An 888,014-nucleotide genomic window follows, 5' to 3' on the forward strand; every position below is an offset into this window, starting at 1 on the left:
GCTATTCAATTAACCTATTATTTTCCATTTCAGCCTATGCTCCTAGGAACTCCCCTCAGAATACTTCGCTTACAAGCCTAGCAATTCCCTAATCGGGCTTTAAATTAATACTAGGGCAAAAGCGATTACATAGGTTTCCTTAAAGATCTAGAACCCTTCTCTATATTAGGGCAACTAAAAAAATTAGTATCAGCAGGTAATAATAATAAACCACTTCTCTCGCTAATAAGCGTATAGGCCAAAGGCTTTCCTAAGTATATAACGTTATATCTTTCATACTATTACTAAGTAATCTATAAGCCGATAACAAACAATTAATAGTAATACCCCAATAGTCTCCTAGGAGCCTGTGGGGCGTTCCTAGGAGCCTACTAAGCTATTCTAAGGGCCTATAGCTATTTATTCAAATCCTAGGAACTCTAAATATCGCTCTCCCCCTTAGCATATCTACCTAAAGTAATACCATTTCAAAGGGATATATATTTAGTTACTTACTCCAAAAAGAATAGTCTTTATTATTCCTCTACCTCTAAACTACTTTACTAAATAAAAAAACTACTTTTAAATATACTATAGTAAGTTCAGCCTTAATTCACTCGTTATACTATATTAACTAACTATACTCTAGATTAGTATCTCTTTCGCTTACAACTTTTAAACCAATTAATATTATTAGGCCCACTACCTAGACAAAAGCTCATAGCGGAGTATTTATACCCTTTAGAAAATATTAAAGCTACTAAAAGTATAACTAAGGCTTTAAAAATAGGACTATACTATCGATCTTCTTTTATTAACACTACTTTAGGAGACTGTTATTAGTATTATACTAATCAGAACCTAGTAAGCTTAGTTATAAAATCTAATATTATCTTTAATTATTAATCCAAGGTAACAGAGATATAGGTACTAGATTCTAGGATACCTAAGAAAATAGACTAAACGCTCGGCCAACAGTACTATATACAAACCAGAACTAAGATCGTTCTAATTCCTTTAGGGTTATAAAAGTACAACTCTTAATATAACAGTTGTATACGTTTGAAATTACTATATATACAACGATAGAACTCTCTATATCGTATATAAAGTTCAGAGCTCTCTATATTAAAACATTCAGCTAACTAATTTACTATACTAGGTATACTATTTATCTTACCTTAAAAAGTATCTCTAATAAGGAGAAAAGGGTAGTATTAGCTATAGAAAATAAGATACTATTAGTAGTTATTAAAATAAATAAGTAGCAATATATAATATAGAATAGGCGGCTAGCACTCTAGTGTATTACCTAAGAGGGAGCCGAAGGTTAGGCTATAGGAATATAACAATCTTAAGATATTTTAGAAGGACTTTTACCTAAGATCCATTAGCTATATAATAGATAAGAATCGAACGTAGCTAGTTACCTTAGACCTAAGCGGTCCTTAGGACTAATTTAGACTATTTATAGGTTACTAAACTGTTAGTATTCTAAGTTTATCCCTACCTAACTACTCCCTTCGAACAAATCCTAGTATAACATTATTATATAGATTTTATCGATATCGTAGAGGACAATAATAGCTTACTTATAACTAAAAGCCTAAATAAAAGATTTAAATAGGCTCCATTCTTATATAAGAGGTATATTTATCGAAAACCTACGTAGGGGTCCTATAGTTAACTGGATATAGTAATATAGACTTCCTTAGGATCTATTACCTCTAATCTATACTTAAATCCCTTAGTTTAGCTCTACCTACTAAAATCCACTTATACTTATATAAGCTCTATCTTTTCTTCTTCTTAGATATAGGGAGTATACTTCAATCGACTAAGATATACTAACAATAGCCCCTCTTATACTATTTTTTCACCTATAGGCCTTAATAGTATAGCCCTAGAGGATTATTAGCTTAGTCGATATTCTAATATATACTAGGTATACCAGGTTAGAATTAGTTAGAGTATATAATAGGCTTAGTAACAGATATTTCTGAACCAGCGGTTAATATATACTAACGTACCTTTAGTAATATTCATAATCGGAGACGATTCGAATACTTCTATTATAGTTAAATAGTACTATATCGGTAATTAGCTTAGCTATAGCTATTTTAGTTCCATATTAAATACGCAGACTTAATACTATTATCTATATAGTAATTACAGCTTCTCTAAATATACTATATAGCTACCATTTAAAGTAGATCAGCCATAGTACTTATAAGTATAGTAGCTTTTAAGATATAAAAGACAAATATAGGTCTGTAATATACACTATTATAAAGTTAGTACTCCTTACAGACCTTTAATCATATAATCTTATCGATAACTCTTTTCTTTAGTTTATTATTTACTAATTTTAAGTATCTTATTAGCTTAGTCTTCCTAGTATAACAAGGTAATTTTAGTTACTTTTTTAAGATTCACCTCTTATAGCTCTTTTTTAGTAACTAGATAGATATAAAATAAGCTTCCTTACTTAGAGGTAGGTATAATAACAATAATTAATCTATAGTATATAGTAATTATATAAATACTTTAGAAATATAAGTAAGCTATTCCTAGGAGCTTTAAGGTTTCCTAGCAGTCAATTACTTAAAGGGTAACAGTAATCTCTAAAAGGTTATTAATAAGGTAAGAAAAATAAGGGAGTAATAAGGAAGGTAGGTACCTCCTAGGAACCAGTTAGTAAATACAGTTAATAAATCTAATAGTAAGTTTATTTAGCTTAAGGACATTAAAGAATCTTAGTAAGGTTTATCTATACTACAAAGATAGCGTAATATAGTCTTATCAAGGCTATACTATTAGTAGTAAAACTAGGAACTATATAGTTACATATTTTAGGGCGCTCTATATCAGATTACCTAATATAATAGGAATACCTTCCGCAGTATAAGAGTTATATCCTCTCGCGAGGCTAATTTCATAGGTATAAAGGATACTAACTATTCTACCTAAATAGCACTTCAGTACTTTAAACCTATTCTAACTTCTCCGCTCCCCTTTCCCCCCGATTCCATATTAATTATAGCTCCATTCCCCCTTCTAGTATCCCTCTAACGAATTCATAATATCTCTATACCCTAACACCTTCTAAGTTACCCCTAGTATACAATATATTAAGCGCTAGTTATCACTTAGAATCTTTCCAGCCTTAGAACCTCCCCTAAGAGAAAGTACAACCTTTATAGGATCGCAATACTCAGTACCTAAACCCAGTCTCTATAACTGCGACGCCTTCCCCCTCTAATATTAGCAACCCTATTTTAAGGACTTAGGAGATATATACTTTAAGACTTAAGTAGTATCCCCTACCTATTCGCCTACTAACAGAGGTTTACTTTAATAGTAATCTACAACCAAATACTTAAATCACTTAATACGAGCTAGAGATATTAGAGCTAACATCTCCGACTTATCTAGCCCTAACACCTTCGATTTTAAAGATACCTTATACCTTAACAATCCTCTAAATATTAGAGATAGTATATAATAATAAGTAAATAGATCGTCCCAGATCTTAAGCACTAATCCCTCAGCTTCGACTTAAGTAGCTAGGAGCTCGCTTTCATTCCTAATTAGTACTCTTAATTTAAGGTTCTTAAAAGCCCTCTTAAAAGTTCTATACAGACCAAATAATTTACAGAAGATCTAACAATTAATCTAGCAATTCTAGACAATAATCGTTCCCGCGATATTAAGTAGGCTTAAATAATATTAACTACTACTATCGCCACAGCTATTCTACACAGACTTCTAGTTAAATATTCTCGCTCCCTAGTTCAAGACGCCTATTACTATAGTAGGTAATACAATCCTAAAAGGCTAGTAAAAGTCAGTCAGCTATTTACTAAAACTAGTAGAGTTTTAGTTATTATCGATAATCACCTAAAAAAAAGGGCTACCCAGTCTACTCTAGAACTCAGCCGTAAGAATATATCGCTTCCAACTTTTTATACTTAATTCTCCGCCCTTCTAATTAAGGAAAGATTATAGTTCTTATCCTAGCTATTCAAAGGTACCTTATCTTATTACCTCTATACGCCTCCGAGAAGGAATATAGTCCCAACGTCTATATCCTAATATATAAGTATAAATACTTAAGCAATTAATATAGGACTTACTCCTTTTTTAAGAAAAGGGCTACTATAGTACAAGGAAGAGGTTCGCTTACTTATAAAACTTAGAGAGGAAGAAAACCTTACGTGGTCGGAAGTAACTAAACGGTTTAGTCAGAAATTTATAGGAAGGAGTTAAGGCTCTATATAGGTATACTAGAGTACAAAGCTTAGGAAATAACAGCTAGCCATCCCTAGCGAAAAATATATAGAGGTAATAATATCGATTAATTTTATAATATAATATAGGGACCTATAAATTACTATATCCAGTTAGCTTTACCTCTTTAGGTTTAGCGCCCTAATACGCTATTACATAACCTCCCTTTAATACCCTCTAATATAAAAGACCTATCCTCGCTACTCCTCCTCCCTTTCTATTATTTTTTTATTCTTCTTACCTCTCTATCTTATACTTATCGCCACCCCCTTTCTTTTACTTTAACCCCTATTGACTACTATACTATATATTTACTTTTAGCCCAACATACTACCCCTTTCCCTTTAATTTTTACCAGAGATACCGCTTAATCTAATACCTAGCTTATAATACCTATTACCTAAAAGCATACTAGGATAATATAGCATCCTATTCTTTCGTATCAATAATCCTACTCCTTCCCTAGGGTAGTAACTAAGTACTATACTACAAAGATATCTAGGTCTCCCTCCGCTAGTACACCTTTTTATCTCTAATTCCGCGGGCCACCCCTTAAATCTATAAAGTACTAATATACCCTTGATACTACATATTCCCCCCCCCCCCCGCCCCGCCCCTCCCTGTTTTTATTTTGCTCTCTTACTTTTTATTACTTTTTGTTTGTTTTGTTTTTTAGCTTCTTGGTCCCCCCTAGGCGCCCTACCTAAGGTTATATTACACAGCCTTAGCTTTATAGAATAGTTCCTAGTTACCTAGCTAAATACCTAGTTTTCGTTATCATCAGTCTCTTCAGTCCCTATCCACCTAGTCTATAAAAACCCAAAATCACAGCTCAATTATATAGGCTAATAGTAAAAATACCATATATACCCTAGACCTTAGTCAATATTATATCTTATAGTCAATACAAGACTATAATTACAGGAATTTTCGATAGTAAACTATACCTTATTATAGACTATAAAACTAGTATAATCTAGCGTCCTCAACTATAATAGGTTAGATTACAGGATCTAGTTAAGATTATCAACTCTTAGTAGAAGCAGGATTCTATCTTCCAGGCCTCCATCATCGTCTATAAAAGAGACTACAATTCTACTAATATAGCAAAACTAGAATTTAAAACACCTTCAAATTCTCCTCTTTAGCTATTCCCTATTCTCTACTAGTTTCTTTATTTTATAAGTACCTATAGTTACTATATTCTAAAGTATCTTTAGCTGTTTTAGTATACTATCTTCGATACCATATACCCTATCTAAGGTCTAAGGTTACATTTATATAGCCCCTAATATCTCTATTACCTCGTCGCAAATCCTATAGCGTCTAGTTATTATTATTATTAGTCTCTCTATACCTAATTAGGTCGAGATCTTCTACACTAGGTAGAAGGCGGATTCTGCCTTATAGGCAACCGTTATTAATTATAACTACCTTAACCCTAAGTATATTTAAGTAATAGAGAATATTATTAATATTATAATATATCTAGACAAATATCTCTTAAATTACTTTCGCTTCCTAAATTAAGACCTATCTATCTAACACAGATAATAAAATATAAAGGAGATAATAGATTATAATCGCTAGTCCTCCGAAGTAAAGAAATATTTATATATAGGGAAGAGATATATAAATAATTATTCCTATCGGTCTACTAGAGGGCCTAGTCATAGAAAGAGCGTTTTATTTCCTACCGTTTATACCTAATTCTTAGCCCTTTTAATTAAAGACTAGCTATAGTTCCTTTTTTAGCTATATAAGGGTACTCTATTATACTACATTTCTACATATACTAATACAGATACCGCCTCTATATTAAGATCTATTCTAAGTTAAGACATAGATATCTCCTATAACTATCTAAGCTTAAATACTAAATTAGATAATATATAATCTACCCCTATAAGGTATAGCTTACTGTGGTCTACAGAAAAAAGTTATTTATAGGTAAAGCTTAGGGAAGAACAGAATCTTATATAGGTAACGAAACTTTTTATATAGAAATTCCCTAGAAGAAGTAAAGGATCTATATAGGTATACTAGAGTACGACGCTTAAGAAACAGTAGCGATCTTTAGTAGACGCTATATAGAAAATACCATCCTAATTAATATTTAGACTACCCCTTCGTTTTCTCTTATAACTAAAACCACAACATATATAAGCGGCGGACTTATAAATTATTAGGACTATCTAGCTGCTATATAGGTAGCGCCCTTAGGAGAATAGCTAGGCTCTAGATAGAGTCTTATAGACTATATCAGGTATAGCTAATCAATAGGTTAGTCTATATATATAGTAGATATAGTATAGTAGGTTATTATTAGTTAATAACTATACTTACGTTATTTAAGAAGTTTATAAAACGCTTTAACCTTAGCTTAAGAGACACTAACCTCCTTTATCTCTAGTTCCTTATCGCAAAACTCCCTTTAGGTATATCTCTAATATATTAACAAGTATTTAGAATCATGGTTTTACCTTTTTCTTTGTTCTACAATATTATCTATATTATCTCGTTCTCTTTAAAGTACCTTCACTCTTTAAACTTTGTCTCCTAAATCATAAGAAACCAGATAATATTAAGTACTATAGAAGCCCTATTAATAGAAAATAACCTCTAGATATAGCGGACGATATATATATAGTATTAGTCACAGAAGAACTAGATACTATAAATATTAAAAAAGATAACCTAGTCCTATACAAGCCTCTTATTAGCGAAATCTTAGGCAAAGGCTTAACTTCCTATATTATACACGTAGCGCTAAGTATTATTATTAAATATCTATGATTCTTTTAGTATAATTCTAAGATAGTAATAGATAAATAGTTCATTTAAGATATAAAGCGGAGTTTTAAGGTAGAAGAATAACTTCTATAAATCCTAGGACTATATCTAAGAATATTAGAGTCTATTAGTCCCTAACTTCTTATAGATAGTAATTAACTTCTTCCTAGGTTTAAAGGCGTCTTAGATAACCTATTTAGATTATTATTTATCGAAGTAAGCAATAGAAATCTATAGAACTATATTAACTAGTACTATACTAGTATCGATATATCTCTACAAATTAAATAGCGTATATAAGCCGCGGAGGCGATCTAATATATTTATCAAAAAGGTATAATTTACTCTAATCTTTAGCCTAAGAACTTTTTATTATATACTATCGCCGGAAACGAACTCAATCTTCTACTCTGTGACTTTAGGGGGTTAATAAATAGAGAAATAGATAGCTAGTATTTCCCTAATACCGGATTTTTTAATCCTTACTATCCGCTAGAATTAATAAAAAGTATAGATATTTTTAGTCTCAGGTCTATCTACTATATAATAATAACTAGCTATTAGCCCTATAGGTCCCTAGGCCTATTCAAGTCTTTAAAGGAGATAGAGAAATACTAAGAATTAGTTAATAATTTATTTACCTCTAAAAGGTACCCGTTAGTTAATAGACTAGTAGCTAGACCTATAATATAATAATACTAGATAGGAGAATACTGTTACGGAACTACCCGTCACCAATCGATGGTACCCCACCGGGTGCACAGATGGGCCACCGAGAGCCAACCAATCTATCTGTCAGCAGATCACGTGCAGTATCTAATACTCTGGTATCCCTAGGTATTCAGGAAAGAGAAAACCCATTCACGCTCAGTGAGCAAAAGCATGATCAAGCCTAATCAGACTCCCTGCTAGGAGGTTTCCGGTACGTATGTACTTTAGGGTATCGGATATTACCTACACTAGGAATCGCTACACACAGAACTAGGGACACGTGACCGTGACTCCTACGTCGACTTAGAGAAGTATACGTAAGAGTATACGGCGACTCTAGCGGTGACTCTAGGGAGTTATGCTAGGAGTAGGAATCGAAAGATATATAAGGACACTCATTCATATACTTAGTTCAGTTCTTCGTCTTTAATTATATATTATTACTTGTGTTTACCTTTTAGACTACTATGACTCTTTACTTGATTATAACTTGATAATACTTACGAGTAGACTAATACCCTAGTATAGATCTACTCAGCGCTCTCACTAGTATCATTCCTCGATCTCTTAATAGGACTTAGGCTATAGTAAGGCCTTGTAGGTAATAGCTTAGTTACGATAGATCGTTAACGTTGGATACACGAGGAGTATTAAGGTAAGTATACCCAGAACCTATCTAACCTAACTGTGACTAGTTAACAGTATATAATATATTGAAGACTGTCTCAAATCAAGTTTCGAGTCATAACTACCGACATGTCTTAACTTAGAAAGAAAGTCCTGACTAAGCTAGTCTAGGACGATAACCCTGATTCCGACGCTAAGAGAGATAATAGGATTAAGATACTAAAGGAGTAGGTAAAGACTTTGTTGAATAAACTTTAAGAGTAAGAAAAGTATAATGCCTAGGTTAAGGACTATCTAGCGTAAATGTATGCCTAAGTCACCGCTTTAGTATTAGCTAGTACTATCTAAGGGCTAGCGTTACCTAAGGCTGAATGTTTCGAAGGAAACTGAACTAAGCTTCGAGGATTCCTTACTTAGATGGATATGTACCTTAATATAAATAAAGCTAAGCTTCTGTCCGAAGCTAGTAGGGTGATTTTTATATTAACCTACCTGTGTGGATAAGTATAGAACTAGCTTAAACTATATATTCGAGATTATTACGAAAAGGTACTAGGAGATTAGTCCACAACTACTACGGATATCTTCGGTAACTATAATAACTTCCGTTAATATCTCGAGTGAACTTTCAGAGATATTAACGTAACTCGAATAGCTAAATGTAAGCTACAGAAAATCAGATAATAAACTAGCGCGTTAGTCTATACCTCCGAATTCTAGTAAATCATATCCTATCTAGATCTGCTTGACCGAGCGTATATTCTGTACTTCGAGGTAGGACTTAAACTAGATATTAAGGACGAATTAGCATAAATCGATAGGCCTAAAACCTTAGACCAACTTATCGCGATTGTAGTTAAGATCGATAATCGTATTAATAAGTAACGATATAAACGCTGAGAGATGGACTAGTAGAAAAAGGGTAAGAGTTATGGATTTAGCCGTTTTAATAATAGGCGCCGCGATAGAGTGCCTTGAGACCCTGATCTATATAGCCCAAAGCTAATAGAATTAGACGCTACTTAGGATAAGTAAAATAAGCGTTGATAGAAGAATCTCTGTTTTACGTGCGGGAAACTAGGATACTATACGAGAGAATGTAAGCAAAAGAAACTGTACGAGAAACGGTAATATATATAGGCGATATACAAAGAACTGCGTACGACCTAAGAAACCGAATAGGACTACCTAAAGACAGAATCTTTAGAAGATCTCTTGGTAAGATAGAGTAACCTAAGCCTAGAAGAGATATTAGCGGGTAACCTATATATTGAAGGGTTAGCTAACAAGCTGTATATCGATTACCTAGAAATCGACTAAGATACTGTGGAAAGCTAGGGATAGACTTAGTACGTCCCCTAGGAGCTAAACTACTCCTTGGGACAGTCTAGTAACTCCTAGGAACGAGAAGTAGGTCTCCCAGGAACGCTAGTCGCGACCCCCGGAATCACTAATGATCTAGGAATAACGAACGTATTCCTAGGAAGCGACCGAACACTCTTAGAAATACTACTAGATAGTCTTGAGAACTATTGAAATAATAAAGAGGCTGATAATAAGCCTATGGGATATCTCAAAGGAAAGATATGGCCTAGTAGACTAGACTAGTACCTTATTTATATAATTAAGGAAGGCGACGACCTAGTAGGATGCCTTTATGAAGATTCTACTTACATGTGTAAAGGATATATACGATACCTAGGATATAGCAGAATGGCTAGCGTTATATACTATAATAAGATATATACTACCTACGGGTCCGGTAAGTTAGATCTTGGTATCGAACCCTAGCCACTAAGGTGGATAAAGAAGCTATAATAGAACTAAGAGTACCAAGGGGTATGGTATAATGGCCAACAGATATACGACTACTAGGGCCGTCTAATGGTATAGCTAGTAGTAACTTTACCAGGAACACATATTAAACTATATATGATCCTACTAATAGGAAAGGCTTAGACTCTTATTAACTTGGGAGTAATAAATAATTTTATAAACCCTAGGTTCTAAGAAACCTAATAAGTCCTTACTAAACTATTATCGTATATTATTCCTATTGTAGGACTCGATAGAGAAGTCCTCTTTGGTGGAGTGAGTAAGGAAACTATTACGCTACTAATATCTGTCTACAGATACCTAGAAATAATTAAGTTTAATATTCTAGAAACAGGAGACTACGATATTGTTTTAGGAGTTCTATGGCTTAGAAAGCACAACCTGAGCATTGATTAGCAGTTAGGATAGATTACTTTCAATAGGTGCAAATATATAGAATAGTATGATGACTACGAAACGCGTTGGAAGAAGTCTAGCCAATAGGGTAAGAATAGACAGTTCTAAAAGAAGAGGACTAGGGTATTAGTCGTGGGCGTCGCCTTGGATACTATAGAATAATTACTCGGTATGTTTGACTAGGAACTGGTAGAATACGTGATTGTTAAAAATGAAAAGCTATATATAACTAGTGACAAACCTTGGATTCTAGACGAATACTAGGAGTTTATAGATGTTTTTATGGTACCTACCGACAGAGTGTTACCTAAATATGGGCCTTTTGACCATGAAATTAATATGATGGAGGGTACTGAACCTACTTTTAAACCTATCTATTAGTTGTTATAGAAAGAATCTTAAATACTTAAGGAATATATTGACGAGAACCTATAGAAAGGTTATATCTGAGCTTTGAAGTTATTGGCTGGATACCCAATCATTTTCGTACTAAAGAAAGATGGGAGCCTTTGACTCTACGTGGACTATCGATATCTAAATTCGATTACTATCAAGGATCAATACCTATTACCTTTGATCTACGAGATGTAAGACCGGATCGGAGGAGCGAAGTACTTCTCAAAATATAATATTACTAATACGTATTACCACATTAGGATTAAGCTAGGCTACGAATAGAAAATAGTATTTAGAACCAAGTTTGGATACTATAAATATAAGGTTATACCTTTTAGCCTTACCAACGCACCAGCCACATTCTAGCGCTTTATCTTTAAAGCGCTAGAGGAATATCTTAATATCTTCGTTATTGTGTACCTAGACAATATCTTGGTATTTTTGGTAACCTTTAAAGATTATATTAGATATAATAAACTAGTACTATAGAAGTTAAGAGAAGTAAAGGTCACCCTTAAACTTAAGAAATACAAATTCTATATCTAAGAAACGTTATTCTTAGGATATTATATTAGCCTAGATGGACTTAGGATGGAGGAAGATAAGGTTAAGAGCATCATAGAATGGCTAATACCTAAGACTATTAAGGAAGTATAGCAATTTCTTGGTCTCACTAACTACTACTGAAAAATTATCGATAGATATACTAGAGTGGCGTTAGGACTCTATCGACTTACCAAGAAAGACCAGAAATTTAAGTAAGATGAAGTAGTAGAAGAGTTATTCTAATAACTTAAATAACTCTTTAGCTAAAGGATAATTGTGGCTACGTTTAGCTACGATAAACTAATTATCATAGAAATAAACGTATTAGACTATGCCCTAGGAGCTAGACTGATATAGCTAGGACTAGATGGGAAATATCGACTAGTCGCATTTTAGTTAAGAAAGATGATACCTACAGAACTTAACTACAATATATATAATAAGGAACTATTAGCTATAGTGTTAGTATTCTAAGTCTAGAGAGTATATCTAGAAAGAGTAAAATATATAGTGATAGTTAAGTCTAATCACAAGAACCTTACCTTTTTTACTACTATAAAGGTTCTTATATAATGATAAGCGCGATAGGTAGAGACCCTTATATAATATAATTTTAGAATCGAATATTATAAAAGAATAGAAAATAGCTAAGCAGACGCGTTAAGTTAGTGACTAGACTACGAGTTAGGTACTAAAGCAGCGGAACCTACTATACTAAGATAAAACTTAGATAGTACTATCTTATATAATAAATAGTTACTAGCTACAATAGTAGAGGTCGAAGATAGTGACCTACTATAACGAATCAAGAAAGAACTAGAAATAGATACGATTAATCAACTCTTTAGAGAAAATGATAAACTTATTAAAGACAAAAGTAGTCTATTCTACCTATATAGATTAATCTATATCCTAGTTAAACTCTAAGAGGAAGTGATTAAGAAATATCATAACGACCTTACTCACAGATATATAAGAATAGAAAAGATAGTAGAATATATTTCGCGAAATTATTATTTTCTAAATATAAACTATAAGGTTAGATTCTATATCCAAGGCTGCGATATATACTAAAGGAATAAGCCTATATAATACGTACCCTACGGAGAATTATAGCTATCTAAGATACTAACTACCCTATAAGAATAGATTACTATAGACTTTATTATAAAGCTACTAGTCTCAGAAGGACATGACATAATCATGGTTATAGTCAATAGGCTTACCAAGTACACCTACATAATTCCGACTATAGAAACCATCAATATAGATTAAATAGCGAATATAGTCCTACAATATATAGTTGCAAACCACAGACTACCAACTAGGATCATATCAGATAGAGACAAGTTATTCACATTAAACATATAGCAATCCTTCGCAGATTAAATAGGTATTAAGCTTAGACTCTCTATAGTATACTACTTATAAACCAACAATTAAACCGAAAGAGTGAACTAGACCCTAAAGTAGTACCTACGATACTATATAAACTACCAGCAAGACGACTAAGCAGGACTACTACCAATAGTATAATTAGCGTATAATAATACTATTCACTTTATAACCTAAGAATCACTATTCTTTACTAATTATAGGTACAATCCTATGGTTTATAGACAACCAATCAGCAGAGCAGTTGTGGCAGAATTAGCGAGGCTAAAGGCTAGCAGGCTGAAACAGTTATATCTGCAACTATCTAAAAACATCGACTTCGTTAACCTACAGATAAAGAAGTATTACAACCAAAAACACAAGAAGGGACCTAACCTAAAAAAGGGAGAGAAGGTTTATCTTTTACGCTATAACATTAAAACTAAGCGACTTAGTAATAAATTAGACTACCTACAGTTAGGACCATTTAAAATTAAAGAAAAATTAAGATCAGTTAACTATCGCTTGAAGCTACCAGAAAGTATACAAAAACTCTATCCAATATTCCATATCTCGTTACTTAAACCTATACTAAATAATACTAAACTTACAACAAATATAGAAATCGAAGAAGAAACTAAAAACGAATATAAGGTCAAAGAAATCCTAGAAATAAAACAAATAAGCGGAAAACCTTACTATTTAGTAAGATAGAAGGGGTACAATACCTCTAAAAACACGTAGGAACCTATCAAGAACCTAAGGGACTACCCCTAGTTAGTTTAACAATTCTACTAACACCAGCAGCAGAAAAAGCCAGGCTATCCCAGAAAGACAACAGAAGATCGGCAATCTTAACCAACATCTAATCAAAGTTCGGATATTCAGTAGTAGCAGTAAGCTACTCGAGGTCCAAGGTAAAGGCATCGGCCTACCCAAAGGGGGAATTATACTTATTAAGAATTTTAAGTAATTTAGTATCATATTCTAACATTTTAAAACCCTTTTATTTCAAGAAAGTTATTTATTTTCGTAAACGATACTAGCGAGACATGGCTTCCTAATATTATTTTTATTTATTCAACACCTTTTAATACAACTCCGCGAGATAGGATTATAACACAGATAACTTAGGCTCTAACAGATCGAGTTTACTTTCATTCTTTTCGATATCAGAGGAAATCTTATCCTTAGCATTTTATAACAAGTCCCATTCCCAACTAGTGTAGAATTCACGCTTATACAAGCGGCCCGCTTAGGTACAGGACGCACATTTTAAATAATAACGAGAACGATTTATTATACAGTTAATACTAGCACTAAGACAATAGTCACAAGGGGTAGCAGTCACAAAACTATTAACCTCAATATAATCAGCCTAGGTATAATATACAATCGAAGAGTCACAGGGGAGTTTAGGAATACCTTTAAGGGAAGAGTTAGCCTTACATTTAGGCATAACAAAAACATATTATTTTAAGAAAAAGAAAAATCTATTACCTACTAGAGGGGGGACTGTAGATTTATAAGTCTCGGGGACAAAACTCCTAAAAAGAGGGGAGGTGATATTACGGACCTATCCGTCACCAGTCAGCGGTGACCCACTAGGCATACCAATAGGCCATCGAGAGCCAACCAGCAAATCTACTAAGCAGATTACGTACAACATCCTATACTTTAGCGTTCCCAAGTGTTTAAAACAAGAAAAGCTGCGGCTATAATCAGTAAGCATAGGGGTAATTACTCTAACTAAGGGCCCACTTTCAAGGACTAACTAATACGTATATACCTATACATACTAGTAACCCTCTACCACCACAGCTACCGCTTTAGGTCAAGATCACCATGTGATTATACAGGTAGTAGAATAGTAGACAGTCGAACAGTAGAATCTACCAAGAAGATTCTACCAAGCTACTATCTACTCATCTACATAGGAAGAACTCTAGGATATATAAGGACACTTATTCATATATCTAGTTTAGTTCTTTATCTTCAATCATACATTATTACTTATATTTACCTTTTAGACTACTATAACTCTTTACTTAATTATAACTTGATAACACTCACAAGCAGACCAATACCCCAGTATAGATCTACTCGGCGCTCTCACTAGCATCGTTCCTCAATCTCTCAATAGGACTTAGGCTACAGTAAGGCCTTGCAGGCAATAGCTCAGTTGCGATAGATTGTTGACGTTGGATACACGAGGAGTATTAAGGCAAGTATACCCGGAACCCATCTAACCTAACTGTGACCAGTTAGCAGTGCGTAACATCTAGCCGGCTTTAGCTAGTTAATAAAGGCGTCCGCTAGTAGAGTACCTATATAAGTATTAAAGTTATAGATACTATAGGGGTACGTATTAGTAATATCCCTCCGACTAATCCTATATAGAGAATTAACTATCTTTCCTTTATAGATAACCTTAAAGCTCTATCTACCTATACTTATTAATATAGAGTATAACTATATTCTAGCCTAGGTATTATAAGTCTCGGCCTTGTAGCTAGACTATATATATACGGTAGTAGGAGACTTTAGTATTATTATAATAAATACCTTATCGGTTATATTATCTACGCTATTAGGTTATCTATAAATAAAGTTACTACCCTAGCTATAGGAATACCTTTATATTATCGTATCGGTTATATTATAGTTTATATTTTTAGAGGTTGTTTAGTACTAGTAGACTAGCTTTTCTTTATTAAGGAAATAGATTAGTTATTTTAAGCTAGCTTTATAAGTAGCTATAAAAGGCTTAGCTATATCTAGCTAGCTATTATATAGCCTATTTATACGTTATTTACTATTACCCCTTTCGCTTCCTAGGGAGTTCTACTTATATATCTATAACCTATTTAGATACCCTATTATCTATATATAGCGACGATAACAGACTAATATAGTATAATTCGCTATAGTTATTCTAGGTAAGAAGCTCTATAAAGTAAGGGCTAGTAGCTAGAATTTCTCTCTATCGGTTATACTATAAAAGTCTAGAGGGAAATACCTAGTTTTTAGTATAAGAGACTTTACTACCGAAATATATCGAGAACTAAAGTAAGGCTGCTAACTTAGAATTAGTATAAGAAAGAAAACTTATTTAAGCTACTTATATACGATATATAGCTTCCTATTAAGAGCTGTCTTATAAGTATTATTACTATTAGCGATAATAAGCTACTTATTAGGAGTTAGAGACCTATTACTTTTATTATTTCCCTATATAATCTAGTTTAAAGCGGCCTAAAGATTACTAAAATCACCCTAACTAAGGTAAAAATTAGGTATAAAATATATATTACTATTAGTAGCTACTTTAATCGCTATAATATCGACCCTATTACTAACGAAAGAAGATATAAATACTTTCCTATTAACCTTAAGCTAGGTAGGAAGATAGGTATACTACACAATCTTTATACCTACTATATTACCCTAACTAGTCTACTACTAGTTAAAGTTAAAAGAGATAAATACTTTTATATTATTAATAGTAGTAGATTAATACGTAAATCCTAACTATATATTTATATAAGAATTAGTACTAATATTTAAAGCGAAAGCGTTAATACCTATATATTAGGCGCGCTTTATATTATTATTATAATCCCTAGTACTCTAGCGGTTACTAATAATACTAACCTAACGAGTGTTAGTACTAGATTAGGATCTAATAAGGGATATTAGAGTACTATACTATAAAGTAGTAGAAAAAATAAGCTTATTTCTATAATTATTATTAAAACTAGCTATAGTAGTATATTTAGTTAAAAGCGAGGAAGCTATAATAAAGGGAATATAGCTAAGTAGGGCTATAAGGGGTTTTAGTAATATAAAGTTAGGAATCGATATATAAGTTAGTATATAATTATAATAAAAGCTTGTAGTAAAAAGAATAAAGAAAAGTATAAGAAAGAGAGAATATACCATAAGATCGCGACCTTAATATATATATTTAATTAAAAAGTATATTACTTATATTCTCGCTAATTTCTTAGTTATATTTCTAGAAAATCGATAATAAACGTTCCTTATAACTATAATAAGGGATTTACTATAGAGGAGCCCCTTAGAAGTTAAATAGCCTATATAAACTAGGTTATTATAAAGGTAAGGTCCGAAACGGTATAGAGTATAACCAGATCCTTATTTACTTATAAACTAGATAGTATTACAGAAGTATTAAAATATATCTAAATAACTACTATACTAGTGGTTTAGTTACTTAAATATTTATAACTATTTTATAAAGATATAATAAACGCGTACCTAAGCTTATAGGATATAATTATCCTCTCTATATATCTAACTTAATAGTAGAAAAATAGTAGTAAAAAGAAAAAACCTATTTTACTTAATATTTCTATATTATATATATAAATAGTAGAATTCCTATCTCTATATAAACTCTACTTCTTTATTAACCCTACTATCTATAAATAAACTTATACCGATAATTATACTAGTTACTAATATAGTAGCGGTACTAAGGCTAGTTCCTAATACCTAATCTACTATAAGCGAAGCTGATTTAATAATAATCTCGAGTATTTTAGCTAGCGAGCTTTAGATATACTCTACTACGCTTTAACTTATCGCCTAGGGGAAGCCTAACTATACTAGAGATTTTAATACTATAATTAATTCTAGTATAGAATATCCCTAATACGCTAATTTACCGATTTCTGTTAGTCTCTAGTACTATATATTATAAATATAGGTTATAGGAAACCTAGGAATACCTATAGATAGATAAAATAACTATAAAGTTAGTAAATATTATTTAGTAAACGCGATACTTATCTATATTATATTTTATTAAGATTATTATCTAAAAAAGCTAGCTTAATATCGCCCCTCTATCTATAACTAAACTATAACTAAAAGGATAAAAACAGACCCTACTATAATAATAGCCTATCTAAGAACTAAGTACTTATATTCCCTAGCTTCCTATAATATTCTATATAAAGAATTATAAGTTAAATAATAGTATAGGTATAGAAGGGTAGATATAATATAGTAGTATCGCGCTCTATATACTAAGATCCGCTATATTTTCTATCTATAGTTATATAGATAATTAAAATCGAGTTTCTCTAGTACTTTCTATATAGCTACTCTATAAGATAATCTTATATATCTAACCGCGTGCTCTATATAGGTTCCCTAATATTAATTTAACCTATAGGAGAAAGAATAGATACTCTTCTATAACCTCTTCGTTTCCTATACTAAACTAGGTTAGCTAGATTTCTATCTAGTATACCTATTTAAAAAGAAAAAATACTAATATATAGAGGAAAATATTATTAGTATAGGTACTTAAGGATAATAGATCTAGCCCTATCTAGCTAAAGGCGCACTTACTATTATAGTTAAGATAGAATATATACTCGATAGTATAAAGCCTCTTAGCCCTATCTTTTATATATTATAATATACTAATTAGACTGCGACATCGCCCATGGACGGGCGGGTGGGCATAGCCCATGGGCCTTATGTAAGCTGTCCATGGGCCTATCCATAGGGCCCATGGACGGGCCCTACCCTTAGGGCCCATGGGCCGTGGGCGTCATGGGCGCCCATGGGCCTTTTTAGTAAGCAAAATTTCTTGACCTCGTGACTTGCATTATTTGTGCATTTTTTCTCTGTATTTTTAAGTAACTTAATTATATATACATTTTTTCTGACCTCGGTCAGAAAATTCGCTTTGGAAGCCTTTGTATAATGATTTAACACGACTGTTGGTTTTTTGACTGGGGTCAGAAAATTGGGCTTTAGAAGCCTTTGTAAAATAACCTCGGGACTTGTATTCATTATAGCCATATATTCATGCTAATATGATATAAATTGATTATTACTAGGCTTGCCACGCTTCCGTACTTCTCTTAAACTAGGGCGCCTTTAAGTGCTAACCTTATCTCTATAAAGAGGGAGATAAGGACTACTCTTATCTTCGCTATTGATAAGCTTACTTCTTTATCACTTCCGCGTACTTGGTATAATAGATAGATAAGGAAGCTAACTCTCTATTATAAACTTGTACTCGATTAGCCTGATAGGATTATTATCCTTAGAATCCTTACTATCGCTGATTGGTTTAGGTATATTAGTGGTAAGTTCGGCCTCTCTCTGCTTGTCTACTTCTTGTATAGAATCTAAGGACATATCCTTATTAGGTAGTTCTTTTATTTTAATGTTAAATTAGGTTTTACACTAGAATATTATGATATCTTAGATTATCTTTGCACTTAGCTACCTACATTAGTAGTGGTAGATATCCTATGCTGAATTGAACAGACGTTTAACTCTAGCGCCTGTTATAGGAATTAAGAGAATATCGCGAGTAATACTTAAAAGAATTGGGAATTTATCCTTATATTCCTTCTAGAATTCTAAAGGATCGACCTTTCTCTTTGCTATAATAGGTATAAGTATTCCCGCTTATAATAATAGTGAATGTAATGTACGCTTTTTAAGGTATCTAGCGAGTTCATACTCTAATATTGATGGATTAGAATGAATATAAGGCCGAATGTTAAGGAGAGTGTCTAGGTTACTTATATTGGCTAAGTGATACTTAGGTATTTGCTCTCCTTATAGGGGCTGTGCTTAGGTGTGTCTTTAGGTATAAGGAGCTATAAACTAGCGAAGCGTTTCCTTATACTGATTACTCTAGTTTGTGTTGTTCTCTGACGTACCCTATACTTTACTTAAGAAGAAGTAAAGCTTATACTAGGGTATAAGAATTGTTCTAATTACGTAGAGATTACTATAGATCTCTTTTGTCTTTGTATAGTAAGATATAAGCTTTGCTATCCTAGTATTAAGGGCTTGTAGTATCGCTTTCTTCTAAGGTATGGTTTTTGGGGTAAGTTGTGCGATAGAATCTTCGAAGTGATTGAAGAGGGTATTATAAATACTAAAAATATGATATACTGTTATCTCCTTGGTCTTTAAAAGTACTGTAGTAAAGTAGTAGAACAGCTCTGTGATATATAGAAGGTAGTTGACCTGCTACTATTCTGCTTTACTAAGTTTATATTTCTGAGTCCTAATATTATTATAGTATTTATTATATAGCTTATTAAGGCGTTTTATATAACAAAGTATTAAGAAGGTTGAATTCTAGTGTGTATAGATATCTTAGATAGGCGTAAGTTTTGCTCTATTAGTCTAGAGATGGAAGAAATTATTATAACGTTAGGGGCTTGTATTAATAAATATAGTAAGCCTATGAATCTATGTATTTATTAGGTATATTAAATAAGAAATAAAGTGATATACTTACCTTAATAAGGGTTTATATAATGACTTGTTTACTCTGGGACGTATAGAGTGATCGAGCTTGGGCTTAGGCTTAGATATTAGAAATATTCTAATCTGTGGTATTATTCTGAAGGTCGACCTTTACTAATCTAAGTAGCTTGCGAAAGCTTAGTTAGATAATATATATAAGATAAGGGATTTAAATAACCACTAGGTTATTTAGTAGTTTAAGGGAGTTAATAGAGTCTTAAACTACCTATACTAGAGTTGTGTTATTAGGTATGTTATCTGATATAATCGCTAATACGTGATTAGTAATATTAAACTTCCTAAAGATATCTATAAGTATTCTACTTAGATTTATACTAGAATATATCTTATTAAGTGGTTTAAATCTAAGTAGGATCTTATAGTAATTCTAGTCTTAGTCGATAAAGTACCCTGTGATCGCTATGAATGCTTACTAGAAAGGCGATATCTAGTAGTTAAGGGTGACTAAGAGCTTCGTATCTTATGGTAAGGTAGTGAGGATTGTATACTACTTATTTTTAACTAATTTCTTTAGCTAGCGTTGAGTAGTGCGAGGATGGAGTAGAGTAGGTTTAATTAGAGCCTTTTGCGCCATTTGAATTAAGGAAGTAAACTACTTCCTTTTAAGTACCTAGAAAGGTAGGTTTAGATTAGTAAGATATTTAATCTACTCTCTTTCCTATTTGTTATTTAAGAACCTTAAGATATGAGATGATGCTAGTGTCTAATATATAACTTATTAATTATTTTAAAGGGTATAATTATATAAGACTTACTAGTATATACTATATAGTCTCTATAATTGACTATTATATAGACTTACTTTTACTACCCTTTTAGTATTTGCCTGATACTATATACTGCTTTAGTATATTGGTACCGCTTTGCTTTATACTTAGATAAGGTAATGTGGCTCTATACGTCTGATATATAACTAAAGGTTCGCCTATAAAATGATATACTATCTAGTGGAAGTTCTCTTAGATATCTAATATATGTTTTATATCCTATTATAGCTGTTATGTCTTAGTACTGCTACTATATACTATTATACGCTACTATTTGATAAACTTTGCTTTAGAGGCGTTATTTATCGCGTTATAGAGGATAAACTACTTTCTCCGATCGGGGCTGATATGTTTAAGGGAGTAATTAAGAAGGGCTGGTTGAGTGAACTTAGACTCTATTAGTGATATAGAAGTCTATTAGTTGTTAAAGAGACTTAGATTAATATTTGGATTAAGGTTAGAATTAAATATATTGCTAACGTAGGAAAGGTCTAGTTAGGAGCTCGGAGGAAGTGAAGAAGGCCTTATGGTATAGGCACTAGGTTGAGATATGGTTAATATGATGTAAAGGATAGTATAATGACTAAGGGAGAGTGTATAGTCTTGACTTATAATAGGTAACTTGCGACTCTGTGAAATAGGGGTTACTAGTAAAAGGGGTACGTTATATAGATCTAATAGATTATAAATTAAGTATATACCTACTATCCTTTATAAGCTAATTAGCTATAAAGGTCTTTGTCTATAGATATGCCTATAGGTATACCTACGGGACTATACCTAAACGCCTATCTTAAGTTAGAATCGAAGGATTTAAAACTCTTAGAATAATAATACAAGCCTTTTAGTAATAGAATAGACAAAATTTAATGATATAAGCTTATAGAATAATAATTATACTAATACTCTTAGAAAGAATTATACTTAAATAAACGATAGAGTAGAAGACAGAAGTAGTATTTTACTTATAGAAAATGGTTAATATATACCACTGACTTAAATATATATCTTTAAACTATTATAGTGTAATTTAGTAAGTTAACAAAAATACTATTTAATATAGCGTATTTCTATAAAGAATATACTCTAAGTTATATTATATATATTATAGTTTTTTATTTACTTAGATATTTTAATAAAATTCATAAATATTATAGATTATATCTATAATATTATATAGAGTTAGTAAAATAGGTGTATATAACGGTTATTTATTATATATAGTTAGCGAGTTATATGTCTATTTTAGGTGACTTTATACAATGGTGGGTATCGTGGGCATACCTATGATAGGTATGCCTATAGGCTGTAGGCGTTATAGACGGGCACTCGAAAATCCAAATAGCCTACCGCCTACTGTGGACGGGCGATGGGCACCTCCTAGGTGTCTATGGATGGGCGATGTCGCAGTCTAGTAACGATCGATATTTTCGTCTAATTAACTTTTTAATAAAATCATCAGATCTCTAACTAAGATAGGATACTAGCTCAGACCGTTCTAACCCTTATAATATAGGTTCACGTTTAGACAGAGCTTGTCTAAGGGCTCCCTAGTCTATAGACTGAGTAAACATCGCTATATATAAAATTGTGTAACGTGGTGTTGAGAATAATCTTCTTATTTATACCTTAACTCCTATTATTAACCCGATTGCTATATAGATAGCGAAGGCGTGACTTAACTAATTCTCTACTTATAGCTAGTATTTTAATTTATATTAGAGCTGGATAAGTTAGGTAATAGTTAGCGTAGTCGGGTCTCTATTAGTATATAATTACTTTAAGATTGTATAGGCACTTGACGACTATCTAAGGGAGATGGTAGTGGGGATAATAAGGGTAGCTTATAGGATAACCTAGATTTAGGACTTAGAAAGTCGGGGTTTATACTATTGGAGTAGGGTATCTACTATAATTCTTTACTTAGAATCTAGGAATAGGTATATTTAAAGCTTATTTGCTATATATAAAGATTGGGGCGCTAGCGATTCCTTTACTCTTATCTATAGGTAGGTAATCGGAATACTATTAAATAGAAGTATAGTACTCTTGTAATAGAGGTCTTCGATAACTAGGAAGTTATATCACCTACTAGGTCTACTTTGCTATAGGGATTATAGAGAAAGTAATAGAGCGTAGTAGGTTTGTTGTATAGAATACGAAGTAGGATACAGACAAGTCTATTTATTATATAAGAATACTCGTATTCTTCTTTGAATATTGTATAGTATTCTTAGACTATAATAGAGTAGGCTAGCCGCTATACGTTATACCTTAATTTCGCTTCCTATTCTATAGGTATTTTATTTAATCTAACTATTGTCTTCTATAGATCTATTAGCCGTAGTCCTAGGCGAAGAGCTGTAATAGGTAGTTTATAAAGCGGCTTATACTCGACAGTCGTTAAGAGGGTATTTATATTACCGTCGACCTGATAGATATAAAATTAGTCTAGTCGTGGATGAGGTATGCTTAATAGCTGACTTTTATCTACTCTAATAGTCTCGTCCCTATTTAAAGAATAAGTATAATTACTAAACTAGATTCTATTACTGAGGCCGAATTTAGTACATACCGCTAGAAATTTGTATAGCTCGGCTATTATATCATATATATACTCTTCTACCCTAAACCGCTTATAGGCCTTGAGATCTTACTTACTACTAAGAGGCTTGTGGGTAAATCGGTGACCGAGTCCTTTTAGCTCCGGTAGAGACGAAAATAAGCGTTACGCTCGCTCTAGTTCAGGCTATAAATATTAGCAGATAGACTTGTAGATCCTTAGTATCTGCTCTAGACAATCGGCCTAATGTTCTAATTGTGTTAGACAATACTTCCCGGTCGGAGCGGGTATTTTACCAGTGGTTGAGCGAGATGGTATCTCGACTCTCAATTTACGGGAGAGAATATTATAACAGTGCCGTAAGAGCTCTGTGAAAGATGTCTGTTGGTTGCGTTCTTTCGTCTGCTTCTCACGATCTTCTGCCTGTCGTCTACCTTCCGCTTCCTGCTTCTCGCGTTCTTCTGCCTGCTTCCGTCTCTCCTCTTCTTGCTTCCGTCTCTCCTCTTCTTGCTTCCGTCTCTCCTCTTCTTGCTTCCGTCTCTCCTCTTCTTGCTTCCGTCTCTCCTCTTCTTGCTTCTGTCTCTCTTCCGCCTGCAGATAGAGAGATTTATAGTCCGGGGAGCTGTTATCAGCCATCAGCCTCTTGGAAAGGGTCGTCGCATTTGCCCTTGTGTAGTGGCCAGCAGACCAACAAGCGGAGAGTCAGTCGAGCCGGCTCCGGCAGAACGTTTTTCCAGCGATCAAACAATGGATATTCGGTATATGATTTCTCCGATCCTTGCTGCAGCTGGTATTCAGTCAATAATATCATGCAAAAACGCGTTAATAAAAGCTGGTTCTTGGGTAGATCATCTTAAATTTATGAGCACTTGGAAGTCCGATGATAGGATCCTTCTTTCGAGAGGGTCTGGCGTTTGGGGGAATCCTCTTGAGACGAAATTAGTCACAGAATGGCCTATTGAAGAGCACAGACGGCATAGAAGGCTATACGTCATATGAGCTGGCTCTTAGTTCTCCGTCTCTCCTAGTCCAAGCATTCTAGGCCTAAATTAGTCTAGAGACGGTCCCAAGGCTTAAAGGGTTCTTTGTCATTGGCTTAAGCCGTGCTGAGTTGAGTGGATTGCCGCAGTGGTCTCCGATAGAGTCTAACCCCGTGAAGCCTAACCAACCAGGCACCAAGATTGAGTTGATAAAAATTTTCGAGTGTCGATCTGGGGGCTCGCGAACTATTAGCAAATGCACGTGATCTGGAAGCTACGTTGATTGTTGTTATTTAATCGACGTTCAACACATAAGCATGAACGCGTTGAATTCGATTCATTGATTTGATTTAATCTGCTTTCATTTACCCCCCCCCACCTCCAACCACCTAAAACACTAACACACCCCGACCAAATAACAAACCAAACACCACACAAAACAACAACACAACTAGATCTTAACAACAGACAGAGAAAAGCAAGGACAAAAAGCAACAACACACAAGAAAATGAGAACTATGACCGCAAACAGAAATCAGAAAGTAACAAATTTAACGAAGGGAAGGAAATGAACACACTGCACTGTAGATTTATGACCGTAATCCCTCAACTGAGAGTCCTAAGAATAAAACAGTGGAAATGAATAAGCTAGACCTCGTACAGATGGGACACAATGTGGCTGGTCGAATGTTTAACAATATTTTTGAGTTTACTACTTTACTACATATGTATTGAGCAGGTAAGGTTTGGACAAACCCCGTTATCAATGAACGATCTAATCGCCAGAATACTAAAAGTCTAGCTCTTTCTCATGGAAAATATTTTAAGTACAAATGGAGGCTCAAACGGGCTCCATGAAAAAAGCAAAATCGTTCATGAATGTGTCGTCCGTGCCAAACTTAATCGAACCCAGTGCTGACATTCACTACGATGAGATGTTCGCTTCATAGTTGGGTGGCTATTGCTTTCAGGTGGAGCAAGACGTTGCAGCAGAGCCAATCACATGTACTACACTTTTTTACGAAGGATAATAGAACGTATTCTCCCGTCTACTCAGGAACCCGATTTCGGATGGCCTGAGCTTTATACCCCATTAGTGCTTAGCGCGTCTCTTGATTTCGGTCAAAGTAACGCTAACTCTAAATAGGAAGTATATGATTGTAGATTACAAAGCTCTCAATTCGATGTGCTATGTAACCTCGCTTTGCGCAAGCAGATGAATGGTGCAAGAGAAATTGTTCTTTCTGGGAAGTGACTCCGATGATCCCGTCGAAGCGTTTTATCGCCCGAAACCGACTTATATACGCTCCTATATTAGCCGGAGATAAGGGATTTGCGCAACTCAGACGATACCCTATTAATTCTGTCATAGTGTATTAAAATTGAAAAACTGGAGATCAGGTCGCTAGAGGAGTCTGAGTGGGACCGAAGTTGGTTTCTGAAGTAATTGCCCCCGGAACCATAATACTTAGTGAGGTAGTATCTGATCACAAATCTATATTAATTTAGCCATAGCTTTCCTCAATCTTGATTGGAGTCTCAACTCACGATCGGTCGCTTCCACCCCACGTTGAACGCGCAATTAAGTGTTTTGAAACTCTTTGATTGATGCATTGATGGGGGTGGGGATGAAATCGTCCTCGTTCTCACCGATTTTCAAAGAAGGGGCCCAAAGGAAAGCAGTGGAATTAAACCCTCACATAGCCATGACATTTGTTTCCCTGGCTCACATCTTGGCAACGGGAATTCCCAAGGCATCTGCGAGTGCCTCGAAATTCCCAGCAGAAACAAGCTGCGGTTTGCTGCAATAACGACCAGCATGATTCGTCCGCCATCACTAAAGTAAACACTGCACTATGAAGAGCATACAGCCAAGCCCAGCGATAGTGCAGTGGTTTAATACTCTATCGAACACAATATGGTCGCGAAGTGCGTTGAGCCCGCACACTCCTGCTTTCCCTTTCTTTCCATGTTGTTCTGGTAGGGTCTAGACTCCAGATTTCCCGTTTTGGGTTAGTCTCACCCGCGCAACCGAAATTGGTGCGGCAGCGCAGTATCTCCCCTTGACAACTTCTCTTGGAACTGACTTGCCCAGCACAATACAGTCATGGAAGAAGCTTTTCAGTCTTTGACGGCAGGAAAAGTTCAGGAGTTGCTTGTATTCTGCGGAATCGGTGATTGCAACTATGAGCCCATCAAACAACACACATCACGGGACTAGTAGTAGCGACTATGACAGCACGCCCGTCAGGAATGTGCTGCTTAATCAAGGCCCAGGCTCTCCCAACACAGTTAAGGCTCAAAATGCTGGACAGCAAACTTAGGCTATACTAAGATGATTTCCAGCCGGCACGCTTGTACACTTCAGTACTCTACAGTAAAGGTTTTTTTATATATATATTTAATATAAATTCATATAATATATTTATTACATAAATCTAAATGTAGCTCATCAGAATTTGAGCAACCTCATTAGGCTCCCTCATCGTTGTGAGGTCCAAATTATTTCACCTCTAACATTTTTGTTCTTCCAGTTTATTTTGGTTTTCATGCTCAACCCTGTTATAACTTCCAGATTCTCATTTATAAAATCCAATGACACTGAAGGTGTTTTCTGTGAGTACGCATGACATCGCATTTCATTCATCTACAAAGTTTCTTTATTGATTCAAGTCTCACCATGAAACCTGACCTTTAGAAGGAAATCCTACTCCCGATCCGGTACCGTAGTTTTCTAGAAAAGTAGTAGTGGCTCTTAATAGCATCTTCGATAGCGATTATATAGCTCTATCTCTTAGGATCTCCTAATCCCCTCCCGAAGGGTGGCCCTTTATATAGAAGAGTCCTATTGAGATCTCGCCTCGGTTTTGAATCTACTATCTTAGGGTCGCTATCTAGGCTAGCACAGAGGGGTTTTTTAATTGATTAGACGGCTCTCAACGACGTACCGCGGGCGGCGGGGGCATGTATAGGGGGCTAATCAGGGAATGGAGAAATTGAGTGTAGGGTTGAATGGATTTAACGATAGAAGAAATCAGATCTATTTAGCTGGATCACTTTTTGGCTGCTTCAGAGAGTGCACCTGCAAGCTGCCGAAGACCAACACTGACATCGTCGGGCTGAATGCAACACTCCAAGAGGGCTAGTTTCCATGGCTCACAATTGATCCGATCTAATGCTAATAGCAGATCGGCTTGTGTTTTGATCTGCATCGAGAAAAATGCCGGATTGAGACCCAGATCTTTGTCCATTTTAGATGCGAATGGGTTGTTACATGTTCTTGTATGCTTAGGTGCACACATGGCGGAAGCGAACTTGGCATAGTTCCAATTGGCGATGTAATTATAGGGCCCATCATGAATCGCAGACTAGAAGATAGCAAGAAGGATAGAAAATCATTAGTGAAAGATTCTCGTTCAATTCGAAGATGGAGTGGGAGACAGAGGGTTCTAGAAGCAGGATACGTAGCCTTGACATGAAATAGTAAAAACCTACCTCTATCTGATAACCCAGATTGTTGAAGATAAAGACTATCATGTTTGCTCTACTTCGTATGGCAGTACTTAGCTCTTGAGCGGTCATTTGAAAGGCGCCATCACCAATCATGAGAATTGTTCGCCCATCTGGGCAAGCTAGTTGGCAGCCAAGTGCAGCAGGTAGGCTCCATCCTAATGACGCATATAATAGCTGAATTTGAAAGTTCGCCCCCATTGGGAGCAAAATATTGGTGGCATTGAACCAAGCATCCCCAGCATCAGCTATTAAGGTATCGTTGCTTGTAATCAGCTGTTGGATAACATCCATGATCCCACGCACGGTGAGTGCTTCGCCAAGTACAGGACTGTTGACTCTAGTCTGTTGACGAGATTTCCAATCGAATGAAATGAGTGTTTCTCTTTTTGGAGGAATTGAGGAGCGCAGAAAAGCGTCAAGAACCTCAGCTAGGCATATTTCTTGAATCAATCGACCATTAGGCATTTGTATAGATGCTTCCTGGATATCAATCATGCGTCGGCGCTCATCTCGGATATCCAGTCCCCCAAGCGTGTGCATATCAGACCAACGCCCTCCAACTACCACCCAGAGGTCAGCGTCCATCACAATGTCTCTACATTCGGACCTGGAAGCAGTGGCCCAAAATGTGCCCACAAATTGAGGGTGTGACTCTGGTAGCGTTGATTTGGCATCTGGCTGGCAGAAAACGGCGCAACCCAGCTTATCAGCAAGTGCTATCAGAGCTTCAGTCGAGAGGAAGAAGCGTGCCAGAGCACCAATGATCAAGATCGGCCGGTGCGCTGCATTCCAGACGGTAATCAATGGGGATACAATTTCATCGATGGCCCCTGATTGAATTAATTTTAGAGGCCGTGAAATTTGTAAAGGAGTTGCTGCATTGCCCACAACTCCCACTAGATCCGTGGGAATCTCAATGTAGACTGGCAGTGATTTGTGAATGCACTGAGAAATAGCTTCATCTAGGCGGAGTGCGGCATGTTCACTGGAATCCAGACGGATTGAGGTAGCTGTGAACTCTTGGAATACACGCAGTGCTTGATCCCTGTTCACTCCACCTGTCGTATGGTGGAGGAGACTCTCCTCTGTCAGCAATTTTGAGCTTGGACAGCCTGAGATAATGATGATCCTAAGTCGCTCAGAATAGGCACCTGCAATTGCATTAAGCAGCGATAGACTCCCAACTGTAAAGGTGACTACTACAACTGCAACTTTGGTGGGGGAACTCCGCGCGTATCCATCTGCAGCGTAGCCAGCATTCAACTCATTGCAGCACCCAACCAAGTGTAGGCTTGGGTTCTTCAACATTTGATCAAGCAGGGTCAGATTTGAGTCGCCTTTGAATGATAGTAGTTTTAGTAAGCTTAAACATCGTAAAATCTATGGAATTTTCGCGCAAGTACCTGGGACGGCAAAGAAGTCCTTAACTCCCAGCTCTTCCATTCTATGGGCCAAGAGCGTGCCGATATTATGTTCTCTGGGTGAAAATCTCGGGGTGATCAATGCTGGCATCAAGCTCGGGCGGGCAAATAGCTCAGTCATACCTGCACCTTCAGGCATCTTCAAAATTACTCGACCTTTGATACTTCCTGAAAAGAATTTACCATTCCATGGTCAGCTTGGAGCGCGTAAAGAATTTAGTCGATTGAGAGTAAGGCCTCACTTACCTTTCTCCATCATGTCATAGACTTGGGGTAATTCTTCAAGTTCCATGATCTGGCATTGCATCGCGAGGTTTTTACGAAGGAAGAATCTCAGTGCTTCCTCGGTATCCTCTCTGGTGCCAACATAAGATCCTTTGATAGTGATCATGCGGAAAACGACCGAGAAGAGATCGGCTTTAATGACTGCCCCTGGCGGCAAACCAACTAACACAATTGTTCCCCGAGATCTGATGTACTGTAGAATTCATTTCAGCCAAGTCACTTTCCCGGGCGAATCATCAAGAAGAGGTGCTGGTAGGAAATAGAGATTGGGGGCGGCGATTGTATTATCTCACCTCAATAGCCTGTGAGATGGGACGATCATCTGATGATACAACTACCACAGCGTGAGGCCCTCCGTTGGTAAGCCTCTCAATGTCACGGGTGAGATCCTTGGAGCTTTTATAGTCCACAAAATAATCAACGCCCAATTTCTCACAATGCATTCTCTTCTCAGCTCCGCTTGATATTGCAAGTACTCGAAAACCCATCGCCTTCGCATATTGACAAGCCAGGGTCCCGAGCCCTCCACCCGCACCAGCAATGGCTAATATAACTTATCAGTAGTGACCGTGAATAGTTATGATGGAAAAAGTCAGGACGAAATGAACGAAATCGTACCAACAATATGACCCTGCTGGGCGCCGGTCTCTAGAAGAGCGCGATAGACAGTTACCCCCGCGCAAAGAATCTATATTCAGGCGATGAGAAACGTGCCATGTTTTTTTGAGCTGGACAGTTAAGCAAAAGACACTAGATCACTTACCGGAGCAATCTTGTCTAAAGGTGCTTCTGGAGGAATTCGAACGGCGCAGAATTCCTTACAGACGACGTACTGCTGAAAGGTCCCGTCTCTGGTGTAACCAGAAAACTGAGCACTTGCACACGACCTCTGGTCATCGGTCTCACAGGACACACAAGAACCACAGATACTGTTGATCCACTTTATGTCAAGCGGGCTCATTTAGTATACTTGAAAAACAGGAGAAATGAGTAACAGGGACAAGCATTCTCCTCTCACCTGTATTCCAACATGGTCACCCACAGCTAATTCTTTAACTCCCTCTCCTGTCTTGACAACAAATCCCACGCCCTCATGACCTCCTTTAGGATGTCAGCATGATCCTTTGACGCTTGGAAACTGAAGAACGCCGATGAAGGGCACTGAGAGATCAGGTCCTTACCTATAAGACATTTCTTGGGGTCAAGTGGCCAGCCCCCTTTCCACGCTTGCAAATCCGAGTGACACACTCCCGAATATTTGATATTTACTAGCACCTCGGTAGCGCCGGGCACGGGAACAGGAACTTGGGTAAATTGCAAAGCTATAGATATTAAAATACGAACCTAATTTGTAAGAAAGAATGGGGCTTTCAAAATGAGTAAGTTTATAATTACCTGAACCACTGCTCTCAAAGACCTGAGCCCATTGTTTCTTTGGAATTTCAGTCATTCTTCCTGCTTGCAACTCGAATTATACTGTTTCTGTCGAAAGGCTAGAGAAATAAATGTTGAGAATAGCTCCAATTTTTGAGTGGAACTGATGGTGGGATAAGAAAATGGAATGTTGTGATTAAAACCAACATTGGCTTGAGAAAACCCTTCTTATAAGTTGGGTAATAAGTATGACCATGAATCCTGGAATGCAAGCTCGTGCTACTACTATTGGATTGAATCGAATACTCAGGTCTTCCCACCCCTCATTCCTTAGGTTCTTCTGCATTAGATACCAAGGCTGGAAATGATTGTCTTGATCAACACCGTTTCAGTTCCTTTCTTTATGATACGCTTTACTTATCTGCGGTACTTATGATTCAACTGTACACATTTGCAAGAGAGAAGTCTTTAAAACAACTTATTGAATGATTTGTGATCATCAAGCTGGATGCTATTTCTGAGACCCCAAAGATGCACCTGGGCAACATGCAACAGAATTTTCGCAGTATCAAAGTCAAAAGTATTATACCCTACTTTTCATGGCCTTCTTGAAACCATTTGATGTTACAAAGTAATATATTAGTCGGTCGTTCCACCGCTATCTCTATGTCATTGCACATCCGACCTCGCCACCACACTCATGTGCGTGTCTACTTTTGGTACCACACCAATGTATGTGTCTAATTTCGAGTTTCTGGAGGTGGACCATCTCCTGCAACCGTCCAACAACAGCATAGATAAGAGAATCTCACCACATAATGATATAAGGTGGTGTATGGCTTTCGTCGCACAGATCATTCTCACGGCTTCATTTTTTGTCTGCCTATCAAATCAAAACGCAAGTAAATAATCAATCGTGAATAGCTATTCGATGAGTCGTGTGCATTGAAAGTAGCTCCATATTCACAAGCGTAACATGCATCATTGAGACCTGACCGTGCACCGTTACAAAATTAGCCTAGAATATTCCCTCATATGCTTTAAAAGGGAACTAAATCATCCCCTCCTCGCGGTATAGACTTCAGGTTTTGCATCCAGATTTGAAGATGGTATCAGCACTTTTGTCCAAAATGTTTCCTCAGTCACTCAAACTTCTACGTGGCGAGAGCTCCGTCAAGTACAAACACGTACACTGTACAATGATTGCGAAGAAGAAGAAATTCCAGGAATCACTCAAATCGCCAGTTCAATCCTCGGGGCTTCATACTGGGCTCTCAAAAACCGTCCAGATAGCCGACTTATCATCGAAACCGGCCAAGGTTTTTGAAATGAAACATCGAGTGGTTCCAGTTCCTCTTTTGGAGTCTTCTGTATCTACCAAGTCAGGTGGAAAATTGGAGTATGCTCTTGATCGATCTCTGATGGGTATGACTGGTGGTCAGATTTTATGTGAGATGCTTCGAAGACAAAAAGTGGATTCTATCTGTAAGTTGATTTTGAGCAAGGGAGAAGGAAATTTGGTTCTTATTATCTATGCACATGTCGATGATATGTGAGCTGACTATGTAAACAATGAGCAGTTGGATATCCCGGCGGGGCTATTCTGCCAGTCTTTGATGCTCTGCACAGCTGTTCTCATTTCCGATTTGTTCTTCCACGACATGAGCAAGGGGCAGGTCATATGGCGCAGGGATATGCCCGCACATCCAGGAAGCCAGGAGTTGTTCTGACCACTTCGGGGCCGGGTGCGACCAACCTTATCACGCCTTTACAAGACGCGCTAAAAGATGGCACTCCACTGGTCGTTCTCACCGGCGAAGTTCCAACCTATGCCATGGGCACGGATGCTTTTCAAGAAGCAGATGTGATTGGCATTACGGGCCCTTGCACGAAATGGAATACTGTGGTACGAGACATCCGAGATCTTGCCACTCAAATCAATGATGCTTTTCGAATTGCCATGAGTGGACGACCGGGCCCTGTTCTAGTGGCGCTACCCAAGGACGTGACCAGTGCAGTTCTTGAAGCTCCCGCTAGATTGGCTTCAACCCAATGCCTCCCCAAATTGGATAACCCCATTTTACGATCTGATGCCCTCAAAGCCAACCGATCAGCGAGCATCAAAAGATGCGCAGATCTTATCAACAAAGCTCAGAGACCTGTTATTTACGCAGGTAATGGAGTGCTTTCGTGTGCTGAGGGCCCGAAAGTATTGGCACAATTAGCCGAAACTGCCTGCATTCCAGTTGCCACTAGTCTTCTTGGCATTGGATGTTTTGATGAGCACGATCCCAAGTCACTTCAGATGCTAGGAATGCATGGTACTGCATATGCCAATAAGGCGATCCAAGCAGCTGATTTGGTGATCGCTTTGGGCGCACGCTTTGACGATCGTGCCATAGGCGATCCCGATCGTTTTGCTCCTGTTGCCAAAGCGGCTGGCAAAGACCAACGGGGCGGCATCATACACTTTGAAATCCACCCCCCTCACATCAATAAAGCCATTCAGTGCAACGAATTCGTCCGAGGAGATGTTACCGCCAGTCTCACTGAATTACTTCCTCATGTCCGTAAGGTGGAGAGCAGACCGCAGTGGATGGGCCAGATTTCTGAATGGAAGAAGACATTCCCGATCAAGCCGACTCCTCCGAAGCAAGTGACAAAAATATCTCCCGAGTGTGTTATTATGCTTCTAAGCGACCTTACTGAAAAACTAAGCAAGCGAACCATTATTACCACTGGTGTTGGGTCCCATCAGATGTGGGCGGCTCAGTTCTTCCAATGGAGCGTGAGTCGTTCGCTGATCACTTCTGGAGGACTAGGAACTATGGGTTTCGGGCTTCCTGCAGCAATTGGTGCCCAAGTCGCACGACCTGACGCAATGGTCATTGATATTGATGGGGATGCATCTCTGAGTATGTCGATACAGGAGATGGCTGTGGCTGCGGAGTTAGGGATTAACATCAAAATCTTGGTACTCAACAATAATGAGCAAGGTATGGTCACACAGTGGCAGGCTCTTGATTACGACAAGCGATACTCCCACACGCATCAACGAAATCCAGACTTTGTGAAGGTGGCTGATGGAATGGGCATCAAAGCTCAGCGATTGGATGCTGTATCTGATATCGCAAATAAACTAGAGTGGCTCATTCGCTCGGAGGGCCCAGCCTTGCTGGAGGTGAAGGTGGACGAAAAGGTTCCCGTGCTTCCATGGGTTACTCCCGGCAAGGCATTGGATGAGATGATCATCAATGCCAGCCAGATTGGCACTACTAGGAATTAGATGTGAAGATCATTTCGCGATAGTTCTCGCTATCCAAAGTGGTCTATTGACGGCAACCGTAAACCAGTGAGAAATGCAGGTTTATTCGGATCAGGATTAATGAGCTACGAGAGGGCAATATAAGGGTCGAATTTCTTATCTACTTCACCTTGGAAATTAGCCCGAAATCGAGACTTAGGGCCCTTCTAAGTCGTCGAATTTTCGGCTGATATCTCCTCTATAGTCTCTATGAAGAGCTCGCGAGTGAGAGGAGCTCGAACGCGCCAGCAGCGGGAGCCGTCAAGGAGACGAGGGACCGATGATGTAGATTTAAGCCAGAGATCTTGACTTTGATCTAACATGCGGTTCTAGTAAGAAAGGTGGCATTTGGAGAGGACACCAAATTCAGGGCCGAAGTTTGCTTAAATTTCACATAAGCGGAAATTCAAATCGTCCTCGGGTTCGGCATGAACGGAGTTTGTAGATAGAGCTGAGCTGTAGGACTTCATATTATTACCGATGCAAACCTGATTCTGAGACTTTCGGGCTCCTTGCTGATGGTGCATGGGAAAGTGCCCCACGCCGACAGCACCAGGACGCTCCGATGCGATGGAGATATTCCGATCGCGATATTTGCGCTGGCGCAGGTGCTTTCGGAGTCGGCTAGCGTTTGAATGCTTCTTCGCACAAAAAGGACATACCCGCATGCACGAAGCAATTCTTATCTCTGCATTTTCCCTAGGCCAATGCTGGTAGTTTGTCTGATGCTCAGCACAGTCGCATGCAGGGTGTATACTTGTTGTGTTGGCCATGTGGCTGTCACGGCCGGAAAGGACTGACGAGAACTGAGAATGGCCGAGGACGATTGGGGACGATTGGGGACGATTGGGGACGATTGAGGACGATTGAGGACGATTGGGGACGATTGGGGACGATGGCTCGGAAGAGCAATCCATGCAATAAATCTGAACCTAGAAGGTGTCAAATAGCAATGTCGATGAATAGGAGCTAATAAAAGCTCAGAAGAAAAAATCAGCTTCGTCTAACGAGGTAAATGCGCAGAGTGACTATCGCGTCTCCAAATGCCAAAATGTATGATATGACTTTGCCTTTGTTCCCCGGTTACGGCATACGAATGTGGCCATTTAGCTCAAGTGGGTAATTTACGTTTTAGTCCTGTTCGAATATGCCGGCAGAAAGCTTAGAATTCGAGTATTTCCAGTACAGCGAGAGAAATCAGTCAAAATCACCAAGTCCAGCGCTTATATAAGCAGAAAACCTCCATTTTGACTGCCATAGTAAAATTGCAGGTAAAGTTGACGGTTTCCAAGGCTCAAATCATGTAGTTTGACCCACAATTTAACACGCAGTTTGACCTACAATTTAACCTACAATTCTATGGCAACCTCTATATAGACTTATGTAATTCAAATTGCAAGAATGAAGCTATTCACAACCCTCAAAACGGCATATCCCAGTCACACCCGGCGGTGAACCTGTCTCCCACTGCGGCGAGGGGGGGCTGGTGAGGTATTACATGATCTCTTATAAGACCTCACTGTCGCTCCATGTCTTTGGTTCTTGCCCTTGCCTCGACCTCGACCTCGGCCCCTCGCTGTCGCTATCACTGTGGCACCGTGGGTGATTGTTAGACTGCGACATCGCCCGTCCATAGACACCTAGGAGGTGCCTATCGCCTGTCCACGGTGGGCGGTGGGCTATTTAGATTTTCGAGTGCCCGTCCATAACGCCCACGGCCTATAGGCATGCCCATCGTAGGCATGCCTACGATGCCCACTATTGTATAAAGTCACCTAAAATAGACGTATAACTCGCTAACTACGCATAATAAATAACCGTTATATATACCTATTTTGCCAACTCCATATAATATTGTAGATATAATCTATAACATTTATAAATTTTATTAAAATATCTAAGTAAATAAAAAACTATAATATATATAATACGACTTAGAGTATATTCTTTATAGAAATACGCTATATTAAATAGTATTTTTATTAACTTACTAAATTACGCTATAATAGTTTAAAGATATATATTTAAGTCAGTAGTATATATTAACTATTTTCTATAAGTAAAATACTACTTCTGTCTTCCGCTCTATTATTTATTTAGGTATAATTCTTTCTAAGAGTATTAGTATAATTATTATTCTATAAGCTTATATTATTAAATTTTATTTATTCTATTATTAAAAGGCTTATATTATTATTCTAAGAGTTTTAAATCCTTCGATTCTAACTTAAGATAGGCGTTTAGGTATAGTCCTGTAGGCGTACCTATAGACATGTCTATAGACAAAAACCCTTATAGCTAATTAGCTTATAAAGGATAGTAGGTATATACTTAATTTATAATCTATCAGATCTATATAACGTACCCCTTTTACTAGTAACCCCTATTTTATAGAGTTGTAAGTTACCTATTGTAAGTTAAGACTATATACTCTCCTTTAGTCGTTACACTATCCCTTATATTATATTAACTATATCTTAACCTAGTACCTATACCGTAGAGCCTTCTTTACTTCCTCTGAGCTCCTAACTAGACCTCTCCTATATTAGCGATATATTTAATTCTAACCTTAATCTAAATATTAATCTAAGTCTCTTTAATAGCTAATAGACTTCTATATTACTAATAGAGTCTAAGTTTACTTAACCAGCCCTTCTTAATTACTCCCTTAAACGCGTTAGCCCTAATTAAAGAAAGTAGTTTATCCTCTATAACGCGATAAACGACGCCTCTAAAGTAAAGTTTATCAAATAGTAGTGTATAATAGTATATAGTAGCGGTACTGAGATACAATAGCTATAATAGGATATAAAATATATATTAGATATTTAAGAGAACTTCTACTAGGTAGTATATTATTTTATAGGCGAACCTTTAGTTATATATCGGACGTATAGAGCTATATTACCTTATCTAAGTATAAAGTAAAGCGGTACTAATATACTAAAGCGGTATATAGCGTTAGGTAAATGCTAAAAGGGTGGTAAAAGTAAGTCTATATAACAGTTAATTATAGAGACTATATAGTATATACTAGTAAGTCTTATATAATTATACCCTTTAAGATAATTAATAAGTTATATATTAGGTACTAGTATTATTTTATATCTTAAGGTTCTCGAATAATGAATAGGAAAGAGAGTAGATTAAATGTCTTATTAGTCTAAACCTACCTTTCTGGGTACTTAAAAGGAAGTAGTTTGCTTCCTTAATTCGAATAGTGTAAAAGGCTCTAGTTAAACCTACTCTACTCTATCCTCGTACTACTTAATACTGGCTAAAGAAATTAGTTAAGGATAAGTAGTATATAATCCTCACTACCTTACTATAAGATACGAAGCTCTTAGTCGCCTTTGACTGCTAGATATCGCCTTTCTAGTAAGTATTTATGGCGATTATAGGGTACTTTATTAACTAAGACTAGAATTACTATAAGATCCTACTTAGATTTGAACCACTTAATAGGGTATATTCTAGTATAAATCTAAGTAGAATACTTATAGATATCTTTAGGAAGCTTGATATTATTAATTGTGTGTTAGCGATTATATTAGATAACGTACCTAATAATATAACTCTAGTATAGGTAGTTTAAGACTCTATTAACTCCTTTAAACTACTAAATAACCTAGTGGTTATTCGAATCCCTTATCTTATATATATTATTTAACTAAGCTTTCGCGAGCTACTTAGATTAGTAAAGGTCGACCCTTAGAACGATACTATAGATCGGAATATTTCTAATATCTAAGCCTAAGCCTAAGCTCGATTACTCTGTATATCCTAGAGTGAATAAGTTATTATATAAACCCTTATTAAGGTAAGTATATCGCTTTATTTCTTATTTAATATATTTAATAAATATATAGATTCGCAGGCTTGCTATATTTATTAATATAAGCCCCTAACGTTATGATGATTTCTTCCGTCTCTAGACTAATAGAGCAAAACTTGCGCCTATCTAAGATATCTGTATATACTAGAATTTAACCTTCTTGATGCTTTATTGTACGAAACGCCTTAGTAAGCTATATAATAAATACTATAATAATATTAGGACTTAGAAATATAAACTTAGTAAGGTAGAATGGTAGTAGGTCGACTACCTTCTATATATTATAGAGCTGTTCTACTGCTTTACTATAGTACTTTTAAAGACTAAGGAGATAATAGTATATTATGTTTTTAGTATTTATAATACTCTCTTCGATTACTTTGAGGATTCTATTATATAACTTACCCTGAAAACTATACCTTAGAAGAAAGCGATACTACAAGCCTTTAATACTAGGATGGTAAAGCTTATATCTTACTATACAAAGATAAAAGAGATCTATAGTAATCTCTATGTAATTAGAATAATTCTTATACCCTAGTATAAGCTTTACTTCTTCTTAAGTAAAGTATAGGGTATATCAGAGAACGATATAAACTAGAGTGATTAGTATAAGGAAACGCTTCGCTAGTTTATAGCTCCTTATGCCTAAAGATATACCTAGGTATAGCCCCTATAAGGAGAGTAAACGCCTAAGCGTTACTTAGCTAGTATAAGTGACCTAGACACTCTCCTTAATATTCGGCCTTATATTTATTCTAATCTGTTAATATTAGAGCACGAACTTACTAGATACCTTAAAAAGCGTATGTTATATTTACTATTATTATAAGCGGGAATACTTATACCTATTATAGTAAGGAAAAAGGTTAATCCTTTAGAATTCTAGAAGGAATATAAGGATAAATTCCTAATTCTTTTAAGTATTACTCGCGATATTCTTTTAATTCCTATAATAGGTGCTAGAGTTAAACGTCTGTTTAATTTAGTATAGGATATCTACTACTACTGACGTAGGCGGCTGAGTACGAAGATAATCTAGGATATTATGATATTCTAGTGTAAAACCTAATTTAATATTAAAATAGAAGAACTATTTAATAAAGATATATCCTTAGATTTTATATAAGAAGTAGACGAGTAGAGAGAGGCCGAACTTACTACTAATATGCTTGAACTAATTAGCGATAGTAAGGATTCCGAGGATAATAATCCTATTAGGCTAATCGAGTATAAGTTTATAATAGAGAGTTAGCTTCCTTATCTATCTATTGTGCTAAGTACACGGAAGTGACAGAGAAGTGAGCTTATTAATAGCGAAGATAAGAGTAGTCCTTATCTCCCTCTTTATAGAGATAAGGTTGGCACTTAAAGGCGCCTTGGTTTAAGAGAAGTAAGGAAGCGTGGTAAGCTTAGTAATAATTAATTTATATTGTATTAGTATAAATGTATAGCTATAATAAATATAAGTCCCGAGGTTATTTTATAAAGGCTTCTAAAGCCTAATTTTCTAACCCCGGTTAAAAAACCAATAGTTGTGTTAAATCATTATATAAAGGCTTCTAAAGCTAATTTCTGACCTTGGTTAGAAATTTGATAGTAGTATTAAATTATTGTATAAAGGCTTTTAAAGCGAATTTTCTAACCGAGGTTAGAAAAAATGTATATGTAATTAAGTTACTTAAAAATATAGAGAAAAAATGTATAAATAATGTAAGTCACGAGGTTAAGAAATTTTGCTTACTAAAAAGGCCTATGGGCGCCCATGACGCCTACGGCCCGTGGGCCCTAAGGGTAGGGCCCGTCTATGGGCCCTATGGATAGGCCCATGGACAGCTTACATAAGGCCCATGGGCTATGCCCACCTGCCTGTCCATGGGCGATGTCGTAGTCTAATAATAAGCCTAGATAGGGGAGGAGTTTATAGTATCATTCAGCTAGGGCTCCTACGAGTATTAGAAAGACGGCTTAGAGGTATATCGATAGGACAGTTATCTAACTTATATATCAGGACAAGTGTTAGTATATACTCGGTTATTACTAAAGAATATATTCCTTAGTTAAAGATACCTAACATTCGGAGCAGGGGCACTTTTAGCAATAGATATAATCCTTAACAAAGTATCCGTAGAGGAGAGTTGCGCTAAATTCCCCATTTTTGCTCGGATAGTTTTTAAACCATCTCCAGAATATATACCAAAATCCACAATACCTCGCTATATTATATAGATTAAATACCTAATAGGGGTTTTAGCCGACAGTCAATACAACTCAGCCAACCTAGAGCATATCTTCCAGAAAGTGGTCGGCCCCTAACGTCGAATATTCGATATTATAACAACTAGCTCTACCAGCTGTCAAGTAGCCATTATCACAAGCCGGACTTCTAATAGGAAAGCATACGTTTTAGCAAACTATCGTAGGAGAGGTCAGCGCAATATAAATACGGCATACCAATTCTTAACTCCTCAGACGAAGGATAAGAATCCCCTCTTACAGAATGTGTGAGTAGCTTTGAATTATCATCAGCCTACTATCTAAATTACTACCATTTGTATAAACACGTAACGAGACTCGCTAACGATTATTATTCATAGAGCTGAGTGTACCATCGCCGCTCCCTTATAAGTATCCTGGTAGCTTTTTTAAGATAACGAAGGCTAATATTAATTAGCTTCTTTTGCCCAAAATTTCTTCTAGGATTTAGATTCTTATAGGATAGCGGAGTTCGTGCCAATAACCCTTTAGCAATTGTAGTTAAAGAGCTAGCCGTTATCTAGCCATTAGCCAAAACGTATGATCTACTTTTATCAGTAGGAACAGGGATATCTTCCTCTATAACTCAGCCAGTTTATACTACCCAGAGTTTACTGCGAGATAGTACCATCCTTCGCATAATTCGAGCAACAATGTCTTCTCCATCTATAGATAGTAAACAAGGATACCGTAAAGCACTCAATTTTTTGCTAGATAACGTAAGATCAAATGTTTTTCGGCTTAATCACGAGCTACCTTAACCCCTTCCTTGGTTAGACAACGTAAGCAAACTAGCAGAGATATCTAAAATAAATTTCGCTATTCCAGATGAGCTAGTAAGAGCTATCCTAGCATCTGCCTTTTTCTTCTTTAAACTCGATAAGCTACTATTTAAAAGACAAGGGCAATACTTCTGTTAAGGGTCGATACTGTGTACCCAATTATATACTAGGGAGCTGGTGAAGTATGTTATAGTCAAGTTTCCGGGGGCAAGGTTCCAAACAGGCCGCAGCTATTATCTTAGAGATATCGGTGAAGATAACGGTTACTATATATATAGATACTACCGCAAGAAAATTAGATTATCCGTCAATAGTCTAGAAGATATCATATCAATTAGGATTGCTAGCTCTTCGTTCTTCCAAAGAATTGGCGGCTTCCCAAAATCGGTGTAGGAGCTCCTCGAAGACCAACAAGCAAATTCCCATTTTAGTCGTGCCGACCATTTGATTGCTACCTAGCCCCCGAAAAGGAATTGCTACTACCCCCCCCCAGGTCAAACGCCACGTTCAATTCATAGAACCTGCCTTAGAACATAAGAAGCGGCGGCTATAAATTTATATTCATTCTATCCCATCTTTATACACTGGCTGGTTCCAGATAGTCATACAATTAGACAATTCTAAGGCCATGTCAATAATAGTTATTGTTTTATACTAATAGTACAGTCCTTCTGACCTATCAATGAGTGCATTACTTCGTAGATCCAAGTTGGGGAGCAAGAAGCCATACATTAGGAAAATTCGATTCCTCACTATATCTCAAGAAAGAATTAATTAATTATCTGTCTTGATTTCGATAGTATTCAATAGTAACTGGACAGGGGTAGTAAGGCAGATAATATCGTCCCCGCCGATGCTTCATCAGGCGTATACACCAGTAAGAGCGGAATATAGACTAAAAAGACTAGAATCTAGGAGTTGGCCATCTAGATCTGATCACTGCCATGTCTAGGTAATCGCATCCCTTGTCGGCAAGAAAGGTCTAGAAATTTGCGGTTAATATATAGCTTCAAACACGAACTCAGTCGCTCTCCACCATTAGTTGGTAGAGTCTCCACAGCTGGTTCTGTTCTACAGCGACGATTATCTGTATAACCGCAACTTTCAGCGCCAACGGGGTTTGACACCCATAAACACTAACAGGCATACTCAGCTCGGTAGGTCAGAATCAAGCTAGTTCCGGAGCTTAGCAGCCATAGCCATACATTTCCAATTCGCTGCCGCTCGGGTACTACAATACGAAGGCTATTTCGCGCTCCTTGTAGGATAGATTCCATTCAGAGCCAGCCCTCACAATCTCTCAGCGTGTGGTATAGCGGTACACCTGTTTCAACTAGTTTTTAAAGGAGACCTTGTACTTTCTAGCCCGAATTAAGCAAATTATGCAGGGTAAGAATTTTGAGGGTCTCAACAATCGCCGCAAAAAGGAGAACGCACTCAGATTTGTGACTGTTCGCACGCTCTGATCAGACATATAAGGCTAACAGAGTTATAGGTAAAGGAGTACGGCCTGCTACTTCATCTAAAAATGTTCATAAAGGCTACTGAGCAGCACCTACCTGCGGATGATTCCTCAAACATCTACAGCCGCTCGACAGAATATCCAAAAAGCCTTTTGCCCTATAGCTCAATACCGACGATGCTTCCGATACATCACGATTTGCTAGAAATAAATTCTCTGGACCATCAGATTGCGTTAGCTAAAGGCTCTACCATAGCATTGGAGACTACTCGAACACGTCTAAAATACTCCAAGTTACCAAAAAGCGTGTCGCTTCAAAAGCTAAGGAACGAGCGAATTTGCCAACAGGACCTACAGGAGGATAAGAACGAGTTCTATCGCTCTTATTTCCAAAATTTGGTATTTTTGTCAATGGTTATGACTGAAGTTTCGCAAGATTTGACGTTGCAGTATCACTTCGAACCAGAGGCAAAACCTCTTGACAATAAACGGGTGCTTCAAGCTGTCAGCAAACTTCGTGTTGCCACAGAGTAATCTAGAATCCAAGAAGCCCAGGCTAAGCAGGTCTGGAAACGGCAGTTAAAAGTCCTACAATTCAATCCTACCATACACTGGATTTGATCCAGCGCAGTTGTAACTAGTCATCGAATGAGAGCTTTATTTATTTATTTTATTACAGTTTATTTTACCAGTCTAACGGCTATCAAGCTCAACTTTATGAATGAATGATTGACATAAGGATAGATGGCCGTTACCACCGACTTCAAACATGATTTACGTTGAATTTATAATATACACTATTGTTGAACACCTTGCAAGTGGGTTTATTGGAGCCTCGCTCGTGTATTCCGACCTCGCGGCACCTACGCTGTATTGTGTATTTCTCCCGCAAAACCTGAAGGTAGCTTTTTACCAAGCCCATCATATGGCATTAGTTTTCGTTTGCGATTTGGTGAAATCCCTAAGATGGGCCTCAAATCGATAATCTCAGCGTTTTCGAATCAAAAAAAAACCACATCTTTGCTTTCTAGATTATATAACCAACTCCGCAGGGCCAGATCCTTATGAAGAATATTCAGACAGTACATCTCTAAGAGCGACTCTTTCATCTTAGCAATTAAGCAATCCCAACTCATTTCCTTGAGTGCTAGATCAAAAGGCTGTCTACCCAGATCCAATAGTATCAATGTTCGAGATATGCGATACTGTCATAGCTGTACGGATAAGCCAAGTCGATACTTCTAAGATAGAAAGGGATGTATGTGCCTTGGATTGGACGTAGCTTATCATATACAGCAACTTTATGCCGAAGGTGTTCCGAAAACTCTGAAATAGTGTATTTTACAGGCACAGTATATCTGTGCGAGGATAACGCAACTTTTAAAAGAGTAACACGAGAACTGTGTATACCCAGTACTTCACAATCGAGATCGATAGTATCGCCAACTATCCTCTTATTCTTTCACAAAAGATTCCTAAGCTTTAAGTTCTGGGGCGAAGATTATTGGTCGCATTTACAGAATCTCTACGCGTAGACTGTGTCTTATCCTGCTAAACTCTAAGACTGAGGAAGAGGTGATTATAGAGACTATCGAGAAATGTAGGTAGGCTGGTTTTAGATGTCCTCTCCCTATCCTCTCTCTGAAGGAGTTGCTACTCTATAAGAAAGCGTCGCAGCTCGTCAATTTCTGTGGACATTCTAAATCCAAAGTGTGCGAATGGCATTTTCGAAGTTGCGAGAATCTTTGTTTACCTTTACGCACAGCTCACGTGCTATATTCACGTGACCTAATCTAGACCTTTTTCACAAGCTTTACAATTCGTCAGCCACGTATTTCAACACATAGAACGATTCCAGAGACGGCAAACTACTCGAAGCTCAAAACCGAAGCATGGCACAAAAACCCATATACACCTCCATATATAAATATATTTCTTCTTTATTTTGTATTCTTAGCGCCTCGCCCCTCTAAAATCGACTACTTTTGTCCAACAAGCTGTCTTATACTAATCGGCTATAGGACTTTATTATAGCTGCATATTATATGTACAAAACATAAACTTCATTCATCGGGGAGAAAAATCTTCCACTAGGCTGCGGCTAGCTCGAACAAAATTCCAATCAGGATAGCTTTTTCCTCACAAATTCTTGTACTTGCAAGTCAAACATCTGTTCGTTTTGTTCTATCATCCTTTTGACTGCCTCTGGAAGAAGAGCACGCCGTTGCGCCAGTTCTTATGGACGGGACTGACATAGGCGGATCTAAAATCTAATTCTCTCCTGAAGATGATGTGAGCGCTCATTCATCTTCGCCAGAAAAGTATTCAAAGAATTGCAGAGGCACCCAAGCTGCTGTGTACACTCATTATCGCCGATGCAGCGTGCGAAAGCAACAGCGGCCTGAAGCATTATAAGGAAGGATTCGCTATCATGAACAATTCTGTGAACTGCAGCATGGCGAATATTCGTCACTATGCGCCTCAGGTTGTAAAGCTTAGTCAACATCTGGTGGAACACCTTAGAACGAACGTTTTCTTTATGTTGATCCAGGAACGGGAAGAGATCGTGTAATTCCATTGCCTCTGCACAATCCCATGCGAAAGAATGACACTCATGGGGTAGCCAATGTTGGACAAAGCGGAATCCACTTTGCTCCAACTTTTTCTGCACTGCCTGTAAGACAAAGTGCTGTGCTCGAAAAGGTACCTTCATTAAAAGGCTCTCTTGTAAAGCATAAACACCGAGTGGGAACCCTTTAGATACTGTCAACATGCCTACTCTCGCGCCGTGACATGTTTCAGGGGCCTACCATGGTTCAGCCGTTCCTTTCTCACCCGTGCAACCGCTCGTCGGGGACGAGGCGTCATGTGATATGAACTTGGCAAGCTTGGGGTTGGAAACATGAGGAAATCTCGTAGAGTATTGGCGTGGTAATTGCAAGATAGGTGGGCTTGAACACGGAGTTAAATTCGAGCCTCATCTGAATGGAACTTGATTTATTTATGCTGCAAGCCATCCAAGGCACCTCATCTCCCCGAGTTGGCCCTGTACCACTCTTTGATTTCGCTGTTAAAATCAACGGGACTTGCGCTTTACAAACGTTAAACCTCACATGATTGATATAGGGCTCCACATTGGAAATGCTTTTGTTTTATATTTGTGGAGTTTATTGAGGTTTCTTGAACGGTCTCGACTGGCAGCCATCTTGCTGTTAAACCAGGGAATAAATTGAGCAGAAGAATGAGGAGTATTAAATTTGAGTCAATTGAAGTTCAAGGAATTCAGTTTAAATCTTAGTACTGCGCGTTGGAATTAAACGAACGCACTTGACCGATGCATAACCGAGCGGGACTTTTTCGGAGGGCTCTAAAAGCAACCTGCTATATGATATTTCCATTGTCCTAATTTCTTAAAAAGTACATCTCTATGGATCTAAATGAGAATAAATAAGGGAATTTGACGCCTTCCTTTCTCGCAAATCACCATCTCAATAATTATTTTCTATCTTCCTGCAGTTTGGTAATATCCTAAGACTAGATGGCGCAGACTGAGGGCCGCGTAAAGTAGGAGCAGTTGCGCAAGCGCCGAAACAACCTACTACGCCGCCACAATGATTTCTGGCGCTTGTATTCAATCAAAAGTTAGGTGGTTATAGAAATGCTGAATGGTCGACTCTATACCTACTATTCCCACCCCAATGTCCGGGTACTAACTAAACAGGAAATAGTAAGAGTAGGCCTATTTACCATATGATATATCTGAAAGCCTAACTTTTATAGGATCAACGCCCTCAGCCAGCAGTTCACAAGTCTCCGCCAGACTATGGCGCCAGTACCTCAGCGAGTGGAATCGTACCAAACCTGCCAGCAATCACTACTTTTGGGCGTTGCAGTGAGCTATAGGGTACTTTGTCGCATTACGTAACAAGACATTTAAAAACGACGTCCGGTAAGGAAGGTTAAGAGCTGGGTTACTAATCACTAAATATTTATACCAACATACTTGCAAGCCTCACAACTTAATTAGTACGTTATAATTCGAAAGACAAGTAGACAGTATTTAGTCTACTCCACAGCAAAGTCTGCTGTAACATTGCTTGTCCAACCATCAATGTGCTAGAAGGTACAGCACATTTTGAAAACGGCTGCCCCTTATTAGTAACGGCAAAACACTATAGACTGCTTCCTTTGTCGATAAAGACAGCGTATACCCCGGAAGCTAACCCTAGAGATACTCGCCAAAATTACTATCATAGCGGACTACTATAAGTTCAGGGAGGCTTTGTACTTTCTGAAGGAAAGGATATATAGATTAAGAATGTGGAGGAGAAGATTCTTACGCCGGTTTCTATCCCAGTTAGTAGCAAAAGCCTTCCCCCTCAACTTTATAATATCCAGCCATTTTAGTTATTACTCTGAATATTGCCACCAGCACCGCGAGAGAGCTTAGGTAGCGATAATAAATACCGCACTATATTCACCACAACTTTCGGAGTAACCTTTTCAAGAAATATTTCCTCTTCTCCCAGTCTCCGTAAGGCCAAGGGTTTAGATAGCGAGCGATACCGGTCGGTCTTCTACACACTAGGGCCCCAAGTCGTCAGGCTGGTATACGTCATAAGCTCGTTAAAATCAATAGTTGGGCCGCTTTGCGTAGGGAACATTGTAAGCTAAACAATCGTCCTAGCTACTCTATTTGGTTCTACACAACCAAATTTCTATAATTTTGAAGAGTGAAAGCATAAGGTACGATACATATAGTATTCTTTGCTACAAAAGAAAGAGTACATTGATTCGATTTGTAATCTTGGTACCATACGGTTCTAGAAACTAATGCGATTTGTGATACTATCGATGTAGAATATAGTACCGTTTAGATTACTGGGTAGCAAGGACTGACTACTTTAGTAAGACGATTCACTTAAGATCTTAATAAGACATACCATAGCTTACACCAGAGAGACCCTCTTTTTAGGGCAGACTTAATAAAGGTAACTTCAATCCTATTAGTTCCGATGCTAGAGATCTTCGGAATATACTCAGAGTAACTAACAATATTTTTATTCTCGGCAGGATGAATGGCAAGACCGACTGTCTAGAATAGATCAGTTATCGACTAGAACTAGCTAAATAAAAGCTACTAACCAAAGAGGAATTTAAGATTAGGGAAAACCAAATGACTACTATAGAAAGTATAGTAATATTTCTTTTCTTAAAAGGATAAACCATATTACTGTAAGAGGAAGGCATATATTAAATTATCATACCAACGAACGCCGTATTATATCTATAGCTGAGACGCCAAGGAAAGGGATAAATATCGGTTCTTTCTTGTGATACCCTTAGACCTCAGTATTTACCTAGATATATAACTGTGAATAAACCTCCTAGTGTGTTTAACTAGCATTTACTCAGTCAATATAACAACCAAACGCAAACTTAAAGCCTCAAAAATCGATACTATATCTAGCATCACTTCTTTTATTCAATTTTTAATAAGTCGATAACTAGATAACTATATAGCGTGGTATGCCTTAAGGACTTTAACAGTGACGAAGAAGGGTCGGCCAGAAATAAGGGCTTAAACAGACTTACTCGCCAAATCCCACATTAGAGCTTAAATGTGTATATTAGTGGATTAACTCGATTTACCATATAAGTATAGACAGTATGCGCTATGTTAAGAACCAAATTAACTTCGTTCGAATTTTCTAAAACGCGATAACAGATGATCAAGCGTCGGCGTCAGGATATGATACCTCATCTTTACTCTTCGGTACAAACTATAGCGATAGCCAAAGCAACACGTCTACTACAGCATCCAGAAAAACATCTAAGTATGAATTCTCAGAGACGAGCGAAGACAGAGACTTCATCGTAAATAACACAAAGTCTATTTTATCTGCCTCGGCGGATCCTAATATTAAGTCTTGCGATGGCGAAGCCGGCTATTTATCCAAGGAGGTAGATTCTCTGCGATCTAGATGTTAGTATTATAACTAATAAAGAGATTAGAGGGCAATAATACCAATCAAGCCCATCGGGCAAAGGTTCACAGACCAAAATGGCTAGCAAAATGTTTAGTACCTTATTCTATGGTACTCTTGGGAATCAGCAGACAGTGTACTAATTTTAATCTACAAGAAGGATCTGGAGCGGCTTTAAACTCTTAAATACCATCGTTTATACAAAATCATTACCTAGCTCCAAGTTATTCAAAGGTAGGCAATTAGAATAGACCGAAGGCGCCAAACGGTAAGCTAAGGTTCACGAGTAAAAGCAATCCGTCAAGAAAAAAGCCCTATGTAAGAGTGCAAGGCCCGGTAAAGCTTATATTCAATTTAAGCCAAATTAAGTAGATAGTACAAGGAGGATCGGAATCAGCTTTACCATTTTACACCTACAGACTCATTCCGGAACCCTAATTAAAAACACATTACTCCCTATTTGCTCTAGCATAATTAAAGATATCAAAATGTATAGTTAACTAGTGTCACGAAATTATATACTCTGTAAGTTCTATAAGTTGCTAATACATGTAACCCTAAGGCCTAAGCCTCATTACCTGCCCCCGATAGTAGTTTGTATCACTACCTCTTTAAGATTTCCACTAAAAAAATAATCCTTTATATACAACAGCATTAAAAGGTAGTATATTTTCTTCTTTAAATTCAATATTGCACTCTAAGGCCCTATAACTTGAGAAAATATATAGTGTCCGAACAGTGTTAGAATACATAGAACTTGTAACAGCGGTGTTTATAATCTTCAGCTTTTAAACAGGCCACTAAGCTTACGGGAATAAATCACTAATGTGACAAGTGTAGTAGAATACTACCTAAAATATGAGCCAGGAACAGAGTAACCGCAATAGGGATAGTGTATTTAAAAGAGGGTTCAAGAATAAATCTCTGTATTTACTATAAGCGGTGAAACTGATTTCGATCCACCCTTGCTCCATTACTCTCAGTGGGAACAAGAATGGAAATCATCCACCAAGGGTGGTCACTTACGAAAGATCAATAACACCCTACCAGCAAGCTACACTAGAAGACTATATGGGAACCTACTAAGAAACCGCGCGTACCTCTTGACGCAGCTACGCACAGGCCACAACTAGTTATCCAGCTACCGCATGAATGTTAGTTACAGTAACGACGACCAGTATGCATGTAGCGCACAAGAAACAGTCACCTATATGCTGGTAGATTGTCCGATCTTGAGGGAACCTCGGATGGAGCTAAGGAGAGAAGTTGGAGACGCGTTTAATAGCGTATCATGCCTGCTGGGAGGCTCAAAACAAGGTGAAAAAGGTAAACCAGACACAGTCTCGCGAGCCAGGACGGTTAACGCTGTGCTGGACTTCGCCGAGGCGTCACAACAGTTTCGGAGTCGCGCGCCACCGGGGCAGCCTAACAACGGGAGCGGCAATTCAGCCACGATAGGCCTTGACGAGGCTCTAAGTTCGTTTTCAGGAAGTGGAACACTCTACATATACGTACAAACAAACAAACAAACAATTCATTAACGCCCAGCGGCTGAGCCGAAAGGGCAACTATCACTGATCTACTGTATATGTCCATCTGTGTATACTATGTCTCCTGAAAGCCCATACATAAAACCTTATAATACATGACATTCCAGAAAGCAGTATCGCAGCGAGTTTCTCGTAGGTTAGTAAGTGGGTTAGTAGGCTGGCTTAAAGGCGTTTCTGCAAGTATTCAATATCCTATCTTCGGCAGTTAAAGCGCGTCTACCGTTTGTAACACAAGGTGGTAGGTGAGTAGGGTCGGAAGAAGGGGGTGGGGAGTTCTGTTCGTTAATATATTCAAGTGGCCTCGAGTCGGCCCGTCGCAATAGCGAAACGTATAGAGGCCCGTACTGCCTCTAGGTTTAGCGTCTACTTCTAATCATCAGAAGGCTGTTTTCCTCCTAGGAAGAAGGATATATTTCCTCGGTAAGTCTGGGTATATTGTAACATTTCCGTTCGGTGCGCTGTCTACTTCCGATATCAGAAGAGGAAGTGCTCCACAGTCTCTCTTATTTATCCGCAATCGCATTTATTAGTCTCTGCTATATTAATCTGATTAAGATATCTATTAAGTCTAGCTATACCAGTTCGGAGTTACACTAGTACAGTCGCTTCTTTCTACGTTAGGCGATTATATAACTACCGGGTATGTTTACCTAGTAGTGCGGTATCTACTCGTTTTACGTATCTTCCTACGTTCTCTCGCAGCTTATTACTAGGGACTGCTTAGGACCGTACAATATTTAATATTATCGACTTTATCCTCGGAACACGTTCTTATAGGAGAGTATCTTCTTATATTACAGTTCTAGCCTATTCTTTAGCTAGACCTAATAGCTTGTTATCTTTAGTAGTAGGGATTTAGTAGAATTTAATACTATTTCTATTCCTCTATATCTTACTTATTAGCTTATATATCTAGTAAACAAACTCCTAGCTAAACTATTATCGAGGGTTCCTTAGTATAAGCGCCGCCGCCTTGTTACTTATAAGTAACGTAATCTTATAGTCTTTAATTCCTACTACTATTTTTAACACATATACTATAGCTGCTAGCTCCGCAGAGAATAGGTTTTACTCTACTCGCGCGCCTAATATAATAGAAAAGGTTTTAAACTTTAATTTCTGATTTCGAGGAGGGTATTTCTTAATTACGACTCTAAATCCTACTAGCTTATTCTATACTAAGCTGCTAACTACGATCTATATTAGTCCGCCCGCTTTAGTCTATAGCTTATCTTATCTATTAATATTAATCTACACGCGTTTATCCTATAGAGCTAACGTAAATAGGTTGATTATTTCTAGTGTCTCTAGGTCGACGTACTTAAGCGCGTCCGCTATATGGTATAGTAGCGAGTAATGATATCGTCTAAACTTTCGGATCTAGTCTATACCCCTATAGAGAGGGTTAGTTTTAAGTAGTGTATATATATCTATCTACATTTTTATAGCCTATCTCTAGAATCGGTATTATATAGTAGTAATATAGGCCTCTGCCTCCGCTACGCTAGTTATGACTGTAAGGAACGTCCCTATAATAGCTTATACTCTAACTCTTTAGACTCGATTAATCAGCCCTATAGCCTTATCTTTATATATATATATCTAGATATTAGAGGCGTAGTCTATAACTAGCGCTACTATCGATATAAACAGCTGCTGCGCTATCGCTAGGGATAGACCTTGAAGTTAGTGTAGCTCTATCGCGGCCTCTAGGCCCTTAGATACTACCCTTGTGATATACTCCTTATACTTAAGTCTAGTGTCTATTAAGACGCCTAGGATCTTAATACAGTCTTTAGGTATAACTATCTATCCCTTAATAGTAAATGGCTTATAGTCCGATTTATATATCTTAGGGGTAAAGTGTATAATAGCTGTCTTTTTAGCTTTAAAAGTCGCTCCGCTTCTCCTTTCTTAGTTAAGCGCTTTATTAATAATTATATTAATTCCTCCTCTATTACTCTACGTAGTTAGCCCGGTTACCTATATAGTAAAATCATCTATAAAGGCAATTACTCCTCCCTAGTAGTTAATCTATCTTTATATAAGGTCGGTGTTAAAGAAGAGGAATAGAATTAGAGATAGGGGCGAGCCCTAAGGTAGTCTAGGCTATAGCAGATCCTAAACCTCTGATAGTTACCTATTAATCTAGATAGTCGCTATCCGTCTAGAGTAGAACGCCTTAACCTAGCAGAGAAGGCCCTCTAGTATACCTTATGCCTTTATTCTTTAAAGCAGTCGTTCTTTATAGACTTTATTATATACCCCTTTTATATTAAAGCTAATTAGGCTTAGTACCTATCGGCCGCGCCATACCACGTAGATTTACTCCTATAAAAGTAGGAGTGCCTGCTCCGCGGACCGCTACTTTTAGGCCCCGAAGTAACTAATTAAGAGTAGGCCGTAGGTCTCTACTATATACGAGATCCTTTCTGCTACTACTAACTCTAGGATCTTACCTAGTATTATAAGGAGTAAGATCGGTCTCTATACTTTAGTAATAGCGTAGTCTTCCTTATTCAGTTTTCTTAGCGGGATAATCTTTATATATCTCTACTATCTTAGCAGCGTGCCTTCTTCTAGTAACGCCTAGAAAAGATCAAGAACGCGATACTTAACCGTAGGCTAGGTCATTTTCTATACTATAGCTAGTAGGCTATCCTCGCCTAGTGCCTTCTAAGACTTTATTACAAGTAACTACCTCTCTACCTCTTCTATAGTAATAACTAACATCTCTACTAGCGCTCTTTATAGTCTTATTCCTTTATCTTAAATATTCTCTAGCAAGGGCAGGAAGAATTTAGTTAGAAGTTCTTTAGCTTATTCCTTATAGTTAGTAGTAACCGTTCTATCTACTCAGAGAAGCTATAGAACTTTACCGAAGGCTATATCTTCTCCTAACTTTAGGTATTTCGCGGCTTTCTAAATATTATCGTTATTAGCTAAAAACTCATTCTAGTACTTCTTCTTTTATTTCTAAATTACGTTATAGTATTACTTCACAGCGCTTATAGCTATATCCTCTAGCTATAGTACCTTTCGCCCTACCTATCTTTCCGAGTGGGTATGGTTTCTCTAATATATATATATCTAATAGAGTTACGTTAGGTCTACTGTCTACCATCGCTTTACATATAGTAACGGTTTAGCCCGCGGTATTAAAGCATATACTACTTCAGATACCATAGATATTAGCCGGTCAGTCTTTTACTATACTAAGCCTTCTACTAAAGTAGCAACTAGTATTCTTATAATTCTAGTATTAATCTCCTTCTACAGCGCATTCTTTAGTAGCAGTCGCTTTAGCTATTTTATAGTAGTCCACAAAGTATTAAAAACAGCTTTAATAGTATAGTAGTCTAAACTATACTCCGTTCTATAGACCATATATTTAATCATCGAGTCCGTTAAGTTTTCTAAGGCGAGAGCGAGGTCGATTATCAACTCGTAGTCCCCCGAATATCCTATACCATACTATATCTTAGTGCCCCGTTTAAGTAGGCTACTAAGTCCAAATTTATTTATAAAGTTAATAATTAGGTCTGCCTCGCCTTACCTAGTTAATAATATATCGTCTCCTCCCTATAGTTAATTATAGTAGTTAAAGTCTCCTATAATTATAATCTCTACTACTATCCCCAAATCTCGCTATACCTTTGCAATTACTTTCTAAAGGTAATCATATACGTCGTTTGATATAGAGGTATCCCCTCCCTCTATATAAACTAATATAATAAAAATCTATCGTTTAGGAAGCTAAATAACAGCCGCTATTAAGTCTAGCGACTCGATCTGTACTTACTCCACTTCTACTTCCTTATTAATCTAAAGTATACTTTAGATCGCCTATCTCCCTTCCCTCTATATAGAAGGAACTATCTTAGTCTATTTATAATACCCTATCGGGGTAGTTAAGAGCTAGCTTAAAATCATCCTCGCCTAGGGTTCTTAGATCGCTAGTATTATTATATTTTAAGTATCTTTATCGTTTATAAGACTTTCTTATACTACTCCCTATTTTCTTATATTTAGTTATATCACTCGGAGTATTCTACTTATTACATAATAGGTAGAGCTTCTAACAATTTCTACTAAACAATTTATAAGGACCCCTATATAGAATACACTTAGGAATGGCTTAGTTATAGTCACTATAGCGATACCCTTCTATAGCGTATTTTATATATCTCTATATATTCTTATACTAGAATACCTTATAGCTAATCTCTTAGCAGTTATAGTATTACGTTAGTTATAGTCAGTATTCGAAGACACTAGTTACCCTAGATTCTCCCCTAGTATAAAAGAACCCCTTAGCTAGGAGCCTTTAGGTATCACTACCTTTAGTAAGGTAGATGACCATTAACCTATAGGCCTTTATACTATCCTTTTTGCTAAGCTATATAATCTTAGTAATAGTAGCTTTATTTTCCTCGCTAACAGCTACTACTACTCTGGCTTAGAGTTTACCTTTCTTATCTAATATAACGGTTTTATTAACATTATCGACTTTAATTAAGTATAGCTTATCCTAAAGTACCTACGCTCCTACGCCGATCTTACCTTCCACTACTTTCTTAACTAGCTAGTGTTTAACTTCGTTATAGTATACTATTCTAATTCGGTTAGTGTTCTTCGGATCCACAGTAATAGCGCGATAGCGCTAGTACGTATAGCCTTCTATTGCTTAAATCTCTATCTTAACCGCCGCCTGAATTAGGCCTACGGATATCCTCTTATTTTTATTTACTACTATCTCTAAGGTATCGATTATATAGTATAATGTATCGGTAAATGTAGTTAGTGTTATATTCGATATCGAGAGACTCTGTATATTACTTAAGTAGCTAAGTGGGGATATATAGGCGATATCTGTATAGGACGGAGATCCTATAGGAGTAGGAACGCTAATCTCCTTGCGTAAGGATTGTATTTCGCGAAGAATCTTATTATAGTGGTTCGGAGAGTATACCTTAGGGTAGGATTGTAGTGTCGTAGGGCTATCTATTAGGGTCTGTAGCTCGTATTAAACTCCTATAAGGGTGACGCTAAATTCCTCCTTAGCTCTGAAACTCTTCTTAGACCTTCTAGAGTTCTTCTCTATATAGCTTATCTCGCTGTCGGATCTCTTCCCTAAGTTTAACCAGCTCCTTTACCAAATTGCTGATATCGAGGTCGTCGCTCTCGGTCGCGGAGTCGTCCGAAGTTGCCACGTCAGGCTGAGATTTGGGTTCAATTCTCTTCTTTTGCTAGGGTCGCGTCTTCCTCTGTTTATTGTCGATCTCTTGTTCTTAAGCGTAGTTTCTTAGTGGTCTAGTGGTGCGTTTCGGTCTCGATAGTCGCGGTGGTGAGTCTCTGCGTTTGTCTCGGTCGGGCGGTTCAGGGGTTCGCATCGCGGCCCGTCCCGCCATTACCCTCGCAGATATAATATTGCATTGGTATACTAAGATCTAGTCTGTTCCTTTAAGCCAATACAACGGAGAGATGGGCAAATTCCCCCCCATGCTTTCCCAGCTCCTTATCCAGCTCACTAGTACTCTCATTCCTAGATGTCCGCAGATCCTCTTGCCTTCAAGATCTTAGCCTTTGGGGTTCCAGCAGGACCGAAAACCTTCCCCCACACTCATATACCCGTTTGCTCCTTAAGCCCACCCTCCAGGCCAAGTTGCAGCTCTGCTAAGTCCCCTAAGGGTCACGGCATAACAACCTTCCTGCTTCTTGTGAACCGACATGCGCATCCGTCCTCTCGGGCTATACTAACAGTGTTGTAAGGATCTCTAGTCGGCAGCCGACAGCGACGCGCCAACCTTCTTCCTAGCCATCGTTACCATAGTATACCTCAGTCTATAAGTTGGCGTGATTTCTTGCTTCCTGATACCTAGTATCCTCTCGTTCTCTAGGCCGACCATATCTTGCAGATAGTCTCTTTATACACCCAGGCCTGCAGCGTATAATCTTTCCATCCACTAACCAGAGTATCCTCCGATTCGAGGTAAGGGAGCCAGCAGCCGATAGCGATACACCTTAGCCCTAATCCCACAAATCCAATTCTACCCCACAGGTATCCTACTCGACTTCGATCCGCGCCTCTGAGAGGCTCTGTGAACTCCCCTTAGGGTAACAGCATGAGAGGCTATAACCGTTATTGTCGGATGGTTTTTAAATCGTTCCTATATACCAAAGGGGCCTCGAGGTCGCTAGAATTGCGGTGGAGGTAGGCCGCAATATCGCGGACTCGTTTCCTCTGGTCATCATTGCGTCCCTCATTAGCTCTGGAGTAACAAAGACTCTAGGTTCGTAGCCCACGCCTCGTACAGGCTGAGAAATCCGACTTCGTGGGCCTATTAGATATACAGAGTGGATCGAAATCAGGTTCACCACTTTATTCACGCTGATCTTTCCCGAACCCTATCCTAAAACACGCTAGTCTATCTTTGATTTAGCTCCATTCAGAAATACGTAATATATTGTAACGTACAATCACATGATAGCGCATCCTCTAAGTTCCTTAAAATACTAATACAAGTCTCACTCAATTCTATTCTTATCATCGCCCATCTCAGCCCCGCTTTTGGTATCAAAGCAGCTGAGCCCCTACTCAATGAGGCTAAAGCTTCGCTCTAAGATAATAACTGTATTCCCCGTCTTAAGGACTATTATCAATCACAATAGCTGATCCGCTCGCTATCACATCAGGAATTGCCAGGCTGCTTTCCTTTAGTATTCAAGTTACCCAGTCTTTAGTCTCTTTTTACACTACATACAAGGACCAAGACACCAATCTAGCAAAGATTACGCAGAATCTCGACAATCTTCTAAGCATCTTTCGAGCCCTTAATATTACTATTAAAGAACGCCAGTCTCAGGCCGACACACAAGATCTACTCCGAGAAGTCGAGAAAGCAATACAGCAATGCGAGGAAATCATTACCGAGCTACAGAGCGAGTATAGAAAGTTCCACAAAGGGTCAGCTACCGGTTTAAAGGATCGCATTAAGACTACTAGGCATCGCGCGGCCTATCCATTTCAGAAAAGTACCCTATAGAAGCTCGAAGAAGATATTAACAACATACGTGAAAACCTATCATCCACACTCGACATCCTACAGCTCAAAAGCCAGAGTCAAATCTAATATATTATATCAGAAGTTAAATCGCTTATCGAACGAACAAATGCTAGTCAAGTCTCCCTTACGATTCGTAGCTAGCTTATAGCGCCGGATACATCTCTTAACCACAACACAACATATACAAAATGCTATCCTAGCACAAGCCTATAGTTCATCAACAGTTATCGATTTTAGACTTAGTTAGAGGAACGCAATTCCTTCCTATAGCTAAACAGTTTCGTAGGATATAGTAAGTCGGTCCTCTACTCAACCGCAATCTAACATACGTTTCGTAAGACGAGGTATAAGCATAGAGTCAGAATCGCATTTTTCTACTTCTCTTTTAACAACGAGGCAAAGTAAAACGATAACAGTATATTACGTACGTTACTTTTACAGCTATTAGTATAACTACAAGACAGTAAGAGGAATCTAGAATAGCTATATACATTATATAAATCTAGGTCTCCCCCAGTAGATATACTACTTGACTTACTACAATACTTCCTTAAACGGTTCCGTAATACCTATATCTTACTCAATACGCTAAACAAGAGCCCTTAAGATAGCAAAAGGGAAGGTATCTTAAGAGCGATCAAGGTACTACACAGTTAGTTAATACCTAGCGTCTATCTTCTAGTAACAAGTCATAACGTCCTAGATATCCGTAAATCATTAAATCCTACTTTTAGCTAAGATCTTTCGCTTAGGAATTCAGAAGTTAACAGAGATATAGCAAACTTTGTCTCTAATCAGCTTAAGAACAACAGGAAACTTTAGAAGTAGAAAGCGCGCCACATCGAGATCTAGGCGAAATTAACAATATATACACAAGGAGTGTAAGTATTAGATAACGAGAAACTAGTATCCACTATTTTAACCATAATATATAGGTTTAGATACATCGAATATCAGTTCAATACCCTTCGGCGGGCGAAAACCTAGAACTAGCTTAACAAATACCTACGCACGTTACCCTATAATCTAGATAAGTTATACAAGCGAATACTATACAGTATTATAGATAAATATATTAAGGACGTACAGCGAGTTTTAACTCTACTTTACTTCTCTATCCAACCACTTACAGTTAATAAGTTAATAGATACCCACACTATTAACCTTAATAAGCCGCCTTACCTTAATTAAGACAGCCGTTCATACAACTAAGATAATTTAGTCGACATTTACCTCAGTCTGATCGAAATTACAGCCATAGGAAATAACAATAGACAAACCTCTTTAACTATTCATATAGCCTATTTCTCAATTTAGGAGTATCTCTAATCAGATCGCATCTTACAACAGAGTTTAAGAATATTCGCCATACAAAGTGCGCCTACTAATACAGAAATAGCCTAGATATACCTAGTCTACCTCCTAAAGCTAACTCTCTCTAAGGGACTATTAGATAAGGTAAAGCTTAAAGAGTTCCCATTTACTTACTTCACAACTATACATTAGTTTTACCATTACACAAACTTAGGGAAAGGGCAGAGTACAATTAAATAACTAACGTCAAAGCTTTTCAAAGACAAGATAAAGGCTTTTGTAATATAGATACGGTTATATAACCTAGACTATCCATAGAATATAGATATAGGTTACAATCGTCCTCTTACTAATATAGCAACGCCTCTATATTACATAGCGTTATTAAGATTAGAATCCATCTTAAACAATATATTACTACTTAATATTAGGGATACAGATTCATCGGATATAGTAAATATTTAAGGTAGATTCTATAGAAATATACTCTAAGCTACCTTATACAGAGGCTACAAAAAGGTAGTACAAATACTACTAGATCAAGGTACCGATCTCGACATCTAAGGCGGATACTATAGCAATACACTCTAGGCCATAGTAGACAGAGGTTAAGAAAGGGTAGTACAGATACTACTAGATCGAGGCGCCAATATCAATATAGAGGGTAGGCCATTCGACAATACACTCTAGGCCGTATTATACAGAGGCCACAAAAAAGTAGTACAGGTTCTACTAGATCAAAGCGCTAACATCAATATAGAGGGTAGCCGGCTCGGTAATACACTCTAAGCCGCAGCAGACAGAGGTCATAAAAGACTAGTACAAATGCTACTAGATCAAGGCGCTAATATCAACACAGAGGGTAGCCGGCTCAGAAATACACCCTAAGCCGTATCATACAGAGGCCACGAAAAGGTAGTATAGATACTACTAGATTGAGGTACCAATCTCAACATCTAGGGTAGACTCTTTAGGAATACACTCCAGACCATATTATACAAAGGCTATAAAAAGCTAGTACAGATACTACTAGACCGAGGCGCCAACATCAGCGCCCACAGTAGACACTATAGCAATGCACTCCAGGCCGCATCATACAAAGGCCACAAAAAGGTAGTGCAGATACTACTAGATCGAGGTACCGATCTTAACATTCAGAGCGGAGAATATAGCAATACACTTCAGGCCGCATCATTCAAAGGGCATAAGGAGGTAGTACGGATACTATTAAATCAAGGCGCCAACATCAACGCCCAAGGTAGAAAATACAACAATACTATCCAAGCTACAACAGACAGAGGTCAATAAAAGGTGGTACAGCTATTCCTAGATCAAGAGGCCGACGTTCACACCGATCGTCAGCTATAATCAGTATTTAAAACCTCCCTAATAGCATACCTACTATTATTTTTAGAAGATCAGGACTTATCACATATTCCCTAAGAAATAGACTTCGAGGCTTATCTACAAGTACTCTTACTCGCGCTCTCAATCATCAATAGCGGTCACTCCCTGTGTAAGCTAAGAAGTTGAACAAAGGAGAGAATTATAAGATCTAGCCAAATAGCCTAAAGGCAAGCGCCCCTCTTATTTTACATATTTACAGATATTTATTCTAGACACGCGATAGACCATACAAGTCTAATACTATATCTATTTTTATATTATTATTTACAAATATACCTAGATACTGCCAAGAACAAGGGCCAAAAGCAGACTAACTATAATAGGCTTACTGTACTTTAAGAGAGGGATTAAGAAAGAATCTATAAGAGTAAAGCGGTAAAACTAATTTCGAGCGGCCCTATAACCCAGATTCTACCCCAATAAAAAGCACGCTTTAACATTATCACTCTAGAAGCCCATTAATACTAGCTATTTAAGAGGCGCGAATAAGCAATAAGGGGTCGCATTTTATTACTACTATAGCAAAACTAGCGTATACTACTAATCTAACAAGCATCTTTTTCTAAGGTCCGCAGATTTGAGATAGGCCACCAAGCTCCCAAGAACTGCGAGATCACTAAGTTACGTACATTTCCTATTACCCAGCATACCCCAGACCTTTCACCCAAAATATTTCACCTACTCACTAAGCAGAGGGGTAAGCAAATAGAGTCGCTTATCGTAACCCCTCAGCGGTCTCTCAGCGCTCCCTATCAAAACTCTCCTTCAACATCCAGATTTCTCTTTACATTATAGCACCAAGACTACCTCTCTCAAAGCTCAAAATAATTAAAACTATAATATTAAGCAAATCACTAACTACCTCACAAATAGCTAAAGCTACTAAATATAGTAAACGTTCAATCATCAACATTAGCAACAACCTTCGCCAATTCGGAAATATCAGAGCACCCCTAACTCGAGTAGGTCGACAACAGACCATAACGCCTCCGATAATAGAAGCACTATATAATCGCTTCCTCGAAAAGCCCAATTTATATATAGACAAGATAGCAATCTTTTTATAGGACAAGTTTTATATTTAGGTTACAAATTCAAACCTTAAACAGGCTCTTACTTTAGTAGGTTAGTTAAAGAAGGTAGCTTAACACAAAGCAAAGGAATAAAATACAGATCTACGAGATTTCTACATACACAACCTATCAGACTTTCAGTTATACTATTTAGTCTATATAGATAAGTCTAGGTATAATAAACGAATTAGGTTCTAAAGGACTAGCTAGTCTCCATTAGGTATAGCACTATTACAGATAGCCAACTTCTATCGTAACTAGCGGTACTAGATACTACCTATATATTACTAAGATAGAATTATAATCTCTCGTATATTCTAAGGCTCTACAGATACTATAGTTTTCAAAGACTTTATTAATTAGCTTCTTCAACATTATAGGAGATAGCCTAAACTAAAGTCCATTCTAGTTATAGATAATATATCCTTCCACTATTCTAATCGTATTAAGGAAATATATATCGAAGTAAGAGTAAAGCTTATATATCTACTACCTTACTCACCTAACTTAAATCCTATCAAGGAGTTTTTCTCTAAGTTAAAGGTATATATTAGACGGAACTTTATACAGTATAAAGAAGACCTAGAATAAGAGTTCTAAACTTTCCTAAAGCGGTGTATTAAGGTTATTAGATCTCGAAAATAGAGTACTTTAGGTCATTTCTAACATTCTAGAGTAATTATTAACACCTATAGCTAATTAGTAGCGTTAAAGGCGATCTAGCCTTAGGCCTTACAGTAACACTATATATATATATACTACCAAGGACAAAAGTTAACCAATTCTCTACCAGCTCTACTCTCATATATACAGTTATAGTTTAATCATTAATTTAAGGATTTACATAAAACAGAAATACTTTAAAAGCTAATCTAGTATATATACAAGCACCTTCTTATACCCTCATATAGATTCAAGCTACAGCCTACGTAGCTTAGTCATCTAGCATAACATTCCTTACACACTTAACCCATTAGCTAATATCTCTCATAAATTAGCGTATAATACCTACCACAATCCCTTTATCGATAAAGAATAAGGGATCTTAGTCCTTATAAATTAGTCTAAGATTAAGACTATTAGCTAACGCCACATTACATACTTACCAAAACTATACTTTTAGATTTTTATTACTAACATTCGATTTATACCATACACTATAATCTTTAATAGCTTCGTCTCTTAGCCTAGTAAGATTAAGATCTTCTATAACTTAGTTATTAGGTAGCAGAACTATTATTAAGGCTATAGTTAGGTTAGATATATCTTATTACAGGAAGGATTACATCCTATTAAAGTTAATATTAATAGGCTAATAGCTTCCAAAGGTATCTACTATCTTATTCTTCTAAGATTATTAACTCTCTAGCCTATACCACTCTTCTATATATAGTTCTTCACAGAAATTATCCAGAACGTCTTTATAAGACTATAAGGTACCACCTTTCTCAATAAAGGCGATCAAACGCTTTAGTTAATAGCTCTTTAATTTATAATACTTTTTCCCGTAAAGGTCTTACTAGTAATATAGGCCAAGCTAGTATAAAGAGGATAGGTACCATATTAGATTATATATACCTTACCATATCGATTCTTACCTAGACACATTTTCTTCAGCATCTAATTAAGCATCTCGCTCGTTAAGTATTCATTTAGTAACTAATAACCTTCCTCTTTTCTCGACCCTACCTAAGGTAATTTTATAGAGAGAGTTATCCTTAATATATTTAAAAGTAATACTTAGCCTCAGTTTCTTACCTCAACAGAATAGTTCGCCCTACTTCAGCAGCTGCCTTTTAACAGTAGTCTAATCAATATCGAAACGGTTAAACCGTTTCATTAGGTCGCATTAGGAGCGATCATTTACTAATATAGCAATCGAAGTATTATCAGACCTTACCCTTCTATTACAAGGGAACTTCCTTTTTAATAAGCTCTTAAGCTTACCCTTTAGGGTCTCAGACCAATAAGCGCTTAGAGTCAGGACTACATCCTCTTCCGTATCTCGCGAGAGCACTTTCTTATTCACAGTAACTTTCCATTCTATCGTATATTAAATACAGTTTACCAGAAATCCCTTACTTAGTATCCTATCCTACCACTCGGATAGCTAAAGCAGTCTAGGTCTTTCAGGCTTATACTAGCACAGGTCTTCTAGATCGTACTCAGAGTAATAGTCTAAGGAAGGGCTGAGCCTATAGCTTAACGCAAGCGTGCTACTATAGTATCCTAGAGTGGGAGCATATTGCGGATCTTAGTCTCTAGGTTTAAAGAAATGCGGTTAGAAATCACGTTTATTAGGATATAAATCAATAGTTATCGTCTTCGTCTAAATACTCCAAAGAATCCAACGTCAGCAGAATTATAACCAGTCTATCAAGCAAATGCTAGTCTTCCATAGTCAAGCTTGCTATATAAAGCAAATAAATATTACCTACTAGTACTATCTCTATATAACGCGCTCGGTATAGCGGTACGCGGTTAATAGGAGTGGTATTCGAATTCCTACCACATCTCTAAACAAGAAGAGCAGACAACCCCTATGTTTAGCCTATTTGCACAGTTAACGTTCTAGAAACCCTAAGAACTATACAGACCTAATATAGAAACTATTTATATACTATTATTTACACGTATATTGAATTACTACCAAGACTAAGGTTCAGGGGAAGAGTAACTATAATAGGTATAGCGTGTTTCAAAAGAGGGTTCGACATAGATTCTCCGTATGTAAGGTGGTGAAACTAATTTCGATCCATCCTGTACTAGTAACCCATAACCGTTGCCGCTGTGGCGAAAGGACACCTTCGCGGAGATTGAGCTGGAACCCGACCAGGAAAGAGTAAGAGACAGGGCAGAGTCTGCAAAGGACACATCAGACATTGTTGTCTACTCGGACGCCTCCGGCCGCGAGGGCTACCTAGGGGCTACTATTGTCGCACTCGACGACAATGATGAGGTGGTGGAATCTCAACAGATCTAGGTAGGGCCGATGGAACGTTAGTCGGTCCACGTAGCAGAGTTTATTAGTATCTTCTATACGGTTAATATAGTGTTTAAGCTAGCCTATTAACGTACTAACGTCGTAAATAGAGTATATATAACGGCAATAATCTTGTGTGATAGTAGATTAGCTTTACAAGTAATCCAGAACACGAGAAATAGATTAGGGCAACGAATTATCCATGCGATTCTCTAAATAGCCACTAAGATTCAAGTAAATAATATTACACTTCGCCTCTAGTAGATACCAGGGTATTGTGAAAACGTAGGGAACGACGCTATAGATCGTCGCGCGAAGGAAGCCGCGTAGCTAGGTAAAACTCACCCCTTCCGACCGCTTCTATCGAGGGAGAACGCCTTCGTCTATAGCAAAATTTCCGACTAATAGGGATAAGAGTAGAAGACAAGTACCGAAGGTACCTACCTACAGAAAATTAACAGCGATCTACTAGCGCGGTACACGAGAAAGCTATACAGGAATTTACCTAGGAACCGCGCGTATCTGCTAATATAGCTACGCACAGGCCACAACTAACTATCTATCTACCGGAAGAAGATCGGCTATAGCGATAATGATTGGTGCGAGTACAGCGCCTAAGAGACAGTCGCCTATATGTTAATAGACTGCCCGAAACTCTGGGAGCTGAGGGCGGAATTGAGAGGGAAGGTCAGAGACGCGCTAAATAGCGTGTCGAGCCTACTAGGAGGCTCTAACGAAGGTAAGAAAGGTAATCCAGACACCGTCTCGAGGGCGAAGACGGTCCAGGCTGTACTGGGCTTCGCCGAGGCGTCACAGAGGTTTCGCAGTCGTGCGCCATAAGGGCAGCCTAACAATAGGAGCGGCAATGGGCCACGATAGGCCGTGACGAGGCTCTAAGTTCCTGTCAGGAAGTGGATCATCCTAAATATACATACTCAGATATATAGTTGTCATATACTGCATATCGTTCGCGAGGGGACAGTGTAAATGAAACCTACTACTACTACTTCCTATACCAGTACAGGTCGCAAGTGTGACTTTAAAGACACACCACTCTCTTCCACAGTCTCGGTTATCGCCAACCCATTATCACTATCACCAAGCACCAATAAGGTATGGCGAGAGCGACGTACATTTGCTTACTATTTCGAATATACTGCCCCCTCCATCGGCGGGGGATTGGATGTTGATTTCTAGCGCACTGTCGTCCCACAGGTCTGCCGCTATAAACATACTATATGGGATACCATCATCACCATTAGTGCGCTATTTAAGTGCCCTAAAGCATGCCTAGATCCCACATCACAACGCCGTGGTAGTACTATCTATCTAACGCAGAATCATCAAGACGCCTTAGACTGGTACTCACGCTCGGTATCCGCTGTTCGTCAGCGTATTAAGCAGGGTAGCGTGGATGCCTTTGTTAGACTAATCAGTTATATCCTTTTCTTCCTGTAACCATATCAGGATTAGTCTGGGCCTAGAATGATTAGACTAGAAGAAAAGGAGCACGAAGAGCCAGTTTATATAACGTTTAGCCTTCTATATCGCCTGTGCTCTCCAGCAGGCCCTACTATAACTGATTCCCTCTCAAAAGGATTTTCCCATATACCGAACCCTCTCGAAAGAAGTCTCTTATTTTCTGCCTTCTAAGTGATCCTGATTCCTAAAATGAGCCAGCCAAAAATAATATGTTATTAACGTCCTTTTATATTATCATTTATAAGATACTCTATATAGCTCTATTATAGACACAAAAGCAGTCTCTTATCCTAGTACCACTCCTAGTAGATTTCTCTAGGAAAGCCATACATCTTATCTATGGTACATTCTTATTTTAAGCGATATAGGTCTATATATATCCTAAGAGGGGTATTTTATAAGTGCCTAGGGTCCCTTCCATCCTCTACCCAGTCTAAGACCCGAGATACTATCTATAGAAGGTTCTTCTCCTTTACAAGTCGACCTTCGGTCGCCGGCTCCTCTTCCTTATACTCGGATATAACAAATAAGCTGTTGCTACCATCAGCAGTCGCTACGCGGTAGTATTAGGCCGGCCTTAGGTTCTGTAAATTCTTATTGTATAGTGAATAATTTTTCTATAAATCCTTCTACGTCACTCGTTCTATTAACGATAGATCTAACGGATCTATACAGAGACAGTCAGACGCCGTCCAGTAAGGATTGCGTTCATTAGCTTATCATCTTACTATAGTAGCAGGTCTCTGCAGTAGCTTTTATTAGACAACAGTGTACGCTGCGGACGCTAGACCTGCGTTCTCGTTTTAGAGCCTCAGTAGGCGCGCGGATAAGTTATCTCCCCTTAATCCCAATCGTCCTTCAATCGTCCTTCAATCGTCCTTCAATCGTCCTTCAATCGTCCTTCAATCGTCCTTTAATTGTCCTCTAATTGTCCTTTAATCGTCCTTCAATCGTCCCCAATCATCTATGATAGGGGAGTCTTAGTTCTACCCCGGATAGATGTATCTCACATCAATCGATCTACTATTACTAGCCGAGAGAAAACGTCACAATACAAGTATTATCTTATATATATATTTACCTGTATTGTGGTTATATTTTCTCAAATACCAGTCGTCTGCGTAAATATCTTTAACAAAAAAAGTATCGCGAAAGAAATATTTTCGTTAAGCCTAAGCGTACTAGCGCAGTCGGTATTAAGTAAGACCTTCTTGTATTTTAGTACGCAAGTAGTCTTCTTACAAATAGCAGGTCGCTGTATTATCTTCCACATACCTTAGGTCTTCCTAGCGGGAATAATGCCCCTATTTCCCCGCTACCGGAGAGACAAAGAAATTTCTTATCGCAAATAATAGACTTATTCCCGTATAGAAGCTGCGAAGCTATATTAAAGGAAATTTCGGAACAAGTTAGTCTAAAATTTACAATTCGTTCGATATCAGACCTATTAACCTTAGATAGTATATCAGAGAAGACCCGATCGCTTTAGCTTTCTTTAACTTCTTCTATTCTACAATTACTTAACTCTTCCTAAAGCTAACAAGGCCGTGTACCTCTAGTCCGTAAGTAGTCACACGTACTTTACAAAAAATAAATACTAGGAATTATACTACTACTACTATTAGGTCCGAGTCCTACTTATATATCAATTATCAAGCCACGTTAAAGCGTTATATAAAATAGAGAGCTTAACAGGCGGAAAGGTATCCTAATATAAACTAGTACACTCCAAGTAGGGCCTTAGGAAATGCCTAGAGATAGTAAAGGCTCTATAAAACTATTCTAATAACCTAAGAGGATCGAAGCCCTAGTTTAGTATATATTTGTTATCAGAAGGCTACTACGGCTATTAGATTAGTAACTTAAATCTTAGGCGATTATAAGAAATATATATAAAGGCTAATAATATATAACCTAAAATTAAAGTCTACTTATATAGGACTATATACTAGGGCTTAGTAATACCGGCCCGAGGGCGGTAGACATAGATCTAGAGATATGGTAGATTCAGAGACCGCGGTCTTAAGACCTACTAGACCACTAGACTACCTACTAGTATCTCCTTCGACTTTATACCCTATACAGTTATAAGCCTTAGGTCTAAAGACAGCTAGTAACGTAAGACTTATAAGTTAGCTATAATATTCTATTATAACTATTAGTTAAGTCTATAGTTAAATATATATATTTCTAATATTATTTACGCACTTTTATAGCTAGTAAGGTATCCACTTCTATTAATAGCTAAAGGCTACTAGCTTTCTAGGAACGGCTCTGGGGAACTCGATTAGCGTTCCTAAGAGCCTATATCTTATTTAGGGTCTATAGGCCCGAGCTAAAGTCTACACTAGGTCGATAATTAGCTTCTAAGGAGATAACTAAACATACTATTCTCAATTATAACGACGAAATCAAAATAAATACTATATATATTAACAAGAGCTAGGAATAGTAAACCCTTAAGTAAATTTTAAATCATCTAGTATAGTAACCGGTCCTCTTCTTAGACATTTCTAGTAACTATGATAATCTTGTGGTTAGTCTAGGACTAATAGGGAAACGTAGTACTTCCTGAGATTTAAAACTTCTAGGCTATTACAATTGTATAGGAGGCTTAGGATTAGAGCCTATAGATTGTCTATGATCCTATAGGAGATAGTAAGTATAAATACACTAGATATTAGGGACACACTAGAGGGTAGGGATACACTAGAGTTATTTAGGTAGGGTAATCGAATATATGATTAGTTTCTAACTTCTCCTTACTCCGCTTTAAAGAAGCTCTAGACTACTAGGTACTATAACCTTACTAGCTGTCCCGCTAGTTTACAGCCCTATCGATAAAAGTAGCCGGATATAGTTAGCGTATCTCTTATTAGTTATCAAGATAGGTAGATAAAATCGAGGAGAAAATAATAAGACTTAAACTTTAAGAAGGTTAGATTTTAGATAAGCCTAAATAAAAGATCCCTTTAAAATTTTATAGTAGAATATTCGACCTCTAGGAAAATTATAGCACGCAAATTTTAAAAGGCTATATAATTTAAATAATAGTAAAATTTATAGCTCGAAATTTTAGGCCCCTAAGAATATTCTATTATTATAAAGATTATAAATCGATAATTTTTTACTCCGTCGGTATTAACTAGATATAGGGATTTAGCGTAATAGTTATAAGGTATAAAAGTATAATATAAATAAGATACGTAAGTATAAGTACCTATAAGATAAATATAATATATAGCTACTTCTATATTCTTTTATTCTCAGCCTTCTAAAGGAAACTTGCCCTTAAAATACAGTTACTTTCCTGTTACCGTACTTATTTAATAACTGTAAATAATACTAATAATTACCTTTCAAGTCTTATAGGGGCTACCTTTTTAAGTTTAATATATAAAGGACTAATTTATATATAATAATTTAAAGAATATTGTAGTCTTTAAATATTATAGTCTTTTCGCGTTCTATGATTAATAGCTCCCCTTTATATAATAATATTTATATTTATTAAGCCCTTTTTTATTAGTAGGCCTAAGTCTTATAAGAGTCCTTACTATTTATATTTTTCTATATAGGTCTCTTTATTCCCTAAAATACCCTTAGATATTAAGGTAACGTGCCTAATAGCTATTATTAAGGCTACTAAGTCTAAGGATACTACTTTAAAAAGAAAATCGATATAGTAAAAATAATACTACTGTAAGATAAGTCTAATAAAAAAGGTATACGAATATAGTAGGATATATAGCGCAGATATATATATAGGAATTCGTATCTAAGAGATAGGCTAGGTATATATTTTATTAGTGGATACTTTAGGATTTTAGGCTTTCCTTAGCTTATAATTAGTATATCTTAAACTATAGCTCTAATAAAAAGATAACTAACCTATTAAGAACTCCTACTATCTAGCCTTGATACTAGTAATAGACTAAGATCTATAGTATATTAGTAAAGATATACTATAATAACCTATATAAAGTTATAAGACCGAAGCGGAACTCTTACTAGAAAGAACCTTCTTATCCTCGGTTAGGGAATTTATGTAACTATTATCCTAATAGTTTAATTTACTTTATAAGAATATAGCTGTGTTTAGCGGTCTAATAATAAATTCTATATAAGGAAGAAGGCTCTATAAGGAAAAGATCTCTGTATAGAAGAGAACTATATATATAAGAGATCTCTATATAGAAGAAGGCTCTGTATAGAAGAGGACTATAATATAGAGGCTTACGGAGACCTAATTACTAACCTAAACAGGGCTAGCAAATATAGAATATTATTAGCTAGTTAGGTACTTAGTCTTCTACTCTAATATAGAGAAAGGAGTACTAGAGAATACTTCTTAAATCTTTAGCATGTCCTTATCTCTAGCTAATACTAAACAACTTATTACCTCTGTAATTTCTACCTAGGAACGCCACAGGTAATCCTAGGAGCCCTAGGCCCCTAGGAACTTAGGGATTAGAGGTGTTTCTAGGATCACTTAATCCGTGCCTACTATAGGAGCGCGTCTAGCGTTCCTAGGCTATAGTTAGCTCCGGAACTTAATTAGCGTTCTAAGAGCCCTATATCTTATTTAGGGTCTATAGGCCTAAGCTAGAGTCTATACCGAGTCGATAATTAGCTTCTAAGGAGATAACTAAATATACTATTCTCAATCGTAATAACGAAACTAAACTAAATACTATATATATTAGCGAGGGCTAGGAATAGTAAACCTTAAATTATCCGGCGTAGTAGACAGTCCTCTTTTTAGATATTTCTAGCGACTATAATAATCTTATAGTTAGTCTAGGACTAATAAAGAAACGTGGTACTTCCTAAGATTCAAAATTTCCTAGCTATCATAATTGTATAGAAGGCTTAAGAGTAGAACCTATAGATTATCTATGATCCTATAGGAGGTAGAGAGTAAGGACATACTAGATAGTAAGGACGCACTAGAGAGTAGGGATATACTAGAGAGTAGGGATATATTGGATAGTAGGGACGCACTAGAGAGTAGGGATACTAGAGCTATTTAGGTAGGGCAATAGGCGCGATATAAGTTTTAGTATCACGCTCCTTTAGATACAAGCCTTCTTAATCAATATTAATATCCGATCCCGTATCTTCTTTAGTGTAGTAATTCTATTTAATACTAAGGCGATAAACCTCTTCTGTATACCTACGAAGATAGATCTTATAAAGTAGCTCTTCTATATATATAATACCTTCTATCCTATTTAAAAGCAAATGTATATAATTAGAGCCTAGTACCATTATAAGGGACTAGAATAAAGAGCAGACGATAATTAATCTGTTCTTCGGTATACTAAAACTTATAGAGGGATTAGTAGTATACGAGCTAGCCTTAGACCATTATATAGATTCTAATCACCTACTAATCTGGGTGCTAGTTAATATAGATATACCTATAATACTAGCGGAGATATAGACAAAGACTTTAGAAGGCTATAAATACTGAGAAATTCGATATCTTTATAGCTAATAATCTCCTAACGCTACTACTGTATCTAACCACCCCCTAGAAAATCGATATTATAGTAAACCATCTGGTTATAACTATATAGCGGGGCGTATAAGATAACACTATAGGCCAAACTAAGCCTATAGGCAAATCTATTATAGACTAGGGAGTATAGGGCAGCTATTAAACACGTATGTCGTATATTCCGTTAGTACCTTATAATATATAGTAAAGGGGACTAAGAGATATATAAACTAGCTAAGAATTAAAAAAGTAGGACTATTAAAGCCGCTCTCCGCTATAGCTTCCGGAGCTTTATTAAAGAGGGAGCGGACTAAGGCCCCTAAGGGCTCTAGAAAGTAGCAAAATAGGCCAGAAACTGAGGCTAATAGCAGTAGGGGAGCGCGATACTAGCGTTAAAGATAGCTAGTAGTTAAGGAGGTTATAAAGGGCGATACAGAGAAAGTTAATTTACTTTGTAAAGTATTCTTCCCACAACCACCGGAAGCTAACCTCTCTAATATATATACTAGCTATTAAGAGCAGCTCTAGCTACTATTGGTTACCGATACCGAAGTAAGAGCTATAATTAAAAGAGTACTACTAAATAAAGTACTAAGATACGACGCACTACTAAACTAGATATAGCGGATACTAGCGGAGCTAGACTTATAATTAGGGACTAGATTTATTCTACTCCTTACTACTATCTTCGATATATATATTTAAATTAGATATAACCCTTAGCACTTCTAAACCTTTATCACAGTGATATTACGAAAGGCCGGCCTATAAGACTACTAAGTCCCCAAATCATATAGGCCGGTTATATTATTAAATATACTTAGTAAGGTCCTCGAGGCGGTAGTCGCGACACGAATTATATGGTATATAGAGGAATATAATTTACTCCTAAAGATATATCTTAGTAGGAGGAAAGGGGTATCCGTCGACCATATGATCTAATTGATCCTCAGGAGAGTATATTAGGCCTAGGGTAAAGGTAAGATTACAAGTATACTGCTTCTTGATATTACTGGTATATATAACATCGTCTTTTATAAGAGGCTACTATATAATATATAATAATAACCACATATAGACTATCCGGTCGTATAATTAAACCTAATACATTCTAACAAATACTACTATTAAGTAGATCCTTATATACGTTAGTATAGACGGTAATAAATAAAGAAGTAAAAGGTATAGCGCTTTTTAGTGTAGGGATAGGAGTTGCGACCGGGAGCGGAATAAGTAAACCGATAACCTACCTCGCCGTAGCTGCTAGGAGAGCAGTATACTAACGAATTAAAGAGCGATAGGAGAAGTAATAAGAGTGGGAAGCAACTTCTATACCTACTAAGCGCTTAGTATAGGCGCCGAATAAGAAGACACTCCGGCTATATAAAGGACTATCTAAACCACAATATACAATTTTAATTTAAATCGGACAATATAGATCGGCCTTCGATATTTCTTATTTAAGATTAAGGTAGTTGAGACTAACTAGTATAATTGTAACAAAGGCTTATAGATACCAAAACATATCCTAATATAGTGTCCGCAGTGTATTATACCGCGTATAAAATTGTAGGAGCAATTGTAGGGTATTAGGATTAATAAGATAGATTACGATAAGATTATATCGAACCTATAGGCTACCCACTACGTGGTCAATTTTATATACCGAACAGGTCTCCTTTAATAGTTTTAATATATTAGAATCGAGGAGGAGGATAACGATAACGAACTAACAGGCCTCGCGGTAATAGATCTAGGTATAGAAGACGATAGGTATTAGCTAATAACGATAGATAATACTATAAAACGAGAAAGTCAGCTAGAGTCGACTAATATACTAACCGACTAGCTAAGATAATGTCACCATCAATTAAAACCGAGATAGAGGGGTTTTATAGAGAGAGAAGTAAGAGAGAAATAGGAGAAGTAAGAGATAGGAGGTAGAGGGTACACTCTAATAATTATTATATAACAATTTCTTATATATAGGATAGATAGGTTTAGATTTATAGGATCTATAAGGTATAGGAATGGGCTAATTCCACTCTTTATAATTAGTATCTATCTATATACTCGGGGAGAGATCCCGCTTAATGTTTAGCTTCGAATTCTTACTTTAGTTAGATAAAGCGCCTACATAGTTATATGTAACTAGTTAGACTATAATAGGTTAATTAAATATAATTAATTAATTAATTAATTAAGACTATTCGCGTATTGCAAGTATTATACCATCCTTATCTAAGATATCGAAATCATCTCGCGTAGTTTTACCTCCCCTTCTCGTAATCACAGTTCTTAGGGGGGGGTAAAGGGGGGTAGGTCTAAGAAAGACTAGCCATTGTGCTTAGAGAACTAAAGGGAGAATAGAAATTAACTAGAGGTCGATAAGGGATAATATTCTTAAACACTTATTAGAGGCGACGAAAATATTTCTATTATTACTATTCTATCTTACTTACCCCTATAATAATATTATCGAAGTATATCTTTATATACCTCCCCTTACCTACTAATATTATTCTCCAATCAAACTAGTTCTTTCTATAATTAGGGCCCTTAAGTCTAAACTCTCTATATAAAAGGTAAGTATACGGAACTGTTAGTATATTATTAGCTTATAAATCGAATTAAGCTACTTTACCTCCCTTTAAAAGTAGATAATAGGGTACCACAAGGTACTACGATATGCCACAATATCGGACCGCCTTAATAGTATACTACTACTACGCTAAGACAGAAAAGAAAGTATTAGCGAATTAGTAATATATTAAACTAGTTTAAACTAAAGACGCCTACTCTCTTCGTAACCTTAATAATCATCTTTAAAATATCTATCTTATCCTCCGAAAACTTAGCTACCTTCTTCGAACTCAAGTAGTAAACATTATTCCTATATAATTTCTATACTTCTAGATCTTTCTTATCCTCTATCTACTTATATACGAAACTCTTAAACTTTCTAGGCTACTAACTCTTAGCGTCTACAAACTTATCCTATAAAAGCTAACTATTAAACTAAAGTAGGCACCTAGTAAGATCTAAGTAAAGTAGCTACAATATGTATATCGTATACTCCTAAGGCTATATCCTTAAAGCGGGCTAGATACGCGGGGCCTTTTTAATACTCTCGGAAGAGACTAAATAAATTAAATCTAAATCTACTTTATCAAAGCCTCGCCCGCGTACTAGTCTATTCACTTAAACAGTTCCTATAGTTCTAATATATCCCTTATAAAACGCGTATAATATAGACCTAACAAGCTCCTAGCTAAGCTAAAAGGTTTCCTTATCGCCTAGATATCGTTAGTTCTAATCTTTAATAAGGAAACAGAAGTTAATAAAAGGGCTTACTAAAAAGTATATTATAAACCCCTCTAAGACCTTTCTCTTTATTACCATCCCTATTAAGCCTATTTATCCTTATAACAAAAAGTAATAGCACAAAATATCTCTAAGAATTAATAACTACCACCCTAGACTCCTATATATACCTACTTATCCCTTTCCAAAACCTAGAGCCCCTCGCTATTTTAGAAATAGGAGTAGGCAAAACCTTCCTTATCTAGTCGCTCTTATCCTCTAGTATAATATAACGATCTTTAAAAAATAATATACCTATCTATTTATACTCCGGATCCTTAAATAAGATCTCCGGATTCTAGAAGAATAATGTATCCGCATTAATAAATATTACTTCCTAGAAACTAGAAAATAGGATTATAAATAGTTTCCCTACCTATCCACACAGCGTCTAGCTATTATCTAAGATTATAAGACTTAAGTCGCGCGTTAGCACGCCTAGTAGAGATTTGAGCTATTATCGCGCTTCGACACTTAAGTCTTCTAGGCCAAGGTATAAAACTTCGATCGGGAGGGTATAGCCTAGGTTCCTAAGGGTTAAGATTAAGGTAAGGAGGAATAGGAGTTAGTAGGTACCTACTATAAAGACAAAGCCTCAGCCGCCTTTCGAAAGGGTATTTTAGAGAGAGAGGTAGTCAGTATAGTAGGGTAATATCTAAGGGAAAAGAAAGGTTTAGAAACGTATAAGGATTAAGTAATATTACTTATAATAGTAGAGGAGATTAGAAGAGTTTATAGAAAGGGCGCTAGAGAGTCAAAGGTTAGTTCGTATTTAGTAAGGTATATCGTCTCAGATAGAGGTACCTATATTTAACTTTATAGTATATAGCTCTGTCTAAACTTTAAATAAGACTTTATATTATCTTATACAGAGGCCGAAGTTATATAGTCTAGCTTCGCTAGTTTTATCGATTAGGCTAAGGAGTTATTTTATTTCCGTATCGTTAGGTAGGAGGATAAGCATACGTGAAAGGCTTTCGGACAGTAGTATAGTCAATCTTTCCGCGTCTTCTATAAGGTTATTCTAGAATTAAGATACGTTTTAATTAGCTAGTATCCGTATTAACTTTCCAAATATATTAATCTATAGCTTAGCACTTACTATTCCCGGTTAGTATAATCTTATAGCCGAGCTAGATTAAGAAGATAACAAGGGCTATCTATATAGTAAGTGGTTTATTACAATATTTTAGCGGACATTTGTTCTCTTTAATCATAAAACTGCCCATTATTACAGGATTAACCTAACAAAGATAAAAGTTAAAGTATATACTCCATTACGGAGAATACTATATATTAGAGAATAATAACAATATCTATAATTTATTATAATATATTAATTACTAAAGTTAGGAAAAGCTTATAGTCTTAAAGATTACATCCGCAAAACTCCATATAGCTAACCCTTTAGGAGTAGTAATATCACTATAAAATTTACACAATCCTATTATTAAGTCAGGATAATAGTATATATCCTTAGACCCTCTAGGGCTAGTCTATAATTATACATACCTAATATAGTTGTGATATACATATATAAAAACTTAGAAGTTAGAAGCTTAGAAGTATCCTCGATTATATAAAAAAGATAAGAAATTTATATAATTTCCTGCAATTTTAGCTAAGAAAAACCGCTAAAGGGTTAAGGAAAACAATCAACATAAGAGTAGTACCCACAGCTATCACTACTCTGCTTTTGATCGGGCAATCTCTCTATCACCCACAGAGGATTAATCTAGAAGACTATGTGAAGGCAGCAACACCCTTCAAGCATATATTAAAGGATACTATAGCCCCATAGAACAAGGATTCCTTAGTTTCCAAGGAGGGTACTATCTTAATAGATCCATTCTAGGAGACCTACACATAGCACAAAGATAACAAGGGGAAGCTTTACGATAGGAACCATTAAGGAGGTAAGGTACCACCTAGCTAGACTACCTATCCCAAGCCTAGCACCTCTTATAAGATTTAGAGTCTAGAGCTAACTACGAGTATTTTGCTAACGACTAGTTCACTAATATCTACTACGAGTTATTTATTTATAACTACTTCACTAGAAACAACCACAAGTACTACCTCTTCAACCTCTCCGATAATAACGTCATCCACGTATTATTCATCTCCGACAACTATACCGGCAACAACTATAACAAGTACCACCTCGCTAGCCACGGCGACCACTTCTTCTACTTCACCTACGATAACCACTTCCTCACCGACCACTATACCAACCACTTCACCCACAACAACCACCACTACCACTACCACTTCCACTACTTCACCTACGACAACTAAAACAAGTACCACCTCGCCAACCACTACAACCACTACTTCTACCACTTCCACTAACACTACCACTTCCACTACTTCACCAATAACAACAACCACTACCGCTTCAACCACTACCTCTACCACTTCACCAACTTCAACTACCACCACCACTACCACCTCACCGACTACTACTACCACCTTACCGACCACTACTACCACCACTACCTCCACCACTTCACCAACTACAACTACCACCACCACCTCTACCACCTCACCAACCACCACCTCCACCACCACCTCACTAACTACTACTACTACCACCACCTCACCAACTACTACTACCACTACTACCTCCACCACCTTACCGACTACAACTACCACTACCACCACCACCTCACTAACCACTACTACCACCTTACCGACCACTACTACCACCACTACCTCTACCACCACCTTACCAACCACTACAACTACTACAACTACAACCACTTTACCAACTACTACTACTACTACCACCACCTCCACCACTTTACTAACTACAACTACCACTACCACCTCCACCACTTCACTAACTACTACTACCACCACTACCTCCACCACTTCACCAACTATAACTACCACCACCACTACCACCTTACCGACCTCTACTACCACCACCACCTTACTAACCACTACAACTACTACAACTACAACCACTACAACTACAACCACTACCACTACAACCACTACCACCACTTCACCTACTCCTACTCCAACAATAGATTATAGTACCTACTCAGACCCGACTATTAAGTATAAGTATAGTTTAGATAGTCGCACCAAATAAGCCTACACTACTAACAACCAGAAAGACTTCCCATTCAGATCTTTACCTAACATTACTACTCCGCAAGATCTCATTTACAACCGTCTTAAGAGCCCTTATAATACACTGTAGGCCACTATTAATCTATACTATACTACGAAGGAGGCGACTGCTAGTCTCACTAGCTAAGAAGCGGCTAACCTATAGAACTCACTAATAACTTAGGCTACTCTAGGTTTATATACTAGGTACTCGAACCCGATATAGGTTCGATATAGGGCAGCTAACCTAAAAGATCACACGACTATATAAAGTGATTTCTATATAAAAGTATATTTACAGTTAGTCGTTATATCCATATAGATTATCTAAATTACAGTTATATTATATTTCTTATAATTTAATAACTATTCGTAATAAATATCGGAAAATATATATCTTATACAACTAATTATTTACCTATACTACTAATAACGTTTTATAAAGGTATTAGACACTTCTAGAGCGATAGTAGAAGTTAGGTACGGAACTCTTACTAGAAAGAACCTTTATTTTTCCTATCCTTACTTAAGAATTTTATATAATCATTATCCCAATAGTTTAATCTACTTTATAAGAATATAGCTATAATTAGCGGTCTAATAATAAATTCTATATAAGGAAGAAGGCTCTATAAGAAAAAGATCTCTATATAGAAGAGAACTACGTATATAAGAGATCTCCATATAGAAGAAGGCTCTATATAGAAGAGGACTACAATATAGAGGCTCACAGAGACCTAATTACCAACCTAAACAGGGCTAGTAAATACAAGATATCATTAGCTAGCCTAGCTACTTAGTCTTCCTACTCTAAGGTAGAGAAAGGAGTCCTAGAGAACCCTTCTTAAATCTTTAGTATATCCTTACGCTTTTAACAAACTATAGATATAGGGTATATCTAACTAACTTAATAAGAGGAGTCATTAGAGAGTCCTAGTCGAAACTCAGCCATAGAGTATCATTAGAAGGTTCAAGATATATAAGCTAAATAATCTTTAAAGTCAAGTTGCGACCCTTAAGAGCAGCTAATAACAGCTAAATATAGTACTCGTTAGACCTTAGTTATATTATATCAAATATCTAGTAGTAATCCCTCTCCTAATCCTTGTGGCCCTTCATATCACGAAATACTAAAACTAATTCTTTCAAGCTAGAGAGAAGTTTAAAAGCAAATTTTATTAAAGTTAAATCTCTTCCTACTTCTATAATCTCTTATTACTCAGCACATATCTATTATATCCTTTTATAAACACGTATATATAAAGGGTAATTGCTTAAAAGATATTCTATTTCGTCTTAGTCCTCACAACCTTCCACATTATTATAGCCTTCGCATATATTAATATAATTGCTAGGAGTAAGAATTTCTGTTTTAAAAATATTATACTCTCATATTTCTAGCTAAACGTTAGTCTTTTCTATATATAATTAGCTTATAAATCCTTACTAAGATTAAGCAACTTTAGAGTAATATATTTAAAGAAAATAATATACTAACGCAAGCTTAATTTCAAAATACTTTCTAATAAGTCAAATCCATTATTCGAGAATTCGATACTAATTTTATAAAATAGAACAGGCAAGCAGACGCCTCTTATTCAGCTACTAACAAGTGAAAGCTGTTTGATTTATTAATTATCAAGATAATTAACAATACTAAAGAGGATTTCGGTAGGCAACAGCTCTATACTAATTAGTTAATAGGCTTAACGGTCCTAGAATCTCTTAAGAGGGTAATACTAGAGGATATAAAAGAGCCCAATTCTATGCCTTTATATAAGTAAGGCTAGAGTCTACATTAGGTTAATAATTAGCTTCTAAAGAGATAACTAAATATACTATTCTCAATCGTAACGAAACCAAAATAAATACTATCTATATTAACGAGGGCTAGGAATAGTAATATAATAAAATACCTACTTTTAACTAAATTTTAAATCCTCTAAGGTAGTAACCGGTCCTCTTTTTAGAAATCTCCGATATTATATACTTAGAGATCTATATTCTAGTAATATTACTATAGAGTAAAGAGAAACTAGAGAGTAGTCCTACTTCTAGAGGTAAGGCTAAAGAGTATAAAAAGGCAAGTAGAGGTCCTTCCCTTAATACATTCTTAGAAATCAAATAGTATTATAGCTACTACAGGGCTTATTTAGCAGAGGTTTAGGGCTTAACGTATAGGCGCTCCTTAATTTATATTAGATATATCTATTAGATATTACAAACTTCTTTAGTATACTCGTAATTAATTTAAGGTTATCGGAATTAGCTCTAGATTATATTTACTATAGTACCGATTTATAATCACATACTTTAATAGATAAGTCTTTAAGCCTTCTGTTTTAGATCGTTAATATTACTATACTAGATCTAATCGAAACTAGGCTTAACCTTTTAAAGTATTTACACTTCGTTTAACTATACTAACAATTTATTTATAGTATAGTATAGCGCTGGTATTATAGACGTTCGCTAGAGTATCTCGACTTATACTCTTAGCAAAGTCTGTACGTATATATAGTTCGCTTTTTTAGATATAAAGTGGCACGATTTAGCGGGGGAATTAGTATTTTAGGTCTTTTATTTAGAGAAATAGTCGGCTAACACAAATAAGTATACTTTGGTATACTAGTCTCTTTTAGACTAGATAATCCTAAAATAAAAAAATTGAGTGACTTTCTAGCGCTAAAAATAGATTAAAGAGGGCCGCTTCTACCTTAGTTAACGAGCTTAGATAGGTCTATATTTAATATTTATAAAAATACTACTTACCTTCACGTCTATTAGAAAAGAAGAAGGTAAATTTGATATATTAATATTATATAGATATAATAAATAAAAGTCCTTTTTAGGTACGCAATATTTACGTACTTTAGTAGGGCGAGGAAGTCTTATTAGCCGGATATCAAACCCGAGACTTACACAATTAAGTAATCCTAAGAGTTAAACGAAATCGGTTAGCTATCATAGGTCCCGTAAATCATCCGAGATAAGTTAGGTTTGAGAGCTAGCTAAAGATCACTTAATCCGTGCCTAGGAGCGCGTCTAGCGTTCTTAGCTATAGTTAGCTCTAGGGAACTCAATCGGCGTTCCTAGGAGCCCTATATCTTATTTAGAATCTATAGGCCCGAGCTAGAGTCTACATCAGGTCGATAATTAGCTTCTAAGGAGATAACTAAACATATTATTCTTAATCGCAATAACAAAACCAAAATATATACTATACGTATCAACAAGAGCTAGGAATTATAAACCCTTAAGTAGATTTCAAATTATCTAGCGTAGTAACCGGTCCTCTTCTTAGACATTTCTAGCGACTATAATAATCGTGCTATTAGTCTAAGACTAATAGGGAAACGTAGTACTTCCTAAGAGTTAAAACTTCTAGGCCATTATAATTATATAAAAGGCTTAGGAGTAGAGCCTATAGATTATATACGATCCTATAGAAAGTAGCGAGTAGGGATATACTAGAGAGTAGGGATATACTTAATAGTAGGGACACACTAGATAGTAAAGATACACTAGATAGTAGGGATACACTTAATAGTAGGGAGACACTAGATAGTAGAGACGCACTAGATAGTAAGGATACACTAGAGAGTAGGGACGTACTAGAGAGTAGGGATATACTAGATAGTAGGGACGCACTAGAGAGTAAGGACACACTAGATAGTAGGGCCTTAGAGCTATTTAGGTATAGCAATAAGCGCGACACAAGTTTTAGTATTGTACTCCTTTAGATATAAGCTACCTAATTAATCAGTATTAATCTCCGATCCTGTATCTTCTTTGGTATAGTATTTCCTTTCGGTACTGAGGCGATAAACCTCTTCTATATGCCTACGAAGATATATCTTATATAGCAGATCTTCTATATATATGACACCTTCTATCCTAACAATGGATTAGAGGGGCTAATATGTGATTAGTTCCTAACTTCTCTTAGCTCTACCTTAGAGAAACTCTAGACTACTTAGTAACCTTAGTGGCTATCCTACTGATTTATAGCCCTATCGGTGAAAGTAGCCGGATATAGTTAGTATATCTCTTACTTTTATTAAGAGTACTACTATACTAAAGTTAGTAACCTTACTCCGTTTATTTCGAGTACCTTTATCGCTTCTTAACCTAGATACTAGCGTTGATTTCCTCCTAGAATCAAGTTCTGTAAAGTAAATAAGGAACTACGTATATTATCCTTTAGTTAAATAGATAGCCTTACCTAATCTTCTCTTTAAGTATGGCCTATCCGATGCTTCGTATCCTATAATAGACTATAATTCCCTCTGATAAACTTATACCCCTTCTCTTAAAGGGTATAAATATTAATATTTAAAACCTGTGGTCTTTCTTATAATAGACGTAATCTAATGATTAATCTATTTGTAGGAATATCTAGGTATATTAAAACTGTGGTCTTTCCTATAATAGACGTAATCTAATAATTAATCTATTCGTAGGAATATCTAGGTGTACTAAAACTGTGGTCTTTCCTATAATAGATGTAATCTAACGATTAATCTATTTATGGGAATATCTAAGTGCGCTAAAACTGTGGTCTTTCCTATAATAGATATGATCCGACGATTAATCTATATATAGGGAAATTGATATACTTAAGAGAATTATACTATTTCTTACTAAGATATTCTATACTATTCCCTATTCTATCCTACTTCTAATATAATAACGTAACTAGTTATATACCCTACTTTATCTAAAAGTATAGACGTAATAGGCTAGTGCTACCTAATCCTAACTTTATAATATAGACTAAGAAAGCTGTATAATATAGTTACTATAACTAGTAATTCTATAGATAGTTATACTAAAGGAGTCTTATTTTAAGGAGCGATTGATAGGGAAGTTACACACTAAGTACTGCTTAAGTATAGAAATAGAGGAGTAATAATAGGTTAGAGGAGCTAATATATAATTAGTTACTAACTAGCGTCTGCCCTATAGGTTATTACAAGTGCTAAAAAGCTAAGGTATCTAGTGTTCTCTATTAGTCTTAGGGTATTATTCTAGGAGTAAGTATAGGAAGTCTAATATAATATGTAATTAATAGAAAGTTCTAGAAGCTGTCGCGAGCTATATAATAATCCTTATCGGTTTTGGTTAGAAATAAAGTAGATTATAAAAGAATATCCTAGGGAGTAGAAAGGTAAGAGGTTCTAGTTTAGCAGAAGGTACTTACTAAGTAATATTTAGCTGATCTGAAACTAAGTATTAGACTCTATACTTATAGTAGTTATACCTACAGACTTATAAGCTTAGTATAACTTCGCTTTAATACTATACTTTATTTGTGAGGGCTAAGGTAGTTAAGCGACTACTACTACAGCCTACTATTAATTCTTAATTAATTAATAATAGTCTCTTAATTAGATTAAATAAACTAGTCTATAAGATATAAAGGCCTGCCTAATTATAAGTTTAATAAATATTAGTAGAAAGATAGAGGTAGTGATACTATAGTAATTAAAATTTAAGTATATAAAATAAGGGCTGTCTGTTAAAAGTAGTGAGAAGGTTATTTAGATATTAACCCCTCTAAAAAGAAATTAAGTTAATTAAATAGGATTAGTTAAATAATATCACCCTCTCTACCTAGATATAAGGTCTGTACATTTTCCTAATACTCTTGTACCCTTAAGATCTCTAGCCTAAAAGTAGTTTAGCCTAATTATAAGGACTACCTCTGCTCTATTCTAAGCCCCTAGGCGAGACTAGAGAACTTAAACTTACTATCCTCGTTCTCTTATATAGTTTACTAGTAGATATAGGGGTATTAGATAATATATAGATATTAGAGTAAGTAGAGATAAATAAGTTAATAATATCTAATAAACACTATCCTTCCTTTTCTACTAAGTAGTGATTAATTTAATAAATAAATTAAATAATATAGTATGATTTCCTCGAATAAGTAAAACACTTACCTAGTACCTTCCTTTATGTTTAACATACGTATAAAGGGTAAGGACTGTAAGTACAAACACTGCTGTTAAGAACTGTTAACTTCCTATTTACTTAACGTTTATCGGGTTCGTCGTATACAATAGTTAACAAACGTCTAGGATTAACCAATCCACCCGATTTCTACAATAATATTTCTTGAAGGGCATCCGTTTCCTTACTCTACTATGACGAGAGCTCAAATACGCTGAATCGGCCCCTAACGCTATCGAAAATGAGCGGCTTCTCAATTCTTCAACGCCGCCGCACTTAAATGCGTTTGCCTGTCTTGTGCTGATCTAAACCCATCTAGCTGTTTTTTGATTAACCTACGACATGCTGCGTTAGGGAGCTATATTTAATCACCGCTCCTAGGGGCTGTTGGTTGGCTCTGGGGAACTCGATCGGCGTTCCCGGGAGCCCCACATATTTTTGGGGTCCATGGGCCCGAGCTAGAGTCTACACCAGGTCGATGATTGGCTTTTAAGGAGATGACTAAACATGCTGTTCTCAATCGCAACAACGAAACCAAAATGTATACTATGCGTATCAACAAGAGCTAGGAATTGTAAACCCTTGAGTAGATTTCAAATCATCTGGCGCAGCAACCGGTCCAGTATCCTAGTACGATATAAATAATGGCTCAAAAATAGCCATTCTATCATGGTTGTATGGGCTAAGGGTTGTTTGTAATCACTTGCAAATAAACCAAACAGACCGGCCGCGCATGGATATATCATTTTCTACCACTACAGGATTAATAGTTTCTAGACCTTAGTCCATTACATCATGTACCAAAAAGATGCGATCAGAATCCCAGCGCTTTCTCTGATCAAATTATCAAATGTACAACTATGAACTGACATTAAGCTGCCGCGGCGAGAGCCGCTTCCAGAACGTCGTATAGCCCATGTTCGTTATTTCTTTGCCCTAGCTCCTACATCGAAAACATAGGGGCTCACGCCTCTTTTATAAAGTAGAGCATTCGCCCCCGGTTGATCGGAATAGCGCTACAAGATCCTAGAGAAGCGTGGGGCGAAGAACATCCAACTCTCATTCAAGCGCGTAGCCGTGCCATAGAAGATGTGTTATAGAGGCCGCGTGATAGAAACCGTGCCATAGAGTAATTTTATATCTGTGTCGTAGGCCTCGGCATTCACTCGGGCGGCGTCAAGGCCATAAACAATAAGCGTATTACCGTTCTCCTGCCTAAACGGCCATTCTTCCACTTAGCCGACCACTTAGCATTTTTGGCGTTAAGGGCTGTTTAAACCTCATAGATTATCTTATTTCCCTATCTCTATATACATAACTTCCGTAGCATTTTCATATCAATATGAAGAGATTGTACCTCTATAATCTCGTCTACTTGGCAGTAGAATAAAATGTCATAAGCCCGGAGACTTATCATCCGATCTAACAATGGACTAACATCCTTGGTAATTTTCATATTCACAAGGGTCCTCTACTACGTGGTACGAGCTAGTAAAAGAGCCTATCGGGCGGTATAACAAATTGAGTATCAACACCTCCGCTAAGCCCAGAGGATTCCCTTTTTAGGATGTGTGAATAGCTTCAATTTCAGACTTGCAGCTTGTTGCTGTCGTCGAACCTGGATATTGCAAAGACTTTTTATAGAAAGAAAATCTTACCCTGATTTCTAATAAAACTTTTTTTGCCTCAGATCTATGTACCTTTCCTATATACGTCTTATATTAAATGACCCATACGCTTATATCTAGAACCATCTTGAATAAAAGGACGTGGTTAGGCTATAGAAATCCTAAATCGGGTTACCTACGTTCCGTAAACTGCTAGGGCAACCGATAATTAAATACGTAGGAGAGTTAGGCCGGCTTCGGAAAGATTAGAAACTTTTTGTTTAAGAATTGATTACTTGAACTTGATTAAGCACTCCACTTCCTCAGTTCGAGCCTCCTATTATTTACGTGGTAGTCGGCTCTAGCCTTTCCCTGCTAGGATGGGGGCATTTACCTAGATATCAATTTCACACCCATTAATTACTTATAGTCAGAACCAGTATATTGGACTGACTAAGTAGTGCGTTTATTCTTGTCTAAGCATTTGTTTAATCAGATAATATACGAAGCCTACTAAGACCGCTGCTTTAGCCACCCTTAATATCTAGGGCGCTGAGCTGAGCACCTAAACAAAATAGTAATAGAGAGTTTCCGCTGTAGCCCTAAACTTTAATCATACGAATGAACGCAGTCACTGGATGTCTCTAGCAACCCAGAATTTTTAACCAGCTCTAATAGGGCATTATTGGTATATATACCACTATTGAAGCAATATATCTGTATCTTTAGTCCTCCTAGGATCCGGTGCTGGATGGTAGCCCGCAAAATATTATCTGTGGTTATATCCTTATGGTGGACATAACCGCTTTAGCCTCAAAGAGTTTAAAAAGGTCCTGACTGTCCTTACGGTCGATGCTCTCGTTTTCTCTGATAACTTCCTAGTACAACACTACTACAAGCGAGGCTAAACAATTATAGAGCAGAAATTGTTACAATTACTAAAGAGATTTAATATTTTAGATACAGAAGGTTACACTAGATGTATATTGCAACCTGGTATCATCAACTTAATCCCCTTCCCTAGGACTCTACCGGCTAATAAATATATTAGAAAAAGGTAATAAATCAGCTAAAAACTTCTATCGGGTCGCTAGCCAATTCATCTATAGGGATCGCGGTTACACTAGCAAGGTTTTGCGGCCGTCTGTTGACTAGTCTACTGGGTCTGTAGCTATAAGGCCAGTTGTTACTTCTGTCGCTACCTCTCTTGCTAGCTTAGGGGTCTCTATGTTGCCCCTAAGTGGTATAGATGCTGAAAGCTAAGGCCTGCCCTCTCTAAACGCGAAAAAGAGAGCAGCTAAATCCTTAACTATCCTACAGAAGCGACGCTAATATTTATACTCCACCTCTTAATTACTAGGCCGCTTACAATTAGTGTATCTAAAGAGACCCCTAAGTAATATCAAAATTGATAGGAAAATGCTTAATGATATAATTTATTATCTATAAACGCTATCTGACCACATTTTGATCTCCGATACCATTTCCCCTAGGGAGTGGGCCACTATACATTTCGCTACCCAATTGCTACCCAGCGGGTACGAAGAGATTATCGTGAGGAAAAAGGTAGAAACAGACGCTGTATCCGATTTTAACTCCCTACTAATATAGCGAGAATAGAAGTGTCGAAAGTGTGCTGCTGCTGATGAGGAGCGACTGTATGACTGAGACGCTCCTTGTTCTTATTACCTCGTCAGCTATATTTCGATAGTATGGCTGGTTATTGAAATTTGAGGAGCAAATATAGTGCTACGTAACTAATAACCTATACTCGAGAACCTGTTAAGCTTTAAATTTATTAGTATATGACTATAGAACTATTAGATATAAAGGAGTTGAATAATTCTCTGTGTGACGTTACTATACCTAGTAAGCAGAAAGAAATATGCAAAACTAACTGCATATTGATTTCTAATGTAATAAAACCAAGGTAGCGTGTGCGAGATCAATTGGGGATAGTAATGAAAAAATAGCAATTTCGTAAGTCGATTTGTCTCGAATATTAAAACCAGCCACTCTTTATATTATTAGCCCGCTTTAGTCATAGGGTTGTAATGACTCTGTGTTCTATAAGGATTGAGATATATGTGCTATTTTATTAATCGGCTTATGGCTACTAGTCCTTATAACCGGTTTAGCAGTTATTTTAAGTCAGCATATTAATCTAAGTGACTTATTACGGCCTTATTTGTAGACTCTAATATTGGTAAAGTATAAAAGACTAGGGCGCTAAGACACGAATCATCTATGCTAGTATCTATCGGAGGAGCGTTTGAGGCCGACTCGCTGTGCTGAAACGCGAGTCTCTAAACCACAGGTATACCTGGCTATAACCTAGTCTACTAGATTCTCTCCCGTTATCTGGTAAGTATGATCGTTTTAGTGTTAACTAGTAGAATTCCTGATACTGACAGAGAGACTTAAAAGTTTATATAATAATCAGTTAGAAATAGAGAGCGCTAGAATATTTAATATATACTTTAGAGGCTTTACTTTCTTAGAAAGCGCTGTTGTTTGGAAGTCCTTTTCTGTTCCTTCGCACCATCCTGGATCTGCTGTAACCTATTAAATATAGTAGCAAAATATCTTAATCAACCTAGTTAAAAAGGCTACGAAGGAGAATACTACTGCGAGCCAGGTTACAGTAAACATATGTACCCTAAAATTAGTATTTGTCCCTAAAGCACCGGCCATCAACCCGTAGATTACCGTAACTCTAATGGATACGCCAGTAATGAATATAGTTACAAACTAAATAGTGGTCAGCCTACTCTACTTAGAAAATTATCTATTAAAGTATACTAAGGATAGAACAGTAAGTAATAACTTTCCCCACAGAATAATCATTATCGTGATGCTAATGACAACGGCCAAAAATGTCGCAACAGAGCCTAAGATGTAAGTTAGGATTGACCACCGAGAAACATAATGGTTTACAGCAAGAATTTTGGTAATCTTTTCTGGTAATATATCTTCGATAGCCATGGGCATTGAACCAAAAATATCAAATAGGTTAAAAGAGAATGAGGTACTTGGATGCGAGCAGTTGGTATAGGATGCTACATTCTTACGGCCTTGATAATACCCCCAAAGTCCTACAGTATAATAGCCTGGAAGATTAGACTTTATCTCGTCGGATAATGATAGGGCCTTATCGCTAACCTGGCTCACTGCAGTCTAGGCGACTGCTGTGGTATGATTTACAACAGTAGAACCGTCTTTTGCAACATTATTAGCCTCATTACTGGCTGTCTTTCCGATATCGGAGGCGTCTATGCTATTAATAATGAGGGAGCGACGTAGGTAAAAACTTCTAAGTTCCGGAAAGTTGGTCAAGTTCACCTATTATTTCGACTTAAGCTAATCAACTAAAATCATTGGATGTTATCTTACTTACCTTTAAGAAATATAATTCATTGGGAGAGGAGATCGATGTGCATCCTATAAAGACGATGGCCAGACATATCAATGCTGATAATGAACCTGCTAGGGGAAATAGCTTTCCTACGCGCTACATCATCTTATTTAGGCTAAGCAGGACATTCTATGGTAAATGCTTTCTTTATAGTTGACTGGCAAATACAGGGAGACGTTATGCTATTTATCAAATATAGATCCATCATCAGGCTTACAAGACAAGGTGGAATTGCCCCGGCCAATTTTGCGTGCTGTTGCAAAGGGGCTCTTTTAACAGTAGAGATATTTCCTTTTCGGTCAAGTTTTAGTAGATCTAATTAACCTAGCAAAGATATTGCCCTCCTCAATTATCACCCATCTCTAACATGATGGCAAGCTCTCCGTTAACACATTTGCTAAAAGTTGATCCTATCCTTATAGTTGCAATTATAATCCTAACTAAGGCGCCTGTTGACCTTAGAATAGTTAAGTACCCTATCCGCTCTGAGATAGTCTTAAGTAGACTTACTCACTTCGTCTCAAAATACCAGGATTAACTCAGCGCTAGGTCGAAGACGAGGAAGGTAAACTCTTTGCTTATTGTGAAAGACGTTTCGAGATGACCACACGTGTTAATATCTCTCGTATTAAATTCGATAAAATATTTAGACGGCAAATGGACGATCGCTAGAATATCCTTCGACTTGAACGAATCATGGATACCCAAGGGTGCAAGCGACTTATGAAGGAATGCTATGTACCAGTCCTGGTTCCAAGAATTAATTGGGAATATCGAGTTAGACTACGAATAATAGACGGACAGCTTCACCAGTTAGACGTTAATATCGACTATAGGCTCCGCGGATAGGACCACGAAAACTTGATTACTACAGCTCGGAATAAGCTCGGACCTGGCAATCAATAGTAGATAGTGGATGTCTATATAATAGACTAAACCTATACGTAAAGTAGCTAAACCCAGCTTTTCCCTAAGTTTCTTACCTTACTGTTTCAAAGCTAGTGAGGAGCTCTTACAGAAAGAGTTTATTCGCTCACTCCAGGAACGGTTCCTAAATGACCGTAGACCACCAAATAGGCTAATTTATCAACGAATTCGATATTATAAAGGATATCTCGATGGCCCTATAAATAGAACCGTAGCAAACTATTAGTAGGCAGCTCTAGAAAGTCATCCTAGAAGCAAAAAGGGCAAATATCTACAAGCTTTTCTTAAGCACCCAACCTTCCCCAAAGCCTTCGATAAACTACTTCCTATAGTAGGTATCTAGGAGGGTATACAGATCAGTTTACTCCACAAGCTAGTGGCAATACAATGCGATAAGGTAAGATACACTTACTTTAAGGCAGATCTCGGTGCTTTAAGATCCACGTTTTACTAACAAAAAAAAAAGCCTCTTCTGTACTATTTAAAGCATATAAAAAATACCTTCTTTAGTCTAATAAGAGACAGGGATGATCTTTTAGCTTAATTAGATAGAGTGACCGTTGAATTATTAAAGTCTCAGGTGCCTAAAGTCTCTATTCGGGACTTAAGATTTTTATAAGACCGAATGTTAAAGCAAGAGTTATTCCCTAATATTGAAGATCCTCGGGACCGTTTTAACATTTAGGAACGGTTACAAAATATTGAGTATCCTATACCAATATTAGAAACATTTTTCAAAGATAGGCTCAACCTTAAGATCGGCCGGAATATACTACAGCAGCTTTATATCCCCGATCCTTACCGAAAAGTAACAGTCGATATAGGACTCGGCGAACTATATAACATTAGTATCCCTCTCTTAACCTCAGATCGATAGAGTAGGATTCGGGGGGAAATTTATAAGTTCTAGCGTTTCAGTTTTCAGTATAGATTCGAGATGGTAGATCACAAGCGCCTTATATCGCGGATAAAAGCTAGGTCCCAACGCGCATCGAGACCCGGCTTATCTAATAGATCAGACACAGCGGAACGAGGGAACCTCTAGCAACATCTGTTTCAACTTACTAGAGATATAAACTTTAACATCCCTTTTGCGAATGAACTCCCTACTCAGCCAACAGAATTACCTCCTCTCACAGCATATGACTATCCTAAAAGTACTAAAGAAGATTTACCGGTAAACAGACGATACGGAAAGCCATATATAGACTCAGTAGAAGCGGATCAGTTTACACTTTTACAGGAGGCACTAGAACAACCTTAGAGCTCTCCTCAAGTCACTACAGCATTTATTCAGCGATTAGTATTTCTAGCTTTTTTCCGCTATCTCAAAGGGGCTCCTAATAGCCCATTCGTTACTAGCAATACCCCTAAAGCGAATAATATTTCTCTAACAGAATCGTCGACAAGCAGGAACACAAACTTAGACAATGCGATTCTGAGTTCGGTTATTACACCTCAGGAAAATATAGTGCCTTTGCTACCCGTACTTTCTACTCAATATTTTAATCCTACATTTGCCTCTCCGGTTGTAAATGTCTAGCAGCACTATTACTTCGAAATGAAATTCATCTTCCCCAGAGAGCCTGAAAAGCTCGTACAGCTACCAAATGACCAATTCGCTTTAAGTATATTTTTCGAGGGATTTACAAGACACCATTTCTATATATATTCTCCAGATAATCCAGCACGGGGAATCAATGAAAGAGAGTATTATTCACTTTACTTTAGGAACCCATTCATACGTTTGCATACCGAGTTCATCGGAGTGGAGTATTTTAAAGCACTGTTATACCCGTCGACGGAGCCAGAGGAAACAAGAAGACGCAAGAGGCGACGTACAGATGGCTTAAGTGAAACTATTGATGCCAAGATTTGGTTGAATCAGAGGCTTAGCGAGCTGGTCCCGGACAATGGTGCATATCAATTACAAATTCAGATCCCCGAGGATGAAGATTTAGAGGCTTGGTAGAGCTGTCGCATCTGTTCTGGGCGTAAATGCCGCAGCCCGCCTAAAGCAATACTGACCTTGATTGCTCGTTTGATCGCTTGTTGGACGTGTTCTTTCCAGCGAAGCTCCTGGTCGAAAATCACGCCCAGCAGCTTGGCCGTGGGCGACGCTTCAACTGTCTTCCCGTTAATAGCCACCTGTCCCTGGAGCTGTTCGCTTCGTTTCCTGGTGATATGAATGAGCTCGGTTTTCTCTGCTGCGAAGCAGGACCCGGTTCGACGGGCCCATGCTTCAATGCGGGGGATGTCTTCAGATTGGATCTTGGCTAGGTTGTCTTCAGCTGACCGACCTACTCGCCAGCGGAAGTAGTCGTCGATGAAGGCGGATGCGCCGCCGTGGAAGGTGACGGGTTGGTCGACCCAAAAGACATTAAGTAGCTTCGACAGGTCTACTTGCATAGACCACTACCCCAGTTTTTCACCCGATAAATCAGGCTTCTGGTCTTTTGAGGTTCACCACACCTCTCACCCTGGGTGTCTCTCAGTTTGCTCCTTAAGCATACATTACGGGCAAGCCAACTAGGACGACACCGCTTCAACCGACCAAGGTCGATCTCAGGCCCCCAGTGCGAGTGGGGTAGTTGGCTCCCGGCTTTTTGTACACCGACACGCGCATCCGTCCTCTCGGGCTATACAGACAGTCTCTTGACAGGCCCCGACCCTGCCGCAGTGGCTGCCATTGTACACCACGCCCCGCGAGAGCTTTCACTCTCGTTTCGCGTTACCTGAGGAGGTCTCCCTTCGCCAGGCCGACCGTGTCTTGCAGAAAGTCCTCCATACGCTCCATCCGGCAGTATATGTCGGTTGCTCTCCACTAACCAAGCTTGGTCCCCCGTGTCTGAACAGGATCGACGGGTTGCCCGTGGCAAAGCCTTAACGAGTCCCGCCGACTGCCACCAGTCAAATACCAATATTTTTCAGATTGCCCGTGTGTCTCCCAAGAGGATGCCCGTGTCTCGGCGGTGCCCGTGTCCCGAAGAGCAGTCGCCCTGAAGCTTGCCCGTGGCTGAGCCTTAACGAGGTCTCCAGCGAGCGATGTCTCCGAGCCTTAACGAGTTCAAGTCTTAACGAGGCCTCTGGGCCTTGAACGAGGTCTGTCCGATATCAGCTTGACTGCCTGTGTCACCGGTTCACTACCACCTCGCCGCATCTCGCACGATGCGATCCCAGACCGTATGCAAGCTCAGGGGTGTCCTGTCTTCTCCTTAGGCGACACCACTTCCACTGGTAATGCAAGACCAGTATCGGGCCCGAGTGCGAGTCGGGTAAGAAGAAGTCGGATGGTTTTCATATGCCGTTATCCCCTGATTTTGGTGTGGTTGTGCGGTCGCTTCCCGCACCGGGCCGGACCGCACAACCACGGCGGATTCAATTTGGTCTCCCCAACGGGGATTAACACCGGACACCACGAGAAGGTAAGAATCCATCGTCCCAGCAGCCTGGCAAGGACTGCTGCCCAGTGCGAGCTCACCGGGGGCTCCGTAATACAGTACATGGATATATATAGTTGTTGTAGCCCGCATATCGTCCCGAGGGGTCGGGGTAAATGAAATCATCATCATCATCATCCTTGCTCCAATAATTCGAGGTGTATTGTCTTATGCTGTGAGAAACAACACTCTATAAAGCTGGTTTTAGGTACGACTTTGGTGACCACCCGGCGCCTTTTTGAGGCATCAATAAATTTGATACAGTGGTTGAGCGACAGAAAGGGGTACAAGTCTTCTAATCCGAGTGAAAACTTGAACCCTCAAACTTCGACGGGGCCATTTGTCAAACTGATATTATTAGGGGAAAGCGGAAGCTATAATACCTTGTTTAATTTGCTTAAAACTTATTTTTTTAGCACTATTTAGAGACCCGTTTCTCGTGACTTAACAATTAATTAGCTTTAACAAGATTTTTTATAGAGTTCATACTTATTAGCATAACTCTACAGTCAAACAATACTAGGAGGCAATCTTGCATTCGGAGCATCAAGAAGTTATTCCAAAGGCATTAGCCTATTAAGGTCGGTTTGATATACATTGAAAGAGTGTAGGTTTGATTACTGAAATCGTTGTCTGTCATAGCCAACAACTGCGAACATTATCTGATCCAACCTCAACGTCAGAAACTCATACGTCGAAAAGTAGCCCGGAATACAGAGCAGAATAGTATTATCTAACTTCAAATATTTTACAATCGACTACCCTACATTCAAGCTCAACGGCTCAAAATCTCGACTAGGGCTCGCCACTTCAGCCGCCTCTCTCAGGGACAGCCACAAACACTCTCATCCTCGATTAGTCGGACACTAGCGGTACAGCCACACCTACACTAGGACATAGTAAGATCAACGATAGGGTAGATAACAACGAAATTATATTCCATAATTTACAGAATCCCCACGCCTCATTGTCCATCAACAGTCTGGTCAAACTCGATATCACCCATCCCGCAATCGGCGGTCAACCCATATTTCGCTCTACAGAACTCACGAGTGATTATAATCATAACTCCACAGGAAGCTCTGATTTTACCTTATACTTTCCCTCAGACCCAACCACGACATCTCTACCGCATCCGGCTACTTTGTTAGTCCCTTCACGTTCAAACTAGGTCTCCCCAAGCTCTCCTATCCAAATATCAGTGAAGTACAGTAAAGAGAATTCCCAGGAAATTCAAGATAAGGCTTCACAATCTGGACCAACAAATATTACTAGGACTCTGAGACTTCCATCAGACTCTACCAACAGAATTTTAAGTTTTCAATCAGGTCAGACCATAAAAGAAGGGGCTAAATCAAGCAATTTGAACTTTTTCAAGCACAACCTAACCACCATAAATCCACTCACGCTTACGGATTCAACCAACAAGGAGCCGACCATTATAACTGCCACAAAATCCACAACTAAAGAATTGACAATAGGCAAGACTGGAGCAACTCGGGCTCTCTCAAGTCATACCTTAGGCTTAATCCTTGGAACTATATCTAGTAGCAGCTTGCTCGTTATAGCAATTTTTTATTTATATCGGTTTTGCTTTAAGCGAGCTCATAAGTCTAGAAAGAGCACAGGCTTAGTTTCCCATCTAAAAGCGGACTATACTGCTACCAAAAACCCACATGTTTCTAAAAATATAGAAGTCTCGCGATTCTCAGCCTATTCATAAGGATTTTTTGGGATGGGGGCGAAATGCTGTATGAGCGAAATACGAGGGACTCTTAAATGACTTCGCCCCTAGTTTGTCGAAACTTAGCCTTCTAAAAAAGCAGGAGATAGGATACCAAAAATACCGAATATAAATAAATTAGGCGTAATCCGAATTTTTACAGTTAGCAGCCTAAAGGCTCTACAAATACCGCGTTCAAATGTAGTAAAATTTATGCTCAATGGGAACACCAAAGGTTCTCACCTACGAAAGATTGACAGCAAGCTACCAACGTCGTACACAAGAAAGTTTTATAAGAACGTACCCAGGAATCGCGCATACCTGCTAACGCAGCTATACCAAGGCCATAACTAACTATCCACCTATACAAAGAGGTTCGGCTTCCGCGAAGATGATTTATACGAGTACAGCGCGCAGGAGACAGTCAGCCACGTGTTGCTGCACTATCCAAACCTGCAAGGGCTACAGGGTGATTAAGGAGAAAAGCTGGGGACGCAACAGCATGTCGAGTCTACTGGGAGCTCAACCGAAGGCGAGAAAGGTAAACCAAACAACGTCTCAAGGGCGAAGATAATTTAGGCCATAATAGACTGCGCCGAGGCGTCACAGCAGTTCCGCAGTTATGCGAGGGCAGCCTAACAACAGAAGGGGATTAAAGGATTCCAGCATTTATAGGGCAGGTAGTGGTTGGTAAAAAATGTTCGTCCTACCAGTATATCTTCGCTCGTCCAGTGTATTTATAGAATAGTCGAGTGAACTTGGTTAGCAAAAGGGGGGGGGGGTGTTTGAGAGAGAAGTGGCCAGGCAACCGATCAAATCCCCTGTTAGCTCGGCTGTTTAGCTTATTTACAATTGAATGGCTCTAGACACATATAGTCCATACAACCATGGTACGATAGCTACTGTATATTTAATGCTATTATACAATGATCTACCCCGTTCGCAGCGGGTACATCCGTTTATAGGTACTATACCTGGTGAAAGACTTGGGGATTATCTATTGTATAACACGTTCAGCCTCCTTCGATAAAAAAAAGCACCCTCTGTTTCAAGATGACCGCAACATTATTCAAGAGTCTATACTCAGTCGGGACGTATTTATAAGGCTGCTTCGTCAACACGCCTCACCTCCTTATCACCAGGTATAAGCTTTTATCCAATATTTAATCCTTCCAAGAAAATATAAAGGTTAACGTCCGTCTTCGTTTCCCTATTCTCAAAATTAATCCGAAAAAAAGCATTACTATAAAAATTTATAGCAACACTTTGTGAAACCTTATATCAATCAAGCGTTAGCACAGTTTAGAATTTATAGGCATTTAATATCTAATTCAGCTCGCATTACCTAAGTACCAGCCCTAGTAAGACTCAGTTAGAGGTGAAACTTTTTACCTAGGTTATAGATATTGTTCCGTCAAAGCAAGACAGTGAACACCAAATAACTTCGGTTCTCTTACCTTCTATTGCGACAGCTGAGTCATCTCTAGTATTATACGGTTTACGTACTCCACTTTTACTACCTAAGCAGACGAAGAGTAACAACGACTTCTATACCACCTATAATCCCGCCAACTTATTAAAGCAAAAAACCCCAGAGATAACGTCTCCGGGCAGTCACAATAATATAAAAGCCACACCAACTAGATATAGCGACGGCAGCAAGCGGAATAGGGTACGGAAGCCCTTACTTGATAAATATCAATCCAAAGCCAGTCTCTCTGTTATACCAGCATCATTCAAACACAGGGCTATAGCCTATCATAAGGTGATAAAGCTAGCACCACGCACATATCGTAGCGCACGGAAAATAACCAAGAAGCTCTGCAAAGCACATCTGCAATTTATTAAGAACCACGTCAAAGAGCACAGTGATATACTCGGCGACGGAGAAACCTTCCTACACAAGATAGCGACTGCACACCCAAAATACAACCGGATGATTCGGGCCCTTCCCATATTAATAAATTTCGTTCCTGAGGAGCTTAAAGAAAAGCTATTAATCAAAGAAAACATAGAGTTGTTGAAAATAGGAGCTTTTTTGGTGAATAAATGGGTGTCAAGGTCGGCCGACGAGTAAAGGATCTGTGGAAACAAATCCCCTTGCCATCTCTATATGGTTTTCCCCTTAAAAATGATCAAGTCACAGGAATTCAAACAATGTCTTTGAAGGTACGGAAGCATGGACGTTGAACTTACAGTATTGTTTGGTGGTATATGGTCAGGTTGCCCCACATTATACGCCATGATATAGCACATATACTAGTTACGTGGTACAGTTAAAGGAGTGCTCGTGTATATTGTTACGTTACTTACCGCTCCGCACGAATTTTCGAACTGTTCGAAGTTCGCGAATTTCGGCGAATCGAATCGAATTCGAACCTTGGTTTCGGCGCTTCGAATCTATGGCCGATTCGATTCGTCAAAATTCGCGAATTTCGAACAGGTTCGCGAACTAATATCTAGCCTTTTTAGGAAAAAGGGTTTGTGGAACGAGTTTTCGAGATGCCTGGCCCCTACAAGAATACTTCTGCAAATAAGGTCTAGAATATCAAACACCTGTATGCCCAAAAAAGGTATTACTGTATAACTATGAAGACTTCCAACGCGCAGCATCTTTCAGCCTTAATAAGGTCCCAAGGGTCTTACCTTTCATGGAGAAACGTCGAATCCCCAGCACATCTCTCCCACCATTGAACAATCTCTCGATATCTACCTCTGCTGCTGGTATAGCAAGGTGATCTTGTGCTACCTTTGCCATACAACTATATTCAAGCATGTTGGCCTTCCACCAGTTTCGTATAAACTCGGACTGGCTCTGGCTTATATCGAAACCAGTGCTGATTGTCGGAGTATCGAAATACTTATCGATGTCAGACTCAGCGACATTATACTGTGTAGGCTGAAAGGCTTCCAGAAATCGATATTCGAAGCTCTTCCAATTGGTGCTTGGAGCGGTCGATACAGGCTGTTTTGTAGTAGAATATGCTTTCTTCAGAAACTCCCGGATTCGGTCAATAATCTTCTCTCCATCCGATAGCGTTTTTAGCCACTTGGTCTTAATTCGAGGGTCCAGGACGCTTGCGATATAGTATATGTCGTTGTCTTTGACGCAGTCGTGGTACTTCTCCAGGAGTGAGATTCCATCGGAAACAGGAACAGTTATTACTAGCGAAACCTTCTACCACTCGCCTCGTCGTTCCTTGATAGCGAGGAGTATAGAACGGAGCTCTCCAAACATACGCGCCGCCATATGAATTGAAGGGCTATCCCGAGAGACATACTCGGTATATTCATTAAAGGGAGCCAGGATCTTCTTGATATCCGAGAGCTGTCTCCAGTCGTTAGGTGTGAGACGTAAGGCTTCGATATCTGGATCATCGTTGACTGTATCTTCGAGCTGACGGCGACACTCTTCGGCTCTCACAATCATAACGAAGGTGGAGTTCCACCAAGTATCAACATCGTAGTTGATAGCTTTTGTACAGCCAGGTCGATTATCCCACTTCTGTATCCGCTGAGGAGATCGCGCAATCCAAAGTACAAGTAGTCGAAGCTTTGCAATAGGCGAAGTAGGAGCGTTGACCGTCTTCCAGCTCCTCTTAGCAACATCATCAAGAAGATCACAGGCTTCTTTATGCGAACTAGCGCGTAGAGACCTCAATATGGTTTTCATAACCAAGTTCAAGATGTGAGCAAAGCAGCGGATTTGGGAGTTATGGGTAAATTTCATCGTCCCTTCTCGGATGATAGTCTCGGACAGGTACCCATCGTACCGCTGAGACAGCTTTTGGTAGAGATATCGGTGTAGGGTATCGTTACAGTAGATTACGAAAACGGCTTCCCCTTAGAACACTCACGGCTTGTCTCTCGGCCCGTACCCGAAACCACACTAATCCGAATTTGGATTCGGTATTGACCATGCTTGGCTCACAATACATGTTAGATTACCACTAGTCCTAATTCGAGCTAGTGTAGTGTCGGGTACGGGCCGAGAGACAAGCCGTGAGTGTTCTAAGGGGAAGCCGTTTTCGAAATCTACTGTATTCGATACTTGTTGGGTGGACCAGGAGAAGAAGGAAGAGGTAAGATTGACAGTGCATCACGAACCAAGACAGTGGAGGCTGTCTTGGATTTTGCTGAAGCATCGCAACGGTTTCAAAGCCGCGCGCCATAAGGGCAGCATAAACACAACGACGGCATAGAGGCCACGGCAGGCCTCGGCGAGGCTCCAAGTTCGCTTAGGAAGTGGTACACGATACATGTACATAGGAAGATATATATAGTAGCGGTAGGCTGCATATCGTTTCGACGAGGGGTCAGCGTAAATGAATTACACACACACACACACACACATACTGTATTCGATAATTACACACACACACACACACATACTGTATTCGATAATTACACACACACACACACACATACTGTATTCGATGCGTTGTCAGCTGTAATCGTCATAACTTTATCAGATATATGAAACCTCTCGAGAACCGTGGCAACGATATTAGCAAGGTTCTCTCCAGAGTGGCTGCCTTCAATTTCAACGAACTCAATACAAGCGCGATATTGCTGGAAGGCAGAGGACATCCAGTGAGCATTAATGGCTAGCATTGGCAATGAATTCTGACTTGTCCAACCATCCAAAGATAGCGCAACTAAGGATGCTGAAGACATTAAGATTCGAAGCTCATTATCAAGAGCATCAAGCCGAAGACATAATCGACGCGACACAGTATCCGCACTTAGTACGGAGTCCTGAAATCCTGCAGACCTCAACATAGCCTTAAATGAAGGCTGTTCGACGCATATAAACGGTTGGCAGGTTGATACAATCCAATTCAAGGCAGCTTCTTCGAATAGGAGCTTCTTTTCCTTAGAAATCCATAAGCTTAACGGACCTTAGCACCCTGAATGGCCGTCCTGGAAGAGCTTGTGTGTTTGCTGTAGGTGCTGTTTTAACGCTGTGGTTGAAGATCGCAGTTTCGATGTAAATCGAAATAATCGGCAGGTGGATGGCGACACAATATATAGGTGTTTAAGCTCGGACCGCTCCTTATTTCCTAATCTCCAAGTACCAGATTCAGGTGTAGTAAGGTAGTGTTTCTAAACCCAGCTCCGCTCTTTCGACCTAGTCTCATCTTCCTACTTGATTTCAATCCTCTCTACCTCGCATTCGACCTAAGATATTGATTGCGAAGGACGTATATCCGTATCAAGATTCGATAAACTCATAGAGACATTGCTGGGAGCTGTAGGAGAGGTTGAAATCGGAGGAGTCGGCGACTTAACGGCGGACCGGACCGCCATCTTCTTTCGGGGAGGCGGAAGTGGTATATCCTCTGCAAGGAGGCCATATTTATTAAGCGCCGCATAATCGCGTTTATTCTTCCTAGTATTAGGACAGTCAAATGTTGTAGCAAGTGGAGAAGTCATCTGTAACGTTATATTAGTATGTTAAGCTTGTGTCTTGATCGATCGCTTACCCTCGGGCACCCTGAAGTGATGGCTTTTAGTAGCCTTCTGAACCCGATTTGGATGTTGTTCTTGGTAAAAGCACGTATGCGCGAAGACACGTTCTTGTGGAGTCTCCGCTAACCCGATTAGACTATCTATCTATTCTTCATTAAATGCAATGTGCAGCTATTCATATTATGAGTCGAATGATATATATTTGGATGAAGGTTTTGACCGAAATTTGCATCTATTGATAGTGCCCCACAGCTTCTTAATCTTAACCCCAGATTGTTCAATTTTGATATCAGACTGAATCTAGCCTACTTATCTCTGTATCCAACTATCAGTTAACCAATTATTAGACTACCTGTATGAGGTGTTAGTTGCTGGCTATCTTAACTGAACAACAGTGTGATTGACCGCCTTCCCAATGAAGCTTTAGAACAAAAAAGTTCGCGAACTTCGAATCGAATTCGAACCGGTCTTGAATTCGAATTCGTACGAATCGTTATTTTCAATATTAGTTCGAATCGAATCGAATCTGCCAAAAGTTCGATTCGATTCGATTCGTGCGGAGCGGTAACGTTACTTAGAAGGCAAAGGGCAAGTAAATCCAGATAAAAGCAACTGGGAGATATTGATGCGGGAAAAATGCAAATCAAGGACTGAACACATCGCTGCTTTTCCAAATCCGGGTGTACTGACCAATGAAACGATGGAAAAAAAATTCCCTGAATTGGAAGTACTTTAGAAATTGCCCTCTTTAAACTAAGGAAGTACAAATACAGCCTAGGTTACACAACTTCTAATCGTTGCTGGGCTATGTACTCTTATAATCCTCCGTCAAAATACCTGACATCCTAGGTGGTACTTCATTGCCTTCCCAATATCATAATTGTGGAGAAGCAGCTACGCCAAATCAACATCATACGGCAACTTTTTTTTTTACTGTGCTACTAGGAAATTGCAAAGTAGGTGCTGTGTATTACCCGCACTTACTCTTATGCGGGTAAAACTCACAACAGGGGCACTAGGTGACCTGAGATATGTAATAAAGCACTCTATTTATTGACATATTTCTTACCTCACAGGCGCCACTTCCATTGCAGATGACCGGCTGAAATTATCAATACCAGTATGCTTATTTGCAATTTGTTTACGATAATCTTTCCAAGAGACTCCCTAAGGTTCCATCTCAAAGCTTAACCTCACATGCAGCCGCAGAGTAGTCAATCGTCTTACCATTGAAGCACCTACATTAACCACTAGTGTAAAACTCCGATTCCCTAGCAAATTATCGTCAGTAGGAGGTACATTCGTCTTACTAACATAAGAACATAAGGAAGACTTACTTTATCAAGCAAAGTCGGGCTATCGGTAACTGTAAAGATTTTAGTAGGCCACTACCATAGCTATAACTCCCAGATGACTCTAGTTATACAGTCAAAGGCGTAACGGTTGCATCCAGCGTGTTCAACTTGCTATCTGTGTCCAATACCGTGCCGGAAATGGGAGTAGAAGTCATCGAACTGGCCAAGGTAGATATCCCGAATGCAGCGCTTGTACCGGTAGCAATGCCTGAAAATGTTACAATGTACGAGTCGAGTACACCGCATAGACAGCTCATAGAACAGGATTGGTCTGAATTCAATCTCTTCGATAAGATCCCTCCAAGGATGGCTTTGCCTTTAGACGGCCTTCCCACAATTAAGAGAAAGAGATCAGTACATTTAAGACCCGAACTATCCAAACCTAGGTAATTATTAGATATTCGGTTTCCGGTATACGTACGACAGATACTCACAATTTGTTAGAACTGATTCAAGACCGGCTTGGCAGTCATAAGACAGCAACAGTGTCTGCTCATTCTCGTAACGAATATATTAGACTAAGCTGCTGGTATTAGTAACCTGATTCCATATATCGAGCAGATTACAGGTATTTCCAGCAAACTGCTTGATTTGAAACGTTACACTCGTTATGGTAGCAAATGCCAAAACTAAAAGGCGACCAGACATATCCAAAGAGTTGAACTTAGTGACTAGTAGTGGGTTTAACCTTTCAGTTTCAATGTTTGTTCACTAACTAATACTAGAGGAATTCAGCCTTTTATAACTATTATAAGTAGGAGGGGCCTATTATAGAAGTGCAAAAATGGTTAAACGGTCCTAGGACGGAAACACATAAGAAAGTTGCGGAATTATAATAGCTTGCTTAACGCCCGAAAGGTGTTAGAACTTAGGAAAAAAGTAGGGGTAAGGCGTCATTCATTTTAAGCAGCCTTTTTATGATAACGACCATAGGCATACCTCCAACAGAGAGCCAAGAGCATCATTTTAACATGGTTAGTGTGTTCTATATTATATGCTACCAGGAACATACTATAGGGACGCAGGTTAACTAACCCTCAACCTTTTGCACCTCTACAATCCTGCGTCTATTTAGGATAATTTGTTTAAGGATTTTTATAGTAGCTTAGATATATTAGGGTATTATAAAGATATCCAGTGGTACTCCCGTAATTGTATCTGCAAGCTAATATCGTTTTAACATCATGGTCCGCGCACAAAGCTTTCTCATATTCTACGTCTTTATTCTGCAAGCTGTTAGTTCAGCGAAAGAAAGTATACACTTCATTTACTGATTTACTAGCTCAGTAGCGCAGTACTTAATTCGAATCGAATTCAAAATGACCTATTTGCAAGAGAGGTAATAAGAACAGACCCTTTAGCTATCTTAACGGTACTCAGAGGGAAAAACAGATTTTAGAGTCCCCAAATTTCCCCGCGCCAGCTCTTCTAAAAGGTGTTATTACACAAAGACGTAATGTAAGTTATTTAGCCCTTCGCTCTTTTGTACGATTTACTTACTTAACTAAGGCCCTTCTAGAATACAACTTCACAAATAGAATCGCGTATATAGTTCCTACTACCGAAAATATTAAGCACCTTCAGATCGAGCAGGAAAAAATGTATATTACAGAGCCAAACCACTGCGCTCGGGTATCTTACTTGAATTAATCAGGTCTTTTCTTTTGCAACTACGTATAACGAACTTTATTCTAATATGGCTAGATTGACTGGCTTACGATACTACTACAGAATACTGCCAGAATTGCTATTAAGTGTGGCGATCTTATTTCGCCCGCGCAAAATCTTTTCGATACCTGCCAAATTGCGAACTATTACACGTTTAGAATTGTGGATCATATAACATAAGACGCCAATTACTATATCAGAATTAGCGGGGCGAGGCTGTAGAATAGAGTCACGTGTTTATACGAGTTTATATAATCGCTATTACTAAACGGCGTCTTACTCTACATTCGCGTGCAAAATGCTTCCTACAGGTTCCCTTAAAGTAAAAAAAATCCTGAACTCAAGATAATTATAGCGCACACTCTAACCTTCGCTTTTCTTCACAGACCTCTTCCCCTTTATCTACTAAGTTAGTTCTACGAAGATCGATCTATTCTAGTTCAGAGGTATAATATATAATCGCTATCGAGGAGATACGTTAAACTATATATTCAGCACAGGCTTTAAGTTGATTTGCAATCAATTTGCTTCATCGTATGGTCCCCTTGGGAGTCAATTCTAATATTGCGGCTTTGTATCTACACTAACCTTATTACTACACGGCCTAAATATATTAGTGGACACTATACTATTCTTTTCCCAGATGGTCCATTTCTCAGTAGTCTAACTCAAATAATCTCAGAAGGCACGCAATGCTATATACTCGTTAGGAATATAGGATAGTGTAAAGAACGATATAAAGAAATTACAATGTTGGCTACACATAGTAAAGGTACTGAGTATAAGGCCTTACGTAAAATTTGCGGTATAAGTTCGGCTGAGTGCCAGCTCAGGTAAGTCATAGAGATATCGGCGTGGCTTCAAAAAACAGAAGCCGTTTTCGAAGCTATTTAGAAAGATGGTTCTAACGGGCTCATAATAGGCTGATCTCTTACAGAAATACCTACCATCCTCTTACTTGATATTCCGCTTTCACCCCTCCAGAAGCAGTAAAATTGCCGTATCTCAAGGAATGGCTTGTACAAACTTTCGTAATTAAGAACTCCTTGACCGGGCTCTTCATAGGCTAGACACACTCGCTCTTCAAGACACCCAATATATCGCTTAAATTACCAATACTGTCCTATTCAGATATAACTTCCCAATTCTGAGATCGTCGGTCTGACCCCGTTATTCGAGCTAGTGCCTATTTGCCTTTCTATAGCAATTTTAAGGGTCTCCAGCCATCCACTAAGTTGAATTGTATTTACATATCCGTCTTAGCGGGCCATTCTCTCTCTTAGGTTTATGGTCTCCGCCATAAAGCCAATTTTTGTCACCTTAGAAGCCAACAAGTTATTTACTTGCATCCTAACCATATCGCACCATAGAGGAGCAAATCTTCATGGTACTCTTTATTTGCTTGTAACTTCTTGGCAAATCTTTATCCTCCCCATTAGTTATCTTTCTCCAGTATCTGGCCTTCATTTCTGCTGTTTGATTCGTAGCACTTACCTCCGGGCCGACCCACCAGATATACAAGAACCTTGAACTATGATTACCGGAATAGATTGCTATAAACGCCAGGCTTAGGCGAACGTAATATTTGAATTCCCAAGCTAGTCTTATACTCTCAGAGTTGTGTCACGCCGGTCGTGGACTACGCGTCGACAGTCTGGTACGACCCTTTGCGAGACAAGACTCACTTGCGATACCTGAACACAGTCCAGAGGACCACGTTGATCCGCATCTTATCGGCTTTCAGGACGGTAGCTACTATAACCCTGGAAGTAGAAGCACACGTTCTGCCAACGCACCTACGCCTCCGCCACCGAGCGCAGAATACTATCGCAAGCCTCCACACTCTACCGCGAGATCACCCCATTTAGGACATACTACGGCAAGCTCAGAAACGTAGGGATAACATCGGGTCGTACGCTCGTTTTCCACTAGCGGAAGCCCTAAAGACTATAAACCCAGTGAGTCTAGATAAATTAGAGACGATTAACCCACGACCGCTACCACTATAGCGAACCGAATCCTTCACAGAGATTAAGATCGGGTCAGACCGAGAGACGGCAAGAGAACGGGCTAAGGCTGTTCGGTCCACACCTACCATCGTAATCTATTCTGATACTTCGGGACGTAAAGGCCACTTAGGCGCTACTATTATTACACTCGATAACAACCTAGAGGCTATCAAATCCTAGCAGATCTAGGTGGGACCAATAGACCGGTGGTCAGTTTACGTAGCAGAGCTAATAGGCATTTTCTACGCTATTAGTACAGTATTTAAGATCAGTTACCAACGGCCAAGAACAGAACATTATAGAACAATAATAGCGACGATCCTCTACAATAGCAGATTAGCCCTATAAGTAATCCAGAGCCTAGGTAACAAATCAGGATAACGTATCATCTACGCGATCCTCTAGGCGGCCACAGAGGTCTAAGGAAAGGGAATCGCACTTCATCTCTAATAGATACCTAGACACTACGATAATCTAGGAAACAACGTAGTAGATCAGCTAGCTAAGGATACAGCAAGCCCGGGTAAATTATATCCCTTCCGCCCTCTACTAATAAGGACAAAGGCGCTTATTCGCGATAACATCTATACTTAGTAGAGGCGGGAATAGTAATCATCTACTAAAGGCGGTTACCTACGGAAGATCGATAACACTCTGCTAGCGGCCTACACTAGGAAGCTTTATAGGAACCTACCTAGGGGCTGGGCGTACTTACTAACATAGCTACGCACAGGCTATAATTAGTTATCTACCTTTAGGAATGCTATTGGCTTCCGTAACGACGATCACTGCGCGTGCGGCGCGTAAGAAACAGTCACTCACGTCCTAGTAGACTGTCCAAAACTATAGGAGTTAAGAAGAGAATTAAGAATAAAGGTTAGGGACGCGTTTAGTAACGTATCGAGTCTACTAGGAGGCTCTAAAGAAGGTAAGAGAGGTAAACTAGATACCGTCTCGCGAGCTAAAACAGTAAACGCCGTGTTGGACTTCGCTGAGGCGTTATAGCGGTTTTAAAGTCGCGCGCCATAAGGGCAGCCTAACAACGTGAACAGCAACTAGGCCATGATAGGCTTTAACGAGGCTCCAAATTCGTTTTCAGGAAGTGGCACATCACACATATACATATATGGATATATATAGTTGCTGTAGCCTGCATATCGCTTTAGCGAGAGGTCAGGGTAAATGAAATCATCTATCCATCCATCCATCCTGTATTACAGAAGGAGTTTGAAATGCCATCGGAGCAGATCTTCTCATAGAGACGTTCTTTACTTGGCCCACCACCGATTCATTAGAAGACGAATAGACGCGGCGCAACAAAGCTGTTGCTGCTGGAATACAATACTGCGGCTTTCAGGAGGGTAGACCCCTTCGGGGACGACGGAAGCGCTCTACACCGTCCGACAATAACGATACAGTTCCCTCTCCACCAGCTCGAAAGATAAAACCTAATACGCCGCCGACTACATCATAGGAGAATAAACGTACCACTGGCCGGGAACATATCCCGAATGCAGAGCAAACATTCGCATACTTCCAATACCCTAAGACATACTCCGACTATAATAGAGTGAAAAGGCATTTCAGGACATCATATCTAACGGACCTAAAATGTAATTTTTGCGATTTATCCGTCCTACACGAGATACACTTGCGGCGGCATACTTCTGACGCTCATAGTCTTCGAACATGAGCGTTAGATTCTACTTTTTCCATCTTAGAGACCCCTGTGCCATTCCTTTGTTCTCTATCTAGCCACAATTAGCGCTGTAGTTGGGTTAGCGACTATTTCACTAAGGCGTACCAGATTTGTCACGATTATTTAGAGCTACCGGAACAGAATTTCATCGTAGTTATCTCAACCTTTTGATAGATAGGTTATAATCAATTCGACTACACTTTCTTTTACTCATCTCTGTATAATATACTTCCGGGAACGGTGTCACCGCCTACACTACAGTGTTTCTCAAAAATAGACCCTAAAGGAGTAATACCAGCTACCAAAATCTTTTAGGGGGGTTAAAAAGGATATAAACGAAGCGGGCTCTGCGGGCCTTAATAGGTAAGGCTCCACATCGGGTCGATGATTGGCTTCCAATAAGATAACTAAACATATTATTCTCAGCCGCAACACCACAAACCACATACAATAGACTTCTGTTCTGATTTAATTTTAGACATAAAGATAACGGGCCGAGGGGATAAGATTCAATCACAACGTAAAATTTCGAATCATCCGGCGCAGCAACTGGTCCTCTTCTTAGATTTCTCTGACACTATATTCTTAGATACCCTTATTTTAGTAACCCTACCTTAGGGTGCTTTAAGGCCCCTAAAGATCCAGAAACAGCGTCTCCTAGCCTGTATCGTCCAAACTAGACACATATCGAGCGATACAAAGCCAACTTTATAATAAATCTGTGGAATCATGTCTAAATAGGTCCTAGGCCTGGAGATGTGGGTCCATGGTTAAGGACAGTTGACTCCAGGCCAAGTACCGACGGCTATGGATGCAGACCCACATTAGATATACATCCACAGCTCCGAGTCTAGGTAGGCTTTCAAACTGTCAACTGGCGACCACCCTAGCTTAGTAACTGTAAGGGCCTTTAGTCTTTATCCTGCAAAAGGGTAGCATCTAATATATCCTGTGATTAGTGCCTAGCAGATAGGACACTTCTCTATTATTCCAAGACTTCCTACGCATGACCTGCACACCATATATCCACATAGAATGAGCACCTAGCGATCTGGCTGTATATAACAGATCTTGCACTCTAAGATATGCTTTTCTCTTTGCTAGGAAAGTTCCCTTTACGTCTTTTAGTACCTCTCCCTCTCCTAGCGAAGTTTATCTCGAAGGATACAATTTTTCTCTTATAGCTGTTATATTTTATAGCTAACCGCTCCCCAGAGCTCCTTAAAGGCGTTTTCCTAGGCTATTGTTAGTTAAGGACGAACAAGATCTTATAGGGAACTAGTACCAAAGTAGACAGTTCTTTCGTTTCGGTTATTTTGCGTTTGCGTAATAGTATTGTATCCGTCTTATTAGCGACTAATTCGACGATTATACTCTCAAAATCTCGATAACTATAATTACGGCGAGGGGCCCTCCGAGGTCGTAAGCTACCTAGCTCGAGGCTTAGCAATTCCTCGTTATCAGTAATAATAATCGTGTCGGAGGGGCTTGCTATCATAATCTTTATCGCCACTCTTAGTAGAGGAAAGTCGATACAAGCTTAGGAGGAAAAGAGAATATCAGAGCATAAAATCGGCTGGGGGAAGGAGGCCTTTATATACCTAAGATCTAACGGTAACGGACTCAGCCTCGGGAAATAATTAGACACTAGTACAATCGCAATCTTCTAAGCTATATTACACGATTAGGTATTAAGTCGTGATAGTAATACAACTAGGCGATAGCGTTATATATACTACCCCGGCGAGGATATACTGCCCCAGCGAGGCAGATAGTGTATACCTATATTTATCCGGTTCTTCCTACTTAACTGCGGCTTAGGAGATCATGGCCTACTTATTCTTATCTTTAAAGTTCCTACACTAAATTCGAGTAACACCAGCGACTGACTGCGTATATAATACATATAAATAGTATGGCGCCGGAACGCTATCTTATATAGCAAGGATACTTCTAGTTGCAGTTCAGGTGACTATTCTTTTAGATAAATAGCGCTAAAGTAGATCCGGCGTCGTAAAATATCTAAAAGCGAATACCGTCTAGAAGCTCCTTATTCGCAAAGCATTTCTAGAGTCTCAGACTTCTCAAGATATTCCTTAGTAGCACGCGATAGCTCGTGGGGTACAGAAATAGGTTACTAGGCTGAGTCGCTATCAATTTAAATTTCGCTTAGATCTAGCAGCTGGGCTATAATATAATCCAACGTAGCCGATTTAGAAGCCTTCCTCTTAGGCTAGCCCCTTAACAGACCTCCTTTAGGTACGTCATTATAAGAAGAACGATTATCCGTAAGAACGCGACTAGACTGCGACATCGCCCATGGACGGGCGGGTGGGCATAGCCCATAGGCCTTATGTAAGCTGTCTATGGGCCTATCCATAGGGCCCATGGACGGGCCCTACCCTTAGGGCCCACGGGCCGTAGGCGTTATAGGCGCCTATGGGCCTTTTTAGTAAGCAAAATTTCTTAACCTCGTGACTTATATTATTTATGCATTTTTTCTCTATATTTTTAAGTAACTTAATTATATATACATTTTTTCTGACCTTGGTTAGAAAATTCGCTTTAGAAGCCTTTATACAATGATTTGATACTACTATTAAATTTCTAACTGAGGTCAGAAATTAGCTTTAGAAGCCTTTATATAATGATTTAATATAACTGTTAGTTTTTTAACTAGGGTTAGAAAATTGGGCTTTAGAAGCCTTTGTAAAATAACCTTAGGACTTATATTTATTATAGCCATATATTTATACTAATATAACACAAATTGATTATTATTAGGCTTGCTACGCTTCCTTACTTCTTTTAAACTAAGGCGCCTTTAAGTGCTAACCTTATCTCTATAAAGAGGGAGATAAGGACTACTCTTATCTTCGCTATTGATAAGCTTACTTCTCTATCGCTTCCGCGTACTTAGTATAATAGATGGATAAGGAAGCTAACTCTCTATTATAAACTTGTACTTGATTAGCCTGATAGGATTATTATCCTCGGAATCCTTACTATCGCTAATTAGTTTAGGTATATTAGTGGTAAGTTTAGCCTCTCTCTACTCGTCTACTTCTTATATAGAATCTAAGGATATATCCTTATTAGGTAGTTCTTCTATTTTAATATTAAATTAGGTTTTATACTAGAATATTATAATATCCTAGATTGTCTTTGTACTCAGCTGCCTATGTTAGTAGTAGTAGATATCCTATGCTAAATTAAATAGATGTTTAACTCTAGCGCCTATTATAGGAATTAAGAGAATATCGCGAATAATACTTAAAAGAATTAGGAATTTATCCTTATATTCTTTCTAGAATTCTAAAGGATTGACCTTTCTCCTTACTATAATAGGTATAAGTATTCCCGCTTATAATAATAGTGAATGTAATATACGCTTTTTAAGGTATCTAGCGAGTTTATACTCTAATATTAACGGATTAGAATGAATGTAAGGCTGAATGTTAAGGAGAGTGTTTAGGTTACTTATACTGGCTAAGTAATACTTAGGCGTTTACTCTCCTTATAGAGGCTATACCTAGGTATATCTTTAGGCGTAAGGAGCTATAAACTAGCGAAGCGTTTCCTTATATTAATTACTCTAGTTTATATTGTTTTCTGACGTACCTTATACTTTACTTAAGAAGAAGTGAAGCTTATACTAGGGTATAAGAATTGTTCTAATTGTGTAGAGATTACTATGGATCTCTTTTGTCTTTATATAGTAAGATATAAGCTTTACTATTCTAGTATTAAGGGCTTATAGTATCGCTTTCTTCTAGGGTATAGTTTTCGGGGTAAGTTATATGATGGAATCCTTAAAGTAATCGAAGAGGGTATTATAAATACTAAAAATATGATATACTATTATCTCCTTAGTCTTTGAAAGTACTATAGTAAAGCGGTAGAATGGCTCTATGATATACAGAAGGTAGTCGACCTGCTGTTATTCTACCTTACTAAGTTTATATTTCTGAGTCCTAATATTATTATAGTATTTATTATATAGCTTACTAAGGCGTTTTGTACGATAAAGTATTAAGAAGGTTAAATTCTAGCGTATATAGATATTTTAGATAGGCGTAAGTTTTGCTCTATTAGTCTAGAGATAGAAGAAATTATTACAATGTTAGGGGCTTATATTAATAAATATAGTAAGCCTGCGAATCTATATATTTATTAGGTATATTAAATAAGAAATAAAGTAATATACTTACCTTAATAAGGGTTTATATAATGACTTATTTACTCTAGGACGTATAGAGTGATTAAGCTTAGGCTTAGGCTTAGATATTAGAAACATTCCGATCTATGGTATTATTCTAAAGGTCGACCTTTACTAATCTAAGTAGCTCGCGAAGGCTTAGTTAGATAATATATATAAGATAAGGGATTTAAACAACCACTAGGTTATTTAGTAGTTTAAAGGAGTTAATAGAGTCTTAAACTACCTATACTAAAGTTATATTATTAGGTACGTTATCTAATATAATCGCTAATACGCGATTAGTAATATTAAGCTTCCTAAAGATATCTATAAGTATTCTACTTAGATTTATACTAGAATACGCCCTATTAAGTGGTTTAAATCTAAGTAGGATCTTATAGTAATTCTAGTCTTAGTTAATAAAGTACCCTATGATCGCTATAAATACTTACTAGAAAGGCGATATCTAGTAGTTAAGGGTGACTAAGAGCTTCGTATCTTATAGTAAGGTAGTAAGGATTATATACTACTTATCCTTAACTAATTTCTTTAGCTAGCGTTAAGTAGTGTAAGGATAGAGTAGAGTAGGTTTAACTAGAGCCTTTTATACTATTTGAATTAAGGAAGTAAACTACTTCCTCTTAAGTACCTAGAAAGGTAGGTTTAGACTAATAAGATATTTAATCTACTCTCTTTCCTATTTATTATTCGAGAACCTTAAGATATAAGATAATACTAGTGCCTAATATATAACTTGTTAATTATCTTAAAGGGTATAATTATATAAGACTTACTAATATATACTATATAGTCTCTATAATCGACTATTATATAGACTTACTTTTACTACCCTTTTAGCATTTGCCTAATGCTATATACCGCTTTAGTATATTAGTACTACTTTACTTTATACTTAGATAAGGTAATATGGCTCTATACGTCCGATATATAACCAAAGGTTCGCTTATAAAATAATATACTACCTGGTAGAAGTTCTCCCAGATATCTAATATATATTTTGTATCCTATTGTAGCTGTTATATCTTAGTACCGCTGCTATATACTATTATACGCCACTATTCGATAAACTTTGCTTTAGAGGCGTCGTTTATTGTGTTATAAAGGATAAACTACTTTCTCTGATCGGGGTTGATATATTTAAGGGAGTAATCAAGAAGGGTTGGTTAAGTGAACTTAGACTCTATTAGTAATATAGAAGTCTATTAGTTATTAAAGAGATTTAGATTAATATTTAGATCAAGGTTAGAATTAAATATATTACTAACGTAGGAGAGGTCTAGTTAAGAGTTTGGAGGAAGTGAAGAAGGCCCTGTGGTATAGGCACTAGGTTAAGATATGGTTAATATAATATAAGGGATAGTATAATAACTAAGGGAGAGTGTATAGTCTTGACTTATAATAGGTAACTTGCGACTCTGTAAAATAGAGGTCACTAGTAAAAGGGGTACGTTATATAGATCTAATAGATTATAAATTAAGTATATACCTACTATCCTTTATAAGCTGATTGGCTATAAGGGTCTTTGTCTATAGATATATCTATAGGCACGCCTATAGGACTATACCTAAACGCCTATCTTAAGTTAGAATCGAAGGATTTAAAACTTTTAGAATAATAATATAAGCCTTTTAGTAATAGAATAGATAAAATTTAATAATATAAGCTTATAGAATAATAATTATACTAATACTCTTAGAAAGAATTATACTTAAATAAACGATAGAGCGGAAGACAGAAGTAGTATTTTACTTATAGAAAATAGTTAATATATACCACTGACTTAAATATATATCTTTAAACTATTATAGTATAATTTAGTAAGTTAACAAAAATACTATTTAATATAGCGTATTTCTATAAAGAATATACTCTAAGTTGTATTATATATATTATAGTTTTTTATTTACTTAGATATTTTAATAAAATTCATAAATATTGTAGATTATATCTGTAATATTATATAGAGTTGGCAAAATAGGTATATATAACGGTTATTTATTATATGTAGTTAGCGAGTTATACGTCTATTTTAGGTGACTTTATGTAATGGTAGGTATCGTAAGCATGCCTATGATAGGTATGCCTATAGGCCGTAGGCGTTATAGATGGGCACTCGAAAATCTAAATAGCCCACCGCCTACTGTGGACGGGCGATGGGCACCTCCTAGGTGTCTATGGACGGGCGATGTCGCAGTCTAAACGCGACTCACTATAGTCTATATCTCATTAGTCGATAATCCCGACCGCATAACATCGATAATGTGGTAGACAGCAGTATCATTAGAAGTCCGTATTGCGTTAAAAAACCTGTCTATAAATTATTGATAGTACTTAAGTTCTTCTTCCATCATACTTAAGTAGAGTTTGCGTCGTTTATCAGAGCTCTCATTGACATCACAGACACAGTCGCGTTTTCTGCATTCCAAGCACGGATTTCCACCACTGCACTATTTTAACAACATCGGCTTTTCTTTTCTTTACATTCGTTCCCAGGGGTAACAAGTCGGGTACCTGAAGGGCCTCACATTTGCTACCAAAAAGGCCCGGCGGTAACGAACCTGTCCTCTACAACATGGAGCGGAGACTGTATTGGTGGGTCTCAACAGCTCAAGTGACCGAGATAACGAGCCAAGTCAGACAGAGAGTGGGCCGAAAAAACACCCTTCGATACCGCCTTCTTTATCGTGGGACCGTTTCAGTGGCTGTATATAAGCGCCCACCGAGGCTCTGAAACGAGAACGTGGGTCTAGCGTCCGCAGCGTACACTGTCGTCCAATGAAAGCCACTGCAGAGACCCGCTCCTACAGCAAGATAATAAGCCAATGAACGCAATCCTCACTGAACGGCGTCTGGCTAAACCGCCATCCGCAATTCGTGGTCGCCCTAGACCATCTCAAAACCAGCCCAGGCCCAGAATGATTGGACTAGGAGAGAACTAGTATTCGTATTGGGCTCTTTTGTGCATTCTGCTGACCGCCTCTAGGAAGCCCCAGCGATTCGCTACGCTTCTAGAGTGCCATCAGTTTCAATATAGACTTGCCTACTATATAGCAGTTTCTTATTCTCTGAGAAAGTATCACATGGCTCTTTGATTGTTGATCCATGCCAGAAAAGATTCTAATGACTCTTCATCCGCATAATCCGTTGTAGGCCCAGCAAAAACAAGCCTTGCTTCCAGCCCAACTGCCCAAATATCACATAAATCGTTCACAATATTCAGCCGTACTTCATTTGGGGGTTTTAAAAAGTTCAATGGGCCGTTTAGGAAGGCCTCATTTCATCCCGGGCAGCCAGAGTCGCGTTGTGCGTTTGGATCTATCTATTCGTGAGTCGCGTAAACCCGCGGGTCCCCAAAATCCAACCCAACCCAAACCCGCGCGACTTAACGAGGACGCTGAAAAGATCACAAGGCGCTAGTTTAGTTCGTCAAGTTTGAAATTATTGTCTTGATATAGTGCGGTAAGCTTAGAATGCATTAAGTCCTCATAAGTTCTTCGATATAGCTATGTATCCCTTAGGATACAGAAAGAACGCAGCGAGAGAAATCGAGCTATGCAAATATATATATATATATATATATTTTGATAAAGAGCAGGCATTGATGGGCGACCCGCGGGAACCCACCAAGAACCCATGGGCGGGTTCATGCAGTCCAAAACCCGCGGTGGGTTGCCCGTGGGCGGGTAAAGAAGTTGAAAACCCAACCCAAACCCGCGCTTGGCGAGAGCTAGCCAGAGTATAGGATACTGCACGTGATCTGATGACAGATCTATCGGTTGGCTCTCGGTGGCCCATCTGTGTTCCTGGTGGGTCACCATCGATTGGTGACGGGTAGGTCCGTAACACCTAAGGCCTATATCCAAGTTATAGTCTCTAGTAACTATAGCTTTATTATCTCTATATCTATATCTCTTATAGTCTATATCTACTCCCTCCTCTTCCTTTTTCTCCATCCCTTTATTATTACTAATTAAATCTAGTTTAATATCCTTTAAATAATCGTTTTCTTTCTTTACTAACTCGATCTTAGCTAATATAAAGAACTACTAGAGCTATTTACTTTAGCTTCTTTAAGGTGTCTGGTTTACTTTCCTTACAATACCTTTAGTTGAGTCTCCTAGCAAACCCCATATGGAATTGCACGCGTGCCAAACTTCTCTTCGCCACAATCAAGTCTTATTTGAAGGTTATATATGCTTCACAGTAGCTCTTTCGATGCCTTATCATCTAGTAGAGAAGTTATTTTAAGTAGTGTCGACCACTTAACCTGCATTGTGCTTTTCTTAACATCGAGATATTTCACCGCAGCAAGTCTTTCTATGCTTGCCTACCAGACTCTTAGACCAAATTTCCTTTCGCTCAATCCATTCGTTCGAAACCAAATAGCCTGCCACACATATTAACGATGATCGTTAACTTGAAAATCAAACTAGGATCCCCACGTAAAAAGGGGCAGGGAGATGCAATATACGAAGGGCTTCAGAACCAAGTTTAACGTACATGTCATTGTCGAACAATCTGCCGGCTGTAAGTGGGGCAAAGGGACTCAACATAGTCGAGTAGAGACCAAATATCTCCACATTATCCTGGTGTGCATCATCTGCCGCGTCTGGAGTAGAATTGATCGTGAAATCACGTGAGTCGGGCGCATTCCCCCTGGGAGCTATGCTAGGAGCAAGCGCCTGATTGTAAATCCGGCTTTTTGCCTTGTTAAACATCCTTGATAGTATTTCAGCGCCGAAGTATACGCTTTTGAGCTCTTTAATAATCATTATACAAAATTCAAGATTGTGGCGGCCCATTCGTTATACTAGCTGTTTTTTAGAGGTGGTATCAAGGAGATGGGTTTGCAATGTAGGAACTAAGGCAATGTAGCTAGCGATATTTAGCATCCTTACTTGTGAATATCTTATTAGCCCCCTGGTGATATATATATACCATCGCTTGAATACTGCTGATCATATTAGCACCGATTATATTAGCCAAGATCTTGTTGGTGTTCATCGCTATGTCTTTAGTCCTCCGCACTATAGTGGATATCCATTCGTTAGTAGAGATATCACAAAAATTCGTTTCTGGCTTATTAAAAAGGAATGGCCTGTAGAGAATCAACGTAATGGACCTATAGCTATACCATTAGGCTGTTAGGAACTAAAGAAGACAGTTATAAACTTACTTACTCTAGATATAGCTCTAGATGGTAGACGTGTATGGAGATGGTATAACTGTGTTTGTGAGCTATAATATGGTCTTTGCGGAAATTATACTACCGAATCTTATTATCTATGTGCTGTATTTCACTCTTGCTGGGTCGCGTCCGCTCTGCTTGGTTTTGCTATAAGAGAATCTTCGCTAAAGAGATGGTAAGTGCTAATAGCTCTGTCTATAGTTTAGATAAGTCCCTAGTCCCTTTGGGAAGGTACTTTTCTTGAATACTCTCCGAAATCCCTACGAGTAAGTTACCTTTATTATTGGTATCTGGTATTAGGGTACTGTAGTCGGCTAGGTTGATTTGTATAGGCCTGCCTATGCTGGTAGAGAACCACGTTTCGCGATAAAAGCAGCTCTACCATATCTACCACTAGATTCTACTCTTGTTAATTGAAATAGCTTTATTATATTTTCGATTGCGGTCTAGCTACTAATACAGCCCTATCGACTGGTATAGACTGAGAGTAACGCCGTTCTAATACTAAGGTCTAGTCCTGTCTTTAATATCTGAATACTAAAAGCCCATCAGAAGTACTGCCTAGATTAGAGTAGTCTTTCTACTCTTATACTTAGCGTTATAAAGAGCCTATGTGATTTTAGTTAGCTAATACCCCTTCTCTAAAACTATCTTATTGAGCCATAACCTTAGCTTGGATATATATTGTACGCTTTATTTCTTTTCGAGATAAGAAGTTGGCTGTATTTAGTGTACTATTATCTATAAACTATATTACTTATGTTAGGATACTAACTAGGCGAGGGGGTATATGTGAGCTATACATTTGTAGTAGCTAGAAACATACTCTATAATAGATGTATACTTAGTTCGTTATGTACGTTTTTGAATATATCGAGGAATAAATAAGCATTAATAACTAGGAAAAAGGGATGTATATTGTGGAAATACGTCTGTATAATCATTTCGCAAATAGTAGGAGCGGGCTAGTTAAATACTCCCTTATATCTTAAGTATTCAATCGTCTCCTAGGCTATATAAGTTGGGGTAATTTGTGGGATAAGGAAGTGGCCGCTCTTGTTCCTTGGTTCCGGCTCGCAGATGTTTACTACTAAGCTAACGCCCTAAGGGTCGCCTAAGTAACTGAATTAGTATTGTAGTGGATTATCCTAAAGATTAGCTAAATATCTGATTCTAATGTTTGATTCTTACCATATAATAGGGAATAGTACTTATCTGCCATATCTCCGCCAGGTTGCGATATGCTGGCGTCAACTCCATTATAATGGCTGAAATGCTTGTTAAACGGACGATAAGGTGTTTCGGTTCCATCTCTACTCTTGTTAACTAACGGAGGGGTGGGGCTCTGCCCATTCCGCACAAATACATTCTCCGACATAACGTTGTGCTCTGGACCGAGTGAAAAGCTGCAACTCTCTACAGGAGTGCTCTGTACTGCGGGAGTGCTCTGTACCGCGGGAGTGCTCTGTACCGCGAAATTGCCATTCGACGGCGAAGAGACTGCACTGACGCGGTAAGACGAAGGTTGTAGTCCAGCTCTGCTGCCGGCTTGTCAGCGTGCTTGCCGAGGGATTCTTCGGTCTGAGGTTGCCTCGTCACTTACTTTGATCTTCTGCTCACCCGTGGCACACACGAAACAACGTCTAACGAGCAGTTGGCGCAAGGTTGGCCAGTCTGCGGGAGACTGCACCTTACTTTTCGGGCGTGGCATGACTGGCAAGCTACGGATGCTCGTTTTTTTGACCGTTGCGTTCTGCTAGTGTGCTTCGGACTCTCCCCTGAAGAAATTGGCATCACGAAAAAGAGCAATCTGGTCTTTGCGAATGAGGTCCAGACATTATGTTCAGCACCAATGTGGGAAGGTTGCCGCGGATAAGTACTTTGGAGTTCACATGTTGGACCTCGGCAACGTTTAGCCGACTAGTTGTTGGCGATTAGTCATACAAGCTCGAGTTAAGCCTCGGCTGCCCGTTCGAGCTGACTGTCTACCAATCCACCCTTGCTTGACACAGCCCATAGGCCCAAAACGGTTATAAACAGGTTACGTCACTTAACGTGTAAAAGATACCTGTATGACTATTTACTGGAGGATATTATAATATAAATACTTGTTATATTAGGTATTGACCACTATAGATATATGTAACTATAATCATTATTTAATATATTTTATTGTCCCTAGTATATAACAGTATATATACTCATATAACTATACAACACCGGAACGCAGGCTGTATGCCGCTGACTAAGTAACACTTCGCAGGTTTTGTAGTTACCTCTTCACTATGCAAGAAAAGCGGAAAAAGCTGCCCAAACAGCCCATAAACGGGCCATGGGCTGAGGTCTAATTCTCTGCTGAGACGGCTGCTTTCAACATCTTATTCATTTCAAGTCCTAAGGGTATCTTGTAGTAGCAACGTAACAGTACTTCTGCTTGAGTCAGCACTATGGCGGAGAGAACGCTATGGCGGAGAGAACGCTATGGCCCACGAGTGTGGCAACGTTCCAGGGTATTTTTGGGTTGTTTCCGGACCTTGTGAGTTTTTGATAAAGTTATTTCGGACGGGAATGGCGAAGGGAACGAATGTATTCCTAGGCAGCGTTCAAGTTGCATCTTACTACACATACCAAACTTCTCAACCCAAATATTCGAAGCTGTTTTGGCCTCTTACTTGGGACAAAGCGGCTGGACGTGGGCCCCTGGTGCACCGATGAGAGATATGCAAACATACTAAAGAAGAAATCATCATGTAGTTTCTGAATGTTCTCGCAATGCTTTTAGATGGCCGCTACCGAATCAGATACGGATGTCGAGGATGTTCAGATAGTGCAGTCTGTCTATTCGAGGTTCTAATAAATCATTTACCCGCTTAAATGTTCGACTTCTTCTTGCCAGTCACGTTGGAAATCTCTTTACCAGATAGCAGGCAGTCAGGGTATTGCAGGTTTCCGTTGGTCACAATGCCCCCCAACATCCGCCAGTTTGCACCGTCGACTATAAGCACGTTAAACCACAAACGGTTTTTTGGGATTACATTGCGAATGACATTAACTTACCAACGAGAGTCTGGCCGGTGACATAACTCCCGGCATCAGAGAAGAGATAGATTGTTGCATCGGCAATATCGCGAACGTGTCCGAAACGGCCCAAAGGCTGAGACTTGATATAAGCAGACTTGGCGTCGGATGGGAGTAGACGCTCCAAACCCTGGAAACAACGTTAGCGTACGCTTGGCAAATCAATGTTTGATTATCTGACCTCCGTCTGGGCAATGGGACCAGGGGCAATAATATTAGAGGTCAACCCCCGAGGGCCATACTCAATCGCAGTGGAGTTGGATAGGGAGTCAATGGCGGCCTTGGCAACGGAGACATGGGCCTGGAATGGTATGCCGCGATAGTGAAGAGTCGCGCTAACGAAAATTATTCTGCCCCCTGTTCTACTAGGGGCAGGCTGAACTGATCCTTAGGATTAGAAATTGCGGAGCGACGGGCAACCAGAGGGTGTAAACTTGCGGGTTTTTGAATCAATTTTGTGCTTACCGCCAGACACAACCAGGTAAGGCAAGGTGGCCTTGAGGGTATTGTAAGAGCCAAGCACATCGATGTCCATGACGGATTTGAAAGCATTGACTGAGAGTTGCTCAATAGAGGCAAGGAAGTTGCCTGCGGCCCCAGCACTGTTGACTGAATTAGTATGAAGCGATGAATAAGAGGAAAACGTGGGTTTAAATGCAGACATACATAACAAAGTCAATGCTACAAAGTTCCTCAACACAGCGCTCCACGGCATTTTTCAGATCCTCGAACTTTCTAACATCCACGGCGCCAATTCCAATGACCTTGGCTCCAGGGCGCACCGTGGCAATATCTCGCGCCACGCGCTCTGTCTTTTCTACATTGCGACCGATGATACATGCATTGGCTCCGAGATGGACTAGTGCACGGACTTGAGCACTGCAGATAGTGCCAGCACCACCTGTGCAGAAGACCACCTTATTTACTGGCAGAAAAAGATCAGTTATACCGAGCTCCAAACATAGCACAAGGGTGAGACCTGCCGAAGATGTCATCCTTCCAGATGTCGCTGATATACTCAGACTTGGATAAGGGCATGATGATGTGTGTGTTCAAGATTCACAAAACTGAATAGAGGTTCTTATATATATCACTGGTTGGGTGGAGTCGAGAAGTTATATATCTGAGCGGCGGCCAGCGTGCCTCCAATCTCCATTTTCCTCACATGCCGCAGGTTGTTCCTCGGCTCGGCCGGAAATAGTGCAGACGCTGTGCATCGACAAGAACCGTGGTAATGTACGCGCTTGACATGCTTGTGGTACCTTGGTGCCTCACCTTGCATTGTAAGGCACCGAGTCTACCTGCTGTGTAAATTACTGGGACCTGAATCAGTAGGGTGCAATCCAAGCAACATAGTCCACGCTGCGCTTTCTGATTCTGTCAATTATGACAGGGGCAGAGACCTGTTGAAATTGTATGGGCGATTCCTAATGTCCAGCCCCACGACCTGGATTTCTATCTACGGCTGGATCCTCATAGTCCAAGAATCCCGAGGTTCGGGACCAGCCAACTCTTTGCTGCTATCGCTCTATCATACTTGGGCTTCATTCCAACATGTTCTTGTTAAATGATAACAACAGCCAGCGAATCCAGCCTGAAGAAGTGTCGAATGCTGATAAGATGGCGCGTGCACGTCATCACCAGAGACTCGAGACTCCCAAGGTCCAAATTACATTCTTTTTTCTTATTCTAATTCTATTGAGTTACGGACTTATGATGCCCCAAAGCTAGCTGTACGGACATTCTGATTTAGTAAATCCCTAATCAGAAGTTCTTTTCCATGTCATCATGGCCTGCCCAATCACTATCCTCAAGACTATCGGCACGGTGTCACTGGGTATACTGTCGATAAGCCAGAAACTTTTAAACCATTCCCCAGCGATGTGAACATATGACTAATCTATAGCGATCAACAATATTCGGGGCTTCTATGTTTGTGTAAGGGCATCAACGGCTATATCAGTCTCGCAGAAGCGATAATATCACCCCTGAACTATTGCCTTGAGCGTTCGGACTCTTCATAATTCTAAATCACATCAGATCCAAGCGATGCAGATCTGCTGACATTTTTCTGCACCAAACGGAACAGACAGGGGGGAAGAAAATCGTATGGCTCACTGGTAGTTCGGATATGGCCGTAGAGGCAGGATTAACGTGCCGATTGGATGGATAATTGATATGAACAAGTGAAAGGTTTAGCTACATCGGCATCGGCCAACAACCTGCTCTGTGGCCTTCGAATCTATGATAGAGCTGCTGTATGACGCTCTCATTGGCCAAAACAAAGATAGTCTACATTGAAAAAGGAGGAGATGGAATCCGAATTCCCGTATGGAGATATGAAGAAGAAAAGACAGGAGCACAGCTTGAAGCTATATATCATACGAAGTGTAAATAGAGGTTTACAAACGAAGCGCCAATGCCTAGGGCCTAAGCAGGATGATACGCTAAGCACAATATTCAAAATATCAAATTCGAGATATCTTGCTCTTGGACAGAGCTTCTCCTATCTTAGCCTGTGGGATGCCCTGGCAGAAACGGTCGAGGCCACCGAACATTTCTAGCGGGGCTTGTTCGTCCTGCTCCCTAACTAAGCGGCGACGTATAAGCGCCTTTGTTCCTAGGAGACTTGACTTTACTAAATATTCGCCGAATATCTGCTATAGGTACTTTATCACCTGCCTACGGAAATTATCTTTGCTTTCGAAGACCTTATTTACGAAGCCGACCTGGACCAACTCGCTGATAGGGATCTTTTTGCTAAGAAGGAGTGCCTTGTTTGCTTTACCTTAACCTATCCGCTGCGCAAATGCGATACTAGAACCGCCTTTAGCGACGAGGCTAAGAGAGGTAAAAGGAGTTATCAGATAGGTATCGGATACTGCGTATATGAAGTCCGAGTGGGATATCAACGCTGTAGAAAGCCCTATAGTAGGTCCGTTTAGCGCCGTAACTAGAATCTTCGAATGGTTGTAGAACGCCCTCGCTATATCGATATTGTTATTTACTAACTTTAGAAGCTAGTAAGGGCGAGATAATAAATCCTCTATAGATAGTGGCTTCCCTTTTAGGTTAGCGCCTCTAAAGTTAGACTTAGCATTACTTTATAACTTCCGCTTTTTGCGCTAAGGTAAAGAGAACGTATGTAGAGAAGAAAGAACCTTCGCCGATTAAGACTGTGATATATACATCCGGATTTTCTTTAGCGTCTCGAAGTAAGCTTGCAAAGCGATAATATAAACTTTGCGTTAGGGTATTGAACTTTGTTGGATTATTTAGGGTGATGACGGCAAAGATGCTGTCAATATTGAGGCGAACAAGAGTTTCTTTAGCTATGTTTTAGTAGAGTCGATATGCCTGATGATCGATAACGAGAAAAGTTAAAAGATCCTGTTAAAATTGGATTTAAATAATTCAAATGGTTATTATTTAACCTTTTTAAGTCGTCCTTTCAACATATATTACCTCAGCTGGTGTTAGCCGCGGTAACTGAGTGAAGATGTTCAGTGCCGCGGAAACGCCACCCATCACTGTCTCAGCATAACAAGCCCGAGGTGAGCACCTGTCTACCACCTCGGGATGGAGTATATATCTGATAGACTTTATATATCTGTGGTTATAGCAGCCTGTATACTCTGGTTGCATATACATTAGTCACACTATCTATTTTCGACATGGATCTCTGGAAGTGGTGCCTCGGTTTGGTACTTGGTCTAAGTCTTAAGAACTTACCTTTTATGTGGCATGTGAGCTTTTAACTATATTTCTTTTCTCCTAAATCGATACTAACATTCTAGTATCGATTTTTCGGTACTATTGTAATAGGCTACCTTACCTACGGAAGGTTAAGCTATATACCTAAATAATATCATGTCTTTCTCCCAGCAGTCATCAAGTCACAATCCCCAGCAACTAAGTGTAACTTTAACGTTTATAAATCGAATTCGACCTACCTTACTGATCTCGATGTATCAAGAGCGTACCTTAGTAGGTTATTATTCGCCCCTATTCTGCTAAACTTTAAAAACTCGATGCGCTGCGACTTAATTATTAGCGCGATTGTATACACGTTTCACTGAGAAATCAAGCCATTTTAACTATATCGACTCTAGACTAGGGTTGCGAGCTAGGATGATAAATAGATTTATATGATTATATATTTCGTTAATAACGGCAAGGTTTGGCCCCGATGCTACGCTATATAGGCGGATACTTCGATTAATAGTAAGAAGATGAGAAATCTAGTACCTTATAAGGAAGACCGATATGAAAGAGTCTTTGCTTCTGCTATGACTCGGATGGTGTTTAAAAGAGGTCGCTTGACTATACCTCCTTAGCGTGCTTTAGAAATCTGCGGTATTCTATCGGCCGAACCCCCAGCTGCAGCATCCCGTTTAGACACCAGAGCTAGAGCAACAGAGTCAGATACTATTTGCCCTGAATGGACACTCGGAGAGATCGAATTATATAAAGATGCAAGTCTTCTAATCGTGAGGCTTGAAAAGGGCTGGGATGCTGTCTGTGCGCTATTCCGAGAAGAGCTGTTTGCGTTGGTAGAGTACAGTGATTTCATGTGGTGAAGGTCAGGGCTGAAAAATAGTAGGAATATAGAGTATATTTTGCGTCTTGATAAATAGAGACTGTTGGAAATCCTGACTATTTCGGAAGTTTTTTTATGACTCGTACCGAGCCCGGCCGAAAGACTCCGAGTCTCTGAATAGCACGGTAACATTGGAAATCATGGTCTCCACGAGCGCATCGATACTAGTATGGGGCTGATATATGACGAGGCCAGTCATCTTATGCACGTCGTGCGCGGCGTCGCTAGATCTAAAGTGGGGAAATTTGAATTTGGAATGGAGAGGGAGAGGGCTGTTTGTCCAGGATAAGATTTGCACTGAGTAAATCCCTCGCCCACATGGGCGTCACCGTTTAACGCTAATAATAAACAACGATGTCAACCCCCTGTAATCTCAAATCTAGCGGTATGTTGATCCATGCGCCCTACAACGGACCTTGCACAACGTGACCAGGGCGGCTGTGATAAGATCTACAACGTAAGAGAGATCGTGAAAAGGCTGTACTATGTGAATTGTAGAGTGATGAAGTATGTGTAACTATGAAGATGGAAAGGAAGGGTAGTACTAGACTACATACATGGAAAGAAACGTCATGTGACACTAGGGAGATTCAACAGGCTGTGAATGGGATGCGTCGTTTAGGGAGTAATCTGGATTCAGCAAACTTGATGGCGAAGGCTCCCACAGTAGTTGCGGCTCCATTGACCACGAGGGGCGTTGGGACAGTGGCTGGGTTCCATGGTAGCGGCAGCTGGAGTCTCCGATAGACGCCAAGTGTAGTGGTCATGCTAGCAAGCGGAATTGTGGCACCCTCTAGCTATCCGTAAGAAACAAGACGTATACTAAATACGTAAAGCAGGCACATACCTTCAAGGTCGTGGTAAGGGGGAGATGGAACGCTGCCTTGGCGGCCGCCACTGAGTACACTGCCTAGCTACCATGGGGAGTAAACATCTGATGGAAAGCAACAACACGGTCGCCGTGACGAAATCCCGTAACTCCTTCGCCGACTGCGTCAACATAGCCGACAATGTCGTCGCCATGGTTCGCTGCGTTCCCGCCAACTAGTTTAGGCATTTTCCAGTCCATGGGGTTTGTGCCTGACACAATGGCGCGGATAAGCAGCTCACCCGGCCCGACTGCAGGCATGGGAACGTCACGAATCTCGACGTTCAGGGCTTTGCCGATATATGCTTCTTTCATGATTGTTGATGAAGTGCGAGTTGTTGTCTAATATTCTGATCTTAAGGTTTCTGGTAATCAGGGGCCTTTTTGTCCAGGTTTTCTTCTTCGGGATGTTTATAGTTGTCGCCGGCCTCTTCTACCACAAGATGTTACGCGCGCCTACAGCTGCCAGCCACAAGCCTTCCATCCGATGGCAGAAATATCTTATCACGCTCTACGTCGTCAGCGTATTGATTTGGATTCGGAGTGCGTTCAGAGTCATCGAATATCTTGAAGGCAATGCTGGTTCTATCATGAGGCATGAGGCCTATATCTTCATCTTCGATGCCACACTGATGGTTCTTGTTATGGCCTGGATGAACTGGTTCCATCCCAGTGAGATTGGTCTTTTGCTGCGAAACGATATGGCCATCACCAACGGGTTTGAGCTCTTTGCCTTCACTAGTTCTTATCGGAGGGCGAAAAGACAGAACTCTGCTACTTAGAAGACAGCCAGTAACGGAGGAGCAATGACAACTACTAGGCGCTCTTTCACAACCTGACATAGACTCAAAAATTTTCTAATATCTGTCCGCTTTTCGAAGATCATTTGCCTACTATATTAAGCATCACGATTAGTAGGATACCTGTGCATTTCAGATATGTCCATAATGTCATGTCATCCCACGATTATCTGTTGCATTCGACGGTCCGATTCTGACCGCCGAGCTGATAAACCAGCGCGACAAATTGCGGAGACCTATTTAGTCAAGAGAAACGTATTTTAGCACATCAATTGTACATCAAACACCTTACCTCCGTCTCTGAATATGGTGAAATCGGCAACTTATGGCAAAGACGCCAAGATTCGAAGACAAAATACGACTAATCCAAAATGAAACATGTTTTTGGATTTGTAATTTCTTGGCCAAATGAGCTGTGGAAGGACAGTACTTAAAGAAGAGATTAGGGATCCGTGTAGTTCATTTCTTTTTTTTTCATCATCATCATCATCATTATCACACTTATCCCAATCATTTCAGTCGGCTCCAATTCTGCCTAACAATGACCGCTCCATCATTCAAAACGCTCGTCGCACTTGCGGGAGGAACGCACACTTGGGTGCCAACTCCTAAAAGCGAGGCAACGCAAGATGAGGTCGTAGCCATCATGCAGGAACATGGAATCACCAATCTTGACACTGCCAGATCTTACGTGCGTATACTAATTTGTCACAAAAGTCCTACATGGTTCTACCATAAATTCTTCAAAATTCCCGGCGGGTTGATTGGCTGATGTCAAGAATAGGGCATGGGAGCGTCTGAAGAAACAATTGGAAATAAAAATCTCGGAGCGGAATTCAGTGTTTGGACAAAAGCTCCCACAGGTTTGGGCGGCGGGGCCGGGAAAAGGGAGAACATCCTCGAGCAGGGACGGAAAAGCAACGTAGTCCTGAGACTTAGCAAGGTGAGCTTTACTGTGGCCTGCCCCGAAACAACACGTCCTGACCATTCTCCAGATTCCGGTGTACTTGCTCCACGCTCCGGACGAATCCGTCCCAGTGGCAGAGACCTTGGGCGCAATTCAAACGCTGTACGAAGAGGGCCGCTTTGAAAAGGTATCCGTCGCTCAACTCTCACGTCTCACCACCCAACATACAGCTTACTTTAAACTTATAGTTCGGCCTCTCCAATATGTCCCGCGACCAAGTCCTCGAGCATTACAACTATGCCAAGTCCCAGAATTTTATTCTACCAACAGTCTACCAAGCTTCCTACAGCATCGTCGTACGTGGCATTGAGACCAACCTTCTCTCCACGCTCCGAGAACTTGGCATCTCAATCCAAGCCTACTCTCCGCTTGCTGCTGGATTTCTCTCCAAAACGGTCGAGCAAATCGAAAACGGTAACGGAACCGAACGTTGGGATCCTAATTCGCCTTACGGGATGGTTAACAGACAATTGTATTTCAAGCCGAGTTACATGAAGATGTTAACGGAGTATGGGAAGTTGTCTGAGCAGAGTGGTGTCAGTAAAGTTGGATTGGCATACCGCTGGGTGAGGTACCATAGTGCTTTGAAAGGGGAGTTGGGGGATGCGATGATCATTGGTGCGAATTCCGCGACACAGTTTCGCGAGGCCGTGAAGGAGATTGAGAACGGGCCGCTAGAAGAGTGGATTGTAGAGAGAATTGATGAGCTGTGGGAGCTGGTGAAGGATGATGCACCAATTGATAATTTGCGGGCTATTAGGGATGTGATTGGTGGATTGAAAAAGTGACCATGAAAGGCTCCATGTTGCAGGCGCTCAATTGACTCGACTACGTTATGTTAGACTACAATACGACTGAATTCTTTTACTGGCCGACCACAAAAAAATCGTTTGCTAGATTAGCCAATGGAACGGAGTCCAGGTAGAGGTTTCCAGTATCCCGGGACAGCAGAGGTCTCCATCACCGTAAATCTTTGTCGGGGGTGTAGAGTTGGGCATTGCTCCTAATCAGACGAGGCACGGGACGAACGGTGAGATATTTTCATGCCAAGAACTTGAGATTGGTGCCGGTGAAGTGATCCGGGTTAGAATGGTTCAACCCAGATCATGGCAGGGTTAGGTTTTAGACCACGACCTTCGACCCAAGTTAAAATTTACTTTGATCCTTTCAAGTCCCGTGATCAGCCTGAGAGGCACGGGCCCACTGTAGACCCGCAATTTGTCTTGGTGCACTATAAGTCAATTAGTCATCAATCGGAATTGTAACTAGTTAACTAGTTGATCTGTTGGATCTTTAATCACCAAAAGCCCACAATTTGTCTACTGCGGCCCTGCAGCATTCACCACTATACCCCTGTTATTCAACTGCGCAACATCAAACCAACCACATTCCCCAATATCCCTCCTACGGTTTACAGAATTTGTTTAGAACAGTACACGTTGATTGATCAGCCGTCGAATACTTGGTTTCTCAATTCACATAGCTCGCTGGGCAGACGTACCGATAATGCCACCGAGGTCGACAACGGTGGAGCCGCAAGCGCCTCGCCGTGGCCGTCCTCCAATTGAAGCGGTGGATTACGATGCCAGCGATGAGGAGAACGTAGGTCAGGAAAATTTGCTTCGATTCTAATCAAGCTAAGGGTGTATAGAATAAGAAATTGCGTATGCGTCAAGCGCAAAGAACATATCGAGCTAGAAAGGAGAAGGCGCTAAGATCTGAGAGGGCCCGCGCTGAACGACTCAGCAGGGCCTTGGACGAGGCAATGGCAACCTTTACCAAGCTCCATCGGCGGGTTCTTCAATTCCAGAACATACAAAATTCACCCGAGCTCCTACTTTCCCTCAATGAAGCTGCCACGGAGATGACCACAATCGCCCATGAAGCGCACAAACTGGATCATTTTTCGAGTCTTTCGGATACTTCATCCCCAAGCACTCATCAGCAAAGCCGCCTAGGTGTATGCATGTCTTCGGATACAACGCCCAGGCGGGACGCGTTTAGCGAGGGCATTGGATCGACCAAGGACTCAATTTCCCACCAGCCATCCGTCCTAGCTTCTGAAGTCGTGGCACTTTCCCTCAGGATGGACCGGTCCGGCACAACAATATCAGAAAGGATGGTTCGAGCCTGCGTGGAGCGTGTTGTGTCCATTTTGGCTGGTGGCTCTTATGATAGAATATCGCCTCCAACTTTGAGCATTCCTCTCCAATTACTTGGAATGGAGGGGCTGAGGACTAACGCTCTTAGACTATCTCGCATTAATCTTGCGGTGGCTGATTTCCAGTATCCTCCGCACTCCATAGCGCGGCTCCCACAAATGTATCGTGTTGTTGAGGGTGAAAGCAACTTCGTTCCTCGGCTACCAGCACCATCGGTGCAGCAAATCATACGGGGAAAGACTAGGACGATATTGACGACAAATATCACTTCTCTACAGGGAGAGTGGCTTGAGGCTATGGACGTTGAGGAATACCTCGAAGAACGAGGGATCTATCTGCCAATTGTCAACCAAAACGGTACAATGTCCCAGAAAGAGAACAGACCTCGGTACTATGCCATTGCTCCGGAGCAGACCGATTCTCTACAGGGCAAGCAGATCTTCTCGATAAACACCTATTTAGATCCTGTGGCGCAAAGCCTAGTGGCAGGGCTTGACCAGGAAACGCAACAACCGCCGAACGAGAATGATCGTGATGTTTCTATGGCCTCATCAGTCTATTTGAACCGCCATGAGCCCGCAGACTATTCGATATTTGGAATTCCATTGTCCCAGCCTTTGCGAAATTCGGCCCTGTCCCGTATGACAAGTGTGAGAGGCCTTGTTCCTATCGATACATCAAATCTGGCGTGGCCGGACCCATCACTCTCGAGCTGTCAAGATTTGCAGGTTCCGGGTCCAACTTTACAGATCACTATCGATATTGATAAGCTTGTACAGCTGCTTGCAGCAAATGCCAGGTGCCTTGGCCCTATTCCTGGAATTCGGAAAGCTGCTGTGGACTATTCCATTCGGGAATCTGTCGTCAGGTTCTAAAGGACTGCAGATATCTCCCTTTTCTCGGATGTTACGGACATGCTAGTCACCGTGGGGACTTACCGATGGGTCACCGAGGGCCAACCGGCACCATAGGTTCTAATACCCTCAACAATAGGAAAAAAGAACCAAAGGTTTTGGAAGGCATGTTCATAATTGTTTGTTTTTGTTGACATACATGGGATGTCTTTGTCTCTTTGTTCAGACTGAGCCTTTGCTAGTTTGCCATTTCTTTGGTATTACAGGCTTCATATACAGCCTGCTTTCCAAAGATTCATTATCACCTCTCTTCTTCCCGATTTTCCCATGCTAGTATTCACTAGTAGTTCTCTAGTATCGTAGGCCTTAACAGGTTATAAGGGCCTCGTTTCTCCCCTTTGTTTTATTACGAGTGGGCAATTTAGCAGATAATATATTATAGTCTCGTATAGACTATAATGTCGGAAGTGGACGGCGCACCGAACGGAAATGTTACAATGCACCCAGACTTACCGAGGAAACATATCCTTCTTCCTGGGAGGAAAACAGCCTTCTGATGATCAGAAGTGGACGCCAAACCTAGAGGCAGTACGGGCCTCCATACGTTCCGCCATTGCGACGGGCCTCCATACGTTTCGCCATTGCGACGGGCCGACTCGAGGCCACTTGAACATATCAACGAACAGAACTCCCCACCCTATTCTTCCGACCCTACTCACCCACCACCTCGTGCTATAAACGGTAGACGCGCTTCAACTGCCGAAGATAGGATGTTGAACACTTGCAGAAACGCCTTCAAGCCAGCCTACTAACCCACTTACTAACCCACGAGAAACTCGCTGCGATACTGCTTTCTGGAAATGTCATGTGTTATAAGGTTTTATGTATGGGCTTTCAGGAGACACAGCATACACAGATGGACATGTACAGTAGATCAGTGATAGTTGCCCTTTCGGCTCAGCCGCCGGGCGTTAATGAATTGTTTGTTGTACCTGAAACATTAACGATGGATAAGATTAATCAACTCTTGACCAAGTGAAAGTTTCAGGAAATTGAAACTTGCCCAGCAATAGATGCGGCCCTAGCCCTTAGCGCATTTACTTTTTGACCTGCATCTTCATTAGTTTTTAGAACTTCATAAATCCTAGGAGCCAGTAATGATACACAAACACTGGTGACAAAAATAAAGGTATATGTTTCAACAGGCCTCAATTAGGTAAGACATCGGTCTCCTTCGTTTCTACTACTAATCAGACTCGCAAGTGACCGGAGAAGCCAGGATGACTATAAATACCTCGACCCTACGCCTCTGCTTTATATAATAGTTTTCTACCACTCAATAATCGAGCAGGCCTTGCGTTCTAGGCGACTTGATATCTTCTTCCTCGTGGTTAAAGTCCACTTTTCTCAACTTTTGCGAGCTTTCCATTAGTCCTTGACTAAGTCCGTGTATAGGGTCTCTTTTATATATTCTCGAGCTCTTTCCCTCTAAGCCCGATTACCTTAATAAGGATGAAACCCACCCCTAGCTATTCAGACACTGGCCCCGAGTTTAACCGTCTAAAAAACATTAAGGAGATTTCCCTCAGTGCTGAACTTATGGCCTTTGTCGATAAAGCTCATTTAGCGATTCAGTCGCGAGAATGCTTTAAGCAACGGGACTGCTACAAGAGAACTCTCCTTCATTACGCTGCTATGGGGAACTGTACAAACCTCCTTCAATATCTCCTAAAAAGTAAGCCAGATGTTAATTCTCGTGACTAGTGGGGGCGGACACCGCTTTCCTAGGCTGCTAAGTACGGCTCATTGGCTGTTACGAAAGCTCTACTGAAGCACGGAGCAAACGTCAATACATTAGATAATGAAGGCGCCTCGCCGTTGACATAGCTGAAAGACGCCGGCAACCCAGGAATAACAAGCCTAGCGGCTACTAAGGCTTACCTAAGAAAGAGCGCCTAGGGTTAAAGGAGTTTTTCTCGTTTACTCCGATACATTCGCCCAAGTTTTCAAGGCCCCCGATAACATAGAGAAAACTAATTCCATACTATAAAAATATGGATATTAGAAGAACATCATAACCGGGGAAGCTAGAAAGCACTACGACGAGAGGTTAATTTAGTTTTATCAAGGTAGAACTGAAGAGTAAATAGTTAATTAGAGCCGAATGAATATACGGACCAATTTTATTAGTCAAAACCCGAGTCTTACATGGCGATCCAAGACTGTAAGCTAGGGGGTATACGTACTCGTTTCCACATTAGCCTGTAAAGAGGCTGGTCCATTCGACCCCAAACTATTTACTAGAAGGCTTTAAGTTCATGATGCTTTGCACTGACCATATTCTTAAGCATATCATATAGCACTAGGTCTTCAAAACTTTAGTCAGTATAACAAAGGTACTAGACGATTCTTAGAAGCAGGACAAGACGACATATTGATTATCTATACTCTGAAACTGCAAACGGTAGACCCGTAAATTACTACATCCGGTTGGTTTTGCCTTGTTGGGTTTAGCGACCCAGTACGCCGTCACGTAACCTTCCGACATAAATGACCCGGTTTTAGAAGATAGTAAATACCCCCATCCTAGCGGGCAAACCTAAAGCCTACCACCTCATAAATAGTATCAGGCTCGGTCTGTGGAAGTGAAGTGCTTAACCAAGTTTAGGTAATCAATTATCAATTAAAAACATATAGAAATTAGCTAGGCATATATCTTTCCAAAGCCGGCTGACCTCCGAGGTATTGAGGAACAACCGCTCTAAATTTGTGGCAGAACTGTTTAACACGTGGATTTAACCACCCTTTCTAAATACCCTCTCTAAATACCCTCTCTAAATACCCTCTCTAAATACCTACTATGTTGGTTAGAATTAATAGAACTACCTACTCCTTAACTATCACAGTCGATAGTTATAGTTTAACAGAATTCGTGGATCGGATTCCGACGGTAGATATATACTTACGTGACTAGCCGCTTTACCTTCTCTATTCCTACTTCTTAATTAAATAGCCCGCTTATCCTATAGTAATATATATTTAGAATTAAGATAGTTTCCTTTTAGCGTTAGCTATCTTGACTTTCTACTATATAGTATAATAGAATACTTAATTAGACTACTTCTAAGAGATTAACCTATTTATCTATACTATCTTCTAGTTTATAGTCTGATCTAGCGGTAACCCCTTCTACCTAAGCGATTAACGACCTAAGTATAATAGTTAAAGCTAAAGCTTACCCCCTCCGCGACTATATAATCTTTATTATAATTAGTATTTTTAGACTTTCTTACTTTTTCCTCTTTATTATTTATTTCTTACTCTTCTATTTCCCCTTATCTTTAGGAGGGATCCTAGATTTAATATTAGTGCTTATCTACTATATAGGTATTATCCTCTAGTATTTAACTAGCCTAGTATACTATATCCTATATATATACTATAGTAGTAATATAGTTAAATAGTAAAAGCTAGAGTTTAGAGGTATCTTAGTCCTAATCTAGATAACTACTATTCCTTCTATAGTGTTACTATTCTATACCTAGCCTTCCCTCTAACTTAGATACCTAGCGGCCTTTACTATTATTACTATCGGGACTCTAGTAGATTTCTTAGTCTAGGATCCTAGTATCTATATAGCGAGGTACCGTTTCCTATATAGTTATATCTTATTAGGCTTACTTTCGCTAATATTAACTATTTATACTTTAACTAAGATATTCTAAAGCCCTCTACTATTAGCGGTATATTTTAGTTAAGTTACTATCTAAAATTCTCTTAGAGCTACCTTTTATCTACTTCGGCTGTTAGAGAGGATAGGTATAGTAAATAGTTAGTAGCCTAGTCTCTATATAATATACTTAGTCCTAGCCTATAGCGCTATTACTTATTCGAGGGTTATCCTATATATAGTAGTTAAGTATATAGTATAGACTTATTTATATCTAGAGAGATAGTATAGGCTTTAAAGTAAGATAATACCTATATACTTAGAGGCTGGGATTAACTACCTACTTGTAGATAAAAGGAGGATAGTTAGTATTTACTTCTTACTAGCCTAGTTAGTATATATAAATTTAATATAAGTATAGTATTAAATATAGAATATTTTAGGTCTATTAAGTTCTATAATATATAGGTTAATTAGTACTAGTAAGCGGGAGTATTATCGCTCGCTCTTATTTAGCGATAATAATCGTATAGGGACGTAAGCTATTTCTACTAGACTAACTATCTAAGATAGTCTACTACTAAGTCGAGTGCCTTAGCTACCTATTAAAATAGTAACCTTAGTATACCTTAAAGGTCTACCCTTTATTTTCTAAAAGTAAACGGCCCCTAATATCCGAAGATCTTCCTAAGGCTAAACGTCTTAGACCCTAAGTTTTATAGGACTATAATACTAATAATACTATAGCCTATTTTATAGAAATTTACTATTTAGTTAGCTTAAATTCTAATATTATCTTATATTTTATAGTCGAATAGCGCTTTTTATTAACTATAATTATTTTAACCGCGACCCTTATATACTTAATCTATTACCCTATATAAACTATATACCCTATTTATTTAGCCTATTAGGCTAAAGGTTACTTAGTTAAACGTTTTTATTATTTTTTGAATTTAATAAATAGTTATATATCTCTAAATTTATTAACTTATTTTATACTTATTAATAATATTAGTAAAGATACTATAGCTATATTATAGTTACTACGTCTTAATACCGCTTATACTAAATATCTTACTAAGCTAGGAACGAGATATATTATAGGATACGCTTTATAATAGTTTATACCTTATAGTTAAAAGCGGTTACTAAGTAAAGTAATAACCCTAGTTATTAGGGACTGGATAGGCTAGCTTATCTTCTAGCGTAATATATAATATATCTTCCGCGGATACTAACTAAATATATTTTCTTTATTTAAATATCTAGGGTAAACTTACTAGGCGCTCTAAGTTTTAGTAAAGCCCTACTTCTTAAGTTACTTATTATCCTAAATATATTAATATAGTAAATAGATATTACTTTCCTAGTATAATACTAAAGATATTACTATATAAGATTCTAATACTAATTATAGACTAGGTAAGTCCTAGTATATTTAGTATATTTAATTCGAGTCCTCTAACTGCTTACTAGCTCCTACCTACCTACTTACGCGCTCTTAGCTAAGTCTTGTTAATATTATATTTAGTTTTAGTTCCTTATATCTACTATACTATTACGTTCTACGTAGTAAGTAAGTAGGTACTAAACGTTCTAGATATTAACTCCTTCTTTCTCTACCTTAGGTAATTATAGTCTATAGACTATCTTTAGTATATAAGAAAGCTATAGATCTAAGTTCTATTTTATCTTATCTAGTTTAATCGATATATATATTATAATATCTTTCGCGCGGTAGGGTTACTAGAGTCTCCGACTATATTAGGAGCCTCGGACGAGGTAATAGTATATTAGTAATTTTTAGATAATATAAAGGATTAATTATAGTTAATATTTACTTACTTAAAGCTAAATAGCCTAAGTACTTTCGAGTCTATATATATTAGTGCTTATTCTCTAGATCTCTAACTAACTAATAATAGATAGCGGCTTAGGATATATATCCTAATAGGAGTTCTTAATTAGGGAGGCTATCTTAGCTAATACTAATAGTGTCTTACCTATCTCTTACTTATTACCGATAGTACCTATCCTTAGATATAGTATTATCTTAAAGGGTTATTTAGACTATCTAGTTTAATAGCCTTCGAGTAGGAAGGGATCTAGTATTAAACTAAGATTAATTTACTATAATAGTATATCTGTTATAATTAGAGCTACCTTAATTACCTATTTATTAGGTTTATTTATTCCGCTTCTAATTATACTCTATACTAGGAGTATCTTAGGCTATAAAGGCTAAAGCTTAAGGTTAGGGATATAGGAGTTAAGAAGCTAATAGCTATTCCGACCTTATCTTCCCTAGCGCTATTAAGGGTAACCCTTCCTATAAATCTCTTATTAGATAATAGTTCGATATTTTATTCCTTATAAGCGCTAACCCTTTAGGACTATCTAAATTAGCTATATCTTTTATAGTTACTATTGTAGTTATAAAAGCTACTATAACTATAGTATTTTAAAACTTCTTTAGATTTCCTACTATATAAACTAGACGAGGGGAGTAGCCTCTCTTCGGTTATATATTTCTTACGCTCGTTTTATAGGCTATAGTATCTATATCTAAGGTTATTTAATTTTCTAGTATCGAAGTCCTATATCTAGGATACTATAAAATACTATTAAACTATATTAAAAATACTTGTCTACTATAAGTATTAACTTACCTCTATTAGTAAAGATAGCTTATTTAAGGACGATCGGGATATATTACCTAGGTAGATTATAAATTTATTAACTATTATAGATATAGGCTAGGTAACTACTTTAGTAGTATATACTAGATTATCTACCGCTATAAGTCTTTATTAGCCTAGCGAATATATATATACTAATTAAAATAGTGGTAGTGCCTTCGACCTATAGTAAAGTATTCCTAGCTTCGGCTTTTATATTTGCGGTTTAGTAGTCCTAAGCGAATCTATTAAGATATCTAACGAGAGATTACTACTTTCCTCTATAAGATACGTAAACTATATTTATAGGACCTTCGTTTATATAGGGGTCCCTTAGATAAGGATATCTCTAGTAATAATAGTAACTATAATTGTATACTTAACGTATACTATAATAGGTCGCCCTTTAGGTATATAGATTTCTAGGAGGTAGTACTCGAGTTATCTATAGTAATAGTAGAGGCTAAGGAGTTTATATTATTTACTAAATAGGTATTTAGCCCTAGTAGACTACTAAGACTATAGGTTCTTACGTTTAGCGACTTTTCCTATAGTAATTAGTATAAAAAATAGTAGTTTTTAATATATTAAGCCTATCCTACTTAGGAAGGTAATAGTAAGGGACTCGCTAGCCTTATATACGACGATATGATATAGCTACCTTTCTATCTAGTAGATATAGCTAATCCTTTAATATAGGATAGTATTTTGGTAGACGGACCTTAGTTTCTATCTATATATCTAGGAGGTAGATTAATAGAGTTACTATATAAGCTATAGGCCTACTTATCTAGCCTTAGGTTTTCGCGCTATTCTTTATAGTAGACTAGCTCGCGATGTAAATATTATAAATACCTAAAGTAGGTATATAGCTTACCTAAATATTATTATTATCTCTTACTAGCTTTAATACCTTATCTTAAGGTTAGAGTATAATTATCTAGCCTCTTATAAGCGCTAAGCTAAGTATAAATATATTAGCAAATCTAATAGAGATAATTTTTAATTAGTAATTTTGTAGTTACTAGGTCGCCCTTTTTTCCTATTTACTTATATATTCTTTATAACTTTATCCCTAACTTATATAATTAAGCTAATTTAGCGAAATGTCTACTAGTACCTACGCGCGCCCGTAGTTTCTTACTAGCCCTTAGTTAGATAAGTATAACTAGGGGTAATTAGTAGTTTAAATAGCTTTACCCTTAATAATATATCCTTTACTTAAGTCTAGTATAAGATCGAAATAGTTTAATAAGGGTTTATTTATCTTAGTTCTTATTATATAGTTAAAAATAGCTTTTTCTATAGTTACTAATAGCTCTCTCTAAGAAAAACTACTTTAGTGTAATATAGAAGATTAGTATATAGTATATAAAAAAAACTATTTCTTTAACTAAGATTAACTATCTTAAACTCTCTATCCTCTTCTATCTAAATCTAGAGGAGCTTTAAATTACTCTAACCTAATAAATAGTCCTACTTCCTACTCTCCTATAGGATAGGCTAATAAAAGAAAATAAGAATTACTAGATTTATATAAGGAGCTAGTTAAAATACTAGGTAGTACTAAATAATTAATAAACTCTTTAAAATAAATACTACTAGGTAAGATAAAGGTTAGATTTCACTAAGTCTGTATTTAATCGGCTCTAACCTAAAAAAATAGATAACCTTAATAGGTACGGCCTATTCCCTAACTAGAGATTTAACTTAAATCCTATAAAAGAAACCTACTTTAGTATCCTCCGCTATTAACCTCCTAGACCTTTATTTATACCTATAGGAGTATTATATAATTAAGTCTACTAGTAAGATACGCTTAAAAGAGGAATGTCGGTTCCTATAAGGCTCTAATAAATAGCTAGTAGTAAAGAATAGAAAGCTTTAAAAATACTATAATAACTAAGAGCTACTACTATAGGATTGTTATTAGGCCTTTAACTCTATATATTAAGGTATTCTTAGAATATTATAGAATAGTAATAGACGCTATTATTATATAAATAAGTTATAGTAAGTTTTTACTTAGGTAAAATAAGATCGGTACTCTTAACTTAGATATAGCTAGTATTATACTAGTAGGTAATAGAGTAATAAATAAGTCTCCTATTCTTACGTTAAATAGAATTAGTAAATAATAAACGGGTTAGAAAGATACTTTAATAAAGTAAAATATAGGTAAGGCGTTCTTACTAATAAATATATTTTTAATATAAAAATATAAATTAATTACTATCTATATCTATATAAATTAAAAATAGCTAATCCTTTAAATATAAAGAGTTTATTAAATATAGCTAAATATCTAGTTTTTATTTATTTATTTTTTTTTTCCTATATTTATATACCTTATTAGTATTAAGCTCTATACTAAAGACTAGACTACTAGTTATTCTAGCTAATATATATAAATTCTAAATAAAACTATAGAGGTTTTCTTAATCCTTAAGCCTACCTTTTCTTAGTAAACCGCCCTTTATCTATAATCTCTTATACTACGTAAAAAGAATAGGGTAACTTAATTAACTTAGTTAGTTAGATTATCTTCGATAACTAATATTAGCGCTAATAAAACCCTTTAGATATTAATTTAGATTTAGACCTTAAGTTAATCTAGAGAGAATCACTTAATATACTAACCCTACTACCTTATCTTATAGCTAATTATAATACTCTTAGTTTAATCTAACCTATTAGTATATTATAATATATAAAAGATAGGGCCGAGAGGCCTTATACTATTAAGTATATATTCTACCTTAACTATAATAGCGAGTATACCTTTAGTTAGATAGGGCTAGATCTATTATCCCTAAGTACTTATACTAATAATATTTTCCTCTATATATTAGCATTTTTTCTTTTTAAATAGGTATACTAGATAGAAATCTAGCTAACCTAGCTTAGTATAGGAAATAAAGAGGTTATAGAAGAGTATCTATTCTTTCTCCTATAGGTTAAATTAATATTAGAGAACCTACGTAAAGCGCGCGGTTAAATACGTAAGATTATCTTATAGAGCGGCTATATAGAAAGTACTAGAGAAACTCGATTTTAATTATTTATATAGCTATAGATAGAAAATATAGTAGATCTTAGTATATAGAGCGCGATACTACTATATTATATCTACCCTTCTATACCTATATTATTATTTAACTTACAATTCTTTATATAGAATATTATAGGAAGCTACGGAATATAAGTGCTTAGTTCTTAGATAGGCTATTATTATAGTAGGGTCTATTTTTATCCTTTTAGTTATAGTTTAGTTATAGATAGAGGGGCGATATTAAGCTAGCTTTTTTAGATAATAATCTTAATAAAATATAATATAAATAAGTATCGCGTTTACTAAATAATATTTACTAACTTTATAGTTATTTTATCTATCTATAGATATTCCTAGGTTTCCTATAACCTATATTTATAATATATAGTATTAGAGACTAGCGGAAATCGGTAAATTAGCGCGTTAGGGATATTCTGTACTAGAATTAATTATAGTATTAAAATCTCTAGTATAGTTAGGCTTTCCCTAGGTAATAAGTTAAAGTATAGTAGAGCGTATTTAAAGCTTACTAGCTAAAATACTCGAGATTATTATTAAATCAGCTTCGCTTATAATAAATTAGGTATTAGGAACTAGCCTTAGTACCGCTACTATATTAGTAACTAGTGTAATTATTAGCGTAAGTCTATTTATAAATAGTAGGGTTAATAAAGAAGTAGAGTTTATATAGGGGTAGGAATTCTACTATTTATATATATAATATAGAAATATTAAGTAAAATAGGTTTTTTCTTTTTACTACTATTTTTCCGCTATTAAGTTAAATATATAGAGAGGATAATTATATTCTATAAGCCTAGGTACGTGTTTATTATATCTTTATAAAATAGTTATAGATATTTAAGTAACTAAACTACCGGTATAGCGGTTATTTAGATATATTTTAGTACTTCTATAATACTATCTAGTTTATAAGTAAATAAGGATCTAGTTATACTCTATACCGTTTTAGACCTTACCCTTATAATAACCTAGTTTATATAGGCTATTTAACTTCTAAGGGGCTCTTCTATAGTAAATCCCTTATTACAGTTATAAGGAACGTTTATTATCAATTTTCTAGAAATGTAACTAAGAGGTTAGTAAGAATATAAGTAATACGCTTTTTAATTAAATATATATATTAAGGTCGCGATCTTATAGTATATTCTCTCTTTCTTACACTTTTCTTTATTCTTTTTACTATAAGCTTTTATTATAATTATATACTAACTTATATATCGATTCTTAACTTTATATTACTAGGACCCCTTATAGCCTTACTTAGCTATATTCCCTTTATTATAGCTTCCTCGCTCCTAACTAAATATACTACTATAGCTAGTTCTAATAATAATTATAAAAATAAGCTTATTTTCTATTACTTTATAGTATAGTACTTTAGTATCCCCTATTAGATCCTAATCTAGTACTAATACTCGTTAGGTTAATATTATTAGTAACCGCTAGAGTACTAAAGATTATAATAACGATATAAAACGCGCCCGATATATAGGTATCGACGCTTTCGCTTTAAATATTAGTACTAATTCTTATATAGATATATAGCTAAGATTTACGTATTAATCTACTACTAATAATAATATAAAAGTATTTATCTCTTTTAACTTTAACTAGTAGTAGACTAGTTAGGGTAATATAGTAGGTATAAAGATCGTATAGTATACCTATCTTCCTACTTAGCTTAAAGTTAATAGGAAAGTATTTATATCTTCTTTCACTAGTAATAGAGTCGATATTATAGCGATTAGAGTAGCTACTAATAGTAATATATATTTTATACTTAATTTTTACTTTAGTTAGGGTGATTTCGGTAATCTTTAGGCCGCTTTAAACTAAATTACGTAAGGAAATAATAAAAGTAATAGGTCTCTAACTCCTAATAAGTAGCTTATTATCGCTAATAGTAATAATACTTATAAAACGGCTTTTAATAAGAAGCTATATATCGTATATAAATAGCTTAAATAAGTTTTCTTTCTTATACTAATTCTAAGTTAGTAGCCTTACTTTAGTTCTTAATATATTTTAGTAGCGAAGTCTCTTATACTAAAAACTAAGTATTTCTCTTTAGACTCCTATAGTATAATTAATAGAGAGAAATTCTAGCTACTAGCCTTTACTTTATAGAGCTTCTTACCTAGAATAACTATAGCGAATTGTACTATATTAGTCTATTATTATTACTATATATAGACGATAAGGTATTTAAATAGGTTATAGATATATAAGTAGAACTCCTTAGGAAGCGAAAGGGGTAATAGCGAATAATATATAAATAGGCTATATAATAGCTAGCTAGATATAGCTAAGCCTTTTATAGCTACCTATAAAGCTAGCTTAAAATAACTAATCTATTTCCTTAATAAAGAAAAGCTAGTCTACTAATACCGAATAACCTCTAAAAATATAAACTATAATATAACTAATACGATAATATAAAGATATTCCTATAGCTAGGGTAGTAACTTTGTCTATAGATAACCCGATAGCGTAGATAATATAACTAATAAGGTATTTATTATAATAATACTAAAGTCTCCTACTACTATATATATATAGTCTAGCTACGAGGCCGAGACTTATAATACCTAGGCTAGAATATAGTTATACTCTATACTAATAAGTATAGGTAAACAGAGCTTTAAGGTTATCTATAAAGGAAAGATAGTTAATTCTCTATATAAGATTAGTTAGAAGGATATTACTAATACGTACCCCTATAGTATCTATAACTTTAATACTTATATAGGTACTCTACTAGTAGATACCTCTATTAACTAGCTAAAGCCGGCTAGATTAGTACTATTATTATAGGGATTATAGATTATATATCTTACTAGTACACTAGGTACTAGATAAAAGAAGTAATTTAGTATAACTATACTCTTACTATTTTCTAAAGGATATTAATTACTTAAGTAGTTAGTTATAAGACTTCGTAGCTTAAATACTTAATAATCTACTCTATCTTTAATAATATAAAATACTATTTCCCTCTAATAACTACTTACCTATCTATTATATTACTATAGAATTACGGATCTTAATAGAAGGCGCTATCGAATCTAGAAATATAGCTTATAATTAAATTAGATTAATAATATTTCTATACTATATTATCTAGTTTCCCTTAGTATTAACTTTAAATAAAAATAGATATCGGACTAATTAAGCCCCTAACTATAACCGATTAGTAAGTATTATAGGTGATTCTATAAGTATTAATATAGTAAATATTATCTTAGAAGAAATATAAGATCTAGTACTATATATAGTATTCCCTAGTTTAGTATAGCCCGCTTAGTTATAAATAGCCGCTAGGCCTTAGGGATAGGACTAGAGAAGAGTTATTATAGTAAGACTAATTAAGAGAATATTTAACTAGGCTTTAATACCCTAAATGCGTTTATAATTAAATAATCGGTTGGTCTATATAAGGGTTATAAACTCCCTTAAAGATATATACTGTCTCCGCTTCTTTAGATATAAGAATTTAAAGATTAATAGTAAATAATTTTTATTAATACCTAGTCACGAAATCGCTTAGAGTTAGATTTTCTAAAGTTATAGTTTTATCCTAGTCTAAGCTTAAGACTATTAAATAACCTATAATAGAGAATAAAGGTAGTTTATATTTATTATAGTATTATAGACAAACGTTTAAGTTTATTTTTTAATTATATATATTCGGTACTATAAGGTTATTTTAGCGAGTAATATTCTCTAAACTTTATAGATATAGACTTGCTAAGGATTAGGTATTTAAATTAGAAATAGCTAAATCTAATTATCTTAATAGGATAATCTAACGTTATATATCTAAAGTCTCTATTATTTTTATAGTTTACTTAGCTATTTTAGAAAATATACGGATAGTTATAAGCTAGTTTCTTAGTACTAAGCTATAGGCTTATACTAAGTATATTAGATATTAATAATCTATATATATTTTTAGATAGAATACTAATTTATTAAGTAATAGGGCTAAAAGATCTTTTTGTCTATTAAAGTCGCCTATAAGTAAGGACCGTCTACTAACTTATATAATATATAATAGGCTAATAGGAAGAAATATAGATAATAATCTACTAGAGATTAGGCTATAAATTAGCTCCCTTCGCTACTAGCTTTACTATAGTCGCCGATTATTATTCTATTATAATAATAACTTAGAAGATCTAGAAGTATTCCTTTTAGAAAGGATCTACTTATAAAGATAAACTAAATATATAGTAATTAAGGCTAGGCTATAAGCTTCCTATAGGATACTCCCTATAGTATATAAACTACTAGCGGATAAGATAGGTAACTAGGTAGTAAGTTTACTAAAGAGCTTTATAGATTTAATTAGTTATCTAACTATTAAGTTAATACCGCGCTAGCTATTAGAGTACTCTAATTAAAGGTAGGTAGAGTAGTTTAGAATATTAATACGTATAAGCGAAGTGTACTAAAGGGTATTAAGATAAATTCTTATATATATTAAATAAAACTACTAGAGGTTAATTATTCGGTTACTATAATAGTAGTATTTCTGTACCTCTAGGCCCTAGGCTATTATATTTATAATCTACTTTGTGTAGTTATACTATTAAATACTTCTAGTTTATATATTTACTCTCTTAGAGAATAACGATTATAACTCCTTCTATTTGTATAAAACTGTTATACTTAGTTAATTTACTTATTACCTCTTATAACTATTAGTAATAGATCTTAGTGGCCCTTAATTATAGACTAGATATTATTAGGTAAATCTTTATCTTTACTTTATATATAAAATATATTAGGATCGAAAATTATTAGTCTTAGATTTCTTCCTATATAGGGTTAAATAGTCTTTATAATAGCCTTATATATCGACAGACTTGTATATACTATATAATAGCTTATTAGTACTATAATAGCTTTCTGCTTCTAACCTATAATAGGAATTAAGATTAGAATTAGTAATACTTACCTACTATAGCCACAGCTTTATATTAGTTATTAATAAGTTATATAATTTCCTCTTTAATATTAATTAAGCTATAAAAGTACTAGAGCCGCTTACCTTATTAGTAGGAAATATTTTCTTTAGGGCCTAATTAGGTACGTAAGTAATAGATACTAAATTATAAAATCTAGAGCTTAGTTAGATTATATTACCTAGGATAAGTTATATTTGTAGATAACTTATATAAAACCCTTTCCGATTAAAATAGAATAGCTGTTCTATCTATTTATTTACTTACTTTAGATACTATACGTATACTATATTAGTAAAGGTAATCCTTAAGCTCTGAACTAGGGGCTAAACGTAGGGATATACTATCTATACTAATTTAGCGTTTCTAGAGAACCTCTAGCTTCTATACTATTACTTCTTACTTATAATTAGCTTATACTAGTATCTTAATATATAATAGCGCTCGAAAAAAATCTAATATCCTCTACTATAAAGAGGATTATATTAAATTAATAGAAATTAAGAGAGTATCTATAAGGTCTAAGTATAATAACTAACTATCTACTTAGGAATTCTAATATATTATAGTATAGCTTTCGCGTAAGCCTAAGTTAAGGCTTAGCTACTATATAGACTATTTATTAAATCGGTCTGTCTTCCTAAAATATAATATAGAAAAGAGGATACTAAAAATAAGCGTAGAAGCTGGCCTATAGTATCTAAAGCTATATATACTATCTAGGGTAGATCAGTTAGTTAAGGGGTAGTGTAATATTAAGCTAGAGGAACTAGCTTACTAAGTTTATAGTTACCTTATTTTAAGAAGATTTCTAAGGCTTCTAGTTCTATACAGCTACTATATAGATAATAGCGCTAATAAATAACTATAAGTAAATAGCGCTTACTAAGTACTACTAATATAGTAACTGTCGCTCTATAAGGTAGTATATAAGCGCGTAGATTATAGTTACTATAAGAAGATAGTAGTATTTTATCGTAAACTATATATAACACTATTAGACCGCCGCGTAAGTTACTAGTATTATAAGAATAAGAGTAGATCCTACCTATATTAAGTTAGCTATAGCTACCTATATAACTTGTAAATATAGCTCTATAGATAGTAATACCTACCGCTATTAGAATAATATACTATAGATTTATAAAGGTCGTTATTCTAGCGATATTAATAAGTAGCGAATAGTATAATAGAGAATAGAGTATATATATATAACCTACCTAGCGATAGAACTATACGAATATATAATAGTCTATATATAGTAGATCTACTAGAAAACTAAAACTTATACCGGTATATAAGGGGATAAGGTTAATAACTACTAAAGAACTAGCTTTTTTCTATACTTCTCTCTAGGAATAGGTTCGTAACCGAAGGCTAATAATATTTACTATAAGTATAATAGCTAATACTAGTGCTTACTAGTACTAAGAGATATCTAGCTAGCTTATACCCTTTAGTAGGTAGATATAGGTAAGCTACCGCTAGGAGCTTAATTTTTTTAATTAGAAGGGGTAATAAAAGCCTATATAGCGTCTCCCCTATACCTAGCGCTATATACCTTATCTAAGCTAATAGATTAACTATATTAATAGGATAGCTGTAGCGCTAATAGTATATAAGTTAGGGAGAGAGGTACTAGTAAATTATTAATATAAGTCTAATCTAATCGGGGGTATTCTATTTAGCTATTAATATCTCAGAGGGATAGACTATTACCTATATAAAGGCGGCTAAGCCTTACTTTTTATATTATTAATTTTATAAGGGGAGAAAGAGCTTTCTCTTATAGATTTAGGTAATAAGTTCTATCCCTTTACAGTTTATTTATTATAGGCTTATTTAGAGTAATACTCTACCTATCTTTTATATAACCCTATATTAGAATAGTCGCTGTAATAAAATAATCGTCTATATATCCTAATATATATCGCTAGCCTATTTACCTAGTAAAATACTAGAATAATCTAGAGTAAATCTTAATTAACTTTTAAAGAATAAGATATAAATAATAGAGACTATTTTTATTTAATAAAAGTTATAAAGATAAAAGTTATTAGATATAGGTAAACTATATATATCTTATAAATAGTCGATCTTAGCTTAGATAATAGCTGTCTCGTCTTTTCCGCTCTATCTTATCTTTAATAAGCTTTTTTATAGTATAACTATTATAGGATCTAGTAACGAGAGCTAAAATTTTTAGGTTTAAAATATATTTCGAGTCTTAGAGTAGCCTTTTAACTATTTTTATATCTCCTCCTTTAACTACTAACTCTAGCGCGGCTTCGCCCTAACGATTACTTAAATTAAGGTTAATATTAGGATACTAAAGTAAGATATCTAGAATATTTAGGCTTTTATTATAGATAGCTATAAAAAGTACACTCTCTTTATTAATACTATTCAGCTAGTTAATCTTTAATCGACTACCTTATTCTACTAATAATTCTACTATATTAAGGTTACCTCTTTTAGTAGCTAAGTAGAGTAGGGGATCTTTATATATATATCGAGTATTAATTTTAACCTTGGTATAGGTAAGAAGTAATCTTATAACTATAATATTACCCTTTGTTATAGCTAAGTAGAGAGGTAATCGAAAGCTTGTACAAATATTTAGGTTAAGAGTTAGCCTTATAAAGAACTATTATAGAACAACTGTATCTATTCTTCTTACTAGATAGTATAGTAAAGTAGAAGGCTTACTATATCTCCCCCCTCCTCCGATTATATTAATATCTACGTTATTTTTAGCTAAAAGTCTCTCTATAATATTATTACGATAATTAGAAGTCGAATACTATAGTAGGGTATTTCTAGAATTATCCTTATAGTTTACAAGAGCGTTTTAATATAGTAATAGATCTACTACTATAAGATATCTACCTATTATAGCTATATAAAGCGGCGTACTATTTCTTTAATCTAGCGTAGCTAGATTAATATATCTTTAGTTAAGTAGTAGCTTAGTAGCCTCTTAGTACCTATTACTTACTATAAGATATAAGGCTATTTTTCTTTAGCCGTCTACTATATTAACGTCTCCTCCGTAGTAGAGTAGCTTTTATAATACGCTAGAGTCTCCTTTACTTATAGTACTATAAATCGTTTCTAGATTACTACTATAGATCTTACTCTCCGATTCTAGGTATAAAGTATTAAAATATTCTAGGAGTATATCTAATATAGGTACCTTACTAAAGGCTACTATCTATAGCGAAATACCGTCCTAATCTATTATATAGGGGTCGGCGCCTTTTAATAATAGCAAGTGTACTAATTTTTCGTTTTTATAAATAATAGCGAGGTAGAGTATAGTTTATCCCTTATAATCTAAAAGATCGATTTCGATATTAGGGTATTAGAGGAGCTTCTTAATAATAGAATATAACCCTTTTTCTATACTATACTATAAGGTACTTCTTCTAGCCGCATTTCTAAGGTTAATAATTATATTTAAATTTTTTAGAAAAAGTTTTACTATCGACTTAGACCTATAACGTACGGCTGTTATTAAAGGGGAACAATTATTAACTAATATATTAACATTAGCTTAGTAGGAGAGTAAAGTCTTTATAAAATTAGTACTATTAGATTTTGTAGCCTAATAAAGCGTAAAGCTATTCTAATATCTAATATTATATTTTATTAAGGCTAACTAGAGCTTAAGATAGAGTATTCGGCTAGTTTAAGTAAGAGCAGAAATTTCGTATCCCTATAGATTATTAGCTATTACCTAAAGAAGCTTAGTTAGTAAGTCTAGGATTTTAGTATATAACTTAATAAACTATATCTTATTATTAGTCTCCGTAAGCCTTAGTAAATAAGTATAGCTTCTTAGAAGTAACGACTAGTATACTATAATTATATTAGTAGTTAGTTCTATTTCGGAAAGGAATAAAGGTAGCCGCTAATTTAATAAGAGATATACTTTCTATAACTAGTTATAGTAGTGTAGAGTAATAATAGTTCTATAGATAGGGTATAGTTATAGCTTTATAGATTACCCTATTATAGATAGTTCGTTCCCGAACTCGAATATAGAACACTTTCTTATAGATTCTAAGTAGTTATTTACTAGCCCTTCGCTCCTAAGATATAGTTATAAGTTCCTAGGGGTTTAGGGGCTCCTAGGATTACCTATAGCGTTCCTAGGAATATTTATTCGGTTCCTAGGAGCTTATATTAGGCCTCCTAGGGACTTAGTAGTTTCTAGGAGAGATAATATTATCTAAGGATTCCTAGTAACGATATTAAACTTAAGCTATTCTCTTTAGGTAACCTAAGAAGTTAGCTCTATAACGTTAGAACCTATAGTATAGAGTAAATCTAGTAAGTACTATAGCTAGTAATCCGGGTATAAAGTTAGCTAAAGTCCCCTTTATTCTTATACCTTAACTATAAGATAGTTATACAGATTCTAACTATATTATATATACTATTAGCTACAGCGTTACTACTAGCTAGCTATATCCTTTTTATATAGTCTCGTCGAGTAGTTCAGAAAACCTTATTATACTAGAAACTCGACCTTACTATATTTATACTAAAGATTATTCTACTAGTAGTGTATATAGGACTAAGCTAGAGCAGAAAATATAAGATAGGGAGAGAAGTAATATTAGGGGTAGCTAGTTTATTTCTCTCTTTACTCGTAGTATATACTATTACCTTATTTCTTAGGTTTACGTTAACTACTAAATACTAGTATCTCTAAATAAGTATTTTCCTATAGAGCCTCCCTAATATACTATACTAGTTAATAATCTACTTTCCGCTATTTATACTTTTCTCGTACTTAAAAATTATAGCTATAGTAGTTAGTACGTACTTTAATCGCCTACTATAAGACGTTATACTTTTCCTTCTCTTTTTAGACTACCTAGGCTTAGGTTCTCTCTTATAGTAGTTAGATAGGTATATAATAACCTATACTAGGACTTAGGTATAAATTTATTATACTTTATATTATATAGTTAGGGTAGTAGCTATTCTTTTTCTAATTATAGTCTTAGGGGTTATTCTATCCTATTAGCTACTATCGCTAAAGGTAAATCCTTACCCTCTTAGTAGTAAATACTATTCTTTACTACCCTTTCTAACTTTTATAGCTCTAGCTACTTATCCTTATAGTCTATATAATTATATTATTTTATATAATATAAAGTACTAGAAGTCTAGTTAGCGAGTATTTAGTTTATTTAACGTATATAGTAGGTAACGAATTATAGGGATATAGGGTTAAGGGCTTTATAGATAGGCTATTATAGGCTTATTATTATTATATACTAAAATTGTAATAATATAGCGATATAGCTCCGAAACAGCTTTAATATATTTAAGTTTAATAGTAAAGACTAATATCTAGGAAACCTATCTCCTAGTAAAATAGCTAAGTTATTAGCTAATTAATTATTCTAAACTTTAAGTATATTAATAAGGTTTTCCCGAACTTCTTCTAATATATTTTTAATAGAATATAAGCGAGCTACCTGTTACAGAACTACCCGTTACCAATCGATAGTACCCTACCGGGTGTATAGATGGGCCACCGAGAGCTAACTAATCTATCTATCAGCAGATCACGTGTAGTATCTAATACTCTAGTATCCCTAGGTATTTAGGAAAGAGAAAACCCATTCACGCTTAGTAAGTAAAAGCATGATCAAGCCTAATCAGACTCCCTACTAGGAGGTTTCCGGTATATATATACTTTAGGGTATTGGATATTACCTATACTAGGAATCGCTATACACAGAACTAGGGATATGTGACTATAACTCCCGCGTTAACTTAGAGAAGTATACGTAGGAGTATATAGCGACTCTAGTAGTAACTCTAGGGAGTCACACTAGGAGTAGGAATCAAAGGATATATAAGGACACTTATTTATATACTTAGTTTAGTTCTTTATCTTTAATTATATATTATTACTTATATTTACCTTTTAGACTACTATAACTCTTTACTTAATTATAACTTAATAATACTTACGAGTAGACTAATACCTTAGTATAGATTTACTTAGCACTCTTACTAGTATCGTTCCTCGATCTTTTAATAGGACTTAGGCTATAGTAAGGCCTTGTAGGTAATAGCTTAGTTACAATAGATTATTAATAATTAGATATACGAGGAGTATTAAGGTAAGTATACCTAGAACCTATCTAACCTAACTGTAACTAGTTAGTAGTATATAATATATTAAAGATCGTTTCGAATTAAGTTTCGAGTTATAACCACTAATATATCTTAACTCGGAAAGAAAGTCCTAACTAAGCTAGACTAAGATAACAATCCCGATTCTAACGTTAAGAGAGACAATACTATCGCGGAATAGAAGAGAAAGATCGGCGAACTCAAGTATAACCTTAAGAAGGTTATAGATTAGCTTAGCAACTTAGGTAAGAAAAGTGGTACTAAGTTTAATAAGGTAGACGAATACCTCAAGTAGATTAAGGCTTAAGTTATCGCCTCCGTACCTATTAGTGCTATCTAGGCACTATAGCTATCTAAGGCCAAGTGCTTTAAAGGAAACTAAACTAAGCTTTAAGGATTCCTTACCTAGATAGATATATACTTTAATATAAATAGTACTAAGATACTAAACGAAGCTAGTAAGGTAATTTTTGTATTAACCTACTTATACAGATAAGTATAGAACTAGTTAGAGCTATATATTAGGGACTACTATAAGAAAGCCCCTAAAGACTAGTCTACAATAACTTTAGATATCTTTAGTAGTTACTATAGTTTCTAATAATATCTTAAATAAACTTTCGGAGATATTAATATAACCTAAATAGCTAAACGTAAGCTATAGAAAATTAGATAATAAACTAGCGCGTTAGTCTATACCTCCGAGTTCTAGTAAATTATATCCTATCTAGATCTACCTAACTAAGCGTATATCCTATACTTCGAGGTAGGACTTAAACTAAATATTAAGGACGAATTAGTACAAATCGATAGGCCTAAAACTTTAGACTAACTTATCGCGATTATAGTTAAGATTAATAATCGTATTAATAAGCGATAATACGAATATCGAGAAATAGACTAATAGAAAAAGGGCAAAAGTTATAGATTTAACTATTTTAATAATAGGCGCTATAATAGAGCGCCCTAAGACCTTAATCTATATAGCCCAAAGCTAATAGAATTAGACACTACTTAGGATAAGTAAAATAAGCGTTAATAGAAGAACCTCTGCTTTACGTACGGGAAACTAGGATACTATATAAGAGAATATAAGTAGAAGAAACTATATAAGAAATAGTAATATATATAGGCGATACGCGAAGAACTGTATATAACCTAAGAAACTAAATAAGACTACCTAAAGACAGAATCTTTAGAAGATCTCTTAGTAAGATAGAGTAACCTAAGCCTAGAAAGGATATTAGCGGGTAACCTATATATTAAAGGGTTAGCTAATAAGCTATATATTAATTACCTAGGAATCGACTAGGATACTATAGAAAGCTAGGGATAGACTTAGTACGTCCCCTAAGAGCTAGACTACTCCTTAGAACGGTTTAGTAACTCCTAGGAACGAGAAGTAAGTCTCTTAAGAACGCTAGTTGCGACCCTTAGAACCACTAATAGTCTAGAAACGATAAACATATTCCTAGGAAGTAACTAAATAACTTTAGAAATACTACTAGACAGTCCTAAGAACTATTAAAATAATAAAGAGGCTAATAATAAGCCTATAGGATATCTTAAAGGAAAGATATAGCCTAGTAGACTAGACTAGTACCTTATTAATGTAATTAAAGAAGGCGATAACCTAGTAGGATACTCTTATAAAGATTCTACTTACGTATATAAAGGATATATACGATACCTAAGATATAGTAGAATAGCTAGCGTTATATACTATAATAAGATATATACTACCTATAAGTCTGGTAAGTTAGATCTTAGTATTAAACTTTAGCTACTAAGGTAGATAAAGAAGCTATAATAGAACTAAGAGTACTAAGGGGTATAGTATAATAGCCGATAGATATATAACTACTAGGGCTATCTAATAATATAGCTAGTAGTAACTTTACTAAGAATATATATTAAACTATATATAATCTTACTAATAGGAAAGGCTTAAACTCTTATTAACTTAGGAGTAATAAACAATTTTATAAACCCTAGGTTCTAAGAAGCCTAATAAGTCCTTACTAAACTATTATTATATATTATCCCTATAGTAGGACTTAATAGAGAAGTCCTCTCTAGTAGAGTAAGTAAAGAAACTATTATACTACTAATGTCTGTCTATAGATACCTAAAACTAATTAAGTTTAATATTCTAGAAATAGGAGAGTATAATATTATTTTAGGAGTTCTATAGCTTAGGAAGTATAACCTAAGTATTAATTAGTAGTTAGGGCAGATTACCTTTAATAGGTATAAATATATAGAATAGTATAATAACTATAAGACGCGTCGGAAGAAGTCTAGCTAATAGGGTAAGAATAGACAGTCTTAGAAGAAAAGGACTAGGGTATTAGTCGCAGGCGTCGCCCTAGATACTATAGAATAGTTACCTGGTATATCTAACTAGGAATTAGTAGAATACGTGATTATTAAAAATGAAAAGCTATATATAACTAATAACGAACCTTAGATTCTAGACAAATACTAGGAGTTTACAGATATTTTTATAGTACCTACTAATAGAGTATTACCTAAATATAGGCCTTTCGACCACAAAATTAATATAATAGAGGGTACTAAACCTACTTTTAAACCTATCTATTAGTTATTATAGAAAGAATCCTAAATACTTAAGGAATATATTAATGAGAACCTATAGAAAGGTTATATCTAAGCCTTAAAGTTATTGGCTAGATACCCGATTATCTTTATACTAAAGAAAGATAGGAGCTTTTAACTCTATATAGACTATTGATATCTAAATTCGATTACTATTAAAGATTAATACCTATTACCTTTAATCTATAAGATATAAGACTAGATTAAAGGAGCGAAGTACTTCTTAAAATACGATATTACTAATACGTATTACTATATTAGAATTAAGCTAGGCTATAAATAGAAAATAGTATTTAGAACTAAGTTTAGACACTATAAATATAAGGTTATGCCCTTTAGCCTTACTAATATACTAGCTATATTCTAACGCTTTATTTTTAAAGCGCTAGAGGAATATCTTAATATCTTTATTATTATATATCTAAACGATATCTTAGTATTCTTAGTAACCTTTGAAGATTATATTAAATATAATAAGCTAGTACTATAGAAGTTAAGAGAAGTAAAGGTTACTCTTAAACTTAAAAAATACAAATTCTATATTTAAGAAACGTTATTCTTAGGATATTGTATTAGCCTAAATGGACTCGGGATAGAGGAAGATAAGGTTAAGAGTATTATAGAATAGCTAATACCTAAGACTATTAAAGAAGTATAGTAATTTCTTAGTCTTACTAACTACTACTAAAAAATCATTAATAGATACGCTAGAGTAGCGTTAGGACTCTATTAACTTACTAAGAAAGACTAGAAATTCGAGTAGAACGAAGTAGTAGAAGAGTTATTCTAATAACTTAAATAACTCTTTAGCTAAGGGACAATCGTGGCTATATTTAGCTACGATAAACTAATTATTATAGAAATAGATATATTAGACTACGCCCTAGTGTTATGGAGCTACCTGTCACCAATCGATGGTACCCCACTGGGTATACAGATGGGCTACCGAGAGCCAACTAATCTATCTATTAGTAGATTATGTATAGTATCTAATACTCTAGTATCCTTAGGTATTCAGGAAAGAGAAAACCTATTTACGCTTAGTAAGTAAAAGTATAATTAAGCCTAATTAGACTCCCTACTAGGAGGTTTCCGGTACGTATGTACTTTAGGGTATCGGATATTACCTATATTAGGAATCGCTATATATAGAACTAGGGATACGTGACCGTAACTCCTATGTTGACTTAGAGAAGTATATATAGGAGTATATAGCGACTCTAGTAGTGACTTTAAGGAGTTACGCTAGGAGTAGGAATCGAAAGATATATAAGGATACTTATTTATATACTTAGTTTAGTTCTTCGTCTTTAATTATATATTATTACTTATATTTACCTTTTAGACTACTATAACTCTTTACTTAATTATAACTTAATAATACTTATATGTAGACTAATACCTTGGTATAGATCTACTTAGCGCTCTTACTAGTATCGTTCCTCGATCTCTTAATAAGACTTAGGCTATAGTAAGGCCTTATAAGTAATAGCTTAGTTATAATAGATCGTTAACGTTAGATATATAAGGAGTATTAAGGTAAGTATACTTAGAACCTATCTAACCTAACTATAACTAGTTAGTAGTGCGTAATATATTAAAGACTGTCTCGAATTAAGTTTCGAGTTATAACTACTAATATGTCTTAACTCGGAAAGAAAGTCCTAACTAAGCTAGTCTAAGATAATAACCCCGATTCTAATACTAAGAGAGATAATAGGATTAAGATACTAAAGGAGTAAGTAAAGACTTTATTAAATAAACTTTAAGAGTAAGAAAAGTATAATACCTAGGTTAAGAACTATCTAGCGTAAATGTATACCTAAGTTACCGCTTTAGTACTAGTTAGTACTATCTAAGGGCTAGCGTTACTTAAGGCTAAGTATTTTAAAGGAAACTAAACTAAGCTTTAAGGATTCCTTACTTAGATAGATATATACCTTAATATAAATAAAGCTAAGCTTCTATCTGAAGCTAGTAGGGTGATTTTTATATTAACCTACCTATATAGATAAGTATAGAACTAGCTTAAACTATATATTTAAGATTATTATAAGAAGGTACTAGGAGATTAGTCTATAACTACTGCGGATATCTTCGGTAACTATAATAAGTTCTACTAATATCTTAAGCGAACCTTTAGAGATATCGATATAACCTAAATAGCTAAACGTAAGTTACAGAAAATTAGATAATAAACTAGTATATTAGTCTATACCTCTAAATTCTAGTAAATTATATCCTATCTAGATCTACCTAACCGAGTGTATATTCTATATTTCGAGGTAGGACTTAAACTAGATATTAAGGATAAATTAGTATAAATTAATAGACCTAAAACCTTAGACTAACTTATCGTAATTATAGTTAAGATCGATAATTGTATTAACAAGCGATAATATAAACGCTAAGAGATAGACTAGTAGAAAAAGGGTAAGAGTTATAGATTTAGCTATTTTAGTAATAGGCGCCGCGATAGAGCGCTCTAAGACCCTAATCTATATAGCCTAAAGCTAATAGAATTAAACGCTACTTAGGATAAGTAAAATAAGTATCGATAGAAGAATCTCTGTTTTATATATAGGAAACTAGGATATTATATAAAAGAATATAAGTAGAAGAAACTGTATAAGAAATGGTAATATTTTTAAGTAATACGCGAAGAACTACGTATAACCTAAGAAACTAAATAAGACTACCTAAAGATAGAATCTTTAGAAGATCTTTTAGTAAGATAGAGTAACCTAAGCCTAGAAGAGATATTAGTAGGTAACCTATACGTTAAAGGGTTAGCTAACGAGCTATATATCGATTACCTAGAAATTGACTAGGATACTATAGAAAGCTAAGGATAGACCTAGTATATCCCCTAGGAGCTAAACTACTCTTTAGAATAGTCTAGTAACTCCTAGGAATAAGAAGTAGGTCTCTTAAGAACGCTAGTCGCGACCCCTAGAACTACTAATAGTCTAGGAACGATAAACGCGTTCCTAGGAAGCGACTAAATAATCCTAGAAATACTACTAGATAGTCTTAAGAACTATTAAAATAATAAAGAGGCTAATAATAAGCCTATAGGATATCTTAAAGGAAAGATATAGCCTAGTAGACTAGACTAGTACTTTATTAATATAATTAAGGAAGGTAATAACCTAGTAGGATACTTTTATAAAGATTCTACTTACGTATATAAAGGATATATATAATACCTAAGATATAATAGAATAGCTAGTGTTATATATTATAACGAGATATATACTACCTATAGGACTAGTAAGTTAGATCTTAGTATTAAACTCTAGCTACTAAGGTAGATAAAGAAGCTATAATAGAACTAAGAGTACTAAGGGGTATAGTATAATAGCTAATAGATATATAACTACTAAGGCTGTCTAATAGTATAGCTAGTAGTAACTTCACTAGGAATATATATTAAACTATATATGATCTTACTAATAGGAAAGGCTTAAACTTTTATTAACTTAGGAGTAATAAATAGTTTTATAAACCCTAGGTTCTAAGAAACCTAATAAGTCCTTACTAAACTATTATCGTATATTATCCCTATTATAGGACTTAATAGAGAAGTCTTCTCTAGCGGAGTAAGTAAGGAAACTATTACGCTACTAATATCTATCTATAGATACCTAGAACTAATTAAGTTTAATATTCTAGAAACGGGAGACTATAATATTATTTTAGGAGTTCTATAGCTTAGAAAGTATAACCTAAGTATTAATTAGTAGTTAGGATAGATTACCTTCGATAGGTATAAATGTATAGAATAGTATAATAACTACGAAACGCGTTAGAAGAAGTCTAACTAATAGGGTAAGAATAGATAGTCTTAGAAGAAGAGGACTAGGGTATTAGTTATAGGTATCGCCTTAGATACTATAGAATAGTTACCTAGTATATCTAACTAGGAACTAGTAGAATATATAATTATTAAAAATAAAAAGCTATATATAACTAATAACGAATCTTAGATTCTAGACAAATACTAAGAGTTTATAGATATTTTTATAGTACCTACCGATAGAGTATTACCTAAATATAGGCCTTTTAACCATAAAATTAATATAATAGAGGGTACTAAACCTACTTTTAAACCTATTTATTAGTTATTATAGAAAGAATCCTAAATACTTAAGGAATATATTAATAAGAACCTACAGAAAGGTTATATCTAAGCCTCGAAGTTATTAGCTAGATACTTGATTATCTTTATATTAAAGAAAGATAGGAGCCTTTAACTCTATATAGACTATCGATATCTAAATTTAATTACTATTAAAGACCGATACCTATTATCTTTAATTTATAAGATATAAGACTAGATTAGAGGAGCGAAGTACTTCTTAAAATATAATATTACTAATATATATTATTGTATTAGAATTAAGCTAGGCTATAAATAGAAAATAGTATTTAGAACTAAGTTTAGATACTACGAATATAAGGTTATACCCTTTAGCTTTACTAATATACTAGCTATATTCTAACGCTTTATTTTTAAAGTGCTAGAAGAATATCTTAATATCTTCGTTATTATGTATCTAGATAATATCTTAGTATTCTTAGTAATCTTTAAAGATTATATTAAATATAATAAGCTAGTACTATAGAAGTTAAGAGAAGTAAAGGTTACTCTTAAACTTAAGAAATATAAATTCTATATCTAAAAAACGTTATTCTTAGGATATTATATTAGCCTAGACGGACTTAGGATAGAGGAAGATAAGGTTAAGAGTATTATAGAATAGCTAATACCTAAGATTGTTAAGGAAGTATAGTAATTTTTTAGTCTTACTAACTACTACCGAAAAATTATTAATAAATATACTAGAGTAGTATTAGGACTCTATTAACTTACTAAGAAAGACTAGAAATTTAAGTAGGATAAAGTAGTAGAAGAGTTATTCTAATAACTTAAATAACTCTTTAGCTAAAGGACGATTGTAGCTATATTTAGCTACGATAAACTAATTATTATAGAAATAGATGTATTAGACTACGCCCTAGGAGCTAGACTAATATAGCTAGGACTAGATAGGAAATATCGACTAGTTATATTCTAGTTAAGAAAGATAATACCTACGGAACTTAACTATAATATATATAATAAGGAACTACTAGCTATAGTATTAGTATTCTAAGTCTAGAGAGTATATCTAGAAGGAGCGAAATATATAGTAATAGTTAAATCTAATTATAAGAACCTTACCTTTTTTACTACTATAAAGCTTCTTATATAATAATAAGCGCGATAGGCGAAAACCCTTATATAATATAATTTCAGAATTGAATATTAAAAAGGAACGGAAAATAGCTAAGTAAATATATTAAGTTGGCGACTAGACTATAAGTTAAGTACTAAAGTAGTGGAACCTACTATACTAAGATAAAACTTAGATAGTACTATCTTATATAATAAATAGTTATTAGCTATAATAGTAGAGGTTGAAGATAGTAACCTACTATAATAAATTAGGAAAGAACTAGAAATAGATATAATTAATTAACTCTTTAGAGAAAATAATAAACTTATTAAAGATAAAAGTGGTCTATTCTACTTATATAGATTAATCTATATCCTAGTTAAACTCTAGGAGGAAGTGATTAAGAAATATTATAATAACCTTACTTATAGATATATAGGAATAGAAAAGATAGTAGAATATATTTCGCGAAATTATTATTTTTTAAATATAAACTGTAAGGTTAGATTCTATATCTAAGGCTGCGATATATGCTAAAGGAATAAGCCTATATAATATGTACCCTATAGAGAATTATAGCTATCTAAGATACTAACTAACCTATAGGAATAGATTACTATAGACTTCGTTATAAAGCTACTAGTCTTAGAAGGATATAATATAATTATAGTTATAGTTAATAGGTTTACTAAATATACTTATATAATTCTAACTATAGAAACTATTAATATAGATTAAATAGCGAATATAGTCCTATAATATATAGTTATAAACTATAGACTACTAGCTAAAATTATATTGGATAGAGACAAATTATTTATATTAAATATATAGTAATCCTTTGTAGATTAGATAGGTATTAAGCTTAGACTTTCTATAGTATACTACCTATAAACTAATAGTTAAACTAAAAGAGTAAACTAAACCTTAAAGTAGTACCTATAATACTATATAAACTACTAATAAGATAATTAGGTAGGACTACTACTAATAGTATAACTAATATATAATAATACTATTTACTCTATAACTTAAGAATCACTATTCTTTACTAATTATAGGTATAATCCTATGGTTTATAGATAACTAATTAGTAAGGTAGCTGTAGTAGAATTAGCGAGACTAAAGGCTAATAGGCTAAAATAGTTATACCTATAACTATCTAGAGATATCGACTTTATTAATCTATAGATAAAGAAGTATTATAACTAAAAATATAAAAAGGGACCTAACCTAAAGGGGGGAGAAAAGGTTTATCTTTTGTGCTATAATATTAAAACTAAGTAACCTAGTAATAAATTAGACTATCTATAGTTAGGACTATTCGAAATTAAAGAAAAACTAGGATTAGTTAACTATTACTTAAAGCTATTAGAAAGTATATAAAAACTCTATCTAGTATTTTATATCTTATTACTTAAACCTATACTAAATAACGCTAAACTTATAATAAATATAGAATTAGAGGAAGAAACCGAAAACGAATATAAGGTCGAAGAAATCCTAGAAATAAAGTAAATAAGCGGAAAGCCTTATTACTTAGTAAGATAGAAGGGGTATAATATCTCTAAAAACACTTAGGAACTTATTAAGAACCTAAGGGGCTGCCCCTAACTAGTTTAATAGTTCTACTAGAAGAATCGCTAACTAAGAAAGATAGGTCTATCCCCTCTAAGATAGAAGGGGATAGGGGATTAAATATCTAGATTAGAGTAGGATCCTCTAATATAGCGGTAAGGGCTTGAGTATTATACTTATCGGTAAGGCGATCTAGCTTAGTAAGATCCTTAGTAGACAGAGGATCCTTAGTATCTAATTACTCTATTAATACAGAATTGTGATCTAATATCTGATTATTCTAAAAATATAAGAATTAGTACTATTTATATAAATGTATTATTTTTATTATTATATCTATTTACTATTTTTTAGCCTAGGTAAGCTCTTTATTAATTTTCTGCTACTCGCGTAATACCTTTTGCTACTTAGTTTCGCTATAGAACCTTTTTATATATTTCTAACCCTAACGAGTATATTTAGTATAGTTATAGTACTTAGGATCCGCTATATAGGAGATACTATAGGAAAAGTAATATTTATAGGGGTATTTAGTAACTAAACCGTTTATTAAAATTAATCGATATTAAGTAAGCCTATTTTATTTATAAGTCGCGTTATTAACTAGTATAGTACAGAGGGTATATAACTAGAGAATAAGAAAAAAGGGAAAAAGAAAAATAATTAATATTACTTACTTAAGGGGTAGTTAATAGCTTTAAAGGGCTTTAAGGATAAAACCCTAGAGAAGGGGGAGATAATATTATAGAGCTACCTATTACTAATCGATAGTACCCTACTAGGTATATAGATAGGCTACTAAGAGCTAACTAATCTATCTATTAATAGATTATATATAGTATCTAATACTCTAGTGTCCCTAGGTATTTAAGAAAGAGAAAACTTATTTATACTTAGTAAGTAAAAGTATAATTAAGCCTAATTAGACTCTTTACTAAGAGATTTCTAATATATATATACTTTAAGGTATCGGATATTACCTATATTAGGAATCGCTATATACAGAACTAAGGATATGTAACTATAACTCCCGCGTTAACTTAGAGAAGTATATATAAGAGTATACAGCGACTCTAATAGTGACTCCAAGGAGTTATACTAAGAGTAGGAATTAAAAGATATATAAGGATACTTATTTATATACTTAGTTTAGTTCTTTGTCTTTAATCATATATTATTACTTATATTTACCTTTTAGACTACTATAACTCTTTACTTAATTATAACTTAATAACACTTATAAGCAGACTAATACCCTAATATAGATCTACTTAGCGCTCTTACTAGTATCGTTCCTCAATCTCTTAATAGGACTTAGGCTATAGTAAGGCCTTATAAGTAATAGCTTAGTTGCGACAGATTGTTAATATTAGATACATAAGGAGTATTAAGGCAAGTATACCTAGAACCCATCTAACCTAACTATGACCAGTTAGCAGTGCGTAATACCTAGGAGCTAGACTAATATAGCTAGGACTAGACAGGAAATATCAACCAGTTACATTCTAGTTAAGAAAGATAATACCTGCGGAACTTAACTATAATATATATAATAAGGAACTACTAGCTATAGTATTAATATTCTAAGTCTAGAGAGTATATCTAGAAGGAGCGAAATATATAGTAATAATTAAATCCGATTATAAAAACCTTACCTTTTTTACTATAACAAAGGTTCTTATATAATAATAAACACGATAGGCGGAAACCCTTATATAATACGATTTTAGAATCGAATATTATAAAGGAACAGAAAATAGCTAAGTAGATATATTAAATCAGCGACTAGACTACGAGTTAGGTACTAAAGTAGCGGAACCTACTATACTAAAACAAAACTTAGATAGTACTATCTTGTATAATAAATAGTTACTAGCCGCGATAGTAGAGGTCGAAGATAATAACCTACTATAATAAATTAAGAAAGAACTAAAAACAGATATAATTAATTAACTCCTTAGAGAAAACGATAAACTTATTAAGGACAAAAGTAGCCTATTCTACCTATATAGATTAATCTATATCCTAGTTAAACTCTAGGAGGAAGTAATTAAGAAATATTATAATAACCTTACTTATAGATATATAGGAATAGAAAAGATAGTAGAATATATTTCGTAAAATTATTATTTTCTAAATATAAACCATAAGGTCAGATTCTATATCTAAGGCTGCGACATATACTAAAGGAATAAGCCTATATAATATATACCCTATAGAGAATTATAGCTATTTAAGATACTAACTAACCTATAGGAATAGATTACTATAGACTTTATTACGAAGCTACTAGTCTTAAAAGGATATAATATAATTATAGTTATAGTTAATAGGCTTACTAAATACGCCTATATAATTCTAACTATAGAAACTATTAACGTAGATTAAATAGCGAATATAGTCCTATAATATATAGTTATAAACTATAGACTACTAGCTAGGATTATATTAGACAGAGATAAGTTATTTATATCGAATATATAATAATCTTTTGTAGATTAAATAGGTATTAAGCTTAGACTCTCTATAGTATACTACCTATAAACTAATAGTTAAACTAAAAGAGTAAACTAGGCCTTAAAGTAGTACCTATAATACTATATAAACTACTAGTAAGATAACTAGGTAAGACTGCTACTAATAGTATAACTAGCGTATAATAATACTATTTACTCTATAACCTAAGAATTACCGTTCTTTACTAATTATAAGTATAATCCTATAGTTTACAGATGACTAATTAATAAAGTAGCTATAGTAGAATTAGCGAGACTAAAGGCTAATAAGCTAAAACAGTTATATCTATAACTATCTAGAGATATCGACTTCGTTAATCTATAAATAAAGAAGTATTACGACTAAAAATACGAAAAGGGACCTAACCTAAAGAAAGGAGAGAAGGTTTATCTTTTATACTATAATATTAAAACTAAGCGACTTAGTAATAAATTAGACTACCTATAGTTAGGACTATTTAAGATTAAAGAAAAATTGGGATTAGTTAACTATCGCTTAAAGCTACTAAAAAGTATACAAAAACTCTACCTAGTATTTTATATCTTATTACTCGAACCTATACTAAATAACGCTAAACTCGCGATAAATATAGAACTAGAGGAAGAGACCGAAAACGAATATAAGGTTAAAGAAATCCTAGAAATAAAATAAATAAGCGGAAAGCCTTACTACTTAATAAGATAGAAGGGGTATAATACCTCTAAAAATATATAGGAACCTATCGAGAACCTAAGGGGCTGCCCCTAGCTAGTTTAATAGTATTACTAGAAAAATTGCTAACTAGGAAAGATAAATCTATCCCTTCTAAGATAGAAAAGGATAGGGGACTAAATATCTAGGTTAGAGTAAGATTCTCTAACGTAGTAGTAAGAATCTAAGTATTGTACTTATTAGCGAAATAATCTAGTTTAGCGAGGTCCTTAGTACTAGGAGGATTCTTAGTATCTAACTACTCTATTAGTGTAGAATTGTAATCTAATATCTAATTATTCTAGGAACGTAAGAATTAGCGCTATTTACACAAACGTATTATTTTTATTATTATATCTATTTACTGCCTTTTAACCTAGGTAAGCTCCTTATTAATTTTCTGCTACTTACGCAATACCTTTTACCACTTAGTTTCGCTATAGAACCTTTTAGTATATTTCTAACCCTAACGAGTGTATTTAGTATAGTTATAGTACTTAAGATCCGCTATATAGGAGATGCTATAGGAAAAGTAATATTTATAAAGGTATTTAGTAACTAAACCGTTTGTTAGAATTAATCGATATTAAGCAAGTCTATTTTATTTATAAGTCGCGTTATTAATTAGTATAGTATAAAGGGTATATAACTAGAGAACGAAAAAAAAGGGAAAAAGAAAAATAACTAATATCACTTACCTAAAGGGTAGTCGACAGCTTTAAAAGGCTTTAAGGACGAAACCCTAGGGGAGGGGGAGATAATATTACGGAACTACCTATTACTAATTAATAGTACCCTACCGGGTATATAGATAGGCTACTAAGAGCTAACTAATCTATCTATCAGCAGATCATATATAGTATCTAATACTCTAGTATCCCTAAGTATTTAGGAAAGAGAAAACCTATTTACGCTTAGTAAGTAAAAGTATAATTAAGCCTAATTAGACTCCCTACTAAGAGGTTTCCGGTACGTATGTACTTTAGGGTATCGGATATTACCTATACTAGGAATCGCTATATATAGAACTAGGGATATATAACTGTGACTCCTGTGTTGACTTAGAGAAGTATACGTAAGAGTATACAGCGACTCTAATAGTGACTCTAAGGAGTTACGCTAGGAGTAGGAATCGAAGGATATATAAGGACACTTATTTATATACTTAGTTTAGTTCTTTATCTTTAATTATACATTATTACTTGTGTTTACCTTTTAGACTACTATAACTCTTTACTTAATTATAACTTAATAACACTTACAAGTAGACCAATACCCCAGTATAGATCTACTTGGCGCTCTTACTAGCATCGTTCCTTAATCTCTTAACAGGACTTAGGCTATAGTAAGGCTTTATAGGCAATAGCTCAGTTACGATAGATTGTTAACAATTAGATATACGAGGAGTATTAAGGCAAGTATACCTGGAACCCATCTAACCTAACTGTGACCAGTTAGTAGTGCGTAACACTACCTACTTATCTTAGCGAAGCTTTAAGTAGCTTCCTTCGTTATATAGTTAAATATTACTAGCTTATAGCTTTTCGTTTACTTCTTTAAGCTATTTACTATCTATATATTTAGAAACGTAAGACTCTTATAAATACTGAAAGTACCCTACTAAGCGTATAGTATAAAATATAAGTTTAGTATCTTCTTCTTTAAGCTATTTTAATATCTTAAAGATAGGTTAGAAGGGCTCTATTACTAGATTATTTCTCTTAGTATTATAATTCTATATATAATTAGTTAGTAGGGTCCTTTATAGTTATATATCTATCTTACCGGCTACAAGACTTTATAGCTAGATACTAAGGTATTCTTAGCTAAACTTACTTATACGCTTAACAGTACCTCTCTATATCCGTCTACTATTTTAAGTAATTTACTAAGACTCTCTATTATTAGTTATATAAGTAAAGACGCTACTATCTAATTTAGAAATTAATATCTCTTTATAGCCTTACTTATCCCGCTACTAATAATAGAGTATAGCTAGAAAAGACTGATTAAGATAGAAATACTAGTAGTATAGAATTAGTAATCTTTTAACTATATATAGCTATACGTCTATTACTACTTAGTTTAGTCTTAAAAATACTATTCTAAGATAATATTATAGGCGGATTTTTTAAGGATATATTTATACTTTAAGAAAAAGGGTGTTTATATCTAATATGTACGTTTATATAACCTATATTAAATAGTTATATAGGCTATAAAACTTATTTAAGAATACCTATAGTACCTACCTATTAAAACTTAGGTAACGTTAAGAGTAAATAGTGTTTTTAAGCGTCCTTAAAAATGTAATCTCTTCCTTTAATATAGGAACTGCTTCTAACTACTAATATAATTTCGTATCCTCCTTAAGCTTTAAGTTTTAAACTACGTAAGGCTAGGTAAAGCCCTATTTGTACTACTATACTATATTATAGTATATATAGTAATAGCGATACTAAGAAGCCTAGGGGGAGCTAACTTATTACAGAGCCTAAGTAATAGCTGTAATTTCTATATAGAACCCTTATAATAGAGATTTTTTTTTTTTTTTTTAGCTTTCTAGTTAGTATAGTAGCAGATATATACTAGGGGCTTAAGAAGCCTTAGGTTTAACCTAATATTTCGTTTATAGGAATACGAAAGCTAGTTAGGTAAGGGCTGTTTATAGCTTAAGATAGTATATATAACGCGTTATTTCTACTATATTTAGATTAGACTAATAGTTATTAAAGAAAATATTATAATAACCTATTTATTTAAGTCACTAAATTAAAATTTAAATTTTACTAATTAAAGGCTCTACCTTTCGGGGTATTATTTCTCTCCGCTAGCCTCTTCTATATCCTTTCCCTTATTTTACCGGTAGGTATTATCGGTAAGGTCTAGGCTATAGATATTATATCTACTCCTATCGAACTTTTTCCTAGGTAATAGCTTTCTTATATTATAGCTTTTATTCTAATCTCTTATTAAGAGGACTAAATACTATAAGAGATTTCTACTACGTCTCTAGTCTTAGGTATCTTTACTAAAGCTGTAGTTAAAGTGTAGTTTATAATCGCTTTAAGGAAGGTTTAGACCTATTAGTAGCTTTAGTCTTAGGCAATAGTTATATATTAAAGCAATAGTTAAGTAAAGGTATAGTATCGGATATATTTTATAAGTAGCGCGTTAGCTAATAAGAGATATTACCTATTATCTAAGATAATATAAGAGGGGATATAATACTTTAACTAGGAGAATCAAGCTACTTATCGTCCCTTTTATTACTATAAAGTACTTAGTCTAGATAATAGGTCTCTCGTCCCTTATTTAGTAGATTTAGAGGGGATAGAATAAGAAATTAGTAGTTGATAGTAGGTCTATACTTAAGTAACTAGAAAGTTAATCCTACTACCTCTAGACTTAGCTTTTCCCTATACTTAATTACTTAAACTTAAGATTTTTAATATTCTTAGTCTTTAGTTACTAGCTAACCCTACTAGGATATTTATACTTAAACGATAATATAATTTCTATTAAATATCTAATCCTTAACGCCTTAAATAAGATATTTAACGTATAGGCTAAATATATATTAAGGGGTATACAGCCTTACTTAATATATTAAAAGTAATTATAGTCCTTAGTAGTAATAAGAAGCGTACGTTCTTTAGACAATAGTACTATAAGGTATTATTAGCCTATATACGTAGGTAATTATATTCCCTCTGTTTAATAAAACAAATTAACGCGCCTTAGTTAACTAACTTAACCTTATCGTCGCTCTTAGCTAAGTCTGTCTATAGCTATCAAGCGGGGATAGATATACTTAGTCGATAATAGAATCTAAAAAGGGCCTATTATAGTTAAACTTAGGTAGTAGAAGTATAGGCCTATACTAGTCTATTTACGAAGAAATAAGCTAGTTACTTAAGGCGGTTACTCCGCAGATACTATAAGCTACCTAATTAGAATAGGACTACCTACCTAGAGAAGAGGTAAGTATTCTAATATATTAAGCTGCCCTAAGGGTCTATATAGCGCTAAAAATAGATATAAGACGCGACCGGTATATAGCGAAAAGGAAAGCAGATTATTTATAGTAAAAATCTACGAATTAAAATATACTAACCACGATATAAGCGGCGAGCTTAATTATATACGTATCTATCTAGAGGAGTCCTTTAGCGAAAACTATATATTATAAGCTAAAGTCTATCGGCTTTAGGATAAGCTAGAGTATAATCTATCCTAAGTAAGTTATTTAGAAAATAAGCTAGTTTATATTATAAAAGGGATTACTAAAGCTATATAGGTATTATAGGTTTATTAGGCATAGGAGAAGAGTATATTAAATTCGTATAAAGATAGATAAGAAAAATCCAGTAGTAGTATAGATAGTATAGTGCTAGGAACACTAGCTCTAATACGCGATAGCTTATCTTAACCTCTTTTATATTACAGTTACTATATAGGCGGGTATTATATAGGTACGTATAATAGTAGTTTACTAGTATTATAGGCGAGCGATAGTATATATACTATTAAGGCCTTTTATATCTAGATTATTTAGTAGGACTTTCGATTATAGAAAAAAGTTGCGAAGAAAGTCGAAGCTTTAGCGTATTTTTATATTTCTGTATTATTATCTTATTATAAGCTAGAGCTCCGGCTAATAGGACTTTAGAGTAGGTCTAAAGTTAAACCCTTATAATAGGAACTATTATTTTACTTTAATAGTACCGCGTTTATAGTAATATAGATAACGCGTTTTTAGCTATAAAATTAGCGATATTTATTTCTAATAACTTTATAGGGAGATTATAGGCGTAAGAGGCTTATTTCTACTAAGGATAGACGTAATATAAGGTTTATAGGTAAAATATTTAAGCGTACTATATATATATCTACGTATATAATATATCCTTAGCTTTACGTATTACTAATTCCGTAGTATATATTATAGTACTAACCTAATTTATATATAGGATACTACTAGTATTTCTATCTAGCTACTACCTATACTAGCGCTAGAAATTAGCCTAAATAGTAAAGGCTTTTATTATATACTAGCGCTTAAAGGTCTAAGTAAGTAATATTAGTTAGTTTACCTAAGCTAATACCTAATTACCTTTCTTACCTACTAATATATTTAGGAAGCTAATACCTTACCTAATATAATACACTTATATACGCTTAAATAACTCGAGATTATAATAAGTAGTCTTATTAACCGCGTTTACTAATATCTTTAGTTCGCCCTTATCCCCTAATTACTTAAAGAGTTTACTCTAATTAGTTAGTATATAGTAGGGTTAGCTAAGCGGTTAGGACTTATATATAAAAGCTCCTCCGGTAAACTATAGCTTTTTAACTCCTTAGATAGACCTTTAACTTTAGTACTCTATAGGTAGTATAGAGGATTCTTTATAATTAGCCTTTTTATAACCTTAGCTATATCAATTTAGTAGCTATACTCTACTCCTACTATAATATAGACTACTATTAGTAAACTATACTTATATAGCCTAGCTACGCTTAGTTTCTTTACTTACTAATCCTAACCCTATTAGACTCTATAAGTAATATAGTATCGGTACTTAAGGTAGCGAAGGCTCTCTCGCGACTATATAAATATTAAATTCCTTCGAGAACCTATTAGGTATAAGTACTACTTTCTTATATCGGGCGCTAAGACTAGTACTTACTAGCCGAATAATTATAGTAACCTTATCCTTAGTAATAGTATACCTTAATATAAGGATCTAACTTATTAAGAGCTCTACTAACTCCTAGACTAAAAATACCTAATTCTCCTAATAGTAGTACCCTAGTAGACCTAGAAAGCTAGGATAAGAGAATTAACTCCTAGTTTCTAATAGTAGCTTAATAAACGAAAACTACTATTTTAAAAGATAGATATTAACTAAAGCTACTTTATTATTTCTATACTAGGCTAGGAAGATAGATTATCCTTAGGAAATCACTATAATCACTTTATATATTAGTTATAGGTTTTAGAAAACTAGCTAAATATTCTAAGTTTAATTTTAATCCTTTAGCTATACTAGTTTAAGATAAGCTAGAGTAGAAGTGGTTACTACTAGATTAGGCTAGGGCTTAGAAGATAGTACCGATAGATAGGTTAATCTTTTAAGAGTAGTCTAATTAAACGTTCTGTTATACTATATAGTAGAAGGTCGCGAAGGCTAACCTTAAATAGAATCTATCTTAGGTACGTATTAGGTATAAGGGGATTACTTTAATTTAGCGGTACTAGAAACCTTAAGTAGAGGGAAATATTATAGAGTGGTTAAAGTATCTACCTTATTTAATATTAATAGAGCTATAGAGATAACTACTACCTTATAGAACTAGATTAATACTAATATATTAAAGCCGAGTATAGGCTATTATATAGGTATCTAATAACGTTAGTAATTAAGCGTTAAAAGTTACTATTATATAAATAGTTATTATAGTAGAAACTAGCCCTACCTTACAAAAATATATAGGTTTAACGTTTATATATCCTAGAATTAGAATAGGTTAAGGTACTATTTATCTTTACTTAGAAACGATAGTATATATTACCCTAGGTAAATCCTATAATATTAAATAAAATAGTCTTATATATTTATTAACTACCTTTTGTTTATATATCTAAAATCTACTCCTATAGCTAGAAACGATTAGGAATCTATCTCTATCGAGTAGATTAATAAATAATAGATAAGCTTAAGGGGATAGAGACTAGGAAATAATCTAAACGCTAGGTAAGCTAAGGTAATTAAGGCTATAAGGGTACTATTAGAATACCTAACTCCCCTACTATATATATAACTTCGAGAGACGTTTCTATAATCGACTCGCTAGTAATATCTCTAGCTACTAAAGAGAAAAGGAGGGCGCTAAAAGACCTATAGTATTAATTGTATCCTTAGTTAGTAAATAGAGTATAGGAATAAAAGGTAATAAGTTATGTACTATATTAGGTAAGAGGTATTATTCTTAGGTAAACGATAGGTAAGCTAGCTGTCTATATACCTTAAATAAACTACCCCCTTATATATATTGTATTATAGTATAATAGGATTATCGCTATCTTCTTTAAAGTAGATTAGATATACCTTACTATCTAAATAGGACCTTTAGTTAAAGCTATAAATCTAGATATAATATAGTCTACTATACTTATTATTAATAGATAGGATAGCTAGATTATTTAGTAAAATATCCTAGGGTACCCGATCTATTATAAGTATATCTAACGTAACTTTATAACTAGGAGGCTAAGATATCTCTAACTATATAGGGGTAGGAAGTCCTAGGAAGGTAATCTTATTAATATCCTATATCGGAGGAGAGCGCGTACATAGCTTAAAGGAGATTTTAGCTAATTCCTTACCTATATTATTAATCTCTTTAGCTATAGATAGTAAGAAAAGATAATATAGAGATATTTACGTATAGACTTAGTTACATATAGTTACGTTAAACTACCGCTATTTAATATCGTTCTATTAACGCTTTTAATACTACCTCTTATAGAGGAAAAAGAAGATAATACTATCTAGCTAAGAGCTAAGTATAGATAGATTAAATAGGCTCTATATAAGGTTATTTAGCTTACGCCGACCTTCTTTTAGAGTCTCTTTCTTTACTATAAGTTTATAAGTATCTCCTTTCTAGGTAATACTATAGTAGGACTTATCCTCTCTAAGGTAACCTATCTAATAAATAGCTAAGGGGTCTTAAAGCTATTAAGAATCTAATATCTTAAGTAGAGAATATATATAGAGGAGGATTTAGGTAAATCTAATATATAATAGTTTTAGCGGTAGAAAGTTAGCCTACTATAAAGATCTAGTTAAGTATATATAGTAATTATACTCTCTTACTTATAAATATAATACGTAAGGCTATATTAGCTATATAGTATACGAGATAATTCCTAACTCCTAGGGTAGATAATTATACTCCTAGGAGTACTTAGGCTCCTAGGGGACTAGATAAGAATTCCTAGGAGTTATCTAGTATACTAGGAGCTGTTATACTATTATTATTTTACTAATAGTTGTAATAAATATACCTCTTTAGGAAGGTACTTATACTATCTAAACTAGTTATATAATAGGCTCTACTATATCTTTAAAGTACTTTATAATATAAACGCTTTATATATCTAAAGATAGATACCCTTTAGCTACTTACTCTACTTTAGAAATTTTACTTTAAATTATATTATAGTTATTATTATATCTATAGCGAATACTTTTGTTATCGCTACTACTATAGACTAGAGCTCTAGTTATATATAATTAATATTTAGTTAAATTATTAGCGATCCTATTTACTATTGAGAGTATATATAAGTTATAGGGAATAGTATTTATTACCGAAATACTGTATTAAAAGATTTAAGGAGAGATAGAGTAATATATCTTAAGATATTTTAAGACCTTCTTACTAGCTATTTACCTATATTAAGACTCTTAAAGGTAGTAAGCTACTTACTATATATAGAATATAGACCCTATTCCTCTAGGGCTAGGAAGTGTACCTAACGATAGATATAACTACTTTATACTTAAGCTAACTAATCTAAGAGAATATTACTACTTTAGTAATATAACTATAACTACGATCTATTAGTATATTATTAGCTAACTAGTATATCCTATAGTATTAGTAGAACTAAATACCTTCTATTAGCGGCTCTATCCTATTATATAACCTATAATAGGTTTTTATAGGTAGTAAAATAGAGGTAGAAATCTTTTAATAAAGGAATATACTTAATGTACTCTTTATATAGCTAGAAATACTAGAGATTATTATATTAAGGTCTTATTAATTATTCGTAAACAAAGAGGACTTATCTAAACCGTTTAATATAATAATAGCTATTACCGCTTAACTATAATCGAAATAATATCCTCTTCCTTACTACCTCCTATATTACCCTTTTAACTTAATTTCTCCCTATATAGTAATAACTAAACTTATTAGCTAGCCTATTAATAGCGCTAGCCCTACTACCTTCCTTAGGATAGTAATCGCCTATATCTATTTAGTATAAATATATAATAAATTTTGCTAGAGTATATACTAAACTCGGAGTTGCCTATATATATATATACTTCCTAAGATCTATTACTAGATAGCAACTTTAGTAATAGAGCTATAGACCGCCGAACGTAGTCCTATTTAAATATAGCCTTAAGAGTATTAGAAGCGGACTTAGCTTATAGACTAGTTTTAGTAGGCTTAGGAAGATCTTCCCTTAGAATAAGCTAAAGCTCTCGCGTTAGCTTCTAGGTAAGATAAAAATCTATATTATTTTAGATTAAAATAGCTCTATTACTTTTTTAAGAAAAGTACTATAAAATAAGTAAGTAATAGTATATATCTAGATAAGGATATATTTATATAGAAACAAACTTAATTAGAATACTACTAATACTATAAAAGTAAAAGTTGAAAGTAGGTTTCTAAAAGTATATATAACTATTAGTAATATAAGGCTTACTATTACAGCCTCTGTTAAGTAAGTAAATAGATATTAATATATATAAAATAGGAACTATATATATTTATACTATCGTTTAGTATTAACTTAGCTACTTTGTTCTGCGGCCTTTATACTATTAATTTTCGAGTTACTAATACTTCTACCGCTAGTAACTAACTCCTATATTTCTAACTACTTTAATAATATATTAAGAATTATATATGTTAACTCTAGCTTATAACTGTGTTCCTTAGTACCCCGCTCTTTTAAAAGATAATCTATTATACTTTCTATCTTCTAAGTAAGTTTATAGAAGATATCTACTAACCTAGATATATAGTCCCTATCCTTAATTATATATTTTAGGGTAGCTTATATATTACTTAGTACTTATTCGAGCTTAGTCTAGGCTTTTTCTATATAGATAGCCTAAGTATCTAACCTTATAAGGATACGAAGATACTCCTATTCTTAGGTTAGTTAGGCTTCTAAAAAATCCTATAAACCTACTAAGGAATCTATATTATAAAAATAATAAGGACTAAATTAATAATAATAGGTAGTTTAAACTAAGTAGTAGCTTAATAGTTCTATATAAGAAAAGGAAGTTTTACTAATATTAATAGCTTTATATTTATAGCTATCCTATAATACCTTAGACCCTAAATAGACTTCCTTTCTATAGGTTTTTAATAGGCTATATAGGCTTATTTCTAGTTATATGTGGTTATATAAGTATAGAAACTACCTTTAAGCCTAACTAATTATAATATAACTAGTCGAACTTTAGATTAAGAAAACCTACTAGGTCTATATATTAATAATAATAGCTATGTTAATTATATTAATACTTGTTAGTTCTTAAGGTGCCCTACCCTAGAATAGCCTCCTAAGGATATTTATAATAAATTAGAACTTAGCGCTGAATGTTATAAAGACGGACTCTCTGCTTAGAGGGTAAATAACGGCTATAATTCTAAGAAAAGCGCGAAGAGAGAAATAGAATAGGAAAGCGCTGCTTAGGAAAAGTTAACTAAGCTAGTATCGTATAGGATAGAATCCTAGGATACTAGTTAGTCTAGGCTAAAATATGTACCCTATACGCTTTCTAATTATAGATTAATAGAGATTATACCTTAAGATTGTTTTACCTATAGTCTATAATATACTCTTAATTTCTAGTTAAGTAGTAGTACTATTAAATTACGATCGACTCTAAAGGTAGGGTACCCTATAAGCCTCTATATATTAGAGGTAAAATTATTTAGCCTCCCTAATCGATCTCTAAAAAATAATTTTACGATTTGTATAGTCTATAGTTAGGAGTATAAGCTAGTATATAGTTACTATTTCTGCGCTAAATAAACTACAAGGTCGCGATTAATCCTATTAGGAAGATAAAATTACTACTATTCTTTTAGTTAATAGGACTCTATCCCTAGCGCTAACTAAATAGTCTATAAAACGCGAGATAGGTTAAGGTAAATAAAAGGATAGTAAGAGCTAGATATAGGGCGAAATTATATAGGCTAGGCAAAACTTAGTACTCTATCTTATATAGCGCTTAAGTCTAACTATAGGACTACTAGTGAGGGAATATTATAATTGTTAAGGAGCTAAACGGTTAATTAATAGTAAATAGAAAGTAGGGAGTAAAATTAGAGAAGAAAATAATTAATAGCTAGCTACCGGAATATAACTATATCTATAATACTATAGGGATAACTGTTTATTATAGGCCTATTATCTCTAGCTAGTAAATAGATTTTCTCCCTAATCTAGTAACCTTATAATATTACGGTCTATATAAATCGGTAGTAAATCTACCTATTTCGCTATAGTCTAGATCTAAGCTAGTACTACTAAGGACCTTTAAAAGCTCGCGTTACCTACCTAAACTAATAGGTCTAGAGTAAAAACCGGTTTCTTCCTATTAAAGCCTTTAATATCGTAACTACCTTTAGAGGCTTAACGTTCGATATACCTTCCTATAGATTAGTAGCCTAAGCCCCCGCTAAAGCTAGCTAGAGTATTCCTAAGTTAAATATTATCCTTAAACGCGCTTAGTGGACTACTATTACTAGACCTAATACTACCCCCCTATTAGGTACTTAAGGTATATACCTATAGCTACCGCTAGTATATCCTACTATTACCGCCCTATAAATATAAGGATACCTAGACCTAATATAGAATCTAGTCTCCCTCGCTAATAGCTAAGATCTAGAAACAAAAATATTAGAAGATTATTTATCGACTATACTTATAGGTTTTTAAAGACGCTAATAGAGAGTAGGATAAGTTAATTCTTTTTATTTAGCGACTAGAGGCCGATAACGCCTAAGCTATAGCGAAGATCTACTAGCTAGGTAACGAAAAAGATTAGGCTCTAATTAGGGTCTAAGTACTTAAGATATAAATATAGAATTTAAAGTAGTAACTTAAGACTACGTAGTTTAGTAGTATAGCGAGTAATAACTTATTACCTTAGCTAATATAGACGAGCGCCGATTTTATAATTATATAGACTAAACTTTCTAGTAGAGTAGAAGTAGAGAAAAATAAACGCCTAGCTACGACCTTACCTACTTCTAATATATTTTAAGGGAACTAGTAAGCCTAGAATAGCTACCTTAGAATACTTAATACTAACTCGCTTTTAGGTTATTTACTACCGAGTACCCTTCTATTAACTAATTAATAAACGCTAGCCTAAGCTAACTAATAAGCTAACTAACAGATATCGCTCTTCTAAGATAGGCGCGGTATAGGGAGGGAGATAGGCCGCTTTATAGAGAAAGCTATACTATTATAGTAATCTTACAGGCTTATTTATCTAACTAATATAAAATAGATATATATATAACTTTGTTACAATATATAATATAATTTATACGGCTTTATAGGAGTTTATCTTATAATAGAGGACTTAGGAATATTATAAATTTAGTTAAGATCTAAAGTTAGATAGATAATAAGAATTTGAGTAGCGTAAATAAACTATAGCTACCGGAAAAACCCTAATATTAGCGTAATACCCTTAGGGTAAAGGGGAAGTAATATAGGTATATATTCAGTTTCTATACTCTTATAGCTTTAACCCTTTTACACAGAGCTTAGTAATCACTTTAATTAGCCTTTTATAGATATCTTAGTATAGTCTTAGTATAACTAGGCCTAGTATTTTTAGGGGTAATTTCTAAAGAAGACTAGTGGTAATTTATAGATCCCGTTTATAGATATATTTTTATCTTATATCTACGGTTAGCAATACCTTAATTACCTTCTATACCCTTAGACCTATCCTTTCCTCTTATCCGTTTTTTCCCTAGCTATAATATAGAATAATACTAACAGCCCTATTATCTAGAGTATTCTATATAACCTACGTTTATTTCTTTAGATAATACTTATAATAACCTACTTATAGATATAAGGATATAATAGTACTAAGGGAACGAATAATATCTATAAGATTTAGTTAGATTAATATATAGTATATTATATATTCCGTAATATAGTAGCTAGTAATTTAAGCTAGATTTAGTCTAGTACTCGGCCGCGCGCTAATATATCTAATTAGAATCGGGCCGCGGCACAACTTATATTAGTATAGATTATAAGCTTTCTTTACTTATATAGTGTATATAACGCATAGTCTATAAGGTACGATCCCCTTAATCTACCGTAATCACATTAATATCGCGTATAGACTAGGAGTTATTATATTAGCTAATTACGCTAATTATCTTAATATCTAGTTCTACTACCTAGGTAAAGGCTAGTATAAAAATCTAGGCACAAGCTATATAGGAGATATTAATTATTACTATATTAACTAGTTCTTACAACTAGGAGTAGAGTAAACGTAGTTAGTAATATATTCTCTTTTAAAAAAATTCAATAGTAGTAAAATTAACTATAAATAGAGCTTATTCTACTAGTTAGAAGGAAGAATTTAGATATTATAACCTAAAACAGTTTAAGCTAAAGAGAAGATAGACCTTGCGCTATCTATAGCTTAACTTTATCCCTATCTAAGGTATATAAGCTAAAGTCCCTAAATTCGGGTAATATAGATCGGATAAGAGCAAGTATCTTCGGCTAGTCTAGTAAAAGTAGGTTAGGGTAATCTATAGCTAAGATATATTAGTTAAGAGTACTAACCTATAATTCGTTCTTAAGTAATAAACTAGATCCTATAATAAATAGTCTAAGCGAGGTAGACTTTATAGATCGTAAATCGATTTTATTAAGGCTATTAATAAATTAGCAGAGCGATATAGGATAAGTAGAATCGGTTTTCTCTAGTACGTGATTTAATAATAAACGCGAAAATATAGGGTCGATAATAAGATTATATAAGTTATATAGAAATTTTATTATTACTTACTATATATAGATTCGGATACTTATTAGGGATATAGGAAATAGTGGTTATAATCGAACCAGAAGCGACTAAGCTTCTCTAGACTAATCCTAAAGCTTTCCTACTATCTAGACCTATCTATAAAGGTTAAAAAAATAAAATAAAAAGCGTTATAGTAGATTCGAGATTAATAGTCCTCTATACTACAAAATTTATCGTCTCGATATAAATAACCTTAGCTCTTATAAGCCACGCGGTTTTAGCGTAGAACTTACCTAAAGGTAATATATAATCCTTGCGCGAATTGCCTTATACTATATCGTTAATAAATAAGACTAGATATAAATAATAGATAGATAACGGAAAATGGATTATTAGGTAAGTCTCTCTATTATAGTGATTTCTAATACTTTAAGTTACTTTATATATACTTACTAAATAATAGGGCCTACTACGTCCTTTCGATCCTCTACTATACTATTCCTACTATTATCCTTCTATAGTATCCTAACCTTTTCTTTTAAAGTAGCCTTCTTTCTTTACTATATTAATACTATCTATTATATATCCTATTTTTTACTATATTACTTTATTCTATAGGTCTAGGTTCTTAAATAAGTCTTTAATAAATCTAATATATATTAGTATAGGAATCCTAGGGTCTTCTTTAGGTATAAGTACTAACTATATTTAAGTATCTAACCTAAAAGAAAAGGTGTTAGTATATAGGACTATAAATAATTCTATAGAGTGGTTTAGGACACTTACTCTTTAATATAATCGAAAATCGTTAAGATCGAGCCTCTAAAGTATCTAGGGTTTAGAATCTCTACCTATCTATATCTATACTTAGCTATACTTTTATTTTTTATCGCCCGATTAGTATCTTCTTTATTACTATATTTATCTAAGGAAGTTTCTATACCTTTATTATTAGATTTAACGTTAGTCTATTAGTAATAATAATCCTCGCTAATAGAGCTAGTAACCGATCTAGATAGATCTAACTTAGTTAAACCTAATAAAAATAATTAAGTTATTCGATCTAAGTATCTTTACAAACTACTATTAGACAGAGGCGTTTAAATAACTATTATTAGGTTACTTAAAGTAGGTTAAGTAGAGGTTTAAGGAACGAGGGATAATAAGTTAGTCCTATAAATATAATTAAGGAATAGGCTCCTTTTAAAGGTTTAAATTAAAATAAGTACCTAAATGGTCTAGTAATAATTACTTAAGCTTAGTATCGCCTAGTACCCTTAGAGATATATAGTATAGGTAGATTTATTTACAGCTACTAATAGAGGTCTCTAAGCCTCTAAACGAACTTTAAGAGAGAGAGGTAAAAAGGAAAAAGAAAATAAAGATAGAAAGAAAATAGAAAGGGAATTATAGTAACCCTAGAAAGTCTATTAATTAAGTACGGCCTATACTTTCCTTAAGTATATTAGGCCCCCTTATCCTATTATTTTTATTTATTATTTTTTAATCTAGAACGACCTTAACTTTATATATAGGATAGGGGTAAAAGACTGTAGCCTAGCTAGAGCGTTAGAGATTAGAGAAGAGATTTGTAGCTATAACTAGACTATAACCGAATTTTTACTAGGTCTAACATTTAAAAATAGGGTAATAAATACCCCTTTAAAATCGACTGTTTTCTTAATAGGTAAATTATACTAATAGGCTAAGATACTAACCTTATAAAACCGCTAGTCTATTTACCTAATATAAATAGCCTATTTAACTGTATATATTCCTATTAGCTTAAATAGAAATTACTTTAGTTAACTAAATACTAATCTTTTTTACTTTTATACTAATTTTTATCCTTTAATATCTATACTAGAGTACTATAAACGGTTAAAAGAGAATATCTATAGTAGAGAACTATAGACTAGCGTTTTACTAGATAATATTAGGGTTACTATTATAATAGAAGACTATAATAAAAAAACGCTACTAGTGCTTTTTAATTATTAATAAACTATAGCCACCCTAGTCTTAATCAATTTCTTTAAGTATCTCCTATTATATAGTCTCTATATACCCCTACCTTCTACTACTGTTCTCTTTTAGAGGTTTTTGTCTTCGCTAAGATACCTAAAATTACCTAGTCTCTATTAGAAGAATAGAATCTTATACTATAGCTATAATAGCGTTAAAGGATATTATAGAAAGCGAAATCTAAGGTATACTTTAGATAGTTTAGATTTAAGCGAATAGGCGAGTTATTATAAGGTAAACAGAACTATCTAATATAAGAATACTACGCTATATATATGAAACTGTCTAAAGCCTCCTAGTTAGAGGGACGCTAGCTATAAGTCCGATATAAAGAAGCCCTAAGAATATTCTAGCGTCGCTTCCTATCTTTATACCTAGTATATCTAATATAAAGACCTACTATTTACTCTATACGATATAATAGTTAGAAGTTTTAGAATATCGCTCTATAATAGGAGCCCTAGAAAGTATAGACTAGAGTTTACTAAGTAAGTTAGAGAGGAAGCGCTAAGCGATAGCTAAGAGGGCTAATAATTCGATAGGTTATATAATACAAATACTATATATTTTAAAATCTAACCCCTCGCGCTATATCGCGTACCGCTAGGAATTTATATACTATATAGTAGCTACTTTAAGGGTATTATAAAAGGTTATGATTTAATAAGTGTTTATAGTATATCTAGATTATTATATACTAGGCCTATCGTAGTTTCGCTATCTCTATATATATATATTAGACTAATCTATAGCGCACTTTTATTAAAATTATATTATATAAAACCTTAGTAGTTACCCCCCTTTATAAACTATTAAGTCTAGTAGTAATCCCTTTTCTAGATTTAGCTTTAAGAAAAAAACGTATTAAGATCCTAGCGCTCTCTTAAGAACCCTAGCTAGCCTAGATATTTACTCTATTATATATAATTATAGTATAGCGCTAGGAGTAGATATAAGATAATAGGTTTAATCGTTAATACTACTTTCGCGAGTTAGGAGCTCCTCTGTATAGGGTACTAGTAATTCTATAGTTCGTATCGATAGGGCCCTACTATCTATATACCTCCTATCCTCCTAAATTAAATAATTGCTAAGAAGGGAAGATTAAATATAGTTAGGGTTAGTTTAATTATTTTAGTAAGTAATATAAATAATATATATTTACGTACTTTAAGTTATATATTTACTATAATAGTAGGAGTTTTTTTTATTTTAGCTAGTAAAAAGGTTACTTCTAGGCTTAGGAATATTTTTACTTATAATATTATATCTAAAGAGTATCACTTAAAGATAGAACTATATTACTTAGCTAAGTCTTACTATAGGGTACTATCTTTACTATTATTTTATTTCTCCAGCTTAGTTAAAAGGTAATAACTAATTACTAAGGTACTACCCGTTTCTTATAAGTAAGATTACTTTAAATAGTAGAAATACGCGTTTCCTTATATAACTTATCTAGACGATTTTTTATATTCTCTAGTATTCCTTCTAGTTCCTAGGTCCTACCTTTAAGTACTATTGTTTTGGTTAGTAATACCGCGTTTTTGGTTAATATATTAGTGAAGCCATCCTATATAATCTTTTTAATAAAATATTCGATCTTCCTATCTATTTTAATTAGTATTACCAGCCAGTTCTTTCAATAAAAAGAGTGCATTTCAACTAAAATACCAAGTATAGAGAAGGAAAGGAAAGAAAGAAGAAGGAATCAAGTCTCTGAAGCCTTTTATAGGCTCTAGCAAATAAGAATATAACAAACTATACAAACTTCCCACTTCTTCTATCCCAACCAAAGTCGGGACTTAGTAGCAGAATCCTTCTAACCGCAGTTAAAGATTCCCTTATAATCAGTTTAAAGTGTCTTAGATCGTGATATAACCCCCGCCTAAAACAGCATTCAATCCCTAAATACTAGCTTATTATTATTGATATAATCTTTAAGAATTCGGTCTTCTTCATTAGTATTTAGCTATTCCTAGAGACGTATAGGGGGTCCTAGCTTATCTAGGTATTATATATAGAACTCTTATATCTTTCTCAGTACATATTTTATATTACCTATAGGATACTATTATAGATTAAGGTTATATCCTAACTATTATACCCTATATTACAGCTTCCGGTAGTACGTCTTAGTATCTAAGATTTTCTCGACCTCCTATTTATCTGTCTCTCTAACCTATATTAGCGGAGGTAGGTCTATTTGTTAACCTTTTAGGGGTTCTGTTATTACTACTTTCTATAATTTACTTAAATAGAAAATAAGATATACCCGAATTACTTTAGGTAGTTCTAATTTATAGGAATTACCTACTTTCTTAATAATCCTATAGGGTTTACTAGCGAAGTAGGATAGCTTTCTACTTAGCTAATCTAGAAGCTAGTCTTTTATTATAATAAAAACTAAGTCTCCTACTCCGAAGTCTTCTTCCCTCTAATATTTATTTACTTATTAAATTTATAACTACTATAACTTTGTAATTTACTCTTTAGTTTATAACTAGATATCTTATAGCTAAGAAAGTATCTATACTACTTCCTCCTCGCTTAGTATAACTCCTCCTTAGTCCTTCTAGTCGAACGTTATTACTAGTTTATACCCTTATTCTATAAAGAAAGGTAATTTCTTTATCGTATCTTAAGATAGAATCGATACTATAAAATCAACTATTAAGAGTAACTTTAACTAGTTATCTTAGTTCTATTCTATATATAGATATAGTTATTAAACTATATACTAGTTAGCGATCTCGCTCTACCCGTTTATTTAGAGGTAGTATACTATCGATAATTTCCTTCTAATTCTAAAGATCCTATAGAATTTAGCCTAGAACTTTAATATAAACTATCTATCTTAGTCTAATATAATCGTCTCTAAAATCCCTAAAATGTAGATTATATAGTTAATAAATAAGTAGGCTATTTACTTAGCCTTTATTTCTTTCTTATAAGGGATTAATATTAGTCTCTTACTTAAATAGTCTATAATTATAAGTACCGCGTTATATCTATAATAATCCTTTAGGAAAGAACGGAAGTCTATTAATAGGTACTACTAGGGTCTCTTTAGAATTAGTAGCAGTCGTAATAATCTAGGTATACGGTCCCTCTAGGCCTTTATATACTTATAGACTAAGTAATTATTAACGTATCGCTTTATATTAGTTACCTATCTATATTAGTAATATCTTTCTATAACTAGCTTCTTTATCTTTTTAATCCTAAGGTAAGCTATTAAAGACTACCGGTATATTTTATTAAGTAGTTAGGCGCGGAGGTCCCCCTTATTAAGTACCTTAAGTTACTCTTTATAAAGTAGTAACCTATCCTATATTATCTACTTTAGGTTATCTTTTAATTAAGCTAACTAGCGAAGCTTATCTAGTTCTGAGTTTTAATAATTAGATATATAGACGCGTTTAATAATCTCTACCTTATTAGATTATATAAGGGCTAAATAAGCTAGTATTACCCCCTCTTCTAAGTATAATTTTAGTAGTATTATAAAGTTTCGGCTATTATCTATATAGGGGGTTTCCTTTCTTAATAGGGTATTAGTAATAGTGTTTTTCTTACCTAGTTAGTATTTACTTATAAAATAGAATCGTAATAGGAATTTACTCTACTGTACCTACTGTTAGTTTATTTATTAGGTTATTATAAAGTATTCTAAGGACTAGTAGTCTATAAGGATCTCGAATTGATCCTTTTAGGTTAATCCTTTAAGCTCTAGCCTCTACTCCTATAAGGCGCGAATAATAGCTAAAAGCTCTTTATCTTAGACCTTATAGTTAAGTTTAGATAGTTATATTATCTTTAAATAGAAAGCTACTAGGTACTAAAAATCGTCCTATTTATAGTACTAAGTAAGTACTACTCTAAAGATACTATCTAAAGCGTTAGTTTCTACCCTAGTTCGTTAGGTAAGGTTATAGTATTATAGAATTAGGGTATCTATTAGCTTCTTCTTTAGTTACTAGAAAGCCTCCTTATAGCCTATTAACTATTTAAAGGGAACGTCCTACCTTATTAAGCGATATAATAGCTTTAAGATTATACTATATCCCTAGATAAATTATTAGTAGAAATTACAGAATTTAAGGAACGACTATACTCCCTTTATTATAGAGGGGGTTCTTTATAAATTAATAACGCTAATCTTTTCTAAATCTACTATAATACCCTTAGTACTTATAATAAATCTAAGGAATTTAGTCTTTATAACCGTAAACTTGTACTTTGATAGAGCTACTTAGAGACCGGCCTTCTAAAGGTAGGAGAGTACCTCCTTTACCTACTATCTATACTCCTCTAAGGTCTTACTATAGATTAGGATATCGTCTATAAAGGCTATAGCGTAATTATCTATATATTCTTTTAAAATACTATTTATAAATCGCTAAAAAGTAGCGGGTCTATTTATAAGATTAAAAGGTATAACCTTATATTTAAAGGATCTATATCTTATATAGAAAGTAGTAAGATCCTTTACTCTAGGCGTTAGATAGATTTAGTAGAAACCTTACCGAATATCTAGTTTTATAAAGAATTTAGCCTTACTAGTGCGCTATAGGACCTTATTAATTAAAGGTAATAGGTAGTAGTCCTTTCTTATAATAGTGTTTAGTTTCCGAAAATTGATATAGAAGCGAAAACTACTATTAGGTTTCCTTACTATAAGAATCGGTAATATATAGGGTACTAAGCTTAGTATAATAAATCCCTTATTTAGGTTCTTAATAATATACTACTTCGCAGCCCTTAATTTATCTAAAGAGAGCTTATAGAGAAGGTTATACCTTAGTTAGGCTTCTACTTCTAGAATAATATTATAGTCGACCTTTAGTTAGTATAAGGGTAGCTTATCTAACTTCCTCTTTAAAAAGACCTTAGCTAGGTTATAGTATTTCTTTAGTAGTGTTTTCTTAATCTTATTAAACTCGAGGTCTTTTTCGAAAGATAATTTAATATTAATAATCTAGTTAATTTTATAGAGTAATATTACGAAAATCTCTATCCTATATTCCGGGTCCCTCTCTATCTTTATCTTTAATTTATTAAATCCGGCCCTACTAATAATACTAATATTAATTAGAAGGGGTAATAGACCGATATCCTTCTCTTTCCTATAGGAGACTAGAATATCTAGGATTTCTTCTTTTAGATTTTAGATTATTTCCCTTTACTCTTATACCTACTAGTATCTATATTAACGTTCCTACGTATACTTATAGTTAGCTACCCCTTTTAAGTCCTCTTCCTTAAGTAGGTAGTCTTAATAGTCTATATTAGCTTAATACTTAAGATTCGGCTTTAGTCTTTATAAGATAGTAGTTAGGATCGGTATAGTAATCTTACTAGATACCTTATTAAAGAGTGTCTTTTCCTCTAGCTAGATTATCTAACGTTAATAATAATCTAGTAGGATATCGTATTCTATAAACTATTTCCTCCTAATAATTATATTATAATCCCTAAGATCCGCGATTAGTATAGGGACTTACTACTATACTCGGCTATCTATATATATTATAAAGAAAGTGATATATATAATTAGCTTACTAAGTTTTCTATTAAATCCTTAGATAGGGTACTTATACCCTAACCTCTCTACCCTTAACCTTAGCTATCTTTTAAGGAGCGAGATCAATTTTTAATTTATAAATATATACCTGTCTGCTCTAATATTACCGAGTACTAAAATAGAGAAAGAATGTCTATTATATATTAGCTTAGTATTAAAAACTAAACTATCTTAGGGACCTCCTTTAATTAGCTTATATAAATCTAGTAGATATAGTAATACTTTCTGTCTACCTAGGTAGGAGACTTAGCCTAGGTATTAACTTTTCCCTAATCTTTATCTTCTTTATTATCGGGCCCTATAATATAGGGAGCGATCTAGGAAGTAGCTGCTGTAATAGTACTAACTAGCTTCTTCCTAAGATAATTACGCGTTATATATCCCTACTCCTTATAGTTAAAGTATCTTCCCTCCTTTATTAAGATATCTTATTTAGTACTTGAGAGCCTTCTAAGGTTAGTACTCTCTTCGCGTTTTATATAGGGATTATAGGTAGATCTTATAGTTACCCCTACGCTACTACCTAGGGTTATAGTAGATTGGATACAAGAGTTAGCCTTTACTTCCTACTAGAGGCTAATTTTATAGGATATACTCTAGTAGGTCTAAGAGAACTTCTTAAAATTTATAGTATCCTAATTTACTACCTATATTACTTAACTCTATAGTAGGTATAGTAGCTTCGAGTATAAATTATACTTCTAGTTCTCCTTAATTATAGCCGCTTTCTCTATAAGCTATATAAATTCTGCTAAGAAGTTAGTAAAGCTATCCTTTAGCTTTATTATTAGCCTATAGTAAGTAGTATAGGCCTTAGTATACTAGTTTAGGTTCGCGAAAATAGTCCTTAGGTAAGCGATTATATCCTTAGTGTCTATATAAGGGTTACTTAAATTAGAACTTATCTAGGGTATAATATATAACTAGGCTTTACCTTTATAACGACTCTATATATAGAGTTTATAGTAGACTAGTAGCGGGTAGTGATTAGTATTAGCTTCTAGTTTCTAGCGTATAATAGTTTCTTAGGTTTTAAATTAGACTTCTTTACTATTACTAAGTATCGGAGTATCTAGTATTTTTGTAGTCTTCTTACTTACTACTACCTCTACTAGAATTCTAGTATTATTATCCTAGCGTAGGAGCTAGAATATAAGATTACTATAGTCTTTAATTATAATATTATAGTAAGTAATCGCTTTATTACACTCGATCTAAAGGTTCTTAATTACTTTATTAGAATCGGCTTACTCTACTATAAGGACTATAACTTCGTTTTTAAGCTCTTAGTATTAATATTTTAATCGCTTATACTAGCGGATAAGCTCCTAAAATCTCTCTTAAGAAGGGGTCTTTATTAACTATTTATATAAGGAGGACAATTTCTCTCTAGCGTTATCCTTATTATTATTCTTATTAGTTTTTACTAATCTTATTAAGGTCTTTAGGTCCGGAGCCTAGGTTTTATAATCGGGAGCTTCTTTATTATTATCGGGCGTAGTAGCGACTAGTTACTTACTATAGTTTATTAGGTTCTATCGAGTCCTAACTATTTTAATTAGTTGAGCTAGATTCGGTTTAGTTTAGGTTGAGTCTTAGCTTATATAATACTAAAGAACGGGAAGTAGGGTAAAGTAGGGCTAGGACTAATTATAAAGATAGTCTATATAACCTTACTACTTATAGAGTTAAGAGTAGTACTTAGTATTATATTACTAGCTAGTTCTTTTAATAAAAAGAGTGTATTTTAACTAAAATACTAAGTATAGAGAAGGAAAGGAAAGAAAGAAGAAAGAATCGAGTCTCTAAAGCCTTTTGTAGGCTCTAGCAAATAAGAATATAACAAACTATACAAACTTCCTACTTCTTCTATCCTAACCAAAGTCGGGACTCAGTAGCAGAATCCTTCTAACTGTGGTCAAAGATTCCCTCATAATCAGTTTAAAGTGTCTTAGATTGTGACAATTAGTATCTTAGTTTATCTACTTATAAAGTAGGCCTAGAATCTAGTAATATACTAGAGAGGGAATCCACTAGATTAAGGAGAAGGCTATAATACTTACTTAACTCGCTTATAAAGGCTATAAACCTAAAAATCAATAAATAAAGATAATTATTAGTATAGTAGAAACTTATTCCGGGTCTTAGTAGGTTAAGTATAAATATTACTATACTATAAGGAACCTTTAAGTTAGCTACGATTTATTTTACCTATAGGCCTAGCCTATAGATAATAATACCTCTTTCCTTATTAGTATAGGGTATTAGATTAGGGGTTTCTTAGAGTAGGCACTACTCTTATATAAGGTAAGGTAAAGTTGCCTTTATTAGATTTTACTTTTCTATTAGATTTATTATACTAGAGAATTATATTTAATAGCTACCTAGTTAGCTTTTAGACCCTAGACGTTATATATACGCTATTAATAAGATATTAAATAATTAAGAGCGAAATTCTAGGATAGGGGGAGGATAGGGGGGAAAGGGTAAAAGGTAGGCGGAAATATAATTTATACTTACTATAGATTATATTATTATAGGTACTAAGTATAGATTAGTAAATACTATAATCTATAGTTTTTATATATTAAAAAAAGGATTTACTATACGTAAAAAGATAGTAAATGCCTAGAGATAGTGATTTTAACTATTCTAGGCTAGCTAGAGTAGAAGGGGATTTAAAACTTACGTAATGTAAGTACTATAAAGGAATTTAACAAACTTATTATAATAAGTTTAGCGAAAGAGGGCTATTTAGCTATTATATCTTAAATTCTTAAAGATATTAAGATATAAGGGTACTTTAAAGACCAGTTTTATAAACCTCGTTTAATTTATATACCCTAATTTTAATTAAATAGGTACTAGAGGGTTACTTAGGGTTTATTAGATATTCTATAGCCTAATATCTACCTATCAAAAAATAGGACCGATTACTAGGTAAGGCTAGGCTAGTATTATATCGCGTTAATAGTATATACCGGGTACTATAGTAGATTATATAAAAGAGCGATACGTACCTATTATTAGAGACTAGGAGTAGGCTTCCTACCCTCGTGCGCTTAGATAATTTATTTTATCTTAGCTCTCTATTTCTTATCTTTTAACTTAAAATTCTGCCGTAGTATTGCGGCCCTTACTGCCTTAAGCCTTGTAAGGTTATTTCTATACTCCCTTATTGCCTTGAGCCCTGTGAGGTTATTTCTATGCTCCTTTATTGCCTTAAGCCCTGTGAGGTTATCTCTGTACTCCCTCATTGCCTTAAGCCCTATGAGGTTATTTCTGTGCTCCCTTATTGCCTTGAGCCCTGTGAGGTTATTTCTGTGCTTCCCCTAGCGATATGTAGGCACCTCTTCGTAGTGCTAGGGATCAGTACTTAGTGGTCGTAAGTCGATCCTCGAGGAAGCTAAGATATGCACAATTTACTCCCTTGTTTCTCTTAATCCGCGCATAGCGATCGTATCTCGAGCTTTCCCGTAGTATGCACTTATAAGTCGAATGGGTGATATATACCTTGGAAGTAAATACCGAAATTAAACTCAAATTACTGTTCCTAACTTAACAGAATAATACGGACGCGCTCGAAATCAGTTTCACGTCTTTACTCTCTTTAATTCTTTCTCAAACTTTATTTTGCCTGACACCATACCCTTTATGGTTAGCTTACCCCTGACCCACACTCTTGGCAGTATCTTAATACAGTAATAAATAATGGCATAAAAATAGCTATCGTATCATGGTTGTATAGGTTAGGGCCTGTCTAGAACCATCCACTTGCAAACAAGCCAAACATACTGGCTGCCAGGAGATTTGGTCGGTTATCTGGTCACTACACCTCTCACCTACCTCCCCCCTTCAATTAACCCCGTTTACACTACTACTCTACTTATACTATAAACGAGCGAAGAGATACGTAGAAACAATACTAGTAGGATGAAATATTTCTTACAGACGCCTTATCCGCCCTATTAAATGCTGCATTCCTTTAGTCCCCCTCTGTTGAACCCTGGATGACCAAAATGTACTGAAGTTCGGTTTACTAGGAAATTGAGGACGATAATTAACCACTCCTTTTCTAATGGTGATGAATCCTAAGCCTAGGACCTTAATCCCTTAGACCAGGATTCGTAATACGCTCCAACTCCAAGATATTACGTACACACGCCACCCTTAGAATATAGATTCAGCCCTTTACCGAACCATAATAGTGCCGAGCCCTTACTCTCAACCCCAGCAGAAACCAGTAAGCTGCTTTAGCTCTCTGAGTGGGAAGCAAATAGGCCAGACGACGAGCTTCCCGCTAGCTTTATTCGGTATACTATTGAGTGGAAAGTCACAGTGAATAACCGGTCTATGTTAGAGGACACGGAGTAGGACGTAGCGCTAACTCTAAGTACTTACTGGCCCTTAGTCCTTAGGGACAAGCTGTATAAGGTAATCGAGGAGAAAGTTGCTTATAAACGAAGGGTCAGGTCGGACGACACATCTATTATTATCTCAATTAACGATCGTAAGTAACGGGACCTAAAAAAGCGGTTTAATAGCCTTAATATTAACTAGTCCGCTATAGAAAAACAAATACTTATTTAGGGGAAGTTTTATACTAGCGGTAAAGAGTTGCGGCTGAAGATTATCTTTAACTATATAGAGGACGATCACTCTCCTAGAAGCGCAATAGGTAGAAACGACAAAAGAGGAAAGTCATCTGTTACTAAAAGGATGCTTAATAAACGGGATAAACAACTGGACGCTAAATAGCATATAACTAGGGAACAGTCGATCTAGTAGGCAGTCTACACCTTAATACGCTGTCCTTTACTATTATATTATCTTAGTCCGCACTATTGGTAGGACCTATATAGGAAAAAACACTATTAGCTAAGGATATATTATTTAAAACGCTTGATCGCTTATATTGAAGGTGGTGGTATTCTGGAGTGTTAAGACGATATTCTTGACACTATTCGTGAAGAGCTCTTCTTAGAAGAGTAGTAGAAAGTAGAAAGTCTATAATCTAAAGGTAATAAAATGCTTGCTATAGGAAATTGTCTACCTATTAGTATTAACTTTATAGGAGGGCAGTATCACCTGTAATTACCGGCGACTAACTTAATTGTAACGTTGGCTACGTCTCTACCGCAATATAGATAAACAGCTGATCCGCTTATAATTAACGGGCCTTGAGATTTAACTGTGAGAGAATATAGCGTATGGTAAGAAACTAATGTTATCAACGACAATTTGAAGGCTCATTTTCGATACGCATGCGATATAATGCTGGCTAATAGTCTAGATCTTGAATAGATCTATGAGGACCATGATATAGGATTCTTTATTAAAAAAGGAGTTGCGGTAGGAATTGTATACCGCTTTATAAGTGATATTAGTAGATAGGTGAGGCACGTAAGAAACTAACTACGTAGGCTCGTAGTTAGTGGCTAGCAAGGTGTGATTAGACTTAGAATCGATTTTTTATTTACTTTTAATCTAATGCACTCCCTGTAATATAATAGTTAGTAGAATCAATGCGTATATAGGAATTATCTACTCAAATTCGACGCCACTGAAATGGTCTTGTATAGAACTAGATATTAATCTATCAACACCTAGCCTTAATAATAATCTTTAATAACAACGCTAGCGTGCCGGAAATGGCCCTTTACACTTTCTTCTCGAGATCCGATAGCCTCGATACACCACTTAAGGAAAGAAGCGAATCCTTAGTCCGGGCTTTGCTTATATCGCCGCTAATTCCGCTTAATAAACACCTTTAGCTTAGAGAAAAACTCCTCGATAGGATTTAAATCAGGTAAATAAGGTGGCAGGTAAACTAATTTTACTCCTATATTAGTATATAGTTCTTTAATTCGCTTAGAATAATGAAAAGATGCGTTATCTATAACTATAACGGACTTTAGTTTAGGCCACTTTCCGCAATAGTTAAGAAGTTGCTTAATAAAATCCTTAAATATAGCTGTATCAGTCGAGCCTTAGAATACTCGAGAAAAGACAATACTATCTTAGGCGTATATAGGAAGAATCTAATATCGTCAATCACGATAGAATCTAAAAACCTGTAAAGGTATCGCGCCGACCGGAGACTAGCTAGTCCGTCTAAAACTAATTCGTTTATTATATCCGGACTCGTCTATATAGACTAGGTGATAGGATCGGAAGTCTAATAGGTTATATAGGTAGAAGTCTCGCAAATTAGCGTTTTGTTCCTTTACTCTTTATCGAGCCACCTTTTTCGACTAGCCGATAGACGCAAGAGCCCGCTTAAGACTCGAATTCGTTACCTAAATATAGAATTCATCCTATAAAAAGAGCGCTATCTTATCTATATATAGCCTAGGTTTCTTAAGAAGATAATCACATATTGCCTCTAGTATTAGAGGGGTGATACTTCGTCGTCGTCTAACACGTGTAGGAGGCGCTCTGACATTCCTAAATTAGTGAAGGTTATTACAGAGGTTGATGATTGAACGCTTACTACATTCAGCCGCTTCGGCTATCTGTGATGTGTTTAGTGATTCGCTAAGTATCATATCACGGATCATCTCGAGCTTCGAAGGAGAGAGCCTCGGCGCCATTTTGCGTAATAATGTTGGAAGGTTCGGGGTCTCAGTGGTGGAAACCTCCTGATGTGGCATTGTTGGTCCAACACGGGACAATTCATTTCTCCATGCTCACCCCTGCTCACCCTCCTGCTCAGTGAGCGGACGAAATAGTTTTGACTGAAGGTCTAGGGACGCAGGAGTAATGGGAAATGCACGTGACCTAACGCTATCGTAGTTCTTGGCAACGTGGTTGTCATGGCGACAGATCTGAAAACTGCGGGCCTTCTTCAATGGTTGACCGATGGGCGTTACTGTTTCGGGGCACAAAGAGCAAATTCTTTCCTCCATGCTCACCCTGCTTACTCTTCTGCTCAGTGAGCGGATGAAATGATTTTTGACTGAAGTTCGGGGGAGTCCTGGGGTATTGGGAAACGCACGTGACCTCGCAGTCTCATAGCTCCTGCAGCTTGGGTGGGTATCTCTGGAAGATCCATCTGAAAAATGCGGACCCTCAGTTCTTGCCAGCTGAAGTAAACAGAAACAGTATCTATGGATTCGATCGTGCCCACTCTCTCCTAGGTGGTTGTGTACAGGCTGCCCTACGCGTATCAATATATTGATCTACGGCTTCAATACCAATACTCTCTGTTGCACTACTCAGGTAGTCCCGATTTGAGAGACCGGCTTTTAATTACTTCTGCCTGTTAAGGACGATTCTAGAAGGAACTTATGGGCAATTCATGCTGAAACTGGTATAGGAAGGTACAGGGATGCGAGGTAATATAAATACTGACTAAAGTCCAGAGAGAGGGTTGTGCTCTGTGAGCACGAGAAAATTGACGCGACCTGATGAACATCCGATGGCCAACTTGGTTGCGAATATAGCAAAAAGAGAGGAACTGACCGGTCGATACTCGGTAGGCAACCACAGGAGGTTGACTCCATTGAAAGTAATCCAGCAAGAGTCATCGCTTAAGCCATATCGATATCGCTCAGGCAATGAGATCCGGGTACGGGATTTAGGCATGGCAGTAGCAATTGAAGATATATCAAATGTACCAATACTCGTGTGCAGACGGTTCGAATTAAGTTCATCAAATTGAAGGAAGCCAGTGGAACTAGTTGGAATAGTTGACAAGCTCTGACAGGCGGTCGGATCCCAGATTTTGACTGTCTTATCATCGGACGCTGATGCGAGTTGGCTTCCATCTGGCGACCAGACAATTAAAATGACCGAACCACTGTGACCCTTAAGAGTCGACACTCTCTGACCGGTAGTCGGATCCTAAATCCTGATTGTCTTATCATCAGACGCTGATGCGACTCTACTTCCATCTGGCGACCAGGCAGTTGAGCAGACCGGACCACTATGTCCCTCGAGAGTGGATACGCTCTGGCCGGTGGTTGAATCCCAGATCGTAATTGTTTTACTACCGGATGCTAATACGAGTCGCTTCCTATCTTGCGACTAGGTAATTAAGGTGACCTAATCCCAGTACCCTCTGAGAGTTGACACACGCTTGCCGGTAGCTAGATGCTAGATTCTGACTGTCTTATCGAAAGACGCTAACGCTAGTCGGCTTCCATCGTGCGACTAGGCAATTAAGGTGACCTAATCCTAGTACCCTCTGAGAGTTGACACACGCTTGCTGGTAGCCAGATGCTAGATTCTGACTGTCTTATCGAAAGACGCTAACGCTAGTTGGCTTCTATCGTGCGACCAGGTAATCGAGAATACCGGACCACTATACCCTTCGAGGGTTAACACGCTCTGACTGGTAGTTAGATCCCATATCCTAACAGTTTTATTATAAGATGCCGATGCGAGCCGGCTTCCATCTGGTGACCAGTATATTGAGTTGATCGACTCGCCGTGCCCCTCAAAAGCTGACTCGCTCTGACCAGTGACTAGATACCAAACCCTAATTGTCTTATCATCAGATGCTGATGCGAGGCGGTCTCTATCTTGTGTCCAGGCGATTGAGTTGACCGAGCGACTATGCCCCTCGAAAGTTGACACGCTCTGGCCAGTGGTCGTATCCCAGATCCTAACTGTCTTATCGTTGGACGCTGATGCGAGCCGGCTTCCATCTTGCGACCAGGCAATCGAACAGATCCAATGGCTATGCCCCTCAAGGGTTGACATACATTGGCCGGTAGCCGGATCCCAGATCCTAACGGTCTTATCATCTGACGCTGATACGAGCCGGCTTCCGTCTTGCGACTAGGTAATTGATCTGACCCAACTATTATACCCCTCGAGAGTTAACATACTCTGACTGGTAGCTGGGTACTAGATTCTGATTGTATAATCATAAGAGGCCGACGCAAGTCGGCTCCCATCTAGTAACCAAGTAATCGAGCTAACCGAGCTACTATACCCTTTAAGACTTTTTACGTTCTGACTAGTAGTAGGATCCTAGATTCTAATTAGCTTATCATAGGACGCTAATGCGAGTCGGCTTCTATCTGGTGACTAGGAAATTGAGCTGACTGGCTCAGCATGCCTCTCTAGAGTTGACACGCTCTGACCGGAGGTCGGATCCCAGATCCTAATCGTCTTATCAATAGATGCTGATGCCAATCGGCTTCCATCTTGAGACCAGGCAATCGAAAAGACCGGACCTGTATGCCCCTCCAGAGTTTGGAGACACAGACCCCAACATTTCTCAACTACTGGATCATTCAAAACCCAGTCTGGTCTTTCCTTTTGATAACATGTTCTCGTGAAGCTTTCGGCTGGGCTGAAGATGAGAGGTGAACAGTAAACCTGTAGAGGGGTGCTTTCAATTGCTGTTCTGTGATATCGAATGAACCTGAGGGCGTCTTCAGCGCGACGAATTATTGTTTCTGAATCGTCCTTCTCCTATGATCGCAGTTTATTTGTCAGAAGAGAAGGCCACCTCAGGCATGTAAATAGCTACATACTTGGAGTACCATCTCAAGCTTTTTCATGCCTTGGATAGCATATGACACGCTTCCTAGAACGCTAAGAGCTTCAAGCCAGTGAAGGTACTTCTGCTGCAGAAATGCATCCACGCGAACCCTCTCATTAAGTATAAGACCATAACTTTCGTTGCGCGTGCCAGCTTCGAGGTGGTCTATCCAATAAATACACGCATATTTTGCGGCTGCTAATGGATTCGGACTGGGTGTTATGACTTTGTCTATCGGGAATCCAGGAAACTGTATTCGAAAGATGTCGCGTCGAAGTGTCTTGAACATGGCTTGTAGAGAACGAGAGAAAATTGAATGATGTTCGGCTTCTATACCTCTAGGGAAAATCACATTTTGCGTTCTTCTGAGTAGAAAATCCCTTGCAGACTGATGAACGAAATTGATAGTTTTTTCGCTCACAGTCAGAAACGAGCCACAAGTCGCGATAACCTCTGATAGGGTCTCAGAGTCATGAGAGAGATCGTCAGGTAGTTCAATAAGAGAGGCCAGTTCGTCGAATGCGACAGGCCGATATACTATGGACATGACAGCCAGTATTCGCTTGCAGGGCTCGGCATCTTCCGAGCTGCGAACCTGATCTATCATCCGGTCGTACAAGGCATCCAGTCCAGGAGGGAACGCCTCCAGCTTCTTAAGGGCGTGCCTCCGCGATGTTCTATCAAGTTCTTGACAGACTAAAGCGATCCAAAGGAAAGTGCCTTGCGAGTTTGATGACAAGTGACGGCAGATCGTATGGCGAGTATCATCGCTATATTTTTTAACTTTCGCCAAATGGTGAACCCTATGTTGAATGAATCTGCTCACTGATTCGGATACAGAAACTTCATTTAGCTCTAATGAGATCGGAGCAGTGTGGGTAGTGTCAAGACGCTCTTCGATATCAGGCCAGTTGCGGCTCGAGACAATCCACTTTACCTGTGGGTAAACAGACAATATGTGAGTAATCAAGTGGAAAAGGGAAGTCAGGCCTGTTGTGCATTCGTCCAGCGCGTTGATAATCAAATAGGTGCTCTGTAAGGTCGGGTCTTTCAGGATATCCGTGAAGATCCTCGAGAGAGCATCCCATGCGTTTATATCCTCGAACAATGCTTTTCCTGCGTGGTCATATTGACTCTTTACATGGGAGAGAAGGGATGGCTGCTTTTTAACAAGCGAATATATTAAGCCACGGAGAACAGCTGTGGCATTATTGATTCGCACGTCGGTTGCTTGGCAAAAGAAGAACGAAACATTCGCAGTGCCCCCAAACGACTGTGTTAGCTCCTCGATAACACCGCAGAGGAGCATTGTCTTGCCTTTGCCCGGATCGCCTCTGATCCAGAGGAGACAGTTGCTCTGATTGTCTTGCCATTGTTGAAACTCCTCGCTGTCGAAAATCCAGCAGTATGAGTCTTTGAGCAGCCCTCCGTTGGTGTTCTGGATACGATCTTTGTCATGGTGAGGATTGGTCGTTCGCAGATCCCGTAGGCACGCTTGATTCAATGAAGCTTCCGATTGTACTTGGGCAGTCACATCGATTAGTCATGTTCCTTTAGAGCCATGTACCCTACCCTACTTACGGAATTGAGTAGTAATATGACCAAGGTTCTGCCCAACTTGGAGCCCAGAGTTTGTCCCGTCATATGATGTCGTATATGCCATTATTGCATCTAGGTGATTCTCAGAAGGGGGTATACAGCTGAGTTGTCAAAGTGCCCCACTGTCAGGTGACACCCCGAGCGCCTAGGATGGGAAGCTCGTCGTTCTGGCTTCAGGCTCCTCATTCTATCAAAGACGCAATGTGTATACTTTTCTCTGTTGTGATATTTGCGAAAATTCAGCTACGATATATTTATCTTCTTCACACAAGAATGAATGTTGTCAATATTGGAGTAGTGACTCGTGAAGAGTATCGTGATGTAAGGTATCAATCGTATGATGGGTTCCAATAGATTACAGAATAACTCATCATGTGATTTTGAGTTACAATACGATTCGTGAGTTTGAAAGTGTCTAAACCGAACATAGACTAGCGTGTTTCAGATTTTAAGTTCAGAAACAGATTTTAAGTTCAGAAAAGAATCAAAGAGAGTAAAGTGGTGAAACTGATTTCGAGCGCGTCTGTAGTAAATCCAAACGGACGGCGCACCGGACGGAACTACTACAATGTACCAACACCCACCAAGGAAATATATCCTTCTTCCTAGGAGGAAAGTCGCCTTCCGATGATGAGAAGTGGACGCCGAACTTAGAGGCGGTACTGGCGTCAATACGATTCGCTATCGCCACGGGCCGACTCGAGGCCACCTAACCATGCCAATGAACATGAATCACCCCCTTTCGCCGACCTAACCTACCAACCACCTCGTGCTACAAACGGTAGACGCGCTTTAACTGCCGAAGATAGGATGTTGAACACTTGGAGAAACGCCTTCAAGCCAGCCTACTAACCCACTTACTAACCCACGAGAAACTCGCTGCGATACTGCTTTCTGGAAACGTCATGTGTTATAAGGTTTTATGTATGGGCTTTCAGGAGACATAGCATACACAGATGGACATGTACAGTAGATCAGTGATAGTTGCCCTTTCGGCTCAGCCGCTGGGCGTTAATGAATTGTTTGTTTGTTTGTTTGTTTGTAGTAAATCAAGATTCACGTTAGCCAGACCTGTCTACCAATGCCATTTGACTTTGTACACTTGGAAGTATCATGGTGCGCTAAATTAGTCCTGGTACTTATAGAGAAGAGAGCTCTCTATATGAGGTGTGATGTGATAAAGTCCAAACCATCTCCCAGCTAATAAACCTAAGGTGGGCGGATTGTTTTGAAGAGTGACTATAAAGAGTGGTTAAGAAGTAGTTAAGAAGTGGTTAAGACCTAGGCTTGTTAAAAGATTAATCAGGAATTATTAGAACGTTAGCCTCGGTTATCTCTAGTATTTATTTAACGTATCCAAGAGCACTCTTTTACTAAATAATTCCGCAAGTAACCACCGATTTAGGTCTATTTTGTACCCTAGACTACCTAATTCTAGCGAAGGGACAGAGACGAATTTACTAGGTAGGAATATTATTATTGTATAAACCTCTATATAAATATCTATAGCCGGTATACAAGAAACCTAGTAATCTTTCTTTATCCTTAAGGCTTCGTAATAAGAATATATAGAAATATGAAATAGTAATATACTCTCTCTCTTTCCTATCGATCTATTAGCTAATATCGATTATTAGCGGAACTATACCTAAGATCCTCTTTTAATAGATATAGTAAATTAGCTAAATATATATATATAAGTCTAAATAATACTAGTTTACCCTATATAGTACTAATATTTAAAGCTATCCTCTATATCTACCTTTTACAAGCCCCCGATTAAAATAATAAATTCTCTATTATAGGGCTATCGCCCTACTTTTAAGCCCTATCCTCTAGGGCAGGAGGCGGAGTCTCTTCTACTTTTAAGCCCTATATAACAGATATACTACTATAATAGGAAATTGTTTAGCGGATATATTACCCTATTAATAGACCGTATTATTACCGATTATTATAATCTAGCGGTAATAGCCTACTTAAATACGTCTTATCTCTAATTAGTTCTACTAACAGCTCCGATACTTCTTCATATATAGCCTAATAGGGTTAAAGGTCGCAAGATTTTCCTAAAAGGGTCCCTCCTAGACTACGACATCGCCCGTCCATAGATACCTAGGAGGTGCCTATCGCCCGTCCACAGTAGGCGGTGGGCTATTTGGATTTTCGAGTGCCCGTCTATGACGCCCACGGCCTATAGGTATGCCTATCGTAGGCATGCCTACGATACCTACTATTGTATAAAGTCACCTAAAATAGATGTATAACTCGCTAACTACGTATAATAAATAACCGTTATATATACCTATTTTGCTAACTCTATATAATATTACAGATATAATCTATAATATTTATGAATTTTATTAAAATATCTAAGTAAATGAAAAACTATAATATATATAATATGACTTAGAGTATATTCTTTATAGAAATACGCTATATTAAATAGTATTTTTATTAACTTACTAAATTACGCTATAATAGTTTAAAGATATATATTTAAGTTGGTAGTATATGTTAACTATTTTCTGTAAGTAAAATACTACTTCTATCTTCCGCTCTATTGTTTATTTAGATATAATTCTTTCTAAGAGTATTAGTATAATTATTATTCTATAAGCTTATATTATTAAATTTTGTCTATTCTATTACTAAAAGGCTTATATTATTATTCTGAGAGTTTTAAATCCTTCGATTCTAACTTAAGATAGGCGTTTGGGTATAGTCTTGTAAGCGTGCCTATAGGTATGTTTATAGATAAAGACTTTTATAGCTAATTAGCTTATAAAGGATAGTAGGTATATACTTAATTTATAATTTATTAGATCTATATAACGTACCCCTTTTACTAGTGACCCCTATTTTACAGAGTTGTAAGTTACCTATTATAAGTTAAGACTATATACTCTCCTTTAGTCGTTATACTATCCCTTACATTATATTAACTATATCTTAACCTAGTACCTATATTGTAGGGCCTTCTTTACTTTCTCTGAGCTCTTAACTAGACCTCTCCTACGTTGGCGATATATTTAATTCTAACCTTAATCTAAATATTAATCTAAGTCTCTTTAATAGCTAATAGACTTCTATATTACTAATAGAGTCTAAGTTTACTTAACTAGCCCTTCTTAATTACTCCTTTAAACGCGTTAGCCTTGATTGGAGAAAGTAGTTTATCCTCTATAATGCGATATATAACGCCTCTAAAGTAAAGTTTATCGAATAGTAGTGTATAATAGTATATAGTAGTGGTACTGAGATATAATAGCTACGATAGGATATAAAATATATATTAGATGTCTAGGAGAACTTCTACTAGGTAGTATATTATTTTACAAGCGAACCTTTGGTTATATATTAGACGTATAGAGCTATATTACCTTATCTAAGTATGAAGTAAAGCGGTACTAATATACTAAAGCGGTATATAGTGTTAGGTAAATGCTAAAAGGGTGGTAAAAGTAAGTCTATATAATAGTCGATTATAGAGACTATATAGTATATACTAGTAAGTCTTATATGATTATACCCTTTAAGATAATTAATAAGTTATATATTAGGTACTAGTATTATCTTATATCTTAAGGTTCTTGAATAACGAATAGGAAAAAGAGTAGATTAAATGTCTTACTAGTCTGAACCTACCTTTCTGGGTACTTAAGAGGAAGTAGTTTGCTTCCTTAATTTGAATAGTGTAAAAGGCTCTAGTTAAACCTACTCTACTCTATCCTTGTACTACTTAACGCTAGCTAAAGAAATTGGTCGAGGATAAGTAGTATATAATCCTTACTATCTTACTATAAGATATAAAGCTCTTAGTTGCCTTTAACTGCTAGATATCGCCTTTCTAGTAAGTATTTATAGCGATTATAGGGTACTTTATCGACTGAGACTGGAATTACTGTAAGATCCTACTTAGATTTGAACTACTTAATAGGGCGTATTCTGGTATAAATCTAAGTAGAATGCTTATAGATATCTTTAGGAAGCTTGATATTATTGATTATATATTAGCGATTATATTAGATAACGTACTTAATAATATAACTCTAGTATAGGTAGTTTAAGACTCTATTAACTCCTTTGAACTACTAAATAACCTAGTGGTTATTTAAATCCCTTATCTTATATATATTATCTAACTAAGCCTTCGCAAGCTACTTAGATTAGTAAAGGTCGACCTTTAGAACGATACTATAGATCGGAATATTTCTGATATCTAAGCCTAAGCCTAAGCTTAATTACTCTATACGTCCTAGAGTGAATAAGTTATTATATAAACCTTTGTTAAGGTAAGTATATTACTTTATTTCTTATTTAATATACCTAATAAATATATAGATTTGTAGGCTTACTATATTTATTAATATAAGCCCCTAACGTTATGATAATTTCTTCCGTCTCTAGACTAATAGAGTAAAACTTGTGCCTATCTAAGATATCCGTATATGTTAGAATTTAACCTTCTTGATACTTTGTCGTGCGAAACGCCTTAGTAAGCTATGTGATGAATACTATAATAATATTAGGACTTAGAAATATAAACTTAGTAAGGTAGAATAGTGGTAGATCGACTACCTTCTGTATATTACAGAGCTATTCTACTGCTTTACTATAGTACTTTTAAAGACTAAGGAGATAATAGTATATTATATTTTTAGTATTTATAATACCCTCTTTAATCATTTCGAGGATTCTATTGTATGACTTACCCTGAAAACCATACCTTAGAAGAAAGCGATACTATAAGCCCTTAATGTTAGGATAGTAAAGCTTATATCTTACTACGTAAAGATAAAAGAGATCTATAGTAATCTCTATATAATTAGAATGATTCTTATACCCTAGTATAAGCTTTACTTTTTCTTAAGTAAAGTATAGGGTATATCGGAGAATAATATAAACTAGAGTGATTAGTATAAGGAAACGCTTCGCTAGTTTATAGCTCTTTACGCCTAAAGATATACCTAGGTATAGCCTCTATAAAAAGAGTAAATACCTAAGCGTTACTTAGCTAGTATAAGTGACCTAGATACTCTCCTTGATATTCGGCCTTATATTTATTCTAATCTATTAATATTAGAGTATAAACTTACTAAATACCTTAAAAAGCGTACATTATATTTACTATTATTATAAGCGGGAATACTTATACTTATTATAGTAAGGAGAAAGGTCGATCCTTTAGAATTTTAGAAGGAATATAAGGATAAATTCCTAATTCTTTTAAGTATTACTCGCGATATTCTCTTAATTCTTATAATAGGCGTTAGAGTTAAACGTCTGTTTAATTTAGTATAGGATATCTGCTACTACTGATATAGGTGGCTAAGTACGAAGATAATCTAAGATATTATAATATTCTGGTGTAAAACCTAATTTGATATTAAAATAGAAGAACTACCTAATAAGGATATATCCTTAGATTCTATATAAGAAGTAGATAAGTAGAGAGAAGCTAAACTTACTACTAATATGCTTAAACTAATTAGCGATAGTAAGGATTCTAAGGATAATGATCCTATTAGGCTGATCGAGTATAAGTTTATAATAGAGAGTTAGCTTCCTTATCTATCTATTGTACTAAGTATGTGGAAGCGACAGAGAAGTGAGCTTATTAATAGTAAAGATAAGAGTAGTCCTTATCTCTTTCTTTATAGAGATAAGGTTAGTACTTAAAGGCGCCTTAGTTTAAGAGAAGTAAGGAAGCGTGGTAAGCCTAGTGATAATTAATTTATATTATATTAGTATAAATATATGGCTATAATGAATACAAGTCTTGAGGTTATTTTACAAAGGCTTCTAAAGCCCAATTTTCTGACCCCGGTTAAAAAACTAACAGTTGTGTTAAATTATTATATAAAGGCTTCTAAAGCTAATTTCTAACCTTAGTCAGAAATTTAATAGTAGTATTAAATCATTGTATAAAGGCTTCTAAAGCGAATTTTCTAACCGAGGTTAGAAAAAATGTATATGTAATTAAGTTACTTAAAAATACAGAGAAAAAATGCACAAATAATGTAAGTCACGAGGTTAAGAAATTTTGCTTACTAAAAAGGCCTATAGGCGCCTATAACGCCTACGGCCCGTGGGCCCTAAGGGTAGGGCCCGTCCATAGGCCCTATGGATAGGCCCATGGATAGCTTACATAAGGCCCATGGGCTATGCCCACCCGCCCGTCCATGGGCGATGTCGCAGTCTAGTCCCTCCGGATTCTAGGAAAGGCTTCTTAAGATTAGATTAAGGCTGTTAAAATGGAAGCTTTATTTATAGGGCCGAAAGATCTAAAATAAGGGCTATCGTTAAAGACGATAGGTTCCTAGGAGGGAGTGAATTTATTATCTTTAAGTGGGAACCAGCGTCTGCAACACCCAGGTGTCTGCATTTCGAGATTCTCGGGTTATTATCTATTTCTCTTTCTAGCTCGTCGTCTTTTCCAGTGGTTTGCAAAATTATATATTCGTCCTTGTGCCCCTCGCTTGCCCGGTCATACTACAAGGTAGTAGTAGTAGTAGTAGTAGTAGTAGTAGTAGTAGTAGTAGTAGATTTCATTTACCCTGTCCCCTCGCGAACGATATGCAGGATACGACAACTATATATCTTCAATTATGTATATACGTAGAGTGATCCACTTCCTGACACTAACTTAGAGCCTCGTCACGGCCTTTCGTGGCCCACTGCCGCTTCTATTGTTAGGCTGCCCTCATGGCGCACGACTACGAAACCGCTGTGACGCCTCGGCGAAGTCCAATACGGCCTGAACCGTCTTCGCCCTCGAGAGGGTGTCTGGTTCACCCTTCTCACCTTCCTTTGAGCCTCCCAGCAGGCTCAACACGCTGTTCATCGCGTCCCCGACTTTCCTTCTCAATTCCGTCTGCAGCATACGGAGCCTCGGGCATTCCGTTAGCACGTGCCTTTGGTGCTTTCCTTCCACTCCTAACTCCATTGGGCATAAATTTTACTACGGACGGATGCGTTCTCTCTCGATAGTAGCGGTCGGAAGGGATAGGTTTTACCCGGTTGCGCGGCTTCCTTAGCAAGTCGATCTGCTGCATCATTCCCAAAATTCCCACAATGTCCTGGCATCCACTGGAGGCGGAGTCTAATATTCTCTGCCTAAACCTCGGAAGCTGCCTGTATAATTGCAAGGCCGATCTGCTGTCACATAAGATTATTGCCGTTGACCGTACTCCATCTCCGGCATTTGTACGCCGGTAGGCTAGCTTAAACACCATATCGACCGCGTAGAAGATACCAATAAGCTCTGCTACGTGGACCGACCAGCGTTCCATCGGGCCCACCTGCACCTGTTAAGATTCCACCACCTCTTCCTGGTCGTTGAGTGCGACGATGGCAGTTCTAAGATAGTCTTCACGTCCGGAAGCGTCCGAGTAGACAACAATATCAGACATATTTCTCACTAAATCTGCCCTTCCTCTCGCTATTTCTCGATCGCTTCCAAGCTCAATTTCCGAGAATGCGTTTGCTCGCCACGGTGGTAATAGACTTGGGTCGATCGTTTCTAGCTCATCCAGCCTATCGACATCCATAGTCTTCAGCGCTTCTGCAAGAGGAAAGCGCGCGTACGATCCCAAATTGTTTCTACGATTCTGGGCGCGCGATAACGCGCTCCAAATGGGATAGGCACGAGGTGGAGTGTATAGTGTCGCTATAGTGCGTTGCGCTCGGTAGCGAAGACGGAGATACGTAGGGGGTAGGTAGGCTTCCACTTCAAGCGTTGTTGTCGCTACCGTTCGGAATGCCGATAGGATTCGAATCAACACGGTTCTCTGAACTATGTTCAAGTGTCGCAGGTGAGTCTTATCCCGGAGCGGGTCATGCCAGACCGTTGATGCATAGTCTATAATAGGCGTAACGCATTTACTCTTAGCGTAAGTGGCGTAGACCACTTAAAGCGACGGTCGTCTTAGTAGCACGTTTGATGGCCTGCTAAACGTGTTCCTTCCACCGAAGTTCCTAATCAAACACCACCCCCAGCAGTTTGACTAAAGGCGATGGTTTGACGTCGGCTCCATCGAAGGTGGTCCTCCCTTCTAAGTGTTCTCCCCTCTTTCTGGTAAGGTGGATGAGCTCGGTTTTCTCCACCGCAAGGCACGATCCTGTTCGTCGCGCCCATTCCTCTATACGAGGAACATCCTCGGACTGTATCTTAGCTAAGTTTTCCTCGGCCGAGCGACCCACTCGCTATCGGAAGTAGTCGTCAATGAATGCTAACGCGCCTCCGTAGGAGTCGACGGGCTAGACGACCAGATCGGCGTTAAAGAATGCAAACAAGATAGGGGAGAGTAGTGGTCCTTACGCTAGGCCTGCATTCACCAGCAGCTCGGTCTCGGTGCGGAAGTCGTCAAATCCAATATTAGCGTGTCGACCGCTCATAAAGCTCGCGATCCATTTCCTTGCTACCATTGGAATACCTCTCGTCTGTAACGAGGCATCCAGACTCACCCGGTTCACCCCATTGAAGGCGCCCTTGAGATCGAATGCGATTAACGTCACCACCTTGTGTTTGTACCAGGCTTTGTCAATCGCACTAGACCTCCTCCGAGCCAACCTTCAGGGCTAGGATACACCCCCATATTTCTCGAGGTTTCATATATGTGGCAGCTTTCCAGAGCTTTCCTTCGCCGGCCTCGTCTAGGAACTGTCTCCAATACGAAGCTTTGGCCTTCTCTATAGCCCACATCCACGCTCGGCGCTTTTGTTACTTAAGTTAAAAGGCTGTAATAGTGTTGACATGTTCTCGTCCAAGCTCCGCACAGCTTGCCTGCCATCTTCTACGCAGTTAATTCCCTTCGACTTGTTAGACCTTCAGGTCTGGTATAAACCACCGTTTAGAGTATAGTTTTAGGCGAGTGTCGGGCGTGAGCTGGTCCACAGCCTGGGCTGTAGCTGATATGAGTTTCTCCACAACTCGGTCGAGTCCTAGCCGGGTCTTAATGCCTTTCTAGGGGCCCGTCTGTCGGGCTACCTCCTCGCCGATTCTAGCCCAGTCCGCGCGATCATACACTTTTCTCGCTTTATTATTTGGCTTATTCTGAGGTTGAATATTCCATTCCGAATACGTCGCGCGGTGGTCTGACCCGTAGTTTTCATAGTACAGATGGCATTTAACAAGTAGTTCCGGGTTATTTGTACTATCTAATCGATAGTCGAGCTTTGTCCTAGATTATTCAAGGCCCAGTAAGTCGCTGTTCCTCGCGGGAGACAGCTGTGGAGGTTATAGGTTTAGAAAAGTCAATCAGGTCGCTAGCGTCTTCGATAAGTCTAGGTAGGGTATGGTTATTGCCCACATCGGATGATATCGGTTGAAATCACCAGAAACAATAATACTAGTCGCGCGTTACTCGTTTTGTGTAGCAGTTGTGATGGAGTTTTGTATCGCAGTAAGGGCTAGCAATGCTGACGCATCATCGCCCGTAAAAAGCGGTACTGGAGGTATATAGACAGAAAAGATAATGGTTTAAGAGTCGGCTGTCCAGATCTTGATAGCTGCAATATCCGGGGGGTCGCAAGGTATTTAACGGTGTGAGGAGGTAGAGATTCTTCTGTTAACGTAGATAAGGCTACGAAACCGAACGGCGTCGGTCTATATCGTACGCCGGTATAGTCGCCAGGCGCTGTGGTTAACATGCGTGCGATAGGTGGTAATAGATGGCTCCTGGATCAGCAGAATGTCCAGCTCTAAGCTATAGGGATCGTTGATCAGTGCTTCCATTCTCGGTCCGGATTTCATCATATTCAACTGTAGGATGTGGAGATTCTTCTCTAGCATCTGGTAGGGTTGAAGGTCGATAGTGTTGGACACTGTCGATCGCCCGTAGGGTATTCACCGCTACAATCAAGACACCGGGCTCTCACCCCTAGTGGACATCGCTCCCGTTAATGTTGGCCTGCGCAGTGACCGCACCGCGGCGTTTCCTTGTATAGCCATGCTAGATGGCCTAACCGTTAGCATCGGAAGCACCTCTTCTTCTTGATTTCGCGTCGTACAACCGTAGTGATGAGTTGCCCGTTAATAAGGAACCGCCTCCAAAGTATATGCTCCGCTCCCTCTGGCGAGTCGAACCATATTCCTAGTGAGGCGAATTTTCCTAACGGCTTGTCCTTCGCTTTCATCCAGGCCAGCTCGTCGATCTAGAAGCCGTGCTCCGCTAAGCCGTTGTCGTCGATGATTTCCTCTGCTGCCTAGATATGTCCCGTCACTAGATCGAATTCCTCTGTCGGAGCCCGGTGTACAACGACTCCAAATCGCGGTTTTACCAGCTTTGTGTTATTGCCCAACTTATGAAGCCACTCGGCGTTGTTACGGGCCAGCTGACTCCGTGTTTTTGAATCGAATGATGTAGCCGGTTTTAGTGGTACCGATGCCGGCCACTTGGGCGTCTTGCGTCATGGCATCGCTCTGCAATGCAGTGCGAATGTGGTTATTGGTCGCATCGATAGGGAGATATCGTCCGAAAGTATTTCCGTCATTGTTATTCTTGTCTCTTGGGTCGACAAAGGTCCTCTGGGTGCTGATTCGGACGCAATCCTAGTCTTTCTCGGTTCGTTAGGGTTAAGCGGGGAGGTGCCATTGCCGCCCTCAGCTGTGACGGTGGCCCAGGTCCTGTTCGCTGTCACCGGTGGAGTGGCCTCGGTTTATGCTCGCAGTGCTTTCACCTCATCGTGCGATTTCTCGTTCTGTTCCTAGAGGACATTCTGGTTGTGTTTGATCTCCTGGAGTTCATTTTGGGTGGTTGAGATGGTCGCTGTTTGGTGGCGGATGATGTCTTTCAGCGTGCTGATCAGTTTCCACACCTCTTTGGTGGTGATTCGACCGTTTGGATCCGACGGGGCGAAGGCATCTCCACTCCGGGTTCGCTTCCGGTTCGCGGTGGCGGTTCTGGCTATGGAATCTTCCTCGGTGAGGCTGGCGGTGGTTTCTTGGGTGTTTGTGGGAGGGGTCTCGGGCCCTCCCGCGGGTGGGTCCGCCATCGGTTAGGGGTAAGCTTCCGCTCGGTTCACAACACCACAAATTTATATCACAATAACCTTAATCACACCGTAGATTCCTCAACGGGATTCAGAAGCGTCCTCGTCCCAACTCCCAGGCTACAGGGGGTCGAGGAAGTCTATTGTTACAGGATCCTGAGGCATCTCATACTACAGGGCGGATCGAAATCAGTTTCACCATTTTCTCACTGAGATTATCTCTCAAACCCTCTGGTGAAACACGCTATACCTATTGCAGTTACTGTCCTTGAACCCCTTCCTTGGCGTTATTTCTGTACAGCTGTAAATAACAGCTTAAAATAGCTCTTGTATCAGAGCGTAAGGTCTTCAGGCGAGTCTAGAATGTTGAGTCAGCAATAAGTCTGCCTGGCTCCTCTTTTTTCCCCGGGCCTCCACCATTCTTACTGCTTGTGATATGCGCATGGCCACCTCTCTTACGCAGACCTCTAACCCCCGCCGCGTCTATACTAATACCAAGCACACGATACAGATGTCTACTTCACGATTCAAGCCTATCCAGCCTTATACGCCAGCTACCAAACCCTTAATATCTGATCAACGGGGGAAACCCCCGGTACGAGACCACCTAATGCGAAGACTCTCAGTAGCCTGCAAAGAATGTCAGCGCCGGCGGACCAAGGTAAAGGATCCTGGATTATATTATATACTTAGATGCTTACTTATTGGTTTTCAACGACAGTGCAGTTCTGAGAATCTATGCTTGGAATGCACGAAGCGTGGCTCTATTTGCGTGTTCGATATGAGCTCCGACAAGCGACGCAAGAGTCACGCAAGTAAAATAGAAGCAGAACTCCGTCACTACCAAAGGTTTTTAAACGACTTTTTAAGGGCAATCTAGGACTCTGGTGATGATGACGTCCGTAATATCATCAATACTGTGCGAGCGGGGTCATCAACAAGTGAAATTCAGTCTGAGGTGAACAGTGTCCTGATGAGGAATTATTGCTCTCGATCTGCACTTTGACTCATATAAAACGTTTTAGCAAAGCTCTCTATTATTTTGGGGGGTGGCAATTGTCCCGGCATGTTTTCTCAGCTCGGCTCCTTGCACCTCTGATACATTCAGTGTTACGTAGTACTTGCCGAAAACGCATGAATATGTTTTGGATACAATAAGCTATCATTCAATTGAGATGATTGGAAGTATTCTACTCGGGGCGCCATATCACGACTCGAGCCATCTTGCACTTATCCTGTACAGCTACTTGTCACTTGATTCCTTAACTACAATGACGTTCAATATCATAAAGTTTCGCCCCCCGCTGTATTATATCCAGCCACCGTTTATCACAAGGTTTCAGCAAGAATTCTAAAATCTACTGTTCTCGGCCCACATTGATGGATGAAGGAACCAGGTCCACTGTTCATTCTTTAGTCTCTATTACTTCATCGCTCGAATTCGTGGCCAACCAACATATAAGCAACTCAAGTCCGCACATATTGCCACCTGAGGTGCAATAGTTATTAGACGTTTGGCGTATCATCCACACTAAAAGATGGCTTTTAAATATAGATGGTAATTTGCTATAAAATGTTTTAGAATCTTGCCTGCTACGTAGTGGGAAGTTAGATATAAACTAACATTGGACAAACTTAATCGAGAACCGAAGAATTGTCGACAGGTGACACACGTGTTGTGCTCTCCTCTGCTGCGCTAGTTTTTGGGCTGTTTCAAATTGGATGTCGTAGGAGATACAGTAGTTGTGTTCAGTTCCGAGGTACTCATCAAGCTCAACCATCTCCGCGAAATCTTGTGGTAGGAAACAAATGTAGCAGATATGATGATATGGAGAGTCGTAGATATGTTGCAGCCTCGCGAAGAAAGTTTTAAAGCTGATTGCGCAGCGCGTACAATAAAATTGTTTCAGAAACATAATCCAGGATTGTTAGGATATTCCCCTTGAGCGTTAGGAGCAAGAAGAACAAGTGATTGTTTGTTTACTAGATAAAGTCTGTGCGGAGAAAGGTGGTGGGGCTTTTGACCGTGTTTGAGCTTTTGTGACTCGTAGGCCCACCCTTTATTCCAATCAAGCTACATATTTGGTAGATCCGGTCGACACAATATCAATACGAGATGCCTCTTTACGCCGAAGGAGTTCCGGACCAGATTCTGCATCTGGATATGGTCCGAAAAGAATGATCAGGAATCAGGAATCCTGGTCATTCTGATATTGCCTTCTGCCAGGCAAGGTGATACAAAAGAATACTGTCAATAGGGTTTGCAAGAACATTACAGGTAATTTATAGAGCCTCACATCACGTGAGAGCCAGTTTCAATACGATTCGGCATTTGAAAATAGGCTCAGCCTAAACTAGATTAGCGTGTTTCGGAATGGGGTACAAGAAAGATCTCACGAGAGTAAAGTGGTGAAACTGATTTCGATCCATACTGTACCTAGTAATGAAGAAACATTCTTCATTATTGCCGTTTTTCCAGAAGGAGTCCAGCCCTTTCCAAGGTATTGGCTGGAGCAGCTTATATCTTCAAAGAGGCACTGAATTATAGAGCAATTTGTTTGTCTCGAGCTAGGATCTGATTCCTCATACAGGCGGCAAAGTTACAGCAAAAATGTTAATTTATTGACTGACTCTTAGCTTCGAATAAGGTCGTTCATCCAGCGATCGATAGCATTCAAATCCCAATGGCCATTAGAGGATTTCAAATATGGGTGTTGTTTGGTTATAGAGATGATTTTACGTTCAATTTATATGACTACTCACGTGGTATATCGGGACAGCTTCTCGAGATGCTGTGCGATTGTGTGAAAGTTTTCGCGAGATTCTGAGAAAAATGGTAGGTCTAAAGCACAGGCCATATTGTTTCTGAGGGCAGGTCAAGACAATATCTCCACCAGCACATTATGTTTGTAGCAGCCTATGTTGCTCTGGCCGGGTGCTCTTGGTTTTCGGTAAAAGCCTCGGAGGGTCACCAGCCTCCTGCAGTTTGATGACCGTATTTAACGAACGGTCGTTAGTATGTCTAAAGGCTGGTCAAATTTAGCAATGTGTTCTGGAGTATTACTTAGTTACCGCTCGTCGAGGTTGATATTTTCTACTTGCTGTTAACCGTTGCTCCTGCGCAAACCGACCGGCTTATTGTTGAGCATTTTGTGAGATGTAACCGAAAGATTGTTTATTTGCCAAATTGTGAGCTCGTTTTTTACACATGTTGGGTCCTCATTTCATGGACTTTATAGTTGAGACACGATATGTTGAAGTATGCAAGTTTGCTATATTTTTTTTCTATCTAGTGTCTGAGATATTTGGGCATTGCAGCCTACTTTTCGTTATAGATATGCTAAAAGTACTATTTATGGGTCCTACCAGTGTTGGTTTGGTCAAATCCAGCAACTCTGCCATAGCCCTTAGGAAACTAGGACACAAAAAAATCGGGCCCGCAAATCGGTGGTTACGGTGACACAAGAAGGATCTTTGGATTAGCCAGGGAAAACTGTTCGACAAGCCTGCCTACAGAGTTCTTTTCTGGCTTTTCTACCAGTTTTATGCCATGGACGGCGCCGTCGCTCTGGGTAACCCGGGAGATATTCACTCCTAGAATAGCAAGGATACGCTTCTGGAAGAACTCTCCTACCAAAGACCTATGACTGAGAGGACGGCAGGTCCGTGAGAATGGGTTTTTTCATGGCTCTCCCTCCATTGACACTCTCATCGTATTTCTGCTGACAGTAGCGCCGAAGACTGAAGTTGTCTATGGACAGAGAGGAACCATTTAATAACAAGTTCTCTGGTCCATTCCATGTTTGAGCATCTGCAAATTCCATTGTCTTCAATATTCATGTCTGCTTTAACCTCTTTTCATGCCTCCACGATCCTCGAAACTTATGCTGTACGAATGCCTCCTCTGGAATTGATCCGTCATTCGTACTGTTGGAATGTGACTGGCCCATCCCAAACCCATCGATTGGCAGTATCAGGATATCCCCCACAAGCCTCGGTTCCGTCAATCCACTCAAGTCGCTTAACGACGTAAAATCTGGCTCATACTGCTGCAATTGTCGGAAGACGGCATCTGTCCAAGCAGATGGCCCAGTCAATTTCATGACTTCCGATGAACTGACATGGAGCTCCGAGAATGTTGTTTTTCTTGCGGTTGTGAGTTTTTCAGGGTGGTCATGGACGCAGAAGCAGCTAGCGGACTGTCGTACTTCGCTAACCCTGTGCGTCTGATATATACATTCAATCAGTTTGTTGTATACTTCCTGTTAACGTAAGCTGATAATCTAATATATGTCGTCAATTGTATATCAGTCCTTCCTTCTAGTTTAGGTAGGATTAGCACAAGCCGTCGCACTGCTAATATCCTGGACTAGAGATGGGCTCGTTAGCTCTGTCCTTGGTCGCTATCACTAGAGAATGATGAGTAGTAGACAATAGGCCGCGGTGACAAAGTCTGCCGTTATAGTACCGTATTGCACTTAGAGAACCCGATCGCTGTGAATATATTAATTAAAATCTCTTTCTATAAACTAGCTGAGCCTAAGAAGCTTCGCAAATAAACCTTGATATGCCTATGGTTGCGTTCCTTGGCGATAGTATACGCTGTCTAGCTATTTAAATCTTTTAGTCGTTTTTTCAGACCACGCTGATTAGCTAGCAACTGTACAACCTTATAATGCCCACTAGCCGTACCCTACTAGAATAATGTTCTCCCCTGCTTATCTACCGTATTTATATTTATATTAGGATACTCTAATAATATTTTAGCAATTTTAAATCTACCTTAAGCTAACGTAAATATAAGCGTAGTAAAGGAGTAAGGGCCTTAGTTATTAATTAATAAAGATTCCTCGTAGCTAAGAAGGAGAAGGATAATATCGATGTACTCTATAATTACAGCGACCTAAAGTAGCGACGTCCCTAATGGTCTTTTTTAGTTAATATCGGCTGAATTTTATAAGAGAAATTCTACTATTAAAAATTATCCTACGCGATATGCTAACTAGAGCGGCGGAAATGTATTAGTAGATTAAGGGTTTTTATAAAGCCGCGGCTATTAGAAGAGGACTTTAGCTAATTCTAAGGAGCTATTTATAGCAGCCATTACTAAAGGTATCTAGCCTAGCTTATTAGCGTAATTAAGGTCTAGGTTTGTTTACTATAAGAGGAGCTTAGCTAGTTTTATGTTAGAATTATTTACTATATACTAGATTGTAGTGCGGCTATTCTTATCTTGATAATTAAGGTTAATATATAGACTTGAAAGTAAGGCTTTAAGGATAAGTAGTCTTTTATTAATAGGGAGAAAACAACCGTGTCCTTTAATAGCTAGAAGTAACAGAGTTTCCTATTAGTAGTTGAGATAGTTAATATTAACTCGCGGATTTTATATAAGCATTTATATTACTCTATAGTCGCCTATTTCTGTTACTAGGTACAGTGGTGTTCGGCTATTATGGTCGCAGATGTTGATATTTATCCGCTTATTAGATAAGAAAAGTTGGAATATATAGGTTTGGCGATAGGTTAGCGTAATTAAAATGGGCGTGTCTCTGTCTAGGGATTAATTATTAAGATTAATATTCTATATATTAAGGAGTCGTTAGATAATGTTAACGCTTCTATATAGAATAGCGATCGAGAAGGTACTTTCTCCTAAGGTATTACACTGTATGACTTTTACTGAATGATAGCTTAAGAGCAAATTAATAGCGTCTGCGTACTACAGCTTTATAGCTAATATAAGAGGTGTAAGGCTAGAAAATGTTTGGTTGATATCTGCCTTTTCCTAACCTAGAAAGTGCTGGATGATGCCTAACTTTCTATATTTGATTGCTTAATAAAGTGGCGGGGTGTCTTAGAAGTCTATGTAATTAAAGAGGCTCTTTCTAAAGATAACGAGGGATCCTTGTGATATGAGACACAGACTTCGAATGTCCTTCACCTCTATAAATTTCCTAATCCACAAAAGTGATTCTAGTAGAAGTCCTAAAAGCAGTATCTTGGCGGATTTTGTGAACATATAGTTAACGAATACCTATAGAGATAATAATAAAAGGAGGGCTTAGAGTAATAATTCAGAGATAAGTTTATCACTGCCAACAGTTAGCTAAGGAGCTTAGGAGACGCATTCCTTTGAGGTAGTGGCTTCTTAAATATTTTTTAAGGGCGTATTATTTATACGGATTTATTCAAGTAGAGTCAAGTCACCGGCTTCTAGGATCGCGATACTTACTCCTAGGATCCTGTGACTAGTTTCCTAGGAGCCCTAACGATCCTAGGATATAATATAATACTCCTAGGAAGCACTTACCTATTCCTAGGAGTTACGTATCGTATAGGATATATATAAAGTATATAAGCTAAATTAAGATATAATCTGCGGGTCCTATATAGTATATATAGGATCCCCTCTAGCGAAAGCTTCTATGCGCTATATTATATATCTAGATCGACTATAAACTTTCTTAATATTAATTATTTATTCGGAAGACACTATCCTTAGAAATACCTAGAATATTATAGCTTAATATTAAAGTTAATAATCTTATACCAGTAAGGCTAACATTTACACCGCGGGAACGTTAGCAATATATAAGCCCTTAAAAAATATTTTAAATAGAGACTATTAGCCTTAAAAATTAGTATCTAATAATTATCTTATTTCTTCTATAAGTGATAAATTATCTAGAAAACCAAAACCGCTTATACCTCTATAGAGAAGACGTATAGTATTAGGCCGCCTAAACCTATACCCCTTACCAATCGTTTATTAAGGTCAGTCTAGGATTAAAGTACTATAATGGTTCCGAATTAACCTAACTCAAGCATATAATATATAAATCAAAGGCTTAAGGGAATCATTACAAGTATATACGCTAAAATATCAAAAATATAATAGAAACACTATAAGGTAACTATTATACTACAAAACTACAATAATATATTATAGGCCTATGTAATAGATAAGGCTAACTTAGAGAGGCAGAACTAGTATTTTATTAAATATATTAAGATAGCTTAATAAAAAGCTTATAACCTAGAGTTTAAGAATAAGGAACTCGAATACTAACTAGCAAAAGTAAGATAGTTATACCCGAATTAACTAGAAGGGAGGTAGAGTTAAAAATTTACTATTAAAGTTACAAACTTTGCCTAATTACTAATTAAATAACGCTATAATTAATAGCTAAATAAATAGGAGCTATAATACCTATTTCTATAGATTAGGATATATAAAGGATTATTTTGTTACAGTGACTGTTCTAAAATAAGATTATATAAAAGGTAGGTAGTACCTTACTTTACCTTAGCCTATACGAAATAGACTATAAATAGATACAGGTAATATATTACCTAAATCAAGGTCGTTTTAGAGTTTTATATTAATATAATATTACAATTTCGGTATATAATAATAAAAAGTATAAGATTGCCGACTAATAAATCCCTTTAACTCTATATCCCTAGAATTCGTGTAAGAATAAAGGGGAGTTTAACTAACCCTATATCTAGATTACTAGCTATAGTACTTACTAGATTAGTTCTATATTATAGGTTCTAACGCTATAATAAGAAAATAGTTTAAGAGTTTAATAAGTCTGTTTTATACTCTTTACTTATCGCTAGTTATTTTTAGACGATATTATCCCTCCTAGGAACCTCCGAGTCTCTTAAGAGCATGATATAAGCTCCTAGAAACCGAATAAATACTCCTAAGAATAGTATAGGTAGTCCTAGGAGTCCCTAAGCTCTTAGGAACTTAGAAAGAGGCTCCTAGGAGTCTTAGTGGTTCCTAGGAGCGTATATCGCTTACCTAGGAGTGTATAATACTATCCTAGGATAAGTAAGTTTCTATATACTTAGGTCGAACTCGTAGATCGCTCTTACCGCTTTTTTATTTTTATCTATAGGCTAACCATAGAAATTACAATCCTATTCTAGATATATAACCGAGGATATAGGTTAGTTTCGATAGTACTATAAGGTTCGATTTAGGTAGTATTTTCTTTAGAAGGCTATCTTATGCTAATATACCATCCTTAAGAAGTTAGGAGGAATTGTAGATTATGTGAGATAGCTAGAGATTAAATACTTAGCAGATCACTTAAGAGCTATAATATAATACAAAATAAAATATATATAGTACGTTATTGTTACGCACTGCTAACTGGTCACAGTTAGGTTAGATGGGTTCTGGGTAGACTGCGATATCGCCCATGGACGGGCGGGTGGGCATAGCCCATGGGCCTTATGTAAGCTGTCCATAGGCCTATCCATAGGGCCTATGGACGGGCCCTACCCTTAGGGCCTATGGGCCGTAGGCGTCATAGGCGCCCATAGGCCTTTTTAGTAAGTAAAATTTCTTGACCTCGTGACTTATATTATTTGTGCATTTTTTCTCTATATTTTTAAGTAACTTAATTATATATACATTTTTTCTAACCTTAGTTAGAAAATTCGCTTTAGAAGCCTTTATACAATGATTTGATACTACTATTAAATTTCTAACTAAGGTTAGAAATTAGCTTTAGAAGCCTTTATATAATGATTTAATATAACTGTTGGTTTTTTAATTAGGGTTAGAAAATTGGGCTTTAGAAGCCTTTATAAAATAACCTTAGGACTTATATTTATTATAGCTATATATTTATACTAATATAATATAAATTAATTATTACTAGGCTTACTATACTTCCTTACTTCTTTTAAATTAAGGCGCCTTTAAGTGCTAACCTTATCTCTATAAAGAGGGAGATAAAGACTACTCTTATCTTCGCTATTAATAAGCTTACTTCTCTATCGCTTCTGTATACTTAGTATAATAGATAGATAAGGAAGCTAACTCTCTATTATAAACTCGTACTCGATTAGCCTAATAGGATTATTATCCTCAGAATCTTTACTATTGTTGATTAGTTTAGGTATATTAGTAGTAAGTTCGGCCTCTCTTTACTCGTCTGCTTCTTATATAGAATCTAAGGATATATCTTTATTAGGTAGTTCTTCTATTTTAATATTAAATTAGGTTTTATACCAGAATATTATAATATCCTGGATTGTCTTCGTACTTAGCCGCCTACGTTAGTAGTAGTAGATATCCTATACTAAATTAAACAGATATTTAACTCTAGCGCCTATTATAGGAATTAAGAGAATATTATAAGTAATACTTAAAAGAATCGGGAATTTATCCTTATATTCCTTCTAGAATTCTAAAAGATTGACCTTTCTCCTTACTATAATAGGTATAAGTATTCCTACTTATAATAATAGTGAATATAATATACACTTTTTAAGGTATCTAGTAAGTTCGTGCTCTAATATTAATAGATTAGAATAAATATAAGGCCGAATATTAAGGAGAGCGTCTAGGTTACTTATACTAGCTAAGTAATACTTAGGCGTTTACTCTCCTTATAGGGGCTATGCCTAGGTATGTCTTTAAGCGTAAGGAGCTATAAACTAGCGAAGCGTTTCCTTATACTAATTACTCTAGTTTATATTATTCTCTAACGTACCCTATACTTTACTTAAGAAGAAGTAAAGCTTATACTAGGGTATAAGAATTATTCTAATTATATAGAGATTACTATAGATCTCTTTTATCTTCGCGTAGTAAGATATAAGCTTTACTATCCTAGTATTAAGGGCTTATAGTATCGCTTTCTTCTAGGGTATGGTTTTTAGGATAAGTTATATAATAGAATCCTTAAAGTGATTAAAGAGGGTATTATAAATACCAAAAACATAATATATTATTATCTCCTTAGTCTTTAAAAGTACTGTAGTAAAGTAGTAGAACAGCTCTATAATATATAAAAGGTAGTTGACCTACTACTATTCTACTTTACTAAGTTTGTATTTCTAAGTCCTAATATTATTATAGTATTCATTATATAGCTTACTAAGGCGTTTCGTATAACAAAGTATTAAGAAGGTTAAATTCTAGCGTATATAGATATCTTAGATAGGCGTAAGTTTTGCTCTATTAGTCTAGAGATAGAAGAAATCATTATAATATTAGGGGCTTATATTAATAAATATAGTAAGCCCGCGAATCTATATATTTATTAGGTATATTAAATAAGAAATAAAGCGATATACTTACCTTAATAAAGGTTTATATAATGACTTATTTACTCTAGGACGTATAGAGTGATTAAGCTTAGGCTTAGGCTTAGATATTAGAAATATTCTGATCTATGGTATCGTTCTAAGGGTCAACCTTTACTAATCTAAGTAGCTTACAAAGGCTTAGTTAGATAATATATATAAGACAAGGGATTCGAATAACTACTAGGTTATTTGGTAGTTTAAGGGAGTTAATAGAGTCTTAAACTACCTATACTAGAGTTATATTATTAGGTACGTTATTTAATATAATCGCTAATACGTAATTAGTAATATTAAGCTTCCTAAAGATATCTATAAGCATTCTACTTAGATTTATACTAGAATATACCTTATTAAGTGGTTTAAATCTAAGTAGGATCTTATAGTAATTCTAATCTTAGTCGATAAAATACCCTATAATCACTATAAATACTTACTAGAAAAGCGATATCTAGTAGTCAAGGGTAACTAAGAGCTTCATATCTTATAGTAAGGTAGTAAGGATTATATACTACTTATCCTTAACTAATTTCTTTAGCTAGCGTTAAGTAGTACAAGGATAGAGTAGAGTAGGTTTAACTAGAGCCTTTTACACTATTCGAATCAAGGAAGTAAACTACTTCCTCTTAAGTACCTAGAAAGGTAGGTTTAGACTAGTAAGATATTTAATCTACTCTCTTTCCTATTTATTATTCGAGAACCTTAAGATATAAGATAATACTAGTACCTAATATATAACTTATTAATTATCTTAAAGGGTATAATCATATAAGACTTACTAATATATACTATATAGTCTCTATAATTGACTATTATATAGACTTACTTTTACCACCCTTTTAGTATTTACCTAATACTATATACCGCTTTAGTATATTAGTACCGCTTTACTTTATACTTAGATAAGGTAATATAGCTTTACACGTCCGATATATAACTAAAGGTTCGCCTATAAAATAATATACTACCTAGTGGAAGTTCTCCCAGACATCTAATATATATTTTATATCCTATTGTAGCTATTATATCTTAGTACCGCTGCTATATACTATTATACGCTACTATTTAATAAACTTTGCTTTAGAGGCGTTATTTATTATATTGTAGAGGATAAACTACTTTCTCCGATTAAGGCTAACGCGTTTAAGGGAGTAATTAAAAAGGGCTAGTTAAGTAAACTTAGACTCTATTAGTAATATAGAAGTCTATTAGCTATTAAAGAGACTTAGATTAATATTTAGATTAAGGTTAGAATTAAATATATCGCTGATATAGGAGAGGTCTAGTTAGGAGCTCGGAGGAAGTAAAGAAGGCCCTATGGTATAGGTACTAGGTTAAGACATAGTTAATATAATATAAGGGATAGTATAATAACTAAGGGAGAGTATATAGTCTTAACTTATAATAGGTAACTTATAACTCTATAAAATAGGGGTTACTAGTAAAAGGGGTACGTTATATAGATCTAATAGATTATAAATTAAGTATATACCTACTATCCTTTATAAGCTAATTAGCTATAAGGGTCTTTATCTATAGATATATCTATAAGCACGCCTATAAGACTATATCTAAACGCCTATCTTAAGTTAGAATCGAAGGATTTAAAACTCTTAGAATAATAATATAAGCCTTTTAGTAATAGAATAGACAAAATTTAATAATATAAGCTTATAGAATAATAATTATACTAATACTCTTAGAAAGAATTATACTTAAATAAACGATAGAGCGGAAGATAGAAGTAGTATTTTACTTACAGAAAATAGTTAACATATACTACTAACTTAAATATATATCTTTAAACTATTATAGCGTAATTTAGTAAGTTAATAAAAATACTATTTAATATAGTGTATTTCTATAAAGAATATACTCTAAGTTGTATTATATATATTATAGTTTTTTATTTACTTAGATATTTTAATAAAATTTATAAATATTATAGATTATATCTACAATATTATATAGAGTTAGTAAAATAGGTATATATAATGGTTATTTATTATATATAGTTAGCAAGTTATATGTCTATTTTAGGTAACTTTATGTAATGGTAGGCATCGTAGGCATACCTATAATAGGCATGCCTATAGGCCATAGGCGTTATAGATAGGCACTCGAAAATCTAAATAGCCCACCGCCCACCGTAGATAGGCGATAGGCACCTCCTAGGTATCTATGGACGGGCGATATCGCAGTCTAGTTCTGGGTATACTTGCCTTAATACTCCTTGTGTATCTAACGTCAACGATCTGTCGCAACTAAGCTATTACCTACAAGGCCTTACTATAGCCTAGGTCCTATTAAAAGATTGAGGAACGATACTAGTAAAAGCGCTGAGTAGATCTATACCAGGGTATTAGTCTACTTGTGAGTGTTATTAAGTTATAATTAAGTAAAGAGTTATAGTAGTCTAAAAGGTAAATATAAGTAACAATATATGATTAAAGACGAAGAACTAAACTAGATATATAAATAAGTATCCTTATATATCCTAGAGTTCTTCTTATATAGATAAGTAGATAGTAGCTTAGTAGAATCTTCTTAATAGATTCTACTATTCGACTGTCTACCGTTCTACTACCTATATAATCACGTAGTGATCTTAACCTAAAGCAGTAGCTATAGTAGTAGAGGGTTACTAGTATATATAGGTACATACGTATCGGTTAGTCCCTAAAAGTAGGCCTTTAGTTAGAGTGATTACCCCCATACTCACTAATCATAGCCGCAGCTTTTCTTATTCTAAACACTTAGGAACGCTAAAGTATAGGATATTATACGTGATCTACTTAGTAGATTTGCTAGTTAGCTCTCGATAGCCTATTAGTATACCTAGTAGGTTACTACTAACTAGTAACGGATAGGTCTGTAATATTACCTCCCCTCTTCCTAGGAGTTTTGTCCCCGAGACTTATAAATCTGCGGTCCCCCCTCTAGTAGGTAATAGATTTTTCTTTTTCTTAAAATAATATATTTTCGTTATGCCTAAACGTAAGGTTAACTCTTCCCTTAAAGGTATTCCTAAACTCCCCTATGACTCTTCAATCGTATATTATACCTAGGCTGATTATATCGAGGTTAATAGTTTTGTGACTACTACCCCTTGTAACTATTGTCTTAGTACTAGTAGTAACTATATAATAGATTGTTCTCGTTATTATTTAAAATATATGTCCTATACCTAAGTAGGCCGCTTGTGTAAGCGTAAATTCTATACTAGTCGGGAATAGGACTTGTTACGAAATACTAAGGATAAGATTTCCTCTAATATCGAAAAGAATAAAAGTAAACTTAATCTATTAGAGCCCGAGTTATCCGCGTTACAATCCTATCTCGCGGAGTTGTATTAAAAGGTATTTAAATAGATAAAAATAATATTAGGAAGCTATATCTCGCTAACGTCGTTTACGAAAATAAATAACTTTCCTAAAACAAAAGGATTTTAAAATATTAGAATATAATGCCGAATTGCTTAAAATCCTTAATAAGCACAATTCTACCTTTAGGTAGGCCGATACCTCTACCCTAGACCTTAAGTAGCTTACTACTACTACTAAATATCTGAACTTTAATTAGATATTAGTTAAGATTACCAATCTTCTGTCGTCTTTCTAGGATAGCCTAGCTTTTTCCGCTACTAGTATTAGTAGAACTATTAAACTAACTAGGGGCAGCCCCTTAGGTTCTCGATAGGTTCCTATATATTTTTAGAGGTATTATACCCTTTCTATCTTACTAAATAGTAAGGTTTTCCGCTTATTCGTTTTATTTCTAGGATTTCCTTAACCTTATATTCGTTTTTAGTTTCTTCTTCAATTTCTATATTTATTATAAGTTTAGTGTTATTTAATACAAGTTCGAGTAACAAGATATAAAACACTAGATAGAGTTTTTGTATACTTTCTAGTAGCTTTAAGCAATAGTTAACTAATCCTAATTTTTCTTTAATTTCAAATAGTCCTAACTATAGGTAGTCTAATTTATTACTAAGTCGCTTAGTTTTAATATTATAGTATAAAAGATAAACCTTCTCTTCTTTCTTTAGATTAGGTCCCTTCTCGTATTTTTAGTTATAATACTTTTTTATCTGTAGGTTAACAAAGTCGATATCTTTAGATAGTTATAGATATAACTATTTTAGCCTGTTAGCCTTTAGCCTTACTAATTCTACCACAGCTACTTTACTAATTAGTTATCTATAAACTATAGGATTATATCTGTAATTAGTAAAGAATAGTGATTCTTAGGTTATAGAGTAAATAGTATTATTATACGCTAGTTATACTATTAGTAGTAGTCCTGCCTAGTTATCTTACTAGTAGTTTACGTAGTATCGTAAGTACTACTTTAGGGTCTAGTTTACTCTTTCAGTTTAACCGTTAGTTTACAGGTAGTATACTATAGAGAGTCTAAGCTTAATACCTATTTAATCTACGAAAGATTACTATATATTCGATATAAATAACTTATCTCTATCTAATATAATCCTAGCTAGTAGTCTATAATATATAACTATATATTATAGGACTATATTCGCTATTTAATCTATATTAATAGTTTCTGTAGTCGGAATTATATAAGTATACTTAGTAAGCCTATCGACTATAACTATAATTATATTATATCCTTCTAAGACTAGTAGCTTTATAATAAAGTCTATAGTAATTTACTCCTATAGGGTAGTTAATATCTTAGATAGCTATAATTCTCTATAGGGTACGTATTATATAGGCTTATTCTTTTAGTATGTATCGTAGCCTTAGATATAGAATCTAATCTTATGGTTTATATTTAGAAAATAATAATTTCGCGAAATATGTTCTACTATCTTTTCTATTCCTATATATTTGTAAGTAAGGTTATTATAATATTTTTTAATTACTTCCTTCTAGAGTTTAACTAAGATATAGATTAATCCGTATAGGTAGAATAGGCTACTTTTATCTTTAATAAGTTTATTATTTTCTCTAAGGAGTTAATTAATTGTATCTATTTCTAGTTCTTTCCTAATTTATTATAGTAGGTCGCTATCTTCGACCTCTACTATTACAGCTAGTAACTATTTATTATATAAGATAGTACTATCTGAGTTTTGTCTTAGTATAGTAGGTTCCGCTACTTTAGTACCTAACTTATAGTCTAGTCGCTAACTTAATATATCTACTTAGCTATTTTCTGTTCCTTTACAATGTTCGATTCTGAAATTGTATTATATAAGGGTCTCTACCTATCACGCTTGTTATTATATAAGAACCTTTATAGTAGTAAAAAAGGTAAGGTTTTTATAATCGGACTTAACTATTACTATATATTTTACTCCTTTTAAATATACTCTCTAGACTTAGAATACTAATACTATAGCTAATAGTTCCTTATCATATATATCGTAGTTAAGTTCCGTAGGTATTATTTTCCTTAACTAAAATACAACTAGTCGATATTTCCTATCTAGTCCTAGCTATATTAGTCTAGCTCCTAGGGTATAGTTTAATACGTCTGTTTCTATAATAATTAGTTTATCGTAGCTAAATATAGCTACGATTATTCTTTAGCTAAAGAGTTATTTAAGTTACTAGAACGATCCTTCTACTACTTTATCCTATTCAAACTTTTAGTCTTTCTTAGTAAGTTAATAGAGTCTTAACGCTACGCTAGCGTATCTATTAATAATCTTTCAATAGTAATTAGTAAGACTAAGAAATTACTATACTTCCTTAATAGTCTTAGGTATTAGCTATTCTATAATACTTTTAACCTTATCTTCTTCTATCCTAAGTCCATCTAGGCTAATATAATATCCTAAGAATAACGTTTCTTAGATATAAAATTTATATTTCTTAAGTTTAAGAGTAACCTTTACTTCTCTTAACTTCTATAGTACTAGTTTATTATATCTAATATAATCTTCGAAGGTTACTAAAAATACTAAGATATCGTCTAGGTATATAATAACAAAGATATTAAGATATTCCTTTAGCGCTTTAAAAATAAAGCGTTAGAATATAGCTAGTGCGTTAGTAAAGCCGAAAGGTATAACCTTATATTCGTAGTATCTAAACTTAGTTCTAAATACCGTTTTCTATTCGTGGCCTAGCTTAATCTTAATATAGTAATATATATTAGTAATATTATATTTTAAGAAGTACTTTACTCTTCCGATCCAATCCTATATCTTATAAATTAAAGGTAATAGGTATCGATCTTTAATAATAATCGAATTTAGATATCGATAGTCTATATAGAGTTAAAGGCTCCTATCTTTCTTTAGTATAAAGATAATCAGGTATCTAGTTAATAACTTCGAAGCTTAGATATAACCTTTCTATAGGTTCTTATTAATATATTCCTTAAGTATTTAGGATTCTTTCTATAATAACTAGTAGATAGGTTTAAAAGTAGGTTTAGTACCCTCTATTATATTAATTTTATGGTTAAAAGGCCTATATTTAGGTAATACTCTGTCGGTAGGTACTATAAAAATATCTATAAACTCCTAGTATTTATCTAGAATCTAAGGTTCGTCGTTAGTTATATATAGCTTTTCGTTTTTAATAATTATATATTCTACTAGTTCCTAGTTAGATATACCGGGTAACTATTCTATAGTATCTAGGATAACGCCTATAACTAATACCTTAGTCCTTTTCTTCTAAGACTATCTGTTCTTACCTTATTAGTTAGACTTCTTCCAATATATCTTATAGTTATCGTATTATTCTATACATTTATACCTATTAAAGGTAATCTGCCCTAACTACTAATTAATACTTAGGTTATACTTCCTAAGCTATAGTATTCTTAAAATAATATTATACTCTCCTATTTCTAGAATATTAAACTTAATTAATTCTAGGTATCCATAGACAGATATTAGTAGTATAATAGTTTCCTTACTTACTCCACTAGAAAGGACTTCTCTATCGAGTCCTATAATAGGGATAATATATAATAATAGTTTAGTAAAGACTTATTAAGCTTCTTAGAACCTAGGGTTTATAAAATTATTTATTACTTCTAAGTTAATAAAAGTCTAAGCCTTTCCTATTAGTAGGATTATATATAGTTTAATATATATTCCTAGTAAAGTTACTACTAGCTATACTATTAGATAACCCTAGTAGTTATATATCTATTAGCTATTATACTATACTCCTTAGTACTCTTAGTTCTATTATAGCTTCTTTATCTACTTTAGTAGCTAGGATTCGATACTAAGATCTAACTTACCAGACCTATAGGTAGTATATATCTCGTTATAGTATATAACACTAGCTATTCTACTATATCCTAAGTATTATATATATCCTTTATATATATAAGTAGAATCTTTATAAGGGTATCCTACTAGGTCGTTACCTTCTTTAATTATATTAATAAGGTACTAGTCTAGTCTACTAGGCTATATCTTTCCTTTAAAATATCCTATAGGCTTATTATTAGCCTCTTTATTATTTCAATAGTTCTTAGGACTATCTAGTAGTATTTCTAAGGTTATTTAGTTACTTCCTAGGAACGCGTTTATCGTTCCTAGACTATTAGTAGTTCCAAGGGTCGTGACTAGCGTTCCTAGAAGACCTACTTTTTATTCCTAGGAGTCACTAGACTGTCCTAAGGAGTAGTCTAGCTCCTAGGGGACGTACTAAGTCTATCCCTAGCTTTCTATAGTATCCTAATCAATTCCTAGGTAATTAATATATAGCTTATTAGCTAACCCTTTAATATATAGGTTACTTACTAATATCTCTTCTAAGCTTAGGTTACTCTATCTTACTAAGAGATCTTCTAAAGATTCTATCTTTAGGTAGTCCTATTCGGTTTCTTAGGTTATATATAGTTCTTCGCGTGTCGCTTATATATATTACCGTTTCTTATACAGTTTCTTCTGCTTATATTCTCTTATATAGTGTCCTAGTTTCCTATATATAAAGTAGAGATTCTTCTATTAATACTTATTTTACTTATCCTAAGTAGTGTCTAATTCTATTAGCTTTAGGCTATATAGATTAAAGTCTTAGGGTACTCTATCGTAGCGCCTATTACTAAAACGGTTAAATCTATAACTTTTACCCTTTTTCTATTAGTCTATTTCTTAGCGTTCGTATCGTCGCTTATTAATACGATTATCGATCTTAACTATAATCGCGATAAGTTAGTCTAAGGTTTTAGGCCTATCGATTTATACTAATTTATCCTTAATATCTAGTTTAAGTCCTACCTTAAAGTACAGAATATACGCTTAATTAGGTAGATCTAGATAGGATATAATTTACTAGAATTCGGAAGTATAGACTAACGCGCTAGTTTATTATCTAATTTTCTATAGCTTATATTTAGCTATTCGAGTTATATTAATATCTCTAAAAGTTCGCTTAAGATATTAATAGAAGTTATTATAGTTACTAAAGATATCTATAGTAGTTACAGACTAATCTCCTAGTACCTTTTCGTAATAATCTCGAATATATAGTTTAAGCTAGTTCTATACTTATCCGCGTAGGTAGGTTAATATAAAAATCACCCTACTAGCTTTAGATAGAAGCTTAGCTTTATTTATATTAAGATATATATCTATCTAAGTAAAGAATCCTTAAAACTTAGTTCGGTTTCCTTTAAAATACTTAGCCTTAGGTAGTATCGGTCTTTAGATAGTACTAGCTAGTACTAAAGCGGTAACTTAAGTATATATCTATACTAGATAGTCCTCGACCTAGGCGTTATACTTTTCTTACTCCTAAAGTTTGCTTAATAAAGTCTTTACTTACTCTTTTAGTATCTTAATCCTATTATCTCTCTTAGCGTTAGAATCGGGATTATTATCCTAGACTAGCTTAGTTAGGACTTTCTTTCTAAGTTAAGACATATTAGTGGTTATAACTCAAAACTTAATTCGAGACGGTCTTTAATATATTACGTACTACTAACTAGTTACAGTTAGGTTAGATAGGTTCTGGGTATACTTGCCTTAATACTCCTCATATATCTAATATTAACGATCTATCATAACTGAGCTATTGCCTATAAGGCCTTACTATAGCCTAGGTCTTATTAAGAGATTGAGGAATAATACTAGTAAGAGCGCTAAGTAGATCTATACTAGGGTATTAGTCTACTTATAAGTATTATTAAGTTATAATTAAGTAAAGAGTTATAGTAGTCTAAAAGGTAAACATAAGTAATAATATATGATTAAAGACGAAGAACTAAACTAGATATATAAATAAGTATCCTTATATATCCTAGAGTTCTTCTTGTGTAGATGAGTAGATAGTAGCTTAGTAGAATCTTCTTAGTAGATTCTACTATTTGACTGTCTACTATTCTACTACCTATATGATTATATAGTGATCTTAACTTAAAGCGGTAGCTGTGGTGGTAGAGGGTTACCGGTACGTATAGGTATATACATATCGGTTAGTCCCTAAAAGTGGGCCCTTAGTCAGAGTGATTACCCCCGTACTCACTGATTATGGCCGCAGCTTTTCTTATTCCAAACACTTAGGAACGCCAAAGTATAGGATATTACACGTGATCTGCTTGGCAGATTTGCTGGTTGGCTCTCGATGGCCCATTGGTATGCCTAGTAGGTCACCGCTGACTGGTGACGGATAGGTCCGTAACAGTTATATTATACTTAGTAATTACTTACTAATTTTTCTTATTGTATGTGGTAGTGTAGATTATATAACTATAATATAACTATCTATTTCTATATAATAAGCTAGCTATATTAGGTTTTTACTAGAATAGCTAATAAGTTACTTATATTACTAGTCTTTATAGTCTATATCCTATTACCTACTATAGTTATTTTCCGGATAAGTCTAATTAAATATAACTAGAAATAAGGACTTAGCTATTATTTAAAGGGTTATCCGCAAGCCTACCTAAAAAGTAAGCTTATCATACTTCAAACTTGTGCGCTAAAAGTGTAGGGTATTTACCCCTCGAGTTTAACATATATCGCGTTTACTCTTTAGAAAAAGTGTCTACTATTCTATAGAAATTTAAGCCATTTAATTTCTAACTAATCCCTTATTTTTATATAGATAGGAACTTTCTGATAGTATAATAAGGAGTCTAGTTAGGTTAGCGAGGGTTAGACTATATAGCTGAATAGCAAATTTTATATAGACTAATAATAACTAAGTACAAGTGAAATATTATTAATTAAAAAAATGACTTAATTACTCTTTTAATTAGCCTAAGATCTAGTATATCTCTAAAAAAGCTTTAATTCTATCTATACCTATTATAGTAACACTATATCAATATCCGCGAAATAAGGCCCAATCTATCTTAAGGTTAGATTCTATCTCTATAGGTCACGTAACTTTCGTTTATTCTTTATATTAAGCCTCTATTAAAGCTTGTAGCTGTTTAAACTATTTAAATAATACTAGGGCGACTGAGTTTATACCTTAGATCTAGTAAGGGTTCTGTAAGGGCCACTAGGAGGGGCTTAATTATTAATAAACGGGTTTCCCTTGCCGCCTCCTCCCTATATAAGTAGATAACTCTCCTACTTAAATTCTATAGTAATAGCTTAGTTATAAGTCGATAAAGAGGTAAGATATTACAGTTCTTTCCTCTTATTAGCTTTAATAATAGTATAGTATTCAAAAGGTTAACTAATAAAGCTTAGAGTAGGAGGTTACGGCTATTTTATACCACTAACGGATATTTTAGTGGCCTTATCTACTTTTAGTAGGAAAATAAGTAAATTTAGCTAGATAATAACTAGGTTATAAGATTAGTATATATTATCGCTATTAAATATAGGAGGTTTAAGACCTCGAGGATTAATAGCCTTAAGACCTAGAGTTATTAGCCCTAAGCTAGGTAGGGGACTTACCTCTAAGAAGTATAGTTCTACTAAGTCGCTTCTACTACTTATACTATATTTATTATATATACTCAGCCCTAAGTATTGTTCTAGATTCTCTTCGATAGACAGAAGTAAGGATAGGATAGGGATAAATACTTCTTTTAGTATATACTTACACTTATAGCACAGAGGTATATAATAATAAAATCTAATTTTCTCAGGATACTCTTCTCCTAGTTCTATTAAAGAGTATTATAATTCTACCTTATAAGTGCGCTTCCTTTTATTAGGTAGCTTTAGATCTTACTATATAGTTTTCTTTAGCCTATACATATTATATAGGTGATTTCGAAGGTTACACTTATTATTAAAGATTTAAGAGTATCTATATATTAGCTTTTTCTTAAAACACTAAATTTTAGCTATATACTACCCTTTAATATATTCCCTTAGGTTATCACTTTATAGCTAAGATTATAAATAGGTTTCTACAGAGAGATTTAGGTTCAGGTCCTATAAGCAAAAGGGGTAATAGCCTAGGTAAATAATAGTATAGCGATAGATAATTACTTTATAGTACTAGATTTACTATAACTAGAGATAGGTATTATAATACTTCCGCTATTAACTTAATAAAAACCATTCTATATATTTATAGCAAAACCATATCTCTAATTCTAATATTTAAAAGTTAGAAGCTTTCTTACACTAAATATATCTATAAATATAGGCACTTCTATCACACTTCCTTAAACTAGCAGAGTTAGTATTAGCTATATTATTATTTAGCTAAGGCACTTACCTTATAATACTAATATAGCACCCCTTTATAGGACAAAGCCTATAAACTAGACTTTAATTTAAGAGGTATACTATATCGAAATTATAGGTATACTACATCTATAGATCTTAGATAAGAAGAAGTTTTTTATTAAAGGAAAGCTCTTTAGTATAGGATATAGCTATTGCGATTCGCACAACCTTAGGTATAATTAATATTTAAGCGCGTATACGAATATTATTTCCTAAATAAGTCAGCTCTTCTTTTCCTTAATTAATAATTTTCCGGTCTCTTTTCTCTTATACCTACTAATATTAATATTACTTAAGTTCGAATAGGCGATACCGAACGAGCGCCTTCCTATATTCTAAATTTATATTTTTAAGGGAATCCTTATTATAGTTCTACGCGAATAATTTAATCTAGGCTCTTATTTCTACTATATTTAGTTTTTCTAAAATACTCCTTTTAATCTCTGCTAGTAACTCGCTTAGTAAGCTACGTTTATAATATTAAATATAACCTTAAAAGTACTCGATATAATTAGATTAGTCTTCCTTATCTAGAGTGGCTCCTATTATATCTATAGAGGAATAGTAGGCTTAATAATACTCCAGAAAGGTACCTAGGCCCTAATACCCTATAATTTAACTAATAGGTATAGAGCTATTTCTCTCTATAAAGAACTTAGTATAAAGATTTCTCTCGGGTATTTATTAATTTTGTTTTGTGGTATAAGGGGCTTACTTTTAATTTTTCCCCTAAGGCTTTGTTATATATAATAGATAGTCACTAATTTACTAAAGTACCCTACTATATTAAAAATCTGATATAGGTAAGAATAAAACTTTTATTTTATTAAAAGTGTCTCCTAAGGCCTATTAGCTATAGTATATCTAAGAACTAGTTTATCTAAGTACTCTTCTTTCTATTATAAATAAATCTCGCTATTTAAAAGATTAAACTATACTAGATTATCCATAGTATCTACCCTATAAATAGTACTATACGCTAATATAAGAGAGAAAAGAAGGTAGCCTAACACAAATTGCGGCCTATTACTATCTTAGATACTAATTCCGAATCTAGAGGCACTAGTTAATAAAGTCCCTATATATTTAATAAATATAATACTAGGTCCTTCTAACTTATACTATATATTTTTTATATTAACGATTTTTAAGCTATTTCTAATCTACCTTCTAACCTACCGTCTAATAAGCTATAGATAAAGGAAACAGAACTAGCTTAATATACTAGGATAGAGATTAATATTATATAATATTAGTAAAGTAAAGATACCTTACTTTATATTAAAGACCTCTTTTATATTTATCTTTACTAGAGGGTATAAAAGCTCTAACTCTTGCTCTAGTAAAGAGATATAGCTAGAGAGTAAATAAGATAATAATTTTAAGCAGTCCTAGAATAAACGTTTAGTAATCAGTCTACTATAAAAATAAGACTACTTTTAAAAAATCATACCTTATAAAGTTAAGTTTCTCTTTCTTTTAATCTATAATAATACTATCTGCTATTAAGGTTTTTTTAATCTACTATATTAATATTAGTTTATAATAGTCTTAGGGAGGAAGTTATAAATAAACTAACTATTTTTATTTCCTTTCGATCGTCTAAGATAATTTTAATTTTTATAAATTATTCGAATCTACTAAAGAACTATTTAGTATACGTACTTACAGTTCTTACTGTAAGTAGCCTATTATCGTTTAGTCGCCCTTAAGTAGAATTTACGTACTAACGAATGTACGCCTTAATTATCTTATAAGTTAGAGCCGGAGAACTAAGGGAGGTTTAGTAATATTTAAACCTATTCTCTAGGTCTGTAGTAAAACTAAAGGAAGGTTAGTAGAATTTATAATAGGAAAGGGATTACTACCTTAGATATAGCTTAACTTACTTAAGCTAGAGGTTTATAGTTTCTTAATGTAATTTGTTGGTCTTAGGGAGTCTTCTATCTTTCTCCCGAATTAAGTCCTCCTCTCTATAGGCCCTAGGGATATAACTATTCTTTTCTCGCTATAGATAGCGCCTCTCTATAGCGAATCTATCGCGCTTAGTAAAAAAGTCTTTTCTACCTATAATTAAGTGCGGTGTGACCTAGAGGTAGGGGATATATATAAAGTAAAAGAATGCGATATTAGATTAATATACTAAAGAAAAGGCGCTAGGTGTGTTAATTATTATATACTAATACTAGTATATGGTCTACCTTTATAATTAGGACTTTAAGCTTGAGCTGCTCTAAATTAGAAGATAAAAGGAAGATATTATAAAACGGATAGAGTTCTCCGCTCTTTCTTGCGCCCCTTCGTTATAATATATTTTCTTAATAAGGTACAGTGCTTCGGAAAATAAGGGTAGTAGCAATACTATTAACGAACTAACTATCATAGTATAAATGACCCTATAGGGGCTAATCTCTTCTGGGTATAGTCTAAGGTAGGCTGAGTACATTAGTGTTACTTACTGATTGGATACTAAGCATCACTAAGTAATCAGAGAGCATTTAATAAGCACTTACTAAGCACTCACTGAGCATCAGTTATCCTACACGTGACTGATATAAGCATGATCACTAATCTGAGCCCGTGCTAACATCTACTCAGTGAGCCTGAGCCTGAGCACCCTCATAAAAGCGGCGGCAGCTCAAATAGGAAAGCCCCACCCGCCAGGGAATATCCGGTACGTATAGTGACATATATATCGAGTTGAACCCCTTTAGTTTTTTTGTAATTATCCTCTGTTTAGCACCATTTCTTACTATTATACCCAAGGTTATATTTTATTGATTTAAATATTTTAAAATCAGTTACTGGTTATATTTCTATATCACTATTGTACCCCCCATCACACGCAGGTATTTCTCACAAGGTCGTCGGTATTGCCGAAGAGCGCGGTGCAGGCGAATAGATCTCATACCCGAGTATGATTGCATCATGTCCTTGATGTGCGATTGAAGGGGCATTGGTGGGTCAAAAAGGTATCCAGGGATTGCACTATGAACCCAGACTGGAGGGTCAAATGCAACTTCTTCATCCAGAGCGAGTGCCATATACTCAGGTTGATGGTTGTAGCCATTTAAATAGCAATTCCGATGATATCACTGTAGGAAAATAACTGCGTATGATGATGTCGGAATGGTTGGAAGCCATTTAAATGGGCATTCTGCCCTCATCACACGCGGATGTGTCCCTCAGGACGAAGAAACCGTCTCTCGGGCTAGGGCGAGGAATGGCCGAAGTTAGCGAAGTCGGAAGTACATATACCGCACATTAGCTAGGAGGCAGAGGCGGCGGATCATACCATCATTTTGGATGGTAAATTCGACATTGGCCCCTTTCCAGTCCAGCCATTCCGGAAGGCCATCCCTCCAGCTAGATAGGCTCGCATCTAGCTGGTAGTAAGTAACCTCGTAGGTCAATGGTCGGTAACCATTTGGAGGGACATGCGACCAGAGACACGCATTTCAGATTCGATGGTTACCAACTGATCGAGCTGGGCTAATAGCGTGATGGGGGAAATGAAATAGGCAGCTGAGGTGGCTGCCGTCTGCCGCGTATTAAGAGTAGAAAACCATTTGTGTAGGTAGTAGAGCCTGACCTCATCACACGCAGACCTGGCTCTCAAAGACGAGGAAACTGTCTCTTAGGCCACGGAGTCCATCTCCCAGACAGTGAGATGAGGATTTATCTCGCAGGCGCATGTGGGTCCTTTTGGAAGGTGAACTCAATTGCGGCTCCCTTCCATTGAAGGCATTGCGGCAAACCCTGCTTCCAGCAAATCAAATTTACTTGAAGCGTTTTAAAACGACTCATTTCTGCGGTCCCCAGCCATTTGTACGGGCAATTTGAGCGAATGGCACGTAGATCACTTTCGACCGTGATCAGGCCATTGGTGTGCTTATACAAAGCCGTACAAGCAAAAAAGAATGCAGATGCCAGGATTGTCTGTCTCTCGGGATATGATCCCATCACCTCCTGAATCAGCGAATCGGAGGGCCTGTCCGCCGACGTAGGACTCGTCCTCTCAGGTCTCAGGCATGTGAACTAAGGAGAGATCTATGTTGTGGAATCTATGAAGGGACGGGGTATTTATATCCCTGCAGAAACTAGCAAACCGATGGGCGAACATCTGAAATGCCCTTTATAAGGTCTTTCCAGTGGTCTTTCCAATGGTCTTTTGTAGTGAGGACTCTGAAGGTGGCTGTATATATATATTCTAGACTCTTTCTCTAACTTCAACTTTTCATATTTTTCCAAAAATCTGCTGTTAAAACACAAATAGTGTGTCTATTAAAGCAATCAGAAGACAATGTGCACACTATCACTACCTAAAACTAAAACCCATTTGAGTGAAGTTCACAGCATCCCCCGAAGAAATGGCTATGTATCCCAGACGCCATCAAAGATGAGATCTTCGCAATGGCACACGGAGAGGGGCACCTCGGCTTCCATCGTGCATGGCGGTAGATGCGAGGTTACGTTTTACACAAAGGGGCCAAGAAGCTGCGCGCGTACATCGATCAATGTGACGAGTGCAGGAAAAATGCGGTGCCTAGACACAAGCCCTATGGCTCGCTTCAGCCGATGCTAGCACCCCCAATCCCATTTTATACTCTATGCATTGATTTCGTTACAGGCTTACCCCGAACGAAGAAAGGACACCACGCAGTCGCGATCTACACCTGTAAATCGACAAAACGTCTTGGCTCTACACCAGGGAAGACCCGAAGACTACACGTTGGTATTTAGAAACAAGCGAACTGCCTTTTAAGATAGATGGATTCAATAAATAGAGAAGAAAATAGAAGAAAGAAAAACCATATTAACCTCAAAACACCCCAGCTATGACGTTGTTGAAAGACAACACACAAGAGCACGAGAAAAAAAAAGGCGATGCAAAGAGATAAACCACCATCTATGTCGACAGATACCTGAGACTTTTGCTGCAATCCTACACCGCAATTGGAGTAGGGTATTTTGCTTTTATATTTCTCTTTATTTTCTGGGTTGGACATATTGGGTCCAACCTCGTCCGTCTGTGGTCGTCCAAGACCACAACTTTTGATTTGTTTCATCGGTTATATTCGGTTTCGGAGTAGGCTGACTCCGAGGATATTGTTGAATTTCTGGAGTGCAATGTTGAGCGTTTCTTGCAATCGCAAGAATGAGATAAAGGTGTGGGTGAGGTTTTGTCAGGATCATAGGTAATTGATATCGCGTGTTCGGCAAAATGACATTGGGAAGCGCGGAGGGATTGATCGGCGTCATTTCATCATAGTGAGGGGATCGGAATCAAAATTGGACAAGTTGTAAATGGCTTTACGCCTCCGACGCCCAGCGGGACTCGCGCAGCGGCATCTCCTCGCCAGCTTGCTTGCGGCTTCCGTCTACCTCACGCTTCCATGCGTAGTACTCACCGAGACGGGTCTCAGCGTAGCTGGCGTAGTCGAAATCGATCTGGGAGATTTGTGCTTGGATGAGTGCCCAAACGCCCCTGAGAGATATTCTTAGCATGACATAGCCACGGAGATGATTTTCTAATTGGGTTTGATGAACTCACCAGTAGAGACCAGGAATGCCACGGAAGCGGTCGACATCCTCGTATAGGCGGTCAACAATCTCACCCTGGGACGACGCGTCGAGACCACGCTGTTCGCAGTAGCTCTTTGTGTATTCAGTAAGGAACTGACGACGCACAGACTTGGTCGGCATCATGTTGTAATCGCAATCGTAGCCACCCCATTCAGCAAGGTGGTTCGAGATGTCGAAGGCTGCGGGCGCAGGGACGGCATATTCATAATCAATGAAGTTGACAGGCGCAGTACCATCTTTTGGAATGGGTAGGCCGTCCTCGCTTGGAAGAACAATGACGTTTGCACAGAGCAGATCGCAGTGCGAGAAGACGAACTATAAATGTAGCGATTAGCCAGATAGTCAACGACGCAATCCACATGTCTAGCGGAGCGAGATATGGAGCCGCATACCCCGTCTTCACCAATTCCCTTCCCATCGTCCAGAATTGCTAGGACCCACTGCAGCTCTGTTTGCAGACTCAACCGCCGAGCACGCTGCTCGGGCGTTGTGACTGGCAAGGCTAGCACCCACTTTTGCAGCACAGCCCACATCGACGGGCCCGCACGCCGGGGCTTGATTACGGTAATCTCATCGTCCTGGGATCCCGCAATCTCGGCCACAGAGACATCCTTGGGCTCCGGTCCGCTACTAGGCAGGATAGCGTGCCACTGCGCCAGGCGGCGGGCGACGCCGCGCCATATGGGCGGGGAGACTAGATCCTGGTGCCCGCAGGGTCTGCCGCGGATGAAGCGGTAGAGTAGGCCGTTCTTGAATCGGGCGAGGAGGGGCGGGGCCAGACCGCGGCTGGCCAGAAGTGCGTGTGACTTGGTTTCTCCTAAGGATAATTGATCTACTTCAGCATATGTCGCAATGGGCAAGGGAGGCGCAGAGGGGCTTTGTATCTTGTTTGATACGTGGGGATTTTGAGGACGGTTGTCCGTCGGGGGATTTTGCTCGTACTTTCGCGGTCTATGAGGATCTCTGTGCCATTTCCGTACGCCCTCATAAGTACTGCCTCATTGTCTATTTGTTCCTCCGTAAGGCCGGGTTTCAGGTTGATAATTTTCAAGAGCTAGGGAACGGTTAGTCTCAGTTGAATTCTAACAACCTTATTGCTAGTCTTGTGGAATGCGAGATGCGACACTGGGAAAAAGAGAGACACACGGTGTTGGTGATGCCATCGGTGAATCGCACGAACTCAATCTTGTTGCCAGGACCCTCCCAGTCGGGGTTGAGGGTCAGGATTAGCCTGAGAGCAGATGCTTGGGAGTCCGCATGGTTGTATGATAGGGGAATGTATCGGAAATCTGGCGCTAGGGCCGTCTGAGTCTCTGTCGAGCCCATGTCGGAATCGAGCGCAGCGGAGGTCGAAAAGGGGTACGGGCGCAAGTTGGTTCGGTTGATTTGGTGCTATTTAATTAGTCCACAACTGACAGGCGACGCCTCTATATCAGCGACGAGGTCCTCGAATTCAAAATTTAGGCAATTGCACAAGACCAAGCTGCTAGTGCAACGTGCGAATGGAGATAAATTCTAGAAAGAAGGAAAGCACGACGTGGAAAGGCCGATGTATTATGGCGAAGGTAGAACTAAAATTCAGGGGAGAAATTGGCTATCGATGGCGGGGAGGTTAATGAGAGCGAGGGGAGGTCTCGTGCTCCCGACCCGTGATTGGAAGATAGGATTATCTGCTGGGTACTTAACCTTGTCCACCGCCACTACTTGAAGTACATGGATGTCTTAAGGGGGCTTTTTTTTGAGATATGACCACTATTAAAAGATTGAATACCTGTTGAATGATTTAGTAATGTCACATCCTTTTATTCCAATTATAATTTGGTGGCGTAGTACTTTACTATCTTCCCTGTATGATGTAGATTGCTTGTTGCTTGTTATTTGTTGCCAAGTACATTGAAGTCACGGGATAATCACATGAAAAAAGCCTTGAAAGTCAAAGATAATCTGGGGTCACATGAATTTAATAAACCCTGAGATTAGCCCTACTTACCCAATCTGACAATATCCCTCAACAAAAATCGAAATTAGTCATAAAATCCAATATTAGTCAACGAAATGGAAAAATATTTTCACCGAGACCCAATTAGCTCTAGCGTATATTGACTTCCAGCCGCATAAATAGGACCTCCTCGCCCGCGCCTTTACTCTTTTTTTCTTTTCTCTCCATCATCAGTAGAGGTTTACATAACTTAATGTAAATTTCAACGGGGCTCCACAAAGTGGCTTGCTGAGGGTTATCCATGGCTTCGGTCAACATGGGTTTTCTTCCGTTCCCGGCCCTGGAGAGTAAAGGCGTCTCTCTTTTTCCCAATCACTTTATGGCTATGCTAGGGTATCCTTCGGGAAGCCCCATGGGTGCTAGCTGTGGAGAGGGCGTCACATACCATTTTTCAGTCACTTTCATGTGATTTGAGTTAGTCTTATCATGCTTCTCTCTGGTCTTCACTCTAGATCAGGGATTGCAACGGTCTTGTCAATATCTCGCGGTTCTTATCTGGTAATTGGTCCACGTTGTAAACGTTGTACATTTTGTGCAATCCATAAGAGTCTCAGAAGCCTCAGTAGTTTTATGAACTCCAGTGATGCTTTATCCAGCCAAGCCAAATCCATAATGTTCGGATTTCGTTTACCGAGATATTAGTTGTCGGCATGCCGCACATGTTGCGTTATGTATAACGAGCGAACGTTGGCTACGTACCTACGTATACAGCGAAAGCCGAGATCTCATTTGTCATCACCGTCATAACTTTTGAAACTTTCTATCGTGTAGATTTTTACATGCCCTCCCTCTCAAATCATGCATGTCCAGCGTTGCCAATCTGGATGCGCTGTCCAGTCCACTTGTCATCACTGCGCAAGACTGGCCAGCTAGTACCATCGGCTTTGATCAGGCTCAGATCTAGCTTGGTGCCCAGCACGCGGAAAGTTGACTTCTCCGGGTCAATCGACGCAAAGAGAGTATATGTATCCTGGTAGCGCTTGTTGTCTGTGGTAGGAAGGTCGAAGGTAATGGAGTTGGCAGAAAACCCAACCTTGGCCCGTTGCTTGTCAATCTTCTTAAGGTAAAGCGAGACATTGACGGCCGTAGGAGTCTGGTAGAAATCGTTTCTTTAGAACGCGAAAGCCTGTCAGTTTGCTGCTATCAAAACAAAATAGAACTGGCCCGCCTGTCCGGTCGTATACGCACCTGACTGTGTCCACCTTCTCTTCACCTGGGGGCTTGGCCTTTCCAACAAACATGTGCTTTGTCTTCTCTGTGCAGCCGGGGATCTTTAAGAACTCATCGAACTCGAGCACCCGGCGTTTGCAGCAGGACCACCCCTTGCTGCCTTCGTGGAAGATTGGCTGGCCCGGGTGGTGTACACACTTTTCCTCATCGCGAGCAGTCGACCCGGTATAGAACGCACCGCAACCCCTCCGACGACATGTTGCGTTAGCCGGGATCTCCGCATCAGGATCATCGGATTCAGGCTCCTCCACGACTGGCTTTTCAGGCGGCGCCGCAGTTGCGATAGTGGGAGTAGTGGAGATGGGTGGCCGCTCAGACTTCTTCTGCTCGGCTGGTTGAGGAGCAATGACTTCCTCAGCCTTAGTAGGCTCCGGCTCGGGCGTGTCATCGACGGTAGAATGCTTGCCAGTCGTGCATGGCGGGATGCTGAGGAATTCCTCAAAGGTCAAAACGCGGGGCTTGCAACATTTCCAGCCTGAAAAGTTAGCGGTGTCGGGGGGTAGAACATAGCAAAAGTCAGAGGCAAGATCAGGTGTCACATTGTGCTCGGCGCAATGGCCCACTGGGAATACTTGGTGGATTCATGGGACACAGATCTAGCATAGTTTGAACACCAAGGTACTTACCTTTCTGCCCCTCGTGGAACACTGGGGGACCCGGATGATACACGCAGTCTTCTTCTGGGTCGGTGAAGGTTTTGCCACAAGCTTTGTGGACACATTTTCCTGCCATATTGTATAATAGAACAAATTATGAGGGAATTGACGGGACTGAGTCGAGGGAGAAGATTGTAATGTGTTCTGGAGAGAATGGCGCGGGTTGCCTAACAGGGTTTAGCGGGGAAGCTCGAATGTTCCATCGCGGAGAACTCTCTGACCGCATTCGCGTCACGGCACCGGCCATCTGGAAACTCCGTGGTTGAATTGTCTCCTTGCATAATTGAATTGTGTCCCTATGTTTCCTACACATGCCCTTCTCGGCCCAGCCCGCTTGACGCTATTTACACGTGCGGGTTGTGGCCTCTGCGATACCGCTAAAAACACTGTGCTTCAGCTGCAGAAACGGCGCTCGTTCGAATACATCGAAGCCGATATCATGGAACCTGGGAACAAATCTTGGAAGGACGTTTACGAATTTGATGTTCCAGTCCTCCACATTCAGTCAGTCCACAACGGGTTGCCCAAGGAGGCCAGTCTCTCCGATGCACGTAAATTGTTCCATCGATGGACAGAGCAAGAAGTCGAGCGGTCGGTAAATGAAGCGGAGAAGCTATAGTCCTGATAATTTTATTTTGGACGAGCATTATATGTCGCACTATAGCCATTGCCACGATCCACTGGAACTGCGCGCTGCATACCTGGGACCCTCATATGGAGAGAATGCACATGGCCCTTTTTGCATTAGCTCTACAAAGTTGCTTCGCCGGTCCTGCTAGCAGGATCTATCTGCCCCACACATCCCACATTAAGGAGTACACTTCTGTATGTGTTTGAAATACGTTTGTCCATCAGTGGATGATGGTAGATACACCCACAATGTACTCGCTGGTGCCCCCATCGTTGTATAACATTTGTCTTCCCTGTTTTCCTCGGGGTTCTTGATGCCTCAGTGATATACTTGATCTCTGGTTCCAATTTCCAATTAGTTTTCCTACCCAAATTCAATGTTGGCTTGTCCTTGCTAGTTATTTGGTACAAACGCCCTAGGACTTGTGGTATTCGCCTCCACTCATTATTTTCTCTTGATCTGCAACTAGATTCGACCGATGATTAGAAAATAGTATCCCATATGTACATGTTTCCAATTTTCTCATGTACCTGTAAAGGCTACTATTGAGGCGCCGTAAGTATAGTCGGGATGGCTAAGGCGGTAAGATAACAACTACTCCCCTGACTAATAAACCCCTACTAACTAACTACTCGTTGGTAGCCCTTTTCTGATATCATGTTCATTACGCAAGAAGATGCGGCGTATGATTCAAGGTGATTGATTCGATGAGGCTGGTCTTGATCTTAAACTCTTGTTTTACCTCGAAGTTCTCGTCATAATCTGAACTCTAGAACTAGAACCATCTGCCATGGTGGACCTTAGGCCTCTACCACGCGCCTGTGCGCGATTCCATCGATTCCTTCAAGATTAATTTTAGAAGAACATATGACTGAACTCAGTGAGAACTTGCAAATCCGATCGGTATTGCAGGTGTAACATCTTTCGGATTCCACACAACTGGTTGCTCTCACTTCGCTGCAAGCTGTATGTACTTCACGAACCATCCAACAACTAACATGCTCATCCTGTCAAGTTTCATTTGATTGTTTCAAGAAGTTGAGCATGATATTGGTGAGTGATTTCCGATGTTCTCTTTGTGCCTGGCTTTATGGGTGTGCTGTACGGTCTCTATAAAGCTATAGTCAAACCAGCCAGACTAACTCTATCATTCCAGACCTGAGCAACAAAGACTAATGCTGTTACATTAATAAATCTGATTCTTCACTTAATCTCTTCAGTGAACTGAACCTCACTATGGCTGATCAGACGGCAATGACGAATGGTGCTGACACATCGCGGCCACCATCAGCTCCATTGGCAACAACCTATTCAGCATCACCTCACCCCTTAGGGTTTGCTTGTTAGAAATGCAGGTCAAGGTACAACCGCTGTGACCGCACTAGACCAGGCAAGTACTGCATGATTTCAGAGGGCAACGGGGATGCAAGTAGATCGATGACTGACAATTTACATAGTCTGCCATAACTGCCAGAGCATGGGATTTGCAGCTGAATGCTCATACCCTTCTGTGGCCGTGCCAATGTATGGTTATCCGCGCTATCAGCTTGGCCGTGTCAAAATAGCTAATTTTGTATTATCTAGTACCGAGAACAAAAGTGTCGGGAACAGAACCACCCAGAAGACTAGTGCCCCATTCTCATGGCCAATGTTCAATAATGTATCCGCTTTACCCGCAACGGGTCGCAAAAGACCAAAAGTTGCAGACAGTTCTGAACAAATTGACCTTTTCAATGCTGTGGTTGGATTATCAATCCAGAATTAGTTGGGCCATGTCGAGTAGATGCAAACGCCCTAGTAACCTCCTTCAAAACGATAGAAGATATCCAAAATTGGTTCCGATAGTTCCGCTAGGCGATCTGAACCGGAACGAAGTCAAACTGCACCATTTGGCACCAGTATGCCCAGTGGAAGTAGACTCAATCCTCCACGGCGCATGCGCAGTATATCTCCTACCCTGCACGAAGACGAAATGGAGCTCCAGTGCAACTTGACCTCCGAAATCAACATCTAGAGGATGAAGCATCGCAATATCGCAGCAGCACCTCTGCGCAATATCATAAAGCTGCTAAATAATGCTAAGATTGAACCCCTAAGCACTGAAGCTGCGATTTCTCGACTGGAAGGCACTCAATCTAATGATGAGTGGCGCGAAGAAGATGATCTCGTGGAGATTGCATTAACCAAGCTGGAAAGGGGTGGCCGATGCTCTCACATTCTTCTCAGTCGGTTTGAGAGCTTCTTGTATGGGCCATTTATGAGCCCCGAAGAGAGGAGGACGCAAGAGCGTATCATATGCATTGAAGAATGTCTGTCAAGTGCATCGGCCGAACCGACACCCAACCATAACGATATATTCTTCCATCGCCTAAGAAAAGTCATATCCCATCTTGATACCTATAACTTAGACGAGAAAGACTCACGCATCGCGTTCCTCCGAACCGAGCTCCTGACAGCCATAGCAGCCAAATCCAAGCTAGGTCGTGCGAACTGTAAGGAATTTGCAGAGCTTTTAGACCCTAATGGCATAGTCATTTCCCACTTGAACAGTCCAGGTGCCAAAGCAGAGACTCCAACCTCAACAAGGAAGGTGCCACCCAAGCCCGCCTCTCCACGCGTGCCTTCCTCGCAGACGCCAGAACCACCCTCGCAACCAACTTGTAAACAAAATACTGCCATCTCTCTGTCTCCTTCACCAACCCATCCTCCTCCTTTCCCATCCCGTTCTTCATCTTTATCATCTTTACTCACACCATCTCTGAAAACCATTGATCTGACTGGTGACACCATGTTTCATGTACCTGGTGCAAAGCGCCAGATCCGTCGTGTTACTGCGAGTCGGTCTTCACAGTCCAACAACACCGCGACATCTCCTTCAATGTCATCTGTGTCTTCTGTCACGCCAACTGCGGCCACGAAACGTCCTGCTCCTGGCATCCAGCCTGACGAGATCAGCACCTTGCCTACGAAGCGTGCTACTTCTGACCGCCAGTTGTCTACCTCCGATGACATCATTGCCTCGGCTAGTGAGATTTCTTCTTCCGGCACACAGCTGTCGCCCTTTAACTATAATATCGCCTCCACCCCTGAGAATGCTGCTTCTGGAGCGCCGTCGCTGAGCTCGAACAATGCTCCCTCCCATACAGGTGGTGCTTCTTCGGGCAGCCAATCACTCACCTCCGATATCCCGAAGCAACTCTGGGGCATTTTCCTTGATAAGCATAGTCCTTTACTGCCTGCTCTTGATCTAGACCAACTGAAGGTCGCCTTCAACATGGCTGTAAGCCACGACCAGCTCGGGCCCAACGTTATTGATCCGACCCTCGGGTTTTGTCTTGCAGTCGCGTGTCACCTCACTGGCGCAAAGACGCTCTGGCAAGGCCACAAATGGTAAGATGCCGCTGTTTCGACACTGATGGGCGAAGTCAATACCCTGTCATTTGAACACTTCTACCGACTGATCATCCAAATCGAGTTTGTCCACATAATTGGGGATGTTGGAATGAGCTGGCAATTGGTATCTCGGGCTATCGCCGACGCGGATGTTCTTAAGATGCACACGAAGTCTGGAGGATATCTCGCCATAGATGAAAAGTCGCAGCAGCAGGTTCGGATGATATGGCACTCGCTCTGGGTCAAGAAGATGTATTTGACCCTCCAGTCTGGGTTTATGGCGCAATCACTGAGTACCTTCTACGACCCACCTATGCCCCTTGATTCGCACATAAACCACACAATGCAATCATACCCAGACACGAGGTCGAGTTCCCCATGCGCGTTCTTTTTCGCTTGCACGACCCTCTTCATCAATACCCATGATCTTGTAACTGCAGAGAAGCACCTGCATGTCATGGTAGTACAATGCCCTTTCAAGTGGCTCCCGACTGCCGACTTTACCTCCTTTCACAGACTGGATGCTAGTTTGTCGTGCTGGTTCGCTCGTTTGCCCAAACTCATGCAGTGGAGGGGGGCCACTGTTGAATTCGCAATGCAAAGGGATGATACAATCCGCCGCCTAGCCCTCCTGGTCAACATACGATACATGTACTTTAGACTCCGACAGTACCGACCGTTTTTGATTCTGGCCTGGCGATTTTCTCACCCATGCGCCTGTGAGATGAATCATCATCTGACTAGCAAGGATTTGGACTCAGTGCAGTCGTCTCCTTTTCTTCCCATGGTGTATTCTGGTGCTATCAGATGTGTCAACACCGCTCAGGACATTTTGAAAACTCTCTATGTTTCCTATGAAAAACAGAAGGATGACGATGCTAAGTGCGAGCAACTAGACTATCTCTATGCTGTTGGCCTTGTTTTGATTGCGGCGATGCGCATGCGCTGTCTCATGAGTGGAGCCCAGTTGGGTGCATGTCGCACAGCCGCAGTCGCTGAATCGATGGCTAAGATGGAGAATGATTTCCTGAAGATTGACACCTTACTGCGCTACTACCAAGAAAATTGTGATCAGGCACCTCAGCTGAAGCAGCGAATCCAGCACTGCCGTGATACCCTTGCTCTCATTCGGCTGCAGTCCGTGTCTTCAGACGGAATCATTTCGGATCAAGACATCACCTTCCCCTACAATGCCTGGTGCTGCATCTATGACCGTCTTGACATTGACGTTCCATGCGAAAGGTTCTCTCGTGGAAATCCCGCCAATGGTAAGGTTCATGGCCGCAGGATGACCTTTGGTTGGCTAGAGAGTTTGCCTTTTGACCTGGACGGTCAAGGCGAATAGATAGTGATCTCGTTGTGTCTCAAAATTCTGACAGCAATGTAAGATTTAAGGGAGCATTGAAAGCTTTGGCTATTGAAATGTGTATGTAGTTGTCACGAATGAAATCTCCTTTTTTTTTTTGATAGCTTCATCTATATTATATATCTATGCGTGCCCATGATCATGGAAGTGGTTTCATGATCATTAACACTTTGTGAACAGGGTGTACCGGGTGTCAGATACAATAATCAAGGCTTTGTAAATTTTGCAAAGCACACCTTTGAAAGGGAGAAGAAAATAAATCTCTAGCACAAGGTGAGTTAGTAGAGCCAGAGTCTTTGAAGGATGATTATGGATATTAGAGTTGTGGAGGCAAAATACCAAGAGGTAAGCGAATAATTAAATAGAAAAGTCATCTCGGGCAGGAATCGAACTTCGACCATGTAAAATAGCTAGATGTCCAAATTAGGAAGGAGGTCCAAGAAGGTTCCCTTATATACTAGTTAGAAAGCTTCGTACCTGCCAACCCACCCCAGTTAGCTTGGTAGATTGGGGCCACCATAATCCTACTCTACTGTGCTGGATGCTTCGTCCTTTGCTTCGGTTGTTCGTTGCACCCTTCATAGGCACAGTGAGGCTGGAGGAGGTATCCTCACACCGCCTGGCATTACGGCGTTAGGGTCTCTGTCCTGGAGGGGGTGGCGGTCCTAAAGGGACAGGGTTCGTGGGTTGGCACCTCTTTTTTTTCATACATGTGATATTTATCTTATATGGCTTTGACCTCGGGATCTGTCAAGACTTATGTAATATACTATCTTGCTGCCTTTCCTTTCCCTGCAAACAACCTTGAAATATTTGAACACATCGTTGTCATTACTGGAGTACCGTGTAGTGTGCTCACCCCCAGATCACTATTCTTTGGTTACTTTCATGTTCCTTACATGAGGATCCACGTACACAACTAACATTGAAGGATGACCCCGGGGACCTTCCAGATTTGTAATCTCAAGAATGTCATCTTCACACTAATTTGTAAATTAACCTGATCTCCATCTAGTCCTTCACCCTTGTCATTGTTAGCTACAACATTTCCATCCTCACCTAGCTTTGATTCTTCACCGTGTCAACCGCTCCGTTCCTCATACGGCACAACCATTCCACCGCCGAGTGTAAGGTACCGGTCACCATCTATTATGAATCCGCGTCTATCATGAACCCTTTGACTCACTGGCGTGTCCATATCTACACGGTCTCAACGTCTAAAGCCGGCATCGCCTATCGTCATCTTCAATGTCGCGGTGATACCCTCAACACATCCTACACATCATCATTTCAACACTCGCCAAGAGACTGTCGGCATACTGTTGTGAGCAGCAAGAATATTTCTACGCTGCTGTACTCATTTCGACCGCTAGCCGGATAGTTCCACTTGTCGTGAATGGTACTCCATGAGGTATAGCCGCCATTGCCACCACGGCGAATTCTGTCACATCAATGACCGAAGATCCCAAACAAAGTGACATCGTTTTATTCAAATCAAGAAAGTCGTGGACAAGCACCAGGAATCAAACGACGTTCCATTTGAGAGACCCCAGACGACCGTTGCCCCGCTTCTGGAATTGTGGGTCGCGGATGCACCCGCGACCCACTTGGTTTGGGCTCGAGTGATCGACTGTCTCATCTCGCTATTACTTCCAAGTATAAGTTATATGAGGCTATGCTTGATGCGTTCTTGTTCTCATTGTCTATGATATAGAGAGTGATGTGGCCGGGCACAGAACTCCGACCTGTTCTCGTTTTTTACGAAAGTTCCAAGAATATTGTGGCTGCGCGCCAAAGCTTAAACGCCACGGTTGATCTTCTCGCCATCTATGCCGGACAGCGCCAATCGTTCGTACGTTATTTTTGACAATGACATCCACCTGATTCCATTCTATGGCAGCAAATGTATGATTAACTTGGCTGGAATGGGTGCTTGATGAGTGCTCCCTGTTCTCATGTTCTACGAAACTCGCAAGGATGTTTCCAGTGCGCACCAAAACTGAAATTGCCAATCGCATATCCCCGCGCCATATTAGCTGACCTTGTGAAATCTCCATCGAAGGTAGGGTCATTACTACCGCCTCTATGATATCGGACAATGATATCCGCCTCCCTCTGGTTATTTGGCAACAGTTATACGATGAACTGGGACTGAACGATCCTTTTGGTGGCTTTCCAAGAATTGTCCCCAGACTATCGTATGTCGTCAACCGACTTTCGGTTGGTTAGAAAGTGTTCCCGTTGACTTGGACAGCCAGGAAAAGCAGGCATCTGAACTTTCCACAGTGCTAGCTTTTATTTATGAAAGCCTTTCTCTTTGCTTTTTTAATTGTCAGTGACCCGTTCAAAGGTCGCAAGTGGACATTAAAGATCATCTCATTCGATTGATTTCAATTGAATACTTTTACTTTGTCCAGACTGATGCATCATAACCATTCATCAACGAAGTATACTCGGGACCGGCCGCAACCCATCCTTTAATGCCCCCTGAAAGAACCAAGCTCTTGACCTCTGTATCTTGTTGATCTTCGAGATGGTCTAAGAACCAGCCTGCAGCACGAGTACCCCGACCTGCAGATGACCCTGAACGGAAATCAGTATTCGCGTCTGAGGAAGGTGTTATCATATCCACAAAGTAAAACTCACCACAATACCAAATCACATATTTCGCGGTGCTATTCGACACCAGAGAATACAATGTTGGGATCGTGGGGTATAGACTCTGAGCTGGCAAGTTCAATGACCCTTGGATCGTTCCTCCCTTTATGTCGTCAGCGTCTGAAGGCGTCGCCCTTTTTGAGCCACCCATACCTCATAGTCTGTACGACGCAAGTCAACAAGGACAAAGTCTTTGCCTGCTTGTTTACCCTCTCGGATCCACTGCAATAGCTCTTCTCGCGATATTGAGGGTGCTGTACCCCTTGGCGCGGGATATGCAGCGTGCCATGGTAGTTCGGCCGACATGTTCTATACGACTTCCGAATTGACTAATTTGAGAAATTGAGAGACTTGACCTCAGAGTGTTGTTTCTCAGAATACCCCCAATACCCCGCGTGTGAGGAATGTCACTCGCGGATTCTGATTGGCCGAAACTTTTTTTGAATAGTTTAATTCTTCGGCCAATCAACGTTCGCCAGTGACATATCATTTGCCATTTTCATGCAATAAACAAAAATGGGAATATAAAATATGAAATCTCATCTGTTCTCTCCAGTATAGCCAGATCAACCATTAATCGAACAATTTCGATTATTTACAATGGTCTCCATACGGCAACAATCATGTTTACATGGCTTTTCCAACGCCCAAACAAAACCATGCGACATTGAAAAGCAACATGAAACCTCTTCTCCAGATGAACCATTAGAGAAAAAGTCGATGTTCTCAAGTCTCGGTCTCCTTGACCGATTTTTAGCATTATGGATTTTTCTCGCTATGGCAATTGGAATTATACTGGGCAACTTTGTCCCAAGCACAGGACCTGCCCTGCAAAGGGGAAAATTCGTCGGCGTATCTGTTCCCATAGGTACGTCCAAGCAAGTCCAAACACTTTCGTGCTCTTTACTGAATTATCTTCAGCCGTGGGTCTTCTCGTCATGATGTACCCCATCTTGTGCAAGATTCGCTTCGAATCCCTGCATCATATTTTCCGAGAGAAAGGCATTTGGGTTCAGATGGCCTTCAGTATTGTTCTGAATTGGATTATTGCCCCCTTCCTTATGGTTAGTTATTCGAACTCTTCCGTCGCGGAGTTTCTTACTGACTTGGTTTCATTAGCTGGCCTTGGCGTGGGCATTTTTGCCCGATGAACCAGAATTGCGACAGGGACTTATCGTTGTCGGGTTGGCACGATGCATTGCTATGGTAAGCCTATATCACCGAGTAAACTGCTCTTGGAAACAAGGTCATTCTAACCGTAGCTTCTAGGTACTGGTTTGGACAGGACTAGCCGGAGGCGATAACGAATATTGTGCCATCCTTGTCGCTCTCAACTCAGTGCTGCAAATGGTTCTTTTCGCTCCAATGGGGGTGTTCTTCATCAGCGTCATTAGCGGCGATCCAGTTACATTTGAATATTCAACAGCCGCTCAAAGTGTCGCCGTATTTCTCGGAATACCACTCGGCGCCGCAATCGTCACGCGTTTTGTCGTCCGACGCATCTCTGCCAAATGGTACGATGAAACCTTCCTGAAATGGCTGAGCCCATGGTCCCTCATCGGCCTGCTATTTACAATCCTTGTGCTATTCGCCTCACAAGGCCGCCACGTGGTCCAGCAAATCGTCTCCGTGGTTCGAGTTGCGGCTCCACTCATCGTTTATTTCCTGATTATCTTCTTCGCAACCCTCCTTGTCACATACAAATTAGGATTTGGCTACAAATTGGCCAGTGTCCAAAGCTTTACTGCTGCTAGCAACAATTTTGAATTGGCAATCGCTGTTGCGGTGGCGATGTTTGGCGCAGATAGCAACCAGGCTCTTGCTGCAACTGTTGGCCCTCTTATAGAGGTTCCTGTGCTATTGGGTCTGGTATATGCTGTTAAATGGATAGCTAGACGAGTTGGTTGGGATGATTGAGACTAAAATGTATATTAGATTAATAATTAATAGAAAGACAGCTGTCAATATCAATTTCAAGTCCCGCGATGTGCGGGGGTGTTTATTCCCGAGGTTAGTAGTGACATGCCACTTTCATCTGATTGGCGAGGCTTGTCTTCTCCATTTATATTTTATTTGAACGTCACATCAAATCTGTGGATTTGTGTTTGAATATCTTCAACTTCCTCTCTCTCTACAGTTAGCCAAAACCATTTGCTACGAGAATTCTACTACTATGCCTCGCCCCAAAACCAAGACCAAGGTCAGTTAGCTAGAAATAATCCCAGTGTTTTACTTTCGTATCTCATTCAATTCATATTCTATTCATTTAGAGCGAAGACCTCGCCCGAATTCGCAATAATCAACGGCGATCAAGAGCGAAACGAGTAGAATATATTCGAGAATTAGAACAAAAGGCAAAAAAATACGACGAACTAATCGCATCGCCATCTACGGCACCGTTATCAGCATTTGATAAATTACAATCCGAAAATGCTTGGATGAGAGGGTTACTGGCAACCCTAGGCTTCAACTTCAACTCTTTGGTTGCACCTACCGGAAGCCTCCACGACAGCGAACCTAGTATGGTATCGGCAGTAGGATTACCAATCAAACAATCATAGGCTTAAGATTCTAACTATTCCCAGGTTACGGGCTCGTTTGCTCACAGCGTGGAGACTCAACAGTCTATGGTGAATGCAACACCATTATCGTTTTGGGAACAATGGAATTCGTCCAGTCTACCACCTGATATGGGGTTGGATTTCAATATCCCATTATTATCAAGCGAGGCCAATCTGACCACTTTGAATCCTCTATCGGTAGAAGTGGCAGAACTGGCAAACCCGAATCCCGAGACTAGCCAGTGTCAGAGAATCCAGGAAGACACAGAAACAAGTGTCCCGAGCGACCTGAATACTACTCTGTGCTCTTTGGCTTGTCAATGGGTGATACAATGCAATACCAAAGGCGTGGAATTGGATGTCTTGTACTTTCGGATGGAGCATGGTTTCAAGCAAGGGAACAGTCCGATGGAGGGCTGTAGGGTGGATAATCAAGTGCTGCTTAAAGTTTTGACAGAGATATCTTGAGGTATGACTGTTTGATTTCAGCTAATATGTGACATTTCTACTGCTTAACTGCATAAATTTGAAACGAGCCTACATGGAAACCAGTCAGTGTTGGTTCAGCGATTGAAATATTATGAAACTCACCAGCCCATTCATTAAAGTCACATTCTAGCAAATCTTTTCCGTTCGCGTTCTTTGCTTGTGTCCCCCCACAGCACGAAGAAGATTCCAACTGGTCGCTCGTCTCTCCGAGGTCCATTTGTTCTTGAACCAAACCTTTGTAAACGTTGATGTCACTGTGCGTATCGACGATCAGGACACCTAAGAAGAAAAGTATGGTTAGCGAAACGCGCAAAACAGAATCACACTTCGAAGGGGTACCTTTGAACCCCGCCTCAGAGAGATACTTCTCATATTCATGAACTCGACTGGCCCCAGAAATGCACCCAACGTAGAATGATAGACTGTTCACCACTTCCTGGGGGAGCTCCTTTCGAGTTAGAATATCACTGATAACAAGACGACCTCCGGGTCCCAGCAGGCGGAACATCTCGTTGAACACAAGATGCTTGTCAACTGTAGGAACGAGGTTGATCACACAGTTGCTGATGATGCAGTCGGCAATGGCGTCTGGCAGAGGGATAGACGTGATAGATGCCTCGATGAAGGACGCGTTGGAGACACCCGCTGTCTCCGCATTTTTGCGAGCGAGCTTAAGCATGTTCTATATTTTGAGTTAACTAGGATGTCGGAAGTGAATGAGAGTGAGAGGCTCACCTTGGTCATGTCCACACCAATGGCTTTCCCATTGGGTCCGACTTCCTTGGCTGCTAACAGAACGTCGATGCCACCACCACTACCCAGATCAATTACTGTTTCGCCCTAGAGCAAAATTAGGCAGTCGCATAACAGGATCTGTTAGAGGTAGCACCCACCTCGCGTAAGTTGGCAAGGGCCACAGGATTCCCGCAGCTTACTCCGAGGTTTGCAGCTTGGGGGATTGAGCTCAGCTCTACAGCATCGTAGCCGAATGCTTGGGCGATATCTTGCTCGGTTTTCTGCTTGCTAGTAGAAGATCGATCAGCCAATTCACCATAACGATCTTGGAGACTATTATAGATTAAGTCAGAACCCATATTGAAAGATATTGGGAAAAACTATTTATCTGCAGTGAAGAGGAGCATGATTTATGTTTAAGTATGTCGCACGATGAGCTTCCCCGCGCAGATGTATGTAGCATGTCACCAATTTGGATTCTCATTAAGCACTATGTTCAATAAACACGGATGTTAGCATATTTCATTGGCTCTAGTGTTTCTGGCATGTCACTGCCAAGATGTGTTTGTGGTTGGTCCCAAGATATCTATCAAAATGACCTGTCCAAGATGAACACACTCGGCCAATAACTATTTTGATCCTTGATTCTGTATTACATTTGTCGTTCCGTATACGCATTTCCTCTAAGATATAAAAAGCGCTAAGGGTGCGATTAAGCTCATAATTAGGCTAATAATCAACTAGCGGCAAAACCACGGCAACATATCTAAATACAGAGCCTCAACTCAATTTCCTCGGCGTCGAGATGGAAAGGGAAGCTATTCTCCTTTGCACACGTCGGTGAGACCAAAATTCCATCTTTGCATCTATAGCCTCCAAAATGTTACTATTTCCCAGGTCCCTGGGCACCTTGTAAAGTCGCTCTCCAGTAATTTAGTAACATTCTCACTGATATAAAACATACAAAGGGTATTCTAACCATATAACTTTGTTCAAATCATTCAATTATTGGAGAGATGAGGTTGCGAATGTGCCTCAGTGAGGTTGTTATCGAGCGATTCATGCTGTGCTTTTTCCTCTTCGGCTGTGCGCTCAACTGGAATTGGAGCAGCGACCTCGCTCAAACTACCATAAGGATCATTCTCTGTATTGTCACTCACGGTAGTCGTTTGTGGCTTGCTTTCCTTTTTGGTATCTGAGGTTTTCTTGCGGCCACAAGTGAGTATTCGCTTGAGATTGGACAGTTTCATATTCTACCCAATAAAGAGACGCCCGGATTTGTATGATAAGATGAATTTCTATAGTCATTGTCTCCAAGACATATATTATTGTGGGTGGCCACTATACTACGTCATGACTATGAAGGGGATAAACATATTATCGGAGGTATTTCCGAGTTGCCTATAGGGTTAGTAGTAAAATGGAAATAACCTCAAGTTCATTCGGTTCATCGAAATAAAAATATAAGTAACTTAGCTCTAAAATATTTGTATGTTTTCTCGTTAGCCTATCACGGACCTAACGCGGTCTTTGTTCCTAACTCCGAAACTCACACGTTAAGACTTTCTCCCATCTTACCACTTCGTTCCCTCAACTACAGTGCTTTTCAAGATGACTTTCCAACTTGATAAACCGGCTGGGCCCCAGCAAATAAATACAGATAATTCAACGGAGATGTTAGATCCCGCAGCCCGAAGACGACTCCAAAATCGCCTCAATCAACGTGCGAGCAGTACGTGGAACTCCTATTCGCCATGCCCGACTTAGGCCCCATATGTTTAGGCTAATATTTTATGAAGGAAAAAGAAAGGCTTTACAGAATAAAAACCAACACAAAACGCCCGACAAAAAATGGGTGATCTATATTGAGGATTCAAACCTCCCAAAAAGAAATGCATCAACAAAAGAAACGACAAGCCATCAAGTTGTTAAATCATCATCACCTCCCCACCAAAACGAAGAACATGTATATTACACGAACAATACCCAGCAAAATGAATTCTGGAACAATCTCTATCAAAAAGCTTTACATATGATTCAGCACCGAGCACTCTCACGCAATCCGACCTTCTACGCCGCCCAATGCAATATAATCGGCGCCATGCTAATCAACGCCAATCTAATGGGTCTTACAATCGACCTTCTCCACGAAGACCTTGCGTCACAATTCAATCTGGTCGGTCCATCAACGCTCCACCTCCCACCAAGCCTGCATCCATCCCAGAAGCAACGGAAAATCATCCACCACCCCTGGATCGATTTGATCCCAGTGTTATCCCTACGGGAAGCTATCCTGGCTAGGACAGACGAAATCGACGAAGATGAACTCTGCTGCGACTTTTACGAGAGTGAGTTGGAAGAGGTCGGGCTTCGCGTTTGGGGCGAATCTTGGGATCCAGCTGCATATGAGGTTTCGGAGACTTTGCTCAGGAAATGGAGTTGGATTGTACGGGATTGTCCGGAGATAATTGAGTCTTCTAATTACTGGAGGAAACGACGGGGGGAGGAGCCTATCGTGTTTACAAGAAGTGATATCTCAACCTCTGTATAATGATATCTATTGAGCATGTTATGTGAGAGACGGTGAAGGAGGAGAGTGGTGAATTGATTAATCTATGGAGAAACTGGGTATGAATACCCATGTAAACATCAAACTATGTAGCAAATATCAAAGAAATATCTCACTCTGAACTGACAAACAGCGCAGCAAACAGCAGGGATGATTTCCCAACTATATCAATGTGCTTTCAACCGTATTACAGCGAAAACTTCTCTTTGGTCAGATCCTCGCTCAGGTCCCAGAGTTTAGTCCAGTTTCCTTCGTCCTTGAGGTGGGTGTGCAGTTCGTGGTCGGAGACTGCATTCTTGTTGAGGAAGGAGCCATTGTACTCTGGATACAGAAGTGATTAGCGACAAACTAAAAACAGGTTGGCTGTGTCCTACTAACCAGAGATGGTAGGGTCAATCATTCCCGTGATGACAGTAGCAGCTCCCTCCGAGGTAGTGGTCCACGGAGGAATATCCATTTGATTCCCATCCAGGTCGAACAAACCTGAATTGACCAATTAGCGAAAACAAAGCATTACCAAGATAACTGCACATACCAGCCTTCGTCCATTCCTCGACCTGGTCAAGGAATCCCGGAGGACAGTGTCGTTGCAGACCGGTTTGAACCGCTTAATATCGGTCAGCTAAGTCCACTGAATAGTAAGGAAGACATACCGCCGGGATCAACACTGAAAACACGGATCTTCTCGCTCTCCAACTTCTCGCCCAGTTTCTTTGCAAACATGACTCTCGCAGCGTTCGACTGTCCATATGCAACCATCGGATCATAGGTTTGACCATCCTGAACGAAATAGTCAGTGCTGTTATCCACAATCTGTACACCAAACTCACGCTGAAATTGTAGTCGTCGAAATGTATCTTCCCCTGTCTGGCCATGGACGATGCCATGATAACAACAGATGAATTCGGTCCCGCGGCGCGGACCTTCGGTAAGAGCAACTTCACCAGCAAGAAGTTTGCTAGATAGTTGACTCCGAGTTGGCTTTCAAATCCATCTTTCGTCTTGCTGTAGGGTGGGAACATTACGCCGGCTACGGTGACGAGGTGGTCGATGTGAGACACGTCTGCCAGCTCTTCGATGGCAGTTCGAACGGCGTTCAGGTCACTCAAGTCCATGTTAAGAAAGCGGGTTTCCACATTTGGATTGGCTGACTTGATCTTTTCTTGGATTCCTTGGACCTTCGATGCTGCACGGGCAGTTAGGATGAGTAGCTTTGGATCAGCGGCGGAAAGCTGAAGTGCAAGTTCGCCTGCGATGGAGTCGTCGGAAACACCGGTGATGAGCACTTCACAGGGTGTTTAGTTGGTGCTCTCCCTTCGGTAGATTATGGGAAGAAGATTGCAATACCTGTTTTTCCAGCAAGGGCCTTGCCATACTTCTCCAGAACGACCTCGGAGCGGAGGATTTGTTGATTGTTGGACATTTTGGACAAAGATGTTTGGAGATAAAGAACTAACTCAATGCAGAAGACTGAAGTGTTGATTGATGTCTTCTTCATTTCAGCGAGACACATCGTTCCCCTTTATATCTTCTCTTCTCGGTGATAATGGCCTTAGTGTATGAAGTGCATTGTGTGTATAGTTCGAAACGACCAACCAACATCAAGGAAAGTCCCCACTTCGAGCCGTATCAGGTTAGCCTACCGTCATCAAGTATCCAGGTCATCATGCAGTTTCAGTCAGTTTTGATGACTGATGAGAAGGTTATGGAAGACACTATGGATGCAGTTTCTGAATAATATCGGGGGTTTAAGATAGAATATCCATTAACTCCGATAAAGTGTGACTTGTGCATATAGGACTATGTCCAATATCAAAACATGTTCAAGTAAGACAATATGACCCGAGGTCGGGACGGAGAAGCACTTAGTAATACAACATAGACCTCCCGAGGTCGGAATAATACATTCTATGTAGATATTGGGTTCCTAATGAAGATGATTGAATATATGAGAGAATAACGGGCCAAGACATATGCATAAATCCGTCTGGTTGCACATGTACCCTTCATTGTGCTACTGGCGAAGGTTTGCTCTTTTTGGATATGGTCTTGGTTGAGCTGGGAGCATCACCCCGTATCAAGCATTCCTCGGGGGAATCTACAGATTGGTTTCCTTGATTTAATATTAAAGACTTCCCATTTGAACACAACACCAGCGAGACGATGGGGAGAGCAAGGTGCATGAACAAGCCGGGATAGCTGAATACTTAGTGCGTGTGGTCCTGCGAGGTCCGAAGGGACGCTTGCTGATAACAACCAGTATGTAACTAGGTAGCATGAGATCTGCCCAAATATAAACAGATACACCACAACCATAGCGCTGCTTTGACAGGATTTCATAACTCGATGTAACGGATTGACGGATGAAGCCTAGAGAGATTACGTCAAAAGTAGTGGTAAATATGATTATTAGATTCCAAGAGGCTAAACCAGAGCCACCAGCCCTATTGTCTACACGTATCTACTACAATGCGCCAAAATAAAAACAAGAAAGGTCATCACACATATCAGCGGACATGGAAGAAGCAGTACCCAAATCAGCCTGCTCTAGAACCACATGATGCCCGCAACTAGACCGATCACAACTGCCATGCAGCTACCATGGAGCTCGCGCGAGTGCCGACCAGCGGCAGCATCGGTAGAATCCTCAGCGCCAACTTTTTGTTGGGGTGCTTGCTCAGACGGAGTGAATGGGTCTTGATCTGCGACCGTATTGGAAATTGTGGGGTGTGGTATTAATGGTGCGGCTGCGATCTGCTCCGGGAGGAAGATCGATTTCGCATAAGCTGCTCCGTGGAGTCCGACCCGTTTGCCCATATCAATAGCGACATGGTAGGCCTGCTGACACATATCGCGGAGGGAGGCAGGACAGGGCAGCAGTGGGGACTGGATGCTGTCGGAATGATTATATGACGGGATGCTGGGAGATTCGTTGTCGGTTGGGAGAGTATCGTTGATGGTCGTGGTAGGATATGGATGTGTCGAGGGTGCAAGGCTGCGGTTGGAGAATGAGGTGAGGAATGGGTAGTCATCTAATTGTTGGATGAAGTAGGTTCTGAATGCGCGGGCTCTGCGGCCGAATGAAAATGAGGATTCGCGAGTTAGGGATGAAAGTCGACTTTTAGTTGTGACTGTCGATTCGCTGGCTGGGACCCCGGCATTTCCAACGCGTGCGGTAAATGGTGGGCGATTGCCTCGCGATCGATGTGATGGTGCGAGAACCCATGATTTGCGAGGTTCGTTGAGAGGATGTGATTTCGGTGTTAATTCGGCGACACTATCTTGCAGGAGAGGGACCTCTGGGCAGTCGGCTTGGTTAGCTTGATTTGAATGAGCTTGAGCTTGAGCTTGAGCTTGAGCTTGGCAGAAAGGTGGACATACGGGGAGCTGCACCAGTGTAGAAGCTAAAGTCGGCAAACTTGGAGTGGTAGAGATTCGGGAGTGATGGCACCAATGTGAGCAGCGAGAACACAATCAGGATGAGGAGTGGGAGAGCGCCAGGTTTATCAAAGCCAGACCGCATCATCCCTACTCCCTGACTCGGTCCAGGAGCTTCGAAAGGGTTGAGGTTCACGGTTCACGATCGAGGAGGAGCAACAATTTGAAGGCCATGGAGGGGATTAACCGTTTTCGCGTTTGAATGCACCGTTCCGTAGGATGCAGCGTTTCTGCGGAGTAACGCGACAACGCGCAGGGGGCTGGGTTAGATGTATTGAAGTGATCGGGCAAATGTGTAGGAAAGAGAAGAGAGAAAACTAAGTGGATTCAAGTGGATTTCAGATTCAAATTAGAATGATAAGGAGGTCAATTGCCTCTTTTTTCTTTCTTCGCACAGAGTTCCGAGTATGACGTCGATTACTAGATTCCTATAAAATTCAACTTCAACTTGAATTTGAAATTGATCTGATCTATATGAATTATTTTTATGTGAAGAATGTTTCCCCTCCATTCTGACAGTTTTGAAGTTTTTTTTTTTCCATTTTCCTATTCCAAGAATTCTGGCCTAAGGCATTAAGATTTGCATGACGATCATTCCCAAATAGGAAAACAAGATTCTGCCCTGTTTATTCCCTTGTTTACTCTGCTTATTCTGATTCTCCATAAATTCTATGAGAGTCGCTCAAGGCAACGATTCAATATTGATCGACGTCCACGTGCAACGCCCTGTTGATTTAACTTGTTGACTATGGTCCTAGTATTTATGTTGTACTTCGCATCTTCCTTCCCCTATTTCTATTCCGCGCGATTCCTTAGGAACTCAGAGATTTTTTAGTTATTTAAATATTTTCTACCTCTCAATCACTATTACGATATATCAATAGAATATTGTGAATGAAAGGAATCCGAAGGCACATTACCGAAAGGGGTTGTGACGAGGATCTAAAGTCCGAGTGGGCGGCCGCAAATACACTCGTGCATTCAAGTACTTTCCCCTACGAAGGAAAAAAGGAGAAAGAAAAATCCCTGCGTATTATCGCCCGCAGAATACCACAATGATGTCCGTGACATGGCTCGCTTGCATGTAATTATTATCAAAAACTATCATCGAAGTTTGAGGAACTGAGCCGCAAATTTGAACAGGGAGTTTCGGCTTGGCAAGCTGGCGGCGCTCAGGGTCTTTCCCCTTCAGAAAATTCCCGCCCTGGTCTATCTTAGCTCCTGCCCTAGGTGGCGATGAAGCTCAGCCTGCTAGGGCCGGCCAATTTGCCATCCGGAGGCGCCAACATTATTTTTATTTTTTTAGACTCGAAATACTTCGAGTTCAGTTTACATTATATCGGGGTTGTCTCTGCTTGAGAAAACTTTACTGCATTATTTTGTGCTGCGCTCGAATAGCCGGGTGATGATGATTTTACTGTGGGTGGCACAGATGTTTAGTGGTCATAAAGTCCCAGCTGCAACCGAGTATTTAACTACGTTTCTCCCCCTAGGGAACTTGTGCCTGTTGTTCCACTATAGTGGGCTAAGTAGCGTAACCCTAGCGAAGTAGACTCTTCTACGCCGGTTGTGGACCATCCGACCTGGTTCGATAGACCAAGGAGTTCCACCCAACATCTAGTGACACCTCGTAGATAGGAATTCTGATGACTATCGATAGCTTTGATTACTGACAACCGGGTGTTGCATGAAGCTTTGACAAACTTAAACGCCATGAACAACCTTGGAATACGTTTCATCTCTGATTCCAGTGATTCTGCCCCGGTGACCCATGTCAATTGAAGTATAAAAGCAGACCATCTACTCATACCAATATAGGAAGCCTCGGCTACTGTTGCGAGCTAGATACTTCTATAGAAGCAGGGCAGCATCTACGTAGTTTTGTTGAGCTGCATGACCTGTGATCTGGGCTTCAATTTCAAGTAAATCCCAGCTGCGAAAAACTGGACTTAGTTGGCTATGAACCAGGGTGATAGTTTCAGGGTTATGGGCTGACATTAGTATATAAAACTCCATGTTATTAAGGCTTGATTTCAATCACATATCACTCTTCTCACCCAAGCATCCTGTGCAAACTTCATCCTATTTCCGCATGGTATGTCACTTTTTACAGATATACATCTACCCTTTCCGGCATTCGCCCCATCTTCATCTCGTATATCGAAATTCAAATCAACTGATAGGATCTCAGCCTCACACAGTATCAGGGGCTACCAGTAGCGGAAAGGTACTACAATCGTACTATTAAAAGCACTAGTTCAGCGACAGATACATGCATACTAGGGCAGCTGGGCATCATGAACAACTCAAGAATACACAATCCTGAGGTTATTCGCACTACCTGAATAGGAAAGTTCAGGGCTTCGCCGGAGATGAAGTTGTATAGTGGGTCTCGACTATTTTCTCGTGTGCTTCGCGTTAACGTTATGTGGTGTATAGATCCGACTTTCACAGCTATCTCGAGGCAAAGCTGATAAGAAAGTGTGGGGTAACTCTGGAACTCCCAGCCAATCTACTTTTATATAATTAAAGAGGTACAACACTGCATTAATGATCGATGTGTCTTATAGTTTGATAATAAGCGACTTCAATTTGGCGCTAGGAAGTAAAAAATACGAGTACAAACATGGATAGGGAAAAACAAGGGAAATCATTGAGAGTTTATGTCTTGTCTCGGGACCGATCTCTGAATGGAATGTTCTCTCGGCCAGCTGGGACCGAAACCTTGCGGAGCTCATTTGTGCGAATCAGTGATGGTCCGATGACAGGAAGGATTGCGTCTAGTTCTACGCTTGACGAGAACCGTGCATATGCCTCCCAAGACATACGCAGAAAGATTCCCACAGATGCATTGGCCTCATAGGCATCTGTGATTTTGACTTTGAACTTGGCCGGCAGATTTTCAACAACTTTCTCGAAGTCTTTGACAACCAGCTTCGGGTTTCCTTCAAGAACGAGTAGAATAAGGACGTGATTTTCGTGGTTGGAGGGAAGTTGTGACGGTGGGCGGGAATGTAAAGCATTGCCCAGGCTTGAACTTGACACACGACCAGATGACAAAATTCCTGATGAAGGAGGAGTTGAAGTAGACGTAACGTGGAATGGTAAGACAATAGGATTCTCCCCACTATGACTCCAAAATCCTGGCATGTAGCAGCCACGAGGAGTGTCATTCTGTACCGCATCGAAAATTTCATCTGTCGAGACAGATATCTTGCCAGAGTGAGAAAGCTTTCGCATAGCTTGCACAAGACGCTGCGTGAAGGATATTCCATTTACCCGGGATCTCGCAGACGCTGAAGAACTACAAGCCGCTAAGACATGCGTTGTCATCGGGTTATTCACGGTAGCAGTACCGGAGTAACAACAGTCTAGGATACACAAGGTATTCATAGTATAAGGGTGGTAAATCAGTTCACTTTCGATGCTGCGCCATGGAATAGATTTTTTCTTCTTGGTCGCGGTAAAAGAAAGTTGGTTGTTCTGATTGATCGTGCCGTGACCAGCGTAAAAAAAAATGAAGAGTGTTGGTCTGTGAATGCGGTGTTTGGATACAACTTCTTGGTGCAGGCGATCTCCCAAATCCCAGCCTGGGGTAGGGTTTTCGTGGTTCATGATATATGTTTGGGTGGCAACTCCGAAAATGTCGGCCATCATATGGGAAAAGGTTTCTCCATCTTCAGCAGCACGGGTGTTATCATCATCCCAATAACAAACGAAGGCTGTGATTTGGGAGTATGTATTGCCTCTCGCCTTAACCGCCCTTTCCAGGGCAGATTTTAGTTCAGGAAGAGGAATCCTTTTAGTGCTGATCCTTCTCGGAATTTTGGATGGAGATTTTGGGGGTACAGGTGAAGTTGCAGTGTTTGGTGAGGTAGGAGGTTTAGACTCTGAAGATTCCATAGTCGAATAGAACTTGAGGCAGAGATGTTTGCTGAAGTTCAAGGCAGAGATGTTTGTGAAAAGGAAAGAAAAGAAAGAAATTCAGACCTGGGAATTTATTATATAGAGGTAGGACAGGGTATGACGAACCATAGTAGAATCAAAACTACTATGCCTATTCTAGCAATCCTTATTGTGAGAACCATGGAACCTCATCCGATCCGGGGTCCAGTGTCGCGTACCTGTTGAACTCTCACGTGAAGGACAAGGGGTTCATCAGCTCATATTAAAACATTCACGCAACCTCATTAAATCATAATCATGCACATTTCTCTCCCTATTAAATGGGATTCATCATAGAAGCATCAGGAACAGCCGGACGGCTAACCCCAACCTGGGCCCCAGAAACCGGCGTAGATTTCGTGACCGGCACTGGCGACACGGTAGTAGGCACACTAGTGTCAAGATGACTAGGCGCGAGACTACTGCGACTGCGTGAGCGACCAGCGCGGGAGACACTGCTCCCGGTGCCGGTACTGGACCCAGCCTTCCCGCCACGTTTGACCATCTTCCCTAGCACACTGACGATCTCTGCGGCGTCTTCGAAGCTCTCGTCGTCCATGCCTTCTTGGGCATTGTAGACATCTGCGATGGCCTGTTTTGCAAGACGACGGCATGCAATAGGGTCTTGGAGGCAGTCGTATAGATACGCTGCGTATTCAAGCTTGACCGATAAACGGAGAGGATGTGAGCCTGGTAGGAGTTTGTCGGAGAGGGCTGCTGCGTGGTTGAAACAAGCTGTTGCTGTGGCCGTGTAGTCTAGCGGGGGGAGGAGGAATGTGGAGACTGGCTGGGGTGGCTGAACTGGTTGCATTACTGGTAGACCCGGGGGTCTGGATGTTGGTATTTCTGCGCTATCCACTTTGGACTTATAGTCTGAGCCGCCGAGGGTGGTTAGGGTGTCTGCGCCGTATATAGAGTCATGTTTGGAGCGGGTTGGCATGTCCGCGTCAGGGGTGAAAACGGGACGATTGTGGAATAGAACGAAAATATGGTAGAAGGAAGCGCGGAGCTTGTAGGAGAGCACTTTTAGCTCGACAGATCTGTCTACCATGGGAAGGACGTAACCCTCCAGTATTAGTAGGCCTTCGCGAGAGAGCCATATGATGTGATGGTACAGCTGGAGGGATCTTGTTTCACGTGTTGTGTCGAGGCGCCGTAGCTTGCGGGCTCTAAGAAGCTTTTTTGATAGCATGACGGAAACACCGAGGATTTTGTATAGCATTGCCGAGAGCAGGGGGTTTTCGAGGCCCATGACGGCCGCGAAGTTGCCCAGGGCCTTCTGGTCAACTTCGGAGGAGGCCATCCACAAAGCCCAGGACCCGGAAATTGGGGAGTCTGGGTTTATGGAATCAGCTATATTGGCCATTGGTCTCGAACAACAGGCGGGAGGGTGTTCGGAGAAGGCCAATTGACGGAAAGAAAACTCAATTGGGATGCCCAACAGGCAAGGGTATAGGCGAAGAGAGTTCGGACTCACCGAAAAGTGCGCAAACAGAATTTCACAAAACCAAACGCAGCGACTGAATCATGCTCCAACCAGGCGCGTATCCCCAGGCTGCGGACCAATTGACTCGCGAAATCAAGATCTTGGCGCACAAAAAGCTCAGACTGTTCCAGCGACGCGCCGAATCGAAAATAGAAAATGCACAGAATATCCGAAGCCAAGAATAGCAAGGTGCGCGCAAGCTGCAAGGTTCAGCGGAACCCGAGGGGGCGGCGATTGTTCAGGCCGCGGAGTATATCACAGCCAATAGCTTTCGTTCCTAGCGCGGGTATCAAATCCAATTAAGATAGAGTATATAACGTTCGAATTGTAATCACACGGAACAATGTTGTCCGTCAATTCAATATTGCCTGATTCGGTCTAGCGACGGCTGAGTTCCGAATGGTGTTCTCGTATCGCTGGAAATTCGGCTAACGCAAGGAGCAGACAAGGTAGCAGAGCACGCTGAATCGCAAGTAAACTGGACGCATCGTGTGGCCGGCAAAGTAGGGGATATAGTTGTGCGCAATGCGAATGTTTTTGCCAGCGAACACTGTGCGGGGAAGAAGTTGGGGGCTCTCGGGTATGAAGCTAGCTCGGGGGCTCGAGCTCGGGGTGTTTGAAATTGAAAGAGAGGTGTTGGGCCCGTAGGAAGGCAAAGCCCATGGATAAAAAGGAGAATAAGAAAAGAGATTTTCCTGCAAGGTCTGGGAGATTTGAGGTGATATGTGTACTGTATAGTAAGTTACTAGTCCGTCTTGGTCCCACAACAGATACGAAATAGATAGTCTAATATGAACTAATACAATTGAGATAGGAACTCAACTCACCTTAGGCTAATATATTGAATGGTGTGTGTACGATATTCCAGGTGTTCAACAAACTGTAATGACGGGATTTGCTACGTGGCGGCTCAAGGCGAGAAAGAAAGGCGTCACCAATTGGGAGATGATTTGATGCCTGTCGGATCATCCCCAACTAAATAGATGCCCAAGTCCCCGGGAGGGCACGGACTGCCACGCTGGCAGTGGCTGTGTATTGGTATGGAATTGTGTTCATTGCCATTGACGTATTGTGTGCTTCCTTCATCCAAGTTGTTACACCGCTACAATGATGCTACCAATTAGACAAGTCCATTGTATACATAATTCAATGTATAATATTCAGAAAAACTTGGTTTTTTGCTTTTTTTGTACGTTATGTCTTTTATTCCAATCTCATGTTCCCATAGTCTAGAATGAACATCTTGTGAATCCACAAGTCTCCACTGTATAAGCCTGAGATCCAAGCTACTATGTATCGTACATGCAAAAAGTATCTGCTATTAACCCTATTCATTCAGGTCAACTTCGAATCCAACAAACGCTCGCCTCAAGAAAGCCCGCCATACATCATTTGGCTTCTTTCTCTTTTTCTTGGACTCAGTCGCTGGGTTATTGACAATGTCCGTCTGTTTTTCTTCTCCATCTTGGGCAATTCTGGCCGCAAGTTGGAAGAAGCTGCGGACCGTCAGGTCTTTCATTCGATACACATCATCATTGGTGGTGTACTCGATCTCGTAGTGGACACGAGGATTCTTGCTTTCCTCGGCCGCGATCTGTTCGTGGATTTTTGTTAGGTTGGAGTAATATTGAGTGTAGCTAAGCAACGTGAACGCCTGGTTCGAGTATGCAGGGCCAGGAGGAGCGGTTGACGATGGAGGCTCGGGGACTTTGAACTTGGGTTTCTTTTTCTTGTCCTCTTTCTTCTGGATTTCGGGACTTATTAAAGAATCGTCCCTGAGTTCCGGCGTATCAATCGCATCGTGGTCGTGCCCGAATGTTGTATCGTCAACCTCACGGGGGGACAAATCCACCCCATGTGCAAAATCGTTCAGTCCCGTGATATTGTAGTCGACCACGCGCAGGCTGGGGAAGAAGTTCGGAACCAAGCTGGGAGCTACTAGTGATACACTGTATCGCTCTGCCCACGGCCCTCCAATCTTGTCCAAGAATTTTTGCTTCTTCTTATCCTTCTTTTTACCCCTCTTGTCTTTCGCCAATTTAATTTCGGAGAGATCTCCGAAATTCGACGCGGAGTCAAGCTCCTCGAAAGTGCCCGAGGGAGGAGATGGCAATGACGACCATTGGTTTCGGAGCGACTCGAGGTAGTCGGTTTTTGACCTGATTGAAACCTTCCCGTCGGCTTGCGAATCAATGTTGACCTTGTTGCTGTCCTGGAGCATGAAGTGGTCGATGTTCATATGGCCGTAGAAGCTACCGACAACAATGTCACGATACTGGTGCATCCAGAGTGTATATTTTTGCCAGCATGTCTCATCCCAGTTCTTTTTCTCGCTCGACCGGGCGGGGGGAACATGACCCATGAGGATGGCTTTCATGTTGCGACTGCGTAGGATTTTCAACTGCACTCGCAACCACTCCATGTGTTCATATCCTGGTTCCGACTTGGCGTTGCATCCATCCACCGCACTGTTGGAATCGAAGAAGTACATGGTGTTCAGGCTGATGACCGCTAGCCGACCGGGGACGACCTCCGTGGTGAACCAACCGCCCTCAACGAAGGTATGACGCTGATCTTCTGGAATAAAGTCGCCCCATATCTCCGCAAAGCGCTTTGTCCACTTGTTCGGGCCCTCGTTGAAGATGTTGTGGGGCATAATATCGTTGTTACCGAAAGTCGGGATCACAGGGATCGACATCCTGGGGACGGCATTCGAGGTTTGCAAAACTTCCTCCTCCCCGAAAATGCTAATCCATTTTTGTGACAGGAATGCATTCAAATCCATAATCTCGTCCGCTGTGCGAGGGAGCTTTTCGTCATTATCGTGTCGGGCAGAATCCCCGGTCCAAATCACAAAATCAATCTCATCTTTCAAGTTTTCTTCGATCCAGCGAAATGTTTCGTTCACGAGTGATAAGGGTGCATCGCAATCTGTGCCCTCAGCTCCAAAATACCCCGCGGGGCCGTTACCACGGTGGCACGAGCGATCGATCGAGGTTCCGGGGTTATAGAGACGGTCGGGATGGAAATCTGTTGGTCAGCATAGAGTTACACAACAGAGACTTGGACATAGAGAAATTCACCAGTTATGTGCAAGAATCGTCCGCGTACAGGTTTGCGCAAACCCTCCGCCAGACCCGTTGAGATATGGCCTAACGGCTGTTGCTCCAAGGGGCTGGCGGAGATTGCATCGGCAAAGAGGCCCAGCAGCAAGAAAATTGACTGCATGAGTCCTCTAAACCAAGTCCAAGAGAAGAAAGTGGAGGAGAATATTTTGGGCAAAGGGGGATCTTATCTGCACGGTCACGTCACTAGGCGGGTGCGGCAGCCGAACTCCAACTCCAAGACCAATCAGAGTCAAATTTGGAGATGAACAGTTTATGATCTGACCTGTAACTTATATAAATGATTGAAAGTCGGATATCGTGCTCACAAATGACTGAATCTACTGACCTTTGAGTACCTTGGAGGCTCATCTGATTTAAGCTACTTAACAATAGCGCTGAACCTTGCAACCCACTAGGTTCTCAATGGTGTAAGAACCAGCCTTGATGCTCGATCAATGAACATTCCTGTCCAAGGTCAGAAGATCCTTCAAATACCTTGGGCGGGATTTGAACGGCATGGTCGGCCATACGTAGCGGCATAGATGCCCAGCTGACCATTTCAGACAAACCCTGGTGCCTTAATGCCTGATTGTGGCCTTTCGGCCTGAATCAAAACCAGCACAAGAATTTAAAATATCCAAACAAGAGCCTCAACCTTGTAACTTCTGAACCTCAAGAAATAGAGATTCGGTATCTAGCGCCTGTGCCGCTATATATCCCGATATTATCATGGAGTGTAGTCAAACAGATGCCACATACAGACCGGCTACTCTTGGCTAGTTGTTAGCTAACTCCCTGTATCTTTGGCCGAAGCCTGAATATAATGTTCCTGGGAGTTATCCTTAGTGTGTGTGAGAGAGAGTAGCTACAGTGGAATGTAGATACTCTGGAAAAGATTTTTGGGACGCGTGAAGAAAGAAGAACCTTGGAAGCTGTCTACAGATGACTAGACTAGATGCTGTCCGCGAAGATAGGAGCAGGTCGTCATACTAATCCAAGGATATCCAGTTCAACAAGTGGGTGACTATAAACATGCAACGTTAATCGTAAGCCAGGTAAATTAGCGTGAGTGCGGCGAGAGTCTTATCCAGACCGCATGCATCAGCTAGGATATCGCTGTAGCTTCTAGATCATCTAGAGCTGAGCGATACTGTTCGCTAGTTTCCGAGTCTTTGTTAGTAACTCTTGGCTTAGATTTATAAGTCAGGGTAGTCTCGTACTCCTCAAGAAGCTCCTTATTGCGGGATCGCTTTCCCGATGACCGGGGAACTCTAGTACTTGTAAAGTCTAGAGGAAGCATCCCACAATTTACACATCAATTTCCTGTATCAGGATATGTTGATCTTGGCCACTGCATGGTCTCGTGTTCTAGATACAAAAGGTATTAGCAAAATCCCCGATTCCAGGCCCTGCCAAGCAATGGTTGATTTGACATACATCAGCGTGAAAGTGGCTTGAAAGCTGGTCTCCTCGCCCATAACAGCTTCGACATATGGGCTGTCGATATTCCTCTTCGAGTCTATAAAAATTCATCGAGTCAGTCATTATATCCAGCATGACCTCGAAACTTTACTTATAAAATCTTTCGACATACCTCAAAGCTAAATTTTGCCACTATAGAAAAAAAGGGTTAGTATTGTGAGCCCCAATATATGAGATGATATAAAATGAGGAGACATACCGCTGATCGTTGCTCTTCCGCCCTATAGGGCAGCGTGGACTGAATCCGTGGTTATCATAATATCGCCAATAATGTCAACGTCGATTGCTTGTATGTGTAAGTATGTTACTAGGTCTAAATTCGTGTTGTTATTATTATTGTTCTCGCTCACGGTATGGTCGGGATTTCTGGATATAACAAGGCATCAGCAAGCGTCCGTGTTCCAAGCACGCTCAGACAAGGTTTGCTTTAACTTACATAAACTCCAGACTTGCTTTGGAATGGACTGCCTTACCGAGGACAGCCCTCACATAGGGGCTGTCCACGAGAGTGGCAGTTGCAGCTACAACCGGATAAAATCCGGGAGCGCTTTGCATGTTGGCACGCGTGCCAGGCTGTTGCAGATAGGCACACTGTCAGAAGAATGAGGGTCACGCGGTCTGAGGGATACTTTGTGGCTTACTACGGCGATGAATCCTTCGAAATGCTCCGTTCCCGCTATAGAATGCCGGAATTGTCAGTAATCCAGTGGTATCTTTAAGCTAGGTTCTCCAAGGGGTAACATACCAGCCTCCAATAACCCACGGACATTTGCCTGTATATTATCACTGTCAGTGCCATTTTTGATTCAGATTCCCTTGATGTAAAACATGCACCCACAGGCAAAATGCTGGAGCGAGAAGCGTAGAAGACATGTTTAATGAGTATGGAAAATTGGAAAAGTCAAAAGATGGCTGAAATACAGAAAATGAAAAGGGAGTTATAGAAGGAAGAGAATCTGAAGAGGAAGGGAAGAGAAGAAAAAACAGAGGGAAGAAGGTAGAGAAGGTACGCATCACCAGCGCGCAATCAGGCGTCTATATACTCCTTCATCGAGATTTCTCTCACTTTTGTCATCGGTCTATAATGCCTAAGTGATCAGGTGGGCATATTCCTTACACAGACTTAGTTGGTAAATGTTTTTAGCATATCTGAATAAAAAGTGAACTGTTAGCATGAAAGACAGGTAGGGCTACTCACATCAACCATAATGCCCGTAACAGATCCTACCATATAGCCATGGGTATTATTGGAAACCATTTAAACCCATGGTTCGCCTGATTGAACAGGTACGTGAGGTATATATTAAAGAAAATTGAGAGATGGCTGACTTCAAACTAAGGGATAGTTGAGTGATTTTAAGCCTGGATAGGGTGAGTTTATAAGTCATTAGGATAGTGTAGTTGATACTGGACGTAGGTAGTATATGTATGCCAAAGTAAAAATGATCTAGGGGTGAACAAGATTTGCAAGATAGAGAGCACTCAGGCCATAATCACATACGTATACCATTATAAAGACTAAGCATAGGATAATCATTGGGCTATCAAAAATATATAAATAATGTGACTAGCGTGGTGGTCACTTGATGCTAGGGTTTCCTGGTCGGACCCGAAAAGCGCCTAGAGATGGATAATCTATATCCGATCTGTTAGTGACATTTATAATTCACATTCCCTTGATATGGAATACGCAACCACAGACAAAGTGCTAGTGTTGAGCGAGGCGGAGACAAGTTTAGTCAGTAGATACATGGGTACAAAGAAGAGTGAAACATAAGAGAGAAGAGAAGTAGAGAAAATGAAAGACGGTAATGAAAGAAAGCAAAAGAGAAGGTCCACATCCCCAACACGTAGAAGAGGAGGAGGGTTAGTGGGTAAATGCCTCCGTCGGTGTTTAAATCTATGGGCCCCTTGATGGGGTGCTAATAGCCGGGAGTGATATTGTGGCAGATGGTCAGGAAGATGAGAAGTGTAGGACAGAGGGCAATTGACGGGCGGCATGATGACATTGTCGTTGTCCTTGACTCCTTGTAGTAAAGCCTGTGGTAATACAGCAGATTGTCAATACGAGGGCTGTTCGCCAGTCTATTGTGCCACTCTGTTTAAGGTTGAGATGTCATAGGGACACTTGTTGCCGTCGTTGAAGTTGGACATGCGTTTGCGATCGGGGATTCCTGCGTCGTGGTGACATATAGTTTGTACGGAACCGTCAGTCCTTAGGAGACAGAATAGACTCTAGCGAAGGAACATGGTAGCATTGTCGAATGCGGCTCACGGTACACAGTGGAAGCAGGCCCGAAAGCAAAAGGGGGTGACCAGCAAACTCTCCAAGATAGAGAGTACTTGCAGCCATGAAGCCATCTATATAGCCAGGTTTATGCCACAAAGAGAGGGCTAGCAAATGGAAAGTCAACAAAGAACGCATAACCGGACAAAGGGATAGCAATCTGCATTAGCAAGCAGTGGTCATGGCACGTTCTAGCATTCTGATCAAGCGACAAACAATCAAGCATGTGGGACCATTGGTGTAGCAATAACCACCGTTGTAGCTTTAGTGGAGCGACAGACCCTGCGTGTACCACTCCTGCCCGACCCCAGAAGCCAGGAAATGGAGACTCACCAGGGAAAGGGGGAAATTCACGCTAATGGAGGTACATCAAGGGTAAATACTGCACAGATCCAGGGAATGACTGGCCTGGCTTTGTTATGGTATCCAATTGGTCATTTGGTGTGTTGGCAATATAGAAGCAAGCAAGGCGCAAGCAACTTGGCCTCTTATTGAAGGGGACGCTGTGATGGCCGATGAATCGCAACACATCCTCACGTAGCATACTGGGGCTATGCGAGTGCTGGTATTTCGCCGACCTATATCGTAGCGCAATCTCGATGGTTCCTTCTTTTCCTCCTAAATGGTCATTAGTTTGGTGGTATGCTCCGGAGAAAGCATTTGAATATTGAAAGCACTAGCTTCCAATTGCTGTCACCGATGTTCACTAGGGAGCTCCAAGATAATTAGCTATACACCAAAGCGGGAGCCTTGAATTTGTAAACTCTGTGCTATGCCATCTAGTCCTTTATCTGCCTTCTGTCCTGTTCTGAGTATGGAAGGGGAGGTTCAGCATCAAGTCGTAATGTACTTGCTTAGTTGTAATCGCACACGCTAATGCGGATGTCTCTTGGGAAAGGCTGCATTCACCCGTATCACTGAAGTCCCTGCCAGCTTGTCTAGCTACCGTAAGCTTTGGCCTGAATAGAGAATGGTGTTCGAACGTGGCAAAGTGGAGGGGAGGACGCATATGATTTGGTGGTCTGTTGAGGATGTTGCCGAGCGCTGCATGCGCATTTGCAAGCGGCAATTTTTGGTGTAGCCTTGTTTGGGGATCACTGTTGAAGCTCTGCATGGTTAGGATGGGAAGACAAAGTCAGTCCGGGGGAGGGAGATAGGGACAGAGAGAATCAGTGGAGAGTCGCAGAGAGAAAAGGGTCAGTGCGTATGGGGTTTGAACTGTGGAGGTGGAGCTTCGCTGATCCTGGGGAATCAGAGAGACATGGATTCTCTTCAATCAGGAGTATCTCTCACTGGACCGCTGACTCTACTGATATATGTAATGACCAAACGTTCCAAGAGGGATGCGGGGAAATAACGCCCAGACTTTACTGGGTCTATAAGAGAGTTGATAACAATCTGTGACCACAGCCGATTGGAGGGTTGGTTGTCAGTCATCCCTGGCAGATCCTTCTGATTATTGAAACCGGTTATAGATCGTACGGAGTAGAACACTAGTAGGTCCGTGTTGGTTTAGTGTTAAGCCCATCAGCCCATCCTTGTTCGATATAACAGAGTTAGTCTCAATTTAAGATAGCGAGAAAAGCGAACAACGTGGAGATTTGAGAGTTTGTGGTCGACCTGTAAGCCCTGTGTATATACGCCTCGCCCCATAACGCTATGGTAATGTCTAGCGAGGCTTGAGTTTATGGTTTACTCCGTACGGGGTACGGAGTATACGGCTAGATCAACCGGCTACGGAGTAGGACGACTTCTCCGGGATCTAATACGAGGTCGGTAGTCCGTACGGAGACGGCAGTATTAACGATTTCCAGATGATCTAAATGGGTTAAGTTCACACAGTAAAGACATGCCACATTGACCCTTGACTCATCCTCATCTGACATGAGGAGACCTATCGCCTAACCCAAATGTAATCAAGTATATTCATGATAAGCTACCAAAATAGAAAATACACATGTCCATTCTCACGGAAAATGTAAATTTATGCCAAGATCATAAAGTGATGGTCTCCGACAGTTCGAAAAAAAGGACCGAGGCCCGCTGTTTCCCGAGGACTGTCGGGCTCGTTAGCTTGTTTTCGTCCGAGTGGACCGACCCCAGGGACCCCAGGTTTACCCACCCGTGGGGTTTTCTTCTCTAGTCCGACGTCTTTCGATGTCCGCTTGAAGATTTTTGGTATTTTCTCCCGACAAATGGTTGGCAAATTGGTCGCCTACAAATTCCCCAGCCTCCGGGCACATACCCCCTTTTGACTATTACAGCCCAGCTGCCAAGACATCACGGGTGCCCCCGAGAAATTACTTGCTGGGGAGTTCTCCGTCCGGAGATGTGACTGGCTAGAATAACCCTAGACCCATATTGAGCATGTCTCACGACCCATCTCCGTGGCCATCTCCGTTTCGGAAGTGTCGCCTTCATTATTTTTTTAGTTCGGCCCGGACCTATGATATTTCTCATCTTCGGTCCAACCGCCGTTGGAATGACATCCTGTCAAGCGAGTTTAGATCCATCTGGTTTGAATTGATGTTCATGCAAACCTAACCCAACGCACGGTCTTGGATGCAGTGGAAATTCCGGGGAATCCATGGATGTTTCATGGGGGATTCGGGCCGAAGTTTAATGAAGCGTAATGGAAGGAATTGCACATTTCCACCTTAATCTAACTGGGCAAGCTAGAGCAGCAGCTAAAAAAAAAGTGGTCTTGTTGACCTTAAACAGCCTAGTGGATTGTGGGGGAAGGAGAATCCGTGAGGAATCCAACACGGAGAATCCTCCGTACTGACAATGGGCTCCGTGCAACGTTTACAGCTTGTTCTTCCTGTCAGACAGAGGAATTGAGTATGGAATTACTGAGAGCCTCATGCGAATGGTCATTCTAGGGATAAGCAACTTTAGATGGCAAAAACATGTCCTGTTTTCGAGAACAAAACCAAGTTCATGATAATAGGCGTGTCCGTGTCAAATACGGAGTATATTATACGGAGTGCATTAAACAGCCTTGTGATGCACATGTGAATATGTACCTAACATTAGTCTAATAGTTAGTTAGTTGATTAGCATTGCAGTGAGAATTGGCCTAGAATTCTAGGCTCTCGAGGCTCCTTCGCTCCTTATCCTTGCATTGAGACTAGCCAAATACATTCGAAAAGGGGCTATCTGGCCCCAACTGTTTTGACGTTTCGAACCAACTAGTTTAACGGGATACAGGGCCGGCTATCCAGGTATCAGACCCTAATTTCTTTCAATGCGTGAATCAAAATATGGCGATTTCGGTGGGGGGCAAAATGGTATGATTGGGGAATGTCCCGGTTCCAATAAGGACGCGGAGCTATTTGGAAAAGCCACCAACTAGAGGCGCCTATTACTGGCGAAAACAAGGGGTTCCGGGGTCACAAGGGAAAATGGAGTCTGGGGAACCGGAGAGTCGACTCATTTCCTAAAATGGATTATACTCTTTTTTCTTAATTGTTCGATCTGACATTCCAACATATAAAGAACCTCCTGCCCCGCTGTTCATGAATTTCACGATTCATCGCGCCAGTCCCGTTTATCACTCGGATCATTTACCGAGATCGTCGATTCCAATACTCGCGGGATCACATCATGTCGGACGATAAGAACGCCAAAGAGGAGGTCTACGGTATCTCCTCTGCCGTTGAAGATCGTTCCAATAGTGTTGGCGGTGCCAAGCAGCGTCACGGCACAAAGACCAAGGAGGTCCTTAATGTCAGTGACTTTCTTTCTGAATTGTTTACGGGCGGAATACTGATCTAGACCCGAATAATATAGGCCGATCTTTTCGCTGCCCTTGAGGAGACCAAGATCGAAAGATGGAGCAAGGAATCTATCCACTTGTACTGTTAGTTACCCTTTGAGTCATACAGGGAAGATTTCTCAGACACTAACATTGGATGCGACCATTACAGTCTGTATCTTTGTTGCATTCTGTTGTGCCTGTGCCAACGGTTATGATGGTGCGTATTTCATTAACCAAAAAGAAAACAGCATTGACTAACTCATCGCAGGATCTCTGATGGGATCCATCCTCGCCATGGACCATTACCAAGAAGTCTTCAAGACCGGAATGGATGGCCCCAAGGTCTCCCTTGTTATGTCACTCTACACAGTGTATGCCTTTTCCCCATCCTGCGCATTTTACAGCAACTGATAAGGATTCTTCCCAGTGGCTCCATTGTCTGTACTCCCGTCAGTGCTATCATTTCCGACAAGCTTGGTCGCCGCAAGTGCATGTTTATCGGTTCCTTGATTATTATTATTGGATCAGTTATTATCACCAGTGCTATGACCCTGCCGCAATTCGTTGTTGGTCGATTCGTCCTCGGTGTCGGCATTCAAGTCATGGTCGTCTCCGCCCCCGCTTACGCTGTCGAAATTGCTCCGCCTCACTGGCGTGGTCGTGCCGTCGGTGAGTATCTTCAACTCGTTGAAAAAACGTATTATGCATCATATCAGTTCTAACGCTTGAACAGGCTTCTACAACTGCGGTTGGTTCGGTGGCTCCATCCCTGCTGCTGCTCTCACCTACGGTACCGAAGCCATTAACAACCACTGGCAATGGCGCATTCCCTTTATCTGCCAGTGCTTCGCCTGTATCATCGTCCTTATCTCTGTTTGGTTCATCCCAGAGTCGCCTCGTTGGCTCATTGCCAACGGCCGCAACGAAGAGGCCGAGGCATTCCTGGTTAAGTACCACGGCAACGGTGACCCCAACGCTCGCTTGGTCCGTCTTGAGATTGAGGAGATGAGGGAAGGTATCCGAATTGACGGTATTGACAAGAGGTGGTGGGATTGTAAGTCTTGCAACTCCGATATATTCAGTACTATCTGGCGCAATAGCAACTAACCAAAGTTTCCCACTCCCTAGACCGCCCATTCCTCATGACAAAGAGTGGACGCTGGCGTTTCGCCCAGGTGATGATGATTTCCATCTTCGGACAGTGGTCTGGAAATGGTCTTGGTTACTTCAACGCCACCATCTTCAAGGTTATTGGATACGAGAAGAGCTCAACCCAGTTGTTGCTTAACCTCGTCAACTCTATTGTCTCAGCTGTGGGTGCTTTGACCGCCGTGTACTTCACCGATAGAATGCGTCGTCGCCCTGTTCTTATCTTCGGTACCTTTGGTGAGTCTCCTCTTTCCTCCTTAGGTATATCAAGACCAGTCCAACTAATCACCACGTAGCATGCGCTGTCATGCTTGGCATCAACGCCGGTCTCCTACAGGAAGTCGCCAACACTGGTTCTATCGGCAAGACCAAGGGCCAGGCTGCTCTTGCTTTCTACTACCTTTTCAACGTCATCTTCTCCTTCACCTACACTCCCCTCCAGGGTGTCATTCCCGCCGAGGCTCTGGAGACCACCACTCGCTCCAAGGGTCTTGCCCTGTCTGGCTTCATGGTCTCCGGTATCAGTTTCATCAGTCAATTTGCTACACCCATTGGTATTGCGAACGTCTCTACCAACTACTTCTGGATTTTCGTCGGCTGGGATGTTATCGAGTCCGTTTTCTGGTACTTCTTCTGGTATGTTTACTCCGATTCGGATTTCAGTCCCATCACATGTCATATCTCGTACTAACCCTTGATACCACAGTGTCGAATCCCACGGCCGTACTTTGGAACAGTTGGAGTGGGTTTACCAGCAGCCCAACCCCGTCAAGGCTTCCCTCAATGTGCACAAGGTTGTTCTTCAGGAGGATGGCACTGTTACCGAGAAGATTACCGACGATGCTTGAATAAAGCTTCGCTTTTTGGAGTCTATTGGCATGTGCCACCTGTCGGTCGTGCATGTTGCAGTGGAAAAGGGGGGGTTCTACGAGGTTGGGGCAGTTGTATAAATATCCACTTTCGGCCTTGTGCAGGAAGGGGGATTTGGAAATTTGTTTTTAATATAGGATGTTAATATGTTTCGAGCAATATAATCAGATACGAACGGAATATTTTTCCGCGTCAAACTTGTACTCATCAATCTAATGGAACGCCTAATTTAAGGCCCAGTGGAGACTAAACGGCCCGGCCCCATAAAAGAACAATAGCCCTACCCTGGGAACCCTGCAAACTTATCTAGAGTGATCGGCAAATATAAGAATTAAAATCTACCTAAGCATGCTTCAACACATCTATGCATTGAAAGAAAACGAAGTTTAATCCCATAGAACTTGTTTCATGCCGTTTTCTCGTGTTGAAAGTAAGACTTCTGTGCATTTTATCTCATCCCGACCTTTCAATTCGCAGCTTGCGTAGCATCAATACCGTCTTTCGTTACATTGGCCAGCCTACATAGTTTGTGTGATCATTAGGCACAAAACCCATGATGTGTCATCATATTGCAATGAGGCCCTTGGGATATTGTCGAGATAATCAAATACAGTCACCAAATTTGTGAATATTATTTGAATATATCAATTGGGAGACTTAAATTCCTTCAGCTTTAGCAATTAGACAAGACTGTGTTTTTCGTAAAAAGAGCAAGCGATAGAAATTTACTATATTCACAACTTTCAAAGTGACGAGGTTGGATATATATATCGACACTACTATGTACATTATCAACAAAACAATACACAATCACCAACATCAAATAATTATTACAAGGATGGAAAAGACCGAATAATATTCTGCACTGGAGGTACAAAGGAAAGAAATAAAAGGGTAAAGAGAGGCGGATTGCTAAAATAGGCAATTTCCGTCAAAATGCTGCCATTCCCATAAACAACGCACTGAACGCAAGATAACCCCCAGTATTAGAGAGAAGGGTTGTTGCACCATTAATTAGAGTGGATGACGGCAAAGATGTCGCATTGCTATTTCCATTACTAGTTGTCCCAGTGGCGGTAACGTTGCCTGCTGATAGCATCGCATTTACTTCGACTCACAAATCACATCCGGTGTAGTCAATGATACCAGCCACAGTCGAATTTCTGAAGATCAAGCTAGGAGTCGAATAATTCTTTCCTTGGGTCTGGAATCGCGGCCAATGGATCTCCGTCGTAGATGGCTTAGTATTTTTTGCCATTGCAGTCTATAACTCCATCATCTGGCCGCCGAGGTGCCATTTAGCCGAAGTAGAATTGCAAGTCCTATTAGGACGACATGAATTGTCCAAATTTCCGAAGACGAGGGGAATCTAAGATTCAGGGTCATTCATGATATATGAAATCTGGGAGTTCTGATCTGATTGGCCCCTCGTAACTGTGTCTATCTTGGGCATAGCTCACCTCGTCAGCTTTGAGATATTGTCTTGACAATTTTCATATGCGTACATATTATTTTCAGTGTTCGCACTGCCTACACGTTCTCCGATTATTATCCCCGGCACTAGGGAATGGCGGTGATGCCGGGGGTCACCAATCATGAAACTTTAAGCTTTGGCAGAACAGTCCAAGCTTTGTTGAAAATGGCTTAGTCGTCTGCTTATAGATGCTTACGTGAAGTCATGGATATCTGGCCAATATGGGTTGGAGCCCTGATCTCTTCTGCAGCTTCTACCAAACCCCGACCCAACTCGTTCTACTTTCCCAGAACAAATTTCTGCATCCTCTGTAACCACGAACACACCAGCGGGCGTGGAGGGGCCAGACATTGATTCCAGCTTCGATCCTGACTCTTGAGCACACATTTTGGATGCGCTAGCCGGCATATCAGACCGCCTTTGATCCCGCCTTTGTCACCGCTCCATCCAGTGTACACTTCGAACAATTTCTGCCAGTTGGGAATCAGGCATCCACAAGGCAATAATCAGGCATCAACCGTGAAAAATCAAGCTTTTGCCGCACTGGCCGCTATACACCTTCGCATGTGGGTTTATAGATGCAATTGGATAGCGTCGAAGTATTCATTTCCCGCCTTTTTTACCCTAAGCTCGGGGTCAGAAATTCTTTCCATACCCGGCAAATCTTCTGGAGTCACCTTTGCATGACAAAATCTTAACAGGCCGCTACGCCTTGCTTGCGAAGATGTCGGACGAGCGAGTAGAAGTTCGAGAAAAGCCTTCAAATGAACCTTCTGGCTTTCACTCAGATGCCGAGGAGGCGAACTCCCACCAGGGAGATCTTGCTCGGGCAGTCACCAACCAATCAGCAATGGAAGTTCCAAAGAGCTTGCTGCATGAGGTCATATTCATCGGTGTAGTTTGTGCGGCTCAATTCATGACACAGGCAGGCCTTGCCATTGCTATTGTCCCACTTCATATCATCGGTGACAGCTTCCACGTCACCAATCCCGGTCAATTAAGTTGGTACGCGGCCGCGTACAGCCTGACGGTTGGTACCTTCATTTTGGTTGCAGGGAGATTAGGCGACCTTTACGGGCACAAACTGATGTTTATCGGTGGCTTCGCTTGGTCCGGGTTATGGTCTATCCTTGGAGGGTTCTCTGTATGGTCGAACCAAATCTTTTTCGACATTTGCCGTGCATTCCAAGGAATTGGACCGGCCTTTTTGCTACCGAATGCCCTGGCAATTCTGGGACGCACATATGCCGCTGGTCCTCGGAAGGATATGGTGTTTAGTATCTTTGGTGCCACAGCACCAGGAGGGTTTGTTATTGGGGGTGCGTTCTCGGCTCTCCTAGCACAGCGCGCCTGGTGGCCATGGGGATATTGGATCATGGGAATCGTTTGCATAGCATTTTCACTCCTCGGATTTCTCGCTATTCCTCAGTCAGAACCCCCGAAAGTATCTGTTCATATGCCATGGTGGGTCAAATGTGATCTACTAGGGGGCTCACTCGGCGTCGCCGCCCTTATTCTGATCAATTTCGCTTGGAATCAAGGACCGATTGTCGGCTGGCCGACCGTCTATGTTTACGTTCTTTTGATCGTCGGTTTCCTATGTCTGGCTGTATTCCTGTGGATTGAGTTCCACGCAACATGCCCCTTACTCCCTCGGGAGATTTTCTCCGAGGAGGTTGCGTGGGTACTCGGTTGTATTGCTGCTGGTTGGTCCAGCTTTGGAGTTGTGATCTTTTATTTCTTCCAATTCATGGAAGTTATCAAGGGAAATACACCCCTTCTGGCGCTTGCGAAGTTAGCACCGGCGGCTGTGTCTGGTGCGATTGCTGCAGTCACAACTGGCTTTATTCTGGCTCGAGTGCGTCCGAGTGTGATTATGCTGATGGCTATGCTTGCATTTACAGGTGGTCAAATTCTCCTGGCCACACTGCCCGTTCATCAAACATACTGGGCCCAAGCATTTGTCATTTCTATTCTCACCCCATGGGGCATGTAAGTACATAGTTCAATACCCTGTGGAGATGTAACTTTGATGAACTAACACACTATCAGGGACATGTCATTTCCGTCTGGGACTGTAATCCTCAGCAACAGTATGCCACGGGAACATCAAGGACTTGCCGCCTCGCTTGTCAATACCATTGTGAACTATTCTATCTCGATCGGCCTTGGTCTTGCTGGAACCGTCGAAAGCCAAGTTAATCGCGGCGGCACAGATATATTCAGAGGTTATCGGGGTGCAAGCTACATGGGTATTGGTCTTGCTGGTCTTGGAGTTGGCGTTGCGACCATGTTCGTCATTCGAAGCCTAACTAAGCGCGACAAGAAGATTCCCTCGGAAACCACGGTGGAGAATTATAATGTGGAAGATGGTTCATAAGATGTCAATATAGAATTTGTATATCATTGCACATACCTTTAGATCAATTAATAGAGAGAAACAAAACGGCACTATGAACTCTTAGCCTCTTTATACCAGTTCGCTCTTCGTTTGTTTCCACAAGGTATGTATTTCTTCCATTAGCCCGAGGAGACGTATACTTTCAGCCCCATCTATAGCACATATTGCGCCCCAATACTAATTCCCAAGAAGGTTAGTTGTATCATACGGCGGTTGTATTGGCCCCCCGAAACCTTACAACGCCAAGCAACATAGTCTCAGCCTCCAAACCTCTTCTCCACTTTAGATAGGCGAGGCTTCACACAGCATTTCCGGTCAAGACGCGTATGTGTAGCTTAAAATGGAAATTCCAATCATAAATCATCGGTTTCTATAGCTCATGTTCCCACTTGTGGTCAATATATTTTGTTCGATATTGCCTATCAGAATATAGCTCAACTTTATCCTTTCATAGTTTGATTCCCAAGTGCTGAAATTGGCATCAAGGTTTCACCCGAGGACAAAGGTCCACACCATCCGTAATTATCGCAACGACACTGCTCATACACAGGGCAGCTAGAGACTTGTCAGTACACTGTTTTATCGGGTTCCAAAGCGCAACATACTGAACATCTTCCATGCTGAAAACCACATGCCACACTACCTCAAAGACCCACCCAACACCATAGTCATCCACGGTCTCTTTGCTTCCCTTATCCACCCAGTTCATCATCCGTATGTAATCGCTCTTTGGTCGTCGCCGTATTTGATCCCGGCTCACTGCGAATTGCGCGCAGCAGATGCCTCCAATAGCGTCCGGAACAGGTACATCCCCAAAGATCCCCTTATATATCTGTGCGAAATAAGCCCGCGTATCGTGATTTTTGATATCGAGTTCAGTAGGATTGTTGGGGTGAACGTGGGTCGGACATCCCGGCGAATGCTGGCATCGTAGATTAACATAGCCTTTCGCCTCCACGGCTTCAAGACGTAGGTTGTCTAGCACGGCCTTGGTTTTGAGTCCAAATAAATCGTTATGGCGCTGGCTTTCACCGGCGTGGAGGAAGATCGAAAACGGCGGTAGTTTATCGTAGTAGTCGATAATGTATGAAAGATAGGCGGAAACTTCGCGGCCACGAGTTGAATGGGGAATGAGTAAATCTGTCTCACGTCTGCTGCTCATCGAGTAAATAAAAGGTGTAGTATTGAGTCTGCGTCATGGAATAATGATGTTAGCGGCATAAAATATTGGTTCGGGATTGTTTGCATACTGGGTCTGTAGGTGTTTTTGAAGCCATCGCACATCGTCCGACCGCACCTTCGGTATTATTATAGCTACATTCGTCGAATCTGAGCTATAATTTCTCATCTTTCGAACGAGCTGCGCTTGTGCTTTATTCGTTTCAATCCGGTCACCTAATCAACCCATCAATATTAGCAGTGATCGCGGGCATATCAATTGCCGGCCTCTGAAGGCTCGAATCGTCAAGATCAACAAGTTGGAGAGACAGACTATTAAAGTGGTTACGGGCGCCTAACACCACGAGTAGTGCGCAAAATAAGAGTAGACATCCTGAAATGAATGCTCGCTGCCTAGTCCAGTTCATCAATCTTCGGAGTGGTCTGGGATGACCATAGCAGTTTGATCCATTTCGGTTATGGGAGATAAGTTGACCTTTCATTTTTGAAAAATGAATGTTATTATTAAAAGAACTGGGCGGATTTCTCTATGGAGTAGACGCACACTGGTCACATGTCTCACAATACAGTGGGATACCAACTAGCTCCATACATATTATATTAACTAGGGTCGGCCCCCGAAACTTTTTACGCCCAAAAAAGGTTAATTGTCTCATACGGCGGGCGTATTGGCCCCCAAAAAGCCCATGGTTCATAACTAGATTCAGCCTCATAACGTGACTTGTGAGGCTATTTTCCACTTTGTATCATAGGCTACCTATTTGTACGTAGTATCTAGTATTGAGGATATAAAGAATGCAATATTTTGAAATCAGGCCTACAGATATGTATAATATTCTGTAGCATATCTAAGAAGGAAAACCATCCTGCTTCATGATAAACTCAGCGCACCGCTCCCCAATCATATAAATGGACGCTGAGATCGAGGCACCTCCACACCGGGGAAGGACACTTGCATCTGCAATTCGCAAGTTGTGCACTCCGTACACTTTCAGGTTCTGATCTACGACGCCCTCCTCCTTTGTAAGGCTCATCCGACAGGTGCCAGCAGGATCATAGCTCCCTGTCACCAACCGCTTTATGTACTCATCAATCTCAGTATCAGTCACAGTCCTCCAAGCGTCCCTCTGTGGTGGAAACATCCTTGTAAGCTTTCTCTTGTCACTCTTGCTCTTGGTCTTATCCAGGAGACCATCTACATACTCCAACTCCATTCCAGGAGCCATCGTTAAACGTGCCGGGTGTGGATACCCAACGTCCGGTCCCGCAAACTCGTCTGCCAACCGCATGGCGAACCGCACTGCCTTACGCAGCCGCGCACTGTCGCGAGCGTCTATGAGCAATGGGAGGGTAATCTTTAGGGGCGCTTTCGTGTCAGAGCCAGACGAGAGCTCAACACTGCCTGTGGTGTACGGCTGTACAAGAGCCGCGTACCAAGTCATACAGGGCACTCCGGGAACGCCATGCTCGATAAGCGTGCTAATTGGGCAAATTAATATTTCAAGGTCAGTGACTTCCTTGTCGCTGGCTTCGGGAGGGACCACTGTCATTGTTGCCTCATTGAGCGTATCCGAGTGCAAAAACGCGGCGCCCCATTGACCGTTAGAGGAAAGCACCCCAGTGCCAGAGAAGAGCCACAGCAAAAAGTGCCATAATATAGCAACCGTCTGAACGATATGTAGTGTATGCTTGAGTGGGAGTTCGGTCATCACTGGTACAAGGATATGGGTAGTCAGATGTGCACCCACTGCAGGGAGATCATGTACCACTGGGATTTTGTGAGCGGACAGATGTTCCTTAGGGCCGATGCCACTACCCGTGGTTAGTATGACGAAGTAACGCTGTCCAAAAAGTGCAACCAACCTTTGCATTAGTAGCTGCGGCGTGCCGAAAACGCCGCTACAGAGAATCACCTCTTGCTTAGCCTTGACCAAAATGTCCGCACCCCTCCCAGGGTTAATCCAGACACCTGTCACCCTCGTTCCGTCATCCGAAAACTCAAGCTTTGTCGCTGACACGCCTGTACACACCGTCAGTCGCCCCTTCCTCTCGTTCACAACCGATTTATCCAGCCATGCAGTCAACGCAGAGACCCTGTTCCCATCCGCATCAACCGAGACCTCGCTGCGGTTATATCTTTGAGTGCCTCGCTTTCCCCCTCCATCACCTAGGCCTACTCTTTCCATCGCCGCATCTACATACGGCATGAGACCTAGATCGCCTGCCTGCTTGCGTGGGATTCCCTTCTCAACCCGTGCAAAAGCCGGCAATACCTTCTCCCAGCTCCATTCGTCCAACCCCAGCTCACGCGCCCAGCCGTCGAATTCAGGGCGCCCGCCGGGACTCCATGTCATGGAGTGAACGCGACTACTACCACCCAACATTTCGCCAGCGAGAAGTTGCACATGCCGCCCACGCAAATGCTCGTTGGGTTCAGCATGATAGCGGACGACCCCGCCCTGGAGGATGCCAAGGAGAGGAATCCGTGAGAGCAACCCGGCGTTGACGCGACCCTTATCTAAAACTAGAACTGAGACGTTTGGGGAGGCTGAAAGGCGGTGCGCAATTAGGCATCCAGCCGTACCGCCTAATGGCTTTGGGTTAGTTGGTTTGGTGGGTTTTGGTCAGGGGAAGTCAGACGGACCACCGACAATGATGTAGTCGAACGTCTTTCCGGCTACATCACCCGCTGTCTTTTCTGGATATGTTGGAAAGGGCCACATTATTCCTTGGATTTATCCCCCAAGGGAAACTTTGTGCTTTGTTTTGGCGATGAGTTGAGGTTCGCTTCAAGGCGGTGATGCCAATCCCGTCTCAGTGAGATTACTGCCCCTTCGTCCCTCCCCTATTGGTGCGATGAATCTCAACAAAAGGTGTGAGCATGAAAAATGCCCGTGGGAATTGCAGGCTGTCAATCGTATTAAAATCCTCGAAATTGCGGGACTAAGGGGGCCTAGCAATGGAACCAGCGCTTTCGGAAATGTCAAAACAAACAAGTTACCGGCTATCGCCTCGAACGGGCATTTTGTCCTTCAACTTAGCCCACAAATTGTCAATCTGAGGATAAGGATTTGCCTTTTTTTCCTGTCGACCTATACGGCAGAATGATATCTGAGAAGACCACTAAACATGCTACTAAACATACCACTGAAAAGACTACTGAAAAGACACCACAAGGCTGCTGATACGATCGACTATTCTTACGGTCATTATTCCAATTATTGAGGAGAAGGCCACCATAGCTCCAAAGAACCCTACACCCGAAGGTTCACGTTGGGAGTATGTCCTAACAGATATGAGCTTGAAAAAGCACAAAACCATAGCTTCCCCCACAAAAACATGGACATGGGATGTGAGTGATGCCTCGAACACATTCATCTATTAACAAGCTAATACTTCTATAGGTTTCTTATGGGCAGGCGCTGCAGTTCCAAAAGGCTCCCCGGCAAAACGGTGCCTTTACTTCAGATTTTCCATTACCTTATTTCCGGGCATCAGCTACTACCGAGATGATAAAACCTTTGATGATTCGCAGTACGTCCATGAAAACCATGGAGTTGAAGCAGGCATCGTAGCAGTACAGAACATTTACGGTGCCATAATCGCATCGGTTAAGAATTTGCCGCAGGATGGAAGCGACGATGATGCCGCAGATGAAATGGAGGATTTCACCACCCAATATCCAACAGATGAAGGTGACCACGAGACGAGTGACGATGGCGCCGTATGCGAAGACAACTTCCAGTATCTGCAATATATTGGCTGCTAGTTCCTAAACCACGACGATTAATCTTCTCCCATTGGCAGCCTATACTTGCTATAATGTTTCTGTTCCTTATTGCTGTCTGCCATACCGCAATAAGACCCCCACCACTACCCTGCCTACCTGCTATCCCCTCAACGGGTCATCATGAGAAGGACTTTGCGATCAATCGTGACGATACCCCAGAGGAAGGAAGCTCAAGTCGACCAAGTCGTATCGCACACGTCGCGCAAGCGCAAATGGGCTAGCCCTACAGGGAACATTGGGGAGGTTGTTCAATTCGACTAGGAATTTATGCGCGATTGTGATATCATTGATCAAACCCGCTGCCACTTAAGATGATCAACCGGCCCCCATTTAGTCTGTCCACAACCCAGTCTATGATCTTAAGCAGGAGACTACGCGATCTGAGACAGACGACGAGATGGATGTCGACTTCACGAAGGAAGAAGATAAACGCAGAAGGGGAAAATGATAATAACGATGACTAAAATTGAGCGTTTATCTATTCTTTTACGTCCCTTTCTTGCCAGTCACTGACCGCTATCTTTGTACGGCGACTCGGACGAATATGCTTCATACCCTTTCTATGATGGTTCTATCTTGCGGTGCTTATTTCTTATGTATTTAGCAACCTCCTTGTACCCCTTCAGCTGAAATCGGCCGACTCCTTAGGAAACGGCAGATGTCAGACTCAGGTGACTCGTCACTTCATCTGACGGCTCTTGCCTAGGGTCTACAGTAGGTGGACAATATAGCATCCTTATCTTCCAAAGAGCTTTTAGCGTAATAATTGGTAGCATGTCTTTTGACACGACGTGTGTTGCTATGGCATCCTGGCCTTCCAATGTTGCCAGTGAGTGTTACCGGTGACTACCTACGGTCAACCTACAGTCGATCTACAGTTAACCTACGGTCGACTGCAGGTCGACCTTGGGTACTCTGGAGGTACACTGCGGGTACACTGCGGGTACACTGACTATGTAGCTATGAGGATTGTCACCAAACAGAAAGCTTTCTGGCTGCTTATTAGCTAGCATAGTAGCTTTCATTGCCAGAAGCTACCTAATATGAAATCGACCGTCGGAGTAAAATTGTGGTCAAAGAGAAGGTGACGAAGGAACCAGAGGAGAATTGCCTGCAGTAACATACAGACAAATTTGTTGAACTCCATAGCTAGGACCATCTAGCCTCGAGAAAGCGGCAACTATATCCTTCCAAATACAATCTCGATACATTTCCCTGGTGCGTGCCATTGATTTTTATCAGAGTCACATATCCCGCTCGAAGCAGTATGTTGTCATGTATACCTCGATACCAGTTGATGGGGAGTTCCACGCAGACTGCCGGAACTTCTCCGTCAGCTTCCACCCAGGGGGCGGTGGGTTGCAGAATGTTTTCTCCATATCTTCTAGGTGATTATACCCGATCATATGACAATGAGGAGGTCCCATCTCCGTGAGCTTTGCGGTGTAACTCTCAGGAACTTCATCGATACTCACCACCAGAGACTTTCGCGCCAGTTGGAACGACCGTACCATTGCGAGCGAGAAATCCACAGGCGACAGGAAGTACAGGACCGAGATAGTGACAATGTGATCAAACGGTCCGATTGTCGGGAGGATGGCTTGAATGGAGCCGTGATGAACTTTCTCGTAAACACCTGTTTTCCGGCATTTTTCAGCCATTCCTTTGGACAGCTCGATTCCAGTGAGCGAATAGGCTTCGCTTGATTTTGTGTCGAGCGATGAGGAAGCCGATTTTCCATCATTGGATGAGGAGTCCGAATTTGAGTCCGTGATCGGGCTGCGATGCATCGACTGCTCCAAAGCACGACCAAACAGACCAGTTCCCGCGCCCAGCTCGAGGATCGTTCCCTGAGAAAGATCGACACGGGCCAAGACCCTGTGGTATATGGTGTCCAGGTGTGTCATGGTGGCAATATTCTCGTCGTATTTAATGCTCACATTGTCGTACACATCTGCTACCGGGTTTGGAACCCGCTCACGCGCGCGACGTTGTACCAGGTGGCTGGCAATGAGCGTGTTTGTGAGGGCACGATGGCCACCCGGGAAGCTTTCCCTTATGACAATGTCTTCCCACTGGTGGTCTGGGGGCATGAAAACCGCGGGCATCGGGTTGACTTCCATGACGACGGGCTCTCCGTGTCCAGGCCGTGGAACACGAATGTCGACGTTGCACCAGCTCTGGCCTGCCATATTATTGGCGTGGAATGCCTGCACTGCAATCTCCTGCAATTTGGTATAGAACGCGGGGTCATCCTTATATCGTAGTGGCTCGATGTGTGTCTCCGGATGAAACTTGGTGTCGAAGGTTAAAAAGTCGACGTAGGGGGTGAAGCCGGTTGGGTACATGTATCGCGCGGGTGCCAGGGGCACTGGACAGTCACCCACCTCGATGATAACCACCGAGTGGTCCCAGCCGGAAATGTATTCCTGGACCACCACATCTGCGGGGATCGTGATGCCATCGATTATAGCAGGAGGACGGACTACTGATTCGCTGTTTTGACCGGCCAGGGCTCGACCGGGAGCCAAAGCTTCTTCAATGCTGGCAAGGCTCTGAACAAGCTCATCGCGGTTGCGACACAAAGACTTGTTCGAAATGAACTGACTGGCGCAGCTGGACGCTGCCTTGACAAAGAGTGGATAATTGGAGGTACCAGGCACGCGAGGATAGCCCAGAGTACGTGCCTCCTTGTAGAATTCATTCTTTGATCTTTCAAGAACCTCACTGCGCTGGCCAATGGCGGGGAGGTTCAGACTCTCAAAGTACTTGCATGCTGCAATGCCCGCCACATCGTCTTCATGTTGACCCCACATAAAGTTGAAGTAAAAATCATACCCCTTCGAGACTGCATTGTCTATCTGCTCATTTGCGATGTCCTTTCGAATCCATACAAGGTCGAATGTATGTTGATCTGTGAAATTGCCTGGGTCATGGGCAGGACTATACTCCTCGGTTGGATGAGGGCTAGTGAAGGCGCTTAGCAGGATACAGATCCTCATAATGTGTAATCCTCAACTCAGTTGGATGTACAAACTTGAATGAATATAGGGTGGAATTGCAGTTGACACTTAGGCCTATTTATAATAACTGGCTGTACATTGTATGAAAAGCTGTGTGGAGTGTATCATACACCCGCTCCCGCTGAAACTAAAATCGTTAGCCGTAAAGTCAATGCACCTAAAATTATCTACTGCATGCAATTCAACGCGTTTTCCAGGCCGATTGCAAATTCGCCCATCTGATTATCGCGTTCAAAGGTCGCAGCAGCTTTGGGAAAATTAGATTTCTGATCCCTTGCAGTGATAGTACCAAAAATATACTTGAATACTATAATAAAGCAAGAAACTCCCTCTCACGTCTTGGGATTTATATCATAATGGAGATCCAAAATTTATAATTTTTCCTCTCATTTATCCCCCCCCCCCCACTGGACCAACCAATCAACATTAGATCTTAGTGTGATGTTAATACTAGTATGTGCAGCATTATCGTCTACGTGGATCGAATCGACAATGTGTCCCTGAGGATCTGGTAAATTACCACTAGTAGGCTCTACCGTCAGGGCCATATTGTATACAGTTTCACCCATGTCCACCGGTCTATATGCAATTTTTTTATGGCAATCCCGGAAATCTCGGAAGTGCACTTTCGTTGATGTAGATTCGTCTGACAAAACGCTCTTACCAGATCTCAAAATCAAAATTGCTATCATAAAACCCTGCGAGTAATATCGCTGTATTATGCACCATAGTGATACACATCAACAGTAATCTTGTCCTCGAAAACATTGCAGCTATTGCGGGTGGACCTTAAGAGACTAGAAATTTCAGGCAACTTGCACCTGCATATAGTGAGTAAACATATCCATAGCTCGAGCTCTATATATCGACAGTTACATTCCCGTTTACTTATGCGGGATATTGGTCTGATTGCGTAAATTACTATAAAATAAACTAGTCACGTTCGATCTCACGATCAGTATGGTCGGCCGGACCGTAATGCTCACGATATCTTATAATCCAAATAATAGCAGTTGCCGTCAAGTAAAATAATGCCATGGCCATGAAAAACAATCCCCGCCAATTCTCCCCAAGTCTTTGTCCAAGAGTGAAACTACCCGCCATCAGTGGTCCGGAAATTAGATCACCAGTTGTTTCAGCCACCGCCATTGCGTTGTAGATCATCACAAGGTGACGCCGGTCTACCGCGAATCCTGCGAGACTATGTACTAAAGCAGACAGACCATAGCCGTGAGCAAATATAGTAAGACCTAATATGATATCAGCGGGGTAAGCTATGCGGAATAAGCGAAGGGCAAGCCATTACCAATTAAAAAGAATATGATGTTAGGGGCCACTGCCATTAAAAGACTCCCAATGAACAGTACACTAGCGCTAAAGCGAGTGAGATAAATGTCTTTTTTTCCCGCAACCATGTTGAACTTGGTCAATGATACGTGGCTGGCAATTGGAAACAGCACAGTGAGTAATACAAGGTTTAGCACCGCTCGATAAGACATCAGCAAACTAGCCTGGTGGATAATTTGAATGAGTGAACCTTTTCTTTAATATATTCTGCTTGCCATAGTGAAAACTCACATGTGATATATCCCAGCGAAACTGCTTAGATACATACTGCAGGAAAAAGGGCTGCGATATTCGGTCCATATTTGTGATGGTAGATAACATAATCAAAGCGACTGCTTCCCTCGATATCCATGTCAGGTCAAGGGAATTTCCTAGGGAAAGGAGGATTGTTTTTACTCGGAAGTAAATGCTGGTTTCAGGATTGGTTGTCACGGCCTCTGGAGAATTATTGTTGCAGGTTTGTAACCCGCTTTCTTCTTGCAATTCGGACGTTTCCGGAAGCATGGTAAGTGTCACTAAGCTCCCTACCGCAAGGGTGATGATGCCGATATTCACAGGCAGCCAAGGATTCTTTTGCATAGCTGCAGATGCAAGTGGCATCATCAATACTTCAGATAGTAGCACTGCAGCATTCATAAACAGAAACACGGATGCCCTAGCACAGTTAGTATCAATTGAAGGAATTTAATAATATACAATACTCAGCCTGTAATCCAAACGCACCTTTGCTCTTGGGTGGTTAAATCGGTCATAATAGAATATATCAAAGAACCGGCCACTAGATTGCCGCCACCGATCAAAATGAAAAGAGAAGATAGCCAGGTCAGGCGAAGTGGAAAGGCATGTGTCCAGCCTATCAAATATTAGAGGGGCATTTGTCAGAGTTGGTTAACCTACAGACAGCTTGGATCCAAACTCGTGCGATAGTAAGGCCAAACATGGCCAATGAAAGTGCCAATTTTCTCCCGTACCTGGTTGCCAGGTAGCCAAAAGGAAGGGAAACAATGATACCTTTCATCTTCAGTTAGTTGACATGATCAGTAATGATCTGCAATGATACGTACTTGCTAGGCAGTCAAAGAGCTGTTGCCAACCCCTTATTTTGGCAAGCTCGCTTTGGATTGGCTCGATTTTGCAACGCGCATCAGATCCCTGCTGATAACTTCCGGACGTTGAATTTGCCTGCCGATGATAATTTTTGCAAATGATCGACTCCATAATGACTGTCATCGGTGCCAGTTGTAAAAAATTGCTACCCTCCGTTATAAGTACAAAGACGAAGAGAGTAAAAATATGCTTTTGATAGCGTTTGTTTCTGGGGTCGGCAAGTTCAGGATTCAGCAGAGCCGAATGCTCTGATGTAGGATTTTGCATTAAGGCAGCTACAATTAGGAAATTGCTTTTGTCATGAGAATGGGGTGTATCTAGGCATTTAAACATACGATATCGATATGTACTGACGGATGCGTCAGATAAATTACATCCAGGGCACATGTCACCTTGGAAGCATCGGGCTCCGTGCTCTTCCCGAGAATAGCGCGAGTACGTGTAGATCCCAATGTCACATATGTCTCTCTGAATATAATATGCAATTCAAAAACATACCCCACATACTAATAAAGTTACCGTCAAACATATACTTGAACCTCTTGTACAACGTTGTAAATTGAAAAAAGTGGAACATTAGTACCTGCATTGTAGGTATACGATGTAGACTTATGAATAAGGCCAGTCAATCTACATATGACCCCGTAGTCACTCAATTTGAATGATTAATATGATAGCGGGGGAATACGATGTACTATAGAGGGGGTTGCAGACAAATCCCTGCAATAACGCTAGGACCTTATTTCCAGCCAGCCACCATCAAACTTACGGTTTGTTTGCTGTCTCAGATACTTACGTAGTTTCACTAGGCACTTGTCAACTCAACTACATTAGATCAAAAACTCCGGGCTAAGCATTTTCGTTATCACGGTCCAACTTGAACATTATGAGGATCTGTTGTCTCCATTCTTCTGACGAGGGCATCGAGGCTGGCACCGAGGATCCTGAAGATGTCTGGCCCGATCCCGGTCTGTTTACCGACCAACACTCGTTTGAAAACAAATATCTCGTCAAGGCCACGGCAAAGACCCAGATTGACGAGCTGATTGCAGAAGGATACGACTTTTATCTAAATTTCCTCTGGGGTACCAATGATGATGCTATCGCCGGAGTTGAAGCGGTCAAATACTTTGAATCTTTTGGCCTTCCGTCGGCTGGTGTGCGGAGCGAGGAGCGACAACGCTCCAAGTTTGACTTCTTCGCTCAAGCTAAACGACTGGGCTCACTGCCTATTCCAGGGACTACCAAGTTCCCGTTATTTGTAAAACCGGCATTTGACTATGCGAGCAAGCTCATTGATGAGCATTCTCTTTGCCATAATGAAGCAGAACTAGACGCTACTCTCAACCGCTTGAATGAGAAGATGCGTGGTGTACGGCTTCATCGGGCACATGCTCTAAAAGAAGATCCGGAGCAATATGTCAATGCCTGCGAAGTGGCGGGGCGACATAGCACCGATCTTGTCATCCAGGAATTCATTGATGGGGAGGACTATTCGGTCGTTGTACTTGCTATGGGTCATGTCCCTGTTCCCCTCACTCCCTTGGTTGCCCAACACACGAAACAGCTTCCGGGAAAAGAACAGTATTTGACATACGATATCAAATACGACACAGGGTCGGGGTATGAACTGCTATTGGAAGAGCAAAATCCTGGATTATATCGCGAGCTTCAAAGAGTCGCCGTCGAAGCCTTCAAAGAGACCCAATCACATACAAGCAACATGGGGTGTGAGGTCGATTTTCGCGTAAGAGGTGACGACCAAAAACCATTCATCATCGAGGTGGATCCATTACCTATTTGGTCTTTCCCACCAGGGTCGAGATATGAGGATCTAGATGTTCAGTATGATTTTCCTGGTGGCCACAGGGCCGCGCTCAACATCTTCATCACTAACTACTTCCTGAAACATACCGGCAACCGTCTGAGTAGTTCGAGTCAATCGTTTGAGGATGATGATATCTCAAAATTGGAGAACTTTGATCATATTTTTCCACAAGTCTCCCATGGTGGCACGGTGCTAGATCTCGCATGTGGGAACGGTTCAATTGGCCGTGCCCTCGTATCCGCAGCGTCACGAGCATCATGGATTACGGGTGTGGGCAGCTCGGAGAAGGGATTGCAACTGTGCCGACAAGGTGGATGGTACAACGAACTTATTCTTGAAGGAATAGTGCAACTTCTCGCTCGCTACCATCAAAAAGTGGATCACATATTCTGCCTCTCTAGTATCGATATATTGTCTGTGGAAGAACTGGACTTTGTCCTCGCAAGATGTTTCCAGCTCGCGAATTGCTCGATCACGTTGAGAACTCGCCAGGTAGACAAGGCGGCCGGTATCAAGTCATTTAGGGAGCCACGCGGTTGGCATCTAACCTATAACCAGTCAACTACCACTGGGACCGAGATGGACTTGACGGCCTTCCGATTCGAACGACCATAGGTTGATAAAGTCTAGCGAATGTGAAGTGTCAATACATAGGCTTATGTGGCCGGCTATTCTTGTATGCTGTAGGTCACCGTTTTGAAAACATAACCCCGACCTAAAAAACCTAAAACTTGATATATATCAAACTAGGATGATCTAGGAAATAAATCTGGTGATCTAATCCTTAAAAGATGGGTGTGAAAGGGGCTCACTCTCTCTCCTTTCCCCAAGAATTCATCAATATTAGCTTTTTTTTATATCTCATCTCTTCTCTGAGCAAGCCCGCACTGACAATTTATGGTACCATTACCTTTTAATACCAATCACATTTACTTCTCATTGTTAGCTTTGTTGCTGTAGCAATTGTTTTATTCCCGAGAATGCAAATTTGTCTCTCATTCACTTATCCCGCTCGGCCTCTTGATCGGCCCTGGTCTCTGGTCCTCCCCGTCTCGGGTGATGCGCATTCATATCTTCGAGGATGATGTGTTCGCCATGAGGGCGATTGACGGCTAATTTCTCAGATGTTGCCGGAAGGCCTGCTTATGATCCGTCTGTTGTGACTTTAGCTGGCTACAACTATGGGACCGCGCATGATGACAAGAAACCAGTTTCTTTGTCCTGCGCCCATTGAAGCTTCCCCACCCCGACATAATGCTTGAAACCCGTGAGCGGTTTGCAAACCCTGCGAACTGCTCGGGACAACAATCTTTAGAAAAGAAGGTCAGGTGACAATCAACCCCGCGCAAGTAAACAACTCTGCATCCCACAGACATTATCAAGACACCTATGTGCTCAAATGATTATTGCCATGACGACGAAGAAATACACAGTAAGTCTCTTTTTTGATAACTGATGTGACACCTGTTAATCTTTACAGGACGCTATTGAGCTTCTCAATTCCAGACGTAGCAGTGCGCAGTCGAGTCTGAAGCAGATGAGGGGCTTAGATGATATGACAAAATGGTTAGAATTACTCGGTTATTCTGTATGCCAAGGCCAAATATATCAAGCAGTGCAGCTGCTAATATTACAGTAGCAAACCCAGCTGTGAACGTTAAACATCATACATATAGCCGGCACCGATGGGAAAGGAAGCACCTGCGCATATATCTCGTCCATACTCCAGAGCTCCGGGTCTAAGGTTGGACTCTACACTTCAACACATCTTCTAAGTATCCGTGAGAGGATTCGTATAAATGGCAAGCCGATAGAGGAAGACGCCTTTGCCAGTGCCTTTTTCGAAGTATGGGATAAACTGCCACGTGAAGCTAGTACCGACATGGACATCCCCCGATACCTCCAGCTCCTGACTTCTCTCTTTTCGTGTCTTTCTCAAGGAAAAGGTGGACGTTGCAGTATACGAGCCACACATGGGTGGCGAGTACGATGCGACGAACGTCATATCATCGCCTGTTGTGACAGCGATAACCCGAATATCAGAAGATCATGTCAAATACCTCGGACCTACTATCAGAGACATCGCTTGGCACAAGGCGGGGATTTTTAAGCCTCATTGTCCGGCCATCTCATCACCCCAAAATGAAGACGTTGCTACGGTGCTTAAGCAACGTGCAAAGGAGAAAGATTTGACGCTTTTTTTGTTGAGCCTGATGTATCACTACAGGTCACAGGATTTCAGAAGGAAAATTGCTCACTCGCACAAGCAGTGGCCCGAACATGATTATCACTCAAGAACCCGATGAATTGACCGACATAAGTATGTTTATCAGCCGTGGCATTGAAAGGTTTGACTGGCCTGGTCGTTATCAGCAGATAGATCACGGGAATCACAGGTGGTTTCTTGACGCTGCTCATAATAAATCAGCGCTACCAACTGCGATATCATGGTTTGCCGAGATGAGCAAATCACGAAGGTAGGAGTAATCACCTCCGTATCATACGCAGTGGCATAGTGCTTATTTTCATAGCTACACACAGTCCTTGCTAAGTGCCCGTGTGGCGCACAACACAAGGTATAGTTTAATCGTCTCATATAACATATATAATTATATCTTGTCAAGATGCAGACAGTCTTATCATAGTAGGCGATTCATATATTCCGTACTTTGCCTCAAGCTTAGTATTGAATATCTGTTGGTGACCGTAATCTTACTGCAACGTAATAATTGATTTTATTGAGTACCAAGGCCTGCGATGGGAAAGTCGGAGAGCGACGTACTTAGTCACTTGCACTCAAACCGGCCCTCTCCCTATCCCTGTCGTGACTTTTTCATTTTATATTCCCGGCATGATACGGTATACGAATTTAGATTAGTATCTTGCTAATGAGTCACACCGCTAATTCTCCCTGACCCTTTCGTACTTCTTCTAATCCCACCTACAAAAGTCTATAAAGAAACAATTCCATGCTCTTATTACCCCTATATCCTAGCAGGATTATCAGTTCTACTAGGTCAATTGTTTTCTATCTAGACGACTATGTCTATCGACTCAACTTCTTGGGCTACGGTTCAAGATTTCCTGCAAAAGAGTGACAGTCAAACTACCGACTGTTTCAATCGATCTCAATGGGACGAGCTCTGTCAGATTGCTTCGGGTCTTAATGGTCATTCGGAATGTATCGCTTTGGACCAGGTTGCTAGCGGGCTTAATAATATTGTTTGTCTACTGGAATTCTCTGATGGGACTCGTTGGGCGGCCCGCGTTCATATTCGAAGGAATACCTCTATCCCCATCAGCACTAAACTCGAAAATGAAGTTGCAACAATGCAATTCATTAAAGAGCATTCCAGCTTACCAGTGCCCCGAGTTTTTGCGTATGAGTTTGACGAGAAGAATTCGGTGGGCGCCGCTTTTATACTGATGGAGGTTCTCCCTGGTAGCGTCGCTATGGACGCCCTAGGCGGCTACGAAGCCCATCGTGGTGTGATACCTAATCAACACCGACAAGACTTTTACCGCTCCGTCGCAAAATGTCATGTTCGTCCCTTAAGCCCACTTAATAGGCCTACTTCTTACTTAGTCGCTTACTATACTATAAGTCCAGTTAACTTCCTTGAGACTCCCAAAAATTGGGGCGATTATCCGTACCCACGAGGGAAAATATGAGCTAGGTCCTTTACCAGGACTCGGTGGTCCATTTGACACAGCAACTGCATTTCTCGAGGCGTGGGCCGACAGCGTTAAGTTTAAGTGGGATAAAGAGACAATCACACACATGATGCAGAGAGGTCCAATCACAGCGGAACAAATGCTAGCGATTATCGAGAACTTCCCATCACAGATCAAATCGATAGCCAGCCAGCTATCCTTATGTGACGAAGGGCCTTTTCCTCTCGCCCATGATGACTTTCTTCATAGTAACATCATGGTGGACGACAAAAACTTCGATGTGACGGGAATCATTGATTGGGGAGGAGCTTGTACGGCGCCTATCGAGCTTCTTGCATTCCCGGAATTCCTTACGGCTATGCCCATCTCCTTCGATCTACCTCAAAAGTACGACCAGGATGGGCAGCCCTTCGATGAGGAACTACGAGAATTATGGCGTGAGCGAGGAGAGTATATCGAAATGGTAAAATCAGCCGAGCTCAGCGATAGCCTGCTCTCAAAGTGCCTCGGCAGTAAGAGGGCTCAGGCCATAGCTTATTCGTATGGTGCGTATACGTGTGTTGGAAAGCTAGGTTTCTATGATCGAGTCATGAGGTTTTTGAAGAGGGAGGAAGAGAGCTTAGATAATTGAGTCAACGCTTTGAAGCTTGACTGGATAGTATCTTTTAGTTATATAAATCTACTAACTCCGATCAATCTATCTCGATTTTGGGTCAGAAAATGGGATAATAAAGAGGTAATTTATGTGTTATATAGTCTTGTGATATTTTCAGTGGTCTTACATATCTTGTCAGTTTTATAGTCGATAATAGAAGAAAAAGGCGGAAAAGGGCTTCGAAGTATACATAACCTTTAAAAAGATAAACTGGCTTAACACTATCAGATTACTTTAGAGTATATAATTGTAAAACATGTATTCTATATAGAGTATATAAATCAACTAAATTATAGAGAATACGGTTGTAAATTATTAATTAAATGGTAAGCAAGTTAATACAACTCTGACTAGAAAGGTGGATAATGTTACGTGCCAATTCTTCGATGAAAGAGTGCAATTTAACGGAAATACTAAGTACGGAGAATAAAACAAAAAAAGAAGAAAGAAACGAATCCCCCGACGTCTTTGTGCGCTCGTATAGGTAGTAGCACTAAATATTGTAAATATCGTCTATGATTGCTCCTAATCTAGAACTCTAACCGAAGTCGGGACCTAGTGGTAGAATCCTGCCTGTAGTACTTAGATCGTGATATAACCCCCGCCTAAAACTGTATTTAGTCCCTGAATGCTAGTTTATTATTGTTAATATGATCTTTGAGAACTCGATCTTCTTTATTAGTATCTAGCTATTCTTAGAGACGTAGAGGGGGCCTTAGCTTACCTAGGTATTGTGTATAGAATTCCTATATCTTTTTTAGTATATGTTTTATATTACTTGTAGGATACTATTGTAGATTAAGGTCGTATCTTAACTATTATATCCTATATTACAGCTTCTGATAATATGTCTTCGTATCTAGGATTTTCTCGACCTTCTATTTATCTGTCTCCCTAACCTATATTAGCGGAGGTAGGTCTATCTGTTAACCTTCTAAGAGTTCTGTTATCGCTACCTTCCGTAACTTACTTAGATAGAAAATGGGGTATACTCGAATTACCTTAAGTAGCTTTAATTTATAGGAATTACCTACTTTCTTACTAATCCTATAGGGTCTATTCTACCAGGTCATCGAAATCCGGGCTGAAGCTGCCGCGATGGTAGGAGAAGCAATTCCGACTGAGGGATAGATAAGTGGCCGCCACGGAAGCTGTGGGCATGAAAAATTATTGTTTGCCTAAGATTGATTGATTGACCTAGTTAACTACAACATCGAATCATCTCTCCCCTCTTTTTAGTAAATAAACATATTTAATTACCAGCCCCAGCATTTTTACCTACAAATCTTACTTTCCTGCTTTCCAGCCATAATAGGATATTACTCTTAACCAGGATAGTGAAGTAAACAGTTGTTTATAGTTACTCGTTTTACACACCATCACAATCCTCTAAGATCTCAAAATAAACAAATAAACCAAATTGTAAGGCCAGACCGGTTAAATAACTGTGAAAAATAACTGTAATAGACCCCTCGAGAGAGAAATCTCATCAGATCCGGCCAAGTCTCCGAGCCAAATTAGGATATTATACTCATTATACAGACCAGCCACCCGAATTTTCCATCGAGAAATAGCCCGTGGATTAACTACACCCTCTATCCTACTCAACAGGGGCTAAAGCTTCATTAGAGGTAAGTCTATTATTCGCTCTTCCCGTTATCCTTACCCACTACAACTGATCGATAAGTATACTAACGTTATACACAATCTAGGAAACCAGGGAGCTTTAGTAGATCACCTCTGATACCTAATCATTCTCAAACCATATGATTAAAGCTATACAGCTTTTAATATATAGTACTAGGTAGGTCTTTAGGATACCCTTAAATCATACTATATAGTCGCCCAAAAGCGATTTATCGACAATATAAATATATAAGTAGCTAGTCGTTATCTAATCTACAGACCATATAGCCCAAGGGACTACTCTCACCGTTTTAGAACAGCAGCCTAAATAGGGAACAGCTTAATAAAATTATAAGCGAAGAAAAGACACTAAAAAGTAAATTAAAATAGTTTATTAAAGAAAGAGCTGATATCTCTATAGTAAGAAGGATTTTCCTATAAGCGTTAGTTTATCATATGTATCGATCTTCAGCTATATCTATATTTTCACTAGATATAACTATTATAGAAACTTTATACGTCTCTTCAATATTCCGTAGGACGCTTAAAGGGGGACTCGATAGGAGGTTGAATTTTAGGGGCAACCTTCCCTTTCTTCTTCTTCTTACCGCTCGTGGATAAAATAGTTTTAGCCAACTGCTCTAGCTCTGTAGTATACTACTTAATAGAGTTTTCGGGTTTAGCAATCTATTCTGGTAACGTAGGGCTATATAATCTAGGGTATTTGTTTTCCGATTTAGTATTACTAGCAACAACTTCCTTAGACAGTTCGATTAAGCTATAAGAGTTCTCGGATAATACTTCCTAACTTTATTATACCTTAGCTCCAACTATATCATTCGAATCTAATAGCCTAGTTAGTATATGTAACAGTCTAGTATAAGCTCTTTCCCCTTACCGAGCCCTCTGATCCTAACGAAGCGCTAACAAGTATTAGAACCCTTCGTAAGAATCCACAATTTTCTATTCAGTTATTCCCTAAGACTTTAGCTTTCCTCCGATTTACTAGTAATTTCAGTAACTAGGGTCCTAGGTATCTCGAACGCAGTTATAAGAGTAAAAAGTACCGGCAGAGCGCTTAGGAGCTTAACTTCGATCACTTCGGTAGTAATATCGTTAATAAAACGTTTTAATATAACCTATATTTAGTAGTACCTTAATTAATAGGATACTTAAAAAACTATAATACTCGTAGGACTTACTTTATAGTATATAAGTAAGTAGTCTAGTGCCTCTTCTAACGTAAAACGTATTATATCTAGTATAGTCTTCTAAAGAAGAGAGTTAGAAAGGCCTTAGAGATTAATAGTGTATCCTACAGGGTAGGTAGTTAAAAGTATATTAATACTAAAGTAAGATTAAAGAGCCTTATAAAAAGCCTCCTTTTAGTAATTAGCTCGAGTGTCTTAGAGTATTTTAGTAAAGTAGTGATTATAGGTAATAGGATAGCCTCGCTAATACGATATAAGGAATTCTTTACTTCCCCTTTTAAGTATATAATATAAATTTTCTAGAGCTAGTAAAATCACCTTATTAAAAATAGTTTTCGAAGTAGCCTTATCCGCTATATAATAGACTATATATTAAAGAAAATCTCTTACAGCCGCCTAAGCTATAGTAATATAGCTTTATATTATATCCTCCTAAGGGCTACACTATTCTTAAAATAAATCTTTTATAATTATAGGAATAAAGGTTCTAAGTAACTCTTAATCCCTTATCTTTTTAAGAAGCGTTTCTATATACTAAATATATTTATCTTATATAATACGTATCTAATATTTAGAGACCGATCTTTGATCTTCGATTTTAAGAATATAGCGTAAATAGGCCTTGACAAGTCACGCGGTACCAAGCCAATTTTGGTAACGTTGCTCGGTGTCGCGGGGTACCGCGTGACTTTATAGGTTTTGGTACCGTTACTCGGTCTCGGTACCGTATAGTGCTACGGTACTAACGGTAGTCTCTATATAGTACCGTTCCTATATAATTTACTAAGATACTACCTATTTAGGTTATATAAAATACTATATAAGTCGATAAAATACTATTCTTTACAAGTATATAAGCTATATCTAGATTCTAGACCTAGGTCTTTTATCTTTATAATTAGGATTTAGTGACTATTTACTAATATAAATATTTAAAACTACCTATTTTTACTTTAAAAAAGTACCTAGAGGTATAATTATTAATATATATTATTATTACTTTCTTTTTTATATCTATATTATTCTTTATATCTAATATTTAGGTATATAGATTATTCTTTAGACTAAGTTAAGTAATAATAATATATTAATATATATATCTAAAACGTTTCTAGGGTTTTATCCTTCTACTATATTTTATACTATATTAAGCTTCTATACTTTAGACTATATACTATATCTTAATTTATACTTATAATATAAAGTTATTTAATATTACTAGGTAAGTATAATTTCTAACTATAGTTAAAGACTAGGATAAATATAATTTCTAACTACGGTTAGAAATTAAGTCTCTAACTAAGGTTAAAAAGCTAGTCTTTAACTAAGGTTAGAATATAGAATTATTTAATAATAACTTAGCTAAAACCTTCTACCTCTAGACTAGGGGACTAGTATAGACCCTAAAAATTCCTATTCCTATAATACTAAAGAAGGTACTATATTACTCCTATATTACTCTTATAGTACTCCTATAGTACTTTAATAAGGTATATATAAGAATATAAAAGAACTACCTAATTAAAATATATTAATACTATATAGCTTAAGATCTATTATATTCCCTTTTATAAAGATAGATTTAATTATTACTAAATTCCTTTTAGGCTACTCCTCTTATTTTTATAGACTAGAGCTACTTAATTATATAAGTATATTTCTTTTATTACTCCTTTTATTCCCTAAGCTACTTATATACCTTTATTTCTATTACTTTAAGATATTAGATTTTTAGTTATTCTCTAAAGCTAGTCCCTTATCTTAAGTATTATTATCTTAAATTAAGTTTCCTTATTATTTAACTAATCTTAATCTTTTTTCCCTAAACCCCCTTATACTAAACTAATTAATTAACTAATAAATACTAAATATTATTAACTATCTTATACTTAGCCTTTTAGAGTATAATTCTTTAGTAACTACTACTCCTCTAATAACCTTTAAACGAATTAGTAGTAGTTATAATAAAGAGTAGGTTTAGTATATAAAAATAAATAAGATATAATTTATTAAATAGTAGCGATATACCTTTAGGGCTTAACTAGAGCCTCTATACTATAAAGTAAATTTCGAGACTAAATATAAATTATAATTATAGGAGTACTTTAATTAAATTATATACTACTAGAGTAGCTACTTAATAGTAATATATTATAGGTATAGAAAGACTATATCTTACCTATTAGTAATAAGAATATTGAGTTCGCTAAAGAAGTACTAGAAGAGTAAGTCCTATATTAGAGTAGAGATTAATATATTACTTTAATAAACTCTATATTAATCTCTATAATTTATAGTAAAGTATTTATTTTTAAATCTAATAATTACTATTCTAACTTCTTAGTTTAATTACTTAACCTCCTAGAAAACGGCCTTTAATACTAGTAATTAAGAGCGAATTTAGATTAATCTACTTAGAATATATTAACTTTCTTTCTAATTCCTTATATAACTAGAGCTTCTTAAATTTACCTATTTTACCTATTTATTAAAAAAGATACCTCTATTTCTTATACTAAAGACTATATAATATCGCCTTAAAGTAATTATCTAAATAGACTAATATAAGGTACTTTCCTATCTTTTAACTAGTATAAAGATCTTAATTACTCTTAACTATTAGATATCTTTATTTAAATAGGTATTTATTACTATTACTAGCTACTTCCTTAATACTAATTAGGATTATTATAAGATTCTCTTTAGATTTTAATTAGTATATAGTTAGTATACTAGTAATTATTTAAGTAATATCCTTTAAAAGGTACTTATTAAATATAATATTATTAATTAAGTACTTATAGTAACTACTAATAGTATATTAAATAATAAAATACTAGTAGAAAGTCTTTACTAGTTAATTAAAGTATTAAACCTCCTAAATTATATATATATTATATAGATCCTATATCTTATTTATATTATTTAGTTTAGCCTAAAAGACCTCCTTAGACTAATAAAAGTTAATCTAAAGAATAATATAGCCTATACTATATAGTTAAAGGAAGATTATAGTATTATACTATAATAAATAAAGTCTAAAGAAAGTGTTATCTATACCTTTATAAAGATAAGCTATATTTTATATTTCTTTTTTTATTATCCCTAACTAATACTATAGATTTATACTTTTATAGTCTTTATTAATATAAGCCCTTAGTAAAGAGAACTTTTCTTAAATCTTTAAGAGATTAAGCTAAAGCTTATACTAATATAGGATATTTAGACTTACTAGAACTCTATATATTTAATACTCTAATAGGTAAACTACCTTTCTTAAGTATTTAACTAATACTACTTAGTATATAACTAGCTTTAATTTTAACTTAGTCTATAAAAGTAGGGATAAGTTAATTACTTTCTTTATATTATAAAGCCTTCCTATATATAAACTATTAGACTCTTTAAGATTAAGGATATAACTATATCCTCTATCTTTAAAGTATATAATATACTATTCCGCTATTTTAAAGATACTTAGTATCTATTAGCTTAAAAGAGAGTCCTATAGAAATAGGCTATATTATAGGCTTTAAAAGCTAATAAATAGACTCTTAATCTACTACTATAATATTAAGGAAGCTTATAGATATCTTTATATAATAGGGACAATTCTTACCCTATTATATAAGTTAAACTACTTTAAAGGTAATAACTAGGTTAGTAATAACTAAGATTAGTATTATAAATATAAAAGCTCTTTATATTCCTACTTTAAAGAGTACTTTTAAGATTAGCTAAATATATAAGTAGCGGATAAAGGTAAAGTACTAACTAGTACTATAATATCTAGTCTATTAGCCTAAGTTTAGTTAAAAAATTAAACTCTAATACTAAGAAAGCTATATTAGTAAGAGGAACTTTAAGGATATCTTAATCTTTATATATATATTATCTACTAATCTTAAGTCTATAGCTAACTAATTATTTTAGGTACTAATAAAGATAATCTATATTAATTCTAGAGACTCTATAAAAAAGAGTTCCTAATACTTATAGCCCTTATATAAGATATTTTCTTAATTCTTACTACTAATATAAGTATAAAGCGCTTATTTAGCTCCGCTTATAATATCTATTACTACTAACGCGGGTCTCTTAATATAAGGACTATCTAGGATCTAATAATATTTCGTTATTTAACTAGATTTAATATAGAAAGTTCTAAACCTTAGCTTTCTATAAGAAGTAAAGATCTAACTAAATAGCTAAAGGCTAATATAAAGGAAAAAGAATAGCTCTTTAATTATAATATAGCTATAATTAGTAATAATAAAGAGGAAGGTAGTAAGGCTAATAGTAATAGTGAAAACGATAATACTAATAATATAGAGGATAACTTGACTAAACTCCCCTTACTAAGTATTTTAATTACTTAAAAATAGGTCTCTAAAAGCTAGCGTCCCTAGAGAGAGCGGAAGCGCTATAGAGATAAGGATAAATATATATATATATAAAGAAGCAGAGGTAGACTTTAGAATAAAGATTTTTAAGATTATTAAATTTTATATATTATAATTTATAACTATTAGGGATTTTAAAGCTATAAGCTAAATACCTTAAAATATATAGATTTTCTACATAACTTATATAAATCATAGGATCCTATAAATTTAGCTATATTTACACTATTTATAGTACCGCGGTACTACTGTTATAGTACTATAGTATAGGACCAGAGTATTAATACCGCTAAGCTTAGTACTATAGAGACTAGAGTAAACCCTTAGTCATAGTATATTACTAGTACTACGGTACTAGTACCATATGATTTATCAAGGCCTAGGCTTGTAGCAGAGTGCTAATATATACCTTAAGATAATATAATAAAGGCAATACTAGAATTAATCAAGAACCTAGTCGCTACTAAGCCTAACTAGGCTAGGATTCTATTTCTATCCGGTAAAAGTTCGTCTGCTATAGTAGCAGTTAGCGCAATATTTATATCCGATTCGGTTAACTCTGGATATGCGACTAGCTTCTAAATAAATTCTACAGCATCCTTACTTATATCGAATGTGCGAATAATAAGATAAGAAGAAGATAGTTATGGTAAGTAGTTAGATATGTTATAATCTGAGCTAGCTTCTACCTAGTAAGAGTTTCTGACCTTAGTTAAAACTGATTATGAAAGAATCTTTGACCGCGGTTAGAAGGATTCTACTACTAAATCCCGACTTTGGTTAGGATTCTAGATTAGGATAGAAGTAGTAGGAAGTTTATATGGTTTATTATTACTATTTACTAAGGTCCTATAAAAGGCTTTAGAGACTTAACCCTTTCTCCTTTCTTTCTTTTCTTCCCTATACTTAGTATTTTAGTTAAAATATACTCTTTTTATTAAAAGAACTAGCTAGTAATATAATACTAAGTACTACTCTTAACTCTATAAGTAGTAAGGTTATATAGACTATCTTTATAATTAATCTTAACCCTACTTTACCCTACTTCCCGTTCCTTAGTATTATATAAGCTAAGACTTAACCTAGACGAACTGAATCTAGCTTAACTAATTAGAATAGTTAGAACTTAATAGAACCTAATAAACTATAGTAGGTAACTAATTACTACTACACTTAATAATAATAAAGAAGCCCCTAATTATAAGACCTATACTTTAAACCTAGAGACCTTAATAAGATTAGTAGAAACTAATAAAAATAATAATAAAGATAATACTAGAGAGGAATTATCCTCTCTATATAAATAGTTAATAAAGACCCCTTCCTAGGAAAGATTCTAGGAACTTATCCGCTAGTATAAGCGATTAGAGTATTAATACTAGGAGCTTAAGGACGAAGTTATAGTCTTTATAGTAGAGTAGGCCGACTCTAATAAAGTAATTAAAAACCTTTAAATTAAGTATAATAAAGTAATCGCTTATTATAATATTATAATTAAAGACTATAGTAAACTTATATTCTAGCTCCTACGCTAGGATAATAATACTAGAATTCTAGTAGAGGTAGTAGTAAATAAGAAGACTATAAAAATACTAGATACTCTAATACTTAGTAATAATAAGGAAGTCTAGTTTAAAACCTAGGAAACTATTATATACTAGAAACTAGAGGCTAATACTAACTACTACCTATAACTAGTCTACTATAAACTCTATATTTAGAGTTATTATAAAAGTAAAGCCTAGTTATATATTATATCTTAGATAAGTTCTAATTTAAGTAACCCCTATATAAATACTAAGAATATAATTACTTACCTAAAGACTATTTTTATAAACCTAAACTAACGCGCTAAGACTTATACCGCTTACTATAAGCTAATAATAAAGCTAAAGGATAGCTTTACTAACTTCCTAGTAGAATTTATATAGCTTATAGAGGAAGCTACTATTATTAAGGAGAACTAGAAGTATAATTTATACTTAAAGCTACTATATCTACTATAAAGTTAAATAATATAAATAGTAAATTAAGATACTATAAACTTTAAAAAGTTCTCTTAAACCTACTAAAGTATATTATATAAAATTAGCCTCTAGTAGGAAGTAAAGGTTAACTTCTATACCTAACCTACTATAACCCTAGGTAGTAGTATAGGGGTAATTATAAGATCTACCTATAACCCCTATATATAATATAAAGAGAGTACTAATCTTAGAAGACTCTTAAGTACTAAATAAGATATCTTAATAAAGGAAGGAAGGTACTTTAACTATAAGGAGTAAGGATATATAATATATAATTATCTTAAGAAAAAGCTTATTAGTACTATTATAGTAGCTACTTCTTAAATCGCTCCCTATATTATAGAGCCTAATAATAAAGAAGATAAGGATTAGGGAAAAGTTAATACCTAAGCTAAGTCTCCTACCTAGGTAGATAAAAAGTATTACTATATCTACTAGATTTATATAAGTTAATTAGAGGAGGTCCTTAAGATAGTTTAGTCTTTAATACTAAGCTAATATATAATAGATATTCCTTTTCTATTTTAGTACTTAGTAATACTAGAGTAGATAGATATATATTTATAAATTAGAAATTAATCTCGCTCTTTAAAAGATAGCTAAGATTAAAGATAAAAGAGCTAAGGTATAAATACCCTATTTAAAGATTTAATAAAAGGCTTAGTAAGCTAATTATATATATTACTTTCCTTACTATATATATAGATAGCTAAGTATAATAGTAGATTCCTATATTAATTATAGATCTTAAGGATTATAATATAATTATTAATAGAAAGTAGTTCGTTAAGTATAATATCCTACTAGATTACTATTAGTATCGGATAATCTAACTAAAGGAAAAGACACTTTTAGATAAAGTATCTAGTAAGATTATAGTACTAACCCTAAGGGCTATCCTCTAGAGATTAAAGCTAAATCTAAAGTACTAAGCTAATATAGACTAGAGGGACCGCTTACTTAAGTAAGAAGACTTAAAGGAGAAGGCTAGCTATAAATATATATAGGAATACTAATATAGATACTAGTAGGTATAGGAGTAAAGAAAGATAATCTAAAACCTAAAAGAAGAAATACTAAACGTCCTAGTTTCTTATAAAAAAAGGAAGGATATAGGTTCGCTACCCCTTTTAATTAATATTAGTATTATTAGTAGGGCTAGATTTAATAAATTAAAGTTAAAGATAGAAAGGGACCTAGAATATAGAATAGAGATTTTCGTAATATTACTCTATAAGATCGACTAGGTTATTAATATTAAGTTATCTTTTAAGAAGGACCTTAAACTTAATAAGATTAAGAGAATACTACTAAAGGAATACTATAACCTAGCTAAGGTTTTTTTAAAAAGAAAGTTAGATAAACTACCTCTATACTAACCTAGGGTCGACTATAATATTATTCTTAAAGTAGAAGCTTAACTAAGGTATTACCCTCTCTATAAGCTCTCTTTAGATAAATTAAAGGTTACGAAGTAATATATTATTAAGAACTTAAATAAAGGATTTATTATACTAAACTTAGTACCCTATATATTACCGATTTTTATAGTAAGAAAGCCTAATAGTAGCTTCCGCTTTTATATTAACTTCTAGAAACTAAATACTATTATAAGAAAAGATTACTACCTATTACCCCTAATTAATAAGGTCCTATAGTATACTAGTAAAGCTAAGTTCTTTATAAAGCTAGATATCTAATAAGGTTTCTACTAGATTTATTTAATACCTAGGGCTAAGGACCTTACTACTTTCTATATAAGATATAGATCCTTTAAATATAAGGTTATACCTTTCGGCCTTATAAATAGACCTACTACCTTCTAGCGATTTATAAATAGTATTCTAAAAGAATATATAGATAATTATATAGTAGCTTTTATAAACGATATCTTAATCTATAGTAAGACTTTAGAAGAATATAGATAGTAAATAAGGGAGGTACTCTTTCGCCTCTAAAAGGCTAGTCTTTAAATAGCCCTATTAAAGTATAAGTTTATAGTTATAAAAACTAAGTTCCTTAGATTTATTATAAGTACTAAAGGTATTATAGTAGATCTAGAAAAGATTAATATTATTAATTTATAGAGAACCCCTTCGATAGTAAAAGGGGTATAGTTATTCTTTAGATTCTATAATTTCTACCGGCGATTTATTTAAAGATATAGTCTAATCTTAAAGCTATTATATTAGTTAATAAGGTAAGATATCCTATTTAAATAGTTAACTAATTATAAGAAAGTTTTCTAGTAACTAAAGAGGAAGCTAGTTAATACCCTAATTTTATACTACTATAACCTAGTATAGTAAACTAGAGTAGAAATAGATATATCGAATAGTATACTTAGAGCTATACTTACCTAGTACTATAAATAGTACAAATACCATATGTGCCGACGCGGCCGGATTCGGCCGCCCCCTCGATCGGGTTTGGCGTCCGCCCCGTTTGGGTTTGGTCCATCCTAAATCGGTTTAGCGTCTACGCTTTTCCTGAAATGGCAGAGGCCTCACCCGCTCCTATTCTGGTTTAGCGGACTCTAATCTAGTTTAGCGGTCCCCGAAATAGTTTAGCGCCTCCGGCTATCCTATAACGGGAATCTGCTATATCCGACTGCCTACCAGCCAGACCCTTAGACTATATAACTTCTAGTGCGTCGCTCTACTGTCCTCCCCTCTACCTAACTGCACTCTTCTCTCTCCTGTTATACTATTAGTAAAATGATACCGTAATTCCGGATCGCACGGTATCCTTCCCCCTACGCCTCCCTATTTTAGCTAAGTTCCTCGTTATCGCCTATACGCCTTTTCTCTACTCGACTCGCTATAGATAGATCTATCTATCAGCCTTGGTCGCTCTGATCCTTAAATTAGACCGCTGCGCTATAACCCTATAATCTGATTTAGGCGATAGCTTATATACCTACCCTTTAGTCCCTATTTCTTCAGTATATGCTTGTTTTGCCCGCTATAACAGCGTAGCCTTTTACAATCGGCCTAGGGAGAGAGCCTTAGCTTACGAGGAGATTCGATTTACAACCTAGTCAGTTGAGTACGATTATAACGCGGCGCTCTCTAAGCTAGTGCTAATTATAAGCTCTCGCTATACCTATATATCTATTAGTACTTGCTACTCTTACGCCCCACCTATAACGAAGAATATCTTATTCTTAGATTCTTTTTCTTAAGGGCTTCAACCTTTAGTGGCCCTAAATAAGCTAGCGTTACTTAACAGATGATAGGTAATTATTTTTCTAGATACTAGTGTCTATACTAAGTGATCTTCTGTAGACGATCTTACTATAATATTACTATTCTAGCGAGGCGTAGTAAAGAAGACTAAGGAATCTAGACTATTAGAGGTTCTTAGGAGGGTCGGCACCGCTGTGCGTATAATAATGTCTTACCCGACTAGACGCTAATACCTATGCTAAGCACCCTTTCGGAGATAATCCCTTTACTATAGTCCTCTTCTAGTAAGGCGTAGTAGGGTAGACTATAAACGTATCCGAATATAAAACGCTTTAATCTAATAGGAGAAATGCTATATATAGTATCGGCCTTACGCGTGACTCCTTTATAAATTCTGTTATAGATAGGTTAGTGGATCTTTATATTAGTAGGCTATACTTTATCTTATGACTCTTATCTATTTGACCTTCCTAAAGCGCTTAGAAGAGGTAGGGGAAGGTAGGTAGGTATAAAGGGTTTAGAAGTCCTTACTAGGACTAAGAAGGAGGTTAACTATCTATCTATAGTTCCTTCTCTTCTATCCTAATCTATTACGTCTGAATCTTTCTTGTAGTATAGTACCGATTAATCTAGATAACGTTATCTATTATTATCTGCCTGTAAAAAAACCATATTTTAAATCGTTTAGGTTACCTAGTTCCTATAATTGTATCTATTTATAGATATCTTTAGATAGACCTGTGCTAGCCTATCCGTTTCTATCTAGCTAGTACTAGCGTTCGAGTCTTCTATTATCGGGGTATATGCCGTACCTTTAAAGATATTTCTATATACCTAGTAAAGTCGAGACGTTATTAGCCCTTAACGAGCTTATAGAAGAAGCGACTATTAATAGCTTGAATAAGTTTAATATAGATTTCTTGAATATCTCTTCGGAAAGAGATACAAACGTTACTATATTAAATATATATATAGTGAGTCGAGAATTGCTGGATAATATTTCTAGTAGTGATTTAGGGTAAGGTTTCTCCGACTAGCGTTATGATAGTATGTAGTGGCTGTTATTTTGACTCCCTTTGATTTCTTTAATTTACTCTATTAAACTTATTATACCTTATCTATCTTTCCTTAACGATAATGTAGTCGATAATAGAGGGCTGACTTTGTGCTTTAAGACTAGACTTCTAAGGTAACGAGTATTATAAGAATAACGTAATATTTTCTTCTTAAGATATTATCTAAAGGGGAGGTCTTAAGAAATCTACTCCTTTATACTCTATATTGGTCTGTGATGGCCTCTATATCCTAGTAGCGGAGGAAGAAATTCTAAGCTAAATAGAAGTATATAAAAACGCAGGTTAGTGCTCTTTTAGTTAGCTAGGCTACCTAGTCCTCTAGCTTACGTAGTAGAATGTAGACGAAGCTACTAGACTTCGGCAGAACCCATTTTGGGTCGGAACCTCTGACCCAAAACCCAACCCATTGGGTTTTGGGTTCTGCCCTCTATAACCTAACCTAACCCAAAACCTAATGGGTTAAACCTAATAACCTAATAATAACCTATTTGAACCCATTTTTGTATAAAATATAGGTCTTAGCGTTTATAATAATACTAAGTTATTTAAATAAATTACTGTTTTTTATAACTGTTTTGGTTTATTTATCGAATATTGCTATATTATTATAATATTAAGTTATAAAATGTATATAATTACCCTAAGTTTGAAGCTAATAGACTTTATATTATACTTATTATTAATAAAAATTGATATTAATTATAGTATAGTGGTATTCTATTAATTTAAGCATTTGTTAACTGTAGACTATTAAAAATATATATTTATAATAGAGGGGAGTATATATATATTATAGGATAACTATAAATATAAGTAGAAATATCTTATTCTTATTTAATTTTATATATAATTAATATTATATTAAAGCTATATTTCTCTTCTTTTATATTTAACTTATTATATATACTATAAATTATACTTTCTAACTGTGGTTAGAAAATCACTTCTAGGAGGTAGGTATATATACTATTATTTTTGACCGCGGTCAGAAAAGCCCTTCTAAGGGGTTAGGTAGGTATATATATTATTATCTTTAACTATAGTTAGAAAAGCTCTTCTAGGAGGGTAAATAAAATATTTTTAAGGGATCTTTTAGGGGACTAGGTTATAAATAGGTCCTCTTAGGTTTTAATAAGTTATAAATAGGTTCTCTTAGGTTTCGATAGGTTATAAATAGGTTCTCTTAGGTTTCGATAGGTTATAAATAGGTTCTCTTAGGTTTCGATAGGTCCTATTAGGTCCTATTAGGTTCTCTTAGGTTAGACCTATTTAAATAGAGCTTATATAGTTAATTATATAATATTATAGCTTATACCTTTTAATCTATCTACTTTACTATAGGACTAAGGTGTTTCTTATTTATATACCCTTCTCTTATAAGTATATACTCTCTTTATCTCTCCCTTTTACCTCTATAGTATTCCCCTTTTCGGTCGCAATATCCTAAAGCTAGTATTCTGACTTTTTACCTACTCTTTACGATACGGATATAGATAACCTTAGCTATCTTTTACCTTTTTCTCGAGTTCTAACCCTATCTAGTAGCTAGCTTATAATTAAGCCTTTTAATACTATTAATACTAACTTCCTTTAGCCCTTTAACCTTTTACTAATTCTATACTCTTTTACTTATATTAGCCCCGATCGGAGAAAGGTATATATACTTTATAATAATATAGTATATAAAGAATGGGTTAAGTAGTGGCTATAAATTAACTATAGGTAGAAAAGTAAGATTTTCTAGGATTTAAATTATAATTTAAATATATAGAGTAACTTTAACTAAGTTACCTATATTAAAGATAGTGTACTAAAGGTAATGTATAAGCGCTACTTAAAGATCCTAGAGTATCCCTATTCTCTATTACCTAGTAGAAAGGGCTATTATAGTATATTAATAATATTAAAGTATTTAAAGATAGTAGGCTATCGCAAAGCCTAATAGGGAGGGAAAGGAGAAATTACCTAGTTCCTTTAAAAAGTAGTATCTCCTTACCTCTTTATTTAATTATCTGATTTCCCTAACACTCCTGGATATATAAGATTATAGCTTACTAGAGGCTCCTTTTTTATAATTAGTATAGGAAGAGTATCTTCTCTAATTTCTTACCTTTAATCAACTTCTATTCTACCTCATCGAACATCCAACATTTCATAAGCTATTCTGATTAGCCCGCTCTATACCATCTCTCCCTCCGATACCCTCTGCTACCACAATACGTCGCTGTTTATGTGATATTATTAGACTGCGGCATATCTGCTCTAATAGATATCAGATCGATCCTTATATCTGTAATTTACGGATATTGGATATAAGTTGATATCCACATCTATACTGCGGATATGAGTTCATATCCATATCTGTAATGCGGATATCTAAGGATATCTATATTAGTATAACTCTCGCTTACTTTCCCCTTTATAGCCTATTATATAATCTTAATATAGCTTACTAATATTTCCTTACTACTAAAATAAACGTATGTTTAGTCCTGATAGAACTAACCCCTTAAATTAACAGTCGGTACTTTAAAATTTTAGGAAATAGATATATATCAAAGGTCTCCTTATATAGTATTTGTAGGTGGTCTTATAGTTTTCTTAGTCTGATATTATATTGTAAAGATAGCTATAGATTGACGATTTTGTGGTAAGTTATATGTAGAAATATATATTTACTTATTATTAACTATAATAAACTTCGTAGGAAATAGAATATAGAAAATTAAAACTGTTATTATTAGATAAATTCTTTTAGTTTTAGGCTTAAATAAAAGCTAAAAGTCCTATCTATCTACTGATTATTTTTTTAATTTATTCCGACTACTAGAACTTGAGAAATCTGAGATAGAAGTTCTCGAAATATAGATTTAACGAGTTTCGAGGTCTTACAGATATCTTATAGATATCTATAAAATATCTATAATATATCTATAAAATATCTATAAAATATCTGTAATATCCTTAAGATATCCTTAAGATCTGTACTAATATATAATATAGTTAATTATCTAGGTAAACTATATTAAAAGTAAGTCTAAGTTAGAATATCCTAGTATATTTACTTTACCTTTGAAAACCTCTACTAGTTTAGATATAAGCCTCTCTATTCTTTTAAGTACCCTACTATATTATATATTATAATTGTTAACTTCTTAATATCTTAATCACAGTTCTTATTTACTAATTTAGATATAGATTTAGCTTTTGATCGGATTTATCTTAATAACTTCTCTGATTTTTTAGGTATCTAAATACTAGTCCTATCGATATCGCTAACTTGTTTAACTTATTTAACCTTTGTACCCTTATCCCTTACTCGCGTTAGACCTCCTTTTTAAAAGCACTGGGTTTTATATCTATTTGATTCTATATGTGATAATATAGAGGATTTATAGAATAAATTTGTTAGTTAGTAGCTTATAACTAAGTATAGATCTTAGTCTAATATAAAGAATATAATTTAATAGGAATTAAAAAGTAAATTAGATATCTAGGATAGCTTCTATTAGGTTATAAATAATAAAAATAGAAAGCTAAAGGTTATATATAAGGTATACCTCTATATAATTAGCTATCTACGATTCTAGTATATTAGTTCTTCGCCTATAATAGTGTACCTTAAAATTAGAGTATATTTAAAGAAAAGTGGTCTAAAAATTAACTAGCTTATTAAAAGAATAGTATATTAACTAGGTTACTTAACTAGCGTTACTATAATAAGTAAGTTCTTTATAATTTAGTAGCTAATATTAAGTACTATAATCTAGCTAGGTACTACTAGTATATTATTTACCTAAGACTATCTCTCCGATACTATTCTAAGATTTATTTTAACTATATATATACCCTTTTAAGTAATCGAATACCCCTAATTCTACTATATATTAGAGGTTACTTAGTAATTATCTACTAAACTTACGATTCTATTAGTATAAACCATTTAATATTATCTCGATATTATAGTCTAGAATAACTAGAAGGGGATTCTATAAAGACTTTTAGAAAGGTATTAGCTATTAATAGCCTTAGATTATTAGACTTCTCCTTTCTAGTAGGCTTTTATAGCTATTATTAGTTACTTTATCAATTATAACTAGGATTACTATAAGGTTTTTCTAGGCTTTAAGCCTCTCTATAGCTCCTATACTAGTAAAAATCTTAGTAAAACTGTGACCTAGATCTTAATAGAATATAGTATCTTAGATTATATCTTATTAGTAACTATAGATAACGTAACTAATAATAATACTTTAATATAGAGTATCTAGGAGAACCTTTAGTCTTAGTATTTATTAAATATCTTAATCTTCCGCGTCCTATATATCGCGTATATAATCTAACTAAGTCTTAATAAGCTTCTTAGGAAGCTTAAGGTAGTGCTAAGTAATAAGGAGATTAAGTTAGAGTAGTCTAACGAAAAAACCTACTCCTTTTAGAATAAGTATAATATCTTTAGCGGTATCTAGATTATAGATATATTAAAAAAGGTATATCTTCTACCTTTAGATCTTTATAATAGCTAGACTAATAAAAGTATAGAAGATTTAAGGACTAGCAGTCTTTATTAATATAAGCCTATAATATTAGGAGGTATTTATAGCCTTATAGCCAGAGCTTATATTAATTCTAATCTAAGATATTTAGATATAATAGAACTTAATATTTCTGATACTTAACTAGGCTAAGAAGCTCTAGCTATTCTATAATTAGTATTATACTAATTATTAATATCTTTATTTTAAGCTTAATTAAGAAGAGTAGTGTTAAGTCAAATATCTTCTTCTTTTAATAAAGCCTTTCTTTAATTTTATAATAATACTATTAAAGACTAAGGATATTACTATATATAATATCTATAGTATCTATAATAAGCTTTTCTTCTATCTTAATATAGCTAAGGCTACTAGATAGCTTCTAGTTAGTATAATAGGATAGTACTAGTATTAGAGCTTAAGCTTTACCTATATATACTACTAGTCTCCCCCTAGCCTAAGTTTCTAAATATAGTTATAAAAGAGGGAGAGACCCCTACTATAAGAGGATTTCTAACCAAGGTTAGAGAATAGGCGCTAGGGCCTAGGAACTACTAGCGCTTACTACCCTATAACTTTAAGAATATATAATACTATTATAGAGTTCCTATATAGTAAAACTCCTAAACTTTAGCTAAATAGTATATAGGTACTGTTTAATTAATTTAATTTAATTATAGCCCTTTATAGTTAGATCTATAAATAGTATATATAAATAAATAAGAAGATTTAAATTTATATAACCCCTAAAAGATCTAGATTTTAATTATTTAATATAATATACTATTATATGAAAAATATAAAAGAAAATATAAAATTAATATATACCCCTCGAGGTCACAAGTCTAGGCGTATTTACTCTATTTAATATCTATTGGATATCCGCAGATATCTAATAGATATAAGGTCTATATTTAAATCCGTAAGGCTATGGATCTTAGATATTAAAAAATATCCATATCTATAGTTTACGGATATGGATTGTGGATATCTGTAGATATTATGGATTGTGCTGTAGTCTAGATATTATCATAGAATGACAGAAATCTGTCCTCCAAACACTACCCGACGACGCAAAAATCTTAATTGTATTAGATTGCTAGACCTCTCTATATAACCAGGCATTTATGGCTATTACTAGCTATTTTGTTAACAGTAACTGGGTATACTAAGAGGTTCTACTTAGATTTAAACCACTTTATGGTTCCTATACTAGTTTAAATCTAAGTAGTATACTCCTTAAAACTCTAGTTAAGTATAAGATCTAGGATCAGGTATTTAGAGTTATAACTAATAATGTAACTAATAATAAGATAATAATTAAGGCTATTTAGTAGGCGCTCTCTAGCGATATAATAGTAATCTAAATACCCTATCTTACCTATATTATCTAGCTTTATTTAAACTAACTCCTTGATTGTTTAAAGGCTATCCCTCTAAATAAGAATACAGAAATAAAGTAGATTGACTAAAAGTTATTTATAGTAAAGGCAAATGCTTAGTACTAGATATAAAGGATCTCCTATACCTTAAATAAGGTCTGTTATCTTACTATATATATCTATATAAGTCTGTAACGCTAAGTAGCCTTTCTCCGACTTTAAGAAAAGGGATCTTAGCTTATTCTAATCTAGGATATAAGGACTTAGTAGAATTCTACCTTCTTAATACTTTGTTATATAAAGAGACTACGTAGTTTCTTCTAACCCTTCTATAAAGAGTATAATTGTAAGGAGATATTACTTAATAATTAAGAATAGTGTTAAATTAACTATCTTCTATAAATCACTTAGCTATTCTTTAACTATATAATAGAGCTCTTAAAGATAAAGGAGGTTACTATATATCTTATCTTTAAGATTTATAATACCCTCTTTAATTACTTTTTTAAAGTAGAGGCGCTACTTAAATATAAGTGTATTCTATAGAAATCAGATATACTTAAAGTACTTATAGCTAGTTACTTAAAACTTAATAAGTACTACTCTTAAACTAATAATCTTAAAGGATATATCTATATAGTTAGGATAATACTAGTACCTAATAGTAGATTTTAGTTCTTTTAATCTAATAATTAGGAGCTTTACTAGTGTAATACCTATTAGAAATTGTTCTAAGAATTATTAATTCTATATTAAAAGTGTCTTATAATAAATTAAGGATTAACTAATACTCTAATAATAGTATTATCTAGTTCTAGACTAAATAAGATACTAAAGAGTAATAAGATATTTATAAAGCTAGCTAGTAATAAGATAATTTAATATCTCGATAGTAGTATATTTATAATCTATTTCTTCCTTATATAGGATAATACTAATATATTTATACTACTAGATTTAATTAATATTAAACCTCTTTAATTCTAGCAGGAGAACTAATCTCGTTTCCCTATAATTATGTTACTTACTCGCGATATTCTCTCTATCCTAGTAACTAGTACTAGTATCGAACGGCTCTTTAATACTACTTAGGATATTTGTTACTACCGCTGTAGTCGTTTGAAGTCTAAAATAATCGAAGAGCTTATATTATTTCTATATATAATAAGATTTAATATTAAGGATACTAAGGTAAAGTAGCTAGAGCAGTTCTTTATACTAGCTAAGATTAAGTCGGCGAAAGAGTAGAATAATAAATATATAGAGGATACTAAGCTTAACTTGATTAGTAATAATAAAGAGGAAGAAGGGGTAGATAATAGACTATAAGAGACATCTCCTTATTTAATAGATATAGATATAGAGATGATAGAGCTAGAGTTACTAAAGACTATAACTTAGAGACAGGCCTTAAGAAGGAAGCGTAAAAGCAGGGTAGATAAGGATTTTAAGTAATATTAGAGAAATATATTCTAATTCAATTATTTAATTTATTCTTAATTTATTCTAGAAGAGCACTATAAGTAAAATACTCAATATTACAAGCAAAAAATACATTAATTATATAGTTACACGCTAGAAGTCTGTTTGTCTGGTTTACACTATATTAGGGCCCTAATGGGTTACCTAATAGGTTTTAGGTTATAGCTCATAACCCAAAACCTATCGTTAGGTCGAAGCAATGGACCTAAAACCCATTTTGGGTTAGGTTGGGTTGGGTTAGGTCCAGGTTAGAGTGGGTTGTGCCGAAGTCTAAATTAAATAGACGTTTAACTCTAGCGCTTATTATAAGAATAGAGAGAATATTATAAGTAATACTTAAAAGAATTAAGAATTTATTCTTATATTCCTTCTAGAATTCTAAAGGATTAACCTTTCTCCTTACTATAATAGGTATTAATATTCCTAGTTATAATAATAGTAAATATAATATACACTTTTTAAGATATCTAGTAAGTTCGTACTCTAATATTAATAAATTAAAATAAACGTAAGACTAAATATTAAAGAGAGTATCTAGGTTACTTATACTAGTTAAGTAATACTTTAGAGTTTACTCTCCTTATATAGATAGTACCTAAGTATATCTTTAGGTATAAGGAGCTATAAATTAGCGAAGCGTTTCCTTATACTAATTACTTTAGTTTATATTTTTCTCTAATATACCCTATGTTACCAGCTAGTTCTTTCAACGAAAAGAGTACATTTCAACTAAAATACTAAGTATAGGGAGGGAAAGGAAAGGAGGAAGAAAGAATCGAGTCTTTGAAGCCTTTTATAGGGCCTTAGCAAATAGTAATAACAAACCATATAAACTTCACACTACTTCTATCCTAATCTAGAATCCTAACCGAAGTCAGGATTTAGTAGCAGAATCCTTCTAACCGCGGTTAAAGATTCTTTTATAATCAGTTTTAACTAAGGTTAGAAACTCCTACTAGATAGAAGCTAGTTCGGCTCAGATCGTAATATAACCCCTACCTAAAACTATATTTAGTCCCTAAATACTAGCTTATCGTTATTAATATAATCTTCGAGAATTCGATCTTCTTTATTAGTATTTAGCTATTCCTAGAGGCGTATAGGGGGTCTAGGCTTATCTAAGTATTATATATAGAACTCCTATACCTTTCTTAGTATATACTTTATATTACCGGTAGGATACTATTATAAATCTAGGTTATATCCTAACTATTATACCTTATATTATAGCTTCTAGTAGTATATCCTAGTATTTAAGATTTTCTTAATCTCCTATTTATTTATCTCTCCTACCTATATTAGCGGAGGTAGATCTATATATTAACCTTCTAAGGGTTTAGTAGTTACTACTTTCTATAATTTACTTAGGTAGAAAATAGGGTATACTTAAATTACTTTAGGTAGCTTTAGTTTATAGGAATTACCTATTTTCTTAATAATTCTATAGGGTCCGCTAGTAAGGTAGGATAGCTTTCTACTTAGTTAATTTAGAAGCTAGTCTTTTATTATAATAAAAACTAAGTCTCTTATACTAAAGTCTTCTTCTCTCTAATATTTATTTACTTATTAAATTTATAACTACTACGACTTTATAATCTACTCCTTAGTTTATAACTAGATATCTTATAGCTAAGAGAGTATTTATATTACTTCCTCCTTACTTAATATAGCTCCCCCTTAGTCTTTTTAGTTAAATATTATTATTAGTTTATACCCCCGTTCTATAAAGAAGGGTAATTTCTTTATTATATCTTAAGGTAGAATTAATACTATAAAATTAATTATTAGAAGTAACTCTAACTAGTTATCTTAGTTCTACTTTATATATAGATATAGTCGTTAAGCTATATACTAGTTAGTAATCTCGCTCTACCTATTTATTTAAGGGTAGTATATTATTAATAATTTCTTTCTAATTCTAAGGATCTTATAGAATTTAGCCTAGAATTCTAATATAAATTATCTACCTTAGTCTAATATAATTATCTTTAGGATCCTTAAAATCTGAATTATATAATTAATAAATAAGTAGGCTATTTATTTAGCCTTTATTTCCTTCTAGTAGGGAATTAATATTAGTCTCTTACTTAAATAGTCTATAATTATAAGTACTACGTTATATCTATAATAATCCTTTAGGAAAGAATAGAAGTTTATTAAAAAGTACTACTAAGGTCTCTTTAGAATCGGTAGCGGTTATAGTAATCTAAGTATATAGTCCCTCTAGGCCTTTATATACTTATAGACTAAGTAATTATTAATATATTACCTTATATTAATTACCTACCTATATTAGTAATATCTTTCTACGACTAGCTTCTTTATCTTTTTAATCCTAGGATAAGCTATTAAGGGCTATTAGTATATTTTATTAAGTAGGCGGGTATAGAGGTCCCCTTTATTAGGTATCTTAAATCACTCTTTATAAAGTAGTAACCTATCCTATATTATCTACTTTAGATTACCTTTTAATTAGGCTAACTAATAAAGCTTATTTAGTTCTAAATTTTAATAATTAGATACGCGGACGCGTTTAATAATCTCTACTTTATTAGATTATATAGGGGCTAAATAGGCTAGTATTACCCCCTTTCTTAGGTATAATTTCAGTAATATTATAAAGCTTTAACTATTATTAATATAAGGGGTTTCCTTTTTTAATATAGTATTTTTCTTATAAGGTCGATACTTAATTATAAAGTAGAATTATAATAGGAATTTACTCTATTATATCTATTATTAGTTTATTTACTAGGTTATTATAAAGTATTCTAAGGACTAGTAGTCTATTAGGATTTTAAACTAATCTTTATAAGCTAATCCTTTAAGCTCTAGTCGCTATTCTTATAAAGCGCGAATAATAGTTAAGAGTTCTTTATCTTAGATCTTATAGTTAAGCTTAGATAGTTATATTATCTTTAAATAGAAGGCTATTAGATACTAAAAATTATCTTATTTATAGTACTAAGTAAGTATAGCTTTAAGTATACTATCTAATATATCTATTTTAACTTTAGTTTACTACGCTAGGTTATAATAGCGTAAAATTAGTATATTAATAAGCTTCCTCTTTAGTTATTAGAAAGCTTCTTTATAACTAGTTAACTATTTAAATAGAACGTCTTACTTTATTAACTAATATAATAGCTTTAAGATTAGACTATATCTTTAGATAAATTATTAGTAAAAATTATAAAATCTAAGGAATAACTATACCCCTTTTACTATTAAAGGGGTTCTCTATAAATTAATAATACTAATCTTTTCTAGATCTACTATAATACCTTTAGTACTTATAATAAATCTAAGGAACTTAGTTTTTATAACTATAAACTCGTACTTTAATAGAGCTACTTAGAGACTAGCCTTTAGAGGCGAGAGAGTACCTTCTTTACTTACTATCTATATTTTTCTAGGGTCTTACTATAGATTAAGATATCGTTTATAAAGGCTATTATATAATTATCTATATATTCTTTTAGAATATTATTTATAAATTATTAGAAGGTAGTAGGTCTATTTATAAGGCTAAAAGGTATAACCTTATATTTAAAGGATCTATACCTTATATAGAAAGTAGTAAGGTCCTCTACCTTAGGTATTAAATAGATTTAATAGAAACCTTATTAGATATCTAGCTTTATAAAGAACTTAGCTTACTAGTATACTATAGGACCTTATTAATTAGAGATAATAGGTAGTAATCCTTTCTTATAATAGCGTTTAGTTTCTAGAAGTTAATATAGAAGCGGAAGCTACTATTAGGCTTTTTTACTATAAGAATCGGTAATATATACGGTACTAAGCTTAGTATAATAAATCCCTTATTTAGGTTCTTAATAATATACTACTTTATAGCCTTTAATTCATCTAAAGAGAGCTTATAGAGAGGGTAATACCTTAGTTAAGCTTCTGCTTTAAGAATAATATTATAGTCGACCCTAGGTTAGTATAGGGGTAGTTTATCTAACTTTCTCTTTAAAAAAACCTTAGTTAAGTTATAGTATTCCTTTAGTAGTATTTTCTTAATCTTATTAAGTTTAAGGTCCTTCTTAAAAGATAACTTAATATTAATAACTTAGTTAATCTTATAGAGTAATATTACGAAAATCTCTATTCTATATTCTAGGTCCCTTTCTATCTTTAACTTTAATCTATTAAATCTAGCCCTACTAATAATATTAATATTAATTAAAAGGGGTAGTAAACCTATATCCTTCCTTTTCTTATAAGAAACTAGGATATTTAGTATTTCTTCTTTTAGGTTTTAGATTATCTTTCTTTACTCCTATACCTATTAGTATCTATATTAGCGTTCTTATACGTATTTATAGTTAGCCTTTTCTTTTAAGTCCTCTTACTTAAGTAGGTAGTCCCTCCGGTTTATATTAGCTTAATATTTAGGATTCGGCTTTAGTCTTTATAGGATAGTTATTAAGATTAGTACCGCGATCTTTTTAAAAAATAAGATTAATTTTTAATTTATAAATATATATCTATCTACTCTAGTATTACTAAGTACTAAAATAGAAAAGGAACGTTTATTATATATTAGCTTAATATTAAAGACTAAACTATCTTAAAGACCTCCTCTAATTAACTTATATAAATCTAGTAAATATAGTAATACTTTTTATCTACCTAGATAGGAAACTTAGCCTAGGTATTAACTTTTCCTTAATCCTTATCTTCCTTATTATTAGGCTCTATAATATAGGGAGCGATCTAAGAAGTAGCTATTATAATAGTACTAATAGACTTCTTCTTAAGATAATTACGCGTTATATACCTTTACTCTTTATAGTTAAAGTATCTTCTCTCCTTTATTAAGATATCTTATTTAGTACTTAAAAGTCTTCTAGGGTTAGTACTCTCTTCGTATTTTATATAGGGGTTATAGGTAGATCTTATAGTTACCTTTACACTATTACTTAGGGTTATAGTAGGTCGGATATAGGAGTTAGCCTTTACTTCCTATTAGAGGCTAATTTCGTAAGATATACTCTAGTAGATTTAGGAGAACTTTTTAAAGCTTATAGTATCTTAATTTACTACCTATATTACCTAACTCTATAGTAGGTATAGTAGCTTTAAGTATAAATTACACTTCCGGTTTTCCTCTATAATAGTAGCCTCTTTTATAAGCTATATAAATTCTACTAGGAAGTTAGTAAAGCTATCCTTTAGCTTTATTATTAGCTTATAGTAAGTAGTATAAGCCTTAGTGTACTAGTTTAAGTTTATAAAAATAGTCTTTAAGTAAGTAATTATATCCTTAGTATCTATATAGGGGTTACTTAAATTAGAACTTATCTAAGATATAATATATAACTAGGCTTTACCTTTATAATAACTCTATATATAGAGTTTATAGTAGACTAGTTATAGGTAGTAGTTAGTATTAGCCTCTAGTTTCTAGTATATAATAGTTTCTTAGGTTTTAAACCAGACTTCCTTACTATTATTAAGTATCGGAGTATTTAGTATTTTTATAGTCTTCTTACTAGCTACTACCTTTACTAGGATTCTAGTATTATTATCCTAGTATAGGAGCTAGAATATAAGCTCCCTATAGTCTTTAACTATAATATTATAGTAAGCGATCGCTTTATTATACTCGATCTAAAGGTTCTTAATTACTTTATTAAAGTTAGCCTACTCTATTATAAGGACTGTAACTTTATCCTTAAGCTCTTAATATTAATATTCTAACTACTTATACTAGCGGACTAGTTCTTAGAATCTCTCTTAGGAAGGGGTCTTTATTAATTATTTATATAAGGAGGACGATTCCTCTTTAGTATTATCTTTATTATTATTCTTATTAATTTCTACTAATCTTATTAGGGTCTTTAGGTCCGGAGCTTAGGTCTTATAATTAGGGGCCTCTTTATTATTATTAAGTATAGTAGCGATTAGCTATTTACTATAGTTTATTAAGTTCTGTTAAGTCTTAACTATTCTAATTAGTTAAGCTAGATTCGGTTTAGTTTAGGTTAAGTCTTAGCTTATATAATATTAAGGAATAGGAAGTAGGGTAAAGTAGGGCTAGGACTAATTATAAAGATAGTTTATATAACCTTACTACTTATAGAGTTAAGAGTGGTATTTAGTATTATATTACTAGCTAGTTCTTTTAACAAAAAGAGTGTATTTTAACTAAAATATTAAGTATAGGGAGGGAAAGGAAAGGAGGAAGAAAGAATCGAGTCTCTAAAGCCTTTTATAGGGCCTTAGTAAATAGTAATAATAAACTATATAAACTTTACACTGCTTCTATCCTAATCTAGAATCCTAACCGAAGTCGGGATTTAGTAGTAGAATCCTTCTAACCGTGGTTAAAGATTCTTTTGTAATCAGTTTTGACTAAGGTCAGAAACTCCTGCTAGGTAGAAGCTAGTTCGGCTCAGATTATAATACCCTATACCTTACTTAAGAAAAAATAAAGCTTATACTAAGGTATAAGAATTATTCTAATTATATAGAGACTACTTGTTACGCACTGCTAACTGGTCACAGTTAGGTTAGATGGGTTCTGGGTATACTTGCCTTAATACTCCTTGTGTATCTAATGTCAACGATCTGTCGCAACTGAGCTATTGCCTGTAAGGCCTTACTGTAGCCTAAGTCCTGTTGAGAGATCGAGGAACGATGCTAGTGAGAGTGCCGAGTAGATCTATACTAGGGTATTAGTTTGCTTGTGAGTGTTGTTAAGTTATAATTAAGTAAAGAGTTATAGTAGTCTAAAAGGTAAATATAAGTAATAATATATAATTGAAGATAAAGAACTAAACTAGGTATATAAATGAGTGTCCTTATATATCTTTTGATTCCTACTCCTGGTGTGACTCCCTAGAGTCACCGCTAGAGTCGCTGTATACTCCTATATATACTTCTCTAAGTTAACGCGGGAGTTATAGTTATATATCCCTAGTTCTGTATATAGCGATTCCTAGTATAGGTAATATCTGATACCCTAAAGTATATACGTACTAGAAACCTCTTAGTAGGGAGTCTAATTAGGCTTAATTATACTTTTACTTACTAAGCGTGAATAGGTTTTCTCTTTCCTAAATATCTAGGGATACTAGAGTATTAGATACTATATATAATCTACTAATAGATAGATTAGTTAGCTCTTAGTAGCCTATCTATATACCTAGTAGGATACTATTAATTAGTAATGGGTAGTTCTATAATATTATCTCCCCCTCCTTTAGGGTTTCGTCTTTAAAGCCCTTTAAAGCTATTAACTACCCCTTAGGTAAGTAATATTAGTTATTTTTCTTTTTCCCTTTTTTCTTGTTCTCTAGTTATATACCCTTTATACTATACTAGTTAATAACGCGATTTATAAATAAAATAGGCTTGCTTAATATCGATTAATTCTAATAAATAGTTTAGTTACTAAATACCCCTATAAATATTACTTTTCCTATAGTATCTCCTATATAGCGGATCTTAAGTACTGTAACTATACTAAATATACTCGTTAGGGTTAGAAATGTGTAAAAAGGTTCTATAGTAAAACTAAGTAGTAAAAGGTATTATATAAGTAGTAGAAAATTGATAAAGAGCTTATCTAGGCTAAAAAATAGTAAATAGATATAATAATAAAAATAATATATTTACGTAAATAGCGCTAATTCTTACGTTCTTAGAATAATCGGATATTAGATCACAATTCTACGTTAATAGAGTAGTTAGATGCTAAGGATCCTTTATCTACTAAGGATCTTACTAAGCTAGATCGCCTCGCTAATAAGCATAATACTTAAGCCCTTGCTACTATATTAGAGGATCCTACTCTAACCTAGATATTCGGTCCCCTATCCCTTTCTATCTTAGAGGGGATAGACTTATCTTTCCTAGTTAGCGATTCTTCTAGTAGAATTATTAAACTAGCTAGAGGTAGCCCCTTAGGTTCTTAATAGGTTCCTAAGTATTTTTAGAGGTATTATACCCCTTCTATCTTATTAAGTAGTGAGGCTTTCCGCTTATTTATTTTATTTCTAGGATTTCTTTGATCTTATATTTATTTTTAGTTTCCTCCTCTAATTCTATATTTGTTATAAGTTTAGCGTTATTTAGTATAGGTTTAAGTAATAAGATATAAAATATTAGATAGAGTTTTTATATACTTTCTAGTAGCTTTAAGCGATAGTTAACTAATCCTAGTTTTTCTTTAATTTTAAATAGTCCTAACTATAGGTAGTCTAATTTATTGCTAGGTCGCTTAGTTTTAATATTATAGTGTAAAAGATAAACCTTTTCTCCCCCTTTTAGATTAGGTCCCTTTTTATATTTTTAGTTATAATACTTCTTTATCTATAGATTAACGAAGTTAATATCTTTAGATAGTTATAGGTATAACTGTTTTAGCTTATTAGCCTTTAGTCTTACTAATTCTGCTATAGCTACCTTACTAATTAGTTATTTATAAACTATAGGATTATACCTATAATTAGTAAAGAATAGTAATTCTTAGGTTATAGAGTGAATAGTATTATTATATACTAGTTATATTATTAATAGTAGTCTTATCTAGTTATCTTATTAGTAGTTTATATAGTATTGTAAGTACTACTTTAGGGTTTAGTTTACTCTTTTAGTTTAACTATTAGTTTATAGGTAGTATACTATAGAGAGTCTAAGCTTAATACCTATCTAATCTATAAAGGATTACTATATATTTAATATAAATAATTTATCTCTATCTAATATAATTTTAGCTAGTAGTCTGTGGTTTATAACTATATATTATAGGACTATATTTGCTATTTAATCTATATTAATAGTTTCTATAGTTAGAATTATATAGGTATATTTAATAAGCCTATTAACTATAACTATAATTATATTATATCTTTTTAAGATTAATAGCTTTGTAATAAAGTCTATAGTGATCTATTCCTATAGGTTAGTTAGTATCTCTAATAGCTATAATTCTCTGTAGGGTATATATTATATAGGCTTGTTCCTTTAGTATATATTGTAGCCTTAGATATAGAATCTAATCTTATAGTTTATATTTAGAAAATAATAATTTTATAAAATATATTCTACTATCTTTTCTATTCCTATATATTTGTGAGTAAGGTTGTTATAATGTTTCTTAATTACTTCCTTTTAGAGTTTAACTAGGATATAGATTAATCTATATAGGTAGAATAGACTACTTTTATCTTTAATAAGTTTATTATTTTCTCTAAGAAATTGATTAATTATATCTGTTTCTAGTTCTTTCTTGATTTATTATAGTAGATTACTATCTTTAACCTCTACTATTATAGCTAGTAACTGTTTGTTATATAAGATAGTACTATCTAAGTTTTGTTTTAGTATAGTAGGTTCTACTACTTTAGTACTTAACTTGTAGTTTAGTTACTAACTTAATATATCTACTTAGTTGTTTTCTGTTCCTTTATAATATTTAATTCTGAAATTGTATTATATAAGGGTTTCCGCCTATTACACTTATTATTATATAAGAACTTTTGTAGTAGTAAAAAAGGTAAGGTTCTTATGATTAGATTTAACTATTACTATATATTTCGCTCCTTCTAGATATACTCTCTAGACTTAGAATACTAATACTATAGCTAGTAGTTCCTTATTATATATATTGTAGTTAAGTTCTACAGGTATTATCTTTTTTAACTAGAATATAACTAGTTAATATTTCCTATCTAGTCTTAGCTATATTAGTCTAGCTCTTAAGGTATAGTTTAATATATCTGTTTCTATAATAATTAGTTTATTATAGCTAAATATAGCTATAATTGTCCTTTAGCTAAAGAGTTATTTAAGTTATTAGAATAACTTTTTTATTACTTTATCCTACTTGAATTTCTAGTTTTTCTTAGTAAGTTAATAGAGTTCTAATACTACTTTAGTATATCTATTGATAATTTTTCAGTAGTAGTTAGTAAGACTAAGAAATTGCTATACTTCTTTAATAGTCTTAGGTATTAGCTATTCTATAATACTTTTAACCTTATCTTTCTCTATCCTAAGTCTATTTAGGCTGATATAATATCCTAAGAATAACGTTTCTTAGATATAGAATTTATATTTCTTAAGTTTAAGAGTAACTTTTACTTCTCTTAACTTCTATAGTACTAGCTTATTATATTTAATATAATCTTTAAGGATTGCTAAGAATACTAAGATATTATCTAGATATATAATAATAAAGATATTAAGATATTCCTCTAGCGCTTTAAAAATAAAGCGTTAGAATGTGGCTAGTGCGTTAGTAAGGCTAAAGGGTATAACCTTATATTTATAGTATCTGAACTTGGTTTTAAATACCGTTTTCTATTTATAGCTTAGCTTAATTCTAATATAGTGATATATATTAGTGATATTATATTTTAAGAAGTACTTCGCTCCTTTAATTTAGTCTTATATTTTATAGATTAAAGGTAATAGGTATTAATCTTTAATAGTAATCGAATTTAGATATTAATAGTCTATATAGAGTTAAAAGCTCTTATCTTTCTTTAGTATAAAGATAATCGGGTATCTAGTTAATGACTTTAAGGCTTAGATATAACCTTTCTATAGGTTTTTATTAATATATTCTTTAAGTATTTAGGATTCTTTTTATAATAACTAATAGATAGGTTTAAAAGTAGGTTTAGTACCCTCTATTATATTAATTTCGTGGTTAAAAGGCCTATATTTAGGTAATACTCTATTAGTAGGTACTGTGAAAATATTTATAAACTCTTAGTATTTATTTAGAATCTAGGGTTTATCGCTAGTTATATATAGCTTTTTATTTTTAATAATTATATATTCTGCTAGTTCTTAGTTAGATATATTAGGTAACTATTCTATAGTATCTAGGGTAATACCTACGATTAATACTCTAGTTCTCTTTTTCTAAGACTATCTATTCTTACTCTATTAGCTAGACTTTTTCTAATACGTTTTATAGTTATTATACTATTCTATATATTTATACCTATTAAAGGTAATCTATCTTAATTACTAATTAATACTTAGGTTATACTTTCTAAGCTATAGAACTCCTAAAATAATATTGTAGTCTCCTATTTCTAGAATATTAAACTTAATTAGTTCTAGGTATCTGTAGATAGATATTAGTAGCGTAATAGTTTCCTTACTTATTCTACTAGAGAGGACTTCTCTATCGAGTCCTATAATAGGGATAATATATAATAATAGTTTAGTAAGGACTTATTAGGTTTCTTAGAACCTAAGGTTTATAAAATTATTTATTACTCCTAAGTTAATAAGAGTCTAAGCCTTTCCTATTAGTAGGATTATATATAGTTTAATATATATTCCTAGTGAAGTTACTACTAGCTATACTATTAGATAGCCTTAGTGGTTGTATATCTGTTAGCTATTATACTATACCCCTTAGTACTCTTAGTTCTATTATAGCTTCTTTATCTACTTTAGTAGCTAGGGTTCGATACTAAGATCTAACTTACTAGTCCTATAGGTAGTATATATCTTATTATAGTATATAATACTAGCTATCCTACTATATCTTAGGTATCGTATATATCCTTTATACGCGTAAGTAGAATCTTTATAAGGGTATCTTACTAGATTATCGCCTTCCTTAATTATATTAATAAGGTACTAGTCTAGTCTACTAGGCTATATCTTTCCTCTAAGATATCCTATAGGCTTATTATCGGCCTCTTTATTATTTTAATGGTTCTTAGGACTATTTAGTAGTATTTCTAGGATTATTTAGTTACTTCTTAGGAATGCGTTTATTATTCTTAGACTATTAGTGGTTTTAAGGGTCGCGACTAGCGTTCTTAGGAGACCTACTTCTTGTTCCTAGGAGTTACTAGACTATTCTAAGGAGTAGTCTAGCTCCTAAAGGATATACTAGGTCTATCCTTAGCTTTCTATAGTATCCTAGTTAATTTCTAGGTAATTAATATATAGTTTATTAGCTAACCCTTTAATATATAGGTTACTTACTAATATCTCTTCTAGGCTTAGGTTACTCTATCTTACTAAGAGATTTTCTAAAGATTCTATTTTTAGGTAGTCCTATTTAGTTTCTTAGGTTATATACAGTTCTTCGCGTATCGCCTATATATATTACCGTTTCTTATATAGTTTCTTCTACTTACATTCTCTTATATAGTATCTTAGTTTCTTATATATAAAATAGAGATTCTTCTATTAACGCTTATTTTACTTATCCTAAGTAGTGTCTAATTCTATTAGCTTTAAGCTATATAAATTAGGGTTTTAGGGCGCTTTATTATAGCGCCTGTTACTAAAATAGCTAAATCTATAACTCTTACCCTTTTTCTATTAGTCTATCTCTTAGTATTTATATTATCGCTTATTAATATAATTATCGATCTTGACTGCGATTATAATAAGTTAGTCTAAGGTTTTAAGCCTATTAATTTATATTAATTTATCCTTAATATCTAGTTTAAGTCCTACCTCGAAGTATAGAATATATATTTAGTTAGGTAGATCTAGATAGGATATAATTTATTAGAATTTAGAGGTATAGACTAATACGCTGGTTTATTATCTAATTTTCTATAGCTTATATTTAGCTATTTAAGTTATATCGATATCTCTAAAGGTTCTCTTAAGATATTAGCGGAACTTATTATAGTTACTAAAGATATCTATAGTAGTTATAAACTAATCTCCTAGTACCTTCTTATAATAATCTCGAATGTATAGTTTAAGCTAGTTCTATATTTATCTATATAGGTAGGTTAATATAAAAATTACCCTACTAGCTTTAGATAGAAGCTTAGCTTTGTTTATATTAAGGTATATATCTATCTAAGTAAGGAATCCTCAAAGCTTAGTTTAGTTTCCTTTAAAATACTTAACCTTAGGTAACGCTAGCCCTTAGATAGTACTAGCTAGTACTAAAGTAGTAACTTAGGTATATATTTACGCTAGATAGTCCTTAACCTAGGTATTATACTTTTCTTACTCTTAAAGTTTATTTAATAAAGTCTTTACTTACTCCTTTAGTATCTTAATCTTATTATCTCTCTTAGTATTAGAATCGGGGTTATTATCCTAGACTAGCTTAGTTAGGACTTTCTTTCTAAGTTAAGATATATTAGTGGTTATAACTCAAAACTTAATTCGAGACGGTCTTTAATATATTACGTATTGCTAACTAGTTATAGTTAGGTTAGATAGGTTCTAGGTATACTTACCTTAATACTCCTTATATATCTAATATTAATAATCTATTATAACTAAGCTATTACCTATAAGGCCTTACTATAGCCTAAGTCTTATTAAGAGATTAAGGAACGATACTAGTAAGAGTGCCAAGTAGATCTATACTAGGGTATTAGTCTACTTGTGAGTATTATTAAGTTATAATTAAGTAAAGAGTTATAGTAGTCTAAAAGGTAAATATAAGTAATAATATATAATTAAAGACGAAGAACTAAACTAGGTATATAAATGAGTATCCTTATATATCTTTCGATTCCTACTCCTAGTATAACTCCCTAGAGTTACTACTAGAGTCGCTATATACTCCTATATATACTTCTCTAAGTCGACGTAGGAGTTATGGTTATATATCCTTAGTTCTGTGTATAGCGATTCCTAGTATAGGTGATATCCGATACCCTAAAGTATATACGTATTGGAAACCTCTTAGTAGGGAGTCTGATTAGGCTTGATTATACTTTTACTTACTAAGTGTGAATAGGTTTTCTCTTTCTTAAATACCTAGGGATACTAGAGTATTAGATACTACACGTGATCTGCTAATAGATAGATTAGTTGGCTCTCGGTGGCCTATCTGTGTACCCGGTGGGATACTATCGATTGGTGACAGGTAGTTCCGTAACACTACTATAGATCTCTTTTATCTTTATATAGTAAGATATAAGCTTTACTATCCTAATATTAAAGGCTTATAGTATTACTTTCTTTTAAAGTATAGTTTTTAGGGTAAGTTATATAATAGATTCTTTAAAGTACTCGAAGAGGGTATTATAAATACTAAAAATATAATATACTATTATCTCTTTAGTCTTTAAAAGTACTATAGTAAAATAGTAGAATAGCTCTATAATATATAGAAGGTAGTTAACCTACCGCTATTCTACCTTACTAAGTTTATATTTCTAAATCCTAATATTATTATAGTATTTATTATAAGCCTTACTAAGGTATTTTATATAATAAAGTATTAATAAGGTGAAATTCTAGTATATATAGATATCTTAGATTAGTATAAGTTTTACTCTATTAGACTAGAGATAGAAGAAATTATTATAATATTAGGGGCTTATATTAATAAATATAGTAAGCCCTTAAATCTATATATTTATTAAGTATATAATATAATAAATAAAGTAATATACTTACTTTAATAAAGGTTTATATAATAATTTATTTACTCTAGGAAGTATAAAGTAATTAAGCTTAGGTATAGGCTTAGATATTAGAAATATTCTAATCTATTATATTATTATAAAGGTCGGCTTTTACTAATCTTAGTAGCTTACGAAAGCTTAGTTAGATAATATATATAAGATAAGGGATTTAAATAACTACTAGGCTATTTAATAGTTTAAAGGAGTTAATAGAGTCTTAAATTACCTATATTAGAGTTATATTATTAAATATATTATCTAATATAATCGCTAATATATAATTAATAATATTAAGCTTCTTAAATATATCTATAAGTACTTTACTTAAATTTATACTATTCGAATTAAGGAAGTAAACTACTTCCTTTTAAGTATCTAGAAAGGTAGGTTTAGACTAGTAAGATATTCAATCTACTCTCTTTCTTATTTATTATTTAAGAATTTTAATATATAAGATAACGCTAGTACCTAATATATAACTTATTAATTATCTTAAAGGGTATAATTATATAAGACTTACTAGTATATACTATATAGTCTCTTTAATCGACTATTATATAGACTTACTTTTACTACCCTTTTAGTATTTACCTAAGGCTATATACTACTTTAGTATATTAGTACCGCTTTACTTTACTCTTAGATAAGGTAATATAGTCCTATATATCTAATATAATACTAAAGGTTCGCCTATAATATAATATACTACTTAGTTAAAGTTCTCTTAGATATCTAATATATATTTTATATCCTATTATAGCCTTTATATCTTAGTATTACTACCGCGTACTATTATATACTACTACTTAATAAACTTTACTTTAGATACGTTATTTATTATATTATAGAGGATAAACTACTTTCTCTAATTAGGGCTAATATATTTAAGTAAGTAATTAAGAAGGGCTAGTTAAGTAAACTTAGACTCTATTAATAATATAGAGGTCTATTAGCTATTAAAGAGACTAGGATTAATATTTAGATTAAAGGTAGAATTAAAGATATTAGCGATATAGGAGAGGTCTAGTTAGGAGCTTAGAGGAAGTAAAAAAGGCCCTATAATAAAAGTACTAGGTTAAGATATAGTTAATATAATATAAAGGATAGTATAAATAACTAAAGGAGAGTATATAGTCTTAACTTATAATAGGTAACTTACGACTATATAAAATAGGTATTACTAGTAAAAGGGGGGCTTTATATAGATCTAATATATTATAAATTAAGTATAGATCTACTATCCTTTATAAGCTAATTAGCTATAAGGGTCTTTATCTATAGGCGTACCTATAGGTATATCTATAGGATTATACCTAAACGCTTATCTTAAGTTAGAATCGAAGGATTTAAAACTCTTAGAATAATAATATAAGTCTTTTAGTACTAGAATAGATAGAATTTAGTAATATAAGCTTATAGAATAATAATTATACTAATACTCTTTCGATCTACTAGAAAGAATTAAACCTAGATAAGCGATAGAGTAGAAGATAGAAGTAGTATTTTACTTATAGAAAATAGTAGGTATATACTACTAACTTAAATATATATCTTTAAACTATTATAGTATAATTTAGTAAGTTAATAAAAATACTATATAATATAGTATATTTCGATAAGGAATATATTCTAAATTGTATTATATATATTATATATTAAAGCTACGATTTTATATAGAGTTAGTAAAATAGGTATAAATAATAGTTATTTATTATACGAAGTCAGCGAGTTATACGTCTATTTTAGGAGAATTTATACAATAGTAGGCGTAGTAGGTATACCCGCGATAGGTACGCCTATAGGCCGTAGGCGTTATAGACAGGCACTCGAAAATCTAAATAGCCCACTACCCACCGTAGACAGGCGATAGGCACCTCCTAGGTACCCATAGACAGGCGATATCGCAGTCTACGTTACTTCCTTATCCTCAGGTCCAGTATATTTAGTGGTTAGGGGGGAGGGCGAGGGGGGATCAGGAGACATACTGTCTAGTAAAATCTCTACTATTGCTTTTGTGAAGTAAAGGCATTCTATGCTAGACGTTCGGGCTACCGATCTTATTACTAATCATATTAAAATATTACCTTTTGTGGTAGTTTAGAGGAAGATTAATTGATTTTTCCCGGATAGAATAACCGAGGCTATATTTACAATAAGAATATCAAGTTAGGTTTTAATCAACTTAGTTCTTCGGTTAGACAATATAGGAATTAATTCCGCTAGGATAGATTAATTCCTTATCTGCACTAGCCTTAGACGTAAGTAATACCTTACGAAAACTCCTCTGTGCAGATATAAGGTAGCTCCATATATTAAAAACGCTTACGCTAGAGGTGATTTATAAAGTTTCAAAGGCCTTATAGGCGCTCCAACCCTTTTAGTAGATAAGCGTCTGGTTAGCAGCTAATAACCGAAGTGGATCCATGCTTAGCAAGGCCGTAGATCTACTCCTAATTATTAGATCCCCTATCCTAATAGTAATATACTGTCACCCTGATACGCATTACTCATACATTTGGGTTAGACCTATATTTATAATACTAGGTTATAACGCACAGAACTCTACAATAATAATATATAACCTATTTTACACATACGATAAGACTAAATAAATTAAAACAACTTGTTATTTATAATACCTAAAAAGGAAAGTATATATATATACTAGTATATTATTGCCCCTATAAAATATCTAAGTTCTATAATAAATAAAGAGAGGTTTTCCGCCAAAGTTCCCCTATACTAACCTAACATTATTCACAATTCTAATTCACCTACTAGCGACTTGTATACCATAAAAACTCCGGTTAAATAATAAAAGTATAGTATAGAATTATCGACTTGTGTAATACTATATAATTACTAGGTAGGACACTATCTGTATATTCTTTAGCTTTAGATTAATGCATTTGACATCCAATTCAAGATAAACTGCTATAGAAGAGGCCTATACCCTACACTGTTTTTCTGTAAATAGGCTTATTAATTTAGCGCTAATACTAAGTTTCGGAAAAAGGAAACGTATAAAGAGGAAGGCAAAAGATAGAAAATATAAAGTACTATTAAAATCGGAAGATATAATAAGTAACGGTAGCTAATATAAACACGCTATTAAGGAAATTAATTATCTCCTATATAAGTAGGACAAAAACTCTCCTTTGTTCATTATACTCGACTATATATATCCTAGTATGTAGCCGGTTATTATACGGCTCCCGACTTTCTATATACCGCGCATAGCCTTGTAAAGGTAGGAGGACTATATAACAATAGGGACTCCTAGAGATCTAAGTATATTAAATAGCTAGGGTAACTTACTTAGTTAGACGCTCCTAGACTTAGAGTCTGCGGGAGAATATCTTAGCTAAACCCGCTAGTTTAGGGAGACCGATAATGCGGCGGTCAGGGATATAACCGATATGTATCTGTCTTATATAATCAGAGTTAAGCTAGAGAACTAGGCGTAGAGATCTGTCCGTACATAACCAGTAAATGGAACTATGTAGTGTTCGTAGAGGGAGAAAATATCTATATCTTTCACAATAACTAGTTCGTTATTACCCTCATGGAAAACAGCCCCATTAACTAGGTTTAGAATATCTTCCTTGTAGCCTTTAGTGAAATAAAGCATAGTTCTGGTATATCGCTCTGGGTCTTTATTAACGTATCCGAGAATTATACGTATAGCTACCGCAAGTTTTTAAAGTCGTTCTATATTTTCTCCTATAGTCGGCTCTAACTACTATCTTATTCCACGGCCTAAGGTAATTTAGAGAAAAATGTGTATTTTAATGATCTAAGTAAGCGTTATTAACAAACTTACAAGGCCGGTAGAGGCCGTCAAGATAGATCGGTAGACTCGAGGTATTAGAAGTTATTACGGGGCCATTCACTATCGCTAGCGAGGTTATTAGACTTTTGTCCTACTAAGGATCGCGAGGTAATACGTCTAGATTATTTAGGCTACTAGTAATAAGTTGATAACCATATATAGCAGATAATACACTTTAGCAATATACCATCGGTTATTTAGGGTCTGAACAGCTCTTATCTCGTTAAATAGGATATTATCCGTGGTACCGGCCGTGGTAACGTAGTCACTCTGTATAATGACCAAACTACGCCTTAGGGCGATGTAAATAGAGTGACGACTAATAGAACAAATTTAGATGCCCCTCTGTATAAATTATAGTACGAGGTATTACAGCAGACCTTCTGCTTCTGGCTCTTTACAATGCTTTTCAACGTATTTTATTATATCTTCTTTCGTTTTTAAGTTTTAGCCCACTATTATTTTAGAGATCTGGCAGAGCCGGCTAACACGGCAAGTACGGCTTTTAATCTAACTAGATTATAAATAACGGTACGATAGAGTGATACGCGATTGCTAATCTATAGGATTTTAGAGAGTTTAAGAGTACTATTCTTATTTCGATACGTATAATTTCGCTAAACTCCAGGAATAGATAGTAGAAGAATTAAGGATAAACTCTGCGTTCATAGAAAAAGATTGCTTGGTATAGAACAGTTGTCCTATGAGAGAAAGATAATACTATTTTCAACTATACAAAGTCTGAACATCGCTAACTAAGGGAGTTTATTGCTCCCTCTGCGAAAGTATATAGTGCTCGAGTCACTCCAACAAACTCGTTCTAGCATGTATATGAAATAATTTTTAACACAGGTTACCTTCAAGCTTTCGGCATAGATCTATCGTAACTACCAACGGGACTTCGTGCCCCATTTTCCCTGGATCATTATGGCTTGTCAATATCTGCTAGGCTGATATCAAACTATATTTACAAACATGCCGGGAGAAGTTACGATACTTACTGAGTTTAAACCTCGATATCCACTCCGTGGTGCCTTATCTGGCTGCTAATATACATTACCACGTGGGTCCTTCTGAATGCACTGTCATTGTGTGACATGAAAAAGCCAAAAGGCAATAGCAATTGACTCTTATAATACACGATGACTTCTTGAGCAAATCGGAGTTGATAACGAGATTTAGGTTTGAGTTGGCGCTCGAATGTCTCTCTGCATCGCTTCCCTTTTTCTTGGTGTCTCTCCGCTTCATCCTGGCGTCCCTCCGATATCCCAGATCAACAAGATTCAAGCTGGGCAATAGAGACCCAATGACTGCCACCAGCACATCGATACCCCCCACTCTGTTTAATCCACCGGTAACCCGCAACACAGACGCCCAGACATTGCAACTTCCTTTGGTTGAGAGCTTCCTTTCGGCGCATTTCAGCTGAAGCCTCTCTCTTCGCCTGAATCTCAGCGAAAGCAGCTTCCTGTTTCCGGCGTTCAATTTCATGCTGCAATCGAGCTTGTTCGTATTGTCTCTGCAAATCATCGTCGGCCTTTTGGACGGCGATGTCAAGTTCCCTTGCCGCTATAGCCTCTTTCTCTCGTAGTTTCAAGATCTCCTGCTGCTTGCTCTCTTCCTCCTCTTTCAACCCCAGGAACTCCTTCTCGTGTGCCTCTGCAGAGGCGTTGTCTTTTTGAAGCTGATTCCATACATCGTCTGTGACACCTATATCGCGTCCGGCGGTGGGAGCAGGTTTGTTTGTGCGGTGAGCGGTAGTTGTCCCCAAATCTTCGCTACTTGCCATGTCCGCATGAGTTGAAATTTGGCAGTGCTTTGTGGTCACTGGTTTGTCTTGAAAATCCATGTGCAAAGGCAGCTGGAGCTCATCCTTGCCTAAATGTGACATCGAAGAGAGCTTGTCTGTAATCTTATCACGTTGAAATCGCTCAATAAGCATGTTATTGAGAGCCTGGAGCACCGCTGCTTTGCCTAGGACAAGCTTTCTGCCATTGTAAGCCCGAAAGACCTCTGCAAAGATCTCCTTTGCTAGTGTGCCAACATCGCGCGCGTTTGCCCAGCTTGCAGTTAGAGAGAGGGTGTGAAAGCGTTCGGATAAACTCTCCGTGAAATCAGGGCTGGGACTTTCCAAACAGGTAATGTCGAATTCAACCTGTGCCTCCAGAAGCTCTATTTTCTTTTTTGATAAAAGTCTAGTAAGCAAGTGAATACAGTCACTGGAAGGGAGGGGCTCGAATTGGATGTACTCCGGAAAGCGTGAGCTGAGACCCAGATTGATCGACATAAGGTGATTGATGTCTGCGTCATACCCAGCTAGGATGATGATCAACTTCTGAGCATATCTAGGCTTGGTGATACAGTCGACAAGCTCATCGACGGCCTCTCTAGAAAAAGGTCCTTCGCCAAGACGATACGCTTCATCGATGAAGAGAACCTTTCCAAGAGCCTGTTCCAGAACCTTCTGAGTCTTTGGGCCCGTTTGCCCGACGTATTGGCCGACCAAATCGGTTGCCGAGGCCTCGATTACATCATGTGTAGCCAACAGACCCATGTCATAATAAACCTGGCCCATTTTCCTAGCTGTACTTGTCTTTCCGGTGCCTGTGTAATACAAACCACACCCATCAGTATCTAACAAACAAGAACCAAAAAGCTGACAAACCTGGAGGACCTCGGAATATAAAATTGAATGGCAGCTGGGTGCGAACATCCATGTTCAGCTGCCTGAGATTCCTGGCCATCTGACAGTAACCCTCCAGTTTGGAAATGATGTCTTTGCAGCCCACTACCCCTTCAAACAGCTTTGCTAAACTTGCACCATTCTTTTCCATACGATTAAAATTCTCATCGAAGTCAGGGGCATCAAGATAAGCGTCTAATGATTGAACTGTCTGTCTGTTGGCGTTCAGTCGTTTCTGGTGGCACATTTTAGCAGAGTTAAGTAAGATATCGATTTCACCAGCATTCCCAAAATGTGGGCGATTTCGAGCTCGCTCAAGCATCTCGAGGGCCACTCGCCGGCCGCCGTTGGAGATTCCATAGCCTTGCTCTTTTAACTTCAAGTCTAAGATCCGATTCAGCTCCTCCGAGGTGAAGTCCTCAAAGACAAACGCTTGGTCCATAGGGAACCGTCGACTCAGACCAGGGTTGACGTTTTGGAACATCTGTTCCATTTGTTCTTTGTACCCAAGAAGCAGTACACACCTGTCTTCACCGGGCGTGCTTTGTACTTCAGCCACGATAGTATCCACGACGGCACTCCTGTAGGGGTCACTTTTCGCTCCCGTACCATCCGAGGTCCCACCGGCGAAAAGTCCATAAGCCTCGTCGATAACCAGGACTTTACCCAGAGTTGAAGCAAGTATGCCCTTGGTATTCTGCTCTGACTGGCCTATAGCGCTTCCCACGAAGTCGGATGGGTTCTTCACTACCACTGTCATGTTTTCAGCAGGGCCAATCGGAGAGGTTTCACCCTTACATACCTTCGCCATTAGACAGTAGACCAATGTCTACAAGTATCTGACCATAGAGCTTTGCAATCGATGTCTTGCCCGTCCCCGGATTTCCAAGGAAAACGCGATTCAAACTGTACTCGACGAGGGGTTTTTCGTCTAATTCCCGGGCATAATTGTAGCTCATCGTACCCATAAGGACATCAACTGTTTTCTTGACAGCAGCTAAGCCAATCATTTCTTGCAATCGGTGCCACGCAGCGGATGACTTCAGAGCTTGTGATGGGTCTGGGCCAATCATATCTTCCGCAGTAAAGAGAAAATCATCAACCCTTGTGGTTCCCCGTCGTTTTTCCTGTTGAAGTCGCTCGGATTGTCGCTCAGAAATCTTGGAAAGGGCGTTTTCAACGGATCTTGCATTTGCGAAGCCCTCACGGCCACGGCTTTTCCCGACTCGACGAGCAACAATACGACAGTATAGCCCCCCTAGACCGTTCTCGACTTGCATGCGCTTGTTGTACGTCTTCTCAATATTACTGATGAGAATTTGCATCAGCTCAGAGTCGTCAAAATCATTGAATTTCAGCTCGTTGGGGAATCGGCTTCGTAGCCCAAGGTCGTGAGCAAAAAAGTTCTCCATCGGTCGCTGATAGCCTGCGACAATGAAGACAGCCTTTCCTTTCAGGTTCTCAATCTCCGCCAAAAGAAAATCAATGACTTGAGCACCCCCAAAGCTGCTACTCTGCACGAGCTGATAGGCTTCATCGATGAAAATGGTACCACCACCGTCTTTCAGAAGCCCTTCGATCGTCTTCTGGCATCCTACCACACCTTCATTCGCCAGCCTGGACCCAGTCGTCTCAATGAATTTGTCCCCGGGAATGACACCCATAGACGCGAGGAACTTGCCGTAGAGGCGTGCAACGGTCGTTTTTCCAGTGCCAGGGTTCCCAAGCAGCACGGTTCCAAAGCGATCGGTGATGTCGACATTTTGTCTGATTGAAATATCGACCTTCCCCTTGATGGCCAAGAACTTTTCTTTCACCGATTCAATGCCAACCATTTCCATTAATTCGTCGACTTCAGGACTCTGGAAATTTTGGAATTTTTTGTCATGCAACCATTGGGTCTGGGCTATCGATGACTTCTTGTTCGGCATCTGGCTGAGAGAGTCGGGCTCATTGTGATGACCATTGCCGTGACCCTGAAAGCTCCCTTCATGAAGAGGCAATCTTCCAGTCTCCGTAATATCTGAGCTAGCCAAGTGCGGTGTATCATCCAATTCAGGCTCGATGCTTGTGGATGTCGTTTTCAAAGGGTTCTTCAGGTCCTCGATTACCTGATGGTACTGTTCAAGAACATTTGCTCGCTGAACCTCGTCAGACTCATCCTGTCGTAGCCTTCTTAAACGATCTGCTTCCTCTTGAGCTTCTGCAAGCTTGCTCGCATATTCGTTCTGTTTGAGCTGGCGTGTTTGCTCCAGCTCAAGCTCACGTTGGCGTCTGCGTTCTTTGGCAGCATCTTCTTTGACACAGAAACGGCAGACGCGCTTGACCTGAGAGCATGACAGGGACAGGCTGTGATTCCGCGTACATTTCCATTTCACAATCTTTGTGCAATTCATTTGCGAATGGTCCGAAAGTTGGTGGCATTTGGATGGACACTCATGTTTTCCGCAGCTCAACATCACTCCACTTTTGAAGGTCAGTGCGGTAACAGTATGTGTAAGGTTTTCCGGCTTACCAAGGCTCCGAGCATCCACCATCAGGGCATTCGGTGTTGAAATCTTCATTTGTTCGAAGAATGGCGGTGATTTGAGGGTGCTTCTGGCAGCGAACTGGTAATCCATCGTAAAGATGCCCATTGGACTTGAGTTGATCGATGAGCGGCTTCCAGGCTTTTCTTCCCTTCCGACTAGCAACAAACGTCTCTGAATTACCTACCAATATTAACACATTCCGCGCTCGAGAAAGCAGAACGTTGAGTCGTTCAGGGGCTGCCATGAATCCGACATCGCCATCCTTGTTGCTCCGAGTCAGTGATGCGATGACAATCTCGCTCTCTTCTCCTTGGTAGTTATCTATTACTTCGTGTCAGAATGTTGCATCAAGACTTTTTCTCATATACTCACCAACTGTAGAAAGCTTGAGCTGCCGCTTTGAGTGATTGGCGCTCGCCTGTGACAAGAGTCCTGCCTGTAGGAGATCGTAGGTGTCAAGGTCGTTGAGTACGGGATCATTCTGGCTTCTTAAAGTATCTCTCAGGAGGGAGAGTTGGCCCAAATACGGAGTGAGCACAACTATCTTGTCCGTCCCATAGCCTTGTTGTCCAAGATACTTCACAATCTTCAACACAATTTCAGCCTCGAAAACATTCTTCCTGCTCATCTTGGCACCCTCATCTCGTCGGTCAGCTATCTCTGCAAAGCCAGCCTCAAGGTGTTTATGATGGAAGAAGATAAGTCGATCGCGGAGTCCCCGTGGCTGAGGGCGATCTTTGGTGCTATCATCGTCTTCCAGTCCGGGGTACGTGAGGCTCCGTACGAGCCCTGAAATTTCAGGACACATTCGATGCTGCTTGAGCAGAGTGGTATGGGGGTAACCAGCATTGATGAGTCTTTCAAAAAGAGAAACATTCAAATCATACCCGTCCCCCTTTTCAGCGCTGAGGCTATAACTGTTGATCTTGGGTCGCAATTGCTTGTGGTCTCCTATCAAAACCAAATGCTTGGTCTCTGACCCCATCGCCGTGAGGACATGCGACTCCAAAACTTCACCGGCTTCTTCGAGGAGCATGATTCCTGGAGACACATGCCGGAGCTCGTCGGAATACATTGCAGCAGCCGTAGTGGTACATCCGATGATGCGCTTTGATTTGAGTATGACTCTCGTTTTCTCTCCCCAAAGAGCACTCAACCGCTTTTGGCATTTGTCAAGCAAATTCATACGGCTTGCCAGTGACGCAGCTTGCTCGGCCAGAAGGGCATTTCTCCATGACTGAAGCTTGTCATTCCGCGGCTCCTTCCCGAGCGCCCAGATATCTTGGCAGTTGGAGGGAATAAAAGAAGAATACACTCCAGGGTCTTTTCCTTCTATCCATCGGTTGAAAAGGTAGTCCCCCTTTGCTGCTTTCCCAGAACGTGTCACCATGGCCATGTCATCATCGTTCTCAGGAATGGCCAAAGCCTCGAAGTATTTTGGGTCTTCAAATTCCAAATAGTCCAGGATGGACAAAGCATCTGCCATCTGATTCTGGTACATTTTGATGTGGCTCTGTAGTTCCGAGGCTTGGTTCTGTGCATCTGACTCAAGTGAATTGATGGTATTCCATGAAATTTGTTTTCGTTTATAGGATGATTGTTGTCTGAACAGACTAAGTGGCTCTGTGCGTTGAGTCGACTTGGAACCCAGTCGTACGATGGAAGAGGCATCGATTCCAATGTCCAATAAATCTTCCAAAAACTGATCCAAAGCGTGATTGGTATAGCACATCACAAGGATTTTGTCTGTGGTGTGGTCATGTAGAGCCTTGGCGAGCAACGCACCTATGAAGGATTTTCCGGTACCTGGTGATTCTGTCAGCTTTATTCACTCTCCGGAGCATCGAACGATATCTCGTTGGTATCAACTGTTGACTGACCTGGGGGTCCCTGGATCAAGCTGACCCTCTGTGACAATCCAGCTACGAGAGAGTCGAGCTGTGAGTTCTCCAAGGTCACTGAGGATTTTGTTTGAAGTATTCCCTGAAGATCGCTCCCATATTTCAATTTCAGTCTCTCAACCACATTGAACGGCGTCAGACTTGATTGTCGCACAGGTTGACCGTGCTCATAGAGAAACAGTTCTTCCACCAGGGGCATTTCAATCCTGTCTTGCAAGCACTTTAGGATGGGCTCATAGGCAAAGATCGGCGTATCAACAACCAAAAAGTTCACATCATTATACAACTTGAGGTAAAGAAGACATTTTTTGAGGGCTTCCTCGCCAGAGATGCGCAACATGACAACCGGTCGATCAGCTTCAAGGCTATCAATATCTCTCTCAATTGTGGCGAATGCCACAATTTGCGAATTTCGAACCAAGCAACCAAATGCTTGATGTTTTACAAAGCTATGGTTATTCTTCAAAAAGCCTTTGCGCTCCGGCTTGGGAAGGAATTGGACCGGTTCAAGGCCGCGATGACAGAAAACGCCGACGGTGCATGGCTGAATACGCTGCTTGGTGCTCGAGGTACAAGATATAGTGGCGAGCGAAAGCCCCTCCAAGCGAAAAGCCTTTCGTCTGCCTTTTTTGATCCCTTGGGCAATTTGAAAGTCGTCTCGGAGTCCCGAAAGCATGTCCTCTCGTAAGAGCCGAAACTGATTGTCAAGGTGGGCCGCGATGCGCTGGTCACCGGAGAGCCGGGAAATCTCCTCGGCTTGTCGATAGAAAGGCGTTTCTGTACATCCCATTTCGTCCGCTGTGGGAAGAATAGCTGTTAACCGAAAATCAGAGAAATCGTTATCATGCCGGCCGCCTGCGCTGCTGTCCGACGTTGTGGCATTCATCGACGAGAGCCTCATTTCCAACAGATGTTTGATCTTGTGGCCCATGTTACGCAACTCAATGGAGAGCGATGAGGAAATATATCCATCTTCAACCATCTTTCGGGCATCATCGTTGATATTCACACCGGATGAGGTGGGCAAGACGAGAAGCTCCGACACCATCCAACAGAAAGCAAGGATGGAATCATGTTCCAATGTTCGGGTGTAGAATGCATCCAGAAAGGCATTCCAGAGGGTACGGGGCTCCACAATGAGGACGAGAAGTTGTTCGAGGAAAGCTCCATTGCAAAGAGCTTTCACATCACGATTGTTCAGAAACCGGATGAACTTTGCTGTATGCTGATTGAGGAATGCCGGGGTGAGGTTGAATCTCAATCCAGTCTGAAGAGCTTTCAAACCGCTTTGGCTTGACACCAGCTTCTCAACTAGAATACAGGGGTTGCTTTGATCCAGGATTGCTCCGATGAATTTTTTGAAGTCCTGAAGATTTTGGACTTCTTGTTTTCCATGGAGGATAGCCCCGAGATATTTAGCCAGTCTGTCTGACCCGATAATGGCAGACATGATGAGGTTGATAATAAGAGTATCTAACGATATTGCTTGAAGGTGAGCTACTTTTTGCTCCAAGAAGATTTAAAAGGTGGCGTTGGTCCAGAATTTCAGGAAGAAAGGGATGAGCGGCAAACACGGCGGTGAAGTTGATTGCCAACAGCAAAGCATCAAGTGACAGAAAAGTATTTATTTAGACGTCATCAACCACTGGCTGAGACACAAAGAGATGCAGGTTGCCTGTCTGCATAAGCAGCCCAGCCAAGGCAAAGATAAGGCCGCTCTCCTCTCGTCCAAGGCGCCGATGATACCTTCCCTTCTAGTTTTATCGTTGGGGTACAAATTCCGTCGAAAACATGTGCTTCTGGGTGGTGTTTGTGTCTTTGCCAGGCTTCAACAGTCATTTTACTTAGGGCAACCTCGCGGGAAAAGTATTGTATTAACGCACTGGGCACAAAAGATTGCCGTGCAAGCACCACCGAGATGCGGGGCTGTGACGTGGCGAGCGGCAGGCATAGACAGGGGTATATCTAAAATCAAACAGAAATTGGAACCCCCGCACAAGCTCACCAACAACGTACTATACGTGATGGTCTAATAAAATCCGGGACGATTCTCACCTGTTCCGACAGCCGCCCATCAGCATAGCAAGATCATCTACTGCCGAAAATAAGCTTAAAAATGCTATCCTTTAAATCTCGAGGAGGAAAATGGAGGGAAAGGAATACTGGAAGGAGAGGCATGTCTAGGACCGACACAGTTCCAACTCCAGCCCCACCACTGGGCGATATCCTCGCAGCTATTCAACATAATGACCTTGAAGAGGCAAAGGACGAAAAAGACAGTGCTGCTCAGATCACCGGCAGTCAGTATCTGACATCGTACAACTGGCTTGACAAGAGCAGTCATCAAATCATTGTTCCAGGTGAAGACTCCCGTTCAAATTATATGTATCGCCGTCATCAATAAACTAATGTATATCTTTAGGCGAGCCACCGGCCTGGACACCACTTTTACGCCCTACCAAGCTCCGAGAAGACTCAGGCCAGTACTATCGCGATCTAAATGCCGCACGATACCCGACGTATCCATTGGAACCAATGATCCGCGCAATTTTAACGGACAAGCCCGACTTTTCCTTGGCCAACTTGGATATCGTAGGTTGCGGGAGCACAATGGGTAACTTGCTGCGTTTTGCACGGGGTCAAAATCAGCCCTTCAGAATAATTGTCGAGCTGGTGGGCCAGACAGTTTTCCTGATCCGAAGGGAGAACTCGCCTACTGAGAGGATCCCCGATGTCCGGGGATACGGACATACATTCCCAGAGGCATACACCACGTGGAACGCTCGTGTCAAAGGGTCGGAATCCCATCAGCGGTTGATAAACTATGATTTTGCAGGCCTCAACTGCCTGGTTCGTTTCGAGGCTGATGGGTATTTGCCCCAGTTGGTTCCCGGCTTGAAGACAATGCAGAACCACGACCCCGAGACTGAAAAAGAACAAGAAGAGGGTCTTCTAGCGTCACTAGAGGGAACAGTGATCGTGAGTTGCCATCCCGTCGATGTAGCTGATATGTCGAATGAGCTGGAAATCACCAAGGGGGGTCAGCATATTCCACAGTCTGCTGTGTTTGACTTGAAGACTCGGTCTATTAAGAGAATGGATGTTGACACTTTGGGAGATGAGCTAGCACGGTTGTGGATTGGGCAGATACCTAACTTTGTTCTTGCGTATCACAAGTCTGGAACGTTTGAAGATATCCGTGTTCAGGATGTGCGAGAGAAGATCAAGCATTGGGAAAGCTCCCACCAAGTGGAGTTGGTCAAATTCGCCAATTTGCTTCATATGATTATTTCATTCGTTCGGAGCACGGAGAGTGGAAAAATTGAGATTGAGCACGAAGAGGGTGTTCAGACGTTGAATTTAAGGGCCCAGGGTGGCGGTGTCAACAACGTTTTGCCGGTGACAGTCAGAGACAAGTGGGATCACGAGTCTGATTTGGATGAAAGTCCCACTCCAGCGGCTGTTCTCTCTGACTCTTGCCTTTAAGTTTATAACTCTTGCATGGACCTAGGCAATTTCAAAGATGTGCTTTTTTTCCAAATCCCTTAAGATCCATGAATTGCGGTCGGGTGTTGAATGTGCCTAATAATAACACGACACCCAGTATATGATTGGAAACTGCACAAATTGCGTGGAAGGAGGTAGATCGCCTATATGAGATAAGTCTGGGAGAAGATACCATACCAAGCGAAAGCTACTATCGTTATACTAAGCATTGAACTTCGCGCTGTTTTACATATAGAGTGAGAGTTTACACAGGTTTCGACCTACGATGTAACAAAGGCAGTATAAAGGTAGGGGAAAAGGTTAGCAAGTACTTCTGCTGACCAACTGCAGTTATTGGCCAGCTATTGTGGAATCTGGTAATGTGCGCTGTTCCTTTTTCAATATTAGAAACATGATGGCGTTTTAATTCAATTAGGAATTAGATCTGCGGGTTGCCCCACTTCCCGCTTGCCGCGTCCCCGAAGCAACAATACGCATTTTATTGGGTATATTTGCCACTTTAAGAGGAACGTTGGCTATTGAAAGAGATTTCGGAGCTTCCGCGAGCATCTTGCATTCCCAGGTCTCCCGAGGTTTCATGTAAGTTGCGGCTTTCCAGAGCTTGCCTTCGCCCGCTTCATCGAGGAACTGTCTCCAATGGGATGCTTTCGCTTTCTCAATCCGAGTCCACGCCCGTCGTTTCCGTTGCATGTCCAGAAACGCGGCCATAGAGCTCGGGTGATGTCGTCCGAGCTCGGCCAATCTAAATACTCAAGCTCCCCCAGGCCCTAAGGTGTCAGTCTACCATGGTCGAGCCCTCGGGGAATTCAAGACCTACGCTAGGGTTCTAGAGCGTCATTTAAAAATATATCCAGAATGGTACAAACCCGACGAGCGCAAAATCAACTAGTCCCTGACACTGGGCCCTAACGCTTAACGCATGTTGCCTTTAATCTTAAGAATGAGTGGAATCGACAGATACGCGACATTTCCAGTGAGCAAATTACATTTGGTGGATTTTGCACATTTCTTATTCACCAGCTTCAGAATGGAGTCTATCCGGAGGTGGCCAAGGCGCGATACATGGAAAGTCACCAGCGCCCATCTCAGTCCGTGCCTGATTTCTCCAACTGGATACAGCAATGGGAGCCACATTTCTGTAATAATTTTTCGGACCGTGATCGCATGCGTCATCGCTTTGAGCACCTGACGAATACAATCCGCAACGAGGCTGACAAAACTCACCTGGACTTCACCCATTATAACTATTTCGTCGTCTACCTGCAAAGGGTCGAGGACTCTATTGATAAACGTGCCGGGCCACTAGGCAAGAAGCTTAACAATCCCAGGAAGCGACCTCTAACCCACATCTGAGCGAACCCCGTTGGTCCGGTGGAGATTCTGGCGGCTTCCATTGATATTTAATCTGCGCGTATGCAAATATCAGCGATCCCTGGCAGAATGTCATTTAGAACAAAGTCAACACGTGCACGTTGTCTGCAAAAACTTACATCTGCCAATACAACATGAATCTCATGGGAACTTTATCGCTTGCCATTTCCAAACTGGAGCAGAATGGCGGTCTCCACACCCGCCAGCAATGCCAACCGCGTTTGATGATCCCCCACTACCATCGCACCTTTCGAATTCAAGTATGTGTGTATTTCGTGCAGCTGCACACCCGCTTCGAGTGTTATATTTCTTCCGCGTAGCCGCCGTTCGAGTTCCAGTCACGTTGCTTGCAATGTCTCGATACACTGCAGCAACGATGCGGTAGAAATTGACGTGGATTCAATTCCAGACTTAGTTCTGCAGGGAGGCTTGGATCTGCTTACATGGTTACTGTATATGGAAGATCACGATTCTGATCTGAACGATGCTTGTTCTCTTTGCATTCAATCAGAGGGTCCGGTGCATGTTCAGGTCGGAGACTAGCGTAGACCTGAATTTATTGGTTTAACTCCGGCAGCCTGACTTTATATCTGGACCTTTCCCTACTATTCTGTCTTTATTTTGTTCTCGTCCCATCATCACCATAAAAGCATATTGTCCGGGCATGAAGCGGTAAACTACGCTAACTGCTGATTGGTCATACGGGATACAGTATGATCTGTGGTGTTTTGTTTCTCCCTTCATATCAATAGCTACATTATCTTAGTGAGAATTATTCCCTCCACAGGCCCGCAGTTATTATGATGGAATCAGATGAGCTTCTAGAGAAACGCTTCTGATCGAGATCGGGCAAAAGCATCTCTCCTCTATTGGCGTCTAGACTTCTCGTTGCAACATGGCGCCAATACTCCCTTTCTCAAAGTAACCGTTTCGTTCGTCTTGCCCACAGGTCAATATCCTGGACGCGAAGGTGATACAAGCTTACTACGAAGGCAAATTTTGGCTGTTATTTGCGACTGTACTGGAATACTGCCAAGAAAAGGACTCGGGGGCTGATGTAAACGTAGCGAGCTCTAGTTATATCTTAATGAAATCTGAAATAGTAAATCAATCATTTCCATTAAACATATATAGTGGCACCCCTCCCTTCTTTCCTGTGTACTTCTATCATATGTCCCTTCCAATCTCGAATCGTCTTCCGAAGTATCGACTGTCGCCTGTATCGCTCAACTTTACTGACCCATCAGCTAGCCATAGGATCTCGTCCCTCAAGTGGCGCATACGCTTTATAGTTTCATTGGGACCCCTTTCTGTGAATTGGATCCTCTCCACCTTTATATGTAACCCTAGCAGCGCCCGTGAGGTCCGTTCATCCAAATTGCCTTCAATTTTCAGATTAATGCGGAATATCCATGTGTTGTACCACACCTCGTTCAAAAGGTTGTTTCCCTTCTCCCCTACACATGTATAGACGAGTTCCCTTCGGAGCCAGGATAGGTAGAGTCGTATTCGATCCTAGTGATAGCAGATACTATAGTACTGAGCATTCTCCCCAAATTTGTTATTAATTGCCTGCTCTAGAAGTCGAATATTTCGGTATATAGTATCTGTAGTAATCCCATACTGTCTATTATAGACGTGGATATAGTGAACCATTCTTGTTTATTTTACTAGTAGATCCTGTGATCCTATGGAGTAGGCTGGATTTATATAGTTACATTATAGTATATATATGCGAATTAAATATAAAATTAATGTATTTCCATTTCTAGTACTAATATAGGTACTTCAATTTAACAAGAAATTATCCTATCTAGTTACACCGCTTGCAGAAGGGTAGAGTAATTTCTATTGTAGATGATATTAGAGCTCTTCCGATAATAGAAGTCATTTTTCTTCTATAGTAATTTGATCCTCGGTAATTAGAGGGTGCACACTTAGTCGATGGATAGATTATGTAAGGGTTATAGTAAATATGCCCTGAAGGGGAACTTCTTGGGCTATCTACGTACTCTACTTAGATGAAAAAATTTATTAAGGAACTTGTGCAACTCTTAGTTTGTTTCATTTGGTGAGGGCGGCTGCTAGGGGTTGCCTGTTAAATCTCAAAATTCTATTTTAACCCGAACGACAAATGTGTAGCTTAGTGCTAGGACTCTGTGTATTAGTATTGTGCTGTACGCAATTGTATAGTGTGGAAATGAATGTTTGCCTGGAAATTAATTGATTATATTGTCTATAACGTCGCATTTACCACACACTCCCCTATATAACTTGTTAATAAACTGTTTTAAGGGTTATTTAAACGATAAATATATAAATGAACTAGATATACCTGCTAGATTAGTTAAGGGAGTCTCTTTGAGTAGATAACCATAGTAATGTGACTAGATAAAACTTGTGTAAAAGCATAAAGGAAAAATGAGTTGACCAAGGGAAGGTAGTAAATTGAGGGAGAGTGGTGTATTGAGAAGTTTATATATATTGAAGAACTTGGCAGAAATCAGTTGTATGGCGAGCGTACTGGTAAATTCACGATGCTAAATTTCTCTAACTAAAAACAATAATGGTCCGTTATTTAATAATCTGGTCAGACACAATAGTAAGAAACCTGCATATAACAGTAGTTGTAGTAGTAGAATTCATTTACCGTGTCCCCTCGCGAACGATATGCAGGATACAATAACTACATACATAAACAAGGACTTGGTTGCGCTCTGTACGTTTTTGGACCTTGTCTTCATAATAATCTAGTGTGCACGGGCCATTCACTATCTTATTCCTCTCCGAGCCTAAGCTATTGGGGTTAATATAGTCTCTGGGGTGCTCCTCTATAGCAAATTTCTTAATAGTTACAAAAATTTTTATGGGCTATTTTCCTGATATGTTGGATTTGAGAAATGAACGAGAATATAAGATATGCGTATATATGAATATATGATCGTAGTCATATGTTGTATTTACATTTTCTTATCGTTTTACTTATTCTTTTTACTGTGGGGTTTCGTTGTGATAGTATGCTAACCCACGCATGTATTCTAGAGTTTATATTGTTGGGACCTATTGTGACCCTGGTTGGCCTTATACCCTTTATTGTAGCTACCTCGTTCCTATATGAATATACTGCTACTATGGCTAGTTCTGATGAGAATGATGGAAATAAATTGGTTTTCTGTTATTTTATGGTATGACCCTCCGACATCCCCTATTGGATTGTGGATCTAGTACTGACTTATGTTAGGTTGGAATCGTTAGTAACCGCTAGAGTGCTAGCGACTATGATGGCGATATGAAGCGCGCCCGATATGTAGGTATCGACGCTTTCGCTTTGAATATCGGCACTGATCTTTATATTAATACGTAGCTGGGCTTTGCGTATGAGTCTGCTGCTAATAATGTAAAAGGAAAAGCCTCTATTATAAAGAGAATGCTCAATAAGAGAGCTGCTTAGCTTAATACTAAGTAGGATACTTCTAGAGAAAGACCTGTCTAGCGTAGCGTCTATAATCTAATACAGTACGTATCCTCGACTTGCCTATTAGGCCTATATTATTAGGTAGATCCAATAGAAAAAAAGTATTACTAACTAAAGACTTATTATCTTAAGCAGCTCGTTACCTACGTCGAAAAAGGTAGGGTATTAGATAGGTATAAGGATATACTAGAAATAGTATACGAAGAATTATATATAGAAGAGTATCAAAGATAGGAAAAGAACAATCGCAAAGGAGGATATATAACTAGAAATGGAGCACTATATCCTACTATTAATATCAATATCCTACCCTCGCAGTCTTCCACCTCTGCGGCTGCACAGGTTTCTGCTAACTTCCAGTCCATACAATCTCTAGGCCCGCTTAAGATCCCTAGATCTAGGGATAAAGCAGTTAAGGAGTATAGTGAATAGCAAGTGTCAGATGTCACTAATAACACTCTTAAGGCTGTATTTCGAGAAATCTGTGACATAATAATCGACAATAGTCTTAATCTTAAGCAGGTCTATAAGGACCAAGACCCGGAATTCTTTATCGGAACGGGTATAAAGATAGGTATTGCTCGACGGTTCGTAGAAGACATTCGGTGTTAGGTCGAGAATATAAAGAAAGCAATCTCTATTTATAAGATATTTTAGCATCTACTCACTTTATTGTTAGCGTACATAGCGTTTAGGAGGTTTAATTTAACATAGTGCTGTTGACCGCAGGTGCAATTGACATATTATTTGTTTCACGAGTATTGATTTGTGTAGCTACAATTGTTGTTTTCAGGCTAATACTATAATTGAGGCCAGGAGAAAAAGTAGCTTAACTCGTTCAACATCATTTCCACAAACCATTACTACAGCGTTTATTAACGGACTCGGACCGGATCTCCGCCATAGGTGGGGCTTAGGCCTTGACAAGTCCCGTAGCACCGGTGCTGCAGCACTAGTGCTACCGTAGCACTAGGCCCTTGGTTCGGTACTGCTGCACTAAGGCTTAGCAGTACCAGACACTTGGTTCGGTACTACGGTACTACGGTAGGAGTACTGTAGCACTGTAAACTATACAAACACAGCTAGTCTCGTGATATATATAAGTTATATAGAAAAGCTAGTAATTTTAGGGTATTTTATTTACAGTTTTTCTAAAAATCTAGAAAGGGTTATAACTTAATATTAGATCTATTTAATAATTTACTCTTTATTTACTCCTCTTAGTATATATATATTTATTATTATCTCTCCGACGCTTCCGTTCCTTATATAGACACTAGCTATCGCTTTAAATAATTCTAACTACTAGATACTAGTAAGATAGAAGCTTAACCAAGTCTACCTCCTAATCTATAAGTAGGTTTTAATCCTAAATACTAGGTAAAGTATTATAAACTTACTTATCTATATTATTAGCTTTAGACTCTACCTCCTTATTATCGCTAATAGTAACTATATTATAATTAGATAGTTAGGCCTCTATCTCCTTATTAGCCTCTATCCTCTTACCTAGGTCTTAACTTTCTATAGATAGTTAGCCTTAAGTATAGTTAATATTAAACTATATTATATAGTAAAGTATTATTAAGTCCTAAATAGTTATTATATTTAGAGACCTATATTTATAATAGTAGATATCCTAGGCTAAGCTAAAATAGATATAGGTCTCTAAATATAATAACTATTTAGGACCTAATAATACTTCGCTATATAATATAGTTAGGTCGATCCTTTAGAATTCTAAAAGGAATATAAGAATAAATTCCTAATTCTTTTAAATATTACTTATAATATTCTCTCTATTCCTATAATAGGCGCTAGAGTTAAATATCTATTTAATTTAGTATAGGATATCTACTACTACTAACGTAGGCGGCTAAATATAAAGATAGTCTAGGATATTATAATATTCTGGTATAAAACCTAGTTCGATATTAAAGTAGAAGAACTACCTAATAAAAATATATCCTTAAATTCTATCTAAGAAGTAGATAAATAGAGAGAGGCTAAGCTTACTACTAATATATTTAAACTAATTAATAATAGTAAGGATTTTAAGAATAACGATCCTATTAGACTAATCAAGTATAAGTTTATAATAGAGAGTTAGGTTCTTTATTCTTCTATTATATTAAGTACGTAGAAGCGATAGAGAAGTAAGCTTATCGATAGTAAAGATAAGAGTAGTCCTTATCTCCCTCTTTATAAAGATAAGTGTGAGCATAATAGTATATAATAGCAGTATAAGTAAGATATATATATATTTATGGTGTGTGAGAAATGAGATATATATTACCGGTACTATCTAAGCAATCCTTAGATATATAATATACGGTAAACTATATTATGACTTACTTAATATCGCTATAAATAATGAAGTCATTTTATATTATTAATTATTATTAATGGCTTTCTATAACATTCTATACTGCTAGTATTTGCCTTCTAACTAGCTATATAAAGAATGATTATTTTTACTAGCTAGTATAAATAAAAAATAATAACAATAACAATATATTTACCCTCTATCTATCCTAAAATAGCTAAGTATAGTCCTTACTATATCTTATATAATTATATTATATAAGATATAAAGCTTATTTAATCTAACTTCCCTACTAAATATTATAACCTATCCTTAGGCTATAATATATTATCTGCTAAATTACTGATAGGTTATGAGCCCGGCTTAACACTTATTTCCTAAATAGGAAATACCGAAGTAACGCCGAGCTATCTCTACCTTATCTCCAAACAATTTCTGAATACTATATTTAGTATATTTATATACTATTTATAGTATTATATAATTTACTATATATAATATATACTACTATATATAGTCTACTATATATATATATATACTACTTATAAATAGTATTATATATATATATCTCTCTTTATATTTCTCCGATATATTTATATATCTTATTATAGCTTCTCTAGATAAGATATATCTCCCTAAACTTAAGGGTTCGGAGAACTATACTATATAGTCTATTAGGGTTAAAGCAGCCCTAATAAAAGATAACCTATATACGCCTATAGAGACTCCTGTTACGGAACTACCCGTCACCAGTCGATGGTACCCCACCGGGTGCACAGATGGGCCACCGAGAGCCAACCAATCTATCTGTCAGTAGATCACGTATAGTATCTAATACTCTGGTATCCCCAGGTATTCAGGAAAGAGAAAACCTATTCACGCTTAGTGAGTAAAAGTATGATCAAGCCTAATCAGACTCCCTACTAGGAGGTTTCTGGTACGTATATACTTTAGGGTATCAGATATCACCTATACTAGGAATTGTTATATACAGAACTAGGGATATGTGACTATAACTCCCGCGTCAACTTTGAGAAGTATACGTAGGAGTATATAGCGACTCTAGCGGTGACTCTAGGGAGTTATACTAGGAGTAGGAATCGAAGGATATATAAGGATACTTATTTATATACTTAGTTTAGTTTTTCGTCTTTAATTATATATTGTTACTTATATTTACCTTTTAGACTACTATAACTCTTTACTTGATTATAACTTAATAATACTTATAAGTAGACTAATACCTTAGTATAGATCTACTTGGCGCTCTTACTAGTATCGTTCTTCGATCTCTTAATAGGACTTAGGCTATAGTAAGGCCTTGTAGGTAATAGCTTAGTTACGATAGACTGTTAATATTAGATACGCGAGGAGTATTAAGGTAAGTATACCTAGAACCTATCTAACCTAACTGTGACTAGTTAGTAGTATGTAATATATTAAAGACTGTTTTAAATTAAGTTTCGAGTTATAACTACTAATATATCTTAACTCGGAAAGAAAGTCCTAACTAAGCTAGTCTAAGACGATAACCCCGATTCCGACGCTAAGAGAGATAATAGGATTAAGATACTAAAGGAGTAGGTAAAGACTTTATTAAATAAACTTTAAGAGTAAGAAAAGTATAATATCTAGATTAAGGACTATCTAGCGTAAATATATGCCTAAGTTACCACTTTAGTACTAGCTAGTACTATCTAAGGGCTAGCGTTACCTAAGGCTAAGTATTTTAAAGGAAACCGAACTAAGCTTTAAAGATTCTTTACTTAGATAGATATATACTTTAATATAAATAAAGCTAAGCTTCTATCTAAAGCTAGTAAAGTGATTTTTATATTAACCTACCTATATAGATAAGTATAGAACTAGCTTAAACTATATATTCGAGATTATTATAAGAAGGTACTAGGAGATTAGTCTATAACTACTACAGATATCTTTAGTAACTATAATAAGTTCTGCTAATATCTCGAGCGAACCTTTAGAGATATTAATATAACCTAAACAGCTGAATATAAGCTATAGAAAATTAGATAATAAACTAGCGCGTTAGTCTATACCTCCGAATTCTAGTAAATTATATCCTATTTAGATCTGCTTAACCGAGTATATATTCTGTACTTCGAGGTAGGACTTAAACTAGATATTAAGGACGAATTAGTATAAATTAATAGGCCTAAAACCTTAGACTAACTTATCGCGATTATAGTTAAGATTAATAATCGTATTAATAAGTAACGATACGAACGCTAAGAGATAGACTAATAGAAAAAGGGTAAGAGTTACAGATTTAGCTATTTTAGTAATAGGCGCTATAATAGAGCGCTTTAAGACCCTGATCTATATAGCCTAAAGCTAATAGAATTAGACGCTACTTAGGATAAGTAAAATAAGCGTCAATAGAAGAATCTCTATTTTATATATAGGAAACCAAGATACTATATAAGAGAATATAAGTAGAAGAAACTATATGAGAAACGGTAATATATATAGGCGATACGCGAAGAACTATATATAACCTAAGAAACTGAATAGGACTACCTAAAGATAGAATCTTTAGAAGATCTTTTAGTAAGATAGAGTAACCTAAGTCTAGAAGAGATATTAGTAGGTAACCTATATATTAAAGGGTTAGCTAATAAGCTATATATTAATTACCTAGAAATCGACTAGGATACTATAGAAAGCTAGGGATAGATTTAGTATGTCCCTTAAGAGCTAAACTACTCCTTAGAATGGTCTAGTAACTCTTAGGAATGAGAAGTAGGTCTCTTAGGAACGCTAGTCGCGATCTTTAGAACTACTAATAGTCTAGGAACGACGAATGTATTCCTAGGAAGCGACTAAGTAATCTTAGAAATACCACTAGATAGTCTTAAGAACTATCGAAATAATAAAGAGGCTGATAATAAGCCTATAGGATATCTTAAAGGAAAGATATAGCCTAGTAGATTAGACTAGTACCTTATTAATATAATTAAGGAAGGTAACGATTTAGTAGGATACCTTTATAAAGATTCTACTTATATATATAAAGGATATATATAATACCTAAGATATAGTAGAATAGCTAGCGTTATATACTATAACGAGATATATACTACCTATAGGTTTAGTAAGTTAGATCTTAGTATCGAACCTTAGCTACTAAGGTAGATAAAGAAGCTATAATAGAACTAAGAGTACTAAGGAGTATAGTATAATAGCTAATAGATATATAACTACTAGGGCTGTTTAATAGTATAGCTAGTAGTAACTTTACTAAGAATATATATTAAACTATATATAATCTTACTAATAGGAAAGGCTTAGACTCTTATTAACTTAGGAGTAATAAATAATTTTATAAACCCTAGGTTCTAAGAAGCCTAATAAGTCCTTACTAAACTATTATTATATATTATCCTTATAGTAGGACTTGATAGAGAAGTCTTCTCTAGTAGAGTAAGTAAGGAAACTATTATATTACTAATATCTATCTATAGATACTTAGAACTAATTAAGTTTAATATTCTAGAAACGGGAGACTATAATATTATTTTAGGAGTTCTATAGCTTAGAAAGTATAACCTAAGTATTAATTAGTAGTTAGGATAGATTACCTTCGATAGGTATAAATATATAGAATAGTATAACAACTATAAAACGTATTAGAAGAAGTCTAGCTAATAGGGTAAGAATAGATAGTCTTAGAAGAAGAAGACTAGAGTATTAGTCACAGGCGTTACCCTAGATACTATAGAATAGTTACCTAGTATATTTAACTAGGAACTAGTAGAATACGTAATTATTAAAAATAAAAAGCTATATATAACTAGTAATAAACCCTAGATTCTAGACGAATACTAGGAGTTTATAGATATTTTTATAGTACCTACTAATAGAGTATTACCTAAATATAGGCCTTTCGACTATAAAATTAATATAATAGAGGGTACTAAACCTACTTTTAAACCTATCTATTAGTTATTATAGAAAGAATCCTAAATACTTAAAGAATATATTAATAAGAACCTATAGAAAGGTTATATCCGAGCCTTAAAGTTATCGGCTAGATACCTGATTATCTTTATACTAAAGAAAGATAGGAGCCTTTAACTCTATATAGACTATTAATATCTAAATTTAATTACTATTAAGGACTAATACCTATTACCTTTAATCTACGAGATATAAGACTAGATCGGAGGAGCAAAGTATTTCTTAAAATATAATATTACTAATATATATCACTATATTAGAATTAAGCTAGGCTACGAATAGAAAACGGTATTTAGAACTAAGTTTAGATACTACAAATATAAGGTTATACCCTTTAGCCTTACTAATATACTAGCTATATTCTAATGCTTTATTTTTAAAGCGCTAGAGGAATATCTTAATATCTTCGTTATTACGTATCTAGACGATATCTTAGTATTTTTAGTAACCCTTAAAGATTATATTAACTATAATAAGCTAGTACTATAGAAGTTAAGAGAAGTAAAGGTTACTCTTAAACTTAAGAAATATAAATTCTATATCTAAGAAATATTATTCTTAGGATATTATATTAGCCCGGACGGACTTAGGATAGAGGAAGATAAGGTTAAGAGTATTATAGAATAGCTAATACCTAAGACTATTAAGGAAGTATAGTAATTTCTTAGTCTTATTAACTACTACTAAAAAATCATTAATAGATACGTTAGAGTAGTATTAAGACTCTATTAACTTACTAAGAAAGACTAGAAATTTAAGTAGGATAAAGTAGTAGAAGAGTCGTTCTAATAACTTAAATAACTCTTTAGCTAAAGGATAATTGTGGCTATATTTAGCTACGATAAACTAATTATTATAGAAATAGATATATTAGACTACGCCCTAGGAGCTAGACTAATATAGCTAAGACTAGATAGGAAATATCGACCAGTTATATTCTAGTTAAGAAAGATAATACCCGCAGAACTTAACTATAATATATATAATAAAGAACTACTAGCTATAGTATTAATATTCTAAGTCTAGAGAGTATATCTAGAAGGAGCGAAATATATAGTAATAGTTAAATCTAATTATAAGAACCTTACCTTTTTTACTACTATAAAAGTTCTTATATAATAACAAGCGCGATAGGTAGAAACCCTTATATAATACGATTTTAGAATCGAATATTATAAAGGAACAGAAAATAGCTAAGTAGATATATTAAGTTAGCGACTAGACTATAAGTTAAGTACTAAAGTAGCGGAACCTACTATACTAAGATAAAACTTAGATAGTACTATCTCGTATAATAAATAATTACTAGCTATAATAGTAGAGGTTAAAGATAGTGACCTACTATAACGAATTAGGAAAGAACTAGAAATAGATACGATTAATTAACTCCTTAGAGAAAATAATAAACTTATTAAAGATAAAAGTAGTCTATTCTACCTATATAGATTAATCTATATCCTAGTTAAACTCTAGGAAGAAGTGATTAAGAAATATTATAACAACCTTACTTATAGATATATAGGAATAGAAAAGATAGTAAAATATATTTCGCGAAATTATTATTTTCTAAATATAAACTGTAAAGTTAGATTCTATATCTAAGGCTATAATACGTACTAAAGAAATAAGCCTATATAATACGTACCTTACGGAGAATTATAGCTATTTAAGATACTAACTAACCTATAGGAATAGATTACTATAGACTTTATTATAAAGCTATTAGTCTTAGAAAAATATAATATAATTATAGTTATAGTCGATAGGCTTACTAAATATACCTATATAATTCCAACTATAGAAATTCTTAACGTAGATTAAATAGCGAATATAGTCCTATAATATATAGTTATAAACTACAGACTACTAACTAAAATCATATTAGATAGAGATAAATTATTTATATTAAATATATAGTAATCCTTTATAGATTAGATAGGTATTAAGCTTAGACTCTCTATAGTATACTACCTATAAACTAATAGTTAAATTAAAAGAGTAAACTAAACCCTAAAGTAGTACCTATAATACTACATAAACTACTAATAAGATAACTAGGTAGGACTACTACTAATAGTATAACTAGTATATAATAATACTATTTACTCTATAATTTGAGAATCACTATTCTTTACTAATTATAGGTATAACCCTATGGTTTATAGATAACTAATCGGTAAGGTAGCTATAGTAGAATCAGCGAGATTAAAGGCTAACAAGCTGAAATAGTTATACCTATAACTGTCTAGAGATATCGACTTCGTTAATCTATAGATAAAGAAGTATTATAACTAAAAATATAAAAAGGGACCTAACCTAAAGGGGGGAGAAAAGGTTTATCTTTTACGCTATAATATTAAAACTAAGTAATCTAATAATAAATTAGACTACCTATAGTTAAGACTATTCGAAATTAAAGAAAAACTAGGATTAGTTAACTATCGCTTAAAGCTACTAGAAAGTATATAAAAACTCTATCTAGTATTTTATATCTCGTTACTTAAACCTATACTAAATAATGCTAAACTTATAATAAATATAGAATTAGAGGAGGAAACTGAAAACGAATATAAGGTTAAAGAAATCCTAGAAATAAAGCGAATAAGTAGAAAGCCTTACTACTTAGTAAGATAGAAAGGGTATAATATCTCTAAAAATACTTAGGAACCTATTAAGAACCTAAGGGGCTGCCCCTAGTTAGTTTAATAGTTCTACTAGAAGAATCGTTAACTAGGAAAGATAGGTCTATCCCCTCTAAGATAAAAGGGGATAGGGGATTAAATATCTAGGTTAAAGTAGGATCCTCTAATATAGTAGTAAGGGCTTAAGTATTATATTTATTAGCGAGGCGATCTAGCTTAGTAAGATCCTTAGTAGATAGAGGATCCTTAGTATTTAACTACTCTATTAACGCAGAATTATAATCTAATATCCGATTATTCTAAGAACGTAAGAATTAGCGTTATTTACGTAAATATATTATTTTTATTATTATATCTATTTACTATTTTTTAGCCTAGGTAAGCTCTTTATTAATTTTCTACTACTTATATAATACCTTTTACTACTTAGTTTTACTATAGAACCTTTTTATATATTTCCGACCTTAACAAGTACATTCGGTATAGTTATAGTACTTAGGATCCGCTATATAGGAGATACTATAGGAAAAGCAATGTTTATAGGGGTATTTAGTAACTAAACCATTTATTAAAATTAATCGATATTAAGTAAGTCTATTTTATTTACGAGTCGCGTTATTAACTAGTATAGTATAAAGGGTATATAACTAGAGAATAAGAAAAAGAGAAAAAGAAAAATAACCGATATTACTTACCTAAGAGGTAGTCGATAGCTTTAAAGGGCTTTAAGAACGAAACCTTAAGGGAGGGGGAGATAATATTACAGAACTACCTATTACTAGTCGATAGTACCTTATTAGGTATATAGATAGGCTACCGAGAGCTAACTAATCTATCTATTAGTAGATTATATATAGTATCTAATACTTTAGTATCCCTAGGTATTTAGGAAAGAGAAAACCTATTTACGCTTAGTGAGTAAAAGTATAATTAAGCTTAATTAGACTCCCTGCTAGGAGGTTTCTGGTACGTATATACTTTAGGGTATCGGATATTACTTACACTAGGAATCGTTATACACAGAACTAGGGATACGTAACTATAACTCCTATATCGACTTTAAGAAGTATATATAGGAGTATATAGCGACTCTAGCGGTAACTCTAGGGAGTCATACTAGGAATAGGAATCGAAGGATATATAAGGACACTTATTTATATACTTAGTTCAGTTCTTCGTCTTTAATTATATATTGTTACTTATATTTACCTTTTAGACTACTATAACTCTTTACTTGATTATAACTTAATAATACTCACGAGTAGACTAATACCCTGGTATAGATCTACTCGGCGCTCTCACTAGCATCGTTCCTCGATCTCTCAACAGGACTTAGGCTACAGTAAGGCCTTGCAGGCAATAGCTCAGTTGCGATAGACCGTTGACGTTGGATACGCGAGGAGTATTAAGGCAAGTATACCCGGAACCCATCTAACCTAACTGTGACCAGTTAGCAGTGCGTAACAACTCCCTCTGTTAGTGTTAAAAATAATAAGGCTATATTAGTTTTAAAGCTTTATTATAATAATAGCCCCCTCCTATATCTAAAAGATATAGAGAGTGCTAATAAGGCCTAGCTTTATTTAGAAGCCCTATATAACCTTAAGGGTTTTACTATTAAATATTTAACCTTAAAAGATTTCTTTAATACTATATTAAGTAATTTTAATTTAATAGAAGAATATTTTAATAAGGTTAAAACCCTAGTTAATAACCTTAAGGGTAAAGGTATTAAACTACTTAATTAGGTAGTAATAACCTAGGTTCTTAATAGTCTAAATAATAACTATAAAGGGTTTATTTAAAATATAACCTAGTCTTTAAGAAATAACCCTAATTTATATATAGCTGAAACTCTATTTTTTAGCTTAATTAACGAAGCTAGAGGTAGAGAATCTTATATATATAAGGGTAGTTATTATACAAATATTATAATACTTAAATATAAGTATTATAAATTATATAAAAATAAGCCTTTTAAAGGAAAATACTACTAATATTATAAGCTTATTAGTTATAATACTAATAGCTACTAGCTACTACTTCCTAATCTAGCCCCTAAGGGCTAGATTCTAAAAGGTAAAAGGGCTAAAAAGACTATTAAATCCCTAATTCTTACTACTAAGGAATTATATAATAGAGCTAAAAACCTAAAACCTAGGTTTAGCCCTAAGATTCCTAAAGATTATAAATAATAAGATTAGATTATATCTAATATAGTAGATATACCTAAATCTACTAAAGATATAGATATGTTATCTAATCTATTTAATTTACCTAGTAAATTAGATAAAAAGTTATATACTAAGGTTAATAACTAGCCTAATAAATAGGCTAATAATTAACTACTAGGTATAGGCGATAACCTAGAAGAGGTATATCCTCTTTTAATATATAGTACTAAGATATTAGCTAAAAAACCACTAGATAGTATAGGGCTAAACCCTATACTAGAAAAAGTGGATTTTATACTTAATAGTGCTACTACTATTAGTACTATATATAAATTAAATTATCTTTCTTTTTATAAGCCTACTACTACTATAGTTAGGTAGGGTAAAGCTAATACTCTTAAAGTAACTTATAAAGGTAATATATATATTAAATCTACTACTAGTTATATATACTTACTAAGAAATGTATATTATATACCTAATTTAGGTATTAATCTTATTAGTATATACTAGTTAGATAATTTAATAGCTCTATTTATAAAAAATAAGGTATATTTATATATACCTCTAAAAAGAATAGTTACTATAGCTAATAAGAAAGATAATCTATATTATATAAGAGTTACTATATTATAAAAGGCTACTAATACTATATTAGCTACTAGGATTGATTACCCTAGTATACCTATTAATAGTACTAATAGCTATATCCCTAAAAGGACTATCGATAATAGTATAGTTGATACTATTAAAAAGTAGTATATAAGATTAGGGTATATAAATATTTAGCCCTTAAAAATTATTATATTAAAAGCCCTAGGGGTTAATATAACCCTAAAATATATTAAAGTATTCTTAGATAAAAAATGTAAGGTATGTCTATTATCTAAAGATAATAGATATATATATAGGAAGTTAAATAATCCTACTAAATATAATATTTTAGATAGGATTTATAGTGATTTAGGTAGACTATTACTACCTACCTATAATAAATATAGGTATTATATTACCTTCTTAGATAAAAAATCTAGATATCTATAGATTACCTTACTTTATTCTAAAGATAGTACTTATAAAGTATTTGAAAATTTTAAAGCCTTAATAGAAAACGCTATAAATAAAAAGATTAAGTAATTCTTTACTAATAAAGGTAGAGAATATATTAATAAACCCTTTTAATTAGCCCTAACTAAATATAGTATTAGTTATATAACTACCCCTAGTTATACTAAAGAACCTAATAGGTTAATTAAAAGAATAAATCTTACCTTATTTAATAAGGTAAGAGTAGTACTTATTTAATCTAAAAGCCCTAATTATCTATAGGGAGAAGTACTCTAAGCTATTACCTATATATATAATAGGACCCCTTATAGGGCTTTAGGATTTATAACCCTATATAAAGTATTAAATAGGGTAAGACCTAATATATCTAATATTAGGACTTAGGGCTCTCTAGCCTATTATTATATAAATATATATAAAATAAAGCTATCTCCTAGAAAGGAAGAAGCTATATTAATAAGTTATAGTAATTATAACTATTATAAATTATAGGACTATAAAAGACGAAAATACCTATAGTCTAAGGATATTACTATATATAAAAATACATTTAGTAATATAAATCCCGATAATATTAAGGCTATTATTAATAGCTCTAATAGTCCTAATAAGTAAAATCTAAGCTCCTTAAACCCTAGGGAAGCTAGTATAGATCCTATTAATCCTATTAAGGATAATAAAGATAGTAATAATAATAAAATAATAACTAGAGGAGAAACCTCTAGAATTACTACTAACCTTAATTATAGGGTAGAGGTGTAAATCCCTATATTATATACTATAAAGGATACTATACTAGCTAACTATATTAGCTCTATAGAGACTAATATAGATAGTAGGTTTATACTAACTACCTCGCTATTATCTAAACCTAATAGCTTTGATAAAGCTATTAATAGTCCTAAAAAGGATAAATAGTTTAGGGCTTGCCTAGTAAAGGTAAAAGAGTTAGAAAAGTAAGAAACCTATAAAATAGTTAATATACTACCTAATATAACCCCTATTAGGGATAGATAGGTTTTTAAGAAAAAACCTATTAATAGTCCTAATCTAGATAAGGACTATATAACTAATAGTAATAGGACTATTAGATATAAAGCTAGGTAGGTTATTTAAGGATTTTATTAAAAACTAGGTATTAACTTCCTAGAAACCTTTTCTACTACTTATAGAATTGAGTCTTAGTATCTAATATTAATAATAGTAGTTAATAAAGGCTAGTACGTACTATAATATAATATTAAAAATGCCTTTATATATACTAATATAGATACTAATATATATACTATCTTACCTATAGGAGTATATAATAACCTAAAAAAGTGCTACTATTTAAAGAAAGTACTATATAGTCTAAAACAAAGCCCTAGGCTTTAATATAACTATCTATCTAATATATTAGCTAAATTCGGATTTAGGGTTTTTATATACGATAAAGGTATATATATAAACCCTAAAGATAAATATATATTAATATATTACGTTAATAATATATTAGTAATATATAAGGATTTAAGCTATATATATAATATAGTAGCTAAAATTAGTAACTATATAAAGATAGAAGAAATTAGTATAGTATCTTTATTTTTAGGTAATAGTATAACTATTAACTATAAAGATAAGATACTATATATAGACTAAAAAGGGTATATAGAGAAGATATTAACTAAATTCTCTATATATAATAATCTTAGTTATAAGCCTATTAAAATACTAGGTAAACCGGGGCTAAAGCTTAGAAAAAGCACTACTATAGCAAGCCCTAATAATATTAAAGAATATTAGAAATAAATAGGGTCTTTACTCTATCTAGCCCTAAAGACTAGGCTAGATATAACCTTTGCTACTATATACTATACTAGATATATAAGTAATCCTAGTAAAGACTATTTTATAGCCCTTAATAGGATCTAGAAATATCTATTAGTATATCCTAATATAGGACTAGTATATAATTACTTAGGTAATAACCTTTATATTAAAGGTTATTCTAATACCGATTAGGGTAATAATTTAGATTAAAGAAGATCTATATTAGGCTATATATTTAGCCTAAGCCCTAATATAGGGCTAAATAACCCTATTAGTTAGAATTCTTAACTATAAAAATCAATAGTACTTAGTAGTTATAAAGCAGAGTATATAGCTCTAAAAGAGGTTACTAAAGAAGCTATATATCTAGCTAATATATTTAATTCTTTAAATATAGAGCTAGACCTAGGGTATATAAATACTATACCTACTATCTTAGTTAATAGTGAATTAGCTAAGAAGCTAGCTAAGAATCCTAAATTTTATAAGCGATTAAAGTATATTAAAATAATATATTATTTTATAAGGTAAGCTATATTAGAAGGTAAGGTAACTATTAATTAAATACCTTCTAAATATATACTAGTAGACTTTTTAATAAAGAATATTAATAATATCTTATATAAAGCCTTTATAGATCTAGCTAATCTAGATACTATATAAGGGCTTATATATATACTACTATTATACTATATACTTATAATCCTTATAGAGGTTATAAGGATTAAGGGGGGGTGTGAGTATAATAGTATATAATAGTAGTATAAGTAAGATATATATATATTTATAGTGTGTGAGAAATGAGATATATATTACCGGTACTATCTAAGCAATCCTTAGATATATAATATACGGTAAACTATATTATGAGTCACTTAATATCGCTATAAATAATAAAGTTATTTTATATTATTAATTATTATTAATGGCTTTCTATAACATTCTATACTGCTAGTATTTGCCTTCTAACTAGCTATATAAAGAATGATTATTTTTACTAGCTAGTATAAATAAAAAATAATAATAATAATAATATATTCACCCTCTATCTATCCTAAAATAGCTAAGTATAGTCCTCACTATATCTTATATAATTATATTATATAAGATATAAAGCTTATCTAATCCAACTTCCCTACTAAATATTATAACCTATCCTTAGGCTATAATATATTATCTGCTAAATTGCTGACAATAAGGTTAGTACTTAAAGGCGCTCTAATTTAAAAGAAGTAAGGAAGTATAGTAAGCCTAGTAATAATTAATTTATATTATATTAGTATAAATATATAATAACTATAAGTCCCGAGGTTAGTTTATAAAGGCTTCTAAAGCTTAATTTTCTAACCCTAGTTAAAAAACTAATAGTTATATTAAATTATTATATAAAGGCTTCTATTACTATTTTCTAACCCTAGTTAGAAAATTAACTATCGAGTTAAATTATTATATAGAGGCTTCTAAAGCTCAATTTTCTAACCGAGGTCAGAAAATTAATAGTAGTGCTAAATTATTATATTAAGGCTTCTAAACCTACTATATACTAATACTACTACTATATATATATAATTAAATTACTTAAAAATATAGAGAAAAAATGCACAAATAATGTAAGTCACGAGGTTAAGAAATTTTGCTTACTAAAAAGGCCCACGGGCGCCTATAACGCCCACAGCCTGTGGGCCCTAAGGGTAGGGCCCGTCCATGGGCCTATCCATAGGGCCCATTTCCCGCTTACATAAGGCCCATGGGCTATGCCCACCCGCCCGTCCATGGGCGATGTCGCAGTCTAGTTAGAATATCTAGTAAATGAGGGGCTATAAATTTTGTTATAGGTAGGTAGATAATCTAGTAGATATAACCGGTCTAGAATATTTTTGCGAATGTCTAGGTCGCTAGAGCTCCTTTGTTCCTAGGAGTAAGTGGTAGTAGTAAGAGCGATAGTCTGTTAGGAATTAAGTGAGAAAGAAAAATCAGAATAAAACACTAAATTGGATTTATAAACTATTTTAACTGGACTTTTCTGGAATATTCCTTAATATTGTAGAACTAAAAATAGAGGGTTGGATATTTCCTGTAACTATGTAGAGATAGTATTGTGAATGCGAGACTTGACGAGCTAAATAGTGGTATAGCTGTAGAATAGTAATGCTAATAAATATGGCCATACTGTGCATTTGCCTCCTAACTAGAGGCGAAATAACTAGGATCGACCGCCACATTGATAACGCCAGCCTTTCGTTGAGGGGACAACGGTCAAGAGTGCTGGGTGAACGACTGCATTGGGATGTGGCTAGCGTGGTGCATTTTATTGAGGTGAGCTGCTGACTTAGCTGCTCCAACTTTGCTCAGGTGACGCTCAGTGAGCAAGCCCTTGAGCTTATGTAATAATCAGGTCGTGCTTAGTGAGCAAGTCGGAGGACTCAGGTCACGCTCAGTGAGGGGGATCATCCGGCTTATGTAATGATCACCCGATGCTCAGTGAGCAAGTTTAATGATTATGTAATACTCAGGGGCGTGCTCAGTTTTACTCAGTGAGCAAAAAGCGGCTAGGAGTGAGCACTAAAGCGGAAAGGGAAAGCCATCTCGCTCGGCCTAAAATCCGGTGCATATGTGATCTTGAAAACACTGCCCCGATAAAGCACGTGGATAGGGCTAGGAGATGCGGGGATCCTGGTAGGCCCCCACCAAGCCGGGGAGTCTCCGCCGCAACGTATCGGGAGTGTTGGGATGTCAGAGGCTCGGGGCAATCGCGTTTAGAGGTCATAGTGAAACATGAGTTCGACGTAAAAAGTTCGAGATCGACTGCGGAGGTACTTATATGTAGTCGCCGCATGGTCTACTTCTGTTCGCTCATAGAGATTACAAGCATAGATTTCTTTTTTTAGTGACATTGTTACTTTTCCAAGTGTTCACTATGCCTGAGACATTCGATGTAGACCATGTTCTAGCAAACATCAGCGAGCAGGACAAAATTGCTATTTTATCCGGTAACGCAGACACGGTGATCTTTGAGGTCATCATCCGCTAACGAAAACAGGAATTGATTTCTGGCACACACATCCTATCCCCGAATTCAACGTTCCCTCAATTCGCGCAACCGACGGTCCCAATGGTATCCGGGGCACGAAATTCTTTGCCGGCATCCCCGCCGCATGTTTGCCCTGCGGTACAGCTCTCGGCGCCACCTGGGATCGAGATCTGATATACAAAGCGGGGGAGTTGTTGGGTGATGAGTGCATTACGAAAGGGGCGCATTGTTGGCTGGGTCCGACAATCAACATGCAGCGTGCACCCCTCGGTGGCCGCGGGTTCGAATCGTTTGCGGAAGATCCGCATCTCTCGGGCATTCTGGCTAAATCAATCATCCTCGGATGTGAAAGCAAAGGAGTCATTTCCACAGTAAAACATTTTGTGGGCAACGACCAGGAACATGAACGCCGGGCAGTGGATGTCCTCGTCACTCAGCGAGCCTTGCGCGAGATCTACCTACGACCCTTCCAGATTGCGGCGAGAGATGCGAACCCCGGCGCGATCATGACCTCGTATAACAAAATCAATGGGAAGCATGTGGTGGAAGATGCGCGCATGATCAATCTCATCCGTGAGGAATGGAAGTGGAATCCGCTAGTTATGAGCGACTGGTACGGGACCTACACAACCATCGACTCCATGAATGCGGGCCTCGACCTAGAAATGCCAGGTGTGTCCAGATATCGGGGAAAGTTTATCGAGTCCGCGGTGCAGGCTCGACTGATCAAGCAATCGACTATTGATGCACGAGCGCGAAAGGTTTTGGAATTCGTGAAGCAAGCGAGTCAGGTCCAAGTTTCAGAAGTGGAGCAAGGACGGAATTTCCCAGAGGATAGAGCTTTGAATCGCAAAGTCTGTGCGAACAGCATCGTCCTTCTCAAGAACGAAGGCATCTTGCCCCTCTCAAGGGAGCTCAAAAAGATCGCCTTAATTGGATCTCACATGAAGACACCCGCAATATCGGGTGGTGGCAGTGCGTCACTTGAGCCATATTACTCTGTCTCGTTATACGACGCCTGCAGGGAAGCACTTCCCAACGCGGAGATACTGTACGAAGCAGGTGCATACGCCCATAGAATGCTCCCTGTGATAGACCGTCTCCTAAGCAATGCTGTCATTTTTTTCTACAACGAGCCAATGGGCGAGGAACGACATTTACTCAGCACTGAGCCTGTATCGACGACAGCCTTCCAGTTCATGGACTACTATGCTCCCGGCCTCAACCGAGGACTTTTCTGGGCCACGCTGATTGGCGACTTCACACCTGACTCCTCTGGACTTTGGGATTTTGGCCTGAGTGTGTTCGGTACCGCAAATCTCTACATTAACGACGAGCTAGTGATCGATAACACCACGAGCCAGACACGCGGGACAGCATTCTTTGGCAAAGGCACCATCGAGGAGCTGGGATCAAAAGAACTAGTTGCTGGAACTACATACAAGATTCGGATTGAGTTCGGCTCTGCTAACACTAGCACAATGAAAAGCGTGGGAATGGTGAATTTCGGTGGCGGCGCCGCAAATCTTGGGGCTTGTCTACGGATGAACCAGGATGAAATGATTGAGAATGCCGTGAAAGCTGCCGTAGAGGCCGACTACACCATTCTTTGCACCGGGCTCAACAAAGACTGGGAATCTGAAGGGTTTGATCGCACACATATGGATCTGCCACCGGGAGTTGACCAGTTGATCTCGAAGGTGCTGAAGGCTGCCGGAGACAAGACTGTCATCGTCAATCAATCCGGCACACCAGTTACGATGCCGTGGGTCGACCAGGCCCCGTGCATTGTGCAGGCCTGGTATGGAGGTAACGAGACAGGTCATGGAATTGCCGATGTCCTCTTCGGAGAGGTCAACCCATGCGCAAAGCTGCCCTTGTCCTGGCCAGCGGATGTGAAACACAACCCGGCCTACCTGAACTATGCTAGTGTAGGTGGTCGAGTGCTGTACGGCGAGGACATCTATGCGGGTTATCGATTTTACGAGAAGACTGGACGAGAAGTCCTCTTTCCATTTGGGTAAGTTGGTTCCTCCGTCTCCTAGTCTCATCTAACCGTATTGTAGTCATGGCCTGTCATACACGACCTTCAAGGTTTCACCAAACGTTACCGTCACCCCTGAGATCTTCAACATGGACCATCCTACGGTCGCCACCGTGCAAATCAAAAACACGGGAAAATTGGCGGGCGCTCAGATTCTCCAACTATACATCTCCGCTCCGGAATCCCCAACCCCGCGCCCAAACAAGGAACTGCACGGTTTTGAAAAAGTATTCCTGCAGCCCGGGGAAGAAAAAACGGTTGACATTCAGGTGGACAGATATGCGACCAGCTTCTGGGACGAAATCGAGGACATGTGGAAGAGCGAACAGGGGACATATGAAGTGTTGATTGGAACATCCAGCCAGGAAGTGGTGGCCCGGGGTAAATTCCAAGTGGATCGCACCAAATATTGGCGGGGACTTTAGATATTCGTCCGGCTTTGTTTGGGTGATTTTCCCGGCTAAATGAGGCCGTCGTGGCTTGATTGGAGGAATTCAGCCATTCGCCTAGCCCATCACCAATCACTAACATCGTCGTTTTTCTCTTGGCCTTTTACATATCTTCTTCTAAGCCCATGTCTGACTGCAGGACGCCCCAGGAAGAATGGACCCTTCGACTGCGCGAGCTCGAAAGAATACTCGGGTACTCACCGCGTGCGATGCCTGTCGTCTCAGCAAGACCCGATGCGATTCGGCACGGCCAGTGTGTGCTAAATGTATCCAGCGGGGTGTAACTTGCGAGTATCCGGAGAAAGATGCCATTTCAGTGTCGGTTCCCATAGAGCCTTTTCCATTAGCCGAGGCATCTAATGACAACCAATTTTATTTTAAAGTCTAGATACATGGGGCGCAAAAATCCTAGACGCAGTAGAACGTCAAGAGCGTCTTCTATCAGAGAGCCTATCTTTGAATCGGTCGCCTCCTCTTTTTTCGCAACAGGCGTCGCCATCCCCAGTGGATGAAGTAGATTCCGAGTCAATCTCGCGCAATGATGCACCCAAAACGCCCATTACCGGCTCGGACATGATCCTTAGCTGGCCTATTTTCCCGAAAGAGAAGCCTGCGTCGACTTTTCCGATGGCAGCGTATTCTGAGAAGCCAGATCGCTTTCAAACGGGTATGGTCTTCTCGATGCATCATATCCCAGGATCATATACTAATAGGCAGTTACAGCTCTACCAAGCCTAGATCCCCAAAGGCTCCTCGAACTGCGCGAAATTTTTATGACCAAGATCTGGACCAAGAACCCGATCGTTGACCCGGAACAGCTTGACTTTCATATCGCTCGAGTGCTGGAAAATGGCATTGAATGGTCCGCCTCGTCCTGCTTGGTACTACTTATTTTTGCGCTTGCTGCCATCTGGGGGAATTATCCCGACGACGAAACCCGCGAAGTCTCATATAATGAACCATCATTTAGTCCACCAGTCACTTATGTGACTATGTCAGTTCCCGAACACCGAATGAAGGAGTCGTTGACCTTCCTCTCCATGGCACGTAAGCGCATCTCCACTGCGTATCTCGACGATACCTTACTGGGCGTGCAGTGTCTTTGTTTATTCGGGTGGGCTCCTTCCTCTCAACTACTTCGAGATACGAATGTCTAACTCCCGAGCAGAATTTGGTATCAGTATAATATGGAGCCGATTCCGGGCTGGAAAATGTTCCGGACAGCATCCATGCTATGGCAAACGTATCGTTTGAAGCACCGCGAGGGAAAGACGATTAGGAGTGCGCAGGAAGAGAGTGGGTGATCTAACCTTTCCGTTGTGGATATGCCTAACTCTCCCAGGTCTGGAGCAGCGCCTCTACTGGACATGCTTGAAGTCCGAATGGTATAACATCGATACACCACCGAGCTCAAATCCTCACACAATTGACTGACATACAATAGTGAGGTTCGATATGAACTAACGGATCTCCCGCCCTGTGACCTCAGTCTCTCCGACTTTCCTTATTCTCTCCCGGGCTTCCCCACAAGACAACCGTCTGACAGCCCTGGGTGGATGTTTTCTAGTCCCTCGTCCACAGACCTTGAAGCAGCATCGTCCTACTATTACCTGGCCGAGATCTTCTTGCGCAGGCTTCTAAATCGGGCTCGCAATGCGGTCCGCGTCCTCTCCCCGGATATCGATCTACCGACCATCAAGATTCTAGCAGAAACCCTGACCCAGCTTGAAGGGCAACTCCAGCAGTGGGTAAACTGTCTCCCACATACACTCCGGTTCAACATGCCTCTCGAATCCTCCCCCGGACCGAAGGAGGGCGAGCTCATGAAGCTAAGTCGTGAGCGATACGTCGAGGTGCGCGAACTTCTCTGCCGCGCGTATCTGTATCTGTGCATCCATGTACCACTCGATCCAGGAATGGCGGCGCTGTATGGGGTCAAAGCGAGCGAGGCGTTACTGCTGGCAGTTTATCGCATCAAGACCGAGGTGCCATTCTTCCGGCATCCGGGGTCATGGGGAGCATGTCGAGTGCGTTTTAACCATGCGCTTTGCCTGGTTGCGGGATTCCGCGCAAAGCTGACGCAACGCCCCTCGGCTGAATATGTGACCATTCCGCCTGATTGGGCAGATTGTGTGCGGGTGGTGATTGAGCGGTTGAAAATCTGGGGCGAGGAGGGCGGCGGGATCAAGGAGTTAAGTGTGCTGCTGGAATGGCTGATGCATGGCAATTTTGAAATGTAGAACAAAACATTATATGTGCTTCTTTTTGTAATGGATCGCAGGATGTCCGTATATGCTAGTACTGAGGGAACCAATTCAACGACTTTGAAGAACTAGACATCACTATTGAGAGCATCTCATAGCCTAAGATTAGCGTGTCACAGCTCGAATATACCGTTTGTGGAGTTCTGCAGGCGCCCGCTCCACCAGGGAGGGGCCCCTGTCCACCTGGACAGGGGTGGTCGCTGAATCAGCAATTTCTAAATCCACGTTGAAAGACATATCTCTCAGCTCGACAACCCAATTTGTGTCAGCCAAATTATTCCGTCTAGTAGAGCAGCTATAGCTCCGTTTCTCTTCGAGTGTCAATCTGCAACGCATCTCCCAAACTAGCCAAGCGGCGACCGTCGTCTTACTCTTGGCCCGAGGCTCTCGGGGAGACTCCGCGAAGTCCCTGCAGCTTTCTTTAGGCTAAGATGAAGTGCCAAGACTCTCGGGGAATTGGCGTCGCACGTCCATAGGCTTGCAAGCAAGAATCCCGGCCTTTTTTTCTCCCCACCGCCCCCACCTCCGGCTACCCCGTGGGGTGATGAAACTATAATCCGTCCAGCGGGGATCTTACCCGGTTTTTGTCTTGATGAATACGATAGAATGAACTCTCCAGCCCGTCCGTGCATCACCTGATGGGTCAGACGGATCATGGCTGTCTGGGACTGGGCCCATCTGCCGAGCCCCTTGCGCTGGATACAAAGCGTAGAACGGACAGGATATATAACCATTCAGAGGTCCCGACGAGTCTGCAGAGGTCCACAGATCAGCACTGTTGTGAGCATCCGAACATCAGTCTTTCAACATGGTCATAGTGGGTAAACAGCGCGAGGAGAATGTTGCCGAGCCTGTGCTTGGTAACCTGTTGATCGAGGACCGTACCCCTTGGTACAAGAAGCCGAATCTGAGACGACTCTATTTCATCTTGTTTCCGGCCTGTATGGGTATCGAGATCACGTCGGGATTCGATTCGCAGATTATCAACACGGTCCAGATTGTGTATACTTGGAACAAATGCATGTCTTCTCGATCTGCGGTGAGCTCTGCAGGAGACTAACAGCGTGATATAGATTTCGGTAAACCAACCGGAGATCTTGTGGATGGACTCCCCGAGTACACGATCGAAGCCAACCTCAAGGGCTTCCTGGGTGCCGCATACTCCCTCGGAGCTATTCTCTCCCTGCCCTTTGTCCCATACCTCAATCAGCGAGTCGGACGACGATGGACGATCATGTTCGGTTCATGCGTGAGCTTAATCGGAGCCATCATTCAAGGCTTGTCTAATGGAGGTATTCATTTCTTTCCTTATCCTTTTTGTGACATATCTGATAGTTCCTAGTGGCTATGTACATCGTCGCGCGCATGATTCTAGGATTCGGAATCCCGTTCTGCATCGTGGCCGGGTCATCTTTGCTAGGAGAGCTAGGTTACCCTAAGGAACGACCGATTCTCACTTCGCTGTTTAACTCCTCCTACTTCATTGGTCAGATTATCGCAGCAGCCGTGGGCCTAGGCACTGTGACCATTGCGTCCGACTGGGCATGGCGAATTCCATCTCTGCTTCAGATTGCACCTGCCACGATCCAGATCGCGACCGTTATGTAGGATGGCCCCGCTGGCTATCCAAATGCCCTCACTAACATATTTCCAGGTTCCTCCCCGAAAGTCCCCGATACCTGATCAGCAAAGACCGCTACGATGATGCCTTCGACATCCTCACCAAGTACCACGCGGAGGGCGACCGCAGCTCCGTCATTGTCAAGGCCGAACTGGCGCAGATCGAACGCACCATCAAGATAGAGCTGGAAGAATCAAAGCAATCCTGGTGGGACATGTTCCGCACGGCTGGTATGCGTCGTCGACTGTTCATCTCCGCGTTCCTCGGCCTGTTCACACAGTGGTCCGGCAACACACTCGTTTCGTAAGCATCCACCTGTGGCATCTGCCCTACATGCCTTTCGCCTTTGCTAATGGATGTAATAGGTACTATCTTAGCGACCTGCTGAACATGGTCGGAATCACCGACGGCGTGGTCAAGTCCAAGATCAACATCGGCATTGCCTGCTGGGGTCTCGTTTGTGGTACCGCGCTGGCGCTGACGGCCCCGCGCTTCAAACGTCGACCGGCGTACCTGACCTGCGCAAGTTGCCTGCTGTGTGTTTATGTTGGATGGACCATCTCCATGGAGCGCTTCATGACTACAGAGGCTAGACCTGCCGCCATTCTGACCATCTTCTTCATTTTCGCCTACTCGCCTGCCTATAACCTCGGTTATAACGCCCTAACTTACAGTGCGTATCCCTTCCGTTTCATGGCATGTGTATATACTGACATGAGCAAGCCTATCTGATTGAGATCTTCCCGTACGTGGGTCGCTCACGCGGTCTTGCCTGGTTCCAGTTCTATGGCCGCGGCGCAAGCTTCTTCGCCACCTACGTGAACCCTATTGGTCTTACGCGTATTGCCTGGAGGTGGCTCCTGGTATACTGCTGCTGGTTGGTATTCGAGCTGGTGTTTATCTTTTTCTTCTTCCCTGAAACTTCGGGCCGCACTCTTGAGGAGCTGTCATTCAGTAAGTGGCCTTCCTATTCTACAAGAGACTGAGCTAACGTAAGCAGTGTTCGAGGACAAAGAGAAGGCCAATCAGGTCGCTGCAGCCGTTCACAAACAGATCGATGAGGATGACAATAAAAATGTCACGGCGCATGTGGAGCTCCAAGAGACCAAGGCTGTTTGATAGTGTCCTAATCGCTCTTGTATCAGGATGGTAGGATGAGCGTGTGGAACAAAGTTATCCGCTAGGTAGTGTAGTCTATGTTAATTCTATGTCATTACAACAAGCTACTATACAGTTTGCGGTGACATGATAGTTAACCTTGGGTCAAGGCCACAACCTCATAGCTGGACTATATTGTGATATTTCTAGAAACGACTTACCTTCCTACACATCAGCTATCTAAATTTCAATCTTTAGAAAGAGTCTCATCAAACATAGTCAGAAATTTTGAATATCGCCTATAACCCTACAATCTATATATCTGGAGCATTGTCAAAAAGACGAAGGTCGGTGAATATTGGCTAGATACGAGTCTAGGATACTTAACAGCTCTCCTAGCTGCCTATCGTAATAATTCACATTCGCACAATCAAAAGAAGAACCCGGCAAGCGTAAAGGACTTGTGATTGGTCTTCCTGGTCATTAGCTAGAGGAATGGGCGGAGCTTAGATCCAGTCAGAACGTAGCAGTCTGCGAAGACGGGCAGAAAAGGTAGTCTATAGGCCTATAGAACGACTGGGCCTCCCATCGGCCAGCGATCCGGGTAAATGTCGCCGTCTGAATTAAAGTCGGCCGGCTATGGCCAGCACCTGAGCCTCCGTTGATCGCCCCATCAGATGGCCACGGTTTTGCAAAGCGATGGGTCCCAGATCTCACGTATCAACCTCTGAATAGGAATGTGAAGTCTGTCTTCCCGTGGACCACGCACGGGTGGCCCCGGGAGTGGCCCCGGGAGTCATTGGAAGGTTCCAAAGTATACTGTCAGCATCTCGGCTCTAAAATTATAAAGTATCTCCGAGGATTTCCTATTGTTCTACCTCATTTCTTTCTATCCTATGCTACCTTGATGCACTGTCCGAATACCCAATCTCTATTTATGATTTCTTCACCAGGACCGTTCACAGTGCGCTCGGCACTGGTCTCCGATGCCGCCCGAATTGCCGAACTGGGTGCCCATGTCTTCTCTGCCAGCTTTGCCCACTCAGTGGAACCCCACGAGCTGGCTGCATACTTAAAAGCATCATACTCAACAGCAGCAATTCAAAAAGATTTGACGGATGACTTGAAAAACGTCCTTGTTGCCACGGATGGTAATGATCAAATCGTGGGCTTCGGCTATCTGAATCGTGCAAGTGACGAGCCTTGCCTAGCCAATGTGGATCGCAAAGTTGAATTACAACGAATATACATCGATCCCGCAGCTCAGGGAAGAAGCGTCGGTGGCCTACTAGCAAAAAGACTCGAGGGCTTGGCAAGGGAGCGAGGTTTCCAAAACATGTGGCTTGGCGTTTGGGAGGAAAATAACAGAGCCCTCCAGGTATACGAACGGTGGGGGTATCGAGTTGTGGGTAATCACAGCTTTACGATTGGTTCGGTTGTTCAAATGGATCTTATTATGCTTAAAAGTCTTTCATGACAGGACAATGTTTGAAACCTAAGTGGAGATTAGCTAAATAGCCCAATTACACTTCAACCATACTGGCAGATCGAATTACGACTTCAACAAGTCCATCACCTCCGGGATTCACCGGTTCGTCAGTCTGTAGGAAGCTTATGTTGCAAGCTATCCACCGTATTATCTCGTCCATACGTTCCTCGATCTCGGTTTCATTCTCGCTGGCGAGATTTATTGTCTTTCCTAACTTTACAGTGAGTTCAGGCTCTCCCTGTTTCTCCCCTTTTGTATACTCTCTTTTGGAATAGAAGGCTTGTATCACGCGTACTTGACGAGCGCCAAAAATAGAGATCAACAAGACAGCGATGCTCGGAGTTCCCAAGAAGGTAGGCTGAGAGGACCGAATGCCAATCACTTGCACTAACGCGGAAAGCTCACTTGCGAGTAAGCTACTATCGTCAGGGCAGTCGAAGCTAAAAATAGCCATCTGTAAATGCGGATAGGGTGTTTCCTGGAACTCGCGATCTCGAACGCAGAATTCATCTAGACTCAGCGGGTGCCACCCCCAGGTAAATGGATAGCCAGGTGCACGAATATCATCAATTTCATAGAATTCATCATTCTCTCTAGATAGATAGATTGTTAGCGAAGGTATTTGAAACGTAAAAGGCGTCACCTACTCAATCTTTGACCAGGGCCTAATCATGCTCAACGATATTCCGGGATGTGTACGCGGAAGATTGGCAAAGTCCGCGTAGTTCTCAGTGCGGTCCTGAATAGCATACCATAGCTGATAGCAAACCTCGTAATGTTGACTTTGACGTGAGGGTACGTCAAGTCTTTGATCCGCCTCTAGATCAAGCGTTGGTAGCTTTTTGAGTGATTCAGGCTCCGTTAACGCGAGCTTATCAAGTCCATCCCAAGGCTCAAACCAGGAAGTACGACCTGCGTCCTTATCCTTAGTAGAGACTAGCTTGATATTGAGTGGAGACAAGTCCGAAGCAGTGTACTTCAGCTTCTTCGGGGTCTCGCGGTTGACCACGAGACGTTTCCACTGGTTCCATATGTTGTGAGATGGCATATTGGTAAGACGTTCCCAGGAAGTAATGAGACAGACACAGGAAAAGCGCTAAGTGCCAAGCTGATAAAGTAGAGGGGATTTGGGGAAACTGCATAAGAGTACCACAGAGTGGGTCAATTTGTGCGGCTGAGAGAATTTGCAGCGTTTGCTTAATATTGATGCCTGAGGCCACAGCGGCAAAGTGGGTCTGTGCGTTGAGCCGAGGACCACAAAACTCCGTCATTTCGGCCCCTAAAACTAGAAACCCGACTAGTTTCCTTGAATAACAACATTAATAAAATAGATACAAACATGTGAAGAAAGGTATTACAGTACTTCCGCGTTTAAATGATACGAAGCTCTCTATAGACTTCGCCATAAACCGCAATTGGGAGGTGTGGTTTCTGATAGGTTCCGTTAAAGCCCGAAAAAACTAGTTACAACATTTTTTATATAAAATCGAGGTCTTGGTATATATAATTCTACTTATTAATCACTATAGAGTACTATTTATTGACAAGCCTTGGTACTTCTTTCGCCAGTAGAAACGGGGTAAAAGTGGTCGCACATCGTCTTCTGCCAAACCTTCTTGTTGGCCTAACTCTGCCTGCTTCTCTGCGTCGACCAACTTCCCTTTCAACTCCCCAAGTAGAATGCTCCGCTGCTCTAGAAATTTCAGCGTGATTCGCACCAAATTAATGGACCCTTTCCTCGCTGCCTGTCCCAAAGGGATGGTGCCGAGCTTTGCACAAGTTCGGAGAGGTCGGCCCCTCGATCCAATAATAGCTAGGGTAGATTCGTCATTTTCCTATGAACAATGTCATGGGGATGGGTAGGACTCCCCTTCGATATCGATTCCATGAACGATAAGTGTGTCTAGAGTAGCAGCCAGAGCATCCCAGTCTGCGCCGCGCTTCGTGAAGTAATCGGAGTCTTTGTCCTCATCAACCTGGGCCGGACTTAACCACCGTCCAGGGCAACATCGCATACCTTTTGTGCCTCGAGTTTCAGTTCTTCATTATCTAAGTGGGACTGCGGTCAGGTACATTATCTCAAAGCAACGGCGAGAAGTCCTAAGATATGTAAGATATAGAGGACAGGGATATCGACAGGAGTAGCTGAGAGTGCGGTTGACTGAGCTGCCTATGGAGCTTGCACTGGAAGAATATCCGTGATAGCAATTGGAAAGCAGCTTGACTCGGCTATAGGACGATTATGGGGCCTCGGTTGATCAAGTCGTTGCCTCTCTGCTCTATATATTTGTTCGCAGATCATACTGTACCTAGGAGGCGATTTGATTATAACGAAGCCCAAATTTATGCTTACACTAAGACACTCATATCCCATTATCTGTCACTCAAGGCATTTGCGCTCTGGCCTGTCTATGTCACCCGTCCAAGGTTCCAAGTCCGTATCAGTGAATAAAAAATTTTGATATTCTAACCCAAAAGCTGGGAGCCAACGTGTTATCCACAAGGTTGAATGCCAAATTCAAAGATGTTAAAACCTCGATGAGAGAGCGAATGATATATATTCTGTCAGGTTCTCACGCTAACATTCTAGATCCCAGCCCCACTTAATGAGCGGGAGGCGGATCGAACCTTTTTGTACAGCCCACTTTTGCGCCTCCGCAACATTGATCAGACTCTCCTGCATACTCGTCCAATTTGTTGGGGTTTGGGTTATATATAGTTCTGCTAAGGGCAAGAAATATTTCACTATGGTAGAGCGCTAGCTATGGCACCTGGTCAGCGGCAACCACCGGAGTTCCTACGGCTAGCGCGTAATTTCACATGGAATTGGCAACCCAGTACATGCTTGTACGAGTGCGTTGATGCAATCAATACTCATCGTCGAGAAATGCGGATATCAATATCAAAATCTCGTTTGTAAATTCGATGTGTGCATGTTGAGGAAGGAGACAGCCACAGTGTAGTTGCCTACATAAGCTGTATGTTTACGGTTGGAGGGGTGTTTTGAAGGAAAGAACGACTGACAGGTCATATTTCTGTCAAGTCTTCCAGGCAGCAGTTGCTGTTCCTGGAAGAATAAAGCCGTGGCAATATGTGTCTATTTAGCTACACCACCAAAATACTGCATTTAAAGGTCAGACTGTGATTCTATATTGAGATGATGGTGATCATGGTGAAAACAAGGATAAGATGAATCAATGGATGGGGTAGATAAAAAATGTAGGATATGTAGAGACGAGTAAAGATGTTGAAGGATGCAAACTTATTTGTATATATTTTGAATTCAAGCTGCAATTTATTCATCTTTATGTATCATTTCGACTTTGAAAAGAGCCTATTGATGGCCCTTTCAGCCGCAACACGCCATCCCGTCTGTCTTGGCAGTTCCGACCTTGTATAACTTCCGGTGGGGGAGGGGCCGGTTATACGGGGAATCTGCCGACAATCTTGGAAGGAACACCTGGGCAGCTATCACCGATTGAATTAAAGTTATGAATAAGCGTTTGCGGGGACCTCGGGAGAGTGGAGTTGTGGATTCAACCATAGAATGAAATGAGCACGGTTCCATGGAATGAAGTATTGTAATTTCAGGTAGATAAACTTCTCTAAGCCCTAATTTATTGGCATCGAGATCGTGCCCAGCCTATCGGACTCCATGAGTGACACAGATTAGGTTAGAATTTACCTCGGAATAAATAGCCAAAAGGCAACTGACATGGTCTTACATTTACAATGAATGAGTAAGTATATATTTACATGGAATGCTCTACGCAAGGTTACAATTTATCGCACCACACCGGTAGAATGGAGTATAAAACAATTGTGAGTGTGCTTAGAGATTAATTGACAAGATTCTCACTGCCGAGGCACTACTAGAGACTTCCTGTAGTAGTCCAGTATACGTTATAGTTATATCCCTGGGCATCATAGAACGCACTCAGTGTAACGCTCTTCCCGTCAGCAGTGGAGGTAAAGTCAAGGCTAGAATCCCCAACGCGCTTGATCGAGTCAAGAGCGAGAGTAGGAGTACCACCCAGTTTTTGATCTCCGTAATTTCCGCACAAGACAGTTGGCCCGTATGCAATGGCGACCATCTTCGCATTGTCATTTGCAGCAATCGTACGCAGACTCATCGGGAAGCGGACCTCAACGACATCTCCCTTAGCCCATGTGCGCTTGATTTGAGCATAGGTCCCGGGCTTAGCTTCGACAGGTAAGGCTGCCCCATTAAGCTTCAGCTCTGCGCTTGTTGCCCATGTAGGGATGCGGATTTTCATAGTCCAGTCACCACTACCGGAGACTTCCAGCTTCGTTGTATCGCCAACTGGGTAATTCGTAGACTGTTTCAGGGTAACACCCTTCTCACGCCAATTCAGGACAGACGACATGAATAGGTTGATAAATAAGGTGGAGTCATTGTAGAAGTAGATCGAATCCATCAACTTTGTGTTTGTTTCGAGTGCTGTTCCTTGGCAGCACCAGAATGAGTCGTAGTCTGTACTCCAGGTACCACCGCCCCAGGCGGGACCAACACCGCGACGACCTCCAGCGTTGAGAGGGGTGAAGTACGTGATGTGTCCATTCTGGTTATGAGGGTCCTGTTGGCCCAGCAAGTGGTTGAGCAAGGCATTTTCGTAGAAATCAAAGTATTTCGAGTTCTCTGAATCAAGAAGCCACAGTTCGCGAGTCAACTTGAGCATGTTATAGGAATTGCATGCTTCACATGTGTCATTATCAAGATACTCGGCGATGGCGTTTGGAGCATGGAAGTGTTCGGCTTGACTGTTACCACCAATGGCGTATGTGTGTGCTTTAACATTGATCTCCCAGGCGTTGCGGGCAATATCAAGGTAGCGAGGGTTTCCGGTCGCTTTGTATTCTCGAGCAGCTCCGATCCACTTTGGAACTTGAGTGTTGGCATGCAGGCCGTTGAACTGATCTTTGTTGGCCGCAAGGGGGTCGAATATAACCGCGTGATCAAAGCGTTGGGCAACGGTAAGCCATCTCTTATCACCGGTTTGGTGGTAAAGATCAGCCAACACATCGTTCATACCGCCGAATTCCGTTTGCAACTGCTTTTGCATTGCGTCATAACTGAATGATGCAGTGCGTTTGTCGACCCACCCGGCCAAGGAAAGTAAGACGTCTCGAGATGTAGTGTCGTTCGTCATGCGCCAGACATCGAGAAGACCTGCAAGTGTCTTGTGCACTGCGTAATACGGGACATTTCCGTTCTTCAGTTCGCCCTTCTCGAGACTTGCGAAGTCCGATTCTGGAAAGCCAGATACATATCCGTCCGTGAAACCAACAGCCTTGTTGTTGGCCTGACATTTTGCTAGCTCGGCAGCAAAGTAGGTCGCTCGATCATAGCATGTTTGGTCGTGGAGGACAGCATAGCATTGAGCCCAGGCACTGAGGAAATGACCCTGGACATGCGAACGGAACGGGAAGTTGGGAGCATCCCAGCCACCATTAGGTGTCGCCTGTTGTGTAGATAATCCGTGAGTCGCCCGGAAGACATACAGTAATCTGTCGACGTCTATCTCTTTCAAATATTTCAAGGTACGACCCTGGTTTTCCAGGAAGCGGTCTTGAGCTAATTCGACCCCGCCAAGATCGAATGCAAACGCCTGGGCTTCGACATCCTTGATATTCAAATCGGATTTTCCATAAACGAAAGAGGAAAGAGAAAGGAAAAAGCAAATGAATATGGTGAGTGGGTTCCGCCAGTCCTTAGAGTATATCATTTTGAATGGCTCCGGAGGAGAGCGGATCAAAAATCTAGTGGAGAAGCTAATTGATTTGATAGGCCTAGGTATTCTGGAGGCGTTGCCCAGGACATGACTGCAGTGGTCAATGAGTCCCTTTTAACATTAACCTTTTCCGGTGGGATAAGATATATATGGAGTGTTCAGTGTACACATGGATAAAATTGCAAAGGCTTTCCACACAAGTTCTCCGTACAACATATACACCTACATTGTTTGCAGGCTAAACCCCAGAATGTATCATTAGCCGGATCGTTGCGGAGAAATTTCATATTCCAAGATGGGAAACATACCGGAGGATTTGCAGATCACTCCCCCGATGTCAGATTGCTCGGGCCCTGTTTGCCAACACATACAGAGTACTTTTCGAGAATTAAGCCCCATTTGTCATACGAAATAAATTGCACATTTCCTTAATATAACATAATTGAAGTTATATACCAGATCAAGTAAGCAGTAATTGAAAAAAGTTCTCGATATTTCCCCACTCCACAATATGTCGTACTTAGAAATATGTACAACATATAGCATACATGGGTATGCGGCCCACGCGTCCACTGTATGCAATAACGTAATATGTACGGAGGGTGTCCTCCGTACGGAGGAGACCGTTAAAGTTGCGGAGAAATGCCCTTTCTAGACTCTTTCTCCGAAATACGTACAATACGCTGTTTTTAATACCGTACTGCCGTGCCAAGATGCGGTATTGGCGCACTTGGCAATTACACGGAACGGGTAGATCTGTCCGGGAGAGGTCCGACCCAAGAAAATACTATGTGTCTTGTTTTGATATTACTTCTTGGCTATATGAAATTTGGTTATATTTATTCATACGGAGTAGAACTCTCTAAACACTAGTCTACATACTCTGTACTCTGTAGGAATTCATAAATCAGCTTCGGAACCTCGGCTAACTCATCCGGTCAAACTACTTTAGTTAGGACGCCCCATTTGAAGCTAACTCTGGTCTCGATCGCTAAAGATCTGTTTCAAGGATATAATGCCGAAATGTTTTGGGGCAAGCTTAGTGGATACCTCTAGGTAACTGAGACAAACAGCTTGGGACATCATGCCAGAAATTTTACCTTCGCCTAGTACTCCGTACGCTTCCTAGACTTCACAAAAAAGCCCGCTACGGCCTAGACTTCTTTTTTTTTTCTTCACCCCTAGAATGGAAATTTCTACAGCGTAGCTGAAGATTCCGAATATCCTGATAGCGCTCGCGAATTGATTGGCCACGCGGCGGCTAACCATTTTAGTCCAGTTTCGGCGAGATAGGGCATCCTCGGGGCCAAATTTATAGTAGATTTGGAGTCTATGTGGGTTGATAGCTCATACGATGCAATTTATGCGGGACATCAAATTGATGAAAAAATGACAATGGGGGGTATCGTGGATTATGGTATTCCTTTGAATGCAAATTGTACTCCGTATAAACATATTAAAATCCTTCACAGCGCCCTTCAGCACTTTCGCGATTGCCGAGCTCAATATTTTCCCCCCTAACACTGAAATGGACTGACGTGTAAATCTTCAACCCACTCTTCCCATCGGTGGGGTTGATAATGGGATCCTCCTCTCTTTCCCAGCCACGCAGAACACCCGAACCATCATTGTTTTCCTTGTGCGTAATTGTATTCCTCGAGTCCAACCGCCTTGATTTTGACTGCGATCCAGAAGTTCCATTTGTGTAGGAGATACCGTTTCCGTCTTCGTAGGCGGCGATGAAAGATTTGAAGAATGCGCTCACAACACATAATACGCTTATCGAAAGGTAGATCTCCGCTACTACGGTTGCAAAGGCGCCAACGAGGATTGGGTCATCTGAGGTGATTTGTAATTTTGTATAGTATAGGCGGAGACCGGCGAGGGGAATGAGACTGGTTGGAAGTCAGATGTTAGTTTATGTGAAATATCCTTGGGGCGGGGAAATTTGACTCACAGTATTCGGGTCTGGAGGGCTATGAATACCACTAGCTTTTTCCTTGTTGATATCTGGATTGTGTGCACTGCGACCGCAGTATACACAAAAAGGGATGCCTCGGTGGCGATGTCAATCGCTGTGATCGCTTGCCATCGGGGTAACTGTACCATATTCAGGTTCTGTCAGTTGCTCATATTCCCTTTTGTAGAATTTTCCTAGACTGTTATCTTACCAGACTACTACATTGAGCGGCGCTAATATCAGCCCATGGGTTATGGCTACAGCGGACTGCTAGTAGTACCACGGAAAGAATTGTCCAAGCAACCATTCCAACTAGATTGGCGCGGATAAACCACTTCTGTATCTGGGAAAAGAGGGTATCGTAGAATAGACATGTCGATATCTTGGAGCAGCCCAAAACAAATATCGAAAGAAGTTCCGCGGCGTATCCGGTCTTGAGCATTCGATCGCTTGTAACTTGGCCAGGTTCTGTCCGGATACCCCAACCCTCGTGAACCTGCGCTAGAACCACCGCTGCTTGGGTAGTTGCCACAACCTATTTTATTGTTAGTATGTGTAACAAAATCAGCTGTAAATCGGCGAATAAACCTACTATGAGCAAGCCAAACAAAAGGTTATTATGTTGCATAATACGCCTATGGAACGAAACGGAGATTCGCGTCGCGAGCGCAACAATAATCAAAAGCAGATATAATGAGGTGATCACTACGATCAATCCGCTATGATTATTGGGGTTATCTGTCGACAGAGGGGGGCTTACGCCTGGAGGTAATGGCGAAGGGACCGACATGATTGTCTAAGTCAGATTGAACATCGACAGAACATCGACAACAGAAATGGTATATATTTCAAAGCACGTGGCAAAACAAGGGGGCGATTCAATAATTTGGGGGCGGAGTTGTTTATGTTAATTTTCAATCAAAGATTTTGGGCAGCAAGGGTTATAAAATTGAAGGACAAGGGTATGTAAGCTCGAAGACTAGAAGAACAGGGTATAAAATGCCATCGATATGACTGTCGAAAGCATATAAAGTATTTAATTAAAATAATTAACCAATGGTATTGTGATGTTGAATATCATCCGGCATCGGGTGTGTAAATGTGGATAGATTCATATGGAAGGAATCCCCGAAAAGGAAAATAAAAGAAAAATACGAAAAATCAGTATTAGGAAAGGTGAATGTCGAATTTTTCCTTTTAGCGTGCATTGCCTCATTTCGCTTGAAAATACTCTGCGTTATAGTACTTTTGTTCTCCCCCGAAGGAACTAGGCCCATGCACCTGATGCTTTAGTCTGATGCTACCCTCGTGCTATTCATATACCTACATACTGGGCGTTTATTCATGCAATATATCCTTAGATCTTCTATTATTCTTCCATTGTTCTTTTCTTTTTCCTTTATTTTCTTTTTTTTTCCTCAAAAAATAAAGTTATCCTATATTAAAAAGAAACAATGACAATCTAACAATTTCATAACCAGAACAGGTTAGTTCAAGCCAAGCCAAAGACTGTATTGGCATACTCCACCTATAAAGTGCCATAAAGATCAAGACTTAGGTGGATCAAAAGTATTGTATCCCACCAATCTCCTTTGATCCAAAGGATCTTTAATACGATTTGCTATCGCCCCTTGATCTTGTTATATTCCCACCCCCCCTTACATTTACCCTTTCCCTCCCTCTTTCTATCCCCCCATTTCTCTTTCTCCCAAAACAGCTCTGTCGCTGCTAGATTACCGTCATGAGTTCCTCCAAACCAGCCGGTTCGGCAGTGCGTGATACGGAGCTACAATCTCTAGATCATGATGGTTCTTCGGAGCATGATCCGAAAACAGCAGTTGCAGATGACACTGACATGCAACGAATGGGAAAGGCCCAGGAACTGAAGGTACATTTTCTCTGTCAGCCCTACACTATTCTATATCTAATGTCAATCAGAGAAACCTAAGGCCTTTGGCTGCTTTAAGTTTTGCATCAGTCTTGCAAGCAACGTGGGAGTTCATTCTCATGTAGGTAGAACATTCCGCAAACCCCCACTTAACATATTTCTAATTCGTAAATTCTTTGCAGTTCCAACTATGAAGGTTTATACAATGGTGGCCTACCGGGTCTATTTTACTCTTATCTCTGGACCTTCATTGGGTTCGGGTTCATTATTGCCTCCATCTCCGAAATGGCATCGATGGCACCAACTTCTGGCGGACAATACCACTGGGTTTCTGAGTGGTCTTCACCTCGATACCAAAAGTTCCTCAGTTATGTTACCGGTATGCCTATCCTATGCCCTTGACGTTTTTTTTTTTTTTTTTTGACTCATCAATCTCTTTTCATAGGATGGATGTCAGTATTAGCATGGCAAGCTGGAGCAGCCTCTGGCTCATTCCTCACTGGAACAATTATTCAGGGATTAATCAGTGTTCGAAACCCTGATTATGACCCCCAGAGGTGGCAGGGCACTCTTCTCGTCTTTGCGATGGTTACGGTGATCTTTATCGTTAACGTCTTCGCATCCGACATAATGCCAATCCTAAACAACCTGTTGATGATTCTCCATGTTCTCTCCTGGGCAATCATTATCATTGTTCTGTGGGCTATGGCTCCTCACCAATCGGCCGAAGTTGTCTTCGTTACAGGCTGGAAAAATGGGGGAGGTTGGGCTACGATGGGATTAAGTGTGATGATCGGACAGCTCTCGGCTATCTATGGCTCCTTGAGTACGTATTAATCTGGCTTTAATATGTATAGAGGATACTAACAACTATATAGGCTCTGATGCAACTGCCCACATGTCCGAAGAGGTGAAAGATGCATCTCGCAACGTCCCTGTCGCTATTGCCTGGGGCTACTTCAGCAACGGTATCATGGCCGTAGTTCTGGTTATCACTTTGCTCTTTGCTATGCCATCATTGGACGCTGCCCTAGAGGACCCCACCGGCTTCCCATTCCTCTATGTCTTCCAACAGGCAACCTCGACAGCAGGAGTCAACGGACTTACAGCTATCATCCTTCTACCTGTTATCTTCAGTAATATCCTCTTCAATGCCTCCACCTCCCGGCAAACCTTTGCCTTCGCCCGTGACAATGGCCTCCCATTCTCCAAGTGGATCGGCAAAGTCGATGAACAGCGCAAGATCCCCACGAACGCTATCATTTTGTCCTGCCTCATCAGCTGCGCGCTATCCCTTATCAATATCGGATCTGAGACTGCGTTCAACGCCATTATCTCTCTGAACGTCGCGGCCTTGATGTACACATACATCATCTCCATTAGCTGCGTCATCTACCGCAAGATCTGGCACCCTGATACCCTCCCACCCCGTCGGTGGGATCTAGGCAAGTGGGGCCTGGGTATTAACATAGTTGGTTTGCTATATTGCTGTTTCGCGCTCTTCTGGGCGTTGTGGCCAGGTGATCTTGTTGTCACAGCGGAGGGCTTTAACTGGAGTGTGGTTCTCTTTGCAGGAGTCTTCATTATCAGTCTCGTGATGTACGTTGTTAAGGGCCGGAAGGATTATGTTGGACCATCAGTTATTGTCCAGCAAATTCGGGAGTAGTTGTATATTAACCCTATATGTTGAGCCTTTACGTCAGAAGGCTAGAGAGAGGGTACAGAGCTGTATTATCAAAAGGAGCTGAACTCCCAAAATTATTATTTTTCTTTTCATCCAAGGACCTCTTGTGTATTCGTTTCTTTTCCTCCAAGTAATACGCAACTAAGGTTGGCATTGCTTTCTATGGAAAGAACGGGGTCAGTGAAAACATCAGAAAACAAGGCATTCAGGCATCAAGGTCCCCAAAAAAGATATAACTAAAGCACGTGGCTTACAAATAGCCCAAGTGACTAGTTAAACGTCAAGATCGTATAAATAGAAATCGAGAGAAGGAGAAACGCTTAACCCTCTAGTCCACATCTATCACACGTACTCTATCAATCTCATTATCATTCCATTCCAAAATACCATCCGCGCTAGAATTATCAGATATATGGATCATCGGCTTTCCAGGTATTACTGCCAACCTCCGGGATTTAGACGTTGGCATGGAGTTTCCACCATATGGCGAGCTCAACTCGTATGTGCTCCGTCCAGTCCCAGCCGTCCGACCTCGAACGGATCGCAACAGGGCTCTGATACAAGGTATCGAGGCCGTTATAATGACCAGATAGGCTTCGATGTATAGCCAGCGATTGTAGTTGACGGTTGCGACAGTTGGATCATCGGCTGCGTGTGCGAGGACTTGAGTTTGCACTACTTTTATAACAGATGCTGCCATTGCACTGTATTTGAGATAACTCTGTTAGTTGTGCATGCCATTTTGAGATACAATCGAATAATCTACTCACAAAATGCCCAATCCGAGGAGTGCGACCAAGCCCAACTTGATCCTTAACTTCAAATTCAAATTCCAGAATATGTATGTTGAAAACACTGCCAGATAAAGATCTGTGGCCGAATTGAATGCTAGAGTCCACGATTAGTCTCAGCCATATGGAGATCGGAGCAATGAATAGAAGCTCGTACAGCCCTGATAGTACCCGTAGTATGCCTGGATACGGAAATCCCAGCATTTATGTTCCCCATTCTGCGTCCAGATAGCAGAAGCATGTCCTGGACATTGGATAAACAAAATGATGATCAATATCAAGTTAGTCAAGATTTGTACCGCTGCTATGATCCACAGTATCACTCTATGTGATTTTCTGGTCCCAAGTAGCCCAATGATGAATACAATGAAGGAAATGCGACCCAAGGTACCGCCCGCAATGCCGAATGTCTGTGTCAAATAATCGAACATAATCACTTTGGGAACAACGGTCTTTGTGTCAAGATCCCAGGCATGGCGACAGAACCCATGGCTGACGCCCACGGTTATCAGAGCTGAGCCGACTATAGTAAGACACTAAGTCCCGGGAAATAAGTTAGTCTTCAAGCTCAGACTATTATGGTCTTGAGACATTGCATGAGCAGGCTAACCAATGCTGATACCATGAGAATGTCATCCCAATCAATTTTCCGGATCCTTATTTTTGCAATCACCCTCAAGGCGACTATTAAAATCGCGATACCAGTGAGTGTCCAGATATCCCTCAAGAGACTTGGACCACAATTGTAGATCTCTGCTCGAGGTGAGAGATTCATATCAGTCCGTCGATGGCATGGAATTCGCCAGCACGAGGGACGGAAAGGATGTCAGAGACAGGCATATCCATATCATCAGGTTGACATTGGAGTTATATTCGGCCCACCATATTCGCCTGTTATCATATCTATACATTATCAATCACATCGGAGATCTCCACGGGGCTCCGTTGTACACTGTAGTTAGCTCGGCTATACAACATATGTTAACGTAGAAATTAACCTTGAAAAATCTAGGTCGGAGTTCTCCGCTCGACCGTCGGTACATAATAATGATAAGAAAATGGGCCTGACCTATCAAATATAGCCAGTCAAATACCCCAATGATTGAACCCTAGCCAGGGACAAGTGGATGGCGTTCGATAATAGGACGAGTATTGATTGGTCCCCGCGCGCGAGGGATCCGAGCGGCCTGATATCTTTGGCGGCTGAGGCGCTGTTGTACAGAAGGGATTTGATTGTATATATATTTGCTAGATGCCATTCTTGCCAATAGACAGCAATTTAGTTATCCGTGGCCAGACGTGGATTGTTTTGTGACGAGTCAACTGGCTTGGGTTTCGATAATATAGACTCCAAACAGCGGGCATATCGGTATGTAGTGTTAGGCTGGAAGTAATCATAGCATGGAACAATCAGGTGTTAATAGGATGAAGGTACAAGATGCCAAAGAGCAAATTTATTGAATCTGATCGTTTTATGCCTCAGGTGTCGATACTTCCCAATTAGGTAACTTAGCCTTCTCTTCCTATTAGCAGCGGTGACGTGAATTTAGAGTGAATGACCCCTTCTTTTCCACCCGTTTGACTTTACTTACGCACTCATTATTCAACATATAGCCCAAAGATGATCACAAAATTACCCCAACAGCCAATTTCCAAGTTGTGCTGGAACGGGGTATCATAGGCGCGGCTATGAGTCCCTAATTTGGACGCCGGGGCTGGATCATCCCGTAACATGATGCCCACGATGTCTCCCAGCGACTTTTCAAGAACTTTAACCAAAAGACATTGTTTGAATGGTAGATTCAATCTCCACTATAAGCCAAGTGGAGCTACAACATACAAGGTGAATGATATGCCCATGCAAAAATCCATTTAAATCACACATCCCCCAGAACATGTAAGAACGTAAACCACCATCACAATCAACTTGAAATCAACTTGGAATCAACTTGGAATCAACTCAATATGGTTCAGATCAAGATCTCAATGCTAGCCACAACTTTGGGCATCATGAGCGCCGGTCTCGGCTGCTCTGCGGCAACCATCACAAACAGCCTGCTCCTCGCTGAGGTTGCGCAGCAGCTCTCCCTTCCAGCATCTACATGGTCAGCCAGCGGCACACACACAGCGAAGGGATATACCAGCGAATCAGCAGAGATGGCGTCTTTGAAGGGCTTGAAGGAGGACTGCGACAATATCAACCTCAACAAGAAGTTGGCTGTTGACTTCCGCAGCGATGTCTTTGGTCCCGGCGTTACGGGTTTCTTCTACAAATGTGAGAAGGTTAACGACGATACCAACAACTACTGGTTCACTATCAGTGCTGGAGACAAGACTCAGATCGACAAGCTCTGTGATCCAGATACTACCTACCCCATTGTCTACGATAAGCAGCATGATACCTGGTTCATTGACGAACCTTTTGATTGCACCAAACGAACCAACCCGAGCGACTTCTTTTAGGCGCAAGAATGAAACACCATGGTAAGATATTCATGCAGACTAAGGGCAATTGCGACAATAAACTAATAAAGTTTCGTCAGAATGAACTGTATTCTCAGTTGAGTTGGGAGTCTTTTGGGGTCTGGAAAACGGGGCATGGATTGAGTGGGCATAATTATAACCTCTCGTTGGTTTTCTTCCTCATAATATTTGCGTCATGCATATCAACTGTACGAACCAGATTTGTCCCTCTCCAACTGGTGATATCTATCATAGGGTGTCTTCAATATCGAGCCTCTCACGCTGTTGTTTTCTGAATTCCATAAGCCATCGCCAAAGCCGTCCGTCAGTGAGGAATATTTGCTCTGTATCTCGGAGACCAGACATTTTTGATGGGTCATAGTTGAATCCCCAGTCCGAGATCATGGTCAAATGGCGAGCCAAAGACAGCTCAAAACTCAAGGGGTCGATGAAAAGATCATTTTCTGATGATTGAATCTGGGTTTCCGACAGGTCCTGGAGTCTGATTCTCTTGTGCAGGGCTCGATAGAATTTTAGACCCCTTTGTGAAAAGAGATATGACTCGAGCTTTGGGGCCGATGGGTAGATTGATTCCCACATGGTACGAAAAAGGGAAAGGTCGTCTGTGGAATCGAATGCTAAAAACCTCGTGAGACACCAAGCAAACTGGCTGTTTTCAACACACCAAAGAGCTTTAAGAACAGACAAGCCGATTGGTGGATTGACCGCATTGAGTATCGCAGCTTGGAAGCCATCTCTGAAACCAATGCAGAACCTGTCATCCAGCTTGTGTCGGGACTGAGGAAACCCTGGTGGTGACAAAAGCAAGGGAATGGGCACGGTTGTGGCAAAAGCCCAATCAATGATACACGTAATATTGTATTGATCGTCGACAAATATGTTGTTCGTAGTAAGATCTGGATGGCAGAGTGGAAAGCTGGGTGGAGATGTGATTTCGGACCAGTTTCTCGCGTATTCAGAGATCAGACGATTGAGCGCGTGAGCAGCAATAATATAGTCAACGCGATTCGTGGCACCGTCAACCTTTTGTCCAATAGTGAGAAATTCATTCCAACGATCGCGGGCACCATGCCACTGATCCTTGTCCGGGTAGTCGTTCCTAGAGGGTACCGGTGCAGCAAAACAGTGGTGCGTCAACGGCAACATGTTGGCATGCTTGATCAAGGTCGCCATGAGGCTGCGGTAGAACTCATTTTCACTCATAAAAGGTCCACGATGAATTCCTTTCAAGGAATGCCTCTTGTGTTGTATGTGACCTTTTGATAGGCATTCTCCTATAACAAAAAATCCATCTTTCAGAAATAGAGACCCAATTTGAGCAAACCGGACTTGAGCAAGTTTCCATGTAATGTGGCCCAGTTGAGACATCACTTTGTTTATTTCGAGTGAATCCAGACGATTATGAAGGTCACTTCCCCCCCACATTGTTTCCAATGTCCTGCCCTTCGCTTTGCTCATCAAAATGTATGGGATCCGGACCGGGTTGATTCGATGGGAACTTTCGAAGATCAGCTCCAGGTCCGGGATTTATCTTGCAGCAAACTTACCAATAGGAGTAAACTGCGGGAACAGGTATGTCCGTGTAAGTCTTCAGATACAAGATCGTAGCAGCTTCGCTTGCAATAAGTTTGAAAACGCTCTCGTCAGACAGGTCCGGGTGATTCTGGACTGGCGAGCGGAGAACCCATTGAAGGCCATCTTCAAATAGAATGAAAACGGCCCAGTTGAAGCCACCACGCTTTGGGCGCTGATTCAAGTCGCATGAGGCTGAGATTCCCCTTCGCATCTTGGTTGCAAGTTCACAGAGCGCGCGCACGTCGAACTCGCTGTACTTAAAGAGCGGGAAGTCTTCCTTCCTGATATTCGGATCCATGATGGGCTGCTCTGCTGGGCACAACTTGGTAACCCCATGAACAGTGACACATATGTCATAACACAAGGTTTAGAGAAGTCAAAACCTCAATGATGTGGTAGCAAAGAAAGAACTAACGGCGTCGTTGCCTAAGAAAGAACAGTAGTACTATACACGTGACTACCATTTTGGGCCTCAAGATATCCAAATCCAACTCTCCGCCATAATATGTGTTGTCTTGGGGCATGGAGAGTGGAAATTTAGAATTTAGGCTGGGGATCAAGAGCAGAGGTGCTGGACCCTACGTTTGTTATAGGAATAAAGGAAAACGGTACATGCTAACAATATCATTACTAGAGCTGTACAGTGTAAAGAAATCAAGCATCTTTAGAGAATAGAAAGTTTGGAATTCAATCTTTATGCCAACAAAATAAGATGAACAGAAAAATAAGGTTATAGAGTACAAGGCATTACAAATAGAACAAAAGATCAATACCTCGCCGGACATCATTCCTGGCCGGTTCGGCCTTCAGCCACATCGAGACCCCACTCAGCCTTGAGGTCTGGAATAAGTATAGCAGATTTCTTTAGAATGGTCTCAGCAAGAGCCGGGACAGATTCACTAGTCAAGATCTCCAAGATCTGCAAATTCGCTTCCAACTCGCGGGTAATCCAGTTTCTGATCTCAATCGCAACCAGCGAATCCAAACCATAAACGGAGATAGGCGCAGCAGGATCAAGGTCTTCCATCGGACGCATGAGAATGCTAGATATCTTGTTGAGCACAGCAGCTCCAACGATGATCTCAGCCCCTTCACGGGTCTTCGATTGCCGGATAGCAAGTGCCAGCGAGATTTCAGTACCATTCTGTGCAGACTCGGCCAACGCACCCGCGCCAGCGAGAGTGGAGAGGCGCAATAGGTGCGACAGTTTGGAATCGTTTACCCAGAAGGGCTGTTCACTAGCCGGTGTAGATTTGACGGCTTCAAACCCGACCACGCAGTGTCCCTCGCATGAAAGGTCGAACTCGTTGCGGATTGCTGCAGTCACAAGACCGCGGATGTCTGTTGAGTCAACGGACTCGGTGCCAAGTTGTTTGGAGATTGCCTCGCGCTTCTGGTCATCGGAGAGGTATCCGACTCCGCGCACAATGGGAAGATCAATTGTCGAGCATCGCATCTTGGCTGTCTCGGGGTAATGGGCGAGCGCTGCCATGAAGGTTCCACTGGCGGCATAGGGGGATTGACCCATATTACCAACGAAACTAGCGGCGGACGAAAGACTGATGAAGAAATCCACGCTAGCATTAGTAGATACTAATGATCGTTGAACGTTCCAGATTCCGTTGACTCTGGGCATCATCACGGTCTGGTAGTCGGCGAAACTAAGCTTTTCAAAGAGAGTATCCTAATATAGGGGTTAGCGGAGATGCGATTTGTTGTTTGGTGTTAATAAACCTACCCGGAGAACCATAGCGCCGTATACAACTCCACGAGCGGGAGGCATACGAGCGAGGAGTGGAACAAGATTTTGCTCAACGCTCTGCTTATCTGCTACATCGCAGCGACACACTTCAACATGGATACCCTGGCGAGAAAGATCCCGGATAGTTTGCTCTGCTTTTTCAGTCTTAATACCACCTCGAGAAACCAAGATGAGATTCTTGGCTCCCTTCTCTGGCAGCCAACTGGCGATGTCGAGACCAATGCCGCCAGTTCCACCAACGATAACATATGAAGCATCTGGCCGGAGGAGATTGTCATCCCTTCTAGCGGGATGTACCTGTATAGTGAGTTAGCGATCATCCGCTAAACACGCGACTGTCGTAGATTTGAGCAAACATACCTTGACCATCGAGTTATCCGTAACCTGTACAACCATTTTGCCAATCACTTGTCCACCCTGCAGGGCGCGGAATCCAATCTCAACGTCCGAGATCGGAAGAGTGGTAACAGACCACCTTGACTGGGCGTTGGTGTCGACGAACAGCTTGAACGCATCACGCAGCAACCGCCTGGTCAATTGCGGACGCTTCTCTCTGACCATCCCCAAGTCGACAGATGCGAAGGATATGTTCTTGTTGAAGTGAGCCATCTCCAATCGAGAATTTGTGGTAATATCTCGCTTGCCAAGTTCAATGAAGCGACCAAATGGCGCAACACATTCGAAGGTAGCTTGCAAAGCATCACCGCTAAGCGAGTTAAGAGCGACATCCACACCTTGGCCACCAGTGGCTTGTTGGATACCTTGTGCAAATGACATGTCACGACTGAAGAAGATATTTTCTTCCTTCAGCTTGTATGTGTCCATCAGGAAGTTTTTCTTTTCGATACTACCAACGGTCGCGAAAATATTAGCTCCAACGCTCTGAGCAATGATGATCGCCGCTTGACCAACACCTCCCGCAGCAGCATGGATCAAGACGCTCTCATCCCTAGACAATCGTCCCAGATCAATGAGAGAGTAGTATGCAGTACAGAACACAGCTGGAATCGAAGCTGCAATCTCAAATGGCATATTGTCAGGAATGATCCAGGACCCAGAGGCTGGGCAGCGAGTGAAAGTCGACAATGAACCTGGTGCCATTGCACAAACTCGATCTCCAATCTTGAAGTCAGACACCGCAGCTCCCACTTGAGTAACAACTCCACTACATTCCTGTCCGAGCCTGTCGCCTTGAAGCTGGCCCATGGCCATCAAGACATCTCTGAAGTTGAGACCTGTGCTGTGGACCTGAATCTCAATATGGTCTTCGGGCAGAGGTCCATTGCAGGAAACATCGTCTGTGAAGTATAGCTCATCGAGGCCCCTGCCCTGACCGACGGCAAGTCGCAAAGCCCGATCTTGTTTGAAAGGCTGCATCTGCGGAGGCGCATCTGGTGTCTCTTGCTGGACACTGAGGTTCAATGCGTTGTTATCAACCAGGCGAGGCACACAAACTTTGCCATTTCGGACAACAAACTCCCAGTCATTCTGGGCCAGCTGAGATTTCTGGCAGAAGACTCCGTTGAATACCTTGAGCATGTGTCTGACAGCCAGAGCATCGGACATGGTCTCCCGTTCTCCCAGGTCAAGCGTGGCGAATTGGAGGCCGGTCTCCGATCTCACGGTGCGAGCGAGTCCGATTGCCATGTTCGCGCCTAGGGATTCTAGGTCAGTTTTAGTGTGACGAACAACCCACAATAGGCCTCGAGCCCGGCTCAGAAGACGCTGCAGGGTCTGGAATTTTTGCTCAGTGAGGTGCGATAGGATCGAGCGATCCATTCCCCCTAGGAAAATGCACCATTTCCCGGTGACATCAACATCATCAGGGTCCGTAGCAGTGATGGGGTCAACTCCAGTCATCTTTCTGAGGCCGTATTCAAGGCCAAGGGACGATAATGTGCCGATTGAGTTGATGCCGAGAATCACAATATCGCCGGGGTTTGTAGGACCAGTTGGTGGGATGTTGGCGGTGGATGTCATGAGACAACCAGATTGGAAAGATGCTCCAGGGTACTCCTCGACACACAAATCAATTCCAGAGAAGTCATTCTCCTCCATGACCTTTCTCCATCCTTCGACAGTGAGGAGGGGCCCGTCCTTGCGGAATTTGTCATTTGCCAGCCACCATCCAGGGAGGAGCGCGAATGGGAAGTGACGTGCCTTGGGTACAGTTTCCTCAATGAGCAGGACCTTGCCACCAGGCTTCAAAAGGCCTCGGATGTTTGCCATTGTTTGGCTGATATCGGAAGTAGCATGCAGCACGTTGCAAGCAACAACAACGTCATATGTACCATTATGGAAGCCTTGCGCAGTGGGATCAGCCGACACATCTAGTGTCTGGTATGTCATGAGATGTCCCCAGTTCTCGAACTTTGTCTTGGCCTTTCCAAAGAAACCTGGAGATATGTCGGTATAGGTGTAGTGCCCAAACCGAGGGGTAGATCCTGCTTCGCCTCCGCCCAGACTCTGCAAAATAGGCAATGTGGCACCGCCTGTTCCCGCGCCGATTTCAATGATGTTGAGGGTAGGATTCTGATGTGCCATCTTGTCAATACAGACAGAGGCATTGGCATAAGCCTCACGAAGAGCGTCGAGGTCGCTGTAGTGTCTTCCGATTCCGTCATCCTCCAGAAGGACAGTCAGGGCGTCTACCTTGCCCCTAAGAATTTGCGGAAGTAACTCTCCTACTTTGTAGGTTAACTCACCTGCTCCGTTGACTGTTCTGTTCTGTTCGAGAACGTCAAGGGGCAAGGGAGGTTTCTTGCCCGCCTTTTGGCAAGTGTTCTGGGCCCAACGGTAGAACTGCTGATGATGGGGCTCGAAAGTCGACACCTCGTCTTCAGTCACAGATCTGATCATCTGTGCAAGGTAGTGCTCGGCCACAGATTCCAGTAGGTGCATTCTTTCAATTCCTTGGGCCACATCAGTCTCGGGACGAGGAAGCTGACGATAATCTTGGGCGGACAGGAAATCGAAACAGGGCTCATATTGCATCTTGTAGCAGATCTGATCAGGGGAAGTGTCTTTTGACCCTTTGATATCGTTGGATATTGGCACCAAATTGATACCACTGATTTCAATGAGCAGATTCGCTGGGTTGCTGGGAGCAGTGGCGAATATGTGGTTGGTCTCAGGATTGCTTACCGACTCACATCCTGATTTGTTGCCATAGAGCTGCAGTACAGTGCCGGCAGTAAGTTCTTGAGACAAGGAAACGGTCACTTGCTTGACATAGGACGGCACATGGGTTATGTGTGGGCCAGGCTCGCCGAAACCACCAAGGACCCACATGAGTTGACAGCATAGATCAAGTGTAACGGGGTGCACAATGCAGGATGTCTCATGCCCGTGGGGCATCGCTGCCTTCGTGTCTGGAATGCGGATGGTAGCCACTGCTTGACGATTCCTACTCACAGAGACGTCGGCGAGTCCTTGGAAGAGAGGACCGTAACTGATACCACCACTGGTGATATTCTCGTAGAGTTCGTTGCTGTCCACGAGCACATTGCATGAGTTGCGCATATTCAATGCTTGTTGGGTGAAACGTGCAGTGGACTGAAGCTGCTGCCGAGACCCGTCGACAGGATTAACATCCTTAGCTTCATGCACCATGATGAAACCATTGCAGTGTTGGTCCCATCCGCGACCCTCAGCCCATGAGAAAACCTTGAACTCGTGCCAGCCGAGGACTGATTTGCTAGGGGCTTCCGCTCGGGATGGCTTCAGGCTGAGCATTGTCTCCACGGTCGAGTTCTCCGGGATAGTGAGGATGCGGTTAATGAAGATATCGCGCAGATCGACCTTTCCGGGAGTAACATGGTGCATCTGTGCATGTTGCGAGATGGCCTCGATGGCCATGGTCAAGAATCCAGTCATTGGATAGACACTTCTGTCGTGTACCTTGTGCTCACGGATCCAAGGGTGGTCATCTGCACGAATAATGTTCCTCCATCGAGGCTCAAAGTCGACATTCTCTATGCACAATGAGCCAAGTATATCACTCCGAGGGAATTGACGATGGAAATGGTTGTCGCCTAGTCTTGAGCTGAACCAATATCTTTCTGAGTGGTTCCACGGGTATTTAGGTAGATTTGTCATTACGGCTGGCTTCCTTGTTGCTGTCTTCGAGTTCGGGAAGTTGATAGCCTGGAAGTCCAAATTCATGCCCTGCGTGAACAGCGAACCAGCGAGGTTTTGGACGGCTTCGATATCACCAACCTTGCGTTTCAAGGTGTGAAGGTATTGCACGTTGGAATTTGGGGCGTATTTCTGGGAAATGTCTTTGACGGGTGTTTGCAGGGCAGGGTGAGGGCCGATTTCAACCAATGTGTTAATTGGCGCACTTGCCTGCTCATCGGTCACAAGGCTCTTCAGGCCCTCGACAAACTCCACGCGGGAGACCAGATTATCGACCCAGTAGTTGCCATCTAAAGCGCTCCCTGGAACCAATTTTCCGTAAACGGTCGAGTAGAATGGAACCTCAGAGTCCCGAGGCGCAATCTTGCCGAGCAGGCATCGATATTCATGCGATACAGTCTTCATATGGTGAGAGTGGTAAGCGACTTCGACCTGCAGTCGTCGTGTGAAAATCCCTTCTTTGTCCAAGGCAGTTTGCAGATCGGCGATGACATCCGCATCTCCTGACAGAGTCACGCTTGTCTCGCTGTTCACACAGGCAATACCGGCCTTGTTCCCTCGCATGGCGTCCAAAATTTGCTGGATATCTGAGGCGCTAGCTCCGACCGCCAACATACCTCCGTTGATAGACTTGTCATTTGCAACCAGGTTTGCTGCAACACCACGAGAGTATGCCACACGGACACATTCCTCAAGGTTCAGAATTCCAGCCGCGTAGGCTGCTGCGATTTCTCCACTAGAGTGACCTACCACCGCCTTGGGGCGGATACCCCATGATGAGAGCAAATCAACCAACGCTAGCTGCACAGCGGTACAAGCAGGCTGGCTCATATATGCGGCAGAGATAGAGCTTGCGTTGGGGTCAGTCAGGAGCAATTCATCTTTGTGTGGGATGTTAGCGTCGGATGATATCGCTGTATGGAATTCACTGTAAACGTACCTATAATTGAGAACGTAGCGCCGAGGGATTTCAAGCAACTATCTACTTCTTCCATAGTCCGCTGGAAAACAGGATAGGTACTCAGCAGTTCCTTGCCCATACCGTGCCATTGCGCACCTTGTCCAGTAAACACAAAGCCGACAGTAGGCTCTTTGGAAGAACGAACAGGGACTGCGTCTATAGACAGCGATGCGGTAAGCTCCTGTCCAAGGGTTGCAGAGGCTGCCAGTCTCCATGGCAAAAATGTCCGTCGCTGTCCCAGTGTATAAGCCATGTTATCCAAAGTGCTGTCATTGAACACCACCGGGTAAAGGTCTAGGTACGCTGCAATTGATTTTCCAAGCTGGAGAGCAGCCTGTTTATCGTACGCAGAGATAACATACAACTTGCGCTTGAGGGGGTCGTTGTTTGCTGCAAGGTCGCCTCCGTGTCGGGGCCCGCGCTGCATAATAACATGGGCATTGGTCCCGCCAAAGCCGAAGTTGTTTACACTTGCGTATGGTTTTCCGCGAGGCCATGGGGTCAGCTTCTTCGGAACCTAGATAGGTGTTTAGCAAAGTTCGTTGGTACTTGAAATACCTGATCTCACCTTCATATTCCACTTCCCCATGGGTATCTCATCATTCGCCTTCTCAAAATTGCAGTTCGGGGGTACGAAGCCTCTTTCAAGTGCCAGTGCCGTTTTAATCACAGAAACAATACCACTCGTTCCTTCTGTATGACCAATGTTCGATTTGACGGACCCAACAAGCAACGGTTGACGCGGAGTCCGTCCTTTTCCAAAGACGGCATTCAACGCAGTGGCTTCGAGAGGATCACCAACTTTGGTCCCTGTGCCGTGAGCCTCGACAAATCCTGTCAATGACGGGTCGATCCGTGCCTCTTCATAAACTTGACGAATCAACGCTTCCTGTGCCTCGCCATTTGGCATTGCAATACCCCTGGTCCGACCGTCTTGGTTGAGGCCCGTGTTAATAATTACAGACCGGATGGCGTCCCCAGCAGCCTCAGCGTCCTCGAGTGATTTCAATATAATACATCCGGCGCCTTCACCTCGTCCAAAGCCGGTGCCGCGGTGATCAAATGCATATGAGCGACCAGTGTCGGCAAGTAGTCTTTTAGGGTCATTTAGTTAGCCTATGTGTGACAGGACTACCAAGTACACTTACCTAGAACGTGTCATCGAGATGAAAGCCTCGGGGGTTAAATTCAGGTGACATCCTCCCACAATGGCCATCGAACATTCGCCATTCCGAATACTCTGAGAAGCTAGATGGAGAGCAGACAGACTTGAAGAGCAAGCCGTGTCGACCGTAACACTAGGCCCGTTCAAGTCAAAATAATACGAAATCCGATTCGCCTGCAATGACATAGCCGTTCCAGTGGCAGCATACATTGGAATAGCTGAGATATCTCTGGTGTTGTTGATTTCATAGTCGGGATATGAGGCACCTGCAAACACTCCAACCTTTTGGCCGCTGATCTCATGCGTCGGGATTCCAGCGTTCTCGAGCGCTTCGTACACACATTCGAGGAAAATGCGCTGTTGCGGATCCATTGATCGTGCTTCTTGGAGTGTAATGTTGAAAAAGGGCGCATCGAATAGCCCAACATCTTCTTTTAGGAAGTGGGCTCCTACTGGGTTGAAGGACCCTGGTCGATCGGGATGAGGGTGATAGAAGGAATCAGCGTTGAACCGGCTCTTCGGAATCGGCGACCAGGCACTTCGGCCTCGTGAGCAGAGATCCCAGAAATCCTCGGCCGTGGAAACGTCTCCTGGAAGGCGGCAGGACATGCCGATGATGGCTGTTCGCTTGGGTACATCGCCGGTAGCATTATCGGTGATATCGTTAGGCTGTTCGTACAAAGAGGCATTTGCACTCTCGACAACTGGTGTTCCAGTCCCGGAGGGCGGTTGAAGACGCATCTTTGATAGATTCAGTGTTTGGTTTGAAAATGTCGAACTATGTACCTAGTAGTGTGATCACCACCAATGTCCAGCAATTGTCCAAAGAAACGAATATCGATTTGCAAGAAAAGAATGTATAGAACAGTACAATCACGGAGCGTTCGAAACGGGCAATCGGTTTATCCAAGTACTTCCTGAAAGGCAAAGCATAAACAAAAGGGCGTCAAGACGGTTGGCTCTAGAGTACAACGCCCTTGCATGACCATCCAAGCGTGCGCGTGCCGATCTCTGTCTAGTAGTTGTCCCAATCGAAACAGGGGATTCAACCTTGAATCGGGCAATGATAGGTCGGGAGAAGCCCCATGCCTCCAGAGCCGTGTTCCTTGATGGCGAATCCAGCAAATCGCAGGCATATCAATGGGATGCTCCATGCATGAAACGTCACCTCCACCCGTCTTTCATTGATGGTTTACATGATTGCAGATCAGGATCAATAGATCTGATCTTGTCCATGTCTCGATGGCTTGGACAGTGCTTGCCGGATGCCCTTGCTAAGGCGAGGGTGCGTATACCGTACATTCCACCACAGGGGGAAAACTCCGACCCTGGCAGATTCCTGATGGCATAATTTGGGGCCGCCTCCTCGCATCGAAAGTGCCTTTATAGAACACTCCGAGTGGTATTTTAGCATCTCGCTTTTCTCCGAAGATATTCCCAGATCATCACAATGAAGTTCCTATGTCTCCCAGGAGGCTATTGCAGTGCCACGGTATGTCAAGCAATCACGTGAAATGGAATCATTTAGTTGACTTCGATACAGGCTCTCAAAACCCAGCTAGGTAAGCAGTTGATGTGGTGAACGCTCGAAGAAGATATTAATCGGTCTAGGCCCGTTTTGTGATGCCCTCGCGTCCAATGGAAATGCCAGCTTTCTCTACACACAGGGAACCACCGAGGTGCATGTTCCCCCAGAATTTGCTGGTTTCTTCGGTCCACCACCCAACTATACCTTTATCAAGGTCGATGGACCAGCCCTGGGGCATACAAACATGAGTGACTTCCCGAAAAGAAACACACCAGAAGAGGCAATGAAAGCCGCCACACAAGCAGCCGGTGATCCCACATTCTCATGCATCACCGAGGTCATGGACCGTCTAGTTGGCATTCTTGACAGCGAAGGCGATATTGATGGTGTGATTGGCTTCTCTGAGGGCGCCCAAATTGCCGCATCGCTTATTCTTGAGGAGCAAAGAAGAGAAAGAGAACTTGGCCGGATACCTCGACTTAAATGCGCGATACTTTTCAGCGGATGGCCACCCGTGCACCCGGTGTCTGGCAAGGTTGTTACAGCTGACGACTATAATGAAGAACCCATTACTATTCCCACCTGCCATGTTGTCGGTGCATCGGATCCGTTCCTTGATGGGTCGATGGCATTATACAACATGTGCGATCCAGACACCGCTGATCTGTTCGATCATGGAGCGGGACATTTAATTCCAAGAAAGAAGCAAACTGCGGAGGAGATTGCTTTAGTTGTACGTGAGATGATCAACTGTACGGCTTGCTCTGTATAGCAATTTATATAGCAACACATGACGAGCTTGTATTTAGCATGAATCTCCACGACTTTGAATCCATTTCATGTTGAGCTTATAGACATAAATATAGCAATCATCACTTACCATCTCTACTGCAACAGCGGCCTTGTCTCCGCTTCTTCTCCGTCCTCGATCTCAGTCCGACTCTCTGTCCCCTTCCATTGAGGAAAGAACCTAAAAAAGGACACAGGCCCCGATCTCCAGCGCCACCTAGAAGACCACTCCCCTTCCTCGTCAGACTGCTCATACTCTGCCTCCTTCCAACGCCATCGGGTCCTGCGCACAAGCCACACCAATCCAACCCCTACCGCGCCCAACGCCACCGTCACAAGCGCAGTACCCATTACCGACAGAACAGTCAAGGTACTAGCATTGCATCCAAACGGCGTAGCTCTTAACTCCCACTTCTCCTTGGAGCCAAGGGGGCAGATATTTGCTGAGCCGAAAGGCGCAAATATTGGAACCCGCGATGTATTAGGAACACAGGTCGAAGACTAGAACATAAGAATCAATAGTCAGCTCCCTCCAGCACGGAGTAGAATATCATGCGTCATATCGTGTTGATCAAGTCAAAGCAAAAGCAATAATGGAGGCCCGTGGTAGGTGTCGCCTTGAAACCCCTCTCCCCATTCTAGGGATGCAAGGGAGGATGTGAAACGAATACGGTGGGTAGGAGTTGCGCATATAGAATGCAAATAAACAGGAAGAAGGGAGGAAATTGACTATAAAAAGAAAAGGACAAGACGATATGTATGACCTACTATAGCACACCAGCTGCAGGCAGCATCGCCATGCAGGCAACTTGAACATGACTGTCGACCCCAGCAAATACGGAAGAGCGGATCGCTGGGATTATTCAAGGGGAAGCTGGAGTTTTCTTCGGAGTTGTCCATATTCCTATAGAATGCCATGTAAGGTTCTTGTGATATGTCCTTTTTCCTCAATAGTCAGATTTCCTCCCCTTGCATTGGAACGGTAAACGTACTTTGCCTCTAAATTGGCGGGGTTAACCCGTCAAGGTAAAATAATCGTAAGAAATATACGGAGTAAAGAAATTCCTATTCGATTTGCAAGTGAAACATACGACATTATGAATTGGAATTCGTGTACTTCCTTTTGGGCACATATGTACTTTTGTCACTGCCTCCACTACGCAAGTATACAAGTCCCACAATGGCATGATGGTCTGGGGTCACTGTGTTACAGATTTATATTATATAGACTTGATGCATGACACCGTGGCATGTAAACGTGATGATTTTATAGTAAATCGCGCTCATAACGAACTGGCCCAGGAACACCAAGATCCACTGCCGCTCGTCGATACATAACAGGAGAAGGGACATGTTTTTGATCAAGGGAAGAGGGTAAATATGGAATTATGGCTCAGACCACCCGCTTGACCTGCATATTGATCATTAGTATCTTATCTCTATCTCCATCAAATCAACCCACGTACCTCGAAGAATCTCTTGAGCCACCACACCTGGAATACACCCTCGCCAATAACCACCATAAGCTGGAACATACTCCACCACTTCACGCGGCCGTTGGTGCTCTCTGCAGTATTGCGGTGTACTCGCTCACGCACAACAATGTACGACTGCTCATCCTTGACCTGCGACAAAGCCTCGCTAAGTTTGCGAACTAGATAGTGCCAGATGATCAGTCTCAAAATTATTCCGTGAGTTGTTCTTCTTCGCCGCGCTTACCTTCGACCTCGAGGGGATCCTGCGCCATCTCGCTTTCGGGCACATAGACAATTCCGTGGACGTTGAAGGAGACCTCCTTGGAGTTGGAGGTCCAGCCCTCGTTGCTGAAGCAGTAGTTGTATTTACCATCAGCCATTGCGGTGAAGGAGTAGTCGTCCGAAGAAACGGATTGCTTGAAGTACTGGCGGTTTCTCAGGGGATCCTCGACCTGCGGCGACCGAGTATTAGCATTTGCGTTCTCAATTTGAATCTTCCTCCATCCCGATGTATCAGCTGGGCTGGTCTCAAAAGATGTAGACTCTCGGTTTCTGAATCCGATACCCCATGCCAGCACCACCATCGGAGCAGACGGAGATTCCCGAGTGACAACTAAATCACCCAACACCAAGACCCGGACCGGGATATTTCATACCCAGAAATCAACCTCGAGGTTTCCGCTCCCTCCAAACTCCCGATCTCCAACCTGGAAAGTAACAGTCATGACATCGTCGCGGTGCAGTGTCTCGTGGAAGCATTCTCGTGAATGAGACTTGAGCTGGATGGTGTGTGCGGTCGCGGCGGTGATCCACCCTAGCGCGGTGACCAGAATAGTGCTTGTTGAGAATCGCATGGTGAAAGGTTTCGGCTGACTCTGGTGAGTCTGGGGGAATTGACGAGTGAGTGGGTGGTAACGACGGTGTTGCTTGTCAACGCGCAAGGTGTCAATTGGCGACGCTCGGACCACTTTCATAAACACCGCTCCGCCTTGAGATTCGGTCTTGGCTCGACGGAGTCCGCGTATACTCTTGAATGCATTTAGAATATAATTATGGATTAATCTTTCTATGTCTATTTGTTGGTATCATTGGAGTGTCCTGTGGGACTCATCTTCATCTGAATTTACAGATAGGCAACTTACTGCTACTCCAACATATATATCGTCCATGGGGTATACTGTGTGTGCATCAACTACAGACATATGACCATATCTATCATTCGAAAACCGCGTTGAAAAAGTTCTGGTTGACCAATGTGGATAACAGGGGGGGAGATATTTAATAGTTAACGATAAATCGAGCACTCAGGGAATAGGGAAGTGATTTGGGTATGGCCGAACTTGATGGTAGTAACAAGCCATCGATCTCGCTGGGAAACCGTCGACTCACAGCGGCTATAAGAGGTTGGCACTTCAACGAGCATAGTAACGCAATATGAATAGAATAAGGAGTCTGAATTTATTCGAAAATAATAAATACTTGGACAGTAATAAGCTACAGGAAACGCAACGGCGAAGCGTGACTATCAACACAGCTACATCCGACATCACAAAAAGGGGGTGCATGGATAATATAGAACAATCAGAAGTAAAGAATGATAAGGATTGACTATTAGTATGTGTAGAAGGGGTGTAAACGATAGGACATGAAAAAAAATGTAAGTAGGATATTCAATGTACAAGATCTTCGGGGGGAAAGGTAAAAAGCAAGCGAAATAACGGCGTGGTATCAAATCCGAAAACGCAAACGTTCATCGGCCAGGAAGCCGGAAGATAGGTATGTATGTCGAAAGGGGGAATATGGTAACGAGAGGAAAGAAATCTGAGAAATTGGCGCTGGCACCAAACGCAGGGGATGGCAGTAAACGATGAAAAGCAAAGAGATCACAGATCATCCGTTCTGTAGCCATTTTTCTGGCGAGAAAAGGGAAAAGAAAGACCAAAGAAGCACCGTGATGAGATGGAAGGTTCAAAACAATCTATGGGTGATGATCAATGGCGGGAGGATCACTCTTCCTCAGTGGAGGGTTCATCAGAAGAGGAGACGTCAGCGTCGGCTTGGAGATCACTTTCTTCGGCTTCAGCCTCGTCAATCTGAGGCCCAAATGGACCCTCATCGTCCCTCTCCTTCGGCGAAGCCGAAACCATCCCATCAACGGTACTCTCGTTCTCATCCGCGTAGCTCCCATCCTCATAGTTCGCCGGCTCAGCGTCATGGTCATAACTTGAGCGACGGAGAAGAGGCGGCGTTTGAGGCGGTTCCGTGATAGGTGCCTGGCTGCGAACCGAACCGCGTCTTGGGCCTCTCAACGGGCGAGTTTGCGCAAATCGCGCGGCAGCGCTAGTCTGCGGGCCAGTACCGTGCTCTCGGACGTGGGAGCTCGGGGGTGTTAGCAGGCCTGAGAGGAAGGTGCTCGCGTTGCTGGGCTTTGATGGGGTTTGTTCAGAGCTGTCGGCAGCGGATTCGCGACCTTTGCGCCAATTTCCCCAGGCGGCGGCTGCGGCTAGGGGAAGAGAGCGAGGCGAGGCGGCAAGATCGGCGAGGGAGGGGAGATGACCAGTTGCTAGGCGTTCCTTTTCTTGCTGCTGCATTTGGAGGTTGGCTTTAAGACGGATGGCTGCGTCGCGGACGGCTTGCTGATTGAAGGCGGGCTTGGACACAGTCTGAATGATGTCTTGCAGGTCGTCAATGCGGACGCCTAGGAGCTCACGCAGCCAGGTGATCTCGGTGTCCTTCTCCTTGATCTTATTTGGTGCATCTTTATCTATCGCGGAGACTTCTTGTTCGAGCTCCTCGATGCGTGTCTCGCGCTGCTGGAGTTGGTCCTGAAGGACGAAGATTGACTCGCGCAGGGCTTGAGGGGAGATTTTCTCGGGCTCTGCGGATCCCTTGTTGTATGACATGGATGGTGTCGCCCGCGAGTGCGAGGGTGCGGAAGCTGTGCTTGTCTTGGCGCTGTGAGCTGCCTCAGCAGCGGCACGGGCAGCAGCCTGGGCGATCTCAAGCTTCTCTTCAAGGAGGTTCACGCGCTCTTGCAGGTGGTTAGCCTTGTCCTCGGACAAAGCCATGCGCTCCATGTTATGAGATTCACCGCGAGCACGATCCTCTGAAGAGTTATGCAAAGCGCGAGCGTGACGTTCACGCAGGTCATTGATAACGCGCTCATGCGTCTTGCGGGTCTCATCGATGGCAAGGTCCTTAGCAGCTAGGGCAGCAGCCTTTGAGTCCCTGGCCTCCTCGAGAAGAAGCTCATAGCGCTCGCGAGTGGTATCGGCATCCATGCGGTTATTGTCAAGTTGAGTTTGCAGACAAATGATCTGGGCCTCTAGCTCGGCACGCACAATATTGACCTGGCTGTTAGAAGCTTCAAGATCTGCCTCCATCGAGGAGCGAGTGCGCTGTATCTCGACGCGGCTGCTCTCGCGGGCTTCGATGAACTCCCGCTCGAATCGAGCAGCCTGGATTTGCAGCTCATGATTCTCCGCCCGGAGACTGGTGATCAGTTCCTCCAATCTAGCATTCTCTCGCTGAGATTGCTCCTGGATGAACCTCAACTTCGTAGCCTCCCGCTCGTTCTTTTCGAATTCGCGAACATCCTCCTCGAGCTTCTCGCGCAACTGGAGCTCGCGCGAATGCGACGCGCGCAGCTCGTTGTACTTAGCAGAGTGTTCTTCCTCCTTTCTGCGCCAGGCAGCTTGATCGCGGGTAATTTCAGCAGTGACACTGAGCATGTCATCTTGCAGACGGTCGAACTTTTCGGTGAGGTTCTGGCGCGAGATCATGCTGTCTTCGATGCGAGTTCTCAGGTGATCGATAGTCTCATGAAGAGACTTATTCTCACTCTTGGTAGTCTCCAGTTGGCGGCGGAAGGTGTCGCTAGAAAGACGGTACTCGTCGAGGGTACCCTCAAGCGCGATGTTCTTCGTGGATAGCTCGGCAATAGTAACCTTGAGAGTCTCGCTCTCTTCAGAGAGAGACTCAGTGCGGAACTGCATCTTCTCGAAGTAGGGAATCTTCTCTTCCTTGAACTGGAGGAGACGAGACTCAGCATCCTCTGCAGCAGCACTGTGACGAGCAGCATCTTCCTCTGCGAACTTCAACAAACGCTGGAGCTCAGAAATAGCATCCTGTGCATCGCGGCGTTCCTTGTACTCCTGTTCGGCGCGCTCATCGGCGACTCGCAACATGCTCTTGAGGCCGTCAATTTGAAGCATAAGGCTGTCAGCACCAATCTCCTCGGCCTCTGATAGTCGGGGGCTCGGGGGTTTCTGCAACGCGACCTGCTGAGCCAATTGCTTGGCCATGGCTTCCTCGATAATCTCACGCATATCACCAACAGGGTCCTGAGCGAGCTTCTTAATCGTGAGAGCCTGCAGTTCAGCAATGCTTTCCTTGAGCTGCGAGATCTCGCTATGGCTAGAGTGCGGGGAAACACGTTGAGGGATGTCATGGGTAACTAAAGCTTCCATGACGACATTCTTGAGCATCTCCAACTTGCGCTCCCTCATGTTGTGGGGCGAGCGTTCGCGAACCAAAGCCTCCTCGCCATCATCGTCCTCATCATCGGCGTCACTGTCTTCCATCTCAGCTGATGTGCTGCGGAAGACCTTTCTACTTGCGGTGTCAGTGGCAATAGAAGCCACCGACTGCTGAATGACAGCCAAGGCTCGCTCCATAGGGCCTAAGCGTTCGTCGATAGCGGAGCCAACAAGATCATTGATGCGACGGTCGAAGAAGCGGTTGCGGTTCATGAACTTCTCATCTTCACCGGCGGAGATCATGTCATCCCAGTCACTGACATGGTCATTCTCAGTGATAAGGTGACGAACAGGGGACTGAAGACGGGAGATAAGGCTCTTCTGCGGAGAGAAGGTAGCATTGCTGTTGCCATCGATATCCGAGCCAAGTTTAGGAATGCTAAGCTTGTATGTCTTGGGGACTCCACCGGGGCTCGGGCTGGGGGCTTCGCTTCGGGCCTCCGCAGAACCAAACCGTTGTTCCTTTGTGGGACCACCCATCGACTCGGTGAGGTGGTCGTGTCGTGGTTGGAAGGGAGTAGCGTGGATCATGTGGTAAGGAGTCATTTGCCGCTCGATGCCGACATCTGCGTCGTCGTCGTTTAGCTGTTGCATAACCGCATTCAGCTCCTCATCGTTAGGTGAGTCAGACTCTGAGTCCCATGGGTCATCGTAATGTTTAGATTTGCGAGTGAGGAATCCTGTTTCCACGCGGCTTGGAGTATTGGCCTCAAGCTCAGCACGGTGATCTGGCGAGATTGTTGTCTTAGGTGGGCTTGCGGCAGCGAAGCGAGAAGCCATGAGCCCGGCTTTAATGGGTTTACTTCCAGCGGGACTCTTGACAGGCGTTCCGATGGGCTGCTTGTCGGTACCGTTTGCCTCAAGGGGCTTTGGCTCAGCAAAGCTAGATGGTTGAACAGTCGTGGGAACAAACTCAGTAACAGCAGGCTTGAACTCGAAAGGCTGGGCATTAGCCGAGAGCCTAGTACTCTTGATCGAGCTCTTGGATCCGTGAGGAGCATGTTCGACACTCTTCGATACAGTGACGGAGGTATTATCTCCCACAGCAGGTTCCCTTGGTTCACGTTCTTCGATAACAATGTCCTTAGAGGCCATGGCCCGAATCGGTGATCCAGCTTGAGAACCGTCCTCAGCTTCACGCTTCACATCGAACAAGGTCCAAGTGTCAGCTTCGCTAACAGGAGTACCCGTCCGCTCTGTTGGATTGTTCTCTTTAGGCATAGCATTCTCCTTGCCCTCGGCGACTGCATGGAGGGCACTAGAGGCTTGAGCGTTGCCGGCCTCGCCCAGAGGGTTGGTCGAGATACTATATCTAGCCTCGCCTTCAGCGTGGCCAACACCGCGACGCGCACGCTTGTGGCGGTCAGTAGGCACAGGTCGACCACTGGTGTCGTCTTCAACAGCTTGCTCTTTTTTGTTATTCTCCTCTTCGACCTCATCGGGCCGCACAATAGGAATAGCCTTAGACTTCTTGTCAGGGGTGGTGATCTCGCTGATGTCAATGTCGCCAAAGATCTTGGTGCGACTAGCGGGAGGCTGCTCGGAGGTAGGGTTTGAGCTGAGGTTGACAGAGGCGTTGGGGTTGAAAACAGGTGCATCGACATTAAACGATGCGGCAGAGAACTTGAATGCGCCACTGCCATTGGCATTGTGGTTCTGCTTGGGGCCCATTGGGCCGTTCATACTGCTACCAGGCGTGAACGCGGGGGGTGGGACAAACCCGAACCCTTGCTCGCCCAGGCCACCGAACTGGAATGGGTCATTCCCGAATGGCACAGGCTGGGAATTGAACGATGCGGTAGGGTCAAATTCCTTAGCTGCAACGTTGAGTGATGTAATCGAGAGCTGCTCCTGATGGCCTGGACGATAGGAGTGGCCGCTAGTCTGGGCCTCATGCCACGGACCTTGGCGAGTCTGCGGAGTACCCGCAACGCTGGGATTTGTGTCGAGATCAGACGCATCATTGCCATTGTGTTGTTGGTATTGGTCTCCGTAGAATTGGTGAGGTAGCTGGTGCTGGGCAAAGGAGTGAGGTGGGTGGTGTTCGTTCTCTGGCAATCCCCAGCGTGACTTCAGCATGCTGGCATTCAGACCTGTAGGATTGTTGCCATCCCGGTAATCGTCCTCCAATTGTCGGTCAATCGAGTCTTCCAGATGGTAGTCGGTATGTGTCATCTGGTCCAGTCCTCTCTGCAAAGTTTCGCTCAGATTATGACCGTGGCCTCGAGGTGTAGGCTGGGCAAGCTCGACGTTCGATGCGTGGAAATGATCTGGGTGTCCATTGACCGGGGTCTGGGGAGTCTGGTATGGTAGGCCCTCCTGGTGCATGCCATGGCCAAATTGAGCATCGAAAACACCCTTATCCTTGATTCCTGCGTGGAAGGACCCTTGGTCATGTAGCGGAGAGACTGGTGAGAGCATGGAGGAAAAGTTGCCCATTGCCCCTGGTCCCGAAGAAATTGCCTGGCGGGCATTCAAGAAGCCCTGAGGAGTCATAGATCCCTGAGCAGGAGGCGTGGGCTGGAATTGGTATGGGAATCCGCCCATCATATTTTGCTCGGCGCCCATGAATGGCGTTGGCATACCGAACTGTGAAGCAGGTGATGCCATTGATCCCATAGCACCAGGCGTAGGCATTGACGGTTGATTGAAGTGAGGTGAGAATGGGTGGATATGGCCAAGGGGGTTGCTTGCTGCAGACGTAGTAGGAATCGGTGGGGATGAGATGAGGCCTGGGAAAGGAGTGCCACTGAGATTGAGCGAGTAATCGGGTGAAATAGATTGTTCAGGCTCATCGTCGCCAAATGATACTCCAAGGGCGCGTAGCTTTTGCTCTTGGAGCTCGGTGATATAAGACTCCCACTTGGCCCTGTCTGGGAAGTTTACGACAAGTGGTTGGACCTTGGAAATTTCATGCAGCTCATATGGGTCAGGATATAGGGGTCGGCTGAGGCCTCCTAGAGTCGCCGTTGTGGAGGGGTCCTCGGAATCGCCAATAGTGAACCCACGAACATCGTACCCTTTGTTCTCCCATTCTTGCATCCGCTGTTGAACGTCTTCTGGTGTTAGCAGACGATACCCAGGTTGCGAACCCCTCTTGTCATCATGTGGTAGTTCAATTATGCAGGCTTTCCCACGCCAATTCAGCTTCTTTCTCCGCCGTACTGATTGCGTGGCTGATCTGATATCAGAGACCTGTGTTTTTGATGGAACTGGGTTGAACGGTTCTTCCAACTTTGCAGTTTCCTCCATCGCATTTGCGGGCGGAGGAGGCAACGGCTTCTCTACCGGCGAGTTTACCTCGACGGTCGGTGTGTTCAAGTCTGACATGTTGTTTTGTGGTGGATCTTTATCGTAAGCGAAACCCCAAAAGTCCTCCTGTCTCAGGGTATCAGCGCGTTTGTGCAAGGTTTTGTTGACTTTTGCACGCGCGGCGGCTTTCTTCCCAACAAAATCAGAGAGAGTTGGAGTTTTCAACAAATCGTCAGAACGAAAGTCGTCTTCCAGACCAAGCCAGTCGTCCGAAGCGTCGTCAGCAAAGTGATTCCTCGCAGTGATGAACGACGGTGCTTCACTTCCTGAGTCGTCGCTGAGCCAATTGCTGCGCTCCGTTCTAGGTTGACCCGTAAGATACTGGTTGATCCAATCCTGTGTAAATTCCCGTATCGATTTATCTCCGTTGTTTGGGACGATATCACGGTCCACGGGTTCGAGGGTGTTCTCGTCGGCAGCACTCAATCTTCGAAACTCGGTGCGGTTGGCTACTGACGAGACAGGAGAGGTGGGGGCAGATCCGTCGTCGATGCCAGTGAATTCGTGTTGGCTATTTGACACTGAGAGTCTCCGAGTGCTAGGTGCTGCATATGGGGATCCCCACGCGGTGGTGTAGTATATGCTACTTTCCGCCTTGCGATTGACTGGTGAGGAGGTCCGAGATTCTTCAGTTGTGCGATATGAGGATAAGAATGGAAGAGGCGGGGGTTCGAGGGTGATGCTCCGCGGAGAGGTTCGTTGACCGGGGGAACCAGCGGTCGATGGACTCGATGGCGGAGAGGACAAGAGTAGTGAGGGAGCCAGACGCGACTCACGGATGAGGCGCGTGTCCCGCGAGTGGAACTGTGGAGAAGGCGCCGAGATGGCGGAAGAGACGGATTGATCTAGATCTGTAGTCATCCAAGATGGTTAGAGTGGCATATTTGGAGGGGTCAAGAGCGATTGAATCAAGGGAGTTGAAGAATGAAGTGCAAGTCGCGTGGCAGCGCGGAGTAGGGAGCCCAATTCCGCAATTTCGGGAAGGGTTTCAAAGAGGGACAACATCAATGCATACACACACCTTCCGTGTCGACTCCTGCAGCAAGCACTTGCTTGCCGCTCCGCTTATCGTCCAGAATGTTGACGCATGGAAATAAAACTAGAATTGAAGACCACCGCTAGCAAGACAACCTGGGGCGAGATGCTTTACAGGTTATCTTTTTTTTATTATGTGAGATAGGCGCAACTTGCAAACAAAATAAAAAGAAAAGGGAGATCAAAAGCGCGCTCGAGTCAGAAGCATCAAAGACCAGGATGTGGAACTAAGGGGAAAAAAAGGTCGGACGTCACGGGTATTGGATCGTCGTACTGGGTACCTCCTAGACTGTGGGTAGTGCGAACTAATGCGGTGTACAGGGTACCATAGGCCCATCCAACGCCTATTATTTGTTTAGCGCAGCGGCCGTTGGCTTATCTTCTTGGCTTGGCTTTTTCTGACAATGTTCTACGAAGTACAGGGTACGCACGCATATGTACCCGACTTCAAACCCTTGCAGGTCAAAAAGTTTAAGGGTATACTGTGGTACTTAGTACTCATGTTCCCCTTACATAGTAAAAGTAAACAATGAAATTGGTGGAGATGGAGATTCAGGGGTAGAATCGAGAGCTTCCATGGATTCGACCGTACCACCCCCGGAGCCGTTCGCGGATATTCAATTATGACTAATGATTTCTGGCTGTATTGACCAATCAGAGCCTATGCCACAAAAAAGAGTCCCAGGGTTTCATATCTTCAGGCTAATTGGTGAGATTATCTACGGGCACCGGGTTATGCCTGTTACGCACCCCCTAAGCCCTTTCTGGTCCTTATTCTCTCCTTCAAGCGCTCTCTGCTACATTGGTACTCATTGTGAACTTCAAATGTCCAACTACATTTGAGGATCATCTGTTTAAGAATCCTAACTCTGTATCTTGATGGAATGACATCTTCCTATCCGCTATTTCGCTATGAGGGATCTCACTAGTTATATAATGCGAATCAACATACCCAGATTCAGATTTAATCAATTAATCTGAATCAAAACTTTAGCAAAGTGTTTCTTTTCCTTAAGGCGCCTGTATGCGCTCTTTGTCTCAGCCAGCTCAAATACCACATCATCGACCGCCGGCACAATTTTATGGTAATCAATGAACCGAACCAACTCCCGAAATTGGTTGCGACTGCTGGCCAGAATGCCACGAACAATGCACGTATGTAGCAGAGCAGCAAACATAGGAACAGCGTCGACAGTAGACTCCCCAACCTGGCCAATGACCAGAACAACCCCATCCACGCGCACCGCCGCCAGAGACCGAGGGAGTGTTTCATTGCCGCCGACATCGATAACGAAGTCCACGCCTCTCCCACTAGGAGTCAATCGTCGGGCATCCGCACCCCAGCTCATCGGATTAGCCTTGTAATTGATAACGTGCGCCGCACCCAGCGTCTTTAGACGAGCTGCCTTCTCCTCAGACGACGTAGTCGCAATCACAGTCGCACCAACTGCGACTGCGAGCTGTAGAGCAGCAATGCTAACCCCGCCGGTGCCTTGGATAAGTACCCACGATCCTGGGCCCGCTTCGCGGCCCTTCAAGCCAAATAGAGCGTTCCATGCGGTAGTCCAGGTGCAAGTCAAGGTAGCAGCAGGAAGCCAGTCGAGAGACTTCGGCGCGTGGACAAGACCTGCTTCGGAGAAAACACCATGGGACCGAAGCGTGCCATCAGTCCCTTGACCGAGGCAGGCGAGAGTATCGGCGACGCCCGCGAGTGCGTCATCTCCATGAGATTCAACAAGTTTAGGGGCGACGTGCGTGAGTACTCGATCGCCCAGATGGAAATCGCGGACAGAGGATCCCACGCCTTCTACTATGCCGGCACCATCACAGCCTGGAATAACAGGTGGCGTGATCGGTCCATTGATGCCCTTAACAAGGTTAGGATACAAAGATAGGGCGTTGTGGGATTCAAGCATACCATAGGACCTGCGATGACTAGTTCGCGATAGTTCAAACTCGCTGCATGCATGCGAACAAGAACCTCGTGGGGACCCAATTCACGAGTAGATGGTATTCTAACGTCCTGTTGGTACTCCAGGGAGGTCTCAAAGCCTTCTTGGCTCGTTAAAACCCATTGTCTGGCCATGTTTCAACTCGTCGTGGTGGTCGTACAGAAATTAAGGAACTTGTAGTGGTAATAGAAGATATTGATGTCTGAGGTGGTCGAGGACATTATTTAAGTATTTCTGGAATAATGAGAAGGCTTGTTTGATTTCAGATGGCTTCCAATTTGATATTCCTAATTAGGAAAATCAGATTGAGTGGCGTTTTAGTGTGGTATTCGGTCCCTTTGCCGACAACGCAGCATAAGCTCACAGGGACTAAGTCATCACGGCTGTTCAGAAATAAACGAGAAGACTCCTGATTGAGTTCAATAGCTCCACTCTTATTTTCCTAATTAGGAAAATCAGATTGAGTGGTGCTGTATACTTGGAGATCGATTATTCGTTCAATCCATGAGCTCATTAGCGGCGTCGTATAATTCATGCCAGAGAGCTTTGAATAGCCCCATAAGACTAGACTTGTTATTGTTACACTTATCTTGCAGGAGGCTGAGTGGTCTGTTCCAACCACGCAACTGCATCGCTCGCACTTCCCGGGCCAACCGGTCAACAAACCACGTCCTAGGGAGCGAGTCCTTGTCGGCAGCAATGGCCCCGATCATCAGCGGAAAGGAAGTTAAATTCATATAGGAGCACCCTTTGATCGGGAATCGACATATTGATTCTTTCAGTTCCCCCGCAAGAAGTGTCAAATAAGCACCCGACCGCGATGGCCAGAGGAGATAGAGTACCAGTTCGATCGTTCGCGCGGTGGCCTGGACATATACATTTCCAACAGCTCTGAGAGCACGTACTTCGTAATGCAGCTGGGACAGTGGCTCCTCGATCTCTCGCGCCACCGAAGTCTGATCGAATCGGTGCTGATGATAGGACTCGATCATTTTTTGTAGCTGGATCACACTATCACAGATTCTTTTTATTTTGAGGATACTCTGATCACCATAATCAATTAACGCTTCAAGAATGCGCTCATGATATATTCGTGGGAAATTGAAGATGGCGTTGACGGAATCCCTTCAGAAAATGATTAGCTGGGTTTATCTCAAGATCAAAGGTGCACCAACTGGACAATCAGATCTGTCATCCATGATGGCGGTGGGTTCATGGCGCGCGATTTTCTATCTTTGATCATATGCGCGAGGCCAATGATATGAATATTCCAGGCGACGTCATCCTGTTCCAAGGTGGCACCGAAGGCTAAGGTGGTAACTGCGCCGAGGACACCGTCCGTCCGAGTACCCGTCGACATGATTCGCTGCTTGATGAGGTTGACAGCTGTATATGAATGGCGATATGCTTTCAATTGCCATCCATCGTCGGGCGACCAGTGCCGTGTTGCCACCGCCAGTGTCGCCTCGGTCAACGCTGGGTCTGAGGCAACAAGACCAAACCATGCTGCTTCACTTGCGCTGCCGGGAGCATGTCTGCCCTCTAGAAAGACTAGTTCTTGGATCCTGTGGACTGATGGCCATGAGCCAATGTTCTATAGCTCTTGGTGATAGATACTTACAAAGTGTTATATCATGAGCTGCGTCGGGATCAGTGTGTATGAATGGCAATAATGTGATATTCTGGTTATTTTCGGGCTTTTCTCTCTCCCTCAGCGGCTGCCGGGGATTCTTTCTCTGTCCTCTTGGCTCTGCCCCGGTCGACAGAGCACGCTGACGCCGCTTGGCGAAGTTGGTTTTCGTGATATGTGCCCTCATTCGCTTCGCGGCCGGTGGAGAGATGCTGGACGCGCCTGTTGTATTTAGGAAGATAAAGGCCGGTTGCTCCATTTCTGATAGTAGTCGTTGATGAGTGTTGGGGTGGTGCGCGTCCGCTACCGGGGTACATGTTCGGTTCCTGACCATATACGGGCGGCTGACGGACTCAGTCAGCCCGGGCGAGGGAACTGCATAGGTAGGTACATTGTAGTCCCATTCAGGTTAGATCACATTGATACTCAAAAATCATGTGAACATCCAGGAGGAAAGGCGTTTCTGCCCTCAGAAGCCGTCATTTCGATCAATTTCACGGGTCCTCAAGATTCTACATGCAATTAAATTCAAACTCAGCACGATGCTGCATTGCTCATGCCCCGTTTACTTAAAACAATCACAGACAATTAAACCATATTTCCATTGAAGTAGGACATAATTTCCTCGGAATAAATCAATACAATCTGAAAAAGAAACCGCTAGTCGCGGGCAAGCTATCAAAGCAAAGACACTTCGATGAAGCGAACAAATAGTCACACAGTCTATTTAGGGCAGGTGGTATCGAACTTGATCTTGCGCTCGGCAGTGAACAGACCCCAGTGCTGCTCATCCTTCATCTCACCGTTGTCACCCTTGGTATCAGGCTTCCAGGACTCATCGAAGGCCTCGAAGTAGAACAGGTCAACACCCCAGTCGAGCATGCCACAGATACCAGTCTTCCAGAACTTCTCCGCATTCTTGGTACCCGCCTTGGCCTCCTCGTAGTCAGAGCCGCCATCGGTGGGCCAGCCGGTCTCACCGGTGACAATGTTGATATTCTTGGCGTTGTCACCGGCAACCTTCTGAATGTGCTCCATGGCGCCAGCCATATCGTCGAAGTAGGTCTGGTAAGCCTCATGGGCGGCAGCACCCTGCCAGTAAGCAAAGGCATTGGCCAAACTAAAGAGGGTCAGCATTGCGCAAAGCTCCTGTCTTCCTCATTTTCACTTACACATATTTCACGACGGGCTCCTTGGTGAACAGGGCGTCAGCAGTGCCATCAGCAAGCTTGTTCCAGCTCTCGGCGGTGCCGACAAGTACACCCTTGGGCACATTGTCCATAACATGGCTGATATAAGTGTGGAGCTGGGGTCCGGTCAAGTCACCACGGTAGAGAGTCTCGGAGCCGACGGTGATGGCGTGAATGACGTCTTCGTAGCCGGGGATAGCCTTCTGGATGGCGGCCCAATCTCCCTTGAAGGAAGGCTCCTCCAACAGATTCTTGGTATCAGTAGGCTTGCCAACCCTAAAGAAGAAAAACTTGGTTAAAAATAGTTCCCATTAGGGGGGAAACAACAAAGGACTTACCACATGCCGAGAACAACCTTGAAGCCCTTGTTTTTGGCAGCAGGCAGGATGTTTTGAGGAGTCTTGCACTCAGTGCCGGAGTAGGTACGGACGAGAGTAGACAGGCCCTTCAGGGCATCGAAGTCGGCCTCATAGTCGCTAGTGGACTTACAGGTACCGTCGGCGTTCTTGTTACCGAGCGAGAAACCAAGAGTACCCTTAGCAGAGACCAGGGCCGGGGCAGCGGCCAGAAGGAGGGAAATAAGAGCAGAGGCACGCATTATGAAAAGGTCGATGAAAAGAGAGAATTCGACCAGAGGACAAAAAAGGAAGTTTAAAAGGAATGTAAGAAAAGTAAGTACGTCAGGGACCAAGAAAGAAAGACCCAGTCGGAGATTCGGGGGGGAAATGAGGGTTTAGGCCCTGACAGTCAGGACTTTGTTAAGGCGGAGGAAAGTTCTCCACTTGGAGTTTATAAGGGGTAAAATGGACCAATTAGAGGTTATTATGCTATTATTGGATCCATGGATGAAACATCTCCCCTTTAAGGGTCTGGACTTGATCTTTTTACCTCTATATCCTATTTCGTACTCATAACAATTGATATTCTTGACTTACGCTGGATTGTAATTCCCTCATTCCAGAACGAGAATTGATATTCAAGATCCATCTCCATCTTTGATATCTTTAAGGCCAGTCATGATGTCACCTTGACAATTCTTAGATGTCCAGATCCAAACTGACCCTTGGATACATGCCATGTGGAGAGTATTGGGGGAATCGATCGGATGGCCACATTGTGTTTGGTCCACACCGCCCACAGTCTCGCCGATCCCAATCGCTTCGGAGAAGAGAACCACAGAGAGATGTCTTTGGAACTGAATCTCCTATGGTTCACTGGAGTCTGGCCGGTCTCTTTCTCGCAACTGCTTCGCCTCGTAGTGGCTCGTGCATCCTCAGTCTTGTCCCTTACAGCTAAATTGTGCTTGAGATACCTCATACCACTGCAGGTTTCACAATCCGCTAATCACCATGGTCAATGCAAATGCATGTTACATGGTGTATATCGAGATTGCGCGAGGATTGGTCAATTGCAGCCAATGGTGGCCCCATGTCACTGTTTGCCATCTTGAGCCACATCGAGCCACCACGACGTCACTAAGAAGCTGAAGACATGTTTCTTTCCATTCAACCGACACTTGACTCATTTGAGCTTCTATTGCTACATAGTACCTACTATTAATATATATGTAGCTTTGCAGTATAATAACCGAGGGAAGACACTCAGGACTACTCTTCTCATACAAAAATAGATATAAAATGCCATGTACAACATAGATATAACCTCACCTTTCCTCTTTACCACCGTTGATAACCATATGTTGAATGAATAGATGGGATTGAGGTGCTGAAACTAGGGCAGTATACTACTGAGCCACTAGGTATGTGGGGGCCTGTCAGAATGTCAGATCAATGGCAGTGCTCTGTGGCTTAGGATTTCCTGGGGTTGAGACCGCGTGGAATGCGAATGTAACCCAAGTTCTACTGTCGACGTATCCATGTGCGTTTCACAAGGCTAGCATTTTCTGTAAAAATCAGCTCTTGTTAACAAGCTCTATTATACACAATTTGTCTGACATTATTCGTAGAGGGTATGATGATAATTGGCGGTGATCGCCTGTCTAGAAAGAAAAAACGCCCGATGGTTCTATTCGCCCCAGCCATCATTTGTGAGGCTACCTATGTGATGCTAAGTCTCAAATCCATCCATCCTCCCCAAACGCCGGCCAGCCGAAATCACAACGCAAAGTTTTTCTCCTTCAGATAGAGCTCCCTGAGGGTGCTCAACTGAGTCACAGCCATGGTCTCCCGCTGGAGCTTGCGGGGAAGGTCGACAATGGCATAGTGCATCAAGGCCAGTCCATACTGGCCGAAGAATCCGATAACCCTCTCACCAGACGATCGGAGGAGGGCTGCCAGAAGAGCAATATGTGTCTCCTGTAGCTCCGAGGGCGGAATAGCTAAGATCTTGTGGATAGACGCCCAGAACATCGTATTAGGGAAGGGGTTTCGGCGCGGTGACTTGGCGAAATTTCGAAGGGTCATGGCAGCATAACCAGCACCCAGAGCGGTCATGCGATCCATATGAACTTCTTCGGTGACCCAAGAGCCAGTATCCGCAGAGCGCCACCAGCCTAGGGCACGGCGACCTCCTTCGGTCTTGTCATCTCCTGTAAATCCCCACAGAGCAGGGCATACAACACGGTACTTGGCCCACATGATATCGGACATGTGTAGTCCCTTGTAGGTAAAGATATCGAAGGAGAAGATCTGAGCGGCAACGATGCCGATCGGCTCAGCGTGGGATTGCTTAATAGACGCCTCAGCGAGGAGAGAGGATACCAAGCTCTTGGCGAAAATGTTGAGTCCGTAAATAAGCATTGCTGGTACCTTGTTCTCAGACTTTGCAATCTCCTCGGGTGGGAATGCGATAAAGTTCCGGATATCCACTGTCGGCTCGGAGTAGGCAAGGGCCTTTTCAAGTTCGGATTTGAGCTGAATAATCTGGATTTGATTCAGATAATCAGTGTCCAAACAAAGACATCCAATTAGGGGGGAGGGGGTTTCTACCTGTTGCTTATTGGCGCCGGTGCCAGATCGAAGCTGGCCAACAGATTTCTTGATAGAACGTCGTAGGTTGCCCATGGTCGCCTTGAGATCAGGTTGGGTTTGGCCAATATCCTTGAGCCACTTGCGCATCTCCTTGAGAGTCTTATGCAGCTTGACGTAACGTTGCTGCACTCGGATATCTTCAGCCGAAAGGTTTCCAGCACCGAGTTTCTGCTGCTGTTGGCTGAGGGCCTTTTGGTCGGCTTCATCTTGTACCTTCCGTGCCTCTTCGTCCTGCTTGCGTTTCTGGGCGTCGGCCTGTTCGCGTTCCTTGCGCAGTCTCTCTTCAACCTCAGCTTTGCGTGCGTTTTCAACGGCAGCGGCTTTCTTAGCCGCCTCCTCCTTGGCCTTCTTCTCGGCTTGCTCTTTGGCTTGACGTTCGGCCTCAACGCGCGCAGCTGCTTCTTGTTCGCGACGTAACTTTTCGGCCTTCTCGCGTTCAATCCGCTCCTGTTCCTTGCGGATAGCTTCTTCCTTCCGCAGACGCTCTTCCTCTTCGGCGCGGAGGTGATCCTTCAATGTTGTCTCCGCCTCCTCCCGAACGCTGTCATGGAAGGCGGCAGCCTCGTCGAGAGCGGCTGTATGAACTGCCTCACGCTCGCTATCAATTCGGTCCAGATTTTCGTAAAATAGTTTCCGTTCATATTGGTGGACCTTTTTCAGGTCGGCGTCAAAAAGTTTGACTTGCTCGAGATCGCGGACAAGATCGAGCATAAGCTGCTTGGACGGGCTGTCCAAGGGTGGGACATGGGTTCGGAAGCGCGCCATTGTGGCGGTCGACATTTGGGTAAATTATCGGTTTACTCCAAAGGTTTGTGGTGGGGAATGGTGGTCGTGGGTGTTTGGGGAAAGGTTGCGGAGAAGGTTCGGAGGACTAGTGAGGGGAAAGGACAGTCAAGTAAATATGGAGAACTCAAAGTGACTGAGATCATATCCGTATGTTGTAGTACGACTTACTCTGAGAAGTGCCTTGAGCAAAACGTGTTGGATCCCAAAGGAAAGTGAAGTTTGCGATTGACGCAGCAGGTGGTATCAATCTGAATTTGAAGGTAGGAGGGATAAGGTGGGATAAGGAGGAAAGGCACAGCTTGAGAGTGATTCCACCAAAGGTTCTGGGGTATGTAGAAAGCAAAGTGAATTGCGCATCCAGCGAATGATTCGACCTTGTCGCGTCAAACGTAGTTGAAGGGAGGCTCCATGGAGATTGAAGCTATGGGAAGGTTGGGATTAGCATGTAGCTTTCGAGGGGCACAAACAAAATCAAGCGTTTGGCTGCATTGCATAACCATCCGATAATAAGCGACACGAGGGCTTAACGTACATCGATGTACCTTTTGACCTTCAATATTTCCTCAAATGTTTCACTTACGCAGCCAAAAGAAAATAAATTACCTGTAAAGTTCAATATTCCCCCAAAGTTTCAACTATTTTCACCGCTTTCTCATCACCGCCTTTCTATATCACGAATATCCAGGCTATTAAACACGCTTGCCCTCACTACATAGTTGACTAGTAATTGGGAAGACTAAGATACATATAGAATATACAGAAAAGGTATCAAAAAAATATATCCTGCTAACTCATGTCAGCCAATTCCCTTTTCTAGTATATCTTACAGCCAAAAAGCCCTAGAGGGGCCCAAGACGGATGAGTAAGCCTTGAAAGACCCGCGAGCCGATTCGGTTCCCTGGCGCGCTCCCGCCTGGAAGCGTTGACGTTTACATCATTGTGAGCATCATCCATTTTGACCTATAATTGAGAGATAATTGAAAGCCCTGAAGACTTCGATGATACTGAAAGTTTCAAGGTTCCTACTAAACTTATCTGTTATGTTCAATTATTGTAATGTCTCAATATTTCGTACGGTTCTAGCTTTAAAAGACCCTAAGCTAAATGTAGCCCACTAGTTCTATATTTGAATTTATGTACGGAGTGGGGGAGCCTCCCACTTTCCGGGTATGCTAAACGCTCCCATTTACGTATAGACTCAAATGATCATACTAAATACTTTAAGTGGGGACTTAAAACAGTTCAACGGATGCATCAGGATGATGATGAAGTGGTAGGGCGATCATCCCATGGCTGATGGAACGGAGTACGGCGGATAACTGTCAGGGTATTTACATGATCCACTCAGGGATTATTGCCCTAAGAAGTGTAATAAATCGGTGTTTGGTCATTTCCGAACATACCTTTTTCTTTCCGTACCAATGGCCCTTCTCCCCACACCTCTTTGTATCTCCAGCATCACCTTTCTTCTTCTCCTTTCCCCCCTCCTCTGTTCTTATCCCATCCCTCTCTTCTTCCCCCCCATATCACTCCTTCGAGTCGAATTAGTCGATGGTTTCATCGTCTATTCTATCCTTCCCTCTAATTTCAGTATTTGCTGTCATTCTCTTCGGGGCTCAACTCTGAATCCCCGTCTTAGAACTTGGGAATCATCCTGAAGACAAGCTCGTTTCAACGGCTTTCTTTTGCTTAAAGTCTACCCCGATCCTCCGTCGAGGTACTTTTTGTCGTTTGCAGTCGTGCTTTCCAGTACAGCTCCATCCCCTCGGTCCTTCCAACTCCCGTTCAAAGCTTCGTCCCGTTGCTACGGTGTTGCTCGATCCAAGTTTACCTTGAACGTGCAATTGCCTCGACTTCTAGTTGCCATCATCTGATTGCTCCTCGTCGCCTTTTGGACTTGTAACACAAAAAAAACCGATCATCCACTTTCAACTCTGCAGACGTCATATTGGAATGCTAGGGTTTGGAGGTCGTCATTAGTTTCATCTTGCAGGTAAGAGGATCGTGATCTACTCCGCGCATTTGCTTTTGGAAGTTTCCCCCGGCTTTAATTGCCCTTGCCGCTTTTTGGTTATTTGTGAGGTCATAGTCAGATCTGCTTCTTTTTCGTACAACCACCCCCTTCATCCACCTCGACCTCCCAACACCCACTACCACCCCTCTGCCTCCTCCGATCGAAGCTTCCGTTGAGTCCGCCCTTACCTTGGGAATTGTACTTTTCATAATCGCTCTCGCATCGCCTTGATTCCTCTCTTCTCGTCTTCTCTTGTTTCTTCTGCTATCCTACACCCTTACTGATCCGCTCTTTATCACTCTTCTAGGATAATTCACGTATTGAAAACCACATTCCGCACATACAAACTGCTTTTGGTCGTCCTGTGATCCATCTCACTCGGCTCATTTGCCTTTGGCGCAGTACCAGTCTCTCCTGTCGCCGGATCCATTCCGCCCATCACACATACTACATTCTTCAGTAATTGCCAGCTCCTATCATCTGGGATCATGGATCAACAAAGTCAATCTGGGCCTCAAGGCCCGGGTGGCCGCAAGTTCCACATTGCTCATCGGAGAAGTCCATCTGAGCTCACCCCGTTGATGAGTATGTGGCCGCCCTCGTGACCGCCCAGTATAAAACCAAAGTCCCGTCATATCCGCTAACTTAAACTAATCAATAGTGGAACAACTGGCTATCCAACAACAGATCGAGTTGCTCCAGCAGCAACAGCAACAAATTGCTGCGACACACCAACAATACGTTAACATGGGGCTGTTGCAGCCCCAGCAACTGGGCCAGGTGCCCTCGTTTCAACCCGGTGCCTCCATGAGCGGTGTCTCCCCACAGCAAGTGAATGCATTCCAGTTCCCACAGGGCGGACAGCAGCAGCTTGGAGTACCGATGAACGGACCCAACCAGCACTCGCACCGTCGCAACCAGTCTGCTCTCCCTGGTCTTCCCATGGGCCCACCCCCTGCCCCGTCTTCGGGAGCATCGGGATACGATTATAACCAGCAGGGTCAAAACAACAATAACCACAAGAATGAGAACACCGGCCACGGCCGCGGTCGCGGAGGTCCTCCCGGCGGTGGTCACCAGCGCCGCCACTCGCTCGCTCTTCCTGAAGCCAAGAAAGCCGCCGAGCTGGCTCAGCAGAAGAGAACTGCTTCGGGATTCCAGTTCCCAGCTCCTGCTCCTGGTGCAAGTGGTTCCGATAACCCGTCTTCATCTGATGACAAGCCTGCACCCAGCGCTTCTCCGGCACCCCAGGCACCCCCGGGACCCGCCTTCCAGCGGGCCGGAAACATGCGAGCTGGTGGCCACGGCCGCAGCCAATCGATGGCCATCGGCGGTAACCGGGGCTCTATCTCCGGCCGGGGTGCTGGCGGCTTCCAATTCCCCCAAGCCAGTGAGCCCTCAACTAATCAATCTGATAATCAACGGCGAGCCAGCCAGGCTGGCCATGCTCGGTCTTCATCGCGAAACTTCGAGGGCAACTGGCGTCAGCCCAACAATCAAAGCCAGGGCCAGGATCAGCAGAGGCCCGTGGGTCAGCAGCAGGGTGGGTTCCAGCCTGGCCACCGATCCCGCGGCTCAATGAACCAGTCCATGGGCTCTATCGGTCAATTCCAGTATGGCGGCCAGCTCCAGCTTGGCCAGCTTCAGCTTGGCCAGCCCCAGCTTGTCCAACTCCCTCAGGGCCAAGTCATGATGGCGCCTCAAATGTTCGGTAGTCAGCAACTGAACCCCTCCCAGCTGGCTCAGCTCCAAGCGCTTCAACAGCAGAACACCCAAGGTATGGGTGGTCTGCAGGCCAGTCAGCATGCCCCGCCGCAAATGTCTGTTCAACAGCAGCAGCAACAGCGAAAGACCCTTTTCACTCCTTATCTTCCCCAGGCGAACCTGCCTGCACTCCTTAGCAATGGGCAGTTGGTAGCTGGTGTTTTGCGCGTCAACAAAAAGAATCGTTCCGATGCTTATGTCACCACCGACGATCTGGATGCTGACATCTTCATTTGCGGTAGCAAGGATCGGAACCGCGCCCTTGAGGGTGACTATGTCGCAATTGAACTTCTCGATGTTGACGAGGTGTGGGGTCAGAAGAAAGAAAAGGAGGAGAAGAAAAAGCGCAAGGATATCACTGATGCCCGCTCCAACAGCAATGCTGGAAATGACAAGCTTGGTCGCTCCGATTCCACTGGCGACAGACAGGAAGTTGGCCCGGATGGAAGCATCCGTCGCCGCGGTAGTCTTCGCCAGCGCCCTACCCAGAAGAAGAACGACGATGTCGAGGTCGAGGGCCAAAGCCTTCTTCTGTGTGAGGAGGATGAGATCAGCGACGAGCAGAAGCCGTTGTACGCCGGCCATGTCGTTGCAGTCATTGAGCGTGTTGCGGGTCAGATGTTCTCAGGAACCCTGGGTCTCTTGCGTCCCAGCAGCCAGGCTACAAAGGAGAAGCAAGAGGCGGAGCGGCAGGCCAGAGATGGCGCCCACGGCCGTTCACACAATGACCGCCATCAGGACAAGCCGAAGATTGTCTGGTTCAAGCCTACTGATAAGCGTGTTCCACTTATCGCCATCCCCACAGAGCAGGCACCTCGGGACTTCGTTGAGAAGCACCAGGACTACGCTAACCGAATCTTTGTTGCTTCTATCAAGAGGTGGCCTATTACCTCACTGCACCCCTTCGGCACTCTTGTTGAGCAGCTCGGAGAGATGGGTGACTTGCGGGTTGAGACAGATGCCCTGCTCCGCGACAACAACTTTGGCTCGGATGACTTCTCCGATGCCGTGCTGAAGAGCATTGGCTGGGAGGACTGGTCTGTCTCTGCTGAGGGTGATGCCCTGGCTTCGCGACGTGACTTCCGTGAAGAGACCATCTTTACGATTGACCCCGCCGACAGCAAGTCCCTCGAGGATGCGTTCCATGTGAAGAGCCTTGCCGATGGCAAGGTCGAGATCGGTATTCATGTAGCCGATATCGCTCATTTCGTTAAGGGTAACTCACTGGTGGATCGCGAGGCTAAGAAGCGTGGTACTGCAGTTTATTTGGTCGATCGAATCATGAACATGCTGCCTCCTCGTGTTTCCACTGAGCTTTGCTCCCTCGTCCCTGGCGAAGATCGCCTCACGGTCAGTGTGGTATTCAAGGCCAACCCCACCACTGGTGTTGTGGATGAGGATGTCTGGATCGGCAAAGGTGTCATCAAGAGCGCTGGCCGTCTTGACTACGAGCAGGTCAATGCACTTGTTCAGGGCAAGTCCGATGTCAACACGAGTGGCATCTCTGCCGATAGCATCCGCTTGTTACACGTAAGTTTCTTCTGATTCTACCATTCGTCTTGCATTTCCCCTCATGCTAACAAAAACACTCAGAACACTGTCGGCAAGTTCCGCGAAGCCCGCTTCGGTAACCGCGTGTCAGACGTTCCTGTGCAGCGTCTGCTGCAGCAGCTCGATGATGAGAATGTGCCAGTCGAATACAATATTTTCGAGTCAACCCCAGCACATGAACTCGTCGAGGAGCTGAGCCACCAGGCCAACTTCTTCGTTGCTCGTAAGCTTGCCGGCGCTATGCCGGAGAGAGCTTTCTTGCGCCGTCAGTTCTCGCCCAACTCTCGCCGCCTTACTTCATTTGTTGAGCGAATGAACCGCCTTGGCTTCGAAATGGACTCAAGCAGCAGTGGCAGCCTCCAAAGCTCTCTCTGCAAAGTGCAAGATGTGGATCTTCGCAAGGTAAGTGCATTTCCTGTTTTTCTCGCTGCTTTAAATACATGTATTAACGTATGATGTCTGCAGGGTATGGAGACACTCATTGCCAAGGCCATGCAGCGTGCCAAGTACTATGTCAGCAGTGGTACACCCGATGAAATGCGTCAACACTACATGCTTAATGTGCCCGTTTACACCCATTTCACCAACCCCTCCCGGCGCTACGCGGATATCATTGTGCACCGGCAACTCGAGGCTGTGCTCTCCGAGGGTACCGTGGAGTTCAATGACGATATCGAGTCACTGAACAAGACTGCCGATCTTTGCAACAACAAGAAGGATTCGGCTCTCAACGCCCAGGAGCAGAGTGTGCACATTGAGGCCTGCCGTAAGATGGACCGCAAAAGTCGTGAGATTGGCGGTGATCTCATCAGCGAGGGTATTGTACTATGTGTCTACGAGTCTGCCTTTGATGTCCTTATTCCGGAATACGGCTTTGAAAAGCGTGTGCACTGTGATCAGCTGCCGCTTAAGAAGGCTGAATACCGTAAGGATAGTCGTGTACTCGAGCTGTACTGGGAGAAGGGTGTTCCCTCGTCCGCATACATTCCCGAGGACGAGCGTCCCAAGCCCGGTAACTCCCGTGCTGCTCAAGCCGCAGCGGCTGCTCGCGAGGCCGAGGCCGCCAGAGAGCGGGCCAAGGAGCGTGATGAGGCCATGCGTAAGCAAACCGAGACTGGTACAATGTCTGCGGATGATGTCGATGCTCTCTTCGACGACGATGAAGATGTGGATGACGTCACTGAAATGGCAGCCGGTGTGTCACTCAACTCCACCGACCGTTCAACTCAGAGCATGCCCCCGTCCCCTACGCGCAACGGCCATCACCAGCAAGGACCTCACCGTACCCGCTCGGACCCCAAGATTGCCTCCGGCAGTGGTGATGCGCCCGAGAACAAATTGACCAACAAGGAGAAGTACTTGAATCTGTTCAAGCTGCGCGAAGTGGATGGAGAGTTCATCCAGGATGTCACAGAGATGACCCGTGTTCCCATCATCCTGAAGACCGACCTGAGCAAGAGTCCTCCGTATGTATTCCCATTCATTTCTTTTTTTATTTCTTTTTTTGCTTGCATGAGCGTTCCCAACTAATTGCGATTTCTATCTCAGATGCCTCACTGTTCGGTCTGTCAACCCCTACGCCCTGTAGAGGTCAGGTCTGAAGCGCGGCTCTGTTTTCTTCCATGGGATATATTTCTTGCATAACCACCCTGCAGATTCTTCGCTCAAGCGGAGTATGCTGTTGTCTCGTGCGCCTACGGACATAATCCAATCCCGATGCGGATCGAACATATCATTATCGGCATATCTATCCTTGGTTACGCTTTTTCTAGGTGGCTTCATCCAATTATCCCACGTTCTATCCATCATCTCCCCGACGTGTCCTGGGATTCTTATACTTATCCTGTTATATGTGCAAAGCGGTTGTTTGTCTTTTGTGAGCATTTTAGTTGAACCCTGGGCAAATCTCTTTAGTGCCAGAGCTTGTCCTGTTTTCTTTCTTCTCTCTGAGACGTTTGGGAACTTGGCGGGAAGGACATTGCAGCTCGATAGTCCAGAAAATCCTTCCATTAATCTATGGTATTACACACTTGTACCCTTCAAGGCTCTTTCTGCGTACAAATTAGTCTATCTTGTCATAAGGTCACCAACCTTGAAAGGCATAAGTCATTCCAAGGTTGATTTAGGGACAAGTTCAATTGCACCACATCGTCGCCTGCACTATGAACCAATCATTTTGGTGTAGCTCGGCTCTTACTACCTTGACAATTACAATAACTAATGGATTTCAAGAAATGTAGTATCATGTGGATTCAAAGAAACTCCTGGAAAGGAAATCAGACAAATGTTGCCAAAACCAATGCAAATTTTAACCCCAGCCTGGCCGTGTTGCCTATGCAATTGTAATAGAACCAGCTCCAGTCAGTTCTCCTCGCTCCTCGCTTCATGCAGTTTGTAAGTCCAGTTGAATTCGGACCATCAAGGGTATCAAGAAATGTTGCTAACGGGGGTAGTGAAATAGGTGTAGATAGAGGGAGAGTGATGCAAAAACGCAAGAACCAGCTCGAATCAAATCAAAAGTTGGTTTTCCCCAGCCACCGAAATGAATATGCGGTCTGAAAATGTAACGCAAGAAATCATCAATATTGTGTCAAGTTCCAGATTGATTGACGAATTTCTCAAAGCCGGCGAATTCCAATGCGCGGCTTTGCTCTGACGGCAAGACGTTTGTACAGGCCATTCGCCGCTTTCTTCTTAGGGATTCCAGCAGTGGAGGAACCTGAGAGAGATGACGATGAAAGTGATGGCGTGGGTAGTTGGGCATGTGCTGGAGAAGGGGGAGCAGAGCCATTGAGTGTCTTCATGGGGTGGTATTCGCGCTTCTCTTTCAACCCGCGCGCGGTGGCGGATCCACGGTTCTCTTTGCCATCCCCGCTCAGCCGGCGTAGGGGATCTTGCATGGGCAGCTGGGGCAAATCTTCGAATATTGGCATCTCATCGCGGAGACGGCCGGAGGCGTTGACTCCACCACAGAGTAGGGAGAGCTTGGGGGTTTTCCGTAGTGGTGATGAAGTACGGGAATGTGTGTTTGCGGTGATGTTTCGTTCGTTGGAGGTCATGGCGGGGGTATCGTTGTCATTGTCGGAGTCGATGAGCATCATGTCTACATCGGAATCTTCGGGGTATGCAATTGAGAGGACAGAGAGGGGACGTTTTCCCAAAGCTGTTTTACGGGGACTTGGGGGCGGGAAATAGACAGGAGAGGGGGAAAAAGTTGGGTTGTTTTCTTTGCTTGCGCTAGCGGGGTCGTCGTGGTCGCTGTCGCTCATGGCCTCGTCTGTCATGGGCGGGGTGGTTTGGGCGAAAGGATTTGAAGACGATTGTGAAGAATGTGAGGGCTGTGGCAGCTGTTCAAATGCACTGGTGTTGCGAGCAGTTTTCTTCATTGCGGAGGTGTGGGTGCGGGCTTGTTTCCGCGGACGTTTAATGGTTGGGTCTTCTTCTTTCTGCTCAAGTGTGGTCCCTACTTCCTCACCCCGGAGCTTGGCTTCAGTCACTGCGACTTTGAGGTTCGGCGGGATGGGGGCGTGGATTGAGGTCATAAGCTTGGCTTGGTGTGCGAAGGCGTCATAGTTTTCTTGCATGAGAGCGCCTGCAGAAGCATTGAGTGCAGAGTCAGGGTTGGGGTAGATAAGGAGACATGAGATTGTCTGAATAGAAACAAGCGATGTTGTTAGTTATCTGCGGAAACTCATTGCGCCGGTGCGTTCTACAACTCACCACCAACACATCGCGGAGGGTTAGATTGGGCTGCCAATCCCGCTTAAGTGTATCTACACAGACAGCTCCAGTGAGCTCCTCCATGTTCGGATGCCATATCTTTGTCTTAAATGTAGCCTTTGGGGGGCTCTTAGGATAGTCATCGGGCATCTTAAGATGGAGCTCCCATAATCCTTGTGAAAAAGGTGTGCCCGCCGGGCCCGTGAGGAGAATCGTCAGCTGTGACAGATCGTCACCATCCGATGGCTGCAAGTAGTACGGCGGAAGATCACGGTGTAAGGCAGCATGGTCGGCAGCTAGCCGGCGCAAATTGGACGGCTAGATATTCATCAGACCACGAACATATACTTGCTGGGGAACCAGTGTGAATGGGTTGAATAGGGACAACTTACCATGCTGGAGCTTTTGAATGGTAGGGTTATAAGATATCGGGCTACGAGAATGAAATTCAAAAAGTTATCCGGACCAGTGAGATCACAACAATCACAATCACAGTGATAAGCAGATGGTTACTTCGTCGACGGGTTTGTTTTGAGTGGAGGTCGCACTAACCTTTTTGGAAACGCGTCAGTCACGTGTCATTTGTCGCGTAATATGCGCGTAACTAATATTACCTCTTTAGGATTGCCCTATGTTTCACCACTTCCTTGCTGTAGTCCTTGCTATCCGAGACATCTATCGTAAAAAGCTAGGAATAAGGAAGATCGTTAATTGAGCGATATCATTCTTTTTGGACCGGCAACTATTAGCTGTATCCACACTATCCAACAGCAGCTTGGTGAATTTACTTCTTATATTGTCACATGTTATATAGAAAAGTCATATGCACAAAGCCTTTTTCCGCCTTTGTTTGCCATCAAGTATCTAAATAGAATGATATCTGAGGCCACTAGAGAGACCACTGGAAAGACTACTGAAAAGACCTCACGTGGCCGACTATATTTGTACCCCATAATTTGGCTACTTTATTCCTTAAGGCATCCGTCTACTAGAGTCAAATACAGCCAATCGCATCTAGTATAATTTACTGTAGACTACGAACGACAGAAAGGGCCAAGGGTTCTTAGACAAGACCCAATCGGATAGTTACATCAGGGGTGGTGTATTAGCAATATACACGAGGCCCAAGCGATGTACTTCGAGGCCCTTCTCCGGTGGCGCTGACGGCGAGTACTGAGCCACAGTCAGGCCAAGTTGGCAGATATTATATAGTTCATAGGTATTATATCTCATCCAACCGATTCAACAGGTCTGTTGCGATGGTTCTCTGCCAACATTGTCCGGGGAAGAAGATAATCTCAAGTACCCAAGTTATTAGCGCGAAGAGTAGTATAAAGATGCTGTCATGGTCTTACAGGGATCGTTGGGGCGGTGTGACAAAGAAACAAGCTTGATGGTATTCACTGAAGCTAGTTGTTTCCCCTCTCTTTCTCAATCTGCCGACGCTCCGAAACATGCCTCTTCTCTTGTGTCTAGAGAATCCTCTTCTTGGTAAGATGTTTTGAGAGTCACCCAATTGCAATACTGACTTACACTGTTTCTAGATGTCCAAGCCTTCGGGTATGGTGTTTGACAGCCTCAATGAATCTTCGCGGCTCATGGCTAACTTTTAAAGGACTGAGGCACTTCTCTCCAAATACGATCTGAAGGCCAACGACGCCATACTCGCAGAGGAGTCTCATAAGTCTATTTTTGATGACCTCATTAACAATCACTCGGCGGAGACAACCGCAGGTGGCGGCGCTCAGAATACCGCCAGAGGTGCCCAGGTACCATTGAAGTGCTGCCCCCTTCCGATGAAATAGCCAACATTTCTCTCAGTATCTCCTTCCACCAGATAGTGTTGTCTACATAGGCTGTGTGGGACGTGACAGCTATGCCGACACTCTACGGGCTTCATGTAAACAGGCAGGAGTTCGGGCGGAATACCTAGTGGACGAGACACATCCGACAGGCCGCTGTGGTGTTGTCATCACAGGTAAAAATAGGAGCTTATGCACAGACCTAGGCGCCGCAAACCACTACAAGCTGGAGCATTTGCAGCAGCCAGCTATATGGGAGATCGTGGAATCGGCCCAAATCTATTTTGTTGGGGGGTATCACCTAACCGTTTGCCCAGACGCAGCTCTAGCCCTGGCACAGGAGGCGGCATCTAAGAACAAGGTAAGCCTCTTATTCTCAGTTAGCAAGCTTGGAAACTAATTGAATGATCAGGTTTTTGCAATGTCGCTATCTGCTCCGTTCATTCCAATCGCATTCAAAGATGCTTTGGATCAGACTGAGCCATACTGGGACTACATTATCGGGAATGAAAGCGAAGCCCAATCTTGGGCACAGGCCCATAATCTCGAGGTAAATCTTCATTCTATAACTCATTCCATAAATCATTCATATACCACCAGCAAAGCTGACCTGAAACAAGACTGACGATATCCCTACCATCGCCGAGCACCTTGCAAACTTGCCCAAGGCCAACACCCAACGGCCACGCGTAGCCCTAATTACACAAGGTTCTTCCCCTACAATCTTCGCCATTTCCGGCATCCCTGGGTATAAACATATTCCTGTCCGTAGCATCTCAGGAACGGAGATCATCGACACTACCGGTGCTGGGTAAGTCGAAATAGCATTTATCTGCATCTTCGGCTTAAAAATTGGATATTGTGACTAACTGACTATCTCTGTGACAAGTGATGCATTTGCAGGAGCACTTCTCGCTGGAATTGCAAAGGAAGAACCATTGGAAACGGCTATTGACATGGGACATTGGCTTGCTTACTTGGGAATCCAGCAAATGGGACCAAAGTATGTCTTACCATTCCTCCGATTATATCGAGATTTGCTCACACGTTTTCAGTTATCCGCTCCCAAAACAATCTTACACCCCTGCCTGAGCGGCCAACTCGAGGGGCCATGATCTGACTATTAACTAATCATTTTCACAAGGCACACTTCGCTTAGCGGTACTTTGGGCTGAAACCGCCTTGCACGTTGGTTTTCAACAACCAGGATAGACTCTTACCACAATTTCTAGTGAAGAAGGTTTTGGTGCTCTTATACACGTTAGTCATCGATATTTCCATGAAACCAAACCATTTCCAGCCCGGACTTGGGATAAACGAGAAGCAAAAGATAAACTTGCGTCTACTTCATATTTTGTTTTCAAAGATCGACAATAACATGCCCAGGCCCGTAAACCTGGTAATTACATATGTAATCTAAGTCCGGATTATCACCTAGGCATCCTCCATTTGCTCGGATTATCCGATGTCAACTACTCCGCACTTTAGTCTCCTTTTCTAAGGCCTTACCCTGCAAACTGAATTAGAGCTTTCAACATCCATAAATCCAGGAATTCAGAACATGACTTGCTACCAACTTGAGACTGTTATGAAAAGACCAACTGTATATCGTACGACAACAATACCCACCTCATCCACGAGTTGAAAGAAGTTCTATGTTAACTAACAGTCCCCACATAAAAGGCAGCTTCAAGCGGAAGCTCCGAACCCGTATACTCCCTCTCTTCCGTTTTCGTTTTCGCCGAGCTCCCAAAACAACTTCACATCAGTGAAAATGCCCCAACCAAAGAGCAAAGTCATCTACACGCCCTCAGATGAAGCTCCCCGCGGCACAAAGTCCATCTTTCTTGCCGGCACCACGGAATAGGTATGAGATTGAGATGGTAGATAGTGTTAACTAGCTGAAAGAGGCAGTTGTGAAGAGGCTGTATTATTAGATCTTGGGATTCCGAGTCTGTGGGTTGATGCAGGAAGGGTGGATGGAACTATCTCTAGCTTGCCGCTATCGGTCGATTGTCTGATTTCTAAGAAATACAGGATTCCTTTTCATATCGAGTACTATGACAAGCACTAATTCTATCAAGATCCCATTGATAGAGCTTTTGGACTGGGTATATGAGTAATGTGGGTATAATATACAAAAGAAGGGTCTCATCAAGATCTTGTAGCAGGTATATCAAAAATCAGAACATGGTCACACAAGGAAGAACCCCAGCGCCACAAAGATAGCAAGCAAGCATGATATGCCAACCACAGCCAGTTGTTGCGCGGAATTCCGGACAATCGGATGGTGGATATAAGCCGTGACATAAACTGGCTAACAAAGAGGCCTCCAAGTGCCTCCATGCTTTCGACAGCGGTCTTGTCATTCTGGAACCGACAACTATCCGGCGTATAAGTCAGGGCAGAGTTCGCTACCATGGCGCATGTGTCATTGAGGCGGTCACCGGCAGGCCAATTCACACCCTAGGGGACCACTATTGTCGGACTTTAAAGGCCTCCTCGTCGCAACTCTGCCAGGTCAGGGTCCAGCTCATTTTATAGCGAGCCTCATTTTCTACAAGGTTGAAGTATTCATGTGCAAGGTAGGTGTCGTGGTCAGCCTAGTTGTTCCAGTATTTGGATGGTGGAAAGGCTTCAACACCTAGGATTGGACGAAGATGAGAATTTGTATGGTGGGAATAGCTTCATTACCAGGTTCCAAGGTTAAATATGGGTACCTCGCTTAGTAAATGAACTGTCATAGTTATTAATTCAAGTATTTAAATTTTTCTGTCTGAGTTCGGGCAGATGCAGGCAAATTGAGGCGCCAGCCTTACAAAATCAGGCTACGTCTCTCGCTTGCCACTATCCACATACGGATTTGAAAGAAATACAACTATTACTATGACAAGCACTGGTCATCATATCAAAGGATTGGCAGAACCTTTGTACTTGGTATGTGTGGTGTAATGCGTGCTCCTCGAGTACAACAGACAAAATTAGAATTCACCCACTCGTCAACGTGACTAGTATGTACCTACGGAATATGTACTCCGTACCTGTCGCATGATATGCATCACAGCCGGTGCTGCCCCTTGCAGTAGTTGAGTTTTGCTTTTTGCTGCAAATGTGAGCCATCGAGCTGTTAATATGAAGTATCATTGTGATTTAGATAGCCCGAAATTACTGTACGCTACAAAAACCAGTTATCTCTACAGTCAGGATACATATGCACAAAATAAGGCTCGTATTTACCCAGAGATGGATTAAGTTAATCACAAAGATAGAAGAAAAAAAAGTTGGGAAACAGGTACGCCGTGAATACACCTCTGGAAAGCAGTGAAAGACACGAGTCCTGCCCAAAGATAAAAAAGAATTACAAATTCCATAGAAAGCTTGGGGGCAAAACATCCCCAAAAAAAACCCGGTGCTCGCATTTTCATGTCCCTCATTCCCGTTAATCCAAATACTGGATTAACATAACCAACTGACCCAACTCTCGCCGTCTAATGAGACCGAAGTGGACATCACAGCACGATAGAAGACAAGAGCTTGGCATCAGCCAGTCATAGACTCCTGATTTGCTTACAGGAAAGCAGCGAGAGCAGCACCGGCAACCATGCCGAGACCGACGGGTCCAGCAGTGGCCATGGCAGCACCACCAGCGGAGGTAGAGCTGGAAGCACTGGCAGAGGCGCTGGCAGAGGCGCTGGAAGAGGACTCGGAGTCAGACGAGGTAGTGGTGGAGGAACCAGTGGGCTTAGTGCCTGAGGTCTTGGTGCCGGTGGTCTTGGTGCCGGTAGCAGAGCCGCTGGCAGAGCCACTGGCGGAAGTGGTCAAAGTGCTGGCGCCTGGGCCGGCGACAGGTGAGCTCAGACCGGCGGGGATAGAGGCGGCGGGCTGCTGCGAGGTCACGGCAGTGGGCTGAGAGGTGACAGGTACAGGTTGGCCAGTCACAACGCCGAGAGAGTTTGTCTGGGTCAGGTACTCAGTGGAGGGGTTCTCGACGGGCTGGAGTTGAATGTTAGCTTTTGTTGTGATATGGCATGATGTTTTTACTTACCAGGATGGACATAGTCTGGGCGCTGGCCAGGGCAGCAGCCGAGAGGGCAGTGAAGACAATGGAGAAACGCATTGTGATTAGAGATTATTGGTGAATTATGGTATGTAGATGTGTAGATGTGTAGATGTGATGATATGGAGAATGTGGAGAGATAAATTGAAAGAGAGAAAAAGGCTGGGGAGGAGGGGATTATAAGGCGTGGCGTTGTCCAGGGAAACAAAGTCTCATGTTGAAAGTTTAGAAATCGATACCTCCAGCCTTCCAGTCAGACAGTCAGACTCTCCAGCCCTGCTCTTAGCGTCGGGGATCTGCAAGGTCTCGTTGTTCTATTTTGGTCTATTTCTGGGGTCACACCAATTCGTAAGCTCTTTTTTTATTTAATATTATAAGAAATATTTGCCTCTTAAAATGCTACATATAACATAACAAATATATTCAACCAATACTCTAGAATATCTGACAGAAAAAAAAAGAAATCCTAAAGTTCTGGAATAGTTGGAATAGTTGGCACACGGGAGGGGGAGGCAATATGCGCCAAACACTAGCTAATTTAGCGTCTGAGCAACCTGGGCTGTACAGGGTACTTCGTGTGATGATCATAACAATATAGGGAATATATGGAATATAATAGAATATGGCTATGTGTCAATGCCGAGGTGTATGGAGGATTACCTGTAATAGAATGAGACATCTATATTCCAGTATATTCCATTATTCTATTATTCTATTCCAAGTATTTCAGAAGTCAGCCTAAAAGCTTACACTGGAACATACGCGTGGAGGCATACGAATCTATTTCGCCAAGTTCATTTCTGCAATATAAACATGTAATTAATTGGATATGAAATCCCGCGATTCTACGTGTCTGGTCGAACCAGCCTTCCGAGTGAGACATCACCTGCTGTCACCTATGCTGGTACTTTTTCTTCTCCGTACGGAATACTCGATGTTATTATTATTGTGTATATTACTCCGTATATTAATCAGAGTATTCAGCTTTAATATCTTCGACTCCATGTACTTTCTCACCTTGGGCCCTGACTCCTCAGATCATCAGTTTGATGTGGGTCCTTTTGAGACAAGTCAACGTCTTGCCTAAGACTTCTATATTTATATTTTAAATTCTGCCTTGGCGACAATAATATCCTATTTCTGGAATACAACATAGAATATCAGTGTCAACATATTATGTACCGCGCACATTGGGTCTAAGCTTGATCTCAGAGCACTGCAGTCTTTATTCTAACGAGGCCATGTAGTACTATTGACGTGCATATAGTGTAATTAGGTTGTACAGCTAACATATCAACATGTACTATGCAATATAGACTATATGGTCGAGTACTCAGGCATACCTGAAATTCACCTTGGTCTCGACTTCCCTACACATGATCAGATGCCAGATACGGAATTGCGACGATCACGCTGATCAAAGCATTCTCGGCTGACTCTAAAATAAGGCGTACCTTTTGTAACTAGAACCTCCTTGCCTATTACCGAGTCACAGAGACAAAATCATGCTTTCAACGGACGGCCTAGACTATGTATCGCCATCCGGCAGCGGTGTGGCGTAGAAATGCAAATCGGGTGCGCCAAAAGCGTCTATATCCGGCAGTGATCCCACTTACCCAGGTCACAAGCCAGGCCTACTAGTGGCGTGTCTGTGCAACCTCTTGGTCGCGCCTCCCGAATACATCGCAAGGTGAGAGTTTGCCACCCCTGCGTCACCGGCGCATGCCAGTTATTATCATCGAGACTCCCGAGGTCCATACAACAGATATACTAATCAGCAACAAACTGAGCATCTCAATTGAAAACTGAACTCCTCGCCGCAATGCATATTATACAGCTCCCCCCACTGCAGCACATAATCAAACTCAATATTCAATCACTCCTTGACCAACACATCCTGACCGCGAACCCAGTCTGCAAACTCCCTTCGCTTAGCCTATATTTCCAAATGTTAGCTTCAGAGATTCAGAGATTCCTGGCCCCAATAAATGCGCATCTTTAATAAATCCGAACACAGATGTAGTTCCGGCAAAGATACGCATCCAAGTAGATCCAAAACTCACCCGAATATCCCAGAATCCGTAACGCTCCTCCAAACTCAGGTACGGGTTTCGCGCTCCGCCATCGCGTTCGATCTCACCAGCCCATTCACGCCAGCTAATCGGCTTCAACTTCTGCGCGCTTAGGACCAGTCCGATTGAAACAATAAGTACGGAAACGAGGGTCTCGATGATAATGTCTTGTGGGAGGGCGGTGGATGTGTTGTTGCTGTAAAGGACAGTGTGTTCGTGGGCCGAGTAGCCTCTGCAGAAGGGGTTAGCTTTGCTCGAGAGGGAGTGTACTTATGGGATCATTGAAGAACGTACGCATGGGCTATCAGGACGAGGCCGAAGAAAGTGACCAGGCGGGAGAGGAAGCTCATGATGGGTGGTGAGGTTGGTTTTTGGTTGCGGGTTAAGGTTCGGTGGTTGGGCCTGGTCGCTGCGGATTTCTCGTGTCGGTGGATAATCCTAGATAATTTCCACTAGTTTATTAAGATGAGGCCTGAGGTCCCTGGCTGTGGACGGTGGTGTGGTGCCGTTTGATACGTTGGCGGGAGGTTCGTGGAGGCCCCGGCCTCATCCCGCGGTTTACCTAATCAGTTTTTGACTGGCTCAGATTTCATCACATTTGCATTTCTTTATGTGTTGAATGACTATTGGAAATGATTGACGATTCTCTCTCTGTGAGGCCTTATCTAATTAATAAGAGGGATATCTTACAAGGTTCTAGTCTACGTGTTCATGAACCTTGTCCCCATTCCTTGTGATGTCAACCCCGAACCTGGACCCCGATAGATTACCCCATAGTCAACGAACATGCTAGGGTAAATTGATGGATCAACCGGTATATTTGGCTGGCTATCAGTACAATCTCCCTATATACTTCTTTTCTGTGGATTCTACGGCGCCAATGGGCAACACACACTCTATCAGCTCCTAAGCGAAGGTTTCACTGTTTAACTCTGCTGTCCAACCCCGACCTTCTTCGCCAGCCTCTGTGATAGCCAAAAGGCTTTGATTTGTCTGCAAGCTACATCAGCTTCGGTGGATACGTAGATAGCTTAAAGTCTCACCACGCAGATAGAGAATATGGTTCAAGAAAGAGAGGGGAAAGAACGTTTGATAGCGCCTTGTAAGACTTGTCAGCCGGTCTAGAACTAAGTTAGAGTATCAAGATCGAGGCTCTCTTAATTACTCAGTTCATACTATATACAGTAAGTATACTTATACATGGCATGAGGGGGGAAGAAACATAAAGAGCATATTCCCTCGGACACTTCTGATAATTTCTTTCATAGAAACAATCAAATTCAGCTCTACTAGTTCTCCCATAATAATCATGTCCCTTTGGTCTCTTGATATGGCACAATCACAAAACGATATATATACGTCCTCTCCTCATTTTTTCGATGGTCAAGTTAGGCAAACCACAGAGCTTGCGCCTCGATATAAAGACCCTCCAAATACCCCGATCCCTCGACCTGTACAGTCAATCACGCCCGATGCTGATCAGCTAGAACAGCTGCTTGTTGGACTTATCGGCAAAGTACAGCCTTTCGGCCCATCTTCTTCTCTGCGATCAGCACCAAAAAACACAGCTGGTGAGTATTACTGTTGATGTTGTTATCAAAATACGATATATATGGCTAATATTAGTCAAATAGGGCAAAGGATCGAGGTTTAGGTCAAACTATAAGATTCTTTTCGGATTTCTTTGTTATTCTGTTCGAGTCGGCTATGTAGGTATTGCACAAGGCGCGGTGGATAGATATATCAAGGCCTCAGGGAAAAGAAATTGATTAACACCCATCAATTATTCTTACCAACAGTGTTTGTACAAATTGATATTCAATGGATTCTCAAGTTCGTCTTTGTCAATGAGAATATAGATATAGTCACACGTAGGTACCATACTATTCAGGTAGTTATCTGGAGTTGAAACCATTTTAATGAGGCATCCACAAAATAAGAATGACGAGACAGCGACGTCAATAGAAATGGCGCTATTGACTAGACTATGTACACGGATGTGTGATTTCATTCCTGAGAATATTGATTGGTTAGAAGCTAGAACTTGTGTTGATATACGAGACATCACATCGTCAAAGCCAACATCTGTCCGCTAAAAAAATCTGCTGAGCTATTACCCCTGGATTCGGTAGGTAGGCCAGAGAGGACATAGGGAATAAGGAGCTTAATTCGAATAATTTACTACGTATTCAAGGGCAAAATATGGTTGATATATAGTTGGGTCATGAATTTTTTGAATTTTTCATCAATGACCGGTCACTAGTGGACCAGCTTTCTAGTTGGACTAGGTTCGTAAAGGATTCCTTTGACATCACGCATTTCCATCACACAATTCCTGCTTCATAAATGGGCATCGCAAATTTACAGCTTCTGCATGGCAGCGATGTCAGTGGACTGGACGTGGTCCTCATCCTCCTCAATCGTCTGCTGGAGCTCATCAGTGGAGACCTTCTCGTCCTCAACAACAAGGTTGATCTGGAGCTTCTTGATACCGAAGCCGACGGGAACCCACTTGGAGGCACCCCAGACGAGGCCGTCCCACTGAATGGCGCGGACATTGGCCTCCATCTCCTCGAGAACGGTCTCATCATCTGGAAATGTCTGTTAGCAATTGAAATAAAGAAAGACCGGAAAATACATACCCCAAGGCTTGACCTCAAGGGTGACGAGGGACTTAGCGGCGGGCTTAGTCTTAAGGGCCTTCTTGGCCTTGTACTCCTCGAGACGCTTGTTGCGCTCAGCAACAACCTCGGGGTCCTCCTCCTCAGAGTCGGAACCGAAGAGGTCCTCATCCTCATCCTCCTCCTCGGGCTTATCCTTGGGGTTGGAGGGGAGGTCGCGGGTCTCGGGGCCGTAGGTAGTGAAAGCGGCAGAAGAGTCACCGGGGAGGGTGGGGAATTCGCTCTCGTAAGAGGCGATGTGCTTGTACCAGCGGGCAACGTGGGGGTACTTCTCAGCGTCAGGGGCGGCGCTGAAGGCCTTGAAGGTCACGACATCGGCCTGGCTGGGGGAGTTGCTGTTGAACGGAGTCAGCGTTGATGTTCACACCGAACGATAGTATTCAACAATGTAGCATAGTACAGCTAGATCAGAGGTGCGATTGCTCGCGATTGGGTGTAGTCATCCAGCGGGGTCTTAATCCGCCTCCTAAACACGGACCAATGTTTCTCATCATGAAAGCATAAGAGGGAAGGAAAAGGGGGAAAAATTCGGAAGGCAATTAAAGGGGGGATTCATACCCAACAACGTAGGACCGAGTGGACAGGAAGTGGTTGGCCACTGAGGGGCACAGTCAGTCACCAATTGATTCGAAATAACAAAATCTCAGGGGCGCCTACGAGTCAGGCCGGCATCAGAGACAAAGTCGGTGAAACCCATTGTGAAAGAAAGGTGTGGTGGTATCTGGAAAGAAAAGAAAGAAAAAGGAGAAGAAAGTAGATGAGGGAGGGGTTAAAAAGGGAGGATTTTTTTTTTATTACGGAAAATCTCTACGGAGTCACGGAAAAACGTGGAAGAGCGAAGATTAATCAGGTGACTTGGCAATGGAGCTTAAAACACTTGGTCATGTGATTAACTGGTGACATAGCCTAGACTAGTCATGTGATTGACTGGTGACGGAGCTTCAGCTCTCTCTGCCACTCAGCGTTCTTTATGTGGATCTTTCGAGAAGCCTCCCGAGGGATCTGGTTACTGGTATTTAAGCTATACTAGTGACCATCTCCGATCTTGAAGCACCCTACGGCTTTTTTCCTCCGAGGCCTGATTCAATTGTCTACATCATGGCAGCGAGACTGTCTCTCAATGCCCGCAGTCGGATTCTGCGTACACCTCACCTGTCCTCGACCCGTATTCTATCCCCGGTCCTGAGATCAAGCATACTGCCCCGGGGCTCTATCATTACACCAGCCATTAACTTTAACCCGGTATCTGTCCGCCAATATGCCAAGGGCCGTCCACACCCGCCAGGCGGCACCCACCGCATGGATATGAGCGGAGAGGAAGAGAAATCAGCACTTGAACAGTATGGTGTTGAGCTCACGGAAAAAGCTAAAGCTGGAAAGCTGGATCCAGTAATTGGACGAGATGCCGAGATTCATAGAACCATCCAAGTTTTGTCTCGGCGAACTAAGAATAACCCCGTGCTGATCGGTTCTGCTGGAACTGGTAAGACCGCCGTTCTCGAAGGGCTGGCTCAGCGCATCGTACAAGGAGATGTCCCAGAGAGCATCAAAAACAAAAGGGTCGTTTCATTGGATCTGGGATCATTAATTGCGGGAGCCAAGTTTCGGGGCGACTTTGAAGAACGTCTGAAAGCCGTTTTGAAGGAAGTGGAGGATGCGCAAGGTGGGGTGATCCTCTTCATTGATGAGCTTCACACCTTGCTGGGACTCGGCAAGGCTGAGGGCAGTATTGATGCTAGTAATCTACTCAAGCCTGCTCTCTCCCGAGGCGAGCTTCAATGCTGCGGTGCGACTACTCTCAACGAATATCGATTGATTGAGAAGGATGTGGCTCTTGCCCGACGGTTCCAGCCTATTTTGGTGGGTGAGCCATCGGTCGCCTCGACTATTTCTATTCTGCGCGGCATTAAGAACAAATACGAAGTGCACCACGGTGTACGAATTACAGACGGCGCTTTAGTGGCTGCAGCTACTTACAGTAATCGCTACATCACTGATCGATTCCTGCCTGACAAAGCAATTGATCTCGTCGACGAAGCTGCTTCGGCTCTCCGCTTGCAGCAGGAGTCGAAGCCCGACTCAATTCGGGAACTCGAACGTGACATCACTACCATCCAAATTGAGCTTGAGTCTCTTCGCAAGGAAACGGATGTTGCTAGCCGCGAACGGCGAGAGAAGCTTCAAGAAGACCTGAAAACTAAGCAAGCGGAGGCGGATAAATTAACCGAGGCCTGGGAAAAGGAGAAGGCTGAAATTGATACCATTAAACGCACCAAGGAAGAGTTGGAACGCGCTCGATTTGAACTGGAACAAGCTCAACGCGAAGGAAACTTTGCCAGGGCTGGAGAGTTGAGATACTCTACCATCCCGGAGCTTGAATCCAAGCTACCTAAAGAAGGTGCTGAACAGGATCCTCAAAATCAAACTTTAATCCACGACTCAGTTACTGCTGACGACATTGGAAACGTCGTCTCGCGGACCACAGGCATCCCCGTTAACAAGCTCATGGCTGGAGACGTGGAGAAGCTGATTCACATGGAGGACACTCTCCGAAAGTCAGTCCGTGGACAAGACGAAGCGCTTTCTGCTGTAGCAAACGCTGTGCGGATGCAGAGAGCTGGCCTTAGTGGAGAAAATCGCCCTATGGCTTCTTTCATGTTCCTTGGTCCCACCGGTGTTGGAAAGACTGAGCTCTGCAAGAAGATGGCCGAGTTCCTTTTCTCCACTGAAACTGCTGTTCTACGGTTTGATATGAGTGAGTTCCAGGAGAAGCACACAATCAGTCGTCTCATCGGTTCTCCTGCCGGGTATGTGGGATATGATGATGCTGGCCAGCTCACCGAGGCTGTCAGACGGAAGCCTTACGCTGTTCTGTTATTTGATGAGTTCGAAAAGGCGCATCGTGATATTTCAGCGCTACTGCTGCAGGTCCTCGATGAAGGCTTCCTAACAGACGCCCAAGGCCACAAGGTCGATTTCCGGAACACCCTGATTGTGTTGACCTCCAATCTTGGCGCTAGTATCCTGGTCGGAGCGGACCCTCTGTACCCAATTATCGACACCGATAATGCCGAGGTCCCAGAAAAGATCAAAACTGCCGTTATGGATGTGGTTCAGAGCGCATACCCACCTGAGTTCATGAACCGAATTGATGAATTTATCATCTTCAAGCGCCTGTCAAAGGATGCCCTACGGGACATTGTTGACATCAGACTACGAGAGCTTCAGGCCAGACTCGATGACCGTCGTATGACCCTGAAGATTGACGACGAGACCAAGAACTGGCTGTGCGAGAGAGGCTACGACCCGAGATTTGGTGCTCGGCCTTTGAACCGTCTCATTGCCAAGGAGATTGGAAACCGCTTGGCTGATAAGATCATCCGAGGTGAAGTTGTCTCTGGTCAGACTATCCAAGTTTCTCTTGATGAAGCTAAGTCTGGCCTAGTGGTCAACGGGCAAGAGTAAATGAAACATGAAATCTGGCGTTCTTATGTGGTGTATAAGGTGTTCTGCATTTGGAAATTTTTGGTTTGTATGTCGGATCTTCTGTACATCTTATGACTTTGTATACTAGCCCACTCATTTATTATACAATAATCCAGCTCTACTCATGATCGAATTGCTTCATTGTATTGTATAGGCATGAAGAATGATCCGTGGGCAGGTGACTAGGCCAAATAGGCCGACTGCCCATATAATGAGAACCCACTAATCTCATCCTATCCCATCATTTCTTTCCCCCTTTACATCTCTAGGTATCCAAATCCCATTGGCCTCGGTAACATGCCTTCTTTAAAAAGGAAAAGAACACCAGCTTCCCGCCCTCCAATCACACCTCGTACCTCTGGACGACGGCTGGGCCGTAAGGCGTCATCAAGTCAAGCCGGTAACATTTCAAGTGGTCCTCCCCAAACTCCCATGATTTCATCAGCAAACCAATTGCGCACTCCGTTTCCTACAGACACCAAGATCGAAACAGATCGCTCGGTGAGGGCTACTGATGATGACTTTGATGACCATGTCATTGCTGCTATCGACATGAAGGACTATGGAACTGTGGGGTGCTCATACTACTCAACCGAAGAAGAAAAGATGTATCTGCTCGGTGACAGTCGCTCGGGGGATATAGAGACAATCGACGCTCGTGGGTTCATTATTTGTACAGTTCTAGATTTGAAGTGCTAATCGAGCCATCACCAGTGCTTCTCCAAATCAAACCTACAGTGGTTTTGATACCTCCTCGTGTCGATCTTAGCTCGCGGAATCAAGATCAAAACCTCGCGCAAGCAGATGGTACAGTTACTTTGTCCTAGAACTCTTTGACCCTTTCCAGTCCAAGCAAATGCTGATACTTTCTGTGTAGTTTCTTCTGCGTATCTTCCTTACCAAATAGACGTTCGTCCAACGCCGGAGTTCAGCTACTCCAATGCAGAGAGCAAACTTCTTGCTTTAGATATTTCATCTACGCACGAACAGCGCATCCGGTTTTTCGTGCCTCAAAATGGCCTCGCCGGACCGGAAGAAGTGGACCCAGAAGAGATGGGCTTCACACTCCAAGAAGGAAGATTGTTGCACATCTCTAGCTCTGTCGATATGGAGAACCCAGTGACTATTGGATGCGCAGGAGCCGTACTCACTTATCTGCAGCGACGAAGAGCTGCGGCACCTAGCCCCCTCGAAGATGGAAATGAGTATCGGGTCCGATCACTGCAGATGTTCAATCTACGGGATACGATGTGGATCAACAGCAACACCTTCACATCTCTCCATATTATCCAGTCGGAGTCACACCCGAATATGTTTAATCAGGGCCCAGGGAAAAAGTCGGGTTCAGGCAAAGAGGGTCTTTCAGTCTATGGACTCTTCCAGCACTTTGCATACACCCCTCAGGGTAGGGCAAGACTCAAGCAGACCTTCTTTCGCCCAAGCGTGGATCTAGAAACGATCCGTGAACGGCATGATTTCATAGGAGTCTTTTCCCGCCCTGACAATCTTGCTGCATTGGAAAAGATGACCAAAGCATTGAAGCACATTAAGAACCTCAGGCCTGTCTTGGTCAATCTTCGCAAGGGAATTAGTACTGGTAGTGCTAAGATCACTGGATTCAAAACTACGGTTTGGGCCAGCCTTCTTGCTGTATGTTTGATTTGCTATCATCCGTCTATGTTTGAGTGACAATTCTGGTATTGCGATACTAATGACTGACCAGTTTGCGTTCTACTCTATCGACATCAATGATGCACTGCGAGAGGTCTCGGGCGCGCACATCCTGACCCTTCGAACCAAGGTCAATCCCCAATATGCATATCAACCCTTCATCTACTGACACATTGTAGGCTCTCAGAGTCTTTGAAGCAGCACAGCTGTACAGAGTTGGTCGTATGATTCAAGAAATTGTAAGTCAATTTTTTTTATATGAATTAATGTCACATCTGACTTTTTAGGTCGACATTGATAACTCTGAAGAGCAAGGAAGAACAGTGGTTAAGCAAGGAATTGATAGAGAACTTGACAGAATCAAAGACAGATACGATGGTCTTAACAGCCTTCTCAAGCACGTTGCCCTCGACATTGCCGGAACAATCCCGGCGACCCTCGACGTCGATGTCAATGTCATTTACTTCCCCCAGCTTGGGTTCAATATTGCCATTCCACTCAATGGCCATGGCGCCGCAGCATATACTGGTTCCGATGATGAATGGGAATTGATGTTCATCACGGAAAATCGAGCGTATTTCAAAGACTTTCACATGAGAGAGATGGACGAGAAGCTTGGGGATATATACGGGATTATCTGCGGTAAGCCTCTCCAATCAACGGGAAGCCATGGATATGGATAACTAAATTGTGTAAATTGGCAGAGAAAGAAATCGAGATTGTATACGACTTGGCACAGAGGGTTCTTCGATATGAGGATGTGCTCATCGATGCTTCTGATATTTGTGGAGATATTGATAGGTTAGTTCTTGCCGGGCGCGATGCGAGATTTATTGATACAAATTCCACAGCCTTCTTGCTCTCACACAGGCAGCCAGCTTTTATAAGCTGACCAGGCCACGAATGGTTGATCAAAATGTGATAAAAATCAAGGGTGGCCGGTAAGAGCTCGTTAATAACCATTCATCGATATTCCTGACAGATGCAGGCATATTCTTCAAGAATTGACTGTTTCGTCCTATGTCCCAAACGACACATTGCTTGTTGGCGGAAGAGACTCCGAGACCAATCATGCTGCTTCCTCCATGGATCGCAATCCCAGCATGTTGCTCTTAAGTGGTCCGAACTACTCAGGGAAAAGTGTCTACATGAAGCAGGTAAAGTTGAGGTTTGTCCTTGTGGGGCTTATTTTCTAAGCTAGAATTAGGTCGCTCTGATTGTCTATCTAGCACAGATTGGGAGGTATGTTTTCCCCATCAAGCTGATTATACACAGGCTAATTATCACAGCTTTGTTCCTGCAGACAGCGCGGAATTGGGAGTCACAGATAAAATCTTGACCAAAATCAATACGCAAGAGAGTGTCTCCAAGGTATCTCAAATTCTCTGTGTAAAACCTCGGATTTGGCAGCCTAAAACGTCTTTAGATCCAAAGCACATTCATGAACGATTTGCAGCAGATTTTCCTCTGTCTGAAACAAGTCACAAATCGGAGCTTGGTCATCATCGATGAGTTTGGGAAGGGGACCAACGAAAGTGGTATGTTCATATCTACCCATAGCTCTTGGTTCAGACGGAATTAACGCATTCAGATGGCATCGGGCTTGCCTGCGGAATACTCGATTATCTGCTGTGCCTTGAGCACCCTGCTAAAGTTGTTGCAGCAACTCATTTCCATGAGATTTTCGAGAACAACTTCCTCGCTTTGCGACCTCGACTTCATCTTTGTCATATGGAAGTTCAAGTCTGCCAAGAGACCCAGGAAGTTGAGGACCAGATCACGTATCTTTATAAGTATGTGCGCGTACGCTAACTACTGGGCTAATGGTATGCGAATGATGCTTACGGCTCGAACAGCCTTCGTCAGGGGCGAAGCAACAAGAGCTTCGGTACTATGTATGTTTGCATCTTATCATATCCATGTTCGAATTTGACTGATATGCATCATAGTTGTGCAGCAATCAACGGGATCAACCCAGCTATTGTATCTCGCGCAAACGAGATAGCGTCTCTTTCCGCACGAGGGGAGAACATTGTCGCGGCCTGTGCAGTTTTATCGCCAGGGGAGATGCAAGACCTAGAAGAAGCGGTACGAGCTTGTTCCCCTGAAAAGAATAATGTGGCTAACAGCCTTGTTCCAAGAACACCCTAGCGAGACGGTTTCTGGAGATTGATTTCTCACAAGGTGGCTCAGACCATGTCAAGGCAGTCTTCGAAGGCTTGTTCGAGTGACAGGATTTATTATTATGGAGCCAAGCGCATGGAAGCCAATGATATCCCTGATATCTTTACGAAGTACAACATACATTTACGCCCCCATGTCATCATTGATCGCCCGAGCCCGTGATGTCGATCTATCCCATTAGGAGAATGAAGTCCCTTGTCCACCTCCGCTGCATTCGTAGCAACGGGGGGCCAAAATAATAATGAATTCACCCCGAATTTTACCCTGGTCGTGTTACGTGTAGCGTTTTGACAGCATCAGCCTCCTAGCTTCTACGCTGTATTCATGAATCTTCAATGCGACCATACGCACCAGGACAAAGAGCTCATACATCGTTCGGTCTCGCTAGGTTGACACTATCCACGTTGTATTATAGGAAAGATCCACACTGCTATCAACCAAAATCCGGGGTTGTTCTGTGCCCCGCATGTCGCAAGTCTCCGATCTTGTCAGGGACTCGAAGCTCCCAACCAAACTTGATGCAGACCTTACAACACACACTTTTCTCGAATCAACGCTAGTCGCTGGTCGGCGCGGGAGACGCCGTGAGCGAGAGGAAGTATGGAAAAAAAAACGTGATCTCGGCATTGGCATCTTCGGTACTACGTGGTTGGAAGAATGTGTCAGTCAAGGCAAGCTCCGGGCTGTTAAGGAAGTGCGCAAGTTGGTACCGGGATCGAGGTCTATGGATTATAATCGAGAGCTAGAGGCCATTGCTCGTTTTTCACAGCAAAAGGTAGGTACATGATTGGTATTCATGCCCTGGATTCTCAGCATACTCCCACTAACCTATACTCATGGTTAGTATGACGGTTGCTTTGTGAAATCATCGGGCTGGTTTGAGAACACTGAATGTCTGTTTATCGCAATGGAGTATTTCCCTCTTGGGGATCTGCAGAAGTATATGACACAGCTATTTCGGGAAAGAGAAGCACAGCAGATTACCTTCCAGCTTCTCGAAGGTCTTGACTTCATGCATGCCAGCGGGTTCGCTCACGGTGACTTGAAGCCTCAGGTATGCTCCAGCTAGTGCTTTTGCTTCTATACTTACTAATCTTGAGCAGAATGTTTTTGTGTTGTCTACAGGTCCAGATTGGTGGGTAAAGATCGGTGACTTCGGGATCAGCAAGCGCGTGATGGAAGGATTTACCGGTATACAAACCTTCAATAGCATGCCGGCTTTTACCGCGCCAGAGGTGTATGAACAACTATGGGGTTCATCCCCAGAAAGCACAATGTCGGGATCAGACAGTTCCTCTGAAATTGATATATGGGGCCTGGGCGTGATCACTTACTACCTGCTCACTGGAAGGTTTCCTTTTTCTGGCAAAACTGATCTGCTCGAGTACTACAAGGGGAACTCGATATTACCTTTTGACTCATCTCATTCCCCAGTCAGCCCAGAAGCCACATCCTTTCTATCGAGCATGATGGCTCCAAACCCAGCAGATCGCCCTACTGCCAGAGATGCCTTGGACTATGCCTGGCTGATACCAATGCTGCAGGACGATCCGCAACCCCACAGCCCAGACCAACCTACTACAGCTACCCAGGATCCAGTTGAGGCTGCTTCTAAATCACAAACATCATCCGCTACCCAGGATGTTCTGCTCCCGGGCAAGATTGACTTGACGCCTGATGTCCCAAAGAAACATACCCTCAGAACAGAACTGGCACAGCAAATGCAAAACAGTCTGTGTATCGACGGCGATACATATAAGCAGATTGTAGATGCCGTGAATAATGCAAAACCGACTTCAACAAGGGCAACCATGACGAACTCCGTCCAAATCCATAACGGCCATCCACCGACAGACACTCATTCAATCGCCCTTTCCCAATCTAGCGACCTTCAATCTATTGAAGCCGCCCACCATACTACTCAGCCCCAAAATATCGCAGAGGAATTCCCTAATCTACCCTCATACAACCGTCGAAGATCCGACGCAGCTCCAATCCCAATCTCCGAGCTCTCATATGTAGCCCCTGCGCCAGGGAGTCCGACTTCGAGAAGCACAAGTACAAGTACCAGGAATGGCTCAGATCGGTTTTCAGAAAAGATCAGACGGGCATCTCGCAATATTATGCCGAAACCAAATCGATTTTCTCAAGATCATGGGCCGACTTCGCCCATTTCTCCCAATTCAAGGTACCTACACTTCACATTGTGCGCTTGGCCTCTACTAATTTACTATGTAGCTCGAGTACTAGAAGTCAGAAATCACAATCTATCGAAATTCCTCATCGTCCTCAATTTGCAGAGGGACTGCCCCTGTTTCCTATTCGAACTGACAAAAAGCTGAAGGGTATGTAGCGCAACATTGTTCTATCTCTTACCCAGGGCTGATCATTTGTACCTAGATCGGGGGCAAGAGTCTAAGTAGTGGTTATAGTAACTAGAACACCCGATGCATCAAGCGCATCGTATGTCTACTAGGAGAAGATAGATTGAGATGAATAAAACGGTTTTTGAAACTTGGGGTTAACCAAAAGATGAAAATCGGGGTTATATACACATCGAATGCCTGAAACTGCCCGCAGTGAACGCCATGAAAACATACACACAAGACCGTGAAGTTTATGATCAAGCACACATTCACAGTTTGACACTCTTGACCAGGTTCTTTTTGATACCCGTAAGTTCACCAGCGTATCCACCACGGGCCTCGCCGCCCTTGTACAGCTGCTTAGTACTGCCAAGCTTCTTCTTCTTCTCCTCGTACTTCTTTCTCTTCTTAACACGCGGGTTACGCGAGTCCTTGCTGCGCTTCGCGTGCAGACCCTTATTTTTCTGGATCTGGTACGTGATAGCACGCTTGCCATCCGGACCAACCTCCTCTTGCACATAGACTTTTCCACCAAGGCGCTCGGCCTCAGCGTGGGCATCTGCGCGAGCCTGCTTATCGTCCTTGCGTTGCTTGGAGCGGGATGCCACCATGTCGTAGTATTCGTCGTCATCGTCATCCTTGGCACCCTCGCCGCGGCGGAGCTCCTTGGCAACACGACGATCCTCGTCGTCACTGTCACCACCCAGCTGCTGGTCGGGAGCGAGTTCTTTGCGGCCGCGCTTCTCGGCCTCCGCGTTGAGACGGGCTTGGCGGTCACGCAGACGTTCGCGGTATGGGAGATCGGCGTCTCCGCCGGCATCACGGCCTGCTGCGTTGCGCTTGTTGGACTTCTGGGCCAGTTGCGAGGTGTAGAAACGGAGCGAGCGCTTCTGCTTGGCCTTCTCCTCTGCCTCATGGGCTGTGAGGGCATCCTCGTCACCGAAGTCAGAGTCATCATCCTTGAGAGGTGCCTTGATCTTTTGTGTTTTGCGCTTCTGGGCAGGCTTAGTAGCCAGGTTCTCGAGATCGGCGAGGCCGGCTTCTGTTTGGCGGAGACGCTCGTCGCGGAGAGCTTCGGCTTCTGCCTGTGCGATCTCGGCCTTGCTGAGCTTCTTCTGTTTCGGCTTCTTGGGCTCTTGAGTCTTTGGTTGTTTCTTGATTTCGGTCTTAGTCTCCTCAATGGGCTCCTCAGTGGGTTCCTCCATCTCCTCGAGATCCTTGACAGTGTTCCAAAGCTTCCTGAATTTGACAAGCGATCCCATGACAGGGTGTTGTCGGAGTTCGGCGGGGGTCATCGGAACATGTTCGCTAGTCGCATCGGGGGATGGGGAGGAGAGGAGCATGAAGTACATGCTGATCGTACCAAGGTATGCAGATAACGCACGGAATTTAATCACTGGCACTGGAGATGGCTGTGGCTCTTCTGAGTCGTCGTCTGTTGAGGAAACCTCCGAGGCTGCTTGTTGAAGAGCCTTAAAGGAGCTTTGCAGGTCGACGAAGTCCTTCGCCAACGGTTCAAACTCTGGGTATCTCGACTTCAAAATCTTCAGCTTCTCATCGGTATCCATATCTTCAGTGATCTCGAGTTGTGGAAGCACTTCAGTCACTACACCAGCATCGGCGCTGTCCTCGGTACCCTTGCCGGATTCCACCCATTCAGACTCATCGAAACCGAAATCGGCCTCATTCATAGCCTGCAACTGCTTCATCTGTAGTCGCTTGGCCTCCTGCTCTTCCTCCAATGCATCAACCTCGGTCTCGATCTGATCTGCGTTGTAAAGATCCTTCTTCGATGTACCCCAGGCGGCAATGCCTTCATCTTCTTCCTCTGATTCGGCACCGCCCTTCTTTGGCTCGCCCATATCATCATATTCCTCTTCTTCTTCTGATTCTTCGAGGTCATCATCCTCGTCTGCGGATTCATAGCCAAGAATTTCTTCGTCGGAGGGTTGGAGCAAGTCCTCTGTGGCAATCAGTAAGACACTGCTTACATTAGGTTAGGTATAATCAAAGGTACATACCTTCCTCGGCAACTCTCCGCCGTCTCTTTGCCTCTGGGCCTTCCTCAAGTAGAATCTGGTCACGGCCGGCTTGGAAGTCATCTTCAGAGTCGTCAAACCGTTCCTCGATGTCAAACTTAGAGGGCTCAGGGGCGTTTTTCGGTTGGGCCGGGCGACCGGCCTTTCTCTTTTTGCTGCCCATTGTTGCGTGTAGAAATCAATCGACAGTGAACCAAATCAGTCCAGTCAGTCCGGCCGATAAACTGTGATAAAATTATTTTTTGGTCTCTCACCGCCTTGATTGCGCTAACCTCAAGTGGGGGCTTTGCTCTGTTTGCACTTGTGGAAAGTCAAATACTGGTATTATTACAATACTGCACCTTGAAAGGTTAAATACAGGCCAACTTTCAGTATTTCAGTTTCACCGGCTTCCTGCCTCTTCAAGTCGTGCCTTCCATTTCGAGGACAATCAACAGACGCAGCTGCCATTCATCCACCATGGACCCTCGCCAGTTATTTTCTCGTTCCCCCCTCCCTCAACTTCTCTCTTCATTGCACTCCTCGTATATCAATACATCAACCCCGATATTGGGCGCTTCTGCACTCTTTTGCACAATTATTATTTACACTATCGCTAAAATGTTTCGCCGCGAAACTCCAAACGAGTTCAATGTGTGGGGGCAGGTATGTGCAAGACTCAGTGATCTATATGGCACGTCCTAACTGGATCTTCCAGACTGTGGTGATTACCGGTGGCTCCGATGGCATGGGCAAAGCTGTTGCACTCGAGCTATCTTCCAAAGGTGCACACGTTGTCGTGGTTGCACGCACTGTCTCCAAGCTTCAGACTACCGTTGATGAGATGAAGGTCAGACATCCCTCCATGGTCAGATGATCAATATTGCTCACCTATCATCTAGGCCAAGGCTGCGAATATCTATAAGCAGAGATTCCATTATATCAGCGCTGATCTCACTGATCCCGCTGAGTGCGAAAGAGTCATCGCAGAAACGACAACATGGAATTCTGGAGCAGCTCCCGATATTGTTTGGTGCTGTGCGGGCTTCTCCCGTCCAGGATATTTCATCGATGTGCCCATCCAAGATCACCGAGAGCAAATGGACACGATTTATTGGACTGCGGCCAACACAGCTCATGCCACCCTGCGCAACTGGCTGGAACCCGTTGCTCCCAAATCGCAGATGAAAACATCCCGGAGACATCTCATTTTCACCTGCTCTACCCTTGCATTCGTTCCCATCGCTGGCTATTCGCCATACTCGCCCGCCAAGGCAGCCATTCGTTCTTTATCAGATACTCTGAGCCAGGAAATCGAAATGTACAACGGAGCCTATACCCAACGGGGAAGCAGTGACGCACCGGCTGCAGATGTCAAGATCCACACCATTTTCCCCATGGGGATACTCTCACCCGGCTATGACAACGAGCAAAAGATGAAGCCTGAATTGACTAAGAAACTCGAAGAAGCCGACAAGCCCCAAACGCCAGCGGAGGTCGCCCAAATCTCTGTCCGTGCCCTAGAGCGTGGCGAGTACCTGGTCACTACCAATTTTATTGGTGCCATCATGAAAGGCACTGCTCTTGGGCCTAGCCCAAGGAATGGCGTTGTCGGTGACACTATGCTCAGTTGGCTCAGCAACCTCGTATTCCTAGGAGTCATTCCCGACCTTCGCGGCAAGACATTCGCTTGGGGAAAGAAGAATGGGATGCCGAAACCTGCGAAACCTGCCAGTGTCCCTGCTTCTTCATAACGATCGGTGTATTTGTATTTTCTTCATATGGCTTGTTGACTGCTTCATGTATGATGATACCCTGAGCGTCTGTACGGCACCTCCTGCAGTTGCCCCGCCCAACACCTATGCACTCTTCAATCCGTTTTAACCTTTGTTACATATTCTTATTGTACAGTAAAAATTAATGGCTTAATGGCATATTTGTTTTCGTATTTTTAGCTATTTGAACCTTTTCATTAATGCGGTTCCCCAATGTCCACGGGTACCCGTCCGGGGATGATGACGTACGATATCGATAACCAAGCTTATCTTTTATCCTGCCACCCCATTTTCGACCTCGAATTCTCTTTGTCTCCAATTGCTTTGCCCAGACCGAAGTTTCAAAGAGTCTTTGTCCCAAATATGAATGGCAACCGATTGCAGGTTACTATTCTCAGCACAAAGAGAAATTGCTAGAATCACACAAAACCGTCGCTCCCCCGACTCGATAGAGATTGCACATACAACCAAACTCACCCTCGAATCTTCCAACGTCATTAACATCAATCACTGCACAAACTGTCAATATGGAGGCTCTTTTATCTATACCGATGCTTTCCATCTTCCTAGTTCCGGTCTTGTCATCCTATAGCACCAGCCTGAACCTACTCTTCTTCTACATGACTTGGTCAACGCTGGTACTGTCGCATTCCCGACTCCGTGTGGAACTGTTTGGAACGATCGCAGTGCGCGTACTCTTCTTCGCGCTGCCATCCCTTATCTTCTTCCTCTTCGATATCCTAACCCCATCGGCTGCGATTCACATCAAGGCGTATGGCGCGACCGGCTTGCCAGGTGGAAAGAGGCGACGTCGGATACGCGCGAAGGAACTGAAGGTCGCCGCGTGGGCACTGTTCAATTTGTGCCTGGGTATCGCTATGCAAGGGCTACTTGAGACGTTACTTGTCCAGACGCTCGGTAAGCGCAGTGCGCTTAAGGTATCAATGAAGCTTCCTATGCCATTTGAGGTATGTAAAGATTTAACTCTAGCAATGCTAGGGCGAGAAGTAAGTTGATTGAAATCCCCTGACTATATTGCTGTGGTGTGCTTTGCTGACATTCTGTTTTTCCTTTTGGTAGTTCCTCACATATGTCCTTCACCGCTATGCTTTACACTCGAGATGGTCTCCTATGCTTGCCAGATGGCACCGAGCGTGGTTTCATTCGTTGCCTGCTCCATTTCCACTATCCGCACATTACGACCATCCGATCACCTACCTGATTACCAAGTTCGTCCCGACTTATGCGCCGGCCATCATCTTCCGCTTCCATATGCTTACATATCTTTTGTACCTACTGTTAATTTCTATCGAGGAGACCTTCGCATATTCTGGATATACTGTCATGCCGACAAACTTCTTTTTGGGTGGGATCGCCCGTCGCATGGATATGCATTCGTTGATGGGTGCAAGAGGGAATTTTGGCCCGTGGGGTATTATGGATTGGATTTTTGGTACTGCTATTAGAGACTCGAGTAGCGATGGGCCTTCGAGTGATGAGTCGGATGAACCACAGGATATGCGGAAAGCATATGAGGCCGCGAGGCGAAAGGCTGCGTCGTCTTCGTCGAAGGGCAGAGGGCCCGGGCGACGATGAGACGAAGATTGACGAATATATGAACCATTGGGGCTGCAGTTATGTAGATTTGTCTTGTTTTTACCGTTTTTGTTTGAGGTGGGAGTTAGGGTTGTTCAATATTAGCATTACAATATATATATTCGGCGAGATTGGACTTTGGGGCTTTATGACATTGGTATCACTATAAATGTCAACATTAGAAGGTTTCGTATAACCCTAATTATTGAATATTAGCAAATTCTATGCAATTAGTGGCTGTGAGGGTGTACATGGTTGGATATATATATCTTGAAGTGGTGGCCGCCATGGGACATTGGGTATAGAAAACTGATCGCACAATGCCAAAATTACATGAAAATGGCACGGCAGTATAATTAAGCAGCCATTTTAATATCCATTGAGCACCAAAGATGTGTCACGATATTCGTTTTACACTAAATATAAGGAGTACATCGTAGTTCAGCCTAGATCTCGAGATCTCGCCAGTTCCACACAAAATATCCACTACGTAGATTATAGACAAGGCCCAGCAACCTTATATTTTAGTGTCTTTACAGATATTAGATCGCGGGATGCGGGACGCATAGATGAATCGAAGGAATTGCCCAATTTTGGATTGCCGCCTGAACCTTGAAATGGGAGGTCATACTGAACATAAAAAGAGAATCCAGCCCGCCTGCTGGAACGAGGTGATTTTTAATCTTTTTTTTTTTGCTTGAAGTCTTTCTTCATAACGCAGCTTCATGCAAAATCAGCCACGCGCAAAAGGAACAGGTTTCTTGAAACATGTGTGAACGACATCCGGATGTCCGAATTAACCGCAAATCATAAGAAAAGTGAAAAGTGTTTTGACGGATCCCGTAGGAATTACATGACATGGTTCATGAAACCGGCCCCCCGAAAGTCGCGAAAGGATGCCGATCTGCAATCGAGCCGCCCCTCGTTGGAAAAATGGTCCTCCCCAACTATCTACCGAACCCGCGGCTACCGCACATTTACCACTTCATCTCGTGGGGCTTGTCGCCGTTTCGGAGGCTGAAGGTGGTAGCGAGGTAGCTGGCAAGGAAATCCTCCTTCTTGATGGAAGCAAGGATAGCCTGGTCGACGGCCTTCTGGTCGCTGGCGCGAGCGCTGGCAACAACCTTCTTCTGTAATCACAAGAGAAATTAGTATTTGATCTCAATAACATGATATCCTAGACAAGATGCGTACCTCGGCCTTCTCGCCCTGCTTGAAGAAAGCCTCCTCGGTCTTCTTCTCAGCCTTCTTGTCCTTGGTGAAGTATCCGGGAGCGGAGATCTTCTCAATAGACTTGGCGTCAACACCGGAGATATCGACACGCTTGGAGGTGGCGATAACGTAGCGGGCGTTCACGCGACGGAGAGGGACACCGTTGATCTTGAAAGGACCGGTGACAAGGAGGACACCCTGGTCGAGGGACTTGAGGAGGATGACACGCTTGCCACGGAAACGGCCAGCGAGGAGGATCAGGATGGTGCCGGGAACGAGGGTCTCGCGGACCTTGGCGGGACGCAGGGTCTTGCGAACCTGTAAACACACAAAGTAGTTAGTCTCTGATGTCAGACAAATTCCAGCGATTCCCATGAATCCCCAAGGATCTCCATTCGCCATAGCCTGATCTTCCCCGGATGATATGCGATTCGGAAAAAGATCACAAGATTTGATGAACTTTTGTGTCGTCGATTGACACCGGTGTCTGGTTGGATGTCACCCCGTAAATTCACAAAGGCTCTTCCTCAGAATACCGGTGCTATCGTCGCAATCATCGGGGCAGATCGTGTGCCAGTCGTATGTCCTCCTCTTATTTGTGCCGTCCCATTTTGATAGGGTGTACTGACTTTCTTGGGCTGCGACTGATCGTCCACGGGGTACCACTTCTGGGCCTTGTCGGCGGGCACGACCCTCTGGCTCTTCCCGAACTGCTTCGTCTGGCCGTCCGACATGATGGCTGCTGGCGAAGGATGAATGGTTGTCGGGGTGGTTGTTGGAGATTTGGGTGAGGACTTGGACTGCTAAGCGGAGTCGGCTCCAGTGCGGGAATTCGTCGAGGGTTGTGTGTACGAAGCCCTATCACGTGTTTAACCGACAGCCCTAGCCAATTTTGGAAAGCGGTAACTCAGTATGTTGATGCCAGATCCGTAAGGCCACAGTGTACGGGCGACTGTAAAACCACTTACGCAGAAGCACTCGAAACAAACAACTGACGTATACCGCTCGCAGCCTCTCTCTCCTTCTGTATAATCTATCTCTTACATCCTCCACAACACTTCTTTTTATCTACCTGGAGGGTGCCGATTCTGCCTATACAGTATCTTCTTGTCAGCTCTTTGTTCAGAATCAAATTCCCATCATGTCGATAGCTCCGATCATCACCTTCAAAGCAGGTATCTGCGACCTGGATGTACGTGAGCTTAGCTTTCCGGATCTGGCTGGGATAGTTGATCAATTCCATCCTTTGGATGTACTCATATCTACTTTGCAACTTGACTGACCTTTTCAATTCAGACATCTAGTACTCCTGCCGCCGTAAAGCCGAAGCCTACTCCGGGCTATGTCTACCTTTACTCCGAAGATGATCTTATCCACTTCTGCTGGCGCTCACGTAGCGCTTCACTAGATGAGCCTGAGCTTGACCTTATGATGATTCCTTCCGATGGCAGCTTTACTCCCTACAAGCCGTCCGGCAGGGACGCTACAAATGGCCGAATCTTTGTCCTGAAGTTCTCCTCTAGCTCTCAGCGATACCTGTTCTGGATGCAGTCCCGGTCCCAGCACGAGGACGGCGACCCAAGCTGGTTCAGCCCCCGTGACTTGAAGCTTGGAGAAATTGTTGATGTCTTGTTGCAGGGTGAAGAGGTTGATGTAGAGCATGAAATTGCCAATCTTCCCAGTCGGCCCTCGGGCGGTGATGATGATGAGACCATGGAGGACGTGGAAGGCACCGATCATGATCGCGGCCGATACCACAGCACAGGCAGCGGTGGTGCTGGCCCCGATGCGACCGGCGGCGACGTGCGTGAGGAAGGACAAGAGTCACGAGAGGGTGGTGCCGACGGTGGACGAGCGTAGGTACATATCTCTGGCAGCCTTGATTTAGACAGTCCACGCTAATTTGCCTTTTTTCCTTGCAGAGCAACTGCCGGGGAAGATCCAGCGTCGGTTGTCCAGGACTTTTTGAAGTCTCTGGGCGGCCGCCAGAGCCAGAACCAATCCCAAGATCCCGAACGACCATCTACGACACTCCAAGACCTTCTTCCACCTTCGACTACGCTGCAATTTATCGATTCTGCTGATACCAATACTGCTGATCATCTTTTGAGTTTCTTGCCACCCGCACTGCTTTTACTGGCCCAGGGCAATGCTGAAGAGGCTTCGGAAGCCGATACGGACCCGGAACTTGCCCAAGCTGCTCTTCTATCTCTCGACCTCTCCCAGAAAAAAGATATTCTCCGAAAAGTGCTTCGTTCTCCCCAATTCATGCAAAGTTTGGCTAGTCTTACTGTAGCCCTCCGTGATGGTGGGCTTCCAAGTATTAGTGAGGCTTTGCAGATCCCCGTCGCTAATGGAGGATTTATGCGGAGAGGTGGAGTACCCCTTGGTGGCGGCGATGCGGTTGATGCGTTCCTGGATGGCGTTCGACAACATGTTAAAGAAAAGGATTCTCAGATGGATACCGATTGAATAATAATACATTTATTTTCGAGATTTTGAGACCTGTTTAAGACATTTCAAGCCTTTTTTTTTTCAAGTTGAACTATTTTTGGAGGAAAGGGACATCTTGAACCCCACCAGGCAACACTGTTTAAGCAAGGCTTCGTCAGCGTCTTGAAAATAACGGTTTGTAATTTGTATTTCAATTGAAATAGTAATATAATTAAGGAATTGAAGCCATTAAATGTGTAATATGCGTATAATACACGTACAGCCCTGGATCGCCGAGGTATGTCACGACGTTGAAATGTATGGCGCATGCCGGGACTTGTCCTTTTTAGTGCAGTTGCGATCCAGCCCTTTGCCCAAATTTAGAGTCTTGTCTCTTATCTTTTGCGTTTTATGATCACACTCGTTTTTTTTTTCGCCTATAGACATATTTTCTTCCAATACACGTGTCACCACCGTCTCCAATAACCCCATTCGGCCTGCGATGTCTGCGATTCCATAATATCTTATCCTGCCCCGATGATGGCGCCAGATAGCCAGAACCTTGATAATGACGAAAACGCTCCGCCAAACCAAATCCCTCTCCAAGATCTATCGAAACAAGGAAATGCTGTTAATGAGCGCGGTAGAAGCCGCGCGGGCACCGGTCTCTTCTCGCGACAATCATTGATTGGGAGGGGGTCGCGGAGAAATTATGAGAGTGTTGCGAAAGAGTCTCCTATTGATGCGGCTGGACCGAGCAGGAGCCCATTCCAACCCTCACAAACGAGCTATGCAGAGGTTGCTTCGCCGGTTGATGACCTAGGTGGTTTCGCGCAAGCGATGTCATCGGTTGGTCTCAGTTTCAATGGGCCACAATCAAGGGAATCGTCCTCCGACCCATCAGCAAGCCGCGGTTTTGATGATGCATCTTCCGACCTTGACGTTGTACCTCTAGACCCTTACGATCCCCACGACCCGCACGGTTACAACGCACCAGGAGACGAAGATGATAGGGTACGGCTGACCGATCCTCGATATTTACAACCAATGAGCGGCGCTGCCAATGGGGAAGAGCGAAATAGCACTGACACTGGTGGTCACTCTGTGCATTTTGGTGGTTCAAGACTGGGCGATGACCTTCCTCACCTGGAGGATGGGATGGGAAGCCGCCGTGGCAGCGGTGTCCGGGATCGATCGCGCTCTTTGTCTCCCTCGGGGTCCAGCGGGGCTCTGCAGCGCGCCGGCTCAATGGTCAAATCCATGTCCCAACGAGTGGTCAACCTGAGTAACGAACCGGAAGTCGTACAGCAATCGATTGAGAGGGAGGAGCTCGATAAAAATGCACGAATGGACGGACCGCCGGTTTTGCCAGCGATGGTGGATTATGCATTTACTTCCAACCCAGAGGCCCAAACAGCTCGAGAGAAGCGTTCCTCCGGCAGATCATGGAGGGATCGGAACAATCCATTTAGAGGCAGGTCACTTGGCATCCTGGGACCTAATAACCCTCTTCGACTGTGGCTGTGTGACATTTTGGTGAATTCGTTCATGGAACCCTTTATCTTGATCGTCATTGTTATCCAGACCATTTTGTTGACCGTTGAAAATTCCCTCCCTAATTCTACCGACTCAGTGACATGGGGAAGCAGCAAGTTTGATTGGGTTTTCTTTGCTATTTTCATCATTTATACGCTTGAGATATGCTCTAAAATTTTGGTGTCTGGACTCATCCTTAACCCTGTCGAGTACAGCACACTTAATCGCAACCTCGGCATCAGAAAAGCAATCGCGGAAAAGGGCAGGAACCTGATCACACCGCATCGGCAGGGAACAACCAAGAAAACATCGATGCTTCAGGCTGAGCCTCAAACGTCAATCCTGCGAACCTTTACAGGGATGAACGGACTGGACCCCGAAGTCTACGATGATCCTCTACACAAACGTCGCATTAGACTTGCTCATCGCGCGTTCCTTCGACACTCTTTTAACCGGCTTGATTTTGTAGCCGTGATCGCCTTTTGGATATCCTTTTTCCTTTCAGTTTCGGGCGTTGAGCAAACACACCAACTGTATATCTTTCGCATGTTAAGCTGTCTCCGAATTTTACGTCTCCTTGCTATGACCAACGGAACTTCGGTAAGCGTTCTGTTGCCAGAATAAGATTTTTGGGATATTAACCAATTACCTCAAGGTAATTCTTAGAAGTCTCAAGCGAGCAGCCCCTCTGCTCGTCCATGTCGCATTCCTTATCAGTTTCTTTTGGCTTCTTTTCGCCATCATTGGCGTCCAGAGTTTCAAATCCAGTCTCAAGAGAACTTGTGTCTGGATGGATCCCGCAGGCAAAAGCAATTACACATTGAATGATGCATGGGGCAAATTGCAATTTTGTGGCGGGCACCTCGATAGACAGACGGGAAAACAAATGCCGTGGATTGGCTCCGATGGGGAGTCAGGGTTCAGCCCCAAAGGATATATTTGTCCTCAAGGCTCTGTATGCATGGAAGGTGTCAATCCTTATAACGGAACTATGAGCTTTGACAACATCGTGCATTCCCTGGAGTTGGTCTTCGTGATCATGAGCTCCAATACATTTTCCGACCTGCTCTACTACACCACCGACACAGACTACCTCCCAGCTGCTCTGTTCTTTGCCTGCGGGTTTGTCATCTTGAGCTTGTGGTTGGTGAACTTACTGGTCGCGGTTATCACACACTCATTCCAAGTGATTCGAGAAGAGAGCAAGCGCAGTGCTTTTGCCGTCCAAAAACTTGATGCTGTCGACGAAGATGAGACAATGTCTCGCAAAGTCAGTCCCCTCAAGCGTATATATGATCAAACTGAGTGGGTCTGGGTCTGCCTCATCATCTTTGACCTTATTGTGCAAGCGCTCAGAAGCTCGTCTATGTCTGACAGTCGAACACGGTTCATTGATACGACTGAGACTGTTGTCACTATCATTTTACTGGTCGAGATTATCTTGCGATTTGCCTCGGATTGGCGCATGTTTCATCGAAAGCGTCGTAATTTGACAGACCTTCTGCTTGTAGTCATCACCTGCATCATCCAGCTACCGCCTATCAGAAACTCAGGCCGTGCATACACAGTTCTCACCTTGTTCCAGATCCTTCGGGTCTATCGGGTGGTACTGGCTTTCTCTGTGACCAGAAAGCTGATTCTGATTGTATTCAGCAATATTGTCGGTCTGCTAAACTTGATATTTTTCCTATTCTTGATGACATTTTTGTCTGCCATTTTCGCAACACAGCTTTTTCGAAGCCAGATCCCCGAGAAAGATCCAAGTGGCGAGACTATCATGATAACGTTTTCGAACATCTACAACTCATTCTTGGGAATGTATCAAATCCTGTCGAGTGAGGATTGGACCACGATTCTCTACAATGCAACCGCATATACGAACAAGTTCAACACAGCCTGGATTTCGGCCTCATTCATCGTTCTTTGGTTTATTGTGTCCAACTTCATCATTCTAAACATGTTCATTGCTGTCATTCAGGAAAGCTTCGATGTTTCAGAAGACGAGAAGCGAATGCATCAGGTCAGGGCGTTTTTGGAACAGAAACAAGTCCATGGCGCACCCCAAGGAAACCTAGCATTCTCGAAAATCCTTCGTATGGGCCGAGATTCAGCTCGGTACAAAGATCCACTCGACCATGGTCCTGCAGCATTGGAAATGTTGCTCAAAGATGCTGTGGTACAAGAGTTCCTCGAAGAAGAGAACAAGCACCAAGAACGGGAGAGACCGAAGGACACACGAAGGGTGAGCACAATGCCAGAAGGCGCGACTCAAGAAACCATCCAGCCAGGCTGGATCTCACTTCTATGGACGAAAGCCAGCACGCTCGTTATGCGGAGGGAACCCAATCCTTTCTACTCGAAGCTGAAGTTTTCACGTGCCTACGAGGAGTTGGATCCGACAACCATGGCAAGAGAAGTTGTTACTGCGGCCGAGCAGAGAAAACGGGACCAGCGAGCCTACCTCGTGAAACACCCTAACTATAACAAATCATTGTTTATTTTCCCGCCAGATAGTTTCGTTCGGAAGCTTTGTCAACGAATTGTCGGCCCAGGGCGCGGTCATCAACGAGTTGAAGGCGTTGATCCATACAAGCCAGTGTGGTATGCGTTCTCTGCTTTCATTTATGCAGCAATTGTCGCTATGGTGCTTCTCGCCTGTATTACAACACCCTTATATCAGCGGCAATATCTCCGCAGTAACCGCAACTGGTTCGTTTATACTGACTTGGGCTTTGCCGTTGTGTTTACTATTGAAGCGACGATTAAAGTGATCGCCGATGGCTTCTTTTGGACGCCGAACGCCTTTTTCCGCAGCTCCTGGGGATTCATTGACGGACTCGTGTTGATCACGCTGTGGGTTAGTGTCGGCGGCTCGCTCAACCAGGACTGGAGTGTTTCCAGGGCCATTGGCGCCTTTAAAGCGCTGAGGGCGCTGCGTCTTTTGAACGTCAGCGACAGTGCCAAGAACACTTTCCACTCTGTCATCATTGTCGGGGGATGGAAGGTCATTGCTGCTGCTGCGGTTTCTATGAGTTTCCTCATACCATTTGCGATATATGGAGTCAATCTGTTCAACGGGCAGATGGCCAGCTGCAATGACGGTGATTTCTCTGGGAATCTGGTCAACTGCGTCAATGAATATTCCAGCTCGCCATACAAGTGGGACGTGCTTGCTCCACGAGTGGCTGGGAATTCTTTCTATGACTTTGATAACTTTGGTAATTCCCTCTTCATTCTGTTCCAAATTGTCTCCCAAGAAGGCTGGGTCGACGTACAAGAAAATGCAATGGGCATCACTGGAAAGATGATGCAACCAGAAGATTTAAAGACGCCAGAGAATGGGCTATTCTTCGTGGTCTTCAACTTACTTGGAGCCGTGTTTGTTCTGACGCTATTTGTGTCTGTTTTCATGCGCAATTACACAGAACAAACTGGTGTTGCCTTCTTGACAGCCGAGCAACGTTCCTGGTTGGAACTGCGGAAACTTCTCCGACAGATATCGCCCTCGAAACGATCCTTCGATGACCAGAACAAGAAATTGCGGTTGTGGTGTTATCGAATTTCAGTCAAGAAGCATGGACGGTGGGCTTGGTTCGTGACTTGCGTCTTGGTAGTTCACCTGCTATTACTTGTGGTGGAATACTATCCCGAGCCTGACTGGTGGGAGGTGCTTCGAGGTAAGTCTTTTACTCTTGATTCGAAATGTTGCGTGTTACTGATTGGTCAATTTAGCTATTATATTCTTGGCATTCATGTGTGTCTACGTTGCGAATGTCTTAATTCGACTGATTGGCCTTGGGTGGCATCGATTCAGCCGAAGTTCATGGGATCTGTTCTCTCTCATCGTCGTCCCCGGCGCTTTTGTCACCTCCGTCCTTGACCTTTCATACAAGAACAGCAGTCCTGCCGTGGTACAGCTCAACAAGCTTTTCCTCGTGTCTGTCTCCCTGATGCTTATTCCAAGGAACAACCAGCTTGATCAGCTCTTTAAGACTGCGGCAGCCAGTTTGTCCGTGATTGGCAATCTTTTAGCTACCTGGTTCGTTCTGTTCTTGGTGTTTGGCATTGCGATGAACCAGGCGTTTGGCCTTACGAAGTTCGGCGGGAACGAAGACCATAACCAGAATTTCCGTGACGTGCCCAGATCACTGATCCTGCTGTTCCGAGCAAGTTGCGGAGAAGGGTGGAATCAATTCATGGAGGACTTTGCTACTATGACCCACCCCTTCTGCACGCATAACTCCAACTTCCTTGACGACGACTGTGGAAGCGCGCCGTGGGCCCGAACTCTCTTCATTGCATGGAACCTGATCAGCATGTACATCTTCGTCTCACTGTTCGTTTCGTTGATTTTCGAAAGTTTCTCTTACGTCTACCAGCGGAGTAGCGGACTGTACGCGATCAGCCGCGAAGAGATTCGCCGGTTCAAGCAGGCGTGGGCCACGTATGATCCAGATGGGACGGGCTTTATATCCACGGAAAAGTTCCCTCGACTACTCGGTGAGCTCTCTGGCGTTTTTGCAATGCGAATCTATGAGGGGGAGTTCACGGTTGGAAGTATCCTGGAAAAATGCCGGATCGACCCTCAGAGGAACTCGATGGGTTCTTACGCCAGAAATTCGATGGTTTCGCTGACTGAGCCACGACACTCCATGCGACGAAACTCTCATGCCTCGTCTGGTGTGGATATCGACGAGCTCTCTCGGATCATATCGCGGATTCCAGTCCAAACCATTCGAGAGAGGCGAAGACGGTTAAATACCTTCTACGAAGAAATCCTTGTGTCAGCAGACCCCGATCGCGGTATTTCCTTCCACCAATGCTTGATGATCCTCGCACATCACAATGTGATTAGCGATAGCAAGAGTCTGCGTCTTGAAGAATTCCTACGTCGTCGAGCACGGCTGCAACGGGTGGATGAGGCTGTCCGTCGAAACACCGTCGTTGGTTTCTTTGATACCCTATACTGGTCACGCCAATTCCGCCGCCAGATTGACCGCAAGAAGAGCGGTCGGATGAGCGTAGTCCCGACCTTCACCGTGCCGGAGATCTTTGTCGACGATCCAGTCGATGACCCCGAAGAGCACGACGAGCCAGCTTCCGGCGCAATCACACCTCAAACACAACCAGACTTGGATGGAAACTTCCCCCCTATGCTCTCACCAGTCTCACACCACCGACGAGCCGAGTCCAGTCCAACTGCAAACCGAAATGCTCTTCCCCGCATCAACACCAATCTCAGCGGGTCAGTATCTGGCTCCAGCACACCTACGAGGGAGTGGTCGAGTATCAGTCCCTCAATCACCCCGCGTCACATGTATGGGGATCGCACTTCGTTCGATACTGGCGAAACACAAGAGGCGCCCCCAGTTACCAATACTTCGCGTCAGAATAGTATGAATGTTCAGGATGTCATGCATTCGCTAGACAACTCCGCCTGGGGTGAGAGTATTCGACGAAGTTTCACGCAACGACGATCGGGCGACCGCACTTCTGAATAAAATGCTGTGCATATGTGAATTTTGATGTTATCACGAAGTGGATTGTGTGGCGGTTTTGTTTTATCATTCTTTAGCATTTCCCATAGATTTGGGATTTTATTTCCATATTATTGTACATAGTCTCCGAGCATTTTGCATAGCAGGGAGCATGGGATTCTATTCCATAGAACATTATTGATTCTACTACTAGTACTACTCCGTACATTAAAATCGATGATCAGTTAAACTATAGAAGACTGCATGAAACAAGTGGGTCAAACTAGTTATTGAGACCGAAATAGGAAATCCAAGAAAAGACATGAATATGACAATAATAAGTATAACATATCTCTATAAAATGTATAGTAAAGAAATATAAAAGAAGTATACGTCGGCTTAAACTCCCCAAAGGCATTGTGCTTTCCGCTTGCAGGGACAATCACATTCATCCGCATGCGTCTCCCGCGTTCATGTCTTAACTCTCCCTGCAGTAGAGTCCTTGCAGTCAAAACCCGTTAGATTAATAAACCCAATCCCCAGGGAAACTATTCAAATCCTACAATTCTACAATACAAATAACTTCACTCATCTCTTCTACTATGACATAGTCTCTCTCAACGAAACCCTCACATTCCACCAAAGCAATAATGAACCATATCGCCTCACCATTTCTCTCTTTGAAAACATCATTTCGCTCTAGAAGCCAAAGTCCAAAATCAAGCGATTCAAACCCAAGCTCAACAACAACCTCACCACCATCCTCCCCAACCTCCACCCACTCATCCCATATCTCTCCACACCACCTCTTCAACCTATCCTTCCACCCCTCCAAAACCCACACATCTCGAGGGCAACCCGACAGTCTCCGGCGCACAACTAGCCCCGGAAACCCATCTCCCCGCCCGCGTCAAGTCTCCGACAATGCAAACAGCATCAGCGTGCCCCCCTGCGCTGTCCTACGTGGCCGTTCATCAAGAATCCTCCGCCAACGACCATCCAAGACTGACCTGGCACTAAGCGAGGAGCGCTTGCGATGTAACGAGGATTCCATTGAGAGACAGGGACTGGGGTTGATGGAGCCTCGACCGGTGGTATTAGGGATTGGCGAGGTGAAGCCGAATTTTGTGATGGGAGGGATCTTTGAGGTTATGGAGGGGCGGGATTAGCCTTCACCACAGGACAGCCCTGGAAACTCTTCCTATTTTTTCTTTTTCTTGTTTTTTTCTTCTTACCGGCCTACGCTGTGATACTCTATTTGTTTTAATTGCCTGCAGATGTGGAAGGATTTTTTTCTGCTTTCGGAAAAGAATGTGGGATTGTATACATGTGGCTGGATTTGGAAATATGTCAAGATTTGTATTTTTTTTTTTTTACATTTGAGAGTCCTTGCGGATATAGTTTCAATGTTTCAAGCTTGTTTTGTGCTTATTGTTTGATGGCGTTTATGTCTCAGGTTTGTCTGATGTATATTCCACTACGGAGTAGTGAGCTTAGTAGGGTGGGATTTGTAGGGCAATAAGTCCAGCTTTATTTCTACTCGAAAGCCCTAGGTATTTTATTTGCATTGGTCGCATCGTAGAATTGGTTGTTTGAGGGTTTGACAAGGTGAGCTTGACGAGGACTTGAGACATAACCCATTGACGGAAGTATAGCCCCGGTGAACCCTAACGAGCACGTTAGCTTGGCGAGGGATATGGGCTTGCCTCGGGGCTAGCACAAACGTACCAACTGAAATTTATAGCCTAAATTTTTAGTTACTTGTACGTTCCATATATGATATTGAACCCTAAGCGGCTTTTATATTATCAGTACTATGGGTGCCCAAGTAGTAAGATATTCCCGCTACAATATATATATTTCATCTTTAGCTATTTCTTTCAACATTAATACACTCTATATGTGCTAACTATTCTAGTCTCAACTATATCGCTTACACGACTGAATAAACCCCGTATGAATATATAGCCGTGGCATTAGAGGAACTATTCATGTATAGAAATTGCCTAGGTGATACGTGGTGATATTGGCCGTCATGATTGAATAATGACTATGGTTAGAGAATAACTAGATTAACACTAATGGGAATAGCTTCGAGGTTGTTTAGGATAGTTATTGCTAAACATCTTATAAGAAAGGTTGTGGCACGGACCATATATAACCTTGGAACAAGCCCTTGAATTCCAGGCCGGGTGCAAAGCTGACAAATTATGACTCTGTTCCAAGGTTCGATAATTATTAGCCTATATAAAACCTTATTAGAATCATTTTATATATAAAGCCAATTAGATGGTTATTTGCTTTGGTTTAGTTAGGAAATATGGGATACGATATGAGTTAGGATGGGAGTTAGTTAGGAGAAGGACTAGCTAGAGATTTTATATACTTTATATAGCAAGTTTTCTGCTACTTAACACAGAGTTAGAAACTAATAGTATAGTTACAGTCAGTATCACTCTATCAGTATATAGCTACCGTTTTATAGTCCTAATTTAGAGATCCTACTGTTAGAACTTGGCAACCGTGGCTTGGCAACTAGTACAAAACGATAGCACCAGGGCGAAGTCGAATAGGCTGAGAATAATTGAAACTAGGCTTTGTTAATCATACATAATCTTCATCAGGGTATCCTAACACATGGCGAAGGCAAACAAAGATAGCTGAGATGAAAGAAATCAGGACGCCGTTAAAAATGCCTGAAAGACGGGGTAATTGATGCTCGCTCCTATGCACTTGCGTTATGGTCATGATTGAGTTAAAAAAACCCCAAATCGCTAATCACACATGTTATGGGGATGAGAAATCGCAAAAAAACGAAAGGTATGAGGGTATTGACCAGCTGGCAAGGGCGGACCAAGGCGCGGTTAAATCAAAGAAAGTCTGTTAGGGCTTAGATTTGGCCCTTGCGCTTGTTGGGCCATAATTGGCCCCGGCACTTGGCTTCACCGCATAGGCACTGCACAGCTTCTGGGTCAATCTTCTGAGGAGTAGTGTTTTCCTCGCCCTGGTTATAGTCGAATGTCAACTCAGTGCCAGGGGAGATATCTTGGTTCGCAAAGAAAGCAAGGTTGTAGAGGTATTCATCTGCGTGATTGGTGGTGCAGACGGGAATGATTTTGCAGTTAGGGCTGCAGGAGTGGTTCATGAATCGAGTTGCCGAGCCGAACTTGCGGCCATCGATGACTTTCATGTTTTTTTCTTCGTCATCATCATCCTTCACATACCAATCTAAAGAGAAAAGGTAGGATTGTGTATGGGAACCATCGGTTAGGTTCTCGCGTTCATCGGCTTCAGCCTTGGTGATCACCTCACCGAGGTAAAGGTCGATAAATTGCCCACGGTGAATTAAGTCTGGGGACCGAAGGCCTTAATAAAGATCAGATTAGGTTAGTGAAAATAGGATAAGAGAAGATAAAGTGAGACAAACCAAAGCCTCGAGGGCCGGTGTCAAAGATCTCCAATCTGACAGTTCTTCCTTTCTGAACGACATGGTTCCAGCATTTTTGCCCACTGCAGCCGCAACGGGAATTGCATTCATAAATGATCGCCTTACGCTTGAGGAAACTCTTGGTTGCGACAATCAATTTACGGTTGCTTTCGCAGATCTCATAAGGGACGATACGATCTTCCGAGTCTTCTTCCTTACTCAGGCAATCGCATATAAAACGATCACAGCCAACATCCTCAGGGCATGCACATCCGATGTTGAAATCAGATTCATCGGGAATCCGTTCAACACCCTCACGGTACTGATAACTGTTGACAAACTCAAAGTTATCGGCTAGTTTAGCAAGTCGTGTCGGGGAATCAACAGTCGGAATGACCGTGGGCCCATTGATGCGCTTTAGCTTCTCGTCAAGAGTGCGACGGAGCTTTGAAAGGTATTTAGTTTCCTTAGATGATGCCAAGTTGGGAACCGAGCTTGTGGTGAATGACAATGGCACAGAACGACGGTCAACACGATCCTTAGTAGTAGGATATGCAGCTTTAGCGACTCTTTCCTCTTCGTCAGTTGTAGGAAATATGTCCGTGTCCATTCCATTCACATCAGGAGGACATTCTGCAATTGCAATTTCGCGCCTTTGCTTGGAGGTTGGGGATGGAATCACAACACTGATTTGAGACGGCTTTAGGCTTGGTGAGGGACTAGGCGTAGATGGATCAGGGTGGGCATGGGACAGGCGCGGACGCTGTGCATTGCGAACATCGGTTGAGATATTGGGAATATCACTTGACGAGGCATCAGAGACCCCCTCAGAGATATCCACGTTCTTTCTTTTCAGTGGCACCGTTGGTGACCGATAAGCCAAAGTCACAAATGGAAGCTTGCCCTGGGCCAATTTCTTTGGCTAAGCGTGAAATTTAGTAAAAATTAGACACGTAGTGGGTGGGATTGAATTTCCAAAATAAGTCAAGTGGACAGTTGACTAGGAGTGAAATCGAGACAAAGAAAAGGGCGCACGGGCCCAGAGGAAAGGCCTTAAGCCTTTGAAAGTAGTGAACGGGCACAAGAACGCACCATTTCAGAATCAGTTGGTTCAGGCTCATCAGTCAAGTCAATGAACACTTTATTCTGATTAGCCCCCGAGCCAAGGGGAACGCGTCCCGCCATCCTAAGCGCGTAGGTGTTAGAGTGTGACAGGCTTCAGAACGCGTGCAATAACACATCGAGTTTCGCGATTACATACCTTTTAGGATAGTTGATATGGAAGACGAGTAGATTAAGAAAGAAGAGGCTCTTTAGGTCCTCGAAATGATGACGAGTCGAGGATCTCAGCCTAAGAGGCGACGAGAAAGGGATAGGTGAAAATCAGCGCGTCGAGATGGGAAAAAAAGAAAAAGAAATCGTATCTCCAAGACGCGCCGGTAAAACTAAAAGATACTAGAAGAACATCCGACGTTCGTGGCGGATGGGAGACATGGTTAAAGATTGGGGTGGGAGGTTATAAAAGAGGCGAAATCGAGAAATCAAGCACGGGAAGATCGTGGCGGGGCCGGTGACAGGTGCTGACTCAGCACCTTATTAGCTCCTTCCCAAATAGGTAATTATCACCTAGCGTTAACCTTCATTATCACCTCAATTCAAAGAAAAATATGTCTATATCTATTATTTTTCTAATATTAACAATTTCGACTATCGAATGAATGAGTTTTAAGTTTCAAGTCCCAAGTTTGCTGTGTTCTGCGTTGATAGGGGCATTCGGGATGGTGACCGCTGGTTGGACAATTAAAAGTGGTTGTTGGGAAGTGCGGGAACATCGCCCAGGACAGTTATGGGTGTTAATCGGTTCCCAGCCATCCGATAGCTTACTGACACGAAAAGAGCTTAAAAACGTATAAAAATATATTCATATTATAGACCTCGACGCCCTCTATCGATTGGTATATTTATTAATCCAATCAGACGTGTGCTTCGATGTATAGAGGGCTTTGAAGATTTGGTCACAATCGCTGTTGTAAAGTCTTGGCATCAATGTCGGGCCATGCGGGCCGTGCCTCACTTCACCCAATCAACGTCCCATATATTTGATGACTTAGCATCGGAGTTCGCCTATTTTTTATAGCATTAATAGTACGATTATATATAATTCTATATTAATACCATGAATAAGTCGGATTGTATAGAAATTTGGCGGTGTCGCGTGTATTAGAAGAAAAAGCGAAGTATAACGCTCATTACGTGGTCCTCCGGGTTTCCTATCAATGCCTTAGTAGCCATACACCTACGCAGCCTTGGGAAGGTTTCCGGGGTATCCGGACAGCTTCTAGGGGCATTCGGCCCTAGGCCCTCCCCAACCAAAGCCGTTGTTTTGGTGATGATGGGGCCCGGGGCCCGGGGGGATACGGCTATCAGATGAAGGCCGGGCCACCCTAATACAAGCCTAATATAAAATTTAAATAGACTCTTTTTATCCTCCAAGACAATAATAGATGATTAGCTTATAGATAAGCATCCTTTATAGCTTTAAATTCCATTTATATATATGTAGCTATCGAGCACATACTGGGAGTTGGTGGATTTCGTTGCTGAGATCTTTCGGTGCTTCCGCCAACTGGCCAGTTCGATGCGGGAGCCGATATGCAGTCCTTTGGGCATGGCCTGCCAGGGTCCGGCATGGTCCGGCGGGGTTTCGGGCGGGGGTTACACAACAAAACAGCTGCCCTGGGCCCTGGGCCCTGGCCGCCATGCCACAACGTTTTGGGGCTTTGTGCTACGATCCTGCCGTTTAGCTTCACGGCTTCACGAGGATCGTCAACGAACCCCAAAATGGAAGTTAATGTATATAAGTACTCTATTTTTCTTTCTTTTTTAAAAAAGAAGAAGAATATCATGGACTTGTTGTCTACATAAATGCAGATAGGGGGTATTGATGCTTCCTAGAAACTGTAGACACTATGCCCACATTTGATTCTGAATAGCTTTGAATGTAAGGTGCTATGATCTATCTAACTATACCCAGGAATGGTCGTGGGGGGATTTCGAACGATATTTGGTGTTGCCCGCCGGTGTTTATTTGATTGAATCCCCAGAAGGGTACCCGAGTTGTCCAACAAAGGAATGGGCTAGCATTGAGTTACAACAAACTTGTAATGTGATTTGCACTTATCTGACCAGTAAACAGCAGTTAACGAAAAAGAAATTCCAAGATTGCCGTAACCATTTTGTATTTGTAGGCTGGACAACGTGAAGTTCATAACTGTCCAAAGAAATCTCCCTATGCCACAGCTGATAGATGACACAGGGGAAAACAAAAGCTAGAGCAAAAGCGCTAGCAACCAAAATTATCTGCACTCGATTTTAATATACACCATGAAGACCAAAAAGTAAGTCTAGCTAGGTCAATAGGTATTGAGATAGACGAGCAGCACTTAGGTTCGGGATGAAGAGCCAATAACGGGCTAATGAAGATAAATGACCCCTCTATGAAAGAAGGAAAGCAAAGATAGCAATGGAAATGCAATGATAACGGGGCGAAATTGATGAATGCTCATGCGGATGCGTCGTGAATGGATATAACTCAAAACAAATGGCCAACTGTGTACCATAAAGACAAAGGAAAAGGTCTTATCATGAAATGTGCTCTTTGGCCAGGAATTTTATTTCAAAAGGACAGGTCACAGTTTCAATGCATCGAGGATCTTCTTCGCCATCTCTCGATACTGCCACATTCCACCTGATACCTTCTTGAACTGAATACCGTGTAGAGAGAACAGAGGTACCTTTACGATCAGTATTTCGAACCGGAGGACAAGGTTCTCTCCGGTGTCGCTCTGTACACGTGTAGTAGTTTCGCCGACGACACGATCGCCAACCGGACCCTGTTCCCGTGCAACATATTCATCCGAGCCGTCCGAGTTAGTGGTAAAACTGCGATCCGGCGCAGCTTGAGCTCGACGAAGCTTGGAGGGGCCAGCGCGGCTGTCATCTCGGCTGTCATCGTGGTTAAGGAGGCCGCCAAAGCTGATACGGCGGCGGTGTCCTGACACTTGCCCCTGTCGTTCTGGACTGGGAGGGGCAACATCAATCACCTTGTCGAGGTCGATGCTGGGGGCGTGGCGGCAGCTAAACCCACCCTTGATCTCGACATATTCAACTGCGAGCTGCCTCAAGACCCGAATAATGTCAGCCCGAATAACGGGCAAAGGTTTGCTGCTGGTGGTGGAAACGCTGAAAAGACCCTTTAGGAACACTGGCTTAGACAGATCTTCTCCCTCGTTGGCACTCTCTAGTGCCGTCCCTGCACCAGAGATGTCTGCATCGGTCTCTTCGGGCACGTTGGCCTCTCGGGTAGCGTCTCGCCGGGCGCGGCGGGCCTGAATACTTTCTCGCCGGGCGTGTCCCAGTGACATGGTGCGTGCCGTATGTGTGCGTCCACCAGTCCTCACGCTGGTTGGATCTTTCTGACTCGGAGCAACCTGATCGGAGTCACTAGTAGAGGGTGGCTGACGGTCTGCAGGGACATCCAAGGTCTCGTCGTCACTTCTCCGTGTGGCTCTGCGAGTTCGGTAGTCTGCAGAATTGACACTGGCCGATCTCTCCAGGAATTTGTTGGACCGTGCACTGCGGTCCGCGGATGTCGGCGCAGCCAGAAGATCCTGCTGTGGCCGGCTGTCATTCGAAGAGGTCCCACCTGGCGATGGTTCCGCTCGACGAGTTCTCCTTACACTGAAGCCACGGTGCATCGGAGATGCTGAATCAGCAGGAGGTTGGACGTTGAGTGTGGGTGTGTTGGGGGTACTGATGTGATCACGATCCGCATCGCGGTGACGATCTTTGGTCCTGCGAGTGCTGAATCGTCTCAAGAGTCCAGCAGCAGTGCTTTCTTTCCGAGCAGGTGTGTCGGGCTGAGAGGTCGGGACTGCGTGTGAAGATGGCGAGGAAGAATGAAGTATCTTGATTCCTTCCGGAGCTTCGTCCTCCCCATGGGTACGGGCTCGTGGCCGAGATCGCCGTCCTGTATCCTTGTCTCCTGCCAACTGGTACTGATTGGTGTGCGCAGCTTCCGGGGCCCGCAGTTCAGGTACGTGGACTTCACTGGGGGTTTGACGAAGACCAACGGCACCAGGCCGTGCCTCGGACCGCTCTCGGTCAAGCTTTTCCTTGACTAGATGATATGTGGACACCAATGGACTGTAAGCATTTAAAGGGTCATTGCCTAGTTGCACCGCCTCAGCCGAAGGCGCGGAAAGGGTATCACGACTGGCCGCAGAGTTTCGTCTTTTGTAGAAATCAAACACTCCTCGTTTACGCTCTGGGTGGCTGGAAGCATGCTGTTGTTGTTCACGTAAGTTCAGCCGGATAGCATGTTGGTATTCCTCCGACTCCAATACTTTGGTCAACTGAGCTGTAATGTACTCCGGAGGCCCAAAGTCAAACCCGGTCATTTTTTCAACGACCTCTGGGTCTAGAGGTAGCTGCAAAGGCTCACGATGAGGAAGGTGATTCTCTGGAGGGGCACTGAATCCTTTATTCATCCAGGGATGGTTCATGATCTCGGCTAAGCTGGCACGCTGCTTGGGGTCGGTAACCAGCATGCGTGATATAATGTGCCGGCACTCTGCGAAGCCTAGTCAGCAATGGGTGTAGAGAAAGGGTTATTTCAAGGTCGATTTACCAGCAGTGAGACCTGGTGGGTACTCTACAACGCCTTTCTTGATTTTGGCATGCAGCTGGGGCATGCTCTGGTCATCGAAAGGTACCTTTCCACAAACCAAGACATAAAGGACAATGCCGAAGCTCCAAACATCAACTTCGGGTCCCGTATAGGGTCTGGCCTGAAGCAACTCCGGAGCAGCGAAATACAGACTGCCACAAAACGTCTTCAGAATGCCCCTTGGCGAGAACAAGTTGCTGAGACCAAAATCAATGATTTTGATATCACCCGTCTTGCTGATAAGGATGTTCTCAATCTTCAGGTCGCGATGGACAATGCTGTTGCGGTGACAGTAATCCAATGCACTGGCGATCTGTCGTGCGAACTTGCGCGCCTGCTTTTCCTTCAGTTTGCCGTGCGAGATGATATAATCCAGCATCTGGCCACCGTTGACATATTCAAACAGCATATACCAATGGTATGATGTTCGAACGACGTCCCGCATGCCGCAGATGTACGGATGGTTCACTAGGCTGACGATGGCAGCTTCTCGAGCTGTGCGAATCTCCTTTGAGCGATCGGCTCTCTCTGTCTCCCGACTAGTGCGATGTTCCTCGGTCGAGAGTCGTGGCACAATTTTAACGGCAACCTGCGACCGTAGTTAGTATTGTGATGATAATTTGAGTCAATCATAGTTGAATATCGTACCTGTTCTCCAGTCTCCGTATTTTTCGCTAGTTTTACTTTCCCCATACTTCCCGCACCTATTGTTTTGCCTAGAGCCCACTGACCCGTCGGAGTCGTGATCGTAGTCCGTCGCCGCGGCGCGGCTGCGGCTGCGGGGGCACTTGTTGCGGTCGCATGCTGTGGTGGCAGTTGTGGAGCAGAGCTTGGTGTCATATCAACACTGTCACGGTGTCGACTTTGCGTTGAGGGGTTTCTTTGGTGCCTTCGGGCAGTTTCGGTTCGAGCGGTCGAGGGGCGCTCTTGAGATCGATCGGATGACGCTTCCCGACGAGAAGGCATGCGCGCGACATTGGACGCCTCAAATTCGCGCCGGGCTGCACCCTCAAGTGCAGTATGATTTGAGGGAGGACGTCGGTCCTGGGAAGGAGTTTTCGAATGTGACAGGTTAGTTGGCGTAGGAGGCTGGGTCGTATTTGACGATCGAACCGCCACACTTCGTGTCCGATGAGGCAGATCCGATGGTGCTCGAGAGGGACGAGTCGAAGTTGACTGGCTGCGCACCACAGTTGGTGTATTAGTTGTTGGTACTGACATCGTCGATGGTTCCCCTTTGAGGGATTTCGAGTCAAAGGAAGCGGGGAGGGAAGCCGCAGCCAGGGCTCGAGCCCAAGCACAGTTGATGCGGTGCGAGGACTGTCTCACGGGATGAAACAAATCCCGTGGAAATGGAAGAGGATACTGAAAGAAGATGGAGGGGGGGTAAGAGTAAGAAGGAGGTTGGGATGCGGAGATCGTCTAGGGGCGGGCTACTAAGGAAAGCTTTCGAGTTGATACCCAAATTCTGTTTGAGGCTGGGTTTCACCCCGACGGCCCCTTTTCTTTCAGAAAATTCTTTAAAATCTTGTTTTTTTTCTCTACATAGCTTATTGTACTCCATATGTTTTTTCAGGGACTACATGCATATATGTGACCACGTCACCACCTGTGCTACATACTGGGGAAATGCTAACTGATCACGTGTGCCGAGGATCTATAAATATCCCGAGGGGATAGGTACATGTAGTCAAGTATTCAACTTCATAAAATAAAATAATCAGCATTCATATATAATTCCAAAGCATATTTAATGCGACAGTATCACCACTTCTCAGGTCCAAAAGTCTCTCCATCTGCGACAGTCTTTCGAACTGCAGTATAAAGAGAGTCCTATATTCTTCGTTAGGACCCACTCAAATAAACGACGGGATATAGCTATTTACCGTGGTTTCAAAGGGAGCTGTATTTCCCCACCATTGGGGTATCGAGACATTCGGAAGAATAATCGCGAAGAATATAATAATGGTGGATAGAATGAGGCCTGAGTCAAGTCCTGCAGCGGTGATATAGTTGTAAGTATGCCACCAACCGCCCCACCGACGTCGAATCCAGTGGTTGAAGATGAGGCCAAAGGTAACCCATGCAAAGAAACTCAATGGAGTGGCTCTGTAAAACGATCAGTATCAGGTAGCCGTGAGTAACAGAGTGAAGGTTGTACTTACGGAGGCAACCAGGCCATAGCACCCAGCATTCTGTTGACACAATTAGCATATTCCATCAGATGTGATCTTCCGTGACTTACACAGGTGCATTAAGGAACCTGAGCTTAGTTCGAGGGAACAATCTGATCAAGACATAGAATAACACTGGAAGAAGTGCGCCAAGAAGCCAGAACCATTGTATTTGCACATACAAGCCGCCGGGTCCAAACATGCGTTGTGGGCCAATGACACCTAAATAGATAGTTAGTGATATGTTGATATATACTTGAGAGAAAGTAAACTGACCCCACACAATGCTGGATGAAAAGAATGATCTTCCGTTCGGGCATGTAAAATGTGCTGACTGAGTACTATTCATAGCTGGTTAATGCGTGTTCTCTTTCCAAAGATGTGAATGACATACGGGGTGCAAACTTCATCAATATTTCCCAAAGTCCAATTCATGACTGAAATCTGAACAATACTCGCCCATAGTGTGGCAACAACTTGACACATGAAGGTGACGCGGGGTGGCACTTTCATATAATGAGCGAGCTGTTGTTCAAGAACAGTCAATAATCTGTCCAACTGATATGGGTAGGAAGTCCCTTACTTTGAGATCCGCACAGTATACTTGACTATTGATAAGGTTAGCTTCATTCTAGAAAGAGAGGATTGAACCTTACGCTTGTCCCAAGGTGATGGTGCTAAAGACTTTGAATACCATGACCCCAATTGGCTTTCCTGGAATCATGAAACCCGCCAAAAATGGCGACAAAACATTGAGCGCTGTACAGGTTAGCCTTGCACGCACGCAAAAGGAGCGAGACCGTACGCACAGAGCATGATATTAGTAACACCAAGAATCAGACAAGTTGGAATCTGTTGTTTGAAGTCAGGAATAGCCTCACAATGGACATGACACAACATACTATAAAGACCACGGCAAGGATGATCGAGACAAAAAAGCCCCACCCTATGTATTTGATCAGATTTGGTCACCACATCCAGATGAGCACCACATACAGGGAAGCTGCGAATCATATGCCAGAATGCCTGCAAGCCCCGTCGCGATGGAGAATAGGAATAGCGCTGCATACCACCAGTCGGGTGCTTCTTTGTACTTCTTCATCATGATAAGATGGATATCAGGTTCTTGGTCTCGAGCAGCCTTGAATTGATGCCATATCTCCTTTCGATGGAAGAGGATAACATGTACGATAGCCGCCGTAAGGGCCGCGAATGACAGTCCGTAGTTCAAGGCAAAAGTTGGAGCCAGGAACATCGGCGAGTACGCTTTGTACTTTGCGTCATCAAAAGAGAAACCAGCACCTAGGATTCTTGTTACGTTATATGGATTCTGCGTGTTGTCATAGGTGCTAGCTGTGTTAATAGGGAGATAGTCGGAGTATCTAGGACTCTGTCAGTCTTGAAATGAATCTGGTGAGATATTGCAGCATACAAAGCCCCAGAGTAAGATATCCCGATTGTGGTGATGATTACAAAAACCACGAGCCCGATGAGTGTGTTGACAAGAGCATGGACGGGTGCCAACAGTGGATCCCCGAGATATGCAGAAACGTAGCTGGCTATAATTAGCTTTATATCCCTTCGGCCGTTCTGCGATGGGGACTATAAATCTTACGTCCAATCAAAGGTGATAGGAATGAGGGAGAGTCCAGTAAAACCTCCAAACAGCTGGTTCAAAACCACATTGTTGGGTCGGATCCCTACAGACAAAGGAGTCAGCACAGCCAGAAATGAAACGAGCAACGGGACCTTACAGGTGACAAAAGCAAAAACAGATAGTCCTTGCCATAGGACCCCCGGTACCCTGCATTTCAAACAAATTAGCATATGTAGTACAGATGGGAACAGGGCAGCCTCACCAATACCAGACAAAAGCCCCGATTGTTACATATAGGAAATATCGGTAGCGTGAGATGCTCCATCCATGGGTCTCTGATTCATCCGAGGGGCTCCAATCGTGAAGAGCATAAAACAAGGAAGTATTCGCAAATTGACCAGGCCACATCATAGCCGCGGGCCTTGGTATCGTGAGTATACAGCAGTCTTGGCAGAGAAAGTCCCAACTTACCAAACGAGGAAACGGCGGAAAATGCCTGCCAGTGACATTCCAATCACCTGACTGCTCAAAGCGAATAAGAGTTGGAATCCCCATCCAAGTTCCATATTATAGAGCGCTGAGAGGGTATGTTAGGCATATATTGATTCAAAGCAAGAGATATTGCTTACGCTTTGCTTTCAATGCCAAGAGGGCATCTGTACAATAAGCATAGCCGATCGACACACTATATATTGCTTAGCACTGCATGTCAAAGTTTATCATCGAGATCCACTGACTTCGCCATGATCTAAAGAATACAAGGTCAGTTTTCGTTATTCTCATAAACATGCAAGCACTTACTGTGATAACTGCATGCTCTTTGATAGTGAAAGGGCCAGGGTTAAACGTCCATTCTGCCCCGAATGTATTGAACTTCCGAGTTGGCATTGTCTTGGCCCACAAACAACCCAAGGGATAGACCAGTAACTGCACGACAATAGCAGGGAACGAGATGGCGGGACTCCTGATCCAAGATGAGTGAATCATTCCCTACTTAAATGCTGCATTGGAACCAAAGCTCACCTCATGCTCAGAAACATATTGAGTCCACTTCCAAGAGTAGTGAAAAACATGCCCAGCACCCAGGCACGCACGGTGTTTGCAACTTCTCCGCCATCTGTGTTACGCACAGCGGCACGAACCAAGTCATACTGGGAATCCTGAGCGAGAGTCTTTTCTATCTCAGCAGCCTTTTCATGGTCACCTGTCTTGACTGCTTCGTTAATAGCATCGATCTTCTCCTGCGGCAAATTCGGATCCCACTGGTGAGATAGTTGGACTTTCCGTAACTCGTGGATTCCTGTGTTGGGCGTTGACTTGTCATTATCGGTTGGGTCAAGGCCCTCCGTGACAGGCAGATGCGAACCCATCCTGCGATAATACGGTAAAAAGTAACCCGGTTAGAATCCGGTTGATCAATTGACTTAGTGTTAAAAGGCTTCTAAATATGAACAGCGGGAGAGAGCCCGGCAATCTAGACTTATATAGCGAGTACGACCTCGGAAAGAAATTCAAAAGAGAGATTAGAGACATAGAAAAAGGCCTGTACTCCGTGCACAATTCAAAGTTCACCTTATCTAGCTTGACAATGGCTATACACAAGTTCAGCCCTTGATTTCCCCGCATTCCAACCCATCAGCTATCATCTCTTTAACCTTCGGAGATAAATAGGAATCCCATTTTGATAACAACGTACCTCCTTTAGGTATAAAAGCGGAGAAACCACGCGGGTTTATAAACTAAGTTAGTTGCTGCGATATGAACAGAAACCCACCATTCGGATCGACCAGCGACAGGGGGTATAACATCGGATGCACCACCCGATGTAGTAGCTTGTGGTAGGACCTACCTATTTCAATCAAATGTATCACAAGGGTCGAAATTCTGCTTTAGATGTAAGCCTATCTTTTTCTTTTTCTCCAGGGTTAGTCCAGTCCTAAGAAAGAGCTTCTCCGCTACACGTCTCTGCTGATACTCCCCCTGAAGCTCACTTTCGAAAAAGAAAACATTTTTTAAAAAAAGCAAACAAAAGCCCATCCGTTTTCGAACAAAATAGGACAATAACCGGATCCTGCCTGTCATGGTATCTGTCACGTCACCCAGGGGCATCGCCATCCGGCGTGCACAAGCCGATGGAATGCGCGAGAGAATTGAGCGCATCACTGAGGATCTCAAAGATATCAAGAATTTTTACCCCATCAAGATATCTCCGAGAAGAACACAGAAATTACGCGACTTCCTCACATCCGAGCTCGAGTCACTCCGCAGCCAGCCCTTTGATCTTTATGATCAACAAGGGAAGGTAGATTATCTTCTCATGAGAAACTACCTAGAAAGGCAGCTCCGCGAGTTGGACCTCGACTGTAAACAGGATGAAAAGACCGCACTGCTTCTACCATTTTCGGACAACCTGTTGGAGCTGTGCGAGGCTCGTGCTATGGTGGTGTCGATGAATTCAAAAGATGCTGCCCAGAAGCTTGTTGAATCCCAGTCTCAAATCACAGCCGTGATAGAAATGATCGAGAACGACTCGACCAAGATCCGGATGGAGAAAACAATTGCGTTTAGAGCCGCGAGAAATATAGACTCATTGCACACCAACCTGAAAGAATGGTTCGAATTCTACAAAGGGTACGATCCATCGTTCAACTGGTGGGTATCGCATCCGTATGGGATTGTGGAAAAGGGTTTGAGAGATGTTTCAGCAAGTATCCGAGAGCACTTGGCTGGAATTCGCCCAGGCAATGACGATGCCATAGTGGGTGATCCCATCGGTCGAGAGGGTTTACTTAGCGAGCTCTTAGGTGAAATGATTGCCTACACTCCGGAAGAACTAATCTCAATCGGAGAGAAGGAGTTCAAATGGTGTGTGAGTGAATTGAAAAAGGCATCACGCAGCATGGGGTACCAGGACAACTGGAAGCAGGCCCTGGAAGAAGTCAAGAATGATTTTGTCGAGCCTGGAAAACAAACTGAATTAGTCCGGGATCTCACGATGGAAGCAATATCCTTTGTTGAAGATCACCAACTCGTCACCGTTCCACCGGTTGCTAAGGAGAACTGGCAGATGTTTATGATGTCTCCCGAGCGCCAGAAAGTAAACCCGTTCTTCCTTGGTGGCGAGTGTATCATTGTCTCATATCCAACCGACCAGATGGACCATGAAGCCAAGTTGATGAGCATGCGTGGGAACAACATCCATTTCTCCCGTGCTACGGTCTTCCATGAGATGATACCCGGGCACCATTTGCAAATGCACATGATTGCGAGATACAGACCCTACCGCCAACTATTTGACACTCCGTTTTGGATTGAAGGGTGGGCGCTGTACTGGGAGTTCCTCCTGTGGAATGACGAACGGTTCCAAAAGACCCCACAGAACCGGATTGGGATGTTGTTTTGGCGACTTCATCGATGCGCCCGGATTATATTCTCCATCAAGTTTCATCTTGGCCAGATGGCTCCTCAAGAGTGTATCGATCTACTTGTCGATCAAGTCGGACACGAACGCGCCACTGCGGAAGGAGAAGTGAGGCGATCATTGAATGGCGATTATTCGCCGTTATATCAGGCCGGGTATATGCTAGGTGCGTTACAAATATATGCATTGCGGAAGGAGACTGTCGAGACGGGGCACCTTGGTGAGAAGGAGTTTCATGATCGGTTTTTGAAGGAGAATTGTATGCCAATAGAGTTGGCGCGAGCCTTGATGCAAGATCAACCACTATCGCGTGAACACAAGCCGTCTTGGAAGTTTTATTCCTTAGAAACCCATGAGTAGGGTTAGGAGAAACAAATGAAAATGTTGCCTATCTGCACGAATATACACACATTTTTTTATCTATGTAAATGACTTATGTTATGTTGCACTTCTCTACCAAGACCATAATAATCGAACCCTTAAAGTCCAGAATTGGAAACACGGATAAATATTATGATCTAGTGGCGACTAGATCAGATGACTGAAGCGTTTAGGCTAATAATGTGATATCCTAGTCCTAGTACTAAGGGATGAAGATATTACCTAGGTTCATTTTTCATTCGTGGATTCAGATACCGGTGATCTATGGTGTCCACAACATAAGGTAGTGTATACGAGGTGCATATCAGTCGGATGAACTACGTCATAGGCCCAACAAGCTCGGGGCTAATGTATGACATCGGACAGGTCCATTTCAGGGTTGTGGCTGGACAATGCATTCCAACGTGCCAAATTAGATCCATGTGGCTTTATGATCTATATGGCTTTATGCTTGCTTGGTGGGATCTTTCTACAACAATTTATGGTCTTTGAGAAGGCTGAACACCTTTCTTGTACCATTAAAATAATAACAAAATGGGTCTTGAAATTGTCTACAATACTATATTGCTTCAATTTAGCCAAGTTGATCTATTCGAAGGTCTAAACCTATTCCATGGAAGCTATTTTGTAGCAGGCCAAATGCAAATGCCGTGTGTATTGGGGTAAAGGTAAACTACGTCATGGCTTAGTGGGTCCGTGAACAGTCTGGGGGTCTTGTAGCTTAGGAATTTGAATATCATAGTTGGATATGGATGTCTATGGAATGTCTCTCAAGTTTGAAGGGGCATAGTATGGAAGAATATGGAACGTGCGAGCTAGCGTCTATCAGAGCCGCAAATCATACGCGTGTAGTACAATAGATCTAAGCCTATCTTCTCTTATACCCCGTAGTGATGTCAGGAATTCCAAAAGGTTAGAAACGGTAAAGTGTAAACTGTGGATTTAGAGCTGGGGTTACAGCCTTGGAAACTTCCCAGATTTTTCATTTGTCCAAACTTGCAAGTTGGAAACTCTTGGAAACTCCCATGACGTCATGACATCATTGCCCCTGGGAAGAACTACATAAATATCCTTCAATTCCCCCAGACAATTCATTCTTCATCACAGCTCATCTTCCACTATTCAAACAATCTTCAAACACTCTTCAACCTTTTCAAACAAAACCAACTCTCAATTTCACAATGGAGACCGCCAAGGTTCGTGATCAACCTAACTCTCTTGATATTTGATCATTGACTAACAAATTCCATAGCAAGCCGTTAACTACGTCGCTGAGACCATCCAGGGAACTGGTGCTGAGGCTTCCAAGGAGGCCAACAAGAACGTCGCCAAGAGCAGCGATGCCAACGTCTCTACCCGTGCCAGCGCTGCCAAGGACGCTCTTGTCGACAAGAAGGACGAGGTTTCCCACAACACCAAGGCTGATGTCCACAAGGGTAAGCTTGAATCCCATTGAACACAACTTAATAAAGCAGGGTCCTAACAATATTACAGAGGCTGCCAAGAACTAAGTCAACCAAACTTTACGAGACAAATGTTTTGTATACCATCTAGGCGGGAATCTGTCTTTTCTTTATGATTTGACGATGTAAATAGCGAACAATACCATATACGATTCATATAACATTCACAGCCAGACTTGAAATTTGTAAAAAGATAATGCACGTTTTAGATATACACTGTTCAGACCTTGGTCTTGAAGGCATGCATTCAATGGGGTTCCATCCTTATTTAAGCTAAATTGGTGAATTCAATCTGCTTTCGAAAAGATAGTCTTATTATACTTACTACATCCAAACTGGACCCTAAATGCCGTGGGAAAAAAGACAAAAAAAAAAAAAAAAGAAAAAGAAAAGGATCTTTCTCAACGCGTACCTAACGTACGTGTCTATACCCTCGGCCCAAAATCCGCCAAGCACCGGGTATAGGCGAGGTCGACCCTTATTGCGCCCAAGCTCTTACCCACTCCTGTTTGTGCCAACGAACTCTTATCTATTATTGGGTAGTGCGCCCAGACTCATTATTAGGGCGAAATGCATAAATCAAAATCGGGACTCCTAGCTTCTTACTAGTCTTGCGCGAAGAGGCTTTCATCTATGCAGGTAGCCTTAAGCATGCGCCGTAAGAAGTTGGTTTGTGATATCTCTTCTGCAAGTTTTTACCCACCCCGCTCAGCTGTGCCATCGGGAGTGAAGGAAACAACTTGGCTTGGAGTATGACCGCCTGCCAAGGCGAGGAGGTCCTCTATCCGCAGCCCTATGGTATTCCAAACCGTCATATGACTAAATATATAAACAGCAAGAAAATCACTCTTTTCTCAATCCAATTTAAACCTACCAACAAGAAATCTATTTAGGCTCAGAGTATGTTTACCAGTTCCTTAACTACACTATCTTAACTAAATACTTTAATATATAGCTATAAACTCTACCTCCAACACGATGTGTTATAACATGATAACATATACCTGTGGTCACACCCTCAAGTCACAGTCGACCACCTGCCCATGCGATCATAAGGGCTCGGATATGACCTCAAGCTTCAAGTGCAAAACATCATGTAAGGGGGCTTGAAAATGGTCATTACCCTTGGGGGTGCGGGAGCCTCGCGCCCCGCCACAGTACCCTAAGGCATTCGAGAGTCGAAGAATGGGGTTTTATTCGAAGGTTAGGGTCTTTAGGTTTCATATCTTACCAAGTATTTTACCGGGAATATTATCTCTTGCTGGCGGTGTGGCCCTAACGTCTTCATTCGGTGTTTAATAGCCCTGTAGGGAGGATTCGAGTAGTAAATCACAGCTTACATTGACTTTGAGAGGGTTATCATATTCGCATATTGTACGATTAAATTACCCCGGCCATTTCTATATTTAACCTGGCACTAGGAGAACCCCGAGCTTTACGGAGTAGGCGGTCACTTGCGCTATCGAAGGGCCCCTGCTGTAGCCCTGGGAATTTTTATCTCCGGAGTAACTCCGATATTTTTATTGTTACTGTGAAGGGTAAAACGGCATTCACAGGGTCTCTAAAGGAGAAGAATTTCTTGAAGCCAGATCAAATATCAAAGGAGATAATTATCCATAAGTTAATATGAAGTAGTTAGGTATCGAAAGATGAATATGGATGTATTTGAGAAACAAGGCATCTATTGTGGCCTTAGGCAAGACTTAAGGCAACAGACTGTAACTCCTCAAACACGCCCTGAAAAGAACAGAAACGGTACCTACATGGCATCCATGTCTTGTGTCAGTGCTACCTTGGACCTGACAATTGCAATGTTCCAGACTATTTCCACTTGGGGAAACTGATTGGTGTACCACTTGAAACAGGATGGTGGACTACCAATGATGCGACAATAGATGGGTCAAAGAAGGAACGAAACGTGTCAAGCGCCACAGGGCACGTCAGTTTGTGTTGACACGACGAAATCTGATCTCCAGAGCCGTGGGAACTACATTGACTATACTCCGTATGAGAACTTCAACTGTAGAAAAGTGGCTCGCTGTGGGCTTACTTTTCCTAACGCTTGTGATCAGCGACGCTAAATTCCACTAGAGACCAATAACCCCGATGATGAAATTCTAATAATAAACTAGGCCAGACCAGAGTCCACCTTTTTTTTCTTTCATTATCTTTATGTCTCACCTCTTGCTCGGTTCCCATCTCTTTTTTTTTTTTTAATTCCCCATCTTAAACTTCCCCTCGTTTTAATCTATTCACTCATCCCACATTCATGCTAGGCTCTTGATTTCCTCCGGCCCCTCGTTCATGCCGGATCGCCACTTGTTTTCGCTTTGACGTAATGGATATACATCACTTGAGCTTACATGCCCGCACGAATGGGGCGGATACTTTCCTTGAGCTTATTGCGAATCCATTTCGTTCTGCAGTAAGTTTGTTTTTGGCTCAAAAGAGAAAACATCACGCTGACAAGCTACAGTTTACAGTTACTGCTATTTGGGCCTCGCTAGGCACCTCGATCGGTGTCACTATCCTCCTCGCACTCGTCTTTTCCCTTGTTCGACCCCGTCACTCGCTTGTCTATGCGCCCAAAGTCAAGCATGCAGACCTCAAACACACTCCGCCCCCGGTGGGCAAAGGCATCTTCGCCTGGGTCAAACCAGTCATCAATACACGGGAACCACAGCTGATCGAGACAGTCGGCCTGGATGCCGCACTCTTCCTTCGCTTTACAAAAATGTGCCGCAATATCTTCATCTGTCTTAGCATAATCGGTTGTCTCGTCATGATACCGGTCAATATCACACAGAGCAGGAGTACTACCGACCACTCAGCGTCTTCCGCTTTCAACATGATGACGCCGCTTAATATCGACAATCCAACGGCTATCTGGAGTCAAGTCGTATGCGCCTGGGCTTTTGATCTCATCGTTGTTTACTTTTTATGGAGGAACTATCGCGTTGTACGCAAGCTGCGGAGGCAATATTTCCAAAGCTCCGAATATCAGCGCAGTCTGCATGCTCGGACCCTGATGATCACCGATATCCCTCCCAATAGCCGTGCCGACGAAGGTATCTTGCGGCTGACCGACCAGGTCAATCCCACCGCGGCCCTCCCGCGAGCTGCTATTGGACGTAACGTCAGGGATTTGCCCCGGATCATCAAAGAACATGAAGAGGCTGTCCGACAACTCGAGTCTGTTTTGGCCAAGTACCTCAAGAATCCGGACCGATTGCCTGCGAAACGACCTACTCTACGCCCCCCTCGCAAACAGCGCAATCAACTTGGCAGCGGCAAAGTGGACGCGATCGATTATCTAACCGTCCGAATCCGCGTTTTGGAAGAGGAGATCAAGCACGGACGGGCGTCAATTGACCGCCGAAATGCGATGCCCTACGGTTTTGCCAGCTGGGACAATATCGAGCACGCTCATGCTGTAGCGTGGAACGCTCGCCGCAAGCACCCTGAGGGTATTACTGTTGATCTTGCGCCGCGGCCTAGCGATATCATCTGGGAAAATCTACCACTTTCAAAATCGGCACGCAAGTGGAAGCGACTGGTCAATTTTATCTGGGTGACATGCTTGACACTTGTGTGGATTGTTCCTAACGGCTTGATTGCTATTTTCTTGTCCAACTTGTCAAATCTGGGCTTGGTATGGCCGGCGTTCCAGACCTCGCTGTCAGGGAATCCACACGTTTGGGCTGCTGTTCAGGGTATTGCGTCGCCTGCACTGACTTCACTTGTGTATCTGGCGCTTCCGATCATCTTCCGTCGGCTTTCTATTCAAGGTGGCAGTAAGACTAAAACATCTCGAGAGCGCCATGTGCTGGGACATCTGTATGCGTTCTTCGTTTTCAACAACCTGATCGTCTTTTCGCTCTTCTCGGCTGCTTGGTATTTCGTGTCGTTCGTGATTGACAAAACCAACAACCACGAAGACGCTTGGCAAGCCATCTTGGAAAGCCGGATGTATGCCAAGCTGGTTAGTGCTTTATGCACGGTCTCACCGTTTTGGGTGACGTATCTTCTGCAGCGCAATCTTGGCGCTGCTATCGATCTCGTGCAGCTCGTTACTATGATTTGGGTCTGGTTTGCCAAGACGTTCCTTTCGCCGACACCACGACAGGCAATTGAGTGGACCGCACCACCACCATTCGACTACGCCAGTTACTACAATTACTTCCTCTTCTATGCTACGGTGGCTTTCTGTTTCGCTACCTTGCAGCCAATCGTACTGCCGGTGACGGCTTTGTACTTTGGCGTGGATGCCTTGTTGAAGAAGTATCTATTGATGTACGTGTTTATAACCAAGAATGAGTCTGGTGGTGCGTTTTGGCGAGTTCTATTCAATCGCCTGATCTTCGCTACTATTCTTGCCAATGTGATCATCGCTCTCGTTGCCAAGTCGAGCGGCACATGGACGATGGTGTTCTGCGTGGTCCCACTGCCTTTCCTGATGCTTGGGTTCAAGTTCTATTGCATGAAGACGTTTGACTCGGATTGCGAATACTACAATCGCGCAAACCTAAGTGATGCCGAGGCCCTAGGCGTGAGCAAATCTGACAAGAAGGCCTCAGACCGTCTGAACTCCAAGTTCGGACACCCCGCCCTGTACAAACCGCTTTTGACACCTATGGTGCATGCCAAGGCAGCCGCAGCACTGAAGGATATCTATCAGGGTCGTATGGACCAGGGAGATACCAGCGAGTACTCAGACATCGCAATGAACCCGATGCTTGCATCCCAACCTGGCAAATCTGCCGAACCTTCACCATTCGAGGTCGTCCCAGAGAACCATCTCGACTTCTCGTATTACAAGGATCGAGCCGACTTCCGCGACGAGTTCGGAGGCGGCATCTACGGCCGGCCAGAGGACCTGATGACAGAGCGATCGCACACACCCCGCAGTACCCTGAGAGGCGAATGGTCTCCCGGTTCATCTCGTGCTTCATCACCTGCACCCTCCCTGCCATCAATGCCACCGCTAAGCATGCACAACGGTTACGAACCCCCCGACCCGACTGGATTGGTTCACCCGGCATTCCGTGTGCCGCTATCACGCGGCGACAGTGGCTACCCAATTGACGAGGCTGAATCCAGACTCCTCACCCACGCACAGACGCCCGGCCAGGCGGATATCGCGAATCCACTCGATCGCTGGCGCACCCGTGGTTATGGGCCTGTCGGCCAGGACGACGAGCCCGCATACACATCTTACGACGCTTACCGCCCACCTCGGTGAGCTTTGATTTGTCCATATCAGGCCTGGGCCGATCATTTGCATTTGTATATCTTTTTGTAATCTAACTTGGCGAGCAACATATCTTGGGGGACTCAGCATCATTTCTAAACACGAAGGTCACGATTTAAAACTTTTTGTCTGCTCAAGGGCATATTTTGGAATTTTACCATACAAATGATGTGGACAATTTACATGTCATAATATCAATCCAGCATCTCTAAGAACCCACGCAGCTAGTGCTGTTCAATATCCAGTGGATCTCGTAGACCCTTCTATCAACTCTATGGACTCAATTTAATCATGATGTCTTCCGTTCTCAGCCTATGCTAGATTTAATGAAAAGCGCACCTGCTGCGAGTTCCCTCTTTCCACTTGGCACCACATGTCCACCCGAATGCCAAATAACCCGACTCTTCCCATCCTGACAACTATCTACCAACCTCATCGACGCACTCTCATCAACAACAGTATCCATACTCCCCAAAAAATGCATCACTGGCGTCCGAATAACAGGATCATAGAAGGCACGATAAGCCAGATCCGGAGCCCCATACCCCGAAATGCTAACCACAAACTTAAGCGGCGGGTGTTCAAGTGTATCAAAGCAAGCAGGATACGGGATCCCACCTTCCGCCTCTAACCGGGTAAATGCATCTTTCCGATCTCCTTCCAGAAGCGAGGCGACCATAGCGCCCGCAGCAGCCCCCTGACTAAACCCGACGATCCCATCGAACGGCCCGGAATCTCTAAGAATAGACCCAATACACTCCAAGCCGCGTTCTAGGCCGGGATAAACACCGTCGATGGATTCGGATTCGAACCAGTTCCATGCGCCGTGCCGATTGCGTAGGTCGGATGTGCTACCATTGGAGGGCTCGGGCTCTAGTTGGAAGGGTGCTGTTGGGTATACGAGTTCAACTTCGTGGACAGGGAGGGTTCGGCGGATTAGTTTTTCTAAGGCTTGCAGTTTTGCGCGGAAGAGTTCGCCCGATTGGCGGGATCCTGGAGTGGTTAGATTTTATGTTGTAACTGTGGTATTTTGGTGTCGATTACCGTGGATCATTAGGATTCTCATTGTTGGATTGGATATTCAAAATGGTGAAATAATTTTACTTCGTGCGTTTTGGTAATGTCAAGCACTGCCTACTTACTATATCCCACTAACAATAATAGTCTAAAAGGCTAGTATGCTTTGGTGTTAACTGGTTCATTAGATCCCGCGATTTCCCATAGTGCGGCTTATTTTCCTCTTTCAGAACAGTTCCCCATTGGGTAATGAGCAAGGCTAAGGGCTTGTACTCGTAACATGCCAATGTTAGCCCCTAAGCCCTCAGCTACGACACTTCGGAGGTCCCGTAAAGCTTAACCCCGGGGCCGCCCCCGGGGCCGGGCGAAAACTGCGGCTTAACTAAGTTCCCGACAACGGTAGATCTGTCAACCTTCAAGAGAGAATACGTGAGAATAAACATCATGCTAACTGGCCTTTTACTCAAGCATGTATTCCACGGACAAGCCTTTGCCCTGCTCTTGGTGCAAGGCTCGCTTCACAAGGAAGAAACACAAGTCAAGACATGAGCAATCACGTCAGTTGGATACAATGAGTGTCTGCCATAGTCACCAGCTTACAGGAATCAGATGCCCCATCGAACTGGCCGCTCAGTGGTATATTCGAGCACTTTTCGGTTCCTTTCAGAGACATATACCACTGCTCCATTTCCCAACTTACCTTACGCATCAGCGCTCGGAGCCGCTGCAGTTTGCAATATATGCGGTCGGTGCCTTTTATGTGTATAACGGGACCGAAGGCAATCGATTATACCGTGCTGGACACGAAGCTTTCGTGGCCCAAAAGTCAATGATAGTACCTGTCGAACGACTACAGACGTTACTTAGATTATAGGAGAATACTAACTCGAAGAATGGAACAGCGCATACTACTCTCGATACACGCAATTACTAGTCTAATCCGAATAAAAATGGACTACCCAGCCTACATCGCGTCATACAGCATCGCGCACAACGAGCGACAAACGGCTCTTCGTTTCTTCACTGATGACGTTCTTCTCGAAGACGGTACAAACAAGGTACAGGGACACGAACAGGTCATCAAATGTTAGAACAGGCCCACAATGGAAACAACGAGGAGTTGCAAATCCGTTCCTGGGCACATATTGGGGAAACTGTGCTGGCCGAGCTTGACGGCGTATTTGTCAGTGATGAGGATGTGCCACTACACTTTTTCTACCCTTTCAGGAAGGGCGAGAAGGCGCGGTACCGCTTTTTGGCCGCGAATACGGCGGTTGGGGAGAAGATTTCCCATATTCGGATCACTTACTGGGAATCTTCGCTCTGAATATGGTGACACATGAACCCGGCTTGCAAGTGTTTAGCTGGGGTGTATTGCCTTGATACACGGGTGGTTATCTTGAATGGGCTGGCCATGTATATATTCACTGAGTGGAAACGTTGGTCAATCTAAGAACCTTACAGATCTTACAATAAATTAGACTTAATAGTGATCAGTGATATGAAAGCTATAGAGTGGAGGATACTAAGTACAAACATCATGAATCCTTTGCCCTGAACATAGAGAGCTGATCACCAAGAGCTATATCCTAATGCAAAGGAAGTGAAGAACTGAGTGGGCGTTGAGGTGTCTACGGGTTGATGTACTCTGCTTTTGATGGTTATTGAAATTGAATGTTAATCCTACGTATACTTACGTGGATTTGATTCCACATGGGCTACATGGCCTTGAAGGTGTACAGTTTTAGCACACATTCTTAGGTATGAATGCAATGAAACAATGGTCAAAGAATTATATCTGGCAGGCAGAAGTGTCCATTGAGGAGGCCTAAGGCAGCTATGCAAACGGTCCGAATACAAATCAAATTGCCAGTTCTCGTGCGAGTCATGATAAGTTGGTGACTGAACTCCAAGAGTTCAATAGTCACTGACAGATCCCACGGAATACATGGGGGGTTTTCACTATTGTGATTTCTCTTATCCTCTTCACTCAGATGTATGTAGCCATCCATGAATGTACTTAGTTACCCAAATACATTCTCTTAAACTCTTGTCTCATCATTATACTCTAAGCACAACTCGTTGTTTTCCTAATCTGTGAATAAGAAGGTTGCAACTCCCCTCTTATGCTTTCCTCCCCTTCAGAGATTCCACAGATCCAGCTCAATCCACTTCGTCCCTTTCCTATTCCTCTTCTTCATATGTGCCATCTCGCCATGAGAAAAGACTAAGACCTCACCGTCGGAGGGCCGCATATTCAAGCAGCGAAAGGGTATTGACTCTTGTCAGATCAATCTCTTGATTGTCGTATTTCGCGACTTTGATGGTACGCAAGGGGTCGGTTTCGGTAATCTCAGCCATTTGAGCTGCCGATTCTGCGACTGCAATGCATACTCCACCTGTGAGCGGGATTTTGCGGGCAAACATGAGATAGACCTTGCACTCATATTGCTCCTCTAACCAGGCTACGTGAGCTGGCAACTGCTTCTCTTCCCGCCGGCCAAATCCCCTCTAGATCATTCACAGCTCATCCGAAAGTCGACCTTAAGAGCAAAGAGCTTGTATGCTGGGGCACGCAGACCAAGGGACCTGGCACAAAGGATTGCTGTCACTTTGCCCTTGACTCAGACGGCAAGAAGACTGAGGAGTGCTGGTTCAAGAATCCCTTCTGCGGTTTTCTGCACGACGCCGGAGTGTCCGAAGACTACGTCGCTTTGATGCTCGTCCCGATGCCTGTCGACATCGAGGAAATGAAAAAAGATGGGTCGCACTATACCTACGACCATGATCTGGATCTTCACTGGGGTCTAGTACCTCGACGGGGCTCCGATGCCTCGAAAGGTCAGATGGTTTACTTGGAAAAACAGTTTCCCAGCGCATACGGCGAACGCCTACCAGGAAGTTGGGCCGGATGGAGAGGTGGAAAAGGTCTTCGTCGAGACTGTACTTGCATATGGGAACGTGTTGCCTTTCTTCCCTGAGGAAAATCGGAAGGACAGTTCTCCAGCAATCAATGACATCAAGATTCAGCTGGTGCGGTTTGCTTGACCTGAAAGCTGAAGCGCCTACGGATGGAATGTCGTACCAGCGACTGTCTGATCGCGAAGTGCTCATGGACCTCCCTTACGAGTTCCCACGCATAGATGATCGATCTACGAGTCAAAAACAAAAGTTCATCTTCTGTGCTACTCAAGTAAGTGAGCTGAACCTAAAGAACTTGCTGGGTGCTGCGAGCTTGAATGCTTATACGAGGGTGTATCTATCCCTCGGAAGAGTAGAGCACTGTTTCTTTGGAGCAAATCCTTTAGTTCAAGAACCCTGCTTTGCTCCAAGATCAGCAGATGCGCCGGAAGGATATGGCTTCTTGGTTGGCCTAGTGAATCGTCTGGACATCATGTTGACGGAGCTGGTGGTAATTGACACAAAAGGTTTTTCCAAGCCGGTAGCAGCTGTGGTAAAAATTGGGCTTCGATTGAAGCAAGGTTTGCACAGCAACTGGGTTGATGCATCCGAGATGGAGTAGAGGGAACTGCTGGGACAGAGCATCTGCCCCGATACCGTGTCAGTTAGGCTTCCTATCTATTCAACTTATATTTTCATTTAGAGAGTCAATCCAACTTGTGTTGACATATTCTCCGAAAAGAAGAGTGCAAGACGTCCAGAATTGAACTTGACGATGTGGATAGACACCTTATATGTCGGGCCACAAGCCTCACGTGAGTGTCCGAGGTCCAGCCAATCAGATAGAAGTACCTTAATCGAGGAACTCAAGTAGAGCCAGTACAATTCGATTCTCTATATTTCATTCGCTAACCGAGGATCTATAAAATGCTCAACTGACGCCGAAAAATGAAGCAACCGTGAAAAGGGAGCTGTCAGCAGTGGTGGACCTAGTCGCAGCGCGCCAAAGCACTGACACAGCTCCAACCCACCAGCAGCCGTAACCTCCCGAGGCACACGAGCACTCCAAATCCACACCAAAATGGCGTGGTACTCTATCCTTCCATCAGAGCTCACTCACCTTGAGAGCTGGGTAGCTCGTATCTTCGTGTGTTTCCCTCTTTCTCTCCGAACTGAGCCCCGAGCCCCTGTGCTATGACGCAGTCGCTAATCTACCCCGGATTCCGCAGTTCTTCCTCGGTCTCATCACAATTGGTCCCTGGGCTTTCCTCGTACTTCTCGACGCAACCATCTATGTATACCGACTGATCCTCTGGGAGGTCCCTTATATAGGTGGAAGAGCACGTGGTCGACAGCGCCCTCGCGCGCCGAGCTTGAATGAACGTCCGGGCGGGCGACGGAGGGCCTTTGGACTGCGCGGCGTGGAGACAGATACCGGCGATAGCGAGGGGCAAGATCGCGACGACTCCACGGGGTCGGAAAGGGAGACTCGTAAGGAGTACGTGAGCCCTGTTGTCCAAGCATTGAATCCACATTTGAGTGGAGATGGCCTGAAACAAAGGAGCTTGGGGCAGATATGATGATCGGATCCCCTTTCTCGTGGGAAGTGATGATGTTTATGATCTTGTTTTATTGTTTTTATCTTCCAGTGGTTTCTGTCATTTTGACTATATGAGCAAGCATGCATTTCTTTTCCGAGGTCATTGCCCTCGATACTCGGCGTTGTGCAACACTGTGAGTCTTGCATGTGAGCAGATTTAAGTACATCATGTACAAGACTTATACTACGAAGGTTGTACGATATTTGCAGGTTATAATCTATTATACGAAGTCGATCCTACGTGAATATCCAATCTAATACCCCAACTGTCTTATCTTGAACCCCGCAAGTCATCTCGGCCTGGTGAGTCAATCAGAAAACATGAACGGGCACTTCCGCCAGTCAAATTGGAGAGAGATAAGCTCCAAGACAAGTCTCCACGATCGATTCGCTTTCTAGTGAGGAGTTCATGCGGAGTAACTAGTCGTTTAGAACATAAAACTCCCCGCCGAGCAAGGATTATACGAACTATAACTACTCAGATCTCTAAAGTCATGACCATGGAAGAAGCTCTATACAAACTAGAGATCGGTGCACCATGGCCCATATTTTCCAGACATCTACTCTGTGTTATTTTTGTGGGATTGTTTGGTGTCATGTGGAAGATTCGACAATTTCACAAGGCTACTGCATACGAGAGGTATAAGACAACTTGCTTGGACAATAAGGGATTATCTATCACACCTTTAGAGAAATTCAACTGGGAAGAGACTGAGCCGTTACAACTCCGGCCTTTTCAAGGAAAAGACAAATATAACCTGACTATGGGTGAGTTACTCGCCCAGTCTTAAACGAATATGTTATATTACAACACTTGATACTTCCAAACTAACGCGTCTTAGCACTTGAGAACCTCGATCCATCAGAGCTCATCCCGATGGACAAAACATACAAAAGCCGACTCGCTCAACGCAAGTCCGTACTCGACCAGCACCACGACATCGTGGTGGCAATCAATAATGATCAAACCCCAAAGGAGGACCCTCGCATCCGCCCCGCCATTAGCGAACTATATAATTTTGTGCTGGAAACATACTTACCAACCCGATATCCGAGCATGTTCCGTCTAAGCGCTGAGAGCTCGCTCTTCCAAAATCTGGTAACAGGCGCAACCTGGCCAACAAGACTGTCTCCAACAACGCCAACTACCAAAGCCCTGGAAATCCTAGCCCAGACAGTAGACGAGGATTTCCTGATCCTGCTACCTGATCTCTCACCCGATACCGAGGAACAACCGAGATATGTACTGCAGGCATATGCGACCTGTTTCCCGGCTGGCTTTAACACGCGCGAGAAACTGGGGTTGCGTTTGGCGGACATTCATGGCCCCGTCCCGCGGTATCAGGAGAGAATTGGGCGCAGCATGGATAAGTTCTTTGCACGTATCGAGGTTGGGAAGTTTGTGAAACGGTTCAACTGGAGTATTACTATTGATACAGGCCTGTTTGCTGCTTTTGGTGGAACACATGCTGTGTCGGGAGTAAAGGAGGATGCTATTGAAGTTGGGAAATTGAATATTGATCAGGTATGTTGGCTGCTAGGAAGCTTAGTTGACGGATTATCGCTGATACAGCTAAGACGGTTCTGCGATGTGAGCGTCAGACACTGCATCGGCTGCCGGTGTCTAAGGCTCTTGTCTTTTTCGTCCACACTTATGTTTATCCAGTTAGGCAGATTAAGGATGAGGGTTCGGGTGAGGACCTTGCGAATGCGATTGATGGCTTGAAGAGAGGGAATGTGCCAGAAATTCATACTTATAAGAAGGGAGATGTGTGGGGAGAAGCATTGAAGGACTTCCTAAGGGCCTAGGCTTCTTTATATGCTGGGGTTCTGTGTAAGACCCATGAATTATATAGATATGACACACAGCTTGGATCTAAGGGAGGGTGTTGCTTTATATGCATTTCAAATTTTGGGTTCTATATTTTTATTCCTCCAAGGATTAGCAAGTTAGCGCAGGCGCTCGACAACCTTGATAAGATCGGCCGAAACACCCATGGCGGTAACATCACCACCGGCGCCGGCACCCTGGACAATCAAGGGGTTGGCACCGTAGCGCTTGGTGTAGAAGCTGATGATGTTGTCACTGCCCTTCAGACCAGCGATAGCGCTGTCCTTATCGAAGTACTGCAGGCCAACCTTGACAGCCTTGGCAGCAACATCAATACTACCAACGTAGCGCACAACCTTGCCCTGCTTCTCAGCAGTTTCCTTGATGTTGGCCATCTGGGCATCGAACTCAGGGAGACGGGTCATGAACTGAGTAATACCCTCCGCGGATGAAGGCAGAGACTCAAGCTCAGCGGGGATCAGTGACTCGATAGGGAAAGAGTCGGGGCGGGAAACCTCCAGACCAGCAATACGGGCCAGGATGGTCAGCTTGCGGGCGACATCCATGCCGTTCAGGTCATCACGAGGATCCGGCTCGGTGTAGCCCAGCTCCTTAGCCTGGGCGACGACGGCGCTCCACTGAGCATCGGAAGCGCCTGATGCGGGGGCGAAGGTGTTGAAGAGGAAGGAAAGAGTGCCAGAGAACACACCCTCAATGCGAGTGACCTCGTCACCGGTAGCCACAAGGTCCTTCAAGGTCGACAACACGGGCAGACCAGCGCCAACGGTACTCTCGTGATACACGAGGGCCTTGCCCTCAGCTGCAGAGGCAAAGATATCCTTCCACAGGGACAGGTCATCGGAGAATCCCTTCTTGTTGGGTGTCACCACTGAGATACCCTTCTTGAGGAATGTGGGGTATTGCCGGGCGAGGCTAATGTCAGAAGTGTTATCGACCAAAATGGCCCGTCCAGGGGCTGCGGCAAGATATGTCGCAATTTCTTCGGCTTGCAGGGCACCGGTCTTCTTCAGAGATGGTGCAGCAGAAGCTGTGGCCCAGTCAGCGGCGGGGATAGCTGGCGAATAGGCGGGAGTCGGAGCAAGGAGGGTCTGGGAGGAACGGGCAAGGACGACAAGCTGGGGCGCATTGGGGAGACGGGCGAGCTGCTGGAGGAAGGCAGTACCAACGCCTCCGACGCCTAGTTCGTCAAATCATTAGTACTCAATTGATTCGGACTTTTAAAGCTCACTAGTGAGGAACACTTACCAATGACACCGAGGTAGATAGGGCTAGCCGACATGATGCAGGTCTGATGATTTTTCTTGATTATTTCAATTAAATTTGCGTTCTGATTCTCAACAAAGAGTTCAATATCAGATCAAAACTAAAAGAACAGTCAATTGAGTCACGGCGCGATCGATTCACCTGAGTAGTGGGGGCGCGGGGCTGCCCCGAACATCGGCCTTAGTCATCCAGAATCGGCAAAAAAAGACCTCCAAAAGTTTGGCAGTTTGGCGGTGTAAATTGGCCATCGGGCTTATCGATAAGCCAGTGGCATTGTAGAACGTAGAACTTCCGTGAAACCTGCATCTTCCTTTTTGACATTACACTATACATACTCTTCACGGCATAATGCCTGCTGACCAGGACTCCCTCTATGGACAGCCCCGTTTGAAAAAGAACAAAACTGAACAAACCACCTCAAGCCTCGCCTTCACCTCTCAGCTCTCTTCACTCATCGCCCAAGATGCAACCTCCGGCTCGTCGCGTGGACGCCACCGTCCCTCCAAGAATCCGAAGTCGGATATCTTCTCAAAGCAGAACAAAGGCACCAAGAAACGCGCAGCTGCCGATCTTGCAGATGACAACAGGGCCGTCAAGCAGGTCCACAGAAGCACCCAGGACATTGGCTCTATAGATGCCAACACGCTAAGCCGGTCTCGACGCCGCATGCAGGAAAAAGCGCGCCTTTACGATGATATGAAGAAGGGATTGCATCTTGCCGGTGATAGTGATGATGATGACATGCCAATTGATCCATCTGACCCGAACGCCTATCTGGCCCGACTACGACGCAAGGAGAAAGATGTACTAGTTGATTTCGATCTCAAGCACGCAAACGAGGAAACGTTCAAACAAGATGAGTCTGATGATGACAATGCATCTATTGTTTCCTACGAAGACGAATTTGGCCGTTCTCGCCGTGGCACTCGCGCCGAAGCTGCCGAAGCTGCTCGCGCCAAGGAAGAAGAAGCAGGTGGCAAAGCTGCCCAGGAACGCTGGCGCCCTGCTCGTCCTGATAATTTGATATACGGAGAGACCGTTCAGACTGAAGCTTTCAATCCCGATGCCAACATTGCGTCGCACATGTCCCATCTCGCTGCTCGTCGTGACCGCTCGCCTACACCACCAGAGAGTAAGCATTACGATGCAGAAGCAGAAGTTCGCAACCGTGGGACTGGATTCTATCACTTTTCCACCGATGAGGAGGAGCGCAAGAAGCAAATGGAAGATCTCCGAATTTTGCGAGAAGAGACTTTATTCAAGCGGAAATCGGACGAAGAACGGATGGCTGAGCGCAACGCTCATTTAGAATGGCGGCGCAAAGAAATCGAGAGACTCCGTAAGGAGAAGCTAGAGAAATGGCGCCTAGAGGACCTCGAAGCCGAACGCAACCCACCTAAGCCAGAAACCGCGCCTCCGCCTAAACCACCACAAATACAGTTGTTTGATTCAGACGAGACACCGTTTGATTCAACATGCCCGCTATGGCGACGGTACATGGTCATGGTATATCCCGAACCAGACGATATCCCTGACTCTGAAAAGGATAAGGAAAAGGACACTTCCTAGGTTTCATCCATGATGTTTCGTGGGGCGAAGCAATACCGCGTCATCTTTTGATCTCATTTTCCCGCGCTTTGGTTGACAATGTGCTTTCTGCTTTCTGCATTTTTCTCTTTTGTTTTTGTGTGTGTGATACCCCTTCTTAGTTGGCTTGCCTTTTCATTTCCAAAAAATATATTTAATTGGACCTACTCTATGTTGGTCTATTTCAACGGTTTTGAGGACCTCAGAAGGGTAGGGTGCTTTAGCTTGACATGTCACGCTCATTGTAGAGCATATGTAGCCAGTGGTAGGGTTGCTTTGATAACAAAGAACTTAAAAGCCTGCCGTACCTGAAACCGGGTGATTCTCTAGTAATTGAATTGTTTGATGATGCATGAAGAAATCCGCGGGCCGTTTAGTGGGAGTCAGGCCTCGAAAGTGCTAGCACGACGGCGAGGACAATGGGACTAAAGAGGGCCTCAACTAACATTCAGAACTACTAGCAAGGATTCCTCGACTTTTGAAATCTTGAATCATCGCAGTCATATCAACATAACTCATAAATCATCATGTTAGAACCGAGATTCCAATTATAAACTCGCAAGTCCAACCACAGTCCCCACCACAGCTCAATCGCCCAGTTCATCCATGATATCCAGGAACGAACTGGCATCTACATCAAGTCCAGTCAGTGAACGATACTCAAGTATGGGCTCCTTCACATCCAACTTACCAGAAGAGCTTGTGAACTCTAGGACATGATGTCCCTGTGGTGTCTGCGGGGGTGTATAATCATCCATAGACATAAATATCACGGGTTTGATATCACGCACAATCACAGTCCTGGAATCATATGACTTAAGCCAACTGCGTTTCCCGAGGTTGTGGGTGACGAAAGCAGTCCAGACGGGAGTGCTGTTTTTGCATTAGCATTGAATAGTTCAAATTGTACAATCGAGGTTGACATACTGGTTCATCTCGCCTAGGTAGACTGACGCCTGGAGTCTTACACCTCCAGTCTCAGAGTCTCTGTATACGCGCAGCGCGTGGATGTACTCATCATCGTGGATTGTACTAGAATATATCAGCCTCTCTGCACTTGATTCCCTTCAGTAAAAATTACTCACCCCCCAAAGACTTCCTCTTCGTGTTCCAGCTCGTGGTCTAAAATCTCTCCAATGGGGGTGCCTGCATCCTGGGAGCGCAAGGCAAGGAATGTGTTATGGAATAGCACCAGATCTGTGAGATAGCTGTAAGCATTGTGATTTCAATAGCAAGGGCGAACGCGGGAATTGCTGACCTTCCAATGTGGTGAACTTCAATTGCGTCCATAAAATAAGCTCTGTACCACGCTTCCGTCGCCTGCACAGTCGGAGGCAAGACCCATCTCGCAAAACCTCGAGTAGATTAAGCGGCAAGCAGTAATAGTCACTAGGCCTCGTCCGGTGTGGCTCCCTGCAAAGGATGCGCACTCGGTGGTCTCTTCTCCTTAGGTAGAAGGATACGCGCATATCAGACTCATCATTCAGAGATCTATACTGTGTCAGAAATATGCACAAAGGAGTCAGTATCCTCGACTTACAATTGAAGGAGCTCCTCGAAGCCCTCCTCTTTAATCCATTGTTTAACGCCGGCCTGAGGGTCTGCGCAGCAGCATGACCTATTGCCGAATATGTTAACAAAAGCCGGAAAGCAAGCCAAGACGTCTATATCTCACTTTTCTCTCACAGATGGTAGAGGAGTGCTGGTGCCAGTAGACCCGAATGTTTCCTTCACCCAATGTTCTTTGATAACGTCAGGGGCAGTCGAGCGGCTAGTAGTAGAAGTATGCGGCGATGTAGGAACATCCGGTACAGACGGGGGAAAATCCGAAGAAGTGCCGGAAGAAGGTGACATCGGTGGAGACAGATGCGGTGGTCGAGTGCGCTCGTATGATCTCCGCCGCCGTGCATTCCGGTCAGCCGCCGGGTTGTTCCTTACCGGGCGGTCTCTCAACGGGTGGTCTCTAACTGGATAATCTCTCACCGGATGGTCCCTTGCTGGATGGTCTCTGGCTGGATGGTCCCTCACCGGGTTGGCTCTCGCTGGATAGTCCCTCGCTGGGCGTTCTCTTACGGGATGATCCCTCACCGGGGTAGGAGCACGTGGAGGGGGACGGGGAGTCACGCGGTTATCGATAGGTGAATCATTTGGGCGGAGTGTCATGCCTTCAAAGCGAGCAGCAAACCGGCTATCCTGTGCTGTGAGCAGGGTCTTGAAACCATTGACGAGGCCCGCAAGGAACGGGGAAGTGTATTGGCCACTAATAAAGACCACAGATAAGTACACACACATGCGCTTTTTCTACTCGGCTTTTTTGCGGAATACCTACTCTTTTACCAAGTCGTTGAACTCTTTAAAGACCATCTTATACTTGGATATGCGGGTTGCCAGGGTATATCTCGACTGATCCCAAAAGAACCGGCCCATTCGTAGCCATGTGCGCTTGTATGTCGCTGGACTAGCATCTGGGCCATCGAGATCTCTGAAAATATCGCCGATGTCCTCGATTGTATAGGTGTAACTGGCTAACACCGCATGCAAATCGGGCTTGATCATATTGAAACAACGGCGATGCCGGGGATCATCAGCTACACGTTCCAAGCTAGACAACAATGCGCTGATTGCGTATAACTCGGACATGAGCGATGTGATCTCGCCTACGTCCTCTGGAAGAGGAGTGCGGAATGCATAAAAGCCAGCCGCTACATCGTCAGCGCTCTCACGAGATGCGCGCAGAGCCTGTGATGACATCTTATAGTCCACAGAGTTAGGCCATAAGGGGGGAGTTTTTCTTTGCGAGGGGGAAGTTATGGTGGGGAGGGGCAAGGAATAATCAGGAAGTAAGAAGCCAATAGGCTTTCACATGCAGAGAATTAAGATTAACAAATATAAAGAGAGAGAAAAAAAAGGAAGAAAAAAAGAAGAAAAAAGAAAGAAAAAGAGAGAAAAAATAACCCCCCATGAGGCTCTTGACAGGGTTCTCCCTTGCGTCCAAGACCTGACGTGTCCACGCGCAAATGGCGGGGCATGGTGGAGTCTCCCGGCATGTCCGTTCTGCTTCTTAAATAATAGACCTGAGGATATATGTTGTAGAGAATAAAGTAAATAATCTTAGATCTTATAAGGTTATATAAGATTGACTCAGATTCCATGGTTCACAAGGTATTTCCCAGCCCTAATTGTGGGGATCTCATCAGTCTCATAGCCCCCCTCACTCAGACCAATCATAGGGAACATCAAGGGTGAGGGGATACACGAGATGTTACCTACAGACGGTGTACAGGATAAACTCTTGGTTCCTGGATTCAGTCGATTCCATGACAGTAAGAACTATATATATTACATGACATTCGGGAGAAACCCCATCTAGAGGGAGGGACACGTTACATACTAATTTTATATAGTCGAGTATCCACGAGTACTGAAAAGCAAATACTACGCTGATTGGTTTGCCTTGACTTCGTAGCGTCTGACTAAATCGGCTCCTTTTCGGTCCTTCTATACCCCACAACATGAAGTCTAGTGTCGCTGAACAGATACACGGTCATATTAGTGTACACTAGGATATGATGGCCTGTCTCACGATCAGTTCTCTATTATTGAGTTCTACCTAAAGAAATTAGGAATCCGATCGAGTCAGCTGCGGACCACGAGATATACGACCAAATCTCGTCTACCCGGGTTGCATTGCATTCGTGTAACGTATTATATATCTCAAGCATAGAACAACGCGAAAAAATCAGTGGCTATGTATGCAAAGCTTGACTTTAGAAGGGGCTAGAACATCAGTCTTAACATGACTCGCGCAAATGAGCTAATTGGCGCCATTGGGGCCATTCGGGGCCGAGACTGTCACTATGGAAACCACGCTATGCAACGAAGTCGGGTCCTAAAAAAGATCCGCACAGGCTGTAGAACTATAGAATATTGAATGAAGTTCATGAGTAGTGGCATACAATCTACACCGGCCTGCGAATATTGTATTTTTCTAATTGCGCCGGGCTCATCGGCACTATTTGATAGAGTTAATTGGTATATAATTTCCTCGCTGTAATGAGGAAATCACTGTAACTGCAAGACTCACACAATTGTGCCGGACGGTGTATCATAGTCGCACAAGACACCCTAACATAACAAGGCCTTGATAGCCAAAAAGTTGGGACTGCTCGCGCATATATGTAGCGGCTGTACTGAGTCAAACATCGAGGTATCGGATTTGATGCATCATGATTATGTAGTCACTCGGCTTGTATAAAGGGATTGCTGAAACCCTGAATTTGCCGGTGTGTGATTTCAAGATCCCCATGTGCCGATTCACCCCCATAAGCTCGGTGCTGCGGTGAACCCGTATCGTATTGTCGCACTGCTGTTTTCCCGTCTCATCGTAAGTCCCAATTGCAACACCTAGTATTTGAATCATCACTCTGCGTATTATAGTGTCTGTAACGTATCGTCACATAGCGGCGTATCATCGCACCGTGTCATGTCGCATATCGCATCATCATACCCCCACCCATATTGCATAAGCGTGACCCGCGCATTTTCACCCGCGCTAGCCCTAATTCCAGCCACCAAAAGAAGCTGACCAGCGTCCAAACCTTTGCACCTCTACAGCGAGGGCTATGGGATTTAGCGTCGGTGGTTTCAAGAAACTTGAGCTCCAGATAGCTGTAGGATCATTCGTCGTAGTCTGCGATAATACCCTGTGATCGACCACAGTGACTTTTTCTGATGTTTGTTTGACTTTCGCCTTGATATGGATTTGGAACTTCCGATGCGAAGTGCAGAGAGGGGATGAGTTGTAGTGAAGCAATATTCTCACAAACTCAAGGTTAAGCTTCGACCCCGGATTATTGGGCGGTGAATGACGCAGGCGGTGAGCCCCGCTCGATTTTGCGGGGCAAAAAAGCTCAGAAGCTCCTGGGAGCTCCGAAGCTTCCCCGATGCTTGGCATCCCAAAACTCAGAGCTTAAGTGAGGCAAATCTGAAGAATACAGATGATTCCTCACACAACAGACTTAATCTTGCCTTAAATCATCCTATAAATACCCTTGTCAACACTATTACATTTAAACTTAGAATTGGTTAAAATGTTGAGATTTCCCATTGATAACTTAATACCTTGAGAGCAAAGAGGAACAGTTCAGAAGCAAGTAAACCCCACCCGTCCTCCAAACCCAGAAACCGTGCATGAAACCGTCCGAAAAAAAAGCAGGAGAAACCATTAGAGAAACACAAACGCCCAGAGGCAAAAGACGAAGTGAAGCTAGAGGGCAATTTAAGAGGATTCATCCTCTTCCTCCTCCTCAGCCTTGGCGAGGTAGGCGGCCTTCTCCTCTTCGTAGCGCTTCTTGTCAGCGGCAGCCTTCTCATCATAGGGCTTGCGGTCGGTCTCGCTCAGAGCCTTCCACTTGTCACCGAGCTGCTTGCCAACCTGACCTGTGGGATTGTTAGATCATGTACAACGAAGCTTGGAAATCAATTGACTGACCGAAGCTGATGCCGGGGTTCTCCTCGCGAACCTTGTCGCGGTTGTCATTGGCGAAGAACATGTAAGCGGACAGACCACGCTTGGGAGCGTTGGGGTCTAATATGTAAATTAGTATAAACTGGTAACAAGGATTTGGCTGTCGACTTACCCTTCTTGCGGCGCTGAACGCGCTTCTCGGGGGCCTTGCGGGTAGACTTGGTGGTGGATTCAACTTTAGGCATGATGACTGATGAAATGTTAGAAGTGATTTCTGGGGATTTTTGCCACAACACATGTAATATGGGAGAAACGAGATATGCAATGGGGTTAAGTCAAGGTTTGCACGTGCAATTGATATAGAATTACAAAGAAATCGGGGTGCAGATGAGAGGTGAGAAGGGAAAAGGGTGGACGCGAGTGTTTGCTGGACGCGTTGCGCGCAACCAACCACTTCCGACCGAGGGAAAACAGAGCTTGAGATGATAGGGATAGGATCAACTTACATGAATTCGAGGATCGCGAATTAGATTATGTGGAAAAAAATAAACTGTAGAGTATTCAAGTTAGTTAAGTGGACGAAAAAACATAGATAGAGATGCGCGCGATCGCAAGGTCGGCGCAAATGGGAAAAAAAAAGACAAGGAATGAGATGAAAAGAAAGGATTCTGAGGACTAAAAGAACTGAAAAAAAAAGGGGAAAATGTGGTGGTGGTTGAAATGGGGTTCAGAAGTGTTGATTTATAGAGCTCGGAGTTGATATGCAGTACCTTTTTTTGTATGGGAGCAAGTTTGTATGGGGGAGATGGTAGTGTAGGAAGATAGTAAGAGAAGAGAAGAGTAGAGGGGGGAGGGCCGTAGTAGTAGCAAAGAGAGGGGGGAGCAAGGGAATGGCAACGGTACGAATTGTATATTACTTGTAATTTACATTGTCCACCATACTATTAATGACCAATTCCTTGAAACTTACGTCTTATTTCCTCAAATTTTCAAAAATTCTATTTCGTCCATTCTTATTGATAGATAAATGTATATTCGTGCTTTTTTCAAAGCAAAATATTTACAATTGTAGTTAAGAGAATTTAATACGTCTTGAAATGAGACCATCATTCCGGCATCTGGGAGACTCTTTGTGGATTGCGCTCCGTCATATTATTAAACCGCGCAAACGTACAGGTACACAGTACGCGGTAACCCCATAGTAAAAGTATCTGCTCGGCAAGTACCTCGTACCTCCAATTACCATGGTGTTTGCCATCGAATTTGATATGGTCTGTATCCGTACTATGTAAATATCGGCGATATTTCACTGTTGAATAATGTGGCAGGCAACGATACTGTTTTAGTCCACGGTTGTAGCAAGTAGGCTACGATGTATTGTCGTAAAATTCCGAACAAAACACACCTCTAAGAGACATGCGGAAGGAGGTAGAAATAATAAAGCATTTCATAACGTATTCAATTTTGGATCAGGATTCTTTGTACACACAGCAATAATTATTAGGGACTTGCTTCTAAATGGCATAGCGTCTAATGGCTTTGGTCGCGAGCAGCAAGGTCATGCGTAGGTACATATTAAACTTGTACGGGGTGTACCTTTTGAAGAAAACATTGAAACAGGTCCCAATTCACTATCATTGGTAGCATTATTCCCTCTAGAAAATAGGAAATCAGAAAACAAGGTCTACTTAAGCTCTCGGGGTCAAAACTGTTGACATTATCATTTGGTCGAGAATTCTGTGTAATAATGCAAACCCTAATTCGGCCGTGACTACAGGTGTATATAACAGTGTTAGTATTGAACTATCATCTTTAGGCAAGGGCGGATGGTTGCTCAATCATAAGCGTGGCGTACCCTTTTAGCGTAACCCCAATTGGAAACAGGGCTGGGCAGGTACCTAGGAACATACATGTAGAGAAGTATTGACATTGGTTGATAGAGATCATTTAGAGTGAGAAGCATGAACAATTATGGCATAGATATTACTGTTTTCTTGGCCCTACTATATATTCACGCCCAAACCGTATGGGGATTGGAATAGCTTTGAATAGATGATCTTAGACACCTTCCTTACAGAGCTGGATCACACCATCATCACAAGCTAAATCCAGAATAGATATCATCTCTAATAATACGAATAGACCGTAGCAGGCATATTCTATCTAATGTACTCCTACCGTCTGAAGTTGTTCAAATTGCTTATTTATCTTGCAAATATGTATGGAGTTAGGCACATACCAAGAGTTTACAGATCAAGAGCAAAAATCCTTACATCGTAGAGATTCGAAGTTATCAAATCCAATCCATAAAAAACGCATAGACCACGTTCCGGTGTTCCCTCAAGTCTCTTTTTTTTATTTTACAGACACCATTGATACAACAATACTGCAGTACTGCAGTGTGGCAGTGTATAATCCACCTGTAAATTAGGGCACTCCATACAGTTCCACGCCTTCCGACAGGAAAACATAGAGTTCGCCTCTGTGTGATAATTTCGATTTCTAATCTCAAATCAGAACTTATGCATTTATCCGAGTATACCTAGAGCCCTTACTTCTACGGAGTACTGCGTACGGGTTACTATATTGTACGGGCTACACCGCTGTGTATAGCCGTCATTATTGCAGTACTTGTCCCCAGTGTAAGGAGTAATACATAATTCTTATTCAGTCCACATTATTCGGTTTAAAATTACCATCCTCTTTTTTTTCCCTGAGGAATAAAAATCGAATATACCGAAGACCTGGGTATCATTGTACAGCGCCTGTGCTCCTAAGAGAACTGGTAAAAAAAACGGGACGCGTCCACAAAACAAAAACATCAGTCATCACTTTCATCCAGCACCAACGCGCGCAACATGTCGTCATCGGCCCAATTTAGTCCACTACCGACAACCACGGCACTTGCGATGGACTTCATAGTCTCCCACTGAGCTTTACGTGCCTTTAAATCCGTTTCAAAACTGTCCAGTTGTGATAACAGCTCGGGGTCTTCAAGTTTCTCTCGCCATGACGAATCTTCTTTTGTGAGCTCCAGTAGCTGGCGCACCAGCTCCTGGTTTTCGCGATTGATCTGAAGATTCTGTATCTCCAGGTTTGAGAGCTGCCTCATCACCAGGTCGTGTGCTGACGCAAGATTCTCATGAACAAGTGCAAGCACATCGCGACGATTCACTAAAGAAAGAAGAGCTCTGTATATGTTTCTGTCAGCCTCGGGTCTAGCTAAAGGGTTTCTCGTGAGTACGTACCTCTCAGCAGGGGTGGCAGCCTTCAGGTGAACGGCTTTGAGAATAGGCTCAGTCATGAGGATGGTGCGAATGGCTTTCCTCCTGACTGTGTAAGTAGACCTTGCCTCGAGGAGCTCACGTTCCGCGATTGCGAGCTGTTCTTCAGGATCTGCGCCCGAACATGATTCCAGTTCTAATAAGATGAAAGCGATTAGAACACAAATTAAAAAAAAGCAAATGTTAAAGAAAAAGTACAGCAAAGTTTCTATCAAACATACTTTGCTCGAGAAATGCCTTTTCTAGCTGTTGTTCCTGGACCTGGTTGTAGAGCTGTAGCACCAACGCCTCTTTATCTGACAAAGTCACGACATCGCGAGAGTCATCTGCAGAGTAATCGAGTAGTGTCACCTCACCAGTTTGCAGGTGAGGCAATGACAGGTCATTTTTTGCAGCCATGGCCGTAGATCTCGTGAATGCGGGCGCATCTGGTGATATGAAGATAAGACCGGAGGCGGTGGGCGAGCTTCCCCGGCCACACGAGGTTGCGGAGCAACCTTCAACGTCCTGACCAGCCTGACTGAGGGCCTTGGGACTCTCGTTATTTTCTCTTTTTTCTTACATGTATCTTCTTCTTTGGGAAAAATTCCTCACTTTTCTCTCTTACTGAGCATCTAAGCTCATCTGGTGTGGAGGGGGTATGTCGTTGCACATCTACATTGCTCACACGGGGGAGCATTTCCTGGCCGATCCAGTGGCATTCGCCTCGTATGTCTCCATATCTCTATTTGATGATACATATTATCTTTTTATCTATGCTTGAATAGACCTATCCAAACTTCAGCTGACACCGGTCCATTGTCTCTAGTCCCGATGCCTTGAAGTCATGGATCGTCCGCAATACATCCATTCCACCTCCACGGCAAATATTGATGACCGCCCGGGGAAAGAATGTCAAGATTCAAACGCTCGCCACCGAGGTGCAATATGATCGATATCAATCATGACGTGGAAATATGCTAACTCTTAGGCAACCATCGCAGAACGAGATCTTTGTATATGACCGACAATACGTCAGTGAACCAGGCGATGTCGAATTTCCGGAAATACATCCTCCTGAACCATTCCAACCCGGTAGCCCCCCAGCTACCCTCAAAGACCAGAACGACCTTCAGGCATGGCGGAACCTCTACATGGCACGGCGCAACTGGGCACTGGACTTGTCCAGTCGCTGTGAGTCGATTGATAAGAACGTCCGAGAACATCACGAGCGAATCGACGTTATAAACCGCGCGGTGGGCGTGGCTCTAGAAAACCTCAAGTCTCATGTGGGTAACCTCGAGCATCGGTTCCAAGAGGCACAGACGTGGGCGAATAGCATTCTAGAAGAGCAGCGGGCCGCTTTAGATGGCTGGCAACGAGCTCTTTCCACACTGGACAACATCCCAGCACGTAAAGATTTCCCTCTTCTTGGACGCCCGTCTACGCCGAAAATGGACAAGGATCGACCGACCGGAACGCTGCGAGACTTTGTCGATGTAGGGGAGGTTCAATGGGCTGGATCTGAGGCCACGACTGTATCGCAAGCCTTTGCTAGTAACGTCCATGACATTGAGAAGACAGTTGGCGACATTGCCTCGGATACTCAACAACTGGTGGACGAGGCCCTTGCCTCAAGCTTCGATGGGGTGGATGGGTTACTGGAAGAAGTGGAAACTATTGCGAAGAAGATCGGTTCCGATTATGAGCATGTTCTCGGTCTGCCAAACAACCAAAAAACCTTGGCCAATATATCAAGACTTGCATTCAGCCATACCCAGGACCTCCTTCCATCGCTGGCGGAAACTAGCATCGAGCTGCAAGCTGCGCTGGAGCAATCCGTCCAGCGCCGGATGGTTGTAGAGAAAAAGTCCATTGAACATATGCGCACGATATCTTCCCTTGAGTCTAGACTTGCCGACGCACATGCACATATTGTCAATCTAGACGTGGGGAGTAATGCTTTTGAGGTCATCTACTCTGTCTTCCAAATGCCAATGGTGTATGGGTCGATTCTTATCGAATCCGTGCGGCGGCGAGAATGGAGTGATAAGATCAAGACCGACTCTTTGACGCTGGCTGAGGAGATGGCAGTTTTGAGAGATGAGGAGCAACGCCGCAGGAAAAAATGGCTGAAGAATATGGGAGACTTTATGACAGTGACTGATTCCACCCCACCAGGCATTGAAGTTAACCTTCAAGGTCAGGATGATGAATGGCCTGAAGTAGCTCGGAAAGAAATCGAGTATTACATCGACGATTTGAAGACCACACATTCCTTGACCAATTTAGCAGAAGAGCTCACCCAGCAACTCAAGGAGCTGGATGCACCCACTCGGCAGCAAAGACGACGGGCCAAAGCGTTCAAACAAGGCAGCGTATTTGACTTGAGCCGGAGCTCTATATTACGCGCCGATGACTCCGTCCGTAGCTTACAAGAAGAAAAGACAAAATTAGAAGAAAAGCTCAAGGGATCTGACAGCCGCGTCCGGAAATTGGAAGATCTTTTGCATCGTCAGAGTCACCTCAGCCGGCCAGCGAGCGGCAATTTTGGTCCAGACTTCCCTGGTTCACCTTCATCTCCGCACCCTGATGCACTCTCTAGACGGTCGTCCGTCTCTTCGAGGCGAGTCTCGGCAACTCAGTCCGCCGAAGATAAAGCACTCATCCAGCGTATTGTTACGCTTGAAGCAGAGCTGGCGGCTGAGAAAGATGTGGTCCAGCGACTCCATAAGGAAGCCCATGCCGAGCGGCAAACGCACTCCGACAAGTTCCAGGAAGCCCAATCCACAAAGAAGGACCTCATAGGCAATCTCGAAGCCCGCCAACGCGAATTCGAAGATGAGCGCCGATATCTCGACTCGGAGCTAAAGAGATTTAGACTCCGCACCGAGGAGTTGGAAGAAGAGCTTGACCGAATTCTGGATGGCAGGGAAAGACAAGATCTTGACGATCGCATGCACCAGCTCGAAGCCGACCTTGAAAATGCTCACGCTAATTCCGCCGAGGATGCACAGAAAATCAATGATCTCAATACACAGATTCAGACTCGACAGGAGCGGGAAGAAAGCCTCCAGGCTAAGATTGATGATCTGGAACAGCGACAAGCGGAGTTTGAGCAAAAGCACCAGGAGAGTTACCAAGATCTCCAAGCTATCTTCTTGAACCTCTCTCCTGGGGGCATTGTGCCTGTCGAACTCCCTGGCATAATCAAAGCCATTGAGGTTCTTTCCGAGGGTCTGTCGATCCACGCCAAGAGCGCGGAATCGAATGCTTCTCAAGCAATAGCGGAGAAAAAGGCCCTGGAAGAACAAATTGTGAAATTGGAGGCCGAGGCAGAAGAGCGGACAAAGAAATTCGACGAATGCGAAGCCCAGTTGTCGCAATTAACTGGAGAACTCTCACACGAGCGATCGAAGTCCGAGGGCTTGACCGGTGAACTGGGCAAAGAGCGATCAAAGTCGGATGACTTGACCGGTGAACTAGACAGAGAGCGATCAAAGCTAGAGGGCTTGACCGGTGAACTGGGCAAAGAGCGATCAAAGTCGGATGACTTGACCGGTGAACTAGACAGAGAGCGATCAAAGTCGGAGGACTTGACCGGTGAACTGGACAAAGAGCGATCCAAGTTCAATTCATTGCACTCTCAGATGACTGCCGGAGAGAGTGGCTCCGACGCGCTTCGTGAACAGATCGCCGAAGAGGAACGGAAACAGGCAGAGCTGTCTCGGCAACTGGCTGAAGCGGAGAGCCAAGCTCAAAATTTCAAAGACCAGGCCGCGGAATGGGAGAGAAAGGCAGGGGCCACTTCGAAGACCGAGGAGCAGGCTGTGGCGCGGTTCGAAGCTCGAGGTGCCAAGTCCCTCGAGCTTTCAAATCAGCTGATCGCACAGGTTGAAAAGCTGGGTCGGATGCTTGAGCAATTGGGTTTCACCATCATCCAGCAAGACGGCCAGCTTCTTGTCCAGCGGGCTTCGAAGCTCAGTGCATCATTGGGCCTAGGCGAAAGCCTCGCCCAGTCAGGTATTGTATCCCTGAAGCCGGATACGGTGCTTCTGGACTGGGTGAACGCCGAAAGCTTGGAAGATGAGGAGACCAAATTCTCAGCTTTCATGGAAAGCCTAGCTCAGTTTGACGTGTCCGTATTTGGTGATGTTGTTGTCAAACGCGTCAAGGACATCGAACTCCTAGCCCGCAAATGGCAAAAGGAAGCTCGAGGCTATCGTGAAAAGTACCACCGAGTTCAGAGCGAAGCTCACGACAAGATTGCCTACAGATCCTTCAAAGAAGGCGACCTTGCTCTCTTCCTTCCCACACGGAACCAGGCCATTCGCTCCTGGGCCGCCTTCAACGTGGGTGCGCCGCACTATTTCCTCCGCGAGCAGGATTCGCACAAACTACAAGCTCGAGACTGGCTTCTCGCCCGCATCACCAAGATCGAGGAACGGGTTGTAGATCTGTCCAAGTCAATGAATGGCGTTGCACTAGACCGTCGCTCCCTCGGAGAAGTCAGCGACGGCGCCTCTCTAGAGGACGAGAATCCATTCGAGCTTTCAGATGGCCTCCGTTGGTATCTCGTTGAGGCGGTAGAAGAGAAGCCTGGTGCGCCTGCCACGCCAGGCATAGCAAAGAGTACAGTTGCATCGGCACACGTCGATGCCAAGGGTAGCATCCGCCTCAAACGTGGTACAGACGAGGGCGCCATTGCCAAAACCTTATCCAGGAGTCTCGATAGCCGCCGTGAGAGCGCAAATTCCAAGCGGGGCACTCCCACGCCGTCGCAACACGCTGTCGAATCCACTACTGATCTTGTACGCCTAGCCGAAGCTGATGCTGGCTCGCAGCCTCGAGAGACTGCTCCCATCTTCGACGAGGTTCGCCGTGACCTGCTCTCCGGCCCGTGAAAAGTAGGGATTGACTTATTTATCTTCCATCTTTTCCGGGTCTGTTTTATGTGATCTGATATCAGTTGCTAATGTTTTCTTCAACTTAGGATCCTATCTCTGCATCGGCTCAACCAAACATAAGTAGCACCGCTTCTTCTCCCCCTCTGTCGACATCCGATCGCCGACACAATCCTCGATCTCGTCCGTGGGAGAAACTATGGTCTCTTGACTATCGGCTCGAGGGTGGCGCACCATAGACTGTTTCTATCCCCACAAACTCTGGCGTACTATGTCATTGCGTTGTTCTTTTCGTTATCTTTTTTGGTTTATCCCCTCAGTGTTTGCAGCGCGGATTATGCACCATTCGGGGATCGATACATGTCTCATTTGCTTTTGAATTGATTTAGTCCAGATACCCAACAATGCAATCTACAGCTGAATATATCATTTTACTTGAAGTGATGTAGGGCATGAGGTTCCTGTCGAGCTTTATAACACGTCAAAACATAATCAGGCACGCACAGGGAGCCCTAGAGGAATTTATATGTCGAGTAAGCCGAGGTTGAGTGAAATGTAAGCATGATCATAAAACAATAAATAACTAGTCTAATCCTTCCCCTTCCATGCCGCCCATGTCGTCCCAGAATTGACTGAAATCCACGTTCTCGTCTTCAAACATTTGCTTCGCTTGTAGCATTGCAGACCGTTGCCGTTCCGCAGTGAAGCCACCAGGCTGCGAGCTCTCCCATTGAATTAGCTCAACCCAACGGAGGAAGAGATCCTCCTTGCCCATCTCGGCCAACTTCTCCTTGAAGGCAAGAATTTGGTCGCGCTGAACGGATTGCTTTTCACCAGCGGGAGTGTTGTCATCCCCGACACGCCAGATCAGCCAACCGTCAGCATCGGTGTTAACCAGCACGGCAGTGCGGAATTCATCCAACTGTACACCATCGCCCCTGCGAGTGCGATCAACAAGGGCATGAGCGCGGACCATAGCCGCATAGTCTAGATTCCAATCCTCGTCCACGAGCAAGTAACCAGTCTTGCCGATTCGCTCGGGGGTCACAGCCGCGACGATCTTATCGCGACGCGCATCGTCATCGCGGATCCATTTGTTGCGCTTGAGATCCTTGCTCCATGTACGGTTACTACGGCGGACGATGATCTCTCGCTCGCGGAAACCGACGGCGCGACGCCAGCGCACGGGCCCTCTGATAAAATTAACAGGCCATGACCAGAGCAGGGTCACGAGGAAGTAGTCGATGCAAATAGTTCCAGTCCGGCGCAGGATGATTCCTACCGCGTCTGTCCAGGGGGTGGTTGCGTTGTCCACAGCCATAGAACTTTGGAGCCCGATCAGCGTTGCCAAAAGCGCTGGGTAGGTACTGATGCCCATGTACACCCGCAAGCCAATCACAGCAGCTACTACCAGGTTGACTATGAGGGGTACGGTGAACGTCTGCCGCTTCAGTTCCTCTGCGGTTGTGTCGATGTGGACTAGGTATACTTCATCGGGGGAGAGTGGTTCGACGAACGCTTGCAAGGCTTGCGGGACTTTGGTGAATGGTGGGATGGGACCTGAGGATGCGGAGCTTGGTGTTGAGGCCCCGGATGAGGATGGCGTCTTGCCGCGACCTGAGCGCCGTGATGATTTTGCCATTACTGTCGCGGTTGATAGATATATATTTCGCTAAGGTGCTGGATATGATTTGAGCTGGAGTTTTAAGTATGCGAATCTTGTTGCTTTTATTGAAGCTTTCGAGGACAAGGCGAGTGAAGGTATAGGTGTCACATGTCAAAATGATGTGAGAATCATTTGAGCATCACGAGGTTGTAGATGCTCTCCTGATATATCCGAAGGGCAAATACGAGTAGTAAAAGACAAGTCAAGAAGATAAATTGTTGGAGTCGACGTAATGCGGAAGGAATTCAGCCGGCCTAACCACATTGGGGAATGAGTATTTACCTCCGTCATTTCTTCACGGCGCAGGAGAACCGCGTCTTTCCCCTTTCTTCACTCCATATTCTACATGTGAACCCTTTATTTCAAGGGGTATTTCGGTCATGCCATTCGACAATAACAGTCGAGTCTCACGAGACAGACAACCGTCACCTTTCCGACGCGCCTCGAAATTCGACCATTACGATATACCCGCGAAGCTCCCATCACCCCCTCAAGAAGATGGTCCGCATCCACGACATGCGATTCGGCCGAGATCTCTAGCTGATGCATACCGGGACGCATCAAAACACGCAATGTCCACTACATACGACGAAGAATCCCACTATGTGACATCACCAAGCCCGCGATCGAAGCGGCAGCCGATCAACGCGTTCTCGCCAATATCCCAGACTTCTCCTCCCCCCAAAGAACTCGAAGACGCATATAGGCGAATTCACGAAGATGACGCTCTAGCTGATCTTGTGCGCGACTACGACTGGGAGCCACAAGCCACCGCACGCTCCGGAAGCCGAAGTCGCCCCCCGTCCTCCCGAGCAAAGGATGTAAACAATGGCAGAGGCTCTGCCATTGGACGACCTTTTTCCGACGTTGGCTTTGGCGATGAACTTAGCGACCATCGAGTTCGCAAGAGCAGGGACTACACTAAGGATGAAGAGCGCCTAAAGCGTGTCACGGGCCAACGCTCCCCGGTCTTTAGTAGGGCTCAGGTCGGACGGGATGCATTGACAGCGGATAATTTGAGAAGGCGAATGGAAGACAAGGCCGAGGCGGATCAACATGCGCTAGAGTTCGACAGGAACGGTGTTCCGTCGCCAAATATACCCACTGGTTGGGGTCATCGGGCAGGTCACCGGCAAGAATGGGAGAGAAAGCCAAGCCAACGTAGTTTCTCTGAAGGGGAAGAGGAGGAAAAGGCGCGTCGACGCTGGTCGCCAGCTATCAGGGAAGAAACCAATGGACCTACGCGGACCTCTCCTCTTTCTCCGGCGCGGAGCACACTTTCTGCTAGAAGCGCTCTTGAAGAACGCACCGCCAATCCGCATATGCAGACAACGCAGGAAGACTTTGGCGAAACGCAGTCTGGCCCAAAGCTGATCTCACCCACTAGTGGTGGCGAACCAATCCCCAATTCTCCCATCACTGTGTTCAAAAACTCATCGTTCGCGAGGCCCAGCCCCAGCAAGCGCGACTCCAGGGATCTACTACGCAAACTTTCCAGGACTGAAAGTCCCAAAATTGATCAGGTTCAAACTCCTGAGCCAATCAAACTCTTTGAAAACAAAATCTACGACAAGACCCCTCGGGTAACTGGGGCGTGGATTGATACTCCTATGACCCAGCGGGTGGCTGACAAGGTTGAGCTTCCCGAAGATCTGACAAAGGAACTCATTGCTCCACGTGTAACGAATGAGTCCAAGGGTATTGCACCCCCTACGAAACCAATAGATGTCAAATTGAAAGCCGAGGAGTCGAAGCCCGCGCAGAATACCGAAAAACAGCCCCCTCCCGAACCACTTTCTGGAAAGCAGTCGAGGCCCCCATTACAGCGACCTCATCTACCTAAAAGTGCCTTAGAGACGGTCATTGAGGATGCCAGTTCTGGCAAAGACGTCGAGTTCGGAGATGATACCATCGAGTCTCTTCAAGCATTTATGGACGCGCCAGGTGGACCAAAAGTCGAGGAAGATGACGAAGCTTACGAAAAGGCCGTTCTTGCCCAGCTCCAAAATGCCAGCTCAACAGGGAATGATGCGGTCAACTTGGATTCATTGAATGTCAAGCTCAACTCTCTAATGAAACATATTGATGAAGTCAAGAAAGGGCTTGATGGGCTAGAAGGGCATGTTACACGAGACGCCGAAATTGTATTGCAGGCAACCTCGTCAAACAAAAAGAGCCCGCAGTCATCACACTTGCACACGAGCGAGTCCTGCAAAGGCTGTGACACGCACTCTGATGGACGAGTTTACGCCGCGATACCTCTTCCTCGGCTGTGGCAGCGGAGCCTGCGATCTCAGCGCCTCCGGCCCACTAAGCTGGGCTGGTTCATCATCATTTCACTCTCGTGGTATATCATCGAATGTCTGATGTGGGACCAGTATAGTCATCCCGAGATATCCGAAAGCTGCGAAGGCTACTGCCTGCAACCCGATGCGCCTTTATACCCCTGGGTAACTGTCACCATGTTGTGGCGCTGGTCACATCTATCGACTATTTTCACGCCTATTTTCGCCATCTGTGTTGCTTTCTCTCGGCTCGTGGCGCAGTTGATTGGCCTTTCGGATGGCTACGTGGATGATGCGCCGGAGCTTGGAAACATCATTGGCGAAATCCGCATCAATGGAACACCTGTTGCGTTCCCTTGGCTGTCAGCGCCCACACCTGAAAACAATGTACCTCAACAACAGCAGGTTCACTATACGCAGCAGCCTGTGGAAACAGTGCAGCCTGTCTGGTCAGCCCGGAACCCGCCCCCGCAGCAGTGGGACAATATCCAGGTGTCGGGGGAGGATGCAATGGACAATGATGAATATCTTTAGTTCCTAGAAAAGTTCTTCAAATCATCATGAGGTTTGCTTTCTTTCCTTCAAGCTACTATTCAATGCAATCCTAGCTATAGAGACTGTTTCTCCAAGAAAGTAATCAAGCATTTGAAGTGATCTATGTACATGACCATATAACCGCTCAATGAGTATAAGGTATGGCTTGATGATGAAGTAGGTATAGACAACAAATTAGTAGTATAATAGTAATTAAAGCGTAATTGGCAGAAGCAGCAGTCGTGATAGAGACAAGGGATAGGGCGGATAAAGCCCAGGTTATGACCTAGGAGGCCCCTTATATGCCAGGCAAAATGCTTCCTACCTAGGTACCTGCCAATCGCCCTGGTTAGCTGAGCGGATGGGTCATCTGAAGTAGGGGTCCTCGAAGCTGGATACGTCAGTTAGCCTAGTGCCGCTGCCGTACCCGTTAGGCAGAACGACTTACCTATGGAAGTATACCCACACCACGCACGGTATTTAGGACCAGATCCCTATCCTAAAGAGGGTGGCGGTACCAACAGGATGGGGATTAATGGGTTGGCACCTCCTCTTTTTTTACTTTGTTTATATATACACATGAATGTGCCCTATCGGTCTACTCATCACGTACACCATTCGCCATGAAAATCATTAAAAATATAAACAGGGTATTATGCGAAATGAGGACAAAAAAGCATGTATAAAACAACTCACAACCGTGCTGTCGCACGCCATTGCTTCTGCAATTCGATCTCTCCCTCGCGCTTCCAAGCACACATTCTCTGCATGAGGGCCTCAACCTCCTCATCACTGGTTTCACAAGCCTTTTCGATCGGGATCTCCTTTGTCAACTGCAGCTTGAAGCCCAACCAAGTGAGGTTCCCCGTCGACACCACCCGGCCGACAACAGCATCACGACAAAACCCAGCAAAGCTCTCGAAGAAACGATGACTAGCCGGCCTGTCCATCATAAGTATACCGTGGCAATGCGGCATGCCCTCGAACATCTCCGCAACGAGGGGTACACCAGCTTGGTGGACGCGGCGCGCCAGAATGAGTCCCTCGTCTGTGAGGCCTTCCTCGCCAGTCGAGACGCATATAGGCGGTGCGTTCTTCCAGAGACTAACGGGAGCAGCAAGCGGAGACACCAATGGGTGGTTCAGCATGCTAGCGTTGCAGTAGACGTCTGCGCGAGGCGGGGAAGTCGGCCAGATATCGTCTGGTGTGAAAGGGAGCGGGGTGAACGGAGTCTTGACAGATGGGTCGTCTGAGGGCGCAGCTGGTGCCTCGAGGTAATCGAGATGTGCATTTCCGCTGGTAGACGGCATAGAGCGTGTCACGTCGCACCATGGGGAGATGGTTGCGACACCTGCGGGCAGTTCGATGGGCACATCTTTGCCGTGGAAGCGGATTGTGTGGGATGCGCGGTCGAGGGTCAGTAGTGTTTGAAGGAGGACTAGACAGAGGTTCCCGCCAGCTGAGTCGCCTGCGAATACGATCTTGTGGGCTGGTATGGGTTTGTGGAGTGAGCCTGGGGGCGGGTGGAGGAGCGAGAGGTATGCTGTTAATGCGTCGACGAGTGCAGCAGGGAATGGGTTTTGAGGAGCCAGGCGATATCGGACGGAGAAGACCGGCGCGCCGGTTAGGTGAGACAAGTGTGCGACGGGGACGCGGTGACTGCAGGGATCTAGAAGGCTAATTTTGGTTGGAATGCGTCAGACAGGTGCACGGTTTGCTAAGGGATCGAACGATACTTACAAATAGGCACCTCCGTGGAAATACAAGATTGTCATATCAGACGGCGATTCAGCGCGCAACTTGTGGTATTTGTCCTCTTCTGAGAGATCGGGCTCTGGTGTTTTCTTTCCAACTCCGGCGCGGTAGCCAGTCCATTCGGCTTCGACGGCGGTGGTCGCTGGGATATCGTATGTCTCATCGCCAGTCTTAAGATCTTCGATTGCGCGTATTACTGCGTCGCGCACGTCGACCTCGGGCTGTGGGAGGGTCACCTTGGACACCCACATAGGACCCTTCACCCCGGGGTCGCGTAGGCCTTGTTTCTGGGTTTTTCCGAGTGGTGCTTTTGTTGCCATGAATGAGCGGATAATGGCGACGGTTAATTCAGTGCGCATATCCTGTTTCCCCTTGACGGGGGACATTTGAATGCCATGCAGGAGGATGGTCTTGAGGATCAGCGGGACCCTGGCCAACAGCGCCTTTAGGAGCCCGAGGGGTTCCTTGAGGGAGCTCATGATGCCACTTTGCTAGAAAATAACGAAAATGGAGGTGAGAAGAAGAGGATCCAAGGAGGTCTTCAAGACCTTTTATAGATGCTAAACCGGTTTTAGTACCTGAATGCCGTGAGTGCCGAGGTCCCGACGTGGAGCATCCCCACAAGAGCCGACTTTAATCTATACATATATGACATATTCTTAGTTCTCCGATCTGATATCAGATATCATGGTTATTAGGGCTTTGTGAAGTTATAGTTGTTGACATGGTGAAAATCGTCAAGGACTTGATATGGATCAAGACAAAATTAGGTAAACTTTTATATATTTGATGGCTTGTGATACTAGGGGCTAAAATAGCATCTACGGGCCGCTCCTGGGATTCTATTTTAAGTTGACCTGCATATATCAAAAATCAAATAGACCATAGCTTCTCAATGATGTCAGATGAATAACAGTTATATTCCTCAAACCCCTCATTCTAAACATTGCCATAAAGGGAAAATATCAATCAGATGCCCTAATCCGGTCAGCTGACTAAGTTATAGGCCTTAGGCATCCAGATTTCTTACGATCTTCAATTCTAGAGCTGAGCTGGTTTGTTTCAAGTCTTTTGTTTTTGATTTTTACACGCCTAAAGGCGACACTACCGTAACGGTTCACTGTACATTTTACTGAGAATAATCTATCTCGTAGATGCTACCTGCATCTTTTATGCCCCTCCTATCATCCTATCCTCATCCCCCCGCTGAATTCGATCCATCGCCCTGGGACATGCCCATGGTAGTAAATCGGGCAGAGACGACTCAATAACTTGAGAGATGGAGGAGAGTACTCTTTTCGGTGAAGACCTGCCACTTCCGCCGGCCCGACTTTTCGAACGATTAGGCCAGTTACCTGGCTATACCTGGGATCAGGCGATCGAACCCTTTCACTCGACATACAATCACTGGCATATCGCAGGGTATCGTCACGCTTTAGAGCCAGATGTTTTAACTCCTCTCGCAAATTCCTCCAATCCCGCCTCCTCCGGACCGTCGAGCCTCACACGCTTTTCTCCGCGCACAGAAGCCCGGCCGTCCGCCCGTGCCTTGCGCAGATTGAGCGCCAGCGAAACCAGTAGTGACATTTCATTTTCCAACCAGCATAGCCTGGAGACAGAACAAACATGGATTCCGGTCATCGCGCGAATTTCCACCAACATTATCCGGCTCGAACGAGAGTTTCACATGCTCAGGTCAATTGTACAGTCGTCAGATCCAGATTGTAATCATACAATACGACCAGTCGACTTGATCAGATTGCAGCCGGACAATGGGCACTCAAAGACGTTGCTGGTTGCGATCTTTGAGTCTCCAGGTCACGACAGGTTGCGAGATCTGGTCACCTTCGGCCCCGCCTCATTTGTGGCAGGGTCCAGAGGTGAAGACAACAATGCCACCCCCAGCGAGCAGGTCTCCTTACAAGCATTCTTCGATTTTGCAATCGGGGCATGCGATTGCCTGGAGATCCTACACTATGGGTTGAAGACAGTGCACGGCGAAATCAGAGGTGATGCATTCCATTTCTCTGCGGAGACTGGTGCAGTTAAGCTTGCGAACACCGGCAACGGTGCTAGGTCTTTTGATAACGTTCTTAGCGAGGGCTGGTCCTCCGTTTCACGTGAACTAGGAGCCAAGTACAAGCTGCAATTTATTGCCCCAGAGCAGACTGGAAGGATGCCCACAGAGCCAGATAGTCGCACTGACATTTATGCGCTAGGCCTCTTTTTCTGGTCCATGCTGGTAGGAAAGCTACCATTTGAAGGAACCGACCCCGTCGAAGTCGTACAAAATGTGCTAGGCAAGAGATTAGTGCCAGTATCGGGGAAACGAATGGATGTTCCCGATGCCCTCTCAGCTGTGATCCAAAAAATGACACAAAAGGTGGTTCATGATCGCTATCACACAATCTCATCTGTGAAGAGAGACTTGACACATATTGCGAAATTGCTTGGTGATGGTGACAGTGAAGCATTGAGCAACTTTCAAGTCGCGCAAGGAGATGTGTCTTCCTTTTTCACTCTCCCAACACAGATGTTCGGGCGGCAACAAGAATATGACAAGATCATGAGTATCATTCAAAAGGTCAATAGGCGCCAGGCGGCTGCCTTGGCCAAAGCCGGAACCCAAAGTCCCGGTACAACGCACGCTCTTACATCGGCTTCGTCCATCTCCGAAAGCCGCATCGAAAGCCTCGAGTTTGCTTCTGTATCTAGCGATTCTGGCTCCTTCATTTTGCCTCCTCGATCGTCCTCTAACGTCACCAGTCACAGTCTTGCACAAGTAAACACCAATGAATCTGCGCCGGGTAGTGATACGTCGTTTGCTACTCCGAATCATACAATTGTCCCCGATGCTTATAGCCAAAGCCCAAGACCAGGTTCCGGCAGGGTCAAGAGCCCATCGCATTCTCGGTCTTCCCATAATACAGACCGAGAGAGTCACCCCTCCATCGGTCCTCACAGCCAGCCATCAACAAATCACACTGTTAGTCAGTCAGGCTCACTTCATTCTTTGCATAAACACAGAAATGGTGGGAAGTCTCGCCGCAGCGAGCGCTGTGAAGTGATCACAATTAGTGGTCCCGCTGGGATTGGAAAAACAGACCTCTTGAACCGAATCCAGCCAACGGTTCGCAAGCTCGGATGCATAGCAATTACTCGTCTGGACCGAGCCAAACGTGTCCCATTTGAGCCCTTTGCCAAACTACTGGCCAGTCTTTTGCGCCAAATATTCTCCGAGCGTGATGTCACCACCGATTACCACAACAGTGTTAGAATCGCCCTGCGACCGATGTGGCCTACTCTTCATAGAGTTTTGGATCTCCCAGAGCAGCTGATGTCCCCTGGCGCGAAGTACAGGCCGACTGACCCAAAGGCCAACCTTTTCGTGCCAGATAAGGGCGAGCCATCCAAGCATGTCAACATCCCCGGGCTGGACCATGGGCAGACTTCCCAGGATTTCTTTTTGGCAAATGCCGCCTCGAAGAACATGCGCCTCATGGAGACATTTCTTGAGATCCTACGGACGCTATGTCAATTCAAGCTGATCACAGTATGTCTCGATGATCTGGAACATGCAGACGATGAAACTTTGGACTTGGTATTGAAAATTATCAAAGCCAAGCTCCCATGTGTGCTCATACTGTCAAGCCGCAAGGACGAGATTGCGTCTGACCAGGTGAGGTCTCTATTTGTGGAAGATGTACCAACGGTCACACGAATCGCTCTTGAGCCCCTCGGGGAGCAGCATGTCATGGAGATTGTAGCAGTGACAATGCACCAGAAACCTGACCAAACATTGACACCACTCTGTGCGGTCATTCAGGAGAAGAGCCGAGGAAATCCCTTCTACGTTCGGGTAATGCTTGAGACTTGTTACAGAACAAACTGTATTTGGTATTCATGGAAGGACTCAAAGTGGCTATTCGATCTTGATCGGATATTTACGGAGTTTGTGGCTCCTGTCTACGGCGAAGAGCTTGGACTTGGATTTCTTACCAAGCGTCTTCAGGACATCCCCCAAGCCGCTAGATCAATCATGATCTGGGGAGCTGTTCTGGGGAGCCCGTTCTCCTTTTCTCTTGTGCAAAAGCTTTTGACGAGTGAATTTCTTTATTCGAGCAATGAAGATGAGGATGTTGATCTCACATCACCCCAAAATGTCACACTTATCCGACAATCAGAAGGTGATATAGTTGTTGGATTGCAGTTTTTGGTTCAAGCAAACCTCTTGAACACGGGGAAGACCGACGATGAGTTTAGGTGAGCTATCTACTGTTGGTTACTCCTATAGCCAAAACTCTTACTAATGTTTCTAGGTTCGGCAATGAACGACTTGCACAGGCTGCTCTTTCCTTGAGTGAGGGCCGAAATGTCGAGAAGATGCATTTCATTGTGTCACAAGCGCTGATGAAATATTACCACGACCATCGCAGTCGCTATTCGATGGCACATCATGTGGCACTTGCGTCACAGACTATCAAGTCTCGCGTCAGCAGACGCCTCGAATATCGACGGATCTTATGGGATGCCGGACAAACTGCTTTCCAGTCGGGCGCGCGTCCCTCCGCACTTTGGTACTTCCGTCACGCCCTCGATTTACTTCAGGAGGATATGTGGAATGACCTCAAACCCGACGTTTACTACGAAGAGACTATGAGGCTATTTATCACGACCTCTGAAATGTCATGGGCTCAGGGCCACAATGACGAAGCCCTCAAGTTGATCAACGAGGTGTTCATCCACGGCAAGGACGCGGTAAGCAAGGCGAAAGCCTGGATCATTCAAGCCAAAATATACGCTCAGATAGGCGATCATCACCGCTCGATGGAATCACTTCTCACCTGCCTTGATGAATTGGGTGTGCATCTTCGGAAGCCTACGACTTATGAGGAGTGCGATGCTGGCTATCTTCGCCTCAAATCCTACTTTGACACTGTTGACCTCGGGATTATTGCCCAAAAGCCAGTCTCCAAAGACCCCGCTGTAGTGACCATCGGCGTAGTCATGGCGGAGGCGATGACAGTCACGTACTGGGACGATGCATTGACCTTTTATCGGATGACACTCGAGAAAATGAACATTCATATCTTTAGGGGTGGATTCACGCAGATCGCAATAGGTTGTGCCCATCTTGCCATGATCGCCTTCAGTCGCTTCAAAGATATCGAGTTTGGCACAAAACTTAGCGAACTTTCGTTAGAGCTGCTCGAGCGCTGCTCTGAACTGTCAACTCAAAGCAGAGGCTCGATCGTTCATAATCTCTACGTCAGCCATTTACGTGTTTCTATGGCATCAACCCTACCGGCCTTGGAAGCTTCCCTCGAGACTTCTTTCTCAATGGGTGACCCATATCTTACTCTGATCAGCATATCATCAATGGCAATCAGTCGATTGTATCTTGGACAAGACATGGCGCAGCTAGAGGCTTTCTGTGTGGATACCCCCGAAGAAATTCCCAAGTGGCAACAAGATACCCGCGGAGGTGCTACTCTTATTGTAGTCCAGCAAGTTGCACGCGCTCTACAAGGCAAGACCGACTTCCGATCCCCTGACGGCATCATGTCAGATGCAAATCACAACACATCCGAGTATATGACGCACTTGGATGTTAACTCCAGCAACCCTGACAGACCCCGTGACATCTACTGGGGTTTTGCTATGATCCCGCTGTTCTTGTTCGGTCACCACACCAGAGCAATCCAAGTGGGTACTCAACTCTTGTTCACCACGCAAAGACTTTGGTCTGCCCGTGTGACCTACGTGATTTATTTCTATTTGGCAGCCTCACTCCTCACGCTTCATAATGACAATCCCTCCCAAGGGTATCTCGACGGCAAGATGGACACACTCTTAGAATACAAGGCGGAGGTAGATTATGCTCGAGAGGCATGCGAGTCAAACTACGGCATGTGGTCTTTGATCTTAGAAGCCTTGATCGCCGAGGTTCGTAACGATCATAGCGGTGCCATCCAGGGCTACGAGTCTGCGATTGACCATTGCCAAATCCATGGTTGGCCACTTGAAGAAGCCTTGGCCCTCGAGCTACAGGGCGAGTTTTTGGTTAGACGCGGAGCAAAAAGGGCGGCTCGTGCTGTGATCCAAGAGGCTATCGCTTCATGGAGCTCCATTGGCGCCGGTGGCAAATCATCACAACTTGCCGAAAAACACGAATGGTTGCTCAAAACAGCCACATCGGCAAGAACCGTCGATGTTGGTTGTCAGACTATTGATTCACTTCTTGAGATCAGCCGTGATGTTGTGCAAGAAGAGGTTCTGATCCCCCAGAAGATGGAAGAGGATGAGAGAAGACAACAGTGGATTGAGCAAAATGGGGTTGCTTCAGGGGAACGGTCTCTAGACATATCAAGTGTCGGGCTAGACATCATTGATTTGTCCAGCATTCTTGAGTCCAGCCAGGTCATGTCGTCTGAGCTCCAAATTGACAAGCTTTTCACGAAAATGCTTGAGATCATCTTGGAGTCTTGCAACGGTTCCGATTTCGCCATCATTGCTACCGACTTCGATGAAAACGGTTTTGCAATTGCCGCAGCGGGTGATTCTGAGAAAGGCCAGAAATCATTCCCAGAAGGTCTCCCTTTCTCGGAAATGGAGGACCGAATGGCCTTACATATTTCGGACTATGTCATGCGTACAAAGGAGGAAGTACTTGTTCACAACGTTCTCGAAGACGAACGGTTCTCAAACGTGAGCGAGAACTACCTGGCAAATTTCCCCGCAGGTCGGTCTGTTATCGCATTGCCAGTTGTGCAAGGAGATCGTCTCCTCGGTGTTATTCATCTGGAAGGAAAACCAAATTGGTTCACACAGCGCAATGTTGTGGTCCTGCATTTGCTTTGCAACCAGATCGGTATTTCACTGTCCAACGCATTGCTCTTCCGTGAGATTCGCAAGGTCAGCGCCAAGAATGCTTCAATGATTGAGTCCCAAAAGCGTGCGTTGGCATTGGCACGTGAGGCCGAACAGAAGGCAAAGAATGCGGAGGCCGAAGCCAAGCACAACGTGAAGCTAAAGGAAGATGCAGCAAGGGCTAAATCAATTTTCCTTGCCAACATTTCGCATGACCTGCGTACTCCGATGAACGGTGTGATTGGTCTATCAGAACTCCTGAAGGGCACTTACCTTGACAAAGAGCAAGATGAATACGTCGAATCAATTCGTGTGTGTGCCGATACTTTGCTCACCCTCATCAACGACATTCTCGATTTCTCGAAGCTCGAGGCCGGAAAAATGAAGATCTCCACCGTCCCGCTCAATCTAAAACAAACCATATCGGAGGTCATCCGTGCTTTGCGATACACGCATCGGGACAGAGGGTTGGAAACCATCGAGAACCTTGATAAGGTGCCACCAGAGCTTGTTGTTCTTGGTGACCCTGTTCGTCTCCATCAGATTTTCATGAATCTTCTCAGCAATAGTTACAAATTCACTCCTGCTGGATCGGTTACGGTCAAAGCGAGGGTTGCACGTGAGGGCAAAGGTCGGGTTCGCCTTGAATGCTCCGTCACCGACACCGGCATCGGTATTCCGGATGAACAAAAGGCGCGCCTCTTCCGGCCATTCTCACAAGCTGATGCATCTACGGAAAGATCGTATGGTGGTAGTGGTCTTGGCCTGTCAATCTGTAAAGCTATCATTGAAGATGTTCTCGGTGGAGCTATCTGGTTAGAATCGACCTCTGGCGTGGGAACGACTGTGACATTCCACTTGGTCTTCAACAAAGCACCCAAGAAGACGGCTGTGAAGACTGCATGGTCACAAGATCTCAGCAATGCAGAAAAGGAAGCCCGTCGGGCCTCAGCTCGCGACCTGACTCAGATCCCTCGTGATCAGATCCGAGTGTGCATTGCCGAAGACAACCCAATCAACCAAAAGATCGCCGTCAAATTCGTCACTGGGCTTGGCCTCCAGTGCGAAGCATACAGCGACGGCAAACAAGCCGTCGATGCTCTGCGTGCAGCCTCCCAAGAAGGCAATCCATTCCATGTGGTCCTCATGGACGTGATGATGCCAACTCTTGACGGGTACAACGCGACCCGTGAGCTGCGCCGGGATCCCGACCCAAATGTCAACGAAGTGCTAGTCATCGCCATGACCGCAAGTGCCATTGAAGGCGATCGCGAGAAATGTCTGGAGGCTGGCATGAACAATTATCTCCCGAAACCGGTTCGCTCGCCCATTCTCAGCGAACTATTGGACAGATATCTCGCCCCTATGCCGCCATCCTACCCAAAGTCACGTCTTGCTATCCGAGAAAAACGTTCGAAGGCAAGTATTGATGCTGGGGCTGGTACACCTACCAGTTACTCCTCTTCGGCTTCGGATGAACCGAAGCCCTTGTCACTGGAAAAGAAATGAGTTCATGCATTGTTATTTTATACCCGAGTGTGCACAGATAGAAGCTAGGCGTCATTTTGGTTGATTATTTTATCTCTCTTTGAGTTTTGTTTCTTTTCTCGTCCCGTCATGACTTGCATACGTAGTTCTTCATGTAGTGTTTTTGTTCTTGGACTTGATTCTACGAGAATCATGCATCTAGGTCTTCCCCCCACGATGATGTTTTCAGCTCATAATCATGATCAATGGCATACTTCTTCTTTGGAATGATCGAATAGATGTTCTGAACTGGACATTTGAACATAATGCATTATTTGCATGTAGGATATCAGCTTCATACATAATTCTCATGGCATCAGATAAAGGTCTAAGCGCGGTGACAAAGATGCGGAATCGCTTGACACAACCAGGGAAAAGAGTCAACTTGACGTGGCTGAACACCCAGGTATCCTCACCACCAGTGAGATCATCAGGCTCAGACGCACACTCGGTGTCTGCCTGGCAGCACTTATCACCAGAGATCAGAGTCACAGACTCCGCAGAAAGCAGAAGAATCTAAACGGTTCAATTTGGGCCTACTGCGCCTCCTGTGGCAGTGATATATTTCCTGCACAACCTGTACAGAGAGCCCGGAGTTCGTCGGAATTCAATAATTCGATCAATATGACTTGTATTTGGTTATACTGCACTCTCCATACAGTAATGCAACAGATACAAGTGACAATAGCCACCCTGCTAGCCTTATTTCCTATTACATGGCACATATGTCATTCATACAATCCGGTATACTAATTTACCACAAAAGGTGAGGCAGATGAATGGGAATCCAGTCGAGCATGGTATCTACTGTTGTTCATAGCCCGTACACAGGGTTATACAATGACGCAGTCATTCGTGAACTCATTGATTCCCATATATCCCGAACATCCTTCACCAAATGGGACACCCGAGTCCGTTGCATGAGTACACAAACGGTGATACTTCCGTTATGTTGCAATGTTGACCAACCTGCCTGTGTGACACTAAACGGATTCTCTCTCGAGCCAGAGATTCGGGATTGGGACCAGGCACTCAATTTTATTGCCCTCCCACATAGCCTAGAAGGAGGAGAGGGGGGTCAATCGCCATGAAAGATGCAGTATTGTAACTGAAGACTCGCAGGATCCACCATATGCTATGAGGATAAATATCAGATTGAAAAATTGTTATAGTATTTCAACATGAGCACATCAAACTAAGCTGTGAAGCTTCTAAGCCAACGCCAGCAATGCCTTCGTATCATTCAGTATGGCGCAAACAGGAATGTAAAAACAAAAGAAAGGAAAGAAGAGAAAAGCACTTTTGTCGCTATCCCTTCCCAGTGGTGTTCATTGCAGCATTCTCTAGGGCCGTATATCTCCATTCATACTGTGCCATCGCTCTCTTATCGCTTGCGGAGCGACCATCGTTCTTGCCAGACAAATCCTTCGTGCCTTGCATCTGTATCTCCCATCCCTTGAGGATTCGAGCCTGGGCTTCTGCAATCGAAGTGAGGTTCGAGTTCTGTGAGGCCATTCGTTCGTCAATCGTGGCATGGTATGATAATTTGGCGCGGAAAAGGGCCATCTCGCATTCGTCGTACTTGATTCCTTTTGCCTCGGGCACCATGTTGTCTTGTGTACTCTTCTGGGGCATTTCGGATTGGAATACGAGAAAGAAGGAGGATAATTTTGTGACGAAGCAGACAATAAACCAAATTTATAGTCGTGTTTTGGCAATGGAGTGTGTGGAGTTGGAAGAACTGGAAGACAGTATGCACGGTAATATGTTCAAAACGAAGTATGTATATTCCAAAGATGAAGCAAATGATTCATGAGCGATTTCACAGCCTGGAGTATACCTGAAACAAACATAGAAAATATAGTGGCGAAAGGAAAGGACAATTTCCAAATTAAGGACCGACAAAATAGCTCGGGAAAAATGCAAGAGAATTCTCGATTCAATTATATCATGACAAGATCATGTTCACCGTCATTATCGCCCCTCCAATACCCGACATGACGGATGTATCACACCTAATTCCCCCTCAACGCTGCGCAGAAAAGGGGGCAGCATGGCCACAGCCAAACCATCCCGGAAAGAGAAAGAGATCAAAAGACACATGTACATACACATACAAAGGGGAATTTCAGAAAACCCAACAACCTCTTCACAAATCGTATTTGTGTCCTCTGAAAACGGTACTCGAGACATAGCTCTGCACATCCCGTGTTGAGCGGCGATGACCCATTTGCTTTTTGGCGACATTGCCATCTGTCTCGTGATGAGAAGCCGAGCCAATCTGAGTTGCCGCCTTGCCTGACACTCTTAGTGGTAAAAGCCATGGTAACACCGTGTTTGAATCGCCAGACCGCGCAACCGGACGTGCATGACTCTAGGAGTTTTGCTGGAAGGCGTGAGCAACAATCGGGAGATGCAGTCCTGTCTCGGTCCGTAAGACCGTGCGCAAATCTCTGTGTATCAGGGTCTATAGATTAGCAGACGTGTATATGTTGTGTTTTACATTTACTATGTACATATCCTTTTTATATCTTGACGGTTAATAGGACAGATGACTGTTTGCACCAAACGATTTGACCCGGATGTCTTCAGCTAAGAGACACTCAATCGAAGAAAAGTTTAACACTTCTATACGGTTGCCACGAGGGTCAATTAGCCATAGGCAAGCAACCGGATTACACGAAAATAGAGTTGATGTAGCCTGCCCGTCATTTCCACCCTACCCGCCCTCTCTCTCCCCTCGTATGATTTTTGTGAAGATCTCAATATGGACCATTGTCCATTTTGAGAACCTTCGAAATCTGCAGAGAAGATAAGCAGAAATCTCCTCCATGACGCTCGTATCAATGCGGTGTCTGGCCCAGACTATAAGTAATTATTCTAAGTAATTGACAATTGTCACCATTGGCTTCTCTCTTCTACAACTAGATACATACACACGTCTTCAGTACATAGAATAAAAAGCAAAGAAACCAGCTGAACTATATATACTTCAGCCACATAGTCTCTTTTTGTCTCTTTTTAGCTTGCGTCACCATCCTACTTTTCCAAGGATAACCATATCAGGGCTGCAGAGCACCACACTAGATCATCTGTGACACAGACTGCAGCAAGCCCGTTGACCGTTTTATTTTTCTTGATAAAGCACATGATACTGAAGGCTCAAACCATGATAATAGCCTCTTAGAAAGATGGACCTAAAAAAGCGATCGGAGTGCCAAAGGTCCTAACTCGGTACCTGATTTGTTTGTGCAACGCTGCAGGCCGAAATGTAGGGGACCTATGGGCCATAATTGCGTTCTGGACTGGTGGCGTTGAGTCTCGGAGAAAATAAGTAGAAGAATTCCGTGGAGTATCCCAGCAAGAAATGGGCGGATTAAGGAAGGTCTGGGCAATTTAGGGCTCGTGAGATCATCTGACGTCAAACAATTTGTAGGTCCGACCTTGAAGGTGAAGCCAACCTATCATTTTAGGATGTTGGTAGGGATAAAAGCCGTTTTAAATGTCGTGTTTATGGTGTCTCATATACGTTTGAGAAGACAGACGGAAATTGTGTGACAGAACAAGCGGCCCTCCGACGGGTAGGCGCAGGGTTATATCGGGTCCGACGCGTTTCAACTGTTCCACTTGTGCTTTTGACTTGTCAAATCTATGTCTAATGTTAAAAGTTTTGAAGCTTGGCTACATTTATCAATCATTGATTTTGAGAGGACCGGCTCGAAAGTTTCGCTCTAAAGTCTCAAGTCAAATACCAAGATCAGAGCGCCGAGCTGAGACGAACACGGGAAATATACATGAAATCATAATATCCTCCCTTTCACAAAATAACTTATCCGATGCTGGATGTTCATCGATTAATACTACCCTCCTCGTCCCGGGCCGCTGCTCTAGCTTTCTTGGCCTTCTGAATATCCAACGACATCTTCACCGGGTGGACTCCCGGGGTCTCGAACACAGTATTGATCTCCTCCAGAGACAGAGAGCTAGTCTCCGGGAAGAATAAATATGACAAGACGAGCTGGATCGAGTTGTATACAATGTACACGACCCAGATCTTATACCCGACCTTCTGGATACCAACGCCAATCCCGTAAGTCTGCGCGGCTCCGGCACCACCTTGGATAAGACTGTAAACGCCCATTCCCTTGGCACGAAGCGGTAGAGAGAGAATTTCAATTGGATACAAGTTGTGCATGGTTGCAACAAATGTCGCTGAGAAGGTCTGGTAAAGGAAGATCCAGAGGATGGTACACGCCGCCGCCGCAACAGTGGGATACACAGCGTACCGCCACGATGTGATCGTCGTAGCCGTTTGGAAAATAATCATGCTGATGAGACCCACAAAGATCATGGTTCGTCTGCGGAACTTGTCGACTATAAGCGCGCCGACGGCCGTAAAGACGAAATAGACTGCGGTGGTGCCAATTTGGAAACCGAGAAGGCTCTTCTCGTTGTGGAAGCCAAGTTGCTGTAAAGAAGGAGTCATCTAGAAAGAAATTAGCAACTAGACAAGTCATCCTCTCGGTATAACTACTCACATAGTACGTGATGATGCCACCTCCGTTCCATTGCTGGAAGAGCGAGTACAAAATCAACACAAGCAGTCGGTAACGGGCCGTTCTTGTGAAGAAGACCCGATAGTCCCAGTACGCTCTGTATCCTGTCGTGTCGGCCTCGAGAGATTCCTCAATCTGTTTCACAACAATTTCGACAAGGGGCTCATTGATGTCGGCGCTAGTGGTGTGATATTTGGCGACAATTTCCTTGGCTTTTTGGCGGTTGCCCTTCAACACATAATAACGGGGTGACTCCGGAGTCAAAAAGTAGATCCCCAAACAGACAATGGCAGGGAATAAACACTCAAGAATGAGGGGAACACGCCAGGAGTTATTGCCAGGCAACTCGGTGAGTCCAATCATGGCACCAAGCATAGCAAGACTACCAACTTGGAAACATGCGCCGAAAAAGCCGACCATAACACCACGCAAGTGGATCGGCGAGATTTCGCCAATATACTGAGAGCTTGACATGAGCGCACTGCCAAAGCCCAGGAAGAAGCGCCCAGCCATGAACATCGGCAGGTTCACGGCAAGGCCTTGCATGAGTGCCCCGAATATGACAAAGGCGTTGCCGCCGAAATTGATTGCACGACGACCAAACACGTCGGCCAAACCCATGAAAGGAGCTCCGCAGACGGTACCGATTTGCATCAGAGCATTTACCAATCCGTATGTACCACCACTGCTCCCGAAACCGAAGTAGTCGTGCCACTTTTGCATAGCATTGATACCGCCGATGACACCCCAGTCGATTCCAAAGCCAGCTTGATTACAACCATGAATAAACATGATGAGAAACAGACGGAAGCCGGTCATCGACTTTAGAGACAGAGAATCCTTCGACATCTTCCACAGGTCCTCCTCTGTCACTCGTGCCAGGGCAACCTCCTCAATATATTCCAGATCCCCGTTCTTGCCCATGTCGGCCTCCACGTAGGCAGTATCCGAATTGGCCATCGTTGGCGAACTCGAATCGACTTAGGTATAGAGTAAAGATATGACAGTCCCAAAAGTATGGGATTGAGAACCCTTGATCTGTAGTCAAATTTAAGCCAAGAGCGGGATATGCCGGGTTATTTCTGCTTCCCTGAATCGGACGCCAGGAAGCTAGGGGGCGACAGAACTGGCGGTCGGCATCGAGACGAGACCTATTCTGTCACGGAGCAGACATGAGAGCTTTGGAGAAAGATTAACTTGTGGTATGATATAATTGCAAAGATGATCAGTGATTGGTGAATGATTGAGGTCACGTTGTAAATTTTGCATGCCAATTCCTGAATTATCTCTCCTCCCCATCTGCCATAGGGATTTCCCACCACTGAGATGCGAGCACGAAGAAAATTAGCTTTTAACTAGAGGTTCTCGCTCTAGCTTTCCCTAACGCTAGTCGTGGCATGGCTGCACTAACCCCAGCTCATAAGGCGAATGATAATCTGGGGAGGAGACATTTGATCAAGAATCTGGGGAACAGCCGGGGAAAGAGTTAGACCAGGCGCTTGTTAACAAGATTATCCGGAATCCTTCGCAATTGGCAAATCGGATGGAGTTTTCCATCGTCCCTTTTCATCCTAGCTCGTATGACCTATCTGATTCAAAGTCTTTCAGCCTATTCTGTTCAAAATCGGCGGCTACCGGGCCGAACTACCGCCTTGTTCTACATCAAGCCCAACGCAGACCAGCGGACCAGGCTGATTGACGACTATTGAACATGTCGGAGTTATGGTACCAGCAGCCTGCGGAGCACTGGAATTCAGCCTTACCGGTTGGGAATGGGCGCTTAGGTGCCATGGTGTATGGACGCACTGATACCGAAATGTTACAACTCAATGAGGATTCAGTGTGGTATGGGGGACCACAAGATCGCAATCCAAAAGACGCACTCGAGTATCTACCGCGCCTGAGAGAGGCTATCCGCGCGGAAAATCATTCCGAGGCTGAAAAGATCGCCAAGCTGGCGTTTTTCGCCAACCCGATCAGCCAGCGGAACTATGAGCCGCTCGGAAACCTATTCTTGGACTTAGGACACGAGCACAGTCAAATTACAAGCTATCGTCGCTCGCTGGATATTGCGACTGCTACTGCACATGTCAGCTATGAGTACCAGGGTATCCGCTTCGAACGTGAAGTCTTGGCCAGTTACCCGGATGATGTGCTTGCCATCAGATTGCGTTCCTCGAGCAAGGCTGAGTTCGTCATTCGCCTGACCCGCATGAGTGACTTGGAGTTTGAAACAAATGAATGGCTTGACGATCTCAGTACTAACAGCAACTCAATTATTATGCATGTCACGCCTGGGGGCAAGAATAGTAATCGAGCATGCTGCAGCGTGTCAGTTCGTTGCGACAGTGCTGATAGTACAATTACCAAGATTGGAAATAATCTGGTGGTAAACTCTAGTGATACACTGTTGATTATCGCGGCGCAAACTACATTCCGACACGAAGACATTGATCAGCGAACTAAGCAAGATGCAGATAATGCCTTGAACCTCTCTCTAAATGATATCCGCACCCGTCATGTCACAGACTACAAGTCTCTGTACGACCGAATGGAATTGCAACTCGGGCCAGACTCTCCTGAAATCCCGACCGATCAACGTCTAAAGTCTTCTCGAGATCCGGGACTCATTGCACTCTACCACAACTACAGTCGTTATCTCCTGATATCGTGTAGTCGAAATGGACACAAATCGCTTCCTGCAAACCTCCAGGGTATCTGGAACCCATCCTTCCACCCGGCATGGGGCTGTAGGTTCACCACCAATGTCAATGTTCAAATGAACTACTGGTCTGCAAATGTGTGTAACTTGTCAGAATGTGAACTTCCTCTGTTTGATCTACTGGAGCGCATGGTTGAACCAGGCAAAGCCACAGCTCGGATCATATACGGATGTCGGGGATGGACAGCCCATTCGAACACTGATATCTGGGCCGATACAGCCCCAGTTGATCGATGGATGCCGGCTAGTATCTGGCCACTGGGTGGTGCATGGCTCTGCTACCACATTTGGGATCATTTCCAATATACGTGCGATGAAGTGTTCCTTCGTCGGATGTTTCCCACCCTGCGCGGGTGCGTGGAGTTCCTCCTCGACTTCCTGATCGAAGATGCGAATGGTGAATATCTTGTCACCAGCCCGTCTGTTTCTCCGGAAAATTCGTTCTACGATAAAAAGGGACAAAAGGGCGTATTATGTGAAGGGTCAACGATCGATATCCAAATCATCGATGCTATTCTAGACGCCTTCCAATCCTGTGCAGCCAGACTCGGTCTCCAGGATTCTCTCCTTCCAGCAGTCCAAGCTACGAAGTCCCGCCTCCCACCAATGAAGATCTCCCCCGCTGGGTATCTACAGGAATGGGCCACTGACTACGCCGAAGTGGAACCGGGACACCGTCACACATCCCATCTGTGGGCCCTACACCCCGGAAACGCAATCACGCCAGCACAGACCCCCCAGCTGGCAGAGGCGTGTGGGGTAGTTCTACGTCGACGCGCGGAACACGGTGGTGGCCATACTGGCTGGAGTCGTGCGTGGCTGCTCAACCTTCACGCACGATTACTCGAAGCCGAGGAATGTAGCCAGCACATAGACTTGCTTTTGTCCCGGTCTACTCTGTCCAATCTACTGGACAGCCACCCTCCATTTCAAATCGATGGCAACTTTGGTGGTGGGGCAGGTATTATCGAAATGCTGGTCCAATCCCACGAGCCCGGGGTCATTCGGATTCTTCCAGCATGTCCGAAGGTCTGGAATGGATCCATCCGGGGAGCGCGGGCACGTGGAGGATTTGAGTTGCAATTTAATTTCGAAGATGGACGTGTTGTAGGTGGAGTGACAATATTGTCGGAGCGTGGAGAGACGGTGGTTGTTCACTTCAACGAGTCACAAGTAGAGATTACCGGTGATGGTAAACATAAGATCGACTAGAATATATCCCAATTCTCAGTTTCCTCAATTATAAAACGATGCTTATTCTTTTAGTTAATATCGTAAGGTACTTTTGCACTACGCGCTGGCATCTTCCCCACCCCGTATGGCCCCAGCACTTCCTAACCAACACGGAGCAAACCCCGTATATCCCCCAGTCTCCGGGTAAATTCCAGCGATGGCTTTATCCGGATATACTTTGCGGGGTATACTCTATGATAGCTCCAAGCTCAAGGAAATAAATTGTCAATCCCTTGTCACAACTCCGCCAGTCCCAGCACAGCGGCAATAAAGCAAATATGGATCTGAACTCAGTGCAAGATCTCAAGGGCGTACTCCGACCTGATTTCTTCCATGGCTACGCCACAGCAGCAGCACAAATAGAAGGCGCCTGGAACAAGGACGGTAAGGGCGTCTCAATCTGGGACACATTCGGCCACACACCGGGCAAAATCGCCGATGGAAGCACAGCCGACGACGCCGTCCGAGCGTACGACTTCTACCGCGAAGATGTGGCGCTCATGAAATCCTATGGTGTAAACGCCTACCGCTTCTCCCTCTCCTGGTCCCGTATCATCCCCCTCGGCGGCGCCCACGACCCCGTCAACGAGCAAGGCATCAAATACTACTCCGATCTCATCGACGAACTTCTCCGCAATGGAATCACCCCCTTCATTACCCTCTTTCACTGGGACATTCCCCAAGCCCTGGAAGACCGGTACGGGGGCATGCTGAACCAGGACGCTTACACGCCGGACTTTGTGCGCTACGCCCGCGTCTGCTTCGAGCGCTTCGGCGATCGCGTCAAGCACTGGATTACTTACAACGAGCCAGGCGTCTACACTCTCGCCGGGTATGCAGCCGGTGTGCATGCGCCAGGGAGATCGTCTTTCCGCGAGCGAAATGCCGAGGGCGATTCGTCCACTGAGCCGTTCACTGTTGCGCACACTGAGCTAGTCTCGCACGCTCACGCTGTGCGCTTGTATCGTGAGGAGTTCCAGCCCCAGCAGAAAGGAACTATTGGTATCACACTGCACGGTAACTGGTCTGAGGCGTGGGATGAGGAGGACCCGCGTGACCAGGAGGCTGCGGAGCGTGCGCGCGAGTTTGAGATTGCGTGGTTTGCGGATCCGTTGTATAAGACGGGCGATTACCCTGCGTCCATGCGGGCGCAGCTCGGTGACCGATTGCCGAGGTTCACGGAGGAGGAATCGAAGCTTGTGCTTGGGAGCTCGGATTTCTATGGTATGAATAGCTACACGACTTTCTTTGTGAAGCATAGGACAGCGGAGCCTGATATCAATGACCACAAGGGTAATGTGGAGGTATTTGACGAGAATAAGCAAGGTGTGTCTCGTGGGGAGGAAAGTGATACCAAATGGCTCCGGGCTGCGCCTGGGGGATTTAGGAAGTTGTTGAACTGGATCTATAAACGATACCAGATGCCGATTTACATCACGGAGAATGGGACCACTGCCAAGGGTGAAACGGCTCCCACGCCTGAGGTTCTTAATGATGAATTCCGCATCAATTTCTTTGAGGGCTATGTTGGCAATGCGTTGGCGCGGGCTGTGAAGGAAGACGGAGTTGATATCCGATCTTACTTTGCTTGGACGTTTACTGATAACTGGGGTAAGTGGTAATTCTTATGAGTAATTGAACAATAACTAACAATTCCTAGAATGGGCAGCTGGATATGCGGATCGTTTCGGTTGCACATTTATCGACTTCGACTCCGAAGAAAAGACTCGCTATCCCAAGCAGTCTGCCTATTACCTTGACAAGTTGTTCAAGCATTTGATTAAAGATGAATAGATGATTTATATTGATAAATAGTGAACATGATTGAAATTCCTGCTATATGTATTGTTCTGCTGATCAACTAATTAATACAGCGGTAGTAGATGTTATAGACAAACTGTCTTGCACTAGAGACTACTGTGTCACTACTATCCTATATAACACCATATCACACCACATAAACCCCCAATTTAATATAATATCTAGAAATAGCCAGTTAGGGTAGGTCATTGCGATCCTTATCGTCTCGACCCCGAATGACTCCAACTGAGGGGAGCCGAGGATCGGCTCGGCTGATATTCGCTCAATTAAATAGCTGGAGCCTTCATCTTTTTTGATCTGTATAGTATTGTACTGTACAAATTCAACATGTCGTCTGAAAATGACCCAATAAAGCTGAAACTCCAGGGCACACCCCGAGAGGTACAATCCCTAATACCAACCTGCATAAGGACTCCAACTAACTATGAAATAATAATTAGATTGGATTACAACATGGTCGCGCATTGCGTGAACAGATTCACAGCCAGATATCTATCTACGACACCATGTTCCAACACACCTCAAATTTAGCCTGGGCAGATGTTCGCGAAGTCGCAACTGAATTCCAGCCCACGCTCCAGAGCCTAACGCCTCATTTGTTGACAGAGATGGAGGGTATTGCAGAGGGTGCCGGGCTAGATATTCTGGATATAATCGCTCTCAACTGCCGAAGCGAGATAGCGCTAGGACGATTTTCCGATGGCTGCACGTCACTATGCTGGAAGAAAAGCGAGACGACACGAGTGCTCTCGCAAAACTGGGACTGGACGGCGACTGTTAAGAAGAACCTAGCAATGGTGTCTATTGAGCAAGTTGGAAAACCGACTATCTATATGGTTACCGAGGTCAGTACTAGTACTCTTGTGTGCGGTCTATATTCTGACATATAACTAACTATCCCCAGGCAGGGATCGTCGGCAAGATTGGATTCAATACCAATGGCGTCGGAACTTGTCTTAATGCAATTCGCGCCAAACCGATGACTAGTAGCAAGGTTCCAATCCATGTTGCGCTTCGGTTGTGTTTGGAGAGTACTTCTGTCGAGAACGCCGTGAAGACGCTTGAATCTCTCGGTGGTGTCGCTTCTGCCCAGCATATCCTTTGCGCGGACAGTACCAAAGCCCTGGGGCTTGAGCTATCGCCGGTGGGTGACAAGCATATCTCCGAGGATGCATCGGGGATTATCGGCCATACCAATCACTTCATTGAGAATCGATATGTGAATGAGCCGCCGTGGCTGTCCGGATCACCTATCCGGCTTAAGCGGCTAGGGGAACTAACACAGGAGTTGATTCAGGGCGGTGTTCAGGGCGATGCTATTACCCCTACTTTACTGCGGGAACGTGTCTTCTCTGATACGTATAATCAGCCGCAGTCAATATGTTGCCAGGAGGATCCGTCGCGCCATATCTCGAATAGAAGTAGTACTTTGTTCAACATTGTTATGAACTTGGACCCGAAGAACCTGGGGGCGGAGGTGGTCTTTGGCCGGGTTGGGTCTGGAGAGGAAGGGTCTGTCTTGACAATGCCTTGGTGAATATCATGAAAGAGGGCTGTATATAGACTGGGTCCGTCTTAAACCACAAAGAAGGTGATATGTCTTTGTGCTAGCATTGATTTATTGAATGTCAATCTTGCACCTCAAATAATGAAATGCTGCTATATTGGGATATAAAGAAGCCGATAATGAGCATTGTTGCTTCATTTCTTTTGACCAAGCACTCTCGCATAGACATAAAAGGCACCGGATGCACCCACCAGCTTAGCTACTCACTCTTCAATCAATCCCAAAGCCACTACATCAGACAACCACAAAGGACCCGGGTAAGCCTCACAATCCACTCTTCTAAATACCATTTAGTATCGACACCATGTCTAAGTGCATTTCCCACGGTACGTACGCAGAGGAGCGTCAATTCCTCATGACCACGCTGTATACTCATATTCCCATGCTGAGGGATGCCGCCGATGGGGGTGTGACGATGGTCATTAATTCTCTGAAATATCTCGTTTCACGAATTGCTGGCCTGCGACTGGCCGGACAGGCTTGTTTTAAGGGCGATCGCTCTCGCTGGACAGCCAAGTGTGAAAAGCTCACTGGGCAGTTGACATGTTTTATAGATACTCTCGAGGAGGACCACAGCAACGCCCCCAGAGTCGCCAACGATATTGAAAATATGATGCTCTTTTTGGTATTTTGTTTTCCTAAGGATCCTGAGGGCAAAGCTCGAAGAGAACGAAGTGCTGCCCCGTCGCCTGAACCTAGGGGTTGATTGATTTGGATATTTAGATCAATGAAGTTATTTGGAATCTGAAATTTGTTCCTAATTGTATGGTAAGATCAACATAGTAATGTAGTATGGCGAACTGATGTCAATATTTAAGTAACATATTCCGAATTCAGATATTTTCTTTGTTCAAAGTTTTCTGTAAAAATCCTGGTATTTCAGCTCCGGGAATATGCGGATGGTGGAAGATGCTATATCCAATCGTCATTGAGAATCACATCAAAAAAATGCGAATCGAAGCAGAGTAATGCGTGCTTGCAGAACTGCAAGGATTATTAGCCACCGCCCTTCAATTATTTTCTTTGTCTCATTTCTCTTCTTCTTTGCATCACCCAAATTTCCCCATAATGGCTTCTGCAACGGGAATTCCTCAAGATCACCCAGATACAATACCGCAAGATGATGAGCCTCTATTGGGCCGTCCAGGCGATGTCACACAAAGATCCGATGAGAATATTTATCGGAATCTCTTCACAGGTAAGCATGAAAAGCCTCTGCCTAAAACCCACAACTGACTCCAAACTCAGGGACAGCAAGTGTTGCGCAAGCAGGAATTTGGATTGTAAGGACATTAACAAACTAATAAGATCGTCAAACTAATGAACAACACAGCTAGCCGCGTTGGTCTGGCAAGGAATCTTATCCCTACCCCTCTCATTTTTCACCCCGCATCCAGTAAGAACATCAGAATTAGAAATACATCAAAAAGACACTAACTGAAGATCCTCAGCTACTTGGCATCTCTGCCCTGCTTCTTCAAGTCCAAGCCGCACTCATCTTACAACCAACCGCCACCCCGCAACAGAAACGTACCGGTACTCGCATCCACTACTCCTTGCAACTGCTCAGCGTAGTGGCTTTTGTATCTGCCTTTGTTATTATCGAGATTAACAAAGGCTCTCATCCACATTTCGTCTCTCCTCACGGCATTTTAGGTTTGGTTACTTACATCACTATCGTGCTGCAAGCCGTTGTCGGGGTTATCCAGTACTTCTTGCCGGTCACCATCCTTGGTAGTGTCGACGCTGGGAAGCGCATTTACAAGTATCATCGTTGGAGTGGCTATGTTTTGCTACTGCTGGAGATTGCGACTGTCGTGGCGGCGACGCAGACCGACTACAACTTGAAGGCCATTCATATTCCTCTATGGGGTGTACTTGTTTCTGTCGTTTTGATTCTTGCTGGGGTGGGTGCGAGGGTTAAGAAGCATAAATTGGGACTGTGAGATGGAGAGATATCAATTTGAACATTGAAGAGTAAAGACCATTTACCGTGAAATTTCCAATGGAATTTGATACTTCAAAGCAGGAGCATGTGACTCTGAAAAATAAAAATGGCAAGAGGAAAGGACCCATCCATTTTAGGAAGGTACGTGAGACTATCAAAGGATTCCTCCCACCTTTCTTCCTCTGCTCTTCTTCCTCTCCCCAATCCTCCTGTCTCACCGTAGCCCACCGAGCCAGCGCAGAGGGTGGTCCGCGAAAGACATCAACACCAAGTTGTTGAGGCCTTCGATGGTCCGAATACAAATCAAACCCCCAGTTCTCGTGCGAGTCCTGATAAGTTGGTGACTGAACTCTTGGAGTTCAAGAGTCACTGACAGATCCCACGGAATACATGGATAGGAGGGGTTTTTAACCCCGCCCTCTCTCATTGTAGTTGTCTACTTGTAGGTAGTTTCCTGAATATATCCTTTCACCTTCCGTAGTTCTAGGTCCAGTTCAATATAAATTCTTAATTGAAAGCTTTGATCATAATATCATATGTGAAACGAACCTGCAAAGTACTGTGTCGGGTTGGGTTTGCCTTGTTATTTTTAGCGCTCCAATACGCTGTCACGTAACCTCCCTTCAAGCAGAACAGGGGTGGTCAAAGGCTACATAGCCATGGCGACGAGTAGGGCCAAGTTTCAAAAAGAAAATTCCTCTCACCGTTTCTTTGCACAATATAGCGGGGATCAATGAAAGACCAACCATACGCACAAACTGATCCAGCAGTCCACTTCGCCGTGCACAGCTCGTCTTAACTCAATGGCTCCACCAGAGAAAGCATCAAACTATAGAAAATTGTACAAATTCATCAATAGATGAGTCCATCATCATCCTCATCGCGATGCTCTAGCTATCTTAAAACAAGCAAAAGCGGCAACAGCCAGTAACACCGCACTCAGTAACACATCTGCGCCAGTCCCGATACGACTCGAGAGTAAGCCATCGTTTGCCGTATCGCGCGGTATTAGATCAAACGTTGTCGCAATTGCCGACCATCCTGCAATCGCCGGAGCAACCAATGTATCAGCCATTCCAAAGAAATACTCGAAAGGAAGTTTTGAAGTCGACGACAAGGCAAACGTCAAAGCAAGAGAGTACAACTCTAGAAGGCGATACCGACGTCCAGACCCAAAGCACGGCAATGTCAAGAGAACGAATCGATAGCATGCGTGCGCAAATATCCACGATTTGCTGACGGCAGTGAAGACGAACAAGTTATCGTGAACTCTGACGGTCTTCCATCCAACGCGGCGTCCTTGTTGGAGGATCCAAACGAAGAGTGCAACGCAAGTAATTTTGCTGCATATTCCCCGAAGGGTGCCGCCGGTGGGAGTCCCGATCATCATGCCAATGTTTGCGTACACCGCAAAATTAACATAGGTCGTGAAGGCGGGCAGAAATCTCGTCTGCAAAGACCGATCCGCGGAGAGGAACGTTAGGACAGAGCCGAGGCCAAAGGGAAGTAAACACATAATTTTGGTCATTTCGCCGAGAGTAGCCGTTGTGTTAAATATGAAGATAGTCGCGCTGACCCCAAGGACGACGAGCAAAAGCAGGCCTGGGCTTCGAAGAGCACACCCATAGGTGAGGATGAGAATGATGGTAAGCCATACGTTAAATGGGATATCAATGTATGGTTCAAGCGCCATAAGTAGTGAGAAAGCCATGACATGAACCGCGTAGTTCTATCCGGAGCTTTCACTTGAGCTTCCCCTGTCGTGCGGTCGACGCCTAATTGTGCTCTCGGTAGCCAGTTGGATTTTCCAAAACGGGACAATTTAACCCAAGAGTTTACTGAGATGCTAGGAAACCCAGAAATTGGCGTCCGAAGGAGAGATGGAAAAGACGAAAGCCTAGCATACCCGAATATATCGGCCCACCTTATATCGGAAATATTCTTAGAATCCGATCGGTCAAGATCATCGACTTCGGAGAATCGTTTTTACGCACTACACTTCCCCAAAACTTTACACATGCCACTACCTGTTCGGTGGCCGAGTCGTATTCCAAGATTATCGTGCTGCCTTGCGGAGCATGGTTTGTATGGTAGGCGGATTTCCGAAAGCCCACAAATGGGCCCAAAGCCCAACCAGCTGTGGGCTGTGGGCCCAGCTTTGAGGACCAACCCAAGTCCATTAATGGGTTCACTAGGTTGTTGGCTCGGCGGAGGTCTACCCTTTCTTTGTTCGGAGGCTCCAGTTCTTCCCTTTATTTAACATGTTGTCGTGTAATTTGTATCATCTGCTTTGTTTAATGTTCTCCAAAAAATCTCAGATATATATATCAACCAAATGCCCATCACCAATCTTCTTTTCCTTTCCCCAGCTCCTCCTGAATCTCCCAACTATACCGAGCAAATTTGCTTGCCCGACGAATCCGCTCTCCATAACAGATAAACACAGGCGGCACTATACAAAACGCAGTTGCCACAGCAGCAAGCACCGACATAGCATTATTATTTCCCAACCGCTCAAACATCTGCCTCGTAAACAGCGGAAAGACGCCAGACAGCAACGCTCTCACAAATGCAACAGCAGCAGTAGCACTAGCAGAGTAACTCAAATAAGAATCGGAGATATACCCGTACAACACAGTATCCATTTCCGTCAGCGCATAACCCACCAGAACGAGGGAAATCGTGGGCACGATCCACGCAGTGTGGGTCTCAGGTGGAATAGTCCAGGCAAACCACCATAGACCAATTGCCAGAAATGGACCACCAAGACCTAGCCCGATGAGCTTGTATTCCGGCTTAATAGGACGTCCCTGTCTGCGGAAATAGTTGAGAATGTAGCCGTCTAGCACGCGGGTCAATGTGCTAAGACAGGTCCCCAGGCCTATAGCGATGAACATCAGTGAAGCGTCGGTCTTTGCAAATCCCATTGATTCGTAGATGGGTTGGAGGGCTTCTGTGAAGATGTAGATGAGGGACATGGCGATGGAGATCATTACTGCGATGACGAAGATGATGGGTTCCTGGAAGAAGAGCTGGGCTGGGCGAAAGAGGGCTTCTTTCACGAACATGTTGAGATCGGGGATATGGTCGTGGTTGAGTGGCGGTGGAATCAATTGCATGGTAGTATCGGTGACCCGTTTGACCTCGTAGGCTAGCAACAAGGAAGGTCGGGATTCTCGAATGAAGAAGAGACCACCTGTGATTGCAGCAATAATGATGGAGAAGATATAAAAGTTCCATCTCCTGGGTAGTTGTGAGAAATCATACAGATCATATTTAAGGGTTACGTACCAATCAAGACCTGCAACAATATAACTGCTCATGATGGGTCCAAGAACGAGGCCAATGTTTGAAGCAACTGTCCAGTAATACATAGCCCATATTCGAGCATGCGAGTTGAACATATCCTCGATGCTGCCGCCGATGATGGTATAAGGGATCGCGGAAAGAAGCCCGGCGATGATGCGCATGATGATAATGACTGGCATTACACGCACCAGACCGATAACCATACAGCAAAGGGCGCTGAGACCACTGCTCACAATGTACATGTTCCTGCGCCCAAATGTCTCCGACCACGGGGGAAATAAGATGGTGCCTGCCACTTGGCCGAGAAGGAATCTGTTCATTGTCAGATGTGCAAAGTAGACCAAAACTAGCTAGACTCACATTGTGACAAATATAAAAATAGAAAGTGTCTCGCTAATATTGTATTCATGTTTGGCCTGTGCAGCAGCTGCCGACTAGAAAAGACTAGAGTGTTAGCTCGGCAATCTTATAGGCTATTCATGATAGCTGTATACACTCACACCTGCGGTGCTGGATGCTGTTCTGTTATTACTGTTAGCTTGTTGATAAACTAAAGTTGGGATGTAGTTGAGTCACACATAAAAAGGTCCAAAAGACAGATAAGGACAATATCGTAAGTCTTTCGTAGGCCAGACCAATTTCGAGGATGCCTTGGGTGATCTCGCAACCATCGCACATATTTTCCATCCGGGGTAAGCTCAAGAAAATGGTCACGCAGGAGCTCGATGGCTGAGGCTTTGGGGTCGTCTGTTGGTAAGGTCGATTCTGAGGAGATAGACTGCATATTGGGCAACCATGGAGCAAATCATATAGAAATGATTATAAAGAATGGCCGACTGAGTCACCGCACACAATACGTCAGTCCTGAATAAAGCTTCTGGAGTGGGATTCGAGCTTTTATCATCCTCGCACATGTCCCTGCTCGGACATTTTTAATGCAAACCTTGCCCCGAGGAATGGAGCCCCTTGCGATCTGCGCACTGGGGTTTTGGAGCTCAGTTGGCAATACATATAACGCGTTGGCCACTTAAATTCCCCCAGGAATTTTGCTATCGCCGAATCCCTAGCTGCCAATTGGTGGATTACGAGCACGATAGGTAAGTCAAGCTTCATGTTTCAAAATCAGGTTTATACCTTTGCCAGCACTACTATTTATCTAATTGGTCGTTTATATAGCTCTGAGAATGATGAAATTTCTAGCCACGAGACATAACCTAGTGGCTTGGTTTCTAGGGATAACTATTCTCAGCATTCTTCGTGGTGATTTCTCCGCGCGCCTCGAACAGTGCAACTTAGAACAATCAGAGAGCAATGACGATAAATATTATTGCTTATAATTTCAAGCTATGTAGAGATTGCCTATAGTATAGTTATATCGAAAGAGCTATAAATTTAGGGTTTCTATGTCGTTGTCTGAATCTAAGCTAAGAAATAAGTCTAACCCTACAAGCAAGTTGAAGCTAACTATATAGCGCTAGAAACAGACAGAACTTGCTTATCATTAGCTATACATGCTTGCCCTGATAAAACGGTTCTACACTAAAACATATGTATTGTAACCCTTATACCTCCATACCAAGCAAGCCAACAGTACTTTTCTTACTGGAACATAGCTTCATTCAGCACATTATCAACTTGGAAGATGCTAACAAGCCTTTCGGATGAATTACAATATATAACCGGGTCCATCTATGAAGTGCTTAGAAGGAAGTAGATAAATCCTACTCTTGCTCCTGCTCTACACTAGTCAATTCAATCTGATATTGCAATTGCCCACCCTCTTTGCTGTGTAACACATGTTCTCTCACAAGACCTGTCCACGGGTATACCCAAATAAATCTGTTTGTTATAACCAATGTTGTTCTCGGGCATTTGGATAGATAACCATAGAATTAAACCAGAATACTTGATTTAAGCCTATTTCCAGCTAAAATATGATGTATGAACTCAACTATCCAAATATCGATGTTTATACTTGCAAGGCGGAAAGCCAGTGGATCTGCGCCAAGACGATCTCCGACAGGCCACCTCTCCGCACTCTTTAGCTCTATCAAAACACAACCCAGCCAAGTTAGCTGAACACAGTGGTAATGTCTTTATCCACAGAAGCAGAAGAAGAAAGAAAATTTCTCGGTATCTCTAACCAAGAATAGTCACTATTAGAGCGACCTATCCCAACCCTCCCGCCCATCTGTTGATTGCGAACCGCCCACCATGCTATCCTCCCTCTCCTCGACCATTACAAATGCTCGACAATCAATCGCGCAAGTGCTGAACTTTGCGCTGGTGCTTTCCACAGCTTTTATGATGTGGAAAGGCCTCTCGGTCGTGTCTGCATCTAGCTCTCCAATAGTTGTGGTTTTATCCGGTAAATAACCCTATTTCACGACCGTCGGAACACAACTCACATTCCATCTCCACAGGATCAATGGAGCCCGCATTTCAACGTGGTGACCTGCTTTTCCTCTGGAATCGAAACACGAGGGCGGAGATTGGAGAAGTTCTCGTTTATAATGTTCGAGGAAAGGACATCCCGATTGTCCACAGAGTTGTTCGCACTTTCCCTCAGGTCGAAGGACGTGCGAACGCAAAGAAGGTGAAGGAAGTTACAGTGTATGTGGTCGCCCATTACCCGGTATTTTTTATTGTGGGTGCTCTTGCTAATGGGGTTCTAGGGACACAACACCTACTTCGCATATGCTCCTCACCAAGGTAAGTCACCGAACAATTTGACTGGCTTGGGAAAGTTCTAATATGTGACTAGGGTGACAACAATTTGGCAGATGATACCGAGTTGTACTCAGAAGGTAAGCGATACACAGCTTGGGAGACTTTCGAAGGTTACTGACAAGGTTAGGCCAGGATTATCTCGACCGGAAGGAGGATATTGTTGGCAGTGTTCGTGGCTATATACCTATGGTTGGATACGTTACTATTATGCTCAGTGAGCACCCTTGGCTCAAGACAGTGATGCTGGGACTCATGGGACTAATGGTCATGATCCAGAGGGAATAATGGACAAAGATACATATCGGCAATGGAAATGGTAGAAATAGAACCAAATTGCATTAAATTTTAGGGCGTATCAGATATTCTGAGTGTTAATAGTGTTAATCTGTGCACTGGTATGTTCGTAAATACAATGGCAATCGGCGAAGATATCAAACTTCTCCACTGACGTCTTTTGCCGCGCACCCCACTCGGAGCTTCTAGCTTCGACCTAAAAAGCCCCCTTCTTCTAGCATCTCTCACACATAGGCCCCTTTTCATATGAAATAAATTCCTATTCATCCATCACCCCAACATCTCCAAGCGCGTCCTACCCCAACGCGTTCATCTGCATTCTTCCTCGACCTCCCCGCTCTTATCACCCCACCAAATCCACCACCACCACCACAATGGGCAGCATCAAGCGCATATCAAAGGTAAATGCCTATATTTTCACATGACATCATCAACTATGTGTTAACCATCTATTCCAATTATAGGAGCTGACCGAGCTCACCGAATGCCCTCCCGAAGGAATCAAGGTTGAGCTAGCCGATGAGTCGAACGTGTATGAGTGGAGGATCACAATGGATGGACCCGAAGGATCACCATTTCACGTACGCAAAATACATCCGCCATATCCTCACAATATCCAGCTCTCCACAAGAGTTCCCTGAACTCGAACCTCACTCAAATCCAACGCCTTTCTGACCCTTTGGCAAACAGAATGGCAAGTTCCTAGTCAAGCTCTCCCTACCAACGGAATACCCGTTCAAGCCACCGACAGTCTCCTTCGCAACGAAAATCTACCATCCAAACATAACAAACGACGACAAAGGAAGCATGTGTCTTGGCATGCTCCGCGCCGACGAATGGAAACCCAGCTCCAAGATAGCTGCAGTCCTGCAATTCGCCAGACAGCTATTATCCGAGCCGATGCCTGATGATGCCGTCGAGGGACGGATTGCAGAGCAGTACAAGAATGACCGGGGGCGCTATGAGGAGGTTGCGCGGGAGTGGACTCGCAAGTATGCTTGTTGATAGCATTGCTGTGCTCTGATTTGAGGATTGGCTACTATGGAAATGATCTATGTTGTGTTCTATCCTAGAACTAGATCTGCTTGTTTGCATGCAGTCCGCTTCATAGATTTACTTATCTGAGAGTCACCCCGCTTACGACTGAAACGCTGTCATGTTATTCTTGTAAATTCCTCAATGCGAGATCTAAATTCAATGCGAGATCACGGTTTGGTTTATATTTGGAATCTACGTGGTGGCATGAAGTGTTACCCATATCTCTTTACAATTATACTCCTTTGGAGGACATTCCTATAGGTATTAGTCGTACTGAATATCTTATCGGTCCAGCCAGGTTACTTGCGCACAAGACATCAACATGTCGATGAAATCCTAACCCGAGAATCAAATTGGTATTGTCATCCTAACGCCACGCCTTCCAGTCCAAGCATTCGAATATCTCAACAAGAGTCAGAGATATGAACAACCACCCATCTCAGAAACAGAAACAAGTTGAACCAGAACTCCCGATATCTATCACAAGTAGTCAGCAACAATCCACAAAACCAAACAATCCAAATCAACATACCAATATCCCAATTCCCATTCAAAGCAAAATAACAACCCCCCGACTACCAGGCCGCGTAATCTCCAAATCATCCGCCGAAGGCCGAAACCCATGCTCATCCAGACTCGCCCGATTAGCCCTAACAAAAGATCGTTTCATATGCCGCGGCAGGCGATTGAAATCTGCCACGATGCTCCGATGCAACGATGCCACTTTCGACTTGGCCTGCAGCCAGGATCCGTGGTGGAGATTGAGTTGTGCGGGTGTTGTTGGCGTGTTGAGGATTGACAACATGGTTCGGTCGTAGATTGCAATTGCGGCTTTAATGTATACTAGTTCTTCTAGTTCGCCGCCGAGATCGACGACCTGGGATGGGGATTAGTGTGGAGGGGTAGACTTGGATGGAGTTGTACGTACCGCTTGGGGGAGTTGCACGATACGGGGTGGCATCGTTTGGTAGGGTGTTGGGGTTTCTGTTTCATAGAGGTTAATGTGAGATAGAAGTAGAGGGTGGGAGGAGTTGGGTACATACTGATGGTTGGTAGAGGTTGAGGAAGAATGGGGAATGGGAAGAGGTAGTGTGTAGGTCAATCACAGGAGCTGTTGGAATAATAAGGGAGGACTGAGAAGAGATGAGAGGAATGAAGCCCCATGGCTTGCCTATCGGGTGGAGGTTGTATAGAAGATGGGATTTGGGGTTTACTTACAACTAGAGGTAGGAGACAACGAAACATCGAGGAGTACATATAGTCTAGCAGATGGATGGACATAGATAATTTGAAGGTCGAGTTAACGGTAGATATATCGAAGTGTAGGTACAAAAATCTTAGGACATCTTGGTAAGGGAATACTAATGGTCTGGCCAGGAACTACGTTGGAAATCGGTGGAAAACAATTATCAAACAGAACGTTACAGTTCATATTCCAAAGGAGCGGTCATAAGGACCGTATATGGACATTCATTACAGCGTGTCAGAATACAACGCTACATACAACCCGAACGGCCACATCCCCGGGCACGTCCAACGCTTTTTCGGCCGCATGAAGAGAGGATATGAGGGTACTCAAAAGGGTAAAGAAAAGGGAATCAAAGATGCGACATCAAAAGACGTCAACATTTACAGCTGGCCAGCAGTGTTGAAGTCCTCGAGGGCCTCAGTAACACGCTTGCTCATGGTCTTCTCACCCTCGCGAACCCAGACGCGGGGATCGAAGAACTTCTTGTTGGGCTTATCAGCACCGTCGGGGTTACCGACCTGGGACATGAGGTAGTCCTTCTTGTTGAGGACGAAGTCACGGACACCGGTCAGGTAGGCGTACTGCATATCAGTGTCGACGTTGACCTTGACGACACCGTAGCTAATAGCCTCCTTGAACTCCTCCTTGGAGGAGCCGGAACCACCGTGGAAGACGAAGAAGACGGGCTTGTCGGAGGCAGAGCCGGTCTGCTCCTTGACGTACTTCTGGTGCTTGGAGAGAAGCTCGGGGTGGAGCTTGACGTTACCAGGCTTGTAGACACCGTGGCAGTTACCGAAGCCGGCGGCAATGGAGAAGTAAGGGCTGATGGGGGCGAGGGCGTTGCGGATGGCAAGGATGTCCTCGGGCTGAGTGTAGAGGGAGTTGTTGTCCACAGACTCGTTGTTGACACCGTCCTCCTCACCACCGGTGATACCGATCTCCTATAGAAGTTGTTAGCACCGCAATATTAATAATTTGCTCTTTAGGATAACGTACCATCTCGAGCCACTGCTTCATGGGGGCAGCGCGCTTAAGGTAGGCGGCGGTGGTGTTGATGTTGTAGTCGACGGGCTCCTCAGACAGATCAATCATGTGGGAGGAGAAGAGGGGCTCGTTGTGAAGCTTGAAGTAAGCCTCATCGGCCTCGAGCATACCATCCAACCAAGGGAGGAGCTTCTTGGCGCAGTGATCGGTGTGAAGGATGACGGGGATGTTGTAGGCGGGGGCCACGCTACGGATGTAGTGGGCAGCGGCAATGGAACCAGCAATGGAGGCCTTCTGGCCATCGTTGCTCACACCCTTACCGGCGAAGAAAGCAGCACCACCCTGGGAGACCTGCAGGATAACGGGGCAGTTCTGATCACGAGCAGCCTCGAGGGAAGCAACAACAGTGGAAGAGGAGGTGACGTTCTAAGGTAGAGTTAGTACAAGATCCCAATATTTCAGAGAATTAGTTTGAACTCACAATGGCGGGGATAGCGAATCCCTTCTCCTTAGCGTACTCAAAGAGACGGAGAACATCGTCGCCGACAATGACGCCGGACTTGCGAGTAAGTTGCTCAAGAACACCCATTATGAAGTTTGTACAAATATTTTGGTTTTGTAGAAATCTAAAAGGGAGAAAGAAAAAGAGAGAGGTTAGAAGGTGTATAAAAGGGTAGGCTTTTACCGGGAGCTGAAAGCGGGCAGAGTTAAATAAGGAAGAGGGGCAAATGGTTGGAGGGGCAAGCGTCATCGGTGAAGGGAGAGAGACAAGGTTGGACTCACCGGTGGTGGAGATGTGTGGGAACTTGTGAGGTCAGTGTGATTTCAAGAAAAAGAAGAAGAAGAACATTGAAGATGATATAACACTCTCTTTATGTATCGTTAGTTCCCGATCTTCCCCGTGATGGCCCGATGTTACCGTTGAAGCCGGAGCTGTTTATAATGGGGGTATAACATTGGAAGACATTCTATAGGGAAATTATGAGGGGTTTTTACACCTATATCATAAGTTTTGTACTTTTGTAGTAACTTAATTAGCATTGTTATAAACATCTACAGCTATATCTAACAATATCTTCATAATATCTATAGAGTCAAAGTACTCATAATCGATGAATCCGTATTTTGTTCGTGGCGGGGATGCCGAGGAGTTCGAGGCCATTCGCCGCAATTCCATTTTCTCTTATGAAACAGATTATATAACTTTATCATATGAAGATATAATATTCAATTTCATTGTTTCGTCCTCACCGTATTAAAAGCTATCAAATATTGTATAGAGATGCAGAGATGTAGACATGTACAGCTACAGAGCTACAGAGCTTGCAGAAAGTCAAGTGACATCATCTTCGCCGTTTATCGGAAGTTACCTTTTCCCTCTCCCGGAATTGGTATTCTCTTCTGTTGGGCTAATTTAATATATTTCTAACCCTTTTTTTTTAATTCTAAATCCCATCCTGTACAGTATGGGGATATATGTATTTACTGGAATCTAAATAATAAAGAAAACGGCCTATCAACGTCCCTCAGGGTTCGTCTCAGGCTTCTCCAACTCGTAGAACAAGAGGTAGACCTCCCTCTGCATGCCCAGCACGTCCGAGGTCTTACATTCCTTGATCTTCTCATCGGAGATACGCCACCAGCGATCGTTCGGTTTGCGACGGCGCCGAAGCCGCGAACTGACCCCCGCGGGGGTATCCTGGGAAGGGCCGGGTACGCTGCGGGAAGGCCGCGGGGAAGGACTCCAGCGACCCTGGTCCGTCGTCGGGCTATTGCTATCCGAGGTAGGAGACAATGTCTGTTTAGAGGAACGAGAGGTGGTGCTCTGGAAAGAATGACGTGAGCCAGAGGTTGTAGGCCGCGGTTGAGGAGGGGTAAGTTGGGTCGCTGAAGCGGGGGTCGAGATTCCAGATAGCGAGGTCGACGATCCCGCTCTCGAAATGCTTCCTTCGCCGTCGATATCAGGACTGCTGCGTGGTACAATCCGAGGACTGGGCGCCGCGGACGCGTTCTGACTAGCAGTGCGACTCTGCGCATAGGAGCTGAAGACCTCGGGTGTCGAGAATGGTGGGTAGATATGATTCCGTCGGAAGGATTCGTAGTGTCCGCTATGGTGGCTACCCTTGTGGCAGACAATCGCAAGCAACTTGTACCACTTCTGGCTCAAAATGCTACCCAAGGGGAGCCGCTCTGGGAAGGAGACCTTGGCCGCGTTTTTGCTCGAGCTGCTCTGATCAAAGATCGATCGCGACAAGTGGATGGCAATGACCTTCGGGAACGCGGTGATGCGCATGTGCCGTGCGATCCTGCGCTTGGGGACGGTCTCTGACGGAGGGAATACGATACCCTCCAGCTCGGCCTCGGGGTCCGTCTCCAGAGCCTCGCGGATGCGGGTGATTTCCTGATCCAGCCGATCTCGATCATCTTGTGTTCGAGCACGGGCTAACTCTTTGGTCTTGGCATCCACAGCATGCTGCAGGCGACATCGGTCGCAGCGGAAATCCTCGATATATTCAGTCTTGAGGAGGCCATCGAAGCAGGAGTTGAGCGTAGTTGAGCTCTTCTGTGGCACCTGTAGTGTCAAGTTGACGAAAGCCGTCTGATTTGGCTTGTATTGATAATGACAGAACTGGCACTCGATCTGCGACTCCATTTTGCCTTCGAACGGGAACCCAGACTCCTGGTCAATTTGCTTGAGTTTCGTGTCGATGATGGCAGGCAGTCCATTGGCTGATCCGTCATCGATGCGCACTTCCACCTCGGACGAGCTTTCTTGTGTGCTACCCTCTTCGCCTCCCGTGGTAGAAGCAACTGCATCAATAGCATCCAGTGCTCGTTGACGTGCGCGCGCACCAGCATGGTACTCATCGCAGAGTCGCTCAAGAACAATCTGCAAGAATTCCTGCGCGTCCTGCTGATTCCGGCTGATGCGCGTGCGGAACGCGTACTCCAAAGCCTGGATGAAGTCGCGGGCCGAGATCGTTTTCTTATAAATTGGCCGCTCGTTCAGTCGGTCCAGCATCTCCTTCAATGCCCGTGTGATTATCCCCTGTTGCAACTCCCGTAACTTATCCGACCGCGCCGGCGTAAGTTCATCATCGGGCAGTGTATGGTATATTTCCGGTCCGTCCAGCTGGCGCCGGTGCAGCTCATGGATCAGGTAAACCCGCAGATCCCCCAGGCCAGCTAAAGCCTGCAGCACCGAATTGATAAAGCAGTCATTGGCCATGTTGGACAAGCCAACGATGCTCTTCTTGCGATTGCTGTCATTTGACTCATCTCCGTCGATTGTGTAGTTCGGCCCGAAGACGTAGAACAGAGCAACGGCAGCGAGCGAGGCCCCGGCCGCATAGGCGGCGACCGTTGTCGGCTTTTCTTGCATCAAGCAATGTGGTATATGGGAAGGGAGGTTCGGAGGTTCGGCGGTCCGTTGGGTCGAAGCAGGCAGACTTATATCTCATTGCCCCATCCTCGGATTGGCCCGGATAGTAGCTAGGGGCGTTGTATGTCCTTAGAGAAAATCACAAGAGATGTCAATGTGGGGGGTCTAAAGGGTGAGAACAAATTTGCAGAAATAAGTTCGGGGAAGACGGGAGAAAGGGCGAGAGCGGAGCGAGATTCATGCGGAGAAGAAACGAGCATTTTCGTCCATAAAAATCAGGTTACAGTCAAATGGGGCAAACTCCACTCAAAGATGAAGGGCAATACATTCCTTTTCGCCTGACTCTTCATTCAATAGAAATCCCCTTGGCCTACAAAATAGGCACCGTTGTTAGCAGGTTAGACCCCACGGACGGATTCTCCCCGGGGCCGAATATCCGTCTTACACCATCCCCGCATATTTGCAAAGTTGCATGCGGTTACATGTAGTCCGGGGTAAAGCCCCCTGAATATCAAACACAAGTTTTTGAGTCAAGAATTTGTGAAAGGTCTCATCGAAAATATGGGCTCGTCTCAAAAGCAATATAAATCTTCAGAGTTTCCAGCAACGTACTTAACATAAAGAGACCGTAGACTTCTCCAGCCACTCTAGAAGGACACAAGGAAATCCATAATATCTTCGGCATCTGTCATATGTCCAAAGTTATAACTTTTGTAGCATTCCTTATTTGGAACTATTTGTATCAAAATCTAATCATGTAAATTCCTCCCCCACATAGACACCTACCAGCGCAACAGGCTTATGCCTGAAGCGACTCAGGCAGGGTAGCAACCTTATCATTAAAGAGCTGCTCAGCCTGCTTCCAGACCCGAGAGTTGGCCCGGTCGTTAAGAGTGAGAAGGCTAGGCAGGAGAGCCTCGCTGAACATCTCAGAGCTCTCACGGGGAAGGAGAGATGGGAGGTGATCAATGCTGATCACGCTGAGAGGCAAGCCTCCAGCCTCCAGCCCGGAGACGGGAACTGTTGGCTTATCGAAAGTGGTCGTAATGTCGTACAAAGGAATGGGGTTCAGGGGGTTGGAGCTGGTGAGAATTAGCTGTGCGCTCGCTGGCATAGTTCATATCTGATAACTCACGTGTCGGCGCTGACGTCGCAGATAACGGATAGGGTTCGGTTGGGGGCAGACAAAGACTCCAAGTTCACGAAGGCTAATGCAAAAAAAGGGTATTAGCCAGGAGAGTCGAGAGGAGAGGATGTATGTATAAAATTACCTGGAATCTTGGCCGAAAGGTAAATGCAGTTCACGAAGATATCCGCTTCATGTGAGATTTCCTTGAAGGGACCGCCTGCAGAAGTTAGTTTATGAGTTTATATCAAATTGAAGAAGAGGTCGGAGATAAATAGTCGACTCACCTCGCGCAGTCTCTGCCATATCCCACTGAATAATGTTGGACTCGGGGATACCGACATCCTTGGCCAGCTGCACGGCACCGCTGCCACAGCGTCCGAGCTATAACATTGTTAATATGCATATCGTTTTCTATGGGTCTGCGCAAGACTCACAGCTCCAATAACAAGGATCTTGGGTGCCTTGCCGGCAATCTTCATGCCAGCCTCGAGTGACTCCTTAACAGACTCGACCAGACGGTCTTGGTTGGCGTAGGGAACCTCACCAGGCAAGGTCTCGTTGGGGTGTGTCAATTGCCAAGCCCAGTTCTTCACAGCCAAAGCGGATCCTGTTCCATGTCTTAGTATTGGTTCTGTCACAGAAGCTTCATATATATATATACCTGCGTAACCGGCGGACCATCCGAAGGCTAATAAAGGAGCGGAGTTAGCCAATTGCGTTGAAACAGGAACACTTCAGGACAAGAGTCTTACCAGCAACTCGGCGTCCAGAATCATCAGTCAAGAATTCAAGATCGAGCAGTGTGCCCTTGCCGCGAGGCCAGCGGCTGAGAACCTTCTCCCAACCACCCTGTTGCTTGAAGCAGTGTGCAAAAGTGACGTGGACGTGCTCCAGAGGGAAGTCATCCTCCGGCAGCTCCTTGAGACCCAGGATGACGGCATCCTTAGGGGCATCCTTGACCCAGGATCCCTCATCGACCAAAGGCGCACCGATCTATAGTAATTGATGATATTTAGTGCGAATTCGAGCTATAGTACTTGTGAGTCATACCTTAGAGAATTCCTCATCTATAAAGCACAATCAGTTATTGAATCAGAGAGCAACGGTCGGAGAGTACGGGGTGTAGACTTACCTTCAAAGATGCGCTGGGTAGACCGCTCGACAGTCACGTCATAACCAGCATCAATCAATGCCTTGCAGGTAGTTGGGGTCACTAGATGGTGTATTAGCCAATTGCTTCCCCGCCATTGTAGGGGCTGAAGCTACTCACAGGCAGACCGCGCCTCAGCGGGCTTGGTCTCAGCGCGCAGCCAAATCTTTTGTCCAGCCATTGTGAAAGGAGGTAATAAGAATATTATGAAGAGCAAAAAAGAAACCAAATAGTTACTGCTCTATCACCAATAATGACACAGACTTTCCCCTCCAGTAATAAGCGGGGATGGAAGGGTTATTCCGCTCCGAGAAATGACTCAGTCCCGATTATCGGCCATTGGACCCATCCGAAAAGAGTGGGTTTATGGATTGGGATTTTATTTAGGAAATTATCTAAAGATTGATGTTCTTAAAGAATTTGACATAGGGATATAGGGTTCTCTCAATCAGAATTTATCGCAGCGCATATGTCTACATAGTATGTACTCATGCAGTGCACAAGCATTTCCTTTATTTAAAAGGTCATACGATATCAGAAATATATTGCGTGGAACTTCTGTTGCTTTTGAATTTGATATCTTTCCCAGCCTGTAATTTGGTCGGGGAAAAGATATTATTCCTACAGCAGCGTGTGTACAGCCACAACGATGAGAAGTCTTGGACATGAATAGACAAACATGATAAAATCGAAGCAACACGGCAAGCCTGCAAATAGAGTGATCTTAGTCTATTCAAGCACCCTTAGTCCGGCTGCGGGTCCGGCTACCAATGCCATCTCCTGGGATAACCTTGTTCACGACATCCTTAATCTTCTCCTTCTTAGACCGACCAGCCTTCTTCTGTCCTGCATTTTCTGTGCTAGAGGGGGCAACAGCGGCGCCATTGGTCTCTGTAGCAGGCTTTTCGTCGGTCTTCAGCTTCTTGGTATCAGGCTCATCCGACAGTTCAGGCTTTAATTGTTCCTTGTCCGCAGCCGAGACCGGAGTGGGCGTCACAGTTGAATCAATACCACGCTTCTCACCCGCCACTGTTTCATTCATAGGTCCTACTGAAACCTGAGATTCACGAGCAACAGGAATGTTGCCAGTAGTAGACTCTGCGGGCTCTGTCACAGTCGGCTTGGTGTCTGGAGTCGGCTCGGTATCCTTGGGCTCCTCAAGCCCTGACTCCACATTTAGCTGCTCATTGCTTATATCGGGCTTGTCCGTTTCCGCAATAGCTGGGCTATCCGTCTGAGTTGTGTTTAATCTGTTCTGGAATGCATGCGAGTGTTCTTTGACCATCTGAGCAGTGTCCTGTTCTGTTATATTCCTTAGTCAGCATCTGGAGTGCATTTTCCAAGTTTACAAGCACTGTCCTGCAACCATACGTTGGGAAAATAATTGGGTCACAGATACCAAATGCTCCTCGGATTCTATGGGAGTACGTGGGCAGATAAAGCACGTACCTGAAGCTGTCTTGGTGTGCGCGGGGATTCCTTCAGTAGCCATTGTGGATCGATAATGTCAGATGCCGGGCCAACGTGTTGTAGATTGGTAAGGATTGAGTGGGGAGTTATCTCAAAAGCAATGCGACTGCAATTCTCGCTTAGGTGAATTTGTACGAGGAAAAAAGAAGCAAAGAGGAGTCGGTTAATTTGGGGGGGAGGATGAGGTGAGGTCGCGCGGTGACGTACTTGAGAGCACTGAAAACGCTACCCCCGGCTGATTCGCCGCTCCAGCCTTTTTGACTCTCAACGACATTCTGTCGCACAGCCTCACCAGCCCCAGAATTACAATTGCCACGCAATGTTCTCCACAAGAGATAGCTGCGAGCACCGTATGTTTCCAAAGTTGTTGAAGATTGTTGGTTATTGATCACAGAGTATGTAGAGCTTATCCTTAGGAGATCGTGTGTAGACAGTAATGTTATGCTCTTCATTGAGCCCAAAGGGCTTGTCTAGGAAACTGGCCTAGCCACTATTGACAGTATAGGTTATATAAATATATATCAACAAGGGGCGCTTTCGTATATTGCTGCAACGAAAAGGCAAGTTTGAGGATAATTGGTAGTATTCAATATCACACACCTCCAATGCTGTTTTAGCCATGTGTGGTTGATACCTTGAGTTCCTCATACAATTCGGAAAATGTATGTAAGAGCGTCAAGAAGATGACGCTCTAACCAAGTGGAGTAGCGGCAGTGGCTTTTGCTTGGTGATTCGGAAAATGAAGACTTGTCGAACAACCGGGCTGAAGTGATTTGATTGTGCAATTGTGCACAAATGAATGCCAATGAGGATTGTATCCTAGCAGCGTGCCAGCATAACTGCAGGTATCCTGCCTAAGACCGCCTCTGAAGGTAGACAATAGAGAAATGTGTGTGTGTGTGTGTGTGTGCCTCTGGAGTGTGGGTGTTGGTTTGAATGGTCTTCAAACTCCTGGCCATGTGCGAGGGTAGAGTGTTTGTTCGATAATTTTCAAACTAGAGGATCACGTAAAGCCCCAGTTCAAACGACCGAGATGTTCCTCTCCAGACGATGTATGCGACTTCTCAGTGGCCGGAGCTGCTGGCTGTTCCGGTAGAAGTTCTGAAATATGTTGCTCCAGCCGAGAGATATCACGGAACCTCTTCTGCTCAACGAGGACGCGAAGAGCTTCGGAACCAATCTCGAAGAAAGCATCACGTCGAGTTTCATTCCAAGCCTGGAATTTGCTTGGTGAGAGGTTTGCCACGAATTGGAGGAATGGGCGTGGATCGGGATCTGTTGGGTGACAGACAGCCACGGATGCTAGCAGTAAGGACCGAGGAGACAACACAGAAACTGTATCCCTGAACTGATCATACACTAATGTTGACACCTGCTCACCCGACGGCTTGTACTCCATGGCCATACGGCTCAAGTGAGCGCCTGCAGCCAGCAGCATTGGTTTCCTTGACTTGTGAGAAGATGGACCTAGGAAATGCATCTGGCACACACTCAGATACTGTTCCATCGCCGAGCCGAAGCCATTTCCAAAGCAGGCTTCTGCATCTATAAAATCAACAAGGAGATGATTGAAGGTCTGCCGTGCGAGCCCTTCAGTCATCCGGCCATTTTGACTACCTAGGTCGTTGCTCATGAGCATTTGCAACCATTGCATGACAGTGCTGTGTAATCCCTCTGCGACCATGAACTTGGTCAACGACGTAGTCGCTGACCGCAAACGCAGAAGGGATTGCCTCGATGTGCCATCTGATGCCCAATACCAATTCACGATCCTCGATGCCACCCGAGATGTTTTCATATCGACTGGGGACCTGGAAAGGAGAAGTTGAGACTTTAAACAATCATTGATTGTGAGCGCGGTGACTGAGCCAGCTGCAGCCATCTGATCAAATACTGCCATGGGTTCTTCGGCTAGTCGTCGCTGGCCCTCGACGCTTTGCAATGTGGCAGGTGCTTGTGGGATGGGCCTGGTCGGTACAATACGGAAAAGAGGGTTATCGAGGATGCTTTGCAAATGCTGATCGGTTGCATGTGCTGATGATTCAGGGTTCAAGAGGGGTCGGCCATGGTTGTTGCCTGATGCGGGATAAGCCCCATCAAGTTGACGACGGAAGGAAGATGTGAGGGCATTTAACAGTTGTTGAGACTCTCTTGGAGTACGAGGTAAGGGTTGATGAATTTTGGGCCAAGACTTGAACTGGAAGATAGATGTACCCTTCATGATGAAAAGTGTTAAGGTTATCAATGGTATGTTTCAAGATTGAATGATGCATGAAGGTAAAGAGGGAGGATCTACGAGGGCGGTGAACCCCTTCTCCTCCCTTCAAAGGGCGAAAAAAAGGTGAATGACGAGTAGAAAAGAAACAGTACAATTTATAGAAAATTTGTATTGACAATAGAATATACTTAGAATATTTATATCTACTATAATTTGTTAAAAACAATTATACCTATACTATAACATATTTAAAAAAAAAACATTGTTAAAAAAGTAAAGATCTCCCTTTGTTGTAAATCCCCCCAGCATCCAATAAGCGCCACTCGCTAAAAGCCAGGCAACGCCAAGACTTGAAGGGAAGCAACTCAGATCCCGTTAGCTTTTGATCCTTTCTTCAATCTTGTCATCTCCTAACGCATTCTTCTTCTCCCCCAATTAATCTTTTTGATTTTACCTCTTCTTTTCGTCTCTTCTGGCCCCCGTGCCTGTGGTTCTGGTGCTGTTCCTCTTTTGCGAGGGTGCTCCATTTCAATAGCCTTTCCCTGCGAATCGTGACCTCCTTCCTCAATACTTCTCCATCTCACACATCTTCATCAATCAACATGTCCGATATTCAGAACCGGTCCTCCGCCTCGCGGGGTAGAGTATCCGCCCGTGGTGGCCGTGGCGGTTTCAGCTCCAGAGGTGGTCGTGGTGGAAATAGATCTGCAAACGATAACTCAGACATCTCATCCTTTGAAGAGGGTGAAATTGGACAGATGAAGAAGAAGTACTCCGACACTCTGCCAACTCTTAAGGAAATGTTCCCAGACTGGAAGGACGAAGATCTGGTGTTCGCACTGGAAGACTCGAACGGCGAGCTCTTGGAGGCAATTGAGCGCATTAGTGAAGGTCGAGTTCCCGTCAACCTAATATTCCCGACTCGAAATCAATCGAGGCTTCTAGTTCTAGGGCCGTGGCTGACTGGCTTTACAGGTAATGTCTCCCAGTGGGGTGAGGTCAAGAAGAAGACCACAGACCGGACTCGCCCTAAGCCCAAAGAGGCGCAGAGTGCTTCGACCGAAACTCCTCCAGCTTCCGCCCGTGGAACCCGTGGTCGTGGTGGAATAGAGGGACGTGGACGTGTTCGCGCAGACCGGGGCCGTGGCGGTCGCGGAGGTCGTGCAGGAGCGGCTACAAATGGAACTCGCGTAGTCTCCACTACCGGAGAGACTCCTGCGCCTACTGCTGTTCCTGCTGCTACATCAGAGTGGGCTGCGCCCAAGGCAGAGGAGACTGTTGCAGAGCCTTCAGGTGAAGGCGAGTGGGAATCAACTGAGCCTAAGAGCAGTGTGATTCCTGAGGGCACAAAGAAGGGGTGGGCGAGTCTTTTCGCCAAACCACCCGCTCCTCCTGTACAGAAGAAGCCCCAAGCCCCTCCTCCTGTTCCCGCCGCCGAAAAGCCCGCCGAAAAGCCCACCGAGCCTGTCGCCGAGCCATCTCCCCCCGCTCCTGCTCCTGCACCTGTGACTGCGCCCGCTGCCTCCCAGAAGACACCCGTTGCCAAGCCCACCCATCCCGTAATCCCTGCTATTCCGACCACCGCCGTTAACCCTCCTAAGGGCGATTTGACCGAGACGAACCTCGAACAGATTCCCGATGTCTCCGCTCCCGCTCCTACCGCCACCGCCGCAAGCACCGTTGGTAGTGGTATCGACCCCGCGGTGGCCGCCGCTGCTACTCCCACCCGATTCCCCTCGTCTGCCTACCCACCCAGCGCTACCAAGCAGGGCCGTACCCCAGGTCTTCAACGCCGTGTGATGGAGCAGCAGCAGGCTGTGGTTATGCCCGGCAACCACGCTGTGGACCGCGCTGCGGTTCAATTTGGCAGCATGGGACTGAACGGTGACGCTATTGATATTGATGAGAACCGCGAGGAGGCCGAGACTCGCGCCCAGCCCCCGCAGCACTCTCCCGTTGCTCCCCGTGCCTCTCTCCCCCCCGCGACCCAGGCACCACACTCGATGGAGACTGGTGCCGCTGGGCGTCCTGCTCCTGGCTTGCCCCCGGTCCCCCAGGGCGCTTCCGCCGACTCTTTCACCGACTTCGCTCGTTACTCTGAGCCCCAGCAGAAGCCATTCGATCCCTTCACCCAGCAGGTGAGCCAGCCGCAGCCGCAGATCCCCGAGCCATTTGCCAACCAGGCCCCCGCTCAGCCCGCTGCCACCACCGGCAGCGAGTACTCTCCTTTCTACGCCGCCGAGCAGCAGCGTTTCCCTTACTACGCCTCGTATGGTTCTTACGGCCAGTCCCAGGATGCCCCCACCGGTCCCCGCGCCGGAGCTGGATTTGGTGTCTCTGGTGCCGAGGCCCAGGCTCAGGTTCCCACCACCCAGCCTCCCAACCGCTACGGACCTATTGATGCCACTAACAGCGGACACAACACCCCCAACCCCACCGTCCCTGGCGCCACTCAGCAGACCCCCGCTGCTCAGCACATGCCCGGCCAAAGTGCCCAGCACGCCTACGGCTACCAATACCCTAACTACTACAACAACCCCCACTACGCTTCGTACATGAACCAGATGGGTCAACAACAGCAGCAGCAACAGCAGCAGTATGGTGGCGGTAACCGCCCGCGGTACGATGATGCCCGCCGGTATGAGGATCACTACATGCAGCAGCAACAGCAGCAGCACAACCAGCAATACGGCTACGGTAGCCAGTATGGCCCCTACGCGGGCAAGGGCGGCATGTACGGCCAGCCCCACGGTGCTTTCTCTTATGATCAGCAATCGTCTTCCCCCGCAAACACTGGCAGCTTCAGCCAGGCCATGCCCACTCGTGACTCAGTCTACGGCCGCAGTGGCTCAGCCCAGCAGTCTGACAACCAGTCTGCTACCGGCGCTAATGCGTTTGGCACTGGTATGTCGGATGTCTTCAGCCGCTCCCAGGGCAGCTTTGGCCAAAATCCTCCCATCGCCGGGCAGCCCCCCGTTGCCGCCGACGAAACCAAGGGCTTTGAAGCCCCCAAGGCCGGCGGTCCCAGCCCCTCCCTCGCCCAGAACCGTCCGGGATCAGCTACCAACAGCGTCCCCGGTCAGCCCCAGGCACAGACTGGTCTCCCCCCGCTTCAGGGTCAGCAGGGCCAGCAGTCCTTCGGCAGCTACCCTCAGCTAAACCCCCAGTACGGTGGAGTCGGTGGACTCGGTGGACTCGGTCACCAGGGTGCGGCCACCCAGACTCACCAGGCCTCTGGCTATGGTAACAACTACGGTGGAGGGTTCGGTAACTACTATGGAAACTCTGGTCGTGGCGGCTGGGGTGGCAACTACGGTCACTAAAAAGACAAAAAGAAACGAAGGGGAGACATAATGACCCACCAAACACATATGGCGTTGCATTTGCGGATGATTTGAAAAAGGGGTTGGTTTTTTTTGTCCTTACGGGGAAAAAAAGTTGTCTTGTCAAAAAGGACAGACAGACCCCAGATGATTTCTCTTCATCTTTTTCTCCTCAACATCTGTGTAATCTCTTACTTCTCTTATTTTGGGGAGCTTGGCTGGTTTTCTTTACTTTGGGGGATTGTCTTCTTGATGTTTTTTGTTTTCTCGTTTCCTCTTCCTCTCAGCCGTCTTGCTCTTCTTTGCTACCACTGCTCCCATCTGATGCGGTCTCTGTATTAAATTCACCAATTCCTCTCTAGGTTTCTCTGTTTTTGTTTTTGTTTTCTCGCTATAACCTAGTCGGTGTCTATTCGGGTCCGGTGTGTCACTTGTTTCCGCGGACGGTTTTCCAGTTTTTTTTTTTTTTTTTTACCTACTTCTCCCTTCTGTTGTTCTGTCTTTGTGTTTCCTCACCTTGTGCAATATCGGTCGATGATTATGATGTATGGCTGAATGGGTCTGGTAGAGGTAGATCCAATGCTCAGTTGCGTTCTGGGCCAAAAGTGTCATGAATTATGTATGTCCTGTACGATCCAGTATGGCACCTATATATGACTGCTCTAGTAGACATTGTAACCTCGTAGTCACAAGTCATGAATATTCGTCTATCACATAGCATTCAGCCCCTACATATATTTCAGTTATGTTAAAATAGATCAATATAATTGAAGATACCATATCATTAGATGGAAAGGTTGAGCCACCAAGTCCGAGCATATAAGCAAGTGCGCGGCTTTAGCTTCAACCCCGACCGAGAACTATATACAATCGAAATGCAACATGACACGGTACAGAATAGGAATCCAAGAAGTCAAATCTATGTGGTGCAACCAAGGCACCAAGACAATTTCAAAAAAAAAAAGAAAAGCATCCAAGTCTAGTGCTCATTTACTGAGTGAGACCGAGACCTTCGCCGCCAACCTTGTGGTAAGGTGGCTGAGCGCCAAGAGCCTTCTGAGCATCGAAGCGCCAGATACCGCCAGTCTTATCAGTCTCGAAAGCGAGATCGGCCACTTTAGCGAGACGCTGGATCTGGGGGTCGTCGGCACCCTCATCGATACGGTTGAAGAAACGGCGCACCCACTCGCGGCCCTCCTCCTTCTCAATGCGGCGCTGTTCGCGCTGAGCAGTCTCAATGCGCGACTTGTAACCAGACACGGCATCCATGTCTCCCTTCTGGATGTTGGCGGCCACGTCGCTCCAGGCACGTCGGCTCTCGTACAGATCCTGCTGCTCGAGGGGAGCCAGGGCCAGCGGGGTGACGGGGTTCTCCTTGGAGTTCCAGGTGTCGATCACGTCCTTGGTGCGGGCATCCTTGATAGAGAACTTGCCCGACCATTGGCCATCTACCGTGTAAAGGGGGTTCTTCTCGCCCTCACTCTCCTTGAACAGACTCGCGCTGAAGGTGTTCTTCTTGCCGCTCAGCCAGCCTTTGCCGGAATAATCGATCTTGGCGACATAGCCGGTGCTGCTGACAATCTTGGTTGACTTCTCCAGTTCGACGAAGGGTGAGCCGTAGATCAACGATTCGATGTGCAGGCTGGGTAGCGTGATCAGGTATTGCTCCTTCTCGTTGGATCCGGTTGGGGTGAGTGTGTATAGCGCATGGCCGATCTGCTTTACAAGGATGGTGCTAGAGAAAGAGGCCTTCTGCGCGTTATATCCTTGCAGCTGTGGTTGTATTGTCAGTTATTGGCATCTCCCAAGTACTTGATATAATTTTGGTTTACTTACCTCAACTCCGTTCTGTTCATTTCGGATCGCATAGGCTGTGGCAGGAGGGTGGTGGCTGTGGTTTAATCAGTGGGTTGTAGTTCTACACAGAAACAGCCTCACATACCTGACTTGTTCACTGACCAAGACAGTCTCCCCTACTTCCGCATCACCAGCCCATTTACCAATGAACAGCTCTCCCAAAAAAGGATTCAAAGGCTTCTTCTCACTGCCGAGCTTCTCACTGCGGCTGCAGTATTGCTGGTGCAATGTGCTGAGGAACCACTTGAGAACCAGGAGAGCACGCTTCGCGGGATCGGCCTCCTTAGCCGGTGCCACGAATAAGGCAGGGTGTTCGGCCCAGTAGGCGGAGTACTCGGTGAGGGATGTAGTAGAGAGGATGAAAGGTGGAGCAGTCAACGAGGATAGATCACCGTTAAAGGAGGCGATGGACTAGAAATTTGTTAGCCTAGTATACTCAAGCAGATAAGGTTGCCTGCCTTTAGGAAACTTGTCCATGAGCCCTTGCTATTAGGAGGGACCTGGCTCTGAGGGGACATATTTAATAAGAATGAAATAGTCAAATTGGACTCGAAATCTCCAAGATAAACGCACGAGATGTGGGGGAGGTGGAGGGACGAAGTTGGTCGTTGGCGGTCAGAGGATAACGTCATGGGCGGGAAAGCAGATGAACAGCCACCGGACAATCAGATTGGGTAGTTTTCTTTCTCCTTTCCCCTTTAGAAAGCCATTGATGATCAGATGCACATACTGACCTTTGTTCAACCCAGATTTTTTCCAACATACTTTTTATTGGAAGATCCAACATCTCTCAAGGCCAGTGCTAGGCCATAAGATGGGAGATTGGACCTGAAAACAGCCAAGTTTCATCCAGGGCATATAATTTTTTCTTTCTAATTTAACAGTTTCAGTCAGGTACGTTATGATTCATTTTCCATACGAACCAACCATACTAGAAATCTCCCCCAGACTATGTACCCTCGGTCCTAAATAAGTAGAACCGGATTCTTTTCCGCCCCTCTGCCCTACTCGGCAGACCCTTCCGGTCTTCTCCCCGAATCACATTGGCTCTTCGCCTCTAGGTTAGGCAGGATGGACCCCAAAAAGACCGATAGCAAGCCCTCTGCTCCGGGCTGACCTCTAAAACGCTACGTCGGAGACAATCCGCCGATCCTCCCCAAGATGATAGGGAAAAAATAGCATTCAGATTTCTCTCTGTGACTCACGTTTCCATTCTGGGATGTACTTTATTGTTCTTGACTTGCTTAAGCTCAATCCATTTACTTCTATATCTTCACTTTCAGCTGCAATCGCAATTGAGGACATTCTCGTGCATCTCATATACCCGATGAGCATGACCTCGGAAAGAAGCCGAATTTGAAAAACAATTGCGGAGATTTTCTTTTATCTTGCATTTGCACCACGAGAGACAGGCACTTGAGTTATCTCGAGCTAGCAGGCACTAGCTTTTGCGAAAATATTCCCGCCATGTCTCCAACTACCTCAAAAGCGTCTAGCGAGGAGAGACGGTCTCAGTCATGGGCGAATGAAACCGAAATCCAGAGATCTCAATCCCGGCGTTCCCAACGAGACGGAGTCAATAGTCTTGATCACGTCCGGAGCCACGTTTCACACCATGACATGCCTGTCAATGATGACTTCCAGGAGGTTGATGCGGAGCAATATCTACGCTTTTCACCAGCCCGCAAAGTCATCATCGTTGGTGTGCTGTCATTTTGCTCTTTCCTGGCACCTATCTCCTCCACATCTATATTAGCCGCTATACCTGAAGTGGCAAAAACCTATAACACTACGGGAAGTGTGATAAACGCGAGCAATGCGCTATATATGGCATTCATGGGTATTGCGGCTCCCTTCTGGGGGCCTTTTAGTCAGGTCTGGGGACGCCGTCCGGTGGGTAACGAGAAGAAGTTCATACTGAAGTAACAAGCTGATTGGTGGTAGGTCTTTCTCGTGAGCGCATTTTTATTCTTTGCGTTTAGCATCGGCACGGCTCTAGCACCCAACCTTCCAGCATATTATATTTTCCGTGTCTTGACCGCATTTCAAGGAACATCTTTCTTGGTTGTTGGTAGCTCGGCCTTGGGTGATGTATACGAGCCCCGAGCACGGGCAACAGCATTGGGGTGGTTTTTGTCAGGAACCCTAATTGGGCCAGCCTTTGGTCCATTCATTGGCGTATGTGTATTACAACTGCTCTATAAATCTTACGACGAGACAATTAGCTGACCTACAAGTACAGGGCGTGATCGTCACCTTCCGGTCATGGAGAGTGATTTTCTGGCTCCAGGCTGCTCTTGGGGGCAGCAGTACCCTTCTTGTCTTCTTCTTCTTCCCCGAGACCTACCCGCATCTGACCAAGGGAGACATGGCCGACAAGACGATATGGCAAAATTCCAAATATCTTTGGCACCGGATCTCTCCTCTCCAAGTTGCTACTATGCTGTTTAAGTATCCCAATCTTTTCTGCACGGGTCTCGCTGCCGGCGCTCTCGTCTGGAACCAGTACTCCCTCTTGACTCCAATTCGATACGTACTCAACCCACGCTTCCACCTCACCAGCCCTATCCAGACGGGTCTGTTCTACATCGCGCCAGGCTGTGGGTATCTTATTGGCACATTCATGGGTGGAAGGTGGGCGGACCATACAGTGAAGAAATGGATCCGTAAGCGGGGTGGGGTCCGAGTTCCCGAAGACAGACTGAAGTCTTGTCTGATATTTTTGGGTGTTGTTATCCCCGGTTGTATCTTGGTCTACGGCTGGACGGTCGACAAGGCTGTTGGTGGAATTCCGGTGCCCGTTCTTGCGATGTTCTTCCAGGGAGTGGCGCAGTTGTTCTGCTTCCCTAGTCTCAACACCTACAGCCTGGATGTCATGCAGTCTAGTGGTCGGAGTGCCGAAGTCGTTGCTGGTAGCTATCTGTCACGGTACGTGTTCGGTGCTCTGGGGTCTGGACTTGTTCTTCCAGCGGTAGAGGCTATGGGGGTAGGGTGGTTTAGTACCATCAGCGCCCTATTTTTGGTTGTCTCTGGGGGTTGCGTATGGCTCACGACCATTTTTGGCGATCAATGGCGGGATAAGGTCGAGAAGAAGAACCATCGTAAGGCTGAAAAGAGGACCGAACAGATACAGCAGGAAACCGCGAAGGTTGAGACTTGAACTTTCATTGCTTAGGATATCCATGCAAGACTTAATGATAGAATGTGTTGTGATCAAAACAGAGACCAGACAATAACAACTTAAGCGTTCCCAAGATACAAACGCTTACTCCCTCAGCAAAGTGCTGATATTCTCGTTTTCCACCTCGGGAAAATCTTTGATACGAACAGGTTGCTTCCCATGTGCGATATCATCTGGATCTAGACCACTCTCTGCCACGACACGGTCCATCTTGCGTTGCTCCGTGAATTTCCGACAGTCCTCACGGCCCTTTTTGATGTCTACAAAGCAGATGGTGATCATGGCCGCGGCGCAGATGGCAAACAAGAATGGGAAACCCATCCAGCTGTTGTGAGTATTGTTTATGATGGCTTGAATAACATTAGGACCGATGATTGAAGACTATTGAGGTTAGTGAAATCAACAAAATGCAGCACCAAACATAGCCGACTTACGGCACGATTAGTTATCCCAAAAAGCGCGAAGAACATGTTATCATAGCCGCGTGGCATCAACTCGCTGATCATCGTTTGGGCGTACTGTCATAATGTTAGAAATAATATGGGCAGGAATCATGCTAGAGAGCATTCAAGGTTCTACCTACCGCATAGTACGGAGCCTGGAAAAGTCCGAAAACGACATTGTAGAAGTAAAACTCCCACTACCTACCTGTTAGCTTTAAACTCTTAGTTAGGGCTTGCTACATACCCTATTGTGATACCCGATGCGGTGGGTCCATAGTCCTAGCATGCCCCAAAACGGGATGAGGACGGTGAAGAAATTAGTGAACAAAAACATGGTCTTCGTCTTAAACTTGAAATACCGCTGTATATACCAAAAGCCGAATGTTGAGGTGATTGAGCAGGCAGCTTGAGTAATGCCGAGATATGTGATCTGCAAGAATGAAAATGAAACAGAGTCGTTTTGGATGATGCTGACAAGTGTACCTATTGATGTTAGTGGGTTCTCTTGTCTACATCTATGGACATTTCGAGTCTGATTTGCAGCAAGAAAAAGGGAAAGCACCCACCAGTAGTGTTCAGGCCATCGGCAAGAAGGAAATAGGCGAAAAAGTACAGAAATGTCTGTGGAAGCGACCTGATTTCTCGAATGGCTAGCCAGATCTGCTTGAACCCAATGGTGGAGTAGCTTGACCCTTTTGGTATCTTCGGGCCTGGCCTTTTCTGCTGGAAAATAAACCACCAGATGCCAAGAATAACCCAATCTGGAGAAGGTCAGATAGTACGACTATTAGGTGGATTGCCCACCTACATGAATTAGTAAGGCAGAGTGCCAAATTATTCGAGAAACTGTTGTTTTGAAGTGGAAGTAGGACGCTCAGATTAAGTACGAGCGTGAGTAGGTATCCAATGTTGCTGTGTGCAGTTGAAATGTTGCTGTTATTGTCAGCGGCATATTAAATAAAAAGTAGAAATGACCGCACTCACCTGATATGATTTCTTTCCAGCGATTCTATAGCATCGTATTCCTCCTGGTCAATTTTACCTTCTCTGAGATCCTCTTCTCTGGCTTTCCGCACATGCGGGGTATACCGTGCAAGACGGGGGAACACAGCAGCATAGAATACCAGAGTTGCGCCGTAGGCAATGTATGCCACAACATACAATCCCATTGCGGTTGGCCATTGGCTTGGATTTCGTATGGACATCATACCATACTGCAGTGCCCAACAAACCACCGTCAATGCTAGAAGAAGCCATCGGCCGAATGTTCCATAGTCCGCAGCACTTCCTAGCCAGACGAATATCACCGTCATGAAAGTAAAGCAAAGGCCATTGGCAATAAGGACCACTGAAGATACTGATCTCGTACCCCCTGCCCATGGAACTACACATGCTGATGAATCGGTACAGGCTTTGGGCGGATTCGAGCCAGGTTGATGTCCGGCGCCATTCAAGGCCCACTGGAAGCTTCATGGGAATTAGTCGGGAAATTCCAGTGTTTTATTGTACTTACAGGGCTTGACTGTACGATCCCGGACCAACACCGTTATCGCCATTGTAATAGAGGTAATATGACCAAAGCTCTTTCCTAGTGGTGGTTGGCTGCTCATATGAATCCTCATCAACGCCGAAGAGCCGTTCATATTCCTCCAAGGTGGGATGTGGCTGTGAGGTCAAGTTCACATCAACTGTCGCACCATCTTTCGCAATATCTTCGTGGATTTCAACCATGTTGGTATAAGTTGGGCGAGATATATATATTCACAACATACATTGTCCCTTGCGAGTGGGGCTATCTTGAACCTCCGCTTTAGGAAGTGGGGCCTCAGTAGATGTCAGCACGGGCATAGTTAATTATGTAATGCTCAGTTACCAAAAAGCGGCAGGAGCTGAGCACTAAAATGGAAGGGGGGTCGATTGTCAGACGGCAATTGTATTGATGTTCCGGTCACATTTCTTAAGATTACTTGCTCACTAGATCCTAAGAGGTGAAGCTGACATGTTCAGATCCATTAAGTGGACCCGGGCAGATCAACTCCGATCCCCTTTCAACGTCACCCCGTTCTGAACCATTGACTTGCAATCCATGAACTATTTCTAGAAGCCAATAAAAGTCAAAGTCATGGCTTCCTCCGACCTTCAAAAGCAGGTTGGCCAGGTACATGAGCCATGAAATCCCTCTTTTTGTGCTCCGCTGACGATCGCAGCTCTTCGCGGTGGGGTTCTATGGCTGCACCCCAAGTCCCGAAATCAAGACTTTGATCCATGACTACCACGTTGGAGGCATCGTTCTATTCTCGCGTAATTTTGAGAATGCAGAGCAGCTTCAGGTTCGATATCCGAGACTATTTTGTATTTGATTGACTTGACTAATGTTCTGTAGGCCTTGACACTGGCTTTGCAGAATGAGGCTAAATTGGCTGGACACAAGCGACCGCTGTTGATCGGAATTGATCAAGAAAATGGACTGGTTACTCGCATTTCTCCTCCGATCGCTGCTCAGGTCCCAGGGCCTATGGCACTGGGCGCTACACATGATCCGGAGTGTGCATACAGTGCGGGGAAAGCCACCGGGGAAACTCTCAAATTCTTCGGAATTAACATGAACTATGCACCGGTCTGTGATATTAATTCGGAGCCTTTGAACCCTGTTATAGGTGTACGCAGCCCTGGCGATGATCCTGAATTTGTGGGCCGGTTTGCGAGTGCGACTGCCCGGGGTTTGCGGGAACAGAATATTGTTCCCAGCGTAAAGCATTTTCCAGGTCATGGAGACACAGCTGTTGACTCGCATTTTGGACTACCAGTCATTCCTAAAACAAGGGATCAGCTAGAGCGTTGCGAGTTGATTCCCTTTAGGCGGGCTGTGGCCGAAGGAATCGAGACCGTCATGACTGCTCATATCTCGCTACCCTGTATCGATCTCACACGGCCTGCGACACTTTCCCCGGATGTTATGGGAATTTTGCGCAATGACATGGCCTACGATGGTATGATAATCACCGACTGCCTGGAGATGAATGGAATCCGCTCCACATACGGTACAGAGGAAGGTTCGGTGCTAGCGTTGCGCGCTGGTAGCGATAGCATCATGATCTGTCACACCTTTGATGTGCAAGTTGCTTCGATCAAGAGAGTTTGTGAAGCAATAAATTCTGGCACAATCGACCAATCACGGCTAGCGGACGCTTGTCGCCATGTTGCTACGGTGAAGGACAAGTTTTTGGACTGGGACGCCGCACTTCGGCAATCCAGTCTCGCAGACCTGAGCTCACTCAACAATAGAATTGCCGAGACAACTATGGATATATATTCTCGGTCAACCACACTCGTGCGTGACAAAAATGGTGTTCTTCCCCTGTCAAAGAATTCAATCATCATGTTCCTCTTCCCCGGAGACAAGACCCCGGTCGGTGGTGCTGTTGACGGCGAAGGAACCCAGACGCCAGGGGTCTACCCGTCCAACAGATATCTTGATATCCTGCGGCAGCACAACAATTCCATTGCTGAGATCAGATACGGATCGACCAATCTGACTTTTGAGCAATGGCAGGCCCTTGAAGTCGCCGATGCGGTAATCTTCACCTCACTCAATGCAAAAGAGTCGCCATACCAGGAGTCACTAGGTCTGGAACTTGCTAAGCGTATTAAGTCATTGGTGCATATTGCTGCCTGTAACCCCTATGACTTCCTTGATGTTCCCAGTGTCAAGACTTATATTACCACATACGAGCCGACTATCGAGGCATTTTCTGTGGCTGCTGATATCATATTTGGAGGACTGGTTCCGACAGGCGCTCTTCCCGTGGGACCGAATGCCGTGACCAAGACATCGGCGGTAGTATCACCATTTGATGCACAAAGAGATCTGGATGAGGTGATCGAAGTCTGGGCCGCTGCTCTCCCGACCTACCTCGTTCCAGCTGAAAGCTTGCGGGCTCTAATAGTGGGCCCGAATGGCCACCATTTCATCGCGCGCATTGGATCGCAGCTAGTAGGCTTCTGTCTTGCTTACATAAATGCCCACGGTGCACCGGAAACCGTGCATATCGCAGTTCTTGCCGTGTCACCAAAGTACCAACACCAAGGCGTTGGAACTACTCTGTTAGGAGAAACAAGAGCGTACTTCCGGGCAACATTTGGCCTCAACAATGTGAAGCTGGGAAGCTCGTTCCCCCGCTTCTGGCCCGGAATTCCCCAGGACCTGCCAGAAACAGTGCAACATTTTTTCACCCACCGTGGTTTCCGACTCAGCCCTCCCAGTGCCCGGTCGGTTGACTTGTACCAAGATATTCGGAACTTCCAGTCGCCAGAAAAGTATATCACCCGTGCCCGGGAACGAGGCTTCCGATTCGCGCCATTAAAACCCGAAGATTACGAGGCCTGTCTAGTTGGCCAGAGAAAGAACTTCTCTCATAACAGGGTAAGACCCCCGTACTGTCATGCTTATACTTTTCTAAAATCTGGACTAATGTGTTATAAAGAGCTGGGTGGAGGCGTACGTCGCATTACATCCCGACAAGTATCCTGACAGTGTGATGACAGCGTTTGATTCCCAAGGCCAGCAGGTCGGCTGGACGTTAATGCTCGGTCCATCGGATGCTCTGGATAAGTCTTGGGCATTCCCCCAAACCTGTGGGCCGAAAACAGGGTTGATCGGTGCGGTGGGAATTGATGAGTCCCACCGCAAGTATGGGATTGGGTTGGCTTTGATCTGCCACGCTATTGAAAACATGAAACAACGAGGCCTGGAAGGTGTCTTTGTAGACTGGGTTGCACTCGATGGGTGGTATGAGCAGGTTGGTTTCAAGACCTGGCGAAGCTACAGGCCGGGAGAGCTTTGAGGATTTCATTGGTATTACATCCTTGTTTATTCTTAACAGTCTGGCTCCGATTATTATAGGTGCTGATTTAAATAATCCGGACCTTTAGAATAGTATCAATTTACTTAGATGAAAGACCAAATGAACCTTATGATATTGCTGCCGAGAGGTTGCCCTGTTACCCTGGCGATGTATTTTTGTCCTGTCACTAGAAACCCACAATAAGAATTATACTTGAGAAGACCACTGAAAAGTCTTCACAAGGCCTGTATATACATACCTAAGCTAGTACCATATACAATCTCACCATCCGGTCACTGCTATTGGGTATCCACGGGCATGTACGTAGGGATTGCTAAGACTAGCACGACAGAAACGAACCAGATCGACGGGGAGCAGTTTCCGCTTTGGTCAACGGCAATGCAGCATCAGGTCCGGGGAAGTGGATTTGAGGCTATCTACCTACATATGCCGGTGTACGTACTATGTATGCGTGGGATTCAAACGCTATATCTACATGATCCAATATAAGTTCATCAACATGATTGGGCATTAAAGTTTTCCAAGGCTTTAAGCTTGTTTGGCATTTGCCTGTTTTGTTTAGTCTCATTGATAGCAAAACTGCTGGTTTACCACTTACCATTTCGGGTAGTTCTAGTTCTGACTGCCTTGAGGCATCAATATCAAGATCAAATTCGTATATCAAGGACACTCTTAGCATGCAAATTTAACTGTTTATTATCCATCTCTTCTATTTCATGAACACTCGTCCATCTGTTTGATTCATTTTGATCTTCAAGATGCGGGATCACAATACCATCCTGGAGGGCTCCGGCAATGAGTCCCTTGGCGTCCGAGATCCTGGATTCTTCAATTTTCCGGTGTGCGGGTCTGCTCAAGACATATTTGACTCTATGGCATTTTTTGAAGACTACCCCTGGCGCAACGGCTTCCCATACCATGTCGGGTAAATTCTTTAGTAAGTTGCATCATTGTCTTTCATCAGGGAGTAGCTAGGTTAACAGTTCTAGACGTTCCGGATGAGGGGAATCCCGAAAACACCGCTACCATATATGCTAGGTTCGACCAAAACAATAACCTTTCTGAAAATGTGATCCCTGCTTGCAAGATCACAGCAACATGGCCTTGCAGCTGACCTAATCTCATATTCGAGGATAGCTGTCTCAGGGAGACTCGTCCCCAGAACGAAGAACAAATGTTCAAGGTGTGCTGCTCGGATGAAATCAATACAGATTCTGTCACCAATCCATATTATGGTGTATTCAATTGATCAAGGAGGCCACTTGGCTCACCGCCACGTTTGGTAAAGAGCCAGGGATGTAAGCTCTAGATCTTCGAAGGATGGCCGCACAGCCTTAGTGACATCTCCCCCGGGAAACTAGTTAGTCAAGCAATCAAGTCAATTCATTGGGGTCCCTAGAAGCGTGCTATTACATGCATATCTCTATTTTACCTTATAAACTACCTAATATTACTCCTATTTTATAATAGGTTCTAATCCCAACTATAAGCTCGTTCCTCAACGTATGTAGCATGATAATCAACCACCGTCCTAGAACATTGCATTTTGACTCTCTTTGATTAAGCTTTTACGCCCTGTACAAGGATATAGGAACTATCGATTCCTACGGGCTGAAAGTGCTACTGTTACTTCGCTTTGTTTTGTCCAAAGCAACACTAGCATCAAGAAAAAGCAATTCGCCTAGTTTATCCTGATCCGATGTTTGCTTCCAAAGACTGGAAAATTATATCTTTACCTCCATTCTGGTTTATGCTTTGCCCCTTACAGGGGACATAGGCCTTTCCCGGATGCATTGACCACGTGAATCCTGCGGCGGTTTAAGAGTACGTGGTAGAGAGGTGTCCAGGCACCCGCAAGGGCCCTTTCTGAAACACGCTGCAACCACTGGGGGACGTTGGCTCGGCTGGATTTCATGATTCACCGCTTGGGTCTTTTTCGAAGTAATGCCTGCGCAACTGAGCTTGACATATAGTCACAGAGATTCATAGAAAGGCAGAATCGTCGCGTATATGGCCAATTTCCTGCCAACAAAAGCTCACAGGATCAATGTTCTCAGCCTAGCGCAGGATCTGGAATGAGGCATAGTACGAGGACTGGACGCTTGGTCCCCAATACTACCATGCTATCCTCGCCAAGAGCTAGTTCATGACTTGTCTCATTGACAAGGGGCACTCTGCGCCTGACATACCAACTAATTTTGAATAGGCAGGGCAAGCCGAAAGCGGAGAAACAGTAATCAAAAGGATGTGATTTCAGGATCTGGCAAATTGTTAGTGTCATGACTTGCATGGGGCGTTGAGAAGTTACAAAAGCATCTCTAAATATTTCCCTCAAGGGATAAACGAATCGGGACAGAAAGCTGTCGATCCCCACATGGCCCACGAGATTTGCGTAACACCCCAGACACGGGCCGCTCGAGCCTCTGAAAGCCACATGTCGCCGGAGACGGTCACAATTCCGGTCCACGTTCCTATGATAAGTGATGATGCGATCATCTTTCAATATCCCGATTTGGTTGGATCAGCATTTGGCCAAGGCACGTTCTAGGGATGATGATTCTCGTAGTTTAACTTGGCAAGATCATCATTTGGAATCGTCGGGTCTTGGGTTACATGGTCTAGGGCCTCTAACGCTCATTGCGTTCTTAAGATAAAGGTAACTCGCGTGGGCTTCGGGACCGGAAGACAAGCAAAAACCGGGATCGAGTAGAGGAAAGTGATATCCGATATTCCCCCCGGATTTTTATGCCGGTCTCCGAGGGCAATTCGTCCCCGAAGACCTAAAGGTTGTATTTAGCTGTTCCCGAGTGTGCACTGGCGCTAGCTAAGCAAATAGGGCCCCGCAATTTGGCCCTAGTTCGAGTTCTTATTTCTCTTACTAAATTCGGGAAAGGGTTTAGTTTTAGATGTCAATTACTATCTTTTCTACAATCAAGAGAATATAAGTCTCAATGCGGTTTCCAAAGGATAAATGATATCTTGGCCACGTGAAGCTCTGTGCATTCGCCGGAAACAGGCATGAACGGCAAGGATGACCGCGACTTAAGCCTAGCTTGGCGCCAGTGAACTGGCACTGAGCCATATGGAATTATTTTCGTCATTCTAGCCCCTAGCCACGATTACCATAGCGCAGTTTGTTGAATGTGGCGCTAGCCAGATATCAGTATCGCGATCCTGATATTTTGTGATTATAACTTTCCATATGTAAATCGCAACGGAATCGCGGTAAGATTTTATTACAGATGGAAACAAAGACCGGCATGATTGATAAATCTGGGGTTTAAAGAAAGGGTTCCAGATCGAACCTGGGATCTACCGGGATCCCGGTGAAACATCCTTGTCCAGATGCAGCTGTGCTTAGGCCGAGTCTTGGCCTACAGCCAAGAGTGTTATACTTGTTTCTAGTGGGAATGTAGTAGATCTCTGTAGCATTTCCAAGTCCAAGTCTTATTGTAAGAGTGGAGCAGAATTTCCCCACGGGCAATTCAACGCGGGATCCCCGGATTAGATCCGTTTTGGGAAGTAGATCAGAGGGAACCCTAGAAGTCATGGCAATAACGTGGCTTTTTGCATTTAGTGAGACTTTAACATTTATTTTAGCCAATGAAATGTGCATTTCTTGTCAAACGTAACGACTTGGGAAAAAGAAGAACATAAAAGGGTGCTCACGCCCCCGATGTTAGATAGTTACCATTCACCAACTCTGTTTGTCTCCGCAGTCTCATACTCAAACGAGCGCACTGTGGTGACCAACACTGTCAGCTGGTTCTCCAACTTTTTCTCTTCATCAACCTTTGTCTATTCATTCCCACCATAGGAGTCAGCTACACCCACAACTCTGCTTTTCTTCCTTGGTCTCTCATTAACAGCTTGACCAGGCACTCTTCAAAATGGATAAGGAGGACATCACTCAGATGGACCCTGGCCAACGGTAAGCCTTTTATCCTTCTGGTCAGCTTCATCATGCTCATCTCGATTTCATATAGTTCCAGCGACGATCAAAACAGCGCTGAGAAGGGATACTTTGAGCAAGTTAACCTGAACAACAATTTGTCTGCCAAGTAAGCTTCACTTAGGAAATTTATTTCTCAGGTCATATATCTCCATTTCCTTTCAAGGGACTGACACAGACCAGGATCAAGAATCCTTTGGCCGACTTGACCAAGAACCAGGTGCTCCGCAACGTGGAAGAGTTTGCCGAGGAATACAACGTGGCAGACATCCTACCCCAGTTGAAGAAAGGAGCACTTGTTGCGCGTAACCCTACCGAGTTTGAAACAGTGCCAGACTTGACCGAGCCGGAGCTCACTGCCCTGCGTAACGAGACGCTTCACAAGTGGCGCCAGCCTAAGGCACTTTATTTCACCATCATCCTATGCTCTATTGGTGCAGCCGTGCAGTATGCCATACCCCCACAACGCCTTGGGAACACTCCTAACATCAATACAGAGGATGGGATCAGACTGGATCCAATGGCGCTAACCTGTCGTTCCCTGATGCTTTTGGTATTTCCGATGATCCCAAGAAGAGCCCTCACGCTGATCGAAACCTGTGGCTCGTTGGAATCGTCAATGCTGCTCCCTACATTGCCAGTGCATGCCTTGGATGTTGGCTCTCCGATCCATGCAACCGGATTCTTGGCCGGCGCGGAACAATTTTTATCTCATCTATCTTCTGTGTCCTTACTCCCATTGGTTCCGCAGTGGCCCAGAACTGGGAACAGTTGTTTGTGGTCCGTCTTCTCCTGGGAATTGGAATGGGTCTCAAGGCGTCGACAATTCCAATCTTTTGTGCTGAGAATACTCCTGCTGTTATCCGTGGTGGTCTGGTCATGTCCTGGCAGCTCTGGACCGCTTTTGGTATTTTCCTTGGATTTAGTGCCAACCTTGCTGTCAAAGATACTGGTAAACTATCCTGGCGTCTACAGCTGGGATCCGCCTTTATCCCGGCTATTCCTCTTCTATTCGGCGTTTACTTCTGCCCAGAGTCACCTCGCTGGTACATTCGACGAGGTGAGATGGGCAAGGCATATCGGTCTCTGTGCCGTCTCCGGAACACCCCTTTGCAGGCTGCTCGCGATCTTTACTATATCCATGCTCAGATCAAGATTGAGATGGACCTAATCGGCAAGAGTAACTATGTCACCCGGTTCATTGAGCTCTTCACTATCCCTCGAGTCCGCCGTGCGACTCTTGCCTCATTCGTTGTCATGATTGCCCAGCAGATGTGCGGTATCAACATCGTTGCCTTTTACTCGTCAACTGTCTTCAAGAACGCCGGCGCAAACGATACACAGGCTTTGTTCGCTTCTTGGGGCTTTGGCTTGGTTAACTTCGTGTTCGCCTTCCCTGCTATCTGGACCATCGATACATATGGTCGTCGCACTCTATTGTTGTTCACCTTCCCGCAGATGGCATGGACTTTGCTTGGAGCTGCTTTCTGCTTCTGGACCCCCGAGGGTACAGGTCACCTTGCTTCGATCGCTTTCTTCGTCTTCCTATTCGCTGCATTTTACTCGCCTGGTGAAGGACCCGTACCATTCACATATTCGGCTGAGGTATTCCCTCTTTCTCACCGAGGTATGATTTCACTTTCAGTTTCTCTTTTATGCTTGACAAGGTTTCTAGGGCTAACATTGATATCAGAGGTTGGCATGTCCTGGGCTGTAGCAACCTGCCTCGGATGGGCTGCTGTGCTTTCAATCACGTTCCCCAAGATGCTGAGTGCCATGACCGCCACAGGAGCATTTGGCTTTTACGCGTAAGTATTTCGTCCAACATTTCAAGTTTCTCATCGAAATCTCTAACAAAGGAATATAGTGGCCTCAATGTGACTGCAATGGTCATGATCTTCCTTTGGGTCCCCGAAACCAAGCAGCGCACCCTTGAAGAGCTGGATTATATCTTCGCAGTTCCTACCCGGGTCCACATGAAGTATCAAGTCACCAAAGCACTGCCATATTGGTTCAAGCGGTACATTTTCCGCCAGAAGGTTGAGCTGGAACCTCTCTACCATTTTGACCATATTGCAAATGGTAACGAGGTTGTCACCGTGTCGCAGAAACAAAGTGCCGATGATGTGAAGTTGTAGGTGCCAACTGGTTCCTGGATCCAAGTGCGGTTTTTCTTGCCGTTTTAAAGCTTTTTGAATTTTCTCATAAGTAACACCTATTGAATCAAATGAAGTTTCTCCCCACAAAAATTTCCTTTTTAGGTGTTAGAAGGAAAATTTATTATGTAGAGTCATACTCATCACTATAGAACATCTGAGGGCTCCACAAGGGATAGAATCCATGGTTGGATGATCAGCTGATGTGGGGATAAGTTCGATGGGATTGGCATTTTTCATTAAACAAATGATATTGTCATGGGGGTAAATCACGACTATGAATGACTATAAAGTAGGCATGATGTCCTTAGTTAGGCCATAGGGATTGAAAAAGTGTATCACGTGGGAGTTCGGGGGGGAGGGCAACCCTTATGTTTTGGTCCACTCCCGCCCCTCACCTTTTCCTTTGAGAGCTCAGGTCTACTTCTCTTACTTCACTTCACTTCGAATTTTGAGGTTTTTTGTGCCTTTGAGCCCGGGAACCTCATTGTTGTCTGTTTCGGCCCAATCCCACGGAAATCTATGAACCCCCCTCCGTCATCGTGACCCTTCTTTTTGAACCCCAGAAACAAACACACCAGCAGCTGCAGTGGAGCTCAAGGAACTGCTGTGGGCTGCTGGGTGAATCGAAACCCACTACCTTGACCGCCTCCCACCTGTAGCTTATTCTCTCAACACCCAGGCAGGGGGAAAAAAATAAGAAAGAAGTTCGCCTATCCTCAATTTGCTGTCACTTTTCTTGTGTTTTTGACCGAAGTATTTCTTAGTTGCGGGGCAGATCTGACCCTGCGCCTTCGTTGGACTCTTTCTCCCCACAGTGCAACCTCCATATCCCACCTAACCCTTTCCCACCATGCCCTGCTTCAAAGGGCTTGCCGTGAGCATCCACACGCCCGATGGTCCGATCCCCGAATATTCCATTCAACGCCATTCACGAGCCTCGCGCATAGGTTGCTTTATTCCTGTCCCGCCCCCCAAAATCCCCGAATCTGGGACCGGTAAAGCAGAACAATCAACCTTTGCGATTTCCGTCACTCTCCTGAACCCCGAGCAAGATGTTCCGTACTCGACCCCAAAGCCGACACCGGAATGTCCCTCGCCGAAACCAAAAGTGGTGGGCAAATTGTCCGGTGAGCCAGGTCAAATCCCCGGGGCGGTCGCACCATACCAGGGCTTGACAAACTCGGCAAACGAGACCGTGGCCGCATACATCTACTTTGACGGAAGACAGAAGGAGGAGGTGGCTACATTATTGCGACGAGGAGAAGAGACCTGGGTGAACTCCCGCTGGGTCAGCGTTCCGGATAGCGAAGGCGGGGGAATCGCCGAACGTGAATTTTTGTTCCGCGAGGTCGGCTTGGAGCGCTGGCTCAACGGATTGGACCTGGAAGGCAAGGATGCGGCGGCTAAAATTGAACGCAGACGGCAGAAGTTAGAGAAGCGACGTGCAAAGCGCGCCGCCGAGGAGGATCCGACCGCCATGGAAATGGAGGACAGTCATCCTGCTAGGTCCAAGACTATTATGCGATACGGAAATGATGAGAAGTCCCCTCTCGAGGATGTTTCAGACGACGATCTCTCTTCCGACTCTGACGACGATGATCCAATTCCCGAGACAGCGGGCCAAATTAAGGTTGCTTTGTTCCGAGTTTTGGCATCGGGAGAAATCAAACGGGGAGAGTACTCCCCGCAATTTGATGCTCACGACGATGAAGAGGGTGGTCAGGATAATAGCGGTGGAGGAGACGCCGATGTTGACCATACCACAAGTTTCGCAAAGCCCAAGTCACTCGACCCGAAGACTATCAGTACGCAGACTGTTACTGGTATTGACCCGAGTGATAAACCATACGCTGTCTTCACTTTTATGTACCGTGGTGAACGTTAGTATTTGTCTTTGGATCCCGCTTGATGAGAATGGTTTCTAATTCTAAACGAATACAGGCCAATTGCAGAAGATGGGTATTTTGAAAGATCCCAAAGTGCAAGAGACGCCTGCTGCTACCAAGCGCAAGTCCTTACAAGCCGATTTCGCAAACCTCGGCCCTATCAAACCCGGGGGCTCTGTTGGATTCCTTAATTTCCGGGACACTGAAGCCAAACCGCGAAAGGGCAAGAAGAGCGTTGATGACATGGACAGTGATGACGACGACACCGATAACCCCATACTTGGCAAGGCAGACGACGAAGAAGCCAAAGACGACGATCGGTTCTTGTCTCCAGATGACATTCAACGCCAAGGAGAGCTAGCGGAGAGCCTGCGGAAGATTCGAGTACATACACTTTCAACGTTCTATCAATTCTTTGCTAACAAATTTGCAGCTCAAGCGTCAACACTCCGCGGAACCACCTGGAGGCAGTGTCGGTGACTCTGCCGATACCCCTGCTTCTGGATCTGGATCCACGCCTCCTGCAAACGAGCGCTCAATAACCCCGCCAAAGGCTACTGTACCTGGATCTGCAGGTGGGCTCTCCGAGCCGTCTCAGCCAGCTGCCGAACCAGAAGATGGCCTTTTCGGTAGCCCACTGAAGAAACAGCGGGCGAGTGTCTCGGCTGCAGACGAGAATGCCCTTAGACGCCGGATCGCGGAGTCCGGTAGGATCACTGAAGTTCTGGGCTCTTCCGTTCCAGCGGAATCTACATTCACAAGCCCAAAGTCCTTCGGAGATGGATTCAGTCTTACACCTGACCTTTCTGCTGGACCACCAGCCACCGATGAGGAGTTGTAAGCCTGTCGTGGTTGAAATGAGTTGCTTCTGGGTGGTCCGATCTCAATATCTCATTTGAGCTATTGGGCCTGGTCGGCCACTACCCTTCGCTTCGGAAAGCATGAGTCATTTTTGCTGTGATCCTATGTATGAGGATCTTGCGAGTTGGCAGGATCCTCTTTGTCATTTTCCGGGTCATCTGCATGGCCATATTGCTTTCCTACAATTACGCCGTTATGTCCACTACCAACAATACAAAGAACATGTTGAAGGAGAAATACATTTTCTGTACCCACTAGGGCAGCCTGATAATAAATTTACATTCAGGCATTGTAGATGGAATGAGAGTGAAGACATCGTAGACTATACATTCCAAAGGTTCCGTCTGGCTGCGTTTGTCAAGCATTGGCCCAAGCGGCTTAAAATTCGATAAGCTTCTAAGCCTCTAAAAATCTCCCTAGATATAGGCTAAAAAATATACACATCTCTATTTGAAACTCATCAACTACAAATCCATGCTGAGAAGTATTTTTCCTGCATTACGCAGTGTTTTGACCCAGCCCGGCTTTCTCCACCAAGTGAGATTCTGCCAGACCCCAATTGATCCTCTTAAAATCATTAACAGCTTCAACAGCCCAGAATAGGCCCCATCCGTCACAAATCCACGATGCCCCTCGAACGCTCAACAGACCCTTTGGTCTGGATCGACTGCGAGGTGTGTCCCCCATCTCCAATTCTAGGTCCTCGCGTTTCGCAATCCAACCACTAACCTCATTCATAAGATGACAGGCCTGAACCCGGAAACCGACAAAATCATCCAGATCTGCTGTTTCATCACAGACGCCCAATTAAACCTACTCGAACCGACCGGTTTTGAAACCGTCATCAACGTCCCAGACTCCACCCTTGACGCGATGTCGCAGTGGTGCATCGACACACACGGACGCACGGGCCTCACCGCCGCCGTACGCGCCTCGACCACCTCCCCCTCCACCGCCGCAGACTCTCTTCTCGCCTACATCCGCCAGCACGTCCCGACCCCGCGCACTGCGCTGCTCGCGGGAAATAGTGTCCACGCAGATAAGGCTTTCCTGGCTTGTGCGCCGTACTCGAAGGTGCTAGATCATCTGCATTATCGCATTCTAGATGTTAGTTCCTTGAAGGAGGCGACGCGGAGGTGGGGTAGTGATAAGATGCTTGAACAGGTCCCGGCTAAACGGGAGGTTCATCTTGCTAGGGATGATATTCTTGAAAGTATTGAAGAAATCCGGTTTTATAAGGAGAAGCTGTTTGGGTGATGTGGCTGATATGGTGGCTTGCTTGTCTCTGGTACTCTGAGACATGGGTCTGTGAGGTACTATTTAAAACTCTGCTTGTTGAAATTGGTATATTTTCCCCAAGAAGTTATCATTCAATGTGCTCCATACACTCTGTACATGTACAGTATACGGAAGAATGTTGTACTAATTGTAGTATTTTGATTCAACTGGAATGATCTGCGCGGGGCAAATTGGAAAGAGTTGGCAGGTAACTTGTAGATTGGACTAGAACAAATCATAGAGCCTTTTAGCTGTATGGAGTACAGAGTACAGAGATATTTAAATATAGTATAGTGGCAAATAGTCCAGTACTAGTGGGATGATAAACACATGACGCCAAATATTGGCCCCTCCCCGTGGAGCTCAACAAGTCGGTGAACTTCTTTCCCCCCTCCCCCTTCCTCTTCTTCTCTACTCTTTACTATACCCTCTTTTCCTCTAATTTTATTGCATCATGTCCGTCCAGACGGTCTCCATTAAGCCCTTCACTGACCAGAAGCCTGGAACGTACGTTGCTCGTTGCCCCGCAATTGAACTGCTAGCTAACTTGCTCCCAGCTCCGGCCTCCGCAAGAAGGTCAAGGTCTTCCAGCAGGACAACTACTCCGAATCCTTTATTACCAGCATCCTTCTGTCAATCCCCGAAGGTGTTGAGGGCTCCTTCCTCGTCATTGGTGGCGATGGCCGTTACTACAACCCTGAGGTTATCTCCAAGATCGCAAAGATCAGTGCCGCTTATGGCGTGAAGAAGCTCTTGGTTGGACAGCATGGCATTATGAGTACCCCTGCTGCTAGCAACCTCATTCGCGTGAGGAAGGCAACTGGTGGTATCCTCTTGACTGCCAGTCACAACCCCGGTGGTAAGTGATGATCGGCGGTATAACAATATCTGTTGGAGACTGACCAAATGCCCACAGGCCCCGAGAATGACTTTGGTATCAAGTACAACTTGGCCAACGGTGCCCCCGCCCCCGAGGGTGTTACGAACAAGATCTTCGAGACCGCAAAGACCCTCACCTCCTACAAATACCTCGATGTGCCCGATGTCGATACCTCCACCATTGGCACCAAGAACTACGGCCCCCTCGAGGTTGAGATCGTTCACTCTACTGCCGACTACGTGACCATGATGAAGGAGATCTTCGATTTCAACTTGATCAAGGAGTTCCTTAGCTCCCACAAGGACTTCAAGGTTCTGTTCGACGGTATGCACGGTGTGACTGGACCCTACGGTGTGGATATCTTCGTCAAGGAGCTCGGTCTGCCCGCCAGCAGCACAATGAACTGCCAGCCCAAGCCGGACTTTGGCGGCGGTCACCCCGACCCCAACCTCGTGTACGCCCACGAGCTCGTCGAGGCTGTTGACGCCAACGGCGTGCACTTCGGTGCCGCCAGTGATGGTGACGGTGACCGTAACATGATCTACGGTGCCAACAGCTTCGTCTCCCCCGGTGACAGCTTGGCCATTATTGCCCACCACGCCAAGCTCATCCCCTACTTCCAGAAGCAGGGTGTGTACGGCCTGGCCCGCTCAATGCCCACCTCCGGAGCCGTCGACCGCGTGGCTAAAGCCCAAGGTCTGCAGAGCTACGAGGTGCCCACCGGCTGGAAGTTCTTCTGCAACCTCTTCGATGAGAAGAAGATGTCTATCTGTGGTGAGGAGAGCTTCGGCACCGGCAGCAACCACATCCGTGAGAAGGACGGCCTGTGGGCCGTCGTTGCCTGGTTGAACATCATTGCTGGTGTCGCCAAGCAAAAGCCCAACGAGACCCCCAGCATCGGCTCCATCCAGAATGAGTTCTGGCAGACCTACGGTCGCACCTTCTTCACTCGCTACGACTTCGAGAACGTCGACAGCGAGGGCGCAAACAAGGTCGTTGCCACTCTGTCCGACCTGGTCGCCAACCGCGACACCTTCGTTGGCTCCGAAATCGCCGGCCGCAAGGTCCTTGACGCTGGTAACTTCTCCTACACCGACCTCGACGGCAGCGTCTCCAAGAACCAGGGCCTGTACGCCAAGTTCGATGACGGTAGCCGCATTGTCGTTCGTCTGTCCGGTACCGGCAGCAGCGGTGCTACTATCCGTCTGTACGTTGAGCGCTACGAGGCTGACAAGTCTAAGTTCGGTCTCACTGCTCAGGAGTACTTGGCTGATAACATCTCGCTGGCCCTTAATCTACTCAAGTTCAAGGAGTATGTTGGCCGCGAGGAGCCTGATGTTAAGACCTAAATTTGGTTAGGTTGTTAGGGTTAATGTGGAACCTGCTGGATGGGGATCACCTTTTAATTGTCTTGCAGTTATATCTGAACGCGAGAAGAACGATGATCGAAAAGCAGGATCAATATCAAAAGATTATACGTTGGCATGAGATAGAAACTGCGTCTTTAGCATAATCCAAGCCTGTCTTGTCTTAAATTCATATCTCCAGATCTGTGAAGATGATATGCAATTATTGTGCCTTGTGCCAAGTCTCAAACTGCGGGCTATTAAACATGAAATATTATAGAATCATAGCATCATAGAATTCGTAAATCATCAACCCCTTCCATCTAATTATGCCTTCCACGCAGCAGCAGAAACCCTCAACTTCTCCCCCCACCAACTCTCCCACTTAACAACCTTCTCCTCCCTCCTCGCCTCCTCCGCCGCAAAAACAACAGCATGACTCCGTACCGCCTCCTCAAGCGAACACCCAACAAACCTCGATTGCGCCGTCTCAACATCCAATCCCCCCTCAACAGCCTCAACAGCACTAACAAACTGCTTCGCAAGTCCAAAATCCCCACCGCCATGCGACTCATTCTGCCCCGGCGGCGGCTTCGGTACATTAAAAACAGTAGTCTTCGCCGTAGCAAAATCATAAACTGAAATCGTGCTACTATCATACGAAACCTCACCAGTAGTACCATACACCCGGCCCCGACGCTCACATTGTTTCTCTGTAGGCGCAATCATGTGGAAACTCGCCGTTTTAGCAAGTCGATGCGGCGCCCTCTCCTCATCATCCCAAACAACCGTCACAGTCTGATCGTCACAGACATCATTGTCGGCTTCGTAGACGCACCGTCCGTACCAAGGTCGCGCGGCGATATCCGAGTCTGACATCGTATTCCGGTCATAGTCCTCGGCAAGACGGGAGAGGAGCAATGACTCGGCTGCCTTGTCGCCTTGGGCACGGAATACATCTTCGATATCCGGGCAGACGATGTCAACTGGCCAAGCTGTGTGACCTGTCGCGAGGTGGCGGTTGTTGTAGATCTTAACGGCGCTATAATTACAGTCTCGTTCAGCTGGACAAGAGAGACAGTTTGTAGCATTTCCTGCGGAGACGGGCTTGCGCTTTTGGCGGAACTGTGTCATCATTCCGGCGGAGGAGATCGAGCGCGGGAAGTGCGGCTTATGGGCTTGGTTGGGGGCTGTTTCGGGAGAGGGTGGGGAGCAGAGGAGCCAGAGGATGAAGTCGATGTCATGGCATGATTTTGTGAGGAGGGAGCCGTCGCCTGCTGGTGTTGCGCGTCGCCAGTTGCCTCGGACATAGCTGTGCGAGAAATGCCACCAGCCTACCGGCTCGCAGTGTTCTAGGGAGACTATATCGCCAATCACGCGGTCTGTGAGGAGGAGTTTGCGGAGGAGGATATTATGCGGGCTATAGCGGAGGACGTGGCCGATTGAGAATATATTCTTCGGGGCTTGGGGGGTGTTATTTGGGCCTTCTGGTGGTTGGAGAGCTCGGTATACTGTTAGACAGTCGTCTAGTGAGAGGGCTAATGGCTTCTCGCAGAGGATGTGTAGCTGGAGTGGGGCGAGGGCTTGTAGGATCTCGACGTGTGTTTCGTCTAGTGTGCAGATGAAGACTCCGTCTACGCCCACGGGTGTTGGGGTTGTGTCTGCTGCGTTATCGTTGTTTTGAGTCGCCTGCTTCCGCCGTTCGAGTTCCCATTGTACCCATTCGCGCCAATCAGTGAACTCCTGGCCTTCTTGGGGAGAATCGTGTATGCCCCATATATATTTTCGACCGAACTCGCGACGTTTGAAGGCGTGGGGTTCGGCGATTGCGTGGATTACACCCGGTGTTACGGTTGTGACGGCGCAAGCGTAGGCGTTTCCGCGAGAGCCGCCACCGATGACGAAGAAACGTAGTTGCTTCGATGGGGACAATGGGCTGGGAGGAAGATTCGGAGGTGGAATTGGTTCTTTCATGTTTTGAAATATGGGGATGCGGGGGATAAGTGGAGTTTTGTCGCGTTGAATCTAGTAATACTAAATAATTGCTGGTCTTGGTTGACTCTGACAATGCTAATGATCTCAGAATCCAAGAAAGAACAGCGATATATATAGTCAAGAGAAGATACGAGAGGTTGCAACGTTTGAAGTTGCAACGCGTTGTAACTGCGGGGGAACGCAACATCAGCAAGATCAGCACTGCTCTGATTGGCCAATATGGCAAGTATATTCGATTCAATTTTAATTCATCTTGTCTCTTTCTTCTTTTGACTGTCATTATCCGACTTTTCCTTGTCGAAAATCATAGCAACTTCTTCCAAAGACCGCCCCTTCGTCTCTGGGAAGAGGAAGTATATAAGAACCAAGAACATTACCAGACACCCAAGAAAGACACAGTAATACTTCCATGCAATCGCTGTGAACGCCACTGGGTTGACATATTGGTTGAAAAAACACGCCACAGCGTCCGCCGAAAGGGTGACAGCAATGCCCTTGGCACGCAGCTGGAAGGGTAGGATCTCAGCTGGATACGACATGAACAAAGGCGCATAACCGATGTCATATGCACCAAAAAAGAGAAATAGAAGTGGAACCACAGCTAGCGCAGCAGCAGAAAGATGTCTCTCAGCAAAAAGACCAGCGGCCAGCGTGGACATGGACAGGAAGACGATCATGGCCACTGTGGAAATAAGCCACAGAATGCGGCGGCCGTATCGCTCCGACGCAAGGGCACCAGCCCCCGTAAGAAGGAAATTCCAGGCATTGAGGCTGATATTCACGGCTGCTTGATCAGATGCCTTGGTGATGCCCACTGATCTGAGAATCGGCGCAAGGTAGTAGGAGAGGAGCCCTATGATGCTGTTAGTGACAGTGTTTTCTTTAAGGGGGTGAGAAGAGTTTACCATTTCCAGCCCATTCTTGCATGAACCCAACTAATACACAGATGGTCAATCGGTGCATATCGCCTCTAGATGAGAAGAAGGAGCTCCAGTTCCTTGTGTCGGTAATCTCGGCTGTGATCGTGCTGCATATCAAATGGTACTCATACTGGACCAGCTCGTCCTCTGTATCTCCATTTGCGTGGTACTTCCCTAGCATAGCCAAGGCTTCATCTTTCCTTCCTTGGGATACAAGCCATCTGGGGCTTTCGGGCACAAACATGACCAGCCCCAGGATCTGGAGCAACGGATATGATATCTGTAGCAGACAAGGAAGTTTCCACGACCAAGTGTTGGCTATGCCTATAGTTGCATACGTAACCGCTGCCGAGCCAATAGCGCCCAGACTCCAACACCCATTATAGAGGGCCGTGGCCGTCTGTCGCTGTCGAGGGTGTGCGATCTCAGTTGCCAGGAGAGGAGCTGCAGTCTGGGTCATTCCCATCCCTATACCCGACAAGACTCTCGTGCCAAAAAAGGCCCAGTGGCTTTTTATTAAGGTTGAGATAATCGCCCCCACGATGACAATGCTGGAGCCAATGCAAACACATGTCTTGCGTCCGAACTTATCGGCGATATAAGAGGCTGGCGCGAAGGATACCAACGCTCCCACTGAAGTGGCAGCAATTATCACACCAACTATATTGGGATTCAGCCCGCCAATTATTTCACCAACTATATCATGATTAGTATGCATAAATATCACGATATCAAGATGGAGACATTACACGCAGGCAGCACAAGCAAGCTATTCACAAGATTTCCAATATACCCGGCCGAAGAAGAAGTGGAGAACATGAACATAATAGCCAGATTCAATTTACGGAGTCCCCTGTCTTTGATCCAATTTGAATTCGTGTTGTTCTGTAGGAGCTTGAATGCCTCCATCGGGGGCTCCTTCACCATTGCATCGGTCTTCGTCGCCATATTGTGCACTCTCTCAAATCTGGGCTTGGTGGAAAAAGTGATTGTATAGAGTCAAGTATTCAACCTCGTCATGCTACACCAGCTGCTTATATCGCAAAATTATACAGAACAAGGGATCATCCACATTCTTCCGACCCAACAAACCTACAGCCTTCCCCGGATGATCCTCGGATAGTTCTAGGATAATCCTGGTGACTACGTGCAAGGAATGAAGGGAGGAATGCAAGATCTAACTACCCAAATAGGCAATGCTCCCAACACAAGAAGTTCCACGTTCTCCGATCACCTCATTACAGCGCCCAAAATCATGATCAACGGTCCAAAAGAACAGTTTGTATTATGTGTTATGATACCATCCACGGCCACGATGTAAGACAAATTTTCATTCATCGTGCTCCCCAAGCAGCGAAGCATACCGATTCCCATGCCCACAGAACCCCTCACACTGTCCACCAACATCCCTGCCTTTATGCAGCACGTCCTCCATGGCCCATGCAACACGTTCCGCTCCCACCCTCGCGCCTTCGAGGTTCGGCGCCCCAGGCCCAAGTCGAAGAGACGCCATACGGCCTGTCATAAATAATGGCACGTCATCCCGCCATGACAGATCATTCGTTAGACAAGGGAAACCTGACTTGACCTCGATCGGATATTGATCGTTCATTGCGCGGAGCAGCGGCATCTCGCGCACGTCCGCCCGCGCTCCGGTTGCGAAGTAGATGTAGTCAATTGCGGGGAGCTCGGGGATTGGTGGGTCGGTTGTTAGGGTCCAGGTCTTGGTGGCTAGATTATAATCGTGGGTTTTGATTTCTGTGTATGGGTGGATGGAGACACGATGTTGTGCTACGTGTTGCTTTATGATCTTTGCATAACGAGGTGTAATGCTACCACCATTTCTGGCTGTTTGGAGCATTTCAAGGCGCTCTGGAAGATGTTAGTATGAGTCTCTCCCTGGGATTGAGGGCTTCTTCTATATACCTTCGTCGGTGTCGGCAGACCAGAAAGCTGCTTTCTCCCAGTTCTTGTACTTTCCCATCCAGGGCAGACTGATATCGAAGTGTTTGACTGTTGTTTGAATGAGACATTAAAACACTGTTTGCCGGGGAAGTACATGTGGTATATACGTACCTTTCAGACCAGATCTCATCAGCCACCACACTTTAGTAACGCCATTGCGCACCGCCAAATCGACGACTTGTGCAGATGATAGCCCGCCTCCCACTATGACCACATTGGTCTCCTGCCGCCGCTGAATCTTGTTCCGTACATTGGGACTAGGAAATGTCTTGATCTCCGTACTGTGGCAACATGCTGCAGCACCCTCTTCTTCCGTTGATGGTTTCCAAGGATAAATCTTCGATACATCTGCTCCGCCAGGACCGATGGCCAGAACAACAGCTCGACTATAAAACTTCTCTCCTGTGGATGTGGTGACAGTAAACACCTTGGAATCTGAACTATCAGAAAGATAATCATATGATAGATCTGTAGCTTCGCGCTGCAAGATCTGACCGGGCTCATCCAGGCCATACCGCTGGATAATCGATGAACAATAATCCGAAAAGAGGTCTGTGGAAGGCGAGAAGTAATCTTTCCGATCTCGCTCGTCAATCTCGGCCCCGATCGTTCTATTTATAAGGTGATTAGAGATATGTTCCAACTTCGCAAAGACACAACTTACTGAGTCTTCCCACCCTGCCTCCTCTTCTTCTTCTTATGCTTGCTCATCTCCTTCCCGACACACCCAGAAATCTCCCATAAATCCGCTTCTCTCCCACTCTCCTGCGTATAAGCCAGCATACCATCCCGATCACCGGGATCAACATGGAAGAACATCGGGCTGCGAAGCTGTTTAATCTCCAACATGCGGAATGCATTCTTCCATCGCTGCATCCATTTATCCCCAGACCCATCAAGCACTAGAGTTGAAATAGATGATATTGACGATGTTGATGATGCGGACGATAGCGACGGCACGGAAGATGCAGAGTCGGTCGAGGTGCGCCGTTGTCGGTCTTCTTGACAAGGACATCCACGTTCACTGTCCCATTTTGTGGCTCGCACTCCGTTGATCTTGCTGTGACGCGCTTGTACCAAAGCCATCCGGCCGCTGTGCTTCTTGATCCAGTGGTAGCGTTGGTGCTCTTCGTCTGTGAAGACGGCTGATGGCGTTTCTTCGCTAAGGCGGGCGGCGACGGCGAGGCCGCATGGTCCTGCACCGATGATTATTACGTCGCGGATTTCATGATCTTCTGGTAATTGGGATGACATTTTAGAAGGGTAAGGTTGGGTTGGAGTAATAGTGGTTGGTAGAAACGTAGTACTTCGGGGCTGGATTGAATAGTAAATTTGCAAGAATGTACGGTGATAGGACCAATATATTTCTTTTGTAGTCTACTAGTATAGCTGCATTCCCCAATGTTCTCACAAATTGACTACCGAGGTACTCGTCCCCAAGGTCCTTGCATGACACCATATTGGGACAGCTTCATGGTCCACAACATGACGGATTCGATTATTGAAGACGATCTCTGAGGACCTTAGGGGATCATTTTTTATTTCATATTTGAACATTCCGTTAGTTACAACTTTGCTATGATTTACGTTATACTGTTGATGATGTTTTAATTATATCTTTGATTTCTGAGATATATATCTTGGTTACATGGTTTCAACTCAGTATAACACAACTATACATTACAGAAAAAACTAATAAGATATCGACATTTAGACAGATGATCGCATGAATAAAAACCAAATTGAACTATTTTAAACCTCTAGTCTCCTATATACACGTTAGAAGAAGTTTCCCCTCCTGTTTGAATCGTGCGCGATGAGTATGTGTGACTACTAGAAAGCCAAGTAGTTCTTTTAACCTCTCCAATGGGTTCTTGAATTTCATCTGTGAGACCTAACCGAACGAGAGAAAAGGTTCGAATCAGATCCGACACACGTCCTTAATGTTGCCGATTTTGCTCAGCCTGTCGTTCACTCCATCGCCCAGTTTGGATACATCGTCGGCAGACATGGAACGACGAGCACTGGCAGCTCGGCCGATGGCCACTGCATCCGTTAGAGCCAATGGAGAAAGAATAAGTCCAAACATAGCCAGTGGTGCGTTATCAGGGTCGTCAACGATCGTGTAAATGTCCAGAGCGACATTACCGACTTCACCCAACAGCGCGACAATTCGGCCAATAGCTGCCATGGAACTGACAGCACCAGCAACTTCACCAACGACTGGAATGAAGAAGAAGATGGCAGTCAGGAAAGCCATTAGAATCGCCTCCCGCTTGGCCTCCTCGATTTTCTCTCCAATTTCCTTGACCTTCTCCATGCTATCAACGGCATCCGCAATCATAGAGATTGGAAGCGAGAGTGCGTCTACCAAATCATCAGCATCGAGCGAGAAAGAACCCTCGCTCATAGAATCCAGGGCCCTAGTCATCTCAGAGCTAAGAATTGTGACATTCTTGTGAGCGTCTGACACAACATCTTTCGGGTTGAGAACGTCATCCTTGTCGTACCCGTCCGGCACAGGGAAGTTATAATCCCAGTCGTTGTTTTTGTTGCACTCTTTGTCGCTAGGCGGACACATGGTAGGATGATGGACATTCTCCCATTTGATATTCTCCTGATCGATGCCTTTCGTGGAGTATAGGTCTGCCCAGAATTGCTTAGCCTTGGAGGCAACCAGATGCCAGTACACCGACTGCCCCCAGCGCGAATCTTGTGGAGGCATCTGCGCGCGCAGTGAGTAGTCGGGCGGACATGGCTCCGTGACGTTCTTGTACCTAGTCTCTACACCATCACAGTTGACCTCGGGCTGGTCACAAATTGGGTCCCAGCCATTGTCGTAATCCTCGCAGTAACGACAGTAGACGTCACTGTCTTTTCCCCACTGACCTTCGCAAAAGCCACAGTCGGGAACCTCCTCGGTGACAATGCAGGTGAAGTAGTTCGATCCATTCTGGTACATGAAGCTTTCGACCTGCTCCCGTCCACTGTCGACCACGGCTTGGGCGTAGTAGTCGAAGTCTTTGTCATAGTCGTCTGCTATCATGCTGTCGTAACGTTTCAAGGCGTCGTCAAGAGTGCCTTTCAAGACCTTCAGGATGTATTGGGATGCACAGTCTCTGGGTATTTTTCCAATGTCTTTTTGAATGTCATCCAGAGTAGCGTATGACCCTTTGCATTCAGGTAAGTCTGGCATTGGGAAGCCATCGTCCATGTCACCGCCATCGGGCCCTGCCAAGTCATCGTCTGTGTATTCTTGCAGATCGACTGCCCAGTCAATGGTACCAGCGAAGTTCATGCCTTTCCAGTAAGAACGACGGCTGCCTTTGGTGGCTGGGGACATGTATGCAACCCATTCAAGGTCTAATCCGATCAGTAAGGGCCAAAAGATTATGGAAAAAAAAACGTACCATCGTACACCATCATGTCACTGTTGGAGTCCCCATCATGCCAGGTTTTCACGTTGGGGTTCAAGCTTTTGATCCGGCCAAGCTCAGCATTGGATATATAACCAGCAGTATCTGTACAGACACCTTTCTTTGCTTTGGAATCGTATCGTGTGCCCTCGAAGTTGCAGTCAGGCCCTGTGCAGCCCTTCTTTGACATCTTGAATGAACGGCCGTAGCTTGACTCGCCGACAAAGATTTTGTTTGTCGTGACACCCGCCTTCGTGACTATTTAATGGTTAGATTGGGAAGAATTGGTATTTACTATGGGATTTAACTTACTCATAGAAAGTGCGTATTCAGTCTCGGTGAGATTCACTGTAGAGTAAGGTCAGAAATTTGTAGGGTCAATTTGTCATGATTTATCGAAAGCATACCATGACTGCGAAGGCAGTTTCCCTCAGGACAACCCTCCGTGGCCCACTGGTTACCCGCATCCCATTGCCCTACATAGGTTAGCTCTGTTCCACGACTGAAGAAAGAATCCGACATACCGTGCAAGTCGTACGTCATGTAAACAATGTAGTCAAGCTGCTTGGCCATGTTCTTGATAGGGAATGCTTTGAGATACCAGTAGGATGCCGGAGCGGCAATAGACAAGCTACTTCCTGTCCCTAATTTGGACCGCATGGTGGTCAAAAATTTGAGATAATTGGGACCATCTGTTGCGAAGCCTGGAGGAGTGCCATCGATATCTGTGGCCTGTCAAACAAATTAGTTGCCTTCAACGTGAATAGTTGTGGAGGAGATATATGCATACCCCTGGGTATTCCCAGTCGAAGTCCACACCATCGAGGCCCTCATCCTTCACGAATTTGGCAACATTAGTTGCGAAAGCATTACGGCTCTCGGGGGTCGCCATTGCCTCTCGCAAAATGTTATATGTCTCAGGCTCTGTTGAGTATCCCCAGCCACCGAACGAGATAATGCGTTTGAGATCAAGATCCTTGAAGTCATCCCATTGACCATACGAGTCATTGATCTTGACTGTCCAGTCGTTCTTATTGATTCCAGCAAACGCCCAGTGCATGTGGGTGTAGCTACCATCGGTATTGGCATTTTTTGCACGGAGATTGAGACACTCTCGATCAAAGTTCCAAGTTTCATAATAGCCAACTCGGCCATACTGTCCTGGAGCAGTGTCTTTGTTCGTAATTTTTGTTCCACAGGAGGACACACAACCGTTCTGGTGAATTGAAGTTCCTGGATTCTTGGAAGGACCAAGCTCTTTAAGACAGAACTCTTGATTAATACCACACTGGCCCCAGATGTTACAGCAAACATTCAGCGGGCATGGGTTCAAATCTGCAAGGTCTGTATCATCGGTAGGCGCCTTGGAACCGGGTTTGGTCGGCCCGCACAGAGCGTTGGAGATTGGAGCCGGCATGGGGGGCTTTCCTTTACTGAGGCAAATGTTGATGTGAGCATCGAGATCACCACATCCGTTCCAGCCCCATGTGGTGCCGTTGTTAAACTCCTCAATTTTCTTTTTGGTCAACCCATATGTTGCAGCGAGTTTCGAACAGTCATCGCCAGGTTTCACAGTGTAAGTGTTGCAAGTGCCGTCTGGCTCAGGCTTTGGGGTGATGTCAGGTAATGTGCCAGACGTACAGCAAACAGGCTGGCCTTCCGCGAGATGATTGCAAAAGGTTTCACCCGGGTTATACTTTTGGAAGTCGGCTAAACTAATCCCACATCGTGTAGCCAGGGCAGGGCATAGTTCTTTTGCTCCCACACGGATTGTCGTACATTCTGCTCGTGCTTCGAGATCACGTTCAGTTACTTGCTTGGTTGGCTGCAAATCTTCGGTAGATTCCCATATATGAACGTCTTCCCAGACAGAAGTTGAGTCCAGTCCGCTGACACATTCTGCCTTGGACCATGAGCGAATGGCGCTCTGCACTGAGGCGACGTTTCCCGTTGTATCCACAGCAAGACCCATAACATGACGGGAATTACGTTTATCATTGCACAATTGAACAGTCATGGAGCCTGCTGACTTGAACGTCTTGATGTGGTCAACGAGCTGGGAGACCAAGGGCTTGACAGAGCGTTTGTCAAATGAGGAGCCGATGTAGATGCCAGCTGTTGTGCCATTGGAGTATGAGAACAACATGGAGGAGTCGCAGTTTGAGTCATCTTCAAAATAATCCTGCAGACTCTCCAAGGCTACCACGGCATCATCACCAGGAGCATCGCTCGTGCCTTGCTGCCCATATGAGAGGGCAATCTTGGTAGCAGCAGTAGCAGCTACGCACTCTGGATTTGCGCGTTTGGTCAAGTTTTTGGCTTCACTGGAAGCTTCAAAGAGTGCATTCACAGTGGTGTTAGCATCGCGGCTGTCACCAACTGTGCATGCATGCAATCTGATGCCAGTTCCTTTGTCAAGAGGCTTGTGAACTCCCATCTCAAACAGAATAGGCTGATTACAGACATTCAGGCGATCAACTGAAGAGTACACAGTCCAGTTATTGGGCTTGTTATCCAGGCAGGCTGTTGGACAGGGATGGAGTTGGGAGTAGTAGCTGCCTGGAGTATCAACTGGGACGATATCTCCAAGCTTGAGAACAGCCATTCCATTAACATCTTGAGCGGCATGAGTAAAGATCAAAAGGTTGATCCACACTGCTAAAGCCAACACTAGGTGTCGGAGCAATGGGGGTCTCATGATGAGAAGAAACGAAAAGTAAGAAGTGAATGAGATTATCAGAAAGGAAAGGAGATTAAATGAAAGACTGGGTAGATATATAGAACCATAAAAGAAAACAAAAGAAGGAAAAGAGTGAGAAAGGCGATTTCCGCGTAACGAATGTGAACGGACTGTCTGGCGTAATCATATGATAGTGGCTGAGGAAGACCTTTATGGCTCATTGAGTCGGCATGACTAGGAAGCGACGAGACGCTTTGTCCTTCTGCATCTTTGATAGTCCCTTCGGATAATCGGACGCCTGAGTATCTTCATTCTAGTATCAAGGTTACATCGTCTTTTCTTGGACAAAACTACATCCAAGCGAAGTGCTATTAGGGTTAGCTTGGGGGCGGGACGGCTGAGAGTAAGACAGGCCGAACAAAGCCTAAATTAACCCGAGATCATGTGGATATATGTAATACAGAAGATAAAATTACGGAGTACTCAGGGTAGTATTGTGGCTTCAGGGGCAAGGACCTCATATCCGACAAGCTTGGCAATTGATAGTGGCTGGCATGAGTGAGGTCTATATGGCCGTCATTTCCAACTCCGATTGGCATTCGTTTTCAATCTGCCTTTCTGGAAGACCTCCTTGAGTACCTCTGGAAATCATGAAACTGTCTCATATTGTGACTGTGTCTGCCCTGATTGCAGGAGCCTCTGCAAGAGGTATTAGAGGTGCTTCAGAACGGTGAGTTAAACCCACAGAAATGGTTTATGTAGTTACTAATATATGTTTACAGTGCTTTTTACTTTTCGACTTATGTGTCAGAGGAAATCTTTACGGATGAAAACAGGCGCACTGTCGCCACAGGCTGCCAGGGGTCCCGGAAGGGGCTACGTGATCAGCCGGACCGCTGTACTTTCATGGAATTCTGTGATTATCTTTGGCACGAAACTGAAATCAACCCGACAACTCATGAAATGGACAAGAGACCCGATATTACAAAGACGTACATGGGAACGGCTATCGACAAGAATGCGAAAACCCTCATCAACTACGACGCAGTAAAAATGCGTGACGGCATCATGAACCTGCGAATGAATCTTCCCGATGGCACAACCACAAATGTCCCAAAATGGGGATACTCCGGAGATCTACACATTGCGAATCTAGTTGAGGGGGGTACAGCAGCAAATTATTTCGACAAAGTGGGCCAGGAGTTCGGCGAGCGCTTCTGGAAGGCCAAGCTAGAGTTTGACGAAGTTTCTAAGAAAACGGGTGCCGATAAGCTGGATGATGATCTAAAGGAGTTGTTCCAGACCTGGAACGATCATGCGGTGGAATCGTCCAAGATGTCCTACGCATATCGGGAAAAAGAACTTCGAATGCAAGAGCCAGGAGCCATAAAATCAGCTCTCAAAAAGAAATATACCGACCCGGATACAAAAAAGCTGATCAAAGTTGAAACCAGGATGCTTGACAAAAGCGAGGTGGTGTGGGGAGAGCCTTACAAGGTGTATGACAAGGATCGTACGGCTACCACATTGGCAGGCATCCCACAGTTGGGGTTGACCAAGGAGCAGGCTCTCACGCTACTCACGGAGGTTTACGATGCACTTCAAGGTACGCCTTTAGTTGAGGAGCATCAAAGGGCCTTGGCGGGGGCCAAAAAGGCAATGAATGTGGCGAGTAGCGGATGTGTTATCTAGACTGAAACCAATTTTTTTGGTAATAAGTTATCAAAATGATTAGTCTGAGTTTTATCTTTTATTGAAAAAGAACGGAGTGCATTCCGAGGTTGTAGAAGTTAGTCCGATGTGGTTAGGGCTCCGACCATTTTACCACATGATCAAGCGACTTACTATCTAGCCACTTTCTATTTACCCATTCATTTTCTATTAATCATTCAAAACATCATGGATACACTAGCACGGCTAGACAAACTTCCTGCTGAGATCCTGGATGCGATTATATCGCACTTGGGAGATCATGATTTGGCATCTCTATTAGCGACAAACAGACAGCTATACCAACAGCTTGATCCAATCTTCTACGGCAGAGAACATATCATGGATTTAGCAATGGGCTGGGCGTGCTCGCATGGAAATTCCCAAGCCATTAGTCGCCTAATTTCCTTAGGTGCATCCCCTAGTGTGATTTACGTGAGCACTAGTTCGGGGTGTTACATCAAAACATCCACGTTACATTTGGCAGCCACTAAAAAACAAGTTGAGGCTTTCCGGTACCTGCTTGATGTTGGCGCACGGCTCGATCATCCTAATGTGGACAAAGGTGCCACCCGTCATTTCGTCAGCCACATTTGCAGCCCCGCACATGATTGGGCTCTGCTGAAACTTTACCTGAATGCCGGCCTTGACCATCAGCTTCGTGTGGGGCATCGACACTATCCCCCTTCCACCATACCTCTGCTAGGGGTAATTTCCCAGTCGGAATCGGCCGCTCCGCTAGATCCTGTGCGCCTTTTACTGGACCGAGGTGGCAACCCTAATGAGATATTCTGCTTCTATGGAAACCGACTAGTGACTCCCCTGACTGTGGCAATTCAGAAGGCCCACACTGAAGTCCTCGACCTCCTGATCGAGAAAGGAGGAATTATTCATGGACCCCATGTTACTCGTCCGCTCCGTCAGCCTTGGCATATTCCCATCATGGCAGCTGCGGCATGCATGTCAAGCCAGGGGACAGCCATGATCGAGCGATGCTTACACCATGGCGCAGACATCAACCACTCAACACCGAAGATGGCTGAAGAAGACTACGAAGGATGCAGACACTACCAATACATGAGTCCTGCGCTTGTCTATGTTGATTCCATTCACAACTGGGACGAACCGACGCATGTCTTGCACCCAGCGGATGGACTCGCATTTCTGGCTAGCCGAGGGGCATTCCTTCAACAGCCCATTCCCATTCCAGATCGTGGAGACCTCGAGCGAATACACCGTGCGCCTTGGGTGCGGTGCCAGTGGAGCCCTTCCCAAATGTGCCTGGGCTTTATCCTCGAGAAGTGGGGACTAATCAAATTGGCCACCAGTCCAGGTCTTCTCCTGGCTGTGCAATATCTGCTCCGGCACGCGGTCAGTGTTGGCACACTCGCTGAGTCCTTCGCCTCCTACGACTTTGAAAAATCGGGTCACATAGACCTACCAGTTCAAGTTTCAGCGGCATGGCAAGGTCTTTTGACCTATGTCCTGGAGGATTTAAAGGTGGACCCTACCATACTATTGAACCAGTACATCTTACAAAAGGGCTTATGCATATGGGATAAGCCCCTACATAAAATTGGCCGCGCCACAATTGAGAGGCTCTTGGCGTCGGGGGCCAACATCAATTCCCGCATGGGGGCCGAGGATGGACCAACGTCTTTTCATGCGGTGTGCGAAGCATTCAACAAAGAGGTCCTGACTTTGGAAGGAAGATTTCACTCTTATCATTGGAGGCAGAAGATCGAGATACAGGTCACGTATCTTGAGTACTTGCGAAGTCGAGGAGCCGATTCTTCCATTCGCATTGGTGGTCAAACAGCCAGTGAGGCTCTCCTAGTGAATCAAGCGGATATGCCATTGGCGGTTCGGCAAAAGATGCTGTCAATATCCGAAATTATGCAGGACAATGTAATTTAAAACAAAAGTTAAATGATCGGCACTTTTTCCACTTTTGTAACATCCGGAACGGGCCGAACAATGTCTTAGAAGAAATTTTAGAGGGTCACAGCGCAAGGATGTTCCGAGGTCCCGTCAATTGAGGCTTAAGCACATTGCCGTGGGGGCTAAGCGTCCGCCAAGATATCCAATGGATCTTTTCGGCATTCGTGGGACTTGGCATGGGCTATTCTTTTTCTTGTTATATTCTCTCGGCTCTTCTAACCTCCGTATTCTTCTTGGCTTGAAAAAATCAATTTCTCGGTGGTTACATCGTCCCTATTAGCGGCTTATTAGGTCTTACTCTTCTTATCTCCATTCTTTACTCCGTACACAAGAGCCATCTAGCTCTGTAATTGACAGTACTAACCTCATTGAACGATAATTAATCGATAGTTCAGCCATGTCTGATTCAGTGGAGAAGACTTGGACAACGGCGATGACCAAAAGCGTTGTCCATAAGCGTTGCCACAAGTGTATAAAACACAGCAGATGACCATGAAGAATTTACAAGATAATCACTCAGAGCATCAACCATTATGCTTTCGTCTAACCTATATCTTCTGGCCACGGGCTTGACTCTGTCAACAGCCTTTGCCAGGCCAAATCTCGTCCGCCGTGATGAGACTCCCCAACTGCCCCATGATCCAAACACTACTCCATATTGCACATGGTGGGCAGACGATGATGGTTCAATTGATTGCGCTGGTATCCCTGGCTATTGGGGTATATCCATGGATGACTTTGTCCGATGGGTAAGTTGCTTCCCCGAAGTATCTTTTCCTAATCACTAATCTCTTCAGAACCCATCCGTTGGCAACGACTGCGCAGGATTTGTTTCTGGCAACTCTTACTGTGTCGAAGCATATGGAGAACCAGCTCCTGGTACAGGCACAACTACTACTAAAATCACAACCACTTCAAGTGCCTCCACTTCAAGCACCAGCACTTCAACCACTACCTCAACCACCACTACAACTGGTGGTGCCCCGGGACCTACCCAGCCCGGACAAGTGACCAACTGTAACAAATGGGATCTCGTTCAAACTGGAGACACATGCAGCGTCTACCTGGCCAAGTATCCCGGCCTGACCTTGGCCAAACTCGTTGAATGGAACCCTGCCATCGGGTCCCAGTGCGAGTCTCTTTGGACAGAAACCTACGTAAGATTCGCAAACTCAATTTGCACGGAGTAATATTAATCATTCGAACAGATCTGCACTGGTGTCATCGGTTGGACGCCTAGCCCAACCACCAGCAAGGCCACCACAACCTCTACAACTCCAACCAATGGCGTCACCACCCCACAGCCCATCCAGCCTGGCATGATCACCGACTGCAACAAATTCCACATGGTAGCTGAGGGCGACGGCTGTGACTCAATTGCCAAAGCAAATGGCCTCACCCCCGCCCAATTCTACGCCCTTAATCCCGGAGTAGGAAACACCTGCTCGACCTTGTGGCTTGGCTACTATGTCTGTGTATCACGCATCGGCACCTCACCCACCACAACAAAGCCCACCACCACAAAGCCAGGAAACGGCATTACCACCCCAACCCCCATCCAGGATGGTATGGTGGGCAACTGCGACAAGTTCCACCTGGTTGGTGATAACGACCAGTGCGTCACAATTGCACGCAGCAACGGAATAAGCCTCTCGCAATTCTACTCCTGGAACCCCTCCGTAGGCAAGGGTTGCGAGACTCTTTGGAATGGATACTACGTGTGTGTGAAGATCGTTGGTGTTAAGCCCATTACTACCACTACCACGAAGGCAACCACCACCACGAAGGGTAATGGAATCGCTACGCCCACCCCGATCCAGCCGGGCATGATAACCTCGTGTAAGAAGTTCCACAAGGTGGTTGAGGGCGATCAGTGTGGGACTATTGCGGCTGCAGCTGGTATCACGCAGAGTCAGTTCAATTCGTGGAATCCGAATGTTGGGGCCGATTGCAAGTCATTGTGGCTGGGATACTGGGTGTGTATTGGAAAATAAGGAGGGGATGAATATGTTAGTCAAAATTTGTGATTAACTAAGATGTAATCATGTTGAGAAAAAGAAATTGAGTACATGGAAGAGATTGAATTAAAGACCTATAACTTCGACTATTGTGATAAGGACAAGAATACTGGGCCGGATAGGTAGCCCTGTGATGTCTTTTTAGTAGTCTTTTCAGTAGTCTTTTCAGTAGTCTTTTCAGTAGTCTTCTCAGTAGTCTTCTCAGTAGTCTTTTCCGTAGTTTTCTCAGATATCATTCCGTGTAGATGTCTTGCTAAGCTTATAAGTCGACAGCAAAACTATCTACACTGGACTAAATGTTAGGAAAAATAGGGCTTCGCGAACGCCGACCCTCGCACTGAGGATGACACCCCTCCTGTCAACTGGCTCACCATCGTTGAGCGTCTAGTCGAACGTGGGGTTAGGTCCTTACTCCTTGCAGTCGTCCTCGCCTTCTTTGAGTCTGACGGCTGTCGCATGGCCAGATTGATCTCTGGCTGTATCGCCAAGAGCGGTACTACTATATATATAATACAATTTATACAATAAGGCGTTACAAAGCCTCATGTGCTGCCCCATGCTTGTCCATGTGGGTTACAGTATATGCTGACTCACACTATTTCGCCGTCGATGCTGAGGCTGAGTCAAGTCTCCTCCAGTCAATAATCACCGGAACCGTCTGTCAGAAAGCTGGCAACCGGGATTTGGTAACGATCGCGAAATGGTGCGAAAGGTAACAGCGGCATTCAAGGCAGAAGTTGACACTGCAGCGGCACAGCAGCGTGAAGCAGCTGAGCGAGCGGCCCAGGAGATAGATGCTCTGAAGGCCGATCTCGCACCCAAGGAAACGTAGATGGGCAAGCTACGGCAAGACAATGCCGAGATTGCTGGTGACGTTGGACCGGACTGAGGCTGGCAGACCTTTGGCCAACTTTGTGTGTAACATGATTGACCCAAACAGAAGGCCTAGACACACGGGGTGGGCAAGACTTCGGGAAACCTTAGAAGCAGCCGAGATCCACCTGGGCACCTGGGCAGTGTTGGGTGATTAGTCACCTCCCGTCAGTTAAGCCCCGTCGTTAGCTAGCATTGAATATCATACTTATTCCCATCTCCCATGACATCCAGGCTTTGTTGAGGTACGGGCCCCAAGGTTCGAAGTATGTTTTCGAAAGTTTTCCGAACCGAAGGGTATCTCCGAACCCAGTTTCATCAAGATAGCTTCATCCCGGGATTGAGCTTTAGGATGCCGAGCCTGCTCGCCCTGCTGGTGCCCATGGCCGTCCCCTTGGCCGACGCCCTCTTGGCAGCCCCTCTGGGGTTTCTGGCCCAGCTAGCAATACCCGGGCCAGGGCCAGGCCTTTAGCAATGTTGATAGTACCGCCTTCAAAGAAATTACTGGCAGACATTAAACCGTTTTTATAAGAGTGGCTGATTGGATTCCAAATTGGAAAGTCTTGGCTCTCCATACAACTCATGGAGTCTCTTATTTGTAAACACAGAAATGAAGAAAAAAGAAATTATATTATATGAAAGAAAGAAAAATATTTGCAAGGGGAATAATAACAAATCACCAAAAGCCTCCGAAAAGAAAAAAAGAAAAACAAGAACATAAAACTAAATATACTCCAAACCCAGAATCAAAACCTCCAAACCCACGCCATAAAAAACACTTATTTATGCCATTTCTTCGTCTTCGTCCCAGGCTTCGCCCTAGACGCACCCCCCTCCCTCCGATGCCAAGGATCCAAAGGCCAAACCCACCCCCTAACCCTCTTAGCATCCCTCTTCTCCCCAATCTGCGGCTCAGGAATCCACTTATCCTTCCCCTCCAGAATCCTCTGCCGAGTCATCGCACCAGGTCCGCCAACGTTGAGGTGAGCAGAAGGCTGATGCGGAAGCGGCACCGACTTCGAAAGCATCAATAAGAAATACAACCCAAGTCCGGCCGTCATAGCCGGCAACGCATCCTCAACCGGCTCCGGCTCCGACGAGTCCTGCTGCGAGCCGAATGACGAACTGCTCGACGACGAGAAAGAGCGTTCGCTGACGGGCGTTGCGAGTGCGTCGCGCGCTTGTGCATGCGCGCTTTTTCCAGCAGCACCTGCTGTTTTGAGTGGGATTGATGCCGCGATCTCCAAGTACCCGAAGTAGGGGACGTCGTCGCCGGTGTCGCAGCCTGCTCGCACGCAGACGAGCTCGATCTCGGTGATTATAAAGCCGTAGCGGCAGGAGTGCTCGCGCATGCAGCGTTGGAGGTGGGCGAGGCCGTTGAGGTATTCGACCCGTCTGTGTGGGGCTTCGTTGCGCATGCCGGTGTTCCAGCGGTCGAAGCTTTTTACGATGCCGACTAGGCGGCCGCGTGGGAGGCCGGCGCTTGTTTGCTCTGTGTCGGAGAGGTAGTTTGCTAGGAAGTGCGGGTGGCCGTGGTTTTTGTGGCCTGTGTTGCGGACGTCTGGGGCGGCGTAGAGTTGGAGGTGGTCTTTGCCTTGGGAGACGGCGAGGGCGGCGTTGATGCATGGTGCGTAGAGGTCGCGGATTAGGCTCACTAGGTCGTGCTCAGATTCTGGGGCTAGGTTTGCTGGTGGGACAGCCACGTGTGGAGTGAGCTCTGCTGGAATTTCGGTCTTCAGGAGCTGGATTAGTCGGCTGTCCAGGGAGTCGAAGGTCGCTAGTGAGAAGGAGCTCCAGCTGCGTAGGTTGCGGATGTCCCACCAGAAGTAATCGTGTAGGCCGCGAGTTGGAATTACGCTCACGTTGCGGACTAGATTGATTGGTTGGATTGGTAGGGTCAGGTATGACAGAAGAGTTGTAGACCGTGGGGGCATGTCTTCCTTGGGACTGAGTAAGGCTGGTGAACGCTGGGCAGGTGATGCCTGGTGGAAGTTGTATCGAGGTGTTGGGACTGTCAACGGAGTGTGAGTACCTGCAGGACCATGCTGGGCCCCCATTCTTTGGGAGTATGATGCGTAGGGCATGATGTTTGGGGTGACCGGGGTGACCGGGGTGGTTGGGGTAGTCTGAGCATGCATTTGAGGAACATATTTTGGCAGTTCCCGGTACGCGGGATACCCAAGTCGACCCAAGCTAGCGACATCAATAACAGATGCTGAGACCGAGCGTGAATGGGCCCCGCCTGCCTTGCGCTTATACGAAGGGATAATTGTTACTGGTGACGACAACGCAGAGAGGCTGCCCTGTGTACTAATTGGCACCGGCGAGATAGGAGAGGCCAATGTCAAGCGGTCCGCGAGATCGCGGGTGCGACGACTGGCAGATGGCGGTGCCGGTGTGTAAGGGACAAATCCAGGTGGGTTCCGTGTATTGGACAAAACCCGAGGGTGACGAATAGGCCCGCCAGCAGACACTGGCTCGATCACAATATCTTGAGGTCTGATCTTAGGCAATAACTTTGGACCATGGTGATGTCTAGTTGGTGATGTAGTGGGACTGGTATTTCCAGTCACAGTGGACCAGGGAGATGACTCGCTTGAATAGACAGAAGAGTTGGAGGCATGACGACTATGTCCAGCGTCGATGTATTCCTCAAGAGTAAGACGCGGTGGCGTGGTTGGCCGAAAGCGAGAGGAGTCGACAGTAGACATGATAGGTAGAAGTTGTTGAATAGGTGTATCACCAATAACAATCTATCATAAGAGTAACCAACGAATGAACTGATGTCTTGACCAAGTCGTTTAGAAAAGCATCCAGAAGGAGGATGTTTGGATATTAAATGAACATCGACAAGAGTCTCAAACAGCCAAGCCTGATGTATATAAAAAGATTGAGTGACGAACCCTAGTCGATCTAGAAAAGATGAAACATGGAGAAGAGCCCCATTGTAACGCCTACGGAGCTAGAGAATCTTTTTTTGGGATCCTAGTCTCCGATCAGAGGCACGTCCACTCGATGAAACGCGAAACTGCCGACATTGTGCCTGAAAGACAGGCATGTTGAACAACAAGGCCCTTGAAACTACCCCTCCGAGGGGGCCCAGGCCGGCATAGTGCGGTTTCATCGGACTGTCGCGCGTCAAGATGTTACTATATTTTGCATCTTCTTCAATATCATTCTTCATATTACCTAAATTGGTTAGCCTGCTGCAAGTCTGGCAAAGTGTTCTAAAAAAGGCAACAATTAAGTCACATTTCTAGGTAATTAGCGGACTTGTTGGTGATTGTCCCTGCTTAAACTCGCGGGGTCAGCGGTTAAGGGTTCCAAGAAAGCAAATGGATAAAAATAGCAATGAGTGATGGAAAGTGTAATTCCAGGGTATTCCAGGGTCTAAACAGGGTAAAAAGACCCTTTCGAAGGGAGGGTACCTGCTCTAGATGCAAGAGTGGCCAAATGTGATAACGAGGTCGGCGGCTACATGTATGGGATGAGTTTGAAGTACGCGCCGAGCACGGGCGTCATATTCAATGATTGGACGATCTGATCTTGAAACTGAGAAATTTCCCATAATTAGCAACAATTAATGCAGAGGGGGAAGTTCATGCAAGAGACATCTAGAAAAAGATGGAGGTCAGAGGTTGATCATCACAGAACCGCGCATTGACCCCTGTGGGTTTCACTATGTTAAAATGTAGATGCGGAGTATACAATTTAGGACTTATTTAGGAGGAATTTGGAGGAATTTGGATTAAAAAATCTCATATTAATTTGTTTAATTATTTCATGACATTCATTTCATGTGGGTCGAAATAACACCCGAAAAGAGTAATAAAAAAAAGAAGAAAAAGGTCAAACCTCGGGTGGTCTATGTACCTTGACAAAAACACTCAAAACGCTCGGGGGAATCTCTTTGAACCGTCTAAACAACACATCGAACGGTAAAGGCAATCGCAGAACTTTCAAATTTTTAAGCCTTGATCTCGTACTTGCGGCGGAACATGTCATCCACCTCAGTCAAGTAGTAGACACCGGATTTAATAGTCTCGATGCTACCAGTAGGCTGGAAGTTCTTCTTCAGGTGGGCGTGCTCACGGAGCTTGCACATGCCATCGTAGGCACTAGGCTCGAGAATAGTGCGAGCATTAAGACGGTTCTGGAGATCAAGCTTCTCAACCATGCCGGAGACATCGCCGACAATCTTGGCGCTGAACATGGAACTGGCAAGACCGGAACCGTAGCTGAACAGACCGATGCGCTTGGTCTCCTTAGGGTCGAAAACGACATTGCTGAGCAGACTGGCCAAACCGCCGTAAACAGTGGCAGTGTACATGTTACCACACTGGGTAGCGACCTGGAGACCAGGGTTGACACGCTCGGCGAAACGCTTCTTGGTCAGGCCCATGAAGGTCTTCTCAACAACCTTGTCGGTAAGAGAAGTCTCGTAGTCGAGGTCACGGAGCTCGGGGGCAACCTCGGCGAAAGCGGGGTGGGAGGGGTTGGCCAGGTAGTCGTTGTAGAGCATACGAGCGTAGGACTTCTGGACCAGCTTGCAGGTAGGGGCATGGAACAGAATGTAGTCGAAGCGGTCCAGAGGGGTCTGGGACTCGTCGGCAACACCATTGGTACCGTTGACACCGTTGGCCTGAGCCTTCAGGGTCTTCTCACGGGCATCGTAGGCCTTGTAGCAGGCATCGACAGCCTCGGTGTAGCAGCGAAGGGAGTAGTGACCGTCGACAACGGGGTACTCGCTAGTGAGATCGGGCTTGTAGAAATCGTAGGCGTGAGTGAGGTAGGAGGCACGAAGACCGGCCTCGAAGACGATAGGGGCGTCGGGGCCAATGACCATGGCAACGCAGCCAGCACCACCAGTGGGGCGGGCAGCACCAGCGGCGTACAGAGCGATATCACCGCAAACCACAACGGCATCACGGCCGTCCCAGGCAGAGGACTCGAGCCAGTTGATGCTGTTGAAGACGGCGTTGGTACCACCGTAGCAAGCGTTGACGTTGTCGACGCCCTCAATGTTGGTGTTTCCGTGGGGGGCGAAAAGCTGCATGAGAACGGACTTCACGGACTTAGACTTGTCCAAAAGGGTCTCAGTGCCAACCTCGAGTCTTCCAACGGAGTTGGGGTCAATGTTGTATTTCTTCATGAGGGAGGAGAGGACGGTGAGGGTCATGGAGTAGATGTCTAGCGATAACGATTAGCTGATTTGACCTTGAACTTTGTAAAAATCGGTATACATACCCTCACGGTCATCACAGAAGCTCATCTTGGTCTGGCCGAGACCAATGGTGTATTTTCCGGCAGAGACGCCATCGTACTTCTCCAGCTCAACCTGGTCAACACACTGCAATTGAGGTTAGTATTTATCGTGTGATAAGATACGGGAACACTAACCTGAGTAGGGAAGTAGACCTCAATGGCCTTGATGCCAATGTTCTGGGGACGAGCAGCCATGGTGGGGGTATAGAGGGGTATAGAAGAAGAAGAAGAATGAGGATGAGAATGAGAATGTTTTGAAAAGAAGAAGCCTGAGAAGGCAATTGATATAAGAATGAAAAGGAGTTGTGTACTCGGTTCTACCGTGTACGATCTGTCACCACTTATTTTTTTTTTTTTCTTTTTTTCTTCCCAAGTGGGGAGATCTGCCCTTTTTTACTTAAATGACTTTTGTTATGTTCCTTTGGGCCGGATAATTGCCTAGGAGATATTTCATTGGTATTGTTGGATATAGCTTTGGAGGGGTTGAGGCTATATTTGTGCGTACATAGCTAGCTCCAGGGCTAAGTATGTACTCCGCGGAACATCACATTTGAACAATAACATGATAGTAAATATACCATACATAGTAAAAAAGAATGTAGTAAATAGTAAATAGTTACACATGTACTCCATATCCATTTGTCCGTATTCCTACGTGGCTTTTAATAAAAAAAAACCCTCTATAATCATTGAAATCTACGGTGTAGAACTGAGTCTGCCATCTTATCGATCTGTCTCCACTCAAATTTTCCCTTTGACACGTTTTTTCTTCCAGTTGAAGTTCAGTTACTTAGTGGATCAATTTCGAAAAGAGACTGTATTCCGTATGGTCTGATGTTTGATCTTGTTATTCTAGACTCTTATGGATGTTCTCTTCCCTGCACTCCGTACTCCATACTATCTTTATTTTTGACGCAGCTCAAGAACATCTGCATGACAGTGCATTTTCCGATATATTTTATATATAAAAAAAAGAAATATCCTCCATATTAAAATTGATCTAATACAATGTTATATACTAATATACTAATATACTAATGTTGAATGTTAATGTTCCTGATGTCGCCATGTGTGTACTCCGGATAGTTGCCAAGCGTGGGTCACTCTCCGGGGGCGTCTGCCTATCTCCTGTCTCTCTCCTATACAACTCTCAACGGACATACACTTATCGGCATATGATGTCGGACGTCGCTCATTTCCTTTTCTGCAGATCATGATCCTCCGGATCTCCATACCCGCTCTACACTCTTCTTATAGCTCTCCGGAGCCCCGTATCTCCCACAATGGGCGACGAGAAGTTTGACTATCAGGCCGTCCCCATCCCTTCTTACGCTGAAGCCACCGGTCAACCCTCCTCCTCTCGATCCGATCTTGGTGATGGAACAGATGTTGAACGACAGGGGTTACTCGGTCGCGATCATGCTTCCACCCGCGGCTACCACCCACCAACCGTGGAATCGGCGCGCTCCAGTCTCGATGGTCTGGAATCATTGACATCACGCTCAGATCGAGAATCGGTGGAGGAACTACGACGGGAATTAGATCAAATGGAGGTGGATGATTCGGCATCGGCCTCCTTGACCGGCACACGCCCCCCTCTACGCCATCGTTTTTCCAAGCAGCTATCGAGTCTGAGTCGTACGCTGTCCGCTATCCAACGACCCTTCCAACGATATATGCCCCGTTTCCGCTTCACAATAAACCTCAGTGACACGAGGGCACGCTTAAAAGATCAGGGATGCATCATGCTTCTCCGAATGTTCGCTCTTTTACTAGTGGTCACCCTAGTGTATGTGTTCTTCATCGCAGATGTCTTCAATATCAACAGTCGCATGGCCATGGGTCAGTCCTATAGCGCCGCCTCCGTCGAGAACTTCATCCAAGGTCACATAAACGAGACCAAGATCGCTGAAAACTTGCGACGAGTCACCAATTACACCCACGTAGCTGGCACGGAAGGCAGCTTTGCGCTATCACAATTGATTGAACAAGAGTTCCAGAAGGCAGGGTTCGATGAAGTGTTGCGAGAGGAATTTCAGGTCTACCTCAACTATCCACGCAAGGATGGGAGGAGAGTTGCAATTATCGACCCACCCAGTCTAGCGTGGGAGGCGAAACTCGAAGAAGACAACGCCAAGGACCTGATCTTTCATGGACATTCAAAATCTGGCAATGTTACTGGCCATCTGGTGTATGCTAACTTCGGTTCACGGGAAGATTTCAAACTTCTCGCAGACAAAGGAATTTCACTCGATGGCTCGATTGCCTTGGTTCGTTACTACGGCACCGAATCCGATCGTGCATTAAAAATCAAAGCCGCTGAATTGGCCGGGGCTGTCGGCTGTATAATCTACTCCGATCCCTCCCAAGACGGATTTGTCAAAGGTCCGGCCTTTCCCAAAGGGCGGTACATGCCAAGCGATGGCGTACAAAGAGGCGGTGTGAGTATGATGTCGCAGGTAGTTGGCGATGTCCTCACCCCGGGATGGGCATCCATTCCAGGAGAAAAGCATCGTTTATCTCCCGAGGAGAGCCACGCTCTACCCAAAATTCCCAGTCTTCCGCTCGCTTGGCGCGATGCACAGAAACTTTTGCAGGGCCTCAAAGGCCATGGCTCCAAAGTACCAAAGGAATGGGTGGGTGGTGTTCCTGATGTGCCAGAGTGGTGGACTGGTGACCAGCACTCCCCGGTCGTTCATTTGATGAACCTACAAGACGAAGTAGAGCGGCAACCTATCTACAACATCCACGGCAGGATCGTCGGAATGGATGAGCGTGACAAGAAAATCATTGTTGGCAACCACCGAGATTCGTGGTGCATGGGAAGTGTTGACCCTGGAAGTGGCACCGCTACCTTCCTAGAGGTTGTGCGAGCCTTTGGGGAGTTGCTTACCTATGGATGGCGCCCGCTTCGCACCATTGAATTTGTCAGTTGGGACGGCGAGGAGTACAATTTGATCGGCTCAACAGAACATGTTGAAAAAGAAATAGATGATCTCCGTGCAAATGCGTTTGCCTACCTGAACGTCGACGTTGGTGTTTCTGGGCCCGATTTCCATGTGTCTGCGTCGCCTGTTTTTGAGCGCACCGTGCTGCAGGTTCTGGGTCGTATCTCAGACCCCTATGCGAACGCCACACTGAAAGACCTTTGGGATCAAAAGGGCTCGAAGATCACCCCACTTGGCGCTGGAAGTGATTATGTCGCGTTCCAGGATATCGCTGGTACTTCGAGCATTGACTTTGGATTTACGGGCGAGCCCTATCCATACCACAGCTGCTATGAAACCTATGACTGGATGGTTGACTTTGCCGACCCCGATTTCCAATACCACAAAATCCTGGCTCAATTCTGGGGACTCCTCCTTCTTGACCTTTCGGAGAACCCCATGCTACCATTTGACCTAGAAGCCTACGGCGACTCCATTGGCGGATGGGTCAAAGACTTGGACAAATTTGCTAAATCAAAGAAGGCTGATGTGGACATGCAACCTATGTTCAAAGCTGCGACCGAGATGAAAGCCAAGGCTGTTACATTCGAGTCCTGGAACAAGATCTGGCACGATACTGTGTGGGGTATGGGAGGGTATGAAAGCAATGTTATGGCAGTCCAACGGGTGAACCATAATGCTCGAATGGCTGCCTTTGATACCAATCTACTTGACTTGGAAGAAGGCGGAGGTGTAAGTTGACGTTCTGTTTGATCTATCCCTCAATCCTAGCTAACGACTTGTACAGATCCCCAACCGCACACAATTCCGACACGTCGTCTTTGGTCCAGAATTGTGGTCCGGCTACGACGCCTCGATCTTCCCTGCTATCCGCGACAGCATCAACACAGGGAATTGGACATTGACCCAATATTGGATCAACCGGGTGGCCAACACTATCCACCACGCCAGCGATAAGCTCCTCCACTAATGTATTCTACCTCTCAGTCCTTTTCCTACTTGTCGTTCTTCTCAGCCTTCATCCACGCCTATCGGATTGATTCTTTTGTCACGTTCTAAACGAACACTGTACAGCCCGACACTGCCATGTTGTCGGGATACCTCTATACCAGAATTTTGGTAACCTCTTTCATACCTATATATACCATGCATGTCTGGAGCTTTTCCGGGACTTAGCAGATTGTTCTGTCAGTTCTATTGGGCCCTTCATCCCCGTTTTTCTTGAATGTATCTAGCTTCTCATCCTTGTCCCGAGGGACCGGCGTTTATATGGGGATATATCACATTTCGTATCTAGCTATTAAGAGGGTTCCAAACCTGCCAGTCCACATGGTTTACTTGTTTGCTCACTCCGAGTGCTCAACCTTTAGTATAGTATAGTACTAGCTCTTTTAGAAGGACATATTTTCGTCTATAAAAGTCAGTGTTGTATGTAGTCTTCTTTGGGATATTAAACCCTTCAATTCTCCGCACGTAAAACGAGCCTTGCCCTTGTCATATTGTGCGTTGTCTAGCCATTCTATCCCTGTTCTGAATATATCGGCCAAGCATAAAAGTTGTCAACGAACTGGATTTTAATTTCGACCTTGACACAAACCATTATCCGCTAGGTAATCTCAGGTCTCTCCAGCAAGTTTTTGACGCTGTGCAATACCACCACCATTTGGAACGGGAGGAGAATTTTTCGCGTACAACTCGTGTGGAATGTCTCAAAGTTGATTCGCAGGGAGGAGGTAGGTTCCTAGATCATAAAGTTTCTATTTTGGGGGCTAATATGATATATCTAGAATGGCGAACACTTGACGAGGCCAGCATGGACCAACTCTTACAGGTGAGTTTTATACAGCTTCAGCTTGGAACCTGAATGGCTAAACATATAAAAGTCATATGCTGTGAACCCGTCCCCAGCTGCTAAACCATTCTCCGGACGTCATATGCTTGTTTTGTGAGTGCTTCCCCCGTTCCCCCGTTCTGAACCTCATACTAACTTGTAAAGCTTTGCACCCTTGGTGCCTACCGAGGGTACTTCATATGGCTCACGCATTCTAATGACACAAAGAAATGCCAACCAGCTCCTTGAAAGACTACAAGTCAATCCTTTGTTTGCATTAAACATGATCGGTCGGCCAGATTACTGGGCACCTCAAACCCATTGGGAAGCAGATGATAAAGGGAGCTTGCAAGCTTGCGGTAAGAGCAGAAGTATCCGACATCAATACAAATGCTAAGATCACAACAGATCTCTTTTGCCAACATCCTCGCTGGAACCTCCAAGCCCAGGGAGCTCCAGTGTCTGTTTACGTACGCCATGACATTACTCGGGACTTGACAACATACATCATCTCGCATAAAGAGTTCGACACCTCCATCGCCACGCTCAAATCTATACTGAAAATTGCACTCAAAGTCACATCCCCAGTTAACAAACCAGCCGTCTTTATGGATGGTCCATTTGACATCCACACCATCCTCTCGACACTTTCCTTCCAAGCTTCTAAATTCCACGTCAAGTGTTTCCAGCGGTTTATGTGGAAACACATAAACAAAGTCGAAGACCACCTCGCAGGCCTGGAAACTAGCGACCGCACTAAACTCGGAGACTTAACAAAGCAGCTCCAAATCATATCCTCAAATGCAGATTCACATATCGCCAATGCCGATGTAGCAATCATCACGGCTCAAGCTATTCGAAATGCCCATTTGCGTCTCACCTCGTCACTCCCTCAATCCAGCCCATTTATAAGCCAACGAGCTGATGATTCGATATCCTATATTATCTCCTCCGTGGAGAAACAGAAAATCTGGTTCCTAAACTACAAACAGCGCAAAGACAGCACCATGTCCCTGGTTTACAATCTCGTAACCCAGCAAGACGCTAGCAACAATATGCAGATCGCTCATAGCATGAAGCAAGACTCTACATCTATGAATGCAATCGCTGCCCTGACAATGGTCTTCCTGCCTGGCACCTTTGCAGGCACGGTGGTTGGTGCAGGAGTTTTCGGCGGTGCTATTAAAGACACGGTATGGCTAATTTGGTTCGCAATTACACTACCGCTTACAATAGGGGTCATGATTGGTTGGTGGTGGTATAAGAAATCAAAGCGTCCACCGGTCAAGGGCAGCATGACGGAGAAAGACAAAGCTGATCTCACGGAACCGATGACAGGTCCAAATAGGAGGAGGTCCAGTGTTTTTTCCAGTGGCTTTTCATTTCGGAGATTCAAGACAGGTATAGGTGAAGACATCTAGTCCATTCCGAATTATTGTTTTGATCCCAAATTGTACGGGTATATGACATCAATGAACAGCCTGCTTCAATATGGTACTCACGCATGGGAATCATAAACCATCATAATTTCAACTAAACAGGAGGCAAAGAAGGCTCAATGGCTAACAAAGACGGGTGATCCGCCAAACTCTGCCAAAATCCGGCCTCAAAATCCCACAGATCCTGACTCAACAGCGCCGCCCACTCATCATTCCCCTCAACCCCAGCCATTTCAGGCAAATGCTGCGCCGGGTCCGAATGAGTCGAGTCCAGGAAACGCTGTATAGTCCGCGTAGCCTTGGAAAGCAATGCGAAATTAGGATCGCCGGCTTTAACAATCGTCCCGATCTGCACCTCCGCTACAAACACACTGAGATCTTGTAACGTCCGTGTCCGGTGCGCTCGCGGCATGTGCTGCTTCAGCATTGCTAGAAGCATTATCCCCGCAGCTGGGAGACCGTAGTATGCGACCTAGTCAGTATTTATATTAGTGAACTGCTTGAAGTTTGGGTTTTACATAGTATGCTATGTGAACAAGTCAATTTCATGCATACCTTCCAAATAAGACCCGTTCCGGAATTAGTGAGCTGATCCCGTAGTAGGATAATCTCAACCACGAGCGTGAGCATCTGACCCGCTGTCTCGATGATCGGTAGATCGGGCTCAGTCGGTGATTTAAGAAGTAGAAGACGGAGCAAGAACAGTACATGTAGGTGGTGCAGCCGTACACCGGCGACGAAGTCTCGTTCGAATGGTCCTTGTGTACAATTCTTCAGACTGCTCTCGAGTCGGAAGTGGGCTGGCAGGTTTTGCCACTGTGTCTCTGCTTGGCATTGTATTATGCTGTATCATTTTTTAGTTAGTTATGGCTCCTCTGGGATAATTGATAGGGGTGTTGCCGTGCATACCTTGCTCGTTGCGCACATGACGGGTCATGCTTGTCCTGAAGAAGCTCCCAGATCTCTTCCTTCAGCGATGCGCACAGCGCAGACCACCGCGTATCAGCCCTGTACCCGGGCTCTGAGTCTGGGGTCCAGTCTGCTGAGCCTTCTTCTGCGTTCGGGCAGGATGGGATCTGGAAGTGGCAGAAGCGTTTGTTCATCCGTGGCGGGCGGCCGAGGAAGATTGCTATGTTCTTGTCTGCTGAGTATATGCGCGCGAACGCTGTTTTTCGCAGTTCTTTGAGGAACGGCGGAAGTCCTGGTTTTATGTCGATGTTCTCGTGATAGCCTAGGGCAAATGTGGATGATATTGCGTCGCCTAGTTTGCGCCAGGAATGGTAGCCTTCGAGAGTTAATATATGACTCAAGCAAGTAGTAACTGCGGATAAATGACTAGAAACTCACTCTGATCTCCATCCACGTAGGAATGGACGATAAAGTTCTCGTATTGCATGATCAGTTGCAGATCATTCAGACAATCTAGAGAGAGAGATATCTCTAATGCGAAGTCACAAAGTTTAGTACATAGTCTTCGGAGTGTGTACTGCTCTTGCGCGGTGGTATATAGATCGGGGAAGAACGCAATATCAATTGTTGCTCGACTGACAGCAGCAAAAAATATCCCTAACGTTTCCCAACGAGAATTGTGATCTAGAAATTGAGCCGAGAAACCAGCCAGGTCAGAGGTAACATTGAAGTTCAGCGGCTGGGCCGAGTTCTGCAAAAGTCGTCTTGCATAGACTAAATGCCAGTTTTCGTCGTGATATGTGAACAATTGGCTCACACTCTGGGCACATTGGTTAACGAAGGGCTCTGCCAGGGCCAGGTTTGCTCCTTTAGCTAGCCAGAACATGATGAGGTCTTTCATGGCAGACAACTTGTAGGTTGTCAGGAGATGCTTGAGGATATCTGCACCTTGTAGGACAAGATGGTTGTCACCAAACAAGTCGGAATGCAGATCCTCTGGTACTGCTTGATGGCTACCGTGGCCATGGTCTCCGTCCGGAGTGATGTGTTTGAATATAGCAGCATGGCTAGACGATCCTAAATACCCAGGGTTTGGGTATGGATTACGTCTTGGATTAAATGACGGCGACTCATCTGGTGAACCAAGGCTACAAATCTATAAGTATCCAGCTCAAATATAGTTGAGGCAAGTATGAAACTGACCTTTGCTTTTCAACTCTTTTCCGCTTAAATGGTGTAGTCCTGTAGATGCAAATGCCCTTGCTAGCACTACAACGCGTACAAACGGGTAGTTGATGGTCGCATGCCAGTTTAGCCTTTCTACAGGCTTCACAGGCAGCCAAACGCGACATGGCTGATCTGGCGGAGTTTCGCCCGCCAGTGGAGATCAAATAAATGAGTGAAGTCGGTTAACCGCGGCGAGATCGGAGAGTCGGCGTGTCGGCGTATCGGCGATAAGATGCGGGGAGCCATCTATAAATACTTGTATTCCTTCTTCTCCAACTCAAACATCACATTCAAAATGACTGATATTAAGCTCGCAGACTACCTATTCACTCGGTTGCGCCAGCTGGGCGTCGATTCCATGTTCGGCGTCCCTGGGGACTACAACCTGCGCCTATTGGACTTCGTTACTCCCGCCGGCCTCCACTGGGTGGGCAACTGCAATGAACTCAATGCCGCCTATGCGGCAGATGGATACGGTCGCATTAAAGGCTTATCTGCATTGATCACTACCTATGGCGTTGGCGAGCTGTCTGCTATCAACGGTATTGCAGGCGCCTATGCCGAGAACACCCCCGTGCTACACATCGTCGGGACCCCACCACGCCCGCTCCAGGCCGCACGCACATTCATGCACCATACTTTCTCAGATGGCGACTACCGTCGCTTTGCAAACATGTCAAAGCATGTTACTGCAGCCCAGGTTAGGCTTGAAGATGCTGCCACAGCACCAGAAAGAATCGACTATGTCCTGCGCCAGGCGTTGGTCCACAGCCGTCCAGTCTACCTCGAGTTCCCCGATGATATGCCCGACGTGCTGGTGTCAGCTGCAAACCTGGAAACAAAGATCTTCATCCCCAAACCACCAACCTCTGCCCAAGAGCCGCAGGTGCTGGCCCGCATCTTGGAGAGAGTGTACAGCGCCAAGCGTCCATTCATCTTCGTGGACGGAGAAAGCACAGGTCTCGGTATCGTCGATCAACTCGATGCTCTAATCAAAGCAACCAACTGGCCTACATGGACAACCGTGTACGGCAAGGGCCTAGTCAACGAGCAGCTGCCCAACGTGTACGGATTGTACGCGGCAGCGTTTGGCGACAAGCCAGCACAGGAGTACTTCCAAGAAGCAGACCTGGTCCTGACATTCGGGCCACACAACAGCGATACCAACACCTATTTCTACACCACAATCCCCAAGCCCGCAGTGGCAATCACATTCTCCGGCACCACCGTTCAAATCGAGAATGATACTTACCGTGACCAATCCGCCCACAACATCCTATCAAACCTACTCCAGAACCTCGACTCCACACGTCTAGTCAAAGCTACCGGACCCCCAAAACAAGAGATAACCCTGGCCGGCATCCAGGACACAGACCCACTTGCACAAAACAACTTCTACCGTCTAGTAAACCCGCTCTTCCGCGAGGGCGACATAATCCTCACCGAGACCGGAACCGCCGCACACGGTGGCCGGAACTTCAAACTGCCTGCGAAATCCCGTATCTTCGGCGCGGTGACCTGGCTCTCGATTGGATTTATGCTGCCGGCAACACTAGGCACAGCGCTAGCACAGCGCGAATGCAACAAAGACACAGAAAGCAAGAGTCAAACGGTGTTGTTCATCGGCGACGGGAGTCTGCAGATGACGGCGCAGGAGATCAGCGTCATGATCCGCGAGAAGCTAAATATTGTCATTTTCATCATCAATAATGACGGGTATACCATTGAGCGGGTGATCCACGGACGCAAGCAGGTATACAACGATGTGCCTTTCTGGAGACATGCGCAGGCGCTGAACTATTTCGGGGCTGATGAAGAACATGCGGCGAAGAATACTTTTACAGCAAGGACTTGTGGCGAGTTGAAGGATGTGTTGGCCAATGAGCGGATTCAGAATGGGACTGGGGTGAGGCTTGTTGAGGTGTTTATGGGCAGGGAGGATGTACAGGGGGCGTTGCTGTATTTGCTAAACAAGCAGCTTGACGAGGAGAAGCAGGCAGAGCAGCAGAAGCAGATCTAAAATGAGAGATATAGATCCCTCGTTACATAGAGAAAGTTATTTGTATATATGTTTCGACTACGATTCCCTAGCAGTTTTGGTCAAATAGAAGGATGTCTTACTATGATTATTGCTTGTCTCGTTCCTAGTACACGAAATGAGATATCCTTGGAAGAACAAAATCAGGCTAAGTGAACGCCGATTCCCTATGCTCCAGATCCGCCATGCACACAGAAAGTAAAAAAGGAAAAAGAAAAAAAGGGTCACCCGAAACATTTCTAAACAGACATCTGTTTCGGCATGTTACGAGGAGTCTATTATTGATCTGTGTTGCTGAGAGAGGTTGCTCTCATGCGGTGTTTATTTGCGGAAGCTTTCAACCCCTAGGGTTGGGGTTTCCACCATACGATCGGTGGGGACTCCCTCGTCACGACGACGGGCGAAAAAGCTATCGCATTCCGAGACAATGTGCGCCCACTCCGCGAGGGCCCGCCCTGCATATTTGCTAGGCACAAGATGGTCGTAGGAAGGCCGGGCAGGGAGTTCGGGCAAGGGGGAGTTCTTGGTTGTAGGTGTTCGCGGCCAAGTATCTGAGGTAGGTTGTGTGGGGGTATCTTGGTTGGTGAGGTTTTCCGGTTCTTCTTCGTTCTCCAAGTCGGAATGGCCCGGATTCTCTGACGCTGTATCATAATCCGACTTGTCGGGTGAACGCCTATGCTCGACGTGCAATTGGGATGCGACAGGGAGACAAGGCGTAAAAAGACGTTTGTTTTTGGTGGGCCATTGCGGGCGATCCATCCATTCTAAGGAGAATTTGAAAAAGAATGGCTGGTGTGGAGCTTGAGCTTTGGGGCGTGTAATATCGGACATACTGGTGGCCGGAGGTTGCTCGTGCTCATCTAAACATTTGCTATCACCAGTCACTGTTGGATCCGATACGCCATTCTCGGAGTCATCAGAACTGCTACTGCTGACGCCGTCGCCAGAGCGTGTGTTGGACGAGCTGCCAAACATAGCCTTAAGTAATCCCCATCGTCTTTTAGATGGTTGACCATCTGAGCCATTGGAGTCGGAAGATCCGGTTCGACGGTGTGGCATGAGTTGGTCCGAAGGAACCGGTGGAACGACTCGGTCGAAGCTGACGAAAAGATTGACAGGAGATAGTTGGTTTTCGCATCGGATAATGATGATCCTTCGTCCTGGAGCCGGCGTACAAGGAGCAGAAGACAAAGGAGCTGTCATATTCTCCTCGGCCTTAGATTGGAACCCGATGTAATATTCCCAGACTCGTAGGAGTCGATCGGAAAGAATTTCATAGACGTTGGAGTCAAGTGATGAGGGTTCAGTATTGAACCGCCCGACCCTCCAACACAACAAACGATGGTAATATGCTCGGACCATTGGACTCCAGTGGTTGAAGTAGTGGTAGAATACCGGCTCATGCAACAAGAAATCCAAACATATAGATGCTTTTCTTTCTTCCGTAGCAGTCCAGGTACCCCAGATGCAGAAGAGAAAGGAAAACACACGCACTTCAGTGAGTGAATTATGGCTCTGCATCATCTGGCGACAAACGTCGAGCCAAAAGCCCCAATCAAACAATTCTGTTTCGATCGACTGGGCGTAGCGTGTGATAATCGGAATGACCTCTTCGAGGAAGTCGCACAACAGAAAGCATGCGTTGTGATCAAAGAGAGACGTTTTCTGCGCCGCAGCTTTGATTATCCCACAAAATGATTCGGCAAACAGTAATCGAGCACGATTGGGTTCTGCGGACGATTCAGACAGGAGGTCTCGGAGAAGAATGATCAAGCGATTCTCTGCCATTGACCGATGAGTGTTGCTGCCACTTCGGAGAGCAGAGGCAGAAGCATCCGGTGACTCGATGAAATCATCGAAGGTGATTGCAGCAGCTGTATGAGGATTGTCGGACCCCTGTTGTGACGATTGCTTGTAAATCGTGTCCTCCAGAACTAGCAGGAGTTGCGCATGAACCATCAACAACCCAGGTGCCAATATCCGTTTCGCCTTTTCAGTCTCTGGAGGCAAATACTCGGCATACAGAATGTGAATGTATTTGACGAAAACAAAGAAAAGATCCGTGTCACGTCCAGCCCATCGTGCGATCCACGGTCGATTCCAATTAATAGGAGTGGTGTTCAATGGTAGCTCAGGTTTCTGGCGTAGATACCGCAAGAGATTTGCTTGTGAGTGGAACGCTAGGGGACGAAGAGCTGGTGGAAAGCACAGAGCAAGTTCTTGCGTGTATGCACGCATGTTCCTAATGCGTGACCCGGCCGATTCTGACAAGATGCGTCGGAACATATTGGGAGGCGTGGACCACAGGCGAACCAGGATCTCAGGCACTCCGGGACAGAAGAAAAAGGCATACGCGCAAACCTTGCCGCAAAAGGCGACCAGGCTGGCTGGTGCATGCCTCATAGACATTCGTTCGACCACAAATGTCATTTGAGAGAGCAGGTTTTGGATAAAGATGTTTCGAATGTTGTGATGAATCGATTCAACCAGGAAATCCGAACCAGAAGAGCCTGACCCATCCGATGTTTCCGACACCGAAGTTGACGCGTACTTCAACGAATCCGCAGGGCCACTGCCATTCTGAGCCATAGGAAAAGGGATGCGCCATTCCGGGCGAGCCATTATTCCCACGATAGCTTCCAGAAACACTGGTCTATCAGTTCCCGAGATCGACTGGTTATGCTTGCCATTGAGCATTTCCAACATTCCAATCCACCATTTATTGAGAATATTGACTCTGCGATCTAGGTCTTCTGGTCTGAGGTTCTTGCACGATGCGTGGAGGTGATGACGACTGAGAAAGGGGAGGAGCGAGGTACGGATGACGTTGGCTTTCAATGAGCTGGATTTAGCTTGAAACCTGTTCCCTGGTCAACAATGGTAATGTGAATGGCTAAAGTGATCGCACGTACTTTTGGAAATCCGCCTCTAGGCCGCGAAAGATACCCCAAAGCTCATCCTTTTTGCGTGCATGATCAACACCGGAATTTGCATATGCCGCAGCAGTTTCTGCGGCTCCCTTTGGCATGGGTGGTAAGACCGGGGTCGTAACGGAGAGTGACGCTGTGAACTTTTCGAATGAAGGCCGGTGGCGTAGCGAATTGCCAGATGGACTGCTTGGAGAGCTTGGGCTGTCTTCGGGGCCCTTGGCCACAACTGCCAGCATTGGCCGGCGCGGGCGTTTGTAGAGAATGGTTCGCCTGCGGGATGGTTGAGTCTGATCTTCTTCTGTTTTTCGACTGAATCGAGTTGGGGATTCAGAATCTCGCTGCTTAGATCTCTTCGCGGATGGGGACGGAGATCGGGAGGAAGAGCCCCATGGTTTCCTCGCCAGGCTAACTATTCTTCCAGACATTGATCGGGTCTTGGACGGCCTTGCGGCGGGCTCCGGTGCCCGGGTTTGGGGCACATTTGAATCTGTATCCTTCAAATCCTCTGATGACGATAGTGTGAAACGTGAAACGGAGGCTTGCTTTGGCTTATCCTTGGAGCGAAGTGAGGTTCGGCGGAGAATGTCCTTCCCAGCATCCACGGTTTCCTTTGTTGGTGATTCTGCCAAGGTCGGAACAGCGTAATCCGAAAATGTACGTCTTAAGCTTGGTTCTGTGGTGGTTTGACTGGGAAGATCGGTGTAGCTGGCGGCACGGGAGAGCTCGGGGTCATCGTTATAGCTCTCACGGGAGGGCGAAGACATTGTCTAGAAAATTAAAGAGCAAATTGGATATCAAGGGGAGTTATCGGTTCATTTCCCCTTGAATTAGATTCTGAGCGTAGAAGAGACCAGCTCCTCTGTGCACCAGGAGGTTCCGGATGTAATCAGGCACGCTGCATCTGGGGAAGAGCAAACGAGGTTGGAAATTCTGAGAGAAGCAGGAAAATAATGTAATAATGGAGGTTATGCAGCTTGGAAAGTCTGATTCAGCAAGTGATCGACGGGGGGAATCTCCCCCAAAGGCCTTCAAGAAAAGGGTGGGGAAGGTAATATCAAGAGAAGTGAGGGAGAAGGAAAAAAAAAAAAGAAATTGAAGTTTCCAAGGGGGATGAATTTCCTAGAAGTTATACATTGTACATCTCTATTTTTATTTTATTTTAATTAACTCGAGACATTTCAGCCTATTATCTTATAATCATCTTAATTCTCATCTATTTTGACCCTATTTCATTCTATTATCATTCTATTATCATTCTATTATCACCCTATTATCACCCTATTCCATCTCTATTATACGAGCAATATATATGCTCATTTTATATTAAAAACCACACGTTTCTAGCTGAGACATCCTAAGACTACGGAGTACCTATTTCCTTTTTTTACTCCACTTCTACCTAAGTATCTCTCTCTTGGCTGTAGTCATCATCCTCGCGTAATACTCAGCTCGAGTCCTGGGGCCTCTCTGCATGCACTGCCAGCAAGTCTGATTCGTAAACGACATTGGGCTCTTCAGTCCCAATTGCAAGGTCTTTCCATGACCAATCGCATCCTCTCCGGAACATAAAAAAAAGGGCAGAATTCACCGAGTGGGCTATGACAGCAGTACGGAGTACGGAGTACTTGGTACGATCTCGTATCTCATTCTTGGCTACGGAATGCTAGAATGTCGGTGATGGTTATTTTTCTTATGAAACTTCGCATTCCTTAATTGTTTTCTCCATTTATGCGGACTATAAGAAACAAGATTGCCTTCCATGACCAGTCAAATCAGTTTACAAATGGATTTTCCACTATCTGTGATAGGATAGGCCCGGGGCGCTTAAGCCGCCTTACCGATATAGCCTCATATATATGGCGTTATATGTACAGGGGATTCCCAGGTACCATACTTTAGGGGGTTTTTTTCCCCTCTGGACGTATCAAAGACTTCCCACTGCCCTATTGACACACCATCACATTGCACAAGCCCTTGGCGATCAATGTTTTCATTGCGCCCCCCCTGCTGCGAATGCAAAGTTGACTTGGGAGTATGCAAAGGTCAAATGGTCTGATTCGACTGGATTTTATTTTATTAAACTTTACCTTTAGCTTTGCCGGGTTAATCCAGGGATATGTTGATATCAAATTCTTTACAAACCCATTGCATCTGACAGTTCAATTCAGAGATATATGATACATCACAATCAATTGCAATACTTTCATGAACTTCTGGTCTGTCCGTTACATGTTGATCTAATTCCAGTGGATCCCAATAATTCGTACTAATAATTCCCGGATATGGACATGCGTATATACGAGGTCTGGCCAGGTACGGAGTACTCCTTACCGGGTGACTTATCGCATAAGCATAACAATAAGCCTACTTGAGCCCCAAGGCCATGCGGAGCACATTTTGCCAACAGATCTCGTGTTCCAAGTTATCTTTGGTTCATCTTGCCGATGCACAAGCAATTCTCTACAATTATTAACAGGTAATGCCGTGGCCTCAACGTGGCATTGATTACGCACAGCTCTTGCCATGTTGACCTCGAAAACACTACAATTTCCTGTGCTGCCTGTGCTGTATAATCCATCACGTGGTCAAATTATGCAGGTCAACCATCTACATAATAATATTCTATCTTGTATACAATTTATTCTGGAAATCTTTACATTTGAGTACAACTCCCGCTCTTTACGTTCAACTGAAAAGCTGAATACATCACAAATGGCCCTAGTATGGAGTGCGTTTGTTGCACTCACCAAAGGTAGTCTTTGGTATCAGCCACATCACGTAGCCCTACCCGGCTAAACCCTTTACTCATGAGTCCTGCCCTGGGCAAACACAGAAAAGGTGAGAACCATGGAAAAAAGATGTCTCAGCGTTCGAAAATGTGGTCTAATTTACAAGCTTCAGGACCTCGAGAGGCGGCCACATTAGTTGCATGACAGGCATTTAAAGCCTTCCCCCCATATCTCCCCAGACCTTGCTAAATGAAAAAGAAAGGTGAATTTAGTGGGCAGCGGGAGCCTCTTCCTCCTCCTCGAACCAGCTCTCCTCGACGGGGGCGGCCTCGCCAGCGGCGGCCTGGCCCTCGACCTCAACCTCCTGGCTCTCGTAGGCTGACAATTCGCTGGCAAGGTTGGCCTCCTCGGGAGACTGGGGGGGCTTGGGGGCAGTGAACTTCTGGACGTGCTCTTCGGCATCACCGGCCTTGAGGGGGGTGGGCTTGTAGGCCTTGAGCTCGCGGAGGTACAGGTCCTGGACGGGGTCGGCTGCGGCGGGTTGCAAGTTAGCGGTGATGCGACCGACGAATATAGCGGGGACATCTGTGTCATATGAACGATAGCCCCCGGGTAAAATACGTACCCTGGCGGACGGCGGAGGTCAGGAAAGTGCGGCGAGCGACCGAGACCTGTGCCCGAGAGGCACGGGAGAAGAGGGTGCGCTGCTTTCGCGTTAGCTGAGGGTTAAAATAGACAGCTGTAAATCAACCAATACTCACCGAGGCCCGGAGAGACTGAGACATCATCTTGATTGAGGTTGTAGATGAGGAATGAGGGGTGGTTCTCAACAGAATAGATCTGATCCGTCTTTCCGTGAAGTTGGAGGTTCAAACGACTTCTGTTCGGAAAGGTTTCTTGGCGGATGACTCAGCCGGACCATGTTGTTCCCGGATCTTTCCAGGGCTTCAACACCACCTACATTTTAGTATAGAAACAACATGATAGAGGATGGTTCAATTTATTGATCAGAAGGGATTGTGGATTAAGTTATGTTCAGATATGGCTAATGTGTTCCCAACGAGTGTAGAGGAAACAAATCTCTGAATCAACTATCTACACAACTTCCCGAGACGCTCCGTGGGTGAATATCTGAATCAATGAACTTTATTATTGTTTTCTTATCTGCGAAAGTCGAATGTATATCTTTGTTGCCCTCTCTTGTTTTGATCTAAATGCAGGTAAATGAGAACAAAGACTCTTTGTTTGTGATAAAATCTCGAAAAGCTTCCTATACTTCCTCGACCAATCAAAAAGCAGATTCATCACGTGACATTGTTACTAAGCCTAATCTGGACTGCGCCTTTCTCGGCCACCCATTATTGAAGCCTCACCTCATCCCATCCTTCACTCTCCCCCGGTCCTTGGCTTCTTCGTTCTCTCCTCCTCAGCCTGTCCCCATTTTTCGTGAGAGACTTCTTGCGGAGACCTTGACTGGTTCAACACGGCTGGACAAGCTGAGGCGAGCTCTCTGTTCTACTTTCGATCCAAGAAAGCGCAGACTGGTGAAGGGTTTTCTACGACTGGGGGTGACTCCTTTGAATCCCGAGGGCTCTAGCCTGTGAAAGGTAATGAGCGCTTCTTTGTTCGACATTTTAGCATCGCATTGTTGGATGTCAACAAATAGATAATGTTGCTATACGGGAGACAATGAATTTGCCTTGGGCTGAGCTAACCTGACTTGCGCACAACAGTGGCCTTTGAGCGACTTGATTTTTAATTTTCGACCATTTTCCCTTGCTGAGGGATTCTCCGCAAGTGGCCCGCTTTCGTTTTCCTCGCTACAGCCGCCAAGCTGTATTCACCACTTTTCCTTCGCTATTATAATCAGAAATACCATCTACCCCGCATAGCACCAAAAGTCCTCGCAAGACGTTGCCACGCTCGATCCGCAAGTTTCTTGAAAACTCGAAATATGGCCACTTCTACTCTTGCGAAACCCGAGGTTGCGGCTCCTTGGAAGAAAAACCTGTCCGCTCATCTTGTTTGCCCCGAATGTAAGGAGGATCCTCCGAACCTGGAATTCCCCGACTCCCACGAGACCGTGTGCGGTTCCTGTGGCCTTGTACTCGCAGATCGTGAGATCGATTTGCACTCTGAATGGCGTACCTTCTCCAACGATGATCAAAATAATGATGACCCCTCCCGTGTCGGAGACGCCTCGAACCCCTTGCTCAACGGCGCTCAGCTGGAGACTTCCATCGCAAGTGGAGGCTCTGGTCGTGCCCGCGACCTGTATCGTGCGCAAAACAAGCAGTCGGGCGAAAAAGCAAACAAGGCGCTGCTAGCAGCTTACAAAGAAATCGGTGCTTTGTGCGACGGTTTCAACATCCAGAAGACTGTCGCTGATACTGCCAAGTATCTGTTTAAGATGGTCGACGACGCCAAAGCCTTCAAGGGCAAGTCGCAGGAGGTCATTATTGCTGGGTGCATCTTCATCGCATGCCGTCAGTGCAAGGTTCCTCGTACCTTCACTGAGATCTTCGCTGTAACCAAGGTCACGCGAAAGGAAATCGGTCGCATCTACAAAGCTCTTGAGAAATTCTTCACCACCCAAAACGTCGAGCGTCACAACGCTGCTTTGGAAAATGGCGAAACTCACGACTCTACCGGCGATTACAACGCGACTACTTCGACCAAGCCAAGCGATCTTTGCAATCGTTTCTGCAACCTTCTCGACCTTCCTTACCAGGTCACCAGTGTTTCTGTCTCCCTTTCAGACCGCGTTACCGCCATGGGCGACTTGGCCGGACGTTCTCCCTTGTCTATCGTCGCAGCTTGCATCTATATGGCGTCCTTCCTTATGGGTCATGGCAAGTCTGCGAAGGAGATTTCCCAGGTTGCCCACGTCAGTGATGGAACCATTCGTGGTGCTTATAAGCAATTGTACGCCGAGCGCGAGCGCCTGGTTGACCCTGAATGGATCAAGGGTGGCAAAGGTGATATGGGCAAGTTGCCTGTGAGCTGAACAGTACATTGAAACAGGACATTTCTTTTCGGACACATTGATGTTCACGAAAGCGGGACATTGCCAAAGCTGTCTGTCTATTGAGAAAATCTATCAAAAAAGAAAAAAACATCGACATTGACATCTGTTGTCTCAAGAGACACGATTGTCTTTCAAGCGTTATCATATTACCTCTCTGCAATGTGCTTAGGATTTCATCTTTGCTGGATATTGACTTCGGGACAAGCTTAAGGGCTCTTTTGATTTGTACATCATCATGGATAGCTAGTGGATTGAGCAAAAATCAATCAATGCTACAATATCGATTCACGTAAATGTAGCGATGTATATGTAGAATGATAAGAAGCCAAGCGGATGTAATATACAAATCCCATATAAATCATCAAATGGGTGCACAGAAAAACAACACAGCGCCTGAACCCAGAAGTCCAAAAGAAAAATGATGATCCAGCATCATCTCACCTAGCAAATCATAGCAGACATCTCACCAGCACAGCAGGATAAGACATCTTCCTAGTTCTTAAAAGCAGCTCCAACCGTGCCATCATCCTTGGCATGATTGAAAGGCTTATCATACCGCTCCTCCATCTCTGCATTGTGTTTCTTCACATCTTCCGGAAGATCCTTTTTCCGATTTCCCTCTTGGTCTATAACAGATGACTGCTCTGCCTCGTGGAGGGTGGGCTTTGCTTTATTAGATGGGATTGGGCGGTTAGGCGAGTCTGGTTGGTCTGTTGTGGTTTGCTCAGGATCATTTGAGGATTTGGTTGCGTAGCTTCTGTATAGGGAGGTGCGAGGTGTTTGAGTGCGTACTGCAGCGAGAGCTGGAATTGGGGATCGGGCCTGGATTGAGGTCTTCAGACGCATAAAGGTTGTCATTTTGGTTGTTGGGATTTTGGAATTGGGGTTTTAGGTGTATTGAAGGAGGTTTAATATGGATTGTTACAAGTGGAATTGAGTTCCTATATATACTTGTTCCTTATGAAATCCGGTTTCTTGGGATTGGCGGTATCATTTAGCGATGACGTACTTCGATGTCATAGCCCTAGACTGAAAAACGCCAAGAGTTTTTGACAACTTTATATCTATTTTTATTTTAAGAAAAGATCTGATATAGGAGATTCTAGTACATGTTGGACTTTACTTGATTCAAGATGTTTTTACTTACAGTCTCCTACTAGGGCGAATGTATATGAGATGCCCCGAAAGGATTACAGAAGCCCAAATAGGGTAGAGGCTCTACGTGCCATCATCACTTATTATATATCATTCCATTCTACTCTACATTGTTGAAAGTGGTAAAAATTCAATTTCAGTCCATTGAAGTGACATAACAATAATCGCAACAGCTGACAGTGAGTCCTTATGCAGAATTCGGCAGTCAGCAACAACAAAAGAGAGTAACCGACGTAGACCGACCAATTCAGTACCAACGTAACAATAAAAATATTTGGTCTCCTGGTATTCGAAGAAAGTCCATTGAGGTGAGGCTAGAGCAAGCAACCAGCTCGGACACCACCTTCAGCACTCATGATCACTTATTTTCCCAATGGGGCCAATTCCACCGCATGCACACGTAAAGAGCTTGAAAAGCAGACCAACGCTCAATTCCCAAAAGAATAGTCGAAGAGACAAAAGAAGACAAAGAAGAGAAAATCGAACGGCAGAGTGGGCAGCATCACTCCAACTCAACGTCTGCAACCGTATCTTGCAAGGGATTTGATGCATCGACAGCATCGGATGGGGACAAGATGATTGTTCCTAAGGCTTTTCAGATGCGGTTGATTGGATTTCCTGCTCCGGTAGCTGCTCGGAAGAATCACCCTCGCAAGTACGGGATTCGTTGGAGCTGGACAAATCACGCTGTTGCCGCTTGTGATCAAGCTGTGATTTATCAAGTGGGTTCTTTTGACCGGAGACTGTCTCATTTCGACGACATTGAGGTGGAGGGGCTTTCTTGTGCGACCTCGGGTTCTTTCGCTTTGGGCTAGCAGTGTTCGTTTGCTCCTGGTGAAGATGAGATGTGGCACTCGAGATACTGGCGGGGCTGCCCGCCACTTGTAGTTGCTGTTGGGGTTGTGATCGGAATTTCCGCTGCCCCGATTCCTGCGATGGCTTGGGGGGCACTCCCTGCGATCCAGCGTCCGTATCGGGAGAATCAGCAAGAGACCTCGGGGGCAAGTCCTGGATCATAGCTCTGGTAACAGGAAAGGTGTGCTCGAATGCTGTATCCAACAACTCCTTATCGGCGAATTGTATGTTCTGGGATTTCAGCTTGCGCCTTAACTGCTCTCGCTCAGAACTTATCATTCGCTCCCGATGTTGGTTGGCAATGGCTTCCGACCACCGAGACTGACGCGTTTCTGATAGTTCTGTGGCCGCCTGTGATGACCGACTAGCTTTTTCATGAGGACGCTTAGGACTCTGCTGAGATGGTTGGGGTGCAGTAGGGAGTCCTGTAGGCGGCGCAGAGCACTGATTATCTTGCTGTTGGGGCACCGTGGGTGGTGTAGCAGATCTGGAAGCCGGTGTAGAGTACTGCGTGTTGGTGGTATAGATACCGTTGAAGATCAGTGGGACTAGGTTCGGTGGGACACGAGCGCGGAGAGCATCTGACAGCATTGACTGCTCGATGCGCCGCTGTTCCAGTACCACGTTAGCCTGCTGTGTCTTTTCTTCTTGCTGCTTGCGCCGGTCTTCTTCAATTTTGGCCAGCAACCACACTTTCATGTCTTCTGTGCCTTCCCATCCAGCAGGTAGTGGGGGCAGGGGAGTTGACACAGTCGGTGGAATCCGTGAGCGATTGGGCCCGGATGATGGGACCAGATCATTGGATGAGGTCATCATGGGATTGGCCGTAGTTGGGGATTCCTCTATGGAGGGTCGAGGCAGTAGTTGTGGGAGAGACTTTGGTTTGGCAGAGTCATGGATGTCCTTATTCCCGTTTGTGTGCTTAAAGGGCTTCGGGTTGTACTTCATGTTGACAGGCAATGTTTTGAATTGTGTAAACACAGGGGACAGGAAGTTGCAGATAGATTTCAAGGCTAAAGACCAGGAGAGAGGGGGGGAAAGAGGAAGAGAGGGAAAGGAAGAGAAGCCCAAATAGGAAACTACAGGTAGTTCCTTCCTTTCGTATCCCTGTTTCATTCGTTCTTTCCTTCTATCTTCTATATAAACATAACCAAATGAGGTAATTGAAACATTTGGAAGGACGTCCCCAGGGAGTATATCCCTCAAATTCATGTACTATTTATGGTCATGTAGGAAGTCACCACCCTTAAGGCGTTGAGGTTGGAATCAAAGTCTCCTGTTATAAATACAAGAATAGTCGGCCGGATAAGCAGCTATTCTATATGTAATATTTGATATAGGAGCTACAGAAAGTAGAGTACAAGAACCACGTACAGGGTTTCTAGCTGAGGTGCTGTACAATAAGCCCGTACAGACTGAGACTGAGAAGATACTCAGCCCACACCCTTGCTCAACGTGACCAAGGCAGCTATTACCATGTAGTCAAGCCGAGAGAAATTCCGACTATCAATAGAGTCTACAGTGACTGCACACAATGCTATCTATGAATGGAAGGGATTCATTTAGAATATATACTGGGCGCATCGGCAGATGCCTACATGGAAGGCATATCTAGCATATTCCCCTAAGCAGAAAAAGAAAAATGTGCAACGGGTATCGCTTTATTTGTCATCTTTTATCTCGCCCCCAGAGCCCGCACTTGTGGGCACCAGAGTAGCGATATCCCAGAGAAGGTGACCATCAAGAGTCCAAGCTGGAGGAAATGTGAAGAAAAAGCAGTCATCATGCCTGTTTTGTTTTATACGTCGCCACGGTCGAATCGACTCAGGACCTCGGGTGGGACTGTGGGAATGTACTTGCGGGCTCGCTCGCGGTTCGTGCCACCAAAGCCAGCGCCGTAGCTGACCAGCATGTCTGTACTGGTTGGAAGGGAGAAGGGAAGGAAGAGTGTAGGGTCGAGGAAGACACTATTGCCGCCACCGGGGCGCTCGTCGTTCTTGGCAACCATACTTGTAGGTCGGGATGATACAGCAGCGGAGCCTGGGGACAGCCCAGTATCAGGAGATGTGGGTGCTGCGGAGGGCTGTTCCTTCGGTGGTGTCTTTGGACGGGTATCTGCTGCTGCTTGAGGTCCTGGTCCAGCTTCTGCCTTGGCCTTCTCTTCTTGAATTTTCAGCTGCTCGCGGTATAGAAGTTCGGGGTCATTTTGCATGCCGAGAAGGAACTTCATTGCTTGCTTGGTCAGTCCTTTCTCGCCTACTTCTGGGCGGTATGACTTTACTGCATGAAGGAGCTGGGCGGGGGTGAGTTGTTGGAGTTGGAGCAGGGTCGTTACGAGAGATTCGTGGTCCTCACCCAGTGATGAGAAGCATTGCAGCCATTGGAGAAGTTGAATGACCGCGGCTAAATGTCGACGAGCGGCGTCAACTGTAGTCTCTCCGGTGCTAGTTGTAGATCCGTTTTCGTAATGTTCTGGCACACGGTTGTTCGTTCGCGCCCAGTCCTCTAATGATGAAACGTTCATGCGTATCTGCATCGCCTTCGTGCGCGCCAAGTACCGTTTCGTGCTCATGATTCGGTTAAAGATCTCGGCACTGAGCCAGTAGAGAAGTTGAGAGAGGATCTGGGTCGTTATAACCGAGTGAACATCGTAGAGATCGAGTACAAAGAGGGTCGAGGATAGTAAAGAGGTGATGTTCCGAGGCGAGATTTGTGCTCGTCGCCGCGGTGATGGAGGCCGGAATCGCTTTTCGTCAGGCTCGGGGTTTTTGCTCTTATTTTTGCGGAACAGATTCCATTCGTTTTGGAAGGCAACATCTTCCAGTCCAGGGATGGTCTCATGGTCCAGCATTGCCGCATCCAGAACTTTGTTCATCCGACGCTCGGCGTCACGAATAATGAGAACGAATATCTCGTTGATCAGCTCCGCCAGATGGAGCTGGAACTCGACGGTAGATTCCACTAAGCCACCATCCTTCTTCAGGTAATGGAGTAGAAGCGTGGCATTTGACAGCCAAAAGGCTTGCATTGTCATATCCCATTGGTAACGTTCTACAACATCATTAATCTTCTCCATCGCAGATGATAGCAGAGTTGTGAGTAGCTCGGGGCTGGCATGGTAGTGCGCATAGCGGGCGCTGAGGAAGAGAAGGTTTGCAGGTACTGGCTTTTGGGAAGGAGAACGCTGGGGGGTCATGTTGGTGATGATAATGTCTAAAATGCGCTCTAGCTCATGATCCTGAAAGACAAACATTTGATCATTCAGACACTTGTCCCAGACAAATTCCTGCTGATCTTCCTCAAGCTCATCGTCATCGGACGGCTGTAAAATAAAAGAACTCAAATTAGCAAAGGTCGACCTCTTATTATTTTCACATAAACTGACCTCGAATTTCTCGTCAAGCCCTAGACTGGACAAATCAACCTCCAGGTTGATTGCGCTCTCTTCCATCATCATTCGTCGCTTCATCTCGCTCTCTGCTAACTCTTCTTCGAAACGGCCATGTGCCAATCCAGCATCATAGAAGTCATCATCGATATTGCCAGAGCCAAAGCTGTAACCATTTTCATGCAAATATTCGGAAATCTCACTTCCGGGTTGGGCAAAATCAAAGGCCCGGCCCCCGGATGAAGACTTGATATCCGGTGATGCCCCATTATCAAGAAGAATTTTCGCTATTGTCTTGTGTCTGTTGGTCATGGCCCACATCAAAGCACTCCACTGGTTACGATCCTGTCTATCGACGAAGGCACCGGCTTCAATGAGCGCAGCAACAACTTCTTGGTGGCCCTGTTATAACACGTCAGCATCGCATCAATTTTGTGCATATAAGAGCAACTCACAAAACAACTAGCATAGATTAGCGGCACGGTCCCCTCCTCGTCGGGCTTGTTGACATCAACATAAGTCCTCGCCTGGCCTTGCACAAGTTTCCTCACGCGCTCCACGTCGCCATTACTGGCCGCCATGTTCAAGCTCTTCTGGAGTATATCGCGTTTCTCGTCATCGGTCAATTTCTCGTCGGCGGCAATTGTCTCTTCGTCTGCGGTAAGCGAATCCACCTCGCGATGGGCAGCTTGCGCAGCAAGCATCTCCATCAGTCGGGTATCACTATCTTCAATATCGCGCCCATAGTGAGCCCGCAATTCGTGCTCATTGTCGTGGGAGTGATCGTCGAGCGCTAAGCTGAAGGATAAGGGTTTTGCAGCGACAGGCGCGGTCAGGTATTGTGATTGACCTGTGATAGATCCAACGGTTAGACCTTAATGCTTGACCATAACCAGGTAACTATTCCAACATATAACTGTTGAACGGAATGTAGTTTTATCTCCCGCATCGGGGAAACGGGGAAATAGTTCCGCGGATGCAAGAGCACTCACCTTGCCAAGCATCGTACATCTCAGTCTCCGGCTGGAAGACTGGGACAGAGCGACGATCGTCCAGTGACTTGGGTAAATCATCTGGGAGTTCCTGTTTAGCTTCATGGAAGGACCCGGGGCTGTGTTCTCTGTAGTCGTTGGAGTCGATGGAGTCCTCTGAAGCCCCGCGCCGCGGTTCGGTCATGTCCATCGTGGCGGGCTCGCAATAGAGTTGTGACGGGACATCAAAGAGTTCGGATTTCGGAGGAGATCAAAGAACCCTCTTTGGGGATATGTTCAGTAAGAAGCGCACCCTCTATGCGTGGAAATTGGTTGTTGGAGGGAGATGGTGATGTGGTGGATTTGATGTTCCGTTCCTGGACCAGCTCCCGCGATGCGACCCCGAAGACTATGACGCAGCTTTGTAATTCACTCGGAATGGGCTGATATTAGGGTATAAGGGGGAAGGCAGATAATTTAGTTGTTTATTGTTTATTATTATCATTTTTATTTCTTCTACTCTTTGGAAAGTAGATTATACCTAAGATCTGCTAACAAGCCCCTATTCACCTAGAAAATTATTCCTATTGGAGTTCTATTTCCTCTCTACACAGCATTACTATAATAGTAGAGTCTGCAATGCTATATATTATAGCTCCAGCTAAGGCGAAGGGCCTGATAATATATAGCGCAAGAATATCGGGGATCAAGATGGTAGGAGGAATAAGTACACGTAGACAATGCAAGTTTGATAGTGCGAAAAGAAAGCACAGCTCGAATGGCCGATAAGAATGTAGAAGACGATATTCATCTGCAGAAAAGCCCAAAATATATTGCTTTCCATAAAGGAGGTATAGATATCTCAAACAAACCCATTCTTTGATGCAAAAAGGAATGCCTAAGTCCCACGAGGTATAGCTGCGATCTTGAAGAACTAAAAAGCAGCAAAATACATAATGACAAAGAACGCCACGAACCGAATAAGCGAATCTGATGAATTCGGAATAGCAGGGAGACCTGGCCCATGAATTCACCACCTGCTATTCCGAGATGAACGCTGACAAGGCGAGATACTCTGGCCAGGAAAACCGAGGGATATCCGAGTACTGCCAATGAGCTAGCAGATATAAAAGGAACTCCAACAGCTGAGAATAAATAGTGAGCTGCACACGTTAACTCTGACATATTGGGAATTGCAACGGCTTCCCCCGAGGCCCCCACCCACGAAGTTACGGCTGCCATCCCAGCATGTATGGGCGTCGACGAGGTGAGATACCAGGAGCGCTGTCAAGGAGCTGGCAGATAAAAAAAAGAACTCCCACAACAGAGAACGAACAGCGAACTGCACACGTTAACTCTGACAGATTGGGAATTCCAGCAGCTTCCTCCAAGGCCCTCAACCCATGGAGTTACCGCTGCCATTCCCGGGATATATGGACATCGACAAGATGAAATACCATGAGTGCTGCCAATGAGCTAACAGATATAGAACAGGGCCAGAGTAGGAGAGAACGAACGGCAAGCTGCACAAGTGACACTGGTAATGGCAACAGCTCCCCACCCAGGAGATTATCACTGCCATTCCCAGGATTTAGAGGCCGACAAAGTGAAATAGTTCGGCCAGGCAGAGATATGCATGCATGAGAGGGCTAGCCCTGGACTAGCAGATGTTAAAAAGAGTCAATGGTAAGGTTAGACAGGGAACCGTGAATGATATTAGAGATTCTGGCAGATGGAGAATGATCAAAACGTTTATGATAATTGCTGTCATTATGAGCCGGTGGGCAGATATATATTAGATAATAAAAAATGGCGACGATAGGTAACTAGAGAGCGAACCGTGAACCGAGTAAGCGACTGTAACAGATTGGGAATGGCAGAAATGCCCGGAAATTCGCGAAAAGCTTGAACGCCGACATGGTGCAATGTGAGGATGGCTGGGATGACCAAGGTATGTACAAGGATTGCCATCGTTATGGAGTGCAGATGCAATCCATGCAAAGACAAACGTGCCCATTCATAGGGACAGCCTGGTTCAGCATCAACAAGACAAAAATGGAAGTTCAAAACGAAAGGTGTTAACCAGATGCAAGTATTGGTACAGAATGGCAGAGGGATAAAGCAGCCTCTGGAAATGGGGTATAAACTATCCAATCATGGATGTCAAGGTTGTAGTACAAAGAGGGATATAGAGATGTAACGAAAGGGGGAGAAAATAAACGAAAACAGGTGAAACGAGAGATTATTCAAGTGCTCTGCTGCGGGATTGGATTTCATCTTCGGGAAGACAAGCAATCCACAAGCACCGTTCAATGATGCCCTGCACAGGCTCGAACTTATATTTCGTACTGGCGTCGATGAGACGGAGGAGGCTCTTAACGATTCGTGCTGCGGTGCGATAGCGCTCGAAGTTGACAAGTAGACCGCCGTTAGTGCTGTTGACTTGCGCCGGTTTCTGTGCATTATAAGTGAGATCATGGACGTATAGGCCTGGAAACAAAGAAAGTCAGCAAACATGGTCTCGCGTGGTATATTTGAAGCAACCAATTTATGAACTAACCGATAAAGGGAATACATCCTTCCTGCAAGCTGGCCGTTTCCATCTCGACACGCAAATCGTGGAAATTGCGCACCGGCTGGATGAGGCACTCCATATCCTTGAACAACCGCTTATCCTCAATCGAAATCAACTGCCACGTACTCTGCAGCCGGGAACAATCAGACGATGACAGAGCAATGGCGATCTGGAGCATTGTGGCGTAATTGCAGATGCGGCGTGCATGCGCAGCTGTGTGGATGTACTTGATAATTGTGCGGGCCCGCTCGTTGATATCGCGGGTCAAGACAATCTCTGACAGTATCCATTTGACCATAAGGTTGAAACGGCCAACGACCAAGTCGATACCCTTCCGTTCCTCGTGTGTCAGGAACTGGACCCAGTTTGTGACTAATGGGCAGGCGCTACTCCATTTCATCTCGACTAGGTCTCGCCAGTCAACCTCACTCAGGGCGGCCATTTCGATTAATGTCAGTTGGTGTGCGAGGACCTGGGATTCACATGCTAGGATAAATGGAACATGGTCGGGTAAGAGGTTGATAATGGGTTTCTGGTAGGGATGATTGTTTTCTGAATTGAACAACACGTCGCTCGAAACCTGCTGTATGTTTAGAGGACGGGAAGCAGAGATGCCCACTTCTTTGTGTCGTGGAGATGTGTCGGGCGTAAGGGGCTGTGCCTGGAACAAAACTGTATTTAACGGCGAAGGATAGGAGGTGAAAGATCCCGGATGTTGGATAGTCATCGGCGGGGAGGGGGGCTGCGCTAGAGGATGAGGCGCGATCTCAACAGTTGATGAATTGAGGCTGCGCGCGTCAGTCGAAATCCGCGCATCCATAGCTTCATGCCGATCAATCAGGTCGAGCGACATCTCAGAAGACAAAGCTGAGAAGCGCTTCGGAGTGACTTGACCAGCGATATGAGTAGTCGTGGTCGGGATAGTGGCGCCACGAGGAATGCGACGCATGCTGTCAGTTTTGTGCACAATTTGAATTGAGGGGTGTGATGAGGCAAGCTCTGAAGTTTCATGGCTTGATACGACGGTGAGCGGAGTACCGTGCGAGTCATATTGGAGTGGCTGGCTTGTAGTTGTAGGGTGCCATTTCATGGACTCGTCGGCCAATCCTCTTTCAAGAAGCGGAATAGAGTTATAAGAATCTTCGGATTCGGTAACAGAATCAGAATAAGGCCTAGGTGGCGCCAATCGACCCCCAACAGTGGAGTACGAGGACTTATCCGTCTGCCGCCTGCGAGAGAGAACATCCCACCCAGGCCTAGCCGTTTCAAGACCATGAGGAACCAAAGACAGCTCTCGGTGAGACTGAGACCCCTCTGCTTGTGCAGACGAAGAGTCGCGGTCGGCGCTGGACGGTCCATCCCACTTTCCCTCCAGCTTCAGCAGCGTTGACTCAATACCACCGTCGTCATCATCAGGAATCTGTGCAAACTTCGCAATGACCGACTCAAAGGAACGCCTAATCTGCCGGGAGGTTCGCGGCTGGATAAGCGAGTACCTGGGATTTGGAGGGATCAATGTTGAAGGAGGTCTTGAGGCGCCGCCTTCAGAAGGGACAGTTTCGTCCACAACTGATTCATCCCAAGATGCAAACGAGTTACGGCAGGAAGGAGGTTCGGTCTCACCCCCACTCTGCATTTCACGCAGGTTTCCACCTCGGCGCCTGCGAAGAACCGGCGGTGACTGTTTGTTGTTCTGATCTTGCACCATATTAGGGTCAACAGTGGATTGAGCTGTCTCGCTGCTCATCGAAAATCGCTGCCTCGAGATCCCGCTTTGGAAGGACGCGTACTTTCTGAGTCGGAGAGACAGCGAATTCTTCTTCTTGTTTACAGGCGTCGACCCACGTTCGACCAATGACGATCTCTGCGGCGTGAGAGGGCGAAGGGGGTAGAATACGTTTGACTGAGCAGCTGATTCTGATTCATCGGCGTTGTAACAGACTGGCCGAAGATATTCTCCTTCCACGGGTATCGATTGCGTTGAGGCGTCATCGGGCACCTCGAGTTCCGGCATTTCATGAGTATAATCATCAGCAATCGGCGTTGGTTTCTGTGTCGCCCCTGACATGGAAGGCATTTCGAAACCGGTGTCATCGACAATTATAATCGATTCGCTGCCCATAGTGATACCGCTTCTGAGTTTGGGGTCGGAACTGGTAGTGTGCGTCGGTAGGAGATTAAAAGTGTTTGATGCAGGCTCCTGCGGCGTGGCTTGATGACAGTCAGACGCAACTGGTGGCTGAGTTTGGTCCTTCATTCCTCCCCTGCTCATAGCCAAGCGGTATTGTTTGAGGACCTCATCACACAGTACATCAATCCGGCCTGGATGTTTGGGAATAGCAGCCAACTTCCTCTCCCGGTAGAACTCAGACCCGAAAGCCAGTCCAGTTGGCATTGCGGATGTCTTCCCGCGGGAAGGCAGTGGAATGGCCTCGTGGGCATTCGCAATGCGAGCAGAGACGCTTTGTCCACCATTCCTTGTGTGCAATGCTCGTTTGATCGAACCAATGATTGTTCTCATACCCGAGTTAGGTGACGGCTTGGGCACATCGGGTGTACTCCGACGATCCGGATTTGGGTTCTTCGACGGCGGAGGAAGGGGTGGTGATTCCGGCGCCATCATCGTCATATAAGACTCTGCAGGTGGGTACAACTCTCCACGTATTAAACTGACCGGATCAAGTATCTCCTGCGGCGCGGGTCCTGTTTCGGGCTCCATCGTAAACATCGGCAGCCGATCATCTCGCACCGAGTCCGAGAAGCTCCCGCTTCTTTTATGGCTATGGCCGTTGTATGGGTACCGCGAGACCTTGGGAGATACAGGCGAGCTAGGTGGCTCACGGGCCCTGGACGGAGACTTGGATTTTGTGGGGCCCAATACCACAGGGCGCGGGCCCTTGTTTTTCGAGGCACACAGGGATAGACGCTTGGGTGATTTAGGCGGTAATGAACACGAAAGTGCCATCAAGCTTTGTTCGCTTTTGGCAGAGAATGGAATGCTCTGTGCAGTTGCTGCGGAATCATTTCGATCATGTTGTATGGGGAAAGGAAGACTCTCACGAAAGGTGGTATCTGCACGGGGTGTCATGCCATGAACAGGCACGTTTCGCTGGAGTTCCTCGGCTTTAGGCAACTCAATCTGAACATCTCCAGGTATAATTGGAATTTCCGGGTCGTTATAGGCGCGAGACAATTCGGGGGAAGACCAATAAAGCGAACACTTGCCATTCCAGCAACGCTTCAAGTCAATGAGAATCTTTCGATCACTCGTGCCACCATTTTGTCGAGATTTGACCTCTAAATATAGCTTGTTTATAGTCTCGCAGAAATTGGTCCGAAGGTCGTAATTCGTAAGAAAGTCATCGACGAAGTAATTGAGAATCCAATGTCGCAAAGCCGCGAATGTACGGATCCTGATAATGCGTCCGTCATCTTGTAACCGATTGATTGCCCACTTTAAGCGCGCAAGAAGAAGAGCCAAAAGATGTGTTGTGGATAGGTATGAACGGAAGGTAAGGAAGAAGTCCGATACTAGCTCATAGTCCATAAATGACTCGGAAGAGATTTGCGCAACGATTCGGGCAGGCGTGGCAGCGCTGATATCCTTTGTCCCAGTAATGTATCGGACAACAGATCCATCATCCATATCATACACCAACGTTTCATAGATGGATGGCTCAACCGGCTCCTTCAATTCATAGACCATGGAATTCCTTGCAGCGGAAGCTCGGTTCATATCCATAGCAGCCGCGGTGCCCGAGAACATCGAAATCGCAAAAGATGGCCGATGCCGTGAGAAAGAGTCTCGGGGATATGGACTATGGAGTCCCGGCCCCGGCAGAGCGTCTGCCATGCCCCCAAGCAGTGTTGAATTCCGAAAGTTGTCGGACATCGATGTTCGCGTGTATACAGAGCTCTGCATCATTAAACTACCTTCGGCATTGAATCGCGGCGTCCCGAGCTGATACCGCGGAGCAGGAACCTCCAAGGCTGGTGTCGAATTCTCGTGTGCAGACTTGGGCCGGTCTTCAGATCTGTCAATCACGATCCGCAGCTCCCCACGCTTCCCAGCACCGGCTATCGATTGCTGTTCAGATATTGTCGAAAATGAGATCGGTCTCGTGCGATGCTGGCTGGAGAGTTCGGGGGGAGGAGACGTGGAGAGGACGGACTCGGGAACTTCGGGCTGTTCGCGTGGACGTAACTCAGAGAGCTGCGAGCTCGACCACCTGGATGGATCTGCATTCCCGCGGGCATGCGCATTAGTCTGCGGCTGAAGAAGACTGGGTTTCGCAGTATCGACTGGAGAGAAGGATGCAGGATGTGGGCTTTTCTGGGACAGATTGGCAATCGGCCTAAGTTATTGAAATAGTTCTACTATTAGCAGGCTGCACAGTATGTGACACAGCAAGAATTATGGATCGATTGGTGTACCTGAGAAATATTTTGCCATTCTGGCCGACACTTCTTACGGTGAAATGACCGGCCTTCCTCCCGGGTGATCGCGCCTCTAGCGGGCCACGATGTGTTTGGGACCGCTGTAAGTTGTTCTGTCGTAGGAGCTCATGGCTATCCTTGGCGTTTATTCCAGTTCTCTCATGCGCTGCCTTCAATTCTAGGTTCCGCTTGACATTGCCAACTTGGGCTACGGTATTGGCACGGCGAAGATTCGAGATTGAAGGCCCACCACTCCGGTTTGGTAGTTCATTAATTTGGACTTGCGGGCCCAGAAAGGCCTTGAACTCTGACGGATCAGGTGGAAAGGGCTCCATGGCTATAAAAACCTCCCGTCAGGGCCCTAAAAGAAGTTCACAATATCATAAGGTAAAAAAGAAAAGACAGCTGTTGTGGAGATGACCCGACGCGGCGGGAACGGAAGAACAGGAACTGGGAACGCTGGGTCCAAAAGGAAAAGCCCCCTTTTACCGCTTTTTTTTTGGTTTAATCTACTTATCTATTTTATTACATGTTTTCTACCCATCCCTTTAACATTCTAAATATGTAAGGTGATAGGTCGGAAGTTGAGACATTGAAAAATTGAAAAGAATTGACAAAAGTACGTACATAAAGTACCATTCCTGGCTTGGGAATTGGAGAGACACATCTATCAACTTACCTTTTACTTATTACTCCTCCGTATTCCGTATAATGTTTTGACTCCAAAAAAAAACTATCTCAAAAGATATTTATTAGTGTGACACCTCTCTTTAGAACTAACCAGCCCCTAATTTAGATTGCCCTACTTTATGCCTTCTATACTAGCGCCAGATTCTCACACCCGGTCACGTCGGCTGGTGATCTGGGAAATTTTTAAGTGGTCACCCCGGCTTGTAAATGAGCGAACTATTCCGTTTGGGATATTAAATGTCTTTCCAAGTATTTCCGTAATAGAACAAGAACATTGAATTCACTTCAATTACTCCGTACTCAACTTACCATTTGCCGTCAGACGAGATATCACATGTCAGATGTCGATCAGCTGACATAAGAGTTGACATGTCAACGTAAGAAACACCACCTTAACTCTAAAGAGGAGGCAAGGATCTAGATAACTAGACTCTATACCTCAGCCTTTTCTATAGTTTTGCGGTCTGGCTGATACCGATTTTCTTCCTCCCGCTCCTTGTTTTGGGCAGCGATTGCTGTGGAGATCAATAGCTGTACGGAGTAGGGTTTCGGCATCTTGGCCGAGCGATATACATATCCTCCACATATGTAGGATGTATCAGACATCATACCAGCCGATCTCTTTCTCAAATGTTATGCTTAGAAAAGTTCATTGCACAACTTAAGCCTTTTCCCGCCTTTTTTGCGACCTATGAAGCTGAGAAGACATCTAACTAGAATGATATCTAAAAAGACCATTCAAAAGACAACTGAAAAGATACCACAGGGCCGCTTAAGCAGCCCTGTATTCCTGTAGATTCAAACGAAAACGTTATGGAGAGGTGTTGAAACATCTCTATTCTTTAGGTAACTTGCTAAATTTTTGGGTTATAACACTCTTATCCCAACAGCAGGGTTTGAGAACTCACGCAAAACCCTATTTGCTAAGGGAAATCACATTCACGATGGGCTACAATGCATGTGATCATGTAAATTCTTAAGAGAACGATGATGGGTCAAAATACTCTGATTACTCAAAACTCATGAAACCAGATGCCATTGGCAGTAAACTATTCAAAACTACCAGAGCTTGCAAACCGGCTTCCTATCCGGGCAACTAAAGGCATTCTTGAACTCCCTAGAATTGGCCATAGTTTCCTGTGCCAGCGGTCAGTAATAGTACGAGTAAAGAAATGCATTAATGGAACTCACGATAATTCGCGCTGATTTAGGCGCATGGGGATCGTTATAGATCGCCTGCTCAGCCGCCTCCTTGGTAGTCTTTCCACACCACCAATTAGCATAAGATATAAAGAACAGCTGCTCTTTGCTAAATGCATCCAATCCCGGGAGGTGGGGGTCAGGCTTTGCCTCATCGTGCTTCTTCCATGCGTGGTATGATGCTGTCAACCCTCCAGCGTCGGCGATGTTCTCGCCCAATGTCAGTCGTCCATTCACGTGGAGGATCTTGCCATCGGGACCAGTGACGGTAAAGTTGGAATACTGGTCGACAAAGCATTGGGCACGCTCTTCGAATGCTTCAACGGTCTTATCGTCCCACCAGTTAGTGTAGTTTCCACTCTCGTCGTAGTGTCGACCGGTAGAATCGAAAGCTATGTCACATTGTTAGAAAATGGCAACATCTTTACAGAGAACTGAACATACCATGTGAAAGTTCGTGGCCACTAACGGCACCAAATGCACCATATGCCAGATACAATGGAGCGGAAGGTCCATAGAACGCTGGCGGCTGCATAATGCCCGCAGGGAAGACGATCTCATTGCCTGGCGGGTTGTAATAAGCATTGACAGTTGGTGCACTCATGTCCCATTCATCACGGTTGGTGGGCTTGCCGAGCTTAGACCATTCGTTGCGAAGTTGGAACCTGGCCACGGCCACCTCATTCTCAAAGAAAGTATCCTTAGACAATTCCAGATTCTGATAGAATTTCTTCACATCTACCGGGTCCAAAACATTGGGACTCTTCGTGGGAAATCCGATCTTCTGGATAATGTTTCCCACCTTCTCAATGCCCAATTTTCGCACATCCGGAGACATCCAGCTAGTTTGATCCAGGGTGAAAATAAATCGTTCCTTGATATCGGAAACGATCTGATCGCCAAGTTTCTTTGAGTCTTCAGAGAACGCTTCAAGCACATAGAAACGGCTGAGACTCCATTCAAGCCCTTCATCCAGACGTCCGAGGCATTTGCGCCATCTCTCCTCTTTAGCCTGGGGTTCTTTGCCAGCGAGTACGTTCTTGAATCGCCGAAGGGGTTCAATGGAGGCATCCTCAATAACATCCGCGAACGCTTGGATGACCTTCCACTGCAAGAAGAGCAAAATAGTCTCTCTAGGTGTATCTTTCAAGAGAACAGACAATGCCTTCATATAGGAAGGCGACCCAACAATTAGACGATCACTTTTGTAGTCGTAGGGCGCCAAAGATGAGATAATATTGGCAAAAGAGATCTCTGGTACAAGTGCCTCCGTTTCCTTGATGCTAAGGGGGTTATAGTATTTGGTGACATCTTCCTGGGTTTGGGTGTCCGGAGTCACATCCGCAAGCTTCTTTTCAAAACCTACAACATCCTCGGCAACTTTGTCGAATCCGTCTCCAGCAAGTCCCCGAACAACTTGCTTCAAAACGGACGTATAGTCAGCCACGGTCTTTGTGTTGTTATAGTACTCTCTCGCGGGAAGTCCGATTTCCCGAGGCGGCGAGATCATGATAACAACATTATCAGGGTCTCGATCATCAGGCTGGGAGTCATGATTAGCGCCCATCCCTAGGTAAAGTATAGGTCGCATAGACTTACAGTGACACCGGAAGAAGCCAAAGCCTCGACACCAGCGTTCGCCAGATACAACAGAGCACTAGTGAGTTGATCTTGCGATCCTTTCACAAGACCTGCCTTTGCGGGGTAGATGGTCTTCAGTTCATCCAGAATATTAGTCAATGGCTCGCTGCCTCGTTTGTTGACCGTAGCCTCGTCCAAGCAAGCATCGTACGCAGCTTTGAGTTTCTTGAAATTATCAGCATCGGATGGCTGTGTTGGCTCTGTGCGCTCCAAGATATGACGGAGTTTAGTCTGGGCATTCTCTTCCATTATTGTCCCGGCAAATATGGATCCCTGATCGGGCCGCATATCATGGCGCTCCCTCCATCCACCGCAGACATATTGGTCAAAATCAGTGCAAGGATCTATTTCCTCATATTTGGGATCCAGATTATAGAGGATTTCGGATGCAGCATGAATGCATTCTTGTGACTGGCAGAGCGGAGGGGCCTCGGGTTGCGGGAATGGGTTCTTCTCAGTAAACGGGGAACCTAATCGCAGGAGCGGCCATGTTAACGACGAATTTAACAGGGAGGGGACTCATACCATGCGATAAACCTAAACAGCGGGTAACAAGCCCGGCAATAACAAAGACGCCGATCCCTTTCATCAAGGCTCCCGCCCAGCAAGGACGAGTTCTTTGTCCTTTATTGTGACGGGTGTGACTGGAAACAAAGTCGTTGTCCTCAGAATCGTAGACTTCCTTTTCATCCAGAAGCGGACCCTTCTCGGACTGCATACTGCGGAGTAGTTGTTTGCTATGCTCTGGGGAGCTATTAGCTCCTCATAGCTGCCGAACACGGTGCGCTGATAAGACATACCTAAATGTTGGAACCGTTGAAAATATTACAATGTTTCAATGTGATAATGCGAGAATCCTAAAAGTCTCGGTTCATATTACTTTGGCGAGGAGAAGCTGGCAGTTGCGTCACACACGGGGCCGTAACCTTGGAACTCTTGGCGGCTCCAGCCGTGGAGCTATCCAGGGCGGGACGTACAGTGGGACCTCCATAATATTGGGCCAAGCCAAAGTAGTACCTAGAGATACCGCCCTGTATACTGCCTTCTATATTCCGCTTCTTTTCGCCGTCGACCTATCTAAACAGATGATATCTGAGAAAACTACAGAGTGCTAAGCATACCACTGGAAAGACCACTGAAAAGACATCACTTGGCCGCTTATGCGGCCCTGTATTCTTGTGGCAGAATAACTAAAAGGCGGTATAAGGGGTGGGATGTCTGGGTAGTACTTTGGTTTGGCCCAATATTTCGGAGGTCCCACTGTACTCCGTACCTTGTACCTGATCGATCAGCTGACATAAGAATTGCCATCTCCCGAAGTCAACATAACCTCCAGGACTCCTCCAGGTCTTAGAAGAAGCACCTTAAAACTAAAGAGGTAAGGATCTACCTCGATAAGAGAAGGACAGGTACTACCTAGGTAACACTCTCTTATCGCCCATTCTCTCACCCAAATAGCTAGAAAAATCGGAGTTAGTCGATTTGTACGAATTAGACCTTGACATTTAGAAATAGAGATTTTATATCCCCGAAAACAGCATTTTTAGTACTCCATACTCTGTATTAATTATGCTGACGAGCTGGTTGACTACTACGGCCAGTGGGAAACATCCCCGAAATAGTTTAACGGGGGGAGAGTTACTACTAAAAGCGTGTTAATAGTTCTTCTCAAGCAATAATACAATATGTTGAGGGCTTAAAAGGTAAGCACTCGGGGAGAGTCAAGAAGAGAAACCTATTACTGTAAGTCACTCAAGAGAAGGCAATTTATAGAAGGCCTGAGCTAGCAAACAAGCAAGTAGACATGAAATCAGACAGCCTCAGAGTCTGCCTGTCACCAAGACATCTCATCTGTAGAGAATAGGACGATCCAACACAATCTTCATCCAATCACTGGGTCACTTAAGCCAATTCGACACTCTTCTCCACTGCCATGAACCACCTTTCTTCCAATATCATGCGATAGCTCTGACAAAGGAGATCACTCCCGGCATACAGAAGTGGCTCTCAGCCAGTGATAACAAATATGAGGGATTTTCGTTACTAATCATACAGTGTAACGTTTCCCGAAGGTCGTCCTTCTCTTCTTCGGTTCTCTCAAACCCACGAGAAACTTCACAGCACCAACAGTCCATTGTACAATGTCCAATCCCTCTTCCGTTTCTCCTATTTTGGGATCGATAACGATGTTCGCAGCATCCGCAGTTCCTACCGCAACATCCACCCCTCCGTATACAATCATTAATCAGGCTATATTGATTAGAATCAGCTGCTTGGATTGATCCGCCATACAAATATCTGCGACTCTTAAGGGAATATTATTTAGCTCCTCATAGCTGCCGGAGACGGTGCGCTGATAAGACATACCTAAATTTTGGAGCTGTTGGAAATCTTACAATGTTTCAGGGTGATGGTCCAGTGAAAGACTTTGGCAGGGAGAAGCTCACAGTTGCGTCACACATGGGGCAGCCCTGGAGGTGAGGCCTGATGCGTCAGCGGGTTGCGGATCCACTTGCCCGGGCAGCTTCCAAGGTTCTCTCCGTCGAGACATCACCCCAGAATAAGATACTACGTTCTGCTAGAGACTAATGTGTTCTTACTCTTTCCAGGCTGAGGCAAAATAGTCTCGAGATCTGACGAGATCCTTCTGCTAACGACTCGAGAAGTAACTACTGCGGACAGGCATTAACCAATAACTATCACAGTCTAGCCAAAGGCCCATATGCATTTGCAATGGCTAGGCTTGCCGAGCTGATTTCAGAGATGGATCTACAACCTGTGAGCTGCATACATCGCTTGAAGTCGTCAAACAAGATCTTGAGCATCAACTCAACCCCCTGTTGACCGTCATACTACGAACGGAGTTAGTATACCCGCATCAGTAGTCTCAAAATAACCAGCAACACTCACCGCGAGTCCCCAAAGTGCAGGACGTCCAACCCAGCAGCATTCAGCACCGAGAGCTAGGGCTTTAAAAATGTCCACCCCAGATCGAATTCCACCATCAATATGAATCTTGATCCTCCCCCGCGCAGCCTTAGCACAGGCAGGAAGTGCATCAATTGTGGCTGGCGTCTCATCCAGCTGCCGACCACCATGATTGCTGATAATAATACCGTCGCAGCCATATTCAATAGCAGTCTCGACATCTTCTGGGGTGAGAACGCCTTTAATCCAAATCTCCATATTTGTGACACTGCGTAGCCACGGTATCTCGGTAGCCCAGGAATGGGAATCCGAGTTTGCCGAGCTAAACCCATCATCGTGAGATTGTTGCTGAATCTCGGCAGATGTTTTCTCATACATCGGAAGCCCCAAGCCCACTGGAGTCTTGAATCCATTCCGCCATTCATTCCAGCGCACCCCAAGTACAGGACTATCCGCAGTCAAAAATATAGCCTTGCAGCCCGCATCCTCCGCCCGACGGACGATTCGTTCTTGCTTAGCCTTGTCCTTCATTGAGTAGAGCTGCATCACATGATGAATTGGTCCCACTTCTTTTCCAGCAACGGTGATCTCTTCAACCGAGTGATTAGCATAGGAAGAGACACCCATGTTAACGCCCATTTTGGCACAGGCCCTACTTGTGGCCAATTCGCCTTCTGGGTGAGCCATAGCCTGCATTCCAGCAGGTGAGACACAGAGCGGAAAGGTGATATCTCGGTCGAAAAGGGAAATTTCAGTGTTCACATGTGAGACATCTCTCAGAACCCTTGGTAGGAGACGGTACTTTCTATACGCAGCATAATTGTCGTGAAGTGTAACTTGGTTCGTTGCGCCGGAGTTAAAGAATTCTTCCTCGTGTTAAAGATGAACATTTCGACAACATGAGGGGGAGTCAATATGTATACCTCTCGCGGTCACAGAGAGAGAGTTTGAAGCCACCTCCTCAAGGTCAGCTATGGATAATACTTTATTTGCCATTGCAAATAAAATAAAGCAAGGGATATCGAGAGATATGTTTTGAAGGACACATCATCTTGATAGTGTAGTCGACGTGAGGGGTAAATGTGGGGGATAATTCTCCATTTGTCCCGGTGTACGTTTACCGCTTGGTGCACCCTCTAGGAATGGGCAGCTCATAATTTAACATAGATTCTATTGTTCTAAGAAACATTTCAAAGTATGTATCGAGAGCATATTGGCATAGGAAAGTGTACATTGTACCTACCTAGAACATGCTTATCCGGCTGTATGAAGTGTGCTACGCCATGACAGATGTGTTTGACGTAAATCCCTGAGACTTCATTGGACTAATATTGAGTATATGTAGAATATTAAAATGGCCTTGCTTTGTAGTATGTCGTCAAACCTCCAGAAATTGAAACACTTACTGAAATATTGCTTTCTTCGGGAATAAATCGAGACATTGTGACTTGAGCACGGCTGTTATATAAACCATATAGCCGAACATTATATGCAGCCTTTCGCGCCACTGCGTTTCCTTCTTGGAGCTGAGGCATATAAATCCAACATACTACACTCGTATCACACCGACAGAAAGTGTTTGCTAAAAGGGAATCCAAAGATAACAACAACAGATATATAACATGTCGAGGAGGACTGATTTGAGAGCACCCAGAAGCCTTGGGCTCCATATTCTTTCATGAGACTACTAGGATCGTCCAGTAAATAGTTTGTCCCTCTTTCTGTACTATGTTCACTATAGATTATCAACAGTTGACAACCTTGATATCTCCGTTACACTTGTGACTTATCCAAGTACAGGAACGGCTCAATTAGTAGTTTCAGTGCTATTTGCTGCATATTTAGGAGATTACGACCAAATTCATTACTGCCACTTGAGCTAGCCTCCTCTTTGGTGAGCTAAGTTCAAGATAAAGGCTACTTGCTCACCACAGCCTCTTTAGATCTGGGCACTGTGCGGGGTTTTTATAGTACATTTATCCACATCGCCTTTTCGAATCAGATATCTGTGAGATTTCAGTATATAATAGGCTATCCCTGCTCAATTCCAAGCTAAACCAAGACTTCCCCGGCTTTTCATAGCCTCCTCTACTTGGCATCAAGCGCGAAGTTGAGGGGTAATCTTGGTATATCCCCAGATTCTTCAATTGCCCACCTTGTTCCGAGGCTCTTGTTGTTATGTTGGATAAAGCTCGGTTAATATCCTTTTAGAAGGTCCTCTTAAAGTAACTCCTGTATATTCATCTCCAATTCACTTCTTCGCATTTTTATTTTCTCGCTTTGTTGCAATACTGACAGACCCATCTATACGCAACAATGGCATCGATTTCGGCTAGCCCCCTAGAAGATGACTCTATGAAGAAAGAGGACGTTGAATTTATCCATCTTGAGGAACAAGACTTGGCACATCCAAATTCCGGCAATGAATCCCCTGTGTATGGTATTGACGAGGCCCATCAGAAAAGGGTTATGTATGTTGTCTCTTTATTCCAACATGGTCAATAAGTCAACTCTAACGTCTGGACTAGTCGACGCGTTGATCTTCGTCTCCTCCCAATCCTTGGACTCATGTATTCCATATCACTTATTGATAGGACAAACCTTGGTCTTGCATTTGTAGCAGGGATGGAGGAGGATCTTGGACTTGACATCGGCAACAGGTATACGATCGTTGTTATGGTATTTTTCGTGGCATATATGTAAGCTCGATGATATCACCTGAAATTGTTTTGGATGCAATAGCTTTCTGACCTTGTATCTCACTTAGTATATTCGAGATACCTAGTGTATATCTACACTCCACCGCTAGGAATTATTCGTGATGGATGAAACTAACCTCTACAGAATCTCATCCTTCCTCGAGCCGGTGCAGCAAACTGGCTAGCTTTTCTTGGATTTAGCTTTGGAGTAATCTTGATCGGCATGGGTTTCACTAAAAGTTGGACTACAATGGTAGCTTGCCGAGTTCTATTAGGTAAAGAAGAGTCCTCCTTTTCCATTCTCCCTTACTGACCAGGTATTCCTTTTCAGGTGTAATGGAAGCGGGATTTCTTCCAGGTATATATGAATGGACTGTCTCTCCAAGCTAAGCATTACTAACTATACAGGCTGCACCTATCTAATTACATGTTGGTACACGCGATTTGAGGTTGGAAAGAGACTGGCCACTTTCTGGCTTGTTTCTGTTATACTGAACGCCTTTGCTGCAATTTTTGCTTATGCCTTGACCCTGTTAGATGGGAGCTATGGTCTGAACGGATGGCGCTGTAGGTTATTCACCTCCGTGCCATAAAAATAGTAACAGCTGACCGTGATTGTCTAGGGATTTTCATCGTCGAGGGTGCCATTACCAGTGGTATCTGTTTGATTGGCTGGTTCATCATCATCGATTTTCCAACTCAAGCAGATACGTTTCTTGAGCCGGAGGAAAAGGAATTCATCGTCGCCCGCATCAACAACGACAGCGGAGACGCAGAAGAGGATCCAATTACCATGGAAAGGGTTCTTCATCATCTTAAAGACTGGAAGCTATATGTCTGGGCATTCAATCTCATGGCATCCACCCTTCCCGGATATGCGTATAGCTACTTCAAGACAGTCATCCTCATGGGCATGGGCTTCAGCAACACCCAGAGTCAACTTCTCAGTGCCCCACCTTACATTATGGCCGCATTATTTACGTATTTAGGTGGCTGGTTCACTGATAAATATCAAATTCGCGGGCCGGTGATTGCTATTCATCAACTTCTGACAGCGGTGGGGATGTTGATCACAGCTTATGGCGGTGCAAGTGGGGCAAGATACTTTGGGATATTCATGGGTGAGCTCTCAATCATCTCACACTAGAAGTTTATATATATCTAACATTATAATCTAGGTGTGGGATTTCTACAGTTTTGTATCCCCGGTGTGCTTGCATTCCAAGCAAACAACATTACTTCCCACTCGAAGCGAGGTGTTGCATCAGCAACTTGTCTTATTGGCGGAGGCCTTGGTGGTATCATTGCGAGCATCGCGTTCAAGTTTGATGAAAGTCCGCATTATACCACGGGTATTTGGGTGACATTTGGTATTACAATGGTTAGCATATGCTTAACCCTCATGATGGACTTTCACTTTTGGAAAACAAACAAAAAGGCCCGGGAAACAAATGGTCAGATCGAGGATATGACTGGATGGTACTATACTCTTTGAGTATGACATATCCATATTGGAGAAATCGTGGAATCAATAGGAATGTTCGTGGTATTTTGTGTTAGACAGCCAAATGACTTGCCCAGCGAAGCTTTAACTCTATGCGGTGGTTTATATTCCAATTTTCTTGAAAGTAACATATTGCGGTACTCCACATCCATTGCATGACCAGAATATAAACAGCGCATGAGAAAACCAGTCCTTCATAGATTAACCTAATCCCATGGCTTCCCTTGTACCACTATGTCCACACCTATATTTCCTTCAAACTATGCCCAATGAGCTCGCCAACCTCAACTGCAATTGACCGACTCGAACTAATACTAACAAAATGCAATGCGGCATCGATGCCATTGATCATACCGCCCGTCGTGATTACTCTAACCCCGAACTGGTTCCGGCCAGCATCTAGATAGGAAACCAAATCCGAGGGATCTTCTGGGATGACTTGAGTCCCTTTTGCATCCGGAGTTTTATCCACATAGCGTTTGACTGCATCTCGTAGCCCAGGTAGAGCAAGACGGTGTGTGGTTGCAGTGAGGCCATCAAGTACACCTCCAAAAGCTAAGAAGTAGGCTCCAATGCAGACGGCCAAGATGGTGCGTTGCCGCACGTTTTCTTGATTAATGTCTGATGCAAAACAGGTGATAAATTCGACAAGTTCTGATAGCTGCCCCTGCCCGGATTCCACATGTGGTAGGATATTGGTTGGTCGTGATCCAGGGACGATCAATATTTCATAATCGGACAGTCGAAGTTTGGCTTCATCAAGGGATATATCTCTCTTCACTGTCGTGTTCTCTTGAGATGTTGTGAGCTCATCCTTGGCGGCATAACTCACGGAAAAGTGCGAGTTGTAGAGTACTGAAACCGGACCGCTCACATCGAGGATGTTGAATCCGGGGAAGATGACCACTAGCGCCCTTTTCTGTGTATGACCCATTGTAAAATTTGGAGATCAAGAGAATATAAGACTTCGTTCTACAAGATGCAGTCCATCTTTCTAGAATTTTTTGGTGACGTCACCAACACTTGGTCTCCGGAATGAGAGGCATCACATCTAAATTTATCTCCAAATAACCCAAACACCTAGCAATTCATAGTATATGTGGACTTATTTAGTCCCATAATATGTTCAGGTACTGCAAAAAGATATCTTGAAGGATCGGTAATCGAAAATATATAGCTTGATGTCCAACTCTAATATCTTTTGTCATAGGTCACGTACCTAGACGGCGAACCACCGAGTGGAGGTCATGTCGAATGCCCTAGGGCGTCTTTAGCTCCCTAGCCAGCTTGATTGCCATACTTCTTTCCAAGCCCTGTGCAGGTATATGCGGCATGGGGCTAGTAATAAAAAAAGCCAGGATACATACTCCGTATCTTCCCAAGAAATCCTCTTTGGGGGTGTATATTCAGGTCCTCCCTCTTCTGCAGGACCCTGATCTAAAGATAGACCCATCAAAACGGCCACTAAAAACTGTCATCATTCTCCATATCTCATTTGTGATTTGCTCCTTCTACACTCGAAAAATACCCGAACTACTCCGTAGTCAAGCACTATGCTGGACTAGGTTTTGCAGCTCCGGAGCTATCCCCGAACAACTTACGCTCGGGCATTGGAACCGGAGACTCGACCTGCTGTCAGATGTTGATCGACAACGTTTAAATTGGGCGAGTCCCACACTCAACGCCCCTGAGTAGTTTGGCCGTTGGCCGTTGGCGGGTTTACCGCCAATTTCCGCACCGGCTACGGAGTACTTATGTTGTACTTATGTAGATAGGTATACTCCGTATGGGCTAATGAAAAGCTAATATTAGATGGTCTTTCGGAGTCTGTCTACTTTGGACTTTGGATTTATTATGTGTGGCTTTTTGCTTTGGCGAACCTAAACCATAGTATTTCCTTGTATTGTACGGAGTACTCCGTACTTTGTTGGGAATTATATTGCAAGGTTTTGAGATAAAGTGATCTATAACATGCATACGGAGTATGAAACATAATATAGCATCTGGAGATTGTAGGCTGTCCATTTGACTTACCATGCTAAAAGCGTAGGGGTTCGGTACAGAGGTTTGCCAGAGCTTTATGATCTACTCCATAGTGGAGCACCCATTATGCATAGATAGAAAGGATATGGGTATGGTCATACTCCATACGGAGTATGCATTATGGAAATCAATACTTCGGGTAGGCCTTCCGAGCACAGAAAATGACCACACGTGGGTGATTCCTCGGAAGTTGCATGTGGAGGCAGAAAACCCCATCTCAGGGGTTGATGAGACTCCTCTTTTGCAGTAAGCAATTGGTAAGCAAGCTATGGTAGACCCACACCATTGAGGACAGCTTCGATCGTACCTCTTCTTTACCATATCGGGTCACGGAGAATTCTCGTTCTAAGATCGGTGCAAACTAATATCTAGATTCAAAACACGTTGTGTCAGTTATACGGGGGTCCTTCCAAGGTTATATTCTCAGGGTCAAATGTGATATGACTCTTGGGATCTCCACAGGTGCATTCGACTAGTCCCGAAATGATCAACCCCTGCCTTAGTAGCACGACGGCGTGGTGAGATTGCCCGCAATTAATGTAAATCATATCTTGAAACTGGGGACGAACTATCGGTAAAATGGGGAAAGTGGTCTTTGTTTCAGGACCCTTTGATGGTGTTAGTGTTGCTGGGTTGTATACAAAGTTGCAAACCTGGAGTTGAGGATATTTTCCAAGGTTGTCTCGCAATCTCTTCATTAGTAATATCCAACGTATGACTACGGAACATCACCGGCGGCTCAAACACGGCAGAAACTTGCGTGTTGTGGGGGCGAAGGGAAATGACAGACACGGTCCACCGAACATCTGTTTCTCTTGGAGTCAGGAATTTTTCCCGATAGTGTGAAAGTAAGCGAATGTTGGATTTGAGCTCTCTCATTGGCTTATGCGGAACTCCTAAGCGCTGTAATCCGGTGTTAGTCTTAGGTCCGTCTAAACCTCGGCAGAACTATTGTGGATATACCACGATTCTGTTGAGGAACCTGAATCTCAGGGGACTTCCAGTGGACAGAACACTGAAGCACGGAGTACAACATAGAGAAGAGCAAGATGCCCATGGTGATCCAAGCAGAACCTTAGTGCTAAACCGGGATAGGAATCCGCCAACGTTTCAGAATGGCCCTTGCATTGGCCACTGGCACGTCCATGTAGGTTTCAGCACCTTCGTGTCGATCACTGTAGTTCTGCATTCCGCATTGCCTTGGCAAAAGCACCGTTTCGTAAGTACGGACTACATTACAGTGTCCTTTTGTATCGTGTATACATGTCGGATGCTGCACTCCATATTCCGTAGATGCCTGCCATTTTCTTCTTTTGAAAATAATTTTTTAAGAAAAAAAACACCCAACAATTCGATTGTTTCTGAAATCACGCTGATTGGGTTAACGCGTGGGTGTACCCGAAGCACGTTCAATAGTGCCATTTCGATGGATCTAAGGGGTTTCCTCTCTCTCTCTCTTTGACTCCTGTCAGACTGCAAGTAAAAGATATAATATCAGTACGGAGTAAAAAAAAGTAAATAGAACCATAGGACAAGAGACGAAGTACCTGCAGAATCTGTCAGTGTCGATAGGTTCCAACTTGTACAAAGTGCAGACAGGGGTCAAACGCCCCATGGTGGATCAGCCTAGTGGCCCCCTAGAAATAAAAATATTGTACGAGTACGTAGTAAAGCCTTTGTATTTTAATACAAAGAGTGAGATCGTCAGAATAAAATGAGATGAAGAGAAGTAATACGGAGGGAAATGATACAGGAGAAAGAAACAGTGATATATGTATTATATTCTAGAAGAGAATACCTGAAGATACTCAAGATACCGAATGATGACGAGTACTAAAGTCAAAGATACCGAAATCTGTATACCCAATACCAGTCTGACAATTGATGGCATTCCTTCCATTCTCCATTCTCTCCCCGCTTGTGGACTCGCTCGTGGGACGGGAGATATGTACTACCGGCCTTGAATGCGCCATTCCATTTCTTCCATTTCTCGCCCCCTCTCTCTCCCCTCCGGAGTACTCGGCTCACAAGTTCCGAAACGTCCTTTTGTCCTCAGTTCTCGGGAAATGCCCATATTTTGAACTTTGGAACGCGATCTCGGCTTCTCCCGTCACCGCCAACGTCTTTTCCCCCTCAAGCTTCCTATTTGGCCTTCGGCAGGCTGATGCTGTGTCGCTCACACGGATTCGGCGCCTGTCTCGGAGGATAACCTAGTCCAATTGGAAATACAACCGCCCAATTCACAACGGAACGTGGTCGATAGGTGTGGGGAATAACGGAAGCACCGAACCTTTCAAGCTTTTGCCTATCACGTTGCACACCAGTATTCGACGTTAGGTTGGACTTTGGCAGTAATATAGAGGAGGATTTTTGTTCTTGAAGGTAGGCACATCTACCACCTTGCGCGGAGAGTGTAGTTTCCTGTCGAATATGGTGGAGTCTAGTCGAGTCTTTTGTCTCTGAGCTTCGACTGGACTCCTGTGTGGCGCAATCCAATCGCATCCCTGATTCAGATCGAACACGCATCGCCGATGCGTCGAGTCTCTTGTTGAACCAGTTCAGCTTGCAATGGACCATTGCTAACCACCATCGCGCTAGGTAGTTTGTCGTTACCGCACGTGAACCATGGGTTGCTTAGTTTCGAAGCCCGAAGAGGCCGATAAGGAGGCTTTCCAGCGCAATGCACGAATTGAGAGGAGTATCAAAATTGACAAGAAGGCACTGGACCGGACCATCAAGATTCTGCTATTAGGTGGGTAGTTCTCGATCGCTGACTGCCGGCTTCCTTAAGCGTCGTGTTGCTAACTGAATGCTCAGGAGCGGGAGAGTCCGGCAAGTCTACCATTATCAAACAGATGCGAATCATTCACAGCCGAGGCTTCCCTGAGGAAGAGCGTCACCAAACCCGTGCCATAATCTACTCGAACATAGTCATTGCATTCAAGGTCTTGTTGGATATTATGAATGCCGAGGATATCGATTTCGAGAACGAGGAAAAGACCAAGGTACTGCTCACCTTCTCCTCGAGAAACCAACGTTAGCTAACGAGGATTGAAAGCCATTTGCGGACCTACTAGACAATACGGAACCCGATGTAGGGTCGGATGAAGCCTTCTCCGATCTCGAGGTTCGCGATGCCATGAGGGCCATGTGGAAGGATCAAGGCGTGCAGAAGGCCGTTGCACGGGGGCATGAATTCGCTCTCCATGACAACTTGCACTAGTAAGTAGAATTTGCGGTGCGTTACACGAACCTAAGCTAACGAAACTCAGTTTCTATGAATCTCTCGATCGCATATTCACACCGGGCTGGCTTCCTGATAACCAGGACATGTTGCAGGCTCGACTTCGCACAACTGGTATCACGGAAACTCTGTTTGAGCTCGGACAGATGAACTTCCGCATGATGGATGTCGGAGGACAGCGGTCAGAGCGGAAGAAATGGATCCATTGTTTTGAGGGTGTTCAGTGTCTGTTGTTCATGGTTGCCTTATCTGGATACGACCAATGTCTTGTCGAAGACCAGAATGCTGTAAGCACGATTTTCCCAATGCCCTCGCTCGCATCACTAATCATGTTTCACAGAATCAAATGCACGAGGCCATGATGTTATTCGAGTCACTAGTCAATGGTGAATGGTTCAAGCGCAAACCAATCATTCTATTCCTCAACAAGATTGATCTGTTCAAAGGAAAACTCGCCATCTCCTCTATCTCGAAACACTTCCCAGATTATACCGGCTCTGACACCGACTATGATTCCTCGGCACAGTACTTTGCGGACCGATTCCGTGGCATCAACCGCATCCCAGACCGTGAAATCTATATCCATTACACTAACGCGACTGATACAACACTACTCAAGGCAACTATGGATTCAGTACAGGACATGATCATTCAGAAGAATCTGCATACCTTAATACTATAAGGTAGAGGCCCTCAAATTCCCGAGGCATTCCCCATGACCGTCTGTCTATGACGATGATTTTCTTTTTTTTTTCTCTTCATTTTCTATTTCTCAAGCTCTTCAGCCTACCAGTTATTTTCCGGTTGCATACTAGGGCGGCTACTCTCCGTTCACTCCTTCGTGATCATTGCCATATGTCATTTTCTTTTCTTTCTTTTTAACGAGGCGTCTTGATTGAGAGGTTGTTGTCTGCTCTCTGCTCACATCATCGGGTCTGTCACGTTGCATCCAAAAGCCTATCCGATTTCGCCAACTAATGCCCATGCTTCGGTTTAACGACTGTGTCGTTGCCATTTCCATTTTTGTTCAATTTTTTTGGTTTAATGCAGAGTGATACCATTTGTTTGTCTTTGCAGCTGTGTTTACTAACGACTGCTCTGTATTATCACAATCATTCTGTGTCTTTATTTACTATATCTCATCTCTGAATGAACTCGATATCCTGCTCTTTTACGGGCAATCTTTTTCACTCTCCAAACTCCAGTCTCAATATGGTTCATTAAAAAGTAGGTCTAGGTATCAAGTCCATACCAGGCCGCTTACTATCGGACTCCTTGCTGTAGATCACACAAGATGATCCAGTTCTCCACCTGGCGCTACACTGGGCAGAACCCTAAAAATCCAAAAATCAACCAGATGACTCGATAAAAAACCACGGCCAATACTACAGAAAACGGGATTTCCTCACTAAGTTCAATCACGAATCACACGACTTCAAGATTTTCGAAAAAGTTCAATTATATGCCTCAGGCATAAATATTACATAATATCCGCATGATCAGTGACCCCGAGTTCCGGGCCGACTGATTTCGCCTCCAATTCAGACTCATCCACTTTCCCAGTGACTGGGTTATTTACCAAATCATGTTGTCAACATCGTTACGCCGGGCAGCATGGGCTCCCATGCCCCTTCCCGGGATAACTCGCTCGGGTCAAAACCTTACCAGCAGCTTGCTCGGCGCAACCCGACCTCTGCACCAACTCCGGTATTCCTCCTCATCCTCCAAACCGCCCGTCCCGCCCAGCGATGGCTCCCGACGAATGGACACCTCTGCCCCGGCAAAGGGGGTCAACTCAACTAGCGAGAAGAGCAAGGCTAACCGCCGACGGGGGAAGGACAGCTCTACCCGAAACGGATCTTCAAAGTCTAGCCAGCATACAGCATTTTCCAACCTTCCAAGTGTTCCCTCAACACAGCACCGACAGCCACATGGTTAGTTCTGAGACCCCAGCCAGCTCTAAATATTAGTTTGTCTGCGCAAAGAAGGACCTGAAACTGACTTTTCCTTTTCTTTACTCGCTTTAGATGTCCATGTAGCATCGTTCTTCTCCATCCACCGGCCAATCTCAGTGACGACCACTGTGCCTCCGACCTCTACTACCGATGCCTTCGAAGCGATCTTCTCGTCAAAGCGGCCGCTGAAGAACGAGCCGGAGGACGTCATCTTCACTCTTTCTTCGGCCGTGCAGTCGATGGAAACTGGCTCTCAGGGCATGTCAGAGTCCGAAGAGCAGTTCCGAACCTTCAGCGAACAGGACGGCGAACTCCGCATGTTGGATGGCCCCGATGCAAAGATGTCTGTGGAGGAATTCACCCGTCGTCTTCGCCCATTCCAGCCCCCTCCCCCGCCCGTCCCGATGGACACATCCGCTGCCGAGTCCACCGACGCTCAGATCGACAACGAGTACCAGACCTACTCGACCGTCCTGACTATCCGCGAGGCTCGCCACGCCGATGGCCGCAAGACCTACGAGGCGCACACGGGACCATTTGTTCGCAGTGGAGAGATGGAGGACCCATCTGATATGCGCGACGAGATCTCCATCGAGGCGCCCTCCACCCCGGGTATGACATACATGGAGCGTCTGCGCAACAACCACACCATGCATGCCATCAGCACCATGAGACGACGCAAGGCCAAGATGAAGAAGCACAAGTTCAAGAAGTTGATGAAGAGAACGCGTACCCTGAGACGGAAACTCGACAAGTAGACTCGTGCTTAGGGCTTCCTGGTTTAGTTTTGTTCTTTTTTCCGTCAGTTGCATCCTGCCTGCGCCTATGCATTTTGGGTCGAGGCTAGTCTTGTGAGAGTTCAGGGCATATATCCTTGGTTTCATACATTTTTTTTTATTAGTCTCGTTCTCCCCTACCTATTCTCTCTCGCCTATACTCGATCAAATATCCATACATACCTCTTCTCTTCTCCCTAGGTCCTTTTGGTGCAAATTGCTGTACTAGGAGTGCACTCTTCTTCTAAGGTTTGGCTTCCGCGTTACATGGGCATTAATTCTTCCTACCTATGCATTTCGGATAAGTCAATTACTCGTCTGAGTGTCGGTTTCTGTTATGACCCCTGCCAGATTGCTGATATCTTGGTCTGAGTGTCTGAGTGTCTGTTTTGTCTCGGTAACTATGACTATATATGTAGAGGTGGTAATAAAATAGGGAACATATCTTGTCAAGTTGCCCACAATTACACCTGGGAAAATATGTATCCTACATAGGTAGCCATCCATGTAGCCATTCAAGGAACAATTGAACTACGAGTAACAAACACCATGATACACAAACAAGGATCTACTCTACAGACCGAATTCTAGGTGACAAAAGCACCCTGATCAAAAAAATTAAGCAAACCCGAAATAGAAGAAATGGACGTCCAAAAGACAAAGGACGAGAAATAAAGAAACAAGAAACTCCTTACAGTAGATCCTGTCTAACCACCATGATGGAAGCGAAGACGGAGACTCAAGTCCCGGATCAGCGAATTTCACATAAAGTACAGATTCCAGCGCGGTGTCATGCAATGTAAAGCCAAAAAATCCAATATCTACCTACCCACGCCACCGAGTCCAGGACGAATGCTTGAACAGTTCCCCAATTCTACATCCACTCTGTCATCGAATCTTCACTCTCAAATAGGCTGAAATCGATTTATCATTTTCCGATATCATCCAATCCTGCATCCGCACCAACTTTATCATGTCAGCTTTCCCGGCCGAGTAGGGACACAGGTGTGCGTCGGGGGAATGTTGAGAATGCACATCCGGGAATAAACTAAGAATCGCGCGGTTGCAGTACATGAGGCGATTCCAAGTTCGATCCACGAAATGCAGCGAGAGGGCTTTCGTTTAGCAGACTCCCTTCGCGCGGGAGTTCATGAGAAGAGCAACAATCAACCCATACAGACCTGCGAGACGTGGCGATTGGTTAGATGAGATTATACAGATTGGTATGGAGAACCACGACTTACCCAAGACTTCAGCGAAAATGAGAATCAGAATCATTCCGACATACAGTCTAGGCTGTTGAGCCGTTCCTCGAACACCTGCGTCACCAACAATACCAATAGCGAAACTGCAATCCGAGTTAACAACAAAGCTCTAGAACAATGGAAAACACGCTGTGTCGCAAACATACCCCGCAGCCAAACCAGCCAGACCGACGGACAGACCGGCACCGAGCTGGATGAAACCAGTGTAGAGAGGAAGCTTCTGGGTCAAGTCGTTGGCGACCAGGACCGACACGACAAGACCGTAGATACCAATGATACCCGCCATGACAATGGGGACAATGTCTATAGACCGGGTCAGTAAATTATTCTCCTTGTACGACAAGGCTAAGAATATCTCATCGCCAGATCGGCAGAGCTCTTGTTGAGATCGACGTACTCTTAACGATCAGGTCAGGGCGGAGGACGGCCATGGAGCAGACTCCGACACCGGCCTTAGCAGTTCCATATGCGGCACCGAAGCAGGTGAAAACGATAGCGGAGGTGCAGCCCAGCGCACCAAAGAAGGGCTAAAGGAAGAAAGATTAGTTATCATTCCGATGCATTGTGAGTAGGTGGATGACGCGGAGGGGCCGAGACACGCGATTGGCTCGAGTGGTGCTCGATTGTTGGGATCTAGCATATAGCAAGACTCACCGCATAGACGGGGCTGTCAAGATACAAATGTTAACAAGGCTGATCCATAAATTCGGAAGAATGACGGGCTCGATAGCAAGGTGTCGATCGGAAGCTGTCAAGTAACCAGGGGCTGGAGGTCAGGCTGACGACTTACCAAAGTTCAGTGGCCATTTTGATGAAAGAGGACCAGACGAGGTTCTCGTGATCTAGTTTGAGCTTTGGAAATAAATAAAAACACCCGAGGTTGGCAAGCTCAGTTGGATGCGGTCGGGGATGATGGAGAGTCCAGAGGCTTGGAGGTCGACGGCAAACATGCTGGCCTCTCTGGGTCACGTGTTGTGTCTTGGCATATCCACCGGGACAGGTAATGACTACACCGTATGTGATATGTAGAGATTTGGTTGTGATAGAGTTATATTGCATTATATTGTACATGTAACATTTTATTTATACAGTTTCGAATATAACTCGAGATCCTGGAATGTTCAGCTTCGTGCAGGACTCTGACACCGTTTCTCCCTTAATGGGCTGCGAGTAGGCAATCGCCTTCTCGGACAATGCTCCAAAGGTACGAGGCAGAGAAATGATGACATTGCTGTCCTCAGCTGTTTCATGCGTCTCAAATTCCATGGAGTCAGCTACCATTCCAAAGTGATAACTGGCAGGCTCTTCCTGCGAGTCGTGATTGCTCGAAACTTTTCCCTGTGCCCCAGTTGGTTTCACTGACACAAAGAACTGGATATAATCACCTGCCGTAGCAACCTGTGAAAGAAGAGATAGATCATCTACAGTAATTCCCTTATCAATAGAAGGGAGCGTGTCCAACTGTGTAGTATCAGGATTGAAAACCTGACTCAACGCGACAAGATCTTCTTGAGTGGCAGTCCCCGAGAAGCAGACTTCAGGATCCAGCGAAAGAAGGCCTTGCTTCTTTCCCCATCCACCTCCGCCACTCATGACACGGTGCAGTTTCCCACCTTGGCGCAGAGAGTGGATCAAGCGCTCATGGGTAGATGAACCCGAATTAGCCACCTCCAAGTCAGGTTTCTCGACAAGCGCCCACACGGATACACGCTGGTCAATGATATTATGTGCTGCGATATAACGCGGAAGTTCCTTCTCGAGCTCTGCCGAAGCAGGTATAGTGTCCATCGACGTCGCATCCGTCGATTTTGCTAGTTGTCGTAAAATGTTTCCCATGCTAGTCATAACTCGTCGTCGTTCAGTCACTGGGTGCAATGGCAACTCCAATGCGGTATCTACAGCCTGGGAAGTTGCCGTAATCATGCAGCTTGTGAGATTGATCGAATTGTCCAAAGCATATACGTTTGAGGCTTTATCCCAAACCCAGCGTGTACCAAAGATTGTTGTTTCTCTCCCATTGACAAAGATAGTGTTCGCTAGGCGCAACCCAATCTCGTGCGCAGGCTGCTTGCTGGTTTGGCCAATCACTTCGGTTTGGAATGAAAACAAGAGATTGGTTTCCTCACTGGCAGAGCTTCTAATGAGACGGGGTGGTGCAGCCTTTACCTGGACACCTGATTGCTCTACTGCCAGAAGCGACAGCCCTTCAGACTCACTTGAATTTGTGTTTTCGGCTGTAGTATTTGGGAGTGTATCAACCACGGCTGCAACGGCATAGAGAGTATCGCTCCCCGGTGAGTTTCCGTAAAGGCGACTGAGGAATTGCGAGAAGAAAGGGCTAGAAGAATCAAGCCAGTGGGCGAAGCTTGGGGTAACGAGAAGGAGAGGGACAGAAGCGGCTGCAGCTGGGCCCAAAGGCGCTGGAGGAAGCCTGGACAAAATATCATCTGGTGTCTTGTATCATTTAGCTTAAATATTGAGAGTTCAGACAGATTGATCTTGCTCACTGTCTCTTCTGCTGTCTTTGTGAGCCATGTGTATGCAAAAGGCCGCCCACCCTTGGCCAGGTTCTGTGTCGCGTACCATCTAGCACGGCTGAGGCTTCCAGGGGTTCTGCAAGAGCTCAGAAGCTGCTGGCGTCCGGAATTGAGGGCCACCCTCATCTGTTTGAGGCTCACTGACATTGAGATGTCAATGTTAAAGCTGGTCCAATTAGGAAAACGCGGAAGTCATTGCGGAGGATAGTGGGTCGCGGAGCGGAACATCTGTTTTCACCGCCGTATAGAGATCACTGTCAATATAGTGCTGTAATGCGACATACTTGACATGAGCTTCAAATTGATTTGTTCGAGGTTGAATTACATTTGTTATTGATAAAGACCGAGGAAGTGTAGAAAAGTGCAATTCGGCAAAATAGCAGGCTAACCCTCCGCGGAAGACCTGTGTACCATCCCTGGTCGTCTGTACGGTATTGGAGCCCTAGCGATAGATGTTCCATTCAACCACGATGATTCCGACGCTCGAAAGGGCAAGGTGTTTGCCGCTTACAAGACGCTAGAGAAGCCAAAAATGGGGGAATTTGGATGACTGGTCTAGGGGTTTAGAAGAACATGTAGACATTGCTATCGACAATACAAAAGCAGCCGTACACTAAGTCTACAGGGCGTATGCCTTGCAGAAACTAGGGAACCGTTCATACTCCATATGGAGTACCGACTCAGGGAAGGCTGAATACAGAGCACATCAACTAGTGGATCCAACGAGCCGTCAATAGCCAATGAGGTTGGTATTTGAACAATGATATTGGGGAGCCTAGCAACAAATTTAGTTTGCGTTGTTGCTAAATCTAGACGTCCCGCAGTGGAACTTCCTTACACGATCTCAATTTCGGCTGGAAAATGATGTGTAAACCCGACTTTCAGTCTGTTGGCTACAATATATGTCGCAAATTTCCTCCAAATTTGGTATAAAATTCACCTGTAGTCTCCCAGTTGCCTCGATGCTTATCTCTTTGATCATTAATGGTCCCCAGCCATCCATGTACCTTTCTATTCCAGTGAAGTCACAAAGATCAACCACATGCTGATACCAGGCGCCTTGGCGGGTGGGGGCAAGGGCCATAGGGCTGGCGCTGTCTTTTTAGCGCCACCGTACAATAAGTGGCAGACTTAACCAGTAAAGATCCCCGTCAAAGTTAAGATGTGACGGTATTTGTAGAGATCGTCACCGTCATGAGACTTAGGCTGCAGTATGGGCGCATAAATATGTACTATGTACATGTAATAAATACTGTACAGCATACTCAGTACATTAAATATAGAAAACAGAAGGAAAAAAAAAAAAATCAAAAATGCAGGCTAATTCCCAGCGCCAAGCTCCAGGCAGCAAGCAAAAGAATGAACAGGATAGGTGAGAGAACCTTAAGAAGTCGCAATACAGAATATCACTATCTCGACAACCTTAGACAAGTCTGCAATTGGACAAATGAAGTAGTTGATTACCAGGTTAAAATTAAAATAGCATTGTAAAGAAAAATAAAAAACTAAATCTAAGCCACATTTGTGCCTTGATTTGTTAAAATTGGGGAGGTTTTTTTTTTCTTAGCCACAGGCGGCAGCCTATGATGTAATGACCGAAAGCTCACGGCAGGTCCCCTTTTAAGACTTCGCTCTTTCCACTCTCCCATCTTCCATCGTTCACATTTTCTAACAATCAAATCTGCCCACAATGCCTTTCACCGCTTCGTAAGTATTCCGCTCTGTCTATTAACCCTGTCACCGATCACTTCATTATCTGCTCCCCGTTACCCGTCACTCTTACCCTCACCCTCAACCCTGTCGCCGAGTCGCCAGGTCGCCAGGTCGACCGCCTACCAGACTATGTTCAGTATGCTAACATTGTCAACAGTGACATCTGCAAGATCATCTTTGCCATCATCCTGCCTCCTCTGGGTGTTTTCCTGGAGCGCGGATGTGGTGCTGATTTCCTGATCAACATCTTATTGACCATTCTGGGATGGATTCCAGGTGTCATCCACGCCATGTATGTGTTTACTTGACAATTCTCCTTTTTTTGCGACAGCTACTGACCATATCACAGCTACATTATCTTCAAATACTAGAGATACCCACCTCCACCCCCCTCGCAACCACCGGTTTCCAAGACTAACATCCCTTGGAAAGTGACGCACTGCGACCATGTTCACATCAGTCCTTACTCTTGTCTTACGTTTCGAGTAAGGGTCGGTGCGATTCGATATCCTCAACGTTAGTGCCAGCGTGATTCCGTGGAGGTCCGGTTGAGACTAGCCTAATGCAGCCACCACCACTTGGCATCGGGTCCAACATGAGTTCGACACGATGTCCATAATTCCCTAATCTTTTGTGTGGTCGCGCGGTTGTGTTTTATTTTGCTTTTCCTTTGTCTTGCTCCATTCTGCGGGTTTTTTGCTTTTTCGTTTATGAATGATACCAGCTCATACGGTCTGACTCTGGGGCTTTGTTGTTTTCCAATGCTCGCCGTTGGCTAGTCTTCTATGATTCATGGAAATGGGATTTTACTCTAAGCCACCGCGTTCCTTGTAGGGAAATATAGATCTCCGTAGGTTGGTTCCTGGGTACGGAGTCCTCCATATAGGTAGATTAGCCGACGAAAGAGGAAATCAAACAACCTTGGAAGGCTTTTGATAAAATAATGAGGCCAGTGTACCTCAGCCACGTCTACAATTAAATAATTCAAGTGATTGGTGCACAGCGTTGCATGAGGCGGGTGCAACTACCTCGTCGACTGCCTAGGTGTCGTACAACAATGACAGTGTTCCAAGGACATACCAGGCCCATCAGCAACTCCCGAAAACAAATGAAACAGATAATATGCAAGGAAGAATGTAACTTTGAACACTTGGATCCTCGAACTTCCCAATCTCTGAGCGAGTTGAAGTATTCCAGCAACTTGAACTCTCAGCTAAATCATCATCAGACAGGTAACCCGCAACTACAGCGAAACCAATCACAATACAGAGTTAAATATTTCGAAACAAGCCACAGTCACTCATCCACTAAGTTCGTGAGATCTGAAACTTAGCTCGGCGCTATCTCCAACTTGTTATGCAGCCTAAGCGCTTTCGATGGCTCGGCGCGTATCGGGGCCGCTTACTAGAACCCTTCCTAACAGGGCGCTTTACCACTGCAGTGATTCGTCTCTGGTGAGTGGACCTTGCTATTTTAAATATCATGCAGTTTCACTCTAGCGCTTATACATACATAGCCTCGAGCAACACGTTTCAGAATGATGTCGAAATGCATATTCTTGGCACCAACAGTCGATGCGTGTCATGGTCACTTTTGGCTCGCGCCTTGAATAGCGTCGCGCCCAGGCTTCGTGTTTAACTAGGCTGGAGCCCATCTTTTGGTAGTTTGTTTGGCATTTACTTCTTCCTTCCGGCGTTGTATCCTTGTTTTTTGATACTTTCGCACCATTTTCTGTTCATTCCGCAGACCCTTATACCAACTATGGTAATCATATGTACAAGCTTTCGCGGGTAATCACTCCCATGCAAGAATATACAAGGTCAGTCGATGGGAGAAGCGTATACGGCAGGTCTTCGCTTATAGTGAACGTTTATAGGGCTACCGCAGCATGGTCCTCCTTCCTATCCACAGGATACTCAGCGCGATCCTCCTCTTACTCGCACTCTGCTCTGCCGCCGAAGATACCTCCGATGATACCTCGAACGCAGCTCTGTATGACATGGTCCCAGACTGTGCTAAGGACTGCGTTGATAGCTTCATCAAGTCCGAATACACACCTATGGAATGCAAGTCACCATCCAATATCAAATGTCTTTGCCGCACCCAGACAGCTAGTGGCTTGACATTGGGAGAAAGGGCTTTGAGCTGTGTTCTGTCTTTATGCTCACAGACGGTCTCCGCAAAGTCAAAGGCCTATCACCTATGCGACTCGGTATCTGAGGCGCTTCCGAAAACACACCAGACTATTACCGCAACGATATTTTCTGATACGAGCACAACGAAAACGAGTGATGAAAAGACAACTACAAAAGAAATACCAACTAGCTCTACTTTAGCAACTGAACACACTTCGGAGGCCTCCATGACAACATCTACAGCAACATCAGCATTGGCGCCGACGACAACTACTTCCAGTAAAACATCAGAGATCACATTCTATGATGGTTCTTCATCTTCAGAGTCTCCAGTGGAATCAGCATCTCCTACTGGAGAAATGTCTACTGGAGAAACTCCCAGTGGCTCCTCTGAAGGTACGAATAAGAAAGATGATCATACTATCACTCCAGCGGCGGTCATTGGAATATCAGTAGCGTCGGGGGTGGCAGGATCTTTCATCATCGGCGTTGCTGTGTTCTTCTGCTGCAAGAGATGGCGACGAAAGCACCGGGAACAGGAACCTCCACACAATTTCGAGATCGGAGGTGCCATGTCTGAGCCTTCTGACTTTTCAAAGCCGATGCCACCACTCCCAACAGATGGTTTAGGTATAGGGTCTTCATATATCCCAACGGACCGCCAGGCAATGTTACAGCGGCCAGGTGCTCTCCATTCAATAGCCACCATTCAACCACCATCATTACACACGCCTCAATCCGCTACGGTATATTATTCGGGTCAGAGCAAAGACCGAAGAGTCCAAGAACGAATAGGGTTTGCCATTAGCTCCGACTCGGACTGGGAAACTTCGCCTCGGACACAATCTTCACAGCACAGTGTAGCACGTCTACTACCAGATCCTGCAGCTGGATTATATCCAAAGCCACTGAAGTGGAGTCACCGCCCACCTAGTGGAGAGACTCTCTTCGAAGAAGACGAAAGTCAACAAGCAGCGGCGGCGGCCGCGGCGGCAGGAATGATACAAAACAACTCTCCAAGACTGGGAGCCAAACCAAAACTTGCAGGACTGCCATCCAATCCACGTGCGTTCAAGGAGGGATTCCGAGCAGGCAAATTCAAACGAAGATCTGGAGTCCCAAGTACCTTAGCACCGCCATTCAATCCCAACCCAGCCTTCAGAACCTCCTCATCAAACAGCAGCGCTACACCTAACGAATTATTTGAAACCTCACAAACTGCCCACTCCTCCTCTTCCTCTTCGAACCCGAACACCTTGCTCGCTGCCCCTGTCAACACCACCCAGACTCAGCCCCATAACCGCAGCCTGTCTCCAGGACGACAGGCAGCTCAACCTTGCGCTCTATCAACAACAGCCCTACCCTCAGGCTCTGAGATAGTATCCAGGCCGCGAATTGTCCGGGGGAATGACATCAAGCGTGTCCAGATCCGCAACAGTCCACGGCCGCCCAGCGAAGTCATCGCGCCATACTGTCCAGATGACTTATGGCTGGAGCGTGGACGCGCCATAGTGCCACCGAAGTCCCGAGAACCGTCAGGGGAATTACCATATCCTTCAGATATGTATCCCGGTGATGTGCATTATCCTGATAGTCCGAAGAAGAAGGTTGTGTTGAATCGGGTTTCGCCAACTAGTCGGAACTTGACGCCATCCAGGAGGGGCGACGATCTGATCCTTCGTGTTGATTAATAGACTTATTTTCTTTGGTGGGTTTGTACTGGGATTTTTTGTCATGGGAATTTGCTTTTGTATAAATATTATGTTCTTTGATATGGGTGGAGAGCTTGAATTTTGTATTGAGAACATCTGTATATAACCTGCATTTGGAAGATCGGCTTGGTTTCCTCATATTGCATATGCAATAACTTCCTTAGATTCCATCAATTCTGATGTATCTCTTTAGATCTCAAAAAGCAGTTCGAAAAAAAAAAAGAAAAAGAAAAAGTAGGAAGCGCGAAAACGCGTCAAATGTAGCCCACGTGGACGTGTCTACTATTGGTGGGGCTGAGATAAGAACCTGGGGTCACCCTAGTGGGCATCTTTTTACATTCCAATCTTCCAAGTGTTCGGACTTCATTGCTATTATGGCTCCAAATACGTTTGCCGAGAGATCCACAATACTGCCGGTATTTCCTTTAGAGCTGTGGGATATCATCATTGAATACCTACGCGATGAAGAATCTGCCCAACATCTGAGTCGACTTGCTCAATCATGTGTCACGCTTTATGAAAGAATTAACCCTCAACTCTACACCTCTGTCCGCCTGTCCAATCCAGAAAGCGGTGCTCGTCTTGCTCTCACGATAGAGCAGCGCCCAGATCTAGCACCGCTCATCCGTGAGATTCGACACAAGCAGGATGCTGGGCAAGAATTCTGGTCCCATCGTCATTTCCAATTCTACAAAACGGCTGTACTTTTACCGAATTTGGAGAAGCTGAGTTTGAGAAAAAATCCCAGACCCTTTGATTCTACTAGGTGGCGCAGTAAAGTTGCTAGGGATGAGGCTATGTTGCAATGGCTGGGAAAGATTGCCACTGGATCAGCCACCGTTAAAGAGTACCGAGAGTTGGGATTTGGGCCTTTAGGAGAATCATCGTTTAGTCCTCCGGATGACGAGCTAGCTCACTTACGAGGCCGCGTGGTTGGAACCTTGTTCTTGCACGCCTCCCTTGCAAACCCGCCGGGTCTGCCCGCTCTCCGTGTTTGTGAGTCTTATAACTGGCTCTGTCTCCTGAATCGAAAGTTTAATGTTATCAGGTCATATCGGAAGCGACTATAATCATGACGAGAACAATGCCAAGATGGACGGCACATGTCTGCCCCTTTTCAATGAGACGCTATTCCGTCATCCAGGTTTACGAAAACTCTGTATTACTGGTGCTACTTTCCAGTTTACCAAGCCTGACATTCCACCAAAAACCACATCGTCACCTCTGGAGGAACTTACCCTTTTGAACTGCATCATAAACCCAGGGGATCTCGAAACAGTACTCGATTATCCAGAAGCCTTGAAGCGGTTTACCTTCAGAGGCCCTAGGTCGCATTTGGTAGACCTCGGGGAAGAACCCTTATGTTATGTTCACTCCACGCTCGCACACGAAGATACCCTGGAATACATGGATTACGATCTTTACTGGGGCGGTGATGAGGAGGCAGATTTCGGTGAACTAGTTTCCCTCAAGCATCTCACAACAACTCTCGCCACACTTACAGGGAGGGAATGCATGGAACTGGATCCCCTTGATGATACTTTGCCGCCAAATCTCGAGAGTCTCACGATACGATACGATGAAGTGAAGGCATGGCTTCCCTCGGCTATCTATGAGATGGTGAAAGATAAAAAACTCGCAAAGCTGCGTCGCTTTACCTGCGAGGTACCGGAAAATATGGAACAGCTTCCATCAATCAATAAAGACAAGGTCAACCCCTCCGCCACCGAGATATGTCAGGAGGGTAACACCTGGAAAAGCAAGTTCGCAGAGCTGAATGTGGAGATGTCCATGATCTCCGTTCCTTACCCGCCTGAACTGCCCAGATACAACGTGTGTGCTTGCGAATGCCTGCCCTTTTACCACCGGATGTCCTACCACCCGAAAAAACCACTGCTAACTCCTTGGGAGGAAAACGAGGGGGAGGAGGACGTGTTCTTTGATGACTGGGCCGATGTTGATGATGAATTTGACCTTGATATGCTTATGGATGATCTTGCGGAGGAGCCTGGATCTGACGCCTCGGCTTGAGGGGTTTATTTAATAGGACTACCAGGTTCGATGCATCACTTGTTATTTTATTGTGATATGTCTTTTTCAAATATTCATATCAAATTCCAGCATATTCCATGTATAGGTTTCTGTCTCAGGCCCACGCTAAAACTTAATAATTTAGCTTCATTTTCCATACAAGGAACCTGCTGCAAGATTCAGCACACGGGGCTTTCACGGACAGCCGCGTGTAACGCCAGGCCTAGAATCTACCCTGACTGACTTCCATCCCTTGATAAAGGGCTGAATCCATCGCTTAGAGAGACTCACAATCTTGCAGTCCTCAGGATATTGTAATCTGGTGAAGTCTTTAGCGGGGCTCACCATATGCATGCAAAGTGATGCTCTGACCAAGCCTGGCAGGTATTCCGCATATTAGGAGTTCCCGAGTTTAGGACATAAAAATGACCATCGAGTATCCAAAATAGACTAGGGCTTCTGCGTCTATATTGTACTTCTATATTTTTAAAGACAATGGCTTTATTCAAACTAGGGCATTTGTTTATGGCTTGCCCAAATGCTGCATGGTGGCTCGAGATTATATAGCATCGCCAGTCTATGCTCTGTTCTTCTTCCTAAATATCATTCAGAATTTAAAATATATTTTACTATCTTACTTTATAGAATATAGGGCATCTGAATTTTTGATTTTTGTTCCTGAGAATAAGATCTATGGTTATGACGTCACTGGTTTTCCGATAGTCTTCGATACCTCCGACTTCTTCGTATATGTTGTACAACACAGATATTCAAAGGAAAAAGAAAGCCGTTCCAATGTCAAATTTTGTCAAATCCTGTGTTTTCGAACTCTGAAATCCTCTAATACAGCATACACTACCCCCCAAAACTTCTAAATTTACCTGGGCAAACTTCGTTTCTTATCAAAACGTCATCGTCCCCATGCGCCGGTTTATATGCGCCAAGGATGTGCCGCTGTGGATGATCCCCTGCGATTCCAGTCATTTTAACCCGGGGCTGGCATGACGAGGTCTGAGCCTGAAGGTGTGGAACCCCATTATTGGGGTTAAAGAGGGTCGATGATGCAAAACCCACTTTGGGCCAGATATATTAATGGCCCTTGGTTTCCAAGTTTCCCCATTCCGATTCCTTTTTCCGCGACTGTTATCTAGTTTGACCCGCACTTCAAGCGCCTGCACATAGCAATCAAAAGCGCTTCTCGGTTTATGAGTGGTTGATAAAGAAGTAATTATACGCCTCAAGGCAGCGATCACCGTCATTGTACCCGCACGCCCCACACCCTTCATGGCAAATAGATTCGGACTTCAAAGTGTCCGACTCGACATGGACACCGCTCGGGCCGATATTTATGGCCCCAATCTCATTGTCCCTAAGGATTTCGTGCCTTCAACTTCTGACCATATATTTGAATCCGATATGGCCAAGCACGAAGTCTCATCAACAGATACCTCACCAATTAATACACCTATGCCAAATCCTCCTACGGTCACTAGTGATGATTTTGCACTAGCCTTTGATATTGATGGCGTTCTCATTAAGGGCGGCGAGCCCATTCCTGCGGCCATTGATGCCATGAAGTATATCAACGGTGAAAATCCCTACGGAGTCAAAGTGTAAGTTTTTACCTATGTTATTCTACTTTCATAACTCCATAGTACCCCTCACACCAGGTTGAGGGGTAAAAATTGTCAAAATAAAGGAAGAATTTGAATCTAACTGCAATATCCTAGTCCTTATATCTTCTTGACCAACGGCGGGGGGAAGACAGAGAAAGAGCGATGCCTCGATCTCAGCAGACAACTCGACCTAGAAGTTGACCCTGGCCAGTTCATCTGTGGTCACACACCCATGCGCGATATGGCAGAGCGATACCACACCGTCTTGGTGGTTGGTGGCGAGGGTGAGAAATGCCGCGTTGTGGCTGAGGGATACGGATTCAAGGATGTTATCACACCCGGAGATATCATCAAGACGAGACACGATACTACTCCGTTCCGAACGTTGACAGATGAGGAACATGATAATTCCCGACTGCTCGACCTAGATAAGGTCCGCATCGAAGCGATTTTCGTCTTCGCAGATAGTCGCGACTGGGCCGGTGATCAGCAAATCATTCTAGACTGCCTCATGACCAAAGACGGCTGGTTAAATACACGGTCGGAGACCTTTACCGAAGGCCCACCGGTTTTCTTCTCGCACACTGATGTGGTTTGGTCAACATCGCATGAACACTCACGTCTTGGAATGGGAGCGCTGCGTGCTTCCCTTGAGGCCGTATACACGGCTATCACAGGCAAAGACCTGAACACCGTCGCTTTCGGTAAACCGCAAATCGGAACATATGCATTTGCCACCCGGCTTTTGCAGGAGTGGCGAAAGGACTCGTGTGGCATTGACAAACCTCCGTCTACGGTGTACTTCATTGGTGATACTCCCGAGTCTGACATCCGCGGTACAAATGAATTCAACAACACCACGAAAAATGATTGGTTCTCGATTCTGGTTAAGACTGGAGTCTACCAGGATGGTGATGTCCCGCGGTACCCACCTAGGAAGATATGCGACAATGTTTTTGACGCTGTCAAATTTGCCATTGAGCGCGAGCACCGAAAGACTTCCAAGGGCACAACTGTTTCCGAGCTCGACTTTGACTCCCAGGAAGTTTCCAAATGAGCTGGTTTTTGTGTGATCTTTCGCTCATGGCTTCGTTTCCTCAACCGATCTCACGTCCAATCTAGTCCATTACTACGTTTTCCTCACGACCTGTTTGATATGATTCCCAGTTCTCTTGAACTTCTGCCATTTGTCCCGTTTCATAGCACAGGTGTTTTTACACATACAGTTCCATATAGGTTAGATATATTCCAGCACCACCGGCGCCTTTGAATGAATTACACAATGATCAATGATAAACATTCGAAATTAAAAATGACTATAATATTCGGCTACTTGTAGCGTAGAATGCATTATTAAAATGCAGTTTCGTCATTTTCTCAACTGGTACATTTCATCGTTCGACATCGTGCCTCTCTGTTCAAACAGTGTCTGCATATTCTTGCCCGCTCTTATTACCCGGGTTCTCAAATTTGTCCTAACATTGATCATACCTACTCTAGACCCCACTTATTATGTCCCTAGTGAGACTCACACTCCTAGGATCATATCCGGCCCTGGTCCATTTTGCATATGAGAAAAGGCCTAGATAGATATACCTCAATAAGAACGGCGTTGCTAAGAAAATACAGCCAGAACAGCGAGTAATGGTAATCTCTATATACTGAGAGCTGTTCGGTAAAGATACTAGAATGTATGCCCTGTCCTAGGCTGCGGCTGTTCCCCCAGTAAACTTGGTAATCCGCACTTCTTCCTGGATATCGGTCCGAGAATAACTCCACCTCTTCCGAAGACCACAAGCAGTGCGAACATAGCAACGGAAATAGGAATCCACGTCGACGATCGATCAAAATCCCCAGCTCGTATAAGCAGATCAAACTAGTAGCCCTAAAATGCGATTTGTCGAGCGTACATTATTGAATACCTTACCTTGGCCTCTGAAAGCTGATCTACTACTAGATTATAATTTCTGCTATGTCATTTCATGCATATGGAAAAGTACTTCGTCCAGCATGAACATTCGCTGGGCTTGTCACGCAACAGCACTTCCAAGGTTGTCAATACGATAGATTACCTAGTATAACTCAAAATCTAGGCTAGTTCTAACTGCTTTTGCAGCCTTATGTGTTTTTCGAGTGTTTTTAATGATTCCTTTTTATTAATGACTAGCTAGTTAGTTATTAGTTAACTGATTAGTTTACTAGGCTTCACAAAGGCATTAGAAGCCTGAATATTGAGGCTCCCCGCCCTGTGGTTGACATGACCCACCATACGGGAAAGTTCTCTCATACAATAATCTCTCACTGAGCAGTATATCCAGGAAATCCCATAGTGAGAAAGCACCGCCAGGTAACAATAATGGTACGAACTCTCAGTAATTAACCCCATATACCATCACTCATGCGCCAACTAGGTCCCCAGAACAGAGGCAGTGTACCTCAATGATGCCACACTACGGACATTGACCACGGAGGTTCTATCCTCCCAGCCAATACCATCACTCTCTGAAGAAGAAAAGAGCTTGGCCAAAAGCGTACCGGCAGAATATAATGCAATCACCATGCACCGGACTATCTTCTACGCACAAGGAGGCGGACAGCCCAGCGACACCGGCGCGATTGGACCAGTAGACCAAGATCCCACGTTTGAAGTCTCACTGGTACGCAAGACGCCCGATGGACGGTTCCTGCATTTTGGAAAATTCCTACACGCCGCCTCTTCCTTCGTTGCGGGCCAGCCTGTCGTGCAGAAGGTCGATGACTCAAAACGCAACTATCATTCCCGGCTTCATACAGCTGGTCACATCGTTGGGCTGGCCATGCAGCTTCTGATGCCGGATAAGAAAAAGGTCAAGGCGAATCATTTCCCCAGGGAGGCTTCTATGGAGTATGAGGGGTTGCTCTATAATGAGCACAAGCCGATTATCCAGGAGAAGGTCGATGAGCTTGTACGGTTAGATCTGCCGATTCTCATTTCTTGGCTTCAGGGTGCTACACAGGTTGGGGATGGGGAGGGTGCTGAAGAGGGTCGTTCTCATGATGGTCGTACCCGGATTGCGAGCATAGGTGGGCTCGATCACAATCCCTGTGGTGGTACTCATGTTGCGAAGACGAGTTTGGTTGGGTCGATCATTATCCGCAAGATCAGTCGTCAGAAGGGAATTAGTCGGGTGGCTTATGATGTTTCCCCGGGAATTGAGGCATAGGTAGCTTTGAATTTGCTTGCCATTATGGCTCATATGAAATAATTTTCGGAAATTAGTTGGGGAGATGTTGAAATTATAAATACATGCTCTAACGCTGGAGAAAGGTTCTATGTTTAATCACAAAATCATAATGTGAACTCATTGTCCAGCCAATGCTTCATCACGATCTTGCCCTCTCGGAACCCATCTTTCTCGGCCCGGACGATGATAGCTGCGTGGCTATGGAGGTGCTTCTGTATGTGGACAGGATATTTCCGAATTCCCACAGCGTTGAGGGAATCGATTATGCCAAATTGTTCATCACTCAATGCAAGCTTAGGAGAATGTGTCGAAACCTCCGTCGTTGATGAAAATCTAGCCGATGCATGCATCGATTCAGCATCCGTCCCATTTTGCGCAGACTTCTCATGCGCCGCGTCGGACACGTCGGTATCGCTGTTGGACAAATAGGCTGGTTCTTGTATAGCGCTGACGTTCTCAAACGCCTGCTCCATGGCATGCTGAGCCTCTTGGATCAAAACTGGTACTCTGTATCTTCCGAAACGCTCGCCATTTTCCCCAACTTCATGCATACGAATGCGCCTTGAGCTGCGACATGTTTGGATCCCGGCGTTTATCAAGAAGAGTGTAGAAGCCAGAGGCACGAGAACAACGAGCAGGACCGACAGAGGTATCCAAATGGTCACTGATTTCAATTTCTTCCAGAATCGCGCTGCTGTAGACTCAGATTTTCTTTCCACCGGAGGAAGCACATGAAGGTCGGGATCGATAATGACGTCTTCATAACCCTTGACATAGTTGATATTCACGGCTTCCAGATCCCGGAATGGGTCCACTTTAGAGAGACCGGATGTATAGTAGAGAACTGAGCGGTCATTGACGATATTCGCATAAACACTCCGCCGCCGGAACTTCTTCAGACCCGTTATGAAAATACTCCCTGGATCAGCCATAACACCGAGCAGTGGCCGCCCAGTATCTCGGAAGGAATCGACCAACCACATTTGGCGGCCAGATGCCGAAATTGTCTTCGGCCCTAGAACATTGAAAACCTGATCCTTGTACCCTTTCAGCGGGGCTCTCACTCCAACATGTGGCGTGGCAAAGGTCGTGAAGTTCATGGGTTCTAGCTTATCCAGCCAGCCACGCGCATTGAGCAAGCCGATCGCGTAGCGCGCGAGCAGACCACCAAGCGAGTATCCAATCACACTGATCTTTTTGATCTTTTGTCCCTTCTCGGCTAGAGATTCAAGCGTCTCCTCTACCTCGTGCACTAATCGTTCTCCGCCCAACTCGATTCCATCATAGGTATAGTTGCCGCTGTTTGCTTTCGGACAGAAAATGTAGACGTTGCTACCATATCTATCTCTCAGTGCGGATGCGATATAATCGAGGTGTGAAGGATTTCCCCAAAGTCTATTGAGAATATTCGTCGCATTAGCGGGCTTATCAATACGTCATTTGCAAGGGGAAAGCGGCATACCCGTGAACCAAAACACAGAGGTGGTCGGCTTTAGAGGTATCTAGTGTTGTTTCGCTTGTTGATTCCATCCTTGAGAATTAAACTGATTTCAGGAGAAAATAAGAAAAGGATCTACCTAAGTAATATTTTAACCTGCGGATGTCTGTTCATCCGAAGGCCGCCCATCTGCGTCAGCCTGGAGCTATCGGCGATAAGGCGATCTCCGTGCCAGGCGAATTCCCGGACAACGTAGATGTGTATGTGTACATTGTTGTAGGAGATTGTGGAGTATAAAATCACAGTGAAAAGCAAGATATGCTCTTTAACATCAGACGCACAAATTGGTAGAAAATAACATCAGATGAACAGTTCATCACAGATTGGATTTCTGCCTATAATATTAGGCATGTGTTTGTCTTCTTTGCATCCTTGACTTATCAATTCGCTGAACAGCTTCCAATGTTGTCCTCCAGTGATATCAATCTGATCTCTTTATCCCTTCAAATCTGCTTTTTACCTTAGGCGCCAGTTAACTTGTTTGGGTTAGCGCAGTTTGGCTCGTTTTTAATGGTGTTCGCTATAAGCAAGCGCTTATTGATGCGATAGCGTTACTTGCAATATTCCTTTCGACCTATTCAGTGCACAAAAAAAACACTTGAGACCTAGATATTTGCATCTTAACCTGTCTTCTCATCCGGTCATTCATCATGTTCACATCGCTCGGCCGTTTCGGGGCAATTCCATGCCCGCAAGGCCAGGATTGCACTCTTTTGAGATGCATATTCTCTCATGATAATGAGCCGGCACCAGCTAAGGCCCAGCCTTTGAAGATTCCTGTGTCAGGTGACGATGGCCCTCCTGCTAAACGGGCCAAAGTGGAAAGCACACAGGTGCCGGGGCCTTCCATTCCATCTTGCAACTTAAAAGAATCACCCGTTGAAATGGGGCGGCGACCATCGAAATCGGTTGCTTCCAAGAAAAATCAAAATACACAAGACACTCCAAAAGCTCAAGAATCCGCCCAACCCACCTCAGCCCATGGCCAACCAAACCCTTCGGGGACCGAGCCTGCAAAGCGCACTAATACCACATCCGCTGGATCTTCATCGCAACTCCCTCCTCGCAAGGCTCCAAAAGAAACTTTGAATCCTCGCATGCTTGCCCATGCACCGGCAACTCATGGCAGTCGGACTGCCATTCTCCAAAAGCTGCACTCCGCCATGACTGCCCTGAATGAAAAGCTACGAAAGGACAAGAATAGCTCGAATAGATGTTTCATCCTAACTCCCGATGAACTCATCACAATGGCTCTGGACGAGGAAGAAAAGTTCGCGAGAGACAGTCCAAGCGTTTACGGCAATGTTATCAAACTTCGAATCGTGAGAGTTACGAAAATGGGCATCGACGAGTGGGTCAAGGAGGTGATGTCCCATCTGAATGCGCGATATTATAAGATAAACCCCGTCCAGAAGCCTCGGGCAATTCCCATAACTAGCAACACAGGCCTCACTCCCGCAGAAGAAATCGCAGTTGTATCTCAGCTAGTCACACCCCTCACTGGCCTTGAAGAACATGGGTATATCACAAAACAACCCACGAACGCAGATATTGAATACGCCAAAAGAGGTGTTGGTGGGTCCAAGGGCTGGGAGAAGTGTGACAGATGCGGTCAACGATTCCAGGTGTTCCCAGGGCGTCGCGAAGATGGTGCCCTGGCCAGCGGTGGCCACTGTAACTATCATCCAGGACGGCCCGTTTACCCTCAACGCAAGAAAACAGACCATGTCACCGGTCCCTCCCAGCCCTACTTTCCCTGCTGCGGCGAAGCATTGGGAACGTCTACCGGCTGCACCAGAGCCGAGACACATGTCTTCAAGGTCTCGGAGGCCAAACGACTTGCATCCATCCTTCAATTCCAGACAACTCCATCTCAGCCAGGAAAAGGACCACTAGAACCGGTCTCTATCGATTGCGAAATGGGATACACGACATTGGGTCTCGAACTGATTCGTCTCACTGCGGTGAGCTGGCCTGAAGGCCGTGATCTCCTTGATGTGCTTGTCCGGCCTATGGGCGAGGTGTTAGATCTCAACACACGCTTCTCCGGTGTCACGCCACAACACTATGCTTCCGCAAAGCCATATGGCACTCCAATTCCCAGCATATCTTCACCGTCAGCAGACGGGGAAAAAAAAACCAACCCACCCTTGCAACTTGTTCAGTCACCCGCGGAGGCGCGCGAGCTCCTCCTAAAGCTCCTCCAGCCTGAGACACCTCTCATCGGCCATGCAATCGACAATGACCTTAACGCTTGCCGTATCATCCACCCTACCGTCATTGACACCGTCCTCCTTTATCCCCACCCTAAGGGTCTCCCAATTCGTTTGAGTCTCAAAATCCTTGCTCAAAGGCACCTTAGCCGTGACATCCAGGTCGGGGACAATGGGCACGACTCAAAGGAGGATTCAATTGCTACAGGTGATCTTGTGAGAGTGAAAGTGGGCTACAAATGGAAAGAGTTGAAGAAGGACGGACATAAAATCGAGGGGGGCAAGTTGATCCATCCAGAGGGCCGAGTGTCAACAATCACCTCTTCATGGACCGTTGTCCAGAAGAGAAAGTCCAGCAGATAATCCTGGACATGTATCCCTAACCTCTATCTAGCGTATTTTGTTTTTGACTTTTTGTATACGATACCCATGCCTGTGTGGACTGACGACAATCTACAATATGTTCTACATTATTATTACTCAGTAAGAAGATGAGGGTATAAACTTTTTTAGTTTTATTCGTGGCCTCATAGACCAATCTTATCCCCCCATGGCTCTCGCTCTCAATCCAAACAGACGTTCCAAGCGCGACACACACAGACTAGACCCGATCGATCAACGGGACGAAGAAACAAGACATGTCAGGAGCGACACGCTTATTCCTCATCCTCCTCAGCCTCGTCGTTGACGACGTTGTAGAAGCGGAGCTCGTAGACACCCTTGGAGGTGGAGACGACGCGGAGCCAGTCACGGAGCTGCTGCTTCTTGAGGTACTTCTTGGTGCTAAATGACAGAAAAGGCAATGGTCAACAAGACTGTACTCCAATATATCGGGAATAATCCCGGGGAATAGACAAACTCACAGGTACTTCAGGTAGCGGCCGGAGAAGGGGATGTGAGCAACAACCTCGATCTTGCCATCGCCGGACTGGGAGATGACGACCTTCTCGCCGAGGTTACCGACACGGCCCTCGACCTTGATGCGGTCGTGGAGGAACTTCTCGAAGGCAGAGACATCGAAGATCTTGTCGCTAGCGGGCTGGGAAGCGTTGATAACGAACTTCTGGGTGACCTTCTGGGCCTTGCGGCCGTGAGCCTATACCACATAGAATCGAATTAGCCTACTGCTCCATAATGTCGAGCCCCAGTGGTAGTCTCGCGGGTCCGTCTTCGACGACATTGAGACTCGATAGATTTTTCAATATCGAGTTTCATTGTCTGATCGAAGACGAGCCCGCAGAGACTCCGGTGGGGGGAACAGCAAAGCGATTTGGACTTCAACGTACAGCAGCGGGAGCCATTGTTAATGGATTGGGGGAGGATGGATTTTTGGGGATTGGGGAAAGGTCGCAAAGAGGTGAATATCCTGCGCCGGCGAGAGAGTGGTCAAGACAACTTCCTAAATTTCACGGTGGAGCCAATTTGGTTATCAAAAATTCACGGCCAGAGGTGTGTTACACTAGACTTAATTGGGACATAGGTTAGGGCAAACTACTGTTAGTCAGCTTAGTGAGTCAGCACATCGCTTAACCCGCTAGGCAACCATCGGGGTTAAACCTTAACGCCGATTGGCTCGGTTAATTTCGCTAATAGCCGAGGATCCACACTCTCGGGGTATAAAGCGCTCCCCGGGGCCTCAGAACTTCCTCTTCTTTTCTTTCTTCTTCAGCTCTCTTTGCCTATTGGCTTAGATCAAGTGTAGTATCTGTTCTTTTCAGTTTAATCTCTGAAAGTTTCCGTCCAGGAAACACTTTGATTATTCCTATTTTTGGACCTCGTGACTTGGCCTCTGTGCTTGCGCATGCCTCGTCGCACAGTGTCATTGGGCTCACACTACCCCCGATCGACGCGAACCCCATTTTCATCACTTGTTCGGCATGTCCGGGCACTTGGAGAAGATGTCTTCAGTCAGTAGTATAGTATCCTATAGAGTTGATAGTTCCAGTCGTCCCTTGGTCATGTTATGATGCCATCAACTATTGTTCCATCCTACAATGTAATCCCTTGGTCGAACAGAAGCTAGGCCATCCACAACTCCATGAACACATTCAAACACTGGGAAATGAATCAAGCAGTTTCGACAGAGCGTTACCATTACAGATCCCCTAGCTGTCAGCTATGTCGTAGACTGTAGATCACGTCCTACGATGTACTTCTTAATTAGATATATTGAGTGATACACTGAGTCGTTAGACCAAGCAGTTCACACAACGCGTGGCCGCTAGTCTCACTATGCCTAGGTGTTGTACACAACAATGTAGATCAGTCACATGACGCGATAGCTTCAATCGCGGGGGCAATCGATAAGCCTTCCATTTTTTTCTCACTCAGCATACTCCAATCCGTCGATACAAAATCTGCCATCGCAATGGGTTCTATCGTCCTCCCTCACTTGCAAACAGCCTGGCATGTGGACCAGGCTATCCTATCTGAAGAAGAACGTCTGGTGGTGATCCGATTCGGGCGGGACCATGACCCCGACTGTGAGAGCCACCCGCATTCATTGCCAGGGTCTCAGACTAACCCACTCTCTCAGGTATTCGTCAAGATGAACTCCTCTACAAGATCGCCGAACGTGTAAAGAGTGAGACACCAAGATATCCTGAAAGGCAACCAAACAGCTGCTAACGGTCCTACCCCAAGACTTCGCCGTCATCTATCTATGCGACCTCGACCAGGTTCCAGACTTCAACCAGATGTATGAGCTGTATGATCCTATGACGATCATGTTCTTCTACCGCAACAAACATATGATGTGCGATTTTGGCACGGGAAACAACAATAAGTTGAACTGGGTGCTGGAGGACAAGCAGGAGTTGATTGACATCATTGAGACGATATACAAGGGCGCCAAGAAGGGCCGTGGTCTGGTGGTCAGCCCCAAAGGTACTTTTCACTTCAATTCCTATGAGCGCCATTCGCTAACAGCTGGCTTTTACAGATTACTCGACCAGATACCGATACTAAGCAGTGTCCCCCTCGCCGCATGATCACCCTGGCACTGGCCAGTGTGTGTATTGCTTTCTTACGATATTCACGACGATCACTAGACTTGCTCTGGCAACAATAAAACCTGCAAATATGGTCATGGTTCTGGAGTTCTTTTTGTTTCCGGGGGGAGTCGTTTTTGCAGTCGTTTTGATTGGGGATGAACACAAGTTACTACACAAGCTTCATTTCTTGAGATCAAAATCACTTAATTAGCAACTGAGAATACTCAACAGCTCTATCAATCGTTTCTTGAGTAGTAGCTGTAGGTTGGTATCATAAATCATCGTAAAGTGGCCCCATACGACCTTCATTTGGAGGAAATTTCATCTTCAAAAAGTGAAATAGATTTCAAGAAGCGACATCACAGCTTTTCATATAACTCTTAATTCAAACAAAGACTTGTGGCGTGCTGCGTGAGCTATCCTATTTTTTCAACCTGGATTTTGACGTAACACACTTCTAAACACCACACCTCACAGTTCTGCCTTCATTTCTCTCAAATACCTGTCTGCAACCACAATCAAGCAACAAAATGATTGACCAACGCATTTTTGAGAATCTCCAGACGAAGATCGACGAGGAGGGTACCGTCCGGGATGTAAGTTATATCGACGCGTTCTGAGCTTGGTGAATTCTTCACGCGCCAAGCCTACACCGAAACAAGACCCTTGAGCCAGGAATATCGACGAACAGCTAACAATTTTGGATAGGAGATACATGAGATTGTCCACACACTCGCTAGAAGAGGTATGCTCGGCAATTCGTGACCTCGACCGTGACTTCCAGGGTGTTTGCCCTGTCGGGGGCGGCACTCCCGGACTGAAGTCACAGGTTGAATATGAGGACTGATGTTGACTGATACAGGACGTTCCACACAGGCGATCCTGTCTCGGGCTCATTCCACGCCCGCCGATCAACGTAAGTTTCTACTATTAATTGCATGTAGTCTGATGAGAGGTTTGGGTTATAATTCCATTCGCTCTTTGGACCTCACTGCCTGATCACTCCTCTTTTCTCTCTTTTCTTCGCCATATAAGCTTTGAATCCCTACAATTTTCCCCGCAGCATTCCACACTATTTCCTCTACCTCTACTGGATCATCTTGCTGACTCCTACAATAGTGAAGCCTGTGCTTGACGATGTCACTAAGGAAATCCTTGCCCAGAAGGAAGAGGTTGCTCGCCTGAAGGCCGTGGCAGACCAACATCCCTTCTACAAGTACAACGGGCTATGGACCCGTGAGCTGCAAAATCTGGTTTGTTTTCTGAAATTCGATGTCCGAAGATTTCTGCTGATCCAATCTATCAGGTCGCCTCTATTGAGCTCTGCGCATGGCTAGGAGGACTTCAAGAGCACAAGGGACCCAGCTCAACATCTTTCATGACAATCGAAGATGTGGGCAAGTTCCTGGACAGTAAGTTTTGCTATCCCTATAAACACCGTATCCCTGTATTAATTTACAATACTTACTGTCATTCTTCTATTAGTTCCTGTCAACCTAAAGGAGCAGGATGCCTTCCACCTTACGATTGAGGAGTACCTACTGGCACTGATTGCCATGGTTGAAGAACTGGTTCGTTTCCGGAAATCTCAGATCTTTTCTGTTCAGCCACATCTAATTTGTTCCCAGGCTCGCTTGGCTGTCAACTCAGTCACCCTGGGTGACTACACCCGTCCCATGCAGATTGGCAACTTTGTCAAGGAATTGTTCGCTGGATTCCAGCTCTTGAACTTGAAGAACGATATCTTGCGTAAGCGCAGCGACGGTATCAAGTACAGCGTATGTTGAAATCATTGCAACGTCTATTTCATGGTTTTAAATTTCTAATTTGTGTGGCACTACAGGTCAAGAAGATCGAGGATGTGGTCTATGACCTGTCGCTACGGAATCTGGTTCCCAAGGGTGGTCCCTCTGCTTGAAGTATGGCATCAAGGACTCTCCTTCATACCGAGTCGGGCCTCATATTAGGCCGAAATTGGTATAGATCCAAGGAACTGATCTAGCGCCTTTTACAAAATCGGTATTAATGAGCTTTAATACTAAAATATGAACTAGTTACTACTGCCACTCGGTATTGTTCCCATCGTAGACCAAAATCATAAACTGAAAAGAACGAGTACATATGTCACAAGCCGAAGCACAGGGTTATAGATACAATAAAACAGATGTAGGTATCACCACAATCATTCAGAAAAGAACGCCTCAAACATAGCCTTACGACAACTTGGCCTGCTCAGCACCAGCCTCACTCTTCTTCAGCGAAGCAAGAGTACCCTCCTTCTTCGCCTTCTCAATCTCCTTAACAATGGTATCCTGGAGTCCCTCGGGCTTGGTAAGGGAAGCCCAGCGGCCAACAACCTTGCCATCGGCAGAGACAAGGAACTTCTCAAAGTTCCACTTAACGCGCTTCATGCCCAGGATTCCAGGCTGCTGCTCCTTCAAGAAATTCCACACCGGTGCAGCGTTAGCGCCATTCACATCCAATTTTCCGAGCACGGGGAATGTAACGCCATAGTTGAGCTGGCAGAAAGACTGGATATCATCATCCGAGCCGGGGTCTTGGTTGCCAAACTGGTTGCATGGGAATCCAATGACGGTGAAGTCTTCGGGGTACTGGGCCTTCAAGTTCTGGTAAAGCTTCTCCAGACCTTCAAACTGGGGAGTGAAGCCACATTTCGAGGCTGTGTTCACGACTAGCACGACCTTGCCGTTCAGCGAGGAGAGGGGGAAGGGTTCGCCCCTTTCTGTTCACATGCGGAGTTTGGTTAGCGGGTTAAGTTCTTCGGCGCATAAGGTGAGGGGAGAGGATAGGCAGGGTAGCGCGGGGTAGAGCGCGGGGCTTATACGTACTGTCGACAGGCTCAAAGTCAAAGAAAGATGTAGCAGACGACATGGTTGTTATTTGACGTGGATATGCGAGAAGAGGTGTTCGCGGGCGTAGATAGAATGACGTCGTTAAGAGGGTTGATCGGAGAGACTTGGCAGAATGGAGATTTTGCAAACACGAGACCATGACTCTCTTCTTGTATTCTGATAATTTCTAGATGGACCGAGGTCGAGTTACTTTATTACCAATTGGCCATGGGCTGGCCACGGGGTATCCAGACGGAATTGGAAGTCCTCCGAACCGATAATGACTGGGCTTTTGATCTGGCTGTCTTTTTATTGGTCAACTGGAATGTGCATAATATTATTCCAGTTATTCCAAACCATTGCTGACTGTAAATGAAATCTAGATCCAGGGCTTTGGATTAGGTCCCATGGTCATAAGCAGATTTTGTCAGCTTAGAATTTCAATACATATCAAATATATATATTGTAGGACTAAATATTACCTGCGTGATTATATATCATCAAGGTTATCGTGATAGTAATGCTGGTTTATATATAGAAGACCCAAAGCGATTAGAAATATATATACATGTTAAGCTATTTCAAATAATCTCAAAACAAAAAATAATTAAGATCCCCAAATAGGAAACACGTACATATGTATCCCTGAGGTCATGCCACATAGTTAGCCTAGCAAATCAAGACTACATACCCTGTTGTTTTCCGGAGAAGACGTTTAAAAGGCTCCAATCAAGCAACAATACGCACCATGTGGAGACCAAAGCTGGAGTGTCACTAGAGCAAAGTGTAAAGGATTTTCTAGAACTAGAACACTAGGGTGGCAAAGGAAAAATATGAATCTGTAGGAAGGCTGTTCCTCTGAAGCTGATTTCCTGGAAGTTACATAGAGGTTTTCAACACACTTATTATTGTACATGAAAAGCGAATCAATCATAAAAGACACCAAAAAAAGACACCAAAAAAGACCATATGTGGGAAGAAATGAAGAGCATGAAGTATATCGTAATGACTAATCATGACCAACAGCGTTCTGTGCGGTACTAGAGGCGCCAGAAACAAGACTTTCGCCGGCACCAACGGCATTGCCAGCGATGGCAAGTCCACTATTGGCAAGGTTGGGAATGGTTTCGATGGTCTCCCCAAGCGCGGCAGTTCCATCGCGCTTGAGGACACCGGCCAGGCCTCCAGGCTTGCCTCCTTGGATAATGGCGGGAATGGCGGGAATGGCGGGAATGGCGCCTCCAAGAGTGCTACCAACAAGGTCGTCGAGCTGACGCTTCGCAGCTGGATTGACACCGTCAATGACGTGCTCAGCAGTACCAACGGCACCAGTCAGGTCGGCAGCTTTGGCTTCGTGGATAATGGAAGGAACGGCGCCTCCGAAAGGAATACCAACAAGGTCATTGAGTTGACGTTTGTGGGAGGGCCTGGCGTCAGCGATGGCATTTTCGGCAGTGCCAGCGGCATCAGAGACAATGCTTTCACCCGTACCAACAGTAGTACCAGCAAGGGTAACAGCGCTGTTAGCAAGGCGTGGGATGGTGTTGACTGTCTCGCCAAGAGCAGCAGTACCGTCACGCTTGAGGGCGCCAGTGAGGCCACCAGTGAGGCCGCTAGTGGTGGAGGTGACAGGCGCAACAAACTTAGCAGCGACGCCTGTGACACCACCAACAGCACCCTCAATACCAGATACAGTGCCTCCCACATTTCCAAGGCTGGGAAGAGCGGCAGAGTAGCCCAAGGCAGCGAGTGCGAGTGAAATGGTCAACCCAGTGAACTTCATTGTTGCGATGATTGTGAAGATTCGAAGGGTTAAAAAGAGAGAGTGATTTGGTGAAGAAGAGGTGTATGGGTGGAAAAGGAGTGACTGAAAGTGAATGAATGATTTGAGTATAGAAAAGAACGCAAAGCTGCTGGATCTAGAGGCCGTTATATACACTTTTTGGGGGTTGTTTTGGCGATATGCTCCGCACGGTCATCGGAAGCTCTATCGTCTGGGATCATCAAGGGCGATATTGTTAGAACGACTATTATTATCATAACTGGTGGTAACTGGCGCCAATCCATGAAGCCGCACAGGTAGTTTCATTTTAGCGGAGATTGCGCGAAAGAAGGGATTGCCCACATTGTCTCAAGCAAGAATGAGTGGCATGTTTCAAGCGATATGGTTGGAGCGAATCGTTAGCAAGGTTGACCCTGATAAACGAGCTAGTAAATTATGGAAGCTTGTTCTGCTTTGCGGGATAGTTGGGGTTACCTCAAATAGGTTGATACATATGGAGAAGTTTGCGACGTGGGAAATTTAGCATGGCTTCTTCGAACTTGTGTTACCAAGTCAAATATTTCTCCGCCAGAAGAAGATTAACACCAGCCAACCATCAGGGTAACCTCGAAAACCAAGTGAAGGATGTATATCACCGCATTGACCGTAGGCCTAGGCAAGGGTCATTATATCCGGGGCTCACTTTGTGTTGATCGCCGGCTTTCCCAGGGGGAACATTTGAACTTGAAAATCAACCCAATTTCCTTCGGAGGTCCTTGCGTCGACTCTGCATAAAATCTAGCATCTACCGAGATTGTAGCTGCCGCCCTGCCTATAGTGTTTACTGGCGTATGAAGGAGGCGCACTCTATTTGGAAGTGGAACCCAAAGACGGTCTATTCTGCTGTTCGTTAAGAAGGATGAGCCAAGGAAAATGGTTCGATCAAGGTATTCATGGATGCATCATCAGGGAAGACTGTGACCACATGATCATTTGCCCAAATGAACCACCAGGAATGATCAGCTGAATGTTGACTCGCCACAAAATTATTGAGCGTGATAGACTAAATCAAGAAAGCCAACATGTAGCAAATCACTAACAAGCTGTCGTACGGAGCGAACTGTTTTCAACTACATACTCCGTCGTGCTAGATAGGTCACTCATATCAGGTACTGTAGAGCGCAGAGGCCTGGATATAATCTCCAATTTGGATGACGATGGCACTCGATAATACAGACAGTTAGATACTGTAGCACGACCATGATCTAATAGTGACCTGCCAGCCCTATTGCATAAGAGGAAGTAGAAGGGGGCATAAGTGTGTTATTGTTGTGCTCATTCATTGACATGGATTGAAGCAGGCAATATCTGCCAGAGACATGCTCTCTTCCTATGTGAAATCAGGAGATAGGGTTTAAAGCTGAAGACTGGTGTTAAATCCGGGTGGAGGTTTCGAAATGCCGCTCTGGAGAGTTGATGTTCTATTAGTGTAAGGTTTGTGCAGTTTGCCTTATTTGTGTTGTTTGTCTCTTATTGGTGGTGTTGATGTTTTGGAATGTGGCAGGCAACGGTTGATGCCTGAGGCCACAGGCGTTGTCACGTCAACAGCCACCACTAGTCCCAAATAGGTAAGGCACAACATAACAGTGGCATGGCAGCTGCCCCAAACATCATGAACTCGAACTTTGTATTCTCCTTTTCTTCTATTACACCTGTACAGGTCTTTGGCATCCCTCTCATTTTCTCTCTATTCTTAACCTATACTCATAGATCTATCTCTCTCAGTTTGATCATGAGTGTTTAGGTCTTACTTTTACCGCGACTATTTTCTTACCATTGGCTTTGCTATCCTCCGAGTCACACCAGAACAACAGGACCTGTAACGGTACCATATTGATCTATCTTCGCTGTTTATCAGCGTTACACAATCACTCCAGGTCTAGGCGGCTGTCAACAAACAACCACCAATATGACTACCGACTTCAACCACGGCGGCCAGATGATCGAGTACATCCAAGGTTGGTACAATGTTTTTCGACAACTTGAATGTCTTCCACCCAGCGTCCAGAGCTAAGAAAAATCATTATCTAGACCGTCTCTACCTCGCATCTTATGATTCTGCTCCCAGCTCCAGAACCCCGTTTCCCTTCCATCTGGACGCACCCAAATCCCCAAGCAAGCGCGCACGTGCCCAGCCCGCCACTCCGAGCAAGCGACGCTCCCCGGTGTATTTCACCGTCGATGATACTCTTCTTTACAATGCCTTCCACGCTGATTTCGGCCCACTCCACATTGGTCACCTCTACCGGTTTGCTGTGCTTTTCCATGAGATCCTTGGCGATCCAGCCAACAGCGACCGCCCAGTGGTCTTCTACAGCAAGACTGATGCCCGGAGTCGCGCCAATGCGGCATGCCTGGTTGCATGCTATATGGTCATGATTCAATCCTGGCCACCTCATTTGGCTCTGGCACCCATCGCACAGGCAGACCCTCCTTACATGCCTTTCCGCGATGCTGGATACAGCCAGGCAGATTTCATTTTGAACATTCAAGATGTCGTTTATGGAGTGTGGAAGGCAAAGGAGCAGTCTCTTTGCGGACTTCGCGACTTCAATCTTGAGGAGTAAGTCGCACTGTATACAACAACCGAATACTTAAAGCTGACTTGATTCAATAGATACGAGAAATTTGAGCGAGTCGATATGGGTGACTTTAACTGGGTGACACCAGACTTCCTTGCCTTTGCATCTCCTCAGCAGCAGCCGGTGGCACCCATCCCTGTAAACACGGCTGAATACAACGCCTTGCCCACAACACTCTCGGAAATCTCTTCCTCAAAACTCCCTACGCCATTCAAGAATGTTCTCGCCCATTTCCACCAGCGCAACATTGGTCTCGTTGTACGACTCAACTCAGAGCTGTACTGCCCATCTTACTTCACTGCAATGGGAATCTCGCATATTGATATGATCTTCGAGGATGGCACATGTCCTCCTCTACAACTAGTCAGACGATTTATCAAAATGGCACACGAGATGATCACCATCAAGAAGAAGGGTATTGCAGTTCACTGCAAAGCAGGCCTGGGTCGTACGGGCTGCTTGATTGGTGCTTACCTGATCTACAAATATGGATTCACCGCAAATGAAGTAATTGCCTTCATGAGATTTATGCGACCCGGTATGGTCGTTGGACCTCAGCAGCACTGGCTCCACCTTAACCAGGGTGCTTTCCGTGAATGGTGGTTTGAGGATAGCATGCGGGAGAAGCTAGCACAATCCACACCTGTCACTCCGCGAGTGTCAACCAAGAAGCGCACTAGCAACGGAGTGGTCTCGACCCCACCAAACAATAGCCACACCAAACGCGCAGCCCTCGGAGAGATTGATCACAATGAAGCTGCAGCTTACCCAGACCAAGACCTTCCTGCGCCAACCCCTGGCCAGCCTCGCAAGTCCCACCGGAAGGACTCACGCCACCACCCTTATTCCAGAACTGCCTCCGGATCCCTCGCTGTTGAAAACGAGCAGCGCAGCCAACGCAGCCACAGGAAGAGTAACGAGAGCAGTGAGAGCGAAGAAGAGATTCAGCTTCGCCGGTTAGCGCAACGGTCATCCAGATCTCCTGTTGCCTCGCCCACATCACGGTCTATCAGTTACTCTGCCACTGTCACAGCCAGCTACACCTTGACAGAAGACAACCACAAGGATCAGGAGAACTGGGTTGATCACTCAGCCCCTAAGACTCCTGTGACCCGCAAGAGTGGCGCTGCCCCTATTTCGGTCAGCAAAGTTCGCTCCAGCCCTCGTCGGGCAACGGAAAATACCCGCAGCGAGTCTCGCGGTGTTCGCAAGCCTAGTGGTCGTATTGGTAGCAATACCATCAGCCCTGCACGGGCAATCAAGACCATCCACTAAACGTTCTGTTCTCTTCCTTCGTCCCTAGGAACTCTGCATGTTTCCTCGGGGCGCTTCTTCTTCCATTCTTCTCGTCCCACGGGGACAATACTTCTGCATACCCCTTTTCCGTGATGCATCTGGATGCTTTTTAATGTTTGAGTTTGCAAATCTCGGTCTGTTGTTTACTGGAGCGAATACTGGTTATTGGGCATGTTGTGCACGGCGTTTGGTTTTGTTGTTGATTGACGAACCCTCAGCTGCCTTGCAACTGGGTACCGATTCACCTCGTGCCACATGTTGTTTTGTCTGTAGGTTTCACTCCTGGATGTGTCAATTCTATGTCGATATGACAATGCTGTTCATGAATTCCCTCTACATTTCCATTTCTAAATCTTCTAAATTTCGTATTCCTTGGTCTAAATGGTCGGTTGTAGAGCTCAATCATCTGTAGAGCTCAATCATCTGAGGTAGACTATCCACGGGTAGGTGCTTGACTTCGTTCCTCGGCCATGCCTTCAATGGTGTTCCATATAGCATCACTTGCATATAGGCTCTACAAGGGGTGCCGTTTGCGCAGAAAAAAGCGTGAATATTCCATATTTCTCGTATGCTCACTATTTCATGTCCCAAAAGCGAGACCATAATCGTCGCCACTCAATTTCTCAGTTGGCAGCCAAAAACTGTATGCAGCGTTAGCGCTCGTTCCATTCCATACGAAACAACGAAACCTCACCTCTTGAGCTTCTTCCTCTTCAACAGTAGAGCTATCCACCTCGCTCTTCCCAATAAGCCCAAGCTTCCCCTTCCTCACGAACCACCACAGCTCCCTCCGATCCCCACCTAGCTCCTCCCGCAGCATTTTACCCTTCAACTGGCGCATAAAGTCATTATACACACCCGGTTCCTCATAATCCACTAGCTCTTCGCGCATAGTCCCGAGGCCCTCGATAACGCGGTCGTAATTCGAGTGACCGAGACTGTGTGTAACCTGGTTCTCAATGATCTTAGCCATTTGCTGCACAGCGTCGTGGATTGCGTCGATGTTTTCCGCGCGGGAGAGTGTTTGCTTGAATTCCGGAATTGCGTTCTTTGTTGAAATTTTCGTTCGCTTTGGTTCGAGGCTGAGGAGGGCATCGACATCCAGACCGGACAGGGGTTTTTCTGTTTCGCGTTGACGTTTACGCCCTTTTGTCTTTGGTGGAACTGTATAAAACGGAATGTAATGATGAGTAGGGCTTCTTCTAAATGTAGTTTGAGAATTGGTTTTACCTTTCTTGACATCTGCCGTGGACATCAATTTCTCAAGATGGGACTTGGCGTTCTTGACCATCTCTTCTGGTGGGTGTGCGAATTCGGTGAGCCGCTCTGAGGGGTCGAGGACAGGGTCGTTGGGATGCACAGCACGGTATCGAACGGCTGATTCGATGCGGTGTAGTAATGGTGAGAAAGACTCGTCAATTGGGAGATCGTTAGTGGGTTCCCTGAGTCTTTTGGTTAGCTGGCTGGCTGGATAACCAAGTAAATTCCACCTACCCTTCATCATTCGTGGTGACGAATTCCATGCTGTCCACGTAATTACTCATCGCATCTTTCAAAGCGGCGCTTGGAAGGTTGCGGTGTTCAGTTACCACCTTGCCGGAGACAGTGATGATTTTATCCAAAGGTGGGAACCGATATGACCGTACGTCTTCTGCAAATGGAAGCTGTACTTCGATTAAGCACTCATAGTCTGCCTCGATAGACGGAGCTAGCAACACGAGCATCGGTGGTTTGGATTCTTTGGTCACTAATCGGGCAACCGCATAGGCATCTGTTTCGTAGAGTGCATGAATGAGCGAAGACAACGCAAGAGACGCATTGTCATTTGCACGCTGAGGAATGATGATATTCGTGTTGGACATGTGCAAGTATCGGTCATACTAAGTCACAGAATTAGCTGTTATAACGCTTGAGATTGGCATGGAGACACACCTGTTCCTTCAGAACGAAGCCGATCAGCCCCATACCAGCAAAGGTTTGTAGATTTGCAATATTCTCATCAGTTTGCTCAATAGCAACTGCTGTACGTCCATACTCGTACCCCTTGGCGAGGTCGTCGCGTTCAACGTCAACCTTACCACCCGGTGCGGACTCGTCTGTGATCTGATATGTCCGTGATGTTCGCACTGGGGCAAGAGCGTCCCCTTCAATATTGCCTTTACCCGGTGCTTGGCTTCCGGGTTCGGTACCAGAACGTGGCACGAACGAGCTCGCTGAGATCGGCTTGGCGACGTATGTCCGGAAATATCGCTCCACGGGTATGGTGATTGCTGTGTCATACTCTTCGGGATTGCCGAGCATGAGATTTCCTTTGAAAGATGGCATGCTTTTGGTTACTTTGATGCGGGGAATATCTAATTCCGAAACAGCTTGCTCCAGCGTTCCATAAACACCATCGCAATCCTCAGTTAGGCGTCGGAGAAGGGACTCGTTTTCAGCCTGCAAAGAACTTGATTAACGTCATACTATAACGCATTGAAGACGACTTGGTACCTTTTGGCTATCTTTATCTTCTTCCTTTACGCCATACTCCGCGTCGTCAAAATCGGCACCACTAGATAATGTTAGCATGAACGTGAAGTCTCATCAGTAAGAAACATACATGACCACCAACTCAATGTTGACTTCTTTCATCTTTTCAATAATGCCTTCAATACTGTCATCGCTCATCACACCGGTGCCATTGGTCACCAGAATGATCTTGCGCTTGTATTTGTTTTTCTTGGTGTACTCAAGGATCATCTGTATGGCGATGACAATAGAAGAGATAGCTTGTATAAAGTCAGAACTAGTAGTTTGACGAGTATCTAGCTGTCACATACCATCGCCTTGGTTCGTTCTGCTGGGTTTGATTATCTCTCGCAGTTTCCGAATATCAGGCATAAGGACCCTGAAAGACAATTTAGTCAAGTGATTCGACGGGAGATAGTAAAACTATCACGCCACACGTACTGTCCAAGACCAAAAAGGACGGAGATATTAGAGAAGTTCTCTTTTTCCAGGTCGTTGATAGTTTCTGTTCTAAGCATGAGACAGGGCTCCCAATACGTGCTGACTGGTAGGCTACTCACCATCTGTCCTGAGACCAACTACGCCAACCGTAGCAGTCTTGCGACCGGTAGCCACCTGGAATTGTCAGTTCTCTGGCGTTGAATAAAGCTAATTCACATACCGTGGCGGTGATCCTATCCCAGACATACTGCATGGCCCATTCGAGATCTGTCATAGGACGGCCATGGTGGCACTCGCCCATAGACCGTCCCATGTCTACAATGTAAACTGTAGCCTCTTTTTCCGCCATGATGATGATGATGATGTTGTGGAAATTGCAAGTCAAAATTGCTTGAGGCTCAAGACAACAGGCAGACGCGTGATATTTCCACTTGCGGTTTAGACCGAAACGCGAAGGCACATGACATCACACAACGTATTTGTTGGTGCTTGGTGGTCTGTGCGTCGCTATGAGACAGCGCGACCTATTTGGCAGTGGCAATAAAGTTTTTACTAAGAGCTAGGTCGTGTCGATAACTGCCACTTCCCCTCCCTGCAACCTCAAATCGACTTTATCACCAACTCAACTCTCCCGAGGTCATAACATATCCGAAATCATGGATCCTCGCCCCTATCATATTCTGAGGTTTGTTTATTGGCGAAAATTAGGCTCATACATACACTAATATGAGGTAGCTACGGCACCCTTCTAGGGACACAGTTCTACCAGGTGAGATCGATATCTGAACCAGGCGCATATCAAATTGTCCCCTCCAAAAGTATTGTCTGACATATGTGAAGTCCTTTGTCGGAGGCTTCGTTGCCTTCCGCGCTCTTCCGCGGCCCCAGTTCGCTAGCCTGCAGAGCGCCATCTTCCCCGTCTACTTCTCATTGCAGACTGCGCTACCTGTAGTGGTTGCCTTGACTGCTTCTCGCGGCGGACAGGTATTGGGTCTGTCTGGTCTAGCTGCACCTGAGAATCGCCTTGACACTCTTCTGCCTCTGGCAACTGTGGCAGCCACCGGGTTGGTGAACATGTTTGTGTTGCGTCCCCTCACAACTAGTGTGATGCGCGAGCGCAAGCATCAAGGTACGCTAGCTGCTGTCACTATGTTTAGTTAATTGAATATTCTAACCTTCACAGAAACCCGTGATGGAAAGAGGAGCTATGACCCGGCGCCTCACTCCAAGGAGATGCTGGCCCTGAACAAGAAGTTTGGCCGTTTGCATGGTATCTCAAGCTTGGTCAATTTGGCCAGCCTGATTGCTACAGTCTGGTACGGTGTCGTTCTGAGCAAGAGACTTGAGTAATTTGACAACAGCAATCAATAACAATGCTGAACGGATGGCCCAATGCACATAGCCCTTGTACGCATTTCTGTCATTTTCTCCCTCTGTCTACTGTATCCCTTGGTTATCCATATGAACTACTCTGTATAAATGAAAATACATAATTTGTTTCGCCCTTTAATGGTCACGGTGATCTATCCCATGATGTAGATATTGTACAAAAGGATGTCGCTGCCTCAAGAGCTAGCAATTACTTTGCCTGGCATCATTCATATGTATCATCTCCACAAAGCTAGAGCTCAGTAATATGCCAAGCATACCCCGTCCACGCCCTATATCCGACTAAAATCGGACCAGTTCATTCGGGAATAGCTGCTACTGCGCACGAATAACAAACCAACACCATCTCTTACTAGGTCTGCAGCATCTGGTCTTTATGCCCCCTGTCTCCCTTATTTCCTTCCTTGGATGTAATATCACCCACTTCTGCAAGACGCTCGGCACCTTGATAGAATTCTGGCAGAGGCTCCAGTTTCTGACGAAGGATCCAGACACGGAAGTGCCACAAAGCATTCTTGATCTGGAACGAAGCATGCTTGCGCGTCGAGACAGAGAATACTTGATCCAGTTCCTCGAGAGTAAGAGCTAAAGACAAAATATTAGCGCAGTTAATCTCAGGTAGGGTCAGAACACTTACACTTTGTTTCAGGCACAAACAACAGGACCAAAAACCAGCCTATTACACACCAAGCAGCATACCAACCGAAGGCACCCTGGGGTTTGAAAGAATCAACCAGATGCGGCCAAGTGAAGGATAAAATGAAATTGAAGCACCAGGTAGTCGCTGTCGCCCATGACATACCAACGTCGCGGACTTGCAGCGGGAAGCATTCGGCGGCATATGCGAATGGGACGGGCCCTTCTCCAGGAGAGTAGAAGATTTCAAACAGGTACATGCCCGTCGTGACCATTGCAACCCTCTTTTTGCTCGTTTCATTCCCCTCTTCGATCCAGAAGGAAAAGCCAGTCCACAGGAGAGTGATAGCGAGGAAGGGAAAAGTGAACAGTAGCAAGTTCCGGCGACCCCAGGTATCAATAGTGAAGAAGGCTGGTAGGGCAAAGACCCAGTTGAGAATGCCGGTTCCCATGGATGCGAGTAGCGCACTAGTCAGGCTGTAACTTGCTTCAGTGAAGACAGAGGTAGAGTAGTAGGCGATGACGTTGACTCCACAGAATTGCTGCATGAACATCACGATCCAGCTAGCGAGCGTGGCACGGCGGTTTCGGGGAATAGTAAAGAGCTCAATGAACATCGTGAAGAAGTTCTTGCCCTTGTTGATCTTTCGTTCAATTTCAACGCCCACGTGTGCATAATACAAATCTCTTGCGGCCTGAATGTCTGTTGGTCGGAGGACACGGAAATTGGCGTAAGCGTTTTGAATTTTGCCTTGCTGGATCAGCCATCTTGGAGACTCAGGGCAGAAGTAGACTTGAGCACAGACAATAAGTGGCAGTACAACAGTGGATCCTAGCATGAGACGCCAACTGATGTCTCGGTCTAGACTCATGAAAGCAACACCCATTATGTTACCCAGCATGATACCGAAGGCCGTCCACATTTGCCACATCATAACGAGAGCACCTCGGATTGGAGCAGGGGAGCATTCTATTGAATAATCAGAAAAAGGTCAAAGAAAGTCATGCGACGACACTTACCCGCGGCATATACAGGCACTGTACTCGATTTCGACCCGATTCCCAGACCGAGGACAAAACGGGCAATGAAAAGATTGACCCAGGTATTTGCAACACCTTCCCATACTGAGGCAACAGCTGCAATCACGCATGAGATGAAAATTGTACCACGTCGGGCAAATAATCGATTTAGGGGCTCAGTAAGCCAGCAACCGACAATCGCGCAAGCTAAGTATGGGGCACCAACAACAAGGCCTTGGATGTTTTTGGAAGTGATGTTAAGTTGCTATGACAAAAGGTTAGCTTATGCTAGCAAATCAATGATGAAACACGTACATCTTCAGCAAAGTAGATAGCCTGGGCACCATTATTGACGGTCTCATCCATGCCTTGAACAGCCGCGGCCAAAGAACACATTGCTAGAGGAAAAGAAAGTTAGCCTAGGCGAGTGGATCGCTTGATTCCCAAACGTACATGCTAAAAAGTATAACTGCCACGGCTGTGACCACTTGTGAGTATGTTCACGTACAAGGGCCTCCCTCTCTTCCTCTGATAACTCAGGAAGACTGGTTGCCGATGCAGGATCTTGCGAAATGAGAGCACCCTTCTTGAAAGTCTCGACATGATCCATCAAATCGTACTTAGTACAAAATTCGACAACATCTTTAAAGAGCTGTTCGCGGGGAATTCCGGCAAGAGGGTTTTCGAAGACGGCATTAAGATTACCAAGAGAGCGGCTCTCGAGGTCTATCTTCTCTTCCTTGTGAGCGTATGTAGGATCTGGGCTCCCCTCTACATGCTCTATCTTCTCCGCAGTGGAGTCGGTCATTTCATTTTCCTTCATACTGGATAAGTATAGAGTGTCAAACGACGATCCGATATGCCATGAAACAGTAGCAATGTACTATTATCTATCTTCTGGATGTAACCAAGTTAGCTGAAAAATATTCTCATATTAAGGATCAGAAGTAGAGTATAGTTACCTGATCAAATTTGTGGTTTATTACAGCCTATCCAGGCAGAGCTAGAGCAATAGCGAAAACAGCCTTAAGCTTCAAGTTTCAAGAGTGAGGGGACTGGAGGAGATTTGATTGCTTTATAGAACAAGCATCCCACCGCCCCCAATTTTTAGATACACTAAAGCGTCAAGCTCGCATTCAATTCCGGTTGTCTTCCAGGCGGCATTAGCCGCTAGCATATAGTGCCATTCATGTAACATGATTTAGATAGGTAGCCCGATCGGTAAAGGTGGCGGGATGTCTATCGAATCATTGGGCACTGGCCCCTTGATCCTGGGCTGGAGGATCGCCGAACAAACCGCAAAGCAGGGCAGAGCTTGGGCACGGAACAAAGAGACATCCATGTCATTGGACATTTTACAAGCGCCCGAGGTACTGAGTAAACTGGTGGATCATCAATTATTGGGCCACCACTCCGTATATGGACACTGACATCGAAGTCGCGATCTAGAGAATAAGACATTTCCGTCTTTGGGACAAGCAAAAGCCACAGCACAGGGCTGTCCTTGGAAGAAAAGTATCAGCGTGAAACTGACCAATCAGATGGGCTAATTTATAGATAATGACATCATTGTATACAACTTCTAACGGCCTCGGGAACCGGCTTGTATTTTTACGGAAGGATTATAAGCCAGAAGGATGTTAATTGGGTAGATATATAGCGTAGTGGATATTGAGGGGAAGTTATTGGCTGATGTTATAGTCAACCCACGAAGCGAAGGGCTATGCGGGGAAGAAAACAAGGACCATTCAAACAATACCACCTAGTTAAGTAATCTACGTGGGACACTAAATACAATATAAATAAATGATTCTGGTGCCCTATTTAATACTAGCCAAAATATATACGAGAAAGTGCTCCGGTCTAGCCCATAGCTCTTTGGAAATGCCGAGGCTATTAGAAATTACGGGGGTACCTACGTAGATAAATTGGTAACTTCCATGGAAGTTGGTCGGACCTGACAGCTGATTAGTACTTATCTGTCAAAGTAAAGATCCATGTATATACCAAACGACTTGCGAATGGCTGACAGACAGGTTACCATTATATAGGGACCCCCACTCTACAGATACTACGTAGATTAACCCTACCATAAAGGGTTCTAGCCTTGGAACAACCGGCTCGATACTACATTCTATCTCTCGCATGCTGGCGCGACAAATCTATTTCCATCTTTCTTAATACGTGGTTCAGGTTCTATTTTTAGGGTTTATTCTTGTGACCTAACGAGATACTTAAATAGGTCTCCAAGTAACGGAGACCATAATGATTTCAATCTAAAACTTCAGGGCTAGGTTTAAGGCTTTATAATATGAACAGTAGATAGCGTGGGGGTAGAATGGTATTATAGGGCTCGAGGCGTATGTGCCACGATGTTAGCGCTCGCACCAATCAGCGCTCGCTATCTCTAACATTATATAGAGGGAAACCATCTCCTACGTTAAGTCTTGTTATAAGATATCCTTGGCTATAGAGTAGAGGATCATAGTAAATGGACCACATGATAGCCGCACATAAATTTATGATTTCAAGATAGCAGTGTAGAGCGATTAAAAAGGCTTCACAATCTCGTCGCACTATAGCAGTCCAACTAACATCTAACTACGTAGGTCAATACCCACACATCTTCTTAACCTCTCTATCAATAGCCTTCCGCTTCGTCTTTTTTTTCGTCCTCTCCCTTCAACGTTCCTCCGGAGTAGAAGTTATGATACCTTCTGAACTGTAAGCGGGGGAATGGCCCATATACTTCTTACGTCGTCTGTGACTAGGTAGGGCGCTCCCATGTTCAAATTATCGTTGGGTCAGCGGAACAATGCACATTCTTGTATGTAGTGTTAAGGTATGAAGGTGGGTTCGGGTACGAGCCGAGCAATAAAATAACCTCGAGTCCCACTTGATTAGCAATCCACGTCAAAACGTGAGGAAGGTCCAACCTTCGAAATTCGAGTTTTATATGCAATTTCCTGTATACCTAGACAAATATCTTCCATTCCAGAAATGATTGCTAATCCGGGGAGTTTCTTTTCTTTTGACGTCAACTGCGGGTGAATTAATAATCGACGTGCTCATCCAAGGGATGGAACATGCAGAACAATTATAAGTAGCATCGAATGCCCAATTATGACCTATTGACCATCCTTCATACATTCAAACACATTCGAGAAAATAATCAAAATGGCCAATAAGACCCAAGTTCTTATTCTAGGTGCAACCGGATACATGTACGTGAAGTCTCTTTCTGTTTCAGACCAAGAAGTTCGTCGCAATGAGCTAACAAACATTTTACCAGCGGTGGCTCGATTCTTGCTGAGATACTACGATCTCCGGAGGCTTCCAAATTGAGCATATCCGCACTGATCCGTCGTTCAGACCAGGCGGCCAAGCTCGACTCTCTGGGTGTAAAGCCAATCCTGTTTGGTGGCCTGGACGACCTGGAAGCTTGCAGAAATGCTGCTTCTCAAAGTGATCGTAATGATACCATCTGTGTTCTAAAATTGATGCCCGACCCACTGACAATTCCCCAGTTGTGATCAACGCGGCATCTGCATCCCATGACAGTTCTGCTAAAGCACTGGTCGAAGGTTTAGCTCTTAGACAGAAGGCCACGGGCAAGGAAGCCTATCTTATTCATGTGAGGATGTCTTGCGATATTTCGGTATGGGCAACAAAAGCTAATGGAAGGTTTAGACTTCGGGTACCTCAATTCTGGGCGATCATCCCTACACTGGGACGCCACAGGACCAGAAAATCTGGTCTGATGAAAAGGATAACATATTTGAGATGGAGAAGAATCACCCTGAGCGCTACGGACAACGCGTGACCGATGTTACGGTTGTTGAGACCGGGTTAAGCCTTGGTGTCAAAACGTACATTGTCGTCCCTCCCACCATCTGTACGTGGAACCAATGCTACTAAAAGTGATTTCATATGCTAACACCTCGCAGACGGAAAAGGCGACGGTCCATTCGCGACTCTGAGCCAACAGGTGCCCAACCTTGCACGTTTGGCCAAAAAGCGCGGATTTGCCAGTGTAATTGAGAGTGGCAAGGGCGTACGTATGATATCTATGTCTGTTGTCCATAATTACTGACAGTGCAAAACTCTTAGATTTGGAATCATGTTCACATTGCCGATCTTTCTGCTTTCTACGGGCTTCTCTTCCGTGCTGTTATTGAGCAAAACACATGGCTTCCTTCCGGCCCAGATGCGGTATTCTTTGTTGAAAGCGGTGAACATACATGGCTACAGGTTAGCCAGGGTATTGCCGATGCCATGTGCAAGAGCGGTCTCCTGGCGACGAATGAAGTCAAGTCAATCAGCCTGAAGGATGCAGCTGCGGAAATTACTGGGGGTAACGAGAGTCTTGCAGAGATCTCCCTTGCATCAAAGTAAGTGAGTCCCTTTTTTAATGGAATAATAAATTAATATCTTGTGTAGTTCGAGAGCTCGGGCTGATTTTGCCCGGAATCGACTTGGTTGGAATACGCCTCGGGGATTAGAAGACTTCTTGAACCACTTCGATGCCGAAGTAGCAGCTATGCTTGGAGAGCTGAGAGGTTAGGCGTGAAGTGTTTCGATGCCTACTTTTTGTCCGGTATAGGCTTGGCTCACTGTCGGAAGGGAAATACTTCCCGAGGCCCGCCCGGGGTATTGGTCCACCTCTTGCTTGGCGTATATGCCAATTAATAGCCTGAGGCACCAAATAGTATGCAAACTTTACAAACGAAAACTTGGGAGCACAAAGGTCCGAAAAGGTCTTAACACGCGATTTCCTAAATTCAAACATTGAAGTTCTAGAATCCTGCATGTGTCCATAAACCAAAAAAATAACTTACCAGCTTGCATAAAATACGTTACGGATTACAATATCAAAAATTCCCAGTATGTATTATTGAGACTTGGGCCGACTATCATTACGGAGTACGGTGAGTGGAATGAAGTTCACTTTCTTCCGAGTGGCGACCAAACTACCGGGATGTCAGTGCGAGTTGAACAATTTTCAGATACGAGTAACAAAAGTACAAACTTCAAAAGTTACACTTGTTCCGCCCCGCTAGAGTCAATGCATGGGCATATTAGCAGTTTGGTTTTTGGCCACAATAGAAGGTATCAATCTGACATTATTTGCGGAGTCCACATATAAACGTCAAATTCTAATTTAAAGTACTCAACAGAAGTACCTACAACATACACAATATTCCCAAAATCGATGAACATAAATTACATCCGTGGACCTCGACCCGCTAGACTGCACATCTTATTGGCTAATAAAAGCCTCTTTTGTGTTCTGCGGATCATCACCCAATAATGAGCTAATCAGCTTAGAGCGATCAATACGCTAGCTGTTGTCGAACCACTTAGGTTTTCCAACTGACTCCCATTGAAGACTGTTGTCCGGGAGAGGGATGGGGTACTCCAAAAATGAAGTAAAAGGTTCATGCAGGCTTCTGTACGGACGCAAAGGAGTACTTATCCGGCTGACGGTACAAATGATATTCCTGAATACCTTGATACATACGTATTTTGTGTGTTGTAATAGCGCTCGACCCGACAGTCTGGGACGCTAACAATTGCCTGAAGACAGAGGGGTCATAAGACTGCGGTGTGCTTGCAGTTTTCACTTTCCACTTTTTTTTTCCTCTGATCCCTTCCACCTATTTACAACGCGCTTTCGCTGAGTTGCTGTGAATCGGAAAGATGGCTGAAGATAATCAAGATACCCGAGATCCTCAGGATACTCAAGATACTCAAGATACCCAAGCTCCGCACCGCGCATCGACCCCGGTCGAGCCTGATGTTAGTATTTACTGCCCGTTTCTGCACATTTCTGCTTATTTAACTAACTTTATATTAGTCTGACATTGATGGGGGCTCATTATACTCTGAATCGTAAGACCAGTCACTTTTGATGATGTGTATATCCTATTGACCATCATAGACTTGACAATGCCAGTTACACCACAAGTGTGACATCAAGTGTGTTGGACTATCAGTATGTTAATGGCTATAAAAAAATGTGTTCAATGGTTGCTAACAATCGCAGATATGAAGTGTGTTTCATCACCATTGATCACGACCTCGGCTAATAAGATGCAGAACGGTCGCAGATATCATTCATACCATGAAGGAGAATACTTGCTGGTACGCCCTATCAGCGTATAGTCTCTGTCTCAGACTAATGTTCAAACAGCCAAATGATGAACGGGAACAAGATCGCCTTGATCTGGTTAGTTTTTTCATCTTTATTCCGACACAAAATGCTAATGAGTAACAGAGCCACCACGTTTACCTAATGATTCTCAAAGGAGAATTGTGCCAAGCTCCAGTCAAAGACCCAAAGCGAGTACTGGATCTCGGGACAGGAACAGGATTATGGGCCATCGAATATGCAGAGTAAGTTCTCTGCCCATATATGTCTATCAAATATACCCCTAACAAGCAATATAGTACGAACCCAAATGCACAGGTGATTGGTATGGGCAATATCTACAGCCACGATCAAAGCGTTGGCTAACTGAAACAGGAATTGATCTAAGCGCTATTCAACCATCATGGTACGTGTTACTGCCATATTGGCTTCTTTATAATATTAATATATGTCCAGGGTGCCCCCAAACTGCCGCTTCGAGATCGACGACTTCGAACAACCATGGTCATACAGCAAGCCATTTGACTATATCCATGGGCGCGAATTAGAAGGTTCCATCCGTGACCATGATATCCTCTTCAAACAGGCATACGACAACCTGAATCCCAATGGATGGTTCGAAATGGCGAGCTTCGACGTCAACACTTATTCGGACGACGGAACTCACCTCGGCGCAACGAACTTTCTCTTATCCATCAAGCACATTCACGAATCATCCCGTATGTTTGGTAAGGACATGACATCGTCCCCATCCTGGAAATCTCGGATGGAGAAGGCCGGGTTCGTGAATGTCAAAGAAGATGTTTACAAGGTATGTTCCGCTATGTCTTGATGGAAATAAACCCCATGCTTATTGGTAAATAGTTGCCCCAAAGCCCATGGCCCAAAGACCCCAAGCTCAAGGAGCTTGGCCGGTACCATCAAGTCAACATGCTTGAAGCCATGCCTATTTACACATACGCGTTGTTTTCAAGAGTACTTGGGTGGACACGCGCCGAGATTGAGGGGTTGTTGGCGGGAATTCGAATGGAGCTGCGGGATACCTCGCATCACCTGTACACTAAATTGCGAGTAGTTTACGGTCAGAGACCTTGAGGACCTGTGACTGCCTAACCGATAGGAACAGAAATCTTTTGTCCCAAGTCATATTCCACGGATGCTTCTAAGTTTAAATTTAAACATGCGTTACGGGACTCGGGAGTCCCCACAGTTAGTCTCTCCACTGTTAGTGCCTCAATTGTTCTCTTCTGTCTGTTATTTACTGTTTTCTTACTGCCTCTTCGAGATCGAAATACAGATATAATCAGCAGAGAGATGCAATTAATATGTATTAAGATATTATGGATTATGAGTTATCGAGAGAGAGAAGATAGAAGAGGCTATCTGTATATCTTGGAAGCAGCCAACCCCTCAACATCCCAGGAAGGCCCCCAGCAAGATACGACCCTCGAAAAAAGGGTAACGCCGTCTTGCAAAATAGTCCCTGTCTAGGTTCCGCAAAGCAAACGCCATTATTTTGAAAGTGTTCATCGGTATCGTGAAAAAATAAGATGCTTCGGAAAGCAGTCGGGGGCCAGGTTGATAGTAGGAAGATCGCATATCTTGCATGTCCACTCTCGTTGAAGGAATGGCGTTCTCAATGTAGAAAAAATCCACTCTTCTGATGTCTTGACCAAAAGAATGCCGAGTCCTATCTTCAAAGCAATATTAGATGACAAGTTCGATCATGATGCAGCAGGCTACAAATCACTCACCATTGTCAAGCTATCTTTGCCCAGAATAACGACCCGGTGGGAAAGTGTACTCGTCATCAATGTCCTCTTTAGCTGCCATGAGAGGTCCCCATTCCTTTTTTATCTCTTTCCATTGTTTCTTCAAGCGCTGGAGAGGTGAAGGATGTGACTTTTCCTGGGTGGCGTTGAGGTCCTCAACGGAGGAAGATTGTGATATGCTCGTTTTAGGGGTAGATTCCTGAGAATCTATATGTTCAGGCATGATTGATAATTTTTAAAATTATATTAATTTCTTCTTCAATGTGTGTTTGCACGGCGATTTCACAGACTTTATATCTATATTTCTAGGGACAAGGATGACATGGCTACAGGGGTTGTTTGAAAACTGTGAACCGAGTCTCGCCCGACTACCGAGATATCACCGCCGAGGTATCTCCGCGTCCCTGGGCTTTAGAGTTTTTCTATTGAGCTGTGATACTTCAAGTTCTCAATTTGTTTCGAGAATTGTCGTACTGATTTGAGATGGTGGCTAGCATTGGCTATTAGCGAGTTCTTATGGTAGAGCCAAATGACCGTCTCATTTTTATTAGCGCATATTAAACTCTGCATGTCATGCATGTCATGCTGTGCTGCTGGAAATGACCAGTAAGCACTAAGCGCATGCGCAACTAGAGAAAGCATATATATAGAGAGGAGGAAGGAGATCATAGGAGAGAGATGAAGATGAATTTAGAAGGGAAGAGCCGTCAGATATGAATCTAGCCAAGTACGGCGGGTCCTCTCGCCGATGAGTGTGGGGACTAAATAGTACTATTTATATAACACATAGCCTAGATCGCTTGATGCATTCCAATGACATTTACTATAAAATACCATGTTGATAAAGCTTCGGAACGGTAGTCGTATACCCCAAGCGACCATATTTTTAGAAAAATATGGTTTTATCACAAACGATAGAAGTTTACAGTAGTCCTTAGAAGGTGTCTCATCTATAAGTAGTTCTTTAATATATATCCTAGAGAGCGCATTGAGGGGATAGAACAGAAAGTTGCCAAAGAGGCTCTTCAATGTCAGAGTAATCTTGTCCAATAAAAAGCGATACCGTTTATCCCCGCCTATCCCCACTGGCCATGCCGCCAATCGGAGTCCTCGATTAGCCCGCGGGGGATGGCCCGCGGACTTTGCCGCGGTTCTAGTCACCATCAGACCATATAATCTATAGAAGCTGCCCTTGATTGTAAAGTATTTAAAGCTCCAAGCAGTAGCATGAAAGGAGAAAATAAGGAAGTTGAATTTACTCAGGATCGACTAAAGTCACTCGAAAATATGAAAAGCGAATCTATAGTCATCATCGGGTAAGTGGGAACCAGAACAATTACTCTTTCGGCCTCCAGGAGTCTTGGTACTAAACTTTATAAGGGCCGGGGTGATCGGGCTGAATGTAGCTCTCGTTCTCGCTGAAAAGGGCCATGGCAAAAACACAACCATCATTGCAGAGCATCTTCCAGGAGACACTTCGATAAATTACACTTCACCATGGTTCGTTAGAATTCCTATCCCTAGTTCAAATTCACATAATATTAACTGGACTTCAGGGCTGGGGCCAATTTCTCAGCTATTTCTGCAAGTGACCCAAACGCATTGCGATGGGACAAGCTTGGATACACATATCTTCTCGATCTCGCAGCCAAGGATGGCAAGAATGCCTTTGTGAAGGAAACACCTTCAGTGGAGTACTGGGATGAACTACCGTCCCGTGAGAAGATTGACTCAATGGCCTCGTATCTCAAAGATGTGAGTTATGGATGACTCCCTTGCTTGTCCCAGATATGCTTATCGATATCTTCATTGGACAGTTCAAGGAGATTGCCTCACAAGACCTGCCAGCGGGTGTTTCATTTGGCATAGAGTTCACGACAATAACACTCAATGCACCAATGCACCTTCGCTTTTTGTTCCAGAAGGTCACACAAGAATATGGAGTGCGAGTCATTCGCAAAAAGTTGCCTCAAGTCTCGTCCGGCTATCTCAGCAAAGATACCAAGGTGGTATTCAACTGCACTGGAAACGCAGCAAAAGAGTTACCAGGAGTCCAAGACTCAAAGTGCTTTCCTACTAGAGGTCAGATTCTCCTTGCAAGAGCATCTCATGTTCAACAAAATATCATGAGACATGGTAAGGACTATGAAACCTATGTGATTCCTCGACCATACTCGAATGGGAACGTGATCCTGGGTGGATTCATGCAAAAGAATGTTGGGTAAGTAGGGTCCTTTCTCCCCTTGTCATAACAACATTAGCCCATTGTTGTTTTCTCTTTGGCGTTTCACATAACAGTAACTGAACTATATTGATAGTACGCCAGATACCTTTGGAGAAGAGACAGAATCAATTCTGTCTCGAACGACGGCTTTGCTTCCTGCTCTAAGTTCGAGCGAGACTGAGATTCTTGGTGCATTTGCTGGGCTACGTCCATCTCGCGAGGGAGGTGCTCGTGTTGCCAGGGAAAATGTGCAAATTGACGGTGCAGGACGCCAGGGAGTTGTTGTTCATAACTATGGAGCTGGTGGAACTGGCTACCAGGCGGGATACGGAATGGCGGTTGAGGCAGTTAACACTGTGACCGAGGAGATCAACACACTTGGTATTCAGTCCCGTCTTTAGATCAGTGTCTACTTCGGGTGTATTTTTGTGATGTTATTTATTTAATATTTCATTGACCAGGCAGAAGGAATGGCTCGACACAAGCCAAGACATTTGCAAATTGGGAATTTGATTAGCATATAGAAAGAAGATTTTGATTCATTATCCATGAAGTATCGTTAATCATAAGTTATATAACAACTGTATCGCTCCTTATCCAAATCTCGGGGTTGATGTAGTGATATGATCAATGTGCCTCTGATGTGCTATGTATCCCACTTGCTTCATAACTTGGGGGAGGACTTTCACCGATATGGGGATATATGGGGACGTTATTTTGTCGAACATTTTTGTCTTGATCACTATCGTGTTGTGTCACGACAATTTTCGGTACAGGTTGCTCAGCTTTCACAGGGGATAAAGCAGGAAGCTCAAGGACAGATATAAAACTCGTCTCAGATGGGAGTTGTGAGATCGCAGGAGTGACCGCCGAAACATCAGACGGAGAGAAAAATGCTTCGTTCTTACTCAAAGCAGTTGGTAATGAGCCAAGGTGGGCAAGAACCGCCTCGAGTTTGCCATGAGAAAGAAGCATGCGGGATCTCTTTTCCAGAGCAAGTTCATAGTCACGACACTTCCAGCTGCTGCAGTCTTGGGGGCTGATTTGTTTAAACTGTTTCACAAACACAGCTAAATCATTGGCGGCATTTTCGGTATCGGTGATGGTCGAGTTGATCCACTCAAGCTCGATCTCGCCCAGGGTTGTCTTTTTGTCGTCCCGCAAGTGTCTTGTCTGCTCTGCCGTGGAGTTGACAAGTACAATTGTTTTGTGAATGCCTCCGATCTGCTCCTCCCGGGATAGTGAATGTCCATTGATAGAGACAGGTATGGTCGATTTAACTTTTGTGGATGGTGACGTGGTATTGGGGGTTGAAGATGGGTTTGTTGGTTGCGAGTTGAGTGCTCGTGAGTAAAATCGTGAGTGCGAGAACGTTTGCTGGGCTTTCCCATCGGATGTTGTAGCATTCTGTTTCGTATCTTCAATACGAAGGACTCGGGATAACTGTTCTGTTGATTGATTCCATTTTGAGACTGATCGATATAACGTCGATTTGCCTGACCGTTGACACCGATCCCTCGTATCTGCTGATTTGTGCCGTATTTCCATTGTCGATTGATGGTAACGGTATTTTGAATCATCCCATATGGCCCTTGTCGATCGCTGCAATTTCCCTATCAACTTGCTCTTCGGCCTATGTGTGAGGTCGAATGGTGCCATTTTTAGACAAATGCACTTCGATAGAAAATGATAGTTATTTTATTTTGTTTTCGGCTGTTTCAGAAAAATGTGAAACCTGGAAGGCAGTTGATCTAGATGGAAAACGTGGAAGAAATCTAAGTATATAAGTTTCTAATATCAACTCAGCCTTACTGTGTAGGCTGCTCGGATCCTCGGAAATTAATGGCTTTCTCCAATCAATCATATTCAAACTTGTTGGTTGCCAGCAGATCATGGCGATGCTAGAAGGCTGTGTGCCGGTAGTTAGGCACCGTATTTAACATGTGTAGATCCACGTTCATTATTGGTCAACTCGTTAGGCGTCGCTAAATTTGGCTGTGGCTGGTGGGGGCCAAACTGCCTGGGGGCCTGTGCTGCCCAATTAGCGGGGACTTTAAAAAGTCCGAACTTTGAAGTTCATTGTGATTAATACGAGGTGACCTTTACACCATGGGAGCCCCTCGGAATTTATGCTTGGGGCTCAGATTGATTATGGAGTAACAACAGTCCTTAAGGGAAAGATCATCCCCTCTTGAATTATTCCACACGTGGTATCACGTGATGTCTTGGCAATGACAAAGTTAAATATTCCAAGATTCCAAACTCCCCCGGATTATCTATCATGCCCGTAATTGATGGAAATTCTTCATTTGGAAGACCCTCAAATTTGTCCAGAATAAGGTCAATCCCGGCGGGATATCCCCCGGAGCATTATATACTTTTAGGAATCAAATCTAATTTTTGACGCCATTGAGGTATAAAAGCAGCATAATGTTGCCAATCAAGATAGCATACAAGTTAGCTCCCAAACATGAGAATTCCACAGGTCTTTGCTTTTGCTGCTGCTGTAGCTGCAGTGACAATTCCTCGCTCCAAGCACTCTTCTCCCAACCCACTCACAAATGTGACCATCTTCTCACCACCTTCCAACTACAACATCCCACGGACGCTTTACCCGCGTAACGAGCAGCTTCCCAACGGCGACCTTCTTGCAACATGGGAAAACTATTCCCCAGAGCCACCCGCTGTCTACTTCCCCATTTACCGCTCTAAGGATCACGGAAAGACCTGGAAGGAGATCTCCAAGGTCCATGACACTGCCAACGGATATGGCCTGCGCTACCAGCCGTTCCTCTACTCTCTACCCGAGCGTGTCGGTTCATTTAAAAAAGGCACTCTGCTTTTAGCCGGTAGTAGTATTCCGACTGACCTATCGTCCACGCACATCGATCTTTACGCATCGCAGAACGACGGCGTAACTTGGAAGTTTGTTAGCCATATTGCTGCCGGAGGAGAGGCGCTGCCGAACAATGGACTGACTCCTGTATGGGAGCCATTCCTACTTGCCCAGTATGTTTTTCAATTATGCCTTGAAAATAGCTCGCTAACTCGTTTCACAGCAAGGGCAAGCTGATCTGTTATTACTCTGATCAGCGGGACAATGCAACCTACGGACAGACAATGGTTCACCAGGTCTCCACCGATCTGAAGAACTGGGGGGCTGTTGTAGAGGATGTTACCTATCCTACATATACTGACCGGCCCGGCATGCCAGTTGTGGCCAAGGTAAGCTAAACTAAAAGACACCGATCAAATTGCGATTGGTTTACGCCAGGAGAATGCTAACGTTTCTAGCTTCCGAACGGTCAATACTTCTACGTCTATGAATATGGCTCTTTCTTCGGTACCTCAAGCTACTCCTTCCCTCTTTACTACCGTGTGTCATCCGACCCTGAAAATATCGCCTCTGCTCCAGGCAAGCGTCTGGTTGTCTCGAGTGGTACTAAGCCGACATCCTCGCCGTACGTTGTATGGACACCATACGGTGGTAAAAACGGCACCATCATTGTCAGCTCTGGAACACAGGGTACTTTGTTCATTAACAAAGAGCTGGGCGAAGGGGAGTGGACAGAGATTGCTTCGCCCCAAGAACACGGATACACACGGTCTCTGCGGGTGATGTCGGAGGATGGAGGTCGTTACCTGATTGTGCATTCTGCAGGAGTGCTAAATGGCGCAAACAATCGGGTCTCTCTAAGTGTGATGGATTTGAAAGAGGTGTTGTAAACCAAAAGACAATTTGTGGTGGCGGCGTACAATTCATACTAGATGCTGTTCAAGTTCGGTTTAGTCGTTGTGACTGATGTGGCCCATTGTTGGATATGTGTATATAGTTGATATTTGATAAAGAAGAAATCGAAATCTACATTTTGAGGTAAAGACTTGAGACGTTATAGATACGATCTAGCTGCCAAGGAGAACCCCGAGCTAAAGATCGAGATCAAACAAAGTTTACGCAGTACTATGTATTAACCTTGAAATTGTACGGTAATAGTATGCTAAGCATGAATACTATCTAGCCCGGAGTTCGATGTATTCACTATAGATGGAATGGTGAGTCGATCTTCTATACTGTCTCACATTAAGACAACAGCATTGGCCCGAGACTATGTAATGTTCTATTGTTATAATGTTCTATTGTGAATGGCACGGGTCTCATAAAATAGTAATGTTCATTGTCAGACCTAGCTGCATTGCTCAAAACGGGGGATCACATGCTAACCACCTACCGCTGCGTGTATACACATAGGGTCTCTGTGGCCAGGGCCATCTGTATGACGCATTCTAGTCCTCATATCACACTAATATGTGTAGAGGGATTACTGACATCATTGCTTTGGCTTCTTGATAGCCTGCTCTGCAACAAAGCTGCTTACCCCCTTTTGTGGCCGGTCAGAGGATCGAATCCGGCAGCATGGGCGAAAATTATGACCAGCATCGAGACAATATCCTGGGCACTGTCCACCCAGCTGTAAGTCTTTTCAATCCACTAAGAGAATCATTAGTGATCATAAAGAAACTTGCACAGATATTCCTCACCTCTCCATTTGGGCGAATCCGGATAAACACCCACTGGTAACTGTCCGTCGCGATTCCGTACACAGACTTGTCTCGGATATGGGACTGCTTTCTCGTTTCATGGATCATCGCTATTCATGTTAACAGTAATCCACGTACAATTTAAATCAAAGAGCACGTACCCATATGGCCAAGACAATGCAACATACCGCTTTTAAGCAAGTGCGGTCTTTTCGATTCAACCATGACCACATTGGTTGCATGTTTATTAGGCATACCATACGAAATCGAGTAGTCAACGATGCCGGAAAGTCTCACTAGTCGATTATCGCTTTTCCAATCGAATTTTATCTTGCGTTTGAATTTCACGTGGATGGACTTGAGTGGTATAGAAGAGGCGGAGGGACGAGGCTTCGCAGTGAACTCGCGCTTCATTTTGGCCAAAATCGTTAGAATAATCACATTAACGCGAGATTTTATCAGCTTTTCGCTTTTAGGTGAGCCACTGGTTGCCATGTCATAGTCCGCGAGGATAGAATCTATACGAGTTAGTGTCAACCGATATTCATACCAATCATCCAACTTACCCAAGTGAGGAGGAAGCGAAGCCTTTTCTGTCTCTTTGGGAGAAAGTTCGAACTCAGTAGGTTGACAGTGAGTGAGGCTAAAGTGATGCGGAATTTCGATCGGGTCAAGATCGGTAATGGCGATTATAGGCATCTTTTCTAATTTGCGCTTGGCTTGGTTTTTGAGAGCTTTGTTTCTCTTTATAGACTCTGTAAATTTCTCCATGGCTAGAAAATAAAAGGGTTCAATAGTTGAAAGATGGAAAAGCTGAGGAAAGAAAAAGAAGGAAGATTAACTCAGTCAATACTCTACCTATGTACCTATGTACCTTCCGTTACTCTGAAAGGCTTAGTACATCAGTGGTATCCATGGATCTATAATGTACATATGTATATACTACTCCCTACATACATCATATGTAGCTTTATATCTATGGATAATATTGAATATTATGAATAGAAGAATAAAAAAAAGCAATAGAAAGAGGAGATCACAGTTGTTAATAAATCCTATACTAAGATTATCAATTCCACTTCTCACCCTAAAATAGTGCTCACAAAGTTCAGAAACACTGTAATTCCACATCTCAAGTCCCATTCAGAGCATAACTCTGGTTCTCAAAGATGAAGTTTGCCCTAAACATGGTACTGTGTATCCATTTGATCAGTACCTATACCTATGCAGGTTTAAATGTATTCAAGTTCAAGCATGTTTGTGGTTATTTCTAGAATTGAGATCGAATAGCAAATGAAGTATAAGTGAGGAAGAAGTGAGAAATTAGAACACAAACAGATACCCCCTTCATTTAGGTAGGTCCAGGTAGTGTGAGGTGCTCTTGCCCATTTTTACTCCTTCCCTCGGGGTCCTTTCCCCCTCCCTCCTCCATCCTCCGTCCTCCCTCCTCCCTCCTCCATCATCCATCATCCATCATCATCCCTCCTCCCTCCTCCCTTCTCTTTCCCTTTCTTCTATTCTTCTTCATCTTCTCTCAGTGGACAGCAAAAATGGCATATAAGAAGAAAAGTCCCGTAAGTTTTATCTTTGTTGATTGCCATGCCCAGGTCACCACTCCAAGATGTGAATATGTACTGACAAGCGTGCCAGCACATTACTAAGTCCCTTATTGCCCCCACCACTGTGAGTGCTCAATCGTTTAGGTGGACTAAAGATTGGGAGATACATTGATTGTACAGTTCAACAAAGTGAGAAAAAATCGAGGCAAAAAGGTGAAAGGTAAGTCTCACAATCAATATTGAGATCTCCAATTTGATATTGGAGGCCACTCGCGTTGTGAAGGAAGCTAACAAGGCCCGTGAAGTTATCACAAACTTCCCTGAGCTCAAAGCCTATATCAGGCAAGTTAGACAACCCGACAAAGGTGTCAACCACCGGGACATGGGCGCCTTTCTCCTTGTGAGAGACTCTCAGGAAAGGATTCCGTTGAAGCCCTCTGAAGGGCAATAATGGCTCGAATCCGATTCTACTCACATGGAACCATCGCTCTCCAAAACACGTAAAAAGCGCAAAATCTCCCAGCCCGACATTTTGGGTATGGCCTCAGAACCCGACCCCGAAATGTCTGATACTTGTTTGTCAAGTGCCCCAACAGTCAGCGAAGTGCCACACAAAGGCAAGCATAGTTGCTCGAGAAAGGGGTAAGAGCCCTGTCTACTAAGGCCCGTATCACAAGAGCTAGATAGATATGTCTTATGCTCCATGCAAGCTGAGAGAAAGAAATGCAAGTACTAACACTGCATCTAGTGTCTAAAGAGCTTCGGGAAACTTCCATTGCTGCGGCTGCTAGTTCTAGTGTCGGTACTAGTTAGTATCCCATGATATGTCACGATCTAAGAGTATCGCAGGGAGGATTCTACTGTTGGATCCCGACTTCGGTTGGGATTCCGGATTCGGATGGAAGGAGTTGGAGGTTTGCATGATTTGTTGTTGTTGTTTGCTTAAGCCCCACAAAGGCTTCGCAAACTCGATTCTTTCTTTCTTCTTTCTTTCCTTCCTTCTCTGTACTTAGTATTTTCGTTTAAATGTACTCTTTGCTCTGAAGAACCGGCTGGTAACATGATATATTTTTGTTGTCTACCCTAGTCTCCTAGGAGCGAGACTAATATATTCCGAGTAGAATCCTCCGCGTCCGCTACCTCGCAGCCCTATGCCTTCTCTTCATCGACCTACTATGAGGCGGTTGCCCTCGTTAAGAGTCTACTTAATACCCTTAACGACTTTACAGATAGGAAGAGGATTACCTCTAATATAAAGGATCTTGGTCTTGGTAACTGTTAATAGATTCTTTTTAAGATATATATTTCAAGTACCTCTAGATATACTTCTAAATTCTATACTATAGTACTTCATTATATATAGAAGCCAAGGTCGCAAGAAGAAGAAGAGGAAGAGGAAGAAGAAGAAGACTACCTTTCTATCAAATACATGTCCTCCTCTCCGACTTCCGAAGTTTATAAAGGTTCGAGTATACTGCGCAAGATTGTTGGGCTGGTGACTTGGTATTATTGTTGGGATATCATCCCTGCTGCATGCTGTTTGCTGCGCTGTTTGTCAGATCAGACTTAGATTTTTGCTTGCTATCTGCCGGCTTGGCTGATGCTTATACGGGTATAAATACCCAGTTTCTCCATATATTATCAACACAGCATCTTCTTCCTTCTCCATCTCTCTCACCATAGCACGCTCAACAAATCTCCGATACTGACCCCGGGCCGTGCATGTAGTAGGTCACGTGGCTTTGTTAGGCGCGATTTGTCCACGGGTAACCTTGGAATCATCCATGGATGAGATCCTTCACAATGATACCTAGGTACTTTGTATGTACCATTTATTTTTTGAACACTACTGCCTTCTCTTGGTCCATAATGCAGAGATATGCAATCCCTTTATCGAAAGCTCGCATGGCTTAGTGGTAAAGCGCATCACTAGTAATGATGAGATCCTCGGTTCGACTCCGAGTGTGAGCATTTCTTTTTGCATTTCTTTTTGCATTTGCTTATTCCGGAACGCAGTCTTAAGGGACGAGGGAGGCTGATTGATCTACGGAGTAGAGATCGACGAGTTCGCTGTATAAATGGTGATATCCGCCCGAGACCTCGGAATGGCCATTCGATTTGCGTGCGCTCCTATAGATAAATAGACCGCATGGATATATCGTTGTACTTAAATATAAATATCTAAACGGTGGAGGTTTTGTTACAGGCGGTCTAGAGATATATAATGACTCCTGTCGCACCCTTGCGGTATAAATTTCTTTATCGATTTTCAAAAGTTGAGTTCTCCTTGGCCATAAGATAAGCTTCACGCGTTTCTCCAAGAACCTTGGAGGATCCTGCGCACACTCAAACAAAACTCGCCTCGTTGTCTCCGATTCAAATAGACTATGCAGTCCGTCATCCACTCTCCAAGCCAGAGTTCCAGCCAGCGCTGCAGGGCTATAAGAGCAATAACTCCTATATAGCAACCTGAACGAATCAATCACCCATAGGGGTGGTACACCCGTAAGATAAAAATAGAAGTGCGTCTACAATAGCTGCTTGACCCTCTCTCTACTAACCCTGTCCCCTAGACCGGGAACTATAGATACTCTATGGTCTAGTTGTAGCTAATCCTATATGATGCTTACTTCTTGTTATGATGGTAGGGATGATGGTAGGGAAATGATTCCATCATCCCCGTATATGCTTTTTATACCGCGAGAATCTTTGTTTGTTGCACTCTATGGTCTTGGCAATCGCTGCCATGACAAGTTATCCGTGGATATCATTTCGTCGAAGATGACTAAGGAGCTGGGAGGTCCCGACCTCTAGAACCGTGAATTTACCAGGAAATGCTGCATATTACAAGACAGATCTCGCAGCTATGAAGCACGTGACAGAACACCTAGCCCATTCCTGTGCCAAATGACTGGGGAAGACGAGAGTTCGTATCGTGTATATCACTACTCATATCATTATATGTTGCTATGGTTGACTAACTACCCCTTAGTGGTTCTTTCCACGAAACGACTATTGCAGAGCAACCTATGAGCAGACGACAGACTAGTGCCATTACACAGTATCCATGAGCCCAGGCAAGTCCAACGCCCACATATATGTCGACCTTACACCGGGGATACCAATCGAGAAGATGAAGGTTTTGGGGGAAAGTGTGGTCATAGGGCAGACTGAGGCTCTAACCCGTGATCTGTCAACCGGGTTATACGGGCTTTGACGACCATAGCGGCGCAAATCCACAGCCCTGAATATCTTTTTCTTCGAACTACTTTTGGACAATTTCGGGAAGGTCGATACAATTTCTAAATCTCTGCCAAGGTTACTGCATAGATACATCTATCTATTAAATTAGGATAGAGTGGTTAGGTTATATTATAGGAAAGAAGCACATATCCTCTTTGTACATTGTGAGTATATGATTATAGGACCCTATACGGCGACTTTTCATCATCACAGCAGTGGTGGCACAGTGGTAGCGCGTGAGATTGCAAATCTCAAGGTCCCGCGTTCGAATCGCGGTCATTGCTTACTTTTTTGTACTTTTTTGTTATTTTTTTAATGAGGGAGTTTATACAATTCAATGGTTACATCAATGTCGCATTAATTCGTATATAAGTTGTATAACTTTGGTCTAGTTCTCGATAATCGAGGTCTTAGTGCTTGAATTCTAAGACCCGAATTATCGATGCCTGAATTTACTATGTTGTACTTGAATTTTTGATATTTATATTTGCTATAGTTTGACCTTTTATTTTATTTATACAACAAACTATCCATTTAAGTCTTGTTTATTAAGAAATAGAACAATTACAATACATAGTAAAATTAGCGATGTATTTCAATGTTAAGAGCTAATTCAAAGGTTTTATACGGGGTACGGAGAAAGTAATAGCGGATAAAGATAGTGGTGAGCGGTTTACTTTAGGCAAAATCTCTATCGCTATAAATTCCTATACGGGATGACATCATCCAATCAAATTGCAGTGGTGGCACAGTGGTAGCGCGTGAGATTGCAAATCTCAAGGTCCCGCGTTCGAATCGCGGTCATTGCTTTCTTTTTTTATTGCTTTTTTAATATACGCGAGTTATTTGTGAAGCTGACAGTATGTACTCTGGTTACGGCCCAATCCCCCCTAGGTGAGTTGGTTTGTATGGCTAACACAGCTGTTCAACTTTCTTGACACACATAATAATGAATCTTAGCTTGCTCCTGAGAATCGGTTTCTGAGTGGCCTTTTTTAGGAATTTGATCCTAAGAGGGGTTGGGGGGTGGGACTGAAAGTTCCTAGGGATAAGTGCGAACTTTTGAAGACTGTACGATCAAATTGATGAGATAGACTCATCAAAGCCGCTTTCCTTCAGCCCTTAGGGCAAGTGATGGAAAGATATAGACCCAGAGCAATCGTCGGCCGTATACGTCTGTGGTGGTATACATCCAAATACCAGGTCAATAAAAGCTTTTGAAATCCTCACTGGGCCAACGAAGTCATCTGGTGTAAGGTTGTCTAATGACATATCCTTCCCCTGGAGGCTGGCAATTGCTGTCTTGAACCAAGATCCTAGGTCCTCGAGGTCTTCTTCCACTCCTAAGACCCCCCCAGGGTATCTGGTCCAGAAGAGCTTGAACCAGATCCAAAGCAGAATGCTTCAACATCGCTTCCAGGAGGAGGTTGTAGTAGTCCCTTCCTGTGAAAAGGGGTCTTCTCGATGGAGACCATGTTGACTGATCTTTAGAATTCGCCTTTAATACAATGCCCATCTACAGACGTCAGCGTCCGGCGAAGTATCCCATTTTTGACACATGATACGACGGGTCTTTGTCGCTAGGCGCTTGCCTGGTATAAATGGAATACCACATTTAGATCACCTTCTAGGCAAGATCTCAAGAGCCCCTCTAGGGTTGACGGTGGAAGAGAATGAAAAACCCGACACATCACTCCCTTCACCAAATTATCAACATTTGGGGGAAAGGGGATTGCCCATACCCGAAGAAAATTCGCTTGTCTCTGTTTCCCTTTGGTAATAATCCAGTAGTGTAGGGGATTCTGGTCATCCCGAAAATGTGCAATGACTAAATGTAGAAGCATAGTGTATCACTTCCAATCATATCAAAGGTGACTCCTATTCAGTTCGGTAAACCTTCGAGATGCCTGGATATAGAGACTACAAGGATGAGAAAGCGATGGAGAGAGTAGGTCTCCGTAATCTTTGAATGGAAAGGCTCCAACTTCATCGGATTACGCAGGTGGTCGGGAGGAGTCAGGGAAGTTTTGGCACGCTCATTTATATTAAAAGTTCTTTGTGACGCTTTCATTAATACCATACACCTTTAGTCTTTTTTTTTTACATACTTTTATGAGCCTATTGAAATGAAATAACTCCCCCATAAAAAGGAAAAAAAGAAGAAAAAAAGGAAAGCAATGACCGCGATTCGAACGCGGGACCTTGAGATTTGCAATCTCACGCGCTACCACTGTGCCACCACTGCAATGGGATTGGATGAAATCATCCTTTTTAGAAATATATACCAAAAAAGGGGTTGCACTATATGAGGTACAACATACACATCTTTACCTTGGAATCCTCGCAAGCTGACCCAAGGCTCATGTACACCTGATTTTTACTAGCCGTATGCAATTCTGCAGGTGCCGGAATTAACCTTATAAATCATGGTGAAGGGGTGTCATCCTCTTTTCCATAGATAAACATACATCCATAGCCACACAGAGATATGGAGTCTGCACACAATGTACGGAAACAGTCCGATTGTCAACCTTGGAAATGTTCCAGCGTTCCGATCTAGAAAAGGAAAAGTAAGCTACTGTCATGTGAGCGTTTACTCTAGGCCTTTCTCCCCCAGTTCCATGATCTCTTCAATTACTCAACTTTATTCACCTTTGCTTTCTTCAAAGACTTCAGCTGAAAACACCTGTTTAAGATGACCGAAAATGACTATGAAGTAATCAAGACGACTGAGGAATACCAGCTTATAATAAACTCCTTTGATCTCTCGCCTACTAGGTGGTGGAATAAGAGGCAGCTCACCGCAAAAAATACCTGGAACATCCCAGATCATCTCTGTGAGTTTTAGCTAATCATCCACCTGTTTACAAGATTGATATATTGTATGCTAACAACTAATCAGCGTGCCTGTGGGACGATCTTGAGCTGGTCATCGCTCGGGATGGTGGTACGCATCCGCTGTTCCCCATGAGAATAGAATCACTTCTCCTCGCACTGCTCGCAGATAAGATCAAGAATGAGTCACTTCATACTGGCGGGTCCCTGAATTTGCCCCACTGGAGCTTTCGGAAGCGGATACTCACGCGAGAAATGGAAGACGACCAAATTCTAGCTCCGATGAATATCATCGATTATGTTTTGTGGTATGGCCACTGCTGGGAGCTCGAGACAAATATGATCGTTATGAAAACTAAGCTTCCGGTGTCTCGGAGCTGGGCTCTGCTACAAAATATGGCGAGGATTCATCATGCTCGCAAGCTTGCAGGAAGAGATACAGTTATCTACGGTATTATGACTGATGGAATTAAATGGGTATTCATACATCTGACTCATAAACGTCGGGTAAGCACTCGAGGAAAGCCCGGGGGATTTACTTACTGACACCTTCTTTAGTATACAATCAAGGTATTCTCTTGGGACAATGAGCGAGACCGGATTGTTGCCCAGGCCCAGGATATAATCGACCAGGCAGTTGCTCTTCACAGAAAGATAATATCCCGCTCATCTCTGCCTACACCTACTGTTCATGAATCTAGGCGCTGTCAAATTAAAGAGATGCCTACTCCATGCAAGGACTCTGGTGATGGGAATGGTCGTGTAATTGAGGAGAATACCTATGAGATGGGACCCTTGGTCTGGTAAATTGCTAGAAATTCAAGTTTTATACGTCCGGTTACATTGGAAATGGAAGTGTTTGAGCTCTTTCATAGTCCCATCATCTCTATACTCTTACACGAAACCGCCTTCACCGATACATACTCTTTTTTGGCCCCACTGCTAAGGCCTTAGCGCAGATTACCCGGCCATTAAATTGGGGGCGCAATTACAAAATGGCTTAGTATCTAACGGAGCTCCACTTTTCCCTTACGCTGCTTGGAGATTGGATTATCAGAATGCAACGGAAAGGCGGGTGATTTGGATCCGTACGGCTCGACGGCCCCCGAGTCGGAAGTTCCAACGTCAGATATCCGAGGGGTCACATATAAAGAGAAGCCAAGCCTCGGAAGTTAATGAAAAAGACCTGCAATATAATTTTTTCTCCATGTCTCGACCAAACACTATATTCGGCTGTGGCTCATTAGGGAGTCCATTGATAGGACAGAACTTCCGTACTTCTGCGCAAGTTCAGGGGCTCCTTGATCAACTGAAAGCCCTCGGGATCGACCGACTAGATACTGCAGCCCGCTATTCTCCAGGGAATCCGGGAGGCTCCGAGAAACTTATTGGTGAAGTTCAGGCAGCCTCGCAGGGCTTTACTATTGACACCAAAATTAACATACCGGACGCGGCCATTGCTGATGGAGCTGGATCCTTGACTGCCGCTGCTATCGCAAACTCAATTGACACAAGCTTCGATCGTTTGAAGGTCGACAAAGTCCACATACTTCACTTTCATCGATCCGATCCCGTAACGCCTGTCGCGGAGCAGGCGGCGGAGATTCAAAAACAGTATTTGGCTGGTCGCTTTGAGAAGGTCTGTCCTCTTATTATATTCAGACATTATAGATCCATATTCTGACAATTTCTCAGTTCGGTGTCTCTAATTTCTCGACTGAGGAGGTCGCTGAGCTTATCGCGGTGTGCGAAGAAAACGGCTACATCAAACCGAGTGTTTTTCAAGGCCGCTACAACCTGATAGATCGTCAGATGGAAGAATCGCTCTTTCCCTTACTCCGGAAACATAATATTGTTTTCAATGCATACAGGTATGCCTCGATATCATGGTTTATGCCAATGCACCCAAGTTTCCAGTCACTAATTAAGCATCGCATCCTCCAAAGTCCACTGGCCAGTGGTTTCCTGACAGGCCGCGCAACCCGAGGTGACGTTGAAGGCACTCGGTTTTCACCCAACAATCAAATTTCCTCCGCATTGAATAGCATGTATGACAAACCCCATATACATACAGCTATGACAGGCCTACTAGATACTCTCGAACCACTCCAAATCAGCGGCTCTGAGGCTTGTCTCAGGTGGATTTACCATCACTCAGTCCTAAAGGAGGGCGATGGTGTGATCTTGGGTGCTAGCAAGCTTCCGCAGATTGTGCAGAATGTCGATGATATAGCCAAGGGCCCTCTACCGGCCGAAGTGGTCAGAAGTATTGACTTACTTTGGGAAGAGCTTCAGAAATAACGGATTTCTATCAAAATGTGAATCAAGTGCTTTTTGCTTTAGGTGGCTATTTTTAGTCATATTGGGCTACCACAGAGACATGATCGTCCGTATTGGCCTTGGGGGCCAAAGGGTAATAGTATTGGTATTAGTTCACATCACGCTGGGTAAAGAAAATGATATGGGCTTTAAAGGGAAAGATGCACGGCCTATGTAGCCAATAAACTATACTAGCGAATTTCAAGGTATGTACTTCCCTTCTTCACGGTTTCAGGCTTTCTGATACAATAGTCTATGACAATTAATGACAGTGACAGCAAAATACAAGCCGCCCTAGGCTATAAACAGGAACCTTTGGTTTTTGTTATGGTCTAGTGGTAAAATACTTGCGTATTGCTTTGACAGACAGTTTATGCCTGAGGCATTGGGGTGCAAAATGAATTGCTGTCCAATCACATGATGACTACACCGACAGGCTGCCAGGGCTAGGTCAATAGTGTCAATTCTGCCATCCTCGCCTAACATAGAAAACTCGTCTAGATGTCTGTCTCAGCACTTCCTACGGAGATTTTGTGTGATATTTGCCGCTATCTGGAGCTACGTGACTGGATTGCGTTTCGAACCACATGCGTTACGGTATACACAAGGTCGCTGGATGCTTTTGCGAACCGATATTGCAAGAGTATCGGCTTGATTCTCACCAGTCACAGTCTCCATCGATTGGAACAGCTCGCTGCAAACGATAGCCTCAGAGCACGAGTTCAAGAGCTATGGGTTGTACCATCCTTGTTTGGGGGCTTTTATGAGATGGATGTTGATTGCTTCAAGTCCTGCGTCACTTCACATAGAGACAGGCCGCCTAAGACTGTTGCCCAGATCAATACTCGACATGCTGCATATCAGGCTTCAGTGGCAGATCATCTAAGCATCCTCGAATCCGGTACTCTTAACAACGTCCTCAAAGAATGTATGGCACGTTTTGAGAGCCTCACTGCCATTAGAATGCAACATAACGACTCCGACTACTTCTGGAATTCAAATTCAAAAGATGAGTTCCGCTGCCTCGGTTTGCGTGGGGTAAAACGCCAGCTTGGATTCAACCCTCTCGGGTTGAACCTCAGAAAACCCATACACAACCTCTGGAAAAGTAGAGCGAAGGACCACGCTATGGCCTTTTCAGCTCTGCTAGAGGCAGCAGTTGCATCGAAGAGGAAACTCAAGAAGTTAGACATATGCAACGATGAACATTGTGCTCTGCCCCCTTCGGATATTACACTCCAACTCACACACGAATCCCTGCTTTTCTCCCTGGAAGGCTTAGAACACTTGCACCTCTGTATCTGCGTCTGGGAAAGACAGTCTGATGATACTTCACTCAGATATCTCATCGAGATTCCTATAATAGTTGCATCAAGTCTCAAGGTCTTAACATTCTCACTGTGGGACCGGAATGGTGTAATAAGCCCTCACTATTTTATCGACCTCTCCCAGCGTATCAACTTCACCCAGCTAGTGGAACTTGATCTTTATTGGATTGAAGTCACCTATGATACCCTGAAAGCATTTTTGCGCACCGCAATACCGACTCTGAGAACCCTTGCCCTAGAGTCCTTGAATTTGAGGGGTGCAGCCCCGAAGGACACCGACAGTGGTCATAATCTATCAAAATGGGACTCTCCAGAGATGATCGAAGAAAGCAGTGCTGCTTGGCGACAGGTTTGGAATTTCCTCGGAGATGAGTCCTCGCTACGGTTTCTTTCCTTGCAAGAGCTCGGTTATCGAGGCCATCGTCTGCACTTGCGCGATAATTTGAGTAATCAAAGTGGATCTTCTGAACCGAATGGCCCGGTAATTGCTATCTTCAACGCTGAGCGAGCTGGTGTTTCCTTCAAGGAATGGGTCACTCAGCTACAGACAGGGCCACCCCGGGGACCACGAATGCGTTATGATAGCATGCCAGGGAAGGATTATACCGCACAGATAGATTGATCTCATGGAATCCTGGGAATCGCTACTATACTCATAGTCCCGGAGACTGGAGACTGAGCGAATCTAAGTAAGCATAACTTTCCCTCGACCCTCAACCCAGCATAATCACAAGCCCATAATCCTCACACGGTCAATCCCAGCAAGCGCAAAATCTTCCCCGCAACAACACATTAACCCCATCCCTCCACACACGCCTCGCATACTCGACAAAATCAAATCTCATCGGATCACCCTCAACCACTTCTCCACAAACCACACATCACCTCGCGAGCCAACTCCCGCCAAAGAAATAACAAACCAACTCCTCACTACCGTTCACCCCAAACCTCCTCAGCTTCTGACCAAAGACGCCCAATTCCTCCGACCCCAACAAGCCACATGAATCCAGACACACGCAAGGAAATCCCAAATCCCACCCTCGCCGCCAACAAGCACACGCTGACCCAACTGGTAAGCCTACTGATAATCTTTATCCTGATGGCACTGTGGCTCCGACTACGCACACCCGCCCAGAAACGGAAGCGGAAGATCCGCCTACACAAAAAGCGCCTCATACGTCGTCTGCGCGCTAAGCAGTAATACGATGTCTCTTTCCAGCGGAGACCCGCTCTATGCGTGACTGCGTCTGTTGAGCGTTTCGAGTCTCATGAAGGTGCGGTCTGTGGATGTCTTGCCGATGACTTGAGAGGGTTGTTCAATATTCGGGTATGGGTGTTACTGTGTTTGCGAGGCGTGACTTCGGATTGTGTAGGGCTGGTAGTATGGCGCAGACTATGTGAGCGTGTGACGGGTTATGGTTGTCGCTTCCATGTGGGCTGGGAATTTGCTTGGGGCTGTGGGGGTTAGGAAATAGGATGCTGCGGAGTACGGTGCTGGATGAACTCGGATGATATCTTTAGGTTTTGTCGGAGTTGGGGTGTGGATTTATGCGATAGGTTTGAGATGCGGATTGAATTGATGTCTAGCTTCGCTTTCCGGGTCGAAGTATAGTTCGAATAAGCTATTGTCTGTCTGGTACATCCGACAGAGCGCGACATCAGGAATACAATTTTACGCTTCTATGAATAGGTTGAATAAGAAATACCAAGGGTGTTTATTAATTATCGATGTAGTCACAGGAGGCATGCCTTGAGAAAAGAAAAGATATGTGCAAAACGCAATGCTGGCTGTACAACCTCAGAAATGATTCATGTGGACATGCGTATCCTCCTGGTTCCATTCCAGAAAAGAACGAGAACATTTACTAAACCGAGGGCAAGTCGGCCGAGAGAGGCAACTTGCGGGATGAATTGCCGACATACACCTTCTTCTGGGCGTTAGTGATCACCCAGTTTTGTGAGGTGGCGTCCCAGTTGGAGACGTCACGGCGGGTCAGAATGGTGGTCCACTTGAGGGACTGGCCAGGGGCAATAGTGACTCGGTCAAACTGGCGCAGGACCTTTGAGGGCTCACCATCGCCACCGAGGGAGACGTACAACTGGGGAACCTCATCACCAGTCACAGAGCCAGTGTTGGTGATAGTAGCGGTCACCTGGTAGAGATCTTTAAATAGACCATGGTTGCCACCGGAGCTGCCGCTAGAGGGGAGAAGGTCCTGGGGAGAACCATCGGTAGCACCCTCGGGGATGTAATCCTTCGAGTCCATGCCATAGTCAGGATCACCGGACGAAGCACGCAGGTCAGTGGAGTTCAACCACGGGTAAAGGTACTGTCGGACACGTCTAATTCCCTCGGGGAACAGGTTGTCCGAGGCTTTGCTAGGCTTGCCGAGAACGGGGGCTTTTTGCGTCTTTCCAGTCGTCGCTTTGTATTCGTTGTATTCAGTTGAGGGAAGTGGAGTGACCTTTAGGTCGGAGAAGGCAAAGTTTGTGTAGCTCAGACCGTAACCAAACTCGTAAATGGGCTCCGTTTTGTCCTTGTCAAAGCGACGATAGTCAATGAAGACGCCATCCTCGAAGTTGTCCTGAGGGGCATCGGCACCGTTGTTGGGCACGGTGACCAAAGCAGGGCCATAGTCCTCGCGAGTCTTACCCCAGGTGAATGGAGTCTTACCACCCGGATTGACGCGACCATATAGTACATCCACCAGACTGTGACCGCTCTCCTGGCCCGGCAAACCGGCCCAGACAATGGCAGTAATGTTGTCATTGTCATACCAGTCGCTAATCAGAACAGCGCCGGTGCTATGGATCACGACGATAGTGTTGTTGCAGTTCTGACTAGCAGTCTTGATAACCTCTTCACCATTTTTCCAGAGCGTCAGGTTCTTGCGGTCACCCTCGTTGCCGTCAACGTTGATGAATCCCTCACCCGAATCGGCGTTCACGAAAACCAAGGCAACATCAGCCTGAGATGCCAAGGCGGCCATCTCTTTGAGTGCCCAATTATCAGTCACAGCGAAAACGTTAGTCTGCCCGTTGCTGTATTCCAGGACTTCATTTTGGATGGCTTGCTCGGGTGTAATCAGGTAAGGGAAGTTCGCAGTTCCACTGCCCCAGCCCATGGCCAAAGTTCCGTTGTCACAACCACGGTCGGCGCAGCCATTGGCACCATAAGAATTAGAGCCTGCGTCCTCTCCAAAAATGCCAATGAATCTCTCATTGTGAGTAAGAGGCAGTGCATGACCCTTGTTCTTGAGCAGGACAGTGCTGTCCGAGCCAATCTTGCGAATGATCTGCGCGTGGTCACGCTGAACGTTTACGCGCTCGTTGACCTTGGCCCAGCCATCGCTGACCATGAAGTGCTGGAAGTTGAACTCATCGCGGGTCCAGGAGCTGAAGTTGGGAGGAGTGCGGAAGCGGTCACGTCCAACCTTATAGTAAGCAGCCATGATTCGGACAGCCATGTCGTCAACACGCCATTCTGGAACGGTGCCGTTCAGAACAGAGATGGTCAGGTTGGTAGCCCAGAAGGAGTAAGGGCTACCAAGGGAGACGTCACCGGCCATAGACATGTCCAGACCAGCCAGGGCTGACCCAACACCACTGTGGTGCGCACCCCAATCGCTCATAACAAAGCCCTGGAAGCCCAGCTCGCCCTTGAGAAGCTTGTTGAGGGTGTAGCTGTTCCCACAACCGTAGCTGTTGTTGATCTGATTGTAGGAACACATGACAGAGCCAACACCCGCACGGATAGAGTCCACGAAAGGCCAGAGGTACAACTCGTGCATAGTCTTGTCATCAATGTTTGAGCTCAGACTCTCAGAGATGTTGAACCCGTATCCCTGAGCCTCGCCAGCTTGGCGGAAGTGCTCCTGCTCATTTCCAATGTAATGCTTAGCACAAGCAATGACACCAGCATCCTGCATACCCTTGATGGTTTCGGCCATCATCACACCAGTCAAAACCGGGTCAGGCGAGAACCCTTCCCAGTTACGACCGCCCTCTGGGTACTTGCCCAGAGGGCCAGCAACGGGACCCAACTGCACATCCACGCCCTTGTCGCGATGTTCCTCGGCCATTGCCGTACCACGCTGATAGGCAAGTCGCTTATCCCATGTCGCGGCTACATTGACACCAGCAGGGAAAGCAGAGTTGTAATCACCTTTTCGAGTTTCATTAGTTAACTGCACCCACCAAGCTTATTTGGGATGGACAATCTTACTAAATCGTATGCCCAATGGCGCGTCTTGCATACACATCCCCCACATGCCAAGTCGGGGAACCCCACCGGTCTCACCAACACATCGTTCTTGCTCCCAGCCAGTACCAGTTGTCAAGTTGACTTTCTCGGCCAGTGTCAAGTTAGAGACGAACGCGACGGCGCGTGTGTAAGCGTCAGACCACTCGCCCGCACCACTCATCCATGGGGAGGGATAGTATGGAGGTGAATGAGCTAGAGGCTGTTTTGACGCGACTTGATTAGCAGTGATATTATTAAAGGAGTTGGATTGAACTCACATTCGCGTTGACCACTGAGGCCGTTAGGCCGACCACTTCTAGCCACCCGAACTTCATTGCTGTTCAAGTGATGATTTTCACACAGCAAAAAGCAAGAGAAGAAGTGAGGAAGGAACGAGAGATTATGGGAATACATGCATCTTAAATGTAAGTTTCCTACAGGGGGGGTAATAGTCTAACGTATAATATTTAAGGAGTATTTCAATAAAATGAAAATCGAAAAAAAGGGATCGACAAATATGCAACTATCCTCATATTACATCATGTCCTATGATTGGTTATAACTGATCATCATTGGAGTCCACTGTAAATGTTCTTCTGTTGTAGAGACACTTTCACCTTGGAAGGGGATACAATAGTGGCTGGGAGATTCCCAAGGAGAGACAACCCCCTTTCCCTAGAATCATACCTGTACAGCATTACCCAGCCACTCTTACACAACATATGCACTATTGAATCCCCTTGAATCTATCTTAGCTCAATTCTATATATGAGAACTGTGGAGTATACATCGGCATCTCACTGCCATAATACTACCTTGCCGCGCTCATACCTCTTCCCCGCTAATTCTAATCCTCATATAACAGAAGGACCTTTCGGAGGTCAAAATTGTTACTCCGCCTGTTGTGGGAATATGCACTCGCAGATACCTCACCTGATCACCCACATCGAATGAAATCCACAAGGTAACTTCCAAGATTCTAATCCGAACTAGTCACTGCCAGATCATCACTTGTCTTGCCGAATGGGGAAACCTTTCTCATTACATCAGAGTGTGGGGAAAGCAGACCTGGATTATCTTCCGTCTGTCCCTAGAATACTCCGTACAAAGTGTTTATATATTTACGCCTTGAACAAAAATATGTCTGTTGCTCTCTGGCAGTTATTATAATCTATACAAATCTCCACGGACTACGCCATCCGCAGCTAAGCGTTTTCGTGGAGATCGGAAGTGCGGGGAGCCGACTCTCCAGTTTTCGGCTTATGCGATTATTACTTAACCTCATTCTCAATATATCCTTTTCCGAGACATACTTCTTGACTTCAATATCGGTACTCTAATGTGTTTCATACAAAGTACCCCAGGGCTCCCTTCACCGATAATGTTCCACATTCCCGGCATCAAACGAAATCCCTATATCCCGGACCTCTCGGGCCAACTATCGAAGGCCCACTTTCCCGTCTTTCGGCCATTTTCGCTTGCCAGGCCCGAATTCCGACGGCTAAATTCCATTATAGCCACCGGCCTAAAAGAAAGTCAATTCCAGAACTCTACTGTAATATGGAAAGGTTTATATGGAGAGCACGCTGATCTCGGACAGAATGCACCGCCAGGCAGCCATCTTTTCCATTTTTGCGGCTAATTATCGGCTTTACGACTTACTGTTGCATTTCAAGGTCCCCACTAGTTAGAGATTCCGAAATCAAAAGGGTTGTGTAGGTACCATTTAGTATGCGGAATTGGTATTTCTCATTGTGTAGTTATTTGTACCCTGAGATGCTAAATAAAACATGGGACACATTGACGTCATTAGCATAGCTAATTCCATTCTCATGGGTTATGCCCAGATGCTCCTCGTAAAATGTCGGCCGAGGTCTCTGCCTCGCATGCAGGCTTATAGTCGGGGTAATGTTGCCATTTCACCGTCGGAGCGTGGGGTCTATCGGAGAAATGTCTTGCACAGGTTTGTTGGTGTATAGAGTTGACCCCCACATCTTGGGTGGGATTTACAGGCATCAAAGTCTCATTGGAGGTCTGAGCCCGAGTCATGCTGCGGGATAAAGCAGGTGTTCTCGTAGACTTGGCGGGGTTTAAATCGAACTTGTACCCATTGCTCACTTCGGTCACCGGTGCAGATGACAAGATAACAGTACTGAAAGCGATTCTTGGTAATTACTGTTCTCTCCATCCATATCCCCTTGTTCAATTCAAACAGCAGCCAGAACTAGCAGTTTCAATCAAATATATCCCAGCTAGTGTGAATGTCAAACTAATGCCAATGTCAAACATCACTGCTGATATCGTCTAGCACTTGAAACAGAATATGATTTTGTACTCTGCAGCCTGCGCCATTTGCACCTCCTCGGAACCCAGACCAAATTCTTCGTCGAATCTCATCAACATCGATTCCTTTGGTGTTATATTGATTGATCATTTCTTCTGCAATAGCACACAGTGTCGAATTGAGCACATCTTCATCAGACGCTGGTTCCGGAATCTGTCCTTCGGACCGACATCCACATAAAGCCGGATTTTCTTCTTTCTGAGTTTTCTTTGGTGGCTGATCTGTTGATTGAACCACAGTCGGGGCACATGTGCTATTGACCGCTGCTGGCAATTCAGCTGCCGCTGGTTCCTCTTTGTAAACGCGAGGTACTGCCATTGATAAATTCGATCTGCGAGTATCCCGACGTGGCGGAGACAGAGGAGTCTCTCCCTCTACACGCCGAATAGCAGGGATGGCAACCTTCCGGTTGGTGTTTGCTCCTGTATCCGCTTGCTGCAGATACTGCTGGAGAGAAGCACTGGACACTCCCAGTGATCCCAGAAGAGCTTTCAAGTGCTGATTCTCGGCCTCGACTTTTTGCATTGCCAGTCGGTGCTCGATGTCTTTTTGTTGAGCATGTTCTTTATACACTGCTAGACGCTGCTCTAACTCATTCACATACTCCTGCTTCCGGGCTCGACTCTTGCGCTGGTTCTCGCGCACCCGTGCGAGTCGCTCCACATTCTTCTATATCAGTTAGATCTTATATGTTGCGATTTCTTAAGCTGATGTGGCTGACCTTCTGGTCTTTCGTTGAATCCATCTGTTGCTAACCCGGTGTGGAGCATGACCAGATTCCTTATCAGTAGGACTTGTCATATAAAGCACTCATTGGAATGATTTGGAGTATGACAAGTGTGGTGGCAGACAGTTTGACATTGCCTTCGAATTTAAGTTCGGAGAAATGATGCTTCGTTGCCTGGGTTTTATGGCTGCTATTATGGTCACGTGGACTTCGCTTTATAACAATTGTGTAGCATTATTTGGTTCATACTCAATCCAACTTCTTTATTGGGGATGAAACCTCTAAGTGGTACCAATGCCATGGCTGGAACATTGCAGGGGACAGACCCTATTATTTTAAGATAACGCTAGAGATTTGGGGGTCCAGCAAAGGGTAGAAAGGTAATTGTCATAATTAGCGGATTCGTTTACTAGATTGCTCGTTTTGCTCACTTTCCAAATTGGCTGCCATGGATTGATATAATAGCTGCAACTTGAACTGTTCTTCAGCCTATAAGCACTTACAAGCCTCAATATGTCAGCTGTTTTCATTAATGGTCTACCTAGGAAAGATACTCAATGGAGATATAGCAGTAGATCTTAGGGATCGGACTGCAGCGGACCTCAGCGAGCGACTATTCAAGATGTCTGAAGAATTCTTGTGCATGATATAAGTCAATTCAGCAAGTCTATGGATATTAACCTCTGTCACTTACCTTTGCCGCCAGAAAGTCAGAAGTCTTTACTATTCAGTAGGAAACAAGATCTCTTAGATTCAGTTTCACATCGGAAATTAAGGAGTAAACTTCCTACCCATAGCTTCCCATCTCATCCTATAATTCATTTTAACAATGCATTTTGAAATCTCTATTATATGAGGGTTCCTTCGAGACTCACTAACTTAACGAAATGTTCTAAATAAACAACAGGCATTTTTCCGGGACTCAACAGATAAATGATAAAAGTTAACTATTTCATATTCACAAGTTCTAGGTAGTTGTTTAATTAAATATTACACTGTCTTCTGACTAGCAGGCAAAAATTCTAGAGACCACTCATTAGTGTGAGACGGGAGTCAGTTTTCCAACGAGAGCGAGAACGAGAGGCAAATCCGCAAACGATCGCCCTTAACGTCATTGGCCGTCAGTCGCGTAGCTGTACTCTTTCTCTCGTATTTCCTACGTACTTTTTTCCCTCTTACAGTAAATATCATAATTGCATTTGACTCTCCCCATTATCATATCGGAAACCCTTCCATCATGGTCTCCACGCGACACCATCCCCGCGAATTCCCCTCACCTGAGGCCGTTAAAGCGCTGTCCAAGTCACCTCCAGCTACCACCAGCGCCAGTTCGCGCAAATGGACTCATACACCCGCCGCTGCGCTAACAATCTGGCTGGTCGCTTCAGTTCCCTTGGTCATATGGGACACAGGCTATGTCTTGCTACGGCCACATAGCATGCCCGGCGGAAGTCTACACTCTCCAATCTGGACACCTTATGCGCTGTACGGAAAGGTCGACTATATCTACGGCTGGCCCGCTTTCAATGCGCACAACGGCTTCACGGCTGCACAGACTATTATGAATATTTTTGAGACTATCGGTTACATCTACTACCTCTGGATTGTCTACCACTATGGATCGACGGTTCGAAAGGGTGGATCGCAGAAAATCTCCAAGGGATTCACCTGGTTGCTGAAGGGAGACAAGGTAGTCGCTGGGCGCATTGGTGCGATTGCACTTCTAGTCGCCTATACCGCTTCTGTCATGACCCTAAGCAAGACTCTACTTTACTGTAAACTGCATTCATTCCCCGGGCTCTGTGTATTGGATTTTGATGAGAAATAGGGCTCAACGAGGTCTTCTCCGGCTTCGAGAACATCGGTCACAACGAACCGCATACTCTCTTCTTCTATTGGATCCTCCCTAAGTAAGTTCTAGTGCATGTGTACTTGAAACATACTAATTTTATTTAGCGGTCTGTGGCTCGTGTTCCCCAGTTACAATATCTACATTCTCGGGGGCGAGATTCTCAACTCGCTTGAGCTCGCAACACCGCGCCAGAAGGTCGGACGTCCGAAATCCACCTAGTATCAGTCGCGCAAACTAGGTAATGGCCAGAAATTTGACACGTGCAATGATGATAGAGTGCTTGAGAAAAGATCTGATCACTTCGACCTATCTAACGGTAGGTGAGATTTAAAAGATGGCTAGTATAAGAAAAACAAGGGTTTGCTTCCGTAATGCACAAGAGATCAACGAATATCTCCTTATGGCCACCCAGTAAGGATTCCCCTGACATGTAGCTACATGTTAGCCCTAGTCGGCCAAGCGATGTGCCATCCCAGGCGCCTGTTCGGCTGTCCTACGGGTTCAGGTCTATTCTGAGAGAGTCTAGCATACTATAAGTATATCAAGATATTGTTAGTTATATTTAAGCCAGTGGGGTGAGGATGCAAGTATATCCCTCCTAGAACCAGCACCCCTTTTACGGGAATAGTATAGGAGCTCTAGGGAGGATACAGGTGAATCGTAGACATATTACTCAAACTTCGTACTTTTTTTCTGTAATAGTTTTCTCTAGCAGACTTCCAATATAAATTGTGGCCAGGTCTCCATAATATCAGCGCCAGATGGCCGAAATAATTGCCAAGCCGCCATTCGCCGCCGAACCTTTCCCCATATTCGGGGGTGGTCTTCACTTTAATTTCTCCTCAATCTAAACTTGTCCTCTCGCTCTCTTTAAATACCACTTCAAATCTACCTTCCCATAATCGCCCTCCATCTCGGAAGCGCCTTCTTTTGTTCCCGACCGTGCCGAAGGATGCTTCGGGTCTGGGTCCTGGGGTATCCGCACCCGTCATGATCCCACGCGATTCCGACAAATCGCCAACGAAAACCCCTGGTGTCAGCTTCGGTCTAGGCCAGGAGGAGGCAGCTTTGGACGATTTCGATACACAAAGCCATGCAAGCTCCCGCGATCCCGGTAACACACAAACGGCCGACCCCGCGCTAGGCGCGGACAACGGCACATTAGACCAACGAGATGATCGCAACGGCCCGTCTAATTCTGAACCTCTAAACGACGAAGACAAACCGGCTTGGAGCGAGATGAAGACCAAGGCTGGGAAGGAGCGAAAGCGCCTGCCGCTGGCATGCATCGCGTGCCGTCGCAAGAAAATCCGCTGCTCGGGCGAGAAACCTGCCTGCAAGCACTGCACGCGCTCCAGGATTCCCTGTGTATATAAAGTTACTACACGGAAGGCAGCGCCGCGCACGGATTACATGGCCATGCTGGACAAGCGACTGAAGAGGATGGAAGATCGCGTAATCAAGACAATACCCAAGGAGGAGACGAGGGATATGGTCTCTATTGGAAGATCAGTTGTCAAGCCTTCTGCCTCAGCTCAGCCATTAAAAGCACAGAAGAAAAGAAGTGCGGAGGAGGCATTTGCGGCAGAGATGGAGGAATGGACTCGTGAGGATGGCGGCCCACCACACGAGACGTTCCCGCTGAATCGTGAGATCAAACCCACCGATGGGACTGGTCTTCTGACCGAGGGAGCCGAATTTTTGCCATCATTGGAGATTCAAGAGCATCTCGCGGAGGTGTTTTTTGATTGTGTCTACGGGCAATCATACCTGTTATTACACAAACCCAGCTTTATGCGACGGCTTAAAGCAGGCACAATTCCCCCTGTCCTGATTCTTGCTGTCTGTGCCGTGTCTGCGCGGTTCTCCACACACCCTCAACTCAACTCGGATCCGCCATTCTTACGTGGAGAAAACTGGGCTAATCCCGCTGCGGCCATTGCTCTGAGCCGGCATGACGAGCCAAATATTACCATTCTCACGGTTTTCTTACTTCTTGGTCTCCATGAGTTTGGAACCTGCCACGGTGGACGAAGTTGGTCTTTTGGAGGTCAGGCATTACGGATGGCATACGCGTTGCAGCTCCATCAGGAGCTTGATCATGATCCATTACTCAGTCAAAAGAATGGCAACGGCTCACAGTTGAGCTTTACTGATCAAGAAATTCGACGCCGCACTATGTGGGCATGTTTCTTGATGGATCGGTATAACTCTTCCGGAAGTCAACGGCCACCTATTGGAAATGAAAAATTCCTACAAATACAGCTTCCTATCAAGGAAGCTCACTTCCAGATGGAGATACCCGGCCCAACGGAAGATCTTGACGGCGATGTCCTTAATCCTGTACCTGAAGATGCAGGCCAATTATCTAATGCTAAAGAAAACATGGGTGTTTCAGCGTACATTATCCGCGCCATCACCATGTGGGGGCGCATTGTTGACTACCTAAATTTAGGTGGAAAAAGAAAGGACTCACATCCGCTTTGGCATCCAGAGTCAGGGTATATGCAGCTTAAGCGGCAAATTGAGGAATTCTCTGCGTCTCTTCCACTGCCTATGACCTTCACCTATGAAAATCTTCAAATCCATGCAGCGGAGAAGATTGCAAATCAGTTCCTCTTCCTCCACATCATCATACATCAAAACATGCTGTTTCTCAACCAGTTCGCCATTCCCTTGTCCCCGGGGGGCCGTCCACCAAGAGATATGCCTAAGTCCTTCCTCAGCAATGCAGGTCGAGCCGCGGTGGAAGCAGCGCATCACATTTCAGTGCTCTTTGATCGCGCTTCGGCCTATCCTCTTACTGTTCCTTTTGCTGGGTACTGCGCTTACTCGGCAAGTACAGTCCACATCTGGGGGATCTTCTCGAAGAACGTCCAGCTAGAGGCGCGCTCAAAAGAGAACCTCCGGCATACCTACCGCTACCTCAATAAAATGAAAAAGTACTGGGGCATGTTCCACTATATGGTTGAGAGTGCCAAGGATCGGTATCGGCTATTCGCCGATGCAGCTATCAAGGGCTCTGTGGCAACTAATGGCGCATCGCTGGCACCGATGTTCCAATATGGTGACTGGTTTGACAAGTATCCCCATGGAGTGTCAAGGGTGCATTGGGAAGGCCCCGATACTCGGCACAAAGAAACGGGCGAAGACGCAGTCATGGGCCAGAAACCCGACCTCCAGAGCGTGGAAGATTTCTTTGCCGGCCTTTCTCCTCCTTCGCAGCCAGGTCAACCCCGCAAATCCCGATCTCGCAAGAACAGCAAACTCTCAAATAATACACCAGGCATGGACCAGACTTCACCGCAATCAATGATGGAAGTAACCATGGGAAATACCCCAGGTGTTCCAGGCAGTGCATTCCCACAGCCATCCATATACCAACAATCCCGACCAATGTCATTTGGCGAACCACCATTCGACTTTAGTATCCCACCGGACCAATTACCGCAACTAGACCGGCAATTTGTCTACGGTTCATTTGCTGACTTCGACCCCAACTCGTTCGTTCCAAACAATCCTCCTATCCCACCGCTCGGCGTTGAAGCTCAAACTCCAGACCAAACATTGTTCACCGGCCATATGGACCCTAGTGCCCCCGCTGGGATGGGCGAGTTCTACCAGCCCAGCGCATGGTTCCTTCCCTTCAACCTTGACCCTGTTAACGGTGGAAACCAACCATCACATGCTCCGCCCCCGGCTCCCATACCTGGGGGAGGCAGTGGTGACGGCACGCCATCCGGTATCCCTCCTGTAGGCATGTCTGACTTTGGAGGTACGGGTATGCCTTTAAGCGCATATGATCTTGGTTTAACTTCGAACTTGAAACCTTCACGGCCGTGATCAGATCAGGTATTGTTCATCGGCTAGTGTTTTCTCAATGATTGCTACATGGTGTTTGAGTTTTCGCGATGATAAAGGTTAGGGTCGGACTTTGGGGTGTCTGTTACTTTTCGCGCTGTTCATATTATTAGCCCGGTGTAAATAATTGTCTCGTCTCTGACATGTATATCCCTTTCTGTTTTGAGTACATAATTGATTCGATTTACACACAACCTTGTAGATATTCCGATATAGAGGTAAAAATCAATTGACTAAAATAATTTGGCAAATGAAAGAAAAAAAAAGAAATTCTTGTGCATCATCCGTGAATCGAACACGGGCCTCGTCGATGGCAACGACGAATTCTACCACTAGACCAATGATGCTAGTTGTATGGTTAGCTTTGCGCTGTGGAGACTATGTTCGCTTAACGTATAGTGGGCTATGAGATCAGCATTGAACAGAAAGTGATCGAATATCTATGTAATTGAAGTTGGTAGATGTAATGTGGGTTGGCTTATAGATTAGTGCTGATCCTTTCCACATTAGAACTCTCTATATGCTAATGTGAGTGAATCGAGATGGTATGTGGCCGGATATATATCCAGTCGAGGTATGTAGGTAACTACAAAACATGTTCGTGGATAAAATGGGAATATTTGCATTACAGATGACCAGACAAGAAAGACTACTGAATTTATTGTTTGAACAATCCAACGAACAAAAGTGGCCATAGTTGCCACTGGACGCAAAGGAATGTAGAAGAAAGGGTATGGGATGTATGGGAAACACAAGTCGCTATAAGACAAGGGAAACCAGAGAAAAAAAAAAAAACCATCCCCTAATCATCCCACTCTTCATCCAGCTGATCTATCAGTCTGTTCTCGGCATCCACATCACGGCCCTGACCACGTCCCCGTCCTCCCCGTCCTCCAATGGCACCGATGAAACCGCCGTGGCCACTCGAGTCCGCACGCACGTAGCCATTACCTGCGGGAGATCCCTTGCAACGGAGGAGGTTTCCTAGCGAGGAAATGATAATCACGAACATGTCCTGTTGGCGCAGAAAGAAAGGAGTGGTCAGCTCATATTCCAAACAACGAGGTTCGTAACCTCAATCGATATCGATCATCTAAGTACATGCAGTAGAACATGTGGCCCATCTAATGAAACAAGAGAAACTGTGACTCTGCAGGAACCGTCTCCAACCCAGGGACCAGATGAAATAGCAGGTCCATTGACAAGGATCCAAGGGACAGCCCGTTGCATGAATCAAGACATCTTGTCAAACATATGAAAATGTACACGCCGTGATTAACACAGGCGCTCGAAGACTCAAAGAATAGAATTCAAAGGAACATGCAGAAAAGAGTGATCTATGGCAAGAAACAAGGAAATAAATGGAACAGGCTAACTGCAACCATCTCCCCCGAGGAGATTGATCTCTAGACCAGCCAGAGCGAGTTCAATCTATTCTTGAAACAGGTAGTCCTGCCCCATTTGAATCCCGGAACTTATGTGATACGAACTTGCCATATCTGAATCTGCGACGAGGCCAACACGGGATCAATGCTAGGATACTTACTTTGACAAAGTCGAAAACGCCAGCCCACAGGCTGAAGTTTGGACACTGGCGCCAGCCACGTTGATGCATAACAGTTCGCTGGTAGGCACAGCCACCAATCAGATAGACGGCAATAGCGATTAGCATACTAGAAGGGTCAGCATGGACTATACTGGGTATTTCCCCAATAGGTAGTAAGATGTACTTACATCACACCAAATACGCCACCGGGTCCCAAACCGCCAGCGTTGGGATCCGCGGCGATTCCACCACATGCCGCTGAGCTGCGGACTTCAAAGAAGTACGCGCATTCATCCAAAGAGCCGACAAAGGAAGCTGTGGCGACGTTCGGCGCAGCGTCACGGTCACAAAGGAAAGACATGATAGTCGATTTAGTGCGTGTAGAAGTATTGGAACTGCCCATGTTATCGCCCGGACAAGGTGAGCCGTTGGTATAATTGAGGACGAGTTTGCGGCCGCGGAAGAGTGGTTCAGATGCTTGTTGTCTGTGTATGACGGAGAACCGTTAGCATGATAATCCGCGAATAGTGCGACCAGTTGGGATGGAGATCTGCCATACCCTATGGAATATACTTTATCATCCCGCTCGTAATATGCACTGACGTTCTTCCACCGCGATGACTCTATCCCGACCACGTTCGTTACGTTCTCAATGACCGGTGCGCAGATGTTGAGTGTGAAATTAGCTGGGTAGTCGTGACCCCTGGCAAACCAGCTGTCCTCCCGCGCATCTTTCAAGACTTTCTTGCCGTCCTTCATTTCGGGCGGGGATAATGAGATCGCATTGAGATCAAAATATAACCCGGTGGTTGGGGAGCGGGCAACACATGGAGCATCATCTTTCAAATGAGTAGAGTATGATGCGCTAGATAGTCCGAGGATCGAGGATAGAAGGAAAATGGAGTAATGAGCGGAGCTGGTAAGCTTCATGGTGGGCTATGTGTTAAGCCAATGTAGAAAAAGAAATAGGATAGGGAACGTGTAGAGAGATGAAAAGATATCAAAATGAAATGACCTTTATGAAGGGAGGTGTATAGGTGTAGTTACCCCGGAGCCAGGTACAGGTTACTGATAGAGGCTTACGTAGCATCACGGCGGCTGTGATTGGCGATGCGGAGCAAATCTGCGGACATTCACTATCCGACGTCGTACGCGCCTTAGGACTTAAGGCTACAGGGTTCTCCAGGGCTATTTAAGAACCCATATTCCCCAGATTCTGGATTATCTCTCCATTACTTCATTATGTCTACCAAAAAGGACTCCAAAAAAATCCCCGTGCAGCCAGTGCCGGAGAAACGTGGTTATGAATTTGGTGGGCCGTAAGTTTTTCCCCCTTCAATCAAGCTCAGCCGAGCTGACATCTGCAATAGACTAGGTGCTTTCGGTATCATCTTTGGATTGCCAGTCCTGATCTATCTCTTTACCTTTGTCTGCAACGATATCTCTGGTTGTCCCGCGCCGTCGCTGCTGAACCCCTCGACTTTGTCGCTCGAGAAACTGAAGCATGAAGTGGGATGGCCAGAGGAGGGAATTACGGCGCTTTATGATACTAATGTTACACTGTGGACACTGAGCTACTATGCCTTCAGCCTGTTCTTGCAGGTCTTCCTTCCTGGTCAGGAGGAAGAGGGTGGTGTGTTGGCCTGCGGAGGGCGGCTGAAGTACAAATTCAATGGTATGGCAATGGCAGTCCTTCCTCGATCACATTCAAACAAGGGTACCTTTTTCTGACTCGGTTCATTTTATAGCATTCTCCTCTGCCGTTATTATCCTCTTGGGCCTCGCCGGAGGCACTTATCTCTATGGCGCCAACTTTGTGGTGTGGACATTCCTGTGGGACAACTACGTTCAGGTCATTACAGCCAACTTGTTGATCTCTTCTTTTGCTGCACTGTTCGTCTACATGAGGAGCTTCGCAGTCCCAGCCCCAGGGCAGGCAAACCCAGACCTACGAGAGCTGGCACCCGGTGGCCATACGGGCAACGTGCTCTACGACTTCTTTATCGGCCGTGAACTCAACCCTCGTGTTCGCCTGCCCATTCCATTTGTCAGCGAGGCATCGCGCACCCTTGATATCAAGGTGTTTATGGAAATGAGACCGGGCTTGCTTGGATGGACAATTCTGAACTTGTCCAATGTGGCCCACCAGTACCGAACATATGGCTATATCACTGACTCGATTGTGCTGGTCACTGTCTTCCAGGCATTTTATATCCTGGATGCGCTATATATGGAGCCAGCAATCATGACCACTATGGATGTAATCATGGACGGATTCGGATTCATGTTGTCTTTCGGCGACGTGGTTTGGGTACCTCATCTATACAGCATCCAGACCCGTTATCTCTCTGTTTTCCCCTACGAGCTTGGATTGACTGGCATGGCCGTCGTTCTGGGTGTCACAGCCGTCGGTTATTCGATCTTCCGCGGCGCCAACAACCAAAAGAACCGTTTCCGCACGAACCCCAATGACCCTCGCGTGAAGGATATCAAGTATATCGAAACTGCTGCTGGATCTAAATTGATGATCTCCGGCTGGTGGGGTCTGGCACGTCACATCAACTACCTTGGTGACTGGACTATGTCGTGGGCCTACTGTCTGCCGACTGGTGTTGCGGGATATGTTCTCATCGAGAGCATCAACCCAGCCAGCGGCGCTGTCCAGAAGCAAGCGGTGCAGACCCCAGAAATCCGTGGCTGGGGTATGATCTTTACATACTTCTACATGCTCTACTTTGGTGTCTTGTTGATCCACCGTGAGATGCGTGATGAGGAGAAGTGCGAGAAGAAGTATGGCGCTGACTGGAAGCGTTATACCTCCATCGTCCGCAGTCGCATCATCCCCGGGATCTACTGAGATATCACAAAAAGTTATTTGATAGGCTGGGTGTTGTCTTTTGTACATTAATTATCTTTAATACCTGGGCGAAGACTGTATGGTAGCCTTGCACTCTTTGGATTATGATCTTCCAAAGTTCACTCTCTCTACCTTTGTTGCAGCAGAGTTTGACCAAACAATATAAATAAATATCTGACCAAGAGACACTTTTTACATATAATTTCCTACGCCGAACCAGTATATCTTGCTCATGCCATTGTGTCGCTTCGTAAAAACCAAGAGCTTTGAATTAGGGCAATTTCAAGTTATTTCTTGTTAATTCCATAGTAGGCGAGCAGCTTGGGGGCAATAATTTACAGTTGATGTCAAGACTGAACCACAGTCAATACAACTGAATAAGTACACCCAGCTATGAACCTCTCCGTTTGTGCTCAATCATCTGAAGAATCTTCAAGATCGTTGCCCGCTTTCCTCATAGAACCAACCATGTGAGTTTCGAGCTCATTGAGGAAGCGAGCAGCCTTTCTCCGGAAGTCGATGCTAGGATCCACAAGGAAGTCGTCACGCAAACTTATATAAACATAGACGGGTCAGTCGCTCCGATTCGATTTGCGGAGGGAGGCGTGTATGGTGCGTCGCCGATAATGAGGGGATGAGCCGATTTGGCAATAAGTCAAGCATAACCTGCCGTTATGCTTTTTGTCTGGTTGAAGACATGAGGAGTTGACGAGTAGGCCAAGTTCATTGTCTCCCATGAGTCGTAAACTCGAGGTCCATTCAATATCCGGGCTTCGGTGTCAAGAAAGTACTTGACGAAAAGGAGAAGCACTTTTCGGAATGTATATTGACAGCCGGTGGTATCGATGATTTATGTTTCGTTGCGCTTGAGTAGTTTTATCTTCAACACCGTGTGTGGGCCTCCGTGCAAGTCAGGGCCAGGAATAAGTCGAGTTGAAAACCGTGGCTTTCCGATACCGAGGACGATAGTCTCAATTTTCAAGGGAAGGTCTGCTTTGTTAGCAATCTTCAGTAAGTGAAGGTTAGCACATGACTGCTGTGGATTGGCTGTTAACGAGACCTGCTTGCTTGTGCTCGACGTCGTCGGTCATGTGGTTTGGGAAGGGAGCCCGTTTGGATTGGGACTAAACTTATCTTTGATTTTGATGGAGATAGAGGACGCCATCTTGATACTCGATCTTAGCTAGATTGATATCTGAGATGGTCGTAGATCAATGAGACTGGGGAGCTGAGAGTAGGGGAGAGGAATAATTGTTGAGAACGGTGTATGCCTTTAATGCCTTCGCATAGATCTAAAAAGACGTTTCAAAAAGAGTATCTGAAAAACTACTGGAATACTAACCAAGAAGATATCACAAGGCCTCATAAGCCGCCAGCTATTCTTGTTATGGGTATCATGAAAACAGGACACGATGGGGTTACAATACATGGCCCATATGTATTAATCTTTATTAATCTTTCATGCTTTGGACACAATCAACGCTTTCGCTTTTTGGGGTCAACCAAAACATCCAAGCCCCAAGATTCATCTCCTGAATTAGGCATCCATCCCTTGAGAACCAGTCTCGCATCCCCGATGGCCTGCCTACGGATTTCCAACGGGTCTTTCAAGCTGCTAGGGTTTTTGAAATCCTGGTAGGTGGTAATATCTGGCATGCGGGGCTGAACTGTATTGGCGTGCGGATCTTCAGCTTCCGAAGCATCCACCAGCGATTCGGCTTGGGAGACATCGGTCTGATAGGAACGTGGAACCGAGGGCGCAATTTCGCGAAAAAGAGCCCAAAGCTTAGCTCGAGATAAAGACGAGGCCCCACGGGCAGCAGGTGAGGATGCCCGGTTTCCTTGTTTCACTCCATTGATGATAGTCTCATACAAACCGGTTTTGGAACGGCAAAGAGTCGGCACTGACTTGGCGCCGGTATCCATGGTCATTGCTGATGGGCAGTGATACGAGGGAGCCAATATCCAAACCGCGCTCACATTCCCTGGCCTGGACTTTTTAGATTTTGCTCCAGACGTCGAAGGGTCCCCTTCCTGCTCCAAAGAAGCAGTACAAGGCACAGATTTCGGCTTCGCAAAAGGCCAAAGTGTTGCCACCTCTTCACTCAGTACCGAAAGAATTTGGAATGGCCGGAATCGATACCCTGGTGTGCTTTCTTTGAAATTCATCTCCTTGGGCCAAGATTGCCCACCCAAAGCCTGCATCCGGCCGTTCTCGCCAAATGAGCGGTCACAGCCAACTTGGCTGATTTCTTCCTCGGGAAGAATTAAACCTGCTAGATAGGCATTCTCGGTGGGAGCAATGAGGCGACTGGTCTCACAGGATAGCAAGGAGGAGACTTGCCGTAGTGCAAGCTTGTCTGAGCAGGACTTGCTGCGCGTAGACTCGGCGTCCATGCGAGCTGGCTTTCGACGCACGACTCCGAGAAGGGAGAAGTGGGCCCGGCCATCTAGAAGGGTCTCTGTACCTGGGACCTCTGTGTTGGTTTTTGGCAAAGAATCTTCATGTAAGACTTCCCACGGTGTCGCATCTTCTTGGGCTGCCATGCATAGCTCCATGCTTGCGTCGCCGCAAGGAGCACATGTGCAATACATGTAAATCTTAATATCAGGCCGAAGCTTGAAAGGTGGCCATTCTGTGGATGTGCAAATGCCACCTTCATCCTCTTCAATATTTCTCCGTTGTATGAATGGAGAATCTGAGATCTTTTCATTATCTGTGGAAGTATCGCCATTCGTTAATTGCTTTTCCCGGGACAGGACACTGTTACATTCCGTTAAAAGCCAATAATTAAATGCTCGGATGGCCAAGATCTCGGCGTGACAGTCATGTAGTACAAGACCCCTGCAGCGTGGGATATGAGATGCTGACAAGCATTTTGCGCCAGTCCTACATGAATATCAGCTTGCTTGTCACTTGCATATGATATGGTTACAGTTCAGACTTACGTGACAGATATGCAGGTCAGAGTTTCTGAAGGTGTGTTTTCTCCTATAGGTGCCAAAAATGTTACTATTAGAATCAAAAGAAAGATATGGCGAAGTAAAGATCAAAGAACACATTCCCTTCACCATATATAGATCAGGGATGATAACCCGTTTATGAACTGAGTAAATTACCTTTGACAGCCACAATACCAGTCATTGGAATCCATTCCCTCGATCCATCTGGAAATATGGTTGGTTTACTGCGCGTTGGCAGAGCATCGAAATGTGCATGAACCACCGATGCTATCCGGGACGGTAATGAGAAACCAGATATATCAGCAGACATTGGATATTGTCATACTTTGAGCACCAATTTTGTAAACAACCAAATGCTTTATTAAAGGTAAGAGAAATAGAATTGAAGAATCTCAAGATGCCCATACGGTCACGTGAACCCATATAATTCTGCCTGAGGCGCCGATGGTTCCTTGACTTCTTCAAGCCTCCGGACATCCTTCTCAATCCAACGTCAACGTCTTTACTATCCACCATGGCTGACAAGCTCCGCACCATCCAGAACCTTGAGGCTCTCCAGGCCCGTTACATCGGTACCGGACATGCCGATACCACCAAGTACGAATGGACGTCCAACATCCTCCGTGACAGCTACTCCTCCTACGTCGGTCACCCTCCTCTGCTGTCCTACATGGCCGTTGGTATGGGCGAGCCGAAAGAGAAGGTGCGCGCAATGATGCTGGAGAAAATGGTCAGAGGCGCTGGTAATCCGCCAGAGGTATGTGGTGTCTTGCAGAGTTGCTCAACATTTACAAAGATGGGTTAGCTAACAGTGCTCTTCAATGATTTAGACTCAAGAGTAAAACCGCTGAGTGTGGCATATTCTTGTTTTCCTTGATACCCCTTGTTGCGTCCTTGGATTTCCATACATGAAGGCAAATCCTCAATTCTCCGACCAACCCCAGTCCAGCTCAGCAACCTCGCCGACATGAGATAATCCCCTCTTGTGTACCGGTTTCGAAACTGCCAAAGATCCAGACGATCTAATCCATAACATCTGAATTCATGGAAGACATGCCTGTCGAGCGTCATTGCTGCCCTCAAGCACGGCTTGTGTGCTGGGTACTCGCCAGTTCGCTGGGCGGTTGGTACAAAAATACTTTTTGTCTCCCGGCCTTTTTGTGTATAGAAGCTGCTCTAGAGCCGAACCTCGCTTGATTGATCGTGGTCTGCAATATTACAATTCAAATCAGAGTGCTTGAAACATGAATATATCCAAGAAATTCTATTTCCATGCAGACGGATGTAGTAATTGGCCCAAGACAAAGTAATCGTAAAATCACACATATCGAACCGTGATCAAGGCTAAAATAAACAAACAGAAGAGGCTAGGAAACAAGCCATGTAGTATTTACAAGCCATATATTACAGTCTAGCCGATCAAGCAGTCTCCAACTTCGCCGCCAACTTCGTATTCTCCGCTTGCAACGAAGCAACAAGATCGATCCATTTCTGGCGCTCAGAGCGAAGCTGCTTGAGCTCTTTCTTGAGATCATGTACCTCGTGCTTCAAGTTATCAACCTCAGACTTGTTCTTGGACTTCTCCGAGCGCTCCGCATCCTTTCGCTGCTTCGATTGAATCTTCGACGCAACTTTCAATTGGCTAGCCTCGATCTTGCGCAGTTGCTTAAGCAGCTTAGATTCCCCATTAAGAAAGTGAGAGGCTGCTTTGGAGTGATGTGCTGGCGGGTCGGGGGTTGCCGTCTGCGCAGAAGATGACTTTTCTTCATTGCTGTTCTCGCCCTGCGGTTGACTTTGGCTCTGCTGTGTCCGAGTGCTGGGAGGTTTGGAAGACATATTCGTCGCTGCGCGCTTACGCATCTCGCTAGTGTCACTGTCTACCTCGCTAACTCCTTTCCGTGGGGTCCCTGAGACACTAGGCGGTTGTGAGATCTGAAGCTTGTCGAGTTCGGCGCGGACTTCTTCTAGCTTGGCTTCAATTTCGCGTTTACGTATGGCTAGTTTGGCGAGCTCTTTCTCGTGCGAAGAGAGGTTGCCATTCTTTGTCATTTTGATCAGTTCCTCCGGGGACATGTTGTTGTGTGCTACATCGATGGCAGTTGCTGCTTGTTCGGAATTGGTTGATGACAATGAAGCACCATCGCGCTCGCGGGACGTTGAATATCCGGCGTCCAGCGTCGGTTTATCTTCTTGAACGCTTTTTGGGCTTAGGTGTGCCATGCCATCTGCATCGGTATGGGAAACCTCCGCAGGTGGGGGATCACCCGATACATCATCATGGGACCCGTATCCCAGAACATGTGGTGCAAACCGTTCCAGTCCGGTATTGAGCAAGCCAGTGACACTGGCAATCAGACCATGGTGCGAATGCTCGCCGTCGCTGTCGAGTGATTCGTACTCCGAATCCGAGTCGTCTGCCTGGTCGGAATCATACCCATTCGCAGACCGCTCAGATTTAGCGTTGGCGCCTGTTGAACCATCCGCAGCTTCCGTGTCTATGGGTTCTTCTTGCTTGGGGGTTTCGTCATCTTGGACAGCCCAATTGATGAATTTAGCGGCGTCCGCTCCCACGCTTCGTGGTGTTCCCTTGTCCACCATCCACCGTGGGATGTTGCCGCCCGGGTCACTCCTGGTGACCATGATCCATTCAACAGGATTCATTTCTTCGTCTTCATCATCCCCAGCTCCATTCTGCTCAGGTAACCCCTCAGGGCGTTGCAGATTGGAGGATGAAGAACCTCCATTCTTATTACTTCCTTGACTAGGAGAGCTGTTCCCACTGCCGTTCTTTTTAGGAATCTCCCGAATGAGTTCAACAGACTCATACTCCCCACGAGTATATCCTGGCTTATTCCGGATATCGGGGTGGTCACATGGCTTAGAGATCATGATCCAACTGCGACCAGGATGCTTACATCCGCCAGCTTGCAATCCAAAATCGGAATTGATGATCAACTCCACAAAATCGCGCGGAGCAGTAGGCTTAGGAAATTGCGCCGAAACGTGGTAAACAATCAAATCGCCCAAGATCGAACCATCGTGGTCCTTGACCTCCATAGTCTCGATCTTTTCCTCGGCACCGATCCCGCGGATACTCTTATCGGGCGTCTCTCCCTTCTCAATCTTCTTGCGGTTTTCTTTCAGCGTTTCATCGTACTCGGTTGAGAGCTTCTTCCGCCACCGCGAGAATGGGATGCCTTCATGCACACTCCGTCGCCCGAACCATGAGCCTCCACCGTCATTTGCGGAAAGTTTCCATACAGTCACGTCTAATGGATTGTCCTTTGGTCCGCCCATCTTCAGCGGTTTCCCCCATTCCTTTTGCAGGTCTGCAATATCTGGATCGGTTTCTCCCATTCGTACGGATGATGGGACAATTCGTCGGGCGGAGGAATCTGTCGTGGCTTCTAACCCGGGGTAGTCATCGTTATCGGTGATTGGGGGGTCTGGAAGTGACTCTGCTACCAGGCGGCCTTTTTTGAAGATATCGCGCACGTAGTCACGGAGCTCGTCGGGATCCTGGGGGACTGCGTCCCATGATGTTGGCTTGAGGCATTGAAGGGCCTCGTGTAGGGTAGCCATAGGTGCTGTAGGAAGATCCAATTCTCTCGAAGTCTCAATCTTCTGCGATGTAAAGTCTAACAGATTGTATGTAGTGATGCTGTTTGGTAGTCGGGTCAGCTCGTGGCTATGCCGCAATCAGGTCACGGAGGTGGAATTGTAGTGGACACTAAGTTCTCCAGAACATTAAGACTGAAATGCCTAACAATGCTCAAGTAGCTTGCCTAGGCGGAACTGCGACGACCTGCAATAGAACTCCAATAGAACTGCAACTGCTTTGTAGAAATGCTGTTATAAATGAAGCACGAGCTGATGGATTTCAGATAAGAGATAAACGCAACAAATTTACAATGCAAAGGGATAGCACATGAAATTCAAGATCTGGAGGTGTCAAGGTGAGCTTCAAGTTATGATGTAGCCTGGACTCTTGGCGGTCGACGTCATCCAATATACAACCCGTCGAATTACCTTGTTAGGTTTAGCGCTCTACGTTTCTATATAAAGTGGGCTTTGTGAACTGGACTAAGTATATTTGACAAATTGAGGGAAGAAGTTGTGTACGCACTTTTTATAACTAAGCTAAAGAGATACATACAATATTTGGACAGAGCTGCTGATAGATCAACAAAAAGCCGGAGAAAAGAAGCAGCCAGCGCAAGGGACCAGCCCCTCGATCAGACAGATAGTAAACGAGGGTATCTATCAGATCAAGCATCCGGTTCTCGTCGTCGGGACAAAGAATGAAGGGCTCTTCCATCCAGTAAAAGAGCCCACCCGACAGACCAAGCTTGCCCAGGAATTTCTAAAAATCCAGCCTGGACGATAGGAGATGAATCTATCATTGCCAACTGTGGTCATTAGAGGTGAGTTCGTAACGCAGAAGATGGAGATGACTGCCACTCAGACCACTCGTCGCTTGGGGCGGGATGTGAAAATCCCCAGGTCACAGACCGAAGGAGGGAATCCAGTGCATCGCCCTTCGCGCTCGATATCTGCCACAGGCGGATCTGATCGAGTCTGACGAGGGTTTAGGGCAATATCTTCTCTCGTGTCGTTAATCTTCACCTCGAACCAAAGATGACTAAAAAGCGTACCCCAACCAAGTATCACAGATGCAAGGAAGGCGACGCAGTCGCATAAACCTATCCTCCAATTCTTCAAGAGAACTAGCCAGTCCAGTACCCAGTACCGGAAGGACAGACCCGGAAAGAAAGACAAGAAAACAAAAGCACACGCTGAACCCAGTTCAGTCGAGTAACCCAAACTTGCTTCCTTCCCTTTCCATCGAGCGACAGAATCGAAAACGTAAGGACATTCCACGTCCAAATTCATATCCTCCACATGCCGTGAGGCAGACCAGTCTTCATGACATATATGCGGGAATGACAAAAGAAATGAAACATAACAGAGAGCCGACCCGCCGCTTCTTGATGCAAAGAAAAACAAAGAAAAAAAAGCATCGCTGACGCTGGAATCGAACATGGAAATTATCAAAAGCACAGAAAAAGGGAATTCAGGTTATGCAAAAGGCAGGAGGGAGTATCACAGATGCACAGAGTCGAATAGAACGCCATCAAGAATGCGAATTGTCGTTTGAATCGGGTTCCCGGAAGATAGACGAGAGAGGAGAGGGAATAGTTGAGTCGTGAAGAAACCGAAAAATTGCGCGCGCATCTAGTTAAGAAACGATCCACGTTTCTCAACCCCACATTGCACGAACTGGGGGAGCCTGGACTTGGGAATGGTCGACATCACCGAGTCTAGTCAGGGCAGAGCTAAGCGATCGTGCCATATGGCATCGGAGCAAAGTCGCCCCAACCAAAGCCCCCCATACCCATGTTGACAGCCGTGCTGCAGGGTTGTACAAGCATGCTCGGGAACACGCTTGGGAACATGCTCGGCAGCGGGAGTGGACTGAGAGCGGCTGATGTGGTCGGCATGCAGGTGGTCGGCAGGCAGTCGTAGGTCTGGAACGGCGAAGGGGTGTAAGGTTGACTGTAAGACGGGGTCGGGGAGGCAAGTTGGGCGTCACTGAAACTGAGACTAGCCCAAAGATTCGGATTAGAATCACCCGTGGTGGCCGGGTTGGGGCTGGGCGACAGTACTTTCCACGACTCGAGTGGCGGCTGGGGCACCTGGTTCTGCCACCAGTTTTCCGGACCTGTCGAACTGGGAAGGAGAGGCATTGGGCGCATGACATCTGGCATTGGCGGCGAAGGGGCAACCAGTGGGACAAAGAGCTTGCCGATGGCTGCCTTTGCTTCTTCGCTGCGACCGTTCAGTAGTTCCCCAGCGCCGTCTTCCTCCAGTCCTTCAAGTGCCTGGGCGTTGGCTCGGTAAACGAACTTGTTGGCGGCTTGGACAAACTCTTCCTGTAACCTCTTCAGCTCACCATGCTTTCCTGACCAGTTGTATGTATTGGCGGCAGCATCCACTGAGTAGACCTCTTTGTGGAAATCAACTAGGGATTCGATCGTCTCCGGGGTCAACTTGAAGGCCACCTCGTTACGGGAGACCATGTCGACGTGTACAACATAGGCCTCCATGTGGATCATTTGGTGGTTGTGTATGGATTCCCAGAGCATGTTCTCGTTCTTCTCTAACTCGGTCTGAGGGGCTTTGGTGAACACCATGGAACACAAGGTCCAGATGGCATTTTTCGATGAGAGTGTTTCTGTCAGGCACCGTGTGTGTTGGGTGACATTATTCAAAGGACGCTTGACCCGGTTAACTCGCTTTAGGGTGGCCGTCAACCAAGGCTCAACCTTGCTATTTAACACGACATTCGGGGATGATCGCGGCGCAAACGCAGCGGCGGAAGATGGGAGTAAGACTGTTGGCATTATGACACTGTGAGGTGATACGTCCGGCGTTAAAATAAAAAGAATGTAAATAGAATGTAAATCATAAAGGCGACATTCGCCCACACCAAATGTTTTTTTTGGATTTGAAAATGGTTAACAAAAGTCGTATAATCCAGTATTAGAGTGTGGACGAATGCGCAAGAACAGAAATTATAGTATAAAAGAAAGATGACATGAAAGTAGAAGAAAAAAAAGAGTAAGAGATAATATAAGAGGGGCAAGTGGAGAATTTTCTTTTGATATTAAGAACACATTTTTAGTATGCAAGTAAATGGAGTCAACCCATCTCGGACTCCCCGATCCACAGTGGACTATTTAGTGGCGATACATTGAAACGGTTAGAAAGCGCGAGAGTGTTTCATCAAATTTGACAGGTTCTACAGTTCCAATCTCTTGTTGCACGTCCATTTGGCCCAGAACGGCTGCATGATGCCCTAAACTGCAGTCTAAGCCCCCCCCCCCACCCCCCCCCCCCCCCCCCCCATAGACAAACCTCCGATAATTTTCTAGTATTCTCAGCTAGGCGATGTGCATATATTTCGCTAAGATCTACACATTATGGATCTCTTGGGGTGAAGATTCTATTTAAATTTTGCAGCCTGCAAGCCAAGATTTAGTTTCGATCTCTTTCTATTTCAATAGTACTCAGTATTCATACTTGGAGAATTATATTCCAAGCTTAAGTATGGAGTACGTTGATAATATTACACAAAACACATTAGCATCAATTACAACAATAACAACAATGAGATCAAGGGGGATTTTTGATTTTTTTTGGACCTATCGAGTGCCGCTCAGACAATACAAAGTTGTAAACCTCAGCTGATGGAGGGTCGACCAAGCGTGGGGCAAAGCCCGTCTTGAGTCACTTCAGAGCTGGGATTCGCTGAGACCAACCGAGTCCGGCCGATGCACAGAAAGCTGAGATCCCTGTTATGATCCGCCATTGGGCTGAGCCTCCAATACTAGACTTTGGGGCGCCATTAGCCTTTGTGTACTGAAATACCGTTTCTTATTCTTTTATTGTCCACATGATTCATGTATTCGATGATCTCATCTTACTCTCTCTCTGTACTCCACAGGCGCCTCTACCTCTGCCTCTTCCCTAAAATGGAATCCCTGCTGCATATGAGTTCGGTCACATGGTCTGGTGTGGGTGGTTCGCTTTGAGTCGGATGTTTTGTTGATATTTTGCTATAGAACCTATACACATACGGGAGTACACATAACGACGGATGGAAAAATATGCGACCGAGTTTGGTTGCTGTTTCCTAAAATAGATATGAGGCGGTGCATACTACTCGCCACGTGTGGCGGATATCTCCGGCCCCACATGCTATGCAAAGCCCTATTCACTCCAGCGTAGTTTCTTGCTTCACTTTCACTTTGCATGATTTTACCGAAAACCGGCTGGAGAGACTGTATGAGTTGGCAAGAGTTAGGAGCTGGAATCTCAGGCAGATCTTAACCACATCTACAGCCGGGCGGCTGCTGAAACTCAGCTCTGTCGGGTCAGTATCAAGCCTGGTTTCATGATTGTCAGGATGTCATCAAGTTAGAATAGTGACATCACAGCACTATGAATACAGCAGTATACTGAAATTTAACATATTTTGAAGACTGCATTGGTTATGACTCATAGACGTGCCGATGTGCGATTACAAACGAAGCCAGACCATGCCCTAATATTGCACGATATACCGTTTGTTGGACAACCTCCTAGATGCACCCAGAATAAATCAGTGCTTTAGGTACGTTAAATGGATGCATCGTGAATTATGTTTAGAACGTATCAAGGGGCTCATTCACGAATGAGTGGTACAGCGCACTCTGGGGCTTGGGTAGACATATATTAGACCACTTGACCTTGGAATCGTGACTCACAGATAATTGCTCAGTTTGCGAAAAGTCCCGACAGGCTTTACCTTGTTTTTCCTAGGCATCCAGATTATTCAATTGTACCCCAACCTCCGAGCAAGGAGTTTGGTCGTGTTGGAAAGCCCCGAACACTTTTTATGCTGTCTAGTACGGAGTAGCATTCGAAATAATGCGCCCTACAAATGAATCGAGCCGGAAAGTAATCGAGAATAGTATTGAGATAGTTACTAGGGGGAAACCATAAAATACATATCTTTTAGTAGTATTACCATGTTATTCTTTGCTTCATGAAGATATTAAACTCTCTACATCGAACGTTGTATATAGTAAAGTCCATTTCACAAACTAGGCCCCTTTTTTTGCCGTGGAAATACAAAACTGGCAGACATCTAGACAGAATGATATCTGAGAGCGCTACTAGAGAGCACACTGAAAAGACCACAGAAAATATATCATACGGCCGATTATTCTTGCGTTGCATTTCATTTTGTTAACCAAATCTGACTAAAGCTGTCAATTAAAAGTATGCATAATGTACTATGGCTATAGTTTTATAGCTTTCCCCAATCATTGCTATCGTCATTATTCCATTCACACTTCTGAAAAAATGATAGATATAACCATACGTTGGCTTTCCAAGAATAAATTTTATCTACTTCTTTGGGAGCTGAATTCGATGGAATTGCCTAGTACATGGAGGTTTCTAGGGGCCATCGCATAACGCAGTTTGTTGCTCAGCAGATTACTATGTAAGGAGTCTTCTTCCTAAAATTCATCTTGGTACAAAGTGCGAAGGATCTGTAGTCCGATGTTCGGACCTTCTTCAATTGAGAGGCATGCTAGAGGTATATCGCCTTCGAACCATGCAATATATATATATATATATATCTAAAATAAAGAATTGGAGAAGATATAGATATGTATATTGATATTTTCATTTATAAAAAGGCTTGGTACAATTGTCTAAGCAAATGACTCCACGTAGGATTGAATCATCATTCACTACAAGCTTCGTATAAGGTCAGAGATACTTCGAGCACACTGAGATCTAGAAGGTTGGGGCAGTAGAATCAGAGGTTGGCCCGAACTGATTTTACCGAGCAAAAGAAATTGATAGCTACGCATTTGCATGAAGGGTTAAGTATATACATGCCAAGCAAAAACCGGACAGAATGACATAGTCCAGAATCGCTATGTACCTCCCACCCCGTCTATTCCAGTCCGGAGTACGGAGTAGGCAAGTTATTTTCTCACGAGAACGAATAGGCTATGTAGCAATACTCCGCACACTAATGCAGGAACGGCGCATCCCGCCTTGAATGACTGTTCGGGGGCTTTCTTTTCTAGGCCGGGGAATGGCGCATCATACGAAGAAGTCCTTTTTTAAAAAAAACAAGGAAAAGCATAACGAGTGAGGAAATGATCGTCCGATAAGCAATACGAAGAGAATCGCCACACAATGGGGTTACTCTGGGGTATATGTTGTATAAGTTACCTAAAAAGGGTAGGAACTGCATGCGGGACAATAGTACTCCGTAAGACCCGTTTCCCCAGAGAATGCCTATATCTCGTCCAATCAGTTCGTCCCAACAATTCCCGGTATGAGGATCGACCAGGAACAAAATACGGCCCCCCGGGGACCCCTGTAGGTGTGAAAGGTACTTTGTGGGGAACTTGTCTTATGGCAGCTGGGTAGTGAGAGATAGGGTTATGCAAGTTTATGCAAGACTGCCGAATAGCCTCACTACTCTATATTGATTGCACGATAATTTGAAACTCTACAATATAAACCAGGGCGAGCAGTCGCCAGGAACATGAATTTTCCCATTGCCCCTGGCCAAGGACCTGCCGTGCCGATCTGCACGCTAGCGCCTTTTAACGGGTAACGGGAGCCTAACAGTTCACATGCTTCTTCCTCAATGCATGGCGTGAAGGATCAAGCCACCGAGCATGGATCTCTGGTTTATGGCGTAACTAAGCTATATGTTCGTTTCAGGGTCCAGTCCAAAATTGATTATGGTGTAATTAAAGAAAGAAGCCCAATTCTTTTAGAATAGAAATACGCTGTACATGTTCTCCCCACAGTTTTATCCCGAGGTCAAAGCCTACTAAAAAAAGGTGGGAATTGAACTCCATAGACCGGATGTTCTTGCCAAAGTTGGACAAGAGAATATAGTTGTGATAGTGGAGAACACCTCTAAGCGAAGGGTGTGACTCGACATTTGCCCATTGAGATGCGTTTAGCGTAGGGACCAACGCTCTCCTTTCTGGCTTGATCCAATGAGAATCATGTCATTGACCCAGATCAGCGGTCACTTGGGGTCTCTGATCGGCAGACACCTCAAGTCAAGCGAGGTGACTGCTTTCGAATCATCATTTGGGTTAAAAAAAAACTACCCCATGCCGATCACCAAGCAGGAAAGCGACCGTAGTGCCCAAGGCCCAAACAAAGCGAGATGCTAATCCCGCAGGTCGTAATTTCCAGCATCGCTATTCGCCGCCCCCGCAAGTCTAAGCTACTAGTTTCGGACGGACGACGGATCCGTTGACGACATATGGACCCCAAGTCATAGACAGCCCGCTCCAAACTATGAACACGGAGCGAAAAAGGGTAGTCCCCCGCCGAGATCGGGTCAAATCGTAGTCAGAAAAGACCACACAGCTTCACATGTGGGTTGGCTGCCCTCGGCTTGCTCCATCCAAGGATCTGCAGTGGAGGATTCCCAAGGACATAAAGGAGACGCGAGATCTCCCCACAAGATGAGTTCTGGGCTCAGACGTCAACCGCCGGAAATCCCCTTTGTCAAGTTACCTCTGTATAGAGCAACGGCCTAAGATGCGTTTCTCCGCCGCCTTTATTTCGACCCTGGTGCTCTCTAGTACCGCACTGGCCGGTCCTGCCGCTCAGGTATCCTCAGCCGTGGGAGCTGGCGCGACCACAGAGGCAGAGGCCAACAAAAAGGACGTTGCGCAACCACATGCAAACAGTGAGAGTGCATCGGAGGCTACTCCTTTTGTGCAAGCAGCAGAGAACATTGTCAACACTGCTGCGCAGCAAAATACCCAGACTGCAACTCACGCTGCAGCGGCAGTATCTACTGCTGAACCGAGCAAGAACGACAAGGAAAACAAGGAGAACAAGGAGAACGCTGCTGCAGACATAGACAACGCAGTGCAGAAGGACAACCAGAGTGCTACGACTTCTACCAGCGCTGAGACTTCGGCCAAGTCGGACACCCCGGGCCTGAACAACATCCTGCCAACAGAGAAATCTGCCTCAGAGACTGCTACATCTCAGGCCTCTCAAATCACTAAAACAGGCTCTAGTGCTCAAGACACAGCTTCCACGACCCATTCCACAAAGTCTCCAGAAGAGACACCACAGAACTCCTTCACAGGCGGCGGTAGGGAAGACAAGTACGGCAACGATTTTGGGAGATTCCTGGATGGAATCGGGGGCCTGTTCTCCCCTACTCTACTGGCGGATATCGAGTCCTTCTTCCACCATGTCGGCTATCTCCTCGATGACGAGACCACACAGAATACCAAGGACCTGATTAATACTGCTTCCGGTCTGCTCACCAAGAGCCTGATCACAAAGGTCACCGGACTGCTTGACAACGCCAGCGACCTTTTGACTGCCGAATTCGTCAAGGAGACCAAGAGTTTGATCAATGCTGTTGGTCCCGTGATCACCCCTGAACTGTTCAAGGAGATCAATAGCCTTCTTGGCAACGCAAATCATCTCCTGACTGCCGAATTCGTGAAGGAAATCAAGGACCTCATCAACGCCGTGTCCCCTGTCCTGACGCCCGAACTGTTTAAGGAGATCAGTAGCCTCCTGGGTAACGCCAACAGCCTTCTGACTCCTGCGTCTGTGAAGGGAATCAACAACCTGCTCACTAACGCCGGTGGCCTGTTGACTCCCGACTTTGTCAAAGAGGCCAAGAGCCTTATCAGCGCTGTTGGTCCTAATATCACACCTGAGCTGTTCAAGGAGATCAATAGCGTTCTTGGCAACGCTAACAAGCTCCTTACCCCCTCAACTACTAAGGAGATTAGCGGCTTGTTGGTCAATGCCAACGCTCTCCTGACGCCTGAAACAACCAAGGAAATCGGCGGCCTTCTCAACAACGCCAACAGCCTTCTGACCGCCGACTCCGTCAAAGATATCGGTGGCCTCCTCAGTAGCGCCAGCAGCCTGTTGACGCCCAGCTTCGTGAACCAGACCCAGGGCTTGATTGGCGGCGTAACGAAGTACCTGACCCCAGAAATTCTCGCATCTCTCGGCCCCCTGCTCTCCAACGCCAACGACCTCTTGACGGAAGATGGCGTCAAGGAGATCAATGGCCTACTCGGCAACGCCAACGATCTCCTCACCGCAGATTCAGTCAAGGAGATCGGTGGCCTGCTGTCCAGCGCCAGCGAGCTGCTCACGCCCAAGTTCGTCCACGAGACCCAGGGCCTGATCGATCTGGTCGCACCGGCTATCACGTCTAAGCTCCTTACCAACGTCTCCTACTTGCTTGGAAACGCCACTGGCTTGCTGAGCCCATCATTCATCAACGACACCCGCACTCTCATCACTGATGTCTCGCCTGTCATCACTCCCGACCTCCTCGCTGAGGTGGGTGGTCTTCTCGGAAATGCCGGCGATCTCCTCACACCCAAGTTCGTGAACGAGACCCAGACTCTGATCGAGGATGCCGCAGATGTATGTTCCCATTTTCCCCTTCTAATCTGTTGAATTTGTTGCTGACTCTGATTTAGATCCTTCCGCTTGTCATGAAGCTGCTCGGGTCGTTGTAAGATGTCCATGATGTTCATGATATTTTCTTTCCCCTAATTCCTTTCGCAACGAAGCATTCATGGTGACTCATGATGATTAATGTTATATATGAGTTCTTTAGTACGATATAATTGAATAACAAGACATGTTGATGTTGATCCATAATATTTGAATTTTCTGAGGTTTTAATCCGGATATGTTGCTTTGTAGATATGAGGATTATTTGACATGTGGTAATAACTTGGCGATTTTGACGAGTTTTGGTGTTATTCGTGCGAGCTATTGTCATTGTTGATGTAGCCATGGAGTTCACAAAAGAGGCAAGTGATGTTCGCTCCAAGGCGACGCAGTTGGATTAGAGAGCCCATTGGTATAGTGTGGGTCAAGCGAATTGTCGCATGGGTAGACAGAGGCGCAAAGGATCTTTAGCGCACGTGTCTGTCTCCACACATTTGCAACCCAAAGGCATGTTCGTTCTCGGAAACATATTGGCAAAGATGTAATCCATGGCGAGGGACGGGGAGGTTGCCTTCACTTGAATCATAGATGAAGAGTTCTCTCGAGCGCCGCTGGGAATGAATGGAGTCTCTTCTCTGAAGAATAGTCTGTTCACCAGGAGAGGTTTTAAGACCATGAAGAAAAAAAAAGAAAAAACAAACATTGGTTTTCTTTTCGTGGCCTGAATGGTTTGGAAAAATGTTGCCCTGACCTTCAAGATGGAATGTCCGATGCCTTCGTCTCTTGAAACTTGGATACAACCTTCATCTCAGTGTCGCGTTCCTTGACCTTCTTGTCCATGGATTTTTGAACCTCATCGCGTTTCTTTTTAGCAGTCTCAATCTTCTCCTTCACTTCTTTGGCAATTTGTTCTTGCGCACGGAGCGCAGCCTCGCGTGATTTGTATTGTTCTTCCAGTTGCCTAAGCTCAGTTTGGTAATCTCGAGGTTCCATTGGTTGGCATGTTACTGGGTGATAGCGGTATGACGGTAGTGGCCCATCTGGAACTTTTATTTCGGCGAGATCAGGGTGGATTGGGATGATGCGGGTTGGTGAATCCAAAGGAACGGCCGCGTCTGAGGCCGGGAGAGATGAAGCAGGAGGGGTAGGCTCGGGTTTCACCATGTTTGGGGAGCGCGGGCAAGGTTGGTAATCGTGGTATTTCACGAGCAACAAGTATTGATAGCCACCTGAGATTTTCGAAGAGGATGCGAGGTGTATTGTTGTAGAAGTTACCTCGAGAGTCTAGCTGCCAGTTGTTGATTCTGCCATATCATCCCTTCACCGCCCGTGATGTCGGCGCATGCGGGGAGGACTTTTAGCCAAATTGATAACTCGATCACTGCTTGGCAATTTATTTTCATGCTAGTTGAGTTTATCCTCGGCCCTAGATTGAGATATTTCCTCGAGGCCGGTCCTGAGTGGACCAGTTGGTGTGCTGTGACATCTGAGTTCCCACAAGCTTGAGCCGGTGACGTGACCGTCAACATGCAGGCATTTGGTATGTTCCTCTATATTTGTTAATTGTTGTAAGCTAACACACTCGCGGTAGTCCCCAAGAATAGACGAGTAAGTTATCCAATAAGGCCAAGTGAAGTACATATGTAACTGACATCTGCCACAGCCCAGGTTCGAGCTCGTTCTAAGGGTATGCATTTTAAGCAGACTATGGAAATGCTGTCACAATTTCTGACCTTACAAAGATCATCGATATCAATAATGTCCCCTTGGGCAACAGCGTCGCTTTTGTGCGATGGCGATTGCCATCGTCAAGCTCCGCTGAACACCAAGGCCACACAGAAAAAGCAAGACTATCAGATCACCGCGCTTACTGGGGTTATGAGAAAACCCTTCAAGTGAGACTTACAATTGATAGAACATCAATGCTTCAGGAGTGTGAACTCAATTTTGAGGTCTTACAAGAGTACACCTCGTCACCCATATCCGAAAAGTGCGTGCTGGGCAAAATCAAACTAAATCTCGCCGAATACGTGGACAAAACCGACGAAGACGAAGGGATAATTCGGCGGTACCTAATGCATGAAAGCAAAGTGAACAGTACTGTCAAGATTGGGATCGCGATGCGCCAGCTAGAAGGAGACCGCAACTTCACGACGTAAGCAGATCCCCGAGCTGATTTCGACTCACAATTTCAATGCTGATTATAAAAGACCACAATTGAAATCTGCTACCGTCTTCGGAGGAATTGCAGGAGTTGTTCAATCTAGCGAACAGCCCGTCAATGCCGATGAATTTGGCCACCTTCCATCTATTGACACCAAGAGCCGTGAGATTGCAGATATGCAAGACATGTATCGGCGCACTTTAGCAGCGTCGTGGTCTTCTAGAGCCTGCGATTTGCCTGCTGATAAGTTGATTGAAGAGTTGTTTGCTGGAAGCGCTTGCTGGAACAACGATGAACACAATGCCAATGCTGGCATCTCAGCGGGCGATCACCGAGATTCCCTATTGGGCCAAGAGACAGTCCAACGACAAAGCCGTTCCGGGAAAAAGCTGTCACCCAGTTTCGAACGGCGCCGCAAGAGTTCTTCCAGCAATCGCTCGCACAGTAGCAGTAAGGCCCCGGACTCCCTTGCTGGACTGGGACATCAGAAGAAGAGTGGAAGTATCCAGCAACAGTTGTATGAAGGGGTCAAGGATCGGGCATGGAAGGTGCCAGATACGAATAATGAACTTTCCGAGTTCGATGTAAGAGAGGACTTGCGTAGCTGGGAAGTTGCACCAAAAGAATGAATTTAATACACCTTTCTGCGCTTTAAATTACATAGTATATTGCTTGAATTTCCCTGCTTGAATATGTTCATATAAAATTGAGTGAGATATTCTCGGGAGAGCCTTGTTTTATATAGTGAAGATTGAGGCTGTAGAATCGATGCCTGAGGCAAAACTTAATTTCTTATCGTAGCCTAGCGCCGCGATTATCGCCGGAGAAAAGCGATCGCAAGATAATTTGCCTTCTCCACGTTTGCAATAGACCTGCTTTTCTGTCATGCTTCGACGCCCCGCGGGGAACAAGCTGGGGCTTCTGAGCTTCCAGTCGCTTTTATACCGGAGACCAATATTGTCATACCCACACAACGTGCTTCCCCGATACCAGAGTAACTGGAGCCGCGATCATGAACGGGAAGCTTTCGATGGACCCAATTCCGAACGAAACCGCGAACTGAAGGATAACGGAAAACGTGAAGCAGGCAAAATCACATTGGATGTAGACACGCTTGGAAAGCCTGGACAAATCGTTGTTGTACCTTCACGTCGCCGCCGAACGTTAAATCGCAATCGCAACAGAACCCCCGAAAATAAATCTGGTGGCACAATCAGCTCGATATTGGATGAACTTGATGAGGAGAGCTCAGCCCCTAGCGATAAGTCGGTCCAGCAAAGAATTGATGAGGTCCGTGGATCATATCAACTGGGACAGACCTTGCCTGCTACCGATCTGAAAGCGCTGTGGTCAAAACTGGCTTCCTCTTTCACATATAAGCAATTGTCGGAGTACATTTTGGAGTACAGCCGCAATTCTGTGGTAGAAGACAAAGGTTGGACGTGGGGGTCAAACAACTCCAAATCGCAGGACAAATCATTGGGAAAGACCAAGGGCTTCAGGGGAAAATCCCGGGCTGCAGAGACGATCGTTCGGGATTGTTGGCAACTAGTAGCTGAAGGCGAGCATGGACAGTTGGAATTCCGCATTCCTGCTCAGTCCATATCCTTGCTTCTCCATGCCGAGCATTTCTCTTTCCACGAGCTAGCTAGCCTCCATAGCTGCGGTATCGATGTCACGCAATCTGCGGGTCTAGTATCACTTACTGGCAAGCGAAATGATTGTGAGTCTGTTCATGAGATTATCATTGATGCCACTGGCAGAATCCGCGAGGATGATGTTGGAATCAACCCGTATATCCACGGAGATGGAACCAGTCAGGTTTTTAGCCCAGACTTTTTGGAATGGGTCAGCAACACACATGGGGTATTTGTGGAACACAAAGCACACAGACCACCACAAAAGATTCTCTATCTTGCTGAGAATAAGTTGGGTGCTGATAATGCGCGGAGGACCTTGAACTTGGCCTTATCCAACACCACCTCTCCATCAACTCCATTTTCAACCTATTTACCAGCTTCAGAACTCGCCAGTGCTTACAGTTACAAACCAGAAGCTCATGCTTCGTGGTTTGAGAAGCAAAAGTCATGGTTCCGGTGGGCTATGTCTTCCAGTCAAAATGCGGAGGCAGAAAATCTTGAAACTCCTTTCTTCGATAAGCATCAAACACGACTCTCAGATGAATTATTGAAGCTTCTGCGAGCTACCACTCCGAAAATCGGTCCAGTCACTGGTCTGCATGAATCTGTGACAGCCGTGGCTGGGAAATGTCTTTTTATGCAAAAGCCTTCTCTTGATGATACAGCTATCAGTCCGGCACAGTTGGGGAGAATGTCTCTTCCACGGGCTTTCACAAAAGACATACCTCGGGTGTCGCGCTTCATCAACTCACTTATGCCTATCCGCCCAGAGAACGAGGCACCACTATATCGGCTTCGGTTGTCTCCAACCTCCAATGCAGGATCCCCGCCGGAACTCGAAGTTGAGGTAGCTATGAACTCAAACTTGGATGGTGTGGACATCCATAGTGTAAAGGCTATACTCGCTACAAATAGCGTCGACTACCTACTTCCGGAAAATGGTCTGGACCTACGTTTCACACGAACTGTTTCCCAAGACCTCTTGTATAAGCCATCTCCCCACTCAGAACTCCCGCAAACCTCCTTTGAAGACTTTTTGCCCGAAACTTCTTCCTCGCCACAGATTCAAGCAATGTTGGAAAGCCTCAAAACCTCCCTCGAGGGCTCAATAGTCAGCAGTGGAGCCTCGCAAGGCCCTGTTCCACTTCCTATATTTTGCAACATCGCCCTTCCCTGTGATTTGGTTCAGCAGTCGACCTCACAAAAATCCAAAACATTGGATGAACCAACGGCAGAGAACAGCGTCTCTGTCGAATACATGTTCCCTCCACTCACCGACATTCGAGGTGCTGTTGTCCAAAAGTTCGACTTTGATGGGCGGCCACTTGACTACCGGTATTATGAGAGTGGCTCTCTCCTTGCTACTCGGACAAATGAGGTCTCTCTGGGTATGGAGATTCCTCAAATTAATTCGGCTGCAGAAGATGACCAATCGGAACAGCTTGACCATGAGTTCCATTCGTTCTACAACGCGGCGTGTGACATGGCATTCAAAATCCACGGCAATAGATATGTGGATTAACAGCATGGGTCACTTTTTGTTTGAATTTGTACAGCGTGCATCAACGGCCATCATCATATGGGATGGCGGCGTCTTGGGCTGTATTTACTGTACATTATATGTAAAATATTTACCTGTTTAGACACTTATGTTTTCAGTTTTAATCTAGGTAGTCGAAAACCTTTCCAAATAGACAGAATTACTAGAAATCATGATTTACAGGTCCTATAGATTAAGCAGGCCAACACTTTGAGCGTTCAGAGTCGAGCCCTGTGCGTCTTTGCATTCTACCTCAAATTTGAAGTCACAGACCGCGATGATTTTTGAATTATATCTATTCACACGGATAAAAATATGTATACAATTATTGTATACCTACATTGTTGGAGGCGTGACCTTGGGCCCCACACAGCCGATCAAGGCCCGTGACGTGCAACACCTCTCATCCCAACTCTACGCGCAATACTTTCAAGTGTGTTTAAGACTGATCGCTGCCTTGATTGATTACCGACAATAAAATATATATACCTATTTCGATTCATTTCACTCTGTTGTTCCCTCCGATCCTACTGTTCCCACTCCCTCTCACCCAACATATTCAGCATGAAGACCACGCGCCAGTGATTTGCACGGCATGGAGAAAACACGGATTGCTAAGGTTCGAACATTTATTGCCACAAACATCTCACTCACTAACCATGTTGCTTCAGGTGGACAATGTGACCTTGGCTCGCCGCGGAGAGCAGGTCGATGGCACTCTCCATCTAACCCCTCACCACCTCATATTTTCGCACACCCCACCAATCTCCCCAGAAGATCAGATAAAGGGTGTGATAACAAGGCCCAGAGAGCTGTGGATCACATACCCCATCATCGCTTTCTGCACCCTGCGGCCAGCTCCCGCCGCCTCCCGCCAGCTCTCTTCCATCCGCCTCCGATGTCGAGACTTCACATTCGTCTGTTTCTACTTTGCAAATGAGCACAAAGCACGAGAGGTGTTTGAAAGTATTAAACAGTGGACGTGCAAGTCCAGTCGTATCGATAGGCTCTACGCCTTCAGCTATCAACCTCCCCCGCCGGAGAAGGAGTTTAATGGGTGGGAGCTGTATGACCCACGCAAGGAATGGAGACGCCAGGGCTGTTTGGACGAAGGAAAATCATGGCGTCTCTCGGAGATCAACGTGAACTACGAGGTATACTCGTATCAACTAGTCAAAATGTGCTCTACCTAACCCATCTTAGTTCTCTCCTACCTATCCCGCCCTCATCCCCGTACCTTGTTCCATCTCCGACAATACACTTAATTACGCAGGGCGTTATCGATCTCGAGCAAGGATCCCTGCTCTTACATACTTTCATCCTGTCAATAATTGCACCATCAGCAGAAGCTCACAGCCGCTGGTCGGTGTCCGCCAGAACCGAAGCATCCAAGATGAGAAGCTTCTGTCAGCTATCTTCTTAACTTCTCGCTCTGAGCGGCCGTTAGCGGGTTACGCGGCGACAGAGAAAGAGACAGATTCCAGCACCCCAGAGACGAGCCAGGTGATAGTCCCGGAATTGAACGCCGAGGAACTCGAGGACGAATTACTAGCCGCTGCAAGTGGCGATCCTGAAGATCATCTCTCGGTATATGGTGCCCAGCAGTCGAATCTTATCGTGGACGCACGCCCTACTGTGAATGCATTTGCTATGCAGGCTGTTGGACTTGGATCAGAGAATATGGACAACTACAAATTCGCTACCAAAGCATATCTTGGCATTGACAACATCCACGTCATGCGAGACTCCCTGAACAAGGTGATCGATGCTTTGAAAGAGTCAGATGTCACTCCATTGGGGCCAAATCGTGATCAACTGGCTCGCAGCGGGTGGTTGAAGCACATAGGCGGGATCTTGGATGGAGCCCGACTGATCACTCGTCAAGTTGGTCTTACTCATTCTCATGTTTTGATTCACTGCTCTGATGGCTGGGACCGCACGAGTCAGCTTAGTGCATTGAGTCAGATTTGTTTGGATCCCTACTTTCGGACGCTGGAGGGCTTCATGGTACTAGTAGAGAAAGACTGGCTTTCATTTGGACACATGTTCCGACACAGGTCTGGTCATCTGAACAGCGAGAAATGGTTCCAGATCGAAAATGAGCGCATTGGCGGAGATCCCAACCGTGCCTTTGGTGACGGTGGCGGTGCAGGCAAGGCTATTGAAAATGCATTCCTTAGTGCCAAAGGATTCTTTGGTCGGGACAACACTAGCCGTGACTCTTTGCCGGACTCAGAGGGAGAGCTTCAAAACTATGACTCTGACACTCTCAAAAAGCCTACTGCACCACGCTCGGGGGTGTCCGAGAAGGAGATAACCAAACCAAAAGAGACCAGCCCTGTGTTCCATCAATTCTTGGACGCAACATACCAGCTGCTTCATCAATATCCGACACGATTTGAGTTTAATGAGCGTTTCCTGCGACGACTTCTCTATCATCTGTACTCCTGCCAATTTGGCACATTCTTGTTCAACAACGAGAAAGAGCGTGTGGACTGGAAGGCCAGTGAACGAACCCGTAGCGTTTGGGATTACTTCCTTGCCCGCCGGGAACAATTCACGAATCCTAAGTATGACCCTGTCATTGATGACCACCAGCGTGGCAAGGAACGACTTATCTTCCCCCGGGTCAATGAAACACGGTGGTGGAATGAAGTATTCGGTCGAACAGATGCGGAAATGAACGGCCCCCGTTCGTCAGCAGCCCCTAGTGACATGCCGGAAAGCACGGTTTTGACTGGTATTGAGACCGCAAGGGACAGTGCTGGTAAAACGACTGATGTATCGGGGATGGCAGCTGCTGTGACATCGGGCGTATCTAAGCTTGCATTCCCAGCGGAACGCACTGACAAACCGAACGAGTTAGAAGTAGAGATGCAATGAATCCAGGTGATCAAAGGGATCATCTATGATTTTCAAGCATTTACAACTTTTATGTTATGCAGCGTTCAGACCACTAATAAAGTGATTCGTCCAATGATGTTGGAGTAGTTTGATAGATGTAGTCTTGGCATATTGCTGCCTTAGTGCCTTATTAATGCCTAACGGATAAGGTGGCAGCACTAGGACCAAAAGTGGAAAGGCGCCGGCAAGCGAGGGTTGAGCCCTGTCCCAAACGGGCAAGCAGCCCTAGTCCCGAAAAATCCCCACTAAATAATGCACTCTCAGAATTGAAGTCTCTCGACCACGATCCCCTCCGTCGACAACCCCCGATTCCACCACACAAAATGGCCGCTGTTCAGGGTGCTATCTCCAAGCGCAGAAAGTTCGTCGCCGACGGTGTCTTCTATGCCGAGCTGAACGAGTTCTTCCAGCGCGAGCTGGCCGAGGAGGGCTACTCCGGTGTGGAAGTCCGTGTGACTCCCACTGTCACCGACATCAGTACGTCAAACCCGAAAACCAATCTCTCCTGCGTGATCGATTGAAAATTGCCGGTGAAATTGCTGGAAAAAAGAGGAGGAAGAGCAACGATTTACGATCGCGATTTGGGAATTTGCGGGAAATTCGAGGGATTTGATGCTAACGGGCTTTCCAGTTGTCCGTGCCACCCACACCCAGGAGGTTCTCGGTGAGCAGGGTCGCCGCATCCGCGAGCTCACCTCCCTCATCCAGAAGCGCTTCAAGTTCCCCGAGAACTCCGTCTCCCTCTACGCCGCCAAGGTCCAGAACCGTGGTCTCTCCGCTGTCGCTCAGTGCGAGTCCCTCCGCTACAAGCTCCTGAACGGTCTTGCCGTTCGTCGTGCCTGCTACGGTGTCCTCCGTTTCATTATGGAGTCCGGTGCCAAGGGTTGCGAGGTTGTCGTGTCCGGAAAGCTCCGTGCCGCCCGTGCCAAGTCCATGAAGTTCACTGTACGTCTATACCAGCGAAATCAACGAATCGATCGCAAACCACTTTTCGAGAAAGAATACGGCTAACGCAAGTAACAGGACGGTTTCATGATCCACTCCGGTCAGCCCGCCAAGGAGTTCATCGACTCCGCCACTCGTCACGTTCTCCTCCGCCAGGGTGTCCTCGGTATCAAGGTTAAGATCATGCGCGGTTCCGACCCCGAGGGCAAGGCCGGCCCCCAGAAGACTCTCCCCGACTCTGTCACCATCATTGAGCCCAAGGAGGAGCAGCCCGTTCTCCAGCCCATGAGCCAGGATTACGGTGCCAAGGCTATTGCCGCTCAGCAGGCTGCTGAGCAGCAGCGTCTTGCCGAGCAGCAGGCCGCTGAGGCTGAGGGTGGTGCGGAGACTTTCGCCCAGGAGTAAATGTTTTTACCTACATTAGGCCCGGCTCTTCCTTTTTCTTCCATCTGTCCTAACCTAACCTGATACTCTACCTCACGCAATCAAAATTACATGACCTTCAAAGCCTTTTATTCGCTATTCTATAATGTATTGGCCAATACCCTGGAGGTCAGTTGGAAGGTGTTCGAGGTCTGGTACATATTGGCAAGAAAAGGCCTTTCTTGCCATTGACTATCAGATATCATATGCTAGAATCAAACCCTCGATATCTGTTCTCTGTTCCCGTGCGCCCTCGATTACCAAGTGCCTGTATCTACTTTGTGTAGTATCAGGACATCAATCTCTTGTCCGCGCTCAGGTCTTTGACGTTATGACGTTGTTTGGTTCAAATATGACTGGGGAATTTCGATACATGTCAAGCCATGGACAAGCTATAGTAGAACTAGCCAATTTAAAGCTCTGAGACTGCGTACCTTCTAAGTGATGGCAGTTCAGCAATATCTTTTGCCTTTCATCAACGTCGTAGAAGCGTGAGGATTGTAACTCCTATAGATACCGGTACATATTACTACATACATATATGTAGCCCTACGAGAGAATTGTACATCCCCGGGGTCATGGAGATGCCTTGAACTAGAAGAGTAGGAAGAGTTCGGCGCTCCGTTGTCACTATTATCATTCCATAACAAAATATCACCCAATAAATGTCCAGTACATATGCATATGCACATGCAAAACAACCAAATAAGATGAAGTACATGTCCTAATCGGGCTCAATTATAAAACAAATCGAATCAGATTATCCAAAATTCAGAAAAAGTAAAGAAAAGGAATGAGTACTGTCAACGCTCACTATATGAGGCGGCGGCAAGCCGACTAAACAGCAGCTCGGGATGCTCCAAGACCTCCGAGTGCCGACGATGCAGCTCCTCGAGCTGAGCCAGGGGATTCTGTAAACCGCCACAATAAGTATGTTGCGCTGAGGAGAGAAGAGAACACATCAACCGTGACACCCACCCATTCCTCCTGGCTAGGCACGCCCTCGGCAACAGGGAGGGCGGCCGTACCGGAGGCCTCATCCCCGTAGCTAACACGGTGGACCGGAGCCGGCGTTACAGGCAGACTGGGGCGCTCGACTTCTGTTGGGAAGTCGGTAATCTTGATGCTGGGGCGGGAGCCTGGGGCAGGGGGTGATTTATAGGGACTGTCGGAGTTGGCTCCCGGACTGGTTACTTGTGATTTTGTGCGCCGTGCTTGGATTGTCTCAATGTAGCGCTGGATATCGGGATCCTCATCCCAGGCGTTGGAACGAGTGTATGTTTGCCATGAGTCGGCACTGGGTTCGAACGGTACCCGAGTGTAGGAAGGTGAGGGTTCGGGAGGGGCTGGCTCGCTTGGGATTGGATGTTGCTCTGGTTCCTCGGGTATAAAGGGAGTTTCCACTTGTTCCAACGGTGGCTCTTTGGGGAAGACGCGGGTGGGTTTCGGAGCATGACTCTCCCAGGGGAAGACTGTGGTTTGCTTGGGCTCCGGTTTGGCTGGAAGCTCATACCACATGTTTTTTGGTGCCTCCGGATAGGATGATGGGGGTTGGAATAGATGCGTGTCTTCGGACATATCGTAGGTTTTCTGCTGTAAACTGAAACCTTCGGGTTTCGTGTTGACTGGTGGCGGCTCACTATTGGATATTAGTACTGTAGACACTATTGAGGGATATGCTCTTACCGCGAGGGATCCCACTCGGACCTTGGCGCTTCAAAGGTTGCAACATCTGGGACCGGAGATGGGGGCGATTGGTACTCAATAATCGGAGGAATCGGCGCCAGCGGTTGTGGCTGGTGAATATGGCCATCGGGATAGTGTACCTGTGGCTGTTTTTGTGTCGGCAACTGTGTCTGCGTCTGTATCTGCATCTGTGTATGTGCCTGCGTTTGTATATGTGTTTCAGGTGGTTCATGGTTCGCTTGAGGCGCAAAAGTGATTGGCGCGGAAGGCAACGACGGGATAAAGGTTGAGACATGTTCCTCTCCGCGAACATACTGTGGTACCATGCTCAATACAGGCACGGCAGCATGGGGTACATTAGCGGGAGCAGAGTGTTCGTGGTGCGGTTCTGAATGGCCGTGCTCGACTGGCGGTGCTTGGTGTGATTCCTTGTGGAAGCTCGCAGGTTCTTCAACATGGTAGGGCTGCCGTTCGGATGTAGGCTGTGTTTCATAATGAGGAGTGCTGTCATAGTGAGGAGTGCTATCGCAATGAGTGCTCTCATTACGAGGAGTGTTCTCATAAGGAGGGGTGCTGTCATGGCGAGGAGTGCTCTCATAACGAGGAGTTGTGTTATAACTAGGGACATGGGCCTGTTCGCCTTGATTCAACACCGTTTTTTCAATCTCAACTAGCGCGCTCGGAACCTAGAAAAGTCAGTCCACGTCTTTAGAATTTTGCATATCACTTACCAATAGCGGGCGATAATGTCTGTCATAGACAGCCCACCACCGGCCTAGAAGCTGATTGTACGGGGAATCCAGCGGGAGAATCTGCCGCGGCATATTCCATGGCTTCTGAGCACCAATGAAATGAATAAGACTGATGGTACTCTGGAAGTGCTTGTAGGCAGGAATGTACTGGTAATTGGCACTTGGCGTGCAATTATACGTGAAGCTTAGCCTATGCCAGTCCCTGAAATGCATGTTCAGCAGACCCTGGTCGGCACCATCGAAGCTGATACCTCGCTGGGCGAGTGCCTTTAGCGCATAATAGTCCTGTAGATTAGGTCGGAGAACCATCATTCCACTATTAAAGCAATCCGGCCAACCAACATCTGGCGCGGCAGCAAAGTCCGCTTCCAGTGATAACAGCTCGTCGGGTGCTCGGAGAGCTACGACATCACAATCAATGTATACGACCCGCTGGTATTGCGTCAGGCGCCAGAGCTCAATTTTGGTGAATGTGGCAATTAGGTCTGGGCGGTCCATGAGCCAGAGGTTCGCTGGTGTGTCGTTTACCATTGAGCTCACTGGGATCAGTTCGTCGTAGACAGTCTAATTTGTAAGCCAAAAGTATAGTTTGGGGACTGCTGCACGTACCCTTAGCTCGTCGATGGTGCTCGATTGTAGTCTATCTGGCGTAAATAACGCCACCAACCTCACTTTTGTGCCATTATCGCGTAGTGAATGGGCAAGAACCATAGCACCTATAGAACTTTAGAATAATTTCACGTTCCACGTGAATAAGTACTTACCAGGAAGATAATTGTCACTCAACAGAAGCTGCCTCATCGTCAGTTCGCGCCATAAGCATTGAAAAGGGGCAAAATACCGTGCAGTAGACTGCTCCATTGGGATCCATCACAGCAAAAATAATGAGGATAAATTGAGAGAAGAAAAGGGCTCAAAAGAAGACAAGGGCTATATTTAACCTGTCAATTGGCAACCGTTCGGACCGCGACCTGTGATACCTAGAGATGCAGATTTTAGGGGGGACGAAAACAGGAGCAAAAACTTTTCTTCATAACATGTTGTGTAAGGAAGAGAGTGGTAAGTTGTAAGATTAAAAGAAGTCGAAAGCAAAGAGATGCAAGTAGGCAAATTAAGGTCAAAGCTCCCGAGGGGAAAGTGGAGTGGGCGGGTCGGTGTCTTCTTCCAGTCTTCTTCTCTTGGCTATCTCTACCTTGAATATACATTGAATCTAAGGGAATCAATCACTTTCCATACGCTTTCTCCTATTTAGATCGAGCTCAATTCGAAAAAAAAAAAACATTGAATATTGTCTATGTTTATCGTGAAACAGTGACCTGGACACCAGGGTAGGATTCGACAATGACCGTCTCAATATCCTCCTTTTCGCCCCGAGCAGACCAGTCAATAGTCTTGACCAAAGCTGCACCACTCTCACGTTCGAGGGGAGTCCAATGTCCAGTACGGGGAAGTAGCACAATCTGGGACCCCTGCGCCAAGTAGTCACCCATCCCATCAATGCAGATCCTCGGATCGAGAGCAATATCATCCTTGCCCCACAAAATGGTCGTGCTAGCTTTAAGAGCGCCCGGGGGACCTTCATCAAACAGCCCAGCTCCAGATCCACTGCTCGCCATACGTTTCTCGGATGCAATGTCATGCAAGCTAGCAACAGTTTCAATGGACTTGACCCAGCGTGCCGTCGCCGCCCGATCACGGTAGTAACCTGCCATATGCAAAACATGTGCAAGGGCGCGCTCATTGAGGCTGGCGGGATAGGCATTACCGCTAGGAGTTTTAGTATCAGACTCTGCGGCGGACGGACCCATGGTGCTAGCCATGCTTTCGGCTATGTCAAGGTTGGTATGCTCATCCTTGTTGTACGAGGTGAGGTGACAACTTTTCAACAGCGCCCAGTTGCCTCCGGTCAGGAGGTAGTAGACCATTGGCGAGGGTAGCTGCATACCAAAGATGTAGCCGGAAAGAAAAAGCTGGCGGGCGAGAGGGGCGATGGTTCTGAGTGCTTTCAGCAGCGGGACGCGGGCATGCAGTGGTGAACGCCAGGCGTTACCGAGCATCTTATTTGCCGAAAAGAGCAGACGGCGGATATTGGATTCAACCAATTTCATCTGAATCGTTAGTTGAGCTAGGGGATTGGCCGGTGTTCTGACATACTGATGGTCCGTTAGACAGGATGAACCGGTGGGCCAGGGATGGAGCTTCAGCAGCGAGGCGCATGGACAAGACACAGCCCCAGTCATGGGCGACGATTATGGTTTTCTTCTTGTTGCATTTATTGCCTGAGTCCACGCCATACTGGATCCGCAGGGTGACAATCAGTTCTGTCAATTTTTCCAAGACATTTGTTGCATTATATTCTTCCAGGCTATCCGTTCCTCCATACCCGGGAAGGTCAATCGCAACGAGTGAAACAGTCTTTTGCAGACCAGGGTTTGTGATAATGCGTCGCCAGATCGCCCAGCTATCTGGGAATCCGTGGATGAAAATGACCAATGGTTTACCAGAATTGATGGTTTCCGGAGTATTCGGGATATCGTTACTGACAAAGTGGAACTTGAATCCACTCTGCAGTGTTATAATGTTGTGAGACAGACCATCAAAGACTTTAGATAAATTCCATAGGCGATCACGAGCTAGAGAGTCAGCAAAGGACTTTCATTATACAAGTAAATAACTCACCAAGCTGTAAATCCAGTTTCTGCTTTTCAGTAGGGCGTTTGAAGTATGTGCCTTTCGCGATGGCAATGAGGCCGTAAAGAATAAGTGTAAAGAAGCCGTACGCAAATACGATCGTGCCGATCAAGACACGGGTTAAGGATTTGCCCATATTGGAATCATGTGTTGAAAAAGAGAGAAACCCAGAGTCAAGCTACAAATCTAAGACAAACGGAGCTTCACCGGGGGCCGTCATACCTGAGTCAGCGATATAAAAAACCCACCTAGGCATGAACCTCGGCATCCGACGGGTACCTTACATACCTACATGTAGGTACTACATTTAGATCAGGTAAAATTCAGGAATGCAATCATATTATGCTGTAAATTGTAGGCAATTTACAGCTTTTCTCAATCTATTGCATACCAAACGCCGCCTCCACATGCACAAATATTATTGGTAGGAAACAGTCCAAGGGAAAGGGGGTATTAACAGAGTTCCAAAAACAAAAAAGCCATCATCTCGTCGAGGGAATATATACAGATCAAAGAACGAATCCTAGTTGTTCACGGTTGTCGTCTACCAAGCGGCCATACCTAAAAAGCGAGAAGTTAGCAGGATTCTATTATAGAATGACGAGGGACTTACTCTAGGAGTAACCGGAAGAACCAAACCTCCAGATCATCATTTCGTAGGGTCTGCTGTGCCCAGCGCTGGCCCTGGTTGGCGATTTGAAGAGCGGCCTTTTTGCCCTCTTCTTCTGAGGTGAAGTATCGCATGCTCTCAACGTACTCGTTGCCTTTCAAGCTGAGAGGGACGTAATGTACCCAAGGCTTCAGCCACTCGTCGTGCCATTCGCGGAAAATAGCGATCTTGTAGACAAAGCTGTTGCTATGCAAGAAAGCGTGGAATCGCCCGCTAAAAGCGTTGCCGTCGATGTCGACCAAGAACTTATGCGCCCACGCATCTTGTTGCCCAGTCTGCTTGAATACTCCAAAGTATTCAGTCTGCGCATTGCAGTCATCCGGGTCGCACTGGCCGATAAGTGTGAACTTGACATCGAAGGAATCACGATAGACGTCGCGATTAGTTTCCTGTGAAACCCAGCCATCCCCCTGGCGAGCGAGAACTTTAGTGGTACCTAAGGCGTTGACATTGTCGACAAATTGCTGCCGATGTTGTCGGCGCCAGCCACCTGCGCGCGAAAACCCACCAGTTGTGGATCCGCGCCAGTACATTCGATCGGTCTTGGCCTCCCAAGCATAGTCTTTTTTAGGATCGTAGGGGACCTTGTCGGCCCAGTACCAGGGGCTCGGGTAAATAATATCCTGGAAGCTGGAGATTTTGCTTTGCGAGAAGACGGGGAACAGGTCGTGGACGACATCAAAGGCGTTGGGTCGGTCAAAGAATCCATATGTATAGCGGAGAGAGGGAGTGTTGCAGATGTCAGAGGCTGCGGTGGTATTGTAGATGAAGCCGAGTTCGCCATACGCATAAGGATCAACGTTGTCGGGGGTATCTTCGTCGAGTGCGCGCGCTGGGCTATCAGCCGGACAAGAGACTCGGGAGTTTGTCCAAGTCGGCTGGTGTGCGAAACGGTTGAAACGAGTGGTGCGAACCTCGTCGATGCGATCGCCTTTGTTTAGGTCTGAAGCACGTGGGGACCACGCATTGGTCGGGGTTTTCTTGAACGCTGCTGGGATAATGGAGTCCTTGGCTGTATGCACCAATCGTTGGAGGTCTTCGCTAGGGATGATCACGCGCGGCTCATCGTGAGTGTTGAACACCAGGTCCATGTCGGGCAGGTATTTCACAAAAGATTCCATCATGCCCGCTGTGGCGTCTCGCTGCCACTTGCGGTCGTCACCCCCTCCATCCGTTAAGGACACCTTGCCGTCGCGGATCAGAACACCCAGAACCGCATTGTCAAATCCAAGTGTCTCGCGCGCCCGTTCGCGAATCGTCTTAGGTTTCACACCCCAGAAGGGGAGGAGGGAGTGATAGATGGAGTCGAAATCATCAATGAGCTGTACCTTTCTTGACTGGGCAAACTCAAACCATTTATCGAAATGTGGCGGTGGGTGCATATTATAACGGCGCTGGTATTCCTTCACGGCCTCGGCCAGGGTCTTTGATTGCCGCGAGTGCGCATGATTGAAATCCTGTTGAGCATTTCCAATCAGACGTGTGATCGGGTGTTCTTTCTCGGGGAGATATGTGTTCTGCCCCGCATGGAGCTGGGGGTGTTGTATCGGTTCGGGAGGAGGCAATTCTATGGGCTGTTGCTCTGGCTGCGATGACCGTAGTAGTAGGATAGAAAGGCACGCAATAACACCAATCGCAAGTAATACGATCAACCGTTGAATGCGCATGCTGCCATTGGGGAGAGGCATGAAGAAGAAGGAGCGTGAGTATTAATGAAAGTTCTCCATAAGTCCACGAAGTAGAGTTTCAAGGGTTCCAAGACCTCGGGCTATTTGCCAGGGCTTAACCGCCAAGCCTTTCTAACGTAATCCTCTAGGGCTCCACCCAATGCTTCGTACTTCTTACAAGGTACTCCATACTCATATGTACATATAATACTTTTGTACTGTTAAGTATAAAGGACAAAAGACAAACGCTATGTCAATATTACAATATGGTCTGTTTATTTGTGTGGCCCCCAATCATTCTTGACGGGGCCAATGCACTATGTGGCGTCGCCTACTCCGTAGTCTAGACCCTATAATCTATTCAATACGTGTCACCAAAAGTGCTTTGACTACTCCGTACATCGTACAGAACATCAAGAATTTTGTTCAAATATTGGTTAATAAAAGGATATTTAAACATTCGAAGTAGTAACATATCTGATCACCCGAGAATATTTATAAAAATAGAACACAATTCATGTAAACTATACAATTAGTCCGTACCCCTTGATCTTCAATATTATATCACCAAAGGGGTGAAGAAAAGGGGTACATTGTACGGAGTACTCCGTATGTAGATCGGTGTCCTCTCTAAAAACAGTACCCAATCAAGTACAAAATAAAATATATTATAAATTACTGTTTGATCGAACCTTGCAAGGAAGTAAGGCATTGAAATATGCTATTTCCTTTCCTATATATCAATGAATGAGGTCCATGCTACTCTATACATAGATTTATATATGATCCCTACCCTTAATAACAATATCGAAATGTTGCTAAAGGGAGTAAAAATCCGAAAGGACTATCGAACATGGTTGTATATTTATATTTTCCCAGCGTACACTAACATAGCAACCGGGAGCATACCCAATTAAGCACAGAAGCTGCTAAAGTCTGAAGTATGTACTTCTGTGCCTGCTTAACATGATAGTAAGCCGCAACACACAATAACACCACCAAAGACACATGGCCAAAGTAAAACATCTTTCTGCGTTCTTGAATGGTGCCCTGCACAAGCCAAGTCAAGAGCCCCTTCTGGGAAGCAGGCCGCACGAAGAGAACAATCAGCACAGCCGAGAATATCGCAACCAGGCCACATTGAACATCCAGATCTTGCACTCGCTTGAAGAGCAATATACCAAATTCAGGATGGCTGGATTGCACGAAGAACAGCGTATACAGCGCGGCATGAGCCAGCAGGACAGAGACAACCACCCGACCAAAGAGACGGTGGTACGGTGTCAATGCTCGCTGGGGGATACCAGTCAAAGCAGACAGTACAGATGAGGCTGCCGGCTGAGATATGTTTGCCGGAGACATCAGAACCTGCAGTGGTAGTTGGGACAGGCCAACATGGCCCAATGCTTTGGTCAGATGGAGATAGTCTGATATGTTAGCTCGTTCCTAAAAGCTAGCGGAAGATGAAGACATACCATCACCACTCTTCCATATCGAAAGAGCTAAAAGCCATGATAGCCACAGCCCGCAGACAATATATTGTCGGGTCTTTCCAGGAACCGGGGCATCCCGCTTAGTGGTTGATCTCGTAGCAAAGCGAAAGACCCGAACGGCAACGATGACGACAAGAATTGACCACTGCGCGCAATTCCCTCGAAGATCAAGCAGCTCCCTGCGATGCAGCTTGTCGCTTTCGGAGAGTGAAACGAAATGGTACGGCCACGACATGACGACTGATGAATATTATGAATGAGGGTTTCTGTCGAATAAGAATCCAATTGACAAGTGGCTAGATGCAGCGTTCAAAAAAACATGTTTAGAATGATTATATTGGTATCACGAAGAGTTTTGATATACTCTATACTGCAAGTGAAAATAAGCCAACCATGGATGCCCCCAAAGGCCTCGTGGCTTTTTGCTGACAAATGAATCGCGGGTGCCCAGGTGCCCAGACGGGTACGTACTCCTCAGGCTACGCTCTAGCTCTCCAGTGTTGGCCTGAAGCCTTCTGTTTACTGCCTACATAGTATGCAGGTACTGCTATATAGTAGGATTAGGTGGGTTTACATGCAATGTCTTCAGTTGCGCATTTGCTTTTGACTGCCTACCGTGGCTAAACGTCATGTAAAACCTCTACATTAAGAACGCCTGGAATAAAAGGACGCTTGGCTATTCTCTAACCTGACAAATTGTCTTGTTGGGTATTAACCGGACAAGTACATAATTCAAGGAGAGGTCTGCATCTCATCCTGGTTGCCACCAGCAGTCGTAGCAAAGTATCGGACATCCACATCGTCATCCTCCTGCAACTTCTCTAGGCTAGGCACAACCCTTGACTGAATCAACTCCAGGCTCTTGGGTGATGGCGTGATGGGCTCTTCAGACTTCTCCACCTCAACCAAGGTCTTATCGGCCGGCAGGCGACGCAGTGTGGCAATGAGAACGGCGTAGGACTTGGCGACGTTGAAACGAATGTTGGGAATTTCATCCGTCACCAGGCGTTCCAGGATAGGGAGGAGAGAGTTCTCAATAATTTCAAGGTTGACAACGGGAGTGAGAGTCTGATAATTAGCATTAATCGATGTAGCAAGAGGGAAAACTCACAGAAACGGCAAAGCAGGTCGTCATGCGGTAAAGATAGTTAGGGTGTTGACCCATGGCCATCACCTTGGGAATGATAGAGGCTTTTGACCACTCCACACCGAATACTTCTGTCAGTTTCTTCAAGTTCTCGGTGGCAGCCTCTCGGATAGAGAAGACAGTGTCTCCGAGCCAGCCCATGCAAAGATCGCTCAGCTGCTCGTCAAAGAACTCGACTCCAAGTTGGCTGGCCAGGAGTGGAATGTATTCAATGATAGCAAGGCGAACGCGCCATTGCTTATCTTCAGCCAGTTGAACAATGGCGGGGAGAAGAGACTGAGAAAGAAGCTGGATACCAATGACTATGAAAGGTTAGGAGAGTTACATTAATATGAATCAACGAGCCCTTACCTTTGTTGACTTGCTCGAGCTTCGAAATGATGTGCAATCGGACGTCGGGGAATTCATCCTTAAGCATCTGGAGGAACATGGGAAGCAGGTGGGCGATAGTCCTGGACGGTCAGTATAGGTTGTTGCTAGCAAATACACAGGATACTTACTCTTCCTTGCCTAGGATAGGCGCTAGGCCGCTGATCTGAGTACCGAGGGAAGCCCGGACGTGCTGAGAGGGATCAGAGACAAGGTCCTCAACGCTGGTCATGATCTCATTGAGGAGAGTGTCGCGATCAATCAAATGGCAGAAGCCTGAATGTGTCAGTCAAGTACCAACCATGCACCATTAGGGTACCATACCAGGGATTTGGCCAGCAATCGCAGTGCGAACCTCGGCCTCTGTATCCTTGAGGAGCTTGACAAAGGCAGGCACCATGTCGCGGGTGACAACCTCTTCGTGGACGGCTTTGGCGATCTGCATACATCAGTATCGGCCAATAGTTTTGAATTCAACAGGAAATGTACCTTTTCATATCGATCGGCGACCATGTATCGGACCCTCCAGCTTTTATCCTCAAACAGATTCCGCAACGATGTCAACAAGACGCCGTGGCTGGGTTGCTGTTCTTTGGGAATTTCCTCCGCAATCGCAATAAGAATGTCAACCGTAAGAAGACGGACGCTGTCCTGATCATCGCTCGCCAAGTATTGGAAGAGGGGAATTATTTCATCGATGACGACCTGACTTTGCATTTCCTTGACAAACTTGGCCAGGTTATTGGCCGCCTGTCGCCGCACCATCGGGGTTTCATCGTGTACCAAAGCTCCAAAATGCTGTCGGAGACTTTGTTGCAATGCCAGAGTGGCCTTCTTGTATGGTGAGGAGTAAAGACCAGTCGCAGAGACCTTCGAGGTGAACCAGTCTGCCTTTGACAAGCGGAGGACTAGCGGGACGAAATGCTCTTCGACTTGGCTTTCAGAGAGCTGCTCGCATACCTTGTTGAGAGATTCAACGGCCTGAAACGTTAGCATGCACCTCACAAACTTCCAGCTGATGTGGTACCTTCTCCCGCACCAACGGCTCCTCGATAGCCGCCAAATTCTCCAGCGGGGAGAGCAACACGTGCGCGTGTTCCGGACCCCCAACATATTCTGTAAAATTGCCCAGCTCTTCGCTCAGCGCAGTCAAAACTTCGTCCTCGTCCTCGACGGAATCTATCGCTGTTAGATGGGGCCGGTGAGCGATTGAAGGCTAGACATGCACCAACCATCAAGAAATGGGATGAGCTCATCCCGGGTTCGGTCGGGCCCAAGTGCAAGCGCGATCGTGGATAGACGGTGAATGGCATTGAGTCTGAGAAGGACATCGTCGTGCTAAAGAAATGTGAGCTCAATATTGTCTACACGACCGGAGGGAGATTTACCTTCAACTCGTCAATGAGCACGGCGATTGGGTAGAGCTCATCGTTCTCGTTCTGGCCCTCCATTGTGGATGTGGATATGTATTAAGGGAATGCGACGAGTCCCGGTCCTGAAAGGGAAGAGGGTGGTGTTGGACCTGACAGCGATTCGGCAGAGGAGGTGTAGGAGTCAATAAGATGGCTGATAAGGATTAGTCCGACTTCGCGAGATGGCAAGGGGATGGATGGTGGTAGAGTAAGGGTGGGGGTTTTGGGCCGCATGAACACCTTTAGTAGGACCATACCTCGATAATTGAAAAGTACCTTGATCAACAGCAAATTAATAGATTTGATTCAATTCGTAAAGAGAAAAGAAAAATGCCCCCTTCGATGATGCACTGGAGCAGGGCAGCCGAGCTTTGAGTGTTTAGAAGTGTAAATTACATACTGGCGGTGTGCACATAAAATGTTAAATATGGAGGGGAGTTACCATACCAATACCATTGTCACGAAAGAGGGGGGATCTGTGGCGGTGGTGGCTTGCGGGCAGAATTTCCACCAGCACAAGAGTCATCCAAGAGTTTGTGCACCGATCACTACTTTCTGAATTTCTGTACGGGCTTTCCCTATATTCTATTGGAGTCGCCTAGTTTGGTTTCGCTCTGGTTTGCCGGCCATTTTGCTGATTGACACCAGGATTCGCAACCCCCACCATGCCTACTATCTCGGTCGACAAGGCCGCTCTTTTCAAAGAGTTGGGCCGAGAGTACGTCTTTGCATTCTGTCATTGAACTATACTGATCTCCTTGTAGGTATACCACGGAAGAATTCGATGAGCTGTGTTTCGAATTTGGTGAGTTTGCTAGGCAATCTTTGCGGGGGACATAACTGACTCTGAATAGGAATTGAGCTTGACGAAGATGTACTTCCTCCGAAACCCGTCTATAAACAACCAATGCTGATATTTTCAGACTACAAACTCAGAGCGCCCTATCGTCGATGGAAAGCAAGAACCTCCGCAACTCAAGATCGAGATCCCCGCCAACCGGTACGCGTGATATCTGAAGAGAATCAATTGAAGAACTCAGACTAAGAAGAGATTAGATATGACTTGCTGTGCTTCGAGGGCATTGCGCTCATGTTGAACATCTTCCTGGGCCGGAATCCCCTGCCCGAGTACAAGTTGACTCAGCCGGCACAGATGGAGCAGATTATCGTCAAGGAAGATGTTAGTATTTCAATACTTGCTCTTGCTCGGTTGGACTCCGCTGACCAAAATAGACCACAAAAATCAGACCCTACGTAGCTGGTGCAATTCTACGGAATGTCAAGTTTGATCAGGCTCGTTATGCGTCCTTCATTGCCCTCCAAGACAAGCTCCACCAGAACTTGGCCCGTCAACGAACTCTGGTATCAATCGGTACCCACGATTTGGACACCGTGAAGGGTCCCTTCACTTATGAGGCTCTCCCTCCCAAGGACATCAAGTTCACCCCGTTGAACCAGACTCAGGAGATGGATGGCGAGGAATTGATGAACTTCTACGAGAAGCACCAACAGCTGGGCAAGTACCTGCACATCATTCGTGACTCTCCAGTTTATCCCGTCATCTATGATTCCAACCGGACTGTTTGCTCTCTGCCACCCATTATCAACGGTGACCACTCGAAGATCAGCCTGGACACCACCAATGTTTTGATTGAGATCACAGCGCTCGATAAGACAAAACTGGACATTGTGAACAAGATGATGGTCACCATGTTCTCCCAATATACCTTGGAGCCGTTCACCATCGAGCCTGTCCAGATCGTGTCTGAGCACAACAAGGAGACCCGCATCACCCCCGACCTCGCTCCCCGCACTGCTCAGGCCGAAGTCTCGTACATCAACCAGTGCTGTGGTTTGAACCTTAGCCCCGCTGAGATCTGTACTCTTCTCACAAAGATGGCATTCCGCGCGAAGCCTTCGACCACTTCCCCAGACATCATCAACGTGGAAATTCCCCCCACTCGTGCCGATGTTCTCCACCAGTGTGATATCATGGAGGATGTGGCCATTGCCTACGGCTTCAACTCGCTTCCCCGTGCGTTCCCTGACATGTCCGGAACAGTTGCCCAGCCTCTCCCCATCAACAAGCTTTCCGACATCGTTCGTGTGGAGACTGCCATGGCCGGTTGGTCAGAGGTGTTGCCGTTGATTCTGTGCTCTCATGATGAGAACTTCGGTTGGTTGAACCGCAAGGATGACGGAAACACTGCTGTCAAGCTGGCCAACCCGAAGACCCTTGAGTTCCAGGTCGTCCGCACTAGCTTGCTCCCAGGTCTGCTCAAGACCATCCGCGAGAACAAGCACCACTCTGTTCCCATGAAGATCTTCGAGGTCAGCGATGTTGCATTCAAGGACCTGTCTCTGGAGCGCAAGAGCCGCAACGAGAGACATTATGCTGCTGCCTTCTACGGTAAGACTAGTGGATTCGAGATTGTCCACGGTCTTCTTGACCGTATCATGGCCATGCTTAAGACCAACTTCCTCGCCGAGGGCGAGACCCCCAAGGGCGACTCCCAGTACTATATCAAGGAACTAGACGGTACGTACCCCCTCGAACCCGACTAAAAGATTTACTGACAGTATAGATCCCACCTACTTCCCCGGCCACGCTGCTTCCATCCACCTCCGTATTGGTGGCCAGGACAAGGTCATTGGTTCTTTCGGTATCCTGCACCCTACTGTGCTGGAGAAGTACGAGTTGAAGTACCCAGTCAGTACCCTGGAGCTGAATGTTGAGGCTTTCATGTAGAGTGAGCAGGTTTACAGATGAGCGGCTGTCCTTCTGATTAGAGTTATGACCAAAAGCAAAAAAAGTGCATAAATCCAAGAAGATTCCAGTAAATGATATGTCAGAAAGGGGCTTGGCTTGTTAATTCCGCGCCGAGCGTCTTTCAGCGTGGAGTATGTACAAGTCGACCGAAAAGAATATGTAATTGAAGATAAAAGTACAAAAGGGGTATCCGATAGGAACACTCTGAGCTACCAAGAGAGTTTTCAAACCCTATGGTGGTAGCTCTGGCAGAGGTCGATAACATCCAAGGTGAACACCGCCACGATGTAAGGCTAATGATAAAGGGTATTGACAATACTACTACTGTCCATCATCGAGCCGCTGACCGCGGAACGAGTAATAGTTGGTCTGCTTAATGTGCCTGGCCTTACCAGTTCGTTCATCATAAATGCCAAATCCGTGGGTTGCGGCATTGGGTGGTGTGTAAACTGCTCAATTAGCCTTGGATCCATTCATTATCACAATAGATAACATACGATGGAGTGAAATGGCAAAGTTGTCCTGGTCTGGATTGGATATCCGATGCAGACCAAGCTTGTCAGACATGTAGGTGACCTGGTTTTCGCAGTAGATTGTCTGCTTGGTGAGCTGTGGTGGTGAAATTTGGCCATTCTCGATCTGCTCTTGATCGGGCCATGAGTACAGATCTTCTTGCAGTTTTCCTTTCAGGACCTATTTCAGATTAGTTCCCATCTACCCATCAGATCAAAGAGCGGATACCTTCATCACGCAGTGTGCGTTGGCATGGTCATGAATTGTACTTCCTTTCCCAGGGCTCCATACAAGAATAAGCTGAACGAGTCAGCCAAGCACTCGCCCACGGGTTGGGGGTGTGACAATTTCCATACCAAATTACTCTTGCCGTTCCCCTCATCAATGAGATTCCTCGTGTATGTCCTGCTAGCATCACCCAGCGCATATGAAGCCCATTCATCCGAATTCGAGATGTAATTCTCCATCAATAGTTGTATCTCCATGGGATCGACATCGTTAGAATCGAGACCCGAGCTTGGACCCAATGCAGAGCTAAGGTCCTCCACGAGCTTCTCGAAGTCAGGCTTCTTGGTGGTTGATTCGGACCCATTGAGAAATGGCATAGTGAATGAGCGTTGTACTGACGTTTGGATAGATGGAGTCTATGTATGTAACGGGGATGAAGAGGTATCGGAAGTTGGCCGAATGGCGAGATCGAGAGTGTATCCACCACAACAAAAATGCAAATTAGGATAGGAGATTGCGCAATGTGTGTATTTCCATTATGAACATCGACACCAAGTATTCAATGTTCACATGTATGTAGTTGCCCCCGTTGCCCAGGTGCAATTTGGCTATGATAGCGATAAGAAATTATGCCTCAGGCTGCAAATGACATAATTGCCCTCGTCGCCTTAGGCGCACACCCCGCCCTGACTAAAAACTGCGGTGCCACAATTCAAAGATTGTCGCCGCAAGTGCATTTCTCCTTCAAAAGTTGTCGCTCAACTCGCTGATTTTAAGCGAGGGACATATACGAAGTCCCCTAATACCAGTGGTTATCAATCGCTTCTTCTATTGATTTTTCGATTGCTGGGTCAAATCGCCAAAATGTCGACCACTATTGAAAAGGTGAGTGCGGTCAAGATTTTTGAGCACCAAACAAATTACTAACAATGCTTCTGTATAGATCAAGGAGGTCGAGTCAGAGATGGCTCGGACTCAAAAAAACAAGAACACCTCCTATCACTTGGGTATGCGCACACCTACGACTTTTCAACGATGACGTCTTCTGACAATATACAGGACAACTGAAGGCGAAGCTTGCTAAGCTCAAGCGTGAACTTTTGACCCCGACTGGAGGCGGCGGTGGTGGTGGAAGTGAGTACCTCATACCCGAACATTCTGCTAGGTACTAACTTAGGGCTAGCTGGTTTCGATGTTGCGCGTACTGGTGTGGCCAGTGTGTAAGTTGCCCGAGAAGCTCTGGAGATTGCGATCGCATATGCTTACAAGTACAGTGGTTTCATTGGTTTCCCGTCCGTCGGCAAGAGTACACTGATGAATAAATTGACTGGTCAACATTCAGAAGGTTAGTTATGGCCATCCTCCTTCGACGAACGATTTTTCTAAAACCCTCTAGCCGCGGCCTACGAGTTCACAACCCTCACGACTGTCCCCGGTCAAGTGATGTACAACGGTGCCAAAATTCAGATTCTCGATCTTCCGGGTATTATCGAAGGTGCCAAAGACGGCAAGGGTCGTGGTCGACAGGTTATTGCGGTGGCCAAGACCTGCAATCTCATTTTCATCGTCCTTGACGTGAACAAGCCGTTGGTTGACAAGCGAGTCATCGAGAACGAGTTGGAGGGCTTTGGCATTCGCATCAATAAGAAGCCCCCCAACATTGTATTCAAGAAGAAGGACAAGGGTGGTATCGCCATTACGAGCACTCAGCCATTGACTCATATTGACAACGACGTAAGATCGACTGCTCGCATAGTATTTGACAAGTACTAACAGATCCCAGGAAATCAAAGCTGTAATGAGCGAGTATAAGATTTCGTCCGCTGATATCTCCATCCGATGTGATGCCACCATTGACGACCTGATCGATGTTCTGGAAGCCAGGAGCCGCAGCTACATTCCCGTCATTTATGCGCTGAACAAGATTGATGCTATTTCGATCCAAGAGTTGGATTTGCTTTACCGGATTCCAGACGCCTGCCCAATTAGCTCCGAGCACGGATGGAACGTCGACGAGTTGATGGAGATGATGTGGGCGAAGCTCAAGCTGCGCAGAATCTACACAAAGCCTAAGGGCAGAGCGCCCGACTATTCGGCACCTGTCGTGTTGCGTTCCTACGCATGCACAGTCGAGAATTTCGTAAGCATTGCGCTCATCTTTCTAAGAATTATACTAACGATATAGTGTGACGCTATTCACCGCACAATCAAGGACGATTTCAAGCACGCCATTGTGTATGGTCGCTCAGTAAAGCACCAGCCGCAGCGAGTCGGTCTCTCGCACGAGCTTGCTGATGAAGATATCGGTAATTCTACCCAAAAACGAATGAGTTTCAAAGCTGACCAGCTATAGTGTCGATCATCAAGCGGTAAAGGAATTATGCCAGCTCCTTGACCCTCATAGCCCAAAGCGGCGAGATGATCCAAGCGCTGGGGTGGTCTGTGCCAGCCTGTCTTTGCGCCTCCGCGATCTGACAGCTTCTGGCACATCCGTAAGACGCCACCGGATCCGAGCGTTGGATAGACTCTCGTTCACGGCAACATAATTAAAGGGGGAAGTTTTTGAGTCTACCATTTGACATTAAAATCAGCATGCATATCACTGCCGATCTTTGGTCTCAAGGTATAGCTTTTAATTCGATGAACTCGAGTTAGGCTTCAAGGGTTATACAAGTCCAGGGGTACGCACGAGGCGAAAAGCCATGAGTCTGATATTCTTGGCACCTTTGTTTGTGACCCTTGAACCAGTCCATATTGTTATGATTACCCTTTTTTGATGAAATTATTTGTCCATCAGCGTCCGCAAAAGTTCAGATCTCTGGCATTCTCGTATTGTCTCAAAAATCAAAGCCATCATAAACGGTCTACTGGTTCTTCCCTGTGGCTCAAATCTGAAAAAGGCAAGTGGCTTTTTTTTCCATATAATGAAAGATATATCATGTCAGACCAATCAGCCCCTTTGGTTGATTCGTATTACAGTAAAAATTAATGCATCATGCGACTCCTTATCGCCCTGTACATATTAGAGACCCCATGTACAGATCGGAGGACGCCTGCATAGATAATTTATTTTGATGACATTCCGATTGGCATTTTCCCCTTGCCCATTACCTCCCGTCCTGCACAGCATCCTTGCCAGTCATTCTAATGTTTATAAGATTTTCACCGGTGGCTTGATTTCTTTGCTCTTTCTTTTTTTTTCTTCCCCCATTTTTACTTTGAGGCTGACGAGTCAGACCACAAAAGGTCTAGGCCTCTGAACGCCGATCATAGCACTCCCTAACTGTCAGCTCGAAAGCTCCGGAATAAAGAAAAACGGACTCGATAGCTTCGACGGAAGAGCCGGAAAGGTAATTATGGTGTGCATACTTACTCCATACTCTGGTGCAGAGAAGGGCCGCGACTCAAAGCATTGACCTTCTAATAGCTTAACGGTGATCATGACGGGGTCGCGTATATTTGGAAAAGCCACAGCATCGGGTAACAATTACATGTTTATTAAAACCCGGCATTACCAGTCTAGCTTCCGATAGGTCCAAGGGCGTATTATTTAGATATTGAATGATAGAAGATCAAAATGGATCTGTCAACTGACTAGCACGTTTTCCCTTAGCTTCTTAATCTCTTGGCTTCTGGCCTGCAACTACTTACCGAAATTTGATGGGAGAAAAAAAAAAGTACAGATCTGCGTAAGATTGACATGCAAACCAAAATATTTCAACCAACCAGAAAAAAGCAAAAAGTGAGGCAAGGTACTGGAAGAGATTTTTAAGACAAGCGGTGAAAAAAAAAGATCAATTCATGTACGGAGTACGGAGTATGTTATCTGATTCTCCACGGAGACCTCGATGATAGCCTTTTACCAGAGCACATTATCCACCCAATAGGAATCTCTTATGTCCAATGAATCTCATGAACCTTTGCGGAGACAAAATAGTTCTTGGTGGAGAATCTCCCGCAAATCGCCGATTTAGTTGAAAATTGAGAAAGGGGGCTGTTCACGATCTGGTCCGTTCTCAGATGCAAGATCGGCGTACAGTGTATATTAATTTCTGTCTTGATCAGGTGACTATGATGGCACCGATCGCCCGCATACCTTTAACGTACGTTGTACATTATTACTCTCGTGGAGGATCCATCGGTCATCCCCGTCGCATTGCATTGCATGAGCCATGCTCTTCCCCGGAGTAAGCATACTGGTTTTTTCCTTGGCCTTCTAGGGATGGTGGGAGCACTCTATAGTGCGAAATAGCCCTAACTAGTGGTTTACTAACAATCTCAAGTGTCATTTATTCATGCTATACCCATCTATTTCTATTAACAATCCAATTCTATTAATTCTGCACCATTTGACTTCCCGGAGATTCTTCGGGTGGAATTAAAATTGCAGGTTAACACGGTACCTGACTCGAGTGACACCCCAGACAGTTGTGTACCCTAGGAAATTCTTGAAAACAGCCAAGAACGGCCCAAATTGAAAGAAGCAAATATATGAATTGGTCCGAGAATTTTGATCCTGACCGGTCTAGACTTATTCCTGCTCCTTCTCCGAGTGAAAGGCATGCCCTAATAAGAGATAGCAATCCGAATGGCGTCAGTACGGGATCTACCCCGATTTTTACCCCTAAACACACATTATTAGCGAACGATTTAATTTAAACTGTGCTAAAATTAAAATCTTTTAAATTTCGTCACACACTTCTTTTTGATTTAACTGGCGCCAAGTAAAAAAATCATAACGGCAGCAAGCATAATGATTGGTACTGCGACTAAATCATCATACGAATCATACGCATTCTGCAGTGTTGGATTGATTTGTCAGACCTCTCTAATATCGTTATTATTTGCTTTTTCTTTGATTCTTTGTCTGTCCTTTCGAGAATGAATCCTTCTAATAAAGCAGTCGGGTTTTACACTCGAGTTTTCCTCGTGGTTTTGAGTCGAACAAGCGGGGTGTTGGATATTTGGGTAGTATCCAACTACACCGCGTCCAAAAGAGGCCTCTTATAAGCATATTATATGTCGGAGATACGTCCGGTTTTCGGCCCCTTCCCATTACTCTTTGTTCTCCTTCGTATAGCCTACCTACATACATACTCTGTTCTCTCTTAACCTTCCAATTGGACTTCAAAAATGCAAGCAAAGAATTTGAATGTTGAAGGTTCCCGGGCCGGAGGGGACCGTAGTGGGTCGTTGTGGAGAAAGACGAGGGCTGAACTTCCTTTAGCGTCAAAAACAATCCTTCCCCTCTTTCAAAGATGTCCTTTTACGCTTTGTGATAGGACAACTCTTCAACAGACTGTTCGGCCCTTGTATCGGACATGCTCGTATATTTGTATCCAAAGATCGTCCTTGCTGCTCCTTATTTGCTGATTTCTAGCCGTCTCATCTCTCATGGATGTTTGATGCGGTACTTCCTCAAAGTTATGATCCCACATCTTACCCCAATCTGGTAATAGTTCCATTCGATGGACTTTGCTCCAATCTATTTATTCCCTAGGGATTTGCTTTCCTTCTCTCTCTCTCTCTCTCGGTCCCCTCTACTCATTATGATTTGTGTTCCCTTGAGGTCAAACCCCTTCAGACCCGGTTTCTTCACCTCCACAATGTGAACCGTGCCCCTAAAACACATCCTATGGGGTAAGGAAGTTGGAAGTTGAATGTTTGATTCAACAGTTTGCTTTTTGATTGCAAATGAAGATATCTCCAATGAAGGTTCTTTCCGCATCGATAAGTCTCTCTGCCGCTATCCTCTTCCCGGCCCAGCCTGATCGCCGTCTTTGCCTGCGATGTGCATGGGTGTTATGCGGGCTTTAAGTTCAGCGGTTTATCGATCCGCTACCCGGCTCTAAGCAAACTAAGAGCTGGGCTGGGAACGAACTTGTTTTTCCCAAGGATCAAGTCTAATTATTGAGTTAGATTTTCTAGAAATCGTCGTTAAAAGCGAGGTGATCGAAGAATGTATAACTTCTCAAACAAGTCCAAGGTTTAACACTGAACGGTCCCGCCCGATTTTCCAACAACCTAGGTGACTTCACATTGGACGAGATGTTGGATCTATATTGACCAGTATATTGCCAGTATACAACATACTCGTACCCATTGAGTCTACCATCCTGGAAGGTCATACGGGAAGAAAAGAAGAAAAAAAAAGACAAAAATCCTAAAAAAATCCTTTAAAAAAAAACAAGAATAAACCCGCGTTAGCCCTGAGAACGAAGATTTCCATACTCTTACGGTGTAATACGCAAAACGAATTGGGCCTGACGAGATGCAACCCCTGGCGCAATATATCACTCAGCCAACCAACCAAATATCATTTCCCCCTCTATTACAGGGATCATTTTGAAATTTTATAAAAAATTAAAATGATATTGATATTTTCTTTTTATTTTTCTTTTATTTTCTGTTTTTTTTTTTACTTCGGATGGAATTTTTCATATTAACCAATCAACAATCAGTTCGGCTGGATAACTCTCGGGGGGCAGAGAGTTATCATAGATTTCTCCGTCGTCTTTCTCGTGCCAGTTGCAATCGAGATTCATAGTCGTTCTGTCAAATCCACGCGATACGGATCGTCCTACTGATTTTCCTTTTAACCCCCATTGCCTTACCCGCATGTCCTTTCTTACCTTCTTGCATATACACTTTATACTTCCTCTTTTCCGGTAGTTTATAGAGCTACCATCTCGGGACATTACCACTCTCTGGATAATTTTATACAGGTCTACAGCAGTGGAACATGCAGTTTTTATTGTCTTACCCTTAGAGAGATTGTTTCATTGTTCCTTTTTGTCTCTCTTTCTTTGATTTCCTCTCGAACCTATCACGATCCTCCCCCCAAAGCCCTATTGTTCTTGAGATCCATTGTCTATGGAGGAACCCACCATGGAAACGGAGGCTCATCACCCACCAGAGGGTGAATTCCCACCACATTCACCATGGGGGGAAATGGGCCAATTTACTACTCCTCAGCATTCGCCTGCCATGCCAGAGTATAGTGGGTTTGACTACAGTCAATCGCAGCTCATGGCTGTGGACTCGTATGGCATGCCAATACCCCCACCTTACGCCTCTATGCCACTACCCATGCCTTCGCATTCCTGGCCCAGCATGCTCACACCACAATCTCCGTTTGCTGCGTCTGGGCTACCTGCTTCTACCCCGACATCGGTATCTCCTTCGGTTCTCATGCCTCCAGTGCGGAAGACCTCAACTGGAGGTACTACACCGCGCAGGACACTTACCGATGATGACCGCCGGCAAATGTGTATATATCATGAGGAAAACAAGACTGCTAAGCAGACTGACATTGGAGGTATGTAATATCTCTTTATCCGAGTTGAAGGGACTAGGCTGATCCCTTATACAGCATTGTTCGGAGTCGAAAGAAGGTATCATTGAAACCTCAATTTATTCTATCCAATCTAACATGCAATAGCACTGTTTCCAAAGTCCTTCGCCAGAAGGAGAAGTACCTAAACCCCGAAGACGGGAGTCGATCTCCCATCAAACGGGCCAAGGGAAGAGTCCCTGATATTGAAAAAGCCCTAGCCAACTGGGCCAAAAACTACCAGCGCCAAGGATATCCCCTGAACGATGATATGATCAAAGAGAAAGCACTCTTCTTCGCTAGCACCTGCGGCTGCCCCGAAGGCAAGGACAAGGTCTGCACCACAGCCTGGCTAGACAAATTCAAGCAGAAGAACAATCTCCTCGGTGCAAAGGTGCGCAGAGGATCTACAGAAATTCGCAGCGGATCAAACAGCCCAACCCAGCTCAATACAGACTTTGGATCTGCTCTCCAAAGCCCCAGCGGTCCCTCGCCCACCTCTCCAGTCGAAGGCTTCGGATCCCCATTATCTCCAACAAGCCAAGAAGGATTCAAACGGGATATGGCCGAAGTACCCGACCTGACAGGGGGTTACCAACACGGCTATTCCAAGAGTACAACCTCGATCGACACCTCGGCGGGTATGGTCAGCCCAACATCCACTCTGGTCTCTGAAAGCCCTTTCACACCGACAAGTCAATCCCGTCTCCCAACTGGCCCCAGCAGCGCCAACACCAACAGACCACGCAGCCAGACCTTCCCACTGGTCCCCATCGATCCAACACTCCTATCCGCCGACGAAACCACGGACCCTCAGCGCCAAAAGCGCGAACTCCAGCAATCACTCTCGGTCTCCACCTTGCAGTCCCCAGTGGAAATGGACGACTCAAAGCCCGCATGCCCGGTCCACCAGACAAACGTCATCAAGCGCAATCGCAGCAACCCAGAAATCAAGACAAATTCCATGCCGCCGCCATCAAAGTCTACCACCATCTCGCCAATCAGCTCCCCCGGATCCCCAACACAGGACGAGGCCCGTCGCGCCCTAGAACTAGTCATCAACTACTTCGACCACCAACCGGCCGGACTCGCCGCACAGGAGTACATGACCATCGGAAAGCTAATGGAGAGACTCGAGCTCGCCAAGAGCCAGGCCGGGTTTCTGTTGGGTGGCTTACCGCGCATTGACGAACATGAGGATATCCCCATCCCGCGTGTGACGAAGAAGAGGAGCATCCACAATTTGGGATGAGACCTGATTTGCATTTGCATGTCTTCCGTTTCTTTTTTTTCTTTGCATTCCCCGTTTAATCTTTTTGCATTCCCCCGAACCCTTCCCCCCCCTTCCCCAACATTCTCTGCTTTACTGTGATTCGTGATTCGTGATTCCCCCCTTTCTCTTCTTCCTTTCCTTCATTCGGTGGTTTATTTGATATTTGGTAACTGTACGAATCTTTCTTTTATATCCATTTTTCCTATCTCTCAGGAGATATAAAACCTGGGCAACCAAACAAAAAACATACACATATCCAGAGGGCGACCTCTACTTTCTTTGGAACTGTTTTTGGCGGATTTGGGAATAGGCGCGCATGCCCTGGGATTCCCGGTCTGGACGAGTTGGATGCATATGGAATATTGGGCACATGGTCATAATGTGATGGTATATGGAATTGGGATCATCGACCTTGGACTTGGGAGTTTTTGCCGCTTGCTTTCTTCTTCGGGTTTTTTGCTTTTTTTTTTTTGCTTTTCATTTTTTAAGCTGTTGGTTTGCTATATCCCTCAACCCCCCTTGTACTGCATCTCTTTCTTACACTCTTTTTCATATTAATTTTTCCCTTTAAACACGCGGAAAGATAATTTTCATTGGGTTCTATGAACCATGGCATATTAGGTCTATTATTATACCCCCGGTATCTTTTTTACAATCACATTATTTTAACTTTGGAACTTATGCTAGTCATAGGCATATCTCATTAATTAAGTCTGATATTAAAAGCCGGAACATGTCTATACAAATGCTGGCGGTACTGGCGCCACCCCACGATCCTCCAGTAAATCTTCAACACTGTGCTCAGTCATTTCGGGGAGTAGCTTGGATACCACTGTCTCGATAATACTCCAGACTAGATGTTTATTGCAGTACTCATCTGCAAAAAGGTCTAGAAAATCATGTTCGATTATCTCTAGGAGATGCAGTTCCTCGCAGTCCATCCCCGCAGATGAATCGTCTGTGCGCAGCCGCTCAGCGGCAAGGTGACCACACGCAACTAGGCAGGGGTCTGAAGGCAAAGGGGAATGTGATGGCGCCAGGTTTGCCTTCCCCTCCTGGAAAGATCCATGGTGCGCGCCGGGGGAAGACGGTGGGGATGTGACGAGAGAGGGCGAACTGTTGGAGCTGCAGGTACCATCACGATTGTAGGGCGGAGGCGCCGACGGGGGAACACCGAGAAAAGTTCGTGTGACGGAGCGCGGGATTAGGGCCAGGAGACTAGCTGCACATCGTCGCTTGATAGCGGCGATCTCCGTCCTAGAGGGGGTATTCCGTTTTACCGGTTCGGCCGGCTGATTTAACTCTGGTGTTGGGAGGTCGGCTGCAATGGTAGAAAGTGATGGGCCTGAGGTAACCGTTGAGGTCTTGCCGCCGTTGCTGTTCCCCGGATTATTGGCTTTAATGATATCAGTCGTATCAGTGGCCCTGGCTCCTTCCGTAATAGGTGTAGGTGATGCCGTGGGCGCGAGTGCTTTTTGACTGGGCGTCGGGGTTTGCACTGACTGCAGAGCCGACGCCGGAGCTTCAATATGACCGGCCGCTATTTGAGATATTGGACGGGTATTGGACGGGAACAAGGCGGTCCTTGTCGCAAGAAGAAGGTTGGGCAACAAAGTGGGGGTCAGCACGTACTCCTCAATGGTCTCCCGGAGGAATCTGTGGGAGTTAGCAAAAGGTCTCAAATGACGTCGGAGCAATGTAAAAAAAAATAATAATAAAAAATAATAAAAGAGTGAAGCGATAATCTCGACTGTGGAGCTCGGGACGTTGTGCCTTTTTTTTTCCCGCATTAATTAAAAGAAAAAGTCCATAAGAGCCGTATAAAGTGAGGCGGAGCAAGATCGACTGAAGGAGCTTGGGCCATTAAAACATTCAGGTAACATCCCGTACCTGATGCACGAACCTCGGTCAGATTACAAATTTCACTTTCCGATAGGAATTTCGCTCATTGGACCGAATTTGGTAATTCATCCTTGGCTGATTTCCTTTTTATCTTTTTTCAGCCAAAAGAGGTATGGCCGGCGATGGGGGTGATCGGCAGTTTCTTTTTTTTTCTTTTCTTTCGTGCTTTAGCACCCTTTTTGCCAAGGAGAGTTCAATCGCTTAGATGTTCTCATTCCTTGTTTTTTCGGGTTTCCAAATCAAGAAAGTTGGCATATGAATCTTCAGATTCACAGAACAAAAAGTGGACGAGCGGCACGGAAAGGGCCGGGCCCCGGCGCTATCACACCTGAAAGAAAGAGACGGGGCATCCGCGGGCAGACACATCCCTGCTTGAAAAAAAAAAATGGTCGGACCAATTTGAGGGCAACCAATCTGATGCCAGAACTGCCCAGTAGGTCTGACGGTAATGACCATACATTAAGGTGACCTCGTAAGATGGTAAGATGACGGTAATCATCCCAACGGGTATTGTGGCCTTCCAAGAGGTTACAGCCAGGTCAAGTGACCGACGCGGCATGCGAGCAAGACGCTTCATGTCCCACTCTAACTCGCACAAGTGACACTTGGACCGTAGATTGTGTGTCGGAGATCGTACCATTGCTCCACAGTCGTTGATTTCCTCAAGGCCTGAGCCCTCAAAAGAGGGTTGGAGCGTTGAGGGGTTGCATGGAAGGAGACGGGAAAAAAATAGAACAAAACTCACCTATCAAAGATTCCATCCGTGGCACCGACCCTGCCTGGGCCTGCCAAAATAAGGTGCTGGAATAGAGCGAGCAACCCACTCAGCCATGGCATTCTCCATGGGATTCCTAGTACCTGCGAAACCATGGAATACATCCGGTAGTCGAGTACCGGACGTTTACTTGTGCCATCCGACTCCATCCCATCTCTTTTCTGGTTGATGGGTAAGGCAAGTGGAACACCGGCACTGTGCGAAGAGGAGCCTGGACTCGATGCGACACGAAATAAACCTATTGCAATGAAACGCAAGACGACGTAACCAAGATAAATCTTCTGCAGTAGGTTCCATATCCAGGTGGCTAAGAATGACGCCGATGGACCAGGGAGCTCATTCTCGGTTGAAAGCAAGCCGAATTTTTCTAATCGGTTGATTTGAGAGTCCGGGTTGGATTTTGTGTCATCTTGGGTTTGACGGCGTCCCACTTGAGCGGCGAGTTTGCCTAGAGTTTCCCAAATGAACCATCCTTCGCATGCCCTGCCACTGACCTGGTTTCCCAGGATCAGATCTGCTATAATATCAACTACCAGCGCCCGAAGGCTGCTATTTTCGAGGTCTTCTGTTGGCAGAAGAACTGCTAGGATACCGTTGGCGAGTAGTCGTCGATAGACTGCTTCGTTCTCGCTCTGCTCGGCGATGGTATCTGGATCCCCTGGATCAGGTATTGGAGAAAGGCCGGGGTGTGGATTTAGCTCATGATAGAGAGCACGGTACGACGTCGGTAGGCCAGAAAGGTGTGACTGTTGCCTGGCTTGTCTGTACGCTGGAAGATCATATAGTCAGCAATGTTTCCCCTCTCCGCGGAACCACCGTGGATTCCGGCAAGAAGAACTTTAGAATGAATGAGTCTCACAGAGTACATGTGATTCCACCAGGGCAGGGATCTCATCCAGGGCTAGTTGTGCAACGTCGATTTGGCGCAGCCTCTGCTCGAGTGCACGGGTGCAATGCGCGATTACTTGTAAAACTTCATTCACAAGAGCCTGATCGGGTGTGATTTTCGAGTACCACGAGTAAACAAATTCCTTTATTATGATCGCGAGAAGGGCGTAGAGTTGACGATCAACGTCATTGGAGCTCGTGAGGGGAGGTAACAGCTCTTCCGGAGGCTGTGGGGAAGATGCCCCATGGTTGCTTGTCTGGGGGCATAGGACGCGTCGGATCAGAGCAGTGGTGGCCTTGTCGCTAATAGAGTCCGGGTCATCCTTTCCAGTATCTCTTTGTGTACGGAGTCGAGAGGAAGGACGCGAAGGCGGCTGAAGTGTCGTCGCGGAAGGCAGCGCGGTGGATCTGGAGCTGGAGGTTGTCGGTCCAGCCTTGAGGTGAGATATCGGCTGAAGACCGGGGCGGAACGGATCATTCATTTCATTCCATAGAGCTTTAAAGTTGGATCAATAGCTATCAACGAAGTGCTCTCTGTTAACAGGACAAATCAACCTGAGAAGCGTTGATGGTTTGTACCTGGCCCAATTTGGATTATAGGGCTTAGGGCTAGAAGATAGGCCTTATCGCATTCCATTGATGCGGGGGATCCCGATGTTAGATGGCCAAATGTACTTAAAAGTGCCCAAGTGGCCTCTTGACTCTCAATTGTATGATTTGTTTTCTTTGAATATACACCATGTTAGACCAAGTTGAAGATAGACCTATTCCCTTGTGGTTGGATTGTGATCCTGGTTAGTCCATCATGATCCTCTTGCGTTCGTATTACTGACTGCTTTTAGGCCATGATGTGAGCCTCTAAAGATACATATGTATACTAGAAAGACATTTATTAATATGATATAGGATGCCTTTGCAATTCTGATCGCCGCTCATCATCCATCTTTGGAGCTGCTTGGAATCAGTACTATCCATGGAAATGCATCGTTAGAGAAGACAACCGCCAATGCCGGCAGCATTCTGGAGGCGATCGGCAAGCCCGACATCCCTGTCTATCCTGGTAGCAATAAGCCGTTTTCGCGACCTGCTCTTCATGCGCCCGATATTCACGGTACGGGGTCCTTTCAATGCGCGCGAAATGTTTTAATAACACTTTCTAGGCGAATCTGGTCTTGATGGGACCGACCTCCTCCCCAAGGCCACTAGACCACCTGTCACCGATAAGAACGCCATTTTGGCCATGAGAGATGCTCTGCTTGCACAGCCCAAAGGTACTCCCTGGGTAGTTGCAACGGGTACTTTGACTAACGTCGCATTGTTATTCGCAACGTTCCCGGAGGTGGCTGAACACATCCAGGGCCTGAACATTATGGGTGGTGCCATCGGTGGGGGATTTACCGATGCTCCAATGAGCAGACTCCAAGGTGAGAAGTCTAGGATTGGAAATGTGACCCCGTGGGCTGAATTCAATATCTATGTATGTTTTCTAATCTTCCATCCCTCTCTGGCTCATCTAACCCACGATGGTATAGTGTGACCCGGAGTCTGCCGAGTCAATCTTTAGCAACCCGGTTCTTGCATCTAAGACAACTATGATCGGCTTGGATCTCACACATCAGGTTTTGGCCTCACAAGCCGTTCAAATGCGCATCTTGCATGGCTCGATCCACTCGACTGAGGAACCCACTGTCCTTCGGCAGATATTGCATGCACTACTCACTTTCTTCGCTGCCACATACGAAAAAGCTTTCGGGTTGACCACTGGACCTCCATTGCATGATCCCATTGCCGTGGCCGTTATCTTGTCGACGCTAAATCCAACCTTCGCCAAGAAGCACCCTAATCAAGCTCTTACTTTTGATGACAAAGGCGGCGAGCGTTTTGCTCTGAGTATTGTCACAGATGGGCAACATGGGGAAGATGTATCCATAACAGGTCAACTGGGCCGCTCGATCGCTACTCCTGTTAATGGTCCGGGAGTTGCTGTTCCCAGGGGCGTCGATTTAGATGCTTTCTGGAACATTATTCTACAATGTGTCCAGCTAGCCGATGATTGCAATGCTGCACCCAAGCCCTGATTTATGATATCGGACGATCTTTGAGCCTTTTAGACTGTGACCTAGATCTTTAACATACAACTACATTAGAAGGATATCTTGGAGGTCAGATATAGGTCATAGAACAGAATTTGCGGCATGTCCAAACAGTCGCAAGTTATAAATTTATTCATCTTTGTCAAAGTTATTCATAATCTGCATAAATTAAGCCTTTTCCGCCTTTTTTTCCCCGTCGGCCTATCTAAACAGAATGATATCTAGGAAGACTACTAAACATACCACTAGAAAGAAGGTTATTGAAAAGATTACTGAAAAGACATCACCACAAGGCCGCTTATGCGACCAACTATTCTTATACCAACTAAATTTGACCAAAAGGTGCCCTCGTCGGCCTAGTGTTTGAGAGTAATGGGAAACCCCTCCCGAGGTCCCGAGGTCACTATATGAGAAGGGCTCCCATTCACAAGAGGAAAGGGAATTCCCCGCTTCAATGAAGAAGGATTGACACGGAGATTTGGGTTCTTCTGGCTTGAAATATGTTAAGATTGATAGAAGCTTCCAAGTTGTGCTTCATATGGCTTTTTATTCATGGCTTTTATACTCCGCATCTCCGTAGATCACTTTTTAGATGCATGTCAGATGTTTTGCAGGACAGGGGGTTCCACGTTACTGGGTTTCAGGAATGTATAGAACAATTAAAGAAATATAAAATGTTGAAATGGTGAACTGAAGTTGAAGCCCGGCTGAAAGGAAGAACGTCATAAGTTGCGGGCCTCTCCACATCTTTTACAACTTCAACTATTCCCCAGACTTGTCTTTTGTTTACTACACATATTTTTTATTTCTTGGCCTTGCATGGCCTATGTCGATCAATATCCCTTGACGGTACATTCCGATTAGAATGCCAGTATGTTTCATTTTAATCTTGATAATTATGTGAGTTAATATCTTTTTAGCACACGCCACTCTCTCCGGCACCTGACCCTCCGCGCCGATCGACTGCCCCTGTGGAGACCGATAACGCCCACGATGACAACGTGAACTTTCTACGATCGCGACCAGCTCTCTTCAATCCGCTATTACCCTCCTTAAGCCGACAACGTCGCCGTCGTTATCCGACTAATCCGCAAAACGAGGATCGTATGGAGGTGGATGATTCCACCAACCCGCGCACGTCCGTTGAACTCAACCGTCGCATCCCGATTGTCCGCCGCCAGGAGAGATCAACCGATATGCCAAATTATGAAGGACGAATGACAAACTCTCGATCGTTGTATGGGTGGGCACCTGGATCTGATGATGAGGATGGTGCGCGCGAAGAGTCAGATGATGATCAGATGCAGCCCTTCCTCCATGCAATCTCAAGTCGTGACACACCCCCTGCGCGACCTCCTCGAAATGAGGTCCCGGGCCCCGCGCAATTGATACCCCATGAGTATGAGACATTACCAGGCAGCAACCGGCCTCGGCCATCAGTCTCCGCAGTGGCGGCGTTGATACAATCCGCAAGACGTCAGCCCCGGCTTTCTCGAAGTCGCACACTGGAGAACTACATGATCGATCGCTCTACTGCAGAGGAGGCCGAAAATGCTCTAGCGGCCGCGTCCCGGGGATACCGTTATCGCCCTTCGTCGCGCGGGGACTCACATCATATCAACCTCACCCACAATGATCTGCGCGCTCGTGCCACCGCTCATCGCCAACTACACTCCGACACCTATCTGGGCAACGTGCTAGGGGAAACCATACACTATCTCGAGCGCATTCGGTATTCAAACTCCCTCGAAGAGAGTATGCTTGCCGTGGCGGACAGTCGGTTACCCATCTCGATGGATAACAAGGCCTGGAGAGATACAGACTTCATTCTATACACCCCCAACATTGAACCTCCTGCAGCGTGCTCATGGCTTCGATCTGGAATGGCCTTTTCTGGTTGTCAACGAGCTGCAAGCGCCGGATGTTCAGTATTGTCGCAACGCATTAACAGTCCGCGTGCCCCCAGCGAGCCTGTCATTGTAAACGGAAGTGACACCACCCGAGTCAGCGTTTCTACCACAAGTGGCCGCCGATACTTGGCCAATAACCGCGATGAAAATTGGCCCGTCAAAGTCACGATACACCAGATCAACCACGACGACATGACTTTATCTGGCACCATGGAGGCCTACAACATCCCCGATAAGACCTCGCCTACTCACGATGCACACATTGTGACTTTCTTGGAGGGTGAGATCATCGATTTCAACAATCACACACTTGAAACAAAGAACTTCAAAGCAGATGCAGACATCGATAGCACGTACTGGCGTGAGCTCCAACCGTTCAAGGATCTGACAGATGCTGAGATGGCCCGGAACATTGTGAGTCGGAAGTGGATTACCGAGGAATTATCCAAGGGATGGATCTTGATGAGATGGAAGGGTAAGTAGTGCAAGATCATGCATCTTTCCACCATATATTTCTTTTTGACTAACATACTCTAGAACGATGCTTCATCACCCCAACTGATGCTCGTCAGGGTCTTACAATCTCCGGATTCTATTACATCTCTCTTCGCCGCGAGGACGGGCACATCGAAGGTTTGTACTATGACCCAGGAAGTTCGCCTTACCAGCAACTCTCCCTGAATCCTGAAGTATCGAAAATGGTCCGCCCTTCTTATGCTTTCCGCTGAAAGGAACCCTTATGTTCATATCCTTTTCTTGTTTAGCTTTGCTTTGGTCCAGAATAATCTTCTGGTCCCCTCTATCTGAACCTTCGGTGTCTCCGATATGGCGTTCTGGAAAACGTCGATGGCATCTGACACGACCCTTTGCATAGCTCGGTGGTGTTTTTATTGCTGGTTTATTCTGCTTTACTTTGCATTTCATTTCTCGCGGGATAGACCTGTGGCGACTAAACTGCTGCAGTCGTTCTGCCTTTTTTCCCCTGAGATCATGACTATGTCACATTTTACCTTTTGGTCTCTTATGTTTTGTATGTATGGACAAAAATGTTTTCTTTTTTTTTGGCCGTCATGGATCCCCAGCAATGATTATCTCAACGGCCCCAAAATGTTCCCACTTTATTTTATGTATTAGTATCTTGATGTAACAGATCGAAACTAACCTCCGATCTCATTGAGACGGCAATCGAGGTATCCCAGGAGCTCGGAAGCGTTTGGCCATCATCTCTCAATGAATCTGCTGAAAAAGCAAATTGACACCGTGAGAAATTGATAAAGGGTTTCCTATTTAGCTCATGCCTTGACAAATTATTCTGTATGAAATACGAGTAAATCGCTTGACCCCACGGGGTTAACTTGTAGATCACCAGCGCCTAATACATGGATATAGGTTTATTGATACTAATATGGCTACCTGAGTGTTCCAATTTCGAAAGCCAAGCTTGCAAACTGCTGCAATAGTACTCCATTATTGGATGAAATTCTCTCTTCCACTGCATACAATTACATAGGATGGAGTCCAATTGAAAAGCCGATGTGATAAAAAGCAGTCTTCCAAGGTTGGTAAAACTCACGACTCAGTAATATGCAAATGATATGCATGTCGGCCTGGAGTGACGAGTCATATAGGCTACAACATGCATAATAATTCTGAACTCTCGTCAACACAGTGACAATTTTAATGCAAGGGCTCAGCTCAGCCGCATTGTGGTAGATACGCATAATACGATATCATGCGAACTCCCTTTCTTGCAGGAACCGGAGCGGGCCTATTTAATTAATTTGTAGCTCCGTAATACGTCGAGGACTGTGCACGCTAGAACTACTGCTTACCTGCCCAACAACTCTATTTAGTTTTCAAAGGTGAGAACTAGGCGGACTTTGGAAGGTTTACCCTTTGCCTACTTCAGATCGCTTCGCAGTTACCTACCCAAAACAATACTATGACTGCGGAGCTAATAAACTAATTAGATTTAGTCTGTCTGCGCACGAATTTAGCGCATCCGACGATATTTGATTCTGAGCACATTAGAAGGGTTACGGATACCCTAGACGTTTTGTATAGATTAATCCCACAATATTCCGGTTTAAACAGTATATCTGATATATCTTAGAATTCCAAACGTAATAGGAATGAGATTAGAAGGGAGAATTGAATGCCCGCATATAAGTAAAGTGATTTAGATTGTATGCTTCACTTAGCTCCGCATGTACTTACCCGATTGCGGAAGGACTGGCGAGTCGGGGAGTTTCTGGATTACACCGTTACATGTAGATCTTCTTTTGTCTTATCTGTATGCAGTGTCGTTTGATTATTTATTGTACTCGATTCCCTCCAGGGCTTTCAATCTCCAGGGATTCACTATGCAGTTGTACCTTACACTTTTGGCGATAGCAGGTGCTATCCAGCCCGTTATTGGTGCGCCTCACCCTCGAACTGAGGGAACATGCAAGAAGACTAAAGTTGCAATCTTGTAAGTACTGGACTTCTCATTAATTGATTTCAAAACTCACAAAGTATAGGGGAGGTGGCGTGGCTGGTATTACTGCTGCTGTGAGTTCAATGTTGCTTCCTTCGTTGACCTGAAGGTCATTAACAATTTATAGCAAGCCCTAACAAATGCTTCCGTTCACGATTTTGTCATTCTTGAGTACCGCGATACTCTCGGCGGTCGGGCTTGGCATAAGCCGTTTGGAAAAAATAAAGATGGGAAGCCCTATAATATTGAAATGGGTGCCAACTGGGTATGCATGTCTCAGTTGTAAGAAAGGATTGGGCTGACCGGTGAACAGGTGCAAGGTATTGGAAGTGAAGGAGGCCCGCAGAACCCCATCTGGCTCTTGGCTCAAAAATATGGACTAAACACCGAATTCTCAAATTACGAGAATATATCTACCTACAATAAGGATGGCTATTCCGACTACAGCCATCTGATCAGCGCATATGACGAGGCCTATGATATTGCCAACCAGAGGGCAGGTGAGATTCTTACCCAGAATCTCCAGGATCAAAATGCCAAGTCAGGCCTCGCCATAGCTGGTTGGAAGCCTAAACCACTTGACATGGAAGCACAGGCTGTTGACTGGTGGTCGTGGGGTAAGTTATCTTGTAAATTGTACATAACCCAATCAACTAACATATGGATTAGACTTCGAAGCTGCTTATTCCCCAATAGAGAGCTCATTTGTCTTTGGCTGTGCGGGTGACAATTTGACCTTCAATTATTTCAGCGACCACGATAACTTGGTTATTGACCAGCGTGGATTCAACTTTATATTCAAAAAACTGGCATCAACTTTCCTCAGTGACAATGACCCCCGCCTTCACCTGAACACCGAGGTCACGAACATCACATATTCAGACCATGGTGTCACGGTTTACAACAAAGATGGCAGCTGCGTAGAAGCAGATTATGCTATTACCACATTCTCATTAGGAGTTCTGCAAAATGGCGCTATCAACTTCTCCCCAGAACTCCCAGACTGGAAGCAGGAAGCTATTGAGAAGTTCACTATGGGAACATACACCAAGATCTTCTTCCAATTTAACGAGACCTTCTGGCCCTCAGAAACACAATATCATCTCTACGCCGATCCCGTAACCCGTGGCTGGTACCCAGTCTGGCAGTCACTATCAACTCCCGGATTCTACCCCGAATCCAACATCATTTTCGCCACCGTGACAAACGAGCAAGCATATCGAGTTGAGCGCCAAACAGACGAGCAAACCAAGAAAGAAGGATTGGAAGTCTTGCGTAAGATGTTCCCGGATAAGGATATCCCCGAGCCAACTGCATTCACGTACCCACGCTGGACCTCAGAGCCCTGGTCCTACGGCAGCTACTCCAACTGGCCTCCCTCCACATCTCTGGAGATGCATCAGAACCTCCGCGCCAATACTGGCCGACTCTGGTTCGCCGGTGAGGCTACTAGCCCGACCTTCTTTGGCTTCCTTCACGGTGCATACTATGAAGGACTGGACGCGGGCCGCCAAATTGCGGCTATCATGCAGCACCGGTGTGTCCACCCAGAGTCTGTCAAGTTGAGAGAGTGTGGGCCCCGAAAGCACTATGAGACCCTGCATGGCACCTCGCCGTATTCCGATTACACTATGCTCAATGGGTGGGCTGTGGACAGTTCCATTGATAATAATCCCCCCGAAGAGTGAAGATAGAGCGGGATTCTATGTACAGGCTTGCAACTCTTGAAGTCAAGTGATTTAGTTTATTTTATTCAGTATCGTTATAGTCTATATTCCCCTTGGGCAAGCAGCAGCTGTGGCTCGTTCTTTAACATGGACAAAGTCCCACTCAATCCATTAAATGGCATTATGTGAATACCTTGCTTTTCCCTCGTAGCAAAGGCCCATAAGCTCTGAATATAATCGGGATAGGGATCATTATTGCGGCTAAACAGCCAAGCAACGTGCCAGCCCATTGGATTCCCATATTTTGAAACATTTGCCTTGAGAATAATGGAAAGCCCGAAGCTACTGCTGATCGAAGGATGACATTAGCAGCAACAGCGGAAGCGGCACTAAGATCCAGGTACGTCAGTAGGGGCTTCGAGTATCGATTTCTCCAAGTAGATAGACCGAGGACTCACATTGGCAAGTATGCATCGACTATATAGTTGAAGCACGGAAGGAAGATGCATAACACTCCAAAACCAATGAATATCCCAGCTGCGGCAGGTACAGCCCAATGAATTTGAGACGTGAACCCAGTCCAGCCAAACCTGATGAAATGTCGGTTAGCAAGTGTCATGCATCATTCCGATCCCAAATCATTGTACCCACCAAAAGAGACCTATCGTAAAAACAGGCGCTCCTAGTAATGTTGGAGCGAGGCGCCACTCAGGCACTGTGACACCCTTATTCTCTGCCAGTTTCCTTGCATAGTCCAATTGCCCGAAAAGAATAAAAGCACACGCAAGCACCACGCCGACAATGAGACCAATGAACATTAACCCAGCAATAGCAGGAGTCATCCCATACACATGTTCAAAGACGAAAGGATATGCCTCAAGAAGCGCATAAACAAGGCCATAAATGAAAGACATGTAAACCGAGACCACGAGGATAATAGGTTCCGTAAAGAGCAACTTCAACGGACGTGTGAAGTATTTCTCCACAAGACCTGAAATGCTAACCTCGATCTCCTCGTGTCTGGCAAGAATATTCTTTTGAGACTCCTTGCGGATAGCAACAGCCTTTGCCACGAGAATACAAGGCGGATACGTCTCATCCAAGAAAAGAACACTCACTAACCCATTCCCCAGACTAAAAATCGCCGGGATGTAAAGAGTCCACCGCCAGCCAAGATAACTCGATGCAATGAAGCCACCCACAAAAGGAGCCATAAACGGGCCCACGAAGACAGTCAGTGCATATAGTGAAATTGCAGCGCCGCGGGTGGTATTATTGTATAGATCAGCCAGTACACCGGGGACGACGGTTAGTTGGCTTGCGCCAAACATGCCAGCGAAGAAACGGCATATGATCAAAGTCTGGATATTTTTGGACACTGCGCATGCAATTGTGAAGATTCCTCCGCCTAACATTCCGACTGTCAATGGCCATTTTCTGCCCCGTAGCTCGGATGAAGGGGCCCAGATCAGAGGTCCTGATGCGAAGCCGAGGACGTAGAGGGTTGTTCCAAGTGTTCCGACTTCTGTTCCAACTCCGAAGGCTTTGCTTACTTTGTCGATTCCTGGTGCGAAGATGGCGCTTGTTAAAGAGACGATGAAGGTTCCTGAGCAAACTAGGATAGAGTTGAAAAGTCTGTGTTAAATGTATAATTAGTTCGGATTCAGCATATGCAGATCCTTGGCTGTTTTAGGCTTTTGGCTTACTTCTTAGACAGTTTCCAACTCTGAGGATGTGAGGGGTCATCGGTTCCTTCGAAATCAACGTAGCTTGGTGATTTAGAAGGGGAAGTCGGAAGTGCCTTGTTCGCTCCAATCGATAGCTTCTCGTGCATTTTGAACTTGACGGAAACGACGCGCAAACACGTTTTGTCAATGAGGGTTAAGGTTTGATATCCAGGTGCGCTGGACTTAGGCTGAGTCGACCTAGTTAGTACAAGATTGCAATGTGTCGGTGTGCATTTCCTTTTTCAATACAGTTTTGCGGAACTAGTGTGAACTTCCGATCTATGGAAGCGGGTATTGCGGAACGGAGGATTTTACCAGGCACCGCACGGCACCCGCTATTCCCAAAAGGCTTGTGACATCGTACTCGTTTTCGGAGTTGAAATTTAAAAAAAAAAAGGTAATTCGCAAAATTAAACAAATATGGATATCTCAAAAACATAGGCGCCTCATCCGGATCCACCCAAGAAACTTGTACTATCAATCATATCCGAATTCAGAAATTGATCAAGGTCATCCCTTTGCAAACTAGGTAGATCAGCGACTAAAGCACCTAGCCATGAATACTCTTCGGCGCTTGGAAATTCTTGCAAGGGTGGTCCAGCTGGATTTTCCTGCTCCTCCATATTCATGACGTGATTGAAGATTGCAATGTCATCTTTCCTCCGCTGTTGATGCAGCATGACTAGCAAGAGAGCCGCGCTCCAAGCTTCTCTCATGGTATTTGTATCGTAAGTGGATGTAACGAGCTTCAATGTATGCATTGCTTCGGGGAGCATCGCTAGTGAATGCCGTGTGTCCATCACGAGCAAGACACATATGATGTGGAAAGGTACATTTGCCATATGTTGCCAGGGACTGCAGTCACTTACCATAGTGCGTGAGCAAGTAAGTCCCTTCTTCAGTAACGACAAGGCTTTCTCTGCGAGACGAGGAGATATTTCAAGATTCTGTGTATGGATTCTGCGCAGAATGCAAAGCACAAGATTGCATTGCGCCATGGTTGAGGGAGGCTCTTTATGAACTCTTTCTAGGATCTGAGAAAGCGTGTCTTCAAGCTTCATCTCATCTTCTTTCGGCTTTCCTGGGTCTAGGCTCGCCGATAATGGAAGAAGTCCCAGCACCTCATGCGTGTAATCGCCCTCAATGGTCGATGGAAGCAATGGCAAATCATTCTTTTGAAAGGTCACTCTTGATAAACCGAGATCATAGGATGTCCACAAATTAAGATGTAGTGCCACGCCGAAGAGTCGTCTTTGGATGTTTCGATCAAACCCCGCGTCAATACTGCGCGGAAAGACCGAATCAGTGGACTCTAAATGGAATCCCGCAGCTTCCACCAGATGCATCAACCTCGAACTCGCCATCCATGTTGAGTGGGGTAGATCTGTCATTCGCATGTAGATGACTCGCAACGTCCATCCAAGAAGCAGGTCGACGGGAGGAGTACCAGTCAAAACGTGCGTGTCGAGAATAGAAAGTGCCGATCCGACAAGATGTAATTCAGTGATAGTCATGTTTCGCTGGGAAAACAAACAACCTAGTGCAGCGACACCACCGAGAACACTGTCATATAGATCACTCCCTGTAGGAGACTGCCATCTAGCATCCAGCCGCTCATAAAATCGAAATGAATCAATAAACCCATAGCATGGACCGATCTTGGCAAAGTAGACCTGAGCAAGGGTCCTCATGTGTTGCAAGGATGTGATATCTGTAATTGACAGCACGGGGTGGACGACCTGAGATTCAGATGATAGTTGTCGCTTTCCAATATTCCAACCAAAGAGGCTTAGTTTTGGTGCTTTCGCAGGATCAATATTTAGGCCCATTCTCCGAACAAATGCTGCACCGGAGTTTGCCCACAATCGACGATCCAGCCCGTGCGTATCCACTGACTCAATCTGCTGTGGGGGCCTTAGCGTTGGCGAGTCTTCACTCGGAGGCTGTTGGTGAGCATGGCGCTTCTGTGGTGTTTGACGTTTGTAGTGACAATCGTAGCCCCATTGACGGCAAGTAGTGCAAGGCTCGGCGCCGTCGCATTTTCTTTTGCGCTCCCGGCATGGTTCACATGCGACTCGGGCGCGCTTTCGCTTAAGGTCGGATTCCGGCATAGCAATAAGTCAGTGATCCCGCAATTTCCGTGTAGAATGAAGGATGAAGGATAGGTCGGGTATTGTGGAGAAGTTGGGGCCGGAAGTGGGTATTGCGGATGCATCTGATGCCTGAGGCCTGCAAGCATTCCAACATTTCAGAGATATTATTTTATCTACTTCTCTCGTTTCTCTTGGGTATTCGGTATTCTTTTTCTTTTCATTTGAACTTGAGGCAGAGACTTGTAAATGTCAAAATTTGGGCTTATAGATAAAGCAGTTGACCACCCACTGTGAGCAGTGTCACGATCGCCGGTCCGCATACATATGAGATGAGCACAATGAATTTACTAGAAAACCTGCAATCTAGCCTTTGAAAAACCTAATGGCAGACACAAAAGACAGAATGACTATATAGAAGGGTAAAAACCTGGTCTAAAAATCTTACTTATTATTTGCACATGTATGGGGTACTATAGTAGCAGACAATGCGGATATTGCGGAAGTGCGGATTGTGACGTCGATGCCTCGGCAACTCTAAGCATTCAAAAACAAACTTATTACAACTAACTTATTGTGACATTTTACAAATACTTGCCATCTACAACACCAAACTCATGGCAGTAAGCTTGCTATCTCGATACCCATGGGTATCTAGTCCATTTGTGGTCAGCGCCCCCATGAAAGTAATGTCCGGCCCAGCCCTGGCAGTAGCCGTCTCCCGCGCCGGCGGACTGGGGTTTATTGGCCCCGGTGCCAAAACACAGGACACATATGATGATCTCGAGAAAGCATCATCGCTCATACGCCAAGAGGCCGGCACACTACCTGTCGGCATAGGATATCAGCTCTGGGCTGATGACATCAATGTTGCCGTCGCTGCTATCAAGAAACATAAACCATGTGCAGCCTGGCTATACGCCCCAAGACAGGGACCCAAGGAATACGACGACTGGTCAAGCAAGATCCGCCAAGCATCTCCCAACACCCAAATCTGGATCCAAATTGGAACTGTGAAGGAGGCAAAGGAGCTTCTTCAGAACCTTGAGCGACCAGATGTTGTTGTTGTGCAAGGAGCTGAATCTGGTGGCCACGGTCGGGCCAAAGATGGAATGGGGCTTATGGCGCTGTTTCCAGAAGTAGCAGATGCCATGGCAGGCAGCCAGATTCCTTTGTTTGCAGCTGGTGGGATTGCGGATGCGCGTGGTGTTGCAGCGGCGATGTGTCTTGGAGCTTCGGGCGTCGCGATGGGGACTCGATTCCTGGCTGCTAGTGAAGCACGCATAAGTCGGGGTTACCAAGACGAGGTTGTACGTGCGGCGGATGGTGCAGTCTCGACCACGCGTACGCTACTGTATAATCACCTCAGAGGCACTTTTGGGTGGCCGGAGGAATATTGTCCCCGGACTATTGTGAACAAATCATTTGTTGAGCAGCAGGAAGGAAAGTCATTTGAAGAACTAAAGAAACTTCATGATGAAGCTGCTAAGACGGGCGATAAAGGATGGGGACCTGAGGGAAGACTCGCGACATATGCAGGGGCCTCTGTTGGACTGATACATGATGTGAAAGATGCACAAGATATTGTCCTTGGGGTTAAAGCGGATGCATTCGAGATAATTCAGCGGCTGTCTCCCTAAAAGGACTACGAAGCAATTCCAAAAGAGTTTATTGCACAAAGCTAAGCTGAGATTTGATACAATATTTACGCTGTATATCTGATAAGTTAGATAAGTTTGTGTCTCTATAAACTTGAACTGTATAGTAATGTCTTCCAACGTATGTAGATAAAAGTTTTTTAAAGAGGTCCAACTTCAGAGCACAGAAACATTCCTATTACCATTAAATTCGATTATCCTCAGCTAATACGCGTAATAACAGCCATAATGCAGATCCTCCAGGGCTATCTCAATTTAGATACCATTTCCTCCAAGCTCGATATCCCCAAAGACTATCACTGGCATACATTGGCCTTGCAAACTCCGGAGCAACACTGACTACCCGACAAACATCTCATATTATTCAGTGCACAAGTACCGTTCCACTCGCAATATGCCTTAGTCTCATGTTGAAGACTGCACGACATATGCTCTGGGCATGGCTTCTCAGAAGAACACTGTGTGCCGCGAACATCCTCATTTTTCATGCAGATCATCTCAACACCGGAAGTTCCAACTGAATTGAGAACACGGGTAGGACGACAATGCAGGCCAGAGGGACATTCAGAACCCGGCGCACAGCGCAGGTTCTCCGCGGCAGCCATGCACATTCCACTCTGGCAATGACTGTTGACACACTGGGCATCTTCCTTGCAAAGGGCGCCAACTACTGAAGTTCTCTGGCAGGTCTTCGAACTCGAAGAGCAGTACATGCCATAATCCGGGTGGGTTGATTGACAGCTCTGCTCACTGGAACAGCTGTCATTGGGGCAGTTGCTTGGACTCTTGGTAGACGCATGATCGCTTGAGAAGACATGGCCCTGTCTGTCGGCGGGAGAATTGACCGTCACGCATCTCATGCTTCTGACATGTCTGCCAACACCATCGCCAACGGCTCGTCTGAGCAAATTCGCATGGGGTCGGGTAAATGTGAACAGCTCATTGTTGCAAGAGTTATCGCTGATGATTTAGTACTAAGCGTTTGTAGTTAGAGGCTATGTACTTACGAGTAAATCGAGCACATCATGTCCTGCTTGACCTCGGACGGGCATGGGACATAGATTGACCCAACATTGGTGCGGCTGGTACTTTGGTCAACGAAACTTCGTACGCGAAGAATATTCAACTTACTACTCGGGCATGTTGTCGAAGTTCATGCAATTTCCATCAGATGCAAGAAGAATTCCCTTTCGGCCGGCATTCATTGCGAAGTCGTTTTCTTTAAAAACCATGACCTATAGATAAGGAGTAAACAGATTGCTCGGCTGTAAACACGCGTGATAGCCGTACCTGATTAGGGACCATCATGGTCGGGGTGGCAGCCAGTGCCAAAGGCACAAGTGCAAGAATATAGACAAAGCTAGACATTATTTGCTGATTGTGGTGATTGGGAATAGTCACTGGTGAGTAGTAGATTAACTGCTGGATGAGAAGCAACCTTTATACTCGAACTTGCTATCCGAGCGTACTACTTTGTCTTTTAAGTTGTACCTTATTCCTGTGCGTTATTTTTGTTTTTGAATTGCAATACATGAAATAGGCCCTTGTCAAGTCTGCATGTCGTCTGATCTAGATATTTCGATTCGCTACAGAGCCGGCATCACCGGGAAAGATTGATAAACCCAACGGTCAACTCACATAAACTCCACGCTGTGTATTTTCAGACCTGGGGTTTGTAGTCTAGATCGTCCAAAAAGATCAGATCCGAGTCTTGTCTTCAAATGTGCAACCATGGCCTACGCCCGGATGTCTCAACCTAAGTTCCGCAATTCCAACCGTTAATTGATGTCTCAGTTCTAGAGTTGTACACATATGCGTATAATAAGGAGTAGTAGTTGTAAGATAAACTTAGGCATTTATGTACAAAAAGGTTCTCAGCAAGATATACCTTCTCAAATCATGACAAGTGTGCTCAAATGACTGTTCCAGTCAACGATCCAAAGTATTCATAGAAACCACACATACATACAAAACGTTGTTCATCGGCAGATAGTGGAATGATAGTCAATTTTCCTCGCGTCACGAATGTGGCGAGCGATTCCATGTATGTACCTTGTATAGCAATCCACAGGTCTTCGGTTGCACCGAACGAAACGCAAAAAATGGCTAATCTTGCAACACTTTCAATGTTGTGCTAGCGACAAGTTTACCATCAATGGCTTGCGTTCCCAAATATTGAAGGATTTCTGGATATTCCAACCAGCTGAGCTCTCATCCATAGTCATGTCAAAGCTCCAGAAGAGCTTGGCTACAATTAGACGCATTTCTGCATAAGCAAGGCTGTGGATGAATACAATTAGCCTGATTCCTGAGGATATCGAAGATCAAAACTCACTTTCTTCCAATACAATTACGGGGCCCAAGTGAAAATGGTTGAAATGCTGCCCGATTGTCCGACTTAAAGCATTTGTCTCTGCTCTCCAGCCACCTCTCAGGGATAAAAGAGTCCGCTTTAGCAAAATGAGACTCAGGATGGTAGGTAGAATAGTGGGCCCCAGACACAGAAACCTTTTTAAGTCAATATACATCGAGATCATACTTGAAAGTAGGGACATACGTTCTCTGGAATGAATTGCCCATCGATCAATGCACCCTCCTTAGGTACAACCCGCGGGATAACAGCCGGGACGGGTGGATAGACCCGTAGACTTTCCTCGAGTGCTGCATTCAAGTAAGTCAGATGACCAACTCTTTGGAAATCAATATCTTCGTAAGATTTGAACGAAGTTCGGATTTCATCCATGAGTTTCCGATAGGCCGGGGGGTTTGCCATGATATAATAGGTGAATCCGGAGAGTAGACTAGCGGTCGTCTCACTCCCAGCGAGGATCAACAAAGCCGCATTTGCTTCCATTTCCCGTATAGTCATGGATCTGTCATCATTATATCGCAAGATGTAACTCATGAAATCCGGCCGTTCAACCTTGGCCTCCAATCGGCGATGGACTTTGTTTGATGCCAAAGCAAAGGAGTCTTCGCGCATCTTCGTGAGTCTTTTCGGGAGAAGCATCCTGACAATCGGTGCCAAAAAAGGATAGACCAATAGTGGTCGCGATAATGCTAGCACTTTCATGCTCACAAAGACCACTTTAACCCATGGGTGGTACTGGCTTTCCCGTAGGCAGTCAAAGGGCTCGCCAAAGGCCAGGTCTCCGATGATGTCAAATGTGGTGAAGTTGTACCACTGAGACATGTCGACTGTCTCCTGTGATGAAATCGTCCCCTTCAGTCGCTCCACCAACATGTCAACATATGACTGAACTAGGCTTTCTTGCTCGCGCAGTGCCTTTTCAGAGAAGGCATGTGAGAGCAGTCTTCTTCCTCTTGAATGGACTTCGTCGTTGGCATTTATAAGGTTTGGCCCTCTTGGTCCCTGCAGGTAGAATTTGGGATCTTTCAGGAACGACCCAGCTCCAGATTTGCGGTGGCCGTAGATATCTTTCCACGCCTGTGAGCTGCGATAGACAAGAGAGTTGGGCGCTGTCCGAACTACATCTCCGTACTTATCATGGAGCTTCTTGAGTTTGTAGTGATACTGCCCTGTTGATGTCCAGTATAGATTTTGGAGATTGGTGCATGCGGCAAGTTTCGGTCCTGGAAATTTCGCCAGTGGGCTAAAGTAAAGGTTGTGAACCACGATCCACAAAAGATACCCTAATGGCTAGAAGATTCTCAGTGCTGCCATCCAGACAATAAATTGAAACACGTACAGTGAGGGCCACCAGATAGATTATGGGTATCATTTCAAAGGCCCCTAGAATTCCCAAATACTATCAATGAGAATAGGCAGTCTTTGGGCAAAAGAATGGAGATCTCAGGTGCTTAACAACCAAGCCGTTATGGTTTGAAGGATAGGCCAAGTGGCATGTAGTCAAAAATCACATGGGATGCCAACGTCTTAGTGCTTCGTTAGCGTGCATTTGGACGTGCGAACTCCGCATGTTGAATTTATGCTGGACTCTGCAGATCACAGTGATTGTGAGTGAATATAAAATATTTCTGTCCTTCTCTTCGTATCCTAAGAGCTTGCAGCTATATAGACCATATATTGGAGATATATGGAAGGGATGCACGAGGCGCCCGCCACAACAGTATACTATGATATATGATATTATGTGTAAATATATTAAACATTAAACCGACTCTCACTTTCTTTCTAACCAGAGTTTCAAGCATCGCAGACCATTCATAACGAACCAAGGAATTCCATCATCCAGGACTCATCAATCCCACCAAAAGGCATAATATCAGGGAGTATGGCATCAGACTGGACCATGCCACTATCAATCCCATTATTCGCGGGTATACCCCACATTTCTGTCAATTTCGGCTCCCAGTTCATTCGCATGCCTTGAATTATTCCCAGTCCCTTTTCGAGGAGATTCATTTCCTTGCTTTCGTCGAAAGTGATATAATCCGGGCACTTCCTGATGACAGCTTCATTCCTGTTCAAGTATTCGAGGATATTCGCGGTATCTCTGACCATAGTCTTGGACCATACCGGGTCGTCCAAAACGGTGAGCTTGTACAAGGTGACAATAGCTCGAGTGAATTGGAAAAAGATGACACATGAGAGCTGTAGATACTCCTCTCCTTCAAGCTCCAGCCATACATCTAACCAGCCTTTTGATGCTTGGAGAGAGGTGTAGAGGCTATCAAGGCGATGGAAATCGGGCAAATTTGCAATGGCGGGGGCCCCCATTGATATTTCGTTGATTATGATTTCGGCATTATAGAGACACATAAGTATGACTCCTTTAGTCTTGTTAGTCCTGGCTGTGGAGATTTGAGGGGTTAGAACCTACTGTGTTGTTGGAGATGAGGCGGAACTTGGCTCTTCACTGTGTCTAATTGTTTTCTGAAGGCATCCAGATAGAAGGCTAGGGAAATAGATGCTTCGCCATCCCGCTGGAGTTGATAGACCTTATCTAAGACCAAATGAATCTTGACTTGTACAATCAGGAGCTCGTCTTGGGGGCAGTCTTTCGCCTCGGCGAGTATTGAAAGACTTTCTTCCATGTGCGGTGTCCATCGCATAGGGTCAATCCTGGACATTGCCAATGCAGCGCTGATAGTATAGCTGTTAATTATTATTTAGAGAGTTTCTTTGGATATTTACTATTTACCTTGATGAAATCAAAAAACATCCCAGCACAGCCCTCCTCTCTTCCAGTGTTCTAGCTGTGGGAGGGGTTTGCTTCATTCCAATAGCGACTTTAAAAGATTTCATGGCTGAATTTGCATCTGGTTCACTTTTATTAATCCCAAGATCGGCAACAACAGCCATTAGCACGTGTGCGTAGACATTGAGAAATGGCCTTTTAGTGTATGTAACCCTGCAAAGAGAATTGTAATGAGGAAAGTGATTTTCATAAGGGTAATTCTTTTCTGCTCACCATGATACAAAAGTCATAATACCAAGGAGAAGATCCATGCTCGGCACAATGTCGAGCATAACTCTCTGATGAATATAGTTCGTAATTCTCCTGAAAGAATCACCTTTTTCTGGATTTTTATACGTAGTCACTTCCATAATACATACCCAAAGAAATGGATATGTCTGTCGCAATTTGTCAGAGGTCATGTCGGGTGGAATATGAACAAAGGGGAGATATTGCAAGTTCCGAGTGCAGAACTGGTCGAGACACTTCTGAGCCATGCCTGGCGGGATTTGGATCAGGGACAAGATCTCCCTATCATACGAGGGTGTACAAAGTACAGGGTTTCGTCCTTCCTCGACAGTTGAAAGAGAAGAAATACTAGTTGGGGTTTGAATGGTTGGTGTAGATTGGGTTTGGTCATCTCGTCGAGTTTGTCCTGGGTTTAGAGGGTCCAAATCTGGACGAAGACCGGGATTGACACCACCCTTCTCAAATGCAGAAATAACCCAATCAAGTTTGGCCTCTAGATTGGCAGTCCTAGACCCCGAGAGTGGCTTCTTGCGCTTGCGAACTGTCGGCGCAGGCCGACATTCCTTACTCAGACGCTGGCATCTGCTGGCGATTAGTCCGGGCTATTTCTACACTCACTAGCGGCGCCACTTACCTTTCGCAGCCACTACCAGTTGCAGAAAGAACGCATTTGCACTTGGCGCGGGAACAATTCATACATGCGCAGCCATATGGCGCCGGGGCCCCACTTAGAATTGGAGCGGATTCCATGGGGATTCGGAGTTGGGAAATTAGAAGAATAGGACATTGGAGGGTATTAGGTATGAACCATGACGCAACAAATAATGTCCATATGTACCTCTCATCAGGTTGTAATCTTTGAAAAGGAATGATTTTCCTCCAAGAGCGTCCGTTCAAACAGAGTCGGGATTAGGAATTGGGAAGTTGCGAAACCCGTGCTGACTCAGAAGATCCACTCTCCAGCCCTACGTGAAGTATACTGGACATGGTAAGTGCTAGAGGTGATCACATTGGAGCTGTTTCTGACAAGGAACTACCCGTGTTAAGTGCTTACGCTCAGAGGGTGGACTATTTATGTCTTCCATGTTGTATATGACTACACTGTACAGCACCTGGGGTGTGTAGTTTTATTCGCGTGAGATGAGATGATAAGACCTCTACAAACATACGATCAGGCATTTTATAAGGTGCACATAGTTTATCTTTTGTCAAAGTATGTAGACAAGATGTCCAGTTGCCATTGGCGCCGCGAACCCGAGTAAACGGGGCACGGCTGTAGACTAGGTGATTTGAAATAATAGGTTCAAAAGACCAAATAGAGATATCACAAAGCTTCACCAACCAAGATACCAAACCCAGAGAATACACTCCGAGCCCAGCCGGTGATTTCGACAATTGATCTATCCCTGATATATTCCACCTTTTGATCCCCACCACAAAAACCCCCAGTCAACCCCGACGCCTGAGACGAGACCTGCTACTCACAGCCGCTCAGTAGAAATAATCTATTGCTCGGTCTGGAAGTAGTTGAGGAGAACGGAGCGCTCCTGGGACTCCTCACCCCAATCCTTGACAACGACGCAAGAGCAGTTGACAACCTTGCGAGCGTTACCCTCACGGTCGAGAGTGCCTGAAAGAAAAAAAACGTTAGCAAATATACCCCCGAAATAGATATCCCGTATCAATAGATGGTGAAAACTTACAGAGACCGACCCACTCGCCGAGCATCTTTCCATCGGGAACCTTGATGAGGGGGATCTTGTGCTCAGAGCAGAGAGCGACAACGAGCTTCTTGTAAGCCTCCTCCTCGCAGCCCTCGTTCAGGACACACATGTGGGCCTCGCGGCGGTCGAGAGCCTTGGCGGCCTCACGGAGACCACGGGCAAGACCGTCGTGGATGAGGGAGACGCGCAGAACACCCTTGAGGGCGTCCAAGACGGACATCTGGCCGCTGCCGGCATCGGCAGAAACCTCGACCTCCTCGGCGGGGGCGATAGGGGATGTGGGCTCTTCTCCGTCCGACTTTAGGATTCTTGTTAATATAATGTCCTTCAAGGGTTCCCGTTACTTGGTTCACTGTCGTGACTCTTGAGACTTGGAATTGGACTGGACCGGTACAGAGCATGGATAAGAGCGCCGACGAGGGGTAGCTTATACTGCGGCGCCGCAATCTTCTCGCCGGTCATATCCATTCCAGTATCTCAATTGTCATGACGGGATCCGAGGCGGGTGCCAGTATGGTGTGGAAGGAATGCGCAGATATGGAACATACCATTTTGATGCTTGTTATGCTTGAAATCGGATGATCCTCGAAGAGTAGAGTTGTTGGAGAAAGAAATTAAGAGGTGGTGCGGGCGGGCTTGAAATTTCCCGCTATTTCGACTTTTTCGGCTGTGTGTGCCCTATTATGTCATCCGGTCCCCGCAAACAGTCTCACGTGACATGTATATGCATTTATACAATGAACGGTGTAAATGTGATAAGTCCAGTTTGATGGCGCTTTGAAACTAATCTTTAGATCTTTCAGATTTGCTAACTTGCTACAAATGTCTATATATTTACGAGAAAATAAGTTAAGTTTGAACTTGTTGTTATTTGACACGAGTATGCATGATTACATTCAAGGCCCGTGACTACAAAAAAAGACCACAGTAAAAACTACCTAAGAATAGTAGATCATCACTGAACACAAGAGGTATCATAATCGTACAATCAGAATCCGCCCTGTACATCACTTCGCGGGATTGCTGCCATCGCGCCGGGTCCCTAGCCAAAAGACGCTGAAAACAAAACTAGACATATGTACTAGACCGAGAAGGGCCATATCCATTGAGGGGCGCAGTCCCGTTGGTTTCGACTGAGGCTCCCGGGCCGTGGCCGTTGAGTTGAGGAGTGCTAAAACCCGCGCTAGCCATGGGCGGCTCCGGATCGACGTGCATGTTCAAGAACTGCAGTTCTAGGCCGTGCAGGTGAGGGACGTGTGGGACGAGGTCTGTGAAATCAGAAAGCTAAGATATTTGTTAGTTGTGGAACATCGGTTGGGGAGCTCAAAAAAACTTACTCGGATCCAGAAGACATGTTCCATCTCGAAATACTTGGGGCGCGTGTCACAATCCTTCTGCATGATCTGTCCGATGCTCGAACTTTGGAATCCAAGATCGTCTGTATGGGTCAACATGCGACGGGTGACTCGCCACAGATTCACACGTTGAGTCGGTGTCGCCTTTCGCTTCTCCCAGCTGGCGTATTGCGAAAGTTGAAGATCATTGGTAGCCAGAAGAGGCGCAACCAAGTAATTTGGGATCCACTTCTCGTCTGCGACATCCACACCACAGCTAGGATCGAGTTGACGGGTGAGAGCGGTAACAAGAGGCATGAAAGACTTGAGCCAGTCATGGCTTTTCGCCCGGGGATTGTTGGAACCCACGAGGTTTGCTGCAACACGAAGGCGACTGGGAAGAGCCTCACGGCGTCGGTGCTCTGCGGCCTCCCGGTCACGGCGCATTTTGGCAGCTCGAGCACGTTCTTGCTCCAACCGCTTCAAACGGTCATCTTCGACTTGTTTGACGCGTCGTTGCTCAGCCTCTTTGCGTTTGCGATCTTCCTCCTCGGCTTTATCGTGAGCGACCTGAGCCGCCACCCGTTCGGCTTCTTCTTTGGCAAGTCGATCGCGTTCAGCTTCGTCTGCGATGCGCTTTTCGTTCGCGGCACGCTCCTCTTGCGCCTTCTTGGCCTGGGCTCGTCGACGCTCATGTGATTCAGCCTCGATACGTTTCGTAACGGCCAGTTTGTCTTCCGTGATGTCAGTTCTTGGATCGTTCGATTCCTTCTTCATATCGCCATTCTTTTTAACGGGATCACGATGGGGCGAGGTTGGGCGGGTTGGGGGTTTCTTGGAAGCGTCGGTGGATTTGTGTGGTTGAGGTTCGGCAGGTCGGGTAGACTCCTCGTAGGGTCGGCGAGGAGGGGGTTTGCTAGCATCATCAGGTTGTCTTGGTGCACCATGTGCGGCACTGGAAGGCTTGTCTTCGGACGCAACGCGTCTCTTCTTTTTACGCGACTCGGGAGATAAGCGATCACCATCCGTGCCACGTGAACGAGATCGTTCTGGGGATCCATCAGCGCGAATACGCTTCAAAGACAATGTGTTGTCGGTGGCTGTATCAACACGGGGTTTCGGGACCTCTTCACGTCCAGAGAGCGAATCAGACGAAAAAATACTTGGCCTACGCTCCTGGGGGCGACGTCCAGCAATGAGTCGTCTTTTTCGGATGTCTTCGTTGGGTGTCATTCCACTAGACTCGCTGTCTCGTCTGGCGGATAACGAAGGTTTGGGCTTAGAGGAATCTGGTGCTCGTGATGAATCGTGCTCTTTTTGACGACGTTGTTCTTTGATTGAGTCCATGTCTTTCAAAGAATCGCGATGTCTGCTGGAATTAGGACTGGTGTTGATTTTTTTGCGCGCGACTGGGGAGGAAGACCCTCTGCGTGGCGCGCGTTTATCCTCCTTCTCTTTTCGAGCACGGCGGGGGGAGTCGTCTTTGCGACCCTTGTCTGAACCTGCAAACCTTTCATACGCTTCCTTCAGAATCTGATACTCGTCCTCCCAGTTCTCACCCTGTCGGCCCCGAGACAGTTCGAAATATGTTCTGTCTTCAAACAATCGTCGCGTGGGATTGAAGCCGGGTTGGTTTAGGATGAGTTGGATAACAGCGCTATTGCCTCGACCAATCGCAGCAAGCATGGGTGTGTTATATCCAGGTTTTTGACCGCGTAGAGGGTTTGGATCCGCATCTGCATTGCCCATCGCGTACAAAAGAGAGAGGACATCATGATGTCCACCCTTTGCTGCGGCAATTAAAGAAGCATTGTCGGCTTTCTGCAGAATGTTCAAAATGCTGACCACCCCAGCCTCATCGCCTTTGGCAGCAAACTCTCTAAGGTTCTCGAATGTGGGTTTCGTCCACAGGAGATCATTCCGCGTGGCTTCGCTTCGCCCACCCTTTCGTCGATTTGACGCGCCCACCGGAGGGGGGCTGCGCATCGGAGGTGAATCTCGGGGGCTAGCTGCGGATCCTCTGGCTGCTGACGCCCGTCGTGAAGAAGGTTCCTTACTCTCTGGTCTCGTATGTTCCTCTGAGCGTCGACCAGGGCGCAAATTAGCCTTAGCGTCAGCAAGCGCTTTCCTCATCTCTTCATACTCGTCATCATCTACAAAGGACGGAACCAGCTCGAAGGGCTCATCGCCTTCGGCGTTCACAGTTCGTGGGTTTGCACCTGCATCAAGCAGAAGTTTAACCACCTCCACATTCCCGTTCTCCACAGCATCAATCAATGGGGTGTCTTTGTCAATGTTTTTCGTGTTAATCTCGCAGCCTGCCTCTAGCAGGAACTTGACGATTTCGGCTTCTCCAGCAAGCGATGCAATCTGCAAGGGGGTATTGCCTGCATTATCGGGAATATTAATGTCTTCTGGTCGTTCGGCATGGCGCATCATCACTTGATCATGTTTCCGGTCCGCGCACGCCCGTGCAAGAGGAGTCCGGCCACTCTTGTCGCGCAACTTCTTCGGTCCCATTTGCTTAGCAGGCGACGCGGACGCACCGACTCCAGAGCCAAGCTTCCGCAGATGCGCTCCCGGCAATGGAGAACCGCTCTGCGAGGAGGACGTCGATTGTCTATCTTCCGAGCTATGTCTCCCAGATCCTGTGAGCAGAGGGGTTGGCGCCTTTTTCTTTGTCGGTAATTGAGATCCTGAAGCAGATCGTTGGTGAGATGGTCGACTGGGTGATAGCGATCGCGAGTCGGATGGTGGCCTGGATAGGCGCGTATTATTGGTATGTTTAAGTTCCCGCACAGGATGGGATGCTGCGTGGGAGTGTGCGCGACGACGATCTCGTTGTTCCTCGGCACTGTCGCTTGAGCTTCGCTTACGGAAGGCACGAGGTCTCTCTGACGCACGGGCGATTCCATTGGCAACGCTTTCCGTTTCTGACATCTGAGAGTCATCGACCTTTTCGATCTTGACCACCGACGGCGAAATTGCTCGGTGCCTTGGAGAAGGAGGGCTTCGTTCCTGCTCCCGTTCGCGTTCTCGGGTGTCGCCGAACACACGTGGTTTCTTTCGCTGGTGTCCATCGATTCCGTTAGGTTCATGACGGCTCGGATCGTGCTTTATATGCTTTCTTTTCTTCTCCGGTGACAAGGATTCTCGACCTGATTGAATTATTGTCTCTGCCTCTGAATCCGCCCTAGGACTAGGAGGCCCATCCTCCTCTCCTTCTGAAAATACACGCGTCGATCCATCTCTGTCTACCCGTGAATGGGAATCTGCACGAGCTTTGGTCGGTGATGAAGGACCAGCAGGGTCTGGCTTTACCGTAGCAAGCCTATTCTGACCGACGTCCAGGGCAGCTGGTAAAGAGACTGCCTCGACATCACTCATAGCGATAGCACTCGAAGACTTGAAATGCCGCTCGTCATTTTGGGGGGGAAAACGCGACCGACAAAACGACCGTGGTCGACAACGCCAGCAGTTGTGCGCGGACGCCGATTCTCGAGCGCGGGTTTCACCCGCAAAAAGAGTCTTGAAACGTGGGCAATACCGCTCCGGAGTAGAGCGATACGATATGGTCGAGGAAGTTCGGATATTGGATTTACTGATATAGGGTATATAGGGCGAAAGTGAAATCGAAGTATGTTTTTTTTCACTTGGGAGTTGAATGGGGGAAGAAAGAGAAGGGAAGAGGAAAAGCGGGAAGGGCAAGGAATGGGACTGGATTGGGCGTAGGGCTCCTCACTGGGTCAACTTTGGCCACGGTGAATCATAGCTGCAGGTTGGATTTTGACTACTGGAAACTTGCTTGTATTTAAGAGGGGTTGAGGTTAGAACTGATCTCGATTTTTTTTTCCTTTTTTTTTTTCTCATTTTCATCCTTGAAATGCCATCCCTGAAAGTGAATATACTCCATACAGGGGAGACAATACGACCGATACCGTTAGATACCCGTTGATACCGTGATACCGAGACCAAAGGGGGCACAGATCTCTATTCCCACTAACCCTAATTCGGAGATGCAAACATGACAAACAGTTTAATTAAGCTAGTCCTAATATGGTTAAGTGGACTTTTGCCTCCAAAAATCCTGAAAGTTGCCACTTTGACCATATCTCGGGCCTATCTAGATTGTTAACCTACCCTAATATGCCGATCTTTAATAATCTTCTAATAGAAACAAATTACACTCAAATCATACTCCGTTTATTGTATTTGAAACATTGAAAATTCTTATCTGTAATCGGCTCCAATTGCCCCAATACCCATGTTAATCCCGACGCCGAAATAACTCCAAACGCCCCCGTTTGGCGAGAGCTGAAGGATCGGCGGGGGGGGCTGGCTTTCTCCACAGTAAACACCTCCCTAAAACATTTCACTGATATCATCGCAATGACACTAAGTTGAAAAATACAAAACCGAAAGGGAAAAAGAAAAAGAAGGAGATAAAAAAAAGGCTCCAAGAGCCATGTCTCTAATCTCACAATGGGTCGATAACACCCTGGAAGCCACCGGCATGGATGCTGTGGATGCTCTACGCGCGTTCTTCCTGCTGGCCGCCGCCACGGTACGATACGCCCTGTGATAGTGGTGATAGTGAACACTTCGTGCAGATGAACCCAGCTAACGCCGACCCCTCGTATGCAGACCATCTCGATCAGCATCCCAACACCATTGCGGTCCCGCTTCCTCACCTATGGCCCACGCGCAACCTCGGCCTCGACCTCCACTAGCTCTGCACCACCTAACGCCCAAAACCCCTCCGACGAGAGCAAGGGCTTCCTTGATTATCTCGCGACTTGGCAGGTGCCACATAGCTATTTCACACATTTCTATGTTGCATCCGTCCTATCATCGGTCTTCTGGGTTGTGCAATTACTATCGCGGGGTGTGATGTTCCAGGCCATCACATCCCGCGTTAGCGAGGAACACCAACGGCGCTCCATGTCCCTGACTCAGTTGGTGATATGTTGTGCATTATTGGCTATACAGGGATCCCGGCGCCTATGGGAGTCTTTTATATTTTCAAAGCCTTCGTCGTCACAAATGTGGTTTATGCACTGGTTGCTGGGCTTGGGATTCTATCTAGCGGCAGGTGTCGCAATTTGGATCGAGGGTTCGGGCGCTCTGTTGACCAACAAACTGAATATTGCTCATTTGCAGATGACCAATGCCCCAAGTTTGCGGACTTTCGTCCTCATCCCACTTTTCCTAGTGGCGTCTGGTCTGCAGCACGATTCCCATCACTACCTGTTCTCGTTGAAAAAATACACCCTCCCGGAGCATCCTATGTTCCGTGGGGTTGTCTGTCCCCACTACGGCGCAGAGTGCATTGTGTATCTCTCGTTGGCGCTGTTGGCTGCCCCGCAAGGTGAATTGGTCAACAAAACTATGTTGTCTTGTCTGGCTTTCGTCGCAGTCAACCTGGGTCTCACGGCTCGAAATACCAAACAGTGGTATGCGCAAAAGTTTGGCAAAGACTCGGTGCAGGACTGGTGGCTTATGATTCCTTATGTGTACTAATGTAGAGCTAAAAAACAAATATGAAAGCACTAGAGTTCGGAAATGAGGTACTCGTTACATCCCACCCAAAAACTTCAAGGCATTCCCCATCTTCACAACATGAAGCACGTCCCTGTACGTGAGGCTAGTCCTCGTCTTCCGCTCATACCACCCACCCTGGTACGGCTCCTTCTCTCGCAAGAGCTCCCAGTTGCAGATAGAGTGAGGGCCCAGATCCTCATCTCTCGTCGTTTCCTCGATGCCATGCAGAAGATCAGTGTACATCTTGCCCCTCATAATTAACAGACTCCGTCTCTCCTGCAAGACCCTATATTGAGGTCTTCGGTTTGTGCTGGGTGTCTCACCTTGGGGGTGTTTGTGATACATATCGAGCACAATTGGTGCCCCCAGGCTCACCGTCGCAACGAGGGGATAGTAGGCCGCTCCATCTTCGTGTGGCATGATCCCCTGTCCAGGCTGGTACTCGTTTACTAGGACATGGTTTGGGGCCTGGTGTGGCGCATCGTTGAAGATACCCAGTGCCTCAAACCGTGGGTCAACGATCGGTGACATAAGCCAAGCTGGTAAGGGCGATGCGAGAAGAGAATTACTCTTAGTCAGGGCTGATGGCCATGTTTGAAGTCTGCGGTGCGAGAGCTGGGTCCAGCGTGGCAGCGGCGCTGATTTGACCTGTAGATTGTTGTAGTGAGTGAGATATGAACATGCAGGAATCGGTGCATGCAGCATCTATCAATTATTGAAGGGAAATGACATGATAAAACGCGCATATATTCGTGTAGTATGTAACATCAATGGTACTAAGACATATTCACAAGAAAATCATTTCCGCTTACCTTCTGAAGTAACCAATTCTCCTCGTCCTCTGTAATGAAGTCCGGTATATAGAATGCATCCTCAGGCAATGCGGTGATGCGTGCAGCTTCAAGATCGAATGCCATTTGGTTACCGAGTTAGGACTGGTACTGGATAGATAGGTCTTAGTCCAACTCAATGTGGGCTGACTTCGGTGTTTGGTCTCATCAATGGTTTAAGTATCATCGAGGACAAGTTGACAGTTTGGGCGAACAAAGAAAATCAGGGTCTTTCATTTAAACTGGAATTTATTCCATATGCATAGCTCAAAGAGAGTCTACATACACCTCCACGTCACACAAAGACCCTTTCTGCCTTACAGCCTCAGGCCAAATATCCCACCCCACATCAGCTCAATCTGAACAACCAACGGCCGAGACAGCGATAACAACATATTAGTGAACCATATCATCCACAATGGCCCCCAAGAATAATGCCAAAGCTGCCAAGGGCAAGGGGAAAGATGCCTCCGCCGATGCCGCTAAAGGCAAAGGTGGAAAGGGAGGAGCTGTGAAAGGCGCACAGTCGATCAACGTCCGACACATCCTTGTATGTTTTTTTTTTTTTTTCGTTGTTCCCTTTCAAGTCTCGGATCCTCTGGCTATGGTGTTAGGGGCTGGCGAATATACAGCCAGTTTCAATGGACAGGGTCAAGGGTCGTTATATCATTCTAATCATATCTAGTGCGAGAAACATGCCAAGAAAGAAGAAGCCCTAGAGAAGCTTCGTAACGGCACCAAATTTGATGAGGTTGCTCGTGAATTCTCGGAGGATAAGGCTAGACAGGGTAAGTAGATATATGCCGGACTAAATGAGCAGAGCTGATCTCTTCTTTGTAGGAGGGTCGCTTGGATGGAAGACAAAGGGCGATCTGGACCCTGCTTTTGAGGCCATTGCTTTTGAGCTTGAAACTAGCACGACGGGAAATCCCAAGTATGCTGAGGTCAAGACTGGGTTTGGATATCATATCATGATGGTTGAGGGGCGGAAGTGAGCTTCTTCCCATTACCTACACCATATGAAAGACAGACAACCACCTCAAAACTATACCAACGAAATTCCCGAGAGAAAATATAAAAGAAAAAGCCACCCATGGGCTGTAACTTGTGCTTTATATATTTTCGCTAAATGCTCTTCAGATGAAAGCTTATCTACAAAGCCTAACATAATAGCTCACAATTCCTTCTTAGCAGCTGCAATCTTCAACCGCTCTTTCGCCTTCTTCTCCGATCTCTGGACCACGGCTTCGGCGCCAATGCCTCCGAAAACCAAACTGATTCCCAGCCACTGGCCACTAGACAGAGAATGTCCGAACCAGAAAACGCTCAGGAGCATAGTCAACATCTTGCGGGTAACGGTGACGGTGACAAGCAGCAGTGAAGAGAAGCGAGACAGGGTGTGGAAAATGAAAAGCTGGCCGATAGCGCCGCATGCCGCGAATCCAAGGACATGTTTCAGCGCCTCTGGGTGGCGGGAGAGGAAAGAGATGGCCCCATACAGCTCAGTCTCATTGGACGGGGGAATTGGGAAGGGCAGGAGGTTATGCAAAATCCCGCTCTGTGAGAGATGCGGCATGATTAGGAGGTATGCAGAAGTCAGAGCGGTCGAGAGAATATTCTGAGCGACCATCATCTGGGGCCCAGTAAAGCGGGTGTACAGCTTAGGCGAGGAGAAGACGTGGTCTTGGGTGGTGTTGGTCAGGCCATCCAACAAGAGGTTGATGGACAACAAGAAGATACCCCAGCCGGAGGATCCAGCCTGATCCTTGGCAGCGACTTTCTTACTAGTTCCTGGGTGGTGCAGACTGAAAGTTGCAACGCCGAGGGTGACCATCAAGACAACACCGTACTTGTACAGTGGGTATCGCTTGCGGAAGATCGTCAGGTGCAGGACCATGACCGGGAGGAGCTTGCATGATTTGGCAAGGATGAAGGTCAGGTAGTCGATGTGTTGGAGACTAGCGTAGCCGAATGGTGAGGCAAGTGACGAGGATATAGCGACTAGAAGCAGGGGGAAGAGGATCCGGCGTGTGGGGAAAATAGATGGGATATTCTTGCCGCTCGGAGTTGAGAACAGAAGGTATGTAAAGCCGGTAATGGCCGCAAAGGAGGACTGGACCGTGTTAAGCACCAGCGAGTAGGTGAATCGCTCTGTTGGAGGATTTGGCTCCGCGGTGGTTGCAGGACGAATGGGATAGGTGGTTGTCGTGATTGCCTCCTGTAATACACCCCATGAAAGGCTTTGGGTCATTAGTTTCTTGTTGACACATCTCAGAAATCAGGCGAAACGTGGTCGAGGCACTTACAATGCTGCATATATACCGAGGACGCAAATCACAAGTTGGGACAGCCCAGGGCTGTCGGCGACTGTTTCCAGGGCCGGTGGTGCTTTTCCGGACACGCTTCCATTGGTAGATGGTGTGTCTTTATTGCCACTTCTATAATTTTGTGGCACATCGGACTCTTCTGAGAGATTCATCAATTGAGAAGAGGGGGCTCTCTGGAGCGGCGCTGCTTGCTTTTGTCGTCCCATTGCGACAAATTGTGGAAGAATCCAATTGTAAATGTGAGTAACTCGAGCAAGAGGCAATATATGCGAAATTGGGAAATAACACTGTGTCGAGTATAGAAGTTGTCACAAAGTCCTTGGAGGTGAACCTGAAACCAAAATAATAACAAGATGCCATGTGTTCTTACTTCACCTTGTCTATGATCGTCCACCCCCACGTAACTTTCTATTAATTTATTTTTCTATTTTTTTTATTTTTTTCACTTGAACTCGATAAAGGAAAAGCATCAACTCGACTCAAATTATTCAATTGAAATCTTTTAAACTAGGAACTTCCGAGCTTCTTATCTCAACTATACAATCCAATTAAGGAAAGCGGTGTATTAATACATCAGATCTATAGAGGCGGTGAAGCTCCAAAAATCCCGAGATTTGCGCCAGAGCTGCCTCAGTGTGAGTCCTACAAGATAAAAAGCTCCAAAATATACAAGATGGCTGGCACGCAGGAAGCCACCAGTCGGCCCAATGCATCGGCGATCACCGAGCATATCACCGAAGAAGGCTATGAGGCCCCCCATCTCGCAACATCCGCGCAGGTCCAACACAACCTCGAGCACCAACACCTCTGGACCTCTATAATTGGATACACCATTCCTGGACAAGCAGGCGACTCAAACACATTAAACAAAGACCCCAGCCAACCACCAAAAGAACCAATCCCTCTGCTCTCCGGCTACCCCCCACACCGCGTGTACACACATCCAGACGAGCAGCTATACATGCTTGAAAACGGGATCCGCGAAGACGACCTTGAGCCGGAGCGCATGTTTGTGGTGCCAACTACACAGGGCCAGCCGTGGAGCTTGCGCCATATGGCTACTGTATTTGACCGGCTGTCTGAGTTCAAGCAAAAAGCTGAAGAGCATGATCGATCTGTCGACCCTACAAGCATGCAGCCCGAGGCGGAGGGTTTGGACTCTGAGAAGGCAGAAAAGCTGGCGCGGTACTATGATAAGAAGGAGGAGGCTCGTTTGACCAAAGAATGGGGCTCGCAAAGGGTGTTGCTTGCTATGGTGGATAAGGGGATGGGTGGAGACGGGACAATTGCATATTATGTTGTGCATGAAGGCGAGGTGAAGCCGAGGCAGAACTGAGTGTGCGGAGCAGGGTGGTTCTCGTATGTACACAATAATACCTATTTGCATTCTTACCCCTTATGGGTAGCGACATGATGTGACGAATACTCATTCAAAAGAGCAATTAAATAACATTATCCATTTGATATCCAGAGTATATTCAAAGTAATAAACGACTTGCATGATTAGCCGAAATTATACGCAATGAATTTTTTGACACATGATCAGCTTGCTACAGGGTATAGTGATAAGCAAGAAGCAAGAAAGCTAAATGACTGTACAGAAGGCTTAACGATATGTTCAAATAGACAGCTAGAAACTGCCGCAGGAAGCAAATCAAGGAATTAGGTCACCATGGTCATTGAATATGACCAGTTCTTGCTCCTTTCGACAACTCGAGCAGTACTCCTCATACCACTGCTTGACGTTGTCCGCATGCTCGGCGAAGATACGCTCAGCTTTGGCGTCATCGCCCTGAGCGGCCCCTCCGTGAAGAAGAACCTCGACTTGGCGACAGCGCCGGGTCTCCTCGCGGAGCCAACGCTCCCATTCCGTCTGAATGACCTCTTTCTCGATACTATTCACGATACGCAATGCGACGAGAAGGTTATGTCGATACATGCCAAGACGCTCACGGGTTTGCTGGAAGCGTCTGATGGCGCTCTTGGTCAATGCATCCCGGGGACTCGATGTACTAAGCGACAAAGGCATATCGGAATAGCGCATAGTCTGCTCGTGGAAGGTGGCAAAGCAATCGCTGGCGTTTCCAGTACCAGCCCAGATTGTGGAGTTTGCAACTGCGTCTTCAATATCCCGCATGTAGATGGCTTTGCTCATAACAAGGTTAGGTTGTACGCCTAGCCGTGCCATGAATTTTCCTGCATGTCTCTCGTGCCACCAGTCCCAACTATCCCGCGAGGAATAGTACCCGTTCAGAATTCCACTTATGGCCAGCATGACCAAGATGATCTTGTGTGCACTCACAGTCTTCCAAGACCAGCGGACTATGTCGAAGGCCCACATCATTAGGAAGGAAACACTAGTTTCAAGGAATGACAAAAAGGTCTCGAGAAGAAGCTCGTGCATAGTACGCTGTTTTCGGGGCTTGCGGGAATCGAGCTTCAGGTTGGAACCAGCGCCATTAAATTGGGAGACTTGGCTTTGGCGTCCAACGTGGCCGAAGATCGTGATAGCCTTCTTAGTGCGACTGTGTGCACCCAAACGTCGTACTTGGTCACTGACTAGGTCGACAAGATCTAAAGAGTCTTGTTCTAGATCATCACTTGCTTTTTTGTCGATAATATCTGGGTATGTCAGATTATTGTACTCTATTCAAACGGGATGGGAGTAATGACTCACTTTTGAGGCCGTAGGGAGACCACAGCCACTCCACTTTCGTGTAAACAGCAAGCTTGCTCTTTGATTTGGCCTGGAATGTAATGACAACCTTGCTAACCAACCGGAACGAACGTCGGAAGGGGAGATGCCATGGAGTTTTCTTGTCTGTGATCACGTAGCACAGATGGTCGTTGAGAACATCGATGATCTGATAATCTGAGATCGCATTTTCGTGAGTATTACCTATACAAAATCAGTCATTGCTCAACCTCAAAATTATCGATAATCAAGCCTACCAAGGATATCTGTCATGCCGATCTTGTAGTGGAAATCACGCCTTAGATGCCGCGATTCTGTACTGGCCCATGGGCCTTGTTTGATTTCTTTGCAATGTCAGCCATGTATAAGTGATTGGGGAACTAGAATTGACGGACCTCGAGCTTGCCTCTCATGCAAAAGAAGCTGCCACACGGCGCTTTTGTCGCCAAATAATATATGGAACAAAGCTTTAGAGCTTATGTCGAGAATCTTTTCGGTCGCTAAAACAAGATCGCCTTGTGGAACATACTCCACGGGTTGAGTTGGGAGTCTGAATTTAGCAGCATCCCGGCCACGGCCAGTCCTGCCTCCATCCAGTTCGAGATCTTTGTCAACGTAGATAGGGAGTCGGATGTCCTTTGCAAGACCCAGGTCTGTACCCCTGCCCCCATCTTGTTTGATGTCTGCAAGTCCGGATGAGAGATCTTCCCAGCTATCTGCACTGGAATTTCGGGCTGGAGATCCAGTGTCCATCTTGATCAGTGCCTTGATCAGAGACTCCAAAGACAATTGCTCGACGGCAATGGAGCCTTGGATCAAGAAGTTGAGTCGTTTTTGAAGAAGTCGGAGAGGTTCAAGGAAAGTCTTAATCGTAACCCGGCCAGGAGTATCACTGCCGAGGGGTGGGATAGTATGAAGGAAAAGGAAGTCACAGTCTCGCCCAGGAGCTGCAGTTACCTCCTTGATGCTCTCCAAGGAGACGCCGGTAGTCAACACCAGTCCAAAGTGATGACTGTAAAAGTAGATGTTCCTTGCTGTGACATAAGCTCGTCCGGGGAACTCTTGCTGGTCATTAGGGCTCCAGGTAGCTCTGAACACCAAAAGCAATGCTTCCGATCTCTTGACGTCTGGGAAAAGCAATCTAAATTGAGCATCTTGAATCCTCAATTGTTGAGGATAGTAGCTGGGATATTCATGCCCAATACCCAGCGCAACTTGCGTAAGCTTAACATCATCCCCGTCAAGGCTTACTGTCTGTCTGTGGCGTGGACCTGACTGCTGTCGGGGTGCTTCCAAAGCACCTGCTGCATCGGGCTGTGCGGCAATTGTGTGTGTTGAGGTATCGCTCAAGGTGGAAGACGACCGGCCTCCTGAGGTCTCATCAGACGCACCATCAATCTGGTGTTGTTCCCGTTGAAGCTTGTTCATGAAGCCCCAGTTGGAGCTACCCCACAGGTTCGCCATCATACCACTGGGCATGCCACCTGTGCTATCAGAGACACCTAATCCAATACCTCTTTCATTGCTGACAACCACTGCCGCCTTGCTCATGCTTGTTGGTGCTGGGGGATTGGCGAGCGTGCCAGGTGCAAGACTTGAACCAGGCTCATCCACGTTGCTTAAACAGCGACCTCGTTTACCGTTCTCATCATTCGCGTTTAGTGAAGCGGTGGCGCTATATGGGAGAATATTATGGCTGGCAGAGATGAGGCTGGCTATTCCACCTGCAGGGCCAGGGATGGATGGAGACAATGGAGCCGCATTGTTCGATTTGCGGTGAAGATCCAACTTTTGGATGAGTCTAGAGGTATGCTCTCTTGCATGCTCTCTTGCAGAGCCCTCACCATCTAAGCCAGTGGGTCTTCTGCCGCTTCCAATGTCGGTGCTATTTCTCATGGTAGTTCCATCACGGTCCGGGACAGGAAGTGTCATACTGCGATCTCCACCTCCGGGCTCATCGTGCGTATTGGGGGTAAGAGAATCTGCAGGGTCTGCAGCGAACTCGGCAGCCGGAGGTTGGGAAATTGAAAATGCAGGGTCTTGAACTGTGACTTTTCCAGAAACGGAAAGATCAGTGCTTGCGGGGTTTTCCAATGCTTTCTGTTTGGCGGCCTCAAAGGCACCAATCCATTCCATCAACTCCTTTTGGTTATCTGCCTGCAGCAGGATAGTGTTGTTCTTAGTCTTCACTTGGAAGCAGAACCGGCGTTCCTCCTGAAATGCAGGACGAACACTGCAAAGCAGTACACCAATTCGTTCACTCTCTTCAACGCCGCCAGTACGAGAGCCTTGTACAAGACACCCGAATATCCCGTTCTTGAGAAAAGCCCACCGCTTAACCCAAACAGTGCGAGTGGGCTTTCCTGACAATGTTCGCAAATACAGCCACCCCTGCTTCTCTGGTCGCATTTCTTTACACACATTAAGTGTCGAAATAGGGCGAGAGCCAAGGTACGGAACGGTTGAGATATTATAGTCCTCCAGTTCACGAGACGGTCGAGCCGCGATCTCTGCGGCTTCCTCAATGTGCTTCCGAGTGGAGAGCAACTCCCGTTTGGATGATTTCTCACTCCCTTCCATCTCATGAAGCCAACCCTTGATACGATCCATCTCATGGGACCATTTCATGTAGCTCCCGCTGTTGTAGTTGTGGAATTCCCGGAATTCCCGCCATTGGTCGCAGGAGACCTTGACCAGGAGTCGGTCAAGAGCATTTCGTACCTGCGGACCTTGCACCGAATAATCCATTGCGGCTTTCAGGTAGGCCTTGTGTGCTTCATGCAGCTGGAACGCTTCTTCTCTCAGGGCTGAGGCCTCCTTGGACTTCGACTGAGAGGCATATCGAGCTTGGAGGTAATCGTACGACTTCTGGGAATTCTCGAGGTTGCGACGGATTTCCTATAGCCGTGTCAGATAATCCTACACAAGAACAACTTGGTTAAGTGGGTTCTCGGTACCTTAAAATGCCGCAGATCCTCGTTAATGAAATCTCGAATGGGTTCGGAAATCAATGACTCCATCTTTCTAGTTATTTTGACGAGTCCACCCCAAAGATCTTTAGATCCCTCACCACACCTCCTCATAGCCAAAAGTGTATAATCATGGTCAACAACCGCTTCTGAGACAACGAGGGGATGTGTCGAATAGGAAAGAAAGTTGTTGACTACACTCTCCATAGTGGCCAGCTCACAGGAGAGCTTTGTTGCAGCTTTGGCATATCCGTCGAGCCATTTCTCTATAAAATCGATCTGATCGGAGAAATGGAGGGTGGTGGCACGAAAGGTGGGCGAGTCGAGAGCAGCTTCTTTGAGACCGACCGGGCTGGAAATGGACGTAGACATTAATATACAGAAAATAGTATCAAGCAGCAGACATATCAAATACTCACACAACGCTCACCAGCTTCCCAACTTGGGGTAACGGGGTTTGTGTTTGAGTCGACATCTAGTGTATGTCTCCAGCCATACACTTGGCGTGAGCAAAGAGCTAGACACGAAAGGTGTAAATGAGCCTTTTCTCGTTCATACCACTCAATTGTCAATTTAATTCAAGGCCTGGAGAGATCCCATGTGTATGATTTTTCAGCTTGTAGCGGTCTCGACTGAGACCTCCTCAGCCCTGAATGAACTCTGGGGACAAGATGATCCTCATTGGCTACGTCAGTTAATGCCTTGGTGCCATAATCTCCAGGCACCAAGAGCGGGCGGTTTTGGGAGGGCGGTGTGAGATTTTTTTCTTTCTGCCAATTGGGGATTTCACGAGGCGGCCTTCAATCACATATCTGATCACACAAAATGGAGCCTCCTTCTAAGAAAATGCGAAAGCTCTTGGACCAGGATAGTGACAGCGACTCTGGGGACGATGCTGGTGGAGTCCTCCTCGGCAAGCAGTCGCCTGATGCCGGATTCAAGATCAATGAAGACTACGCTCGTCGATTTGAACACAACAAAAAGAGAGAGGAAGTTGCGAGACGTATGTTCTTACACTTGGCATGCTTTGAGCTTTAGTCGCATATGCTAACGTTGGCTTAATTAACAGTGGAAGCAAAGTATGGCAAGTCCTCCAGTCTTGGAAACCGTCCAGGCGAAGATTCTGAGGATTCCGACTCCGAAGAAGAGGATGACGATGCCGAGCTCGCTACGGAAGCTCTTGATGCTGAAATTTCGGCGACATTGAACGCCATTCGTTCCAAAGATCCTCGCGTTTACGACAAAGATGCTAGCTTTTACTCCGAGTTCGACCCAGAGCAAATTAATGCCGGAAAGGGCCCCAAGGAAAAGTCCATGACGCTGCGACAGTACCATACCGAAAACCTTCTGAGTGGTGTCAACCCAGCCGAAGAGGAAAGTACCCCAAAGACGTACGCCCAAGAGCAAGCCGACTTGAAGAATGCTATTGTCAAGGAGATGCACGGAGCGGCAGACAAGTCCGATGAAGAGATGGAAGATGCCGACGATTTCATGGTCCGCAAGCCCGGTCAGGACATTTCAATGCCAAAGCCTGAAATCAAACTCGACATTGAGAATGCGGACAAAGACCCCGAGACTTTCCTGTCCAACTTCTTGTCAGCACGAGCCTGGATCCCCGCAGACAAGCCAGAGCTGCATCCCTTTGATTCGGATGATGATGACGATATCGAGCGCGCGGAGGCTATGGAAGAAGCATACAATTTCCGCTTCGAAGACCCCAACAAGCTGAATGAGGTGATTGTCACCCACTCTCGTGATCTCACCAACCAGCAATCCGTCCGTCGCGAAGAGAAGAGCTCCCGTAAGAAGATTCGCGACGCCGAGCGCGCACTCAAGGAGGAGGAGAAGAAGCAGCGCGAAACTGAGAAGAATCGTCTTCGCAAGTTGAAGACCGAGGAACTCCAGAAAAAGGTGGAGCAGATCAAGGAGGTTGCGGGCCTTCGTGCCTCACACTTCACGGACGACGACTGGTCTCGCTTCCTGGATGCTTCCTGGGATGACTCAAACTGGGAAGCCGAGATGCAAAAACGGTTTGGCGAGGACTATTACGCCGCGGAGGAGGGTGAGGGCATTGAAAACGAGGGAGGCAAAAAGAAGAAGAAGCCTAAGAAGCCTACATGGGATGATGATATTGATATCAAAGACCTGGTCCCAGACTACGAGGAGGAGGAAGCACCGCCCACACTCGAGCTATCAGAAGCCGAAGCCGAAAATGACGACGAAGCTTCCGGATCTAAGAAGAAGAGCAAGGCTGAAGAGAAGCGTATCCAGAAACGTGAGGCCCGCAAAGACCGTCTTCGCATTCAGGATGCGGTTGAGCGGAACCTGGATCTCGACATCACCTTGCTTCCCGGAGCTACAAAGAAAAACGCCACAAAGTTCCGCTACCGCGAAACCTCACCAGAGAGCTTTGGCTTGACAGCACGAGATATCCTCATGGCAGACGACACACAACTCAACAAGTTTGCTGGTCTGAAAAAGCTGGCCTCATTCCGTGAAGAAGAGCAGAAGCGTCGTGATCAGAAGAGGCTTGGCAAGAAGGCCCGCCTTCGCGAGTGGCGCAAGGACACTTTCGGTGATGAGAATGGGCCGGAGTTCAAGTTCGGCGGCGATTTCCAACCCAGTCAACCCGAGGAGGCAGCTGGTGAGGATAAGGTCGATATCAGAGAAGGAGATGGCACACGTAAGAAGAGAAAGAGGTCGAAGAAGCATTAAACGTGTTGCATCTGTCTATTTGCGATTGTTCATAGCTTTCTTCAAATTAATTTATGAGACGAACCAAACTCGTTTCCTATTAAGTCGAGAGGTCAACTTGGACACGAAAGAATAGTTCTATATCTCAAGTTTAAATCATCATGTCAGATGTTGCATCACGTGCACCCTTGCCCTAATCACCGCCATAAAAAAGATTAGCGTGGAGGTAACCTATCATGAAGGGCTAGCTCCAGCTTTAAAATCATGTTTAGACACAGTGGAAGCACTAACGTTAGAGTATAGTAAAATGATTAATCGAGGCATACTTCCTTTACTAGGAATAACAATGTTCACAATATGAGGCATATAGAGAGAAAGCTCAGGACGATGTAGAGCGAGACAATAACACGTGCACGTAGGTTTATAATGTATTGTGAAATTATATTACCTATGGATATTATATTTTTATTGGATGATAAAACTAGATAATCCGGAAAAGGTACAAATGAAATGCAGCTGCATGATGTACGGAGTACTCCGCACAGCTGCACTTTATAAATATCTAATTATCTGGGAGTCAACCGCCATCCTATCCAAGGTCTATCTTTAAATATAGATGGCTCTTAACAAACATTTATGTACAACATAGAGTATACATGTTACATACACATAAAGGAATTTCAAGGATATATTCGCTCGCGATACGTTCACTTTCATTTTGATTTCTAACCGTGCACTTCGTATTATAATGGTCCTTATAGCGCCTGATTCCACTTTAGTACTGTTTGTGTTTATAATTCCTAATAATTTGAATGAGATTGTTGTAATTGGAAGTAGTGAGGCTAATACATTGCGAAAATATGTAGGGAGTAGTATTCTATCATGATAACATAGCATTTTTCCCTGCGTAGTCCAATGCTTCGCGAAATTACGTATTCACATATGCCAGTACTGCACCAAGTGCTAAGTTACCGTTCAGTGCAGCTGCACCTTTTTTTCAAGACTTACAAGGGGTGCGATGGATAAAGGCCTTTACAACTTGGAGGCTGCCATCGGCTGACAGCATATCCACATTGGCATGTTGATTTCCGTATAGTACAGGATCCCTCTGGCTCAATTCTAATTCTAGCAAGAATCAGGTAGTCAAGTAGTAGTCCTGGCAGTTAGAGATCATACATTGTATCTTACCCAGTTAACGGGTCATACACCTGAAATCATATTTCTCTAGAAGATGGTACACTTTGAGGAAGTTAAGTATACTGGTATAATGGAAATACACAGATGATGGAGATCAATGGCTGATTTTTGACGAGTGGATCCCTTACAGGGTGACAATTTCCAAGAAACATACGAAGGGGTTGTGAAGCTACTTCACGAGAAGAGCACATATGCTCTCATCACAGTTTGACTAGAAGAGTGAGAGAGCATGGGTGTTGAGGAAAGCAAAGCAAAGTGAGGGACAATTTTAGAATAACTGATGAGGTTCAGTAGATCTTGGTCTTTGCCGGCCTCACAGGCTTAAGAGTCAAAGGCCCACTTAGAGACCCGCATCCATGCCTCACCAAGAGGGCCACAGGAAGGGCAAACCTCGAAACTGTAGCATTTGGGCTGCACGACGGCGATACAGCGAGTCCCATCGAAGGTGGTGTCAGGAGAACAGCCAGAAGTATCAGGTGAGATGAACTTAGTTCCATCAAACGTGGTACTGGGAGGGCAACTCGGATAACTTTCGTGAAGACAGGTCTTGCCATTGAAACCCAACTCAGGAGGGCAAATGGAAATATTGGGGGGACAACCAGGCCGTTGGCGAGAGGCACATTTTGTGCTTGAAGGAGTAAGAATAGCGAATGACATGGTCACAGGGTAAAGCTGGCAGGTTAAATGGTTACTCTTTATAAATGTATCTCAATTTAATTATTGTGTCAAAATAAGTAAAGTGTAATTTAAAAAAAAAAAAAGAAGCAATGGATATTTTTATAGAGTGCTGAATGGTGGTCCTAAAGAGATATATATATTTGCAATTTCCTAGAAAGCTAAAAACACAATTTGCAGCTCGAGTTGCGCACAAGCTAAAGATAATATCGTGACAGATGTTGAAAACAATAGGAATTCCGCGCAATTCTTTTATTTTTACGCCCGTATGCTACTATGTTGTACACTACGTGCCTATAGGTATGTTGTAGGACTTGATAGTTCCTAAAGCGGAAAGCTCCCATGCGATGCGGATCCACTTAGCCGCTAGCGGTTACTGGGGTGAAGATGTTTTTATTCTAACATATGCAGCTATAGGAAGCTCCTAATACTGCTATGAGCTAGGGCAACTAATTGACTTGGAAGTACTCCGTACGGAGTACATAATACTCAGACAGTGTACAGACAAATCTCGAGGTGGAGCTAATGGTGTACTATTATTATTGGGTACCTGACATTTTTTTTTTTCGCATGTGAAGTACCTAGGTACTTCGTCCATGCGGCGATCTATCACGTTAAAGTTTGTACCTGCGACATAAAGATAGCAAAAAAAAATGTCTCATATCAACATTGAAGTCCAAGTATCACATATTCTAGAGAACTGGCAGCGATTGCAGTTGCAGAATGGAGCTGTTTATGCTACTCCGTACAATGCGATATATCAACTTAATAAAAAAATCAAAATAAAGAATATGGGCGCCGAGGAGACCTCGGGAGAATCCACTCGCCCGAGACGAACAAAGGCAACATACTCCGTACACAAACTAGTAACATTGTGTTCTTTGAGTTCAAATTCTAGTAACTAATCAAGAGAGGCACATTATTCCAGATACACAGGGCCAGAAGAGAATAGCCACATCGGTGGCAAGACCGAGATATAATTTTTATGCCCCGTTTGCCATCGGATACCCGGCCAGAGAAAAGGAGGTTGCCCCGGGGAGTGGAGGTCCGGCATTGGACAGGGAAATATACACCGTACCCCTACGGTACTATGCACCGGCGCTTGGGCCGTTGCTCGGGACTACAGGAAGTCGATGATCATAGTAAAAAGATGAGATCCTGATGGATTCCCAAAGCAAAAAAGCGAATTGATGGGTTGTTATGTTATAGATAGAGACCGAGTGATCCATTTAACAAACCAAAAAGACCCCCATACGCCCATAGCACCGTCCAGACCCAATATCAAGACCAGCTGGCCAGATTGCAGAATTTTCAGTGGATCGGGAGATATCGGCAAGAGGCAAACTAATACAGTATAATAACCGTAATATACTGTAATTTAACCCGCTGGGCTTCCTGATTGGGTTTTAGCGCCCGGCGGTCGAGTATTTTTTTTTCTGGCCCCCCTTCCCGCCTTCTCTCTCCCTTTTTCTTCCTCATTATCCCTGGTGTCTCTTTCTTCTTGACACTCTTTCCATCTCCTCTCTTTTTTTTGCATCCCGTTTCTTTTGCACTATCTTCAAAATGGGTTCCGGTGACGTTAACCAGGCCGAGAAGTCGGTCCTCGGCATGCCCGTAAGTGTTTTCCTAGCTTGCGAGCTGGCCTCGATGTCGCGTAAAGATTTCGATCGATGAGATGTCCATCAACTTATCGTCGAATTTGATTCAATGCGCGATTTCAAGGATCGCTGATGGCTATTTCAATGTAAATTGAACCGAGCAAGAAGGCTAACAAAGTTTTTCACAGGGCTTCGTTGTCGACTTCCTGAGTACGTGTCACGCTTGAGGAGTTCAATTATTAGCAATTGCTAGTTTGAATGTCTTTGATATCCATACTAACTGTGTATTAGTGGGTGGTGTCTCCGCCGCTGTCTCCAAGACCGCTGCTGCCCCCATTGAGCGTGTCAAGCTCCTGATCCAGAACCAGGTTGGTTATCACCTTCCAAGCACCAATTGGAGTGGGCCAGAGGCAGAATATCAGGCTTGATCGCGATTACAACTCAGTCTGAGGTTCAATGTTGGACCTGGGCTGTGTTTTTACGTCCATCACAGCCTGTGAAAAATTTTCTCCCTTGGCCCGTGACAGTCGGCAACTCAAAAATTTGGATCAATTCAGCATCTAACCAGACTCGATAAATAGGATGAGATGCTCAAGCAGGGTCGTCTCGACCGCAAGTACAACGGTATCACCGACTGCTTCAAGCGTACCGCCGCCGCTGAGGGTGTTATGTCCTTGTGGCGTGGAAACACCGCCAACGTCATCCGTTACTTCCCCACCCAGGCCCTGAACTTCGCTTTCCGCGACACCTACAAGTCCATGTTCGCCTACAAGAAGGACCGTGATGGATACTTCAAGTGGATGATGGGTAACCTTGCCTCCGGTGGTGTATGTATCCCTGAAATTACTCTCACACTTGGATCACGGCTAACAAAATCCATAGGCTGCCGGTGCCACTTCCCTTCTGTTCGTCTACTCCCTGGACTACGCCCGTACCCGTCTGGCCAACGATGCCAAGTCCTCCAAGGGCTCCGGTGAGCGCCAGTTCAACGGTCTCGTTGATGTCTACCGCAAGACCCTCGCCTCCGACGGTATTGCCGGTCTCTACCGTGGTTTCGGTCCCTCCGTTCTCGGAATTGTCGTCTACCGTGGTCTCTACTTCGGAATGTACGATTCCATCAAGCCCGTTCTCCTCGTCGGTCCTCTTGAGGGCTCCTTCATCGCCTCCTTCCTGCTCGGCTGGACCGTCACCACCGGTGCCGGTGTTGCCTCTTACCCTCTTGACACCGTTCGCCGTCGCATGATGATGACCTCTGGTGAGGCCGTCAAGTACAAGAGCTCCATGGATGCTGCCCGCCAGATCGTCGCCAAGGAGGGTGTCAAGTCTCTCTTCAAGGGTGCTGGTGCTAACATCCTCCGTGGTGTTGCCGGTGCTGGTGTCCTGTCCATCTACGATAAGGCCCAGCTCCTCCTCCTCGGCAAGAAGTTCTAAGCGATTCACAGAAATGTGAGTCTCTTGCCACTGTAGTTATACTGAATAGGGGATGCACACCTCCCCCAGTGTAACCACTGGGCGTGGAATTCGAGGATGTGGATGGTCAAAAGATAGATGCGTCAAGAAATGGGTCTGGAGGATCTTGAAGCATAGAATGGTCTGATTCTTCCTTTTCGTACCCAAATGTACTTTACTGCCTGCAAACTCTTTCGTTTTTTCAACTTCGTCCTTTGTAAACCTTGTAACAGTCCACGGGTAATAGTAAAAATTTTCATAAGACTGTTCCATCAGTTCTGTGATCGTTGTCTCCAAATTTTTTAAGGCATGTTTCTTTCTGCTATGCTGATATCACAATCTATGACTATGACTGAAAGCTCTAATCCACTTCAACATGTTGATAATTCAAAATTGACAGGCAACAGCCAAAAACAACAAAAGGGTCCCAAAGCGGCAAGGCTCCACTGCGGCAATAGCAATGACGTCTAAGCTCCTTGAAGCTACAAAGCCCCTTCACTCCCTTGACACTCACCCCAATATCTCTCTATCATCCAAGATGTCTTCTCCAACAGGTATCAAAACTTACACCTCAGCACCCGTGAACCCCAACATACAGGAAGAAGGCACACACACAACAACCTCACAGCCCGAACCCGCCACCGCAGAGTCCGCAACAGCACCGTCTCAACCTCAACCAGCACCCGCAACAACAACAGCAGCAGCAGCAGCAGCAGCAGCTCCCGCAAACCCTCCAATCAACCCAACCGCTGATCCAACCCCAGCACCACCCCAACCAGGTGCCACAGCAGCACAACCAACCCCAACAGCAACAACATCCACCGACAAACCACCACCAACAAGCTCCTTCCCAGAGCCAGCAACATCTACAACCAAAACCCCACCCGCACCTCAGCCAGGCGCCCAGCCAACACCAGAAACTGGCGCAGAGCCAACGTCATCCACAACTACAACCCCTTCCGCACCTCAACCAGGCGCCCATCCCTCCCCAGCACCAGCACCAGCAACAGCGACAACAACCCAGTCTCCATACCCCCAACCCCCGAAAGCAGGTGAAATCCACCCATCGCCAGCAGCCCAACCCCAAAGCTACGCGCAGTCATACTCGTACGCGCCAACTCTAGGTCCGCAGACTGCAATGCCTAACTCGACATCCTCGCCTTATTCATCTGTGTACCAGGCGAACGCGGGCTCGCACGCTCGTCCGCAGACTTTGCCGTTGCATTACGATCCCGGTGCTGGGGCTGGGTCTGGTGGTGGAGCGAGTAGTATCTTCCCTGCCGAGGAGGAGGAAGGGTTTCTTGGTGCGGCGAAGGGGTGGATGAGGTGGTCTGGGAATAAATTGGCTGAGGTTGAGAAGGGGGTTTGGAAGAAGATTAATGATGTTCATGATTAGGGTTAGGTATGGGCTTATTGGGGATTGGCTTTTTGTCTTATGTTCTGTTATGGGTTTGCTAGTTGAGGATTTGTATGCGGTGGTTAGGGTTTTGGGTAGGTTATTTGGGATTAGGATGGGGTATCAAATTGAGTTATGGACTTGGAGTTTGTACTTAGGAGTTTGGTTTAAATGATATTTTTAATACAAATGTTTTGGTTAGACTTGCAGTTTCATAATGAGTGGGTGTTATGGACAATAAAGTAGTTTAGACTATGTCAAGCTTGGACAGTTACGTTTACGAACGAGAAGAACAAGATAGCAACTGAACCGTGCAGAATTTGCAACGGGTTAAGTTTCTAAGTTAAGTGACTGCATATGTACCTCCATCCCATCCGCAGCTGAAGCGTTAAGTATCCAGCCTCGAAGCCGAAGCCCAACCCTCCAAGGTAATGCAAGGGCGATGGACCTGCAATGTACAACAGACTATGCGTAGGGCACATAAAGAGAAACACAGACGAGTGAAGAGGGGGGGGCAATAGAGAAAGGAAAAAGACAACATCTCAGTTGAATCAGTGAAGATGACTGAGATTCCATACAAGGAAGGGCCAGTGCAATCAATAAAGACGACCGGATCTCCTTCCAGATGGCTGAAATCTTTCAATGATGATTGGGGAGCAGAATCAAAGCCCATAAAGAAAAAGAGACAAAGTAGAGTATTAGAAAAGTCTGAAGTGTGAAAAAAGAAACACAAGAAGTCGTAGCTGACTTGACTAATGCAAAGATAAACGCCGGAATGAGTAAGTGACAGACGATACTGAGCCATCCCATGTGAAAAATAGAAAAAAAAAGAGAAGAGAAGAGAAGGGGTATTTGGAGTTGTCATAGTGGTAGCAGTGACGGGACTGCTACCCTGAATCGTCATGACAAGTTGTTTCGTATCAGGCATAAGAGAAAATTGAACACTTGAACGCCATCTTGGAAACCCAATACCACAGATATCCAACCCAACGCCCGTGAATCAAGGTAGTTGCACTGCAAACTAGCCAGATTTCCCTGGCTTTGGATTTTTTTTCTGGATGAATTGCCGGAAAGCCACGGCCGAAAGCGGTCCAGACCAGCTTCGACGGCCGTGAATATGAAAAAAGAAAAAAAAGTGTATCCCGTAAAGAGTTCAAAGAAAATAAACGCCGATCATGATGAAGGTGGGGCTTTACATGGAGCCTAGGCAGAGAAGCGCCTCCACAGCGGCGCGTTCCTGGATGTCGAAGGTGCGGGGTGGCAATTTAGCCACAGATGGACAAGTAGCGGGGAAAATCCCAGAGGGCTGAGGCTTTGCGCGCGCCGCAACGTGGCTGTTGATGAAACTGCCATTATTGTTCATCGAACGGGCGCGCAAAGCGTCAGCACCAATTTGTGCCCAGTCCTCCTCATCGGTGTCATCGCCTTCAACCCACTCGTTTTCTTGCATTTCATCGGGAGCCTCGGAGGAAGAGCAGTACTCGCCGTCGTCACCATCGAGCGACATTTTGTCTGCCTCGTGCTCGAGCATGTCAAGGTCCCCTTGCATGCCGTAATCGTCGGTGTACGAGAATGCCGTGGATTCGGCAAAGCTCATGCGGTACGGATGGCGGTTACCACCCTGCCAGCCCGACTGACCCTGAATCTGTAGGCCACGCTGCTGGAACGAGCCTGCAACACTCGAGGGAGGCGACGACGAAGTGTTCAAGTCACGATCGTGGGCAGGTTCACCACGGCGTCGCGCGTCCCAGCGGCCCCAACCAATCTTCTCGAACACCACGTCGCCTTGGACGCCACCTGTCGCTGCTCCGTTTCCTCGACCTTCCAACGCGGCAACAACCAGTCTGCGCGCCTTGGCTGGGGGGATGTGAGAAAAGCCAGGGACAGAAGTTGTCAGATGACCCATAACGTGACGGATAGCCAGAGGTCCCTGCTGGAGTAAGATCTCAGGAAGATGATACTTGGAGAGCATGGCAGGGGTGATCGCGCCGGTACTGTCGAGGTCATCGATAGGCTGGGGGTTATGACCGTTGGCTTGTTCCGCATCCTCGAGATCGATATCGGAGTCCAACTGGGGCACAGTCGATAGCGGCGATCCTGGCGACAGTTTCGCTCGGTGCTTGAAGGTCTGAGGAGGGAGGGTCGGGGAAATGGAATTAGGTGGCGTGGGCAACATCGCAGGCATGCCGGGTCGCGTAGACACATGGGCGCCACTCAGGCCAGAGCGGCGCTGAGGGATATCAACAGAAGCAGTCTTGCCAGCAAGAGCCATCGCAATGCTGGAGTTTGGTTGAAAAGCCATGATGAATAGAATATGGATTTGTGAAAGGAGAAGAACCTAAAGCGCGCAACCCGGGGTATATGAGTCAGAAGACGGTCTAAAACGCGACAAAGAAGGTACCACGGAAACGATGGGGGGTGGCAACAGAAATAGTTTCAGAGTGAAAGGGTCCAAGGCAAATTAACTAACCTTTCACAGACAGTGACAAAGAGACACTGTAGCCGGTATAGCAAAGTTGGGGAAAGTTGAGGCCAACTTGTTTAGGGCTTTCCAGGGGATGCGACGCGGCAAGGGGCGATAGTCGCGATAAGAGGAGATTCCAGGAGTCCGATCGTCAGAAAGACGAGTATCAAGTGAGAAGGTGAAGAAGTGAAGATAAGTTTTGGAGGGGTACAAAGGGCCTCTGGAAGTGACTTACACCTTTGTACTTAGGCAAGGCCCAAGGGTGTTCCGTTTAGGAAAGCGCGTGGGTGGATTGATTGGCGCCTCGTCACCGGGTGCTTCCGGCTCTATAGTTATACCTATACGACATTATTACTATTGTTATATTCTTCTACTCTGTATTATCTTTTCTATTGTAAACATAACAACTATACATTCTAATTATATTTTATATCTATATATTCTATACTCTGTATACCATCTTCTTTCATCTCCTTCCATCTAATACTAATATCCCTGAGTCGATCAAAGAGTAATCAAGATATCTGAGTAATAAAAAATAAAAAACCCCTCATGCCAAGTTGTTATCGTCCAGTCATGGCCATTGTAAGTGCTCGTGCGCCTTTTAATGAACGCTTGCAGCGCTCCAGGGCGTAACCCTATTTTCTCCTATCGGCTGATAACCATCGTTCAGGGCACGTGGACCATTTGTAGCACTCCAGTCTATGGATATACTGGAACATATAAGATGTCATTCTTATACGTTTCTGGAATTACCTTGTCTATCATTTTGAATTGTCTGAATTGTCTGAATCATCTGAATCATTTGAATTTTTCTCAATTTTCTGAATTGTGTCACTTCCTTGGAAGTACTCCGAACATAGAGTGCTCGGGTATGTACTAGGTACATCCACTTCCCACGGGTCCCACTATAATCTGGGCTCAGGCCCTTGACGTCACTTGTACCCGTGACAACTCTTGGCTATTCTTTTATTCCTCTTTGTGCATGTCCACGGGGATACATAAACCCTAACTAATAACAACATGAACAACATTGGTTGGACTCGTAACCCTTCCATATGTTGTATTCGCATAACCTTTCCATATTCGCCTCATCTTGGAATTTTACATAGTTGACTGCCTTGGAAGTCCAAGCCCCCGTTGCCCCGAAGAATGTGTCTAGCGCGAGGTCCATGTACGACATACAAGCCAGTTGTACACTTGTTGAGTGGGTTTATTATTGGAGTCTAGAAATTGTGGGCTTTCTCAATTCGGCCATTCCCTCCCCCATCATGCGGGAAGTAGATGCGGGTGACGAGTTAGCCCTGCATGTCACCTTCGATACCATTCTACAATTCCATACAATTAAACCCCTCAATGATGCTATAACTAGCCGACAATTTTACTTATCTCTGGGTCTCCGAGTTATCTATGCAATTGATCGATATGGTCCCACTTACCCTGCTTTACCCCTCCAAGGCTGCGTGGGGTGCATTTTGCTGCTCTTCTTAAAACTGTTCCTTATAGACACATGCAGTCAGAAAAATATTTCCAAAGTCAGCCAATCTGACTAAGAAGAAATGATAAGCGACTCTGCGCTGTACATTCTATGTTGTATAGTTTCCCGTCTCGGATTCCGAAGTCCGAGCCCCACGTCTCAATTTCTTGCCCTTCTCTCCGACCAAAGCTTTAAATCAAAAGACCCCTCACTTAGATCGCGCATATTGCCCACGAAGAGGAACACGTACCCCTCTGTCTGTATTGGGGATTCGCCATCCGTATACCGAATTGAGCACCCAACAGTTGTATAGCTAGGCCCCTCATAAGCCGCTAGTTTTTCCGCGTCCTCAGCTGTATGTACCTCGTACACAGCCCCGGTGACAGTGTCTCCGGGATCTCCTAGGAGTAAGGCTGGGTAGTGTCCCCAAAGCTTACACTTGTACCCCTTGATGTATGCGGGGCGCAGGTGGGAGGCGTGTTTTACGCCCAACAGATCTACTAGTAGATTTTGGTCTTGGAGTGAGCCATAGAAGAAGTATAGACCTGTTGGAGCAGGGGTTTGTTTTTGAGGTTGGGAGTGGGATTGAAAGAAGTGGCTGGGAGATGTGGTTCGTATCTTTAGGACTGTGGGTGATATTTTTGATCGAGGGTCCTCTGGGGGAGGTGGAGGTGGAGGTGGTAGACTATGTCCTGGTTGCTTTGAGTTCTCCATGGGTATGCTGGTCTATAAAATTGAAAATGTTGAGTGCTGTATGAGATCTTGTGATGTTCATGTTTCGCAAAGGGGAAAATCCTTGCTGGTGCGGGGGAATAGATACTTTCTTTTATGTACACACACACCGTGCTATTCCAGACAAGAATATTCATATACAGCTTGGTGATATTAATCCTTTTAGTAGATATTTAGATATTTATTCTGACTCTTTTTACATATCCCCTTATAATAATTAGAGGTGGACGGTTGTACAAGGGAAAGTGAAACCATACTTTTCTACGTACAACATTTGATACTATGTATAACTAGGGATAAAACAAGCTTTATGTATTAAACCGAGATGTTGAAGAAGATGAGGTTAAACTATGGATAAATGGCCATCTTCTACCTATTTTATCAAGGCTATTTTCCCGACGCGGGGTTTCAAATGCCTAAATAATTGGCCAATTCGACAATTAGCCAAAAAGAAAAATCGATAAATAGGAGTTTGGGGATAGTTTAAATGTAGTTTATAGGGGGAATTTTCTGAAGCACGTTTTGATGATGGTCTACTATGGGTTTGTATTTCTCTGTTGGGCAATCATCGCAAATGCAGCAGTGAGCCCCAAGTCATTGAACTCTGATATTTCCATTCTCATTCATAATGACCTGCTAGGTATTCATATTCTCTGAAATCAGGATCTAGAATCAAAGACTGACTGTTGAACAGAAGCTGAAAGTCCTTTATCAAGTTCAGGAATTGTCGTGCTCGGTGCGAGACCATGGCAAGAAGCGACTGAAAGCTGTCGAAAGATTGGAGAAACTCTCTGGGGGACTGATTCCAGTTACAAAAGCATCAAAAGCGGCTTGGACTACCTCGTATTCCAAGGCAAATACACTCGCAGCCAACGTTTTTGGACTGCCTCAGACCGCAAACCGTCGACCATCGACACAAATGGTCGGATCAATAAAGACTCTGCAAACAAAAAACTACCCGTTCTTTGTACACAAAGTGCTCCCTTCTCCAACAGCTCATTCCAGGATACAAGTTCCCAATGGCAGGTGACTATCCACTCCAACGATGAATATATCACTGGGTAGGAACTAGTTTTCCAGAACCTCGCAATACATCCTAACAAAATATAGATTCCGGGATCGATTCAGTTTCCGCTTTCTGGGGATTCGCTATGCTAAGCAGCCACGACGATGGGACTATTCCCAAGTATATAAAGGGACTGGTAAAAAGGCTTCTGCTCTCAACTATGGCTCTGACTGTACGCAAGGTACAACTGGTTCAGAAGACTGCCTGTTTCTCAATGTTTGGACTCCATACCTTCCCAAAAGCAACAAAGTCCGAAAAAGCCACCTCAAACCAGTGATGCTTTGGATCCACGGCGGAGCTTTCACTGGCGGAACTGGCAGCGACCCGACATTCGACGGTAGCAATTTAGCCTCAAGAGGTGATGTTGTGGTCGTCACAATAAACTACCGCCTGGGAACATTGGGATTCCTTGCACTGGATGATGGCAACACCAACGGGAACTACGGATTAGCAGACCAGACCACGGCGCTGGAGTGGGTTCGTCGGAACATCCAAGACTTCGGCGGCGATCCAGACAGAATAACCATCTTCGGCCAATCGGCTGGTGCAGGCTCAGTACGGGCACTACTTGCTTCTCCTGCAGCGCGAGGCAAATTTGCTGGTGCAATTATGCAAAGCAATCTTGGTGGCTTGGCTTATGGCACAACTTACTCGAAGTACTATACCATTGCGGAGGAGATGGACGTTGTAGGGAATGCTCTTCTTAACGAGACAAACTGCACAAATGCTGCTTCACCGGTCGAGTGTTTGAGACAACTCCCCGCGACAACAATTGCAAATCTAGCTGACTCGGCGCGGTATCTGGTTGTTGATGGCGTCTACCTCCGAAGCTCGGAGCTGGATTTGATAAACCCAGCATCAACTGCCAATGTGCCTTTGATGATCGGTACGATGAGAGACGATGGCGCTGCCATGATTGGTTATCCTGCAGTGGGACAAACTCTGAAGTCCTTCCTCAATGAATCTGGCCTGCCTGACTCAGTTGCACCAAGTCAACTCTTCCCCGTGCCATCAACCGCTAATGCTACGCTTGATATCTTCAATACCTCCTCCCGCATAGCCACAGATGGAATGTTCCGCTGTATTGATCAAGCAACTGCATATGCAGCCTCGAGAACCCATGTCTTCCCCGATATCTTCTACTACGAGTTCAGCCGTTCATACCAAATGCCCGGCTGGTCCCCCAATGCCCCGGTGTGCAATGCTCCCACCACGGATGAGTTCCCGAATGGTGACCCGAGCCAGGAGTACTTTAAATGCCATTCTGGTGAGCTGTTCTACGTGTTTGGCAGTTTCCGTCGTCAGGGTTTACCGTTTCGGGATGAGTTCGATCTGCCATTTGCGCAGTATGTGCTAGATTCTTGGGCAAGTTTTGCAAGGGTGGCTAGGCCTACCCCTGACTTGGCATTTTTGAAGGCAAGAGGATATAGTAATACAATTCGAGAGATTGAGGCAAGCGAGCCGTGGGAGCCGTTTGGTAAAGAAAGTCAGCTTCGGCTGCTTCAGTGGCCATCTGGGATGAGGGATTTGAATGAGTTGGAACAATGCCGTGCTTTAGAATTGTCTTTGGATTACTTCGGCTCTTAGGATTAGATAAAATGCATCAGTCAAAGGTTATACATAGAAAAGTCGTCTACACAAAGCGTCAATCCCGGGGGACGTAAGATCATCGACATCGAAACCTAAGAGAGCAGCGGAAATGGTGAGGCCAGTGGAAACAATTTCACCCGCAAAAGCCATGGGGTCACTGTGGAACAAGAGACCAACATTTCCGCTGCATCAGATCAAAATACAGAATCTGGAAATGAAGAAGAGGAGTGGTATTACTTATGTGATGAGAGATTTCTCTGTGTTCGCAAGCAGTTCCTTTACGAATCAGAGATTTGAGCATATGAGACGATGAAAGATCTGCAAGGCATTCACGTCCCCCGAATTTTTGCACATACCAAAATTCTAGGGCCGAAGTACACTCACTCAAGATCAGCCTCTCGGACGGTATTTCGAACACCCTGGGGTTCTTATGGAATATATCAAAGGAATACCTCTGCACGAAATCGGCGAAAATGCCCCAAGGAAAGCATGGGAGCCCATCGTTGACAATGCTATCGAGATTGTCAACGATATCATGCGCCATGGGGTTCTCAATGAGGATACGAATGTAAGATGCTTTATCGTGCAACCTGATCCGGCCAACCAGATTCGAATACAAATACAAATTAGCTATGATCGACTTTGGTCATACTAGCGTTCGTGCACAATACTCGCCTAGAGAGGATTGGTGATGGTCGCAAGCGCATGATGATGCAGAAGGAGCTATCGGGCAAATCATGCAACAGACATTGGAGAGGGATCATGGGGGAGGTCATGTCTATACAATGAGCCCTTATGTTCAGGCGCTTGCAAAGGACTACATGAACAAGCATGACTGCACACACCCCCACGAGAGACCGATGCTACGCGATGAGTGTTCTGCTAAGGGAACCTTGGAAAGAGTTTGTTTGCATTTGTCAGGGGAAACAACCGCCCTGTTGAGGTGATCTGTATGCTTCCTTTCTCTTTCCCCCTCTATTTAGCTAGGAACAATTAGTGACTGTCTTCCGATATTCATATATAAAGCAAAGCTCTGGTGTAATATTATCTACGAAGAAACGCCCCGTCCTAGGAGAATTATAAGCCAGGTAACCTAAGGAATTTATCAAATTTATATGTGTGATAAGTAACCTTGAAGCTAACCGATATAGTTAAATATATCCATATATCTCAATGGATGAATCTGTGTGGATATGTCCACTTCCGATGTCACAGCTTCCGAAGTACAATTCGAGTACCATGTAGGCTATCTACATGTACCTTTTCGGATATAGCGAGTCCTCACATGTATCAGTATCTCTTGGTATAATTCTAATATCATTCCAATTGGTCCATACAAAAAAATAAAAAGAAGAACCTCGATCTATATAAATCCTCGATAAGATCGGATGCGTCCCTTCCGACATTTTCCCCTCATGAAATAAACAAGAACTCACCATCCTCCCATTATTTTCCAACTTCCAAATATTTCTACTTAACAAACCCAAAATGTCCTACCAAATCACCTACGACACTACCCGCGCACCACCCGGCGCCGCCGCACTCGTCGCATTCATGGAAGACTTCTACCGCACCAGCGACACAGAGTCCCTGCACGAGAAATACGTCCAGAGCTTCACTGAAGATGGGACACTTATCATGGGACCGAAGGAGGCTAAGGGCGCAAGTGGTATGGCTATATCATATTCCCGTTAACATTGGTGACGCTATACAGCCGAGCCCGGTTCCGATCCCGATTTCTATCTCGATGCAAAATATACATCCGCATCAGCTTATACTTTGTACTCGAGCTAACAAAATGAAACACGTATAGCAATTCTCGCCCTCCGTCATGGTCTGTGGGCACATGTTACTTCACGTCGACACACGCCTATGCAGATCTACTTCGGCGGCGACGATGAGATCATGTTGTATGGTGGCGTGAACTATAGACTCAAGGCTAACCCCGATGAGGATGTTTATGTGCCTTGGGCCGGACGGGTTGTGTTTGCACCCCAGAAGGGGGATGAGGATATCAAGATGCAGTTTTATCAGGTTTATCTGGTGAGTATATCGTGCTGCTATAAGGCGGCTGTGGTGCTAATTGATCTCTAGGATACTGCGGCTCAATCGGGAAAGAAATGAAGTGGATTTTGAGCGAGCATTAGCCTTATGAGAGTTGCATAAATTCGATAGCAAGATTGAAAGATTGTATATGAATTGGCTTTTTATTGATCTATATCAGGCTGATAATTCGCTGGTAAACACCAGACGCCTACATCTACATCTACAACAGAGAGAGAGAGACGGAACAGTTTTGAAGTGTTTAGACATGCTCTTTATTTCCAGGAGACCACGAGAGAAAAAAGGGACAAAGACGCCGTAGGGTTGATCGGGGTCAAAGAGGTGAGGGAGATCATAAAAACATGTCAAAGGGAAAAAAGATCCCCTCCCCTCGACAAGAGAGAGAGGGGAAGGATTGTGTAGACCGTCTCGTCCGCTCTCTTCTCTCGTTCAAGTCTCCGGATAATGATGCCTCATCCTCATGCACTCTGCACCGCCCATATCTCTCTCCGCTAGTAGCCCCGTCTGGTCGTCAGATAAAAAAAATATGGAGTTGGAACAAGAAAAAAAGAAACAAACGTAAAGTCGCGCACGGGACCGCAAGCTCCGAATTTTTATTTTTGTGCCGTCATTTCCAATATCTTGCCGCCGTAGCGAAGACAAAACCACAAAAACAAACGACTTATCCCCGAACTATTAAAAGCCCATTGTTGCGATACGTTTATTCCTCATCAGACTCCTCCTCATCGACGGTGGTCTTGGCGATACGGTCCAAATCACGCTGACCGCTCTGGGTGATGCGACGGCCACCCTTCTCCTCATCGATCTCGAGGACACCGATCTTCTCAAGAGCCTGGAGGGCCTTGCGGTCGACGGAGCCGGAGGCATCAACGTGGTGGGCGGGGCGGGAGCCACGGTTCTTGGTGGAGCCGTGGACCTTGCGAAGACGGCCGACACCGACGGTCTTGCGCATGTAGATGTGACGGGCACAGGCGGCGGCGCGGACGTAGAACCTTTAGAGCAAAAATGTCAATTGTTTGTTCGAATTTTGGTGTTATTTGATGCGGTCGTACCAGTCAGCATCCTGGGGAGGAAGCTCGTTGGAGGCAGAGGTCTTGACAGTATCAACCCATCCGGGGATGGGGAGCTTGCCCTGACGCTTCAGGAAAGCAGAGTAGGCAGAGATGAACTTCTGCGCCTGCATGTGGGAGAAAATTGATAAGTTAGTTGTGGCTCATCAGCATATACGTGAATCGGTCAAAGTTTGTGGATTTGCAGATGTGTCGGATTCGTTTCTGGAAGCAGTTCATCATTCGTCGTGTGGAGTTTTCGCTAGGATGCAGTCGTTGTGTCGGGTATTCAGGGAGAATACCGACAGATAGATGGGATATATCAAAAATTGGCCGTTCAAAAACATGCATGCACATCCTTCGATATTCGACATATTCCCCATTAGGCAATGAAACCATTCGCCTATTGCGTGCGTAATCCGTGCAAAGCATTTCCATATTGGCGATATCCGACCGATGTCGTGGTATCCTTGCATCCAGAAACGAACCGTCCACATCATGCAAACCAGAGCTGGTGACCGATCACCTAAAAATCGAGCAGGACACTTACGTCCACATCGCGAACGGTAACACCACCCATTTTGGCGACTTGTCGAGGGGTCGAAGGGTAGGGATTAGAGAGAGAGAGGCGTTGGGCGTCGAGGTGGGCAGGGTCGAAGTCGAAGAGTCGCTCAAAATTTCAAGACACACACAACTCTGGGCGGGTTGGGTCTGTGTGCCGTTCGCTTGTCCATTTTGGGTTAGCCGTACCCTAAGCCAGATCATGTGATGTGATCCAATTTGTGCCTGATGGATCAGGCTCCACACCACTCCCCTTGATGCCTGATGTTTCTGGCGTGAATTATTTGATTTACAATTTCGTTATCCATGAAAGATTATTTTGAAGAGCTCATTTTCTCATGTCCTATTTATACACTAATTAACATCTATTTCATGGCTGTGTTCATTATTCGTAACTTTGAAACAATTATCAGATGTACCCATTCCCTAATCCATAGCCTTTGCCCCAGTTTCAACGCCCAAATCATTCCCAATTACAGCGTTGGCGCTCTCTTCAATCCAACGCAATACCTCACAAATAGAGTATCAATAAAGTGACCATGTCGAATACCAGGAGGTCGGCACCGATTGAACTCGTCAATGGCATCTTGTACAGCAAAACCAAGATGCTCGATCAAATAGCAACAGATCAAAAACCCGGTACGGTTGTACCCATAGTGGCAGTGAACTCCGACCACAGGACGTGGCAGAGACTTCTCTTCATCCGTGCGCTTCTCCATCTTCTCATCAATATCCTTTTGTATTCTATTGACGAGAGCAATGAAGTCGCGCGCCTCGTCTGGAGTCGGAGGAATCTTGGATATAGTCGGGTGCTTGTAGTAGTGGATTCCACCCTTCTCCATTTCGGCCGGGTTATAGACCGGACTTTCATGGCTGATGTCTATGACAGCATGGATGCGGCCACGGTACTTTGCCGAGAAAGTTGCAGGGTTGTGTTCCTCGTCAACCTCGCGCAACATCTTGAGCGCGACAAATGTGTTGGCAATTCGTTCCGAGACTGGGGCGACCTTTTTCCATTTGGCGAGATTCTTGACATCCCACTTTCCAGATGTGTTCATGTGCTGCAATTGCCAGCCCAGACCGAGACGCTTGTCGATATTTGACGAAAGGAAGTCCTGGATAATCCCTGCAAGTGTGCGATAGGTCGCCCGGTCGTAGAGGAGTGCATGAGATGCGGGCGCCGGCAAAATTGCCGATTTGACCACTCGCTTCCGCTGGCCAGATTCCAAATGCTTCTCGGAGATCTGCACACCAAGCACCCTCTCGTTTGCGAGATCGTCGGCTGCGGGTGACATCTGGTCATGGACTCGCGAAGCATCTGGAATGATGCTGCTATCGCTGGTGTCGATCGTGGTATGGGATGAAGCATCACCAAAAAATTTCAAAATCTTCTGTACCTCCACTGGTTTGGTCACAGCATCCGTCTCTCCTGCGACCAACAGAACTGGCATGCGAATTCCCGCCCAGATCTCTTGACCAGGGAGTCCACCAATCGGGTGGTCGCTATTATCGTAGGTGGGAAGTGTGCCCCACGCCATGCGTCGCCAAACAGGCGTCCGACTTTGCTTGTTGAAGCGCACCTGGAGGTTTCGTGTCTCCGCATCGGCAGCAGAGCCGACCATCCGCATAACACTGGCACTTTGTTCGCCTCCACGTCTGTCCCAGCGACGCCAAAGATCAAAAAGTACACTGGGGACATAGAGCGCTCGGCGAAACTTGGTAGTATCTTCGGCAGATGGAGGTGAGGCTCGAGGGCACACAGCAACAAGGCCGATTATGTGCTCTTTCACCTTTGCACCAACGGGGGATGCCGATGAAGCCAAGAGGGCGGACAGGGAACATCCGAGACTGTGTCCCACTAGAATAATTTCTTGGCCAGCCTCCCGGTCCCGGTGCTGATCAATGGCTTCGGCCAATAATTCAGATAGAGCCTCCACGGTGTATGCATTCCAATCCGTAGGCGCAAACTTGGACAGGCCGCAACCGGGCAGATCAATGCCAAAGCACGAACTGACATTAGATAGACTGGTTAGGAGGTGGTGGAATTGTGCCAGTGACCCGCCTAGCCCATGAACAACCACGATCAGTGGGATAGGAGTCGGTTTGGTCGGGAGTCGAGCTAGGTGTGGATGTGGGCTGTAGAAGGTGCGAATGGCGGGATAGGTAGCTACCGAAGTAGTGTAGGAGTTGTATGTGGTGAATTTCCTGAGAATGCCTGGGTCCGTTTCATATGCTGCGCGAGTGTTAATCAATGCCCGAAGTGAAAGATGAGCTATTCACCTACCACCGGAACTTTGTTGCTGAGATTCCGACGGCCAATCTTTCTTCTTGTAGTTGGGATTGGTTCCATGTCGCAACGATGCGTTGCTATCATAGTCTTCATCTTCGTAATCTTCCTCTTCCGAGGAGCTTAGAATCTTCGAAGACTTGGTCGAGCTCTTGCGGGCGGCAGAGCGCTGCGCACGAGTGGCTTTTGGCTCTGACCGCTTGCGCCTCACCAGCGACGACAGCAACCCACATCCAGTCATGGCGATCACACAGGTAGTTAAGAACACAACCTGACCCCAATTCACATTGTCATTGCGATAGAGGCCTCGCAAAGAGTTGGCGATGGAGGAGAAAGAAGCGTTTTCCGCAGCCGCGCGCACTGAGTAAAAGAATCGAAGGATAGCCGCGACACTTGGGGGCTTGGATTGGGACGTCAATGAGTCGTAGAGGGCGGAGATAGCGTCGGACCCCATGATTAAGTACCGGAGGGGCGTTCTGGGCTATTTCAGAGCCCCCCGACAGGGATATCGCCAAGAACCACGCGACGGCGCGCCCGATGCTCTTTGGATACAGAGCAAATAGGCCGGAGACCAATAAGGAAAGCTAGATCGACAACGTTGAAACCTTTGAGTGGCAAGGATAAGAAAAAGTAAAGAAGTCAGCTTCGGCCACTCACAGCCTCGGGAGGAGCGGCGTGGGGGTGAGTCATCCATTGTGCCCCACCTTGGCGGTTCTTGCAGCCACAAAATTGGGAAGGAACTTACTTGATTATGGCATTTACTATGGGAAGAGATGTACTTCTTGAATATACACTATTAGGCTTATGGATCTTCCATGGTTGAGATGCTCAGGTGGTCTAGACATCCCTTACTCTATTATTGTCTACGATATCCACGATTCCCAAGATGTCCATATTGGACTCCCTTTTAGAGTACCCCCGGGGCCAGCATGCGTGACTTCTTACCTCCTAGTGGCCAATTTCAAGCGGAGCCACAGGGATCATATCAATATGGAATATTTATCCCTTTTCTAGAATATAGTTGAATATGTAGATCATAACATCATTTTAACTACCCCGAAATATGCTATATATATTTACACTCAGGCGACATATCGTTATGATTCATTAAAACAGGTCTGTCATGGCTCCCTGTGATGCATCACTGACCAATCGTGCGTATTTGGCCAACACACCGCGAGTGATTTGCGGTGAAGGGGGGGTCCACTGACGCCGTCTCTCCTGAAGCTCCTCATCCGAGACATCCATTGAAAGTGAGTTGGTCTCAGCGTCGATGGTGACGACGTCCCCATCACGGACCAGCGCAATTGGGCCACCCACAGCAGCTTCGGGCACAATGTGGCCGACAATAAAACCGTGGCTGGCACCCGAGTACCGTCCGTCAGTAATAAGCGCCACGTTGGTCAATTTGGCTCCCATCAGCGCGGCACTGGCCTTCAACTGTTCCGGCATTCCCGGTCCTCCCTTGGGGCCCTCGTAACGCACAATGATTACGAGGTTCTCGCCGCGTGGGATACGGCCTTCGTTCAGGGCGTCGTTGAGTTCGTGTTCCTTATTAAAGACACGGGCCTTGCCAACGAACCGAAGCCCTTCCTTGCCGGTAATCTTGGCGACAGCACCGCCTGGCGCAAGGTTACCACGCAGGATCTGCAGGTGGCCGCTGGCCTTGATTGGGTTATCCAATGGACGAATCAGATCCTGGCCCTCGGTAAGGGACGGGAATGAGGCAACGTTCTCGGCCAGTGTCTTGCCTGTCACTGTGGGGATATCTCCATCGAGCAGACCGGCTGCGATCAGCAGTTTCTGGACAGATGGGACACCTCCGATCTCATACAGATCGGCCATATAGTACTTGCCACTGGGTGAGAGATTCGCAATGAAGGGAATCTTGTTGCTGACCCTCTGGATATCATCCAGCGTCAGGTCAACACCAGCCGTCCGAGCCATGGCCAGGAAGTGGAGAACGCCGTTAGTGCTACCGCCTAGCGCCATAGTCATGACGAGAGCATTTTCAAAGGACCGCTTGGTCAATAGGTCCCGTGGACAAATGTTTTTCTCTAAGCAAACCTTGATAGCATCCGCAGCACGCACACACTCGCGCATCTTGGATGGCGATTCAGCAGGCGTGGACGATGAGCCGGGTAGTGACAGGCCCATTGACTCAATAGCAGTGGCCATGGTGTTCGCCGTGAACATACCACCACAGGCACCGGCGCCAGGGCAAGCATGCTTTTCCAAGTCATCCATGATCTCATCCTGGGTCTTGGTTTGATCACCACCATCGTCGGGCTGGCGCAGGGTACCGTAGGCGTAGGCACCCGCAGCCTCAAAGCATGTTGAGACATTGATGGGTTTCCGCAAATGCTCGGAGTAGCCAATCCCAATAGTTCCACCGTAGATCATAATTGAAGGGCGATTATGACGAGCCATGCCCATTACGACACCGGGCATGTTCTTATCGCAGCCCGGAATAGCAATACAGGCATCATGGTATTGGGCACAGGTTACGGTCTCGACACTATCAGCAATGACTTCTCGAGTTTGAAGAGAGAATCTCATTCCTGTAGAGGTTAGCTATCTCGACCATAGCTATCTCGATCATTAGCGGGAGATTTGACGGTCAAACTAACCTTCACTGCCCATGGTGATTGCATCCGAAACGCCAATCGTGTTGTACTGCCACCCAAGCATCCCTTGTTCCACGACCGACTTCTTGACAGTCTTGGCTAAGTCCATCAAGTGCATGTTGCACGGGTTTCCTTCCCACCATACTGAGGCGATACCGACATGCGGGCTCTTGGCCATCGCTTCCTTATCTGGGACGCCGGCGGCGTAGAGCATAGCCTACAGCAGTCAGTAATATACCTCACGGTGTTCTCATTGTAAACATACCCGTGCGCCAGGGAAATCATGGCCTTTAGTGATAGTGTGGGAGTGACGGTTGAGTGCGGGGGAGCCATCCGGATGCTTCGCATCTGCGGGCAAAGAAGGGAAGTTGATATATTTAGCCTCACTGAGAGTGCTAGACTCCATTTGCTTGGTGGGATCCATGCTGATGAGGTGGAATGAAGACAAACCAAAAAAAGAGGTTGCAGAGGCAATTGACTAGAATTATAGCCCACACAACCTCGGGAGCTTCGCACCGATGTCCGATCCCCAGAACCCCACGTTCAGGATTGTCCAGTTAGATGCCGCCGATTTATGAGCAGATCGGAGTTAGGCCCATTCTCCGGATCGATGAGTTTGTATAGCATCATGATTTTGCATATAATTATAAAGTTACTATAATTAGTTAAGTATCATATTTACAAAGTGACCGCAACAAGGGGATTCCGCAAAACCCGCAAAATTCGGCATCATATGGTACCGACGTCATACATTTCGTATTTTTATAAAAGCAACATTCAGAACCTTTTATCTTTATTTCATTGAAAACCATTCTAAATACCAGATTAGACCTATGATGGCTACAGATCTGAGAATTGCCCAGGCAATAGGGACGATTGGCTGTGCACTGGCAGCAGGTAAGTAGCGCCGCGCAACATATGACCAGACACTCACAGTCTACAAGGCGGCATTGCCACATTGTCAATACTGAGCATTCCAAATCTCATCATTCCAGAACGTCGTCCAGCCAGCGCGACACTCCCATTCAATGATACTCCAGGAGCCTCGACCACGCACTTGACACATCAATGGCTTGATCTGTATGAGCGTGGCAGCAAGATTTTCCCCGGTATATCCGCAGTTTCTTCACTCGCAAACATTTATGCGCTCTGTGCATTGAAGAACTCTCCTACCCCTGCACCGGGTATTTTTGGGTCTAGCTGGTCTACATGCTATCTGCTTGCTGTCGGGTTTACGATGAGCATTGGACCTTTTACGTTTACGGCTATGAGGAAAACGAATGCCAAACTGAAGGCTTATGCAAAGCGAGACGATGCGGCCGGCGCTGAGGGTACTAAGGGCATGGTCGTGAGTGAGCAGGAGAAAGCGAAGCGGGCTAGAGATGATAGCGAGGTACCGGAACTTTTGCAGCATTGGGGGAAGTTGAATTTGATCAGGGCTGTGTTCCCACTTGTTGGGGCTGGTATTGGGTTTTATGCTGCTGTCTCCAGCTGGGCGATTCCTTAAATGGAATGCTAAAAGTTGTGGCGGGTTGGACGACTCCGCTAATTGTTAGGTTAATCGTGTGTATGATTATGTGAAAGGGTATTTCAGTTCAAGAATGGGTATCGTCAAATTTCTATCGGGGTTGCAAGTTGTATGTACTGCGGGTACCCAGGTAATTGTATAGTTATAAACAAGTCGGAGAAGAGAAGGCCAGCAGACCCGGAAGAGCATGGAGGTGAGATGTGTGCCTTAGGGTTACTGTCATGTTGAAGCAGGCTTTTGATCCTCATCCTCGTCCGTATCTCTTGCGTCATCGTCTTCCGTAGACTCTTCCTCAATGGTGGACCATTGCTCTGAATGTTGCAGGGCTTCATCGGCGCTGATCTCCTGTAACGGGCTGGATTTGTCCGATGAGGTCCCATGGTGAGTATCTTGCCCGCGGGTCTCGCTATCATTTTCCCCATCAATGGCGAAGCCAACAATCTTCCCAGTGCCAGGCTGCGACCGTGCCTCTTCCAGCACATCGCCGTTCCAAGGCTGACATTTCTTAACAAGTTCACCACACCGGAGGCAAGACCATCCTTGGCCTTCTTCTCCTTCAACTTTCTGCACAATACAGACGAAGCAATAGATGCAACCGCAAGGGACCGTCTCGTATGGATTCGTGATATCGGTTTGCGCCGATCCCACAATACCCCCTGACGCAGATGCCGCCATGGCATCGGCTTCTGACGTTGTGGTCGGGTTCTGAGCGCGGTAGCAGATAGCACAGGTTCGCTCTGGAAGGAAGGCCAGCTCTCCTTGCTTTTCCGAAACCTCATCATCATCCTCGCTTGATCGAATAGAATTGACCATTTTATGCCAGGCACGGGTGATCCATCGCCGCCAGCGACCAATTCCAACAAGAGGAAGGAGGAAAAGAAGGAATTCGGTAAACGCGTGCCAAACTAGTTGACGGTTTAGATATTCAAAGGATACTTCCCGGCTAGCTTGTGCAGACGGCGGAGTAAGGCGGATTCGAAGGATGCGATCAACCAAGGTACGGTATCGTCCATTCACTAGGAACACTAGAAAAGAAACGAAGGCGGCAATCGAGTGCGACGTCGAGATTATGTCCGTTAGTCGCGATAGCATTCGGATGTCCTGTGATGGCTTTACAGTATCCGTCAGTAACAATTGTCAAACAAAAAGTAATATGTCAATACTAACCTCGTCATAGCCACCTTCTTGTCCAACCAACCAGCTCTCCCATTTGTTCCAAGCATATCGCCCTCCAACTGTCAATATGCCATACATACCCTTCTGCCATTTCGTCGGAGAAGAGTAAACAGGTCCTTTGCTTCGACTGTCGGTGTATTTGAGGCCTTGTAGCGCCGCACCATACGATGCATTGTGATCCCATATCGATAGCTTAAAGAGAATAGCCCGTAACGCGAACAGGATCTCGTTTGACCAATCTTCGCGCATTTGAGGCTATTGTCATTGTCAGCCACCCCTCAATAAGAACACTTTAGAGAATCATTTGCCAAGCATTCAAACATACCCCGAAGTATTTGAGGGCGTCCCCGACCTGACCCTTCATCAAACCAAGCAGTTCCTCGTCCAACAATTCAGCATCCACCTGGCCCACTCGAAATGCGGGGCGCGTGCCATCCCGCCCCTTGATGGAATTCCATATACGCCACCCTGAGCTGGGCAATCGATTCAACGGATATGGAAGACGCTGGACGGCGGCCGGGCTGATTGGAGAGGCCCGCTGCTGTGCTGCATGGCGGGCCCGTGCTTCGGCTTCACGCTGGCGACGACGTTCAAGAACACGCTCTTGTGCAGCGGCGAAGTTTGTCGAACTCATCGCGAAATCATGACTTTGTGGAGGATAGGAGGGAGCGGTTTGGGAATTCATGAGAACACGGGGAAATGGGTCCCGGAGTTCATCTCGGTTCCCCAGACGGAAGAGCCGAGGTATCTCACGTGACTGTCATTTCCAATGTTTGGAAAATGTGAGTGTAGAAGGATATAAATTCTTAGTTGACTACATATGTAAGTACATATTAGGACTTTGATGTGTACCTGCCTAGGTATAACGTCGTATTGGAAAGTGTTGTCGTCGGCCCTCGGAGATGCCCTTGACAAGAAGCCCTAAAGTACTATGCGACTTTTCTCATGCACATTAGTCCCAATCACTGAATTTTATCAAGACATCCATGACCAAAGCGTATCATTCAGTTGAATGGCCCGCGAGCTGCTCACCCTAGAACCCCGCACAGATGTCTGGGCATCCAACATAAGCCATTTTGATTGATCCATGCGAGTTAGCTTGGTACCTGATTCGGTACAATCTCAACCACATCGCCAAATCAAATGATAGCTGATGTCGGACTTGTTGGCTTTGGGACTAAGGAGTAATGATTGGTTTTGAAATGCTAGCCCAAACCGAAATGTTTTGCTGGCATGTTTTATAAATTAAACCATTATCCGCTGAATTGGCCTCTTGGTCAAACCTGTGATTTTGCTTGGGTTGCTATCAAATTTGTTAAATATGGCGTCTATTATGAATGAATCTATCGAGACTCGGCTGTTCATTAACGGCGAGGTATGTACCAACTACGTTTATTGCCCTAAGACTGCTATTATACCATGCATCTTAATAGTGACTTTCCTAGTTCCGGGAATCTTCTAGTAGTAAAACGTTCGAGGTGGTATATCCATACACCAAAGAGGTCATTGCGCAAGGTGTGTCCCATTCCCCGCAAAAACCAACTTACTGCTAATACCTACTCTGTTACCAGTCCAAGAAGCCGACATACAAGATGTAGAGCATGCCGTTACTGCTGCTAAAGCAGCATTCCCCGCTTGGAGAGATCTGGGCACGGAAAAGCGCGGCACATACTTGAGCAAACTATCCCAGCTCATATTGGAATCAAACAACGAGCTGGCAAAGCTCGATACTCTCTCCACCGGCCGACCGATCTCGCAATTCTTCGACGCTAGTTTTGCAGCCAGGTTCTTCGGGTACTTTGCTGGTGGCGGTTGGACCGCGCAGGGGACGGCCAGCCTCAACACACCGGGCCACCTAAATATGACAGTCAAACAGCCGTATGGTGTAGTTGCGCTTATCATCCCGTGGAACTTTCCGCTTGTCATGTTTGCCGCGAAGATGGCGCCGGCGCTGGCGGCAGGCAATACAGTTGTACTGAAGAGTAGTGAGAAAGCGCCGTTGACGGTTTGTGCAATATCCTTTGCATATAACTTGGCCATGCAAACTGACACTCCGCATAGTCTCTCTATGTAGCCAAGCTGGTTGAGAAAGCGGGCTTCCCACCCGGAGTTGTTAATATCATCTCTGGGTTCGGCAACCCTACTGGCGCGGCACTAGCATCGCATATGGCCATTCGCTGTATCAGCTTCACCGGCTCCACTGCAACGGGCCAGAAGATCCAGGCAGCAGCCGCAAATTCAAACATGAAGCAAGTGCACATGGAACTGGGCGGGAAATCACCGGCAATTATCTTCGAAGACGCAGATCTGGAGGCAGCCGTTGCGCAGACACAGTTTAGCATTCAGTTTGCTAGTGGACAAGTGTGCTCGGCGAACTCACGGATCTATGTGCACGAGTCTGTCGCTAAACAGTTTACTGAGCTATTCCGTGAGAAATTTGCTGCTGTCCGGATGGGTGATCCGCTCGATCCTGATACCTCGCATGGTCCACAGATTGATCAGCTGCAGTATAACCGGGTCAAGGAGTACCTTGAAATCGGGGAGAAGGATGGTACACTCAGTCAGGGCGGTGATGCAAAGGACGGGTTCTTTGTGCGGCCGACCATCTTCGAGGACGTCTCTGAAGACTCGCGACTGATGCGAGAGGAGGTCTTTGGTCCGGTTGTTGCCATCAGCACCTTTTCGACGGAGACCGAAGCGATTGAAAAGGCGAATAATTCGGAGTTCGGTCTGTACGCCGCTGTCTTTACCAAAAATATTGATCGCGCTGTTCGTTTGGCTACGGCTCTGGATGCGGGCACTGTTGGGGTGAACTGCACTAGCCCAACGAGTGCTATGGATACTGCGTTTGGTGGGCTCAAGATGAGTGGGAATGGTCGAGAGGGGCTTCTGCATAGTCTTGATAGCTTCCTTGAGACCAAGAGTATCTTGATCAAGACAGCACCTCTATGAGAGATACCTGGTTTGACCAAAGGCATAGTTGACAATGGATGTGTGATTTCAGGGCTACAGAAAATTGAGTACCATAAAATCATACCGAAGTATATGGCTCTACCGAACACCAAACAAGATCTAGTATTTAGCAGCACCAGCAACACTGGATTCATCCTACCTATCAATGTGCTTGATTTTGACAATAAAGTAATCTGGTGTAGGGATATTGGCTATACCCTCATACTAACGTTCATGGAAGGGGCTTACCCCGGGTCATCACCTCCCTCTCCATAAGACAATGATCGGATAGCTTTGGCTTGATAAATTGTTTGAGACAGCCCTGGAGCTCTGAGACAACCCTGATCATTTGATACAATGCCTTCTTTGTCAGGCTTCAGCTAGCTATTTAACTAGCTTCTTTTTGTTTGCAAAGCATCAATCCTTCTTCTTTCCTTTTTGCTCGGCTATCAATATTTCAATATGCCCAACCCAGCAGACTTGCCTCTTGAGCTCTTTCTTGAGGTCCTACATTTTGCTCTACCCAAATACTACACAGATCCCCAGCGCCTCTGCAGCCTCGCCCTCCTTGGCCGCAAATGGCATGCAGCATTGCTTGGTCGCATCTACAACGAATGGACCTACAATGGTGCAAGACAGTCATTCATGACACTCTGGAAATTCGTGCGGACATTACGCAACAATACCTCCATTGCGGCCATTGTGACGACTTTGAATATCGGAAATTATGGCTTCTATCCTCGCGCAGTTGCTGGTGGGCCAAAGGTTCAGCTGCCGGCGAACGAGAGATGGATCCACAGTGCCATCCATGATGCAGGACTGGGCAATCTTGAAGACACCGTTCTCCAAAGTCTCTCCAGACGAGATCGTCGGCCTTTGATGGTAATTCTCTTGACATCAGTTCCGAACCTTTCGGCTCTCTACGGACATGTGCCTCAATATGATCCTCTTATGGCGACTTTTGTGAAAAGCACACTTGACTCTGAGGCCACTGGGAACTCAGTTCGCCCCCTTGGCAAGGTCAAGGAGCTGGTTTTATTCTTTGAAATTCCCGTGGTTGTTAATAAAAATGACGACGCGGATAATGAAGTGCATGAAGAATCCTCGGATGAAGACTACAGAAACATCACATCAGATCCCAAAATTGACTATGTATGGCCGGTCTTTTATTTGCCCTGTCTGCGAACCTTGTCGTTATTTGATATCGACCCCACAGATGCAGAGATGTTCCTAGGTCAGCATGATGCTATTTCTCATGTGGAGACACTTGTGATTGGGTGTTTCCATACGGTGTTTACAGTTCAAGATATTCAAGCTTTCTTAACTCGCATTGAAAGATTGAAAAGTATCTCACTTAATCTCCACACGGATTGCTTCGAATCTGAGATTTCGAACCCCGAGCTCTGGGACTGTCTGCAAAAGCACAAAGACAGTCTTGAAGTCATCGATATCTTTCGGAATGGCGATACGTTCGGCCATAAAGGCGGTTGGTTTGGTCTTCTTCGCGAGTTTAAGAAACTCAGACATCTCTACGTCCAATTTGATACAATCCTTGGTGGTTGCTGCGACTCCCCGATGGCGCCTTTTCGCTTGCGAGACACGCTTCCGTCAACAATACAAAAGCTCACGCTGTATCAAAACGACGATCACGGTTTCAGCATAATTAACCTACACAGCCATCTGCGCGAGTTACTGGGCGGATAGTTCCCATTTTTGAAGTACATCACAATCCAGGACACGGAATTCCAGTTCTATCCTCTACGACGAGATTAGTATTTTATACTACAAGACTTCTATGCTGTTAGAGGGATCGATCTTAGGATGGGCAGCGAAGATCAGATACATGCAGTGGGAAGTTTCGGGGACTTGTGGTTCAAGCCGTTTGACATGAAAAGAGACGGAACCACGCGAGCTCGCGCAGTTAGCGCCGAACCTCAGTCTCTTCGGAATTCCCAAGACCTTCTACTCTACTCATCTGAGGAGGAAGAAATTCCAAAGAAGAAAATTAGGAAATTCCGATATCGGGTTTGACATGTACTTTCTTTCAGCGGCTACCAAGAGGTTTGCACATTCTCAGGTTCAATGAATACACAGATGCAGATGCACACCAGCTTCTTAAGGTTTATTTTCAGTGTTTCTTTTAGCAGTATTTTAAGTGGAAACAGCGATATCAGATTAAAAACGCATTTGAAGTCATAGCTAAAGATTAAAATATTAGCTCTCAGATAGAGATTGCTATTTCTGTTTTACGACTCCGAAATTCAGAGAAAACATTCCTCCCCTTCCAACTGGGACCGCGTCTGCAAGTGTCCGGATAAGAAAAACCATCGGACTACAGCACATCCAGCTAGCCGAGTAAGAATGGATAAAGAATAGCTTAATCAGAAAGTGTAGGCAGCGATGGCTAGCAGAACTCCAAACACGACAGTAGAGAAGGGAGCCTTGAAAGAAACACCAGCGTTCTTGTGATCAGAGTCCACTGTAGAGTTCTTCTCGGTCGTGGTCTCATTTGACCGCTTGAAGGTGACCTTGTCATTGTAGTGAGTCTTGGCATCCCAGGGGTACGGCTTGGTGTCGTACGACGGGCTAAGATGTCCATAGGTCTTCTTGACGGTATCCAGGATACCATGACCAGCGGAGCACTTTTCATTGCTGTCGGTGATGGGAACCGGCCAGTTGGCAACAAACTTGGAGGTATTGCCAGTGGAGGTGTCCCCATCTGACATGGGACCAGGGTAGGTCTGGTTAAGTGTGAGGTGGGTCTTGTCGACCTCGTAGTTGACATAACCGGTCTTGTTGGCGACGATCTCAAAGATGTTGGCACCGCAATCCCAGCGACCAAGGGAAGGAAGACCCCAGTTGGCAGAGACACTGGCAATACTAGAGTAGTGAGTGTAGAAGGTATCATCCTTAGTACCCTTGAGGTGTTCAGGAACGGCACCACCAACGAGAACGCTGAAGATACGGTTGTCGCCAGTGTAGGTCTTGTCTTCATCGAAGGTCAGAAGGAGAAGAGTGTTGTTATAGAAGTACTCATTCTCGAGCAACTTAGCCACGAAAGGACGCTCCCACTTGGCAGCGAAAGTGATGTTGGTGTCATGCGCATCGTTGGTCATGTTGGGGGTAATAAACGCCCACTGAGGAAGCTTCTTGTCACGGATATCGTTTTCGAAGTCTTCGAAGCTCTTGATGGAACGTGCACGAGTGTCGTTAGCCACAACGGAGTCATAAAGCACCATCGGGTTGTGCTTCCGAACGTAATCAGGGTGATAAGTTTCCTGGTTGGAATAGTTGTAACCCTGGAAACCGGCATAGGGGATGTGCTCCTGGTATTCAGCCCACGAGATGTGCTTGGTGTCAAGAACATCAGCAATGGAGGAAACGTTTTCAGGCATATGCTTAAAGTCGTCGTTATCCATTCCAAACGTGTCACCGCCAGCGGCAGCGCAGTAGTTGGGCTCGGAAGGATGGGTAACAGCATAGAAGTTGGTCCTAAAGAGCATCAGAATGGGTCATTTCACACATAGCCTGTCACTGGAAACCTACAGTAGAATACCCTGAGAAGCAAGCCACTGCATGTTGGTATCCGCGGCGGAATCATCATAGTCCTATTAGTATGTTAGTCGCGATGTCTTGGAAACTCTATGGATGTTTTGGGGGTTTGTCACGTACAATGTTCTCCAGCCAGATCTGATAAAAACGATCAAAAGCCAAGCCCTTGACATTGGAGACAGTAACCTCCGGCTTGGTAGTTGCGGCAGCCGCATGAATCTCCGCCAAAGCGGGCTCAGAGGTAGTAGCTGTCTGAGCGATGGCCAGAGTAGCCACTCCCATCAGAACCGCGAAGACGGCCTTCATCTTGACGGATCAGGAAATCAATGAAAGATTGATATAGCTGATGGAACTGATGGAATGAGAAGGCAAACTGAGGAGATTGGAGAAAGAAGAAAGAAGAGAAGAAGAAGAGAGGAATCAAGAGATTTATGGAAGGAGGTGTCACCCCACGTGCTTCTTGGATCAAATCTGGAAGAGAAATGTATACTTTATAGGTACACAAGTTCTCAAGCCTTTGTCAGCTTTGTTTAAGTCTCATAGATGTACTATGTGCCTGGTCTTGAGTTGAAGTTTAGAGTGTCTGTTTGTACGACGTTGGCACATGTTGAAATGCTGGCCTCTGATTGGTTCGGGATGTACAAAGGTTCCTAAATGAGGGTCCGTGCCAAGACCAAATTTGAATGCTTAGCTGATTCCATAGCGGGCCCTCACAAGGTACAGTAAAAAGCCCTGGAGTACGCAGTACATAGTTTATTAATATAGGATGTACGTACATACAGTATACAATAATATGTAAAGGCCATGCGCTTAATCTAATCTTTCTTTACTCTCTGTTAGTGAGATAGAAGGGGAGATTTATAGGAGCCCATGTGCTTTTTCTGGAGATCAGACTTCCGAGGTCGGATGCTTAGCCGACGCTTAGTGAGTGGGGAACGCCCAGGCAAATCACTGGGCTTAGCCTAGGGGCGTGCTGAGCTTCACCCAGTGATTAAAAGGCGATTAATAAAACAGAAATTGACATCCATGGACACGAGTGGCATACCTACTACATATGTACGTATTTATATGTAGCTATAATCTACGCACGCCTACTACATGGGTCCCTGGGACTACCTAGTAGGGCAATTTCTCACCCTAGTAGTTGCCCGGGAGTACAAGTAAAGCCAGTAAGCGGCCATTTTGGGAATGACTGGGTAATAATAATTCTCGAGCGGAAAATTCTGGATGAAATCTACCTATCATCCTCTGAATCTTATAAAAGAAAGCGTATGTTGTATAGAGGTTCTGTTTATCTACAAAGTAGATGAGGTTCTAGTGGACCCGGGGGCCGGAGATTTCCAAATGTATCCATTGTACTAGTTAGGAAGGTGACATTGGGGCCATCACGCTATCCAGCCCTGGCTGCTGCCTGGATCGCGTATAGGCCGAGTTCTGATATTAAATGAGAATTCCATTATTGTACAAGTCGTCAGGTATCATTTGCAAGATATATTTTTACTTGGAAAGTCTGTGGCGCTTCATATCCTGAATGTTCAGTCTCTTCACCACAGTTCTCGATCTAGACCTTATCTTCTGGGCCGCCAACGCCCTCAAATTGAGCTGCCCTGGGGAGTCTAAACGAGATGTTAACATTGTGAACGGCTGACAGCTCACAGAGAAGCAGTGTATGGCTTACCTATTGCGGGCATCGCGAATACCACCCTCCTCCTCGGGAATCACACGACGGTCGCTGTCACAGGCAGTTGAGCCAGGGCCGTACTTCACACTTGTAGGCTGAGAGAATCGCTTGTCAACCATCTCGTCAACACCAGACTCAACAGCTTGAATGGCTGTTAGTATAAATAGTATCGGTTAAGACCTGTTTCTCCACGTACTTGAGTCACTCTTTCTGCCGGTACCCTGCCTGGACTGGTAGGAGTTAACATCTCTCTCGGCGTTGACGGCGAGCCGGTTCAATTCTTCGGTGCGGGGCATGTTGTTTGGGCTTCTTATATATGTAGGCGACCTGATGGGTGTTTAAGATAGAGCTGAGCTTAGATATTTCTATCTACATTGTACTGAATTGCGCTTTATATACATCGCTCTGGATCCCTATCCACATCCACATCATACCTACTTCACTTCAGTTGGAGATTTTAGTTGCATCATGCTACATCATAGGTATGTCACAAGAAGGAAGAGGGGGAATGTTGTATGGGTATGTGAACGGAATACTTGTGCTTGAAACCCCAAGGTCATAGATCCAAGTTTGATAACACTGTAAGCTTCCAAAGTTGGAAGTTGCTTGAGGCTGACTTTGTCTCCACTACAACATAGGTAGGACCTCAGAAACCTCAGGAGCCCTAGCAGCAGATCTGAATCGGGACAGAATCTAGGGTCCAGCCCTAGGGTTCGGCGGGACCGGAGTATGGCTTTTCCGGAGGCGGGGAGTTTATGCTGGAGAGGGACCTCAGGAGCTCCGACGAGATAAGTCAGTTCCTTGATCAATTAGCATCTTGGAATTCGCGCAGAACGTCTTTTCATGAATGTCGAGTGATTCAGGGCACTTCAGTGAAACTCTGATCTGGTGCTTGTGTTAGCAGAACTACAGGCTTTACAGGTCTTTTTTTTCACGCGTCGATCAACACTGCTATTCACCATGCCCTTTGCCATCGAAGCACAGGGCGAGACCAACCCACTCAGCCCCCAAAATGTGCTCAATACGCTAGTCCTTGCGGCAAGCTCGTCTCAGCAGCAAGTTCGAACGGGCACTGAACAGCTCCAGAACTGGGAGAAACAGGGCATGTACTACTCTTTTCTACAGGTATCAGTTGACAGTCTTGGTTGTTGTGGCTGTTTCACGTAATAACACATTTTACAACATACAGGAAGTTTTTCTCGACCAGTCCGTACCGAATGAAGTTCGTTATCTCGCCATTATCCAACTGAAGAATGGCATCGATAAATACTGGCGCAAGACAGCACCAAAGTATGTTATCAGAATATAGCTGAAACGAGGGCATGCTAACACTGATGGAAGTGCGATCAAACCAGACGAGAAGGTACATATCAAGACCCGGGCTCTTGAGGCAGGAATCGTTGAGCCCGCGCCGCTGTTGGCTCTCCATAACTCACTGATGATTGCTAAAATCATGCGATTTGAGTTTCCTCATGACTGGTATGGCAAGATGCAGCTTTGTGACTGCTCATTCTAATTTCGCTTAGGCCCGATGCTATTTCATACATCATTTCCTCACTCCGATCCTCCGTCCAACCTGGAGCAAATCCACTCCAACTTCCACGAACGCTCCTCATATTGCTACAAATAGTCAAGGAACTATCCACGGCACGGATTCAACGAACGCGACACAATCTTCAGTCTGCATCGCCTGAGATATTCCAGCTACTGGGAGGCATCTATGTTGATAAAGTCAATCAATCGGGGGCGATACTGGAGCAGGGTGGTGCGGGCGAGGGGAAATTGCTGGAGACGCTCGAATTGAGCTTGATGGCTCTCAAGGTCCTAAGGCGCCTGATCATTGCTGGCTTTGAACACCCCAGTCGCAACCAAGAAGTACAGGGCTTCTGGCTGCTGACACATTCACACTTCAGCAAATTCCATTCTTTCGTGGACGGGTCTACCAATTTACCAGAGCCAATTCATCGGTCTATCGAGAAGCATTTGTTGCAGATGTCGAAGTTGCATGTTGAAATGGCCAAAACACATCCCGCATCTTTCGCGCTGCTGCCGGAGAGTATCTCGCTTGTCAAGTCGTACTGGTCATTAGTCGTCACACTCGGCGAGAAGTATGACAGCCTTGGTGCTGGGGGTGAAGATGAAGGGAAATCATTGACTGAGAAGACTGGCCTCCGGGCTCTACTCCTGATTCGTGCGTGCGCAAAGATGGCGTTCAATCCTGCTCAGACCTTCAAGTACCAGACACCGGAAGACAAAGAGGAGCGGAAACAATCTGTTCAGCTCGTCAAAATGCAACTATTCACCGAGGAATTTGTGATCAATGTCATGGAACTACTCGTCACGCAATTCTTCAGGTTCCGCAAGATCGATTTTCAAGATTGGGAAGAAGAACCCGAGGACTGGGAGAAGCGAGAGGAAGAGAACACTGATGCTTGGGAGTTCTCAATCCGTTCATGCTCGGAGAAACTTTTCCTCGATCTCGTGATTCACTTCAAGGATTTACTGATTCCACGATTGCTGACCGTATTCTATACTTTCGCAAGTGAGTTATGGATGTTCTATATAAATTGTGCGCATCTCTAATATTTATACTACAGACACCGACAACCACAATGTGCTGTTGAAAGACTCGCTGTATTCTGCTATCGGTTTGGCAGCGGCCAGTCTTGAACAGCACCTGGACTTCAATGCATTCTTGGAGCATACCTTGGTTACTGAGGTCCAGTCTCAGGAACCGGAGTACAAGCTTCTGCGGAGAAGAATCGCGCTCATACTTGGCCAATGGGTCCCGGTTAAGGCAAGCGAACTTAACATGAATGCGATTTACCAGATCTTCCAGCATTTGCTCGGCAAGCATGATCCTTTGAACGACCTGGTCGTCCGTATCACTGCCGGTAGGCAACTCCGGAGTGTACTTGACTCATACGAATTTTCGTCCGAAGCATTCATGTCATTTGCGCCTACCATCTTGGAAAGCCTCATGTCTCTTGTTCAAGAAGTCGAATCATCAGATACAAAGATGGGGCTTTTGGAGACGGTTCGCATGGTGGTGGTTAAGATGGAAGATCATGTAAGTTGCTACCTCGTTTTCGTTGGCAGCTGCATAACTCATAATCATAGATCACCCCCTTCTCCGATCGAATCATCTCTTTACTCCCACCGTTGTGGGAAAGCTCTGGCGAAGAACACTTGATGAAACAAGCCATCCTGACTTTGCTCTCATCTCTGACCCAGTCGCTGGCTCAGGAGTCCGTGAGGTATCACTCTCTGATTCTTCCACTGATCCAAAGCTCTGTGGAACCTGGCTCGGTAAGCACCCTGTGAATCATGCTGCACATATCAACTCACCTAAACTTTTGTCAAGGAAACCATCGTTTACCTTCTAGATGAGGCACTGGATCTCTGGCATGCCATAATCCAGGCTACGCCATCTCCTGCCTCACCCGAGATCATATCGCTCCTCCCGTCGTTGTTCCCCATTCTTGAAGCGGCAACAGATAGCACCCCGCAGGCCATCCATATCCTTGAATCTTATGTGTTCCTCGCGCCGCAGGAGATTCTGAGTGACCGTTTCCGCTTCCAAATCATGGTGATCCTGGAATCACTACTCAAATCCACAACCAAGCAACGTCTCGGTGTGATACCTCGTCTTGTTGATTTAATACTCCGCGGAGCCGAGACCGTCGACGGCGGTAGCGAAGCAACCTATGGCATTATTTCCCAATCCCTTCTGGACAGCTCACTCCTTGCCTCCCTGTTAGAAGGCCTTTACTCTGCCTACGAAGCGAGTCAGACATCTGGCCCAAACAGAAAGTCCTCGCCTGTGGTCGGTGTTGTCGAAAGCGACTACTACTCCGTGCTAGCACGCCTTGCGTTGGCCAGCCCTACCATCTTAGCCTCATCCGTCGCAGCCGCGACAAACTCATCCGAAGAATATGCTCTGACCTGGATTTTGACCGAATGGTTCTCACACTACGACAACATTGGCAGCATTAACCAAAAGAAACTACACGTGCTTGCACTCACCCAACTCTTGGCCCTACAAGGACCACCACTCGATCCATCCCTCCCCCCTCCACCCCCAGCCTACATCCTCTCCCACCTGCAATCATACTTGAGTGTATGGACAGATCTTATCACCGAATTAGCAGACGGTAGCACCGATCCCAATGCCGATTATCTGGTCTGCTGGAATGCACCACCCGGATCCGAAACCGCGATGCCAGAAACCCAAGAGGTCGAATCGCCTGAGATCGTTCGTCGCCGCGACTGGCAGTCCGGGGATGCAATCCATCGTTTCATGATCCGAGACTTTGTGCGCCACCGCCTGCAAGAGGTTATTGCTGGCTGTGGTGGCGCCCAACGGTTCCAGGATGAGTGGCTAGTCAACGTTGACACCGAAGTTGTTGCAGCGTTTGGGGCACTTGGCCTACTCTGATTAAGTGAAGAGGACCTTGGACTCTTTCATATCAGCATAAGTACACATCAGTTTCATTTGCATTGCCACCATTATCCTGTACATGCTTATTGTATCCCCCATATTGTTCGATTTGCATGACCGCCTGGTCCATCCATACCTATTCCACTTTTAGCACTGCCGGAATCCTAGCTACATACCCAATCCATAGAAACATTCTCAAAGCTTATTGGAATTGCTAGATTATGTCCTCTATGAGGATCTAGAGTGATCAAGTTAAGGTTGTCCCAGTAGGCTCCACATGTACCGAACCTTCCTAGGTTGGAAACTACTCACGTGGCTATCTACATGTTGATATCATTTATGAAAAGGAGTAAAGAACTTGGAGCAAAAGAATATCAGTGCAATTGTTGGTTTCACAACCAAACCAGCAAGCCCTAGAAATAAACACTATAACACCTTGCGGGACTAACTTGCTTAATGCAAGCCCGAAAATAACCAAAGAATATGAATCCAGTCCGGACAGATAATTGGACAAAAGGAAACTCAATAAACGTCACAAGTAGAAGCAGAAGCGTGCTCCATGCAACATCTCAAAACAAAGAGCAAAAAGGTACATAACTAGTAGCGCTCAGCACTGGCCGGGGAATTGACGGCTAGTGACAGGGTTGGGGAAGACACCGGCAGCCATCTGCTCTTGCATATCCCACTCAGGGGCACCCTCGGTCTTCCAGGTCCAGTAGAGCCAGCCGGTACCCTTCTCATAGGCATCAAGTTGACCTTCGATGAAGCGACGAATGTTGCTCTGGTCAGCCTGAGACAGAGCACTCACGGATCCGCTAGACTTGCCCGCACAGCTGCCGATGTAGCTGCTACCAGAGAAAGTACCATCGTAGCGAGCACCGATACCCTTTCCATTCAGGTACTTGGCGCAGTCGGTCATGGCACCGGTCCACTCACCAACAACAGTCCACTTATCAGAGGTCTGAACGTGGTCTTTGGCAAAGCTGCAGACGTTGTTGACGTGGGATGCCGTGTCGAGGGTGAGAATACCATTGTCAAACACCTCGTAGTGATGGGTGTCCATCATCACATACCAGACACCGGTAGACTGGCTCATGAAGCCGTTCCATGACTCAGTAGGCACGAAACCGTCATGCAGGACGAGCGTGGTGTTGTCGCTTGACTGTCGGATACGGCCCCAAGAATCATAGTAGTACTGTCTCAGACCATCCTGGCTCACTCCACCTGGGATACTAGGTTCGTTCAAAGCCTCGATGGCAGTCACGACGTCTCCATCATTTTGGTAGCGTGCGGCCAGAGCCTCCAGGGCATCCTTGGTGGTTTCAACAGTATCACCCTGTTGCCATCTGATAGCACCACGCTTTCCACTGTTGTCAAAGCCATTTTGAGAGCCAGGGGCTGTGTTATTGGTCAGTTGTTGTCATATAATATATAGATGCGAAAACATACCTCCGTGCAAGTCAAGCATGACCTTTAGACCGGCAGAACGAGCCCAGCCGATCGCCTGGTCGAGATGCTCAAGCTGACCATTGACGTATGGGTCACCGTCCAAGTGCTTGAGGGCCCAGTATCCGACAGGGATTCTGACGTGGTTCATTCCTGCGCTGCGGATTTGTTGCAAGTCGTCGGCAGTAATGAAACTGCTCCAGTGGTCGGACAGAACAGAGCGACATTTTTCCGCACCCAAAGTGGCACAAAGCGACCACTCGTCAACAGCGGACTCGCCAGCTGCTTCAAAAATAGATGGAGTAATCCAGGGCTCTAAGACCAGCCAACCGCCGAGGTTGACACCCCGGATCTTGTTGACACCATAGTCAAAGTTGAGACTCCTATACACCGATGTATGTTAGTATCTGTATGAACTTGCGTACAGTAGAACTGTAGGACTATAGTTTGATAGAGGGGTACTTACACTGCGGGTGAAGCATGCACCAAGGCAGCCAATAGAGACAGCCCGAGCAGTGACTTCTCCGCGAGCTTGGACATAGACGGCATATTGAAAACCCTAACTTAGTCAAACCCGGTAAATCAGGAGGCTGGGATTGAAAGATGAAAGAATGAAGAATGAGGAATGATTAGATTTGAGTTGAATGGCTGGGGATCAGCTATAAGTAACTCAAAGAAGGTGATCAGGTGGCCGGATGCAGGTAAACGAAAGGTTACTTGGGCGGGAACGGAAGTCCCCATGGGGCAGAATAGTTGAAGCAAAAGTAACGTACCTATATAGACTATTCTTCTGAATCAAGAGGAAGGTGGAGTGGCCGAAAACGGTGATGGGTGTATCCCGGTTTGTGTTTTATAAAGGCACAAAGGCCTTTGTTTTCTTGGGAGTGGGGAATCGGCTTCTTCCGACGTCTGATATGTTGAAGAACAAGATAATATACCGAGGAAACTTCGACTCGACTTGTATATGTTCTAATGTTCTGGAAGCTGCGACCCATGTATACTTATTCGGGAAAGCTATACTCCGTTACCCTATATCATTTAGCTTTCGCTTGCCATTTACAATTTTCATTTCGACCAAATACTTCAAAGATAGACCAGATCACCTTGCAATCATCCTATGACTTACATGTTCAACTGGAACAGTGCCAAATTATGTTTGCAGCTTCTAACATTCCGCGAGATGATCAGCACGTGGAACTTGGCACCTCTTATGGAATGTGGCTTCTGACTTGGCAGCTTATGGGCACCTAGCTTGAGCTTGAGTATAAACATATCTATCTACGTAAGCTGATATTGGTGTGAATCCAAACTCAATTAATTTCAAATTATACAAATCAAGGTATGCCGTTTCACAGGGGATCTGCTTAGGAATAAAAATGTACCTTGCTGTGTATAGGTACAGCCATGGACATATGTGAATTCACAATAAAGCTCTTATTTAATAAATCCAAGTGTTATTTAGAACCGAATAAACTGTCTAATATGTGGTTGAGACCTGTCCTCGGTACTTCCGTTTCCGGCGACAAGTACATTATATCTGAGACAAAGGAAGAACCGAAATTTATGACGTGCATTGTACCCCAGAAAACCTTAGTGTTACGCTCCTACACTCTTCCGCCTAATTCAGGGGCTATCTTCTTTCTGTTCGCCGAGTCGGGAAGAGTATGGGTCTAGACCTTGCAGGTCTCGGGATTTGTATTTGTAACCTTGAGCTCACATATAAGAGAATGCTTGGACAAGAATGTGAAAAATGTCAACATATCGGAATGTTCATCCACATGTTTCATGGGTCTCGGCCTTTGTGATTTGAGCGACCTACATGTCACTATGTTGAATTTTATAACTAACTCGCTGAAGACTTTTCTACTAAGTTAGAACAGAGCATTAAAATTACCTGCAAAACTATGAAGCATTTACCGAGTAGCATGTAGACCAGTCACTCGTTTATTGCAACGGGCGCCGCTAATTGTCGAAGTATAGACCAAATTCACTTGCTAGTTACTATAAGAATCCTGTCTGACCTTCAATTTTGTACAGCAGTCTGATCGGAGATCAGGCTTACAATACATAGAATATTCTATGACAATTCCCAAGGTAAAAGAGAGAACGAGTTGGGATTCCTGTATACTATACCACACATCTCTTCCAGAGACCGGCAAATGTCTCTAATTGCTCTCGGGTTGGGCCTCAGTAACCGACGCATCCAAAGGAGCGGAAAGTCCGACCCGGTCAATAGTGCGAGTGTAAGTGATACCGCCGTTTACTCTGTCCTCGTGTACGACCAAATCCTTGCGATTAGTGTCGACAAGTAGACGGATCAAGTCTGGGCGCATATAGTGACCGCCGAAATCGGCCAGAGACTTAGTCAGATGGATCTCATCGAGGTCAATCTGTTTGACAGCTAATTAGTTTGACATTCTTAAGACTAAAGCATCCTCCACTTACGTCAACGAAAAGAAGTCCTTGGAAGTCTTTGTCGGGGTGAGGAACGAGATTCTGTCCATCGGGCCCGAAGATACGGCCATTTCCGTTGTAGATGTTGGGATCCTCAAGTTCTTTTCCGGGAGGTGTGTTGAGCTTGATTCCCTCCGCAGTAATTGTCTGCCACGGTGCGAGAGTGAATGAGCCGGTCTCGATCGCGTAAGCAGGGGTAACAAGCTGAGCAGTCTTGTCAGTAATCAGACGAACTCATCGCAAAATGAAAAGAAAATAAAGGGAAACATACATCTGCGTTTGCCTCAGCCACATTGGTGTACGGGTCCGGATACTTGAGGGTTTCTTTTCCGGGATACAGAGGCCAAGCAGCGATGTGCACCTGCTCGCCGAGCGAGGCAGCGTACGCCTTTAGGAAAGGGTTCATGTTCTCCCAGCAATTCAGGTGTCCAATGCGGCCGATCTCGGTGTCCATCACTGACTCGGTAGTGTCACCAGTTCCATCTCCGAAAACTAGGCGCTCAACGTGTGTAGCCTTGATTTTGCGACGGTGATTGATGACATCTCCGGCTGGGCTGATCATGATCTGCGTCGTATACAAGCTGGCGAGATCAAGCTCCGAGTATCCAAGAGACACCCAGATCTTGTTGGCTTTGGCTGCTTCACGGATGCGGCGCATTTCATCCGAGTTGGAGGCGAGACTGTTCTCACGGTACTTCTTCAGCAGTGGCAAGCTCTCCTGGTAGTTCACCTTCCAGGCCCAGTATGGGTAGCCGGGGATCCCTATTAATATTTGTTAGTACATTGTATCGGGTACATGGGACTGGGATACTGACACAGCTCGGGAAAAGCAATCAGCTTGCAGCCTTCCTTTCCTGCTTCGTCAATCCAGTGGATTGTCCGGCGAACGGATTCCTGGAGATCGAACCAGCCGGGCTCAGCATTGACTGCTGCGGCCTTGTACTTCTTGAGAACGGGAACCATGTTGAGATGTTGCTTTTACTGTCACGAGTGTTTGCTTTGAAGACTGTTGTGTAGAATAAAAGTCTCTCTCAAGCTTGCGAAGGACCTCAATTTATAGCAACTCAAGCTGTCTTCGATGTTGGCTTTGAAACAACGCCGTGCACCTCCCAAACCCCGAAACATAGTATGAGCAACATCGTAAGATTCGGAGGCTCTCGGATTCGGGAATTGCTATGAAGTTATTGAATAACCTTAGCAGTAAAGTGCGACTCTGGGAGACGGGAAATGGATACGGGGTTTGCTTTAATGTGGTATCACGGTGGAGGAGAGTTCCCGGAATTTCGACATTTCGCATAAGCAAGCGTATATTACCTATCCCGGGATCTGCTAAGGCTTTATCAGATTTGAATCATGCCATGAAATGTAGGCCTTCTCATTGTAGAACCTCGGTGTTCCATACTAATCCCGGGTTGTTCCACCCAAATCCCGATATCAACCCAATCCCGATGGAAATGTTCAGTCACCATGCTGAGTGGAATAAGGGAATTGCATTGCTTGAATATTATTGCAACCTAGAGATCTCGGATCTCAATGATATTTAACTAGACAGTCGCATAAGACCAATTGCCGCTCCCGAATTCTTTATACATAGATGCAGGCAAATGTCTTAATTAGGTAATTTTGTATACACGCCGCCATATTCTAGCTCTCTGTCACATGACGCCTTGGATCTTGGACCATGTTTACTTACCGAGCTGGATGCATATAATCGCGAATGAAGCATCTGTTGTTCCTGAAAGACCTTGGGTTCGTCGTAAGAGCGACATCTCCGTTATAGCACACATATTATATCATCAACACACTCGGAAGAACTCAGGAGAGAGATATAGATGCCCTAACGCTTGCTCAATGCTCCCCAGTGCTCAGTGGTAACTAATTATGGCAGTATATATTTGTCCGGGACTTGGTGACACCCACGGTGACCAGACTAAAATCCTCGGAATGTATGCTAGAGTTAATCCAACTATTGGACTTTTGAGGAGACGCCACTCGTTTAGTCTTCCAAATAAGTACCGCATGTCAGTTGATAGACACTGCCTCCCCGCACCTAGCTTTGGCATATAAAGTTAGACTATGCTTTCAACGCAGATGTGAGATGTAAATGTCTTGCAATTTTTGCCTTGGAATGCTAACTACCAAAAGAATATATATAATCGTGCCCAGACATCAAAAATTCTCATTTTACTGTATTTTCAGCACAGCTGTTCAATGTAAGTGCTTCAGTGGATAGCTCTGGTTGGGTTTCTCCTTTTGCCTTTAGATAGTGTTCTACTATGGCTACTTCACAATGCGACTGCAATCCCTCGGAGGAATATGCCCTATCAGAGCCAATATATCAGTTTCAATGGAGTCATTTCGACCATGTTTAGCAATCGAACTGTCCCTTCTATATAGAATCGGTGTAATCGGGTCTGTTGCACATGTTCTGGATTGGAGCAACACTGCCATTTATCATTTTATTTTTGCATAAGAAATGGCTGGACTCGCAACTTCTGAAAGCTATCCTTTGGGTCACCTTACTTCCTATTCATAATGAGGGCTGGTATAACTGACCAACTCACCTACGATTTGAGACTGGTTCTTGATACTACACATTTGGGATCGGTTATATTTTCAATAAGATCAACACCCATTAATTGTGCAGGTTCCCAACGATAATTCACAATGAACTAAATGAATTATGCTGATTTCATTATTTTCTCAAGAATTGGAAGGTTGGTATTGCCAGGGATGAGCCGCACTGGGGGTAAATTTTCACTAGGAAGGGAAGGCCATCAACGGGGTTAGGGACAGAATGTGATCTAGCCCGTCGGGGCCCTCGTAAATCAACACGGAAAGAATTCGTTTAATTGCTTAAAGGCTTCATTACACTATCACGCCATTATTCGAGCCCAATATCGGAACGTCAACTGAACCTCGGGGCTCACCGTAAAGCCCCGCTCATAGAACGCGGGGAAGAACGTGGACGGAGTAAGGCCGAAGCCCAAAAACCAGCCATTATCCTAAGCTTGGGCGGAGGCAGCAATCGGCTAAAAGTCTCGCCAATTGAGAAGAGGAGATCGTCGCGCCAAGCCAAGTCTCCGAGGGTCATGGCGGCCTTTCTTACTCTTAAATTGAATGCTGATACAACCTCAATCTACCACGTCAGAGACAGCGGGGTGGCGCGACATCCGTCATGAAGAGTAGGTGAATGATTGATATATTGTGATCTTGGCCAGACAGACCTATTTATCAAATATCCCGCTTGGGGTGCGGACCCTGGTGTGCCATGCAATCCGGACGCAAGGGATTGGATAGAAATCTCGATCCTTGCTGGTAACAATGCGAGATCAAATCATTCCATGTAAACATGACTTCATTCTTAGCCTTATGCATATGAGATGCATATATCGGCCAGCGGATGAGACACCAAGCAATAGAACTTCCCTTGCACATGAAATATATGCCTTGGTAAAGGTAAATTGGTTGTCGCCCGTGTCTTGTGATCGGCGTCAAGTTCTCACGGTATTGGGCAGAGTAATCGGCATAAACCGAACATTCCGTCGCGTGAGCAGAAGCCCACTCAGGCTAGAGCGAGTATTTTGTTGGCGAGAAATGCTCCACAGAATACCTACCACCGCCATGATTTGTTGTTCCCTACGGAGTAGAATCGGACGAGGAATAAGGGCCGTAAAACCTGTTGAGAGACTGTTATCATCGTGCGTCAGTAGTGTGCTGGTAATTTCGATTTGTCTAGAGAATCTACAGCTTGAGTTGTGCGTAGCAGGCAGTTCACTTTTTGTGAAGGGCTCACTATGTGCACATCACATTGCCCGCCAGTCCTTGGCTGCTGCACTTGGCTCCTTTGCTGTCAATAACGCCAAGCAGTGGCTAATGCTCCCTGTGATCAGACGCTAGCCAGCAACCGAAATGCTCGCGGTCCATAGTGACGGTGAATTTCTGGGCATCCTGTGTACTTCCTGCGGGGTTAGCCCTTGTGGAGGCCTCTGCCAAGTGGGCATGTTGTATGCAGGGAAGCACCGTGCCATGAGTCCGTTAGTCCGGCCTACGCAGGGTCCGATGTATTTAAATCCAGGGACTGGCCCAATCATGCTCAGAATGTGACATTTTATTCTGAAGATCTCCGGTGTTGTCGCTGTTGTGTGCGCATATTTCTGTCAGCAGATCTAAGTGCCTCCGATCAACATGCATTTGGCTCAGAGTTTTGTCTTGCTATGTCTGGTGGCGACTGGTATAGCTCTGCCTACCAATGAAGACATCAGGACCCAGGAACTTAAGGCGCGCGGTCCGGGTTACTCTCCTAAGCAGCCCCCCTTGACAACACCATGGACCAATAAAGTCGGAACGAAGCCATGGCCCGAATATCCGCGGCCGTTGCTAGAGCGCTCCGCATGGAAGAATCTCAACGGAGTGTGGAAGTACCAAAGTGCTGCAAGCCTCGATGCTGTCCAGCAACCACCTTTTGGGCAGGAGCTTGCACAGGAAGTTTTGATTCCGTCGTGTCTTGAGAGTGGATTGTCTGGTAAGACCTGCCTTGTTTGGTACATTGTCAAACATTCAATTAACAATTATTCGCAGGAATCCAAACAGATTCAGCTTTCTACTCTTGGTTTTCGACATCCTTTAAAGTATCTCCTTCTTGGAAGGGTGAGCAGGTACTGCTCAATTTTGGAGCTGTAGATTATGAAGCCACAGTCTTTGTCAATGGCCAAAAGGCAGGCTTCCACCGTGGCGGATACTTCCGCTTTGCCTTAGACGTGACAAAGTATCTGAAATTTGATCAGCAGAATGAGCTGTGAGTATCCGGGATCACAACGCAGTCGACTTGCGTATCTGACTTCGAATATAGACTTGTTTTTGTACATGATCCCACTGACGATGGCGACTATGTTATCCCCATTGGAAAGCAGACCCTGAGGCCGAGTCACATCTTTTATACGCCCTGCAGTGGTATATGGCAAACTGTTTGGCTTGAGGCTGCCCCAGCCAACCACATTACCAAACTCGATCTTGACGCAAACATGGATGGCCAAAGTAAGTGTCTGGTGACAGTTTATGGAAATGTCTCATTAATTCTGACTTGTATGTAGTAAGTATCACTGTACACAGCTCCGCCACTGATAAGCCCGCCAACGCCGAGGTCACTGTCCACAAAAATGGAAAGACTATTGCAACCCACAAAGGCCCCACCAACAAGCAATTCCAATTCAAAGTATCTTCGCCCAAGCTCTGGTCCCCGGACTCGCCTAACCTGTACAATGTGACTGTTAAACTCGGCAAAGATAAAGTGGAGAGCTATGTTGGCTTCCGTACAATCTCCAGGGGTAAGATTGACGGGGTTGAACGACCCTTACTCAATGGGAAATTTATCTTCATGTTCGGAACCTTGGATCAAGGCTATTGGCCTGATGGTTTATACACACCTCCCAGTAAAGAGGCGATGGTGTACGATCTGAAGATGCTAAAGAAGTTAGGATTCAACATGGTCCGCAAGCATGTGAGTGTCGACATGTCACACTATATCCCATTGTCTCTGTTGCTCACACTATGGAATGCAGATCAAAGTTGAGACCGACCTGTTCTATCGAGCATGCGACGAGCTCGGTCTGCTTGTAATTCAGGACATGCCTTCCCTACGTCCGTCGCAGTCCAGGAGAGGAGCAGATGGTAACTTCCATACTATTCTACCGGACGAGAAGCAGCAGGCCGAGTTCGCTCGCCAGCTAGATTTGTTGGTCAACCAGCTCAAGAGCTTCCCCAGTGTTGCAACTTGGGTAAGTTCAAATTTCTAGTGAGAGCAAGAAATATTCTGACCTGAAGCACTATAGGTCGTGTACAACGAAGCCTGGGGTCAGATCAGCAACAACCCCGAGTTTGAGCTGACCGAGAGGGTCAGACAACTGGACCCCACTCGACTTGTGGATTCGACAAGTGGTTGGGACGACCATGGCGCTGGAGACTTTAGTGTATGCACCCTTCCCGTGTGACATACCCACGTGGCTAATTAACTTGTTTTAGGACAACCACCACTACGCAAACCCACAATGCGGCACTCCATTCTATTCCCTACGTTCTAGCCCACACGATCCTAGCCGGATTGGGTTCCAGGGTGAATTTGGTGGCATCGGTACTAATGTATCCATTGACCATCTCTGGAACAACCAGAAAGCTATCGATACTATCGACCAAACATACGAACTCGACGAAACCATCGAGGCATGGAATTATCGCAGCCACCTTCTCCTGAACGAGCTCGAAGATCAGGTCCGCCTGTACGCATGCAGTGGGGGCGTCTGGACACAGACGACCGACGTCGAAGGCGAGGTCAACGGTCTGATTACTTATGACCGTCGCGTGTCAAGAGTCAACGAGAAGCAGTGGCAGGCAGATATTAAAGCTCTCTATGATGCTGCTGCCGCAAGGAGCAAGGCTTGAAATTCTCATAATATATTTAGTGGACACTGGACCGACTGCACCATCCGAGGCTATCTGGATGTGACGAGAACGGAGTATATAATCTTTATTTTGACCATTATCTCTAAATGGAACCTTATTCTATCAAAAATGATCAATCGCGGGCGTCGGTAAGCCCTAGAACTTATGATCAGCAGTCCACGACACGCATTTGTTACTTTCTTCAACCCCACTGTTTCATCTTGACTGGTATTATATCTCTGACAGCTGTCAATGCCGTCCCCAGAAACCTTCCAAGGTTGAGACTGATTAGATTGACTTTTATAAACCATGGAAACAAGCCGTCCAGATTCATGGTACACAGCAGTCTCGTGAATCGACTGGAACCACAAGACGTCGAGCCTTGTGTTCTAGGCCTAAAGAGTGCGAAAATTCGTCACTAAGGCGGCAGTGATCGTCTACCGCGCCTATTTTCGAAACATCCCAAATTGAATAGGATAGAACAAAAAGGGAAAGTCCCCTCTGATCTATTCATTTTGGAGAATTAAAGCAATCAAAGCTCAATATGGGATCTGGTCTCGATTTTTACCCCTTTCGTTTGGGAGGAAAAAAATTTTTCATCCAATATAGCTAATTAGAAATCTATTGATCATGCCATACCCACCAGCACTCCCGATTTAACCCATCATGCCATGCCATCACACGACACGAATTTGTTAATAGATTTAGATTTAATTGCGGGTAGATAGTCCATCGAATGGCCCCAATTCTCCAGTTTAGCGTTGCTTGACGTGCATGTGTTCACTGAATTTTTTACGCCATTCCCCGTTAGCTCCGATTGCCCCTATTTTGTATATTGTAGGCTTGCAAATTGTGTATTCCTTTGGACCCACACATCCACCAGTTCGCTTTCTTCTAGAAGCATATGCTTACTTAGGGGCTTTGTGGTTGGGCAAATTCTGTAGTCATAGTTCAAAGCTCAAGATTTTGATCTCAAGTTGTTGATCAAAAGTTAAAATTTTGAGTCACCGATTGAACTGACGACTGATGCATATGTATCTATCTATTATGGATTATTACACCCTAAGGCACCCGAATATGACTAGTAAGACCCGAACCCACTTCGTCCCGGGTTCTCAGCGAAACCGTTGGGCCCGTAGCGGAGTTCCGACTGTCCGTAGCCAGTGATCAGGTGTGAGATTCAAATGCCAAAGATCCATTTCAATCTACAACATAATTAATTAGCTTCGTTAGCACGGGCAATGGTTCACGGGATAGACATATGTGTGATCTTTTATGCCCAGCATCTCAAAAAACGCCATCTGATCGTACATATGCTGGGATGACATAGATCAACGGAGGTCTGACAGCACCACGTGCTTGTTGCATCATTCTTCACGTTTCCAGATCGCTTGTTTCGGTCTGACTGGATAGCAATGGACCCTTGCCGTCCTTGGCTTTTTTTTCTTTTTTTCTTAGCTTAGATTACAGGGATCAGCCCACACCACATGTCTAGATGATCACTCCACTTTCGTAGTTGACTAAATTATCTCACCCTGTGGTCTGATTCGACCATAGGCACTTTACTTGCTTATCCAAATGAAGTCTTTAAGGAAAACCTCGGCTTGATATTACTGTGCTCGTATGAAATCGGGAAAGATCGCGTTTCTAGGTAGCAGTCACGGACCATCTGGTCCCAGGATTGCGTAGAGCGGATCCCAAAGAGAATGCATTTTACAGTTTAGTGGCTTCCAATCTAATCAGGTTGCATTTAATATAGAAGGACGGTGAACGGAGTAATAACGGGGATCGCGCATCCATGGTATAAATACTCGATCCGCCAGTCTTGCCATGAGGTGCCCCAGTTTTCTCTTCTCTCTATTCGGTCTCCGATCTCGCTTCCATACTTCACTTTTTTTCTCCTAGACTTCGACTTTTCTCTCAAGGGTGATTCTATACCGAAAGGTACAATAGAACCATGGACTACAGTACAGCAACGGCTGCTGATCCGGTCCACGTCGACCGGAAGCTGCTCTACACAAGCTTGGAAGAGCGAATCAAGTATCTCCATAACTTCCTCGATTTCAACTCAAGTAAGCTCTTACCATAAACCCCTGTCATGGGTCAACGGCCACTAACATCTCCCCAGGCGATATTGAAGCACTCTTGTCCGGCAACAAATACATCAAGCAATTGATCCCAGCAGTGGTCAACCTCGTATATAAGAAGCTTCTCCAGTACGACATCACATCCCGAGCCTTCCACACACGGACAACAGCCGATGAAACCGAGCCCGAGGAAGATTATCTCCATGAAGAGACACCAAAAATCAAGCGACGTAAGATGTTCCTGCGGTGGTACTTGACGCGTCTCTGCCAAGACCCAACCACAATGGACTTCTGGCGGTACTTGAACAAGGTTGGGTAAGTTCATAATCGCCCACCTTTCCATCCCCAGGTCACCATTCCCGGGGTAAATTCTCCGCTTGTACAACACGCTAACGAGTTCGGTAACACAGCATGATGCACAGCGGACAAGCTCGCCTGTCACCATTGAACATCGAGTACATCCATCTCGGCGCTTGCCTCGGGTACATCCAAGACATCTGGATCGAAGCCATGATGTCCCACCCCCACCTCTCACTGCGACGCAAGATCGCGCTCGTGCGCGCCGTCAACAAGATCCTCTGGATCCAGAACGATCTCTTTGCCCGATACCACTCAAGCGACGGCGAGGAGTTCGCGGACGAGATGTCGGACTACGCCAGCTACACCCAAGATCAGGAGGGATACCTCGGCGACAAGCGCATTCTTGGCAGCAGTTCCGGTAGCTCAACCGAGGATGACCGGTCCAGTATTTCTAGTGGTGTGGCGCCTTCTATAGCGCCTTCTGTTGCGCCTTCTATAGACAGCGCGGCGCCGTCGACGACATCTAAGGTGTCAGCGTGCCCTTTCGCGGAAATGGCTAAAAGCGGTAACTCGACTGAGACGAAGATTTGGGCCAATTGAGGGGCTCCCCCTGTGTTATTGTGCGGGTCGCAATTTGCATCTTACAGGCGCTAGGGGTTAATATGGCTGGACTCTGGAATGGGGTTTTTGGAAATACACTTTGGCATAGACAGTGGAATAATACAAAAAGATCTTGAAGAAATTGGCATTGGGGCACCACCTACAATACCACATTCATCTCCTCACGGCGGAAAACTTCCGGCTTTGTCATCTTTTTCTCCCCACAACTACCGCGATCGGCTGTTATTCAAGGTAGTTGAAGAAGGCCTTTAGCATCTTATATCCGCAGACAGACCGGAGATAATTGAATCATTAGATAGCCCCTTCGGATATAAGTAACCGATCTACACAGGACCTTCATTCAATAGGTGAGAAACATATCAGAGTCTGCCCCCTTTGCGTCCCCACCACCCCCCGCCACTCTATTTGGTTAAGATCAGAGGACCGGGAGTTCTCTTATTAAACCAGTTCAGCCCCTCCATTCAAATAGACTTGCCCTTCGCCGTATTAAGGAGATTCTCCCATATTAATATCATTTTCAACGCGCCGACACTCACAATGGCACAATCGAAGGCGGTGACCCCGCTTATGATCAATAATGAATTCATTGAGACCGATATCAAATTCGAGGTCCACGCCCCTGCCACTGGCGAGTTGAGTGGCTATTGCGCCGGTGTGTCGGTCGACGATGCCAACCGCGCAGTCGATGCTGCCCAGGCTGCCTTCCCAGCATGGAGCAAGACCAAGCCAAATGAGCGCCGCGACATCCTGCTGAAGGCCGCCGATATTATGGCCTCGCGCAAGGAGGAATTGATTCAGTACCAGCGTGAGGAGACCGGTGCCGGCCGGCCTTTCTCGGAGTTCACCTTCAATATGGGTGTGCTCTTCATCAAGGACTTTGCGGCCCGGATATCCTCGATCGAGGGTGTCGTGCCGAATGTCAACGGCGGGGAGGGTGCGGGAGCCATCGTATACAAGGAGCCATACGGAGTAATTCTGTCAATTGCGCCATGGTAAGCTTTGCGATCCGATCTGTGATATATACTGCAATTTATCAGCTGGCCTGGGGACTGTTTTTAACTGGTTGATAGGAATGCTCCTTTCATTCTGGGTACGCGCGCTGTTGCGCTCCCTCTTGCGGCTGGAAACACCGTTGTTCTGAAGGGCTCCGAGCTTTCACCCAAGTGTTTCTGGGCTCTGGGTGACATCTTCCGCCAGGCTGGCGTTCCCGCTGGATGTTTGAACGTCATCTTCCACCAGCCCTCTGACGCTCCGGCTGTCACCAACGCGCTGATTGCTCATAAGGCTGTGCGCAAGGTCAACTTCACTGGTAGCACATTGGTTGGCTCGATTATTGCCTCTACGGCAGGCAAACACATCAAGCCTGTGCTGCTCGAGCTGGGCGGTAAAGCGTCGGCGATTGTTTTGGACGATGCGAACTTGGATAAGGCTGCTATGAACTGCGCCATTGGATCCTTCATGCACGTACGTAGAGTTGATTCGATGGAGACAAGGATATCACATACTGACAAGCGATACACAGTCCGGTCAGATCTGCATGTCGACCGAGCGAATTGTCGTGCAGCGTTCGATCGCAGACGAGTTCCGGCAGAAGTTTGCTGAGACAACTGAGAAGTTGTTTGGCAAGGATGCGCCCGCGCTGGTCTTGGTTAACAGCGCGGCCGTCACTAAGAACAAGAAGCTCGTAGCCGACGCTGTGTCCCGTGGAGCCAAGCTGCTGTTTGGCGACGCTGATGCGAGCGAGTCCATTAACACAGGCATGCGGCCGATCGTCGTTGATGGCGTCACCAAGGAGATGGACATGTACGCGACCGAATCATTTGGTCCGACCGTGTCTTTCATGGTTGTGGACACTGAGGACGAAGCTATCGAATTGGCCAATGATACCGAATACGGCCTGACTGCGGCTCTGTACACCAACAACCTGTTCCGCGGGTTGCGGGTGGCCAAACAAATTGATTCTGGGTGGGTTTTTTGAGTTCCGGATACAGATCACATCATATTGGTGGAGATCGAATTTAGGCTAACTTGCCCTTTCTAGTGCCGTACACATCAATTCTATGACTGTACACGACGAGACCGTCCTTCCCCATGGAGGATGGAAGAGCAGTGGCTTTGGTCGCTTCGGAGGAATTTCTGGATACGATGAATTCCTCCAGACTAAGACTGTTACTTGGGAGGAATAGGTGTGACTAGACTCGCAGGTACATACTGTCCTACGAGTACATCGTGCATAGGTATACGACAGACCTGTTGTTTAGCCCCATTTTGGCTCCGTTTGGCCCCCGGCAGCATTGGGCCGCTACGGGCGACGGTTTCCCTAGTTGTATTGACATGGCTTGTTCTGGACTTGTTTAGAGCCAATTTGGGACTTAGTTGGCTTGGTCTGAACTTTGCAGTTCATCCAGCCAATGACGGAGCCTTCGGGCGTCGCCTAGATGTGCTCCATGAGGATGCGGTCCGGATACCCGGCTTATACTCCGTACTGCACACCGTATAAGCGAGTAGAATGACTCGGGATGACTCCATATGTGATTTGTGTTGCATTGAGACAGCGTAGTATACGACCGCACGGGATATTTTGGTATTTTCTCATCTTGTTTCGGAGCCTAGGATGTAGGTCTGTCTCACTCTGGTCATGAGGCTGAAGTCATGTGACGTACTCTTTTTTTCTCTCTCGGAAATCTAAAAATACTTACTTTTTTAATAAATAAAGGGCTTGAGCCTATGAATAAACATGATCTAGTGCAATTTCGGCCTTCGACCCGGTAAAGAAACATTTGAACCTCAATAGTTGGGGCGAAGGCGCTGAACACAAAGTTCCACCCTAAATTCAGGCACAGGGCCGTAGCAAATCACGAAAATTGCCCGGTGAGACACAATCCATTCTTGATTTTTATTTTTATTTCTCATTTTACGTGTCTTACTTCTACACCGTAAGAAATAATCGATTACAAAGTGCAAACAACATAGGATACTGAGACTATTATGATATCCAGAGTACAAAGTACAACAGTACATCATACTTCATGATAAACTTTGACCCCCCCTGAATATCAGACTGTTGATCTTTCCTAAGACATCATTACCCCGACGAACTCATGGGATCGGCGAATTTGATACTGCCCTATGGTCACGGACCTGTGTGGAGCTGGGTGATAGTCGTGATAAGTCATGAATATCAATGAATATCAGTGAACATCAGTGAACATCAAAATCTGTCCTTGCAGGTTACCTAGGTAGGGTTGAAGTCCTGTTTGCCCCGTGGAAAGACACATGGTATGTACGGATGTACCTGCATGGCCCAACGCCTGCAGGGCAGTACAATACCTGTATGGCTGCTGTCACAGAGCCTGGGCTTGAGGGGCGTAATCTCGTACTTGCAATTTCCGGGTTGCTTTCTTGGACGAAGTAGGCTATTCCTATTTTACAATGTAAACGCCAGTGGCGTAAATGAGCAATACATCTATTTTCGAACAATATACTAGACCAACCGGTAGGTACATAGTATATTTCCATACCGGGTAAATATACAATAAAGAGGCTCTTTAGGTACCATGGATAATCCTCGGATTAAATGTTTGGGCCGCCAAGGGTTCCACGGGTATTGAGGGAAACCTTCCTAGATTGGAATCTAGGGAAGGCTTAAGGTAAACAAACATGTCATCGGATTTCATATTGAATCCTCCTTCTAATTTCTCCCTTGGCCCCAT

The 888,014-nt window shown here is 43.6% G+C and overlaps 216 protein-coding genes across 216 annotated transcripts; 105 read left to right on the top strand and 111 right to left on the bottom strand.

The window, feature by feature from the left end:
• Positions 1-27,646: 27,646 nt before the first annotated feature.
• PGRI_035800 (Thiamine pyrophosphate enzyme, C-terminal TPP-binding) lies at positions 27,647-30,773 on the bottom strand (the record flags this gene model as incomplete). Its single annotated transcript, XM_040791293.1, has 6 exons — positions 27,647-27,961; positions 28,089-29,443; positions 29,774-30,005; positions 30,106-30,356; positions 30,431-30,500; positions 30,576-30,773. The coding sequence occupies 6 exons, from the start codon at positions 30,771-30,773 to the stop codon at positions 27,647-27,649; spliced, it is 2,421 nt and encodes an 806-aa protein (XP_040645370.1).
• A 1,612-nt stretch (positions 30,774-32,385) lies between these two features.
• Positions 32,386-34,472, top strand: PGRI_035810 (Thiamine pyrophosphate enzyme, C-terminal TPP-binding; the record flags this gene model as incomplete). Its single annotated transcript, XM_040791294.1, has 2 exons — positions 32,386-32,671; positions 32,767-34,472. The coding sequence occupies 2 exons, from the start codon at positions 32,386-32,388 to the stop codon at positions 34,470-34,472; spliced, it is 1,992 nt and encodes a 663-aa protein (XP_040645371.1).
• A 57,044-nt stretch (positions 34,473-91,516) lies between these two features.
• On the bottom strand, positions 91,517-91,990 carry PGRI_035820 (uncharacterized protein; the record flags this gene model as incomplete). Its single annotated transcript, XM_040791295.1, has 1 exon — positions 91,517-91,990. One exon carries the CDS (start codon positions 91,988-91,990, stop codon positions 91,517-91,519), a length of 474 nt encoding a protein of 157 aa, XP_040645372.1.
• A 5,341-nt stretch (positions 91,991-97,331) lies between these two features.
• PGRI_035830 (HAT dimerization) lies at positions 97,332-98,664 on the bottom strand (the record flags this gene model as incomplete). Its single annotated transcript, XM_040791296.1, has 3 exons — positions 97,332-97,909; positions 97,985-98,528; positions 98,602-98,664. The coding sequence occupies 3 exons, from the start codon at positions 98,662-98,664 to the stop codon at positions 97,332-97,334; spliced, it is 1,185 nt and encodes a 394-aa protein (XP_040645373.1).
• Positions 98,665-119,228: 20,564 nt separating this feature from the next.
• Positions 119,229-120,474, bottom strand: PGRI_035840 (Glucose/ribitol dehydrogenase; the record flags this gene model as incomplete). Its single annotated transcript, XM_040791297.1, has 6 exons — positions 119,229-119,353; positions 119,416-119,566; positions 119,618-119,817; positions 119,902-120,038; positions 120,103-120,315; positions 120,386-120,474. 6 exons carry the CDS (start codon positions 120,472-120,474, stop codon positions 119,229-119,231), a joined length of 915 nt encoding a protein of 304 aa, XP_040645374.1.
• A 4,472-nt stretch (positions 120,475-124,946) lies between these two features.
• On the bottom strand, positions 124,947-125,219 carry PGRI_035850 (uncharacterized protein; the record flags this gene model as incomplete). The annotated part of the gene is made up of 1 exon (XM_040791298.1): positions 124,947-125,219. One exon carries the CDS (start codon positions 125,217-125,219, stop codon positions 124,947-124,949), a length of 273 nt encoding a protein of 90 aa, XP_040645375.1.
• Positions 125,220-125,347: 128 nt separating this feature from the next.
• On the top strand, positions 125,348-125,686 carry PGRI_035860 (RTA-like protein; the record flags this gene model as incomplete). The annotated part of the gene is made up of 1 exon (XM_040791299.1): positions 125,348-125,686. One exon carries the CDS (start codon positions 125,348-125,350, stop codon positions 125,684-125,686), a length of 339 nt encoding a protein of 112 aa, XP_040645376.1.
• A 559-nt stretch (positions 125,687-126,245) lies between these two features.
• PGRI_035870 (aldo/keto reductase family protein) lies at positions 126,246-127,459 on the top strand (the record flags this gene model as incomplete). Its single annotated transcript, XM_040791300.1, has 4 exons — positions 126,246-126,395; positions 126,489-126,647; positions 126,700-126,798; positions 126,860-127,459. 4 exons carry the CDS (start codon positions 126,246-126,248, stop codon positions 127,457-127,459), a joined length of 1,008 nt encoding a protein of 335 aa, XP_040645377.1.
• Positions 127,460-128,177: 718 nt separating this feature from the next.
• PGRI_035880 (bZIP transcription factor) lies at positions 128,178-129,708 on the top strand (the record flags this gene model as incomplete). Its single annotated transcript, XM_040791301.1, has 2 exons — positions 128,178-128,273; positions 128,323-129,708. 2 exons carry the CDS (start codon positions 128,178-128,180, stop codon positions 129,706-129,708), a joined length of 1,482 nt encoding a protein of 493 aa, XP_040645378.1.
• A 63,658-nt stretch (positions 129,709-193,366) lies between these two features.
• Positions 193,367-195,489, bottom strand: PGRI_035890 (NACHT nucleoside triphosphatase; the record flags this gene model as incomplete). Its single annotated transcript, XM_040791302.1, has 4 exons — positions 193,367-193,756; positions 193,819-194,076; positions 194,248-195,347; positions 195,408-195,489. 4 exons carry the CDS (start codon positions 195,487-195,489, stop codon positions 193,367-193,369), a joined length of 1,830 nt encoding a protein of 609 aa, XP_040645379.1.
• Positions 195,490-206,135: 10,646 nt separating this feature from the next.
• Positions 206,136-206,423, bottom strand: PGRI_035900 (uncharacterized protein; the record flags this gene model as incomplete). Its single annotated transcript, XM_040791303.1, has 1 exon — positions 206,136-206,423. One exon carries the CDS (start codon positions 206,421-206,423, stop codon positions 206,136-206,138), a length of 288 nt encoding a protein of 95 aa, XP_040645380.1.
• A 27,070-nt stretch (positions 206,424-233,493) lies between these two features.
• PGRI_035910 (putative ethanolamine kinase) lies at positions 233,494-235,092 on the bottom strand (the record flags this gene model as incomplete). Its single annotated transcript, XM_040791304.1, has 5 exons — positions 233,494-233,668; positions 233,735-234,081; positions 234,159-234,583; positions 234,709-234,820; positions 234,913-235,092. The coding sequence occupies 5 exons, from the start codon at positions 235,090-235,092 to the stop codon at positions 233,494-233,496; spliced, it is 1,239 nt and encodes a 412-aa protein (XP_040645381.1).
• Positions 235,093-236,561: 1,469 nt separating this feature from the next.
• PGRI_035920 (cysteine and histidine-rich domain-containing protein) lies at positions 236,562-237,727 on the bottom strand (the record flags this gene model as incomplete). Its single annotated transcript, XM_040791305.1, has 3 exons — positions 236,562-236,874; positions 236,954-237,557; positions 237,622-237,727. 3 exons carry the CDS (start codon positions 237,725-237,727, stop codon positions 236,562-236,564), a joined length of 1,023 nt encoding a protein of 340 aa, XP_040645382.1.
• Positions 237,728-240,299: 2,572 nt separating this feature from the next.
• On the top strand, positions 240,300-241,676 carry PGRI_035930 (uncharacterized protein; the record flags this gene model as incomplete). Its single annotated transcript, XM_040791306.1, has 1 exon — positions 240,300-241,676. The coding sequence occupies one exon, from the start codon at positions 240,300-240,302 to the stop codon at positions 241,674-241,676; it is 1,377 nt and encodes a 458-aa protein (XP_040645383.1).
• A 159-nt stretch (positions 241,677-241,835) lies between these two features.
• PGRI_035940 (transcription factor domain-containing protein) lies at positions 241,836-243,020 on the top strand (the record flags this gene model as incomplete). The annotated part of the gene is made up of 1 exon (XM_040791307.1): positions 241,836-243,020. One exon carries the CDS (start codon positions 241,836-241,838, stop codon positions 243,018-243,020), a length of 1,185 nt encoding a protein of 394 aa, XP_040645384.1.
• Positions 243,021-246,299: 3,279 nt separating this feature from the next.
• Positions 246,300-247,616, top strand: PGRI_035950 (arsenic resistance protein; the record flags this gene model as incomplete). The annotated part of the gene is made up of 4 exons (XM_040791308.1): positions 246,300-246,567; positions 246,621-246,763; positions 246,819-246,905; positions 246,969-247,616. The coding sequence occupies 4 exons, from the start codon at positions 246,300-246,302 to the stop codon at positions 247,614-247,616; spliced, it is 1,146 nt and encodes a 381-aa protein (XP_040645385.1).
• A 1,149-nt stretch (positions 247,617-248,765) lies between these two features.
• Positions 248,766-249,843, bottom strand: PGRI_035960 (uncharacterized protein; the record flags this gene model as incomplete). The annotated part of the gene is made up of 5 exons (XM_040791309.1): positions 248,766-248,797; positions 248,852-249,028; positions 249,089-249,431; positions 249,485-249,589; positions 249,643-249,843. 5 exons carry the CDS (start codon positions 249,841-249,843, stop codon positions 248,766-248,768), a joined length of 858 nt encoding a protein of 285 aa, XP_040645386.1.
• Positions 249,844-251,516: 1,673 nt separating this feature from the next.
• PGRI_035970 (uncharacterized protein) lies at positions 251,517-252,035 on the top strand (the record flags this gene model as incomplete). The annotated part of the gene is made up of 1 exon (XM_040791310.1): positions 251,517-252,035. One exon carries the CDS (start codon positions 251,517-251,519, stop codon positions 252,033-252,035), a length of 519 nt encoding a protein of 172 aa, XP_040645387.1.
• Positions 252,036-252,240: 205 nt separating this feature from the next.
• PGRI_035980 (Short-chain dehydrogenase/reductase SDR) lies at positions 252,241-253,476 on the bottom strand (the record flags this gene model as incomplete). The annotated part of the gene is made up of 6 exons (XM_040791311.1): positions 252,241-252,374; positions 252,432-252,536; positions 252,589-252,660; positions 252,707-252,833; positions 252,884-253,338; positions 253,401-253,476. 6 exons carry the CDS (start codon positions 253,474-253,476, stop codon positions 252,241-252,243), a joined length of 969 nt encoding a protein of 322 aa, XP_040645388.1.
• Positions 253,477-254,600: 1,124 nt separating this feature from the next.
• PGRI_035990 (uncharacterized protein) lies at positions 254,601-255,579 on the bottom strand (the record flags this gene model as incomplete). The annotated part of the gene is made up of 2 exons (XM_040791312.1): positions 254,601-255,352; positions 255,435-255,579. The coding sequence occupies 2 exons, from the start codon at positions 255,577-255,579 to the stop codon at positions 254,601-254,603; spliced, it is 897 nt and encodes a 298-aa protein (XP_040645389.1).
• A 2,573-nt stretch (positions 255,580-258,152) lies between these two features.
• On the bottom strand, positions 258,153-259,394 carry PGRI_036000 (uncharacterized protein; the record flags this gene model as incomplete). The annotated part of the gene is made up of 1 exon (XM_040791313.1): positions 258,153-259,394. The coding sequence occupies one exon, from the start codon at positions 259,392-259,394 to the stop codon at positions 258,153-258,155; it is 1,242 nt and encodes a 413-aa protein (XP_040645390.1).
• Positions 259,395-259,713: 319 nt separating this feature from the next.
• erg27 lies at positions 259,714-260,802 on the bottom strand (the record flags this gene model as incomplete). Its single annotated transcript, XM_040791314.1, has 1 exon — positions 259,714-260,802. One exon carries the CDS (start codon positions 260,800-260,802, stop codon positions 259,714-259,716), a length of 1,089 nt encoding a protein of 362 aa, XP_040645391.1.
• A 1,447-nt stretch (positions 260,803-262,249) lies between these two features.
• On the bottom strand, positions 262,250-264,150 carry PGRI_036020 (endopolyphosphatase; the record flags this gene model as incomplete). The annotated part of the gene is made up of 2 exons (XM_040791315.1): positions 262,250-263,952; positions 264,006-264,150. 2 exons carry the CDS (start codon positions 264,148-264,150, stop codon positions 262,250-262,252), a joined length of 1,848 nt encoding a protein of 615 aa, XP_040645392.1.
• Positions 264,151-271,404: 7,254 nt separating this feature from the next.
• Positions 271,405-273,555, top strand: PGRI_036030 (uncharacterized protein; the record flags this gene model as incomplete). Its single annotated transcript, XM_040791316.1, has 9 exons — positions 271,405-271,527; positions 271,591-271,660; positions 271,728-271,775; positions 271,827-271,929; positions 271,986-272,227; positions 272,292-272,612; positions 272,687-272,944; positions 273,004-273,343; positions 273,414-273,555. 9 exons carry the CDS (start codon positions 271,405-271,407, stop codon positions 273,553-273,555), a joined length of 1,647 nt encoding a protein of 548 aa, XP_040645393.1.
• Positions 273,556-275,775: 2,220 nt separating this feature from the next.
• Positions 275,776-277,431, top strand: PGRI_036040 (MFS transporter; the record flags this gene model as incomplete). Its single annotated transcript, XM_040791317.1, has 2 exons — positions 275,776-277,043; positions 277,104-277,431. The coding sequence occupies 2 exons, from the start codon at positions 275,776-275,778 to the stop codon at positions 277,429-277,431; spliced, it is 1,596 nt and encodes a 531-aa protein (XP_040645394.1).
• A 502-nt stretch (positions 277,432-277,933) lies between these two features.
• PGRI_036050 (DUF3431 domain-containing protein) lies at positions 277,934-278,614 on the bottom strand (the record flags this gene model as incomplete). The annotated part of the gene is made up of 1 exon (XM_040791318.1): positions 277,934-278,614. The coding sequence occupies one exon, from the start codon at positions 278,612-278,614 to the stop codon at positions 277,934-277,936; it is 681 nt and encodes a 226-aa protein (XP_040645395.1).
• Positions 278,615-279,479: 865 nt separating this feature from the next.
• PGRI_036060 (GMC family oxidoreductase) lies at positions 279,480-281,354 on the bottom strand (the record flags this gene model as incomplete). Its single annotated transcript, XM_040791319.1, has 3 exons — positions 279,480-280,443; positions 280,495-281,218; positions 281,276-281,354. 3 exons carry the CDS (start codon positions 281,352-281,354, stop codon positions 279,480-279,482), a joined length of 1,767 nt encoding a protein of 588 aa, XP_040645396.1.
• A 616-nt stretch (positions 281,355-281,970) lies between these two features.
• On the top strand, positions 281,971-282,682 carry PGRI_036070 (uncharacterized protein; the record flags this gene model as incomplete). The annotated part of the gene is made up of 3 exons (XM_040791320.1): positions 281,971-281,983; positions 282,036-282,355; positions 282,581-282,682. 3 exons carry the CDS (start codon positions 281,971-281,973, stop codon positions 282,680-282,682), a joined length of 435 nt encoding a protein of 144 aa, XP_040645397.1.
• Positions 282,683-283,665: 983 nt separating this feature from the next.
• On the bottom strand, positions 283,666-285,423 carry PGRI_036080 (ATP-grasp fold, subdomain 2; the record flags this gene model as incomplete). The annotated part of the gene is made up of 1 exon (XM_040791321.1): positions 283,666-285,423. One exon carries the CDS (start codon positions 285,421-285,423, stop codon positions 283,666-283,668), a length of 1,758 nt encoding a protein of 585 aa, XP_040645398.1.
• A 3,361-nt stretch (positions 285,424-288,784) lies between these two features.
• On the top strand, positions 288,785-290,341 carry PGRI_036090 (ATP-grasp fold, subdomain 2; the record flags this gene model as incomplete). The annotated part of the gene is made up of 1 exon (XM_040791322.1): positions 288,785-290,341. One exon carries the CDS (start codon positions 288,785-288,787, stop codon positions 290,339-290,341), a length of 1,557 nt encoding a protein of 518 aa, XP_040645399.1.
• A 2,715-nt stretch (positions 290,342-293,056) lies between these two features.
• On the top strand, positions 293,057-294,032 carry PGRI_036100 (phosphotransferase family protein; the record flags this gene model as incomplete). The annotated part of the gene is made up of 2 exons (XM_040791323.1): positions 293,057-293,269; positions 293,337-294,032. The coding sequence occupies 2 exons, from the start codon at positions 293,057-293,059 to the stop codon at positions 294,030-294,032; spliced, it is 909 nt and encodes a 302-aa protein (XP_040645400.1).
• A 40,443-nt stretch (positions 294,033-334,475) lies between these two features.
• GbpA lies at positions 334,476-341,767 on the bottom strand (the record flags this gene model as incomplete). The annotated part of the gene is made up of 6 exons (XM_040791324.1): positions 334,476-335,806; positions 335,868-336,632; positions 336,688-338,351; positions 338,401-338,737; positions 338,789-340,222; positions 340,297-341,767. The coding sequence occupies 6 exons, from the start codon at positions 341,765-341,767 to the stop codon at positions 334,476-334,478; spliced, it is 7,002 nt and encodes a 2,333-aa protein (XP_040645401.1).
• A 666-nt stretch (positions 341,768-342,433) lies between these two features.
• On the top strand, positions 342,434-343,803 carry PGRI_036120 (uncharacterized protein; the record flags this gene model as incomplete). The annotated part of the gene is made up of 2 exons (XM_040791325.1): positions 342,434-342,689; positions 342,740-343,803. 2 exons carry the CDS (start codon positions 342,434-342,436, stop codon positions 343,801-343,803), a joined length of 1,320 nt encoding a protein of 439 aa, XP_040645402.1.
• A 21,790-nt stretch (positions 343,804-365,593) lies between these two features.
• On the top strand, positions 365,594-370,440 carry PGRI_036130 (Glycoside hydrolase, superfamily; the record flags this gene model as incomplete). Its single annotated transcript, XM_040791326.1, has 8 exons — positions 365,594-365,666; positions 365,717-367,727; positions 367,774-368,132; positions 368,589-368,867; positions 368,924-369,314; positions 369,369-369,496; positions 369,543-369,585; positions 369,645-370,440. 8 exons carry the CDS (start codon positions 365,594-365,596, stop codon positions 370,438-370,440), a joined length of 4,080 nt encoding a protein of 1,359 aa, XP_040645403.1.
• An 832-nt stretch (positions 370,441-371,272) lies between these two features.
• Positions 371,273-373,204, top strand: PGRI_036140 (uncharacterized protein; the record flags this gene model as incomplete). The annotated part of the gene is made up of 7 exons (XM_040791327.1): positions 371,273-371,405; positions 371,538-371,756; positions 371,807-372,068; positions 372,119-372,388; positions 372,451-372,758; positions 372,809-373,039; positions 373,086-373,204. The coding sequence occupies 7 exons, from the start codon at positions 371,273-371,275 to the stop codon at positions 373,202-373,204; spliced, it is 1,542 nt and encodes a 513-aa protein (XP_040645404.1).
• Positions 373,205-374,706: 1,502 nt separating this feature from the next.
• Positions 374,707-375,720, bottom strand: PGRI_036150 (uncharacterized protein; the record flags this gene model as incomplete). The annotated part of the gene is made up of 2 exons (XM_040791328.1): positions 374,707-375,265; positions 375,320-375,720. The coding sequence occupies 2 exons, from the start codon at positions 375,718-375,720 to the stop codon at positions 374,707-374,709; spliced, it is 960 nt and encodes a 319-aa protein (XP_040645405.1).
• A 2,824-nt stretch (positions 375,721-378,544) lies between these two features.
• Positions 378,545-380,419, bottom strand: PGRI_036160 (Six-hairpin glycosidase; the record flags this gene model as incomplete). Its single annotated transcript, XM_040791329.1, has 1 exon — positions 378,545-380,419. The coding sequence occupies one exon, from the start codon at positions 380,417-380,419 to the stop codon at positions 378,545-378,547; it is 1,875 nt and encodes a 624-aa protein (XP_040645406.1).
• Positions 380,420-381,881: 1,462 nt separating this feature from the next.
• Positions 381,882-383,013, bottom strand: PGRI_036170 (uncharacterized protein; the record flags this gene model as incomplete). The annotated part of the gene is made up of 4 exons (XM_040791330.1): positions 381,882-382,320; positions 382,383-382,525; positions 382,597-382,920; positions 382,978-383,013. 4 exons carry the CDS (start codon positions 383,011-383,013, stop codon positions 381,882-381,884), a joined length of 942 nt encoding a protein of 313 aa, XP_040645407.1.
• A 1,113-nt stretch (positions 383,014-384,126) lies between these two features.
• PGRI_036180 (Amino acid/polyamine transporter I) lies at positions 384,127-385,939 on the top strand (the record flags this gene model as incomplete). Its single annotated transcript, XM_040791331.1, has 5 exons — positions 384,127-384,273; positions 384,324-384,394; positions 384,456-384,652; positions 384,719-385,099; positions 385,152-385,939. 5 exons carry the CDS (start codon positions 384,127-384,129, stop codon positions 385,937-385,939), a joined length of 1,584 nt encoding a protein of 527 aa, XP_040645408.1.
• Positions 385,940-388,713: 2,774 nt separating this feature from the next.
• Positions 388,714-389,211, top strand: PGRI_036190 (uncharacterized protein; the record flags this gene model as incomplete). The annotated part of the gene is made up of 1 exon (XM_040791332.1): positions 388,714-389,211. One exon carries the CDS (start codon positions 388,714-388,716, stop codon positions 389,209-389,211), a length of 498 nt encoding a protein of 165 aa, XP_040645409.1.
• Positions 389,212-389,460: 249 nt separating this feature from the next.
• On the bottom strand, positions 389,461-391,105 carry PGRI_036200 (Aminoglycoside phosphotransferase; the record flags this gene model as incomplete). Its single annotated transcript, XM_040791333.1, has 3 exons — positions 389,461-390,409; positions 390,557-390,730; positions 390,780-391,105. The coding sequence occupies 3 exons, from the start codon at positions 391,103-391,105 to the stop codon at positions 389,461-389,463; spliced, it is 1,449 nt and encodes a 482-aa protein (XP_040645410.1).
• Positions 391,106-391,591: 486 nt separating this feature from the next.
• PGRI_036210 (type I polyketide synthase) lies at positions 391,592-399,573 on the bottom strand (the record flags this gene model as incomplete). Its single annotated transcript, XM_040791334.1, has 6 exons — positions 391,592-392,491; positions 392,546-392,866; positions 392,930-397,587; positions 397,647-398,184; positions 398,236-398,761; positions 398,816-399,573. The coding sequence occupies 6 exons, from the start codon at positions 399,571-399,573 to the stop codon at positions 391,592-391,594; spliced, it is 7,701 nt and encodes a 2,566-aa protein (XP_040645411.1).
• A 709-nt stretch (positions 399,574-400,282) lies between these two features.
• Positions 400,283-401,654, top strand: PGRI_036220 (Serine hydrolase FSH; the record flags this gene model as incomplete). Its single annotated transcript, XM_040791335.1, has 4 exons — positions 400,283-400,324; positions 400,376-400,394; positions 400,444-401,093; positions 401,361-401,654. The coding sequence occupies 4 exons, from the start codon at positions 400,283-400,285 to the stop codon at positions 401,652-401,654; spliced, it is 1,005 nt and encodes a 334-aa protein (XP_040645412.1).
• An 888-nt stretch (positions 401,655-402,542) lies between these two features.
• Positions 402,543-403,478, bottom strand: PGRI_036230 (p24 family protein; the record flags this gene model as incomplete). Its single annotated transcript, XM_040791336.1, has 4 exons — positions 402,543-402,560; positions 402,616-402,803; positions 402,869-403,076; positions 403,281-403,478. The coding sequence occupies 4 exons, from the start codon at positions 403,476-403,478 to the stop codon at positions 402,543-402,545; spliced, it is 612 nt and encodes a 203-aa protein (XP_040645413.1).
• Positions 403,479-404,630: 1,152 nt separating this feature from the next.
• Positions 404,631-411,335, bottom strand: PGRI_036240 (putative myosin class II heavy chain (MHC); the record flags this gene model as incomplete). Its single annotated transcript, XM_040791337.1, has 1 exon — positions 404,631-411,335. The coding sequence occupies one exon, from the start codon at positions 411,333-411,335 to the stop codon at positions 404,631-404,633; it is 6,705 nt and encodes a 2,234-aa protein (XP_040645414.1).
• Positions 411,336-414,620: 3,285 nt separating this feature from the next.
• Positions 414,621-415,350, bottom strand: PGRI_036250 (uncharacterized protein; the record flags this gene model as incomplete). Its single annotated transcript, XM_040791338.1, has 2 exons — positions 414,621-415,033; positions 415,083-415,350. 2 exons carry the CDS (start codon positions 415,348-415,350, stop codon positions 414,621-414,623), a joined length of 681 nt encoding a protein of 226 aa, XP_040645415.1.
• A 464-nt stretch (positions 415,351-415,814) lies between these two features.
• On the bottom strand, positions 415,815-416,879 carry bgt1 (1,3-beta-glucanosyltransferase Bgt1; the record flags this gene model as incomplete). Its single annotated transcript, XM_040791339.1, has 3 exons — positions 415,815-416,211; positions 416,264-416,557; positions 416,620-416,879. 3 exons carry the CDS (start codon positions 416,877-416,879, stop codon positions 415,815-415,817), a joined length of 951 nt encoding a protein of 316 aa, XP_040645416.1.
• A 1,516-nt stretch (positions 416,880-418,395) lies between these two features.
• On the bottom strand, positions 418,396-420,051 carry PGRI_036270 (putative RNA export mediator Gle1; the record flags this gene model as incomplete). The annotated part of the gene is made up of 1 exon (XM_040791340.1): positions 418,396-420,051. One exon carries the CDS (start codon positions 420,049-420,051, stop codon positions 418,396-418,398), a length of 1,656 nt encoding a protein of 551 aa, XP_040645417.1.
• A 2,508-nt stretch (positions 420,052-422,559) lies between these two features.
• On the top strand, positions 422,560-426,974 carry ssdA (mRNA-binding translational repressor SSD1; the record flags this gene model as incomplete). The annotated part of the gene is made up of 5 exons (XM_040791341.1): positions 422,560-422,656; positions 422,733-425,365; positions 425,429-425,788; positions 425,852-426,852; positions 426,935-426,974. 5 exons carry the CDS (start codon positions 422,560-422,562, stop codon positions 426,972-426,974), a joined length of 4,131 nt encoding a protein of 1,376 aa, XP_040645418.1.
• Positions 426,975-428,004: 1,030 nt separating this feature from the next.
• PGRI_036290 (putative ubiquitin conjugating enzyme E2) lies at positions 428,005-429,501 on the bottom strand (the record flags this gene model as incomplete). The annotated part of the gene is made up of 3 exons (XM_040791342.1): positions 428,005-429,036; positions 429,107-429,424; positions 429,499-429,501. 3 exons carry the CDS (start codon positions 429,499-429,501, stop codon positions 428,005-428,007), a joined length of 1,353 nt encoding a protein of 450 aa, XP_040645419.1.
• Positions 429,502-430,560: 1,059 nt separating this feature from the next.
• On the top strand, positions 430,561-432,000 carry PGRI_036300 (Adenosine kinase; the record flags this gene model as incomplete). Its single annotated transcript, XM_040791343.1, has 8 exons — positions 430,561-430,597; positions 430,651-430,666; positions 430,722-430,875; positions 430,928-431,269; positions 431,321-431,458; positions 431,529-431,719; positions 431,798-431,911; positions 431,964-432,000. 8 exons carry the CDS (start codon positions 430,561-430,563, stop codon positions 431,998-432,000), a joined length of 1,029 nt encoding a protein of 342 aa, XP_040645420.1.
• A 2,475-nt stretch (positions 432,001-434,475) lies between these two features.
• PGRI_036310 (putative GPI anchored protein) lies at positions 434,476-435,025 on the bottom strand (the record flags this gene model as incomplete). Its single annotated transcript, XM_040791344.1, has 2 exons — positions 434,476-434,901; positions 434,954-435,025. The coding sequence occupies 2 exons, from the start codon at positions 435,023-435,025 to the stop codon at positions 434,476-434,478; spliced, it is 498 nt and encodes a 165-aa protein (XP_040645421.1).
• Positions 435,026-436,841: 1,816 nt separating this feature from the next.
• On the bottom strand, positions 436,842-437,387 carry PGRI_036320 (membrane magnesium transporter family protein; the record flags this gene model as incomplete). Its single annotated transcript, XM_040791345.1, has 3 exons — positions 436,842-436,901; positions 437,029-437,269; positions 437,332-437,387. The coding sequence occupies 3 exons, from the start codon at positions 437,385-437,387 to the stop codon at positions 436,842-436,844; spliced, it is 357 nt and encodes a 118-aa protein (XP_040645422.1).
• Positions 437,388-439,398: 2,011 nt separating this feature from the next.
• On the bottom strand, positions 439,399-440,415 carry PGRI_036330 (translation elongation factor 1 subunit beta; the record flags this gene model as incomplete). Its single annotated transcript, XM_040791346.1, has 4 exons — positions 439,399-439,628; positions 439,680-440,053; positions 440,277-440,316; positions 440,376-440,415. The coding sequence occupies 4 exons, from the start codon at positions 440,413-440,415 to the stop codon at positions 439,399-439,401; spliced, it is 684 nt and encodes a 227-aa protein (XP_040645423.1).
• Positions 440,416-440,816: 401 nt separating this feature from the next.
• Positions 440,817-443,183, top strand: hsp78 (chaperone ATPase HSP78; the record flags this gene model as incomplete). The annotated part of the gene is made up of 1 exon (XM_040791347.1): positions 440,817-443,183. One exon carries the CDS (start codon positions 440,817-440,819, stop codon positions 443,181-443,183), a length of 2,367 nt encoding a protein of 788 aa, XP_040645424.1.
• A 453-nt stretch (positions 443,184-443,636) lies between these two features.
• Positions 443,637-447,106, top strand: PGRI_036350 (MutS family protein MSH5; the record flags this gene model as incomplete). The annotated part of the gene is made up of 16 exons (XM_040791348.1): positions 443,637-443,862; positions 443,919-444,011; positions 444,082-444,854; positions 444,928-445,005; positions 445,055-445,114; positions 445,163-445,517; positions 445,580-445,676; positions 445,727-445,816; positions 445,864-446,032; positions 446,083-446,117; positions 446,165-446,246; positions 446,302-446,413; positions 446,467-446,668; positions 446,732-446,770; positions 446,825-446,963; positions 447,017-447,106. The coding sequence occupies 16 exons, from the start codon at positions 443,637-443,639 to the stop codon at positions 447,104-447,106; spliced, it is 2,640 nt and encodes an 879-aa protein (XP_040645425.1).
• A 419-nt stretch (positions 447,107-447,525) lies between these two features.
• On the top strand, positions 447,526-449,482 carry PGRI_036360 (serine/threonine-protein kinase; the record flags this gene model as incomplete). The annotated part of the gene is made up of 5 exons (XM_040791349.1): positions 447,526-447,834; positions 447,904-448,113; positions 448,163-449,247; positions 449,298-449,404; positions 449,460-449,482. 5 exons carry the CDS (start codon positions 447,526-447,528, stop codon positions 449,480-449,482), a joined length of 1,734 nt encoding a protein of 577 aa, XP_040645426.1.
• A 212-nt stretch (positions 449,483-449,694) lies between these two features.
• PGRI_036370 (something about silencing 10 family protein) lies at positions 449,695-451,627 on the bottom strand (the record flags this gene model as incomplete). The annotated part of the gene is made up of 2 exons (XM_040791350.1): positions 449,695-451,388; positions 451,447-451,627. The coding sequence occupies 2 exons, from the start codon at positions 451,625-451,627 to the stop codon at positions 449,695-449,697; spliced, it is 1,875 nt and encodes a 624-aa protein (XP_040645427.1).
• Positions 451,628-452,064: 437 nt separating this feature from the next.
• On the top strand, positions 452,065-453,197 carry ksrA (3-dehydrosphinganine reductase; the record flags this gene model as incomplete). The annotated part of the gene is made up of 3 exons (XM_040791351.1): positions 452,065-452,109; positions 452,162-452,293; positions 452,346-453,197. The coding sequence occupies 3 exons, from the start codon at positions 452,065-452,067 to the stop codon at positions 453,195-453,197; spliced, it is 1,029 nt and encodes a 342-aa protein (XP_040645428.1).
• A 548-nt stretch (positions 453,198-453,745) lies between these two features.
• Positions 453,746-454,814, top strand: PGRI_036390 (sterol desaturase family protein; the record flags this gene model as incomplete). The annotated part of the gene is made up of 2 exons (XM_040791352.1): positions 453,746-454,186; positions 454,299-454,814. 2 exons carry the CDS (start codon positions 453,746-453,748, stop codon positions 454,812-454,814), a joined length of 957 nt encoding a protein of 318 aa, XP_040645429.1.
• Positions 454,815-455,791: 977 nt separating this feature from the next.
• On the bottom strand, positions 455,792-456,760 carry PGRI_036400 (60S ribosomal protein eL6; the record flags this gene model as incomplete). Its single annotated transcript, XM_040791353.1, has 3 exons — positions 455,792-455,944; positions 456,009-456,344; positions 456,656-456,760. 3 exons carry the CDS (start codon positions 456,758-456,760, stop codon positions 455,792-455,794), a joined length of 594 nt encoding a protein of 197 aa, XP_040645430.1.
• Positions 456,761-457,167: 407 nt separating this feature from the next.
• Positions 457,168-458,498, top strand: PGRI_036410 (uncharacterized protein; the record flags this gene model as incomplete). Its single annotated transcript, XM_040791354.1, has 3 exons — positions 457,168-457,218; positions 457,323-457,882; positions 457,949-458,498. 3 exons carry the CDS (start codon positions 457,168-457,170, stop codon positions 458,496-458,498), a joined length of 1,161 nt encoding a protein of 386 aa, XP_040645431.1.
• A 498-nt stretch (positions 458,499-458,996) lies between these two features.
• cch1 (calcium channel protein CCH1) lies at positions 458,997-465,496 on the top strand (the record flags this gene model as incomplete). The annotated part of the gene is made up of 3 exons (XM_040791355.1): positions 458,997-460,595; positions 460,651-463,672; positions 463,728-465,496. 3 exons carry the CDS (start codon positions 458,997-458,999, stop codon positions 465,494-465,496), a joined length of 6,390 nt encoding a protein of 2,129 aa, XP_040645432.1.
• Positions 465,497-468,362: 2,866 nt separating this feature from the next.
• On the bottom strand, positions 468,363-470,084 carry clrD (uncharacterized protein; the record flags this gene model as incomplete). Its single annotated transcript, XM_040791356.1, has 3 exons — positions 468,363-468,838; positions 469,026-469,821; positions 469,992-470,084. The coding sequence occupies 3 exons, from the start codon at positions 470,082-470,084 to the stop codon at positions 468,363-468,365; spliced, it is 1,365 nt and encodes a 454-aa protein (XP_040645433.1).
• A 2,504-nt stretch (positions 470,085-472,588) lies between these two features.
• Positions 472,589-479,768, bottom strand: kin1 (putative serine/threonine protein kinase Kin1; the record flags this gene model as incomplete). Its single annotated transcript, XM_040791357.1, has 22 exons — positions 472,589-474,531; positions 474,589-475,216; positions 475,276-475,947; positions 476,514-476,736; positions 476,793-476,822; positions 476,873-476,914; positions 476,984-477,023; positions 477,078-477,142; positions 477,196-477,326; positions 477,385-477,409; positions 477,458-477,560; positions 477,611-477,653; positions 477,704-477,747; positions 477,798-478,183; positions 478,234-478,356; positions 478,417-478,501; positions 478,556-478,605; positions 478,870-478,975; positions 479,028-479,083; positions 479,136-479,146; positions 479,200-479,362; positions 479,422-479,768. The coding sequence occupies 22 exons, from the start codon at positions 479,766-479,768 to the stop codon at positions 472,589-472,591; spliced, it is 5,316 nt and encodes a 1,771-aa protein (XP_040645434.1).
• A 710-nt stretch (positions 479,769-480,478) lies between these two features.
• Positions 480,479-482,179, top strand: PGRI_036450 (uncharacterized protein; the record flags this gene model as incomplete). Its single annotated transcript, XM_040791358.1, has 1 exon — positions 480,479-482,179. One exon carries the CDS (start codon positions 480,479-480,481, stop codon positions 482,177-482,179), a length of 1,701 nt encoding a protein of 566 aa, XP_040645435.1.
• Positions 482,180-483,381: 1,202 nt separating this feature from the next.
• Positions 483,382-483,711, top strand: PGRI_036460 (Glucose-repressible protein Grg1; the record flags this gene model as incomplete). Its single annotated transcript, XM_040791359.1, has 3 exons — positions 483,382-483,396; positions 483,453-483,636; positions 483,695-483,711. 3 exons carry the CDS (start codon positions 483,382-483,384, stop codon positions 483,709-483,711), a joined length of 216 nt encoding a protein of 71 aa, XP_040645436.1.
• A 2,290-nt stretch (positions 483,712-486,001) lies between these two features.
• PGRI_036470 (putative DUF221 domain protein) lies at positions 486,002-488,905 on the top strand (the record flags this gene model as incomplete). The annotated part of the gene is made up of 2 exons (XM_040791360.1): positions 486,002-486,088; positions 486,140-488,905. 2 exons carry the CDS (start codon positions 486,002-486,004, stop codon positions 488,903-488,905), a joined length of 2,853 nt encoding a protein of 950 aa, XP_040645437.1.
• Positions 488,906-489,221: 316 nt separating this feature from the next.
• On the bottom strand, positions 489,222-489,980 carry PGRI_036480 (alpha/beta hydrolase; the record flags this gene model as incomplete). The annotated part of the gene is made up of 2 exons (XM_040791361.1): positions 489,222-489,907; positions 489,959-489,980. 2 exons carry the CDS (start codon positions 489,978-489,980, stop codon positions 489,222-489,224), a joined length of 708 nt encoding a protein of 235 aa, XP_040645438.1.
• Positions 489,981-490,881: 901 nt separating this feature from the next.
• On the top strand, positions 490,882-491,258 carry PGRI_036490 (uncharacterized protein; the record flags this gene model as incomplete). Its single annotated transcript, XM_040791362.1, has 2 exons — positions 490,882-490,978; positions 491,023-491,258. The coding sequence occupies 2 exons, from the start codon at positions 490,882-490,884 to the stop codon at positions 491,256-491,258; spliced, it is 333 nt and encodes a 110-aa protein (XP_040645439.1).
• A 996-nt stretch (positions 491,259-492,254) lies between these two features.
• Positions 492,255-492,979, top strand: PGRI_036500 (Carotenoid oxygenase; the record flags this gene model as incomplete). Its single annotated transcript, XM_040791363.1, has 3 exons — positions 492,255-492,268; positions 492,396-492,780; positions 492,830-492,979. The coding sequence occupies 3 exons, from the start codon at positions 492,255-492,257 to the stop codon at positions 492,977-492,979; spliced, it is 549 nt and encodes a 182-aa protein (XP_040645440.1).
• A 934-nt stretch (positions 492,980-493,913) lies between these two features.
• PGRI_036510 (heme-dependent oxidative N-demethylase family protein) lies at positions 493,914-496,241 on the top strand (the record flags this gene model as incomplete). The annotated part of the gene is made up of 5 exons (XM_040791364.1): positions 493,914-493,979; positions 494,062-494,323; positions 494,925-495,200; positions 495,275-495,957; positions 496,011-496,241. The coding sequence occupies 5 exons, from the start codon at positions 493,914-493,916 to the stop codon at positions 496,239-496,241; spliced, it is 1,518 nt and encodes a 505-aa protein (XP_040645441.1).
• A 141-nt stretch (positions 496,242-496,382) lies between these two features.
• On the bottom strand, positions 496,383-497,563 carry PGRI_036520 (homoserine dehydrogenase; the record flags this gene model as incomplete). Its single annotated transcript, XM_040791365.1, has 2 exons — positions 496,383-497,461; positions 497,530-497,563. The coding sequence occupies 2 exons, from the start codon at positions 497,561-497,563 to the stop codon at positions 496,383-496,385; spliced, it is 1,113 nt and encodes a 370-aa protein (XP_040645442.1).
• A 332-nt stretch (positions 497,564-497,895) lies between these two features.
• On the top strand, positions 497,896-499,116 carry PGRI_036530 (CCDC174 family protein; the record flags this gene model as incomplete). The annotated part of the gene is made up of 1 exon (XM_040791366.1): positions 497,896-499,116. The coding sequence occupies one exon, from the start codon at positions 497,896-497,898 to the stop codon at positions 499,114-499,116; it is 1,221 nt and encodes a 406-aa protein (XP_040645443.1).
• Positions 499,117-499,721: 605 nt separating this feature from the next.
• On the bottom strand, positions 499,722-501,885 carry PGRI_036540 (uncharacterized protein; the record flags this gene model as incomplete). Its single annotated transcript, XM_040791367.1, has 8 exons — positions 499,722-499,765; positions 499,826-500,007; positions 500,062-500,166; positions 500,220-500,331; positions 500,393-500,625; positions 500,675-500,752; positions 500,810-501,394; positions 501,464-501,885. The coding sequence occupies 8 exons, from the start codon at positions 501,883-501,885 to the stop codon at positions 499,722-499,724; spliced, it is 1,761 nt and encodes a 586-aa protein (XP_040645444.1).
• Positions 501,886-504,412: 2,527 nt separating this feature from the next.
• nhp6 (high-mobility group nucleosome-binding protein) lies at positions 504,413-504,846 on the bottom strand (the record flags this gene model as incomplete). Its single annotated transcript, XM_040791368.1, has 3 exons — positions 504,413-504,573; positions 504,626-504,721; positions 504,774-504,846. 3 exons carry the CDS (start codon positions 504,844-504,846, stop codon positions 504,413-504,415), a joined length of 330 nt encoding a protein of 109 aa, XP_040645445.1.
• A 2,576-nt stretch (positions 504,847-507,422) lies between these two features.
• Positions 507,423-508,284, bottom strand: PGRI_036560 (centromere protein H; the record flags this gene model as incomplete). The annotated part of the gene is made up of 3 exons (XM_040791369.1): positions 507,423-507,792; positions 507,850-508,021; positions 508,107-508,284. The coding sequence occupies 3 exons, from the start codon at positions 508,282-508,284 to the stop codon at positions 507,423-507,425; spliced, it is 720 nt and encodes a 239-aa protein (XP_040645446.1).
• A 557-nt stretch (positions 508,285-508,841) lies between these two features.
• atg11 (autophagy protein ATG11) lies at positions 508,842-512,768 on the top strand (the record flags this gene model as incomplete). The annotated part of the gene is made up of 1 exon (XM_040791370.1): positions 508,842-512,768. One exon carries the CDS (start codon positions 508,842-508,844, stop codon positions 512,766-512,768), a length of 3,927 nt encoding a protein of 1,308 aa, XP_040645447.1.
• A 583-nt stretch (positions 512,769-513,351) lies between these two features.
• PGRI_036580 (uncharacterized protein) lies at positions 513,352-514,410 on the bottom strand (the record flags this gene model as incomplete). The annotated part of the gene is made up of 1 exon (XM_040791371.1): positions 513,352-514,410. One exon carries the CDS (start codon positions 514,408-514,410, stop codon positions 513,352-513,354), a length of 1,059 nt encoding a protein of 352 aa, XP_040645448.1.
• Positions 514,411-515,006: 596 nt separating this feature from the next.
• PGRI_036590 (uncharacterized protein) lies at positions 515,007-517,253 on the top strand (the record flags this gene model as incomplete). The annotated part of the gene is made up of 1 exon (XM_040791372.1): positions 515,007-517,253. One exon carries the CDS (start codon positions 515,007-515,009, stop codon positions 517,251-517,253), a length of 2,247 nt encoding a protein of 748 aa, XP_040645449.1.
• A 692-nt stretch (positions 517,254-517,945) lies between these two features.
• On the bottom strand, positions 517,946-519,487 carry PGRI_036600 (Alpha/beta hydrolase fold-3; the record flags this gene model as incomplete). The annotated part of the gene is made up of 2 exons (XM_040791373.1): positions 517,946-518,930; positions 518,994-519,487. The coding sequence occupies 2 exons, from the start codon at positions 519,485-519,487 to the stop codon at positions 517,946-517,948; spliced, it is 1,479 nt and encodes a 492-aa protein (XP_040645450.1).
• Positions 519,488-520,287: 800 nt separating this feature from the next.
• On the top strand, positions 520,288-527,387 carry PGRI_036610 (putative sensor histidine kinase/response regulator; the record flags this gene model as incomplete). Its single annotated transcript, XM_040791374.1, has 2 exons — positions 520,288-523,271; positions 523,328-527,387. The coding sequence occupies 2 exons, from the start codon at positions 520,288-520,290 to the stop codon at positions 527,385-527,387; spliced, it is 7,044 nt and encodes a 2,347-aa protein (XP_040645451.1).
• Positions 527,388-528,713: 1,326 nt separating this feature from the next.
• PGRI_036620 (uncharacterized protein) lies at positions 528,714-529,040 on the bottom strand (the record flags this gene model as incomplete). Its single annotated transcript, XM_040791375.1, has 1 exon — positions 528,714-529,040. The coding sequence occupies one exon, from the start codon at positions 529,038-529,040 to the stop codon at positions 528,714-528,716; it is 327 nt and encodes a 108-aa protein (XP_040645452.1).
• A 2,212-nt stretch (positions 529,041-531,252) lies between these two features.
• On the bottom strand, positions 531,253-532,921 carry PGRI_036630 (putative MFS sugar transporter protein; the record flags this gene model as incomplete). Its single annotated transcript, XM_040791376.1, has 2 exons — positions 531,253-531,891; positions 531,944-532,921. 2 exons carry the CDS (start codon positions 532,919-532,921, stop codon positions 531,253-531,255), a joined length of 1,617 nt encoding a protein of 538 aa, XP_040645453.1.
• Positions 532,922-533,672: 751 nt separating this feature from the next.
• On the top strand, positions 533,673-535,895 carry PGRI_036640 (glycoside hydrolase family 95 protein; the record flags this gene model as incomplete). Its single annotated transcript, XM_040791377.1, has 1 exon — positions 533,673-535,895. One exon carries the CDS (start codon positions 533,673-533,675, stop codon positions 535,893-535,895), a length of 2,223 nt encoding a protein of 740 aa, XP_040645454.1.
• A 299-nt stretch (positions 535,896-536,194) lies between these two features.
• Positions 536,195-537,710, top strand: PGRI_036650 (glycoside hydrolase family 1 protein; the record flags this gene model as incomplete). The annotated part of the gene is made up of 2 exons (XM_040791378.1): positions 536,195-537,527; positions 537,577-537,710. The coding sequence occupies 2 exons, from the start codon at positions 536,195-536,197 to the stop codon at positions 537,708-537,710; spliced, it is 1,467 nt and encodes a 488-aa protein (XP_040645455.1).
• A 354-nt stretch (positions 537,711-538,064) lies between these two features.
• Positions 538,065-540,010, top strand: PGRI_036660 (putative acyl-CoA:6-aminopenicillanic-acid-acyltransferase; the record flags this gene model as incomplete). The annotated part of the gene is made up of 4 exons (XM_040791379.1): positions 538,065-538,118; positions 538,178-538,582; positions 538,642-539,249; positions 539,599-540,010. 4 exons carry the CDS (start codon positions 538,065-538,067, stop codon positions 540,008-540,010), a joined length of 1,479 nt encoding a protein of 492 aa, XP_040645456.1.
• A 362-nt stretch (positions 540,011-540,372) lies between these two features.
• Positions 540,373-541,250, top strand: PGRI_036670 (cytochrome b561 domain-containing protein; the record flags this gene model as incomplete). Its single annotated transcript, XM_040791380.1, has 4 exons — positions 540,373-540,502; positions 540,553-540,587; positions 540,638-540,700; positions 540,756-541,250. The coding sequence occupies 4 exons, from the start codon at positions 540,373-540,375 to the stop codon at positions 541,248-541,250; spliced, it is 723 nt and encodes a 240-aa protein (XP_040645457.1).
• Positions 541,251-542,129: 879 nt separating this feature from the next.
• On the bottom strand, positions 542,130-542,963 carry PGRI_036680 (uncharacterized protein; the record flags this gene model as incomplete). Its single annotated transcript, XM_040791381.1, has 1 exon — positions 542,130-542,963. The coding sequence occupies one exon, from the start codon at positions 542,961-542,963 to the stop codon at positions 542,130-542,132; it is 834 nt and encodes a 277-aa protein (XP_040645458.1).
• Positions 542,964-543,594: 631 nt separating this feature from the next.
• On the bottom strand, positions 543,595-545,345 carry PGRI_036690 (Major facilitator superfamily domain, general substrate transporter; the record flags this gene model as incomplete). Its single annotated transcript, XM_040791382.1, has 5 exons — positions 543,595-544,495; positions 544,544-544,873; positions 544,922-544,995; positions 545,062-545,083; positions 545,140-545,345. The coding sequence occupies 5 exons, from the start codon at positions 545,343-545,345 to the stop codon at positions 543,595-543,597; spliced, it is 1,533 nt and encodes a 510-aa protein (XP_040645459.1).
• Positions 545,346-546,989: 1,644 nt separating this feature from the next.
• Positions 546,990-547,576, top strand: sec11 (signal peptidase complex catalytic subunit SEC11; the record flags this gene model as incomplete). The annotated part of the gene is made up of 4 exons (XM_040791383.1): positions 546,990-547,174; positions 547,237-547,273; positions 547,326-547,368; positions 547,419-547,576. 4 exons carry the CDS (start codon positions 546,990-546,992, stop codon positions 547,574-547,576), a joined length of 423 nt encoding a protein of 140 aa, XP_040645460.1.
• Positions 547,577-547,959: 383 nt separating this feature from the next.
• PGRI_036710 (putative ubiquitin conjugating enzyme (UbcB)) lies at positions 547,960-548,590 on the top strand (the record flags this gene model as incomplete). Its single annotated transcript, XM_040791384.1, has 3 exons — positions 547,960-547,986; positions 548,050-548,166; positions 548,276-548,590. 3 exons carry the CDS (start codon positions 547,960-547,962, stop codon positions 548,588-548,590), a joined length of 459 nt encoding a protein of 152 aa, XP_040645461.1.
• Positions 548,591-549,173: 583 nt separating this feature from the next.
• Positions 549,174-549,584, bottom strand: PGRI_036720 (uncharacterized protein; the record flags this gene model as incomplete). The annotated part of the gene is made up of 2 exons (XM_040791385.1): positions 549,174-549,500; positions 549,552-549,584. 2 exons carry the CDS (start codon positions 549,582-549,584, stop codon positions 549,174-549,176), a joined length of 360 nt encoding a protein of 119 aa, XP_040645462.1.
• Positions 549,585-550,252: 668 nt separating this feature from the next.
• On the bottom strand, positions 550,253-551,445 carry PGRI_036730 (fructose-bisphosphate aldolase FBA1; the record flags this gene model as incomplete). The annotated part of the gene is made up of 3 exons (XM_040791386.1): positions 550,253-550,813; positions 550,869-551,282; positions 551,338-551,445. 3 exons carry the CDS (start codon positions 551,443-551,445, stop codon positions 550,253-550,255), a joined length of 1,083 nt encoding a protein of 360 aa, XP_040645463.1.
• Positions 551,446-552,372: 927 nt separating this feature from the next.
• On the bottom strand, positions 552,373-554,238 carry PGRI_036740 (putative ubiquitin C-terminal hydrolase; the record flags this gene model as incomplete). The annotated part of the gene is made up of 1 exon (XM_040791387.1): positions 552,373-554,238. One exon carries the CDS (start codon positions 554,236-554,238, stop codon positions 552,373-552,375), a length of 1,866 nt encoding a protein of 621 aa, XP_040645464.1.
• Positions 554,239-555,037: 799 nt separating this feature from the next.
• On the bottom strand, positions 555,038-556,698 carry lys1 (saccharopine dehydrogenase (NAD+, L-lysine-forming); the record flags this gene model as incomplete). The annotated part of the gene is made up of 10 exons (XM_040791388.1): positions 555,038-555,320; positions 555,374-555,446; positions 555,510-555,584; positions 555,652-555,748; positions 555,802-555,974; positions 556,029-556,055; positions 556,120-556,360; positions 556,418-556,434; positions 556,500-556,580; positions 556,638-556,698. The coding sequence occupies 10 exons, from the start codon at positions 556,696-556,698 to the stop codon at positions 555,038-555,040; spliced, it is 1,128 nt and encodes a 375-aa protein (XP_040645465.1).
• Positions 556,699-557,250: 552 nt separating this feature from the next.
• On the bottom strand, positions 557,251-558,009 carry PGRI_036760 (uncharacterized protein; the record flags this gene model as incomplete). Its single annotated transcript, XM_040791389.1, has 2 exons — positions 557,251-557,819; positions 557,967-558,009. The coding sequence occupies 2 exons, from the start codon at positions 558,007-558,009 to the stop codon at positions 557,251-557,253; spliced, it is 612 nt and encodes a 203-aa protein (XP_040645466.1).
• A 981-nt stretch (positions 558,010-558,990) lies between these two features.
• PGRI_036770 (uncharacterized protein) lies at positions 558,991-560,208 on the bottom strand (the record flags this gene model as incomplete). Its single annotated transcript, XM_040791390.1, has 1 exon — positions 558,991-560,208. One exon carries the CDS (start codon positions 560,206-560,208, stop codon positions 558,991-558,993), a length of 1,218 nt encoding a protein of 405 aa, XP_040645467.1.
• A 599-nt stretch (positions 560,209-560,807) lies between these two features.
• On the top strand, positions 560,808-563,528 carry PGRI_036780 (putative RNAPII degradation factor Def1; the record flags this gene model as incomplete). The annotated part of the gene is made up of 1 exon (XM_040791391.1): positions 560,808-563,528. One exon carries the CDS (start codon positions 560,808-560,810, stop codon positions 563,526-563,528), a length of 2,721 nt encoding a protein of 906 aa, XP_040645468.1.
• Positions 563,529-564,518: 990 nt separating this feature from the next.
• PGRI_036790 (OSBP family protein) lies at positions 564,519-566,148 on the bottom strand (the record flags this gene model as incomplete). The annotated part of the gene is made up of 4 exons (XM_040791392.1): positions 564,519-565,301; positions 565,365-565,419; positions 565,471-565,796; positions 566,116-566,148. The coding sequence occupies 4 exons, from the start codon at positions 566,146-566,148 to the stop codon at positions 564,519-564,521; spliced, it is 1,197 nt and encodes a 398-aa protein (XP_040645469.1).
• An 857-nt stretch (positions 566,149-567,005) lies between these two features.
• PGRI_036800 (putative MFS transporter) lies at positions 567,006-568,545 on the top strand (the record flags this gene model as incomplete). Its single annotated transcript, XM_040791393.1, has 3 exons — positions 567,006-567,278; positions 567,330-567,563; positions 567,628-568,545. 3 exons carry the CDS (start codon positions 567,006-567,008, stop codon positions 568,543-568,545), a joined length of 1,425 nt encoding a protein of 474 aa, XP_040645470.1.
• A 105-nt stretch (positions 568,546-568,650) lies between these two features.
• PGRI_036810 (uncharacterized protein) lies at positions 568,651-570,740 on the bottom strand (the record flags this gene model as incomplete). Its single annotated transcript, XM_040791394.1, has 8 exons — positions 568,651-568,947; positions 569,001-569,084; positions 569,150-569,206; positions 569,254-569,492; positions 569,576-569,770; positions 569,818-569,942; positions 569,994-570,476; positions 570,523-570,740. The coding sequence occupies 8 exons, from the start codon at positions 570,738-570,740 to the stop codon at positions 568,651-568,653; spliced, it is 1,698 nt and encodes a 565-aa protein (XP_040645471.1).
• A 391-nt stretch (positions 570,741-571,131) lies between these two features.
• On the top strand, positions 571,132-573,853 carry PGRI_036820 (uncharacterized protein; the record flags this gene model as incomplete). Its single annotated transcript, XM_040791395.1, has 4 exons — positions 571,132-571,167; positions 571,217-571,339; positions 571,393-573,432; positions 573,494-573,853. The coding sequence occupies 4 exons, from the start codon at positions 571,132-571,134 to the stop codon at positions 573,851-573,853; spliced, it is 2,559 nt and encodes an 852-aa protein (XP_040645472.1).
• Positions 573,854-577,764: 3,911 nt separating this feature from the next.
• PGRI_036830 (Major facilitator superfamily domain, general substrate transporter) lies at positions 577,765-579,964 on the top strand (the record flags this gene model as incomplete). The annotated part of the gene is made up of 6 exons (XM_040791396.1): positions 577,765-577,805; positions 577,861-577,935; positions 578,010-578,273; positions 578,324-579,453; positions 579,520-579,634; positions 579,694-579,964. 6 exons carry the CDS (start codon positions 577,765-577,767, stop codon positions 579,962-579,964), a joined length of 1,896 nt encoding a protein of 631 aa, XP_040645473.1.
• Positions 579,965-580,835: 871 nt separating this feature from the next.
• On the top strand, positions 580,836-582,712 carry PGRI_036840 (uncharacterized protein; the record flags this gene model as incomplete). The annotated part of the gene is made up of 3 exons (XM_040791397.1): positions 580,836-581,865; positions 581,927-582,255; positions 582,305-582,712. The coding sequence occupies 3 exons, from the start codon at positions 580,836-580,838 to the stop codon at positions 582,710-582,712; spliced, it is 1,767 nt and encodes a 588-aa protein (XP_040645474.1).
• Positions 582,713-583,473: 761 nt separating this feature from the next.
• On the top strand, positions 583,474-583,989 carry PGRI_036850 (oligoribonuclease; the record flags this gene model as incomplete). The annotated part of the gene is made up of 1 exon (XM_040791398.1): positions 583,474-583,989. One exon carries the CDS (start codon positions 583,474-583,476, stop codon positions 583,987-583,989), a length of 516 nt encoding a protein of 171 aa, XP_040645475.1.
• Positions 583,990-584,464: 475 nt separating this feature from the next.
• On the top strand, positions 584,465-586,239 carry pgmA (phosphoglucomutase PGM2; the record flags this gene model as incomplete). The annotated part of the gene is made up of 3 exons (XM_040791399.1): positions 584,465-584,517; positions 584,568-584,869; positions 584,927-586,239. The coding sequence occupies 3 exons, from the start codon at positions 584,465-584,467 to the stop codon at positions 586,237-586,239; spliced, it is 1,668 nt and encodes a 555-aa protein (XP_040645476.1).
• A 324-nt stretch (positions 586,240-586,563) lies between these two features.
• PGRI_036870 (Gfo/Idh/MocA family protein) lies at positions 586,564-588,210 on the bottom strand (the record flags this gene model as incomplete). The annotated part of the gene is made up of 1 exon (XM_040791400.1): positions 586,564-588,210. The coding sequence occupies one exon, from the start codon at positions 588,208-588,210 to the stop codon at positions 586,564-586,566; it is 1,647 nt and encodes a 548-aa protein (XP_040645477.1).
• A 269-nt stretch (positions 588,211-588,479) lies between these two features.
• Positions 588,480-590,099, bottom strand: PGRI_036880 (Major facilitator superfamily domain, general substrate transporter; the record flags this gene model as incomplete). Its single annotated transcript, XM_040791401.1, has 3 exons — positions 588,480-589,084; positions 589,137-589,847; positions 589,901-590,099. 3 exons carry the CDS (start codon positions 590,097-590,099, stop codon positions 588,480-588,482), a joined length of 1,515 nt encoding a protein of 504 aa, XP_040645478.1.
• Positions 590,100-590,481: 382 nt separating this feature from the next.
• On the bottom strand, positions 590,482-592,370 carry PGRI_036890 (FAD binding domain protein; the record flags this gene model as incomplete). The annotated part of the gene is made up of 4 exons (XM_040791402.1): positions 590,482-591,023; positions 591,078-591,164; positions 591,228-591,727; positions 591,781-592,370. 4 exons carry the CDS (start codon positions 592,368-592,370, stop codon positions 590,482-590,484), a joined length of 1,719 nt encoding a protein of 572 aa, XP_040645479.1.
• Positions 592,371-593,037: 667 nt separating this feature from the next.
• Positions 593,038-597,230, bottom strand: PGRI_036900 (Peptidoglycan-binding Lysin subgroup; the record flags this gene model as incomplete). The annotated part of the gene is made up of 6 exons (XM_040791403.1): positions 593,038-594,479; positions 594,527-594,790; positions 594,845-594,880; positions 594,940-595,008; positions 595,057-595,264; positions 595,323-597,230. 6 exons carry the CDS (start codon positions 597,228-597,230, stop codon positions 593,038-593,040), a joined length of 3,927 nt encoding a protein of 1,308 aa, XP_040645480.1.
• A 632-nt stretch (positions 597,231-597,862) lies between these two features.
• Positions 597,863-600,839, top strand: PGRI_036910 (uncharacterized protein; the record flags this gene model as incomplete). The annotated part of the gene is made up of 3 exons (XM_040791404.1): positions 597,863-597,942; positions 597,995-598,818; positions 599,410-600,839. The coding sequence occupies 3 exons, from the start codon at positions 597,863-597,865 to the stop codon at positions 600,837-600,839; spliced, it is 2,334 nt and encodes a 777-aa protein (XP_040645481.1).
• Positions 600,840-601,396: 557 nt separating this feature from the next.
• PGRI_036920 (LysM peptidoglycan-binding domain-containing protein) lies at positions 601,397-603,713 on the top strand (the record flags this gene model as incomplete). The annotated part of the gene is made up of 5 exons (XM_040791405.1): positions 601,397-601,612; positions 601,661-602,020; positions 602,072-602,839; positions 603,194-603,374; positions 603,520-603,713. 5 exons carry the CDS (start codon positions 601,397-601,399, stop codon positions 603,711-603,713), a joined length of 1,719 nt encoding a protein of 572 aa, XP_040645482.1.
• An 820-nt stretch (positions 603,714-604,533) lies between these two features.
• PGRI_036930 (uncharacterized protein) lies at positions 604,534-606,465 on the bottom strand (the record flags this gene model as incomplete). Its single annotated transcript, XM_040791406.1, has 1 exon — positions 604,534-606,465. One exon carries the CDS (start codon positions 606,463-606,465, stop codon positions 604,534-604,536), a length of 1,932 nt encoding a protein of 643 aa, XP_040645483.1.
• A 1,256-nt stretch (positions 606,466-607,721) lies between these two features.
• Positions 607,722-609,214, bottom strand: erg13 (hydroxymethylglutaryl-CoA synthase; the record flags this gene model as incomplete). The annotated part of the gene is made up of 3 exons (XM_040791407.1): positions 607,722-608,944; positions 609,002-609,104; positions 609,155-609,214. 3 exons carry the CDS (start codon positions 609,212-609,214, stop codon positions 607,722-607,724), a joined length of 1,386 nt encoding a protein of 461 aa, XP_040645484.1.
• A 1,088-nt stretch (positions 609,215-610,302) lies between these two features.
• Positions 610,303-612,937, top strand: PGRI_036950 (M28 family metallopeptidase; the record flags this gene model as incomplete). The annotated part of the gene is made up of 2 exons (XM_040791408.1): positions 610,303-612,699; positions 612,755-612,937. The coding sequence occupies 2 exons, from the start codon at positions 610,303-610,305 to the stop codon at positions 612,935-612,937; spliced, it is 2,580 nt and encodes an 859-aa protein (XP_040645485.1).
• Positions 612,938-613,741: 804 nt separating this feature from the next.
• PGRI_036960 (uncharacterized protein) lies at positions 613,742-615,043 on the top strand (the record flags this gene model as incomplete). Its single annotated transcript, XM_040791409.1, has 5 exons — positions 613,742-613,798; positions 613,851-613,912; positions 613,964-614,157; positions 614,207-614,991; positions 615,035-615,043. The coding sequence occupies 5 exons, from the start codon at positions 613,742-613,744 to the stop codon at positions 615,041-615,043; spliced, it is 1,107 nt and encodes a 368-aa protein (XP_040645486.1).
• Positions 615,044-615,331: 288 nt separating this feature from the next.
• PGRI_036970 (fungal specific transcription factor domain-containing protein) lies at positions 615,332-617,047 on the bottom strand (the record flags this gene model as incomplete). The annotated part of the gene is made up of 5 exons (XM_040791410.1): positions 615,332-615,709; positions 615,793-616,081; positions 616,147-616,522; positions 616,585-616,897; positions 616,964-617,047. 5 exons carry the CDS (start codon positions 617,045-617,047, stop codon positions 615,332-615,334), a joined length of 1,440 nt encoding a protein of 479 aa, XP_040645487.1.
• A 621-nt stretch (positions 617,048-617,668) lies between these two features.
• PGRI_036980 (alpha-keto acid decarboxylase family protein) lies at positions 617,669-619,393 on the top strand (the record flags this gene model as incomplete). The annotated part of the gene is made up of 1 exon (XM_040791411.1): positions 617,669-619,393. The coding sequence occupies one exon, from the start codon at positions 617,669-617,671 to the stop codon at positions 619,391-619,393; it is 1,725 nt and encodes a 574-aa protein (XP_040645488.1).
• A 339-nt stretch (positions 619,394-619,732) lies between these two features.
• On the bottom strand, positions 619,733-623,105 carry PGRI_036990 (DUF1765 domain-containing protein; the record flags this gene model as incomplete). The annotated part of the gene is made up of 2 exons (XM_040791412.1): positions 619,733-622,271; positions 622,324-623,105. The coding sequence occupies 2 exons, from the start codon at positions 623,103-623,105 to the stop codon at positions 619,733-619,735; spliced, it is 3,321 nt and encodes a 1,106-aa protein (XP_040645489.1).
• Positions 623,106-625,338: 2,233 nt separating this feature from the next.
• PGRI_037000 (ATP synthase subunit H) lies at positions 625,339-625,858 on the bottom strand (the record flags this gene model as incomplete). Its single annotated transcript, XM_040791413.1, has 3 exons — positions 625,339-625,655; positions 625,696-625,774; positions 625,832-625,858. The coding sequence occupies 3 exons, from the start codon at positions 625,856-625,858 to the stop codon at positions 625,339-625,341; spliced, it is 423 nt and encodes a 140-aa protein (XP_040645490.1).
• Positions 625,859-627,024: 1,166 nt separating this feature from the next.
• On the top strand, positions 627,025-628,077 carry PGRI_037010 (transcription factor SUA7; the record flags this gene model as incomplete). Its single annotated transcript, XM_040791414.1, has 1 exon — positions 627,025-628,077. One exon carries the CDS (start codon positions 627,025-627,027, stop codon positions 628,075-628,077), a length of 1,053 nt encoding a protein of 350 aa, XP_040645491.1.
• Positions 628,078-628,590: 513 nt separating this feature from the next.
• Positions 628,591-628,956, bottom strand: PGRI_037020 (uncharacterized protein; the record flags this gene model as incomplete). The annotated part of the gene is made up of 1 exon (XM_040791415.1): positions 628,591-628,956. One exon carries the CDS (start codon positions 628,954-628,956, stop codon positions 628,591-628,593), a length of 366 nt encoding a protein of 121 aa, XP_040645492.1.
• Positions 628,957-629,838: 882 nt separating this feature from the next.
• Positions 629,839-631,056, bottom strand: PGRI_037030 (uncharacterized protein; the record flags this gene model as incomplete). The annotated part of the gene is made up of 1 exon (XM_040791416.1): positions 629,839-631,056. One exon carries the CDS (start codon positions 631,054-631,056, stop codon positions 629,839-629,841), a length of 1,218 nt encoding a protein of 405 aa, XP_040645493.1.
• An 850-nt stretch (positions 631,057-631,906) lies between these two features.
• PGRI_037040 (uncharacterized protein) lies at positions 631,907-634,678 on the bottom strand (the record flags this gene model as incomplete). The annotated part of the gene is made up of 4 exons (XM_040791417.1): positions 631,907-633,430; positions 633,494-633,898; positions 633,952-634,346; positions 634,489-634,678. 4 exons carry the CDS (start codon positions 634,676-634,678, stop codon positions 631,907-631,909), a joined length of 2,514 nt encoding a protein of 837 aa, XP_040645494.1.
• A 2,031-nt stretch (positions 634,679-636,709) lies between these two features.
• Positions 636,710-641,814, bottom strand: PGRI_037050 (mitotic regulator LTE1; the record flags this gene model as incomplete). The annotated part of the gene is made up of 3 exons (XM_040791418.1): positions 636,710-636,957; positions 637,028-641,397; positions 641,477-641,814. 3 exons carry the CDS (start codon positions 641,812-641,814, stop codon positions 636,710-636,712), a joined length of 4,956 nt encoding a protein of 1,651 aa, XP_040645495.1.
• Positions 641,815-643,228: 1,414 nt separating this feature from the next.
• PGRI_037060 (M13 family metallopeptidase) lies at positions 643,229-645,728 on the bottom strand (the record flags this gene model as incomplete). Its single annotated transcript, XM_040791419.1, has 5 exons — positions 643,229-643,306; positions 643,361-643,761; positions 643,814-644,912; positions 644,969-645,480; positions 645,536-645,728. 5 exons carry the CDS (start codon positions 645,726-645,728, stop codon positions 643,229-643,231), a joined length of 2,283 nt encoding a protein of 760 aa, XP_040645496.1.
• A 1,981-nt stretch (positions 645,729-647,709) lies between these two features.
• PGRI_037070 (alpha-hydroxy acid oxidase) lies at positions 647,710-648,577 on the bottom strand (the record flags this gene model as incomplete). The annotated part of the gene is made up of 3 exons (XM_040791420.1): positions 647,710-647,747; positions 647,802-647,862; positions 647,921-648,577. 3 exons carry the CDS (start codon positions 648,575-648,577, stop codon positions 647,710-647,712), a joined length of 756 nt encoding a protein of 251 aa, XP_040645497.1.
• Positions 648,578-650,254: 1,677 nt separating this feature from the next.
• On the top strand, positions 650,255-652,132 carry PGRI_037080 (Major facilitator superfamily domain, general substrate transporter; the record flags this gene model as incomplete). The annotated part of the gene is made up of 6 exons (XM_040791421.1): positions 650,255-650,409; positions 650,467-650,617; positions 650,783-650,804; positions 651,046-651,204; positions 651,261-651,758; positions 651,816-652,132. The coding sequence occupies 6 exons, from the start codon at positions 650,255-650,257 to the stop codon at positions 652,130-652,132; spliced, it is 1,302 nt and encodes a 433-aa protein (XP_040645498.1).
• Positions 652,133-652,385: 253 nt separating this feature from the next.
• PGRI_037090 (DJ-1 domain, InhA-type) lies at positions 652,386-653,075 on the bottom strand (the record flags this gene model as incomplete). Its single annotated transcript, XM_040791422.1, has 1 exon — positions 652,386-653,075. One exon carries the CDS (start codon positions 653,073-653,075, stop codon positions 652,386-652,388), a length of 690 nt encoding a protein of 229 aa, XP_040645499.1.
• A 3,734-nt stretch (positions 653,076-656,809) lies between these two features.
• On the top strand, positions 656,810-658,110 carry PGRI_037100 (guanine nucleotide-binding protein subunit alpha; the record flags this gene model as incomplete). The annotated part of the gene is made up of 5 exons (XM_040791423.1): positions 656,810-656,936; positions 657,002-657,189; positions 657,243-657,406; positions 657,457-657,715; positions 657,769-658,110. The coding sequence occupies 5 exons, from the start codon at positions 656,810-656,812 to the stop codon at positions 658,108-658,110; spliced, it is 1,080 nt and encodes a 359-aa protein (XP_040645500.1).
• Positions 658,111-659,013: 903 nt separating this feature from the next.
• Positions 659,014-660,141, top strand: PGRI_037110 (mitochondrial 37S ribosomal protein mS38; the record flags this gene model as incomplete). The annotated part of the gene is made up of 2 exons (XM_040791424.1): positions 659,014-659,362; positions 659,468-660,141. The coding sequence occupies 2 exons, from the start codon at positions 659,014-659,016 to the stop codon at positions 660,139-660,141; spliced, it is 1,023 nt and encodes a 340-aa protein (XP_040645501.1).
• Positions 660,142-661,281: 1,140 nt separating this feature from the next.
• Positions 661,282-662,231, bottom strand: PGRI_037120 (H(+)-transporting V0 sector ATPase subunit c; the record flags this gene model as incomplete). Its single annotated transcript, XM_040791425.1, has 6 exons — positions 661,282-661,340; positions 661,404-661,507; positions 661,571-661,727; positions 661,822-661,951; positions 662,079-662,091; positions 662,215-662,231. The coding sequence occupies 6 exons, from the start codon at positions 662,229-662,231 to the stop codon at positions 661,282-661,284; spliced, it is 480 nt and encodes a 159-aa protein (XP_040645502.1).
• Positions 662,232-662,507: 276 nt separating this feature from the next.
• On the bottom strand, positions 662,508-664,108 carry PGRI_037130 (uncharacterized protein; the record flags this gene model as incomplete). Its single annotated transcript, XM_040791426.1, has 2 exons — positions 662,508-663,878; positions 663,932-664,108. 2 exons carry the CDS (start codon positions 664,106-664,108, stop codon positions 662,508-662,510), a joined length of 1,548 nt encoding a protein of 515 aa, XP_040645503.1.
• A 3,454-nt stretch (positions 664,109-667,562) lies between these two features.
• PGRI_037140 (uncharacterized protein) lies at positions 667,563-669,500 on the top strand (the record flags this gene model as incomplete). Its single annotated transcript, XM_040791427.1, has 1 exon — positions 667,563-669,500. One exon carries the CDS (start codon positions 667,563-667,565, stop codon positions 669,498-669,500), a length of 1,938 nt encoding a protein of 645 aa, XP_040645504.1.
• A 395-nt stretch (positions 669,501-669,895) lies between these two features.
• On the top strand, positions 669,896-671,552 carry PGRI_037150 (uncharacterized protein; the record flags this gene model as incomplete). Its single annotated transcript, XM_040791428.1, has 2 exons — positions 669,896-670,517; positions 670,570-671,552. The coding sequence occupies 2 exons, from the start codon at positions 669,896-669,898 to the stop codon at positions 671,550-671,552; spliced, it is 1,605 nt and encodes a 534-aa protein (XP_040645505.1).
• A 1,323-nt stretch (positions 671,553-672,875) lies between these two features.
• On the top strand, positions 672,876-674,225 carry PGRI_037160 (phosphatidyl synthase; the record flags this gene model as incomplete). The annotated part of the gene is made up of 2 exons (XM_040791429.1): positions 672,876-673,165; positions 673,283-674,225. The coding sequence occupies 2 exons, from the start codon at positions 672,876-672,878 to the stop codon at positions 674,223-674,225; spliced, it is 1,233 nt and encodes a 410-aa protein (XP_040645506.1).
• Positions 674,226-675,524: 1,299 nt separating this feature from the next.
• On the top strand, positions 675,525-676,371 carry PGRI_037170 (Translation elongation/initiation factor/Ribosomal, beta-barrel; the record flags this gene model as incomplete). Its single annotated transcript, XM_040791430.1, has 2 exons — positions 675,525-675,527; positions 675,580-676,371. 2 exons carry the CDS (start codon positions 675,525-675,527, stop codon positions 676,369-676,371), a joined length of 795 nt encoding a protein of 264 aa, XP_040645507.1.
• Positions 676,372-676,496: 125 nt separating this feature from the next.
• Positions 676,497-677,922, bottom strand: PGRI_037180 (lipase ROG1 family protein; the record flags this gene model as incomplete). The annotated part of the gene is made up of 2 exons (XM_040791431.1): positions 676,497-677,787; positions 677,855-677,922. The coding sequence occupies 2 exons, from the start codon at positions 677,920-677,922 to the stop codon at positions 676,497-676,499; spliced, it is 1,359 nt and encodes a 452-aa protein (XP_040645508.1).
• A 618-nt stretch (positions 677,923-678,540) lies between these two features.
• On the top strand, positions 678,541-680,466 carry rex3 (putative RNA exonuclease Rex3; the record flags this gene model as incomplete). The annotated part of the gene is made up of 1 exon (XM_040791432.1): positions 678,541-680,466. One exon carries the CDS (start codon positions 678,541-678,543, stop codon positions 680,464-680,466), a length of 1,926 nt encoding a protein of 641 aa, XP_040645509.1.
• Positions 680,467-680,759: 293 nt separating this feature from the next.
• Positions 680,760-681,404, bottom strand: PGRI_037200 (60S ribosomal protein eL22; the record flags this gene model as incomplete). Its single annotated transcript, XM_040791433.1, has 3 exons — positions 680,760-680,886; positions 680,967-681,199; positions 681,390-681,404. The coding sequence occupies 3 exons, from the start codon at positions 681,402-681,404 to the stop codon at positions 680,760-680,762; spliced, it is 375 nt and encodes a 124-aa protein (XP_040645510.1).
• Positions 681,405-682,471: 1,067 nt separating this feature from the next.
• Positions 682,472-683,070, top strand: PGRI_037210 (DIM1 family thioredoxin-like protein; the record flags this gene model as incomplete). The annotated part of the gene is made up of 4 exons (XM_040791434.1): positions 682,472-682,586; positions 682,640-682,687; positions 682,747-682,989; positions 683,045-683,070. The coding sequence occupies 4 exons, from the start codon at positions 682,472-682,474 to the stop codon at positions 683,068-683,070; spliced, it is 432 nt and encodes a 143-aa protein (XP_040645511.1).
• A 556-nt stretch (positions 683,071-683,626) lies between these two features.
• On the top strand, positions 683,627-685,014 carry PGRI_037220 (translin; the record flags this gene model as incomplete). The annotated part of the gene is made up of 8 exons (XM_040791435.1): positions 683,627-683,692; positions 683,805-683,841; positions 683,959-684,012; positions 684,216-684,349; positions 684,403-684,508; positions 684,582-684,667; positions 684,725-684,874; positions 684,940-685,014. 8 exons carry the CDS (start codon positions 683,627-683,629, stop codon positions 685,012-685,014), a joined length of 708 nt encoding a protein of 235 aa, XP_040645512.1.
• Positions 685,015-685,309: 295 nt separating this feature from the next.
• On the bottom strand, positions 685,310-685,988 carry PGRI_037230 (glutathione peroxidase; the record flags this gene model as incomplete). The annotated part of the gene is made up of 2 exons (XM_040791436.1): positions 685,310-685,839; positions 685,946-685,988. 2 exons carry the CDS (start codon positions 685,986-685,988, stop codon positions 685,310-685,312), a joined length of 573 nt encoding a protein of 190 aa, XP_040645513.1.
• A 969-nt stretch (positions 685,989-686,957) lies between these two features.
• Positions 686,958-687,731, bottom strand: PGRI_037240 (uncharacterized protein; the record flags this gene model as incomplete). Its single annotated transcript, XM_040791437.1, has 1 exon — positions 686,958-687,731. One exon carries the CDS (start codon positions 687,729-687,731, stop codon positions 686,958-686,960), a length of 774 nt encoding a protein of 257 aa, XP_040645514.1.
• Positions 687,732-689,679: 1,948 nt separating this feature from the next.
• On the top strand, positions 689,680-691,627 carry cdcA (phosphoprotein phosphatase CDC14; the record flags this gene model as incomplete). Its single annotated transcript, XM_040791438.1, has 3 exons — positions 689,680-689,728; positions 689,772-690,333; positions 690,388-691,627. The coding sequence occupies 3 exons, from the start codon at positions 689,680-689,682 to the stop codon at positions 691,625-691,627; spliced, it is 1,851 nt and encodes a 616-aa protein (XP_040645515.1).
• Positions 691,628-692,271: 644 nt separating this feature from the next.
• On the bottom strand, positions 692,272-694,949 carry PGRI_037260 (ATP-dependent DNA helicase 2 subunit KU80; the record flags this gene model as incomplete). The annotated part of the gene is made up of 11 exons (XM_040791439.1): positions 692,272-692,289; positions 692,343-692,812; positions 692,879-693,090; positions 693,143-693,528; positions 693,581-694,087; positions 694,142-694,202; positions 694,251-694,419; positions 694,471-694,538; positions 694,601-694,664; positions 694,720-694,774; positions 694,821-694,949. 11 exons carry the CDS (start codon positions 694,947-694,949, stop codon positions 692,272-692,274), a joined length of 2,139 nt encoding a protein of 712 aa, XP_040645516.1.
• Positions 694,950-695,256: 307 nt separating this feature from the next.
• On the top strand, positions 695,257-695,950 carry PGRI_037270 (DUF4149 domain-containing protein; the record flags this gene model as incomplete). Its single annotated transcript, XM_040791440.1, has 4 exons — positions 695,257-695,285; positions 695,336-695,369; positions 695,441-695,729; positions 695,784-695,950. 4 exons carry the CDS (start codon positions 695,257-695,259, stop codon positions 695,948-695,950), a joined length of 519 nt encoding a protein of 172 aa, XP_040645517.1.
• Positions 695,951-696,341: 391 nt separating this feature from the next.
• On the bottom strand, positions 696,342-698,468 carry PGRI_037280 (Major facilitator superfamily domain, general substrate transporter; the record flags this gene model as incomplete). The annotated part of the gene is made up of 6 exons (XM_040791441.1): positions 696,342-696,574; positions 696,627-696,665; positions 696,792-697,595; positions 697,646-697,910; positions 697,961-698,043; positions 698,099-698,468. 6 exons carry the CDS (start codon positions 698,466-698,468, stop codon positions 696,342-696,344), a joined length of 1,794 nt encoding a protein of 597 aa, XP_040645518.1.
• Positions 698,469-700,822: 2,354 nt separating this feature from the next.
• PGRI_037290 (uncharacterized protein) lies at positions 700,823-702,209 on the top strand (the record flags this gene model as incomplete). The annotated part of the gene is made up of 7 exons (XM_040791442.1): positions 700,823-700,869; positions 700,938-701,116; positions 701,173-701,279; positions 701,336-701,540; positions 701,593-701,699; positions 701,756-702,036; positions 702,086-702,209. The coding sequence occupies 7 exons, from the start codon at positions 700,823-700,825 to the stop codon at positions 702,207-702,209; spliced, it is 1,050 nt and encodes a 349-aa protein (XP_040645519.1).
• Positions 702,210-703,345: 1,136 nt separating this feature from the next.
• Positions 703,346-704,891, top strand: PGRI_037300 (class I SAM-dependent methyltransferase; the record flags this gene model as incomplete). The annotated part of the gene is made up of 11 exons (XM_040791443.1): positions 703,346-703,444; positions 703,503-703,537; positions 703,587-703,640; positions 703,692-703,698; positions 703,745-703,789; positions 703,839-703,874; positions 703,923-704,041; positions 704,096-704,121; positions 704,172-704,202; positions 704,253-704,607; positions 704,661-704,891. 11 exons carry the CDS (start codon positions 703,346-703,348, stop codon positions 704,889-704,891), a joined length of 1,038 nt encoding a protein of 345 aa, XP_040645520.1.
• Positions 704,892-706,855: 1,964 nt separating this feature from the next.
• On the top strand, positions 706,856-708,193 carry PGRI_037310 (FAD-dependent oxidoreductase; the record flags this gene model as incomplete). Its single annotated transcript, XM_040791444.1, has 5 exons — positions 706,856-706,884; positions 706,949-707,068; positions 707,125-707,323; positions 707,386-707,789; positions 707,887-708,193. The coding sequence occupies 5 exons, from the start codon at positions 706,856-706,858 to the stop codon at positions 708,191-708,193; spliced, it is 1,059 nt and encodes a 352-aa protein (XP_040645521.1).
• Positions 708,194-708,419: 226 nt separating this feature from the next.
• Positions 708,420-709,340, bottom strand: PGRI_037320 (uncharacterized protein; the record flags this gene model as incomplete). The annotated part of the gene is made up of 1 exon (XM_040791445.1): positions 708,420-709,340. The coding sequence occupies one exon, from the start codon at positions 709,338-709,340 to the stop codon at positions 708,420-708,422; it is 921 nt and encodes a 306-aa protein (XP_040645522.1).
• Positions 709,341-710,262: 922 nt separating this feature from the next.
• Positions 710,263-711,518, top strand: PGRI_037330 (sialidase family protein; the record flags this gene model as incomplete). The annotated part of the gene is made up of 3 exons (XM_040791446.1): positions 710,263-710,801; positions 710,852-711,017; positions 711,087-711,518. 3 exons carry the CDS (start codon positions 710,263-710,265, stop codon positions 711,516-711,518), a joined length of 1,137 nt encoding a protein of 378 aa, XP_040645523.1.
• Positions 711,519-712,164: 646 nt separating this feature from the next.
• Positions 712,165-713,030, bottom strand: PGRI_037340 (uncharacterized protein; the record flags this gene model as incomplete). The annotated part of the gene is made up of 4 exons (XM_040791447.1): positions 712,165-712,281; positions 712,332-712,441; positions 712,493-712,849; positions 712,898-713,030. 4 exons carry the CDS (start codon positions 713,028-713,030, stop codon positions 712,165-712,167), a joined length of 717 nt encoding a protein of 238 aa, XP_040645524.1.
• A 6,798-nt stretch (positions 713,031-719,828) lies between these two features.
• PGRI_037350 (aldo/keto reductase family protein) lies at positions 719,829-722,269 on the top strand (the record flags this gene model as incomplete). The annotated part of the gene is made up of 6 exons (XM_040791448.1): positions 719,829-719,970; positions 720,036-720,475; positions 720,527-720,771; positions 720,923-720,971; positions 721,263-721,607; positions 721,664-722,269. The coding sequence occupies 6 exons, from the start codon at positions 719,829-719,831 to the stop codon at positions 722,267-722,269; spliced, it is 1,827 nt and encodes a 608-aa protein (XP_040645525.1).
• A 519-nt stretch (positions 722,270-722,788) lies between these two features.
• Positions 722,789-724,237, top strand: PGRI_037360 (uncharacterized protein; the record flags this gene model as incomplete). The annotated part of the gene is made up of 1 exon (XM_040791449.1): positions 722,789-724,237. One exon carries the CDS (start codon positions 722,789-722,791, stop codon positions 724,235-724,237), a length of 1,449 nt encoding a protein of 482 aa, XP_040645526.1.
• Positions 724,238-725,480: 1,243 nt separating this feature from the next.
• Positions 725,481-728,193, bottom strand: PGRI_037370 (beta-glucosidase; the record flags this gene model as incomplete). The annotated part of the gene is made up of 3 exons (XM_040791450.1): positions 725,481-727,780; positions 727,841-728,078; positions 728,137-728,193. 3 exons carry the CDS (start codon positions 728,191-728,193, stop codon positions 725,481-725,483), a joined length of 2,595 nt encoding a protein of 864 aa, XP_040645527.1.
• Positions 728,194-730,139: 1,946 nt separating this feature from the next.
• On the bottom strand, positions 730,140-730,947 carry PGRI_037380 (bZIP transcription factor; the record flags this gene model as incomplete). The annotated part of the gene is made up of 2 exons (XM_040791451.1): positions 730,140-730,871; positions 730,924-730,947. 2 exons carry the CDS (start codon positions 730,945-730,947, stop codon positions 730,140-730,142), a joined length of 756 nt encoding a protein of 251 aa, XP_040645528.1.
• Positions 730,948-732,166: 1,219 nt separating this feature from the next.
• On the top strand, positions 732,167-733,000 carry PGRI_037390 (uncharacterized protein; the record flags this gene model as incomplete). Its single annotated transcript, XM_040791452.1, has 3 exons — positions 732,167-732,704; positions 732,758-732,839; positions 732,886-733,000. 3 exons carry the CDS (start codon positions 732,167-732,169, stop codon positions 732,998-733,000), a joined length of 735 nt encoding a protein of 244 aa, XP_040645529.1.
• A 771-nt stretch (positions 733,001-733,771) lies between these two features.
• On the top strand, positions 733,772-736,624 carry PGRI_037400 (putative C6 transcription factor; the record flags this gene model as incomplete). Its single annotated transcript, XM_040791453.1, has 1 exon — positions 733,772-736,624. One exon carries the CDS (start codon positions 733,772-733,774, stop codon positions 736,622-736,624), a length of 2,853 nt encoding a protein of 950 aa, XP_040645530.1.
• Positions 736,625-737,444: 820 nt separating this feature from the next.
• On the bottom strand, positions 737,445-739,118 carry PGRI_037410 (uncharacterized protein; the record flags this gene model as incomplete). Its single annotated transcript, XM_040791454.1, has 4 exons — positions 737,445-737,657; positions 738,189-738,315; positions 738,377-738,673; positions 738,748-739,118. 4 exons carry the CDS (start codon positions 739,116-739,118, stop codon positions 737,445-737,447), a joined length of 1,008 nt encoding a protein of 335 aa, XP_040645531.1.
• A 312-nt stretch (positions 739,119-739,430) lies between these two features.
• On the top strand, positions 739,431-741,045 carry erg24B (uncharacterized protein; the record flags this gene model as incomplete). The annotated part of the gene is made up of 3 exons (XM_040791455.1): positions 739,431-739,507; positions 739,559-739,863; positions 739,937-741,045. The coding sequence occupies 3 exons, from the start codon at positions 739,431-739,433 to the stop codon at positions 741,043-741,045; spliced, it is 1,491 nt and encodes a 496-aa protein (XP_040645532.1).
• A 1,476-nt stretch (positions 741,046-742,521) lies between these two features.
• On the bottom strand, positions 742,522-743,604 carry PGRI_037430 (tRNA-specific adenosine deaminase; the record flags this gene model as incomplete). The annotated part of the gene is made up of 1 exon (XM_040791456.1): positions 742,522-743,604. One exon carries the CDS (start codon positions 743,602-743,604, stop codon positions 742,522-742,524), a length of 1,083 nt encoding a protein of 360 aa, XP_040645533.1.
• A 919-nt stretch (positions 743,605-744,523) lies between these two features.
• On the top strand, positions 744,524-744,851 carry PGRI_037440 (splicing factor 3B subunit 5 family protein; the record flags this gene model as incomplete). The annotated part of the gene is made up of 2 exons (XM_040791457.1): positions 744,524-744,766; positions 744,840-744,851. The coding sequence occupies 2 exons, from the start codon at positions 744,524-744,526 to the stop codon at positions 744,849-744,851; spliced, it is 255 nt and encodes an 84-aa protein (XP_040645534.1).
• A 577-nt stretch (positions 744,852-745,428) lies between these two features.
• Positions 745,429-747,591, bottom strand: PGRI_037450 (uncharacterized protein; the record flags this gene model as incomplete). The annotated part of the gene is made up of 1 exon (XM_040791458.1): positions 745,429-747,591. The coding sequence occupies one exon, from the start codon at positions 747,589-747,591 to the stop codon at positions 745,429-745,431; it is 2,163 nt and encodes a 720-aa protein (XP_040645535.1).
• A 1,754-nt stretch (positions 747,592-749,345) lies between these two features.
• On the bottom strand, positions 749,346-750,413 carry PGRI_037460 (uncharacterized protein; the record flags this gene model as incomplete). Its single annotated transcript, XM_040791459.1, has 1 exon — positions 749,346-750,413. One exon carries the CDS (start codon positions 750,411-750,413, stop codon positions 749,346-749,348), a length of 1,068 nt encoding a protein of 355 aa, XP_040645536.1.
• A 4,735-nt stretch (positions 750,414-755,148) lies between these two features.
• PGRI_037470 (uncharacterized protein) lies at positions 755,149-757,121 on the top strand (the record flags this gene model as incomplete). Its single annotated transcript, XM_040791460.1, has 2 exons — positions 755,149-757,026; positions 757,083-757,121. The coding sequence occupies 2 exons, from the start codon at positions 755,149-755,151 to the stop codon at positions 757,119-757,121; spliced, it is 1,917 nt and encodes a 638-aa protein (XP_040645537.1).
• Positions 757,122-757,812: 691 nt separating this feature from the next.
• On the bottom strand, positions 757,813-758,223 carry PGRI_037480 (uncharacterized protein; the record flags this gene model as incomplete). Its single annotated transcript, XM_040791461.1, has 1 exon — positions 757,813-758,223. The coding sequence occupies one exon, from the start codon at positions 758,221-758,223 to the stop codon at positions 757,813-757,815; it is 411 nt and encodes a 136-aa protein (XP_040645538.1).
• A 363-nt stretch (positions 758,224-758,586) lies between these two features.
• PGRI_037490 (uncharacterized protein) lies at positions 758,587-762,385 on the top strand (the record flags this gene model as incomplete). The annotated part of the gene is made up of 6 exons (XM_040791462.1): positions 758,587-758,599; positions 758,651-758,667; positions 758,723-758,746; positions 758,802-759,214; positions 759,270-759,807; positions 760,217-762,385. 6 exons carry the CDS (start codon positions 758,587-758,589, stop codon positions 762,383-762,385), a joined length of 3,174 nt encoding a protein of 1,057 aa, XP_040645539.1.
• A 677-nt stretch (positions 762,386-763,062) lies between these two features.
• On the top strand, positions 763,063-765,286 carry PGRI_037500 (phosphatidylinositol-3-phosphatase YMR1; the record flags this gene model as incomplete). Its single annotated transcript, XM_040791463.1, has 2 exons — positions 763,063-763,557; positions 763,607-765,286. The coding sequence occupies 2 exons, from the start codon at positions 763,063-763,065 to the stop codon at positions 765,284-765,286; spliced, it is 2,175 nt and encodes a 724-aa protein (XP_040645540.1).
• A 344-nt stretch (positions 765,287-765,630) lies between these two features.
• On the top strand, positions 765,631-766,657 carry PGRI_037510 (40S ribosomal protein uS3; the record flags this gene model as incomplete). The annotated part of the gene is made up of 3 exons (XM_040791464.1): positions 765,631-765,784; positions 765,939-766,252; positions 766,331-766,657. 3 exons carry the CDS (start codon positions 765,631-765,633, stop codon positions 766,655-766,657), a joined length of 795 nt encoding a protein of 264 aa, XP_040645541.1.
• Positions 766,658-767,512: 855 nt separating this feature from the next.
• PGRI_037520 (Glycosyl transferase, family 8) lies at positions 767,513-771,940 on the bottom strand (the record flags this gene model as incomplete). Its single annotated transcript, XM_040791465.1, has 8 exons — positions 767,513-768,314; positions 768,362-769,047; positions 769,093-769,677; positions 769,723-769,829; positions 769,878-769,905; positions 770,430-771,221; positions 771,268-771,746; positions 771,793-771,940. 8 exons carry the CDS (start codon positions 771,938-771,940, stop codon positions 767,513-767,515), a joined length of 3,627 nt encoding a protein of 1,208 aa, XP_040645542.1.
• Positions 771,941-772,313: 373 nt separating this feature from the next.
• PGRI_037530 (putative capsule-associated protein CAP1) lies at positions 772,314-775,869 on the bottom strand (the record flags this gene model as incomplete). Its single annotated transcript, XM_040791466.1, has 4 exons — positions 772,314-772,365; positions 772,418-774,060; positions 775,051-775,568; positions 775,617-775,869. 4 exons carry the CDS (start codon positions 775,867-775,869, stop codon positions 772,314-772,316), a joined length of 2,466 nt encoding a protein of 821 aa, XP_040645543.1.
• A 497-nt stretch (positions 775,870-776,366) lies between these two features.
• Positions 776,367-778,601, bottom strand: PGRI_037540 (protein phosphatase 2A structural subunit TPD3; the record flags this gene model as incomplete). The annotated part of the gene is made up of 9 exons (XM_040791467.1): positions 776,367-776,702; positions 776,746-777,083; positions 777,133-777,233; positions 777,282-777,426; positions 777,475-777,589; positions 777,640-778,131; positions 778,178-778,329; positions 778,383-778,488; positions 778,539-778,601. The coding sequence occupies 9 exons, from the start codon at positions 778,599-778,601 to the stop codon at positions 776,367-776,369; spliced, it is 1,848 nt and encodes a 615-aa protein (XP_040645544.1).
• A 626-nt stretch (positions 778,602-779,227) lies between these two features.
• Positions 779,228-781,311, top strand: PGRI_037550 (phenylalanine--tRNA ligase subunit beta; the record flags this gene model as incomplete). The annotated part of the gene is made up of 7 exons (XM_040791468.1): positions 779,228-779,280; positions 779,327-779,367; positions 779,417-779,436; positions 779,486-779,562; positions 779,619-779,742; positions 779,796-781,101; positions 781,148-781,311. The coding sequence occupies 7 exons, from the start codon at positions 779,228-779,230 to the stop codon at positions 781,309-781,311; spliced, it is 1,785 nt and encodes a 594-aa protein (XP_040645545.1).
• Positions 781,312-781,653: 342 nt separating this feature from the next.
• PGRI_037560 (putative cysteine dioxygenase Cdo1) lies at positions 781,654-782,450 on the bottom strand (the record flags this gene model as incomplete). The annotated part of the gene is made up of 4 exons (XM_040791469.1): positions 781,654-781,781; positions 781,830-782,025; positions 782,074-782,145; positions 782,202-782,450. The coding sequence occupies 4 exons, from the start codon at positions 782,448-782,450 to the stop codon at positions 781,654-781,656; spliced, it is 645 nt and encodes a 214-aa protein (XP_040645546.1).
• Positions 782,451-782,937: 487 nt separating this feature from the next.
• On the top strand, positions 782,938-784,446 carry PGRI_037570 (GTP-binding protein RBG1; the record flags this gene model as incomplete). Its single annotated transcript, XM_040791470.1, has 9 exons — positions 782,938-782,958; positions 783,017-783,080; positions 783,133-783,207; positions 783,257-783,293; positions 783,348-783,418; positions 783,470-783,807; positions 783,857-784,213; positions 784,259-784,379; positions 784,427-784,446. 9 exons carry the CDS (start codon positions 782,938-782,940, stop codon positions 784,444-784,446), a joined length of 1,104 nt encoding a protein of 367 aa, XP_040645547.1.
• Positions 784,447-788,946: 4,500 nt separating this feature from the next.
• On the top strand, positions 788,947-790,658 carry PGRI_037580 (DNA binding HTH domain, Psq-type; the record flags this gene model as incomplete). Its single annotated transcript, XM_040791471.1, has 3 exons — positions 788,947-789,391; positions 789,446-789,467; positions 789,515-790,658. 3 exons carry the CDS (start codon positions 788,947-788,949, stop codon positions 790,656-790,658), a joined length of 1,611 nt encoding a protein of 536 aa, XP_040645548.1.
• Positions 790,659-791,416: 758 nt separating this feature from the next.
• PGRI_037590 (PXA domain-containing protein) lies at positions 791,417-794,881 on the bottom strand (the record flags this gene model as incomplete). The annotated part of the gene is made up of 4 exons (XM_040791472.1): positions 791,417-792,335; positions 793,327-794,125; positions 794,216-794,740; positions 794,824-794,881. 4 exons carry the CDS (start codon positions 794,879-794,881, stop codon positions 791,417-791,419), a joined length of 2,301 nt encoding a protein of 766 aa, XP_040645549.1.
• Positions 794,882-794,983: 102 nt separating this feature from the next.
• Positions 794,984-796,322, top strand: PGRI_037600 (uridine-cytidine N-ribohydrolase; the record flags this gene model as incomplete). Its single annotated transcript, XM_040791473.1, has 5 exons — positions 794,984-795,038; positions 795,087-795,094; positions 795,151-795,355; positions 795,405-795,721; positions 795,777-796,322. The coding sequence occupies 5 exons, from the start codon at positions 794,984-794,986 to the stop codon at positions 796,320-796,322; spliced, it is 1,131 nt and encodes a 376-aa protein (XP_040645550.1).
• Positions 796,323-797,202: 880 nt separating this feature from the next.
• On the top strand, positions 797,203-798,975 carry PGRI_037610 (GID4/VID24 family protein; the record flags this gene model as incomplete). The annotated part of the gene is made up of 3 exons (XM_040791474.1): positions 797,203-797,208; positions 797,258-798,722; positions 798,785-798,975. 3 exons carry the CDS (start codon positions 797,203-797,205, stop codon positions 798,973-798,975), a joined length of 1,662 nt encoding a protein of 553 aa, XP_040645551.1.
• A 1,635-nt stretch (positions 798,976-800,610) lies between these two features.
• PGRI_037620 (uncharacterized protein) lies at positions 800,611-802,414 on the top strand (the record flags this gene model as incomplete). The annotated part of the gene is made up of 5 exons (XM_040791475.1): positions 800,611-800,720; positions 800,770-800,800; positions 800,854-800,991; positions 801,040-801,343; positions 801,396-802,414. The coding sequence occupies 5 exons, from the start codon at positions 800,611-800,613 to the stop codon at positions 802,412-802,414; spliced, it is 1,602 nt and encodes a 533-aa protein (XP_040645552.1).
• Positions 802,415-803,031: 617 nt separating this feature from the next.
• On the bottom strand, positions 803,032-804,227 carry PGRI_037630 (Major facilitator superfamily domain, general substrate transporter; the record flags this gene model as incomplete). Its single annotated transcript, XM_040791476.1, has 2 exons — positions 803,032-804,028; positions 804,100-804,227. The coding sequence occupies 2 exons, from the start codon at positions 804,225-804,227 to the stop codon at positions 803,032-803,034; spliced, it is 1,125 nt and encodes a 374-aa protein (XP_040645553.1).
• Positions 804,228-804,566: 339 nt separating this feature from the next.
• Positions 804,567-806,231, bottom strand: PGRI_037640 (uncharacterized protein; the record flags this gene model as incomplete). Its single annotated transcript, XM_040791477.1, has 1 exon — positions 804,567-806,231. The coding sequence occupies one exon, from the start codon at positions 806,229-806,231 to the stop codon at positions 804,567-804,569; it is 1,665 nt and encodes a 554-aa protein (XP_040645554.1).
• A 659-nt stretch (positions 806,232-806,890) lies between these two features.
• PGRI_037650 (nitronate monooxygenase) lies at positions 806,891-807,850 on the top strand (the record flags this gene model as incomplete). The annotated part of the gene is made up of 1 exon (XM_040791478.1): positions 806,891-807,850. One exon carries the CDS (start codon positions 806,891-806,893, stop codon positions 807,848-807,850), a length of 960 nt encoding a protein of 319 aa, XP_040645555.1.
• A 1,021-nt stretch (positions 807,851-808,871) lies between these two features.
• On the bottom strand, positions 808,872-809,236 carry PGRI_037660 (uncharacterized protein; the record flags this gene model as incomplete). The annotated part of the gene is made up of 3 exons (XM_040791479.1): positions 808,872-808,950; positions 809,000-809,103; positions 809,159-809,236. 3 exons carry the CDS (start codon positions 809,234-809,236, stop codon positions 808,872-808,874), a joined length of 261 nt encoding a protein of 86 aa, XP_040645556.1.
• A 1,165-nt stretch (positions 809,237-810,401) lies between these two features.
• On the bottom strand, positions 810,402-814,066 carry PGRI_037670 (cytochrome P450; the record flags this gene model as incomplete). Its single annotated transcript, XM_040791480.1, has 8 exons — positions 810,402-811,408; positions 812,066-812,623; positions 812,674-812,948; positions 812,995-813,204; positions 813,265-813,329; positions 813,411-813,861; positions 813,914-813,925; positions 813,978-814,066. 8 exons carry the CDS (start codon positions 814,064-814,066, stop codon positions 810,402-810,404), a joined length of 2,667 nt encoding a protein of 888 aa, XP_040645557.1.
• A 718-nt stretch (positions 814,067-814,784) lies between these two features.
• PGRI_037680 (40S ribosomal protein eS12) lies at positions 814,785-815,554 on the bottom strand (the record flags this gene model as incomplete). The annotated part of the gene is made up of 3 exons (XM_040791481.1): positions 814,785-814,909; positions 814,983-815,301; positions 815,552-815,554. The coding sequence occupies 3 exons, from the start codon at positions 815,552-815,554 to the stop codon at positions 814,785-814,787; spliced, it is 447 nt and encodes a 148-aa protein (XP_040645558.1).
• Positions 815,555-816,071: 517 nt separating this feature from the next.
• Positions 816,072-819,724, bottom strand: PGRI_037690 (putative histone deacetylase complex subunit (Hos4); the record flags this gene model as incomplete). The annotated part of the gene is made up of 2 exons (XM_040791482.1): positions 816,072-816,287; positions 816,341-819,724. 2 exons carry the CDS (start codon positions 819,722-819,724, stop codon positions 816,072-816,074), a joined length of 3,600 nt encoding a protein of 1,199 aa, XP_040645559.1.
• Positions 819,725-820,802: 1,078 nt separating this feature from the next.
• On the top strand, positions 820,803-821,857 carry PGRI_037700 (putative 3-oxo-5-alpha-steroid 4-dehydrogenase; the record flags this gene model as incomplete). The annotated part of the gene is made up of 2 exons (XM_040791483.1): positions 820,803-820,901; positions 820,958-821,857. The coding sequence occupies 2 exons, from the start codon at positions 820,803-820,805 to the stop codon at positions 821,855-821,857; spliced, it is 999 nt and encodes a 332-aa protein (XP_040645560.1).
• Positions 821,858-821,911: 54 nt separating this feature from the next.
• PGRI_037710 (uncharacterized protein) lies at positions 821,912-822,795 on the bottom strand (the record flags this gene model as incomplete). Its single annotated transcript, XM_040791484.1, has 2 exons — positions 821,912-822,526; positions 822,691-822,795. 2 exons carry the CDS (start codon positions 822,793-822,795, stop codon positions 821,912-821,914), a joined length of 720 nt encoding a protein of 239 aa, XP_040645561.1.
• Positions 822,796-823,126: 331 nt separating this feature from the next.
• PGRI_037720 (peptidylprolyl isomerase) lies at positions 823,127-823,703 on the top strand (the record flags this gene model as incomplete). The annotated part of the gene is made up of 3 exons (XM_040791485.1): positions 823,127-823,258; positions 823,394-823,496; positions 823,549-823,703. 3 exons carry the CDS (start codon positions 823,127-823,129, stop codon positions 823,701-823,703), a joined length of 390 nt encoding a protein of 129 aa, XP_040645562.1.
• A 179-nt stretch (positions 823,704-823,882) lies between these two features.
• PGRI_037730 (UDP-galactose transporter HUT1) lies at positions 823,883-825,241 on the bottom strand (the record flags this gene model as incomplete). Its single annotated transcript, XM_040791486.1, has 2 exons — positions 823,883-824,948; positions 825,015-825,241. The coding sequence occupies 2 exons, from the start codon at positions 825,239-825,241 to the stop codon at positions 823,883-823,885; spliced, it is 1,293 nt and encodes a 430-aa protein (XP_040645563.1).
• Positions 825,242-825,708: 467 nt separating this feature from the next.
• On the top strand, positions 825,709-826,371 carry PGRI_037740 (uncharacterized protein; the record flags this gene model as incomplete). Its single annotated transcript, XM_040791487.1, has 1 exon — positions 825,709-826,371. The coding sequence occupies one exon, from the start codon at positions 825,709-825,711 to the stop codon at positions 826,369-826,371; it is 663 nt and encodes a 220-aa protein (XP_040645564.1).
• Positions 826,372-826,689: 318 nt separating this feature from the next.
• On the bottom strand, positions 826,690-831,174 carry PGRI_037750 (uncharacterized protein; the record flags this gene model as incomplete). The annotated part of the gene is made up of 6 exons (XM_040791488.1): positions 826,690-827,657; positions 827,713-827,934; positions 827,988-828,074; positions 828,126-830,628; positions 830,688-831,051; positions 831,119-831,174. 6 exons carry the CDS (start codon positions 831,172-831,174, stop codon positions 826,690-826,692), a joined length of 4,200 nt encoding a protein of 1,399 aa, XP_040645565.1.
• Positions 831,175-831,524: 350 nt separating this feature from the next.
• On the top strand, positions 831,525-833,414 carry PGRI_037760 (KRI1 family protein; the record flags this gene model as incomplete). The annotated part of the gene is made up of 2 exons (XM_040791489.1): positions 831,525-831,702; positions 831,769-833,414. 2 exons carry the CDS (start codon positions 831,525-831,527, stop codon positions 833,412-833,414), a joined length of 1,824 nt encoding a protein of 607 aa, XP_040645566.1.
• A 3,414-nt stretch (positions 833,415-836,828) lies between these two features.
• On the top strand, positions 836,829-838,294 carry PGRI_037770 (putative mitochondrial ADP,ATP carrier protein (Ant); the record flags this gene model as incomplete). The annotated part of the gene is made up of 5 exons (XM_040791490.1): positions 836,829-836,879; positions 837,052-837,073; positions 837,155-837,231; positions 837,445-837,690; positions 837,746-838,294. The coding sequence occupies 5 exons, from the start codon at positions 836,829-836,831 to the stop codon at positions 838,292-838,294; spliced, it is 945 nt and encodes a 314-aa protein (XP_040645567.1).
• A 556-nt stretch (positions 838,295-838,850) lies between these two features.
• Positions 838,851-839,708, top strand: PGRI_037780 (uncharacterized protein; the record flags this gene model as incomplete). The annotated part of the gene is made up of 1 exon (XM_040791491.1): positions 838,851-839,708. One exon carries the CDS (start codon positions 838,851-838,853, stop codon positions 839,706-839,708), a length of 858 nt encoding a protein of 285 aa, XP_040645568.1.
• A 1,192-nt stretch (positions 839,709-840,900) lies between these two features.
• On the bottom strand, positions 840,901-842,010 carry PGRI_037790 (uncharacterized protein; the record flags this gene model as incomplete). Its single annotated transcript, XM_040791492.1, has 1 exon — positions 840,901-842,010. One exon carries the CDS (start codon positions 842,008-842,010, stop codon positions 840,901-840,903), a length of 1,110 nt encoding a protein of 369 aa, XP_040645569.1.
• A 3,713-nt stretch (positions 842,011-845,723) lies between these two features.
• On the top strand, positions 845,724-847,034 carry PGRI_037800 (Carboxylesterase, type B; the record flags this gene model as incomplete). The annotated part of the gene is made up of 1 exon (XM_040791493.1): positions 845,724-847,034. The coding sequence occupies one exon, from the start codon at positions 845,724-845,726 to the stop codon at positions 847,032-847,034; it is 1,311 nt and encodes a 436-aa protein (XP_040645570.1).
• Positions 847,035-848,525: 1,491 nt separating this feature from the next.
• Positions 848,526-849,161, top strand: PGRI_037810 (uncharacterized protein; the record flags this gene model as incomplete). Its single annotated transcript, XM_040791494.1, has 3 exons — positions 848,526-848,706; positions 848,851-849,080; positions 849,132-849,161. The coding sequence occupies 3 exons, from the start codon at positions 848,526-848,528 to the stop codon at positions 849,159-849,161; spliced, it is 441 nt and encodes a 146-aa protein (XP_040645571.1).
• Positions 849,162-849,801: 640 nt separating this feature from the next.
• PGRI_037820 (40S ribosomal eS19 domain-containing protein) lies at positions 849,802-853,452 on the bottom strand (the record flags this gene model as incomplete). The annotated part of the gene is made up of 5 exons (XM_040791495.1): positions 849,802-850,093; positions 850,154-850,278; positions 850,701-850,820; positions 851,227-852,944; positions 852,996-853,452. The coding sequence occupies 5 exons, from the start codon at positions 853,450-853,452 to the stop codon at positions 849,802-849,804; spliced, it is 2,712 nt and encodes a 903-aa protein (XP_040645572.1).
• Positions 853,453-854,105: 653 nt separating this feature from the next.
• ilv3B (putative mitochondrial dihydroxy acid dehydratase) lies at positions 854,106-856,049 on the bottom strand (the record flags this gene model as incomplete). Its single annotated transcript, XM_040791496.1, has 3 exons — positions 854,106-855,559; positions 855,629-855,842; positions 855,891-856,049. The coding sequence occupies 3 exons, from the start codon at positions 856,047-856,049 to the stop codon at positions 854,106-854,108; spliced, it is 1,827 nt and encodes a 608-aa protein (XP_040645573.1).
• A 409-nt stretch (positions 856,050-856,458) lies between these two features.
• PGRI_037840 (anthrone oxygenase family protein) lies at positions 856,459-857,132 on the top strand (the record flags this gene model as incomplete). Its single annotated transcript, XM_040791497.1, has 2 exons — positions 856,459-856,522; positions 856,570-857,132. 2 exons carry the CDS (start codon positions 856,459-856,461, stop codon positions 857,130-857,132), a joined length of 627 nt encoding a protein of 208 aa, XP_040645574.1.
• A 240-nt stretch (positions 857,133-857,372) lies between these two features.
• On the bottom strand, positions 857,373-858,963 carry PGRI_037850 (pex2/pex10/pex12 family protein; the record flags this gene model as incomplete). The annotated part of the gene is made up of 3 exons (XM_040791498.1): positions 857,373-858,263; positions 858,321-858,584; positions 858,655-858,963. 3 exons carry the CDS (start codon positions 858,961-858,963, stop codon positions 857,373-857,375), a joined length of 1,464 nt encoding a protein of 487 aa, XP_040645575.1.
• A 687-nt stretch (positions 858,964-859,650) lies between these two features.
• On the top strand, positions 859,651-861,281 carry PGRI_037860 (aldehyde dehydrogenase family protein; the record flags this gene model as incomplete). The annotated part of the gene is made up of 4 exons (XM_040791499.1): positions 859,651-859,704; positions 859,775-859,844; positions 859,901-860,334; positions 860,391-861,281. The coding sequence occupies 4 exons, from the start codon at positions 859,651-859,653 to the stop codon at positions 861,279-861,281; spliced, it is 1,449 nt and encodes a 482-aa protein (XP_040645576.1).
• A 462-nt stretch (positions 861,282-861,743) lies between these two features.
• On the top strand, positions 861,744-862,985 carry PGRI_037870 (uncharacterized protein; the record flags this gene model as incomplete). The annotated part of the gene is made up of 1 exon (XM_040791500.1): positions 861,744-862,985. One exon carries the CDS (start codon positions 861,744-861,746, stop codon positions 862,983-862,985), a length of 1,242 nt encoding a protein of 413 aa, XP_040645577.1.
• Positions 862,986-863,662: 677 nt separating this feature from the next.
• PGRI_037880 (acid phosphatase PHOa) lies at positions 863,663-865,139 on the bottom strand (the record flags this gene model as incomplete). The annotated part of the gene is made up of 3 exons (XM_040791501.1): positions 863,663-864,773; positions 864,828-864,889; positions 864,954-865,139. The coding sequence occupies 3 exons, from the start codon at positions 865,137-865,139 to the stop codon at positions 863,663-863,665; spliced, it is 1,359 nt and encodes a 452-aa protein (XP_040645578.1).
• Positions 865,140-866,394: 1,255 nt separating this feature from the next.
• PGRI_037890 (uncharacterized protein) lies at positions 866,395-866,810 on the bottom strand (the record flags this gene model as incomplete). Its single annotated transcript, XM_040791502.1, has 3 exons — positions 866,395-866,449; positions 866,512-866,665; positions 866,711-866,810. 3 exons carry the CDS (start codon positions 866,808-866,810, stop codon positions 866,395-866,397), a joined length of 309 nt encoding a protein of 102 aa, XP_040645579.1.
• A 664-nt stretch (positions 866,811-867,474) lies between these two features.
• On the top strand, positions 867,475-870,952 carry PGRI_037900 (putative importin 11; the record flags this gene model as incomplete). Its single annotated transcript, XM_040791503.1, has 7 exons — positions 867,475-867,639; positions 867,704-867,804; positions 867,856-867,993; positions 868,041-869,056; positions 869,112-869,584; positions 869,635-869,823; positions 869,879-870,952. The coding sequence occupies 7 exons, from the start codon at positions 867,475-867,477 to the stop codon at positions 870,950-870,952; spliced, it is 3,156 nt and encodes a 1,051-aa protein (XP_040645580.1).
• A 610-nt stretch (positions 870,953-871,562) lies between these two features.
• Positions 871,563-872,950, bottom strand: exg1 (glucan 1,3-beta-glucosidase; the record flags this gene model as incomplete). The annotated part of the gene is made up of 3 exons (XM_040791504.1): positions 871,563-872,353; positions 872,405-872,784; positions 872,868-872,950. 3 exons carry the CDS (start codon positions 872,948-872,950, stop codon positions 871,563-871,565), a joined length of 1,254 nt encoding a protein of 417 aa, XP_040645581.1.
• Positions 872,951-874,566: 1,616 nt separating this feature from the next.
• On the bottom strand, positions 874,567-875,818 carry PGRI_037920 (carbon-nitrogen hydrolase family protein; the record flags this gene model as incomplete). The annotated part of the gene is made up of 4 exons (XM_040791505.1): positions 874,567-874,791; positions 874,847-875,059; positions 875,127-875,617; positions 875,671-875,818. 4 exons carry the CDS (start codon positions 875,816-875,818, stop codon positions 874,567-874,569), a joined length of 1,077 nt encoding a protein of 358 aa, XP_040645582.1.
• Positions 875,819-879,043: 3,225 nt separating this feature from the next.
• On the top strand, positions 879,044-881,293 carry PGRI_037930 (putative hydrolase; the record flags this gene model as incomplete). Its single annotated transcript, XM_040791506.1, has 7 exons — positions 879,044-879,380; positions 879,437-879,653; positions 879,708-879,892; positions 879,949-880,355; positions 880,417-880,632; positions 880,687-880,824; positions 880,877-881,293. 7 exons carry the CDS (start codon positions 879,044-879,046, stop codon positions 881,291-881,293), a joined length of 1,917 nt encoding a protein of 638 aa, XP_040645583.1.
• A 1,957-nt stretch (positions 881,294-883,250) lies between these two features.
• On the top strand, positions 883,251-884,280 carry PGRI_037940 (protoglobin family protein; the record flags this gene model as incomplete). Its single annotated transcript, XM_040791507.1, has 3 exons — positions 883,251-883,365; positions 883,422-883,695; positions 883,791-884,280. 3 exons carry the CDS (start codon positions 883,251-883,253, stop codon positions 884,278-884,280), a joined length of 879 nt encoding a protein of 292 aa, XP_040645584.1.
• Positions 884,281-884,838: 558 nt separating this feature from the next.
• PGRI_037950 (aldehyde dehydrogenase) lies at positions 884,839-886,487 on the top strand (the record flags this gene model as incomplete). The annotated part of the gene is made up of 4 exons (XM_040791508.1): positions 884,839-885,293; positions 885,372-885,765; positions 885,824-886,266; positions 886,343-886,487. 4 exons carry the CDS (start codon positions 884,839-884,841, stop codon positions 886,485-886,487), a joined length of 1,437 nt encoding a protein of 478 aa, XP_040645585.1.
• Positions 886,488-888,014: the final 1,527 nt, after the last annotated feature.

Source organism: Penicillium griseofulvum (assembly GCF_001561935.1).
Source record: "Penicillium griseofulvum strain PG3 chromosome Unknown contig_86, whole genome shotgun sequence".
Classification (NCBI taxonomy): Eukaryota; Fungi; Ascomycota; class Eurotiomycetes; order Eurotiales; family Aspergillaceae; genus Penicillium; species Penicillium griseofulvum.